Source organism: Colletes latitarsis, chromosome 9 (assembly GCF_051014445.1).
Source record: "Colletes latitarsis isolate SP2378_abdomen chromosome 9, iyColLati1, whole genome shotgun sequence".
NCBI lineage: Eukaryota > Metazoa > Arthropoda > Insecta > Hymenoptera > Colletidae > Colletes > Colletes latitarsis.
The window spans coordinates 27,447,600-28,344,110 of NC_135142.1; the positions used below are offsets into that span (position 1 = coordinate 27,447,600).

General features: G+C 44.1%; 43 protein-coding genes, 4 long non-coding RNA genes and 2 other non-coding genes across 99 annotated transcripts; 24 read left to right on the top strand and 25 right to left on the bottom strand.

Moving 5' to 3' along the window:
* The first annotated feature begins 22,404 nt into the window (after positions 1–22,404).
* Positions 22,405–56,037, top strand: LOC143345452 (uncharacterized). The gene is made up of 8 exons (XM_076772585.1): positions 22,405–22,981; positions 29,699–30,039; positions 34,109–34,261; positions 36,016–36,132; positions 49,381–51,807; positions 53,422–53,598; positions 54,062–54,127; positions 54,210–56,037. The coding sequence occupies exons 2-8, from the start codon at positions 29,803–29,805 to the stop codon at positions 54,252–54,254; spliced, it is 3,222 nt and encodes a 1,073-aa protein (XP_076628700.1). The 5' UTR covers positions 22,405–22,981; positions 29,699–29,802; the 3' UTR covers positions 54,255–56,037.
* Positions 56,038–56,343: 306 nt separating this feature from the next.
* Positions 56,344–57,835, bottom strand: LOC143345450 (COMM domain-containing protein 8). Of its 2 annotated transcripts, XM_076772582.1 has the most exons (6): positions 57,722–57,835; positions 57,399–57,650; positions 57,121–57,206; positions 56,878–57,039; positions 56,659–56,811; positions 56,344–56,602 (listed from the first exon to the last, which is right to left on the bottom strand). In XM_076772582.1, exons 3-6 carry the CDS (start codon positions 57,184–57,186, stop codon positions 56,441–56,443), a joined length of 543 nt encoding a protein of 180 aa, XP_076628697.1. In that variant the 5' UTR covers positions 57,187–57,206; positions 57,399–57,650; positions 57,722–57,835; the 3' UTR covers positions 56,344–56,440. The 2 variants fall into 2 exon arrangements, with proteins under 2 accessions (XP_076628697.1, XP_076628698.1); XM_076772583.1 differs by lacking the exons at positions 57,399–57,650; positions 57,722–57,835 and having other exon boundaries at positions 57,121–57,392.
* Positions 57,836–62,772: 4,937 nt separating this feature from the next.
* LOC143345446 (oxidative stress-induced growth inhibitor 1) lies at positions 62,773–75,243 on the top strand. 6 transcript variants are annotated; one of them, XM_076772572.1, is made up of 8 exons: positions 62,773–63,172; positions 68,780–69,188; positions 69,265–69,345; positions 69,909–70,378; positions 71,038–71,282; positions 71,894–72,159; positions 72,478–72,894; positions 74,141–75,243. In XM_076772572.1, the coding sequence occupies exons 3-8, from the start codon at positions 69,285–69,287 to the stop codon at positions 74,380–74,382; spliced, it is 1,701 nt and encodes a 566-aa protein (XP_076628687.1). In that variant the 5' UTR covers positions 62,773–63,172; positions 68,780–69,188; positions 69,265–69,284; the 3' UTR covers positions 74,383–75,243. The 6 variants fall into 6 exon arrangements, 5 of the variants coding, with proteins under 5 accessions (XP_076628687.1, XP_076628685.1, XP_076628688.1 ...); XM_076772571.1 differs by lacking the exon at positions 62,773–63,172 and adding an exon at positions 66,675–66,942; XR_013080274.1 differs by lacking the exons at positions 62,773–63,172; positions 68,780–69,188 and adding an exon at positions 66,676–66,942 and having other exon boundaries at positions 74,141–74,497; positions 74,587–75,243.
* Positions 75,242–77,578, bottom strand: Syx16 (syntaxin 16). 2 transcript variants are annotated; one of them, XM_076772579.1, is made up of 5 exons: positions 77,385–77,578; positions 77,070–77,288; positions 76,717–76,924; positions 76,384–76,643; positions 75,242–76,284 (listed from the first exon to the last, which is right to left on the bottom strand). In XM_076772579.1, exons 1-5 carry the CDS (start codon positions 77,463–77,465, stop codon positions 76,075–76,077), a joined length of 978 nt encoding a protein of 325 aa, XP_076628694.1. In that variant the 5' UTR covers positions 77,466–77,578; the 3' UTR covers positions 75,242–76,074. The 2 variants fall into 2 exon arrangements, with proteins under 2 accessions (XP_076628694.1, XP_076628695.1); XM_076772580.1 differs by having other exon boundaries at positions 76,176–76,301.
* A 614-nt stretch (positions 77,579–78,192) lies between these two features.
* On the bottom strand, positions 78,193–79,048 carry Bcn92 (LYR motif-containing protein bcn92). The gene is made up of 2 exons (XM_076773298.1): positions 78,838–79,048; positions 78,193–78,685 (listed from the first exon to the last, which is right to left on the bottom strand). Exons 1-2 carry the CDS (start codon positions 78,918–78,920, stop codon positions 78,490–78,492), a joined length of 279 nt encoding a protein of 92 aa, XP_076629413.1. The 5' UTR covers positions 78,921–79,048; the 3' UTR covers positions 78,193–78,489.
* Phers-m (Phenylalanyl-tRNA synthetase, mitochondrial) lies at positions 78,610–81,129 on the top strand. Of its 2 annotated transcripts, none has more exons than XM_076773288.1 (4): positions 78,610–78,741; positions 79,442–80,160; positions 80,239–80,531; positions 80,813–81,129. In XM_076773288.1, exons 1-4 carry the CDS (start codon positions 78,716–78,718, stop codon positions 81,101–81,103), a joined length of 1,329 nt encoding a protein of 442 aa, XP_076629403.1. In that variant the 5' UTR covers positions 78,610–78,715; the 3' UTR covers positions 81,104–81,129. The 2 variants fall into 2 exon arrangements, with proteins under 2 accessions (XP_076629403.1, XP_076629404.1); XM_076773289.1 differs by lacking the exon at positions 78,610–78,741 and adding an exon at positions 79,156–79,363.
* A 74-nt stretch (positions 81,130–81,203) lies between these two features.
* On the bottom strand, positions 81,204–88,705 carry LOC143345814 (putative phospholipid-transporting ATPase IIB). 2 transcript variants are annotated; one of them, XM_076773286.1, is made up of 13 exons: positions 87,910–88,705; positions 86,491–86,635; positions 86,141–86,413; positions 85,812–86,054; positions 85,545–85,733; positions 84,611–85,197; positions 84,055–84,471; positions 83,813–83,978; positions 83,371–83,749; positions 82,984–83,224; positions 82,743–82,909; positions 82,463–82,666; positions 81,204–82,375 (listed from the first exon to the last, which is right to left on the bottom strand). In XM_076773286.1, exons 1-13 carry the CDS (start codon positions 88,077–88,079, stop codon positions 82,242–82,244), a joined length of 3,315 nt encoding a protein of 1,104 aa, XP_076629401.1. In that variant the 5' UTR covers positions 88,080–88,705; the 3' UTR covers positions 81,204–82,241. The 2 variants fall into 2 exon arrangements, with proteins under 2 accessions (XP_076629401.1, XP_076629402.1); XM_076773287.1 differs by lacking the exon at positions 87,910–88,705 and adding an exon at positions 86,984–87,200.
* Positions 88,706–88,854: 149 nt separating this feature from the next.
* LOC143345820 (dynein axonemal assembly factor 19) lies at positions 88,855–89,774 on the bottom strand. Its single transcript, XM_076773300.1, has 3 exons — positions 89,600–89,774; positions 89,282–89,535; positions 88,855–89,207 (listed from the first exon to the last, which is right to left on the bottom strand). The coding sequence occupies exons 1-3, from the start codon at positions 89,756–89,758 to the stop codon at positions 88,904–88,906; spliced, it is 717 nt and encodes a 238-aa protein (XP_076629415.1). The 5' UTR covers positions 89,759–89,774; the 3' UTR covers positions 88,855–88,903.
* Positions 89,775–90,098: 324 nt separating this feature from the next.
* Nan (transient receptor potential cation channel subfamily V member nanchung) lies at positions 90,099–97,256 on the bottom strand. The gene is made up of 14 exons (XM_076773299.1): positions 97,041–97,256; positions 96,403–96,581; positions 96,247–96,334; positions 95,803–95,979; positions 95,551–95,740; positions 95,200–95,353; positions 94,858–95,112; positions 94,172–94,791; positions 93,897–94,062; positions 93,560–93,821; positions 90,984–91,165; positions 90,496–90,612; positions 90,299–90,424; positions 90,099–90,227 (listed from the first exon to the last, which is right to left on the bottom strand). The coding sequence occupies exons 1-14, from the start codon at positions 97,129–97,131 to the stop codon at positions 90,099–90,101; spliced, it is 2,736 nt and encodes a 911-aa protein (XP_076629414.1). The 5' UTR covers positions 97,132–97,256.
* A 989-nt stretch (positions 97,257–98,245) lies between these two features.
* Trnat-agu (transfer RNA threonine (anticodon AGU)) lies at positions 98,246–98,319 on the bottom strand. The gene has a single exon. It is a non-coding gene; the product is annotated as a tRNA-Thr (tRNA).
* Positions 98,320–98,915: 596 nt separating this feature from the next.
* Trnap-agg (transfer RNA proline (anticodon AGG)) lies at positions 98,916–98,987 on the top strand. Its single transcript has one exon. It is a non-coding gene; the product is annotated as a tRNA-Pro (tRNA).
* A 1,706-nt stretch (positions 98,988–100,693) lies between these two features.
* Positions 100,694–113,559, top strand: LOC143345816 (putative peptidase C1-like protein F26E4.3). Of its 3 annotated transcripts, none has more exons than XM_076773290.1 (8): positions 100,694–101,178; positions 110,521–110,826; positions 110,912–110,975; positions 111,058–111,256; positions 111,336–111,631; positions 111,850–112,049; positions 112,753–112,907; positions 113,086–113,559. In XM_076773290.1, the coding sequence occupies exons 2-8, from the start codon at positions 110,538–110,540 to the stop codon at positions 113,203–113,205; spliced, it is 1,323 nt and encodes a 440-aa protein (XP_076629405.1). In that variant the 5' UTR covers positions 100,694–101,178; positions 110,521–110,537; the 3' UTR covers positions 113,206–113,559. The 3 variants fall into 3 exon arrangements, with proteins under 3 accessions (XP_076629405.1, XP_076629406.1, XP_076629408.1); XM_076773291.1 differs by lacking the exon at positions 100,694–101,178 and adding an exon at positions 109,692–110,299; XM_076773293.1 differs by lacking the exon at positions 100,694–101,178 and having other exon boundaries at positions 110,564–110,852.
* Positions 113,487–115,763, bottom strand: LOC143345817 (uncharacterized). Of its 4 annotated transcripts, none has more exons than XM_076773295.1 (5): positions 115,225–115,763; positions 114,650–114,840; positions 114,210–114,578; positions 113,840–114,080; positions 113,487–113,747 (listed from the first exon to the last, which is right to left on the bottom strand). In XM_076773295.1, exons 1-4 carry the CDS (start codon positions 115,556–115,558, stop codon positions 113,847–113,849), a joined length of 1,128 nt encoding a protein of 375 aa, XP_076629410.1. In that variant the 5' UTR covers positions 115,559–115,763; the 3' UTR covers positions 113,487–113,747; positions 113,840–113,846. The 4 variants fall into 4 exon arrangements, with proteins under 4 accessions (XP_076629410.1, XP_076629412.1, XP_076629411.1 ...); XM_076773297.1 differs by having other exon boundaries at positions 113,487–113,759; XM_076773296.1 differs by having other exon boundaries at positions 113,824–114,080.
* A 491-nt stretch (positions 115,764–116,254) lies between these two features.
* Positions 116,255–118,052, top strand: Rpl15 (ribosomal protein L15). Of its 3 annotated transcripts, none has more exons than XM_076772643.1 (5): positions 116,255–116,376; positions 116,744–116,924; positions 117,173–117,309; positions 117,412–117,522; positions 117,729–118,052. In XM_076772643.1, exons 2-5 carry the CDS (start codon positions 116,753–116,755, stop codon positions 117,921–117,923), a joined length of 615 nt encoding a protein of 204 aa, XP_076628758.1. In that variant the 5' UTR covers positions 116,255–116,376; positions 116,744–116,752; the 3' UTR covers positions 117,924–118,052. The 3 variants fall into 3 exon arrangements, with proteins under 3 accessions (XP_076628758.1, XP_076628756.1, XP_076628755.1); XM_076772641.1 differs by having other exon boundaries at positions 116,357–116,469; XM_076772640.1 differs by having other exon boundaries at positions 116,363–116,478.
* A 34-nt stretch (positions 118,053–118,086) lies between these two features.
* Arpc3a (Actin-related protein 2/3 complex, subunit 3A) lies at positions 118,087–119,235 on the bottom strand. Its single transcript, XM_076772644.1, has 4 exons — positions 119,080–119,235; positions 118,717–118,893; positions 118,462–118,657; positions 118,087–118,405 (listed from the first exon to the last, which is right to left on the bottom strand). Exons 1-4 carry the CDS (start codon positions 119,083–119,085, stop codon positions 118,251–118,253), a joined length of 534 nt encoding a protein of 177 aa, XP_076628759.1. The 5' UTR covers positions 119,086–119,235; the 3' UTR covers positions 118,087–118,250.
* Positions 119,236–119,620: 385 nt separating this feature from the next.
* On the top strand, positions 119,621–130,953 carry LOC143345528 (uncharacterized). Of its 6 annotated transcripts, none has more exons than XM_076772755.1 (15): positions 119,621–119,982; positions 120,309–120,396; positions 120,482–120,627; positions 120,732–120,983; positions 121,496–121,520; positions 122,665–122,818; positions 123,900–123,940; positions 124,057–124,325; positions 124,411–124,573; positions 124,940–125,214; positions 125,288–125,790; positions 125,879–126,052; positions 126,121–126,281; positions 126,657–126,813; positions 126,963–129,563. In XM_076772755.1, exons 1-15 carry the CDS (start codon positions 119,860–119,862, stop codon positions 126,982–126,984), a joined length of 2,553 nt encoding a protein of 850 aa, XP_076628870.1. In that variant the 5' UTR covers positions 119,621–119,859; the 3' UTR covers positions 126,985–129,563. The 6 variants fall into 6 exon arrangements, with proteins under 6 accessions (XP_076628870.1, XP_076628868.1, XP_076628865.1 ...); XM_076772753.1 differs by lacking the exon at positions 126,963–129,563 and adding an exon at positions 129,663–130,953 and having other exon boundaries at positions 119,622–119,982; positions 126,145–126,281; XM_076772750.1 differs by lacking the exon at positions 126,963–129,563 and adding an exon at positions 129,663–130,952 and having other exon boundaries at positions 119,622–119,982.
* Positions 130,954–131,193: 240 nt separating this feature from the next.
* LOC143345532 (proclotting enzyme) lies at positions 131,194–138,257 on the top strand. Of its 4 annotated transcripts, none has more exons than XM_076772765.1 (8): positions 131,194–132,176; positions 134,522–134,593; positions 135,037–135,369; positions 135,453–135,786; positions 135,872–136,110; positions 136,337–136,529; positions 136,792–137,069; positions 137,294–138,257. In XM_076772765.1, exons 1-8 carry the CDS (start codon positions 132,152–132,154, stop codon positions 137,587–137,589), a joined length of 1,770 nt encoding a protein of 589 aa, XP_076628880.1. In that variant the 5' UTR covers positions 131,194–132,151; the 3' UTR covers positions 137,590–138,257. The 4 variants fall into 4 exon arrangements, with proteins under 4 accessions (XP_076628880.1, XP_076628883.1, XP_076628881.1 ...); XM_076772768.1 differs by lacking the exon at positions 131,194–132,176 and adding an exon at positions 133,390–133,521; XM_076772766.1 differs by lacking the exon at positions 131,194–132,176 and adding an exon at positions 133,528–134,352.
* On the bottom strand, positions 132,397–133,406 carry LOC143345537 (uncharacterized). The gene is made up of 2 exons (XR_013080279.1): positions 133,300–133,406; positions 132,397–133,122 (listed from the first exon to the last, which is right to left on the bottom strand). It is a non-coding gene; the product is annotated as an uncharacterized LOC143345537 (long non-coding RNA).
* Positions 138,258–138,767: 510 nt separating the features above from the next.
* On the top strand, positions 138,768–139,960 carry LOC143345698 (uncharacterized). Its single transcript, XM_076773070.1, has 6 exons — positions 138,768–138,795; positions 138,861–138,976; positions 139,054–139,254; positions 139,333–139,472; positions 139,536–139,698; positions 139,763–139,960. Exons 1-6 carry the CDS (start codon positions 138,768–138,770, stop codon positions 139,958–139,960), a joined length of 846 nt encoding a protein of 281 aa, XP_076629185.1.
* A 567-nt stretch (positions 139,961–140,527) lies between these two features.
* On the bottom strand, positions 140,528–142,625 carry LOC143345534 (coiled-coil domain-containing protein 149-like). 2 transcript variants are annotated; one of them, XM_076772776.1, is made up of 9 exons: positions 142,493–142,625; positions 142,246–142,415; positions 141,937–142,177; positions 141,696–141,862; positions 141,549–141,621; positions 141,375–141,459; positions 141,158–141,299; positions 140,991–141,088; positions 140,528–140,928 (listed from the first exon to the last, which is right to left on the bottom strand). In XM_076772776.1, exons 1-9 carry the CDS (start codon positions 142,562–142,564, stop codon positions 140,696–140,698), a joined length of 1,281 nt encoding a protein of 426 aa, XP_076628891.1. In that variant the 5' UTR covers positions 142,565–142,625; the 3' UTR covers positions 140,528–140,695. The 2 variants fall into 2 exon arrangements, with proteins under 2 accessions (XP_076628891.1, XP_076628890.1); XM_076772775.1 differs by having other exon boundaries at positions 141,158–141,302.
* Positions 142,626–143,071: 446 nt separating this feature from the next.
* Positions 143,072–146,122, top strand: Eif2balpha (eukaryotic translation initiation factor 2B subunit alpha). Of its 2 annotated transcripts, none has more exons than XM_076772777.1 (9): positions 143,072–143,213; positions 143,286–143,387; positions 143,463–143,602; positions 143,705–143,821; positions 143,899–144,011; positions 144,187–144,331; positions 144,399–144,524; positions 144,592–144,921; positions 145,653–146,122. In XM_076772777.1, the coding sequence occupies exons 1-8, from the start codon at positions 143,201–143,203 to the stop codon at positions 144,739–144,741; spliced, it is 906 nt and encodes a 301-aa protein (XP_076628892.1). In that variant the 5' UTR covers positions 143,072–143,200; the 3' UTR covers positions 144,742–144,921; positions 145,653–146,122. The 2 variants fall into 2 exon arrangements, with proteins under 2 accessions (XP_076628892.1, XP_076628893.1); XM_076772778.1 differs by having other exon boundaries at positions 143,087–143,213; positions 143,272–143,387.
* Positions 145,384–151,177, bottom strand: Fer (tyrosine-protein kinase Fer). Of its 5 annotated transcripts, XM_076772757.1 has the most exons (16): positions 150,686–151,177; positions 150,395–150,611; positions 150,127–150,300; positions 149,941–150,037; positions 149,666–149,861; positions 149,334–149,471; positions 149,048–149,257; positions 148,772–148,955; positions 148,411–148,581; positions 147,804–148,031; positions 147,548–147,724; positions 147,166–147,379; positions 146,905–147,057; positions 146,612–146,734; positions 146,419–146,541; positions 145,384–146,331 (listed from the first exon to the last, which is right to left on the bottom strand). In XM_076772757.1, the coding sequence occupies exons 2-16, from the start codon at positions 150,605–150,607 to the stop codon at positions 146,189–146,191; spliced, it is 2,544 nt and encodes an 847-aa protein (XP_076628872.1). In that variant the 5' UTR covers positions 150,608–150,611; positions 150,686–151,177; the 3' UTR covers positions 145,384–146,188. The 5 variants fall into 5 exon arrangements, with proteins under 5 accessions (XP_076628872.1, XP_076628871.1, XP_076628873.1 ...); XM_076772756.1 differs by having other exon boundaries at positions 150,395–151,162; XM_076772758.1 differs by lacking the exon at positions 148,411–148,581 and having other exon boundaries at positions 150,395–151,140.
* Positions 151,178–151,585: 408 nt separating this feature from the next.
* Positions 151,586–152,327, top strand: Nd-mlrq (NADH dehydrogenase (ubiquinone) MLRQ subunit). Its single transcript, XM_076772437.1, has 3 exons — positions 151,586–151,775; positions 151,849–151,995; positions 152,113–152,327. Exons 1-3 carry the CDS (start codon positions 151,722–151,724, stop codon positions 152,161–152,163), a joined length of 252 nt encoding a protein of 83 aa, XP_076628552.1. The 5' UTR covers positions 151,586–151,721; the 3' UTR covers positions 152,164–152,327.
* A 175-nt stretch (positions 152,328–152,502) lies between these two features.
* Positions 152,503–154,816, top strand: Ppcs (phosphopantothenoylcysteine synthetase). The gene is made up of 6 exons (XM_076772436.1): positions 152,503–153,322; positions 153,390–153,520; positions 153,593–153,690; positions 154,043–154,257; positions 154,366–154,548; positions 154,631–154,816. The coding sequence occupies exons 1-6, from the start codon at positions 153,188–153,190 to the stop codon at positions 154,814–154,816; spliced, it is 948 nt and encodes a 315-aa protein (XP_076628551.1). The 5' UTR covers positions 152,503–153,187.
* On the bottom strand, positions 154,547–159,030 carry Vps16a (vacuolar protein sorting 16). Its single transcript, XM_076772435.1, has 16 exons — positions 158,823–159,030; positions 158,532–158,718; positions 158,316–158,444; positions 158,092–158,236; positions 157,898–158,025; positions 157,633–157,811; positions 157,201–157,573; positions 156,993–157,120; positions 156,753–156,897; positions 156,537–156,671; positions 156,303–156,464; positions 156,070–156,219; positions 155,703–155,950; positions 155,537–155,633; positions 155,343–155,446; positions 154,547–155,264 (listed from the first exon to the last, which is right to left on the bottom strand). The coding sequence occupies exons 1-16, from the start codon at positions 158,876–158,878 to the stop codon at positions 155,126–155,128; spliced, it is 2,505 nt and encodes an 834-aa protein (XP_076628550.1). The 5' UTR covers positions 158,879–159,030; the 3' UTR covers positions 154,547–155,125.
* Positions 159,031–165,772: 6,742 nt separating this feature from the next.
* Positions 165,773–173,630, top strand: LOC143345548 (uncharacterized). The gene is made up of 7 exons (XM_076772792.1): positions 165,773–166,095; positions 168,058–168,671; positions 168,760–168,933; positions 169,547–169,665; positions 169,848–169,994; positions 170,059–171,263; positions 171,337–173,630. Exons 1-7 carry the CDS (start codon positions 166,085–166,087, stop codon positions 173,213–173,215), a joined length of 4,149 nt encoding a protein of 1,382 aa, XP_076628907.1. The 5' UTR covers positions 165,773–166,084; the 3' UTR covers positions 173,216–173,630.
* Positions 173,631–180,291: 6,661 nt separating this feature from the next.
* On the top strand, positions 180,292–206,936 carry Nvy (CBFA2/RUNX1 partner transcriptional co-repressor nervy). The gene is made up of 8 exons (XM_076772763.1): positions 180,292–180,613; positions 190,562–190,940; positions 196,692–197,143; positions 198,251–198,397; positions 202,278–202,564; positions 204,332–204,981; positions 205,061–205,359; positions 205,433–206,936. Exons 2-8 carry the CDS (start codon positions 190,583–190,585, stop codon positions 205,688–205,690), a joined length of 2,451 nt encoding a protein of 816 aa, XP_076628878.1. The 5' UTR covers positions 180,292–180,613; positions 190,562–190,582; the 3' UTR covers positions 205,691–206,936.
* LOC143345536 (uncharacterized) lies at positions 197,158–202,592 on the bottom strand. Its single transcript, XR_013080278.1, has 4 exons — positions 202,297–202,592; positions 201,276–201,343; positions 198,335–198,433; positions 197,158–197,895 (listed from the first exon to the last, which is right to left on the bottom strand). It is a non-coding gene; the product is annotated as an uncharacterized LOC143345536 (long non-coding RNA).
* Positions 206,937–207,065: 129 nt separating the features above from the next.
* On the bottom strand, positions 207,066–208,975 carry LOC143345531 (nucleolar protein 9). Its single transcript, XM_076772764.1, has one exon. The coding sequence runs from the start codon at positions 208,970–208,972 to the stop codon at positions 207,170–207,172; it is 1,803 nt and encodes a 600-aa protein (XP_076628879.1). The 5' UTR covers positions 208,973–208,975; the 3' UTR covers positions 207,066–207,169.
* Positions 208,976–210,145: 1,170 nt separating this feature from the next.
* On the bottom strand, positions 210,146–224,254 carry LOC143345533 (anaphase-promoting complex subunit 11-like). Of its 5 annotated transcripts, none has more exons than XM_076772772.1 (4): positions 218,069–219,193; positions 217,343–217,513; positions 212,927–213,167; positions 210,146–210,430 (listed from the first exon to the last, which is right to left on the bottom strand). In XM_076772772.1, the coding sequence occupies exons 3-4, from the start codon at positions 213,146–213,148 to the stop codon at positions 210,146–210,148; spliced, it is 507 nt and encodes a 168-aa protein (XP_076628887.1). In that variant the 5' UTR covers positions 213,149–213,167; positions 217,343–217,513; positions 218,069–219,193. The 5 variants fall into 5 exon arrangements, with proteins under 5 accessions (XP_076628887.1, XP_076628886.1, XP_076628885.1 ...); XM_076772773.1 differs by lacking the exons at positions 210,146–210,430; positions 217,343–217,513; positions 218,069–219,193 and adding exons at positions 222,542–222,706; positions 223,676–223,795; positions 223,979–224,254 and having other exon boundaries at positions 213,028–213,167; XM_076772774.1 differs by lacking the exons at positions 210,146–210,430; positions 212,927–213,167; positions 218,069–219,193 and adding exons at positions 222,542–222,706; positions 223,676–223,795; positions 223,979–224,243 and having other exon boundaries at positions 217,349–217,513.
* Positions 224,255–224,688: 434 nt separating this feature from the next.
* On the top strand, positions 224,689–228,570 carry Mnn1 (menin 1). Its single transcript, XM_076772903.1, has 4 exons — positions 224,689–225,539; positions 225,663–225,973; positions 226,054–226,193; positions 226,268–228,570. The coding sequence occupies exons 1-4, from the start codon at positions 224,975–224,977 to the stop codon at positions 227,070–227,072; spliced, it is 1,821 nt and encodes a 606-aa protein (XP_076629018.1). The 5' UTR covers positions 224,689–224,974; the 3' UTR covers positions 227,073–228,570.
* A 59-nt stretch (positions 228,571–228,629) lies between these two features.
* On the top strand, positions 228,630–230,357 carry LOC143345728 (uncharacterized). Its single transcript, XR_013080302.1, has 2 exons — positions 228,630–229,563; positions 229,604–230,357. It is a non-coding gene; the product is annotated as an uncharacterized LOC143345728 (long non-coding RNA).
* Positions 230,358–235,876: 5,519 nt separating this feature from the next.
* Positions 235,877–289,362, bottom strand: LOC143345724 (signal-induced proliferation-associated 1-like protein 2). 2 transcript variants are annotated; one of them, XM_076773099.1, is made up of 15 exons: positions 288,541–289,362; positions 245,923–246,106; positions 245,247–245,720; positions 244,684–244,932; positions 243,911–244,309; positions 243,225–243,436; positions 242,693–242,934; positions 242,452–242,558; positions 242,151–242,385; positions 241,525–241,899; positions 241,028–241,294; positions 239,322–240,773; positions 239,109–239,135; positions 238,133–238,333; positions 235,877–237,644 (listed from the first exon to the last, which is right to left on the bottom strand). In XM_076773099.1, exons 2-15 carry the CDS (start codon positions 246,095–246,097, stop codon positions 237,443–237,445), a joined length of 4,617 nt encoding a protein of 1,538 aa, XP_076629214.1. In that variant the 5' UTR covers positions 246,098–246,106; positions 288,541–289,362; the 3' UTR covers positions 235,877–237,442. The 2 variants fall into 2 exon arrangements, with proteins under 2 accessions (XP_076629214.1, XP_076629215.1); XM_076773100.1 differs by lacking the exons at positions 235,877–237,644; positions 238,133–238,333 and adding an exon at positions 238,994–239,027.
* Positions 289,363–291,420: 2,058 nt separating this feature from the next.
* Positions 291,421–293,771, bottom strand: Dbp21e2 (putative ATP-dependent RNA helicase Dbp21E2). Its single transcript, XM_076773102.1, has 7 exons — positions 293,449–293,771; positions 293,153–293,374; positions 292,771–293,085; positions 292,436–292,693; positions 292,248–292,361; positions 291,782–292,173; positions 291,421–291,698 (listed from the first exon to the last, which is right to left on the bottom strand). Exons 1-7 carry the CDS (start codon positions 293,518–293,520, stop codon positions 291,455–291,457), a joined length of 1,617 nt encoding a protein of 538 aa, XP_076629217.1. The 5' UTR covers positions 293,521–293,771; the 3' UTR covers positions 291,421–291,454.
* A 325-nt stretch (positions 293,772–294,096) lies between these two features.
* LOC143345727 (uncharacterized) lies at positions 294,097–295,113 on the bottom strand. Its single transcript, XM_076773103.1, has 3 exons — positions 294,995–295,113; positions 294,400–294,540; positions 294,097–294,328 (listed from the first exon to the last, which is right to left on the bottom strand). Exons 1-3 carry the CDS (start codon positions 295,067–295,069, stop codon positions 294,197–294,199), a joined length of 348 nt encoding a protein of 115 aa, XP_076629218.1. The 5' UTR covers positions 295,070–295,113; the 3' UTR covers positions 294,097–294,196.
* A 288-nt stretch (positions 295,114–295,401) lies between these two features.
* On the top strand, positions 295,402–305,500 carry LOC143345722 (uncharacterized). Of its 6 annotated transcripts, none has more exons than XR_013080299.1 (5): positions 295,402–295,524; positions 296,709–297,582; positions 298,013–302,483; positions 302,561–303,653; positions 303,757–305,500. XR_013080299.1 is itself a non-coding variant. In XM_076773098.1 (5 exons), the coding sequence occupies exons 3-5, from the start codon at positions 297,401–297,403 to the stop codon at positions 302,570–302,572; spliced, it is 4,665 nt and encodes a 1,554-aa protein (XP_076629213.1). In that variant the 5' UTR covers positions 295,402–295,524; positions 296,709–296,827; positions 297,371–297,400; the 3' UTR covers positions 302,573–305,500. The 6 variants fall into 6 exon arrangements, 3 of the variants coding, with proteins under 3 accessions (XP_076629213.1, XP_076629211.1, XP_076629212.1); XR_013080300.1 differs by having other exon boundaries at positions 302,561–302,650; positions 304,002–305,500; XR_013080301.1 differs by having other exon boundaries at positions 302,561–302,633; positions 304,002–305,500.
* On the bottom strand, positions 305,482–373,111 carry Gaba-b-r3 (gamma-aminobutyric acid type B receptor subunit 3). The gene is made up of 19 exons (XM_076773101.1): positions 372,533–373,111; positions 361,196–362,532; positions 341,246–341,563; positions 338,434–338,538; positions 337,465–337,530; positions 330,390–330,593; positions 327,477–327,701; positions 326,857–326,917; positions 319,951–320,074; positions 318,228–318,344; positions 317,995–318,133; positions 317,596–317,712; positions 317,310–317,471; positions 317,040–317,143; positions 316,321–316,614; positions 313,296–313,540; positions 309,988–310,188; positions 309,458–309,685; positions 305,482–307,494 (listed from the first exon to the last, which is right to left on the bottom strand). The coding sequence occupies exons 2-19, from the start codon at positions 362,474–362,476 to the stop codon at positions 306,896–306,898; spliced, it is 4,590 nt and encodes a 1,529-aa protein (XP_076629216.1). The 5' UTR covers positions 362,477–362,532; positions 372,533–373,111; the 3' UTR covers positions 305,482–306,895.
* Positions 373,112–373,268: 157 nt separating this feature from the next.
* On the top strand, positions 373,269–385,656 carry LOC143345729 (uncharacterized). Its single transcript, XR_013080303.1, has 3 exons — positions 373,269–373,450; positions 374,119–374,189; positions 383,944–385,656. It is a non-coding gene; the product is annotated as an uncharacterized LOC143345729 (long non-coding RNA).
* A 2,986-nt stretch (positions 385,657–388,642) lies between these two features.
* Positions 388,643–410,212, top strand: Eaat2 (Excitatory amino acid transporter 2). Of its 2 annotated transcripts, none has more exons than XM_076772194.1 (11): positions 388,643–389,977; positions 397,703–397,828; positions 397,901–398,108; positions 401,943–401,985; positions 402,061–402,314; positions 403,138–403,371; positions 405,585–405,779; positions 405,866–406,000; positions 406,077–406,185; positions 407,502–407,636; positions 408,375–410,212. In XM_076772194.1, the coding sequence occupies exons 1-10, from the start codon at positions 389,803–389,805 to the stop codon at positions 407,622–407,624; spliced, it is 1,602 nt and encodes a 533-aa protein (XP_076628309.1). In that variant the 5' UTR covers positions 388,643–389,802; the 3' UTR covers positions 407,625–407,636; positions 408,375–410,212. The 2 variants fall into 2 exon arrangements, with proteins under 2 accessions (XP_076628309.1, XP_076628308.1); XM_076772193.1 differs by having other exon boundaries at positions 388,645–389,977; positions 407,502–407,620.
* A 1,491-nt stretch (positions 410,213–411,703) lies between these two features.
* Ds (dachsous cadherin-related 1) lies at positions 411,704–779,203 on the bottom strand. The gene is made up of 17 exons (XM_076773071.1): positions 776,268–779,203; positions 488,863–489,043; positions 482,169–482,645; positions 457,026–457,189; positions 454,291–454,695; positions 449,718–450,126; positions 443,252–443,530; positions 442,636–442,859; positions 441,478–442,144; positions 438,314–438,762; positions 435,567–436,002; positions 434,723–435,209; positions 426,144–427,089; positions 425,197–425,482; positions 420,431–420,727; positions 416,011–416,467; positions 411,704–415,736 (listed from the first exon to the last, which is right to left on the bottom strand). The coding sequence occupies exons 1-17, from the start codon at positions 777,954–777,956 to the stop codon at positions 413,408–413,410; spliced, it is 10,182 nt and encodes a 3,393-aa protein (XP_076629186.1). The 5' UTR covers positions 777,957–779,203; the 3' UTR covers positions 411,704–413,407.
* An 11,984-nt stretch (positions 779,204–791,187) lies between these two features.
* LOC143345434 (uncharacterized) lies at positions 791,188–792,444 on the bottom strand. The gene is made up of 2 exons (XM_076772549.1): positions 792,088–792,444; positions 791,188–792,000 (listed from the first exon to the last, which is right to left on the bottom strand). The coding sequence occupies exons 1-2, from the start codon at positions 792,309–792,311 to the stop codon at positions 791,484–791,486; spliced, it is 741 nt and encodes a 246-aa protein (XP_076628664.1). The 5' UTR covers positions 792,312–792,444; the 3' UTR covers positions 791,188–791,483.
* Positions 792,445–792,573: 129 nt separating this feature from the next.
* Tbc1d15-17 (TBC1 domain family member 15/17) lies at positions 792,574–797,893 on the bottom strand. Its single transcript, XM_076772548.1, has 9 exons — positions 796,089–797,893; positions 795,605–795,697; positions 795,028–795,529; positions 794,776–794,952; positions 794,614–794,708; positions 794,272–794,470; positions 793,978–794,195; positions 793,585–793,899; positions 792,574–793,520 (listed from the first exon to the last, which is right to left on the bottom strand). Exons 1-9 carry the CDS (start codon positions 796,113–796,115, stop codon positions 793,215–793,217), a joined length of 1,932 nt encoding a protein of 643 aa, XP_076628663.1. The 5' UTR covers positions 796,116–797,893; the 3' UTR covers positions 792,574–793,214.
* Positions 797,894–808,517: 10,624 nt separating this feature from the next.
* Positions 808,518–826,844, top strand: Atet (ABC transporter expressed in trachea). Its single transcript, XM_076772997.1, has 12 exons — positions 808,518–809,269; positions 814,734–814,903; positions 818,609–818,832; positions 820,300–820,417; positions 820,498–820,687; positions 820,772–820,979; positions 821,072–821,248; positions 821,668–822,029; positions 822,110–822,278; positions 822,353–822,453; positions 822,649–822,804; positions 822,895–826,844. Exons 1-12 carry the CDS (start codon positions 809,267–809,269, stop codon positions 823,237–823,239), a joined length of 2,223 nt encoding a protein of 740 aa, XP_076629112.1. The 5' UTR covers positions 808,518–809,266; the 3' UTR covers positions 823,240–826,844.
* A 108-nt stretch (positions 826,845–826,952) lies between these two features.
* Positions 826,953–827,971, top strand: LOC143345642 (small ribosomal subunit protein eS28). Its single transcript, XM_076773004.1, has 2 exons — positions 826,953–827,611; positions 827,776–827,971. Exon 1 carries the CDS (start codon positions 827,355–827,357, stop codon positions 827,550–827,552), a length of 198 nt encoding a protein of 65 aa, XP_076629119.1. The 5' UTR covers positions 826,953–827,354; the 3' UTR covers positions 827,553–827,611; positions 827,776–827,971.
* A 7,199-nt stretch (positions 827,972–835,170) lies between these two features.
* LOC143345641 (ATP-binding cassette sub-family G member 4) lies at positions 835,171–866,143 on the top strand. Of its 5 annotated transcripts, XM_076773001.1 has the most exons (14): positions 835,171–835,415; positions 836,339–836,460; positions 846,014–846,144; positions 856,683–856,800; positions 857,539–857,589; positions 859,505–859,694; positions 859,882–860,027; positions 861,457–861,695; positions 862,248–862,544; positions 862,997–863,157; positions 863,240–863,408; positions 863,484–863,584; positions 863,660–864,001; positions 864,229–866,143. In XM_076773001.1, exons 2-14 carry the CDS (start codon positions 836,402–836,404, stop codon positions 864,385–864,387), a joined length of 2,163 nt encoding a protein of 720 aa, XP_076629116.1. In that variant the 5' UTR covers positions 835,171–835,415; positions 836,339–836,401; the 3' UTR covers positions 864,388–866,143. The 5 variants fall into 5 exon arrangements, with proteins under 5 accessions (XP_076629116.1, XP_076629113.1, XP_076629117.1 ...); XM_076772998.1 differs by lacking the exon at positions 835,171–835,415 and having other exon boundaries at positions 845,773–846,144; XM_076772999.1 differs by lacking the exons at positions 835,171–835,415; positions 836,339–836,460 and adding an exon at positions 844,088–844,620 and having other exon boundaries at positions 845,773–846,144.
* Positions 866,144–869,354: 3,211 nt separating this feature from the next.
* On the top strand, positions 869,355–883,668 carry LOC143345257 (ATP-binding cassette sub-family G member 1). Of its 4 annotated transcripts, none has more exons than XM_076772182.1 (12): positions 869,355–869,705; positions 872,943–873,200; positions 877,668–877,785; positions 879,208–879,394; positions 880,424–880,569; positions 880,669–880,907; positions 881,008–881,210; positions 881,488–881,656; positions 882,112–882,212; positions 882,284–882,439; positions 882,641–882,881; positions 883,049–883,668. In XM_076772182.1, exons 2-12 carry the CDS (start codon positions 873,029–873,031, stop codon positions 883,219–883,221), a joined length of 1,905 nt encoding a protein of 634 aa, XP_076628297.1. In that variant the 5' UTR covers positions 869,355–869,705; positions 872,943–873,028; the 3' UTR covers positions 883,222–883,668. The 4 variants fall into 4 exon arrangements, with proteins under 4 accessions (XP_076628297.1, XP_076628298.1, XP_076628299.1 ...); XM_076772183.1 differs by lacking the exon at positions 869,355–869,705 and adding an exon at positions 869,752–869,770; XM_076772184.1 differs by lacking the exon at positions 869,355–869,705 and adding an exon at positions 869,835–869,982.
* Positions 883,669–884,599: 931 nt separating this feature from the next.
* On the top strand, positions 884,600–886,926 carry LOC143345260 (ribonuclease Oy-like). Its single transcript, XM_076772188.1, has 3 exons — positions 884,600–884,848; positions 885,710–886,238; positions 886,316–886,926. Exons 1-3 carry the CDS (start codon positions 884,781–884,783, stop codon positions 886,472–886,474), a joined length of 756 nt encoding a protein of 251 aa, XP_076628303.1. The 5' UTR covers positions 884,600–884,780; the 3' UTR covers positions 886,475–886,926.
* LOC143345258 (UBX domain-containing protein 1) lies at positions 886,653–889,245 on the bottom strand. Of its 3 annotated transcripts, none has more exons than XM_076772185.1 (7): positions 889,071–889,244; positions 888,946–888,999; positions 888,725–888,883; positions 888,027–888,278; positions 887,745–887,961; positions 887,094–887,277; positions 886,653–886,924 (listed from the first exon to the last, which is right to left on the bottom strand). In XM_076772185.1, the coding sequence occupies exons 1-7, from the start codon at positions 889,124–889,126 to the stop codon at positions 886,869–886,871; spliced, it is 978 nt and encodes a 325-aa protein (XP_076628300.1). In that variant the 5' UTR covers positions 889,127–889,244; the 3' UTR covers positions 886,653–886,868. The 3 variants fall into 3 exon arrangements, with proteins under 3 accessions (XP_076628300.1, XP_076628301.1, XP_076628302.1); XM_076772186.1 differs by having other exon boundaries at positions 889,108–889,208; XM_076772187.1 differs by lacking the exon at positions 886,653–886,924 and having other exon boundaries at positions 887,263–887,398; positions 889,071–889,245.
* A 184-nt stretch (positions 889,246–889,429) lies between these two features.
* On the bottom strand, positions 889,430–890,926 carry LOC143345216 (histone H2A). The gene is made up of 3 exons (XM_076772101.1): positions 890,705–890,926; positions 890,419–890,626; positions 889,430–890,030 (listed from the first exon to the last, which is right to left on the bottom strand). The coding sequence occupies exons 1-3, from the start codon at positions 890,724–890,726 to the stop codon at positions 889,853–889,855; spliced, it is 408 nt and encodes a 135-aa protein (XP_076628216.1). The 5' UTR covers positions 890,727–890,926; the 3' UTR covers positions 889,430–889,852.
* Between the last annotated feature and the right edge of the window lie 5,585 nt (positions 890,927–896,511).

Genomic DNA, 896,511 nt, shown 5'->3' on the forward strand with positions numbered 1-896,511 from the left:
GGGTATGTCTATTCACCAAAAATGATTGTAATTGACCCTCGAAACCGAAAATAATTTTTTCAGAATTAATTAAAAACTTTTTTTTCCGTCGAAAAATTTCACACCTTCTCGAATTTTTTTCTAGAAAGTGGGTAGGATTTTGGAGGTATGTCTAATGACCAAAAATGATTGTAATTGACCCCTACAGCTAACAATATTTTTTTCAGAACGATTTGAAATATTTTAATTTCGTCGAAAAATTTCACACCTTCTCGAATTTTTTTCTCGAAAGTGGGTAGGATTTTGGGGGTATGTCTAATGACCAAAAATGATTGTAATTGACCCCTACAGCTAACAATATTTTTTTCAGAACGATTTGAAATATTTTAATTTCGTCGAAAAATTTCACGCCTTCTCGAATTTTTTTCTCGAAAGTGGGTAGGATTTTGGGGGTATGTCTAATGACCAAAAATGACTGTAATTGACCCCTACAGCTAACAATATTTTTTTCAAAACGATTTGAAATTAATTAATTTCGTTGAAAAATTTCACAATTTTTCGAATTTTTTTCTCGAAAGTGGGTAGGATTTCGGGGGTATGTCTATTCACCAAAAATGATTGTAATTGACCCTCGAAACCGAAAATAATTATTTCAGAATTAATTAAAAATTTTTTTTTTCGTCGAAAAATTTCACACCTCGAATTTTTTTCTAGAAAGTGGGTAGGATTGCGAGGGTATGTGTAATGACGAAAAATGATTGTAATTGACCCCTGCAACCGAAAATAATTTTTCCAGGATGATTTGAAATTTTTGAATTTAATTATTAATAACTTTTTAAGGAAGCCTCCATCAACAAATTGATAGTCTTGATTTTCGTCTTATTTTGGCCTCCAGAAACTCCCATTAAAATTTTTCCCAGGGGTGGCCGAACACTTTGTACATACTGATCCCCGTCAATTCTTCGTGGGAAATTACTAGATTACGCGACTATCGGTCAAATTCACGAGGTCGGTAGCTCCGATCGCGACAGAAACCGTCTAGGTACAGTTCATTTTGCAGAACGATGGCGTAAAGTTGTACGTTACAACGGTTGATCGATTACCGTTATTCTTCTCGTTACTTTGCACCGTTCTGTAAGTCGAATTTGCGCGATCGGTCGAACCTTCAGCGTTGGTATTCGGATTCCAAATATCGAACATCGGTCGTCGATGCTTTCCAACGCGCTTAGCTGCACTATTTTAATATTCCACGGCGATCGTGGCGAAATCTCTGGTAACGGGACTTGGAGTAAACCGTAAAAACCTCGTGGAAACGTCACGGCATTGACTTTCTTTGTTCCGCTAGCGTGAACTCCCGTTCCCGGCGTCCCGTGGGCTCCAGCTGACGGCGAGGAGAGACGAACCGAGAGTTCCGGAGCCTCGGTGCACGCGCAATTTGTATCGGACGCTCGGTAAATTTATTCAAAAAGTTCACGCTCGCCGATCGAGCTTCGCAATTAAGAGCCAGATACGTGTAAAACATGGCCCTGAAACGATTCGTTAACGTTCCGAGCGAAACGAGCCGGTAAAGCTTCTTTCATATCGATCGTTGCGATCGTATTATCGATCACGAAACGTAGTTTCGGCCAGTAATTCTCAACCGTCGTTACGCGCGTCGAATAGCGTGTAATTTTTAGCGAGACACGTATGCACGTATCTCCATTCCGAAGGCGTTAACATTTTATCGTATCACGGATTACGCGGTTGCTAAAAACCGAGCGTCGCGAAAAGCTTTACAAATTTACGCGCGAGATGTTTGAATTTCACTGGAAATGGTACGAAAGGCAGCGGTTCTCATAAGCTTCGAGCCGGGCAATTAGATCGAATGGAAAGCGCGATGAAGGGCTATAATGCGTGAGAACCGTCCGTTTAAGGCGCGAAAACTGGTTCTGGTCTGATCGCGGGCATCTTCCCAAGGTTCTCTTCTCGATGTTAAACACGGCAGAGATGTTACGAGGAGCTCCTTGGACTGCCTGAAAATAAACGTCGGGGACAAGGAGCCCCGGGGACCGCCTTTCCACGAGGCTCCTTTCGCCCGTACGAAACGCGTGCTCTTCCTCGTCCGTCTCTAGAAGAACTTGTCCCTCTTCTCCTTTTTCGCCTCTGCCTACCTGGCGGAACGTTACGAAATGTTCCCGATCGTTTTAGACTCGAGCTGGAATTTCATCGACGAACAAAAAAAACATTGCTGTATCCGCCCGATTGCCGGCGTACAGTGAGTCACAGCCAAAATCGTACAACGCGTATGAAAATATGTTTCATTCGAAAAAAGAAGTTTAGCAATGATTCGGGAAATAAATAAGGCAGACATATACAGGGTGTTCGGCCACCCTTGAGAAAAATTTTAATGGGGGATTCTAGAGGCCAAAATAAGACGAAAATCAAGAATACCAATTTGTTAATGAAAGTTTCGTTAAACAGTTATTAACGTTTAAAGTTCTGACCGTACTGAATTTTTTTCTCGATAATGCGCAAGATTTCGGGGGTATGTCTATTCACCAAAAATGATTGTAATTGACCCCCACAGCTAACAACATTTTTTTCATAACGATTTGAAATATTGTAATTTCGTCGAAAAATTTCACACCTTCTCGAATTTTTTTCTAGAAAGTGGGTAGGATTTCGGGGGTGTGTCTGTTGACCAAAAATGATTGTAATTGACACCCACAGCTAACAATATTTTTTTCATAACGATTTGAAATATTTTAATTTCGTCGAAAAATTTCACATATTCTCGAATTTTTTTCTAGAAAGTCGGTAGGATTTCGGGGGTACGCCTATTCACTAAAAATGATTGTAATTGACACCCACAGCTAACAGTATTTTTTTCAGAACGATTTGAAATATTTTAATTTTGTCGAAAAATTTCACACCTTCTCGAATATTTTTCTGGAAAGTGGGAAGGATTTCGGGGGTATGTCTATTCACCAAAAATGATTGTAATTGACCCCCACAGCTAACAATATTTTTTTCAGAACGATTTGAAATATTTTAATTTTGTCGAAAAATTTCACACCTTCTCGAATTTTTTTCTCGAAAGTGGGTAGGATTTCGGGGGTATGTCTATTCACCAAAAATGATTGTAATTGACCCCCTCAGCTAACAATATTTTTTTTATAACGATTGAATATTTTAATTTCGTCGAAAAATTTCACACCTTCTCGAATTTTTTTCTAGAAAGTGGGTAGGATTTCGGGGGTATGTCTGTTGACCAAAAATGATTGTAATTGACCCCCACAGCTAATAGTATTTTTTTCATAACGATTTGAAATATTTTAATTTCGTCGAAAAATTTCACATCTTCTCGAATTTTTTTGTAGAAAGTGGGTAGGATTTCGGGGGTATGTCTATTCACCAAAAATGATTGTAATTGACCCCCACAGCTAACAATATTTTTTTCAGAACGATTTGAAATATTTTAATTTCGTCGAAAAATTTCACACATTCTCGAATTTTTTTGTAGAAAGTGGGTAGGATTTCGGGGGTATGTCTATTCACCAAAAATGATTGTAATTGACCCCCACAGCTAACAATATTTTTTTCAGAACGATTTGAAATATTTTAATTTCGTCGAAAAATTTCACACATTCTCGAATTTTTTTCTAGAAAGTGGGTAAGATTTCGGGTGTACGTCTATTCACCAAAAATGATTGTAATTGACCCCCACAGCTAACAGTATTTTTTTCAGAACGATTAGAAATATTTTAATTTCGTCGAAAAATTTCACACCTTCTCGAATTTTTTTCTAGAAAGTGGGTAGGATTTCGGGGGTATGTCTATTCACCAAAAATGATTGTAATTGACCCCCACAGCTAGCAATATTTTTTTCATAACGTTTTGAAATATTTTAATTTCGTCGAAAAATTTCACACCTTCTCGAATTTTTTTGTAGAAAGTGGGTAGGATTTCGGGGGTATGTCTATTCACCAAAAATGATTGTAATTGACCCCCACAGCTAACAATATTTTTTTCAGAACGATTTGAAATATTTTAATTTCGTCGAAAAATTTCACACCTTCTCGAATTTTTTTCTAGAAAGTGGGTAGGATTTCGGGGGTATGTCTATTCACCAAAAATGATTGTAATTGACCCCCACAGCTAGCAATATTTTTTTCATAACGTTTTGAAATATTTTAATTTCGTCGAAAAATTTCACACCTTCTCGAATTTTTTTGTAGAAAGTGGGTAGGATTTCGGGGGTATGTCTATTCACCAAAAATGATTGTAATTGACCCCCACAGCTAACAATATTTTTTTCAGAACGATTTGAAATATTTTAATTTCGTCGAAAAATTTCACACATTCTCGAATTTTTTTCTAGAAAGTGGGTAAGATTTCGGGTGTACGTCTATTCACCAAAAATGATTGTAATTGACCCCCACAGCTAACAGTATTTTTTTCAGAACGATTAGAAATATTTTAATTTCGTCGAAAAATTTCACACCTTCTCGAATTTTTTTCTAGAAAGTGGGTAGGATTTCGGGGGTATGTCTATTCACCAAAAATGATTGTAATTGACCCCCACAGCTAGCAATATTTTTTTCATAACGTTTTGAAATATTTTAATTTCGTCGAAAAATTTCACACCTTCTCGAATTTTTTTCTAGAAAGTGGGTAGGATTTCGGGGGTATGTCTATTCACCAAAAATGATTGTAATTGACCCCCACAGCTAACAATATTTTTTTCATAACGATTTGTAATATTTTAATTTCGTCGAAAAATTTCACACCTTCTCGAATTTTTTTCTAGAAAGTGGGTAGGATTTCGGGGGTATGTCTGTTGACCAAAAATGATTGTAATTGACCCCCACAGCTAATAGTATTTTTTTTATAACGATTTGAAATATTTTAATTTCGTCGAAAAATTTCACACCTTCTCGAATTTTTTTCTAGAAAGTGGGTAGGATTCCGGGGTATGTCTGTTGACCAAAAATGATTGTAATTGACCCCCACAGCTAACAATATTTTTTTCTAGAAAGTGGGTAAGATTTCGGGGGTATGTCTATTCACCAAAAATGATTGTAATTGACCCCCACAGCTAACAGTATTTTTTTCAGTACGATTTGAAATATTTTAATTTCGTCGAAAAATTTCACATTTTCTCGAATTTTTTTCCATAAAGTGGGTAGGATTTCGAGGGTATGTCTGTTGACCAAAAATGATTGTAATTGACCCCCACAGTTAACAATATTTTTTTCAAAACGATTTGAAATTTTTGAATTTAATTGTTAATAACTTTTCAACGAAGCCTCCATCAACAAATTGGTATTCTTAATTTTCATCTTATTTTGGCCTCTAGAATCCCTCATTAAAATTTTTCCCAGGGGTGGCCGAATGAATATTGCTTAACATAAAAAGAATAAAGTTACTATAACACGGTGCAAACTACGCACGTTGCTTATCCACCAGCGACCGTGTTTTGTTCTTCGAAACAATCGACTGCCGGGATTTCCGACTCTCGGTCGCTTCTGTTTTTTCGTCCTTTTTCTCGTCACGGTCGTTGCTTTTCGGGAATTTTCATACCGGTTGTTTAACGGCCGACATGCAATTGTTCGTCGATTATCGTCCTTGAAACGAGGCGACGCACGCGTTTACGAATTGTTTTTTAATACCACGACGAAAATGCCAGCGCGAAAGACCCCGGGCATCACGTGCACCGGGAGTGATTCTCTTCCATGCCGTGGGCTCCGTTGTCAAGTGGACAATATCTTCTCGTGTTACAGCAATGTTACCGTTGCCGAACAAAACGACGCGCTCCGATGTTTCCTTCTTGCGTGTCTCCATCGTGTTCGCCGACTGACGCCCGTTCTGCCACTCACCGTACACACGTTAAAAAAAATAATTTAATTCAGAGTCAAACGAGCAAACGTATACACGATTTTCACCAAGTTGCAACGGTTCAAAGATTCGTATGCACCGAAATTTCATTTTAGTTAATTTCACTCTGATAGGCAGGAAAGTCGAGATCCGATCTTAGAGTAGACATAGCGGAGACCAGTCTCGAGGAGGATCGCGTTGATTCACTGTTACGGAGACCAGTGTTTCGTCATTTGCGTAACTCGTGCCATAACCGCGTTGCCATTGCCACCCGATATTTCGTTAGGCTCGCGCGCGCTGAGCTACCCGGAAACATTACTCCTTCGTAGATCACCGAGCACGCTAGAAGATACTTTGGTAACGAATTATCGTTGCTTTTACACGTGTTTACTCTCTCTGGGATAGTTCTACACATTAATTTTTAGTTGGTGATAACACCCCCCACACGTGTACTATATTTTCGTCGAGAAGCGTATATATTGTTCTTCCAGCGGAACTGTTTTCCGATAAAAAAAAAGGGGAGGGTGGAAGAAGCTGTTCGTTCCATGCTCGTGGCAAATTTTCTTCTCGGAGGAGAAATATTTAGCGAAAAGGTTTTTGGTTCGATCGGGCTTGTAGATGATCATTGCGGTTATATTTGCACGTGGGTCACGAGCGCACCTTTACTCTTTTAAAGCAGAGAGCCAGGGATAGATGGATGATTGTATACACGAGAGCTTACGTTGGCTATAAGAGCGAGCGAATGAACGAACGAACGAACGAGCACGAGAGGGAATGGGTAAAGGGAGAGTATGGGGGTTATGGGGGCACGTTCACACAAAACGGCCACCGTAGGCACCGCGGCAGCTGTTCACCATCCGTGCCCTACTCTCTACGCTCTTCTCTCCCCCGCATTCTTAGCTCGGCTTAGCCTCGCCCTTCCTCGCCCTTCCTCCCCCTCTGTCCCTCGGTGATGATCGTACAAAAGTTCGAGTAGCTTCTGTGCTTCTCTGGCTCTTTCTCGTTTCTTTCTCTGGCTCTTGGACGCAACGCGGCGATCGCGAAACGAATATTCCAAGCCAGACACTTTCTCCCTTCGAGTAAGGGGTTGATCGTACCCTACCTACGGTCTCTGAAAACATAAATAGCGTATAGAGTTTAAATTGACGCGCGTCGTCCTAGAGTTTCGTGACGAGTTTACCCGCCATCTCCAGTTAAAAAGTCAAGTTTGCTTTACGTCATAGAAATATCGCTTCGCTGGTGTAACAGTGCCGCGTGATACGAGCTTAAAAAAAGAGATGATATTCTATATGCACCCGTGAACGCAACGCATTCAATCGGGGCACAATAGCGGAATAGTAGCGAATAGAATCGGTGGGCAAAGCACAACCGTGTCCCTATCCGAAAGTATTCCTTTCCTCTTGGCTTTCTTTTTCTAGCGAGGTTCACGGTAGAAGCGGGCCAAAGTAGCGCATCGAGTCCCTCTATTCAGCTTCCATTCTAGCTTTGCGAACCGTAATACGCGAAATATTCTGCTGTACGTGAAACGTGCCTTCTTGCGAAAGCAGCGGTGGTGGTCGAGTAATATCGCTGTTTGCTCGAATGTGAGACGAGAGGAGACCCCAGCAGTGGGTGGCGTGCGCGATCGTGTCTGTCCGTGTGTGCGCGACGCTCGAAAAGCCGCCTTGAAGAGTCAACACAGTAGCTACATAATGGATTAAGCCACGTCCTCGTTGACGAGCCACGGCAGGAAAATCCGCGATAACGTGGTTACGAGCTCCTTTTTCCCTTCTCTTACGCGTTTCCTTATCGTTCAAGAAAGCAAAACGCTGCAAGGAGGCGAAAATGTTCGGTATCTCGCGGTCGACGACACTGCTCTCTCGTAGTTTCTTTAGTTTCGAGCAAAGTTCCAAGTAAAATCGTACGTCGCTGCCTTCGAACAGTGTACGAAACGATATCCACGAGTCCGTTAATTCCTGCTCGTTTCTAATTAATTACACTTAATTACGTTAATTGGTCCGTTTAATGCGGTACGACACTACCATTCCTCGCCCCGTGGATTAACTGTACATGTAAAAAATTGACGAGCTTCCGTGAGACTAGCACCGACGGTTCTTTTCGACGATAGTATTCGACCGTGAGCCGATTCACAGCTGTATAAATACGCTTGCGAGTAAATTCGGGAACGTTTGCACTCGACAACACCTGCATCTTACGCCCTGTACAATTTTCCAAGCTGTTCGAGCTCGATCGTTCGCGTTGAATTTGCATCGGATCGTATTGTGCGCATCAATGAATCGTTAATCGTTTCTGAGTCACTTGGACACCCACGTTAATCCAGCGACGCGTTATTTCCGTGCAACCGTGGGACGCATTCACTTTTTTTTTTTTCAATGTTCTTACGAATGGATCAATGCTCGGCTAGTTAAACGCGAGTACAATGCCACGACTGTGGCGAGGTTGCCTTTGTGTCTTTGTGACCGCCTTAACTCGATCGACTTGGCTGGTGAAACGCGTTAAGATTAGATTGTGCAGGCACAGTCGCGTTGCTGCTGCTGTTTCTCTTCCAGGGTAACGCGCCACCCTAAAATAGTTGACGTGTGCATGGAAGATAGGTTCCAGGCGAAGGTTAAACTCCCATTCGTCGCGAGGGGGTGTCACTCTGACAGATTCATGTTTCACTCGGGCGATCGCGTCCGGTTCGAGTCGACTCGGAGGATCAATCTCACGTTCTCTACTCCAAACTCTAAACGATACTAAAAAAATGAGTCAAGCATAAATTCAGTTTTAACTTTTATCGCGAGAGAAACGCGATGAGTTTCGTTTTCTCTTCGCTCCGTTCTGCGTATTCGATGGAAAATAGCGTTCGTGAAGCTCGCAAAAAAGGTTGCTATAAAAATTAGTCGACACTCCCCAGAGGGCAGCGGGCGGATTTCCATTTCACGGCGGCTACGTTCGACTGGTGGCTTCTGAAGCGGGATGTAAGCTAAATGGGACCGAGCTGATATATTCAGGTTCCGGTTTCGCTATGCTCGGTTGACTATGGGGTTCAGGGGAGACACGCCTAATGTGTATCCTCTGTGTCCACGAGTGCATTTTACTCGTTTCCTCTTTTCGATATTCTCGGCGTATTTTGCGCCGTTCCGTTTCGCAAATCGCCCGAAGCCTCGCGACCGCGCAGCCAACGTTCCGACTCGACATTTCGGATAATTATTCGCTTACCCTGGTACATTTGACGTCGAGCCTCTGCCCGGAAACATCGAGCATTATGTTTTTTTCCGGCAGAGAACAATTCCTTCACGGAGATACGGAGCAATGGACTGTTCCTTTGGCCTCCACGACCCTACGTCGTTAAGATAGATTCGCAAAGAAGAAGGGAGAGGCCCCGGAATCCGCGCGTCTCTAGTCTCTGGTCCCACGGAAGATTTCGCTCGCGAAGAAGAAGGAACATCGAGCGTGTCACGCTTGACCATCGTTCACGATGTTTACCAGGGTGACGCGTGTCACGCGATACCGTTACGTAAGATTTGAAAAATCGACGACGAGTGATGACCGCGCGTATACCGTCGCGACATCGGCCGAACCGACTCCATGGTTTTCGAACGGTCGCGAAATGTCACGGATAATGTGTCGAGAATCCGTGTGGAAGGACACGGTAATGCACTGGTGCGGCACAGTAAATGCCACGCATGCAGAACGCGATTCTAGCAGAGACTGTCTGGGGGATCCTAGCAACACACTCTGGAATACGATCATAGAGAAATTATCGTTTCGTTTGATGGAAACGGCTCGTAACGTACGAAACCCTTCCGATCCTACCAGATGGAAGGCACAACTTTTTTCGAACGAAGCCCAGTTCTGGCAACGAGCAAAGAGACCACCTTTTATCGACCAGGATCGTTCGCGTCCCATGTTCTCACAAAGAATCGAACAACTTTCGTTTCGTTGGAGAATCGTTTAAAGTCTAATTTTCTTTGATGAAACGTAACAGAATAAAATTGTTTTGCTAACGGAAAGTCGAAGGAATTATCTCGTTTGTCGGCGACTCTGCACGCGAATTGCGCGCTATTATTCGAGTGAGTCATAGAACGGACAACCGATAATCTTTGTAGCTCTCCCCCGAGCGTAGCGCTCGCGAATAAAAGAGAAAAAGGGCGACGGGAGTCTACTCGATAGAGAGAGAAGAAACACCGTACCGTTTACTATGCGACATGGACAGCCGTCAGAGCGTAGTACGAAGCGAGAGGGAAACTCGAATGAGCAGCGAAGAAGGAGAGACGGGAAAGTCGAGTATAGTAGATCGGTCGGCGAGAAAACGGTAAACTGTTCCATGGGACCCGGTGAACGTTTCTGTGATGCACTTGGAGCCACGATGCGCGTCGGTCTTTCGAGTAGAATGCCAGCCGCCGAGATCCCATCGTTCGCGATTCGAAGATGAACCATCGAACTTGCCACCGAGCAGCAAATCTGATATCTGGTCTCCGGACAATACGGACAGTAGGCACACAGAATCGTGGGAAGAGTCGACGCGATTTAAAAAAGATTTCATCAGATTGGCGTGCAAAAGTTTCCAGACGACTCTTCCCTTTTATTTCGAAAGCAAAGCCTCGAGGAACTTTCATTAATACAAAATAGAGAAATAGAATAGTAGAAATTGAAATTCAATGGCGCGTCTTGTAATTTAGAAAAAGTTTTCGCGTACCTAGACCAGCTGATCTAGTTGATCCGAGGGCACGATACGTTCCGGAACACACGGCCCTGCGATGCTCGAAGAATCGAGAAGGAGATGTGAAAGGACGAACAGAGGTCCTGGTAATTAAGGCGTTTCGACAAACGCACATCGCGGAAACCGGTTATCCCGGTATCGCCGCGTTTCGCTCGCGTATACCTGCTGGAGGTTGCTTGCAAGGTTGCTCGATTCGCTTGCACCGACGGTCCTTTTGCCCAGAAATACGCGTAATTCCGCGCGTATAGGTAGACTCGATCTTTCCTTCGCGTTCGATTCTTCTCTCGAATCGGTTGCTCGCAAAATTGACCGTACATCTGTATTACTAAACAGAACTGCCTGAAAAACACTTGCGTTCGAAACGTACAGAAGGAGCTAGTGTAAAAAATTCTCTCTTTCCCGTCCAGCGAACAGGAAGTATCGAATTAACAAGCCTCGATCTCGTCTCTGGAAAACAGTACGAGCGTGTGGCGGCTTAGCTTCTAAACCAGCGCTTCTTTAAATTGCCCCGACTCCCCGTTGCGTTATAGCAGACCGCTATACACACTTGACGGCTTACGCGATGGAACAAAATCGACCAACAGGTTTATTTCTTACTTATCCTGGGTCAGTATCGTCGATGCATTTAACCGAACCGAGACGAATCGTGTCCGTAATCAAAGTCTCCGTACGAACATAGGACACTTCAAGAAAAATATCGTCGAGTTTAATTGTGAAGTTAAACGCGTGAAATAATAAGGGAACGAGCCCGGTTTGCACGATGGCACGTTGACCACCTTTTCGGTAACGCGATACCGAAGCCAAAGTATAACGGAACAGAGATATCGAGTCGATAGTTCTCTGGTCACAAAGATTTCGCGATCGATCGACTCCACGTTTCCTCCGTGGGATGTTTCAAAGTCGTGTTCTTACTATAATATTTACAAGCGGCTCTCGAAACCATCGAATAACCGAGCGTTAGGGGACTTTGTTTGCTTCGACATTATCATCTTCAAACATACAAACACTCCCGTGCATATTTACATTTTAAGTAGTAGCAGGAAGATGAGTCGGTCGCGTTGCAAAGTCTCACCGTAGAGGGAAGTGTACCTCGAGAAATGCGGATACCATTATGGCGGATTTCGGAGAATTTTGTAACAAGCAGACGTGCCTTTTCTAACGTCGATCGTCGCACGATAAGAGTGCAGCGAGCATGAAAATGAACCTTGCGTGGATTTTTCGTCTCACCCTCGGTCTTTCTTTCTATTATTTCGTGCAGCAAAATGTCTTCTGGTTCCAGCACGATACAGGATTATAAATAACGCCATCGGGGGAAGCGTTTGTCCTTGAATATCATACGAGTATCGTGTACGTATGTACTCGCGCATTCATCTAGAGGAGCGGAGACGAGAGGAGAGGCCCCTCTTACACACAAAGTTGATTGTCCGGCCTTGAATCTGCGGCCAGATGTGCTACGAGTGACGGGGCTCGCGCATACACGCGTGCACGCGTCACCGTGTGTACTTTCTGTCCAGAATAGTTTAAAAAACCTGTTGTGCTGGTAACCAAAAAGCTCGTTCGATTATGACAAACGACACGCCGGGATTCGAAAGAGAAACGCGAAATATCCCCTTTACAGTAACGCGTTAGTTAATTTTTGCGACGAGAATCACGCGAGGGTCGTCCAGACGGTAGTAATACTCGTTTAAGTATGCAAGCCGTATAAAACAATTAAACGCCAGAAGGTTGTTGTTCGACTGATCAGATTGTTTCGCCATAAAGTCGTAGCTCGATGTGTCCTCCGCGTTGCCTGTGCGACATCGCCCCCAACATGGAGACCTACGCTGGGCCGTGTCTCTCCGGTTCTCTGCACAGGAATAAGCTTCGAGGCATGGGGTTGGTCGGTGTCTGTCGGCTTAGAATATTGCGGGGGTGGGCAGCGGTAAAGAGAACCCCATGAATCATCCGACATACAATCAATACGAGAGCACCACCGACCCTCTCGTAGAAGTGCACCGTCGAAGCGGTTGAAAGCGTAGTTCGCCACGAATCTGCCTGCCAGAGAAGGGTGGACGACACGACAACGTCCTCGTGCTGTCGCCCTAGAACGAAGAAGGGGGGAACCAGGGGATGTTTTTACGTCTACGCGGATACGTCGAATTTCGTGGAACAAACCTCCTATTGATATAGTGTCAGTAGGTGCTTAATATTTCCTTACCAATTTTCCTCTTAGACGATCGTTAACGACTAGCAGGGAGTCGGTATTTTTGCGAAATGTTCACTCTATTTGCAAAATGATTTCGATGAAATTGACTCGGAACACACCTTAGTTTTTTTTAGATAAAACGTACAAAAGTCGTATCTTCTCGGTCAATGTACGTTTTCACGAGATATGACCTGGAATTTTGCCGGATACGACCGACAGATTTCGAGGCTCTCATAGATAAACGATTTTGTTTGAACGAGATACCTCTGGGTCTTGCATCGTGGTTGAACGGGACGAAGTAGACCGTCGGTATCCAAATAACTTTTACCCATCGTTGGAAAGTGTTTTTAAAAGAATGCGACGATCAAAGTTTCGCGGATCTGTTTCGTCGATGTTTACAGACCGAATGTTCAGAAGTTCGTTGTTACTGTCTGGGAAAAGTGGTCGCGTACGGGAATGCAGAACGAAGTACAGTACAGAGCTTGCACGGTGGTACTAATTGCCTCGAGAATGGCATATACAATGAATTAAACGGCTTGACAAAACGTACATTCTACGACCATTCAGTCTCACTTACGACCAAGACACAAAGCGTGTCACGTGTTATCCGTTAAACAGCGTGATCGCGAGTGCTTAAGCGCTTCTTCGTTCCTGGCTTTGTCCTCAATAGCAATAACGTTCTCAAGGGTGATCTCCGAGGAACGCCGGATGTTCCAGCGATAGAAGATGTTTCGTGACGTAAAGAAATTCGGAGTAATACTATCGGTGGCATCCCTTATTCAGGCAACACAGGTTCTCAAAGATTTTAGTTAGACGCGTCAACGAACTCGTGACAGATCAAAAGACAGTTTAAAAAAACGCCTGTACATATTTGAGTTGCTTCGCTACTATCATCCAGGGTAGTGATTATACATCGACGAACATCGATAAAGCCCACACGTTTTTCGTGTGCAGTCTTCGTGGTCCTGGCGTGGTTTACATCCTATGAATGAAATCAGCACAAGGACCTTAATTAGAACTTAATTGCTTCGATAACCGATGATTTAGCCTGGTCAGAATAGGCGTATTTTCGGCAATTGCCACGTCGTGTTGTCGATTCGTTGGACGATCTTTAACGGAGGTAAATATTTGTTTGCTTAAACTCGAGTGGGCAAGCCCGGAATCCGGCAAACCAGACGGTCGAAATGTTGTTTTTGCTACTAATCTCGGTTCCGTGGATTTTTGGCTGATCCCGGAGGCAAAAGAAAAGGAGTTTCGGACGTTAATTATGCACGCGTGCATTCCATCGTACGGTCGCGCGTGCCTCGCATCCAACCGGAGGGAGTTCTATCGGGCGCGTAAAGAATTTCCAGAGCATTGCTAGCCCAACGATCACCACCCTTCGTTTTCCTTCGACTGTAAAACTTCCTTACAATAGCGTCTCTGACAACATATAATGTATAAAGGTGATTGGAATCGAATTATCGAAATTAGTCGTCGGCAAATTAGAGTCTTGTGGTCGATACAGTTTTGTACGCGGAGGGAAAGAGATATCGATGCTTGGTTTCGAGGAAGCAAAAGTTTCGCGAGAGCTCACACGTACACGTATTTGTTGGTTGTAGATCGCTCGCCAACGCATTGCAACGTATTTGTGCGGACGAACGCATTCCTCGAGTACGTGCACTGGTTTTTCGTTGAGCTCTACGCGTGCACGCACCACGTCCGTGTGCAAGTGCACGGTCATGAAAATAATTTCGGGCGCCAGTCGTCCAGAGTTCCGACGGATGCGAGGGATTCGTGCGACCGATCAACTTTTATTCGGAAGTGGAGATTTAACCGTATTAAAATGGCAGGTCAGCCCGGTCCCGGGCACTCGGCGCGTATGATTCGTGAGTGCGTGGACCGTGAGCGCGTTTAAGGTCGCCGGAACTGGCGTCGTATAATGTAATATTAGCGGTCGTTGGTGCTTTGAAGTCACGAAGGTCCTCTGCTCAGACTGATCCGTAATTTATGGGCTGATTCGACGGAACGATTCTCCGGGTTGCCGGTGATTGGGATGTGAATAATTATGTCGACGTTGATTTCCTCTTCTGGCCGATTCGGTGCGTCTGGTAACGCGGACAGATGTCTTGCCAGTTGCTCGATGTGTATATTATCCGATCACTTTCTTTTCTACCGGTTTATCCCGTAAATAAATCACAATTCCCGCGAATCAGCACGTTCGACGCGATATCGAGGGGTCGCGATGGACAGGTTCAAGACATCGGATTATGCGCGACAAAGTAACCCAGGTAAATAGCATTACGCCTGGTTTACCGTGACGCGAGTAAATATTTATGCTTCGAATGGCCAATGGAGAGCTTGTATTAAATGCTCGGTGAATTTCTAACGGGCTCGTTAGGCAGTGCATACAGGTACACAGAGGCCAGTGCACACTAATTCGAAAGCTGCGCGTAACGATATTTATCGCATTCCACGGAAACGATCTACCAGACTTTTAGTAGAGATCGATCGGTATCGTTAAAGTTTTCGTCGAAGAAAGGAATGGAAAGGTTTACAAAAATGATTGAGACTAGGACGATTTATCGATAGGATCTCGTAGTGTCTTCGTCAGATTCAAAGCGATCAATATTTCGATAGGTTTATCAAATCATAACTCTCGCCACATTTAGTTTTAATTATCATACACTGTGATACGTACAGGTATTCGACACTCCTGGGAATAATTTTGATGGGAGATTCTAGAGGCCAAAATAAGACGAAAATCAAGAATACCAATTTGTTGATGAAGGCTTTGTTAAACAGTTATTAACGTTTAAATTTTTGACCGTACAGAATTTTTTTCTCGAAAATGCGCAAGATTTCGGGGGTATGTCTATTCACCAAAAATGATTGTAATTGACCCCCACAGCTAACAATATTTTTTTCATAACGATTTGAAATATTTTAATTTCGTCGAAAAATTTCACACCTTCTCGAATTTTTTTCTAGAAAGTGGGTAGGATTTTGGGGGTACGTCTATTCACCAAAAATGATTGTAATTGACCCCCACAGCTAACAATATTTTTTTCAGAACGATTAGAAATATTTTAATTTCGTCGAAAAATTTCACACCTTCTCGAATTTTTTTCTAGAAAGTGGGTAGGATTTCGGGGGTATGTCTATTCACCAAAAATGATTGTAATTGACCCCCACAGCTAACAATATTTTTTTCATAACGATTTGAAATATTTTAATTTCGTCGAAAAATTTCACACCTTCTCGAATTTTTTTCTAGAAAGTGGGTAGGATTTCGGGGGTACGTCTATTCACCAAAAATGATTGTAATTGACCCCTGTAACCGAAAATAATTTTTCCAGAACGATTTGAAATTTTTTAATTTCGTCGAAAAAGTTCACCTATCGCCTGTCGAGTTTTCTTTAAAATTTGTTTGTGATTTTGAATAAACGCAACCATGGGTAATGTAGTAATACAATTTATTAATAAAAAATAAAGTATATAAAATTTCTACGCTGTATTCGGACATTTCGGATAACCGGGTGCCGGATAATCTGAACTCTACTGTAGTTTGATTGTAACCGCGGACAATCGATATTTGATACATACGTCGACGGTGAGAAATCGATGTTCGTCCTCTTTCCGAAAGTCTCGCAAATCGAGAAACGGACTTGTATCTTGGTGTTGGCATCGAATCAGAACCGCGTGGCCTTGCGCTCGATCGCGTTTTCGTCGAATTACGATTCGCGGTATATTCCGTCTGGTCGTTGACCTTGTTGCGCGGCATCGAAATGCGTGGGCGTCCCATTCATCGGCCAGGAAGGGGCCTCTACGTGTCCAAAGTATGTACTTGTACCATTTGGCATCGTGTCATAGATACGCACGCCGTACATCTTCGTTAATTGGCGCCTCGAATAGCACGCGTCTTCGCAACCGACCGACCGTTGCTCGAGATTCACTCGACTCTCGCTGTCGACGCGTTTTAATTGCTCCGTTTCGTGCTTCGTTGCGCCCGCTCGTCGAGAGATCGAACGAATCGAATCCGTTCGTACAATAATTCGGTTTACGATCAAGCTAGATATTTTTAACCTCGGTGAATTCTCGATATTTCCGGTCGCGGTGCTCCATTCTAGCGGTTCGTTGCCATCGCGTATCGCGATTTATAGCTTCTTCCCCCGACAAAGGCGACGATCGAATTTTCAAGTATGCCGGCGCGCGCAACATTCTTAGAGTAACGTTCGCACAAACGTTGTCGTAGTCGACGGCTAAGGTGGAGCTTCCGTTTCCGGCAATGAACGTGCCGTATACGAGAATCGACGCTATTACGCGCTATGTTCGTCCCAGCTATCCGGAGTCGTTCCTTTCCCGTAGACGGTGTATTCCTTCGTTCGTCGATTACGTTCTATCGATCCGGGTCTATCCTCGGAGTATCGAACGGATCCGTCCACTGCTTCCAACGAAATTACAGATACGTTTCTTTTCTTAGTAGCACGCCTTGCTAATTCGGAGTATTACAAAGCGTAACGAGTTACAATGAAAACAAAAGAGAAGAGGAGTAGGTGTAGCGAAACGTACACCGTGAATGTGCTGGTTACGACTCCGGAAGTTACACCTGCGATTCCTGCAAGTAAATTTTGGGACTCGGAATTTATATTTATCTAAAATGATGATGTCCGTAAGAGAAAATAATCGTATTAACTAGTTTCCTGTTTGATTTGTTTTTTTTTACTTTTACAAAGAGAAGGTAAATTAGAATACCGCTATTTGAAATTGCCTGCACCGTAACGATCGTTACGTCGTAAGCATCGCTGCTTTGTGCCATCTTTGAATTAAAGCGAAGGAAAGGAAGCACGATCATCGAATATACGCTTTGAGAGGATTCCTTCTGCTACGGCGAGCAAGCTATGCACGTATTCGTAATTAGTAGTGCGGTAGGTTTGTTTCGGTTGGGTGTTATCGTTGCGTATCGTGGAAATTGGTGCCCCGTTCGCCATATGCTCGTCGGTACCGTTGTCGAGGCTCCTTAGAGAGCCGGTTTTCATTTCCTGTCGCTGCGAAAGAATGGCTAACCTCGCGTCGATAGAGACTCTCCCCTTCCGCCTCTTTTTGCATACTTTCGATGCCCGCGCGCGTTCTTTTCCTCTCCGTCGTGGCTGTTCGCAACCGAACGCGACGACGGTGATCCTCGTGCATCCTTGCGATTAAACGCGTGTCGCGCCGCGCTGTTCGACACGTTTGCGATCGATAGCACGTAGCGCGTATTGCGTTTCTTTCTTCTCGAAAGTTTAAAAGCTGCTGCGTTGACGCGTACCCATCGCATCGCGAACGCGTTAAGGAAAACCGCGCTCGGTCGCGGAGACGATAATCGTTGCTCGTTCTGCTCTACTATACGATCAACGCGAAGCGTTAACGCCGTCCCGGCCGAGTTACGTCCCGCAACATTCAGAGCGGAAACGTCGCGGTGAATAATATCGATTAAAAATGCAGTGAAATGAAAAGGAACAGACGCCAAAGGATTCGTCTGCGTTTATTTAGCACGTTTGCCGCTTCACGGCGACGATCGCGCGCGGAATTTTACCGAGCAAAGAAATCTTGTCGACGCACCAGCGTTCACGGGAATCGTACGTTGATAACGATATCGCTTTGGAAACAGCGGCTCCGTCGTTGCTCCGTTCCTAATTGGGTTAATGCGTTTTGCAGCGAGTGGTCTCTTCTTGGACACGACGTCGAAGGAATGTCGATTATCGTGTCGCGTCGCGACAGCGTCCGTCGTATTCTTTGTTCGTATCGACGCGAACGGGGCACGCAGGAGAAGAAAAGAAGGGAACGTAATTCGCGCGATCGAAGATAATTGACATTAAGTAGAGCAGAGCGCCGCAACGCGACTGTTTTCTTTGACGTTTCTCTCGTACGTGCGATCGAATTTATTATTCGAGGTTGTTGAGCTCTTCCCGGCGATGGTTGCTCGATTAACGAAAAACATATACAACGATCGATAGTGGTAGGTAGGTTTCAATTATTCAGCCGCGAGGTTCGTGCACAGTGGGTTCCGCGTTGTAATAGGAGGCTGCGTATCCGGCGAACCGCTCGCGTCCTCCTAAAATCGATTTCCATTAATTTGGGAAAAGCTATTATATTCGGCGAGTTTGTCGCGCTATTATATCATTCGGCAGCGGTTTCAACGCGAATACCTTTCGCGCGATATTCCGTTGTCCATCGCGCGATCGGAATCGTCTATTAACAGTAACTCGTAGCGGCAGGAACGACGGTTCAAGTTTACTCGCGAGCAATTCCTAGTATTTTATGGCTACGACATTGCAAACGAGTAATTTGAGCACTAGACGGCCCAAGAATTTATACTTATTCCCATTCTCCGTTTCCAAAGTGTTCCCTTCGTTCGTCGATTTTACGATTACGATCGATTCAATTAATTTCGACTTTGACAGCCGTGCGTAGAGGCGTTGATAGAAGGTCGAGGTCGTATTGCCCGGAAACCTTAATAATCGGCTCCTCCTTTGAGAAAAGCCTTTATCCGGGCATTGTTTTCCGCACCTAAAACCGTTCTTGGTACGCAACGAGTCTACTTACGACGGCGATTCTGTACCAAGAAACCGATCTCTGTTCTTCCTCTTCGAATCGTCTGTCGACAACCGATTTCCGGCGCAAGAATTGCGTGTATCGTCATCGATTGTCGGTAATCGAGACTCGAAAGCTTACGCATTCCACGTGGATTACCGTTTCTTCGTTGCGTTAGTGGTTTCAAGTAGCCGCTACGAAACAGAAATCGATAATTTGCAACGGAATATGTATATTTAATGTATTAAATTACGATTGGTCTTTTATGACATTATAGAAAATTTGATACTTTGTAACAATTATACGGGAAAAAGGTTCTCGTACCTGAACCTATACAGGGTGTTCGGGGAAAAATTTTAATGGGGGATTCTAGGGACCAAAATAAAACGAAAATCAAGAATACCAATTTGTTGTTGGAGGCTTCGTTAAAAAGTTATTAACAATTAAATTCAAAAATTTCAAATGGTTCTGGAAAAATTATTTTCGGTTGCAGGGGTCAGTTACAATCATTTTTGGTCATTACACATACCCTCGAAATCCTACTTACTTTCTAGAAAAAAATTCGAGGTGTGAAATTTTTTGACGGAAAAAAGAAATTTCAAATCGTTTTGGAAAAATTATTTTCGGTTGCGGGGGTCAATTACAATCATTTTTGGTCATTACACATACCCTCGAAATCCTATTTATTTTCTAGAAAAAAATTCGAGAAGGTGTGAAATTTTTCGACGGAAAAAAGAAATTTCAAATCGTTTTGGAAAAATTATTTTCGGTTGCAGGGGTCAATTACAATCATTTTTGGTCATAACACATACCCTCGAAATCCTATTTATTTTCTAGAAAAAAATTCGAGAAGGTGTGAAATTTTTCGACGGAAAAAAGAAATTTCAAATCGTTTTGGAAAAATTATTTTCGGTTGCAGGGGTCAATTACAATCATTTTTGATCATTACACATACCCTCGAAATCTTGCGCATTTTCTAGAAAAAAATTCGAGAAGGTGTGAAATTTTTCGACGGAAAAAAGAAATTTCAAATCGTTTTGGAAAAATTATTTTCGGTTGCGGGGGTCAATTACAATCATTTTTTGTCATTAGACATACCCTCGAAATCTTGCGCATTTTTGAGAAAAAAATTCAGTACAAACGGAACTTTAAATGTTAATAACTTTTTAACGAAGCCTCCATCAACAAATTGGTATCCTTGATTTTCGTCTTATTTTGGCCTCTAGAATCCCCCATTAAAATTTTTACCAGTGAATACCCTGTATTTTAACAGTTTCGAAAGCCCTGTCGAAAAATGGAGATTACAATAAAATTGATATTAACGTACGCGAGAATTTAATGGCTGTGGTATGCGCACGGTCGGCGGTGGTGGTAGTTCGGAAATCGATACAACGTATCACCGGACGAGAACGGCAGAATTTTGTTTGCCGTCGTTGTAAAGCAGCGCGATGCATCGAAGTCTCTGGCGAACGATAGTCGGCGAGGGAGAGAGTTGAACGTTTGTTGTCGGTGGTTAGGCCGAAATTCCGAAATTCCAGACGTGCCGAACTGTTATTTAACACGGCGCGTTCCCGTCGCCGGTCCCGAACGTTCTTCAGCGTGCCGGTTTTCGCATTAGTCACCGCCGCGAAAGGCGAAAGGCGAAAGGCGACTCTCGTAGAGCAGAGTCGCAGAGGCAGGCAGCCAGGAATACGCGTATCGCATTTTGTTTCGGTCGAACGACCACCGTCGTAGTTGCCTAAACAACGTACGATTTCCAGGTAGAAGAACGCGCCACGATCGGTTCGAGATTACGCGGACTACGGCAGACATTCTCGTGACTGAATTCGTGGGCAAAATACTCGGTACCGTGGATCACGTTATTGTAAAGAAACAGCCTGACATCCGGCCTGATCTTACCGCGTTTTCGACAAAAAACACCGATACGACTCGACTGAAATAATATAACGCGAACGCGGGCGCGAATCTACGATTCCTGCCCGATTAACTTTCGCGCAATCGATTTCCACCCACTCGTTGAATTCAGTCGAAACGCACGTATTACGGTAGGTCGTTAACCGTGTATGTACCTAGATTTGCCCCTCGAATTTGCCAACGAGCAAACTGACCATTGCGATATACAGGGTGGCATGCGTCTAGTTCTATTTTGTTATCGAGTTGCAATTCAACTATGTATTTAAAACCGAAACTCCAAATTAGACTTTGTATTCTACTTCTATAAATGCTTCTTACAATTAGTATTTCTGGTACGAGTCTAGGTACACAAATATGTAGTAAAATTTGTATTGTCTGCTAGCCGATCGATCAAGATGGATCGAACGTTCCTTTGGACGCGTAAGAAATCGCAGTGTCTTAATTGTAGTTTACGCTGAGCTCGTGAAATCGAGTTTTGTCGATCTTCTCGGGGCAAATAGCCCCACTGTGCGGCGTTGTCCGTGTTCCGAGTCACGGAGTCCGTGTTCGTGACAGGACCCCGCCCTGAAGTCGAAGCCCCCATACTCCGGCGTTCTTGGCGAGCTCGAGTCAGGGCTACCACCATCCGAACGAAATCCCGGGGTGCCGGGCTCGGTCGGTACGTTCCTGTCTGGCTCCCGTCTATCCCGGAGCTCATTCTTTCTCCGGCCGTCGAGTAGTGCAGAACGTCTCGTAGTGGTAAAACGTAAAGCCGCGCTCGGTTGCTCGGTGGAACGCGGACGCACGGATACGTAGAAACGCGAACCCGCGTTTACGCGGAGTAAAGCGTTTTGCGCGAGGATACAGGAGAGAGAGTACGACGTTGTGATCTTGGAACGATATTTTTCTTCGTCAGTTTGTGCGCGCGATACTTGACTTTCTCGGGGCATAGAGGGAGGCGGACACGGACACGGACACGGCCGAAACTCCATAACGGCGGGAACAAAGGAACAGCATCCTCGGGAGTCTTGGAAACGCGAAACGATCGATCGTTTTGCATCAGCGTTGTCCCGGTGTTTGCGATAATCGCATCCCGCGTCTGGAAATTGACCGTCGGCACACGCTTCTCTCGCGAGGGTGAGTTTCACGCGTATCGCGATCGTCCATCGTGGCAACCGGCGATCATTTTCGATCGCGAGCGGAGATGAAACGCGGGTACCTGTTGGTGATTTAGAAGTCGGGAACAGCGTACACGCAGGAGGGTCACGGAGGAAAAATTGAGGGAGGGACAGAGGTAAAGAGCGAGAACCAGGGGCAAACGCAGGGAAAAGGAAAGGACAGAGGGGAGAGAAGAAGAGTGAACGCGCGCGAGTGAGCGTGCGAGCGAGCAATACGTTGGTGACAGAAAGACGGTCGGACGGACAGACGGACGCCGCTTCCCCTCCGCTTCTCTCTCTTCAGTCGGTCGCGCGTTACCGAGCCAAGTGGATGAGTTCGCGATCGTGCTCCCGCTAAAAAACTCTGCCGTCTTGCTCGATATTCGCGTTCGGTGTTTCCTCTTGCTTTTATCGCGGCAAGTAATCCTCGTGTGCCTGCCAGCCGCTTCACCTCTCGTTACTCTCGTCTCTGTCTAGACGCCACGCACCGTGGTACGCGCCCGCCGCTGCCACCGCCGCCGCCGCCACCGCTGCGCCTCCTCCTCTTTCTCTCGGAATAATATTATTCAGTGTGTTTCTTGTGGCGAGTTACGCTCTTCTCTTCGAGGGAAAATTTCTCTCGACACGGGAATCAGGACCCTCTCTACCATCCAGGTGAGTAACAACCACCCCCTTGTGCCGGTCGTTCGCTCTTTTCCGTTTGTTTCGCGCGTGCCCCGCAGGGTGCACACCTTGATGGTCTCCGCGTGGTCTTCGATCCACGACACGCCGCGTTTCGCGTTGCCTTTCGTCATCGTAACACCGGTCATTGTCTCGGTATTTCGAGGACCGATTCGCCGGTGAAAGGTCGCGCGTTTCCGCGTCGTTCTCGGTCGGTTTCTGTCAAGACCACGAGTGACGAACGGTAACGCGTCGAGCGGGATTTCGTGCACGTACCCCCGCGCCATTTTGAAGGTGGGCACCACCGTCGATCGATATAGCAGCCGCCGTGCGAGAGTCGGCTTTCAATTTTATTCGCTCGTTTTCTTGTTTCGCTGGTTCCGTTCGGCGCTCGAGCGATTCGTCCATCGCTGCGTCGTTTCGTTGGCCAACGGTCATGGAAGCCCCCACGGTCCTGATCGAAGGATCGTTGGGAGTTCCAGCCAGTTACGCCATCTTGATTCCTTCTCCCACCAGTTTGTCGATATTAACCCCCGAACGATCGTCCGTACGTGCGATTTCAAGACCCAACCGGTGACCTTTCCCTTCAGTCTCGATTGATCGAAATCTCGCGACCGTGCACGCACGTTATATTCCGTTTATTCTTCGGCTGTTCGATTCGCCAGGGTCGGCGAGGCAAACGTAACCGTAAGAGATGGAATTTTTTCGAAATTGTCCGACAGGACACTGTGAAAATATTGGCAACGAAACTGCTTTGTCCGCTCGCAGATTTAGTGGCGTTCGCTTGTTGCCATGGCGAAAGAGAAGCGAAGAGAGGGATAGAAAGGAGATACGTTCTTACCAACCCGGGTGCCTTAAACAGAGGCGACGTGTCTGCTTGCCTGCTGCTGCCTGCTTGCTTGCTTGTTCGCTTGCTTGCTTGCTTGCCCACAGTTTCTCTTTCTCTCTCTCCTTTGTGCCGATTTTGCATAGCAGGCCTCTACCTGCCGTGCATTTAAAACGCAGTCAAGGCTTCCACGGAAGCGATTGTTGTCGCTCGGGGAATGGCAACCGGTGGAGAAAGGCCGAGAAAATGCTGGCCTGGCTAGCTGGCTAACAGGCAGGCCATTCTCTGTATGCGCCTTGGCTCGATCTCGTTCTCCGCGCTCCAAGTCTCGTCTTACGATTTTCACTAAACTTTTCCTTTTCTGGCTCTCTTGGATCATCTCGATCGCGGAGCAACGAAACTGCAGGGATTTCGTTCCACGTGTCTATTCGAGAATCTCCCGTAGTGTCGTGGTCGTGCATCCTAGATATTATCGATTTATTAGAGTTCGATTGTTGGGCACGTTGGTCGATCGTTCGCTTTATCGTCGTTTCGCGATTTGCCACGCACCGGGCACTGGGCACCGCCGCCTCTACCCTCCCTCGCTCCGCGCCATTGGCTTTTTCCCTCCTTACCGCAATATCGGCAGCAACCAGTTTCAGCAACGGCGAGTCCACGCCATCCACGCGATAACGGGTCGTTAACTTGCCCACATCTGCCTTTCTCTCGTTTACACGAACGAAGAAAAGAGCTGTTGCTCGGGCAGGCGTGTACGCCGGAGTCGCGAGTGCTTTTGAAACGCCTCGCGGTTCGACCGGTTTTTCGCGAGAACGCTTGTGCGTTTCACGACTCCTCGATACCTTTCTTTCTATCGTTCGATCATGTTAGAAAAACACATCGATTCTCGACTCGATCGTTGCTTTTTATTTGGCAAATAATGAAGAAAAGTTCGCTCGCACGTGTCCCCATCCTACCTAGGTCCCTTCGGATGGCATAATACGGTACGAAATGCTAATAGTATCGATCGTACTTCGCTTCGATCAGTTATCTTCTTCTATCGCTCTTTTCCACCACCCATCGCGCGTGTAAGTTTACTCTTGTTATCCAACACCATTCTCGTATACCATACCTTATCTCCGCGTATTTACTCGAGTCTTTAGACTCGGCTTCCAGGGATTGTTCGCTCTTTGTGCGGGCAACTTCCATTCTCGGCTGTGTTTACGCGAACAAGAGTCCACGCGTTCACCGAAAATAGATCGCTCGGTACTTGGGATACGCGTATATTTTTAAGTCCGCGTCCGAGTGGCGGGCCTACCCTATTCCCTGGTGGCGTAGCTCTGCCCGACCTTTACACCCTCTCGCGCGGCCAGGGTGAACTTTCCTATCTGCCCTTGCGACGTCGATGCCTTTCATCGATACGCACACCGCGTGCTGCACACGCACGTGTGCCGACTGGACGTACAGCGGATTCGTTCACGCATGCGGGACACGCGGCTGAATACGGGGTTCGACGATGCGTTTGCCACATTCTCTCCCGGCACGCTCATAATTCTCAATTTCGAGAACAGTGGGCCGAGCAGATGTCCTTTTTCGAGGACGAAACGTTGGCCTAGGTTCTTTCCCTCGCTTCCTCGTTTTGCGCGTGGAATTACGAATACTAGCTGCCTGCGAAAATAATGGCCGATCGATAGGTATACAGGGTGTTCTGCCACCCCTGGGAAAAATTTTAATGGGGGATTCTAGAGGCCAAAATAAAACGAAAATCTAGAATATCAATTTCTTGACTGACGCTTCGTTAAAAAGTTAACAAGTAAATTAAAATTTTCAAATCATTCTGGAAAAATTATTTTTGGTTGCGAGGATCAATTACAATCATTTTTGGTCATTACACATACCTTCGAAATCCTACACACTTTGTAGAAAAAAATTCAAGAAGTTGTGAAATTTTACAATGAAAAAAAAATTTTCAAATCGTTCTGGAAAAATTATTTTTAGTTGTGGGAGTCAATTACAATCATTTTTGGTGAATAGATATACCCCAGAAATCCTACCCGTTTTCTAGAAAAAAATTCGAAAAGGTGTGAAATTTTTCGACGAAATTAAAATATTTCAAATCGTTCTGAAAAAAATATTGTTAGCTGTGGGGGTCAATTACAATCATTTTTGGTGGACAGACATGCCCCCGAAATCTTACCCACTTTCTAGAAAAAAATTCGAGAAGGTGTGAAATTTTTCGACGAAATTCAAATATTTCAAATCGTTCTGAAAAAAATATTGTTAGCTGTGGGGGTCAATTACAATCATTTTTGGTGAATAGACGTACCCCCGAAATCTTACTCACTTTCTAGAAAAAAATTCGAGAAGGTGTGAAATTTTTCGACGAAATTCAAATATTTCAAATCGTTCTGAAAAAAATATTGTTAGCTGTGGGGGTCAATTACAATCATTTTTGGTGAATAGACATACCCCCAAAATCCTACGCATTTTCGAGAAAAAAATTCATTACTGAAAATCTAATTAGGTGCCTAAATTTTTCGATGAAAAAAAAAAAATTTCAAATCGTTCTGGAAAAATTATTTTCGGTTGCGGGGGTCAATTACAATCATTTTTCGTCATTAAACATACTCTCGAAATCCTACCCACTTTCGAGAAAAAAATTCAGAATGGGCGGAACTTTAAACGTTAATAACTTTTTAACGAAGCCTCCATCAACAAATTGATATTCTTGATTTTTGTCTTATTTTGGCCTCTAGAATCCCTCCAGGACACCCTGTATACATGACTGTGCGTAATGGATGACAAACTGTTCTCTGAAAATCGTCACACATTGTTGCAACTAGAAGTCAAATTTTTAACAGATAACGGAGCAATTAGGCGAGCACACGGAGCTCTCTGTTTGGCATAACTCGGTCGGTTGCCCGAGCGTGAACGATTCGTCGACGAAAGGCAAAAGTGATTAACTGGATTTCGAAGAATTTTCTGATTCACTCGTTAAATGGATCGACACTGCGTTCCATCGTTATTGCTTCACGAGAATTCGGTATTTTCACCGATATTCCATAATCTTTTACGTTTACTAACTTTCTTTTAAAATGCACTAGGGATTTGTTGTCGAAAATGGAGTAGTTTCCAAGTTCTGATTATTCTCATAGAAGCGAGAGGCTGTGCGTGGTGCCGAGCGATCTTGGCGTGGCATCGTCGTTAAAGCCTTTAATGTTCTTCGACGCCAATGACCTCTGAATGTGCTTATTAATCTATTGAGCGGATCTGTAGGAAGAAATCTTGTTGCACGTTTCATTTGTACGCTCGTTCGCTCGCAGTGAATAGATAATTAGCTCGGGCATAGTCGCGATCTGCGAAACTGAAATCGTAATTTGTATCTCCCGAGCGTTCGATGCAGTCTTTGCAATTTTTCTCCTTTTTATCGCGAACTACAAGAGCAAACACCAGAGTAAATAGAGTCATAAGCCGATCGGAAGATACGTTCGCGCGGAATTTGATTTCGTAATACGTATCGCGAGTAAATCGTTCAGAAAGTAACCGTCGAAGTCGATTTTACAGTATGCAGTACGCGATAGTTGAGATCTCGAGTTATCGGGTGCCAGATCGCACCGTGACTCAGAGGAATGACACGATTCCGTTCGCTGTTTGCCTTGTTTTCAGAAAATTGTTATGCATGGTGTCGTTGAACCGGTGTCCGGGAGCGTGAATCGGTGAAACAAGTGGTTCGAACGGCGGCCGACTTCCTTTCGTGCTCCTTTATCCTTTCGGTGGCGTTGTGTTTTGCACCAATGGCGCAATGTAACAGAAAGCTAGTTTTTCCCAAGAACATTAGTTTCGAATCGAAGTACCGTGCTTTTTGATTCTGTTCGTTCCCTTTTCCGCGTACCACGTAATATTTATTCAACGGTACTCGGAACGGTTCTTGAATTCGCAAATTTTCTAGCAACTTCTTCTTCAGTGTCTGTCAGAAACACCAACCATACGGGATGTACTTAGTAATTGGGACGGGCTGTAACTCTGTTTCAATACCGTACAATTTGTTTGCATATATATTTACCACTTTTTCTTGATCGTATAATTAAAAAAAAAATCCTGCCAGCCATATATGCATAACATGGCAGTGAAGTGAGTACGCCATCCGTCTTGCATCGTATCTTGTTCGACTTTGCTTCGCCGTGCCAGTTTTTAGCAGTCCTTACTCGAACAACGGAACGTTTCCTCTTTTCCCGTGAAAGAAGCTTCGGACACACGACCTCGAAACCGTTAACCAGAGTCCACAACCTTTTAACGACACGCAGTCCATTTTCTATGGCGATAATTAGAGAGATCGAGCCTATGAAAGGATCCCTTTGTTTCTTGCATTTTTATCTCCTTTGCCTTCAAACGTTGATTTTTCTTCGAACAGCGTGAACCAAAAGTATTGACGACTTCCATTCGTACCTTTCTTTCAGCGAAGAAATTCGGAACAATTAATACAAGTTCTTCTACAACAAGGTTTAATAGTAGTATACAAACTATACAATTGCCTACAAAAAAGTATTAAGGTACTTATACCCTAAACCTAATTGTTGAAGGATTAGAATACTTATAAATTATTTTTAAATTGCCTCTACTCTGATCACACATGTCCTTATGCATATTCAAGAAATATGTATATGCGTGTGACGTGACAATCAGAGTGTTAACATTTTTCTTGATTAAAATGCCATCGTTATAATTGGAAGACTAAAAAAAGCCTGAAACGCAATTTCATCGTTCGTGACTTATGTCATATTTTGGATCGTTGAATCACCTCCTAAAATATCAGTCGTAGATAAACACCTCGTATAAGAATGGTTGGGGACCTGTCCTTTGCGTACATTGATCAGCAAACAGCGATAAGTTTCTCCAGTCGTTCGACGCAATATCGTTAATGTATGTGCTACAAGTTGCACTAAAAATGAAATATCCGCGATCAGATTTTTGGCAAACGGACAGTATAAAAATGGCCTACGTTCATTTACTCGAGGGGAAGGAATTGACAGGATTGTCAATAAAATTCTTTAGTTATATGACAAGATTTTGTGAGATTCTATATTACGTGGTGGCCCATATTATCCTATACAGAGTGTTCGGCCAACCCTGAGGAAAATTTTAATGGGAGATTCTAGAGGTCAAAATAAGTCGAAAATCAAGAATACTAATTTGTTGATGGAGGCTTCGTTAAAAAGTTATTAACATTTAAAGTTCCGTCCGTACTGAATTTTTTTCTAGAAAGTGGGTAGGATTTCGGGGGTAGGTCTATTGACCAAAAATGATTCTAATTAACCCCCGCAGCCGAAAATAATTTTTCCAGAACGATTTGAAACTTTTCATTTTTGCCCAAAAATGTAGGCACCTAGACGAATTTTTTTCTCAAAATTGCGTAGGAATTCGCGGGTATGTCTAATGACCAAAAATGATTGTAATTGACCCCTGTAACTACATATAATTTTTTTAGTATGATTTGAAATTTGTTAACTTCGTCTAAAAATTTCAGTACCCACTTGAATTTTTTTCTCGAAAATGCGTAGGATTTCGGGGGTATGTATAATGACCAAAAATGATTGTAATTGACCCCTGTAACTAAATATAATTTCTTTAGTATGATTTGAAATTTTTTAATTGTTAATAACTTTTTAAAGAAGCCTCCATCAACAAATTGGTATTCTTGATTTTCGTCTTATTTTGGCCTCTACAATCTCCCATTAAAATTTTCCCCAGGGGTGGTCGAACACCCTGTATATTATCCACGGAAAGAGAGAAACCGAAGCCCCATGAAAGAATGTTTCTATTTTCCATTACCTCGATCCGTGCATACCGATTTGAATGATGGAATGCAAGCAAGTAGCTGGTATTTACTCGGTTTCGCTGGTTGATTGCAGGTCAGTGTTTCGTTGGACGCGCAACGCCCGATCTCAGCATCTGGAAAGCGCGAGAACGGGAGGCAGGTGAGTCAGAGGAAGGATAGATAGGTAAACGGAGCAAGATGGGTGCGAAACAAAGTAGAAGATCCGTGGACATAACGACCACTCCTAAGAAGGAGGGGATACCGACCGACGGAGGTGTCGTTCTCGGTGATGCAGCTGCACCTGGCGATGGTAAATTGGAAAGGATCGAGGAGACGGACACGAAGCCCACCACCAACGGCATAGCGCCGCACACGGACACGATCGAGGATAAAGACAAGGACAAAGACGATGCCACGGAAAAGGAAAAGGAAAAGGTAACGCCCTCGATCGAGGGAAATTCGATCTTTTTTCTCCACTTTTCTCCGATACTGAATATTTCCTCGTCTCGATACGTTCAACGACCAGCGAATTTTACATGCTTCTCTAATCATTTTTAAACTATTTAGCTCTAGGGCTTAAGAGTACCTTAATACTTTTTTTTTAGAGAAACTAAAACACTCCATTGAATAGAGTACCATTTAAAAAAAGGAATATAGTTGCAGTTTTGCAATTGTGCTTTTTCTCGCTCGCTGCTTTCTTGCGTAAAAGGAGGAACGATGCCAAAGTACAAGGTTCGACCTTTAAAATTAATCCAGAAAGATCAGTCTAGCGGTGTCAAATTGGTGCACCGATATCTTTACTTTTCACGTATCCGATGCAATATTTTTTAGTCATTTGTAGCAGTACCAAGAGAGGTACGACACCTCTCGAGTGCAAGTTGATGTCGTTCGATGATTTCCAACGAATACCTCGATATTGCCGGTTCTTCGTATCTTAAGTCGCTCTAATAACATCGTAAACGATGATTCACGCATATGCGCGAACGTTTTTCCAACGACTTCCTCAGCACGCTGAAAGTTATCGTTCCGCGAAACACGTCAATGAATCAGCTTTCTCGATCGCGAATGTAGTCACCTTTTTAACGGAATTATTATTATTGCTTGAGACATCGCGTGTACACATGTTAAATTGTACTATTCTGAGATCGACCTAGAAGATATACCAAGTGTTTGACACGCACGAGACGCTTTCGCCGGTAGAAAAATTGAAATAGTTTCGCCGAACAGAACCTCGAAATCAATTGTACCTTTGCAATTAGATTTGAATCGCGTAGAAACTATCCAATTATCGTCTAATTACGGTACGATTACGTGCAATTTTAACGTGGCAAGTGTAATCAGATTATATTTTGGCCAGCCAAAGAATTTAATATCCGCGAATTTTACGCGACGCGAGAACGAAAGCGTTGCTCAGGAGAGATACGCTCGCTTCGAAATGTTTGATATCGCGCGTATCAATTTCTCGATCTCGCTTTCACGCACGAGCTACGAAAACCACGTTACCGTAATCCACATGGGAATGTATCCCGATCGCCAAACGTAATCAACAAACTATTCTTTCTATAAATCTTTCGAATCTTTAACTCTTGTTCGGCAACGTTAGATTTGTCATCAGAATTTAAACGGGGATCATCGAAGTATTCTCTGATTGTCCGTAATTTATAGAGTATACGTATACTTTTAACTTGGTACAGTCTGACGCGCATTCTCGTTTAAACTCGCGGGATTAAACTAATCGTGTTTCGCCGCATAAGCGTTCTTACGCTGACGCATTCCATCCGCTTTTCTAGGCGAATGAACCTTTCGTCTTGTCTTTCGCTGTCGCAAACGGAATTTCCACGATCCAAATATCGCTATTTATTCGGTATAATTCGCAGAAGCGAGCGACATTAGGCGCCAGCGTACCTGCGTCCGCTAGCATCGGTGGTGATCTTGCAAAATCTCAAGGCAGGTGCGCGCGACCACTTTGAGAACCCTTCCTCCCGCTAGCTGTTCGCATCGAACACCTGCCCTTGATACTTCGTCGCGGCGAAGGTTGTCGATCCTTTATTTTTCACGAGCAAGGATCTACGACGCGCCGGCACCGCCAGCCAGCGTTTCACGAATAATTTAAGATATATCTGCAGGTTGGCAGCGCGAGGAAACGAGTCAGGCTAATGGAAAGACCGGACCTTACTTTTGCAACCTTGACCATGTCATTTAACGACGCTAATACACGATACACAACGAGAACGTTCCGTCGTGCCTTGATTAAATCGTAATTTCCAAGTCGTACGTACAATTTCTTTTCGAAGCGTTTTCCTGTTTGCGTTGCCATTGGCGGCTCGTAGCCAAGGGAAACGCGTGTTTCGAATTGGGTCGATTTGTCTCGAAATTCATACATCGATATTTCACCGGTTCTTTTGCGAACGATTGTTCCATAATTCTCACGAGCCTCGCTACAAAACGAGCTCATTTAATGGCGCGTCTTCGAATGGTTCGCCGCGGTTGCACAGAAAACGAACCCTTCGATTTAGTAGGGAGAACAGAATCGATCACGGCAGGCTCGCAATTACCTGCACGAAACTCGGTAAATGTCGAGTGTCCTTGACCGGTGCCCTTCGATCTTTTGTTATTATTATTTACGCCTGAAAATTAACAAGTTTTCCCACGATATTCTTAGTGAAATTTTCTTGCATCTTTGTAGACTTGTTGTACAGGTACCTTTTCTACACGCTTCTCTGTATTTTATATTATTTCCTACGATATCGTGCCATCGTGCACGCTCATGTGTAAACGTTTGCCGTGATTTTGCCGAATGAAATCGATCGTTTTAATAGCCGTGGCGATGGTGATTCAGCTGTCTGGAATTCTTTGCAGAAACTGCACCTGCACCCGCTGGGCTCCCGTCCTTCGACGCAGCCTCGAACCGCGGATTTCTTCGTATTCTGATATTGTTCGATCGACAAACGCAGATTTTTTTATCGTTCGCGCAAGGTTTCTGCACCCGCTTGCATATCAAATTCGGGACAAATCATTGGCAATCCATCGATAGACCTTTGTTCAACTCTTTTATTTATAGCTCGCCGCGCATCAGACGTGCGTTTCCATGAATATTTATGTCGCGCGTGTACTAGAAAAATTAAAGATACCCGAGTCGCGATCGTACGCGCGTCTAATTCGTTCCATCGAAGATAAATATGGTTCGAGTTCGCGTTGTCGTGTTGTATTTTTACCTGTGTACCTTTGGTTAGAAATTCCGAGGTTTATGGCGCTGGAGTATAATGGGATTTTAATTTGGTAAAACGACGAGTTTTAGACCTGTCGTAATCCTCGTCTAACGGTGACTGTGAATCGATTGGAACGATAGGGTAGTTTATGGCGTTGTGTCAAAGTCCAGGGTAGGGAAATTTGAAAATTGAAGTCTGCCTCTCAATCACGCTTTTCACTGACGGCACATAGATCTTAGATAATAAAAGCTGACCGTTGGTTCGATCGGTATCGGAGTATACATAGTCGCGAACGTGCAAACGACGATGAAATGGAATTGTTCCGGAGGATTTGCATCGATAATAAAGCCTGCTGGATGTTTACACGATTCGTGGCGTTAAAGAACGGTCTCGGTCGCGGTCTCGTCGAGCGAGGCAGCAAACAATGCTTGTCGTCGGTTCATCGTATTTCATTAAACGAAGATAATGCGCGTCGAACGTCGGAAATAATGATTCGCGAAGAAGAATAACTCGGTATCGCGTCGACGAGGAGAGAGTAATATCGTATTCTTCGATTGTTTGTTCGCCACGGGACAGTGACGAATGCGCGTAGATCGGCTCCGAGAATCGCTGTCCAATCGAAGAAACGATGCGTATACATGCCAGCCAACCAACCAGCCAACCACACTTTCACTCTTTAAGGCCGTCGCATACTTAGCAACACGACACACGAACGGCATCGGCACGTTCACGTTATCGTATATACTTTAAATATGAATGCGCTCGCTTGTCGACAACACCGCGCCGCGCGCTATCGACGCTCTTCTGCACCGACACAACAGTCGCAGGAATTTTTGCGAGAATATTTTGCCTATCGGTCGATGGTAAACGATTCGTTTTATGTTCTTCTTTCGTTACGATCGTGTACGATTGTTGTAACGGACACACATCCGTGATAAAATCTTTTAAAAGATTTCGTAACACCGATGCACCTTTCCGAACCGCTAATATCAGCCAGGCGGCGCACCTGCTTCGGACGTATTCCCGATATTTGCATCGAAAAGTTCACGTCGATGCGGTTTTCCTTCGTTTCACCTGAGCGTGATTTGGGGTTCGATAATGCATTAATACCGCCGTTGGTAGGACGAATCCAGTTTGACAACAGGTTGGTCGGCGGTGGGATGAATCCAGATCGGCAACAGGTTTTCCTTTACTTTTGATTGTTTCGAAACCGGTTCTTTCGAATTCTCTTGTTTAAGGCGTCTCCTCGTCAACGGAGAAATTTATTTGACCGTATTCATTGCGTTCTGTTTCAGCAGGACGAGGTAAAAGCTGAAGAGACGAAGCAAGAGTCGGCTGGAGAATCCGCCGCGGAAACGGCAGAGGTCACAACACCCACAGAAACGACTCCCACTAGTCCCAATGCCGCCACTTCTCCCGACACCAAGGAAACCAAAAAGAAAGACAAGGTGAAACTATACTATTGAATAATATTAACGATGCACCGAAATTCCACTTTACGAACAGTCCTAATCGACCGTGACACGCTAATTTTTAACACTAAATCTACCACGATCGGTTGAACGATTTATATTTTTTTTTGTAAAAAATCGGACAAAATTTGCTATCAAATTGTAGTTAGCTTCTGATGTAAATAGGTATTACATAGCAAAGATAAAAGGAAATAATCTTCAGGTTCCACTATCTTGGAACAGTCTAACAATGCGTGTTAAAAATACAAAAACTTTACACGCGTGCAGTTTCGAAACTACTTGCATTTTATCCATAATTGAGCCACCGTTAGAAGCGGCAAAGCCTCCCCTTTAAAATGGCTTTTGGTTTATGTCAATCCGACTTTCCGTTCCGGAGATATCATCGTGTAAAGAAAAACATAATTTTTAAAATTCCACTGTCTCGCTCTCCGCCTTACGAAGGCCTATTAACGCGTGTTAAAAATACAAAAACTTTACACGCGTGCAGCTCCGAAACTACTTGCATTTTATCCATAATTGAGCCACCATTGGAAGCGGTAAAGCCTCCCCTTTAAAATGGCTTTTGGTTTATGTCGATCCGACTTTCCGTTCCGGAGATATCATCGTGTAAAGAAAAGCGTAATTTTTAAAATTCCACTATGTCTCGCTCTCCGCCGTACGAAGGCCTATTAACGCGTGTTAAAAATACAAAAACTTTACACGCGTGCAGCTCCGAAACTACTAGTGCTTTATCCATAATTGAGCCATCGTTAGAAGCGGCAAAGCCTCCCCTTCAAAATGGCTTTTGGATTTTGTCGATCCGACTTTCCGTTTCGGAGATATCGTAAGTTATGTAAAGGGTAATTTTTTTAATTCGACTGTCTCTGTCTCCGTCTAATGCATCGGACCTTCTTGTCGCACGTGAGTCGTGACTGTCGTGACCCAGTTCCGTAGTATTTCCAAGAATTTACTACGCACTGTCTACTACTACCACGCGTGGTCATTGATCTCGCGTCAATGAACGTAAACAAACGCTTCGGACCCTTATATTTCCGGAACTAGCCACCGCATCGACTTGAAACTTAAATCGCTATATCTCCGGAACTAATAAAGCTATCGACTCGCACAAACGCTCATTTTAAAGGGCATTTCATCCTCTACCTAATGACTATACCACCTACTATAATTTTTGCTATCTTCTATGTTTATTTTGAAATTTACTTTGACTCTACATACCTAAAAATGTTTTAGCAATTCCTAATGCTGGTATGCGATAAAACTGGATTACAAATTGTTTATTTAAGTAAAAATGAATTTAAATTTGTATACAGGATGTTTGCGTAATTACTAGTCAGGAATTTTTGGTAAATAATTATTTTCTCCTGAATTAACTACGATATCGACTTTGAAACAAGATCATTTGACCGGTCATGGTAGGAATGAGTATATATGAAGTGTCGGTAGGTTTAGTGTTAAACAGCGTATAGACCAAAGACAAGGTAATCCACGTGGTCCAGAAAGCCAAAGAAAACTAGCAAAAATCAGGCAATATATATTATATCAGATATATCGAACAAATGAATTTTGACAGCATTTCCGGCGTTTTTTGGCAATCGAAGAGTACGCGTGGTCGGATCTCGCGTATCGATTGCTTTGCCACTTACGTCTATACGCGGCTTTAGAGAACTAAGACACATCGTTGCGTGTAATGAGTCCTTCGATCGTTATCGATGCCATTTCCTCGTCTATAGATGAAGAAAAAGTGGTCCTTCAGGTCGATCAGCTTCAGCAAGAAGGATAAAAGCAAACCTGCCCGCGATGAAGTACCCAAGAATGGAGACGTCACCAAGGAGGAACCACTCGCGGAGGTGAGTAAAGCATCTTGCCTTATCGAGTCTACGTACTACGTACGAGTCTTGTTGTACCACCTTGATTCAATCAAGATAATGAAAAAGAAAAATAGAATTACGACTACCGATTTTTACGGCTCCATCGAGATCAGGCATACGAAATAAACGGTCGAATCATGCAGACACGAGCGTTATGAATGCTCGGGCGTGATTTCTGCTCTCTTCGATCCTCATACAATCGACCTAGCGGTGTAATCGAGAACGACCATGCGATAACCGTCACGGATCGAAAACTCTGTCGGTGTTTAATTGCCCTCGAGACGTCTAATAAATTTTCCGAGAGATTCACGTTTATCGGAGATTTATTTTACAAAAGAGATATGCGAATACGAAGAACGTTCGATCTGAACAAAGTCAATTATAATATCTAGCCGCGTTTTAATTTTTTCCCATCGTGGATATTTATAGCGTCGTAGCCTTGATCGCATGGCCCACGGATGGTTATCGGTAAAAGCTATTCTATTCCTACGAGGCGCGCCAGTTATTCGTTGGAAAATTTATTAATTCCGACCTATAATTGACGATTTCGATTACTTCTCGCAGTAACACCAACGAAAGTTAGGGATTTTAAAGTTGTCGATGACTCGAATCGACGCTTAATTGGATCGAGGAATGAATCTTTCCGTTAGACGGCCAATAGTGGGAATACGCTTTGCTTGGGAGCAGTTGCTCGCTATAAATCGCGTCGCGAGCGAATGTGTATGTATACATATAATAAGTAGCGAGGTTTGGACGTCTCCTTCTTCTTGTTCTTCCCTCTGGTTGTCAAGCTAGCCGCGTGTAGGCGAACGTAGCCTCGAGATCGTCGGGGCTAATCCTCCGCGTTTCTTTACCACCTTCTTCATCTTCTCTTCTTGTCCGTGTCTCGCGTCGCGGCCTAGCCGCAGACTCCTTCCTTTTACTACAGCTGCACACCACGGCAGAAAGAAGAGAGGAGTGGGACAGACAAACAGGCCGTGACTCATCCTTCTGGTTCGTCGTACCTCGCGAGTTTCGTGATAGGCCGCCATGGAAAACCGGCTTCGAGTCACTGAATTATCCCCCTGTTCTCCGTTGCCGCTTCAGGGCTATTCCGTCTGTACCTAGTGTCTCTTCTCGTTCTGTCTCTGTTCCCCGTCGCGGAACACGTAATCGTCCTCGCCGTCTCTGTCCTCGCGGCCGTGATCGAAGATGAAATAAGTCGTTCGTGACCGTTGACTAGCCATCTTTGTAAAATTGACTCGTCGAGGCTCGTGTGTCGTACGGTCGAACGTCCGCGAGACAGCCGTCTGTGGTTTGAAAATTTTGTACTCGGTCGTCACGACCGCCGGTTTAGAATTAACTGGATCGACGACGATACACGCTCGTCGGATTACATTGTACGTTTCCACCTTACGTATGCCTACGCTGTACTTCACGTACAGCCTATCGCTACCCAATCGCACCGAAAGGTTGCGCTTCTCCACGGCGAAGCGATCGCGCGAACTTTGGGACCACGACTTTCACTCTTCCGAAGGAACAACCGGCATTCCGAGTCATTAAGGAATCATAACTAGTAGTAGTAGTGGTAGTAATAACGACAGTCTGCGTGCTTCGTAACATCAAGATGTCTTTGTACAACGAGTAATACAACACCGACTTGAAGCGTACAGAATTTATTGCTCTTTGCCTTGTTATCCTCTATTTCATGCAGACTACTCCCTGATACTTTCGATTCTTGCCTGTCGCGTATAGTTGGAACAAAAAGCTTTAGAAGCGTCTACCAAGGAATAAAAGGAGACTTACTATCGTCGATATAGTTTAAGGACAAAGGATGGGAACAATTATAATGCGTATTCGTGAACGAGCACGCCTCCCCTCTCCCTCTCGATCGAAAGCGTAAAGCCTCCTACGATGTGGAGCGAACATCGATTTCCTACGGGAAGCGAGGCATATCTGTTATAGAAATCGGTAATGGGGCTGCCCGGAGAGACCGATCGACGATCGACTACGCTTCTATCGCTCATTGTGCTCGCTGGTAACGCGGTTCAATGGCCCAAACTTCCCGGATACGCTTACCTACGCAGCGAGTTATTTTGTCACGAAACAAACTCTTCGGTTCGGCGTACGATGCTCGTTCGCATCGCATGCACCGTGGACTCTACGTTTTCGAACGTCATCGTCGGCCAATCCACTGGCGCACGCACACACCCCCCCGTTAGGCAAGCGCCTGTCCTATCGACGATCAGATTTCCCTCGCCTTATCCCTCTACTCGAGGTTCATTCACCGGTGATCCAAAGTACTCGTCGCCGCGCGATCAAATTAAGTCTCTTTCCGAAGAAACTTGCATCGTACGATCGTAACGTTCCACTTCTGTCGTACGCGTCCACAGAAGACAATAATAATATTCCTGAAAGAAGTTTAATCGCGATTTCAAGTTGTACGAATTCTAGATTAAATCGTAAGATGAAGAAAATCGCCCGTGGAAATCATTTAAAATGGAGTCGGTTATAAATTGATCGTCGATGACGAGCCGCCCTCGCGACGCGGTGCTGAAAAGATCGCATTTTTGTCTCCCTGTGGTACTCTCGGTTTCGCACCTACGCGAATATCGCATTGTTTCCAATCGCTCACCGACGAAAGCTTGCAGATGGGGTGTGGTCGCGCGAGACTCGTTCTTTGTGTCCCCTTTTGCCGAGCTGGTTCGTCCAGCAACGCGTGGGGCGTTTGTATATTTCGTGTCTCTGGATGACTTATTGTAAAGAGTTGTAAAGGAAACGGCGCGAGGGAGTAAGGAGAGTTGCACTTCCGCACGGGCGGAGCGGGTATTAATTAGCGGTATAGGAAAAGTGCGCTGGATGGAGGTCTAACGGAGGATCGAAGGTAAAAGGTTGTCGGGTGTCTCTGTCGTGGCGAAGGTTAGTTTCGCCTCGCGTGACTCAGCCCTCCCGGAAAAAAGAAAACACCTGTACGCGAGGGTTAAGGGCAACGTACCAGAGGTTTTGCGAGCTACGCTCGTGCCAAGGTAAGGGGCGACAGAAGCTTTCGCTAGTTCTTTTGTTCCAACTGTTTCATGGTCACGAACCACGTACACGCGACTTTTCCGCAAATACGTATAATACCGAGCATGCAAGTACTTACGAACACCTTTCAACACCAGACTCTGATTTAGGTGTAAATAAATTTTCATTGTGATTTCTTATATCAGAAAATCCTTTATTGAAGAGTTTCAGATTCTCTTGTACTTACACGAGCGTAGTGCATCGGGATGATCGAAATTTATGTGACATGTGACGAGAGACACGGCAGTCTTGGCGGTCTTAAAATATGTCACAGTTGCAGTTCCAGTTGTACATGCAACGGTACATGCATACACCGCGAAGAATACGTCGCCGCAACAGTGGCAAAAGATCGAGCGGATGGTTAAAAACCGGTTTGATTCGCCACGGATGGCGTCTTGGTAGTCTCTTACTGGCTTCGATTTCGATCCTAATAGCCACGAATGAAATTCATCCGATGACCGTTCGGGGTCCGTTCGAGTTTATCCATTCCGTTGTAAATGCTATAATCTTCGAAAGTTAATATCGTCTTCTAATCGATGCGTTCGATGGTAAAGCGCGCGGAATAAGAACGTCGACGAACGTAAACGAGACGGAACGAGTCGAGGGGTCAGCTTAATTAATTAAAGCTCGACGGGAAAAATTCAACGCCGAACGAACGGTTTCGCGTGAATCGCACGAGCAAGAAGCAACGCACGCGAACGCTTTATAATATCGTGCCGAAGTTAATTGCGCGTATAAAGACGTGTAAAAAGATTCGCAAGAAACTCCGCTCCGGCTGTGGCGTTCCGTTCGATTCCTTCGAGCAGCGAGTGCAACTCCGTCGCGGGGAAGGGAGAAAACAAATTCTCTCGAGCGTTTCGTAAATCCTCGAATCCCTACAGGCGGTCCTAATCGCCAATTAACAGGCTCGTTAATGAGATCGCGATGAATTTACCTGTTAGCGCCAACACCTTTTTAAGAAAGCAGACGCACGTGTTTGGGCTAACGTCTCAAGAATCTTGCATGGCGTGTCATTCGTCGTGGTTCAAGTTGGACAGGTGTGCCACCGCGATTCCAAGTATCGTGGATGTGTGATTTCGGGGTGATGGCCAAAGAGCTCGATGCTTTGTTGCTGACCGCCGAAGGGGAGCGTGTACGGGATCGATGACCGGTCGTCGAATACGATAAAGATTTGAGCCAAAGGATCTGGCCTCGAAGTCACCTTTTGAGAGGTGAGAGGACTGTGACGACCCCTTACTCCAGAACCTTGAGAGAATACAGTCGTTTTTCTAATATATCGGACAAACGAAAACGTGGAAAAGGAGAAAGGGCAGAGTTACGTCCGCGTAGCCGACCTCGCAACTGCGAACGAACGATATTTCCCGTTCCGCCGTGCGTTCCGGTTAACGTGGGAATTCACCGGATCGCTCTAGAGCAGGGCTTGAAAACTGTTATAATATAGGTTTAGGTTTTTGAAACAGTTGCAAACTATTAAGTCGTCTGCGCTTGAGAGCTTTCTCGCCCGTTGCTCCTTTTCCCTCTCGCTTTCTCTTTGTTCGTCTTGTCGAAAATGGTTCGGTTGGTTGTTCGTGGCGACAATGAGAGCGGGTCGACGAGGATGCTCGTCGTTCCTAGTGTCAATCGCATTTTGTCCCGGACCACACCAGACCAGACCGCGTCACGCGTCCGTTCACGGCAGCCCGAGAGCACAATGCGACAGGTGGAACGCGAATAAAAAGCACGAAACTTGCGACAACTCGGGTGGAAGAGGTTGCTGCGCGCGCACTCTGTGTTTCGCGAGGTCTCCTCCGGAGCGAAGGTTCGATGACCGTTGTATAAATACTCGACGCCGTTGGAATCGATACTGCGTCGCGGATTTTTTCATTCCGCGACCGATAGAGGAACGATCGAGAAGATTTTTTTCGTTCATCCCTCTCGTTTCACGTTTATCATTGGCGAGCGCGTGCGAATTTCTAGCGACGTCGAGGGTTCCTCAACGAGTTGTAACAGATGGAAAGTTAACGAGCCAACCGAGCCCTTTAACGATTCCCTTTCCATCCCTACGGACTCATCCGTCGGCGTTGATTTAAAGTCTGTTAGAATTCTTGGCGAGGAGTCGGAAGTCGAGAAGGATAGACAGAGGTAAAAGACGATTTGCTTTCTCGTAATAACGAACAAAAGGAGTCTACGAGCGAGTTGAAAGACCGGTGGTTTTGCTTCATCATCCGGGTACGCTGCTCGGTCACGCGTCGATGAATATTTTCTTGGTCAAATATCGATCTGCGTAGCTACGTCCAGGTAAAAAGAAACGTGAACGTCTTTGTACGTGTCTCTGCAAAGTAGAAAAAGGTGTTTTTTTTTTATCGACGATCGGTTGCATCTAGTTTACCATAATTTTCTTGCGACGACCTAGACCTCAGACTACACGCATACTCTCTAGGATCGAATGATCTACTCGCCTCGTAAATTGAATTTCTGTTTGCTTTCTGTTTTCGCCCGCTTCCTCTGACGTCTTATTTCGCTGCCAGGGAAAATATACACAATTACAAAGTAATCAACCCCCGGTTGATCCGTTGGCCAGCGGCCAGAACTGTTGAACGTTTACCTATGAGGACGTATCTGGAAGCTGTCTGGATTAAACGGATTATCCGAGGAACCTGCTTGCTCTCCGAACGATACCGGTTTCCGTCGGTTTTCGATTTCTCGAAAGAAATCGTGTGTTTGAAATTTGGTTGAATTTGCTGACGCTCAAATATTGATCTATTTTAGACTAACTTGTTTTCCAATAAAACTCGGTTTTAATCTTCGGTTACCCGAGACGTTGCAAAAATAACGCTTTATCGTTCGATTAATCGAAGCGTTAGGAAACATCCCTTGTTACGTAACGTCGGGAAGAACCGATAACGGAAGCAGCTCCGTTTTCTCGAAACGACTTTTCCCCTTTTTGTTATCCCATCGCGAAACGTAGCTCCTTTATTTTTCGGTGGGGGGGGGGGGGGGTGCATAATGCAAAGGAAACGATCGAACGAGCAGATGGAGATGGTTGGAGCAACCAAGCTCCTCTCGTGCTCCGCAGAAAAGGTAATCAAGCACGCTTCTCTTTCTATCTACCCTCCGGCACCGGCGAGTAGGAAAGATATGGGACTAACGGGCATCGTTACCCCGCACAGCCCAGAGAATTCATTTTTAATGAAAGAGGAAAGGTGAGTCCCCTCCCCCTCCGTCCACTTCAATTTACTCTAACGCACCACGAACGTTGCACAGTCGGAAAATTAATTTCACAAATGCACCCGTGGTACATTCGCGAACGGTACGCGTCGCTCGAATTACACCTTGGACCCTTTCAGGCCCCTTTGTCCGTCTCGATAAACCGTTTTCAGAATCCTATCAATTTCGTCGCTTTCGAAGATTCGCCGGCGATTTGGACCCATTGCAACGGTTGAAAGACCTCGTCGCAGATCTGCAACTTTTTGCCATTTGACGTCATCGAGATGCCATTGTATTAAAAATACAAGCGACGAATATACGTTTTGTCGCCGGCACGGCTTCCTTCTTCTTTATTTATAAACGTCGGTATCGGATCCGACACACTTCGAGCGCATTGAAATAACGAATTCGCACGACGATAAAACCGATTCTAAATATACTAGTTGCTAGCACGATTATCGCTGGATTTTTTCGTGCAAGCAAAATCCATTGGCTCTTCTTTGACAATAAACAATGGCGTTTGATAACGTATCTCGCCGTAAAGCGCAATCTTGGCTGTTCGTCGACCGTTTTACGATCTTCGAGAAGGTCCAAAGACTCGTCGATCGATCGTTTGTGAATCGAGATTCGAAACTCGTATCGAATTTTCACGCGTTACTAGTTAGGGAGGGGGGGCTAGTGGCTTTTTTCGTCCCTTTAGATTTGGGCGTCGTCGTCGTCGTCATCGTCGTCGTCTAGTATCGAGCGCCCCGACGCCGGGACGCGCGGAGCTGTTGCCATGCCAACCGACAGGGCTGCCAGGGCAGGGCTTTTCGCATTTACCAGCCGGTCGCGGTCGGTCTGCCACCAGGCGAAAGATTCGTGCCGCTCTCAAGCACGAGCAAAAATCTCTTCTCCACTTCGGGTTATCGCCAGATTATTTAACCCTAGATTTGAAAGCATCGCTAACAAATAATATTTAGGAACTTTGTAACTTCAAACGTGGAATCTGCGACTCGTCGGATCGACGAGTTTCGACCGTCTTAACGAGTTCATGTTTATCTTAATCTGAATTTTATCATACCCTACTTTTGCATTAATCTTAACAGCTCACTTACGATTACTATTATCGTCACTTATTGAAATGTAGACACTGAAACAAGTGGTTTGCATAGATCGAAAAATGGATTTGAAGTTCGCTGAACGGAGGGTTAATAGAATATTGATCGTGGGATTCCCAGAGAATTTCAACGATGTCTCGGCAAAATGAAAGTAGAAGACGCGAAATATGGGCGGACGGCTTTTCGAAAGCTCCCTATAGAAACTTGGCGGGTTAGATTTGAAAACGATAAAAGTAAGCCAGATAAGTGCATCTGTTTTATCGGTGTCAGAGTTTCGGTTTATCCGCAGAAGTTGGGTAAGCGCGGGAACGAGCGAGAAGAGAATAGCTTTACCAACAAGGTACCGAAAGGAGCGTCTGTTTCACTGGGCCAGAGTATTCGAAATAGGATTTTTTAAATTAATCGGGAGCGCGGTGGAGGTCCAAGTCGCGTAAATAATTTACCGTTATTGATCGAGATCGGACGTGCCAAATCGCATCGCGTGATTTCCCAAGTGGAGTTTTCTGTGGTCGTTCGTCGCCGAACTTGGAAACCACAGAACGCGACAGTACGCGTTTCGACGAGAAGACGCTCGATAACGAGTTTTTCCATTCATTATCTTCTCACCCTTTTTATTTCCATCGTGGCTTGTCCTTTTTTCGCTTCCGCCTGTGAATGGACACAGCTTCTGCCATCTTGCACGAATCATTACTCTCCTTCTTTTGGCTGTAAATGTGATGCCCCGCATAAGTCCAGTAGATCTCTTAGATAGTTCAGGCTCGAACATTTCTAGGATAACGCGGAATGCCTAGTCCAAAATTTGTCGTTGAAAACCCTCTCACCGATATGCGAAATATTCTACATGTGTTCGCATTTTGGGACGATAAATGAAAGAGAAGGAAAATAGATCTCTCCAGGAGAAAGCCTATGTTTATGCACACGAGCTTCCCTTAAATATCAATGATTCGAGAACACAAACTTCTAGAAAAACTTGATTTCATTATCGAGCATGTTTGTTTTATTTTATTTATGCTTGTGTTGTTGCGATAATTTAAACAAAATTGAGGGCGCACAGACGTTATTAGATCGATCGATCCCATAGATCTTCAACGGTTAACTTGCCATTCGAAGGGAATTCAATAAAAAAAAAATGATCTTCGAACAGTCCGTCAGTAACAAATATCGTTGACCAACAGGACTGTTCGTTCTGTCTGGCTTTCTCGTGCGGTTGAAATCGCGTGTACGAATGATAAAATCGATACCTACCTCTATCCACGCACACCCTTCTTCTGTTGCGTTTCGCGACCCTCTTGAAAGGGTGAAGAGAGCGGACGAAAGGGTGAATATGCGAGAGTGCCGTGCGTGCTTCTCGGAGCGTGTCGTCGACGGCGTCGATGGCAACTACGACGGCCGCGGCGTGTTTCGTTCTTGTTGCTCGAAACAACGAACTTTCTCTTCAAGTATCACAACAGACCGGTTTAAAAATAATATCGAGCTGGCCAAAAAGTAATCCTGTTTTTATCCAAAAGCTACGACTCGTCGCCAAGTTTGTTTATTTCATTAAATCGCGAGGACAAGTACCGTAACTATTCGTTTCTATTAATTTAGCGTTAAACCGCGGCACGTTCGTTCGTCTAGTAAAAAGCCTGGTTCGTTAGCACGGCGTATCTTTCGCTGTTAACATCAATTAATACGTCGGTCGTAACGAGAGCTCTCTTTCCATCGTTCGCGAAAGAACGTCTCCGTCCGTAAGCCCATTCGCGGTCGATGCATCTCGTCCAGATGTCTCGGTTGGTAACCAACCATCGCTTCCCTTGCCTGGTCCAAGAATAATTTTGAACCGTCGATCGGTCACGGGAACCACCATTGAATTACTTTTACGAGCTGAACGCTTTCCACGGTTCGTCGTCAAAGCCAGAAAGAGCGGAATTTTCCATCTCCCGGCGATTAAGCGTTAAGTTATCGAAATACTTGTTTACAAAAAACGAGTTCGCGACACGTATTGACGATTATACTCGTGCACGGATTAATCACGTTGCAAGGTGTCGCTTATTATGCTAAATCGTACGACTGTCGCAGTTACGTTCGAACCATCGTCATGTACTGTTAGAACTACAATATAAATAATACGATTTTGTAGAATAGACTCGAACGGATCTACACGCTTGCTCAACGTTAATATTTTGTCCAGTTGAAATTACAAAACATCCGGCTTGAAAGACGACAGCGTTCCTTTGTTTGCTTGCTTTATAACGTATAACCTTGAACGGGAATCTCTTACGAGATACTTTATTCATAATAACGTTAAATGTCTTATCGGTCTGTCCAGCGGCGCAGATTGCGTACCGCGTATTCGTAAAAAAAATATTTGCAACGTATTATAGTTGGAGAAGCCCCGCTGCTGCTGCGACAGCTTGGATCTCCAATTGACTCACTCGGTGACTAATGCTGTCTAAAGGTCAAGCCAGTAGCATTTGAAGTTTGGAACGGGCTCAAAAATTTTCTCCGTACCGTGGTCGTTCCCGGCGAATAGTACTCTCGTATTTGCCCGTCGTCGCGGCGCGCTGCGTCGCTGCTCCGCGCCGTTTTGTTAATATGTCTCTCTATCCTTCCCCTTTCCCTTGTTTCGTTTTCGCCCCTCCTGGCTCCTTTCTCTTTCGATCGTTGTCTAAGAATAGCAACGCACGGTGGTTTTGCGGCGTGAATACTTTTTTCATTCGCAAACGCGTGTTGATTTCTCGTTCGACGCCTTACCAGCGCGTGCTCGTCTAAAAAATCTCGATTCTTTCTGGTTACCTCCGACGCGTGTCATCCTCTCGTACGGTTATACGTGATTCTTACTCGAGACAAAGGATCGTCAAGAATAAAAAGCGTAACCATATGTGCTTCCCTGTTCCATGATCCGTTGATTTCGCCCTCTCTGGCCGATTCGCTGGTTCGTTGGGAACTCTGTTTAAATCGGCGATCCGAATACGCAGATGTAAAGAATTATTCGCGATGCGCATCACGCGGGCTGCACTCGTTGGGTCGTTTCTATAGCTCAGCTAGATACGTCCCTCTTCTCTCCGGCGCGTGGCCACGCGTGTATCGGCAACGCTCCTCTCTTCTCTGGCCGATACGTGGGACGATCCTCTCTTGGGTTCTATATAAACCACTGTGAACTCGCGGTCTGGCCCAAGTAGTTCGCCAACGGCGAACAGAGTTCGCGCGGTACATTCTCCTCTCTGTCGTCCTCCGGTTCGCTCGCGCGATATATCGTGTTTGCGCTTCCAAGCGTGCGTGCGTGCGTGTGCGTGCCGAAGGTAGATCCCGAAATTCGATTACGGGAGATCGACGCGGACGACCAACGATCGTGTTCGAATATTTTTCGAATTATTATTGGCGAATATTTCCAACGAAGGCAGTGCGAGTTTTGTAGATAGAGGCGTATCGATACCCCCGAGGAAAAACAGCGAGTTTTTTAAATCGATCGGTTGCTCGAAAGGACCAAGTTATTCCAAGATCATTCGAAACTCGATCGCTCTTTAGTTACGTATAGTGTCCAGATATCAAGTATTCGTGTTTCTTGCGTAGTATCGAATCGCGCGGACGAGTAGGCGCCTCTATTAATAGACAATGGCAAAGTAGCCTGGCTGTGAACGGGCACTTTCCAGTACTTTGTGTATACATGTTGTTCTAAAATAAATGCCGTTGCGCGAACGAAAGCGATACCTTTCTGCGAAATGCACCGAGAACGTAGAACCGACTTTGCTCCAAGGTTTCTGCGCAAAAGAAGAACGTTTACTCTACGTTTTTTTTATTTATTTTCTCGACTTTGTGTCGCACGTTTTAGGACACCCTGTATAGGTCGACAAGCTCGCCGGCTACAGAGTCTAAAATAAGATCCCTTGAAATTCGTACGAGAACGCGGTTCCTTCGTAGCGATCTTTGGTCGTCTGGATTCGATTTCTGATTCGTGTGTATACAGCTGTGGTCCATGCAACTTGCACGCCTCGAATAGCTTCTAACCCGTATGCACGAAAAGCTTTTTATACAGAAGTTCCATCATTAATTTAAGTATAGCGTTCTATTGAAAAAAAAAACACGTTTGACCTTTTTCGTGCATCGAATACTTTTAAAAGTTATTCGGGCCCAGCAAGTTACGTGAACCATCCTGTATATCTACGTAGGTTGATATTTTGATCGAGGAGCGTTTTTTAAACGGCGATCGAGAAATCTCTACGGAGTTATGGAGTCCGTGACGAAGGCAGGGCGAAGCATGAGCAACGGTGTATACCGAGTGGTGGGCGTCTTCGCTCGAGGAGCTCGAAAAGTTCTGTCCTACGTGCCGCTTTTGGGCGTTACTGCGACACCAACAGCCGAAGACTCCAAGTTTCCTTCGGTACGACGCAGTATTATGCTTTTGCGTGCCTCTCTAAACGTAACCCGATGTTTGCTTTTCCCTGCTAACGATCAACTGTGCGCGTGACACGATTACAACGATAAACTTTCGACACTGGGAGGGTTAATTCTATTTTGCGCGTCGAGTTATTATCGGTTTCGAAAGAAATGGTCGTAGGAGTCGGGGGAGGGCTGGTTCCGGCTAACTCGTTTCGTCGGAACAGATTATATTTTATTTACCCTGACGATGGCTCTTCGGTCGACACATTGTTTTCGCGTAATTGTCTATTGTTCGTTGCGTTTAAGCGGTTGCGCTGGAAACAAAGGTAAATCGACACTGGTGCGCGACGCGCAAAAATAGTCGCGCGAGATACGGGTACGGTTTAAACGCGACGACGTTCAAGAAGAACGTTATCTTTGGCAGTAACGAACGAAAATAGGAATCGAGTTCGTTAAAAAACATTTCGTTCGTTCTGCGTGCTTTAACCTACTCGCGGAGAATTGATCGACAACAAACGACGCACATGTGCCGGGGCCACGTGGAGCTCTGGATCGATTTCATCGAAAGAGGAAGCCGAGAATAATCGGAAACGTACTATCGAGATAGTTTTTGTCTGGACAGAGGCTCGAATAATGGAACGATAGCGAAGAACGATCCGATTAACCCTTTCGTTGATTACAGTCAACTTTAAAAATTCAGTAAGGTTAACTTCGATAGGCAGTGTTGGCAAGTCGGAAACGTTTGAGAAAATAAAGTCCGAGTTTTTGAAAGCCCCTTGTATCGCATCGGTACGGGGGCTGTTGTAATTCTTTAAGCGGGTGGCTTCCCCCTTAGGAAAATCCATGGGAGGAACGACACGGAAGGGTTTCGCTTAACCCAGTCGATCGATACGCGAGGTCTGGGAACGATAAACCACGTACCTTATTTTGCACGTCCGGTTTCTATTTCCTTCTTCGGTTTCAACGATCGATCGTGTTTGCGTTACACGAGCTTTCTGTTCCACGTTAAAAATGAAACAGTTAACGGTTAACTGGTGACGTTATCAATCGTGAAATAAAAATCGATTGGATCTTTCGAATAAGGTACTTGTTGCTGACACAGTGACACGATCGGCCACCCCTGAAGGGGTGACGTTGCTAACCCGGCCGGCCGGCACCCTATGGTGTACTTTCTTTGTCTACCCTTCCGCGCTCTCGTATACTCAATGGTGGGGGGATGTATAACCTCCTGCGAACACCTCTTGTCTACGCGTCGCTAGGTTCTTCACCCTCTTTTCTATTCGAATCGCTCGGCGTGAACAGGCAACAACTGTTAAGTTGGTCACCCTTCATGGTGGACAAAAACCATCTAATCTGGCGCTCCGACGAGTCGCGCGTACTCCAATGGCACTGTTCTTGCTTTACTCAAAAAATCGTTAATGAAAATTCTGAATTCTTTCAAAGGTTCACGGTAGAGTGCTAGCACCTTGAGTCGAAAAATCGAGTAGTCGAGGGGGACGGTCTTGATACGCGATATAAAAGAGACGTTACGATGTTTCAGGGTGGAGAGGAAGCCGAGACAGGATCGGCAACGGCAGGTAGCCCAGTCGAGAAATCGGTAGTAAGTAGTCCGTCCGCGGAAAACGAAGCCGTCCCTGTGTCGGCAGAAGCGGCAGCGGCAACGCCAGCATCAACACCAACGCCAACACCAACGCCTACACCTACCACCGAAACGAAGGAAGATGGCCCGACATCGGACGCCACTAGCCCTGCCGATGAAAAGCAAGAGGAACCCACTCCCTCTGCCCCCACTCCCGTCCCTCTCGAGGAAAAGAAAGAGGAGGTTGAAAAAGTCGAGGCCGAGAAAAAAGTAGTCGAGGTCAGTCCAGCCGGTGGTCAGTTCGTACCGGACCCGGTAGAAGGCTCTGTTTTCCAAATCCAGACAGTCGCTACGCCGTCTATCATTGAGAGGAAAACCAGTGAGGATATTCCTTCCTTGCCTCCGTCCAGTCCACCGCCAACACCCATTGATCCGTCGCCGTTGCAGCAGGCTCAGCAGGCTGCGGCGACCGCGACCGCTCTTGCGGAGGCCCTCAAGCTGCCTGCCGAGGCTGCTGCTGCTGACAAGGATTTCGTTGCACACCCGCCACTCGCCGCCGCCTTATCTTACCCTTGCTCAGAGCGTAACGACATACCCTCAACGCCGCCCGCTGAATCTCTTGATGTGTTCCCCCAGAGACCACCCGGTTCTTCCACAGACAAACCCCAAACGGAATCGACTCCTTCCATCCTCCCAAAATTACAGGCTCTGCCGGTGGTAGATAATACAGACACCGCTTGTCCAAATGTCACGGTTAACGCGAATCCGGAGTCGCTCGACGCCACCAAAGACACCGACAAACCGGAACTCGAGAACCTGCCAGTTACGGAGACTGACGCGAACCGTCTCGACTCCCCGTCTAAACAGCTAAATTATTCGCACGATAACGAGGAGGAGCCTCAGACGACGGACACTGTACCGAAAACCGTGGATTTCGAAAAGCCACGCGAAATCGAGGCCGACGAAAATATCAAACCCGTTCCCGAGCCAGTAATCTCGGAGGAGGTGGAAACTGTCCAAGAGGAATCGGTCTGTGTCGCGCCAATGGTCCAAGAACCAACGACGGAGCTCCAAACCGAGGAACCCGCCGAGTGTAAAGACCGCGTCGAGGCGGAGGTCGTTGAACCGGCTCAAGCCGTACAGGAGGAAACGAAACCGGTGGACGAAATCGTTCGCGAACCGTTGGTTTTGGTGTCCGATTCGTTCATAGATTCCGAGGAGGGGCCAGTTCCGCTCTCCGAGGAGGAAATCGTGGTGGAAGCTAAGCCAGCAGTCGTTATTCCGGAAGACGAAGAAATTATCGCGGAGGAAGTAACGGGCGCCGATGCTACTATTCGAAACGTGGAATCGGAATCGGTCGAGGTGATCGAGATTATTCCCATCGCGGAAGACAATTTCGAGACGAAGACGGAATCCGACGATACCGCCACCGTACCTGTAAAAGAGATGATCGTGGTCGACGACCCGGAGGATTCCCCTTCCCCTCCGAGCGTGCCGACGACCGACGATTCCGCTCAGCCAATAAACGTATCTGTCGCCATAATCGAGAATATTACCGAGAAAGTAACGGAAGTAATTGAGATTGCCGAAGACGAAGAATCGGTACCACCTCCCCCGCCTGTATCAGAATCCTGTAGAGCTAATTCTCCGGAAAAATTGGATTCCGAGAACGCGAACGTCGAAAACGATCCGAGCGTTCCCTCCCCCCTCGTCGACGTGGACGACGTACCGGTAAATAGAACGCAAGAACTCGATAGGTCGTCGCAATGCACCGAATGCCTCGTTACGGACGTACCCCCTGTTCCTCCTACAGACACCACATCTTCGCAAATATTGTCGGACGAGGACGAGCGCCTCGCGATTCGATCCGAACCCCAATCTTCGCCGTCCAGGCTCGAATACATTTCCGTTTCGTCGGACGATCTTGTTCCTCCAGCACCTCGACACACCACCCAATACGTAAATTCGCACGAACATCCGTTACCACCGGAAGAGTTTCCCTGCCCGTTAGTCACGAGTAACAACGTACCCGAAACGAACGACTTTCCAGTTCCCGACGAAAACGCACCCAGAACGAGAAACTCGACGGAGGTGCTTCCCACACCGCCCAGAAGTCCCGTTTCCCAGTCCAACGACAGTATCATGTCCAGTCTGACAACATCCACAAAAGACTCCTCGCGAACACAGTTTTTCGACGACCAGAGCAATCGAGACTTCAAGATGGAATCGGTGTCTATAAGCCTCGATTCGTACAATGAGTCCGACATTGAATTAAAGGAGAGGTTAGCAGAGTCTCTGGCGGAGACTGTGCACCAGGAAGAGAGCTCGGTCTCGTGTCAGTTGTCGAACAACACCACGTCGTCAACCACTGTCCAGGAGACCCATCAGGTGACTAACATGTAACACAACCTCCTGGCATGAATTCAGGCAGCCAATAAACTTTTCGTGGCGCCTCGTTCCAAGTATCTCGCCGTACGGTCCGCACAACCCATCTCTGTGATATAGTCTGAATATATCATCGACTTTCCCGTTTCCCCCCTTGTCCCGACACACAGACACGCATACATACTAGCCAGTGGTCCTTATTTCTCGATCATCGAATTTTGTTTGCAACACCTTTCAAAATTATGCCGTTGGACGAGACAAAATAATCTGCAAAATCGGAAATTGATGCAAAGGATATTTCGTCTCGCCTAATGACATCATTCTGGAGGGGGGTATCCCAACAAAAAATGTCGCAAGAAATTTTTACCACTTGTAGCTGAGGTCCTCTGCAATACACACACACACACGTACATACATCTGTCCCAGTGCTCTGTCGTCCGAAATTCTTCCTGCGTTTGGCCTCTTCGCTTCGAAGCCTAGATAGATAATCGTCTTCTATCCGACATCGACAACCTTCGCTTAACGACTTCCTCTCCGACGAAGGATAATCGAATGAGACTGAGACTGACATCGACGTCTGTGCGTATTTTGCACGAATTTCATCTACCGAAAGAAACAAAAAAACAAAACAACTAACAAAGAAAAAAAAGACAGTGTTCTCGGCATTTCCATTCACGATGGACACAAAGAACTATCTCCTCCTCCGCCTCCACCTGTCCTCTCATCATCCCCGTATGGATCCAACGTCGTAAAGGTCTCTCGTCGAATGCATCCTTCGATATGTTGAACGTGATTAACAACGTCTACTCTGTCGCTGATATCTCCCGACACTTCCATCACCGACCACCGCCACTACCAGATACCATCATTACTACCATCACCTGTGTTGTTTGCCTCTTGGTTTTCTTGACAATATTAACACGACTTGTTATTCGAATCGAGGCGCTGAAAAGTAGAGCATATCGTAGCTCGACATATAGAGATAACGGGCGAAACATTGCCTATGCACTAGTCGAAAGATCAGTATCTGCAGAAAATTACTTTTTTCCTCGGAACGCTGTCACTAATATAACTCGATAGCCGCTCGACTTAGACAAATTTCGTAGCGTGAATCTCATTGATAGACGTAAAACACTTTAAATACTAATTCTCGTTACGTATATAAATAGAGCTGAAGTTTAGAACTTATTTTTTTTTTTTTATTAATCTATGGCATATAGAACTTATGTTTAGACATCGATACTATCGAGCTCTTTCCGTAATTGCATCTGTTGTGTCGTAAGCATTTTGTATTGCGCATGCAGAATTTTTTTTATCCGAGGGTTTTTACCAACAGAGGGTGGGTTCTTTGCGCTGTCCGAAGCATGAGGCGGTACGATTCTGTCCGGCCATTCGATGCAATCCCGTTCGATTCCAAACCCCCCCCTCGATAAGCTTGTAACGTACCCGTAACCACATGGCTTAACGTTTGCTTAATTCTTCCTAATCTATGTTTCGAGTGGTTCGACGGAATCGACCTTCACGTCTTTTGTCCTCGTAGCATGCTGGGATTTGGACTTGATGCGGCGGGCGTTTGCTCCCGCGATCGAATTCTCTAACGAACAGTTTGCATTGCAGACCACTCCGGAACCCGAAGCCCCGGTAGAAAATAATCTGGTACACGACAGCACGACAGAAAGTTCAGAGGAGACCACCAAAATTACACCTCCAGCCGTCCTGACCGAGGTCCCCGCCTCTCCGCCAACTGTGCCATCTGCGCCAGCCATCACCGAAGACGTTTCCTCGGTAGCCAAGGTATATCTTGCATTCTATCGATCAATCTACTTTGCACGCGCGTGATCCATTATCGGTAACGCAACAGAAACTGGGCTAATTCTTACGGAATAAACTTGTCGCAAATCCTCTCGTTTTAATTAAAAGATAATAATTATTTCTGTCGCCAATATATCTAGACCGATCGATAATAACAAAAGCAATAATAATCCCAAAGAATTTAAACGTTTAAACAGCAATGAATCTCGGTACGATTAAAAATACATAAATGATGATCGCCAAAAGATTGTTCGTGCTGTTTAGCGCCAGCAATTCTGAGGTCATTAACATAGTTTAATGCCCAACGAAGAATTGAGTGCGAGGGGCCATCTGATTAACATTATCGTTTAATTGATTCCTAGTTTCCGTAAATAGCAAGCAATAATTTGCGTAATAAGTCCGTAATACCGTTATTAACGATGTCATCTAATCGTTTTTGTTAAAGGCTATCGAAGAAATTGACATAAGCGATAAGGCTGTCGCGGCGGCAACCATCGAGTGTAATACAAACGTAAGTGTATTGAAAATGTTTCTTCTTTTCCTCGCTCTCTCTCTTTATTGAATGTAATAATTGATTTACTTTCTCTTTGCAGGCAATCATCGCAGACGCACATTACCAAAACAACATAAACGAATAAACACCACTAACCGAATTGTATTTTGGGAAGAAGAAAGTTCTTTTCTCTCGTTAAAACCAAAAAAGTATATTATATAGATATGTATATTTGGACCATTCCTGCAAACTAAACAGAAAATGACGTTCTTTCGTTACGAGCAACAACAAAAAAAAAATAATAATAAAAAACGTAAAAAAAAAGATAAAGAATGAAAAACAGAAAATAAAGAAGTGGAACGACGACGATGTTACCGCGACATCGCGAGAGCATTATAGACTTTATAGTAGGCCTATTAATAATTATTAGACGGCGTTTGACGGCAGGGCGGACAAGAATGTTCTCGAAAGGCTACGATCTTATTCATCGAAGAGAAAATGGGGTTACGAGGTCAGGCCAAATAAAATGGTTGATTCTGAAAATGTATTGTCTTTCGCAAATAGGGGGATGATGGTACGTTTCGAAACGAGTGGTTTCCACCGATCTTTTTCAACACGAGTATTCATAAACGACAAATTTTCAACGTCGAATCACACCCACTCGTGGGTTTTAAATAACGCTGGTCGACCCTGCTGTACAGAAATTGAAAAACTGTCATTGTTATTAAGTCGAATTACGTAACCATCGAACGACAGACGAACAACAAAGGGCGAATATCTGAATAAAAAAACGATAAAAACGAACATCCTTTGTTGCGTGTTCCAGGGAATATATATGTATATATACATATATATTCGACGAATCGCGCAACCACTCGTAACTACTACAATATTGCTACATCGAAAGAGTGCAAGGGAAAAGAAAAGATCAGAGACTGATAAGGACAAGGTGTGCGTGTGTCGTCGTTCGAATGCATGAGAGAGTGAGAGATAGAAGAGAGGACTGACAGTATGAACACCGAATCGATAAATAGGAAGGTTATGTTCACCGGAGAATGTGAGTATGAACACCGAATCGACAAATAGGGAGGTTATGTTCGCCGGAATATGACACGAAAAAGAGACAAGACGAGAGAAAGATTAGTAGAGGAGGATCCGTCGAAACGCACGAGTAATGAAATACTCGAATCGCGATTTTAAGAACAGTCGATTTAGTTTGCTCGTATTTCTTTCGCGGTCCTTGTTTTTCTTTGTAATTGTACAATCGAGAAGTTTTATGTTGTAACGGGAAACTGCACACACTTCTAGGTGTATGACTTTGGTACGCGCGAGCATACGATACACTAATTACACACAAGTAAAAAGGGGACAATTACACGCAAAAAAAAAATACGTAGAAACGTATAATAATGCAACACACGAAGTAAACAAGGAGAAACAAACATACAGTAAGTCGAGACAACAGTGTAAGTGAGTTATATAATCTAGACATAGAGAAAGCATTTGTGTAAATTCGGCGTTCGTTCGAAATGCTACTTCTCCATACGAGGAAATACTTACGAGGAAGTCTATTCGTAATTTTATAATAATCATTATAAAATATCGCCTAATTACAATTACGAAACATGCACAATTTACCACTCGAAACGGATCGCCAGAAGTAAAATAATTATCTACGAAAGCTTTTTTTATCAAGACCGTAGCGTAGATCGTAAAGTTAAACGAAACGCGCATTATATGTAAATGCTCCAAAATCTCAGAATACCTGTAAGTGTTTGAATGGAGCCGAGCGTTCACTGTGCCCGTGACCGGCATTGATTTTTAAACGATTTATTATTATTAACGAGTAAGGAGAAAGAAGTAAAATTAAAAGTTGTATAGTAAACCTTTCATTAAATATATTATCCGTAATGATCTTTACAACGAAATTCACCGTTTTTTCGAGACAAGTTTTGGCGACGAAAGCGAACTTTTTTTATTTAAAAATCCTTAAACCTGACTGAGATAATATCTGTGCACTCGCAAACTATCGATCGTAAACTCTGAGGCGTCATCGACGTAAGCCTCGTTTACTTATTTTGTCTGCCAGAGAATTGCAAAATCGTAAACGAGATTTTTTAATCGAATACGCCTTAGACGCAGAACAACAGTTTTCGGTGTCTTCGATGAGCAGTTATAATAGTAATTAAACTATTCTACATTTATCTATAACCTATAATAAACTGTGAAACAAGTGTAAAAATCATGTGTCTTTATTTCATTTTTCATCACAATGTACAATAGCGATAACATTGAAATTAATTATCAATTATTTTACTGGTTTCGACGAAATCATTGCATCACGATAGATTCCATGACATTTATGAAAGTTTCTAGTTCATCTTTATTGAGTTCCAAACCCAGAATACGTTTTGTTTCCTTGTTTTCAACCATAAGATCCAGTTGAAGAAGAAATTCTCTTAAAGTAGTCGACGTGCTTGAACCCATTACAAGCTGTTAACATTACATTGATTAGTACTCAAATACCTTTCATGGTTTTAATAATTTACCTTTAATCTCCAGTCAAAGTCTGTTAATGTTTCATACTTCTCTTTGGAGTACTCTTTCAACAAAGCATTTGTTAGTTGTTCTCTTCGCGTTTTCAAACATGTTAGTATATTTTGCTGAATGAGTTCTGGCAGTTCGTGATATTCCTGAGGCATCTATAAAAGCAACATTGGCTTTTTGCATAAAAAGCACTGTGGACTTTAAACAAATAGATGTTATACCTTTTCATCTACTAGATATAAACAAGCAGGATTTCGTAACAGCATTGATATCAATTTGTATGTTTCTTCATACTCTTCTCTGTTCCACTCTACGCTATTTGCAAATTTGTTATAGGATGGGCCTGGTCGACCACATATTTCATCCACACAAGCATGTAATAACTAAATTGTATAAACTTATTCTGTAGCAAAAGAATTAAGAGCATACTGTGGACGATAGAATTATTTTCCGATTACACTTACTTCCTTTAAAGCATGAACTTTATCCTCGCTGAAGAGGTTATGATACAACGATTGAGTAGTTTCCATAATTACTATTTTTTAAAAGCCTTTTTATCATAAACAGTAAAATTAAAGATCAATTTAACCGAGTATAAATAAACAATGTGATATTTTATATACATATAACAGGTTTAATATTCTAAATTCGAAGTGTAGTGTACGAAAGACTAATAAACACTACCTGTGAATGCTGTGCATTATCATGGTTAATATGAGGTATACAACAACACTGCACTTACTTGCAAAATACATCAGGCGCTTTTTTCCTGATTTCTCCGAACTCATTTAAGTTGGAACGATAAATTCCATTATCGATAGACTTTCATGTTTTTTTGGTGCCCTTTCACAGGCAAATTCTTCTGAAATTCCTCTCTTGTCTGTTGGTTTTTCGAACAATCAATCGTTTCTCATAATAGTTCTTTGTAAATGGTGGGTGGTTGGAATTCAGTTAGGGCGAGTCTCCATTCGCAGCAACCTCCACGCAGTGAGACCTGGGTCATTATTATTTAGTATGTAATTAATTGCATTACTCATACTATTAATATAATATTATATTAACTACATAGCAAATAATATGAGCTAATGGCTGCGATCTTCCTCGTTTGGTATAAATATAGGTTCTTCGTTAGATCCAAAACGATCAGTATCTCGATAGGTTAATCACACATTATATTTTCAGTAAAGAATTTTTTTCTCGAAAATGGTTAGGATTTCGGGGGTATGTGTAATGACCAAAAATGATTGTAATTGACCCTTGCAACTGAAAATAATTTTTCCAGGACGATTTGAAACTTTTTAATTTTCTCGAAAAATTTCTCCACCTACTCGAATTTTTTTCTCGAAAATGGTTAGGATTTCGGGGGTATGTGTAATGACTAAAAATGATTGTAATTGACCCTTGCAACTGAAAATAATTTTTCCAGAACGATTTGAAATTTTTTTTTTTCATCGAAAAATTTAGACACCTACTCCCTGTAGATTTTTCTTAAAAATTCGTTTTTGATTTTTAATAAATTTATTTGACGCTCTACGGAAATGTTTAATACTTTCTGCCTGCCCATCAATACTAATTGAGTGAATAGTTTCTCAACTGACCGCCATCCATGAGACCTCTGAATTTTCAGGTCGGTATGGCAAACCTCTAGTTTTTACCAGGTCGGTATTTCAGTTTGTGTGACACCACAGACGAAGTATACGAGCAGACCTTTCACCTAATATATTTTTTCGGCCCATTTTTTCGGGATTTTGAGTCTCAACTGCCCAGGCATTTTTATTTTCCAACCCATGTATACCTATTACACATAAACGAGGTAAAGAATAGACCTATCGTTAGTGAGATGAACGCTATCGCTGTACCACGAGTGTCTTATAACATGAGATACACTCTTCCAAAATGTAACAAAATGTTAAAAAGATCATGCATCAAATTGTAAGGGGATCCTCGTAAGAAGGCTTTAATCTTCGTAATGGTTTTAATGGGTCGATGATCAACAATGACTAGCTTATGGTCACTAGTGGTCAACAGTGAGGTCGACATTAAGGTCAGCGGTCCAGTGAAGATCCAGAAATGGTCAAGAGATAGGACCAATCGAAATAGTATTGTTCTCTAGACCAAGCGGTTCTTGACTCTTCACGTTGACATTGTCTCCCCACTCTTCGACTTCCCCACTCGAAGACTACCGCTGGACAAATTCTTCAGTACCCCTGGAGCATCCAGGGGGAACGGGTCTCGCGGGCCGAAGTTAGGCCATTCGTGGAGCGGTGACCATTGGGGGGACCAGGAGTGACCAGGAGTGACCAGGGCTGACCAGGACTGACCAGAACTGACCACTACTGACCAGTGCTGACCAGTGGAGATCCGACGACTGACCACTACTGACCACTACTGACCAGTGCCGGACCGTGATGACCACTGGTAAGAACTATTTAAAATTGCTCTCCCCACTTCTATTTTGTCGTTTGATACCAATTCAACGTTATGGAACTGTCTAACGCGTTTGCTAAATTACGAATCGTTTCTTATGTTACAGCTGGACCTCTGGTGCTGCTTCCTTGGTAATGGTAACTAATGCTCAACAAGTAGTAAGCTCACTTTACTTGTTTATATTATTATCACAAAATTGACCGGTTTATTTTATTTACTTGGTCATAATTCGGTGTTGTTTTACTATCCGGTTTTATCTGGTTATTATGTTTTCCTCCTCTATTTCTATTTCTGACTTATTTTTTGAATTTACATAATTGTGTTGGATCATGTACTATTTTTGTTTCCATATTATTTTATGTATTTTGTTTGTATTCTTGGGTATTTTCATTCTTTAATTTCATCGTTGGATTTTCAATTCTGCGTTGGATTTTCAATCTTTGTTTCTGTTCGTCTTTGAAGTTTGTATGGTTCTTCGGACAATTTTTGTAATCATTCGCTATTTTACTTCGACTTTATACTCTCGTTACGCAAGTATAGGTAGAATACTTTGTTCGTAACATGTGTAAATTTTGTACATTTCCTTAGGTAGGTCTAGCATCGAGAATCTTATAGATTCTCACTTTTAGGTACATTAGCACGACAAATTATTCCATCGCTTCGTTTAGTTTGCATGGTGGTTATTAAATTTCCTTTCGTATGTCACTAATATGTGTATCAATTTTAGTTTCAGATTATTCGCAGGGACATCGAGGGAGTACGCCACATCCACCGAGGGACATTTAATTCTAAGTCGGTTAGATTTAAGCTTCGTCGCGAATCTTAAAATTAACGTCGAAGATTTCTTTATTCTACATATTTCCGCGTCTTACCAAGCAATTATTGAATAAGTAGCTTCTCTTGACTCGTTCCCTCGTTTCTAGCTTCGATCACCGCTGTTTCATCGATTGAAACATGTGATCGGCCGTGTATCTGGTCCGAAAGATCTAATCGCCTTCCCTTGGTAAGCTTGATTGAGGGAAAACGGCACTTCGCTGGAAGGTGTGGAGTTTCCGTATTCTGCGGAAACGCATACCTTCCAGCGGAAGTCGACTCTGTCTCAGGTACTCTCTCTTTGTCAGACAGCCTAAGTCGGGTCCTTCGGGCTCCCGGCGGGTTGCGTTGGAGAAATGGAGACCTCGATTCGGAGTTGCAGTTCTCTGTTTTCTTGTTGAGATCGAGTTAGCAAGGGCAGTAGGTTCGATCCTCGGATCCGCTGCACGGTTCAGCATCGCGTCGCGTCGCGTCGCGTATCCCACGATTTAGCTTCATCCCTCTTTTTAACCATATAATTGCTTGGTACAACATCCAAGGAACTTTGTTTCCTTCTATCGTCCGAATTTTAGCTTCAAGTTGACTAGACTTGAGCTTCGACGTTAATTTTAAGTCTCTAGTGTATCTGCGTATGCCAAGTAATTATTTAACAAGTAGCTTCTCTCGACTCGTTCTCTCGTTTCTTGCTTCGGTCACCACTGTTTCGTCGAACGGAACATGTGATCGGCCGTCCAGTTTGTCCGAAAGATCTAGTCGCCTGCCAATGATAGATCGATTTCTAGAAATAGAAATCAATCTACCAAGGGTAGTGTCGATTCGATCCGAAGATCTGCTGCACGGTTCAGCATCGCGTCGCGTCGCGTCTCCCACAATTTAGCTTCATCCCTTTTTAAACAAAATAATTACTTGGTATTTAGACTTAAGTCCCTAGTGTAGCCGCGTGTCCTGCCAAGTAATTATGTAACAAGTAGCTTCTCTTTCACTCGTCTCCCGTCCCCTCCGATCACCACTGCTTCCATGTAGCAAGCAAGTGATCGGCCGATTAGCTGGTCCAAAGGGTCAGTTGCCGTCCTCTAGCGAGACGATCCAAGGGAAAGGGTATTTCGGCCGTAGAGGGGATCAGGGACTGTTCCTGTCTACGGTAGCCCCAACTCGGGATCCCTCTCTCTGTCAGACATCCCGAGTTGGGTCCATTTGGCTCCCAACAGGCTGCTTGGGGGAAATGGGGAACCCGTGTCGGGTGCGTCGATTCCCTTTCCCTTCGATCGGACTTGCCAAGAGGCAACGAGCTGGCCCTTTTGACCTCGCTATTCGGTTCGCGTCTCTCGTTCCTTGCACTATTGCATGGTGCATCGCGTCGTATCGCGTCGCGTCGCCCACGATTTAGATTCGTCCCTCTTTTAAACAAAATAATTACTTGGCATGACTAATCTAGTTTTTAAGGATGTGAAAGGGAGATCGATGGAACTTGGATTCCATCTATCTCCCTTCGGGTCTCCACTCGCAGCAACCTCCTCGTGGTGAGACCTGGTAATCGGTGTTACCCACGATAAAAAAGCTTTTCTATCGTGGGTAACACCGAGCTAATGGCTGCGAATTTAGAATTGTTTCTTGATATAATAAACGAATATAGATTTATAGTTGGGCAGGTGTTTGGTTAGCCATTATGTTAGGCAGGTCATTTTTATTTGAAGACAAATTCCTTTGAAAACTCTTTCAACTCACTTCGTTGGTTGTACATCTTTCATTGATTGCACTTTCGTTTGTTTCTTCTTTGACCAACGATCGTTGGTCAAAGAAGATCTTTATTAATGGAGGGTGGTTGGGAATCGGTTAGGGTGGGTCTCCATTCGCAGCAACCTCCTCGTGGTGAGACCTGGGTAATATTATTTTGCGTTTAATTAATAATCGTATCATTCTTAGCTGGGTAATGCAATTATTAATTAAAAACTAAATAATATTAGCAAATTGGCTGCGATCCGCTTTGCATAGGTCATCGTAAATATAGAGCTTCTTCGTTAGATTAGTTTTGATTCTCATTGATTCATCAAAGATTCTAGAGTATTGTCAAAGACGAGGTATACGAGTAGATCTTTCATCCAATGTATTTTTTCGGCTCATTTTTATGGGGTCTCGAAACCCCATTACCATTTTCGTGTCATTCGCAACGTTACCAATAGATTCAGAAATGAATTTTTATCCCTTCCATAGTCAACTCACATGTATTTACGCTGTTTGCCTATCAATACTAATTTAGCGAATAGTTTCTCAACTGACCGCCATCCATGAGATGAGGACGCTAAAATCACCTCCGAATTTTCAGGTCGGTATGGCAGTCAGATTGGGCCACCTCGTCTGTGGTGACACCATTTTCATGAGATGCATAGTCTATGCTATACTTCGTGTGTTGTAAACTATATTTAATCGTTCATTTGATATTTATACATTTCTTTAGCCTATGCCTATCTAGTGATTTCGCGTAAGAAAGTAAGAATTCCTGAAAATATGTATTTATGCAATGTATTTACATAGAATATTCTTTAGTTTAAAATTTTAAGAAATCATTCTGTTTGAAACAAAACCCCACGTCACATACGAAGTATTTGATCCCTTATCTGTGTCGATATGTGAGCTATGGAATTTTTATCAACTGTGACGATTCTGGCATTATTAAAAAGTATCATAAATAACGAAAGGTAATATTTATTGAATCCTATCTGAAGTGTTGAAATGTTTCAATTTCTCGTATGTCCAAAAATTTTTCGTATCAATAACCGACCGTGATTCGTAATCCCTTGATATTGCAGCTGGTCGTGAAGGTGTCGCCACACACATAACAGTATAGCGATAGACTATATACTTTCAACAAAACCTAACCTTGTATAAAACAAAATCAATGCATTGCGAGGTGTGTCGGTAGAGAAAGTCCAAACATCTGATTTTGAGATAAATTTACGACATTTACGTTGTTCGTCGCGATTTGGTTTGCGGAGGAGGTTGATCAACTTAGAAGGAATTTCATAAGTTGGCTGAAAGTGCTAATTAAAGACGAAGAAACAACAACTTTGTGGTGTTAAACCGGTAATGATTTTAAACAGTCGTCTAAATGGAAATAATTCGAAAATGATTCTCGAGAGTGGTAACGATCGACAGAAAATAGCTGATAATCGTGGATGTGTGTTAAACGACGTACAACAAAATTTCTACACAATGCATCGGATATAAGTTTACACGCCAAATTAGATGAGATGCCGTGATCGCATGACGAAAGCTCAGGTAAATGGGTATCTGTATCATTTCAATAACATTTTCCTCTAGCAGAAAGCGTCGATCCAACGATCAATTTTATTTGTTACTGAAATTTTTATTTTCTTTAATAACAGTCGTTTCACGTCTAATTTCATTCAGGTTTACTTCACGTTCTTAATTTTTCTGAGTTTAACTCGTGAAAGAAATGTATATCGCCCCGATTGCTGAGAATAATGATAACTTCGTTTCATCTTGTGTAAATGTGATCTAGTTCGATAAACGCATATATACATATATTACTCGACACACGCGACGTGCGTACACTATTTTTAGCAGATACTATCGTGTTTCCAAAATGACGTTTGACCTGAATTACGTAATACTGATCGAGCCGTCAAAATTTGTCCAGTCATTACAATTTCAGAAACGTCACACATGCCTTGATACGTATCCATGCATATGCATTAAGTTTCCTGCAAAATTTGATTCAAAATCACCTAACGTTTCATGTACAATGATCGGTTGTTTTTTCCTCGTTGTTGTTACATATTTTGAAATTTTCCATAGTATCTTCGTACTTCCGCGTTACGATATCGTTGGATAAACGTGCTTGATAGTAAATGACGATTGTGTAGGGTAAGTGGTTACCGCATACATATGTATTACCGCGATATAGCCATTGTCGCGGTTTCTTTATTTTGTAGCAGATTTCCTTTTCTAACCGTACGAGTATGGGCTCGCGACATCGAATAAAAAATGCTTACAATTTTCTTTAACTTCCAGATACGTGCTTATATGCGATTTATGTATTGTCAGTCGCTCCTTCCGTGCGTGTGTGTACCAAAGCTTGTCCTTTTATCAAGAAGGACCGAGCAACGATCGATCAATGGAAAATTACTGTCTAAAACAGACAGAATGTACATTCATACGCACGCAGTGTGAACGAAAACGAGCAATGTTTATTTATCTCGTTCGAAATTGAGAGAATCTTTTTGTACATTCGGCAAACGATGAATTTTAATCCACACGAGCATTAATATTTTACGTGGACTTACAGTGAGTCATAAAATTATTGACACACGCAGAAAGTAAAAACAGTATGAGAAGTAAAAGAAATAATGAAAGATTCTTTACACTTTTTATTTAAAAAGTATAAAAGTCCATGAATATGTAATGCTATGAAAAAACAAAATATCGTCGCTTATAGGTGTACAAAAATGAAAAGATGAGATTCCATGCATCATTCGAAGTCACAGAATTTATTGGCACACGTTACAAGAATTAATAAAGTTTATGTTAATATTTTGTAGAGTTTGTTTGATCACTTCGTAAAGTCTCTTTGGTATTGATTTTACAAGTTTTAAAAAATAATCTTTTATATTACATCATTTCTCTTCTAATCTACCGTGCAATTTCGCTTTACTAGTTATTGAATATTTTCGTATTTTTTTTTTATCTAATCTGTCGCATACCTTCTCAATGGGATTTAGATCAGATGACAGAGGTCGTGTATTTATAACTTTTATAGTCGCATAGCAGCCATTCTCGAATAATTTACGACTTGTGTTTTTAGATCATTTTTAAACTGTTGGATGTGACAATAACTTCGTGACGTTAATTGATATTTAGAATCGTTTAGTTTAATTTTTTTGTAACTATAAGTGATGATATTGTCTTTTTTCATAGTATTGTACGTTTATGGTCTAAGCATTCTATTTGTTAAAAAATCGATACAAAAATACTATCGCTTCTTGCGTGCACCGATACGTTTATGAGTCACGGTACATATCGATCGAAATTTCGCGAAAATCGTCCATGTTACCGAGTAAAAATTTTCAAAGTATACAGGGTGTTCGGCCACACTTGGGAAAAATTTTAATAGGGGATTCTACAGGCCAAAATATGATGAAAATCAAGAATATCTATTTCTTAACTGACGCTTCATTAAAAAGTTATTAACGTTTAAAGTTCCGCCAGTACTGAATTTTTTTCTCGAAAATGGTTAGAATTTCGGGGGTATGGCTATTCACCAAAAATGATCGTAATTGACCCCCGCAACCGAAAATAATTTTTCCAAAACGATTTAAAATTTTTTTGTTCCGTCGAGAAATTTCACAACTTCTCGAATTTTTTTCTCGAAAGTGGCTAAGATTTCGAGGGTATGTCTAATGACGAAAAATGATTGTAATTGACCCCCGCAACCGAAAATAATTTTTCCAGAACGATTAGAAATCTTTTTTTTTCGTCGAAAAGGCGCCTAATTAGATTTTCGGTAAGGAATTTTTTTCTCGAAAGTGCGTAGGATTTCGAGGGTATCTGTAATGACCAAAAATGATTATAATTGACCCCCGCATCCAAATATAATTTTTCCAAAACGATTTAAAATTTTTTTTTTCCGTCGAGAAATTTCACAACTTCTCGAATTTTTTTCTCGAAAGTGGCTAAGATTTCGAGGGTATGTCTAATGACGAAAAATGATTGTAATTGACTCCCGCACCCGAAAATAATTTTTCCAGAACGATTTGAAATCTTTGAATTTAATTGTTAATAACTTTTTAACGAAGCCTCCATCAACAAATTGGTATTCTTGATTTTCGTCTTATTTTGGCCTCTAGAATCTGCCATTAAAATTTTTCCCAGGGGTGACCGAACACCCTGTATATCTCATGCAAATTTTCCACGAAGCTGAAATTAAAAAGAAATCGATAGAAGTTCCGTTTGCGTTTGTCGAGGGACTGAATGGTGAAAGGTATAACCGGTTTTTTAGCAGATAGGGGATTACATAAAAAGAATAAAAACTGTGATTTGACTCGTGAGTTTCAGCCGGTTTCGTTTCGATTCGGTGACATAAAATTACTCTCATTAATTTTGTACACGCACCGTACGATCGATTATAACCTAAATAGCTATACGAGTAGAAATACGAATACGAGGAATGCACGCGTTCCTATACTAGGTAAATGAAACGGTATTGCACGTGCGATTGCCGTAGGTCATGCACAGCTGTGAAACATTGTTTCTGAAGTTACGATAAGGAACTAGGAAAACGTAAATCATTCCTAATCAAACTTAAATCGTATATCAGTATTTATCACTTCAAACGAAGGCTTTCCTTCTACATTTTTTCTATCGTTAAAAATAAGCGATATGTATCGTCTTTCCACGAGAAGAAGGCACACCGTGTTTACATCCCCACTCTTGCTGCTGTCCAGTGATTGGCTGTCACCGACCTTCGTCACCGTTCTCGACCAATAGTGAGTTAGCGGTCTGCAACAGGAGTGGGGATGTAAACATGACGCTGTGCCTTCTTCTCGTAGAAGAATAGTACGTTCAAGTATTTTCTTCTTCTGCTTTTTGGTAGAAATAGCTCGTAACATTTGGATAAATATAATTGTAAGAACAGAGACCGTTTAATTACGTTGTGCATATTATGTATAATGAAATGAATTATGTTTTTTTTTTACAATCGTGTGCGTCGCAATGTTACCAATAATTCGTATGTAGAGATGGAATATTTGATGGGGATGAATGGGTAAAGAACGGTAGACGAGTTTGTGTGAGTTGTGTGTCGGTGACACGATGTACTGTGACCTTCCGCGATAGGAACGTTCCCGCGGAAAAGGGAAGCACGCGTTCCGCTTGCGCCTCAGTACGGCGCCGACCGTTCGCGTGCGAGTACCTTTTCTTTACGAGCTATTTCGATTCTCGATTCCGTCGGCAATTTTCCTCGATAAGCAGTGAATTGTATCGGATTCGGTGTTTGGGTCTTGGCCATCTGCACGACAGTCTACCACAAGGTAAAAACTTTAAGCACGTTACGAAAAAACGCGAGGAAACGTTTACAAATTTCGCGCACTCGCTCGTACATTTACTTCCTCGTTCTCGTTTCATGACGTAAGCTAGAAAATTCAGAAAATATAAAATTCCCGGTTCACGGTTAGCACGTAGGGCTGGGGGATCATTTAAATAATTTTCTACGCGCTCGAGTACTACGAATAAACATTGAATATGCAACTACAATTCATGCACTATCGCGATGATTAAACGCAAAATCCTCGAAAATGTATTTTAGTTCTTACGAAAATATCGCGAAACAGATCGAGATTCCCATTCTTTGAATATCTCTACGTCGATTTAATAATTTAATCAAATATTTTCTCGAGTTCTACGAATAAACATTGAATATGCAACTACTATTCATGCACTATCGCGATGATTAAACGCAAAATCCTCGAAAATGTATTTTGGTTCTTACGAAAATATCGCGAAACAGATCGAGATTCCCATTCTTTGGATATCTCTACGTCGATTTAATAATTTAGTCAAATATTTTCTCGAGTTCTACGAATAAACATTGAATATGCAACTACTATTCATGCACTATCGCGATGATTAAACGCAAAATCCTCGAAAATGTATTTTAGTTCTTACGAAAATATCGCGAAACAGATCGAGATTCCCATTCTTTGGATATCTCTACGTCGATTTAATAATTTAATCAAATATTTTCTACGCGCTCGAGTACTACGAATAAACATTGAATATTCCAACTATTCATGCACTATCGCGATGATTAAACGCAAAATCCTCGAAAATGTATTTTGGTTCTTACGAAAATATCGCGAAACAGATCGAGATTCCCATTCTTTGGATATCTTTACGTCGATTTACGTTTTAAAAATGAAATCGTATCGAAAGAATCTGAAATATGAAAGCATCGAACATATTTATTTGATCTCATAAAATGGCGTCGAGGGTCAGGCATTTTTTGTCCCTTCCTTTCCACGTCCTTGGTTGTACGTTACAATCTGATCAATTGATAATTCTCAAATGACTGCGCATAAACGACTGAACGAGCGCGGTTCGTCATCTTATCGCAGATAATCGGCTCTTTCATTTCGCGTACGCACGCGACTACACGAGTCGCGCGATGAGTTGTCGATCGACGAGGAAAACACAACTTTTCCACGATAATCTGTATCGAATGACAGCATGTCGGTGCGATTTGTTGCGCAATGGTGGCGGCACCGTGGCGTCTCAACAGAAACCGATTCGTTCCTTACGATAAGGTCACCTTCGCTGCGAGTGCAAAGACTAACAATGACACAGTAAAATGCAATTGTCATTAACGAAGCAATTATCTCTTCAAGCCTGCGTTTAACAAAAGTGAAACATCAAAGAAGAATCGCTGTTGCAGAATCATCGATTTCTGCCCCCCGCGTTATACAATCGTGCCGTGTCGATTATTTACAAAACTTCTTTTCTCTACAGCGAATATCGATCTATGACGAATGATAAAATTTAACTGTCTCAACGATCGTTGTTTCTATAATGCAACAGGAACATTATGTACTACTTACGTAACTGCACCGTGAAACATTTCTTTTATTTCGATTAAAAATACCAAATCCGAATGGTACAGTTTTTAAATTGTTTTACCGCAATAACGCTCCAAAGATAAAATGATGCAATAATTACGAGTAATGCTGGCATTCAGATTACGACACACAAAGATAATGGAACAAAAGATTATTTATTTATGAGATAATCGCTGTCTGCCGATGATTTATACATTGGTACAGTGTATCAGTCAAGTACATCGTGTAATAAGCGTTACTTTTTTTGCTACATTAGGGAATACTGGAATGTTGCCAAACAGCAACATGATGCATTAACCCTTTTCCTACGATGGAATTTCCTGCTGGTAGTCACCAGCAAACGAGATTGCCAGTCATGAGTATACGTTTACCGCAATTATTATGAAGTCACCTCTATAATAAAGTAAAATGAAACAGAAAAGGCAAGTGATATTTTAGCGAAGAAACATGCCCGTATAAATAGTTGGAATCATTGATGTATTTTCAAATTTTCTGACTGGTGTTTTATCGGAAGATACCATTTGAGACGCGATTGAGTCCCAAGATCAAGGGACCAAAAATCAGCAAACAATCCACGGATTTTCCCACGACACTGTCGGTTCTTTGCAAGAACGAATATAAATTAGTTTTTTCCGCCCTTCTTAATCTATCTTTCAATCATCGAGGTATTATTAAGCATTTCTCCCACGAATGAATTGATATGAATTTGGTTAATTGAAAGTTTTTAATCGTTTGTTACAGTCCTTGAAATCGGAGAGACGATGCAAAATTGTTACAACGACGATGGTAACGACGTCGTCTATAAGGATGTGGTCGTTATAGGTATGGTTCGTGTGGCAATATTGGATTAACTATTGTTCACACACTCAGATATTTATTTATTTACAGATTTACACAAACTATACACAGTTACTATTAACAGCTACAGTTTTTTTACAATCTCTTTCACTAACAATCAATTACTCTCTACGGTCGCTCGATTCTCTATAGATCGTTTTAATGAAACTTGCTCGATGATCGATTACAACGCATCGTGGACCAATTACGTTAATTCTCTTATATACGTTAGCCGCGAATTCTTAATAAAATTCTTTATAAAATTGACGTTCAATGGCGTAGAGTCGAAGAAAGAAAGCAAACCAACAAGGAAAGGACCAATATTGTATTTCATCGATCGAGATTATATTCTGCAGACTCGTTCAGGACTTTTATTTATATCTTCGAAAAAAATTTGGTCATGGTGCATTTTACAACTTCCTCGTCATTTTTTAGTGGAACTAGTCTACGAAACTGTTTCTCGATCGGTGAAACGAGGTTCTGATCCTTACGAAACAAAGAGATATACGGGTGGGACTTATTCGAGCTTCATGGTGTGTTTGGTTTAGGAAATGGGCCCAGTGGAATATGCCTTTCTTACATGCTCGCTGGAAATTGGCCGTATTACACCGGCGAGCCGCATCCCAGCGACGAGATGCTCACAGCGAGGTTGCACTTCAGCACAAGATCAGGAAACGAGGAGTGTTGTCACGCGGCCACGGACGAAGAGATGAGAAACGGGACGAGCAACCGATGGCAACAGCAACAGACCAGAACAGAACGATGCGAAACAAAGAGCCAAGGAAGAGGATTGGCGCGCAGCACGCGTTGCAAACTCGAATGCCTCTCTTCCGGGTTGGAGGGCAGAGTCGGCGGTCGACCTTTGGCTCTTCTTATGGATCAGCTTCAACATCCTTGCGTGGACGCCGGCCTCGATGTGCCGTCTCTACTTACATGGAAGTCCCTCGAACAGCATCCCGAGCACAAGGTGATCGATCACGTGGTACTCGGGAAAGGTCAACCTGGCGGTGCCTGGCAGGTAAAGAGAAATCTATCGGATACAGTTAGAGGACAGAAGTAACGCGTAAGAGGAGAATAAGAATGATGCAAATAAATGCAACATCGACACTGTTTGCAAGCACATCGAGTGAAAATGTTTCCAATATACTGTCCAGTGGTGACTTGTTGGCTAGGCACCTGCAAACTAAACGAGGCAAGGGCATGGAGAGAAGGTCTTCACGAAGGTATTCCCACTGGAGAGGCTCGATTCCCACGAGAGATACATTTTTGTCCTATCCTACTTTGTCGCTATACGTTTCGTTCACGTCCTTTGTCACGCGATGGAATTGTAGTTGCGAGCGGCTCAGCCAATAATTACAATGCGTGTGAGAGGCGTCGCTATCACGCTACGGCCAATCAGCGTGCCTAGCCATCAAGTCATCACTGGATAGTACTCGGTAATAGGAATACAGTAATGATTCTTAAAACGAATCCTTTTCATCGGCTGTCAGCAAAAGATAGAGGCGCGTAGAATATCTGCTGGTGTTGAATTTCGTCTTGCCAACCCCGGAGCGATGTCTTCAGAATCAGTACTGTAGAAGTAGTTGAATCTCGATCGAGTGTCCCAGTTGCATGTTCAACCTCTTTACAATTCCAAGCAACTCGTACTTACTAAACGTTCGATTATCACCGACGTAGACCATGGATCCGAACGTGTTGACCATCAGTCTGAATCGGTGGATGTCGCTTCCCGATTTGGAAATACGAGAATGGGAGAAGTTTATAGAATCTGAGCAACATCGGCTAGCGAATTCGACGGAGGATGGACCGTACCAAGAGAAATTGAACGCAAGCAAAACGCCTAGTAGAATTTCCGTCGGTACGGTGGCCGCCTATTACAAAGACTACGTACGAAGAAAAGGATTGGAACAATACTTTCGATGGTTCGTATTACAGTTTGTTGTGTCTGTATCTCATCGCCAACGTCGCGCGATTAAGTGAATATATTGTGCAGATTTGACTTGTTGGCTAGGCATCGATAAACCGGTACAGGGAGCAAGGTGAGTAGTTTGCTCGCTCCGCCTAATTCCCGCAAGAAAATCCCACTTTTCGATTCTTACGAGGGGACAGTACGAAAAATGTTCAATCTAACAAATATCAGGTCGAAAAACAGTTAGGGAACTGTCGAGCGACAGGCTTGGCGTGACACGTGCGGCTACTTAAGTGTTAAAGTATCTGTAAGAAGCATAACAGAGAGTTGTATAATATGTAAACAAATGAGACAACTGCAATGTTTACATCCGAAGTTCGCGTTGGAAAGAAATATACTTGTATTTAATTAGAATTATGTGAACGAACTTGTGTGTCACACTGTATATTTATAAACTATCACGTATCTTTAGAAGTATGCGTTCTATCATCCTGCAAAATATCGTTAAAATCGAAGCGGTACAGTTGAGATCTTTTTCTCGTTAAATCCTTAGTTCCTAGAAGCGTCGACCACTGGCATTACATCAACTACGCTGGTATTTTTAGCTTAAATATAATTTTGCAGTGGGACCACAGTCACCTCGGTAAGGCCAGTTCGTGTTTCGAACGTCGATGAGGTTGACAATCGTTACGGATGGACGGTAGAGGGATTCGAAAACAATACTGAAAAGCTGTTCCGATATCGATGCAAACGAGTCGTTCTTGCTACGGGAACAACCGATTTGTCCAACCGATTGGGAATACCGGGAGAAGATTCACGGCCAGAGTGGGTGACGCACGACCTGAACGACCTGGAATCGAGATTAGATCGTCTGGTCGATCAGCATCACGGTACGCAGACACGTTCCACCCACATTTCCTGCCAGATTTTGTTGTGTCGCAATTGTGGTGACAGTAACGATCCAAGTTGGACGGCATTTCCTTTCCGAATAACAAATACAAGATTCAGATCCATTTGTAAATCAAACTTTTGATCGTGGCTCCGCTTGTCTGCATTGTCGGTTGAAAAAAATCGCCCTCTGTAACTAAAATTATTGTAACTGTTGACTAAAGACTGTAATATATTCAAATTTCATACAAATTCGTAATATTACTCTAAAAAAGTGTTCGATTTGACATAGATTAAAAAATTGATCGGTTTGATTACAGACGAAGAACTCGCGGGACCTGTCGATCCCGTTTTAGTGATTGGTTCTGGGTTAAGTGCAGCAGATGCGATAATAGCAGCGCGTTTTCGAGGCATCATACCCGTGTTGCACGCATTCCGGGACTCGTCGACCGAATGGAGCAAATCGAAGACCGAAAGAATACATAACAAGTACGATAGGTTGCAGGGGCTCCCCAGTTCTATGTATCCCGAATACCACAAGGTTTACGAGATGATGGCCGACGGGGGTACCAATTATCCTCTCTACAAAGCGTTGAAAGGATATACGCTCGTCGGATTCGGCGAGAATAGGAACGATAGTATGGACGTCGATGAGCCCCGCAGGCGAATGGTCACGCTTTTAGCCCCGGATGGACAACTAAAGACGTTTCGCGTCTCTGTCGTGGCTATACTCATAGGTACGTATCGTAGAATATCTAAGATGCCAAACATAATCGTGGGAATAACCACAGTCCCGATTCTCAGAATAAAACTAGGCGAATGCATGACAAGAATCATTGCAAATATTCTATTCAATATCTGTAATCAATACTATACAGGGTGTTCGGCCACCCATGGGAAAAATTTTAATGGGGAATTCTAGAGGCCAAAATAAGACGAAAATCAAGAATACCAATTTGCTGATCGAGGCTTCGTTGAAAAGTTATTAACAATTAAATTCAACTATTTCAAATCGTTCTGGAAAAATTATTTTCGGTTGCGGGGGTCAATTATAATCATTTTTGGTCATTACACGTACCCTCGAAATCCTACCCACTTTCTAGAAAAAAATTCGAAAAGGTGTGAAATTTTTCGACGGAAAAAAAATTTCAAATCGTTTTGGAAAAATTATTGTCGATTGTGGGGGTCAATTACAATCATTTTTGGTGAATAGACATACCCCCGAAATCCTATCCACTTTCTAGAAAAAAATTCGAGAAGGTGTGACACAACACCTCTACATTGCGAATATTTCACATTCCACAGTGGCAGTAACAATAATGATAAATCAAACCATAGACATTTGAATTACTGTAACGATCAAAAGAATGAACAAAATACCGAAATTAATTTTGTTATTTGTTTCATTTTATTTAAATTTAATTTATAAAAGTCTTCAGTTTCGACGAAAATATAAAATGTCATATCTTAAAAAATACCTATTCTTTCGCGAAATCTCTTCGATAAATACGACAGTAGAGTAAATCCATTTGTAGACACCAAAAATACATTTGATCGAATAGTATCTATATTATTTAAACAGCTGATAAATTTACTTATCGGTAACCAGTAAAACCATTCAAGTCAATTGGCGCTTAATAGTATTTTTCAGTGGATTAAAATGCAGAACGAAAGAAAAACAAATCATCCATCATCTTCCACGTTTATTTTAACGTATACTGGCAAGATATTATCTTATCTTGCCAGAGAGGTGCATTACATTAGATGCATGGTTAACCTTTCTAGATTCATTTCCCCCCCCATTCAGTGTGTCTCGAGCCGACGAAATTTAGAATAAAACATAAAAGAACCAACCAAAGGCCACATAATCCGAAGATGTACCAACATAGGAGACATAGAATTCTGTCCGTTAAATCGAGGTTTTACTGTATATACAGTACTTAACCACGGTTCTGACGATTATAAAGAAATATTTATTCGCAGGGTATAAGCCTGACCTGTCCTATCTGGAAGCCGGTGGTATCGGTCTTGGAAAGTTCCCAGACAAACCTATAGGCGGTAAATCGAATCCGATCGAGGTCGATGATTTTACGTACGAGGTGACTAAAGCACCGAGAGCTGGCCTCTACGCCCTGGGTCCTTTGGTCGGTGATAACTTTGTGCGTTACATACTTGGCGGAGCCTTTGGAATCTTAGCCCATATTTTGAACACCTCCACCACTTGAGCCTCACTTTCCGACTGTACGATGTAAATAAGCGTAATTTTTCGGTCACGATTGTTACGCGTTTATAAATTGTCGATGGTGGTAACAACGCCCTAAAACGGATGTGCACTACGAGGTATGTCGTAGTTCAAACGTCAATCGTATACAGCCTTTTTTACATTTTTTTTACATTTACATGAAAATGTCGTTTCTCCATTTACACAGAGATGTTTCGCCATTGCTTTGGGGGAAACGATCGCCCGACATTTCCACGTAACTGTACGATCTTCAGATTTAAGTCGAAACGAAAGGAACAAATTCTAGCATACGCGGGTAGCAATGGTACAATAAAATTAGCATTACGTTGCTAACAGCATTTACTGCATTCCATTTATTAGAATAAACGTTAATTGCAGTAACAAATTACATCGCGAACACGTTAAAATTGTTACCGATTTTTTTACCGGAAGATCTTTTTATCTTTGGATTTTGTCCATCGGTGCTCGATTTGTAACTTGTAGCGTGATAAAATGTGTAGATATATTTGTATATAAATGTGCAAATTGTATATAAATAGATATGTGAAAACAGAAAGATCATCTATACTTCGTGAGGGTAGTATTTTTTTAAATAACGTGTTTGTTAGGCGAATGAGGTTAAATAAATTATGTAGATAATGTAAATATACGTATCGCTCAATCTTAAGATAAAAAGTGAATGTTCAAACGAAATTTATCCCGTATCGTATCATTAAGTATTATGGAAATTACACACTGCTTGAACCAAAATGTTATTAATCTTGCCATTTGTTGGGACACTTGTCAGTCGTTCATCTAAGATATTTACGTTTGTATTAAACGAAATTATAACGTTTATATCGTGCGTTTGCTGAAATATAATTCTTTTTATTAGAGAAAGAATAACATTACATAGAAGTATTAAGCCTGACTACAAATGCTTTCTAAAACAGTGAAATGACTAAATGGTATATAATTTATCCACAGGTATTCTTTGTATTCACTTCATAAATTTGGTTTTACATATGAACACGTTAGATTTCTCTTTCTCTCCCATTCGTTGGAGAATAAGAGCTGATCTATAAGTTATAGTCGCGTAATTAGGTTTCTAGTATAAATATATGTTACAATCAATCTAAACTTAAAAATACAATTAAATACGACGTGTACGATAACGAAACAAACGATACCACGTTCGTCTCATTAACTGGAATGACTTTGATTAACAACAGCAGAACAGTTTCTATTGTCAACTAGATAAAAACGTTTAACGTAATTCTCAAAATCCTGTAGACAGAGATTTCTCACTTTTTTGAAAAATTATACTTTTATGACAAATTCGTTACACTTCTGAGTTATGTCGTTTCAATTGCGTAAAACTGACTCCGTACTTACGTATTACTTTTATAAATAACATTCACTGTTACTAGGTATCACAAAACATTAATGTATGATTAATGTGTTTGAATCCATCATATTGATGAGACAATAACGTTCGTAACGCGTTCGGATTAATGGTGCAGCAACTATTCTCCTGCTTATCTCACTTATTTACGATACTTGTGAATCTCATCGAAAAATACTATTTACCGCGCAGGATGTGTGTTATAAATACGTTTCTTTTCAAGAAACATCGATGGATAACAACTGTTTTTATATTAGGATGTATTTACCCAATTCATATCAATATTGTGTCTTATGTTTTGAATACGATGAAAAGAAAACTAACTAGAATAATAGCTCCAGCGAGAACGACTATACAATATAATTTTTTATTGGCTCTTTGATAAGAGTCCGCCTTTTTCAATTGTTTATAGCCTTCCTGTACTTGTACTTGTGTTTGTTCGACGTTATAATCGATTCTATCCAAGATAGTGCCCTGATCCTGCACCATATTCGCTAAATCCTGTTCAGATAAAGTTTCTTATTTAAAATTTTTTAATACAATCATAAGTAGCAAAATTTCCACTAATATTAATACAATGGTAATGTTTCAGATTCTTACTTTAAATATATACCGAAGATCCGCTATACTTTGAACTATGTTGCCAATTTGTTCTTCTCTTTCCACGGCTAATTTCATTCTATCCTCCGTGTCTTCTAATTGTAAAAGTACAGAGTCTTGTCGTTGCTCGTTGTTGTGCCAACTCTCCGAATTTGTTTCATTAGATTCCATTAACCACGTATCGGTCGTGGCGTTATTTAAAAATATCGATTGATCTTCGGTAAAAAATTGATTGCTCCTCTCTTCCCTCGATTTTATCTCTAAAATCGTAAAAAATTGTTCTAAATATTTGTTCGAAAGGTTTCCAATTCGTAGAAATCGTAGAAATCGTACGTGTTAAGTAGTGATTCTGAGCTGATCTATATCGAAGACCCAGCTCTTGCAAAGCGGTCGAAAGAGCCATTACCGCGCTTGCAGCTAACTGACGTTCTATAGGTTTATTAGTATGCCTTGTTGCAGTTTTGATAGTTTGCACTTGACGGTAACCGCTAGAAAATGCGCGTCCTATTTCTCGCGTCAGTTGTTCCATTTGTCTTTCTTCCTGTAGACATGTTTTTAACTATTTGCTCTCTAATAATTAAGTAATCGAAATAAATCAGAACGATTGTATGAATCTCTGATGTTATCTATACGATGGTTCTTTAACTTTCAAGAGAACTAGTATCGCGTTAAAGTTGTAGACGAACCTTTGATGTATCATCTAACGTCGGTCTAGTTAACTGTTTAGCTTGTAACTCTATTAAGCTGTCTATCTTCACGCGTAATCTACTTAAAATATATTGTGTTTCTTCCAAGGCATCTATCCAAACAGGTGGTGCATTACTCTCCAAATTGATGTTTCTCAATTCTACATTATCAGAACTGCCAGTCTCCGAAGCTACTAACGCCATTCGATCAGACAGATTCTGGAAAAAGTATGTTATACCATGAAAGTTTTAAATCCTCTCGTGTAAGACTGACATCGCATAATTTCCATTAGATAAAGGTTATACTCGTCATACCTGTTCAGCGTATATATGTTTGCTTTGTAATGCATTATTCCGCATTAAAATGAACGGTTCCGTCAAATTTCTCATTGCCATTTTTACTAATATAATTTATTTGTTCAATTCACGATACTATACTACTCATCGTAGTCGTTTCGGAGCACCATCAAGTACATAAACTGTTATCGTAATACGCTCCATCTGTCATCGTGAAAAAATGGAAACAGCTGATCTATCAGTACTACCAAATACACATCTAGAATCATTTTCTTTTATTACTGAAGATATTTTCACTAGAATCATGGTGATTTGTGATTCTTCGTGATCGCTTTTGATTGGTAGGTAGCGTTCTTTCCACTTTTCACGAATTATGTCCTTAAACTGTATATGTATTATAATATAATATGGTTTAAAAGCAATGTTTAGACTGCATTACTATTATACAATTTAAATTTGGCGCATTTGTAATTCTTTTGAACCGCTACTACAACGCCATCTTCCAGATCACGGTCGCGAATGGAGTTTAATCACGAGCGTGATCGTGATTTTGTGATCACTGTAATAAATCACTGTTAGTGATTTTGCACACTATCCCTAATTTTCACTGGCGTGTCTAGTAGGTCTCGATTTTGATTCGCGAAACAGTACAATAGTAAAACGTCACATTTCAGGAAATCACCCGAAGCTTTCAAAAAATTTCTTCCGTTTAGCCGTTTCTTAACTCCCACCATCTTTGGTAAAGTAGTTCAACGATACATGAAAATACTTAAATCACCATTTATTAAATATGTATAATCACACTTCAAAAATGAAGGTCAATAGATATGACAAATATTCCACATACTTTATTTCAGCAACATATACAACATATCGTTATTACATACACTTTTACTTATAAATAATAGTCTAGAAACGTTATACACATTATTTATTACATCTCTTTGTTACAGTAACAAATATTCTGTTTTATTCCGCATTATGAGGAATCTTTAAAATTATTATGGAACTTTGAAGATCTTTAGATCTATCTTAACCTTATACTAACTATAATTTTGTCATATCTTATACGGATTATAGTTCTTTTTACAGACATTCACTAACACTCACACCGTGTGCAATTTTAATTGAAATTCGATCTTTTTTTCATAGTTTCGATAATTAGTGGTTTTGTGGCATAAAGATTGCCAATGGTCACTTGTCTCTTAATAACTTCAAGCACTTCCTGTCCTTTTTTGTACTCCTCGTTAATCCTTTCGCGATCTCGAAGTGCTTTATTCTCTTGAAATTCGTGTCGTATTTTCCGCAAAGCGTACATCCTACAATGAATATAAATGCATACAGATTAAATGCGGTTACAATCGATGCATAGAATGTACGTAGTTTATTTTCAGTTTAATGGACAAAATTCAAGGTCAATAAACAATATCTCAAAGTGTTAATTTTCCATTGTTTAACAGTTTAAACTTACCGATAATTGTAAGAATTCCATTTCTTACTTTCTCGAATAAGACTTCGGTAAAGATTCAATATTACATTGCGACTATCAGCCATCGTTTCGAATACACTAGAAACTAAATGTGAATGCGGATTGTAGATTTTCTACCGCGTGTGTTCGTATTTGACACGGTTACAGAAGACCCCTCATCGAATTTTGATCTCTAAATCTGTACTAATTACATACCTTAATTGTTAATGCTTCGATTCCAAATAATTTACAATTTTACAAAAAGAAAAATTTAAATGGCATCGTCTTGTAAATGTTACCAGCATTGTAAATTCTCCTTAAATCGTTATGCGTTATTTATACTGTGACGACTTCCTGCAATATCTACCTACAAACAAAGTAGTCTTTGTACAGTCTTTATATTTTGATTACAAATTACGAAATATAATATGTCTATGAAATATATTTTAGTCTCCTAATTATATTTGAATATACAGAGCTTGAGATTCCGAGATACGTAAAATTATTGCGTCGCAATGATACTAAGATGGTTAGATTATTTGTTGTGTTGTACTGTAACAGTATAATTAATTGCTTTTACGATGTCATTTAAAACATAATTTTGTAGGTATAACGTGTATAAACTTTTGAAGCATAATAGCGTACGATCACCGCTATGTAAAGCTTTATCGACTGTTTCTGAAGCTAAACCAAGTAACGAAATAACGTTGCTCGGCCATAAGTATCCAACAGACGAATGGACGAACATTAGTACAAATGTTATTTCTAAATTAGGAAGTAACTTGCATGTTACGCCGTTCCATCCTTTGTCCCATGTACGTCAACGTATCGTTAATTATTTTTACATGCAATTTTGTAATCGTATTGGGAATCCAATCTTCAGTGTATTTGACAACATATCCCCTATAGTGACGGTTGCTCAAAATTTTGACTCCCTTCTTGTGCCAAGCAATCATTTAAGTAGGCAGAAAAATGATTGTTATTATATAAATCAAGATACTTTGTTACGTGCACATACAACTGCACATCAGTCGGAACTAATTTCTATGGGATTGAACAATTTCCTTGTAATTGGGGATGTTTATCGCAGAGATGAAATAGACAGCAAGCATTATCCTGTATTTCATCAAGTAGATGGTGTCAGACTATGTACGGTAGAAGAGGTATTTGAAAATACAAGCAATTCTAATGAATTAAAGCTGTTCGAACACAGAGGTGTGGAAAGTAATGAGAAGCAAGCTTGCCACACTTTGGAATCTGTTAAGATAATGGAACATGAATTAAAAAATACTTTGACAGGATTGGCACAGATACTTTTTGGACCAAGTAATTGGATAAAAAAGAAAAATTCTAATAAATAAGTGCAACTTCAATTAAGTACAAAATTATTACTTTTAATTTTAGAGGTCCAAACTAGATGGGTAGGGCAATATTTTCCTTTTACACATCCATCATGGGAATTGGAAGTCTATCATAACAATCAATGGTTAGAAATATTGGGATGTGGTATTATGCATCAAGAAATTTTAACAAATGCAGGTGTAAGAGAACGCATTGGATGGGCATTTGGACTGGGCTTGGAAAGACTAGCTATGTGTTTATATAATATTCCTGATATCAGGTTATTTTGGAGCAAAGATACTGGCTTTTTGAGCCAATTTGAGTTCAATGATCCTAATACAACAATACAGTATAAGGTAATGGAATATATTAAGAATTAATAACAGTGATAAACTGAACAAATATATTCATGTATATTATCTATATGTTTCAACTTTATTATGAAGTCATCATTGGTAAATTCATCTATAAAGAAAGTTACACTAATAATTATAAATAATATACATTAATATGCTTCTTCAAAATATAGTTATTACATGGTTTTACTGTTTCACGAACTTCTTTCTGAATCTCAATTTTAAAAACGTAATTAACATTGTTTGTGAAATAAGTAAATAATTAATTGATTTCTTTACAGCCTGTTAGTGTTTTTCCTCAGTGTAGAAACGATTTAAGCTTTTGGTTACCCGTAGATGGTAGCTACTCAAGGAACGATTTTTGCGATTTAGTACGAAATGTTGGCGGTGACCGGGTAGAACAAATTTTTTTGAAGGATGAATACATTCATCCTGAAACTAAAAGAAAATCGCATTGTTATACTATAGTATATAGAGATATGAACCGAACGTTATCAAAGAGAGAAGTGAACAATGTTCACGATTTAATAAAAAAATATGCTCGTGAAAAATTACGCGTTGAGATTAGATAAATTAGAATAAATAACTTTTATAACAATTTCGGGTTGTATACTATTATTATTTAGATACCAAGCTTTACCTTGAGTAGTTAGAGAAAGAACGGTATAAAGAATTAATCAGACAAATGAATATATTATTTTATTTGCGCATAAATTAATTACAAATATGTCATCGAGTCAAATAATATTTATCTAGAAATAACTATGTCATCTATAGTACAATACATTTCAACATTATAACTAATAACAATTACAACTAGCTCTACATGCTTATAATTTACGCACGAATATAAAAATCAGTTTCCTTTTATTAGTGTTGTGTATTCACAAAAAATAAAACTGCAATGAATAACATCATACTTGAAAATAATTCTTATATTCAAATGTAAAACAAAAATTAAAAACTTTTCATATATTTATTGAATACATGAAAAAAATGTCAAGTGAGGCATTATATATGCTTTTAGTTAGTTAAGCGTCTAAGATTTATAAACTTAATATAAAAAATACTGTAAATGGTACGATTGAATATAAACAGTAAATATTATGCAAAACTGTAATTAAATGCCGTATGTTACGCGAACACATTTCATGGAAGGGAAAATCTCGCTAATTAATTTTATAAATAAACAGTAACGTAATATGATTGAACAGCTAAATTTCAAGAGTCCCTATACAGTCATCGAAATTTTAATACATTTTAACCTAAATTGAATAAATAGAGGATAATTAACTTTTATACGTTATCGATGAACAATTAATTTTACACGTTAATAGATTAATGGAATAATTTATCTTTAGTTAAAAATTCGAAAAAAATAAGCTTGATTTGATTCGTCGGGTTGGTCCAGTTGACATGCTCAGTATAATATCGATAGCACAGGAAATTCGAAAACTTCGTTAACAGTTGCACTTCAATGTTAAAGTTGTAAAGTTTGTATTTATTGATTATTTGCAGTATAGTTAGAAAAATAGTGAGGAGATTTACAAAATGAGCGTTTATCTATTTCATACTGAGCAAAGGACTCGAATCGGGAATCAAAGATAATTACTTTGCAAACACTTTTTCGTACCATTTCGATGCAAAGCAGACCTTTTCAATTCACCGTATGAACTACTTCTGCGAAGTGAAATTATTGTATATCGTAACTTAGGATAATTTGGTGTAACTTGGAGGTGAGAATTTTTTCCGTAGGAATTTCAAGATATATAATGGCATGCAGGAAATTAAAGTTATCAGCAATACTTTCCACAAGAAGTCTGTAGTTTTGATGAACTCGGCATCTGTGTTAGACAAAAAAAAAGAAGATAATCAAATTTTTTTAACCACATCTACATATTAATTTGTTAAAAGATACGAATGAAACATACCAAAGTAGTCTTTAAGAACGACTAGAGATAACAAATAAAGAGCCAAGGAGAAAATCTCTGCAAGTATCATAATATGGTGCCATGTTCTGATCGTTAAAGCTACCATAATTAATTCCGTCAGAACGAGCGCTGTGAAACTAATGGCTACTATGTGAATGAATTCATCTTCAAACATTATAAGCGCGCCGTACATTATAACTCCGCCTAGAAAATACACGACACAGAAAGTTAACATATTCCTGAAACGTATACGGTCAACAAAAATGTCTAATATATTTACCTTGATATATGCTTATTAAAATCCACATGAAAAATGTCTTGTAAGATAACGATCGACCTTTACTAAGTTCTTTATATAGCTCTGGATAAGTGAGCGCAATTTTCCCGGATACATCTTTGTCTAACACCAAAGAAAATACTGGAAACATCGTATATATCGTTCCATATCTGCAAAATAATAATAAATTCTATTTTTACCATGTTCGAGGAACTGGTTCAGGAATATCTAATTTTGTACTTACCCCACCATTAAAAATCCCTGATATAAGGATACTGACGATAAATAAAAGACTGCAGAAAATACAGCTTGCATAGTCGAAATAATTAAACCACGATGAATAACGAATTGACTTAAAGCAGCAGACCGTTTGTAACTCCTTCGTCCGTGAACCAATAAGAGATTAGCCAGATGGCTAAATTGGGAGATGGAAAAATCTGCGGCCAAAGAGGCCTGTCTACCTTCAAGACCTTCAAGACCTATCCCTACAAAACATCAATTGTCAAATGCTACTCTATAAGCCAGTTCGACAAATAAAAAACATTTGATCTAGAGGATATTGCAAAATAATATTCATGATGGACAATTGTGTTACATATTCTAATAGAAACAATATGAGAATAATATTTACCAGCATCCGCTGCCTGTATCATAGATACATCGTTTCCACCGTCTCCGACAGCCGCGGTTTTTTTACCTGTGTGTCTCTGGATAAGACTGACAACTTCGGCTTTTTGCGTAGGAGAACATCGACAACAAACAACGGCGGGCGAACCGCATGCTAGTTCTAAGAATTCTTGTTCGTAGCATTGCAAACACACCTCTAGAGAATCTCCGCTGATAACTAAGGCACAGTCTTGCTTTTTACGAAATGTATTTAATTCCAAATGAGCATCCGTGCGCGTTACGACAGATTTAAAAACGTAAAGACCCTGCGTTCGTGAAACTAATCGCGAAGATTTTGCTATACACGTTGCAGTTTCCAATTTATCCCCGGTCAGCATCCAAATCTGAAGATGATAAGAAAAATTAGACCCGTCGGGAAAAGATGAAATTCCGTGCGATGCGCTTACTTTAATCCCAGCGTTCCTTAGCACTTCCAATGTTGGTCTTACTCTATCCTGTAATCTATCTTCAACGCCGGTTACACACAGTAATTCCATCTCCCTTTCTAAACTTTCGACAACCGCGGCGACTCTTGAAACACGATCACTGACGCTCATTCTCGCTGCATTATATCTGAGAGAAAAATATTTTTCGAGTAAAAAAATTGTTTCCAATCGCTTCATCGCGGGGCATGTCTGCGCGGGCGTACCTTGCTTCAAAATCGAGATACTGTTCTTCCGTCAAATTCTTTTTTGCAACAACCAGCGTTCTTAGACCTTCTCGAGCCATGTTACCGCAGACTTCTTCCAGCCAATCGTTGTACTGTACTATTCCGGACATAACTACATCCGCTCCTTTCAGATAAAATACTATTTCCGAACTAGATTCCTCTTTCACTATTATTCCCATTCTTTTGGTCTCTGATGTGAACGGAAATATTTGTAGAATCGCATAGTTTAAAATTTTGCCACTTGGTGCTTTCAACTGCATAATATTCAGGTCGCGCTTCACTAAAGCTAATCCCATTTCTTCCGTCCATTTAACCAATGCTACCTCGTCTGGGCTAGAAGCTTGATAATTGCGTTTTTGCTCTGGCAAATAATAATGCTGATCCGCTTCCGTTTGACTAAAGGATCGAAAACGTTTTAATGACTCTATCAACAAACACGGATCAAAGTCTATTCATAGATCAATGAACTACGCTTGAAACGACATACTTTTAAAAATAAACTATGTGTCATAATCATTAATTTTGTGAAAATTACCTTTGAATAGAACCAGAATCTTCTGTTTCCCCTGTTTGCACACTAACCGTGTCCAAGTTGGAGGATTTATTTATTTCGTCGTAAACCGGCGTTACATTGTGACACAACGCCAAAGCATGCACGGCATCGTATATTCTAGTACTTTCAGATCTTCTTACTTTTCCACTATGTAAGGATGCCGCTGGTTTCACCGGTGAAGTTTTGGAATTGACAGAGTAACATGTTTTCAGCACGTTCATAACTTCGTCAAATGTTTCTTGACCGTAAGATATCATGCCCAAGTGTAGCTTTTTGAAAACCATTTTGTTCTGAGTTAACGTGCCAGTTTTGTCGCTTAACAAATACGAGATACGGCCAAGTTCTTCCGGAATAGTAGTCGTTCTCACGACTGTTCCAGCAATTTCTTTATCTCTCTGTATGCACCATGCGTAAAATGCTTTTCCCATATCTAAGTTTACTCTTAAGCTGATCGGAATTATATATGAAAATAATAAAACGAAACGGAACATATAACGGTACCACGGTCCATTAAATCCTTTCAAAGACATCATTACCAACGCAAGGCCGATCACAGCACAAAACAAGACCTATAGAGTTAAAATTTAGAATCATTGATAACAAAATAATGAGAGAAATTACAGTCGAAATTACACAGCTTTTGTAATATGTACATCGATGCCTTGGAAATTAGCCGGTTGCTATCCCTGCCAGTTCTTGGAACTGGCTTCCCGCTAGTCTCAACGGACAAGTGTGTTTATGTTTATAAATCTACAGTGAGATATCGATGTGCCGCGTTATACATCTCTATCTTACTCGCGTTCACTGAAAGAAAGAGACACGGAATTTCCTGGAAGGTTTCTCTCCTTCCAACTTCGGCCAGTTTTGATCCCGAACGTCGACCAATGTCCAAGGCACCGTCGTAATTGAATAATACCTTCGTCAACTGATTTATTTCTTGATCTAATAAGCCGACTTTTGATCGTGGAGCAGAATGATTCATGAGAGATCTAGTTTCCTGCCCTGTATATACAACGATACCAAGAGCGGAACCTGATGCTACAGCTGTATTTGCCCATAATGTGTTGTCTACACCTAAGCTTTCCTCGCTGCTGTATCCATCGTACTGTAAGAAATATCGCAAAAAAGTTTATTTCTCATTACAAATAACTTTCGCAGACAAATCAAATATTTGAAGACTCACTCTCGTGAATGTACCAATAAAGCTGTGTATATCTTTCTGTGGTTTCTCAACGTATAAACTTGCTTTTATATCAAACAATTGAGAATTAGATTCCAATTTTTGGGTAGCTGGTACAGCCAGCCGTAACTTCCAATCTGTTTCACCATCCAATTGATCGGTTCTCACAAAACACGCTCCGGATTTTTCCGTTGTACGTAATAAAACCAAATCAGCTGGTACTCTCTGACCCTTTTCTACTATTACCTGAGAATGGGTAAATAAAATATTTTTTTTTTATATTGTATTTAAACGTAAATGGCATTTTTTTATTATTTTATTAAATCACTTACCAGATCACCTACTCGCAACTTTGAGCTTGGTACTAATTCTGGTGTATCAAAACCTTTTACCAGTCTGTAATATTTCTGGGCATTAACTTCTTTGTCTCTTTTATACCGTCTGAAGTCGTCAATGGCTTCTCGGCAAATTGTAACAGTTAACACAAAACATAATGGTCCCCAATATGTGTACAAGTATCCTATTCGTATGTCTGGTATGAACTGAGATATTGCCATAAGTAAAAAATATAAATTCAGGAAAAATTTAAATTGTTGAAAGAGAACCTAAAACACGCAGAAAATAACATTATTTTTCTTCTTTTATGTTACAGTATGTTCCAATGCTTGGCATTAAATCTCACCAAGGGCAGAAAAGTGACAACATTGTACTTTTGATTTCGTATAACATTAGTGGGAAACTTTTCGTGCATCGGTTGACCGATATGAATCACTCTGGCTCTTAATTCGCGTTTTCTGCAACATCTTCTCCACATCCACGTACAACACCTATGAGTCAAAACAAAGAATAAGTAGAAAGCTAAGGTAAGAAGGTAATTAATTACCAACTGATTATATATTATTTTCATTTTAATATGTTAACAACATTATCGTCCAATTAATTACGACGAAAAACGAAAGAAATCGAAAATTCGTAGATAACGATTACAATACGAGACACATACTTATTTAATACGGAGTAGAGCTGGATAAAAATTTCACGATACTTGTTGCAAAACATGGTCAAAATTGAGCTAAATGCCGTAAAAATAGTCGATAATAACTAATTAACGCTTTCAAAAGAACAAGAATTGTACGGAGATCGAAGTTTTCTGGCCACAGCAAAATGTACGTCACCTTGTCCACGAGTTGTCATTACGCGGCCTAGATATTAACGGGATATCTTCTTTCGATAGCCTTATAACATTGCTTTGCGTCTCCATTTAGATATTTCTTCGTTACAAACCATATAAGAGAACAATATTATTTATTCTCTCGTTAAGAAAAATTGTCTCGGAAAAAATTTTCGACGTTTAACACGACTCTGTTGTGACGGTTGTGACATCATATAACATCCACGAAGCACGCGCTTATAAGACGAATTCATCGTCTTGCTACAGTGAATCGAATTATCCACATAGTACACATTTACACCATTTATGGTAAAATATTTTTGCATTTTTATCAAACTTTTTATAAAATATATTCAAGTTCGTAAAGATAAACGTTTATGAACGGTTTTAAAAAGAAGAGTTTTTAAAAATAATAGTTGAAAACAACAATAGTCTTAAGTTCAACGATTCAGTACAAATCAAAATTATTTATTAAGGCGTTTGTACTATATATATATTCTTTACAACAATAACCATAACAATATTATCGAATATAAATGTCGTCGAAATGGAAATATCCTATGTAGTTTATGTTTCAACATTCATCGTGTAAAGTAACGTTATTAATAACTACGTTAAACGCGTGTTACTAAAAATATTGCTAAAACTAATCGTCTAGAAGTTTTGATATATTATTTTTTTAGGATCGAGCATTTTTCATACTGTTAATCATACATAGCGGCAACTTTCAAACAGAAGCACGGCTCTATTTACTTAGAGACTTATTTCTGTGTTTTAGACGTCACACTTTCTGCACTGACTCGATGAGCTTTTATTATTTCTCTTGTTGGTTACAATTGTAATTTAATGGAAATCGTCGATCGAATATTACGCGTACCATTTTTCCCATTTGTTTGTTCGTTGGAAAATCGAACGCAGAGAAAAACTTACCCACAAAGAAAATTCCTAAGAAATATGGAACAATCGTTGATTCGTCGTCTTCTCGATGTCAAAAGTCGTATACTATCTTCGGACGGTTGAAGAAGATAGTCGGTTTCCTCGTCCATTTCAAAATCCCGCTCGTCCGAGCTCAAACGCAATGGCATCTCTTCTAACCGCATATTCTCGATGAGTCACTCGATAAAATTCTGTTTACTTTTTATCACGGATACACAACCGCTGCTTCCGTTTTTACAGGATGTCAAACAATTGTACGACGCGTATGTATATTCCTTGCAACGACAGAACTTGTAATTGCTTTAGATATTTCTAGTTTCGCTCATTACAATATATTATTACGCGTCACGTGATGTCAAACGATACACTAGCTAAACGTACTGTACGCATATAGTTCCAGGCGAACGTTACATGTGTATACCTTATCAGAACGTTTCGAATTAAATAGAATCGCGATATCTGACAGTTGATGTTTCGCATTTATTTTCTAATTTCTTGCCAAACGGTATAGCAAGAAGCACTACTGATTGACATTCTATATCGAACGATTCGACTGTTCTGTTTGTTTACCAAATGCGTGCGAACGTACGGATATATGCACACACGTACAACATCGGGTCATTCCGCGTACGTATGTGTAAGCATCGCGAGATACGTCTCGGGCAACGACAACAAGAAAATTCGGTACTAAGTCCTCGTGTCATTTCGATTAAAGAGAAGAGGAGACTCGGAATTTCGGTTGATCTGCGAACTAAACATTAATCGGCTACAATCACGGTACTTCGAACTGGTGTTACGGTATGCGCGGCCATATTGGGCATTTGACGATCACGTGACTTTCTCGGTGCGGTCGGTAGTGTCGGTAACGCATACTTGTACTCTTTCAAATACTTTTTTTAACCTTTGCAATTCCCTGCCACGAATGTCGAGAATCTCTTCGTTATCGTTTGTTAATAGTTTTTCTAAATCGATCGCGAGAACAATATCGCTATTCGAGTACGATTCCGTAAGTTAATCCCAACGACTTTATTGCGTTCTTGAGACGTTCGTCCCGACATTCTGCTCTGGCAAGCAAATTGTGGAATAGTCGTGTGCTCGTGGCTCTTTCGTTTTCTCCCATAAAACACACTGTCAAGCAAAATCTGTTGCACTGGCTAAAAACAGTTAGAATATCAACGACGGGATCGATGTCGTCCGCAAGCGCAACAGTTCGATCGAGGCATACGTTTATTAGTTCGATAAATAACACCGAAGGAATTTCAGTACGAAAAATTTTCTCCCGTAACATTTCTCTGGAATATTATTTAAGTACATGAATGTTTACATTAAACGATTTTTTTAGCATTAAGATTCGCGTACGTCTTACCTTAAGTCTCTGAGATAATTAAATTTGGCTTCGTATCCGTCGATCGTTTTCCAAACTCGAATAAATTCTTCGTACGTGTTAGGCAATTCGTCACTCGGGACGTTGCTACTTTTGCTCTCGTCGAACCGTTTGTCTTTAAACTCGAGTGTTTTTTTCGTATTCGAGTTATTCTTATTAACGAGAGGATTCCAAAATCCCTTTACTTTGGATCGAACGTCCATACGTTGCAAAGGCTTTAGGTGCGCGGCATTTACCTGGAAGTGATTTTTATTTAGATTAAATCGTTATGCGATAGAGATAAACGCACTGTAACATCACCATTTGTCTAAAGTCTTCGTACGTAGGAACATTCTGCTCCACCGCTCTGATTTTCGCGTCATTTTGCAATCTGTACAACTCGTCAGCTTTAAGAGCCTCTACAAGCTCTAGCTCCAAATTTTTATAATCGATCGGCGATCTTAATTTACTCATTTCCATATCAATTTTCAGGTTATTTCTCGTTCGAAGAAGGTACGACTCGAAGCAACAAAGTTGCAAGCTCACGAGGCATGAGAATCGTTACTAGCTATAGTAAACGGTTGCTATAGTTACTGCAATAGGTATTGTTATTGCGTTATGTCGGTATATGCTATTTTTCATTCGACGATTCGCATTATAACGGAGAACACCCGGATAAAGTAATTTCAGACAAGGATACATTACTTAATTGAGGTTAGGTATAAAAACAGCACTTCAATTGCCCCTCGTTTCTTTTATGCATTTACAGTAACGGTCGTACAGTAAATATCTTCGTATTTTTCGAAATACAGACATTAAATTACAAAATAACATTATCTTCAGACGCGACGACCTTTCCCTTTGCCAGTTTGGCCTGCCTTTTCTTGTACAATTTATCGTGTGTCCTCTTCATTTCCAAAATTTCTTTCATTTCTTCTTTATCCTCTTCCTGAAACGTGCGTATCGTTGAATTGTTTCATGCTCATCCACATTTTAATGCGACGATTAGGTATTGTTTACCGATTGATTTAAACGAAGTACCAATGCTCTGCGACCGTCGGACATCGGCTGCGAGTAATCCATTAGCTTCTTCAGCCTTTCCTTTGGACTTACTCCTCTTTCTACTACTAACACTATGCGTGCCCACTGCAACGCATATCTTAATAAAAATACGATTAGCGATGATAGAGCGCAAGAAAAGAGAAGGAAAAAAGTACTTGTCTCTGCCATTCGTTCCTGGTTTCAGCGATTTTCTGATACGTGTTCCCCATCATAGCGATCAACATGTTTACAAGCAAAATCGCAACGATCGCCATGTACAGAACGAACAGGAACTATAAATAGAATTAGCGTTCGCGTGAATTGTTGCTAGCTGCTAATAGAATGCGATGGTAAGCCTACTAAAATAATAATAATTCACATAAAAATAATAACAATAATAATAATGATGCAAATAATACATATGTATGTAAATATATTACTTCCTGTATGTCTAATATTATTTTTATGTTTTAAAACAATCTTATCAAATTGATAAAGGCAAATTTAACTTATCACTGATATAGCGCGCAATAGCTATCAAAGAAAGTTTGTATAGATATGCGTGTGTGTTTTATTAAAAATGTCATATAATGTAAACACGATAGGATACAACAGAGAAATAACGTGGAATATAAAATTGTTGAAGGGCAAAGTATATCTGTACCTTGCCTTCCATCTCATGTTGTGTTCGTTCGAACGCACCATAGTAATCTCCGAAATTCGTCATGCTCATTAAAAACATTGCCATCACGCTCTCCATCGGCGATGGCATCGGATTGCTTATCGAATCGTCAACTCCTTCCGGTGTATTGGGATTGTCGAAAGATAGAAATATAATGTAATAGGCTGCAAGATGAAGAAATGGGAGGAATATACAGGATGTTCGGCCACCCCTGGGAAAAATTTTAATGGGGGATTCTAGAGGCTAAAATAAGACGAAAATCAAGAATACCAATTTGTTGATGGAAGCTTCGTTAAAAAGATAATAACAATTAAATTCAAAAATTTCAAATCCTTCTGGAAAAATTATTTTTGGGTGAGGGGGTTAATTATAATCATTTTTCGTCATTAGACATACCCCCAAAATCCTACCCATTTTCGAGAAAAAAATTCAAGAAGGTGTGAAATTTTTCGACAGAAAAAAAAATTTCAAATCGTTTTGGAAAAATTATTGTCGGTTGCGGGGGTCAATTACAATTATTTTTCGTCATTAGACATACCCTCGAAATCTTACCCACTTTCAAGAAAAAAATTCGAAAAGGTGTGAAATTTTTCGAAGGAAAAAAAAAATTTCAAATCGTTTTGGAAAAATTATTTTCGGCTGCGGGGGTCAATTACAATCATTTTTGGTGAATAGACATATCCCCAAAATCCTGCGTATTTTCGAGAAAAAAATTCAGTACGGGTGGAACTTTAAACGTTAATAACTTTTTAACGAAGCTTCAATCAACAAATTAGTATTCTTGATGTTCGTCTTATTTTGGCCTCTAGAATCTCCCATTAAAGTTTTTCCCAGGGATGGCCGAACATCCTGTATAGTCGTATAGATCACGGTACAACATATTTATCTTTATAAAATGTGCAAATTAAAACAAGTGTATAAAACTGAACGCCCAACATAGCTTTACTTAACAGGTAACAATGATATATTTTAGCGTGAACGCTTATTTAAGAAAGGAGATACACGTGTCGAGGCCAACGTATTTAGCGACGTAGGCCGTTTCTTGAGAATATTGTACTGCAAGGAGCTGGAACAATAAAGGTGTCATTCAACAATAAATGGCGTACACTGAATACCGCAGTGGTTATGATTTCACGTTGACAGCAAAGGACCCCATGCAAGGTGTCAATGACCTGACTGTCATCGATGCTTCGTGGTATATGATAAATATTTGTACTAAAGGATCTGGTCACAGAGTGGCAAGAGAACACGAATCTTACCCCAGAACTTTTATAGAGTGAACGTTTTCTTGATTTTCATATAACATATATTCAAAAGTTTATTAATCTCGAAACGAATGCCATCAAAATAAGAATTTTAAATACTTCTAACTTCTACGTCGGCAGCGAACGGAAACGCAATTCTTATCAACAAAGAGTTGGTCATTACACAACTGCAATAAAGTTCTTCAAACACCTGCCCAAACACGCGATAATAACTTAATGCAGCATGGTTGGAATGACGTTGATAGAACAATCCGATTGCATAATATTGCAAGGGAGGCAAGTTCCAACAAAGCTTTACCACACAATTGGTTAAAAGTGACGCCAGAATTTCAGTTAAATTACTTCTTCGACTACTGAAGTGTATCGAAGCTAATTAAATTAATTAGTCTAATATCTCATTGCATGTGCTCCACTTAAATTTCGTTGTTTTTATAAATTTATTAACATCGCAATACTGTTTATGTTTTGGATGTTGTTAGGTCGAGCATAAGTAGAGTATGAGACCAACTACGAATTGTTTACTAATTAGTATCGATAATATTGTGCGGCTATCTATAAAAAATATGGTCGTCTAAAACTTTTGCCTGCTACTGTAGATAACTTGGTAAGATGTTGGCGTAGTGCCTCTGTTCGTAGCAGACGAATGTTTCACGTTGGACGAGCTTCCAGTGCAATAATCTGTGTCAATGTCGCATCTGATGCGGCAAAACAGACGATTAGGTCATAACGCGAAGTGGCATCGTCTCCTCGATGTCGTCATAATTTGGCTAATGACTCAAAAAAAAAAAAAAAACAGAAAAAGAAAAAGAAAGAGAAACTGGCGGCTCGAGCCGCTTCGCGAAATATTCGCCGCGCTACCGGCGTCGATCGTGTCGATCGTTCGTTAATCGTTGTTAGCATCGGTGATAATGTGGTCGTTCGATCGACCAACCGGATGGGTGGACTTTACCGAATCGATTTCGGTTCTATTTATATTCGTGATGCGAATAAAATGAGACGCGATGTATCTGCAATCATGTGCCAAAAGTTTCAGGCCAAGGGAGCGAAGCGATCGTAAAAACGGAACGAAATCAGGCGGTAGGAGAAAAATGGAAGGAGAATCCGTTGGAAAGTTGTTTGGACCGTCTTGATTCGTTAAGGCTACGCCGGACTTCCTTTGGTTTGCTCGAGGATTGATCCTTTTACCCAAAAGGCACGAGCACACATCGGATATCTCAATTTTATGACGATGCTTTTCAGAGTCTCTACGAGTTTTCATGCAACGGATAGTCGATAGTACGACAAAGTCCTCACCCTGAGAAAATCCCATCACGAACACCGAATAGATGGAAACGAAACGGATGAGATCCCCCATGATCATTCTGTAGATCATCACGACGAAAGGACCAACCGTCTTGAAACCTCTGCAGAAAAACAGGAAATAGGGCGCAGTGGTTAACATCACGACGACGGCCAACATGTCCTCGACTTCGTCCGCGCAAGACAGTCGCAGGAACGGAAAGGTTAATAATATGCAACAGGAGAAGAGGAACATAACCCGCGACGGGGCGGTCATCTGGAAACAACGTTAGTATCCATATTTTTTTGTTACAGAACGAACATATCGATTCTGCGTTTATTATCGTCCTACCAGATTCTCAATGAACATATTAAGACCCAGAAACCGGGCCTCCCGCAGCGCTGCAATAATGTAGAGCAGAGCCGCGACTTCCATCAGCATTTCTGCCGTTAGGCGAATCTTTCCCGAGAACGTAGCCAGCTGCATCAGTCTGCACTCCTCGGTGAGGTCGCTCCACCTGAGTTCGAACAAACGTCTTCTTCAATCGCTCATAAATACGCGGACGCCAAACAAATTAATCATTTGCGTTATTTCTTCGTACAAAAAGTCGTTACAACGCGACGTACCAGTTATTCTTGTCGTTGTCACCGGGCAACGCGACATCATCGAGCAGTAAGTTCTTCGCGACGAGTAGGCTCTTGTTGATCGTGACTCTAAGATAATCCGTAGTTGTATCGTTTTTACTTGGGTACACGTGTTCGCTCGTACCAGAAGGCATTTCGTAGGAGTTGTTAACAAGTTCGTTCCCGTTCACGTCCGTCGACCAAACGTTCCTCAACGTGGACGTTATATCTGCCAGAATGTCGTGCTTCAGCTTCTCGAAGTAGGTCGGTGTTACGTTTAAGGAGGATTTAAGATTCGCGATCAAGCTGGCGGTAAAGGCCCTCTCGATCAGTTCGGAAAGGTTGGAATTTAGATAATTTTTCGAGATTTCGAAGGTAGAGTTCGAAGGAAGATCTGGACTGGGTGTCGACGACCCGATGGGCACGTCAGTTGTATTCGTAGTCTCGCCGGATGCAATTGGCGAGGGCCCCGGACGAAGGGTGAAACTGATCAACGACAGGACGAAGTAGAAACAGAAAAGGAAGAATTGACGGTAAAATCGAGATTTGACGAAGGTGTTCCATTTTGCGTTCAACAGGTCGATCAGGATGCCGTCCATCAGCTCCAAGTGTTCGTCCTTCTCCTAAACAGGGAGCAAGAATTAGGGTTGGAACTATAGTCGTACGCGAAGCTTTAATTATCGACTTACGCCGAAAACCACCAGGTTCAGAGCTGAATTGTGACTGATGTTTCCCGTGGTGACGTCGATGGTGTCGATTTGCGAGAGGGGGTACGCCGCGCAAGTGATGCTCCCTATCTGCCAGTAAATTTCCCTCTCGATGTTCAGGATGTGGAAGAACATATCGATCCGGGCTAATTTTGCCGATAACGTCAAAGGTGTTAGATGCTGGGCGTTCCTCAGCGACAGCGACGCGCCAACTTCGTACGCCATGTCGAACGAAGCCTTGCGTTGCAAAAGGAACTCGTCATTCGATCGTCAAACTATCCGTTCTTTCCTCTCTGTTAGAGGTCTGGTCTTTTAATTATGTACCATCTTTTCGTAGATCACCAACATGTGCAAAACTGTGTTGCCGTTTGTGTCTTGTTTATCAGGGTCTGCGCCCCTCGCTAGCATCAGTCTGTAACATTCCTCCTGGCCCAAACACGCCGCGAAACTCAAAGGATATTCGCCCCAATAGACGTACCTACTCGAACAAACATCGACGAATCTGGTACTTTTTTCAGAAATTCTTTAACCTTTGCGTCATAACGAAAATGTTAACAGTTGTTCTTTCTAGGTGTTTTGTTTGAGTAAAACAAATACGATGTTTTTAAGAGAGTATTCTAGAGTCCTGTTATCGACGCAAGAGTGAAGTCGTCGGTACAAGCGAAAAAGCGTTACCCATTGTAATTCGTTTCCGGCGCTACGCATACCCATTCGTGATCTACGCTGTCCACCCTCGATGCTTTCTGATCCTCTGGGCACATAAAGTTCCCCACGCATCTCTCGTGAACGTCCGCGCCACTGTCGAGTAAGAACTTTACCAACGATGGATCTTCGTTTACTATCGCGATATGCAATGCATTTTCGCCTGTTGGAGGGCAGAGAAAAGGTTTAGACTGACGAACAAATGAAAGGAAATTGAGTACTCACCATAGTATTCGTCGCTGATGTAGATATCGTTGATGAGCTTCGGATAAAAGCGCAATAAACGTTTTGCCAGGTCGATGTGGATAGCAGTCGCGTGTAACATGCACAAATGTAGAATCGTTTCACCGACCGCGCCTCTTTGACTCAAACTCCAGCAGACTAATCTGTATTTGCTCGTATCTGGCACACAGAACAACCTACACGACTCAGAGTTCTTCTGGGGCGACTGTTACGAGGAAAAAAGCGGGGCGCCATAGATTTTTCAAGGATGGGACACTCGAAATTATTTTTATAATTCGAACCTCTCGAAACTTAAATAAATAGCAATTTTAATTCTGTATGTATAATCGCCTAAAAAAATCTAGGGAACCCCTTTTTTAATTTTTAATTACTCCCCCTTTGGTAAATTTCTGACCGCGCCAGTGACGCTACTATAGTTTTCATTACCTATACTCGTCTCGTCGACTTCCTCGTCGCCCATGTCCTTGTCTATGTCGTAATCGGTTGGATTCTCCATAGCCTTTAACGGCGGTAGCTGAAACGCGATCGTCGAAGGTGTAAAAAGTAACGAACGCTCCAGGATGTCCAATGATACTTTTTTACCATTTTATGTTTCGGTCGATCTTTGTTCCGCAGCAAAACCAGCTTCTCGATTGGAATCCATTTACCTTTTCCTTTGTTGTACAAATACGGTTCTACTTTTGTTCTCAGAGCGTGATCCAGTTCGGCATATTGTTTGGTCTGCGTGGCTCTTTTCATCATGTCTACCAATAGACCACCTCCTGTTCGAGAACCCCCAAACGGTCATCTTCAATATCCACTTTCCGACAAGTTCGATTTACGCTGTCGTCCATAATAGGCCTGATCCCTTTAAAAATGCAATAATTAGAAGTTTCAAAATTCCTTCCCATCAAACGAAACACGCTGCATTCGGATTCAAATACACCCGCTATTGCGATACAGCGTTTACTTGTAATTATTGCATTCTTGAGTGGACTTTTTGTCTTTGGGGAGTGGCCTATCAGTCATCAGACGCTTGTTTACGCTTGGAAAACGATAAGGTAAAATACAAATACAATTCTCTGAAACGATTTTATTGCTTTACTCCGTTATTTATTCAGTTCCACGGATACCTTTTGGTCGAAATAGGTACGCATAGAATAAACTGTATTTTTATGTTGTGCAGTTACTATCCCTCTCTATAAAATTGTTTGTGCCAATAATTCTCTGACTCACTGTACCTTTCAAGTCGATCAATTTATACAGCAAGATAGATCCGGCATCCGTCTGTTTTTTCACTCCGCTCGCTACGTTGCTCTCTGTATTTCCCATGTTTCTACGCAATGACGATACTTTTAAAGTTGAATATTAGATGTGCAGTCCAAGAAGTTCGAAATTTTATCGTTAAACAGGACGTTTGCTCAAACGCTTCGTTACCATAGAGTATCGTTTCCGTATCGATCACGCAAACGTGCTTAATGCGGGTCTTCCTCGGTAAAAATATCTACAGTTTATTCGACATTTTAAGTAAAACAGTCTAGGATGTCAGTAAATACGCGCTTTACCTTAGTATTAATTTGGTCACGTTCAATTACGGACGACCATTTTTGGTTGCGTACTACCAGAGATGAGCAACAGTTTCTTGGAATAATAAATGATGAATAAAATCAACACACAGCGGATTTTATCAACGATGTTTACTCGATTAGCTGCTTAAATGTGTATTTATTCGTCGAGAAATATTTAATTCCGCAATTTAAATATTAATTTTTACGCAACACGCAACACATAAAAAGTCGTTTATCCTTTACGCGTTATTCAACATTTTTATTTACTTGAGAATTTTGCCCATTTCTGCGTAACAAAGCCACAAAAGCGGAACTCCTACGCGATCAGCAATCTATGAGGTAAGCCGATAATTCTTCAGCGGAAGGATTTGGTAATGGCCTTTTAATCGTTCGGCAAAGGATGTCCTGTTTGTAATAGTTACAAATATAGATTTGTAGATTCATACGAAGTACATTTTAGACAAATATGTCTAAAGTGGGAGATTAAAACGACACCGTTTTTCTATATTGTCTGGATTGGAATTAATTTTAATCGTTGTAAAAGAATGTTTTAACAATAGGAAGGACGCATCACAAGATCATATTCTTTCGGATAACAAAACCTTCTGATAATAGAGCATTCGGAATAGTAGAACGTTCAGATAATACAAGTTTACATAGTGGAGACTGTATTTGATTACTTAGTCATTTGACTTTGAGATAGAACGTAATTGCACTTCGCGTGTTATCGTTCGACATGACTGTTCGCAATACTAAAAGAATTTACGGATCTGTATAAATCGTATATATTAACAATATAATTGCACTTAATTCAGTTTTCTTGTAGGTAGTAAGAAACCAATGAAGAAAATTATAAGGCTAAACAAAAAAAATGATATAGGCCCCGGAGGGATTCGAACCCTCGATCTCCTGTTTACTAGACAGGCGCTTTAACCAACTAAGCCACGGCGCCAGGTTGATATTCGTTTCTTACAGAATGCATCTGTGTTGTCTAAACTGTCGATATCGATTGTTAATAAAATTTTATTTCATATAAAATGAGCGCACAATCCACACGAAATGCATCTAAAAGCATCATTTAGTTTTTAACAGTAGAAAATTAAGAAATCTTATTAGAGAATTTCCTTAAAACTGAAATCTTCACGACTATTCGATGGTATACGCACATTTTATTCAGAGTCGAGTAGAATGTAATTTGATTCCATTTGCCACGATACGATTACATGCGATAACATGGTAATTATCGCCCAATTGCTGTGTAATTATAATTGCAAATCATTAAAGCATGTAAAAAACTATCTAATCTAATTATAGTATTCGTGAATATTAATTTGAGCGTGTGTTCTAATCTAGAAAGAAACATTGAATTTTATATCATTCAATGTTAAGAGAGCTAATAGTTATTTTAAATGTATATTATTAGTTAAGGTAATGATTGGCAATATAATGTATTGATATAGTAATATATGTCGTTATAAATTTTAAGAATCAAAATATAGTGTCGAGGTTGAATTTATGTTTCATATTTTGGAAAGTTCTTTCATTGATGGCTCGTTGGTCTAGGGGTATGATTCTCGCTTAGGGTGCGAGAGGTCCCGGGTTCAAATCCCGGACGAGCCCGTCTTTTTTTTTTTATTAATATTATTTTATAATTTGAATAATTATATCTTGGACTGCACATATTATTCACTTATGTCGTATAGAAATGTAAAAAACTGAAATATTAATTTATTGAACATATTCTATGCGTATTAACAATAAATAAAAGTCTCTTCCATTGTAAACGATTTTGCAAACGAAAGAGATTTAATCTACAAATGAGTTTACAAAACATTTGTACGCTGACGTTTCAAGAAAATATACCCTGAGAACAGATTTCTGAATTATGGTATTTGGAGGATTTAGTTTGGATATTCTGAATTATGGTATTTGGATGATCTAGTTTAGATCTATAAAAAGTCGGTGTATGTTTCTCAAAGGTTTTTCCAAGGACGTAAAAATAGATATCCTTCAATCGACTGTGGACATTTAAAATAGCAATTAATTTTCAAGCGAATGATTAGATCGTTGATATTTCTACGCGTTACAAGAGCGTTATCATGAACGTGACACAAATCGCTCGTTAAAGAATCAGGTTAAAAAGATGCGAAATGTAAGAGTTTTTATTGGATTATCTCCAGCATATAATAATACTTATCCATATATAAAAAGCACATCCGAATTACCCAATATAAAAAATGCTCTTAAAATATTCTTTGTTAACATTTCTGTTCATAGTATCGCAAAGGATACAAATTATCAGTCAAAACGTCTAAATTGATTTTATAAATTTGTTTGCACAAGAATCTAGAACGTTTTGTTATTCGACCATGAGATTTATGTCGTATTAAATGTCCACAGTTGTTTAAGAAAGCCAATTTAACGATCACCAAAGACACTCGAGGGATACACCTTGCTTTGTATCGACTTTTTATAGATCCAAACTAGATCATCTAAATACCGTGTCTCGAATATATAATTTATGTGTGTAACACTTACGACCACGTTTCAGAATCCCTAAATCTGTTCTCAGGCTCCGCTGTTTCTTTTAAATCGTCAGCGTGCAGATGTTTCGTAAACTCATCCGACGACTAAATTTCCTTTTATCTATCTCCTTTTCTTCCCCCCATTTTTCTACCGACGCTTCAATGCGATTAGAAATTTTCTTGTTATTTTGTTCAACCCAACAGTTCCAATTTTCTAAAGTAAACAAGTGTGACGAATCGAGTTTTATACCCTGCTAGATCGGCGATTTGAACCACTGTGCGTCGCGTGTAATTTATGATCGTCATGATCGTTGATTCCCATAAGTTCTCTCAGATCTAGGGTTCTCGACGTAACTTTTTATTTCTTCACTAATTTTCATAAATTTTTAGCACTGTCTCCCTTGGACGGATTACCAACAAACTATGTAATGTTTGTTTACATTCTCTGATTTTCTCGAATACTTTTACGAGCCGTTTCTGTTACATATTTACCACAAATGTATCGTATGAATTATTTTCTAATTTCGCTTATGCACTCTTAGGACCTTGTTACATATATCAAATCATGTACATATTTAATTGAATGTTACAGATGGCGGCGGATAGTTCCTAGTACCAATGTACCTGCAAACAAACGATAGTTGGGCTGGCATACTGCATGCATGTGTGCACGAATAAAATTTTGCCCATCGTTGCGTCAAGCTCGACGATGAATCTAATCGGGAGACCTTTGCATATCCGAGGAATGACGAATCTCGTGGAAAGAAGTAGCAAGGAGATCCGGTAAATAGCAGAGAGCAAAGAAACGCGATACTCGATGCGCGATACTTCGAACCGAACAGAACCGAATCGCGATGAACCGCGGGACACGTACGACACTCCCGCGTTTACCTCGCGTTTACTTAGCGTGGTCGCGGACCAGTTAGGCTCGTGCTTCCGAGCCGCCAGCACCGGGCTGATTCCCTTCTTATCTTTGACGATCGCGAAACGACCGTGATTCCGATATTCCAGAATCTCGTGCTCCACGCGTGCCTTGCGTTACATACATTTTTCACTTAAAAAACTTTAGTTTCGTTCTCGTCTCGCAGGCCACCCTCTCGGTTTTACGAAACTCGACCTACCCCGTCGTGTTCGAGCGTAAGAAACGACGCGTGCATCGAAGAATTATCGAAAATTCACCGTCGTGGACGTACGTGGCAGATGGTAACGGATATTCGACGAAGAAATTAGCCTCCCCCCCTCCCCCCATCGAACGAACGCCAGGACACCCCTTTAACAGACCACAAGTAAGTGACAAGCAAGTTTTCAGCACGTGCATCGGACAGGTTACCCGATAATTGATAGAATACGTAGTAGTTCGTTTCACGCGAGAATATGAGTTTAAAACGTAGATAAAATATGTTCGAAGGCGCCTTGGTAGCTCGAGACTGTTTAATTACTCTGAAAATGGAAAGATAAGTCGCAACTGATTAATTGTTAACGTACGAAAACTAAAAATAGGACGTAATTGTTAGTGGACACGCGGTGTTCCCATACCACATTATCTGTTTCTGTTTAGAAGTACTGACCTTCTGTGTATAACATCGAGAAGTAATAAGTATATGTAACGTAAATACCTAGTTTAGAATATGTTTTTAGCAACTAAGACTAACTAGTTTCCTTCCAAAACAACGCCTCGAATTAAAATATTTTATTTCTAGCCCCAAACGCTGGACACCCCTAACTTTTCTAACACAGAAAACTCCAAGCTACTTGAATGCAAAAGTTCGAAGGATTTTAACGAACGAAATGCGTGTTTTTCACGCACATTTGTGCGAACAATGCAAAACGACCGTCAGTTTTTACGGAACACGGTCGCAGAAAAATAATTCGTCGCGCGTAACGTTCGTATTCGACGCTTCGTTTGGCGCCGCTATCTGTTCCAGTTTGAAATTTCATACGACGATTCTGCAGTCCGATTCGAGATAAAGTTAGTTTATTATTCATTTTAAAATATGTATGCGAGGCGTTCTTGATAAATCGAAGGACGGAAGTTTAAATTTCGTAACATCGTGTAAAAAAAAGAAAAACTATAAAGTTGAGAAGAATTATTCGTACCCTTATAGCATGGCGCCCAGAGACAATGCACTCTTTTTGTCCCTGTCTCGAGTGTCCAATCATCGTCTCAAATGTCGCGTTACGAGCAATGTAAATATGAAAATCCCAGCGATCGCTATATTTCTCGCGATTCCGTGTTCCGAAACTAGTGTAACCATAAATAAACAAGTTACAATCATATCCATAACGCGGTAAGAACGTTCGGAATTTGGGGCAACGGGCGCATACGTGTTAATATGACGTTTGCTTTATTTTTAGCGCGAACAATTTGAAAGATCGCGTATAAGCATTGGCGCGCCGTGCGATAAACAGATTAAAAGAAGAGGAAAAACGCGCACGGGAGGACAAGAGAGGGAGGTGGGCGCGTGTTTGCAAGGCGCGAGAACATTAAACGTTACGTTGTTTATTACGAATCTCAAAGAAACGCAGCGATCTGGGATCTCGAACTTTTCACGAGATCGAGATTATTTGTTGTTTCGCGATTCAGAGGGCCCGCGAACGAGACTCAGCCAACGGAGGTCCAATTTCAGCAAATTAAAAGCAGAGTTCGCTCGAAACCTAATGTTCAGTTTCGCGAAACTTCAGCCCGAGACTTTGCGAGGTTTCGAAACTGTAAATCTAAAAATAGGGCTGTTTGAAAAATTCTACTTTATACCCCCAACTGTATCTCTTCCTCAAAGAACGTTTGATCTTCTTCAGAGATGAACCACTCTGGATGGTTTTTTCGATCCACGTTTATTGTGGCTTTTTCCCCTCCATTTCGCGAGTATTATCTGCCCTGAGTTGTTGTTCGACGACGTTTCTTCTTCTTGTTGCGATCGAAATCGCGTTCCCGAATATCGGGGAAACTTGGAACGTTCGATATTCTGTTCAGCATCCGTCCGACTTGCCGCTCGGACTGTAAAAATAAGCGCATTCGGAATATCGAACGGGGTGTCTATCCGAATGCCCATTCGTTTTTACTGTAAACGAAACCCCTCGGCCCTGAAGCATTCAACACCCACTTAAAAATATACGATGCTGGTAACCTCCTTCTCGAAACTCTTTTCGTCGATCGAGTCATTTTTAAAACAGCCACCGATCGCGTACGCATCGCTATAATTATAAGTTATAGGTAGCGATGCTTACGTACACTTGGTATCGACTTTCGATGCCAAATCTGGTGATTATTCAGATTAGGGGAGAATTCCCCGACCGGCCTTGACCTTCCCACACGAAAGTATTCGAACGATGACATACAGCAAGTCACAGAATTATTGGCACAAGTGTATGTGTATTTAAAAAAGAAGTCGATTCGATCCACGTTATGTACAACTCAAATTTGGCACTGTTAGATAACAACTAAAAATGGATCAACTTCGTATCGAACCTTGCGTCGATAAAGCGAATAGAGAAAGGAGACTTAATATCGAAAATTTAATATTTACAGAAAAATATTAGATCCATTGGGGGTGCATGGACCGCTATAAATATTTGGATATTTTAAAATCGAATTTGAGAGACAGTGCCCAGAAATTAGGTCTTTCTGATAGTTACTGGTTACGGCGAGATAACGATTCCCTGAGACTTGTTTAATTAGTGAATGGCTCTTACATAATACACCTCATGTTTCGGAAACTCTTCCGCAATCGCCGTAAATTGAAAATCGTTTGCAAAAATATAAAATTTCAAATGGAAATGCTTCAAAAACTGCCGTAATATCTGAAAATTAAGTTAATCCTCTGTTTCCAGTCCTTTCATAGCCGCCTAGCCTTTCGCGCGTAAAATCATTATTGTTTAAACAGAATTACACTGAATCATTTTATCGATTCGATAGCCTTCTGACACTTCCGTAAATCCTTCCTGATCGAAGATTGTGGTAACGATCGAACGCTACCAGTTCGTTTCTGCGTATTTTCCGATCGATAGTTAATCTATTTGAAAGGGTAATTGGAATTTTAATTATTGCGCGTCGAAAGACGAGCCAGCTGTCGTAGACGTTGACGCAAACTTTGATATCTCTCGCGTTATGTCATTGTGTTTATCGATCTCGCTTGGTAAGCAAGCCTCGTCGTAGCGAAGAATGCCTTATGAACGCGATAGACCCGTTTAGATTAGGCGCGCGCGTGTTTGTCCAGAATTTCGAATCGTCGCAGTTATTTGTAACCCGAAAAGGTACGTTCTTTTCGAAACGGGTCAAATGGAATTCTACTCGTCAGCGGTGGTTGCTTCGGTATCGTAATCGGATGACATCATGCTCGCTACCGTGGCAAGCTACTTATTATGCTCAGTTTTTCCCCGACGGGCCATTTACGTGGAATAAATGAAAAAAAAAACAAACGTCAAGTTTTCCAATTTACGGCCCTCAAAGATAAGAAATACAGTTCTTCGAAGCTTCACGTCGACCATTATATACAGAGTGTTCGGCCATCCCTGGGAAAAATTTTACTGGGGGATTCTAGAGGCCAAAATAAAACGAAAATCAAGAATACCAATTTATTGATGGAGGCTTCGTTAAAAAGTTATTAACAAGTAAATTCAAAAATTTCAAATAGTTCTGGAAAAATTATTTTTGGTTACAGGGGTCGATTACAATCATTTTTGGTCATTACACATACCCCCGAAATCCTACGCATTTTCGAGAAAAAAATTCGAGAAGGTGTGAAATTTTTCGACGGAAAAAAAAAATTTCAAATCGTTCTGGAAAAATTATTTTCGGTTATGGGGGTCAATTACAATTATTTTTGGTGAATAGACCTACCCCCGAAATCCTATCCAGTTTCTAGAAAAAAATTCAGTACGGGCGGAACTTTAAACGTTAATAACTTTTTAACGAAATTTCCATCAAGAAATTGATATTCTTGATTTTCGTCTTATTTTGGCCTCTAGAATCTCCCATTAAAATCTTTTCCAGGGGTGGCCGAACACCCTGTATGTGCAAAGCTAGACGATCATCTGTCGAATGCAGTTTTAAAAAAGCCTCGCGCGTCTGTTCTCAAATTCCATTTTTTTTCATCTTAAAAATAATGGTTCGTATGTTACGAAACGGTCAGTTTCGTATTACTTCTCATTTTTTTCTTTATTTTATACTTGTAGGTCTACGAAATTGGCAATGTCGAGTGTATAATCCTGCTGAAATTAATACCGACGGGTTCTCTAAAACTGTTCCAGATGTATGAGTGACATCATTGGAGCCATTATGGAACCTGCAGATTCGGTTCGTAAAGCTCGTTCAAATAGTGCGTACAACGCGCGAACGATACACGGTAGAGAGGAAAATCGTTACAATGAAAGAGTATTTTGGGAAGATAATAATTTATTTACATATTAACTAATTTATACAATGTTTATGCAGTGTGCAATGTGTCGATTAAGCGTACAGAGAATAAAAAAAGATTCCTGGCTCTTCTGCAGGACACCCGAAGGTGCTGATACGATCAAGTAGCAGAAGATTTGCACGTTTCCTTGTTACGAAAGATGCAAAGTCAGCAACAATATCAGCGAAGAGATTAAGAACTACGTAGGTGTACGTTGCGACGAATGAACAGCGCCAAGAGCTCTTAAAGGAATTAATTTCGAGGCAAATTAAAGCTCGTTTGACTTTTGATGCTTTTAGAGACTCGCTGCGACCCAAAGTCGCATCGCGGTACGATAAAGGTTTGAGAAAAGCGTGTAAAAATTGTTCAAATTTTAAAGAATTTGAGCGGAAACATATGACGTCGCGATCCAATTATAGATTGGAGCGTTAGGTGTGTATCGCATTTTTCCTCGAATTGCCTCGTGGATCGATAATAACGACGTTCAATGAAAAAGATGTTGCAGACGTGTTCGATCAACGACTCATGTAACGAGAATAAAAAAGAAAAAACAAACAGGATGAACAATAAGAGAAGTCAAACTTCGATTATCGAAAATATAGATCGGAAGTGAACGATTGCGAGAAACCATTTCTTTCAATTCATCGCTAACGTTTTCGAGACTGTTCGTCTGCCTCGGTGATATCGATATGGCGTTAGACCCATCGTTAGTTTTTATCGATTCGATCGATTCCCAATGGCTACACAAGGTTATCGAAACGAGCTAGGAGCGATCGAAGTGGCTCGATACCGGTTCTCTGATTCATCGTAGCGAATTGTTCGGCGAAGCGTTCATCTCAATCGGAGTTGTAAAAAGATTGCATAGTTATCCATTGACTGCATTCATTGAGTAATTTCATCCTTGGTGTCATGCGTACGTAGTATCCTAACAAGATTAGCAGGATATACTTATACGTTGTACGAATTCGCGTATAGTCATATGCAAACTTAATATTTCGAAATCGTCTCAAAGCCTAATATAGTTAGAAATTTAGGTTCTTCATAGTAGTCGTTCAGAATAGAAATTCTTTATAATTGTCTCAAGAACCTAAACCTGTATTATAACACTTTTCAAGCCCCGGAGATTCATCAATACCGTTTCGTCACGCGATCAGCACGTCGAATTGATTCAATGGTATTTCCGTGTAAATGAAACAATACGTAGCTTTCTTTACTAAATGAGAGAACCGACCTTGATGTATTACACCCAGGCTCGATTCTTGCTCGAGTAACAGGTGATGTCAAGGAGGTATGTACATTCAGATTATTATCTTTTGCGTGTGTAAGACGTTGCTTGGAATATGCGTCATCCGTTTAACTTCCCCCTGCATTAAAATACTCTTGGAAAGAGTGCAACATAAATTTCTAAAGATATAGCAACACGCAGAGTAGGTCAATGCATGTCTATCCTTGACCATAATTATGAACCACTGCTGAAAATGCTTAATTTAGCGTCGTTGCAAGAACATAGAATCCTGGCACATCTTGCATTCTTTTATTTTAAATTATCTGCTCTTCGTGGCATTGGACCTATATAGATCCGTGGATCTAGGAAGTTTTCATAAATCATTATTAATTATACCATGCTTAAAGGTCTCAGCCTGTTGATATCAATGAATAAATAAACATACTGTTTCCGAGAATAACGCCAGGTAGAGTAGGTCAGTTTGTCTATCCTTGACCATAATTAGGAACCATTACTGAAAACGCTTAATTTAGAATCGTTGCAAAATTGTTGAATTTTGGCAGACTTTATATTTTTACTTCCCGACCTATAAAAGAGGAAAGTATTGCAATCGAGAGAATTTTCAAAAAGATTCCCCAATCTCGTTTTGGCCATTAAAAAAGAAATAATCAATTTAAATAATTTAAGAATATATGTTTCAACGAGATCCATATAGATCTATGACTCTAGAGATCCAATCGACTGAATCATTCTTTCGACTAACACTCGGTCATAATGTTGACTTTTTTTTCTTGCTCACAATCAGTCATATCACTCATAAATCATTTGAATAAAGAGTTACGAAGTAAATGAATCACATTTTGTAAAACACATTGCGTGCATTTATGCGCTGCTATAATTAAATTCAAATGTATAATGTATAAAAATTAATAAATAATAATACAAAAATTAGGAGAATAATGACTGGCGCATTAGTAATTGGCAACACAAGCGTGCCACCGAAATTCTTGTTCAGAGATTCAAGAACACGCACGCTTTGATTTATCGAGGAGCATTAAGTCGGAGTTCTAGTTTGTTGGATGATAAAATGACTCATTTTCAAAGACGTATATTTTGAAAACAAATCATCGTACGAAATACAAACTTGACATCACGATTTGTTAATGCTTAAGCTACAAATATGTAACATCGAAATTTGACAAAACTGAAACGTACTAATTGCAGAGACCGGAAATACCAAAATTATCAAATAAGAATACGAAAATAAGAAATAGGCTGTTTCAAGAAGATACTCGTTAATGGAAAGCCTTTATCTTACGGACCTTGAGATCCAATTAATCGCGTAAACTGTATTCGATTACGCTTCACCGATGAGTGCACACATTTACTAATATCGCCAGTTAAAGTATACCTATAACAGAGTAATAATTCTTCAATTAGTAAATGGCGATTCAATAGCGATACTGCAGTCTACGCTTTAATTATTACGACGTTAGATAATTGCTTGCTACCTCTCAACTTTGTTTGTTATTCCGCACTACATGTAAGGCAATCTGGTTCTTTTTCTCGAGAAGAATACACGATGATGCATTAATTTGTTATGCGTTAGAAGAAATAACAAGCGAATAAAAATGGCTCCGCGTTCGCTGAGGGTTAAATCAACCACTGGCCAACTAGTTTGTTTAGTTTTATGGAAAACACTGAAGCCAGGATGAAATAGACTTCGTAGAGTACGTGTATCGTAGTGTTTGTGATTGAGAGGAGAGTTCTAGATTAGGAGAGACTCGATACTCGAGAAGGGTAGATCGTTCATCCTTTGTAAGACGTTACACTTTTAACTACCGAGACGTGGGCAGATGCGCGCGTAATCGTATCGCGACTGCGACGTCGTTTTATCCCTAATGAAACGAAACGGGTCAAGAACATCGTTTTGTTCGCTGGTTCGTACGTGTATGCTAAGTTATATTGGAGCCGTCTCGATTTGTTACGCGATTCGCGTTAGTTCGTTCAACGAGTAGCAAACGAATCCTCCAACGAGTTGCGGAACACTTTGACGAACGATAGGCATAATGAACGCAAAGAGTTACTCTTCCTTTCGTTCTCAAAGTCTCCACGGAGCCTACTAGGGGTAGATCGAAGCCTAAGTTTCGAGTGTTCTATAGTTGTGCCATTCTGTTACCGCTAGAATTTCTCCGCGGAAAAAAATAATTTCAAATCATTCTGAAAAAATTATTTTTAGTTGCAGGGGTCGATTACAATTATTTTTGGTGAATAGACATACCCTCGAAATCCTAACCATTTTCGAGAAAAAAATTCTGTAAGTGGAGAAAATTTTCGACGAAATTAAAAACTGTCAAATCATTCTGAAAAAATTATTTTTAGTTGCAGGGGTCGATTACAATTATTTTTGGTGAATAGACATACCCCCGATATCCTACGCACTTTTGAGAAAAAAATTCTTTACCGAAAATATAATGTCTGGCCAGAAATATCTCCTTTCATGCGTGTCTTTAAAAGATCATAAGTTCTGGACGAATTGGAGGATTTAAGTGATTCAAAATGCAAAGAACGCGTATTTTGACGAAGAATATAGTATAGAAATTCCAAGAAATTCCGAAAAGTTATTCCTCAACCCCGTAAAGTGAGAAAAACTCCATAAAAATGGTACAATTCCTCATTTTTATCACTTTATATGTATAGTCCAGTTATCCATCATTGCCCCAGTCCCGAGTATTCCGGATAATCGGAATTTTATTGTATTTCTATTTAATATCGTGTAAGCGATTATCGCGTGGTCGGATGTTTGACCGTGCGTGAAAGTGATCGAAACGCGGTAGTTTACGATGGTTGAGTCGAGGTCAAAAAACCGAAGACGTCGATACGTTCCAGTCTGGCACATTCCATTAATATTATAATGTGTTCGATAACGACCTCTCATAGAGTTTCGATCGACGTATCGACTGCAAGGGGCTATGAAGCATACCTCTGAGAGACGTTCACCATTTGAGAGGAATCTGTCTCTTCGTCCATAAATTGTGGTTTTATGGTAGCGACGCTATTAGCGAAACAACCTTTTTTTCTATCAATTTCGATCGTTAAATTTGAAATTCCGTCCATGGACATGCTCTCCAGCTCCTCGATATAAGCGAACTATAAGGGTATTGAGGAGCTGGAGAGAATGCGCGAGGATGGAATTCGAGTTTAGCGATTTTGAGGAGGAACGGATCGACCCTCGACGATCACGTTGCACAAGATGCCGTACCACGGTCAACACGGTCTACTTCCTCCGTCTTGTTACGGGAACCTTGCGGCGAACGACATATTACGCACGTGACATTTAGCGAGAACCAGAGAGAGACACGCTTTGACGCGATTCCAAACGAGACAGGATGACTCTTTGATCGGTCGCGCATTTTGGCACCGTCGTCGACGTACGATGCCAGCTGTTGCCGAATCCCCCGAGTATCGAGCACGCCTGGACGAAGGCTGAATAAAATGTAACGAGAACTCGAAAGAGTTACGCGAGCCCCGACATTGTTTCCAACTACGTATTCGCGACGCGTCCGAATTCCGTACGAGTTTCGATCGCGACCAACGATTCGTTTGCATTTTCGAAAGCGAGATTACGTCGAAAAATGGTGGTACAATAGTTCCGCGAACAGAAAGTGTCGAACGAACCGTATACGCCCCGACGGTTCTTCCGTACTTTGAATATGCATCCCAGGCTTGGAACGCTTTGCAATTGTGTCACACTAAGCTACTCGAGAGTGTCCAACATAAATTCCTAAGGTATGTCTCTCGTAAGATTGATAGACCTATGAATGTTAACGTGTCACAACTATGCCAACACCCTCGACTTCTATGAATTGCAGCCTCCTCGCTGAACGATTCGACGTATAGGACGATAGTAATAGTGATTTTGTTTATTTTGACCACCATCTACGAAAGTTTAAATCTTTTATCTGATCGTTTAGATCGTGTTCGCTAATCGCAAACAAAATCCGTTGCAGAATCAAACTCGTCGAAGATGAGATCGTGCGAGAGTCTAGCAACGATCGTCTTCGTCCTGTTGCTGTCGATCGTGAGAGGCGTGCCAGATCTCACGGGACTTCCGGTTGGACCGTATTGCGCCAGGAAGTATCCACGGGGCGATTGTTGCTCAGGACGCCAGGACGAGTGCAGCGAACCGATCCTCACCACGCTATGCTACTGCGACGAATTCTGCGACCGATACAGAGAGGAAGACTGCTGCCCGGATTACTGGAGCCATTGCAAAGGGATGGAAGTCACGACGTCGCCTCCTCAAGAAATCAGACGTTCGTAGTTGACGAAACTCTGTTCGGTTAGAGTCGACGACTCTGCACGACCGTTCGAAACCGTCTAATCGATTCGACGTTTCAGGATGCTTCTTCCAGGGAAGGTCGTACAACATCGGTCAAACCTTAAAAGACAACTGCAACACATGGTAGATAATTCCCTGTTTCTCCATTGTTCGCGTACCAGCGTTCGAGACAATGTTTTTCACGCTCGTTTTGCTCGATTTTTAGTAAATGTTCCCCGGTGGGCGAACGCGTCGAAGTACTCTGCGAGGAGAATCGATGTCTCCAGGAACGGGATCTGATAGACGAAATCAATATCGGAAGCGAGTCCCTGGGTTGGACGGCCGCGAATTATACGGAATTTTGGGGTAGAACGCTCAAGGAAGGTGTGCAGCTTCGCTTGGGTACTCTGAATCCCTCGCGATCGGTAAGTGTTAGGATAAAACGGTCTAAAAATGTCAACTTTTAAGAGGGGTGGTTCAATTCACCGCAATTTGTCGTCGAAGGTCCATAGGATGAACCCCGTTCGGCGAATTTACGAACCGGATTCGTTGCCGCGGGAATTCGACGCCAACTCCAGGTGGCTCGATCAGATCAACACCGTCGTGGACCAAGGATGGTGCGGAGCGTCCTGGGCGATCTCCACCGTGCAAGTGGCGTCCGACAGATTCTCCATCATGAGCAAAGGCGCCGACAGTGTCGATCTCAGTGCCCAGCACTTGCTCTCGTGCAACAATCGGGGCCAGCAGGGCTGCAACGGTGGCTACTTAGACAGAGCTTGGATGTTCGTGCGAAAGTTCGGGTAATTTGTTGCTAAAATTACCAATGAGTTTCATTAGAATATGGCAAGATGGCCTAATTGGCTTTAACAGAACAGCGACGCCTTTATTAACAAATATATTGTGGACATTCCGGTATATTTTGTACCGTGTCTATTGTTATTGCGAAGAATGACTGCGTCTCGCAACTTGTGATAGGCCTAGTAACTTTAAGAGGCTGTTAATCGCGCGTTATTTCTAGCTTGGTCGACGAATCGTGCTACCCGTGGAGGGGTTCGGCTGACCACTGCAAGCTGCGGAAGAGAACAAACTTGAGGGGCGCAGGATGCCCCGCCGCGACGAATCCTCTTCGAACGGAACTGTACAAAGTCGGGCCAGCCTATCGTTTGAGTAACGAGACGGACATCATGCAAGAGATTCTAACGTCAGGCCCCGTGCAAGGTAACTTTTTCGTGCCGAGCTTATGGGTAGAAACGAGATTAATTTGGATTATTTTTCAAGACCAATGTGCTTGTCAGAAGCGTTCCGAGTCCTCGTCAGGGCAACAAGTTATATTCGAAGCATAAAGTTGACACATGTGGTTGGTAAAAAGAGATTTTTTTTTTAGTATCTTGTGTTATGGTTTCACGTGGCTTCCGGTTTGTCTTGCCCTTCTTACTCCCATAGAATTCCCGCGCCACGTGTTCGACGCAGGCTTGTTTCAATCTGTTATCTCGACAACAACATTGGTTGGATATTACTTGTGCCTGATGATTCACGTTAAGAATTTCTTGGCCATGTATTTCTACGTTGCGTTTAATTAGTTTTGACGAGTCATTTTTAATATTAGCCTTAAGGTTCTTTTGCTCCATTAATAATACGACTGTGATTCTCTCGCTGATTTATTATTAGATAATATGGCATTGTATTTTATAACCTACGATGCTACCAAGAATAACTTTCCTCCTATCGATTAGAACAACTTTATGCTTAAAATATAACTTGATAAGGAACCAAAACCAGGGACAGTTATAAATATTCAATTTTATAATTGAAATTGTTTACTCTGTTTTATTCGTTATTTGAAATTTTCACTCAAATAAGAATCCGTGCGTTGATCTCTCTCGTACTGTAGCTGTACCGGATATATTTACTATGTTCGCAGCCACCATGAGAGTCTATCAAGACTTCTTCTCGTACAAGTCAGGAGTGTACAGACACTCGGCAATTGCGGAACGTTATGACTCTGGATACCATTCGGTGAGGATAATCGGATGGGGAGAAGAATCATCTTACGGAGGCGGATCGGTTAAATTCTGGGTAAGTTTCAACTGTTCTTAACGCTTTGGTACAAAATAAAATTAAAGTAAAGAAGTTCTTAGACTCGAATTCGATTTCTCCGCCATTCTGTAGATCCGAAGTGAGGATCAGTAGTCGTCGATGCGTCAAATCGTTACCTATTTTTACCTTAAATCCCCCATAATATTTTTTGTTCCAGAGGGTCGCGAACTCCTGGGGCGTCGATTGGGGCGAGGACGGTTTCTTTCGAATCCAAAGGGGGACAAACGAGTGCGAGATCGAGTCGTACGTTTTGGCTGTATGGGCGAAAACCGTTTAGAGGACCAAAGTTTCGACGTTCGAGGTTCAATGTTCGCCGTTCACCGGAAGCTTCGCGACAGACAGTGCATTTATCGACTCGTCGTCGTACCGTCGAGACGGTCGTCTCGACGTTATCGTTACGCGAGATCATGTACAAACTAAAATCGATAAACATCCGTGCACGATTAAGAACCGACCGTTCCTCCCGCGATGGGATCGAACAGTCAGTTGTTCTCGCAATAACGTCGATTACCGTCGCTTTGCTCGCGACCGAAAGATGCAGTTGGAATAATTCGTACATTCTAATCGTACGTATGTATTTGCGTGTTTGTACGGAATAAAGTGCCAAAATACACATGTGTTTATAAGTAAATTGATTTACGGACAATTTCATTGGGACGAAAATTACGATTTGGGTGACAGTGATTTCTTTGAAGCTAGATCGTTTTTTTTTTTATCGGTCCGTCGGGAGGCGTGCTCGTTTGTTGTGCGGGTGTCCCATTCGACGATGCTCTCGCACGAGACCTTGAGTCTCAATTGAGAAATGGCTTACTTTTGTTCCTGTAGAATAAACTTTAGAAAAGACAACATCCTGTTGAGGCGCGTCATCGCGCGCTGCGCCTGCATTATTACGTACCGATCGAATTACACACCTATTTTTCAAACTACGACGCTACGTCGGGCGGTCTTGCAATGCGGACTGTACACCTCCAATTTGTCCTTCGGTGTATTCATCGCGGAATAATCGATGGGGAACGGTACGTTATTGCCGCGAAGTATGCAGGAGTCCGTCATGCCGAGGAAATGTTCTCCTGGACCGAAAGGACCTCGACCAAACAGATAGTTGGCGAACACGAGCTGATACTGTGGCCAACCGAGTGGATGACCTCCGTTCTGAAGCGAGAACATAAGTGATCATTTTATTGTTCCTCGTGACTTCGTATTCTTTTTCTCTAACAGTCATTTTACGGTAACCATCCATTATTCTTGTTTGTTTTTAGAATAATAACAACAACGTTTTACCGATGTCATAGAATTGTACGCTATGTCCAAACATTTGGAGATCCTCTCCGAGTCCAGGCCAACGACGGATCCGTAAAACGAAGCTAGCTCCGTCTTCGAAATGATCCCGTTCGCCGAGCTATTGATCGCGAGGAAAAATATCTTCGGCAAAATTTTCAACCAAAACGGAATATCGTTGTAAGAAGCGCCGCCGACAGGCGCAACGATTCGTGCCCACCAACAGAGCCAATCGTCCAATCCGATCTTCTTCCCTTGGTCTCCCTCGTACTTCCTTTCGTCCAGTATCAATTCCGCCAGCCCTTCCTCCGCCTCCATCAAACGCAAATATTCGGGCCCGTTCCACGACCAATCCGCGAACCTTCTGAGTCGCTTTTCAAAAGTGTGAAACATTAGCATCTATGAACGCGATAAAACTTTAGCGTTTCTAAGCTCGTAGATACCTCCGAAAGCATTCGAAAATCTTTCCTGTCGATAAAACCATCTTTGTCGTGGTCCAGCAGATACGTAAAGAAATGCGAGAACTTGTCCCGCTGAATGGCTGCCAAGTCCTTCAGTCTTCCTCTGGTGCCGACTCCGTCTTCTTCAATAGCCTCGAGATTCTCGTCGCTGGGGTATCGACTCACCCAGGTCGCTGTATCGAGGAGAAAAGAAAGCGAGAAAACAAAAGGCCAAAGAAAGGAACGAAAGGTTGAAAGAATAGTTTATTAACCGTGAAATTATGGAAATTGTAGGAGAGACCAGGGACGGTAGCAACTATTTGATTTTAGAATACGATTACACAAAAGCTATTAAAATGTGTATAACGTATGTATCTATGCAGCTGTGATAGACGGGTGTGTTGCTATCTATTATATATTTTATGATATTAACGTGTTACTATCGTCCCAGATCTCCCCTACTGGATAAATGTATTGATGTGAAAACAGAAATATGAGTATAAACAGGGTCTTTAAATTGTTCTCGTCTGATGTTGTGTCTGAGGTTTTCTTTCAAAAGAGGAATTACGTGAGCTTACTCCAGACGTGCACGCTCCAACCAGGATGTTCCAATTGCTTGCTGGGAACCGGAGCGTCGACGATCTCGTCGATGTTGGTCGACATTGTTCGCCATCTCTTCAACAAATCCTTCGTCCTGTCGCGCGTACGATCGCAAGCCTGTCGCCAATTCGTGATAAATTTACGGGGTACTTTTAACGTGCTGTTTTCCTCGAGTACAAGTTCCTGGCTGCCCGCGGAACTTCTGCTTCTGTCGATCGTTTCAGCATCGGTCACGGATACGGATCCCTCCGCGATCTCTTGCATCGAGGGATAATAAATCGGATCCTTTATGCTGTCCGAACGACTCTCCATAGCGGACTACGCCTCCTTGCTGACAACATATTCCGACTACCTCTCGTGAAATAATCAATTGCACGACGAGAGGTCACCGGGTCGCTCGATATTACGTATAGAACCGCGCGAACTGTTCTCGTTTTTTGTGATCGCCTAACGTGGACATCGACGCTTTTCTTCGCCACGCCTCTCCCCCCGACTCATTTGCTTCGCACGAAAAAATTATAAGTATGTCCTATCGGCAAATTTTATTTTAGTTAATTTACATAGAAATATTTTAAAAAGTATTACAAACATAATATTGCAGTGATTTGTTTTTGGTCACCACTATTCAGTCATAATGTGAATACGCTCTGGTGACAATGACCAGGAAAATTGTACGTATATATTGCTATTTCTAATAAAAGTTAAATCTTTCCTTTAACAATTACAAATTACAGAGTTATTACTGCAGATTATAAAATTAGTTTATAATGACTTTTACCTTACATTTACTCTCAAGTAAAATTAAATAATTTACTCACAATACGATTTGATAATCTGTACAAATTTCAAATTCTGTTCATTAAATCACCACGATCGTTTCCAATTCAAATTTGAAATCGATTCGCGCGTCAGCCATGAAATTATACGTATGTAGATGTGGTGTGATACGATGTAACGTTTACTTCTATCGAATTTTTATCTCGAGTTTAACGCGCTTAGTGGCCTACAGGTGTCCTTACAGTCGATATTTACAGATGGCGAGTCCGCCATCTTTAGTACTACCATGCAATGGTTTAATACGTAGACGTGCTTAAGAACGAAGCTCTTTCCTTCTGTTCCAATCGCGAAGGGTGAGTGATACGTGTTGGAAATCGAATTATATCCTGAGCATCCACGTTTATTTCTGGACCGCGTGCAGAGGAGATTCAGTACCAGGCTCGCTCGTACAAAATGTTCTTATGATTTTTCAATATTATTCAATCGGGAATATTCTATTTTACTATTTTGTATAAGTTAACCTCAGTACACACTTTCACATGTTTATACACATTTCGCTTTCGTGATCTTTATACATCGGTGGTGTAAAGCTTCCCATCGATTTTGGTCATAATTCATCGTTATTTCAATCAAGTTTAATTCTGTAACGTTTTTCGCGATTATTTTACATCATGGAATAACGTAGGTATATTTTCAACGATTTGTTTCTTTTTCTTTCAGGGCTACACAATGGGTGCATATAAGTATATGCAAGAGTTGTACCGTAAAAAGCAGAGCGATGTGCTCCGCTTTTTACTTCGCGTCAGATGCTGGCAATATCGTCAGTTGACCAAAATGCATCGTGCCCCCAGGCCTTCCAGACCAGATAAAGCTCGCCGTTTAGGTTACAAAGCTAAACAAGGTACGGGGAATATCTATTCATAATACTACATGTAAACGTACGCGAGTTTATTAATTAGTTTTCGGTTAAGATCACAGTAATATTACAAAATGTGGAAAATTTACATGATGATACGTACATGCACCACTTTGACTTTAACAGGGTTGATATAATATTGTACACGCTGATACCTTTTCTCATTCGATTTAAGCAATTTAAATTTCAATAAATGCAAAAGATAGATCGGAAATTTTCTTTTCAATACGCAGGTTTTATCATATTCAGAATCCGTGTGAGGAGAGGTGGTCGCAAACGTCCTGTCCCCAAAGGTGCAACATATGGAAAACCAAAAAGCCATGGTGTCAATCAACTAAAGCCAACCAGGAAGTTGCAGTCTGTTGCCGAAGTGAGTATGTTATATGTACAAAACATTATCTCATAAAGTGTATAATGGTTTCTTCTTTCTTAAATGGTTAGCTGAAATATTTAACAATTTTTTTATTTCAAGGAACGTGTTGGCCGTCGCTGTGGTGGTCTAAGAGTGCTGAACAGTTACTGGGTAGCTCAGGACTCTACATATATGTATTACGAAGTTATATTGGTTGATCCCGCGCACAAGGTAATTTACATGATTCCCACTAATTTTTATCATATAAATTATTTCCAAGTGTGTGTTTGTACAAAATGATGATACCATTATGTGTAATGTTGAAAACTGATGATATTTTATCTTCCTTGGATGTCTGAATCGCGCGAAGTAGTAAAAGATACGTAGCCCGACTCCGTCGAATACGTCATTGTAGCTCGCGATTACTTGCATTTCAGGAAATTCGTAATGATCCAAAGATTAATTGGGTTTGCAATGCCGTACACAAACACCGTGAACTTCGCGGAAAGACATCGGCCGGCAGGAGCTCACGTGGATTGGGTAAAGGACATCGTTTCTCACAGACTATCGGCGGTTCGCGTCGTGCAGCATGGCTGAGACGAAACTCATTATCGCTTCGCAGAAAGCGATAAGTTATTTGAATGTTTATAATTTAAAGTCACACACGAACAAGATACATCATTCTATTGATATAATATACGAACTTGTTGTATCGATATTATGGTATATCCTGTGCGAAATAAAAATCTTTTCCTTAAGAACCGCTTGTACTGTTGTACATTTTTTAACAAATCAAACAAATGTAAATATAAATGCAATTGCACGATATGTGTAATTACTATTCAAAGTTTAAAATTTTCTAATTATGATTTGTGGGAAGTCAAAACTCATGTATTTTGCATAATTGATTTCTGTAATTACCAACGCATACATTCGAATGTGAAATTAAAAAACGTATTTTATTGTCCAGGACCAGATAAAGAAATATCCATAAACTTCTTTTTCGCGAAACAGAGCCACCATTTACTTGGCTTTCCATCCTCTCCGTATACCTTCTCTACGAGTCTGTTTCCGGTTTCTTGCCTTACTTGTTGTAGATACTGTCTCATAGTATCTGCAAAAACAATCTGTAATAATTTTTCCCATGACTAAGGTGAATATGTAATTTACCAGCTTCTATGGGATTAGATGGTTTGGCATATACAGAATTCAAAGGAAATCCAGGATCGCCGGGTATATCGAACTTCGATTTGGCGAGAGAATACATTTCGTTCGTTGCTTGCGCTTGTGTTGCACACTTTTGTAGTCTTTTTAAACATTCGGTTATATACAATGTAATATAAATTAAAACTCTATCAGCTTCACTCTAGAAAATTATAATACGATAAGTATTTTTTTCAACAATGATATACACATTGAAATTACCTTAATTTCATATGTTCTAAAGAATACATTTGCCTTGAAGAAGTATAACGCTTCGTCAATTATATCTTGGTCTTTGCTACTGAAAGGAGGTGCAGGACCTCTGACATTTGTTCTAATAGGTAGAAGCGCCATATTACCGATGTTTCCATTATTTCCTACAGAACTAGAGTGATATGCCTGCAATAAAATATCAAACAATGCAAAAAGTGCCACGCAAGTAGCATTATCGTACTTAAACACGTTTTACTCAATTTTGTTTGTAATAAATTGGCAAATTTTGACATTTTAACGAGGTTAGGATAACGCCCTAATAGAATAAACCATTTTACTACAAGTTAAATATATACGGAAACTAGTACTTACAGGCATATCGATAAACTAATTTCAAAGAATATTATTAACGACAATAAATTCTTAGGCGTGTCTTGTCAAACAACGTTGTCAATTGAGAGAACACATCAATGCGTCAACATTACCGCCTTCGGTTATAGATAACGAAACTAACGAGGAATGACTCAAAAGCGTAAAAAGCAAAAGAAACTATAAGATCTTGGTACAACGTTAAATATCTATTTGGTTTTTATATGTAAACATTGCTACATAAATTTTATTTGTCGTTGCATTCTTCTTTATCAAAATTGCAACGCAACAGCTTTTACTTAGAAAATAATTATATTATTATATGATGTTATGCTCGATACATCCTGTACTTGAATTTAGAAAAAAAATTTTGTTTTCCTATGTTATTGCTTTATTTTCAATACTTTAAATTTTCTGTAATTTTCAAAATGTTGTCGAATCAAGGATCAATGACTTTAGAACGACGGAAGTTATCCTAGTAATTTTCTAATGTGTCGTATTTTTAATTTTTTAGGTTTGGCGATTCTGTACATTTGGTGTGGGAATTACTTCCGGTCATTTCCGTTGAATGGCGACGGCAATGGATAGTTTGTTTCGAAGTGCGTCGTAGTGTGTTTGCCTTCGTTATTTCGGGAGGTTTTTCAACTTTTCTTTCTCCGTATCGTGATTCTATTATTATATCGAGTATATGCACGAGGATTAATTTCCAATCTCGTGTGTGCGGGAGTGATACAATTTGTAGCATAAGCGTGCCTTGTGTCGGACACTTTTTGCACAAGAATAATGGCCGATGTCGAAGGAAAAAAGCTGACCGAACTTCGAGTTATAGATTTGAAAACAGAACTCGAACGACGCGGACTAGATAAGACTGGCAATAAAGCGGCACTCCTCGAACGTCTCTCCAAAGTAAATTTTCTCACTGTTTCAAGTATTGTTTCGAAAGCTTTCAATAATATGCCGATCGCTGTTTTGTCGCCATTTTAACCCTATTGATTTCGCTGTTAATTTATTACTGGTGTAGTTACCGTGTACAATAGAAATGAATTACTTTTCAACGAGCTTGTACGATATTCATTTTTATCTTGTAACCATTAAATTTTAAGCAACCTTGCCTATTTATTTATATCGGACTGATACAATTATAGTTTATAATTTAATAATTTTATTATTTTATTTAAACGTTCTATTTGTTCACGATTATGGTAATTCAATTTGTATTCTTATATGCAAAGTCTATATCTGACGAAGGGGAAAATCCTGACGAATATCTGATTATACCATGTGGTGGAGTATGCAAAGTTAGTCCAAGAAAGAATAGTGGTAGGTTATTTCAAGTAATGCATTTGTTAAAAGGTATACAATATTTGAGATCATAGAATTCAATTGTGCTTGATTTTAATTTTAGTAACTGGTGTAATAAATCAAGAAGAATCACCTGAAACATTGGAAAGTCTGAAAGAAGAAGTTACAGAGGGTCCAGATGATAATGAAACAAAGCCAAAAATAGAGACAAAGCCTGTAATAGAAAAGGAAATGGCACCTAAAATAGAGGTAGATACAAATAATAAGTTTATATGAATTATAGAAAATATGGTTGGAGCATATCCAGATATATAAATTTTATAAGCATAAACTGAAAGAAGGATTATTTTTAGGAACCTCAAAGTGAAGTTCAAAATAATACTAGCAAAGAAATAGAGTGCAAGCAAGAACCTAAAGTTCACTTGACTAAAATCACAATCGAAAGTACACAGCCAATTGAAAAGAAAGTAGAGCCTGAAGCTGCAATTGTGGCAAATCAAACCTCTACTAGTTCAGCTTCAACAGTTGAAGCTAATGGCATCGATAACGAAGATTCAATTAATCTAACTATTGGGGAAGATGAAGAAAATCTCCTTGCTGAGGAGGTAAGGAAGTTATTTAAATTGTGTCATAAACGTTATAGCAGTGTTTCTCGAACTTCGTCTTCCGCCCTGCGCCCTATGAGAATATATATTTTTCTTTAATGTATCGTATTTAAAAAATCCTTATTACTTGACTTTCAGATAAAACAATTGCATTACAAACAAGAAATCGAATCAAATTTACTAGCTTTTATTAATTTTCACAGAAGTAGAATGAAAAGTGATAAATATAATTAGTAAAAAATACTGTTGATAAAATTATAAAAACAGCTGTTCGAACCTAAATAAAATGGATGATGATGGGTCTCAGAAATTAAGCAAGATGTAGTATTCACATTATGTACGAAATTGTCAGTTTTTTCCCCCACCAACGGAAGTTAAAAAATCAAAAATACTTCATTCCACGATATACTATATTGTTCCTTCCTTCCCCGAGAGCTCGCGGTCCCCAGTTTGAGAAACGCTGACTCGTAGGATGTGGATCTTATTGATGGAATATTTTTATTACATTACAGACAGAGTCTCACGACAGACACAAGGGTAAGTTTTATGACGTATTAAATCGCATATTGTATTTAGATGTAAGATTTCAAGGAATAGACATAGCAGTACTTTTATTTATGGTCACGAGTAAGTTACTTAAATCTACGGCATCAAGACCAAGGGACTCGTTTCTCTGCGTGTGATACACCTCATCTATCCAGAACTACAACCGTGCCGAATCAGCCTACAAAGTTGTACGTCGTGCTTCATCTTACGTCCGTTCTCCGAGCTCTGCATGTCCGAACAAGTACGCATACAGGATGTGATGCAACCGCTTGTCACACGGACATGGCATGCAATGATTTGTCTACAAGCTATCAATGGCACGACGGTCGACGAGGTTTCACCTAGAATGAAACGTAGAGCCGTCGTCGTCCTTGCGCTGTCGTTGTCAACCATGTTCTATCAAAAAAAAAAAGTCTATCCCATAAGCGCTAGTCTATAAGTTAGTTAACGCTAGAGTTTGATATACAGTTACATTAATTCTACCTAACCGCATAGAGCATCGTTGGATCGTACTGCCTCCAAATTATCTGGATACAAGAAGACTCAAGTGTATGTCAAGCCACGAATCTACCCCGTATACAGTTAATGATGCGACGTTGTTCGCTACACCGGAGAAATTGATATCTTCGAACCATGTGAATCCATGGACTTAAAAAACAGCAGCATATATTTTGACAAATTTTTCCCACGCTGGAATTTTGCTATAGCAAAATTCATAATTGTTGACATAATATCGTGTATGTGTCTTCCTTCTCCTACTCTTCATCTTCTCTCGCTACCTCTTCCTCCACTGCACCGCACCACTGTCCAACTGGCAGCTTCGTCCCTCCTTCCACTAGTTTCTTTTGATTCAGGCTTCGATTCAGAATCTGGTGTGCAAAGGTACAAAGGTAACTTTCAGTCATAATAGAGAGAAAAAAAAAAAAATAAAGTAGGGTCGCTATGGAACGTACCATTGAAGAGCGAATTTGTGATATTGCGATCATGCGATCTTCATCATAATTCACTGCACAGTCTGTTAGTGGCTCGGAAAAGTTCCATGCAGGAAATACAGGCCACTAAGCAGGAGTGTTAGGGAGGGAGAAGAAATCTGGCCTCGCAGAAAGTGACTATGCTACCTTGATTGTCTCTGCAGATGGAGGAGAGAAGAAGAAAGTGGAAGAAAACAAGAAGGGAGAGTCTAAAGGGAGCAGTAGAGCAGAAGCCGGTGCCAACAGCAAGGAAGGGACGACGTCAGGTGCAAACGTCGGGACGAAGAACAAGCAGGACGGTGGAGACGGAAGCAAGAGGTTGGTCTCTCATTGCTAAACGGTTCACAGTGGGTACGACAACGAAATGTCACACAGCTCTATGCTAGCGATGCTCTCTTCTGCCGCATACAAATACCATCAGGATAAAAAAAAAATACTGTCGGACGATGGATTACCAAGATGAAATTATTCGTCAAAGTCGCACGCAAGATTACTTTATTCCATTTTTTTCAATCGCATACGAAGTTTCTTTCCGCTCGTACGTGTAGGCTGTAATTCTTAACTCTGGAAAGTATGTTAAGAAATCGAGAAATTGGCTAGCAAACTTAAGTCAAACCGAGTCTTATACCGCTCCTATTCGTAAACGAACATTTTTCAAAGGTGTTACACGTTCTACGATTACCCATGAAACAGTTTCGTGCGCTGCCTTCTCTATCTGACGAAGATATTCGTTTGTAAAACAAACAGCAGTCTCATCGAGCATGATAGCAAGACTATTAGTATCTTGAGGTAAATTATATACTCGGCAGACTGCGTTTAAGCCCTAACGCGACAAGAAGCAATCTTATTGTTCGTCGGAGATACTGCTACTCTATATCTCGCGTATGTGTCGATACTTGTTCCAACTTTACAAGAAGTGCCCTCCCGGAAGAACAGCGAAGAGGTGATGCTCCCTTTCTGGAAAACTTGTGTCGAGGGATACGCAATCCAAACGTTCCCACACGGACATACTTTTTACACACAAGTGATGAAAACTGGATGCAGACCACAGTGAAAACATGCATAATAGTAAATTAAGTAAACTGGTAACACTATTGTGTAACAACGATGTACAAGTGAACGCCAGAATGCAAACGATCGTGTTTATTACTATTATTATTATTACTATTAATTACTACCACTGCTGCTGCTGCTGCTACTGCTGTTACTATTGTTACTGTTAATATTATTATGATTACTGAAAACGAAAAAGTTGCTAGCCAAATTTATATGCTTAACATAGTTACAGAGGTACTTATTAAGCCTCAGAAAGTCATAGTTTTTAAAAGATTACCTTTTGTACATAATAAGAATTTTTGAAACGATTTGTAAATGTAATAAAAACAATAATTATTTTCAGTGTGGAGTCTAGTAACAAAAGTCAAAAAAGAGAAGATAAAGGTAATTACTTGAACTATTCAAACGATTATATGAATCTTTGTTTTCCTTATTACAGTTGCATGTTTAATTGCGTGTACAATACTATTTTCTTCCATACTCCTATTTTGTTACCGCAGACAAAAAGGCTTCACAAGTTAGTCCTGTTAATGCGAGCAGCAGAAATTTATGGGTATCTGGGTTGTCTTCGAGTACTCGTGCGACTGATCTGAAACAAATATTCTCGAAATACGGGAAAGTGATAGGTGCCAAAGTGGTTACGAATGCAAGAACGCCCGGTGCAAGATGCTACGGATACGTTACTATGTCCACAAGCGAGGATGCTGCGAAATGTATACAGCATTTACATAGAACGGAACTTCATGGACGCGTAATATCCGTAGAAAAGGTAGGCATGACAAAAAGGATAACGTTCCCATTATTATGGGCATTCCGTATGCATTCTCTCTCGAGGTGTCCATTCTTGTTTAAAGGCGAAAGGCGACACTCAGCAAAGTCATATGCGTAAACGGGACACTACGAATGGAAAATCCGAGAAGAAGGAGGAGAAAGACAAGATAAAGGATAATCACGATGTAAGCGATCGAAAGGAGAAAGAACCGAAAAAGGAAATCGAAGATAAAGGGTTGGAAACAAGTAAGTTATTATTGTACGAATTTATTTACGCAAGAAACGGTATCGATATATTTTTAAATAAAATTTAATTATTCGACAGGGATGTTCCAAGCACTTCGTTCTTTTCAAAACGTTTCAACAAATTTATTTTTTTAGACTGGATTAGGTTATAACAAATGAAATTAGAACTATACTAATTTCTTCAACTTGTCACCCATGCTTCAACATATTGTTACTCATATTTTAGACTAACTCGTTGTTTCATTGCCGAAGAAGACCAAACAATAAATTGGTTGAATCTTCAAGAAGAAAGAACGAAATCCTTGGAATGACATTTTTGTCGAATAATTATTTTATACCAAACAACTTACATTGTTATTGTAAAAGAACCGTCTAAATGTGCGACAGCGAAAAAATCGGACGAGAAAAGCGAGGGCGCTGAGAACAAGAAAGCAGAGGTGCTGGAGAAGAAAGACGAAGTTTCCAAGGAATCTGATTCCCGATCAACCAAGTCGACCAGCAAAAAGCCAGAGGGCGAGAAAGGAAAGCGCGGCGGCGACGAGAAGAAAATCCGTTCCTGGGATCACCATCGATCTCATACACGATCCCGTAGCCGTGAACGGCGCAGGCGCGACGATGTCCTCACATTCGCTAAGATCAGGGTAAAACTGGACTTTTCCATGATCCATCCGTGAAAAACAAGGAGAACGATTACGAAGTCGGGCATATTTTCAGGAGGAACGGGAGAGGCAAAGATTACGCGAAAGAGAGAGAATACTTCGCGAGGAAGAACGAAGAAGGCGAGAAGATATGGAGCGACAGAGGGAAATAGATCGCAAACAGAGGGAAGAGGCCGCACGTTTGGAAAGGGAACGGGAAAAGTTACGGAGGGAGAGAGAAAGGATCGAACAGGAGAAGGCAGAATTACTTCGTCTCGAACGGGAACGTCAGAAGGTCGAAAGGGAGAAGCTGGAACGAGAAAGGTTGGAACTGAAAAGGCAACAGATGCGGCTCGAGGAGAGTAGGCGGGCTCCGCCGCCACCGTCTATAAAACGATCTTCTAGCGACAGAAGGGATCCGAGAGACTTATACGTGGAACCGGACAGAAAGCGTATGACGACAGAACACAGTCGAAGACACTCTCCGGAGCGAGTAAGTGATCGACGTGGTGAAATATTGGATCGTGTCTCTGATAGACGATTGGATGCATCGCCGCCTGCGCGATACGAGTCTAGTAGGTAAGAATGCCGTCTAGATAGTTTTATTCCGATGTTGGGCATTAATCGTACAAATCCCAGAGGTAATTACACTTTCGATGTGTTACAGATCTGCCCAAGATATCGGACTAAAGAAGGAATTTAAACGCAGCAGTGACTTTACTTCGCGAAGTAGTCGCCCGGAAAGTTTTTCCGAAGTTTCCCGCGGAAGGGAAGTTATAGTACGCCGAGAGACGCTTAGCACGACAGCGTCATCCATCGATCCTCGACAAGTGAAGGAAAGGTAAATTACAAATCAATTAAACGTTAGAAAATTGGCAAACGATTGATTTCATCGAATATGATCAAAAGATCGTCGACGAAATTTTTCAGCAGGTATGAACGACCAAGTACGACCACTTACACTCGCGAGCGCGAAGTTCGACGTTCTGAACCGGAAACGCATAGGAGCTCCAGGGACAGTCATACGCGTTACAGCGAAAGTTTCAAACCTACAGGTTCCAGTACACCACGTAAGTATTTATTACTTACAAATTCACTGCATCGACTATCAAATTTTCTTAGTTAATTCGTTTAATTTTTCTTTTAAATACTCTTACTAATGTACACCCGGGGGAAATAGAAGAGAAGGAGAGGTACACATAAAATTAGTGCTGCCGATTGCTCAGGCAGTTGATGGTATAATAGCTTTATACGCACCTTCTTCGCGCATCACGTAGTTTCGGGAAGGGATGGGTATACTGGTAGGGGTTTCCCTTCGGGTGTACAGTGGAGGAGCGCAGTAGTGTCGTGACGTAGAGGCGTGAAGTGTACTGATTGATTGAACGACTTTTTATCCATTCGTTTTGTTCTGGAGTAACGTGTTCCGTAATCTTCAAAAACTATAGGTGACAGTCGCTACGTGGAGAGCAACAGAACTACTAGTAGCTGGCATTCTGGACCACCGTCTACAAAATCATTTAATTCCGTACCGAGTAGCGGAACTCGAGACCCTCGAAACGAACCATCCAGCTGGAGTTCCAGGTCCTCAGAAAATGTAAACAGGTACGTAAGATACGTCTTTTTTACTTTTCTTCGGCAACCTCTTCTAACGGAAGGCATAAGAAAAACATACCCAAACGAATAAATGAAAACATTACTTACTTCTGCGCTAAATATTTACGATGCTGTTAATTTTCTATATTATCATCTAGACCAGTATTTCTCAAACTATAGTCCGCGAACCCTTGGGGGTCCGCCAACGTGTTGGTGAGCGTCCGCGAGGTCTCAGAAGAAAAAAGGAGCATATTATATAGTGGAATAAAAAAATGCTTCCCATAGTATTTTATTAGTATTAAAAACACCTGATAAAAGGTTTTCTGTTAATAGTAAAAAACAAAAAAAAAAAAGACTGAAAATAAGAAACTAGAATATTTGAAACGGCTGAATTTTTTTTATACTTTTTTCATTATTATTTTGTACTTATAACATATTTGTCAGTTTTCATTTTAGTTTTGTTCAAAGTAATAAAAGATAGAATATTTGATTGGAATTTTCGTTTGAAATGCGATAGTTTTACATGAAAGCCAATTAACAAAGACCACGAACAGTGGGTCGAAAATGTTCAATAACAATAAATGGTTGGTACACGCTTCATTCCAAATAATTTTAATTTTGGCTTTCGTGGAAATCTTTTAGTTTGGTTAAGTGATTACCTTTTCGATAGATTCCAGGTTGCAAGTGTTAAAAATAATTTATTTAAAAAAATTGAAGCAGTATCTGGTGTTCCTCGAGACTCGTATTTAGAGCCATTGCTTTTTTTATAATTTGTATCAATGATCTTATTGATAATCTAGCCAATGTTAAGTACCTACTTCATGCGGATGATCTTAAACTATTTTTTAAAGTTAAACAACATCGAGCAAGTTAATTACTTGAACTGATTTTGATACACTTTCAACATGGTGTGTAAACAATAAACTTGATCTTAATATTACCAAGTGCCATTATTATAATGATGATCACTTGTAACCGACATATTTCTATACAGTGCTGGACGAAAGTATTGGCATACTAAAGTTTCTAGGATATAAATGCTTATAATTACGAAAAGAATTATAGTACAGAGTTTATTTTTCTATAAACGTTTATTTTACATATCCTATTTTATCGTGTAACAAGAATTAATATTATAAATACAATGATATAAAATTAATAATTAAAATACATTTTCTAAGCATTATTTAGATGGACAAAAGCTATGGCACACCCAGCTAGTAATATCTTTACATAATCATGTATGAATTTTTAGTTTTGTCGCTAGTCTTCTTTTGGAAACTTTACTGATTTGTTTTTCCAGTTCGTGTCAAACATAATTTATTGAATTCATGTCCGAGCTTTACAGTGGGACTTCCGAAGTGTGGACAATTAAGAAACAATACATGCCATATAACTATGATCATTATTTTGTTAAGAAAAATCCATTGGAAAGATTAGTTTTTCCTGTCTTTTGAATAATCTTCTTCTGACATATACAAGTATATTTATTTAACAATTATATCGTCGATAAATACGAGTTCTCAGAATCCAGAAGTAGTCATACCATATTACCGCGTCACCTCTGGTGCTATATCATAACTTGTAAGTTACATGCATCCTTTTCAGTATTAAGTTTGCTGCAGATCAGCATTCTACCATGTAATTTATAATATTAAATTTGTGTTCATCAGAAAATAATATCTTTTCTTAAAGTTCAAGATCATTTTCCTTTTAAATTATCTTATTTAAATATGGCTCCCTTTGGTACCATACGAACTGAGTATTCAACATCTAAGAGTATTCTTGGTACAATTTTGAACTAATTTAAATACTCTGTACAGTAAAACAACTTTTCTCCGCTATCTGATTTTACATTTGACTGATTCATTAAGTTTATGTAAGTTTAATATTATCTTTTACCCTCGATCGTTATTTCTTTCATTTCCCGAAAATATTCACGTTTCGTTGATTATTTGAATGATCGAATAACATAAAATACGATTATCAATCTTAATATGATAATTAGACATCTTTCCAATGAAGTATCGATATAATGTACTTTGTGCTGTGTGCCAATACTTTTGTCCGTCTAGAAAGTGCTTAGAAAACATATTTTTGTTATTATTTTTGTACCACTTTATTTATGTTACTGGTCCTTGTATAATAAATTGGGATGTGTACAATAAAGGTTTATGGAAAAACGAACTTTGTAGTTAAATTTTTTTCGTAGTTATAAGCATTTGTATCCTAAAAAGTATGCTGTGCCAATACTTTCGTCTAGCACTGTATACTCGTATACACTCAGTACGCCATTACATTTTATCAATAATATCGGCAATTTAGACGTAACTTACGATTTTGATGAAATTTAGATATATCATAGTCACTGTCATTACTAATATTTAAACGTATATTCAAGAATTTCTAAAAATTTAGAAAGTTATTGATATTGCAACTTTTTTCCAATAAATCGTAACTGTTGCACTAACAAAATTGATCAAAATGAGCTTCGATCAATAGTTTCCGACATTTTACAAAGCAAAGATATAGATATACTGTTTTGTTTTGTTACGTATAAACAAATTTTAATGATTAAAAAATGGATATTTGTGGCAGGAGGTGCAATTACTTCTTTGCACCTCCTTTGGGTGCATCATTGGTTGACAAAATTCAAGTTACCACTGTTTAATGGACACCACAAGGGTCGTGAGTATTTTTCCATCAGAATAGAATGGGATCTGATGGGATTGTCTTAATATCAGATGATCGAAACGTTAATATTGATTAAATAAATTAGTGTTGTATATATTGTTACTTGCGTTATCTTAAATGGATAGCAGAACAAAAAATTATTTAAAAATTGTTATTAATTTCAGATGGAGTAATTCGAGCAGCATGGGAAATACCTTACGTCATCCAGTACCACCGACGTACCAAAGCGGTCCTATTCAGTCTATGGGATTGACAGCACCTGGAACAACGCCATCGTACGATCGCTTCGATCCATACAAATCGTCGATGCCAAGCATGAGAAAATATTGATCTTGTCGCTCCGATACAGATTACTGTGACAAATAACAGCGAATTCAATGATACTACGTTTTAAGGCGTGTGCGTGTGCACAGGCACACACACACGCCGAATTACTACCTACATTCTTGATAAATCAAATTTAAACTATCCACAGCAGTTTATCGTACGCGCAATCTCGGTTGTAACAGTTACACGCGACGTTTGAAAACTTGAATTTACGAGAAGCGAACAGTTTTTTAATCCAGAGATCTTGTGCACATGCGTGCACGTGCTAGAAGTCGTTTTTCGGTCTCCCTATTATTCGTTGCATTTTAAGTTTATACCGAATAGATTTTTAATCGTCGCGCGTATCTCTCGCGTAATCGTAGCGATCGCGAGGGCACACGAAAACGTTGAATTTTCAGGATAAGACAATTCGAACGGATCGAAACGGCATTTCGCCCTCTTGATTTCTTTTTTTACGAGCACAGTTCGACAGTGGTATTAAAGACTTTCGGAAACGTCCACCGTGAGACGCGTTTAAACAGCACGTATTTATTGGTTTTCCATGCGCACCCAACTTGCGAAATACATGCAACGCGTACAACGCACGGTATATGCATTACCGAACTGTAATTGATGTTTGTACAGTTGTTAATAGATACGATCGTGTGGTTAGAGATCCTATAGAGGAACGCTCGACGCGGGAGAACATTTTATTCGTTTCGTTTTACCTGCTCGACGAAACGAATTAGATTTGTACGATGCGTTATATGAATCGTTAACTGCAATTTATTCTGAACGATAATAACGCGCATTCGTTTACATCGATGGACATATTCTTGTAGGACATTAAGGTATCGTATAGAGTCACTCGCAGTTATAACGCGTACCTTTAACCGATTCTTTATAGAAACACGTACATATTCTGCAAGGATATGACTGAATTTGTATATTGAATTCCATAAGAATTGTATATCTAATGACGAGGAAATTTACGTTCATACGTGAAGCACACGTACCACGTTTCAGTGTAGCGACGATTATTACAGCATAAGTAAATTTATGGCATAATAGAACGTTTCGAAATCCTTTACTAAAGACCTGGCCAAACTACGCGAAACAAAAATATATACAGGGTGTTTAGGGTATGCTAAAATTGATGATATAAACTTTGGATACGCAGTACTCGTCAATCTTTGACATGTTTCCTCGTCGAGATTTGCATCTGAATGGAATTAAGAACAAGAAGACAAATGTGTTAAATGTGTCTAAACAGTAGATCAACTATACAGGTTGAGTCAATGAGAATTATTATCTAAAATATCTTGTTATCTATTAGTATTATTAAAAGACTCAAGATCGTCTCAACATCTCATTAAGAGACAGACCATTGATTTTTTCCAATCGGTATTTAATATTGATGCCCCCTATATCTTTGAAAGATAATAATATGAGATTAATACAGTCCAAAATTGTAAAGAGATTCCATGTCTTTATGACGTCGATAGATTTGTCTATTTTATTCACAACCCATTGCAAAGAATTCTTAATGTAATAACTTTTAAATGTAACTGTGATTCCCTGGTTTTAACGGTTGAAGCAAAGAAATTGGCAAATCTGAGACAACAAGCATGCTTGCTCGAATAAATAAACGTCGAACGACAGTGTTTGTATTTAAAAATTGAAACGTTTTGTAAGAGGAGATTCCCAAATCATTGAGAATTTTCCCAAATTTTCTCGCAACTTTTGCACATCCTGTATATACAAATGTAAACTGAACAGCGAGTGAATGAAGCACCGTGTGTGAGTGCGTTGTTGCGCGACAAATGATCGAAAAGTGGAAGAAAAAGAGTGTATCCGATGGTAGGGAACACTTTCCCTTGGTCGAGCATAGTCAGGGATGGCGCCAGTCAGAGGAAGAAAGGTGAGAAGGAAAAGAGAAGCGGAGAGAGTGAGGGAACAAACAAGTCCGTCGAAAGCAAAGTGTGTCGAGGTCTTTTCACGGACAGTCATCGCGCGACCGAGGTTTGCCCTGTGCAACCACTATTGCACGATTCGGACGCTTCCTTTGCTTGAATTTTTTTCATCGGTTCCCTCTCCTGCTTCTGCCCCGCTCCTACACGCCAACCTCACCGCTCGTCCCTCTTTCTCCCTCTATCCGTTTCCCTATCTCTATCTCCCTGTCGAGGCTCAATAGACGATGGACAATTCGTCGGTACTCTCGCGGACGCGACAAGTCTATTGAAATAGTTCGCCGCGTATCTCGTCGCGGGTATCAGGTGTGGTGGCAGCAGAAGCACCTGGAATGTCTGTGCAAAGGAATCGTTGACTTTTTTACTCGGTCAGCAGGATGTCGCCGTCCATTGTTTTTTTCGGTAAGTGATTTGTCACCGATGATTTGAACGAAACCGTACCTAATCTAATTAACGTATCGATCACGTGAAAATGTACGATCCAAGAGCGCTTTCGTTTGACTAAATTCGAATTCAAACAATTGTCTTTGCGCGCGGAAAATTTCAAACGTACTTCTGGCTTCGAACATGCTTCACCGCCAACCTTGACTTTAAGTTGGGACGTTTGAACAAATCGTGCCCATTAATAAAAATATCAATGTATTTATTTCGATGGTCGGTTGTCGCTGACACAAGACTATTACGTTATCAATCCGAACAGAGAGATTGCAAATGACATTGGACCCGCACGATGCGGGCTAAATGACGTTCGCGCGATCACGTGGGCGCTTACCTAAGTCGAAGCGCTAAGATTGAGTATGAAAGTGCGACAAACTATTAAAAAATAAACGTTGAAAAAGTGTCTGACGAGTATATTGGATTCCAAGAATGAGACGAGTTAAATTCATCGAAATCTTCCTAATCCCAGAGCTGTGAGGTTTTTTCCAAGAAGACGATGATCCATCGTTTTCTGGAGAGGCGTATAACGTTCGACGGAGAAATTCATTCTCGCGTGTTTACGATCGAATTCCCCCGTCGAGTGGCATACAATTGCAATTATCTCCCTTGGAATCGGAACGATCCTCTCGTTCCTCGAACGACCGAAAGACAAACAATCTTCAGCTCATTTCTCACCGCGGTACGGTCGAGCAAGTATCGGCGATGAATCAGTGAACGGAAGAAAGGCGCGCTTTCTCGTCGAGCAACTTTCACCGTCGATGAAGTCCGTGTACATTAACTTATTCCGAAAAGGCCTCCTTCAACGGCGGGCCACGTTATTTCGAACCCGACACGTCCCCTCCTTCGTCTCCCTTCCTCCCAATTTGCGTCGCTTTGTTTTCCCCCTAAGGGGCCAGTTTGGTACTTTGAGCTGAAAATTACGATTTCTTTTAATACGTCGTTCACCCGACCAAAACAGTAAAATCTTCGTCGTACTTATTTTTGTTGTCTTTTACTTTTGTTTATTGTCTCATCTCATTGGACAAAGTATATTTAATGTTAATGTTTCGACATAGTGTCTACGTCGAAAGAAAAGAAAAAATCGCACCTATTCCACGTGATGATGATACGTATACATCGCGAGCCAAAAGCAACGAGAGGAAAGTTATTGCGTACGTTGCTTTCGAATAACGATTGTCACGTTTCAACAATCATTGTTGCTCGTAACTCGAAACAATACGATTTCAGACACGTGTTTGCAAACATCCGGATTTACAAGATCGAGATCGTTCCACGCCTACGCATACCGATCGTGTCCAAATATATTAAGGTTAGCCTGTACAGCTTCGGCGTTCGTGGTAGTGTTTTCTTAAGTAGGCGGCGTGATCACTTAGGAAGGGTGCAAACAGTTAATTCGTATATACTTTTTCCAGAAAGCCAAAAATAACGTAGACTACAAAGTACGTCTCCCAAATAGTTCGAGGATATTTGATTCGTAGAAAGATCAACGTGCACGACTCAACATACTCAACATCGGTAGATACGTGAAATGCGAGAAATTTCACTCGCGGCTCCGTTACACTTCCAATTCAATTTCACGAAGAATCGAGCTACCTTCTCGTACGCTTCCAAGACGCTTTTCATATCAATTTTGCTCAGGCTTACGAGTAAAACTCGGGAAATCGTGTTAATAGGTCGGTACAGGAGCAGACTGCCGTGAATCGCGTTCGTAAGGTTGAGTTTGCCAACCACCACGTGGCGATTCGCAAAACTTTCGAGTTTGCGTTCTTCCGAACGACGTCATCGTCGATCGTTTCTCAGAAGATTCGAAAGCTACCTTCTCCACCGTAAACTGTTGGCAATATTGCATAATGATTGCCGTGTATGCTTTAAAAGAGTGTTGGATGCTGTTTGGTAGGAATCATGACGTAGTGCGTCAAACGTTATCGGTAGGTCGTTCCCGCGAATTCTTGCGACATAGCTAGAGGGCGTCTTGACTCGAGGCGCTAATTCATACTAACTCGGTATATTACAAAGTAAGTATGCAAAGAAATTTGTTCAGCTCTTAAACAAATGAATTTATTGTAAATATTAAATCAGTACTACAAAAATTCAGAGAGGATATCATCGATGACAAAATAACAAGCGTGTGGCGTAAGAGGTAACGAGTCGATAGACAATGACTAAAGATGCTGTTGTTTTTAATAACCGATCACGCTGTATGTCTTACTCTGATTTTATACGATACATATTTGATATTTGTCGGGATAATTCTCATTGTTCTCGATATAGATAAAAAATATATTTGATGCACTGTACGAATGTTACAGAACTGTACATGATATGGAGCCTGTTGACGAGTTGCTGGTCTTACACCGACCAAGTTACGCGCTATCGCTACCGTAAGTAAGGGGAATGCGACGATATGTTTCTATAATCGAAAGTAACGCTGGCTTCTAAAAGAACTCGTACATACTGACCCAAATATGTAGACTCTCTTTGACTTCCGATTATTAGATTGTGGTTGGATGCACAAACTAAACGGCAACGAGTCCAGCGTATTTGCGATAGTATCAAGTTGTTTTTACAGTTAGCGTACAGCCGAAGCTATGCAACGATACCGTACGAAAACTACGGCGCGTTGAGAAGAAAAACGGGCATCGATATCTTTCGTTCGTAGTCGTTAACAATAGATCGACTTGTTTTGCCATTTGTTATAATGCTTATGCAACGATTAATTAACGATCCCGAAGGCGTTGGTATATTTGTCCATTTTGAATACATACTTATGTTCGCGTGTATGTAACGATCACGTTACGTATGCGTTCGTGGTGTTGATTTGCAGCAACGAGATATGGAATGACAAGCTCTCCAGGTTTCGTGGCACCGATTCGTGGATGGTCCGAAACGGAAGCGTGGCCCGTGTTTGCTGACGGACCGCGAAGATCAGCCACCGGAATCTTTCGAAGGGACACGCAAATACGACCTTCTTACGTGAAGCTAGCGAAAGTGGAGCAACGAGTCGAACCGGACCCGTTGATCGCGATCAGCGAGACTTTGGGCGCTTTAAACACTGTTGGCAGTTACATCGTCAATATGACCAGGGGCGTGGAGAACTCGAACTACCCTCCGAAAGAATTGCCATCGGCAATATATACAATCTCTAAGAACATTCTAGGTACAACTTGGGTGATGTCTCCTCTACTAGCATCGTCTCTTCTATTTTATTTTTGTACTCATTATGTGTTTTCGTATTTCCAGGACGCAACGTAACCGACAGTATAGCACCGTTGGTACGCGGAGTTACTCTGCCTTTGAGAGCTACACCTAATGCTGCATCCAACCCGGATCGTTCTTCTTTGGCTCCGACTCCGACTCAGTCTACCGCTGAAGTCATCGTCGATCGAGAAAAGGAACCCTCGCCGGTGTCATCCGGCTGTACCACGGCTGATGGTGCTCCTGGGAAGTGTCAAGACCTAAGCAATTGCCCTCAGCTTCTTCTGGATCTGACCAAACTCAGACAATCGTTATGTTTCAAAAGTTTATTCGTACCTGGAGTCTGCTGTCCGTTGACCGACAAACCTGACACCGCGAGGTAACCATTGTCAGGCCCTATTCCAAGGATGAGATTTTTCAATAATCTACTTCTACATGTATCTATTAACACGAACATTTTTCAGCATTGCACCTGGCATAATTCCAGCCACTGGAATCGTGTCTGGAGTACACTCCCCGAGACCACCGATCCGTCCAACAAAGCCGCAGACACCTCGGCCAATTCCACTGTTCCCCGTTGCGTCCACGACGACGATAGGTCCTCCGAGTGTTCCAGTGCCAGATCTGTCGTCCAACGAGTCGAACGGGTTCACCGAGCCAACCATCGGCACCATCGACAATAATTTCATTCAGGACGATGAGGGTAAAAGCAAACTCCGCGTAAATGATAGCAGTAGACGGCGAAATTTTCAGCTGGGATTTTTTAGAGTAACAGTTTAATAATTCAGGCACAAAGATCTTCAATTCTTTAACCAACTATAAAATGTTACTCCAAAAGGTTGCCCGATTTTGCGTGGTATAGCGTGGAATTATCCACCGGGTAATTGTTGGCGAAATTAATGACGCACGACATGTATTACATTCCTCAGAGTGCGGAGTGAGAAACTCGGGTAAGTATCGTGTGGTCGGAGGCGAGGAAGCTCTACCAGGACGTTGGCCTTGGATGGCAGCGATATTTCTCCACGGCTCCAAACGCACGGAGTTCTGGTGCGGCGGTTCCTTGATCGGTCCGCGACACATTCTTACCGCGGCTCACTGCACGCGTGATCAGCGACAACGGCCGTAAGTTGCTCGTTCGTAAGTAAATTTTGGTAAATTATATACCGTGTCGATTTCAACTGCCTTGAACTATAAATTAGTTTGATATCAATAAAAATGTAAAATCTGCATACTCGTTGGCCGTAATGGTCTCCTCCTTCCACTCTTTCGACGTACTTCAAGGTCGTTGAAATCGATGAGGTCGTCGACACGGTACATAATTACCGTAAATTTCTTCCGGCTACCAGCTCGAAAGCAGACAGAGTGGTTTTCAACGTTTGCGCAGATTCGCAGCGAGACAATTCACCGTGAGACTGGGAGACATAGATCTCGAGAGGGACGACGAACCGTCTGCCCCTGAGACCTACACGGTCAAGCAAATTCACGCGCATCCGAAATTCTCGCGGGTTGGATTTTACAATGACATCGCGGTCCTCGAGCTGACCAGGCCAGTCAGGAAATCGCCATACGTGATACCCATTTGCATGCCGCAATCGCGTTACCGAAACGAGAGATTCGCAGGTGCCAGGCCCACCGTAGTTGGATGGGGCACCACTTATTATGGTAAGTGCGCGAGTATTAATTGAAGTTATTTTAAGATCCTATAAGTATTCGTGATGGAACGACACTCTTCATATTTATACACCACAACAAGGCTACGCTAATGGACCAAATTATAAGACACCCTGAGAATTACTTGTATAAAGACTTGATATTGTACTTATTGGTAATTTATTATTGCGACAGAATGTTGTGTATACGCTCAAATAAATCGTATCCTTCGATAGGAGGCAAGGAGAGTACCGTGCAACGACAAGCGGTGCTTCCGGTGTGGAGAAACGAAGATTGCAACGCGGCTTACTTTCAGCCAATAACGAGTAACTTTCTGTGCGCCGGTTACAGTCAAGGCGGTAAAGACGCTTGCCAAGGTGATTCCGGTGGGCCGTTGATGCTCAGGGCCGATAGCCGATGGATTCAGATTGGTATAGTTTCCTTTGGAAATAAGTGCGGAGAGCCAGGATATCCGGGAGTTTATACGCGCGTCACCGAATACACCGATTGGATAAAAAGTAATTTAAAGTGATCGCGAAACGCGTCAGTGGACACCCTACTTTCCAACAGTATCTTACCTTCATATTCTCCTTGATAAAGCAACGATGTCCCACAGATTTTCCAAATAATTTGTTTTAATCGAAGTTAGAGAAAGATGTTACAGGAAAAAGATGAATGATTTCGATGGCGTCACAAGATAGTGTAATGATTTTTTTTTTAAATGAACACGAATTATCTGGTTATTCTCCATAAAAAAAGTATTACAACTATGTCATAAATATGATCGTAGAGACTGTTTTCGCTCTTTTTTCCTGGAAATGTTAACGATAGATACTTTTACCTTATGTCGTTTTCTGTGGTAATTTTATTGTTCGTTTCGTTTATTCTTTTTAACCACCGTCCGACGAATGCAGGGGCATTTTGAACCAGATAAAAACTCTAACTCGAGGGTGTTATTACAGCGTGTTAGACAGCTCGCTTGTTACATTTGTAAATATGTGTGCCAAGGATTGTTATTTATATTTCATATTATATATATTTGTGTACATGCCTACATATTCGGAATTAGCAATAATACGCGTATACACGCATCTGGGTTACAAAAAATTCGAAACATAAATATAATATTACCCTTTCTACGCAAATGAAAATGGCATCATATTTGATATACAATATTAATAAATTAATTTTTGTTACTTACATGCAAGATATGTATATCTACTTATCAGGGTTGGGCAAATTTTATTCACAAATAGCGAATAAGAATTTTAGATTAACTTGTAAACTAATTTTTTTCAACAGTTTCGCTTGCCTGGATGCAGGTTTAAAAAATCCGTTTACAAATGGATTTATATGAATAAAATTTGCTCGACTCTGTTACCTACCTATCTATAATATACATATACATACCAATTATAACGCAAATGCGATCGCAATTAATCGATCTGTACGTCGACTGTTTCGACTCGAATAATCTAGCTATCAGTTCATTCATTCGATTCATTCGTTAATCCATTCGTCTTCTACTTATCAAAATTATGACACCGCGTGTCACAATATGTGACGTTAAATTTTCTTATGCTGAACGTGTAGACAAATTGTCCAGTTTGGTCCTTGGCCAACGAAACGATCGATTCAAAAGGTTTCGATGTTTCGAAGATGAAAACTCAAAGTGTTTCGGTCCAAAATTTAGAAAATGTCGTAAAGCAAATGGTACACGAGGCGCTAGAAGATAACGGTTAGTCTAGCGAATAATGTTATACACTATCGATTTTTAAATTATACGTTCGCATTCGAATGTAGAGCAAGTGATCAAGTTTCATCGAATGATCTACGAGGAATGGTATTTTAAAAAATTGTCCAACTCAAAAGATACGCAGTGCCAGAACGAAATACAACCGCTGGAAAATAACGAACAAGTTCGTTCGTATTGTATTGCTTCTACAATGTAGGAGGGTGCCTTATAAGCCTTGGGATTTTCATCGCTTATTTTCAGAATATATCGGCAACTATTGCACATCGTAGATCGCGACGGTACAAATACAAATATCAAGGAAGTCGATCTTCAACAAATATTGACTCAACGAGAAACAAAATCGAGACAAATAATTCTTTAATAGATAAACAATCTTTGAACATCATCAAGGTTGATTCGATCGACGAAAAAATCGATGTAGTTTCGAACAATTCCGTCGAAGTAAAACATCTCGATTATCTCCATATCGTTCGCGTTAATATTCGCGAAATATACATATAGATCTAGGTATTTTTCCAGCAATTGAATCAAACTGTCGACCATGAAAACGATACAAGAGTTATTGAAATTTGGAATAACTCGTTCAGCCGTCCTAACCAATCAAGAAACAAGACTGACAATGCCTTCAAGGAAACCCGTGTACACTGCCCTGACAACAGGTTGTTGCATCGTTGAAAAATGAACGAGTATTGTATTTACTTGACATGGATCGATTATTTTAGGCCATCGAGGGAGCAACGAATCAAAAAACTAATATCCTTCGAAGCTTGGAAAGAAAAGAAAACCATACAGTATCGACAAACACTTAAAAAGCAACAATACGAAAAGCAACAACAGCTACTTGCAAATCTGGAGAATATGGAACGAAGAAAAATCGCTCTGCAGGTATGCGTTGTAATTAATAAAATTTTCTAGAGATGTGTGGATATTTCACTATCTTCGTATCAAGGAACAAGCGCGTAAAAGGCAGCAACAGAAATATCAGCGAAATCAAAAACTATCAAAGAAATATCTCGATACAATTAAACCAACAAACGTTACTGTCGAACCTATTGAATCTACTGTCAAACCTACCGTCGCCGCGTTAGAAGAACAGAAAGACGCGAAATTGAATAACGATAGAAAAACGACCTTGATAACACGGTAACACATTCTAAATTAATTTCATACGATTTCCTACCGAGATACAAGAAACAAATACATATCGAAAAGAAAAAAGACAAAATCATTTCAAACTTTCCAGAAGATTGAATAATATAATAAATAATCGGAAGAACATGATATCGTCGATGCAATATTTAGAAGGTGTTACGTTTGATTCCTGGTTAAACCAACTGAATTGGGTCCTCCACAAAAAGTATTTACGTGAACGACGGCATCTTGTACGGTCGTTCTATTGCCAACCCGTTTACTATGGAGACACGAGTTTATGCGCGAGATAAGTATTACTTATGGACGCATTTGTTTTGATACTGCCGTTCCTCGATGTTCAAAAACTATTTTTTCTAGACTATTACACTGTAAACGTTACCATGCAGCGTAATAAAATACTTTGTTCGCCGATCGTAATACGATATGTCTTTAAAATGGTCAATATTTGAGAGTTTTTTAACGATTGACGAAACGGCAGCACTTCGACGGAATAAAACGGATTATACTACAAGTCTTACTACAAATCTTTATTTTTACATTATTAATACATAACGTTAACACATTGAGATAATCCTAGTTCAGATGAAAACTACTATTTTAAAAGGGTAGTTTTAAAATCTTAAATTCTAAGGGGAGGGAGGAAAAATCGATTTTGTTTGCCCGAGACATGAGAAAACCGAGTGTGACTAGATAATGTATCGATTTTAAATATTTCTGCATTCGGTTAAATTTAGGTTTTTTCTTTGTCGCTTTCCTTTAAATTGTTTATTGCTTTTTGGACTAAAACTCCCAGATTTTTTGGAAGACTCATTTGTATGGTATGTAATTGTTGCATAACTTGACTTTTCGAAGAGGAAACGTCATCTGTCGTATTGACATCGCACGTTACGACATTACATCCTTCAACGTTGTCTACGCTAGAGCCAGGCGTTTGTACCAACTCGGTACAATCTTTCTCGCCCACTAAAAGTACGATAATAAATGTATTACATGAAAAAGTACAATTACAGGGTGCCTTTACTTACACCTTGCATCGACGTTTGAGCTTGTGTATCCTTCCAATAATTTCATTGTCGGCGATTCTACTGCGCTGTCCAATTCGCATATTCTTAATGCCAATATTCTATAATCAATATACACAATGAAATACATATACGACGTTTAAATACGAAAAAAGTTAAGGTGTACTGACTTGTTTGCTTTCTTTTGATGTACTAAAGCTAATGTTTTATCGTTTAGTGCTTCCAGTAAGGCTATGCACAAACAACGCAAGTCAGACATCGCCGCTGCAGATTTTTGAGGTGGTATATGAGAATCATGATGCAACAACTGTTCTACTAAAGAATAGATAGACACATTTTTGTTTAACAAAGCAATATCACAGGAATATCAGAAATGTACTAACATACCTTGTTTATGGGTCATAATTGTGCCAGCTGCAGTATTTGCACCTAGTTTTATAGACCCTTTCACTCTTTTGCTATCCAGCATACTCTAAAAACATTATTTTTTCTCATCTAGTATAATAATATATTATAATTAACCAATATACCTAGAACATCATATGTATTATGTATTGTTACTTTGTATTTTGAAAGAGATTGCCTTGCTAGCTCCTTTTCCTCCAGTAACTGCTGCAATCTGTCTTGAAGATACCTAATGGGTTACAATACTAATTTTAAATCTATTCTTACACAAGAATATTACCAATAAAGTATCCTGCTCTTTACCTATTCTCATTGATAAGGGAATCTAGATCCACTGGTTTAGATGCATTTAATGCTTTTGATAATTCATGGTTCAAACGATGTGCTTTGCATTTGAAAGCATCTCTTTCCATTTCCAGTTCATGCTTTTCATCTAAAACTGTCTGTAAGTCTGTTTGCAATTGGGTACACTGGGGGCAAAGAATAACTTCATGAAAACTAGTTAAATTATAAAATTTACTGTGCTCAGATTAATCAAAATCACCTTAATGTTCAATTTCTCTAACTGTTCTATCATCTCTTCTCTTTGATGAACAGCAGGAGCACATTGAGCTTGTGATTCTGAACAAATTCGATTGCCATTTGCCCGAAGTGCTTTAACATCCCCTTGAGCATCTCCTAAATTTTGTCTCAGTGTTTCCACTTGTAGCCTGAGACATTTATTTTGTTCCTGTGTCTCTGTTAGTAAATCCAAGGTCTTAAAGTAGTCCTCTAGACTGTAACATCTAGAAATTAAAATTTATAATAGCAAATGTGTCTATGTAATTTGAATGGTAACAGAATAACACCTTACCCTTTTGATTCCTGTATATCATTTATTTGCTTCTTCAACTGTATAAATCTTTCTTGCATTTGCTCTGTCATTAATTTAAACTGATCTCTTTGCAATCTACATTGAACTAATTCTCGATGTAAAGACATAAGTTCTTCGGATTTCATTTGCAATCGCTTCGTCAACGTTTCCTGTAAATTCACTCAATTTCAAATACACAAATACTACAGCCATTTTTTTAAATTTACGAAAATTCCAAATAACCCACTTTTGACGTGAGATTATCTTGATCCTCTGCCATTTTATCGTTTAAAGTTTCTCCGTTCATTTCGTAAGTCATAATTAAATAAAGAAGTATGGATTAAAAGGTGGAACAAATTTATATTGTTCAGTTCTTTTTTCTATTCGGAAGCTCGGAACAGAGACCGAGAGATTAGTAATTCGAGATAAACGTTCACTTGCACTTTATTTACAACACTTCACAATATTTGTGTTGGTTTACAATTATGTTTGGAAACAAACATGATCGCAAAAGAAATTCTTAGTTTATTCCAACAATAATCGCAACATAATCGAACCCCCCATACCTAGTCACTATTTAATAGACTAATGTTGTATTAGTTTTTGGATAGAGCATTTCGAATTTTTATTAATTATGTACATTTTCGTTTCTTTTTTCTTTTGTTTTGTTTTGTCACAGCACCTTCCTTAAGTTTGTAATAAATTACTAAAGGTATTAGTTATTACAGTCTGTTTCGCATTCGCATAAATAATTTTGGAATGTTCATAGCGTGTGGCGTATACACACAGATGAACACTACTTTCTCATACTTACAAACGTGATCGAAGACCATAAAGTTAACCAAAAAGTACTGACTGGCGATACAAATTTATGTTCCTTTAATTTTATATGAATCCCGTTTACGTGAAACTTTATGACTAAATCACACGACACTGTATTTACAATAGTTCAATCATGGAGAAGGAAGGTAATACTTTTGTATTAATTCGCGAAGATGAATTAATAAGTAAACAAATCTGTCACAGTTTTATCATTGCAGAAATCTGTCAGTATTTCAACAACATTATTAAATTTGAAAAGGATATTTCTGCTGGAATGGCTGCTATTCGTACATTACTTAAAGTTTTAGAATATTCAAAATGTAAGCATGTTTTTGGTAAACTTTCAAACAGATGTATATTTGTTCAAAATGTCATAACACTGTATTTAATTGCAGCTGAAACTGTTCAAGAACTTAGATACTGTCTACAAAATGCGATAGATGCAATGAGATCTACAGAAAATCCTGTAACAGCCATTGCATCTGGCAGTGAATTGTTCCTTCGTTTCATAACCTTGGCTACATTAGATACTCCAGTAAGAGCATTTTTACATTGTTTATCAGAAGTAACATTCTATAATTTATCTACTTTAGTAAAGGTCTTATGAAATATATTATTCAATAGTCTGGATTATTAGTCATTTGCAGAATGCAAAAGGATTATGCTTCACAGAGGGAAAATGTTTTATGAAAAATTAGTGGCTGCTAGAGGAAAAGTAGCCAAAGTAGCAGCACATTTTATTACAGATGGCTCGGTAAGTTTCCTTTATTCTGTTAACATTCTTTAGTTTTTTTTTTAACTATCCCCTTGTAATTTCATGGTATATTCTAGAAAATACTTACTCACTCAAAATCTAGAGTTGTACTGCAAGCAATGAAAGAAGCTGCTGAGAGTAATAAAATATTCAAAGTATATGTAACAAATTCTGCACCAAATAATAGCGGGTATGACTTCTTTGTGTGCTCTTAATTTTTAATCTTTTGAGACTGAAATCTCAAATCACTTCAAATATTATTTGATACCAGAAGGTTTTAAAAGTCTTATTGGTCTTTAAACTTTCAATTCAATTCGGTTTTGAGTCCACTATTATTCGTATGTATATTTTTTTTATATGATTAGACAAGAAATGTGTGAGGACCTCACTAAGTTGGGTGTATCATGCACTTTGATATTAGATTGTGCAATGGGATATGTTATGGAACAAGTTGATATGGTCATGGTTGGAGCTGAAGGTGTTGCAGAAAGTGGTGGTGTAATTAATAAGGTATACAATATGTACGCGGTATTTTAAATTGTACATAACATCAATTGTTAATACCTTTTCATCCTAGGTTGGCACATATACAATGGCCATGTGTGCCAAAGAGGTGAAGAAGCCTTTCTATGTTCTAACAGAAAGCTTTAAATTTTCTAGAATATACCCGTTAAATCAAGTTGATTTACCAAATGAATTTAAGGTAAAACTTGTATTTCTTTATACAACTAACGGTTAAACAAAATACGAGCAGAATGTTTTCTTTACAGTATACAGCAAGCACATTAAAAAAAGATTTACAAAAGGAACACCCATTAGTTGATTACACGCCCCCACATTACATCAGTCTATTATTTACTGATTTAGGTATTTTGACTCCATCGGCTGTCAGCGACGAACTTATAAAATTATATTTGTAAAACGTCTGTACACTAATTAAAATTATTACTACTTTTTAAAAAAAAATTGTTTTTGCTATAGTGTAGTGTAATAACAGTATACAGTAGTATACTAACAGTCGGCTGTTAGTGGGACTCTTGTGGCTCGCGGCGGAGAAATTCGTGAGGCCTGTTCTAAACTAAGCCTAGGAAAATTCTGAGGTAATATACTAACAATTTTATTAATTTTTAAAATAATATTGAGTATTTGAAAATGACAGCACACATCATTCTCGCTAAATTTCATTGTTCATTAAACTGTGATTAAAAATAACAAGAAATAAAGCATATAGTCAATTCTATTATACAATATAAGAATTCAATTGTTTCGAATATCATTAAGTTTCTTTCAACTTATCGGAAATCAACTTATACATTTTACTTAGGTGTACATACATACTACACACGTATACATTTCATTTTTACACGTGGTTATATTATGTCGTAAATTTTAAAAGTTAAATATGTTGTATATTGCACAGCAATAATTAACGCAGTAAAATAAGCAGACGATTTTTCATAATCGCAATTCTTGCCAATAAAAATGAAATAAAATATTCTAAAATTTTAAAATGTGTAAGGAAACGATACTCCTTGAAAGTTTTAAACGCTATTACACATATAAACAATCTTTAAAACTTTCGTATTCATTGTCTTTGACTAAAGTTTGATACAGTATAGTAAATCAATTGATATATACTTGTCATTTTTTTTTACATTGCTTTGCACGAACATTGCACGATGATATACAAATTAATAGAATACATATACATATCTTACGGTAATATTAAGATTCGCGTAACAATAATTATATTCATTTACATTTTTACGGTATTTCTGTATCTACGTATCCAAATAAATGAAAGTCCACATTATAATATCTTTAATTTCAGTGGTATATACTACGTTTGCTATATAGCAAGCGAAAATGAATCGTTACATGGACGGATAAATAATTTAAGAAATGTCAATGTAAAATTACTAATAAAAAACAAAAAGGACACGAACAGTAGGGCATGTATGAACATGAAACATAATACGATAATACATTATATATAATGTACATAATATGATATACATGATATATAAATACACTGCAAAAATGAAATACCATTTTGAAAATCTCGTGTCTTCCAACTCTATTCACATTTGAGATTTCATTTCATTTGAATATAATACGTTTTAAAGATTGAAAACAATCGATTTACCCTGGAATGCCAGCATAGGAAAGAATTACATATGCCCAAAAAAAGGAAAAAATAATGGCAAGTTGTAAAGGAATATCATGGTTGCGCGAAGAAAGCCGCGCGATCATCGATCATTTTAAATGCTGCTCTTACAATTTATTTTATTTTAAAAGTTCATTCTAAACTCGAAAAGTATAGTTATTACCTTAATAGGTTGGCATCGCAGGGTTGATGTTAATTCTTTACAAATATGCTTGAGACAGCGTCTCAACGACAGTGTAAATCTGATCGAAATGAGGACGTTTCTCTGGCTCGTACTCCCAGCATCGTAACATTAAACGGTATATTTCGTCAGGCGTGTTTTCTGGAGCCGGCATTCGGTAACCTGGAGAAAACATTGTAATTAAATTATTATTTAAATACAAAATGAAATGATCAAAATGGTATATTATCGTTGCAAAATAAACATCACCTGCGTCTATCTTCTCGCGAGCCTGAGAATTGGACATTCCACTGTAGGGATTTCCGCCCTTAGAAAATATTTCCCACATTAAGACTCCGTAACTCCAAACATCACACAGTGATGTATATTTACCTGCAGTAAGGATCGTGATTATAAATAATATTCCACAAATGTTTATGCTATAAAACATTTTCCGAAATACCAAAATTCAATGCCTCCGGGGCGGTCCATTTAATTGGAATCTGCTTCATGCCGTCCGAAACTATGTATTCTTCTTCTTCTCGCGACATACCGAAGTCTGAAATTTTTACTATGGACTCGTATCCTGAAATTCGACACACTGTTCGCTGCATGTTTGTCTCGCGTTAGGAAATACATATTTCATTTGCCTTAGGAAAACTAGTATATTTCATTCTTTGTCTCCATAAATGAAAATACGCTACTTTTCATAACGCGTATCGATATGTCCCTTATAACAAAGTATAGTTCATTTACCTACGAGACAATTTCGGGCTGCCAAGTCTCTATGGATACAGTATTTAGATTCCAAATAACGCATACCTGCCGCTGCATCTTTGCACATGCGAAGCTGTTCTTGTTGCGTAATGGTACTAGCACTTTTTCTTAAATAAGTTAACAAGGAACCACCTATCGTACGTGTTGATTCCATGTTAATAAACAACAATGTTCCGCGATAAAAAAAAAAGAAAATAAAAAATTATAAATAAATTAATAATATTATTCGTGTTAACATACCAGGCACCAATTCCATAACGATCATAATAGGTTGTTTTTGAACACAAATCCCAATAAGTTTTACTATGTTTGGATGATCGTATTGTTTTAATATTCGTCCTTCTTGTAAGAATTTGCGCTTTTGTTCGTCTGGTAATGTTACTTTGCAGGTTTTTACAGCTACTTCAGTCTTACAAGTTTTAAGTTGTGCTTTATATACATCTCCAAAGTTACCCTAAAAACACGTAATATAACTTAAAGCTTGCGCAGTCATTATCTTTATGTTATGATCCGCGGCTAGTTACGATATATGTAAAATATTAGTGAAATATTCTGTTGACTATCGGGAATATTAATATGCTTAAGAAATTTAAATAATTTTTATCTTTAAAGTTCATTATACCCGTCCTATTTTTTCTAGAAGATTTACATCATCATTATTTAGTTCCCAGCGTTCACGTATAATTGGTGTTTTGAGAATTGCTCCAGATCGACTAGTTACGGGTGTTCCAGATAGCCATTGATGACTGATTAACTCTTGAATTGACGGGAATGTAGGACCTTCGAATCTATAATGTCCCTGGAATTGATACGAAAACACCTGTTATGTGTCATCATCATACATTGTTGCATGATCATTAGCTGGAACACCTGCTTACTTCATTTGTTGTCTGTACAATAAAATGCTTATGTCCATCCCAACAGACGGATAAAACTATTTGGCACTCATCGTTTCTCGTTGTTTCGCGTACTAAAAAATCTCCTTCGTTTACGAGTAATCTTACTACTTCTTCCCTTGGTAGCACACCATGAAACCATTCCTCCTCCATAAGATCGCCATTTCCTTTTTGATTAGTCGTTAAATTCGAAATTCCACGTAACGGTGCCTACAATGATTTTTGTATATTTTGAATGATCAAAACTACAAATAATCATGACTATGAACTAACAAACGAATTTGTCCTTTTATAAATTCGTTCAAGTACTATCACACAGATGTTAGCTTTAAAATATTCAAACTCAATCAATTCGTATAAAACAAACATGCTTAATGTTAAAAGCAACAATCTAATGCTAATAATAATACTAATAATAGTGAGAAGAACGTATGCAAATTACTGCCAGCCTTTTTAAATCTTTTCTGTACATTCTCTTAGAACCCTATGACGTTATATATAGTAAAATAGAAGCAGTATGTTCAAGCTGATATGCAATAGAACATATTTATGTGTACAACAAACGGATAGTATATATGGAAAAACATACAACTGTTAAAGTATTATCTGTTTTTGAAGTAGGACCTTCGCTACTCGATCTAATCGTTCCATCTTTCGTATCGTTTATCATCGGTAAAGATTTGAAGGGAGACCTAAATATTGTCATGAATCGTTGATTTCTTCGTAATGTAAATAGACCGATATCTGCAACTGTACTTTTCTGGAAGGGCAGTGGTACTAACTAATATTAATCCTCCAGATGAGACAAATGTTATAAAATATTGAAAGATTTTACAGTTGAAAAACATTCACAGTATGGGTATGTGAAAATAATATATGTATATATGTATATTATGATATCTACAGTAACATTGAACTTTTTTTTATTTAATCGATAATAGTCTAATTACCTTACTATTAGCTGGCGAATCAGTGAAAGAAGTCTCCATGGAAAGATCGTATCCCAGCGGTAATTCTTCACAGCCCAACTCATTCAAAGCGGCTCTAATAACATCCACTTGTCGTTGAAGCTTTTTTTCCTGACAACGTAAACGTAATTCTTCTCTCTCGCGGGAATAATCCAAAATTGATACCCTAATGCCGTTAAAAAGGTAATCGTATTTAAATACATATAACGGAAAGGTAATATACAGTGAAGATATTTAGTTTTATAGTAATATTCTTACTTAGAATCGCTATTATTTTCAGATGGATACTGAGAATTTTGTCGACTCTGCTGAGTCGTTTTCAAAGAAGTCTCCAGTTCTGTCAATCGATTTCGTAACCAGTCTATTGTCAGATTATCTACCGTCAATTTATTTGGCAACAATTTTCCCGAAGTATCGTCTACAAGGTTCTCGTCGAATGTGAATCTTATCGGCGATGCTGGTTGCGTTCTGCATCGATCGTTACCAAATTTATACTATCATTTCAAGTGATTTACAGCGACAAAAGCAAGTTTTCAACAAGTACCTATGCTTTCCTATAAAGTCTCTATATTCTTCTACAGGTTTCACCAAATCTACAGCCTTCTGCATACGCAGATGTAGCTCTTGAAACTTATCATTTGTAAAACCAGAATACTTCACTATATCTTGAAGTATGGCTTTCCTACCATACAAAAAACAATATTATCAATTTATAATGTAATCATCATTATTACCATAATGACCATCATTGACATTTACCTTGTACGTAACTATGTGCTTGCATAAAGATTTTACACAAATTAGATTAGCGATCTACGATGCAAAAGTACGAAATACATCATAAATTTTTCCAAGCACAAAGACAAATATGCTTACCATGATGTTATAAGGTCTTGATGAATTGCTTGTTGTCGGTGAAGCAGACTTGGCAAGTAGCATGTCCTTAAATCAAGTTCACACTCTGTTACAGCACCCAAAAGTAACACGTACTCGTTGTGTGTAAGATGAAGTTTTCTACAGGCTTTTTGATACTTTTCCCGTACTTCGTCCAATTTTCTGCCGCCTCTGCCAGCTAAAAAATACAGTAAGCACAATAACATAATATAATAAGTTACAACAGGCAGTTACAAATGAATAATTTAAATATTTACATTTAACATAATGTTCCTCAAAGCGGGATCTCATTAACTTATACAGTTCCAAATTCTTCTGATATTCCAATTTTTTTCTGGTAACATCATCTGTTAACTAAAACATACCATAAACATATGACATCTAATAATACAACAGTAATAATATAACAGTTCTGTAGTGTTATTTCATATTATTTCATGTACCTGTTGGAACTGATTATTCAGCCATGTTTGCTCCTCCTGATACAATTTCCTAGCCCTTCTTCTTTCAGAACATAGTGTCATAATATGTTCAACCACTATAGCTTCTATAGAATCTGCTTGTTGCTTGATTAATTTAGCTGTCTGATCGATAGAGTCCATGATATCTCTCCAACTCTAAAACGTGACATTCGTAAACATATGTACTTCAGAGAAATTGTTTTACAATTTTTAAAAGTATCAACATCTATGAAAATTCTGACGAAAATACCTGCGCTATTAGACTGCCAACGAGATCCTCGTTGCGCTCGATTTTTTTCCCCTGCGTCGCTAAGGAAGAAATTGTTGAAGCATATTCGCGATCCGACTTAACTTTAGTCGTTAGGCATCGTTTCATCGTTTCGAGAAGCTTGATTTCAGCATCCTGACGGCCGAGTAACGCCTCATGGGACGTTTGCCCCTGCAAACTTGTAGAAAAGCCCATCCCGCTAATCGTACGAAACCGAATATCACCGTCTTGACGACTTTATCAAACGTGTCACGAACAAAGATTCATTCTTACGTTGAACAAATATAATAACATCAATGGTTAGAGAAACCAATAAATTTAGACGAGCCGCTCATCGAAGTACAGCATTTCAAGTACAAATTTATGTACATATTACTTGACTCGACTCCCGCACATCTTTGCATTCGCTCAGGTGGCTGAGATCAACATTTATATTTATACAGACCTCAAACTGTAAAAATTGACTTTTACTCGCGAAATACCGTCACAGAACAACGATCGAGATAGACGGTCCATTCTACTTCGTCGAAAACGTCGGAAACCTATTGATGCGAGCCTATCTCGACGCATCAAACCCTTTAACCAATCGCTCTTATGGTCTTAAAAGGTTTTCGATGTTCAGCAATTTAATTTGATCGTGATGTGACATTGTCTTAACGGTAATTACTTTTAGTGCTATACAAACTCGAGCAAACTAAAGACTAAAACATTCAACGAACCAGTCTGTTTTTCATATTTCTCATTGAAAAACGATCTTTAAAATCTTAACACTGCCAACCGTATACCTCGTGGACCACAATACCATGCAAACTTAAATTAGTCTTGTTTTAGCAATATTGAGATTAATAACATGACATTTTTAAATAATACTCATCGTACTTTTATGATATTTAAGAATGAAGTTTCTTGGTAATTTTACCAATGTTACCATTTTAGTCTTTCCAGGGTTAAAGCTACTTCTCAAAAAAGACTTTGCAAGTAACATATTGCAAACAATATATTGAAATATTTTTTTAATGTTATTTAATTGAATGAAAAAATTCAATCATGCCAGTATTATAAAAAGCATAATGGAGCGATTTATCGAAGCGACTTATGACTTAAACTATATCGCATTGAGCTACAGAAAGACTGATACATATGTGTGCTAGATATTTTATTTTAAGCTCGCCTTGTAATTGCGTAGTAAGACTTTTACTGTAGGAGTATAAGAGCTGGCCTGCTGGTATTCCGGTAGAATTTTATTATTCAGAAATAGTTATAATTTGATCGTGTGTAGCATCGGTCGATTCAGGTATTTGAATACAAAATGTCGAGAAAAATGCAGGGTTTAACTTGGAGCAGTTTGAAAAAGAACCCGATGGTAAGTAAAACGATGAATCGAAATCGTATATGCACGTACACGGTAATAGTAATATTTTCTTGTTCTTTATTAGCTTCTTCCACTGTATTTCTGCATCGCAGTCGGAGCAACAGGATCGACGTTGTATTTGGTACGTCTTGCTACTCGTAACCCTGACGTTTCGTGGTTTCCCAAGAAAAACCCCGAACCGTGGAACGATTACAAAGACAAACAGTACAAGGTAAGTCGTTCGTGCAGTGTGAACGAAATGAACGGTACGATCAATAGGACAGATAGTATTTAAATCTGATTATCTCTAAGATACTTAAATCATTCAATGTCTTGTTTTTATTTTTAGTTCCGGACGGTTCACTATACTGATGCCAAAAGTCCAGCACCAGAGTACTAAAAAGGTGTTCTTCATACCCTAGTATTAACCATAGTTAAGTTAAAATTATATTATGTTGTAATATAATTTATATTTATACATTGTGATCTGCAAATTGTATGAATGTGGTATTAGTCTGCCATACATGATGTACAGTAAAAATAAGATTTAAATGGTACACAGAAGTTTGAATACTTTTTAAAATTAGTGTTATTTCGATGATACTACAAGAAATAATAAAATGATATATATGATGGCACGACAAAAACTCAATATTTACGTTTTAAAACGTTTCGAAGTAATAAATTCATTTCTTGCTAGTTCAATAAAATTCGGTTTAAGTTTTTTTTTTTTTTCATGAGAACGTAGTAGAACACTTATTTATATGTTGCAAGATTGCGTATATCGATCGCGGTTCGATTCAGTATTTACAAATGAAAGATGAACCGGGCTTTCGTGCATGCGCGATCTGATGACGTCAAAAACAGTGACGTGCATTGTTATGGGGCATCAAAGTACAGCAGGCTTTTACGAGCTGCGTGTAGGTTAAGTGAGGGTGTTGTGTTATCATGTGATCGTAGCTTCTTTAATTCCGTTATTAATTTTCCAGAAACATACAGATAATTTTCTAAAGTAGCCTCATAGAAGACTAAACAGTACCTGTTTTCATTTGATCAGGACATTTTGTCGATGTTAATTTCGACGAGACACGTGTGAAAAAACCGGCCTATCTAGAAACACTGATTTAATCACGCCCATTTTCTCCGATGCCCAAGGATAATGGGCAACATAAGAAACATCTGATACACTCGATACTGTCGATATTTAATGACGATAATTCGAGTTTTGTTATACCTTATTTATTAGATTTTATTTGATAAAAACATTATTGTTTTTAACAATTACTATTGCAATATTAATCCTTTGTTAGACATATATTCGTTAATGTACATGTACATATAAATTACTTTTTAAATTTATAAGAAATATCCGCGATAGGATAGTAAAAAGGTTTTACTGTGATAATATTAAAGTTAAATAATATATGAATATGAATTCAACATGGGAAGATTTTTATGCCAAACATCCACCACCTCAAGACCTTGCTCAGAGTGAAGCATTGCTAAAAGAATTTATAGAGAGGCAATTAGAAAGAAATAATAAAGTTGTACTGGTAACAGTAAGTTGTAATATTGTTAGCCCTAATATGTACAGAAATGATGAATTACTATGTACCAATGTTGCAGAGCGGTGGTACAACAACACCTTTAGAACACAATACTGTAAGATTTGTAGATAATTTTAGCGCAGGAACAAGAGGAGCTGTATCTGCAGAGTATTTTTTAGAAAATGGATATGCTGTAATTTTTATGCACAGGTACTTATTGTACAATTAATGTTCACAAACGATGTTATATTCATTTTACAAGCATTGTTTGTCCATTAACAGAGTGAAATCCCTAGAACCATTTTCAAGACATTTTATAGGATACAAAGTTTTAGACATGTTAGAAATGAAGCAACAAGAAGGAAAATCTGTCATAACAGGTATGTTTCTTATACATTAAAATTATAGAATGTTTTGTAATGTACCGAGGGAGGCATTTAAGATAGGTCACTTGAATAACTTGTGTCTTTTTTGATAGAAGAAAAAGCATTAGACAAACTTGTGTGATTTCAATGGGTGTCTTTTTTCACCTTCTAACAGAACACATTTTATAGAACATTATAAAAAGATGTAAAATGACTTATGATTGAAGGTCATTCAAGGTCAATAACAAATTAGAATATTTTGTAAGCAAGATTGGTTTCATGCATTTTTTCTATGGTAAATGACTTATTTGAGTAGTCTCCTCTGAATACCTCATCCTATAAATCTCCATAATGTGCTTGTTTTCAGTACAATCGCAATATACGGAAAAGTTAGCGTCGATATTACATAAATATAAAGAAGCCTTGAATCAAGACAAATTGCTGCAACTTACTTTCACAACAGTCTCTGAATATCTCTGGCTTCTCAGATCCGCTTGTCAAGCACTAGCCTGCCTTAAAAACAAAGCTATTTTATATCTTGCAGCAGCAGTTTCAGACTTTTACATTCCATCCAATGAATTGGTATTTCTATCTAAAATCTTCTAATAAAAAGACTATGAACGAATTTATATTCCTTCGTAAAAATTTTGTTACAATTTATGTGTATGAGAATGATCTTTAAATTTTTAGTCAGTCCACAAGATCTCTTCCAGCGGACCACCGACAATATCTCTTAAATTAGTACCGAAATTATTAGCACCTTTGGTAAATTTATGGGTTCCACAGGCTTTTGTAGTGTCTTTCAAATTGGAAACAGATGAAAATCTATTAATTTCGAAAGCGAGAAGCGCACTCAATAAATACAAGCATAACGTGAGTAATTTTAATTATTTAACTGACTAGTAAAAATGAAATATTCCAATTCTTGGTATATACTGAAAATATGTTTCCACAGTTAGTCATAGCTAATATGTTACAAACACGAAAGCAGCAAGTAATAATTGTTAATCACGAGAATGATTACGTTATATCTCTTACGGACGAACAATTGAACAAAGGCGAAGAAATCGAAAAATTGATCGTCAATAATCTCATTGACAGACACCAATGTTTCATACGATCTACTGAAAAAGTTAAGTGAGACTAATTTTCGTCACATTTTTTAATTGATATAAAATGCATTTCAATTTAGAAAATATAAAATAAACATGTCTGATAATCGATAATTGGTATTATATTGGTACAGTTCCATATCGACGAATCGAAAAGATCCGTTAAAAACCTGTTCCTGTTATTTTATATATATTAATTATTTACACTGTTGCGTCTTTGTTCAGATTTATGTAGAAAATAATTATTTTCCGTTAAATGTACTTAACGCTATCTTTCATAAACGTATGCAAAGGGATACATATGCTTAACCAAAGATTTCAAAATTAGTTTCAAAGCGTTACTTTTTGAACATCGTTATCAACGTATTAATTTTTTCGATCAGTTGTCTATTCGATGGTTCGCATTGTGCTAACACAAAAGTTAACGCGGAAACATCTTCTTGTTCCGCTGCAGCGTCAACTGCTTCGCTTAACATTCTGCAAGATTGCAACAAAGTAATTGTTGCGTCATAAATATATTCGGAACTACAATAAATAATCTTACCGTGTACTTACTTCAATTTAATCAAATACTTCACTTTTAGTTCCTTCTTTACTTTCGGCAAATATTTCTTTGCTTCTATTTCTTTGTCATACATTAAACACTGGTCTATAAACGGCTGAAATGAACGAAGAGAAAGAAGATATATCTTTACACAAATATTACGTTATTATGAGAAACGATATAAATTTAATATTAGAAAAGATACCTCGTAGCCAATAGGAGATTTCTTACTCTTGGAAAACTTTTCTAATTCCTCCCACATATTCTGTTTCGACAAACACTGTATTCGTAACCACCAATATCTAAGGAGAATGATTTATGGATAATATATGATATAAAAAGAAAACGTTGAAAGAAAACCATTCGCGTACCTTCGATCCGGTATTCGATATTCGGATTTCAGTTTGTCTGCTAATTTTAATTCATTGTGTAATAATAGCATCTTTACAGTATCATGCAACGGTTTACCAACGATCGATTTGTGCAACGTATCTTCCAAAGTCTTTTGGTAACGCAATAATTTTATTTGCTCTTCCGTCAAAGCCGCGTTTGTGTCATTACGAGCGCTCTTAAAATTTTCCTGCGCATACTGTAATAATGCCTCTCTCGACATTGTATTCTAAAACGATATTTCTCGCATGAGACATACGTGTCTGTACGTACAATCGATTAATCGATCACAGTTGACACTTGTCTCGTATTGAAGGGTCAACTGTATACACATTAATTTACACCCACCTTTCGTCGATAGCTCTCAGTAATGAACAATACCGCTTGAGCATGAAAATTATCGTATTGATTATAAATATCTCGAAGAGTTTCCCGATCACGACTCTGACAGTATTTTATATATAACGCCTTTGCTAAAGGACAATGCTTTATGTACAGCTGTGTCGTATTAATAACAAGAATCTTAATTAAATTTGCGTTATTCTTTATCGTTAAAGTCGAATCAGTGATAAATAGTTTACCTGAAAGTCACTGATCGTCATCTTCTGCCTGAGATGAGGTATTACCATATACACTAAATCGGTATTGCCACTTTCAACGGCTTTGCGGAGAGCAGTCTTTTCTTCGCCTAAACTCAATAAAAGTGGCACTTGTTGGTGTGCACGTGGCTCATAGTCTATCAACTGAAAAAAAATGTCACGTTACAAAGTATTTGAGCTAAAGTTTAGCAAAGATGAAAGAAAAAAAAGGTATACTTTAATAGCTAGTTGTTTTCTACCGTAGTCGGCTGCTTTTTTCGCAATTTCATTGTAAGAAACTCCAGGCGCATATCCCAATTTATCGGCTATTTCTTCTGCTAATTGTTCTTTGTCCAATTGCGTTTGTTTTATCTACCACAAAAAAGTTGTTACATACAGATGGTATAATACATATCCTGTATGTACTAAAATCAATTAAAAGTATAGTATTACTTTATAGCAAGCCCAGTGAGCTAATATTCTGCTTTCGCCATCGATTTCGGGTAATTGAAGATATCGTACTATTTGTATAGCTAAGTAGTAGTGTCTTCTCACAACCAATCTGTCCAATAACACTTGATTCGTTAAAACGGTATATCTGAGTGTTTATTAAGTATTTTACAATTATGAAGTATCGACTTAATCGAAGGTTTGAATTGATCAAATCGAATTATGCGTTACATAAAAGGATACTGTGTATATGTTAATGGAATTCCAATTGCAGGATGTCTCACAGCATTGAAGACTCTCAATGTTCGACACATACTGACATAATATTCAGGATCGACCGTCTTGCTGAATCCCTTCCCAAATTTGGCTGCCTAAGATAATCAATGAACGTGTCACTTACTTCTTATATTTTAGATAGAGAAAAAGACAAGATCATCGCGAGAAATCTTACTCTCATTAAAAGCTTTTGCGTCGTAAAATCAAATTCATGAGCAGCTGCATCGATGCAAGCTTTTACCGCTGCGTCTATGTGAGGTTTCACCAAATCTATGTAACTGCCAGCCTTGTGGCTCTTCCTTTCAAACTGTTTAGAAGCTTCCAAAAGATAAGATGCAGGATCTGTCGAATTAATTCGAAATATTTTCTGAACGACGTTTGGTACTTTTTGTATCATTTCGTGAGAAGAACTGGATAACACGCGTACACCATCGATCTCTGTAACAAGATGCACCGGACCGTCGTAAGTGTATACTATTGTTTCGGCTGTTCGTCCGACTACCATGATAGTACTATCCCAGCTGCAAACTACTGCTTCTGTTCCACACCTGGAAATTCCTATGTAAATATTACCAATTGTATTTTACAATGATACAAACATACCAACCATGCTATGTCTGATAACGTTTCTTTGGTGTTTGCATAATATCTACAATATGTCTCCTGGAAATCTATAGAACCTAAGTATAGTTGGCCAGTATCCGCGTAAAGAGCAATGTGACGATTTCCGGAAACGGCCATAGCTATCACGCGGTTTACTTTCTGCTGTTTCGAAAAGATAGTGTCCTAATAGAATACATAGTTTTGTTAAATCTCGAGAACGCGCGTTATATTACACGATAGTTTAATTCGTTAAAGTTTTTATAACATACGAATGGTATACGCGTATGATTCTGATGTGTTTGATGTACTATAAATATTCCATCCCAATTCGATAAAATTACTCGCGTCTCTCTGTTGCTGAATGCTAAACACCAGCAATCTATCGGCCCTCTATATCCTGAAAGGAAGATAATTAAAGCACCTACAATTTGTATTTGCACTAATCACAATTTGATGAACTTACTTGGAACTCCCGGTACTTGCCTAACTTTTGGTTCAACTATATTATTCACTAGAAATATTTGTTGTGTAGACGTTAAAACAGCAATACCTGTTCCACTGTAACTTGTAAAAAACTTTGCTTCTACAACTTTGGTATCCTTTACTTCCTGATAAAAAGAAATTCAAAATACGACTGTAATATTTTTTCAGGGTGTACAATCGTAAAACCATTAAAAAATAACATACATTTCCCATAGTAAATGCGTGTTGGTAGGTTCCAAACATATCATATATATGAACCATGCCATTGTCTTGTACACATAATAGCTCTTCCTGCTGAGACCATCCAATACTCACCAGCTGACCAGCATTCCACTGAACATATATAATAAATAACAGAAAATAATCAAGTTAAAATGTTTTCGATATTTTCACAAATTATTGTAATTTGAGATGCTTTACTTGAAACTTGGCCATTAGATTTCCAGCAGAAGTATACAGGTATATCATAGTTTTATTTGCTCCCGGAACTTTAACAAATTTCTTAGGATTTCTGGTGATTGCAATGGAACCTCCATAAGGAGCTGCTGCTAGTAGATTGTTGTCCGAAACTTCCTCTTGGAACGATAGCGGATACAATTCAAACTTCCTACAAAATAATTATAATTTTTTACTTACACCTTTTGTTCTCTAAAATCGTAGCATAACTTTGTCCGATTGCATCGTTTTATCGTGTAACCTTAATATCATTACCGAAAGTATACGTCTCGGCCCAAAGGAAACCAATCAGCAGTTAACATTGCCAACATTTTGAGAAGATTGTTGTCTGTTCTAACTTATTTAATTATAATCGTAAACGATACTGAACAGTAACAATAAAGAAACGTTTACATTTTCCAGACGGTAATTTCTGTCAACACTCCTTACAGATTTGTATGGACTCGGAGATGGCAGATTGAGCACCGGGTGCACTACTCACACTATGTTAGATCACGCGTACGTGAGCTCGTAGAGTGCGAAGTAGTCGAACCGCCTCGTGGGGGTCGAGAGAGCCGCCCAAGTTTGTGGTGGAATAGTTCATTATTTCAACGCTAGATGGTGCTTATTTCCCGACCTCGAGCCCTCTGGTGCTAAAACGCCCAAGTTTGTCGAGAAATCCATCTAGCGTGGACGATACAAACTATTCCACGACAAACTTGGGCGTTTTAGCACCAGAGGGTTCGAGGTCGGGAAATAAGCGCCATCTAGCGTTGAAGATAACGAACTATTCCACGACAAACTTGGGCGTTTTAGCACCAGAGGGTTCGAGCTCGAGAAATAAGTGCCATCTAGCGTTGAAGATAACGAACTATTCCACGACAAACTTGGGCGTTTTAGCACCAGAGGGTTTGAGGTCGGAAAATAAGCGCCATCTAGCGTTGAAAATAACGAACTATTCCACGCCAAACTTGGGCGGCTCTCTCGGCTCCCACGAGGCGGTTCGAAATTACTTCGAGTAGCTTCGGAGAATCGAGGAAGAGAGCATGTGTCAGCTTGCCTTTGTCGATTTTCTGAAACTCTACGAGCTCACGTACGCATGATCTGGCATAGTGTGAGTAGAGATCCCGGTGCTCAATCTGGCATCTCTGATTTAACCCAGTTACCGTCACACCCGTAACAGACACGGACTCGCCTAACGTTCAATTTGTGCAAGTCCGTGACAGTCACGGACACAGCCGATATGTTCTACGCTTCATAGTTTATTTGCTTTAAGTTAAAGCCTCTAATGATATATTATCCTCTAATGATGTAATTACTTTCCGACCTATGTATGTAGACGCACATAAGCAAAGTACCCATAATGAAAACAAAATTTTGTGACATGTTTTTTACGGAAATTTTTTTTATTAGTCCTATGTATAAGCGTACATATGTATATTATTTCAGATAACACTCCTGATATATCTGGCAACGTATAACCATTACTACAGGATACTGTCAGCCTCTCCTAGTCTCTGCTGACTTCTGCTGGCCTCCGCTGAACTCTGCCAGCATGTGCGAGTTTCTGTCTGCCTCTGCTGGCCTCTGCTGGTCCCTGCTGACCACTGCTGACCACTTCTGATACTTTCAACGACGTACAACGATTACTACTGGCTAATATCAGCTTCTCCTAGCCTATACTGGCATCTGCTGACCACCGCTTATACATCTGACAACGTATAACGATTACTCCTGACGTCTGCTAGCCTCCGCTGGACTCTGCTGACCGCTACTGACCACTCCCGTTACTTCTGACAACGTATAACGATTACGACTGGCTACTGTTAGCCTCTCTCAGCCTCTGCTGGCCTCTGCTGACCACCGCTTATATTTCTGACAACGTATAACGATTACTACTGACTTCTGCTAACCTCTGTTGGTCTTTGCTGATCTCTGTCAGCGTGTGCTTGGCTCTACTGAACTTTCCTGGCCTCTGCCGAACGCTACTGATCACTGCAGGTATTTCTGATAATGTATAACGATTAATACTTACTACTGCATGCCCCTACAAGTCTCTGCTTGCCTTTGCAGGTTTCTGCTTGCCTGTGCATGCCTTTGCTGGCCTCTGCTGAACACTGCTGACCACCCCTGATGCTTCTGACATCGTATAACAATTACTACATGATACTGTTCGCCCCTGCTGATCTTTGCTTGCCACTGCATGCCTCTGCTCGCCTCTGCTGACCGCTGCTGACCACCTCTGATGCTTCTGACAACGTATAACGATTACGACTGGCTACTGTTAGCCTCTCCCAGCCTCTGCTGGCCTCTGCTGACCACCTCTTATATTTCTGACAATGTATAACGATTACTACTGACTTCTGCCTGCCTCCGCTGGACTCTGCTTACCGCTACTGACCACTCCTGATACTTCCGACAACGTATAACGATTACTACTTGTTACTGCTTGCCCCTGCTGAACTCTACTTGCCTCTGCATGCCTCTGCTGGCCTCCGTTGGCCTCTCCCGACCTAAGCTGGCCTCTGCCAACATCTCCCGACGTCAGCTGACCATCGCTGACCACTGCTGACCGTTGCTGACAACTTGTGACGTTATGTAATATAATATAATATGTTTATATGTATTAAAGTTTTGTATAATGTAAATCTATGACAATAAATGATATAATTTCAAAGTATTCAATGTGTTCTCATCATTTTTTACCGTCCTCTTCCTCTCCAAATCATTCTCTTACCTATAAGATGCGTACCACCTTCTTCGCAAGTTCACCAGCATTTTAGAAATGTTCCGGGCGCTTTGAAAATCCGGATGGCCTTGACCCAATTTCGAAAGTGGGTCAAGGCCATTCGAATCTTAGAAAATTTCCGGGCGCTTCGAAAATCCGGATGGCCTTGACCCAATTTCGAAAGTGGGTCAAGGCCATTTGAAATTTCAGAAATCTTCCGGCCGTTTTGAAAATCCGGATGGCCTTGACCCAATTTCGAAAGCGGGTCAAGGCCATTCGAATCTTAGAAAATTTCTGGGCGCTTCGAAAATCCGGATGGCCTTGACCCAATTTCGAAAGTAGGTCAAGGCCATTCGAAATTTCAGAAATCTTCTGGCCGACTTGGAAATCCGGATGGCCTTGACCCAATTTCGAAAGTGGGTCAAGGCCATTCGAAATTTTAAAAATCTTCTGGCCGACTTGGAAATCCGGATGGCCTTGACCCAATTTCGAAAGTAGGTCAAGGCCATCGAATCTTAGAAAAATTCCGGGCGCTTTGGGAATCAGGATTTGGCCTTGACCCAGTTTCGAAAGTGGGTCAAGGTCACCGGCATTTCAGAAAACGCTCCGGGCACTTTGGAATTCCAGTTTTAAGTAGAGAAACGGTTCCTTATAACTAAGGGAATAATGGGGAGAGGAAAAGAAAGGTAAAAGTGATGAGAACACATAGAATTCTTTGAAATTATATCATTTATTGTCATAGATTTACGTTATACAAAGTTTTAATACATGTACATCATGTTAGAAGTTGTTAACAAAGGTCAGCGTGGTCAGCAGGGGCCAGCAGAGGTCAGCAGAGGGATGCAGAGGGATGCAGATGCATGCAGAGACTAGCAGGGGCAAGCAGTAGCAAGTTGTAATCGTTGTACGTTGCCAGAAGCATCAGGGGTGGTCAGCAGAGGTCAGCAGAGGCTGGGAGAGGTTAACAGTAGCCAGTCGTAATCGTTATACGTTGTCAGAAGTAACAGGAGTGGTCAGTAGCGGTCAGCAGAGTCCAGCGGAGGCAGGCAGAAGTCAGTAGTAATCGTTATACGTTGTCAGAAATATAAGCGGTGGTCAGCAGAGTCCAGCAGAGGCTAACAGTAGCTAGTCGTAATCGTTATACGTTGTCAGAAGTAACAGGAGTGGTCAGCAGCGGTCAGCAGAGGCGAGCAGAGGCATGCAGTGGCAAGCAGAGATCAGCAGGGGCGAGCAGTAGCATGTAGTAATTGTTATACGATGTCAGAAGCATCAGGGGTGGTCAGCAGTGTTCAGCAGAGGCCAGCAAAGGCATGCACAGGCAAGCAGAAACCTGCAAAGGCAAGCAGAGACTTGTAGGGGCATGCAGTAGTAAGTATTAATCGTTATACATTATAAGAAATACCTGCAGTGGTCAGTAGCGTTCGGCAGAGGCCAGGAAAGTTCAGCAGAGACAAGCACACGCTGACAGAGATCAGCAAAGACCAACAGAGGTTAGCAGAAGTCAGTAGTAATCGTTATAGGTTGTCAGAAATATAAGCGGTGGTTAGCAGCGGTCAGCAGAGGCTGGGAGAGGCTAACAGTAGACAGTTGTAATCGTTATACGTTGTCAGAAATTCCAGGAGTGGTCAGCAGTGGTCAGCAGTGGCTAGTGGAGACCTGTTGACGGGAGGTCGGATATTAGTTGTTGAAGAGCGAGAAGGGAAGTGTGAGCCTTTCTCTCTCGACTCCCACGAGACGGTCCGAACTTACTTTGGGCAGCTACGGTGAATCGAGAAAGAGGGCATGCGTCAGTTTGCCTTTGTCGACTTTCCGAAACTCCACGAGCTCACGTACGCGTGATCTGACATAGTGTGAGTAGGGCACCGGGTGCTGAATCTGGCATCTCTGGGTTAAATCAATATCTCTTGACAAACTTTACCTTTGATTCTGAAAGAAATCGAGAGAAATTGTATCTGCGAATAGATATTTTTAATAGTACAATTAAATTTTACTAATATTATAAGGATTATTCTTGGAAGAAATATGATCCCAGACATCCAAACATTTCCTTCATTCCCCTGACCTTGTTTGACTTTTCAGATCACTGCATAGCACGTAATAGTAAAAAATGAATCATATTGGATGTAGAAGACCGCCAAACTTTTTTCTCTCAGACCTTACGGAAAGTTTTTCGGGAAAGAACGTTGGCTAATTGACGAAAATATTTAAAAACATGTATTATTTAAACATTTATTGTAGTATTTGAAAAAATGTGATCCTCGAAGAACGAGGTCTGCCTGATTTTACGTACAATTCAGTTCCAAAATCGCTGGACCAAAAATGGACGATTTCAGCGGCCACTCTTTTCGGCGACGAGGTCGTTGATCCACGTTGCGTTTGCCTTTGGTTGCAGAGTTGAATGAAAGTAACACGATATAATAGAAAGTACGCTGGCGACTGTCAATCGCTATCGTAGTAACGATTAAAATAACTAACAGTGTTTATTTCTTTAGCAATGGTTAACGCAAATTGCATGAAAGAATTCTGATGTTGGATTCAGAGAACGAATATATTGAAGTAATGACGCAGGCAACAAATCCGCTGGTATCGAGCACTTCGTATAGACAGTGGCAGTGAAAGGTTGTCAGACAAACGTTTCTACGTTCATCCGTTCCCATCTTGCGCTCCTTTCCCACACTGCGTGTACCAAATAGACACACATGCACGAATCAGAGAAATACGCGCGCGATTAAATGTACAATTTATAACAACAGATATCGAATAAGACCAACAAACAATTTATTTCTTTTCAATAATTGAACCAATTTGTTACTTTAATAGTAGATGGTAATTGAATTTTAATATTCTTACTCAACATCGTATAAAATATTATTTATGTTAAAATTCTATGCGTTCAGTTTTGTTTCTTACTGTATGTTTATACAGGGTGTTCGACCACCCCTGGGAAAAATTTTAATAGGGGATTTTAGAGGCCAAAATAAGACGAAAATCAAGAATACCAATTTGTTGATGGAGGCTTCGTTAAAAAGTTATTAATGTTTAAAGTTCCGCCCGTACTGAATTTTTTTCTCGAAAGTGGGTTGGATTTCGGGGGTATGTGTAATGACCAAAAATGTTTGTAATCGACCCCTACAGCGAGAAATATTTTTTTTAGAATGATTTGAAAAATTTTTTTTTCGTCGAAAAATTTAGGCACCTACCCCTGTCGACTTTTCTTAAAAATTCGTTTTTGATTTTTAGTAATTTCGTTTGACGTCCTACAGAAAAGTTGTCTAATACTTTTTTGTAGGTATCCATGAGCTCTACTTCAGAAAAAAATTTCAATGAGATACGTTCACTATTGTAGGAGTTATGGCCGTTTGAAGATTGGGCCACTTTTAAGGGGTTTTTCGTATTTTACGGGGTGAAAGAACAACTTTTTCATTATTGTTATAATTTTTACATATTCTACACCAAAATACGCGGCGTTTGGCTTTTTAAACATTAAAATCGTCCAATCTATTCAGGAGTTATGACATTTTAAAGATTCGAATGAAATTTCCTGGGTACATTTCTGGCCATACATTATATTTTCGTTTAGGAATTTTTTTCTCGAAAGTGCGTAGGATTTCGATGGTAGGTCTGTTCACCAAAAGTGATTGTAATCGACCCCTGCAACTAAAAATAATTTTTTTAAAACGATTTGAAATTCTTCAATTTCTGCGAAAAAGTCTACCTTCCTGAATTTTTTTTCTGGTAAGTGCGTAGGAATTCGAGGGTATGTCTGTTGACCAAAAATACTTGCAATTGACCCCTGCAACTAAAAATAATTTTTCCAAGACGATTCGAAAGTCTTTTTTTTTCACCCAAAACTTTCAGCACCTAATCGAATTTTTTTCTCGAATGTGAGTAGGATTTCGGAAGTACGTGTATCCACCAAAAATGATTGTAATTGACCCCCGCAATCGAAAATAATTTTTCCAAAACGATTTGAAATTTTTGAATTTAATTGTCAATAACTTTTTAACGAAGCCTCAGTCAAGAAATTGATATTGTTGATTTTCGTCTTATTTTGGCCTCTAGAATGCCTCGTTGAAATTTTTCCCTGGGGTGGCCGAACACCCTGTATAATATTTCATAGTTTTATTCGTTGTGGATCCCCCTGTTTCAATATAGAGAAATTCTTTTCAGTTTACGCGGTTCTATTGAATTGTTTCTGATGCCAATAATTTTGTGACTCACTGTAGGTAAACTCGCGCGAACACCGTTATGTCGGAGTCCGCGGATCCCGTGGAGAAGGGCAACACGGTATACGTTAGTCTCTCCCGAGGTCCCCTTCTTCTTTCTCGTTCATTACGATTTTTCATTGCTACGGTACGGCCGCACGAACTTCTCCGTCAGTTACCGAATGTCGAGGCGTGTTCCATTCGTTTCAGTATCTTCGCGAAACTGAACGCGCGTGGTGGTCTTGCGACGAGTTCTATCCTATATGGATATAAACGGGTAAGATAGCAAACGCCATATTTTAACGATCGAGACGGTGACTCGTTTCGTCGGACGAAACAAGGCAGAACGCGGGTAAATGAGAAACGAAAAAAGGGGGACAAGTGCGTGAGCGCGAACGCGCGCGCTGTTCACCGGGTCGCCATCGAGGAATCGTTTTCTTTTAACTTAAACGGACCTCGGGACGCAGGAAAGGGAACGTGGCGCGATGAAGACAAGTTCTTAGCGGTCCAGTAGCTGGACGTTCGATCGCCGAGGAAAATAATTCAGATGGTGATGCGGACCGGGGCCGAACGATAATAAAACAGTGTCGCGCGGACCAGCGAACATGATAGCAGTGTAAGTCGCCGTGTTATGCAGTGTCTAATATGGGTGTTTGCTCGTTATTATACCGTTCGAGTGTTTAGTTAGCAACGGGCACGCTGGGTCCATCGAGGAAACGCGTAAAACGATACGTCTGGCCGTCGTTGTGCGGTTTCTGCGAAAATATTCCAACGAATTCAAGGCTGATCGTCCAAGTATCGTCCACTTACTTTCTAACTCGGGACGAATCTACGGTTCGAACCGCTCGATAATCGCACGGACGCGGATTGTTAATTACTATGCACAGAACGTTGGCCTGCTGGTTTGCCAAGACGCCGCGCGAGAGACAAGATTAAGATAAACATATTGTTTCTGGAGGAAGCTCGTGGGAACGGTTGCGAGGCGGTAAACCTGGCCGGTCTGCATAATTATCAAAGAATACAATGCATAATTGCAGAGGGGGGAGAGCCTCCAAAGGAGTTAAGGGGTTGTCGAGCTTCATTTTAAATCGTACTAGGGAAAGAGCCATTGTAATCGTTTGAAATTCTAAATTCAACATTTTTTAAATTAAAGGCGCTTTTAAAACGTTTACAATAAACGAACCTTAACGCTTGTACATTTCTGAATAACTTCAAGTAACAAGAACCCCGTTGAACCGTTGAATACTTTTATTTGTTGCGTTATAAATTGAAAAAATATCGAGGATATTTCTAGACTGGGAAAACCGGTGTGGCTGGTCAACGTGTCAATAATTACGGAAGTTACAATTCAATTACGTAAATGCATAGCTTTTTTTTTATGGTGAACATAATTCAGACTGATGGGAAATACGAAGAATAATTTGTTAACAGAATTATAATCCAGAAAGATATATTTCCCGAGCGTTGGAAGCAGAATGTACGGCCATTAACCATTCTGATTTTTCTTAATAAACGAGACTGGTTTTACTTCCTCTGCAACGAAGCACGTATAGAAAACATGATCCAGTGTATAAAACGTGCATTATGGGTTCGTAAAAGTTCCAGAGGAGCACGAAGAAAGGAGAACATAAAATCTACTATCGATATTTAACAATTTTAAAAGTATTCGAAAGATTCGTTTGAACAGAGATAATGGGGCCATTCGAAAGATAACTCGATCGTATTTATTACGAATGATCTATTTTCGTTTTTAGTAAAATCGCAAACTAATGAAACTGATCGGTTCAGGATTAAGTAATGTGTCGAGTGGGAAGCCTGAACAGTTAAAATTCAATTCCAGTCTGCCGTGCAACGGTTTCTTGGTGGATTCGCGTTACGCGCCTCGTTGGTCAAATTCGAGCGTCGAGCGTACTCGAGCTCCGGGCTCGAAGCGAAAATTAACGCGGGAATGCTTCGCTCTGCCGAGAAATCCCGTTCGCTCGGAGAAAAAGAAGGGAACGTGGTCGTTTAGGTATTCGCGACAAACAGGTTTCACTGTGCGTATCTGTACAGCGGACGAAATCACCGTTACACGTAAGGTATCCGCGTTTCAAGACGCGGACGAGTCCGCGGCCGAACACGCCTTTACGCGCCGCGACGCGCACCGCAACGCGGAAGAAAATTGAAAGCGCGTAGCACGTACTTTTCGATGTCGAAAGCGTCTTTAATTAGGATAAGCCAGGGTTTCTCAAACCATGGTCGCCAATGAGGATCGAACGCGACTATTAACACGCGATTACTGCTTCGTCATCTGTACTTAAAGTAGCAGATTCAAATCGTCTGCCTGTATAAATATAAAATGACGTAAAATTACAGGCCAGGGACAACCAGTCACAGATTTAAAAATGACATGACAACGCGTTGAAGAGATGTACCAGAGGAATCAGCGTTTCTGGGCTTGGTTATCGAGAAAGTTGAACTTAAACATCGACCCGGTGTACTCAAATTTCCGCCACCTTGAAATTTTCTTCTCTTTTAAACACACGCAGCGTTCAATAAAGAATTATTGTTTCTATGGTTAACATTGTTTCGTTTCCAGGTGGTGGGTGTCGTTGGTACTTTTGCTGTCGAACGTCCTACCGTCGAAGCAAGCGGAATGGGTGCCCTGCGTCGAGCTGAAGCGGAATCTGCAGGTCCCCTGCAAGTGTTCCGTTTCCGCGGAGTACACAGGTCGCGCGATCGAGATGAATTGCGACAGAGTGGTCTTCACGCGGGACACGATGGAGAGTTTGCGCGGACAACCGATCGTTTCCGTTAGCCAAAGACACAGCGGGTACCAGACTCTGCCAGAGGACCTGCTGGACTCCGGGTTGAGCCTGAGGAAGCTCGATCTGTCGGGCAACTCGATCTACAAGCTGATGAATCGTCTGCTCGAGGCACAGCCCAGATTGGAGGAGCTGAAACTCGCTGACAATCTCCTGGGCGACAGTCTGAACCCGATATTCTCGAGCAACGAGTTTCACGGTATGAGGGAGCTGAAGCTCCTCGATCTGAGCAGAAACGGCCTGAGGAGCATCGAGGAAGGCATCTTCAAGGGTTGCGAGAACCTCGAGCAACTTTACTTGGATGGGAACGATCTAACGGCGGTGCCAACAGCATCGCTGAAAGGTCCCAAGTCCATCAGGGTGCTCTCGCTGTCTGGCAACAATATTGGTGAGTAATGGTCGAGTTACTGATGAATTATACTTTTTATTAAGGTCTTGAGAGTCTTGGAAAACATTCTATTTACCTTTTTCCGCAGTATCGTTGCCGCGAGCTGCCTTTTCGATGGTCGGCGAGTCGTTGCTGCGATTGGATCTCAGCGAGAACGAACTGTCCCACATGGAAGATGGTGCACTTTCTGGGCTCGAGCAGTTGCTGCTGCTGAATCTATCCCGCAACGATCTTGGTCGTTTCAACAGCGATGCTTTCAAAGGTGCAAACGACTGGTGGTCAAAATTATAAAATGCGTTTTTAATCGCTAAATCTGAATTTCATACAGGTGCAATGTCTAAAGCATCTCAGGAACGCGACCTGGATCTCGGTAGTGTTCGCACGTTACCGAGTTCCACTTTCATAGAGACGCGCGTGAAAAGCGAGTCACCCGTTGTCCATTTTCTCAGCAGCCTTACGAGGAACAACGGGCGAGTCGCAATCGTTGTTCTCACGAGTCGGTTAGTTGCGTACGCGGCTCCTACTTTCGCGCAACTATATTCAAAAGTTGCGCTAACTTCTTTTATCGTTACGCTCCATCGCTCACCGCGGCCATTAACTCTTTACGTTGGCATTTAACTAGCGAACGCGTAATCCGCGTACATTCACGTCCATAAGCCACCGGACACTTAACGAACGTGGAATAAAAACGAACTAATACTTATTCGTTATATTAAACAAGTTTCATAATAGTACCAGACGTGCAGGCGACTCGCCTATCAGCTTGGTCATATGTCAAATACTGGTCAAAGCATAATAATGTCTGGGAGATGTTGAGGAAGAGAAAGGTGGAGTCAACCAGTACGCACAACTAACGCTAAATATGTTATTTTCAGGTGCTTACAATTTGCTGCAATTAGATCTGTCGGCAAACTTTCTCCAAGAGTTTCCCAGTGACGCTCTGAGGCTCTTAACGGATTTGAAGTTTCTCAACATTTCCAACAATTTGATTACCGTAAGTAGCAGAATCGGTGTCCATACAGAGCGTTTAACGACCAAAGATAACCAGTGCGTTTTATGAATAAAAATAAGAAGCACATTGTTAACGCAAAGTTGTGGATACTTGGCAGCATAGCAAAGATATATAAAAATATTCCTGCAGTTCGTCACAGTTCCTAGAATCATTATCCTTTCCAGGACATAGACCAGGCGCATCTGTCAGGTTTGAAAGAGCTGCAGGTGCTGGACCTCAGTCGCAACAACATCGGTCGTCTCGGCGTCAACACGTTCTCCAGCCTGTCCGCCCTGACTAGGCTCGATTTGAGTTTGAATGCTCTACGCACGGTACGTGACGACGTCTAAACGCTTAAAAATTGTCGATCCCGTTACAATTATATTGATTTTATAGATCGAGGAATCGTCGTTCGAAGGTTTGACCAAATTAAAGTGGCTCTCCCTGCAAGATAACAACATTCTCCTGGTGCCAGCAACGGCTCTGACCAGACTACCGTCCCTGACCCATCTCCACGTGGAGTTTAACCGTATAGCCGCGCTATCCACCGAACTGATAAAAGCAACAGCCCCGAGGTTGGTCACTCTGGCGCTGACGCGAAATTTGGTGCGAGAGATACCGCCTGGATCGTTCCACGAATTCGAGAATCTGATCAGCATCGAGCTATCGGGCAACATGCTATCGACCATCACCCCGAGCACGTTCGCCGGATTGGAGGACACGCTGGTCAACTTGGACGTCTCCCGCAACAGGCTGACGTCGATCGGCGAGCTTCCTTTGCGCAACCTGGCCTCCCTCGACCTGGCGGGCAACCAGCTGACGCGAGTACCGCCAGAAACCTTCGACCGTCTGCAACGATTGCGATATTTGAATCTGAGCTCGAACCCCTTGTACGGCGGCTTCCCGCCCGTGTTTCCGTCCTCTATCGTCGACCTGGACGTGTCGCGTACCGATCTAAGGATACTGCCGACGATCCTGCTGGCGAACCTCGAGTCCCTCGAGAGGATATCGATCGCTGGGAATAGACTGGAAAGGATCGAAGAAGGGACGTTTCGGGGCCTTCGCAATCTGACCAGCATCGACTTGTCGAAGAATCGGTTGGAGAGCATCGAGAACGGAGCGTTTGCGAGTTTAACGAATCTATACAAGCTGAATCTGCGAGGGAACAAGTTGACTTCGTTCGCCGGGGAGCACTTCGACACGGGCACCGGCTTGGAGGTCCTCGACTTGTCGAGCAACCGCATCGATCGTTTGTCTCCGACCGCTTTCGCGATTCATCCGAGGCTGAGGGAGCTCGATCTCTCCGACAATCGGTTCCTTCACTTCCCCGGCGACTATGCGCGATCCCTGCAGTTCTTGGAACGGTTGGACTTGTCCCGCAACGCGCTGAAACGCGTCGGGGAGTTTGGGTTCTCGCGGATCGCGCGACTCCGCGTCCTGAATCTCGCTGGGAACGAGATCGAATCGGTGGACGAGCTCGCGTTCCACAATTCCACGCAGCTGCAGCTGCTGGATCTGTCCGACAACGACGTCGAGTCGCTGAGCGAAAGGACGATGGAGGGGTTGCTGCGTCTCGAGCATCTCGATCTTCGCGACAACAGGTTTGTTTATTTATCTCGATTAAAAACGATTTTCTGTTGTAATACTTCTTTCACACGATTCGTTTCTCGACAGGTTGACTTCACTGCCGGAAACGATTTTCGACCCGAGCAGAGTCCGCTCGGTGGAGAGCGTGGATCTGTCCGGGAATCGGTTCGACGAGATCCCGATCAGAACCCTGCAGAGACAGTCCGCGTCCCTGTCGCGTTTAAACTTGGCGCGCAATCGGTTGGTCGAAGTTTTCACCCAGGATATCGCCAACAACGTGAAGGATCTGGACCTCTCTGACAATCCTCTGAGCGAGAACGCTATAAAGGGAATACTCGGCGAGGCGAAGATCCTGCGGTCGTTGAACCTCGCCAATACCGGGACGAACGCTCTCACCAGGCTGGAGACACCGTTCCTGAAGCGATTGAATCTCTCTAGAAATAGCATAGTCGACGTAGAACCTAATGCTCTCGAACGTACAACGATGCTGGAGAGCTTGGACGTCTCCAGGAATCGGTTGACCGATCTGACGAGCGTGATCGTAGCGTTGAAGGGTTTGCCAGTCCTTCGTTGGCTGGACGTGTCAGGGAACGATGCCAGTATCATCAACGAGACCACCTTCGAAGGACTGACTGCTCTACGATCCCTGAAGATGTCCGATTTACCGCACTGCGCGCGTATCGAGAGAACAGCCTTCAGACCGTTGGCCAATCTGCGTTCGTTGTCCGCGTACAATTACCCAAAACTGGGCTACTTCGACGTTCAAGGGATCCTCAAAGGGATGAGTCGTTTAGAGTCGTTGGACGTCGAGATCAAGGACTCGTCGGTCAGCAACGAGCAGCTCTCGATACGCGCTCATCCGCGGCTGCGGGAACTGATCCTGCGCGGCGAGAGGCTGAGGAACATTCTGTCCAGCTCGTTGGTCGGCGTTCGTGGTCGCAAATTGATCATCGGACTCAAGAACACGTCCGTGGACGCGATACCGGCCGCCCTCTTCTTCCCGGTTCCCCGATCCACCGAGCTGGAGCTGGACATTTCCGGTAGCAAGTTCGCCACACTGTCCTCTCAGTTTCTCGCCGCGCTCGAGGAACGCGGCGGTACCGTGAAGATCAAGGGCCTCGAGGAGAACCCGATCAACTGCAGTTGCGACGCCAGACCACTGTGGAAGTGGCTGCGAACAACGATGACGATCGGCGGTGGCAACTCGTCGAACCGAGTGTTCTGCGTTGCTCCCCCGCATCTGGCAGGCTCTGTTTTGACCGGTATCGAGGAGGACAAGCTGTCGTGCGAGTTCACAGCCGCCACTCCGGGTTCCAAGCACAGGACTACGATGCTCACCGACACCACCGCCGCCTCGAAGAAGTCGACCGCCGCTGTTTTAGAGCCGGAGATCATCTGGACGGTGGCGCCTGCCGTTCAGAATGATCCGAAACGAAACAAACATTATAACAATAATAATAACCACGAGCACGCGGTGGACACGTCGGTGGGGACTGCCTCGGGCACCGACGACACGTTGATCATCGGTATCGTCGGCGGAGTGGTAGCGCTCACAGCCATAATCGTGATCGTTATTTGCATCTGTAGATTGAGATGGTCCAGTCGAGCGGAGGAAGCGCGAATGGCCGCGGTTGCATCCAGCATCCGCGAGGCCTCGATGATACGGCCAGCGAGCGCCTATTCTGGAAAGATCAATCACGATCTCTACGTGGGGTCTTACAACGGATCGACGCTGGATCGCGGGAACGGCGCGGTTGCACCTTCGATCCCAACCCCGCCAGTTCAGATAATGCCTTTCGTGCAACCGATGCATCTTATGCACACGCTCTTGACCCCCACACCGATGCACCAACCCCAATCGCAGCAGCAATCGCAACTGCAGTCGCAACAGTTTTACGGTTACTGCGATGGCTCGTCGTTACCCGTCTACGTCGCCTGCTCCACGGATACGAAATGCGACAGATAACTGACCCGCGTCCGTCCACGCCGTGTACATACACACACATACCTCATAGTTTATTGTTAACGCGTTCTGTCACCATAGGACAACGTGGTGTACATACGTACTTCATTTAGAAATTTTCTGTCACAGCGAACGCTTTCAAAGCGTCGCGATTTGTTTCTATATCAAAGTGTTCTACAGTTAATCCACTTTCTGTAACTACTGGCACCCAGTAGTAGGCGTTAAGATATCGAAGATAGTGGTAGCCGATTTTGGGGGCAGACGGCTCATCGATTTCGAGATCTGTTTCTACGCTCGAATGGTAAAACATAAGCGACAATGTATTGCTACCCAAAACTTGGTGCTCGATCGCTTAATTATATTATGTTCGTACACTTCTATACGTGCATACATATATGTATACACCTCATACCCTAAGCTATCATCCTGTAAAAATATACATTTTTATGTACCGATCTTTTAATCTTGTTTTTCCTATACCTACCTTTCTTGCTTAATGTACTTCATGGAAATTTATTTATGTAGTAGAGCTATAAATGCCTATGAAAAAGTATTAAACAACATTTTTGTAGAACGTGTTACAAATTTATTGAAAATGGAAGTGGTAAAACTCTCTGTTGCACTTTCGTTTGTTTCTTCTTTGACCAACGATCGTTGGCCACAGAAGATCTTTATTAATGGAGGGTGGTTGAGAATCGGTTTAATTAATAATCGTAATACTCTTAGCCGGGTAATGCAATTATTAATTAAAAACTAAATAATATTAGCAAATTGGCTGCGATCCGCCTTGATTCACTAGATTAGTTTTGATTCTCATTGATTCATCAAAGTTTTTAGAGTATTGTCACAGACGAGGTATACGAGTAGATCTTTCACCCAATGTATTTTTTCGGCTCATTTTTATTCCATTTTCGTGTCATTCACAACGTTACCAACAGATTCAGAAATGAATTTTAATCCCTTCCATAGTCAACTCACATGTATTTACGCAAACACTACAGCTGTTTGCCTATCAATACTAATTCAGTGAATAGTTTTTCAATTGACCGCTATCCATGAGAAGAGGCCGCTAAAATCACCTCCGAATTTTCAGGTCGGTATGGCAGTCAGATTCGGCTGTGAAAGTCCATAAGGTGAAAAGTCTACTCGTATACCTCGTCTGTGCTCCCTCTTCGATATTTCATATTACAATTCCCGCCATTCCATTGCGCTGCAATCTCATTCTTTCCTCTATTGGTAACGTCGCGTGTGATACGAAAATGGTAAGGGGGCTACGTAGCCCCGCCCTCGAAGGTATATTACACGAAAATGTATTAAACGATAGGTTTATAGTGCGTTCAAATTTCGTGTGAATCGATAAGTATTAATCGTGATTTAAATACGCTTCTTTATCGAGTCTAGCATTGAAAATCCCTGAAACTCCATACGAACCACGTGTGTTTACACGGAACTGTTGCAAATGCGACGATATCGCGCACCTGAGGCTCCGTTAGCGAACGGAGGCGACAATTCGTTCGCGTAACATTCTGTTTCTCGGGGAACGACGGTGGAATTAAGCGCAGATATTTCGTCGAAGCGAACACGCGCTTCTAAGTATAGTTTGCCGCGTCTGGAAAAGATTCACGAGGCTTCTTTTCACTCGTAAAGTCACGAGTAGAAGGAATGGCACGAGGGAGGACGAGCACATGCATGGGACACGTGCGCGCGAGGATTCTGGACAGGAAACGACATTTTAGTCGAAAATGCAACGTGAATCTATTTACTAATATAATAAACCATCGATCTTCTAATTTTAATGAAATAGTAGGTTTTATAAATGGCTGTTCCATCGAAGTATATTGGTTAAATTTTGTTCGTGTCTGAAATACTCTATTGTCCAATTATATATTTTTTTGTTTTACTTGTACACGTCGCGTTGGCAGAGTCCGCAAAATTTCTCAGACGTGTTTGTTATTTTCTCCTCTAAAAATGTTTTTTAAGAACCGATTCCGATTTCTGTTTTCTACCATGGATGGTTTGTACTATACACACACGTCAAACGCCGTGCATATACACAGACAGGGTAGTGCCGTGGCGTTCCCCGCGCGGAAGACGCCAGCCGTCGCGATGCCAGAAACCAGCTGCGCCTCAGCTGTTTTCTATCCGTTCCATCCTGTGCTTCCCTTTTCCCGGCGATGCTTCGACGTTTCGAAATAAAATCCCCAATAGACGCGAATCTGTTTTCTCGAACAGAACGGTGTTCTCTTCGAAACACGGAAAACTGTAGAGAATTGTAGAATACGATCTCCTTTTTTAGTCCCTGCATCGTGGTGCAATTCTTGAACTGTTAGGTTTAAAAGCTGCATCGAGGGGTGTAATACAAATTATAGAGTTCCATTTAAGAAAAGATGAATATTCAAAGTCGATTTCCTGGAAAACGAAAGCTCAATCGAGTGGAATTGATTGAGTTTGGACGCTAGTTTCAGCCGTTACCGATTCGACAAGATGGTCGACTCTGTCGAAAAACCGCGCGAGGGGGTTGTAACGCCCGCATAACGGAAGAGGTTCCGCGCGTGTAATAAACCGTTCTCGCGGGGGAAGACCCGCGACGACAGTCAGGAAGAAGAGGCTAAGCTGTCGGGGCCGACAGAACGCGGAAACAGCTGTTTAATCTTATCCGGTTCACCTGTTCTATTCGACAGCCAGACTCGTTCTTTAGCGGCTGCATGCGCAGTCGGGCCGTGAAACGCGAGCCACACAACGCGCGCCTTTTGTCGACACCGAGCACAACGAAACCAGTTTATTACGTGCCGGAAAAATTATTTCTTTCCCTTCCGAGCCGACTGCCTTTTCCCCCGCGACCTTTGTTTCTCCGCGCTGTGCACCGGCGGACGCAGAGTCGCCCCATTGTCGTTCGATCGAGCGCCCTGACTCCCCTGGATCGTCTTCCTCGGGGACATTGACCAGAACTCCCCTGACGGTTAAAGAGAGAGAGAGAGAGAGAGTGAGAGAGACTTATAGAGCGACGATCGGTCGAATCCCGAGCCCTTAGGGGATTGCGGAGCTCCATAAACCGAAATAGGTGGCCAAATGTTTCCGGTGCCTGGCAAACGGATGTCTCGCCGCGCGAACTTTCGCAGATGTCTCGAATTTTGACATTATTTCGCGACACGACGAAGCACCGGAGAAGATAAATAATATTAAAAGTTATTAAGCCTGTTTGCACGTTCAATTACAGAGTCAGTGCGGTGCAGGAATTTCGACACCGAACAATAGTAATCATAACGAAGTCAATCGAGGAGAAGAAGTGGTGAAACGAAGGGTGGATTCCGGAGGGCGCGATACTTTCCGTTTCCCTTGTTAGTCGCGCTCGTTGCGGACTCGTCGTGTCGCGGTGACGCGAGCACAACGGAATCCGGGCCTCTCCGGGCGATGCAAAGTAATACAAAAGCACGCTCGCGGCGTGGCCCGTTAACTCGACGAAGAGTGTCACCGGCAGCGGCTCCGTATCGAACTTTTCCAAGAGCACCGATCCGTCGAAAGAACGCGTCGACGCGCGTTTCGAGTCGCTCGCGAAAGAGAAACGCGCCGCGTTCGCCGCTGAGATCCCGTTCGGGTGCAAAAAACCACCCCTGGGGAACGTGGCGAAAACTTTCGCGATTCTTCTTTCGATTCTCGACTCCCCGCGACAGTTTCGATCGAGAGAAATACGAGTTATGGGCGATAGTTCGCGCACTCGCCGGCAGAAGGCTACGCTCAACCTGTACCTTTCTCGCAAGTACTCGATCGACCACTTATTTCTACATACTCGCTTCTTTCATACAGCAAACCGCCCACAGGTTTAAAAATAGGATGCTGAGATAGCTCTGACCAATTAGTGTCAGTTTAGCAATGTAGCACACACTGAGACGTGGAGAAACTATCGAGATTAAGATCATAGACATAGTTGAATGTTTGAGTACAGGAAACATTGCTCGAATCGAACGAGAATTTTGTCAATATCGCGGCTATGAGAATTGAAGATTCTATCGAGAAACCCTATAATTAAGCAGTTTATCGTCGAAAAAACAGGACTAGGACACAGTACCGATGGTGGACGGGTAAAGTGTTAATGGTGGCTCGATCGAGAAACCGTCGATCGCGGGGGGAGGGGGGTGGGAAGGCTGTTGTGCGCTTTTTCGCGGCGGTAAAATCGGCTGACGCAGTTTCTCCCTCGCGAGAGGAGTGACTTCGTGCTATTGACATCCGCTCCTCGTGGTATCGACATCCCGGTACAAGCCAGCCCACGCCGAGAGCACGATTTTGCGTCACTTCCAGAGAGAGTGGCGGGGGGACGCGGCGGTGCGGGAGAGACAGAAAGGCCAGGGGGTAAACGAGGTGGGAGCGAGAGAGAAAATATCGTTGGACGAGCACACGAGCCACGTCGGTATAATTTTCACAAGCGCGAAAATTACCCCCGAGCATGGGCCGATAAGTCGTAAATTACGAGTGCCCGCCGGAGGTAGTACGTTCCGCTCTATCGCCGTGTAAAACGTGGCTTCGACTCGTCTGCGAGTGACGGCATCACCCGTCGAAACTTACGGCCGCTCGTCGTACAAATTGAACTTTGCGTTCGAACCAGCTTCCAACCCTGGATCGACGTTATTCCGGAGGTTTATCGAGCCGCGAGCTTTGTTCGCGCGCAAATTAAAAGCCGCCCGAGACACGTCCGCGCCAATCGTTCCCCGTTCGACCTTTCGTCTTTTTGCCGCGGTCCTCGTTGCTGCTCCTGCGCCCTTCGAAAACTGGTGCAACTCCGAGGAAACGAAAATAGTCGCGAATACAAAGGCGAACTATCGCGTGGACTGCGGAGGCGTTCGACTAGGGACACTCGTGCTTCGAATTAGCAACGATTTTTGCTGACGATCGAAGGTACACGCCTCTGCTGTACCGCCAAAGTAGAAATATCCCCCCCAAAATGCATAATCCGCCAGGTGCAGGCGGTTGCGTCGATTCCGGTAGCCGAAACTTAGATTACTTGGTCGTCTTAATTCCCGTCACCTGAACGCCGTCGTTAATTCAGACTCGCGGTTCCGCGCGATAAATTGAAATGGCTTCGTTAGCTGCCTAAAATGAGCATACGCGAATCGTCGAGTTTAACGGTCACCTTTCGCGAACGATTCCAGCGATATTTGGCTTCCTGCGTCGTTCTATAGTAATAACTCGCAGGTTGCAACAGATCTGCCCTTGCGAGTTGCAACGCAGTTCGAAGATTTTAGCGACATTTAAGCGTTCTTTGCACGATTTTGAAATCGTTATTGGGGGCCTGGAAGTTGCCGGAAGAAACGCAGGGAATCGCAGGTTGTTCTGGAATTCCGGCGCGCTGACGCGAGCCAGCAGAGGAGTGTGCGTGGCGATGACAGGACCGTGACGGAGTGCTAATAATACGTATAATAGGCCGGTGGGCTGGTTCGCGTGTGTCCGTGTGGTCGTGACTGAATTTGTGCCAATAAACAGGCGGGAGGGACAGAGAGAGAAGCTGGAGAAATTCTCGCGTAGATCGGTAGCTCGAGTTTCCGATGACAGAAGAGGGTCCGCGCCCACGCACACGCTTTGGGATCGGTGCAGTTGGAGACGATCAGGTTGGAGGCTGTGCGAGAACGTGGTAGCAGATGCATCGTGTCCTTCGGAACCCTGATCGATCCGTACCGAACGTCGAACCTGTCGTTTCTCGCGCTTTGATGCCGAATCAACGCTTCCGGAACTGAGTCGTCTTCCCACCTCCCCGTTTCCCTTTCATTATTATGAACGCTTAAGTTATAGTTTTGCTAGAAACTTTCGATGTGCTTTGTATCTCAGAATCGATTTTATTTGAAATAATATGTCGACTTCTGTATACAGAGTATCGATGCCACTATGTAAATAAAAAATTTCATGCCAGAGTAGGGTTACAAACATTAAGAAAAAAACAAGATCGATTTCTTTGAACGAGGTGTACCCATTCAAGGATTTGTGTGGCCGCCATTAAGATTGGTCATCGATAGTCTCGACCTTTGACGTCGCGAGTACAATCGATTCTCGCGATGCGTTCGATTCTCGGGGCGAACGCGGCGGATTCGTGGATCCGAAATCGCTCGAGAGGATGGGAACGCGAACGTATACACCGTCGCAAAGACGAGAGTAAAGGGTGTGGGGGGTGTCGGGTGGGTAGAGGATGGCAAGCTATTTCTCAGCTTCAGCGGCAGAGGCTTTCTTCGCGGGAATATATCGACGCGTCAGGAGCACACTGGCCCGTTTACAATATCCGCGCGGAGCACGACCGTGGGCCGCCTATATTTCGGTCGTGTCTCGCGCCTCATCGACAAGGGGTGACGTCGATCGTCGCGGCCTTGGATCGTTCGTCTACCTCGGAAACTTTCGGAGACAGCTTCCGACGGCTCCGTCGTTTCCTCTTTCGACACGCATCTTGCAGCGAGTCGCGTATCGTGACTTCTTCGCGTATAAAAATATGTTTCGTTCGGTAAAAAAGATTAGAGGGACTTTAAGAGAGATTTACGACAGGATATGGCTAGGAAAATACTATAGGCAAGGTCCGTTGCCATTGTTCAAGACCATCCAGTTTGGTCCAGTGTCTGGCTGTGTAGTTTCATAGTGACGAAAACCAGACCATGCTAACCAGATGCTGACGACCACCCAATGACTAGCCATAAAGACTGTCTTGCACTCTGTGACAATTTCCAAGCTTATTTGCAACATTGGTGACATAACTGTCTCGGTGTAAAACACTATTTCTTTACTATTGTCGTATCTAGGATCGTTTTAGCTAACTTCTTGACAATATTTTGTTTTTTCCTTTTTCGCCTGATTATTGGAACAGTTACCCCAGGCAACCAATCTCCCTTCCAGCTGGCCAGAGGAGTGCAAAGGGTTAAAAATATTTTTTCGAAGGCTCGGAATTTGCAATAAAAGCCACGTACGGTTGGTATGGTTGTTTCGGTGCTGGGGTGGATGAAAGGATTACCGGTGCAGGTCCGTAGCCAGCAGAGGTTGCGTAGTAGAGGTTGCAAACCGCCACCTCCCGTCCTCCACCGGCTGGCATCGTTCTTCCCGTTTTACGAGACGTTCAGTCGGCTGGCGACAGCCGTCCGTGCCTCGCGTTTGTTCGTGTCGCGCGCACCGTGGCCTCCTCGTCACAGTAAAACTCATTCGTTTTTCTATCGTCGATCGACGGAAAACGCAACGATTTTCCCCCGATTTTCGATCGTGGTTCCGAACATTTATCAGAGACGTCGAGTGCAACGCGAACGCGTCATGAAGCGCGTCGTCGACCGTGGATCGCGACAGTTCTGCTAGATCCTTGACGTTTCAATCGAGGGGTGCTCTGGTCCCTTTGGATTTTTTTCGCGCGAAAAACGGACACGGGGAGCAACGCTCAGGCAGGAGGTAGGAACTGCGTCTTTTGCTTTTTTATACTTTCGAGAAATAGAAATAAAATTTTAGAGCTTCTCCGTCTTTCTCAAACTGTGGACTAGCGTTAGAAGGGTGCATATAGTTTTCGATTTCGTATTTACCCTCTCTATTCGAAATTATAGATCGTACGATTACTTTAAAACTATAATTGATACACGCTGTTGATAGGATTAGCTAAGAAACTAAAGAATTTAAAGGATTAAATTTGACAAATGAGTAGTACGATGCATTTTAGAAGATTTCTCTATCTGTTTCGTCGCAAATGTAGTGAAATTGCAAATCACGACTGGTTCGTCTGGAAGAACTCGTGTTATTTAGAAGGACATATGTTTTGAAGGTTCTGGGGTGAATGCCATGCGGTTTCTCATGGTTCTCTTACCAGAAAGCATCTCTACCTTTCTCACTCGATAGCCAGACTCTTTAAGAACAAGACTCCATTCTTCGACAGTACTATGCAGGGTAGCCTGCCATGCTTTCAAACCCTTCAACGTTAAAGTGTCGATTATTTTTTGCTTAGTTGCAGGCCTAACAGAGGCTGGCTAAAACATTCTTGCAAGGCATTTATGGTTCCTCTATCTGCACTCGTAGACCCAACTATTTCATCATCTAAAAATCTACCTACATTTTTATTAAAAACGTCCTGCGTCTTATATTAACTAAAATTATCGTAATTAGACGACGCGCTATTATGCTTTCATTTGCATTTTAAATATCACTGAACATTCAATATCTACGCGACCGAAAGTCGCCAACCACCGTTCTGCGCCCATCCATAAGAATGCATGGCCTGTGTCAAGGGTCCATTCAGCCCTTGACCCAGCCATAAACCTTTACGAAACGAGGTATAGCCTCGGTATATCTGCCTTCAAACCATCCTCGAAATTTTTTTTAACACTAACACAACATTCAGAGTCTCGAGGAACCAGAGTCCATATCTTTTATTCCCCGTTTGAGATTTGAGCCCATATGTGATCTAGCTCGATATTTGGCGATACGTTGGGGGATCGAAGGGATCGAGAAACGATAAACTGTTGCTTTTGGAGTCCCAAAGAAAACGAAGGTTGGTCCTTTCGTCCCCCTTTCGTCGCGAGCTTCTTCGCGCGTAGGAAGTCGCGGCATCTGAAGCGGCGGATCGTTTGCGTTCGCGAACTCCGACCTTTCGACGACGTTGGAAGGTGTCGCTTGGCGCATGGCGCCGAAATGTTGACATATCCCCGCGTCTGAATCGATACGATACGGCATAGACGAAGTATCGCGGTTGACACTTTCGATTGACGGTGAATAGTATTCGTCAGGATGGTCGTATCGCGGCGGGGTTATCCCTGTTGGTCGGAGACGACGCAGTCGACGTCGTACCACGGAGAAGAGGTATCTCGTCGAGATGGATAGGCACGTTTCTGCCCAGGGCGCACGTGTGCCGAACGGAAAGGGATAGAGAACCGCCGACAGGCAACCAAGCAGCTCGAGGAAACTCAAGTTTTCTTCGGAGGAGCAGAGAGATAAGGACCGAAGTACGAAAACCGTCAGGTGCATCCTTTCGCACGATGTTTGCCAATACATACTCCGGGCCAGCAGTTCTGACTGAGCGGCAAAGAAATATATCTGTCTTATCTTCGAGAATATATTCCGTTGCCACTCTTTCGCGTCATCAATCTAACGATACGTATTAAACAAATTTTAACTAGATTAACAGTGGTTAATGGTGAAAATTCGAAGATTTTTTAAATTCCCGCCAAAACTTAATTAGCTGAAATTCTCGCAATACTTTCGATACAGAGGGTTAACAGTTGCTGGGTTCTAGGGTCGATCCGGATTCCGTTCGATCGGGAAACTCAGGTTTCCATACCACGCGAGAAAAATTATGGTAACGCGTACGCGGAAATTGCAGGAACAGGGTTCCCTCGCGGAGGAGAGAAACTGCGATTGGAAGCAATTCCTGTTCTCGAAATAAGTCCGGCGCGAGCGATTCTCGCGTTGGCGATTCGACATTTTCAAAATGGTTGTCGGCTTCGTTTACATCGAACGGCGTACGCAAATATTAGTCCGTCGGCTATTGGCGCAAATATTGGCTCCCGAACGCTCTAAAACCTTCGCGGGTTCACGAAAGTGTGAGAAAACAGCAGGTGGCACCAGACGAGGGTAAAATAATACCTTTCTACGAATTCGCCGTTCTTTGCGCGCGAAAATCGCCGCGGCTCCTAAACAGATCGAAGAACGACGCAGATCCGGAGGATCGCGGATCATCGCTCGCGCGACGCGTGAAACTATTGTTAAACTCTCACAATATTAACCCATGGCATCGTTTATGACTAGGAAAATTATATCTGAGAAAATTGAATTGTAAGAAAATAGAGGAATCAATCATAGACGAACATTCTAAAACAAGATGAAAGGAGGAGTTGCAGTGGCTTTTTTTGTCTAAAAGAATTAGCTTATATTTTACTTTAATCCCTGAACAAGCATTCCTCGGCAAAGTAAACCGGATTAGTTAGTTAAATAGTTCCATCGACAGTCGTTATTGTAAGCTTACTGAGGCAAACAGCCAGTTGGTCTGTATGCAAATTCTAACGCTCAAATGAATATCGTAAGAAGACTAGTTTCCCCAATTGAGAATTCAAGTGAAAACTCGACTACTGTTATGCTAGCATCTGTTTTGCTGAATATTTATTGCAAAGGAAAATAACCTGGTTTAGAACCTATCGGGGAAAACAGGAGAGAAATTCTAACAGAATTCCTACTTTTGGGGGTGGACGAATTTCGTCACACTTTGGTGCATTAAATTGTATACCGTACTCGATAATGGCGGAGGAACTAATATGGAATCGTGTTGCAAGATGGTTCGCGGGGAATCCCGATGATCGTGACCCGGGGGCTGATTCGTGGGTGGCGAAGGTAAAGTAGCCGTTAATGCGTACCAGGTCCTGACCTGGTATGCGAAAACGTGCCCGCGTACAACACGGTAAATCGGTTTCGCGTGTGCGTGCATACGTAGCCGTGCAAGACACGCGCCCACCGTTGGCCCGCTATACCCAAGTATTATATCGATTAACTGTTAGCAACAGAAGAGAGGCAGAGGAAAGCTTGTTGGAGGGTGGCATGGCTTTGGCTTTTCTATATTATTAATCTTTCCCTCTCCCTCTCTCGAACCTAGTCTGAGCGCTGTCTGTTCAACCTGCCATACGTGCGTCCAAAGAGTCAGTCAGGTGTTGCGGGCAGCTTCCGTGCTTCAAAGAGAATCGAGACTCGCGACCGGAGACTCCATCCCCACCTTTGGCTAAACCGTGCTCGTAAAGAAATCGTCGATAGGGTGGAACATTATTCGTACGTTAACCCTTTGAAAAGTACATGCACCAGTCGAGTTTACCCTTTGACGGCCGCTCTCACGTATACGTGACTTTGCCAGCCAGCCGTCGACGGCTGCTGTCACGCGTGCGTGACTTCGTCGTTCCATCTAATTCCTCGTGTGTTCACTGTGGTATTCTGAGATTTATAATTTCTTATAATAATGTTCGCAACGAAAGTTTCTGAGAATGGATGGATACACGAAGATGATGTATCTTATATTTACAACGATATTTGTAGTTTCTACGAGAAATCAAACAACACAGAACTGAAACATACTATTTCCAACTATTAACAATGACCGCTCCGAAGCTCTGATTATTTCTTAATGGCCGTTCCCCCTTTCTTCGTTCCTTTTCCACCTCGCGAACCTACCCTTTGCGATTCCCCTCGATTTGCGCATGACTAATTTGTCTCTGCAATGAAATTGTCTTTGCTAACGCGTGTACACGTTTAGACGTAACTATCAAACTTCGTATTCTTTCCAGTCGTGGTCACTTGAATAATATATTTCCTATATACAGCCATCGAACCGTATAACAACGAGCACGAAGATTATCTTTCGTAGCTTTTATTTTATTTCGATTGAAAGTTCTTATTGGAAAACCCTGTAACACCGGGATAGGTGCGTTTCAAAACTTTTTGTTATAAGCGACGTTCAACTTGGAACAGAGAGCGATGGTGGGGATAACTTTGTGACAACCTAACAGGGAATACTATAGTCGTTTCGTTCAGGCAACGTTGCGTTCGCACAGGTGCCCAGACATTTAACGGCAGTCTGGTCTACCGCGTGTCCGACAGTTTTCGCCGACACTGATGAATCGGATGCACCGTAAGCACACCTGCGTACGCCGTTCGATGTCTCCGGCTAGATTGAGCGTCGATCGATGGTTTCCTATTCCAGCGTGTTGCTGAACAGTCGCTTACGCTCGGAACGCGCCACTCGTTGCTTTATTAATTTTCGCGAAAAACCAGAGGTCGACAAACTATCGTGCTCGAGTTGGAAATAATTTTCAATCGGCGCTTCCAAACTAATACAATTAAAATAGAGACAATTACACCAAGTAACGATCAGTTTCTCTTGGCTCACGGTGCTAAACATATTTTTATTCGTATCGCGGAAGAAGAAAATCGGCGTTCGATGCGAATTTCACGTCCGTCGAGGTCCCAAAACTGAACATGGACGTTCGATGGGTCGCAAACTGTCGACGCGTGCGGGACGACCGTGGCGAAACCGTTGGGAAAACCGCGAAAACGCATTTATGGCGATGCCGCGAGGCGTCAATGACAGCTACGAAACCAAAATTGCCTGGCATTATGTGTGCTTCGACGCGAGCAGAGGGGGCGGAAAATTAAACGCGCGATAATGTACTTGATTATAATCGGTTATGTGAATACGCACGAGGTGTTTCTAAAAGGTCCAATTCTAACAATACAATACCTACGGTACTTGTTTACAAAAATGTATACTTCACCCATATATTGTGCAAGTCTTCATAATCTGTACTTTAAATTGCTGAATTTCTTTCTCGTTGAATGTAACAAACTTTGCAACAGAAACCTCTGACTAAATCGAATGCTTGCAAATAATGTAATAGTACGTTTTCTTTCGTATATCCACCCCCTTCTTACGACTTTAAGACGATCTTCTAGGGGCTCGCGCCTCCCTTTAGAAGACACTGGTGCTCGATAAGCCGCGGACGAGTCGCTCTCGATGACACGTTGGTGAACGTTGCTCGTCATAGAAATTTTTTTCCGCGACGCACCGTAATTTTTCAATTTTTTTTTTCACCGATTACGGCACGCTGTAAAATTCGCTACGCGCGACGAGCAAAATGTCAAATGCCGGTCTGAACATGGTGTGTCTGGTCGTGACATCTTTGTAATGGAACCAGGTTAAATCTTTGTAACAGTCTGCTTTTGTTATCGTTGCCCCTGTAACCGATGGACGTTTTGCACCTCTGACGAGGTCAACCACTTCACTGAACGAATAACAACCGTTAAGCACGAAATTAAGGATGGACCATAAGGATATTCACCGATTAAATAATGAAGATTCAATTGTATCAATAATCTATAATGGAGGTTCTGCTGTACCAAGGACGAAGAGTCGTCCGCAACTGGAGGAACGTGCACCCCTGGCCCAGCCCAAATAGCGTTTGAATCCCGCGATGGGGACGATCGAGCGGTCGCGGTTGAATTTCCTGGCATCGATCTAACCGCGGTGGCGCGAAGGGTTCCTCGAGGTCGCGGTGGATCCTCGATGACGGGACCTGGACCCGTTGTTTGCGGCGATTCTCCGTTACGGTGGACGGCGGAGGCGGGGGCACAGCGCATCATCAAAGGCCAGTGGGAGCAAGAAGACACACGGTGGCTGTGCGTGACATTTTTGTAATGAAAGCAAGCTAAACGTACGTCGTGCTCTCGGTAGTCAGTACGGCAGACATCTGGTCTGGTTGCCCGGTTGGCTTGCCTGGCTGGCTGTCTCTCGCCTGGCCGTTCTAATATTGGAAGTTGCGTCTCCACCCGCGCGACCTCCTCTCCGACGGGCCACCGTACCATGTGCAGGACATATGTATAAACATAAGCTGGAGTCTGCCGCGATGGTGAAGCCGTTTCCTTCAAAACGTGCCCCGCGATCGATCCGTACGTACTCGACGCTTTTTGTCGCCGCGAGCTTCGTTCGTTTTCCTCCCTTTTCGAACGCTCTTTAGACCCTCCGGTGTCTCTGATCACGAGCCCCGAGAAGTACTCGTTAGGCTTCCTCTTCCCGGTTCCTCCGGACCTTCCCTTCTAACGATGCAATTCTGCTCTAGGGTCCACGTCGTACTCGATAAGTGTTCGATAGGCGCGTGAGATTTAATAGACCCGCGACTGAAATACAAGATTTTCCAATAAATACGGCAGAACTTTCAATTGTCATAGTTACCATATTCGTCGACAAGCAGATTCCAACGCGCCAGCGTAGCGTAAGTAGCGAAGTTATTGCTGCTGTAATTCGGGATGTCTTCGATCAACTTTATCTTTCTAGATCGTACTCGTTCGTCGTTTCGGTGGCAAGAACGGGAGGAACTTTACTCAGCCTCCGTGGAACGCGATCCCTCGCGTTCGATCTGAAAAAACCGCGTACGTGAGGTCGCGTTTATATCCGTGCGCGCAACACAGCTGCGCGCAATTACCAGGTCGAAGAGCCGTGGATTTTCAGCCGTGGCACGTATATCGTTTTCCGACAACTCTGCTCTTGTTTGCTTAACTAAGCGTCTTAACGAATTGCCGCAGACGCGCGTCTGCCACCCTCCCCCGGTTGGGGCACGACGCCTCTTCTTCTCGAGGAACTTCGATCGATCGAGTTGTATCGCGATATCGAACGAGCTTTTTCGCGCCTAGAATTCAATTGACAATGAATCGATCGGACTAAAAGAAAATTGTAAGTCCCTACTACTTATTGCATCGAGCAGCTTTGGTTTGTCACGGTGATAATAAAATGACCCACTATAAAATAGTAGACACTCAAACTATAAAAATACCAAAACTAAAGTCAATCTATTCGAATGTTTGTTCCGCCATAACTCGAGAACGACACACCATATTTCGATAAAATTTTGCACGCCAATCGGAAGCCTTCAAACTTAAAAAATAGGCTGCTTTGTATCATGCTTTGTTTCCGATAGAGTATAAAAAAAAAAATATTCGAACGAACCCGTGGGAAAAGCTAGTTTCTACTAAAGCTAAAAAAAATGAATTTTTACCAAATACGAACGTTGTTTTAGTTCTGCACGACGTCGGTTCGGTTATTTATCAAACGTACCGTGTACAACGAGGCACGGCTTGTAACACTTGCGACAAACCGGGTCGCGTAAAATTGCAGACATCTGTAACAACAGAAGGAGATGGGCTGTGACGGCGATTAAAATTATTGTAGCCATCTGTTATAATAAAAGCCGTCAGTCGACCGTTGGACGAATTGTTTTCCGACAGGGTCGCGAGATCAGCCACGGTTTTCGCGTCCCGTGTAAAAGCCCGTGTAAGTGTGACGTTTTTATCGTTCGGCGCGGAGATTGATTGATGGCCGATCGCGGAAGGGCGCCACGATGTGAAATGTCGTTACGCGACCAGAAATTGTTACCGCGTTTCCGTTTTCCGCGCGAACGGAACTGAAAGGGCGATGCTTTTCTAATTGCGATTCGTCGAATGCCACGTAACGATAAAATAAATCCACTAACGTTCCGCGATTTGGGCCGTTTTCGAAATTTAATCATTTTCCTCTGGAGCAACGTTCGAATCCAACTACGAGGTATGAAATCTAATTAATTTTACGCACGAAATTTAATTTTTTTAAATAAATACCAAGTAAGTGCTGAATGCAGCCGATAGGTATCGAAACGGTTCCATACAAAATGGTACTTTATCATCTGGTATCGATAGCATCGATACGATGTTAGTCGAATCGCTACTTGTAACTGTTCCGGACGTGAAACGATACGCGACTCGCAAAGCGAGCCCCCCGGTCGCTCCTCGCTGTTATTTAACGAAAATTAAACCGGATAATTACTTTTCTTCGACGTCTAAAAAGTTGAACGAAACGGACATTAAAACGGAACGGCCGATTGTCGCGTTAATTTAAATGAAATTATGCGCCGTAAATGTTTCGCGCTGGAGGCAATCGGCGTACCTGTTTATTTATTGGTCGTTGGACTCCCGAGGAAATACAGGGTGTCTCCGTATCAAAGTTACAACGGCGGGCAAGGATATGGATTTTATAAAAATTTTAAGCAGCTAATTAAATTGGAAATGGTTCTTGGAGTTTTCATGGTGACAGGATTTCGTGCATTTATCGGGACGTTAAAATACGACGACATTTGGCGATACAATTTTGCTAGTAAAAATTATAGCGAGCCGTTCGTCCAGAGGGCCGTTCCTTGGACAAAACGAAGGGCTCGTTTGCATTTCACGTTAATAACGAGACCATGTGGCACCGAATGCAGTCTGCTGCCAGGGCTGCGCGTCAATAAAATAAAATTCCGCCAGCAGGAGCTGCGCGCCACGTGGATCTTGAAGATTACTTTCCGCTTTCGTTCCATTTAATTCCCTTCCCCGTAATCCCGCTCGTATCGCTTCCTCCTGGGCAATCCTTGTTTTTCGATGTCTTCCCGCGCGATCGAGGAAGAGCAAACGTCTATAGATCTACCGTGCGATCGCTGGAAAACGTTATTACCGATTAGAAATTATCAGGCTAGGCATACCGTTAAATTTATAAAGTATTTCCACTTCGCTGAATACGTAATTCCCGACCCATATTTCGTCGTTGAATAAATACACATAAAACGCATCAAAAATATACCAAACGCGACCAACCACTCAGAGATCATTAATTTTAAGAGCCATAAAAGCAATACTAGATAGAGAAAAATTGCACGCGCGTGGCCATGCACGGGGAGGAAAAAATTCCCGACAAAAAGATCGAGGAGAATATCGAACCGCGTATTTTTTCCCCCATTCGATCCATTAAACGCACCTACTGCCCGCGACGCTTACTTAAACATAGCAGCTTTTTTCTACGCGGTTCTTTATTAAAAAATAAATATTGCGTTTTATGCTCCTAGGGAACTTTCTTCATTAATCTCTTGTCGTAGTTTGACCGATCATAAATTCTTTATCCCCGAGTTGCACAACGACCGATATATAAAATCCGCGCATTTTCACAGTCTAACTTATTCTATAATCTCGTAGTTAAATTAATAATTTGTAAAACGAAAGTTCTTGGGGGGGGGGGGGGGGGTGAAGAAGTTTCGTAGCAGATCTGACGCTGGGAACGATCGCGGAATTCGTTTATTTTCGATTATTTTCAAACGTTTATTCGTAATTCCGACGCACCACCTGTACTTACGCATCGGTTCGCGTGTTCGACGTTCGAACGTTAATCTCGCACATTTGACGTCCGTTAAAGCGTTCGCCGATATTTATTTGTTCCAGACCGACCAGCGATCGGAATCGCTCGAAAACGTCCAGTTATTTGGGTATTCAGAGTGAGTCGTGGATTCGCGATGGATCCTTGTTGGTTTGTAAAACTACCGCTCGGTCGTTCCATTAAAATCAGTCATCGGTATGCACGAAGGGGTGCTCGTCGTCGAGCACGTAGACGAAATATGCGACCGCCCCGGCAATCGCGGAATAGAATCGATCAAATATGAGAATCGTGATCACGCGATGACGTGCATATGCTTTCGACGTTATTAGTCTCCTGGGATTCCGCGGCATTGACGGATTCCCTCCACTATTTCCATCCTTGCGTTTCATTCGCGAATAGAATCCTCCCTCGCCTTGCAAGAAACGCTAGATGGAAACCATTTTTGCTCAAGGTCTTGTGAAACATGAAGACTCGTACAAATGCATCTATTAACATTGCAATATTTGGAATCGTATCACATTTTCTTCGAGGTTTTCTTATCGTACACTGAACAGACTAGAGATATTTGTTATTTTCTGTAACTACAACGGGATTGCAACAATGCAAATAGATGTTAATCTAGCACCAAGCGAGAAAATGGCGAATCTGTATGGATCGAATGTGTTGAACAGGCAAGAAGTCGGTGCACGAGCATGAAAGTGGAGGGTGGAGTGGCGACCACGACGATCCTCCACAAGGTCAAGGTGAAGGAAGAGGCGAAAGAATGCTGCGGTTATCAGCAGTCGTCTGCGTCGACGTCGACGGGAACCGCGACCATCGCAACGGTGACCGCCTCGAGCACGAGTATCGCGACCACCGTCAGCAATAGCAATAGCAACGGCGTGTCGAGCGTGGCCGCCACCCCGTCAACAACCACCGTGCCCAACGCCTCCCCCGCAACCGCCGCTATTGTCTGCCATCCGTCGACGCCAGCCTCTTCCGTCACCGTCACCGTCACCGCCAACGCAGAGCCCTTTCCCGTCGATCTCGACCTCAAGGCCAAGGCCAAGGGTGCGTTACTTTTATCTCTTTCAAACGATTATCTTCCAATTTCACTTAACCGGGTGGCTAACTTGTCGCGAGTTAACTCGTTCATTTTTTAGTCTATATTGCAGTAGTTATTAATAACAAGCTTGGTCCTCTTTATTCAATAATCTATCATCCATCAGCATTGCTATAATTTTTTCAAATTTCATCCCAATACTTGACGCTACTCGAAAATATGAATGTTCCGTGGTTTTCTTCCGAGAATCTGTACCGATATCTCGGAGAACGCTCGTTTCTCGAGATTTTCTCGCCAGAAGGAGGGCGACGCGAAGAAAAGTTCCGTCCAAAAAGGGAAAAGCAACGATTAGTGTGTGTTTCCGTGCGAGAACGTTGGGTTTAGCTGTGGGCACATCGCGCATTAGTTTGGAATATTGCATAGGGGTACCCGTATATCCAGGCCGCGGGCATACTCTCGTCCGAATCGTACATTTAGACCGAACTGGTTATCTAGACGGGCCGGAGCCCGCAGCTACCTTGGAAATGGCTCAGGAAAAAAGCCCGCCTCTCTCGTCAAAGCCCCGTCATCGCGCGTCCGAACGCCGACGCTACCAGTTTCCCGCCTGTGTCACCGATCGATCGGTTTTCGTGAACCGCGACGGCGCTCCACAGGGAACACAATTTTCCAATTTTAGGGGCTGCTAAAATCCTTTCCTGGACTCTCTATAGCCCTGTACTCGATTACAAGAGGTTCTCCGGAAGCCTCCATGACCAGAGTCTCCTCAAACATCGCTATAATTTTCACGAAACAACCGCGAACCGCTTTGCCAATTTTCCTATCGATCTGGTCGCGAGTTTCGGGCTTTCCGGTGAAATTTCGAAGGTGGATCGTAAAAAATTTACTCAGTCGTACGGTTTGGCCCGCGAAACTCCGCCGCGATCCGCGCGGACAGATGTTTAGACCATCACCGACGCGCGCGTTTCTTTGGAAATCCTCCGTTAAGTCCGTCGAGCGCGGCTGCGTCTACGCTTCATCCCCGAATCTACAATAAAAAAAAGAATTTATTTTCGCACGCTTTGAATTCAGAGCGCCGGGAGTGGTCGAAAAACGTAAAACAGTGGTGAAATTTTTACCGATAGCGATAGGTCCTTTCCGTTAATAACGGCGATGGGGGGGAAGTAGAAGGAAGAGATCCAGAAGGGCGGGCGAGGAGGAGCACGTGTGCGGTGTGGCTGTGTGCGCCAGCACGAAATGCGATCGCAGAACAGCTCCATGGGGGATGGCGAAACTCCTGCGAGCAGTCAGTCAAGCTGGTTGGTCGGGGCCCTCGGTGTGTTGGTTAGGTCGGTTCGTGCAGCGGCTGACTGCCTGGACCAGACGCGATAAGGCACGTCCAACACTTCCACCGGGATTCTGCTCGAGGCTGATATCATATCCGGTACACCGTCGGCATCCCCGACGTTGCCGTTCGAGGTATTTTGCGATAGTCGTCCGCGCCCGCCAGCCCAGGCTACCACCTTCTTCTCGGATATGCTTACGACGTAGAACGAAAACGAGTTCCACGGAGCACATCCGTTCTCCTTTCCGAGCGTCTCCAATTTACCCCCGCGGCCGAGTTTTAAACGCCACCGACCCCCAACCCCCTTTTGATAAGATGCCGCACCACCGTGGACTTTATTAGGATTCGCGACTGCAATTCCGAGAAATGGGTCTTACGTTAGACCGGCCGGGATATTAAACTCTCCGCCCAGGCAAATCCGATTGGACGCGCGCACACGCCCCCACGTTGGAAAATACAACCGAGAAAATTTTTATCTCGTGGCATTTTCGCGGTCCTCCGACCGCCGAAACCGAACGCGTTTGTTAGATTTTCAAGACAGAAAACGGGTCGGAGCTGACCCACTTCTTCCACAGAATTTGCAGACCACCTTTCATCCAGAACGTTTCAGATTAATTCTGATTCTCGCAATTTAGCGCAAAACTGACAGTGTATATGTTCGCACCTAATAATAGCTCGAAGCAGAATCGTGTAGAACTAATAAATTGGGAAGTACCATAACTTCGGTAAGAATGTATAGCACGACGAGAGTCGAGGATAAGGATTATGTAGATGCTATTACTATGCTAATACCTTCGCAAACTTTTTACTCGAAAGAAACCCCGATTCTTTTCTATTTAATTTTGTAAACCTGGAGAACCGTACCAAACGTCGACTTAGAAATTAATTACCCGAGCAGGAATACGAACTCGATATCTATTTCGGTGCTTCGAAACAAACCTAAGTCTCACGGGGGAGAAAATCGCGAGGCATTCCGCGTGCCAGATGTCGTCGAACGCGAGAATAGAGGCCGACGAAGGGGAGCCAGGAAGCAGAACCGAGATCGGAAATCGTAAAGAACCGAGGAAAATAAAAAGAGGACCGACGAAGGACGGAAAAAGGAAGAACGAGTCCGCGAAGAAAGAGGAGAAGAGGGAAAATGGACGCGGAGGGCGATCAGGAAATGGACCGAAAGGTATAGAAAAAAATAGAGTGCAACAGAGAGAGAGAGAGATTGGGGAGGAGGAGGAGGTGGTATCGAGGAAGGCGGGGAGAAAGGAAGCGAAGGGAGGAAGAGATGGCTGGGAAGGGATTGCGATCAAAGCCATCTGTTGCATTGTCCCGGCAATTAGGAGGCGACAGCTGAGTCCCAGCGTACTTACTTCCACCCAGGGACTCTCAGCCGAGTGGAGCACGTGCGCTTTATCGATCTCTCTTCGCGTTCGTGAAACGTCGTCTGCGAAGACAACGAGCCGCTTCTATGTTGCTCTCGCGTGTGCTCCAGGTGCGCGTCGAACCAGCCGCGAGCTCCGCGCGATTCACGAGCCGCTGTCGTTCGAAACTAGCCGTGCCCCAGATGGCCATCAGCCACGAATATTAGGTCCACGATAACGTTTTTCAAACATTTCGTACCTAACAGGCTATTTACGTCATCGACGGTCTGTACCATGCATTCTGCGTTTAAAGGAGCACACTTCCGGTTTCATTTTGATATTTCAGTCATAGCTTCCGGAGAGTACAATGATAGATTTGCATTTCTCAAAATAGTCATTGAAACTCTTTTGGCGCCCGAGTATTTAACGAAACCATTATAAATAGGATTTGTTCAGTGGCAAATTTCGGCGAAAACGTTGAACGAGGGTGATTCGCGATCGGTGCTCCCGCGAATATAAGGTGCGTTTAAGGTAATTTAGTTTGCCGTGAGTTCAGGTACAGGTAATTACCTCTTGGCTACCGGCGTCAGGTTGCAGTGACACGGTGGCGCCGTCCTCCCCCTTGTCCCTCCCGCTGCTTACCTACGTTACGAATTTACGCGCACACAACGTTGGAAATTCCCGCCCTTGGACCTGTCGAGAGCTCGACGAATCGATCTGGGGCCTTTTACAGATTCTCGAACGAAAGACGCAATATTTTCAGCCCTCCAAGCGCACTTTCCTTTTACCATCTACAAAGGCAGCCTACCTTCGTCGAAAATATGTCTACGAGCGTGGCGAATGTTATCGAGATGTGTCGTGTCGTTTTCGAGTAACGGAGGAACAGACGGGGAGAAGAACAAAGATTTTTTGACTGTAGTGTCGTTAAACGAAAGAAATTTAGTCGTCGTGGTACTGACTGCGAGAAGTATTCTCGTTACATTTTAACTAGCGCCCGGCTTGATGGATTTTTCCGCGGCCATAACATGAAATGCACGGCTTACCTTTATGGAATACCATTAGCCGGCTGATTACGCGCGATGCACGCCCGCGCGTGCAGGTGCAACGTTCGTAAAACTAGACATTCGCGAACGAGGAAGCAATCGAGCCTGGGCGCTTTAACGACCAACAGGGAGGAAGTCTCTTCCCGCGCGAAGGAAAACAAGACACGATGAAAACGAGAAGAAATCATTTTTTTTTTTTTATCAACAATGGTGTCTTCTGAACAGTTTGGAAGCCATCAGAGGGTGGAATTCGATGCGGAACACTGACAATTTTCACCGTGATAATGGAAATATCGATAGGAACTACTTTCGTGTCAACAGTCCGGGGCAGAAAGTCGGTCTTGAAAGCGGGTGCTACTGAAATCGAACGGGAGCGGTGTCAAAGCGGATCGCAGACGTAGAAATCACGCGTGCAGAGAGATTAAACTGCGAAATGAAAGGAAACGTCACCGAATCGCGGTTGTTTGGAGGGACGAGGCTACGCTAGGCGTCGGGCTCCAACTGTCAGTCGACGCTTCACGACGCGGGGACGGTTCCGCTGTGTGTAACGTTTCGTTATCGGCACATATATATATAATATACGAATATATATATACGTATATATATATATTCTATGACGGCGTTTTGCCACGCATGCCACGGGGCCGGAGGCATTCCGCGAGATAACGCGCGGAACACAGAATGGGAACAAGACAAGGTGGATGACACGGCCCGTAATTGCATGTTATCCGCTGCACCCACGCACAGAGTACACGGTCGACGCGCATCTGTGCCTCGCGCTGGTGTGCGTGGCTATCAGCGTGTTTGTAAACGAGTGGCCGATTCGCCTGCCCGTTTCACGTGCCCCGTGGTTGACGGCTCCCCGGATGTACCGAGCACAAAGGACGTTTGCGGCGACGTTGTCCCTTTATGCTGAACGCTCTTTCGACTCTTGCCGAGATAAATCATGTTTTTTACTCCGATGCCTCTCGCTTCTTCGTCAAATTGCTTCCGGGACGGAGATTTTTTCCCTACCGTAGATCACGGAGAACGCTAGAACGACGGGATAAAGGGCCCGTATACGGAGGACGCGCATTGCACAGTGAACGCTCTTAATCTACACGAGCAGAACGGTTTCGAAATCGTTCTACGACGAGGAATGCACACGATTTCTCCTTTTTCATGGTTCTATTCTATCTTACAAGATAAATAAATATAAAGCACATAAAAATAAAGGAAAACAAATTGTATTGCGGAGATTCGAACTCCGGACCTCGGTGGTCTACAAACTATATATACAGGGTGTTCGGCCACCCCTGGGAAAAATTTTAATGGGAGACTGTACAGGCCAAAATAAGACGAAAATCAAGAATACCAATTTGTTGATTGAGGCTTCGTTAAAAAGTTATTAACAATTAAATTCAAAAATTTCAAATCGTTCTGGAAAAATTATTTTCAGTTGCAGGGGTCGATTACAAACATTTTTGGTGAATAGACATACCCCCGAAATCCTACCCACTTTCGAGAAAAAAATTCCAGTAAGTACTGGAAGTTTTCGGTGAAAAAAAAGACTTTCGAATCGTCTTGGAAAAATTATTTTTAGTTGCAGGGGTCAATTGCAAGCATTTTTGGTCAACAGACATACCCCCGAAATCCTACTCAGTTTCGAGAAAAAAATTCAGTACGGTCGGAACTTTAAACGTTAATAACTATTTAACGAAGCCTTCATCAACAAATTGGTATTCTTGATTTTCGTCTTATTTTGGCCTCTAGAATCCCCCATTAAAACTTTTCCCAGGGGTGGCCGAACACCCTGTATAAGTAACCTTACAAGTAATGAGAAATGGCAAAGAAGCGAACATTTGAACAAAATTGATGGAACCTTAGTCATAATCAATACAATATTTCGTACGCTAATATTAAACAAACTTGCCTTCCATCTTCTCTGATAAAATTTTGTAAACTGTCCAAGTCGCGCCATTCTTGTTAAACTTTTATAGACGCTGATGTTAGACGTTGGTCGCGTGGATTAGGTTGATAAAAGAAAGTGCAATTTGATTGCAGTGGGTTCGGCGACGAGGGAGAAGTCCCCGCGGGAAGAGGTCCAACCGGAGGTGCACTCGCCGTCCTCTCATCATCATCAAAGGATCACCTCTGCTGCGGCAAGCGGTCAACAAAAGCAGAGCAATGGTCCGCGATCGGAGTACAAAGGGACAACCGGTTGCTCGGTGTCCTCCGACAACGACAGTCCCTTGCCCTCGCACTCTCTGAAGCCCGAGTTCGAGGATGGAATTGGCTCTGGCGCTGGCAATGCCGGGGCTCCTGCCAACTGCAGAACGGAAGAGCAGAACGATGTATCCGCGCTGTCGAATGGCACCACCGGCACCAGATGCATCGCTGGTGTTTTCGCCGGTCACGGCATGTTCAAGAGACTGCTCGGTACTCTCGTGCAATTCGCTACGAACATCTCCCTGGACACAGGTGACACCGTGCGAACTCTGGTGCTGACGCTTCTGGTAAATTCCTTCCCTCTTCTCTGGGTCATTCGTTTCGTTTCGCTTTCAAATTTGCCCTCGCTGACCACATTAATACTCCGTCGACACAAGTGGTTGAATAAAAAATATATAATTCCACGGTATCACCGATAATTTCGAAGATATTAGGCTTACCCCGCACGCAACACTTTCCTCTTCGGTCCAAATGATCGTCAACAATTTGTACAAGTTTCAAAGAACACGCACCCGCAAGTCTCCGGTAGCATTATCCCGTAGTGCTTGTAACGGGTATTCTACGATCTCTCGTAGTCGCAAACTCTTCTAGTAATAACAATAAGTAACGTTACGCGTACCAGCTGACGGAGCTGGCTGGGAATAAACTACGCGTACCTTCGTCATACGCAAAGTGCACTTGCGATCTTCGAGACAAGCAGATGCGTGCGTGTATTTTACGACGCGTTTAGACGGATTCTATAGAGGGACTCGTACCTGTTTGGCCTTACAAGGAATCCTATTCGTTAGACCTTCTAACGCCCACGACTAACAAGGAAAGCTTACGATCCAAGGGTTTCTTTTTTAACGGAATACGGTTTGGCAAATTTTCCACATGTTTCATTCCTAAATTAGAATTCATTATTCGTGTATTCGTGATGAAACAAAGCGAAGGAAAACATATATAGAATGACTTACCCCACCGGAGGGCGAAAGCTACGACTCCCCATAGAATCTTCAACAACCCCTACGTTCGACGGGCTTCCAAATGGCCCTCGAGCCTAGGATAGGGGATGGAAAATAGTTGTCAGACTCGTCACGATTCTCCGATGGAAAGAATTCCCGTGGATCGTCCGAACGGTTGGAAATATTCAAATTACGTTGCACAGAACGCATCACGTTACCGCGTGTACCGAGGCTGCACGCGCCCCGGAAACGTGACATCTGGTAGCCGTGCTTAACCGTAAAACGATCGTGGCACGTGACAAACGTGAAATCGCGACCACCGTGCGTCCATTTCTTCGGGGAGGGAAACAAAACCCCCGGGGGACAGAGATTACTTTCCGACCGTTACGGGATGCATGGCGAACGATCGGCGCCGTTAATCGAGCGGAATCCTCTCGGTTGTCGTTGCAGAACGGGAGCAGAACCGCGGAGGAATTCCACTCGGCGTTGCAGGAAGCTACCAACTACCGCCTCAGAGGCTTCGTGTTACCATACCTGAAGCACACCTTGCCTTCTTTGCAGAGGGACTTGAACAATGCCGCCAAAGCGAACAACCAGGTGAGTCCACTTCTTCAGCGTCCTTCCGCAGACTATCTGCAACAGAACAAAGTACTGCATGCGTTAATCGACGAATTTAGAAGAATTAAATTAGATCTGGGAATTCCACCCTTAGAAATTATAATTATTAGGTACTAGAAACAGTTGGGTTGAATTATTTTTTGCCTGTCTGGCAAACTTATAATCTCATGAACGATTAAAAGATCGTTGTACGTGTCGCCAGATAGGAAAGATATGTTTTTTCTCGCGCGGGGAATGAAAGAATCACCGAGAATAACAATGGCTGACCCATAAGGAGCCCGGATGCTTTATTAGAGTCGCTACGGGGACTATAAATCATCGTGCACGGCTGCTACGTGGCGTAGAGCCGCACACCATGAATGAATGAAAACCGTCATCCACCCTGTGTCCACCTAACATGGATTTTTGTTTATAAAAGAAACATCATTAGTCGGAAATTATAACAAGGGTAGAAATCGCTGTAACTTGTGATTTAAATTGATTTCTGTAACGATACTGTAAAAACTCCGGAAATCCTTACTACATTAACGACCTAGTTATCGGAGAAAATGAAACAAAAAGCTGCATAATCGATTCGAAAATAGCGTGTCCAGCTGCCGATTTATTTCCTATAATAACGTCTCTCGAATAATATTATTAAACAGGAGAGCGATACTACGTATTCGGTTTTATTAACTTTTAGCGACATCCCTGCCGAATTTCTCGGTACGGCGTGCATTGCTTTATGCCTTTTGGAAAATGCTGCAATGCGTCGGAGTCTAAACCTGTGCTCGATCTTTTCTCTCTATCGACGCGAGGCAGGTAAATTTTTCGCGATAGACACGCGCCCCTCGCAAACTGCGGATCCCGGAGGCAGAAACTGTTTCTCGCTTTTATAGGGTGATCGATGTCTGGCGAAATTCATGACGACGGAAATTTAGAACGTTCCGGCGAGAAGCGAGCACGGAGATTGGAGCATACACATTTATAGGTCGGGAAGATGGGAACGAAGAGAGACATCGGACACGTGTGACATTTCCAAAGCGCTAGATCGACTTCTGAATAACAAACGATTCTAATCTTACCGCGTTCTCGCTTAGAATTCTCCCGTATTTTCCGCGTGCGCCATCGCCAACCTCTACCATCGCGTAGCAATTTAAAATTCAACTATATAAGTTTCATATAGATTCTATTCCGAAAGGTGTATTTTGACAATTACGATGATATCGCTATTCCCAACTATCGTAAGCGTTCAGCGACGTAAAGAACGCTGGAGAACTAGCGAATTGCGTTACGAAATGTGCTCGTGCACACGGTGGTCAGATGTAGATTAGAGTTCTATTACGCGCACGCTTGTTAAACTTCGTAGAACGAAGACGGAAGAGAGAAAACGCGTCCAGGAGTAGCGGGTAAAATCAACAGAGCCCGGGCTGACCGGCTGCCAGCCTGTTTTAATTTCCCAGGCTACTTCGCGATCGTGGGTGGGAGCACGCCAGCCTGTTTCACGGCGAGATAGATGAACGGAATCGAATGGTAAAGGCGAACTTGAAAACCCATGGCACGGAAACGCTCGTTACCACGGAGACAACTTTCGTTCGTTTATTTCCACGACGGATTTTACGATTCCGCCTCGACCAAGAACCGAACGTTGCGGGTACGCGTACATTGAGCGCACCTGACGCAGCGCAGCGCACCATTTTCCAGACTATAGCAATTAAATTTTCCATTCTCACGATACGCCCTTTCGAGACATCTTTATTACAATTTAGTGATTTATAAATAAAAAGCTCACGTACGTTGTAACGTTGTAAACGGTTGAAAAGTCGGTTTGTCGAGAGGGAAGACGCGAAAAATGGCGGAAAATTCCGAATCTCTGAATGTAATGTACGTAAGACGATTAAAGAAAAGCTCGGGAACGCGTAACCGCCGTTCACATTACGCGATTTTGCTTTTCGAATCAGTCTTCCGTGCGTCGCTGTCTGCTTGTTAAAACCGCCCGAAACGGTGAACATAATCCTGTAAACTGAAACGTTCGCGCAGATACTGGGCTTATTTATTCCCGCATCTTCCTCCGCAACACGGTTCGGTTCATCGTTTTCATCGTCGTGTTTTTACGCACACGCTCGATGGGATCTCGAACCGCAGAAATTCGTTTCAGAATACAGTTATATCCCTTCTCCGTTAAACGTTTCATAAATATTAAAGAGACAGGGGAGGTAGTTTTATATTGTCTCAACCGAATCTGTAATTTTAGCATTTGTTTCTCATATTATGGAACATGGATCGTAAAATCAATTCCTTCGATATAAAAACATGTCTTCCGACCAATTGTAAATCCGTTGAAAAGTATGGTCCAGTCTTTCGACAAAATAAACCGGACTCTTTTGATTTTCCCTTCGAGAACGAAAAAGAATTCGTAATCCTCCTTGAGGAAAGAATAAAGTACGACTCGTGGAATTAATAGAAGTCTTCCGGTTACGCGACTGCTTCCAGCTGTTGCCCGTCTCGAAAGAGAGCGAAAAGAAAAAGTAGACGGAACACAGACGGTGGATGAAGCAGAAGCGGGACGAAGAACACGCGAAGAGCACGATGGAGCGAGTCGCGCGGTAACGAATTGCAAATTAATAGCAACGATTTACATTTCTCGAGGCAGCCGCCGAAGGATCGAAAGACCAGAGGCAACGCCAAATTTCTTCGCACAGGCACACCCTTTCGTCCTCGATCCCTAACTCGGCGAAACTATTCGATCGACGACAATATTCGCACAGATTTTTATTTTTCTCAGATCACAAAGGGATCTGATTTCGAACATCCTTTTGTCCTCGATCTCTGATTAACAATACTATTTAATCGATGATACATAGGATATTCCATTTACCTTAAGCAGAGTAGTATATTTCAATTCATCACGCTTCGATTTTCTCTCGAAGACACGGTCGTTCTAGTCTGAAAACAGAAACAGTTGTTTTAACATTTCTGGTGTGTATAAAAATGGAATGCTTAAAATATATTTGTAATTACAAGGGAACACGAAACGTACGGTATCAGGAGGAGTATTGCGAAACGACAGGCTGCTTTGCAATGCGAAAAGGTTCGCCATTCCTTGGCAGTTCGCGAAGGAACGAAGTCGCGGGGGTGTGCGTCTGTGAGCACGGAACCGCCGATCGATGATCGTTAATTGAGAATTGGGAACGCGAGAACGCGACCAACTGAGGGGCCGAAAGGAGACGGAAAAAGGTTCCAATATTGAATTAGAAGCGATAAATCCCACCCTGGCAGGCAGACTTCGGTACCGAGGGTGCGAGCACGAAAGTTTGGACGAAAGGTGGTGCCGGCCGTAAAGAAGCCGACGGACGAATATTAAAAATCGAAACTGATTGGGAGCAGCCGTGCTGACCGGTCGCCAGGCCGAACTCGACGGATACGTACACGTTTTTACGACGTTCTGGGAAAACGATGCATAAAACGCGACGCGTTTTACGGACGTTCTCGTTCCTCAATGTTCGAAAAGACAGCGCGAATCAAAACTATCTGCAATTTCGTGAACGCATTCCGTCTATTATCCTTATTCGGAAACTTTTCAGCGTTTAGGGATAGGTCTCGGACGTTTATTAACCCCTTACCAATCCAATCACTGGCGGCCATCTTGAATCCAGTAACTACTAGACTCGATTACAATTAAGATAACAAGTAGACGTATTTGAACAACAAAACGCTTATTTACAGCTTGTTTCCAGTTCTGTTATATTGAAATAACATATTTCGGTATTAATTAACAGGACTGGCAAGGGGTTAGTGAAGGCTCGACAGAGAAATTATTTTATTTCGATGGAGTTAACGAGCTGGCAGCCGATAAGATTTGATTTGATTCTGTCGACAGAGTTGCGCGCAATTCTTACGATCGAACGAGGCAGCGGTTCTGGAGGCCGTCGGGTTGCTGGCAGCAGGGGAGCCGGTCGAGATCTTCGGAGAGCAGGCTGGCAACGGGCTGGGAAGTGGAAACGGAATAGGAAACGGCGGCAATCAGTCCTCCGCTCATTACGGCATGCGGTCCAATTCTAATCCCGGTGTCGGTGCTATTCAGCACACGAACAACGCCACGGGCGGTCTGCACCATTATTCCAGCACCGCGCCGCACGCACCGAAACGTCGCGCCTCCGACACTCCGTGAGTGAAACCGTAATGCTGTTACGAAATTTTGCGACACCGCCGCCCGCGTTGGTCAACCGATTTCATCCTCTCCGCGTGTTGACACCGCCCCTGGAAAATAACAATAACTCAATCACTCGGCCATCTTGTAATCGCGATCGGTTTGCACCGGAAAGTACAGCCGCTTTTACCGAGATTTACGAACGGTGTTGCTCCATTTTTTAAGGAAATATTATAATGGACTATTGCCCCGAAATCTTTGACCATCTATAAACGTAATTTATCTACGCGCGAACCATCGCCACGCACCTGCGCGTACACGCGTGCGTAGTATATTTGCCAAGCCGCAACGCGCCGCCGTTTTCGAAAAATTCTTGGCCGCGGGCCTGCACTTCTCACCGGTATTTATCGCGATCGAGCCCCGAAAACGGCGTGAAAACGACGCGGTCACCGGGCCGCGCGACATTTTCCCGCCCAAACACGGAAAATCGTCAAGTTAAATCTCAGTTATCGAAAAAAAAATAGAATATCAACCACGTGTAAATTTTACACGTCGTGTTAATCACAAGTCATAAAGTCCAACGTACTACAGTTCGTTTGAAAAACGACTCGCGATCGAATCGTGGGGTTAAAGAAATCCGGTGCATGGTCTAGCACGAGGCAGTGCAGCGTCGCGAGAAAGAATGGACGTTCCGGGAAGACATATGTATAATGTCTTGGGAACCGACGAGGTGGTTCGTGCACGAGGGTCGGTATTTGCGGTCAGAATATGATATGCGCGTGTACGCGGAAAGGAAAGGGGCGCCGAAGCGAACTCGAAGGCGACAAAACGCGACGCGCGCGCTGGCAATGCCAGGTCTGGCCTCCTCTCGATATGTCTGCCGCTGACGTTTCCATATATCATCGGGGTACCACCTTTCTCGAACACCCCCGACCGTCCTTCTCCCGGGACCCCTCTATTCTCTACCCTTCGACTACCAGCAAACTTGCCTCGAGTGCCTATCGGCATCCCGCTAATACGACCCACGTTCGGCTTACGCTTCGACGCTCCTGGCTGTTTGCGTAGCTGCGCCAGCGAACGCGTGCACGTCCGAACTAAATTACAAAATCTCCCTATCCCCCTCCTTGCCGCGATACTCGACTAATCCGTGCCGGAGGATTAACGCCAACGGAAAACGATTTGACGCGACGCGATCGATCGATTCACTGTTAGCGCTCGCCGATCTACGCCCGGCCATTTTCAACCCCTTTCATTTCGCGCTTACATTAATCCTTCCACTGCTTAACAAAATTATAAGATACAATTTAAAACATTCTGGAAAAATTATTTTTAGTTGCGGGGGCCAATTACAATCATTTTTAGTCGTTTTTAGTCTTTAGTAGGTAAAGAAATTTTTCGACGAAATTAAAAACTTTCAAATCATTCTAAAAAAATTATTTTTAGTTGCGGGGGTCAATTACAATCATTTTTGGTGAATACATATACCCGCTAAATCCTTCTCAGTTTCGAGAAAAAAATTCTTTACCGAAAATGTAATGTGGTAAAGGATTACAGGTTTCTCGCTTCCAGGCACTTTACACGCCACGTTTTACCTTCCATCGATCAAACTTCGGTATATTATAAACGAAGAAGATAATACTATTTAAAAGCTACCATTAAGCGAGTAATCGACACCCCACGTTTGCACAACCCCAAGTGATCGATAGCTCTGGTAACATTAATGGAGCCTATCCACTTGGACATGTCTGGTCGAAGAGTTCACGTACCTCTTGAACATGTCGCAGGTATTATGAGAACGGGGCACTCCTGGACGACGTGCCCGTGTATGGAAAGAGGTCAACGAATCCCTGGAGTCACCACCATCAGCAACAACAGTCTAACGAGAGTTCCTCTTCTTATTGTTGGTATCATCCGCTTCATTCGTCGAGCGGGTCGATGCCGGGTCACGGGCACCGCCACGGTCACGGACCCAGCCCAGTGCCACCTAGTCTCGTGCAAATTAATCAGATAAATGCCTTCTCGGGCACGCACCATCTAACCCAACAGCAACAGCAGCAGCAGCAACAGTTGAGCCACGTTCAAACGCAGAACGGCAGCCTCGACGACGAGTGGAAGAACATCCACGTGATGTTGAACTGTATCCTGGGGATGGTCGAGAAGACTAAAAGGGCGCTGGCCATTCTGCAGACCCGGGGATGCTCCAGTCCAGCGTCGATGCCTCCGTTGGCAGCGTCCACGTCGACCGGGGCCCAGAACGGTAACGGTGGCAACAATACTAGCGTTGCTAGTAACAATCCATCCTCCACGAACGGTTCACAGGTGGAATCCTCTACGGGCGATCGGGAGGGTAACCTGAAACGATTATCCGGTGAGATCGTTGCTCAGACAATCAGGGTCACCGAGGACAAAGTCGCCGAGGTGAAGAGGAAGGCTGGTTAGTCGTCGTTCCATATTTTTAGGTTCTTTCGGGTATTCAGGCTTGAAGTAACATTTTCTAGTCGCGTTCCTCGCAGAAGAAGCAGTGCTGGAGGTGAAGAGGGCTGCTGTAGCAGAGGTTCAGAGGGCAGTGGCGGTCGCAGTGGCCGAATCCAGGGCGAACGAACGTCTCCGAGTTCATCGGCTGCTCGATCTTCCCTTGTCGCAGAGAAATCACGGTGCTCATCGTCAGGGCCCGTTGCTCCGGGTTTATGGGAATCCTGGCGTGGTGGACGCCAACGCGAGAGCCGTCACGACGCCGACCACCACTTCGAATCCGATGCCATCGACCACGGAGGACGAGAAGGACGCGCATTTGCAGACCATCTCGGGATCCGTGAGTGTCCTCTGATTTTTTGCTTAATTCTGCGACATTGTTTCTTTATTTACAACAATATCTGATATTTTAGAGCTGTTGGAATTGCGGTAGACCCGCTCTGGAGACGTGTGGTGGTTGTGGAATCGCGCGATACTGCGGATCCTTTTGCCAGCATCGCGACTGGGAGGCTGGAGGACATCACGCGTCCTGCAACAACCCTCCTCCGCGCGAGTTCAGAAGGTCAGCGTCCCGCAGCCCACCGAGAATCGCTACCGGAAGTCTCTCGACGAACGTGGACGTGGACGTGGCCGCGCCTATATCGGCCAGCACCCCGTCCAAAGGGAAGTGACATCACGACGCGAAGTATAATCACGTTCGTCGATTCGCCAGATCTATCCAATACGATTCGCGTGATCCGCGCTCTCTCGTTTAACGAGTCATACATCTTCTGCGTACCTTCTTCGGGCCTCTATTTCTTCTTTCCGACGAGTTTTCTCGAGATCCCGCGCGCCATCGTGTTTTTCTCTGTAAAATAGGAACCGCCTGACCCTGTCGCAGCGCACGAGATTTTACGCTTCGAGTAGCAGTAATTGTTTTCGCAACACGAAATCGAAATCTTTTCATCGTTGGACGTGACATTTTACGCGAAATTATTGTGGGAATCGTTTTGCTACGAACTTATAGCGACACGGTACGATTACGTACACGTAACAAAATTTCACCCTCTATGATCATTGCATCATCGTTCGTTGGATTTCTTCTTTAGAATAGCGTATGATGTATGTCGTAATGACACTCTTTTTCTCGATGGGAATGAAAACGTAGAGATAAATTACTGATATCGTGTTACGTATATAAATGTGCACTTTTCCAGCTATTCCGGATCGTAGAGGGTTTGAATAAGCAATAACTGTAAGGCTACGAGATACGTACATACAATCAAGTACAAGAATAACCCTGGTTATTGGACTTTTTTTTTCTTTCGCTCGATAATTATATACTTGATTAAACGTACTTGTTGTTACAGAAAAGTACTTAAAAAAAAAAATGTAACTAGTACACGCTATGCTCTCTTTTTCTCTCTGTCTGTCTCTACAAAAAATACCGTATGAAAATATTCTTACATGCTTGTTACACGTTTGAAACGCGAGAACGTTCAAATTTTTCGGAGACAAGAAACGCTACTGTAAAACTCGTAAGAATTGTCCAATTTTCTTATATAATTTCCGGAAAAGTGTACGAGTCATAGTCAGCCGCTTAAAACTTGTTACTCCATTAAAACAACTACCTTAAAGGAATATAATTTATTACCGATGATTCTTACCCGAGGTATCGTTAATGCATTTGAGTTTTTACTTGAGTCGATGTACAACGTAGAAAAACACGGTGTATCGACCTTTTCCTAGTCAATTGATAGATTTAATGATCGCAACGAGTAATGTAACGAATGCTAATACAAATTTTTACTTTGTACGCGTCGAAATGTAACCACCGTATATGTACATTTAAGTCTAGTCATCGTCGGGAGGTAAAACGAATTTATCGATCATACGCATTAGGGAACTTTGCTCAAATCTAGATTACGAATCGTTGTATGTTTTCCTAGCTACATTGTGTTGCAGGGATGTATGATGGATTCTATAAATTGTATTTATGAATTCACAAAATACATAATTATTCTATGTCATAATGCTTAAAGAAAAAGCACGTAAATAGTTTCTTTTCACCTTTACATTTTATTTTACATGTGTGCAGATTGCAGATTTCTAAAATTTATTTAATATAAATACAATAATGTAAAAAAATCAAAAATGATTGCGAGATGTAATCATTTTTTCGGCTCGGTCGAGTCACCTATTATATTTGCAAACAGAGCTCTCGTCTTTTCTTCCTTTCCGAGCGCTTCCGTCCAGTCCTTCTTATTCCTTGCAAATAGAGGAACGTTAAATTTATTATATATAATTAGTCCCGATTTCGTGGAACGCAAAGATTCTCCAACTGCAGCTAATTCTTCCATGATTAAAATTCTTTGATTAATGCGCGCCCACTGCCACATCCTTTCTAAACTTCTGGAACCGTGTGTACTTGTAGCTAATTGTGCCCAGCATCCTTTCATCTTCTTTGCAAGCTTCTCCCTACTTTTCTCACCTATGTACTTACTATCCATAAAAGCATCCGCGATGCGACTACCTTTTGGATCGCCAAACAAACTCAATAGTTCCTCCTTGTCTGTCTCCAACAAGGAATTAACAATCTTTATTGGCTTATTAAACTTGAGAATAGCTTGTACCATTAAGCTTCCATGTAAGTTGACAATGAATTTCGAATTGTCTTGTTTTCTAATATCTTCTAACTGTTCCTGTGTTTTCAAAGTTGCTATGCACATCACGATCAGATGCTGCTTTTCATTTGCTTCGCAATTAAATAATTTCAAAAGTGCACTTACGAATGCACCCTGCTTTATTTGCAGTCTCAAACAAGCGTTTCCCAAGCTAGCCAGAACTCCTGTGTAACCCTTCTCAAGAATGTCGGAAACACTGGTAAGAATTTCTTCAAATATTTTCTCAAAATCTTCTTTTACAGCACAGTGATCTAGCAGCCTCTGCACACTGAAGTTTGTACTTTGTGTCAGGGACAATTCTTTCAAATTACCCAAAAAATATTGTTCGTAAATTTTGTATAGAGATTTAGGTTCTGCTACTGCTAGACAAGCCTCCAACAATCTAATGGAACATTCTGCTTCAAAAATGTTCGACATTTGTTGGTTTTCTCTAGGTTTAAAACATTCGTTGGTAATTTTTTTAACATATGTTTCTGTTGTCTCAGGATGTATATCTTTCAAAGAATACAAAATACTTTGCAACAATCCGGACGTAAGTTCGTCTTGACCGAATTCAAGAAACTGAGGCCATTTGTGAAATCTGTTGCAAATTTGCAATAACAAGTCTTTATATTCTTGTATTACCGGTCGTCTAGCGGCAAATAACGATTTCTTTTTCTCGTTATGATCACGCTTGTCGATCAATCCTCCGAGACATTCGAACACAGTTCTCAAAAGATGATTCGCGTATGTATCGAACACGAATTCTTCTATGTTATTCGTAAAGTATTTACTTAGTCTCAACACAATATCGTTATAAGCCTTTATTTCGGATTCCTTAATCTCTATACTAGCATCCGCATTTTGTTCGGTGGATGGTTTCTCAGATGCATCTCTATTTCCCCTGTCCGCGCAAGTCGTTACGATTGTTTGCAAAACGTGGCTAGCAAATCTATCACTACTGAGTGGTCGAAAAGAGGAGCCAAAAGCGTCGACCAACCTCTGTATCGTTTCCAAATTCGCATATTTTAAAAACGAATCCAATATCCTGGATCCGATTTGATTTTGAGCATACTCGATCTCGTGACCAATAGTTTGCTCGTACACGTTATTTACAAATATTAATTTTTCCTCCGACGTGGGAAAATCGCGTTTCATTAATTCCAAGATACGTACCATGTACTGGTAAGTGTCAGAATCAACATGAGACCCATGGTTCCTTTGCCTTGCGAATTTCTTCGCCATTTGTATTTGAGAACGTTTTTTCTTTCGTTTCTTACCTCTTTCGTCGCCGCCGTTTTCGTTAGCCATTGTTTAAAGTAAACTTCTGATGAATAAACGTACGAACGCCAGAAGTATCGCAACGAACATAACCTTCTTACGCGACACGTGAGGGTTTCAGTATTGCATCGCCATCTGCGTGAAAGAAATGAAACTATTATCGATTATCTCGAACGTTTAAAAATAAATTAATAAACATAATTCGTATCTGTTATTAAAAACATGGATGAAACAACTTGAAAACGAACGAACGCATAAAATGGCATTTACTTTAAAACGAAATAGGAACAGGCATCCTAACGTATGCGTAAAGTAAACGTTACTTTCCATTTTGCGTTTAAATTACATCTCGTTTATTTGTACCTTACGATTCTTTCCTTTATTTTACACACTCGAATTAATCTACATAAATCTTCGTATGTCATACCGTAATTCGTATCAGCACGTTTATTCGTATTTCAACAAGAAAGAAAACTCTGCAATGGACGTAATAATAGTGGAAAAACGTGGAAGAGAGAATGACTTCCGAATTGCAATTCTTTGGAACTCACTAGCCGTTTGTCGCGTCACAGGCTCGGCTCGGATCTTTTGCAACCGTCTTTCAACAAATAATCACGGGAAAGTCTTAATTCGCACAAACGGATATCTACTATAGTTAATTAAAGGCCCCTTCGACTGCTATCACAAATAGAGAAAAGAGCACACGTCGAACTAAAGTAGCTCTCATCGAGGACAATAAATTTCTTCCTTATCTAGTATGAGTTATATATATATATAGAGGATCGTTGTTTCTTTCTGGATTGACATTGACAGTTTCCTGGATCTACGAACAGTAGTAAATCCCTTAAACATCTGGTGTAGCGCTCGTTTCGCGTGAATTCACGCTGAACCACTTGATTGATCATAAAACGCATTCCCAAACAAATAAAATTTGCGATGTCTCTGTGCATTGAAATCCGTTACAGGTACCTTCGAACACCAATAAGTTCTTCACTCGGACTTTTCGATAACGGTGACGTCGACTCGTTCGTTGCCGAATCGTTTACTTCAATTTATACTAATCAAGTTCAATTTTACCTAAATTTTCGTCAACAGTTCGTTCACCTGCTATAATGCGTAAAACTGTACGACGGCGTGGCAAAGTTTTGGAATGCAGACGTTTCAGAATGCGAATATTTTCTTCTTCAACGACACGACGCGACGTCAAACGGCCCCGTACTCCTCGCTGGACGGTGACTCGTCGCTGGGTGGTGGCCGAGGTGGTCTGGGAGGTCTGGGGGGTCTGTGATGATGCACAACAGGAGCTGGCCTCCTCGGAGGCGGCGGAGGATGAGTACCGTAGGAGGTGTCGTCCCCCTCCTCGCTACTAGGTGAAGGTGACGGTGCTCTGTCTTCTTGTTCTTGCAACAGCTGTCGAAACTCTTGAATGGACTCGTTCAGGGACCAAAGTTGGGAGAGCAGTGACAGATCCAGTTGTCGAAGTCCAAACTGCAAAACAATGGTTAAGAAAAATGATCCTCTACGGTACTTGAGCGACTGTATCGATAATTTCCAAACTTTTTGGAAGGTAGGTAGTTTGATTAACTTAGAATCAAATTGTATTTAGATTTTTGGCGAAGAATCATCGGTTGGATTATTATTTGTTGCTCGAACGAGCATCGCACAATGTATGCTCCATCCGACCAGACACGTTCACTTTTACCAAACGGTTGCCAAGGTAAATACTGTTTCGTGATTTACGAACTGAAACGACGTATTTCCAAGCAAGTAGCGACTCACCGGTCGTGGGAATGAAGGAAGAGGGAGTTAGATAGGAGGCGCAAAATGAGAATGGAAATGAGAGGTGTCGGCGTGCTGAGAAGGAAGGTGAAGAAGACGAAGAGGAAAGACCAGGTGGAGGTAGAAGGAACGAAGGTGAAAGAGAGCGGTCACAAAAAGGTGGCGAAGGAGGGGAGTCACGCCTGAGGGAATGCAGCGTGGGAGCGGCTGTGCCAGTTCGCTTCGTGTCTGGATTGACTATTAAACTATTAGCCTAACTTCCAGCCAAACTATATGTTTCTGACGCCGATTAATATTCCACGCATCCCATATCCAATATTCCATTTACGTATGTACATAATTGTTCCTATAAAACGCGTACCAGTGAAAATATGCAAATCCATTGACACTATTTCTACCGCGATTTTATGCATACCTATTTCGACCAAAAGGTGTCTGAGTTTGGATGCAAATAACTGTAGAAATAATAGCTAAAAAATGAAAATAATTTTATAAAATAAAAAAAAAAAAATATTGTTCTCGTTCCTTATTATGTATTAAATTCAAGGACGTTCGTTTCTCGGTTACTTTAAATACTGTAACGCAAAGTTGATTACGATTGAGAATGAATATTCATAATTTCGCAATGCTATGGCAAGAGAATATCGTTACAAGGTTGATAAATGTCATGAGTCAATGTCAGTCATGTTAGTTTACTTTATACAGAGTAATTCGTCTTCCAAGATGATACAAGATACTCCGACAATTTTTAAACACCGAGATTAATGTATTAATAGAAACAGATGTTTAAGTTCTACGCATTCTTCTGCGTGAAAAATGGTCTTTCGCGTCCCACTTGGATTGTAAGGCGCTCCCTGGTTTGGAAAACACTGGTTTAAACTGTATGACATTTTGTTCCCAGCCGTGGAGAAGAAAAGCAAGGATCCGACATAACGGACAAAATGGTACGAGCGTTCATTTTACGGGAGGAGAGTGTCTTCTTTGTCGTTCCTTCCGCGTATTATCCCACGCTACGAATACATATTCATCGTGATCTGCAGTTTACCCACGCACTAACGTGGCCCCAAGGTAACGGATCAGATTGACGGAACTAAAACGAGAAAATTGTGGAGAAGGAAAGATAGAAGACGAAACGACGACATGCATACGAGAAATTTCGATTTTACGAAGAAAGAATCACGACCATGGTTACGGCTATACCTATAAAATTGCATGAATTTAATCTTTAACCCTCGTACAACACTTTGCGACTCTGAGGACATGTATCAATGTATACAAAATCACTTATCAGTGACGATTTCTCACACCAGGAAGGATACGCTTGGAAGACTATTTTTATTAAAAATTACATTTCAATTTGTACCTCGTTATCAATGTTCATCCATGATCTAATATATAATCTTGTCAGAAACGAAAAATAATTTTAATTAAAACGGAGTTAAAACGACTAGATTTCTATTAAGATACGATTACTGATACTCGAATCATCTTGTTCTGCCATTTATAGAAACTCGTAAATCGGTGGAATTTTCCTGTCAGCTGGTAAATACGGTTTACACGATGCGGATGACTAACGGTGTCTACTACAGCCACGACTTCCGCGACGGAATATTTATACCCTATTGGTATTTCAAATTTCGAATTTTATACAAAGTCGTAAATGTTGATCATAGAAGGAACGTCGTCTGCAGCGTTAATATTTAAACTCTAATTTTTAACCATGATTTCTAATTTACATATCGTGGTCACTGATTTATTTACAATCCCCATAAAGTATGCGTTAACCGTGAGTTAATTAAAGCTCTATCCCACACAATTTAAACAGTACAGCGTCTAAGAGATAATGTATAGGCGCAGCATTGCAGAGTTAACACATCACGCGTCGTTCTTCTTATGGCCGACCGACGTTCACGACTTTCAATATCATCAGTGCGGAGGAACAAAAAACCGTTCGTTTTTACAGATTTCAGATTGCATCCGTGGTAGTTTACATTTCTTTTTAGACGTTAGACGCAGCGCCCGGACGATCGAAAGCGTTTTACGTAACATAAAGAGAAAATTGTTGTTTCCACCGCGCGTGATCGTGTCGCAATGCGCTAGCTGCTGGATTCCGAAGAAAATGTAATCGTTTTCTAATATCGACCAAACGATTCAGGATCGGGCAACAACGAAGGGACAGCGAGCTAACAATGTTTCGACAATCACCATTTCTCTCCTGAGTATAGCCAGCTGAGTATCCAGTGTGGTGAGCTGTCTGGCAGGTGGCGATGGCCTGGACGATGATTGGATCGAAGTTTTACCGCCTCTTTGAGTTTTGCTGGAGGATCTAGTGGGCGGTGGCGGTGGCTCGCAACCCTCGCGTCCACCGCTCAAATTGAATCCGCTCAAACTCCTCGGCAACGGTGGCAAACCTTGTAAGGAAGACATCGCGATCCTCTCTTGTAAACTGCAAACAAACGATTTACATTCCAACTACACGATTTGCTGATTCCTTTCTCAATCTTTTCAAAGTCGAGTCACAGACAAATTCTCTGGAATCGTTACTTTATTATTAGATACATAGCTATTAGGGAAACACTGAGGATCCGCATCTGTTCTATTCCACCTTTGGTTATTCGTTTAAAAAAAATACCGTTTTACTCACGGCTCTATTGTTTTTCGTTTTGTCGATTCCCGAGACCTTGGCCTAAGGCCAAGAGTCGAGGAATCGTACGCCGATTTCCCGCTAATAATCCAACAATGGCGTCGATGCTCGGTTAGTTTTCCTCGACGATGCATCTCAGATCCGCGATAAAAGAAGCAAGTCTATAAACCAGCCGACGATTTTTTCGCGTCAAAGGCACTTTTCTCGCACGAACGACAAACGAAGTAGGTTAGGAGGTAAGATAAATTAAAACCGCGACGATACCGATACACAACGCGGCAAAAGAAAATTATTAAACGCATCCGGTATCCCACATTTCTTTTTAGTCTTTCGTGTGTGCTTTGACACGTAATTAAATCGTTACGGCAGAAACGTACGGGCGCGTCGAATGCATCGTGTAACTCGAGAAAGTCGGTACATCGAACCGCCGGATCGTTACATTCAGACATCAATCTCGTAATAGGTTTACAACCAACCGCGAAGTTCGCCACCAGCGGTATCACGGCTCTTTGATAATTAATGCATTAACACCGACGCGTTCTGTTGACCTACGAAACATTATATCGACCATTTAACACCGCCGCGCGACCGTTGCTCGGAGCACACCGCGAATGAAATAGATCCGCCGCGAATCGATGGCACTTTGGTTTCAGAATTTTTTGGAAGGAACATTTAATAAAAAAAAACTCAGAGAAAAAATTGTCTTGACCTGTATGTGGGTCAGCGAAGAGTCAACGTATTGCACAATCGATTACCTGTCAATTGGGAATCATATTTAATCCTACCATTTCTCCGCGTTGTTGTCATGTTTTCTGAAGTTACGGGCATTTATTAAACATTATTGCTTCACGAGGCAACAAAGTTTTGCGTAACAAAGCGTTGCGTTCGAAATTCGTTAGCCTTGTCTTTTTCGCTCTCGATTTTAATTTTCTTGCGATCCCCATTTGGGCGGTGGATAGATCCGACGATAACAAATGCTCACGTTTTATACTGTCTAGCGATACTTACATCTAGATCACTAACGATAACGCGTACAAAGATAAAATGATCGCATCACCTATCAATACTAGAGCAAATAGTGGATATCGACATTATCTAGAACATGTAGAATAACGGAAACGAAACAAGTGTACGCTTTGGAAAACAAACTTGATAAAAGATCGTCAGGCGTAATGTAAAGGGTAATGACGTATTACCTCAGGAAATTAAGATCACCGACTTTCTCGTTTTCGCAGTGATCGAGTCCGTTGACTCGATCGCCGTCGACGGGGTCTCCGTCGTCCCCGGACAACGTGATCTGCGTGGACGAATAGTGAACACCGGCGTCCAACCAGTCTTGCCGATGAATGTTGTCGTTCTCGTTCTCGATCGCGTTCTGGTTGTCCTCGTCGTCGTTCGATGCGGCTTTACGCTCTGGTTCGTCCATAACGACCACCATGGCACGGTCAACGCTCGAAACGAACTTGCCGTTTTCATTCATGCTCGATTCCTCCGCGGTTCTCTTCTCCCGATTTTTCGACAAGCACGATCTCTGAGCGGGCGTCGGTCGACCCTCGATCCTCCTCCCTTTCTCGACACCCTTATCCGTGGAATGCAATCTCGACAGTTTCGAGTCCACGGTTGGCGCCAGGTCGCCGAACGACACGTTCAACCTGGGGTGAACCAAAGGTTTCGCCGTTGACTCGCTCCTCGTCTCCGCGGACGCGTCGTCTTTGCCATTCTCGTCGTTGCACGGCGCGGCGAGAGATCGATGACCCGAATTGACGTTCTGTTCTTTGGATTCCCGAGCGTTTCCTGAAACCTCGAGCTTCCGGGAACCCCCGTCTTCCGCGGGATTCTCGCGACTACGCGTTGTCTGACCGTGGGCCACGCTCTCCTGCGCCGACGACGACGAGGAACATTTCTCGCTCGATTCCGCGGAATTTTCTCGTTGTTCCTGGTCGACGCCGCGTTGGTGCCGCCTTTCCCGCGGATTTCCACGACGATCGTCCTCGTCTTCGTTCCTTTCACTCGCGTTTCGAGCGGCTCTGCGATCCCTGTCGACGACCCGAGCATGCTCGACGGTTTCGTTGCCGGTCTCTTTGCCCGACGACGACTCTTTGATCGACTCGTAGACGACCGTACGACCGCCGGGAACCGGCGGTGGCACCTGTTGCTGATTCGGCGGTTCCTGATCGGACCTCCAAGGTTTGGTGTTGGGCGGCGGTGGAGCCTGCCTAGTCGGACAGGGCGGCCTTGGGGATCTTTTAAGGGCCTCCGCGACCACCTGCCTGCTCGGTCGCGGTGGCACAGGCGGTGGGTGAGGTCTCTGCGTCGCTGCCAACTGCATTTTTATCTCGAGCGACAGTCCTCTCACGCGTACTCGTCCCGCGTTACGGACATGGCTCGTTTTTCTTTTTTTCCTTTATCTAAAACGCGATTCGTATCGGGGTCATACGCGATAAGAGGGATCGATAGTCATCTTTCCGTTCTCGTTCCACCCGCGGCGAACATTTCGCGCCTCTTCTCTGCCCTCGCCGACTACTATTTCAGCGGCGGACGATTCATCGGTTGAGTCAGAGCCTAAAACGAAGCGTTTTTGCGCGCACTTGGTCGACGCTGCTGCAACGCTATCGGCTGTTCCGCGTATCTAGCGTTTATCCGCGTTACGCGATCTGCCAGACCTTTAGTCGGGCTGGAAAAATAAACGCGTAACGAGCGACGATAGGCGTATCCCTCGCGGTATCTTTCAACAACACCGACATGGATTCACAAAAATTACCACTGGTCCGTTTCACGATGGACACTCGGTGAACGGTCGTCGAGGCACGATTTTTTCCAGGTTTTTCGGACGCTCGGCGAACGAGAATAACGCGCACAGAATGTTGTCGCTACGCCAGGCACGTTAGAATCGACGAGGACCTCGTTGAAACTCGTAGCTGCGGTATCCTCGATCCGTTGCCTTCTATCCTCTATCCTCGTTTCCCTTTCCACTTGGCCAGGGTCCCACTGGTCGACCGCGGTAGCGTGTCCTCCTAGTTTCTCTCTCTGTTGCCCGCTGAACGGACCGCCGCGAACTGACTTCGCGATCCCACAAACATCCTTCGCGTTCGAGGGACCACGTGACTGGCTCGAGCTCGAGTTCTCGGGGCATCAGGTAGGCAGCAGACGTGGTAACGTCGAGCCTTTGTGCCTACCTCCGCGACCACTGTACGTGTGCACGATTCCATGCGATTGTGTGAGGGAGCGAGAGGACGGCGAGTAGGTGGGACGGGGACGGACGAGATAGAGTGGTTGGATAGCGGAGAGAGGCCAACCTAACGATCACGAGAGAGACAGAGAGAGAACGAAACGACGAAACGCGCCGCTCGAGCGGAAGAGAGAAAACTAGCGTACACCTATTGCGGAGGGAAGATGATTGTGCGTAGCGAGGCGGGCTGAACGGAGATGGACAAATTTTATCCTCGATAATGAATAATGGATACGCGCCGAGACTTGTTCGACGAATAAACAGTGTTTGGTACATTAACTTATACAATATAGAAAATTCTAAATTTCTTACGACTTAACATTCTTACGTTTTAATATTTTTACAACGTTGAATATATACATATACAAAAGGTACGAATTTGACGGATATTAAAACGAGTGGGTCAGAGACGGACGAGATAGAGTGGTATGGATAACGGGAGAGGCCAACGATACGAGCGAGATAGAGAGTCCGAGTGAACGAACGAGGAAACGCAGGGCGAAGCAGAAAAGAGAAAACTAGCGTACACCTTTCCGGAGGGAAGACGATCGTTGCTAGATCACTGTTCGGACGATAAATATTCGAAGGGTACAAACGATACAAGACATCCCGCGTAAATGTCCCTTTTCAGGCACTTTCTATAAACCGAGGAAAAACGAAAGTTTTCCATCAGCCACGCGCCGCAACGTTCGAAATTTCTAGAAAACAATTTTTCCATCGAGGTCGCATTTTTTTTAAATGGCACTACCTGTTTGTGACCTCGCCATGTAGCTGACGTCAAGACCAGTTAAACGACCTTGAAACGACCTTGAATTTAGAAACGTGGAATCAACGAACGGAGACGTTTCCGTGGAAAATTACTTTGTTTGGATTCAAGCTCCTCCGGGCATGTTTTCCACTACGGATTTCTATTTTCTGACTGAAACAAAAAGGATCAAACAGCAATTAAACTTGAGATCGCAGTAGATTTCTTCGTATCTAATGTAATAGAATAACATACGATTGTTTCAAATTCAATTCGTGTAATGTTACTAGAGTTGGAAAGATTGTTGACAATTTTGTGCCTGGGTTTCCGAAGGTTTAACAGAATTTCTGACACTCGTAGCGAACCGAACCTTTCGTCGCACATCCAATTCGATTCGAACACACCTCGAGCGTATCAAGCCTGTCGCTAATCGCGAGCGAGTAGGGAGACTAATGTGTGTGCACACGCCGTGTGTCAGTGAGTGTATGGGGTAGAAAGAGACACGAGGTAAAAGTGGGGAGAGCAAAGAGTATAAAAAGCAGGACGAGAGTGATCGAAGTGGTGTGCGTACGCGATTACGTGCATGGAGCGAGAGAGACGGAAGACGAGGCGCGTATATAGCGAGTGAATGAGAATAATGATGCAAGCGAGAGAGGATGAGTAAGCTGTAGAGAGTGGAACGGACCGATGGAAATGTTAACTCGACGGAAAGGGGAAAGAAGGACTTACCGTGAATAGCGTGGAGCACTGTATGGTACTTTGGTGCTTATGGTACTTTACGATTCGTGACACTCGCTGGAAAAGGAGTGAAAATACACGGCCCGTTTCTTCGCCGATTGTCAAAGGTCGAAGGAAATTGGCAGGAACAAATCTGTGGATATTGCGAGTATATGGAGAAAAATAAGTCTGGATAGGATAGGGATAAAAAATCTTGACTTACGCGGTTTCCAATGATCTAAAAACAAATTTTCGACCTTGTAGGAGAGATCACAGGTATTGGTCTGGCAGTTGATGCGTTTACAAATACGACGATGTGGCTGATGTCGAAACTTACGAATCTATCATTATCAATGGTGTCACGCTGAAAATATTCGAAGGAGTTGTTACATGAAAACATAGTCTTTTGATACTGGATGAGATACGTACCTAAGAAAATCTACTGCAGCAAATCTTGCAATATAGTGTAATTATATTCACTGCACTTGAGTCAAATATACAGGTTGACATTGTTTTTACCGATTTCAACGAGGCTTTCGTCAAGGTGGACCACTCAATTTTAATTCAAAAGCTTGCCACCATAGGTTGCATTGGGAATATGTTTTGTTGATCAATACAGAGTATTCGAATCCAATGAGTATCTGACGTACAGGAGCATCTCGTTTAAAAGGAGAGATTACAGTTCTAACTCATGATGTGATTGAACTAATGTCTGGGTTTTGTTGATGGTCCCAAATAATCGTACTTTTTCGTGGAGATACCGTATGTGTGCAGTGCTGTATATCGTGGCCGGGATCGTCGTGATATCGCGTGAGAGAGTAACCCATGGAGGGACCAAGACGCGGAAGAAAAAGGAGAAAGAGCTTGTCGGTAGAAACGAGAAGGAGAAAAAGGGAAGGGACCCATTAGGTCTCCTTGCTTCGTTCAGCGCGAACTGCTTCGCGAAGGTCCGTTCTCTGCTCGAACCCGCGCACACCACCTAGAACCCCACTTGACCCGCATTATTTTCTTTAACACACATAATATTTATCAGGAAGGTTCGATTATACAATATCCGTGGATTTTCTGTACGATCATTCCAATCGAAAACAAAAAAAAAACTGGCAACTTTGTTGCAGAACCTCTGCAATATACAGGATGTTCGACCACCCCTGGGAAAAATTTTAATGGAAAATTCTAGAGGCCAAAATAAGACGAAAATCAAGAATATCAATTTCTTAACTGAGGCTTCGTTAAATAGTTATTAACAATTAAATTCAAAAATTTCAAATCGTTCTGGAAAAATTATTTTCGGTTGCGAGGGTTCATTACAATCATTTTTGGTTATTACACATATCCTCGAAATTCTACGCATTTTTGAGAAAAAAATTCGAGAAGGTGTGAAATTTTTCGACGAAATTAAAATATTTCAAATCGTTCTGGAAAAAATATTACTAGCTGTGGGGGTCAATTACAATAATTTTTGGTGAATAGACATACACCCGAAATCCTACCCATTTTCTAGAAAAAAATTCGAGAAGGTGTGAAATTTTTCGACGAAATTAAAATATTTCAAATCGTTCTGAAAAAAATATTATTAGCTGTGGGGGTCAATTACAATAATTTTTGGTGAATAGACATACACCCGAAATCCTACCCATTTTCTAGAAAAAAATTCGAGAAGGTGTGAAATTTTTCGACGAAATTAAAATATTTCAAATCGTTCTGAAAAAAATATTATTAGCTGTGGGGGCCAATTACAATAATTTTTGGTGAATAGACATACACCCGAAATCCTACCCACTTTCTAGAAAAAAATTCGAGAAGGTGTGAAATTTTTCGACGAAATTAAAATATTTCAAATCGTTCTGAAAAAAATATTGTTAGCTGTGGGGGTCAATTACAATCATTTTTGGTGAATAGACATACCCCGAAATCCTGCGCATTTTCGAGAAAAAAATTCAGAACGGGCGGAACTTTAAACGTTAATAACTTTTTAAGGAAGCCTCCATCAACAAATTGATATTCTTGATTTTCGTCTTATTTTGGCCTGTATAGTCTACCATTAAAATTTTTCCAGGGGTGGCCGAACACCCTGTATAAAAGAATTTTTCATCAACACTGTTTGTCTGCTTTTTATTTACCAGCCCCGACCATCTATCTCCTTTTAAATTCTAACATTCTGTACTTTTGATATGTAGTTCCCAAGAATGACAATTATAATTACAGCTTTTCCTTCGCAGGGCTAGTAATTAAGAATTTAATACTAATTTTTCAAATATGCTTGGAATTACTCCAACCTACCCTACCGTAATTGCGTTCATTGTCTACCATAACGTTTCCCTAACTGTGTTCCATGCGATGTGAACGAGTATTCTATGAAAGCTTATAATTACTTATTCTATTTTTTTCTAAATAATAATTTACGTTGTTCTGAAATGTATTTGTAACTTTTCTAAATGAGTATCTAAATCTTCACTAAGGAAACGTTTGGTCCCTCCAGTGTCGAATTATACTGAATCGCGTTGCGTGTATAAATGTTTTCCATACAATTGTTACATCTAACCGTACGAATCACCTTTGCTGCAATTACATATTCTTTTCTCTTTTTTCAGTAAGAGTATACTCGCGGTGCTTAAGCGATATCATAACATGGATACGTATAAATTATCACGGTTCACCGATGGAACACGATTATCCGCGTACATTTAAATTTCGTTCACACTCTATTTCCCGACGTAGACAAGAGCTACTCGTTCTACTTTCACCCTAATTCTTCCGTACGGAGCGCGGATTAACATCTTTGCATTGTGGTATGTCGAGGGGAACGAATTCCTAATTTCCTTGTCGCTAATGTATACGTGTTATGAAAAAAATCTCCTTCCACTTTGATACGAAACGATATTTCGCGTGTACAGTGCGATTCTAGAATATGAATCAAGCTGTAACTTTTACTGAAGAGGAGATGCAATTATTTTTGGAGCACTCTTGCTTCGAATCGATCCTTCTCATCATTCTGAATATAAGCATTAACGTACAACCACTGAAAACATACCATTACACAAAATTAATATATTACAATAAAATAATCAAATACCTACAAATAGAATATTTTTTAAGAACTCAATTTTTACGTTGAAATTGTATTCGTCGTACTAGATCACGTAACACTGGTTATCGTGATGATATTATATGGAGTGTTAGGTAAACAATGCAATCTGTAAACAGATTTCATTCAGTTTATAATAGAATTACATCTGGAGTACTCTCGTTTTCCAGATTTTGCTAATTAACCGTGTTAGATCAAATCGGATTAAAATATATTACAAGTATTACTAATAATGGGAAAGTTGATATGTTCAGTGCAGTAGACATGGGTAGAATACTATAGAGATGTATCGTATATCTTGATCAGGTACAATCATCATTGTTGGGGCTTATTTTAAAGGTAAACTGACTTTTTACCTCTTGTTCATTTCATTGTATTATCAAAACATTCGACAATATTTCTCTGATAGGGACAGTAGTATTTTTATAAAATTTAATTCGCTGTATTTCGTACCGAGATCGTGGCAGACAGACGCTAGGGGAACCGTTCCGTTCTGCTGCGTAGCGGACGGAATTCGATTGCGTTAAATAACATCTTCCACGGTGTAGGAAGTTTATTCGTTGAAAACGCCGGGAAGTGTGAATCGTACGGCGTTGAGGAACGCATTCTCCGACGGGTTTCGTTCACGGTATCGTGCCTCGCGTGATTAGCAAAACTCGTCCGAGGAAAACTGTTACGTAATCGCGCGATGAGAGAATCACGTTGCCGCGTCAAGTCACATCGTTTGCGTTCGCGATCCGCTACAAATTGCCAGCAATCGCACGTCCCGATACAGTTTCGTCGCGCCTTGCAATTTCACCGAGCCGTTCTTCGGTACACTCGCGCGCACCTGTGCATCTGCATAGTGGCCTAGTTGCATGGGATCAGTGCATTTATGGAGATTCAACGAGATTGCTCGACGACTCTAGAAAGCCGATAATTCTATTTTTCGTTCCTCGCACCTATCCTGTACCGCCGCCGGGGTTCTTAGGTCTCTAAAAGTAACATCAAACACATCGTATTGCAAATTAATGTACGACACGCGTGAAGATTGATCGTAAACTTTCGTCTTCTTACCGAGGGAAGATCGACAGCCAGTGTCGTTCGAAACGTGTTTCGTAAACGACACCGAAGTCGTACGACTGATTCAGGGATAACCGGTAAACAGTTGGGAAGAATGGGGTGCGCGCGAGCACACCGATGCATTCGTCCTTTTGTTATTTCTCTGATGGAGTTGGAACAGCTTAACCTACTGAGAATCGAGGGTGCAAAAAAGCGCGTGGACAGAAAGGACGCGACCTTGCGCATCGCCGGTGCAAACAATGAGAGAACCGACCGAAACTCCCACCGAAACGACGAGAGCTACATAGATTCGAACGAATTACAATCGCTGCACGCAGCGTAGAATGCAAGCGTACCTTGATTATTCGTTGCGTGCTGACACCTGCGGGACCATCGAGAAACCAGCTACTCCTTGAACTTCCATTCCTGACGACACATCGGACATTGATGACTGGTTTGTTGGGAGTGCAGCCACTTCATGATGCAGTGTATATGGAAGCAATGCGAACATTGACCCCAAACTGGAACAGCATCGAATCGTGGATTTTACGAGAGAATCGGTTCTGATCGTTTCGGTTAGCCAACGCGCACGCACACCGTGCGATTTGTTTAACGACTGACAACCGGCGTTTGCAAGCGTTTACATTGACACGCGCGAGTACGCGCGCGTGAGAACACGGTTGTGTCGTGTGCGAGGGATCCGTTTCGTTCAGGACACCGATCGATATTTACCCCCGCAACTGCGCAGACTTTACCGCGGCATTTTATGAATAATCCCACTGGTTTTACCGGCACACAGTAGGCCAAACGACCATTAAGTAAATTAGAAAAAAATATAAGTAAAATAGTATAGTTATATAATGTACTAGTTGAATAAGTACATCACAGTCTTTCGTCTTGTTTTAATCGGAATTATGTAACGAATGTGTTAAAAAAATCTGCATGAAAAAGGAATTAAAAATAAAGAAAAGCTTCGCTACTGCATAAATACTGTCTCATGTATATTCAATGCCGTATCACATTACACTACTCCGGATACATGACCACGGTCCTTATCATTATGCCACCGTATATCGAATACTCTGATAAACTGCCAGCAATGCACACGCTAGTTTACTCATTCGTCCATTTTATATGAATAAAATGGCGCACTATAATGAAACTCGTACTTCGAATCGAAAGTACGAAGCATACGTAACTGATACCGACTTTTAACAGAATTTTTGTAGACTGTTGATCTGATTTCTTTCAGATCGTTGTTTTCTTTGTTTAAAGGCAATAAAGAAGAGTTAATAGATGCATGTCAACGTTTGAAACATGCATACATACAATAACCAGACGATCCCGCGATATCGCGGGGTTGGCGGTTAAACGATAGGTTGCAAATTCCACAGTAATACGGGACAGGCGTACAATTTGTTAAGAATCGGATAAAATAATTTAGAAAATATCGATAGAACGAGTAAGATAGGCTTTAAAATGTTACGTACCCAACGGACAATCGTCTCCAGGAATTTTGCAATCCGGACAACTAGCATCAAAAGGCATTCTGCATATACCACAATTGTCATCGTTCGCAATCCAACGCCAGGTAGCGACACCGGTCCAACCTATACAAAATTTTATGTACGTTACTCAACTTATAAATGTAACAAATTCATATTTTAAACGTACGCATTGAAATGTAAAAAACATATAACGTCTAAAACTCTTTTCGTCTTTCAATGCATCGTATAATAAACGTAGACAACGTACGAAGTAACCGAATGTTGCAAATTTGATCTCCTACTAACCTTTTATCGTGACTTTCATTCTGTATTCGTTACAGCGAAGTAGGGTATAACGCACAATGTTGGATATGTTCACGTTTCGAGAGATTTACACTAATTCTTTCGAAATTGTAGAAAAATGAATGTTTTCGAGTTGAAAAAAAAGACAACGCGAGATCGAAACGTCTAACTGACTACGATTCGCAACTGCAATCGTTGCGCCATCTTACAGCCTTAACTTGACCCATGGCCTAGTGACAAAATTTGGGGCGTTTCTAATCGATTCGAATCTATTTCGAAGAAAACCTGGAAAAATACCACACCATGAAAAATTAGAGCTAGATAGACATAATATTTCGGTCATAATATGCTTTCTATTGTCTTTTTCTATACAAATGACTTACTACTAGACACAAGGCATCGAACTGTGATGTGTTGCGATCAAGAAAATGGCGGGAACTGATTTTAGTACTTCTAGTGCGAGAAATACCCTGTACAAAAACGAATAACTGCAATCTTTCAGATTTTCTTGAATACTGTACGTCAAACAGTTAACAACAACAAAAAACTATACACTTATTTTATCTAGAAGAATTCCTGAATTCCTGTATAGGAATAATCAGATCCATGCTTTGCAGAGAAGCTTCTGGAACGTAAAACGCACGTATGGAGAACTGTTGCACCACATTACGTCAGAATTATCGTTCGCAGAGAAACCCACCTTGTCGCTTTGTCGTATAGAACGTACGAACGCAAAACTCAATGGAAACGGTCCTAGTGGCGGCGCGCCGCTGGCTGATACGCGGTTGTGGTGCGTTTTGTGGTGCGGAAATGTGAGAGTTTCGCGTCGAGAACGAGAAAATCGACACCGACTAGCGTGCGTCGTTAGTCAAGGAGGAGGAAACCGAACGGATCGCTCGAATTCGCCAAAGGTTTCTGTCAAGATAAACACGAAATAGGATGACACTCGTGGTTTGAACGAAGATCTCGATCTCGTGCGTGCAGCCTGCCAGTTGCGACATGGCGGGTTTTCGAGACGAGGATAAGGCTCTGTTCCCTATACAGAGCATCTCCTCCATCGTGCAGATTTTCCAGAACCAGCTGGAAAACAGCTCGGAGCCGGATCTGGCTTTGCTCTCGATTCTCGTCGGCGCGGTTGAGAATTCCCTAACCTGCAATCGAACATTTGCGTCGCAGGAAGCCACTGTTTACGACGAGCCGAAATTGCCGGCAGTCGAGTTTCACATCGCGGAGGCACTTTACACCAAGTTCCACGCTGTGATCAAGGGAGCGGTCGATCTCACGGTTTACGACACCAAATACGCGACTAGAGAACTCGTAAAAAAGGTCTCAGACGTGATATGGAATTCTCTCACTAGAAGCTACTATAAAGATCGCGCGCATTTGCAAAGCCTCTATAGCTACCTCACAGCGAATAAACTGGATTGTTTCGGGGTGGCCTTCGCCGTGGTCGCCGGTTGTCAGGTGTTGGGATTTAAAGATGTGCATCTTGCTATGTCTGAGGACCATGCCTGGGTGGTTTATGGAGAGGATGGAACAGAAACAGCAGAGGTTACATGGCATGGTAGGTAATTCCCTTGGTACACAGCAACTAAAACAATAATTCCAGACCAATGTATGGGTAAATGATGTTTTTACTCTTGTAAATTGACGGAACAAATAAGAAAAAGAAATTATGCGTTATTAGGAAAGGGAAACGAAGATAAACGTGGACAACCGGTTGAGCCTGGTGTGGCTTCAAGATCGTGGTTGTACGTGAATGGACAGGCTGTTGTATGCTCCAGGGCTATGGAAGTTGCTACCATAGTATCGGCTATTAATCCTAGTTTAAGCGCTACTGCTGATGCAGCAGAAGTGGCACTGCTTCAGCAGGAACTATTATGGTTGTTATACGATTTGGGTCATCTGGCAAAATATCCTATGGCTCTGGGTAATCTGGGAGATCTCGAGGAGGCTGCGCCTACTCCAGGTAGACCTCCAGCCATAGACCTGTTTCAGGTACGTTTGCAAACACTTAACGTCTAAACGTCGTGCCGTTGCACGTATCGGCATTTTGTTACGCGATTTCATCTTTCCAGGAAGCCATACGAACAGCGAGAAAGTATTACGGGAATGCCCACGTATATCCTTATACCTATCAAGGCGGTTATTTGTACAGACACGGGCTGCACGCCAACGCGTTGTCGTCGTGGGCAGACGCGGCAGACGTTTTAAGAAAGTAAGTAGACCGACGGGAAACGAAACAGCTGTTATCGTAATTCATCTATTTATTCCGATACTAACGCACAACAGGTACGACTATTCGAGGGACGACGGAGAAATATATAAGGAACTGTTGGAAATAGCAAACGAGTTGATACCGCACACAGTGCGAGCGGACGAACGTCTGTTACGACAACCGCGATGTTTCGCGTACCTGTTGAGGTTTTACGATGGAATATGCCAGTGGGAAGAGGGCGCGAATACACCGGTACTGCATATAGGATGGGCTCGACCTTTGGTGAACACCATCTCAAAGTTCGACGCCGGTATTCGCGCTCAGGTCATTATAGAGTGTTACGACGTGGAGGCGAAACAAGAGGAGGAGAGGGCGCAGAAGAGGGAGACCAGCCCGGAAGAGACATTAAACAACAACAACAACAATTATTGTAAGACGAAGGAGAGGGGCAACACGGCACGCGATTTGATCAAAAGCTTAGAGTCGAAAGTACCTTCTAATCCAGCGCCGATGCATCCTAGTATTCAAGCCTTGACCGCGGCGTGCAGCGAGAAAATACTTAACAGAGATTACCTCTTGCAAGGTGGTGGAGAACCGTTCGTCGCTCCGCCGGACGACGCTCTGCCGCCTGCACCTTCCACTTCTCAGGAGAACCTTGATCCCGAGGTAGAGACTGATTCCGAGAACGAGAGGCCAAGGATAACGTTGTACAGTCAGAAGATGAAGGGTCTGAAAGACCTGTTGCTGGCCGAAAAGCTGAACACGCACGCGATCTCGTTGCAGCTAACCGCGCAGAGTCAGGTACAAATCGGTAAGAAGTCGCGCGGCAGCGACGACGTTGGAGTCAGTCAGCGTCCAAAGAGGACGCGTCGGGAATAGTATAAGACCATTGATCGCCGTTTCGGTATCGTGAAGTATTGAAACAGTGCCACTAGATTTATTTCTATCGGTGGCGCGTACGCGAACGTATGGAATGGTTTCCATATATCGTTAGAATCTCAGTCTTCGCTCACGGTTTCTTTCTGTTCGAGTGAATTCCCCGATCCAAGCTTCTACGCGCCAGCGATCGCGGGAAGCTGGGCGATGGTGATGAATTTTGTGCCGTTTCGTTTTGAACCCCCCGTGTCCCGCGCGTGTCGTTCTTCGCGACGATTCGATCGATCGATCGTTACGCGAATCATCGCGAAACACGTTTGCGCGGAACCGCGGGACGCGTCGTCGTTTAGATACAGGAACGGGCAAAATGTATTTAAAACAAAAATATTCGAACGACGAATACCTCGTCCACTTGTATTCTGTTCCGTAGTCAAATGCTTGGAAGTATTCGTGAATTTTATTCGGTAGCCGATGCACGGACTACTTTTATTCGACCTCGTCGTCGAATACAGAATACGCAGGGTATTTTATAACTGCTGAATTTTATATTTAATGGCTGAATCAGGGCAAAAATATTTTATTCGGTTTTAATATCCGGTATATTTTAATCGAGACAAGTACGCAGAGAGGCGTACGACGACGTTTGCTCTTTAAATTTTGTATATATTTACAAATTTAATTTATTTATTTATTCGGACGAAATTTATAAATTTATAAACTCTATCGGTTTTACATTGGTTTATAAATTTACTAATTTCATTTATTTATTTCATTATTAGTTTTTGAAAACGAAAATCATTAACGTAAATCTATTTCTTTAATTATAAGTAGTTCGTAAATATTTATAAAAGATGATGAATTTATCTGAAATTTACAAAATATTGATTAAAAAAAATGCGTACATTTACAAATCGTTCATAAATAATTTAATTTGTAAATATCTTAAAAATTACTAGAGATTATACGTTTCTATATAATTTCTATAGTATCTAAGTTTCTAAAAGAGTATCTAAAAGATGTATTTTATTTTAAATTTATTTATTCGTTTACAAAAAAAACACTCGAGAGCAAACAGTATGCTAATAATATACGGACACTACCTGAAATATCATGTGAATTCCTTACTAATCAGACACCGAATACGTCGAATGGAATTCACACGAGTATTTAATACTCGACAGCAGAAACGAATAGAAAATGCAAACGTTGATGTTTGATCACCACAGAATACAATGCGTCAGGTTGTTCGTCACTCTAAGTACTGGAATGAATACATTCGGTATTTTAGATGTATTTCATTTATAAAATCATTCGAACGTGCCCGTCCCTGTTTAGATATAGGTAAAATAGATACGAACAAGTTTGTAGAAAAGTACAAAAAAGTTTTCTCGGTTTTAAGTTAAACGTCGAAATCGTGAGTGCTTGCGTTTACGTATTTTCACGACGAAGATACATTTGCGTGTAAATGTCTTCTTTCTTCCACAGTGTGTAGAGCTGTGAATTATTGGGATGGGGGGGAGGGGGGTTGGGATGGGTTGGGGGTTAATGAAAGAGAAGAGACGACGATGAATCGAACAATGTACCTAATCTATAATCTTCGCGGGGGAGAGAGAAAGAGAGAGAAAAAAAGAGAGAAAGAGAGAAAGAGAGAGCAGGTTTTTTTCAGCACAGTTATTTATTCTGCGAGTAACGACGATTATCGACGAATCGATCAATATCGATCGCGTCCTTTATCCTATTTCTAATCTCTTGTTGCACTCTTATTTATTGACCCACGTGTTTTTTATTGAGCTGTCGCACTACGAATAATTACGATTGACAATGTTGTCGTTAATGTTTTTTACACGGTAGTTGAACCTTTTTGTTAGAATTACGCTTTTTATGATCTAGTAAGGGGAGACCACACATTCCACTCCGTATGTGGTGCAAACTAATTAAGTTTTTACCTAAGGTATTTTAAGCATAAAATGCTCGCTTATTTTTATAAACTATTTATTTTCAGAGTAATTATAAGTAATCTATTTCTAGGACTCATTCTTTCGCTACTTTATAGATAGATTATCGGAAAACGAACCGTAGGACAGTCCACCAAAATGGTAGTATACCCCCTCCCACGCAGTCTTTGACAAGTTTTTCGTCTATCGTGTGTCACAGTATGGGAACGAGAATGCGTTTAGAGCTGGCTAAAATTCAGTCGCGAGAAATGGAAAATTACAAAGTTGTACCGTTTGCGTACCCAAGTTCCTCGATGTTTTTTGCTGCGCGGGCTTCGTGTAACAAAGTACGTACAAAATAAAATAGTTTCTTCCCTTTTCCGTGTTACGTGTATCGCGGGGTTGCGTTACTCGTTCGAATCCAAGCCAGAGGACTGTCGCTGATCCATTTATATACATATATCCGTTCGCAAAAGCTTCTCGCGCGTTCGTTTGCGACTTGTCTTTTAATCTATTTTTTTTTTTTCTCACCCGGTGACAGTATTTCACGAAATTTGTCGGTACGACGCGAGTTTTAATCGATCGTTCGCCGTGGGTAAGAAAACGGGCTTATTCTAATCGGGCGCTGTACCTTCTTTCGTGCCGTTTTGTTTCTTAAAAAGGGGTCCGCCTGGTTTATATTACTCTTGCGTACTTTCGCGAACAAGATATACCAATCATGTACGTAAATAGCGGCATCCAACGTCGATGCCGTAGAGAAAATTATCCGACAATGTTTAGACGGGTTGTTGTATAGAGTATGTTGTTGACAGGAATGAATATTAAGAAAAAAAAAGAAAAAAAAAATAATGGTCCGAGCTGATCGACGATCACTTGATAATGAAGGGCGCTATCTTACTGTGATGCTGAATATATACTATATATAAATATATATATATAAAATTATATATATATATATAATTATACAATTAATAATCGTAGCGAATAACGACACGGCACGGCGTTGTTTCGCGCCGATGCCCGATTATAATTAATTAAACGACTATAGAAATAAAAGAAAACAACAAAAAAAAAAAAAGATAGGAAGAAACGGGAGAACAATGAGTATGGAAAATCGGAGGAAAAAGGGAAACGTGTGACGAAAAAGAGAACAAGAAAAAAATAATAATGGAAATAGTCCGTCAGCCCGTGGTCGTACGCATATCATGACCGGTATTCTATTCGAGAATTTTTCCGCAGAAAATGTCGCGTCTTTCTTGCTCTGTTGGATGATATGTGGCACGTTACGGAGTCCGCGGTCAATTCGTTCCGCAGATATCGGTCTCGTCGCGTTTAATCGAACGTTAACGACGGGACGGAATCGCGAGAGAGGAGAGAAAAAAAAAGGAAAAAAATGAAAAGGAGGGTAACGTGCACGCGTTACGAGTATACGTAGTCCTCGCACGCTCGTACAGGTACGAGGAGAGCTGACCTTCAACCGTACCCGGAAATATATTTTCCAAACAGGAACGCAATTTCGTGACTTCTTTATCTTTTTCATTTTATTCTCAATTATTGTGAAATGTTTCTGTATCTTTCCTGATGGATGGGAAAAGAACAACAAACGAGGACCTGTTAGGGGTTGAAAATTATATCGTAATCTCCGAGAAGTCTCCAATTAAAAATCGTTTATAAAAAAAAAAAATTGGAAAACTACAGTCACTGTTACCAGTGTCCAACTCTGTCACTTTCAGCCCCGGACTCCTTCACTTTTGTCGTAATTTTTTTTTTTTTTCACACGCCGTATTCAGTATTTTCTTTCATTCTTTCCTTAACAGCTAAAGATAAAGGAGCGTTTTAAAGACTACAGGGATTATTATGCATAATAATAGGAATAGTAGGAAAAGAAATGGTGCAACAGAACAGTATTTTTGTATTAGCTATGGGGCGCAGAGGTGTGTACTCTCCGATATTAATTATTATTCGTAATATTCGAGCGTTTAGGGATCAAAAAATTCGCGATATCCGTTTCGGTGTCACGACTACGATCATCGTGCGTGCTCGAATGCAAAGAAACGAAACGGAAACCAGAATCATCCGCGAAACGTTGGTTTTGTGAACTCTTGGTTGTCCAGACGCGATCCAACGCAATTACGAGAGAATTCGGGAAAGCTGTGCAGAAACGCAGGAATAGAATCGATATTAATTGGGGGAAAATGGTCGAACAAGTGTTCGATGCAGGGATTGGCAAAATCTTGAGAAGCCATTGCAATTGCAGAATACAGTTTCTTTCACTGTGTCACACCATCCAATATGGCCGACTGAATTCCTAAAACATTGATAAATTATAGATATAAAAATCTTTCTGAAAACAGTAACCTTAAAGGTTTTTAAGGTCGTTGATGATCGATAGTACAGTATAACATAGTATTGTTCGATATAATGCGCAGGTATACGGAACGGCCTTCTAAAGGACCCGCCTAACGGTACTTTCGACCAGCTGCCACAGCATCTGTTTCTTTCGATCGCTATTCATTTAATTTCCCCACATTAAAAATTTTACACGCACGTAGGAAGTTTTCGGATTCAGAGAATATTTTAACGAAGTTAAGCACGATACAAATATTGCTTGCCCCCATTTTGGCACGTTACGGTTCAGTCCAGAGCCACACTGACACAGTAAAAGAAATTACTGTACGTTTATTATCGAATACCTTCGCACAGTGCCTCTCAAACCGTGGATTCCCGAGTCCTTTCGGGCACTAAAGTTTGCTGAAATTCCTAGTTCATTGCAAGATCATTCTGCCATCCCTGATCGAAACCTGTGTTCGACGCTGAATGCGTATCAGAATGTTTCCATCGTTTTGTGGTCCTCGTTCGACTTAGTTTTCCGGTAGCGTCGTTCAGTTTCGACTCCCGTTTGGAACAAAATAAAATGGAACCGAAACACTTGTACGCACGTTGCATTAACCTCCGTCTCTGTCCGGTTTTCCACGCGCCTTGAACCTTTTCGCGCCTCCCCAGGAACGAATTCGAACGATATCGTTCCTTTACTTCGTCTTGGTAAAGCGGTTCGATGAACTTCTTCCCTGACTTTCGCTCCACGGACCTCGACACCCTCTCGAAGCCATAAGTTTCTCAGCGGCTCGTCAACGGTGCGCGCTAAGCTCGATAAATAGTTCTGGAGTAGGGCTGGGATCACTTGTCGAATTTTTCTGTATTCGAATATTCGGACGCTTTGCGTGCATTCGAACATTTTCTGCACCGATCGAGCGTCCGAATGTTCGCGGTGTTTGTAGCATGACGTAGACTGTGAATCAAGTTCTTTAGGTATAGCAGAGCCTCCATTGCTCGAACCGATAAACAAGATTGGAAAATTGTGAAATTAATTCGATACAGAGGCTTTTTCTATCATTGGTTGATCGAACAACGAGAGGAATCGAAGGGGATATAATTTGATCAATTGATTTGAAGAGTCTTTCAAAGGGGGATGCTCGAACGTTCTTACAATGGAGGTTTCGCTGTAGATCGTACTTTTTTAAATTTAATTTTCATTGAACCCTCTGTGATCCGAGTTATTGTCAGCGTTTCATTGTAGCTAGTCCGCAAACTTGGGCAGTAATTGATTACTTCGTGATTACTTTTGTAAACGATTAATAAAAGTAATTATGATAGTAATGATCATTGGTCAATTATTCATCCCCCGAGATTAATTGGTAATCGTAAACTACACCCCGTAATCTGCAAGTCATCAATTTGTAACCAATCGATAAAGGATTTCTTTAGCTTTTTTTTAGTTTTTTTTTTTTATACTATTAACTTAACGAGTTCAATTTGTAATCAAGAGTAATCATTCAATGAAAGGTTACTTTAACTTCTCCTAGCTTTTTTTTATTATTAACTTATCAATTTAATCGTAACGAGAGTCGTTCAATGAATGATTACTTTAGCTTTTTTTTTATCATAATCTTATCAATTCAATGATAATCGTAAATGTAATCTATTTGATAATCATGTACGACGATTACATTCGCTTTGATTATTTGTGCTATTTACTAATCACGATGACTGATTACTCGGTAATTATAAGCATCAATTACCGGCTTTATTACAAGGTAATCATAAGCGTTAATTATTAAACAGATTACAGTTAGTTATATTCATCGATATCATCATATAGCTTACCAATGTTTGAATATTTTAGTATGTAACAACGCATTGATAGTAATATATTTACATTCGGAAAAGTATTAATATACAAAAGAATGTTTTATCGTTGTTCATAATTCTTTAAAAAATTATATTTTTCAAAAAACTTTCGAACATTCAGTCCAAGGTTTCTCTCGCATGTACATATAACAGACCTAGGCACTCTTGAAATAATGTCATTTGAAATACTATTTCAAATAGCATGTTATCCTACTTCACAGTTAATTCATTTTCGAACTACAATTACGCAGGGATCGAAAAAATCCAGTAATTTATATTTATTTATTAATTCTGATGGAACTAAACTTTTTCTTTAAAACAAATATCTGTTGTAATTTACATTAAGAATCTCTAAAAATTTTAATAAAAGTTCCATTTCAACGGAGCCTTTCGGTAAAGTTGTATAATTGCTTCGATCCCTGCAATTGCATTACTTTATTTCACAAAATAACCTTGAAAATAATAATTGTATATTTGAAATAATGAAATACTCTTGGAAATAATCGACGTGTTACAAGATCTATCAATAGGTGAAATTTACAAATTTTCATTCGTCGTTATAATGTTAAAATAATGACGATTCGAAGAAAAAATGAAATTAGAATAACAAATATATATATATATATACTTTACCGATGTTTTGTATGTTCATCGCTCGTCATACGTATTTACAACATTAAATACACAATGTGGTAATGATTTATGTAAATCGCAAATAACAGGGTGGCCGACAGGTACACAAACTTTGCTAGCATACTCTGCGACTAAAACTATAACGAAAATGTTATACGCATCGTTAAGAAAAAACTTTCTATTTGCAAACGACGAATAAATCTTTATATAGGCGAATAAATATTTATTCATTATGTAAACGATAACATTGTTATTTCAAAACTTATTTGAAATATCTGTTATTCTAAGTAATGGATCATTATTTGTAATACCTATTATTTCAAATAAATCGATATATCAATTATTTCCAAATAAAATTGCTGGAAATAAAACACAGAAATGTTATTACAAACACTTATTTCTCATTTTCATTTCAAACAAACCCAGGCCTGATATGTAACATGTTTCTTTCTCGTATTTTATTTTAATTATTGGAAGACCGGAAATGGTATTAGAACCACGTTTATACTTATTCGAATATCGAGTTAGTCGAATGGTCCCAGCCATATTCTGTAGGTTCCTCGAGTATAGCTTTTCCGCCAAAATTGCTCTGCATATTAACGAGATGTAATTTCATTATAAGCCTCTATAAAGCGACACCCTCGCTTTCCGTGCCATAATAACGAGGTCATTTTCTTTGCACTTTGCTGCTAATTTTCTCGCAGTACGCGCGTTTCTATTTTTTTCTCGCTTTATTTTTGTATTTCACAGGAGCAGAGTATAATCTGATCAAAGGAATGTCTTCAAAAACTATTCATTTGTCCAAGATCGACAAGCTTTTCAAATTAATCGAGTAAGTGGTTTCTGAGATAAGTTTTCAAATTTTAAATTTTCCTTGTAATTTAGAATCATATGTCTACAGTATAATTTTGTTCTAATAATTATTTTAATGAAATTGATTTAAAATTACTTTATGGAATACATTTTGTATTTTTTTTTTTATAAGAATATTAGCTTGTTCTACATTTAAATTCTCGAAGAACAAGTGGAACAATGTTCTGAAAATTCATGATCCCTTCGATGGGAGGTGTTATCTTCCACAGGGCATACTTCATTCGGTAGCGTACCTGTCTCATGTACTTAAGAAGCGAACGAACCGAATAAATGGTCCCGGTGATACGTTATGGCAAACAATCTATTATAAATGCAAATTTCGAACGAAAGGTGAACCTTTCGTCCGTCATTAGTCGACTAAAAATTAGGATTCAAATTATAGAATGTTTCGCAATGAACGAATAAATAAATAAATTCAATGTTCTATTATTCGAATAAGAGTCTCGTCAGAGATGGGCATGAATTCTTATCTAGATAAAAATTTCAACGTTCATTACGCATTCTTTGTATCTCATTTTAGTACGTATTGCGGAGACCGAGCAAAATATCGTTTTACAACATCAGTTTGTTATTATCGGATTTACATCGAACTTAAGTAAATTTTATTCACGACTCTATATTCCCTCCATTCTTACACGAATAACGAGTACCAATTTTACCTTTTGTCTGAGAGTTAACTTACCGAGAACGATGAGAGTCCCATTTCCAGCGAACCGCTTCTCCCACCATCGGGTTCCGCACTAATCAGCTGTTCAGCGAGCCTACGTCCCAACACTACCGAGTAGGCGTAGTGGGGGGTAGTTCTACGCTTGCGTGGATCAGGAAAGGAGGGGAAGGGGCCACGACTGGATCGAGGGCCGCCAGTTCAACACCCTCGAGGTTTACGTATTGTTACAAGCCTAGTAATCGAATGAAACTTTTATTAAATCGTAACTTGGCGGGATTTCGAAACGATATTTTGCTCGTGCTCGGTTGGTACGACGATAACTGTAACTTCGTGAACGAAACGAAGGATTCGCGGCCACGGAACACCGAGATGCAAGATCAATTGCGATTTGTAATGATCGTTGCACCTGTTCGTGGTGTGTTAGTATTGTGTGAGAGCGGTCCCAGGTTCTTTTCTCCGTTATGACGGGTATTCCGATATACATTACACTTACATACATATTACATATATATTATATAGATAGATATATAAATACAGAATCTGTTACGCGATATTTAAGAAAATTAAAAAACAAAAAAAAAAAAAAAAAAAAATGGCGAATTATCGTAAATGAATTCTCCTGTACAATTACACGGTATATTTACTCATGGGAATACTCTGTATTGCTCACCTCGACGTTCTGACATGATACTCGAACGCGCGTTTCCGTCGGTCTCGAAACAGGAAAGAGGGTGTAATCGCAGCTATTGTTAAAATCGACACACAGAATAGTGAGTCCATCAGGCGTCATGGAAATGTCTTGTTTTTTCTTTCTGTGGATTACAATAAACTATTTTATTCTATCCGTGGTACGTACGATCATTTCAACACCCACCTTTCATCCCGAGCGTCTTCTCGTCACGATTCGCGTCGCCGACGAGAAATGAACGTCTACCCAACTCCCGTGTATGCATTTTTCAGTTCCTTTTATTTCTCAACTTACAGACTTTTCTCGACAAACGTTTTCGTAACTCGTAAAGCTCCGGAACGCTTATTGCGAATAATAAACAGAAGCCTCGTGACGGACGATCGAGGCGTCGAACCGATCTAACAAATGCGGTCTCGTGCGCGGTGGAATGTTCTTTTTTTTTTTCTTTTTTATTATTTTTCCCCATCTTCTTGACGCGTACGAAAATGTTCCCCTTCCGGTTCGACCGACAATACCCTGAACGATTATACAAAACACGTAATAAATTACAGAGATGAGTCGAAATTAATTCTTAGACAACTAGTAATATTTGGTCATATCGAAGTAAGACGTCGTTCGTAATCGCCGTTTTACGCATCGTTAACAAAATAACGATTGCCTTCGAACGGGCAACGGCTGTACGTTCCGTCGAATCTACAGGTATCTCTGGGTCGCTGGAAAATAACGTCTGAACAGAGCACAAAGGTGGTAACCTTACACTGGAACGCTTAACAACTATCGAAGAGTAAAATCTATGGTACAAAATGTCGGCAGAGCATGCCTCACGCCCGACATCGTAAACAGTACGTTGCGTGTACACCTTATTCCGGTTCGAATCGCGCGAATTGCGGAACTAATACTGCTCTCACGAGGCGACCGTGCCGGAACACGATCGAATAAAATACGTCGAACGAAAATGTCAACGATCGTAACCAGGGACGAAACCAAAATAATTATGAAAACAATGCATTCTAAAACTTTTCGTTTAAACACCGTTCACCGAGTCACCAAAAATACTTCTACTGGCTAACAGACATCGTGGTTCGTGACTTTAGTTTATAGCGTATTAGACGTGGAATATATACGAGCTCGATGATTAGAACGCGAAGACTCAAGACTGACCATTTCCAAACAGGTATTTAGTCCCTGTTCGCAACGATCGATACTTACTCCTGCTCGAAACCTAGCAATACCAAATTTTAAAAATATGAAACGTTTCCGAGGCAAATCACACTTTCCATCCTACAACATGTTGATAGTATGAAAAATTAAAGTGCTCGATATTTTCAGGGACACCCTAATACTTTCGAATTAAAATCGCGGAAACGATTGCCACGAAATTAGTATGAAATTACTGATGATCTATCGTTTGAAAGAACCATTCGGTGAAGCGTCGAAGCTGTTGAGCGGCCGCGTGACTTTCGTCTTGCAAGCGTCGATTCTCGTCTCGCAAACGACGCACCTCGTCTTCTAGGGAAAGTCTTCGTCGTGTTTCTCTGGCCACCCTCAGTTCCAAGGAAGACAAGTGCGTCTGCAAATCCGACACGGAATTCCTGAAACACGAAAATCTTTCTTTTAAACGCGTAAATTTTCTGTGAAATTCAAACTAGGCAAATTTGATTTAAGAAGATATTTCTATTTTTCAAAGTAGGCCTTTATAGATGTATACATATAGTCGAGAGCTTGGAAAATTAAAGATGTTGCAAGACTTTCTCAATTACCCAATAAACTTGCGATCAAGAATGGATCGGTTTGGTTTTCTTAAAATTAATGTCAACATATGTGCAGACTTAAGTATACGATACTAAAGTATAGTCACAGTGTAAATAAGGCGATAGACAAAACAATGACGGTACATTTCCTGAATGAAATTATTTAATGGGGATACGAGGTCTCCAGACAATAATCGCAACCTGCCCCGCTTTCAAGACAAATGGCGGTCGCGATTTTGTCGCTCGATAACGAGAAACGCTGCGTTTGAAACAACGTTATTTCAAAATTGCCCAGGCTTGGTTGCAGTTTCACCGATCGACGAACTTACGCGATGGTACTGCACCCGTCGATGAGCCTGTCGTCCGACCACTCCTGAGGATGTTGCTTCGATCTAGCGTCCACGTGATGGTGATGGTTCTGCCAACAGTCTACGTCCGTGTTGTTATGATTTTTCGCGTCTTTGATCGAGGTCAAGTTGCTGGGCGCTTTGGAAATCGAATGCGGAGGTTTGGTGACGCGGGGCGACAATCTAAACACGCGAACGCACACGAAATTACACAAAACGTACTCCACGGAGCTATAAAAAATGCCCCTGAGTGACGTTCACGACGCAACATCCGGTTTTTCGCTCAAAGAACGCGTACTCGCGATTAACAATGCTATTAATTACTCGTTTAATCGAATACCTGTGACCAATAGTGAAATAACCTTTTTCAAAAATTCCGACCATTAAATCTCAATTCCATCCAGGGGCATTCTCCTCGGCTCTCCAGCAGAGCTGGGCAAAATTCTTTTTTTGGGAATAAAATTTTGCCCATCTCTGATTTCCGGTACACAGGATGAACCACCTAACTTGTCCATGTCTATCATTTTCGTTGCCAGTGGACAGATTCTCTGCGTATTTTATTTACAATTCTGCAGATTATTTCTGCCATTTAATAGACGTAGAGCTATTAGATATACAAAAGGAGGGAGGTGTTTTCCAAAAAAACTGTGTTCGATGACCAACTACTGTTACACTTACCTTAATACTATTTTGTGAACTATAAGAGTGTATCATGAAAAAGTCGAAGGTGCTTTTAAAAACTTATGAAAGGAAACAGCACATACCCAAAAGAAAAGTGGAAAAATCCTTCTGGTGCAATAACAAAAAAATAAAAACTTCGTTCCTCGACTAACGATATTCCTCCTTTAGGAAATTTATTCAACTATCAATAACCACGCTAGAAATTAAATATAATAAAAAAGTTGTGTTAAAATCGAGTACACAAAACATACAAGAAACTATTAAACGAGCCACTTACTTGTGGATAAATCCATAAATTGCATATCTACGCAACAAAGACACACGTTATGTTCGATACAAAAAAACATTTTAACTTTTATTATAATACCTCCAAGTTTAAATATATTTTAAACGACTAATTAAAATGGTGTCGATCGGACCAACTAACAACGGAGACAATAAACATTAAACGAGTCAAGCGGTACCAAAGTCTAACAATCTTTTAAATTACCTTTCTTCCTTGGACATCTTGTTTTCGCTTGGAGCCGGACTGGACGCGGTGCTCGCGTTGGAGATCACCGTGGCAGGCCTGGCCATCGTGAGGATCACTTCCGATCCGTTTCCGTTTCCGTTCTCCTGGCCGTTCGCCGACAGAACCGTCAGCGTGCTAGCGCTGCTGCCGCACAAGTTCTCCCTGGACCTGCATCTGTTCTGGATCTCCAACAGATTGTTGTTGATCTTGTTGGAGTTCTGATTGCTGATCAACGCGTTCACGTTAACGTTGTTGTTCGTTATCTGGCCGTCGTCCGCTATGTAATCAGGATTTATCAGCTTCATGAGGTCCTCTTGCAGCGTGCTGGACGTCAAGTTCGCGGAGTTCCTGTGGGAGTTCCGTACGCCTGGCTTCGGCCTGGGGCTCTGGTTCCTCGAGCTGCCGCTGGAAGGAGTGAGATTCCCGCCTCGATGCTTGTTGGCTCTTCTCAGCCTGGGCGACACGCTTCCGGAACCGTTCGACAGCTCGTCCTCGCTGGGCAGAGCGGTGGTTTCCGGGCAGTTCACGTCCGGGATCCGCACTTCCGGCGGCAGACTGGCGGCGAAATCTTTCGTCTGTCTGTACTCGACGTTTATCTTGTGAGGAACAGGCCTCTCCGTCATGGTGGTCTTCAAGCAAGTGACCTTCTCACCGACCTTGAACTCGTGAGGTATTTCGTACCTGATCGACTCGCGATTTTGCTCGCCGTCCGCGTGCTTCCGTTCGCTGTGCTGACACTCCAGCTCGTATTTCGCGATGTCCATGTCGTACTTGCTGTTCCTTCTCTCGTACAGCTCCTCCGTATACTCGTAGCCCATCGTTCTCTTCTCGTGCGCCCGTTCTTGCTCGTACTTGCCCTTCTCCTCCTCGTATTTCGAGCTTCTATCGGGCTTGCCCGCCTCGTACTCGTACTTTGGCTGCTCGTAGTCGTTGTATCTGCCTAGGTTGTTGTTGCTGTTCGATTTCGGAAGACTGTAGGACGCGTTCTGCGCCAACGGAAGCGAATTAGACGCGGTGAGCTTCTGATGGCCGACGTGATGCCCGTCGTTCTTGTGCAGCTCCCTCTGCGACGCGTACAAATTCTCCTGCTTGATCTCGTATTTCTCTTTCTGGAGTTTCACGTAATTGGAGGCGACGTGGTCCTGGGCCCGGTGAGCGTTCTCCAACTGCCTCTGATAATTCTCGTGCCTCGCCGTCTCCTGTATCGTTTTCGACGACACGTAATTGCCGTCCTTCGTATAATGATCGTGACCGTGGTGCTTCGAGTTCTCCGAAAACTGTTTGCTGCTGGCGTAGTGGGACTCTTTCTCCTTTTTCTGGGACGACTTGGGCGTCACTACTTGGTAATTTTGTCTCGCTGGAAGCGGCGGCGGCGGAGTACCGTCGGCGCGATGACCATTGTCTTGGTCCTGCGGTTCCAGAAGCTCGTACCTGCGTCCAAAAAATTCCGCTTCTTATATCTTCACGCGGTATGTATTCGCGGTTTATTTATTCTCTACTCAGGATAGGAAATTTCTCGTTTATTACATCCAAAACCTAGATGGAAGGTGCTATGGCAATTTTTGCACGTTGTTATAAGAGAGTCGAGTGTATTGCCTATTACAAATTGGTTACAAGGGGAGGAGAATTATTTTTTTTATTTAACAGGAGAATTGCGAGAAAAGATGATAAAATTGTTTTCTTACCAGCGATCGTCGGCGCTGCTGTGTCCACTGCTGCTGCTGGTCATCGTTCCTTCCATGGGAAAGCGAGGATCGTTGAACGATCTAGAGCTAGATCCGGTTCCGTAGCCAGAACTGTTGCTCGATCTCGGTGGACTGAAAGATCGCTCGTACCGCCTCTGATGAGACATGGCTGTTTGCTGACTCGGCGTGTTATCAGGACTGGTTACGTTTTCGTAGTCCCCCTCGTAGTTGCTCGACAAATACTGACAGTTTTGCAGCGAGCAACCTCTGTTCAAACAAGAAAAAGAGAACCGGTTAAATTTATCGACAGAAATGTCGATTAAAATAAACTTCTCGAAACGAATTGCAACACATTCGTCAAATTTCTCTCCATTACCTATCTCATTCAAATAAATTATTTTCCATAAATTAATATAATCTTCTAATTTTTTTTTTCAAAACCATTTTTGCACAGACCCGATATTAGCACATTCTACAAAGCGTTTGGGCGAGTTTACCTCCTAGGATTACCGTCGTTGTTCGGTGGTATGACGGTGACCGTGACCTGGGCGCTGGTCTTCAGCAAATCGACCATCTGGTCGTGGCTCAACGTGGATACGGCTACTTTGCAAATTTCGACGAGCCTGGACCCCTGTCTTAATCCCGCCTGCCAGGACAGCCCCATGCTCTCGACCTGCGTCACCACGCCATCCGGCTGAACGTGGAAACCCAACTGACCCAAACTGTTTCTCTTCAGAGACAGTTCCGTAGCCGGTGCTCCTTGAGTCACGGCTCGCAGACGAGCCACGATTTCCATTAATTCGTCCCTTTCTCCGTAATCACCGCGCACGTGGATTGTAATACACTCCCCTTGATGATAGTACAGTCTCAAGCTGCAATTAAACGCATCACTGTTTCCAGAACTACACTCAAACGAATCTTATTAAGGGATCACGGTTAGAAACTACATTAACGAAAGTAGAGAAAGTACTAAAATGTATCTCAAGGGTTACGAGAATAATGTAACCATGGATTAATATTTGTATACCAGTTACGTGTTACAATTTCTCGCATACCACAAATGATTCGAGTACTCGAGGGAGGAAGATCAAAGGGTGCGTCAGCTTTAGACAAAGAATGGTACCTGTTCGTTTGAGCGTGCCAGCCGAGGACGCTCGCGCACGGAGTGACGAAAACAATCTGCCTGGAATGCTCCTCGATGAGAACGACGGTGTCTACGCTTATTCCTAGATAACAATCCGTGTTCTGGTTACTGTCCTCCAGGATCACTTGCCAGCAAATCGCGCCACGCTGCGACGCGTCGCAGGACAATCTCGGTCTCACCGCCGCCTTCTTTTTGCTGCTGAACGACAGCATGGCTGGTTCCAAAAGACAAACACCGGTAAATATCGTTCCCAGGTTCAATGTTTCTTGCGTACACTTACAAAATTTCTGTCCAGTGTCGACCACGGACGTGGAGGAGTAGTTCGTCGCGAGATCCTTCAGATACTCTTGCCTCGTCCTCGTCGCCATCGTGGCGAACTTCTCCGACCTGCGAGGCAACGCTTGCTTTGTGAATTATTAACCACTTCGCCGTAGGTATTTTTAACTCTACTTTTGGGTCACGAACGAGTGAACATCGGAAGAAATAAAGCGTCGAAGTTTACAAGATCAAGATTAATTTACCTATGGGCTGCGTTTTCGGCGTTGATCACTTTCGCCAGGATGAAGTCGGCGAAGCTCTTCCCCTTGGCGAACGTGGCACCGGGGGTAACTGGAGGCCCAAAAATAGGAACTTCTTTGCTCCTGGACACGGCCACGCTGTACTGAGTATTATCCGAGCACGGATTGATGGCTTTGACCACAATGAACACGTGTTGGAACTGCGAGCGTATCCTCCGTGGACTGAACGGTAACGCGCCAGGTTCCTATTTCATAAAACGGAATTACGCTTCTTCCGTTCCATTATTCAGTAAATATTAATATTGTACGTCGATTCTAAATCTTTTGATACATCATAAAAAAGTATTTCCTGGTTCCTGTGATAATTACTAAAATCTAATACAAAAGATAGTCAGTTAACAGTCGAGATTGTCGCGAAATAAAAAAGATACCACTTTGTTTAACGCGGATTTGAAGGTTCTGAACGTGTCGGGTGGTCGGACAGGATGCAATCCCGCTTAATTGCAAATTATCGCCGGAGCTATTGTCTCCTTACCTGGAAAACTATCGTGACTATGTCGTTTCCGATGTGCCTCTTCCTGAGCAGCTGTTGCCTGTTATTCGGCGTAAAGGGTAGCATCGTCGACACGTGAAACGTCACTTCCGCTCCACGGTGCGTAGCGGCGACCGCGTGGGTACCTGTCGAGTCGGTTCTCGTATCCAGGCCAGCCTTGTAACCTTCGAATCCTCGCAGTCTTATTCTTTGGCCTGTCGTGTAACGTAGAATTATCTCGAGTACCGCGGCGAGAAAGAACCGTTCCGCCGCGAGATTCCTCGTTCCGTGGAACTCGAGACTCTTTACTTTCGTTTCGCGAATCGTATTAATCTCCCCTCCCAGCCATTTCGCTAATTACAGTACAATCTAATACATTGCGCCGTTAAATTCTAGCAGACTTCGAAATGCGATTCTATCGTGCAAAGTAATATTAACTGACTCTCGACGCACGCTTTCACGCGATAAAAGAAAATTTCTCCTCTTTCAGGGGAAAATAAATCGCGTTTAATGATTTGTTATCGCGCTTCGGGTGTACTGGTAACAGGGATGGACTCGTTCGAACGATTTTATGATGGATTTCGAATGAATAAATTTAGTGAAATCTTTTCTTCGTTCGGAGGACAGCTACGCGTCTCGGATTCTAGAATCCGAGCAATTCCATGCCTGTGGACGAATTGAATGCTCACCGATAGCGTCGAGGAACTCGAGGAAGGCCGGTCCAGCGTGTTGGTTGTTGTACATCTCCTCCTCGGTCCTCTGTCCGGATCTGCAGTAGAGAACACCGACCTTGTACCTGCTGGAGAGTCCTTGCTCGTCCAATCGAGCGAGAGCCTCCTCGGCGGCGGGAGTGCCGAGCCTCAGACAGCCGAGCTGCACTTCCGGGGCAACCAGTTCCAAAAGTTCTCTGGTGGGCAGTCGATTGCCCTGGGGCCTGATCCCGAGGGCCTCTTCCGGCACCGATCCGCGGAGCGTCAACAGCTCCGAGGTGCGGACGATTATCCTATATTGATTAACGTCTTTTCGAATGCTGATCGCGACTGGACCCAGTTGCTCGTCCATGCCGAACCAGTTTTGGTGCTCTCGACCTGGAAACGTTTAGGCTACCACTAACGGTGCGTCGCGGGCGCAGAAACCTACAGGAATACAGTGATCACCAAAAGTTTCCAGCTATCCAGTTTCCAGTTATCCTCTCGACAGTTTTCAACGAATAGATGGAAACTCTTGGTACACGTCGACGCGGAGGACACTTTGCTGCTTCACGATTTGATTAAAAAACGTTTTTTTTTCTAACAACCACGAGCCATAATTTTTATTTTTAATTTTTCTTTGAATTCTGGAGTTCAAATTCAACTTGACGATTTAAAAGTAGATGATTGAACCTTGAGTTAAGGGTCTGAATACTCGTGAGTATTCAAGTATGAAATATATTTGTATTCGAGGTTTTCGTTCGATGGCTCACCGAGAAAGTATCTCCTGTAATAATGGGCGCCCTCGTCGACGCTCTCGATGGGTAATGGTCGTTTCTGCAGCGGACAACTGTGCTTCCATAATGTTTCGCCGGGCGCCGGCTCCAAAACCGCGATACCGTACGATAATGGCGGTCTGTGAACTCCGTTGCCTTGGGAGCACCGAGTCAGACCCACTTCTCGCTCCCCTTCGCCGCCGATCTCGTTTCGGAAAAATGGGCACGATTCCAACAGGTCGTTACCTACAATCGCGCCAGGGGTCACAGGACTTACTAAAACAGTGCCTTTGCCAAAATTCGACAAAATTTCTATTCATTTCCAGCGAACACAAACTCGACATCCGCTAGATTCACGGATTTCTCGTACTTTTTCAACGTTCAGACATGTTTAGACAATACTCATCTCACTTGTATGCAATTATATCAATGCTAAACCATCAAAGCTAGCAAAATATACATATTCTTTGAGAACTGATTCCTACGTAGCGTCTGTTAATATCGTATTTGATTTCAGGTCGAATTTACAATGAATCGAAGAACGTCTGAAAAAAGGGTACCTTTTCCGTCGCCAGCGTCTTCCTCGGGCGTCTCGTCGGGGGTAGACGCCCTGAAGGAGCTGGCAGCGGAGGCCCCGGTGGCCGTGTTCCTCCTCCTGGCGAGCAGGATCCCCCTAAGTTTGGCCGCGTAACCGAGGTTCGCCGTGAGCGACTGACAGTCGTAGTGCGCGAACGCCCGTCGTCTGTGCCTCTCCTCCACGTCCGCCGAAACCACCGGGCTGCTGCAGCTTTCCTCCATCGCTCGGGGCGGTTTCGCGCCCCACAATCTATTTAATTTCAGTCGCAGCTTGGGACTCGAGCCACCTGTCGGACCGCAGACCTCGTCCGCGTCGACTGTCTGCCCGTCGGAGACGCGCCTCAGATAATCCACGCCGACCGAGTTCCGTTGATCCGACGACGACGGTCGCAGATCCTGAAGCATCGCGAACAAGTTCTCGCCGACGGTCACGGACTGCGCCACTACGTCGATACTCCCTGCGAAACCACCGGAAATCAACCGATAAACTCGCCGGTCGAGTCCAGGGTTCGTCAACGCGAACTAATGTTTTCATCACCCTCGAGTCTCCTTTTAAACTTTAATATAAGGAAGGATGTCTTCTAATCTTATCAAGCATCGAAGGGTCGAGTCCCCCGCAAAATCTACGTTTCTGGAGTTTGTTGGCTCGTTTCGACTCACCGTGAGATCCATACTCCCTTCTGAGGGGAGCTTCTGGCACTCGAGAGGCTGGGTCCGGACTGTGCGGAAGCTCCAAGCTGGAGTTGGACCTGTGAAGGGCCAATCCGCGGCCCACGCGGCTGTTCAGCCCTCCGCTGCCGCCGCCGCCGCTATGTATCGGTAGGCTCGCGATCATCTCTTCATTCTGCGGGCAAAGATCGGCGTTACTTCTCGGAATAGAGAGAAGGAATCCAGCTCGCGTCGCGAGAACTCAACGAGTCCGTGACTCGTGTCTGGGAGGTAAAAATGTTCAGTAACCGCCTCTAACAAAGGTAAACAACTATTTCCTTGCTACTTCTTCGAGAAAAATTAGGAATCTACGGGTCTATTCTGATTTATAGATTGTATCATCGGAACTAGGTCTTCATTGCTTCTCATCGATCACTCTATTTGTCTTACAGTAACTGATAACAGAGTGGATACCATATCATATCGAGGGGATATCAACAATTCACGTCTCTTTATGCGTCACGTTTTGAGAACCGTTCGCAAAGTGTTAATTGACGACGTTCCGTGAAAAACGGCGGTTACGTTCGTCGCCGGAAATTCGGTGGCGCATCCGCGGCATTGCTCCATTTAGAAGTTACTGCCGCAACGGTTGCTCGGTGTCACGGGTTAAGTAGAAATAAACTTAAGTGCCTCTAAACAAGCGCAAAGTAGGACAGCTAATTAGAATCGGTCGGCCCTTCCCAGTTGCTCGTGCACATTCGCGCGAGCACGCACACACCCACGCATCTGGAACGCGTCCCGAGGGTTCCGCAGATGCGTGACGAGTTCATTCAAGTGCCTTTTGCTGTAGCGTATTTCCCAACTTCTACCACCGCAGAATTCCTCCTCTTCTCGATCGGATCCATCGAGTCGCGTTTTTTCCCAACTCGAATTTTCCTTCTTTTTTCCGTGTCAAGATCGCGAGTCGAGAGTCAAAGTTCACCGAAAGGGTGCCCGATATAGTTCAACCCCGCGACCGTAATAGCTCCTTTTAAAAGCCGAGGGAGAGCAAAGGAGGAAGGACGTTAATTAACTCGGTTCGAGATCCAGCTCACGGAGCACGAAGCGTTTATTGTTGCCTGAAACGCGATACGCGTGCAGACGCGCGTGTACTCTCGCCTGTACGAAGAAAACGGGACGCACGCTATGCACCTGCTCGTACGCGATTGACCGTGCGAGATTTAAGCCGTCCTCACACCAGACCATCGTCAAAATCCTCCATCCAGAGGCCCACAAAAGTCCATGGACTCTCTCAGCGCTTCGACGATACTTTTATGGCTGATTTCAGCGGCTGGACGATAAGTAACAGACCACTGGAAACGTAATATTTTACGAGATATTTCATACATGTTGTTCATATTCAATAGCTCGATCTTCGTATTGAAATCGTATCTATCGCACTAGATCGCGTAACACTGACGACCGTGGTTATGGGTGTCGGGTAAATAATGCGATACATAAATATGTACGTTTCGTTCGGTTCGTGTTAGATTCGTAGAATCGTTATAAATAGAATGAAAATTGTACCGTTTCCAAGTATATCTGTTTGGGTCGACCAATAAATAATATTATAATTGTTTCAGAGCCGATCGGATGTCAGTTATTCAAGTTAAAAGTTCTTTATAGCTGTGTTTAACCTCCGGTTCGAAGCCATAAACCAAAAAGCAACACTTTCGTCCTGTTAATTCGAGAAAGCGCGTTGCGTAAGCACGCGTAGAAGCAATGAACCGCGACGGCAAAGCGTGAATCGGCCTTTAATCCTGTACCGTTGCTCGATTCGCCAAATGTGTCCGGTGAATGGGCAATTCCATTGTTAACTCGGAACCGGTATCCGCGCTCTCGTACACGCCGGGCCGATCGAAGCAAACCGGGATTAATTGCCGGCGCGCGTCCACGTCATTCGAACTTGCGTGACGCCGTTCGATCGCAAAAAATCGATTCGTCGATCATAAACTGCGTCGGAAATGCTCTAGCGTAAAAAAACCCCCACGTCAATGCACATTTAACTCTAAAAATCGTCAACTCGCGGCGTAAAATCAAATCGGACGACGTTATTCTTAGTATCGCGTTATCGAGAACAAATAATCTCGAAAATTTTTAAATGCGTCTTCAACGAACGCGTAAAATCAGCAGCCCGATCGTTACATTAACCGTTCCGAATTACCGGGAGTTAATTAACTTCAACGCGTGCTCTTAATCGCCACGTAACATGCTACTATTTCGCGTAGATTCAGAACAAATCTTATCTTCCCGGATCCGATCGCTAGCATACGGTAACGTTGCAAATTTTCCATACTCTATCGACCTCTTTTCAGAATCTGTTCGTTCTTTTAAATGCATCGTTCGGGGGACAATTTTATTGCACCGATTCAACAGATAAATTTCGTTTACTTTTGATACCGTATCTTATTTAATTATTGAATCGGAGCATCGTACACGTATAGAGGGCAACGATGAAATTATATTTGTTTCGATCGAGGAGCAAAATCGGATGTACGCTTATAAATACGTGTAATCTGTGCAAGTAAATAAATAATTGTATTCGATGGTACAAATGGCGTACGGTATCGTCTGCGAATTCGAGGGACGCGAAGACCGACGTGGGTGAACCAACAGGGCGGACGAGACGAAATTTCATGCGTTTCGAGCATTTTCGCCGGTACCGTGCGTGGAATAACGAGGCGCGGCTCGACGACGATGACGACGACGACGACGAACGAGCAGAAGGATTGGGCCTCGATGGTATTTGGCGCGAACGACGACCGTGGTCGAGGAGCCCGTTGCATTCCGCGCGTTCCACGCGTCACTTTGCCGCTCGTGCTCGATGCCCGGTGTGCTCCCGTGGCTTCGTGCAACGTCCTCGAAAAGAGACGGTATGCGATTCGCCGGTACCAGTCACCTGGTGAAACCGTGAATCACAATTTCGTTTCTGGCAGATGTTTCGATCAATGGGGACCTCTGGTCAACAGCCCGACAATGTACAAGCTCGACGCAGCTTGGGAAAATCTCTTTCATCCATCAGAAAACCTCTCGAATTGTTCGTAGAGTCGAACAAATTTTCACTCGAACGATAGATCGCTCGAGAATTATATTTCTTGAATTATATAGTAGAGTACAGAGTTGAAAACCAAGCAGTATTATACGCGATGCCTACGCAGTCTCCCCACCACGCTCAGGCCACGCCCTCCGGGGAAATTGTTTGCCTCGTCGAGCTGTAGATTCTTTTAAAACGACTGCGGTTTCTTCGCTATTTAGTACAATGATGATTGGAAATGAATGCAAATGTTATCGTTTTACGATACGGGACGACCTAGCGTAACGGTTCTCGTTTAGAAAAGAGCGCGAGATTCGAACGTTTAACCTTCGCGGCGGCGAGTCGAGTGGTTGAAAGTTTGAATGCATGCATGGTTTCCTTCCGTCAGAGGCTGGCGCGTCACCGGGCAACTCGTCCTTGGAAAGTAGCAAGCGACGATGAGTCAACGCCAGTTTCGACCGCGGGATTCGCTCTTAAGTTTCTCTGGCTATCGCGCGGCGAGTCTCCTTCTCGCGTTTCAAGCGATCGCGCGCGTTTGTGGTATTTCTTTGTCGCGATCCGCGACGTAACCCCACCGGGGATCCTCGATCCTCGCAAAGAAATCGATTGCGCAATCGATTTCGAGTCGAAACCGCTGGGAATCGAAAATTGTTTGCAAAACTTTGCGTTGAATCTAAATAGACGAAAATCAATTTTACTACTTTTATAATTGCGATTGTCCTGAAATTTCCACGACTTCCGCGTCGACCTTGAATATGTTTTTCCAGTTGCGTTTAGGTATGGCGCGCGCGTACGTTACTCGAGAAGCGTCTTGCTCGCGTTGTGCACCTGAGCAACGCGTACCTGCAGGTTGCACAACGCGAGTAAAATTACGAGAAACCGTAATGCAGGTTACGACTGGCCGGTGTCTGATCCCCCCGGTCTCTGCCTCGACACGCGAATACGAAACGATCGAGCTTCGGTATTCGCTCCGAGGTTCCTTCCGCCGCCATTGTCCACCAGCTGTTCCGTATATTTTTTCCAATAACGGCTCGCGTCCTTGCGCGCGTACAGACGATTTGCGTAACGATTCACGACGGCCACTTACGTGCAGGAAATCCGGGCTAATTAGAGAATTCAATTAAAACGCTTCCTCGATCATCGGGACCCAGTCATACGTCCTTTAAATCGGACGAAATTTTAATAATCGCCCAAACACTCTGCGATGTTACTATCGTGAGTCGATTTAGTATATTTCAGGCAAAGATTATCGTCTGCCTTTCGTTTCTATTAAACTGTTAATCCGAGAGAAAATGATTTAGACGATAGTTACTCCACATTCGCAAGAAAAATGTGAAGATCGCGCAGTATGCAAGGAGAAAGAAGAGAAACGGTTATATATGTGAAATATGCGAAGGAAAGCTGCAATTGGAGAGTGTTTCGAAATATATCAAGACTAGTTTAAAATTGTAAATAATAGAAAAGGAATACTTTTGCACGCCAATTATATTAAATATATTTCCACTTATAATAGTGAAAATCCAATGAAATATAGAAGATTTCTTTAACCGGGAAGAGTTAATAAAGAAATCAACTTTCCACCAGTAAGAATGCATGATATAGTTATAAAAAATTCATGAAAATACCCTCTGTTGACGTCGCTAAGGTGGCATAACCTCCGAAGGCCGAGCTCTACATAGTCCCGCTATAAATTCTGCGAGCGAAGTTTAAAAATAACAGCGCAGTCCATAAATTTAAACGCGCGAAACTGGCAACACGGTCAATGTAAAGTTGTTAACTCGTAGAACGATAGACCGGAGATAAACAATGACCAGTCGCAAACGATTGGTATTTACAAAGCAATAGAGTGGAGCGTCCATGAGAATCGCGTCGCTCTAATAACGTTGTACGAAGCGGAAAACCATGCTCGCAAGATTTATTACTTGACATAGACATTTGAAATATCTAAACCATTTATTTATATCGTATTCCATATGTTCTCACAAAGATACAAAACACTGATTATACGCTACGAAAATGAACTTTTATTTACTAGAAGATCGTAAACATATTACTCCCCTTAAATACACGTAATTTTTATTTTTTATTCCAATCGTACACGCAACGAGTGATGTCATATTAGGGAGGACATATAAAAAATTTATTCGACAGCACTTAAGTTACATTTCGAGCAAAATGTTCGTGTATTTACCATTGCGATAACAGGATCGAGGAAGGTAGGAGAAGAAACGAGTCTGAAATCCGGTCAGCCGCCACCGGAAGTGATGCGTGTCCGAAGAACGAAGTCGATGCTCGAAGCTACCCGTAGTATTCGACGATAACTTATTTTCGTTTGTTTTTTTTCGTAATTTATAAGTTCTGCGCTCGCGATTGATACGCTTGTCGACTTGGAAACGGGTCGGTTTAAAACCTCGCGCGTTCATTCATTTATTCAGTCAAACCGGAATGTCCCGTTTATTACGATAATTATAATATAACAACAGGATGCAATTTGAATGAATGCGAGAAGTAAGATTTTAACACTCGTGCTCGTAACTAGATGATTTGAAAATAACACTTCTGTACCTGAAACACCGAAATAACGAAACACTCGTGGAAACGACCCACTTTATTGATACTTTGCATATTTATCGTCCGTTGTACGTATTTATAGCGCAAATACACGCTGCGGTAATGATTTACGTAGATCATAAATATACGAGGTGTCCGGCAGATTCCCATACAAACTTTACCAGCATACTTTACGACTAAAAATGAAACAAAAACGTGATATGCTTCGTTAAACGCTCATTAACTACTGCAAACCGACGAATACATTTTTAGACAGGGGAGTAAATGCCAATTCATTACATAAATTTCACGATAACACTATTATTTCAAAGCTCGTTTGAAATATATCGACACTCCTAAAATACCATTACTACAAACACGAACGACACTAAGCACACTCAAACGTATGCAAACATAATATCCTCGACTCTACACGCCTCCGGTGTTTTTTATTTTACTTCGGTCTTTTTATCGCCGTTTCGACGAACGCGACAAGAAAGGAACGCAAGAAAGTTGACAAACGGATTATTCTTGTATTAACTGTAAAAGCTATTTTCTCCGAGCGGGAAAGAAATTCCCCCATCCCTGGTTCGCTCGAAGATTCGATCAACGCCGATGGTCTCCGCGTCAAACTAACTCTTCGCGTGTCTACCGCGTACGCTCGATCGAGCAACCGAGTTAAAACGGAGTCAACAACCGACGTTACACGCGTTAGAACCACTTCGTGAAGATAAGGGACCACCCTCGAACTACCAAGAAGCTTTCAGTGTCCCGATAACTGGTTGCCGCCCGTCGTCGCGCGATGGAAGCATCCGCGGCAATAAAGTCGTACAGGGAGTAGCCTTCCAGCGATCGAGACGATCGATCAGGAACCGATCCAGGAAGACCGCGAGGCGTCGTGAAACGCTCCGGGACAAAATTACGAACCTCTCTTATCGCAAGACTTTGCCAACACGACGCAACAGGGTGACGTGATCGATCCAGTATCAATTTCTGCATCTTTATTAGGACAAACCAAGCGGGAACGATCTTCTTCGCGCGGTTCGAACTTGCCTAAACTTGCGTGACGATTTAACCGATCAATGAGGAATGGCGAGAAACGAGCTATGACCGAAGATAGACTGTCGAGGAGGCAACAGTCTAACATTCTTCGGTGTCCAATGTATCCACTATATCTTGCATGACAATTAATCGAACCTTGTATGAATGAACGGTTAGTAAACTGTTATCTTCTTCGTAAGCTACGAGCATCTTCTCGTACAGTGAAGATGTTAAATTTCCGAAGTTTATCGAGCAGAAACGATGTTCTTTATGCCCAAGAGTCGAAGATAAAAGGAGCAACATTGGGGGCAACAGTTTCTGGCGGACATTCCCTATCTTGCATATCAATTAGTAGACCCTTATCTGAACGATTAGTGAACAGTTATCTTCCTCGAAAACTACGGATATCTTGTACATTGAAAATATCAATTTCTCTATCTCTATTAGATATCCGTGGAGCGGAAACGATGTGCATTATGTCCAAGAATCGATGATAAAAGAAGGAACATTGCTGCAAGAAACGAGCTACGAAGATCGTCGAGAGGGCAACAGTCTCTGGCGAACATTCTTCGGTGTCCAGTGTATCGGGTTCTCTCATCCTCGACGATCAGCGAGCGTGTCGTCGCAGAGTCGTGGCTGCGGAGTCCTAGGTACCGAACTCGTACGACGACTTTTCCGTGTGCACGTCTTGTGGGAACGCTCGAGGTGCGTGCAACCGCAGAACCCATCGTTCCCCGCCCCGTATCGACGAATCCATCTTGCAGATGGATTCGAGTACGTGACCGTATGAAAGTGACGCTTGCCCGCTGGAGGCTGAAACACGTCGTCTCGATCACCCGCTGGAACTAATTTACGCCCCGTTTGCCTGACGAGACCTCTTCGGCCTCTTTGGACAAGCGTTTGTCCCACAGCGTGGCTTAGTCACCCATCTGACCGTACCACAGGCGAGGTATAAGAGTAAACCAATACGCGTTGTTTGCATTTTGAAACATAAAAATCCTTCAATCCATTCAGGAGTTACGATGTTTTAAAGATACGCATGAAATTTCAGAGGAATAGTTCATTCATGGTCGGACATTGTATTTTCGGTAAAGAATTTTTTTCTTGAAACTGAGTAGAATATCGGGGGTATGTCTATTCACCAAAAATGATTGTAATGGACCCCTGCAACCGAAAATAATTTTTCCAGAACGATTTGAGAATTTTTAATTTTATCGAAAAATTTCACACCTTCTCGAATTTTTTTCTAGAAAGTGGGTAGGATTTCGGGGGTATGTATAATGACAAAAAATGATTGTAATTGACCCCTGTAACCGAAAATAATTTTTCCAAAACGATTTCAGAATTTTTAATTTTGTCGAAAAATTTCACACCTTCTCGAATTTTTTTCTCGAAACTGAGTAGGATTTCGAGGGTATGTATAATGACCAAAAATGATTGTAATTGACCCATGTAACTAAATATATATTTTTTAGTATGATTTGAAATTTTTTAATTTTGTCGAAAAATTTCACATCTTTTCGAATTTTTTTCTCGAAAGTGGGTAGGATTTCGAAGGTATGTGTAATAACCAAAAATGATTGTAATGGATCCCTGCAACCGAAAATAATTTTTCCAGAACGATTTGAAATTTTTTAATTTTGTCGAAAAATTTGTCCGCCTACTCGAATTTTTTTCTCGAAAGTGCATAGGATTTCGAGGGTATGTGTAATGACCAAAAATGATTGTAATTGACCCCTGTAACCGAAAATAATTTTTCCAAAACGATTTCAGAATTTTTAATTTTGTCGAAAAATTTCACACCTTCTCGAATTTTTTTCTCGAAACTGAGTAGGATTTCGGGGGTATGTATAATGACCAAAAATGATTATAATTGACCCCTGCAATCAAAAATAATTTTTCCAGAACGATTTGAAATTTTTTAATTTTGTCGAAAAATTTGTCCGCCTACTCGAATTTTTTTCTCGAAAGTGCATAGGATTTCGAGGGTATGTGTAATGACCAAAAATGATTGTAATTGACCCCTGTAACCGAAAATAATTTTTCCAAAACGATTTCAGAATTTTTAATTTTGTCGAAAAATTTCACACCTTCTCGAATTTTTTTCTCGAAACTGAGTAGGATTTCGGGGGTATGTATAATGACCAAAAATGATTGTAATTGACCCCTGTAACTAAATATAATTTTTTTAGTATGATTTGAAATTTTTTAATTTTGTCGAAAAATTTCACATCTTTTCGAATTTTTTTCTCGAAAGTGCATAGGATTTCGAAGGTATGTGTAATAACCAAAAATGATTGTAATTGACCCCTGTAACCGAAAATAATTTTTCCAAAACGATTTCAGAATTTTTAATTTTGTCGAAAAATTTCACACCTTCTCGAATTTTTTTCTCGAAACTGAGTAGGATTTCGGGGGTATGTATAATGACCAGAAATGATTATAATTGACCCCTGTAACTAAATATAATTTTTTTAGTATGATTTGAAATTTTTTAATTTTGTCGAAAAATTTCGCATCTTTTCGAATTTTTTTCTCGAAAGTGCATAGGATTTCGTAGGTATGTGTAATAACCAAAAATGATTGTAATGGACCCCTGCAACCGAAAATAATTTTTCCAGAATGATTTGAAATTTTTTAATTTTGTCGAAAAATTTGTCCGCCTACTCGAATTTTTTTCTCGAAAGTGCATAGGATTTCGAAGGTATGTATAATGACCAAAAATGATTATAATTGACCCCTGTAACTAAATATAATTTTTTTAGTATGATTTGAAATTTTTTAATTTTGTCGAAAAATTTCACATCTTTTCGAATTTTTTTCTCGAAAGTGGGTATGATTTCGAAGGTATGTGTAATGACCAAAAATGATTGTAATTGACCCCTCTAACCGAAAATAATTTTTCCAAAACGATTTCAGAATTTTTAATTTTGTCGAAAAATTTCACACCTTCTCGAATTTTTTTCTCGAAACTGAGTAGGATTTCGGGGGTATGTATAATGACCAAAAATAATTGTAATTGACCCCTGTAACTAAATATAATTTTTTTAGTATGATTTGAAATTTTTTAATTTTGTCGAAAAATTTCACACCTTCTCGAATTTTTTTCTCGAAACTGAGTAGGATTTCGGGGGTATGTATAATGACCAGAAATGATTATAATTGACCCCTGTAACTAAATATAATTTTTTTAGTATGATTTGAAATTTTTTAATTTTGTCGAAAAATTTCGCATCTTTTCGAATTTTTTTCTCGAAAGTGCATAGGATTTCGTAGGTATGTGTAATAACCAAAAATGATTGTAATGGACCCCTGCAACCGAAAATAATTTTTCCAGAATGATTTGAAATTTTTTAATTTTGTCGAAAAATTTGTCCGCCTACTCGAATTTTTTTCTCGAAAGTGCATAGGATTTCGAAGGTATGTATAATGACCAAAAATGATTATAATGGACCCCTGTAACTAAATATAATTTTTTTAGTATGATTTGAAATTTTTTAATTTTGTCGAAAAATTTCACACCTTCTCGAATTTTTTTCTCGAAACTGAGTAGGATTTCGGGGGTATGTATAATGACCAAAAATAATTGTAATTGACCCCTGTAACTAAATATAATTTTTTTAGTATGATTTGAAATTTTTTAATTTTGTCGAAAAATTTCACACCTTCTCGAATTTTTTTCTCGAAACTGAGTAGGATTTCGGGGGTATGTATAATGACCAAAAATAATTGTAATTGACCCCTGTAACTAAATATAATTTTTTTAGTATGATTTGAAATTTTTTAATTTTGTCGAAAAATTTCACACCTTCTCGAATTTTTTTCTCGAAACTGAGTAGGATTTCGGGGGTATGTATAATGACCAAAAATGATTATAATTGACCCCTCTAGCTAAAAATAATTTTTTTAGAATGATTTGAAATTTTTTTTTTTAGCCGAAGAATTTACGCGCCTCCCCGTGAGTTTGTGTATTAAAGTTAAAAGGATCGAGGTTGTTAAATAAAATAAAATGCAATAGTTTCATAAAAATTGACGACCGATAATTCTGCAGTGTTCCTTGCTAAATAAATTCAGGCTTTGTGGTGGAGTCATAGTTTCGAAACTTCCGGAACACCCCGTGCAGTGGGCGAACGCTTCACGCGAATGAAATCGCGCAGCATTCGCGTATCCATTGTCGGTCGGATATCTGCTTCGATAAGTTTCACGGATGGCCTGTTCGCGATACACGCGCGTATGCAGGTCGAAGTCGCTGCACGAGTTTCTGCGCATCCTACCCGGTTTCCCACAATTTCTCCTCTTTTTGTTTCTGGATTTTACAGCTACGAAACAAACTGGAAGAAAGATATCCATTTTCTTGGCCTCTGAATCGAACAGAAGCGTTACGAAAACCCAAAATTATCGAGTGGGGTTGAAGAGACAATATTTAAAAATTTGAATATTAAATTTTGTCGATTATAATTTTTATTCCCCCCAGTAACAGTGGCAGTCTCAGATAAATAACACTCCTTATTGCAGAAACGAGGATTCCATGAAGGTCTTCCTCGGGAATTACAATTATTATCCTTTTTCAAAGAAGTTTTCTGACCGATTTGAATGCATGTCCATTATATAGAAGCCAGCAAATATCTTGCAAAAAAGGTTGCAAATTGCTGGCGCGAAGGATGGAGATATAATTCCTTTTCGAGCAATAATTTGCACGAATATCGCTTATACGACTATTCGAATGATTGCAAAGCGTGTGCAGTGTTATTGTAAAACCTGCCGCGCGACGTGGACGTGCTAAATGGGTATGCTGGCACACTACTATCGTTGCAACTCGAAGTATACGACTCATCGTGGGATAAAACGTTATGTCTATGACCCCTAGTAGACGCCAGGCTCGGTTTCTTCTTTCGTACACGATCCACTCGAGAGCCAATGGGACGCGTCTCGAGAGCAAAGTGGCAAACATCGCGAAACCCAATGGGCAAGCGCCACTTCAACCGATTAAACCGTGAAGCACGCAACTTATTGTAAGAAATAAGAAACGCAACACTCGGTGAATACCTTAGCCGGCTATCCGAGCGTGATCATTCCATTTGGAAAGCTAGAAAAACTCAAAAGGCAACAAAAACCGCTTCCGCCGTCGCGCAAAACGCGTGGAAATTGAGTTAATTAAGATATGGAAAAAGCAGAGCTATTTATTCGAGTACCCCGTGGATGCGTTCGCACTATTTTCAAGCCAACTACCGATGGACGCGACGTAAAAAGACTTTTCGAACGATTCGCGTTGAGTGGCGAGATCCACTTAAACTGCGAGTCGAGATACACTTTTTACGTCTGTGAATAGTACCGAGATACAATTTGAAATCTATAAAGTGAAGCCTCCGGGGGGCAAGATCATTGAATAAAATGTCGTATTTTAAATTCGCGCGAAAGATTTGAAACGAACAACCCAATGTTTACGACCATCGATACGTAAATAACACCAAAGGAGTGAGGGTTGATCGATGTAATAGAAAGAAATAGAAAAGGGTATAGAGCGCTGCGTTTTGAAAATGGCGCTCGTTCGATGGATCGACCGGATGGGAATCGATCGAGAGTTCGATCCGCGGCGCGCAACGGTGGGATTCGTCGTCGCGCGGATAGCGATCGCGCGAAGGACGTGGTCGTTTTGCCGCGTATTTGTCTCCATTGCGCGTAGTTATCCCACAATTTCACGAGCATGCACGTAGTTTCTTGTGTACGTACAGCACGGAACGCACGCCGATCATCCGAACTAGTTATGTAAATGCCTTTGCATTCTTGACGCGATCTACGAGCGTATCGCGAAGCCGTTGTGCGCCGCGCGGAGAATGCTCGCGCTCCGCGTCGATTCTTTCCCCGTCCTCTTCTTTATCGCATTCCTAGTCCCGAAGAGACGGTCAGTTATACACACGGCGGGCCTCCAAATAGGATCCATACGCGCCACGATTTTTCCAATCGATCTAAAACAACTCCAAGAAAGGAGAGACGCTAGCAAGAGATCGCGAAAAAATTCCAAGTTTCGAAATATATCTGAACGCGAGATCATCATTCTCTCGACGAAAAATTGTCCAAAAATACCATAGAAATAAATGCATCGCGTGTCTGGATTTTTAATAAAATGGACCTTTCCAAGATCAAAGGCTGATTTCAGTGCATAATGTGCAGCGTTGCAAACTCCGAGTCTGGTGTCTCCGCATTTGGAAACACTTAAAGTTCGACAGGATCTACGCAAGCCGACGGTCACGGCGACCATAAATTAGAAGACCCCGCTAGACCACCCTGACGACACACTGCCAGCCTTTCGTCAGCCATTTTACATCTCTTTTCACAACCTCTTGTGACTTCTAAAGGAAATGATATCGTCGATTGAATAAATCACTTTTGGTGTAAAAAAATGACGACCCAATTTCTAAATAATTACCACAAGAAACGAGTATATGCGTTTCGTCGATTATGGACTTTCGAGGCGCCATTTTTTAGGGGTTCTGTGCGTCTTCTAAAACGCTAATCACGGTCAAGTCGTGAGGAATATTTAATCATGCACCGCGGTAACGTGCTCCGTGGAGTCTCGTCTGGGAACGACGAACAATTCCCTTTTTCCTTCGCGTTCGGTATTAAGCGAGTTTTCCGGCGCGATGTAGAAGGGAGTCACGCATTTTTTTTTCTCTCTGCGGATCCCTCGAGCGTAAAGGCATAGCCATATAAAGCTACGGTAGATAGAATATTATTTCGCCCCTTTCTGGGATCGCAAACGAGGTTGGCACAAGAGATCGTAATAACATCGAGCACCATTACCGTGGTAAAATACTAGTTTTTCCAACGGTTTCCGCCCGTTGATTGCAGCCACGATGCAACCACGCTCTGCCTTGTATACAACGAGTAATTATTTTTTTCTAATTGTGCGAATTCATCGGTTAAAAGAAAGTCACGTGGACTGAGCGAAATGTCCCGTTCGCTGATTTATTTCCCTATCGTTGGACGTGCACGAAAAATGGATCTTTCAAAATTTTTCTTCGAAACAACTGCAAAGTATAAATTAAATTCGTACCGAGCAACGTATGCGTTACTGATTTAAGTACGTTTAGAAATTTTTTTACCAATTTATAGCGATCTACTGTATTCGAAGTCGTGCCATTTTTGAACCAGTCCAAACTAGAAGGAATAAATTTTTGTCGGCGAGCTTCCTCGAGCGTAAACTATTCTACGCGAAGACGTCGGAAGGTGTTCCACCGCCCCTGCCGGGATCCAACGTCGAGATTAGCGTCGAAACGCATGGGAACGAATAGTTGTTGTTAATTGTTTCCTGAAGAACGCGTGGAAATGCCTCGCGGTTTCCTCGCCGCGGTTTACAATCGAGAACGTAAATAAATGCCGCGCAATTATTTACGTGGACAGCCTAGGTCCGCGTTAAATGATCAGTGGGCCTCTTAAGAGGTAGATTTCTCATAAATCAAAGTATTTAAAAAAAAAAATAGATCTAAATTAATAATAGTTTCTTTTCTTTTCTTGCTGTTAGAGGAGAATCGAGAATGAAAAGCGTAGGCGGAACTCGTTCGATTGTTACACATCCTTGAAACGCGACAGATTCGTGTCGTCGTAGATTTCTGTGGCGCAATAGGAGAGCTAGAAAATACGGAGAACGCGAAATCGAGATCTACGAATGCTTGGAAACGCGAAGCATTGAAGAAACTATACAATGGAGGGAGATAATGGGGAGAATTACGATCTACGCGCTCGAACCGAATCGAGCGCGTACCATCTCGCGGGAAACGCGCGTGTTGCGTTTACGAGTTAATTAGATGCGTCTATCGTGCACTGTACAGTCTTCAGAAACCTACGATATACGAGAAATTAACATTCTATTATTCTGTATCAAGGTGCACGAGTCTTTCTTGCGTATGACGACCAAGTTTCAATCAGAGATCCTGTTAGAACCGTAATAAAGAAAAGTTACGATACGCAACAAATTTGGTCTAATAAAATCGGGAATCTATTTCTGCATGGCGTCGAGTCGATTGCGAAAACTGGAGACGTTTTCGCGACATCTAACGACCATAAGAAGAGAGGAAGTTCGTCCCATTGTTAGAGAAAGCATTTGTTCGTTGGTTCCATTAGGATGACGAATTGTCGCCGGGAATGGAATTTCTCCCATGTCCGCGTGTATTCGCATCGAGGGGGGCTGAGGACACGAAACGATTAAAGCGGTGCGAGCGAAGAAAACGGATAACGCGCTACGTGACGAATGCTTTACAAGAAAGCGTTCCTCTATCGACAAAGTGCATTTCAGAGTTGTCTCCTCGCGTTGATAAGTCCGGCTCGTCGAACGTGCAACGCAATTAATCGCGATAGTTTTTGAGAGCTTAATAGCGACGTCGAACAGTGGCGCGCGATCGCGAACCGATCTCCATACTCGTCGCTTTCAAGTGACGTTTCTAGACGGCTTAATAACTCCCTCGAAAACGAAGCTTTTCGTCTAAAATTTCGTACGCCCGCTTTTCGACCCTCAGACCACGGAACGAGGGTTAAAACAACACCCATTATCAAAGTTAAGTGTCACGAAAATGGCAGGAAACAACAGCTGCGCGTAACCGGGAATTCAAATACGACTCCAACTTGGGAACAAATCCAAATAGGGCAATCGTTCCAACGAACTATTATTATCCATTGTTTTTGCGTCTTCGATCTACCGCCGAAGCGGGTCCCACATGCCACAATACACCCTGTACAGTTACGTTGCAGCCCGATTCACTGTTCCTTTTGCCCGGATTCCAGAGAAATCTCACAGTCGATTGGCGGTGGGGATCCGGTAATGGCGTAGGCGTGCGTGAAAATCTCGTTATTAGCGTCCAGCGATGGCGGTCCCGGGCGTTTCGCGAGAACTCCAGGCGCGCGAACCGAGCGTTTTTCCTGTTTCTTTTTTATTTCCCTTTTCTTTTTTACGGTTCAACCGAGACGGAATTCTCGACGGGGGGAGGAGGAGGAGGAGGCCCCTCTGAAAGCGAGAAACGGAAGAAAGGGGAAGGCCCCTTGGCTACCGTACGCATGGCAGCCACATGTTGCTGTAAATTCGCGCGCGGCGGAGGATCGTTAAGTCGAAGGAAATGGCGCGTCTCACGCGGCGCGGGAGCGAAATATTGGCGCCATGGTATTACAAGGTAGTCGCGGGGCGATAAATTCTATCGGCAATATTATTACCGGCGATAAGCGTCGCCTCGGTAGCTTCGCGAGCGGCCAATTTATTACCGAGCCTTGATATCGCGATACTTAACTGGCCCCGCGGTAGCACGCGTCTCTAACTTCGGCCATCTTCTTTGGGGAACAACGTACGCAAATTTGGAGACTCGATCGACGTTAAATACTATAATCGGAAAAACCTTTGATACTTATGAGACAAGTTAATACTTTATTGTTAAATACCTGTGATAGGAAGTTTGCTTGAGGCTAACAGGTTCGTCTATATTCGGTCTCGACTTACCTGAAACGAAAAGAAAACGTCGAGTTAGCGACGGAGTATATCAATTTTTAGCAATTGAATCGAATTAGTCTTGAAATTTCCGAAAGATCGAAAGTATAGTTTGAATTTTGACTGAATGTTCTCAGGATTTTCCTGTTTTCTTGCCTCGGAGGATCGCGATGGATCCGATGGGCTCGAGTTTACAGAAATAATACGACGGAAGGGCGGCCGAAATTCTTCTCGCGTTCCTGGCGGACGCGCGCTGGTAAGCTTTCAGGAATGCATTCTCTCAAATTGGGACAATTGAGGAGGAATGCGGGACCCGGCTGGGCGGGTTAGGCGGAATAAGGCAAGGCGGCCAGGGGCGTTCAGCGTCGCGTCTTTCTTTTCTATCTGTGAGTCATCCCGGTGGCAGCCACCGGCGCATCGTGTCCATCGGTGAGATCGAGCTCCTCGATACGAACTCGCAACGATCGATTCGATGCACGAGATTCCTTCCGTTAGAATCGACCAACGAAAACGTACTTTATTTCAACATCGACCTAGTCTTTGACGTTTTAAATTCACTTCATGTTACGCCATCTTCGATTTTAATTCCGTTGGAATGCGACGCGTTGATAGATCGCGTATTTAAAATATGAATTTTCGTATTTGACGCACATAAATATGTATCTTAGAATTTTTTCGTTTTTCGATGGCGTTTTTTGGTCGGTTTCTAGCTTGATCCCTAATCGCGCGAGGGGCCCCCATGCTCATCCGTTGAACCTCGGCTGGGTTGTCCCCGCAGCCCCGTTGATATTTCTTTTCTTACGTAACGCGTGTCCCGGCGCCCTCGCCATCAAGATCGCATTCCATTCCGCCACCCTCGCGCCGCAGTGCGTTCAACCGGAGTTCATCGACGTTCTACGAAACTCTAACGTCGTGAAAAGGAAACGACGATGCTCGTGGAAGCGTATCGAAAAACAGTGGATCGACTTTTTACTCTACTTTCGCTTCACCTTTGATTCGTACGACACTGCAACGGCGCGGAAGAATGCAGGTGAAACATATTCGAAATACAATGCCATGAAAAGCTTCATTCACATTCAACAAATATTAATGTCTCGTCAATTAAAGGGTGTATTATTGAACCGAGCATTTCAAGTCGCGTTCAAGGTTTCCAGTAATCGTGTTAAACGGTCAAGTTGAATTCCCCGCGCGAATCCGTGAAATAGGAGTCTCTGCTCCGGATCGAACACCCGGTTAATCGAAAGTTTCGATTCGTAGCTCGATTCGAGATCAAGGTCGTCACGATCGGTCGCGCGCGTCGATCGGTATTTTCTATGTTCGATCGACCGAGATATAAAATTCGAATTCTTTGCCCCCCCCCCCCCCGATATACCTGTTGACTCCTGCCGCGACTCGAAGAACGATTCGATACATTCTTAGACCGGTGTTTCCTCGTCGAACGATTTCCCGCGCAGTCTGCCTCGAATTTCGTCGTTTTCCGCGGACCGTCGTTCTTCTTCTTCTTTGGGGACGGCGAGAATCGCGTCAGCAACTCCCGAAAACCACCGACGACCTTAATCGACATCGATACACACCGGATATCACGAATCGCGACCGTTTCTCACGAAGTCTGTCACTCGACTGACCGGCGAACAAGAGAATATCTGCGGTTAACAATAGCAGAATCGCACGAATGGGTTTCGCGGCGTGTACGAACGTGCACGGACACGTTTCGACCAAGGGAACGTGCAGCAGGGATGTAACAGGGGGCCCCCCACCCTTTATTTTCTCTATCGATTCCGATTTGGAACGATCCACGAAGAACGAATCGTCTCGAAGAAAGCGACAACGTTCGCGACAGAAAGACTAATTTTTAACCGACCGGTAGGGGAACGCGACTTTACTCAGTACCAACCTTTGTCTTTTGTATTATTACACGTTTTGAGAAGGCTGATATAATTAATATTTCATGACTATCGTTTCCTTTGTGTCTTTTAACGTTTCAACGGTTCGACTGTCAGCAAATCCAACGAGGCTCCTTAGACATTTTCTCGAGACATTTTTAAATTCAGCATTTTGTTAACCTTTTCAGAACGATCGAACCGAGTAGGTGCGCGTTGTTGCGTGCTCGACGCAGTATGTTTTTGTTTCGCATTCTATTATGCCGATCCTATCGCTTATATTGTACATTTCCAACGATATTTATTTTAGACTGACGCAAGAAGTACGTTGAATGGCTTGCAACACAAAGAAATGCTCTCAAGAAAGAACTATAAAAAGTATAGATTCGTTTTAAAAAATGTGCACGTGATAAAATACTTGTGCAAAATTTAAAACCTCGTTGTTTGGAGATTGCATTGCGCTTAAAATTGATTTGAATTTATTTTCTTCGTACGAACTGTATTGTTTTGAGCAACGGAAAAAATTCTGCGAACCGTTTTGTCTATTTTTCTCCGCAGGGACCGTGTCTGACGTGCATCGACGGGGCTTAAAGTTCCGCCCGAACTACAAATAATGTCCATCGAACGATGGCCGCGGCTTATCGAGCTATTAAATATTTACCAACGGGATGAGAAAGCTTCCCGACTTCGGGCGTGGATTCTCGCTGAATCGTGCGACTGTCTCGATAAAATCGATCGGATCTTCGGTAATACAACGGTGGCATTCACGGTGAAATATAAAACTGAGAAAAAAGGATCGCCGGAGTCGAAGAAACTTCGCAACGAACGTGACTTTTCGTTAGTAAACGTGATTTGCTCTGGGTGGGGAAAAGTTTGAATAAAAATATAAATATCACCTAATTCGCGGGACTCCCGACTAAGCGGATGATTTCTCTTTGACGATGGCCGATGAGAACTGTTAAAATTTCAGTCTAAGCGCAAAGTGCATCGCAGGTAGTCACTCGTTACCGTCGATTATGACAAAACGAGCTTTCCGCGACCGCGTCGATAGCAGCTGGAGGCCACGTTGCGAATCCCATTAACGTTATCGTTCCGTCCTCGTTCCAGCTCGAACCACGTAGGAGGCAAACCTTCGCGGTGGATTAGGATCCAGAACATCTCCCGGGAGTCGAGAAACGAGACCCAAATAAAGAGGCCACGTGCTGCAGCAAGAATATCCAACGCGTGTTCGGCACTATTTTTATTTTCGACCATTTCCACGCGGCGAAAACCAGTTCATCCCTTCGCTCGATACAGCAGTGCTTCAAAAAATTGAAAAACAACGGTGGTTTTCGACCACCCCAATGTAGATCGTCTGTTTAATATCTCAAAAGCTCCAAACAATTAATTTGAATTGTTTATAAACCCAAACGATTCCTCAACCCCGAATCAGACTAATCACAAGGGCGATTAAATTCCGCTGCAATTTCACGCGTTGGTCATTCTAAGTACAGATGCGTTCATAGGCGAACTCCTCGCTGGTTCTCTCTTCGTTTCACCATACGTAGATACGATTAGCTTACGGGTCACGTGTGTAAAGCGTTTGTTACGCAAGACCGACGTATCGGGTCAACGACTTCCTTTTTCTTCGTACACGCGCGAAAGTGGGGATAGGAACGCAGCTGGAGCAATTAATCGACTAAAAATAATTACCGGAGTCAATGTTAAACGCGATACCGGGATTTCTCACGTATAATTAAGGCATACGTTAAATTCCTAGCGTTCCGTCGTCCAGTTGCCGGTTTCTTCGATGCAACCTTTTCGCTGGAAAATCTAGTTACAAAAGCTGCGCAGATTTTCCGCGGACCAGTCGTTTCCAAACGTCGATCGACTCCAAAAGCGGCTTCGCGAGAGCACGCTACTAATTCTAACTTCTCGCGCTTGGTGAAAAGGTTCCATCGCGGTGTTCAAAGATTTTCTTTCGGCGCGATTGTACGCGGATAACAGTGCTTTGTCGGCGACATTTACGAGCCAGAACTGTTACACGGTTATACGTGGCCAAGGGAAGAGAAGAGAAACAAATGGAAGATAACGAATAAAGAACGCCTTGTGCTTCGCGGTCCTATCTTCTCGCGTTTTGAATTCCGCCCGCGGGCTGTTCTCGACCAGCCAAAATATCGAACGAGATAAATCGTCGTGCAAACGTCGACAGGTCTCACGGAAATCCTGGACGACAGATCGGTAGGTTCGGTCTCGATTTCGTTTCGCTGGTATATTTTATTCCGTGTAACTATTTTTTAGAAGAGCACAGAATCGCGTCGAGGGCTGAAGATACGAGAATAAATATTGTTTCCAAGGGGAACAGATGGGTAATGGGCTTGGAAATTCGCGTGGTACTTAATAACAAGTACTTTTAATGCGAGGAAGTTTCCGCGAGGAACAATGTGACTGCCATTGTGAAGAATTCCGTAATCACTGCGTTTTTTCTCATGTTAATCTTGCGGTAGGATTTTTAAAGAAACTGAACATCTTCCTGCTCGCGATTTTTATACGCAAACATTATATTTAATGAATATTTTGTAAGAAAATTATCTCACAACAGAAATGCTCTACTATTCTATGCAAATAGTGCAGTTTAACTTTAACTTTTTACGATCAGACGAATATTGGACCAAAGTGGAGTACAAACATTATATTTAATGAATATTTTGTAAGAAAATTATCTCACAACAGGAATGCTCTACTATTCTATGCAAATAGTGCAGTTTAACTTTAACTTTTCACGATCAGACGAATATTGGACCAAAGTGGAGTAGCGAGTTTAAAGAGCATTACCGAATACGTTGCTTGATTACGAAACGACGCGAGTATATCATCGAACCGGTGTTTGAAAGAGATGCTCGAGAACCACGGTATCTTTTATTTGGATCTCGCTTATCTTCAAGTTAACGCATCGTGTACCAAGGCGAGGGTCCTATAAAACCAAAAAATTTTATTCTACGCGTCTACGCACCTTCAATTTCTCTTCCGATCGAACGATAAGAATCCACCGTTGAAGAATCAAACAAAACAGTGATTTAAATGATTGGCGCTTACACGACTCGATCCTTTCCACTATAAAAACCTGTTAAACGTGAAGTTGGAACACTCTAGACTTTAAGGGGCACATTTTTAAAATCGAAAGATTGTTTAACAGCCCCGTTCGCACGCTCCTACGAATCTTTCTGCTCGCGAATGGCTGGCGTTTCCGATCGTGCTCGTTTCCATTAATTTCCGCCGACAGACGAAGATAGACAGCAGGAAGTTTGCAACAGCCACAGAAACGCGAGGGGGGGGGCGTGTGTCTGAGTTATTAAGGACGGCCATCCTCGACGAAAATTGCTTTAATTGAATCGAGCACCACGCATACGCCTCAGTGAATTAACATATTTATTAATCGACGGTGAAGAACGCGAACATCTGTCGATCCTTGACACGTGTTCCTTCTCTCGGTGGAGAGACCCCAACATATGTCGTGATTCCCTCTGTTCCCGATTTCAATTACGCGCTCTTTTGTTTCCAACGGTGCGTTGGTCTCGTTACCGATTATTTTTCGACGAGGGTTGTTCCATTTGCAACCCCCCCTCTGCAGCCATCCACGTCTCCCCGTTCGTTTAAAACGATTAATTACGCGATATTTCGCTGCCACTTTCGTCGTTCGCGCCTACCCCCGGTTGAATTTACAATTTAATTTCGGGTTTCGCGCGCCCGTTGCGCAATTCACGCGCGACGGAAGCGGATTTTTCAGATAGGACGGCTCCCCGGCCAGCAGCCACGGCGCACCGCGAACCACGACCGTGCACGGAGGGCGTTTATTTCGAGAGAAGATTAAGAGACCGGTCCCGTACTACGGCCCTGTTCGGAACCGACCACCGCCGCGACTCGAATATGCGGTTTTTAACGGTCCAACTATAAATACGCTCGGAGCACGCGGACACCGCCGCTTTCGGGGCTCTTGGTTTCGACGATCCCGAAAAACCCATAAGATTGTCAAATATCTTTCGTACAGAGACATGTAGCAGCGCCTATAGCGCGCAAAACTACGGTCGATAGAAGATTGTTGCCGACGAACCTACAGCAGAACCAAAAGGCGCTACTAGAAGATAGGATATCGTGAAAGAATCTGTTTCAGAAGTACAAGGAGCCACCAGGACGAACGTATAAGACAAGAGTATAGTAGAATGTCAACGACGAGATGTAGAGGAACTAGGAAATGGGATGTCGTTGCAGGAATTTATACGAGAATTACAGGAGCCACCAGGAGGTTGTCGCGGTGGAACCTGTAGTAGAACTGCAGGAAGCCATTAGCATGTTGTCGATGAACGAACCTGCGGGAGAAGTAGAAGGAGCTATCAGGAGATAGGATGTCGCGGAGGAACCTGTTGCAGAATAGCCGTTAGGAGGCTGTCGTGGACGAATCAGAACTACATCGAGCCAGGAGGTAGCGTGTCGTGGACGAACCTAAGCAGAACTACAGCGATCCGGTAGAAGGTTGTTGTAAACGCCCCCCGGAAGCAGGTCTACAAACTCATTCGGAAGATTACGTGTAGTGGACGAAGCGACAACTGAGATCACCTTTCAAGGTTTCGATACCCTAGAAAATGAAGGTTTTTTTTATCAGTTCTACCGATAGTCTTCTGTACTTGCATCAGAGGGCCGAAAGTCCTTCGTAACGACCGTTCAGGCGATAACGAAAGAGAAAGTTGTATGCTAATAATCAGCACGATTAAGATCGTTAGACCCACTGCCGTTAAATCCTCCCGTTACCGATCATTTTCGAGCCAAGGTAGTTAGAGACATTCTGCTCGCGCGCTAATGTTACAACGTTGATCTCGAAACGTGGACTTCGATATTTCAACGAGCACGAATACGCATCGTCGACTCGAGCTCAATGCCGCGTGATTTTCTATACGTTCCGTGTCACTTTGCTCTCTCAAAACTCGTTGTAAGCTCCACACTCTCACGACTCGCTGACCGCCCCTAAGAGCAATCACCCTCCCCCAGCCACTCGTGCATTCCTCGAATTCTTATTTCTAAACAACTCGGTTGCTCTTACCTCCCCTCGTCCTTACATTATATCGGGGAACGGTCCTATCTACGCAATATTCTGTTGGAAACATTCTACCGAGGTCGACGCGTGTTTCACGCGGCACTGAACAATACTGAGAAGGATACCAGAGCACCGGAGAACCCCACCCAATCGTAAACGTCTTAGTTCGTCACGAGGATATTGGCGAACCTTTTGTTCTGGACCAAGCAAAACGAAACGATACTTGAATTAAAAATAATATTAAAGTCGATGTGTGCTTGTAACGTATACAATGAAACTCGAGGAACGAAAAAATATTTCCCCAGCCAGGTCTGAATCGACTTTTAATTGGTCGAGAGTGGCCCGTCGATGCCTTCTGTCGCCTCATCCCGGAATCGGTGGTTTGGAGTTACAAAATAAAGCCGGACAACCGAGTACATTATCGTGCGTGTCGACACCGTGAGACTCGAGGTTTAGTTATGCACCCACGAGCGTCGACGAGCTTCCGATTTTATTCATTTTGTCGACCCTTCCTTGTCTCGAGTCAAACACCCGCTCTCCCACAATTTTTAAGTAGGTACACTATGCAGCTGGAGAGCTTGAATATCAGATTCGGTGGCCAGAGGTTTCGGGAAAGATTGTGTCACTGCTGGGTCACGAATTTCATCTCCATATTTAGAGATTCTTTTAATGTAGGAAATAGTAATATAGTGTACTTGTCCCCAACGATACGAATATTGTTTAAAAGCTAAAGTGATGGATGATTTAACTATTGCCTAAACCTATGGCCCAAGTTGCGTTACTTGATACTGTTCGAAAGAAGACTTCGAAGATACTGGTCAGAAGAAGGCTACGAAGAGTGACGAGAACTAATGTCGAACCGATTCCAGGGAACTGATTTAGCTCGGGTCGAGGGTTCTAAATGCGTAACAGAGGACGCATAGTCCGGAGGAACGGCACGTGGCGTCCGATTTGGGCCGTTTTCGGGGTAAAAGTATTCCATCGTCCAATCTCGACGCACTCTTGCAACGAAATACGATGCGTTCGATCGTTGACCCTTTGGAATCGAGAATCGTGAGGAGAACTTGGCAGCCGTCCACGCAACGAATCCAGCATACGGTGTGTGTTACTCGATTGCGAATACAGGCGGTCGTTACCCTCGTTTCGACGGTACGATCATTTTTTACAATGGGAACTACTCGTCGAAACCGCGCCAGAGAATAGGTTTCGGGTCCGCACCAGAAACCTGGCAATGGACGTTGGATAAACAAACGCGGTGGGTTGAAAAAAAATAAAAATCCATCAGATTTAAATGTGGGAGCCAAGGAGAATAGACGGTACATCCGGCAGGATCTATCCATCCGTTGGAAAATTATTCGTTCGTGTTCTATCTGGCCACTTCGGTTGAAATGGGACGAGCACCGTCATGCATAAATCATGCGCGACGTACAACATCTAATGAAGCTTCTACCGAATACTTCATGCAGTTTGTTACATACAAAATTTGCATAAGATTGACCCGTTAATCTCCCATTAAGAGAAGAAACAAGGACATTGTCTTTGACTAGTTTAGAAGAATCAGAGTATAAAAATGCTGGAACTCGAGAACTTGGTTATTTCACAATTTAACAGCGAAATAATAATTTTTCAGGCATTCTGATCGCCGAATCCGATCTTTGCAGCGGCCTAATGTATACGTGGCAGCGCGTAGACGCGAACACGCAATTAGTGTGTTGCGCGAACCAGTTTTAACGGTGACCAGTGCCCGATAAGATTGCGTACGCGGCGATGAAAGGACGATAGCGCGAATGAATGAACGCCTGGCAACAGAAACCAGCGGAGAACGACAGTATTACGTCTGGTTGTTCGTCCAGAGGCTATCTCGTCGCTGACATTCTTCCAACGCGTGTCCGCGCTAGCGAGAAGCGCCACGACGACAGGAAACGTCGGTCAACGGAAGCGATTAAATCCAGAAGAAAATAAATGAAAATCCGCGTCGATCTCGACCACCTTCCCCGCCCTCCCTCGTCTTCGAATCGCCGAAGATTAACGGACTACGGACTCCTGCTGGAGAAATAAAGCGTCTTCGACGCGATCCAGCCGTTTCCCGTTTGTTTTGACGTTACGAACGCTCGTGAATCAAAATCGGACGGATTTTATTCGCAACGAACGCAAATTTAGATTTGTTTATAAACTAACTTCGACTTATATTGGTCAAAAGTCTGGAGCATTGATCTTTAGTTAAATGTGCCGTCATCTTGTAGGTGGATCTTATTTCAAATTTTAGATTTTCATTTAATTTGGAAAGTATCAAACACCATTTAGGTCTGGGTTTCTACTAAGGGACGAAGTTGGTCGAAAGAAACGTGTGTTTGCCAGGCTACTCGACGCGGAGAAAACGAAATGGTCGAGCGGATATCACGATTCCAAGTCGCGTTTCCCGCTCCACCCTCCCTCTTTCTCGCTGTTGAGACGTTGCAGCGTCGGAGGGACATTTGAATACAATGTTGTGGCGATTACCACTTCTTCCACGATGCCGTGGAGACCGTAGGGAGATAAAGGGGGTTAAGGTTAACGCTGCCCGGAGACTTCAACGAGTGGACGTTAACGCGGGAAGCATGGCCGATCGCGTCTCGCGGGACGTTTCACCGAGAAATTCCCATTTCGCGAGAAAGAAACTCGATTGATTGTTTCCGACGAATCGATTTACTTTTATTCTTCCGATACGACTTACTTCTTGCGCTTGCCTCTGCCGTTCCGCCTGTAAATATCATTTCCACGGCAATAATTCCATGCACCATTTTTGCAATGCATGTAGCACGCTATAAAGTATAAATGAAATATGAAACAAACACCGTTTCCATTGCAAGTTTGAATTATTTTCGTGCGAACGACCGTGAATCAGAATGTTTGTTTCTAGATTATGCTACCTGCTTCTCGTCAGTCGCTGGTTTCTCCATCGTAGCGGGATCGATTAGGTGATAGAATGGCCTAAGCTAGAGCGCGTGTCGCGCGTCCAAAACGAACCTAAGTCGATCGCGGATAATCTGGCGTAAGCCGAGCAGCAATCAAAGGTTGCAACACGGCCGACTCACTTCTTCTACTTTAATGCTCCTCGGCCTCTAATTACGAGTAATGCTACACCGACCGCCAGCACCCAGACGCATTTCTCATTGGGTATAATTTATGACCGTGCCGCTTTATATCTACCAGCTACGTAACGTGCCAGTCGCGCTGAAATGTCTCGCAACGATGGGAAAGCTACGCGACAGAAATTAGCCCGAGTTAAAAAGCATCCGCGCGCTCGTTCGACTCCGCAATTTCCACGGGAACGCTTCGATCGCTGTGCAGTAAATCCTCGAGTTAGACGAATTAGCAGATACGCGGTTCTATCGCCACTTATCTACAGTGTCGTTCAAAACTATAAACCGTCCTCTCTGAAAATTACGCCCTTGCGACAGGGCGTGGCTCGAGATCAAATCTCAATTACTCAAATAAAGTAGGGTCGAGTTTTAATGGAAAGAAGAGAAAAAGAAGCGAGTTCAGCGACCTCGTTTAAATCGTATATCGAAAGCTTCGTTCCGCATTTCCTCGAAAAAAAGCGTCATCTGGCAGAAGGATACTCTTTTCGTCCCGTTCAACGACAGACTCTCGTCACGCGAAGGATGCAGAGGCTCGTTCTTCGAGACGATCGGAGAATCCTTTGTGCTGCCCGGAGAAAGGGAGACGAGAATAAGCGCTGAGGGCGAGCTACGGCCCTGAGCACCGGAAGTCCTCCCCCTCCGGCTCTTCGTGCCTGTCTATCCTACGTAACCCTCGCTTAATCGACAGCGTATCCACTCGATTCGATTTTTCTCTCCGACGAAACTCTTTCTCTTTTCAGAGGACTCAAAAAAATTCTAATTACAATTCGTAGTTGCAGACTCTGTAACATCTTTGCTTAGAAAAGTGGCAGAAGCTGGTCCCAGGGTCTAGAATCGCCCTGTAGACTGTTTTTGCAGTCGCGAGGATTAATGGCCGAGCAACTTTATCGAGATCTTCTTTTCGAGGATTCTAGAAATGGGCAGGAATGTAATTCCCTGGGTGCAATTAGGTTTACAGAGGTTCGCTCGTTCGCATCGTAATGGTTTAAACATATCAACGTCGCATCGAAATTCTGAACGTGGCCGGGAATCGGTGCTCTTCCCACGGGTTGCGGCGGCGTAATCGTTCTGGCGTGTCAAGATTCGAGAGTCCAAGGCTTCGTCCTGCGCTTCCAGGCCTTCCTCTCGCGTTGCAAAAAACCAGAACACAGGAAGAACGGGCCAAGGATCACCGGGATAGCGACGACCATTCGATACGGTCTTCTCGCATATGTTTAAACTGTACACCGCCTCGACAGTTTCTCACGCGACGTACAGTACAAATAATAAGCGATTCCAAGTCTCCGGGTTACTTCTAAGAAGTTAAACGATTAGTTAATGTTCTCTCTTATATTAATTCTCTTTATTTCCAAGAATCGACGTATTTAGAGAGGCTTCCTCTCTAGTCAGCGATCCGGAATTCCGTGGTCCTTCGCGGTTCGCCTCGACACGGAATTCTTTTTATTCGCGTCCATTCTTCTCCGAAACGATCCCCGTCGCGAAACTCGAGTGTGTTTCTCCCGGAATCGGAAATCCTCGGAGGAGAACCGGCGCGAAATATCGCGGAAAAACGGAGATAGACGAGCGGCGGCGTGTCCGAGGATGCGTTACGCAAGGAAAACGACTTCTTCGTAGGCGTTCCGGTGGCGGGCCAGCCGCTTCGTTATCGGCTCGTAGCGATCTTCCTGAGCATCGCTGGAACGACGAAAGGTTCGACGTAACGATTCGTGTCCGGTACCACGATGCAATAAAGATCGCATAACATCGACCGTCTCGTGCAATTTGTATCGTCGGTTCGCTGTTTCGGAATCTCCTCGCTCGACTTCCTGCTGTACTGAATTTCCTCGTTTCTACGCCATCGCCACCCAAATTCATCCCCACCTTTTCCTTCTGCGTTAATAATTCGTTTAAAACTGCTAGCAAAGATGAATAATCCTCGAAGACTCTTAATGTTCTCTTAAGAATCGAAGCACAACTTTGACTATTGCGATCTCTGGTCAAATTTTTCTATTCCTTATTCGTAGCTTTGCACCTGCGTTTCAGGTTTGATCTTTCCAGACAAGGAAGCATCGTGCAAAAAAATGTTATTCCGCTCTATCGCCGGAACACTCCGAATAGAAGAGCCATTATTATTGTAACTGTTATCCTTCTTGTTATTCGAGTAAACTTCTGCCGGCCTCTGGGTTCTATTTCGCCACGGTTCTTCCGCGCTTCCGCGTCGGTTGCGATCTTCGAAAAATTAACGAATCCAACGACCGAAGAGAGAATACGGTAGGCAATCATCGCGCGAACGTTTTGCCAGTCCTTGTCCAGCCAACCAGAAACTCTTTCCTTGTTATCGTTACGGAGAGCCTTATTTTCAATGGAGCGGCAATACGGGCTGCCTTTCATGCGGACTATTCCGGTCGAGATAACGATCGGGAATCGCGAGGCCAAACAAACATCGAGTCACGGTTGCTCCGGTATTAATCGTCGAGATAAGCAACCCTGATAACGGTAGTCCCTTGGAATCGATAGGCGATATCGCGAAAATAATGTTCATTCATGCTTCCCGCAAACGACGGTTTCCACAGAATCGGTGAAAGTGGAAAAGACAATCGCCGGAGTGTGTAATACAACGACAACCACGGAAAGTCGGAGTCATTCGCGTTTCGTCGACTTTCGATTCGACTTTCGAATATTCGATCAACGAATACACAACGTGCATCTTCAAAGCGCACTTTTCCAAAGTATTTATATTCGCGTCGAGAGATCTCAATAAATAGATACTTCTTTCGTTCGATATTAAATTAAATTTCGAATGTATCCATTCAAATACTTGAAATATTTTCAGCTCGTCGGAGTGGAGTTTGCAGAGATAAATTACGGCGAACGAGGCTCGCCATTTTCGCTCGAGGAGTTAATCTGTTGCTCAAACAAACATGGCGGCGGTCTCTAAGTCCCGGGCGCAACGCCGCGTTCTCGAAACGCCTGGGGCGTTGGATTCGTTGTTTTTCGATCCCGTTGAAACGCTTCATTTAGCCTCGTTCGTACGGAGCCCGTAACTTTTCGTCGAGGCGACAGTCGTACGCTTCGATGCAGATGTGCAATTGCATCAGAAACGCGGTCGTCGAGGATTCGTCGTGACTCGAGCGCGTCTGCACCGCTGCCTTCTATCCGTCCACCGACAGTGAAAGCTTCCAATGCAAACTCCGCCGTGTACGTGATTCGCTTAATACCACGAGATTCTCACCCCGAATCTGATTAGGCTTTTTCAAACGGACGAGAGAGTTTCCGCAAACGCGCGGGGCTTGGAGAGAGCCTCCTTTCGTTGCCACACGTCGTTCCATACGCGATTGCAAGGCAAAATTGTAGTTCGTAGATGAGTTTGCAATTAATATTTCTATTCCAAGAAGAAGACCATTTTAAGAATATTGAATAAATAAAATTTGAATCATGAATGATGTTACGTTTCCCGTTAATCTGGTTCTGAACGTTGGTTCTTTGTGTCGCAAAACAATCACACCCTGGCTCTTGTTCCGTGCACACCGTGAAGTTAAATTACAAACATTATCAGTTGTCTTATTTTGATCTCTATTATTGCGGTTTCTGTAGGCGTATAATAAAGCCGTATTATTATTAGTATTACCGAGGCTGACGGATGTAGAGGCCGAGATATCGTGAAAAACGCAGCACAGCCGGGCGCATAATGCGACTCCGTTTCGAAAGGTATACGACCGTGGCAGTCTGGTGCGTGCAGGTGTACCTTCGACTGAAAGGAGTAGCCGAATTGTAACAAAGGAAACGCACGCCTATTCACGGAGTCGATGCGTTCGAACAACGAGAACCAAAGTTTCTCTCTGCTCGAGCATTCCTACAGTCTTACCGTTCCGCAGACTGGAAAAGAAGATTCCAGTTCGAACAATGCTTAATTGAACCGGGCCCTGGAAAAAGGCCCTACGGGGTTACGTTTCGAAACTTTATTTTAGTAATACACGCAATTTTTCTAAACCATTTAATTCCACGCGACTTGAATGATACTTGGAGTATTCTAGCGTGAACAATGATGATTGTCTGGTTTACGTCCACATGAATAAATGAAATATGAACTATCGATCATTGTCACATTATGTGAGACACCGTGGGCGGCGGAGAACGCGAGAATGGTCCTGGCACCAGGGATGGTAACCCTAGTGGGACGATGTTGGGGGAATCGAATCCTGAGACGAGGCTGCACGAGAGGCTCCATCGAATAACGCGCGATATGCGGGCAGAAACGTGCACAAGAGCCCCACCGATACAGACAAATTGAGAAAGAGCATACCGTGGCCCAGAAAACAGAAAATCACAGCCAGCCACGAAGAAACAAATCGATTACTGTCGTTCATACGACTTCCGTCTACCCAGATTTCGACTAGGGGATTGGGATCGGTTCGATGAAACGTTAACACATTTATTTAGATTCCATGGATTCGTTTGGACGAAGCAAGATTGAAATATACTTATTCTACAACCTCATTTTATCGTAATATCCTTTATTTTTCATCCTTTTTGCGGTTCACAAATTTTAATAAAGATTCAGAGACTTTCATCAGCCATCTATTACCCATCTCTGATTGTGACCACAGATTATGGACGCATAACCCGGATAAAGTAAGACCAGTGCTACACGCGCAATTTTCTGAAAGTAGTGAATCTTTCTACGGATCGTTTGCGAATTGCTTTAACCAATAACCCACACATTTGTACGAGAACCCGCGGCTCTTCCGATCCCTCATTAGGACGTTAAATGGTGTACCAAACGTGTCCAACTATCATACATTAACATCAACGACGGATGACTCAATACCGCGTCGAATCGAACATTGTCGTCTGCGATGACGCATAAACGCGCGATCATCGAAAAAAAAACGATTAAGAACCACCTGTGATAGACAATACATGACTAAGGTTTAGTCACCATCCACAGAAGCAATCGTATCAACGAAATTCTGCTAGTTGCAACTTCTTTTCTATCTCCTAATGGTGTTTCGTCGATTCCGTTACGCCATCGAGCCTCTGACGTCACTCGTTCGCGCCGATTACTCATCGTAGATCGTTTGGTCATCGATCGGAAGATAGGGAATTCGTTCCCGCCGTGGATCATCGGAACTGCAGGAATTTAATATCGTGTTCCTCGACCCGAGAGAACTTTCGACCGGAAATCCACAGGAAGTGCGCAAAGGCAGCCACACGAGCGGGGGAATCTTCTGTGGCGAGTACATTGGCTTCAAAAAAGAAAAAAAACTCGTTTATACTACCACGAATGCATAGACACTTGTGGTGGTACGGACAAGTTTTTCGAAACCAGTCTACGTATTCCGCGCGGGTGCGCTCGATCTTAAGGGCTAAGATACAGGGAAACTTGGAGCATCTTCGGAATTCTATCCCAACAGAAACGATCCGAGATATTTAGATATCCGTACACAGAGTGTTTCAGAAATACATGTACCGAGTTCAGTTAATTTCTCATTCGTTGGGTAGTTTCTCAATTCCTGATGCAAAAGAAATGAGCTTTCGTCTAGGAAGAGAGATTGGTTTTAAGAGATTGCGCTCTACGATTCTTCCCCACGCATTAACAGAAAGCACGTGAAATCGTATAAAAGTTTTACAGTTACAGACGAAGTTGCAATCTTATTTGTACAGGATGTCCGAGTAATCGTGGCACAACCGGAAAGTGGGTGATTTGATTCAAGGTTAGGTTAATAACAGCAGATAGCTGTACCTCGCCTTTGTACCCAAATGCTTTATTCGTAATTTCTTCTGTTCTCACGATTCCAATTTCTCAACGTTCCTAACTTTGGTAAAATAACGCGTTGTTATGTTTCTTGTAAGAACAAACTGGAAATACTAGTACAACAGTTTCAAATAAATCTTGAACCCGAACGAACGCAAGAAGGAGACTGTTAACGGTGAAATCACGTATACGTGACAACGGCCGTCAAAGTGTTGCGGACAGTCTGTATATTTAATCATGAATGGAGTCAAACAGTCGCTAGAAACTGCATTTAATAACAATTTCGAAAGAAGATTAGGATTGATCAAAAACCTGTACGATGTGAATAAGGGAATAAAAATGGTCGTCGAAAGGGTAAAGAGTCGGCAGGATCCCGAGTGCATCCGCGGAGCCACGTTCTTATATCGTGCAGCGTTTGCGTGTGTATGTTTGATCTGAGGCGCGCGAGTACCATGGGAATGCATACACAAAAAGAGGAGGAGCACCGCGTCGGTGAAGGTGAACGCTGAGAGTGTCGGAGGCAAAGTCGCGGACCAAGTCGACGACGACGAGCACGGAGAAAGGAGTCCGAGGCAACGTGGAGGAAGAGGAGGGTCAGAGAGATGCCGTTATTCCGGAGAGTCACTCGGGGCAAACCTAACCCAACCGAGAAGAAACGAGGATGACGAGGAAAGAGAGGGCTGGATTCCTCTTATTATTATTCTCCTTTCCATGGAGGGCGAACACCCGAATGCTACTGACCTAATACGGCTCTCCTCTTCTTCGTGACCCGCTCTCGGGGCATTCCGCTCCACGATACGTGACCGGAGATCCGCAAAATTTCAACCGAAGGCCAACCAACGAAACCTCCAACCATTTTTCATTTCATTTCTTATTTACGAATCCACACAGTTTCGTTGTGTTGACAAATTTATTAAAGTTACTCCTATACATCAGGCTCCTATATATACATACGTTCAGCTTCGATATTTATTTTTTGGCCCACCATACACGCCTGGTCCTTTCGTTTAAATGTATGTCATCTACGAAATGCAAGTGCGGAGCAATTAAAAGTCCGCTCGAGTTTGCACAGCGCCAAGAACAAAGTCGAGGCGAGACTTTTCCCGGATGAAACTCGACGGTGGCGATTTAGTTGCAAGAAGAGGGACAGTATTGTGGCTGCTGGGGCCGCAGCAATGGCGGTGCGATTTCGTTCGTCGCGGGGCACCGTAAAAGCGCAAGTCGAGCGCGTTTCTACTGTTACTTTCGTAACGAGATACCGCGCGAGAAATGCAACTGAACCGTCGTTGGAAACGATCGCGAAACGACCGTTTGCGAAAGACGAAGAAAGATTCGCGGCCGAGACGCACGCAAATAACGAACAGATGTCTTGGCGTCTTGACGTCGCGGCGCCCGACCCTTTCTCTTCGCCTGGATACTGGGAAAATTGCCTCCCACTCTTTCATTGAAATTTCTTCTTTAAGAATTAATGAAATGGGAGTTTCGTAGATGGTTGTCTCAACCCCTAAATACAATAATTCGTGTCTTACTCTAAGTATTCTGCAGTCCAGTAATTAACCAAACGATCAATTTGATATTTTGAGAAACATGGAATACTATATGTTTTTCGTAATAAAGAAATTTCTTATATTGTGAGATTTCTGCACGATTTCTGCAAACAATCGCGGACTACTTTCAAAAATAATTAATTACGGTTCGTGTTTAGAACATTAACAAACCGATTGATTTGTTTGAATTCCGATCACGTTTCCCCGATATCTGTCCCACTGTGCAGTGCCGTGACTCGTGTTTCGAGAAACCGGTCAATCGGATTTCGCGCGAGGCTTCCGAATTACACTCAATTCTCTTTTAACGCGATAGCTCCCAAGAATACTCTGTAAAAACTGCTTAGACGCATAACAGAGTAAAGAATTCCTGGTAAAATCTTCCCCGAGACTTTCGACGCGTATATAGATCACTGATCGATCGAAACGCAGTCTTTGGTTACCGATTTCGTCAAAGGTTTGACTAAAAAGGTTCGACGGTATTCATTGGCGCGAATGATGGAAACGGGAATTAATTTTCGAGATCGCGGGGAAGCAAAAAACGAATGCAAGATTATGGAATCGGTTTTCTTTTGGATCGCGTTAAGTCGGAACGACGTAAAAAGAGGATCGTGGCTACGCGTGCACGCGACGCGGATCGTCCCGTGAAATCTTTCACGGTGCAGCAGCATTCGCTGCAAGAGGTCTCACACACGCGGTGTGACGTCGTATTGTGCCTCGCCAATGGGACGTTCGCACCGTTGATAACTTTACTCGCAGTTAAACGTCGAGCATCCGCGGTGGATGTTTTTACAGTTAGCCCACACGCTGTGCAGCGTAACAGTATATTCGCAGATTCTTCCGAACGTTTCGCGTTCGAAGTGGCTAGTAATCCCGTTGTCGCAATGCAACCAGAAAGACATTCTCGTTTAACGCATTCGGTGCTAGCTCGCGATATCTTTTACCACCAAAGAAAACTAAATAATTCATCGAAATATTGGTTCCATAATTTCTTAGTGATGCTTAAACAGGGTTACACGCTTAGATAGTCGAAACGTTGGTTAAACAACAATATTTGTATACTTGTTCGTTTATTATCAAACGATCCAACACGTACTTCGCGTCCTAGCTTGCATACTTATGCGACCAGAGGAACAAAATCTGAATCTTAATGAGAGAGACATTCTCCTATGGCGTACCTAACTGCGCCCAAGGAACGTGTAGGTTTAATTTGAAAATTAAATACTCGAGTGGCCTTGAAATATCCTTCGCCTCTTCACCTAAAAATCATCTCTGATTTATAAATAAAGAGCTAAAATAGGAAAATGCCTGTAACCAGAGAACGAGGATAGACAAATGCTTGTATAAATTTTTTTTATTGTATCGTACACCCTTTATGCATGTTGCGTTTGAAACTGTTCTGAAGTCTCCCGTGGACGGTTTCTCGGTTTGTGAAAAAAAAAGAGTTTCTTTCAATTTCAGGTTACCCCAGCCTCCCCGATCGTGGAATGCCTTTCTCGCGAATGCGAAAGGCGCGTCTCGAAATTCACCCTCGGATTATAATACGCGCCCCACAGCGTTTTCCACCCTACCATCTGCGATACATCGACGCATTCATCGCGGCTCGTCTTCTTCCTAGGTGAGATATACAGGGAACGCGCTCGAATTGCGCGCCCTTTGTGTCTCGGCCATTCACGCATAAACAATGCAACGGTAAAGAGCACAGAACGCGACATGGCACCCACCCGTGGTCCGTCGACGCACAATCCCTCTTCGAAGAAAAGGGATAACTCGTCTATCAAAGGGTCCATTCAAAATCGATCGTCCATCGTCTCCAAACCTGGCCGTGTCGATAACTTTTTCAATTATACAAATTTAAACTTCGAAGTTAAAAACAGAAATTTACCTTCCACGGCAACTCTTTCAAAACCGGGATTATAAAAAATATGGAGGATCGGCGAGGTTCTATTTTAATAATTGTCTATCTAGGTTACACTCGTGTCGTTCGAAACAGGTCAAAACGAGAAGGGTTGCGAAAAAGGAGAAGGCTTATTTATAAACATGCGGTTAACGAGAAAGGCGTGGACTTTATTTTTGCTCCGTAAACAATTATGTCGCGTGGCTCGGTTTTCAGGCCAAACGAGAATTCGTCGATGGCGACAACCTGAGGGAACCTGTGTACGCGTAACGTTCCTAAGTACGAACGAAAGGGCCAAGCCCCCAACGGTCGAACCCTGACGAACTTATCCAGAGGTCAATCAACGCATCCGGCCCTAATTAATTGCCTTTGGTTGCATTTAAAGAACCTGTATCCTGCCGACCCGACGTCCACGGGATGACTCCCGATAATTCGATCGCCGCAGGGAAGGGTTGTCGACGCAGGAAACAGTCTAGTCGATCGGTATTATGCTCACCAGAAACGGGTTAGCGTGGGGAATTCCTATTAATCGCTGTCACCGATACACGTGGCCACGATTACTCACGAACGATGCCCAAGATTGACAAGAAAAATCAATCTTTTCGCCGATAAAACGATATTCACCATAATTGAACGGAGAAATCACGACGTTATATGAAATAAATATCAAGGTCGCGTAGCCAGCGACGAGTTATCACAATTTTTTACGAACAAACGATTATCGTAATCGATGTAGAGATATAACTCGAGATAAAGCCACCGTTTCGACATCGATTCGATGCGTTTCCTTGTTTTCGAAGGCCCAATGTCGTTGGATAATCGGTTGATCAATCGCCTCGCGCAGATAGATAATCGAATAATCTATCGGAAGCGCTGCATTTACGAAGATTCACTTTTAGCGACTCGAAGGCAACGCGTTACGCTGCTCGTGACGACGATGGGTAATTAGAGCGTCGTATAATTGTACCAATAGGGATTCGCACGAGCAAGTTACGCGCAAACAAGTGGACTAGATGTTGAACCCGATCGACGCCGTTGGACAGTCTTAAAACGCGATCGAGAGTATTTCCGTTTCAATAATCCGGTCATCGATCTCTTTGCCTGCTCGGTCGAGAGACTATAATAAGCTGGAATTCGTTTTACAAGCGTTACAAAAGGTTACGAGACTTTTATGGTAAATCATTAGCTATTTTAACGTGTTCAAAAATATCATCTATTCTAGGAGTTGGTAGCTATTGCTGTAATTTATGAATGGAGTTTGAATAAATAAAAGTATGTCCAAATCACGAGGGTTGATGGTACTCTCAAAGTCTGTCCGCGATATTAGTCGCCATTGTTCCCGTCGCCCGCCTTCTTCCGAAATGCTTTTCGAGTAGCGTTCGATGGTTCTCCCTCCCGTTGGATTTTCGACTCGTCTTCCGTTGTTCTCCCGTCGGTGACAAGCTTTTTTAATATGCGTGGCATCGCGTTAAACGGAACTCGCGTCGCGCGGACAAGCACAGAGAAGAAAGAGGGTCGAGAGGGTTCGAGGACGAGAGGACGACCCCAGACAAATTCATCTCGCGACAACGGAGGGGTCTCGGCCGTTCTCCTTTCCTCGAACACGCTTGGGTATGCATCCACGAACCCTCCGCCAGGAAAGAGCGTGGCCTGGTAACGGTGACAGTGTTCAAAGTCGCGAACGTGCATCGATATGGGGTCACACCGTGCCAAATCGGACATTCTTTCGTGTTACATTCCGGATTTCTTAAGATAATAACCCATATACGTAGAATGCATATTTGTAAAGCGAGAATGGTAGTTGGAACCCATCCAAGAAGTCTACTGTGCTACCACAAAGGGTATTTTCTTATTAAAAGAGAATTTGCGTTTGTCGAGGCCTTGTGTCGGAGTCATTAATTACTTATAATAGGAGAAAATCTTTCTCGTCCCTCCTTTTCTAGGAATCTTACTTTGAGGACCATTGATATAAATTGCCTGAAATTGGTCTGCACGAAAGGGTTAACTGGCGGTAACCTCGACGATATCAGGATCGAGGGGGAGGAATCTGTGAACGATCCAGGCTACTGAAAGGTTTCAGGGTTCGAGTTGCCGGGGTCCACTCGACCATATGGTCGATCCCTTTTCTGCCTACAAATTAGGCCGTTCGAACGAGTTTATCGCTCGAACGGGAGGATCAAATATTTTGAAAGCTGCTCGTATTACGCCAACTAATAAACATTAGGCGTTCCGACGTCCTCGAGCGGAGCAATCTTCGTGTTTCAACGCGTTAAAATCGGAGCGCCTCCACGCACACTGGGAGCTATAAAAATCACCCTTGAGCGACGTTTACAATGCGAGAGAAATCTGTTTTCCGCCGGTAAAACGTGTTCTAATACCGATCATTAGTTTAAATTAGTGCTGTCAAACTATACAGGGTGTTTGGCCACCCCTGGGAAAAATTTCACTGGTTATTAACAATTAAATTCAAAAATTTCAAATCGTCCTAGAAAAATTATTTTCGGTTGCGGGGTCAATTGCAATCACTTTTGGTGAATAGACATACCTCCGAAATCCTATCCACTTTCGAGAAAAAAAATCGAGAAAGTACTGAAATTTTTAGACGAAATTAAAAAATTTCAAATCATACTAAAAAAATTATTTTCGGTTGCGGGGGTCAATTGCAATCACTTTTGGTGAATAGACATACCCCCGAAATCCTACGTACTTTCGAGAAAAAAATTCTTTACTGAAAATATGCTGCATAACCGGAACTGTTTCTATAACTTTTTAACGAAGCCTCAATCAACAAATTAGTATCCTTGATTTTCGTCTTAGTTTGGCCTCTAGAATCTCCCATTAAAATTTTTCCCAGGGGTGGCCGAACACCCTGTATATCAAAACACTGCTCACATAAAATAGTCCTAAGTAACGTTTCCAACGTGAGAAAAATTTGTATTTCGTAAATTTGAATCCTGTCGAGGATAAATCTCTCTGGCTCCCCGGTATACCCGGTTGCGTGGTAAAAATTGCCGCGTATTTCTTGCGTGCTGATCGTTAGAATGGTCTGCCGTACTACGGGAGGGGTGGAAACGAAAAGCATTCGCAGAGTGGAACGACGGTCAACAGTTGGTAGCCGGTAAGTCAAATGCGACGAGCAGTAAACTTTTATTTCCAACGTGTTCGTACGAACCGAATGGAGTCGAGGCGAATCCTAGTCGACTTTACGAGCGGTCTTCCATCGACCTGAGGCTGGTCGGGTATCGCTTAGGTATGCGCCTGCAGCTGTTCGAAAATTCCAACCAGGGCTGGCCTTCTTCCACGGTATTTTCGAGTATCGGGTCGCGCCTTTCAAACGATACCGCACAGATTTACCCTCAATAACTTTCCATCCCTCGACGTTCAAACGATCAGATTTGTCTCCGCCTGCTTTACTCTATGCTGCGGATGTTTATGCATTATAATCCTCAAGAAACTACGGAATACTTCAAGTAAGGTACGAATTATTATATTTAGGGGTTCAGACAACCCTCTGCAAAGCTCCCATTTCGTTAATTCTATTAATAAAACTATGAATTTGCTTAAAGATCAGCAGTCGAAAGAATAAAGAACCGCTACCCCCAGACAATTGTGTGCTTTGTTTCTGGTACAACCAGCCGATGACCACGGGTTTGTCCCGTTAGAAAAGCATAGAGGAGACGAGTATGGTCGTTTGCAGCTCGCTTGGCTTCTTATCGGCAGCGGATGGGGCAAAATTCGCGTGAAAAGTCGTACGCGGACCTCGGATATTCGAGCAGCGGCGTTAAAGCTCGGAGCCAGTCCGCGCGACGATCCGACCACCGGAAGTAGGCGTAATAACGAACTCCCATTGCCTATACGTGCCTGGAATACAATAACATTGTACGCCAGGCACAAAGGCTTCTCTCCCTGTAACGGCCACTCTGGGATACACGAATTCCACGTCGCTTCTTTCGAACAGGAGTGGCCCTTTTTTCTGTAAAACTCGCAGGACGTCAGATAGCCACACGATGTTTCGCGCGAGCAGCCAACGTATACCGGGTGAGACGTTCGAAACACTGCATCGAACGATTTGTCTAATATTGCGAGGAAACGCATCGAATCTAGTTTAATAATTCTATTCTGGTACATGGAAACTTTTGTAACTTCGCGTGTGTACATCAATAGAGCGACGTATGAAATTAAATTTAAAAAATACAAGTGGAAGCTCGAGTTGGTGTTTAAAATAGGTCTGAATAATTTGCCTAATTCTAAATGATAGAGAATATTTGTCGTAGTAGTCGTGTGTAGGTGTCAATGAATTATAAATAAAGTCTAAAAAAAGAATTTAGACTACGGTCGTCCTAGAAAATTAAGAACATGGCGAATCCGACCTATAGTAAGATGACTTCTGCATACATTCCAAAAGGAAGATCTATGTCAAGGTTTTCCTAATGAATATGAATCCAAGCACGACCTCATTCGGACTATTTTTAAATATAGGGAAGATCGAGGCTGAAACAGGGGTAAGTTGTACCAATGCAGATATTTAGGCGATCCCGGTTAACTGAGACTAAATGTTAAAGGTTAAAGTACTATTTGTTGCATCGAGTCTCGATATTATTAGACTTTCTTGTTCGATAAAGTATTTTTGATTTAAAAAAACTTATATGGATAAAGGATTTATATTAAGGTATGCATTTTTATATTTATTATTGGCCTCATAAGGAATTTGTGAAAAGACACGTGGCCTTCTAACGTCAAAAGGTTCCCCAACCACTGGATTAAGTAATAGTCCAACCGTGGGCGATTCACAGCCCACGCGCTCTTTCCATTCACGTCAAAAGCACCCTCGATATCGTTTACGATAAACCCTTGCAACATTGGGGTAATATATCTAACCATTCCATTTTTGAGAGCACATGCATTTCAATACCAACTAAATTGACCAGAGATGAACAACATTCTCTTCTAGATAACAAATAAAAGCTAAACTATGAGATAAATTTATTTTTATGCGCAATAAAAACTTGTGCTGTACACCTTATGTGCTATGAAACTCTGATCTGTTGAGAAATTTAAAATCTAAATAATAATTGAGTTTTTTATCGGCAAGGAGTTTAGCTCGCAGACAAAATTCTCACGAAATTATAGTCACCATAGGTCGGGGGCCTTCGACGGTTCGTTAGTTCGAGGATCGCGTGGGAGGCAGGAACGCGCGACCCACGCGACCACTTATCGAAAATTACGTCTGAACGTAATTGCGAATTTCCAGTTATCGTACTTAGAGAAGACCACGGCCACGCACAGTGACAAAAAATCCCCAGAACGTGGACAAAATGCGTGATTGCGAGCTTCGTAAGACGAATCTGATTCTAACTGACGATGGAACTAAATATCGGGGCTATATTAGAACGATTGTATCTTTTTGAATAATTTCGAGGAGCTGGACAGTACTCTGTTATGTTCTTCACGCGATAAAAAATTTCTTAGTTTAAATAAAAATGGTTATAATTGGACACGGTTGCCTGGGGCAATTGCCTCGATAAAAGGAGCCACGTAGATGGCCTGCTGCGAGATGCTGAGACTGGCTAAAGGATGAAAAGGCTCTTCAATCGCAAAAGATACCCGCGAAAAGGTCAGTCGCGAGCTCTACTCGTTCATTCGACGCGAATCGTGAAAAGTACGCGTCTCGGGGACCTTAAGGAAACCTTAAACGAGTCTCGTTTAATCGCAATTTTAAACGGAAAATTAATAAATAAGTTGACTAAATATTTTCAGCAATAACGATCAGTACTTTATAGATCATAGTTAAAGATGGTTAAAACCTGGGATCGAAAGTTTAGCACGAATAAAATTAAACGATGCTCGTATAGCTGATCAAGTTATTTATTAGTTTATTTTATAAAACGAGCATTTATAACGAAGAGTCAACTTCATTCATCCGTTTCGAGAGGAGGATGCAAGGACATCGTGGAGGGGTTTAACGATCATCGACGAGCCGTTTGATAGTCGAAAACTGCCTGGCGAATTTGTAATTTAAATTTTGTAAATACCAGCTCGAGAAAACGAGACACAGAAAAATGATATGGAGTAATCTCAATTTTAATTATGGAATTTTTATAATGAAAATATCATATTTCTTTGTGTACATTATTACATTGAACGATCAGAAACAAAAGTAAAGAATTAAGATTATTTAAAACATTTACGTTTTTTAACTTGTCTTTAATTTTATCTCGTGGACCAGATATGCTTAACAAATTGGCTGAATTGGCCTGAAGACCGGACTTTGTACACCTCTGTTGCTCAATAACCCCACATATATTACAATTATCGTTCAAACAGTCGTGTCAACGGTAATTGTACAAATTAATATACGAAAAATAATTACGACAAATTGGAAGTGTGATATTCCACAATTTAAGTTCGAAAATTAAAAGCAAAGACAATGACATTTGCTATGTAAAATCGTAGCAGCTGTGACTCAAATACCGTTAGAGTTAATCAAGGGGACAAATCGATGCATAGGATATTGCAAGTCGATTACTAGGAAGTCGGTACATCGAGAATGTTGCAACAGTATGAATTACCTACTGTGTTACAGTATTGGCGTTCAGTGGCCACTGGCGACCTTCACCTATCTGTAATCAACAACGTTAAGTCGACTTACGGGATATGAATCAGCTCTCTTACAATACGGGAGAATGTCTTCGACGAGAATTGCTTCCTTCGAAAACAATTTCTTTCGAACGGAAACGAGCAATACTCTTTATCTAGATAAAAATGTCATATATCTCTAGATTAAATATTTCACAATGAACCGATGAAAATTTAACTATTCTATTGGCTATCTATTATTCGAATTAAATTTTGCTCGTCACTGCTTTCGAACGTTTTTATGATCAGTGACAACTTTAACCTCCAGTATTGAATTTCTTTCTAGCGCAAAAAGAGTATTTAAAACAGCTTTATTCGCTGAACTTCGCCATTTTACCTTGCTTTTAACCATATGACAACTGTCTATGTGAGGCACAATGTCTAATATTGCGCAAAATTTCATACGTTTAGGTTATGTTCCGTATTACCAATGACAGAATCTGTCTACATATTTTGGCGGGAATAGCGAACGATTTTCACCGAGACTATAATTCGTTTCGGACGCCAGTGACCCCGGACCGTACCACGGCCACGGAACTCCATCGATTCTATTTCGATCGAGGATAATAAATCTATATAAAAGCTTCGCCGTGCGGCGAACGTAACGTAAACTTACATTTTCTGGCTGCGACGATCGCCTCTGCCGTGGTACACAGAATAGCGGCACGCCGCTTTCTCGCTTCCTCTCCAATATAGCGGCTTCCGGTTCCCTCTACCAGCACAAAATAAACTAAATCGCCCGATAGCACCACTCATCCACACCGTGCACACCGTCGATCCCGGTCTCCGTGGCTTCTTCCTCGTACTATGATTCTTCTTCGCGCGACACCACTGGACTCGCACGCAACGATCGATTAGGCGCGTTGTCCTAACCCCTTGTCCCGATTCACGATTCACCGGACACGCGTGTACCCGTGTACCGTCGTCGTTCGTTGCAACGCGGATTGCGAGCAACTTCATAGAACACGATTATCCGTGCTGGAACCCGAGTCGTTCTCTTGAGCTTCGAAACTCGATTCCCCTAGCTGTCGATCGAACGGTACGTCGCGCGTCTCGTTTCGATTTACGTCGGGATCTCTTCTCTCGATCGATCTCCCGTAGAACTGCTCCCGGCTTGCTTCTTCGCTCGTATATTCACGGTATGACGATTATTCGTGAGAATCGAAGACGTTCGAACGTTTCTACGGCGGGCTGCATTTTTACGGGAACCAAGTGGTCACTTCGAAGGGTTCGTCAACCCGGACCTGTCGTGTCGATCGGTAACCGTGTTTCTGCCGGTAATCTCGAGACACGTTTATCGATTCGTACCGATTCCAGGAACAGGAGAACGCGCCGAGGAATTACCCGCGGCGCAGTTGAATGGAGAAATCGTGCGAAAGAGTCGGAGCGAAACGGACCCGGTACGGAACACAGCAGAAACGACGCTAACAGGTTACGCGCCACGGGACGACTGAGTCCACCTCTAGTAGGCTGCTCACCGAGATCCCCCTCCATCGGGCTTCGACGCGCGTGCCTTCCATACTACGGTCGTAACGCTCGCTCGCCACGAGGATACGTTGCCGGCGGTCGAAAAGAATACGAGAAATTGTTTTGTTTACACTGCATACGTGACTCGAACACGCACGATTATTAGGTTAGCGCGTACGAAATGCCGGTTCTACGCGATTTGTCGATTCTACCATCGAGAATGCGAGTCGAACGATATTCAACCGTCGATTGTTGCACAACGCCGTGTTGAAAAGGAAGCAACTTCGTGCTACACGCGTATGCATTTCGACGCTCGAATAATTTTCCTTCTCGTAACAAGAGAAAGTGCACGGTATCTACCGAGACAATAGTGTTCTTGGTCCACCAACCGCTGTATTTCGTATGCAGACACCGCGATCAAGATCGATGGAGCCTGACGAATTAATTGCGTGGTTACCGCGTAAGTACATTGTTGTTTGTTCCATTCTTTCACGAAACATCACTGTTGGACCACCATCTTTGATGCGCACTGTACGATTACACGTATAGGATTTTGCTAAACCTTTAGCATATAGATGTTCGAAGGTTGTGTCTGCCACTTGTTTGACATATTTTTCGAACAAATTACTATGGGAAGCTTTAAGCGATTGATATTAATAGCTAATCGTATAGTTCGAAGACCCATTGAAACTCAGACTTGACACAATTTAACCCTCTTACGATGCACGTTCTGATCTGATTCCCTCTGACCGTAATTCGATGAATTAATTTCTTTTGATATACAGGTCACGTGCGTCTGATCTTCAACGAGAATTAAGGTCGAATTAGAGTGCTGTGTTTTATTATAAAAGAAACGCTGGTCGAAGGGAAAGTGTATTTAGTCACGTTCTTTTTCGGAGATAATAGAATCAGAGGTATATTTTAAAGGCATCTATCGTTCAACGTCTAAACGAGGGTGCGCGTTCTCGAGAAACTACGCGTGTGGCACGAGCCAGAGTTGGCCCAGATAAGATCTTTGTTCTCCCAAAGCATGGGTTCCCGCATTGCTTGCTTATCTACTTCGAAATGCCCCAGTCGTAGATGTCACGCAACTGCCCACGCTAATTAGTCTATTTTCATTGTCTATGCTTCTGGCTACTCATCGCGTTTCTGTACAATTTTTCATAACGTCTTCCGAAAAAGAATTACATATTACGCAGTACACTTTCTACTACCGATCATATCTTGAAACGCGTCTTTGTAAACTATACGACGGCTTTTGAAGTAGAAGTCGTGGCTCTTACTTTTTAGTGCGGAAAAACGAGGACACCTTAACCAACTGAATTTAGGGAGAATAACGAGCGTTGTTTAACTTTATTTTATATTAATCAAATTAACATTTCCTCGCCACGGTTCGATATAGAAAAGATTTTCCACCTGTACTTCCGTATACACAAGGTATTATCTTCCGGAACATTATAACGACACAATTGTAGACACACCCTTTACAGGGAAACACGAATGTCCGAGCGCGTAATCACATTTAATTTCACTAAAACACAACGCGGCTAATAAACTGGTCTAGACGTACGGTCTGGCTCATAGTAGTTCTATTTGCCATACGTGGGCGGTTAGCGTAGGTGTGCCGCCGAACATCTCAGAACATTAGATTGACGGATGGATGAACACGCACGTGTGGGTCGCGATTTCCTTCCTCCGGTTGTAACAGTTCCGAATTCTAGAATTCAAGCGATAAGTCGACTCGTTCTTTGTGAAATAAAAGGGACCTAGTGTTTAATCGAAATTGCAACACTCGTTTGTCAATTAAATTCATTAATGAAATAGAAAATCTAAACCTTAAGTGAAATCAACTAGACTTAAGGTCAACGACTTCGGTCGATTCTTTGATCCTATCGAGGGTCATCGCTAAGGCTTCATCGGAGATTTTTTTCGTCCGAGTTACTTTGTACGAGTTAAACTGATAAAACGAATAGAAAAGAAACGGATGTAAAGATTACAAAAGCATTAAACTCTCATGGATATTCGAATATTTTTATTTACATTGTGTAACAAAAATTTACGTCTTAATATGGAATATTGTCGACATTTTCTATATCATCTATTATTTGTTCCTTCATAGGTTCATCCTTCTCTTCTATCATGTCATCTTCTTCCATGTTCGGTACTCCATAATTAATCATGGGCAAAGGCTTCATTTTTCTAACCGAATATTCAATTTTTTGAACAAAAGAGATTTCTAACGGTTTGCAGATGAAATTCGTCACTCTGCAGTGACCTATAGTACCTTTTCTAAGGGTTCTACCACATCTGTGTAGAACACATCGAATTTTTAATTTTACGTACAAATTACACGTACAAAATTACACCGCTAATGATTTAAATTCACATACCTGTGAATGTACGAAGCCGTGTCTAATGGAAAGTCATAATTTAACACATGATTGACCATCACTGTATCTAAACCTCTAGAACCCGCATTGGTCGTTGATAATACCATAGCTTTACCGTTTAAAAATTCTCCGTATTTCCCTCGCCGTTCGAATAACGGCATAGTGCCATTCAAATTTGTAGTCTTTATACCACATTCGTTTAAAAACAAATAGAGCCAATAGGAAGTACTATTTGTATTACAAAATACGATTACACGCTGATTATTCGATACTTTGGATTTTATATATTTCAAGAGTTCTTGTGGCTTGTCATCGCTACCCACTCTCACAAATTTCTGCTCGACCATTATTTTATGCAATTTTGCTGTTTTTATATATTTTAGTGAATCTACCTATAAAATAACAGATTTTCATTCCTTTATATTTTTATCTCAGAGAAAATCGTAATTTAAATTATACCACTAACATTCACAATATTGTCTAAAATTTCTTCCACGTGCGAGGGAACCGTAGCCGAAGCTAAAATGAGTTGAGCTGATTTAGGAAATCCATTGTCATCAAATTCTTGATGGTACCCAATCTACATAGATTGAGATTAAGTGTTAAAATATTTTTTGATGAATTAGTACACAACAAAAAGAGACTTTGACTTACAGATAATCTTTTCATAAAAACTTTGAGTTTATCTTTAAATGTATAGTGGAACAAGGCATCTGCTTCATCTAAGACTACATATCTTACAAATGTGAGATTATAAACGCCAACTGTAGTTAATTTACTAATAACTCCAAAACTACCAACAAGAATATCCACATGCTCAACTGGAGGATTCATCATCATTTTCTTTGTTTTCCCCCCAGTGATCAATTTAGTTTGAATATTAAGATGTTTAGATAGTCTAACTAACTCTAACTAAACAAAACAAAATATGTTATTCAAATATTCTTATCATATAAATAAACAAATCAAATTGAATTATTATTACAAACCGCAATTTGTACTGCTAATTCTCTAGTTGGAGTCACAATCAACCCTAATGGACAATTCTGATCTCTTTCTATGATGTATTTCCATTGCAAAATTTTATTAATCATCGGTAAAAGATATGCTAATGTTTTCCCACAACCTGTTTCAGCTGCCAATACCGTATTATATCCTTCAAAAATTGTTGGTATTGCTGACTGCTGAATTTCTAAAGGTTTCTTTATATCTAATTTTTCCAAGTGACTACATAAGGAAGGTTCTAAATTAAAATCAACGAATGTTTCAAAACCGGATTGATCGTTTACTTCTTCCTCATTTTCCTAGAAGAAAAGTTATAATTACGAGGAAAACTCCATAACAATGGATGAGATATAGAATGCAAAATACATTATCAAAAGGATGTATGAAAAAATGATCGCCTCTAGAGTCACGGTGACGCCATCCTTTGCTAGCTAATGTTACTCTCTCATTTTTCGAGTAAACTTGACCCATATAAAAATTGTAGGTTTTTCTTTTACACGTTATTATCGGTATCATTTCTTTCGTACTCGTTGCTTCATCATCATTTATTTCTATTTCTTTACGTTTATTCTTAGCAAAAGCTCTCGCCTAAGTTAAAATTTATATTAGGTTAGTTTACGATATGCCGGAAAGAGTAGAATAAAAGTAGTGAATGTATTTACATAATGTCTTGGAAAGTTTCTAAATGACGAATCAACGGTGTTGTAACATAATCTACAAAATCGGAATAACATTTTGGAAAACTTTCACTGATAGAAATACTTTCTGCTTTGCATGGTACACAATACAAAAATCTTGTCAACACTGCTATTGCAACATTAACAAGTTATATAGTGGAAAATCACCATAGACTTATGATAACACTAGTTAATTCACATTAAAGTCACTAAATATTTCTACGTCCAATTAATAATAACACATACTATGAAAATAACATCATGTCAGTGAACTAAAAAGTTGTTAATAATAACTCACTGTAGGATTGTTCTAAAATTGTTTATATATTTTGGAACACTTCCACACACGTTAACGGTTTATTTTTTTCACGTTGGTAACAACAGACGCGTATGGCGTACGCCAACTTAAGTGAACTTGTTTTTCTATTGATTATGATAAAAGATCAAGACTGTTATATATTGAAATTTAACGTTAATCAAAATCTTTTGAGAAACAATAACCATTAGTAATTTATAGTCTTCTGATTATGATACATAAATAATACATTATTACTTCAAATGCCACTATCAATCAATACAGATAAAAATTTAAGTACATTTACTTCTGAAATAATAGTAAATACAACTTACAAATAGATTTAATAATTTATTTATAAGGATCTTCCTTGCAGTTACAACATATCATATATAAATATTATCCTACATATATCTGTTATAAGAATGTTACATAGATCTATTTTTTTGCACCTTTCGATAAATAATATATATTCATTACAAAGCAAGCTGTAGCTGCTAGAGAAGTTACACCAAACAATATTTTATCCATTTTCCCACCCATGTTATATACAGGTTTTGACAAATCAGCCTGTTAAAAAAATTTTATTACATGATTTTTCTGTATTAATACGCTAATAATAAGTATATAAGTATTTGTACCTGATATTTCTTGTACAGTGCTGCCATTTTTGGAGGTAATGTGGAATAATTCCCTGTGGAATTTGCTACCTTTAACGGTTTAGTTTTAACTGAATCGTAAATCATGACTGGTATTTCTGAGCTTTGCAGTGAGCGAGGTGGCTGCAATACAAATATCAATCTGTTAAAACATCTGTACTGCTAATTAATTATAGATAATCAATTTTATTGTATGAAATGTAATATAAATTTCAATTTAGACAAAAAATTACATATCTGTTGTCACAATTCTCCGATATTAGATATTACATAAGCATGTATAACTTTATTTCTTATAAATTCGTCTACAATTTCTATAGTAGGGCGGAGAATATGGCAAATATAAATACTTGTTTCAAAATGAAATGCTCAATGTTTTACGTTCAGATTTTTCACGAAATATATTAACGAACAAATTACAGTTATTTCACGAAAATAAAATAGCAACGATTACGAAAAGTACAGAAAAATATACTTGACAAAATGTATGTGTATATCAATTTTACTGAAATACTTAGCATGATATATGTTCAGTTCTACAACGGATTTGGCATGATCTTTACTTATATCTACTTACTAGTGGGCTAAGAGACTGAGGCTGCGTGGATTGTTTTAAACGACCAGTGAGTGGATTAAATTCATGAAACGACATCTTTCGTAATTGCGCAACCTACCTTTGCTTACCGTAGTTTCCTTCGTAGCGATTTAATATATACCTTTATATATGAAGTATATAGATAGTTCATGAGCATGCGTATAAACAGTCAAGTTCTAGTTAAATTGATCTGAATACTTTGAGGAGAAAGTCACCAGTCCTAGTTTATCACTACTTTTAGCACTTAGCTATTGTGCGTTCCATAATGCAATCAGCCATAGCCTATTCTAGTAGAGTAGGCCGCGAATCAACGGTTCAATGATTATGTGCATCTATGTCACACAGTCATCAAGTGCTAGGAGAGGTGGTAAATTTGGCGTTAGTGATTTTCTCCTCAAAATGTTTACAAAATGTTCCAATGGTTTTTAACTTGATCGCTAGTGACCATCGAAAAGTTTATTGATATATCTGAGGGTTGATTATTTACAAAGAAGATAGTATACCATCTTGAGGTTCGTAAAATTCACTTTTATTATATTTAAGCAATATAGTAATAGTAATAATTTATGTACCTGCAAATCTATCTTGTTGTTTATTAGACGCATCTAATTTGAAACACATTCTTCGGTTGTAGTTATAATTTAGTCATATTTTATATTATACAAAGTGGCGGGTAAATTTTTTTTTGTACATGCTATACAACCTTTAAAGATATAGCTAGCGCTCTCTATGAAAAATAGACTAGAGGTTAGAAGCAACAAATAGACATTATACTTTAAAAAACATTATAAGTGAAAGATTTTGATGATATACTGAGTTATAATGATATTGTGAATAATCTTAATGCAAGAGTATAGAATGCAATGAATTGCTAGTGATATATAAAAATCCATAAGTACAGAGAACTTTTGTAAGTCTAATGTATATTACTTAAAACAGAATTTAATCTGGTAGACATAGTAATAGTTGGTATTTGATATTAACGATTGAAGGATTTTGTAAAACAGACAATCCTTATTACAAGAAACCATAATTAATTAATATATAGATATATAGGCTACCTTTTTGAGGGAACTTACTGGTTTACAGATTTATTTAATTAGTATTGTATCACTAATGGATTTGTATACTATTTTTAACATTTGATTCACTATTTCAACTACTACAACACTTTAAAGTTTGATTCTTAAGTTTCATGAGTTAACTTGAACAATATCATATTTTGTATAAAATTATATATAATTCTAATCAGATATTAATTCTGTGCTAAAGAGAATAACTAAAACATTAAGGCATATTGCAAGTATAACTGCATTAATATCAGAAAAAAGTCATAATGTACATAGAGAATATAACAAAGTATCTCCCACTTCATTAAAGAAAATGTAATCTGCACAAGATGTATCATTGTACATGTTATTTAATTGAAATTATAAAAGTAATTTAGTAATGTGAAACACAGTTAATATAATCGTGTGTTAGTTATTATTCTAATAATATTTTCAAAATGTAATTACACTTGCAATGTAAATGAGATCTAATTAAAAACTAGGGTACAGTGTCTAATGTGTTGTAAGTTTTGCTCAAAGAAACATTTTAATTGAACATGATAGCATAAAATGTGATCTTGCACGTAAGAAAACAATATTTATTGTTTCATCTAACGAAATTTAATAACTTTTATTTATGTTCACAGGATTCCATATTGAGGAAGGTGTTTGGATGCAGTTCTTCTATCATGTTTTAAGAGAGTACGGTTATACACAACATCAATGAAGATATTGCAATTTTCACCAATGATTGTAGTAACATAAGGTAACAAACATTAATTGATGGCATAGAAAATCATGTTATGTAAATTGTTGCAAAACGTTTAATCCTTTTTGGATACATAATTTTGGATCTCTTAATATTGCTTCAATCATTTGCCGCAACGGCAGCACCGTGTTCTCTGCTTTACCAACAAGGTGCAAACAGCAAAACATATCATGGCTGAATATGGTGGTTTTCTGATTAACAATAATGTCTTGATTTTTATTGATACATTGCGTGATACAAGAAGGATATATAGCAGAAATAATTAATAGTGAGACTTGTTATGATAACCGTGAATAAATCTTGCATAGTGCTATATGATTCCATAGTATTGTACTATATTCATTGTATGTCATGAAAGAGTGTTAAATGCTTATAGAGGACATCTTATTGCTGCATTGTTAGAAGTAATAGTATTTCGCCGTTTTTGAACATACTATTATAAATACTCTTGCAGTAATATAATCACAGTTTATATCAGAAGTGTATTTGTATTTGTGAATTACAAAGTATCGATTCAATGCTCATGGATTGTATCTCTAGGATACTGTGATATGTAATAAATAGAATCTCATGCCAAGACTACGAAAAAATCGGAGAATTGAAACTAGGTGGGGTGTCAAATATTACACAGCACTGAGAAATGCTGTTTTTCTAAAGGCACCGCCATACGTGCCAGAAGAACCACCCCCATCTTTGAAGGAACATGTTACAGAACACGACACATTATACATGTGTACACAGTGCAAAGACTGGTAAGTTTAACAATATATTTATAAGTTATAATATTTGAATCATTACATCTTAACATTTGTTTGTATATTGAATGATATACAGTAGTGCCCACATAAGTGACCGGATTGTTGCCCACATAAGTGGCCGTGGTTATCCCCACCAATTTTTAGATGCCAAGCGGCTTCGAACATCGAGCGTATCGAGCGTAACTTGACGCCGGTCGTTATCGATATATTGTATACATGGTTTCGGGTGTCAGCTATTGTATCTCGCACGCACTTATCCTCTATCCTTATCTCCGTTGAATTCTGAGAAGTACCCATGCCCACATAAATGATCCCGTCCGTCCCAAACTTGGTCACTTATGTGGGCACTACTGTACTTTACACAGTGTGTAAGAACAATTTTCGATTCGAACATACTTAATACAGAAGTCTTTTTCTGTGTTAGCTTTCGATTTCGAAGCAGTTTGGATGAACACCTTGTACGCAAAAGTTGGATATTGGGATATTGGTGTCAGTATTGTTTTATGACCGTTTGTGCGTATAGCACCGTCGAAGGTTCACTATGTTCAGAATGTTCACAATTAGAACGTAGTAAACGTTCGTATTTACGAAGTAGAGGTTTACACAAAAGTCAGAAATTTGGGGCAGTTAGGATATTTTATAATCAGTGCGAATTCTTTGCACATTTGAAAGTTCATTCTGTAACCTACGTGCATATGGGTGATCTAATGTTAATGCCTTTACCAACAAATATGATTTGGAACCCTGATGTTGATGTGACGTGCGAAGCTTTTATGGAGCAAGCATTTATGACAAAGGTTCATATAATGGATTGGTTAAAAGACAGAAACATTGATAGCCATTGGTGGCAATTAACTGCTGATGAAACTAAAGATTGCAGCAATGAAATTATGCACGTTATTAAAGGTTACAAGGGCCGAAATCATTTTAAACTATTAGATATACCAATAGAAGAGCAATTTTCTACTTTGAATTCTTTTGATTCTACATCCGTCAATAACAGTACGCATACCGATATCGAAATCGACTCTTCAGAAATTGACAAGAGAAAAGGTTCACCATCTGTAGATATAGCAACATCTGTTTCCGACGAAAGCATAATTGAAAATGAAGACAATCCTTGTACAGTAAATGACATTGCTTTCGTGGATTGTGGGCCTGCATCAAAGCATTTTGAACCCGAGATATCAGTAAATAATAGTGTAAAAAAACATACAACAGTTTTTGTAAGATCGGCTCAAGATTCTTCTTCTGCTCTTAAGTCTGCTAATCTAGCGAGTAATAAGTCTAAACAAATTAGCGCATTACGTATAAATTCCATTACATCCGATGTAATTATGTCATACGGTAATACCATGATCACGCCAAAAGTTGATACAAACGATTCTATCCAGAGTGAAACCGATAAACAATTATGGGGAGCTACAGTGCATAGATCTAATAAGGCTGCAACACCACCAATTAAGGTAGTTACTGAAAGCAATATTGTAAAGATAGATAAGGAAGCTAGCAAAACAGTTTCGAAAAATTTATTACACGTAAATACATTGTCTAAGATGGAATGTGGTACTTCTTCCTTTGTGAAGAAAACGGACACGTGCAAAACTAAGTTAGATAAACTAAAACAAAATGTACATACATTAACTGTAAATTCCGGTCAAAAGATCGTTACGTTTCAAAGCTCGAAACACATTGATATTAATACGATTATTAATCAGTTGCCACCTCACATCCTGAACAGTAAGAAGATTGTTTTTATAGGACAAGATTCAAATACTATCACTGTTCATAGCAAGCAAGAATTATCATCTAAAAAGGTAGTTCAATTAGTACCTGATGCAAGTCTTGAAAACGGTATGAAAACCTTGCAAACTAAAGATTCGGACAAGGATATTTTGAAAAATCAAATTACGCAGTCTAAAACGAAATTACCGCTTTTATCGAATAAAGTCATATACCAGAATGGGCGAAAGTATATTATTAAACCATCAAATCCAACTCAAAATTCGAAGGCAGCGCCTAATGTAAAAGTGTCTACGAAAGAGGTGCAAGGATCCGTTCAATCAAAATCGACGAACAGTATTCCGCCGTTGATACCTTTAAATTCCACCGAATTAGAAAATATACCAACACCAGAAAGGGTGAACTTGCTGCACAGCGACGTTACTCCTTTGACACCTTCGCCATCACCATCGGAATTATCGAGCAGTTCCAGTTGCGACATTCAATCGAAACAGTCTTCGTCAACAGCGAAGGGTACGCGGAAGATCGACGCTTCCTATTCGAACGCAAAGTCCACTGACCTTAAAGGTAACGCAAACAACAGCAACGACACGTTCGAAAGTTTATCGTTCCGCAAAGGGGAAGACGAGAACTTGTATCTGGATATAAAGTTTCACAATCAGAAGCCGATTTACACTATCGTCGACACGTCGACGATGATCACGAAATGTAAACAGGAGATGCTAAACGAATTCTTTCATCTAACATATTCGGAACTGAAGAAACGATTCGAGCATTTGCAGCAAATCAACGACGAGATATTGAGCGTAATGGATTTCGTAGGCGACAACGTGATCAAAGAAAATTTGAACGCCGTCAACATCTTGCGGCACGTGTTGAAACATTGCATCGACAAATGCAACAACACGGTCGACGACGAGAGCTGCAACAACGATCCGCTGTTAAACGAATGGGAATCCGAATTGGCTGTCACCGACGAGAAATCTATCTGCAAATCTTGTAACAGACAGACGAAGCCCAAGTCTTACGTTCCAGGTTTTTCGAAGCACCTGACGAACGATATTTATTGCTCTTGCTACAGACACGTTTGTCAGAAGTGTAACAGCTATCAGGGCAACTCGACGCGGTTCGTAGCTCATCAGACGTTCCACGACAAAGAGAAACCGTACCTGTGCCCCGACTGTTATCGTAGATTCACCGCGTTCAAAGCGTTGGAGATCCACACGTGGACCAGTTGCTTCCACACGTTGAAGAAGCGTATCCTCGGTTGCAAGATTTGCGAGATAAACGGTTTCCAGGACATGGAGTCCATCGCCAGGCATTTCGCGATCATGCACAGCCACAATAGGATAGCGTGCGACAAATGTTACATCGTTTTACCGTCGTACACCGAGTACAAGAAACACCATGACAAGAAACACCCGAACGCGACCGACGAGCTCCCGATAAGGCTCGTGTTGTGCAAACTTGGTCGTTGTGTGGTCCGTTGCGAGGAGTACATGTTGCACATGGAGAAGCACATGGTCGTCCAACGACTTATATGGTTCAAATGCCCGTTCTGCATGTTCGTAAACGTGGAAGCGAAACGGATCATGTCCCACTTGCAGGTCGAGCATCTGTCGCGACTGAAAGAGATCATAAGCGCCGACGTGCTGTGGGGCGTTTTGCCAACAGAGATGGCGACGAACACTCGAAACAGTGGTAAGGATTGGAACAAGTTCATAAACGTGCACGAGCTACCCATCGACGACGGAACGGTTATGCCTAAAATAATAAACACCAGAACCATCACGTCCGAGGTGTTCGAGCGCGGCACTCAAGACGCTGACGATTATTTAACGTTGCCTAAGATACTGGAGGTCAGGTCGATCGCGGATCCGCCGTCGTTCGACTTGAAGGGCGGCAATGGGGTCGTGAAAAAGTACGCGAAGAGGACTGAAAGCAAAGGGGCGAAAGGAAAGAAGAAACTGTCAGCGAACGCGACCGCGACGAAGATGAAAGACGCGGAGGACCCTAGTAGCGAATCGAGCATCGACACGATCAAGGTGGACATGGACAAACTGAGCGTCGATCCGCTGTTTTCCAAGGATGATGAGGATGAAGAATCTCAAGCGCAGAAACAGGCGAGCCCTCAGCACGCGGTGACGTCGAAGCCTCCGCCGTTGGCCAGAATTCCCCAGCACATCATCGAGTCGAATCGGATCGCGAAAAGCGGCCCGGCGTCGAAGAGCGGGCGGATCACGACGACGACGTCGCGTAGCCAAAGACTGAGTCGCCAGTTCCCTCAGCGGCTGGCTCTGAACGGTCCAAACAACTCGAAGGAGACGGTCCTTGATTTTTCCTGTCATTTATGCGGCGAGTTGATAAACACGTCCTGGACCGTGCTGAGCGATCATTTCCAGAAGAGGCATTCGCACGAGTGCAAGCTGACGATCGTCACGTCGAGGCTGCTTCGAATGTCGCCGGAGTTCATAAACGGCGGCTACAAGGATTTGCTGGGCAACAGGAAACGCAAGTCGGACAACGGGTCGTCGAACTCGAAGAGGAGGAGACGATGGACACCCAAGAAGTACAACGAAGGGAAGAATGGTAATTTCGCTGGCCTTGGACTCTGCGTGAAGCAAGAGACGGCCGAGGACAGCGAGGGCAAGTTCAGATGCAAGAAGTGCGACCGACGGTGCTCGGACATGGCCGACCTGAGGGAGCACATCGCCACGGACCATCGGATCAGGGGCCGTTACCTGATCTGCCTGGAGTGCGGTGACAACTTCGTGGTCGCTCCTAGCCTACAGATGCACCTGAAAGCATTCCACGGGATAGAGGATCCCATCACTTACATGTCCAGAAACACGTCCTACGCCCCGGAGAGCATCGACGACTTCGAGATCGGCGGCAAGGCTATCGAGGCGAACCAGTGCCACGTGTGCATGGCCGTCTTCGAGGACAAGGCCGCGGTGGACAAGCACCTCAGAGTCCACGGGATGGCGTTCCTCAATCGGAAGAGGATAGAAGCGCGAAACGCTTTGAAGAGCCCCGAGAAGAAAAGCGAGATCGACGAGGAGAAGCAACCTTCGCCGGTTAAATCGAGTTCGAACGAACCCGTTCCGGTTCGAAAGGACAAGCCCGCTGAAACCATATTGGAGAAAATTACCGTAAGTCTCGGTTGTCACGCGCGTAATAGTTAGGTATTTCTTTTGTCGAAATGCTCATCGATTGTCTATCGTTGCAGGCGACCATATAGCTAATGGAGGCGGCACGACTGTCGGAGGAGGCAGAGACGACCGGGAAATAGTGCATACTTAGTAAAATCTATGATCCTGTACGCGTATTAGATCTTCCGATGGCCGTGTGAATCTTTACACGGATGGCCACGTGGGGCGAACCGTTTTCAGATGGTTTTCGAGGATTTGATGATACGCAATGGGCTTTATGGTTGTGTAATTCATCAAATGGACGTATTTTGTTATTTCATTGACGATTTATGCGTTTCCGTTTTGTTTTTCACTTGACAGTTTTTGTAGAATATATTTAATTTTTAATTGTTGCATAAATGTAGGAATGCCTATGATTTATGGGACGATTCGTATTTCTTTTAATATTGTTCGTAATTGCGCTGCAATTATATGTTTTACTACCCGGATGATCCGATTTGGTTTCGAAAATCAGATCCCAGTACTCGAGTATCCGGGTCAGGGTCTACTTTCCCTTTTATTAACTGAAGTATAAAGCTCCCCTGACCTGAATATCCAAATATCTAAACATATATTTACTGACTTATAGGTGTGTACACACCTAGGAGAATACAAAACCAGGCCAATGTTTGTAATTTTTTTTCTAATAAACAGTTAAATTTATACAATTTTGGTCAATTACAAATACATCTTCTAAGAGTAATTTCATGTCTCGTTCATTAAAGAAATTTTTCAATATTCAAAAGTAACGCATTAAAGCATAAGAGTAACTCTAGTCTTTCTCATACCTAGTTGATCGTGACAAAATTGATTTTTGATGAAATAGCCATCTGAAGTTAACATCGCGATTTTTCGATTACAAAGGAAGACTGCGTTACACAGTGACAAAGAAATTAGTACAAGTTTTGAAGACACGCCTTTTGAGAGAAACGCCACCCTTTGAATATACAAAAAATTTAATTTTCACCATTCAAAAATAAATTACTATGGTACTAAAAACATCGGGAATCGGGTATCATAAGTTTGGGCATAAACATAACCTCGAAAACCTCTTGTGGTGCTTGCAGTTTGCCTCACATGGCCATTACAGTGTTAAAGTACACGTGTGGCGTGCAGTTGCGAAAATCAGAGGTGGGCAAAACACTTACCTGGTATAAAAATTTCGAATAACGAAGGAAAGATAAACAACTTATCGTCCATTAATTGTGCAATACAAATTATGATGGAATTATAGTTCACGGGAAAGGAAGGAAGTATATCTGAATAGCTGTTTAATCGAAACTTTTTGAGTAAATCTCCATTCGGTGTTTTTACTCTACATGTACATATTATTCGAGAAAACCATTGCCCATTTCTGGTAGAAATTATCGCAACGAACGCGGGTAGACGATGGTACGGTACTGCCTCGTTTCTTGCATCAATCTGCGTTAGGGATACTTGCAATAGAAATTACCTTTATCACTGTTTATGTTTCTCTAGTGACCGTCGATTCGTGTGGCCAGAAGATGTGGACTTAAAAACCCAATTGAACGGCCCATTTGGGTTTCACCAGTTCCGAGAAGTCTCGACGGTTTCGATTTAATTGCAAGAAAAGAAGCAATACTATATTTGTTTCATGCAACACGGACGGAGGGGGCGGTACTACCTCTTATTTCACGAGTATTTAATACAAGTCCTCGACTCACGTGATTAATTGGCTCTGGAGCTTTCAATGTAAGTCAAATTGCATACATCAGTGATTTCCAAAATAGGAGGCGTTTAATAATTCACAGGAAACAGGAAAGGAAATGTTTAATCCAGAAAAATGTAAATAACTTAAACATTTCTTTCTATGAATAGAATTCGTCCATCTCTCTTAACGAGTGCCTCCATTTTCAAATTTTAGTCGAAAAAAATTGTGCAAATACGTAATTTACTAGTGTCAAAATTTTTCAAACACGTGATACTTCCTAATTTTTCATATAGAACGAGTACAATTGAAATGTGTTGGAGGGGGCATGTTCCTAAGGGTTATATTAAAAATGATCGTTGCTCTCTCTCTTAGTTTCCAAAATAGAATTATTAGAACAGAATAATTCTTATTAAATAGTTCACAAGAACACGTATTAAGAGTCGTTTGGTATTACTCTTGGTGAATAAAATATATTCGTAATATATTGTTTCGTCCAAAATTGAAATTTATTGGGGCGATAGTAAAATACTATTTTAATTTACCCCAATGTTTCGATGGATTAAATACACGTGAAATGGAAACCAATACTGTCTCACCGTGCATCCGTATCACGTGAAACAAGGAGCAGTAGTTAAAACGCGTGTGTATTCGTGTACGTATCACGTGAGATAGCATAACGCGATGAAATCGTGCAATTTTAATTTCACGCGTGCACGTGAAATAGTGGGCTTTATTATGTATAGCGATTTCTAGTTTTAAATACAGCCGCAAATCTGTGATTTTAAAGATTTATTTCTGTCTTTTATAGCGGAAACTAGCAAGAAATCGTAAGTCGTTTCGTATTAGTGAATTAGGGGGGATAGAATTAATCATTTGTATCGGAAATCAAATCGAACTTTCATCGACACCCGGTTTAACGAATATATTAATTTCTTGCACTCAACATATGAAACGTAAACGCCTCTTGTACATACGTTTTAATAATGTTAAGCAAATGTATAGTTCATTTCGTTAACGTATATTCCAAATACCCGAGTTACTTTACAATACAGGTGATTAAATTAATGGTTATTGATTTTGTTACGAAGTGTGCAGCCTAGAAACGTTTTTAAATACTTCGTAGTGGCTCGGTCATAGCGACTCCGTATTTACTGTGTCCATCATATCCACGAAGTCCTGCCGTCACGATCGCAGGATCATGTAAATAGTTATTCCGTTTTAAAACTGTTTAAACTTTTTGTACTCTACCGATACGTATGCATCGTTGTACCTAAAGATAGGAAAAAAATAAAATATTCTGATTTACTTTCACGTGCAATTTACGTACTTACCCTCGCGTATCGAGCAGGTGCCAACCGAATAGGAGCGAATTATCGTTTATCACAAACACGTAGAATATATATTTATCTTTATTACACCATCTTTAATTGCACCGACAAACATTATTGCTTAGTAATTAGCGGTTCAATGATTGACACATCGAGAGATATTCGAGGTACGAAACGAGGGAACATTTGCGCGTTTATTTCGCACTTGTCTACATATTCTGTGTACGTAATATGCAATTTTACGCGCGTCGCCATCCAAAATATCGGTACATCTCGACACATTCCCCGACATTCATAATTACCGTTACTCTTTGTTTTCCATGGTTCTGTGTTACGAAGAAATATTTTTTTTTTTTTTCTTTTTTTTGTAATTACACCGAGTGCAGGTACTGAAGGAAGGGTTTAGGGCACTGAACACTTTGACGTTTGGACCTGTAAGAGTACTCCCAGCTCGCATTCCACGATTTCGCGCCACTTCGAAATTGTTACGTTCCGAGAAAAATAGAACGAAAGTACCGACGCTTCCCGACAGATGGCGTCAGCGTGTCGGTTGTTTTTTTTTCTTCCGGGAACCGCGCTATGCGATCGCACGAAACGACGCAGCGTACGATAAACGTGCAGTTGGAACGACTACGCTCGCCGGTTAAACGATGCCTCCATTAACATTTACGGGCTCCCGTCGTCGATTAAAAATAAATTTCGGGTCAACGAAAAGAACTTGGTGTACTTTGGTCCCTCCATAATCCATAAAGTCGATCAGCTGTATACCGTTACGGGTCCTGGATTCTTGTCTTTGGCACAATTACTAAGGAACACACACGATTGGATTTAAAACAACGATTATGTTCATTGAACTCGCGCCGAAGCATCGCGCGGACGAATTTGAGCTTGATCCTGCACCACGTGGACACGATTTACGGAAGATTGTCGCGTGAACGGAGGACTGCACGATCCTTTCCCACGAGAAGAGACGTAAAGATTATACATTCGGATGTCGCGTTCTTTGGAAATTTGCCTGCACCCTCTTTTATGCCATTCATCTCAGAGATTACGCGTCGGAAGTAGCGATAGGAGAAAGAGAGATATAGTCGAGATCGACCGTTATGATGATTTTAGAATTACAAGATTCGAAGCATAATAATCCCAATTTTCATTTGGGCAAACCGAACGATGTAGAATGCGTTTCCTTGGAAGCTATTCATCGTATAAAATTCTTTAAATCACAATCGAGAGATCTGGGAGGGCTATTAATAGGAAGATAACGGAGTTACTGGTTTCTGTACATCGTAATTCTAAAATGGTCGCGCGATCGATTTCGACTGCTGATCGCCGTATTCCAGAGGCGTCTCCCCGCGATAATTCGTAGTTCCACTTTACACGTTCGCACGATCCTCCGTCTCACCCTCAACCTTTACTTCCGGATTCGTCGACGGATCCTCCGGTTCCTGAACGAAATTTGTACTTGTGTCCGATCGCGGGATCCCGGTCGACGATTCGGAGGACGAAAGGTCGTTCGTGCCGGCGAATGTCCTGGCGTTGGTCGACGAGGACGACGAGGAGGACGTCGATCGCGCGGTTTTCAGCTCGGATTCCGCCGGACTGAGGGTTCCCTGGGCCTCGTTCTCCGCGGAGCTTTTCCTCGAGCGGTCGTGAGGGGTGTCCGACTCGATCGTGGCTGGCAAAGCCAACGATTCCGGCGGCTTCTTGGCCCCGGTACCGTTACCCAGTTCGCTCAACGGGATTCCAACCTCGCGGGAGGCCCACACGTCGCAGCTGGGGCTGCACGACGAGCCCCGAGCCAGTTGAGCCACCTTCGTCTTTCTCGCGTCCTCCATCGAGTGCCATCGATGGGACTGCGAGATCGAGGACCCCGGCGCGATGGCGTTCAAACTGTTCGCCGGAACTATACGATGGGGGAATCGCGGCGACCCACGAATTTTCTCCCGCGAGGAAGTTTGGCTGGTGCTCGCCTCTGCAACAGAACCGTTTCCGGTGAACGTTTCGGGAGATTCGTACACCTACGAGGCGTGTAAATTAAGTAATGAGACTGGCAACGGAGTGTTCGATCAGGAACATTTGGAGGGACAGATACAAGTTTGTACTCGAGTCATTTTGTTGTCCGTAGCAACTGTTTTCGTAAAACAGTTCTTTCTAGTGCGTTCTAAAAATGAGTCAAAAGTCCTGCTGATTTGCTTCTTCGATAGCCAAGGAATTGTCCACAGTTTGTGTCTCAAGACCAAACGGTCAATCGACACTTTTACCGAGAGGTTCTAGAGAAACTTTGAAAAAGGGTCATGTGTGTGAGGCCAAACATCAAGAACAACTGGGCCTTGTCACACGGCAATTTCAATGAATGAGCTTTATTCGCCTGACTTGAGTCCTTGTGATCTTTTCCACTTCCCGAGATTGAAAAATCGCCTCAAGGGACGCCATTTTGGGACACTCGAAAACATTGAAGTAACCGACCAGCTGAAGGCTATACCAGTGTTCGAGTTCCAGCACTGCTATGAGGATTGGAAGAATCATCTCCAGCGCTGTGTGGCTTCCCAAGGAAGTTATTTTGAGAGAGACAATATTGAATTGTAATTCTACTTGAATAAAAAAATTTTTAAAATCAGTCTCATTACTTAAGTTACACACCTCGTAGTTTTGTTGGACATTCTGTTATTCCTGAATCGCTACAGGCAGAGTTGTCCATTTTTCAGATAGTTATTTTAACGATTAGTGTCATTGAAGTAGAATTTAATCGAGTTACAATTGTTTGGATTTTATTTATGCGTTATATGGTGTATTTTAATATTTGTAATATGACGACTTTGTTACCAAGTCTTCAATTCTTTTTGATACGGTGCAAAAGTCGCGAGAGCTTTATTATTTTTCTTGTGATATTGATATACCCGTGGCGTTGTATGTGTATTTTATTATTATTTTATTGTAATTTAACTAGGTCGCGTGGAAAATGTCTTACGGCGACCGAGAGAGGCGAAATTACGATGCGTAAAGATGGCTGACAAGAGTATCCACTTCGGTGCGGATAATATTACAGAATCGTGTTGCGTATAATTGCATCGGGAATCAAGACCTTGTGGTAAGAGTACAAATGAAACATGAATTTTTTAATTTACCGAACCGAAACGCGTAAAAGTTGCAGAAATATTTGTTGTTTGAAAGGCTGTTTTGTGAAACAAATTAGAAATTAATGAAAGTTGCATTGCAATAACGTTCTATTAGAAAGTATAATACTTTCATCAAAATCTAGATTCTTGGTTGCTACGTTTATGAAGATTTGCAACCGTAGACGAGATATCAACATTGGATAAATAGTTTCGAATTTATTTGTTTGAAATTAGAAAATATTTTCTGGACGTCTCAATTTTTCTAATCTTAAATCTAGCGTTCGAACATGCCAATGATGTGGGTATTGGGCGTAAAGCAAGTATCCTTGAATGGTTTCGGTAAAATCATGTTACAGTAATGGATTGGGCGGTGTGTTCGCCCGATCTCAACCCCATCGAGGACCTTTGGGGAATCATGGTCCGCCAGGTTTACCGTAATAATCGGTATTCGATCATGATCGAAAACAAAACTGCTACTTCGATTGCACAAGCAATTTAGAGATTCCTAATAATCCAATAAACAGTATAACAAATAGAGCAATGTTTTTAATCGTACTAGAAGTTATTGCAACCAAGGTTTCGTTCATTTCTGAACAAATATGAAACGGTGTACGTGTCTACTATATCGAACAATTACTACTGGTTATAATATACAGGTGACTCACAAATATGAACTGCACCGATTGGGTTAGAATCGCGAATAAAATAAGTGAGAGTAATTTAAATAATTATGCTCTGAAATAAGGGATGTAGGTATCGAATAAAACGTAGGGAAAATGAAAGAAAAGTGACTAGAAAGCGATCAGACGGAGTACTCACTGGGCGGTAGGCTGAAATTGACTCTGGGCTCGCTGCTCTCTTTACGTCGCAGCCCCAGGCTTAATCTGCGATCTTCTTCGCTAGTAATACTAATTATTGGTCCGGAACCACACCGGGGATGAGGCGGTCGAGTGCCTTGAGCGTTAACCTGACAGGTAGACGCTGCTTTCGTGCCTGGCACCAGACCAGCGATGTAGCCCATGTGAACCCGCAGTGCCGATGCTACTCCTGCGGGATTACGATGAAACTCGCTCTTAAGTCGTACATTGTACAGGGTGGCTCGTCAGAAACCGATCACCTCGATAGCCTCGTTGCTCTAATTTTAATTCACCTCCCACTCGTCTACGTATAAACGAAACACAACGAGCAGAAACCCTCGATTCTCTTTGAAAACCGTACGATCTTTGACGAGACCAAAACATTGATTTTAGTACTTATCTTCGTAAAAGTTCCCTCGTATATGGATTGTTGTTTAAATTCGACACAAATAGTAAATGGGGTTTGAAAGAAACAGTCCCTGGAGGGCTTACCCGAGAACGAGGCTGTCGACGTTTTCCTGCTGGCAGGACGACTGCCAAAGAGGCCGAAAAGTCTCTGAAAAACGCCCAAACGGTTCGATCCTTCCGTTTCCCGTCGTTGATGGAGCTTGTAAATGTCCGCCAGACTCCTCCTGGGTCCGTTTGGCTCCAGGTCCGGTTGGCTGCTAAACGCTACTGTACCTCGACGCATCCCTAATGTGAACAAGTTCGGTCGCGTTACGGTTTTTCCAAAGCGTTGCTCCCGCGATCGGCGGGTAACAATTTACTGACATTCGCGCTGATACACGGCGAATCGAAGCGCAACGCAGAAGCGAAAGCAGGCGCTACGTCAATCGCGGAAGAGGAAGGAGGGAGCATTGCGCATCTCTCACGTGGGAGCGTAACTTTCACGTGTATTTCTAAACGGGAACCATCGTACTCTGCGTGGACGATCGAGAACTCCAGTGGCAGTGTTTTAGAGGAAAGGGTTCAGGACTCTCGAGGGCAGCTAGCACTCGCCAAACGGGGGTTGAAAAATTTGTATCGATTCAAATATTCTTGATCTCTTATTCCAGAATCTCTTAAAAGTTTGGTGACACGCTTCTTACAAGATTTTTCAAGTTGTACGGATTCAGGGATTTTTGAAACAGTGGTTTCTCGGGACTTTAGGAATGCTGTCTGCCCTGCGAGCTTGAATTCTTTTTCTAACACCCTCTATAGACGGGAGATTGAAAGATCAGTCCTGTAGGGAATTTCCAAGTACAATAAGTCCTGCTAGGTCAGACATATTAGTCGACCCTCGCGAGGCTCTCGAGGGTGGCCAGAGTCGGGCAAAGCGTAATCTGATTATTCAATAACCTTGAATCGTGAATTCAGAAACGTTCGGAAAATAAGAATTTCTGTCGGATGCAAGTTCTGACAATGCCCAAATTCGATCGAAGAAATAATTCGTGAACATCGCGACCGATCTATGAATCTTTTGCTGTGACAGGCGCATCCTCGATCGCCAGTGACCGGTCGAGCTTGTCCATTGATTCCATTTATGGCTGTCGTCGTAGCATTCCGAAGCGCCGGGGCGAAACGTGCAATTTGTCGTGCAAAAGTCGAGTGTGTGCGTGCACACACCCCTGTCGGGGACTTGTCCAAAGTTATCAAGGGGCTAGGAACTGGTGGCTCGGGGGAATACGTGTGCAGCCCAGTGTCTCGAATGGCAATTAATATGTCAGGAATGCACGAACTGTGTTCGCAAGCTCTTGCAGGCTGGTAATACGGTCCGACGTCACGGTGACAATTAGAGCGATTCGCGTCAACTGTTTCATCTGCGATCTCAAGTAGCAGCCGATAAATTTTCCACGCGTCGGGGCTATTTGTCGTACCGCCGATAAAGCTTTACAAATGGAACCAGTTCGCGAACTTCGATTACTACGATTACCAATGACAGACTACTCTGGATCAGGGGTCGGCAAACTTTATTAGCTAATTAATAAAAAAATTTTACGTCTGCGTGGATCGACTGGCAGTATCGACGGAATCGTCCACGTAATTGTATGGAAAGGGTCATACGGTGAATAGATACGAATCGTATTCACGTTTGATATATTCGATGGAACATGGACCATCCGAGGGGCCATATTTGATGTCATTTATGAATCGATATAACACGTAACGTGTATAGTACCCAGGAGTTTTTACATTTTTACACAGTTTGCTGACTCTTGGTCTCGAAACTACAGAAATAAGCATTGGCACGGTGCAATTTTGTCAATGAAATTACTTACAAACCTTACAAACTTCTTATCTCGTATTCGAGATAAGTAGGAGAAAATAAAGTTATACCTGTTCGATAACAAATATCGCTCCGTGCGAATGCTTACGTTTGACACCGTGTATACGCGCGTGATGCAAAAGCTTGGCTTGAAGCTCGATTTCCATGCACCGTCTAAAAACAATGCGCGCCCCTTAAGCAGAAAAATCACCAAGGAAAGATTCGAGTTGTCATAAAACGATTTCAAAAACTCTCACGAAAAACGTTCGGTCTCGTCCTACTCTAATATCCTCTATTATTTGAACAGTCTCTTTAAATACGGAGACAAGCGTGTAAACATCAGAATTTTTCAAGCCATTGTACGTGCAATAAACGGAATTCTGTCACCTTTCTCGAATACCTGAACAACCGAGGGATGACGAAGCGAGAAGAACATTTAATTATGTATCGTTCCATCTTTCTCTCCTTGGCAGAAAAGGTTCATTCATCGTGCAAATTTACGCTATACCCGTCGCCGTACTTTTCGAAATTAACAAAACACAGACAATTTCGGGGGGGGGGGCATAATTTCTGCGGCGACATAACAATTTTTATGATTAAATAATTCCACGATCCTATTTCCTTCTGTAGAATATTTTTAGAGGCAATATAAGACTATGTTTTTCTACAAAAGAAAAGTACAGATTCTACACGGTTTTTCTTGCAAGTTAGATTTTTTAGAATCACGACCGTGCAAGTCGCGATATTTTCTCGCCATTCTGCGCAAAAAGAAGAGTTTCTTCTTTCGAATTTGCAAACGAAACGTTTCGTTACAACGGTTCCGCGAGCGTTCCTCTACCGTTTCCCCTCCGCGAAACCATTCTTTCTTTGTGCTCGATCCAGTTCTTTGCGACAAACATCTCGTTTACGTTCCGTCGTTTCATCCGACGTCGAGGCGTGCATACGTCGCCCGTAAACGACCTATTTCTTCTTTATCGGTTTTAAAGTGGAATATCGTCGAACCGGGTGTAGAATTCGCGAAAACGCGTTGCGTAGATTTATTTGCACAACGAATCTCCAACTATCATCGGGAAAAAGAAAGACCAGAAAGGAATCGTCAGCCATGTTGGATTCGTTCTAAATTCTATTCATATATGGTTGATGTGTCGATCTCTTAGATATTAAATAGCTCAGAAGGAATCCTGTAAAAGTAGGTTAAAATTGTCTTTTCGTGCGACCAGCGAACCATACTTTGGGAAATTCTGCTCTAATGGACCCAGCATCGAGTGTAAGGGTTCTTTCACACGAACGGGGATCGACCCTACGAGTGACAAAGTGACTTCTAGCATGAAGGTTCTTTGGCTCTTGTCCTCGACACCGATCCTCGAGAGCACGATTCCCCGATCCTTTGTTCCAACATTTAGTCATTTGTTTATTTTCGTTTCGCTGAGAACCAGCTCTCTCTTTTCGCTGGTCGAAACAATTCTTTTTACTTCCCGACGTCGTTCGCGGTTCCTTCGCCATTCTGGTCTCTCTTGCTCCCGTGGAACGCGTGACGAAGAATGTCACTACTCACCGGATGGGTCCGCGGATGGCCAACTAGCCCTGGGGATGACCGGCGGAAGTACACTGAGCAATAACAAAGGCAGACCGCCCCCGATGCTAGGATTGCGTTGCGGAATCGATGCGCTCGACGAAGCGTGCGATGGTTCGACGGGCTCCTGTGCCAATTGTTTCTCCAATCTGGCCAATTCCAGCTCCAGCTGCGCCATTTCACGACGGTACACGCGATTCTGCACTTCCACGCGGTACTGAAGCTCGCTGTCCAGGCGTGAAATTTCGTTTATTTCAGTTTTACTCGACGAGCCCCTCCGCCATTACGAGACAGAACAGAGATAGAAATTTATGCAAGGGGGCATTGACAACGCGAGCCCACCAAATGCTGTTTACTAGTTTCTTCCCCCAAACGACCATCAACCGGTGGAGACAATATTCTTTTATCCGCGCCAGGGGACGAAGGGGACTCGGAAGTGTTCACCGTCGGTGCTTTTATTTAAATTAATGCGTCTCGATACGACGATAGCGCGTTTCAATGAGTTTCGAACTGTCGCGGAACGAGTCGACGCTACGACGGAGCGATAAGAAAAATGGGATCAGAGGAAAAGTTACGGCGCTCAAAGAGTTATACAACTTGGCCGTCAACAGGTTGCCATCAATTGTGTCAAAGGCTTTTGCGAAGTTTAGCGAAGTAATGCATGCGACACGGCGAAAGTATCGCGAATAATAATTCCGATTTTGGCGTGTAGAAAAATTAAATAGGTAATCGTGGGATTTTTCAAGCATATTTCATGCGAAAAGAATTACTTTCACGCCAGGGAGTCGTGATTAAGCACGTCGTGTCGCGCCCTTCGCATCTTAACGAAGGATCAGTATCGGAAATGTGCAATAACACTGTAGCAGAACTGTAACCACTACGAAAACCAGATTGGGAAACTGACGCAACATCGGTGGAACTAACAAAGCTTCATAGTAGCAAGGTTTAGAGCTTCCCAGAACTTCGGGGACGAAAGGAGTCTCGGGAGATAAGACGAAGGAGTCTCCCGGTGTTTTAGGGCCAGGATGTACTGTAGAATGTTTTCAAGCTGCGAAGAAAATACCGGATTAAACAGAGAAGTTAAAGATAAGGAGAGTCGAGTACAGATAACGAGGAGAACAGAATGGGATTACGTCTCGGATTCAAAGCTAACATTGGAACAACGTGGTGCTACGAAAATTGTAAAAAGAACAATCGTTGAGAATATTGAAGATAAAGAAACAACATTATGGAACCGTAAGATTAAAAGTATATTTGGAAGGTTTCCAAGAGAAAACGGTTCAAAAGTAGCAGAGGGAGGATTAGCGGAGGGTGCAGAAGTTTACGTATCGATGAGCTGGGAAGGAGCAGTGGGTGAGAGGGGATCAATATTCATTAATAGCAGAAGGATTAGAAAATAGTGCTTAATTATCATCGAATATAATACCAGTTTTTACAAGTTTACCAGAGAAGCGCTAAGGAAATTAAATCCGGACAAATTGGAAATCAATGGTAGAGCAATAAATAGATTCCCTCGATCTATAAGTGAATTTACATGCAAAATCGCTAATATTATTAGCCTGTAGAATATCGCGCAGAAGTCCCCAGGTATGCTTTCGAAGCGAAACAATGTGTATCAGAGGTGTACCAGAACAAGCGTGAAAGAACAGTGTGTGGTTAATAATTTCCTAGGAGCTATTATTTCGATTATCATGTTGCAACAGTGTTTTAGAAGATGGGACACAGCTCGTTGCGTGATAAAGTCGCGGAAGTGGTTCGAGTGTTCTTTGAACGTTAGTGAGAACCGAGTTTTACGCGGCTCGTTGCCACTGTCTTCGACGGGGAAATTAATTCTTGGCTGGCTTTCGCCAGAAACCTGGAACGACGTTCGTAATACGATCTCGTTCCTGAACTTTACGTCGAACAAAGCTTCGGCGGCAAATTAAATAAACTTTTCCGCAGTGGCCCGGGGATTTTATAGGAAATTCAGCTAAAGTCGAAGGCGAGTGGAATAAAATATGATAAACGATATCTGGTAACCCGGTTTATAAACGAATCGATTCCCCGTTACAGCGGAGGTAAACCTGAAGGGCTCGGAAAACGGAATCCGATGGAGTATATAGTCGCGAAAGTATTCGAACGATCGCGGTTCAAACTGTTAACGGATGAAATACGCGACCGTCGTAAGCCAAAATTACGTATCTCGCTTTTTTATCGAGTCTCGTGTTCCCAGTGGCGGTCATTCTCTCGCGTACCAATTATATTTTAATTTCTAAACTGCACGTCTAAAAATTACGTATTTAAAAGAACTTAATTTCAAGCCCTGGCATACCATGGGAATTATTTTGATTACGTTTTGTCCCAGTGCGACACAATTCGTATTTCACCCGCGATTAAAATTTGCTTTATAAGCAAAACCTCGAACAAACCGAAAATTAGCATAGAAATTCGAAAATTTAAAGTGGCTCGTTAATCGTTACATAAACTAAAGATTCGCTGGGTCGTCGTGTGTTAGTTGCTCGATCAGCGTAGATGTTAGAAGAAATTCTTGAATCTCGCCCAATCTGCATATTTTAATCTAACTCCGCGTTTCGTTCTACCAAACTTTACATTTAGAAAGAAAATCCGATTTGAAACGTAAAATGTCGCGTTTTAGTGCGATCAGTTTTTCCACCTGAATAAATCCTTTGCATTTGGAAGCAAGTAACCGTGGACGTAATCGTTGCTTCCGATATGACTCGGAGGAAATAGTTGCAAGCTAAAATTTTGAAAGGCGTCCCTTGACAAAATCGACATTGTTCGTCGGAAACGTAGCGTAAATTCGGCACTAAACTCCGAGATTCGAGATTTCGCGATTCTTACGATCCCATTGTACCGGTATCCGTCTGGAGGTCGATCCAGCGATTAACTGTGTGGACGAAAGACCTTTATCGTCGTCGCGACGCCATTGTTACCCCCTTGTTCCGTTTGCTTTCTATCCCGTATCGCTTATCGGGGGAACTGCGATAGTAACGGGGCGTTTACTTACGTTCTATCGTCCGTCACAAATCTCCTTGTGTTGCACTCGATCTTCAAACCGAGGCTTTGCACGACAGGATCAGCCCTCTCCCCGGCCAGGATGTTCGCCAGTTGGGGGAGGAACAGCAACGCCAGCGTCGCGGTAGTCGAAGCCAAGATCAGGGCGGTTATCGTGACGAAGGCCAGGGTCGCGCGATCCGACATCAAATTAGCCAACACCACCACGATCCCCGAAGTGATCACCACGAAATAGACGCTCATACCGATGTACTGCGAATCGTTCAACGCCGGTATTTTTACGTGCCTGGAATTATACGTGCACATACTTAAAACTCTTAGTAATTGGCGATAGTAGATGAGGATTCTTAGTCTCAGTCTGTTCGATATTTCTATAAAAGAGTATTACTCGATAGTTCGAGAATTAATCACCGAAACTGGGTCCCCTTTTAAGTATATTTAAAATTGTTATTTGCCCGTAGAATAATCATAGTATTTTATAGAAGCGTTCTCTTATTTTTTTAAAATTTCTGTCGATACGTATCGCGATCGATATATCAACAGTTCTTGGATAAAAAATGAGGAAACACCTTCTGCTAATGAACGCCCTAATGGCATCCCTCATTAAACTCCGACCCGTTTCGACTCCGCCTTTCCAATTGAAATGTTCCGGCGTTGTAACGAATTTTAGGAGCCCGGTTCGTTAAAAAGCAATCGTCCAAGTATTTTTACCTCGTTTCCCACGCCATGTAGACGCCGACGATCAGTAGCAAACCTTTGTACACGTAAAGGGCGCCCAGCCAACTGTTCGTGTGCTGAGAACGACACACCTCCACCTGCGCGGATAATCAAAGGCATACATTAATTGGTTTCTTATTAAACGTTTACAACTCCAGCCTACTCTAATGTCCCATATGATGGATCTTCATGGGGTGAAACTACACCTTTTTAAGAGGCAAAAATTAGTATCGAGAGAAACAAACGTTTCTTGTCGTCGAGTACCTGAGTTTGATAGACGACACCCCTGTCCTGCGGGCTAATCTCCAGGGTTAAGTTCCGCAGGTGACGCTGCATGGGGTCGAACGTCACCCACAGGGTCACCACGAGACCGTCTATCAGTAGAAGAGCGCAAATTAAGCTTATCAGTTGAGTATCCTGAAGCAGCTGTAAGAAACGGAATGGAATCGTGAAGTTAATTCAAAGGTCGCTTAGAATATTGTTCGAGCAATAAAGAAGGATATAAAAAACAATTTTCTATCGATAACCTTCGCCAGATGGTATTGTGTACCTTATTCTTGACCACGCCGCTTCTGCTTCTGGTGAAAATCCGATGCACGCGATAGGTCTTGGTGAACATCGAGCCGAAAGCCAAAGAAAAGCCAGCCGATAACAGATACACTCTCGCCTGAAACGACACAGCGAATAGTTCGAAGCGAAGCAATATCGTTTTGATCAAACAACGATATACGAAGAGAAATGAAAATATTAACCAACGCTATTCCTACCAAAGTCGGACACCGAAAATTAGAACGTGAAATTATTTTCAAAGATTGCTCGACAACTAAACAACTCCACCGAGACAGCGCCCTGTCGTATTATTATTAAATTATTCGAACAATCTCAGCCCCAATGTCAGTCAGAGCGATCTTGTCGCGGGGGTCAGCGCGAGTGGAAAATTAATGCTCACCGTGCACACTGCAGGATAATAATCGTCGCTGTCAGGAAGGGTGGCGTGATCCAGACCCAGAAGGATGACAGCACCATAGACGAGACCACAGCCAACAGCGGCCATATTATTCAGCCTGGGGCTCGAAAGTTTTATGCTCCTGTCGCGCGCGTGAAACGAGACAATTCTGTACGATTCGTCCACGCGTTGCAACATAGTTTTTCTCCCGGGGAGTAACGATTACTGGGACTTACTTGTGTCTGCGAAAGTGCAAATTGAACGCCAAGAACGCGAGCGCCAGGGTGACGCCGACGCTGGCGAGGCAAGTAACAGCCAGGAAGGCCGCAGGTGCTACAGTCACAACTCTTAACCTGTGCACAAGAAGAACGATCCTTTTAGTACGCCCCCGATGACCCCGAACGGCAGTAAACGCGTAATGGCGGCTGTAACAAACGCTTCGAGGGATTATGGCCGCGGGATAAATCGAAAATATACGCCACTCCACAAGTTCGGGTCGAATTTTTTAGTGGGAATTCTGAAACAATATTTTAAACGTATTGCGGAATTTTACGAAAAATTTTAATCCTGTTCTCGTTCGACAGCTTCCTTTATTTCGACGCCGGCATTATACCGTCACCGTAGAACTTTGATTTTCCATTAAAATTTTATTCGATACTGTTTTTTCGAATTTGTTACTGGAAAAGTGTCAATTTTTCTAATTGGTCGAGAGTTTCATAGTAGTTTCAATTCAAAATATATAAATTTTACGAGGAAACCTGTCTCGTGATACAGTCCAATAATGTTTTTACCAAAGATCGTCGTTGCTAAATACCATGGGAATTTACAAATTCAATCTTCATCGAGATACACGCGAGGGAACACTGATACAGCTATCAAAGCATGCAACGAAACATAAATATGTAATAAAAGCTCGCGAGAGCCCTGGCAAACGTAGCTCTTTGGCCATCTGCATTTCCTCGGAAAATTTGCTCGTCAAAGGGTCGATTTATGCGTATGGATTTAAGCACGAGAACGAACGACGAAATTTTCCGGGTGAAGCCAGTCAGCTCCGTGAGTAGGAATATACTTTTTTATCGTACGGTATCGGTTCGCGCACGCCGTTCACCGTATCGTAAAGACGCCATTTAATAAAGGGTACCTTTACAACCGTTTTCCTTGAATTACCAAGGCGATCAAATTTAACGCGATCGTGCGAAATCGCTGTTAACGCCGTCGAATAGTTGCTGGTTTCGACGTTCCACGGAACACGTCGTCCCGCCATTTACCACGCGAATAATACGTTTATTACCGTGGACGGCCGATCGCGGCGGTCATAAATGATTACGTGGTTTCCAGCGACGAGCCCGCGTTTGCACGAATCCTTTGTTTGTTATTAATCGTTTCATCAAATTCGTAAGGCGCGATTATCGATCCTCGGGACGCGCGACTGTATGATTTCGGATTAAGGCCGAGCGCAGAATGATGCAACCGCGATCCTTACGCAGCGCAAAACCAGCGCGTTTTCAATTTCCGCGTCGTTCGTCCATTCGTGCAATTTTTATCGTCGGTTTCAGCGATGGTCCCTCCAATTATTGTTACGCAACGATGAAAAGATGGAGTCTCCGGCGATTATTCAAGCGTGGTATAATAGCTTTTAGATGTTTGGGTACGCGAAGTAACGCGAGCGTACGATCGAATCGAATTCGGCGCGTCTGATCGATACTCGACATTTCTACTTGTCCTAAAAAGTTTCCCTCATTTCAATCGTAAGAATTTACTATTTGAGAACCAAATATGCTGGATTGTCCAAAAATGTGACGGACAATTCTATTAATCGCGTTTCGTGTAAACACGGTTGGAATTCGCGATTGGTCGAGGACTAGGATAAAAATCGATATAATTAGCCCGCGCGACCGCGATAATGGTGTTTGAAGGGATCGATTGGACGACAGGGGATAGATTCGTTGTAATACGTACCGAACAACCCTTTGTGCCGCGGGGGGATGTCCGTCGGGCCATCTGGTCGGCGCGCATTTTGGACAATTCATTATCAGATTTCCATCTTCCGGGCTGAAAATCGCTATCCTGCTGGCGACGTGGCCTGTAATTGGAAAACTTTAAGACCTTTCTCGCCTGAGCGCGAACGAGCCGCTACTTGATAACTTAAATAATCGGTTAAGGGCCGAGCCGTTCCGTCTAGATTGCGCCTTTCATCGCGATGGTTACGCCCGCTGTATCTCGGCCCGGAAGAGATTTTAATCCTTTCCTCGCGTACATTGTTCCCGCGGAAACAAATTCCGCCATTTAGGATCTTAATCGCGGGAAAAACGACGCAATCAAAAGCGTACTTATTACGATCCCGTCCCTTTACTTGGCTCGTGTCGCGGATTCGACGGAAATGAATCCACGGCAATAATAAGTTCTCGTCCCGTACGAAGAGCCCCCGATGAAAGGACTGATCAGGCCGAGGCTTTAATTCCTATCCACGATTCCTCTTGCATCCTCTGGAAATCCGTTCTCCTATAAAATACGGGTTTTTTCCCCCGTTCTGTGCCTCACCCATTTGCTCGACGTCGCCGATAAAGTCGAATATACACGGGTCTCGTAAAGAGGGAACGAATCGAGGCCATAGAATTCCCGTTCGCGTCTCTGCGAGAGCGCATTTAAGGGGGTAGTCTGGTAATTCCGCGTCAGAAAATCGATCTCTATTTCTTTTTTTAATTTTCTCCGAGCAGAAATTTGTCCGACTCGGCGTTCTTCGAGTCTGGGCCCCCCCCGGAACCCCCGCACGCGCACCATCTTCAATCTCTTCGTTTTAAAAACGTCTCCTCGACGGTATAGATATTTTATCGAAACGTTGCAATTTCAAATTTAGACGATCATTCGAATAACTATTCTGTAATGTTTTTAAAGAACCTTAAAACGCGTGTAAAAAATGTTTTGGACGGTGAAGCGAAGTTTGGAGAGCGCGGAGCCAAAAGGCGCGTCGCTGCTCGGTTTCAGGAAGTTCCATTACGGTCGTCTTCCGCGATTCACGGGACGAGACGTTATCGGGATTTTTTCTCATCAACGTAATGACGACGGACAGATGATAATAATACATATTCATTTCGTTCTATCTTCGGTCGTCGAATAGCGACGCGAGGCTATTTCCGTGCGCTAAAAGCAAGAATGAAGGTCGACCGATCGTTTTTCAAAGTTTGCATTCGCGAAAAACGCCGATATAACTCCGTTCCTTGTGAATCTTTAAACGAGCCCCTGTTCCCGTTTCCAGCTTGACGGATAGTGCTAGCGACGCAGATATAATTTACTTCGACAGAACCACTTTCGCGAATCGGATTATTTTCGTCCGGAATCGAGCGCTCCGAGCGCGGCTCTTTAAAGCGACGCTTCGCGAACGGGTCTCAGAAAGTAAAACTCCCAGCGAAATCTTCGATGCTTTCGTTAATCTATCGTATCGAGTTCTTTGTGACCTTTTCGAACGATCCTCGCGGGAGAGTTTCGTCCTTTTGTCGCGTATCCGGACGAAGAGGCAACTTCTCTGAAACGCGATCGATCGGGGAAAATTGCTCTTTGCACTGGACTCGTCGCGCGCGGAAAGAAATGATCAACGGGAAGCCGCGCTTTTCCGTTCTTTTCCCCCGTCGCCGAGATTATGCTCGAATGTTAAATCCGAGACCCGCGCCGATGTGACTGTTATCCGCTGCAGGATTTGATGGATTACAGCCGTAGGACCTCCACTGTCGACCGGTTAGATGGATGAAAGAACGCCCCGGTGGTGGTAAACTGGAATAAATAAAAAAGAAAGAAAAGAGGACAAAAAGGTGGCGGAACGAAACAGAGAACAGAGGTAACGGAAACCGGAGGTAAAGGAGCAAGCAGTTGATGGTATCCAATTTGTCCGTACCGTCGAGGGTTCTTTGTGAACGGTGTTACCTATCGCTGGCGGAAATTCGTGCCAGTTCGTTGACTTTATCTGAAATCGATGCACGAAACGCGAGCCAGAAAAAGGAGCTGCTTCTTCGAGGTTCGTGCAAGGTTAACGAGCCGAACGACGAGCTGTTACGCCCGCGAACGGTCGTCTGGCCATCAAAATTACGTGAAAATCCCAAGAGTCCCTGGAGGCTGCGCCCTAACAGGAGGGTACACTCGCTAATTTTCCAATCTCATGAAAATATCTCGCGTTAAGACAGAAATCTCGCGCCCCCCTTTCAGCCACTCGACTCCCTCTCTCTAAACAATCTCAATTTATTCGCACACGTTACTCCCGAAGCTGTAATACAAGCTGTAATTTTCGAAATACAGAAGTGGCTGTGACTTTAATTTTTACCTTGCATCAAATTCAGTTTCTCGAAAATTTTAACCGCCCGGTATCGAAACGATCGAACACGTTGCCGCGATAATTCAAGAAAGGACTAACAAGGTAACAGGGACATCCTTTCCGGGGACCGCGGGAAACCAAGAGAAACCTGCGTGAAAAGAAGAGCAAAAAGTCGGACGTAAGACCTAGAGTGAAAAGTGATGTACAAGAAAAGAGGATCTTTAACGGATTAGTACTCTCCTGCGTATACCGAGCAAACTCCTAGAATCGTCCGACCGAGTATATTTCCGAGCAAAACGTAATTTTGTAGAAGTAGAGACGATCCTTAGCGGATTAGCCACGGCTATCGCCGAAATCCTTATAACAATTTTTCTAGGAGGAACCGTTTCCTTTCGTTTACCTTGTTTTCGAACTCTATGGAAAGAGAATCGCGTTCCTCGGCACGAGGCTCTTCGTTTTACCAATTTTCTTTTGATTCCTTTCGAGGGAACTCGCCGCGAATTCGGCTAGGAAACTTCTTTTCTCATCGAACTTGCTTAAAGTGGAAAGGGTTTGCATGCTTTGTTGCAACGTTGTGGCTCGATTCAACAACTTGTATTACTAAACATTCGCCAACGGGGCCAAAGTTTGCCATTGTTTTCCGGTTCCCACCAAAATCGAATATTCCGATCAATCTTGACCCGACAAATCGGAAATATTATATTCGAGAAGAAACGATTCGATATTTTCTCGGTCAGAGGTTTAACCTACCGCGATAGACTTAAAATTTAAAACGAGTAAAAAGTTCTCTGGAACCTCATTTTTCCCAGGAAACTGTGCAGAAAAATTCTGCACAGTTTCGAACATAAAGCGGAAAAACTGAAAAAACCGAACCGTTTTAGCTTGTGTTTTCACATTCCCCTCTGAATTCCGCACAATAAAATGCATAAAATTCCCGAGCAGGTCCATTAATACGACGAAACGTTTGCTTCTAGTAACTGCGTTTTCGAGTCGATTTTTAGGCGCTCTCGTCCACTTAACGTTTCAAGCACCGGTGTAATCAGAGACCAAAGAACACGGAAACGTTTTCTATCGACGCCAGAGATCCGAACAATCTTCTACGTCGGTAGAACTCTTTCCAACAGTGTCCGTGGAAAGAAAAGTGGGAAAAAAGGAGCATCGATCGCGAGAATGAGTAGAGTGGCGGAACGGGACGAGGAACGGGGGAGGAGTAATGAGTCTCGGTCTCAATTTCACGGCACGGATCGCGAAAGCGCGGCCACTTTCCGGCAGATTGATTTTCGATCATAGTGAAACGACAATGACCCGTGAACGTGAATGCGATCGTCGCGAGCGTACCCGGATAACGGACGATCAGGATATCGTCCGTCCCATTGCGCGCGAATTAAAAGTATTCAAACCGGTGAAGAGACGGAATAATTTCTGGACGAAACACCGGCCGGGTGTCGTTGACATCGATGCATCGAGGTCACGCGGCTGAAAAGAAGCTTGATTTCACAAAGAACCGTACACGTTCGTTCTCGGAGTCGGTGTTTCGAGGCCGCGCAAATTATGCGCTGGCGTCGTTAGCCGGAGGACTTCCGGCTTCTGGACGCTCGACACGCGCCATGATGGACTCTCGAGGAGTCGCGCGAAAAGAAAAGAAATATTGGCAGAATTTATCACGATACGCGGGATACACTCTTGATTGCATTCTGATTAAAAATCAAATGGCGGATAATCGACAAGAATTTCAGAGACCCGTATCAGTCAGCCCCAAATCTCTCTCGTCAACATTCATCGAGTCTTCTACTCCGTGTAGCACGATACTTATTCGCTGGAATAACGATTAATACGGTCTGGGGCGTAATAAGTTCCAGGCTCCCCTGTTCTCCATCTTCGGTTTTTCTCCCTTTCGCCGTCGATTCCTCAGGGTCCCCTTTCATTAATTATTCATCGACTTCTTAGCAACATCCGGGCGGGTAGAATGGCAAACACCTTCGGTCGTGTTCGCACGAAGCTCGCGCCGATCTCGTTCCGTTCTCACCGCGGCAGTCACACAGAAAGCCACATATTCGAGCGTCATCGAGAGTCCTTGTGGCTCTTTCGAGTCTAGTTCCCACGTTAGTACCTTCCAAGTTCGCGAGAAACCTTCGAGGTTGATACGGAATCACGGCCGGGTAATTAATTTATCGTTAAACTTGCTTAACGCTCTATAACTCCGCGCGACTTTGAGGTCGCGTAACCACGCATCTGCGTTCGCCGTTTTTAACGTCCTCGACGCAATTGTTATTAAATATTCCGTTTATAACAGCTCTTGGCTGGTAATCAGTTCCGTCAGGATGCGTTGGAAACTTTTAAACTTCGGCCATCGACGTTGCAATGCCACGAAAATGGTTTTTTATGATTCTATTTTCCTCGAGATTAGTTTGATAGAATATTAAATTACACGCGAAACTATGTTGTTCATTGACAGTAACATTGTTCCAGAACGAGGCTTAACTTTTCCCGCGTCGATCGATGGGACACATCTGTCCGAGCGTATCAATATTTTCTTTTCGCGATGGAAATTAATTGTAACGACAGGGATGGGGGATGTTTGCGGACGGTCACGTTCCGTCTCGTCATAACTCGTTTCGCGCGATATTGTTCGACGACTGTCCCCGTGCTCTATTTCTTGTTACAGCGTTAATTACACTCGCCCTCCATCGTAAACACAATACCGAATTCATGGCGGGTTAAGTGCGGGGCTGGTGTAATTGTCTCATGTTTGGACAATCTCGGGACAACGCATTGTGTATGGTAGAACCATGCTGAGTCAGGTTGAATTTCTAACCGCGAATGTCACGTTGCTATAATACTCGTCGACGTTTCATTGGAAATTAGAATAAAGAGAATCGAAGTGCAAGACACGCTTGGAACCATTATTGAAAACAGGGAATGCAATGAATACTGTTTCAACTATTCAGAGACCACGCACAGATTTTCGTTATTATTTCGAAACCATTAATATAACGTTTTAATAAATTCCAGTTTCGTGAATCTGTACATGAAAGTCCTTTGGAAAGTACCATCTTTAAATTTGCAGTTTATCTTCTACTTTTGGATGCTCGTAGAGTTTTTTATACGAATTGTTTATGAAGTAAAATTGCTTTCTGAATTTTATCTCAGTCGCTCTTCTTCCTCATAGATAAATCATAATAAACAGCCGATTTTGTAATGAAGTCGAGGCAAATGTCATGATTTATGATCTGGGTTTAAATACATGCTTCATACAGTCTTCTACTTCGTTAGTAGGAAGTTGATCGTGATAAAGTACTTCTTCGCTGGATACATTTTTCTTTTAGATTATTTATTTCACGTAGTCCATTATGGAGCTTCTCTTGAACAGGTTTGTTTAAATATTTTAAACCACCCCCCCACCCGTCGCATTTCATATTCAGCTCACGGAACGGAATGTCATCCAGACTGTACATGTACTACTCTATACATGTTTTATCTTTTTGGTCACAAAGTCATTTATTTATACTCGGTTCAACGCTAAGGGTGCACTTCCACCATGATTCTAAAGAATTCATATTTAGGGACAAAGTTAATGCAAGCAGAAGATGTCTCTAAAATTTGAAACGCAAATTTTCAAAATCTGTACTTAGATTGAAAAGAAACCATCTTTGAAAGATCGTCCAAACGAGGAAATATCCACGTAATTTCACTGAAGAAGTTGCTCGATCGCTTTCGTCATTTTTCCGGTCGCGTGTCGCTTTTCTCCGACTTTTCTTCCCCGTTCCAGTTATGAAAAAAACACTAAACTGGGGCGTCGAAGCAAAGCTACGAGTGGCGTGCTCAATGGGCACTCGGACTGTTTGCGCGGCACTTTATGCCACGTCGTGCCATTTCGTTTGAAATTTGTTCCGTGGCTCGCGGAGGATGTATCCTCGCCAGAAAAAAGATACGGTCGCGCGATACGCTTTTAAATTAACTTTACGACCCTTTCTCGCCCTCCGGACAACGACGAGGAATTAGAGTGCCGCGTTCGAGGGTTAACGACGCGTGAATTTCGCCGATCGACGCGGCAACGCCATTCTTTTCGCGGAGAATCAGATACGCCATCTTGATTAAGCGCTCTCGATGGAAAAATGTTGTCAAGTTTACAGCGACTTTACATTACGGACGAAATAACGACGGCGTCCATCGGCTAAATATATACAATAAAATTGTACGTATTGTATTGCTCGAGTTATTTCGTCGATTAAATGTTTATGCTCGATATTATTACAAAAATCGAGGGGCAGCCAGCGAGCGTGAGGTAATTCTTTTTTATTCGGAGGCTTCCATTGCGAGAAACGTTATCGTGGCGGCGTGAAATCATATCGTTGGCCTGGTATTCGACAATGGGAATCCGGTAAATGGGCTCATCCACTCGTTTACACGTGTCAGTTAGCTGGGGATACAAGTGCACACGGTGTGCTGCATCGTTAGAGGCGCGCAATTGTCAGCGCTTTGCAGTCGACGATTTGCCCTTTCATGCGTGGCTTCTTACGCGTTTCCCATTGGTTCTCTCGCGAATTAGAACGTTTACTCACCGTGCATCTGGTAGAACGCCGTGATTCCCACTCGATCGGCGCCATCGAACGATACTGGCCCCTGAAACGAACCAATTAGTAACGCTATAAAGGGTATTCTTTTTCGTTGCAAGTCTTGAAAAAAAGAACGAACTACGTGAACGGATGGAAATTATTTTCCGAATCGATCGTGGAACTTTCGAGAAGCGAAACCTTTCCGCGAGCACACCTAAAACTGTTGTTCCGCGGATAATGAATTTCGTGCTCGTGAACTACGTAGTTTTCGACGTTGGCGTACATTTTCCTGCACGCAGAGTTTAGAAAGTACAAGACCAACCATTATTGCTTTCGTAAATGATTGATGAGGGTTGCTGGATGCGGGAGGAGAGAGACCGTTCACGGATTTTACTGTCTTTGTTTCATCCGTGTACGTGTATTATTTGCAAGTTGCCAGGAAGTTCCATAGCCGTGTAAGGATTTAATGGACGAGCAACCTTTTGCACTTTCGTGCAGAATTACTTTCCCTTGCGTTTCTTTCCCATTAGCGATTCGACCCACGTTTTAACTCTGCCCTTGTCTTATCATGTTTTCGTTCGCGAATAAAATTTCCTTAAATCCAGGCTATTTTTTGCCCCACTCACCGAGACTCCGACGAAACGCAAAAGCTTCAGCTGTTCCAATAATTCCGTCGCGATGTCCTTCCTCGCGTGCGTGTACTCCGCCATGCTCGTATTCTCTTCGTTTAGAATGATTTCGGCTCTTTCGAGGGCCAGAGCCATGGCCCACACAGCGTCGTAGGTTTGTGCGGCGAATTTCGAATGCGTCACACCCCTCTTGGCCAATTCCGTTTTGAATTTGCTACTCGTCTACGCAGAAGATACGTTATTAAAAAATCAGATGAATCTGATTTCTCTTACGGGGCTAACAAACGTCAGAATTGCTTACGAAAGGATTTCCCGTCTCTAAATAAATAAAACGAAACGAAGTGTAATGCTTGATCCTTCATATTTGTCGGAATAACTCGAGCACGCTTTGATGGCGCAAGCTTCATCCCAGCGAAAAATACGTTTTATTGTGTTCGAGCTGGCAACAGTATGTCTTTGACGGAACCAGTAGTTATTAACAAATTAAACGGTTCAGATCGACGCAACGAAGAGCACGGGATCCGTGTTTGTTCGACGAATTTAAACCTATGCGCGTGTGTCTGTGTATCACGCTTTCAATAGAACATCGCGAACGAACTGCGGATGCGATATTGTGCGTTAAACGCAGGCGAAAGTTCGTTTGGCATTATACAAGCGACGCGCAGCGGATCGATGATTTCGCTGGAAATTCCGCTTTGCAGATTTATCGTGTTTCCGGTTAAAGAGTTATGCCACCTTTGTGTCGATGAGAAATTGATATTATTTGTTTTTTCATAAAACGATAACCGATTTGTACAAACGCTTCTGAATGAAAGGTACATTACTAATCGATTGAAGAATGTCTGCATTTTGTTTAAGAATCTCCAAGAACTTTTTATTATTAATTTTGTCAAGATTAACTACGTAATTTAAAAGGAGAAAATAGTGTCGATGTCGATTGGTTTCCGAGAAAATGGCTTGTAACGCTTTATTTGGTCCATGTGGTACATAATACGGATATCGAAGCTCGGTAAGAAGCGAAAACGATCGCTTAATCGCTTCGAAATAAAAAGTCGTTGGAACCGTGGGCGTATCCACGAGGAAACTGGGGATTAATTCGGTGTAATCATCGATTCCAGCGCGTGGTGGTGGAATATCGGATTTAGCAAGGGTTTTCGGTGCTTCTGACAATTATGCAAAATGGGGAACGCGTGAAGGGAATACGAAATTTCTTGAAAGCAAAGTTAGCGGTCTCGACACGAAGCTCGCAGTCGCGTTAACAAACTGCGAGTCAAATCTTAAACTCAAACACGCTTGTGTCCGATAAGCAAAAAAAAAAAAAAATGCACGTAAAAAGGAACGAGAGAGTCCGTCGCTAAGAGTAATGGATGTTCTGGGCTTTACTCGTTGCACCTGAAAGTCGACGGCCAAAGAACAACACTGCGCTTGGATTACGTCTGCGTAAGCTCTAAAGTCTACAGAGACGGCTGTGATTGTCAAAAGACAAATAGAATTATTTAAAAACGATGACTCAACGTCTGATGGGGAATCGTATTTGGAAAAGGAAACTAAGAAATTTCGGAGTCGAAGCGAAAAGCTTCGAATTTATTCTTCCGCGAACGGTTTTGCTATTTTTATACTCGTAATTATTGAAATCTAAATTGGGAACATAGGTATGACTAAATTTATTTTCCGAAACGTTTCAACTCGCGAGGAATATTTAAAAAAGTTCCAAGCTGCGATGTGTTTACTGTTCAAGGGTGGTCTCGCTGTCTCGATTTCGCTGGAAAAGCGAAACGAAATGTCACGCTCTCCGAGTCGAAATTTCACGACATGGCGTCGGGGAGATTATCTTCCGAGCAACAGAAAATTCAAGCCGGTCTACGCGGAAAATATCATCGTTTCGCGGAATATGCAAACAGGGCGACCGACATACATCGACACGCGTCCCTTTCTCTTCGGTTCAGGCACCGCGAAAGCTCGCGAGGCCGCGAATTCTATTTTTCCACGTACTCGCGTAAATATTCAGCATATTCGAACGAGTCTAGAATTATTCATGATGTTGCTTAAAAGGGCCGAAAATGTAAAAAAGATCTCGCGACGTGTACAGAGACCGGATCCATGAAAGGCGAAAACGGTGACTCCTTTTCACTAAGAATTATAAAATCCCTAAATTATTATAGATTGTATACAATTTTCTTTCTCCACTCGATGTCTACGTAAAGTAAAATTTGAGGCGTAGAGGTCTCGGAAAATGTAACCAATATCGAGGGAGGTTCAGCTCGAATTTCATCGAGACGCGGGGTTCTTCTGGCGAAACGTAATTAGCGACACGTGAGTTCGTCATTAGCTCGATTGCTCGAGCATGGTAACGTTCGATACGGGGAAGCTCGTACCTATTATCACGCTTTCGTTCTACCGTGCCGTTTCCTTGGCGCCTTTAATGGACACGACAAAAGGTTCGCGCGTCCGTCCACGGCGTTGTTAACGAATACGCGACGCACGCGTTGGAGAAGAAATGAAAAAAACCAGGCCACCATCCAAAGACAAAGCCCCGACACCGGTTTATATACTCTCCAACTAATTGAATTTTTACGTATTTACTCGTTAGGCCCGAGGGGAAGCTCTGAATGTTCTTCGGGCGAAATAAAATAATATATTTCTATTTACATTTAATTTACAGTAATTTTAATTTCTCCAAAACGGTTAAGTCGAGACCATGAATGCATCACACGTGATAAATATAATAGCATCACGTGTACCGTGCGTAACGTGAAATTCATGTGCACACGTGACGGATTAGGTTTCAAAACTTATACAGTGAATCTCTCACCCTTTCGCCCGGTTTCGTACGCTTACCTCCGCATAAATTTGAAAAATTACATTGAAACAAATTTCTACGGAATAATCGAGGATTGGAAAGACGCTTACCAGGCCCGACGAGCTAATCTCGTTTCCCAAGGCGGATCCGTAGCTCTGGACGATGATCAAGCCATCCAAAGTTTGCGACAGCTGCGACCGTGTGCATTCCTCGGGTTCCGAGTGCCACCAATTGCCCGTCATTCCCGACAGGTCGATCATGTCGCCTGGCAAGATCCACGCATAATCGCCCCCGTGCATGCCCAGCTTCCACGCCTAATTGCGGACAGAAAGCATACGGAATCGTTAAAAGTCACCGATTAAACGCGAGATCCAAGATGGCGGGCGAACCTCGGGGGAAAAACAGATAAGGCGAGCTTTAGAATTGGCTTTCGCCGGATGCTTCGCTGCTTATACGTTCCCTCGAATATATGGGTTAGTCGGATAAGTCTTTTATCTCTTCAAGAGAGTGGGCGAGTTCATTACGGAACCCTCTATTTTTGTATTTCTATAAAACGTCTCTCCGTCTCGTATACGCTGGGGGAAATTAACGCCGCGTCGTTCACATTCCCGACGCGTCGCGATACGCGCGATCGATCGTCAAGTGCATTTGCCAACGAAGAAAGTTAATGGGGTCGCGTTTGTCCTCCCGACGCTACTGTGGAAAAGATCTACGGAATGGAACGCCCCGGGTCCAGAAGATCGAACGCGTTGTCATACCGGAGATATTTACGACGATCTTCCTTCGAACGACGAATGCTCGCCATAATGAGAAATAACGACGAGTCTCTCACGGACCCTTCGCGATGTCTTTCTAAAATATGTAAGCCAGTCGAGGACGCGTGGGTGGCGAGTGAAATCGATCTACATCCGATCGAGAATCTACCCTGAAATTTACGAAATTTCCTCTTGCACCATCTGTTCGTTTGTTTAAAATTCCTGTCTGGGTTTCTGATTTTTTAACTACTTAAATGTTGAGCGGAATCGAACACTCCGAATTGCATTTTAACTTCCGGGGAAAGCGATAGAGCACGATTCGATCACACCGTCTGATCATTGCTCGTTATTTCCACTTCGGTTCGTATACATCAGTTATGGAACGGTATTATTTGCTTTAAAATAACAATACGGGTTTACGAAACAGCTCTTAACAAGGTATTAAATATTTCTGAGCGTCAATGTTTGAATTCATTGTACGTTTATATTTGTGATTGTTAATTTCGTCTCTGCGATAACGCATACGAAAATTAATGAAATTGTTCGATGAATATTCTTCTGCGTGTAGTTCTCGATGTAATTTTGTATATTGTTTTTGTCGTAGCATGAATTAATTCCGTCTCCGTAATGCGACGTTTCTAACACGTGTGTACGACCTGCCTAACGCGTCTGGCGATTACTTACCATTTCTACGTCAGCCGAAGTTTACGGTGTTGACGGCGGTATGATAGTAATTATTCTAACTTGGTCTAATTAGTCAGAGAATACGAAGATCGACGGGGACCGGATAGCACCGTGTCTCTGTCGGTGTTCTTAAACGCAAGTAGAAATAGTGAATAATGATCGGACGAGGGGTGCTCGATTTTCTCGAAAACGAAGCTTACTATGAAAGATAGCGTGCTACTACTTATTTAGAAAATTTACTGACACATATTTTAACATATGCTACCTCGGTCAGAGAAACCATAATTATTAAAATACTTCCGAAATCCTATTGACATACGAGAAAAAAATTCGAGTAAGTACTGAAAGTTTTGGGTGAAAAAAAAGACTTTCGAATCGTCTTGGAAAAATTATTTTTAGTTGTAGGGGTCAATTGCAAGCATTTTCGGTCATTAAACATACCCTCGAAATCCTACCCATTTTCTAGAAAAAAATTCGAGAATGTGTGAAATTTTTCGATGAAAAAAAAAAATTTCAAATCGTTCTAAAAAAATTATTTCTAGGTTCTGGGGTTAAATACAACCATTTTTGGTGAATAGACATACCCCCGAAATCCTACTCAGTTTCGAGAAAAAAATTCAGTACTGTCGGAACTTTAAACGTTAATAACTGTTTAACAAGGCCTTCATTAACAAATTGGTATTCTTGATTTTCGTCTTATTTTGGCCTCTAGAATCCCCCATTAAAATTTTTCCCAGGGGTGGCCGAACACCCTGTATATTTTAATATAAAAATAGTATTATTTTCTGTTCCAACGATTACAGTTTCCCTCAACCGAAGGACAATCGAAAACGTTATCTCATTCGCTGAGATTACAACAAAATTTGTTATTCCACTCCATGTCGAATTACTTGAGCATCATCGCGGAATCATTAGTCAGTCAGGATGTCCGACAGCGTTCTTGCGGAGCCACGAATGGCGGACGTTAACTGGTAAAAACTTATAATGCGGGTCTCTGGTAATCAATTTCCTTCGCTTCACGGTCAACGGAAGTCTGTTATCGTGCCATCATGCTATCGAATGTCTCCCGACACTCGAGCAAAAAAAAATCCTCGTACACATCACAGTCGCTGCTTTAATGGCTTACAGTTTTTATCCGTGTTTTCCCGCGAGTGAATTTCATTTTTTCGCGTTTCCCCTTGGAACTTCGTCGGTCTAATTAACTGTAATTAACTGCGTTCATGCTGGAGTTAATTTCCACCGACAGAGCCTCGCGAAATTTATTGCGTTGTCTGTCTGTTCGGCGTCGCCCCTCGAAAGTTTCGAAATTCTTTGGGAAACTGGTTGTCGACCGAGTATCGGGAAATCGCCTCGCACGCGGTTACATCTCATTGTCTTCCGGCGCTTTGCTCGCAAGCGAAGTTAAAAAACTGGGTCGCGCGTTGAATAGCGCCCACGTGTCGCTTCATGGAGACCGAGGCTGTCCATCTCGCGGAACACGAAAATGCAGAACGCAGGAATAAACTTACTATCTTACGGAATTTATCATTTCTTACACCTTTTGGTAATTTTTCCACTGTTATTCTTAGGTAATAATAGACTATTTTCATTTAGTAATATCTGGGAACTTAAATTTGACAATAATTTGAACAGTGCTTCTTTTTGCGATCCAAGACTGATATTCAGAGCAAACGTTGATAGGTGTTTACGAGGTAGGATCATTGCAACATAGCGGAACACGCTTTATCATAGTTATGCGTGTTACTTTGCCATTCCTCATTGCAATCCCAGCATTCGTTTCAATTAACCTTTCATTTTCTCCAGCGATTCCGCTGTCTCTCTTCTCATCTACAGTTTTAATCGATTAAAATTTAAATTTCCGAGATTTATTATTTACAATTTTAATCCAAGAACTCCGAGAACAAAACGATCGACGAAAGTGTCAATGAATAAAGCGTAAACCTCGTCAATTTGAGCGAAGGGAAATCAAAATTGTTATAATTGGAGTTTAATATTCGACCAAAAAATACGAGTCGTTTATTGGATTAATCCTGATTACTGGCCCGTTTACCCAGAGTGTTGCCAGGCTACCAGAAAAATTTGCAATTTTTCTCTTAATAAGGTTCTAACGAAGTAGTTGAGAAGTTTAGAAAGGAAAAGAAATATAAAAAGCGTGCATACGGCGGAAAATTTGCATTTTTACCCCCGTCGCGTTTTTCATGGTTCGACCTGGCGTTTGACCCAACCGGGAAGTTTTCTCGTCAGGATATTACGGGAAAGGCAGTGGATAAATCTCGTTGGAAAATTTTCAGATTTCGGGGGTGGCAATCAGGAAACGAATCGTGATATATGGTGGCGGGATTTAGAGGGCACGGTATCGAGAACGTGTCCGTATTCGTTGCAACCCTGCTGACAAGCAACATTGATAGATTATGTTCTTTGCAGAATTTATTTTCAATGTTCCTTTTAAAATTCTAAATTATACCAATTCTGACAACAAACTCGAAACTAATCGGGACAAAATTTACCGAAGAAAAGAAGAAGATCGTACCATAGTTATCATTTTATACGTATCGTTGAAAAGGAATTTTCCTCGTTTCTTCGTCGAGTGTCTCGCGAACCAATTAATTGTATTCTTTCCACCGGCAATGATTGTGAGGATAATAAGTATTTCACCGTTGATTCTGTACAATTATTCCGGGGTATATTGCGCGAGCTATTGAATTCTGATAATAAGATTACTTGCTTATATATTCGTTTGAATAGCCTGGAACGAGTCTGTGCACCGTGCAAGTAATACAACCGTAAATTAGAGGCGCGATACCTCGGCGCCGATAGGATTTCGAAGAAGCTGTGGGCTTCATGGATTCATCACGCGCCGCAACTGTTCCATTTTGTGGCCAATTTTCGACTGGCCATCGGGCCGCCACTGACATCGAGTAATTTAGTTTCCGGGTGTTCAGCCAACGACGTTGACGGAAGCTTTCCGACGTTAAGTGCATCCACGCTGTTACCAAACGTTTCCCGTGTCACGGCTCATCCAGCTTTCAAAATGCAAACTAAGACACGCGTATAATTCTCTGAACTAATATTATCACCCCATTTTATTATATCTACTTACTACACTATTTTTCTGAGTTCTGCACGTGAAATAACGGGGTCCAAAAATCCGACAGCCTGTACGTAGGGATTTGCTGGGCAGGGGAAACGGAGAAATGGCCATCGAGCGTTAGGACGTGATCGATTTTCGATCGATAAAGAAGCATGCTCCGCTAGACGCGTCCGTCGCAAGACCTTTTCCCTCCGAAAACGGAAAATAATTTCTGCCGTTTTAACGTCGCGGTGCTAACGACAGACGGCGTATTTCTCGAGGAAACGGCGATTTTACGAGCGTCTTTAAAAATTCGTAATTCACCTGTCGTCGGTGCACGGACGGACGCTCGTAAAAGTACAATATACCGGGTGTGGAACGTCGGCTGTTTTATTTTCCTGCAATTTGAAGGGAATTGCTGATGTACTGAACTGCTGGAAAAGGTACACAGAGAGGAGGTAGACCAGAGAAACTCGGGAAACTCTTTGGTACATTTCGGTGACAAAATTCTTTTTCTCTAAATGTTACGGATTACATTTCACACAAAAAAGAATATATCAGTAGTGCACCCAGCAGTGACGTTGATACTAAACAGTTGACGAATGTAGGAATTTAAAAAAATTAAAAAACTTTAAATCATTCTGAAAAAATTATTCTCGGTTGCAGGGGTCAATTACAATTATTTTTGGTCAATAACCATTTTCGAGCGTCGACTATTCTTCGACGCGAACTCTGACCCGGTTTTCAAAATGCAAAATCATATGGTACACTGTTGGGGAACGCCTTTTGGTCCTTTTTGGCAAACATCCATTAAAAGATTAAAGTTTCAAATTGATCCAACGTGAAATTTGCATAAAACGATCACGCATAATGAACGCTCTGAACCTTATCTGCTTACATTCCTGTTTGCACGATGCATTTTAATCGGAATCGATGTTTTCGCGCGTTGCACTTCCGAAAGAAATCTGTCTTTCGTTCGATTAACGAGAGAACACTGACGCGAGATGACAAATAAGACCGAACGTTGGCAATAAATATAAAAGAAATCGATTCGTTATTACATTTTAGAATTGCAAAAATGTGTCTATGAAATTGCAGGAATGCGGTCGGGGAAAATGTGCGATGTGCAATTGTCTAAAAAATGCTGCAATGCGCTGCAATTGTACGTTGCACATTGTCACGCGTCAATGTTAATGATCGTGTTTCCTCGAGATTTTTCATTTTCTCAAAATAAAATAAAATAGAATTTTTAATGGCACACAAATGACGTATTGAAATGAATCTCGCGAACAGAAAGTCTTCTCGTAGGAAAGTTAGGATACGGAGGTAAATTTTTCTTCGTTTTACATCTGGAAACGTTCGAAAGGGAATTCCAAGAATTTATTATTAACTTACAAGCCAAGAGGCTACGTGAATACCTTACACGAAGGCAGAAAAAGCCTTTTGAGTTAAATACTGTTCGTTAAATTAACATCGGAATTGTTACTCCGCGTATCAAGCAGATTGAACCAAAATGGAAAGCTGGTTAGTCGTAAAGGGCAATTCACTGTGTAGAGATTAAATTTATTATACAAGATCTTCTAACGTTTCGGCCATTGGGATTTGGCCCTCTCGGGAAGAAATCCTTCGAGCAGAAAATAAGAGACAGTACTGAATTATAAATGTTAAAAATCGCAAAAGAATATACGACAAACATACACAAAAAAAATATATATTATGGTGAATAAAAAGTATAATAGATATATTATTTTATTTTACTAATACGTATTTTTCTGTGTTTGTCATGTTTATTACAAAGTAGTCGAAATATTAGTGTTATATGTAATTTCATTTATTTGCTGTGCTATATTTCCTTTGTAACTGTTTAAAAATGTTTTATGAGAATTTAGTATATTACAAAGTTTATTTCATCCCCTGTCAGCTGGGTCAATATTCAAATTTGGATCACTTAACGATGTCACTATAGACTTGCCACGCGTATAAGCGTATTAACTAAATGCAGAGGCGTATGTATTAATTTATATGGGCGTGTGTATAATGTACATGGTGTCTCACGATATATGGCTGCTATTGCAGTAAGTATATATCCGTCACCTATTATTAAAATGCATTAATAAAATAATGTTACGATATATCGTGGGCGTGAAAAATGAACTGCAGAGAAATAAGAAAATACGGTGTCGGAAGCAGGAGTTATAGGGTCACATGATACGAAAGATAACGATAGAAGTAAATTTGGGTCATAGCCACCACGCTTCACATAATAAATGAAAAGTACGTAGCGATCGGTGTTGGCGTCCTCTTTCTAAGAAAATTTAAAAGAAGTATTTTTAATTGCAAAGGACGCTTCCCGGAGAAGTCGTTTTGTTGGTGGGGTCGTCAGTAAGGCGGAGCATAATTACAAGAAAGGAAAGGACAATGCAAATGTACGGAATATGTAAATCGTAAAATAAATTTTAATTTCGTTGCCATTTCTCGCCGCTGTTCCGTATTGAATAAAACTAATAAATTTTAAAGTGGGTCTATTTGGACCATGTTCTTAAGATTTTAAATGTCTAATTTCTGACTGGAATAAATCTCTTCGTGATACTTCGACGTGCAATTAAAATATTTGGAAAAACACGATCGCTCGTAATGCAGTCTGCGAGTTCGTGTAACTTAGTTTCGCTGGCTCACCTCGCAGAAAACACGGGACGCCAGCCGCGGTGAGAAACTCCCGATGATGATTCTCGTGTCCAACTCCTGGAACCGAATAAAAAGTGCGCTTCAGCCCCCGCGGCAATCATTCTCTTTCGCGCGCGTCCCAAGCGTCGCGTCTTTCATGCAGGTTTATCATATTAGAGCCGACGTGTAATTAGTTATGAACCGTAATTAAAGACCCACCGAGTACGGGGGCTAATTCAATTCCCTTTGCTCGGCGCGTCCTGATGCGCTCTAATGCACGGCAAGTTCTTTTTCAGCCATCTTCTTCGCGAAACGTTTGCATCGACGTTAGAACGGGGAAATATCGCGTCCACGTTTCAGCTACTCCCCTTTCCCGATTATTTCTCCACCCTCGAATACGCGATTGTTGCGTTCTCGTTGTTCTTTTCGGTTGCTTTTTAAACGAGTTGCGAAGCAATCAAACTTTCGATGCGTTCGCGCGACCGTCGCAAAGAAAACTGTAATTCGCTGACCACGGAGTTCCAAGTTTTAACGAACATTACAAATATTGAACGTAGAAATCACCGCACGGTGGACCAGAATTCGTAGCAATTACGACTACAAATATAGGGCAAATTAAAATTGCAAGCTATACGTACGACTTCTGGATCTTGCGTTTTGGTGGAAGAAGAATCTACGCGTAGATTTCGCAGAAATTAATAAATTATTCCCTGCAACGTTAAAAATTAATTCCTGGTCCACGAGCGCGGCGCGTTTAATCTTTCATGGGCGAAATTCCGTGCGCGGAATTCTTTTTCCGTTCGCGTGCCGTAAAACACGGGGGGGGGGGGGGAGCAGGTGAAACTGGCGTGGCTGGGCAAGTAAAATTCTACGCGGCGAAGAAGAAGAAACCCGCACGCAGCGACGCGCGACGATGGCCGCAAATCTGCTCGCGAAACTTGTTGGAAAAGTCAATGAAGTTTGAGTTTAAGCGCGTCTTACTTTCAAAGTCCGCAGCTGCTCCTTGTAATCGTTCTCCGCGAACGTGATGGTCGCCGTGCACGTGATGTTCGCTTGCTCCAATTCCGTGACCAGATCGTTCACGGCCTGCAACAGAGACACGGACGAGCGACGTCCTCGTGTTAAAGAAAGCACCGGCCATTTCGCGTCGAATCGATCACTTCCGCGCCCCGATGTCCGGCCATTTTGACGTTTCGAACGAATCTATCACTGGGCTAATGAGTCGCGGCTTTTTAGGGAGAAATCGGAGAATATTTTGCAATTATTATTAGAAATGATAATATTAGAAGAACAACTCAACCGAGAAATTTTGCGCGATTTTGTGTTATTCTGCATCGACCGAAATAGATGGAAATCAAACGAGGTTATATCTGGGGGAGCAAAGTGGACGTGGAATAACCTCCGGAGCTCTTGGCGTAGCCATTTTCGTCAGGGAGTGCGATAAATAAGAAACTAGAAAAACGAATGTAAAGTCAACGTTTAATTTTGTCTGGTTGCAACTGTTAATAAAAATAGTACGAACTTTCCGGACAGCCGAATACTTTTTTAAGTTTTCGTTCGTTAGCTTTGAAGGTGACGTGGATTTTAACGAAGATTAAAATAAATAACGTTTATTAACAGTTTCCACGAATTTTTCGAACGCACCACGCACGATACGGCCTATGTGAAATTGGGACATTTTTTGTTACATCCGACTAAGGCCTCTTCCGGTGCAGTCTAGTTGACTCGGAACGCACAGCGGCCTTTGTCGTCACAGTTTTTGATGTCCACCAATTAAAAAAGCTAAATCGAACAGAGACAGGTTGCAGAATAAAAGTATAATATTAAAAAAAAATCTGGGACTCGAAATTGCAATACTTTTATCAAAAGAAAGACAAGATCGAAGTCTTCGTAAATGTTGCTAAACACAGCGAAATATGGGGGCTCGTATTTTTTAAATAATAACGAAACTAAAAAAGCGACGACTTCGATCTTCTTCAATTTATATGGACATCGAGGCCCATAAATGATCGATTTGGCGTATGATGGCTCGTACGCGTCAAATTTAAAAGCTTCCACGTGTGATTCTTCTTAATCAACAAAGAGAAAAAACGCGATTAATTGTAACAATAAATTAAAAGCGGTAAAATACGTAGGGAACGAACTCGGTGAAAGCGAATGGAATCAGATATAGCAGTTACAAAAACACAAAAGGAAGGAAAGAAATAAAACGGATAATTATCTACGTAGGAATCCTCTTTCTATAAAATCGCAAAAGGGAGAAGAAGAATTGAAGCGGATAATTATGTATCTAGAAATACTTTTCCTAGGTAGAATAATTATCCGCTTTAATTCAGTTCTCTCTTTTGTGTTTTCGCAACTGTCACTCTCCGTTTGGTGCCTCTTTCCCTTCGATTCTTTATAATTAATTTTATTTTCCCCCATCGTTAAGCAAAAAGAAACGTTCATTTGATATAAATTTACGTACCGTTGACGCGTCATATTTAAATTTTGAAAGGACTTCTACCTACGAAGGCATCTTCGCTCTTGTCTATATAAAACAAATTTTATTTTAACGCCACTAGACTCGTCCAATCAATGCGTTTTATCATAGTGTTGTTTACATAATGGTTTATTTTCGAGACAATTATTCAGAAAATTCAATTACATTGGCTGTAGTAGCGACAAGCCATTTATTATTCGTAAACGTTTCCGTCCAGTCGAGCGTGGTCACCCTCGAAACAATCAAAATAGGATGATCTTCATTATAGAGAAAATTTTATGCAAATTACAGTTTGCCACACAGGAGCTTACCCGTCATGTTTACAAAATACGATACGTGGGAGGGCGAAGGGTGATAATCTAAACATATACAGCTTTCGCTAATAAGCGTTTCTGCAAAGGCTCTTACGAGGAAAGGGCAAAATCCGCTCCCTGATTTTCATCTGAAATTATAATTACAATATTTCTGGTAAAACGTTCGCGTACGTGCTGATGTATAGACAGGATACAGGAAATTACGGTTGTACAGGACTTACGTCGCGTAAAAAACAAACAATTCGAGCGCTCTTTCGAAAAGCAACTACGACGCTATCGCAAAAGTCACCGCGTAAAAGTGTTTACGCAGCTGAAAATGCTCGTGCATTACTATACTTGTAGCTACTATCATTTTATACGAACCACCACGTTATACGAGGATTGTCGCAATTTCCCCGCCGTGTTATACGAGTTTTTTTTATAATGCCCAAACATACGAGATTCATAAAAACGTTTACTGTTTGAAAGTGTACTCGAAGCACCGGACGTTGCTTTTCCATAACATAAATTTTACGATCATTTAACATTCCGGAATCTTCCATAGACTCTCACGATTTTTTGATTAATTACTGGGGGGAAACGCGCCGTCATCCGAAGAAGTCGAGGATGGGTTAATTGGGTCAGGTGTACTGCGAGGAGATACGAAGAATGTCCCTGAGTGACGTTCACGATGCGAGAGAGATCCGTCTTTTCGCCCATAAATTACGGTACTCGCCTATCTGTCTGCGTGACGTGTAATCTTGACCAATATACAAGACGAGTCACGCAATAATAAAACTGTACGACGGGGGGGAAAATAAAACTGTGTCTTGGAGGAAATTCACCTTAAAATTCAAAAAATTACAAATCACCATAACGTCTCGTGGATGCATAGATTATCTTATTTTAGAGTAAAACTTTCTGATAAGAATTAAGGGTGGATAAGTTATATGGGATCGTCCAATGTTTTATTGTTTACTTTCGGACATAGTGCTTTTCCTAGCGTTCCGTTACTTACCAGAGAGTACATGTCACCGGTCTGCGAGAGAGCAGTGACGGCTTCCCATCCGAAATGCTTAATAAAAGCTATCCTGGCCGAGTTGTGACTGGAATCGGGCGCAACAGTTCGCAGGAACAGTGGAAACTCGGTAGAATCCGAGAGGGCTGGCGCGGTGGACCCGAAGGAAACTTGAATCACGTTCCAGTATGGCACGATTTTGGCCAACGTTTCCGTGACCTCCGAACAGGCGGTGCCCAGCAAGAGGGGTATCAGGTCATCCTTCTTCGCGGAGTAGATAGCGTGGAAGAATCTGTCAACCGCCACGCCTGCGTCGCACTGAAAAGAAACGTCAAAATGATTTAAATCCAACATACGGTACAACGCGTCCTATGCCTCGGCAATTTGCTGCTTTTCATTAAAAATCACTGAGAATCATTTTAGAACGCAAGAAAAATTACTTCTCCTTCTTAGGGAACGTACAAATATTATATTACGCGTGTAACTTAACGAGGAATGGGCTTCGGAATATTCGTGCAATTCTCCATAAATTAACGAGTATACAAGCTCTGTAAACAATGATTCTCTAGCATTAATTGAATTAATATCCCTAAGGATCTACACATTATAATAATCGTATGGAACATTTTCCTAAATGAACGAACAAGCGCGTCAATGACCCGAGCAGGAAAAGTTACAAGTAACCAGAGACAAGAAAGAGGAAAAGGATCCGCTTCTGTCGGATTTCCGGGTGCGTTTGTTATAAGGGTTGGGCAAGACGAACCCGGTGGGTCGTAACGAGCAATTATTCAACGCGAGCGGCGACCAGGGCGTGCTCGAAAGCTCGCGTAAAGCTCAAGGGCTCGTCTTATATCGCGGAATCTGATACGATGTCAAGTCGAGGGAGAAACAAGTCTTCTCTGGCCGACATCGAGCTCGAGTATCCAATCGCCTCCGTGTCTCGAGCCTAGGCTGTCGATCGATTCTCGAGGCGTTTCGATACCACGCCGCGTAACTTTCGACTCAGGGAAAATCGAAACTTCGTTAACGACTTTCGTCGTGGAAAATTGAATCGCTGCCTCTTGCGTTTCTTCCTTTTTTTTTTTCTCTCACCAGGGGAACCGTGAATCTCTGCCCGACATCTTTTTGTTTTTGCCACTCCATGGATCGCGCGTCCGGCTTAATTCCATTCGCGTCTCGTATTTGAATTTCAGATACGCGCCATATTTTTTTTTTTTGTTCGTCGTGGGCGAAAGTGGCCTCGTTAGGAGCGTCGCTCGTCGAATTTTTTCTACTCTCGAATGCTCGGTTAATGCGATTCCAAAATTATTTGAATATTTCGCGCGTTGATTAGCATGCCGGGACCTCTCGTACGAGGGGAGCAATTATACGGGGAGAATCGGGAGCGATTTTCCATGCGATTTTGCACGTTGAATCGGAATCTCGCCTCTGAGTGCACTTACCGCGTCGGGATTCGGGAATAAATGCGGCGGAGCGACCGAAAAATTTACCATGCTGGCCATTTTTATGATATTATTACGAAAGTAGCTGTTGTTGCTGTTTAATACCTGTTTAGAGCGTGGTACGGTGATATTTGTCACCTTTAAAATATTTCTTTCCAAACAGCTCGTTCGTACTTTTCGCAGGAGGTTTAAAACTTACGGAACAAATTTTCTATTTCGCCGTAAGTAATACGTATGTTTTTTGTAACCTATTTGTCGCGTAAAAAGGAAATTGTGGGTATAACGTTTCTATTTTAATAAAAGGAAACTAATGCGTTCGCATTTTTCCAGCCGCGAGTAGCTCCTTTTTGCAGTCACTATATTTCAACTGTAGAAAAGTCTCTCGCAGCGAAGGAATTTGTGGTAGAAAAACTTAGAAAACATTTCCAAGGTAATAATTGTACAGAAGAAATTTTAAAGAAGATACTCCAAAATTATTATTCGAATTCTAAAATATTCGAGATTTATTAGTATCAGAACACCTTCGAAACATTGGAGTATCAAACAATTTGAATAGTGTCAGGGCGTAGCTACGATTGCTCATACAGTGGATTCTATCTGTTATGTTCATCCATAATCTTCGCCGCGATCATGCGTTGACATGAATAAAACGCATCCAGTCGTGTAACCCGATTATATTCGGCGTAACCGCCAGACCAAATTGTATTCCTAGTTCCTCTGCGTGTAACCCTTTCCGTCACTGTTTAGAATTTATGCATAAAATACCACTGGTATCTGTATTTTAACAGTATATATTTAATAATGTAAAATTGTTTCACTAATTCGATGAAAGGGTTAAATGCACGCGTGCTCGTGTTTGCAACTGCATACGTGCTCCGTCGAATTCGCGTACAATCTTTATAAATATCGTCGGTAAGAATGCTTCAAAGGAAGCGGACGGAGATTAAAATTACAGATTCCGCGTTGCCACGATCCGAGGGCCCACTTTCCTCGAGGAATTCACAAAGGAGTTCAAACATCGCGGCACGGATCACAGGGACCGCGTGCTTTTACCACGGTTTAATATATGCTCAAGAATGCAGCGAAAGTTTCCCAATGAGAGGACAACCGACACGAAACGACGCGTTCGATAGGGAACGAATTAACTCTCCGTAACCTTGCCCAACCCCGAGTTCACCTACATTTTTCAGGCCTGATTTAATCCTTCCATCGATATTGCAACCGGTGAGATTCGTATTCTCGAACTATTCTTCGAATCAACGTTTCCCCTCGCAAGCAACTCTACCGCGTACATTACGCTAACAGCACATTGTACTCGAATTTAAATTTGCATAAGAAAATTACATACTCGAGTTTGACTTTAATATGCCATTTTGCATTAAAACGATAGACGAACCGTGGGGCTGCTTTTCAGTCTGTCTCGCGTTTCAAATTTAGATAATGGCGTACGATAAATGCTATCTGCCACAGTACTTTGCCCGAGAGATACTTGACGCGTTTCTCGTGTATCGCTTCAATCCCAAAAGACGTTTTCACGTTTCCTTTCGAATAAAATTTCGTGGCCCCCCCGAATCGCGACAGGCGATTTGTTCCCTTAGAGCGACGCCGCGAATACGAGGATTCTACGACGAAGTTCGTAAGTCGGTCGAATGAAAGCGTAAGCCCGCGGAATCATCTACGACGCAGGGCTTATTTAGAGGATTACAGGAGCACCCGCTATCTATTTCCTCCCGGCGACACGTTGACACAAAATAGATCGCGCCGTCTGCTCCGGGGAGGAAGAATGCCAACAATACCGAAGCATCGAGCGCCGCTAAAGGTGAAACGGCACCGGCGTTTCTCAAATCAACCGAACGTAACCAAGAAATTGACACGTATTCGCGACCGTTGCAAATTTAATAAGCCAATTCGGGCTGCCTTCGACGATCCCGACGGGACTCGACCAGCCAGAGACTTCGTGATCGCTGCTTTCCCTTCTTTCATTATTTCTCGTCCCTCCTATGCAAACCCTCCTCAAGAACAACAGACCGTAGACGTATTTTTTTCAGTTTTAAAAATATAATTACTCCAAGTTTTTATAGGGAATCGACTCGAAGTTCGAGCATATTATAGAAAGGATACCTAAAGTATAAACCACGTTCTTAATCGAAAATTATGAAGCACCGTTCTCAACTTAGTTTCAAGACTAATAAAAAATGTAGTACGTCAAGTCGATTTACGACCCGAACCGCAAGAATTATCGCATATTTAAATACTCGTGAAAGACTGGAGCGACCTAATTGTGGGCCGGCCGTAGTCGTCTAGAATTCGTTTCAAAATGTTTGCTACGTCCTGCGTTTATGGCCGCAGAATGATTCCGCGGAACTTGCGGTAGAACTTCGGAGGAGTCGGACCATAATCGGTCGTAACTACTTACGGGCGAACTCCGCTTCGGCCATAGTTGGCGTTAGAGGACAATCGCGTGTGCCGTAAAGCGTCGCATCGTTAGAAAGTTTCTGAAACACCCGGTGGAATATGCTCTCTATAAACCACCATTATCGCGTTAACGACGAACAGTAGTATGCCGAAACGATGAGAAACGGAGATGGACTCTCGAGTAAGGTCCGGGAACGTAAGAAAAATTACCCAACGTCCGCGTGGACGATTGAAAAATCGGTTTCGTACGCGTTGGACCACCTGATGCGAGCCTCTACCACTTAAATGTATCGTCCTACGTTAGGCTAGCTATTCTTTCTTTTGATAACTTTCTAGAAAAACAGAGCATTTCCCAAACTGATTGCGACTGGGGGTGAAAAACGAGGATTTTGTAAGAATTGTATCAAGAAGTCTTTAAATTATACAGGGTGTTCGGCCATCCCTGGGAAAAATTTTAATGGGGGATTCTAGAGGCCAAAATAAGATGAAAATCAAGAATACCAATTTGTTAATGAAAGCTTTGTTAAATAGTTATTAACGATTAAATTCAAAAATTTCAAATCGTTCTGGAAAAATTATTTTCGGTTGCGGGGGTCAATTACAATCATTTTTGGTTATTACACATACCCTCGAAATCCTACCCACTTTCTAGAAAAAAATTCGAGATGTGAAATTTTTGGATGGAAAAAAAAATTTTCAAATCGTTTTGGAAAAATTATTTTCGGCTGCAGGGGTCAATTACAATCATTTTTGGTGAATAGACATACCCCCGAAATCTTGCGCATTTTCGAGAAAAAAATTCAGAACGGACGGAACTTTAAACGTTAATAACTTTTTAACGAAGCCTCCATCAACAAATTGGTATTCTTGATTTTCGTCTTATTTTGGCTTCTAAAATCATTAAAATTTTTCCCAAGGGTGGCCGAACTCCCTGTACGAAGCTTCACTGATTAAAAATTGCAAGATTTTTATACGGTGCAGGAACAGATTTTTCAAACGCACAACATTTTATTCGTTCTAAATAGAATCGAGTTTTGAATATACGTGGTTTATAGACAAATTGTACGAATACAAAAGGATGTCGAAGCTGCCAATACTTTTTGTCAAGAGCGTGGTTTTTCGCGATTTTTGGCGAACGCCTCTGCGGGGAATTTTCCGGAATTTTGTCTCACGGCGATACAGATTTACGACACTGTATGTGTACGTCGTCCAAGTTTTGACAGCGTAATCTTGAATGGCCGTAGTTCGTGCCTAGGTTAACGTTTCCGCGCTATAGGTTGCAAAACTTTGCTTCGTTGCCGGATTATACCACTGAACTACGCAACTTCGTGTGCGCCAACGCGATGGTTGCTCTTAGTTCTGATGCCACGGTGCACCGTAGTTTTTAGCGCTCCTCTACCTTGCCGCCGTTTAAAATCCCATAGAATATATTAGCCATTTACCTGCGATATCTGAAACAGGAATTTTAGTCGCGTTTCTGTGAAATGTCGAAACTCGGTATTTCAACGCGAGCGGAGAATCATTGACATTTAGATACTCGTCGGATTGTGTCTCTCGTTTTAAAGGTACGCCAGAGACCTGTTCCGAGAAACTCCGACTTAATATCGTTACTGTTTAGATTCCATTCCTCAACAAAAATAATAAAGCTTCTCATTATCAGTACCTTTACTCTGAACCCCCTCAAAAACAAGCTCCCAACCGACTCAGGTTCTTCACAAAGAACGTAACGCGCTCTCGTAAGTTAGTACAGGGTAAAAATTGGTATCAAAGCGAGTCTCATTAAATCTTAGCTCGCGTGGACGGGCGCCAAGATTTCCCGGAACACTTTGAAACGAGAAACGTTCGTTTTTCATTTTCCAAAGGATTACCATAACGCCGCATTTCATCCCGCGGAGGTTACCTTTTTACCGCGGGAAACTCCGTATTTCTTCCGCTCTATTTTTTTCCCCCTCCCACCCATCGATTTCGAAATCAATTTCAGATGACTTTTGCGCGGCGTGTCGCTAGCACATTTTTCCGTATTTCCTGGCGCGATGCGATCCACTGCGCTATTTCCCAACGGGGACCTATCCTTTCAATTTATTTCGTGACGTTACAGAAGCTTGGTTCGTTTGGTAGCGCGGCTCGTCAGACGCGTTTGTCGTTTAAAAATTGCCACCTACGCGTATTATCCGGATCGGAATCGAACGGGGAGATTACTGATTGCGTCTGCGAAATTTTTATCGATACCGGGCCGCGTGACGCGCTTCAGACCCGACGGTTAACTAACCGTGACAAGCCAATTACCATGCACGTGGTTAATCATCGGGTATTCACGTAATTACCGGATCGTTCTCGCTCGTTGTGCTCCATTATTCCCTTCCGAAAAATTTAACGACGAATCGATTACGAATATTTGTCCGACGCCTCGATATTATCTGGAAATCCTTACTGGAATACTCGATTTTCTGCTCGTGCAATGTACGTGCGTGAACGGAGCACATGTTAAGCGATCAATTTTTAATCCGCAATTAGAGTGTTTCTTTTTAATGGATACGTACACGCGCGCATCATAAATAAACGACCGAAGGGTATCTATTTAATTTGCCCTCTGAAAATATAATCAGCGATTTCGCTTGCGCGAGTCGGTGTACAGCGCATTGAATATGCAAAGCACCGGCGTGAGATATTTAATCTATCCGAGGACTGAAGTATTTAATTTCAATTAATTCAAGATAATTCGGAAACACGTCGTCGCAGGATTACATAAAATGGCTAACATTAATTCAATTAAGCCAATGAGTTATTAATGAAACGATGCGGCTGGGGGGCCTTAATGGATCCAGCGCGGCCGTACAGTGGTCAATATATCGCTGGAAAGCTATTTTTCTGCTGTTTCCATTTATGTTTGGGTTCACACGCTATGCAACACGGAGCGCGGCGCGAAGTTTAAACTGGTCCGAATATATCCTAGAAAATGAGCTTTCAACGCCATAATTTTCACGTTCGCGACCTGCGTTTGCAGTTGCTTCTTTATTATTACTGCATTCGCGAAGAAAAACTTTTTATTTCCCGCTGACAAACTCTAAAATCGCTTCCACGAAACGACACTCGAAGACGTATAGACGTAGCTTGGAACGCCTCGCGATATTCATAATAAATTCAATAAAAAGGAGGATCTAAGAAGGATGACGAAACGCCGGAACGACGGATACATATGACCAACGAATTTCTCGCATGCTGACCCGCAACATGATGCATAGTCGTTGATCCCTATTTCCGTGGTTGTTCTTCGTCTAGTAGGAACGATGATAACGCGTAATGTCGCGATCGTTCGTCAGTTGTCGTTCGAGAAATCTTTTCCCTTGTTCGTTCTCGCGAAAGACTTGGAGAGTTATGGTAATACAGACGGAAGAAAGGCTTTTGCAACGTGGAATCTCTTTATGGACGTTTCCCGATCGAACGATGAAAAAGTTTCTTGGATATAATTGAGAAACGAAGGACGCCACGTCGACGAGTGCCGCGCTGCTAATTCAATCTCTCCTGTTTCCGCCCTGCTTCAGCCGCCATTGATGATTGACGTCGAGAGAGACAAAGTTGAGGAGACATAAAACGACGCCACAAATTGCTCTATCGAACAGATGTTCCTTTTTTTTTTTTTTATTCCTTCTCTTCTTTTTTTTTTTTGTTCCCTGTCCTCTCGTTCCCAGTAACCGTGCCCCAGATACCATTTTCGCATAAAACTTTTTTTCAACGTGCCTTTTCTCCGACGCTTTCCCCGAACTGGCGTCTCCGGGGACTGTCAGATTGAGATATTTATTCAGGGGATAAATTCTTTTTTTAAATCCTTTGGCATCGACTGCGTGCCGAAGATGAGCAAATTTGTATCCAGAGAAGAACCCCGTGTAACGAATAAAAGATAAACGACTCTTCATCCGTTACTCGGTAAGTGGAAATTGGAACTTGAATTATAGAATGAAATATTTCAGGAGGAACGAATCAAAATTTCAACGTTTAATTAAGCGACCGTCGCGAATAAATTCCCGTGCGTTTGCGTTAGTTCATTATCTGCTTGGTCATTAATTATTAATTATATCGTTGTTATACTTTTTTATTACGCGACGCTGTATATAGGAGTTAGCCTTTTCCGAGCACTTAACGCAAGATTAAATCTAATTAGATGCAAAAGACTTCTGCGTTGATCGCAATCTTCAACGCAGCTGTTTCTCGCCTCTATTTAGATTTAATCTTTTTAATTGCTCGAACTCCTGCACCAGGAGTTACAAAATAAAGTAAAACCTTCGTCTGTACAACAATACTTAACATAATTTTATCAGCCATTCCTATCGAAAATAACATTTATATTTTGATAACTTTGAAAATTACTAAAATATATATTTGATATTTGGAGAGGTAATATATTCGCACAGACAGTGTAGTTAGCGTTCGAATGTGTCGACTTTGGTTTCAAAAATTTCGGTCGAGACGACGGGAGCCAGGATTGTAGGCGCCCGAAGGCAATAAATGACGATGATTTGCAGGTGGAAATTGCTACTATACGTCGTATCTCTACTAGAGAGCCGGCAATTAAGTTTAATGTGTCAGAAACATGTATTATTGATCGCTCCATCGACTTCGTATAGTTGCAAAACTGGATGTCTGGGTTTGGCACTCACTGACAATGAGTGACAGAAATAAATTGCATCCGTATCAAAATATGTTTCGTTGAAAAATCGGGGGAAAATTCGCAGTATTAAAAAAAAGAAAAAAATCGACTGTCACGGAAAGTTGGTGCTTTCGATTATGATACTCGAAAAATGGTTTTAAATGACCAAAAGGCGAAAGAATAAATCGAGGTGAAACGTAAAGTCGTGAAAGGTTCGACTACCCTTAGATTGAAAGCAGGAGGGCCTCGTTTACGATGACCCATTCGTCCCCTACGCGAAATACAATTACGGAATAGTTCGGTTCGAGTAGACCGGCGGATCGATGTTTACGACTCGACAAGCGTGATCACAGAAAGAAGCAATAAACGAACGACGAGTCGAGAAAGTAGGGAAAAAGATTCGGGGGATCATGGCGGCGGTGCTCGATTTATTATTTGACGAGTGCCTGTCAGCCACTTCAGTTTTCTCTCCTTCGTGTAACAAGGCTCCTCAAAGTCACCCCGAAGGCTTTCCACGGCAGCTGCCTTCGTCGTTTCGAGTTATCTAGGATCTCTCGATCGAACCAGCTTCCCACTCTGTACATCCTGACTCGTGTCCTTTTGAACACCAGGGACGAAACAAGCGACGCGTGAAACGAAAATACGAATTCTCGCGCCACCCTTTGCGCCCACGAGAAAGGAACATAATCAGTCCAGAAGGCAGCACGAGCCTTTCAGGGATGGTTTATCGACGAAAGCCCTCCAAAAATATCTCGCTCGTTTAGGGAAATTTTCAGATCTCCTCCCACCGTCTTCGTTTTTCGATTAGCTTGCAAATTAATGGCGAGATTAAGTCGAAAGTTCTTCGACTGCGAGCGATGGGAATTCGAACGATGAGGGGTGGAAAAGGGAATTGCTCGATAGATGAGAGGGGTTGATAACGCGTTCGATAGGACACCGTGGTTTTTCATCGAATCGAATCGTCGAAAAGAAATATGTAATTGCATTTTCATCTTATTGAACCGTATCAAATTTTTTTAGACTGTCCGATGGAAGACGGAAGGGTGGTCTTACTTGGAAAGGGGTTGTCGACGCGTAATTCTATACTGAATCCGTGAAGCCGTGAAAAACACTTTTAAGCGAAACGAACTCGACAATTTATGGCCCTCCATTCATCAGTGGTGGTCGTGAATCTCCGCAGATGAGACTTCGAAGACCCTCCCTCGACTCTAACGATTCTTTCATTGTCTCGAAAATGTTGTTGCTCGTGACAGTCGGGGCTCTAGGAAAGCTTAAATGGAGGGGTAACAAAAGATCGTGGAAAAATTCGACCCTTATTTTATCACTGTACGACGAAGATGAACTCCAGCGGCGAGGAGGGTCAAAATTAATTCGATAGGCGACGCTTACAAAATTTAAAAAGATTGAATTTGAGATAGAAGGTTACAGAGAGCGATTTCACGCGTATAACGAATACAATTTTATCTTCGAGTCTTCGTTCACGAGATAATTGAATTTGCGAAACTGTCGCGTCTGACCATTACTCTGTTTTTCTACTTGCGCCGCGGTTCGAGCCTCTTTTTTCCACTCATTAATCGTTTTGGATTGTCGAAATTACCTCTACGATATGGAAACGGCTTTCTACTGGTGACTATTTCGACTGCTATTCGAATAATTGATTTCCATCGGTTCTTGTAATAGACTGGGGGTCGCGTGAATCGATAATTCGATCGTGGTTTTGCAACGGAAATGCGTTTGAGATCGATGTGATTCTCTTGAATTGAATACTAATTTAAATTATTCGTACAATAGACACTGCTCATATTGTACATCAATAGTAAAATAACAGAGCCTCGATATACGTATCGTTTAAATAATAATATTTCGATCAAACGTTTAGATCTCAGTACGAATCTTCACCGATATAAATCGAGAACAGATATTTGTGTAATGTTTAGATTGATCTAAGTTAGTGTTGGTATTGTCTTCGTCAGTCAGTGTTAGTAATATTTCTGTTCATATTAATTATAAATAAACAAATCTCTGTAATTATTACGTAGTTAGTTATTAATAGGAGCGTCGTATAATCATTAATATTACTACGGAGATTATCCGTTGCCATTAAAATTATGCTTGCATCATTCCATTGTCATATCCCTACATTTGTACACGATTACACGCATGTCGCGATTTTATACGACGCTAGTATCATAGACAATGTGCTATTAGCCAAAGTAATGGCTCGTAAAGATTATAGGGAGCAAAATTGTGAAAGTTATACTGAGTGCTACGTATATGCATATCTCGCAAAAACGGGCTAAGGACTGAAAGTTTGATTGTCTCTTAAATTTGTCGTTTTATACCCTCTGCGATTAGTGATTCCAGCCTCGAGGACTCTCGAGATATTTTATGTTTCCATTCTCGTTTCTCCGAGATTACGATTCTCAAACATTCCAAGTTCTTCTGATTCACCAAGAATTTTACACCTCGAGAAAATTAGAAAATATTACATTTGGTGGTGTGGAAGTAAAGAAATTATTGTCCAAGTATAGTAATAGAAACGAAGACTTTGGAAATCCTCGACTTTCGAACGTAACAAGTTGAACTTTCGGAACTCTGGAAAGGGAGGTCCAAGGATTTTGGAGTCTCGAGAATCAAAAAATTGCAAGGAAAACTATCGCCGCGAACTTTCCACGAAAGTTAAAAGATACTTTAAGGGCTCCTCGTGACAAGGGTTTCGTCACGATTTCGCTGACGAAGAGCTGTACTACGTAGCAATTAATCAAAGTTCCTCGTTTCCTCTGCGAAATGGTACGTCAAACGTACCCTTTCATCTAAGCCTTCGGCACGCGACCGGAATAATGATTGCGAAAAGCCTCAATTTTCTTCGCCGTATCCACCAGCTTGCGCGTTTTAATTCCTCTTAAAGCGCGCCAACAACTGCATTTGTCTTTATTTTGAGTACATTAACCCTTTCTCTGCTAAACTATTATTTTTAAATCGCGCTGGAAAGTTAGTGGACAATAAGGACTATTTTTTAAATACATGCTTGGTGTGGTATATTACATTTTTTAAAAAGGAAAATAACATCCAAAGATATTCCCCATTATGGGACTCGCCGTCTCCATTCTCGTTCTTTCGAGTTCGGGAAAATCGTGCTTCGATAAGGTACAAAATTTTCTTGCTAAAATGGCGTTCAAATTTGTGTAGCCAATCTGTGTCCTTTGGAGATACGCCGGACACGTAAACGTGCTCGTAGCGTTGGCGGTGGCCAATTTCGAGACTCTGTACACGGTCCGATAGCGCTTCAGTGTGCCAAATACTGGTTCTGCGTACGTGTCCGTAGCACCGAAAGGGTTAAGGACGAAAATTAGCGAACAAAGCGGGGAACGTGTGCACGATCGGTTCGCGACTCACGTTTGAACGACACCGTGCGAAAAACAAACGAGATAACCGCGCGAAGGCGTGTTCCACCGAGGCTGTCTTATCTTCCAGGATGCGCGGAACAAGCGACTGCGAACAGTTTTTATCCGCGCTCGATTCCGTCGGATGTGTCTATTTTCAAGCCAGCGTGAAAAACGCGATAGACGGGAGAAATGAAAAAAAAAAAAAAGAAAATAAAAGGCGCGAGATCGTAAGAGCTTTTGACGGACGAGGATTACTCTCGATTCGAGAAAGAGACCACTGGATTTTCAATCCTTCCCCCTCCCACAACTTCTATGTTTTTCCACGGTTCTCCTTGCATCCGCGACTTAATTCGATATCGCTGATAACGGGTTAACCCACTTCTCGAAATAAGGTCCCACTTTAATCTCCGCGCCCGCGGGACCTGCTTTTTGTTTCTCCTTTTGCGACCAGGCGTTTCGTCGAGCGGAGGAAAAATATATTTCAGGATACCACGGAGGGTCCGCGTATAATAGAATCGCGGATTCCGTTTTCTTATTACGATAGGTCGTAGGATCCGTTGCGTGCTTCTCGGAACACATCTTGCGTGGTTCTTTGAGAAGCTGCCCCGGATAAAATGTTTTGTTCAGCGACAACGCGTTGCCTCGGAATACCTTTTGATAGAACTTTCCTTGGACGTTATTTGGAAATAAGTATATCCGTTATTTTAAAAAAATATTTAATATTATACGGGCCACGCAATTATTTACTGACCGAAGAACGAAATAATTAAACTCTGCGGATAATTCAAAACGCGCCAGTCGAAACGTAGCTGACAAAAGCTTGTTAAATAACATTATCTGGCGTTCCAATTAATTATTTAACGAGAACACTACATTTTCGAATAAATTCTATGTACCGTAATATTCGACGATAGAGACGCGTACTTTTAACAAATGGCGTTATTCTGTTTTGCGTTTGGTATAAAGGGTGTCCCGTGAATGGGAGGTACAAGGTACAATATCGACGATATCGACAGTATCACGGCGTATCTGTCCATTATAAAATAATTTATGCTGATCTTCGTGCAATCCTTCTGTTCCTGAAATATGTCCTGATCCTTCTGTAATTAATGACTATTCTATCGATTCTCCCCTCCTCACCCACGTACCGTTGTACCTTCCCAGCTTGTAAACATCCATATCTCTGCAGCTTTCGTTAATCTTCTGTTATCTTTACTTTTCAACTATTTTCTCTTGGAAACTTTCTCGCAACCTTTAAAAATAACAAACTCGCTTCCTGTTATCGTCAATATTTTTCTGGTCGTACACTGTTTTCCTTTCAGCCTCGACTCGCTTCTTTAACTCCACCGTTTCATTTTGTATTTTTTGCAAAATACTGTTTACTCCAATCTCTGTTTTATTCTCTCCCTCCTAACAAATCACGAAACAAAAGTATAGTCACGATTAATTCAAAATAAACTTCGAGATAAAATTCACGATTACCAATTAAGTCGAAATATTATACAATTATGCTGTTCCCCTCTAGTCGCGCAGATTTTGCACGAATATCTAGCCGACAATGTTCCTGATTAATTACCAGGAAATCCGAAATGAGCCCGGGGCGTACCCTTCTCTGTAAATTATTAAGGTCAGACGGTGCTGCGGATAAGATACTATTTCTAATTGCTCTATTTGTTCCGGTGTTTTAAAATTACTCTACCCAAAGTACACGCAAAACAAAGTAGTTTGAAACTGACACAAAGTAAACTATAAACATAAATAACGAGTACGATAACGCAGAAATTCAGATTCGCGTCGAAACGGGGCTAACCGATGTAAGCTGAGTGTCTATTAATTTTTCGTATTATTCTCCCCGCGAGGAGGAACGGGGGATGGAATTTCCAAGATTACCCCGGCGTCAGACCGGAAGCGCGAATAAAATCTCGCGACCCATTCTACAAGGAAAGCATTTTAACCAGAGACAACAGCCTTCCATCCCGTTCGTCAGGGAAGCTGCTTAACGTTCGCGACAGAGGATTTGGGGGCGTGAAAAAATCGAGAACACCCCGTTATCGCGTTACGGGGCATGCAAATTTTGCGTGGAAGGCAAACACGTTAAGGGCGATTATTCGTAGATCAACGGGTAGATAGCGTTTGGTCGAGAGGCAGCCGTTCTGCGGGGAAATTCCTATTTTTCGAACTTCTCGTGGAAGGAGAACACCTTTCCGAGAACTTTGTCGGCGTGGGATTGGTTAAATTGCAAATGGCCTACGGCCGTTCCTCGTTCTGAATCCCATTTTCAGCCAGCTACGGATATTCATACGCCGTGCACACGCCCACACACGTACGCTTGGAGAATCGAGGGGACGTAGAACCGCCATCACGCACTCTGTTGAATTCAACAAAGACACATAAAAGCCACGTGACGCTCCGGGCCCGTATTTAATGAGACTCCGTCAGAGGGAACAGGAACGACCACGAACTTCAAAACCGTGGAAAGCAATCGGTGCCCCGTCCTTCGCGCGTGGACGAAAGGATCTCCCAGTAAAGCGTAAAATTTCCGTTGACCCAGATAGATGCAATTTTTCGCCATTTTCTCCAACACTAACCCAATCGCGACCGGTCCAATGACCATTTTTTAAATTTCTACCCTTATTGTTTGTTTTCTGAGAAATATATGTAGTTTGTCTTGCCTACTACGACTGGTTGAACTATTTATATTTTAATCTTCAGCGTCCACAGCCTTGGAACAATCTAACAACGCGTATTAAAAATACGAAAACTTTAGACGCGTGCAGTTTCGAAACTACTAGAGTTTTATTAATAATTGAACCACCGTTAGAAGCGGCAAGGCCTCCCCTTTAAAATGGCTTTTGGTTTTTGACGATCGGACTTTCCGTTTTCGAGATATCGTAATTTATGTGAAGAGGTAATTTTTAAAATACCGCTCGCCGTCTTACGCAGGCCTATTAACGCGTGTTAAAAATACTATAACTTTAGACGCGTGCTGTTCCGAAACTACTAGTGTTTTATTAATTATCAAGCCATCGTTGGGAGCGGCAAGGCCTCCCCTTTAAAATGGCTTTTGGTTTTTGACCATCGGACTTTCCGTTTTCGAGATATCGTAATTTATGTGAAGAGGTAATTTTTAAAATACCGCTCGCCGTCTTACGCAGGCCTATTAACGCGTGTTAAAAATACTAAAACTTTAGACGCGTGCTGTTCCGAAACTACTAGTGTTTTCTCCATTATTGAGCCATTGTTAGCGGCGGCAAAGCTTCCCCTTTAAAATGGTTTTTTGTTTTTGACGATCCGACTTTCCGTTTTCGAGATATCGTAATTTATGTGAAGAGGTAATTTTTTAATTTCCACTATCTCTGTCTCCGTCTGACGCGTCGCGTTGGACCTCCTTGTCGCGCGTGAGTCGAGACAGTCGCGTGACGCGGAAGTCGTAGTATTTCCAAGAATTTACTACGCACTGTTTACTATCTACGCGCGCGGGGGATGAATGAACTCGCGCGAGCGCAACGAAAACGTAAACAAACTTCGGACCCTTATATCTCCGTAACTAGCCACCGCATCGACTTGAAACTAAAATCCTCATATCTCCGGAACTAATAGAGCTATCTGCTCTCACAAACGCTCATTTTAAAGGGCTTTTCATCCTCTACACGATGACACTATCACCTATTATTATTAATGCCATCTTCTATGTTTATTTTGTCATTTACTTTGACTCTATATACCTAAAGAAGTTTCAGTAATTATTTAGTAGAATTTAATATCGGAAATTTAATATGGTCGGCTATAACTGGGTTAAAACGGGGGTATTTTTCGAGAAGTAGCGATTAATTGTCCTTATCTTCCGGAGTTGCTTCTCACAGATGCCAGGGGTAATTTCTCTACTTGTTGAACTAACTCTGCCTCCCACGCGTTCACCGCCATCCCAAGATTGTGCTCGGATGGGGACGTGACAATAATTAATTCCCCGATGGAAATTGCGCGGTCTTCTTACCTTAACGAACCGGAGATCAGCTATTATCAAAGATCGCGTTACATCGTTCGTCTTTTCTCCTCGTTCTTCCTCTCACGGTGGACATTCATTTCGTGTTACGTTGTACGAGTTCAAAAGACATTTATGCCATTTACAGAGAACGTTTTCGAGAACTAAATGTTGATGTAAATTGTCAAGTCGAGGGAGTTTTAGAAATTTTTTCCCGTCAAATTCTATGGTATGTTTGAAGTATTGCTACAAGTTTAGTGTAAAATTCGGCACGAAGTTACGAGATACCTAATAGAACGAGTGGAAAAGTTCGAGGGTGAAAACTGATCTGTATTCGATTCGCATTTGTCGGTGACCGCGGGCGCACCACGAACTATTCCGGAGGAGTAATTCGCTCGAATTAAAGGGTTACCACCCCCAACTTGTTGAATTAATACTTTCCCCATTTTTTTGGCCACTCGTCCGCAAAAGAACCCCTTGTAGAACACGTATATCGAGATACAGATTATTAATACTACAATTCTTTTCCATTTAAATATTCGGGAAGCCTATTCAAATATATTTGTGTTTATTATTATGTTATTTTCCCGTATTTTATATCACTTTGCATTAAATTGTTTTGACTTTTAAAAAAATACTGAAACGTATCGGAACAGCACGTATTTGGTATTAATTTCCGACACCGATACATTCACAACGAATAAAATCGATGACAACAATATAGCACACGCGATATTTTCAAATGAAATTTATTTTTAACTGGATTTACTCAATTTATACAAGCCTAGGTAATATTTTACAAAACATAAAAGCTTTTACTGGGGGAAAATAAAAATTTATATTAATAACAATATTGAGAATCTGAAAATTATGCTTGTCAAAACGATGGCACGTATTTTGAAAAATTTTCCTTTGTTATGCGAATATAGAGTATTGTTCTTCATTTAATACTTTATAGTTCGTTGTATCGGAAGACATTTATTAAAATTCTTGACAATTTATTATTTAGCAAAAATAAATAAATCCTACACGCGTTATTGTTTTGTCGAATTGATTTTCTGTGTTATTTATGTTGCGAAAAATAATGTATTTATAATAATATCGATATTTACTCGGTGTCTTATGGTATTGATATCGATCGGTATTAATTTCAGAAGCCTCGGTCTCGAAACTTGATATCAAATACTCGAAATTTCGAGACCTTTCCAGCAGATTGATATCAAATTCCTTGAATATCATCGATACATATTGCACCGGATCTTTTGCTAAGAATTATTATACGTAAAACTTATTTGTACTGGAAGCAATATTCAATTTTTGTGAAAAATTCAACGTTTCAAATTTCTGAACAGTTCTATAACTCAAAGTTTTATTAATCTCCCTCTGAAAATTCTCGATAACTCAAAAAAATAAACGGAAATTTACTCGACGTTGCATAGTAGAGCCACTTGGCCTTTACAACTCGAAGTTGAATAAATTGACCTCTGTAACTCGATTAACTTCGAAATTTCCCCTTTCAAACACCAAATGGCTGCCATTAAGGTCTTTCTCGTTGCTCAGTTTGACGTAGAGACCTTCCCTATAGACGAATATTTAGAACGAACATTAAAATTTAGAGCAGGTTCGAGACGAGACGCCTATCGTCAAAGAAGCAGATAGAAAAGTGGGATTTTTTAAAGCTTTCCTTAAACCAAACGATCCTTTCGTATGAATTTAACGAACTTCTCCTTAACTTTAGACTTTGCATACCACAATGGCTGCTAACAATATCTTCCTCGCTACTGAGTTCAATTTACATACGCCTGGGGCCTAAATCTGCTAAGCTATTTTGCTATTAATGAGCCCTATTAGCAGATCCAGGTCGAAACGCTCTAATTGCACGTTCTGACTACCAAGAAAGCCACACACGCTACGTTAAATCTGAAACAAACGATAATAGACGATCAACCCGCGAGCATTTATTAACAAAATTCATTTATATTTTGGTATCGTTGGTAGGCGATAGTGTTTCCGTATTTTTTTCGACGCAAAGACTAAAACGGGCCTGCATGACAAGCAAAACTCGAGCTCGCGTTGTTCCGATCAAACGACGCCGCGCGATTTAATTGCGCTCGACGGACTCCTATGTTTTCGAGGGGAAAACCAACGAGTCTCGTTACACAGTTATTGACAACGCGTTGATGCTGGGGACGAGGAGTGGCGGTTGACGTAAACTAGACGCGAAAGTTCCACCGCACGAAAAACAATTTGACGCTGGTTGTTCGTGGCGCGGCCGAGACAAACGCAACAAAAGCCACGAGGCGCGAGATCGCGGTCCACGGTTCCGTAATAATGTATTTTAACCTAAATTTAATATTTATTTACGTTACGCGGCGGTAACAAACTGAAAACGAAATCGTAAACAAACGCAACGCGTGCATTTCACGTTCCAAGTTAATTTCGAAAGAGACTCAACCCTTACACGCCACCGATCGTACGAATCGTCATCCATAGGCTCGAATCGAGCGGTACCACCCTGTATGTGATCTCAAGTTTCATGCAGAATGTCTGGACAAAGTTATTTTGACCTTATAATTATTCACACCAGTGTATCATCGTTCCTCCGTATCTCAGAGTGGTTAACTATGGAGCAGCCGCTGGATAATTTACCTTTGTTGTCTAACTTACAAAGTATTATCTTCCGGTATGACTTCGTACCTCTATGAACCCGCACACCGAAACTCCCAGATGCACTATGAGCGCTCGACAAAGCTTGCTTCCAACCTATCCCTCCCTTTATCAAAATTTCTTGCTTCTCTTATTCGATCGCGTACTACTTGTTGCTCGCAGATGTTAGAAACGCGTGTATACACCTTAAAATTAACAACTATATTTCCTCTTCCTTTCGTTGATTTTCTCGTTTTTTATCCGTAACAGCTAGACGGTAAATTTGGCTCTTCCATTGCGCGGCGGGAGCAAAGAAACGCAAAGACTTTTCTCGACTTTGTGACTTTGAAGTTCGTAACGTGTTGGAGTTTTTAACCATTAGAAAAATTCGAAGCGATTGGAGTATTTTCGTGAAGTATGGGGTTTCCAGACAAGACGAAATTGGACAGTTACGGTTGCAAACAACGCGAACGTTACGACGAGTTATTTCATCTTGTCGTCTCTCGGTCGGTTTTGTATTCTAATTCTGTCGCCTTTTCGAAACGGACAGGGCCTGTCGACGCGCACCGCAGTTAGTTGAGCTGTCGGAAGATACGTGGAAGCTGTTTCGCGGTAATGTATTTCGCAGTAGTTCGTGGTTACCGTGGAAAGTCTGATCGCGCGACAGGACGTATGCATCTCGCTGAAAATCGAGGAGTTGCATCTAAACATCCTCGCCGGTGAAACTCTCGTTCGAATAAATTTCTAACGTGTTCCCTGCTTTCGAAACTGGCGAGAGGCGGTCGCCAAAACCGTTCGTTTTTAGTCCAGTCGTTTCGGAATAATAATTGCTTGTCAAATGGTACCTAATTGCGACCTTAATCAACTGGTCGATCGTAATCTTTTGGTAGATATTTCATTTTTTCATATTTTACTGTTCATTTTTATTTAAGTTTTGCCTCTATTATAATTTTTCCAAATGTTTCTACTTCTGCTTGATGATATAAAGGAAATGTATGGGAAGGTTTGCAATCCTTTTCGAGACATTTTCCCGGTCAGGGCTATCGAGAGATAAATCCAGTATACCTCTGTTGTTGGCCTCTCGACTCTTTATCCTGTGTTTTTTCAGTGGTCACTCCACCCCTTGTTTGTTTTAAAGAGAGAAAGCACAAGCCAACAGCACATTGTCCCTACATACCAGACGATCGACCTCTCAAAGAAACAAAAAAGCAGACAGATTCCATCAGCGGCGAATAAACCCACAGGAATCGAACTGTGTCTACAGTAATCTTATCATTTAGTCCTTTAATTTTAATTAAGTTTTCCATTCCACCACTTTGTTTTCTCTTTAAGTTTACCTGACCCTTACTCTAACTGCAATTCTCTGTTCCAAATCGTTCAACTCCACAAATAGATAAATAACCTGTGAATACCCTGAGACAGGAACTTCCTTACCTTGGTGTCGTTGTGAATGAGACGCAGCCTGAACTTGGACAGGACGTTCATCTCGTTGACCCTCTCGACAGCCAATCTGGCAGCTTGCAGCTCACTGGGGCCTTCCGGTCTAGGCTCCGCGCCCCTCGTCATCTCGAACAACCCCAAGATGGTCACGTTCACCTTGTCCGTCGATTTTGCGTTCGACTCCGTGACACCGTCCTCCTCCTCCTCCTCCTCCTCCACGCGCGATTCGTTCTCCAAATCCTTCTCACCGACGGTGGACGTCAACGTCGGATAAGACGTCGACGAGGACGCAGGAGCTCGTTTCTCCTCCGACGGGGATTTCCCGCTGACTATGCTCGAGGACCGTCTGCCGGAAGACGCGCCGGGCAACCAGAAATCGTCGGTGTCGTTGACGGCCTCGTTGGCGTCGATCGTTTCCTGGCGTCCCTCCTCGTCGGCGTCGTCGACCTTCCGATGTCGATGGAGAACGTCTCTGCCCGGGCTCTTGGGCAGATCCGGCGATATCGTGGTCGAGTACGACGACGCGGTGGTTTCCGGGACGTCCATTTTCGGCGGGCCAAAGTGCCTTCTGTCGAACTTCTCCACTTGAGGGGCCACGGGCGGCTTGTACGTCACTTTTATGGGGAACTTCTGGGAGCCTTCGAAGCCCGTGAAAGGCTCCTCCTCGTTGCTCGCGTTCGAGGCCTGCGAGCCGCCATTCACTTCCGGCGGATCGACCGGGCTCTCCGTCCCATTGTTGTCTTTCTCTCCTGGATTACCCGCGACTCTGTCGGACCTGTTCCTCCGGAGGGACCTCGAGTTCAAGCGGAGCTGGCATTCTTCGCAATCGAAGACCGATCCTGGCCCAGAGGAGCTCGGGGAGGCCTTTCTGTCCAATTTGTGGACAGTTTTCTTCTTCCTCTTCGCCTCGATCTCGATCTTCGCGTCCTTCTCGCGACGGAATTTGCGCTTCTCGTGGCGTCTGCGGACCTCGTAGTAATTGCTCGCGATCTCGGCCTCCGCCAGGGGAAATCGTAGATCGTTGCTCGATCGGGAACGTTTCAGCGGGCTCGTTTGCATCCACTGTTGGGTATCCACGAGTTCCTCGGGGGAATGGTTTGTTTCGGCGTCGGGTTCGCGACTCTGGGGCTTCTTTTCGCTGCAGGAGAGCGCGCCGTTTACGAGGAGGAGACCGATGATGAGGAGGAGCGGGCTGAGGGGAAGATGGAAGGTCTCGGAGGATGAGAATGGCAGGAGGTGACGAGAGAGATCGCGGCGCGGGCGGACGCGCGTCATAATCAGTCGCCGTCGCTGCTTCGACGACTCAAGGCGTCCTCCCGGCTGCTCCTCATCTGAAAACGAACACCCTGTATATTAATTACAGAATAAAATTGCGACAAACAGGATCGTAGGGCTACGGGAAGATCTAGTACTCGTTTAGAAAATAAATTGGTTGAAACGTCGTTTCAAATTTATTGTTTATCGTCATCGTTTCGTTTATAAAGTATCGTTTGATTCGAAATAAAATGTCTGAAAACCCGTGCCCCAATACTTTTATCCTAGCACTCTGCGTAATGGTAATCCGTTCGAGTTAGGAAACAAAGCGTTCGAGAGTTATGCGATAGAGTAAATATTGAATGAAATACAGCGCCGAGAGCGAAGATACAAACGTCGACGAGCTTCACGCGAAAACAAACCGAATAAACGGCGGACGGGCCGTGCTCGTTGCGCGCCATTAAACTGTTTTTGGAACTGCATTAACAATTTATGGCTGACCGGGGGTTCTTTTTTTTTTGCATAAATATTACTTAGCGGAAGTGCTGCTTAATTCGACTAATGAGCAATTAACGTCGCGGGGACCATAACGCTCTCCCTGGCTATCCTGTCTTTTTAAGGGTTGCTTCGTCGTGTTAAAAAATAATCCAACGTTCGGAAATTTTTCTTTTCGTTTACCTAAATTTTTATTTTGGCTGATCTATGTTCCTCCACCCGAACTCGTGTTATTTAATTTAGGAAATGAATTTCTTTCGAAGTTGGACGAAGGCCTGTAGCTAGCAATGGGACGTTTTGCTTATGTTTTGAGTACGGAGAATGCTTGCTCGATCCCATCGCTGGCGAAACTGGTAGCATCTGTCAGCTGGAACGGGAAGGAAACAAATACGCTTTTAGCGAGGCGTATCACGCCTGGATGTCTCTGTTCCCGTGGATAGAAAATCCGAGCGCGCAATCTGCTTAATGTAACGTCGTAGAAACGGGAGCACGTGGCAAGAATCGTACACAGGGCATGTTAATGAGCTTCGGTGCCCTCTTATTGCGGCGTCGGGAAAACCTCTGACCTTGCTCGAACGAGCTCGTAAACGGCGATGGTGATTAAACAACGAGATTTAGTTTGTTCGCGTTCCGCGCTGTTACGCAACGCTGACAATGACAATACCCCTTCACGTTTTAACGTAATTGACGTCCTAACGCTGGCATGTCAAACTCATTTCGACCGTTGGGCCAATTTGCATCTTTCCTATCGCGTGCCAGTAGATAGAATCAACGTTATTTTACAACGGTCAAACCTGTTTTTCAGTCGTATCGAGAATCTGTCCGATCCTAACTCGCGACACGTTAATATCGAGACCGTGTTCAAATGTCAGTGAAATCTGTAAATTTCATATTATTAAATCGGAAATAATTGCAAATGTAAATTGTGTCGTTTATAATATCGAAGAAGACTAATTAAAAGTTCTGGTTTTTGAAAGAATAGATAGACAGAATTAAGAGAAGTTACTAAACCGTAGAATTATCCAAGAAATTATTAGACCGCCATATTACGAGCGAACGTGTTAAGAATTGAAAAGGAAACGACGATATCTATTATTTGGTTCCCCTACTTAGTCTAAGTACGAAATGCTGGAGAGATTCCAACATAAATTTCTACGATTTTCTCGTCGTATAAAATAAGTAATAGCATGTCCTACTTAGGCCACTGTACTTCAGTATTAAATATGCTTAACGCGTCAACAATGGCGAGACCGTAGAATAGTAATAGATTTAATCTTTCTTTTTAAGGCCATAAACGGACAGATGGTATCTTCGTCCGTATTAAGCCTCGTTAATTTTCACGTGACATTTAAATACTTTAAGAGTAATCCAATTTCTCGTCGCATAACTTTTGGGGATTACCTCGTGATCCAATTAAATGAATCGTTCCTTCTATTAATTATGCTTTAATAGTTTTAATGTTATTAAATTCGGAATCGTAACCCGATTAAAAACTGAAAATTTTTGATCTACGGTGGTTCACTGTTCCAAATAAATGTTCCTTTTTTAATGCATGCAAATTTCATGTTGATCGAGAAAGTAACTTTTAAGATGTCATGCACGCCGTGCCGAAAACTGTTTCGAGAAAAACTGTTTTGAAATTTTGAGGGACAGCGTTAGAGCACTGTTATACACAGTGCATATAGAGTAGGTGGGTGAAACTCGTTTTTGCTGGAGGGCCAATTTGCACTTTGTTACCATGTCACGGGTCGCAGTTGTATAATTATTTTACCGCGGTCAAAAATATTTCAAAGGCTATATTTCAACTCTACGAATACCTGTTATACATCGCTGAATCCCGTGCAATCGCGTAAACGAAATAAGCAAAAAATAGGTTCGTTAAACCTTTTTATAATGCTTTATAATATTGCCAACTTTTCGAAGGCTGTCGCAATTTTTTCTCAGTTCTCTCGATCGGAAATTAACAAATTGTTCCCTTAATTTACGCAACCGTGATAATTGCATAATGGTCAAAGTTTCCACCTGCCCGAAAAACGAACTAACTCCGTTCACAATTGAAATTTCGCCGCGTCATCCGCAACTTTGCGAACCTGTGCCCGCACACGTACAGTAAAACGAGATTACATGGTATTCCATCTGAAAGCTACGCCGCGAATTATCTTAGACAAATAGGTGGAGAATTGATATAGCAACCGCTTAGTTTCCAGCCAAAGGCTCCGATTATCGTCTTCGTTTGCAGTAAGAAAATTCTCACATCATATTCAAGAGTACCGTAATTAGTGAAAATTAAAAAAGGAAAATATTTTTGAATAGGAGGAGCGTTCGGGGGACACCCATTATTATGGTTCTGAAATTGACGTGCCCGTCAGTCGACCCGAAAGATCGAATAAGCGAAAAAATATCGCGAATAATCTGGCTTCACGGGGGGTGGCGTTTAAGCAGGAAATTGGATATTCCGTGACACCTTGCTTCCTCCGCGTCTTTCGCAATATAACGTCGGACGGGTAGACACAACTTAGCCCTTCGTCGATATCCGTAAATCACATTTCTGGATATCGACGGTTTCATTCAGCCGCCAGTCGATCCATTCTGCAGCTCGGTGTCGTCTGATCCCGCCCACCATTTTATTTCGGGCTCCTCGAATAGCGGGAGGGTGGTTCCGAACACAGCGCGTGACACTTCCGATAGGCACTCGGTTGACAGAGGAGTGGAAGCATCGCAGACTCGTGTAAGGGTCGACACCCTGACCTACCGCCGTAAATTCTGCTTCCGTATGCAACGTGTACAGCATGAAAGGGCCACAGGAGCCTAATCGCAACAGGGCTCTGTCGCGTTTGGATAGCTCGCCTAAGCCCCCAGTTTAAACTCAACTCGCTGATTGCGTTTCTTCAGAGGTAGTCAATTTTTCAAATACATTTGTCTCCGATATTCCAATCCGCGACAAAAGAGCAATAAACACTCGTGACCGCAAAGTGTGTTCGATTAAACGAGAATATGGATCCATCCAGTCGGTAGAATTGGGCAGTCCAGTAATTTTTGCTTAGTCACAGACCATGCGAGGCTTGACAAACTGTCTGACCCAATACGAGCTGCAATTCGTTCCAGGACTGGTCATTCTCCCTACAGACGCTACGATACATCGCTGCAAGTAGAAATTGTAGGTATTGGTCAGACGGGTCGGGCAAGTAGTACTGTATTACACGCGGCCCCCGAGAGTTTTCAAACTCGATTTTCTCGAAAACGTCGTCCCCTATGAAAAAATTACTCCTGCCTCGACTTATTTTCGTGCCATTGACGTCTCGTGTTTTTATTCACGCCGTGAAAAATGGTTTCCGACAGAGTGTTCTTTACGCGAGAGCTCTAGTTTCTTCTGGATTGTTTTGTTCCCGACTTCACCGTCGACGGTGGACGATATTCTATGGTGTGGAATTTCTATTTGTCAGAATCTCGACGACTAAATCCGCAGCACGGTTCCGACAAACATAACGTGTCATTCAGCTTGTTCGCCCGCGCGAATTCTAAAGGGCCCACTTCCAGAATTAACAGTTAAATTCCGTGGTATCGATTGCTCATTCACTTAGCCTAATTTCACCGTAGCTAATTTCGAAAATCGATAGAGTTCGATGGGAACAACATTTCAAAAATAATTAATCTACAAGTTCTCTCCCCCCGGATATTATATTTTTCCTCGTTCTATCGTTCCCGGCTGCAATATACGCAAACATTTTTTAATTATTCATCGAGCGTCTTCGTTGCACACGAACAGAGGCGGGCCATAACTAAATTCCGTTCTAAATCTAATATCAAGTTGCGCACCTAAATTCGCCACGAAATGGCTGTTATTAACGCAGTTAGCTCGCTGTTAAAAGTTTGACAAAAGAGCTCCAAAGCCAGTCAGAATTTTAAAGTCGGTCAAAAACTAGCCACCGTTCTAAGCCAAACGCAAATGTTTATTTTTCCAACTTTTTGTTCGAGGTCCACCGGGGGAAAAACACGAAACTAATAAATTGATGTATCGAAATGTAATTGAAATTTCTGACCAGAGTTTCGTAGTCGTTTTTGCGCCCAGAATATAAATTCTTCCATCGTTAGTTTGTTACTCTTATTAGAAGCTATCTGTAAACTATAGTTTGCTGGAAGAACCAGTTCCTGAAGGATCGTAGGGCGAATTGCTCCATGAATGGATCCAGCGATCGCGAAAGCTGTTATTCTTTGCGTTTCGGGGGGATTCTCGATGCATAGATCCGAAAAAAGAGACGTTTAAAGGTATCGACCATTTACAGTGCGCTTCTTCCTCCGGATTTACACACGAAATAAGTTTCTGGAGGAAACCCGGTCCGCTGATGGATCGTACGGGACGCACGATTGCTTTCCCGCATCTGGAAACAGAATTTTCCGTTTCCCTGGAGTATCGGAACAGGGATTACTACTTTCAGATTCATGCGCTTGGTGTATGTGTATCCGATATACGTTTAGGACGCTTCGAGGGTCTAAATTTGCGTTTCCTGAAGGAAATTACCGTGGGTCCGACGTGTAGCGTTGCTTTTTGTGCATCGAACGAGCAAAATCGATTTCTGTTAGGTTCCCCAAACTTTAGAGTCTTGGCTATGCTTTTAAATAGCGAATAAAGACTCGTAGAATCGAAGATGCTTCGATAGGAATGGAAAATTAAACGGACTTGAAATTTTCGTTACGTTTAAAGTACTCTCTTTTTCTGTATTAGGGTGTAGAGCTTTTCTTTAAACGGAGTGTCGAGTATTTTATAGCTTAATATAATATTTCCCAGCGCGATATAACCTCGATTGGCCCTAAATAATCTTGAATCATGGATCGTTGAACCCTTTCTCCTTCGTACAGAAAGTTTCTCGAGATTTACGTCTTTTGCAACAGCGTTAAGATAGCCCGGCTACTACGTCTTAACACTCGAGACGATAAAACGTACCTAACTGTTCAAGTATTACAATTCCAATATCTTGATAGCCGAATATGTCGGGAGTTACGGCTTTTATGATAAATGTACCTTAATATTGTTCTTGGGATTTTATTTAAAGAAACGAAAACGTGAATAACAGAATGAAATCACGCGCCTGGGACCATTATTTTCGTCTTGGAAAATAATCCAGCCTGTTTGTCGCGAAAATTGACGACCAAAGCGCGCCTGCATTTCGTTCGAATTAAGTAAAGATCCCACGAGTTCTTCTTTTCGAGTCTCCCAACAGTTTCCCTGGAAGTTCATTAAGCACGCGCGATTTTTGCCAAAGTTCCCGGTTTCCGGCTGATTGCGTTTCTTTCCGCCGAAGCCGTAAACGGAATTGCGTTTCGCTGTGTTTCTACCTACTGAACGTACCAAAAGTTTCGTCTTCGCGAACGCTGCGCAATTACGCGTGAATTATTGCCACAGGCTGGCCCTTCGACATTCCTCATTTTCTGCACTATTAGATCAGTTGGAAAGAAGTTAAAACTACCCACAAAATTTTTGGTGAACATTGAAAATTGCTCGAAATCGGAAAATCGTGGATTAAATTCGCGGAATTAATATGTTGCAACGATCGTTTTGCGTGCTAGAAAGAGGATTGTTGTACATAGTGGGAGCATTGCGATTCGCGGGTCGCGTCCAACTTCATCGATTGCGTTTATTAGAATTAATGGGGGACACGAAGGGTCGCCGCAGCCTTAAAAGCTTCGTTCGAGCTCGCTGCTTGGACCGTTTATTTTGTTTCCCGCTCTTTCGCGTACGGTTTCGTAATCACTTTATCGTTATTAGATCGCGGTTAAAACAGGAACGGAATCGAGGACGCTTTGTTAAAAGTCCTCCTTTTTTCCAGCAGCAATTTCTAAGCCGGAACCTTCGGGGAAATTAAAATCGAAAGCTTCGCGCCGCTTCGGAATATCCTTCGGCGTCAAGAGAAACTACTAGCGTACGCGTGTTATCATAATCTTTCATTAATGCACGAACAATCGTCTAATTGTAACATAGCGATATTGGTAATATTACCAGAATTTCAAATCGTTTTGGAAAAATTATTTTCGGTTACGAGGGTTAATTACAATCATTTTTGGTGAATACACATATCCCCGAAATTCTACCCAGTTTCGAGAAAAAAATTCGAGTAGGTGTGAAATTTTTCGACGGAAAAAAAAAATTTCAAATCGTTCTAAAAAAATTATTTTTAGTTACGAGGGTCCATTACAATTATTTTTGGTGAATAGACATACCCCTGAAATCCTACCCAGTTTCGAAAAAAAAATTCGAGAAGGTGTGAAATTTTTCGACAAAATTAAAAAATTTCAAATCGTTCTAAAAAAATTATTTTTAGTTACGAGGGTCAATTACAATCATTTTTGGTGAATAGACATACCCCCGAAATCCTAGCCAGTTTCGAGAAAAAAATTCGAGTAGGTGTGAAATTTTTCGACAAAATTAAAAAATTTCAAATCGTTCTAAAAAAATTATTTTTAGTTACGAGGGTCAATTACAATCATTTTTGGTGAATAGACATACCCCCGAAATCCTACCCAGTTTCGAGAAAAAAATTCCAGTAGGAGTGAAATTTTTCGACAAAATTAAAAAATTTCAAATCGTTCTAAAAAAATTATTTTTAGTTACGAGGGTCCATTACAATCATTTTTGGTGAATAGACATACCCCCGAAATCCTACCCAGTTTCGAGAAAAAAATTCGAGTAGGTGTGAAATTTTTCGACAAAATTAAAAAATTTCAAATCGTTCTAAAAAAATTATTTTTAGTTACGAGGGTCCATTACAATCATTTTTGGTGAATAGACATATCCCCAAAATCCTACCCAGTTTCGAGAAAAAAATTCGAGTAGGTGTGAAATTTTTCGACAAAATTAAAAAATTTCAAATCGTTCTAAAAAAATTATTTTTAGTTACGAGGGTCAATTACAATCATTTTTGGTGAATACACATATCCCCGAAATCCTACCCATTTTCTAGAAAAAAATTTGATAAGGTGTGAAATTTTTCGACGGAAAAAAAAAATTTCAAATCGTTCTAAAAAAATTATTTTTAGTTACGAGGGTCCATTACAATCATTTTTGGTGAATAGACATACCCCCGAAATCCTACCCAGTTTCGAGAAAAAAATTCCAGTAGGTGTGAAATTTTTCGACAAAATTAAAAAATTTCAAATCGTTCTAAAAAAATTATTTTTAGTTACGAGGGTCCATTACAATCATTTTTAGTGAATAGATATACCCCCGAAATCCTACCCAGTTTCGAGAAAAAAATTCGAGTAGGTGTGAAATTTTTCGACAAAATTAAAACATTTCAAATCGTTCTAAAAAAATTATTTTTAGTTACGAGGGTCCATTACAATCATTTTTGGTGAATAGATATACCCCCGAAATCCTACCCAGTTTCGAGAAAAAAATTCGAGTAGGTGTGAAATTTTTCGACAAAATTAAAAAAATTCAAATCGTTCTAAAAAAATTATTTTTAGTTACGAGGGTCCATTACAATCATTTTTAGTGAATAGACATACCCCCGAAATCCTACCCAGTTTCGAGAAAAAAATTCGAGTAGGCGTGAAATTTTTCGACAAAATTAAAAAATTTCAAATCGTTCTAAAAAAATTATTTTTAGTTACGAGAGTCCATTACAATCATTTTTGGTGAATAGACATATCCCCGAAATCCTACCCAGTTTCGAGAAAAAAATTCCAGTAGGTGTGAAATTTTTCGACAAAATTAAAAAATTTCAAATCGTTCTAAAAAAATTATTTTTAGTTGCGGGGGTCCATTACAATCATTTTTTGTGAATAGACATACCCCCGTAATCCTGCGCATTTTCGAGTAAAAAAATCCCATCAACAAATTGGTATTCTTGATTTTCGTCTTATTTTGGCCTCTAGAATCCCCCATTAAAATTTTTCCCAGGGGTGGCAGAACACCCTGTATAATACAATTTTCTACATAAACTTTCAACTATCGAACGAAAGCGTACCTCTGAATTATATAGAGTTTTTTAAAAATAATTTTTGGGCCATACGTCTCGGAACTGACCTAGCAACAAAGATTGCGGAGTGGTCCTTGAAATCTGTGCGCGGTTTTCGAAGTTTCGTGACCTTTATAAACACTCCTTTGTAAAAGTTACATGGCGAGGGGACGCGATCCAGAGGTATTTTCTGAAAATGATAAACGGGACAATGCGTACTTTAAATGGACGAACTTTTGTCGTAGATTCTGAGAACGGTCCCGGTATTTTTCGAAGCTGATATCTTACGGCGATGTTTGTTCCATTATGCGAGACCGTCGTTTTAATTTCTTGTTTAAGAATAATTTACGGCGAGCTTCTGCCCCGTTGAGTAATAAAATTCGATTTTACATACTTTGTACAGTTTTTTAAAGTTCCGGGTATGAGGAATGCGTTGGTAAAGTTTTAAATTAAAAATCGAGAAATCGAGACCTCGCGTAGCCATTCCAAGAGATTCGTTTTACATATTGGGTACCCTAACTTGAAACTTTCAAGCTGTTTTCTTTTTTTTTAAACAGAATTGTTCGTTAAAAACATGCATATTAAAGTTACAGTGTTTTGTTTAGATTAGTTTCATAACAGATGTACTGTATTACTGCCCACTGCCTTCGTATATACAAAGTATTAACTATAGTACCAACGTAAATCGTAAAACAGATATAAATACAACAGAATGACTCTAGACTGTCTGGATCAACCTGCTTATATAATTTATGCTCAAACCTGGACCGTAAAAATGTCGTGTTTTAATCTTTAGATATCACGAACACCGAAATAAAGCAGATATTACGTGAAAATAAATTTAATATCGTTAATAATTAATATCCGAGGTATACTTTATCCTGGTAAATTATTAAAAGGCAAACTTATTTTACAAGATTATAGCGAATAACTCCCCGGAACAATCGTGTTTTCCTACGGAACTAACTATACGAAGAGAGTATGCTACATGTACGTGCAACTATGAAAGGCCAAAGGCAATACCTATGAATATTTACGCATGCATGGAAATATATACGCCAAGATTTATCCTTTTCTTATTCAGATGTTAACAATTGCCTGTCTGGTATAGATTTTTATACGTGTAAACATTCAAATATCCTGTTTTTCAGCTTCCATACTTGTGTATACACGAAATAACGATAGTTATGTACGAAAGCATGTTTGTTCCGGGATTTCTCCGCTCAAATCTTTTAGGATAAATTTGCTTTCGATAATATAATATGTGGAAATGCCTCTCAGGCATTCCATCTAGTATGAATCTCGAGTTTCCCAATAATTCTAGATCCCAAAAGCACCACAAAGGTTATTCGTGCCAATAAACAAAGATATTGCCGAATAAAAGGATCGTTACTCTCCTTAAATACGTTTCGATCACTCCGACAATAGACTCCATATACGTCGGCGGATTTTCATTTCGCGTATTACTATTTCTCTCGACAAAGTTAATATCGCAGATCGCCGGAGCTTATGCCGTAATCGCGGCGTTAACTATCGAGCTTCCGATAATCGTAAAAACGAACCGCGGAAAGCTCGGTAATATTTTCCACCGGCGGATATAGGGGAATATAAAGAACCACGAAATTACCTTAAAATTGCGTAATTTAGCCTGGCTAGTCGCATCTTTCTCGCGCTTCAAACGAAATCGAACGGATCGTCTTCACCGTGACTTTCTTCCCTTCGTTAAAACCTCGTCACTTTTTAATCGCTGGGTACCAGTTGGGACGTCTGCCCTTTCCATCAACTCTCCTCCTCGATTCGCGATCCTGCCATCGATCCCTCCGTCAACATTTCCTCGATTTCCTCCGCGTCTCTAGAAAAATGTCTCTTTCTCTCGAAACATCGAACCGACATCCATCTTACGAGTATCTGAGATACGTTTTGGGTGGTTGTAAACCCGCCACGATCCGTTTCACTATCGTTAGCCGACGATCATTTATTACAGATCCATTAGCTCCACTATCGCTGCCAGCGGTCAAATTTTTTCTTATCGCGGTCGTAAACGCGAGTTAGGGTCGCGGTACTTCGAGATTGACGAGTCTTCTTGAGAAATGTAGGCTGTCGAGGTTTGTTCTTTTTAAATTTTTTGATTTTTAATGTTCGTGGCGATCGACGTGGGAGGCGTCGTATCGCGTCGCGTGGGCGTCGGAGTAACCGCGTCGCGTGCTGGCGGTCCGCGCACTGTTCGCTCTCGGCCCCCGTCTTCTAGAGGAGAGTTCTCGCGATAAGCAGTTCGCGTTAACGCGCAGACGCGACCCAAACCTCGCCGTTTTCTCCCGATCGGTTACACTTCATAAGCTGTTCGACCGGGGCACAGAGATCGTTCGACGGTTTCCGTTCCGTGGGATTCGAAATCGGTTTCGCGTTGGAAGACTGTTTTCGCGAACGGAGAACGCAACTCGTATCGGATGGAGGATCGTGCAAATTCCGAAATAAGGTGAGACAAGAAAGCAGATATTATTGCAACGAGTGTGACGTGAAGTGTTTTGAAAGTGAAAATTGCCAGGTAAGTGTAATATGTGGGGAAGAAAATCTAAGAGTAAGGAAGTCTCAGTGTATCTATGAAATTAAAATTCTATTATCCACATTAGTTATGGGTTTTAACGAGTACGGTTTGGCTGTGTTTGTTAAAATTTGTATTTATTGTTCCATTATCAATGTTTATCAATGAAACTAGCGTATAATTTGTATTAGAAACTAAATATAATTTGGGTTTTAGAGAACCATAGTTCCATTTGTTTATCTGGTAAATGTATTGCCCGAGTTTACTCGGTCGCGGCAGTTAGGAAGTTAATTCTGCTCGATCGTCGATAAGCGAAAATACACTACTGGTAACAGTTGCAGGATCGCCTCAATTGAAAGTTTTCGACAATTACGAGTTTAGTATTAATATCGACGACTGGTTGAATTTTGGCAGTGTCCACTATTTTTCTGATAAAATTATGAGCATAATCTAGGCGTTAGACAATTCTTGGATAAGTACGTGAAACCTCTTATGAACTATTTACATCGTATTCTTTGGAAAATATTGTATAATGCATATGTTTCATTTCGGTTCGTTTCAATTTGAAGCAAAGTAGAATTAAAGGAAAACAGATTGTCCGTGATTACCGTGCTCGAAGAAGAGATGTTTGTAGGATTTGTTATTAAGGAGCATGATGTGCTTTGTTCCAGGGATCGCTATGCCACACGATGCTACAGAGAGCTTAGTCGCCCGGAACGTCCGATACGAAGAAATAAACACGGTAAGACACTGACCTCAACGAAATCCAACGAGCACATCGAATTACAAATAAATGTTAGACGTAGTTTCCGTACAAAATAGCTGAATCCTCATTTTTGTTATACGAGTACAGATTTTACTCCTCGAAGGTGCTTTTAGATACTTGTAATCCTAAAAGAATTTCCAAGAAAATTCCACCGAATAAGAGAAACGTGACGGTAGAAGGTCTTTTAAAATAACCCCAGAAAAATGATTGAACTTACAACGATTCATAGATTAACGTCTCGATCAAGTGTCCGCGAATTAACGAGCGTATCTGCAAGTCTATTTAAAAAATGATTGAAAGGTCAATTTTCTAGAAAATGTCCAGAGAATTATCTCTTCTGCGGGCTTAGGTCTTGAGAGTCCCTGGTATAGAGCACTCGAAAGGAAAGCTTCGATTGGCGCAGTCACCTTGAAAGCTTCTTCTCGTAATCTTATAACGGAAAAGCTCGCTCCGGGTCGCTGAATGAAAACTGACCTGCGAATAACTTTCTTGCGCTTTTGGTTTCGGACTTGGCTAATAAATCGTGTAGCAGTCGATCGCTTCGGAGACACCCTTTCAACGGGGTTCCTAGAGTTCTCCTTTATTCGTGGCGCGAAAAGGTTCCTCTTTTCAGTAGCCACTGGCTGTTAGATTCGCCTAACGCGAACAAAGAGCTTTCGGAATATAGGGACGATAGAGTTTTTATGGTTCGTCGATGCGTGTTTACCATATATGCAAACGAACGAGCGTGGGCGGATCGATGAAAGTAGCTCGAATGAATTACGTTATACAGCGTTGCAAACACAATTTTCGCGTGTCTTGCTGGCAGTATTGTCGGCCTACTAGACGTACGCTTTAATACTCGTTAATAACATTACGAATTTCCATCGGGAGGACCTCTCGTTTCGCGGCGCTCGAATTCTAATTTGCAATTGCAATTTCACCCGGGGACCGCCACTTTCGAAATCATTTCCCGTCACCCTTTTTCTACCCGACGTCCGTATATAATATTTTTAATTTATTTATTAATTAATCTCTGCCACCCGGCCGTGAAATGGACTTTGTTTTCGTTAACGATTTTATGCGCTTTCGCCTTTTTCGCGATGCGAAACGGGAGTTCCCTGGAACGTATCATATTTTACAGTCCGATTGTTAGTTGAATATTAAATAACGTGATTTCGTACATTTTTTATGGAGTTAATAATTAAAGCAGATCTTTTTTTCTCCTTTGAAACATTCGCTAATGTGTTTCACCGACGAGGTATAATTCCCAAATGGTAGTTTTCGGACGGTCGGCATAAAATATCGAAAAATTGCCCGGAGCACGGCGAACAAATGGGTCCGTTTCATATCTGATAAACGCGATGGAAAACGGCGGTACAGAGCGGCGCGTAAATTTTCGCTCGCACTTTAATTATCGAAGACACCTGCTCTGCCCGGTAGGAGTGCCGTTTCACCTACTATTCTATAAATCCAAGGTTTATCCTGTCTCCCGTTTGACGATAGAATTGTATTTCGCAAGATAGGCGCTCTAATCTCTAAGCTCTAATACTCTACGGACTAATCCGCGCGTTCTTGTCGCATCCATTAACGCTCGATAAACTCGTTCTTCGATCCGGCTGAACTTTTTACGAACCCAATCCTCTTTCTAACCACTCGTTCGAACGATTAAATCGAGTATGCGCGAAATATATTATAGAAAGAACTAACGAGCGACCACGATCGCCTAAACGATTCCAAATAAAAACGAATGCATCGAGTGTAAGCGCATTTCGCCCGTAAAATGTTGGAGTTTCAACCTGTGGCATCGAACATCGTAAATTCTTTTCGTTAACGATCCAGCAGCCACGCGTAAAACAAATAAAAGAATCGGGTACGATGCACCCTACGTTCAAACATTTTCACGATAAATCTCTTCCGTGACAGTTTCTTTCTTGGAGCGTTTGGATCTTTCGCGGCGTTATTTTTTACTGTCGCTGGCAGTCGATTCAGCGAACGTTACCATTTCGCTACCGTCGACAATGCGTGGCGATTGCTTTGAATTCCCCGGTGGACACCGTGGAATACAAGGCAGGGTCGCCCCGAGGATGGCCTTTGTACTCGGTGGCCGCCACGAACTTGCAGTAGTTCCAATTTGCTTTGCCGGTTTGTACACGTCACCTATCCACGAGAGAGACGTCCAATCCACCCCCCGTTATTAGATTACGAAGACATTACCAGCGAGAACGATACGCTCTGAACGACGCCTCCTGAATTTAGATGCGTCCACGAGTTTACGAGACTGAAGAAACCGCGTCGTTGCGACCAAAGCGATCGGGGATGTTGGTCAAATCGAAATACGACGCTGTTCGAGCACATTCACTGCCAGAGATTCGAGTCATCAGCTTGCTAGAGTCGAATGTCTTAAACACGTCGAATATTATCGTAGGAGAAAGTATAATATTTCGTTCCATTTTGCGTTTGAAGTTTCGACTGATAAAAACTCTACGAAGATCCGTCATTGAGACCTCGCTTTATTAAGCTCGAGTCCATTCAAACGCAAAACGGGAACGCAGGCGACGCTTTCCGCGGATATCAATTCGTACGTTCAGTTCCAGCGAATTTCTTACCAGCAAGACTAACATCCGTGTCTACGCGAAACGTTTCGCGCTAATTGCTGCTCCCGGTGACACTATTTTCAACGCCCCCCTCGCGAAAGAAACGAGAGAATGGCGATGAAAGCGTCGAGCGTCCGTAAATGGAACGCTAACCAGCAAACGTCGCTGAGAACCTTTCGACTAATATTACTCCTAATATTTTTCACTTTCCATCGGAGGATCTGTCCTCCCGGCGCGGCGATCAGAAAGCGTTCCAGACGCGTTAGCCAGGAGCCAAGAATCCTGGTAATTCTCTTAACGAGTCGGGGTCGCGAAATTAAATACCGTTTCTGCCTAATGCGAAAAATAAATCTCGGCGGGGCGGAACGTTGTTACGAAGAGGGACCGGTCCGCGCTCGATAGAGTCCCCTTTCCAGCGTAAATCTCGTTTGCTCGTCGAGATGCAATTCCCATCGGACTCATTTGCGAAGATCGCGTCGAAGCAACATTCCAAAAAGGGAGTCTCCGCGATCCAGAAACCGACGGCCAAGACGGGAGCTCGGATATCACGGATATTCGAGCTCCCTGCCGAGTCTTTGATCCACCTATCCATAAAAGATACGGGCGAGATCGTGGACACGCGAGACCCCGCGGCGATCTCGGGATCTCTGCATTCTCCGATCGAGTGTCGATCGTCGTTGGACCCTTTATTCCGCCCACTCAAACGTTACAATTTCGACGATACTGTCCGGGAAAAGGCGCTTAAACTACTTATTCTTGCATTTTTATTTACAAACGTTACCAAACTCGTGCTTTCTCATGCTAAACAAACAATATTCACCGCACGGAGAATTTTCGTTGAATTATTTTGCAACAGAGAGTCAGTTTCGTCGGGAAGGATCCGTTTCCTCGACGATTCATAGAATTCTGCCGGCCACGGCGAACCGATACGAGCCTTGACGTCGAATTCTTTCAGGACAGCAGATCAAAGCCGATCCGATTTTCCAATTTCCCGTGTTACGCGTCCCGTGTGTGCTCTCGCGGAATCGAATGAAAAAGATCGAGCACGGAAACCTTAGTTGTGAACTCGATCACGCGATTACATATTGATCAAGGGAACGTAGACGTGCAATATCAAGAAAAAGACACATTCGCAGCGAATAGTTTGTCGTTCCAAAGAAATCTACGGAGGCTTTTGTGACGCCGCCATTCGAGGAACGATTTCCACGGCTGATTGAAATTTCTTGCATCCAAACGTCAATGTTGACGCTGCAAACACGGAACCTAAACGTTCGAGACTCGAAACCGCAGCGTGTTGTGTCGCTGGACCGATTCGACGGTGTGTTGCAATTACTATTTGTAAATTATCTTGGCCGTCGACTCTGGAGGACTTGGAGGTTCAGGAAGAGATAGAACGGATGACTAAGGAACTGACTGACGCGATAATTCGCTTGATCGTTCCGCTCGCTATGCAAACATGGCGGTTTCGCACCGGACCGCCGTTTCCCTCTCGTTCCAAGTTCCTTCGGTCGACGGTGTGTATCTACCAAACAAAGTCCACACCACTTCCGTGTGGAAGCAACCTGGCGCAATAGAATCACCCTCGATTATACCGTGCTCTCTCCTTTCCCTTGGCGAAAGAAATAAATTCGCGAACGTCGAGGGGAAAATATTCTACAATTGAGCGAGCAAATTTCCTTTTTGGCTGATATCTTTTTAGATTTTAGTGTCAAGTGGACACGGCTCAACGCGTTCTATTAATCGCTAATTTTGTAATTTTATCGCGTCGAGGGTAACGATTGCAAGACAAGAGGCACTTTAGTTCCCCGTGTCAGTTTATTAATTGTTAAGAACTTTTGGAACGACTGACGTATGTAGTTATGGTTCGGTCGGGAATCGGTAATTCCCAGCGCGCGGAACTCGAAATTGCGCCATGTATTCCGGACGAAAACATCTTTCTCGTAATCTCGTCGGGCCAACCGAACTGTATCGAAAAAATCGCCTCGATCGGTGCCCGAAAGCGAAACTGGCAAACGTATAGCAAAGGGCACAATAGAGGGAGGGGGAAAGAAAAATGAAAAGAGAATTCGAAACGTTTCGATCGACTTATAAGAAGTTTTTCTTGGATATTTTGACCAGAAAGTACCCTTAAGAGCAATTGCTCGTGCGATTGTGCATTCCCTTATTGATGGGCCGAGTTCTTTGTTACGAATTTCATTGGAAAACGATGGTGATTTATTGCTTATCAAGCGCGGCGTGAATTAGAGCATGTTGAATGCAGATAGCAGCTGACGACGGTGCATGCGTTCCATGCACCTAATAGTGGAACGGTATTGTAACGATAACAATACCGTTCTCTCGGCGCAACATAAGGATACCTGATAGCGAAGACCACCCGCGGAAAATGCATTTATTCACGACTGCTGGCAGATAAGTCCTTGTTGCACGACCGGTCTCGCTGAAGATTCTACGAAACGCTGGACCTTTCGTGCCTTCGTTCGTCCTTCGCGATTTCGGAGTTACAGAAACAAGTTTCGTTTACCTGTACGCGTGAATCTCTGAGCTTTACAATGAAAACGTTTACTATGCTGATAAAATAATTTATCTGAACAGTAAGATTCCTTTTAAAACATCACTTATATTCAAGGTGTTTCATTAATTATATCGCGTACAATTATCTACAGTCATACTGCAATTTCTTATCAAACAGCATAAAGATATTTGTTGGTTTCTTATTGGAATTATTTGGATATTGGCGAAACATACGAGGATACAGCTTACCATTAATAGAATAAAGACTAACATCAATAGATCTTAAATAAATTTAAATTCACAGCCATTAGCTCGGTGTCACCCACGAAGAATAACTTTTCTATCGTGAGTGACACCGATTACCAGGTCTCACCACGAGGAGGTTGCTGCGAGTGGAGACCCGAAGGGAAATAGATGGAATCCAAGTTCCATCGATCTCCCTTTTACATCCTTAGAAACTAGATTAGTCATGCCAAGTAATTATTTTGTTTAAAAAGGGATGAAGCTAAATTGTGGGAGACGCGACGCGACGCGATGCTGAACCGTGCAGCAGATCTTCGGATCGAATCGACACTACCCTTGGTAGATTGATTTCTATTTCTAGAAATCGATCTATCATTGGCAGGCGACTAGATCTTTCGGACAAACTGGACGGCCGATCACATGTTCCGTTCGACGAAACAGTGGTGACCGAAGCAAGAAACGAGAGAACGAGTCGAGAGAAGCTACTTGTTAAATAATTACTTGGCATACGCAGATACACTAGAGACTTAAAATTAACGTCGAAGCTCAAGTCCAGTTAAGTTGAAGCTAAAATTCGGACGATAGAAGGAAACAAAGTTCCTTGGATGTTCTACCAAGCAATTATATGGTTAAAAAGAGGGTTGAAGCTAAATCGTGGGATACGCGACACGACGCGACGCGATGCTGAACCGTGCAGCGGATCCGAGGATCGAACCTACTGCCCTTGCTAACTCGATCTCAACAAGAAAACAGAGAACTGCAACTCCGAATCGAGGTCTCCATTTCTCCAACGCAACCCGCCGGGAGCCCGAAGGACCCGACTTAGGCTGTCTGACAAAGAGAGAGTACCTGAGACAGAGTCGACTTCCGCTGGAAGGTATGCGTTTCCGCAGAATACGGAAACTCCACACCTTCCAGCGAAGTGCCGTTTTCCCTCAATCAAGCTTACCAAGGGAAGGCGATTAGATCTTTCGGACCAGATACACGGCCGATCACATGTTTCAATCGATGAAACAGCGGTGACCGAAGCTAGGAACGAGGGAACGAGAAAACGAGAAGCTAGTTATTGAATAATTGCTTGGTAGAACGCAGAAATATGTAGAATAAAGAAATCTTCGACGTTAATTTTAAGATTCGCGACGAAGCTTAAATCTAACCGACTTAGAATTAAATGTCCCTCGGCGGATGTGGCGTACTCCCTCGATGTCCCTGCGAATAATCTGAAACTAAAATTGATACACATATTAGTGACATACGAAAGGAAATTTAATAATCACCATGCAAACTAGACGAAGCGATGGAATAATTTGTCGTGCTGATGTACCTAAAAGTGAGAATCTATAAGATTCTCGATGCTAGACCTACCTAAGGAAATGTACAAAATTTACACATGTTACGAACAAAGTATTCTACCTATACTTGCGTAACGAGAGTAGAAAGTCGAAGTAAAATAGCGAATGATTACGAAAATTGTCCGAAGAATCATACAAACTTCAAAGACGAACAGAAACAAAGATTGAAAATCCAACGCAGAATTGAAAATCCAACGATGAAATTAAAGAATGAAAATACTCAAGAATCAAACAAAATATCTTAGCGAAATAGAATAGGAATAAAAATCTTATTCTAATTAGTGACATCGAAATCCATGAAATAATATACAAACAAAATACATAAAATAATGGTACATGATCCAACGCAATTATGTCAATTCAAAAAATAAGTCAGAAGTAGAAATAGAGGAAGTAAACATAATAACCAGATAAAACCGGGCAGTAAAACAACACCGAATTATGACCAAACAAATAAAATAAACCGGTCAATTTTGTGATAATAATATCAACAAGTAAAGTGAACTTACTACTTGTTGAGCATTAGTTACCATTACCAAGGAAGCAGCACCAGAGGTCCAGCTGTAACATAAGAAACGATTCGTAATTTAGCAAAAGCGTTAGACAGTTCCATAACGTTGAATTGGTATCAAACGACAAAATAGAAGTGGGGAGAGCAATTTTAAATAGTTCTTACCAGTGGTCATCACGGTCCGGCACTGGTCAGTAGTGGTCAGTAGTGGTCAGTAGTCGGATCTGCACTGGTCAGTAGTGGTCAGTTCTGGTCACTCCTGGTCACTCCTGGTCACTCCTGGTCACTCCTGGTCACTCCTGGTCCCCAGTGGTCCCCAGTGGTCACCGCTCCACGAATGGCCTGGCGTAGGCCCGCGAGACCCGTTCCCCCTGGATGCTCCAGGGGTACTGAAGATTTCGTCAACAATAGTCTTCCTATATGCGTATGATAGATAGTCGAAGAGTGGGGGAACGGTTAACTTCACAATGCTGTTTCCATTTATCCTCTTTCCTGGCCATTCCTGAACCTTCACTGGATTTCTGACACCTTCGTATCAACCTCCTTGTTGACCATCGATGACCATAAGGTGACCACTGACCATGGAATGACCAGTGATCAATTAAAACCAACACGAACTCGAAGGCTAGACATTTATTTCCTAGTTTCGATTAAAGTACACACATGTGTCACCTGCCAAATTGATTACATTTATAATATTTCTCTCGTTATTCTTTTGCATTTTGCATTTTTATGTAACTTTTCTGCCTCTGATTAGGAAACAGAGAGCCGAATCATCAGTGGACATAACATTTTGGTCTTGAAAGGTGTCGTGGCACTCTGCCATCAGTCGTATTCGCCTGATTTGGGTTTCCCCAGACTATTTTTCTCTTTCATAAATTCCAAGGGAAGCTGCCTGACGCGAAATCGTCTGTTTTTTTTCTCGACTATCCTCCCCTACGTAAATTCGGTCACTCTGAACTCCTCTGTTCGAGCTTTCCGGCTAGCTGAGTATGCGACAGAGATGGATTCCTCGTCTCTGATGCCTTATTGACAATATCCTTCTCTTGAAAGCACCCATTTGTCTGTTCAATTTTCTACGTTTACAAAATTACTAAATCCTAAGTTTCCTCGACTCGTACATTATCCATTATCGTAGCTTTCGGAATTTAAACGTTCCGAGGAAGGTGTACATTCTTTTTTCATTTCCAACAAATTTAAGTAAAGCAGAAAATAGAAATCCAAAGACTTCGATTGGCGTTCTATAAAGATAGTTCTAAAACTCTAAATGAGACTTTTCTTGAATAATTCGCGATAAAATGTACAAACTCCGTACGAAAGGTTATGAAATCTTCTCTATCGAGCCGGGTATATTTATCGGAAATGAAATTGCAGCCGGTAGCGAAGCTTGAACAGATCAAAGGAAAATAAGCGTTGGTCGGGCATATCGTTCGAAACGAGAAAAGAATCGGCAGCGCGAATAAAATAATTGGATAATGCTTTTTAAGGGATTAATTCGGGTCAGCGACCGTTGTTATCGCGATCGTTATTATCTATTCATCGACGCGATCGGGGGCTACGTGACTTTTCGCAACCTCGTTTCCAAATTAGACGAACGCGAGGTCTCAAGCTACGGTTCCGACGTTCACGCGAACGGAGCTTGAAACTTTTCAACAGGCTCGATCGATCCCCGATGTCCGCGTTCCGCTGGCAAGGAACTTGGACGAATTAGCGAAAAGAAAGTGCAACGAAATGAGAGAGACCCTCGAATTGGGAAACAAACGAGCAAAAAGCGTCCTCGACGCGTTTAATTACAGATTGGCTCGCAAAAAAGGCGTATGGCGAGCCAGAATTCCGATCGCGGGGAAAAACAAATTTTCGCCCAAACTATTTTAAGGAGACGATTAATTGCTGGAAGACGAGCCACACTCGGGGCGTCTGTTCCTCGAAAATAATAAAGTAAACTCATTTTGAACTGTAAGCAAAATTCATGACTGGCCAATCGAGATGTCCATAAACAATACCGAAATCGGATTTTTATTCGTTAAAAAAATGTCATCCATAGTTCAGTGGGCTGTAGTATTATCTAACAAAAGTTCTGTCAGGGCTCGCGAGCAGGAAAGGTGAATGTTTGTTGGATGACCACGTCCGGGTTGCTTCCGTAATCCACCGACAGATAAAGGATGTCGGATGGGAAGTTTTAGCACCTCCTCCCCATAGACCCTCTTTCCTTGCGACTACTACCTGCTTTTATCTATGACAAACTTTCCAGGGAATAAAAATTTCAAAAACGGTGAGGTCGAAACGGTGACTCGTGTCGCGTATGTTGTAAAAAGCAATTTTCAATGGTCCCAACCGAGACTTGGTAACATAGAGACTTCCTCGACACTCTGGTCCTGGATTATCCTCAATGTTCGTTCTTTTTAAGCTGTGCAACTCGATATGAGCAGTTCGAAACAAAAATAAAATGAAGAGCATACTCTCCATATAATAAATGTGCTACGTTATTTAGACGTCGATACATTTACAATACTTTTGAAAAATTGTTCTGTTCGCAGGGAAAATTCCACGTGGCTCGAACAGGAAGCAATCGGTTTCCGGTCTCCCATCGCAAGTTCCTCCGGTTCTTCCGAGTTGTTAAGACAGAGGAGGAAAAAAAGGAAAAGTAGGTGAAGAACGGGGGGGGGGGGAAGTGTGAGACTGACGGTACTACTGGTGGCGCGACATCATAAGGGAAGGAGAAAGAGAAGGGAAGCCAGCTGGGGGATGCAAGAAAGAACGGACGGGACCCTCGAGCTTTGGCTGACGTCGCTTTACGTGCTGGCATAATGGCCCTTGTCTCCTCCGCAGGTCCGAGTTCTATTCAAGCCTGAGGCGACTCCGCAACCACTGTGCAACAGTGACGTGATTCTTAAATCTACTTAGGCAAGCCCAGTTTCTTTTCCATCGTTCCTGTTCTGTTTCACGCCGCCCATTGTATGCCAGTTTTCCAATTCTCCCTCTGACGTCGTCGCGTACGAACGCAACACGCCGTTTCCTAAGTTTCCCCTGACACCGTTTAATCGAATTTCCCGCCGCACCTACACGCAGGATAAACGCGAAGGAAGATTAATGGCCGAGAACAGGCGGTTGTTCGATCATTCGCAACCCGGATCGCCTTTTGTTCCCTCTAACTGCACCGTTTGTGCTCGTTAAAATGATTCTCTGCTTCTCAAATAATAGCCGAATAAAATGGAGTCGCGTTATCGTTACGGTACAAATCCAAAACTACGATCACAGACGAGATATACCAGTAGACCTTACATCTTATGGACTTTCGTGGCCCAATCTAATTGCCTGAAAGTCCGGTGGTGACTTAATCGACAGGGTGCCTAAATTTTTCGGCGAAAAAATTATTTATGGTTGCAGGGATTAATTGCAATCATTTTTGGTGAATAGATATACCCCCGAAATCCTACGCACTTTCGAGAAAAAAATTCTTTACCGAAAATATTATGTGTAATCAGAAATGTTTCCCCAAATTTTCCACAACTCCTACAATGGTAAGTATCCTTGATATCAACCTCATTGTTAGCCACCTATGACCATAATCCATCCATTATTCGAATGACTCATTAAACTGCGTTTGTTAGAGAATTAAACTGTTTCTATACCTCGTATCTCCTAATTCTCAAGTTAAAAAGGAATCGTAACCCCCTAGCAAATAATAGAAACCTGTCGTATGGATTCCTTTTTTTGTAATTTCCAATTTACAACGCGAAGTATATTTCTGTTCGCGTAAAAGTGTTCTGTTCTCGGTTGCTTTTCGTTTCAGGGGTTCGTTAAGAAGCTCTCGCGATCCGTTTACACACACGCACAAGCAGTCGTAAATACGCGCCGGCAATCCGATCGGAAGAATTCACCCGTTTTGTTCCTCTTTTTCCGCCCGCGAGCCTTTCTTCGTTCCATCCCCTATCTGCTCGCGTCGCGAAATCGAATCTGTTCCACGTTCGTTCTCTATTCCCGGCGTAATGAGATCCTCGGATTGCCAGCGGATCGTAAAGCCCCCGGTTCGTCGCGGAGGAGTGCTGTAAACGACGCTTCCACCATCGTGTTTCGTGAAAAATTCAACCGCGAAAAGAAACACGGGGCTCTGGAATCGAGGAATCGCGAAGCTCTCGATTATTTACAAATTAAAAACTCATTGGAACGAAAAATCCAAATGCAAATCGTTTTTCTTTGTAATATATACAATTTGACTTGCGTAAGAAGCTCGAAAACAACCGCATAAATCGCTGATTCAATGTACTGTTTCCCTTCTTCCGGACAGCGAACCCTTAACGATATATTCAGGGTAACCCTGTCCCAAACATTCATAGCGTTTTGCTTTCCATGGCTTTGCATTTCCAATGCATATGTAACCGCTTTCGGGAGTCGGAAGTTATGTTTGTCCATTTAGTTTTATGTCTGCTCTTATTGGAACCCGACGCCCACATTACGCCAGAGTCGCCTTTTATTATTCGGTCCCTTCGCGGTAAAAGGAGTTCGTCGACGATGGGTCGGCCGATTCACGCATTCCGAAGGACATTCGTCAACCGTCTACGACGACAAAATGGATATCCGAGGGCTCTTCGCGCGGGGATAAGAACCGATCGTTTTTCAGGATCACCTTCGTCCGTGGCGTTATGGGGAATCATTGATATCGACGCTTCGTATACGCGTGGATCCGGACAAAGGGGCGAAGAGATCGAAAGATCGTTGTTCGGGCATCGCTGGCGCGAATAACTTGGCGCAAATAGAAGTTTCGGGACACGTTTTCCTTTATCTTCTGAGAATTGTCGACCCCGCGAAAGTAAAAGCTGTTCCGTGTCGTCGCGATTAGCGACGGGATCAAGCATTATTAGGGCGTCGCAGAAAATATTGTCCACTTTAGTCGCTGCTTGCCTCCCGGAAACGTCGGTTTAGAAACTTGTCTCAGGATCAAAACGGAATTAAACGTATATTCTTCGCTAAAGTTAACCTTATGTAATTTTTCAAGAATCGTTTAAAGTACCTAAAATGCAGTGAAATTGAATCGTATACAAAAATTGTTGGTTTGATATTTTCGAGCGAAAGCATTACGCTATCCTTTCGATGAAATAAATCGCTATATGAACGCTTCTTACACCCACTGTAAGTATTTCGGGAGACAATAGTAGCGCTTTCAAGGAAACTCAAACCTGGATGGCATAGATTGAAACCGTCTATAAGTGCTTCAGGAAACAAAGGGCAGTACTTTCGAGTGGAATCGAGCCCTGATCGACCAGGTTGAGAAACTTTTTACAAGTATCTCCCTAAAAATTTTACGTTCCTTCGTATCCTTTTCGTTTTTCCTACCTTCAAAGTCGACGATGGAAAACTGAAAATGGTTAAAAAAGAAAGAATACAAATTAAACACGATATCTGTTCTTAACTCTGCATCTTCAACCAGTGTAAACAGTATAAAATAGAATGAAAGTTCCCAGGGGTCTGATCCATATTTCTGGCAATTACGAAGGGGGGTTTTTTTTAACGCGGAGTTAGTAATTAAGGATTTAATTTCAATTCTTTTAAAGTGGTCCGAATTGTCCCAACCGTCCTTATTCTTTTAATATTTCAAACGCAAGAATAAGAAAGTTCTTAGTAGCGCGAAGTTATCCGAGTTTCTTCTGCGTTTTAAACGTCCAGCTGACCTTATTATTAACGAAAGTACAAATTTAATTTCGAAGCTGGCTTTAATATAATCACACCGGATCTCGGACCTTTAAACTTTTGTAATGGGGCTTTATTAGAATTGAAGTAATGGCTGGTAGCTCCCACAACAAAACAGAATATGAAACAAAGGATCTAGAATACTTACGGTTCGCTGAAAAGAACAAGTGTTTCAATTATTGTTTCATTATCCTTTCAATTGTATTTATCCTCGAACGATTTAAATAAATATTTAGTTAGTCTAGTTATTAGCTTTGTAACAGTTTTACTTGTCGAAAATACTGGCACGGTTTGATTGAAAAATTCCAGAATGCCTTGCGCATATATCGTTATTTAACATTTGTTTCTTGAACCTCCATCAAAGTCTAAAATTCCTACGCGTTATCGGTGAAAATGCAAAATTAATTTCGAAGTTGGCTTCAATCTAGGGCGCACGATATGTCAATTATTAATTAATATTTATTAAAAACAGGCTTTGAACCAGCACTGATCCACGGGCTTCATATATTCTTTTATATCGCACGTGTATTCGTTAAAATTACAAAACGTATCTGTTTATAAGAAAGATCGATGGCTTGTTTTTTGTTAAATTTATGTTTTTATTTGCTACAAATAATTTAGCTGTTCCCTTATACTGTACAAATATCGCATTGCATATATTTGCTGCAAACGTAGGTACGTCGATGTCAAGGGACATGCAATATTCATGTAGAAAAATTCCCATTGGATTTAGTATGTCCGTGTATTATTTCTGTACTATGTTTTTTCGTTCTTGGGAAATATTAAGCTGGTGTACTTGGATATTTTCAATTTCCCAGCAATCTCAAAAATTTGATAAGCCTTTGTATTGCGATCCCTTTTGCTAGTAAGGAAGTTCTCATTCTTCTAATCATATTTTTGGGTAATTTGATAAAAAATCAATGACAAAAGGCGTTGTTTTGTTTGAGATAAAACAGTTTATTTCAAACAAGAACGTTTGCAATTACATTTACAGTGAAAATATAGAGTTGTACGAACGTTGGTTTCGAAAGAAATCGAATCGAAGAATGGTATCGATAGCGTGGCTCGAATCGATTGGCATTCGAGGTCCGCCATATTTAAATGCCTGCGATACATAGACTGGTGGTTCCATCTCTGGTTGCCCCTAGCAACCAGCAACTGCGTTCCCAGTAGCGGAGGCCAATATGGTCAGACACTAGTAGATGCGTCGCGGACCCGGTCGGACAGTTATCCAAAACATTCTGGATTCGCAATCCAGCAACGCGTCATCAGAATTGGATCAAAGCGCCCGAGAAATCGGGATCCCCCAGTTTAGGGAACGTTCTCGATAAACGTGATCGCGTTCGTTTGTTTCCATCCAGGCGGTCCGTCGCGTACCCAAGGGCTCTCGTCGAGCGTCGCGAAACCACCCCGAGGCTCGTTATTACATAATTAAGGGCAGCCGTGAAATCCGGGTCATTCGAACGGAAAGATTCGAAGCGCAACAACTCGCGGAGGTCGGTCGTTCCGTTTCTTTCGGCTAATGCGTTTTCATCAGCCGATAGAGCCCCCGTCGAGAAGCGTCGCGTATCTCGCTCCCCTTTCTCGCATCAAAGGATCTGCCTTTATTTCAACCCCTTTGTGTGTTCCTTTCTCCCCCTCGTCCCTTTCCCTCTCTGTTCGGCCGTGGCGTCGTTCGCGATGCACAATCGAGCGGCAATATTATCGGCGTCCGTGCACAATCCTCGTTTCTGGCGACCGACTTAGCCGCCGGAGTTCGCGCAGGCGTCCTCCAGGCGTCGGCTCGATGACGTGTCTGTAGGCAGAGCAAGGGGCAAGGGGGTCTCCCAGCAAATCAATACGTATATGTCCGCCAGTAACCGGCCAGTAGGGGCTCATCCTTCGCGTGAAACGTATCGGGAACGTTCGCCGAGCCGACGAGAATTCGAGAGACCGAGCGAGTATCGCCATCGACCGAGCCGCAGCCGTCGTCGTGGTCGTTCCCGTCGCCCGGGTGACACGCCGCTCCCTGTTCGAGAGAAAGGAAGAGGACGAGCGGACCGCTGGGGCCACGGTGGTTTCCCGTGCACGCGAACCCCGGAGGATATCGGCCCAAGGCGCAGCGAGAGAGGTAACTGACCCTGTGCAACAGCGCGAACGTTCGGCGCTGGATCAACCGACCGCTTCGGGAGACCGGTGACCTCGCCAACCGAAGATCGATCCGCGGGCAGCAGCAGCTTCTCTCCTACGTGAGATCCACCCATCCGCCTTGTCCCGTCGATGTCACCACGGCGATCCCTGGAAGAGGCCTGAAACGAACCGAACCGCGACCGACCGCGAAGTGGACCGCGAGACGATCCGGAGACCTAGCGAGATATTTCGTTCGTCCCACTGGCGAGGGATCGCCCGGTCTTTGTACGAAACGCTCGACAGGAGCTGAGTAGCGTCCCGGTACCACGATCGTGTTACCAGGCTCGCGTAAGGCCGTCCGGCTATTGGGACGTCTGGTGGGAGCGCGTGATTGCTCGTTCCTCACGGATTTCCCGAAACACCCCCAAAACGGCAACCCGTCGTCGTCGTGGTGCTGCCGGGGCCCCGCCGTTAGCCGCGAGAGATCGCGAGAAGGGAGCTTGGCAGAGTCGGACGGGCGATCGGCCAGAGGATCGGCCTCCTCGTGCGCGACCGGCTCCACCGCCGCCACCTACGCCGCTTACTGGCGGCCCAGTGAAATGGAGGAGAAGTCCTCGGCTCGGTTCTCCGAGTACCTGTTCGCCAAGATGGACGGGCAGGACGTCTCGGCCTCTCAGGGTCCCCGTAAGGTGACCGCCGACACCAGGAAATTCATGCGGGAGAACCTCCTGCTCGTCGTCACCCTCTCCGGCGTTCTATTTGGCGTGATACTCGGTGAGCATTATACCTGGCCCAACAGAGGTCACTCCCCGGTTGACCGACATTTTAATACACCAACGCGAAACTATACGAAAGTGTACGTCTTCGTCCACGAAACGGTATTAACCCTTTGCACTCGGCTGCCCCCTCTGAAGGGACAAACAATTTCAATGTACCCTCTAAGGGCACGTTCGTTTGGAGTATTTACTAGCGTGCTTGAGGTAGTAGTACGTGATCGGAGAAAAGTTTCCGAGTGCAAAGGGGTAAACTATCCGTGCAAAGTAGCTCGATATTGCGGATCGATGCTATCAGCACACGTGGTATTTCTGTTTACGAAACGGTAGAAAAGATTAACATTCGATTAAACAGTCTTAGGTGTCTTGCACTGATTGCTGCGATCCCGAGCAGAGGTCGCCAAATGTCGAGATACCTACTTACGTTGTTTCATTTATCGTCGTACTTGCCAACACGATGATTAGATCGCGGATCTTTATGAAGTGCTTTGTCTTTACAACCCTCTGGTTGTCTCAACCCCTGTAATAATTCGTACCTTACGTATTCCTAAAATTTTTGCATCCATTCTGTGGTGTTTTGAGATACAAAATTTCCCATAAACGCATAAACATCCGCAATCTAACGCAACATATAAGATCGTTGTATTTATCTTATCATTTTGTATCCGCAGGAGCAACTTTATCAATTAATATTGAATTTTTAACACTTTCGAATCTATTTTTCTATCTTAGTCATCGCTATAACAGGTCGTTGAATCGAGAATATTCCTTGGTCTCGTTTTATGCCAAAATTATCCCAGTTAAGAGGCGAGCATTGCATGAAATTATTAAAGGTCTTTTCTTCTTCAGCTCCACGCCACTTGCATCAGCTCTAAAAACAGTATTACAGGAAGTAGGGAGGATCGGCTCTAGCACATTTTATCGATTCCATACCACCATGTTTACGTTGTCGTTGAGGAGTTACAGTAATAAATAGTCGATAGAGAAATCTTCCTAAATGAGTATTTGTTGCGAACGTGTCTCATTAACAGGTGGGTTCTGCGTTAAACTATTCATTTCCTGTTCGTCTTAACTTGCGTCAGCTTGTCGGACAGTATTGCGTGGATCGATCCAGGAATTATTGGATTTTAGTATTCAACAATTCCACAATTATCGAACATAGGATATTTAGAAATTTCCTGAATAAGCTGTCCCGGTCTATTATTATTCCAAATGCAATTATCCATTCTCTTTCGACCGCGACTGTTATATAAATTAATTTGCAGCTTCTCGAGTTATTCAATCATGGTATGTAACCGAAAATCACGTGCAATTGGGATTAGGATCGAGCCAGACGTGTCCTGTATGAAATTATTAAAAGTGTTTTCTTCTTCAGCTTGACGCCGCTCGCATCAGGCTGTCGAACAGTATTATAGGGAGAAGGGTAGATCAGTCGCAGGATAAGGGGAATGTGGTATTACGAGCATAATCGTTTTATCGACTCCATACATCAAAGTCGTACGAATGTTATTGCCTAGGCATCACTGCAGGAAACCATTCGGTATGAAATTTTCATAAAGGAGCGTAACCATCCTAATTAAAAGCCGGATCCCTCGTGAAATTATTAACATTTTAAACGCAAAGTCGATCCCTGGAGACCGACGCTAATCTCATCTTTCGAGCGTCGTTCCTTTGAAACGGACACTATTAAATTTAGAAAATAATCCACACGATATTAAAAGATACGTTTTTGAAACGTTTTAAAAATGAAATTTTCCTTTATATATATTACGAAACTTACGATTTTCATAATACAATTTTACTTTGAGCTTCTCTTAAATGCATCGTATATGGAATAATAAAATAAAATTAACTTTGCATAGCGCAACTAGCATCAACGCGTCGAACAGTGTTATAGGGAATAGGGAAGATCGTTTCCGCGATATGGGGAACGTGGTACCACCAGTACAATCATTTTATCGACTCCATCCATCAAGGTAATGTGTACATTGTTGCCAGGACATCGTTGCAATAAATCATTGTACGACAAATGTTCATAATGGGCTTTATTCGTTGGAAAACTTTTCGATTAAGAGGCGTCTCCTCCTTCTAATCCCGTTTGCACCAGCACGAATAGTATTTCAATGGAAAAAGAAAGATCAGACGCGTGTTAAGGGGAACATGATGCTTGAAGGACGATCATTTTATCGACCCCATACCTCCAACTCGTATCTATTATTCCCTTGTACCTCCACGCTGTCGTAACCTGTCACCTTCCCCTTCTGTTAAAATAAACAATAACCTTCCAGCTCAAACATCTTTGAGAATGCTTTTAAATTTTTATATCTAATATATATAGGGTGTTCGGCCACCCCTGGGAAAAATCTTAATGGGAGATTCTAGAGGCCAAAATAAGACGAAAATTAAATGTATCAATTTGTTGATGGAGGCTTCGTTAAAAAGTTATTTACAATTAAATTCGAAAATTTCAAATCATTTTAAAAAAATTATTTTTAGCTAGAGGGGTCAATTACAATCATTTTTGGTGAATACACATACCCCCGAAATCCTACCCAGTTTCGAGAAAAAAATTCGAGTAGGTGTGAAATTTTTCGACAAAATTAAAAAATTTCAAATCATTCTAAAAAAATTATTTTTAGTTACGGGGGTCCATTACAATCGTTTTTGGTGAATACACATACCCCCGAAATCCTACCCAGTCTCGAGAAAAAAATTCGAGTAGGTGTGAAATTTTTCGACAAAATTAAAAAATTTCAAATCGTTCTAAAAAAATTATTTTTAGTTACGGGGGCCCATTACAATCATTTTTGGTGAATACACATACCCCCGAAATCCTACCCAGTTTCGAGAAAAAAATTCGAGTAGGTGTGAAATTTTTCGACAAAATTAAAAAATTTCAAATCGTTCTAAAAAAATTATTTTTAGTTACGGGTGTCCATTACAATCATTTTTGGTGAATACACATACCCTCGAAATCCTACCCAGTTTCGAGAAAAAAATTCGAGAAGGTGTGAAATTTTTCGACGGAAAAAAAAGATTTCAAATCGTTTTAGAAAAATTATTTTCGGTTGCGGGAGTCAATTGCAATCATTTCTGGTGAATACACATACCCTCGAAATCCTACCCAGTTTCGAGAAAAAAATTCGAGAAGGTGTGAAATTTTTCGACGGAAAAAAAAGATTTCAAATCGTTTTAGAAAAATTATTTTCGGTTGCGGGAGTCAATTGCAATCATTTTTGGTCAATAGACCTACCCCCGAAATCCTATCCACTTTCTAGAAAAAAATTCGAGAAGGTGTGAAATTTTTCGACGGAAAAAAAAGATTTCAAATCGTTTTAAAAAAATTATTTTCGGTTGCGGGGGTCCATTACAATAATTTTTGGTGAATAGACCTACCCCCGAAATCCTATTCACTTTCGAGAAAAAAATTCAGTACAGGCGGAACTTTAAATGTTAATAACTTTTTAACGAAGCCTCCATCAACAAATTGGTATTCTTGATTTTCTTCTTATTTTGGCATCTAGAATCTCCCATTAAAATTTTTTCCAAGGGTGGCCGAACGCCCTGTATAATGTACAGTTTCGTAAGAACCATTTAATTTCACTTAACACTCAAACGTTTCGTCGTGCAATTTTTAGCATTCCTTTTTTAGAATCTTTCTGTACGACGGCCTCGTTCTCTTACCCTAAATTGTATATTTTCAAGGTTGTATGGTTATAGGACCATTGTACCGAGGAGGGCTCGGAAAAGAGGTCAAAACTTTAGCGTTTAATACACGTTACAAACTATGCTTGCCAGGCTGCAAATTCGTCTTTAATATTACGCTCGAACCGCGAATATCGCGACATCAATTCTTTCTGCACACAAACCGAATCTCTTCGTTTCTATCTTTCTCTCCGTCGAATTCCCTCGTCGCCATCGCAGCGATTAATCGCTGGGCGACAAATCTTCATAGCTGGGTTTAATCCGTTGTAAACATATTTCATTAAGAGCTTTCCTCCCTCGGCTTAATGTCGCTTGTATCAGCTTATCGGACAATATTACAGAAAGAGGGAAGATCTCAAGTTGAGACTACCATTCGCTTCTGTCTAAAAAGAAATATTTTACGTCTGTAATTAGTATAAAATATGGACAGTGTCTGGTAGGTTTTGTTTCACTGAAACATTTGATCCAGTTTCCAAAACGAAATAAACTTTCTCTTAGAGTATTAAAAAATTCGCGTACGATGCGTGATAATGGCAATCTTTTACGAGGTCGTTTCACTAAAACTCGGTGGCACGGGTCAATTACACTTCGTAATAAAGTCGTATCTGGTAATGTGGGGCAAACAGAATCTTGACCTTTTCAATTGCACTTCATAAATTTCAAAAGAAACAACGAACGTGGAGTCGCAAAGCAGACCTAACCATGACGATCGCTTTTTATTAGGCTTTTACAGACTGACAGCGCTTGAAATGCTCGAGTTATCGATGCATGGTTTTATGGCTTGGCGGTTAATAGTTTAGCAGTTATTTAACGTTTAAGTTTTATGGGGCACTGTGACTACCATTACCAGAGTCAACGAGACAGTATAAACGCGTGTATGATAAATCCTCTTGTCGCGAATTTTATTTTTATTACGTCTATTATATGTTAGTTATAATTTATATGGGATTCTAAATGAAAAGCACAGGAATTTAACGTAGTACTTCATAGTTATAACCCATATTTACTAAGAAATACAGCCAATTAGTTAAACGTTCACACTTGTGAATATAACTCGGGTTCTATCGATTAAATGGAGTTCGTACTTTAAAAGAATTCATTGTGTACGATTTGAATGCAAATTGTAAGATATATGAGCCTTTCATTATGAAAGTGGTGTAAGTCCAATTATCCTTGCATCAGGGTACAAAAGGTTTTGCATTTCAATCGACTGAACGATGTCGATAAACGCTAATTGGCACGTTGTGTGCTCTTCGTGGTCGACGATAAGTAAATTCATCTGGAGTTCGAATAATACGATCCCGTTTCCCGAAGAAAAATCGCGAATTTGCGCCGCTTTTGCACCCAAGTCTTTAAAGCCACGAAATTTTTTACAAGCGTCTTTGGTCGCCGCCATCTTCGAAACACAGAATTTCTAAAGATTTCCAAGTTTCGTCGAACGAGTTTCAAGTATGGGTGGAAATGTTCGCGAAACGACGAGTACATTTTAACGAAACGAAACTGGGAGAGTAAAATGAAAAATCTTTCGTTGGACAATGCGTGGAAAACCGTGTCGGGTGCATGACTGCGCAGAATCGCAGCTTGGAGAGAACATTGACTTGCTCCATATTTTTTTTCTGGATTTGAGTTTACGCACGAAAACAAGTCGATACAATATTCAACAACGTTTGAACGCTCGAGCGATTCTTTTCTAGATTATTTCGTTGCCTGGCTCTCGAATAAAATTAGTTTCGCGACCGAGTTTTTGCGAGTTAAACGCGCTTTAATACAATTTTTAATTTTCGCTGCAGCTTGCATCCCTTTCTCGATAAAAGCTTTCCTCGTTCCGCTTAGCAACTGAATTTAAACCAACATGTTTTTTTACGTTCAACAACTCTCGGGGATTCGAATACAAGGGTTTGGCAAGCAACCTGCGTAGTACGAATAACGATTATACGTTGGTTCGCAATTTTTATTAGAACAATGGCGGACATTGGTGCTCCCCCCAAAGTGTCAACATTGTTTGATCGGTCGAAACGCAGCGACGAGGTGCCACGTCCCCATTGGGTAAACAGATCACCGATATGCCAAGTAAATGTCAATCATACGCGCACGGAGGGTGGAACGAGGGGGAGTGTCATTGTCTTGGGACGTCGACACAGTTCAGGGGCTCTTTCGATCTTTATCCCCGGGATCCCCTCTAAATAGGACGAAAAGATCGCGCGTTACGTGCTCCAGGTAATGGCCGAATACTGCCAAAAGCACGCTACGCCTTCATCCATTATCGGGGGAAGCGTGCCAAGGTCGAGTTCATCCGACACGAAACCGATTTTACTTCCACCCGGCCATGGTAACGGCCCCGAATCGATGGTCTATAGACCAGGCCTGTCCGACGCAAATGCCCTAAACGGGCCAATGTCTATGACAAAAAAACTTACGAGCCACGCAAACCGAACAAAAACCGGGGGATTAATGGCTGCGGGGGCATTTCTATCGGGAACGACCGCTACGCCTCCCAGAAACTCGCGCCAAGAATTCTGGGCCACAGCCTACGACACGTTCGATTAATTCGCTGGTTCGTTAATAAAATTGCTCCCAACCAACAGTAATAAATTCTGCGACGCTTTGTCAATGTTAAACACTGAAAACTGGAAAGGGTGGTTTTACTCCTCCTCGAGAGAAATAGAATCAGGGTTAATTGGGTAGCCAAACAATACTGTAATTCTGCTGTAAGTCGAGAGAAAAACTGGAAATGAGTACTCGAGAGCAATTTTATGATTGCTAGTGCAGGTCGGAATTGAATTTATATTACAGTGTTTCGATTCTGGAAAATTGATAGCTGTTCATTTGTCATTTAAAATTTTTTAAAAATCTCAACGTCCTTTCGCACGAAATTGTTAAAGCTTCGGTTACAATTGCGTTTTCGGTCGTCACCGTTGCATCACGCGCGCAAACGTAACGCGAGTTAATAACGACTGGTTATGCACGATACTTAAAGCCCGGGGCTTCGTAATCGTTGGATCCATACGTCGTTTCCTTTCTTCGGGCGATTAATTTCGTAAGAAACGGACTCGTGACTCGCGGGCACCGATTTACAGACGGAAGGAACGCGTACCGCGTACCGTTTGCACCGGTTACATAAAACGTTATACCCTCGTTATCCCGTTAAAAGGTGCCAATCATCGTCGAGAGGTTTCCTTCGAAACTTTCATTTAATTAACCGGCACCCCCGCGGAGTCGAAAGGCCAACCTTGGGACGTTCCGTTCGCGCGACCTTCGCTTTTCCCGGAGATGCGTCGACGCGCTTTCTGCGCCTCGAATCGACGAAACGACGTCTCCGACGACGACCGGGTACCGTCGCGGCTGAATTATGCACGAGTTTCGATGGAAAAGCTCTCATCCACTTTGCACGCGTGCATCGATCAAGCGATTCCTTCCGCGACGCCTCTATGGACAAAAGAGGGCTATTTATTGCTTGGATATCCATCGGAGGGCACGGTTTTATCCGTTAGATTATAAGTGATGCTTTCAGAATTTACGAGCCATCCGAGTACCCGGACGTACACGTCCACCAAATTGTTACTTCGTCCTCGAAGGCATTCATTTTTTATGATAAATTTGAAAGCTTCGAATTAAAGGCACATTTCAAAGAAAATCGTGCCTGCGTTTGACTTTCCATTCGTCCAAGATTACTCCAGAAAATACTATAGCTCGTTCAAAAGCAATATCAAAGCTTGATAACTCGGATTCCATTTGATTTTCATTTGTAACCCGAGTGTCCAAATTGGAAATTGCTCCAGGGCGCCGATAGCTTTAACGTCGGCCCTGATTGTGGGACACGTTACGTAGGCCGTACTAAAAGATCGTTAGTTTCACGTCGAAAGGAACATTGGCGTACATTCGAGGGGGCGTCAGACTAAAAAGTGTTCTCCCTACTCGCAACAACGTATCGTTCGATATTAATAAATTTTCCACCTTGGAGCGTTAAAAAAAAAAATAACAGAGGAAAGGAGCTCCGTGGTAACCTCGTTATTTGTTTCAGGGTTCGGTCTGCGACCCTTGGGCCTCGGCGATGACGCAGTTATGTTAATCAGTTACCCTGGAGAGCTCTTCATGAGGCTGTTGAAGTTAATGATCTTGCCGCTGGTGATCGCCAGCCTGATATCCGGTAAAATATGCCCGAACCAGCGTACGAGGAGACTCGTGACCGCCGAACAATAATAATTAGACAATTTTCCAGGCTCAGCGAGCCTAAACGCAAGGATGAACGGGATGATCGCTGTCCGTACGTTGGTCTACTTCATACTCACGTCATTGCTGAACGCGGTCCTCGGCGTAATACTGGTTCTTCTGATCCATCCTGGTAATCCTGGAATTAGAAAATCGATGACCACCTCGCACAACGGACGCGCCGTCAACATTCTGGACAGTCTTCTGGATTTGGGAAGGTAACTTGTCTATTTACGAGGTCCGTCAGGCGTTAGATATCGATTAGAATCTGTTATTTTCGCTCTTTTGCGTCGTCACTCATGGCAACAGCCTTCCGGAATTTTCCCGGGATAAAAGTGGCGTCTCGTACCGCGTTGTCGGAGCAACGGTTGACTCGTTCTACCGAACTGCCGCTCCGAAGGTATATCGTGAGTTCGCGGTAGCCTTGCGATCGGTCATCTTGTCTGAACAGAACGGTGAAGCAAATCACGACCGGATAAAGAACGATCACGGAGCTATCCAGTCGAAAATTAAGGGCCTCTGCTCGCCTATATTGATCTAGAATTATTTTTGGATGAACAACCTTTCGAAGCATTCGCGAAATGCAGAGAAGCTTGGGAAAGAATATATTAAATTTTTGGGTCGATTAACCGAAATGTTGGACTTTGAATTATTCTTGCAAGTACTTGTGGCCGAGAAGTCAGTTTTCTCCGAGCCCTGGGAGGATATGGAGCCATAAGTTGTCACGTTGAAGACTAGGGGAAGCTTCTCGAGCCGGCCTATGTTGATCTATAATTATCTTTGTAAAATAGTCTGTCAAAACAAGCGTGTCACGATCGATATCAGCAGAGAAATAATATCAGCAAAAGAGAAAATGTTATCCACGGTAAATTACGCTTAATAAATCGTTTGAATTTTCTATAGATCATCGATTATCCGAAATATTGATCTTAGGAGCTCGTGGTTCCAAATGTTTAAGCTCGAGGAAAAATTTGTATTCTATGGAAAAGCTATTTTTAAAGGGATATTAAATTTATTTCGTCTCTAGCTTCAGTGGTTGGCTCTAGATGGTTCTACATCCCTGCTATTATTAATTTTTACGTATATTGCCAATTTTATGTCGAATTGTGGCGATCAGAATTAGATTCAACCTTCGTGGACAAATGTTTTACTAAGAGGATATACTGCAAGGACGTACTATATTGGAATGTTTAAGTAGAAGAATGTTCCAACCATATTAGTATAATAAAGGCTCAGATAAAGAAGAGCCCATTTTGTTCAGAAGATATATTCCTGTGCATCTTTCTGGCTAATCTTAAAAATGTTTAAATCTGAGAAAAAACCTGTTCTCTCTAAAAAGTGGCTCCAACCATAACCCAGACCTAAGATCGACTTTGAAAATGTTTAAATTTGAGAAGAAACCAGTTTTTTCGAGCTCACCTACGCTATTCGTATTTATCATTGAAAATAACCTTCTAAAATGAGTACAAAAATAAAAATAATACAAACACCTTGAACGCTTTCTTTAAGATTTAAGATCTTACTTTTTCAATGATTTAACACCGATTACACTGGTTTAAATACATTACTTGGATTAGCAAAGAATTTGATAAATATCTGACCATATTGGAACACGATATACGAAATTATAAGCGTTAGCTTTAATCTAATCGAACCTTGACATATTCGATGATACGCGTTTATCGCATATTTCTTCACTATGAGAATGCTTTTTGCATACGTGCTATTTGCAGTTGGCATAGAACTGCTTCGCGTTCGATAAACCACATTTTACTCTTTCATGCGACCCTTTTGCCACACGCTTCTACCTAATCTATCATTATGTTTCTTTTCAGCTTCTCATATATTTTATACAATATTTATAACACGACTTTATAATTCGGTCAAGTTCAAGCTTCTGTCATCGATTTAACTTTATAATTAATTCATTGGTTAACTCCTTTAAAACGGTCTACCGCCTCCTCGTACTTTAAAAGCATTTCAATCTCGATAAGCTGTTATAAATAAAGTATATACATTTACAGCAGATAATGTGTCGTATGAAATATCGACTGGAGGTAGTCACTTCCATTTTCTCTTGTTAGCCGATCTTAATAAATCTTAACGCAGGCACGATAAAAATTTAAACGATCGAACCATAGCCGCGACGAGGAAGCAGAGTATATTTGCAACTTTTTCGGTGACCTACATTACGATTCTTTGGAACAGTAGCCGTGATAAAGAAAAACGAAGAAGAATTGCAAATGAAACGTCAGAACTCGTGTATGCAAAAACAGAAGAAAAATAGAGACTGTGAATATTCTTTTCTATCACATTCTCTACAGAAAAAAGTATTTAGTCTCTGTGCCTGTTCTATTCTTACGTAAAAATCATAATATTTCAGCTGCAATTTTTTTCTCGTTACCATAACTAGTATACTAACCACGCGAGAATCTAAACCACCACAAAAATATATTCTTCATCGCTTTCGAATAAATGTTCAACTCATCAAGCTCCTCGATATAAAATACCTAGAAAACAACTCCCCAATGTACTGTTCGAAGAATATACAGGTTGTTCGGCCACACCTGGGAAAAATTTTAATGCGAGATTCTTCAGGCCAAAATAAGACGAAAATCAAGAATACCAATTTGTTGTTGAACGCTTCGTTGAAAAGTTATTAACGTTTGAAGTTCCGCCTGTACTGAATTTTTTTCTCGAAAGTGGATAGGATTTCGAAGGTATGTCTATTTATTAAAAATGATTGTAATTGACCCCCGCAACCGAAAATAATTTTTTTAGAACGATTTGAAATTTTTTTTTCTCGTCGAAAAGTTAGGCCCCTGTCGATTTTTCTTACAAATTCGTTTTTGATTTTTAATAATTTTGTTTGACGCTCTACAGAAAAATTGCCTAATACTTTTTTGTAGATACCTATAAGCTCTACTTCAGAAAAAAGTTTCATTGAAATATATTCACAATTGTAGGAGTTATGGCGGTTAGAAAATTGGACCATTTTTATGGGGTTTTTCTCATTTTGCGGGGTGAAGGACCAACTTTTCGAATATTTTTACAATTTGTACATATTCTACACTAAAATGCGCGTAGTTTGCTTTTTTAAACATTAAAATCGTCCCATCCGTTCAGAAGTTATGACGTTTTAAAGATTCGCACGAAATTTCGGGGTAACATTTCTGGCGAGAAATGATATTTTTGGTAAGGAATTTTTTTCTCGAAAGTGATTAAGATTTCGAGGGTATGTCTATTGACCAAAAACGATTGTAATTGACCCCAGAACCTAGAAATAATTTTTTTAGAACGATTTGAAATTTTTTAATTTCGTCGAAAAATTTCACACCTACTCGAATTTTTTTCTCGAAAGTACGTAGGATTTCGGGGGTATGTGTAATGACCAAAAATGATTGTAATTGACCCCCGCAACCGAAAATAATTTTTCCAGAACGATTTGAAATTTTTTAATTTAATTGTAAATAACTTTTTAACAAAGCCTCAGTTAAGAAATTGATATTCTTGATTTTCGTCTTATTTTGGCCTCTAGAATCCCCCATTAAAATTTTTCCCACCCTGTACAATTTGCTTCGCCGTTCCAAGCGTTATCAGAGACGTTAGAAAGCGAGAGTCGCGTGCAGGAAGTCGTCTTCATCCCTGGACGGGAAGACGGTTCGTCGATGGCTCGTTTCGCGAGCAAGTGCAACCCTTTCTCGTTGCCGCGGTCGCTCGAAACGATTTATCGATGGGAACGCCGTCTCGATAAGGATTAAGGTCGCCCCGTTGCTCGACGATCGGTGAACTTTTCTAAAGCCGTCGCAATAAAGGATAATACCTATCGCGATGAAAATAGAAGTATGCGCACGGATATATCGATCCGTGCGTGGTTTATTCGTGCAACCTGAGGAGTTCCGTTTAAAACGTACGCTTCTGGTGCATACCGGCGACTAACACAATTACACGTTGTATCGGGAATTAACCGCGAAAGCCGATAAAGGCTATCGATCAAGCACACGTAAAAAAAGAAAACGCATCTGACACGAACGTTTCTCGACACGTTGCAGGAACATGTTCCCGGACAATATTTTCCAGGCAGCGTTCCAGCAGGTAAATAAATTCATTCTCTCGATCGTATTGCGCTCGAAGAACGTTCCCTGTTGTTCACGAGGCTCTTCTCCGTAGGCACACACGGTCTACGTGCCGAAAACCCAGCCCTTCCGGAACCTCAGCGACTCGGTGTCCTCGGAGGTCCTCGGGGAAGAGGAACTCATGCGAGTCACCCAGTACAGGAGCGGAACGAACACGCTGGGCATTGTTTTCTTCTGTCTGGTCTTTGGAACGTTCTTAGGTACCCTCGGGGAAAAGGGACAGATCGTCATCGACTTCTTCAAGGCTGTCTTCGAGGTCATCATGCGTATGGTGTCGACCGTCATGTGGTACGTTCGAATTTTACAACGGAAAATGCAACTCGTAATAAAAATATTAGGAGATAAGTGTAAATATTGTAGAAGTTAAGGGAGATTATTTTGCAAAGCATCCGTGATTTTTTGCGTTCCGATGGACAGCATAGACTACTCAATTTGCTCGCGAGAATTTCTTTGGAAGGAACCGGTTTCCCGTCGCGGTCGGCTCTATGCTTAGCCCGTTAAAGAAACCAAAATAATATTAGAGCCTCTATTAATCAGAGGGGACAGCGAGGATAGATTTCGAAAGACGATAGAATTCTCATTCGGAATTTCTATAAATAAACATGATCTTATCATAGCATAATATTCCTCGACTCCTCCACGGAAAGATACTCAAACTTCTGAATAAATAATAGAGAGCAAGGATACGTTCGTGGAAGATTCTGCTGTCCGTTCGCCGAGATATGGAAATAATTCGGTTCGAGAAAGCAGAACTAATCCAAATGGAAATGAATAATTCGCTTCTCTTTCGGACGCGTCCTCGTCCGGGGGTCATTACTTATTCAGAAATTTGCAAAACCAGTTTCTTGGAAGTTAAAAAAGTTGACGTAGACAGCGTCTGACAAGGAACTTCTGTAAAAGGTCTAAAAAATAACCGGTACTTTTCTTCGACCTTTGTTCCATCAAGTTTTTAGTCCTTAATGCGGATGTTTATGCATTTTAATTCTCAAAAGAACTACAGAATACTTTAAGTAAGATACGAGTTATTATACTTAGGGGTTGAAATATGAATTTTATAGATGTTCTGGCAGGGTGGACGGGTAGTAAAGTATCGTTTGGTGTATTTTGGCAGGATGACACCGGTGGGGATCACGTCGGTGATAGCTGGGAAAATACTAGGCGTGACCGATCTGGCGCTGGTGATGTCGCAGCTCGCCTGGTTCATCGTCACGATCGTGATCGGTGTCTTTTTCTATCAGCTGGTGATCATGCAGCTGATCTACCTGGCCTTCGTGAGAAAGAACCCTTTTAAATTCTACGCCGGCCTCGCCCAGGGTACCCTCACCGCTTTCGCCATGGCATCAACGTGAGTCGTCGATCTTCGAACTCAGCCCGACCTTCAGAGTACCCACATTATCGCCTGCCTCACATGACCTCGGTCGTCATCGTCATCTAGCTTCTAACCCACCCCATACGATCCCATTCGACCCTATCACGTCCTCCTAGTCTTTCTCTGTCAATTGTCTCCCGTCGTGTCCGCTTCGTTTCCTCCTTATCCCCCTAAAAAAAAAAAATAAATAAATAATACGTTCCGAGAACGCGTTCAAGACACGAAAGAGCCAGGTCGGGGGCGTACGATTATCGAATCGATTGACAAAGAGACAAAATATGTTTCAGCCAGCCGAGAGGAGGCTTTGCGAGGCCGTGGTCCCGTTACTCCGTTCCGAAACTGCTATCGATTTCAGCCAGCGTTTCACAACGTCGGGACCTTTATCCTCGATGACGTTGTCGAACGCTGACGATAATCGTCCCTACTTCCCGTCCACAGATTCGATCCCCGTTCGGGCCCATTACGTTTCTTTAATGTTCTCCCGTTTCTCATGGGGAGATCAATCGTCATGATCAATGAGAAAGAGAGAGAGGTATGCAGTACCGGGTGGCACTTAGGATGCGGATACTCCCGGTTGTCGGTTACTGTCCACGAACTTTCGGTAAACACGTATTCAATCGTTCGTATACTCGTCTAACGTCAGAACCGAAATTTCGAGGCGTGTGTTATGGAGCTACGGTCCGGGACAAAATTACAGAACCAAGAAAATAAGGAGCTGAAACACTAGATTCTCGAGATTAGATCTGAATAGGAGTTTGGTAAATGCAGAATCTGAAGAAATCGGTATTTTAAATGTGTGTTCTGTGAGTTTGTCCCGGGCAGTGGCGACGTGAAAGAAAGAGGAGAATGTAAACGAAAGAGGAGAAGGACACGTAAAGAGTACAAAAGTGCACGGAAACGGGCGTCTTTGTCCGTGTCTGTTGAGCCGGAAATCAGCTGACTCCGTGTCACCTGGACTGATTCTCGGGGCGGAGGCCTTCGAGGGCTTCCTTTATCCGAATCTTCCGCCTTCTCGTCGCGAGGGACGAGGCGGAGGAAGAAGATACCGGCCGAAGGAGGCTTCCGCGCCAACCATGTTATTACATAAGCATTTTTCCGAGAGGAATCAAAGGGAAACTGAAAAAAATATTGGTTGCTCGCGTCGAGCCCGCTCTTCCAGGTTTGACGGCGACGTCCATCACTGCTGCTAGTCCAGAACTGCTGAACTACGATACGCTTTCTTTTACTATGATTACTCGTTTGCCCGCGGATCACGCGAAGCAACGATCATTTTTTCAGTTTATCCGTCGAAAGTTTTTAAAAAGAACCATCCACCGTTCCCTCTTCCCGGTTTCCCTTTCGTCTCTCGTCATCATATCCTCGTTCCTTACGATGCATCGTGGGACAGAGAAGCATTCGTGTCACGAGTAACGCTTGCGATGATTCACAACGTGTTCACGCATCGAACCCTTTTCCGTCCCATCGTCGCGGTGCTCGAGACCGTTAAAAAAACACGTCCCAGCCAACGGCAATTGTTTCTAATTCAACTTGTTTTCTATGTGGATTAACTTTTTCCAGAAAAGAGCGTACACAACTATGCGTATACTGTGACTGAGAGAACAAGTGCTCTCAGTATATCATGAACAGAGACTGTATGAATATCAATGATGATGTATTAGAGCACGCGCTGCACGCGGCCTTTTGCAGGTGGTTCAGTGAGGTCGAGAGTGGCCTTGGTAAGTAATCGATGGCCGCGACATGAAGGTACAATACGATTGTCTGTTCCAGAGTTAGGTGGACCGTAGGACGAACGACGTACGATCGCCGATATGCCTGTCGTCTGTTCGATTAACCCCTGATTAATTTTCAGCTCGTCTATGCGGTCATTCTGGTCAATTAGCTTATCGAAAACAAATACCTTTACCGTCGATACGACTTCTATCGGTGACAAAACACGCCCTTATCGATCGACCTTACCGCGTTCTACGATATATATATATATATGAAATATATACTATCATTTGATTCGTGCTCATAAAAAGATCCTTGCACCGTATCATTCAGTGAATCAGATTCATTATGTTAGACGATCGTTCCGCCAGAATGACCCCTGGTCCCTGGACAACGGGCGATGCTGCACGCGGCATATGACCTTTCTATCGATATAGAAACGCGGTATGCCAGATTTTTCCTAACGCAGCTTTGTACAGGGCTGCCGCGCTCCCGGTCACGTTCCGCCTGATGACGGACAAGCTCAGGGTCGATCCTCGAGTTACCAGATTCGTTCTGCCGATCGGTTGCAACATTAACATGGACGGCACGGCACTGTTTGTCGCCGTCGCCAGTATATTCATCGCGCAGATGCACGGCATCGCTTTGGGCTTCGGCGAGATTATAACCGTTATGTAAGCAGCTTTACCTTAACGGGCTATCATCACGGCTGGTTCGAGTCAGTTATTTATCATTAACCAACGGACAATTTTGTTTAAAGCTTAACGTCAACCGCTGCGTCTGTGTCATCGGCTTCAGTTCCGAGCGCTGCTCTCGTGCTCCTCCTCGTCGTGTTAAGCGCCATCGACGCCCCCGTTTACAACGTCTCCCTGTTATTTACCATCGATTGGTTCGTGTAAGTATCGAGATTCCATAAGAAATTCGCCGACGATCCAACGTTGGAACGTTTCCTATTTTCTATTTGAATTCAGGGACCGCATACGGACCACCAACAACATGTTGGGCGATTGCTATGCCGCCGCAGTGGTCGAACAGCTGTCCAAGAAGGAACTGATGGCCCTCGACGCGGCAGCCTATCAGGTAAAATCAAAATTATAAATAGTAATTTAAGGAGTTTTTTTTGTGATTTTTTTTTTAATGATAGGCTGTTTTGTACTGAGACTTTGTAGATATATTTGTTCATCTTATAAGCATGTGCAATATTTTTTTCGTGGAAAAATATTAAAAATCGTGGGAATTATAACTTCTTATTTAATGGCTCTTTGGAAAAGGTGCTCCAATGGCTTCCAGGATTCCAGATAATTTGAAACAGAGGGGGTTAAAGTATCTTAACTAGGGAGAAGTCAAAGTCCTGATAAATAAAGAAATGGCGACGCTTCAAGTTTCGAATTTCTATTTGTTAATCGTTCTTTTGTCTTTAGCGTATCAAAAAAAAATAGTAAAACTCAATATTTTTTTAAATCTCTAGTTCCAGCTATAAAGGCGCGTCTGCTGAATATTCTCTCCAAATTTGAAGTAAATCGGTTTGCTAGATCTTGAAATATCATATAAGCCAGTTTGAATGCGTTTTTTTAAACAAGAAGCTATAACTCTCGCAATTTTTAATATTTTTTGATGAAAAAAATACTATACATACCTATAAGGCGAATAAATATATCTGCAAAATGTCACTGCAAAACAACCTACCTGTCGTTAAAAAAAAAAATCACAAAAAAAGGCCTTAAATCAATTCTTCAAAATAAGCGCAAACTTTCGATATTTTATGGAGTCCATCCGGATAATACCGTGCAAACATAGTTCTTCATAGCAGATCACCAGTATTCGTTCAATCGGGAAAGCTCAGTTCATCCCTTGCATCGCGCATGCTCTCGGTTTTCCGATGGACAAATATAATCATGTGATCCGATTTCACAACGGTGTAGCATGTATAATGCATGCACTCGACACAGCAAGATACTCTTTGGCATACTTTTTGTCTAAAATGTCGCACGTCATCGCACCGGTGCTCAGATTTGCTCGATCGATTTCACTTTTACCGTACGACGTAACGTCCTGCTCTTTCATTACGCGTGTAAATTTGAATTATTGGTTTTGCAAACAATCCGCCATGCAGTTACAAAGTCTCCGTTGAAACATCAAGCTGAACTATTCCACGAGTCGATTTCATTTTTTATTGTGTTACGTTCTACTAATGGAAATTTATGAATAATTATCGAAGAAGAACCAGAAGAATGAATACAGTTAAAATATATTTTTATTCGATGGATACAACGTTGATAAAAGAATTTTATCCTCGCTCGACTCGGTTCGAAGGGAACACGACACGCATTACTCATTTCGCTAATGAAGTGTCAGCGATCAGCGCATTGATCATTCCCGTTGGTATCTTTTTCCAGTCGGAGACCGTTCTGCCGACGACGATCGCGAATGGATGCATTTCCGCCAACAGAGTACCTGATCCTGACACCATCGTAGTCGAGATGCAGGACGATACGAGGATAGCCGGCATCGCCAAGTAAACAAGCTTGTTGGTAGGGCTAGGCTATCACTTTGTACGATCACGAACGATCGCGTGCATTCATCCTGGTTTTTTCGCCGCCCGTCTATTTATTCCGCTTCGCTGGCTGGTCGGCGGGGCTGATTAACTTGCATATTGCAAACGGCTCGTTCGATTTCGATGACATTTATAAACGATTCATGGCCAGGCCACTGTCGTCGCACGTAAGCTTCTCATTTCCTCGCTGTCGCGCGTCATTCGTTTTTATTTTTTTTCTTTTCTCCCCCGAGAGATATCGATGGATACCCCAGCGTCCTTTTTGTAACTGATAATTATCGAGCATGCCCCTCGCGATAGCCGACCCAGCAGCCGGTAGATCTCCGTACCGCCTAAATATAATGATCAATCTATCGCAAGCGCCGCCATTATGGTACACGCGAACGATCGAGCGTGTTTAACGCTCGTCCAGCGAGTCGAGGCTCTGCGTCAGCCGAGGGCAGATCACGTTCTCTCCACGACGAAACATAGACTTCTTAGCCGTTGTAACGACGCCACGCATTCGAGAGGTTTGGTGAAGTTTTTCTCGCGTTCCACTACTTTTCTTTTTTTTTTTCAAGTACACACGTACACGTTGCAAAGATTGCGAACCGTTGCACGTGAGCGCTGCGACGCATCATCATCATCGAGAATCCCATCCGCTTGTTAAAGTGCCGCTTCGAAGCAACGTCGACGTCCAGAGGCGTCCCCCTCAACCATCTTGTTTCGTTTTCAGCATCAGCGTGTTGCAGATGCCCAGGAGCGTGACGGAAGAGACAGTCTGACCAGTGGTTCACCCTGTGTTTAGCTCTAGATACCGTCGACCGAATTGTTAACGAACTTCGCATCGAAAGATGCGTTTCAACCGTGGATCAAAATACTAAAAGGGGTACACAATAACGTTTTCTACTGTCGGCGAAACCTTTTCCATTGTAACGCTTTCGCGACGGAAACGTCTCGAGAGGAAGAAAAGAAACACGACCACGAGAATCCAAATATCAAACACGAAGTCAATAATCGCGATTCGCGTCTAAGACACAGCAATAACGAGACCGTATTTACGAAGCTAACGACGCAAAGCAGCTTCCTCGATTGTCGAGAGAACGACCGGTTCAGATTGCACTCCCGAATTACTATAAACGATCGTTTCCCGCGATCGATCGCGCAAACAGCGTCGAGTGTGGTGCCTTATTTTAACCACGGCACTTTAAACGGCCGCTGCGAACGTAGAAAAGAGAAAAAAAAAAAAATAAAGAAAATTTCTGTTCATTAACCAAAACCCGAATAAAGCGAATAGGCGTTAGCTAATTGGCCGGGTACCGGAATCAGCGTAGCTTTTGGCGATCGATCGTCCTACTGCCACAACAGTTTTCCACCGACACATAAACAATTTCGACTGTCAGCCACCGTTCGCGAAACGATCGGACAACGAGCGAACGCGTTTGCTATCGTTCGATCGATCCACCGAGGAGCAACACGTTCAGGAACGTTTGGCAAAAAGAATTGTTCGATAATTACGTAGGGACGCGTAGATGTAGGAATGCCGTGATACGAAATCGATCGACGCGAGCACAGCGTCACGACGCTAGTCGCGAGACATATAGTCGGGTTAGCGTTCGACGCGTGCAACGGCGTTGATTATTACCAGATCGTAGACGAAACCGTTTGGAAACGAACCGTAGGGGTTTCCTTTAGCTCTTAACTGTCATATTGAAAACTATAACTGTCGGACCATTGACGAACATGGATCGGTGCACAGACATCTCGGGCGGCTCGACCCTTCGGGGCGACCCGCGTTCACGATTCTGCCACTGTGCACTTTTGCGATTAACGTTCCCTCCCTTTAGCGTAATTTAAGTCCCGAGGCGAGTCGTTCTCGGTTCCATAGCGTAGATCCACCCCGCTCCACAACAATAAGATAATAAAAAAAAAAAACTAAAAACAAATATAAAAGGAAACAAAAAAAAAAAAGTGAACGAAACAAAAAAAAAAAAACGAAAGAGAAGATCATCTAGCGCTCTTTGACGGGCAGCCTCAAGACTGGACATGCCATTTGAATATGTCGTTTATAATAAATACTACGTATAACGTTATAGGAAAATTACGTGAGGAATTCACTGATTCTAGGCACTAGGTACGTAGGTCGATACGTGTTCTATCGTAGAGACTGTTTAAATGTACAAATTAACTGGGTAACTACTAGTGCTTCGTAGTGCGTTGTTTCACCCGAAAACGAACCCGTTTAAATGATTTTTCGATAATAACCGAGCGTCGTTTCCGTTGGACGATATTCCTGCCTCGCTATTTTCGTTCTTCGTAATCGTTGCGTTTTGCGGACCGTTCACGTTGGAAGTTTTTTGCCGTGCTACACACACACACACCTTTTGCCCGCGCGCGATACCGACTTTACGTTACCTTTGAACAGTGAATGCGGTGAGTGCTTTGTTTATAGCCTAGCGGAGAGCAGGGGGTGAATAGAGAAAGAATTTATCGAAATACTTCAAAAAGACTATGTGTGAATATACTTATAAGGCTCAACGTGTTGTATAACAAGATGCAAGGTTTATACGAGAACGTGCGTTTTTTCTTACCTTCGATCGTCCCTTGTCCATGCTCGACAAATTCGTGGTTTGATAAATTATTATTTTATTTCTGTTCTATTAGATTTCAATGGGTTTAGAATTCAAGGGCTTGGCTACTCCTGGGAAACATTTTAATGGGAGATTCTAGAGGCCAAAATAAGACGAAAATTAAGAACACTAATTTGTTGTTGGAGGCTTCGTTAAAAAGTTATCAACGTTTGAAGTTCCGCCTGTACTGAATTTTTTTCTCGAAAGTGGGTAGGATTTCGAGGGTATGTCTAATGACCAAAAATTATTGTAATTGACCCCAGCAACCGAAAATAATTTTTCCAGAACGATTTGAAATTTTTTAATTTTGTCGAAAAATTTCACACCTTTTCGAATTTTTTTCTCGAAAGTGGGTAAGATTTCAGGGGTATGTCTAATGACCAAAAATGATTGTAATTGACCCCAGCAACCGAAAATAATTTTTCCAGAACGATTTGAAATTTTTTAATTTTATTTTTTAATACCTTTTTAATGAAGAAGTATCTTCCATTAAAATTTTTCCCAGGGGTGGCCCAACACCCTGTATGTAAGTTGCCACAAACCAAAAAAGCGATTAAATTGTCTAGATTTTGAAGATTGATGTTGCCATATAAGTGTTTCGTTTCATCCTCGAGGAAGCTAACAAAGAATAGGGATTTAAATTCGAATAATAGATTTTTTTTATCAATGGAGGGGAAGGGCTCAATCCCCTATAGCCATAGAGACCAAAGGGGTTTATGTCCCCCCTTTTGTACCCTCCAATGATGCCAGCTGTCCTAGGGTACACGAGTACGAAACTCGATACAAAAGAAAAGTACGCCTGTTCGATTTAGGCTGTCAGGACAGCTCTATTCTAATACGATGATGAAAAAAAATTGTGCAGGAGAATTTTGTACGGTCCAGTGACCTCTATTATCCTGCGGTGCTTCCTTCCCAAGCGCAGCTGTATATTTGTACTACTTTTCATGAAATTAATTAAAGTGTTTTATGATTTCGGCGAAACATTTCTATTCACACATTATATTTTTGGTAAAGAATTTTTTTCTCTAAAGTGAGCAGGATTTCGGGGGTATGTGTGTTCACCAAAAATGATTGTAATTGACCCCTGCAACCGACAATAATTTTTGAAGAACGATTTAAAAAAATTTTTGAAATTTCAGGGAAACATATCAACGTATGGTCAGACATTAGATTTTCGGTAAGGAATTTTTTTCTCGAAAGTGCGTAGGATTTCGAGGGTAAGCCTGTTCACCAAAAATGATTGTAATGGACCCCCGCAACCAAAAATAATTTTTCCAGAACGATTTGAATATTTTCAATTTCGTCGAAAAATTTGTGAACCTACCCCGTTCGAGTTTTCTTAAAAATACACATTACAGACAACCACTCGGGGTAAAATAAATTCGAAATAGCTGTTCTAAAGATGCGAATGATTGACAACAACGGATTCCTAAAAAATTCATTTATTTAAAATCCACCGTCACGTGGATCCTTGGCTCACGGGAGAGTCTTTGTACAAAGAGTTTGTTTTTTTTTTATACAAAATGTGACATATCTATTCTCTAGCATTTATGTATATGTACTTGGCTGACGTTCCGTCTTCCGTTACATCGTGATTTCGTTCAGCTGGCGAACGCAACGTAAAAAAATTAGATGAGAAATAAAGAGATAGAGGGGGTGAGGGATTAAATGGCGCGTCCGAATCTGCCCAGTCGCGAATTCTAGAATGATCAGTTCGCTCGCGACGACGCATTTTCGACGCGGTGACGTCGCGCCATGCTCGGGGAAACATTCGAGACCTGTTTGTCTCGGTCTCGAACAAAAAAAGAAATAAAAAAAAATAATAAAAAAAACTATAAAACGTTTGGGTCACTGTACAATCCGCGGCGTTTCGACGAGCATGGCGTGTACGTCGAATTCGTTCGCGTAACGGCAGTCTATCTTTTTGATTATACGGCGAAATAATATCGTCACTTCTCCTTTGTCCGTTCGTTAGAGTCTTATTTACACCGATTGCTTAGCGGTTACACGCCCCCACGTTGGCGTCTCGTATTTACATTCGAGTATTCTTTCATCTATCGATCGGCCGACGATCGAAACGGCAAGTAACAGTCGTATCGTACACCCGATATATAATATCATCGCAGAGGAGAGATCGCGTAATCGCCTCCTTTTCGCCGTGTTGGCGCGTTTTCAAGCACGCGCTACGAAGTGCCCGCGCGTACGCGAGATTATCTACAAACAATTATCAAGCGCGAAAACGAGGCGCTCGCCTATGTATACATATATATCACGAGGGGGGGAGGGAATGAAAAAAAAAATTTGCACCTTGGCGCCTCCGACGGTCCCGTCGAAGGTCAGTCAACTTAAGAGTTTCTATTTTATACACGCGCTGCACACTGGAATCACACGATCGGCTCGAGTCTATGCTACACTCCGCGACAGAGTCTCAAAATTAGGTTTCTACTAAAGTGTCTCTCGCGTTTCTCTTCGATCGTCGATTACATATTCACTAACGACTTCGCGCGTCCAGGGATGGGCACGATCGAAACGATTTCCTAATCGATACGCCTCTAAAATACTGAACAGGCCCGCTCGGAACGAATGACGAACAATCCGATTTGTATTCCGTAGCGATTTACGTATCGACGTTCGCGCGTTCGCATTCGATTTTGCCGTCAAATATTAAATCGTAATTTATATTCGGGGCCCCATTCATGATCGACGAAGAATACTTGTCCGGTTCTACGCGCCGTTTGCTCTAGACGATTTTGTACAAATTATTTAAAAACGATTTGGAACGATTTGTAAAATTTTGCTCGATCTTTGCGACTTCTCATAAATATGGGAATTAATTTACTTATTATGAATTAAAGAGCAAACGCCACGGTGACCATACGTAATCGAAGTATTCTCTACTCGGTCAGGTATTAAACGTAAAACGCTGATATATTCAGCACACAAGGCAACGACAACTTTCGATACAGCTACCGAAACAACGCGCGAACACTTTTGAGCATTTGGCTACGTATCAGAATACAAATTCTCGATGCATTATTCATCGTTCCGATACTTTTCGAAACACGGTTATGCCCATCTCAAGCCGCGGCGAATAGTAACGTTCGCCCAGTGACCCCTGGGAGTCGGTCTCGAGGCATCCTCAGATCCTGAGTTCCGCGTCGGTGACCGGGATCCCCCTGTTGGCGGTCTGACTGGACCTCTGGGTGGCTGGGGGCACCAGCGGACTGATACTGGGACTTCTGGTGGCCAGCGGTGAGAGGGAGGGGGAAAAGCTGGGACTGAGAGCGGCGGAGGGGAAGGTGGAGGCGTCGTGACTGATGGGGGACCTGGGGAGGATGCCTCTGGCGAGCGCGGGGGCCGCCAGCGATCTGGGGGCGACGGAAGTCAACAACGGCGGGGGTGGAGCTTTATGTACAGACTTGGTCTTGCCGCTGCTGCCCGAGTTTCCGCTCTGGACACTGGCGGCGTCGTCCTTCAACCTGGCGATCTCGCTGAACACGTGCGCCAGGGGTTGATAGTGGGGACCCCAGTCCAGGAGGTAGTCCCAGTTGTACGAACCTGTGAGCTCCTCTTCGCTGTGCACGATGGAGCTCAAGGATCCGTTCATGGACGGACCACCAGGCACCTCTAATCCCGACATCGGTCTTCCAGGCTCGCCGATCTTCCCGTAGATCAGAGTGGCGATGTCTGCCTCGGTGGCGGTCTCGTCCTCGAACAGGTGCAGGCTGTCGAGAGGCAGGGCTTCCGGCGGCCTGCGCGGCGTGCCGGCCGGAGGATCGACGATCCCCAGCCTGGCCAAGTATTCCTGAGTGTTGTGCACCGACAGATCGCTGGCAGAGTCTCCTGTCTGCTGGCCCTCGTTGATCATTCGAATCTCCTCGTCCTCCCCGTCGTCCTCCGCCGAGCCTCTGCCCGAAGATCCGGACTGATCGCTGCCGGACAGCTCGGAGGTGGCCTGTTGCTGACCCGACTGGCCAGAAGTTCCGTAGGGTGGTATCTCGTCGTACTTGGGCGGCGCGAACTGACACGAGGCGCCGCCGTTCCCGCCATTGCCGTTCCCGGAACCCACGTTACCCGCTGTGCCCACGCCACCCACGCTTCTGATGGGGATCGTGTCAAAGGCGCTGGGGTCCACGTAACTGTTGGAAGCCGTGGCGTTGCTCTCGCCGTTCAGACCAGGCTTCGTTCCCGGTTTCTTGTGTCTGCGATTACGAAGATGGAGGTACAGGAATATGGCCCCGAAGGCAACCACCAGAAGCAGAAGAGCGATCAGCAGACCCAGCGCCCAGTCTGCCAGGCCCCCGTTCGCCGCGACGGCCATGTTGGTACCAACGTCCGTTGGAGTGGCCAGCGCTGTCGCGCCTCTAGCTTCGTTCACGTCGTTGTCGTCCGTCAGAGTGATCTCCACGACGGTCATGTTCGACAAGGAACCCTGTCTGCCGGAGCTGGCGCTCACCACTAGCCTCGAGGACTCCTCCACGTCCATGTCGATGTGCATCAGCTTCTGCTTGACGATCAGCGCCCCAGTGGTGCGGTTCAGCTTGAAGTACGGATGCTGGGAGGTCAGCTGGTACACCACCCGTCCATCAGGACCCTTGTCGCGGTCCGTCGCCGTCACGTGGCCGATCACCGTCCCCGGGAGCACCTGGGTCCCGCTTCTGATCCCGAATCTGTACATCCTCTCGGTGAACTGGGGGTAAAACTCGTCCCTGGACTCGATCTCCACCCTGACCCTCACCGCGGCGGTTCGTCCCCCAGTGTCTGTAGCCCTCAGCGTGAACGCGTACCGGTTCCTCAGCTCGTAGTCGAAGACGGCGCGCGTCGTCACTGTGCCGGACTTGGCGTCCACGGCGAACAGCTTCCAGCTGTCGTCGATGTCCGAGAAGCCGGTCGCCGCCGCGGAGACGATGGAGTAGTTCAGGGAACCGAATATACCGCGATCCAGGTCCGATGCGCGAGCGGAGAAGACCGTCGTCCTGATGGGCTCGTTCTCGCCCACGAATTCCAGATACTCAGAGACCGGGAACTTGGGCGAGTTGTCGTTCACGTCCTCCAAACGGATTCGAAGCCTCGCCAGGGCGCACAACGGCGAAGTTGGGTCGCTGTCGCAGGCCATCACCACCAGATTGTAGATCTCGGGCTCCAGGTCGCAGTCCAGGGTCGCGTTCACCAGCACGGCGCCCGTAGTTTTCTCCACCCGGAAGAGGCCACCGTCGTTTCCAGACGTAATCTCGTACACGAGGCTCGCGGCGGCGCTTCCGGCCAGGTCGTCGTCCTTGGCGCGCAGCGTCGCCACGATGGTCCCGCGAGCCGCGTTCTCCTTGATCGACACTTGGTGGAGCTCCTCGAGAAACCGCGGGTAATTATCGTTCACGTCCTCCACGGTGACGATCACGGTTACGGGTTCGTCCCCTACCAGGGAACCGGTCGTCATGTTCTCGTTCTTCGAGCCTAGGCGCAGAACGTACCTGCAAACGAGAGTCGTCGTTAGCATGGAGATAACATTGGTTATTGTTGGGCATCTTTGGCAAGGTGGTGAAACACACCATTTAATCTTAATCAAATAAAATGAATCTAGATATGGCTCTTGAATTTTAACTTGTATTTTATAAATTCTATAACAAATTCTGGGTATGTTAGTTTCCAGTTGTCCAAAAACAAGATTTTAAGAAACTCTTTTAGGAGCGTAGACTCTTGCTAACAGATTAAACTTGCATATAAGCTTGTGGAACTAGTTCTTACCTGTCTTTTGTTTCTCTGTCTAGGGCTTTGGAGAGGATCAGTTTGCCCCTGGACACTTCGAACGTTCCGCTCTCGTCGCCAGCAACGATGCTACCGTCCAACAGGTCCACGTCGGACAGCCTCATCAACGTGGTGCCCCTCAAAGAGTTCTCCTTAGCCGTGATCTTGTACTCCTTGCCAGGCAGCGAGCTCTTCAGACTGCTCAGCCTGACCACTACGGAACTCACGGACGAAGCGGGTGGTTTGCCATAATCTTCAGCCACCACGGCCAGCTCCACCTCTTTGGGCAGAGGCCTGGGTATCGCGGTACGATTAACAGTCAGGACCCCGGTCACAGGATGCACCGAGAAGCCCTTGGTAGCTTTCAGCAGATAATATCGTACGCGGCTGTTGTCCTCCGTGAGGTCGTCGTCGGTCGCGTTCACCGTCAGGATCTCCTGGAGGTCTCCGCGTCCCTCTAAACAGGAAAAAAGAAACAGAGTTAGAACGACGATCGTATGGTTAAATTCTAAATTGGATCGTTGATCGAGAATAGAGTTCTATCGACATCGCCAAAGTGATTCTATTGGATAAATTTACAAAATAGAGGTCTGTAACGTTAGTATAGAAATGCTTCGACGGTGGCTCGTCGAAAAACTGGTCGTCAGGCCCCGAGGTATCGATTTTGAATTCCAGAGTCCGGCGCGGTTCTTTTGCCTCGATTTTTGCATTACAAGCGGTTTGAGGCATGACGTATGCGACTGTCGTATCGATACGTATCAATTATAGCTCAGCAAGATAAATAAGGCCCATTGATTCGGTTGTACGGTCGGTTCTTATCGTCCTCTCGTAATCTCCGTTCTTTCGAACAGTATCAGATGACACTTGTTTGCTAGGTAATGGGCCTAAGCGATAGACCAATCGCTCGGTTTCATCCCTGTCACTCCGTTCTCCGCGCTCCAGCCTCTACCCCCGGGGTTCTTGCACGCGCCGAGTTGTACATCTTGTTTGATACGTGTTTACAATTCCCCTCAGAAATAAAACGAACGACGATGTTGCGGCTGACGCGGGTAATTAAGATTGCTGTCCCTGTCGTCCCTTCGGCTGTCTCATTTGCCAAGTAATAGTTCTGGGGAAACTTTTACTTGCGAAACGAGCACTAAGAACAGTGATTATCGATATTTAAGAGGAATTATTTGAATAAGAGGTCTCCAATGATGTTTGAATCGAGATAACTTCTCTAGATTCTTTTATCGTCGCATTAGTTAGGCTACATGTGTGGAGGATAGTTTAATCGCCTGGTCCCTCATCTCTGTCGCTCACTATTCCACTCTCCAGCCATTACCTCGGGGCTCTTATTAAACTCGTTGGACTGTACATCTTATTAGTTTTACTACTTCGTTCGTTAGGTAGATTAACGATATTTTAACAGATGAGAATTGAATAAACGAAAGTCTTCCTGTGGGTGGGAGGAAAATGGGACTCGAGAAGGGTGGGATCGATTTTGTAAGGTGGTCGAGGAGGGCCCGGAACAAAGATCGGGGTATCACGGGCGCGAGGTCAAGTACCCTCCGCCTCTTTTTGTCGGTGGTACGTCCTCGAGGAGCACCACCGGCGCGCCACCACCTCCGAGTTCTTTCTTTTCTCGGTAAAGGAGGAGGATAAGCCGTCCTGACATCGGGCTGAACGGAAGTATGAAATAATAACCAGTTGTATAAATCGCTCGGCCGGCCGAGCCGTGGGGCCCCGGCTCCGCTGCAGCGTACAAAAATCATTTCGATGCGTTTCAAATCGTCGGATAACTCGGCATTAATGTGCCAAGCTCCGGACCCAAAGCGTGCGAGGGAGACAAAGAGACCAGACGACGACCAGGTTAGACGGAGACAACGTGAGACGGGGAAAGGGCGGAGAGGCCGAAATAAAACTTCACGGACCGCGCAGCCCTTTGGGGATGTCCGTGGTGAAGCGGTAGGGACGACCTCGTAGGAGGAGGTGAGGTGGGGATCTTAACCGAGAAGTGACAGGTACTCTATAATTATTGCGAGGTGCGTATGACCGTGGACGTATGCGTGTTCGCGTCACGACGCCTTACTGGGACCAATTCTTATTACCGGTTGTGGGAGGACTCTCTTTCTCCCTTCATTAATCCCTTCTAGAATATACCCTGCCCCCCTTGGACACCTCAATACGTCGGTGAAATTCATCCCTCGCGGAACAGGGTGAACGAAGCTACTTCGAAATAACTAGGAAATAACTCTGCTCGCTACCCCTTAATTTTTCTGCACACTCGTACTCGTAGACTCGAGCGTTTCTCTTTCTCATTCGCGGTCTCAGCGTCGTTATCGATCAGCTTCCCGGCGAAGCAAGATATTTTCAGGCCCCTTCCATTGTCCCCTCCGTCGTTCTCTGGCCGTTTTCGCGGTTCCAGCGAGGGGCCTCGTGCAAGACGAAGAGAGAAGGAGATGCAAATTCGCGAGGCCATCACCGTGGGAGCTCCCCCTCCCCCCTTGGTTCTCCATTTCGACTCTTTCCACATCCACCTCCTGCCAATCCAGCCCTCCCTCGTGGTCCCTCAGTCCCCCCCCCCCCCTCGCCGAAATGCACCATTAGGCGCGGGCCTATGTATTTTTAATAAGTTTCGAGAGTCCTCGAAGCGGGCGATCTCGGCCGGCGGTTGCAGCGAAGGCGGCTTTTCGGCTGCCTGGCAAACGGTGTCCTCGCGTTTATTTATGTGCAAGGCGTTCGCAATACTCCCCGTCCGTCCCTGCAGCGTCTCCCTCTAACCCATACACCCGTCCGCGTCACGTTCCCTTTTTCTTTTCATCCGTCTCCGTTTCTCCTTCCGTTCCCTTCGCTGCTCCCTTCGCCGTTCGGGCAGCTAGCTTTTCATCGGTCCCCTCTCTCCCCCACCACTCCTCTCCCGACTTTCTTTTTCATCGTTTTCACCCTGCTGCTCTCTCTCGCGCGCCTCCTCCGTTCGTTGGTCGCGTCTCTTTCGCGTGCTTTATCTTGGCGCGGTGTCAATTCGAGTTTGGAACACGGGCAACAGGACAACGCGTGTCTACTAAAAACCAGTTTTTAAACTCGCGTTTATTTCGCGCCGAGGGGCTTGCCCCGGGGCCCGTCCCCCTCCTACGTCCCCCCACTCCCTCTCAGCGGGCCCTCGTTCCCCGTTCGGCGCGATTTCTTCGACGGAATGTCGATCGAATAGACGACCCTTTAACGATCGTCGTTGGGCCAACAGTCAGCTGGCCGCTCAAGGCCGTCGAGCTCCTCCCCTCGTCGACCCAAAGACTAAGACTATCAAAATAAAGGACCAAACTTTCTAATAAATGGTGTCAGTGATGGCTGCGCGTTTAATATTCTTACGAAAAAAGAAACAGCGAGCAAGTATTTCTAATTTTATTATCGCGAGGGTCTTATGAACGGAAGGGATGAAATATCGAATTGTTTATTCTGGACGCGTGGCCTTCGATGGCACCAATTGCTCATTTTTCCGTCTCCCCGGCGGACGCGGTTGTCAGGACTCGATAACCTGGCATTTTATTACCGCGTAATTAAACAGACGAGAGGCTCGAAGGGCCCCACCGATATCCACCTTTATTACCTTCGAACGAGTGACGCTAAATTTGAATAGCGCGCCGAGTAATATGGGATACCGTGAAACCCTATGCTTCAAAGTCATTATATTCCGTGTCAAGAATTATATTTATCGTCTGATAATCGTACGAGTGTACAGTGGAAGTACAACGAGCCCCCGAGTCGAGGTAGCTGTGGTCCAATTTATATTCGTATTCATATTTTGTGTGGTACGCGCCTATTAAGCGAGGTTGTTTTTCCTTTTTACGATAAAGAAACACGGCAAAAACCATCGGTTGTGGAGGCCTTTCTGGGCCTTTTTACTTTGTTTCTCATTGGGTCGCCATATTAAATCGCTGGTCTAAGCAGTAACTTCTTTATGCGATTAAAATACAAAAATTAATTGTTTCCATGAGACTAAACGTTGATTCGAAAGTTGATGCGTTGAAAGAACGAAAATTGCAGTAGTTCTAATAACGAATACTCGAGGCCTTTCGAAATTTTATCGAAAGCTCTTCTCACCAACGAGAACTTGACGTATAATGAAGGAGTTATTGACCCCATTGAAAATGCCTGTTTCGTCAATTGGAAAATGTATTTTTAACGCGCTTGACTAATAATTCGACCACCCACTGTACGGGAGAATTAACAAGCGTCGGATAACATCGGATAAATTCCTGCGATCCCGATGCTGCCAAGAGAGGATCGATTAAAAACTGAAATTCCCCGGGTTCCTCGTGGGATTCAGCGATTAAAAGCATCAAAATAGCTGTACCGTCTTGCCTAACAGATTTGTCGCGCGTCCGAGCGTCGCGATAACGATCCACGGAGATTCCAAGAGATTTCTGTCGGTGTTACTCACCTGGCAGGGTGGCTAAGTACGCCGACTGCTGGAACCTCGGCGCGTTGTCGTTCAGGTCGGTGACGCGAACTATCAGGTCCGTGGTAGCTTCGTGGATCCCGTCGCTGGCGATCACCTGGAGGCTGTACTCCGATCGCGTCTCCGCGTCCAGGCGTCGCCGTAGAACGACCTTACCTCCGTAACGATCGATGCTGAACGGTCCTGGGTTCGTCACGTTCCCGAAACGATAGATCAGAGCAGGCGAACTGTCCACGTCGTTCGCCGTGATGGTCGTCAACACCGTACCCACCGTTGTACCTGCGTTAAAAAAATTTCACACGTTAATATCCAAATGATACTCTAAAAATACGATCTCCAAATCCTTGGTTTACGATTTGGGTACAAAAATTGTTTACATCCTTGAGGATGTTGCATGTGCACTTAAGGGTGTCGATGATGAAGAATTTAGTCTGCGTACTTGTCACGCGACATCTGAGACTGCCAATTAATGCTGGGTGCGTATTTTTAGAGTATTCATGTTATGAATCGCGAAGTCTAAATTGCCAGTGTCCAGGATTTGAAATTGCGAGGAACGAGTGTTTTGGAAAAATATGAAATAAGCACAGGGTCGCTGTTGACGAACCGTTTAACCGCGACATGGAACCGGCGGTCGTTTTATCGTCGCACAATGCCAGACACCGTTGTTACTGATGAATGGCGTCGTTACGGGGCCCCTGGTCCTTCCTCGTCTTTTTCTACCCGGGGCAGAGAAGCCACTTTGTCACCGGCGTACGATCATTCGCGATACGTATGTATATAGAGCGGCGTTGGGGCTCCGGGGACCGGGCGCGCTTCCGCGAACTTAAAGACACTCGCAGGGAGTCGCGTTTAAAATGCATTGAATCCGTACTATCGGCTCGTTTTATCTCGCTCGTGCTAAGAAGGCCGAGCGAATCCCTCGAAAGATTCGTACGCGCATCGTAGGCGATAATCTCGAGCGTGCTGCGGGCAAATTACGAAAGGGCTGGGCGCACGGTAGTCGACAGGATATCGAAAACAAGATTCCTCGACTATAATCTGCTGAAAATTACATTTTTCTTTCTGAGAAAACTTTTCATTTAAATGGTAAACTTCGTTGTCCCCGTGGTCCCTAAAAAAAATTCGAAATCTGTTAATTTGACCCTCCGCTAATTTTACGCGGTCGACAGAACGTTCGCGAGAAGATCGTTATTAGCGAAAAGCTCGCAAACGTCTCGAGCGCAATTTTGCGAGGCGGGTCGTTTGATACGCGGCGAACGGAGCCAACACCTGCGCCAATAAAAGAATTATTTCGCGGAGCGGTGTGCCTGGTTGGCTCCGGAGGACTAGCACGCGGCCACGTCCGCTCGTAAATTTCACGGCCGATCGTTAAAGTCGTGTAAATCGGTTTCGAGAGCGGCCGTGTCCCTCCGACGACCACGTGGCCAGCCCACTCTGTACTCCTCGAGTTCCGGTAGTGTTCGTCGGTTCGGAAGTGGAGGTACGATCTCTCTATTAGGCCAGGGACGCGCCAACCCCTTTGCACGACAGTTTCCGGAAGGGACGGGCTATAGAAAATTGATGGTCGACGCTTTTCACGTATCGTCCGGTCGAGGACGGTCGACGAGTCACACTACTATAAACTAACGTTATTTACCGCGTCCATTAAATTGTTTAGTCGAATCGAACACCGTTTACGACGCCTGGGCGCTCGAGTGCCCGGATTTACTGTTTTGTCGAGTCGATTGATAGGCGAGTGTGCCGTGGTTCCGGGGCCCACGCATTTTACGACATCGTCTCAACTCTTTGGTCGAGTAGGAATTCCTGTCTCTTATGAAAACGCCTCTGTCACATCATCTGAGCTGTTCGAACAAGGATGGACTCGTCACTCTCACCAAATCGATTAAACTGTTCATTCGAACAAGTGCAAACGCTTTCGTAGCAGCTTGCAAGTTTTACCATATCGACTAAAGTGTTCTCAGGGATCTACGGTCGAGTGTAGGAACTTGCGTCGGAAAATCGGTAGTTTGCGGTATGGTAAACGCGTGTAATCGCGTGGAATGCCGCGGAAGCGCACGAAGAACGCATCGTCGTCGAGTTCCGCTCGAAATAATAAATTCTCTAAGTCGAGCACTCGATCTTCGTAAGTTATATCGAGTTAATTCTGATTACCGGAGGTCCTGGGCGTTCGCGGATCGGCGGCGAGCGTGCACGCGAATACGATACGTCGTCGGTGTGCTCCTTGTACGGAAAATCCGCTCGACGGTGGTCTACCATTGTTTCGATTTCTCGTGTCAGTGCCACTTTCGGAACCGATTCGATCGATGCTGTCGATTAAATCCTCCTTCGGCTTGGTCGCGGTCGCGCGCGGGCATGCGTACTCCCGGCGAACGTACGCGGCCGAGGCCCCTTCAGGAACAAAGGCGTGGGGGCTATCAAACATCGGCAAAACCGCACCTCTCGTTTTAGGCCCAACGATAATTACATACGCCGCGTCCACCGGGATAATTAAAAACAATTACTGTGCGCTTCGTTGAAATACGACCGGTCGCGAGCTCGGGATCGTTTCTCATTCGCGCGAGGTACTCGCAAACGCTCCAAAACCGCCTCAAAACCACTCCAAATTCCGACATATTTAGTTTCGAATAATTTGTCAAACTTGCTTAATTTTGTTTAAGTTTCTTCGTACAAGAAATGGCCACGAAAAAGAATTCATTTCAAGTTTCAGTTTTTCTTTATTTGGGTGCGTGGGTGCTCTGTATTTCCCATTTCTTACATTGATCACACAGTCTCCTTTACATTGTAGATTCCTCCTTTTCTGTTTCCGTAAGATGACGAATGAGTAACCTCGTGGTTGTGAAACTTGACATCAAGAACTTTGTACGACAAGGGGTTAATGTTCGTGTTTCCCTCCCGACTTTGTACCCCCGAAAGTGTCGCGGATAATTATGGACAAGAATCGCATTGAATTTTGACAAGTTAACGGGAAAGAAATCGAGATCTGTTTAGCGGATAGCTCGGCGGGCAAATTCGTTGGAAGGTCCGCCCACGCGAGCGCGGAAAGAGACGTTCTGCGTGGCGAAGTGAAGCGCGGATGATCCGTTAGGCTCGAGTCGCGAAACGGTCCAAGAAAGAGACGGCCGCGAGACGAAAAGGTCGAAAGGGGACCGCGAAACGGAGAGGGAAGGAAGAACAGGACGAAGGGCGCGCGGAACGAGGACGGAGAAGCGTCAGCCGTGGTAGGAGTGCATACTACTCTCGAAGTATAAAGTTAAGTGGCAAAGGATTTATGCCGGCATTAAAGTCCAACTGTTGCGGAACAATCTGCATAACTTAGGCGAGGCTGTGAATGCTCGTTCGGGTAGCTCGTGCTCTTTCCTTCGGCCGTCGTTTGCCGGCTTTTTCGGCCCCTCTTCGTTTCTCATAGTGTTCCCCATTGACAGATACGATTCAATGGAACGGCACCCGGCGGAGGTGGGCCCCGAGTTTGACGCGCAAGCGCCAGCCTCGAGCATGCTACCGTCATCTGCCCCACTGTATTTAATATTTTCTCTCCACATTTAAAGGAGCATTTTTATTCATTCACAATCTTAGAAAAATGAATGTTGTCAATTTCTTAATCGTTGCCACCCTCGTGTCGAAGTTTCGCCGGGGCCATTTTCAGTTCTCGTAGCTCGGTGAATATTTCGGATTTCGTCAGGATATCGAGCACTCGTGTTCCAGACGCTATATACTCGCAAACAAAAAAAACAACAGATTTTTTAACGCTGGGGGAAAAAGGAGTAACCCGGCTACGGACGATAGAGACGTCGCGCGATGGGAAATAAGAGGAACGCGGTAAATAATGAACGCGATTCGGACGTAATTGGCCAAAGTTTCGCTCGGTACGGTGCTCTGACTTCTCCCGGACGACAGAGGCTCGCCTTTTTGTTCTTGTTTCGAGCCGTCATCGGTACCAGCGAGAATCGAGCGAGTCTTCGGTTTAATTTACATCGCGAAACTTCGTCGCGATGCCCCTTCTCTCATCTTCGCCGCGATTCCTTTACTTCCCCCCCTACTTCTGGTTCTCGTTGCTCTTTTTCTTCACTTCCTCCCTCTCCGTGGTCCCGCTCGTCCTTTTTCCCCGCTTCCCTGCCTCCTTCTTGTTCGTCTCGCGGCGTCGGCGATTCTCTTTCAGCTCTTGTTGCGAACTTCTACGAACGTTCGACACGAAAGGCCGCGTACTCGCGCGCCAACGGGGCAACGCGAAGATCGCTATCTAATTTGTATCACCATAAAACTTCACTCCGGCGCAAACGAGACTGCTACCACTTCTATTCCGCCGATACGCCGTTCGATAGAATATATTTAATACCGTGAGTATACCAAAGTGCGCGCCAATTTCTCCTCGACTCATAGTTTTGACAATTTTATCATTACTCGACGAGTCCTAGATCACCCAGAAACGACAACGTCCCAAAATAACGATTTGTCGCGGAAAAATTTCTGTCTACATAGGTCTCGAATCCTAGAAAGAACTTGCAATCGGGGCAATTAGATCGCCAGCGCGTTGCAAAAGGTCTAATTGGAAATGACACGCAGACAGATCGAGTACAGGGAGGCGTATACGCAATCGAGAATAGTGTCAGCTGATAATCGCTGGTTAACCTTCGTTTTCGCCGTACCGTAACGAGAACAAACGCCATAATTGGAGTACGCGACCAACGCAATTATCGCGTGCATTTAATTTCTAAGATGCTGGCGTTTGCTTTAATATCACAGGGACTCACCTTCGGATACAGAGATGATGCTATGCTCTGGAAACGTTGGCTGATTGTCGTTGATGTCGATCACTCTGACGCTGAGAGCAGCCGTGCCGGTCAGCTGGGGATTCCCTTGGTCCGTCGCGATGATCGTCAGTCTGTACTTCTCGCGGATCTCGCGATCTAGAACGATGTTGGTGCGAACTACCCCACTGTACGGCGGACTTATAGTGAATGCGTTGTCCGGGTTCCCGTCGACGATGTGGTACAGGATCCTGCTGTTCATTCCTTGGTCAGCATCGCTGGCCGACAGCTGCGTAAACGAAAATCGCAAATTAACCATTTACACTCGGCTGTCCCCTCTGAAGGGACAAAGAATTTGGATATCATTGTTCTAAAGTGATTATATAGGACAAAATACATAAGAAAAGAATGTAAAAAATATGTTTGCTTGAAATCCATTATAGGAGTTCAGGACGTTTGAAAATTAGACCACTTTTATGGGGGTTTTTCTCACTTTACGGGGTTAGGGAACAACTTTTCGGACTGTCTTAGAATTTATATCTATTCTTCGTCAAAATACGCGTTGTTTGCCTTTCGAAACATTGAAATCGTCCAATCCGTTCAGGAGTTATGATTTTTTAAAGATACGCATGAAATTTCAGGGAAACATATCAATGTATGGTCAGACATTTTCGGTAAGGAATTTTTTTCTCGAAAATGCGTAGGATTTCGGGAGTATGTATATTCACCAAAAATGATTCTAATTGACCCTTGCAAATAAAAATAATTTTTCTAGGATGATTTGAAATTTTCTAAAAATCTTAGCAGATTTTTCAAAGAATTCCTTATTAAAAACACCTCTGTATTTGTTTCGTCTCGTACCACAGAGGGTTCTCAGATCGACGTTTCACCCCTATCAGACAAAGATTTTTTATTTGGGATTAAGCTTCTTCGTCTCAAAGAATAAATACCTTGACAACAAAGTCCCCCTTGACGTTGCCTTCCAGCACAGTCGCCGAGTACTGCGTCTGCGTGAACACGGGTGGATTGTCGTTCACGTCGGACACCCTGACAACCACTTTGACGTAAGCTTCCAAAGGATCGGTTCCAGTGGTCCTGGCCACCACAGTGAGCACGTGCTTGGAGCTTTCCCTGGGCTCCTCCTTGGACTGCTGGCCCTCCAAGGACCGTCCCCAGGTGTTCGCGTGCCCGTCTCCCGCGTGCTCCTCCACAGGCTTCACCCTCAGATCGGTCCAGAGTTCGGCGTCTAGCCTCGCCGGGTCGTTGACCCGCAGGAGACCAGTGTCTTCGTCGATGGTGAACGTGCCAAAGTCGTTTCCCGAGCCGAGGGAATAGGAAACGTGTTGTCGTCTGCCGTCCGATCGTACGGCCGTGACCTGGACCACCTCGGTGCCCGCCGCCGAGTTCTCCTGGATGACCACCTCGTAGGTTTCGTTCTGAAACTTGAGCACGGGCACTAGGTCGGCCAGGTCCCCCACCTGCAGCTCGATCAGTCCTCGAGCGCTCTTGGGTGGATTTCCCTTGTCCCTGGCCAGCACCTCCAAGTGATAGGTCTTCCCGTTGTCCTGAGACAGGGACAACGCGGCGGTGACGGCGCCTGTGCTGGGATGGATCCTGAACTTTGGCTTCTCCTGCTCGTGAAGGAACGAGTAGACGATCTCCCCGCTTGGACCCTCGTCCGCGTCCGTCGCCACCACCCGGAGAATGTTCTTCTCCGGTTGCGTGCCTATCGACACCCTCGCCCGGAAAGGGTACTCCGCGAAAACTGGGGCGTTGTCGTTCACGTCGTTGACACGGATCTCGACGGGTATCGACGTGGTCCTCGCGTCGTACTTCCCGCTGTCCGTCGCCACCACCACGAAGCTGTAGATACTCTGGCGCTCTCGATCCAACGGGCTGCAACCATCGTCGACGGAAATTATATAACTTATTCGTATCTATAGAAAGTACAGTTTTAGAATTTGGTTACACGATACTTCGATTTATCGAGACGGAAAAAATATATTTGTAATGGAGAAGTACGGGTAAATGAATGATAGAAATCTCAGACGGATCGATTGTGTCGATCGCTCGGAATAAATTCCACAAGGGCTTTTCTTTCGAACGATGGAAGCGTTCCCATGGATGATGCTGCCTCAATAATTCCACGTTTTAGAGTGTCGATACTCCCCATCGAGGGGTGGAAAGAGGGGGATCTACGTAGTTTAGCCGCGCGACAGCGGTGTGTCATTTCACCGGGACACCATGTGGCATTTGAATGCATTATTTGAGAGGGAAGGAAGCTCGATATGCAAAACCAGATCCCGGTCGGTCGGGGACCGCTCTTTCTCGATCTCTGTCCCTGTCTCTTTCTCCGTCCCTTTCTCCCACCGCGGTCGCCTTCCCCCGAACTTTCTCACACTGTCTCCATCTTCCTCCCCGCGTCCCGTGGGGCATCCTGGCCCCCCCGAGATCGGTAGCCGTCGCCGCCGCGTACGCCCGTGTCGCGTTGTTGCTGTTATTGTTGCTATTGCTGTTAGCCGCGCGGGTCTCGCGCGTTCGCCGGCTCCGACGCGGTTAGGTGTGTATCAATGTTCTCCCCTTGTTCGTTCCCATGGACCACCCGGAAGATATACCCCGATCCTTAGCCCACGAGCGAGACCAGATCTCACGAGATCGTGTCGATAACGCGCTACGACGCCGGCGACGATTCGGCACCGATAGCCTAGGCGCTCTCCACCACGCACCACCAACTTTGTAAACGATGTAAAACAATTGGACGATGCACATTGTCGACCGTGACTTATGACACTCGAGACTAGGCACAGTTATCTGCATTCGATTCCCTTCGAAGATCATTATTTGATTGCACAATTGTTTCCGTACTATGTGGTAGGAGAAATTTTTAATTGAATTTTCATTTTAGAATAGAAGAAACAGCTGTGAGAGGATAGTTCCTGTATTTGTTTTTAGAGGGCCACGCTCTCGTCTCTCTCACAAGCGCTCGTTTCTATATACAGGGTGTTCGGCTACCACTGGGAAAAATTTTAATAGGGGATTCTAGAGGTCAAAATAAGACGAAAATCAATTTTGTTTGACGCCCTACAGAAAAGTTGTCTAATACTTTTTTGTAGGTACCCATGAGCTCTACTTCGGAAAAAAGTTTCATTGAAATATATTCACTATTATAGGAAGCATGGCTGTTTGAAAATTGGACTATTTTTATGGGGTTTTTCTCATTTTGCGGGGTCAAGGACCAACTTTTCGAATATTTTTGCGACTTGTACATATTCTCCATCAAAATACGCGTAGTTTGCTTTTTTAAACATTAAAATCGTCCAATCCGTTCAGAAGTTATGACGTTTTAAAGATTCATATGAAAATTCGGGCAGACATTTCTGACCAGAAATTATATTTTAGGTCAGGAATTTTTTTCTCGAAAATGGTTAGGATTTCGGAGGTATGTCTATCCACCAAAAATGATTGTAATTGACCCCCGCAACCGAAAATAATTTTTTCAGAATTAATTAAAAATTTTTTTTTTCGTCGAAAAATTTAGACACCTCCCTGTCGATCTTTCATAAAAATTCGTTTTTCATTTTTAATAAATTTGGTTGGCGCTATACAGAAAAATTGTTTAATACTTTTTTGTATGTATCCATGAACTCTACTTCCCCTCAAAATGTCAATGAAATATATTCACTATTGTAGGAGTTATGGCTGTTTGAAAATTGGACCATTATTATGGGGGTTTTCCCATTTTGCGGGGTCAAGGAACAGCTTTTCGAATATTTTTATAATTGCTACATATTCTACACTAAAATACGCGGCGTTCGGCTTTTTGAACATTAAAATCGTCCAATCCGTTCAGAAGTTATGACGATTTAAAGATATGCATGAAATTTCAAGGAAGCATTTCTGGCCTCACATTAGATATTCGTTAAACAATTTTTTTTGCGAAAATGCGTAGGATTTCGGGTGTATGTATAATGACCAAAAATGATTGTATTCGACCCCTGTAACTAAATATAATTTTTTTAATATGATTTGAAATTTTTTAATTTTGTCGAAAAATTTTACACCTTCTCGAATTTTTTTCTCGAATGTGGGTAGGATTTCGGGGGTATATCTATTCACCAAAAATGATTGTAATTGACCCCGGTAACTAAATATAATTTTTTTAATATGATTTGAAATTTTTTAATTTCGTCTAAAAATTTCACACCTTCTCGAATTTTTTTCTCGAATGTGGGTAGGATTTCAAGTATATGTGTATTGACCAAAAATGATAGTATTTTCCCCCTGTAACTAAATATAATTTTTTTAATATGATTTGAAATTTTTTAATTTCGTCTAAAAATTTCAGTACCTACTCGAATTTTTTTCTCGAAAGTAAGTAGGATTTCAAGGGTATATGTATTGACCAAAAATGATTGTACTTGCCCCCTGTAACTAAATATAATTTTTTTAATATGATTTGAAATTTTTTAATTTCGTCTAAAAATTTCAGTACCTACTCGAATTTTTTTCTCGAAAGTAAGTAGGATTTCAAGTGTATGTCTATTGACCAAAAATGATAGTATTTGCCCCCTGTAACTAAATATAATTTTTTTAATATGATTTGAAATTTTTTAATTTCGTCTAAAAATTTCAGTACCTACTCGAATTTTTTTCTCGAAAGTAAGTAGGATTTCAAGGGTATATGTATTGACCAAAAATGATTGTACTTGCCCCCTGTAACTAAATATAATTTTTTTAATATGATTTGAAATTTTTTAATTTCGTCTAAAAATTTTAGTACCTACTCGAATTTTTTTCTCGAAAGAGGGTAGGATTTCAGGGGTATAAGTATTCACCAAAAATGATCGTAATTCAGGCCCTTAACCAAAAATAATTTTTCCAGAATAATTTGAAATCTTCAATTTAATTTTCTAATAACTTTTTAACAAAGCCTCCATCAACAAATTAGTATTCCTGATTTTCGTCTTATTTTCGAGAATCTCCCATTAAAATTTTTCCCAGGGTTGGTCGAACACCCTGTATACACTCCTCGACTGATCGTCGAGCAAGCTGGCGTCTGGGATCTGTTAGGGGTTGCCTCTACCGACTGTTATCAACGTCGATGTTTCAGTATGTGTAATGAATAATGGAACGTAATAATAAGTTGCTGGCCTGAATAGGTCCCCGATGCGTGGACCCCGGCTCGAAATTCCAAGTGGAATTGTTCTCGAAGTCCCCCGCGTTACATTCGCCGTGGCTATCCTCGGCGACATAATCCGTGCCGGAGAAACAATGATTCCCGAACGAAGCGGAGGCGAGTGCGGCGGGGTTCGATGAATATTATATCTGGCATCTCTGGGCAAAGGCAATTCGTGCCGGCGTAAATGAAAAAGGTCGGGCAGAGCTCGTTTAATCGCACGACAGCGTGCGGGGCGAGCCGACTCGGTTAAATCGTAAATAACTGCGTCGATCTTGCGCGCTACCGGCGCTCGATTATTATTCCACGCTCGTTAAAGGTTATTACGTGCACGTACGTACGTACGTGCCGTACGCGCGAAACCCATTATCGGGGGGCCCCGGCGGTGCTTATCGGCGGCCCCGCGAATTCGCACGGGGCTCGCGTGACTCCTCGGAGCCGCTAATAAAGACAAAGTTTGCCGATTCGATAAATTACACCCGCCCCCTCTGGGCTCTTATCGTCCCCCGGTATCTGACGGCGGAATGGGTGGAAAAAAACGCCCGGGCAATTGAATGTTACCGGTTAAACGGCCGCCCCGCGTTTCAATGGGAACAAATTAATGCATTCAAAGCCAGCGCGAGCATGGGCGAAAAATTTGCCGCGATAGCATAATTAGATTAGAATTAGCGCGGCCCGATAAAGACGTTTGCGTGGCGCGAGCGAGCGGGTTCACCGAACGCCAATGGAAACGGGAAAGTCTCGGCGCTCGTTGTAAATAACCGATCGAGAAACTGGACGCTAAATGGGTTAAGAGATCGGAACAATTCGCGGCTGCGCCTAACAGGTACACGGAGAAAAAAGAAACTGGACGAGAAAGAGACACTGCGTCGAAGGTGTGCACCGTGACAGGATCCGGTAAATCATAGCTGAAAGGAACTAGTTCCTTCTACTAGAAAACGCATGATGTTTGGGATTTGAAAAGTAAATTGCTATGTACTTGGATTTCGAGAGTTTGGAGCATCATATAGCGAGATAGTAAGTTTCTATAGATATCGAGTGGTGAAACAAGATGGTTGACATAATCGGACGCGTATGAGGTACGGTCAGGAGCGCGGAAAGAAAGGTTTGACTCAGTTTAAATGTGTCTATTTATCATGGTGGTTGGGATATATGAAATGGATGTTTTCCCCTAAGAGGTAGGCGTTTAGGGGAGGGGGACAGCCGGTGCGCTAAGTCGATACAGCGATTTCTCGAGGCGTATAGCTCACGGCGACGGGGACGCTAAATTCGCTCGGTGGTAACGGCGAAAAAGCAGCCAACCTCCCCCGGCTTTCGTGCGATTTAAGGCACGAAACGGCGGCCGGTGAGCCGCCAACGTTGGATCCGCAGAGTTATGGTAATGGCGGACGTGGATTACACAAGATCGCCGTGCACGATTAAGGCTTCCGTCACACAAACAAGCTACCCGCCGCCACTTTCCGCTTAAATCCGGCCCGTTCTCCGGATTCGAACAATCGTCTATTGACCGATAAATCGGAATTAAAGATGCAACCGATCCGCTGCTGCAACCAGCTACCGACCGAGGGTAATTTTTGCGCGTCCCTAGTGTTCCACGGGCTCGAGACCGTTCCAGAGAAAAATTGGTTCTTTCGAGTGGCCGTTCTGGATGAGAGATACTAAGTTGGGCTGTAAATTTGAACGTGGAAGGGGAAATATCACGGAAACTCTTAGAGATCGTCCAGCAATAAATTGAGCAATCGTAACGGTCTAACCAACCGAGTGTTTTGCAACGATTTTTGGTAAATTTATTACCCGATGGTTGCGCGTCTATAAGAAGCAATGTCGCGAAACCTAATGATCACCGCCACTTTAATTCGATGGGACCGCAGAGTACGAACCTTGTTGCAAGAAACCAGACATGCAACATTCAGGGAATACCTTCGCCATATAAGAACGACCGTTCTATCTGGAAAGTTACAAGGTAATTCAAAGTGGCACAGTAAACGCTTCCGCCGTTGCACAAAGACTTGGAGGATTCGAAGAACACGCGAAACAAGAAATCTGCTTAACAATGGACGTACGCTAAACATTGACTTTTGCGTGTCTTTACAAACGCAAGGTTGCAAAACTCAATCAACGAACGCTGAACCGATGAAATCGCAGAGTCGTTGCAAGAAACCAGAATTCCTACGTTCGACGGATACTTCAGCCATGTAAGGAGGAATGTTCGATCGGGAAAGCCATAAGGAAATTCAAAGGACCACGCTAAATACTTCCGCCGTTACGTAACGTCCCCAGCGATGGATTTAGAATTTTAATTTCGACCAGCCTTTCGCGGCACGCGTTTTAAATACAAACCGAATACAGAAATAAACGGATTTTAGGTTTTGCTTGGCAAATTGGTATATGAGTAACGACGAGGTACGCGGAGATTATGCGATTATATCCGTGACAGAAGAGATTGGACGTCTATGTGGCAGATACGGAACAAGATTAGAAAATCACCCTAACGACCTAGCCGAGAAGTTATATGCAGCAAATTCACCTAGGAGACCGCGCAGAAAACATCTAACGATCTTCTTCCCTAACAACTACCGTACGTATGGTTACTAACGAGGAAGCATCTACGTGATATAATAACACAATGCTGCTGATTCCAGGGGCCCCAACTGTTGCGAGTTAAGAGTCGAAATTAAGAAAACAGGAACAACCCGTACGATAAAAATTATTCTCTCGTAATATTTCCACTAGAATTAATCATCGATACTGGTTACGTGGGATCATTAACAATAATAATCGTTGATAACGATTACCGTGTAACGATCGATCGTTACGAAGCAGATTGATAATTGCACGCTCGCGACTCGTATCGAGAATAATGGGCTCGACGATCGTCCGTGCGAGGGGTCAAAGTTCGTGGGACCCGGTGGCGAAATTGTCTATTAATTAGCCGGAGTTCGACCTTGACGGGACGGAAGCCACGGAAAGAGTACCACTTTAACGACGTCCCGCGATACGAGTTTATTGCGCGTGTAATCGCGAGGGACGCGCCGCAAGAGGATGAACGAAGACAGCCGAAGGAAGAGCATGTTCCTCCATCCCGACGAGATTATGCATATAGAATCGACTAATCGAGCGCGGTGCATCGTTTGTGAGCCGCATCGAGTGACTTTATAATTTTACGACGTTCCTAGACCACACCGCCGCCATCCACATCCGCCACCACCTCGTCCAAAAGACTTTTCCCTTTTCCATGGGCCCAGTCCGCTCCTCCCGTGCGATCCTCGCTTTATGACTACGGGTTGCCGGCGTAATATCCCACAGGCGATCCTAATCGGACGCGTAATAAAGGTCGTGCGGTAATTAACGCGGGGAATGAAATTAGTTTACCGGCGTGGCTCTCGCGAAAGAAACTGTGGGAGAAGGTATCCAGAAGGGAACGGGCCCAGGCCAGATAAGCCCAGTGAGAAAATCCCGGGGACCGCCGTCGCGGAATAAAATTCCAAAGACCAAACCCGAAGAATTCATTCCCAAGCGTTTATTAAACTTAAACCGCTGTTCTGTTGGAATTATTGCGCAGAATGGTCGACAGTTTATGCCCGGGTTCGTTTGTGGGAATACGAAATAGACAGCCATCGCTGTCGCGCGTGTCTGACGTCGGCTGTCACGATAATCGACGAGTCGTAAACGCGCGGCGCGTGGTAGCGTGTTTAAACGTTTCGCGTGTACGTACGAGTCTTCCTCGGTACGATTAGCCTGTCTATTTGACGGGTTTCATGTTCTATGAAAGATAACAAAGTTATGAACATTTTGAATTTGATCCACGTTCACTCGACGCGTATTTGCTGTTAGGAAAATTTCGCGCGACTTTAACTTCGACAATTACGGCTAATTACCAATCGTTCGACATTTTTACGGAAGTACCGACCCACGCGTCATTTATTCTCTAAGAATAATTTTATAGTTCTTATACCTTGTTTATTTTTAGGTTCAATGGAAAACTTGTATCGCGTGGGTATAAATCATACTAATGAGGATCTAAACGTCCCGGGTCGTAACGTTTATGTTTCATAAACGAAACCAGTGTTTCTCAAAGTGCATAGAAATCGTCGATTATACGGGCCCCCTTCGATCCAAATAAATGTATTTAATATTCAGTCGCTCTAACCTCGTATCTTATAATATCGATTTATATCGACGGAACTGTCGCGTGTTTTCAGGATCGAGACTCATGAATAACGAATAAAATTCTTTCGTGCTCTCGCGTTTAGGAATGCAACGAGCCGCGGTCGTAAACGCGGCGGATTTTATTGGCGTATTTTAATTGCAGAAATAGATCTCGCGTAAAAAGGGAGGAAGTCGGGTACTCACCCGGCCGTCGTAATGACACCTGTCAGGTTGTCAACCCTGAACAGCCAGCTCGTTTCCTCTGCGATGGCGTACGTGATCTTCCCGTTCACTCCCTGATCGGGATCCGTCGCTCTCACGGACATCACGCTGGAATCCGACGCCACGTCCTCGGATATCGTCGCCGCGTACTTGCTGGGATGATAATTCGTCGGGTAATTCGACGACGCGTACGAGAACCCGTTGGACAGACCGAAACCGGAGTATTCGCCGCCCTGGACCGGGCCACGTGGTCGCGACTCGGTGTACTGATTCTGAACGAAAGTGGGGGCGTTGTCGTTCACGTCCAACACGATCACGGTTAGGTTGCAGCGAGCCTCCAAGCTGGGACGACCCTTGTCCTTCGCCGAGATCGTCAACACGTACTTGGACACCACCTCTCGGTCCAGGTTCGACATCGACAGCATCCCGGTTATCGGCTCCAGGATGAACTTTGCACCGATATTCCCGCCTGCGATCACCAGGTGCGATATTCAGATATTTAATAGCGGAATATTTGCTTATTTATTTACGTGATTAAATACCGATTGACGAAGGAAGAGATAAGAATGTTATGAAGTATGAAATTGACTGTGAATAATTACAAGGAGATGGTTAGAATCATTCGTGTGAATGAACAGACGATTATAGGGGTTATAAAAATAATTCAGAACGTTTCAGCACGTTTCTGGTGAAGCTCCATTTATGACGCAAATATAAAAAGATATTCACATCGAGTCTCGTGTAATGCAGTATGAAATTACACTTCTCAATATACATATATCGTAATTTAGCAATTTTTCAGCGAATGCCAACGTATTGTACGTACCCACGATACTGTAATAGATCTCCCCATTCCTGCCTTCGTCGAGGTCCGCCGCCGCGATGGTGTGGATGACGGAAGTGGCCTGATTCTCTGGGACCGCCAAAGTGTAGCAGGAGCCGGGCCTGAACTCGGGGCTGTTGTCGTTCTCGTCCATGACTAGAACCTCGAGCGTGCTGATGTCCAGCAGCTTGCTGGACCTCGCGAAGATCGGCACAGAGTAACGAGAAGTCTCCTCGCGGTTCAAGGGTCGGCGAAGGGTCACCAGACCGCTCGACGAGACGGTGAACTTGTCCGAGGCCACGTTCCCCGGGATGCTAAAGCTGATGTTGCCTGCGCAATCGCATAACACTGCCGTCAAAGCTTCAGACTCCGTTTCGCAAATATTTATGGAACCTTTGAGACTTTGGGACAATCGAGTATCGTTAAAAATTGGATAGCTCTATTTTTAAAGGTGGTAAACAACGACTTTCGGTACCTCCAATTGAAATTTACATAACTTGGTCAATTTTCCACGCATTTACACTGTCAAGGAATACTCCGTGGGGCTCCAAAAAGATGTGGAAAGCAACCCCCCCACAACGCGTTCGATTTCGAAATTCCAGGGTCGGTGGTGGAATATTTTTCGAAGGGCTCCGAACAAAGCTTCCTCCTCGTCCCTGTTGCAGTGTCCGTTGGTGCGTTGCACGGTCGTAGACGAGGCCCAGAAGAACGGTGGTTGTCGGTACACGCACACGGCGTTGGCTCGCGTATAACGCGCGCTGTAGGGGTGTCGGTGTTGGTTGGAACCGGTGATTTGCCTATGCGTACCGCGGCAGGCTGGCGGCACGATGATATACGCGGCCATTGTTTCGCCTCTCTCGTCCACTCTCTTCTTCTCCCCTTTTCACGTGGCTGGTTCGCGGTTCCGGAGCCCCTAGCAGGACGAGAGTCGTCCTTCGGGGTATTCCGTAGGGACCGCGGGTCCCTTTGCCGCACGGTTCCGCGGGGCGCGCTAATGCGCTCGTCTGATACACGGGCGCCGGTCTAGATAAGCGCAAAACGAGCGATATACCGTGTTGTCGGCCGTACAGAACGCTTTGCTACGAGACCGAGAACACCGGACTTTCCGCGCGCGCTTTTAGTAATCATCCTGTTCGTCGCTCGTGTTCCCTATGCTTTACGACCACCGACCCGAGAATTGGACTCTCCACGTTCCGGTTCGGCCATTTTTCGACGACGAAATACGCGTCGCCAACTTAATACGCCGACCCTCGATACACTCGCGATCGAGTAACTCCCACACTTCGGAGGTCTGGGGCCATTTCTATCATTTGGGAGATTTCTTATCATTTCGTTGGCTACTATTTATCTGTATAGTTTTATTATTGACATTCACGCAACTGGTTGGATTGTGGTCTTTGAACTTTGATAATTCCTACGAAAGGACTCATCCATTTTAGTTGAATGTTCTTTCCTGTTAATAAGGTGTGTATTCCAGTTGATAGTTAATCGTTAAATTAGTTAAAAATTTCGAACATGAGGCAAAGATACGTCCTCGAAGCTAAGGAGGTTGTTAGAGCACTTTTCCTCGACGATTGGTTTTCCAATTTCGAAGGCTTCAATCGTAAGTTAGCCAGGACTAAACGCGCTGTTAAGGTTTTCTTAACAGTATCGAGAGATCGGGACGCGAATTCCCCCCTTCGGGGGCGATAAATTCCCGAAAACGGGCGTTATTTCAGACCGTACGGATCGTAAAACCGCTTTAACGACGAACGGGCGACGACGTTTGGGGAAATAAAGGATCCGTGGACGGAGAAGCGGAACGGATAACTCCGGAGCGCCGGGCGATTATCGTTATCGCGCGCTGAAAGTAGAGCCCGATTATCCGTGCAGCCATGCGGCGACGGACGCATTCGCGATGGAATTTTCTCGTCCGCGGAATCCCCTTGGGCTTTTAGAGAGGGCGACGAGGAACAGCGTTCGCCAGGGGAGGGCGGGGAGGGACAGCGTCCTCAGCAGGGTATTCCGCGAACGTTACACGCGGATGGAACGCGCTCTCGACCCCGAGGGAGTCGGGGCCCGCGAGTCATTTCGTTGAATTTACTATAATGCCCCCGCACCGGCCGGGGGATTCAAGGCAATTATTCGAGGTATTTTCATAGCAGGGCTTTCCTATTAGCCAGGCCGGCTCCGACGCCGATTATATTCCGTTCTCGCGAGCGTAGGTGGCTGGTGTCCGCGCGGAGTGCCGTGGCGCGACGCAGGCGACGTCGAAAATCGGTCGGGGAAGGGGGGTTGAATGGCGATGAAAAAAGAGGAGGGAACGGCACGTAGCAAGATAGGAGAGTGTAATTTCAGTTTCTCGTCCGGTAGAGCGCTAAATTGACAGCCCCTCCTGTTCCATGGCACTTTATGCACCGTCGCAACCACCGAAACAATAACGACGCGAGAGCGTAGCACCTAAAAGGGTAGCCGCTCGGTAGCCCCATTTTTGGTCCTCTCCTACGTCCTTGTCGTCCTTCGCCGGTGTAAGCTCGCCTGTACGTGCGCCGCGAGAGAGAGGGGGGGGGGGAGATCGATAAGTTCCCCGGAGTCGAGAGCTCGAGTTCGAGCTCGAGTTCGGCTTTGTCCCCTTTAGCAAGCGTTAACCGAATATACGCGGCTCTCTATCTGATCATCTCCCCGGCGAGCAGTGATATACGAGCATCGGCGGATATTTATCAATAAACTGACCGGTTGTAAATCCAACGGTTTTATCTCGCGTATTTAACGGGGGATAAAACGGAATCGGGAATCGGGGATCTTGACGATCCGCGGTCCGGGTCAGCGATAACCCTTTGCCGTGGATCGCTCGAAAGGAAATGCTTACCCTGATCGGCGATGATAGGACCGGCGACGTTTAGAACCGGTGCGCCAACCTGCAGGTCCTCTGAAATCCTAGCTACCGGGTTGGCCAGCAACAGCCGCGGAGGTCCGTTTGTCTGTCCAGAAGCCAACGTCAGAGTGAGCCTCAGAGTGGACTTTCTCGGTGGGGAACCGTGATCGTTCGCCGTAATCTCCAGTTCCGTGGACCTGACCATCGGCCTCTCCAGGCTCACTATGCCAGACTCGTAACCCACCGAGAATCTCGCCTCCTCGTTCGCCGATGTAATCACGTACGATACACGGCCATTGTCACCTGCGTCTTTATCCACCGCGACCACTCTCACGAGCGTCGCTCCTGCAACGATGCCAATTTACGATACGACTTTATAATTGAATTGCCCGTCCTCGCTTAATAAATTTATCGACTATTTACCGCGGACTGCCGTATCGTTAAAATTCTATGAAATTCCCACCTCCCCCTCCCCCCGTTCCTTTTGTCTCTTGCGCTATGCGACGACGTTCGCGCGAGCCACGTTACGCCATTACGCGATCGCGCGCGTAAAAATTCACCGATAAATCGCCCCTCGATTACGGCTATTTATTATAGGTATATAATCTGGTATTTTCCTTCTGGTATGCAATTAACCAATAATATACTGTACGTCCCCTTGCCCGCTCGAGCTTCGAATCTTAATACTTGACTGATATTTATATCCTCCATTGTACGTTACTGCGTAGAATTTAAATTTAAATAATAATTTCACGATGTTTCTAGCTGGTTGCAATCGTCCTCTCGATCAAGATATTTAGAAAACGTATCCAACTTTATTCACACGTATTACTCAGAGTACATAGGATAAAAAAAATTCATTTCGATCCTTATTGGATAATATTTACATCCTCCATTGCAGTCTATAGAATTTAAATTTTAAAAATAATAGTTTCATGATGTTTCTAGCCAGTTACAATCGTCCTCTCGATCAAGATATTTAAAAAACGTATTGCTCAGGGTATACAGGATAAAAAAAATTAATTTTGACCCTTGTTGGATAATATTCACATTCTCCATTGCAGTGTATAGAATTTAAATTTAAAAAATAATAGTTTCACGATGTTTCTAGCTGGTTGCAATCGTCCTCTCGATCAAGATATTTAGAAAACGTATCCAACTTTATTCACACGTATTACTCACAGTACATAGGATAAAAAAAATTCATTTCGATCCTTATTGGATAATATTTACATCCTCCATTGTAGTGTATAGCATTTAAATTTAAAGAATAATAGTTTCATGATGTTTCTAGCCAGTTGCAATCGTTCTCTCGATCAAGATATTTAAAAAACGTATTGCTCAGAGTACACAGGATAAAAAAAAGTAGTTTTGACCCTTGTTGGATAATATTTACATCCTCCATTGCAGTGTATAGAATTTAAATTAAAAAAATAATAGTTTCATGATGTTTCTAGCCAGTTGCAATCGTCCTCTCGATCAAGATATTTAGAAAACGTATCCAACTTTATTCACACGTATTACTCAGGGTATACAGGATAAACAAAAATCATTTCGATCCTTATTAGATAATATTTACATCCTCCATTGTAGTGTATAGAATTTAAATTTAAAAAATAATAGTTTCATGATGTTTCTAGCCAGTTGCAATCGTTCTCTCGATCAAAATATTTAAAAAACGTATTGCTCAGGGTATACAGGATAAAAAAAATTAATTTTGACCCTTGTTTGATAATATTCACATTCTCCATTGCAGTGTATAGAATTTAAATTTAAAAAATAATAGTTTCACGATGTTTCTAGCTGGTTGCAATCGTCCTCTCGATCAAGATATTTAGAAAACGTATCCAACTTTATTCACACGTATTACTCAGAGTACATAGGATAAAAAAAATTCATTTCGATCCTTATTGGATAATATTTACATCCTCCATTGTAGTGTATAGAATTTAAATTTTAAAAATAATAGTTTCACGATGTTTCTAGCTGGTTGCAATCATTCTTTCGATCAAAATATTTAAAAAACGTATTGCTCAGGGTATACAGGATAAAAAAAATTAATTTTGACCCTTGTTGGATACTATTTACATCCTCCATTGCAGTGTATAGAATTTAAATTTAAAAAATAATAGTTTCATGATGTTCCTAGCCAGTTACAATCATCCTCTCGATCAAGATATTTAGAAAACGTATCCAACTTTATTCACACGTATTACTCAGAGTACATAGGATAAAAAAAATTCATTTCGATCCTTGTTGGATAATATCTACATCCTCCATTGCAGTGTATAGAATTTAAATTTAAAAAATAATAGTTTCATGATGTTTCTAGCCAGTTACAATCGTCCTCTCGATCAAGATATTTAAAAAACGTATTGCTCAGAATATACAGGATAAAAAAAATTAGTTTTGACCCTTGTTGGATAATATTTACATCCTCCACTGCAGTGTAAAAGAATTTAAATTTAAAGAATAATAGTTTCATGATGTTCCTAGCCAGTTACAATCGTCCTCTCGATCAAGATATTTAAAAAACGTATTGCTCAAAGTATACAGAATAAAAAAAATTCATTTCGATCCTTGTTGAATAATATTTACATCCTCCATTGCAGTCTATAGAATTTAAATTTAAAAAATAATAGTTTCATGATGTTTCTAGCCAGGTACAATCGTCCTCTCGATCAAGATATTTAGAAAACGTATTGCTCAGAGTATACAGGATAAAAAAAATTCATTTCGGCCCTTGTTGGATAATATTTACATCCTCCATTGTAGTGTATAGAATTTAAATTTAAAAAATAATAGTTTCATGATGTTTCTAGCCAGTTACAATCGTCCTCTCGATCAAGATATTTAAAAAACGTATTGCTCAGAGTATCCAGGATAAAAAAAATTAGTTGGATAATATTAATATCCTCCATTGTACGCCAACAGAATTGAAATTTAAACCATAATAATTTCACCGTGTTTCTAGCCACTTGCGATCGCGGAATAAAAAGAATAAATTTCGATCCAAGTTCTCCATATTTGCAGGAATATAGGAATCGTGTAAGTACTCACCAGGTAGGAGATCGGGGGTGACAGCTACCCTGGTGGATTCTGGGGCGACGAAGACGGGGTCGTTGTCGTTCTGATCGAGAACGATGATCCTCGCGGTGACGGTGGAGGCCAATTGCTCGCCAGGAGGGGCTCGATCGGAGGCTTTCAGGATCAAGGTGTACTCTGCCCTGTCCTCCCTGTCGAGGGGCCTGGCCAACGTGAGGGCCCCTGTGAGGGAGTCGACGGCGAAGCTGCCCCTGGACGGGAACTCGGCCACTAAACCGTATCGAAGGTCGCCGTTCGGCCCGCTGTCCAAATCGCTGGCCGTCAGATTGAAGATGGTGGAGCCTATCACCGCCCTCTCGGACACGCGGACCGTTATCGGGTCCTGGGGCCAACGCGGAGGGTTGTCGTTGGCGTCCTCGATGACGATCTTCACCGAGACCGCGATGCTTTGAGGATTGCCGATCGACGTGGTGTCCAGCGCGCGGATCTCCAGGTGGTACTCGCTGACGTTCTCGCGATCGAGGGAATGGGCGACCACCAGCTGGCCCGAGCTACGATCCACGTCGAACGCTGGAAACTCGCTGATGGGCGTCAGGGAGTCCAGGGTGAAGGCCACGCGACCCGCGGGACCAGCCCCCGACACCGAGCCCACCGCCTGACCGATGCTCGCGTCCTCGCGCACCTGAACCGTTCATTTCTCTCTTAGCGGAATCATAAAAGTCGCGTTTCGATTGTAAAACACTTAAAAATAGGGATGGTTCGCTAGTTGACACCCTCGAAAGAAGAGGATGGGAACCAGTGACCCCTATGGCGGAAGTTTTTTATCGTGGTAGAAGAATTTCATTCATTTTTTGAACATGGGGTGGCTAAGTTTTATTTAACATACATGGATCACGGAGCTTTTCTAGAGACTGTCTTGTTAGAGGCTAACAGTTTTATATCAATTATTCCTCATAGTCGAAAGGTACAGAATCTTTAGTTCGATCGTAATAAATAAATTTTCTATTCAAGGGTAAGGAACCTCCAAGAATTTGCAAGATCCTGAAGTCCACGTATGATTCCATTGAGAAGTGATTTCTCTGCAGAGGGGATCGAGATGTGTCTCTGGTGTAAGTTTGATTTTTCAGAGATGGTCTTCGACCGTTTTCATAACGAAGGACTCATGGTACTCACGTTAAAGGTAAGACTGCTGCTGGTGAAGGTCGGCCGGTTGTCCGCAAGCGCTAAAACCTCGACTCTTAGCGCACGCACGCTGTGTCGGGGTGGTCGTCCAGCGTCGGTGGCTTTTACGGACACCCGGTATACGTTTCGTTCCTCGTGATCGAGAACTGCTTTCGTTCTGATCATGCCGGTGATCGGGTCGATCGTGAAAACGTTGTAACCGTCCGAGTCTCGGTCTGAGGATCAAGGTTGCTCGTGAACAGCACGAAACGATCGAGCAGGAAATAAAAATTTCAAAAGAAATCGAGAACGTGCAACGTTCGCCCTTTCGTATTCGACGTTCGATAAAATATTACGGGTGCCTGAGCCTTCGTATCGGTTCTTGTTAATTTTCGGTGTTAAAAACGAGAAAAAAAGAAAAATCGAGGTGAAAGGAAATGGCAATATTACGGCTACTCAGCGTCATTAAGCATGTATCCGATCGACGCGGGGCTCCATAAAATTCGACAAAGCTCCGCTCGGTTTTTAAGACCGTGCATAATTGTTTCGGCGATTGGCTAATTAATTTCACGAAGCGTCGCGTTTCTTTTGCGAATTCTCGCGGATTTAGTTCGAGCCGTAGAATTACCTTTCAAGATGGTGTAGGTTACAGAGGCGTTCTCGCCAAGGTCGGTGTCCAAGGCTCTGACCCTGGCCACTTCCGTTCCAGGTGGCTGTTCCTCCCTGACGCTGACCACGTCGTCCTGGGGGTCCACGATTTCGGGAGAATTGTCGTTCACGTCCAGCACCGTCACCTTCAGGGGCACCCTGGCCGCCCTGGCCGGCGTTCCTTGATCACGAGCCTCCAGCACCAGCTCGTGCACGTTCTTCGTCTCGCGATCGAGGGGCTCTTTCGTGGTGATCTCGCCTGCAGAGCCACGAATCACAGAACATTAACCGATTCCTGACGCAAAAAGATCGTAAATTTCCTTTCCCTTGCGCACATCGATTCCTCGTACGCTTCTCAGCACGCAACGACAAAAGGAATGGGACGAATTACAAACGCGATATTCGGAAACACGATACCGACATGGTAGGAAGAATAGGTAACGTTAGAACGTGACGCATCGTAAGTAATAACGTGAAATATCTCCTCGAGTATTGAGTTTTCGATTGCCTTGTTTGTACCTTTCGCGCCCTGAATGGCCCCGATAAATCGATTCGAACGGAAATATCTTATCTGAAAGCTTCATTATTTATTGTTTCGCGTTGACTAAATCACAGCGTGTCTTCTTTTGCTATTTTCTTTTTTTTTTGCAAAAGCGGCGAACGTGTAATTATTTTGTCCGGGAGCGTACTTGAAATCGATATGGCGGGGCTGTGAAAAGTGATCCGAATTATCGTAAATTTCCTCGCATAAAACGACGTACACGCCCCGGCCGACAAACGTGCATCGACTAGACCGACCTTATCAATTTCCCTGGACGGGAACGGTTAATTGGATAATCGTCGTTCGTGAGCTCTAAGAAACGCCGTTCGAACGCTCGAATTCCTCGGTCGCGCCTCGGACACCGACTATCGTATTTCGTCTCTGTCCTCTTCTCGCGTATTATAATCGTAGCACGAGCGTACGCGTGTGCGTGTAGAGGCCCACGTACGCCAGCCGCGTAATTACACGTCTCGAAAAGTAAATGCTACAGTCGCGGGAACATTGCGAGGGTCGCCGAAGAAAAAGACCGACTCCCCCCCCGTCATGGATACAGGTTAACATTTTTAACAATAATTTCTTCAATGGGTAAAAGTGGAAAATTTCTTCGGGATAAAATTACGCGTCTTTGAACCGCGACGCAAGTGCAATCTAGAGAATTTAAAAATACTATAAAATATTTCTTATTTCTGTCTTTATTTTGCTTTGGTATTCCTTAGGTTATTGCACTATTTGGTACACGACTTCTTATTTTTCTATATTCTTACTCCACTCACCTATTCTTCTATTTTATCTGCTATTTAGAGGTATTTAGACGTATGATTGATTAAAATAATTACTGGTAGAATTATTAATGCTTTTTATTTAATACACTAAGGTATATGGACCGTTTATTTTGAAAGTGGTGTAAGTCCTTTTTTTAAAAAAAATGAGATATGATGTGATTTATGCTTAATTTAGTGTAAACTTTTTGTTTATAACTAGTTAGTATTTAATATCTTAAAAAATGCTAATGCTTTGTTCAATTTAAAATTTGCCAGTAAAAGAAATTACGTAACCATTGATTATGAAAGTGGTGTAAGTCCAATTTCCATACTTATGTTATTGCATATAGTGATACGTGTACTGGGCAAAATTGAAATTTACAAATGGCGTTGATGTGGTTGAGGGTTGTCCAGTCTTTGGAAAATAACATTGAGGTAATTGATCATCAATTTTTACTCTCCGGACATTCGTATCTTCCAAACGATGCAGATTTTGGTATCATAGAAATGGCATTACGAAAAAAGAATTTCCTGGACACACCACAGGATTATTATGATGTTATAAACCAATGTAGGCGACATAATAAATTTATTTTACACGAAATGAAACGAGAGAATTTCGTTTCAACAAAAAATCTACAAAACGCAATTAAAAAACAGATAAGAAGAAACACTAATGGAGGAAAAGTAAATTGGTTGCAAATATGTTGGATGAGATTCTGCAAAACTGCACCGTATACTATTTCATATAAAACATCAATGGAGGACACAGAATTGAAGACTCTAAATTTATCACCTACATGTCGGGGAAGACCGCTAAAATTTGAAAAAATCGCCCTGGCGCTTTTGTATCACGATACCAAGCCTATTACATACGAAAAATATAAGGATATGCAGCAGCTATTACCTCATATACCTCCTGTGCATCATGAATATTTCAAAACACTGCCACATGAAGAGCATAAATAATTAATAATACCAATATCTTGTGTTAAGTTTAACAATATATAAATATAATTAACGTTCAAAATAAAAAATGCTAATCCTACTTTATTTCTTGTTATTATTTATAAACAAAATTGGATTAATATGAGATATATTTTAAGTGATATTTGTTATTTCAAAATTGAAATTAAATGATATTTACAATTGACTAATTATGAAAGTGGTGTAAGTCCATTTGCAGCCTGGAAATTGTACATTATTTTAGTTAAATTCGCCTAAAAGAAATTTATATAATTAAATTACATATTGATAAATTAGTACAAACATTCCCAGACTTCACATAATTAACCTATATTTTTTAATTGTCAGATCTGCTAACATTCCATTTTCTCGAAACAAAAGTAAATGGACTTGAACCACTTTCAAAATAAACGGTCCATATCTCACAGTTCCGTACCGTTCTCTAAGAGATCTCTTACCTTCGTACAATAAACACCATGAGTTCGTAGAACCCATGGCCAAAACCAAAGGAAACTCCAGACATATACAATCGTCGCTGGAGATGATTTTTGTAACATAGTAAGACTATATTCTTACTCCACTCACCTATTCTTCTATTTTATCTGCTATTTAGAGGTATTTAGACGTATGATTGATTAAAATAATTACTGGTAGAATTATTACAGCTTTTTATTTAATACACTAAGGTATATCTCAGAGTTCCGTACCGTTCTCTAAGAGATCTCTTACCTTCGTACAATAAACACCATGAGTTCGTAGAACCCATGGCCAAAACCAAAGGAAACTCCAGACATATACAATCGTCGCTGGAGATGATTTTTGTAACATAGTAAGACGGTTAGGAAATCCAACATAGACAATCACGATTGCTCGTTCGTTTACCTATTCCTGTTACATTGCTTAGAAGAATAGAGGTTGTTCAGAAGTAAGAGGGAGGAAGAGTGTACGAACAGGGGGATAAAAGTAAGCAGAAGGTGGGGGAGAGGGGGCTGGTGGACCGGTCGGCGCATTAATGGGTAATTAAGCAAGGAGGCTAGCTCGGCTAGCAGAACTATTCCGAGACGTGGAAAAGGATCGGGATAATAATTCGTACGGCAGGTTGGTGGAGCGGCGGTGGTTGTTGGTCGGGGCACCCGCGTGCCTCCACGAATTCTCGACGTAGCTAGTCCAGGCCGACGTGTCCAGCGCCGGCGAAGGGAACCGCGTCGACGCGACCGTGCTCGTCGTCGCGAAGACAAACGATCGACGAGGGACATGCAAACGCGCCGGCATCGAGGGATACCATCGCGGAACAATAAGAAGTATATCGTAGGACGCGTGCTAATGCGTTTCTCGTGTTAACCGTGGGACCGTGCGACCGCGGGCTCCTCTGTCCCCTTGCTCGACGCGGCTCCTCTTTCCGTTACCGCGTGTCTCCACCAATATTTGGAAATCCATGCTCCACGTCCACGTTCGGGAAACCCGTTTCGCGGTCGCCACGATCGATAGAACGCTCCTTGAAAACGAACGACAGGGTTGGGCCACCGGCCAACGCAGCTTTCGCAAGGGTGTGGCCCCGATGGATTGCTCCGACCAGCCGCCACTTCCTGAAATCCTATTCTTTCCGCGATTTTTCACAACCTCGATCGTTACCAATCCTTATACGCCTCTGCCCACCGATGCCAGAACCAGGTGAAACTAATTTCCGCGGTTTCTCGTCTCTGGGGCGTCATTCAAATTCGTTAGTTACGCTGACCATCCCTGTTTTTCAATTTTCTTTCCTTGGTTCTTGGTAGGTTTCTTCATAGATGAATTGTAACTTCATAATTCCATTCGAGGTCAGTATCAGCGCGAAATCAAGACCAGTCTTTCCGATCGTTATTTAAAGAACGTGTCGACGTCAACGGGAGAAAATGCCGAGGTATCGAATGAATAGTCGTTGATAGTGGGGTTCTCACGGATATAATTTAATCCATTACGTTTCGAGAAGGAGCGATTATACGCGTATCGTGCGTTACCAACGAGATATTTCGCTTGATCGGCGCGTATAAAGGACCATTCCGCCGAATTTCCACGTCGTCGAGCGAACAATGTGGAATCTTCGCGGAAAGATTAATATAGAAGTACTCGTTCGACGGGACAGCTGATACTTCCGGCAGCGAGGATCCCCCCCTGTCCGCCTCCCTCCTCCTCCCGGAGTGGCCTCCTGATTCGGATTTTTTTCTTTTTCCGTCTCTGGCAAAGCTTCGCGCCGGGATGACTGGAGGAGTTCCACCTCTCTGCAAACAGGCAGCCCCGAGCCGGAGACTTCACGGCGGATACGAGAGGAAGACCGGCCTGGTCTTCGAACCAACATGTACACAAATACTCTCGTGTCGCATGCCAATCAAACCACGTATGCGTCCGGCGTACGAGAGCCGGACGAGGAGAGCGAAAAAGAGAGACGACGGTCTGCGTGCTGGTTTCGCGGTGCGCGCTGAACCCAGGGCCCTTTCTGGTGATTCGTTACACGCCGGCCCAAGGTGAAAGCACCACTCTTACGGGATTACACTTTGATATCCACGAAGCAGGGGAGATGTTACAAAAACGAAATAATCGCGCCGCGCCGTCCCGTATCTCCGATATTGCGTTGTACGGTCCTCCAATTAAAGGCATTCGTATCAAAAATAAATTTACGCTCGTTCCTCCTCTTCTTTTCTTTCCTCGCGTTTCTCTCTCTCGCTCTTTTTCTTTTTTTTTTTTTTTTCTTCTTCTCCTCGTTCCTTTCCGCCGTCCACGGCCGCCATAAATCTTGAACGCGCCTCCGACGCGGAGACGAGGGAGAACGATAGACCGTCGTCGCCGGATACTCCGTTTCATTAGGCGTTTTTCGACGACTTACGAAACCCGCGAGATCTATCGAGCCTCCGAACGCTTCTTTTCCCGCCCGGTTGCGCCACGCGAACGACGCGCAACAATGGCGGCACCGGTGGTCGCTTTGACGCAACAGCAACGCGTAAATTAACAGCGTCGACGGCCGTGGGGGCCATTTAGAGAATTAATCGCCTCTTTCTCGCCTAGCCGCGGCGGTCCAATTCAACAGAGATCGTTCCCTTTCCACGGGGATTACACACGTGTAGACCTAAACATTATGCTTTTTATGGGTTCTTATATCAAAGCGTGTTTTTCTTCAATTATATTTATATTTTACGCAGTTGGGTTTTAGAAGGATGGCTGTAAATGTTCAGTAGGCGAGGCAGATTCACTTCCAACGCAACGAGGAGCGATCTACTCCTCCGCATCGAACGCGTTGAGCATGATTTATAATACTGATTTATTAAAAACCTTGCATCAAGCATTGCATGCTTCCACCTAGTTTCTAATTTCGTTTCTCCGTTAATTGCACTGTCAATTTAAGGCTCTTTGCGCTCCAAGAATTCATCTCAATAGAAGCAACTGGCTACTCGAACACAATTTTGTAACGCCATTTTCAAGAAATATCGCAATTGTCCTTTTTCCCTCAGAGGAATTTACGAATGTTAATAATTCACAATTTCTTCGTTTGTGTTGTTAATTTGTGTTGAAAACTTTCTCTTTTAGAAGAGAAAAACCGTTTTCTTTATGTGACAAAAACCATCGATGCACGTGTCTCGAAATACAAGTCAAGAGGGTGCAACTGTGTCCCTAGCTTGGCTCGTTTAGCCAAAGTATAGGACCTATTCATTCTGTATGTTCCTTTCCAATAATAGCTTAGTTAAAAGTTATTCCTTTTATAATTGTTCTTTCGTTCCACCACCTATTTCCAATAATTTATATCAATATACGTAAACCTTAAATCGAGGAGTGCAAAGAGTCAAAAGCTATCATCGAGATTAACAACAGTTCTGTCTAGAAAATTTTAGCCAACGTCGTGAATGCTCCTAGGACGTTTCCCAGCGAGTAAATTATCCACGTCGTCGTCGAATGGCTCGTAGTGCGTTAATTTCGGTGGAGGAGCGAGCGTCGAAGTGGGTTCGCCAATATTTTTCTCGCCGACTGGAATCGCGCGTGGGATCGTCCGCTCGGGGGCACCTCGAGAGCATCGGACAGCTTTCGTAAACACTCCAGGAGCGTCGTTTCGAGCGCGTACGACGCCGGATATGGCAAACAGAAAAAGACAGCGCGACCAACAGAGGAGAGAGAAAAGAAGAAAAAAAAACGAAATAAGGAAGACTTCTTACCTGTATCGGGATCCACGGCGAAGCTGCTGTTGGCCTGGACCACCGCGTACCTGAGGAGAGCGTTCTTCCCGAGATCGGGATCGGAGGCGCTCACGGATCCGATCAGCGTGCCCGAGGGCAGGTTCTCCAGCAACTCGAACCCGTAGAAGTCCTTCTCGAACCGCGGGTCGTTGTCGTTGTCGTCCAGCACCGTCACCAGGACCGAGGCGCTCGCCGTGGCGGCCGGCGAGCCGTTGTCGGTCGCGAGAACCGTCAGGGCGTGACGATCGAGGGTCTCGCGATCGAGAATCTGCGCCAGATAGATCCAACCCGTGTTCGGGCTGATCCGGAATGCGGAGGATCCTTGAAGACGGTAACTCAACCTCGCGTTATTACCCGTATCAAGGTCCACCGCGGTCACTTGAAGGATCTGCCCGACAGAAACAAGCTGTTTTACGAGCGTGTTTTTCGGCCCGACGACTCGCCGGAAAAACGAGTACGACAATTACACGGATACTTTCGACGGGGACCGCGGCCGGGGGCGGAGGGGAAATCTGAATTTCAGCGACGTATACGTTTCTCGCGAGGACCGAAAACGACGAAAAAATAAAATAAATAACCTGGATAGGGAGATCGATGAAAAAGACGCCGGCGGATCGAGGGAGACCGAAACAGCCGGCGAGACCAGTCGATCCAGTCGTTCCGTATTAATTAAACGTACATAAAGACAGCGAATCCTAAATGCGCTCCAACGAGCCTCCGGGGGTGCAAACTACCCTTCAACTTGTGGATCCATTTACAATAATTCTTAGCTACGATCTTCGGGAAAGGGGACAGTCCAAGAATTTTTATTCTGCTGGTTAAGATAGACACGATATTTACATCTTGCAAACTTGAAGCTATACAGGGTGTCCGGCCAACCCTGGGCATTATTTTAATGTGAGATTGTGGAGGCCAAAATAAGACGAAAATCAAGAATATCAATTTCTTGACTGAGGCTTCGTTAGTAAGTTAGTAAGTTATTGAAAAATTAAATTCAAAAATTTCAAATCGTTATGGAAAAATTATTTTCGGCTGCAGGCGTCAATTACAATCATTTTTGGTGGTTAGACATATCCCCGAAATCCTACCCACTTTTGAGAAAAAAATTCAGGTAGATGATGAAATATTTTGGTGAAAAAAAATTTTTCAAATCATTCTAAAAAAATTATTTTCGGTTGCAGGAGCTGATTACAATCATTTTTGGTCATTACACATACCCTCGAATTCCTGCACACTTTCGAGAAAAAAATTCGAGTAGATACTGAAGTTTTTAGACGAAATTAAAAAATTTCAAATCATACTAAAAAAATTATATTTAGTTACAGGGGTCAATTATAATCATTTTTGATCATTACACATACCCTCAAATTCCTACGCACTTTCGAGAAAAAAATTCGAGTAGATACTGAAGTTTTTAGACGAAATTAAAAAATTCCAAATCATACTAAAAAAATTATATTTAGTTACAGGGGTCAATTACAATCATTTTTGATCATTACACATACCCTCGAATTCCTGCGCACTTTCGAGAAAAAAATTCGAGTAGATACTGAAATTTTTAGACGAAATTAAAAAATTTCAAATCATACTAAAAAAATTATATTTAGTTACAGGGGTCAATTACAATCATTTTTTATCATTACACATACCCTCAAATTCCTGCGCAATTTCGAGAAAAAAATTCGAGTAAATACTGAAATTTTTAGACGAAATTAAAAAATTTCAAATCATACAAAAAAAATTATATTTAGTTACAGAGGTCAATTTCAAGCATTTTTGGTGAACAGACATACCCTGAAATCCTACCCAGTTTCTATAAAAAAATTCAGTACTGTCGGAACTTTAAACGTTAATAACTTTTTAACGAAGCCTCCACCAACAAATTAGTATTCTTGATTTTCGTCTTACTTGGGCCTCTAGAATCCCCCATTAAAATTTTTCCCAGGGGTGGTCTAACACCCTGTATACCGATGACTGGAAAGATGTGCTCTTCCATAAACATCAGCAGTCTCTCCAGCTCCACAAGACTCATTACCGCAGTAACAGTAGCTTGAAAGGAGTAGTTGCATTGAAAAGTTCCTAACAAACGGCGCCAGTTGTTACATTTCGGATAAGGTTTACTCGAAAGAAAGAATCGTCGGGTAAAATAAAGCAAATAGCCCTGGATAGGAAGATCGATGAAAAAGAGGGCGTCGGACGTAGAGAGAGAGAGAGTATCGGAGGGGACAAGACCAGTCGATCCGGTCGTTCCGTATTAATTAAACGCACCCAAAGACCCGCGAACCCTAAACGCATTCGAACCGGTCGATGTTTTCCAGCGCGGGAGGACCGTGAATTACGGAGGTCGAAGAAGAAGAAGAAGGAGCAGCGTAGGATCGAGGGTATATAACTTCGTATCTCGTGCACGAAGCTGGCGCGCGGGCAATGATGGATGGCGAACCGAGGGAGAGAAAGCGATCGTCGTACGAGTAGCCAAGGGTGGAACGAGGACGGCAGACGATCGGTGGTCGTCAGTCTGGAGGAAGGAGGACGACGAAAAAGGTGGGGGTAAGATCGGTGCACCATTAGAAGGAGAACCTGACGTGGGAGCAGGCTGTAATGTGTCTAACCGTACGTTATTAGTTCGCGGCGGGTGAAGGGTTACGCTCACTGTAGCCAGGTTACTCTTGCTAGCTGCTACTTCCACTCCCCTCTCGGATCTCGGGAGATTCTTTCTCTCCTTGTCCCTCTGCCACCGCCGCTGCTAAGATATTGTCCGGATACCACCGACAGCTCGCAGATCTGTTTCGCCGATAGATACCACCGATATATACGTGTATACCGGGGAGAAAGATGGAACGAAAGATCGAGTGGCGAAGGAAGAAAGAAAGAGGCATCGTGGAACGTGCGGTTCTCGTCGTCGTCCGGCTCTATCGTACCCTCGTGTATCCGTTGTATTAAAAATGTGACGTCATTTAACGGGCCTATCTCGCTGCAACGATCTCGCGGCCATTCGTCATCGGTATCCTCCGTATTCGGGATTACGTCCACCGGTGGCTACCACCGCGAGGAATCGTTGTTCGTTGCTCGTTCCACGGCTAGATAGCGGCCCCGTCCGGATGACGAACGTGTTCTCGGACGCGTCGCGGCTAATGACTCTCTCCCGACCCCTTTCAATTTCCTACGTCGGTGTTTGGCAAGATCCAATTAGATTAACCGTCGACGATCCCGAATTTTCGGACGCAAAAAATCCTATTTCAGTTACGAACTACTGACCCAATGGACTAACAGATTATTCAAATTCGCTTACGAAATATAAATTAAGGAGTTAAAGTAATAATTATTTTTTCAGTTAACTACAATGAACCGTCGAGCTGATCGATCAATCGGTCAATCCCTGTATTTCGAGCGACGTGGCGAGATCGTATCTCCGATCTATCGAATAATTAGACACCGTCCCGTCGATTGGAAACGTACGCCAGGTCATTGACGTGACATATGAAGTCAGCGAAACAACGATGTTGTCGGTTCGAAAATTTTCGTATTCGATATTTGAAAAATTTTGAACAGCTCCACCGCCGTTGTGGATGCTATTAGATACGAAGCACGTAGTTGGAACAATTCTATTTTTCGTGTTTAAAATCGAAGTCTTGTACATGGAAGAAGCGATCGATTAGACGTACAGTGACCCGTGGAGGGATCCGCTTAGCTGATTGTTCGATGGCGTAACAGGCAGGCAGGAGATTTCGCGATGCCGCGTAAAGCCTTCTTCGTTCCGCGTCTCGGGCGTAATTGTGTTTAGCCACGATAAATAACCTCTCGAACGGACTAACCAGCGAAGCCTCCTCATAAAACGAGCAGCTGCGCGCCGCGCTTTCTGTTGAGCCTATCAACGATTACCTATCAATCCCGCGTGTATCCCGTCTACGTACCGGCTCTCCGATACGCGTATACATGTATATCGCGTTACAACACACCGCGTTCCTATATCAAACTATCAGTTATACTCTATCAATCCTTCCACCGAACTGGTCTGTCTGGTAACCACGCAATCCGCATCGACTAATCTCTCGCGCGCTCCTCCGCCGTACCGGCTAATTCGTTTCTGTTCTCCGCTGACAAGGTGAACTCGATGAGTCAACGTCTTCTTCTACCTCCGCGCGGCACCGGCGCGTCTAATCGAACCTGAACGAAAAAGGGTGCTACGAGGGGGCAGGGAATGGTAGCGTTCGATACGAGAGGGAGCAAAGGTTCATCGTGGATAGTCTTCCTGGTTGTCCGGCCGGATGAAATTACGCATTGCGAAGACGACTTTGAGGAACAAAAAGGATCGAAACACGCGGCCAGAGAAAGGCAGGAACACCGTAGGAAGGTTGTTAACTCTCCTCCCTGTCCACCTCCCTGTCCTCGTCTCGATCCAGAATTTCGCTAGCCCCGTCCTTGTCTCGACCGGGCGTTTGCACGCTCACGCACACCCCCGCCACGCCGCGTTCCGCGAAAGGGAATCCTACCGCCACGTCTCCTCGGCAAACAAATGCCCGCGTGACGGGCGTGTAATGAAGATTTTTCTCACTTGGGAATCGAGCTTGGCGCCTTCGGGAACCTCCACGTGATACTCGTTCCTCTCGAACACTGGGGGGTTGTCATTCACGTCCTGCACCTCGACGCTCAGGCTCAGGTTCGCGGATAGCCCGGCACCGTCCAGCGCCCTTATCAGGAGCCCGTGCCTCTGCTGGGTCTCGTAATCCAATCTTCTCGCTAAATAGAGCTCGCCCGACCTGGCGTCTATACCGAACAGGTCGTTGCTGTTTTGACCAAGGACGTACCGTATCGGCAACGACGGGGTCACGTCCGGATCCGTTGCATGCGCCACGTACAACGCCGTGTGAAGGGGATGCGACTCCGGCACGGATATCCGGACGCTCGTCGTCGGGAACGTCGGCGCGTTGTCGTTCACGTCCTCCACGTTCAACTCCACCTACGAAGAAAATTGTTATTTAACGCTAAACCTACCGACACTTCAAGCATAACCATTCCTACCACGACCAGTTAAATTACCAATCTTTATCTCTTTCACGGGGCAACGTACTGCATTTTAAATATCTGTACAAAAATATCCAATACTTTTACTCTAGAAGTGCATCGTGAGTTAGTTCCGAAGAAAATGATTATATATTATCCTCTATACAAAATTAAATTCATTCTCAATTAAATAAACAATTTATGATCCAGTTTTATCGCACACCAGTCGTATAATCAATAAGAAGTGCTGAAACTTTTTTAGGTATGTAATGTCAAAGTAAATCTCAAAATAAACATAGAAGACAAAATAAATTATACAAGCAGTTACGTTCATTGGATAGAGGATGAAATGCCCTTTAAAATGAGCGCTCGTGAGAGTCGATAGCTCAATTAGTTCCGGAGATATAGCGATTTTAATTTCAAGTCGATGCGGTGGCTAGTTACGGAGATACGAGGGTCCGAAGTTTGTTTACGTTTTTGTTGCGCCCGCGCGAGTTCATTCATCCCCCCGCGCGCGTAGATAGTAGCGCGTAGTAAATTCTTGGAAATACTACGCCGGAACTAGGTCACGAGAGTCACGTACGCGGGCTAGGTTAGCACTACGCACGTGCGACAAGGAGGTCCGACTCCGCTAGACGAGGACAGAGATAGTCGAATTAGAAAAATTACCTTTTACATAAATTACGATATCTCCGGAACGGGAAGTCGGATCGACAAAAACAAAAAGCCATTTTAAAGGGGAAGCTTTGCCGCCGCTAACAGTGGTTTAATAATGGAGAAAACACTAGTAGTTTCGGAACTGCAAGTAATTAAAGTTTTAGTAATTTCAATACGCGTTGGTAGTCCGTTTTAGCACGGGAAGCGCCATAAGAGAATTTTTAAAAAATTACCGCTTCATTAAAATTGCGATATCTCCGGAACGGGAAGTCGGATCGACAAAAACAAAAAGCCATTTTAAAGGGGAAGCTTTGCCGCCGCTAACAGTGGTTTAATAATGGAGAAAACACTAGTAGTTTCGGAACTGCAAGTAATTAAAGTTTTAGTAATTTCAATGCGCGTTGGTAGTCCGTTTTAGCACGGGAAGCGCCATAAGAGAATTTTTTAAAAATTACCGCTTCATTAAAATTGCGATATCTTCGGAACGGGAAGTCGGATCGACAAAAACAAAAAGCCATTTTAAAGGGGAAGCTTTGCCGCCGCTAACAGTGGTTTAATAATGGAGAAAACACTAGTAGTTTCGGAACTGCAAGTAATTAAAGTTTTAGTAATTTCAATGCGCGTTGGTAGTCCGTTTTAGCACGGGAAGCGCCATAAGAGAATTTTTTAAAAATTACCGCTTCATTAAAATTGCGATATCTTCGGAACGGGAAGTCGGATCGACAAAAACAAAAAGCCATTTTAAAGGGGAAGCTTTGCCGCCGCTAACAGTGGTTTAATAATGGAGAAAACACTAGTAGTTTCGGAACTGCAAGTAATTAAAGTTTTAGTAATTTCAATGCGCGTTGGTAGTCCGTTTTAGCACGGGAAGCGCCATAAGAGAATTTTTTAAAAATTACCGCTTCATTAAAATTGCGATATCTTCGGAACGGGAAGTCGGATCGACAAAAACAAAAAGCCATTTTAAAGGGGAGGCCTTGCCGCTTCCAACGGTGGATGAATTATAGATAAAGCACTAATAGTTTCGGAACTGCACGCGTCTAAAGTTTAACTATTTTTAATACGCGTTTCTGAGACACTGGACACTGAAGATTCTCTTCTTTCAACTTTGCTATACATATATTTCCTATTTACTAAAGAACATAAATCGTTAACTAGTCTGATGACGGGTCGTGGTAGGTTTAGTGTTAAATACTCCTCAGCTTTTAGACCTGGACTAAATCAGTTTGTGCTATTTATTATTGCGTTTCTAGAGTAATAAATTGAACGCTTTTTCGTACTAGTTCGATGAAATTAAAAAATATCAACGCAAGTATCTCGAGTCCCGGATGACAGATTATTAATATCGTTAAACTAGAGTAACTTTGTTCGAAGGAGATGCTTTTCGTGCAATCATTAACAACGGAGAGATCTTCGAGTGTACCCATTTAAACGCCCCGCCCTATAATTAGCATCGGTCCCATCAGAACTTCAAACGCATCGTAGGATCATGACACGCCATCATTTGCGCAACAATTTTGTTACAAAATCAAGAAGTCCGCGCGCGTATTAAACGGTTGATTACGAACTACTTAACGGAGAAACAACAGGTACGGGTCGACGTCGGAGTTTTTGGGCGTTGATGTTTACCTGACAGTAGCCCACAGATACTCCGTTGCGCGCCAGGACGCTGAGAATGTACTTGTCTCGGGTCTCGCGGTCCAACGGAAGGCGGATTCGAAGCATTCCCGTGTTGGAATCCATCGTTAGATCCGGTTCTTCCTTCGCCAAATAAAACCTCGTTGGCAGTTCACCTGCGAACACAGTTATTATGGTTATTAAACGGCTACAAAGTGGCTTTTTCTCCTGCCTTTCTTTTAAATATCGTTTCACGAACGACCGTCGGAAGCTCGAATCTTTGATGAGAGAAGATAGGGGCCCCGCGATGGGCGCTGCCCGAAGCCTCGTATTAATTTTTTTCCTCGACCTTACCGAACGAAGAGTTCATTCGTTCCTTAAACGGAACGTGCGCGAAACGAACGAATAAGAGGGGTAAAAGAAAAAAATTACGAACGAAAACGAGGCAGACGGGGAGGGGGAAGACCGAATGCGCAAAAATGACGAAAAAACGCGCGGTACACTATGCATAAGCAGGCTGCTCGTTAATTACAACCTCGGGTTGTTCTCACGTGTGCATTTTGCTTCTTTAAATTCTTTCATCCCCGCCGGTGTAAATTGCACGAAAATTTTCGTAATCACCCTACTCCGGGAAGCGCGATCCGCTGCCTCGGGACGCGTGATCGATTGATTGAATCGAATGCGCGCGCGATCTCGCTAAGCACCGTCCCGTGAAACGCATCGCACGCATACGGCGAGCGCATCATCCTTCAACGATCCTACCAATTACCGAGTACCCGGCGCGCACCGTCGAGAATTCGAAACGAGCGACCACTTTTGACTAATTTCCGCCAGAGTGACGGCAGACAGATAGACGTAGGCAATGACGGATGACCGATGGGGAACGCTTAAACGAAAACGAACGCTCCTCGACACTGACCTCGGTCAACTTCTTCGAAGCCAGGCTCCCCAGCCGGGTCTAATGTTCGAAATCGATTAATAGGGAAATCTTTCCGGTCGTTACGTACGTCATCCTTTATTATTATTTAACGATATCCACGCGTTCACGTCCTCCATGCTTGGGGCATCTTGTCCCTCGTATGTTGGTTTTATGTATTTACAAGAACTTACGGTGGACCTTGCTACAACGATGTTGAAGATGTGTTTTATACTCGAATACATCATTTTCGATCCGATAACAAGTAGTTCCGAAGTGGGTTAAAGTTGAATTATGAATATCTACCCGGTTAAGAGTTATTGCCCACCCGTTGCGCTTGGGTGTGCGGCACCTGATGCAATTATGTGTCGCCAATTACAAAACTGTCCTCTGTCTGCCACCCAGCTTGCGGCCTTACAGTCGCGACACTTTGAAGCCGTTTGGTCGTGATTTAATGCCGTGAAATCGCTCGTGAAAGCCAGTCATTTGCAAGAATAAATGTACTAAGGGTACAACGCGTAATTACGGAGAGAATACAAATTTTACACTATAAAAACGAAGTGGAAACACATTGTCATAGCCGAAAATTTTGATGGAATTAAAAAGATTGATCGTGTTTCTTTATACAGGGTGTTCGGCCACCTCTGGGAAAAATTTTAATGGGGGATTCTAGAGGCCAAGATAAGACGAAAATTAAGAATATCAATTTGTTGATGGAGGCTTCGTTAAAAAGTTATTAACAATTAAATTCAAAAATTTCAAATCGTTCTGGAAAAATTATTTTTGGTTGCGGGGGTCAATTACAATCATTTTTGGTGAATACACATATCCCCGAAATCCTACCCTCCTTCGAGAAAAAAATTCGGATAGGTACTGAAATTTTTAGACGAAATTAAAAATTTTTCAAATCGTTCTAAAAAAATTATTTTCGATTGCAAGGGTCGATTATAATCATTTTTGATGAATAGATATACCCCCAAAATCCTACCCAGTTTCGAGAAAAAAATTCGAGAAGGTGTGAAATTTTTCGACAAAATTCAAAATTTTCAAATCATTATAAAAAAATTATTGTTAGTTGCAGGGGTCAATTGTAAGCATTTTTGGTCAATAGACATACCCCCGAAATCCTAACCACTTTCGAGAAAAAAATTCCTTACCGAAAATATCATTCCAGGCCAGAAATGGTTCCCGTAAAATTTCATGCGAATCTTTAAAATGTCATAACTTCTGAACGGATTGGACGATTTTAATGTTTAAAAAAGCAAACTACGCGTATTTTGATGGAGAATATGTACAAATCGCAAAAATATTCGAAAAGTTGGTCTTTGTCCCCGCAAAATGAGAAAAGCCTCATAAAAATGGTCCAATTTTCAAATAGCCATAACTCCTATAATAGTGAATATGTCTCAATGAAACTTTTTTCTGAAGTAGAGTTCATGGGTGCCTACAAAAAAGTATTAGAAAACTTTCTCTGTAGGACGTCAAACGAAATTACTAAAAATCAAAAACGAATTTTTAAGAAAAATTGACAGGGGGTAAGGTGCCTTAATTTTTCGACAAAATTAAAAAATTTCAAATCGTTCTAAAAAAATTATTTCTAGATTCTAGGGTCAATTATAATCATTTTTGGTCAATAGACATACCCCCGAAATCCTACTCAGTTTCGAGAAAAAAATTCAGTACGGTCGGAACTTTAAACGTCAATAACTTCTTAACGAAGCCACCATGAACAAATTAGTATTCTTGATTTTCTTATTATTTTGGGCTTTAGAATCTCCTATTAAAATGTTTCCCAGAGGTGGCTGAACACATATTGGAAACATATTGGAAACGGATAGAATTGGGAAGGTTTTCCAGCAGGAAGGACGACGGGACCGAAATAAAAACGATCCAAAGTGCAATCGCATGACGGACGACGACTCGTAGCGTGTTCCATGCATAACGAGTGCCGTTCCCCGGTCCGCCCACGAGCGACACACCAAGAACCGTAGGGATGTTCCAACGGCGGCCGCGAAACCACGCGGAATCCCACGTGGTATTGTTCTTGCGTCAGACTTCTAGATCGTCTCCGGCTCTTGCACGCGCTATTCAACGCTGCGGAGAACCGTTACCGCTTTGTCTTGGCCGTTACCCCGCGAATATCTCCGTGACATTTACTCGAGAGCCCGATTGATCGATCCTTTGTTGCGTGGCGATCGTTAAGAGCCCGATTTTTCCTCGCCTCTATTCTCCGGCGACACCGTCCAACGTCAGGTAATGAGCACGAGATCGTCAAATAACCCGCCATATTTTACTCAATGGGCCGTCGTGGCATTTTATATTACGGTTCGAATCGTCGAGGAATCGTAAAGGATCTTTTTTATGCGTAATGGATATTACTGTCCCATGCCAATAAATATCTATCCATCCCATTGAAGGGTTCGGTCAGAAAAAGCCACGGCCGTTTCTTGGGTTCGTTCCGTCTGGTACGTACACGCGTTTCATGCGGTACGTCTTTCCGCGGGAAGTCGGTCGATAATTGCTCCCCTCGATCGATCGCACTCTCGATCCAAAACGGGAGATAGCGCGTGTACCGTGGACTGCTGGTACATCGTCCGTGGATGCGTTTCGACAAACGCCTCGCGATCTACCGCGTCGCGATCGTCTCTCCCATGGAACCGATCGAGTTTTTCCGCGCAAGCGGTAGGAAAAACCTGATAGACGCGGAGCAGGCACCGCCTCCGTGGGTTTACGTGGAAGGCAGGAGCTGCCATTTCCACGGTACCCGGTGACGTCGTCCACGTCGAAGCCTTCGGGTTCCTCGCTGACATCGAACGACACCGGTCGTACCGACTGCGCCTTAAAGATGGTACATACTCGCGAGGGAACGTGAACGGCATAATTTATGGGTCGCTATTTATACCCACTCCACTTTATCTCCCCCTCGTTACACCCCTCTACAAGAGGAATTCCCATTAGGAACGGTAAAACAATCTATTTCCCCCCCCCCCCCGTTGGGTTTTCTCAAAGTATGAATATTCTTTTGATGGATCGTGCTCGATATTTACGACTAACAATCGGGTCTACAGCTCGTAATAAACGTTTCTTTAAAAGCTGGGTGATAATAATACAGCTTGCCAATCTGGAATTCACGATCGCTCGTAAATATTAAGAGCAGAACCTTCTACCGAAAGTATATTCGCTATTTTTCTTTTATTTTAAATAGCACGCAGTGAGCCAAATCGCGTCAATTTAACCCCTTGACGTACGATTTACTTCCAAATAATTTTTCGAACGTATATTTAACTTTAAATTCTACAATACCTTTTAAATGAAAAATATGGCGATTTTAATATATAAGACTTGATCGCGAGTGAGTAGACTCATGATTGTGAAACTTGAGAAGAATTTGTACAGCAAGTGGTTCATTTCTGATAGTACTCGTCAATTTTCTAATGGCGTACACACGATTATCGAAGTCTGTCTCGTTTTAAAACTCGTGGGCCTCTAGCGATTTATAAACCGCAGTTTGAGAATTAGATTACCTCGTGTTGCGGAGGACGGAGCGCGAGCTGGAGAATCGCGTGTACCGTTTGGAGCCCTAATAAGCATATTTAAAGGGCCCGGCTCCGGGACAGATGAAATTAATACGAGACTCGTAGTCGGTACTGCGCTCGAGTATGTAACGTTTCCTCTGTACGCGGGTTTAAACGACGCACGCACGCGTTACGCTTGTAAGCGCGCGAGTATTCGCCTTCTGTGCTACCACGGGCCCGACGCCGATCCTGCGAACGCGTACGTGCAGAACGCACACGATCGAGCCACAGTCCGAGCCCTGAAACTTATGCTTGCCAGTGCTCGATAGCCGTGTTATTAAAATTGTTGCAATCTCGTACGCGCGCTGGTAAACGTAGCGTACGTGCACGTCGGTTTCGAGGAACACCGCAAAGCAAATGCGAGAGGACTCGTATCGAACCATCGAAGAGACCTTCCAAACCATATTTTTTTAAAAAGTGAACTTTACGCGCCACGGAACTTTCCATCGTATCCGTCGTACGTTTTCGTTTGCAATTCGACAAGCATTTCATTGCATAAGATTTTAATGGCGTCATTAACACGTTAATTGACAGTCTAAAACCGTAAAATTATTTATGAGACTGAAACTTTGATTTTGGACAATTGTAAACTACGTAACTTAAAACTTGTTGTAGTATTTACTTTCGTGACTTCACTAAAATTTATGAAGCCTGTTCAAATCTATTTTCTTTAATATTTCAATTTGGGAATTAATTATTTTAGTTCCACTGTTAAAAGTTCTGTCACCTATACAGGGTGTTCGGCCATACCTGGGGAAAATTTTAATGGGGGATTCTAGAGGCCAAAATAAGACGAAAATCAAGAATACCAATTTGTTGATGGAGGCTTCGTTGAAAAGTTATTAACGTTTAAAGTTCCGCCAGTACTGAATTTTTTTCTAGAAAGTGGGTAGGATTTCGGGGGTATGTCTATCCACCGAAAATTATTGTAATTGACCCCCGCAACTGAAAATAATTTTTTTAGAACGATTTGAAAAATTTTTCTTTCGTCGAAAAATTTAGGCACCTATCCCCTGTCGATTTTTCTTAAAAATTCGTTTTTGATTTTTAGTAATTTCATTTGACGTCCTACAGAAAAGTTGTCTAATGCTCTACTTCAGAAGAAAGTTTCATTGAAATATATTCACTATTATAGGAGTTATGGCTATTTGAAAAGTGGACCATTTTTATTGGGTTTTTCTCATTTTGCGGGGTCAAGGAACAACTTTTCGAATATTTTTATAATTGCTACATATTCTACACTAAAATACGCGGCGTTTGGCTTTTTGAACATTAAAATCGTCCAATCCGTTCAGAAGTTATGACGTTTTAAAGATTCGCATGAAAATTCAGGCAGACATTTCTGGCCAGAAATTATATTTTCGGTAAGGAATTTTTTTCTCGAAAATGGTTGGGATTTCGAGGGTATGTCTATCCACCGAAAATGATTGTAAATGACCCCCGCAACTGAAAATAATTTTTTTAGAACGATTTGAAAAATTTTTCTTTCGTCGAAAAATTTAGGCACCTACCCCCTGTCGATTTTTCTTAAAAATTCGTTTTTGATTTTTAGTAATTTCATTTGACGTCCTACAGAAAAGTTGTCTAATGCTCTACTTCAGAAATAAGTTTCATTGAAATATATTCACTATTATAGGAGTTATGGCTATTTGAAAAATGGACCATTTTTATTGGGTTTTTCTCATTTTGCATAGTCAAGGAACAACTTTTCGAATATTTTTATAATTGCTACATATTCTACACTAAAATACGCGGCGTTTGGCTTTTTGAACATTAAAATCGTCCAATCCGTTCAGAAGTTATGACGTTTTAAAGATTCGCATGAAAATTCAGGCAGACATTTCTGGCCAGAAATTATATTTTCGGTAAGTAATTTTTTTCTCAAAAATGGTTAGGATTTCGAGGGTATGTCTATTGACCAAAAATGATTGTAATTGACCCCCGCATCTGAAAATAATTTTTTTAGAACGATTTGAAAAATTTTTCTTTCGTCGAAAAATTTAGGCACCTATCCCCTGTCGATTTTTCTTAAAAATTCGTTTTTGATTTTTAGTAATTTCATTTGACGTCCTACAGAAAAGTTGTCTAATGCTCTACTTCAGAAAAAAGTTTCATTGAAATATATTCACTATTATAGGAGTTATGGCTATTTGAAAAGTGGACCATTTTTATTGGGTTTTTCTCATTTTGCGGGGTCAAGGAACAACTTTTCGAATATTTTTATAATTGCTACATATTCTACACTAAAATACGCGGCGTTTGGCTTTTTGAACATTAAAATCGTCCAATCCGTTCAGAAGTTATGACATTTTAAAGATTCGCATGAAATTTTACCATTTTTGGCCTGGAATGATATTTTCGGTAAGGAATTTTTTTCTCAAAAATGGTTAAGATTTCGAGGGTATGTCTATTGACCAAAAATGATTATAATTGGTCCCTGCAATCAAAAATAATTTTTTTATAACGATTTGAAAATTTTGAATTTTGTCGAAAAATTTCACACCTTCTCGAATTTTTTTCTCGAAACTGGGTAGAATTTCGGGGGTATATCTATTCATCAAAAATGATTATAATCGACCCTTGCAATCGAAAATAATTTTTTTGGAACGATTTGAAAAATTTTTAATTTCGTCTAAAAATTTTTTTTTTTACATTGCTCCATATTTTGAAAATATTTATATTAAGTTATTACTAGAAAATGTAAGTTTTATCGGCTCTATGTTTGAAGAGGATCGTCGGAACGCTTGAAAATTAATTTAAAGAAAATTCAGAGAAAAAGGAAGCTTTCGGGTGTTGGATTTCGCGGGGCCCAACAAGATGTCCGCCTTCTGGGACTAATCGTAAAGCGTAATTGGCAAGCAGCGCCACGGAAGGGGCAGCGGATCGCGTTGGAAACACGCATCGCGTGGGTAGTAGTGTTGGTTCGAAAGGGGGATAGAGCGAGACGGAGGAACACGCACATCGACACGCTGTACCTACACCCATCGGCATTCGGTACCCGTGTTATTAAACGTCCGCGTTATCTTTTTCCATCGACTCTCGCCGCGAGAGGAGGGTCCACCCGATCCTGTACTACTCTCCGTATATAATTACGATTTACTTCGCATCCCAATACGGCAAAATCGTCCGCGTGTCCGTGGCGATTCCCGGCCTCGTACGCAGTTCTCGGACTGGAAACGAGATTGCACCGGCCAGCGCGGATAATCGTCGCGGCGTTTTAAACGGCAATATAAACAAACGCGATCGCTCCCTTCGCGCCCATCTATTTATCGATAATCGTTAAATTATAATCGGCCGTTGGGACCGTGCGCAAGCGTTTCGTCGAACCCTTCTGGGGACACGAGACTCTGCAAATAAGCCGAGAAATTTTATCGCGACTTTACGCGGTTTCCTGAAGCCACCACTCGCTAATCCGGACACGGACGTCCAATAATTCGATGCAGCTCGTATCTCTCGAGACGCCACCGATCTCGCCCCTCCGATTTCGAATAAAGTAAAACTTCCTTGCGTCGCGTGCCGAAATTTAACGTTCAAGTCAAAATTGAAGTTGTCCGCCCCCCCCCCCGTCCGTTCATCGAGGGAATAAATTACGATCCGCGGCGCAGTCGGTGAACGGGTTTTTCACCCGCGGTGCCGACTCGAGAGGGCTTCGTCACCCCGGTTACACAGGCGTCCCTCCGGGGTGCCTACGTGGGTGTAACGAAGACAAATCGCTCGCGTATTTGATTAATTCGCGGAGATCGCCGGTCCAGTCCGGTCCCTCGAAGCCCTCGTGGCCCACGTCTGGCCACCCCCCCTCCCCCCGTTTTCCTTGCCTCCGCCTTTCCGTTCGCCAGCCCGTCCCCGCGAGTCCGTGGATCGAATCCAGAGCGAGTTTTTACTAGCTGGGAGCCCGCAATCCGCGCATCATCGATTCCCAGCCCTCTCGAGCCATCCACGATGACAGGCTCGAGACACGGGAAACTCATCCCCTCGTGAAAATATCAGGGCTTGGTGGATAACTTCCGGTTGCTGTTTGGCGGAGCCAGAGATCTAATAAATATAAATTTTTTAACGATGCCCAACAGTCGATCGATCCAAGCATTTCCTGACGTATCGAGTTCCCAATGTCATTAACTGGTGCCTTTCGCGCGGGGAATGGCCCCGGGGAGCCCGAGTGGCTAAGCACTCGGAGAAACATCGTACCATAAAATAATAATTAGAAACGAGATAGAATTATACAGGTAATCTCCTGTCCAGTTAACAAAATATGTTGTTGCTCCGCGGGAGGAACTGCCTTCCGCGAACAGTTATAATTTCATTCCAGCGATCATAACCACCGGCCGTAACAAGATAATAATGATCATTAAACGATATAAAAGTTCGCCCGACGATTTCATTCGATCTTCGCCTACAGCAAAATTACAGCCCCAGTTGTTAGAATCACTCTCTAAACGTCGTTTATAATCAGAAGGGTTAATAGAAAGCTCCGGGAGTCGTATTTCGTGCCCGATCGCGTTGCGCCCGTTCCGGCGAATGGGACTTCGGGGGACCCCGCGGTATCGTATTAAAGATGCGTATCTGATCAGTCCTCGTAATTTTTAATCGCCCCGGACACAGATACGCGGCATTAGATTGCTTCTAATCTCTCAATCTGCAGGGTCATAAAGTTCCATTAGCATTGCAAATCCAATCGTCGCCCGAATCTCGACGGCCGAACGACCAATTCAATCTGGCTACGCGGGATACTACACGTTCGTTCGATCCACTTTCCCAACGCTGTGCCCTCCTTAACCGTGGCAATCCCTTCGACCTGGTAACGTTTACTCGATTTTCGTTTGTTCCGGATAATGGCAGAAACGATTCTGTGCACATTAATTCATCTTTCCATAAATACCCTCCCCTATCAGAGAAGGGTTTGAGGAAGACGGCAGGCCAGAAAAGCGCGTCAGTGGCCACGCGTATAAGGATAAGAATTTTGCCCATCTCTGGTTCCGCCAGTGAATGGTTCGCCGATGTACTCTGGCGCCATAGTGTGGGTTCGCGTACGCGTGCGTACACGTGCTCAGGATATATCCTCGTAACACCTCGTATCCGTGCAACACCTCGTACCACAACGTGGCCTCTAGCCGTGCACCGACAATGCGAGTCGGTAGAGAAACTCGTCGAGAGCTCACCGATTCAGAATAATCCCGCGGTCCCCACCCTTATTTACAATCTATCCGCGTCTCGTTCTTTGCCGCGAGTTCTGTTTATCCGCTGTCCTTCCTATTCGCCTCTCTCTCCGTTCGTTGCACGGGGTCCCATGGTATACGGTCGCGTCTCACCATCGAGGTCTACCACGAGGCAATGGTAACCCTCCCGACGCCGTGTTTCCTCGCGAGCGACGTCGTGCCAGCCCTTTTTATCCTCTCCTCTCCTCTCTCTCTCTGTCCCCCTTTGAGCCTCTCCCCGTCCCGTTCGGCCGTTCCCTTGCTCGTTCCCTCTCAATCGCACAAATGGAATTCATTTCTAGTTCCTTGACTCCCGTTCCCGTGCTCCTTTTCTTGTCTCCCGCGCTCTCTGTTCGCCGTTCGCGCGCGACGACGCCTCGTCCTGCTTCCGCTCGGCTCGTTCTCACGTGCAGGACGCGGCCCGGTCTCCTCTCTAAGCTCTGCCTCCGCGGGGACGAGCACTTTCTGTCATCGCGACCGTTTATTTTGCATCGATAGCTTACCCGATGCTCGATCGTCGCCACCCTCGTATAAACGAGCCGACTATTGCACCCGTGGATCGCGACCAGGGACGGATCTATCGCCAACCTTCGATCCCTCAGTACTCTATATTTTTATTTATAGCAACGATACTCTTGGTATCACACGGATAGTGCAATCAAAAGGGGATGAATCTACGTAAAAAGATGTTGAAACCTTCAGCTTCGAGTCCCTCGGTACTAGACCCTAAATACTCGACATTTTCATCGTCCATGTTACCATTAAGTGTCATTCTAATGCACAGAGTGGTATCTGATAGTGCAAGTCAAAAGGGGATGAATCTACGTAAAAAGATATTGGAATCTTCAGCTTCGAGTCCCTCGGTACTAGACATCGCTAAGTACTCGATATTTTTGCAAGTCAAAAGGGGAGGAATCTACGTAAAAAGATATTGGAACCTTCAGCTTCTAGTCCCCTGGTACTAGACCCTAAATACTCGACATTTTCATCGTCCATGTTACCATTAAGTGTCATTCTAATGCACAGAGTGGTATCTGATAGTGCAAGTCAAAAGGGGATGAATCTACGTAAAAAGATATTGGAATCTTCAGCTTCGAGTCCCTCGGTACTAGACATCGCTAAGTACTCGATATTTTTGCAAGTCAAAAGGGGAGGAATCTACGTAAAAAGATATTGGAACCTTCAGCTTCTAGTCCCCTGGTACTAGACCCTAAAAACTCGATATTTTCATCGTCCATGTTACCATTAAGTGTCATTCTAATGCACAGAGTGGTATCTGATAGTGCAAGTCAAAAGGGGATGAATCTACGTAAAAAGATATTGGAATCTTCAGCTTCGAGTCCCTCGGTACTAGACATCGCTAAGTACTCGATATTTTTGCAAGTCAAAAGGGGAGGAATCTACGTAAAAAGATATTGGAACCTTCAGCTTCTAGTCCCCTGGTACTAGACCCTAAAAACTCGATATTTTCATCGTCCATGTTACCATTAAGTATCATTCTAATGCACAGAGTGGTATCTGATAGTGCAAGACAAAAGGGGATGAATCTATATAAAAAGATATGGGAATCTTCAGCTTCGAGTCCCTCAGTACTAGACATCCCTAGAGTACTCGATATTTTTGCAAGTCAAAAGGGGATGAATTTACGTAAAAAGATGTTGGAGTCTTCAGCTTCGAGTCCCTCGGTACTAGACCCTAAATACTCGACATTTTCATCGTCCATGTTACCATTAAGTGTCATTCTAATACACAGAGTGGTATCTGATAGTGCAAATCGAAAGGAGAAGTTAGAAATCTACTGTGATCGATGTGAAAGATTCATAGATAACTATATCATAGACAGTACCAATGCTTGTCTAATTATTCATTCTGTCTGTTCATTTGACTACATGCTTTACTATATATACTGTAAAATATTCATTATTTTTATATCCCAGAAAAATACTGTATCTATACTTTGCTCAGAATAACTTTGGTCGTACCAAAGGGTTAATATTTGCAATTACGTAGCTCGTTCTATGGAATACGTAGAAAATGCAAATTCAAACGACGTTTGCTGCTGGCTAGGAAAAGCTTTCTATCCAATAACAAGCGAGATCGTATTATATAACAATTTTATAGCCAGAGAACATTGCTGTTAAACTAATTGACAGTTTATGGGGCTATAAAAATAGATTCGCGCGCAGGAAGTGTGCTAGAGCTTAAAATAAATTGTAAATTAGCGTAAAACGAGCTGAAATAAAGACAACGTAAGCTTAACCATGCCCCGTAACCTGTAATCGCGTGTTCGCAACTAAGTACGGTAAAAGCATTACGTATATTTATGAAGTGCGATACTGCAATTTGGATCGAAAATTATGACGCAAAGATGCGGGCAAATATTAACGAGAATCGCGAGCTGTGGCCGTCTGGGAAACGAACGATTCAAAAGCCTCGTCGGATTTCGTTTCTGACAATCGGTTCGTCCGGAATTAAAACATATGAAAGGCTGTCACGCGTCCAAAAGGATCTCGTCCATGGGAGAGTCCAGCAAATAATAGACTCTATTCAAGAGAAAACGTCCTTACAATCGAATATATTTGGGTCAAGAAGAGTCCTTGAGTACCAGTTCCTCTGCGACTCGAGAATGATGTCTAATAAGCTGGGATATCGTGTCACCAGGGGGTGGAAACAATGTTCGCGATCCTGGGTGCGGGAGATTATAGGCTCCCAAGCCTCAGGAACTCAACGTCAGGCGTCAGAAAGGGTCCCTGGAGGAGTCCAGCAAATAATAGACTATTCAAAAGGAGAGACGTCTTTACGATCAAACATATTCTGGCCAAGAAGACGAAGAATACTTTCGTATGGTACCGTGAGAGAAAATATATTTCTAAACAATTTAAAATTCGTCTCGATTGACTCGTTCGTAGCTGGTAATAAAACACGATCCCATCCTACTGTGCGAACGATAATGAAATTCAAGCGACGAAGCTCATAATAGAGGAATGTCCAGCGCGGAAGAACCTGCATGAGGAAGACAATCCGGCAACTATCTTGAAATATCTGGTACAACGACTCCCGGGTGTCGTATTCGTAGATCGTTTAGCCGGAGAACGATTCGAGCGGTCGGTAGTAACGAAACGGTTAATAAACGGCAACGCTACGCCATTCGGTCGAGACATCCGTTGGCTCGTTCGATCATCGCGTGCAGAATAGTCGTTGGGCTATGTTAAAGAAGAGCCTGGAACTGGTAGCAGTTTTTGCATGGCTTCTATTCCTCCTCGCGGACTAATTTTCTCTGCCACGTATAGGCGTGGCACGATACGCCGGGGCGAAGACATTTCCAGAAACAATCTCATCGAGCTGAAATTAATAATCGCTTCCTTCTGGAGAACATATTCTTCGCCATGCTCGTTAGACTTTCGTGATCGATCGAGCGGGAGTAATCCCAGCGGCGGGACAGAGAATGGCGTACGATATTAGTCTCTAAACATCGCGTTTTAATTGCTCTGTTCGTTCCGAGCGGACAAGAAGGAAACGAAGAAACGAAGCGGTAGCGAACGTGGGGGGGGGGGGGGAGAAAAAAACCGGTGCACCGAGTTTCACAAGGAGAAACATTCCGGGTTAAGAAAACTCGCGATAAATTACAGACTGACGATTCGATCACGCCGTATAAGGACGCGGTAGAGTTCCCTTGCCTACGCTGCTGCAGCTACGACACGCTTGTATACCTCACAGAGAGTTTCTCTTATTTTGCTAATTAGCTCGTAACGGGCCATCCCACTCGAGGTCGTACGGTGGCTGGGCCCCGTAGGCCGTCCTCAGGGGCGGCACCGTGGCCGTCGATCGCCCCGACCACGTAAAACGCGCGTTTACGACCGCGGAGGAAAGCTCGTAATCGCCTTCGGTGAATACTTTGTCACCTCGCTCGGTCCTTTTTCGCGGACACCGAAACGGCCCGCCGACCGGGACATTCACGACCGAATTACGAGCCGTTTCGCTCTAAATAGGAGGTTCGTTCCTTCGGGGACGCCCGTCACCCCGCGCGTCCCGCGCCGGCGGACCGTGGGCCCGAAAGGATCGGGCATCCTCGTTTCACGGTCGCGATTTCCGACGCGGCGTCCCGCGCGATCGATTTCGGAATGTCCCGGGGCCCCCGGCTCTCGGCGGCCAATAAAAGCCCGACCGTTTGCATAAATTCGTGGATTTTTAATTGGACCGGGTAGCCAGCCTCCGCCGGTTATAGCGATCGATCGAGATAACGCCGATCGGGACTTGACGCCGAGCGAAACGGAATCGAATCCGCCCGCCGTTCGTTAATTAGGGAACGGCGCGCGATGAAATTTTCGAAAATACAGTTCGCCCCGTTGATTCACTGGACCCGCGGAGGCGTGCTTTTTCCATTAACAAGACATTATCGCGCAACGTAATCGTTATTTTCCATTTTTCTCGCGCGAGTGTAGAAGCTGCAACGCTCGTAACGATGAAATAAGACGGAATGAAGTTGTTAACCCCTCGGGATCGAGTTCGCGGTGGATCCGAACGATCGGTTGCCCGCAGGACTGTAACACTCGTCGACACGTCGTACCGTCATCGGTCTTTAAGGACGATTCCAAGCCGGAGGGTCGTAAAACCTCGCGGAAACCGAGTCCACGGATACGTGTCTCGAATTCCGCGCGCTCGAAGGACGACCCCCGAGTGCCAGATTTACGAAAATCGTCGAACGGAACGACGCCTGACGACGATAGGGACGTGCCTCCGCGAACCGGCGACACTATTCTTCCGCGCCACGAAAAACGATCTCGTAATTAAATAATGATGATTAGCCGTGGGTCGTGGTAGCGTCCAGCGACGCGACGAATGCGATGAAGAAGCGATACCGTGGCGAAGGTATGCTGTCGTTGACGGGGGTCTCGCTCGTCCCCCTTTTCCTCGCGATCGTTCGTTTCGTCTCCCTTTGCCCCGAGCACGCCTTCTCCGGTTCTCTTTAGCGCATCAACGCCGTCCGTCCGGCGTTTACCGTCCACCTTACGGCTATATCGACGTGCCCTGGCACGTACACGCCGCCGCGTACGCTACGCGACGGAATATTTATTTCCGGATTATGCAGAGGGGCGGAACGATTCGCCTGGTATCGGTCGAACGCGCGGCCACCGCGGATCGGTTGGAAATACGAACGTACAAATTGCAACGGGCGAGCTGGTGGTTCTCACAACCGGGAGACCCGCGGAGGATTTCTCTCCGACGCGGGTAACAGCGGAACGAACGTGTAGCCGGCGCACAATAGCGCAAGAAATGCAAGCATCGAGACCGGTAAACAAACGAATAGAGCCACGTACATGCGTAAAACGTCCCCGGTGCACGGGACGCGGCTAAATGGTCTGGCATGGCGGACGGTTCTACAGAAAGGGGCGCGCACCGGGGATAAGAAGAAGAAGAGGGCTCGGAGGGCGGCAAGAACGACAAGACAATGGACGGCGACAATAAGGTTGCGCGCAGCTTGCAACCGAGCGAAAATAAAATGATGCTCGACATTAGCTACCGTTGTCTAGCGCCCGCGCCACTCTCGCCGCTCCTATCTCCAACTACGTCTACGCGCAACAGAGGGATCGTTAAGGGAACGCTCTGAAACACGTCTTTTATTCGTTCTTAATATTTCCACGACGAAGGTTTCGACGATGCATGTTCGAGGCGCTCCGGGGCAGGAGAAGTGCCGACCATATGGCTGGAACACGAGCCCCGAGTTAATCGTCCTTTCTGCGAATCCTAATATTCAGCCGGGCCGCGGTGCAGAAAGGAACTGCAAGAATTTCGTATTTAGACGCTGCATGATTGAACGGGAGTGTAGAGTTTCGCCACACATCGCGTCGTTTCTCACCTACGTTGGCCATCCTTCCCGCCCCCCCTACCGCCGCCTTCAACAATCTCATCTAGGATTACCCCGCAGTAATTCTCCTTCCTCGAAATTCCAAGGGCGGCGAGAGCGGGGCAGAAACGGGAAAGGGGATCGAATCGCCGAAGGATCGGAGGAAGAGCGAGAAAAAGATATATGGAGGAGCGCGTGCATGCACGGAGAGCGCACAGAGGACCCTCCGCTCTCTAGACCGTGAGATGGTAAACGGCGATAACGAGGCGCGAGATAAGAGTCGAGGAAGGCGCATCATAGGGCCCTAGCGCGCGGAGAAACGGGGCCCCGACTCGCTCTCATCGCGCCTCGTAGCGCTGCCCTATCTAAGCATCTATATGTTCGCACGCACACTCCCCGACCCCGAGAGAGCACCCATGGACCTTTGAACGCCTTGCTCGCAGCTTTTCGAGACGCCATAGACTCTCCAGAATCCATCCACACCACCAGATTCCTTTCAAATCAGGATCTAGAATTAAATAACTCGTAAAAGTTTACTGGAACAATGTATTCTTCTGGGGCTATTTACGAGATTAAGGAATAACATTTCGAATATTCTTAGAATTTCTCTATATTCTTCACTAAAATACGCGTTGTTTGCCTTTCGATTCATTAAAATCCTCCAATCCGTTCAGGAGTTATGATGTTTCAAATTTCGGAGAAATTTCTTGCTCATTGTATTTTCGGTAAAGAATTTTTTTCTCGAAACTGAGCAGGATTTCAAGGGTATGTGTGTTCACCAAAAATGATTATAATCCACCCCAGCAGCCAAAAATAATTTTTCTAGAATAATTTGAAATTTTCTTTTTCGCCGAAAATTTCAAGGGAGTGTGCATTCTTGATCAGACATGGTATTTTCGCTAAGGAATTTTTTTCCAGAAACTGAGCAGGATTTCAAAGGTATGTGTGTTCACCAAAAATGATTATAATCCACTCCCGTAGCCAAAAATAATTTTTCTAGAATAATTTGAAATTTTCTTTTTCGCCGAAAATTTCAGGGGAGTGTGCATTCTTGCTCATTGTATTTTCGTTAAGGAATTTTTTTCTCGAAACCGAGCAGGATTTCAAAGGTATGTGTGTTCACCAAAAATGATTATAATCCACCCCCGCAGCCAAAAATAATTTTTCTAGAATAATTTGAAATTTTCTTTTTCGCCGAAAATTTCAGGGAAGTGTGCATTCTTGCTCATTGTATTTTCGCTAAGGAATTTTTTTCTCGAAACCGAGCAGGATTTCAAAGGTATGTGTGTTCACCAAAAATGATTATAATCCACCCCAGCAGCCAAAAATAATTTTTCTAGAATAATTTGAAATTTTCTTTTTCGCCAAAAATTTCAGGGAAGTGTGCATTCTTGCTCATTGTATTTTCGTTAAGGAATTTTTTTCTCGAAACCGAGCAGGATGTCAAGGGTATTTGTGTTCACCAAAAATGATTATAATCCACCCCCGTAACCAAAAATAATTTTTCTAGAATAATTTGAAATTTTCTTTTTCGCCAAAAATTTCAGGGAAGTGTGCATTCTTGCTCATTGTATTTTCGTTAAGGAATTTTTTTCTCGAAACCGAGCAGGATGTCAAGGGTATTTGTGTTCACCAAAAATGATTATAATCCACCCCCGTAACCAAAAATAATTTTTCTAGAATAATTTGAAATTTTCTTTTTCGCCAAAAATTTCAGGGAAGTGTGCATTCTTGCTCATTGTATTTTCGTTAAGGAATTTTTTTCTCGAAACCGAGCAGGATTTCAAAGGTATGTGTGTTCACCAAAAATGATTATAATCCACCCCCGCAGCCAAAAATAATTTTTCTAGAATAATTTGAAATTTTCTTTTTCGCCGAAAATTTCAGGGGAGTGTGCATTCTTGCTCATTGTATTTTCGTTAAGGAATTTTTTTCTCGAAACCGAGCAGGATTTCAAAGGTATTTGTGTTCACCAAAAATGATTATAATCCACCCCCGCAGCCAAAAATAATTTTTCTGGAATAATTTGAAATTTTCTTTTTCGCCGAAAATTTCAGGGAAGTGTGCATTCTTGCTCATTGTATTTTCGCTAAGGAATTTTTTTCTCGAAACCGAGCAGGATTTCGGGGGTATGTGTATTCACCAAAAATGATCGTATTCGACCCCTGTAACTGAAAATAATTTTTAAGATAAAGTTCACCTACCCCCTGTCGATTTTTCAATCCCTCCCACAGTCAACTCGCATATATTTACGCGCAGTGAATATTTTCTCAACTGACCGGCGTATGGTGGTCCGTAAGGTGTGAGATCTACCCGTATACCACGTATACAAGACTCTTGAAACGTTCGTAGACGTGTTTTTTCTAGTCATTGTATTCGAACGATTAATATCGTTCGAGAACGGAGAAAACGCGGAGCGTGGAAACGGGTCGGCCACATCGACGCCGCTGTGCAGAAATTTGTTTCGATCTGCGGCCCAGGGGGCAGGGGGCTCGTTACTAAAGCGAATTGAAATTGCAACGTTGAAAAAGTCACGAGTCTTTCGATGCCCGATGGAGTAAAAAACGCAACGTTTTACGAGCGCCGACTTCGTGTTTACCGGGAGGCGGAGGCTGTCGGGCCTTAAACGGCGATGAACAATGAGCTCGCCACACCTGTGAGTTATTAAACCGTCTTCGCGTACCTGCTTTACGAACTGTGAAAATTTCTATGCCGGCCCCGAGAGTCAAGTGGTTGCAATATTTCACGCGCGGACGGACCCGGCTGAACTTTCTCATGATTCCTCGTAACGAATCAACGGGTTGGGGAGACCCGACGATTAGGCCACGTCTGTTTCGAACGTTGGCGCGAGGTCCTCGTTCGAGGATTAATAATCGTAATAAATTGCCGCGGTGCTCGCTGGGTCCGATAGTTTGCTAATCACTCTAGATATTACGAGACGGTACACTTCGAGGGTCTGCAGAATATATTTCCCTATTTGAACTGAATTTCATTTAAAGTTTAGCTCGTCCCTGGTTCCTCTGTGGTCAAATCTTGTCGATAGGGCACCGTCTCTGTTATCTATTCTCTCGGAATAAGAGAGCAGGGGGCTTGGTAGCACGGGACACGAAATTCCAGGAACGGAATTACGCAAATCAGACTGCGGGCATTCGTCCTGCCGTGGCAGAGAGACTCCTCTCGCTATCTTTCCCCGCGGATCTCGCAGCTCGGTTTAGGTTGGGCTGGCTCGTTCTCGGGATGCAAAGGCAGCAGCCACGGACCCCGAAGAGGCTGGTGAAATTTGCAAGTCCGGCGAAAGCACGATGCGCGCACGGGTCCGCACGATCGGAGGAAGGGAAGATCCGAGGATCGGAGTGGAAAAGGAACAGAAGGACCGAACGAACCCCGGCGAATCGACCGCGTCACGACGCCGGAATACTTCATCTTCGAGTAGGAAAGAACTCCTGCTTTTTGCGTCATCCCTGTTCCGACCGACGAGAATTCCGACCCCGCTTTATCCCCGACGTTGTCGCGTTTTATATCGCACTCCTGGCCCACAAATTTTCTGCTCTCCCGGGGACGTGTCACGGCCACTCGGCCACGAGATTCTTTACACTAATGACATTTTATGTGTTTCCCACGTCGTTTCTTTCGACGGAATATCCGAACAATGCTCTGGAACTGGTCTCGTTCCCGTTCGAGCACGAGAAAGTTAAGGAACGTTTCGTATCGAGATTTTGTCTCTAGCAAAATGTGACAAATAATTGCATTAGGTTTTCCAGTATCGGTAAATATAAATTTCTTTTTTTTTCAATTCACCGATCGAAGGAGGAACCTCCAACGAGGGGGGGATTTAGGCGAATTTTATCCGTGGTCGTAACATACGGATCGTTCCTCGAATTATATCTCCGTCTATCTTTATAGACACCGTCGAACGACGCCACTGCTCGTTGATCTTTATATGGCATCGTCGTTAAATTCGTTAAAGACTAACGATGTGTCGGCGGGATAAGATTAGCCCCGTCCGCTTAGGTCGTTTTCAAAAACTCGAAATCGTTCGCCCGAGATCGAGAGTGTCGCGCGATAACGCCGCTCGGGCTCTCGTTTTTATTCGATCTACAAATTATTCCGAAACGGGCGTTAATACCGGACGACGTTCGATCAAACCCCGGGGCACTCGATAGAAATCGTTGTTCCACGGGACCAATTAGAAAAGTTACGAGGGATTGATGGAACGGCGGATCGTTATCGACATAATAACTTTGTTAACTCGTTCGTTTACCATGATTGCACACGCGCGGTAGCGATTATTTCCTAGTTTATGCCCGTGCAAATAAATAGAGCCCCGATTGGAATATTCCGGTCTCTCAGGCGCTCCGACATCAACGTCCCGGGTATAATATACTCACAAATCGTTTGTACTCGATAGTTTGCTTTTGTTAGATAGTCAGACGTCTGTTTTATCGGATCAGACGTGCACATTCTACTTAATAGTAGAAACAACTTCCTTGGTGACAGGATTTACCACTAAGGGAACTAGAAAACTTACTTCTCAAGTTGAGAGTCCTCGAGAGAAATAAATTTCAGATTACGCAGTCTTGCAGAATATTTTTGATCTGGCAGTGAACGTGTCAAATAACACTCACATTTGTGATTTAATTAAAATTTAAATCTTGCAGCATAAAAAGGGGGTTTTAGAAACTTCCAAGGGGGTGGAGATTTCGTTCGAGGGTTGTCGATTAGCGCGACAGCTCGAGACTAGGCTCGGAGTCGACGTGGCCGCGGCGATGGCGGAAAGTGGACGGTTCTGAGCGGCACAAAGGGAGCAGAAACCGAGAGAAGAGTTTGGTTTCGGCTTCCCTTGGACGTCGACCGTCTGCTCCGCCCCAGCGTTCGGCCGGTACCAACGTAAAGGAGCGCATAAGAGGGAAAGACGTGGTGCTGGGAGCCCTCAAAGCCAACGGAGCGGTGATATTTAAAGCGTATGCAAAGAGTGCAGCTCCGCGGCAGCAGCACTCGCCGTGGAGAGAGCGAGAGAGGGAGGGGCAAAAAGTCCTGGACAATGGCGGCTTGCGTTCGGCTGCCCGGAATCCGACTCGCGACGATTTATGCGACCTCGACGACGACGACGACGGCCCACCTCCTCCTCCTCCTTTCTTCCTCCGTCTTTTTCTCGCTCTGCTCTCTTGTCTCGCGGGGTCCAACCCTCTCTCGTCGTCTCTTCCGTCGACCGCCACTCGAGGCGCATTCCCCCGGACAAGAATCCCAGGGCACGAAAACCACCAAACACTCCATCGACTAGTATCGTTCGTTGGGAATCCAGAGAGTAATTCGATCTCGTTACCAACCCTTTCGATCCACGGATTAAATTAGCGTTCACCAGAGGGGAGATAGATTATCTTATCGCCTTTGGGATTACGTAAGTGTGTAAGAGGAATTCCGGGTTCTCGAGGATCAAAGGATTACGCCTACGAATCGCTAGGTCCAGAGCCCATCTCTTCTGGACCAGTTTGGAATCCGGTAACCCAGGAAATGGGGTTACGGTGATAGAATCCAGTACTAATGAAATCGTTGGAGTATTACGTAATGTTATATAATGTTTTGTCCAGATGGTATGGAAGTGGATTACTCTTCAATGAATAGAGATGGTTTCTCTGAATTTACCTAAACACAGGACTTTTGAGATTCATGGTACATTTGGTGGAACAAATATAGTAACTCTCGTAAACACAGCAGGGAGTCGAGATGATATAGTCATAAATTATCGTTCGAGGACCGCGCCTAAAAAACCTTTTCACACCTGTGAGAATTTTACATAGGCTTCGATAAGACGGATACGCTCTACGGTATTCTCTGGAATCTCGATTAACTTTCTAAGGAAACAATTTTGCTTAAAACTCACATATTCATAGTTATTTCAGGGGTGGCGAATGACATTATTTTACAGCAAGAAGTTATTCCGTTCATTCTCACCACGACGATATGGTTGCATATATAAAATTATTGAATAGAATATTTCTATCGCTTCAAATGTACAATCAGTTGTTTAGATCGATCCGTGTTACGTTATTAAATTAATCTTATTACGTTTGCACTGAAAGTAACGCGGAAACGTTCGTACGCGTTTGCAAGACATTAAACACGCAGATATATATTTTTCCCCGGGATACTTCGATAATTTAGTTTTAATAAGTTTTAATTAACAGGTGTGAAAAGGTTTTCTAGGCGCGGTTCCGAAACGATAATTTATGGCTGTATCGCCTTGGCGCCCCACTGCTTTTACGAGAGTCACTACATTTATTCCACCAAGTATACCATGAATCTTCAGAGATCGAAATTAAATTAAAAAAAAAAGACTCGATGAAGTATCGAAAGAGAGATTTACGGAAATCAATGTAAATAGCATCGACCTGCGATGTATCTTAATGTGAATCTCTTTCACGTTTCTTCTAATATCGTTAAAATATTAAAATTGCACTCCAGTTACTCTTACAGAAAATTCCTAAAGACGCTATCGGGAACACTCGTGGCTTCTAAAACCCGATAATCTCTCGACGACGCAAACAAATATTTCTCCCGGCGATTTTGAAATAATCTCTGAACGAAAGGGTAAAGAATTACGCTCGAATTCCAGGGACGGCCGTTTGGAAACGTCGCGCTGGCCCAGGATCGCAGGACACCTTCGCGATCGAAAGCTCGGGATCGAGAAAACTTGGGAGCGGCCGGTCGTTTCGCGGATAAGATAAAACTGGTCGTCTCTAGTCGTCGCGATGATCCCCTGTCCCCCTTCTGGGCCCCCCGTCCGTCAGGTACCATAAACTCGGCCGTAAAATGAAGCGCGTTCCTCACTTTGTCGCCAGGTTTTATGGAAGGATCGTGCGGTCGTCCGTCCGTGCGCGATCTCCGAGGCCTGGCCGCCCAATAAGGCGTTCGTCTACGTTGCTTTTTAACTGGCCCTCGGTTTTTCGACGATTCGCGCGCCCCGCGTAACGACCCGGCGCTGTTTTTCGTTATTTCCAGAGGAGAGCGTTCCTGTCAGCTTTATCGAAACAGGTGCTCGTAAAGCTGGCGGTAACGTCTTCCGGCGCTGGTTTTTCGGTACGGCGATCTGATAACGCCCCGACTCGATGTTCCGCGATAAATACGAAATTAATGAATTCGGAGTTAACGCCGCGACGCGAACCATCGCCGGGGCAATAATTATGCAAATGCGCCCCCGTAGCCGCGGCGAAAATTTCGATGGGGACCGGGGTAGGGGAAGAGCGTTACACGCCGCGCGTCCCGTGCGCGGAACGAATCGGGCGTCGTTCGAGACGCGTCATACCGTATCGAAACAGGTGTCGCGGGACGCTCTCTCTCGCAAAACGAATCGCACCTGTGCCGACGATCCGGGCCCCGAGAGCCGCTCGTCCGACTTTAATCTGATAATCTGATTGGCTGCCGTGTGTCAAATATTGTGGGCCCGAGTGCCAGCCAGTGCCCGATCTTCCGCGCGAACAGGTTCCCCGCGCGGACGCGTGGCCGATTCACCGTGCCCCGATCCGAAATCGCCCGATCGATCCGATCTCTACGGGAACGACGACTTTCGCCGCGAAACCCGACACCCTTTCGAGCATGCGTTACCGCCGTTAAGTCCCCATCAACGTCCGCTCACGTTCGAAATCGAGTCGTGACAAACCACTGCCAATCCCTTTTGACTACTAAAAGCTCGGTCGATCTATTTATTATTGGCCAGTGCTCGCTGAGGATCGGGGTCAGGGTACTTTTTAACCTCGGAGATATCGCGTTGGCCTCTCCTCCGTTGGCGATCGCGTGCGAAGGAACGCGGCGAAGAAAGAGAGACGAACGGAACGCAGGGCGATCGAGCGCCTCGCGAAAGAAGAGATCCGTCCGTCCCGGAGCGACCAACGGAGAAAAAATGGGAGCGAAAGAGAGAGAGAGAGAGAGGGTCGGGCACACTCGAGGTTCGCGCATTGATATGCAACAGGCTGCATATGCGGGCCATGGCGGGCGAACAATACGACCACCGGTAAGGCACCACCGTGTAAACTATCCACCATTCTCGAGCCTATAACGTAGCGAACCGTGCCGGTCGATACGCCACGAGACACTTTACACGGTGCATCGGGTATATGGCGCGGCGAGCGCAGGTCGTGACGCGCCGTATCTTGCATCGGATGTACCACCAGTGTGGAAACACGGATACGTACCTCTCCCGCCTTCGCCGATCCCCTCTTAGGCTCACCCAACCCCCCTTGGATCCGCGACCTTACCCTCCTTCGCGTCCTCTCCGCGTCCAGGACCTTACGTTTCCTCCACCCGCGCGTGGCCCACCTGTTTCGCCCCGACGATATATTTTCTGACCTCCCCGCTTCATCCCCCTCCGTCGACAGTCCCCGAGGACCTGGGGCAAGCCAGCGGGATAGGGGAGTACGTCGATAGCGCCACCTATCGCTCCCACTCTCGTCGTTTCGAGCGCATTCCTTTCACTTGCCAACTTCTCACCGACGCACAGTACAGTGATCGGAGGAAAACGAGAGTCTGGAACCTGGGTTGTTGCAGGATAATCTTTGCATATCTCAAAATAGAAACTTAGTCTGTAACAGGATAGCTGGAAAGATGGTCGGCCGAATCCAATCAGTTTCTTCTAGAAACGACACGGTGAACCTTCGAACTTCCTTCCCGCGCGACACGCGAGTCACTAAAGAAGCAAATTCACGTCGTGGCCTAAACATTCTTGGTAGCATGACCGTTCTCTCCGTGGGAGTTGCAAAGCGACTACATCAATTCGAGTTCCGTTGCAGCTGAAACAGGTAGACGTACAAAGAGGCCTGCAACCAGCGCGAATACATATGGGCTTGCAACTCGGTATCGTGGCGGCAATCCAAAACCAAGTCTGTGGGTGTACCACCTTGAGCTTATCCTAATCTTTCGTCCGGGATGCTTGATTTCAAAGCCTCGCGTCACGAACTCCCTACCGTATGCATTTTATTCTACTCTTCGAGAAATTATTCTCCGTACATTCGTCTAAATCTAGAAATCTCGTTTACTCGAGAACCTTTAGCGGATTCCTAATTACATAATATGTAACTTAATCTTTGGTGGATTCCGCCAACGAAATCCACGTTGGAGAGTTTGTCGAAACCCGAGGGGCTAGCGTCCCGTCGAAACGGATACCGCGTTCCTCGCAGCCATTGCGCGCACAATAGACTCCCTCGTATGATTTACATGCCGTCGGTTCCCCCGTCGACAGAAGAAAGAGGGATACAGGATACCCGGGCTCTGTCTCCACGTATACGATCGCGCGGGCCCTGGGCCCTCGACGTAGTTGCACGTACACAAACACGTGGGCGTTCGCTACGTCGCCGCCAGTTTTCTCGTGACGCGACTATGCTAACGCGGTAACGCCGCGCGTGGAATACGTTTCCGATGCATTCGCCGGCCACCGTCCGACAATCGTACTTTTCGAGGCCCCGATCGGACGCGACGGACCACTGAAAATCCTCCAAACGACACGATCTTTTCGCCATTACGATAAGGATTCATTTTTTTATAATTTCGCAATGGAAGGTCGAGTAAACGAGTCCCCATTCTTCCACAGAGTGATTTCGAGCTTCCATCTTCATTTATCAACGTGTCGAGACTTACCTGACGACGAAGACGCACCAGCGTCCTTCACACCTCCTACGATGCTGTTCTGCGGCACGGTTTCCTTAACCGTGACGGTGTAGCGTGGCTTCTCGCAGCTGGCGATCCTGTGTCCAGGGGAGGACGTGGTGATTCGCACTTCTGCGTCCATGATGCTCTTCAGGCCAGCAGCATCCGTTGCAGTGACGTTCAGCTGGTGTAGGTGCGATCGAGACAACAAGCTCGGCCTGGCCACTTGCAGCTCGCCGGTGTTGCGATCTATGTGAAACACCCCCGCCTCGTTGCCGTTTGTGATTCTGTAGGCGACTTGCCCGAACAGCCCAGCGTCCAGATCCGTGGCAACGAGCCTCAAGATCGGCCCCTGTATCGGGCTGTCGCTCTTCAGGGTGACGTTGTACTTGCGCGGCTCGAACACCGGACGGTTGTCGTTGACGTCCGTCACTTGGACCCTCACGATGGCCACGGTGCTCAGGCCACCTGCAACAGGATTAGATTTCTCGATAAATAATAATATCTTCTTATGCAAAATTTATTATTTGAATTTCATCCAGTCATCAGGGATTTTTCGAGCAAGATTAGGGGCTCAACGCGTGACAGGGGAGAAGTTGGGAAGCCCTGTATGTAGAACTGGACGCGCGTCTCGGGGGCCAGAAGTGCGACCCCTAGCGATTATGTTTATTTCATTCTCGCGCGAAATCCTCTTATCGAGCCAAATAATGTCGGGGTATTAGCCGACGTAGAGAACGAATCTACGGTGACTCTCGGAGCCGGTCGACATAAATCACCACCGCCCCGTGCCGTTGCCTTTTTTCGGAGCCAATCAGACTCCGTACCACCTTTTCGCCTCTCTCTCTTTCTCTGTTCCCCGCGCGGCGAACTTCATTCCTTCCGTTTTTTCTCTTCCACTTTCTGCTTTCACCGTCCCCTTCTCCCCCCTCTGCCCGTTATTTCGACGAGTTTATGGTGTTTCTCTCTTTTTGCGCGCCCGCGCCTCTGTGTCGACGCGGAGAGTTCTTACACCCCCGGTGCAGGGTAATGCGCTCGGGGTAATATTTCAAGCGAGAGGAATCTCTCCGAAGCGAGACTTGGCTCAACGCTCTTCTTTCCTGCCCGCCACGGTTTTCGACCGCAATTTCACGCACGGATCGATCGATCAATACGCGCGTTCCGACCAGAGAAAATAAAGATCCCGTCGTTGCGACGTTACAATCAACGGGAGAATATTAATCGACGCTGTCCACGCTCTATTTCACCTCTCAATTTTGGAGGTGGACAGTTTGTTAAAATAGCGGACACTTGATACGAAGTATAGCAATCTTTATCGTTACGCTAAACGTACAACGGTGTGGTCTCGTGCCTACTGGAGCGTCTGACTCAAGTGGGATTAACCTACTTACGCGCCACGATAACGATTCCTTAACCAGTTAACTGTGTTTGACGAGTATACTCGTTATAGAGAAATGCCAGGATTTTTTGTCATGGTGAGTTGTATAAAATAAACCTATCTTTTTGATGCGATATTTAACAGCGACACTTACTCTGTGCTTGACGACTATACTCGCCATTGATCGATTTCCGTGACACACAGAATACACAGTAAACTGGTTAATTGCTCTGCGATGTTTAAAGTTTAATACAGATTATTGTCATTATCATTATCCTTCTTGATATAGAAACCACTATAAAATTACACGTTAACTCGATCGTAAAACCATCATGGAGCAGTGTGTGAAGCTCGCGAGGTAAAAGAATTGCAAGAGTCCGGTCTGGTTTCTCATGCTACCAGGCCCCCCTTAACCCCAGGACCGATGTTTCTTCCTGGCCAGCAAGGCCGGCTGGCGAACCGCGGGCACACTTTGTTGTTCGGTCGAGGAGGATCGAAAAGAATGGGAGAAAGTCGTCTGATAATTTCGTTCGCGCGTTAAAGTATCGCCCCGATCCGTGGACGAGTGATATACGGTCCGACGAGGGAAGTAATAACGCTCCCCCCCGATCGGTATCCGTAAATCACGTTATTCGTCGGGGCCTAATCGCGCTTGCACAGCGATTCCTCTTCCTTTCGTCGAACCCGGACGGTGGCCAGGGATTAATTAATCGACGCTGACGCGGCCGCGAGGCGAGGAGGGCGCGAGAACGCGATAACGCGAGGCTCCTGGTTGCCCGAGCTGATTTAGGCGAATCCCGACGCAAGTGTTAATATTAAAGACAGTATGTAAAACGGGTAATCCGATGTTTAAACGGTTTACACCCGTAACTCATAGTAATATATGGACTCGGCCGGCGCGGAGCTCGGAGCGCGACGAGATTTATAGGCACGAGTGTCATTGGAGTCATGCGTCAAGGGCCCACAGGGCCCCACCTTCCCCCACGGTTCCCCGCTTCTTCCCCCCTCGCGCTTCTCCGTTCGCCTCCTCCCTTCTCCCTGTCCCTTCGGCCGGAGGACCGAAAAGAACGACGAACCCTTCGGCCGTCTCTCCTCGTCGTGGCATCTTCCGTACGACTTCGAGGTATCGAAATGCCGATCTTCTGGGGCCCCTGCGATACTCGGCCACGCGAATTCCCTTCGAAGAAATGCACCCCTAATTTCTCTATCGAGCCGCTCCACTCCGTCGTCAGACGTCCCCCCTCCCTTCGTTCCCGCTCTCCTCTACACGACCGAAACGATCCACCGACATTCCACGCGCATCCGGCCCTCGGAGATCGATCAAATTAACGATCGAATAAAACCGAGCATCCGAGACGCGGATATCGCCGTGTCGCCGAAGGATGCCGCGCTTCCTGGGACGCGCCCCGAGGGTCAACGACACCGCGGCGCGTATCCCGATAGCACCGCAAGTCTTAGGCCCACCGACCCCTTTTAATTTCACGCGGCCGATCGTCCCCGGGACAAGTCCTTTTCGACGTTCAAGCGGCAGAGGATACGGTGCCCCCGCAAGATTTATGCGGGCCCAGTCCCTCCCAGCGGTGCTCAACCGCCTCACACACGGTCACCTTAACTCCTCGGCAATTTAAAAAATTTGTAATTCAACCCGTGAGTGGATCATTGGGGCCGCTGCGCCAGTTTAAACTAAAGTCGATTTCCTCGGTCGAGATTGAGATCGAGACATCGAGCACTTGCGAGAAAGACAAGAGCGTAGCCCTCTGGTGGCTAACAGGACTCTCTGCCGAGCAATTCCAAAGTCGAGACGTTGAGGAAACGAATTTCGACGAGGTAATAAAAATCTCGAGACTCGAATATTTCTATTCCAAGCGGGGAAGCGAATCTACTTGGCATTATTGTTGCAACGGGAGTGAAACTGGCTGGGCAGGGCCCTGATAGCGGTCGTGTTATCCGACGGGCGATCCGGCCGCGATAAGGCCCCCATCGAGTTTTTAAAACCGCCGCGCTGACAAGCCCTCGGAACGAAACTGAAACGCGGAAAAATGCGCGCGGACAATGATCGTCGGTGGGAGTTAAGTCCGAAAGATTTATGACGACGGTGTCAATAAAGTCACCGCCAGTGTCGTCCCGTGGCTTTCAGGAAGTTGCCGCAACTCCGGGCCGCGCCTTTCTTTGTATTTCTGCACGTTGATCGTAGGACGTGCATCAAGATGCGCGAACCGTTTCGCATGTACGCCACGTAATGCGCAATTTCCAGAAAGAAGATAACATCGAGCCTTGGTCCCTGTTTCGTCAACATCACAGGCGACACCCGGAACCGAAATCTCCAGACGTTTGTTCGTTTCCTCGTCCCAGGCTCCTCCGGAGTAAACGCGTTTAGGGTGACGAAATCCTTGCCAAGATTTAACGCTATTGCTTGTACGTATAATAAAATTAACGGGTGATCTTGGAACTCTTGTGGTTGGAGGAAAGTTCGTTAATAGTTTGATGGTAGCTTCGTGGGTTCGTTGACCCGTTTCTTTTCTTTCGCCAGTGTGTTACGCATAAAACAACTGTTTTAGGATTCTACTAGTTTTGTTTTGTCACTCGTTCGAACATAGATGCCTCGTAAAAGCGGTGCTGCGGACGTGTGCGTTTCTAAAGTTATTAAACGCGGAGTATAAAGAAAAAGATTTTATTGCCCGGTCACGGAAACTTGACGAAAGAAATTTATATGTTTCCGTGGAACGGTAGAAGCAATTTTAACTTTCAGAGCACCAGGAGATTTCCTCGAAGTTGTGAAAAAGATACTCAGATCGATACTGGAAAAAGACGTTTATTCCGAGGTATCGCGAGGATGAAATTCGACGCGCGTTTTTCGGATTCCGCATCGCGCCAGCGATCGTTCGAAATTTATTATTCGCAGCGTTGGCCAGCGAATACCCCCGGGGTCGGCGTCCAGTGTCTAGCAACAGCTCATCCGGTCGCTTCTACGTTCGAACAAAGTGACTCTAAAGAAAGTCTATCCGCGTATCGTTCAGCCATTCGCGGATCTCTGGCTCGATTCAAAGCGGGGCCACTAGCAGGCAATAATTATCAGCCTGGCTCTGCCGTTATCCGACACCATTAGCGTGATAGAATAGCACGTTTAGACTATCCGTTGCACTCTCTGTTCCCTATCGACTGAAAGTTACTATCTTCAAATTTTTGGTTATTTCTTTACGAAACTTCTACTCTCCGTAAGATCTGATCAACCACGAAACGAGCTTGAATCATGTGACATCGACAAAAAAACACGTTAGTGTTGTTTCATAGACGAGAAGGCTTATGTCATCGACTGGTGCGATGTTTCAGCCCCGAGCATCAGTCGCTCGACTGGTCCCAGGATGTACGGTACGCAGAAAATTTCCTGATAAACGTCGATAGAGATTTTCGTCGGGGCATAGCAATCGCGAGGCTCCGTGGATGTCGATTTCGTGGCTAGTAATCTTATACTCGAGTACCTGGGGAGCCGTGGGGTGTTCGAGTTAGCTCGGTCGACGTCCCGAGTCGTCAGCAGGTGGTATAAATCACGCTGGCTCGCGTGGTACGCTGCTCTCCCGTCATATCCGAGCGGTACTATTGTGCCGATGGTGTCGGTGAGCCTGGTAGCACACCGAACAATCGTATCGATAACGAGCGACAATTATGGACCGGAGTTCTGCTGTTTGCAAAACGGCGTGCGTCCCAACAATAGACCTTCCCCTGCCCTTTACTCCTCTGCTTTCGGTTCACGGTCCTCTCCCTGTTCCCACCACTTCCGTTCCGGGCTCTAATTACCCTATTAACCCTTTCACTACGCTCGATTTTGACGCGAGCATAAGTTGCATACTCATAGGCGCTTTTAGTAGTCAAGGGAGTTGATACCGCCATCCTTCTTTTCCTGGTCTACCAATTTTTCACTGTGTTCAAGTCTTCAAATCTTCTGAATTTTTCCAGGCCATTCAGGAAGACACCTTTCCCGTGATTTTCGAGGGCCTCTCGATGGGGGATGATAATGGCTACCTGACGTAAGGGGTGAACGACGACCTTCCAGCGGATCAATGGACTTCAGTCATTGTCCTTAGGTTGGTAAGGGCAGCCTGGAGACTGTTGAAAATGGGCACACACCGCGTACAGCGGCGACATAAATCATACACCCCATTATAGGGCTACTAGATCCTGGCACGGCGATAGCTAGTCTCTTCCCCCGTTCCACCGACGCCGGCTCCCGCGGTCGTTTCTTTTTCTTCCCGTTGCCACGTTTCCACCGTGTGTGTCGCGCCACGCCGTGGTTTCTTCTTCGTTCTCGTTTCTGCGTCTCTCACCTCGCCGCCGCGAGAGAGATAAGACCGAGGAAAAGCATTGTTCGCGCGGTCGCTTCTTTACGGGCTCCTATTTTGGTCACGGAAGATTCGTTACGGGTACGCCAACGCTAATCGATCGACGTATCGGGCGAAAGTTACGAGATACCTCCGGGAGTTCAACGGTCCCGATACTACGACACTTTTCCCCCAACGGCCCTGAAATAATTGTATTATTACCGAGGGGGGGGCAGTCATACTTTTCGAGATCGCGCCACCTCCTTTTTACGATTTCCGAACAACTTTTTAACGCACCTTGTCGAAGGCAATTGCATTCTTTCGATCCCGAAGAACAAGCATCATCGAAACATCCGAAGGTTACGTGACTTAGAAACCTAATCCAGGGTAAATTCCCCGAAGGTCGGGCTATCCGCCCCGGAGACATTCTTAAAACGCGTTGACGCTGGCCACGTGAAATAATTGCGCGAGACAATTTGCTTCGAATCTTGTCGGGGTTCGAGCGATTAATTCGCCCTCCGCGGATCGAAGTGAATCGTCCGGCGAACGGGAATTTAAAAGGTCCCGAGGATTCTTGGAAATTCACGCGCTAAAATACCTGTTCCACGGTAAGAAACTGTCGCGACGGGGATTAACGCGAAGAAAAACGGTGGAATTCGTTGGGGGGTATTACGACTTATGGTCGACGCAGAAGAGGGAAAGGGGGGCGGTAATCGGAACGGATGAATAGAACCGATTACTTCATCCTATCCAACTGTGGAAGATACTCACATCGAAAGACACGGGCTACCCTCCAATTTTACGAAACGAAATTTAACGCTTTGCACTCAGAATTTGGGTGTACCCTCTAAGGGAATACCACGATATTATTTTAAAGCGAGACTGTAAAAATTTCAGCACCCCCTGTCGATTTTTCTTAAAAATTCGTTTTTGATTTTTACTCGTTTATTTAGTTATATTTAAACTTTCTGGGATATAATTCGAAGACGCTTACCTCTGTCGGTGGCGATGACGGGTATCTCCAAGTATGGGGCCGTTTCCCTGTCCAAGGGGGTTCTGACGCAAATGTCACCTGTGTCGCTGCGCACCATCAGCTGTTCCGTCTCCACCCTGCCCGCGGCGAGCGTGTAATTCACCATGGCGTTGACGCCGCAATCGGGGTCCGTCGCCTGCACCTGAAACGGTCGACATTTCCAAATTAATCGTCGCGTCGTTAAGTAATTGCCGGGTGTCGACGCGGGTTGAATAAACAGGGGACGGCCGCAGACTCGAGGGTATCGATTAACGAGCCCCCGAAAACCGTCCGCGCCCTTCTATGGGGTCCTCGCGGTCCTTCAAGCGATTTGTTTAATTTCGTTCGACGTTCCTGAAACGGGATACCCGCGGATCGTCAGGGAAGAGTGGTCCTGCTCGTAAATGGCGGACAGGGTGACTAATTCAGGAGTGGCCCACCTCCCCCGGAGAGGATCCGGGGACGTTATAACGACGGACGCGGGGGCGGTGATGGACGCCTTCGTGCTCCCAGCACTTGTTATTTACGCGACGACGAATCGCCACCTCTCATCCTCGATGGATGATCCCTTCGGTTCACTGTTTTATTATTCCCTAATTTTTTCCACTGAAAATAACGAAAACAAACGTCTGAAGATCCTTAGACGTCGCGTGCATTAGCTGGCACGAAATGGAAATTGGAATATTTTGTGGACCATTAAAGAATCGAGTTTGAAGGAAGCGCGGAGGCGCGATCGGTGATCGATGGCGCGGATTCGGTGGCTACCGGTCAGAAATTCTGAAAGACGGCGACGGGGAGCGCGATTAAGCGTTGAAAGTTACGAGAATCGCGATGTAACTTATTCATGGGTTTTCCTCGGCGAACAAGCGCTCGAACATACCATCCGCGGTCCGAGAGAGAAGCCCGATCGAGAAAGGCGAAGAAAGACAAAAAGGAGGCAACGGAGGCTGCGCCCGAACGGGAGAGAGACAGCAGATAATAAAGCAGGAGTCCGCGAAGAATGATTTACTGGCAGCCGGTCGAATAACTTTCCCGCCAACACTGTTGCCACCTTGAAGAGGCATTGCGTGGTATCTGCGGCTCGCTGGGGCCCCTAGTCTCCCGGACGAGCAGCCCAGGCCACGAGAAAAAGGTTAAAGACTCTAAAGAAGAAGAGGAAAGAAGGGGGAAAAAAGAAAAAAGGAACGCGTCGACCGCGGACGGAAAGAAATTTGTTGATCCCTCCTCGAACCGGCCGTGGAATTCGCTATTCCTTTCCGTGGAGTAATTTGAAAAATTCAAAAGGAACGATAGAAAAAGCAGGGCCGTCTGGTTTCGCTCTTGTTCGGGCGATCCGGGCGCTAATGAACGATCGTCGAACGGTAATACCCCTTTCGATAGTCTTCGATCCCTTTTGCCTGTCGTCGACGCGTCTTCGTTAATCATTCGCGTTAGCCACCGTTTAATCTCGCGTTCGCGTCGCCTATTACGCGGACAACCAGTTTATGATTCGAGAAACGATGCCACGGGACTTCGCTGTTCGCTGAATTATTAAGCCCGACGCGCGATACGGTTCACCGTGGGCACCGGGTATCCTGTTACGAACACGCTGTTCACAATTTTCCCAGCTAATCCAATAACTCATGATCGAGCGCGACGATAGTTTCACTTTCTATCGACAGATTAATTCTCATTCGTTACAATACACGTTGCGGTTTCGCGTGCTACGAATCTGCATAATTTTCCAATTTAGATTTGCATTCCTAAATTGCATTCTCGCGCGCACCTATCTCCGCACAGTTATCAGATAATCCCCCCCTCTTGAGTCATCGCGAATTGCTCCTTTGTTGGAGCCACCGTTTTCGTCACGTTCAGTTTCTTCGTACATGCTCGTGGTTGCAAAGACGTCAATTTCGGGGTAACGCAAATTGAAATTCAATTGTACTCGATTTATAATTCACGGACGACAGGAAATGTTAACGCGAAATGGAGAAAGCAGTTTCTTAAAGAATGCTTCTAATTCAATTTCTGCAACTTATCTCGTTTCCAGACAGACAACCTATAACGATTACAACTGACTGCTACCAGCTTCTGCTGGACTCTACATGCCTCCACTGGCCCCTGTTGACTGCTGCTGACCACTCCTGATACTTTTGACAACGTATAACGATACGACTGGCTACTGTTAGCCTCTCCCAGCCTCTGCTGGCCTCTGCTGACCACCTTTTATATTTCTGACAACGTATAACGATTACTACTGACTTCTGCCTGCTTCTGCTGGACTCTGCTGACCGCTACTGACCACTCCTGATACTTCTGACAACGTATAACGATTACAACTTGCTACTGCCTGCCTCTGCTCGACTCTGCTTGCTACTGCTAGCCTCTGCTGACCATAACTGACCACAACTGACCACCCCTGATGCTTCCGACAACGTATAACGATTACTACTTGTTGCTGCTTGCCCCTGCTGGACTCTGCTTGCTACTGCTAGCCTCTGCTGACCATAACTGACCACAACTGACCACCCCTGATGTTTCCGACAACGTATAACGATTACTACTTGTTACTGCTTGCCCCTGCTGGACTCTACTTGCCTCTGCATGCCTCTGCTGGCCTTCGTTGGCCTCTGCTGACCGCTGCTGACCACTGCTGACCACTGCTGACCACCCCTAATGCTTCCGACAACGTACAACGATTACTACTGGCTACTGTCAGCCTCTGCTGACCTCTACCAGCATCTCCCGACCTAACCTGGCCTCTACCAACATCTCCCGACGTCAGCTGACCATCGCTGACCACTGCTGACCATTGCTGACCGTTGCTGACAATTTGTGACGTGATGTAATATAATATAATATGTTTATATGTATTAAAGTCTGGTATAATGTAAATCTATGACAATAAATGATATAATTTCAAAGAATTCTATGTATTCTCATCATTTTTTACCCCTCTTTCCCTCTCCAAATTTCGAATTTCCGGAAATGACGTCATTTCTAAAAATTCTTGAAAATTCTCGGATCCCTGGAACTTACCGGCGTCCCTGAAACTTCTCGGAATCCCTGAAATTTCCAAGAAGTTTCAGGCAGTGGCAAAAATTCCGGCCTGAATTTTTCGGCAAAAATTTAAAAAGCTGTTACGTAATATTACGTAATATTACGTAACATTACGTAATAGCTCTTGAAAATTTCTCGCGGCCGGAATTTTTCGGCAAAAATTACGTAATATTACGTAACATTATGTAATATTACGTAACATTACGTAATAGTTCTTGAAAATTTCTCGCGGCCGGAATTTTTCGGCAAAAATTACGTAATGTTACGTAACATTATGTAATATTACGTAATATTACGTAACAGCTCTTTAAAATTTCTCGCGGCCGGAATTTTTCGGCAAAAATTACGTAATGTTACGTAATATTACGTAATGACGTCATTTCCAGGAATTGGCAAAAATTCCTGGCGGCGGGAAATTTGAAATCTTTCCGGGGAACTTTAATTTTAAAAGATTCGAAGTGTCTTATAACTAAGGGAATGATTTCGATAGGAAAAGAAGGGTAAAAATGATGAGAACACATCGAATTCGTTGAAATTATATCATTTATTGCCATAGATTTACATTATACAACAGTTTAATACATATAAACATATTGGCGATGGTCAGCGTTGGTCAGCGTTGGTCAGCGTTGGTCAGCGTTGGTCAGCGTTGGTCAGCGATGGTCAGCAGCGGTCAGCAGTGGTCAGCAGCGGTCAGCAGAGGCCAGCTTAGGCCAAGGGACGCTGGCAGAGGTTAACAGAGGGAGGCAGGGGTCGTAGTAATCGTTGTACGTTGCCAGAAATATAAGCGGTGGTCAGCAGAGGCCAGCAGTGGCAAGCAGAGATCACCAGGGGCGAATAGTAGCAAGTAGTAAGCGTTATACGTTGTCAGAAGTAACAGGAGTGGTCAGTAGCGGTCAGCAGAGACGAGCAGAGGCATGCAGTGGCAAGCAGAGATCAGCAGGGGCGAACAGTAGCATGTAGTAATTGTTATACGATGTCAGAAGCATCAGGGGTGGTCAGCAGTGTTCAGCAGAGGCCAGCAAAGGCATGCACAGGCAAGCAGAAACCTGCAAAGGCGAGCAGAGACTTGTAGGGGCATGCAGTAGTAAGTATTAATCGTTATACATTATCAGAAATACCTGCAGTGGTCAGTAGCGTTCGGCAGAGGCCAGGAAAGTTTAGCAGAGACAAGCACACGCTGACAGAGATCGGCAAAGACCGACAGAGGTTATCAGAAGTCAGTAGTAATCGTTATAGGTTGTCGGAAATATAAGCGATGGTCAGCAGAGTCCAGCAGAGGCAAGCAGTAGTCAGGAGCAGTCAGTAACAGTCGCTGTATGGTGTCAAAAGTTGTCGGGAGTTCTGTACTTTTGTCAGCACTGGTCATCGGAGGTCATCAGAGGCAACTAGAAACCAGGAGTAATTTGCAGAGTCGAGTAACGAACTCTAGGAAAGGCAAGTAAAAATACCTGGGCAGTCGAGAAGGCAAATGTGAGCCTGCCACTCTCAACTCCCATGAGACGTGTCCACGGTGCACTCGGCGCTTCATCTGGCATCTCTGGTTTATACCAGAGATGACAGATCACGCGTACGTACGTGAGCTTGTAGTGTTTCGGGAAGTCGACAAAGGTAAACTGACTGCTCTCCTTCAAGTGTCTCGGAGACTACAAATCGTATGCCGTAGACGGGAGGTCGGATTTCAGTCGTTCAAGATCGAGAAGGCAAATGTGAGCTTTCCTCTTTCCACTCCCGAAATTACGAAGAATCGAAAAATAGGGCATGCGTCAGTTTGCCTTCATCGACTCCCAGAAACTCTACGAGCTCACGTACGCGTGATCCGGCGTAGTGTGAGAAAGTGGAATGAGGTGTCCCCGGTGCACCCGGGGCTCCGTCTGGCATCTCTGGTTTTACCTGTTATTCCGCTGCCCCGGCGAATGTATACCACGCGATGCATTGTTCCGCTGGTTTTGTTGCGCGCCGACCTTGCGGGGAATATCGATTTCAATCGGGGTGTATACGGAATACAATCCGCCGTGGGTCTCCTTCGAAAAGGCCGTGCAGCGTGCACACGGGTCTCTCTTGAATACCGGCAAGCACGAACGAAATACCTTGCTCCCATTGCGAGAGAATCGAGGCTCTCGTGTTTTCAAAAAAACCCCTCCGTACACAAAGGCCCTCGATAAACGTGGAAGGGATTCTATCGAATTTCCAATGAGTTTCCCCTTTCCGGATTTGCGCGCAGAAAAGTCCCCTCCGCCCCCTCCTCTTCCCGCTCCTGCTTTCAATACGATTCGCGCAAAGGCTAATTCTTTTCTCGCCTTTTGTTCTCCTTTCCCCGCGCTCTAGCCCCTCGACTCCTTCGTGAATTATTAAATAATCAACGACCGCAAATTGATATTATACACCATCGAATTGTGTAACATTTCTATTTTACACTGTAATTTAGATAAATCTCGATGATATATTTAAACGCATCGAACTAACAGTGGACGTGCTAATTATTAGGAAAAAATGTCACTATGCGTGGATGTGGTTTTTCACGTAGACTCTCGTTGTTTTTCCATCGCGGCTGATTTCGCGCCGCTCGACAGCGGGACGCGATCGAAGCTGGAAAGGCCCCAGCCCGCCCGTTACAGGTACAAATTGTCCAGCTACTAAAGTTATCGTCGTAAATCGCGGATGACTCGGCGAACAGCATCTGGTATGTCGTGTTTTATGTGCCTCGCTGGCGATGACGATACACCTCGACGCCGGCCGTCGCTGCGATAGATGGCCCCGCGATTGACCATTCTTTCCGATGGGTCGCGCTCGAACGCGTGGCTGTAATTGCGCGATCCTCGCGTATTCCCGCGAACGAGTCGATGGAACGGACGTAGGAAGACAACGGAGACCATAAAGTCATCTTTTTGGACGATATACCTTGCTATAATTCGAACTGACCCTTAACCCTCTGTGGGCCGAATTTTTTTCTTGAATATAAACTTACGAACCACTTTGATATTTGATGCTGCCAACCGTCATCAATATTGTTATTAGTAGACTGCGGATCTTTATGTAAATTCGTATTTTTATTAATAGAATTAATGAAATGGGAACTTTATAGAGGGTTGTCTCAACCCCTAAATATAATAATTCGTATCTTACTTGAAACATTTCTTATATTTTTTGAAAATTTAAATTTCCCATAAATGCATAAATATCCGCAGTCTAGTTATGAGTTATCTCAGAAACATTAAATAATTAATACGTACACGTCATCTTGTGAGAAAACTAAAATTATTTTGTAAACTGTCGATGTATTAACATGTGACCTGAAAGTTACACGGGCCCATAGAGGGTTAATAATCTTAATAATCTTACGAATTCTGACGAAGAGAACGAGGTATGATAAAGATTCTGGTTTCTGATAGAGACGACCAGAAGTACATTTTGAGTAATATTAGAATCGAAAGGGGTCTGAGATCGACGCGGAACCGAGGATCGCGACGAGCTCGTCTTGATTAATGCGAGCGATTCGACGAGTTAATAGCCCCGCCTTTCAGTATTCCCTTCATAAGGGAAAAATATTCGTTAATATTGTATGAAATTCCCGCGCGTTAAGCTCACCGAAAGGCCTCGCATTCCCTGGGGTCAACGGTGCCGCGCACCAGGCATCCGCCGTGTGTACGCACCGCGGCCGCGATACAACGATATTTCATACGATTATCCTTCACATCGTTGGGTTACTAAATCATCCCCAAAGGCAGTAGTATCTTCCTTTGAGCGGTCGTATAATCCTCCGTGGCGATCCATAAAACCGAAACGAACTGGAGCGCCGATCGTCCCTAAGTACGCGCTTTGCGTCGCTCCGAAATATTCCGGCGTCCCCCGCGGCGCGGGATTTATGTATTTCGTTTCCGGCGCGGACGTCTCATTAACGCGGCCACAATATTATTATCATTTACTTTTTATTCCTTTTTATTCCACTATGTAAAGAGTCCAGGTTCGGGTAAAGTCTCTTGCAAACCGAAACTCATTAGTATCGTCATTATTCGCCGTGAATCCAGGAACAGGGTATATAATAATCTTCATAGCAGCGTGAAAGTATTTCAACCTCGTTTGAATCGTGTAAATAATAATACATTAACGATATTAATAAACATATCAAAATTGTAGGAGCTTTCATTGCAATTATTGCGTGCCCGTTCGGTAACGGAAACACGGAGAATTAATATCAAGACAGAGAGTGAGGAAATGGAGTAATCCTGATTAATTAACACTGGTCTTACCCACCGCGCTGCCTCGATCGTCTATTCACTGCTCGTTATTAGCCACGTGTTTGTGAAATTCCAGCCTCGCGTTCCGATGCAAATCTCTATTCTCCGGAGTCGCGATCTATCTCGATAACGGGAAGGATCGCGATTTACCCGCATTCAATGGGACCTATCGCGGCTAACGATCGAGGTATACTTGACGGGACAAATATAGCGATTTCGTAAAAATCGCCGGCACGGTAGCGCCCTTGATCCCAGGGTGTCAACGATTTAAATCGAAATCCCTGGACTCGATTCGACTTCCACACTCTTTTTAACAAGAAACAAATGTTGCTAGCTAGGCTATAGGCTTCTAATCATCCTCTACTCGATGACTGTCGTCGTTCGACACTAATCGTCGTCCAGAGGTTGCGTAGCGCTGCTCTTCCTCGTCCTTGCTCTCTGCCAGCACCCTCCTGGACACGGGTGAGCGGTATCCGAGGGTTTTTCTCGGTCGGTCGGGTCCTAACCCCCCGTCGTCCCGATGCTTTCCGTTGGTCGTGCGTGCGACCACGCGGGCCGCCGGTTTTTGTCAGCTCGAGCTCGACAGATAGAGCTGTTCGTCGAGTAAGCCGGGAAGCCATCCTCGGTATTCCCGGCTCGCCGGCTCTCTGATGGACTGACAGTCCTCCACCGATGCCACGAGCATTCGCCCGCGATCCTTTCGCTCTTCCTACCTATCCGTGCGTTCTTCTCGGTCTCGAGCATAGAAGCCTTCCGCGAACTCCTCCAGCGCGAGCATCGACTTGCACTAGCGCCGAATAGCAAAAGAAACCCTTTGGAACACGCTGGGAAATCGATACCGGGACTGGACACACTTCGACCAGAGAGTTTTCACTCAAAGCAAACGAGGACCACCCTAGTTTCGAGGAATTTTATACAGGGTGTTCGGCCACCTCTGGGAAACATTTTAATGGGGGATTCTAGAGGCCAAAATAAGACGAAAATCAAGAATACCAATTTGTTGATGGAGACTTCGTTAAAGAGTTATTAACGCTTAAAGTTCCGTACGTTCCGAATTTTTTTCTCGGAAGTCCGTAGGATTTCGGGAGTATGTGTAATGACCAAAAATGATTGTAATTGACCCCTGCAACCGAAAATAATTTTTCTGAACGATTTGAAATTTTTTTTTTTGTCGAAAAATTTAGGCACCCTGTCGATTTTTCTTAAAAATCCCTTTTTCATTTTTAGTAAATTTGTTTGGCGCCCTACAGAAAAGTTGTCTAATACTTTTTTGTAGGTACCCATGAATTCTACTTCTCCTCAAAATTTCAATGAAATATATTCACTATTGTAGGAGTTATGGCTGTTTGAAAATTGGACCATTTTTATAGGGTTTTTCTCATTTTGCGGGGACAAGGACCAACTTTTCGAATATTTTTGCAATTTGTTCATATTCTCCATCAAAATACGCGTAGTTTGCTTTTTTAAACGTTAAAATCGTCCAATTCGTTCAGAAGTTATGACGTTTTAAAGATCCGCATGAAAATTCGGACAGACATTTCTGGCCAGAAATTAGATTTTCGGTAAGGAATTTTTTTCTCGAAACTGAGTAGGATTTCAGGGGTATGTCTGTTGACCAAAAATGATTATAATTGACCCTAGAACCTAGATATAATTGTTTTAGAACGATTTGAAATTTTTTAATTTTGTCGAAAAATTTAGGCACTTTTACCCTTGTCGATTTTTCTTAAAAATCCCTTTTTCATTTTTAGTAAATTTGCTTGGCGCCCTACAGAAAAGTTGTTTAATACTTTTTTGTAGGTACCCATGAACTCTACTTCTCCTCAAAATTTCAATGAAATATATTCACTATTGTAGGAGTTATGGCTGTTTGAAAATTGGACCATTTTTATGAGGTTTTTCTCATTTTGTTGGGTCAAGGAACAACTTTTCGAATATTTTTATAATTGCTACATATTCTACATTAAAATACGCGGCGTTTGGCTTTTTGAACATTAAAATCGTCCAATCCGTTCAGAAGTTATGACGTTTTAAAGATTCGCATGAAAATTCAGGCAGACATTTTTGGCCAGAAATTATATTTTAGGTAAGGAATTTTTTTCTCGAAAATGGTTAGGATTTCGAGGGTATGCCTGTTGATCAAAAATGCTTACAATTGACCCCTGCAACTAACAATAATTTTTTTATAACGATTTGAAATTTTTTAATTATGCCGAAAAATTTCACGCTTTCTCGAATTTTTTTCTCGAAACTGGGTAGGATTTCGAGGGTATATCTATTCATCAAAAATGATTGTAATTGACCCCCGCAACCGAAAATAATTTTTCCAGAACGATTTGAAATTTTTTAATTTTGTCGAAAAATTTCACACTTTCTCGAATTTTTTTCTCGAAACTGGATAGGATTTCGAGGGTATATCTATTCATAAAAAATGATTGTAATTGACCCCCGTAACCGAAAATAATTTTTCCAGAACGATTTGAAATTTTTGAATTTAATCGTTAATAACTTTTTAACGAAGCGTCCATCAACAAATTGGTATTCTTGATTTTCGTCTTATTTTGGCCCCTAGAATCTCCCATTAAAATTTTTCCCAGGTGTGACCGAACACCCTGTATACATACAATACCCACAGCGATAAAATGTCTTTACAAGAATTTACGTTCACGAGGTTCATTATATCGAGGGTTAATCTTTACGTGCATCGTGTTGCCTTTTGGGCAACATTTTAACATTCCCTAATGTAGCAGAAAAGCAACATTTACGTGTGTACGGATGCGTTTACGCTATCAATGTTACGAAGCAACGGCGTAAATCAGCCGTGCCTCGTTTTCGCCCGGGGGCCAACATGCAATTTTCAACCATGTTGCCTGGGCCGCGGATGTATAATTATTTTGCAGCCGTCAAATATATTTTAAACGCCGTTATATCGCGAGAGAGGATGCGTGGCCATTTAAAACCAGTCGCTAAACATCGATGTTATCCCGTTTAAAAAAATCGAATATCAAATAGAAATTGGACCGTAGCCTTTTCGTCCTGGGTTAGCGACTCCGCGCGCTCGTATCGAGCAGTGGATTTCTCGCGGGGAGTGCATCGCGACGATTCCAGGAAACACTCGTTCGCTCGTTACGGTACGGAGTTTTTATCGGTTGTAGTCGCGTTTAAAATTCCTGTCGTTTGCACGTAAGAGCGCCTAATTGCGCGACCACGCGATGCCAGTGTCCCGCGCGCACGCGAGCCTCGGCTATCTACGAGGGACAGAGAGAAAGAGCGAGAGGGGTGGCGGTTCGGAGGACGAACCGGAAGTTTCGTGGGTGGACGCCGGCCGGCTACGCGCCACGACCCTTTGTCACGCGAATTGACATGCAGGAACGACGCCCGGGTAGCCGTCACGTGAGTCACCGCGGGTGTGCGACCGCACAATTAGCTGGATGCGTATTCCGTTTGCATAAATAAATATGCGCGTGTTTGCCGCCTCCCTCCCTCCGCCGCTCGTCGGTTCCAGCGCTGCTCGACCTCCTCGCTCGGGCCCCTCGTCGTCTTTCTCTCGTTTCACCGACGCCCGGCGTCCTTCTTCCACCGCGGGGCGCGCTTCCCTCTCCGTTCCTCCGGTTCCCGCGGTGTGCGTGCGCGCACGTAGGACGCAAATAGACGGTGAAAAATCGCGCCGGGGCGAAAGTAAGAAGGAAACGACCCTCGAGGAGGGAAAACGAGAACCACGAGGACGGAGAAGAAGAATAAACGGAGCGGTAAACTTCGTTCTGTATCTCCAAATAGAGATTCGTGCTCGGCAGACTAATTGAAATACGGATTTTTATCCGACCGCGGGTGCACAATAACCATTCCGCGCGAGTGTTGCGTGTCTGGCCACGGGAATCCGCGGTTTTATGCGTTCGACGCTCCGGTTTACTCCGACCGCGGCTCCCCCCCCCCCCCCCCGATAGTAGAACGTTTAAAATCACGCGGTAATTGCACTCGCGGAACCTGGGAACCTCGTTGCGAAAGAAATTAAATGGTAATCGAACGGGGATGACGGGAAGTCGTAGAAAACCTTCGAAGCGCGATCGATGACCACGAACGTAGCCATTTGGATCGTTCGTGACGGTGCTTTTATGGTTTTCGGGAGTTTATTTTTTGAAGAATTGACAAACGTTGGGGAAGTCTTAACGAGGGACGAGGCGCTAGTTTTTCGAACTAATTACCGAACGTGTGGCAAGTGGAGCTCCGGGGGCCACGGGATCGGTTATAAAACGTCGACGACAAGAAGATAATCGAGCCCGGTGTCCGAGGGTACCCGGTGCTCGTCTCACGGGCGCAGTTACAGCCGGTATACACGACGTACGGTACTAAATGTCGTGAGCGGTACCGAGGTCGGTACGACGCTTTACATACGAGCTCGCAACAGCACGCCGCGGCAAAAGTGACCGCGAAGGGAAGCAGGAGGAGAGAGGAAGTCCGCACAATGCTACCAACCCGACGAACTCTATAGAGCTGTCACTCACTGTTGCCTGGAGAGTCGGTTGCGAGAGCCAACTCGTCCGTCTCTCTCTTGCTCGCGCTTACTTGGCGTTTTCCGTCTCCTCCTCGTCCTTCGTTCACCGGTCCTCCGGATCTTGGCTTTCCTCCTCCCTACCGTCGCGTCTTCCTGGATTCTGCCACGCGAAGACCCACAACGGGTTCATCGACGTTGATTTTCTATGGAGTTGGATAAGGAATATCGGAACGTCACGGATATCACGCGGCTTGTACGGCCTGTCGATGATCGCGCCACCAGCTTGCGTTTCCGATACGAATCGAGGAGAGTCGTGGTTTCGCCCGAAAGTATTCCAACTTCTCTTCCACGAAAGGTACTGAAGTTCTTGAAAGAGATGGGTCTGATTCGAGGAACACAAATGGCGTTTGGAAACACCTGGGGAATCTCTTTGCGTCTCGAAAAGGCTAGACTATTCTATTTATTCAGATTACGAGCTCCACAGCTCCACATCTAGTTTAGTTTTTTATTTGTCGAGCTACGAGAAATTGTTTCAAAATAGAATTTTGCTAAATCCGCCATAGAGTATCTGTAACAAACTCCGGCCGAGAGATTCGCGTCGAAAAGTCGATAGTTCCCAGCGAAAGGAGATTGTGCCCCGCGATCGAACGACTCGGCGACGTGTCCTCTGGCCCCTGTTCCCCGCATGAAAGAAGAAGCCGTATGGGACCTCCTCTTAACCTTTGCTCTCGGGGTGCGTGTTTTTGCCGCGGAGCAGCAAGCCGAGAGGCAAGTGGAACCGGGGCCCCCGGCGGGTCGGTGGCCGGTAATTGCGATGAGATATGGCGGCCACTTCTCATTAAAATAGTTTAATATGTATTTGTCAAGCTATCACCGCGACGTATGTCCGGCCATTCGTTACTCCGGCCCTCCTGCCCCCTCGAAGCTCACCCGGCCGCGCGGGGATGGTCGCCGCGGGATCGGGGTTTATTTTTCGCAAATTCGGCATTCGGCTAATAGCGGCAGTTTGTCTCGTTGTCACCGGGGCCCGGGATCGTTCACAGAAATTCAACGCTACGTACACGATGCGACCCGCCGCGAGGAACTACCGCGCCCTCGTCGGCGATTTATCGTTTCCCTTTATTTTTGGTCAACCATTGCTTATCATAAATCCGGTCGTTTGGATGCACACAGACTCGTACGCTTAATTTTCCCGAATTGTTATCGTTATTTTTATTTTAAATAGGCTATCAAAATTATAGCGATTCAGCCAGGTTCTAATTTCTTCTTCTAGCGGATTCGCATGTCCATCCAATCTGGCGAAATGCTCTGTTTCTTTCATTGATAACGATTCATTCCGAAACGTCGAAACGCTCGATCCAGAGAAGCATCCGGCGATAAAACGATTTTAAACGTCGACGTCGGTTCGCGTTTGCAAGGTTTCTATCGTGTTCCGAGCCGGTGCTCGTTACGATTTCCCTTTCGATCGGCAAACGAAGGGGCCCCCATTACGTTTTCGCGTCGTCGCTGCATTACTGCGCGTGGCACTTCCCTGCTACTCACGGATACCTCTTGTTTCTCCCTTTATCGCTCCTACCTGCTCTCATAACCATGCGCGAAGGATACTAGGGTGCAGAAGAACTCGTTAGTAATCTGCTTTTACAATCGGTCGGTATATACGAGCCGTGGGCGGATGTCGACAGTTAAATCTGCAGTTTAAACGCGCGGCTCGTTGCACGACGGCGCGCGTACGTGTGCGCGCACGTAGGACGTTTTTATGCGCATTAACCGAGTCAAATCTGGCGTACGGGGCCCCGGTAATTGGAGTTCTCCGCGTTACGGGATTGCAACGCGACCTTGGCCAAGGCGCGAAACGCTTATTCTCGCCACGGCTAGCCGGTCGCAAACTATCTCGTTTCGAGTAAAACTACCAGTAGCCGACCGGTGCACCGTCAGTTAACGCTTCGAGAAAAAGAAACGGGGAAAATAGAAACCCCCACTGACCATATTCGTAATATAAAAGTGTCGGAAAAAGGGACCGATAAGAGTCGTTACGATCGACTATACTCAGAGCCAGGAATCATCGAGCAATCTTCCGTAGGATAGAAAACTATTCGCGATCAGATGCTAGATAATAGTGTTTTAAAAGACCGCAGCTGCCCCTTTTTTTCGAAACCTGGGCGTCGTGTGACGTTTCAATTCCGAGGGAGGGCCGCAAAGTGGACGTCTGCCCGATAAAACCGTGCCGGGTCGCGCGAACTTATCGACGAAAGGCCCCGTGAGTAACTCAGACTTTTACGAGAGTCTTGAAACGCGCCACATCTCGAGCGCAGGGCAGAAAAAAAGACTCGGGGAATATAAATACTCGGAGACAAAGAAGAGCGAGAGGAGCTCGCGGCTCGAAAGACCAGTTTATTATTATTCGGCAACCGCCCACGCGTACCCGTTCCCCCCTCTCGACCGGTTGCCCCGTTGCCCGATTCCCGTCCTCGGATTCCGCGTTCCTCCGTTCTGTCTCTTGTTTCTTCCTCCTCCGGCCGGTTCGCTTGTTCTCCCTTCGCGACGTGCCTTCCTTCGAGGGAAGCGACTCGTGGAAAAGCAACTGTCGGCCGAGCGTGCCGCGCAACCATCGACGGGTTAAGAGAAAGGTCGTCGATTAAGATAGCTGTCCGGTGTTCGTGGCGTGCCTCCTATAGTCCTTCTCTCGCTAGGCCTTCCTCTTACTTCCTCCCGTCCTTCTTTCCGATCGGCCGTCGTCGCTTCGCGTGGTTTGTCTCAATAGAATACGATCTACGAACCGGTCCACCGACACCCGCTACTCCTGCCACCCTCTACTCCCCTTTCGACTTCCATTCTACTCTCGATCGCCCACGATAACGATACCCCGCGAGTTTTCCAATGCCGTTTCCACCTATCCGCACCTCACCGTTACGAGGAATATGATAATTTCAGAGACGAGCTATGTTTCGTTCAAACTCCTCCGTTGGGGAAGTCCAGAGTTTGTGAAATTGATGAAAAGTGAAATTTTGCTCATTTCTGGAATTCGAGATGCAGATCTCTCTGCAGGACAGTGTATCCAAGTTTGAGGAACGAGAGTACCTAAATAGATGGCAAATTGAACGAGTACAAGAAATTAAGAGCCATTAAGAAGCAATCTTGAGCTCGTAAGAGGTAACGCGCAGAAGGCTCGAAGGGATTACGCGATTCCTTGTTCCCTGCTCCGCGGGTCTTTTGCTCTCCCGTTTCGGAGGGCATTACTATACAATGTATTAATTCTCCCCGATACCGGGTGGATTCTTCCAAGTGTTTAGCCGCAAAAGGAACGAGAGGAGGTTCCGAATGATCGATGCCCGGTTGGATTTCCGAGGGGTCCCGGAGTAATTGCGCGGCGACCGTCCCGGGCAATCCGCGATCGTGGAAGGCCGTGGGGCGATCGGCTGGCGCAGCGGCCGTGGCAAAAGAACAGCCGGATAAACGAGATCGTAATAATCGATACACCTATCCTCGCATTAAAGGATCCCCTTGCGCCTTGTACGTCCGTCCGCGATATTATTGATCCTGCGCACGCAATCGGCCGTATCCCATTGCGATTTAATCGATCGTACCGATTAATAATCGCGTCTCTGAATAACCCGGCCTTTTCTCTCTTTCCTCCGCGCCTCTCGCCCTCTGATCCCTTCCCCGTCCAGTGAAAAATCTACCCGCGAGCCGCCGCCGGTTTCCCTCCGCTTCTCGACCACTTGGCACCCAATATAGCGGGACGAATTTATTACGGTCGGCCTAAGCGCACTGGCGCTATATGTCTCGAGAATCGTACCACCTAGTTCTGATTATTCGTTTTGCGAAAAACACGAACGCTGGTAAAGCACTCACGAACTCGAACTCGCTCCTACACCGTTTACAAGTCGACGTGGGGTTTGTGTTGTCTTTAGGTACAAGTGAACACGATTCAAACCATTCGTTCGCTGTAGAATGCATCCTGACAACTTCATTTTCAATATCAGAAGCCTGGTATGTTTCGTGCGTTAACGTAAGAGTGCACGCGATACATTGCGGGCGTTGAAATCACCGAACTACGCACCGCTCGCCCGGGCATCGAAGTCTCCGCGGATATACTATTGTTAGCGACTGCATTCGCAATTTCTTATCTCTGTCTAGATTGCTAGCGGTATAGAATTATAAGATTAACTAATTAGAGTACTAGAACAATGACACAGACATCTGCAGTCATTACAGATGTAAAAATACGTAGAAATACGTCAATAATAACGTTTGTACGCTTGCAAACATGCAAGACAGTTATTTCCTGGGATGTTTCGTGCATCAGCGTGAGAGTGCACGCGATACATTGCGGGCGTTGAAATCACCGAACTACGCACCGCTCGCCCGGGCATCGAAGTCTCCGCGGATATACTATTGTTAGCGACTGTATTCGCAGTTTCTTATCTTTGTCTAGATTGCTAGCGATATAGAATTATAAGATTAACTAATTAGAGTACTAGAACAATGACACAGGACATCTGCAGTCATTACAGATGTAAAAATACATAAAAATACGTCAATAATAACGTTTGTACGCTTGCAAACATGCAAGACAGTTATTTCCTGGGATGTTTCGTGCATCAGCGTGAGAGTGCACGCGATACATTGCGGGCGTTGAAATCACCGAACTACGCACCGCTCGTCCGGGCATCGAAGTCTCCGCGGATATACTATTGTTAGTGACTGCATTCGCAGTTTCTTATCTCTGTCTAGATTGCTAGCGGTACAGAATTATAAGATTAACTAATTAGAGTACTAGAACAATGACACAGGCATCTGCAGTCATTACAGATGTAAAAATACGTCAATAATAACGTTTGTACGCTTGCAAACATACAAGACAGTTATTTTCTGGTATGTTTCGTGCATCAGCGTAAGAGTGCACACGATACATTGCGGGCGTTGAAATCACCGAACTACGCACCGCTCGCCCAGGCATCGAAGTCTCCGCGGATATGCTATTGTTAGCGACTGTATTCGCAGTTTCTTATCTCTGTCTAGATTTCTAGCGGTATAGAATTATAAGATTAACTAATTAGAGTATTAGAACAATGATACAGGCATCTGCAGTCATTACAGATGTAAAAATACGTAGAAATACGTCAATAATAACGTTTGTATGCTTGTAAACATATAAAACTCAGTTATTTCACACCGAAAATCTTTGTGCTACGCAACAGAATGTTTGAACAGGATATTATTGTAATGTATGGCTCGAAGGATGTTATGATTTCCAGAAGAATATCGATAGGTGTCCCCGAAATTGATTCGGCATAATAGGTACGTGTTCGTAATCGATATTTCGCATTAGCTGGAACGGGAACCGGACGCGGACGGAATTTCAGTCGCGAACGAAGGAAAATCGACGACGAGACGAGCGATTTCGCGACTTCGCACGCTTCGTCTTCGTGGAATTGCGAGAATTCGAAGATTAATGGGACCACGGGGAATCCGGCTCGCGTTTTTGCCGGCCGGACTCGATCGGTCCTGGCCCCTGACAGGACTCCGCCGCGCCGCGAATCACGTTTTACTCGTACGATCGGTTGCATTATAATAAACCAAAAACCACCTTTGTTCACCTGTCGGGATCGCTGGAACTTTTGACGTGGCGCTTGCGACGCCACCCGACTCCCGCGTCTCGACGTCGCGCCGCTGATCCGCGAATTGGGGGGAAAAAACTCGACGAATGAGACTTTTATTACGTTCCGTTTAACAGCGGTGCATAATCGACGATCTTGCGACTCTGCCGTTCAAAAACTTGCGTAAACTTTATTTCTTATTTCCGAATTACCGTAGCCTGTAAGGTTGGATCACTAGATTCGAAAGATGTTAAATAGAATTACAAATTTCAATCTAGTCGTATACTGTTAACTTTTTAACCCGAGACTAAGGAGTAATTTTTTCGACGAAATGTTCGCACGAGCAGAATACCAGGCGATCTCGTGCGATAGTGCGTGGCACGGTGGATGGCTCGCGCACATAGACGACAGGGTATTTCTAAGATTAATGGGGGCGCGGGAAACCTGATTCGCATTTTTGTTGCCTCGTCGGTCGACCCGAGGCGAGTCCCTTTCCGCGAGTGCCGTTCTTTCCTTGTCTTTATCCTTGGCTTTAACCGTAATAAACCGAGAAACGCGTTCGCAGAACTTCTTTCGACGCGAGAAAAATCGGTAACGATCGATCCGCCGGTGCCCGTTAAATTTATTCCAAGGCAGCCCTATTTTTTCCGTCTGCGAGAAACAGGTCCTGGCGATCGTCGTTAAAGCACGCGGACGCGCGTCGATACGGAATTCTTTATTGTTACGGGAGACGAATTAATGGAAGGTGTCTCGGCTTGTCTCTGTAATTAATTGATCTCGCGCATGATCGAGCGAGCGTACCTCGCTGGCTGGTCAATCTCGCGCTCGCAAACGGCCCCGTTTTAAGTACGTTCCACTGTGGTAACCAGTCGGCAAATGGATCGACCGTCCCGTCCCGAGAAAATTAAGCTCGCGTTTCATCGGCGCGCAATCTAAATGATCGGTCCATCGCGGCGCTGAGTACGGGGAACGATGGAAGGTTAAACTACCTGGATAAATATCCACCCACGCACTTGCTTGCGTAAGACCGTTCCGAACAATCGTTTCTGCTATATCGGGATTGCAATTTTTCCCCTTTAATTGATCGATCGTTCGAGGTCAATCGGAGTTAAACGGCGACGCCTAAGTAGCCGAGTATCTTGGAAACTATTAATTTCAGAATAGACACACTTTCACACGTTTATTATCGGAAGAACGAGGCTTCGAATCCTTCACTCGACCACCCACGGAGAACCTGTTGCAACCACATTATTCCCTACCTCTACGCAACTTTTGTTAGCAACACTTTTTACTATTATTCGAAGTCCCGAAGACACCGAGGTGTCCTGTTTCTAGCGGACCACCCTGTATACCGCGTCTACCTGGAAACATTTCTCAATCTTCTCGTATACATCCTCTCTCAGCATGGAACATTACACTATTCCATCTTACGTGCATATTTATATTATTTGTCGCGCGGAACGATCATTCATCGAACTCTATATTGAAATGTCCAAGTTTTCTAATTGCTGAAACGCATTCGAAAAATCCGAGCCCCGTCGAATCCTCGAACATTTATCTATGTCTCGGTTTACATTACAAACTAGTTTATCTATCTATACTCTAGAGTGACCATCTGATGGACACTTTAGCCGTGGAAAAAATTCATAATATATGAATCAAAATAAAAGGGGAGAAACGCTGCTCGTGGAACTGGAGCTTCCTGCTCGACGAGGTTCGATCCTCGAACAACGACCGAGCATAGTTCATCGTACGAACGTGTCAAAAGATCGTAAACGTAATGGAGTGTCGAGAAACAATGTAAGTTACGAGCGATGAAACGGTCGGTTTCATGCGCGCCGGAAACCGCTGTCGAGGAAGATCGGTGATTCACGAAGATTAGAGAGCGCACGCGCTGAAGGGGACAAGCAGGAGGAAGAGAGACGCGCAAGCAGGAGGATGTAAAGCAACGGCTTATCTTAATAGATTACCACGCCATTCGGCGTAATTTGCCGACTCCTATTACCGGCGTTGACCGTCGCGATAATATTCTCTTAATTCGGCCCCATGGGCGTTAATGGCGTTAATCTTGTCGTGCGGCGAAGCGTTGATTAACGCCCGTTGCACGGCGAGATTCGAGATTTCGTTTCGCGCTGGTACCCGATATCGTCGCCGGTTTTTCCAGCTTCGACGACTGTTCTCGCGGGCACAACAAATGCCTTAACGAGCACTCCCTTTGGACGTTCACGCCTTTTCCTCGGACCGACCGGTCCCGCGCGTCACGGTGAATCAACGTTCGCCATTCGCGAGGGGCCGTGGAGGCAGCCGCGAATGAATATCCACGCGCGCGATAGCGGCACGTTGCAAAACCTGAACGCCTCTCGACGGCTATCGATGTCGACGGTTTAAAATTCTGAGCCCCGGCGTCCACGGACATCGACGAAGTTAATATTTCAAAGACGTTCCGATAACCTAATTGGCACATTACGCGCGAGCACGTCGATACCGGTGACGCACGAGCCCTCGCCGAGACCCCGTCAGCCATTTATGGGATAGCAGTTTTTTTTTCCCCAAGGGATGACGTCTTGACGGTTTCAAAAATCGAATTCATATCTTTTTTAATTTAAAGCGTATAGAATATTGTGGCAACGCGGCGCATTGAAACTCGAAAAACCTGACGAGGATGCAGCGACGGGTCGAGAGGCTTCGCTGCATCGAGCGGTGCTTGTAAAATACTGTGATTTTATTCGAATTTTTCACGAGCGCGTAAACGAAAATTCCAGAGGAATATAAGCCTAAGTCGATAAACGGCGCGCAGGTTCCCCGGCGTAGAGTCGTATAAAAGATAAATCTAAAATAGAGGTTTACTTGTTAAGAGCGTACGCAAGTAAATAGCCATAAACGAATCTAAGTGTTCTCGAAATATACGTTTCGAGATGAAAAGTGTTTCGTGACTTAAGTAGAAAACGCTGCTTATTGATATGCACGCGTATCGAAACCGATCCGTTATTACAGAACCGCCAATTTCCGAGATTTCAGCGCAATACTCTCGGGGAACATGTTCTCAAGAATTCGTAAGGTGGAATGGAGTCGCAAGTAATAATTTCCAGTCTGCGATACGATTTTCTAAGAACCGTTTACGGGAATAAGAAAAATTGTATAGTCCCCAAGCTGACGTATTTACATAACTGCTGTAATCACTTAAAAATGACAAAGCAATAGAGGTTTCCAACCGTTGAAAAAATATGAAAAAATGATTTTTCGATAATTGCAAAAGGCGAGAAGGTCCTTAAAGGTTAATTTTCTATCGCGCCTATCGACATGGCTGTTTTTCGAGGCGACTCTAAGCCGATGTACGCGCAGTCCCTGCCATCCTATAGTGTACGTACGAATGACCGCCTCTTTGGATGCATTACGATGTATGTATTAGCATAATTATTGGTTGTTCGCTATCAGTGCCGGCGGGCTGGCGTTCACCAATTTATGATTTCATCGCCGGCCATGCCGTGCCGTGTGCCACGGCACCGTTAAACCAGTGCATCGAGAGTGCAGAGACCAAGTTCGAGCACGAGCCGCGCGGATCTCGCCCATTGTTGCTCCTTTTTCTCGCCCGTCGAGGAGGAAGAAGGCGAGTACGTAGGTTGTTTACGACCAGTTGGACTTTTTCCACCCGGGATCGATCGACATTTTCATCGTACGGAAACGAAAAGGACGGTCGCTAGACGGGTCGCCGTATTTTACACGCGTCAAATATTCGCGTATAACCTACGCTCGATAGAGACCGCAAGATCGTTCGATCCTTAAGGACATCTTCGGGGCTCCCAAGCCCCCCCGTCTCTCTTTCTCTTTCTCTTTCTCGTTCTTCTATCGTGCCAGCTTTCAGTCTACTCTCTCATTCCCGCGGAGCAATCCGGTCCTTAAGTGGCAGGTGCTTAAGATTCTCTGCGATCGCGCGAGGTAGAACCAGTCGTGCTGCATTTGGATCGCATTCGGACCTCTCCCTCTGGCCCCATCTCGCTCTCCCTTTCCGTCTCTATCGGCTCGAGCCAGCGCCGTATGCTAAAACGTTTTCGATCTTTTCGTCCCGGCGCGTTAGCGGCGAATATTTCAGCGAATCGGCTCCGAGCTTTTCGCACGTTCGCGAGACAACGATCTCGAAGAAAATTCAGGACCAATTGCACATTGAACGATTTCAGACTTTCTTCGTTGAAAAATAATTCGAACCAAAGTATCTTCTTTCGTGGAACTCTACATGGTTACTAAAATTTCCCAGGCAACTTAGTCGCGTTTACGATGTGCATTTGTAGGATCTCCGGGGCCTGGCGTACTCGGTGACCATCGAAACCCTCGGACAGAGGGCACACGGTGGACGTAAAAACAATTTGTCACTCGGCGGTGGCCCGCGGGGGGTGCCTTGCTCTTTCGTTCAGCGGCCCGTGTCCAGGTACATAACACCGTCCACGCGCGTGTCGAAATTTCGTGGACCACGGGATCTTTGTTCGCGACATCGGACCCGTTCCTTCCGACCGGGCGACAAACGCTCCTCGTTACGCAACTCGTCCCCCGCGCACGGTAGTCAAGACACTGTAAATAGCGATAAATCCATCTTTTTTTGAAAATTTCTATACGATTCGGGTAGCTTTATAAATGTTGGAGAAAGGTTGATACGGAAAGCGCCGCGGTTTTAGGTGAATGGAAAGTCATTGACGCCATCGCGAAACGTTCGGAGCGGACCGCACGCGTACAGGTGCCGAGGCTCTGGGTTACGTAAGTGCAGGGGGAAATAGGTGGCAAAAGAAAAGGGGCGTGATAAAAGGAGCGAGACGGCCGAGGTACAGAGAAACAAGGCGGTATACGCGTCGTTTTGTCTCTCTCCGGCTAGTTTCTTCCCGCTCTAACCCTTTCCCTGTTCGCCCCCCTTCTTTCTCCCCGGCCGTGCGGATGTGTGTGAAATATAGGTTGATATCGCGATAAATAATGAGGTGCCCTTCGTGGTGATGCCCCGGGCTGCCGCTACTGTACTTCCACGACGCGATCCCTCCTACCTACCGAGCGAAACGTGTACTTGGGGGCTGAATGTAGTCGGGTTACACGCCAGCCCACGTAGAATCCGCTTGCGCCTACGTAAGATATCGCTAGGACGAGGAGGCGATTTAATCTCGCGAACCGATTGGCACCGTGCCCGATCTACGTTTACAACGCGTCCCCCAGCGCGATCTTCTCCGTTTTTAACGCCAATATCCGTCCGCGAGTAAAAAATTTATCGAAAACGCAGTCCCCGGTCCCCCCAAAATCATTTCGCGAGGAGGATGTTCGAATTATAATCCGCCCCGTGTATTACCCTTTCCCCCACGCTGCACCTAAAGATCAAAGTGAAGTAAATCACTACCTCCGTGAAATTTGCATCCGAGAAAAGGTGAAATTTCGCTCACAGGCACGGGCAGGGTACCATCGAACTCGACATGTTCATTTCGAGAATCGTACGAACGTTAGAAACGATAGCAATGGGACTCGACGTTGCACTGTTGCTTCCTTCGAAATTTCCCAAAGCTCTTGGAATAGTTGAAATCGGTTCCAGGTGTCCGCAATAAAATATCAGATCGGAATCTCCCGGCATTCATTATGCATACGGGATCTTTTATTTATCTTGATTCGCGCGCGCACTGTTCGCCCTGGTGATTTTCAGCGATCGAGCAATTTCGATAAAAAACTATATGCCGTGTCTTATTTATACCGGGCGAACAGTATGGTTAAGTCAATTTGGTCTTCCGGTTCCCTCCCGTTCCTCGTCGCCCGCAGACAACCTCGCGTGTAGCTCTTCGCGCCGGTGCCACCAATATTCCCCGCTGGCCCCCTCGCCCGACCGTGCCTCGATCCATTTCGCCCGGGGGATCGAATCCTCGACGCCGATACGCGAACCGGTGCTCTTTCCGCGGCGCACGCACGCCCGATCGACGAACACATCAACGATTCGCGGACAGCTTTCACGCGTACCGTCCGCTCGTCGCTCGACACCTGGCCTAAGTGCTCGCGTTCGCGTTCACGATGGACCAAAAACGAAACTACCACTCGGCCCTGCCAAAAACGATCAACACGCGTACCTGGAATCGCGAATACCGATCAAACGTCCCGATAGATCACGAAAATTGCAACGTCTACTGCTGAAGAGTAACCGCCTAGTCGGTAAAACTGTAACTCTGTTACAGTTGCCTCTAGGTTGCATGGTGTTTCTTCTTACAAATGAAACTTGTTTTTTTATTGTTTAACACGCTCTGTTTAAGTCTAATATAAAACCCCCTAAAACCTTTTAACATCTACTTAGGTATTACTGGAAGTACTCTATAAAAATTTGACGTATCGAATAAATTGCAACGAGTTCATTTTACTGATCGTTTGCGTAACCTTTGCCCTCCCGGAGTGGACAGTGTGTAATAGCCACGGGGAACGTGGAATTTCCGAACGCGCACGATCAGCAGATAGGATAACGCTGACGTATCCGCGGTCGCCATTAATCGCGTCATTCGGCGGTGTATTTGCGAAGGAACACGAGCCCGCCTCGCAGTTCGCGGATACCATTCTGCTCGATGAATAGAAAATCGTCCCCCTGCCCCTTGCAGCGGGCATCAGCGGTTAACGATCGCCAGCGTAATCTTAATAGCGTTTAATTATACGTCCGCGTTAAATGATAGAAGCACTCGAAGCGTGGCGAACCACGCGAAACGCTATACCAGATCGGATGATCCATCCGGCCGACGATGAATATCGCGCAGCGTAAAACTGAAACACCATTCGATCTTAATGACGTGGTTACAAATGGAGAAAAAATTAGGGGCCGAGAGAGAGAGAGGGGAATAGAAACTGGATAGAGCCCCAGAGGGCTAAGGGACGGAGACGAACGAAGGGATCCTTGCCAAGCGCGATGGGCAAGGATCATCATCGACGTTTTGTTCCTCTGTTTGTGCTTTCCCCCGTCCCCTCCCCGCCAACCCCTCGCCACGGGCCCGAGGATGAGTGTCGGAAATTGAATTTAATCCTTCCGAGTGGCCGGAGCTGCGCCGGGCGATTCGTTTCGCGCGGCGGGTCACGATCCTCTGACGCTCGCGCATACGTCTCGCCCGATAAATAAATGGACCGAATGTTTGTTACCTGTGGCGACCAGCTTCGCGGAGTTTAGAATAACCACCGGGGCCGCTAACGATCGAGATCGGTTGTTGTTTCACGTAAGCTGCCGATCAACGGTGCAGCGGAATTAAAATGCGGGTAATTACGGAGCCCGTGCTTATAATTAACCCTCGGAACGGTTCTCGGCCGTCGTTGTTCGTTACAAAATTATTAAAAAAAACTTCTTAATAACGGGCTTAACGTTGCATCGATGGCCGGGTTATTAACGACGACGTACACGAATTGCTCTATTTGCCGCGCCATCTTGGTTTCCATAATGTACACCTTGTTCGGCTCGGTGTTATCTCCGATCGTGGGTCCAATTTTTTACTCGACGCGATAAACGTGACGCTTGTTATTAACTTTCCCGTATCGTTGCTATTCTCGCGAGATCATTGGAATTGGGACGCGTTTACACTTGCGAACGGTCACGAGTCTGATAGCATTGCTCGAATAAAGCTTCGCGAGATCTGTTCGAGACGATTCACGGAGAGCTAGCTGGCCCAGCCACGGTGTCGAGCGGGGTCGGAGTCGTGAGTTACACCGTTGAATCGCGCGTACGGGCCAAGCTCACGCAGACCGTACCTAATTATCGGCGGGAGGTCGGGTGTAGGGCTGCGCCGCACACGGTGCACCGTAATGGACCGGGACGATCTATTTGTCGGAGAGGGCACCGTGTCGAGAGATCGTGATCTATGTCCAGTCTTCGGGATACCTGCGCACCGAATATTCGTCGCCCGTTGTTCGAACAAAAAGTAAACTCGTGGATCTTGCCGCCTGGTCACGGCCATTAGACGCTTGTATCTCATTTCGTATCCTCCTCGACACTCTTGAGAATTCTTTAAACGCTTATACACGTGATCCTCAATTTTGATACCAAAATATCTGCTAACAGCTAATTTAATAATCGAGCATTTCATCTCTATCATAGCTCGTCTATTGCACTTAGAAGGAAAGACAGTTCTGGGTTAACCCCTCAACGTTTATGCCCGATTCTGACTGCTTTGAAAAACGATATTTGTTTAATCTAATGGTTCAAGGGATGATAATATTTGTTCCCTTTCAAATTATACGTTGGATGCATTTTTAGAAACAAAACCAATAAAGAAAACTGATCATTCCTGGTTAACCCGGAAAAAACGTGGACGACGTCGAGTAATTTTCCCAGTACGGCGGGAGAGTCTGTTTTCACCGCGGAGCAGCGACGATGGCTTTCCAAAAAATGTAAAGACCGACGGAATCGCTCGAGAAACGCCGAATCGTTAACGGGGGCGGTCGTTCAAACGAATTTCACGCGCTTTTGCGGCTAATGGAGCGCGACTATCTTGCCCGTCCGGGTCGCGAGCAACGGGAACTCGATTTTCTCGCTCCCATCGACGAACCGGGCGCGGAACGCTCGTTTCGATTTATGTTCGATCGACGCGTGGTGCACCGGGCGCCTATCTCGAAAATGACGCGTTCAATTTATTCGATCAGATAAGATTCATCGATTCCGAGCAGGCGAAAAGTGTACGCGGAACGGTGTCCGATCTGTCGACCAGCGAATCTAGTAATTTATTTACAATTTCACGCGGTTACCCGCGCGTTCCGTGTCGGCCGCGATTACCGGAGCGAAACGATCTATTGTCGGGCACACGAGCCGCATCACGTACACGTGTACCTCCGCGATTGTCCCTTGTCGGGCAGAATTTAACTCGATCGACTGTCCTCCGTCTAATCCGAACAGCACCCGAAGGAACGAGGATAATTTTCGGTTTCCTGGGCTCGCGGTTTGCCAAGATGGCCGGTGGCCGGGACTGTTGCAACCCACGGGAGGAGAAGCAGTCAATTATCTCGGGCGGGCACGGATCTTGGCCCACCGGCGCGGTAAACAGAACGAATCGAGCGAATCGGGCACGGGAACCGGTCGTTTCTTTCCCCGGAACGTTTCTCCGCCGACGTCGTCGTCGAACACCCGTTCGATTTGCCAACGCGTCCGGGCAAAGTGATTAACGGACTGGACCTAGTTAACCGAGCTCCGCTCGTTGCACGCAGTGGCTAGGCCCGTTTTTTTGCACGCGGCGTCGCGAGTGATTAAATCTGCAGCGTGGTTCGGGCGCTGGAAGACAGGTGAAAACGGCGTTTCTGTTCGCGTAGCCGGTAACGTATGCCCGGGATTTATAGTTTCCGGAGCGCGAGCGGCGCGGTACAAGCGTAATTACGTCGAAACCGCGTAACAGAAACCGCGGGCTGCGGCGTCGTGGTCTACGCGAACTCACCGCGCGATACGCCGGTGCAAACGGAATCCCGTTCCGCGTAATCTCCGATATAAATCTTCAACCGTAAGGGAGCGATATAAGACGCGGGAATATTCGATTTTCTTCGGGGCGCGTAATAGTGGCTGGCGATCGCGATAATGGTCCCATCGGACGTCCACCTGATCGGGTTTGGCTAATACCTTTTCGTTCGAGCGGTGATGTTACCTCGGTCGCGTTCGATTCCAGGAATTTATCGCAAACGTTCGGGGCAGCAATTATCGACGTTTCAAGAGGGCCCCGACTCGGCGTACGGGGCCCGTACAAGCGGCGGCGCGGACTTCTTCCACGCTAACGTTGAATTCCAGGCCGTTGCGCGGCCGTCGCGGTCACGCTAATGCATCCGATCGGAATTTATAGTTTCGCTCGGGACGTCCTATCTGCTCGTTTTCCCCCTCCCTCCCCCCGTCGCCAACCGGCCGATTAGATTCATGCGTTTCGCGCGTTTCCAATTAACACGTCCACCCGGCTGCCAAACGCGCTCGCGATACGTACCCTCGGCTTTTTTCCATTCTCGCCGGTTTCGTTATAACCACTCTACGTGCTCCCGTACACGGGCGAAGTTTCACTCGAAAACCGACGCGGGGCATAAATTTTATTCATGGCTGACGAATGCAAATTTTTCAATCGTTAACCGGCTTTCGGACTCCGACGTCGGCTTAAGAGACTCGTTAATAGATTCTAATGAAGCGCGAACGGAAGTTACGAATCCGAGATTTGCATATGTCGGTCGTGAATAAAATTTTCGCGATCCTAGGCGCCGCGTTACGAGGGTGCCAATGGTACTTAAAATCAAAATATCGAATTAATCGCTTCGAGCACGAGTTTATTTACTTTAGTTCCTCGCGTTAGGAGGTTTCGAAATAGATATTAACTTCAAACACGGGTATGCTTTTAACCAGAATTTCTAATGCGATGTGCTCTTATACAGGGTGTTCGGCCATTCCTGGGAAAAATTTTAATAGAGGATTCTAGAGGCCAAAATAAGACGAAAATCAAGAATACAAAGTTGTTGATGGAGGCTTCGTTAAAAAGTTATTAAACAATTAAATTAATAAATTCCCATCTTTCACGGAAAAATTATTTTCGGTTGTGGGAATCAATCACAATCATTTTTGGTGAATAGACATACCCTCGAAATCCTAACCACTTTTGAGAAAAAAATTCTAGTAGGTGTAAAATAATTCCAAAAATTAAAAAATTTCAAATCGTTTTAAAAAAATTATTTTTAGTTGCAGGGGTCAATTGCAATCATTTTTGGTCATTACACATACCCCCGAAATCCTACCCACTTTCGAGAAAAAAATTCGAGTATGTGTTGAAAGTTTTGGGTGAAAAAAAAGACTTTCGAATCGTCTTGGAAAAATTATTTTTAGTTGCAGGGGTCAATTGCAATCATTTTTGGTCATTACACATACCCCCGAAATCCTACCCACTTTCGAGAAAAAAATTCGAGTATGTGTTGAAAGTTTTGGGTGAAAAAAACGACTTTCGAATCGTCTTGGAAAAATTATTTTTAGTTGCAGGGGCCAATTGCAAGCATTTTTGGTCAACAGACATACCCCCGAAATCCTACCCACTTTCGAGAAAAAAATTCGAGTATGTGTTGAAAGTTTTGGGTGAAAAAAAAGACTTTCGAATCGTCTTGGAAAAATTATTTTTAGTTGCAGGGGTCAATTGCAAGCATTTTTGGTCATTACACATACCCCCGAAATCCTACCCACTTTCGAGAAAAAAATTCGAGTATGTGTTGAAAGTTTTGGGTGAAAAAAAAGACTTTCGAATCGTCTTGGAAAAATTATTTTTAGTTACAGGGGTCAATTCCAAGCATTTTTGGTCATTACACATACCCCCGAAATCCTACTCAGTTTCGAGAAAAAAATTCCTTACCGAAAATCTAATTTCTGGCCAGAAATGTCTGTCCGAATTTTCATGCGGATCTTTAAAACGCCATAACTTCTGAACGGATTGGACGATTTTAACGTTTAAAAAAGCAAACTACGCGTATTTTGATGGAGAATATGTAGAAATCGCAATAATATTCAAAAAGTTGATCCTTGACCCCGTAAACTGAGAAAAACTACACAAAAAGGGTCCAATTTTCAAACAGCCATAACTCCTACAATAGTGAATATATTTCATTGAAATTTTGAGGGGAAGTAGAGTTCATGGGTACCTACAAAAAAGTATTAGACAACTTTTGTATAGGGTGTTAAACAAAATTACTAAAAATGAAAATCGAATTTTTAAGAAAAATCAACTTGGGGGTAGGTGCTTCACGGCGAAAAAAAAAAATTTCAAATCGTTCTAAAAAAATTATTTCTATGTTCTGGGGTCAATTATAATCATTTTTGGTCAATAGACATACCCCCGAAATCCGCCGCATTTTCGAGAAAAAAAATTCAGTACGGTCGGAACTTTAGACGTTAATAACTGTTTAACGAAGCCTTCATCGACAAATTGGTATTCTTGATTTTCGTCTTATTTTGGCCTCTAGAATCCCCCATTAAAAGTTTACCCAGGTGTGGCCGAACACCCTGTATAATGATTGTTTTCGGTAGACTGTGTTAAGTTTTGGGCAAAAAACTAACTGTACACGAAGTGAACGGCCTCGGGAGGAATTCGTGACGTGACATGCGGCGTTTCCCCACCCTCGGTCACGAACCGTTTCAGCGAAAAGGGCTTTATAATTGAGGTGTAAAAGTGCACTCAAGGTTCGAAATTCCCCGATAGGAGGGGCGAGGTGGGACGCAGAAGCTGGGAGTTTCGGATAATTAAATGCGAAATGAACGGGACCGAATCGGTGATTGGTTGTAATGACTGCTCTCCGGGAGGAGACCTCGTAATCTCCTTCCGCGGATACGCGCGCGTACGTGTGTGCCCACCGTTAATTTGATTGCGATTTATGAGTAATTGATCCGCGATCGGTCGGTCCGTTATATTATCGTTTGATCCTCCTCGTCGTTTCTGTCTCTCCCCTGTACGAATTTCATTCCCTTCCACGGAAGCCACGATTTCGTCATCGTGCAAAAATTCTTATCACCTCGTGCCCCACGAGACCAGTCGAAAGTTTCGTACGTTCCGGATAGTCGATCGATCCAATTCGGTACGTCCACGTGCCGCGTTGCCCGAGAGCCATTCGTTTCGGTTACACCTCTCGACACCGTCTTTATCCGCCCGTGGAGCAGATAGGGCGGTCAGGTCTCCGGTCGCGGTGATTTATGCGCGATTAGAACGGAACGGAGGAAGAAACGACGGACACCGAAATTCCTTCGATGCTCGTTTAATCGACGCGCGCGCCACGACCCCGCCGAGACCAGGAAGAGGACCAGGAGATCGGAGCACCGACCTAGCAAGAACGCAGAACAGGCGGAATATGGAATCTTAATCTTAATCTCGCGCGTTATCCGAGTCCTTCTAAACGCTAAAACGCTTCCAACGAACCGAGAGCAGCGTCGATAGTCCCCGGCGGATGGCGTTGACCGGTTCATTTCGTCTCTCCTTTCGTCTCGCGTCTCCGCAGTGGTGGTTATTCCCGACGAATCAGCCGCTATCTCGGTCGCTTCTTGTTCGTTACCGATGCCACCATTTGTGTATCGCGAGAGGCCCGAGTGAAATGACTAATGTCGCTATTAGCATCGGCCGAAAAACTTTATGTCTCAATACACGTATCTCGGGGCCCTCGTTACGCCCCCTCCGCCCATTCGAACACCCTCGACACGAACATGAACGGTCTTTGTTCGGCCAGGAATGCACACAGGCGCAACGAACTCGAAGTGTCGGTTTAATCTGTCGAGGATGCCTTTCCTTCTGTCGCCGGGCGAATTAAGATACCAAGGACGCGTACGTCTCGTCTCGGAAATTAGTTTATTACCAACGACGTCGTAAACCGACGTATTTCGACTCCCATCCCAGCGTTTCTCAACACTACAGCGAGTTAAATCAAAATTACGTTTACGGAATTACTCTACGGTTGCTCGCGGAGGAGCTGGTCTTTTTAAGTTTTCGGGCGGCAGGAGGCCCAAGCATATATCATTGCGAGGAAGTTTTCTGTTAGGTCGTTCTTTCTGAGTAGAGTCCATTATTTTTTAGCTCCCCCCGAGACGGGACTCTTAATCGTGTAGAGACTGTCGAAACGGATCCACCACGGTGGGTCTCGTTTTGATCGTCCATCGTTCATCTTAATTTTTCACCGTTCACGTGCGCCCTCCGACGCGGCGCGTGGCTAATGTCTCGTGACGTTGATCTAACGCGGCCCCCCTCCGATGGATCGCGGTATCTAGGCCGATGATGTATCATTAGGAGACCGGGGAACTAACAAGGGGACCACACGAAGTGCTACGAGACCAATTTTATTTAAACTTTCTAGCCAGAGGAACCGTACATATTTGTCACTTCTTAGGATTAGTATTGAACAATGACGATCATAATTCGATACTGGTCCATTAAATGTTTCTAGTATCATCGTTTTTTCTAGAATTTTTCTAGACGTATGTAATGGCGTATTGCACAGATCTTGAAGAGAAAAGAGACGTCGAAGAAGTCGATTGTAATTGTGTTTTCGGAGACGCTGGCGACGAGTATGATTGAGAAATTCATTCAGCGAGGGCAACGAGATATTGGGACACCTCTCCCGGGAGTGCTTCAAGGCGAACTAAAGCAGAAATCTCCTTTGAAACGAAAATATCAACGAGGCGGATGCTGGTCCGAGATCTGATGATAGAACGATAAAATAACGATGTAACAATTGTCATAAATTTGTACATTCGGTGCTCGTTATTCCTAGCCGCGAAGATCGTGTCAGGGCAGAAGGACGCGCTCTGAAAGGAAATCATTGTACGTGTCGTAACATCAATTATAGAATACTTGACTCGGTTACGGTTGTATCGCGTTCGTATACGATTTTCGTCTATGTGTTCGCATTTAGGAAATAACATTTCAAATATATGAATATAGCATCAATTTTCGATCGTGATAGGTCCCGGCCATTTACATGTATTATTCATAGTAGCTGCTAAATTGGTCATTTGAAATCTGCATGGTATCTATTTTATACGTATTTCTGTATCCGCCATTTTCCTTGGAGTTTATCGCGCCTGTTACGCCTTTTCTCATCGCTGTAATCGAAGGTTAAGCAAGCTATTGGCGACTTTAAGCGAATACTCGAGCATCTCCAATGAGTTCTAGAAATATTTCGAATCTAAAAGGTCCCCCAAGGATGTTGGGCCCACGAAATAATATTCCAATCCATTTGCAATGGATCGATGGTTGGATGGGAGTAATCGGGGCCAGGTTCGAGGAAACTTCGAAGTTCCTATTGGTGGCTTTAAGCGAATACTCGAGCATCTCCAATGAGTTCTAGAAATATTTCGAATCTAAAAGGTCCTCCAAGGATGTTGGACCCACGAAATAATATTCCAATCCATTTGCAATGGATCGATGGTTTCTCGAGGATGTTATTTTCCGAATTTTGGGTCCGTTTCGGGGGGACCTTGTCCCTGGGTTGGATGGGAGTAATCGGGGCCAGGTTCGAGGAAACTTCGAAGCTCCTATTGGTAACTTTAAGCGAATACTCGAGCATCTTCAATGAGTTCTAGAAATATTTCGAATCTAAAAGGTCCCCCAAGGATGTTGGGCCCACGAAATAATATTCCAATTCATTTGCGTTGGATCGATGGTTGGATGGGAGTAATCGGGGCCAGGTTCGAGGAAACTTCGAAGCTCCAATGAGTTCTAGAAATATTTCGAATCTAAAAGGTCCCCCAAGGATGTTGGACCCACGAAATAATATTCCAATCCATTTGCAATGGATCGATGGTTTCTCGAGGATGTTATTTTCCGAATTTTGGGTCCGTTTCGAGGGGACCTTGTCCCTGGGTTGGATGGGAGTAATCGGGGCCAGGTTTGAGGAAACTTCTCATCTCCAATGAGTTCTAGAAATATTTCGAATCTAAAAGGTTCTCCAAGGATTTTGGACTCACGAAATAATATTCTAATTCATTTGCAATGGATCGATGGTTTCTCGAGGATGTTATTTTCCGAATTTTGGGTCTGTTTCGGGGGGACCTTGTCCCTGGGTTGGATGGGAGTAATCGGGGCCCGGTTCGAGGAAACTTCGAAGCTCCTATTGATAACTTTAAGCGAATACTCGAGCATCTCCAATGAGTTCTAGAAATATTTCGAATCTAAAATGTCCCCCAAGGATGTTGGACCCACGAAATAATATCCCAATCCATTTGTAATGGATCGATGCTTTCTCGAGGATGTTGTTTTCCGAATTTTGGGTCCGTTTCGGGGGGACCTTGTCCCTGGGTTGGATGGGAGTAATCGAGGCCACGTTCGAGGAAACTTCGAAGTTCCTATTGGTGACTTTAAGCGAATAGTCGAGCATCTCCAATGAGTTCTAGAAATATTTCGAATCTAAAAGGTCCCCCAAGGATGTCGGACCCACGAAATAATATTCTAATTCATTTGCAATGGATCGATGGGTTTTTCGAGGATGTTATTTTCCGAATTTTGGAGGGACCTTGTCCCAGGGTTGGATGGGAGTAATCAGGGCCACGTTCGAGGAAACTTCGAAGCTCCTATTGGTGGCTTTAAGCGAATACTCGAGCATCTCCAATGAGTTTTAGAAATATTTCGAATCTAAAAGGTCCCCCAAGGATGTTGGACCCACGAAATAATATCCCAATCCATTTGTAATGGATCGATGGTTTCTCGAGGATGTTATTTTTCAAATTTTGGGTCCGTTTCGGGGGGACCTTGTCCCTGGGTTGGATGGGAGTAATCGGGGCCAGGTTCGAGGAAACATCGAAGCTCCTATTGGTAACTTTAAGCGAATACTCGAGCATCTCCAATGAGTTCTAGAAATATTTCGAATCTAAAAGGTTCCCCAAGGATGTTGGACCCACGAAATAATATCCCAATCCATTTGCAATGGATCGATGGTTTCTCGAGGATGTTATTTTCCGAATTTTGGGTCCGTTTCGGGGGGACCTTGTCCCTGGGTTGGATGGGAGTAATCGGGGCCAGGTTCGAGGAAACTTCGAAGCTCGGTCGTGCTCGCGCGATCGTGCCGCGCGCGTTCCTCGAGAGCCGAACGGAATTCAGATGTCTATCGAGAACGCGGCCTCCCGGAGGCATTAGCATTCACGAGCATTTCATTACGCTAAAACGACCGACGCGGAACATCGCCGGGTTTCGGCTCGACGCAATATTACGATAAATTCGGCCGAATTAATTACCGGCCGTGCGTTTAACTAAATTCAGGGACGTATTTCGCTGGTCCAGCGTCGGCCTCGGGACCCGTGTAGAAAAAGAAGTCCCAACCCGTGGATATGGGGGCCCCGGGGATGGCGGCCGGACCTCCGTATCGAAAGTCATAGGGACGCGCGGGGGCATAAAGGGAGCAGGACAGAGAGAGGATGGGTTCGAAAAAGTGAATGAAGGAGAGGAACGGAGAGCGAGGAAGAAAGATATTGCCAGGAGTTACGAACGCATTACCGCGAGGCGGCGAGGTGTCGAGCATGTTTATGCCCTGGTTCACCGGACTCCCGATAGTCCCTAATGGGCCACGACCACGCTGCCTTCGACTCCGTTCCTCCCCTCTGTCCTCCCCTGACGCCCCGGCACGGAAAAGTCCTCGTCAACGCTGCCCTTTGTCGTCCCTTTCTTCCTCGTCGCTTCTATCTACGTGCATATTTCGTTCCCTCGCGGCCGGGATCGTAACCTTAATTGGAAATGGCATCGGGCTTGCGTTCTCCGGGAGGCCGAAACCTTAATTAGGGATTATATAAGACTAAGACCGCGCCGAATAGACGCGATTACAGGGGGACGAGTGTCGCTTAATCGCGACGCTCCGGGGATAAAATTAAATTAACCCGCGGAACATAATGTCACTGTCGGCGGAATATTATCGCGGCAACGATTGCTTCATCCGACCGCGTTGAAGGGTACGGTACTCATTCTTCCATTTTATTATTCAGATATTTTCTCACGATTCAGTGAGAACAGTGAGGACCCATTTCGCTGAAAACGTACAGTTCCAAAAATTGCGTTAGAGCGGCCAGAGTTAGGTGTACAGAGAGCGTAGGAGGCAGCGTGGCGAGTCGATCGAATTTGGTCGGGGGCCGAAGCACCGTAAGGAACGAGACCTGCCGAGGATCCACTATAAAAGTCCAGCTGTAAGAGTTAACGGAGTGCAGGGTACGAGGGAATCGCAGTTTCTCTGAAACGGACAGGGTAGAAGGAGGGGGGGAGGAGAGAGAAACGGCGAATGGGACAGAAAGGGAGAAAAAGAGAGAACGGTTATCGGCGGGTAAGTGCCCTCCCGTGTCGAGATAACGCCGACACCAGGGGCGACAACATCATCCGCGCCGGCGAATCGTACAAACGTAATCCTCGGCGCGTCACTAGGTAACAACCGGTAGGTAGGTAGGTAGGTTGGTAGGTAGATCCTTCTTTCTTTCTCCGTCGCGACCGTGCGTACACGTACCGCGTCGAAGACGCCGCTCGAGGATGCGGACTCGCTGAAAGCGAACGAGAGGGAAAGGCGAACCGGACGGAAGAGGGATGGAGAACGAATTGACACGTCATTCCTCTTGGGTAGCGAGCACCTGATCGCCGACCAAAGGGAATAAGACCGGACCCGATCCGCCGCGGCGACACGCGCTCACGACCTCTGCGAACCAAAAAGAACACGCCAGCCCGCGAACAAGGTCGACCTATCCGTCTTCGAGGAGCCCCCCAGCTTCCAGGACGCAAACCACGGGATTGTCGAAACTACCGCTAACTATATGCAGGTTTACTCTATCGCTGGCAATCATGTTGTATTTGACATTATAAGCTTTGCAAAGAAATAGAACAGTTGAGGGGGGCCTCGATCCTTCGAGCTTCCAGACAATGGACCCCAACGTGTACACGTAGATTCTCGAAACTAGAATTTTTTGCAGGCTAGTGTATACGATTACGATCGCGCTGAGTAGCCATATTGTGGCAGTAAACACCGTAAGGTTTGCAGAGAGAAAGAACGGTTGATCCGTGGGGCCCAAAGCGTTCCGCCGCGGGTGACAAGAAAGTATCGACGTTTCGAATGCGCGACTCCGTGTTCCTTCCGCTGAACGGATTGCTCGCGTCGCCGTGCTCCGGGGCCCGAAGATCGATCGACCCCCCGAGATCGTTCGATAAGTAACTATGTATTAATTCGCTCGCGAGTTAGACCTCCTCGCGTACACCTGCGCCGACGAGCGTCGAAACGGACACGGGAGATTCCGATACGGATACGACGCCCTGTTCCGTACGCAAAAGGGAGGAAATCGATACCCCGGGGGACGGGGGCCGGCGCTTATCCGCGTCTCTAGCGTCGTCGTTTGGGAGCGTCGCGACGTAAACATTTTCGGGGATAGACGTTGCACGGACGAGCGCGCGGAGAGGACCCTGGGCCCCGCTTCCTCCACGGGCTCCTATCGAACGGACCCATCGCTTTCTGTTCGCGCCGGGCCTTGTCCCGTGTCGGTCATTATCGGCCCTCATTATATTGGAACCGATCAATCACCGAGCGTCCGAACCTCCGTCGACAACCTCGCGGAATCGTCTGGCCCAGGACCCACGTGAACGGCCTCGGACACGCCCGTACCGTTCCACGGAGATACGCATTCGAAAAACCGTCCAAACAGTCCCGGTTAATTGAAGAAACTTACCTCCAAACTGCCTTTACTCCCGAACACCGCGTTTTGGTTCGTCTTATTTGTGTCTTCCTACCGTTTACTGTCGCTATTTCACCTTCGAAATATTCCAAAATGACGCGTGGATTACCTTTGAAATTGCTATTTCCAAATCTAGAATTATTTGCAGCAAGTGGGTCCCGTGGATAGGGAACGTGCTCGAGGGATGAAACAAGAATGGTTGCTTTTGATTTAGATTCGTCGAATGTCGATCGGAGCGCGAGTTACGTAAACGGAGTAGCGATCGTGGTCGTCCATTGTTGCGGAGGCGGTTAAAAAAATTCCCGCGCATTCTCGTCGGAGGCGAAACTGTCGTCTCCGATCCCTTCGCGTTCCCTTCGCAGGAGACACGTAACCGACCGATGACGGAATACCGTGCACCCGGTGGTTCTCGGATTCAGCGTGACTGCACGTCACTTTATGTTAATGGGTGAAACAGCGAGGAAACGTCGTGCCGCCTGCACACGCGAAAATTTATGGCTGACATTTCAGCCGCGCCGGGTGGACGGGGGTGAAGAGATCGTCGGGAGGCCCTCTGTTAATATCCCGATACCATCGATCTCGAGATTCCGCGAGAGATCGAAAAAGAACGCCCGAAAAGCCAACGGGAGGGCAGAGGCACCCTTGTTACTTCCTCCAAGAACATTTGCAACCGAAAATAATTTTTTTAGAACGATTCGAAATTTTTTTTTTATCGCCGAAAAATTTGTTTTTGACTCTTGCTAAATTTCAATTAAAATACATTCACTATTGTGGGGGACGCTAAAATCACCTCGGAATTTTCAGGTTTCTATGGCTGTCAGATTGGTCCACGGGAGTCCATAAGTACTTGTACACCTCGTTTGTAGTAACAGCACCGATGGCTTTTAAAAAGACCAAGCGGAATGAACACGGAATTAAATCAAATAAAGATTGATGAATCGATAAATTTTAATGGACCGCGTCTAGATTAAACTGTGCAAACGTAGGATGTAATAGACGAATAAAACTGCGGATGTGCAGGGAAAGGGGGGCAGAGAGAAAGGGATACGTTGGGGTCCGTAGAGCAGGGGCGTACACGGATGCCTGGAAGAACGGAGTGGAGCATCGGGGAAGCACGGGGCGCCGATGTATAACGAGTCGGGGCCTGCCCCCGATGGCCGAGCGGTTGATTAGCAATTTTAAAAGCAATAAAAACGATTCATAATTCGTCGGGAGAAAAAGCGGCCGCGCTAATGAGAAACTGCCGCACTCGTTTATAGTATATATGTATACGCGCGTGTATGTGAGCGCCAACACGGACGGGGGGACGGCTACCTGCGCGTTATGGGATATCCACCATCGTGATCGCCGATCCCCGTTACAACGATCCAACTAAAAATGCTCGATAATACGTGGGGGAGGCGGGCAGTGCAGTAAATCCAAAGTTTGCAACAAAATTTTATTTTCGATCGCTTCGTGCCCGAGAATATTAAGTTCAAGAATTTTTAGAACACGCGTGTGGTTGGAGAGAAGGAAGCAAATTGGTCCCCGATAAAATTTACGGTCTGCAATTAATTATTCCTTAACAGTCCCGTGCGTAGTTGTAATTTAGTTGACGCAAGAATAACACTAGGGCGCAATTTAAATATATTTACAGCTTGGTCTTTATTGGTATATGTAAGGTTAACAATAATCCAAATTACATTGCACATTTCATCGAAATATTACGGTAGTAAGGCTACTGAATGCAATTTGAAGAACGCGTCCGACTATGTTTCTTGATTTCTACTTGTTTTGATGTTCGCATTGACAGCGATACGTCTGACCAATTTTATTTATTTCTACTTGCATTCCTGTTCGCAACTATTGATGGTATCGTATATATTCCGACGATACTCTGTCTTCTAATTAATACAATTCTGTCGATGCTTTCAGACACCAACGTAAGTAGAAATACCAAGCAATGAACAGACGCGATAGTCACGTATTGTAAACTTTAAATAATCGTCGACAGTACAATACTTTCGATGCTTTATTAAAATTAAAATACACGAATAAACTCTAATAACACGGTTCATTAATTGTTAAAAGCAAAGGGATTGCACTGCCAATAAATTGTGCTTCATTTAGTGCGTTAAAAAACTGAAGTATCGACGGAGTGTTTCCTAAACGCGAGTTGCTAAAGGCAAACGCAAATCGCGATCAGCGTTTAATGGGAGTAGAGTACCGATTCGCCTAAGAGCTTCTCCGTCCCTATAAATAACCCCGATGTTTTTCATCGACAAAACGCTCGGAGCTTTCGATATCGGTAACGGTTAAGTTTCAGGTTCGTGGCGACGGGCGTTAAAGCACACGCAACGAGGACGAGGAGGAGGAGGGGCACGGTCGCGGAAGGTCCAAAGAGGGATATCGAAAAGGGACGAAAAAATCTGAAAGAGGTAGGCGAGAGGAGTGTGCGACCGGGGGCCCCGTATCTGGATGCCCACCCCCCTTTTCTGCGCTCCGGCGTTATCTGCATAATTAGTTACTTCAAGTATATATACGCAGCGAACAGAAGCGACTCAATTCATACCGGTCTGTCCTTGTTTCTCCCTCTGTCCGCGTCCGTTGCTTTCCGCGTCGGTGCTCGGGGCCCGTCCTACCCGAGAGCCACGGAACTTACTCGAAAGACGTAAAGTGGCAAAAAGAAGAGGGCCCCGGGGGCCAAGGAACTGCCGCGTCATCTCTCTAAACGTGCTCAGATATTGGACCGCGCGAGGGCAATATTTTTATCCGCCGAATACCGAGAATCGCGCGAAAAGGACCACGCTGACGTCTCTCGCGTTATCCGGAGTCTCGATTCGGAGAAACGGGGCCCCCCCTGTGTCACCGATCCGACGCGTTACGTTTCCGTCATTGTTTCGCCCGGAAAATGGCGTGCACTCTCGACGAGCGAACCGGTTAATAAATGATTACGGCGAGAAGGATCGCTCCCGATGTCCTTCGTTCTCTCGAAGAATTAACTGCTTCCTTGACCTTGATTCGTCCCGGCCGTAATTGCGTCGTGAAACTAGACGCTAAATAGCGTTACGAATTTCGACGGGGGGATCGGTCGTAATTCCGCGTCGAGGTATGCCGATATGGTTTCGCAAGAGATAATCGCCGAGGGAAAATGGGATGGGATACGCGGCGGAGGGGGGTTCGGTTTGATGAACTTTGGGCGGAGGGGCGACGGAATAAAGTGGGAATGAAGAGAGGTCGCAGGAATCGAAACGCGGGATGGCGAACGCTCGCCTTGGGCAACCACAGCCGCTGCCCCGGAGATTGACCAATTCCACTCGACTTGTATCTAGCATCTACTAATATCGCGTATATGGCAACGGATACCCGGCTAACAAATCTGCCAAGAGCTCCGTCGGGTGTGCAACATAAATAAGGGGAATCGAACACGCCGTTGAAATGTTAAACGGTCCTAAACGTGTGTGAATATGTACACGTACACCGTAAATGTCAGCCCCGCTGGCCGAACCTTTCGCGGAGAGATCTTTTACGCAGCGTTACCCGCAGCCGAGAGGAATACAAATTTGCGACGAACAAGTGTACCCCCGGGTTTCGTTCGTGCGGCTGTCGATCGACTCTCTATCGGGAACCTGGAATCGCCGGTGCCGATATTAACGAGTGTCTGCCGGTTAAACAATCTAACGGAATGCCGGCGTCGAGGGATACGCTCCTGGCCGCGATAAATCTCACGCTCTACGGGGCCCGCGACAGCGAAACTCCCGCGTTCCACGATGGAATTAATTAAAACGAGACTTTCTAGCGGGTGCACCGCCGGGAAGTAATCGTACGCCAAGCTCTCCTCACGATCGCGAATCTGGTAGACTCTTAAGGATTCTTTAGGAACCTTCACATCGCGGGGTTTATGATACGGACGAGACTTCTCCGCTATTTTTTAGGATTTTTACTTGATAAATTACGTTACGGTCATTAAGGAAACTCATTTCAAAAATTCATTTCCAAAGTCTGGAATATAAGAGTCCTGTGGCGTCGCCTCCCATGCTCGCCACCAGAGGGGTCGCGCTCTCGCAAGCGCTCGACCGACCCCTCAGTTCCTATATACAGGGTGTTCGGCCACACCTGGGAAAAATTTTAATGGGGGATTCTAGAGGCCAAAATAAGACAAAAATCAAGAATATCAATTTCTTGATGAAGGCCTCGTTAAAAAGTTATTAACGTTTAAAGTTTCGCCCGTATTAAATTTTTTTCTCGAAAATGCGCAAGATTTCGGGGGTATGTCTGTTCACCAAAAATGTTTGTAATTGACCCTTGCAAACGAAAATAATTTTTTCAGAACGATTTGAAATTTTTTTTTTTTCGCCGAAAAATTTAGGCACCCCCTGTCGATTTTCTTAAAAATTGGTTTTTCATTTTTAGTAATTTTGTTTGACGCCCTACAGAAAAGTTATCTAATACTTTTTTGTAGGTATCCATGAGCTCTACTTCAGAAAAAAGTTTCATTGAAATATATTTACTATGGTAGGAGTTATGGCTATTTGAAAATTGGACCATTTTTGGGGGGTTTTTCTCATTTTGCGGGGTTAAGGAACAACTTTTCGAATATTTTTAGAATTTCTACATATTCTACACTAAAATACGCGTAGTTCGCTTTTTTAAACATTAAAATTGTCCAATCCGTTCAGAAGATATGACGTTTTAAAGATTCGCATGAAAATTCGGGCAGACATTTCTGGTCAGAAATTATATTTTCGGTAGGGAATTTTTTTCTCGAAACTGAATAGGATTTCGGGGGTAAGTCTGTTGATCAATAATGCTTGCAATTGACCCCTGCAACTAAAAATAATTTTTCCAAGACGATTCGAAAGTCTTTTTTTTCACCCAAAACTTTCAGCATTTACTCGAATTTTTTTCTCGAAAGTGAGTAAGATTTCGGAAGTATGTGTATTCACCAAAAATGATTGTAATTGACCCCCACAATCGAAAATAATTTTTTCAGAACGATTTGAAATTTTTGAATTTAATTGTTAATAACTTTTTAACGAAGCCTCCATCAACAAATTGGTATTCTTGATTTTCGTCTTATTTTGGCCTCTAGAATCCCTCATTAAAATTTTTCCCAGGGGTGACCGAACACCCTGTATACACTCCTCGAACGACTTCCCAATATCCATTTACGAAAGAATAATATTAACGCAGCTAACCAGTCACCTTCACACTCACAGTACCCTGATACAAGAGCAATTTGGCTTCCGAGCAAACCACTCCACCATCCATCAAGCGCTCCGACTCCAAGAGGACATCGCCTTCGAAGTCAACAAGAATAGATCGGTGGTACTAGTACTCCTAGACCTCCAGAAAGCTTTTGACTCCGTATGGCACAATGGCCTCCTCCTGAAACTCCACAAATGCAACATACCCCCACACACCATCAAAATAATTCAAAGCTTCCTCTCAGACAGAAGTTTCACAGTCTCCCTAAATGGATCCCAATCCTTGCAAAAACCGATTCACACAGGGGTCCCCCAAGGCTCGGTCCTAGGCCCAGTATTATTCAATATCTTCATCAATGACATCCCCAAAAATCCTAACACCAAAATTGCCCTCTATGCAGACGACACAGCCATATACGCTTCATCATGGGTACCAAACCAGGCAGTCAAATACATTCAAACACATCTGGACCAAATTTCTCAGTTTATCAACGCTTGGAAACTATCCCTTAATCCTACAAAAACCGAGGCCATTCTATTTTCAAGGAAAAAATCCCCCTCCGCAACAAACATTCAGGTCGACAACCACCTCATACAATGGTCCACTAAAGTTAAATACCTTGGCATTTGGTTTGACAAGAGTCTCAACTGGCTACCCAACGTACAAGATAGAGCCTGCAAAGGCTTAGGCATTCAGAAGGCCAAAAACAGCCCACTCTCACAAGCCACTAAAATCCGACTGTACAAATCCTGCATCAGGTCCATAATCACATACGGTGCACAAGTCTGGTGCACTACACCCAAATCCTATCTCCACAAAATTCAGGTTATACAGAACAAATACCTCCGTATTATTCTCAACAGACCCAGGCACCACCCCACAGTCTCTCTTCACATCGAAGCCAATATCGAACATATTTCAGATTATATAAACAGGTTAACCTCCAAAACTCTCAAAGCCAACCGTTACCATCCAAACTCCCTAGTAGCCTCACTGGGCAACTATAAACCGGAAGACATCCCTTTCACTATCCGAATAAAGACCCCGACACTAACCATTCCGAACTAATCCCTACTCTAACACACTCATCATATAGATGCAAGCAATAGAGGTTTTTGAAAGTTTTCCCTCTAAACCCATTCATGAAATCTAACAAGATAAATCCACACACAACACAAATTCTTCGCAAGAACTAACTAAACAAACTAATTGCAGGTTGTAGGGGAAAAATCCCCAAGGTACTGCGAGCACTCAGTGGGAAACCAAAAAAAAAAAAAAACTTCCCAATATCCCGTCGTCTAAGGCAGGGCCTGCTAGAAAGCCTTACTGATGAGTCCACTAGCAGGCCCGGACGAAACGCGCCCCCTCCTTTCCTTTTCCGTCCTTCCCACAATTGAAGCGTCGGTCCTAAAGAATACATTCGTGCAGCCCCCCCCCGTCGCACTGAAGCAGCGCCACAGTCCGGACCAGTTTTTAATTTGCCAAAGAAAACGCGCGTGATATTTAGGTTAGGCGAAAGAAGGGGTTTGGATTCCAGGGAGGCGGTCGGTGGAACGCGAGAGTTCGGGCGGGAACGGAAGCGACGAGGCTTCGATCGGCATTACGGCGTGTTTTCAACGCGTCCGGTGTTCATCTGTTAGCGAGCGCGGCCAAAGTGGCCGTTCCATCGTTCGATGCAATACGTACCCGCGCGATAACGGCGACAACGTGCATACATATTCGACTCCTCGAGGAGGGTACAAGTCTCGCGGCGGAATAAAAATAAATCAAACCTCCAGCGAGCATAATTCATCATCGGACGATATTAATGCGACTGCGGGGCCCCGCGTTCGTCGGGACCGTGGTCCTTGGTCTCTCTGCGCGTGGTGATCGCAACGCCGGGACCCACGTTCGACGAGAGGCCGTAGGAGAAGGACGACGAGAACCGGGCGTATCCGCTCCGAAGGCAGAGAGAAAGAGGAGAGGAGAGACCGAGCCTCGAGGATGTTTTCGCAGATGAGACGCGATACCGCGAAAGCCCTACCTGCGCGGAACTTTATTGATGACGAAATACGCAATCGGCGCGATCTACCACCGCGCTACGTACCTTCAATTATATATAAATAATTAACTTTCCGCGCGGACAGGCCCAATTAAATCTACCGCGATCCGAATCGCCGCGCGGGACGATCGATCCAACCGCCCTATCGATCGGTTTTCCACGAAAACTACCACGACGCAATTTTCTAAAATGGTGTCAGTTTCTTTAACAGAACAATCGCGGTCAGAAATCCTGTCCGAAACCTGGAGAACCTAGTTAGGGAATGAACGCGATCGCGAATCGCGCTGTAGCATCGATCTTCGTCGTTGGCTCGGTCCGCGTTATCGGTCGTCGGGGTCCGCCGACAGATTCGTTCTTAATTAAGTCGTCCGTTCGTTGTAGCGGGAATACCGTGGCACGGTTCCTTCTCACGGGCACCCTCGTTCGCCGTCGACAAACGAAAGTGGAATCGAACCTACGTAGACGGCGTCGGAACAGGAAAAAACGATGAACGAGGCCGTACCCGGGTACGAAGTTGAGTCGAAAGAGAAGCAGCGAAGAAGGAGGGAAGGAAACGAAGGTGGCTGCTCGGTCCGAAGGGCCACGGAGAGGACCTAATCAGCACGCTAATGCACCGATCCGTCATGTCGCGAAGCGGCCGCACGAGATAAAGCTCCGTCAGCCCGCTTCCACACGCCTCGCTTCCAGGATCCGACGAGGAGCGGATCGTCTCCGAGAGGCGAGACCGGTGCATTCGAGGCGGCCTATTCCTTTGGCGACAGGTGCTCGACGGGAGTGCCTGGTCCTCGCCGCCTCGCGCATTCCGACCACCAGAGATCGACAAAATTCGATTCCAATAACAGATAACCGCTAACACCAACCTACAGCCGTTTCGCGTTTTTAATTTCGAACGGTCGGGCAAACTTCGTGCCACTAACTCATCTATCGGGGAGCAACGAATTAAATTGCGCGGGTACAGCCCTTCGAGTCGTTACGAGACGCGTCTTAAGTTGTTAAAAAGATCGAGGAAAGATCGTGGCGTGCGAGCAGGGAATTTTAAAGCGGCCCGTTTCTGTTTCAGGTCCTTCTGGCGACAACAGGTGTTGGACGGCAGAGTTTGTTTCGCACGATCCCTCTCTCTCTCTCTCTCTCTCTCTCTCTGTTACTCTGTAACTCTTTCGAGGAAGCGTGCATTCCTGTGGGACGCGCGAAGATCGAGCGCGCAGCTCCATAAATACAGTCAGCGCCAGGCATCCGTTAAATTTTAATTAAGTTCGCGAACCCGACGACTCGTTCTACCGTTAAGCTTGCGTTTCCTCGAACGGTCCGAGAAATTTTGATGGATGGGAAAGTAATCGACCGAGTCGACGTCCCATTCGAGACGCCAGTTGCTCGACAACGGGGCCCCCGATCGAGACGTTCGAACTCGATCGGCCTTGCGTCGCGAGAAACCTCGCGCGGCGTTATCGGGCCCCGTAAATTCGACGACGATTTTAATAACGTTCTATCGGGACGGGTTCCCGCGGGTTCGGGGGCCGGGGATGCCCGAAATCGGCGCAACCGGTTTTCCACGGGGACCGATAACGCCGCGGGTCGAACAGATGTTTCTCGAGAGACACGGGAGTTCAGCTAAAAATATTAAATAGAAACGATCCGCCAATCTTTTTATCGTAAATTCGTATTTAGGGCCTAACGAGTTACGTTTCGATGGCGTCCACGCTCCCTAATGAGGCAGATTGGGGATTCGGAGCCCACGAGGCCCGAAAACATCTTTTTCAGAATGGATCCGTACACCTCGAGCAGGCTGATTGTAATTGAGGGCCTAAAAAATCCCTCAAAGGGCCCGTCGTACACTGTCAAGCGTATATCTGAATTCTATCTAGAGTCGCGCGAAGTTGTCGCCATTAACGAACCCAAACGAGTCGCGCGAAGCATCGGGCGTAAATATATATTAAAAAACATTTAGTTATAAACCAGGGGACCGCGGGTAATTAACAAGCAATAAATCGTATCGGCGAAAGCGATCGCCTATTTGGATTCACAGCCCCGATAGATTTGTCTCGGGGATCGCGATGATCCTCCCCGATACGCAACTCGATTTTGTCCTTTGCAACTTCACGACTTTATCGCACGCGGCGATCGTTTGAACCTGTCTTCGCCGCATTTTAAGGAGAACCTTTTCTTCCCCCCTCTGGTTCGACTGCCAATTATTCGACTCGGCGAGTTTCGGACGCATCGGTTTTCGGGTACGCGCTCGAAACGATTTCGAAGCGCGGATCGATATTGCCGGCCGCAAGAAACGATCCTCGATGGAAGGGTAAGAATGAATTACTCGCGCGCACTATTATCCGTGAAATTACATTCTATCCGCTTCTTCTTTCGTTTACACCTAGTTTCCTACGTTCCCGTTTCTTGCCTACCGTTTCAATTATTAGGGAATCCCGATCCCGTGAATCCCTCCCTCATTCCACGACGTTGTTTCGGTATAAATTGTCCGGGTTCTTGGTCGTCGACGAGCAGCCTTTCTTCGTTTCGGAAATACCCCGGAGTCGATCGATTCGCGTTGCATTCTCGGACAGAAATGGAAAAGGAGGAAAGACGAGACCGAGACGAGAGGGGGTAGGAGGTAGGAAACGAAGCAGTAAAGACGCTGCGCCGATGAAAAACTGGGGCTGACATGTTAACGGGCAACAAGAAGCCGACTTTATTGGCCGTAAACGCGGCAATCTCTAAGCCGGTCTTATCCTAGTCTGGTCTGATGCACTCCGCTACCGACGGCGAAATCTTTTTCTGCTCCTCCTCTCTTCCCGTTCATATTTTTTTCTTCTCTCGCCGTCGAAACCGTACGCGTCTCTCCTTTCTTGCAATTTCGCGTTAAACATCGCCGGTTGCATAATTGCCTCGACTCCCCAATCAGCGACGCGTCGAAATTTCTGAACGCTCAACAGAGGGGTTGGGGGACCGGATAATTATCGCGGGATCACCGGCAGCGTTGCGACAGATGCTGTTACCGGGCGAGAATATTGCCAGCGATCGCCGACATTGTAATTATTCTTGCAACAACGCGAGCCCCCGGGCGTGGTGGGGGGGCCAAAGGTTTTCAATCAATTTTAAGAATCGCGGATTCTCGTTCGGCGCTAGCAGCGATCGGTACGTCGAGACACGCCCACCGGGGACTCTTTCTAATTCGTCAGGCTATACAAATCCGGACGAGTTCGTTACACGTCCGCGAAGTATTATATCTTCCAGGTGACGCGAACATATTTACGCTCATATTTTCGCCCCGGACGTTTCACGGTTCTCCCTGAGCGCTCGGTGTCGTTTAAATATCGCCCGTCCGGCAGATAATGCAGCGATTTACGCGGCAATTGATCAGGGGACCCCCGTTCGAGTTTATCGGTCGCCACGGTTCGCATGATTTTTCACCGAAACATCGAACACTCGACGTAACGCGGCGCGCGCGGCCTCTGGTCGCGATCGTGTGCTTCCGTGTACGTGAGCGATCCCGTACGTGGGTGGGCGTGCAGTGTGTGACCGGTGTGCGTTTTGACGTTTCGAGACTTTACGATCCGGCACGGCCACGACAACCTGCGGAATTAAGGATGTAGATTGCTATCGTCGGCGAGCCGAACGAGCGAGCACGTACGCGTCCACTCCTCGTGAATCCTCCGCCCGGAGACGTATCCCGAATCCCGTATTCGCGAATTCCCTCACGAAATTACGGGGATCGGTACTCGCGATCGGCATCGAATTTGAAAGTTAATCCCTACGCCGATGATTTATCGCGTCGCGCCCCCTGAAATATTACACCCGACCCGTTTCGTGCATTATACCTACAATGTTGGCGAAAAAATTATGAGCACGCGGTTGCCTGTGTATAAATTTCGCCGCGTTCGGCTCCCGCTGAAACCCGATTATCGATCATACTCCGCGCGAGACGCATCCCGATACCACCGTATGACCAAGTGTTTCTCGACAAAGGAACCGAAATCATCACTTGAGGAAATAGCAATCTTCGGCGAGGAAACAGCGACCAGATCGCCGCTTCGGGGGCCACCACGTAATAATAAGTTAGACTCGAAAATTGAACAGTAGGGAATATCGATAGACCAAGCCCCAGTTTCTAATTCGAGTGGAAACGTAAAAGGAAAGCACGACAAAATGTCTCGACCCGGGGCGTATTAAATCTTTGGGAACGGAGTAGCAAAAGTACCGAGAGAGCCAACAGCTTTGACAGGCCCCTGCCTGGGGCCCGATTCCAGCGAGGTAGGCCAAGGTGGATGGTTTTCGAGGCGCGTTCCCATGAGCGTTCCCATCGGCGAGGAGACCGTCGGGGGCAATCTGGAAATTGCGATTCCACGGGGTCACCGGCACTCGGAGCCGCCATCGCCATCGCCGCCGCCGCGACTTACGATCACTAAATTCCAATTAGCCGTACCGGCTTGTGGCGTAACCGCCATTCGATTCTAACTCATCTTAGACGAGGCCGCCTCGTCGTAACCGCACGCTTCCTTCTCGCGTTTAATCATGCTCCTCTGCTTCTTGTACCACTTGCATCACGCAACGACCGATCGGGGGAGGAGTCGGAGGGCGGAGGAGGACAGAGACAGAGACGGATAACCGCTCTTCATATAGGCCAACTTCTTTCGCGGATATTAATACTCCGATCCCGGACGGAACGCGCCCTCGTCTACCATCATTCAGCACAGTCTTGCCAAATTAGGCTCTAGGGTTGCAGCTACGGATAACCTGAACTCTAGAACCTCCACTCTACCCTCGGAATATCAATCTATTTTTAAAACGGAGTCGCTGTAAATGATCCGTGTTTTCTAGACTTACGGATGGAATTTTCACGGACCTAAACCGCTTGGACGGGGCTTCGTAAGCGGAGTCTTTGTTCGCTCGTTTGCTCTAATGCGTTCTAGATGCTGGACGCGCGAGCCACCCGGCGACTCGGTAATTCCAAATGAATAATCGTATTCCCTTTAGCCGCGAATCGCTTCTAAATACGGCGCGGTCGCCGGTATTCCGTTCCAGCCAAATCGGTCGGCGAACTATAACTCCCCCGGTTCGGTGAACAGGCGTAGGTGGATTACGCAATGTTCAGTTAGAGCACGGATAAAAGTGCGGGGCTTTAATTAACGGTCGTTACGGCGTACTACAGGTAAATGCAATTCCAGCAAGAATTTACAGCGCGTCCGTGGAATATCCGACGTTGTTTCTTGCCTCGCGCGGGAGGAAAGAGAGAGAGAGAGAGAGTGAGACGAGGAGAGGTACGGTCTACGTGGCTTTAGAGCTCTATCGGGGCCGGCTACGCACGAGGCGGGTCCCATCAGAGCGGCTTAGGTTAGTTTCGAAGTCTCATCTTACTCTCACGTGGGGTAGCGTAATGAAGCAACATGACTTGCGGTTTACGGTGCCGTGTTCTTGCCTTATTGAAAGCAGTGTCGCTCATCCGCCCACTTTGGAATGTGTCTAGCGATCGTTTCGTCGCGACTCTCAGCGAGGTCTACGCGATACACCCCCGTTTTCAAGAATGTTAATCCATCGGGACAAGCAACGGGGTATGTCTGCTATGTCTCGTTCCGACGGAGCTACATCCACTCGGTTGGTACTTTTAAAAAGTCACCTGGTCCGGATCGAGTTGCTCTCTGACGATTACAGTTAACTGTCGATGCAGATCAACGAGAGAGTTCAAGCTACATGGAATAAAATGAAAAATAACGTTGGTTTCGTTACTTGACGTTTCGACTGCCTCCTAACCTTCGATGTGCAGCGAGTACGGATGGTCTTGGTGCTCGACCTTGCACTCTTATCGCGGCGTTACGCGTACCCGCGTTCCAGGGACAACGGGCAAAGCAGCTGAGAACTTTCTCCGTTGGTCCCGACGCCTTCTGCGAACTGGTCCCCTGGTCGGTGGACGCGGAGTCGCGGACCGAATGGATGGGGTCGGCACCCAGGGCGCCATGAATTATGCAGCGGTGCCCGACATACCGGTAAATTTCGCCGTAAATCGCTTTGGAAAGTTTCTTTCGCGCCACGTGAGCGGACAAGTTATTAGATCTGTATTTGCGGAGACTATATTTTTCGAAGGGCCCGGAGTCCCTCGGTGCCCTTTTTTTTACCGAAGGTAATGCGAGAATCCCCGGATTCGCGACGTATTTATCGCGCACGGCAGTTCGCGCCAAAGGAATATATTGTACCAAGAACGCGCCTCGTATTTCTTCGCCACCGACCAGTCGTCTTTCCGTCATAATCACTATTTTTCTAATATATCGCGACTCGCTTAATTCCTTGCATCGCGACGTGCTCCGAAAATACCATTTCCTCATTTTGAATCTCTCCAAAATCACTCGTCGCTCGTGATATTCACGTTTGGGCCAAAATGGCGCGAAAGGATTTTCACCGACGTGGAATCGAGCGGTTCGGGACGAGTCAGAGGCGGGAAAAGTCGGGGCTTGCGTAACGATTTAAACGATCGCCACGCGGCGCGTACGTCCGCGTGCTTTTTGCCGCGTAATCGTTTTACAGTTTTCTCCACGGCGGCGGGCGAAAAAGTCCCGCGACAAGCGAGAACGCGATCGAGCGCGCGCGGAACCACGGGTTCTGGATTCCAGGGTGTCGAGTGTCCTTGAGATTGTACGCGGAGGAACGCCGTCGGACAAGAACCTTCGATTCCACTGGTCGATCATGACTCCGAGTCGTTCCGGATTATGTCTTGCTTCCCTCCGCCGTGTACTTATTCGCGTACATATTTTTTCCACGTCGCCCGCCCCGACCCCTCCTCCCGGAACGAGCTTAAAAACGCCCATACTAATTACACCGAGCCCTAATCATTTTTCAGCTAATCCGTTCTGGAACGTTGTTGAACGCCGAAGGGATTGGCGGGGCCGAAAGCTTTCAAAGAAGAACGATATTCCCTAATTATTTTTTGGGTAATCCGTCGTGCAACGTTATTAAATACTTTGGGCGAGGAAGGATACTCGAGAAAAGTTACGGATGTTATTAATAATTTACGTGGAGGAAGAACGTTGTTCCAGGTCGGATGAACGACTATTTAGTACGATCGTTTCAATAGATTTTTACGTTGGATGAGCATCAGTGTTAAAGTTATTAATGATTAATATTTAAGTACCAAGTATTTGTACAGGAGAAGTAATGTACTTGGTTGGGAGAGCAATAGTATCGAGGCGTTTAGTCCTCGATTCGCTACTCTTCAATGAGGTTAATTTAGCAGATCCTGCCTTTGATGTGCCTACCAATTGAAAGCCATCTCGCATATGTGGAGTCTTTAGATGAAACACAGCAGGAAGAAAAACCTTGATAACAGCCATTTAGTAGCTGAAGCGCGGCTAAACAACTGGTAGGCGAGGCTAAGCCAGGATCCGCTAGAATAGCCTCACCGATGAGTTCTGGGATCCAGGTCGAAATGTCACAATACTGTTACTTTACCACTCAAGAATATTACTTCTTTTGCACAGGATGGACCGAGAGGAGATTTTATTATTCTACGGATACGAACAAAAAATGTGGGATAATATTACTCGTATAAACGTTTCGACGTGATTTACATTCCCCGAACGACATGGATTTTCAGAATAATAAAGAACAAAGGAACGTAGCGAACATTAATAAACAAAAAATTCATATTGTAAGTGTCGTCGTGTATTTATTCGCGTAAATATCGTTTTTCTCCTCTCGTGTTTCTTCCCGACCTTCTTTCCCGAATGCGCTTAAAAACGCCCATACTAATTACGTCGAGCCCTAATCATTTTTCAGCTAATCCCTTTTTACGAGCGGCCGCGTCGTATTTTTTTTCAACGTTCCGTGCGTCGGCAGGGAAAGACGCGAGAGGCGAAAAGCGGTTCGCGAACGGAGTCCAGAGAGAGAAGGTAAAAAAGAGTATCGTTTCCTCCGCCAATAATTATGTAAATAATTTGAACTCCGTGATTTACTTCCATGTAATCGCTCAAGAGTGCACTACACGAGATATTCCGTATCGATATTAAATTTACTTCCTTATACGGAGTCCAGAGAAACGAGAAAATTTCTTTTCGTATCGATTCATCGTGCCAGTACGAATCGAAAAGTCCATTTCCATTTTCCAATCCGTTGTTTCGTTGCCGAGATATAATCAGTTAAAGTTTCAACACATTTTCTCGTGCGTGCGCAGCCGCACGGTCAGCTGACTGGGACCAAGATGGCGCTTGTCGGGGTTCCCCGCATCGCTAAACTTTGATCGTTTATATCTAAGTAACCAATTGTTATATCACAAAATGGTAAAGGGCTTTTCGATTTCTTTTCGCGCGAGGAACCGATCCGGAAGAAGCTCCACTCAATATCATAAATTATGAAATCGAGCGATTCCTTTTAAGGTGGGTGCTCGTCGTATTGTTTTAAGCGTTCCGCGCGTCAGAAGGCAACGACGAAAGGGGCAAAAAGCGGATCACGAACGGGGTCGACGAGAGGCAAAGTAAAAGGGAGGTCTTAATCTCGGTCCGTCGATATTGCCGGCAGATCGGTTCGGAGATGCACCCACGCTTCGCTCGGGTAGACGGCGATGGTACAGGTGCAAGGGCCGATTCGACTCGCTCGTCGCCGGTACCGATGACTACTACGGCCATTAAGAGCCAAATTTGAATCGGAAAGGCATTAAAGATATTTTATGGTCTCCCGTGGCGCAAGGCACCACCGGACTCACGCATACGTGCACGAGTTCGTCCGCTGCATCGCCCATGGCTGCACTTAATTATCGTTATAAATAATATTAACGCCCTTTTCGTCGATTTGCCCAACGCGAGTGCGCACCGCGCTCTGGGACAGTCCGAAAGGACTCGCGGCGCGCCTTTCAAGTTCGACTCTCTGCCCGAATTACGGAAGGATACCCAGACAGACGTTTTCGCGTTTAACTTTCAGAATCAGTTAGCTCTCACCCCGGATACCCCGAAGTGGACTGCATCGAATGGGTCGTCCTTTACCTGGAAAACAGAAAAACACCTTGTTAGTTGAATGCACACGAATCAACACGAAGCATAGGACTCTAACCGAGATGGATGTAGATTATGACAACTAGAGAGACAACACCAGACCACGAGAGTTCCTACGAACGCGCTTGGACATTTTCCTGCGATAGCCTCCGTGGTATCGGACCCTGGAGCGCGAACGAACTTAATTTCGCGGTCTTTCGACGACGTCGACGAGAATAGAGAACGGAGGACTGTATCTTGTCCACTTCGTCCCCTCGTCTTTTTTCCTCGTCGCCGTTTCTATTAGTGCGAGCCGCTCGAAGGAGCCTGTATAAATTAATTAGTAGATACGTCCCGATACGTGGCCTCCCACCGTACGACGTGCCGCTATCTCGTTCTCTATCGAACGTCGACCGCCGTGGGTAACGCATTACGATCTCGACCGTGTTGCGTGTGTTATCCCTTTCACTCTTTCTCCCGCTGTCTGGTTCTCCTCTCCCTCGGGCCCCGCTCTGTCCATTCGCGCATGTACACCGGCATGTTGACCGCGTGTGTAGAGCCGTGTATATCGGCCGCGTACACGGAGGTGTCGGTAGAACGGAGACCCCTGGCAAGGGCCACCGAAGAATACTAACGGTCCGGTGGCTGACACGCCGAGGGACTACACTGACAATGAGAGCAAGGGTGTAATTGGTTCCGGGGTAATAAAACACGCTGCTGGGACGATAACCTCCGGTTGTACGCGTCTATGATGTTCTTTCGGCGACGAGGCGGTGCCAACGAGAATGGGAGCAATGAGAATTTTAATCTCGACGTCGGTACTAGGTGCTCTGTATCGAGCTGCAAAGCCTAGTCTCTCGTAATCTACGTTCGTTTCTGCCAAATACCGAGCCCCGAAAGTCCACTCTTGCAATTGCCCCAGAAGCACGGATCGTTAATAAAAATGTGGTATTTTTCTCCCGGGGATCAGATTCCTCGTTCCAAAACGAATTGAAAAGTCCTTTTCCGTTTTTCGATCCGAAGCTTCGTTGCCAAGATACAAGCAGTTGAAGCAGTTTTCGTTCTGCGCAGGCGCTGAGGACTGAAATCAAGATGGCGCCGTCCGGGTGTCAGACCTGCACTTCTAAACTTTAATTGCTTGTATCTCGGTAACGAGGCTTCGAATTGAAAAACGATAAAGGACATTTCGATTTCGTTTCGCACGAAGAATTCATACAGAAAAAATCAAATTATTTTGTTAACATTTTTACAAAATGGCGCTTCTACCGATCTACACGGCCTGGATATAATTCATTTTAGAAAGAAGCCAAGCTACAAAGGCGGCTATCGAAGAATAATTTTTACGATCGCGTGGGAGAGGAGCCGGGCTGGCGCGAGATACGATCGACGGAGGCTGCCGATCCTCGACGCTGATGGACGTTAATCATCGACCGATAAGGGGATCGTGAATCTCTCGGTTTGGCAAGTCGACGAACGTGGCTCGCGTTACGCCGCGGCGCGACGCGTGAGGTCCGGCCGTGCGCTCGTAAAACGCGAGACGAGGCCACGGCGCCGACGGTTCCGCGAACCAGCGCGGATTTCCCGCGATTCGACGCGCCCGCGAGAATCGATTCTCCTCGATCGTTCTCGTTTCGTGGCTCGAAACGCTTCGACGACGCATCCGGCGCGAACTGTCGGTTCACGGACGCGGTAGACCGGAGGAAGAAAGCAAACTCGTACAAAGGGAAAAACGGTGGAAGAAGAAGAGAGACCGAGAGCAGTCGGTGGAAGAAGAAGGGTGGTCCAGGGCGGTCGAAACATTCCCGGCTCAGGGCGTGCATTAAATATGATATATGCTTATTGAATTTGTAAGTAAAACGGCCGGTGGTAGAACTGCAGCACCTCGCGGTAGAACGAGACGCGCTGCTCGAACGGACGGAGAAGCTCGAACGAGACGAGGAATACCGATGGAAGGGAGCATCGTGGTTTCTTCCTTGCATCCTTGCTCCCCGTCTTCTTCCCTCTCCTCCATTCCCGTCTCCTTTCCAAGGGATCACCTTCGTTTCGCGAGTCCCTTCTCCTCTCTCTCGCTCGCGCGCTTGTTCCTCAGCCTGGTAGCCATGGTGGTAAAGCGTGCATAATTAGGTGGAATTCAACGGGGATTACCCTCGTACGGATCCCATCCAGTCATCCTGCTGCTGCCCTTCTTTGTCGAGCAACTAATTTATTTAATCATTCCAGCGTCGTCCACGAGGCGGCGCCTTTGCCCGCCCGCGGTCCCTAAGTTGTTTAATCGCCCAAAGAGGCTGTTTCTCTACTCCCCGAGCCTCGTCCCAGCCTCCGCCGCTCGCCGCCGCTGCTCTTCATCGCGAATCTCTGCTCGTCGTTCGCGTCCACAGTGTCGTTGTTTAAATTTTCGGGGACCCCGGAGTGGCCCAACGTCCACTCGCCTCGCAGAGACGTTCCACGCTTCGGCAACGAGGGATCCGCCGCGAGCGAACGCAAAACGGACAAAACAAAGTTGCATTCGCGGGCCCCGACCGTCGTTGGTAACGTTTCGATTGTCTTTAGCTGCTGCAATTTCAGGAGGATTTGTGGATCTCAATTCCACCTTCCTTGTTTGTATTGCTAGCAGTTTTGTAGCGTGAGATACAATGGCGACTTCAGAACGTTGAATCGTTAGATTTATTCTAGTTTGATGAATATGAATTGCAAGCTATTGGAGCGACTGTAAGAAAACGCTTCGACCAATGCAAACCAGTTTAATTGCCCCAAATTTGCACGTCCCGTTTTACCCCCAAGTTGTTCTTCAAAAGCGATCGAAGAGCGATTCGTAAGGGGGTCGGGGGCTGCTCTGGGAAGAAGGAAGAGGACGGTAGCGTCGATGTAGGAAAAAAGGGGAAGAAGAGGGGAAAGAGAGAAATGGAAAGAGGGGCTGCAAGAGTTGGGCTCGATAATCGGGCGAGCGTGCCGAGGCGGGTGCCCGGCCGGCTGTGTTTTGCCCCGTCGCGCGGACATCGAAACGGAATCCGGTTCGTGGAACAAAACCGCGTATCCTCGTTGACAAATTGAGTCCAGAGGAGAGGAGTTCGCGTTCGCGCGTACGCACGTCACCCGGTCGTCCGCCTCCCCCGTTGCTCGAACACGTGACCGTCGAGCGAAAAATCCCCAAGACGAAGTTTTCGATCTTCGAACGGCGCACCGCGATCGGGATTCGACGGTCGCGTCCCCGCGGCATCGATGGCCGGCGAGCGAGCGAGAAGTTGCCAGGCGATGGTGGTTCGACGCATGATCGATAGACCCGAAACGCCGACCAGTTGTGAAAAAGAACGACGCGCGCGGAGAAGACAACCGCAGTAACCTTTTTTTTCGCCGCGTGTACGTCCCGCGCCTCCCAGTCGGTCGGTCCCGGTGGAAATTAATCAAAATGCACGGCCACGGGTAACGTAGAATCCGTCAGTGGGCACGAGAGTCATTGATCCAAACGGCGGACGACACCTTCCCCGAGGGACGGGGAAATAAAAAGAGAAAACGACCGCGCCGGGAAAGAGAAACAGAAGTAGCGGAGGCAGAGGATCGAAAAAAAGACGAGTCAGAAAAGAAGAAGGAGGGGACACTAGCCGGAATAAGAAGAAGAGGAATAGAGGGAGCCGTGCTCGAATCGAACGAGTATAATTTTAAGCGGAGTTCTTTCAGCTCGAAAGTTAACCGGTCTGGTATTCTCCTGCCTGAATTATCGTTGACCTCCAACACGGTCTTACAAGGCACTCTCCTCGAATACAGGGTTTCTCCGTGCGGACCATACCCCCCCTGCCCCCCGGCACCGGGACACCAGGGCCAAGCAAGCGCGTTCCGGCAATGTTGCACCGCATAAATTGATACCCGGGTCCGGGAGTTCCTGTGTTACCGGCGAGCATCGACATGCACATGCACCGGTGCCGATCCGAGCCGTGCCGCGCTCGCTCGAACCAGCGTTACCGACCGGACACTGGATACCCATCCTCTGTCACCCGAAAACTAAGACCCGGGGCACCGTAAACGCCGCGGCGATAAACACTCCGGTCCACTTTCACGTTCGCTTTATCTTACGCGGCTGATCTGTACTCGAAACCGCAAGGTGAAACGTATTAATTGCCCCTTTCCCGAATAACTCGTCCCCTGTGGTCCCCGTATATCACGCGACCGTCCTCCGCGACCCCCGAAATATAAACTAGCCGGAGGAATGCCGTGATCCACGGTCTTAGAAACCTACAATTTAGATCTCTCGCCTAGGGTATTCGTTAACACCGCGATAACGCGTCCTCTTGGAACGTCCCCAATTATTCGAGTAGCTTTAATTTTCGTCTCGAGCAACCAGCGATCTCTCTCTCTCTCTCTCGAGGAAGAGATAAACGGAATCGATAAGGGGAATCGGGTTGACCGGGAGGAGAGCATCGAGGGTGTAACGGAGGCAAGCAGGTAGCCGTGGTTTCCGCGACGTCGGTCGATTTGCATAAGCGCATCGGTAAACGGCGATAGGGTTGCTGTGTCCCACGTAACGGTGGGTACACGGCCCGCCGGAGAGTGTGTGCCCGTGTACCTGGCGAATCGGTGCGAGGGGTCCAGTAGAAGAGCAGCCCGCGGCGAGCGGACCGCGGCGGTACTCGTCGTGTCCCATGCCACTAATCGATTTTACCGGGCGAAAGCGTGCCTCCGCGCTACGTCTAATTGGTAATTAAGCTTAGGTTTACGGCTCTCGAAAGCCAGGCTACCGTCGCCGGTCGGCCACGGGAGGAACGGAGCGAGCCACGCTCGGGAAAAAGCGAGACGAAAAGGTGGAAGAAGAGGGCGGACGGGGCAAAGAAACGGGCAAACGGCGAGAGAATGAAAGAAGGAGAGAGATTCCACCGGCGCGCTGGATTCGGTCGGCGTGGGCAAAAAAGAGGTGTCTCCTACGACGTCCGAGTTAACTGGCGGATAATACGGGGCCGTTTAATTACGTCATGCCGAGTCACTGGCCGCGAAAATTTCGTGATCGACGCCACCAACGCGAAAAATATTCTAAACAACACCGTAAGACTCAAAATTGTTATTCCTCCGTTCGCTGGACAACGAACAGCGATGGAATTATTAACCCTTAACACTGGTGTCGAGTACCCAAGTTCGTAAAATGGAGCGTTTGTAAAAATATGTTGCATTGAATAAGTTTTGTTGCGTCCGAAGAACGCGATCGGCGGAACGAGGACGGCGTTCGAGCGACGAGGATGTTCGAATCGTACGCCCGCGGCAGCCTAATCCCCGGTAGACAAGCTCTCGTAATCGGATTGGCTCATCTCGTTTTCAGCCGATTTATCCCATCAAAACAGACCTGACTCCCTGACACGACCCACCTCGCGATACGGAGGCGGAAGTCTCTCTTCGATGGTCTCGTTCGCCTTTAATCCCCCGTCGTCGCTGACAGCTGACGAAAGGGGGGGGGCATCGATGGGCCCTAATCGTTCCCTTTCCATCTAGCCGCCTAATAACTGGCAACGAAATGCCCACGGAAACCTAGCCTCGATCGTTGTTCGCCGGAACTCCAAAGGGAAGAGGCGACGGTAAAGGCTTGGAGTCGACGCGAGTCATCTCGATTACGCCGAACCCGTCTCCCCCCTGTTCCCCTCTGCCTTCTCTCCGGTGTCCGTCTCCAAGATGGAAGGAAAAAGGGCACCGTGGTCCCGGTATCGCTAGGACGATCGCCCGAAGAATTCCCCGAAATAATGCGAAAATCTCCGCGGCGAGGGCCCTTTCTCCGTTTTCGGCGGTGATCCCGAGCGGCAAATCTACCCGGAGCGCGTCTTTATCTGGCGTACGTTCGCCTGGTACGTACGTACGGATGTATACGACACCGTAGGTACGTGTCTCCTCGTGGCCGAGCCGCAAGACTCAACGACGGAGTCGCCTCCTCTTCCTGGCCTTCTCCTTCTTGCCTGCCGGCGCGGGCTGATATATAGCGCGCATAAGAGATGTAGTCAGATCACGGTCTCCTTCATGACGCTGCTTCTACACCGGCGAACACGTTCTTTCCTACGATAAATCCTCGCGGAATGTAAAACCTCCGGGGTCCGCGCGCACACCGGGCCCCGAAGAGAGCAGTCAGCGGAGGCGGGGACCCCTCCTGTCCTTCTCCGTTTCATCCCGCCTATTCTCAGAGCCCCCTGTTCCCCCCCGTCTCGCTAGATTCCAGGCTTACTCCGCTCGCGACCTCGTGAGAAATCGGCTATTCCGCCTCTGTCGTCTGCGTTTCGCCACGCCGACTCCCCCGATACCCGCCGCAGAAATACCGTTTCACCTTCGAGCCCTTTGAGAAAAGAATCCGCTCTCGAACCCATTTTGACTTCAAACGATTCGTGGAAAGCCAGATCCTCGTAGCTCGATCGGAGATTTAGACGAATCAAAATTTATGGTAAGAAGCTTAAAAAAAAGTTGAATTTGACCCTTAAAAAACAGGGAACTGATAATAAAGTCCCGATAATCCACTTAAGAGTTAACATAGGTGTAAGTAATCGACTTTCGAGTTGCGTCGTAAGAAAGAAATTTATCGTGCACTTTCAGCTCTTTTTTTTTTAACTTTTGCCACGGTCCGCGAAGCGGCGCAACGTCGAACGAAATGTCGACATGTGTTTCGCTCCTCGCCAGTCAACAGGATGTGAATTTTTTTGCAACGTTTCGGAACGTGCGATGAAAAATTAAAATTTCGCGATAACGTTATTCGAAAATGACAATGGAGTACAACAGCGAGGACATCTGAACCAGCCGCGATAAACGTTTTGCATTCCAAAAGAATAATGATGTATGTCTTGATGGGACACGCGGGGAATAATTCATTACGAGCTCCTTCGGCCCAGCCAAACTGTCCATTCTTACGTTTCCTATCGGTTATTAAATCGATTACACCAGCAGCTTGGAATGTACTCTACTCGAGAGGTTTCGAACATATTCCTACGAGATCGATACGGTAATCGTCGACATTTCGTGGGATCGATGCACGAATTCGACGAATCGGGATGCACTCGCTTTCTCCTCTTTTCCCTGGAGCCAGAGACGAACGATGGAAATCGCACCTTTCTCCGCCGTATGCAAATCCCGTCTGGTGATATTTCACAGATCGTGCATCTCGTGAATCTTGCACAACCTCGAATTTGAACCTCGAGATTAAAACAACCAGTAAATATCGAGAATGTCGGGTGGAAAACAAACTCCATCGTTACAGGTTTATCTGCACGCACAGTTTCCTTATTTCAATTCCTGTATTCTCTTTTCTATTTACTCGTATCTACACGCGTATTTTAAAAGGGTTTTGTTCTAGAGTAGGTATCGTACTTCTATCGTGGGAATGCTTTGTTCCGTTTAAACGCGCGAAAACCAGCGCGGAGCGTAACCCGCGCGATTTAAATCCGCTCGGGTCAATTAAATGCACGGATCCTCTAATCACGAAATTGCGGGCCGAACTCGAAAGAAATCCGGCTCCGTAATTAATTTATGCGGCTAGCGTCTCACGATGGTCAGCCGCGGAGATCCGGCGCAACGATACACCGTACCACGAAATAATTCCACGGGACTTCTTCCTCAAACGGAGTCTCTCCCCTTTTTCCGCCCCCCGAACGAATCACGAGCCCGCCGAATTAACGGAACACACGTTCGCGTTAATTACGAGCGAAAGTCGCGACACGCCGCGACGAATTCGCCCAAAGCTCTCCTCTTGTACTCGTTTCACCACCAACGACTGATCCTGTTTAATTACTACGGTAAATCAAAAATCGAGAACAACGAGATTTTATATCAGCCTCTTTTAAAATACTGCAACCAAGGCAACGAAGAAATCTACGAACGAAAATGTATTTAAAAATGGAAAAATCATCGATGAGGCCAGTTTGAAGATTGGAAAATATTCCCCGATTATATGTGGAACGTTAAAAATTTGCTGATGGGGCATTCGAATTCTGGCGAGGTCCGCGATTAATCGAGAGTGCGGAGAACAATGGCGGCGAGGGTCTAACAAGGGCGAGGCGTTCGTCCGCGCGACGACTATAGATTTTATGATTGACAGACGACAAGTGAGCGGTCATTCGTACGGGGTCGATTGACAGTCAACGAAGAGGCAATGGCGAGAACCGCGACTGCATGACGAGGCGCGTCGATACCTTTCATCGTCGTCGGGGTACACGCGTTGAATGGCGATTAACGGACGGACGGAGCACAAAGCCGGTGAAACTGCGTCATTGCTCGAACATGATGATACGAGCCTAATGAATCCGAACGATTGAGTCCTTTTCTCGGAGCTGGATCGAGCCAAAGCACGCGCGGAATAGCGCGACGGTATGCGATACGCGACCGATCGTTTATACGCGATGCACCGTTTTAATTAGCCTTAAGGCGGCTTTTTTGTCCTGCTGGGTCGATGGAATGTTTTTTAACCACTTTATGAAGATTCTAAATAATAAAATATTAACTTCCTACTTGGAACGCGTAGTCGATAACGAAGATACAGATATCTAAATCAAGTTTTATACGTTTCTATTAATCGGTGCTCGCCTGACATTTTTACACGATTTTCTTTTACAACGTACGCTTTCACCGTGTAAAAGGAGGGTCAGGTGTACTTAGAAATGTAGACTAATTAACGCTAATTTGGTTAGCTCTAATTAATTCTAATTTAGCTAGTTCTAATTAGCTCTAATTAACTCTAATTTGGCCAGCTCTAAAGCGCATATTACGAAAATTCTTGTATGCTTCGAAATTGACCATTCCGTTGCCAGTTTTAAAATCAGAAAAAATTATAAATACTGTAGGCCTACCCCCACTCGTTTCGGCCATTAGAATGACGGCTCGTGGCTCTGTCTTTGTAGGGTTAACGAATACGAGAGATTGAGTTCTTTTCTCGGAGATGCATCGAGGAAAAGCACGCGCCATCGCGCGTTTATACGCGAGGCGGCTGTTTAATCGCGACGTAACGCGGGACCAGTTTCCAGCCGATGTCGATCCGCACGGAAAAATCAGCGACCGTGTCGATTATTTAAAAGGATCCCGTGCAAAGCGGACAAACAACCGCGACCCTCTTTTGCCACACATGGCGTCGGTGAATGGCGCTTCGAACGGCTGCGAGTTTCCCCGCGGATCGTGCGAATCCGTTAATCGCGAATTAAATCTCGGACCTGAAAATCAACTTGTTCCACGTACGCGACCGGGTCTATTTTTGTACGCCATTGCAATCCATCGCTCGAGAATCGAACGCCCAATGGCGCAAGCCCCCTTCGAATTTCGCGAGGTCCTTAATCCAATGCGATGTTGCGCTGATAGCCAAATCGATTTTCCTCGAAATAACTAAACGAGTCTCGTTCTGACGCGATTCCATTTCTGGCTCCCTTCTTTCCAGATACTTTCAACGGTTATTTCGTATTTATCAGCGGCTTCTTGGGTCCCGGAGAAAATTACAAACATATCTCCAACGCGTATTTAAAATGCAACAGTCGTTTTCTGAGCGCGTTTCCTATTCCCGGGGAGACCCGAAACCGCGCGATGGAGTCGAAGAAGGATCGTCGTGTTTCGTGCGAAGGTCAGAGCCGGGCAGCAAATTTATTTCACCGGAAACGTCTTCCTACTTCTCCCCGCTAACGACCGAACCGACGAAACGGACTCCAGCGAATTCGCCCCCCGAACGTTTCACGATCGAAACACGCAACGCGGAGAAAGGAACGGAGGAACACGCGGCGGAGTCGATCGAGAGAACTCGATCTCCGGACGTTTCAGCGGTATCGTTCCATAATCCGGCACCGTAGGCGGTACACGTACACGTACGATCCGGGAGCGTAAGATCCACCGAATCGCGGAACGACGAGGTGCAACGCACCTGTTCGCGCATGCGATCGATTCGCCCCCGTGGCTCTCGATCTTGCACCTGAACAACTCGCATTCGTCTTTCTCTATCGCCGTCTCCTTCCACCGACCGCGCCTTAATTAATTCGTAAACGATCGACGATTTTAGAACGCTCGTTAACCGTCGGCCAAATCGTTCCTCCATCGCTCCCCCCCTCGTCCATCGACGCCGTTCGCCAACCCGCAAGATTCGAAACAACAAGAAATTTTTTAATTGGAATCCCGATAGTAATCGTTCGGAAGAGCATCAAGGAACACCTTACAGTCTCATTATTACATTTCGATGTCATAAATTATATATTTCTACGTGGCAACTGGTATGTTGGCAGTGTAAAAATTATTCTGTACGATGAAAACTAGATTTCTTCGTAACGAAGTGTTCTGATATTCAATCGAGTTTGTAAGTAGAAACAGCGAGCAATGATCAGATGCGTCGAATTGATCAATTTTAATTTTTCATCGGTGTAAAAATAATTCCGTACGATGAAAACTAGATTTCTTCGTAACGAAGTGTTTTGATATTAGAGGGGAGCGATTCCGAATGAAAATTTGTCGTACGAAGCTTAAAAAAAATCGAGTTTGTAAGTAGAGATAGCGAGCAATGACCAGACGCGTCGAATTGATCAATTTTAATGTTTCATCGGTGTAAAAATAATTCCGTACGATGAAAACTAGATTTCTTCGTAACGAAGTGTTTTGATATTCAATCGAGTTTGTAAGTAGAAACAGCGAGCAATGACCAGATGCGTCGAATTGATCAATTTTAATGTTTCATCGGTGTAAAAATAATTCCGTACGATGAAAACTAGATTTCTTCGTAACGAAGTGTTTTGATATTAGAGGGGAGCGATTCCGAATGAAAATTTGTCGTACGAAGTTTAAAAAAAATCGAGTTTGTAAGTAGAAATAGCGAGCAATGACCAGACGAGTTGAATTGATCAATTTTAATGTTTCGTCGGTGTGAAAATAATTCCGTACGATGAAAACTAGATTTCTTCGTAACCAAGTGTTTTGATATTAGAGGGGAGCGATTCTGAATGAAAATTTGTCGTACGAAGCTTAAAAAAAATCAAGTTTGTAAGTAGAAATAGCGAGCAATGACTAGATGCGTCGAATTGATCAATTTTAATGTTTCATCGGTGTGAAAATAATTCCGTACGATGAAAACTAGATTTCTTCGTAACGAAGTGTTTTGATATTAGAGGGGAGTGATTCTGAAGGAAAATTTGTCGTACGAAGCTTAAAAAAAATCGAGTTTGTAAGTAGAAATAGCGAGCAATGACCAGACGCATCGAATTGATCAATTTTAATGTTTCATCGGTGTAAAAATAATTCCGTACGATGAAAATTAGATTTCTTCGTAACGAAGTGTTTTGATATTCAATCAGAGGGGAGCGATTCCGAATGAAAATTTGTCGTACGAAGCTTAAAAAAAATCGAATTTATAAGTAGAAATAGCGAGCAATGACCAGACGCGTCGAATTGATCAATTTTAATGTTTCATCGGTGTGAAAATAATTCCGTACGATGAAAACTAGATTTCTTCGTAACGAAGTGTTTTGATATTAGAGGGGAGCGATTCCGAACGAAAATTTGTCGTACGAAGCTTAAAAAAAATCGAGTTTGTAAGTAGAAATAGCGAGCAATGACCAGACGAGTTGAATTGATCAATTTTAATGTTTCGTCGGTGTGAAAGTAATTCCGTACGATGAAAACGTTTAATAACAGTAATGATACGGCGTGCAATGGATTCGTAAAGTCATTGAATCGTCGAAGATGGCGGATTCCCGGAGCAGAAGTCTCGCTAGTTCGAGCGTACGCGCTCCATCGGCGGCGTTCCAAGGATCAGCATTATTTATTGCGTCGCAATGCCACCGTCGGGTTAAGATATCGCTCTGAAATTGGACGGTGTATACCGAGCGGCGATACGGCGCGGAATTTTTCATCGGGGCCCGCGGTCGCGTTGGCGCGGCCCTTTTTCTTCGCTGCCGCGGCGTAACAGAGATCGAGAAAAGGGGCCAGGAGAGGCGAAGCCGAGATTAATTGCCTATCGGCCGTTTGTCTCGAAAGTCCACCGCGCGAGGCCCAGTTTCTACGAGGCCAGTTTGTTCCTGGCTGACAGGAATATCGTGACCGCGGATCGCCGCTCCCTCGAAAGACCTACGCCTAATTATTGCGACCGAGTCGGAATGGAAGAGGAGACGAGGGACAGCGATAAAGAAGCCACTCCTGGGCCTTCGCACTCGACGCAACCTGCGTATCTACGACTGTGTTAGGACTCCATTTTGTGCCAGAAATACCCACTGGTCTCGGAAAAGTATCCCTAAGGCTTCGATTCGCGTCTCGCGATCCAAACTATTGCGTTCCCGAGCGTTTTCTGTTTGTATAAACGAGGTACGAGCCCAAATCGTACTATGTTTCCGGGAAAGACTCATCCTTCGTCCGAACTCCGTGCGTGCCCGCGGCAATTAGAATTAGGAACTCGCGTAATTCGAGTCGGAAACGCAGTGGCGTCGAGAGCCCGCAATGATCTCGATCATGCTATAAAAAGAGGGCCCGCGGCGTGGAGCGTTGCTCGGGCGTCGAGGCAAATTGCATCGATTCCAGGACCTCGTCTCCCCAGGAGAGGAACGAAAGGGGATACCGGCGGGTCGATAAGACGCGATCAAAGCGCTCCTGGACGCGTCCAAAACAATCGGCCAGATCGTAAAACAATTTCCTGCGCTCGCGGAGGGACGCACGCATACGCGGCATCATTTGCGAACGGGCTAATTGATTCACTCGGAATTACAGACCGCTTTTGCCGCGCATTCAGCGCCGACGCGTTAACAGTTTCCGCCCGAGTGTTCCGATAATTTCACCGCCGCGCGCCCAAGTACCCCAAATTGCTGTTTGTTTAATGGACGGCCGCCATTATTCGGGGATCCGAGACTAACGAGGGACGACCTCGTGAGATTTCCTCCTCGATGGTGCTCCCCGTGATTCGAAACGCGCCATCGACCCCAGAAACGAACGAAAATTGCTTCGAGGGCACATTTAGATTAATTGACCCTTTGCACTCGGTGCTGAAATTTTTCGACGGAAAAAAAAATTTCAAATCGTTCTGGAAAAATTATTTTCCATTGCAGGGGTCAATTACAATCATTTTTGGTGAATAGACATATCCCCGAAATCCTATCCACTTTCGAGAAAAAAATTCGAAAAGGTGTGAAATTTTTCGACGGAAAAAAAAAATTTCAAATCGTTTTGGAAAAATTATTTTCTATTACAAGGGTCGATTACAATCATTTTTGGTCATTATACATACCCCCGAAATCCTACCTACTTCCGAGAAAAAAATTCGAAAAGGTGTGAAATTTTTCGATGGAAAAAAAAATTTCAAATCGTTCTGGAAAAATTATTTTCCATTGCAGGGGCCAATTACAATCATTTTTGGTCATTAAACATATCCCCGAAATCCTACCTACTTTCGAGAAAAAAATTCGAAAAGGTGTGAAATTTTTCGACGGAAAAAAAGAATTTCAAATCGTTCTGGAAAAATTATTTTCCATTGCAGGGGTCAATTACAATCATTTTTGGTCATTATACATATCCCCGAAATCCTATCCACATTCGAGAAAAAAATTTGAATAGGTGTGAAATTTTGCGACGCAAAAAACAAATTTCAAATCGTTCTGGAAAAATTATTTTCCATTGCTGGGGTCAATTACAATCATTTTTGGTCATTATATATACCCTCGAAATCCTACCTACTTCCGAGAAAAAAATTCGAAAAGGTGTGAAATTTTTCGATGAAAAAAAAAAATTTCAAATCGTTCTGGAAAAATTATTTTCTGTTGCAGGGGTCAATTACAATCATTTTTGGTCATTATACATACCCCCGAAATCCTATCCACTTTCGAGAAAAAAATTCGAAAAGGTGTGAAATTTTTCGATGGAAAAAAAAATTTCAAATCGTTCTGGAAAAATTATTTTCCATTGCAGGGGTCAATTACAATCATTTTTGGTGAATATGCATACCCCCGAAATCCTGCGCACTTTCGAGAAAAAAATTCGAAATGGTGTGAAATTTTTCGACGGAAAAAAAAAATTTCAAATCGTTTTGGAAAAATTATTCTCGGTTGCGGGGGCCAATTACAATCATTTTTGGTCATTATACATACCCCCGAAATCCTATCCACTTTCGAGAAAAAAATTCGAAAAGGTGTGAAATTTTTCGACGCAAAAAAAATATTTCAAATCGTTCTGGAAAAATTATTTTCCATTGCAGGGGTCAATTACAATCATTTTTGGTGAATAGACATACCCCCGAAATCCTACGCACTTTCGAGAAAAAAATTCTTTACCGAATATACGATGTCTGACCATGAAATTCCAATTCTCCTGAAATTTCGGCGAAAAAAAAGGTTTTAAATCATTCTGAAAAAATTATTTTTAGTTGCAGGGGTCAATTACAATCATTTTCGGTGAATAGACATACCCTCGAAATCCTACGCAGTTTTGAGAAAAAAATTCTAAACGTAACTGTGCAAAGTTGTCGATCATTTTGACCAGGTCCTAGCAGCGTTGATTCGAGTAATAGGAACCAGGAGACTGTGGTTGAAGGACAGTATGAAAATTGGCGTTGTTCTTTCGAAGCGTGACCCCAGTGACGCGATGTTAACGCAATCCTCAACAATGATCGCAGATGGAGGAGAGGATCGAGGTACCGTTCGCGCGAACGGCGAAGCAACAAAAGTGACCAGCTACCGGTCTCGACGGAGGGAGCGATCGTGTCGGGTGTGCACGACCTCGAGGAACGAGCGAGCATCCCGTTCAAAGGCGCGAGCGAGCGAGCAGCAACGTTCTCGAATTCCTCGCGGCGGAGATTAAGATCGACCGCTCGAGAAAAGCCGAGCGCGACGACGTATGCGTGCTGTGACGAACAGTCGGACAGGAACTACGAGGGGGAGGCTCGAGAGAGAAATGGGCGTCGGGCTTCGAATCGAATCGTGGCGGACATGAAATTTCAGCGCTACCGTTACTTTCTTTTCAATCGATTCGACGGTAGCTCTTTCTCGATCGAAGAATAAAGGTGAAGAAATAATAGTAATTCCAGAACGATTAGCAGAAGGCAGAGTGCCATGGGGGACGAGTAAACGAGCCCCGATACTTGGAGACTTCTGGATAAAAATAAGGCCGCTGATGAAATATTAAATTCAAAGAAACGTTGATAACCCAGAACGCGTGATAAATTCACTGAACGTGGATTACGGAAGAAAAATTGATCCTACGCCGTATTGCGTCCGGTAATAACGATAAAAACGCGTTAAAATTCTCGAGGATGACCAATCATCATCCCCTGGAATGTAATCGCGCGGGCGACGCGGCAGCCACCCGCAGGGGTCTCATCGACAATGGCCGATTCCCGGGCGACAAAGCAGAGGCTACGAGGCTCGTACGAAGAACTTACCGTGTTCAGAGACAATTACCATCAAGGCCAGAGCCGGGGTCTATTAAAGTTAGATCAGCGGAATACTTGTCTCTAGCCTGGCCGCGCGTGCGCGCTCCGTAGCCCGGTTTCGTAATTTGTTTTCCGTTTTACGGACGCGACCGCGACCGTGGCGCGTAACGCCGTGAAAATCGCCGTCGCGAGGGGAGCCACGGGGGCAGAGACACTCTCGGTCACGCAAAACGATCCTGGTCCGGAAGAAACGTGCGGAGGGGGGCCGCAGAAACCGTGCAAAGGCTCCCGAGAGGAGTCTTTTCTCCTCGCAGATCGCGACGGCCGACAGACCGCGTACACACGAAGGCCGTGAGTAATAGTAATAGCTTTTAAATTGTCCCTCGCTTTAATGGCAAATAATATCCGCGCTGTTTCGCCGTCCCTTTTTTTCACCGTTGGCATCTCTCTTCGCCGCGTCCCTTCTCCTCTCGCGGCTGCCAGCGACGAACGGGGTTCAGGGACGTCCTCGTATCCTCGTCCTCGCGTGTCTCCGGAACGTCCAAAGGGCCGCGACACGCGCGGATCCGTCGCCCATCGTCCGCGTTGCCATAAACGCGAGGTCGTTCGCGGCGGTTTTTGCGAATTTCGCGACTCCCCGGCAAGAATCAACGCGACTTTTATCTGGCTCGGGCCGACCGCGACGCAAAAAACCCCTAACGCACCGGGTCATTCGGCGCTCTTTGCGCGTTATAAATAACAGACGCCGGCTAAGAACCAACCACCCGATCACGCTTCGAACGATTCGCCACGTCGCGGGACTTTTCGCGGACCACGCGAACGTCGATGCACCGGCCGCCTCGTAGGGTGAATCCGGTATACTCGAAGGAACCTTGCCGCAAGTCGGGATTCACACGCTCACGACTCGAATCCCAATCTATTTCTGCAACGACGATACGCGAATGACCGTACAATGACTACTCAGAGGTTTTTACCGCGGCAACAAAACGATAGGGACGAAGAAAGATGAAAAGGGAAGACTCGAGTAACAACCTTGAGACCTATCGCCAAAGGTGTTTGAAAGTTGGAAGAATTTCAAGTTGTTTGACACAGAATATGATGCGAGAACATGGTGGTAGCGTCATGGAATACTCTTCCTAGCATTCTAACTAGTAGGAACAATACCGTGCCAACGCAATCACGATTACAAGTAGAAAGAACGAATAATAGACGGACACGTTAGACGAGTCATACTCGATAACGCGCGTACCCAATGAATCTTCAACGTCTGTTACGAAGATTCGCCCGAAGAAACTCTATTCCATATTCTCGACTCATTTTGTCACCTAGAACGATCGCGTTACTCTCGCTTTTTCGTCCCCTTCGACTCGAAAACGCATCTCACTGGGCAAGATGGCGGTTTTTCACGCGTAGAGAGTATCGTTCCCGATAGATACTCGCGGTATCGAGCGATGACCGAGACGAAGAGCCCCGAGGCGAGCGGAGATACAGATTTCCATACGCCCCCTTAATTCTTTCTGGGACGAGCCCGACCGACCGGCCGGAATTGCTGAATATTTATATCGCGGTATTTGAGGTTAGACAATGAACTGCCCACGCGAGGCTATCGTCGAGGAACTCGCGAGAGCTCCGCGCTGATAAAGCAAAAGCGAACACCGAGAGCAGGGCTGAACGATTCTTTTATCTCGACCGTCGATTCGACTCGCGGGATTTTCTGACTAATGGGGCAATCTGTAAAGTCGCGTGAAACGCGGCTGAGACTTTCCGCATCGACGGGAACAGCCGCGCCGTGATGCGCGCAAGAAACATTTGCGCGCGGCCGCGGGCCGACCGCTCCAGCAAGAACCAACCAGCTCGCGAACGTCCTCCTCGAACACGGTGCTTAATGCTCGCCTCGCATGAGGCACACGGTAAGAGTTACGAACACGGACAATATCGTTGTTTCCCATTTACGCGAGAAGAAACTGATATTTATCAATCTTTTCTACCCCCGTCGCGAATCGCGCCTTTTTCTAGGACGTGGACCGGCAATTAAGCACCGCAAACGAATTACACGGTTCTTCGATTCTCGCCAAACGTGGAGAATTTCACGAATTATGTAATTAGAAAACAGCTATGTCAAGTTGATAATTTTAAAGATTACAACGCTCGTGTCTCCGCATGAAGGAGAAATTTTAATAGGAGATTCTGGAGTCCAAAATGAGACAAAACTCAAGAATACCGATTTGTCGATCGAGGCTTCGTTGAAAAGTTATTAACGTTTAAATCTACGAACACGCAGTACGAGCTGCGCGCACGCAGTTGTCGTTCTACAAGCGGAACTTTAAACGTTAATAACTTTTCAACGAAGCCTCGATGGACAAATTGGTATTCTAGATTTTCGTCTTGTTTTGGGCTCCAGAATCTCCCATTAAAGTTTCCCCCTGCACGTATATCGAATAGGTTTCGCAAAAGTGAGTGGGAGGTTTGAATAGAAGGCAGAACAGGTGCGTAAAGCGGGTCCGCGCGCGGTAGCGTCGTAAAAGGGTCGGTAACGACCGAGGAAGGACAGCGGCGGGGGCGGCGGAAGAGAGCAGGAAGCCTTTGGCGAGCGAGAAAGCGGAGGGAATACGCGGGGACTCCCGCGGCGAACGATGCTAAAAAATGACCGAGGCTCGGGTGAAGCTCGTCCGCGGTCCGACTGAATGGCCGCGCCGCGCCGAAAAGTTAAGCCGCGAGCCACGAGCTCGGGCGGTTACACGCAGGCGCGTGCGTGCCTGGGCGCGTAGCGTTTGCGCCTGCGCCCAGTGTGCGTGCATACGACGATACGCACAAAAGGGGTACGCTGCCAGCGACCGGTTCGCGGCCCCTTAATGACTCGTAATCACGGAACGCTGATGTCCCTGAGTTATGACGCGCCTTCCACCGCCAGCAACGGTGTCCGACGGAGGCGAAACTCCTCGTCGGACGAGGAAGAACGCTCCGGATCCCCTCTTACGTAACACCTACGGGGTTACCAAGGCACACCCTCCTCGGACTCGCTCCCGTTCGAGACACGAGTTACGAGCCTCTTCGAAATCCAGATTCCACCCGGGACGGTCGTTAAACTCTATCTGCGCCGTATAACGCGTTATGAAAGTTATGAAACATGCTCGACCCTAGCTCTGAACGCTGCCATTCGCGACCACCGATTTCTATAAAAGAAGCCTTTGAGTTTTGAGGAACGGCAGGTAAAATGGGACGGCCCCGCGAAGAATGAAAGGTGGTTATTTTTCATGATAAACGGCGCTCCCTTTGTCTACGAGATTAATAGAATCGACGGTGTCTTTCTCCGTGGTAGCGTCTCGAAGGCGTCAGATGCGCGTGGCGTTCCCTTTTCTCCGGCTGGTGCATCGCGTTTCTTCTTTTATCGTCGACTTACCTCCGGCAACCACCGATTACCACCCTACCCACGCGTGCCTCAAAGAGAAGCCACTAATGACTTCACCGTTTATGAATACGGATTATTCGAGTGAGGTCGGGAGAACGATAAAGGATTATCGCGAGGAGGCACCCTTTTGTCCGCTGGAAGGCGAGCGTTGCCGAGGAACGGTACAAAAACAGCCCTGTCAGGGCCGCCTTCCACCTCCGCCGCTCACGGGAACCTCGCCCTTCCGCCTCGTCTCTCGCGTTCCTCTCCTCGACCTTTCTTCTTCTATTATTCTCTAGCGCCTTCCATCGTGCTCTCCTTCTGGGACGAGCAACGCCTGGTTCGACGACCCCGACATCTTTTCGACGGAATTCTTCTTTCGCCGTTCGGCAGGGCAATTAACTCTTTGCGACGCCGGCACTGACCACCTAGAAAATCTTCCTGCAGCGGTGGTTTCCAAGGATAACCAGAAAAAAATTCGATACTCTCAAAATAAAATTCTGGGGCTTCACTGTGCTTTTAGGAACATTCTTTTTTCTCGTTAAACAGAAGTTTTGAAAAGCATTTCCCACTTAGAGCCTCGAGGAAAGTCGAAGAACTAAGAGATACGAACTTTTATCGACAGACATATGACCGTAGAAACTAGACACCTGAGAGTTTCTACCTTAAAAGTGGACTATTTGTACATAGTTCCTTTTCCTACGTAATTTTAAGGGTATCAAATATTACAAACGTTCCTTTCCACGATGGTCCATTAATCTAGAGGTTCCCAAAATTTTCAAAGAAAACGTCCATGAGCAACACATACACGAAACATTTAATAAAGAGATGAAGGTTATTTTTGATCGAAAACTATTTCCTTGGTCTGAATTCTTTACTAAAGGAAACTTATCGATCCAAGGGCGTTGTGAGAATATTTTATTCCGTAAGATAAGAGTAAATCGTTGGGATCGTACGAACGAGGTCGGGTCAGTGGAGGAACGGTCGCGCCTGTTCCCGTTTTTGCGGTCGAAAACGAGTACGCGCGGCCGGGGCAAGAAAATACGTCAAGGCCGCCGCCTTTAACGTCAAACTTCCTCGGCGAATCGCCGTCCGTTTCGCCGTGGTCCTCCAGAACGCGAATGGATGCTTACAGACGCAAAAGAAAAGAAGAAAAAAGAAAGACGAGCGAACAGAGTTTTTTCCGTACGAGCTTAACCCCTTGAGGCACTGGGATAATGTATTAACCCATTAAGGTTTTGCTAATGCATTTCAAATTTGCGCTATTTTATCATAAAAATGTTGCTAAATTACTCCGCGAAGGTATACTTTTCGATGTGCCCGTCTCTCGCGCGTTAAAAAATTTCACTCCCCTTTCCGAGAAAATTATATTAAACGTTATAATTTCTACGGAGTAAAGTCCAGGTCTTGCGGGGTTGATCGAAATCATTGAAATTAAAATTACATTACATTTTCATAAATTGAAAACCTGCACCGCCCGAATTCAATTCAAAATTCTACAATTAATCACTCGACGTGCGATTTAATTTCAAATTTGTCGAACCTGCGCTGTTTAATTTCGTTTAAATTTGTTCGTGCAATGAGTGGCCACGAAAAAGAATAGACGAGTGGGTATGAGGACAGGGGGTTAATTACGTAATTGGACGAGAGCTGTTGATGGGACGCGAGAGAAAAATGTTTCTTTGTTTACATCGAAACCGAGGCAGATCCTTCGATAGGGAATGCATCGTTTCGCGTGGTTTTCAGGGACGGCGATGCCGCAAGGCGACCCCGGAAACCGCGTCGAATATGAATTTCAAATGGACGACCTATTATCAGGGACGAGGGACGCGATTCCTCGGAGCCGCGTCCTCCGGCGTCTTGTCCTAGAACGCTCGGGGCGGAAGTCGCGGTCGATAGTAACGTCTTCGATGTCGACACTCTCGAACGAATCGGCCGGTTCATCGACTTTCATGAGTCCACGGTACCGTGACTTTCGAGTACCGGATACTTTCCACCCGCGGAATGCGTCTGCGGCCAAAGATCGTTCGAAGGACTCGTCGCAAGAAAGATCCTTCGGTTTTTCTCGCCTCCACGTCGACCGAATCGAAACCTGTTTCGGCGACGTCTGGTTGTTAATTATTCGTCTATGACGAATTCGCGGGAACCGATCGGGCCAGCGCCGGATAAAACGTTTCAGCAAGGACATAAATAAATATAAGCCGCACGACGCAAACGGGCCACCGATTCCACGGTAAAAGTCTCCTTTAAAAACGTTCCCCGCGTTTTTTCCGAGATAATTAAGTCGTATATCGTAAATAAAGCTTGACTAATTTGGGCGTTCGAGCTACGAATAAAACTGAATTTATTACTCGCGTACGTTTCGATATCTAAATATCAGTGTCGATGGAGAGTTTAGACCACTTTTCATTGGCTTTGGTATTGCAGTGAAAATGTAAAATGAGGAATATCGAGCCTTGAAATTCGGGTTACCTATTAATAGATATCCATATGCTGATGGCTGACTGTAAATCCACTGGACGGTCTTGTTGATTAATTGTACAGGCCGATCGACCGGCGATCCACTAAGGTATCGGCTAGACATACGTGCGAACGAAAGGGGAGAGGGCCGAGCGCAGCCCGTTTGATGGAAAACCTGTTTCCTCGTCGCCGCGACACGATCGGGTGTCTCCTTATGGTCGACTCGCCGGTGTTCGTGATCCGCTCCGAACAGGAGCGAGTAATATTATCAACAAACGAGGCTAACTGCGTCCGGACGGTCGCGGATTCAGGCAGCTGGCTCGTCTTTCCTTTCGTACTCGACGTTAATTGGAAGCGGACTGTCCGTTTCGGTGAACGAATAATTAAAAAAAAAAAAAATGAAAAAATAAGAAAAAACACGACACGTCGCGATATCGTGAAATAAGCGAATTGCTTCTCGGTCGATAAGCGTTGTGTCGCGATCTCGGGGCCCCGGGTGAGAACTCATTTATTTCCATTCGAGACAAATATTCTCGGAGCAGTTAACGTCAGACGATTTAACGGTTAGGGCCACACCGATCATAAATTAGGGGCCCACGACTCGAAAACGTTTCCTGATTTTCTAGATCTCCCACGCGTATTTTGATGCAAAGATAGAGAGATAAGCCGGCGAGCGTGGGTCAGAAACGACCCAGCTCCTCGATCCGCCGTCCGAGCGTCGATCGGCGATATGTTTTATCACGCCAGCGCCGTGGACGTCGAAGAGGAACGAAGACGAACGGTAGTTCCGTCTCCGTGGCGGCGTGTTTCGTAAATCCCAGTCGCGAGGCGCGAGGATATTATTTTCCACGGTGCGAGGCGACGCGACCACGCACGCCGGCTGATTTTACGTGAATGGTATCCGAGACGGGGCTCGAACACCGCTGTCAGAAGGACGATATTCAATCGACACGCTTGAGACGGAAGAGGAAGAGAAGGAGGAAGGGTGAGAAGATGGGCGCAGCCTCCTCCACGGTGGCTATCCGGACTCCCTCTTCTCGGGCAGGTTTACGACGAGCCAACGCAAACACGACACTTGGCCGCTAACTGGCCACCTAGCTACCGGTGACTAGCCTTTTCCTGCTCCTATCCTGGCCCCCTCGGGTTCTAACCGCATTCACCCAGCCGCTTAAACCCACACTGCCTATATGACGCTGTCGCGCGAAAAGTCACTGCAAAAATCCACAGTTTCGAGCGACAACAAATTTCGACGTACCATTTACGAAAGCTCGTGAGCAGATTATTTCGAAAACGGACCATTTGTGGGAAGAAGGATGCTGAAAGAACAAAGCTGCTGTATTGTGTCCTCATTACAGTGAATTGAAGTGTGCTATTCCAGGAATTGCTACCTTGGATCGACTAGATCGCATCGCAGGTGAAAGTGAGGAACACTGAGAGTGAAAATGGCTCAGAATAATACGAGGGACCACTGTATTCGTCTCAATAGCGACGTTACGTTTGCAGTTATCTTTGCTCGAAGGAATTCGTGTTTCAGCAGGGTTGAAAGAAACGTTCGACGAGAGCCGAGGGGTTAAAATCGGCGGGACGGTGTACTTTTGACGAGCGCGCGCCGCTCCGTTGACCGGCGGAAAAATTAAAGATGCAGCCTCTAGATTATGTCGCGGTCGTCTCTAAATAATATCCGCGACAGGTACCATATTTATCGAAATACCAGGCTCGCCATCCGGCGCAGCCCCGTACAATAGCGGAGTAAAGAGTAAATGATGTATTCTCCGCGAGGAACCGTAGTCGACCAGTACGTTGCGCGGGTCAGTGTCCGATATCTCATTCTCCCGGCTACGTTGCACGTATACGTTCTGGGTACATGCGGTTTTACCTCTTTCCTCGCCCCCCTCCTCGCCGTCCCGTGAACCCCCCCCCGATGCCTCTCGTTTCCTCCCGCTGTCTCTGTAGATCGCGAACGGCCACGTCCACCGAAGAGAGAAAGGAGAAGATTTGCAGATGGTATCGATCGTATTGCTACGAAGACAGAAGTGGCTCTGTACTCCGCGGCCCCGATATTGTTTAGCGATCGTCGAACGGAAAATCATCGACCGGCGACTCGGACGCGGTCGCGTTGCCCGGGTCAGGGTTCCCGGGGCCCGATGGTATCGCTTACACCGGACAGCGCAATTAAATCGACCCGTAGGGAAACAAGACGAACGCGTGGCTCCTCCGTCCCGGCGGTAATTAGACGATCGGTACCGTAACGAGCATTAGAACATTTTGCAAATCATCGTTTAGACGAGAGATTCCCTTTACGCTCGTGGGACTCTGGAATTTTGAGTGAAATACCTTGCACACCGATTTTTGAAAATTACGAGGCGTCGAAGGGAAAATGCGAAACACGACGGATAATTAGAAGATCGACCGTAATAAGCAGTAGACGTTCACCGATGTTGCAAATCATCCGGTCGACGATCGCGCGAGATTTTCTATGGCCGGTCGCGGCTTGTCGGCCGACTTAATGCGGAGAATGCGACTGGCCAATTTCGTCGTGAGACAGAGCTAGAAATACGACGAGTTTAACTGGCGGTACATTACGCTTCGTGAATTACGGAAGATGCTCGGGACGCCTCGGGGAGTCAGGAAATCGATTACCGCGAAACGACGAATCCCGGGAGATATATATCCTCGGATGAAATACGACGGCACAGAAATCGTTAAGGGTCTCGAAAACAAGCATATCGAAGAACAAGGAAGACCCGGAGATTAAGAGAGCTCCGCTCGTCCCTTGAACGAACGCGGCCGCCATTGAACCTCGTTACTTCCGTAACATGTAATCCAGTGACGCGAATCAATTAATACTTGCCACTTCGAGCAATTCACCCCGTCCTTTTAATTCCACACTATCATTACGGGCTTCTAAAATGTTTTAAATTTACCGAAATCCCGTTTTGTCTTCTGACAAAATGATGGGATAATTGGTAAACTCGAGTGACACCTGGGCCCAAGGAATCGTAAAAATCAAATGAAATTAATATTGCAATTATAATCGAAGGAAAGTCGATCGTCTATTATTCTTCGTACGAGATTTCTTACTGAAGTTTCGATGGACCAAACTCTGTTTAGAAAACTCGGTCAAGCGTCCCCCACCCGTCTGATTTCTCGAATCCTTCTTTGTCCTGGAATGACGGCGCGCGAGGACTCGCGTTTCGTGTCGCGGCGAGCGTCGTTCGTCTTACCTGAAACAGAAAGAAAAACGCTGGTTAGATCGGGTATCGCGTGGCCGCACGAACGTTTCAATTACGCCGCGCGATAAATATCGCACGAAACGAGGCACGCCTCGCCTGGACTCCCTTGGGAAACGCGTAAATCCGAGGGAAATGTCGCCGTGCCTCGTGGCTCGCGTTGCACGCTCAGGCTTTCCGAGCGTGAAAAATCCATGGACCCTCCCGCTGTTCGCTCGACCGTGTCCGGTGCCACGCCGTCGAGAAACAGGGATGGAGGACATTTTATTCGAACAACGCCTAACAAGTTAAATTAAATGTACGGCGATTTATTTCCAATACCGATTGAATAATCACTCGGAGAAGTCTTCCTTTAATACGCCATGCGATATCGTCCTATAATTCAACTCCACATTTCTATTCGAATAAAATTCTGCTCGTCCTCTATTTAGTATTTTAAATTTTTCTCTGGACAAACATTTTACTTAGAAGAAGACACACTGAGGAGAGGGTACTCTCAAGTTGTGTTAATTTAGATAATTTATATGTACCAATTTCTCACTATTTAGACACGAATTATTCGACGATAATTTAGAAAAATTGCAAGGGAGTGGAACTTTTTATTTCTACCGATTGAATAATCACTCGAAGTCTTCCTTTAATACGCCATGCGATATCGTCCTATAATTCAACTCCACATTTCTATTCGAATAAAATTCTGCTCGTCCTCTATTTAGTATTTTAAATTTTTCTCTGGACAAACATTTTACTTAGGAGAGAAAACACACTGAGGAGAGGGTACTCTCAAGTTGTGTTAATTTAGATAATTTATACGTACCAATTTCTCATTATTTAGACACGAATTATTCGACGATAATTTAGAAAAATTGCAAGGGAGTGGAACTTTTTATTTCTACCGATTGAATAATCACTCGAAGTCTTCCTTTAATACGCCATGCGATATCGTCCTATAATTCAACTCCACATTTCTATTCGAATAAAATTCTGCTCGTCCTCTATTTAGTATTTTAAATTTTTCTCTGGACAAACATTTTACTTAGGAGAAGACACACTGAGGAGAGGGTACTCTCAAGTTGTGTTAATTTAGATAATTTATATGTACCAATTTCTCACTATTTAGACACGAATTATTCGACGATAATTTAGAAAAATTGCAAGGGAGTGGAACTTTTTATTTCTACCGATTGAATAATCACTCGAAGTCTTCTTTTAATACGCCATGCCATATCGTCCTATAATTCAACTCCACATTTCTATTCGAATAAAATTCTGCTCGTCCTCTATTTAGTATTTTAAATTTTCTCTGGACAAACATTTTACTTAGGAGAGAAGACACACTGAGGAGAGGGTACTCTCAAGTTGTGTTAATTTAGATAATTTATACGTACCAATTTCTCATTATTTAGACACGAATTATTCGACGATAATTTAGAAAAATTGCAAGGGAGTGGAACTTTTTATTTCTACCGATTGAATAATCACTCGAAGTCTTCCTTTAATACGCCATGCGATATCGTCCTATAATTCAACTCCACATTTCTATTCGAATAAAATTCTGCTCGTCCTCTATTTAGTATTTTAAATTTTTCTCTGGACAAACATTTTACTTAGGAGAGAAAACACACTGAGGAGAGGGTACTCTCAAGTTGTGTTAATTTAGATAATTTATATGTACCTATTTCTCATTATTTAGACACGAATTATTCGACGATAATTTAGAAAAATTGCAAGGCAGTGGAACTTTTTATTTCTACCGATTGAATAATCACTCGAAGTCTTCCTTTAATACGCCATGCGATATCGTCCTATAATTCAACTCCTCATTTCTATTCGAATAAAATTCTGCTCGTCCTCTATTTAGTATTTTAAATTTTCTCTGGACAAACATTTTACTTAGGAGAAGACACACTGAGGAGAGGGCACTCTCAAGTTGTGTTAATTTAGATAATTTATACGTACCAATTTCTCATTATTTAGACACGAATTATTCGACGATAATTTAGAAAAATTGCAAGGGAGTGGAACTTTTTATTTCTACCGATTGAATAATCACTCGAAGTCTTCCTTTAATACGCCATGCGATATCGTCCTATAATTCAACTCCACATTTCTATTCGAATAAAATTCTGCTCGTCCTCTATTTAGTATTTTAAATTTTTCTCTGGACAAACATTTTACTTAGGAGAGAAGACACACTGAGGAGAGGGTACTCTCGAGTTGTGTTAATTTAGATAATTTATACGTACCAATTTCTCACTATTTAGACACGAATTATTCGACGATAATTTAGAAAAATTGCAAGGGAGTGGAACTTTTTATTTCTACCGATTGTATACCGAAATTGAAGCTTAGAAAAACCGTGAATTTCGACTGTCGATGTGAGCTACCGTTTCAATGTCGACGTGAAGTAAATGATAAAGAGGTGGACGATGATCCGCCTATCGGCGGAAGCTAGTTGGTTTACGTCGAACGAAAAGTACACGGCGGTGCTTCCCGCCAGATCGTAATTGCCGATAATAACAGTACCAGTCTTCCTTTTTTTTTTTTGTTTTTAAATTAATATCGATCCCGCGTGCACCGGAGATAGCGTGCGCGCCGGTATTCGTAACGCGGCGATAATCGATCGCGGTAGATCAACGGCGGCAATAATTAATTATCGCCGCGTCATAATTATTGCTTTCGCGGGTGATGTTTCTTTTTCGTCGTCGTAAACGTTACCCTCGCCGCGCGATACATATTTCATCGTTATTAATAGGCCAGAGACACACCGAAAGAACGCGTTGCCCCCGCGCCGATATGCAGATCGAATTGATAAGAACCGACTTCCGTACCCTTTCTCGCTTATCGGAATCGAGCATATTCGTTTCTTACGAGTCTCAAGTTTATTTGGAAATATGCAAAGTGTTGAACTAATTGGAGCTTTGTAATTAATAATTACTTTACACTTTACCTCACGCTCTCTTGTACGATACAGTATTTACAGTTTTTCGATCGTATTTATCGAAAGTTCAGAAAGGAATTTTTCCACCCTGCTTGATATAATTGTTTTATTTAAGTTTGAAGCGTATAAGGATTGAATTGCACGAGTAGTACGTTGGTGATTTATTGTTCGAAGGAAATGTAGTCGTGGTTTGGTGTTCTATCATTCTGTCGCGAAGTGTATCGAGGTGGCTGGTATCGGGCCTCGATAAGCCGTCTAAACGATTCGCGAGTTAGCGTCTCGTTGGAGCGTAACAGAGATAGCAGGGCTCTCCACGTGTGGTCCAAACCCTGGTGAACGCCGGCCGAGAGGAGGAATAAGACGCTGACGGAGGAATACGACTCGGCGAGGAAAGAAGAGGGAAGAGGAAGAGGGACACGAGGACACTGCTATCTGAACCGACGCAAGGGCTGCGGGGGAGAAGGGAGCCTCGACCCTGCTGCCCCCCGTTGAGCATTATTACACATTTAACTAATTTCCTTGTCTCGTAAAGTATGGGAAGACACCGTGGCGCCCGCCTGGTTCTCGCTAAGCGCGGGACGCTGTTATGGCACCTACGTATGCAGCCTGATTCGCAAACTCCTCCAGAAGATTCTTGAATTTTGGTACCACGATCGATCTTAGGTTATACGGACTTTAAAAATGATAGAGAACGGTGGAGAATTATTTTACTGATCGTTTCTTGGCTACTGTTATTTATAGAAGGGAAATTCTACTCTTGAAATATCTCTGAGACGTGTTTTCTGTAACAGGCGGTGGTTGTTCGAAGGAACGCACTGTATGTCATCGGCCACTCCTGGGAAAAATTTTAATGGAAGATTCTGGAGACGAAAATAATACGAAAATCAAGAATATCAATTTCTTGACTGAGGCTTCGTTAGTAAGTTATTAAAAAATTTCAAATCATTCTGAAAAAATTATTTTCGGTTATGGGGGTCAATTACAATCATTTTCGGTGAATAGACATACCCCCGATATCCTACCCACTTTCGAGAAAAAAAATCGGAGTGCTGAAATTTCTCGGCGAAAAAAAAATTTTTCAAATCGTTCTAAAAAAATTATTGTCGGTTGCAAGAGTCGATTACAATAATTTTTGGTCATTACACATACCCCCGAAATCCTACGAATTTTCAAGAAAAAAATTCAAGAAGGTGCCCAAACTTTTCGGCGAAATTGAAAAGTTTCAAATCGTTTTGGAAAAATTATGTTCGGTTGCAGGGGTCAATTACAATCATTTTTGGTGAATAGACATACCCCCAAAATCCTGCGCATTTTTTAGAAAAAAATTCAGTACGGATTAAAGCCTCCATCGACAAATTAGTATTCTTGATTTTCGTCCTATTTTGACCTCTAGAATCTCCCATTCATATTTTTCCCAGGGGTGGCCGAATATACTGTATATTTCAATTATCAAACACGAGGGAATTTTTGGATTTATCCGGCAGCGTCGATTCATCGACGAGTACTATCATCCGGTCGTAGACCTTTCGCGCGCCACGCTCGTTAATTGTATCCGAAACGTAGTTAGCACCTCGGGTGCGTATGTTAATGCTTCATAAAGCACGGTTCGCCACATTTGCAATTCAATCGGGCAGCCGGTGAATCCGCCGCGGGTTTCGAAAAAAATTCAATCTTCCGGCGCGCGTTTGTAATTTGCGATCGTAATGCGGAGCGTTCTTCAAAACGCCGGACCGGTACGTACATACGTGAATTTTCAGTCGTTCTCCCCGATAGCGTGCTTGCAAATTCACCTAAACGTACCTGCATCCACCACAAGTTCGTACTTCCGGCTGTGCAAGGTAACAAACGTTTTATAGAAATTACTTTTCACGTTGTCCTTTTGTACAGCCAAATTTAATATTAATTTTGTTTCAAATGTATGACGTTATTAACACTATCAAAATTCACGTTCACAGCATTTGTTTTGGATTTCTAGCCTCGTTAATCGTGAATTTGGATCAAGGATAGACGTATAAAATATTTTCTAACAATTAAACATGATACCTGGTGATAATTCATACAATGTTTACCCTTGAAAATAATGTGATATCGGAAATACAGTGACGAACGAAATTAGGTGGTTCAAGATTATTTCGCGGAGTCTTTACAATTAAAATGATTTACAAATGTTCTTCTCTCTTAATTAACTTACACTCGGGGGGTTGTGCAACGAATCTCGTCAGAATATGGTCGATACTTTCTAAGGGCGAATTTTCGGGTGGACGGGAACGTGGCGTGCAAGAGGAGGAATTCGAGGAACACGAGGACGACCCTGAAAGAAACGACGGGATTAACCGTGACGGAGGAACGTATGTATCAGTCGGGGCTATCTCGCGATAATCTCATTGTCGTCTTCGACCGCTACAACGTCATTAAGGATAGTGGTGGAAAGCAAATATGAGACCGCGTCTCACGTTTCACGCTGCCTTGCTCGACGACAGTGTTCTTTTTCGCGCGTCGTCTCTCTTCCCTCCTTCACGGCCATTCAACACCGCCATTTCTCTTCCAAATTTCGCGATTCCTCGGTTATAGGGGCTCGATCGACCCACGAGGCACGGTGCTCGAGATCGTCGGTTCGTCGATCTATGGAGAACAGTAGAGGAAACGCGAAACGGGAGTTTCGACCGGTACGATGCTCGATCTTTATTATACTCGGCGAGACAATCCTTCTGAAACTCGACTCCCTTCGGGCTCGCGGGACGCTTAATTAAAAGTTTTACGATACTCGCGGTGGACTTCCAGCCGCATTATTTTTCTCCTTTCGACGTGTTCCAGGATGCATCGAAGTCATAAGAACGGAACGCAGAAATAAACCCGTTCGCAGCTCGTAAAAAGTAAGCGAAACCAGAAAACGGGTTTGCATACGCCGGGCCGAGTAAGCGCGTTCGCCGGGTGTCGGTGCGCTCGCGAAAGGACAATATTCGAAAATGGCCATTTTCGGTACACGCCCGGAAACGAGACGTTCCCGTGTGCCCCAAATCGCGTTAATATCCCGACAGCACCGTGCCCCGTAATTGTAATTCGCGTCACTTTCTTATTTTTGCAACAGCGAGATTGCAATGTTAATTCTTGTTGTTCTCCATCATCTCTGCTTTGGCCATTCTACGAACTCATGGTGTTTATTACACAAAGACAAGAGAGACTAATTCTCAGGATGAAATGTTGAAGTTGAAATTTGAATAGGATTCATGAATTTTAGCGAGGTTACGAAAATAAATGTTGAGACAAATTTTAAGTTATGTAGTTTGCAATTGTCTAAAATCAAAGTTTAGGTCCCGTAAAAAATTGTATAGTTTTGGTCTGACAGTCAATGCGTTAATAAAGGTGAAATTCTACCATTAAGTATTATTGTTTAATTTAAATCACACGTTCCGTAACCCTACAATTCCAATACTTGTCTTAGTTTAAAATATAATTTCTCGCTATTTTGAGACGCTGCGAGCGTCGATAAATCGAGGGATCGGATGGTCTCGAAAACGGAGGACCGTTGGTTTCCGCGAGCTGGCCTCGACGATTTCAGGAATTTCAGGAAAAATGTAAAAAGCTGGCGAGCAACGAGCCGCCGCGGACGCTTCGATTCGAGATTCAAGATCGCCACGGCCGCGATCCGTTGCCTCCCCGACCCTCACGATCCTCTTTGGCAATTCACGCCGTTCGTATAACGATCGCCGCCAGGAACAATGGCCGTTTACGGCCGGCTCCGGGGAACGCGAGACCGTCGTGCCGAACCGCGATTACGGAAACGCTTCGTATTTTATACCTTTGCATCGGAACGCGCTTAGGAATCCAGGAATCGCGTTCTAGAGAACCAATTACTCGTAACGGTTCGCGAAACCGGCGGATTTTCTGTTCTTCCTCCTCGAATCTCGCCAGCCACCGCTCCGACCGTAAAGGTAAACAATATAAGCGATCGATCCCGTTTAAAAAAAAAAAAAAAGAATCGAACAACCATCGAGGAAATAATATTTCGCGGTTTATTCCGCTGTAAAATCGAAGATTACGCGGTAATTAATCGTCGAAAAAATTTCCCGCGATACGACCGCGTGCTCTAAGAGTAGAGATAGTAAAAAAAACTGTTATTTATTCTGAAATTCTTAAAGTTCTCGGATTGATTTTATTTCGGAAATTTAGTAAATTAGGATTTGGAATTTACGGCTGACGCGGCGGTCTCGGTTTAACGGCCAATCATTGCAGCGTTTATCTCCATTCTTTATCTTTTCGGCAGGTCGTCGTTTCCGCGTGCGTCTGACCCCTTCCGTGGGCCCGACGATACGAACGTTTAATGATGATTGCTTCGAAGAAATATTGTTTTCGCGGCAACACGCACAAACCCGCCGGACCGACGATAAAAAAACCCCGGTTGTCCCTGTGTGCGCGCGAACAAAGAAACGGATCGCGGCGTCGCTCGAAATCATAATTTTTAACGATTCCGACGCTCCCACAGTACCTAGTTTACGCGCGATCGACCAAAATTACGGGGTTCCGGTGCTCGCGAGAAAGTCATTCCTCGACCGGTACCCCGAAAACCGACCGGGTGAAACGAGGCTGCTCGAAAAAATCACCGAAATAATCGACCCGCCGATCGCTGGGTTAAACAAAAGAAACTGTTACTTCCACTGCGTTTTTACAGAGAACTCGAAATATTCTGCGAGCGCAAAAATTTATTTATTTGTTTGTTTAACGGGCAAACACCCTGAGAAAAAAGAGGAGCATCTACCTAAATACGCAAAGGAGACCACGAAGTTACAATAGTGCTCATAACTAAATATTCGAAAACAAAAATTAACAAAATTTATGTCTGCAAGTGAGTTGGCTAAATTACAAATTCTGCTAAACGGATCAGTAAAATCGAAATTAGAAGTGTAATAACATATTCTAAACGAGGTAAAATCAGTGCACGAAGTCTTCTCTACGAAAATAGTGTGTTTAATTCAGTTATAAACAAAATATTCCAAGATAATGCAACTCTAACAGAAGCGTAAACAGTACCAGAGGGTTCAATGGACGGGAAACAAAGAGTAATGGGGGGTTCTAATATAAATCCTGCGACGAAGGGGTCAAGTTCTACTGGCCCACGGGCGTTTTCACATCGACGCGATAACGAACGTACAGACTGACAGTATTATATTTCATTTACACGGATTCGACAATCGCGCGGCATTTTATTTCGCCGCTGGGCGATCGCCGGCCTTTTTATTCGACGACTGTTGCGGCATTATAAGTTTTCCGCGGCGCAACGCGGCCCCGGCAATTTGAGAGGAATAATTGCGGGGCGCAAAAAAATATGGCCGTTCGTCGAAAGAAACAGAGGAAGAGACGTGCTCGAGAGAAGGAAAGGGAGGAAGGTAACTGGTAAGGTTACGTACGGATGCCGGAGTTTGCCAGCATGTCATTGTTGGTCGCCCCGGGGCGAGGACGGGAATCCAGCCAGAACCTCTGCCCCAACTCTTCCTCCTCCATTGCTCGCTCACGATGGCCCGCAGTACGGCCAATTTTATTCGCGAATCGCATAGAAAATTCCCTCAAATATTATCTCAACCTCAACCCCTTGACGTACGATTTAATTCCACACGATTATTCAAACTTACTCTATTTAATTTTGTTCGAATTTTCTTTCACAAAAGTACTTGTGGCGTATCAAAAACTTAAACGATTTCTTCCAAACTTCCAAACTTTTACATTCCTCGGGAAAATAGTTAAACTCGAAATTTATGCAAGCCTCGAAGGATTGAATTATCGATCGATGGATTCCAATTAACGAGCGAAACGCACCGGCGCAACGAATTCGAAAGTATAATTCGCGATTTCTGGCGGTGTTCGCCGACGGTTGCTCGTTCGATCGGAACAATCTGACGTCGTAATTGCGCGGCATTTCCCAGGGAAAAGAGTGGCGAACGAAGTCGGTGAAAACCGCGGTAGCCAGACAGAGGCTATCCGTTTCAATGAAATACGGTCCGCGCGTCAAACGACGGAGGAAATAATATCGTTTGCGCGGCAAGAAAGTTGCGCCGCGCGACGACAGCTCCTCGATCATCGCTGAACGCGAGCAGGTTCTCTGCATACGCTTGTCGGGATTCCTATAGATATTTATCGGCTTTAATGTGGACAAGGGACCTTTCGCTGTGCTGTCGGTTTCGCCAGGTCCCGGCTAAAGGACGAACACGAGCGCTTCCTCTGTTCCTCGAGGTGCCACCGGTTGAGCGGCGAGATATCGCCGAGGAACGCTTGGGAATCGGGTCACCGGTGGCCACTTTCCCCCGGATCGATGGTCGATCCGTGCAAAAGCTGGCAAAACGTTGTTAGATAAATTGCAGAGCACCGGTCAAACCACCGACGTTCGATTCGAGGTGATAATAGACCGCGTTGCCCAGAGAAACGCAAAATTTATTTCCGTTGCTTCGATAGTCGGTTGTAGATCTCGATTAGCGGCCGCGTTTAACGAAGTAGTTTATTTGGTTTACGCCACGTTGATTTAAACACTGACAATTAAACCTTACGCTACTACGGGCGACTCGATCCGATACCGATCATTCCGCTCGAGCAATAAGTACGCGTTTGTCGATTTATCAGTGTTTTCACGGTGTATCATTTCTTCATCGCGTCTTCCTTTTACGATGGGAAACTGGAGATTATCTCATCCAGAATCGATTCAGGGTATCTTCTATCTTTCCATACTGTTTCTATGGAATTTGCGTTCGAACCCTTTTTCCTTTTGAAATTACAACGAATGATTTGCAAATATCTGCTGTTTACCAGATCCTCTCGAGGAAGGGTTGCATGAAACAGACCTTATCGCGAGTGCGAACTGTTAGACAGATTGCACGTAACTATTTCTTTCTCTATCCAGCGCGCTCTCGCTCGGGGCGAACGATCGAGACGAATGGACGAATAATGGTAATCGATCGCTGCGAGCAACGACGTCAGCGTATTAATGGCCGCCGCAAATTAAGCGCGAAGAAGCAGCCTGCGTTACGCGACACCACGACCACGTCCAGCATTCCTCGTATTTTTAACAATTTCAATTCCTTGAATTTAATTATCGCATTCGAGACTTTGATGAATTCGATTTCAGCGAGGAACGTGTGGTTGTTCTCCGGGCGCGTAGCGAGGGGGTAAAAATTCCGCGGTAAGTAGATCGCGAGAAGAAAAGTGTTTCGTGGGGTCACGAGCTCGCGAGGATGATCCAGACTGATACGTGCGGACGCGTACGGAGCGTATCCGGTTCGCCTTTGGCTCCCCGGATAGGAGGAGGGGTTCGAGTTTCGGGCCGAGGGGTGAAACGCAGAGACGCCGTGGAAGCCGCCGGCTGGCCGCGAAATGCAACTTTAAAAGGACGGTAGACAAATGAGCCAAGCGTTCTACATAGATCCCTTCGAGAAGATTGGATCGAGTTTCTCGCGTCGTGAGAGAAAAGAGTAGCGGAGTAAGGCGCGCTTCTCGCCACCCTTGCTCGCTCGCTCGCTCTCGAACCACGCTGAAACCGAACCGAACCAGACGAGAAGGAACAAGGGAGGTAAAAGAAAAGGACGGATCTTTCTTCTCGCGTGAGCTCCGGAATATCCGCGCGGCCCTATTATGCGAGAGTGATAAATCGACGGGCAAGGCCGTCGGGAATCTCGATAAGGCTGCTCCATCCCCCCTCGTTCGCCCGCGCAATCGGCGCCCTTCGTCTTCCTCAAACTCATCCCGAAGCCCGAGGTCGTTTAAACTATCGACCATCGTCGTCCATCTTTGGATTTCTTACTCCCAACGTACTTAAAATTATCTTTCCATTCAGGATGTCCCGTAGCACGTGGGAATCATTTCAAGATTAGATTCTACACACGAAAACACTAAAAAAAAATTCACATAAATATACATACGTCCCATTCGAGTTTGTTTTCGAGTTATGGCGAGTTTCTTCTTTAACACACCTTCGCAACAAATGTTCGAAATACTTGCATCTGAACACAGGCCTGGAAACGTTTTATCATCGACTGTTTTACTCTTTCTATTCGTCCAGGAGTTGTTCGAATGATATGGAAGCCTCTAGAACGTTATTTTTCAGCTAGTTAAATTAAATACAACGTCCAATATCATTGAAATATTGTAGATTTATAAATATTGTCAGTTCTTAGCGCACAATGTTGGAGTAAGTAGATTGCGCCACGCGATTTTTGGTCAGACACAGGCTTCGAACGTCCGACCCAATACTGATCGTAATTCCTTGCAGTATTAATTTTTCCAAGATGATATTAATGAGAAGAAACTCTATAATTACCTTTTTCTTATCGATACACCATTCGTTTCGTTTCTTAATGGATCTGGGTAAACCTAATCACTCTCAAATTACTTATTACTCGTTCCTAAGCTAGTTATTACCACGTGGAAACGGTAGGGCGTGTTTCGACATCTTCGACGAGCAAAAACCCACCGGAATGAATCTTCTAACCGCTGGAAATGCTCTTTCTCTCTAATTACGAGAGGAACCGTCGCGTGAAAAACGAGTGCTGCCAAGATCCTACGTAACAAACTCATGCAATATATCATAATCCTAAAATGCAGGAAATCAATATTTCCCGGGACAAATCTTCCAGAAGAAATTGATCGAGTGATCCTGAGGGCTCTCAATTCGTACGAACGAAGCTATCGATGAAAAGGTAAACAAATCAGCAGAGGGTCAGAAGAAAATGGTAAAATCGTGGAAAATTGATAGGAAACGACTACAGTCGTGGCCCCGTTGGTATCAGCGATTCGCGAGAGGACTTTTTGCGAGGGAATCGAGGAAAGAACCAGTCGGTCATCCGCGACTCGGATGACTCGCGGACGATAGAGGCTCGTTCGGATCTCCACGACTGCGAGGTATCGCGGTGATCTCGAGTAGGAGTCGCGAGGACGGCGGACAGAAGCGGATGAACGATCGTCATAACGGGAGGGAAGCCACGGAAACGGGAAAGGTGGCGAGATAAGGAGCTGACGCGAATGGTCCCGGAATCTCCGCGCACGTCTTGGGTCACGGTGCGCGCAACTTTACTCGTGTAACTCGAAACGACGAACCCGGAGCTGCCCGTTACTACGAGACCTCTGTTTGCTCTCTCCGAGCTTTCCTACGTGCTTCTTTTTCCCGTCTCCGTTTCCTCCTCGCCACTAAATGTGCCGTTACGTCGTGCGCGGAAGGGCAACGCAACCCAAGTACCCAACAGAGCGCACTTTTATTCGGACGACGGACGACCAAACGAAACCCAAACTCTCCAGCCACGTCTGTTTCACGCAGTAACACTAGTCTACTGATTATTTTTCTTATTTCTAAATATATTCTGGGAAATTGAAATAAAAAATTCGTCGATCTAGAAACGATTTTTATAGGAGTGGAAGTTTGCAATAATGCAGTATACAGGTTCGGTCACAAATCGTTTTGAAAAAATTATTTTCTGTTGAGGGGGTTAATTACAATCATTTTTTGTCATTACACATACCCCCGAAATCCTACTCACTTTCGAAAAAAAAATTCATTACTGAATATATAATGTCTGACCATAACTGTCTGGTTATCCTGAATAAATAAGAATTTCGAATCTGTGTGGAAAAATTATTTTCGGTTGAGGGGGTCAATTACAATCACTTTTGGTGAACAGACACACCCCCGAAATTCTACTCACTTTCAAGAAAAAAATTCATTACTGAATATATAATGTCTGACCATAACAATCTGGTTATCCTGAATAAATAAAAATTTCGAATCTGTGTGGAAAAATTATTTTCGGTTGAGGGGGTCAATTACAATCATTTTTGGTGAACAGACACACCCCCGAAATCCTGCTCACTTTCAAGAAAAAAATTCAGGAAGGTGGACAAATTTTGTTTAGACAAGAATACAAATTGGTATTCTTCATTTTTGTTTTATTTTGACCTCCAGAAGCTCCCATTACAATTTTTCCCAGGGGTGGTCGAACACCCTGTATAGTAGGAGCTGATTTGGCCCTTGATGTAATTTTGTTTGGAAGTTTGAGTATCCATAGGGGTGTTTTGACATTGCAAATGATATGAAATATATTTTAGGAAGGGAGAACCGATCCGCCAAGCACTTATGGAGAACGTATCGCGGGGCTGGGTCGATTACTTAGGATTACCTCGCGCCTACGCGACGAGGGATACCTTTCCTCTCCTTCCGTTTCCCCTGGGGATCGCGGAGGGGAGGCGAAAACTAGAGAAGCCGCGGCGGAAGGTTACGATAGAATGAAAACGAATGGAATGAGGAAGGAGAAACGAGAGCCTCGTCGTATCGCGGAATAAAAGAGAGTTCGTGCGGGAGAGAAAGACGGGGCCCGGACAGGACAGGAGACAAAGAGAGAAAAGCGACGGGCTTACAAACAAATACACGAGGAGATACACGAGAGCAAGAGATCTCCCTCCTTTCTAGTATCCCCGGCGCAACCTTTGCGGCGCTCGAGTTCCCCGGGTGAATGCAAATGAGACAACCGGGGGTACCGGTTAACCACCGCTGCCACCGGAGAAGACCTTCATGTCCATCCTTCGTACGCTGGGGGGACCGTCGATGACGTCTCGAGGGAAGAAACGAACCCTCCTCTCAAAATCAAACCCCTCACGACACCCTCAAACGGCTGAGGAAGACTCTAACATAAAATCAATATCAATGTCAATGTAATGTCACTGTGCACTTTGAGAATATTTTCAATTTTAATTGAAAATCTTATTAAGATTAACCCCCTGACGTATGATTTAATGTAATTCTTTGAATGGATACTACTCAATTTTGTTTACACTTGTCCGTACAAGGAATGGCCACGAAAAAGAATAGATTTGTTTTACGAATACCTCGTGAATGTAAAAATGTGTTTTGATATACAGGGTGTTCGGCTACCTTCGAGTAAGTGCTGAAAGTTTTGGGTGGAAAAAAAGACTTTCGAATCGTCTTGGAAAAATTATTTTTAGTTGCAGGGGTCAATTGCAAGCATTTTTGGTGAATAGACATACCCCCGAAATCCTACCCGCTTTCTAGAAAAAAATTCGAGAAGGTGTGAAATTTTTCGACGAAATTAAAATATTTCAAATCGTTCCGAAAAAAATATTGTTAGCTGTGGGGGTCAATTACAATCATTTTTGGTGAACAGTCATATCCCCGAAATCTTACATATTTCCTGGAAAAAAATTCGAGAAGGTGTAAAATTTTTCGACGAAATTAAAATATTTCAAATCGTTCCGAAAAAAATATTGTTAGCTGTGGGGGTCAATTACAATCATTTTTGGTCAATAGACATACCCCCGAAATCTTACATATTTCCTGGAAAAAAATTCGAGAAGGTGTGAAATTTTTCGACGAAATTAAAATATTTCAAATCGTTCCGAAAAAAATATTGTTGATTGTGGGGGTCAATTACAATCATTTTTGGTGAACAGTCATATCCCCGAAATTTTACATATTTCCTGGAAAAAAATTCGAGAAGGTGTGAAATTTTTCGACGAAATTAAAATATTTCAAATCGTTCCGAAAAAAATATTGTTACCTGTGGGGGTCAATTACAATCATTTTTGGTGAACAGTCATATCCTCGAAATCCTACCCGCTTTCTAGAAAAAAATTCGAGAAGGTGTGAAATTTTTCGACGAAATTAAAATATTTCAAATCGTTCCGAAAAAAATATTGTTAGCTGTGGGGGTCAATTACAATCATTTTTGGTGAATAGACATACCCCCGAAATCTTACATATTTCCTGGAAAAAAATTCGAGAAGGTGTGAAATTTTTCGACGAAATTAAAATATTTCAAATCGTTCCGAAAAAAATATTGTTAGCTATGGGGGTCAATTACAATCATTTTTGGTGAACAGTCATATCCCCGAAATCTTACATATTTCCTGGAAAAAAATTCGAGAAGGTGTGAAATTTTTCGACGAAATTAAAATATTTCAAATCGTTCCGAAAAAAATATTGTTAGCTGTGGGGGTCAATTACAATCATTTTTGGTGAATAGACATACCCCCGAAATCCTGCCCATTATCGAGAAAAAAATTCAGTTCGAGCGGAAATTTAAACGTTAGTAACTTTTTAACGAAGCCTCCATCAAGAAATTGGTATTCTTGATTTTCGTCTTATTTTGGCCTCTAGAATCCCCCATTAAAATTTTTCCCAGGAATGGCCGAGTGACGAGTCGGGGTCACGGTATAATTTATTAGATTTAACGCGAATCCCAGTGACCCTGAGGTGTTCCAAGATGGCTGGCGCAAAATTTCCCCGGCGGGATCGTGGGAACCTCCAGATTTTACGAAGCATCGCGAAACGGTACAATGGAACAAACGGTCGCGGATAGAATTCGCGGCGGTCAAGACCGTGGAAGCATCCGAGCGGCTAGCTAGCGATGTCCCGAGCGGAAAGCTCCCGGTTGCGCCGGCAACCAACCACCGTCCCCCAGGAACTTTATGGCTCATGAATGAAACATCGGCTTAACCGTATATTCGCGGGGCTACGTGTTGCAACGGTGGCTTAATGTATGCCGCGATCGCGAAAAATGGCGAACCGATAAATGGAATTAAGGCGGGGACCCTGTTGGTCTTTGCGGGCTGCTCGATATCGCGAACACGACGGCCGCGGTGCACCAACGAGGCACCAGATTTCGCGATCGCGACGGAGAAACGCGTCCCGAGCGAAATCGGGTGAAAGGTACCCGAGACGAATCACGACAATGGACGTACAACGAGAAACGGTGCATTTGCACGGTTACGTTTCCGGATACCGACGAGAGATTCGCCTCGAATTCTCCCGCGAAAAGACCGCCGCGAATCCATTAACTCCTACAGCAGCCTCGAGTGCTCTTTCTGCAGGATCGATGCATGCACAAATCATTTACGTTCGAAAGGTTCCGTGGAAATGGACTGTTGTTAACACGTTCGATGGCGAGAGGTTAAGGAAGATTCATAATTTTTTTTATGACAGAAAACTTTGATGCAACTTTTCACTACTTTCCACGCATATTCTTTAACATTTCAAGACTTTTGTCGATAGCATTTCTTTCCTTCGATCTAGAATACAGAATCGAAGGATACTTTCGTTCGACGGAGTCGTATGAACCAAAATCCTCCTTAAAAAGTGCAAAATTATCTCTGAATAGAAAAGAATGATTCTCGCAGGGGAAAGTTGCTTGAATCGTGGTCCTTTAAATATTTTATTCCGTCACGACGACTGGAAAGGCTGTTAGGCGCGTCGATTTTGTAATTGAGACGATGGTGAAGGGTAGCCGGACGTAAAGTTTGATCGGACTACTAAAAATACAGAAGGAATCAGGTATAAGGTTAAATAGGAGGCGCACGGTCGACCTCTGATCCACGTCGGAAGCGAGTGTCCTCGAGCGTCGTAAAGAGCACGGCCAGGAACCCTCACGCCTCGGCCCATTTAACCGCTTAATGGCGGGTCAAGCGGCAATAACGCCGCCGAATAATCATAAAAATGAGGTTGGTAGCTGCACGGAACCCCCCGTTGCGTTCGTAGCGCCGCGTTAACGTCCTCCACGGCGACGACGTATCTTATGCCGTGCCTTCGCGGAGGCCCTGCAACCATACTACTCCTCGAACACAGATTCCGTTTAACACACCGACTGTCACCCCACACACGCAAGTCGCAGGACTTTTCACCGCGGAAAGAGACTCCAGGTGAGACGTCAAGGCAAAGAATTTCGACGGTATCCATGAACTTTAAACGTCTGTAATTATCGCATTTTTTAAGTTTCCGTGGAGGACTGGGCTCGTGCCTTTTGTCTTTACCGCCAACGAAGACGAAGCAGACGAAGGACAAGCTCAGGAGAAATTCTGCTCGAGGTTGCGGCACGCGGTGGGCCAGGAAAATCACGCTCGACCCTCGACCCTGACCTGTGGACCTTGCAGTAGCGGGGTCACCAAAGACGAGATCATCTCTACCTAGTCCTAGGTGCTGTCGTTTAAAAATTGTAACAATATGGGCCTCAAATATTCTCAAACTTTGAATAAAATAATTTTGGATATTATTCCAGGAACCCTCCTTCTTTACACTCCGAAAATCTTTATTAAGTACTGAAAATATCGATACAATTTTATGGTGTAACTTCTGAAAATAATATTCTTCCTCCCATAAAAATTCATGAGTGCCTATAATTTAAATTTCACTCCTCTATTTTGTCGTAGCCAATATAGTGCAAAGGGTTAATATACCAGTAATTGAATGTAAATTCCAGAGAAGTTCCAATTAGTATAGAATGTCTCTGTGTAAAGTTTGAGCATCCGTGCCTGAAGGGGGGAATGCACCGGTGTTTATACGCAAGCGTCAACATGTTTTTAGAGGAGTGTATTGAAAAAGACGGCTACCCGAGGGCTCTACCTCTGCGCAGTGCGCTCCCGATGATTGGCTCGATTTAATAAGCATATCACGAAACTCTATGATTACGAAAGATCGCGAAAGCGTCGGGCGCCGAGCACGGGTGATCTTTATTTCCAATTGGATCCACGCCGGATCGGGAGGGCCTCTCTTAATTGACGGAATGCCGAAGGGGGAAGAGATGGGTGGGTGGGATCGAGGAGGGACTGGGCTGCATGGGAATTATTTTTAATAAGGATCCTCGTACTCTGCCCCCTCCCCCTCCTTTGTCTCGACCTGTGCTTTATCTTTTGCGCTGACGAAAACCAAAACGATCTCGGTTATTTTCGAAAACCACCATCGACAACTTTCGTGGACACGTTGCAATATCAAAAATACGGATACATTAAAAATCTAAAACGAAATAATTCTTTCCAAAACCTCGAATGGAGGAATATATTTAATAAAAAAGCAAAGAGAAATTCCTTTGGTAGTTGGTATTATCCAGGCCTTGTGCAATCTTTAAGTAACGTGTTAAATCCGAGAAACTGAAGAATCGGGAATCTCCAACCCTGGAGCATCTACGCGTCCGGTTGTTCGCCCGTCGCAGGACAGAAGGCAACGGTCGTCGAAGGGGTAGCTCTATAATCATAATTTAGCCATAATTACATTTATGACCCACTTTACCCTCGTAAATTGTCCACGAAGATCGGGGGCCCATGGTCGTCGTTATTACGCGCCTCGGATACCACGGTCGATCCTCCCGAATCACTTTTTTCTTCGTCCAGGGTTCTCTCACTCTCCCGGCCTCGTCCAGGTTTCTCTCTTGATTCGTCCGCGTGCACGGCGTCGTCGTCGTCGACAGCGGCGTCTCCGTCCTCTTTTCGACCGTCCGAGGTTATTAAGATCGTGATTGGAAGAGGCGAATGGCTCGATTCGTCGGGCGATGCGAGTTCAGCCACCCCGAGTAATCGAGCACGGTGATAATCCGAGCGCGAGGGGAAACGATAAATTCCAAGTATCGATCTCTTTCCGTGGAACGACGATATTCCGGCCGAAAATTAGCGCTCACGGAGCTTGTTTACGGAGGCTCGCGGACACCAGAGCCGCAAAACGTTTCGGTTAATCGACGCCCCTTCCGTTTCTCGCACCGTGACGCCATTACGACCGCTGTGTACGATCCCTGTCGCAAGAACGTACCGTAGATAACTTCTGAGAAATGGCCACCGAGACAATGGCAATCGTTGCCGGAGCCACGCCGTGCAATTTTTCAATCCAGTCCACGAAACGACGGACTAGCTAGATCTCGATGGCCATCTCCACCTTCTGAATTCTGTATGTCAATTACTTTGAACAGAGTGTTCTGTGAAAGACAGGATCCGCAAAGTAGCGAGCAATGGAACGTCCAACGCTGTTTCGAGTTGTAATATTCAAAAACGAAAATGACCACAGTCTCCCCCGTGTCTCAGTTCCGACGCAAAAAGAATTATTTCCAGGAAAGCAGATTCCAGTTAACTTTGGTATCACGAATCCAGTGTAATAAAGCGAGAACCGAAGCGAAACAGTGCTTCCGCGAGTGATATTCGGCGAAACGAAGCGGTGGACCGACATCCGGTGGATCGAGGGAACGGAAATCGGCTGGCTGGCCGTCGCCGTCGATCCCGAGAGGTCAAAACACTCCTCGGAGCGGTGGAGGGACGCCCCGGGTGGCGGGACGAGGCGGTTTTCGGGGATCGATCTCTCGGTACACGAAGAAGAGGGAATTCGTCGATCTTGCCGGAAACGGTGGGGGCTCGTTTTCGTGGAGAGCAAAAGCGGAGGTAGGAGTGGACGCATTCCTGCCGCGATGAGACGCGGTGCCATTGGCTCCTGGGACGCGGAGCGTCACACCGGTTGGCCGCCTTAATAATATGGTACGGCAGCCCAGCCAGCGCCGACGACTACCACTGCCTGCCTACCTACCTCCTGCGTTTCTCGACTTACCTACAGGAGGTTGTTGCCGCATGGTTGTTGTACTCGTACCTATCGGCTACCCGCTCGTTACCTTGCCCCCACGACGTCGCGATCCATCGACAGCAGCGGTTCACCTCCGCCGAAAACGCCCCGCGTAATTTCATCCTTCGTAAACGATTCCTCCTTCCCCTCCCGCGGACGACATCCCTCGACGCGACTCTGGCCTCGAGATACGTCGTGTTTCCTCAATTTTCGTCTTTCCACGTAGACGTTGCATCCGCCCAAAACCGAGTAATTCCAACCTTCGTTCACGCGAACACCGTATATTATAATCTCGATAGATACCGTGAGATCGTACGTCGCGTTACGGCTTGTATTATCTATCGGAGTTTAATTGAAACATCTGAGAGAGTATGTGGAAAATTATATCTTATTTTTTAAGGATTAACTCACTCGACAATTCTTGATGTCAAGTTTCACAATCATGAGTTTCGCGATCATTCCTTGTAGGAACAAATTTAGACAAGATTAAATAGTATACGATTGAAAAATTACATAAATCGTACCGTCAAAGGGTTAAATATGTGTCCAAATTGGGACCAAAATGGCGCCAGGAATTTTAGACTTAGCGACGGTCGATTTCTCCCCGAGATCGAATTTCCTGAATTTTCATCCCCGTTAGAGGCTGGCAGCGGTCGGAGAGGAATGAAAGGGGACGAGGGTGATCGCTTCCTGATCGTAGCCCGATGGAACGTGACTCGTTTGCAAAGGTCCGCGGCGTCGGAAAAAAGCGAGAGGAAGACATTAGGCATTTCTCGCCTCTCGAATCTCGAGCGGCCACGGACGAATTCGCTCAAATTTTATAGTCCGACTTATGATTAGTCCGAGACGCAGCCTATCATTACGCGCATTACCATCTCTCGCGCGTTTCGTCCGAAGGGGCTCCCGATGCTCCGTGCACGAAACGAGCCAGCATACATTGCCCGGGCGTACCGATTCGGCTGGACCGAGGGCATAGATAATACGGGAGCCGTCAGGATAATTTTACAGTACGAAACTTTTCATGCAACGATTACAAAACCTGTGCGATCCGTGCGTCTCGCAGCCCACCGACGGCCATTACGGCACCGACGATCCCTCTTTGCTCGTTAACGGCCACGAAATCCGAACGCGGACAATGGAAAAATCTTGAAAGAAACCGTCGAACATACTCGAATCGAGCAACACCGAGAACACGCGTCTCGTTACGATCCCCCGGCGAGAGAATTCTCGTTGCGCTCGGACAAAGATTCGTCGTTTCTTTTCGGCCGCAACTCCAATTCTGCCCGGAGATCGAGAAAGAGGAAAAAAACGCGGGATCATCGGTTCGTAATTTCTTTATTCGTACCTCGCGCCGCTGATCGTTCGAAAGAAAATGTTCGAGCGACCGCAAGCTGCCCGGCTCGCGCTTGTTGCGGCTCGTTTCGTCGACCAGCGATGCATGATGCATTGTAATACGGATTATTATTTCGCGGATCGTAGCGGGAAAAATATTGCTCGTACGTCGCTTTTCGGCGACTGGAGAACCGTAAAGCGATATCCACAATTTTTGGATGCAAGAAATATGTGGTATTTAGATATTGGCTGCGCTTTGCTTTGCGAAATAAAGTCGTTTTATATGTTTTAGGAGTCGAGAAAGCCACTCTGTCAAATGTTTGTATCGTTAGGTGTCCAGAGTCATTGAATCTGACCACACGCCTGTAACCATTCCTGACCAATGGTAACGATTGAAAAGTTTGAGATTTTCTTGGATAATTTTACGGGTAGGTAACGAAGGGGTTAACAAACGTCTGGCGAAGAGTGGATCTCGGTATCTCTGGTGGCAGAAACTCGCCAACAAATCGTCCGTCGCCGCGGCGTGTAACCTGCCTGGCATTGTAACAGTCGTACTGTTAAGCGGTAATGGTGGACAGGTTATCAGCAGCTGTTACAACAACTCGGACCTTTACGTAACGACCGGTGTCAGTTGCCGCGAGTTCGCTTCGCAGGGGTCTGCCAATGCTGCGCCGGGGCCAGCTCGTAACCACGGGGCCCGATATTATCGCGGCGCGCTCACCACCGGAACCTCCGGGACATACCTGTGACAAGGACGATCGCGAGCCTGCGTTCCAATACCAATGCCATTATTATCGCGATGCACCTTATGGCCCCCTTTCCCTCATGGCGATTCGACGAACGCGCTCCCTCGATCCTCACCGACTCAGGATTAAACAACGCGTAATCCCCAACAAACCTGCGAATCTTTTCGCTTAAAAAATAACCACGAACGCGTGTGAACGCCTAGAATTAAATTTTAAGTTACTTTGAATCAATAACAACTTTTACTCCTCGTCAACAACGATCATCTTTAACCAGTCAGCTGTGTTTGACGACTACGCATACAATTTGCTATTTAAATTGTAATTAAAACTAAAATATGAAAGAAATGAAGGAAACAAGTACTCTGGAAAGAGGTTGCCGCAGCTGACTGGTTAATTGATAAATAAAATTTGAGTTTTACAACGGAGGAATCGCAGCAGTGGCAGCGGAACGTTCGAGACGGACCACCTCGAGAGGAATTGTACCGAAAGTGTCGATGAAACGCAAGCGCCTCGAAATCAATCCTTGATAGTCGCAATCGACGGGAGAACCGGCTCCCGATTATACCGTCGAGTCTCGTTTGAAAGAAACACGGGTACCGTCATTACCATGCGGCATTGGCGCGGAATCGATCGCGGACTTTCCAATTAAATCGACGTGGTACCGGAACTACCATCATCATCGTCGTTGTCGAGAGTGAAAAAGGTACAAGTCGAGGGGATCGGTGGAACCGTAGTGACACGGAACCGCGTCTGTGTGCGTTACCTATTATTAACACGAAGCGTACGGGGCAGATTCAGTTTTACGAGCGGAGAGGTATCATCCGGGGCATCATCAACGGGCTCGTGCGCCACGGTACGCTACTAGAGAGGGCCCGCGGGACCGAATTTTGCGTGGGCAACGTCCGTTCCAATGAAATTCGAACGCCAGACAATTTTCGATTACGCGTGATCTCATTAAATTGCCCCGTAGACGGCCTCTTCCACTTCCTACGGTTCCCCCACCTCTATTTGCTGTTTCTTTTTCGTTCGACCGCGCCCCCACGGATTTCAGCTCCGTTGGCCCATCGCGGTCATTACTTTAAATTCAACCAAAATTTTGACGCAAAAATTTCTTGGGTCCACTGCTGACGACTAAAATGGTATCACACTTCACTGATAAAGTGTCTTGAAGTGTTCTGAATATATGACGTTTGACTCCTCGCGTACTGGAAGTGTTCTTTATTAAATATCGAGTATCTAACCCTATAATGGTATATATTTGTAAATGGAGTAACGAGATCTATCAGTGGTCAAAGTCTCAATGAGAGGACTATAGTATATAAATACCTGGAATGTCTCTGGAAGTCGACTCACCTGAAACAGAGAAGACAAACTCGGTTAGTAACAAATAATTTTCGATTGCATATGGATAATTGTGGTTCCAAGGTATGCCTAGCACCGTTGGATCGTTCGAGCGTCTATCAAACCGCAATGAACTCCCATGAGGAATATTCTATGAACCGCGTCGAACATCTGTCGAACATCCCCTCTTTTCCCACCGGTAAAGACGAAAGGGGGGGTATATAACCCGGCATAGTTCCTCCGGCAAATGGTCGGAGACGCGTCCACGCGCGAAACGGCGGCACCACCCTCCGAGGAGAGGCGCGGGGATACCCCAGGTCGTCTTGGACGAGTAATTTTCGAGGACGGGAGAGCAGGGGGGAGAAGGCGAGGCAGGAAGAAGGGAGAGAGCAACAAAAGGTGGGCAAGGCATGCGTACGCGAGCGTTACGCGAGTAAAATGGCGGTACGCGAGGAATCGCGGCTGCAGCGAGCCAGATGCATCCTCGATCGGTCAGGGATGCGGTGGGTGGGGGGAAGAAGGGGATCGGAGGATGGAGGAGGGAAGCGGCGGTGGCAACGAGTCCTGCCAGAAGCGGGAGGTGGCTTAAAAATGAAGTAATATGGTAAAAATATGGCGGGCAATTTTCAAGAGAGACGGAGCTAAGCCTGTTACACGGCGAGACGGTGACGTAGCTGGCGCAACGGCCGGTCTACGGGGAGGGTTGAGCGCGTTTGTGTGCGGGCACGTAATGTCGGTAGGCCAGGAACTCGCGGTGGATACGCCTCGACTCGATCCGGCAGCGTAAAGATGGTCGTCCGAGATAGCGCAAAGTTAATAACGAACGGCTGGATAGACGCGGTCGCGGCACCACGAGGAGAAAGGGGGGAGGAGGGAGGCTCCCTTCGCGGCAGGGACGATCAAAACCGCGGACGTTTTTTGCTTTTACGTTCCGTCAGAGCCGACCGCGTAAATATGAAATCCTGCGAGCGTGTAAAATCACGATCCGCCGGCGGATACCGCCGCGCGACGTGTACGAGGCCCCGACGACGACGCGATGGCGTCCCGATACTCGCCAACCCTAATATTAAGCCATCTGTATCTCGCGTTTTATAGATTTTTATCCGTGGATCGTCCAACGTTTTAAATTATCACCGGATTGGAGTACGAACTCTTCTCCCTGGGAAAGGTTAATAGGCTCGAGAGGGTTCAATCACCCCTTTGTTAGTAAATAACACTTTACTTTATGAGAAGTATATATTAGCGTGTATGTCTTAACCGTCGATGATGGAAGTGCGTATCGTAGAATATAGGCACGTACCATATCGTTGATACTAACACCCTCGATACTTGTTTTCTACTTGTTCGCGTGCACCGAGGTACGATGGAAAAACGCAACGAGAGGTTCGGCATGAGCGCGTCGCCTTTCACGACCGTATGTAAAAAGTCCACGGTGGGATCCGCGTTAAACGCGTTCCTCGCTAATCTAATACGCGTCGAGAGAAAGGACGTGGAATTTGCACGCGATCTTCTTAATAAAGAAATAATTAATGACCGCGGACCCGGTTGGAACGGATAAAATAGCATAATCTACGGTGGCTGGCACGCTTTAACCCGGTCCCACGGGATAGTCGGTGAAAATTTTTATCCCCTCGACGTTCCTCGCTCCCTTAATTATTCTCCGGGCATTTCTCACCGATCGGAAGGCATAAATCGCGCGCGGCGTCGGCACGCACGCGATTACCAACCATCTGGAACAGCGTTTCTCAAACGAGCGATCCCGGCCAGCCACCGATCCGGCCGATACGCGAGTTACTTTCGTCTCCAATTTGTCTTTTCCACCCGAGGGACGCTCGCTGCCAATAGCTATCCGTGTCGATGCATCCGTCACGATCGCGGGTAGGCGCGTGGACGCTCGAAACACGTTCCGCACCCCCGTCGAGAGGATTCCTCGCCGAATCGTTCCTGCCATGCGACCGCTGCACGCGTCCACTCTCCTCCGCGCCATTACGGCCATTCGAATAGAACGCGTATCTACTTAACGTCCACGATGTACGCGCGATTGCTCGTTGCTCGGGCTTAAACGCGGCGCCCAGCCACCCGTCGTGGATGGCTAACGAGGTACCGGTACATCGTGTACGCATTGTACTTGTCTACCGAGCGGAACGAATGATAGAACCGTACGTCGATTCCAGCTTCGAGCGGCGAACAATCGATCCGAACCACCCCAACCACTCTGCTCCGAGACAAATCGAAACCGCCGCGACTTCTTCTACGAAGCCAATTTTCAACCGGAAACAGATTATTCTTAAGCGTACGCACTTTGTCGCGACGAAGTCGTAGGAACGAAACGAAATGTTCAATAGTTAATCCACATTCTACTCAGGTTTATTTTGAAATCGCAGATAAGCGTAGAATTTTTCATGAAACATTAATGCAATTATCGAAACGGATTTTGGTAAATCGCGCTCAGGTTCCACGGCAGATAGATTCGCCTTGGTTCGTAGACATTCCATTATGCACGGTTGAATTGAAACACCTAGTTGGAGGTGGTGGTCGACAGAACCGACGCGACAGAGCTACGTCGAGCATTCGCGGAGCCACCCCGACAACCGGTGTCGTAGATCGCGAACGAGCCTGTGTGGATCGCACACCGATGCAGCCATTGTGGCCGCGTCGTCAGGTGCCCGTGGCGATGACTGCGCGCATAGTTCCGTGCACACGTGCACTTACATCATCGCGCGTTCCCGTCACCGTGAACTTCCTTCGGCGCGACGCTGGCGTCGTGTGTGACACACGTGCCACGCGTGCCTTCTAGACGTTCCTCTTTACGCTTTATCGTCCCACGTACCGCGTTCCCCCAACAATGGCCGGCATTCATCGATCCGCTCCGATCGATCTCGCCCGCTTAAACTCCATTCGACGAGAAAGATTCCGTTCTCGATGGAATACCGGATTATGCCCGCGACGCGTTACGAATCATCGTCGACGCGTCCAATCGTTCCCTTAACGCTAAACCTACCGGCACTTCGTGTACACCCATTCCTACCATGACCGGTCAAACGACCAGTCTTTCTTTTCCTCTTTTACGAGGCAACTTCTAAATTTTTCATTATATGTATAGAAAGTTGTCCTTCATTAGTAAATTAGTAATTTTCATGGAATAGAAGATGAAACGCTCTTGAAAGCAAATTTTCTTTCAAGTCGATACCGTAGTTAATTCCAGAGAAAACAATTATTCACGAAAAAATGGCAAACACCCTGTATACAAATTTAAATTAATTTACAATTAAATAAACAATTTATGATCCAATTTTATCGCACACCAGTCGTATAATCAATAGGAAGTGCTGAAACTATTTTAGGTATGTAACGTCAAAGTAAATCTCGAAATGAATATAGAAGACAAAATAAATTATAAAAGCAGTTACGTTCATTGGATAGAGGATGAAATGCCCTTTAAAATGAGCGTTTGTGAGAGTCGATAGCTTTATTAGTTCCGGAGATATAGCGATTTTAGTTTCAAGTCGATGCGGTGGCTAGTTACGGAAATACGAGGTTGTTTACGTTTTCGTTGCGCGCGCGCGAGTTCATTGATAGCTAGTAAACAGCGCGTAGTAAATTCGTGGAAGTACTACGCCCGAAACTAGGTCACTCGGCCACGACTCACGTGCGACAAGGAAGTCCGGCGCGACGCGTCAGACGAGGACAGCGATAGTCGAATTGAGAAAAATAACCATTTACATAAATTGCGATATCTCGAAAACGGAAAGTCGGATCGACAAAAACCAAAAGCCATCTTAAAGAGGAAGGTTCACCGTCCCTAACAATGGCTTAATAATGCAAAAAACACTAATTGTTTCGGAACTGCACGCGTCTGAACTTTTACTACGTTTAATACGCGTGAATAGGCTATTATACGCGAGCCGGACAGTGAGACAGTCGAATTAAAAAAAATTATCTTTCACATAAATTGCGATATCTCGAAAACGGAAAGTCGGATCGACAAAAACCAAAAGCCATCTTAAAGAGGAAGGTTCACCGTCCCTAACAATAGCTTAATAATGGAAAAAACACTAATTGTTTCGGAACTGCACGCGTCTGAACTTTTACTACGTTTAATACGCGTGAATAGGCTATTATACGCGAGCCGGACAGTGAGACAGTCGAATTAAAAAAAATTATCTTTCACATAAATTGCGATATCTCGAAAACGGAAAGTCGGATCGACAAAAACCAAAAGCCATCTTAAAGAGGAAGGTTCACCGCTCCTAACGATGGATTAATAATGCATAAAACACTAATAGTTTCGGAACTGCACGCGTCTAAAGTTTTACTATTTTTAATACGCGTTGTTCGACTGTTTTAAGATTTCTTTGCCAGAGCTACTTGAGATACTTGTGAACAGAAAGTCGTGAGTTAGATCTTCCCCTGAAATGGTAATTGAATTACAATATCTGGCATATAGAAAGCTATGCCATGGCCTCTTCAACGGATGCAACATTGCAATGCAACGGTCATCAAAAATTAATGGAACCCGTACAAAGAGAATCGCGAGTCCGTCACCTATAATTTCGCTCAATCCTCGACGCGATATTGAATTTCAACGTTTATCTTTATTTGGAAAGATTGCCCCTTACGTTCTTTCATTTCGACAGCGCATTAGTAAACTTTGTTGCAACAATCGTTGAAATAACCGAACTCAGGCGGATCGGGAACCTGTAATTCCGATCTGTACGCGTTCGTTCGTTTCGTTTTGACACGTAGGATCGTTTAAAAGATCGCCCGGCCATCGTTTCGTTTATGGCGTCGGTAGAATTCGTCGATCTAGACCCAGCCCTTTCAATGTCCCGACAGGTGCAAACGCGGGTCCAACATTGTGTTGCAACAGTCGTTTGGAATTAACGAAACCCGTAAAGACAGAATCGCGGGTACGGAACGTGTAATTTCGATCCATATCAACGGCGATGCTCGCTTTTCGACCGTGGCGTCGAGAAACCGTGCATTATCGAGATCACACGGCATCCGTAACGCGTGGCGAATTACCCAGTAGGGAGGGGGGGGATTAATAAAGCTAACCGCGAGAAAACGAAAGCGCCGAGAACGTTTCTATTTTATGTAATACTCGACCAGATCGATCAACGACGCCTAAGATTGATCGCGGAACGGTCGCGCGCAGGTGTTAAGACACACGCTCGCTGGACGCGTGAAAGGATTGGTCTACATTCCTGCACGACGATTGTGTACCACGCGACGATCGTAACAGCGGGAGCGCTTGTCCGCCGCGATTCTACGGGGATCGGTTCGAATAGACGGAATGCGTGTCAGGGAGCGCGAACACGAACACGGTTTTTACCAGCGGACGGACAATTCGCAATTATCCTAGTTACAAATAGGCCCCGATTGCTCGCCCTGGACCGTCCACCGTCGCCAGCAAACCTCACGTTCTGGAAATAATTTTTTTTTATAATAATTATCGAGGGTATATAAATGTGCTGTGGGTTCAGGCTTTTAACGAGAGTAACGCTTCGTGCGTTCCTCTATATACCATGGGTTTGTTCTATGCTATGCTCTTGATTGACAGCTTGAAGATTTAGATTTTCTAATCTGTTCACGTAGTTCGTACTAAGTCTCATAATTTCTTCTTTCACAGTTTGTATTCTAAGATCTCGTGTCTCTCAGTGGTTTGGACCGAGATCTTTGGAGCATCTCTATGTTTGAATTACTGGCGGACCCCCATAGCTGTATAGGAAATAACAGACGTCTTCGTTGAGAATTTCGAGTCGTGTGAAAAGTGAAAAATGGCGGGGTCAAGCGTCCGTAGAACAAATGACCGCGTCGTGTAATTTACGACGCCGCGATGATCGCGAACGGAACGTCTCGTCTCGAAGGGGGCAGTCCGCAACGGAAGGTAATTAATTGATTTAGCCTCCGCTCGCGGACGTCCGTGGGTTCGATCGAGCGGAGAATAAATGAACGGAACCGTTCGCCTTTTCGAAAGACATCTCCCTCTCTTCGTAACAAACGATCTCTATTGTCGTTGCTCGTTCGCTGGGAACGAAAGCTCCCGGACGATCGCGCGGCTCCGTTCCGTTTTCGCTGCGTTCGAGCTTGCGTAACGTTATTATCTACGATCGGTGGAATATTTTTGCAATGCAGGAACCGGACGATTACCGGTTCCCACCGGCCACTACGAAACAATGGCTCGCCGGTCGATAACGGTCGTACGTCCTTGGACATTTTCAGCGACCGGAATGTCTAGCCATAAACGTCCGCATCTACTTTGCGTCTGGCGTTCGTTCGGCCCTGCTTCGACATTCCGGGCGACTTCTTGCCCCCCCCCCCCCATCTTTTTACGCTACCAACGCGACCTGGAATTCAAATTAAACTATTCGTCGCGACGAGATTTCCTTCGTCTCCAACCTTTATGATCGAACTGTAGAAACTGTTCAACATTTAGCGTCTTTTCTTACAGTTTCGTTCTTCACACACTACACCATAGATCCTCGGGGGAATCTCAAACAGATGCTCGTAAATTTTGGCAAATTCCTTTGTTTCGGTGGATCGAGGGTCGAAACACGAGGGACGTCAACGTAGACGCAATAAGAGAGTTTAAGAGCGGCGTCGTCGACACGAAAATGATCCCCGGGAGAGAAGGTCTCTCGGTGTTATGTCTGATTACCGCTTTACAACCGCAGAGGCTGGTCCCCGGTGCCTCTCGATCGTTCTCCTTTCCGTTCGTCCGTTGAATTTCGTGTGGACTCGGGGCCAATCCCGTACGTGGAAAAATGCAGAAACGGACCGGGGTCCCGGGCCCCGAGCGAGAAAACAAAATCACGTTGCGGCGTTCCGAGGTCAGAGTAGGGAATCATCGTTGACTGCAGAATAAACCGACCGCTGGAAGGAAGAAGGAGGCCCGGTACGCGCACTGAGATTCAATTACGATCGATCGAGCCTCGACCGGCCGGCTTCACTCTGGACAAATACCGTCCGCGCGAGATAAGGCGGCTCGTTTCGCTCGCTTCCTGGAGCTGAAGGCTATTAGCCTCGGATACGTTTGATTCATTGAACCGCTTTGTCACGGGACAACGCGGACACGAGGGCTCGCAGAAGGGACGCGCCAAATAAAATTTTCCAATCCCGCGATAAACGGCGCACTTAAGAAACTGGACACGAGCCACGACTGAAAAATCGATCAGACAAATACCTTGTGAAACTATTGGAATTCTAGGGCTACGCACACATCGAATCAAACTTCAATATTTAACTGTGCGAATATTTGATCTTTATTCCAAACGCGAGGATATACAGGGTGTTCGACCAACCCTGGGAAAAATTTTAATGGGAGATTCTACAGGCCAAAATAAGACGAAAATCAAGAATATCAATTTCTTGACTGAGGCTTCGTTAAAAAGTTATTAATCATTAAATTCAAAAATTTCAAATCGTTCTGGAAAAATTATTTCTCGTTGCAGGGGTCAATTATAAGTATTTTTGGTGATTAGAAATATCCCTGAAATCCTACCCACTTTCGAGAAAAAAAATCGGGTGTTGAAATTTTTTGGCAGAAAAAAAAATTTTTCAAATCGTTTTAGAAAAATTATTTTCGATTGCAAGAGTCGATTGCAATCATTTTTGGTCATTACGTATAACCCCGAAATCCTACGCATTTTCGAGAAAAAAATTCTTTACCGAAAATCTAATGTGAGGCCAGAAATGCTTCCCTGCATATCTTTAAAACGTCATAACTTCTGAACGGATTGGACGATTTTAATGTTTAAAAAAGCAAACTACGCGTATTTTAGTGTAGAATATGTAGAAATTGTAAAAATATTCGAAAAGTTGGTCCTTGACCCCGCAAAATGAGAAAAACCCCATAAAAATGGTCAAACAGCCATAACTCCTACAATAGTGAATATATTTCAATGAAACTTTTTTCTGAAATAGAGCTCAAGGGTACCTTCAAAAAAGTATTAGACAACTTTTCTGTAGGGCGTCAAATAAAATGACAAAATGAAAAACGAATTTTTAAGAAAACTCGACAGGGGGTAGGTGCCTAAATTTTTCGACGAAAAAAAAAATTTTCAAATCGTTCTAAAAAAAATATTTTTGGCTCCTGGGGTCAATTACAATCGTTTTTGGTGAAGAGTCATATCGCCGAAATCCTATTCATTTCGTAGAAAAAAATTCGAGGTGTGAAATTTTTCGACAAAATTAAAAAATTTCAAATCGTTCTGAAAAAATTATTTTCGGTTGCGGGGGTCAATTACAATAATTTTTTATGAATAGACCTACCCCCAAAATCCTACCCACTTTCTAGAAAAAAATTCAGTACGGGCGGGTCTTAACTTTTTAACGAAATCTCCATCAACAAATTAGTATTCTTGATTTTCATTTTATTTTGGCCTCTAGAATCTGTATATTAGAGATTCTGTATAAGATTGGTGTCTAAACTGTACGATTCGTCCATCGAATAAAGGCGAGAATGAAGAGCAACGAACTCTTGTCTTTGATGATGATTTTTGTACCATCACGTATTAACAATATTTCCATATGTTCGATCTTACGCAAGGAAACAACTTCAAATAATGCACTAAAATGCAAGTGTTTGAACATAATATCAAATATATACAAAGGTTTGAGTAAGATGAAATTCTAATTAAATTGACAGACCTATATTCAATCACGATGTCTAACAATTAATTACTAACAAACTTCTATCCAAAGAACAGCTCTACAACCTGGCCCAGTTTCTAGAACCATATGCCCCCCGTAAGAAAAGGCCTCTTGGTCGTAAAATAGTAAAAAGAGAAGGTTCGTTGAACGCAGTTGAACCTGTTTCCTCGTTTCCCATCGTAACCGTTACGTATCGGCGGCAATTTCGCGTCATTTTCGAGGCTCGTCGTTTTGCCCGTTCGCGACGAGGAAAGTTGCGCAGGTATTTTGTTCTCTTTTGGTCCCGCGATCACGATAGCGTTTAATCTGCGCGGGCCCCGAAACGGAGGGATTCTTTGGTCGGTGGGTAGACGCGCGACGCGTGAGGCCCCTGCAAGGTGCAAATCCCGTGCACCGGGTGATCGTTACACCGTGAATCAGCGATTGCTTTTACGTCGCCGGGATATTGAAATGGGGGCTGGAAGAGGGACGTCGAAAACTCGATTTACGAAGATGAGGCGCGCTCTCGGCTTAACTCGCGTTCCCCGCCTCTGTCGGTGACGACCTCCGGGGCCCGTTACAGCGTGCACGTCGATCATTATCGAGATGAAACGTACCTTTTCGGGGCCCCTACGTTAATAACGCTCGTCGTTGCAACGACGTTGTACCGCGAGAAAAAAAGTTAATTTCTTTGGCTTCGAATCTATCCTAGGCCTAGCCACCGTGCAGGAACTCCGAGAAATAAGTTGTTTGCAGGTCTGAGAAACTGACCCCTCCCGAAACGTCCAAGCAATGGCGAACGTTTTCATCGTAGGGAGACGTAATTCCTCGGCGTTGGCGCGATCCTGGTCTTTTCGACCGTTCGTCGCGCCGTGGAACACCGGAACGAGGGACAAGGTAATAAATTATTATCGCGTCGATAAGGAATGTTGATGGGGCCCGACGATAGGGGCTGTGTCTCGGGGAACGCGGCCTCGGTGGTTATCGACCGCCTAATAGACTCGTTTCTGGGTGTCATTCCCGATATCGATGTAGATGATTGATCCCCGACCGATCGTGATTTCGGCGCCCGACGAGCCTCGTCCGCCTCCAGACCGTGCTCGACGCTTTTCCCATTCGTTATTCCCCCGCACGATGTTATCAAACCTCTTTATTGAATCTATTCAGGGACCGTTAATAGGCTCTGACGGGCCCAATCTACTAAACTCCACCACGATCATATTTTCGTGTCGCGGTGAATGTATATCGCAATTTATTTTCCTCTCGTGAATTAATTTACGTTATTTGGCAAAATAGAAACAGAAGGGTTGTCGAATCACGCTGTAAACATCGATGAAAAGCTCGTCTGAGCAGCCTAGGAGTGCCGAATCACGCTAGAGACTCGCGCGAAATTGCTCTATCGGCGTAAACGACGTAATTCGCGTTCTGGTCTGTTTGGAAGCGCGTTGTACGATCGATAGGCGAACAAACGTTTGCGAACGAGACGCGCTTCTGCCGCGTTCTTTTTCATCCTTCTCTCTCCCGTCCTTTGCCCGTTCTTGCGCGTCCTTCTTGCCTCGGTACTTTAGTCCCCATTCGTTCGCGTACAAAAACTTTAATCGCATGCTCGGACCGTAAAGGCGCCCCCTTCGCGTCCGTCCTTGTCTCGACGCCTCCTCGAGCGCATCGTCGCGTCGTCGCCGTTCCCCGGGAACCGAGTAAGTGGGCCCTGGCCAAAAAATCCCAGCCTGATTGTTTTATGTCCGACCGCAGCGCACGAACGCGCTTCCAGCGAGCGATCAACGTCGCGCGATCGAGGTTCAAGGTTTCGAGGGAACGTCCACTACGTCGCGTTCGTTTCCCGTTCCCCGTACTTCTTCCCTGGCAAAGTTCATCCGAGGTTCGCTGGATTTCACCGGCCAACGATACAAAAACACTCGACGGCATAAACGTGCCAAAGCTAACGCAAAGAAAGGAAGATTGACAAATTGTATAATCGACGTTAACCCTTAAGTGGCCCCTCAACCTCGACTCGATTTTTACCAAATTGGTAAATGGAAATAATCAACTAATGGAGGTTTACATTAATTTCAAGGGTTAATAATCTAGCTATTAATGCGACGTGAAACACAGGTTGTTCTAACCCAGACCTAAACGTGCCAAAGCTAACGCAAAGAAAGGAAGATTGACAAATTGTATAATCGACGTTAACCCTTAAGTGGCCCCTCAACCTCGACTCGATTTTTACCAAATTGGTAAATGGAAATAATCAACTAATGGAGGTTTACATTAATTTCAAGGGTTAATAATCTAGCTATTGAAGCGACGTGAAACACAGGGTGTTCTAGATGATTCCACGAGAAAAACTAATATCCAATAAAATTTTTTCTGTTGCTGGCTCAGTAAGCGTGGTCAATGAAATGTTTAAATTTGTTCCCACCACCTCGATTGCAACCAGCATACGTGAGTCAAGAGGAGTCCTTGAGCGTCCGATCCTCTGCGATTCGAGAAAGATGAGAAGGCTGTTGCGAGTCTAATAACCCCCCGGAGGTGGTGTCGCCAGGGGGTAAAAACAATGTTCGTGGTGTTAGGATCGGGAGGTTATAGGCATCCAGCCACGGAACAGCGAGGCTCGCCACGCAAAACTACAATCAATGTCTTTCTCGTCGAAAAAGATTAACGAGGCGGACCGCCGATAATCCTCCGCGTGTACGCGTCGGTTCTCGTTTCTCCGCGGCCGAAGTGAGTCTTCGCGATCCGCTATAATTGTAGTAAGTTAATTGCGTGATTGCTACGTACTGGACCACGCGGCGCGATGTCCTTCGGGCGTTATTTTATCGTAGACCCTTGGTAACACACCAGTTTCCAAGCTATGGAGATCGTTGAATTTCCTAACCGCCTCTTTAAAGCTTCTTCCCCGTTTTGGTTCATTAAACAAAGATGAGAGTTCGCCAGGTGAACCGTACACAGTTTAGAAACCGATATCTAAATATTCATGCAATTCCTACAATTCCAATAGAGATATATTACGTGTTTGTTCCGTAGATACGCCCGATGTTTGGAGAATTTCTTCTCGTCGGAGCGTTTCTTCCATTATTGGCCGATATAGGTCGTTTAACGGCGAATCGGTCGATCGGAAGCTGGTAAACGCGGCTCGAGTCGATTACGGAGGAACGTCCAAGGTATCCACGGTCGGAAAGAAGCCGAGGATTCCTAGTATCGCGAGTTTCGCGCAAAGACTTCAAGGCCGAGCAAGCAATTTCCATCTTCTTGCGGCCGGCGAGGCGAGCGTAAACGGCACGGAAGATAGGAGAGTTTCTTTCTTCTCCCGGTCTCGTCTTCGCGTCGTCGTTTAGCCGACCGCAAAATTAGCTGCGAGCTGTTCGAAGGGTCCTTGAGTGAGATAAAATAGCATCCTTTTTTGATGCTACGCGCAGAGACAAGAAAGGTTTAGAGTGCCCCTCGCGGCTGAATGCTATTTGCGCGGGGACGCAGAGGCGATTACTCCGCTCGCTCGACGTTCAACGAACCGAGGGAATCCACTCGTTGGCGGTTTCGCTTCCTCCTCGTATTCGACGTTTCCCAGATCCCCCGGAACATTCTCGTTCCCGATCGCGTCCACGCGGTCCCGACCAGCCTCCTCGAACCCTCGAATCCTCCCCTCCGTTCGAGCTCGTTACGCTCCGCGGTCACCAAGCAACCGTGCAGAGACCGAAATTGCTACGTTGTTCCGCGAGATCTAGCGACGTTCGGGGCTATTTTTAGTTTCAAACTTGTTAAACGAATCTGAATGTACCCTCTAAGAGAACGCAACGATATATCTGTGAGTAGTAGCTGGTCACAGAGAAGTCTTCGACTGCAAAGGGTTAAAATAACGATCGCAGAGAAAGCGACTGATCCGAGTGCTCGATTGCTCCACGATTATTGGGACACCCAGTACGAGGCGCAATGGCAAACCTGTTATCGAGACTAGTTCGCGGCGCGGTTCTCCGTAGAAACGTGGACCCGGCGCCAAGGTGGTTAGAAATTTAAGCAGCACTTGGACGGATTCGTCCAAGGCCGATCTCACGCGGATTCTTCCCAAGCGACGACCCCTTGTACGGCGATTCGCGAACGCCCGGTTGAAACTCGGCCTTTTTTCCACGGTTGCTTCCTCCTCGGGAATTAATTAAACCTTTTTTTCCAGCGTACGATCGCCTCCCCGGTATTCGTGGTTGTACCAAATCAAGCGGCATAGTTCCCCAGCGAGCGACTCTAGGTCCGCGCGAGGTCCCCGGGCAAAAACAAGATATACCGTGGCTGGCACGAATGTGTAGACACCGACCGGCGGACCAAGGAGCGCGAGACGAAGGTGCTCGTGGTTGTTCCGTCGAGGTCGTGTACCAGCGATCTCCCGAACCGTCCTCGAGGCGCTAACGAAGCTGCACCCCTTTGCACCCCCGGTCGACCCGCAACCGCGAGGGAAAAAGACCAGAAGGAGGTGTTCGTGTTGTTCGTTCGAGGGGAAGGGGGACTCCGGTAAATGTAAATTGATCGAAGCAACGTTCATTAATTAGTCGCCGAGCGGTGTGTCCCTGCCGTGTCCCCGCCGACACCGCGGTCACTCGCTTCTCTTTCGTTGTTCTGCCGCTTTATTCTCCGTCTGATGCGTCTACCACTGCCAACCCCTCGCTGCTCCACCACCCTACAACGTCATCTCGTTCTTTCCATCGCCACGTTGCTTACCGTGGACGCTAGAAACGAGAAGGGTGCACGTTTCGTCCCAGGGGAGCCTTCATATTGCAAAATCTTCGAGTCAAACTCCTTGACGCACGATTTAATGTAATTTTTTTAACGTACTGTAATCTTAATGTAATCCGTTAGTTTATTTTTTAAATGCTTCGAATGCCCATTTACCAGCTTGGTAAAGTTCAATATTAACACTAGGTTTACGGACACTCGTTGCACATACTTTACGATGACAGTTTTTTCTTTTAATTAGAGTGTACAATGTTCAATTCAACATAAATTGCTAACAAATAATATTTACGAGTCCTATAACGTTAAGTTTGGAATCTGAATGCGTTAAATTGACGCGTACCGTAAACCTAGTGTTAAGTAAAATGATTCAGCTTGAGCTCTGATTATTTTTCTTTTTCAACGTTTGATTCGAGCGTTGATCCTGGAGGGAAGAGGTTTGTCGCGTGGACGGCGCACGATGTGCGACGAACCGAAGAGTGATTTGTTTCGAAAAGGTTAAACGGCTATTCACCCTATCGAGGAGTCGTCGCAAAAGCGTCCGCCGCGGATGACAAACGGCTGAGAACCAGCCGCGTCTGAAAAAGCGAAACGAAGGAGGCGGAAGCTCGGGTACGAAGGGCGCGAAGCAAATTGCGACGTCGTCATGGTCGGCCGTATGTGCGCGGCGTATTCGCCACATGCCCGAAGGTAAATTAAATAAGCGGAAGAAACGCGACACTCTCGTAAAGCTCGTCGCGTCTCGTCGTCCGGCACGGTTGCTTCTCTAAATAGTTGGCGACAGCGAGCTAACCGTTTCCTGGACGTTTCTTCCCTCGTAATTTCTACGGACGCGACCGTTTCTCGTGTATTTACCGTCCCTCCAGCCATTACTGTGCCCCCCTCGCGAATGAATCGACAAGAATCGGTTCATTATCGACGATGACCTCGAAAGAAAAGTCCACGACGTCCCCCGTTCTCCTTCCATCTTTCGGCACAAAAAGTCGACTCGTCGAATTTGAAACAAAATTCCACGAGTCGATGGTATTCGTTTACCGTATCTTTGGTGGAAATAATTATGCAAGGTGCTCGACCACCCCCTGGGAGAAACTTTACAATTTTAATGGGAGATTCTAGAGGGCAAAATAAGACGAAAATCAAGAATATTTGTTGATTTCCTTGTCGAATTAAAACAAAAATTTTAGTGCGCCTGGAATTATTTGACTGGTCGAAAAATACAAATGAAGATCGATGAGTAATTAGAAAAGGAACGAAACTAATATAATGAGACGAACCACCATTCATCGAAATCTAGAATTTCGCGATTGTCAAAAGAGGGTAAGGATTGGGATTGAAGAAGTTCAGCGGAATATTACGATTCGATTCAGCATTTATCACTGGTAGCCCCCGTGAACCCCGACGAGGGGGGATACGGTATTAAAAGCAATTATTCATCGGCGCAAAGCACGAATTCGTAGCGGTCCGGACGGCCGGTGCGTGTCCATCGTGTAGGGAATAATCGTTCGAACAAAAATACCCCGCAACACGCGGCACGCACGGGATTATATCCGTTTTGTGCGCCCCTTTTTTCGCCGCTCGTAATCGAGTTCTCCCCTTTAACAGGGACTCACCTAATTAAGTCACCCGCGGGGTACCTTGATTTATTCGATCGTGTAACGAGCAAACGCGAGACGGCGCCGAGAAATCGCCGGGCCGATTTCTGGTCCCGATAGTCGGCCGTTCCGGGGTACGCGATGTAAACTTTTTGGCGGTGATCCAACGAAAAGCCGGGGCCCGATACCTCGCGCTTTGGGGGCCTTGGGTCCCGCGCGTCGCGGGCCCGAATGCGCGTTTGCGCCGCCAGGCGCCATGTATCTCTCGCGCGGAACGTAATGCATGTATCGTTCTGTGCGGTGCCCTCGATAATGCTCGATCGTGCATCGACCCGCGCGTGTGGGATCCCAGACGATCCCAAATTCACGCGGGGATGATTCCTCTCCCTTCGTGCACGAACCCCATTTTACGCGAAATTGCGCCAACGGTCTCGAAAAACGTATTTTTTATCATCGACCCTTTGTAGGAGATTTTTATTGAATATTTGTGCCACGCTGTAGTTTTGTTGAATGTTAATTTATGTTCCAAAGGGTTGAAAGTGTTTTGTTGAAAAAGGAGTGATTGTGGAAGACAGACGTGATTATAATTTGTGCTGTCAATTAATGTATTTCAAATTCGTTTATTATAATTATGTGATTTGTACGTTTGTTCCTCAAATAAATTCTCTTCGTGAAATTCTGCACTTTTGTCAAACAATGGCTGACTCGTGACGAGTCCTACGATCATAAGTCTTATGTAAAAGAAATTTATTCTCATTCGTGGTCATTCCTTGTACGAATAAAATTAAATAGTATACGGTTGAGAAATTACGTTAAGTCGTACGTCGAGGAGTTAATTAACTATGTCTTTAAAACCATGAAGTGACTGTACGTATCATATCAAGCTGTGCAGTCTTTTTGGAGTCCACGTAACATCCAGAAGCGACCGTTCGCGACGTATCAATAGTATAAATACCAGCCACGAGGGGTCTTGTCAAATCAGCCCGTCCAATGATCGATCGATCGTTCCCCTGTCGCTGTCACGCTCCACCACCGAATGTCCAAACACGATCTTGGTAACAAATGTAACTAATCAAACCGTTCGAGCGACATTCCGTTTGCCAACAAAGTATTCGTTCCATAATGACTTAAATTCATGCTCGTCGGAGCAGAACGTACAGAAACCATTGTGACATTTCGCACATATTTTCGATCTCGTGCTACTGGTTTTCCGAAAACAAAAATATGCATGATAGATAGTTATCGATGAATCGATGAATTTACCGCCATAGAAACTTGCGGGATCGTCTAATGCTTCGACCTTTCCCTTCCCTTGGGGCCCACGTCCCCGTTCTCCGTTACAGAATCGTATTCGTATCGTAACGCGCGCGATCACGTACGACGCCCCCACGATCGCTCGCGTTTCGGGCCCCGCGAGACAGAGAAAGAAAGTGGCGGAGAGACTAGAGAGAGAGCAAGAGCTCTCGTGGAATGCTGGCGCGGTGCGTCGGCGCGCGATGAAAAATGCCCGAGGCCCGAAGGCGGTACGTGCCTCGGAGAGGGGCCCGCTGCGAAAGGGCCCCGGATATCGATTCAATAAATGCCTCGATACCGGTATACGAATATACGAATGCCGATCTCGACGCCGCGGCAACCTCTGCGCGCTCTTGACGTCCGGACGAAAGAAAGAATAATAGGTTCGTACCGCGGAAGAGATTCCCTGGGAACGCGCCCGGTATTAATTGACAAACTAAATACGGTAATCGAGCAATTGACGGGGGAAAATGTCGGCTTCTGGATTAATGTGACCTGCCACGCGGATGCACTGACCGCCTTCGACTCTTTTTTCTCGCGCAAACTTCCTCGCTTCTACACGAAAATTAGAGTGTATAGTCACAGACGAGGTATAGGAGTAGACCTTCTTCGTAGATCTACTGCACCACTAAATTTCAATTAATTTCATTGACTATTGTGGGAGTTGTGGCCGTTTGAAAATTGTGCCACTTTTATGGGGGTTTTCTAACTTTACGGGTGTTAAGGAATAACTTTTCCAATGTTCTTAGAATTTCTACATATTCTTGATTAAAATACGCGTTGTTTGCCTTTGGAAACATTGAAATCGTCCAATCCGTTCGGGAGTTATGATTTTTTAAACTTACGCGTGACATTTAAGGGGATTAGGCATGAAATTTCATTTATGATCAGACGTTGTATTTACGGTAAAGAATTTTTTTCTCGAAAGTGCGTAGGATTTCGGGGGTATGTCTATTGACCAAAAATGATTGTATTTGACCCCCGGAGCCAAAAATAATTTTTCCAGAATGATTTGAAAATTTTCGATTTCGTCAAAAAATTCCTACTCTTTCAGAATTTTTTCTCCAAACTGGTTAGGATTTCGCGGGTATGTGTATTGACCAAAACTGATTATAATTGTCCCCCGGAGCCAAAAATAATTTTTCTAAATCGATTTGAAAGTTTTCAATTTTGTCAAAATATTTCTGCATCCCCTGTCGATTTTTCTTAAAAATTTGTTTTCGATTTTGCATAAATTTGTTTGACGCCCTATGGAAATGTTGTTTAATACTCTTCTGCAGGTATTCATGAGCTCTGTTTCATAAATAAATTAAACAGCATACGTTTACGTAATAGTATACGTTTCGCTTCATAGATTCGAAGAGTTTCAAGAATATGATTAAATATTTACAAGTCATGCTCCCCCAATATTTCTATTGTATTTCCACCGAGTCTGAGTAGAAGTTCGTCGCGTGTTTCGTAATTTTGGAGGCCGTTCGCGAAGGGAAACTCCAAGGAAAGGGGCGTCCACGCGAAACGCTTAAATTACATCCATCGGCAAGATGAATCGCCTAACAAACGCTCTACGGTCGTCCGTCTCCCTAACGTCGTGAACATAAATTAAGCGACCTGGACGCGTACGCGCGCACGAGCGCCGTGAAACGTTCCTCTTCCTTGCACCTCACGATTAGCCACGGCGAGTCCACCTCCGAGGCAGTGTAGGTGGATCGGTGAGCCATCCGAGGGATTTGGAAATCGGGAAGTTATTGCACCATCTGGACTCGCCCTTCCTAGGCATTTTCGATTCGACACCGTGAAAACGTAGGTTCGACCTGGCCCCTCAAAAGGATTCACTGCGTCCACGATAACGGTCTAATCGGTTGATTTAACGCGGGAACCTTCGCGTAAATAAGGATTGCCGGAAAATATACCGGGACGCGGCAATTTACTCCTCGTTCTAGATGCCAGCCGAATACCTTCGAGAATCATCCCACGATAATCCAAACATTCCTCCTGGGATTGGACGTTCCGAACGAAATCTCCCCGGAGACGAAGACTATGGTCATTTCTACAAAGAACATCGTTTTTGGAACAATTGGAAACTCTTTTTCAGAATTGGAGAAACTGTCGTGGTTACTTGCGACTCGAGATGAAATGAAAAATGATTGCTTCGTTATTGAACCTGGAATCTGTTCGGTGAAAAGATCCCGAGACGCACGATATTGTATACTAATATGATACATAAAATTTGTGAAACTCGTATTGTTGAGAGACGTGTAAAAGTACGGTTCGAATCCGGTCGTAATTTCGCAACGAGTACTTTCTACGGTCGAGGCTACGGATCTCGTGCACGCACGAAATTTCCGCCGAAGGGCAGCGTGCGATGACCGAGCTCCGGGTAATTAACTCCCGAACGATCGCGTTAAGGCGTGAAAATATAAAAGTCTCTTCCCTTTCGGAGCAAATCCGGCCCCGTAACCTCGAAACGAACGACTTTTTTCCTCCTTTGTCTTCCTCTATTTCGGCAGAGATAACGAGCGTGATTCAATCTCGGTTGTCTTTCGACGTTCACGAGCACTTCGCATTAACGGGGGGCTACTTGAAAGTTAGCTCCGGGGCTCCGAACGATACCTCTTAAAACGTTGCTGCTCCAACGCCAAACGGAAGTTCTCCAATATCGAAGACCTCCAAACACGAAATTGAATTTTACTTTTTCCATCGATGCAGTCAACTTCACGGGGGAATTGCTTTTTCCAGCGTCGAATTGGATCGAATTTCTTGGTTTCAACACGTACGCGTGAACACGTCCTTCGAAATCTCGAGTTGGAGGCGGAATAGGAAAGATCGTGGCATCGACACGCCCTCGCGAGCGAATAAGTTAGACGTACGAGCTTAAAAGCGCATCGCAAGATGAAAACCCTAGCGAATCGTAATGAAAGGTCTGGTGTCCCGAGGCTGCTGCACAAGTGTTGCATTTCGATCCGCAGCCAGTTACCCAACCGCTGCTCCCACGTGTAAATCGCGTAGACCGTTGTCTGAATTAAATTTCGAAAGATCAACCCTTTAACGGTGGACTATTTCGTGACTCTTCTACTTAAACGCTCGAATCTTATTTTCTATTTAAAATTAACTAGTAAAAATTGCTAGATAGTTGTACCGTTACTCCCACGTATAAATTAGGTATGTATTTGTCTGAATTAAATTTCGAAAGATCAACCCTTTAGCGGTGGACTATTTCGTGACTCTTCTATTTAAACGCTCGAATCTTATTTTCTATTTAAAATTAACTAGTAAAAATTGCTAGATAGTTGTACCGTTACTCCCACGTGTAAATTGGGTGTGTATTTGTCTGAATTAAATTTCGGAAGATCAACCCTTTAACGGTGGATTATTTTTTGGTTCTTCTACTTAAATGCTCGAATCTTATTTTCTATTTAAAATTAACTAGTAAAAATTGCTAGATAGTTGTATCGCTGTTCTCACGTGTAAATTGGGTGCATAGTTGTCTGAATTAAATTTCGAAAGATCAACCCTTTAACGGTGGACTATTTCGTGACTCTTCTACTTAAACGCTCGAATCTTATTTTCTGTTTAAAATTAACTAGTAAAAATTGCTAGATAGTTGTACCGTTACTCCCACGTATAAATTAGGTGTGTATTTGTCTGAATTAAATTTCGAAAGATCAACCCTTTAGCGGTGGACTATTTCGTGACTCTTCTATTTAAACGCTCGAATCTTATTTTCTGTTTAAAATTAACTAGTAAAAATTGCTACATAGTTGTATCGCTGCTCCCACGTGTAAATTGGGTGCGTGGTTGTCTGAATTAAATTTCGAAAGATCAACCCTTTAACGGTGGACTATTTTTTGGTTCTTCTATTTAAACGCTCGAATCTTATTTTATATTTAAAATTAACTAGTAAAAATTGCTAGATAGTTGTACCGTTACTCCCACGTATAAATTGGGTGTGTATTTGTCTGAATTAAATTTCGAAAGATCAACCCTTTAGCGGTGGACTATTTCGTAACTCTTCTATTTAAACGCTCGAATCTTATTTTATATTTAAAATTAACTAGTAAAAATTGCTACATAATTGTATCACTGCTCCCACGTGTAAATTGGGTGCGTGGTTGTCTGAATTAAATTTCGAAAGATCAACCCTTTAACGGTGGACTATTTTTTGGTTCTTCTATTTAAACGCTCGAATCTTATTTTCTATTTAAAATTAACTAGTAAAAATTGCTAGATAGTTGTACCGTTACTCCCACGTATAAATTGGGTGTGTATTTGTCTGAATTAAATTTCGAAAGATCAACCCTTTAGCGGTGGACTATTTCGTGACTCTTCTATTTAAACGCTCGAATCTTATTTTCTGTTTAAAATTAACTAGTAAAAATTGCTAGATAGTAGTATCGCTGCTCCCACGTGTAAATTGGGTGCATAGTTGTCTGAATTAAATTTCGAAAGATCAACCCTTTAACGATGGACTATTTTTTGGTTCTTCTACTTAAACGCTCGAATCTTACTTTCTATTTAAAATTAACTAGTAAAAATTGCTACATAGTTGTACCGTTACTCCCACGTATAAATTGGGTGTGTATTTGTCTGAATTAAATTTCGAAAGATCAACCCTTTAACGATGGACTATTTTTTGGTTCTTCTACTTAAACGCTCGAATCTTATTTTATATTTAAAATTAACTAGTAAAAATTGCTAGATAGTTGTATCGTTACTCCCACGTGTAAATTGGGTGTGTATTTGTCTGAATTAAATTTCGAAAGATCAACCCTTCAACGGTGGACTATTTTGTGACTCTTCTACTTAAACGCTCTTATTTCCTATTTAGCTAGTAAAAATTGCTATGTATATTAATATTAATTATCTATTATAAAATTCTGCCCAGCTCTGGACGAACCTCTATATAATCCTACGGACAAAGCTGATTTGTCGTTCGCCATTCCACAGCTACGATCGCGTGACGCGCCGCTCGGAACGCAAATCGTTTTGCTCTCCGTTTACAATGCGTTATTCTCTCCGGTACGGCAGACACTCGTAATCTTCGTGGGAAATCGTTACGTACGATACTTCGATTTTCACGCAACGTTCAATTCCGATTGCTCCTTTCTACCGGTCTTCGTACGCGAGCAAAAAAATGAATCAATTTATCCGTAGCCTCCTTTGTCGAGAAAATTCTTACCTGTCTGTCCATTTCTCGTTATTTCATCAATGTTCTTAACGCTTTGATAATCGTCTGGTTCTGGATTAGCGACATTTTTCTTGAAAATCTTCAGTTTCTGATGATTGTTCTTTCGTCTCAACTCTTTGTCATACAATGTCTGACTCGTTAGAAGTTCTTGATGACACGTTTCACACTCATGAATCTACTCACTCGTCATCGAGTCTATTAAACTCAATATATTTTATAGTCACGTATTCGTAGAACAAATTCTTTCTCGTGACCACATCTTGTATGAGCAAATTTAAACAATTAAATAGCACGCGTTTGAAAAATTATTTGAGATTAAATCGTACATCGAGGGCTTAAATATCGTAATGTTGATAAGAACACGACTCGACGCTTAGAGGCCTCGGAGAATACTGTCGACAAATGCGTCCTCTGAGCCGTGTTTGTTCCGTTACCTCTCGAACGTAAACACAAGGCGCGTCTAGTAAGCAGCGAGCGCTTGTGCAAACACGCATTCTGCCAAATATGTTTCCAATTAACTCCCAGGCTCGAAGTAGAAATAACGAACAATGGACTTAGCAATTAACTTCCCTCCTGGCGCAATTTTTCTAGGAATCGCATCCATCGCGAGGAGGGCAAGAGTGGTCGAGAACCTCGCAGGAATGGCTGCGTTGAAATCTGGTTTCGAATTTACAGGTCTCTCGCGCGTACCGTCCGCGATAATAATATAACTGTAATAAAAAGGCAAGCAGAGTCTCGGGACCAGGTCGGATTCTCACGTAAGCGGCTCGGGACCTCGCGTCCCTATGAACTTTGTTACCGAACGTCCTTTGTATTCCCATACACGCGGAGCACTCGAGGATCGTCGACTGTATCGATAAGCGGAGGGCCCCGGACACCGATCGGGCCGCCGTCCGATTTAACGATACAGCGCCCGAGGAAATCGTTTCGCGACGTTTTCATCGTCGCGGCTCCTAAATCCGTTCGCGTGAATTTTTCCCGTCGCCGCGCCGTTTCGCTTTTCAGGCCGTTCCGGCTCGCCGGGCGGTTAAAGGTCCTATAAAACGCAGGATCGAAGGGTCACCGAAGGCGAAACAGATGATCCCGGAGGGCTGGAGGGAAGGAAACGGAGAAAAGGGTCGTGCATGTACATGCAGGAGGATGTAGGAGAAATATCCGGCCTGGGTACCAGGGGCGAGGAGAGAGCAAAGGGAAGGAGTCCTCTCCTCGGAGGGTTTATGGTGGAGGTGAACAAAGCGGGTGGCGGTAACACGGCCCGTACGCAGAAGTTCTCGTGTTTATGTGTCTACGGCCGGCCGCGAGTGACACTAATTAATGAAATAATGGCACCGGGACCGACGCACTCGCGAACGAAGGTGTCGAACGTCTCGCGGCGGGGCGTAGGCGGTTATTTACGCTCATTTGCTTTGCACGCTTTTGTCCCCTTTTGTCGCGCTGCCTACCTCTCACCACGCACTCACGCTTCGTTCTACGCCGTAACCCGCGCGACCTCGGTACCACCTCCTCCCGTGCCTGATAATTGAGTCTAAAGTTCCCCCCCACGATCGACGGCACCCTGGAAATAACGACTCCCCTCCGCGACGTCTTATTAACCCTCTACTAGTAGTCTTCTTGCATCTTAAAAATCGGTCAGTCTGCCAGTCTGAAACCGTAACATTCTTTACGAGACCGAAACTTTCATTTCAGACAATTGTAAACCACGTAACTTAGAAGTTGTAGTAGTTAGTCGTTAAAATTTATTTTCTTTAACATGGAAATTCTAGTTCCTCTGTTAAAAATTCTGTCAAAGTGATAAAACAATATTATAGAGATACTACTACGCAAGATACTCGAGTATCAGAAACTGTGGAATTTTAACAGTTAAAGTCAGTGTATTTTATGAGAAAACAATATCTGGTGCGTTGATCTTACATAACAAGATAGTCCACTCTATCTATTAATTATTTGAGAATTCTCAGACAGAAGGAACGTAAATGCTTGCGAATTACAAATAGAAAGTTTCTCACCCCTGTAAATCGCACAAACCTATACCTATGATGGCAAATGCTTAATAAAAAGAAATTGTCGAAGCGTCTTCCGTACGAAAGTGGCGATGTTGGTTTGGTTATCGCGCGAGAAATCGGTTTTCACCCCTGGCCTTGGTCCCGTCGGGCCGGTCACGGGGACACGGAACTCTTAATCAAGAAATTTGATAGTCTCCGATTTCACCGGTTTTCCCGAGGCGACAGGGTGGCTGAGATTCGATATCGCTGTAGAGGCGCGCGGCGACGCTCTTTTCGAGGGGAGAGGACGCTCCGAGGAGTTCGTAAATCGGCGCGACGCGGGACTGTCCAAAATACAACGGACCGACGAATTTATCCAATTCCAGCCCGGGCCCCGGCGAACGTTTAATATGCCTGGGACGCGTCTACTTCTCCGTCCTCCCCGTTTCCCGGCGATGTAGCCCAGGTAACCGGATACTTTGTGTCGCGCGGCACCCAAGCCGATCCCGATAATTAATTGCGCGGAATCCACGTCCTGCCTTCGCGAATCCTTTCGATTTCTTTCACGCCGAGCGCCGACCTCGAAGCTCGCTCGGGGACCTCTCCTCGAATTTTTCTGCGTTCGAAGGGTCCGCGCCCTCTTCGACGATTAATAAACGTACGAAAACACGCTTCTGATCCACACTCGAGCAACAAAAATTGCTAAAAATTTGTTTCCTCGCGTCCAGTGGCTACGAGGCGATAAAATATTAAATTGTGCGAAGAGAGTCGGCCGTGGATGTCGCGGTGCCGATGATTCACCGTCGATACGCGTCGGATAAAACCGCTCCGACTTCGCGCGCGATAAGCATCGAAGCGAGGATCTCGCCGGAGAAACCGTTCTCGACAACGCTCGATTTTTCGAGGAATATAGAGATTTCGATGGCCGGTCGACGGCGTACACCGGTTACGTTATCGGGCCCTGAAATCGAGCACGTTAATCGGCTTCGATCAAGCTCGCTTCACCGTACGAGGCGTAAATCACGCCCCGGTAATTCCATCGCGGCGTTACGCCTAAACGTGGCCCTGAAATGGAATTGTCCCGACGACGCGATTACTGAAATGGCTAATGGCTAATTTATATCTCCAGTGTCCCTCTGTCTTTCGTCACTGTAATTGTATCGATTGGCTTCCAACACCGAGAAAAGCGAAATGAAATTTCGTTAATTCGCATTGGGAGTCTGCGTGAAAATTCTTGAGCTAGCGTTACCACCTCAGAAATTCTGTTTAAATTTTGAACGAAGACCACCGTACGCCACGTTGGACGTGGATTAATTTCACGCAGCTCGTTCGCGTCTGTCCCAGTTCGCGGTGATCGATCAGCCTAAATGCCAAATCGAAGAGTTTCCTGCGGCCTCGCTTCTACATCGAGCACGGGCGATAATCACATAGGAAGTCGAGCCGATAATATTGAGACATCCTTCGATCGCCGGACTTCGCGAGTTACTTTACACGAGAGTTCGACTCTTCCTGGTACACGACGGTTCTAATGGGCCGCGATTATTAAGAGTAGCTTGATGGTGGAACGATAAACAGGTTATTCCACCGGGTGCACGGTAGAAAACTCGCGGGGTAACGGTCGCGTCGTGAATTTTTCCCCGACAATTAATCCATCCGATCGATAAACGATCGTCGTACGAGCGCGAGGGAATCTTTTTCTCGTCGGGTAGGAAACAAATGCTCCAACCAGATTAGCGATTATTCGTGGGTGGCGAATCCCTCCTCGAAATCTGCTCGATCCGCCACATTGTTATTATTAGCATCGTGTTATACTATTATCGCTTCTATCTCTTCTATGCGCTATGTAGAATGAAAAATATCAAATCGTGTACGTCATCCTTGAGAATCGTCCTTTAGGGGTGGTCGGTCCAAATTTCGTTTCGTTCGTTAGTATTCGAATGACAAAACAAGTGCATCAGATTACGACGCGTCTATCCATTACTGGCAGTTTCTACTTCTGCTGACGCTCAAATCGAACTCTACCACACAATTTCTCATAATCTTGTATCTTTTAACCCTTAAATGGGCATTTGAAACATTTTACACAACTCGGGAGTTCACATTGAGGCATTTGACGTCTTCTTGAATCTGTTGTGAGTTGTTCATGACTGTCCAGTTCCGAGCCTCCAGCCTCGGAAAGGTCCACATTATTTAGAAGCACGTACCAGCAATAAACTCGTAGGTCAGTCGATGTCGCAGCAGCCCCCTTTTCTTAAAGAATTATTTTTGAAGGTTACAGAAACTTTCGCCTTTACGTTCTTACGGTTTTGCAAGCATGATTTACAAATCTAGCGAACCTACGACTTTATTGCGTACGTCTCCACCGGTGGTCACCACCTGGGTTCGACCGTTATTTCCGACCGTACCGAGGCCAGCCCAGGGTCAAACCTTGGCAATTAAAAACTCGGGGAAAAAAAATATATATATATATATACCATACAAGCACGGAGGCGGATCTTCCGTTAGAAGACACCCCCAAAATTTTGACTCCCCTTCCAACCGGAATCTCAGTTTATATACCACGGACAGACTCCGCACTTTGACTTCTCTCAAAAACCACGAATAGTGTATAACGTCTCAAATTCAGTACATGTTATTAATTATTGTTACTTGTTGTATTTATTAAATAAAATTAGTTTGTGTTCGATAAGGTCTCTCACAAGCCTTCCGTCACTATTTAGTCGTCGCGGAATTCGCGGAAGTGACCTTACAATTCACTTTAATAAAAAATTGCGATTGGTAAGACGGTTCAATGACCAACCTTATTTTATTCTTTACCCTTCCCTTCATATTTCGTTTGAACGGACCAAGTTGAAACTTTCATTAGGAGCTAAAGGCAGTGTTTCATTTTTGAGGCACTATGCATTTAAGGGTTAACCTCTTAGGCACGGCTGAATTTTGCGTATGGCTGTTTCTTTATACGGCAGAGTGATTTGGTATCTCGAGGATACCAAACGCTCGTCAGAGACCGTAGGGATGAGCGTGACATCAGCGAGCTGGCGTTCGCATGAAACTGGAGGGGAGTTAATATTGCTCGTTCGGATGAAGTCCTATCCCTTTCAATAGGGACGGTGGCCGGCGAACGCGACCGAAGAAAACCTAAAGACGCGATGCAGATAGTCGGTTAGAGACAGGTCGTGGCCGCGGCAGAGGCAAGCGGAGGAGGAGGGAGGAAAAGGAAGAGGACACGGCTAGCGGCACGTTTGAGTATTCAAGTCGTACCGTATCATAAACTGTCCGCCCGCGGTCCCCTCCTCCCCCTCGTCCTCCGCGGTCCTATATCTCTTTCTATACCTATGTTACCGCGTATGTAGCTACGTATGTCCGTCCGTCGGTTTGTCCCGCAGGTACATAGTCGTCCGGTACCGGCAACGCTTTCTCCGCTCCCCCGGTAGCCCCGCTTGAAAAGTCATCGTACCCGGGTGCCTGCCTCCGCGAAGGACGCTCCTGGTTTTCTGCAAGCGTTCCGCGAGCTCTACGTGTTGCGTATCCTGGCAGAGAGGTACGACCAGAGGGGACGCCGGAGGCGGAGGTAGCCAGAGATACGGACCGTTTCGTGCCGCCGTCCGCGGGTCACCCGGGAAACGTACGCGACGAACGCTTACCCGATGATGTATACGGGGATAATGGAATTCGCGGAAGCGGCCGACGCCTGGGTAAAGCGGGACGCGGGAATTCATGGCCGGGGACGCCGTTCCGGGACGATTCGTTATTCCGCGTAACTCGTTACATGCCTCATTATACGTGTCCCGGGCGCAAGAAATCGCGCCAAAGCCTGCCAACGCTCGCGGGAACCGTAATCGTGCGAGACGCTAGCGACGCATTCGGAGTTCGGCGATGCTTTGACCTCTTCCGTCCAAGTCCTGGTCGCTCCAGAAATCGAGACGAGGTACCGAGCCTCTACCTGCAACGTTGTGGCGATCGTATACGATGAAAAACATTTGTCCGCGAATACTTTGTCGCCAAGTTGCAGCCTTTCGTTGCATCTCATTAGAGGATACGTTCGAATGGAATGTTAACCGTTTGCGTTGGCATTTAACTGCCCGACCGTGCAAGACATCCATTTCCATTTAAATTAGCTCTCATTAGCGGGGATTCATTCGCCGTCAAATTTCCTTTTTTTTTTTTCTGCGTAGACTCATCGAGCGGCGAAGTACGCGAAATTTCGTAGGATTAATCGCCTTTGGATCGACGCGTTCTAAATATGTATATCGTTTTCACCGTTCGACTGCTTCGGTACCGCACCCACACGTGTCACGCGCCGTCTTAAGAAGGTTAAACAGTAAGAGCAATACGTTTAAGCTAGATTTATAATCGACAGGGCACGCGTATCGACTGACTGTACTACCTAATCAAAACAGACCGGCCACGAGCGGCAGACGTGCCTGACATCTTTCGCTCGCGAAAAGTATGCCTGGGAGACGTGATTCTAATGCAACGGCTTAGCACGCGTCAATATGATTCCGATCGGGCACGAACGCCGTGGCACTACGTAAATATCAGCGTAGGCAGACGCCCCAAGGTTAGGTTAATAATACCACGCCGATCGCCTTTGTTCCTAACGTATACTTAATTTTATAAATATACGTTACCATGTTTTCTCAGTTTCTTGCACAAATATTTATCGGATATTTCATCGTCGTTTCAGTCGTGCAAGACCTTCCAGAAACGCCATATGTATGGCGAGATTCGCGAGAAAAAAGTCCTGGAAGAAACGCGAGACGGAATGCTAGCGCCATCTTCATGACACCTGCGGTTAAGCGAATCCTGGGAAAAAACGTCGCTTATTGATGGGTTCGCCATCTTGTCTCACCACTTGCTCGTCCTTAACGCACGGACGCCATTGCAGCGAACCTAAACCCTTTGTGGCACCCCGCATGTTTTTTCTCCCTTCCCCCCCACCCCTAGGAACATAATAATACCGCTTCTCTCGGTAACATTTTTCCGAGTCCTCGCATCAAAGAACGCGATTCCATGCAGCTGGTGCGAAATATTTGTCAAGATCAAGATTCCTACAATTAACCGACAACCGTCCACTGTCTCTCACTTTTTGCGCGTGTCACTCGTAACGTCCATTTTATGTCCGTTTAACACCAGCCCGAGAGTTGTTTGCGTTAGCCTCCGACGATTCCAGTTCTTGCAGTACCGTTCTCGACGCTCGCGGCCAATAAACATCGAGAAAACGACATTTTTCCCGGCGTATTTATAAACTTTGAAGCGGGAAACGGGAATTAAACGCGAATTCGCGTCTAAAATAATCCACACGGTGGCTTTTCATCGAGACTTTTTCCACGGCCGTGCAGTTTCGATTTTAGCTCCCCCTAAATTGGCAACCGCCAACGTCGCGGCGATTTAATTAACCCAGTTTCTCGCCGATTCGCGTAAAAGTCTCCCGCTACGGAGTCCATCGATATAGAAAGAAAAAAACGTTATCGTTTTTTCCTCCACCGTGGAAACATTGCACGCGTAATAAAAAGCCACTGCCCGCGTTCGAGTTTCATTCATCGTAAATGGCGACACCGACGCAGCACCAGTTTAATTAACCTCGTTTCTCGCCGACGCGCGCAAAGGTCTCCCACTTCGGAGGCCATAAACACAAAATGGGAAACGTTCGCGGGCATCATCGACGGAACGATCCTTTCTTTCGCGATGTCGTCGGCGGATTTGACAAAAAGCCGCCGCTCGGATTCTCGTTTATTCGGTTTAGAAACGCTCGAGCCCAGGCGAACTCCGTTTTCTCGAACGTCGGCTGGTATCGGTGGATAATTAAGCGACGCGATCCGCGGGATGACATTCCTCGAGCCGCGCTCGCTCTAAACAGCTATCGTTAACATTCCCCCGTCGTTTCTTGCACTTCCGCCGTACGCAAGAACGATAGTTGTACGGGGCTTTTTTGCGAATCGCGTGAAAATCGTCGCGTGGCGCGATCGTGACTACCTGCTCGTGGCCCTAACGGGTTGGCTCCTTCATAAATCGCGGATCCTCCCGGTCGAGAGTAATCTCTCTAGCCGGGGATTAACCTTACCCGTGGAAACTGGACGCGGGAGGAACGGAGAGAGAGAGAGAAATGGCCGACATCTCATTAAGATGCTCTACCACAGGAATTACGGTACTTATCGATACTCGAAACGAAACCCGATCGTCCGTGGCAGACAATGCGACCAGGGAGAGTTCCATGCTAGGAACTCCTCGATTGATCTCTCGGCGTGTTTTCCCTCTCCGTTCCCCCCGGTTCTCCTTTTCCTCCCTCCGGGCGTATTCGTCCTTGTTCCGGAGCCCGTTGGACGATTCTCCTCCTCTTCGTCGAGTTCTCGTTATTCTTACCGTCCCCTCCGCCCCCCTAGCGTCCCCGAGGCCGCTGCACGAGGGCTCTAATTAACGTTGACAGTAATTAACATAAATACCAGCGCTTCCTTGCTAGGAGCTGCTCGCAGTTCCGCGCTCCAACGACCATCGTTCGCCAGCGATCCCGCCTTATCTCGCGATTCCGTGCTAATCGTTCCGGGGCCCGTTCCTTCGATTTACCCTGGCCCGTGTTTCGAGCTTTCGAGGCCCCCGTATCGACGTTCTGACGTGGAAACTCACCTGGAATGAGAAAAAAAAGAACATCGAGTTAGCGATAAGGACTGGAAAAGTCCGCGAGCGATGATACCGAGGCTCGTTGCAGTCGTTCAACCGAACGAGTTTTAGAAGTGACTCAAACGGGACAGGGTAATTAGATTATCGTCTGGGCCTATAATTTAGCCTGTGATGTTCAATCGAATCTAAGCAATCTTATTTAATTTGTAATTCATAAATAAACGGATCTACCCACGATAGAACTGTATTGGCTACTTTGTTTTTGCGTGTAGTGTCTTCTAAATTTAGAATCGTAATAATATACAGGGTGTTCGGCCATCTCTGGGAAAATTTTAACAGGAGATTCTGAAGGCCAAAATAAGAAGAAAATCAAGAATACCAATTTGATGATGGTGGCTTCGTTAAGAAGTTATTAACGTTTAAAGTTCCGCTCGTACTGAATTTTTTTCTCGAAAGTGGGTAAGATTTCGAGGGTATGTATAATTATCAAAAATGATTATAATTGACCCCCGGAACCGAAAATAATTTTTTTAGAATTAATTAAACATTTTTGTTTTCGTCGAAAAATTTAAGCACCCTGTCGATTTTTCTTAAAAATTCGTTTTTCATTTTTAATGAATTTGACGTCCTACAGAAAAGTTGTTTAATACTTTTTTTTAGGTACTCATGAGCTCTACTTCAGAAAAAAGTTTCATTGAAATATATTCACAATTGTAGGAGTTATGGCTGTTTGAAAATTGGACCATTTTTATGGAGTTTTTCTCATTTTGCGGGGTCAAGGACCAACTTTTCGAATATTTTTCCAATTTGTACATATTCTCTGTCAAAATACGCGTAGTTTGCTTTTTTAAACATTAAAATCGTTCAATCCGTTCAGAAGTTATGACATTTTAAAGATTCGCATGAAAATTCGGGCAGACATTTCTGGTCAGAAATTATATTTTTGGTGAGGAATTTTTTTCTCGAAAGTGGGTATGATTTCGAGGGTATGTATAATGACCAAAAATGATTATAATTGACCCCCGGAATCGAAAATAATTTTTTTAGAATTAATTAAAAATTTTTTTTTTCGTCGAAAAATTTAAGCACCTACCCCCTGTCGATTTTTCTTAAAAATTCGTTTTTCATTTTTAATGAATTTGACGTCCTACAGAAAAGTTGTTTAATACTTTTTTTAGGCACCCATGAGCTCTACTTCAGAAAAAAGTTTCATTGAAATATATTCACAATTGTAGGAGTTATGGCTGTTTGAAAATTGGACCATTTTTATGGAGTTTTTCTCATTTTGCGGGGTCAAGGACCAACTTTTCGAATATTTTTCCAATTTGTACATATTCTCTGTCAAAATACGCGTAGTTTGCTTTTTTAAACATTAAAATCGTTCAATCCGTTCAGAAGTTATGACATTTTAAAGATTCGCATGAAAATTCGGGCAGACATTTCTAGTCAGAAATTATATTTTTGGTGAGGAATTTTTTTCTCGAAAGTGGGTAAGAATTCGAGGGTATGTATAATGACCAAAAATGATTATAATTGACCCCCGGAACCGAAAATAATTTTTTTAGAATTAATTAAACATTTTTGTTTTCGTCGAAAAATTTAAGCACCTACCCCCTGGCGATTTTTCTTAAAAATTCGTTTTTCATTTTTAATGAATTTGACGTCCTACAGAAAAGTTGTTTAATACTTTTTTTTAGGTACTCATGAGCTCTACTTCAGAAAAAAGTTTCATTGAATATATTCACAATTGTAGGAGTTATGGCTGTTTGAAAATTGGACCATTTTTATGGGGTTTTTCTCATTTTGCGGGGTCAAGGACCAACTTTTCGAATATTTTTCCAATTTGTACATATTCTCTGTCAAAATACGCGTAGTTTGCTTTTTTAAACATTAAAATCGTTCAATCCGTTCAACAGTTACGACATTTTAAAGATTCGCATGAAAATTCGGGCAGACATTTCTGGTCAGAAATTATATTTTTGGTGAGGAATTTTTTTCTCGAAAGTGGGTAAGATTTCGAGGGTATGCATAATGACCAAAAATGATTATAATTAACCCCCGGAACCGAAAATAATTTTTTTAGAATTAATTATAAAATTTCCTTTTTCGTCGAAAAATTTAAGCATCTACCCCCTGTCGATTTTTCTTAAAAATACGTTTTTCATTTTTAATGAATTTGACGTCCTACAGAAAAGTTGTTTAATACTTTTTTTTAGGTACCCATGAGCTCTACTTCAGAAAAAAGTTTCATTGAATATATTCACAATTGTAGGAGTTATGGCTGTTTGAAAATTGGACCCTTTTTGTGTAGTTTTTCTCAGTTTACGGGGTCAAGGATCAACTTTTTGAATATTTTTGCGATTTATACATATTCTCTATCAAAATACGCGTAGTTTGCTTTTTTAAATATTAAAATCGTTCAATCCGTTCAGAAGTTATGACGTTTTAAAGATTCGCATGAAAATTCGGGCAGACATTTCAGGCCTCAGACTATATTTTCGGTAAGGAAATTTTTTCTCAAAAATGGTTAGGATTTCGAGGGTATGTCTATTGACCAAAACTTATTATAATTGACCCTCGCAACCGAAAATAATTTTTCCAGAACGATTTGAAATGTTTTTTTTCAGGGTAACCAGACAGTCATGGTCAGACATTACATTTTCAGTAATGAATTTTTTTCTCGAAAGTGAGTAACATTTCGGGGGTATGTCTAATGATCAAAAGCGATCGTAATTGACCCCCGCAACTGGAAATAATTTTTCCAGAACGTTTTGAAATATTTCAATTTAATTGTAATAACTTTTTAACGAAGCCTCCATCAACAAATTGGTATTCTTGATTTTCGTCTTATTCTGGCCTCTAGAATCCCCCATTAAAATTTTTCCCAGGGATGACCGAACACCCTGTATTTGCACTTAACGACCCTATCATGAGGCTAGCAAAATACTTAGAATAATTAAATCTCTTGCCACATGGGAGTAACGACCGAAAAGATCCGCTTGTTACAAAACACGTATGTATTGTTATCGCAGAGAATGACTTAATTTCCCTTAAATTCGACGGTTAAGAGACTCGAACAATCCCGAATGATAATTCAGGAGTGAAAAGTACCGTTCAGTCAGGGATCGGGCTCCATCGATGGAGCCAGTTAATGAAGACGGTTCATATCTGTACGGCGAGGAACGTTTCCGTCGATGCATCGCGCGTTCCTGGCAGTCGATACCGTGGTTTCCCGTAGCTATCGCGATCACGGCGCACGATACAACGTCGTTATGCGAGGCATGCGTACGCGGTGAGAAACGATCGTAACGAGAAAATAAGAGACGCCTGGGCTGCGCACCGGTGCAGTAGGTTTACCTTGCAGGTAATAAATACGACCCAATACGCTGCCTGTTACGCGTCTTAACGCGGCCGTTAACCGGCTGCCCGGTTCCATGACTCTATGCAATAATCGATATACGTGTAAACATATTCCACGGTATCTAGATACGCACGGAAACACAATTCGCGTTCGAGACGGGGATTTATCGCGTTACAGACGCCTTGGCGACAAATCGACGGCGCTATCGGGGCCCCCGGGGCCCCCCGACTAATTTCGCCATCGCGGACCCAGTCGCGTGTTTCGCCTCGAGACCTAATCTCCGCGATTGTCCCCCCTCGTGCCTCTCTCGATCGAGTATTAATATCTGTCCAGCGTTGACGTCTCTCTCTGCGACGCGTGAGACACTGGCCCCCTATTCCGACGCTGATTTTTCCCCTATTTACTCTTATATTATTCATTTTGACAGACGAAGAGAAAAATCTGACAAGCTACGTGAGCATGGTGTAGGATATTATTACGTAGTATCTTTGGTGAGTCGACCAGGTTTAGTCAAGGCCAGCACGGGCAAAGTGTCATAAACTTGCGAGTCGTTTCAGAGAGTTTCGAAACGTATCCTACGATAGTTTAACTATTTGGTTCCCAGGTTTGGACCAAGTCCGCGAATTCTTTCCGAAGATAAAGATAAAATATGCCGGATCGCTGTCCCGTCTGATTATTTATTAGGAAGGATCCGAGTACCGTGTCCCGCTTCTTGCATCAATCCGCGTTAAGGACACTTGCGTCCGCATTCGCCCCCACCGCGATTTATATTTCTTCGGCTGGGCTCGAGTGGCTGGCAGCTGTATAATTAAAAACTCATTTAAGACCTGTTCCGAGAACAAAGTCTCGCCCAAACCTCCCACACGCGAGTGCCCCGTGACTTTTTGCCGCGGAGCCGGGGCAATTAATTTTCAAGGCTAGATGTTGACAACAATCGGTCCGAATAGGATTCATGAATATCGACGAGGCGAAAAACGCGCATACGACGGACCTTCGTGAAAAAATTCCAGCGTTTAATATTTGAAATTCCCTTGTAACGTGAATTCCGTGCAAGATCCGCGGGAGCGGTACGGATCGAGATCTGGCCGATGGAAACGCGCTATCTCGATCGGAAAAATTCCGCTTCTAGTCGTGGTACACGGAGCTGGAAGAGATTACTAGGTTGCACTCGCAACTCAATAAGGTAACGCCGGCATTAGAGGCGATTACGACCGACCGTCGCGCATCCCCGACCGATAACCAGTTTTTAGCACGCACTCGCGAGATTCGCGTTAACTGAAACACACGGCCGGATATCGATTCCTCCGTTCGACGTACCCGGCCCCGATACTCGTCCAATTTCCTCGTTCATTACTGTAATCTGCCAGCAGGGAAACGAGCTGGGCTGGATACACGTCGATATTTACGATTCGCGAACGCTGACAAGACTTGGACCCGACCTGGCCCCCGACTTCAACACGCGGATAATAGAGCACGTATTCCCGTCGCTATATTTAAAACACAAGCTCGATAACTTCGAAAATATACCGATACGTTCCCCTGCAATTGTTACGGATTCAAATTTTACCGTGAAGACTACTTACATTTATTTAGTAACCTCCCCTTAACACTAGGTTTACGATACGCGTCAATTTGCGCATTCAGATTCTAAACTTAACGTTATAGGACTTATAAATATTATTTGTTAGCAATTTATGTTGAATTGAATTGACATAACGATATGGATGTATACTCTAATTAAAAGAGAAAACGAATTATAATAAAAATATGCGCAACGAGTGTCCGTGAACCTAGCGTTAAAGAAGTTGGGGTTCTCGATGGGAGGCGATGGGGGAAATTTTTTCGCCGCAATTGCAAACGTAACCCATCGAAGAAAATTGGGAAAGTCGTTAAAGCGTAGGATCACGCAAGGTTTCCCGCGTTAGCGAAGATGGATGGAGCGAGGATCTGCAAAGGCAGGAAAAGAGACGACCTGGGTATCCGGCGAGGAGGACGAAGGGGGGTACGGGAAGCGGGCAACGAAGTCAGAGCGGTGGAAGGCAGCATTCGAGGCCGTCCACGTAGTGGCTCTAACACGGCTCATTAGCCTACAGCGTCGCTAATGAAAGCTCGTTACCCGGGTGCATGCATGCCGAGGACGAAAAAGAAGAGTACCAGGCGGACGCAAAGGAGGCGAGAGGGACGAAGAACACGAAGTAGCGCCGGGTGGGGAATCCCTCCGGTGTATTTTGCGCCCGGTGACTTAGTATTCGCGGGCCGCCCCCGCGAGTGTCGTCGACGAAGCTTGCTGCTTTAAGCGGGACGCTGACGGCGTGTGTATATACGTACGCCGGCGGTCCGCTCGGTCTCCGCGACGATCGAGGGAGAGGAGAGCCTTATCTGGAACCGCGGATCTAAGTTGATTGGGTGTGAGGTACAAGGCACTCTCTCGCGCCCTACGTCGAAGAACCGAACAAGGCCGAGGACGCGGTAACCTTCGACCAGCTACGCTCCTGCCTCTCCTCTTCTATCCCAAACGACCTCCTTACCCCTCGCCTCTCGCCTCCACTACTCGATAAACTCCCTTCGAAATTTATTATTTAACGCTCACACCGGACGATCTCCCGTTCGACCATCAGACACCCAGACAAAGAGGGATAAATATTCTCAGGTCCAAATGATCAAACATTAATTCGATAAATTCCTAATTTGCGTCTCCTCGAACAAAGTTCGAATTCCGCTTCATCCGGAAGAAACAAGAGAATATTCCTTTTAGTATACGGTTATCGCGTATCAGTAGAAACATTCGTGCGTCCAAGTTATCACATTGCATTATTCCTCGAAGCCGCGTACGCGATAAATGGGAAATATGTCGCTCGTTAAAATAAAGTTATCAGCAGGAATACCGAGGCGAAGCGTTCTGTGACAACGATTCCTACCAGCCTCCGCTCTAATAGCGTTAACGGTCCTAATGAGTCTCGGTATTCAAGCAGGTCCGCGACGCCAATTTCTCTCGTTGCCCGGATGATTTTCGCCTCGCGTGCAAAACGTGCGCTAGGAAGCCCATAAGCGTATCTCGAATAATTACGAGCGCGTTGCACAATCCGTGCACGCGAGAAAGTTCAAATTTCCAATCGCTTTCGGGAAATTATTAGCCTCCCTTTACTTTAACTTTGGATCATCTCAAAAAGGACAGAGCCTCGGTTATCTGGCGTCGCCGTGACGCAAAGCGGTTTCTCAGCGATCTTCTCGTGAATCTCGCGTAGTTCCCAGGCGTGCACGGAACGCTCGGTTCGAAAATGGATATTTCGGAGGCACAGAGGCGCGTCGTCGCCGGTGGTAGAAGGGCGGGGCAGCCCGTAGAAGCTTCGTTACCCCTAATGTCGATCCCCTCGGGATGAAAGGAGCCGACGCCGCGATGGAGAGGGTGGCCGCGGATGGCACTTTGCACCTCCGCCGCTTTATGACCGCTAAGTGTACCCAAATCCCATTCCGCGCCATAAAATCCTTACAAGCTGCGTCGTTCGCGCGGCAGGAGGCAGTACGTCCAAGGACCGCTCGCATCCTGGCCTCTCCACCGTTTATACGTCCTCCTTATGGCACTCGTCCCCTATCATCGCGCCAATCCGCGGGAATTGATCGGCCACGAGGAGCCTAGGTCGAATTTCATCGCCGGAGTAATCGATTCTTCCGTGGATCGACGTCGAAAACGATGGTAATTTCTGTATTTTTTAATCGAAACGAACTTTGCTCGTCCGCGTTATATAGTTTACAAAGTTCTCGCGTTTTGAACACACCTTTACACTCGAGTATATCTTATACAGCACAGGTGACCACCCAGAAAATGTATATTCAAGCACAGTGGGTAGCATCGATGGCCACTTGCTTCAACAATTTACTCCACACGTTTGCATCACCTTACAAGCGTATTACATATTCATGACGGCTATCCATGCGAAACGTCGGTCCTTTTTTAAAATTCCACGAATGTAAACACCCGAAAAATGTATTTTCGGACCGGTACAAGTGCCCTTTGTAGTTGAAAATATAAATAAATCGCTGCGTTTATTTTCCCTTCGACCTTCTCTACACCGAGACAGGTTAGGTTTAATAGCACCACTGTGTCGAGGATCTTTTACACCGTTCGGTACACGTATTTTATTTTCCCCCGGCGTAATAAAGACATTATTATTGTTACGCGCGCCCTTTTCGGATCGCGAGAACATCTTTATTGCCCGACCCATCGAGAACCATGGAAAAGAAGCATCTACTTATTTAACAGAATATTTTCAATGGCAACCACCGTCGCGTCGAGCAGTCGTTTGAAAATCGAGCGCGATCAACGCCTCGTTAACCCGCTTTTTGCGAGCGTTTCCTATGGCCAATTTTTTGCCAGTCGGAGTGGAAAGACACGGACCCTCTCCGCTCGGGAAATACGAGAAAAAGGAGCAGGATCGCGGTACCGAAACAGGGACAAAGGATAAAGGACGAAACCACGGTAGAAAACGACGTTGGAAAAGACGTTGGACGCCGGGGCTATGGCGGGCATCCGACATTATTAGCCAGGCGAATCGCGCGCGGCTTCTACGCCATATCCCCGGGGCTCCCACCATATTATTACGCGCAAAATGGCTCATTATTATCATTATTATTTCATATTTCCTGCGCTTCACCGAGGCCCCGAAACCACCGAAAAGCAAAAAGCCCGCGAAATTAATATAAATAAAAGCTTTGAACGGCAGGACAGGGCTCTTGATACGGCGAAGGACCCAGAGGATGCCCAAACGCGAACCGGAGAACAAGGGAGAGGCCGAGAAGAATGAGGATACCGTGGGGGCCCCGGTGTACGCTGTAAAAAGAGAGGGAAAATATATAGACGCGGCGCACACGCGTAACCGTGCCTCGTACGTGCACGTACGCCGTGGAAGGAGGTGGGAATCCAAAGACGCCGGGCGTATCGTCGACCAAAGACGCCTAACCGCGGAGAAAGGGAGAGACCGAGACGGTGGCAGGCAACGGGGGAAGGGCAAGGGACGACCGGTATTAACAATAATTATTGGTTCGAGCCTCTCTCCGTCCGCGATCTTTCGAATCTCAAGATCACAAGTGAGATCAATTATGTCCGTCTGATTAGCCCTGGCCTCCGATCGGTATATAGACGCGCGTATAATACGAAACGGGCCCTCTTCTCCGCGCGATCCGATATCAAATCTTTCTCCTTCTATCCGTCCCTGGCAAACTCATTTCCTCTCGTTCCCTCTCCCTCCTTCGACAGTGATAGGCTACGACCGTGGGTAAATTCTTTATTGGAAGTACGATCGCTCCACGGACTGTCCCCGAAATTGAGATTGAAAGACTCCGTTAAAAAGCCTTTTACGTGACGAATAAAGTTTGGAAAACAGTCCTCGGAAAATCGAGAGGAGAAAAGGAGGATGTACCACCGAAACCACAGAGTTCCCCTCGCGGTTCAATGTAAAGAGACGCGTAATAGGCAACGTTAAAGCATGACGACTTGATTACACCCGGACGCGGAGACTGACGCGGAACGAGTTTAAGAAATTATCCGCCGCGAGAGGCTGTATCTTTCCTGGACAGTCCGGGCCCCGGGTTCGGGCAATAATTTCCTCGTGGCGTGCAAAAATTAATACGCTCGCGAAAAAAGACGTCGCGTACCCTTAAAATGGCGTCGCGGCCGAGGAGACGAAGGAACGAAACGACGAGGCATTAAGGTATCGAACGCTCCGCGGGATACCCGATACCGACACCGTTCGTTCAATGCCTCGAGAACGTGGAAGCCGCGAAATAACGTCGGGAGGCGAATCGGGGAGGTCGGTGCACTCCCTTTCTCTCGCGCTGGTAAACAAGAATCGCGGCGTCTAGCGAGGACGATAACCCTGGACCGGAGCCGCACGCACGATAGTCGTAGGTGCGTATCGTAGACGAGGCCGGTAGGAAGGTAGTTTGCAAAGTAAAAGGTATCCACCTTACCCCCATAAATTTCGTTCGGCGATAGTTTACGAGACGGCACCGCCCCGTGTCATTATCGCGGGAACCACGGGCAGCTAGTCCGTCTCTTCTCCTTCGACAGTCGCTGTAGGGTGGTCTTCGATATACTCTCACAATCCTTACGATTCCCAAGACAGTTATCTATGCAAAATGCTTCAAACGGCATACCAAATTTCTCCTCTTTGGGAACTATCCACCATCCACCTACTCTTCTATCGGTTCCTCGGCTAGATTCGTGCTAACAAACGGCCTTCAGCCTATCGATAAGGGGACTTTGACCGCCAATTAACGTGCCGTGGCTCGTCGGGCCGCGCGATACGCGCTGATGATGCGGTTAGTTTATGAAGTAATATCTGGAGAAGAAGCCGGGACCCGCGTAATCGAGAAGGATATGCCTGCAATTTGCGGCCCACTAGCGCGTTTATGCGAGGGTACTCGAATAAGCAGGAACACACTTACGACTTTTCCAGCATAAACGATACGCTCGCCGCCGTAACGGAAAACGAAAAATTATCCTGCCCCTTTGCCGCGCTGTGCCGCCCACGTTCGCCCGCAGCTACCATCGCCATTCGATTTCCGTGCGTAGAACTCGACGACACGATCATCCATGCGACGCTGGCACGAACTTGTCTACCAAATGTTAACGACTTCGCGTTTGCGGAGCCCATTCATCCCCTAGGTCCTCGTGTTGTACATCCATCGTTAGCCGCCCCGTGGGATCTACCAAACGGCAGGCACCAAGGGGGACGTTATCTGGTGGACGAGAGTCTCGCACCGACGCGACGATCCCCGGCGGTATCGCGTCGTTTCATTCACGGACACGTTGCCCGGCTGGCCGACGGTATTTTTACGAGCAACTTGTCACCAAGTCGAGTTGTCCCGCGCCCGTGGAACGACAGCGAGAAGGCTGGGACGAGACCCGCAGTCGCGGGGAGAATCCCAGGCACGGTCTAGAGGCTACGGAACAAGTGACTCTATCTGCTCGCTAGTAGGACATATCGGATTACGTGTTTTGCATCGGTCGAGAACTCCGGGGCAGGCTTGGTCCCTGGGCCAGGGAGGGAGCGAGAACCCGAGGGATCCGGCGATCGAGCGCGAACGAGAGAGCGGATCTCGCGATCGGGGAGAACGAACGAAGACGGAATAATTATAGACTGGCGAGGCCGTGGCGGCGAGATATCGAATTTCTGCGGGGTTCCTCTGCGACGATATTTTTTCCCCCGATTGAACCTTTCTTTCGCTGTCCCCTCGCGGGACAGGGCGAAACAACGGAGGGGAAGGGGGAAAACTCGAAGGCGTCGGCCCTGGGACGGAGGGAATCCCGGCGAAACGCATCTCTTCCCGAGGTGAGAACGATTACGCCTCTACTCCCTTTTCTTTCCTTTCTTCCCTCCTCCCCTCCCCCCTCCCTCCCTCTCGTGTTCCTATCCTTCCGTTTTGTTCTTTTGCCAAGCGAGGTTATCCGAAGAACCTCGCGAGGTTATCCTTTACACGAGTTCCTTCTCGACTCGCCGGAGATCGAGGTTCCATCCCCGGGTCGCTCTGACATATTTATCTGGTTCCTCGTTCCCGCCTCTATGAGAATTTCCATCCTCCTTTTCTTCTTCTTCTCGTCGTGCCTGGGCATCGTGGATCAGCCACGGTATCACCGCGCGTCCGTATAATGCTCCGTGTGCGCGCGTTACCATACACACACCGTGCAACCAGCCCCGTGTACGACAGAACCGTGCAACCTATCTCTTTTCCGCCTTGTACCACCGGTGAACCGGTGCCTTGCGTATATAACGTAATAGCAATTTAATCAATAAAATAAGAGGATCGCTTTGGTCCGAGCGCGGCCCTCCGAGACTCTGCAATAATTACAACAGAGAATTATGAGCGGCCATACTTGATTGGATCTATACGCGCTTCTCCTCTTTCCCTCCTTTTCTCCGGCGTCCTCTTCTAGCCCTCTACCCTGCCCCACGACCAGATATCTCTACTTCTTTGTTCCGTCTGCTCGCGGTAAAGGGAACAACAAGAAGAAGATTCCACCGCGATATCATTCTCCTCGGGTTCGATTCTACGGAGAACGCGGCAAGCGATTCCTCCTCGACCAACTTTCTGCCCCCACCGAATTGCCCAACGGGGGCCACGGACGCGACGATTTATCGTACGATGAGTCCTGCACTTCGACAAGTTAAACAAGACCCCTGAAGTCTAATTGCCTAAACTGCATCTAGCCCCAACGAGATCGATAAGTGCTCCAGATTTAAATAAAAAATATGGCACTAACGTGCACAGAACGAAGGAGTAAAAGTTTCGTGCCGGGACCTATTATACGAAATAATTGACTGACTCCTCGCAGATCGTAACCCGGATGAGACCTCGCTAATGCCACCTAGGAAGGAGTTTCCTAATTATACAAGAATCGTAATCTATCTAATAGTGGCACTTAACCACTTTGATGCTTCCGCTGTAAAATTACCTCTACAACAGTATCAAGCGTAGTTACACAGATTACCTACAAGATAGGTCGTTAGTCCGAGTACTCTAGACTTCTGTCAAAGATGTTGCCGGAACAGGCGAGATTGTGCAAAGAACGCAACGGGTTCGCTCGACCCTGGACGGTAGTCGGGAATAAGGAAAATGCATGCGCGACGGTGACGCCTTCTGCAAGTTAATGAATCCACCCAACGAGGAACGAGGAAGAGGCTTCGCGACTATGAGGATCTCCCCGTGCAGACACTCCTCCGCGCGTACACGGGCTTTAATCAATATTCAAGTCGCGATTTTGATTATAATTAAACAATAATGACGGAATTATGATTTATTACGAATAATTACTAGTTGCAAGTTAGATCGGTACCCCCTTATTCCAGCTGTAACCCAGTCGAACGTCTCTCTGTTTCTCTCCCTTACATTCTGTTCCGTTCTTATCCTATCCATTCGCCTCTTCGAACGCTGACGCTGGCCACTCACGGCTCGATCGCGGCACAAGAGAGGAAACGAGGTTTACGACCTTGGCGAGGTCAATTGTAAATTCCTCGATCCGAGACGAAAGGGACAAAAGACCGGCGCGTGTCTCTTCCTTCCGGGAGTCGGTGAAAGTTCTGACGATACCTCAATAAAAGGACGATAAATCAATTTCTGCCACGAAAAGAAATCGAAAAGTCCTTTGCCATTTTTCAATCTGATGCTCCGTTGCCTAGATACGAGTATTTAAAGTTCACTGGTGCGACAGGAGTCTGGAGACGGGCGCCATTTAAATCCCAGAAGACCCAGCACTTAGCGCATGCGCACCGATGCGCGAGAACACGTGCCAGTGCATTCACACGCGTCGAAAAATGTATTCGACTGGCGTGTCGGTCCATTACTCTCTGTTTCTACTTCTGTCCAAGTGGAATTCTATCCTTGTGAGATAAAAAAACTCGTCGATGCATATTCTTGCGATGATTCTAAAGGATCGAGAAAACGAAGTCGCGAAACTAAGAGGCGTAACTTGCGATATTCTGTTCGTTAGTTACGATAGCTATTCTCGTGCCAAGGACGTCGGAATCATAAATCGTGCTATATGTTTTTTAGAGGGCAACGCGCGTTAATTACACCTATCGTGTTGCAGGTTATCAAGGCCGCGCGTCTGGATCGCACGCAGGACCAGCTGCAACTATGTGGGGCGATCCCGCGCGATAATCCCATGGAATCGAATGCAAAACCACGAGGATCGCCAGGGGCGAAGCAACCTGGCCGGCATGGAAACGCCATTGTTCTGAAATATTCGAATCGGAATATTTAAACAATCCCGTGGCATGACGACCGGGCGCGTTAGATCGCATTAATCTACATATCCGAGGGAGGATGACTTTTATTTTATCCTTAATTGCACGTGCTCCGGCTGGCACGGTACTTAGCGAAGAATATATAGGCATTATACGTCAAGAAACGAGTCATAACTGGTACTTATGCTAACCACCGAGCTAGGCTAGCGCGCGTACAAATACGCTTGTATATCAGACCGCGACGAAGCAGAAGATAGGAAAACGACCTAGTCCAGACACGAGACTAACTTATATTCCCTTTCTTCCCATGATTCCGTTCGGCTTAACTCCGGCCATGCATTATTAATTATTATATCGCCGGTTAATTAACGAACCGACTCCAAGGATCTGCTTTTTGCGATACGTTCGAGCACGAGGACGAGAAAAAAGGAAACTGCGGAAGGATAACTCGCAGGATGATGACGACTGTACTGAATCGGTTTATCTTATACCAATTAATGAAATAAGACCAATTTAACGAGCATAATTAAATAACTAGTAAGCGAACGGATGCCCAAGTTTGCTCGATTACGAGCGATCTTCTTGGCTACGATGGCGATACCGAAGCAAGGAATTTGCTTCGTTATATCGCGAGCAAGCTGCGGAAATTTAAAAAGAAAACGATTGCTATGGAAACGACCGTGGACGCGCGAAACAAAATTCTACTTCGCTTTATTTTTTAAAGATACGGATTCGAAGGAATAATTTCACGTGTACGAGGTTTCAGAAGGCACCGACTGCTTAGTTAGCGGACCCAATGTCGACGACGACGAGGCTGCCGACAGCAATATCGTAAAGATAAGTACAAGATGCATTCGTTAATCGAAGGGAACCGTTACCGTGGCAACTTTCGACCATAGAGGGAGAAAGAAAACGGTTGGACGCACTAAAACGCGACCGCAAAACCGCTGGCAATCGACGCGGCGTGCTCGATGGCGTCGCGACAACGACACGGCTGGTACCATGACCGAGTAAACGGATGGAGTCGTTTGTCGTCTCGTCGGGAATCCCATCTCGCCGCGGGAACGCACCGTTTCGCCTTTAGCAGAAACGAGTCGCGCTTATTAAAACGTTTTCTTCTTTCCGAAAACGGCGCTCGAAGCGGTCGCGTCCTTAAATCGAGGGATCGCGCTACGGCCGCGCCAATTTAGAGCAGGCTTTCGAGACCCGAGCGAATTACGCGCGGCATAACTCTTAATTACCGCGCCTCTAACTCTGCGTACCTGTTGGCAAAAATACCGAATCGTGCAGCGTACCGGGGACAACGCGACCGGCAAAACAGCGTAAGGTTAATTAGCGAGTAACGATAAAAGCAGTCAACGACGCTGCTAGCCTTGACTATTACTTCTAGACGCAACCTATCCTTTACGGTACAGCTAATTGACTTGTGGTGCACCGCCACGAGTTATGTCACTATTTATGCCAGGGCTCCGATCGGACAAGTGTACACGCATCGGATCAGAAGGGGGGGGGAGGGAGGGCGTGTTGCGATAATAAACGTGCAGCGTTTCATTAGCGTCCGCTAATATCGTACACGCTAGGTTCACCATAGCGTAACTATCACCGGTTGTAATACACAGGGCCGCTGATAGCGCCACGGAGCAACCGACCATTAAGAATGCTCACGAGAATAGCCAACGTTCGTTAGGTTACCGAGCAACGCGATCGACGCCACGCTTACGCTAGCCTGCATCACACTTTACAGTTGCATCCGCGATGCACGCCGCTCCTGGCTATCTCGAACGCCGGACGAATCTCAAACACGAACGCTACACGGACGAATCTACTGAAAACGCGATCGCGACCGAGGGCTGCCTTCGACCTAGCGTCTTCCGCGTCTCAATACTACGTTAAAAAGCGTCCTTAAATGTTAGGCTTAGTTCTACCCTCTTGGTGTACTGATTGTCAGGGGGTAAATCAGGGGGATGATTCATATCGAGCAAATGGAAGAGTCTTTGCATCCAAAGTTGACTCAAAAGACTGAGAACCTAATTGGGACCGTTCTGTAGAGGTGGTTGAGCAACTTCTGTTGGCTCCAGCAAGAAATCGGAAATCGTAGGCGGCACTGAACCGAACGGTCGAAAGTCTGGTCGGGGGCAGCCATTTCAGCGAAATTTTGGCACCAGAAAAGATCGAGGGCCTGATCGGGTCTAGAGCACCATCCTGTGTGTGTGCTCCTAGCGCACGTGTTGTTCTCATTGGTCGAAGAGCGTGACGAATGGAGAAAATAAGAAGCATCGAGATCGAGTGAGTCGTCAAGAATCTAAAGATGGCGGCCACGGAAGGGTCACGGATGGACTTAGGCGGAGCGAATGGGGTACCCTTCTTGCCTCTGCGACAATCCTGCAACTTTTTAACTCTGATCGGTAGTCGACTGCTGAACAGTGCTTTTTATCGTCCCGTGCGATCGTGTGCACTATCGACTCGAGTCTCTATTTTCGCGGATTTTCCGGATCGAAAGGGGAATTTCGACGGGGCGGTGCACGACCGGGGAAAGATCGGTCGGCCGCGAACGTTTTATTAACCGCCAACGAGTTTATACCCGGCCATTATCCATATTATGCAGCCACGGTCTCTAGGACAGCGTTAAGTTCGCCGTCGAACCGGCGAGCATAAATCCACGGCGCAACGGATCGTGACTCGTAACCGATGCGCCTCCCATCCTAACGTCCGGGACGGCACCGCGGAGCTAATTGACTCGTGCTACGTTGCCCGGGAGTTATGTCACTATTCGCACCGTGCCGTACCCTCGAGGATCCTGCTTCCTTCCACGTCTTCCTTCGAGCCCCGCAGGCCGAGGAACGCGGAATGGAGCACCGTTTTCCGAACCTTTTTTGCCAGGGAACAATTTCCTCTCGCACTGTGTTCACGGAACACGCTAACATCCTCTCGCAGTTGCCTGGATTCTCGAATAAAAGGCGTGCTTCTTCGTCTTCGATCGTCCATTATCTTTCTGACTGCAAAACTACAAAGCGCGATTTTTCTCGGCGCCTTCGGGCAGTTCCAAGTTTGAGAACGAAGCGACCGGAAGAAAACGAGCTCGAATATGATGTTACCGAAGATTGCACGAGGTGAGGTAAACAGGACGCGGGCGAGAGATAAGCGCAGGGCGGCGGTAGGAGGAAATGCGTGAGATTAGAGGTGGAGGACGCCGAGCACGAAGGAGGAAGAGGACTCGAGAAAGGGACGGAGGGCGAGAAGGGATCAAAATTACCCGACGCGAAATTCCTCGCTACCAATCAGCGCCGAGATAATTAAACGAGGGGAGGGTACACGCGGCGGTCGGGGGAGTAAGAGGGGAAGAGGAAGAGGGGGGGGGCAGGAGGAAGATAGGATCGAGGGAGGGGCAGGCGTGGCCCTTCTCGGGAATGATGGAAGCACCGGTAACCGGCAGAGAACGACGATGAGCCTGTATAAAATGTGGAGGAAGAACGCGGCCGCGCGGGGCGAAAGGGGCGGAAAAGAAGGGACGGGGAAGAAAAGGAGGACGACGAGGATAATGTATATAATAACACGCAACGCCGCGACGGGGCGGGCAGACGTTGCTCTCTTTACAGGGCAGGGATAAGGAGCGGGCAACGTGGAAGTTGCGTAAGAAGCGCACGACGACGACGTCTCCACCAGTCTTCGGGGTCGCGGCGTTCGCGATCGAACCTGTTCCGTTTGTCTCGGAGCGCTCGATTTATTCCTAGCCGGGGCATGTTCGCGATACGTGCTCGTTTAGAGGCCTCTATCTCGTTCCGCGATGCTTCCCGGCCCGCCACCGCCGCCGACGATGTCCTCGCGCTCTTACACGCGATCAAAATAACAAAACGCGACCGCCCGGGAAAACTCCGCGCAACGAAAATGATGCCAGATACCGAGGAAGGGGGGCGAGAATTAATTGAACGAGGCGTGCTGTCTCTCTTATCGGCGCGGCCATTTGTCTGGAAATTAATTAATAAGCCTCGTCCCGTTTCGCCGCTAATTAGCCCCTCCGGTGCACTAGATCAGGGATGGTGAACCTTTCGGCATCGGGTAGCCGACCGGCGCTTCGAACCTGCACGCCACGTGCACGTCGATTAACGCTTTTTACATTGACGACGGAGAACACGGCTTTGGCGTGATCTCGCATTCGAGCTATTTATATCATATGTTTCCTCCTACTGTGCTTATATGGTCGATCGGATAATTATTGTTTCAATGTTCCGGTCGATTAACATTGAAGTTTGCGTATACGCACGGTTGGAACGATGATGAATAAATGAAATGCATATTTTCGCCACGGAACGAAGAATCTCCGGGCACGAGAGGGCAGCGGAAACAGGAGACGAGGAGCGGAGTCGCGCGGCCGGGCACAAACGGGTCACGCAAATGGGATACGGTCGGCCAGAATCGTTTCATGTTTCCGTCTCGGGGGTCTCACGATCGCCGACATCGCGGCAGTCGGCCTCTGTCTTTTCTCTCCAAACACGCCTAAAAGCCCAAATATTTGAGGCTATTCCCGCCGGACCGTTGTAAACACCGAGCGCGCCGACTGCGTTTCCACGGATCCCCCCACCAGGTTTCGCGGGGGCCCGCTCGGGCCCTCCCGAGTCCCCCGTTCCACGATCTGGCGACACGCTCGCAAACGCTCGCGAACGTGACCCGTGGATCCGCGGTTCGTTGACACGCGCGGAACGAACGTCTTGATAAACAGCCGCCTCTCTCTCGGGCCCCGCTGTGGATTTAGGCGAACGATGGTCTCGATTCCGTACCCGTCTTGGGTTTGCCCCGTTCGCGATCACGGATTCGAAATATTTACTCGACGACCAGCCACTCTCGTCGTCGACGTTTGGTTCGCGCCGGGGACGGCTTTGCATACCGCCTTGGGACGACACGACGCAAACGTTTGCGCCCGCTCGCAGAAAAGCTGAGAAATTACAATTTGGAGGCGGAACAGGACTCCAACATGTCGCTAAGGAAACTTGAAATTCATTTTCTTCTCGTCATATTGTTTCTACCACTAATTTCGACGATCGAAAGATGGATGCAATTGCTTTCTGGTAAACACAGTCGAGGTATACGAGCGGACCATTTTTCAACAACTCTTCGAATATTTGTAGAATATTCTTCACTAAAATACGCGTCGTTTGCCTTTCGAAACATTGAAATCGTCCGATTCGTTCAGAAATTATGAGGTTTTAAAGATACGCATGCAACTCAAGGAGATTAGGTACGAAACTTCATTTATGATCAGATATTCTATTTTCGGTAAGGAATTTTTTTCTCCAAACTGCGTACGATTTCGTGGGTATGTGTAATAACCAAAAATGATTGTATTTGATCCTTGCAACCAAAGATAATTTTTCTAGAATGATTTGAAATTTTTTAATTTCGTCCAAATATTTCTGCATCCCCATTTCTTTTCAAAATTTGTTTTCCATTTTAGGTAAATGCTGTTTAATACTTTTTTAGAGGTATCCATGAGCTCTACTTCATAAATAAATCTCGATGAAATACTTTGAGTATTGTAGGAGGCCATTAGACTTACAAGAAAGTTTATTGTGTTAGCCGTACACCCAAATTAGTGCTACGGTAGGCTCGAGGAGGTAGAAGGCGGAAAGATAGGACCGTGGTCCCGCTGGAGACGACTCTCTTACGGTGAAACGTGGAATTCCTGAGATAAGGGAGCACACCGAAGTGCCGAGATATTTCAATTCGGTGCCGTTTATCTCGCGGCCGTTGACTTCCTCGGGTAAAAAGCGTTAAAAAGGCTTTATAACGTAATTACCGACAAATTCGTGGCGGCGCGATGGACGAGTACCTGGCAGGCGTCAAGAGATTACTCCAAGTGGCGAGCGTGTGAAGCAATAGGACAAGTCGCGCGCGCTGTCGTAAGCCCCGTCGGCGTATCGACTCGCATAAATCACCCAACCGGTGAATGCTTTCGCCAGAAACAACGCCTTTCCTTCTTTTAACCCCCCTTCGGTGTCAGGATGACATCCTTCACCGATTATTCGCTTCTGAAAATTTCCTGGGAAAAGAATCAGCAAGAAGAGCTTGCAAGTAAATTTCCTTAAAGTCATTGTACATCAGTGTCGAGTAGATCTTCCAAAACATATTTCCTTTTTACTAAGATAATAATAACCCTTTGATAACCACGAGGATGAACTAGACTCAAGGTTTTCCAACTTGACAGTACAGTAAAAGTGGCACTTGTCCGCCGAAGGAATCGTTGATGCTTCTCGACTCGAATAAACAGTTTAATTTAGGATCATACTGTCGACTACTCGTTGCATGACAGTTTGATAGAGACAAGAGGCATGTGCCCATTAAATGGGAGTACGTATACATGATTGAACGCTCCTGGATTACATGCCTGTGTCCTTTACCAACCTGGTGTACGACGGAAAATCGATAGTATGCTTCTGCGGTGAAGGACACGAAGTTCATAAACGCTAGTCAAAGCGGCACTTGGCTGCTGAGAAATGGCGAACCGACTCCATTAAGCCGCTCTTCGATCGTTCGCCATTTTCATCGAATCCCGACGGTGCAGGGAGACGCGGTACGAATCGATTTCGACCGATTTAGGCGCAACGCGTCTATTCCCTCGCTCGATGACCGGTTAAACGGTTCCGTCTACGAGGCGAAACTCACGAGAAACCACGTAGCGGCACTCGCGTCTGAACGGAACGACCCACACTCGTGGAACGTTTCATACGCGACGAGCATTTTCCCGTCAAGCCGAGGCGATAGCGGGACGCCGAGGAAATTACCGCGCGCCTCGGAGCCACTCTTATCGCGGCGGATATTTTAGTAGGCGCATAACCGACGCACTCTGAAATCTTTTTATTCCCCCGGCTGCCAGGAGGAATCCTTCTACGTCGAACCGGTGACCGCCGCATTCCGTCTCCTCCCCGGCTTTATGGCGGGCCGATGTAAACGTAAATTAAAGAAACACGCGGGCCCGGAGAGCTCCGGAGGCAAAGGCGTGTAGGCGCTCGGGATGAGAAGGTGAAAACAGTCGAGGCAGTTAGCGACGAGGTGTTACTTCAACCTTGCCGCGGACTTGCCGCCGCCTAGCGTTCCACCGATGCGCAACCCCCGAAATTTACACGCTAAACGCACTAAAAAAACGCGCTAAAAATCCGGTAGCGCTAAAAGCCACGCGCTCGATCGCGCCGTGGGGCCCTCTCCTCCTCTGTTCTACGGGCCCCTTAATCCCCCGACCGTTCCTTTGTTTACGCGGACCGTGGAGCGTGGGACGCGCCGGGCGGACCGCTCGTAAACGCGAGAGTGCCCGGGACATCAAAAAATCACGCGGGGATGCGTCGTACGACCGCGCCGCGGCCGGAAAGCATTAAGATTTAGCCGAAGATTAGCGACTATGGTGCACGCCTCGCCGACCAGCGATCATCGCCGAACATGCTCGGAGTTGTAATAACCTGTAACCGACCCCGTAGCGTTCAGTATTCGGGGATAACGAACCCTCGTCCTGCCACTCAGGATGGCGGCGCGCCATTTTGGTACCGCACTCTATTCCTTCGCTATTTTTAACATTTTTCTGTTTTTAATTCACGCTTTACGACGCATCAACTGGGTTCTCCTCTTCCGATGTGGTTATATTTTATGACAAATGTTTTCTTTTAGATATTTCAGGGTATTCTCTATACAGGGTGTTCCGCCAGCCCTGGGAAAAATTTTAATAGAGGATTCTAAGAGGCCAAAATAAGACGAAAGTCAAGAATACCAATTTGTTGATGGAGGCTACGTTAAAAAGTTAACAATTAAATTCAAAAATTTCAAATCGTTCTGGAAAAATTATTTTCGGTTGCAGGTGTCAATTACAAGCATTTTTGGTGAATAGACATACCCCCGAAATCCTACCCACATTCAAGAAAAAAATTCGGGTAGGTGGTGAAATTTTTGGGTGAAGAAAAAGATTTTCGAATCGTCTTGGAAAAATTATTTTTAGTTGCAGGGGTCAATTACAAGCATTTTTGGTGAATAGACATACCCCCGAAATCCTACGCAGTTTCGAGAAAAAAATTCAGTACTGTCGGAACTTTAAACGTTAATAACTGTTTAACGAAGCCTTCATCAACAAATTGGTATTCTTAATTTTCGTCTTATCTTAGCCTCTAGAATCCTCCATTAAAATTTTTTGTGACATGATAGCCTTGTCATGATTATTCGGTCTTCCCTCTTCACATTCTCGTTTTGTCGCGTGATTTATTGCAACAACAAGATCTTCATATGGGATGTGTCTTCTTTGACAGCAATATCAGCTTCCTCGTTGCCTTCGTTTCCCTGATGGAATATTTTTAACATTCTCAGGTGGAATAATCTCAAATCTTCTTCGTCGACAACGCCATTTTTATCCCAGGGACTGAAACTATAACGTTGTCAACCTTCAAAGCAACACAGCACCACCCCTCGACCAGGCGACAATGCTTATTATCACCTCTAGCAAACTGTCGTGCGATGGAGGTCGATAATACACGGTAGAACCTCAATTATTCTAACCTCTATCATTAGACGAGAGCCTCGTTCATCGCACGATGTGGACAAGTGGAAGGGATGATCGTTAGGCAACAAGATTGAAGACGCTGCACGCGGTGGGGCTACTTTACGATGCTTACTCCGATAATTGTCTCGTATTCCCCGCAATAATCGAGGTTCTAGCGTATCTGTATTACCTTTCCTCTCGATCCTTTGCAGCGACCGTTTAGTCGAACGCTTAATGCACGGCGTTTCGTCTAGATTCGAGAGGTGGCTCGAAACGGAGGGAAACGACTTTGACGTCCGGGGACGGTTGATTTTAATCGGCAGTGCCGGTGCTTGCACAGGTGCACGGTGGCGTCATCGATGCCGCGACCAACGCAAAGAGAGAACATCGACGAAAACCCACCCAGAACTGCCGTCGTTCGATCTATCCTGCCTGTCGACATTCTCAGTCGTTGACATTATCGTCGCGGTGGAAATCTCGGCGTGCCGCGCGTGCCCGCGCCACCTTCGCGCGTCCCTTCATAAACGTGTCCGCGACGCGACCACGGGACCGTAGAAAGAAAAAGAACACACGCCCACTCCATGGAAAATCGTTGGAAAAGTAGTTACAAGTTCCAACGAAGAACTACCATCGATCTTTTCGGCAGATGGCCCCTAAGAGCGAGTTTATTTCCGCGACTAGCGGTCATTACGATAATCCCGCCCCGAGTTATGCCCTGCTCCGTTATTACGAGCCCAAATAACGCAATGAAACTGCCGGCGCAGGGGTGTGGGATCCGCAAGTCCCGAAATGGAAGGTCGATAAAATGTAACTATTTCGTCTGGTCGTAACCGGCGGCCATTAAAGCTCGTATCTCGCGGCTCTTTACAGGGCAGTTCGACGGAGAGGGATATTCGGGTCCCGGCGCAGGACATTCCTCTCGTTCTGCCCGGGACCTCGTCCGGGGAACGTGTCAGCGAGATCTGAAAGGAGCCGTAAAAACTCGCGTAAAGATTCGTCGGGTATAATGCGTGTCGCCGTACGCTCCATAACCCTCTGTCGTAACAACCCCCTTAATCGGTACGCGGTTCACGCCAACGTTTAAATTCTCGATGTCGCGTTACCCCGCGGTTCAACGTGCGATAGATATGGATTCTTCGTCCCTCGAGTTTTCACAATGGCGATTGTGAAATCTCTAATTGCTAATTCTATTCATACGTTCGAATAAGTTTGAATTTTTGGCGAAGCTTGTTGATAACTAAAAGGATCCTCCAAGGAGGGGTGGTCTCTATGGAAAGCAGAGGAAAATCCCGTGTGACGAACGACGCGAAAAATTCTGTCGCCGGATGTTGGAACGCGATTCGATATGGGGAACCGGGCAACAAAACTTTGGGAAAAAAGTATCGATCGCGTGCGAGCGGGAGCTTCTTAAAAATGACTTTGTTTAATAAGGAACAGCCCCCCGAATCGTTTGTAACGAGCTTCAAAACCCCGTCGCGATACGTTTCGTTGGCACGCAAGCGGCGGTAAATCATCAATAAAATGTTACGGAGCATCGCCGGCGAGTAACCGTCTGCGGACCGGCGATAATAATTACTCGGGTTGCCGTGAGTTATTGCCGCGCGTTATTCCGATTACGCGGACGGAATTACCGGAGAGCGGTTGATGTTCGTGCGGGAACATTGTATTTGCTTCGACGCGACGGTTAACCGCGAATCAAAGCGGCCGGATCGAGGCATTATTTATGCGTGACACGTTGCGAGATTGAATTGACGCACGGCTGCGTTAGCACCGAGACCCTTCCCTTTTCTCTTTCGCTTTGTTACCCACCCCCGCTCTCTTCGCCATCGACTCTTCGCTTGTTAGAAAAGACGAGAAATAACGAAAGCAATCGATGTAAAAACTATGGAGGGTATTGATTTTTTCAGTACGAAATTTATTGTTTACCCTATCTCGCGAGACGCCATTTGTGCGAGGCTTCTTCACGAGGCCACTTAAGGGTTAATGGTGTCTTATCTGCGCGTTCATTCGCACGTTGCGGCCCGATGGTGCCTCGCGCCGACGACCAACAATGGCCGAATAACGTTTCGTCGCCCGTAAATGGCAAATTTATTGCACCGATCGAATTGAGATTCCTGGTAATGCTAATCCCGCGGCAAACCCTCGCCTTTTCCTGCTGCCGGTTCCGCATCCGAGCCAACGGTTCTCCCGACGATTCTCCACGCGGAATTAGAATATTCAAACTGGGAAAATAATTGCAATATATCGATATTTAACCCTCAAGTGACTCTCGATCTCGACTGAATTATTTTACTTAATGTTACATAAATTTTCAAATAATTACATCGACATATATTAAATAATTGTTAGGTTACACTTGCAAAGGATTACGAGAAATTGCGCGGTAGAGTTCAACTGACGCGCCGTTCATAATTCGAACTGAATTTACTCGTTCTTTTTTCTTCGAACCATCCCCCTGCGTACAACGGGTGCTTTAATTCTAAGAACGTGTGCAAATTTGTACAAAAAAAGGAACCATTTAATGATAAATTTGTTCTACACAGACCACGCGTGGCTCGACTAGTACTACGAGAAGAAATGTTTTCCATTGCCGCGATTAACGTTCGAACGGGTACCAATATGGCCGACGGAGGGGTTCGCGGTGGTCGAAAGAAGAAGGAGCGTGGAAAAAATGCGAGGATCTCGCGAGAAGGAGAAGAAAGGCCGCGTCGGAGGGATGGTTCGTGGGATCTCTCGAGCAGCATTATGCGTACGAATGCAAATTCCCGTTCGGTCGCGAGCGAGCGAGCGAGCGTTTATTTGTCACGCACTCGCGGACGTACACGGCGCTGGATAGCCACGGACAGTATGGGACGCGCGCGTACCTACACACGCAGCCCGCGTTTCAAGTCTTCCAATTCCTTCCACCGTATCCTTCCTCCGCCTCCGCCTCCAGGCCGACCGTTTCACTCCGTCGACCGTGTCCCCGTGGCTTCCCCTCTCGCTCGAATTTCCAGTCGACCTAGGCGACCGTGTACCCTGCCACGATTATCTGCCACCGTCATCTCTCAGACCCGCGTACTTTTGTCCGCGTATCGCCGCGGCCAGTCCGCGCGCCGGCACATGCTGCTGTCGCTTGTACTTTTCTATTAATTATACAACTGTACTCGACGTTCTTTAACGACCTGACAGCGCGCCCGGTACCCGCGGGGGGAATCCACGGGGCCCGCACTATCGTCGGCCGGATTTTATGAAAATGCTAATTCCTAGACGATTTACGGTTGGGGGAAATCCCGTCGCGGGTACCGGAATTTACGCGCGGCTCGATTCAACGCGATCGGGATCAGAATTCCAACGGGGAGAGATCGCGGACGGTCTGAATCCCCGCGTCAAAGGTACGCCGTGTATCCCAAGGATTTATGACACGACCGCGACGCGTTAATATTTTAATCCCCGGACGATTCACTCTAGAATACGGTACTGCACCACAGTCTAACCTTATTCCCGACACTCGGAACGGGGAACGCGATTAAATTGCGAGATTATCGCTCTAAAACACGCTTAGTGGGTTCGCGGAACAGACTGGGCTCCATAGTTTTGCATACGGGGGCTTCCAAGTACGTGTAAACTCGAAAAGGTGTGGATGGAACTGCAACTTGAGAGCGAAGTGATTCCTTGATCTTCAACTTTATGTGCAATATTTTCCAAGTAAACGTGATGAGATGGCGGACACTAAGGTGTTCCAACTTCGTGGGTACTTTTCTAAAGCATCCGGTTGTACCCGTTCGGAGGAGCAAATAAACGAGACGTTCGATTAAGAAATATCGAAGTTCGCTTAGAATCTCTGAGGATCCCGTATCGATTTTACACCGATTATAATTGCTCCGGATCGCGGACGAGAAAGCGGACGGGCGGGTTCTGGCCACGCTAAAGGTCGGTTTAACGAAGCCACCGCGGTGCCAGGTAATAACGAGCGGCGTGTCGATGATTTTTCCGCGAAGACCGATCGCGTGTCTCGTCGCCGGGCGCAGCGACAAAGTGGCGCTACGAAGTTCGCGCATCGAAGCCGGTTATGCCGATAAATCGACCGATTACCCGCGATATCGGAATTAATACAGGCGAGTGAATTACGCCTCGCGTTATTACACCGAGACTCGGTCGTTTTATTAATCGCGACTAAGCCGCGATCGCGTTAGACGAACGCTCCTCCGGGGGGAGGGGAATATTCGTTGGTGAAATGCGCCCCGGTTCCGCTCGTCACGGTCGCATTACTCTTACGCACGCACCGCGGCGATTGCGAGTCGCGCCTCGTCGGTTATTCGGCGCCTCACTGTATTTTGCATAATTCGTTCAGCGAAACGAGACAGTGCATTACAGTGTTTCACAATCGACGATGCATCGTCGCGCGACACGCGAGAGAACAGGGAAAGGGACGCGTATGTTAACGTTTGGCGTCTCGATTCGGCGCTATAAATTTCCCGATTATGGGAGACGAACCGCCGTAATGGGAATGGCTCGAGAGCAGGGCAGGCGCGAACCCTCCAAGCGTACTAATTTCGATAATCGCGATTGGTACGACTCGATGCTCGCGATTAATTCGAACGATATTCCGTACTCCAAGGATTAACGCTGTGGGTTTGCTGGGCCCGTCATCCGTTACATCCGGCTCCCAGATTTGAGAGAAGACACGCGAGAAAGGAGAACGGAATCTTCTTCCTGATTCCGCGGTCGCGATACTCTGCCAGATAATCCGTTCGAACACGGAAGCTGCCACTTATTCTATATACGCCGCGCGCCAGTTAGGCGTGTCAATAAGTTCCTCCTTTTTGCATAGATGGGATGGTAGATTCGATGGCCACGATAAACCCGTTTTACAAATCGCCTAAGCCCGAATGAAAGACTAGGGAATCGTTATTATCGCGTATTCCTTGTTTGAGCTTCGCGTCTGTAATCCGAGGATTCGTTCCTTCGTTCCGTCCGCTTTCGACGAACCACGGCCGCCGCAGGATGGGAATTAGGGTTAAGTAAGTAGCTACCTAGACAGGATGCGTCCCTATGGAGCGGGAGCATGCAATTCATGAACGCCGTTGGACGACGAGGAAGCCGCGACGACGGGGAGGAGGGCGAAGAGGAACGAGCGGGAGCCGCGAACGCAAGGCCCCCCCGGGCCTGATGCGAGATTAGGAGGTCCTCTCGCCGACGTATCGCAAGATGCGTCCCCCCGATGGAGCCGCGTGTTACACGTGACAGTAATGGCATGTAATCCAGGAACAATATTCCCCCTAAGTTCGGCTTTAAACGGGAAACCTTCCTGCCGCGTGTCGGTTATCGCGCCTCGCATCGATCGGCCAACCTGTTGCCTCCTAACCCTTAAACCTCCGACCAAAAGGTGCTCGATTGTCGCCTAAACGACGATGGATACCACCCCTTAACGCAATTTCGATCATTTCTTATTTTATCATTTGTGAAAACTGTATTTTCCTACTGGTGTTAGAGAAAATTGTAATAAAATTCCACGCCTCGATGTGACCGGTTCGTCACATTATGGCAGACACGGCCTGGTTAAAAGTTGAATTTTTTACCGGAGGCGGTTCTCGACAGCTAAAATTGGTCACATCTCGTGGGCAATGAATCACCCAATAAACTGATGTATCGGGGAACGCCAACACACACCGATGAAACTAAAAAACTAAAATATTTCACGAGTGCGACGCCGTTTAAGGTCTTCCAACCGCGATTAGACGATTCCTCGACCGAATTCCTGTCGTTTGGGGTGGAGTGGCGCCAGCGAAGCGTGAAATCATGGACGTACGAGTACTTGGACCGCCGATTCCGGGGCCTTAGCGGGGACGTAAAGGGACGAGGGGGCGAGCGTACGAGGCGGGCTGGAGAAAGGGAGCGAGAGCGGAAGCCGCGCGCCCCCGGCCGACAAAATGATCAAAAGGCAAATTTCATACATTATTTTCACTTTAATGCTACCGTATCGCAATTTATGGGAGGGCCGGGATTTATGCGGGCGCGTATACGCACCACAGGGCCTAATCTGAGAGGGCCCACCGGACAGAAACGTTCAAGGGCCTGTACGGGACGAGCAGTCGCGTCCGCGGGAGCACGCGCGCGCCTGGACCGATCGTAAAGAACTTTGTATTAAAACGTTGTACGTCCCGGACCGTTTATGTCAACAACCTTTGAGTTGTGTGTGGAACGCCTCACGCTGCGATGTTAGGGTCTACGCTCGGTGCAACGCTCGTTCTGGCCCCCGGGGCACACTCGACGGGGAGGGTGCTGCAGCATCCTTTTCCTTTACGCCCAGACCGTATCGGGGCCTCGCGATCCCAGCCGTCCATCGATCGTGATTCCTAGTCCCGATCGGTAGCCAGACGATCTACGGCCGCTGCTCGAATAGGATCGATTCAGAACCCGTTACCGGCACCGATCTCCTTACCCCTTCTCCCCGCTAGCCTTTTCTCTTTTCGTCTACTCTTTCATCAACGACCATCCCGAACCATCTCGCTCCGGTGACCGCCTATACACGTCCACTTCTCCTGCGTTGCTGGTTCCGTACTCTGATCGTTAAACGTCGCGGTGTCAACTCGAAGATTTTCAAAATTCGAAAGTAAAAAGTGAACGTTATTGTAAAAAACAACAAATTCATGCATCAAAATATCACGTAACGAAAGGAAGAATGTATCTTTGCAAAGAAATCGTTGTTTACACATTTGATTTCTTTCGAGTCCTCTCACAGTATTAATCCCTTGAACCAAATTTGGGCTACAAGGGGCTGAAACGTATCTAAGGATTCATGCTTGAATTACGAAATATATCGAGAAACGTTTCGAGTGAAAGTTGCAGCTCGTGAATAAGTATCGCAAGGAAAAGCTTCTTGTACGAAACATTTTTCAATATTACGGTCTGGGTGGAGATTTAATTTCCTGCGTGTTCGCAGTAAAAACAAACCAGCGTCGATGCTGCGAGCTCCTCGAAACCCCTGATCGATCTATTGATCAACTGCTACATCGCAATAAGAGTGATCGAACTTCCAGGCATTTCGCAGGGGAGATCGATTATGTCCTGTCGCTTCGGCGCGGAAACTCACCTGGAAAGAAAAGAAAATCGATGTAACGAAACAGGACGAGGCGCTCGAATGTGTAATTTAATCTATAATCGACTTTGCGGTATTCGATAACCCAAACAATCGTCCGAATGAAATTGTTTAACGATGTAACATTATTATCGCCGCGACGGAGATCTAGTAGGGAGGCGAATAGGTCGCGTTCGCCCCCGTTCTTAATTACGCCGGCTGGGTAAATTAATTATGAGCTTGCATATTATTCGGACGATCCGTGGTCGATGTTACATTCGACTGGTCGGTTCTCCGTTCCCTCCTGTTCCACAAGTTCGATCGTCTGGTTGCGCGGATGCCGCGGTCACCATTAATTATCGGTCGATGTAACGATCCTGGCGACCGAACCCACGAACCTTCGTCACGGCGACTCGATTCGTTGCCCTCCGAGTCGCGCGTGAAAGAGAGAGAGGTGTTTCCGTTTAACGATCGAACCCGTACTTTAGGGAGCTGACTGCGAAACCCGTGCTCGATAATTTCGTCGGACGTATCGACCGTTCCTGGGAATAAGTACACGTTATAGGATGTAATTTGTTAGGCCTAAACATTTCGTTCGGCGTAAAATCGTCCCGGGAATCGAAAAGTTGACGGTCGTTCTCGGAAACGTGCCCGGGGAATTCTCGCGGAGGACGGAAGTCAATTTGGGTGGGGTTCTCGGTTTACGCGAGAAATTCGTTTCGCGAGATTGGAGCTCCCGAGCTGGCCGGGGAGGAACGTTAATGCGCCTTCGACGGAGGTCCTTCTTCGTTTACTTCGCGAAACGCTCACCCCCTATTTCACTCCTCCACGGTAGCGACAATTACAGTCCGCCTTACGTCAGCGAGACTTTGTATCCGCTGATGGGAACCCCGCGGATCGTGCTGTTACAAAAATTACAAAACGTTTCCCAGAGTCTTCTCGCTCGAAGGGAATCCCTACATTCCATTCGGTAATACAATGTCGCGTCACCTGTCATCCTTTCACGCTCAGCCACAAAGGCTCGAACCTTTTTGTGACACACTCGTAGAATTAATCGTACGAACAATGAACCCTACTCGAACCAGGACTCGCGTCGAGGACCAGTTGGAAAGATTCGATGATATCGGACGCTGACGCGATCGACCGAAGTCGGATTCGGAATTCGTCGATTCGGGATCGAAACACCGTGGAAAGGGGATGTTCCAGGTTGGAAATTAACCGAGGATCCCCTTTGATCGTCGAGTAACGAGGCAGGCGTGCGAGAACCGCGAGAAAATGGAGTCGATGAAAAGTTAAAAACCGACGACGGGGCCCCGGGACTCTCCAGTCCTCGCCGTTATATTGGCAATCGATGAAGACTGACGGACAGGTATCGGGAGCCTTCCCCGCTGCGCGCTCCCGTCTTTCTTTTTTTTTTTCTTTTTATTCTCTCTCTCTTTCTGCTCCCCGGCCGCAGATGACGTGGAAGAAGCTGAAGAAGATGAAGAAGCAGAAGAAGAAGAAGAAGACGAGAGGTAGAAGCGGTCGGGAAGAGAGTTTTAACCGCGCTCCGTCGGAATATGGTCGCAATTACCGCGAGAGATTAATGAGCCGATGCTCGCGCGATGCGAGAGACTGCTCTACGAACGGTCCCCTCCGCGCCCACCCCCTCAACCCCTCACTCCCCCTCCGCCCCGTCGACCATCCTCCTCCGCCAACTTCTCATCGTCCCTGTCGAGAAAACGACTAATTCATTCTGCGAGAAGACAGGTCACGTATCTATTCTTCTTGTTCGCGTGCAAGCGAGAAAGCCTATAATTAAACCGAGAGATTTAGTATCGAACGCTTTTAATGTCGTCGCGAATTCTTTTCCCCTCTCGTGCGGCCGTTTTATGTCCCGGCGCAATGATTCAAACCAGCCGATGAACGCTGCCGGACGCCACGGTTAACCGGATTACACCAGACGACGACAGTTTCGGTGATTTCGATGCCGCCTCCCGCTTCTCCAGCGAAAGGATCGCGATCGAGAGACCACTCTATACGGAACCTCCGCTTGCCAACAATGTTTATTTAGATCGAACGGAACGCTTTTGTTTCGATATTTCAACCAGTTTCGAACTTGACCAGTTTGTCTTTCCGCTGGGACTGGATGACAGTGACCAACGGCGATTAACGAGGGGTACGCTGGCATGTTTTCCCCGTACGAATCCTTCTTCTTAAGAAGGTCCCCTTTCCTTTGACCCCTCTAATTAGCCGTCACGCAACGGGCCAATATCGCATACGGAGTTAATATCGTGCTAGGTGCGCGATCGAGATCGTCCAACAATATTAATAATCAGTCGTTAGTCACTCCCTTTCATTAGCAAACGCACCGGACGAAGCCCGTTTTGGAAGCCAGTCTGCCAACCCGTCTAATTACCACCACTATACGCGCCACCTCGTCGACCCTCGCTCGGGACTAGCATCGACCGTGACAAACGCGCCGAGAAATCGTTTCTCCGTTAGAACCTTGTCTCCCGCGAAAGTTCAACGTCGACATCGACGGCTACCACGGCGGTAAATCGCGCAGAAAAGTCTGTCGCTCGTGGATTGCGGCGGAATCGAAGATTGAATCGCAAAATTGATTCCGTCGAGCACCGTTATTCCCACTTAATCGAACGAGAATGGCCCTCGTTATTTACGCGTCCCATACGTTTGACGCGACAGTTGCGATATAAGGACACTCGTATATAATGGGACAGATTACTTTGAACAAATGGCGACTATCGAATCGATGGTACCGACATTCTCCGCGCTCCTAAATCGCCAAAGACAGAGAGATGGACGAATCGCGAACAATGCACGTTCAGCGGCGCATAATCTGCGGGTACAGTTAAACGCTACTTCCCTTCGCTGTTGCAGAAACAAATAAATAAGTGATCTCGAGCGGAGCTTCGAGGAGCAAACGTTTGCTGCGTGGTCGTCCCGAGGTTCGCGATCTACCGAGTCACGCGGCACGTAACCGGCCGTGCAAGACGCATGGCATCTCGAGTGAACTTAAAAGAGAGCTAATCCTAACCTCGAGGCGCGGCTCGGCTCGCGTGCACGCGTGTATTAAAGGCTACACCTACGGTAGTGGTTCTTAACCTTCTTTTTCTCGAGTCCCTTGGCACTCGTTGGACACCTTCTACGCAGCAACGTTTCTAAATAGTACCTGTAATCGAGATTTTTCAAACCAGCTGGATTTACTACAGTCCAACAGCCATCGTCGATACGCGCAACCGAAATAAATATGCAATTTCTAGATTTCTGGACGCGTGGAAATTTATTTACGGGGCTCCTCGGGGCGAAGAACCACTGATCTATGGCGTACGCCCGAGCGTGCACGCACCTACGCCCGAACGTTGTTATCGGCAAAGGACAAACGCTCGAGAGCTCAAAGTCTCTGGATCACGCTCGACAGGACGAACGGCACCAGGAAAAGGACCTAATCGACCATTACCATATGTTAAACAGATCCTGGTTCCTTTGGAACAACGGGCAACGTCAGTCGTCCCGAAGAAAGACGATAATTATTCCTCCGCGAAGTTTATATCTTCGTGTCGTGTATGGTAAAACCTGATATTACTATACGAAGCCTTTGTGTCCAGTTATGTCTATACGGTACACGTTTCTTGTACACTCAATGTTTTCTGTTCCAGGTATGTTTAGATGTCTCTTACTACCGGAAGCTGCGCGTTAAATCTGTGCCACGAAATTATTAAAAACATAACGCTTGCACCTCCGTATGGAATCGAAGCTGTAATTAATTAAACTAACACGGCGACTCCGGAGTTGCTCGCCGTGTGTGCACTAGAAGCTGAACTAATTGAAAACAAGATTGGACTATATGAAGAATCGTGCGAGAGTTAATGAGCGCTGCCCCTGTTGTCTGGACTCGCCTTTCTAAAACTCTCGGTTCTAAATTAACCCAGACTGTAGCACACTATGCTGAGACCAAGAAGCTCTGTAACCACCGCACCATAGATCCTGACGATAATGAAAACTATCCGGGACTTTCTGTGGCTACAACTTTTACTTTCCTCGAAAAACTACTGATAAATATCTATCGGAGACTTGGAAGAACGTAAAAACAAATTCATGTATCACCCTTAGTTACGTCCATAAAGGGAGTTGGCGATCGATCTTTGTACAATAAACACCGTTGTTTATACATTCGATTTCCACGTTTCTTTCGACTCCTCTGACAGTAGAAGCTAAATTTAACCACGAAGTTTCACGTTGGTCGAAAGGTGGCTAAAAAATAAGGTTCCTCGATCGTCCGCGCGAAACCGTTTCTGCAGCGTCTCGACAGAGGGTTTGGCAACCAGTCGCGGTCCCTCGTTCCCTCCATTTTTCTCCCTTCGTCTCTCCCGTTGAAACCTCGGTCCAAAAAAAGCTATTAACCGATATCCATCTGAGGTCATTCCTTCGTTCCACGCGCGTTCGAGTTTGCGTCCTCCAGCGAGCCGTTTTGGACGCTATCGCGCTTAGCGGAATGGGTAATGCATCCTGCCAAAGCCCGGGGGCGCCAAATGAATTACAATATTTCATTCTCACGCCCGTATATACCCTGTCGACGGCCCTTACCGATGGCCGCGGAAGCTAATTGCATTTAACTCATTATTGGTTCATTCGCGAAACGGTCACGATCGTACGACACACACGACGTCCGCAACTTCTTCTCCGCGTACCCTTTCGACGGATCCAGACGTCCTCCGAGCTGTCGAGATTATTACCACCGCCTTTTTTTTATGTCTTTTCTCGCCGTTAATGCAACGATCGACCATTCCCTCGATGGAATTCGCGAGTGCACGCACGTCGTATCGCCAACGAAACGAATCCTCCCCGATAACCGATCCGGCCTGGGAACCAGCGCGAAACTTCGACTCTGGAGAAACTCGTAGATCGCTTTCCCGTTGCTTGGATCTTATTTTATCTTACAGAGAAATTATTTCTTGGTCCCACCGTCGTATTTAACCCCTTAACCAAGAATGACCACTTTTCTTTATTGGATTTATTTCTAAAAATGCGGCTTTTATCAATTACAATGTTATATCTAACGTATAATTTGAAGGAGAACAAATATCGTTTTTCAAAGCAGTTAAACTCGGCCATGAACGTTGAAGGGTTAAGATTAGCAAACTTGCTTGAAAATTCTTTCGAGTCCTCGAGATCTCCAGTTAATTATCGTTATTATATATCAAGCATAAAAAATTGAACTTCTTAAGGAATATAAGTCTCTACAAATAAAGAAAAGGCGGAGGTAAAGAGTGACGCGCGATTAGTGGAAGCTGGATCGCCCAAGGAGCCGTGTCACGGACAAATTTGCTGTCAAAACGATACGATTTCGAGGATCCAGAGAGAATGATCTCTCTCATCCGGCGTTGAAGAAGCGCAGCCCGTGGATTTTGTCCCGACCGCAAAGCGCCGTCATTCATCGAACCCCGTAGCCCCCGACGGATTATTATAATTAGCTTGCTGTCGTGTATCCTTCCTCATTCACAGTTCCCTCGTCCTTTTAGCACCGGTAACACTTAACACTCGTTACGACCAGGTGTACAAGCGCCGGGCATTGCAGCCTTCGAGCATCGTCAGTCCCCCTCCCTCCCGCGTCCCGCGCGTCTTCCCGTCTTTTCTCCGGCTCATTTCTCTCCTATTCCCGTACCCCCCCTTTCCCGTACAACCATTCTCCCCGCAGCATACAGCACTCTCTAATTGATATAATCCACCGCGGTCGGGGCTTTGTTACGCGGAATCCACGGATTACACGGCTTCGCGCAATTAGTCGTACCGCTCCGCAAGGGATGTTAATACACCGGCTGGTGTACATTAAAGCTTTTCCCGGTTTTCTTTTTCCCCCACAGGGATCCCATTCCCGTTTATTCGCCGCCTAGTTCGCCTACCCCCCTCAGCCCTTCCACCGTTCGCACGAACGCCGCGAGTAATCCTCGCGATATCTTAATCCAACGCGCAAACGTTTACTTTTAACTCGCTGAGACCGGCTCGTTAGCCGGCTCGCGTACACGCGGCTCGTGCTGCGAACATCCGCGAGCAACGAAATTAATTTCCCGCTTTTTCTCCGGTGTCCGGCTCGTTACTGAAACGACTCGGCCGTGCCCAGACCACCGTCAGGCTCGATTAACCGCCGGATGATTTAAAACGAGCAGTCGCTCCGGATTGTCCCTTGGAACTCTTACTTTTCGCTGAACGCGATTTCGCTATTCGTCGTTAGTCTTCCTCGCTGATAGGGGCAGTTCTTTAATATCATTGCACTTTTGAGCGTGCAAGCGAAAATATATCACATTATGAAACAAGTAAAAACAAACTCGTATATCGACCTTATCCGTAACGAAAGAGTCATCGATCTTTGTAAAAGAAACACTGTTCAAAGAGTTGTTTAAATTTTATACATGTGATATTACTCGATCGAGAAAAGTCGATTTCTCTCGATGGGACGGCCGTAAAGCTGTCGACTGAGTAGAAAAGAGAAAATACGCGACGCGTTATTCGATCCTCTCTCGATCTCTTCCTCAACCTCGAATCCTGTCCCGCGATCGACACACTGACGTCCTTCTGCCACGCGTGATTCTCGTTCCCCCCCTTGGTGTCCCGTTAGCCGACGTTCACGCGAATCCACGTTGCCGTACGACGATGTAGCTACTACCGATCGGAGATACCGATCGGATGGCGCGCTCTGGTCCCACCGTGCTTGAGAACTCCGTCGAGCGGAATCGTGGAATGCACGGGGCCCCGGACGAACGAATGGAAAGTAAAGGTACAAGCGCGTTAATAACAGGCCGAAGGTATCCGCGGTATCCGCTCGAGTTTCGGATCGAATACGAATTTTCAAATGGTTCTCGCCGCTGTTGAACTTCTCTTGATATCGTGGCTAGAGACGCGAGATTACTCTCTCGGTATCTGATGTAATATAACGTGATAGGGACAGGATTGGGTCGACGAAGGGGAGGCATCTGATCGGGCAACAACGTTTAGATGGAAGATTGAATATAATTATTCCACATTCGTAAGAGAAACGCCAAGTGTGCTGGTAAGATACGGGGGAAAGGAGAGAATCGTTTTGTAAAGACCGAGCTGCACGAGTGAGAATACATTCCGCTTGTGTTTTATACGTTTCTGTAAACTGGGTTCTCGTTATTACGATGACAGATGCATGGATCGAAAAGGGGCGTGTACGGCTTATTTACCATACTTAGAGTCTTACGGTTTACAGACTCGCTATTACAGAAGGCCGTCGCGTAGACGCATTACTCCGAGACATAGTTCGTTTTACTTGTTGCAATAATAGTTTGCAGACTGCGAGGAGCAGCTTAGTCGATAAAAAGGGGAAGAAAAAGAAAATATACGTAAACACCGGTCTCCCGGTCCGCAACAACGACTGGGTCGTTAAAGGATTGCCCGAAGGTAATCGGTCCTCGCCGGAAGGACAATAAGATTCGACGTACCACGGATCTCGCTGTCCCTCTCTAAGTCCTGATGCACGAAATTACACCGAAATCTTGCCGAGATGAGCTTTTTTCGGTCGCGTTTAACGACGCGGCCTGCACGATTATTGCGTGGCGCCGCGCGTACAACCATTTCCCAGAAACCATCCCCCTCCGGTGCCCCATAGAATTCTTACGTCTACATCCATTAAACGAATCGAGAAAAAATATTTACTTGAAATCTTTCGACTTTGTCGAAACCAATATTTTCTGTATTCGATTTTAGAACGACCACCTTCGAGGAGAAATGGCTACAGCGGGGGGCAAGGAACACGAGACTTGTACGCTCGACGAGAATCGATAGGCGAGCGCACATTCGTTTTCCGGTTTACAATAATTATAGCGCCGCTGGTCGCGATAGCGTGCGTCCCGCGTTTTATTGCCGCCACGGTCGACTCTATCGGTCCGATTTTTCCGGTCCCAGCTTTCCGTATCCAGCTCGTTTCCTCTCCCCGCGGTAATTATCTCCTCCGTTTCTTTCCCTGCCCCTCGGGGCCAGCATCGCGCTTACCGATCGAGACCCGGTACCGTTAGCTCCGCGGCGTTGGAGAACGTCTGGCACGAATACTCACGTGCGTGCGCCATTGCGATCTCGCGCGACAATCGATTCCGGGCTTATTTTAGGTTGCCCCGAGATGCACTCGCCGACGCGGGCAAAATCATACCCCGATAATGGATAACGGTGTAAAATAACTCTGCGATTTATTCGCGACGATCGCTCTGTAGATTGGTAACAGTTGTTTAGCTTTCATTTCTCTCTTACGAGGAGGAAGTTTCTTTGGTCTTTGCTATTTCTACAGTTTTCAACGCCTGATCCTGGACCAATATTTAAATAAAAATTAAATTACTCATCGCAAAAAAGATATTTGATGTCCCATTCAGCGAGAAAGTGAAACCTGCCAAAAAAAGAATAGTAGAAAAGTCAATGGGCGTTCGAAGAAAGGTTCGAAGCTCGAGTGCCCTGCCGCGGGGAGGGTAAATCGCGGAGCAACGAGCATACGGAAGTCGAGATATTTCTCGCTAATTTTAAACCGATAAAGAAATACGGCCGTCGAGCGGACAGAGCGAGAAGAGCGACTCCGAAAAAGCGTCCCTTTGTCGGTGTTGTCCTTTAAATCCGTTTAAAGGGACCACCGACGGGCTGGGCTGATTAATAGTCCTCTCCCGGCCGGTAGGGCCGGTCTCGATGACGAATCGAGAATGGTACCGGGGACAGCGGGCAAAAATGCCGGGTTCACACTTGGCGGCAACCTTCCGGATTATGATCGTCGTCCAGCGCATTCTTCGTCTAGTTCGCGACTCTTAAACCCGTTCCCCGTGCGCGGGCCATTTTTCGTACGCTTCGAGGAACAATTTCAACGCGGCACCCGAAGAAAGATCGAACTTACTGGTAACACGAATAATAGAAACCATATTTTTGGAGCCAGAAACATATAAATTTCGTTGCATTCGAACGAAATTATGCCTATCCCTGCCCGTTTTGCAACTCGAACGGGGTTACTCGGCGCCGAGCGCGGAGAGGTTAATGGCGCGGCAATAATGGGCCCTGAATGTCACTGTTGCAAGCAGAGAAGGTAGCACACGGATCGAATCGCGATGTTTACCGAGCGTTGGTCGTTCGAAGGGAGCCCTCGCGAGATCCACGGGAAATTGAACAGCTTTTTCGCGACCTTGGAGGCTGTTACGCCAGAGATGCCAGATTCAGCACCCGGTGCCCTACTCACACGTACCAGATCACGCGTACGTGAGCTCCGTAGAGTTTCGGAAAATCGACAAAGGCAAACTGACACATGACCTCTTTCTCGATTATTCTGAAGCTGTCCGTAATTTCTTCACGTCAATGGCACACGATTCGGAATCTCGACTGCCCAGGTATTTTTACTTGCCTTTCCTAGAGTTCATTACTGAACTCTGCAAATTACTCCTGGTTTCTAGTTGCCTCTGATGACCTCCGATGACCAGTGCTAACAAAAGTACAGAACTCCCGACAACTTTTGACACCATACAGCGACTGTTACTGACTGCTCCTGATTACTGCTTGCCTCTGCTGGACTCTGCTGACCACCGCTTATATTTCTGACAACCTATAACGATTACTACTGACTTCTGCTAACCTCTGTTGGTCTTTGCCGATCTCTGTCAGCGTGTGCTTGTCTCTGCTGAACTTTCCTGGCCTCTGCCGAACGCTACTGACCACTGCAGGTATTTCTGATAATGTATAACGATTAATACTTACTACTGCATGCCCCTACAAGTCTCTGCTCGCCTTTGCAGGTTTCTGCTTGCATGTGCATGCCTTTGCTGGCCTCTGCTGAACACTGCTGACCACCTCTGATGCTTCTGACATCGTATAACAATTACTACATGCTACTGTTCGCCCCTGGTGATCTCTGCTTGCCACTGCTGGCCTCTGCTGACCACCGCTTATATTTCTGGCAACGTACAACGTCAGCTGACCATCGCTGACCACTGCTGACCGTTGCTGACAAATTGTGATACGATGTAATACAATATAATATGTTTATATGTATTAAAGTGTTGTATAATGTAAATCTATGGCAATAAATGATATAATTTTAAAGAATTCTACGTGTTCTCATCATTTTTACCCTTATTTTCCTATTGAAATCATTCCCTTAGTTATAAGACACTCCGAATCTTTTAAAATTAAAGTTCCCCGGAAAGATTTCAAATTTCCCGCCGCCAGGAATTTTTGCCAATTCCTGGAAATGACGTCATTACGTAATATTACGTAATATTACGTAACATTACGTAATTTTTGCCGAAAAATTCCGGCCGCGAGAAATTTTAAAGAGCTATTACGTAATATTACGTCATATTACATAATGTTACGTAATATTACGTAATTTTTGCCGAAAAATTCCGGCCACGAAAAATTTTGAAGAGTTATTACGTAACAGCTCTTTAAATTTTTGCCGAAAAATTCAGGCCGGAATTTTTGCCGCTGCCTGAAACTTCTTGGAAATTTCAGGGATTCCGAGAAGTTTCAGGGACGCCGGTAAGTTTCAGGGACGCCGGTAAGTTTCAGGGACGCCGGTAAGTTTCAGGGATCCGAGAATTTTCAGGAATTCTCAGAAATGACGTCATTTCCAGGAATTCGCAAAAATTTCTGGCGGCGAGAAATTTGAAATCTTTCCGGGGAACTTTAATTTTAAATGATTCGGAATATCTTATAACTAAGGGAATGATCTCGATAGGAAAAGAAGGGTAAAAATGATGAGAACACATAGAATTCTTTGAAATTATATCATTTATTGCCATAGATTTACATTATACAAAACTTTAATACATATAAACATATTACATTATATTACATCGTGTCACAATTTGTCAGCAACGGTCAGCAGTGGTCAGCGATGGTCAGCTGACGTCGGGAGATGCTGGCAGTGGTCAGCAGCGGTCAGCAGAGGCCACCAGAGGCATGCAGTGGCAAGCAGAGTCCAGCAGGGGCAAGCAGTAACAAGTAGTAATCGTTATACGTTGTCAGAAGTATCAGGGGTGGTCAGCTGTGGTCAGCAGAGGCTAGCAGTGGCAAGTTGTAATCGTTATACGTTGTCAGAAGTATCAGGAGTGGTCAGTAGTGGTCAGCAGAGGCCAGTGGAGACCTGTTGACGGGAGGTCGGATATTAGTTGTTCAAGAGCGAGAAGGGAAGTGTGAGCCTTTCTCTCTCGACTCTCACGAGGCGGTCCGAAATTACTTCGGGCAACTTCGGAGATTAGAGAAAGAGGGCATGCGTCATTTTGCCTTTGTCGAGTTTCCGAAACTCCACGAGCTCACGTACGCGTGATCTGACATAGTGTGAGAGAGCACCTTCGATGCCTTTCTGGCATCTCTGTGCTACGCGACGGAGGCGATGGGAAACGCGGAGCCGTCGGGTTAGGTCGCCTCGAAAACGGCAGCGTTCGCGGTTGTACACGCGAGCGAGCACGAGATTAGCTCGAGGCGTGGTAGCGAGAGATGCCACCACAGAGTAATTTTACAGCAAATAGGTTTACACAGCGCTAGGCAGACGAAGAGAGCCACGAGGATACAGCTGTGGCCCGCCGCGGGGTGAATGCACCGAGCCACGTACACGCGCGAGCAACCGTTGCCGCGGCTATTATTCTCAATTACCATCGCCTATCAGCCACGTCGTACATTTTCATGAAAATCTCGACGACCCTTTTTGCCTTGATCGCCGATTCCACGACCATTCGACTTGCTTTTCGTTCCGTTCCCAGCGACAACACTCCATAGTTTCTCAACGACACCGTGTCGTAGGAATTCTGCGTCCTCCACACTTGCAAACATCGAGTTAGACATTGGGGATTTTTCATCGAGTACTTATGAAATTTGTCCTACCTTCTCGGATTCTGAGCAAAAATTTGTACAGAATTATAACTCATAGAGTGTTCTTTGTATTTGCAATACTTTAAAGGGATGTAACTTTAAAGTTACGATCTATCGATGCGTTGCTAGCCGAGTTCTCGAGTTTGATAAACCTTGTTACCGAACCGTTGGTTTATTTTCTTCTGGCCATTACATCGGGATGGAAGGAGAATAAAAAGGAAATAATCGAACCGCGACGGAGGCTCGGGACGGTCATTGTACAAATGACAAGATACTAATATCATGGCGGGTCTATAATAACCCGCACTATTCTCGGAATGCGTCCAGCTACCCGAAAAGAGGACTAAGCAGACCGTGGACTGCTCTACGGAACGGGAGATCGGGGGACCAGGCCCTGTAATTTCAGACCCGTAATGGGCCTCGGTCTCACAATTAGACCTTCCTGAGTCCTCCGCGTCTTTCTCTCTTTCCACGATGGTCCCCTTGTCTCTCGCAGAAGGCATTTTTCTTCCATGTCCCGGAGATTCCGTCGATCTCGAGGCCCCGATCGACGAGAGCCACCCTTATCTAGGCGATAAGTTCGAAAAACGAATCGAAAACCAAAAAACATTCTTTTCGTTACGCGTTACCGAAAACTACAAAATTGTTCTTAACAGGTACTCAAAGTTCACTATCTACTCTGGGCAAACATTTTTATTCTATACTTAAATGATTCTGCACGATTCTGACACAAACTAAAGACAAAATTTAAGAACTATTTTATAAAGCGACCAGGCTCACGACATCAACGATTCATTTTTAATCTCCGCGAGGACAAAGTCTGACGTCCAACGATTCTTACTATGTATGCTTACTTACTGAGGGCCTAATGGGGGATTCTAGAGGCCAAAATAAGATGAAAATCAAGAATACTAATTTCTCGATGGAGATTTCGTTATAAAGTTATTAACGTTTAAAGTTCCGCCATTACTGAATTTTTTTCTCGAAAATGCGCAAGATTTCGGGGGTATGTCTATTCACCAAAAATGATTGTAACTGACCCCCACAGCTAACAACATTTTTTTCAGAATGATTTGAAATTTTTTAATTTCGTCGAAAAATTTCACACCTCCTCGAATTTTTTTCTAGGAAATGAGTAGGATTTCGGCGATATGACTCTTCACCAAAAATGATTGTAATTGACCCATGCAGCCAAAAATATTTTTTTTAGAACGATTTGAAATTTTTGTTTTTCGTCGAAAAATATAGGCACCTACCCCCTGTCGATTTTTCTTGAAAATTCGTTTTTGATTTTTAATAATTTAAATTTAAATTTAATACAGAAAAGTTGTCTAATACTTTTTTGTAGGTACCCACGAGCTCTACTTCAGAAAAAAGTTTCATTGAAATATATTCACAATTGTAGGAGTTATGGCTGTTTGAAATTTGGACCATTTTTATGGGGTTTTTCTCATTTTGCGGGGACAAGGACCAACTTTTCGAATATTTTTGCTATTTGTACATATTCTCCATCAAAATACGCGTAGTTTGCTTTTTTAAACATTAAAATCGTCCAATCCGTTCAGCAGTTATGACATTTTAAAGATTCTCATGAAATTTCAGAGAAGCATTTCTGGCCTCACATTAGATTTTCGGTAAAGAATTTTTTTCTCGATAAAGCGTAGGATTTTGGGGATATGTGTAATTACCAAAAATGATTGCAATCGACTCTTGCAACCGAAAATAATTTTTCTAAAACGATTTGAAAAATTTTTTTTTTCTGCCAAAAAATTTCAACACCCGATTTTTTTTCTCGAAAGTGGGTAGGATTTCAGGGATATGCCTATTCACCAAAAATGCTTATAATTGACCCCTGCAACGAGAAATAATTTTTCCAGAACGATTTGAAATTTCTGAATTTAATTATTAATAACTTTTTCAACAAATTGGTATTCTTGATTCTCGTCTTATTTTGGCCTCTAGAATCCCCCATTGAAATTTTTCCCAGAGGTGGTCGAACACCCTGTATACACCTAACTTCTAAAAATAACCGAATCGTCGAAGAAAACGTGTTCTGAAAGTTCATATTCTGGACATTGGTTTCTTTCGATGGACCTTCTTACCGATCTCGTGGTTAATTTATTTTCTTGCGTCCCATCTAAAAGCAATAAAATACACGGCAAGTACGGAAGGAAGAGATTCCCATATGCAATACCGAGAAATACTATGCGACCACGTATTCAGGAGCCCGTCCTTGTCCCGTGCAGACGTCGTCCTAGAAAACGATGACGCTGCATGACTCTCAGGTTCGGTCCTCATCCTCGAGCCTTCCCCTTTTCCCTGAAGGGCCCTTGGAGCATAATTACATAGTGGTTTAGCCGTGCCGCGGCAAAGAAGGGACCGCTTTCGTCGAGCAACGTAATGACTAATCGCGCAGCGGTAACGTCACGACACAGATCCCTCGATGCCATTAGGCTGGATTAGAAACCCACTTACGCCTCTGCAACGCAACATTAATTGTGTGCAATGACGCGCGTACACTCCCTGACACTTGATTACTCTCGACTCGCAGAAACGCGATATCTCATTTAAAGCGGAATGCAACTTTCGCGATAAAGTGCCTGCGGTCTCGAAATTTTGATCCATTTTTTTCTAAACCGGTTCGACGCACGTTTCGAAAAGTTCACGTTCCAAAAAATGTCAAAATCAAACTGTTTCAGAGGCAAGGTGAGCATTCTCCACGCGTTTCTCTCAATGTTCCCTTCGAATGGCCGCCGTTTTGCAACATCACAGTACTTAAGTGTACCAAATCCGTAAGTGTAACCGAAGCTACGTACGCTTTGCCAGAACGCTTCCACTTCTTGTTTCAAACTAACCCATGCGGAGAAAACCATGGAGAAATCGCAACAGTCTACCGGGGAACACTATACTCTCGTTTCTAATAGAAGATTCTCTTTTAAATACACGCTTTTTGTTTTAACATTTTGAAAAAAAACCTGGACTTTTCCTTCGCGAGTACCGTGAATCTCGTTCGACGATAGATACTGCGGAGAGGACCTCGTTTCCATCAACGGGAGGCCAGGTACTGATATTCGAGTCTGCCCTGCCTCCGCCTTCGTAAGAGCATCCCGTGTTATTAGAGTCGCAATCATAGAAATTATTACCGTCCCTCCGTCGACCTTTCTAGGTCTTCCTTTCGCTGTCGCGGCGTGACGTAAGAGAGTACCTTCCCCGAAGAATATTACCGCTAATTCGAGCTTGTAACCCTTGTTAACGACGGCCCCGCCAAGATGGAGGACACTGGGATTATCGCGTAGCACAGATATCCTCGCTCCGATGCGTTCGAGCGTCGTAAAACGTCGAGATTCCATCGATACTGGTCGAGGCGCATCGTCTCGATTACCGAGATTCACGATACACTTTTTACTACCGAATGAAGACTTGTACCCAGTACAGGAACAAGGAGGATCTACAACCTGGACGAGCCGGCTTTCGAGTAAGCCTCGATCTCAAATTGCGTGGAACGCGTACGTACGTACGCGCGCAACAAATCACACAGAGCATCGAGTTTCTGGCTGGGAACTTTCGTTAAAAAGTTCTCCGCTAAATGGGTAATCGAAGGACCATAATTCGAGTCCTATACTATTTTAGATTTTGAACAGGACATCCTATTAAGAATATTTAGTACACTACTTTGATATCGAATAAATCCTAAATTTCTCAATTACACTATGCGTCAAGTTAGTATTAGATTAGATTAGAATTCGATATTATTCTAGATTTTGAACAGGACATCCTATTAATAATATTTAGTCGACTACTTTTATATCGAATAAATCCCAAATTTCTCAATTACAGTATGCGTTAAGTTAGTATTAGATTAGATTAGAATTCGAGTCCCTTATTATTCTAGATTTTGAACAGGACATCCTATTAAGAATATTTAGTCGACTACTTTGATATCGAATAAATCATAAATTTCTCAATTACACTATGCGTCAAGTTAGTATTAGATTAGATTAGAATTCGATATTAGTCTAGATTTTGAACAGGACATTCTATTAATAATATTTAGTCGACTACTTTGATATCGAATAAATCCTAAATTTTTCAATTACACTATGTGCCAACGTTTGTATTAGATTAGACTAGAATTCGAGTCCCTTATTATTCTAGATTTTGAACAGGACATCCTATTAATAATATTTAGTACACTACTTTGATATCGAATAAATCCTAAATTTCTCAATTACACTATACGTTAACGTTAGTATTGGATTAGAATTCGTGACCCATATTATTCTAGATTTCGAACAGGACATCCTATTAATAATATTTAGTCGACTACTTTGATATCGAATAAATCCTAAATTTCTCAGTTACACTATGCGTCAAGTTAGTATTAGATTAGATTAGAATTCGATATTATTCTAGATTTTGAACAGGACATCCTATTAATAATATTTAATCAATTACTTTGATATTGAATAAATCCTAAATTTCTCAATTACACTATACGTCAACGTTAGTATTAGATTAGATTAGAATTCGATATTATTCTAGATTTTGAACAGAACATCCTATTAATAATATTTAATCAACTACTTTGATATTGAATAAATCCTAAATTTCTTAATTACACTATGCGTCAACGTTAATATTAGATTAGAATTCGATATTGTTGTAGATTTTGAACAGGACATCCTATTAATAATATTTAGTTGACTACTTTGATATCAAATAAATCCTAAATTTCTCAGTTACACTATACGTCAACGTTTGTATTAGATTAGATATGAATTCGAGTCCCATATTATTCTAGATTTTGAACAGAACATCCTATTACTAATATTTAGTCAACTACTTTGATATCGAACAAATCTTAAATTTCTCAATTACACTATGTGTCAACGTTAATATTAGATTAAACTAGTATTCGAGTCCCATATTATTCTAGATTTTGAACAGGACATCCTATTAATAATATTTAGTCGACTACTTTTATATCGAATAAATCCTAAATTTCTCAGTTACACTATACGTCAACGTTTGTATTAGATTAGATTAGAATTCGAGTCCCATATTATTCTAGATTTTGAACAGGACATTCTATTAAGAATATTTAGTCGACTACTTTGATATCGAATAAATCCTAAATTTCTCAATTACACTATGTGTCAAGTTAGTATTAGATTAGATTAGAATTCGATATTATTCTAGATTTTAAACAGGACATCCTATTAATAATATTTAGTCGACTACTTTGGTATCGAGTAAATCCTAAATTTCTCAATTACACTATACGTCAACGTTAATATTAGATTAGAATTCGATATTATTCTAGATTTTGAACAGGACATCCTATTAATAATATTTAGTCGACTACTTTTATATCGAATAAATCCCAAATTTCTCAATGACACTATGTGTCAACGTTAATATTAGATTAGATTAGAATTCGAGTCCCTTATTATTCTAGATTTTGAACAGGACATCCTATTAATAATATTTAGTTGGCTACTTTGATATCGAATAAATCTTAAATTTCTCAATTACACTATGCGTCAAGTTAGTATTAGATTAGATTAGAATTCGATATTATTCTAGATTTTGAACAGGACATCCTATTAATAATATTTAATCAATTACTTTGATATTGAATAAATCCTAAATTTCTCAATTACACTATACGTCAACGTTAGTATTAGATTAGATTAGAATTCGATATTATTCTAGATTTTGAACAGAACATCCTATTAATAATATTTAATCAACTACTTTGATATTGAATAAATCCTAAATTTCTTAATTACACTATGCGTCAACGTTAATATTAGATTAGAATTCGATATTGTTGTAGATTTTGAACAGGACATCCTATTAATAATATTTAGTTGACTACTTTGATATCAAATAAATCCTAAATTTCTCAGTTACACTATACGTCAACGTTTGTATTAGATTAGATATGAATTCGAGTCCCATATTATTCTAGACTTTGAACAGAACATCCTATTACTAATATTTAGTCAACTACTTTGATATCGAACAAATCTTAAATTTCTCAATTACACTATGTGTCAACGTTAATATTAGATTAAACTAGTATTCGAGTCCCATATTATTCTAGATTTTGAACAGGACATCCTATTAATAATATTTAATCAACTACTTTGATATTGAATAAATCTTAAATTTCTTAATTACACTATGCATCAACGTTAGTATTAGATTAGAATTCGAGTCCCATATTATTCTAGATTTTGAACAGGACATCCTATTACTAATATTTAGTCTACTACTTTGATATTGAATAAATCCTAAATTTCTCAATTACACTATGCGTCAACGTTAGTATTAGATTAGAATTCGAGTCCCATATTATTCTAGACATCCTATTAATAATATTTAGTCGACTACTTTGATATCGAATAAATCTTAAATTTCTCAATTACACTATACGTCAACGTTAGTATTAGAATTGCAACTTACTTAGTGCAAAGAGGTTAGTCCTTGAGGAGGTTGAGTTTGGAGCTTTTGTAGATGTCTGTCGGCAGTGGGGGTGGGATTGTTGCTGGTCTAGCGGCTCGCAGAGTTCGAGGTTCGCGAGATAGTCGAGGGAAGAAGGAGAAACGGGGCGAAAGAGGTCTCGAGGTCGTTTCTGGGCGTGGTGGCATCCACTTTTACATCTCCCGGTGTACGTATAGCTCTCGGTTCGAGTCTGGTCTCTCTCTATAACCGTCGTTCCCTTGGTATCCTGGCCGTCCCGAGCCGACAGCGCGATGTGTGCGCGCGCGGCCGCGGACTTCGTAGAGGGTTTCGGTTCTTCGGGCCATTTATTTTTTCCGACCCAGCCTCCAGGGCTGTCCAAACGACGGCCTGACGGCCGTGGAAGGAAGAGGCCTGGCCTATTGTTTTAGCCGGGTACGCTTAAATTGAAGCCCCGAGCGATCCGCGGTCCCCGCCGCGAAGAAAAAACCGACGTGTCCACGTGCTTTAACTTGTAGGCGGTTGTTACGTGCCGTCTTCGTGGCTGAACTTTTTACGAGAAACAAGCCTTACGAGGATGCCTCGCGCGAGATACGAGTCCAGTCCTTACCACGACGACGACTCTCGTCCCGAGTAAACCGTTTTCCATGTTTCACCGGCTCTTCGACCCCTCAAAACGCGCGACGCGAATAAAAGACAAGTTTCAAGGTAATAAGCAACGGGGCAAACCTTCATCGCTGTATTTATATCGTGATTTCATTACGCTCTCATTATTTGGAGTTTGTCTACCGGTCATTAAAATTAAAATTAAAACGAACGATATTACGTTCCCGTGGCCGGAAGCCCAGGCCATACCGCGGTAATGGAATCGACTTCTCCCTTTTCGAGGAAAATTGAATTAATATAAATTTCGAAGTACCTCGTATAATTTTTCGTTTCTCTGATATTTAATTACCGCCGGGACAGTAAATACAATTAGCCGGTTAGAGTCCCGTGCAAATAAAGAGGGACGACGGAGGATAATTGGCCGGTTGTCGTTCTCGAAAATTAGCAAAATCGCTGGAGATGGTACGGATCGGGGTTACGAGATGCAAAGCGTCTCCTCTCTGCCGTTTTCGATTCTCGCGTCCGCCACGGAGCCGTTCCCTTTGCCTCCGCGGCGTTCCGAAGTATCGTGCGGCGCAGGGATCGAAGAATGGGCCGGGCAAAAAATTGCGAGTACCATCGGCCCATCTTGGCCTCTCTCCGTTCGCGTCGTGGAAGGTTGAAACGAGAGAACACGCACCTGGACGAACCATCGGCGCGTTCGTGGCGAACCCCGGAGGAGGAAGGGAAGTGTAACGACGAGGACGGGCCGGGGCCGACGGGCTAAGGACGAACGGGAGAAACGGAGAACGAGACGCAGGAACGACAAGGTGGAACGGAGAACGAGCTGCCTCTGAGCAGCAAACAAAAACTCTAATCGAACTTTCCGAAGCACTCCGGCGCTCTCGTTGCTCCTTTTATCGCTCCGACTTCAGGGTACCGTCCGGGGAACACTTATTTATACATACACGTAGCGCGGGCCAGTGTGCGTACCGGCCTCTCGGTTATTAAAGAATGGGCGTCCCCGGTAACAATATTTATTTATTATTTTCCGCGACCCCTCCGCCCATAAGGGATCGCCCTCTGTCTTCTGCGCGGAAGAAGAAATCATCCTCGGGGCGAGCCATTCGCGCGGCCTGCTAGCCAAAGCCCCACGACGCCCAATTCCGTTTCCGTTTCCGTCGATTTTAACGCAAGCACCAGTCAACCGATCGAGTACCAAAGGGTTAACAAACCGATCCCCGTCGCGGTTTATTTTCCCCTGCTCCCATCGCCCCGTTTACCGCGCAATTAAAAACCCATTTAAGAGATCTGTCTCGGTTCGATCAGCCCCAAAGATACGTCCGCGAGATATTTAGTACAGGTATTGTTCGAGTTTCTCGCGCGTCGAAAGGACACCGGATAGTTGATTATTTCTAAGTCACGCACCTGTTCGCGAGAAAACTTCGCTCGATAGAAGCGACAGGCGTAATGCTGGATCGCGTTGCCGCGCCGATTGCCTTTAAATGCTCGGAGAACCGCCTTGGCGATAAGTGGCAACGATTTAACGAGTCTCGCCGGTCATTCGCCTCCGCAATACCCGATCATTTCACTCGGGGCCTTATTAGTTGATAATGACGCGTGCATTTGCACCCCGAAGTGGGCAGGTGTTCTCGTTAAACGTTTCGTACGAACGCCGGCGCGGCCGTTAGGCCTTTTCGGTCGCGACACGCTTTACGAAACGTCCAAGACATCGTTCGATCCGCGGATAGACAGCCTGGGAACAATCGTCGCGGAAATCTACCTTGTACCATATATTTAAACGTCGCTACGTAGTTTCAAAATGTAAAATTTACATGGTAATTCGAGTCTCGGGGGGGGGGGGGCTAAATAATAGAAATAAGGCCACTCCCACCGGGGACGTTCTCCGACCGTTCGGAGTATAGAGGCGTAAATCGAGCAAAGAGCGTTTAACGTTAGAGTACGCGGGAAGATATGTAAATGGGTAACGCAATTTGTCGTCGGTGGGCACAGTTAGTCGTTGGCCAGGCGTGTTTCCGCTTAGGTATTTAGTGCTTATACTCGCCGGGTTCCCGGCAGCGTCCGCAATGACAGAAATTGTATGCTAATTAGGGGTAAGAGTGGCATGCTGAGTCAAAGTGGCCGGGGCTACGGTGCCCTTAGACCGCTCTCGTGCTCCTCGTCCTCCTCTTCTTCATCCTAGCCGGCGTCGTCGTCGTCTTTGGCGTCGACTTTCCTTACACGAACGCGCATTATATTTATCGTCCTGAACGGGACGCGGCCGCATTCGTACTCGCCTCGCTCTACCTACCTCGACGATATCTCTCTGCTCGTCCTCTCTCGCCGAGAGGTCTATTCGCAAGAACTGGTACCGCGAGCCGCGCGGGAAAAACGCGGAACCGTTTAACGTATAAATTGCCTCCTGCCGCGGCTGCGGAGCCCAACGATCGAAATCCGTTCGATCGAAAATGGAATCCGCTGGACGACGATCGATCCACGGCGTACGCGCGGGAACCCACGATCGTCGTTCGAGAAAAACTTCGACACCACGATGTTATATTTCCATCGTTCGATTACCACTGGTCTGGTACCAGATATTTCGGTGATTTATCAACCCTCTGAAAGTATCCTTAACCCAAGGTTCCAGCGATCGCTATCGAGAATCAGGAAGTTTACAGACCACGGCGCGTAAATAATCGTTAATACCAAAAACAGCGAAGCAGTCACGCGCCATGAAGTCGTCCCAGCAATCCTGGAAACGTAGAAAATTGCTGCGCGCGAGTCATGGACGCAACACCCGCGGAATATCCGAGAGCTGACTTCGCGGTATTCGCGTAATGACTCGTCGAAGCTCGTGCCTCGTTCCTGAACGAGAGGAGAAACTTCGGACGGGTCGAGTGGCGGATGATGAACGACGAGACCGAGAAGGAAAACGGCGTCGAAGAGAGACCGACCACGTTGATTGGTTACAAGCAGAGGCTCTCACCAACAGCTGCCACCTAGACTAATATCGCCCGCTAACTGCAAGGTGTACCGCGAGAGGCGGTTTAGAGGCTCTATCTGGTCGTGCATCGGGTATCCTCGATGCCCGCAACTCCACTGGCGGTCCGTTGGAATTACGATATTGGATGGACGTTCCTGGAGCGGGGCCCCGACTTAAAATTCAGTTCGTTACGTTCGCAGGAGTCTGACGAGGGGCGTTCTTCGTGGACCGAAAAAATACTGCACGGTCGTTTCTCCCAAATCCGTTTATTCCGAGTTCAATGATACCTCGATAGCGACGTTCTACTGCGAAACGAGCAGGTTGCGGTACTTATCGTGAAAAAGGAGTCTGTAACGAGATGACTCAGGTAGGCCTAGTGGTCCATCTTTTTTTCTCAATTACCGCAACAGCTAGAAGGTGAACAGACAGTTCTTCCATCAGGGTGGCTCGTGATCCTCGAACGAAAGACTAGGGAGGGTTGGGTGGCTGGTCGTTACGCCTTTCGTCGGTCGGAGCGTTTCTTTCGCGGATAAAATCTGTCGGCGCAACAAATGCCGGGTCTGGGGCGCGCTAATCGGCAACATTCGACCCGTGCATTTCTCGAGGTCGAGTTCCGGCCAACGGAAAGCGATCGTTATGCCCGGTCGGGGTTCTCCGGCGTCGAATAAATTAGCATGACTAGCTAGGACGGAAGGTAATCTACGACACGAGGGGCGCTAGTCTCGTCACGAAAAGAGGAGCACCGGGACGACGGTGATGAAGCAGAAGACGAGGAGGGAGGAGAAGATGGACCGCCAGCGTGCTGACCTTCTGCTTGACCCGAGACGCCTCCGCAACGACGACCCTAACCATCGTCGTGGCGGTTACGGCCGCGATCGCAGCCCGAGGAGCCGCTCCCGGATTTATTTAATTAGTCCTCGAGGTACTACCGTGCCTCGTCAACGTGTCCGTCCAACTGTGATTCTCCTTCTCCTCCCAATCTCCTTTTCTTCTCTTCTTCGTTCCTGTCCTCTCGCCGTTTCCCCTTCCGTTCGCTCTCCTACAACATCCGACCGTCCCTACGTCCGCGACTCGACTCCAGTCCTTCCCCCTACTCCCACCCACCCACTCGTGAACCAACACGCTCGTTCACCCTCTCGCGGTCCCTACGTGGTGTACCAACCGTCGCCCGGTTGCGCCGCGTACACGTATTCGGACGCGACCGCGAGCGTACTGGTATACCGATGCTAATTAAACGAAACACAGACCCTAGATATTTATCCCACGCTTGGCGACTCCAATGCTGCCCTCCGTGGGCTACGGCGATAATCCTTCCTCCGACTCCCAGTCACGAGGCAGATGAATACGTCTATAAATGGTGACCCAGTGAGTCGCGGCAAACACAACCCTCCGGGATTCCTTTCCCTTCCTCCTTTTCTTCCTCTAGACTTGCGGTATTCCGACGCCTCCGTTGCTCCTCGAAATTATCACAGTTGGTTCACTTTTACGTATAATTGCCTCGACCGTCACAGTACGACTGAGGACTTTACAGAGTCCTACCGACACACTCGCTCCCTTTAACTTCCGTCGTCCTTGTCCTCTTACAGTCTAGCGTATTTTGATTCGATGGTTCGACGAAGTTTGTGTTATTCGACAAACTGTGTGTCTCTGTTATGCACTAGATGTGTCTCTTTTAACGCTTCGACTGCCACGTCACCACATTTGCCACTGTGGAACTAGAAAAATTGATTCTCAAGTTGAGATGTCGAGGGAAATAAACGCGAATAGGATTTCGAAGTTTCAGTAAACTTCCCGTTTACCAATTTAAAATTAAGGCAGATCTGTTTACGTGCGACTTTTTAGTAGAATAATAGAGGCTGTAGGGTGGTTGAGAACGACGTGACAGGGGGTGGCAGGGGTCAGTACGGTTCGCATTGGCTAAATGTTCGTAACTCTATTGTACCGCGGTGGCTGGAATACATTTGCCCGCCGCGTAGCGTCTCCTCTTCCCTTTTCTCTCTTTGCGCGGCCGAGTACGACTAATGCTAACTATGTTAAGGGCCGGACGAGAATGTTCCTCGTTACCTGGTCGCCCCTCCCCTTAGCCGTAATCGGGATATAAATCTCGATTACCAGTAGCGCCGGACCGCTCTGGCTCCCTCGCTCCGCATATTTCGGCCGGGAACAAAGTTTTCTCCCGCATAATGCCGCGAAACAGGAACGTTTATTTACCGCGTCGCTCGACTTTCGACGCTAATATCCCACGGTGTTGGCGGTAACCGCGCCTACGTCGATATAATAATGCTGCCCCAAGGCCCCGACTGACCCGGCTACAAGTGTTTTCGCGCGTCCACGAAAGTCCCTCGTTTTAACCAAAACACCGCCGCCGCGAATTCCGATCATCTTAACCCTTCAGTGTTATTCGCTAAATTATCTTACTTGATGTCGATTTTTACCAATTTGGTAAACGTAAATCAACTCTAAAGCATCTAAAAGATAGCTTAAACTTGCAGCAATAATCCACTCGCGGGTTAACGAGCGAAACTTCATCGAGAAAACTGTTCTCTTCGAAGTCTTCGAGCTCTCGAATATTTAGGAATGTTCGTCGTAAAGAGTCTTTAAATGTAAAAAAAATCGTACTGTATGCTAGCAGAGTGATATTAGAGATCCCCGTGTGAGTATTATGTTATTTAACTTATTCGCGAGCGACGTGGCCAGATATATACGCCAATGCAAATTCCTTCCCCATGCGAATGGCCTGAAACTTTTTCGAGTCCTCCTCTCGGTATAAGGCCATTAAAATGCAATTAGATCTTGATAACTTGGTAGAATGGTGTAGCACGAATAAAATGAAATTAAATATTACTAAATGCCACGTTATGAGATACTACCGTATAAGAAACCCGATAATTTCCGCGCGCAAGATCGATAGTTTCGCATTAACGCTGAATATTATTTCGCGGTTGGGACGAGTGGCTTACGCTCGAAAGGATTTAGACGCGATCCACGGGGGAATTAAAAATAGTAATTGTTTCGATCACCGTACGAAAGAATCTAATCCTCTTCGGATTTCTCGATGCACCTATGCGGGAGTTAATCGAGAGCTTAACAGTAATTGAACGTACTGTATCGTAACTATTAATTGCTCCGCTGGAACTCGATCCTCGAGTTGCTCGGGAGTAATGGCGTTCCTTTTTTTATAAATAAGTAGCAAATTTACCGTCGAAGGCCTCGGCAGACTTTGAACCTTCCACGGACAATACTGCAGTACAAAAAAAAAAAGGTGCAATTCGAATTCTTTCGTTACGCGAACAATCGAAAATAATGATAGAACGCTATTCATAGCGTTTTGAATATGGCTGGAGGATCGTACGTGGCTCCGTCGATAGTATAAATGGGGCTTAGGGTAAAAATGTTGGGCACCGTCTGGGTCCAACGTGTCTCATTACTCAGAAAACTACCCCGCGCAACCGTCGGATAAAGAAACGAGTCTTCCTCGCCCTTAGCCTTGATCTCCCCCGATCGACGCCGTCCGTGGGTTTCACAAACGAAACGGTCTCGAGAACGTCGTGGTAATGACCCGCTCCTTAATCAGTTAAACGCTCCTTAATCGGCTCGAAGCGCGTCGGTATGTTTAGCGCGGGCTGCATTCGAGTTTAACGCCTCCCGTGGCTGTAAACGATTCCACGCCGCTCAATCGATGTATTGTATTACCATTACCATTTTAACTCATGCTAATGGCGACGCGTTGGTAGCCGATGTTAATGTTTTCTGGTGCGCATCCGTTCACCGAGGCAGCCACGAGTTCGTGGCCCAAGGAACGATGTTGCATTCATCAAGCCGGATGATTTGAAAAATCTCAAGGACCCTCCTTTCTTTGGGTCTTTAGCACTGTGACGTCCGTGATTTATTGAGTAATATTCAGCGGCGTATTGGCCGGCGAAAAAAGGCGCGTAACGTTAATCTGAATAATGAGCCTCCGGCATCAAGCGCCGACCGCCACCTTTTCATTGCTATCGATAAATAATGTCCAAACCCCCTCCTTTCCTCCCCGACTCCCCCCATCCCCTCTCTCTTGCCCTTTCTACACCCCCTCCGCCTTCGAGCCAATTTTTTCCACGCTATTTATACCGATTCGCTCGAGACGCGACGCGCGCCGTACGTTTATTCCCGAAATAATAAGTAGTCCTCCGTTGGACGTTTCTCTCTATCGACGGTACCTGATTTCGGGGATAAACTGTCCAAGTTTCAACGAAAACGAACAACGCGTTCGAGAGTTATCTAGACTTTTGCATATTAAATTCTGTTTTGGAGCCTCGTTCGGAGGAAATCCATATTTTTATACGTTCAAGCGTTAAAAAGGTAATTCCTGCTCGTAAATTTTGAAATTCGAGCCGCCCGTCGGGGTTACAACCAATTTAATATGTCGATGCGCGGATAAGACGCGGCAATCTTTAAATTTTGAATACGATTTTCTCGAAATAACCGTGATCCTCGACGGTACCATAATCTCCCTCCCTTCGGGGACTGACGTTCCTCTCTCCGTGCAACGTTTCCGCGAGGCATCGAGTGGCGTTTTATTTACGGTTCTGGTTTCTTTCCCCGATGAAATTTGTCGAAAGCATTAGCCTTTCGAAACAAGGATTCCGTAGATCGTATCGGTCCGAGTTTCCTGCCTTTACGACCCGAACGACGCAGAAATCCAATTTAAACTATACGACAATCCATTCGTGCTTGCTTGTCATTAGCATAATATATCCCGCGCCGATCGGGATCGAAATAACAATCGAAACTGTCGATGACAACTAGTCGGGTAGTTCGACTTTCCGAGGATGTCGTTTTTTTTGCGCCCGCCGGTATCTGCTGCGATCTGGCTAATAGGTACAAGCGTTCCCCGAAAGAACGAAGGCCATTCTTTAATAAATGGAAATTCCGTGCGATTCCGGTAGCCAGGCCAGTCGAAAATAGGCGTGACTCCTCGCGATCCACGATTCTTCGCGTTAATTATCGCGTGGTTGAGCCTCTTTTCTCTTTTAAATTATACAAACTTTAAAACTACAAAATATGTTATCGTACGTCGACGAATATTCATTTAATTTTTTTCAAAGAATAGCCAGAGTTTGGTCATTGTTACGTAATCGTATGAAATTTAAAAAATGTTGATATCCCCACCTGATCTTGTTCCTTTTTCCCTGTTAACAACTAATAGGAATTCTTCGAAAGAATGTTCGGCCACAGAGGTGCAGAAAAGTTTCAAATCGTTCTGGAAAAATTATTTTCGGTCGCGTGGGTCCATTAAAATCATTTTTGATTAATACACCTACCCCCGAAATCCTGCGCAGTTTCGAGAAAAAAATTCCTCAACGAAACTACAATGTCTGATCATAAATGAAATTTCATGCCTAATCCCCTTAAATTAGATACGTATGTTTAAGAAGTCATAACTTCCGAACGGATTGGACGATTTCAATGTTCCCAAAGGCAAACAACGCGTATTTTAGTGAAGAATACGTAGAAATTCTAAGAATTTTCGAAAAATTGTTCCTTAACCCCGTAAAGAGCCCCAGGAAAGTGATCTACTCGTATACCTCGACTGTGTTTACCAGAAAGGGTTAAAGCCGATTTTAGGCTTCACTCTTTGGATAAATGAATCGAACGGTGTAAAAAGCAGCGGTCTAAAGTTCAGATACTTGAATGAAATTCTATTTGGATGGAAACGTAACGGGCCCCTTGGGTGAGTTGATATCTCGATCGATAAGGGGTTGAATTTCGAGCGGTCACGAAAATCGATTGTAGGAGTGGGATCCGCTAATAAATGGAAATTCGACGCAGACCGGACGATAGAGCGATAAAGCAGGCCCGGGACGGACGTGGGTCCGTCGAATGGAGTTATACCGTGCGATTTCACCCTCGATGGAAGTCAGGGGGAGGCAAGGCGGGAGTGATATCTACTTTCTCGGTAAAGTCTACGACGGGGAAAAGAGATCGTGGACGAGGAGAGGTTTGTCGAACGGCTAAGGAAAGGGCAAGGATGGTTGGCCGTGCGGATTGTGCTCCTGATGCCGCCACCTTCTCCTTCTCTCCTCTCTGTTGGTCGACGGGGGCAGCAGCCAGAGGCAGAGCAGCAGCAGCATCAGGAGGAAGGAGGGGCGCATTGTGTGTTTCCGAGAACGGTGCGCTTATCGGTGGATCTGTCGCGGTAATGAGGTATCAGCCACCAGCAAATAAACGAATAAACGTAAAGAGGATGAGGTGGCGGCTGCGGCTGCGGCGGGCAGCGCTGGCGGAGGCGAAGGTGGCAGTTGAAGCGGTGGCGGTGGCAAGAAAGACAGGGAGAAACCGGGGGAGGCGGCGGAGGGAGGGTGGAGGAGGCGGAGAGTGTCTCTTTGGCTAAACACAACGAGAGAGGAGAGCCCCGGCCAGGCAACCGAGGAGCCACAGGCAGCTCTGGGGTCCTGCCGATACAATGCTTCGATTAAACATTCGCTGCCTAAATAATCAGGCGCGCTTCGACCCGGTGAAAGAAAAAGAAACAAGGACAAAAGAAGACGAACCTTCTCTCCTCCGAGGTTCTCTCCGCGGCTGGGACCCAAGGAGAAAGGGTAGGCGATTCCGGTTCCGACCGAGTGGGAATGGAACACGTTCCTCGCCGTTCCTCGTTTTCGATCTGCGCCAGATCCTCCCCCTCCCGCCTGCTCCTCCCTACGGAACCGTTCCTCTTCGTCTTCGCCTTACACTTCGCCGGCCATCCCCTTCCCCTACTGTTCCCTCGGACTGTACCTTCTTTCGCGTCCTCCCTCGCCACCCTTACCGTAAGTGTATATACGTATTATGCAAAGCGGGTAACCGTAGGTGGCCTAGGGAGCCGGACGCGCGCCGTGTAATTAATACCGATGCTCTCGTTCCCTCTCCCTCGCACTCCTCACCCGAACCGTATCTTCCTCCTCGTCCAAAGCCATCCTACCGTTCCGCTTCCCTTCTTGTTTCTCTTGCCTCTCTCTACCGGTCCGTCGCTTTATTGTTCGCCCGTTCGGAGGCCTCCGCCTCGGACTCTGTCGTTCCAGATCGATCGCGAGAGCGGAACGCGCGGGTCAACACGCCGAATGTCGGATCAACGCCTCGAACGTGTCCTCGTCTAGCCACTTATCCGACCCCCCATCTACTCCAGACACCGATCGCCAACTTTCAAACATCCAAATCAACATTCTACGCAACCCAACGCTACTATTCCAGCCCTTTGTCAAATAATTATGGAATAAAGAGGTTTTTCAACCCCCACAGGTCTTTGATATCTTTGAATACCCCCTGGATCGTCGACCATCATCGCTAATTCTTATCGTGAGTAGATACATAACTGAAGTTTATTAAAAGTTCGTTTCACTGTCGAAGATAGTCACTTCATCGATAAATATAAAAAAACTGAGTAATATAAATAATTCGAAACTCGAAGCAAAATAATGAACCCGTTCCTACCAGATCACGTAGATACGAGCGTGCCAGAAACGTCTCAGATTTTCTTGGAAAAGATACAACGCGACATCGAGGTTTCGGAATCGGCTGGACACGAGGGTCCCCGAGAATTGAGTTATCTGCAGGTGAAAATCAAGCGGCAGCGCGTGCCTCCACTAAATAATCCGTTGCTGGAGTCGACGGTAGCCCTCCTGGCGTGGTTCTAACGGGACCCCGGGGACACTCAGGAATTTTCAATGAACTGCGACCGTCGACACCCACGCCACGGTGTTTCCTGCTCCGGACATCGACATTAGCGACATACGCGTTCGCAGCCAATCGATACTTCCAAACCGAACCCCACCCTTACTAACTTTTCGGTTGTAAAATTCTGTAAAAAATAACCTCGAAGCACAGAATATACAAACCTACTTATACAAGCCAGAGCCCTTTGAATTTTGATTTACGAAAGCTCGTAATTTTCCAAAAAGTTCAGAAGGGGCCAGATTTTACGACGTCGCTTATCCTCGGGTACCATCAGCCCTGAATCGCCCTGGCGTGGCCAGGCGTCGCGTTTGAATTCCTGTAACGGTCGAGCGGGATATCTAGCAAACGAGAAACGCGAAGAACGGAAAGGGGGGAGTCGAGTAGGGGAACTATTCGAGCAGAACTTCGCGGCGATTCTTCGTTCGAGGCGCGTGCACTCGTGCAAAGAGCGAACGATGTCGGATCCGCGAAGGCACTAATCTCGTATTAGACGTCGTAAAAGGTAATCGTTTCTTTGATTAACGCGATCGCGGTTCTATCGGCCGGCCCGTTGTTCTTTGGCGAGCGCGTTTACTGCCCGCCGCTCTGCTTCATTAATTAACGCAATTTGTCCTGCTCCGGCGAACCGAGCCGCGGCTGACCGCGAAACGAAACAAGACCAGCCGGATTATCTACGCTTAAACCCCGTCATTTTCCAAACCCCGTCATTTTCCAAACCGCTGGAAAACTATTTCGACAAAATAAATTAATTCTGCCCATTTCTGGCACGCCTCGCTTTCCACGTCGCTTTTAATTACGTGAAACTCAACGTTCGATCGACGCGTCGAGTTTGAGAAACGTGTTCGATCTTGCGTAATAAAGCTATAAACAAAATAGCTGCGTCAACCCTTTATTTTCGAAGGGGGCTCTCTGTCACGGCCGAACGAATGTTATTACGAGACGTACGTACACACACGGTGGTCGTTACAGAGTAACCGATACGTACCCCAACGTAGTCGAGTTTATCGAGCAATAGTATCGCCTAGGTAGTAATATTACCGCTCGGGAGACTACCATACTTTCCCATTTAATCAGATTCACGCAACTGGTCGATCCTGCTTTTCTTAAGAGTTTAGACGAGTTTCCCTTATCGACGAATCTTAATGCGCCCTTCGAACGATGCTACAGTTCTTCTAATAGCAGAGAAGCCTCTATTAATCGCTTAGGGGGTCAATCGTCCTGTAACTGCTAGCCGAGACCTTCCGACAAAGATGCGCGAAATTTTATTCGATCCAACAAATTATTAGCTGTTCGTTTGGTAATAGTCTGCGATCGAAATTGCAAAACCTGTTCGTCGTTACTAGGGTCTCGTGTAGCTAAAATTAGCTGAAGCAGTGGAAGCTGATATACGTCGCAGTGCAAATGATTTCAGTCAGGATATAAGAATATTTCTGTATTAATTGCAAGCTGGGACACTCGATTGGGCTCGATTAATTCTCATTCCACTTAGAAAGTCACTCGAATGCTCCAGTTTCTTGAATTGTCAGAAAGTCGTTTGGTTCTGGGAGAAGAATCGAAGCCTCCCTTTCCGGGGAGCAGCTCGGTTGCCGAAACTCACGAAGTCGGTCCACCGAAATACAGAGATATTCCAGGGGTTCTACCTGCAATGGACAAGAGAATCCGACCGAGACCGGCATTAGAATGCGCGGGCGTCCACGTATCCCGTTTCAAGATGGAGATAGCCGCGAGCAGGCTCTCATCCCGTGGCATCGCTCCGAGGAGAAGGCTAGAAACCTTCCTCGGGGCTCCGTGGAAGAAGGAGCCCTTGACGTGCACATTTATCACCCTCTATTGTTGCACGGCCAAACATCCGGCCTCGCGGGCCACGTACCCGACCAGACTCCACTCTCACCCCCGTCCTCCGTAGAATTGAGATTCGCGGGAGCAAACCATAAGTTCCGTCCACCTAGGAGACGGACACCCGGTCAAAGGGGGTTAGAAAATACCGAAAACACTACCTTCGATCGTTCGCCAAAGCAAGAATTGTGAAAACACCGCTATAAGTGTTTGGCATGAAATGCTGTGGGTGATGCAATCTAGCTTCAGATACGATCTAACGTGAGAACTTTCACTATTTTCATTTTATTCGTGCGCGTGTAACTTTAAATAGACACTGAATAATAGAGAATTAACTGGATACCGTCGCGAAGATTTTTCGAGTCCCGTGAAATTCGAATAAAAATTGAGCAAGCGATTTAAAATGGTCGCGAACCACGCTAATGTCCCTGGACAATGTGTCACCGTGGGCAGGGAGCTTTTATCGCGACGATTACCGGTGCAACGGCTCTCCGTGGCTCGGTGTAATCAGGAAAATTGATTTCCTGTAGCCCCGGCTATCCGACCGGGCGGAGGAGTAAAGTCAGCTTTTAATAGTAATACCCGTGTTCACGTGAGTATAATGTATTCGTCGAATACTATTCGCAGAGAGTTATTGCGGGCTCGATGGACTCTCTGGTACGTTCGGTGGATCGCGATATCATTAAATCGAAAGATTCCGTGCCATCCTGTCCCGCGGTCCGCGCTTATCTTCTTTCTCTTATCTTCGACGCAGCGTCTTGTTTGCACATTGTTTTTCCCATTAACCTAGTCATTACGCGTCGGTGCATTGTCTCCGGTACCCTGTACTTTGCACGTACTCTATGATCGAAACTTTCTACGTAGGAACGGGCCAGGCCCTGGCCGCATCTAATTTTCCATTATGCTCCTTATCGGACCCGAGTAACGTTCTTCGTTTCCACGAGCAACGTCAGAATCCGGGCCCCGAAAGAACGTGTAAGAAGATGCAATCCAACCAACGATAATCGCCGCCCACTCCCTCCCCGCGGACGCCAACTTTCCTCGCGTTACACCTTTCCGTTCCATTACCTAGGGTACCACGAGTCCATCGACCTCTGCGCCTCTCAAAATATTTTCTTTCTAAATAAAACGCGGAGAAACACAGTGAAACTGTAATCCTTGATTCGCGGAGCATTTTAACTGGGAGCTTGGTCTGCCAGTCAACGTGTTAGAGAAATGTTAGAAGATCGAAAAATGTATGAACTGAAGGATACAAGTAAGAATTAAAAGTGAGTCACAATTCATAGAGTGAATTGTAAAAGAAATATACTTAGAAGAAGAATAAAGAGCGGCGAGGTCCTATGAGAATAGAGAACATCGACGGTCCCACCTATTCTGAGAATCACCAGGTGTTTTGGACGAGCCGTAAAACACCGAAGAAGATGATGAAGTTAGGATGCAAATAAGGGAGAAGGGAGTATCCCTGTGGATTATGGGAAGGGTCGTTGGAGGAAGTCACCTCGGTTGACCCTTTGGGCGAAAGAAACTGACGAGAACCGTCAGGCGGACGAGCGTTATTCCAGTTCCACGCGAAGATGGCCGGGGATGTTAACGCGCGGGAGCGCGGAACTCGGGATTTTTTTCGGGTGGAACGCGAAGAATCGCCTTATAAGTCCTCGCGGAGCCACGGCGAGTAAAAAAAAGTAGGAGGAAAAAGACGAACGAAGGAAAGAACGACGAACGAAGACAGCGAGCAACAGAAGCTGCAGCGACGGCGGCGGCGGCGGCGGCGGCGGCGGCTGCAGCGGCGGCGGCGGCGGTAGCAGAAGTTGCAGCAGCGGCAGAAGAAGAAGAGGAAGAAAAAAAGGCGCGCGACAGTCGGCGCGTCCGGCTGGCTCTCCGCACGACTCGTTCTCTCCGCGGTTCCCTCCGGGTTGTCCTTGTTGCGCCCGGGGTCCTGATCGGCTGGTCCCCGAAACGGACGAATAAAACGGAGGGTAGGGTTCTCGGTTCTCGCTCGAGCGCGGTGGTCGAAGAAGGAACGAGCCGGAAGACGAAGAAAAAGGGAGAAACGGAGAAAAAGAGTGAAAGGAGGAAGGCGGACGGAAAAAGGGAACGACAGGAAGAAACGAGACAGTTCGTGAATCCGAGGGAATAGGGGAAGAGGCGTACCAGAGGAGAGTCCTCCGGTTCGACGGCGCGTTTTCATCGGTTGCGTCCGCGGGTCCTGGCCACCAAAACTGTCCGAAGATCCGAGATATCAGTTATCAATTAACGAAGAGGCACGCACGGAAGGCCGAAACGCATTGGTCTTCGTCCCTCGGTGGCCGTCGCTGGCAGCCGATAGACACCGCCGTGGGCCCGACTCACGAGGCCCAGGGTAATTTAGAGACTGACGTGGCTGTCCGGCCGCGCGGAGGGAACGAGGAACGCGAAGATAGAGGGAAGAAGAATGAGGGAGGAGGAACAGTAAGCGGCGGAGGAAAAAGGGGAGCACAACGAGGAATGGCGAGGACCTACGGTGGAAGACAGCTGAAAGGGGAAACGGGCCCCGGCAGCCGGCCCGATCGCCGAAACAAATGCAAAGCGGGGACCAGGGGGCCCGACGATCCGCGATCGAGGACCCTCTTTCTCGCTGTTCGCGGCACCGCCTTAAAGTATCTACTCCGACGATGGAGGGGGTTGGAGACGAAGGCTTTTGCGAAGCCAAACGAACCAACTCCCCCGGTCCCCGGTGCTTCTGCGCCCGGGCTCTTGTCCCCCGATCTCACGGGGTGAGACAAAGATTGCTCGCAGGACCCCGCGGTACCCATAATTCTTTCAAAAGACCCAGCTACGCGGCTCCCAGGACCGATCATTGCGTTTCTTGTAAAGTGTCATCGAGAGCACGGCTTCTTAACGGATAAAGGAGCCGCGTCGGGACTCGCTCCGCTTCAAACTAATCCATCCCGCCACTTTGCATCCTCTATTTCGAATTAGAATATACCAGAGGTCTATCCCAGACCTGGAACTTTCCCTATCGAGTGAAAATCAAACTTCGAAACTAATTTGATTATGCTTCAATCGAATAAAATAATTTACGAAGGTAGTTCGACGAAATCGATTTCGTGAACGACGATATCAGCTATTTCCACGGACCACGCTTCTGATAAATAGCGTGATTCTATCATTCCTACGCATTCTAACCTGTCGTTCATCAAACTTGCAGTATATTAGATCTCACGATCCCGGGTTGTACGAGTCATCGCATGATTAAGGTTGTCGAGGCCCCAGGCTGAGGTACGGCCGGAAACTCTCCCCGTGAGAAAAATGGAGGATTTAAAAAGGAAAAGCCTCTCCCTTGATCAAAGTCTGTTGCAAATCGTGCAAAGTGCACAATAAGCCCACGCGTTTTACGATTATGATTCGCAACAGCGATACAGGCAACGATCGCGTAAATCGTGGTACGAAAAATCATTACTTGCGTAGCTTCCAGGAGAGATCGGCCGATGTACTCGAGTCTGGATCGTCGATCGTAGGCACGGTCGGTCGCCGTGAGCGGCGAAACGTAATCACTTACCTGAAAGCAAATGGAAAACGATATTAGTAATTGCGACGAGCTCTCTCGATGTCGTGTCCGCGAACGAACGATTGGAGTACTTTTTACGGTTATGACTGGTAATAGAAAAATGCGATTTATAGGTGTAATACGGGTCAGGGGGACTTCGCACGAGGATACCGGTTTCATAGTTAATCGCATAAATTACAATTATTACGGTCATCGTTCTCAGGATGATATCCCGACCGTGAACGCGTTATGTAAATCGCGCGATATTTGATCGTAATAAAAAGGTGTCTACCGACGAATAAAACTTGGGGGATCGCTGAATAGATGAAACGCGTTAACATGGAACTCCAAATGAATCGAATCGATGCAAGGGAGGCTCAGCGGGAGCGGTGTTTCGATTGTGTTTATTTAATTATTACTGACACGAGAACCCTGTCGCGCTTTAATGAATAATATAATATATAAACATGAATGCAACAAGATGCTGTAGGATACAGGTATAGAAACAACAATCTCTTTCATGTCTCTGAAGCCTGTAATTTCTGTCCGACTCCACACTCGAGTTATTAATAAAGATTCCATCATAATTGCATTCTTGACCTTTTTCTGAGCGGCCCGAATCATTAATCAAATACAACGGAAAAAGTAGCCACGTGTTTTCCGCGAAATCGTTGATACGCGGTACATAATAAATTAATAATTTGTCTTCCATTAACTTCCCGTATAAATATATATGAAACCTCTCTGCGTTCAGCGCAACCTTCGCTGCTACATTGATCGTTAAACCCAAAAGAAACTTGAGAAGAAAGACGCACGTTAATGTACCGAGGTTGCAAAACCAACAATTTAATGCTTCTTATCCATAGGCAAACGGTGCCCAACGTCCGCCATCATTAAACTCTAATGAATTTATTAAAAACGCTCGGCGAAAATTCGAGCCACGATAAATTCGGGGGCTCTCGTCGAAAGATTTAAATTATCTTCGGGGTCCCCGCGTACCGGGCCCAACGAGGCACCGACTACAAACGAGGCCCGGAGGATTATCGAGGATCTTGTCGATTCTCACGGGCGCAGGCGAAAAATACATGCACTCGGAGCGCAACGAGTCGACGCGACGAATTCCGCGTATTTCTTCGGCAAACTACGGAAGAGGGCGGCGAATCTGATCGAAGCCGCCGATTTCGGGGCCAGTCCCTCCTGGCACCGGTCCTTCCCTATATTCTTTGAATGTCAAACGGAGACACGCACACAGACGCGGCACCCCCCGATTCCTGCCAAAGTACTCGAGCCGTGGAACAAAACGACCAAAACGTGAAGGGGGCGACAGGGGGAGGGGGGAGTGGACAGAAGAAAAGGATTTTTTCGTTTGGTCGTTTCTAGTACTCTTCTTCGCGACGATGCTCTCGTATATTCGCGTGCACGGAAGACCCGCGAGCCGATGCGTCCGCGTGTGTGTGAGTGCACGCGCACGCGCGCGCGCGCGCGGAAGGTTGGGCCCGTTAGCTGCCTCTGTGATGGTGATATTTACGGTCCGATAGAATCAGCCCCCGTACGACGTAGACGAGAGAACGAGAAGAAGAGGCCTGAGCGAAGGAAGAAGAGTGGTTCCTTTCCTCCTGTATCGAACCAACGAACGGGGGACCGGCTTTCGCGTTCGGTGCCCGAACCGTGTGTGTGCTCTGCGCTTTTTTTGCGGCTTCAATTTGAATTGAAAAAGGCTGTGGACACGAGGACAATAGGTTGCGCCGTCGCCGCCGCCGCCGGATCGTCTCAGTTACTCTTCTCCCCCCACCCCACCCCCGTGGCTTCTTTCAGGCCCACCTCCCACTACCGCTCCTCCCGTGGACTCTTTTTTTACCACTGTTGTGCCCGGACGACGACGACGCCGACGTCGGCGACGACAGTGGCAACAACGACGACAACGACCCCGATGACGACGATGACGATAGGGATGCTGCGGGGGCCCGATCGCGTCGTCCCCACCGCCATCCTTTCACCGGGGGTAACGGGCGCGGCGACTCCTCGCGAGCCTCCTTAAATACGCTTAAACTAAGTATTATCATGTCACCGGTAAAACAATCACCCTCCCTTGCGTTCGTACTTCTTCCTCGCGGTCCCCTCGCTTTCTCTCGCTCGCTCGCTGCCTCCCGACGGTCCACCATCTTTTTCTGCTCGTTCTTCTCTCCACGGTTCGGTTCGTTCTATGTCTTTTTCTTAGCCTCTCTCTATCTGGGGTCCTTTATCCGTGGCCGCTGGCCCCCACCTCCCCCGTCCGTGGTCGTTCTTTCGTCCTCGTCTCAATCGCGTCCACCCGGTGCTTCCCGTCTTGCTTCCCGGCAACGCGCACGACGACCGGGACAATCGCGCCGGGCCCTGCTCCCTCGGACGTAGAATCAGATATTACGTATGCACGGCTTAAACCGCAGAAAGCAACCTCACCCGGGGCCCCCGTCTCTTTTTCTCCTCGAGTTTCTTTCTCGTTTCTCCTCCGTTCGTTTCGTCTCCGCGCCTCCCGTGATCCTCCACCCTCCCCCTCCCCTCGTACCGCCTGACCGCCGTGCCGCCCCCACCTCCTCCCCGGGGCCCGTTCGCTGTCCCACTCCCATCCCTCTTAACCTCTGCATTCGAAGAGAACGACCCGGCTTCTGAATACCATCGAGATGGTTCCCCGTAGCCGACCGAGACCAGGCTCGCCGTCGGTCTTTTCAATCTCGCCGCGCGCCGGTTCCGTTCCTCTTTCCGACTTCCTCGAGAGCCAACGCTATTAGCCTCGAAATTGCCGCCAGGGCGATCTTAATCGCGCCGGCCGCCGACCACGATAAAATCGAGCACCGTTCGCGTGCCGTGGACTCGCCTAGTTCCAACCGTTTTCGAACCGATGCCACCTTCCGCTGGCAGCGCCCATTCGGGGTCCTTCGGGACCCATTTCTTAAGTGTCTTATCTGGAAACCGGGGGGAGATTACAGTTCGAGCCTCCGAGTCGAGAGCAAATTTGCAATGGTAGTTGAGATCAAGGTGAAATTTAATTCTTGAGAGGCCTAGTCTTGGTCTCAACCCTTGGATAGTGAAGTGTTCGGGGGGTAATATGTAATCTCTTGGAGCCACCAAATCAAGGGGAAGCTTGCAAATAAGAAATTTAATAAGTGTCGAGGGGCCTAGTCTCTGCCTCAACCTTTAGATGAGTGAGAGCAAATTTGCAATGGTAGTTGAGATCAAGGTGAAATTTAATTCTTGAGAGGCCTAGTCTTGGTCTCAACCCTTGGATAGTGAAGTGTTCAGGGGGTAATACGTAATCTCTTGGAGCCACCAAATCAAGGGGAAGCTTGCAAATAAGAAATTTAATAAGTGTCGAGGGGCCTAGTCTCTGCCTCAACCTTTAGATGAGTGAGAGCAAATTTGCAATGGTAGTTGAGATCAAGGTGAAATTTAATTCTTGAGAGGCCTAGTGTTGGTCTCAACCCTTGGATAGTGAAGTGTTCAGGGGGTAATACGTAATCTCTTGGAGCCACCAAATCAAGAGGAAGCTTGCAAATAAGAAATTTAATAAGTGTCGAGGGGCCTAGTCTCTGCCTCAACCTTTAGATGAGTGAGAGCAAATTTGCAATGGTAGTTGAGATCAAGGTGAAATTTAATTCTTGAGAGGCCTAGTCTTGGTCTCAACCCTTGGATAGTGAAGTGTTCAGGGAGTAATATGTAATCTCTTGGAGCCACCAAATCAAGGGGAAGCTTGCAAATAAGAAATTTAATAAGTGTCGAGGGGCCTAGTCTCTGCCTCAACCTTTAGATGAGTGAGAGCAAATTTGCAATGGTAGTTGAGATCAAGGTGAAATTTAATTCTTGAGAGGCCTAGTCTTGGTCTCAACCCTTGGGTAGTGAAGTGTTCAGGGAGTAATATGTAATCTCTTGGAGCCACCAAATCAAGGGGAAGCTTGCAAATAAGAAATTTAGTAAGTGTCGAGGGGCCTAGTCTCTGCCTCAACCTTTAGATGAGTGAGAGCAAATTTGCAATGGTAGTTGAGATCAAGGTGAAATTTAATTCTTGAGAGGCCTAGTCTTGGTCTCAACCCTTGGATAGTGAAGTGTTCATGGGGTAATACGTAATCTCTTGGAGCCACCAAATCAAGGGGAAGCTTGCAAATAAGAAATTTAATAAGTGTCGAGGGGCCTAGTCTCTGCCTCAACCTTTAGATGAGTGAGAGCAAATTAGCAATGGTAGTTGAGATCAAGGTGAAATTTAATTCTTGAGAGGCCTAGTCTTGGTCTCAACCCTTGGATAGTGAAGTGTTCAGAGGGTAATATGTAATCTTTTGGAGCCACCAAATCAAGGGGAAGCTTGCAAATAAGAAATTTAATAAGTGTCGAGGGGCCTAGTCTCTGCCTCAACCTTTAGATGAGTGAGAGCAAATTTGCAATGGTAGTTGAGATCAAGGTGAAATTTAATTCTTGAGAGGCCTAGTCTTGATCTCAACCCTTGGATAGTGAAGTGTTCAGGGGGTAATACGTAATCTCTTGGAGCCACCAAATCAAGGGGAAGCTTGCAAATAAGAAATTTAATAAGTGTCGAGGGGCCTAGTCTCTGCCTCAACCTTTAGATGAGTGAGAGCAAATTTGCAATGGTAGTTGAGATCAAGGTGAAATTTAATTCTTGAGAGGCCTAGTCTTGGTCTCAACCCTTGGATAGTGAAGTGTTCGGGGGGTAATACGTAATCTCTTGAAGCCACCAAATCAAGGGGAAGCTTGCAAATAAGAAATTTAATAAGTGTCGAGGGGCCTAGTCTCTGCCTCAACCTTTAGATGAGTGAGAGCAAATTTGCAATGGTAGTTGAGATCAAGGTGAAATTTAATTCTTGAGAGGCCTAGTCTTGGTCTCAACCCTTGGATAGTGAAGTGTTCAGGGAGTAATATGTAATCTCTTGGAGCCACCAAATCAAGGGGAAGCTTGCAAATAAGAAATTTAGTAAGTGTCGAGGGGCCTAGTCTCTGCCTCAACCTTTAGATGAGTGAGAGCAAATTTGCAATGGTAGTTGAGATCAAGGTGAAATTTAATTCTTGAGAGGCCTAGTCTTGGTCTCAACCCTTGGATAGTGAAGTGTTCAGGGAGTAATATGTAATCTCTTGGAGCCACCAAATCAAGGGGAAGCTTGCAAATAAGAAATTTAATAAGTGTCGAGGGGCCTAGTCTCTGCCTCAACCTTTAGATGAGTGAGAGCAAATTTGCAATGGTAGTTGAGATCAAGGTGAAATTTAATTCTTGAGAGGCCTAGTCTTGGTCTCAACCCTTGGATAGTGAAGTGTTCAGGGAGTAATATGTAATCTCTTGGAGCCACCAAATCAAGGGGAAGCTTGCAAATAAGAAATTTAGTAAGTGTCGAGGGGCCTAGTCTCTGCCTCAACCTTTAGATGAGTGAGAGCAAATTTGCAATGGTAGTTGAGATCAAGGTGAAATTTAATTCTTGAGAGGCCTAGTCTTGGTCTCAACCCTTGGATAGTGAAGTGTTCAGGGAGTAATATGTAATCTCTTGGAGCCACCAAATCAAGGGGAAGCTTGCAAATAAGAAATTTAATAAGTGTCGAGGGGCCTAGTCTCTGCCTCAACCTTTAGATGAGTGAGAGCAAATTTGCAATGGTAGTTGAGATCAAGGTGAAATTTAATTCTTGAGAGGCCTAGTCTTGGTCTCAACCCTTGGGTAGTGAAGTGTTCAGGGAGTAATATGTAATCTCTTGGAGCCACCAAATCAAGGGGAAGCTTGCAAATAAGAAATTTAGTAAGTGTCGAGGGGCCTAGTCTCTGCCTCAACCTTTAGATGAGTGAGAGCAAATTTGCAATGGTAGTTGAGATCAAGGTGAAATTTAATTCTTGAGAGGCCTAGTCTTGGTCTCAACCCTTGGATAGTGAAGTGTTCATGGGGTAATACGTAATCTCTTGGAGCCACCAAATCAAGGGGAAGCTTGCAAATAAGAAATGTAATAATTGTCGAGGGGCCTAGTCTCTGCCTCAACCTTTAGATGAGTGAGAGCAAATTTGCAATGGTAGTTGAGATCAAGGTGAAATTTAATTCTTGAGAGGCCTAGTGTTGGTCTCAACCCTTGGATAGTGAAGTGTTCAGGGGGTAATACGTAATCTCTTGGAGCCACCAAATCAAGGGGAAGCTTGCAAATAAGAAATTTAATAAGTGTCGAGGGGCCTAGTCTCTGCCTCAACCTTTAGATGAGTGAGAGCAAATTTGCAATGGTAGTTGAGATCAAGGTGAAATTTAATTCTTGAGAGGCCTAGTCTTGGTCTCAACCCTTGGATAGTGAAGTGTTCAGGGGTAATATGTAATCTCTTGGAGCCACCAAATCAAGGGGAAGCTTGCAAATAAGAAATTTAATAAGTGTCGAGGGGCCTAGTCTCTGCCTCAACCTTTAGATGAGTGAGAGCAAATTTGCAATGGTAGTTGAGATCAAGGTGAAATTTAATTCTTGAGAGGCCTAGTCTTGGTCTCAACCCTTGGCTAGTGAAGTGTTCAGGGGGTAATATGTAATCTCTTGGAGCCACCAAATCAAGGGGAAGCTTGCAAATAAGAAATGTAATAATTGTCGAGGGGCCTAGTCTCTGCCTCAACCTTTAGATGAGTGAGAGCAAATTTGCAATGGTAGTTGAGATCAAGGTGAAATTTAATTCTTGAGAGGCCTAGTCTTGGTCTCAACCCTTGGCTAGTGAAGTGTTCAGGGGGTAATACGTAATCTCTTGGAGCCACCAAATCAAGGGGAAGCTTGCAAATAAGAAATTTAATAAGTGTCGAGGGGCCTAGTCTCTGTCTCAACCCTTAGATGAGTGCTCAAGGGGTAACGTGCTTGTAATATCTGAATACCAGGAGCGAAAGAAAGTTCGGAATTTGAAAAGGGTTCGAGGCACGACGCGCCAAGAAAATGGTACGAAGTGCAACGAATTACGACATACTCGTGTTACGATCGAGGCCCTCGCGTTTCGAAACGGTGAAATCGAACATCCTGTGAATCGCGACGAGTCTCTGGTGCATTCGTTGCACTCCGTTCGATCCTAATCCGATCTCACGAGCGACCAGTTGAAAAGAAGGACGACATTTAACGGAGGAACGGAGGCAGTCGGTTACCAGCCCTGCCGGCCGCCGTTAGAAACCGTTCGGCCACGGTGCTGGTCGATTTTATTGCTAATAGGAATCCAATGGACTCCTCTGGCACATCGATGTAATTTCCTTCCCTTAATGATCTTCGTTCGTCCTGCTTTATCTCGCGCGCGCCGGATCCTGGTCGTCGTCTCCGATTCTCATCCTGTTCCCTCCGCCCTAATCTATACGCGCCCTTCCCTCGGAACGAAAATGGCTATAACTCGGAAACTAGTTAAATAGGTTTATATGAGCTTTTTCCATTACTTTTATATCCACGAAGCAGACACCGCCGTGCTGTAAAACTCTCAACTGACTGTATAGAGTATACGTATTGCACAATTTTTCATTTCGAAGATTTAATATTGACTTCCACCCCCTGTGAAACGTGAGATGGCGAAGTTTCGTGTCACTCCCTGCCAGGTTGCAGTAGGCTGAGCCCCGCGGCAGCCTGCAAGGGAGGGAAACGAAAGTTATTGCACCGATCGTCGGGGTACGCGGCTCCCGTTTGCATCGCGGACGACAACGAGAGCAAATGAGAGAAGTTGCAATATTTTTTCTGTTCGAACCCGCGTCTCTCGTCTTTCTCGGCTTCGTCTCTTTCTCTCTTCCCTTCCGCAAAGTCGGTTCGCGTGCAAAGTCGATGTACGTTTAAGCGTAGCACGAGAAGGAGGGGTGAGCGGAGGGGAGGAAAAGGGGGCAGAGAGCGAATTACCGATCGCGCCGCGGCGCGAAAGGAAGAAATCAGGAGGGGGAGACGAGCAAAAACGAATTTACGACTATCCGGTCGTTTTATCGACGCGCGGGGCCTTCCGCTGCTGGCCGACTGGCTGCCCGAGACTCGCCTCTGCTCGCCAACTGGTGTTCACCGTGTTCGTGTTCGTGTACGTGTGTTCACGTGCTCAGAAAATCGCGACCGCGGAAACGACTGCTTCTCGATCAAAATGGAATCCCGTGTAAATAGAATCCGACGCGTACGCGACGTCTTCATTTCCTCCTCGTTTCCGTACTGAAAAATCCGCTCGATGCACCGATTTCCGATCGCTCGTCGATGTCTGGTCAATATTAACAGTCTGTTGTTCCCAAATTTGGTACACGACACAAGGTCACGCAAGAGTTAAGGGCTCAAGAATTTAAATAAATTCTATCTTTCTACGCGATAATACCCAGAATTTCTTACAGCGATTTTGAGAGGTTCTCCAAAGTTTCGAGGCAACGATGAGCTGGAAGGACCAAGGCGGAGATAGAGCGGATACGGGGAAGAAACGGGCCACGTCTCGTAATAACGACCGGGCTAGGAACTTCCGGCCGCGCGACTCCGAAAGAGGAGGATCGGGGGAGGTCCTCGTTTCGTGTTCACAAGCTCGTTCGCGATGCCAGTCGTAAAAAGGGTACCGCGCGGGCCTGTACGTTGTCATGCGTACGGTATCTCGACGAGTCGCATACGAATCGCTTCATTTCGCTCTTCACCGCGAAGGCCGACTGCATTTCTAATTCCGGGTTCGGCGGCGATCTCGTTGTAAAACCGAATTACCAAACCTCGTGCAACGCTACCCCGATTACCGCGCGGGAGTCTCGATCGTTGCACAGCCTGGCGGGGATATTCCTGGGGCGAGCTACTTCTTATTGGGCCCTACTTGTCACACACACTGGGCCGCACGAAATATCGAATATCTTCTGGTGCCTACGGTATCGTTCGCCGGAGACGCAGCGCTGTCAAATTAAGACGTGCCCCGTAATATGTAAATCGTCACGGTGACTATAAGCAACGCGCGCCGCGATCGTTAATCACGGTCCAGACTCTACGGGTTCCTATTAACGTCTGGAGCAACGAAGGACTCGATCGGTCCTAGGGACCGCGTAATTTATAGTTTCGCCCGAATTGCTCGACGCGTTACAGAAACGGGTCGACAAGATTAAACATTTCAACGCTGAATTTTAGAATTCCGAGCCTGCAAGCAGCAAGTGCCACGGGGATCAAGTACTCGCGACTGGGGTACCCTGAGCATTGCTTTTTTAAAAATTGTTTTATTTTAAACCCGTAAAAGACACGGACTAGCAGTCAAGGAATAATCCTATGGTACCGACTGGACAAAATTGTTTGAGACTCGATAGATTTGGTAGGAGGGTTCGGGAAAGCTTGCAAGAGATATTTGCGTTTGGAATGCAGTGGTCGAGAGAGAGAGAGAGAGTAGCAATTATCGGAGGAGAAACGCGACATCGCGGACATCAATATTCCGTTGGACGAAACGGAGGAGGCTGGATGTGGAGGAATGGCGCAGCTGGATCGTCGAGTTTCCCAGTTTCGGCGAAACGCAACTCGAGAATTAAACGGGTGGAACCAGGGTCCCGGTGAATACACAGCGGTGGAAATAATTTCGGCGGCGAAGCGAGCCGACGAAATTGGGCCCCGGGAGTGGCGGTGGTGCCGGTTCGAGCAAAGAGGATTGGTGGTCGTGAGGTTGGAGAACGGTATTGGTGGCGGTACGATGCGTACAACAGCCTAATGGTTGTGTGCCCCGGACGAACACGCTTTTGTCGTGGAAGCTGAACGACCACGACGACGCAACGTGAACGAAGACGGTGGTCGTGCCGGTTACACATGCGAACGAGGATCGCGTGCTTCGAGTCTGAAAACAGAAGCGACTCGCCGAGACTGACGGCGAGCCAGGGTAAAAGAGCTCCGGCCGGAGAGGGAATACAGGCTAGGGGAAGAGGGAACACGGGGCGAGGGGGAATCCAGTCCAGCTGGTAGGAGAGCTCAGAGAGACCAGACCAACCGAACGAAAGAAAGGATGCCTTCGAGCTCCACCTAATCAACGTCTAGTCCCTCGACCTTCTCCTCGATCTACTCAACCCCTTGTAACTCGAACGCGAGTTACGGTTCATGCGAGTCGATTGTCCAGCGATCTAGCTGCACTTTTCCAGATACCATTCTTCTCCGCTCCAGACGTCCCTGGTCGACCGAAACCACGCACTTTTCGCCAACCAGCAACGTCGCTCTATCGATACTTTCATAATTTCTAAGATAACAGAATTGGAAAATAAAATAGACCCCTTTAGACCGGTAGTTTTTTACATTTTTAACCCAGAAATGCATTATTGGGGCCGCAGCGTAATGAAAATGTAATGAAAATGTCGATCGATTACGATTCCACTGTCTGGTCACACCTACGCCTATGTTAACCCATAAGTGTATTATTGGGACCGCTGCGGCCCTCTGCAAGTTTGAAATAATTGTTTAATATCAATATAATTATTAGAATTAAAGGAAAGTTGATTTCCATTTACCAATTTGATAAGAATTAAGCAGAATAATTTAATCGAGATCGAGAGTCCACTTAAATTCGCAACAGATCTCGATTCGAGTTGCCATTATGGCCCAAAGATTCCCAAAATCCGCCAATTGCACTGTAATTATTGTTTCAATTTCGAAATGAAATTTGTCCAACTCGTTCCATAGTACGGAATCCTTCTTCGAACGCTTTCCTGACGGACGTCGGACGAAATCGAAATTCCCGGCGCGGTACAGGTCGCTCGGAGCGTAGCAAATCGGATGGAAGTTTCGGCGATCCTGCGGGCGCGTTGGCGCGGCAAAACGGCGCGGATGCGTGCTTAAGGACAGAGCATGAACGGTTGCAACCCGACACCTGATAAATTCGATATCAACGGCCCGCCCGCGCCTGGGCCCGCATTTAGGTCGGGCCCCCCTCCGCCTCCCGTCCGTCCCTTTCCGTTTCGCCTCCGCGATCGTCGCCTCTTTGTCCTCCGCTCGTTCCTCTCTAGCTCGTTCCTGGGCCTGGTTCTCCCTCTCCCTCGGCCCCGAAAGAGGAGAAGAGCGGATCGATCGTGAGGAAAGGTACGGCGCGGTGGACGATCGCTCTTGCCGTCTTTATCCGACGTCGCGAGGGCCGGGGTACGGCGAGGGGGGTTCCCTTTTTTACAGCCGAGTCGGTCGCGAGCAGTGCGTTTGGCTGAAATTTCACCGCTCCTCGGAGCTACGGGACCCCGTAGGAAAACGAACAGATCGACGCGACAATAACGACGGAAGTGCCGCGACTACGCGCGGAAGCGAGACCAGACGAGGAAGAACAGAGAAGATTCTGTCGCGATGTTTAACCCCTTGACGTACGAGTTAATTGCAAATCATTTCTCGAACTTTGTTTAGATTTATTCGTACGAGGAATGCCTATAGAGAAACTTAACGTCAAGAAGTTGTGACTCGTCAGACTCGTCGAGGGGTTAATTCGCGACGTTCGGTCGAGCATCAAGATGGTGCGTCCTGGTGAATAATCAGATACCCGAACCGGCAGAAAAACCGTCGAACGCGAGTACACGCACGAAACTGCGGACGACTTCGAGCCCCGGGGTACGTCGAATTCCGTGAAATGGTCGGTGAAACGCGAGCCCCGCGAGCCGTGGTCGTCCACGGGAAATAAACGCGCGCGGAATGCAATCCGCTTTACGTACGCGCGATTGATCGCGCAATCGTTCGTTCCGGCGGTCGTGAATATCGGGTGGAAGAGAAAGACGAGGGGAACGAACGGACAAGGGAATCGAATACCTCGAATTCGCGTTAATTTACTTTCGCCAATTGGAAGGGGGCAAGGGCTGGCCGGAGGGAGGAGGCGAAGGGGGAGGGACGGGCGAAGGAAGAAGGAAGGCATCCTTTCGGAGTCGCGGGCATGCTTTATCGAGTCTATACGATCTCCGCGGGCCGGTAAAGTAAATAAGAGGGCTCGCGTCCCTCACGAACTTAACCTAAACCGCTAACCCCGCGACCAAACAGAGACAGAAGAGGGGGACAACTCGTAGGAGGCGAGAGAACCGCCGGGGAAAAAAGGTGGGGGGGCTCTCGACGGTAATAAACGCGCGTGGGCGAGGATCGACGAATTTTACAGTAATTCCCGACTCTTTATCCGGCAGATACCAATTTAAATTCTTTTAAGGTACTGCTCGTACCTTTTCCTTCTCGACCGACGGACGACGGGGAACCGATACTCTGCCAGAACCAACGAGACTGCTTCCTCGCTCGATCCGCTCCGCCATATTGCCGAAATCCTCCTACCTCCGGGTCTAAATGTATTTGTATTTGTAATACTCCACTTGGTCCTAGTTAACCCTTAAGTCGACTCTCAGTCCAACGAATTAATGTTAATTTTTATAAAACAGATCTATTCTTTCTCGTGACCATTCCTTGTACGAACAAATGTAAACAAAATTAAATAGTATAGGTTCGACGAATTATTCGAAATTAAATCGTACGTCAAATTCAGTCTCAATGGACACATCTATGCGAATAGTCCCTATTTTCTAGAGAGGGATGAAGAAAGAAAGCCTAGGCCGTCCGTTGGCCTTGGGGGGGCGGTAGATTTCGGGTGGACCGTGGTCTTCCGTCTCGTCGGCGAGTAGGTGCGCGTCATCGATCTCTCGCGGAGAGATCCTCCGGGCTGTCGGAGAATCCTCGGGACGCCCGGTCCGTTGTGACTCGTGACAATATTAAATAAATAGCCTGACGGCTCGAGACACGGCAGGCCTCACGGCGGCAGACTTATACGCGGCGGCGGCGCACGGTTAAAGACCGAGAGGAGGAAGAGAAGGAAGCTGAAACGAGGGGATGAGAGGACGAGGAGTATGGCCTCATCCATGGAACGCGGCGGTAAGACCAGTTGAGAAATGACAACACGATCGCCGACACCTCCCCTGCATCTCGCCGCCTCTCGGCTCCGTCCCTCTCGCTGCCTCCCCTATCCGGTCCCACCGACCGTTTCGCCATCCGCCACCTCCGCCTACCATCGTCTCGCATCCTCCAGCGTACGTGGCGTTACCTGCACGAGCCTCGTACGGCTTATTACGAGCTATAGGAGAGGTGTTCTCGCGGCGCGCCACGCCACTTACCGGGATTGTTTAGCGGCGTTTACGCGTCGATTGCTGACAGGGGGGTCGTTCTCCGGGTACCGTATTATGCATTCGTACGCCAACGGACTCTCTAGCATTCTACCATTCCAGGATCTCTCTAGCCTTACACCTTCCTCCCGTCGCAAACCGGTCCGGCACATTTGGCAACGCAATTATAAGGCCACGTTTCGTTCAGGATTTTCGTCTCGATAGCGTCCCTTTCTTACTATATTGGGAATCTACGCCAAAGCTTCTTTCGAGCACAGTTACAGAGTCTACGAATCGCCATCAAGGAGACTGGGTTACTAACGGATCATCGAATAACTGTGCCTCGCTATCGTACCCAACGTAAACGGCAGCTAATCGGAATAATTGAAGCAACGAGTTTCGTCTCGGTACACGGAGGCCACTGTCCTCCATCGAAGACTAAATAACGTTTAACCCCTTGCACTCCTACGTCGAGTGTCGACATTTCAAAGAGATACACACTTAAAAATTACAAAATACAACAGTAGTGTAAACACTTAAAAACGTTGGCTGGTAACAAAATTGAAATATAATTCGTAGTGCAAAGGGTTAAGTATCCCTTGGTCTATTATTGAAATAAATCAATCGAACGCGATCCCCCGCTTCCCAGAGGATCAAGCTGAAAATCGACGCGTGTCGAGGATTAAATTTTGAGGGAAACACCGTCGTCTCCATCGATCCGCGAGCTGCACGGCGCGTTCGAAGCAGAAAACTGAGCGTGCGCGAGCGGACTGGTCTTCTCTCTATCCCAAGCCGGTATATGGACGGTACATTCGTTCGTAGGTTCGTTCTATGGGAACACGGAACGCGAGATAGCTGCTATTCCGCGACACCCGGATGCGGACAGCCGCACGAGTTGCTGCTCGCCTCGCGATCTCTCTTCCGATAGAGATCTTCGATACTGGCCGGCCGTTTACATCAGGACGCGATACGGCGCGCCTTAAACGGCCAGTTCGCGCCGCGATACTTCTTCTTTGCACCGAAATGTTCGCCGACCGCCTCCATACCCGGGGAACAACGTCTGCTCGAGTCGCGTTACAGGAGCGAGATGCTCCAGTCGTCGCCGATTAGCAATCAACCGTCGCTACGAGGCTTGGATTGGCGAATTGGGATAGAATAGTGCAAAGTGCAGTGAATTTTAAGGTGTAGGTACCGTATAGAGATCGTAAGTTGCCTACGAATTAAATTAGACGGTGTCATTGGCTAGGAAAATCTGAAGATTTGTACTCGACAACTTACAGATCGCCCATAAAAGTAGAGGATCTAGCCAGAATTGCCTAAATAACGAGTTCTAAATAATATTAATATCGCAGAAAATATCCCCTGCTTCTGGTGTTTAATACGAATCCCAGTGTCACGAATTTTTTTGAAAGTTCTGGATCAGGCTACCCCCCCTGAATAAAGTGATTTCGTTGACGTTGAAGGCCAGGTTGAGAGCCCCTGTCGCTTCGAGGAGGGTATCCGCAGAGACTTACGAAGAACGAGAGAGAAGTAGGGAAAGACCGAAGAAAAGAGGATTGGATGAAGAAGAGGTGGGCCTACGCAGCCTCCTGCGAAGTAATATGCTCTCGCCGCATGAGGTCCTCCCTCCCTCCTGGGTTCGCTCACCCCCCAGGCCCCACGGAGAACCCTTTTCAGAGCCTGGCCAGCGCGTCCCTCCTATACGCCAGCCTCGACTCTACAGTTGATCAATGTTTTAATTGCCGTTAATGATTCGGAGATATCTCTCACGCGTCTAAAAGCGAAGAAAGACCGTACCCGAGGATGGCAACACCGAACGGGATAGACGGAGAGGGCCAGAGAAGGAGAGAATCCCTTTACTGTCCACAAACGCACCTTCGGGGAACGCTTCTTTCGGGGGTCTTTGACTCTTTTCGTGTTCGCGGCTCCATTGTACCATACTTTTCTAAGAGTCGCTTCCCATTCGTTGCCCCGGGTGCATCTCCATCCTGTGCAGCAAGTTCCTTGAATTTCGTACCCGAACTTCGCTTTCCACGGTCGATATCGATTAAATTTCTTCGCTGGTTTGCTACTTCTCGGATAAATACATCCCCCGTTGATGATATCCGATCGGATGAAAGCCCAATTGAGAAATGTCTTTTTAAACTGTTCGATGCAGCGACTCAAAGGGAAGCTTAGGCTGTCTTGCTTATAACTTAGTATACCGCTTCCCATAAAAGCTTTCCCTCCGCCTGACAGGCAACGAAAGACAGATAGAGGACTGGTGAGAACTTTGGCATTTGGCAACTCAACTCTGACGATCCCAGTCGTCGGGTTCTATTAAACGAGTAAGATTGTAAGGAGGACGCGTTTGATATTCCACGCACGAAAGGCTAAATTGCATAAACTTGCGGCGGGACGATCTTTTGCATGCGCGTAATTTCATCCCCCGGAGACACGCGTCGCCACAATTCATGCTGTGGATCGGTTGTAGTCGTTTCCGCGAATCCGTGCGGTTTCTCTGAATTTTCGCGTCCACGAGGCACGATTCGATCGCGTTCGTCGGCGATCGCTCGCAGCGATCTCGGTTACCATCCCGTTCCGTGCGAAAAGGGACGAAAAAGAAGCTATGTCGAATCGAGTACCTGCTCCTCTCGATTTACCGGGACCCTGGGCGCACGTGGTTCGGAGCAGAAGGACGCGGCGGGTGGCTGGCCGAAAGAGAGGAAGAAGGGCGACGCGGGCCGAGGGACAGGCAGAACGAGAAGGTTGTATGAAATAGTAACTGTCAGCGTGTAGGCCAAAGTTGATGGCACATTGTCGTATTAAGCCGGGGGTAATTTGTCTGGCCTTCTTTCAACCACCCACACCCGGCAACGAGAGGCGGCCGTTCGACGACCTCTGCTGGCCTTCGATTCGACAACGTCGCGGCGCGCCGCGCCTTCGACCACGCGGCCGACCATCCGTCCAACGGGGAAAATAAAAAATACAAAAAAAAAAAGAAAAAACAAAGAGGATTTCGTATCCCAACCTCGACGATAATCCAACCGTCGCGTTCCTATCTTCCCTGGGGGAAGTTTCTCGTAAAAATTAAGTTTCTAAACGTCGGAAATTGGCCTGGGTTGTTACATTTTTTTAAGAACGGGAATTCAAGTTTCCAGCCAGGAAGGGACATTTTTAATTTCGAAGCAACTGTTCGAGTTGCGCACCCCTGAACTAGATCATCCGGAGATATAATTCCTCCGCGACCATCAACGGGACCAACCACGATCCCCGACATGCCCTAAAACACGCTCGGCCGCATTTCGTTCCGTGAGAAGACGAAGGTAATTTTTATCCTTCGCAACCTCTTACCCCGGGCTTTGTTCCGCCAGCTTTCCCTATTAATTAACTCCGCGCGTTTTTCCTCGAATCCCGTAAACGGGGAACAGTGTCGAGAACACGGTAAGTTTCATTCGCTAGCGTTTCTTTGTACACCGTGGATATATAATTGCATAAAATATAGGGTTACCCAAATTGAGCGTCAATCTTGGATTGATTCAATTTTCTATTGTACTATTACATAATTGGAGTTCTACTTTATTTACTTTACGTGACGTCTATAACAATTTTGAGCAGTAGGCCTAATCTCTGTTTAATGGCATTCCGGCCAAAAATGTAAATAACGAACGCGCGGAACGGTTTTTCGTGGCCGGTGGACGTCGAATGGCCGCTGACGAGCCTTCGTCGAAAGGAGCGTGCAGGGGTAGTAATTCGTGAATAAAATTCGTCCAACTCCCCGGCAGAAGAAACGGAATGCGTGAGCGCACAGGATGGGGAACGGAGGCGAAACGCACACGGTTACACCTGCGCGACGTCGTTCCCGCGCAGCAGAACGGTAATAATAATTTGGAGGAGCTGCGGAGCGGCCGCATTTGATGTCGAGGGGCTCGCCCGCTGGGTGAATCGCGCGACAATGTCGTCCCCGCGGGACCTCCTAGCACGCAACCCGGCCTAATCGATCATTACTCCCAGGGGCTATTAAAAAACGGCCGTGTCTTCGCCGGGCGAATGCTCGATCCCCGATTTCGCCGCGACCGTCGTTAATTAATTCGCCCGAGAGCCGGTCACATGGACACGACGCGCGGCTTTTGCGATCTTTTTGCCCGTCTATCCGCGCTACCGATGCTCCTCGAGACAATTCTCCCGTGTTTAGCGTGGTTATATGGATAACTTGTTTAGATCGCGTAACTCAAATTACTCGTCGAGTGGGTTTCTTTCGGGATAAAAATATACTGTCTCTATTATACCTATCCATCGGTTTTGTAATCGGATATTATTTGCCCAATGTTATACAAAATAAAAACACAAGAAAACTTCATAAGTAGAAGTGTAACCAGAAAACATAAACAAGGGTTTCTTTTCATTTATAACGAATCGACTGTAACAAGCTGATGGAGGAAGAGATGGGCGACATTTTCGGAGCCGCCCCCAAGATAAAAGACGGTTAGTTGTAGGGGTGGTCGCGGACGATTCAGCGTCACGTTCCCCTGGTGGAGCATCATCCTGGTTCACCCCGTAACCGTATCGTATCGAGCGGTCGGCCCATTACCGTGGTACGTGGTCTATAAGCAACAGGGGAGCGGAGTTACGGCGCGCGGCGTCGCGGCAAGGAAACCCCCGTGGACCCTGGCTGGATCAGCCGATTGTCCGCTCGTAACTCGAGGTAATTAGAATCAGAAGTACCTACACCCTTGTTCCTCCGCTTCGGCTTCTTCCACCTTCTGCCGTGGCTCGTTCGTCCTTTGGCTCTTTTCTCTCTCCGGCTCTCGTTGCCCCCTCGAGGTTTCTTTTTCCTCTTCGTGGCCGTGTACTCTGTCGGCCGTCTCGTCGCCCCATGTGGCGCGTTTGCATATACACGCGCGTGCGTAAGCGATGCGCGACTCGGCTTACCCCGCGTCCTCTACCGATCGTATTTTGCTCCGTTCCTCTTCTGCCTTCTCCCGTCCCCTCCGCGCAGGGATATCCTCTCGTCGAGATCCTCGTCGCTCTTTACCGACGAGCCTTGCACGCGATCGCGTTTATTACCGATCTCTCGCGCGACGTCCGACGAATCCGTGGCTAATCCAACCAACGGAGGGGCTAGCTTCTCCCGCAGCGACGTGTCTAGGTGGTCCAAACACCGATTCTTTCGCTTTCCAGCGGGCTTAACGAGACGCCGTTTCCCGTGGAATTTCATATTCTTGGAAACTCGGAGCTTACGTCCGTACCATGTTCCCTAGCAGCTCGTTACAATTATTTACTTGCAACAGTAGAGCTCGCAAACTGGAATATCCACTCTAGGTAATAACGTAAACAATAACGATTACGCGAGTTCGTCGAACTCGATCCTCCCTGCAATCTCGAATAATTGTCTTTATTAATCTATTTTCCCGTAATGCATACAATTTTCATTAGTTTCGTTCCTGATGTCGCGACGCGCAACTGCCATAAATCTAAATCTCGTAAACTAATGAGTAATATCCACCATTCTAGTAACATTAATGATAGTAATCATCTCTTGGGAAGGGGGAAGCGGCGTCGTACGTTTCGAATCAATGCAGGAATTAAGTGTTCAAAAGGGAACGATGAAAAATCGGAGATACCAGCCAGAGACGTAGCGTATTCTCGCGATAGAGTCGGTATCCATACATCAATCCTGAACAACTTAATAGCAAATCAGGAAGTCGTACGACGGACCCTTGAGCGTTAAACTTTATTATCTCGAGGATAGCAGGACAATTTATTCGACCATTAAGATTTTTGAAAAGGAAGAGCGTCGGTCAGAGCTTCCTACGTGCGTCCAATGTTTGCATATCGAGTCGATTAAGGATATGATCATAATTATGCTCTGTCACGCGCGTGACGCAACTTAATTTGTAGGTGACTGGACTCGGATATTTACGTCAAACGGACTCTAATAAGACCCGATATTTGACCAAACGCTAATTGAGAATGCACGAGAGCATAAAACAGGGTAATTAGACGGTTCGGTTTCACTTATAAGCGTGATTACGTCCGCCGCTCAGCCAGCCCGATACGATAACGAAACGCAACAGCGTGACGAAAAAGAACACAAGATATCGTCCACTTAGGATTTAGTCGATTCATTAATAATGTTTCTCATCGTCCCTTTTTGCCTCTTACGAACACTTAGTTCGCCGTTTTAAAACGTACGTTTCTTTTATTTCCGAGATACCAACCTGTTATTATTGCTATCGTTATCGTTATTATTATTACGAACGGGATATTACCCATTACTTCTCGATATTTATGTTTCGACGTCGGAAACAAAATTAACAAAAGCCAGCGAAAACCGTCGGAGTCGAAAGAGATTCGTTCCCATTTTCTATGATCGTTCCCTTCCACGGGATCTCTAATCACGAACCGTGACTTTACATTTCGGTGTTTCGATAATGAAAAGGCGTGGAGCTGGGTGGTTGAATCAACATCGCGCGTTCCAAGAGAGCGGGAAATGGCTCACCAAACGAGATATCGTAATCGCCAGCAGGATAATCGCCGGTCGGCCGTTCGGTTTCGAGCGCGCCTATCGTTTCCGATTGTCGTTTCGATAAATCGCGACCGTTTCTGTTTTCTATCCGATCGGGGCCCGCGGAAGACCGCTCGTTTCGATCGTTCGAATCATCGTCGATTATGCGTCCCGAGCGATACGGACAACCGCTCGGGACGCAACGCGCGACTCGAGGAAGATGGCAAATTACTTGACCGCGAGCGCTCGAGGTGACTCGAAGGAATTTCAAGCCCGCAACGGTGGATAGGTCGCTGGACGAGGAACGTCCTTGAAACGATCCGCAGATTATTCTCGGCGTCTTCGCGGAGCGGACGTTGCACCGTCTTAAAGTTACGCGAGCGTCCTCGACGCCCCGCAACCCTCCCAAACTGTCGCATCGATCATCGTCCGTGTATTGCACGGAGAGAGAAAGATTAGACCCGAGCCAAGATGGCGTATCATTTGCCCCAAGTCCCGTCTTTCTTCCTTTTTTTTACCAAGGAATCGAGCCCTGGGTTGAAGAAAATGTGCACTGTAAGTAGAACGTGAATAGCGATCGATCGACAGGCTTTTTAGGGAGACTGACCAAAATGTCTAATCTTTCCCTCTTCGTGCTATACATGGTAATAATAAATTGTACATTCAATAGAGTACGACTCGTACTCCGACGTAAGTAACGAGAATTTTTAAATTTAATTATCTCAAGAACTTTTCGTTTCTACGGAGAGATTGTGGGTGGAATGAGAGATTAGGCTCAGGTTAAGGGGGCCGTTGTACTATGAGTAGAATGTAAGGATCGACGAGTCATGTTTGCTCGGTCGGAAGCCTCACAAAGGCCGACTAATGCGTGTGAGTGGTAGTAAGTCTGAGTTAGATCGCCTGGCTCTGGTCGGATCAGATCGACCAAAGTGTTGTCCGATAGAAACTCGATAATACTCGCGTGGTCTAACCTTTATTCAATTTTTATGGCGTTTCTAAACATCCAAGGTACACACGTATACCTTCGTCCCGCGACAACTACCGTTACGATGCCGTTTAACGCGTTACTTAACGCACAATGAGGCAGTTACGCGGCAAACGCGCATCACCGTTACCGAGGTTCGACTAATATCGACGCAATCGATGCGGCAATAAAGCCAATACGACGCGACAGCGATACCGGTCGAGTCTCGGACGTGCACCTTTGGACCTCCGGCTCGACCGACGTAATTTGTCCAACGGAACTCTAATTGACAGTCGTTTCGGTACTCCAATTTATTTGTATCGATCGTCGATCTCTTGATGTCTATTTGAAAGTTTCTATTCGGGGGCAAAGAGAAATTTCGCGTCTCTGTTCCAGAAATTTACACAGGAACGTTCGAATGCTTTTCTGAAATCGTTAAAAAACTAAGCCCCTCTAAAGTACGCTCTAAAGAGGAAGAGATAAAGTTACAAAAAACCGCTAGATTAGAAACTGTACGACTAATTTCAATCGCGACTCGTTTGCCTCTCTCTCTGTCGAGATACCTTCGTGGCTACGCTTCCTCCGAGAGCAATAAAAAGAAGAAAGGAGACACGGAAACGGGGAATGCGAGACCTCAAAGGGGTCACGAATCTATTATCGGGGCCCGAACTAGCGACGGGGAAGCGGTGAAACGAGCGTGGAAGGAAACGAGGCGAAAGACGACAATGACGGGGCGATCCGGTGGACACGGGAGAGGCGTTTCGTTTCCACCGGGGGGTAAAACGCGTTATAACGCGATTATGGGACAATATTGGTCCATTACGCCATAGGCCAATCGCCTGGGTCGTTCGTTTCGAGATTAGGCGCGAGTGGCCTGTACGTAGGACTCAAAAGGGAGGCAGAATCTGTACTTATTTATAGGTCAAGATTGACAGTAATTGGAGGAGTGAAATTTATAGCAATTCGAGAGGTATAGTTTCTGACGTGGTTCAGGGATGAGATGACTAGCATCTTGGCAAAGTTCGTAGCTGAGAGAACAATATTCGTGCAGAGAACTTGTATCTATTTATAGAACATGATGGGTAGCGTTTCGAGAAGTGAGATTTGTAGCAATTCGAGAAGCACGGTTTCCATGGTGCACGGAGACGAGACAACTGGCAACTTGACAGACGGAATTTGTAACTAGGGGTATTTGCAACAAGTTACGGGACATTAGCGGATAATGGCCGTGACATTAGGCACGGAATTACGCGCGTCGAAAAGTAGACTGGTTTCAATGCCAGGGCATCGTCACTCGACTGATACGCGCGTACGAGTTCCTTCGTCCCGACGCTGGTCGGCGCGTTCCCCTCCCGCGTCGCGTCGCTGGCGCTGGCGCGGACAAAAGTTTGCCCGGCTCTGGGCCCAGCCAGCGACTCCGGCGATCCGGCCCCGGACCCGTTACCACTGCGAAACTATTGGCTATCTCTTGTTGTGTATCTGGCATATTGTTAAGTTAATTGAAAGGGGTGATAAAATCGCAATGTTTTTGACATTAAGTGAGCTGCGAGTCTTTAGGCGGTAGACAGAAGGAGACGGGACGAGATAGGAGGAGGGAAGCGTGTCCCGTCTACGGTGGGACGAGGAGGGACGATCGAGCCGGAGGGGAATGAAAAGAGCGCGGATCGAGAGAGCGAGATACGCTCAGCGCGTGTATATAGAACCGCGTACAGGTAGATAGAGAATGGCATCGGGGGCAGCGCGTATTTGTGCCGCTGTCGGTGAAGAGCCCCGAGGACCGGCACGGGACCACCCGAACGGTCAGTATCCTCGCCGATCCTTGACCAACGCGAGCACCCATTAGGTCATCCCGCGAGGCTTTCCCGACCACTACGCAACCAACCCGCAAAACTCTCGTATTAGTCCATTTGGTGCGCTAGTGATATATGGATGGCTCGACAATGATATCATAATACACGTAATTACGCGTAAATTCCTTTCGAAGCTGAGAAGAATGGGAAATAAATCAAGTCCTGACGTGTACCCTGTATGTGAACCCTATTCCTCGATTAAACAAAATCTCTACAGTTTAGAATGGTGTTCCCGCGGTACCAGAACGCTGTCTGGAATAGATTTGGAACGAGCAAGCGTGACGCGGCGCATTCTTGCAACGCCCGGAGCAAGGTTCTCAGCGGCGCGTCAATTTTTCTGAAGTCTTTCGAAATCCCGGGGCGTCGACGTGCTCGAAAACCATCTCGAATCGACCGGGAAGTTCCTACGATCCGACAGGTTAAAACATCATCCTCGATGGTACGAATCATCGAAGTAAAAATTGTGAATTTTCCCTTGGACGGAACGGCTGGAGCATGGGTATTCCAGATTCTTTGGCTCGGCCAGACCTCGGAGAGTCGCACGCTCGATTCAGGGAGGAGATTTCAGGCGAACACGTCGCGGCGCGATCGCGTCAGCCTCGTCACCCTGACTCTGCCCGACGGTCCGCGAACAGTCGGCGACCCGGGTTACGGCGATACCAACGCGCCTCGAACTGCGACAGACACCAGGAGACGCGAATATGCCTAAAGAGGAACGAACGACCGTAACGAGACGCTTCGCGAGCCAGCCAGAGACGCTAGAGATACCGCTACGCTTCCTTTCTTCCACTCCGACAAAACAGGCCTCGTTACAGACCGAATTCGAAGACCACAATTCTTTCAAATAGTCAATTTTCTGTATCGCAACGTCCAATAAGCAACGAAGCATTTATTTTTATTGGTACCACCAGTTACCAATTAAACATCTTTTTTCACAGTCAAAGGGTTAGTCTGTTGAACCCGTTAACGATACAGAAATTGTTCAAATGCAGAGCAAACTATCCGACTAATTGAATATCCACCCCAACATACACCCCAGTAGGTTGGAGTTCTCGAAATCCACGAGGATGGAGCGTCGAACAAACTCGAGTACAGGGTGGCCGTGAAATATGGAAGCGAATTAATATGAGCGCCGTCCTTAAGATGAATTACAATCGGCCGTGGAGCGCGTGCTCCCGGGGCCCGACGAAACCCTCCCCCGGAGGAACGCGGAATGATAAAATTGGCCGGCGTAGGCAGGGCGCCGATGTAACCGACGTATCCTGAAAAGGTTCGCCCTGTCGCGATTGCATATGAAAGCCGCGAACCTTATTCAGAGATCCTCGGGAAGGTTTCGTCGCTCAGCAGGCCGCCGGCGCTGGGTCCCGGGCGCACGGTTCTCGCGGAGAAAAGAATCGAAGGACGATTAACTGGCTACGAAGGTGGACGAGGATCGCGAAGACAGATCAACCGGTGTCACGCGCTCGGCCCGGGCTTATTTATGCATTTACGAGATCCAGGATTCAGCGGCGTTCCGCGTGGCACGAGTTCCGGGGGAGTCCCGGTGTACCGGTCCCCGTATCCCCTCTCTCTCTCTCCTACACAGATAATTATCTGCCAGGGACCTATAGCGTGCTTTATGCTGGAATGCGTTTCTTGTACGGCCCCGACACAACTGATGCTCGCACGAGCCCCTTTCTGCTACCATCTACGCTGACGCTATTATTTCCCTGCCGCGCTGTTTGCACGACTATTTACTGCGTTTGCATGTGAATGCCGCGCGAGCTGCCTCGCGGCCGAGGTTATGCGCCAACCACCGCGGCTATGTATATCTAACAGAGTCGCCCGTATGCCCCACCGGGCGCCCCGAGACACCAGGAATATCTAAATGCGCTACGCTCGCGTAATAACGCAAAGTCCCACGGTTCACGTGCCCCCTACTCCCGCAGCGGACCATGCAAATTCGTACGCGACCGATATTTCGCGCCCACATTCCGCCCCCACCCAACGTATCCCTTCCCAGTACGAACAATCAAAGACCAACGAGCCTACTGTCCGTTGTTTCGGTCGATTTGAATTAACATAAGAGTCCCCGGGCCTTTCATCCCTCGTAGGAATAGAATAATCTACCGAAGCATAACAGTTGCACCTTCCAGTCCGCCCATACGCGCGGAGGATTATCGCAGGTTAACTGCTCCTTTTCACGATCGCAGCTTCTGTAAACCTAGACCCTGCGTGGGAGGCTCGAAACGACCTATGCAAGGTCGGGGAAATACTATGGCAGCGTTAATAAATTTGGGAGGAGATCTCTCAGTCCCATCGTGAGGAACATTTTCAATCTTGTTCGTGCACGTTCCACGAAAGATCGCCAAAGTCGATGGTTAATCGGCGGTGTCATCCCCTCGCGACTAACCCCTGATTCTTCCGTCGAAGAGTCTCGAACGGTCCCGAGGCGGCCATGTTCCGCGATCCCGTGGCAGATTCTTGAGTTATTGCGCACCGACTTAGGTAGAATATCTCCTCCATCATCCCTCGCGAGGAACTTTAGGAGGGACGAACTTGAACACGGAGGCGCTCTGACGGACGGACGCAGTTAATAATTCGTCCCGGGCTCGTGTAACCGACTGCTGCTTCGTGCCCGGAAATCCAAGAAGCGAACGTTGCAAAGGTGAAAAGAAAGAAGGGGCACCGATCCTATCTCGCCGACGAGCTCTAACGGGATCTCCGAAGCTCCTCCCCACCCTACGCTTCGACGAACTTTGAAAAAACGAAAGCTCCCTAAATTTAGAGAAACGAACCCTCTAAGTGTGAATCTTGGAACGATCAAAAGCGTAATATAGCCCCGAGGATCCTACAGACTAATCATCTCTTCTTACGCATCCAAGCCTAATTTGCGATCCGTTAGCAAAATAATCTGGCAGAGAATGGGAATAATAATAGTAAAAATGTGAAAGAAAAGCCCAAGTTTTTCACCGAAGAAACGATCCAACGGAGAATTCAGATCTTGCTTCGTCGAGATCGAGAATCGCCGGCGCAGACAATGCTTTCGAGCCAATTTTGTAAACGAAGTTTTTTACATTTCTTGCGGGTGAAACGAAAGTGTCGTGCGATGGAAAGTGCACGGCACGTACGAGGTTTCATTCGTTGGCGGAGCGTTCGTCGCAATAGAGTGCCGGTGGAGAAAAAGCGTCTCGATTTACGAGCAATTTCGCGCACTTGCCGGGCCAGCGTGTAACGTTACCCGGAGTTAATAAAGTCCGCAGCTCTCGGGGCCCCGGTCTTCGTTCGTCCTCCCCATTTTCTTCTTTCTCCCCGGCCGTCTCCCCCTGCCACCCTGTTTTCTCATCTACGGCCACCGACCACAACATCCTCTCGTCCTTCCCGTTTCTACCTTCGCTATCCTCTTCATCGGCCGTACGAAGACCGCAGACACCGGCTCGGTCGGACACCCGCAAATTATTTTCTCCCGGGAGAACTCATCCAGAAGAACCTCCCTCGTGCCTCCTCGCGATCCTTCTTCGTCCATCCTCGGTTTAACGCGCGCCTCTAATCCCTCCGCGTAACGAAACCAAGTCGCCGACCGTACAGTCATCTTGTCGTCGCAGGCATTTCTATGGTTCTCCGAAAGATGCCACGGGGAGGAAAGGGTTGCGCAGCGTCGTCGCGAAGTGAGCAATTCCCCAGCGAGGAACGAAGACGGAAAGGAGACGGAGAACGCGTGAAAGAGACAATTTGTCGGGACGCGGGCCTATTTGCTCGGACGCAGGTGGCTCGCGATCGCTTCAAAGTCGACGATCCTCGGTTGGTTCGGTCGTTTCTTCGGGCAACAAGATCGCACGAAAGATGAATGGCGTTCGGAATCCGTCATACCGAAATGGCCCGGGGCGTTAGCCAGACGCCCGTTGCACGCAGACGCCGAGCGTGTACGCGTGTTCACGGCCCACCCCGACGCGCGAACCGTTAAGACCGAGCAAATACGGCATCGAGCGCCGGCGATTGAAAATTTGAATAATTCCCGCGGACGATCGTACCGGGGGCCCGGTCGCAAATATTCTAAATACGCGATCGCTTTGATAATTTCCACTCATAACCGGGGCCCCGTGGACGGATCATGCTCGACCGTCGATCCAGTCCGGCGACCCTCGTCAATCAACGTTAAATCGCCGATTCCCCGAGCTTTCTACCGTCACGAGCCGATCCGCAATTTGCTACAAAGTAACGAAAAGATTGTCGTTCGAGTTGCCAAAAAATCGGACGCGAGAAACAGGATTGAGTCGCGATATTTGTTTTTATTTCTCGAGGATTATATCGGGACGAAATTTTTAGAGTTCGACGAAGTTCAACGCGATGACTTCTGTGCATGACCCACGCTCGCTATTACCACGTCCCTCTTCAAGTTAATACGTTGTTAAGCGATCATCGCTTCCATTTGTCAATTCATTGTAACGAACGAGGCTCGCCTGCAATAATCGATGCTGCAATAACCGAGGTTCTACCGCATATCGCTATAATGTAATTATTATTCATAGAAAATTCTTGCAATCGCTCATTTTTACCGTTAGGGAATAAGTACTTTATTCGGATAATAGGATCGATTAAGCATTCGAATAGCGTCCTTTCTTTTCCCCTGACTGATAATTTGACGAGGATTCAAGCACAGTTCAATTCTGTTAATGTTAAACAGACTTCGGTAACAGTGATTAATCGTGGAATAAGTAAAAATAAATTAGTTATTAAACGGAGTCCTTGCCTCGTCGTCGTTACTTTAATATCAATTGCAAACTACCGACACGTTTCCCTTTCCCAAGGTAATCGACAATGCGTCGTGGTACGCGTGATTACGAGAGAATCTGAATATCTCCGGCATTGGCAGTTGGCGCCTTCGGTAGTCGGATCGTGCAATTATCGCGTTACACTTTCGTCGCGCGAGTCGATTTATTCCGGGGCGAAGTTACCCATGTATGACGGACAATGACGAGAATCTGGAATCTTCGGGTAGCCGGAGGCGATTTAAACCAGCTCTCGGCGCTGGTACACGGTAGGAGGTTTTTACCGTCTCATATAAACGGGCTGTCTGGCTGAATAGTCGAGGCCCATTGGCGTCGCGCGATGAAAAATGCAGTTTATTAGTTCGCGCGCGGAAACGATCGCGCGGTCCCGACGCGTCGCGCCGCTGGCTCGATTAATCGCTTCGTCCTTATTTTATCTCCGCCATTGCGGCGCGACACACGCCTCAGAATGTCCGTGGGTCCCGCGGTCATTAGTATCGATACATCCTCGCGTTGCCCTCCTATACGAAAAATATTTAAATCCTGTCGGGTGGAATGCAGGCTCGAAATATCCGATCGGTGGAAAACAATTTTTTAATCCCTCCGTTCTTTTCCCCCCCACCCTCCCTCTCCGTGGTATGCAAGGTCGAACACGACGCGTCGATCAATCGTCCCCGGGAGGAATCGAACGATCGGCTCGACGCGTTTCGTCCTCATTAAAATCATCTCCTCGTTAAAAATTAAATAGCGAGGAGCCCGGGTGGAAGCGAAAACGAAAAGTGGGGGGGAAAGGAACGGGATCGAAATGAAATAAAAATGATACGAGAGAGAAGAGGAACGCGCGGGACAGGCGATGGCCGAAAAGGCGTCGCTCCGAGTGGATACCGGTAGCTAAATGCGAAAAGATTATTAATAACTTGATCGTCGATCGACCGTACGCGCATAAAACGCTGTCGATATATTTCATGCGTTTTTATCGGTGCCTCTCATCTGCTCCACTGGTAGAAAGTTGCATGGAAGATAAGTGGTGTCGAGAATCTGGAATCTCCGCATGGCCTCGGGCCGCGAAACACTTTGCACGCGTGCAGCGAACGGTTTTTGCCGAGCATCCTACTTTGCGTGCATGCATGACGTGACTGCTTTCTACCGTCCAATCGGTAGCGCCTAATGAAGGATTCGACTCGCATCGCGGAAACGCGCGGCTTTTGGGCCGGCTCAGGCCCCTCCGACACCACTTCGAGAGACGCGTTACAAAAATCTTTGCCGATCTCGCTTCAAACGAATTAATCGGCACGCGAGAATTCCTATTAGAAATATCGTACTCCTTTCGCGGATATCCTTTAACGTTATCGCGCCCAAAGATGGCCACCGATAGCATTAACGAAAGAGTATAGCTCGCAAGACCGATAATTTGATTTTATTTCAAGCAAGACTGGCATTAGCGAGCAAAACACATTGCTAATTTATTATATAGGGCAATTTACGTTGCGAGTTCTTGCAATGAAAACTTCTCCCGCCTTGGGGCGCGTAAGTGCATTTGAAACATCTCAGTGCGACGGTTCTGCCCACTTTTATTGCGTTTACGGTAATCTCTTATTGCCTAACGGTACCGAAGTCTAAATGACCGATAGCGATGAATTCTATTTACTTTTTAAATACGCGCGGAACTGTACGCTGTGCAAAATGAAACAGACGGACATAAATATAGAGTCCATTAGAGAAAAACCGCGACACGCCTTGATGCTTTGAAACATAAAATAATCAGAAGTGATATGAATAATTACGTTGAATGTTCCCGTATTGCTCGGATAAAATTTGCATAATTCAGGAGAGATCCGAGGTTCCTCCCAGTTGCTGAAATCGTCTTTATCGCGGAATGGAATCGGGTGGAAAGTAAGGCGGTTACCAGTTTGCTTAGCGCGGGTAATTACCGAGATAGAATTACCGGTTATCAGGGACGGTGGTAAATACGCTGGCAAATGCCGTGGACAAGCGGCTGAACATAATGCACGCCGTGTGCATGGCTACCGGCGCGAAACAAACGCGGCGGCTCGCGTTTACGCAAGGTTTTTCCTCTAATCGGTAGAATCGGATCGCTAAGCAGCCGCTAAACGCCCGGTTACACGGTACGGTGCAACCGAATGCATCGCCGCGGTTCCCGTGCTGCTTTACGAGCGAACCAGAGTGCAACAGTGTGTGCAGCTGCACCGCGAGCCGGGCGGTTTCGCGCAATTACGAAAGTAACTCGCGACGATGATGAATTCGCGATCGTTAACCATTCTGTCGTCCGAAATTGGGCACAATTTTCACCGAGTAAGGAATCGAGCAAACTCCAACCAACCTTTCTGTGTCGCAGGTATGGCTGGGTGGAGGGGTTCGAACCTCGTCCAACTTTGAATATTTCACGAAAGAAATTTGTTCGAGGCCAACTTGGAGACTGTTGGACTTTAGATTGAGAGATGTTGCACTATACCTTGTGAAAGTTTGACTTCTCGTATCTGAAGCTTAATTCGTGATGGAGTACGTGTGAAGATATTCGTCTACGTACCTGTAAAAATAAAGAAAACAAATATTAGTACATGCTCGATCGTACGAACGCGTTTGGCTCAGTTTGAGTCAGTCTTGGTTATAGTATTGGAAAGCGAAAATTGCATGAAAGGGCTCGTACGAAAAAGTGACGTACTATAGTTTCGACTTACTTTTTGATGGGAAATGGTTTGGGAACCGCCTGTACAGTGGATCGTAATACAATTCATGGTATGCGATCGGTGGTGTAAAGGCAACGTTATCGTAGAATCGGATGCGCTCGCGGTGACCAGGAGCAGTCGCGTTAACAGCCGATCGCGGGCACCGATAATAACAATAGTCATGAGTTACGGTATGAGCGGAACCGCATACTTAATGCGGCTACATTGAATCCGCGCGTTCGACTCGCGGAAAATTTACTGCCACGACGGGACGAGGTACGCTCACGAAATTTATAATCGGCTGCGCGCGCCGCGTCGAGCGTACATTTCACGACTAGACGGTTCCATAAAACCGGCGTTCGGGAAAAATCGTAGCGTTTACGGTCAATTTGGTCGGCCAAAGACCGTTCAACGATCCCCTATCGGATATTTATGAAAAACTGAGCGGGATCGTTTTATGCGCCGTAAATAACCGATCGCGACGAACGAACGTTACGAGCCATCCTCGAATAACCGTCCGACGGAATATTCGATAGGAGACGGTTAAACGGCTACGTTGTTGCCGACACGAGTGTTAATTATCCGCGTTTGAATTTCCCGCCTCGAACGTTTATACAATGTCTCGTGGCGATTAGAATCTACGTGATGGACCTTTTCGAGGAAACTAACGAGCGATCCTATAATATACGACGCGTAAATAATATCGTGTCTATCGTTCCTTAATCGTATAATGGTGATTTTTGTAAATAAAAAGTTGCAAGCTTGCTTTCGATCGAAAATTATTATTCCGCCGTCGCGAATAATTTTATTTAATTTCCCGAGTCTTTGCGAGCCGAACCGGAAATATTCGAAGACTGGTTCGGTGTTTCTTTACGGCGTCACGGTGGATGGAAACCGTGAATCGTCGTAAAAGCAACGATAGAATAATTATCGACACTGACGCGTTTCTGAAGAGATAACAATTACGGCGGAAAATCTGCATGACTACTTTTCACTTGGCGTTAAGCACTCGAAGATTACAGTACGCCGGGTTTTAATGGTCCACGAGCATTAGCGAAGACCACTTATCTGCCCATAAAGACACTGGACATTGGCGTCCCACGAGACAATTTTATTGTTTCCACGAAACGACGAACCCGACGTCCGGTGTTCGCTAGAATATTTCGCGAATCTTCGAAAGATCAGGGATCAAAGTTAATTATCATCGAGCACGCATTAACCGTTGTGCTTGTCGTTATGCTTTCCACCAACGATATCTGTCGCATCTGTTCTTCGAACGAGGGTATTTGTTTATTCTGGTTATATAATAATTATTTTATTAACGGGGTCAAGACCCCTCGATGTAAAGGTAGAAGAAAAAGTACGCGAAATGAACTTGCGTAAACGAAACGTACATTGATGCGCGGGCAAATTAACGAGACGAAACAATATCCATGCGAGGTATTAATTAAATTGCGCGTTCCTGACTAGCATTTTATTAGTGTACCTTCGCGTTGGAAGTCATGGAATTTTTCCAGTTCACGAATAAATTACAAATTCTTACACGTTATTCGCGTATGAAATTATCCCAACTTAAATATCTATCTGGTGTACATAATGCACTGAACTTTGAAGAATGAAAAGCAACTCGATCGAGGCCGTAACCATGGCCCCGCCGATGTCTTCGAACTCTGTGGGATAAAGTTAATTATCATCGATCATCGATTCGCCGATCTTTCGCGGAAAAGGAGGAATAACACCGGCGGGACGAGAAACGTTGCGCGAACAAGTCCGTCCTTCCGAGAAAAAGCAACGCGGAGAGGCTGTTTACAGGCAAAATCGTGCGTCGAGCAATCGATCAATCGATTCTCTAGGCGTTGCGGGTTATTACGTGAAAAATTCTTGTACCTTCGATAGGTTCTCGCCGCGGGAGGGTCCGGACCCCCAGCGTACTCCTCCCTCGCGGCCCTCATCCCACAAGTCTTTCCTCTTTCTTTCGTCTTTCTGCCATCAGCAATCCTCATCTATCTCTTCCCTCCTCGTTTGTCGGCCATCATCCTAGCTCCGAGTCCTTCCACCCGGGATCCCTTCGCTCTGTCTCTACCCCACCCCTCTCTCTTCGACTTCCTTGACCTCCTCCAAGATATCGCGATGTTGCATCCACTCTATCTTTCATTTCCTCCTATCGCCTTTATCGTTTAGTGCCACTCGCCTCGCGTTTCGCTTTCGAGATACTATTTCGCGCTCCTCCACCCCCGCCGGTCCGCTCGATCCTTCACCCCTGTTCCGAATCAACACCCACGACCCTCGAATTCCCCTTCACACTCTAGTCACGAAAGAAATACTGCGAGTGACTGGTAGTTTTGCAGATTAGATCATATTCTTAGTAAGTGTAAGGGTTGTTGATAGACTGTGTCAGTAAGAACCCCATGGAACCGTTCTAACCATGATCAGTCAAATTATCAGTCCTTCCTTTTCAATTAAATAAACAAATTATAATCGAGTTTCACCGCACACGAGTCGTATAATTAATAGGAATTGTTAAAACTACTTTGGGTATGCAGTGTCAAAGTAAATCTCAAAATAAACATAGAAAACAAAATAAATTATACAAGCAGTTACGTTCGTTGGATAGAGGGTGAAATGCCCTTTAAAATGAGCGTTCGTGAGGGTAGATAGCTCAATTAGGTCCAGAGATATGAGGATTTTAATTTCAAGTCGATGCGGTGGCTAGTTACGGAGATACGAGGGTCCGAAGTTTGTTTACGTTTTTGTTGCGCTCGCGCGAGTTCATTCATCCCCCGCGCGCGTAGATAGTAGCGCGTAGTAAATTCTTGGAAATACTACGCCGGAACTAGGTCACGAGAGTCACGTACGCGAGATAGGTCAGCACTACGCACGTGCGACAAGGAGGTCCGACTCCGCTAGACAAGGACAGACATAGTCGAATTAAAAAAATTACCTTTTACATAACTTACGATATCTCCGAAACGGAAAGTCGGATCGACAAAAACCAAAAGCCATTTTAAAGAGGAAGGTTCACCGCCCCTAACGATGGTTTAATAATGCATAAAACACTAATAGTTTCGGAAGTGCAAGTAATTAAAGTTTTAGTAATTTAAATGCGCGTTGGTAGCCTGCTTTAACACGGGAAGCGCCATAAGAGAATTTTTTAAAAATTACCGCTTCATTAAAATTGCGATATCTCCGGAACGGAAAGTCGGATCGACAAAAACAAAAAGCCATTTTAAAGGGGAGGCCTTACCGCTTCCAACAGTGGCTGAATTATGGATAAAGTATTAGTAGTTTAGGAACTGCAAGTAATTAAAGTTTTAGTAATTTCAATGCGCGTTGGTAGCCTGCTTTAACACGGGAAGCGCCATAAGAGAATTTTAGAAAAATTACCGCTTCATTAAAATTGCGATATCTCCGGAACGGGAAGTCGGATCGACAAAAACAAAAAGCCATTTTAAAGGGGAGGCCTTGCCGCTTCCAACGGTGGCTGAATTATAGACAAAGCACTAGTAGTTTTTGGACTGCACGTGTCTAAAGTTTTACTATTTTTAATACGCGTTGTTCGACTGTTCTAAGACACTGAAAACAAGATTCTCTTCTTTCATCTTTGCTATATACATCCTATTTACATCAGAAGCTAACTAGAATAAGTTTAGTTTTAAAAGCATGCATTAACACTCAATGCATCAAAGAGTACGTCTCGCTGAATAAATAATAATAACGAAGTTTACAGGAAGCTTTCGATAAAAGCTAAAATGGCTCGTAAACGAGTGTTTACTGGTATGGGTGTCGCAAATTACAAGACGACACGAGTGTTTGCGGCCGAGGAGAGAGTCGGTGGATGCAAAAAGTACGTACAAACTGGTCGTAGATTAGAGTAGGCATATTACACTGTGGGTAGAATCGTTCAAACCGAATGTACGCATCAAACATTAAAGTCTCTCGTTTCAGACTCGTAAGTCCCTCCACGGAGGATCCAAAGGCACAGGAGAATAAACCAACGGTCAAGGTAACCGCACGGGAAAGCCGATGTAGCATGATTTATCCGTCGGTCGCGATTTTTATCGTCCCTTAAAGGTTGCTGTTAAGACACGCTCGCGGTTCCTTCGCGGCGCGCGATTCCGACGATGTTTACGCGCGTCCGGCGCGAAGCGGCTCGAATTGATTGTAAATTTCCGCGCGCGACAGTAGGTGCCGCGGCTTTAGGTCACTTTTGCCCGGATTCCAGTACTCCGCGGGTTTTGTAAGCGTGTCGAACGAGCTACGGGCTCGCGAGATCCTCCAAACCAGTTCGCGGCGATGTTTCTGCCGCGGTACACCTTGTTACCCCTCCCGTACTCCCTCGTTTCTCCCGTACGCTCGAAAAATCGCGTTAAAGCGGGCAAATTTGATTAAAAAATTCGTTTGAATCGCGATTAGTTTTATTCCACAGCGTATCGGGAAAAAGTGCAACGTCAAACCGCGTGAAAAGTTGCTTCGTCGTAACGAACCTTGTACGATCCCAGCGACCACGTGCAGCGTTGGAGACTGCTTTGTCCTCGCCAGCGATTGATGTATCATAAACTCGATATGAAATGCACTCGGTGGCCTTGTCAGATAGATTACGAATCCTCCAGGTCTAATTTTCCTACGCCCACTGCGCCGTGGTCTATGGCACCCTCGAAGGTGGGCGGCCAGTTGGCGCGTTTAGAAAGACCGATCGTAAACACTTGACAACTGATTCGTTACCTAATCCATTGCGCGTTTGATGTGAATTAATATCAAAAGATCTCGATAAACACTCTCGAGGGAATAAAGCTTCGAATAGTCTGCGTCATAAACTCGATACGACTAGCATCTCGTGCACCGTGCAACGGAGAACCTTAAAATAATGAATCTAGGGATTGAAACATGTCTTAGTTACCTGATTAGTCGTCGAACAGTGTTACTAAATAAATTCGTATACTGAGATTTCTCGACGAAATTTATCGAGACGAAGAAGGTTTAAATATTAACGATCGCGAAATCGCGTTTCCTTGGACGGCCTGTCGGGCGATAAAAATACCCTAACGGTCCCGTAGGCTCGTTTCGAATGCATCCACGGGGTTCATCGAGCGGAGCACGCGATGCGACGCGACACAGGAGCCCGCGCGGGTGAATCGAATTTCGCCAGTCACCCGGCGATCTCGTTGACGAATCGTTGTTGTCGGCACACCGTTAACCGATCGTTCGTTCATTGTGCCCGGGTCGGGCCGTCCCGTGGGCGAAGTTAATCTGCGGAACCAAACGCGGCCACCGTCGAGAACCCCTCCCTCTCTCCCCTGAATACGCGACTCGACCAATTAGTCATCGAGCGTACAGTCGATTGCACCGTGTCCCGTTAATCGATCGATTATCCTCGTCAACGTTTCGAGACACTCGAGGCCAGTGCGCTGTTCGATTAATAGGGATCGCCTAGTTTCCAAAATCACTGTTGAAACACAGACTAGGGTGACTATTGCTTAGGGGTGGTAGATGGTGAACCCACCTCTTTGATAATTTCTAGAAATCGAAACTTTTATTTTCCGTCCTGTCACGGTATCACTAAAGGTGGATTAAGGACGAGACCCAGCCTAAACCAGTCTAGCAAACGCTGGCGCTATTTAGATCAAGCAGGAGCTCAAGAATGACAAGAATGGACGCGTTGGCCGAGAGCAGGGATCTTATTTAGCCGTTCGTGGTACGCGTAGTCGAGTTTCTGAAATAATTAGGCGCGCGGAGAGTCCGGCGTTCGATCGACCGAGCCTTGAATAAAGCGTACGGCGTGGCAGATTCAATGCGGTCGCGCCTATGGATTTTTCCCGACTGGCAGCGGTGTACCTTTGTGTAAACACGAACTTGCTCTAATTAAAGCGAATCGAAGCGAAGGCACGCACACAGAGTCGCGGCCGTAGCCCCTCGTCGACCGGAGGAACGGCAGCAATCGCGCCGACAGCAACAACAGCGCCAGGAGCGGCTGGGGCTCCTTCGATCGGCATCGTTGCTCTCACCTACCAACCTACCAACCAACCTACATGACAGACACGCTTCGTTGGCACACATTAATAAACAGCGCAATTCGCTCCACCTCGTTCTCTCTTCCCATTCTTTCACCCCTCCCTCTCTCAAGACCGTTTTGCCCTCCTTATCGTACTCTCTATCTGCTTCTGCACGGTCGCTTTACTTTATCGTTACACGCGTCGTGCCACTCTCGTGGGTTTCGCCTATACAGATAGGCCTAGAGACAGAATAGATGTAAGTTCTGCTAATTGCATCAGCATACCAGTTTACCGTGTCAAGCTGCACCTGCGTCTATTACGTCGCGTAACAGAGACCAGGCCTCGTCCGACTTTCAGCCTGGATTCTATTCTCTTTTTCCCGGACTACTTCCACGGTCTTTCACCCCTCTGTTTTCACGCTGGACGCTACGGAAACCACTCGAGTCGAAAGGAACGCGATGCAAGTATCCCTAACGCGACACGATGCACGAAGCGAGCCACTAGTGGATAGAATAGAAGATTCTAGAGGTCAAAATAAGACAAATGAAGAAAATTTGTTGATTAAAGCTTCGTTAAAAATCAGCGAAAAAAGAAATTTCAAATCGTTCTGAAAAAAATATTTTTAGCTACGGGGGTTAATTACAATCATTTTTGGTGAATAGACATACCCTCGAAATCCTAACCGTTTTCGAGAAAAAAATTCCTTATCGAAAATACAATTTCAGGCCAGAAATGTCTCTGCGAAACACGCGTGTCTTTAAAACGTCATAACTCCTGAACGGATTGGATGATTTTCTAAGATTATTGGAAAAGTTGTTCCTTAACCTCCATATTACTATTAAATGGGAGTGATTTCGTGGCAAGTATCCCAAGCAAAAAGGGAGACAGTCCTATGCGTGAATGTTACTTTGATTTTACGTCGACTTCCGTTGGTTCGAGTTGAATGGAACGGAAGTTCCAGTGGCAAGTATCCCTAACGCGGAGGCAAGAAGCGAGGGAACGTATAATCGAATTCTGGCCACTGCGTTTCTCCGTTTCAGTCCCTGTGCCCTCTCGCTCTTGTACTCCCCCCTGGTACAGCCGGTTGCAATTACCGATAGGATCGCGTCGCGCTGTGCGGTGCACGTTCGTCCCGTCCGCGACGACAAGCAGTCGAGTGTATCGTCCCAGAAATCACGGCAAAAGAGAGGTCCGCAACCTTCCCCTTTCCCGGGGACCAACAGAATTCCTCTCTGCAGCCGTCGCGCCGGAGAAAGCCGGCTGGAATCGGAGAGAACGTACGCGAGGGAAACGCTGATATTTTTTTTTTTCCAATCTCTTCCCACTCGCGACGAGAAGAGCGACGATAACCAGCGTCGTGCTACTCCTGGGAAGCACTGGGTTGGTCCGCGATCGAAATTTCATTCGGAAAGTAGCCTCTCAACCTCTACGAATTCCTAAATAATATTTTAAGATGCTCGAGTAGGCACGGGAGATACCGTATATAATTTCAGTTGGTTCGAGATGGCTCGAAACCACGTAACCACGAAGAGATCGAGCCGGAGGATTACCTAAAACGGCGGAGCAACGATTCAACGAAGTCAATGAATTATTGACCGAATAACGAGTCCCAGGGTTCCCGATAGACCCGAAACGATAGTCGATGATTCCTACGCCGTTCCTGGCGCGCAATCGTATTCCCCCGGGGCCTCCCCCCGATACACATACCCCGTCCGGGAGCGTGCAAAGAAAGAAATCACGGACGAGAATAGAAATCGCAAGATATCGCGTTATGAGTGAGTCACGAGAATTGCTTAAGCTTTCGAGATAGGGAACCGCAATTAGCGATACGATCGCATCGTAGCCTCTCAGCGCGATGCACGCTCGTTCGTCCATGGTGAAGAGGAGCCCAGCCGTGTATCGGGCGAGGAATCGCGACTTGCAAAGGATACACAAAACCGTCCAACCGTTTCACGGACGGGAAGGGAAAAGAAACGAGGTGGTTCCGTTGCTCTGGAATTCGACCAGAGCCAGAAACGAACGTTCGCGTTGCTCCTAGGAAATGATTTGCGCTAACCGGCAGCCCCGAAAATCGGTACTGCAATTTTCTCGTTCGCTCGAACGGCGAACGAGGCCAATCCGAGACACGGAGATCGGAGGAATGCGACTAAGAATGCGCGTCTCTCGCGTCTAAGAATGCGGAGCAGGTCCATGATTTAACGCCAGTGATTTTTCTGACGCGCCGACGACAATAAATACACGATCGAGAGGCGATTGTGGTCCGCGAAGAATTATTTTGCGCAACCCTCGGCCTGTAAACGCTCCTTAATATACATCGTAGAAATGGTCAGTTCCCTTTCTGTCCCCCTCCTCCTCCCTCTCACCTCTCCATGGCGTGCATTTCTCTTGCCCCCTCCGCGCGCCACGCACGCGGGCAGAGTTATGCATCTCAGGTGCATAGGTTCTCGGTAAACCGGAATGCAGATAACTACAGACTACGTATCTGAAAAATTACGGAGATATTCTCTTAGCGTGTAAAGATGATTCAATAAAGTGTGACACGCACGGAACGATCCGCCGTACGCAGCGTTCGTCAACGTTAAAATTAAAAAAGCGACGCTGAAATGCATTGGATTTATTTTGATCCGGTGGCGTATGTAAAAGTGATTCGAAGCGTTAAAGGAAAGGTATTGACGATGTTGTAACGCGTAATAGACTTGCTACTATTTAACGTAAAAGGTTCGAGGAAAGAGGGGTCAGAGGGAGGTGGAGGCAGAAGGGAAGCTGTTAACGGGTGAACAATGAATGAGAACATGGGACTCGAGCAGCGGGTACTCGTGCTCTCGTTTATGGCCGGGGTTGTAGGATTAGCAACGCGGACAGGTGCTCGATCGACAGGGGTTTCGAGGTAAGCAACCATCCTTACGGGTGAAGGCGATAGATAGCTGCCTACGCCGTTTCGCACCATACATCACTCGATCGCGTAATGGACGCCGGAGCAACTCGCCGCGCGAGGTCTCCCCGTTTCTTTTTCTCTCGTTGTTGTTTTTAGCATTTCTGCTCGCCATCGGTGCCGCGGCAAGAAGAATTTATCCCGAGCGTAATTAAAACCGTACAAACGAGCCACGCGGTGCCGAAGCGTTCCGCGAACGAGAGGAGAACGGTTTTAAACGACCGTTCGAAGGGAATTATAATAGACCAGCAAAATTTTAATCCTCTTCTCATGGAGGAAGATATAAATTACCTGTTGCGCGCATTAAAAGTAAGCCCCGTAGAATTAATTACCGGCGTCTGTATCTTACTCTTGACCGTATTAAAAGTCCGTGGAAATTAGTGGGATCGTTTAAAATCTTTATGGGAATGTATTCAAGGTATAATCGTATCTGGTCGGTAATCCTGTAACGCGCGTTATTGGCTTCACCGTGGGCTTCACGTGTATATGGGCCACTCGGTGCTAGCCAGCGATACCCCAAGGACTCTTAATTATTCATGCAACGTACCAGCGAATATCCCACAGCTCGAAAGACAGGACACCGGAGCCTCTGTACCATTCTCTCTTTCCGTCTCTTTCGCTCCCCTTTCATCCGTTTCGCTTCGAACACGCTGCTCGATCTCCTTTTTCATTTCGATTCGCCCTTGTATCTGTCCGTGGCGTTTCTGCCCGCGTCGTTTCATTTTCTGTCTCGGCGGCGAGGGCGGAACGACCGACAGGGAAAACGGGCTTCCTTTATTTGCACGAGCAAACGGACGTGCCGCGTTCGAGAGGACGCGAACGGACCTTTGTCAGGGGCCTGCAACGCCTGCGAAACGCGCGCCGTCCGTGCATGCGTGCATAGACGAGTGCATAGGTAAACGAGAACCGGCCACTTCTGTTGCTGACATTGAGCAAATTTATGTCCGCGAACAACGAGTACAAATTTTCAATTCTTTCTCGAACCCACGTACCCGAGGCCCTCGAATACTCTCTTGCCTGGTCGCTCGTAGAATCACAATTAATCAATGTTTTGAACGCTGTAGGATACACGAACGACCTCGTACGCGTACCAGGCAATTTACATTGTCAGATTCTTTCGAAGGAGCGACAAAAGAAAGTACAAAAATTGACATTTAAACGGATATGGTCGTTTTCGCATGAAGTTGTTACGTAAACCGCGCGACAAGGGACGCGCAATTTCCAGCTATGGCGAATGGTAAACGAACGTGTTTATGCTACAAAGTAACGTGGTATGCGAGACCTCCGATAGAAAATTGCAAACGTGATTGCAATAATACCGAAAGATATTCGCCTCGGGGCCTTTGGAGGCTACCTGAAGAAGATTCCAAGAATGCGTCGACGCAAATGGTGAACGAGTGGATGCTCTTTAAAGACCGGCGGTACGCGTTGCTTTAAACAGTTAAATATGACGCGAGGGGAATCAACAGAGTCTGATTTCTGTGTACGTCTGTGCAGAAAAATCGCAAAAGAGGAGATTCATCTCGCGTGGCAGGAAGTGTTGGCGAATGGCGGGGGTGGAACGGAGGATGGTAGCCGGCGAAGGGAACGGAGCAGAAGCCGCGTAGACGGAAGAGACGCCGAAGAGGAGAAAAGGAATTAGAGGAAGGAGGAGGAGGAGGATGAAACAGAGGCGAGGGATCGCGATCGCAGGGTATCGAGGGCTGTGCATATGTGCGTGCGTGCGTGAAACGGCTGCAACGGAGCCGCACGCTCGGGTATAACGCAGCGTGATTTATATTCGCGCCTCAGTTCGCTCTGTGAGGGCCGCATACGTTCGGATACGTCACTGGCGTACACGGGTTCGACTGTGTTGCCAGAAGTCCCAGGCGTTCTCTCCTCGGGTCGTCCTTTCGCCCGGTGGTTGCACCGTGACGGCTTGCACCCGGCCTTATCGCCACTTCCGTCATCCCCGCGCCTCCACGAGCCTCCAATTAGACGGCTCTAATTGGACGGCGAACGGCCGCGTCGTAATAAGAACTCGCCATCTCTCAGCTACCCCCTCGCCCCGCTCCCTTCGCCCCCTCCTCCCCTCTTCTTATGGCAGTCGAGCCTACTCCCGAATCTTATGCCGGATACCAGCGTGTCGCGTGACACATCTCTGCGCGTGCATTCGATCACCGTGCACTCCAGTTTTGTATTTTCAATTCGTTCCACCGATTCATCCGCCGCCCGATCGCGCCTCGACGATCCTTTATTTTCGTTATTGTACGGTGATCGAGATTTTTGCGCCAACTCTCTGGGAGGGTACCGCCGCACAGACTACGCCATTTTGGTCCCGGCCACTGTTTTCCATAGTTTGAATGGGAAAATTGCGAGTGACTCCCATAACATTTTGAAAACGCCTCGTATAATTATACAACGTCCGCCATCGAGAGTGGAGACCGAGAAGTTACCCAACCAAAGACACGACTTTTAATATATAAGATTTTTAGGGAGATTTCCATTCCCCGACAAGAGTTTGCGCCACAATTTATCAGGTAAATCTCGCCGCGTGGCGCAACAGGCGACAAACGTCCATTAAGGGTTAAATATATAGGCATTATTATCTAAAGAGTTCCTTCTACAGCTGGACCTGGCATCTGCCTAATATCCCCGCGACATTATACGCTTCTCTGGCGTGAACCTCTCTCCCCCCGGGGACGGCGGGCGCCCATCGAAGGAAGAATACGCGTCCAGGTTCGTTACCGTGGCACGGACGGGTGGCATACGCGTTTTCGGCAACGGGTCTGACAAGAACGTTGCTTTGGGCGGAGTTTGAAAGTATTACGCTACTACGTCGACCGCTCGAGTCCCCGCCTCCTCGTCGAGGAAATCAAAAACAGCTTGACACGTTCGTCATAGAAGGGGCCCCGGAGTTGTCCTCTCGAGGAGACGCTAACGACCCAGAGACAAGGACGGAGATGGCCGAATACTTGTCTAGATCAAGATTCCGAATGATGAATTAAAGATACAAACTTTATGCCTAAGAGGTAATATTTTCTTAGATAGCAACGGCGGAATTATGGCCATCCGTCTCGGATCTGCTAATGGACTGTTCCAGCGGACGCTGTCTTAGACTACTATTCGAAAACAGCCTTAGAAAGTAAATCAAAATAAGCACGCATTAATTCATCGTGAAAATTTATTAACGAGGAACGTGGTTCTTGCACCTATCAGCGTCGAGGCCGAAGGTCTCGTGGCGCCACGAATAGAGTTCAAAATAACCCCCCCTTGGAGGTTCTGTGGCACCCTTATTTGTTCATCGGTGTTGTATCGAAACACCCTGTATATCGGGACCGCCTGTTACGCGCACGCGTGCGTGCAGACGATTTTCGGAGGAGTTTACGACGTTTCTGCCCCAGCCGGTCAGTTGTTTCTCTTCCTCTCGCTGGCAGCTCATTTCACCGATCTGGCAGGGAGAAGCCAAGCAGCTCGGAGACGGATCGCGTGTTCGAGAATGTCGTTGCATGTTTAGCGACTCGTCCGCAATTACCGAACGGCAAGAGAAACGCCAGAGACGGCGGCAGCGGTAACGACGGTACCGGTCGTCCCTCCGCCAGTAGCGAACGCCTACGTCGCTAGGCACTCTCGGGTTAGCGCGGACACCATCGCGGGAACGAGCCGAAGGTTCCAGTAGTTGACCATCTATCCCAACGCTCGACACTTACAAACAGAAGCGCACGCTCGATTTAATCGTTGGAATTGCCATTTCATCTCCATACTTTCAACCCTCCGGGCATCGATCGACAAAAACATAAATAAAGGCGCTTCCGGTTGATACAACCTGTTCGAATGCAATTGGATGGATCCCTACGTGTTCCTAAAACTGTGAAAAGTGTCTAAATCTATATCAAGCTTAAACCTATTTGGTCTGTTAGGCGTCTGATAGGGTACCAAACACCTAGGTATAATCTTAACGAAATTATCCACGATTGCAATATTGCAGAGTAAAGAAACTGACGATCCCAGAATAGAGTTTCTTGACCAGATCGATACGGGACCTATAGACGTATCCATTTTTTGGGTGGATTGCTCGAAACCTAATTCGTTGTGGAATAAAATGGGTTCTAGTCCCTAGTCGGGCTAGGAATTCTCGCGCAACAAAGCAGAGCCTGACCCGTCGTCGGTGAGTAGCAATTCCAATTTTCTACGAGAGGCCCCGAGGCAGCGGGCGATTGTACGTTTCGAAACGCTAGGTAACGCAATGCTCCGAATATTTGGCAAATGACCAGTTGCTTCTCGAGGGAGAGCAAAAGACACGCGCGATCGGATGGCTGGACTATAATGAGCTACGGGGGAAGAGGGACGCGGTGAACGAAGATCGAAATGCGAGAGGTTTCAGGTAGAGGAGGAACGGGCGCGACTCTGCCCTCGAAAAGTGGGAGTTTGGCGTCGCGGTGAGGCTGGAAATGACACGACCCGGGCAAATTATACCGTCTGTTCTACCTAGACGAATGGTATACCTCGGATAGGAATTGGGCGAGCCGATGCTCCCGAGACAAAGAAGATATCCGGACGGTGATCGTTTCGTGGATCGCGATTGGCGTCCGGGGATCGTGACGAATGCTCGTTTCGGAGCGAAACCGTTCGCGACGAATTCGTCGTTGGTGGATGATTCGCGGATCGTGATCGATAGCCCCGGGGGTGACGGCAGAAAAGGGCCCCGGAGGATTTCGAGAAGTTTCACCGGTAGAAAAGAGGGCGATCCCCCGCCGTTTCGGTGGCACGAATTCTTTCGATAGCCGCGCGATTCTGCTTCCGAACGAGTCATGCTGCCGGTGATTTGAAGAACAGGCCCGAGAGACTCCGCGAGAGATCGAAATATTCATCCCCGCGGTAGAAACGGTTGGCGTACGCAATTACCGGGTTCCTTTCTTACCGGTGGCCCATGCGGTAGCCCATCCTTATTTCTCTCTCGCGCACACAGCCGCGTACGCATCCACACACGCATCCCGTCTCTCTCGCTCCGGGTTTCGTCCGGTCTCTTTTATCTCATTGGCGCAGCCGCGATATACGCCGCGGTGTACACCGGTGCCGAGGCCCTCTTCTCCTTTGCCACCTTCGCCCTCTTTCTCCTCCTGTCTCTTCCTCTTCCCTCGCATCTGCGGGCAATTCGGAGCGATGAAGCCCCAGACGAATCGCGAGAGAACACGGCATACCGCTCCTACAGTGCCCAGTCATTTTGAAAAATACCCCGGCAAAATGATTCGGCCGCTATTACGATGGCGCGGCCTCTACTTCTCCCTTACCCTCCTCCTCCTCCCCTCGCTCGCCCCCTCCCTCTCGCATTACCCTCCCCCTTTCCTCCCGCCATTTTTCTTATTTTCCATCTCCCTCGGCCCGGGAGCCGCGATCGCGTCCTCCTGCTCTATCCCTCGTCCTCTCCCTGCCTCGTCGTTACGCCTTGCCACTTTCTTCCACGTTGGCGCTCCCACCTCGCCCTCCCCCGACCCCGGTAGACTTCGAAAATGTGCAGTTTTTAATCCGACACGCGTGCACGGCCGCATCGCCGTGGACTTTGAGCGAACGACGCCGCAAAACCGCCACCGAACGACGACGCATCTCGCTCGAAAACTCGGGGGGTACGGGATCCCGGACCCCCGGAAGAACACGGACGGCATAAATCAACCGGTGGAACTTTTTAACCCCCCGTAACCCAAATTATATTTTACCTCTCGAGGTATTCGCATTATACGAACGCTGACGTTCCAATGGAAATTGAAAGGTACGCCTCGATACGTACGAAATTCGTAAGAGGCTCTTCCACAGAACTAGAGAGCTATCTAATATTTAAAAACTACCTTCGTAACGTATTGAACAATAGCTTCTAGACTGTTCCGTTAAATGTATACACTCCGAGGACCAGTAAAAAGCATCCCTTTCGATCGACGCGAGAGAAGCGTTCGCGATAGCATTGCTCCTAGGCTAGTTGCAACGTGGTAGGAACGCGAACAATGGAAGGTGGTTTTGTCTCTGGAGGAGATTGAATAAGGAAAACCTTGAAACAACGATGGTTCCGAGCTGCCTAGCGCGAGGAACGTTCGGTGAAGGATCGGCCCGAGGCTCGTCATTAGTCCGCGCGATCTGGCGTATCGCCGAGCCAGAAGTAAGAAGACGCGCGAGGCGAGGGGAGCGGAAGATGATGATGAAAATGTGGCAGAAAATGACGAGCAAAAGGGAACGGGGGAACGCGAAGCAGAGGAGGGAGAAAGACGGGTCTTCGAAGGCGGTCGATATCGTTCGAAGACGCGTAAAGCTGTTTTGCACCGAACGAAACAAAAGGCACGGATATCATTGCGCTGATTCGCCCGGCCGTAATACGAGGGCTGCTAGCCGCGGACTCATCTCGCCTCTTCTCCCCCTTCCTTGGCCCCCCTTCTTCCGTTCGCGGCCGCCAAACCGTCTTCTCTGGTCTTCTTTTCCATCCTTCTACCATCGTTCACTTTTTCTTCTTCTCGGAAGCGAAGCCGCGGCGGTAAGGTAATTGTAATGATTATACCGTCTTCTCTCTCCGACTGTCTATCCGCCTACCAGCAACCCTCTCTGTCTCTTACCCTCGCTCCGAAAGCCATCGACGTTCTTGCGCCGTGGCGTGTCTCTCCGTCGAATCCTCGAAAAAATCGCTCTAGCGGCTTGTAAACTCTCTTCTTCGTTCCGTCCGCGGCTCCGACGTTCCTCTTTTTGCGCGACGACCGATGCCCCCTTCCTCGGTTACTGGCCCTTCCGCTCCTCCCGATCGAACTCTCGCCCGTATTTCAACCCCCAAAATTATTCTACGGTCCCCCAATATAAGAAGTGCTTTATAAATTATCAAAATAGCGGTGCAAGAAAAGAATGACTGCAAAGGAGGTGTTGCTGAGAATTCAAAATGATTTACGACTAGGACAACAAAACCTCGCTTATTCCATATTAAAAACTCCTTGTAACGGTGTACCAGGGTTGAGAGGAGGTTATAGGCTCGGTGGTACTCGTCGAGGAACAGACAGAGGAATGTCACATGGGAGGACGTGTTTGGACTAATAGGAGTGTCATCTAAACCTTTGTCGGCCTTCTCCCTGCCAATGGAATCTAAGGGTCACGTACTGTCCGTCCGCGAGAAGAAGGCTAACGAGTGTTCCTATCTCCACTCTACTTCGCAGTCTACTGGTCTCCCCCATTATCGGACACATTATCGCTATTGTATTTAAAACTACAGAGATTGACTCGTACACTCCCCACTTTTAGTTTTTTAGCGATCACGATACATAGGGGTAAGATTTCTAAACTTAGCCAACGAGTGTAGCAGGGTCTCGCGAACCGGCCGAAAGACGGATTCAATTACAGGACTAGGCGGATCGTTTAATTCGAGAGTCGGCGGGGACCTGGGTCGGAGGCGCGGGGCCATCGTTCGAAGGGCCCCGGTTCCGATTCTAATTATTTCTCGTAACGCAAGAGCGATCAGAGGGACGGAGAGAGGTCCTCACACCCGGGACAGGGAGTCGGGCTACCGCTGGGATTTCAGCGGGGTGCTGGTGCACGAGCGAGACCGAAGAGTTTTATCGAACGGAGGTAGTGGAGAGCGGCTGGTCCGCGGCGGGGCGGAGGAAGCGGTCTCCGGCGAAGGCGTTCGAGATGCCCGCGAAAGAGACGGCGGCCAGCCCCTTGCGGTGTGTCCGTCAGCCCGGCTATATATCACGTGTAAACGACTCGGGTATTAGCATATCTGTATCTGTCCGGTGGTTGTCCCTGCCAACTCTACCGGGGTGAACGTCTCCTCTGCCCGCCTCCACCTCCGGGACCCACCAGGCCCCCTACCCGGAATCCGACGATGCCCCCGTCTCTGTGCGCTTCAGATGGACCAAGCAGATTCTGGGGACCAACGAACAGTCGACTCGAGGAGAGGAGACGCGATGACGAGGACACGCGAAAACGCACCGCCTCGGATGCACGGACGGGAAGACCGAGCAGGAGGTCCGACACCGGACCGGGGACGAGGAGGGAAAGACAGATAGCAGCCAGAGGATAGGTATCAGCCTGTTCTTTTCGAAACTTTAATTGGGAGCTTACACGACGCGCGGTACGTATTTACGCGAAGAAAGCCACCACCCCTCCTCTTACGACGTCCACCCAGACGGCCACGACGCTCCCTCGTTACCGATCCACCTCCCCACGACCACCAAATTTCCCTCTTTTCTACTCCAACTCCTCCTCTATGCGTCGTTTCTCCTTTTCTTAGCTAGACTATCCACAGACTATCCCCTTTCGTTCGTACTGTGCATGAGCATAGACACTTTGTTGACGCTATGAGAAAGTAGAATGGGAATTCTAGATGATTCGACACGGACGATGTTGACACTAGCTTACAATTTCATTAGTTTGCACGCGCGTGAAACGCTAAACTATCTCTGTCGCGCGTATGCTATCCTGGCCCCTCGCGACGATCCCCGCGTCCTATAGTCTGCGTTCTCACGCTGTAATTACGCCGAAGATATGAAATCGATGTCATAACCACTGACATTAGACCCCGCAGAACGCGTAAACGCTGTTTTACACCGGAGTTATCGCCGACGTTGTAACTCGAATCGTTTGACGAAGTAGCTTCAAATTAGTACATCGACGGACGCTAAGAGACTTGTAATCGGACCCGAGCGTAACGGCGTCGATAATTCCGCAAAACGTTTAATATCATAGCTGCGAAGTTCGAGCCAATAAGCGTTGGAAATAACCTCTAGAAACTATCGAAATTTCCGCAATAAAGTGCTGAAATTATTTTTATTCTCTCGATGAAACCTATCCCCGGAAACACCCAGTACATCCATGCAAGCTATCACTTCGTTTACTTATTCAGACATACGCGGTCTGCCTTCTCTCTTTTCGCCATTCTTGCCTCTTCCTTTTTTTCCTCCGTTCTTATCCTGTACGAGAGTTTTTTCCCCCCGTTAGACTAATATGTAAATAAATAAAAAGGAAGCGAGGGAAGCTTGGCAGCTTGGTTCGCGATAGACATTCCGCAAGGAACGTCCGAGGGTATCGCGTGCAGCAAACGCACCGATTTCTTCTGGAAACGTATCCCAGGAAGAAAAGGAATCCCGGCGCGGCTCGTGCAAACACTCGGCCGCTGTTCGCGTGTGCATCGACGATTCGTAAGCGAGGCGGGTCTCGCGATGATCTCGAGACTCCGTCGGTCGTGTAAATTCGTGCGTTCCTTCCAGCTTGCAGCCAGAGACCCGCTTGGACGACGTCGATCGTTGCAAACTCTCGAAACACGGTCCCCGCTAATTTTCCAGAAATCTAAATGCAACTGGGACCCGTTGGAGGGCCAGAGATCTTTTTATCGGGGAGAAATGGTACGGCGTTGCGTTCGTGGAAAGGTCACGCTCGAAGGAAGGAAGGCATTCCGCGGCTGCTCCAAGGATTCGCGCTCCTTCGTCCAGAGAGAACGACCCCGACTAGGAAGAGAAACGGGAACGGCATAGGGAGGGGAAAGAAGCGAGAGACGCCCGGGCGAACAGAACAAACTCGTAAAGCCGCTTAACGATCCATAATTTTACAACGTTCTGTAATAACCGGTGCCTCTACTCTGCTCCTCGAACTCCTCCCAGACCCTTGTCCCACCTTTCCAATTCTCTACGTACGCCCTCTCGCAGCCGGGTCTAGGCTCCGCCGGGCCCTAACTCGGATTCTAGAACGGTGGGTGTATTTATCTTCGTCCGTAGCTCCCAAGGCCGCGACTAGTCCGATCCACCGCGCCTCGAACCTTGGGAATCCTCTCGGAGAGGCCGCGAACGCTAGATAGCAAATCGTTTCCGATGCTATCGAGACAGTTTTCGTATAATACCCAATATCAATTAATTTTCCATTGCGCGGCAATGTGCCGATTCATAGCGTCCGCAAGAGGAACAAGAAGATGGACGGACGCGCGCGCACGGAGGAACGTCGTCCCGCGGAACGCTGGGAAAAGAGTGGACACCGAAAAAGGACTACAATGACTTACGTCAAGTCGAGGGAACGAAACTGATAGGAGGCGCGACGTCGAATCCGCGCGGTAAAAGAAGATACGGCATCCAAGTAGAAAGAACATCGTCATCGTTCGCGTCCGTGGAGCCACGGCTACGTATGGTTCCCGGTTCCTCGTCGCGTCACGGTGCACGAAAAAAAAAACCAAAACCGATGCAAAAGGAACAGGTGAACATGCGTCGCCCAACAATGGCGGAAAATTCGATGGTCGATCTACGATTAACTTTGCAGAGACGCGACTTTGGATAGTTTTTAGAGGAATTGATAAACTTCCCGAGGGGTTAAGCGTTGCCACGCGTTGGCGTACTCGGTACAACCAGCGCAGAGCAGTTCCCTCTGTATTACAACTTGTTACATACTTCAAGGTCGAGAATGAGCACGCCAGAGGAGAGGGAAGACGGAGATCCGATAGCGCCGTTGATTTTTAAGGGAGAGCTGGTCACGCGTGTACCGACGTCATGCGTGTCATGCGTGTCTGCGCGAGCGCTGCGCTCCAAGGTATTAGTACGCGGTTACAGGGACGTTAGATGTACCCGCGAGATACTCGTATACCTGCTAGCGTGACAGGCTTCTTCTTCGCGTATTTCCTCCCCCTCTTCTTCCCGTCGCGGTCAGCCGCTGCTTTCCTTTCGATTTCCCAACGATTTTCGATCCTTATCGCGGGAACGTCCTTGCGAAACCGACGACAAAAATCGCCCGATCGAGGATACCCTCTTTTTATCTCTGCCGCGGAGCCGTTCCCCGGGCTGCTTTAAAAACGCCTCACGCATCTGCCAGTTTTTGCCCCCGGACCTTGGCCCCCCTCGCGTCCTTTTCGAGACGGTGTACCCGCTTTCTCGCGCGTCCCACGAATTACGCCGCGCAGCCTCAAACTGCGACTCCTTTCCTATTTTCCTAGTCGCTTACAAGAATACGCAACGACCCATTTAAATTCCGGTGCTTTCCGCTATTTCGATCCCTGAAATGCGCCTATCGTTCGATTTCGCTATGATTATGCAAATTTCGACGCGACAGGATCGCGACAAGAACAGGAACGAACGCTCCGATCGGAATGGGCGTTCGATTCTAGGATAAAAGTCCTTCGACAACGACGGTAATGACGACGATAAGGGGCTGTCGTCTAGCCTAACCCATCCCTCGTTCCCTGGACGTTCGCCGTGCCGCCCAACCGTGGTTATTGATTTATCCTCCGCGGCCTACCAACAAATAATCTCTTGTAGCAATAATTGCTGACAATATATAGCGTCGATAGCGGCCTCTCTGGCCACGGGAACGTGTGCATGGCGATATTTACAGTCTGCTGGTCGCCGTCGTCGAGAGCCGTGCTGCGCGATGCGGTGTCAGGGTGCACCTACGTACCAGCCTGGCCACGTAGTCGAGCATACGTACGGATACGTGCGTGTAACCGGATAATATGTTCCGCGAACGTGTCCGTCGCCGGTACACGTTACGTCTGTGAGCACCGAGCATGCACGAGCGCGCCAATTCTTTCGAGAGATCGCCACGATCGTACGCACCTCGTTCGATACCCCACCGACAAACGGAATCGACTCTATTTAAGCGACAACCGACCCGGTGTCGTGTCTCTTCTCTTTCGCGGTTTCTTTTCAAATAACTCCGTAGAATCGATGTCCCCCCGGTACATTTCGTTCCTTACAACCGACGATTTCTAATTGCAAAATGGTACGAGAAGGATTCTGTCGTCGCGACTGTAAAGAAAGTCGTTTCGATTAAAAACAACCTTACAATGTGTCTGTGTACCCCAACTCTGATGCTTCCACGGTGTTCCGCGAAAGTATTAAGCCACAGGTGACGCATAGCTTACTTGTACAGTCTCTCTGCAATACGAAATATAATCTATCCTGCCTTCGAAGCCACCCTGAGATTAGCGGATACGTATGCTAGGAGCGTCGCGGTCTTTTGAAATCGACTAGAGGCCTCGCGAGAACGGTTGTTCTGGTCACGAACCACGCAGCTTTAGACGTTTCCAGCGTTTCGACTAAAATCTGCATGCGAGCTCCAAGATGGATAACGCACGAGTCGCGTCGTAGTACGTGACCAGAGTTGAAGCATCTCCGGTTCGAGCCGTGAATCGAGAGAGGCGAGGCTGTATACCTAGGCCGACCCTAATCGACGTCCGGTCCAGCGGCGTTTAGCGGTTAACGATTCACCGATTTTTCATCGGGCCGCGAGAATCGAGCGAGCAGCTCGGTTATCCGCGCCGTTTAGCCTTTATAGGGTCGCTCCATTTGCCAGTGGTGCTTCGCGAACGGGTTTCGAGGTCCGTACTTCCTCGTCTAGCTTCCCTTTATGCGTCTCGCGGTGCTTTCGCGAGGTGCTTCGAACCTCTGCAGGGTCGTAGCGCTCGCTGAACCGAACGAAAACCGCTCGTCGTAGGCGTCACGGTTTATCCTTTCGGAGCGAACGGAGATTTTCCGTCGACGCGAAAAAAGGCGATCGCGATAATAATACGCGTTCCATTCACTACTTGTTATTCATGAATCATTCCTACGAGACTGCACAATATTAATCTTTACTCAATTAGTCAGCAGAGAATGTATTTACCGGGTAATTGTTAATGCAAAGAGGTGGATGGTTGTCGTCGAACGACCAGGCAAACATCGAACGGAAGAGTCGCCCTCGCGACAGGTTTATAATAAATTAGTAATTTCGTTAGAATCGATTTAGAGGCGACGCAGAATTTACAATGCAAATAATTCCGGGGGAACGCGAGCGAAAATATCGCGGGGGGATAGATCTGCGTTGCTCGCGTCGACGAAACATGTTTTATTCAGTTTATTGCGTACTACGGGTTCCGCCAAGTTTCGAACCACTTTTCAAGAACACCCTCTCCGCGTCGCTCGAACATTCGACGCCGATGTAACGTTGTTTCCCTCCGGAGGACGTCCGTAAATTCCGCGATTTACGAGTTTTCGAAACTTATCGCGAGCTACCATCGCGTATATCGTCAGCCAAACGGTGTCTAACATTTGAAGAACTGTTCCAGGAACAAACCGTACAAACGCGATTACTATCGCCGCGGTCCCAGGGTACGCGCGACGAGGGAAAGTGCAAGTGCAACTCGCCCGGACGAAAGCTGGAGAATGTCATACACGCGAGCAATCGCGAAAGAACCTCCGGTGTTCCACGGGCTCTCAATCTCTTTCGTTCGTTCCACCTTGCCGCGATAATCCCACCATCCTCCAACGATCGTTTCGAAGTTTAAACCCGAGAACTCCTTCATGGCGATAAATACTTTACTATCTTGTCCAAGCAATGGCACTGGATTATTTGGTGCATTACGTTTGTTTTGTTTTGATAGATGAATAGAATATGAGTACTTGTCCAGGTTAAGAGGACTCGCGAGTCGAACCAGCGTCGGGGTCAACGCGTAAATTATTCTAAACTCGCCACACCTGCGTCCCAGTGTCCACTGTTTACCCGGTATAACGCGAATTAGTCTCCACGCCATATACGGAAAGTTACGGAAATTATTAAAGGGCCGAGAATGGCGCAGCGAATGGATAGCGTCGAGTAGGATCGAGAAGTAGCGATGGGACCGAGACTCTCGATGCTCTCGATACAGAATGTTCCGTTATTCGTGGTACAAGGAGCAATTCCCTATAGTAAAATGATCCAGAATATTTCGAATAAAATTTTTACGATGCTTCGATTACGATCCAACTGACTACTTGCATCGACGCTCAACTCGAACACGCTCTGTAGATGCGACGTTTCGTGACTTCGCGAAAAATAGCGATCGGGGGTGGACGCCTCGACGATGCGAGTGACGACTTATTTCGATATCCGTTTGGGATCTCGACGTTCCTTTTTCGACTATGGTATTGGATTGATCCCATCGCTATCGAGAAGCAATCGTGGGCGTGTGGCTGCAGAGCGTCAGGCCTCGGGTAACGCACGTCCTCGACGCTTTCCGGGTAATATCGAGAGCCAGTTGATTGCGAACCATAACAGTACCAGGGCGGTTGGCTTAGAAAATAGCGGATCGCCCCGGTTAATGCGAAGATACGGCCGGTTCCGACGAGAAATTTCATTTACCGGGACAGCCCTATTAGTTCCTCGCCGACGTTTCCAACAACCCCCCCATTAATATCGCGGAATGCATTTTCGATAAAACACCGGGCGAGTTTCGTTGGCTACGATCCGGCGAGGAAACGGCGCCCAGTGAATCAACTTCACAGGTAGCCAGGCTGTCGTCAATTAGGATCGCGCGTTCCGCCGCGAATATTCTTCGGGCTTTGTTAATTTTACGAGCGGAATCCAGCCCGTAAAATACAGCCGCGGCGGAGGCTCTACGAGCGGAGGAAAAAAGGTGACCAGGTTTGCGCGAACCACCGATATAATTTCGGGGACTCTAGGTCAGTGGTTCTTCGCCCGCGGGTCCACGAACTCGATATTAAACGTTTCTTATTAAAAACACGGTAAACTCAAATCGTTTGACGATAGCTTTAAAAGGGTGTGGATGGAAAGTAAGATTATTCCAGTCTCGTTTGAAGAATATTTCGCTAATATTTGCAAATTTTATTCCGAAGAAGCCGGTCGATGAGCTCCACTGGGTCCTTTCGAGCCGATGTTGCATTATTAGCGCGAAACTTTCTCCTCCGTTATGACCAAAACACCGGAGTGGCTGAGGTCGCGTAGGACCTTCGAGTCTCTAATACATACGTGGCTAAACAAATTTAATAAGAGCCCCGAGGTAATGGTTTGAGCGTGAATAAGCGAGAGGCAGGGATGAGAGCGATTAGGCTACCGCCTAGAGCCGTAGCCACCTAATAAAACATTGAGACCGACCCTTTTCTACTACTCGCTCGGCTAGAAAGAGATTACTTTCGAACAAAGTTGAATTATTTACGCCGAGAGACTCGATTCTAGCGGCCTAGCGACATTCTTCGAGAGTCCAGCCGCGTTTCTCGGTTCGTCGGGTATTCCGCCGAATAATCGCCTTCCTCGGAATCGGATCCAGAATTCTCGAAGGGTGAAAACGGCCTCTCCGGCCGCGTCGAAACGCACCGGTGTAACGAGGAGGCCGAGGGTCCATGGCGGAGGCAGAACCTCGGTGACAGAAGAGAGAGGAGGGACAGGAAGAATTTTAAGTTGGAAACCTTGTCGCGCGTTCCTTTACCTCGGAATCACGAATACCGCTGGCGCGGGGATCCCGTGCCCCGTGCCAGAGAACCACCTTTGACTCTCGTGGGTCGTGGCTGGAAAAAACGACCAGCGGACGAGGGACTTCCAAGAGAAGGAAGGGGAGAGGACAGGGAACGTCGCTTCGACGTTTCTCCCGACCCTATTTTCGAAAACGCCGTTGGGACCCGTTCGCCTAATGGGGCGCCTTGTAACGCAAAAACGGGGACCGATCCTACGCCCTCCCCCTCCCTTCGACTACGATGGTCACCGGTGAACGCCATTGTTTATAAAGTTTTAATTCGAAATTACCGTAGGCTCGACGAGTCGAAACATTCTCTAACGATCACTGAGTCTCGCACGATCTCGTACAACGCGAGATTTCCTACGCTGCTAACTACCGTGTTATACGAGCGTCGGCCGCGAAGGTCTCGGTTCTATTCTAGAACGATTCTCGGAGAGGCTCGTAACGTACCGTGGGTTCCGAATAATTTCGGATTATGGCTCTTAATATCCCCATCAATTTCAAATTATAATGAGAACGATATATTTCGGCATTAATAAACGACACGGCGAGGAAGGCGTATTATACCGGTTCCATTAGCACCAAAATATCTCCGCGGCCGTTTATCGAGGACTTTTCCCGGGTGTCCGTTCGCCGAAGAACATTATCCGATCGACGTACAACTCGTAATTATAAAAACTGTATTATCCTCGACGCCGTGGTATTTCAGAGGCTAATGATTTCAATTTAAAGCCGTGGAACGGGTCTTTTCGCCGTGTAACGGCCGATTCCTCGAAAGAGATCGCGCGCGGCGAGCGCGAAATAACGAAATGATTCTCGCAGCGAGAGATCGACGATTACGTTTCCGTCCTCTTTCCGTCTCGCCCACTCCTTTCGCGGTTTCTTTTCTCTCTCCTCTCGCCTCGGTGCAACGACGAGTCTGTTTTTCTCCGACTCCTACTCGTTCGTCCCCTATAATTCCTCCGCGCTCTCTCTCTCTCCCTCTCTCTCCGTCTATCTCGGTACGTGCACAAGTACGTCGTTAGTGCGATCCGCTAAGGGGCTGGTCCATAAATTTGCGATTCGCGAAAATATCTCGGCAGACGGGCAATTAAGATATCGAGAGCGAGAGAGAGGGTGGGAGCGAGCAACCGTGGAGGGGGAAAGAGTATCAGAGGGAAGCTAGAGGACGAGAGGGCGTCGGCCCTGAACGCCGCTCGGGCACCGGCCACGGGAACGCGCCATCCTCGCCTAGCTTTAATTACGACGCCGTGGCTCCGCCGTCAGCTGGAAAAAAGGATCCCTCCTCCCTCTCGCGTAAAAGTAATTTCACCAAACTCCCCCCTCTTGGCCGTTCTAATTAAATTTTCGCGCAAACCAAAAAAAAACCACCGCCAAGGACTTCTTCACCGGCGGTGCTCCTCTCGGCCAAAGACCAACATTCGCTCGTAAAATACGCTTCTTTCTCTCTCGGTTCGCGTTTCGTTGCGTGTTCGCCGTTCGCCTTCCACTTTGCATTTCTTTCTCCGTCCCTCTCGCGTTGTCGTTCGCGTTCGCGCTCGCGTGCACTGTCACCCACTGACCCGCTGTCTCTTTCCCTCCCAGTCTCTGCATCGCGGCTCTTCCCTCTCGGACACGGCCAATCTCCACCTTCCTTTCTCTCCTCCCTTATCGTGTCTCTTGTTTTGCAACGCGCGAAACAAATCACTGTCGCGCAGCCGGGAATTCGCGACCTGCGGCAAGCTGCCGGGAAAGTGGGACGGCCGGGTGCCCCGTACGCAGCGCCTTGATAATCTCGCCTAAGTGTACCGGTAGCTGGAACCATTTCGCAGAACATTGCCGCGAAAACTACAGTCCGGCGCAAAAACACTCCCGGGAACTTTTTATTTCAACGACTGGTGCATGTTTGCAAATAGATAATGTCGCTTCGAGGATCCTCCGCGTATTAATTACCGATGCACGATCGACTGCTCCACTTTTAAATACTCCCGCAACGACCCACGCCTCGATCGACTTCGTTCGCGGCCCATTAGCTAGATCATCGATAATTAAACAGCGTGGGCAGCGACTTGCAACTTGGACTTTTTATTTCGCGAACGCCGTGCCCCTTCTATCCTTTTATTTATTTTACTTACGTGGCAACAACGATTGAGCGACACTTCCCAAGGTGTATCTAGATGCTAGAATAATAATAACGATTAAACGAATCGAGAAAGAGAGTGGACGTTAACGTTCGATACGGGGAATCTTCCCGGGCGACGGAGGATCCATCGATCGGCGTGGATCGAGATACCCCGCGAGTGGTCGATCGAAAAGTTGGACGGGCAATCTAGCGCGATAATATCCAGATAAACCGACACACCTGGTCCCTTGTTCCGCGATCTCGCCGCGACAAAGACGCTCGAAGTAAGTCACGTAGGTGCGAACCGTAGACGAGAAAGGCTATCGGGCTGTAACGACGCGATTAAGGCGACTTCGAACCGTCAACGGGGAAAGGTGGAAAAATACGATAGCAAAGAGTCACGTACGGATCCGCCGTGGTCTCTATCCTGTAATTAACCGCCAACGCGTGTTCCCGAGCGACGAGGTGACATCGCGCGCCATTAAGAATCGGGAAATTGAATGCGTGGAGGGAAGGCGGCACCGGTCACCGCGGGTCATCCTCGACGAACCGAGGAATCTCTCGCCTCATATGCCGTTGCAAAAGCACATTCCCCATAAAATGATCACGTACACGCGTGCCTTACCAATAATTAAGAAACAAAGTCCTTTTTCTCGAAGTTGAGCTACCATAGGACTCGAACAATTTATACAAAATTCCACTTGACTTCCGAACGATTTTAGAACCTATGTGTTTCCTCGCTATTTCGTTAAAATTAATTGTTATACGTGAAAGATGCGTGTCCGAGGAACGTTGCTGACGGATCGCGAAGGGGTTGAGCGCGCGAATCGCAGAAACGAACTTTATTTTCTCATGACGGTGCCGGTGGGTCCAGCCGGTTCGCGTCGGTGACAGACGTTAAAGTATTAGCCGATTGCGCGTATCCGATGTCCCTTCGAACGAAGCCGGAGGAGGTGAGCGTGGAACGAACGAACGGGGTAGGAGGAAGGGCTGGTGGGGGCGGGGGAATCGAGGAAGAACGTTCCTCGAGCCACCCACCAAAAATAAAATCCTCTTTCCCATCCGTACTTTTTCTGCCTCTATCTCTCCCGTGTCCCCTCCGGCAACAAGACCCTCTTCCTCGATATCCACCCACAAAAATGCAACGACCGTCACTCCTCGGCCGCGTACCCGTCACCCATGGGCCCTGGATCCTCTCCGAAACCAACCGTCCTAAGAACCGAAGCGAAGAAACCCACTACATCGACGTACGCGAAGAAAATCAAACTGATTTGATCTCTTCTACAAAGTTGGATGCATCCTCTACTTTAGAACATTGATTAATGGAGGAAATTGGGTTCGAAAATTCCTGGAACGATCAAGGAAATCTAAGCACAGGAAAAATGGCGTGTTGCCGGGAGTAGCGTGCCAGAAATGAAGAAAATTTAGATCGCCCAATTTTCTGCGATCCTCGAATCGTGAACGGCCACAGTATTCCGTCCGGTTTCCGTCAGAAAATGCCACCACGCGGGCTGGAGGAAAGCGTCGAACGTAGCGTGAACCTGTCCACGGTTATAAATAAGGCCCAGGGGTCAGGGTGAGGGCCAGGTTTACGAAATAAATACCGTAAGTTATGCCTGGCCGCGAAGAACGAAACGTGGAACGAACAGAGGGGCTAATTCTACGATTTAACGTGATCTGCTAAGGTGTCTCCTAACGTCGTCGCACCCGCGCACCTCCGAGCCTTCGGAAATCCTCCGAAACGCCTCGTAAGTCCTCGCGGACACCGCTACGAAACGCACGGCCCTCGAATTCTCCGAGCGATCGGGCTCTCTTCGTTTGGACGGGCATTCCTGACCCCCGGGGTCAACTCGTCTTCTGCTCTTCCTCGTCCGAATCGCTTGGAAGTTCGGGAATCTGATTCGATGCACAGGAACGAGAGATCACTCTCTGGGACGTCCAGCCAAAAACGGGACCATTTAATCCAGCTGACAGCGTCGATCACCGAATTTAATGAAACTTCGCACGAACGCACCGGTAACTAAGGATATTCCATGTTGGAGAAATGGCAAATTTAGTTTTAATTTCCCAGGGGTAAGAATAATCTATTTTCTCGAAGGATTTTTAGTATAACCGGAGGATCATAGACGAAAGGACAACGCGGATCCCAGCGTCGGCTGGCAGGATATTCGGAGGCGTAGACGATTTTTTGTGCTAGTCTGCTGGCTCTCTTCCTCCGCCCCGTTTCTTTTTTCTCTCTCCCCCCGTTATACCTGGCAAAGCCTCCAGGCAGCCGACTATTGTGCGCAACAAAGCTACACTTTTCTACCCGATCCCCGGCCTAATGGATAATTAATTTTTGATAAATCGTCCGTTCGTGACTAGCGTCGACGCGCGGTCTAATTTGTTTTTCGATTTTTCACAAAAGCACACACAACCTTTGCACGCCGCGTTCCCGTTCCACTTTGGGCGACAACCCCGAGACACCGAGAGGCCCATTTCGTGCCAACGCGTCGGGATACCATTAGGACGACGAACGACTGCTGTAAACCCGGCGACTCCGGGGGCAGCGAACGGTAACTATTGTAAGTCGTGATTTACACCGACTCTGCTCTCCTTTCTCCTGCCTTCGACGCTATTAAACGGTGATGGGAACTGATACGATTAGGGATCGACGCCGAAGATCGCGAGAAACTATTCTGCACTGAAAATCTACGATCCCTAACCTTTGCATTCTCCAAATTGATACGTTCGGAATGACTAATTACCTGTGACGAGGTTTCTTTGGGAATTGGCTGCACTCTTACCTGAAACAAAAAGAAACATCGCGTTAGAGCTAGAGAAAGTGCAATCTTTGCGATATCAAATCACAGAAGGTCAACGTAGCGACCTCGCGTGAATTCGTAGCGGTTAATACTGAAATTGTCGAAGTCGAGGAATCCAGGGTGCATGTGTCGAAACAAATTTCAGATGGCGAGAGGGGGATTAGCGATGCAAGGAGTCGCGTGCTGAGCGGTTCTCCGTGGAGGCGAGGCACGAGTCGAAAAATCGGTCGGAGCCCGAGAGATGCACGTACGAAGAAACGGACCCCAAGGTCGTCGGATGCGAGGGAGGAACGTGTGTATCGGCGGTTGTAAGGACACATAGGTAAAAGAGACGAGAGTCGGAGAGGATTCGCACGAAGGGCTCGCGTGGCTACCGTTCCTCTGGGTCCGTGGTGGGTTAACACGCAACGCTGCCGCACGCGGGAACCCGCTCGCGGAATCAACACCGTCCGATGATTGCCCGTGCAAACGAGATGCAACCGATCGTCCCGGGGTTCCTCGAACGCGACAGTTTCTCTTACGTATGCAATTATTCGTGTTTACCAGCCCGATACTTTCCTCGCCCGGATACTTTCACCTTCGGGTACCACGAAGGCCAGACGTATTAATCGCTTTCGAGCATGCGAGTTGCGTAACGCGGAATCGAGGGCGCGATAAGAAGGCAGAACGGAACGCGGTTCCTTCGAGCCCGCTCGACAGCGGTCTAGGCCCGCAGCCCCGGTTGCTTTACGACGCTGAGGTCGTCGTACGATCCCCTAAAGCGGAGGTAGGTCGACATTGTCGGATAAATCATCGCGACACTCCACGGAAACGCTGTACGCAATGGACGCCGGAGAATTAATGAACTACCAGCTCGGTAACAAAGTTTATTTCAGCTCTGTCTCGTTCCTCGACCCTTGAATGCATCGTGTCCGTTGGGCAACTCCTGATCTAGCAGATAGTTGGATAGAAAGACAACGAAGAAAATTAGCATCAGCATCTGTTTAGAAAAATCGCTCATTAACTCGTGCAAAAAGTGAGAAAGTACTTGGAGCACGTTAATATCTTTAAGTAAAACGTTGTAGTCACTGTAACACAGACACGGCTCGTAGCTATCGAATCAAGACCCCTTGCAGAGATTTTTCTAAATGCGACGCCGTACAGTAAATAACAAATCGTCCACAGGTGCCCAAATCATTATTAACTACGCACGCGATGATGTGTGCGTGAGGATTAATTTATTACCACTGTGGGAGTGATAGAATTCGCATGAACGACGAACGATTAGGGGCAGAGAGAACATTTGTGCACGAATATCGGTAGCGAGTGATTTAGAGAGCGCACGTGAAGATTTGGCATGCTTGACTGCACCTGACAACACTGTGTATCGCGAGTGCGAGACCACGAAGAGTGTGATTTGATTGAGATACGAGAGAGTCGCGTGTAAATCGTTGATAGAGAGTCGATCAACGTCAAGGGGTAAAGGAGCAATCAAAAATTAATAAGTGGGAAACATCGAACGGTGTATATAAATGAATTGTTACCGAGAGAAAAATGTTGACAGTTTCGAGTGGTCCTAACTCGACGACTGTTGTAGGAAAGTCGAAAGGAGCAACGTGGAATACCGGTGGCGAGTGGCGTGAGGCAGGAAATTTGACGGCGACGGTAACGGAAAGGAAAAGGAATGTTTTAAACGCCCCTACCGCGAGGAAGGGAAAGGTCCCAAGATTGAAGTTTCAGAGGTGCAATTTCACTAGCCTACTGTCGGTCAGCAGTGTTCGGTTTAGCTCCATCCTCTTCGTTTCTTCCCTTTTCTCGAATCCTCTCAGCGCCGCAGTCTCGTGCCATCTCATCCTCTGACTTTACCCTCTCGTCCCCGACCAGTATACCTTCTCCTAGAGGTAATTTACTTTCCATCCTCCTTCGTTTGCCACGAGTCCCAGGTACGTTCCTTTTCCCCCTCCTGCCCTTCCCTCGCCTCGACGTCTTTCCCTCCGATGCGCTCGCTACACACGATACGCGTTAACCAGGGGACTCTAGTCGTAGGAGCAATCGAATTTCAGCTCCTCCAAGTGTCGCTGACTCTACCTACACGACACTTACAGGCGACTCATTACGTGAATTAAAGATTCATTTTTCTAACTCTGTAATTCCGCCCAATTCTTGCACGGTACACAACGTAAAATGTTAAGTGGACTTCGAGGGGCTCCTTTTCGAAAATTCAATGTTTCAACGGAGTAAAACTGCGTCGAATCTGGGGCCAGCGATTTCGAAAAGGCCTGGCGCGCGCATCGCCGCCACAAAGTCGCTTCGCAGCACCTACTAGGTGCATCCCCCTCGAGTTTATTCCTCCAAGCGTTCCGGCTTATTGTTAGAGAGGCAGTAGATCCGCATTAGCGTACTCCTACCGCAGTCGAGAGGTCTGCCTCCCCGGGTCCCTGGCCCCTCTCCGTCCCTCGTCCTGGTGCTCTGTTCCTTTTCTATCCGCGCGGTCCGGCCGGGCCCCGTCCTCCTCGCTCGAACGCCGAGCGCGAGAAAAGGACGACAAAGACGGAGGAACCTTTTAAGAGGGACGGAGAGGAAGGACGCCGTGGGTCTCGCTCTGGCTCGCGTAGCATCACCGAGGCCTGGTATAATTAATACGGGCCCCGTGGAATGCCGGTCGCCTCACTCTCTTGGGCCCTTATCCCCTCTCCCCGCTCGCGCCTCGTCCTCCACGCTCATTCCGCCTTCTCCTCTTACTCACCCTCCTCTCCGCTCCCCGCCCTCCCCCTGTCGGGTTCCACCGCGTCCCGCGCACATCCGACCAGTTTCCATGCTCTCGCCTAGGCCCTAGCCGGGGCCCGACGCGCAACCCCTTGCCCGGCCAGGCCCTCGAAAACCCTCCGTGGACGTCTTGTGTTCTTCCACCAGACCCCCGTCGAAATGCTTAAAAAGTGGAGCACGCGTGGACCAGGACCGCGACGACCACGACAATAACGGAAAGGGCCTCTCTTTTGACAGCCGGACTCAAAATATTGGGCCCCCATTATCCGCGGACCTCACAGAAACCGTAAACGCCGCCTCGACCCGGACGAGGCACGAGTTCGTTTCAGATCCCGCCGTACCCAACGACGTTCCTCCGGATCTTCCGTTTCGTTGCTCGCAAATGAGACAATTTGTCCCAAAAATCAACGATTTTTTGTCGCTAGACAGCCATTTTGGAGGAATTATATGGTTTACTATGACCGTAGAACTAAATTAAATACGTCAAGTATTCCCTGTTCCCATATTTAGAGGCGAGGATGCAGGTCGCGAAAAAATAGCAATTTTAATCTGGGCCTTTAGAGTAATTTATCTGGCTATTGAAGAGCCAACTGAAGAGATTCTAACTAGAAGCATTCACCCATCCGCCTTTGCAAGCACAACTTGCAACTTTCAAAAACAATCAACCGGTCATGAATCACTCGTCGTATTATAAGTTTAGGCAAGTCGATTACTCAACTATTCCTAGTCGATCCCGGCAGTATATATTCCTCAAGATTCGCAACTAGGCGTGCTATTCTTCATTCTATTTGTAAATGATACTTCCACCTTGCGTCTAGACGGCAAAGTGCTACTCGCGAATGATCTGAAACTTCTCAGCGATAAATGGAAGCCCGTTGCAAAACGATCTCGGCTGCTATCAGTTCTCGCCGCGGAGAAACGCAACTTTCATACAGCATAGACAAATGTAACGTAATGAGGTCCGGGGGAAAAGGACTACCACATTTACGTTTCCCTATAGAATTAACGGCACAATATTATCCGCCGTAAGCTCAATGGCGAGATCTTAGAGTTATTTACGACTCCACGCTCGGCCTCAAAGAGCACCGTAGCCACAGTGTGCAAAGGACTCGTAAAATGCAAGTTTCATTCAAGGAGAAGAATCGTCGAGAAAAATCCACGAGTCTTCGGTGCTCCCTGCGTCCCGTTAGTCCTTAGCCCACTTAGAATACGCGTCCAACAGTCTGAACATTCTAATTCGCTGGAAAGAGTACCGACCGTAGGCTCTTGCGTACGGTGTTTACTGAATTTCGCTATCGAAAAGCAAGACTCTCTAATAGACATCGAGAGCAAGGTTCTTTGACACGGGACACGTGGGAGCCGATCTTACGAGTGACGAGGCAACTTCTAACCCGAAGGCCCTTCAGCCTCTTTGTGTGAAAGAATTCTTATTCTCGATACCGACTTTCGAGAGTAAAAATTCTCGAGTGGACGCCTGACTACGACTCAAAATTGGACAATTACGAAAATTGAAGGCACGCAAGATCAACAGGCTCGAGCATCCTGGAAAAATGTCGTGGGCCTTATCTGCTTGTTTAAATTAGTGAACATCAAGATCTTCCGTCGGTTCGTGAACCGACCTAGATCAGTGACATCCGCCCTTCTCCGTGGACTGAATATTTACGAGGTTCCTATCGACGGAATCTACAACTTCGCTAACAATCTTGATCGGGAGGACCTTTCACTGTTTGGTTAAATTTAGAAAATATGCTAGTGTCGATCGCTTCATTCACGTTTGTTGGGGATTAGGGCTCGTTGTATCGTCGCGAAATTTCGACGAAAATCGAACAGAGGGGGGAGGGGGAAGTCCGGGGACTGGACCAGGCGGTTCTCCTTAAAAGGTGTAGCTCCTTCTCTCGTCTCTTGACTTTGTCGTTTCGTAATCGAGCGGCGAGCGCACTTTGCGGGGTACTATGTCCTGCACGAAAGTCGCTCACGCTCCAACGATTTCTCGGGAAAAGCGTTATTTATTTAGTTATTAGTCGTAACGTGGGAACAAACCTTTTTGGGCCAACGTGAGAGTAAAGAAAAAATATGTACAGGTCTTATTGAATTAAAATTTGTCAGACATTTTGGGAGATCCTAGATTAATTTGTGTTTAGATTGTAAGTGGTAAGAGGTTGTAGGCAGGTTTAAATGGAAGATGTTTAAGTTTGAGCGTTTGGTCGTGGCGTTCCTGGTGGTTGGACTCCCACAGCGGAAAACTAATCTTGGGAGGATCGTAGAATTTGCGACGATCGCGACGAGGCGCGACAGTGGGAATTATCTCGGTTCGCAGAAGAGGCAAACTAATTTATCGCCAGATTTATTCCGTCGTATATTTCGAGCGCGGCGAGATTAATGTTATCTGGTCCGCGCATCGATGACGGACGCGCAAACAAGACGGTCGTTAATTAAAATGTATTAGACCGGGGGACCGGGAGACACAAGGAAGAACGCGACTTCCTTTCACTCTCGGGAATTTCTTTCAAGCCGAGAGAGGCTAATAAAACCGGTGTGTTCCTTTAAAGGAGGCAAAAATCGAGAAACGCTAGTCTCTTTTTCACGTTCGAGCCGCGGCGTGTACCGGGGGCCTCGGTCTCTTATACGCCATCTCGTTTCGTCCCGTTCCTTCGATCGGTTGCACGCGCTCTCCTTCGACTCCGGGATAAACTAGCCTCTCATTCGGCGTCCCGGTTTCTGTTCTCGATGTTTGCTCGTGCCTTGTTCACGGATCGGTCGCGCCTACCTTTCGTCTCGGTGCCGCGTCTTGGAACGGAATTCAACTTATCGCAGGTCAGTTTGGGTAAGAAAGGGGCACAGGGAGGAAAAAAGAAGCCCGACGACAGAGAAAAACGAAGGGACCAGCGAACCAAAGGACAAGGACGACCAAAGAAACTCCGAGATCGAGTTTTCACCGTCAAGATGGACGTCGCCCCCCCCCCCCCTGGACGGTCGTCGAACAGCAAACAAATTATATCAGAATCGTTCCTCGATGCGAATTTATATTTTCCTGAACGCCTCCGAGCTCCCAGGACGCGGAGGATCGAACGAAAGGAGCCAATTATCTTAATTCCTACGGCTCGCCTGTTCGTTCTGTCGTTTGGGCCGTGGAACACGGCAAACAACGAGGACCAGATTAGACCGGGCTTCCGACGGGAATAATAGAGTTCGAAGCTACTCTACCACGCGTCTTTCGAATTTCTCATGACTCACTATGTCGGGGGACTCGTTATTGCTCGTCGAGCGGATCGAAGGGCGTGCGTGGGAGCAAAAAGTCATCGAGGTCGCGGCGCAGTCCGTGAAATTAAGTTAATTTCCGCCGATGACACGTCGAGGGCCCCATACGATTCCGTTTCGTTCGTTCTTTTTCTCGACGGTATATTCCAGTTTTCGCGTGGTTCTCCTTGGAGGGCGTTACGCGAACAAGGATGTCTCTCGCGGTGCGCGCCTTTCCAGTTTTAATTACTTTAATCTCAGCAGCGACGACGACCACATGGCGCTTCGACCGTTCCTTAAACTCCACTTAAGCGGATTTCGATGACCTTAAATAACTGGGATTCCTCGACACCTTCGTTCCACCGTCTGATCCGTAGAAATACAGAACGGGGATCGTAAAATTCCGAGATAATTTCAACGGGTCTCCGTGGCTTTTTCCAGCGGGACAAAAATCTCGGGGACCCGGAGCCAACGTAAAAGGACCCAACGTCTCGGAGAGCGTACAGAGAGAGGATCGTCTCGTAAACCTAAGCCAACCTACGGAGATCTGGTCAGCGGATCAGGGCGCGAGGAAGCATAAAATCCGTGCTCGCCGAAGAATTCGGGGCCCCCTCGATTCTGATTCGACGCCGCGATGGGGCCCCTGACGAGGAAATACGCCGTCGCTGACAAATGAGTTCGGACAAGTGCCAGTGAAACGTAGCTGCAAAAAACTGAAACTCGGCTCCCCAATCGTTGGAACGGAATATTGTTGAGACTTTTCGCCACACACCAGATGGCTCTAATGTGCTCATTGACTGCGAAAACGATTTGCCGAGCTACGAACACACATTGCCACCCTTCCCTTTTCTTTTCTCTTTACCCTCCACTCGTAACCACGTGGCTATAATAAATCTGTTTTACAAACTAAAAAACTCCATGTTATTTTCTACGGTCAAATTGGTACACGAGATATTGCGTGAGGTTCCTTTGGTTACAAAGACCATCGATGATACGTGTGGTAGTTTAGCCTACAATATGTTTCGATCGAGGATGTGTGACCCACTTCGGGAACAATAACGAGACTATACAATTTGGAACAACATTGTGGAGCCTTGTGGTAAATTGCGAGGTCAACTAAACAGGTTCTTTGAAGGTAAACTGTACTTTGATGGTGCTGGACTTTAACATGACAAAGTATTATATATTATTTAATCTCTCGAAGTTTGTGTTATTCGAACAGTCATCGAAGAAAGTCTACCACTGTAATAAAGCATCGAGTGTTACGTTTAAGTATCAGTTACGAGAAAACAGCTCGAGAGAACGAGTTAGTCTTCCAACAAGAGTCTTTCAGAGAGAGTCATAGAGCGAGAACCGCCCGGAGAGTTAATCACGGTTGCAGAGTATAGAATTAGTGTCTAAGTTTAGCGTAATTACAGTCTACTTTGTTAAAATATAGGTACAGAGAATGTTATTTAAAGAGTTCTGGTTTTGTTGGATGGCTAACTCTGATTCCTCGATCTGGGATAGCTGCTCCCTAGAGTCTGTCGCCTTCTCGGTTGCTGCCAACTTGCGCAAAACGAGAAAAACTTGGAAAGCTCACGGAATTCCCTCGTACACTATCTTCCCCGGGGCATTCTGGTCCCACGAAGATCGTAACATCGACTCTAAAACGTCCGAACTACGAGTCATCGCGCTAAAAACTGAAGGGGGCCTCCTACAGCCCACCTACGTTATCCATAATTATCTTCAGAAAATTAACCTTTTCGAAAACAGGTTCTGGTTAATGTAAATTTTATTTGACGTAACGTTTATGCAAAGTCTAAGTTCCGAAATATATTTAGTTTCTAATAAAATTCAAAGTTCGCTTAACTTGATAATTAAAATGGGTAAAAAAGGAGAAAAGCTTCGGTGGATGTAGCGACGAGAGTTTGGGAAGCACTGTTTTCGCCTGCGCCAATGGCCGAGACGCGACAGCGTGGAACTCGTGGCGCGGAAAGATCGAAGGATCGACCGGTTCGATCGGGGCGGAGAGAGGAGGAACGAAAATCGGCCGTGGCCGACGATCGGGAAATAAAACGATCCTCGAATAGGTCGGGCTCTCGCGATTTAATTTATGTCGTCGTGGTAAAATTAACATGATTAGGCTGCGTGGTAAGCGGAGGGCCTGTTGAATGCAGCGTACATCCCATTCGCGATCGGCGGCTAAGGCTGTATGATAAATAACGCGGGGCCCATACGTTACATGCCGTGTACAAACGAAACACATGTGCGGATCGTAAAGGAGAAGAGTCCGATGTCGGACGGGATAGAGCGAGAGAGGGGCACGGGAGGGTGATAGGGGGCCCGATGTGAGTAACGAATATCTGATAGCGAATCCTCGGCATTTCCAACGTATTCCTCGGCTCCGGAGAACGAATGCGGGCCCCTCTCGACATCGCGGGGCCCCCCGCGCGCTCGCGAACCGATGCCACGGTACTTTTACCCACGCACTCGTCTGCGATCACCGAGTGATGGCCTCAACACGCTTCGAATCATCTCGATCCCAACGAAATTTCCAAACCCAACTACCGACCCTACGACAAAGCCATCGAATCTACAACTGCCTGGCCCCAGAAATCGACGACTTATCTAGAAATTCCCAATTGCAAATACAAGATTTTTTTATAGGAAATTAGATCGATGAAATGTTCCCCGGTTTCTCTGCAAAGTATTTTACAGGAAGGTTGGTCAAAGTATAAATCCTTTCGGAGTAAACATCGATTGTCTATTCCGACGTCGTGAGTTATTCGTACGATTGTATGTATTCAGAACAAATTTTTTTTCTATATTCGATTCCGTGGACCGATGTGACTGGAAAACAACACGCTCCACGGTGCTCTGAAAACAATTGAACCGCAGACCTATGTCTAGCATGGCATTCTTTATTCACTTTCGCGGATACTACGGACCTGCGAAGGTTTAAATCACCGTTCAAGAACCCCGTGCATAGATTTATCGTGGCGCCGTTCCAAGTTTTCAAGATTCCGCGAACGTACAACGGAAACCACCGAGCGCCCATCGCTAGCGATCATTGCCGTACACACAGAAACGAGAGGCGGGGAGATACAGGAAAGACGAGCGTTCACTTTCGCTCGCGATACGACTGCTGTACGTGCGAAACTTTGTCGAATTAATTTGGGCTTAAAAATAAACGAGCGTCGAAAGAGAAATCGGCGGGTCTCGAGTATTCGTTTTCTTGTAAATCGATTCTGTCCTGCGACCGTGTATCTGGACCGCGAGGAATCAAATTTCGCAATCGATTAATTTTATTATTTATTAGTTTTATATTATACGGTACCCAAGAGAGAAAGTACAATATTAACAAACGATAAAAAAGAGAAAAAGTTTCATACCTTCCGAAAGAAACAAAACCACTTAAAGATCCGTACAAGAATAAAAGATCGAAAATGACCGCTAATCGCGCAATGCAAGTTGCTGGTCTTATCTCAGTGCCGCGTGGGAAGTGAAGGAAAAGAGACGAGAAGATCGAAGACAGCCGCTAACTTAGCCGGTCGAGCCACCGCTGAGTATTAATAATTCATACTTCAATGTCAGCACCGTTTTTAATTCCCGTATCTCCCCCCATAATTTCGGGCTAACGTTTCACTTTTATCGAGCAGCTTTTTTACGTAGCGCGGTTTTTTCGTCCGCGACGTATCATAACGTCAAAACCATGTAATTAAACTTTTATGTCAAGCGACGTAGAAAAATGTACCCGCTTTTTCGTCCATCCTCGTGGTAACCAACAACAAACTTAGCATCGATCACGACCAGGCTCGAATCTCGTTTCTCTCGCGTGGGATCAGACTCCGGAGTTACGATCCGATACAATGTACGCACAGTGAAAGTATCTACGAAAGATGTCGACAAAAAATGATTCGTCACGCGACGAGAAATCGATAAGTTCTTTACCGTTTTGCGATACGATGCTTCCTTGACGAGATATAAGCGATTGGAGTTCCCTAATGCGATTCCTGGCGCACGCCATTTGTATTCCAGTCAGCTGATCGCGCGGTTACGCATGCGCGTACCCACACACGGGAAACACGTGTCCATGATGTTCACACGCCCGAAAACTTCGATCGCGTGTATCTCGATAACCAGACCTCGGATCGCAAAATGGAAAAGGACTTTTCGATTTATATCGACGCAAGGAACCCGTCCTGAAACCAAGTTCCTCTTTCCAACGCGAAGTTAACGTTTCTCGGGGTGTCAGGAAATAATTTCCAACCGGAGAACCGCTAATTCTTCCAAGCACGTGCCAACGAGGCGCATTCCCTTCGACAGCCCTTGGTTACAGATGGCGAGCGTCGGCGTCGCTGGTTCGCGCTGCAGACGCACGATGTAACGCGAGAGAGAAAGGTGGACAGGCCGAGTAACTTTCAGTTCGGGTTACACGAGCTGGAAACGGCGCGCGCGTAGCTGCTTCATTCACGCGGCGTGCACTCTCGCTTCTCACATCGAACACCGATGCCAAACGTTCGATCGGCGCATACGAAGTGTCCTTTTTTTTCTACACTTTAAATTTTCCAACGCGACACGCATCCAATGAAATTTCACGCCCGGAATGCCGATCGCGTTCGACCGTCGCATTCTACGAACCGTTGCGTTTTATCAAGCAGCTGTTCGAACTTTGGACTTTCGTTTCCGACGAGGTTGTTTACCTATTGTCTTTTCGATGTCTTTCGATGATTGCACTACCAGTTCTACATTTTACCTAACTTTCCATACTCGATTTACTTCCTTACGACGTCTTGCTTGACTCGTTCGAACGAAAGCTCGAATTTTTCGAATGGTTGTAATGTCTCGAGTGTGCTCGATCAAAGATCCCGACCCTAATTCGAGCGACCGCCTCGACCAGAATCGTGTTACGCCTAGCGACGCAACGCGCCTGCTACCAGCAATTATTGTCTCCTGGGACCGTGGCCGACTACGAACAGGACGGATCCACTGCGTGAAACGTAGATCCGCCCCGACACCTTGACGATTTCGAATCAGGTCCCGTGGACCGAGAAATTTCGAGTTTTTCGAAGAATTTTCAGCGGCGCGCGGCAATCTGCTTCTGACGACTCGTTTCAGAAGACCATTCGAGTAACGAGGGTCAAGTTACACCCTGACCACACGCTGTATACCCGCGTTCCCCTGCGACAAGGAGCGTGTGACATAAGATCGTCGATCTGGCTCAGATATAATCGCGACGGAACAACGATTACACAAAGGGAGTTCAGCGTACGGGTTACGTGGAAGAAAATATTTTAACAACGGAAAGAGCTCGTTCCAAGAGTTTCTAGTTCCTCCCGGTAACGTTTCCTTCTTCTTTTCTCGTTTCAACGGCGCGCATTCCGGGAATACCCGATCGCGTGCCCGTTACGCGCGAGACACTATTCAACGGGGCGTATTATTGAAAACTATTTAAATAAAAATACCGCCTCGAATGGGGCACCGGTCTCCTTACCCGTCTTACCGGTTTACAAATACTGACGCGCGTCAAGTTTGATCGAACCGCGAATATTATGCGTGACGTATATGGTGTTCGAGATATACACACACGGGTACAAGCTGGAACGAGGTGACGTACGCGCGCGGACGTCGTGAACGGAGTCCGCTACGAAGTGTACATCGAGCGACAGGTGGTCCCTCGGTCCCTTCTACTCCAAAGATTTTGCGCAGCCACTACCATCCTGGAATTCCTACCGACGAACAAAGAAAGGACGCTCCAAGAAATTGGGTAATCAATTTCCTCCGTGCTCTTCCCAACTAGATAAAATGAAAGGGTGGAACACGCCACGAAGCGCCATTTCGGGGTCTTCGTAGTTTGGGACCAACATGGACACCGAGGAAACAGAATACATACGTCTCTATTTTCACAATCATCGATTCATTCATTTTTGTTGCTTACTTTGTGCGCTGATCTTCATTCATTTTTGCTCCTCTACATTGTGATTTATCTAATAGTATAAGGTAACGTCCCCCCGGGGGACGCTCGGAATAACTACAATAACTGACCTATCTAGATGGATATCTAGCATCGGAGAAGCCACGGGAAGAGGACATCCTGCCAAGATCGGAAATTGCATTCCAAACCACTCGCGGGATGTAACAAAACTCGTTTATTGCACCTCGGTAATGAACAAAGGAAGGTGTAAGGATACAGCGACTTTTAGTTCTGTAAAACAGTTCGCGATATTACGTACTCGCATCATCCTAGGCTTCTATGTCCTCCACGGAACTTTCTAAATTTTATCCTGTCAAAATTCGTAAAATATGCTTTCAATCTAAATGATCCACGCTGACGTGCCGTTACTAGAATCTATTGGACTAGGAATAACTAGTAAGCGTTGCTTCGCGTGTCGACGCATTGGCATACCTCGGCTCTTTTGACCTATACCACCGCGATCCGGAGATCAGAAGCATTTAATCTACCCCCCGGCTGCTCCAGAATTACCAGTCTCAACAATCCTGACTCCAAGTACCATCGCATGTGAGAACGTTTTCTATTTGGTTCGAGCCTGTAATATTCCAGCAACTCGACCAGAGACCATACCCGAAACTCGAGACAACTAATAATCTTCGCGTCGTTATCGGAATCAGAAATAAACGGATACGGGAGACCCCTTCGGACTCTAATTAACGCAAGGAACGTTTTTTTCCACCGGCATTCTTGCCTCTCCGAGCGTAAGAACCCAAAGACCTTGTGTCCATTACGGTAACTGGAAAATAGCGAAGAATAGAAGCTAGATACTGCACGCCTAGCATCGAAGAAGAGAGGATCCCGCCAAGATCGGCAATTGCATTCCGAGCCGTTGCAGGAACAGTGTTCACGTGACCGATATTACGGTCGGCGCATCCAGCGCGGGATCGGTTCGAAAGCTTCCTGGTTCGAGGTGTTCGTTCCAGGCGTTGAATAATATTTTCATTCGCGATCTCGGAGTGGCCCTCTTCGACCGTATCGGCGCGATCGTGCGGTGCTCGGAGAATGAGTCGATCCGATCGGCGCAGTCTGGTGAAAGTGCGCGAGAAAAATCGCGCCTCGGCGCGTCGTGCAACGATACCAATCGCCGACACTACCATAAACGCGCGTCGAACGCGTTTCCATCCCGAGGCGGGAGAACACCGATGTCGCGTTTAAATGGTAAACGCACGTACGTATAGCTCGTACGAGTTTAATAAGATCCTCGAGGCAGCGCCGTACCGTCTCGCTTATTGCATCAATCTGCGTTAGGGATACTTGGAACGAAATTACCCCTACCACGATCTTTTCGCGGTCGATTCGAGCGATCGGCAGCTGGTCAATTGAAAACCCATTTGAACTTCGGTCCTGCCGGTTCCCAGAAAATCTGCAGCATCCGACAAATGCTCGTTCGTACTAAGAAAAGACACAGACGCGAGGAGTGTTTATTACCACGAAAGTCTCGAATCTCGATGATTACAGGTACCGGTCAGTCGACGCGTTAACAATAAACTCTGACCCCGAACACGCACGCGATAACTGTTATTTTGTTCCGGAGAGCGTGGCTATCGAGGATGGCTAGGGCTCGTCGAATAAAAGGAAATTCTCTTGTATCCTGTGGCACAATGTTGTGGGAATACGGTTGAATATCGGCCGGGTCTCAGCGGGTAAAACGAGCCTCCGTAGCCCGGCAAAAGTAAGCCAATGGGTTAAGACTATGGAAGAATAGCGTGGACGGAGGTCGAAACGAGTCCAGGGATCCTTATTTAACTCGTCGAGCTATACAATACGATCGTTAACCCGCACGCGTGCCACGCATACGTTATTAATCATGCGGATATCGTGTTAAGCATTACGCGGTTTCGAGTTACGTTCCTTCAATTGCGATAGAGACCGGTCGAGAGGCCTATATGCCGTATGCTCGGCTCGCAACTATCGCAATTCGCCTATGAGAGGCGAAGCAGAACGCGGCAGGTAGAGGTCCGTGAGCGTGTGTACATTAAACCGATTCCCGGGAAGGCATATAACCTAACCAACCACCTGCTGTTACTCTGATGCCCGCCACGAGGTATCTTTCTCTCCCTCCCGCCTTCTTTTATTCTCGTTTCTACGCCGCCTTCCCTTTACCCCCTCGGACCGCCACTTCGATCCCCGAGACTTTTGCCTCTATTCAAACGTATTACGGCATCGCTCGGTTTCTCGGTCCGGCGAATGAACCAGGCCCAGTTACGCAACCCCGAAAACTCTCACAGGGTCGCCGGGAGGTCGTCGAAACGACCAGGACGACGACAATGCCCCGACCAACTCCAAAAACCACCGGCGATTCGTGTCACGAGTCACGTTGGGAGTCAAAATATTGACGTGTCTAATTCACGAGCCCATAATTGCAGCCCTGAAGCGTGTAATTGCGGATTAGTAGTCTCGCACTATCCGTGACTGAAAAGTGCAACCGAGAAAGATTCGCCCCTATTGAATTCAATCGGCCTATTCAGTGTCCTTTGCTTTTCTCGACTCCTCGCATTGAGAATAAATTTGTTCAGTTCCTCGGTGAAGAGTCCCAGTCACCCATACACGAGTGACGACGAACGTGTTAATTACGCTGCAGCCGACTAGCCGAACTAAAGAAACATAAACAGCGTCTAAAAACGCAGATGGATGCAAGAAGCAAGGTTACCGTATCCACGCGCGGCATTCGAGGAACAAAGAGCACGTACCGTGGGTCCGGTGTTCGTGAAATCGAGACTTTCAGGACTCGGTTCGAGAGACGGGTTCGTAGTTCTCCTATCCTCGGTGGCGAGAAGAATCGATTCGCAACGGTTTAAGCGATAAGCCGTCGATCCGTAGCCCCGAAGGATGACAGAGTGAAAAAGACACGAACGAGGCCACACCCTGACGATAATGATAACACGCGCGTTAGCCGCGGCGCGATAAACACCGCGTTCCAGCGTTTCCATGCGGCGGTCGCGTGGAACGCGACCAAGGAAGACCGATGAACGAAAGCAAATGATCCAGAGGGGACGGGAAAGCGTTAAATTAGCTACCGTCGGGTCTGCAATTTTTACCGTTCGATCGCCGACAGATCCCCGGGGACGATGCCGCCGTAATAACGTCGGTCGAATTAATTAGAAGCAGGTGGCTAATCGCTCGTTACGATCCGCCGGGAGTTTTCCAGGTTTCGTGGCAGATCGACGATAAGAAGAGAAAGGAAAACCGAGCAAATGGAACACGCGATAGTCGGCGAAGACGGACAGGAAGAACTCGTTCGATCGAGTGCACGTACGGACGGACGAGTGGATTGACCTCGAGGATAAGTTTCCGACGATATCTCTCTTTCTCCGGAGCTGAGGAGCTCTCCCGATGAACGCGACGTGCCCGGGGAACGCGGAAACGCGCCGATCCGCTCCGCGAGTGAGCGATCAACGGTATATAGGCGTCCGTTGATTGAACGTCGGCTTAATTAAAAGTCGACCTCGCCCCTGGCACTCGTTTCGTTGCCGATTATTCCGCCGACAACGGCCCGCGTTTACCCGCTAGTACGCGATTACGCGTTTTATGGCCCAAACGACGCCAACCACGCTCCATTACAGACGAATTTTCGTCTAGTTTCCGTCGTTATTATTACGTTTTGTGTAGAGGAATTGGGTATTTTTTTATCGCACCAATCGATGGTCCGTGATATTCCCTACAAGAAAGTATTCGTCTATTTGTGCCCAAAAATTATTATTTTGGGAGATATTTTTATTTTATTCTTGCTACGATATCGTCGAGTCTCTTGGTAATATGGAGAGTTCAATGCGCGCAATGACGCAAGTTCGTATAACGAACTATGGAGGATTCTAATTAAAAGTCGACCGACGACGATTACTTAGCTCCATCTTTCGCGACTTTCACCGTCGGAAATTCGACGGTTTCTTTCGCGGCGTGAGTTTCCTCGGCGATCCCATTAGCCCGGCAGTCGAACGCTAGAATATCGCGACGAAGATATAGACGCGCGTCCCGGTGATTGATTCGCGAGCGACAGAGACGCGTCTACTAGCCTCCGATAGCATTAAGCATAGTCGTATCGCTCTGTTGGAAATTTATCTGACGGCGATATTTATTGCCGCGGACCAATTACAATGTATACACACCGGGAGCGCGTTACGTGATCGATACCTCGTTGCAACGGTCGCTATCGGTCGAATAAATTTACTAGGAAACGAAACAACCGGCCCCCGATGTTTCTGGTTAACCGATGCAAGACGATCCGTGTGTATCGTTGCTCTCGAAACGAGGCTGCGAGAGCGCGATATCTCGTTGATTGGTGGCCGGTCTAATTAAAACTGTACCTGGGATTCGTCCGGTTCATCGACGTTCTCGTTCTGCTGCACGTCGCGATTTGAACCGTTCAAAATGGTCGCCTCTACTACCATATCTAGCCGCTAATGACATAATTAGAACGCCTCGAACGCCTATAAATTTGGCGCGTCAAGTTCGCGGATTGCTTATTTCCACTTAGCTGCTGAGTCCCGACCGTTAAGCAACGAGCAACTTGGAAAAAGCACACCGACGATAAGTATATTAATCGCGTATATATTCACTTTAGACTTTGCTATTAAGTACAGCGCGAACTCCAACCGCTTTTATAACACAAAAAAGCAAATGGGAAACAGCGAGAATGGGTGAGAAATGAAATCGACAGTTTTTCAAGAACGCTTATAGACGATTCACTGCGCCTGGTGCTTACGCAATACCGTTTTAGACTCGCTTTAAAGCACAAAACTCGTTCTATCGTAGATTACGTATTATCAAGATGTTGCCGTGCACTTTCTTCAGGAATAAATTGAGTAAAATCTCTCTAAGCGATACACTTGGTCTGGAACGAGTCTATACTCGATGGGCTGGCTAGAGAAAATTATTTGAATCGTGTGTAACCCCCTAGAGGCATTCTTCTTGGCCGTCAATGATACTTTGCGCCATCCACGGTGCCGTAAAGTCGTACTATGAAAATCCGCGGCGGTTCGAGATTTCTATGCTAAAGAGGGACTCGGAGGACTCGCGGACGAAACGGAGTGGATCTCATCGCGGCGGATAGTTATCGGAGGTGCTATCGGGAAAGCTTAGGCGGCGCGTTAGTGTAATATCGAGGAAGACTCGATCGACCGCGGGCTCTAGCGCGTCGTAAACGCCAGGCCAGAAGATATTCCGATGCCGGGGTGGGAAGAGTTCGCGAATCGATCGTATATCAAAAGTAATGGAGAATCCGGGGTCCCCGACGATAGCCGAACGATTCCAGGAAATTTCTAGCCGAACCGTTACGCTATAATTGCCGGGCACGAAAGTAAATTCGTAGCCCCGGATCGGCGGCGTTGCAACGCGAAGAATTCGCCGAGCGGCGAGCTCTTTGGAAATAAAAATTTTATGTGTATTCAAGCCGGTAGCCGGCGGACCGATACGGACCAGTTCCCCGCATAACCGTCGGCGCAATCGCGCCGGACGCGAATGTGAATTAATAAACAATTAAGTTGTCAGCCGCTCCTCTAACGTAAGAGCTAATAAAATAAACCGCCCGTTTCAACCATTCCCCCGCGCGAGAACTCCGGAGACTCGTTCTTTCGGTTTCCGTGGCTCCGGCGGTGCTCGATCGATCGATGGAAATTAAGTTTTACGATTTTTTACTGGCTCGGTAATGCGTTGGAAAATTCTCCGCGAACTAATAAAAATAGAAACCGTAATAGAAATTTCTATACGTACGTAATTCGTTACAATCGACGATTTACTGAGCAACGATCGTGCACCAAAATGGCCGACCTCGAGGAGTTGAGGTTGGATAACGATTTCACAATTTTTCCAAAAATTTTCAAAATAACCTTACAATTAATTGGTTCAAATTGCGAATACAGAGCGTGAGTAGTATCGTTAGAAGAGCAAGATGGTGTCGATTTTCAGACAGGAGAAGGAGAGTCGGGTGTGGAACGGAATCGGTAGGATAATTGTGTGATAACGGGAAATAAGATCGCCATGGTACCATCGTTATTTCCCTTTAGCCGCGAAAGGAGCGTCGGTTATCAAGTTTCTCGTGTGTCCGTGGATTATTCAACGTCCTCTCGCTCTGTCAGTGGGTGGTGAGGTACGAGACGATCGGTCTGCCGGTCGTCGTCGCGTTTCCGTCAAGCCGGAGATCCTTGCAGGGACTACCTTGCGGTGTTTTGTAGCTTAACAAGAACGTTGTTCGAGGAGGAGGTCGCATACCAATGGATACGATGACTGACCCGCATCGCGAGTATGCGTGCGCCTGCACATGCACGTTGCACATTCTCCTTCGTTTATCGATATGCACGCGTTGCTTCGCGAGCGGTGTCACTCAGAACACGCGACCACCGATTGCGTAACCGTAGGAAACAAAGACCTCCGGTTGCGGGACGCTTACCCACATCGCGGAGCAGGATTGCCGTCTCGTTTCACCCGTTTCTTACGAATGTGGCGCGACTCCGGTCTTACAAACAAGACGGGACTTCCGCGACATTTCATAAACATGACTTCTTCTACGATCAAGTTTCAGGAAATAATTTTTAAATATAAATCCTACTCGGTACACTTCGTCACTTTCATTTTTCTGCGACTCTTTACGGAATTAGGGAACAACTTTTCCAACATTCTCAGAATTTCTAATTATTCTCCATCAAAATACGCGTAGTTTGCTTTTTTAAACATTAAAATCGTCCAATCCGTTCAGAAGTTATGACGTGTTAAAGATACACACGAAATTTTGGAGTTACATTTCTGGCCTGAAATTATATTTTCGGTAAGGAATTTTTTTCTCGAAAACGGTTAGGAATTCGAGGGTATGTCTATTGACCAAAAATGATTGTATTCGACCCCTGCAACTGAAAATAATTTTTCTAGAACGATTTGAAATTTCTTTTTTCGTCGAAAAATTTCTACACCTTCGGAATTTTTTTCTCGAAAATGCGTAGGATTTCGGGGGTATGTGTATTCACCAAAAATGATCGTATTCGACCCCCGCAGTCAAAAATAATTTTTCCAGAATGATTTGAATGTTTTCAATTTTGTCGAAAAATTTCTGCACCTACTCCCTGTCTATTTTTCTTTAGAATTTGTTTATCATTTTTCAACGATTTGTTTGACCTCCGAATAGAATCACCTCCGAATTGTCAGGCAGTCAGATTTGGCCACGAAAGTCCATAAGGTCTACTCGTATACCTCGTCTGTGTTATAATGTCGTAAAAAACATCGACGCGCGACAATTATGAGGCACGAATATCGCGTCGGTATTAACGCTCGGATGGCACGCAATCACGGTAGCCGTTGCGAAAGCGCGCGGATGAACGATAGTCGGCGGACAGGAGTGGTAACCCAACGTAGGGGGACCAATGCGCGCGTGTGTTCAACCGGCGCAAGAAGTAGGTGATTGTTCGAAAACTCCTACGAGAGAGGCTTGAAACGGAGATGCGGTCCCGGCTTCACGGTGCATAACGCCGTTAAGAAGAACGGCTCGTAAAATCGTGGCATCCGTGCGAGCCAACAGGCTGGTACGCGGTAGGAAAAATCCAAGCCGTACGTGATTGCCGGACGCGGCCACCTTTCTCACCGTCCCCACGCCGCAATTATCGCGAGTCCCAGCCGTTCGTGAATTACGATGCCGATTAAGTGTCTCGCCGTTGACTTTCCACCGGCTCGACAATTTTCGCCAATCGAGCCTGCCATTAACGTTTCCTCCGCGAATCCTCGCGCGAAACGACGCGATCGTCTCGCACGATACGCGACGAACCGTTTAATCGGGAGAAGCGTCGATAGCACGACGACGCCTTCCCCAACACGCTCCTCCGCAACTAGCCTCCGCCGTCTGGCTAATAAAAATTATCACGATTTTTATGTTCCTACGGTCAGGCACAAAACTGGACAGACGATGAAGTTTAGGTAAGTAAGATTTATCGATCTCTATACAAAGAATACATACACGAGTACTCTGAGGCTAATATACACATTACGATTCTCCGTACGAAAAATAGTTGGAAAAATCTATGCTCGTTGTAATTTTCATTCGGACAACGGTATCGGGGAAATCGTAATGGCGCCTACAACTGCTAGCGCGACCACGTGCCAAGTACGGAAGTGACCGCGTAAGTGGGAGTCGAAGGCAAAAGGTAGCTGGTGAATGAATCGGAAATTTCTGTCGGTAGATCGAAACGAAAATGTGCCCAACCGCGGTCGAATATTCGTTTGAGAGACACTGGGTCCGGGGATTCGCGAGAAATTTTGCTTTCACCGGCGGTGCGTCTGGGCTTTTCCCTCGGAAGTCTAACGCGCCCTCGGGGCGGGAGGTTCGTCGCCTCGCCGGGACGGTTCGCATAACTGCACACGCAGCTTTTGATTGTCGATTCAGAGGAGCGATATCGGCGACGATTCCGTACCTCGGTTTTCGTGCTGCATGCCAAAGCGGTCGGGGTACTCTCGCCGTACGAGGAACGGCCGATTGAATTTTACTCGAGGATCGGTTATCGAAATTCTTCGTTGCTCGTCTTAAAACTCCTCCCAACGCGCGGACGTATCGGAATTTTTCCTCCACGTTGGCGGCAAGAAAAAACCCAAACATTTCTCTTTTTGCAATTCACCGTCGTTTACCGTCCCTGTGCACAATATTACGTATAGCAAATGGACGATCGGTGTACTGTTATTCATTTCTCGTACCCTCGACGGGACTCCGAGTCCGTGCGAAGCGAAATTTTAATTCTTAATAAACAATGATATTTAACGCTGAGGATTAGACGTCGTAGATGGATGCCGCAATATATATATTTAGTAACGAAAATGTGGAGAAAGTGAAGGACGATCCGAAGAAATTCTATTCGGTGGCTTCGAGTATCGAATCAACGTTTCGACCACGTACGGTCGATACTGTTTCTCCATGGTTTGCTGGTCAGCCACGGTGTTCCCGTGGACGGAAACATGCATTTTCCTCCTCGTGTCTGCGTGTACACCATTACCCGCACGAGCGCCTACAGAAAAGGCCTTCGCACACAACCGCTCATCATCTTGGAGCCAGTTCCTGGCGATAGCAACAAAAGTCTCTTTTGTTTAGCTTCGACGACGATGGATTGCGACACTGAAAGCAGGGAACTCGCGTATCCAGTTGTATAGTCGATATAACTAACTCTGACTCTGTTCGGAAATCAACACGCTAAAAGAAACTATCGCGAAGGTCCACAAATTTTCTTTGTAGAAGGAAATCTTCCTGCTCGCGGATTTGTTTGAACTTTCGCGTCTCCGAAGGACACTGGTTTGTATCCAGAAGGAAACCGAATAATTGCATCTACGTGTCGTTAAAATAGTTTTAGAAACTGCAATTAGTATTGCGATTAAATACGACGAGCTGGAAAACTCTCGTGCACGGTAGCCATTCGGCAATAATTACCTAACTTTCTTTATTTTTTTGCGGAATGATGTAGCACAGCGTTTCTCGGTGAGCAATATTCCGTGAAATATCGTAATTCATAATTAAAAAGATATTATGAACTTTCTCGTGTACATTATACGCCTTGTTTCCGGTCACTGATACACCGGCGTGAATCGACGATCAAAAGCGACTTGTTGGTGGCATCTACGAAGAATGAACGATCCGATAAATCCTATAGTCACAAAACATTCGCTCGAAATCCCAAGTAGGCAAGAACGCGAGTGTTTAGTTTAACAAATTCGATTTGCTGATCCAGGATCGCGACGAGCCGAGGATGGCGGAAGAAAAGGCTCCGGGAACGGTCAGAATTAAGATCTCGCGACGACGGAAAAGCGAAAGACAGGTGTGCCAATTTGTCGGTCGCTCGAGACGCGAGACGGCCCGATTTTCAAGATTCCGCGTCCGTTCGAACGAGAAATCCGATCGATTGATCGCCCCCGATCGGAAAGCCCCGAGGCTGTCGGCCACGTTTCTTCCACGTTTAACGAAACGATCGGGACGAAAGAGAAGCCGATCGTAAGTGCGTACAGGTACGAATGCGTGTGCGTGTACGTCTGTGTGTGTGTGTGTGTGTATCGAGGCGTCGGGAGAGAAAGCGAGCGCTCGGTAGGCAGATCGGTGCCAGCTATAAGGCAGGTAACCAATCGCGATAAGGGGAGGCAGGGTGGCGAGGGAGGAGGAACTGCGTGCGAGTTGCACTTTCCAATGCACTTGGTGCGAACGTTGCACCGGGAAAGTGCATACGACGGACAGAACGTGCGACGGAGACCCGGTTCGCACGTGCTGCGCGCTGTGTGTACGCTCGCCGAAGACGATTTCCACCGGCATGGAAATTGCCCGACCCACAAAGGTAGTAAATTATGCACGGAATGCACGTCCCTGGGGAAAACGATGGCTAAAAGGATCCTTGTTTCCGCATTTTACACCTGTCACGCGGTGTCCCTATCTCAATTTCACACGTAATTTCATTAAGAAAGAACCGCCAGTGCTGGGCATACATGCGCGTAAGCATCGTATGGGGGTTGAATTCTTTAAACCCATACTATGCAATTTTTCCACAATTTATCCGAGGGTATTTTGGAAGCAGAATTGTCACCATTTTTCTAAAGTTAAATAACGAATATAAGGAACACTGCCAATACATTATACCGCAAGCATACGTATTAAGCAAAATTTATTCGAGGAGAAATCCCTCAGCGTGAATCGCATACTCCGAATGCATTCCTTAAATCTCAATTATTGCTTCGACAAGATTCGTTTATACGTTGCGATTTAGTGGCTCCCAGGCATTCGAGTCTCCTTAGCGGAGAGGACTTAATACATCGCCTCGACAAGATAATTTGAACCCCCCGTCGGGAACGTCTGTTTTAGCTATTTTCAAACGAACTCGTAACGCGTGTAACTAATAACACAGCCACTCATTGAGGACAAGAACTTTTCACAATCGTCGGCGCCGGTTGCGCCATCGAAACTCGCGAAAGTTTCGCGCTATGGGGAAGCGGAGAGTCGTCGATCGTGGGCCCGTCCGGAGGCTGGGACCGCGGAATATTAGCGTTAGCGAGCCAACGGGTAAGACATCTGGTCGCGTTGCGGCTCTTCCGCGTTTGGAAAGGCTTGAGAAAATCTGCTGGATGGCTCGAGTGTCGATTGGCCGCGCGGGAGGGAGCCTCGGAGACGGGCCGAGTGACGACCTCGATTGACCCGTCGATCCGTCACGGCTCTCCTGCTGAACGGGAGAGTAGGCTCGCACAATTAGCCGGGTAAGGTGCAAGATCGAAGGATCGTGCGTCACGTGGAAGCTAATGTCGGGCTAATGCGGCGGCGGCTACGCGCCGGATAGGTCGCCAGGCTTGGTTCCTCCGACGGTTTAGCTCCGAGGGCGCGTAGCGCGAAATAATACCCGCGAGACCGCGCGTGTTTCGCTAATGGATTCTCCTGGCCGCGGGCCGATTCGTTTTCGTCGCGTCATCCCTACGCGGAATTTGATTAATTACGACCGCACCACCGGGCCCCCGGTAATTACTTTCCGATAGCATCCAACCGCGTCCCTCCGACCCTCCTCGTTCACCGACTTTCTTAATAATCTTCTCCTCTCTTCCACGGAAATTCATCCGTGCGCGCCAACTACGATCGACGCTGTCGATAACTCGCGCTGTCCACTCTCGAACACGCTCGCGTTTGGGGCATGTGCGGGAAACGAGCAAAATTTTCGCCTAAATATAAGACAATTCCTAAGAAACTTTACTCGAGTAGCTGGTAGGTGATCGTAGAAAAATCTTCGAACTACAAGGGGTTAATAAATTATTTTCTGGGACCGTGTAACAACACAGCGTGGGGGTACAAGGAGCATGTTTCAGCGAGAAAGAGAAGATCGTTTAGGGGCGAGCGTGGACCGAGACGCGTAGCCAGCGGTGTCTGGGCCCCGAGGAGAGATTCGGTAATTGGGGTCGGATTCTGGGACTCGACGCACAGTGACGACTTTCTAATGTCGGTAATTGCGCCAGGATACGCAGAGCCCCATGACGCTGGGTTTCCCATTCGGTGAGAGGTTGAACCATTTTCTCGTCGGCACCGGTCTCTATTATTCCAGAAAGGGAGATAAAGAACGGCCCGTCGAGCTCGCGGCATCCAACGCACACACGCCGCGTTGCACAATTTTGCGGGACTTCGAGAATTCACGCGGTGTTTTTCTACACCGTGGAAAATCGAACGCGACGGGAGGGGGCCCGGCGATCGCGGAAAATCAACTGGAAGGAACGCCGTTTACCGAACTTGTCTCCGGGGCCCCAACTCGATACCAGATTTGCATTCCTCGGGAAAAATCCTTCTGCAACGGGCTTGCGAGATTGGATAGGCGAGTGGGAATTTATTTAACAATTAACCTAATCGTTCTGGCTACTTACTCTTACCTATTAGCGAATAGTTAAGTATAAATTGAATATTTCCGTGAAAACATTCCTTGTAATAAAGAATATGGCGGCGAGCTGTATGGAGGGAGTAGTGTTCGAGGTAGCAAGAGGTAACAGGCCTTGGTCAGTCGAGTACTTGCGAGAGAGGTGCAGATTGAGCGTAGCCCTCTGCTGACGACTGCGGGAAGTGTCGTCAAAAGAACATGCAATATTCTCTGAGGTTGAGGTTGAAATAAAAATGCCTAACAGAGAAAAATGTCGTGCAAGATATGCTAGATTCGCGATCGAATGCCGGAAAGCGAGCATTGCAGGGACTGTTTTGTCGAGGAGGCTATCTATTAACCGCGGCGCGAAGTCGTGGGCGGCGCCGACCAGAGCCGTGTTCAGGTTTCCGGTATGCGAGCGGCCTAAAACTGCAATTAAAAGGAGATTGTAGACGAGTCGAGGGGGTAGGGGTACGCTTATGACTCGGTGGATTCGTGTAGCGAGAGAAGAGGCGAGATACGAGCCGGTCGGTGTTTATAGGTTGGATGCGCGCAGGAGGCTCTATAGGAACGTAGCGCGAGTGCAGCCGCGCGGTGGCTGCAGCCGACCGGTGCACGCGAATGCATATACATATATCTCTGCCTCGTCGTTGCACTCGGGAATGCGGTCTATAGCGCGTAGGATCGAGAGCGGACGAGCGACGAGGAGAAGCGGAGAAACGAGAAGAGAGACGGGAGCGAACGCGGAGCGGGAAGAGTCGGAGGGACAGCGCGGACAAGCGGTGCGAGCGAGCGAGCGACGAGGAAAGCGTACGAAGAGGAGAGAAGAAACCCGTGGACGACGAGACGGAGCAACAGGGAAAGAAGGAGAGCGTGCACGGCAGTCGTAAACGGCAACAATTGCTGCGGGCGTTGCCACTCGAAAGCTCGAGTGCCTAATGCCAGATGTCAGACGGTGGTTAGAGTCATTACGGTCATCACTTTGTACCGCGATACACGATGTGTACCCCGGTCGACTGATGCACCGCCGCATCTTCCACGTCTACGGACGCGACCCGCTCGATCCAACCTCGCGATCCGTCCGACCGGTATAATCGATCCTTTCCAGACGAACCAACGACCGATCGACAGCGTTCCGCGCGATGTTCGACGCGAAACACCCGACAACTTCCAAGAACCCTTACGAGTCTGTCCCAATCCGATGTGCACTCGATGTCCCCTGAAGCCTCGACGAGCTTCGAAGCTTGGAACCTCCGATGCGCCAAGAGGTTTCAAGCTGGGGATAATCATGCAGGAACCAGAGACCGTCAAACTCGTGAACTTTGGAATATAAGATCCATCTTTCATCCAAAGGCCTTTGTAGGAGCGAGCCTAATCGACTCTGGAACTTTTTACCACCTTCGGTGAACCTCTGCTATCTCTACAGCGAGCGAACTCTAAGCAGTTTAGCCGGGCAGAAATCGATCATGCTGCACGTACCAGCGACTGACAGTCGATCGACCTTACGCCGCATAGAGATTTTAAACAGGAGGCTCCCAGAAGTGCACCGAGGCTAGACACGTACCATCGACTCACTGTTGCACGACAGTTTAATCGATGCGGCGAAGGGCAAAGGTTGGGTCTGGCAACGCGCGTACTTGTCGTTTGCTCCTCGACTACAGGAAATCCTTTTACCACTTCTACCTGGTCGCCTATGACGGAAGTCTATAATCTGAGAGTGCGTGTTTTCTTACCGATACGCTCGTATCTCCGACATTCTTGTAGAATGGTGGTCGTTAAAACTTGTCCCGAAGACTTTTGTACTGGACGGAATTGTAAATCGTCGGTGCCACTCTACCGATCGGAAACTATTCGCACCTGTAATATTGGGACAACTTGCACGCAGGTAGATAATGAAACGTCCAGATACGCTCATTATCCACGGTAATAAACAGTTAAATAGTTCGAGTTTCCTACCGGGATGCTACTTTGTATTTTTATATTATTTATTTATTAAATATTACAAGTACCACAGACAATATCAGACGCAAGCATACGAAGTTTCTACCCAAGGCTTCAGAGTTATTAACTACAATCGATTTAATACGCGACCCAAAGTAGCGACCCCGGTGGAATTAGGATTAGAAGACTTATAAAGTACCATAGATAATATCAGAGCGTATGAAGTTTCCACACTTAATTTAATACGATCCAAAATCGCGTGAAAGAGGGATTAAGCTGTGGACGAAGATGAGGCATACGCGAACAATATGGCGGTCCAGATATAGTCCGAGGATCTTAAAGGCCACTAGTCGAGGGAACGGTGAACGGCAGGAATTTGAAAATCAATTTGGCTGGTCGAACGATGGGAAGCACGGAAAGGAATTCGAGGAAGCGGCGTAGCTTGTAGAAGAAGAGGAACGTTCCTGAAAGCCGAAGTCGAGCAACGTCACGAGTCCTCATCTTTCCGCGCTCTCGCGTATATTCCCTCTTCGTCAGTCGTTACGGGACGGACGCGCACAGTCGGACAAAAGGCTCCGTGGCTTAATGATCCTCGGTTGCCAGTTAGGACGGATAATGGAAGGCTTGCGCGAGGATGAATTGGAACCCGTGTCCTGCCACATAGAATAGAGAGACGGATACTCGCCTGATGGATACGAATAGTTTCACGCGTGAACGCACGCATACTCGCGCGAGGCTCCTATTCAGATGCTGACGAACGCGAACGTGGATGGTATCGACCTCGTGGACTCTGATAGAGAAGAATAGCCTGGAGGAGCTGCGGTGCTCAACAATTTCGAAAAGATCCGACGCGGGAGTGATCTCGAACTCGATGGGGATAAGAAGTACAGTCACGATACTGTTTCAGAGATACCGTAAAACGGTGATTAGTTGAGTTATCGCGGCCTTCGATCCGGCAGACGAGTCAAATATTTTGGACAACAAAGACATGCACCTTTGCTTTTCGGTTTTGTGGGTTTAACTTTCCTAATTAGCACCTTCCAGTCTCGTTTAATCGCGGCAGGTGTTCGAACAGTCTTTCACGCGATAGTTTTCGAGCTACGAGGCAATTATCTCGAGTGTCCAATCGGTAATGATCGCTATGTCAGTGTCTCCTGTTGTGAAACGAGAAATCTATGACGAAACGAAATTTGTCTTTATGATTTGGAAGCTGTTGACTTCTAGACCCCGCGTTTACCAACACTTTCACGACGAGGTACCCAGAGTTTGGACCGTACGTGAAAAGGCAGAGATGTTTTCTAGATGGTCGCGGAAAAGCGAGTCGTTCGACGTGGAGGAAATCTCGACAGCATCGCGAGGAGGATTCGGGGCGTCACGAGACTTTCGAAACCCGTTTTCAAGGTATATCCAGAGAGAGAGTCTCTTCTCGCGAGTCGAAGAGAGGAAGGAACGAAGAGGCGCGAGAAAGGGAAAGAAGGAGAAAAGAAGACGAGGACTCCAAGGGGTGGAGCCGGTACAAAGGGGGATGGAGCGAGAAGACGCGGCCGGTTCGGGCCCGGGAGACGTCTGGAAGACCCCGCAGACGAAAAATCTGTAATTATAATAATTACAGACGAGCGGGCAACAATTATAAATCATCATTGAACTAGGCAACGAAACGGCAATAAAATATACAAGGGTGTAGCCTGACATGTGAGATCCACTTCGGTGATGGATCTCAGAACCGGTGGAAATAGTTCCTACGAACCTTTGGCTCTTTTCGAACGCATCCCCAAACTATACCAGTTATTTCTCATCGCAAATGTAATTGATTAAACCGTGTGTTCGACTCTGGTAAAACCGCTTGAAATTTTTGTGTCGCTGGGAAGATTCCAAATTCCAATTAGAACGAAGAAACCTCGGAGTTCCCGACTTTCAATAGCGATTGACGTATCGTAAACCCATAACGGTTCGGCCAGGTTAAATTATAGGGACGGTACACCGCTCCCTGATCCTTCTGCCCGAATGTTTCACGCTGGTCTAAGGAACTCTATTAGTTTCATTGGCTGATAAATATTCTCACTTTCCCTGCGCGACAGGGACCATCGAGATTACGTTGTTAAAAATATCTAGTCGAATGGAGAAGATAAGACAGAGTAGTGAAACGTCTTCTGTTCTATTGTTCGTATGTGCAGAATCCATTACCGAGATAGTACGCTGCCTCCCTTCTTGCATCAATCTGCGTTAGGGATACTTGCGACGGAATTACCCCCAGCACTGATTGCGTTTCTACAGCTCCAGTGGCCGGAAGCTGTGCAATTAAAAACCCATCGAGTTCGACCTCCGTGAACAAGGTCTCGCCCACAGCCTAACCGCCACGAATTCTGGCGGTCCCGATATATACATCAAATTCGTGCACTCGTCTCTTAATCTCCTATTACGAACAACGAGAAGGTATCGAAAAGCGTAAAATTCATCTAGATAAAAGGTTTGAATAACAGAGTTTCACAATGAATAAATACAAATACAGCGGTTGAATCGACCGAACGTCACGAATGAATCACTGTATGATAATTTCAGTCGTCGTCTGTTATCCGAACAAAATTCCAGCCATCTCCGCCGTGCGATAGTATAAGCGGGATTATTTAAATCCGAGTGTACGTTCGGAGATATTCTCCCGAGCTGTCAATGATGAAAACAGCTTAACGGAATCGGTTATGCGAGACTCTGGTGCGCAACGAAGAACCGCGAGGGTGCAAAAATGGCCGCGTACTCGCATCGTCGAACATTTTCGAAGGAAATACCAGGACACGCGTCCCTGGATGAGTTTTGGTCGTCGATTAAGAGCGGATCGCCTGCCGGATGCGTCCTTGCGCGAGCCAATTGAAAAATGCACTCGTTTATTCCTCCGCAATTTCCATCGGCATTCGGTATTCGGCGTGCACCGGCGCGAGCATTCACCGCTTCTCCCTTGAATGCGGATGACAATCCAACGGGAGAAAAAAGGAGGCACGCGTTTCGCCCGGCCAGATGGACGGACGTGGGAGGGAGAGGGTGCTGGACCAGGGAGGATTTTTCTCCTCTTTTTCTACCGTCTCGTTCCTTCTCTCCGCCTCCTTCTCTGTTCCGTGCCTCACGAATCCACGGTCCACGGATCACGGACGTTATGAATGACAGACGCTTCGTCACAGCGGCAACGCGCGGTCTCCGTTTCATCTTCTGACTTTTTTACTCTCTCGCCTTCCGCGCTTCCGTACCCTTTCACCTTGCCCGCGATCCCGGACCGTGGTCGTCGAAACTTCACCAAGGTCGCTCGCGAAAAAATTCATTTTCGATGCGTCTCGAAACCACCGAATTCGAGGAAATACGAGTGATTGAGAAACTCCGCGACACGACATCTGCTTTCTATTTAAAACAAAGGTGGCTCGAAACGCTTCCTGTTAGGTTGAGCAACAGCAGGTTACCGAAGTAGACAAAAACTGGCTAGAACGTCGGGAACAAGACCGCGCGGGGCACCTGTTTGTACGAACTCTTTCGTTATTTCTGGTGTCCTCGATCCCCGGTGAACTGGAACGCGTTAGAATATGGTCCTGTACGGAGTGGCGAATGGGTTAAACCGGGCAACTGGATCGGACGGAGACGATCACGGACGCGGAACGATTTCAGGGAATCGTTTGTTGTATCGGCAGCGTTGCGTCAGAACGTTTCGCTTTCGCGTCGATCGGCGAGAAATTTAGCCGGCGAAGAAGTGGGTTACCCCGCTCGTTTTCTTCGACAGCCCACGGAGAACCTGTAACGACTTCGTTATCGTACGCAAACGAGCGCGTAAGTATAGTATTACTTTCGACGATTATGCCGCGCGAGAGACGATCGCCCGTAAATGGCCACGGCGGGTAACGCCCGCGTAATCCCGCTCGCGGATCGCTTTGACGTCTCGAATTTCAGAAACGAGAACGCCCATTTTGCGCGACTAGTCCGTTCGGTGATAGAGGCTTCTTCGTCTTGATATGCAAAATTGCAGTCGACGCGATAAATGTTGGATGACACTCTTTGTTTGGTACTTCACTGGCATTTTACCAAGTTAATTTTACTTGTATATACTGAAAAGTAGACGTTTAGAGTACCCGAGGTTGAAGAACACTTTTCCACCCCTAACTCCCTTCCCATCTTTTTCAAATTATAGTAGATCAGAGACTCGAGGACTCTCCTTGATTCCAAGTGTATTCGATTGTAAAGACGTTCTCTCTTGTACCTTTCTTGAATGGAGTCTATATTATTTGCACAACTCTCCCGGGGACGAGGCTCGGAATGAGAAATCTACAGACCTATTTGCTCAGTGCCATCAGAAATGAAAATACAGCACGGGGAATGGCTGAATGGCTATTCTACGGGACTCGTTTGCTCCTCGTATCGCCATCTATAAATGCCCAGTTAGGGGCGTGTTTGTCTAGAATCGCCAAATATTAAAATCCATTGCAGTGGAACGTGCAAGGATTAATTTACGAGTGAAATTCAAAATTTGTATGTAACTAGTAAGGAATAAACAGTCGTTGGTCAGGGATAAACAAGATTGGAACGTATGGGCGCAGTCGATTTTTCGTTTTGACCGAGTTATGCTTATTTTAAGTTAACACGCGAAATCAGCCATTTATTTCTGAACCGCCTAATAATACCGATCACGAGGCTCGTAAAGAAGCGTCGGTGTCGAGAGCAACTTGTTCTCGCTGAAACAGCGCTTCGGGGAAGAGCGTCTCGCCGTAGCTACAAAGAAAACGTGGCCAACAGGTTTCCCCGCGCTTCGACCAGCCACGTGTTCGAGCGTACCGCATCCCAGAGACGACGAAGACGGGAGCATCCCCGGCTTTTTAATTCGCGAAACACGAGACAATACCAACAAAAATACTGCAAATACTATGGATAAGTTATTCGATGTTTGATGTTAATATCGCTGTCAACGAGGAACGCAAATTGTGCTTCCGACGTTTTATACTCTTTCGTAACGCGTGCAAAAGAACATTGAGTTTTATTAATAACCACTAGTTATTATCGATGGGATCTTAATTGAAGCAGAGTGTAACATTGCTGCTTGAATTTGCAAGAAAACATGTTAACGTAAATTGAACTCAACTTTATCGACAGCCTGGCAATATTATCGATTATGTTTCGATATTTATCAATAGCAACGCCTCCGTGGGAATGCGAGTCGCGTCGTCACTCGGTATTCTTACGATGCTTTTCCCATTCAGGTTCCTACGCTGCGCCTCGTATTCCCTCGATCGAGGCGGTGCACCGAGCACCGCGACGCATGCAAATTAACTACTTTCGCCGCTCAACTCTTCACGGTCGATAATTATTTCAACATTTCTTCCCGTCGATTCGACAATTAGAAACGAAATTTTTCTGATTTTACCGCGAACGCGTCTTTGTATTTGTCGGATTACAATTACAAAAATTCCTGAATCTACTCCGATTCTTTCTGACACTTACTACTAGTTGAAAACCACGTAGTTTTATGAAATTCTTTAGCATTATAAATTTGAAGAACTGAACATTCGAGATCTAGGATACCTGGATAACAAATGTATCTCATAACTCAATAATACCTCAAATCCAAAGCCATTAGCACTCACAGACCCTATAAGTTACTCAAACTTGATCTAAAGTCACACCTAGGGTTAAACGTTTCAAACAAACCGATACATCAATTTTCCTTCCTCGCGATCCTTTTTTACAAACATTCATTCGAAAAGAAAACCATATTCTATCCTTTTACGAGAATTCTTAGCCTCGAGGCCGATTATCTCGAAAACACATCGATCTTCGAGCGACATAGTATATACAGCGAGCATTTAATATTTTTAAATGCAACATTGGCGGCGCCGATAATTAAACCACGAAGTTGTAGGCGTTTGCTCCGGCTTGAATATGACAAATTGACTACACGGTTCAGTTCTCGAACGCTTTGAGATATGAATGTTATTTAATACACTTAAATGCTCGCGTATATTAAAATCTCGTACGTTCGACTTTCCATAGAAAATTTTCTAGCACGATATATCGAAACCTTTCTCATTACAAATAGATCGTTCATACTTTTTACCAGAGTTCTGGAAGCTGTGGAACGCAAATACCGTGTAAGAAGAGTTTAATTCGTCGTCTAGCGCGGGATAAACTGTACAATTATATATTCGTTCACGGTGCTAACCAGCATACATTTGGTCTTTCCAGGCACGAACCGAAACGGCGAAAGGATTGTTTCACCTTCGGGCGTCGAGCGACTCAAACTCTCGGTTTTCGCGGTAGAATAAACGTCGATCGAATATTCGCGATACACGCTAATTGCAACACGACGTAGAAAACCTTTCGATCTTCGGTACCAATTACGAGTTTCCCAGCGTAACGCAGACGCTTCGCCCGCGGCGCGAGTGGTCGCCATCCGCGATGCCCTTTCGGCCGACTGCGTTCGTAGAACCTTTGACACGACGCCGGCATCCACGCGAAACGACTTTACGCAAAACGTTCCGCCGGCTTATGCAAGGGTTAAACGCGGATCTACAGCCGAGCGCTGTCACTTTCGCGCCGACGCTTCACTCGCGCTATTAATTCGCGACGTATCTCTCGCGAGCATGTCGGCAATCGGTCTCGATGACAGATCAATTAGCAGATCTGTCGAAGCCCGACGAACGTCGATCTTGAAAACCGTTCACGGGGACTTTTAACGTCGTCGAGTTACCGATAATATTTCTTTGGGGGTAAAAGAAACTTGCATGGAATTGCTTGAACCGCTAGGTAAATATCCCGAACAAATTTCAAACGATAATATGTTTTTTAATCGAGGAGAACGATCGTGGAATAATCGTAGATCAAGCACGGTTTTCAATGCCTGCTTGCTAGATAAGTTACAATAGAAATCGAGTTAGCCTCTTCCAACAAAAATAGATACGTACACCTAGTCATCTAGTTCGCTGCTTCAGAGACAATATCCTGAGGGAAATAACTTAGTGACCACTTTTCAAACGTCAGCGTTTACTAATTCGCTGAAGGGCATAATAAACCTTTGCCTGCGTATCGTACGTTCCCGCAAGTATCCGCGAACGAAGGATTGAGCCCGTCTTCGATTTTAAATGTGCAGATCGTAGATCCTCGATTACTTTACGGATATAATTAGTTAGAGATTATATGCTTTGGGTTATTCGTATCGCAGAAAATATCAAGCATTTTAAATCTGCACTTTGCATAGATTTCTTAATAAAAAATCGTCCATTAAACGAAGAAATTGCTTTCCTAGATAACGTTCGTTTTCTCGAAGATGTTTGACATTGCTTCACAGATACGGAGGCATCGAAATTAGCTATAAAATCTTGAACCTATGTCACTTTTAACATTGATGAAAGGCACAATGATGATTAGGTTAATTAATGTCTTGGTATACGGTGATATTTCTTCATTAGAAACGTTTATTACGATGTGACGTTTGGACCATCGCTTGTGGTCCTCTTCAGACACAATGTTACGTCACTCTAATCCGCTGGAACTATTAAGCAAATATTCTTTCCCCCGTACGCCTATTCTATCGGTAATTTCTTCACATATAATATTTCAAACTGTACATTAATAGAATGCCGTGTCTGACAAAGGGCCACGAGAAATGGTCGAAATGTCACGAAGAAATAATATAATAAAATGATCTAACAAGTGTCCAGCCTATCGAAATAAAGTATACGTATTAACGTATAGTTAGAAAGCTCCTTTCGCGCTGATTTATCTCTTCGTCTATTATTTAATGCAAACAATATTGTATTTAGGAATGCAATGGCTCTCGGAACAACGTCAAGTGCCCGAAATTGCATTTTACCGTAGTTATCGCATAATACATTAAGGTTTCAAAATGCTCGATACTTTCTGCGACGCTCTAATATATTAATCTCTATCACCGAGGTTGCCGTATCGCGAATGTAAAACCTCATAATTATTCAATGAACTGTATCATATCGGGCACAGCCAGAGGCATTCCACCGGTTGCACGAGAGAAACTGGTACATTTGCGAACGAAAGAGAAAAATTACACAACCCGCGAACTTGTACCATTTGCGCCACGGCGACTTTGATGAAACAGCCAGATATTCACAGTATATAGCGTAAGTTACATCGTACTGTAATTATTTATATCTCTACAATTATCAAGTGTCTACACCTAATGTTTTACACATTGCGACCGGGGACCTGTCTTTTACAATCCTCTCGAAGCTCGTTAAAATGGTAGATTGACATGTTTGTTCCTTCCCTCGTCAGTCGCAAAACTTTCGCAACGTTCGCTCGTAAAACGAATATCGAAGTAGTTAGCGTCGTTCGGATATTACCGTACCTTCGAGCACAATGTTACGGTTAGAAGACAGCGTTTCGACCGATTTATCGCGTGCAAACAAGACCCGCGAACCGTACGTTTGTTTCATCGATTCTACACGATAATTTACTAGACGCTTAGTCTATCATTACAAATTTAATTTTCTCTTTCGTTGCTCTCGTCTTATGTCTCATAAAAGGACTTTGCCCGTTAAATGAAGAAACATTAAAACATGTAAGAGGATCGTTTAACGCGTCCACTGCCACATCAAACCTCTCAAATTATCGTGGAAAAGTTTCCGACTTTTTTATAATGTACTGTAGATTTATATTCATTGTGCAACTGCAATATGAATTCGCGTTCACGTTTACTGGTTTCTGACTTTTTCGTGTTCGTGATTAGAATAATTATAAAAGACTAAAGCGTAATGTTTACATCTCAGTAATTAGAAATACGTTTCTTGCCTAAGCGTTCGAATACTTTAGCGAGCTACTGTATGTTTAGATGTAATTTCTTTAACGTCTAACGTTGAAAATTGATTTTTTTCGGGTGTTTAGCAACGTCACCCAGGGGGTGAGGCGACAGTGGACGCGTTGAACTGGTTAAGGCTAAATGAAGTCGATTGGTTCCTACCTTGATAAAGCAGCGTCCAACGGGCATGTCCTCCGGCACGGTGGCGTTGTAGAGCGGCTTCTCGAAGATGGGCTCGTTGTCGTTGAGATCGTGAACTGTGACACGCACTATCGCACTGCTGCTCAGGGGCGGACGACCGCGGTCGGTCGCGATCACCACTAGAATCGGCGCGGGGTCGGCCTCGCAGTCCACGTGGGTCATGGTGGTTATCAGGCCGGACGCCTCGTCGATCGTGAACCACGTGGAGTTGAGCAAGGAGTACTTGATGGCCGAGTTGGCGCCTTCGTCGAGGTCCACGGCCGTCACCTTCAATACCGGGGTCCCTGGCTCGGAGGCCTCGAGCAGGTGCGCCTCGTACCTCTCGTGAGCGAACTTTGGCGCGTTGTCGTTGACGTCGGTGACGATGAGTCGAAATGTTCGAACGGCCCTCAACGGAGGCGTGCCTGCGTCGGTGGCCTCGACCGATAGATCGTAGACGGGCTTCTCCTCGCGGTCCAGGGGCCTCTCGACCACGACCAGGTAAATGATGTTGTCTCTGGTGGCGAGGCCGAAGTGGCCCTCGCCGCCGGTCAGCGTGACCGTCGCGTTCGAGTACTCGGTCCTGGAGTCCGGATCGCTGACCGATATCCTGGCGACGAACTCGCCGGGCTGGGCGCTCTCGCTGATCTTGGGCGTCGCGTCGTCCGAGAGGAAGATGACGGTGATCGCGGGCTGATTGTCGTTGACGTCGGTGACGCGTACGGAGAGGAACGCGCTGGCCTCGAGCGGCTGGGCGCCGCAGTCCCTCGCGACGATCACCAGCTCGTGGCGTTCCTTCGATTCAAAGTCCAGCGCCTTGTTCACGTACACCATACCCGTCTCGGGATCGATGCGAAACATCTCCTCGCGGTCGGATTGCCGTCGATTGATGGAATACTCTATGCGACCGTTGTCGCCCGCGTCACTGTCCGTCGCGTTCACCGCGAGCACCGGCGTGCCGACGGTCGCGTTCTCCGGTATGCTGGCGACGTACCTCGTCTGGTTGAAGATCGGCGGATTGTCGTTGACATCCTGCACCGTCACGTTCACGCGTAACCGCGATCGAAGGGGCGGCGCGCCTCCGTCGAGCGCCTCGATCACCAAATGGTACTGGGACCGCGCTTCTCTGTCCAGGGAGCCGGAGTTCTGCAGATCCAAGTAGAGGACGCCGTCGCGACCGCGGTGCTGCGACAGCCTGAACGCGTCCCCGTGGTTACCCGACACGATCTCGTACCTCTGGGTGGAGTACTGGCCGAGATCGGGATCCTTGGCGGGCGGCAAGGCGCGTTTCGCGTCGCGCGGCGAGTTCTCCGGGAACTCGACGTCCACGTGGTCGACGGGGAACGTCGGCGCGTTGTCGTTCTCGTCCAGCACCTTCACGACCACTTGAATGTTCTGCGGCAGCGCGACCAGACTGTACGACGGCCTGGTCTCGCGGTCCAACGCCACCTTGGTCCTGATCTCTCCCGTCGCATGGTCCACGTTCAAGTCCGAGTCCACCGCGGACCCGGACACCGACACGATCAAATAGGGCGGGCTGTCGGCGTCGATAAAGCCTACCCGGGTGCCGGGCCTCGCGTTCTCCGAGACCTCCAAGTATCTGACGAGCTCGGACCACGTGCCCGGGGCGAGGGTCGCTCCCAGGACGAGGAACAGTAGCAGGTGCCGCATCCTGGGGCCTCCACCACCGCCGCCGCCTCCACCACCTCCTCCGTCTCGCGCTATTATCTCGATCTTTCCATCCCCGAACGATCGATCTGGGGAGTACGCGAGCACCGTCGATGCTTACGATTCGTCGCGCGCGCGCGCGTTTACCTCCGACGTGAAAAAAACGATTCAATTGCGATCCACCAGCACACTGATCACCCACCAGCAGCACCACCACCAATCACAATCACCTTTTATCCTGGTTTTTCCTCCCGTGGGCACACTGAACCGCCGATCGTCTCCTGGTTTTCGGTTTTCCCAGCTCGCGGTGCGCTCTCGGCCACTCTAGGCTCTCCCGAGATGCGTCGCGGAAATTCCTTCGGTGGACGCGAGAGCCTAACTCGACACCGTTCCGCGTCGTTCTCTCCGTCTTCCTCCCTCCTGACGATACCACGCTCTTCGCTCTTCCTCCCCTCGTTTTCTCCGGTTCTTCCTCCTTTCGTTCTACCGACGCGTACGTGCCCGGCTATATCTCTCTTTCCCTCTCCGCCTTCTGGCACGCCGCGCTCTTGTCCGCTGTCCTAGCTCTCGCTAGAGAATATCCACGGCCGCGAGATATCTCGTGCATTCCTCGCGTTAGATCCACGGGCCCGATAAACGGACGATCGGCACGACGATCGTTGCCGAACCCGGCGCGGTCTTCATCCTCGCGGTCATCGTTCTTCTCCCGTCGGTCTGCCTCCGAAAATCCACCCTTCGAACTTTACGGCGTCCGGTTCGCGGCGCCTCTCATCGCGACCAGCTCCCCGTCTTCCGGATCGTCGATCGACCAGGCAACAGGACCAGTCGAACCAGCGGAGCGAGCGCGCGAGACGAGTCTACCTCGAAAACAGCACCGTCCCTGCGGCACGCTCGCCTTCCGCTACCAACTGTCCAACGCGCACGACACTGATATATCACCTTTGGCGTTACGCGGCGCGATCCTAAACAAAATCCACTATCGCGAGCAACGCGCTTGCCCGACCTCTACGATGCGCGTGACCTTCGTCGCGTATCGCGGTTTCTGCTCGAGCGACACCCTCCTCGCGTGATTTTCGCTCTCGCGGACGTTTTCCGATCTGGCCTCCCGTTTCCCTACGATCGATCTCGAACGCACGGACTCGCGACGACGAACACGGCAGTCCGCGGTCCGCTCCTGGCCCGGAGGAGCAATATGGCAAGAAGCAAGAGCAGCACGAGGTGTCGCGTTCTTGGGCCCAGCGTCCGTTCCGCGCGGCTTCGAGGTTAGGCATGCACTGACATGGCGGCACCTGCAAGGCCTACCCTTCCCCTAACTCGGTGGACTCGGCTGGCTCGGTCAGGGGAACCCGGCTGGACCCGAGCTGGCGGCCATCTTGGAGAGGGGAGCGGTAGTACAGGGCCTCGGCATTCAGCGCGCTTCGCGGCACCGAGCAGCTAGACTATACCAAACTCTCTGCTCGACTCGCTCGAGCTGCCTGCTACTCTCCGTCTCTCTTCCTCTCCTCTTCTTCGTTCGGCTTTCTACCTCTCTAACTGTCTCTCTCGCGGTTCGTTTCTCATTTCTTTCCTTCTTCAGCCCGTTCGCCGCCTTCCTACCTACCTGAGCGCCCGGTATGCGAGGAACTGACTTACCGTCGGCGCTCATTCCGCGCTCGGCCCTACGAGCCTCGTCTACGCCCGTGCCAAAGGTCCTGGAATTTCGTGACGTGACGAGAAAAAGATTCCGGACAGTTTGCGCGACGCGTACCGAATTTTCGCGTTCCCAAATCCTTGCATACGAGCATATCGAGCTTACGAAGGTTGCAAATCCCCGAATTTTTTATGTTAACAGTGTCCAGGTCCTTGAAATCCTCGTAAATTGTCGGGTAGTCGATAACAAGTTGGTCTTCTTTACTCCTATTCGCCTTTTGAGTCGTATCGTGCAGGACTTTTAGAGCCCAACGGTCCCTGGCATCGCCTCGTTGGTAAACAAATCGTGGATGACGAAATTGGCGAAGAGGTGGTTGTAAAGAGTCCGCTGGCATTCTGTGCAATTAATTCGATAAGACGTGAACTCCAGCTGGAGCGTGTCGCAAGCGTAAAAAGCGCTCCGAACCATGACTGCCACCACCGACATTTTACTTTGAGAAATTCCTCGGTGCCTTCTTTAAGTCACGCCAATGCTCGTCATATCCATCAAGGCCGTCCGGGTGAAACTTTTTCTCGTCGTAACGATCGACGAGAACGAGAATAAACGAAGCAGGAATCGAAAAAGTTCTAGCTTAGCTATCGAGATTCCGTGCGTGATTCATATTTTCCCTCGAGTCGTTCAATCTTCTTGTTATCAGCAAAATTGTCAAAATTAACGATAACGATCTTCAAACTTCATAGTCTTCGCAATACACGCCTTTAGAAGTACAACGATCTAATTAGTCGTTGAAGATGCAATTCTCGGAGGAAAACATTGTTATTTTTAATAAAACGAGTGACTTATTTCCAAAGCAATTTAAACGAGTTTTACTTTTCTTCGATCGCGGGTAAATTATAAACCGAGTAAACGATATCATTTAGAAGCGACTACCGAACGAGTAATTGACACCCCTGTCATTCACAAGCATGCATTTAGGTTCGCGCGACCCGGCAATAATCGACACCCCTAATAACATCCTTCCAGAAAACTTTGAATTGAATTTTTTTGCGCTCGATCGTTGCTAACAAAGACAAACAAAAAGAAAAGTAACTTAATACGCTACTTACCTCGTTTTCTCGGTAGAATCTAACAAGGCCACGCGAACTTTTCTCAGCGCCCGGTGGGACCAACATGGCTGCCAGACTTCCTCTCAGATTTCCTCGACGCAACGAAGCTTAAGTGGACTTCTGGTGATTGTTTCGTAACCAGACCTAGACACGTTTGAAACGACACGTTATTTTGTTTTTAAAAGTTGTCAGAGAAAAGTTCTGTTTAGTAGATCTTTCGCAATGGAGGACGCGAACAGAAAACCGTGGTTCGGGGATGCTGGTGGTAGCGAGACGCGCGAAGGGTCGCGAAATTTGCATGTTAACGGGAAGCGGGGCATTAATTTTGACGATCTGTTAACGCGTGGACCGGGAGGGCACGAGACCGATGTTGGGTCACATGATGCATGAGACGCCGCCGCGACGACACGGCCGGCATCGAACTCGACTTTCCGGAATAATCGCGTGCTTCGGTAATATATTTTGCAACGGCTCGCGCATAGATCACCGGTGATTTACTCGCCGGCGCGCAGGTAGACCGTAAGTGATAAATTCTCGCGTTAATAATTCCGTGCATCAGCGCGTGACTCATGACGCGGCGGGCGCGACCGAGAATCTAACAGCGCCGGCATGGAAAAAACAAATTAACGAATTCCTCCCCGGCGGCACGCGCTGGAATTTCATATACGCCGGGAATTCAGATTAGTACGCGGGTTGTACTTTCACCCTCGATATCTTGCGCGTCGCAATTTACTCCGCCATGATAGACCGCGCTAATTGCCACGCGGAGGAGGATCGTTTCGCGCTAGATCAATCTCTTTTTGCGCTGGATATCAGCGGTTACGTTGAAATTGAAATACGGACGGGGTCAGCGCGAGATTAGCCGCGCTACGAGTCGCCATTTTTCCGATTTTCGACTTGCGAAACTGGGAAAACGAGATATTTCATCGTCGCCTATCGAACCGTTGAAAGAGGGTAGTTTTCAGGGTATAGGAAATAAATGTCCCTACTTTCGAGGGGTTAAGTCTGAGAGCGGCAAGACTATTGTAAAGTATTCGTGGTTTAACGTGTTCCAAGGACATAAAATTCTCGTTCATAATCCCCCCCATACTGCCATCAACGATTTTGTTGATCGGGCAGTTATCTGAAGAATGCCTCGAACGTACATGGCAATAAAAAGGTACCGTAAGAAGAAACTGCAAGATGCGCTTAACAGACTTCTATTATCTTCCGCTCCACACATTACCGGGCTGAGAAAAGTGCTAAAACGAAGTTCAAAATCGTTTACTACGGAAGTTCTTAATGCATTATTACCCTCAGTTTCAGATAAGACCGACTCCGGATGGCTCTTAAAACAACTGCAGTAGTCTCGAGGAAGAATGCAACTTTAAAGAGGACTCCAATTAAAACCACGGACAATTATCAATATTATTTCTTTATGTTTCAACATCAATCCGGAAGAATATCCAAAGATATCATTAGTCGTGTGCTATGCGTTTGCTCGAGGATTTAATTTATAGAACCATAAACTTGCAACGGGAGACCGGGGTCGAATTTGATTTCGAAGTAGCCGTTACGGTTATACTCCAAGCTGATATACTTCTCGAATTGTCTCGACTATAAAAATAGAAACATACAACTTTGACATTAACCCTTAAGAAGATCAGCAAGTTTAAACTAATTATTATTCAATCTAATCTTCTATTAATTCATTACTTTTTAAATGCTTTAAAATTGGGGAACGAAATTCTATTTCACGGCGTGGCCGTTCGATCGAATTAACGTCGAGATCTATTATTCGAATGGGACGTATGGATCATGTGGAAAACATGGGCCCACGGATTGGGAACCCCTGACCCGATCTAACGGTTCGAAGTCGACGACGCGTCGGCCGTGGAGATTTATCGATCGAAGATAAAACCGTCGACGACCCGAAACGGATCAACGGAGGTGTCAGCGTGGCCGCGCGAAATCGAGCCAGAACGAAAGGAAGATCCATCTGGTTCCGTCGGATCGCGCGACGCTCCTCGAGGGTCGAGGACCCTCGTACTCCTCTACCTGACTCTACGAGTAGGCAGATAAATCCGCCGCCTACTACTACTCGCTACGGACAATGCGCCCGAGACGGTGCATCATCGTCTGTATTGTTTGCTCAGGCATCGGCCACACGGCCAGATCTTTTGCAGGTGCTGGAAGCAGGAAAGCAGCTCGACCTCGGGCGCGTAACACGCGCGCAACCGCGACCAACGACGTCGCACACTCCCATAAAACGCGCCTACAACGCGACAAAAACCACCGCTCGACGCCACCCAACGTTCTGCGTAATATTTAATAACCAATTCGTTCGAAATTAAATCATCAAAGTAACCCACTCATAGTCGATTACCACCTAATGTGTAAACACGAGTTGGAACCTCAAAGAGAACCTCACCGACGAAAAGCTATGCAACTGAGATTAACCCCTTGCTGTACAATGACGAGTCTGACTCGTTACAAGTTCTTGATGACAAGTTTCACAATCTGGAGGCTACTGGTCATCGAGTCTTATATATTAAACAAAATTTAATAGTATCTGTGCACGTAAGATACAATTTTATTGGACATGTTGACCAATAACTTTGAAACCACCCTAAAATCCTCCTGGACCAACAGTTCGTGATGTTTGCGATGCTGGCGGAGTGATTATTTTCTTGAAAAGAAAGGGAGAGAAATATCGTTGGTGGGTGAAGATGGCGGACGCGGAGGACCGGATGATAGGGCACGCCGGAAGCCGCCGGTGATCGAAAGCCTCCCCTCCCGGCGGGTTCTTTCAGAAAAGTTGTCGGTCTTTCATCTTGGAGGGAACGACTCGTCCTTGGCAGGGAGCACGGGTGTAGGTGGCCCTCGCGACCGGCAATCATTTCGCTTAATGACGAGAGCCTTGTCGGTCCTCGTCTCTCCTCTTCGGGGTCGGTTTATCGCGGCTTGTCCTTTCCCCGTATCCACGGGGACCACTTTGCCTCTTTCCGTTTCTTCCCTGTCTCTCCTCTTCGTTCGCCCTTTATTTCCGAACTCTGTAATTTTCCCCTAGCGACCGTGCCACCACGTCGCGCCGAAATTGGCGTACAGCGGGAAAGATTTCGTAGAAAGGCCCCTGACGTTCTTTAATGGGCTGGCCCCGTCTCGAACGGTGACAATGGCATTTCTGTTGCGCCGCGTCTCTTTCGGTGAACGAAGAAAAAGGGGCATCGATGCAACGAGCCCACGGAGTCCCGAGGAGGCGGACGAAGAAAGAAGGGAAGGAATCGCGAGAGTCGAGGAGAATTAGGAGGAGGACAATAATGGGGAGAATAAGAAGATCGAGAGGAAACGTTGACTATAAAGAAGAGGAAGGAGTCCTCCCGTCGATATCTTGCTTTCGGGGGCCAGCTCCCGATCGACATCACGCATGTACCCGCAAGACGCAAAGTTAAGGCGGACTCCGGACAACGTATGCGCTCCGCGGAACAAAAGCCGAACAATTGGGCGCGCGCTGGATCGAGCGACGCAAATTTATTCCGCTCTAATGTCCCGTACACGAATTCCGATTTCCAACCCGGGACGGCTGACCGCCGCGACGTCCTCCCTACCCCGGTACAAACCTCCACTTCGCAGTTCCGATCTTCACAACAACCCCCAACAACAGGGAACCTCTTTAAAAAAATATACACAACGAGAATATCTATACAGAGTGTTCGGCCACACCTGGGAAAAATTTTAATGGGAGATTCTAGAGGCCAAAATAAGACGAAAATGAAGAATACCAATTTGTTGATGGAGGCTCCGGTAAAAAGTTATTAACAATTAAATTCAAAAATTTCAAATCGTTCTGGAAAAATTATTTTCGGTTATGGGGGTCAATTATAAGCATTTTTGGTGAATACACATATCCCCGAAATCCTACCCAGTTTCGAGAAAAAAATTCGAGTAGGTGTGAAATTTTTCGACAAAATTAAAAAATTTCAAATCGTTCTAAAAAAATTATTTTTAGTTACAGGGGTCCATTACAATCGTATTTGGTCAATAGACATACCCTCGAAATCCTAACCACTTTCGAGAAAAAAATTCCTTACCAAAAATATTATTTCTCGCCAGAAATGTTACCCCGAAATTTCGTGCGAATCTTTAAAACATCATAACTTCTGAACGGATTGGACGATTTTAATGTTTAAAAAAGCAAACGTCGCGTATTTTGATGGAGAATATGTACAAATTGCAAAAATATTCAAAAAGTTAACCCATACAAATGGTCCAATTTTCAAACAGCCATAACTCCTACAATTGTCAATATATTTCAATGAAACTTTTTTCTGAAGTAGAGCTCATGGGTACCTACAAAGAGTATTACACCACTTTTCTGTAGGGCGTCAAATAAAATCGTCAAAAATGAAAAACGAATTTTTAAGAAAAATCGACAGGGGGTTGGTGCTTAAATTTTTCGACGAAAAAAAAAAATTTCAAATCGTTCTAAAAAAATTATTTTCGGTTGCAGGTGTCAATTACAATAATTTTCGGTGAATAGACATACCCCCGAAATCCTACCCATTTTCTAGAAAAAAATTCAGTACGGACGGAACTTTAAACGTTAATAACTTTTTAACGAAGCCTCCATCAACAAATTGGTATTCTTCATTTTCGTCTTATTTTGGCTTCTAGAATCCCTTATTATACTTTTTCCCAGGGATGACCGAACACCTGTATATGTTGGAATTTATGTCTGTTAACACGATTACGTTTAACACGATTACATTTTCGTTTTATTGTGGCCTCTATAATCCCCCATTAATATTTTTCCCAAATGTGGCCGAACACCCTGTATATAAATCTATGTACTCTAAAAAATATATATCTTTGGACCACTCGTGTTGTTTTCAACCTGTTCCAAGATGGCTACCTATACCCAAACGTAATGGTCTCGATCTTCTGTCGTATACTACAAGATTGTTATTAACCCCTTTCGTCAACCTTATACTATTTAATCTTCTTCAAATTTGTTTGTACAAGGAATGGCCACGAAAAAGAATAGATTTGTTTTACATTCACGATTGTGAAACGTGGGGTGTAGCTTCATGATTGTGAAACTTGACATCAAGAACTAGTGACTAGACAGACTCGTAATTGCACAGGAAAGGGTTAAGCAATGGTTAATTGTGAATAGCGAAATAGCAGTTATTTAAATTCGCGATAGTTTGGGAAGAGGGGTTGAGTCTAGATTGTAGGAGAGTCGGTGACGTCGGGGGAGGGTCGATTCCGTGGAGGCCGTGGTTCGAGCAGCAGCGACACAATGGGAACCGTCGACTGGATAAAAATTCCACCCGCGAGAAGAAAAATAAGGAGCAGAAGACGAAGAGGAGCCAAGTAGACAAAGAAGAAGTAACTACATTTCTTGCGAGCGGAGGCGCAACGATGGTGCCAGCCGGACCGAGCGCGATCGAGTTACGAGTTTCGAATGTCCGCAGTAGTCGTGAGCGGCTCTAGAGTTTCGCGCTCGAATTTCGTAAAAAACGTGATTTCGAGACGCGGAATCGAGAACTCGATAGATAATTTCGTTCGCCGCGACCGTCGTCGACTTCCCACCCTCTTTCGGACGACCTTTCGACGTTTGCCCGTTGCTCCGTGAGACGCGCGAAATCCGATAGATCGCATACGCCCACCCCTCTTTTCTCTCCTAATTCCGCCGTTGAAAACAACGCAATATCGAATTTTATTAATTTTATTTCCCGAGGCCACTATATTCTGTGAAGATTCCCTTGGGGATCTATGGTGTACGATCAGAGGACAAGCGACCATTTTGTAAGTGACTAAATTTTAGACATATTGAGACGAATCGAAAAGCTACAGTATAGATAGCGAAACGCAACGAAAAGCGTACCGTTGTGTGCGCTAATCTGAATCGTCTACGAAGGGCGGCGTTTGCAGTGGCGAGATCGTGCAACTAGTTCGCGTAAAAAAGCGTCGGGGTGAGGCTGGTGGAGCGGGGAGTTTCTTGTTCCCCGCAAACTGTAGCGAACCGTGCTAATGTAGAATAATAGAGTGAAGAAAAAAAGGGATGACTGAAAAGGCGAGGCAAAGCGAAGAAACCGAGGTAAGAGATTTCGTCGGGGCGTAGTAGAGGGGCACTGAAAATTGAGAACTGGTGGGGGTGATGGAGACCAGCCGCATAATGACAGGGTGCCTCGCGCCAAGGCCCCGCTAACGAACCGGGCCCACGGGACCAAAAGGGTCCGGGCTAGGAGACGACACTGTATTATTTTACCATTTCGGGGGGTCGGGGGCATCATCAGAAATCATCGCCGAATCCATATAATCAGTAGACGGTTACGTGCGGCCATGATTTTAAGAGCAGAAGAACGGGGACCAAGAGGGGTGGAAAGGAGGGAGAGAGGACGGGGCCTAATAAGGCGAACGGTGGTAGGTACTTCGGTATCCTCGTCCTCGTCCGCGTCCTCTTCATCGTCGTCGTCCGTCCCGAAGATCGTCGTGGACTTCTGAGTCCTTGATACCAACTTATAGTACTCGTTGCGGCCACTAATGACACGGACCCGATAAAAAGTAAACTCCTTCTACCTTCCCGTTTCTCATCCTCCTACCCCCCTGCCACCGCTATCTTGACGCGTTGCACGAAAGGTAGGTTTTAAAACGTTCCAACGAGGTCGCAAATGCTCCAGAGAACGACTCCCGAGCACGATCAGAGACCCGACGACTCGAAATTGCGCCTGGAAAAAAATGTACGCGCCTGCACTTAGCCCTGGATCTTCGGCAAAGGGCGCACGAAACCCAGGAATTCGATGGAAACTCCAATCCCCCCCTCTTTCGCTCGTTTCGACGTCGAGCTTTATGTTCGAGGTTGAGAAACTCTGCTCCAAACGATAAAAATGTCGTTGGTGGGTGGACGACATCCCAGTACAGTTAAAAAGATTTCCAGTTTGATTATTAACCCCTCGACGTACGATTTCATGTAATCGTTCAAACGTATACCGTTTAATTTTGTTTGTTCGTGCAAGGAATGGCCGCGAAAAAGAATTTTACTCGTCAACGTAAAAACTTGAAGATGCAAGACTCGTCGTTGTACGGCGAGGGGTTAATATTTAAGTTCATCCAGAGAAAGGCAAGGGAGAGATTAAGTGCCAGGTGGCGTAACGCTAATTTAAGATGGACGTCGTTCAGCCACCGACGAGTTTCGTGGAATACAAGACGCTGCGACTCGTTAGTTTCAATTCGCGCCGAGGATACGCGGAAACGTGGCCGGTCGAATTTATCGCGAGACAGCTAAAACGATTATTCTAGTCGCGGCCGGGGTGGAAAAATCGAAAATTTAATGCCTGAAATCTCGAATGGTGAGCTCGCGGGAAAGCGCCGAGAACGTCAGTACCGTGGCAATAAAGAGCAATATGCGAGTATACTGTGAAAGTTGATCGATAAAGATCTAAATGAAAGTTGTTGGTGGATATAAAACGCCTCTCGTACGTACTGAGCCCACTTTGCGTAGGTACGACCGGTTTGTTGCAAATCGTAAAAAAAGGACCGCGTGTCGATCGATAACTCGAATATCTTCGCGAAACCGTCGATCGCGAGAAAAATTTGACGCGCACGAGACCATCGGCGTGTGTAACCCGTTTCCTTGACCCCTTTCGCGAACCGGAGGATCGATAATTCGATCGAGGGGCGAGCCACGAAGCAACCCGTGGTGCTCGAAAATGCCAACAAATCATCCGAAAATCCCGTGGGAGTAGGTAAAGGTGGAGATCCGATACGTAACCAGTATCGACACCGCGACACGCGTTATCTCGATAATTAGGGGCTTTCTCTGGACCGAAGTATCGATGTTGGAGCCTCTCGAACTGGTTCCAGAATTCCATAGACCGTGTCAGCGGATCGACCGCGAGATAACGTATTGACAGACTGACCGAGGAACTCTCTCGTCTGTCCTTTTCTAATCTATCTTCGATACACACCGGGAATATTTATTTCCTCGTGATCCACGATCAGCCTCGCAATACGTTTCCCCGAAATAACTTTGGGAATGATGCTCCTTATCGAAACAGATCCCCGACGCCTGTACGACCTGTCCGTCGCGAACCAATAAAATTCGACCTTAACTATCCAGAAACGGAGACATTCCCCTCCCGTTATGCCACGATCTATTTACGATGTTTCGATCGCCTTTACAAAATTGTTCGCCAAGGCGCCTCGATTCTTGCGCAAAAATGTTTATAATCGCGTCGAGAATCGGGGAAGTAACGTTCCTGTTACTCGATTTCTTACCGTGCATTTACGAGCGTAATTATTAGAAAATAATTATATTAATCGAGCAAGGAGTAAATCTTTTTCCTCCTTCGCGGAACTATCGAGCGATAATGTAGGATCCGTATGTTTATTGGACATAAAAGCCCACATTAAACTGTCGTTAACGCTTCGACCGCTAATTGTGTGGTCCTCTTCGGAACAATATAAAACGCATTAACCTTAATCCTACCGGGATGTGACTATGGGACACGTACCGAGTTCGTGGCGGGATCTTTAAGTTTAAGACAGTTTGGTTTCGAATCTCCGATCGTCTTCGATTTGTTAATTATAAAGAACATTGGTCTCTAACGTTGCATTATTACCGAGTATCGTCGCATTGGCCTAGTTGTTGGTTACGAAAAAGAAAAGAAGATACTCTACGAAATGAATTCAGCAGTAAAAAGGCTAACGAACCCGATTGATTTCCAGAGTTCCAGAATGTTGGGTAGACCGCCTACGGTTAGCCTCCTGATCCCCTTTCTACCCAGGTACACAGAGAGGTTCTTGTACGGATAACACTTTAGCACAAACACGTTCGCACTGTATACAGATATAGAATTTCACAGTGCTCGGGAACCGTGAGTTCATAGTCTCTGGAGCATCTATCTTGGATCTGTACACGATCTTTTCTCCTCTTCGGCTTTCGTCACGTATAGATGCACACGGACACAGTAACGTACTTCCGTATGTACTAATAAGTGCATCTACATGCATTGCAATGGAGTATCGGTAGGTTGGATTACCATTCGAATTGCACCATCGCCGATCGATTATTTCTGATCCTGGTAATAATATAATAATTATTATAATAAGAATAATAATAGCAATATGCGGACATAATTGCTCCGTCGTTTAGATTACCTATTAATTGCTTCCTCCCGTATATTTCATGGTCGAGGTGTCATTTATGGCTACCTCGCTGGTACCGCGACTCGATGCTTGAGAACAACTTGATATTGCCCCTGGCACGATCGGTCGAGACTTCAATCTCGACCCTTTTAAATTCTACGTGCGTACGTACAATACATATACCGCTTCGTCGATGCTTCATAAATTACGAGTCAATTTGATTTCATAGATGGGAGATAATTCGTATATTTTATGAGAACGACTCGTAACTGTCGCCACATTTCAACTTTCTTCGGCCAACTTAAGTTATCCGATTTTATTGCGTTCGTAAATACTAAAGATTAAAGAAACGATAGATCTTCGGGTTTGTGTCGCATTCAATTTTTCCGCCGTTCTATAAATATTGCTACTGAAAACTCTTGGTTTTCTGTCGAGAACGACGTCGGATTTCGAATACTGATACAGACAGGGCCGTTTCTGGCCGGGGTGCAAAAGGTGCCCCCGTAAATCGTTTATTTTATGCAAATCTTTTACCAACGAGAACAAGAATCGAAACCCTTCTTGTGCTCTTTGCGACACTACTCGTGTGTAACAATAAACGATCTTTACATACAGTTTAAAATATCACGTAATCGATGCTTTTCTGCAATGTAAGGCGCAGAAAAACATTTAACCGAAGTTTGAAATACTCTTTAAAAAGACTTAACTTGTTATTAAATTACAATGCATTATTCATCATGGCTCTTGTGATCCATTTAATCGCGTTATTGTATCTGCAAACTCCTACGATAATTTTGCAGATTTTTGTCTGGATCATTATCGTCATTCGTATCTAATTTACATAGGGCGATAAGCTCCCATGTATATAATTAACTTAATAAGTTCAACTACCGCGGTAAGCACTCCACGAACATGTCTAAAGTTTTCGACTACCTCTTTATTTTATTTTATACTATTTTTATATACGAAGGATCATATCCTGTTGATGTTAATAGTAATAGTAGTAATTCCGCTACTGCTACTACTAATAATAATAATATAGAGTATTTCATAAACGACGACGGTATTCGCGTTCGATCATTATTTACATATTGACTCGCTAAAGAATTTTCAGTTGCCATAGCGCTGTAGTCTAACATTAAAATTTAATGCGCGGTTTTATTCGTACGCGTAAAAGCTAAAACTCGTTTTCGTCGATGACCTAGCAATCGTCCGCTGTTGCCAGCACATACACAACTGCGCGTATGCAGATGCACATCGGGAAAGAAAGGGGTACGTAGCGTCATCTTTCGTCAGTCGCGGGGACAACAGAAACTGCACCGATTGGATAAATGACGTATCGTCGAACATATGCAAAAAGGATCTGTTTATATTTTCCCACGAAATACATATTTATTTATATATTCATTTCAGCCGATACGAAAAACATTTATGTGACACCATTTTGAACATTTATTGTAAAATTAATAAATTTATTATCTATGAAAAATCTTCAATTGCTTTTAAACTAGCGAGATTTTTAATTCAAGGTTGAGTGAAGGTGATCGAGAAAAAATAATATACAACATAGTATTTTTAGACCTAACACATTTTTTTCATATCAGCAAAAATAATAGATTCGGGTATGCAAAATAAAAGAAATACCATGTACAAACGTAGAGCTTATGATTTTAGAGGAATAACAGGCCAATACTGAGGTTTTGCTTTATCTTTGTGTCTGTCAATGGTAGTTTGAAGGGCAGTTTCCATTGCTAATATAGTTGAGCTTGCATCGCCGTACAATAACTTTGCACTTTTATTTCTTGCATGTACCCATGCGACTCCACCTTGAATACAAGTATCTTTGTTTTTCTCCTCCTCTTCTTTGACAGACTCTTCAGCTTCGCGTTTCTTCTTCAATTCAATTTTATGCCTTATGCTTTGTTCTAAAAAGTTCATCATATCTTCGTTTACTTGGAATTCCAAGGTTTCGTTCTCTACTGTAGTTTCTGTCCTATCTTCTTCTTCCTCTTCTTCATCTTCTTCTCTTGCATCTTGATTCTTGTAACCTTGACTCCTCCACGAGTACGAAGAGCATTGCTGTGCATTCTGATGAGCCAATGATCTCAATTTATCTCTTAACACCTGATTCTCGTATTCTAGTGCAAAACAACGAGTTCTCCACCACGTTACGCTGTGTCTGTAACATTTAAGTTACTTTTGTGACGATCCTAAAAACCGCCGGATGGTATGCTGTAATTTTCTTCAACAAAGATATATGTTTTACCTTTTTTGCCATTCTTGGGCTGCTGTGTAATTTTCCCAGAATGAATTGGCTTGCTTCGTATTCGAAGTCAATTTCTCTTTAGTTGTGAACATATCGGTACATTCCGAAAGAAATCTCTGATGTTTCATGGACTTAACCTCAAATTTGATATGCTCGCAACGTCGTTTCTTCAAGTGCCGCTTCTTTTTCCGTCCTCTATTACGTTTCAGAGCGACAAATTCCATACCTCACGGTTATTGTTGACAAATTTACGTTTGTACAAAAACCATCGTTTATATTTTCACGCGTCCTCGCAAGAACGACTGTCGCGACATCGACCCTAACATCGTACGAATATGAATTTGACTAGTAACGGAAACACGCATTCCCGATTCAAATATTAACAAATTAATAACGCAAATTTTTAACTTTTCGACGTGTTCGAAACACTAGTTTATTTTAAGGGACAGCGCCTATGAAGAAAGTGCACGTACATATATATCAGAGATTAAACGGGTGATTTTTATTAGAAATATACAGTACTGTCGTGAGGCTTTGTACAAATCTGGAAAAGACCATTGAACTTAAGTGAAAATGACACGAACACATAACATCGGTTAAAGTACAGTGTGAATCGTTTTAACATAACGTTCCAAATTCACAATGCATCGAAAATATGATTACGATAAAGAATATACGTTTGTATGAAACTACTTCTTATTTGCTAAATATGTGCGATCTATAATCTCTTCGTAATTACAGTGAATTTCATAAATACCTCAAAATTCAACGTTACTAACAACAGTTCACGGTGTAACTTCGTAAATTCGAGGTAATATTTGACATTTATACAGCAAAATTTCAAATTCAACGATTGAAACGTATCAGTTGGACATCGATACTTCCGTCAGAACGATTCGTTGGATATAAAGATACATTTGTAAAATTTCGCATTCGAGATATCGATTATGCGCGATAAAGTTCGTTGAGTGCCAAAAAAGGCATCGTTGCATTGTTCCACTAAACAACACACAAGTTCTCTTCGCAAAACCGACAGTAAACGTTTTTCTTTAAAAGTGTGAGTCTTGCAAAATCAATGGCGGTGCACCGCACGTTTCCGAAATTACGATAAACGATCCATCCTGATCTCACATATGTGATAAATTTAATCCACGTTCGAACGACACTTCGTCATCCCCAAACTTAACGTTACCACTTTCTGCACTATTTCGTCGCGAATTACTATTATTTCTATTAGCTTCGACATTGTGGCCAGAAGCTTCGCCGTTTGTTGCGATACTAGTCGAAGATGGTTTATTCAAAGGTTCAAGCCCAATTGTTGTGCGAACATTATCAGGTAACTGATCCGCTACCGACATTAATTGATAGTAAATACCCTCTGCTTTAGATAGCATCCCAGATAGATCGATATTAAGCGAAAGATCGTTTATATGCTGCAAAACACATCTTCCCTTAATTAACAAACAATTGCTCGAGCATATCATTTAATAGACTTACCTTTAATATCTCTGTGAATCCATAACGGTTTTCCATAAACGTATTTCTTTCCGTGTCTAAAATAGCTATACATAAAAGTAGATGAAAATTTTTGCACGGTAACTCAGTCCATAATATTTCCCACAATTTCATTATACCGAGCGCGTTGAATTCCCTTTTAAACAGTACCAAAAGCCATCGGAAACAAAAAAACATATTCCCCGAATCCTGCATATTTAAGTAGTGTGCTAATTGCGGATCTATAGTACTCAAAAGAGTATACAATTGGCACAATTGATGTTTAATTCCAGCTTGGTCGATATCGAAGTTGGTACTCTGGTTAGTGGATAACGATTTCGTTTTATAAGTATTTCACAGACGATTATGTTACGAAATATGTAATATAGAACCTACCACTTTATCCATAAACCCAACAAAACTCCAAAACGCATCTACCTCGCTTTTCATTAAACATAAAATAGGACTAAGAAGGTCGCTCATACCTTGGACGTATCCCAAATCAAAATTGTACATTACATACGTCATGAGAATATCGTACAATTCTACTAAGTGTGGGTTATTATCACCCAGATAATAGGGAAGCATTCTATCCGTCCTATTAACGTCCTTTTCTAAAATTTGTAGTCTACATTGAAATTATCATCCTGACAAATAAATTTATTTAATCATTTCGCGTTCGTGAATTACCTATCACACTTTTTCGATTTCGATAATCAGCGAAATTATTTTCTTGTACGGGAGTCATAGACCTCCATTGCAATTTCATTTTGAAATATTCGTCGGTCTTTTTCTTTTTTAAGTTTAATCTTTCAGTGCGCGTAGAGTTCCATGGGTAGTAATTTAATAAAAACTTCCATACTTTAAATCGCAAAGACGGGACAACACCCTGAAAAATTTTACTTTTTCCATAGTTTGTTTGTTATATTTGTAATTTTTTCATGATAACTCGTATGAAATTTTATATTAGTTTCTATGCAAAATATCCGTGTATGTACAAAAAAATGTCGAATTCAAATCATGTGTACAAACCCCATGAAAAATAATTTCTTTTACTGCTTGAGGATTTATAATTCTCCCCTCTGGGTCCTTATATCTTTTCCACTGTTCTAGCGACAGTGGTAAACCTATCATAATCACGTATATTTATATACTTTACATAAAATCACTTAGCGAAAAACTATTCTACTATACCTCTTGGACATGGTGGTCGCGGCGGTAATGTCAAACTCAATTCATGCACCCCGATTACTTCGTACTCCTCCCCAGAACTTATCGTTACCGGCGGATGAGGAACATCGATCGAAAGCGAATTATTTAGTATATCCGCGACTGCTTCCTCGACTGGACGTTTAGCTGGTTCTTTATACACTATAAGTTAACGTTTTACATATCAGTTCTTAAAATATTTAAAAATCTGTACAGGACATACTCTCGTAAACTTACACCAAATATCTGCCAGTTTACTAAAGGCTTCCAATGTTGTTTCATATGGACGGTTTTGTAAATTCTTCACAAATTTCCAAACGTAATCTGACGTATTTTCCGGAAATAAGTCTAACTCGGCAAATGATTTAGTTGATACAGACGGCACTTCGTCTACTATGATGTACAAATTTCTATTTGTACGAGACTTTACAAATCTAAGGAAACCTCTTAAAGAATTTATAAAACTTTCAGCATTAGACAACTGAAAGAAAGCAACATGGATGGTACCATCCTTTTGTATGAATATTAGTTGTTGTCCTTTATGATTTATACGAAAGGAGTGTAACTCTGTGAATAAAATTCTGACAGTTCTTGTACGTCCAAGAGAGTCTGTTCCTTCTGGGGAGGTAGGAGTACGCCTGGTATGAGTGTCTACTAAAGACCATTCTGGATCCTGAGCTTGGTTCTCCGATACCACAGAATCCTCAATGGGTTTCCATTCTATACATTTCCCAAAAGACTACAATTTTGAAATATGGCATTTACCATAAACTGTTTATCGAAAGAAATACTATTAGACACGAAGTCTACTTACATATTCTACAATGTTTAATGTTCCTAGACTATGGACCTCGTCTTCCTTAATACTTCCACCTCTGAATTCAACTCCTGTTTGAATCCACAATTCCTAATCAAAATTGATAAGAGGAAAAATGGAATAACAATTAATAATAAAAAATTTAGTTTCACATTTTTTAAGATGACACCAAAATGAATAAAACAGCAGGTACCGCCTAACCTAACAATGTCATTAAACGAATGGAGCAAAATCAGTTTATCCAAATGTCTAACAACAACGACGTATAATTAACATAAAGACTGAATTGAATGACAGTTTGATTCGCATGTTTACATATAACTTGTCAGGGGTCGTGTTAACATACAAGTACTGCATGTGAGTAGATGTTTAAGAGTACGTAAATATTAAAACTGTGACACGACTTCGAACCAGACGATATTATATGAAAATACTTAAATCGTGTTTGCACAATTGCGGATCGCTTACAAATGGTTCTCACCTTTCTCTGTTCCGTGGGCTCAAACATTTCGAAAGTATTTCTGCGTAAATTAGCAGGCTGATCGAGTTACGGCCAATTTCGACGCACCCCTTCTACTATCTCACAAGTTTACCTTCTTATTCTCTTCCTTTATTCTATTGTCTCGGCTCACTCGTGCAATCATGCAATGCGTGATGCCGCTTATGAGTATATCTGCCTAGTATCGTGTTGATCGCGCCAAAAGGAAAGAAATAATTTTCTGCCGTTTTTTGTATATTTTCGATATTTGATAATCATAAAGCATTTCGCAATACTTTTCGATAATCTGTTAGAAACTGTTGATACTCGGTAAACGTCAACTCCCTGCAATCAAGCTACCAACTCGTACATCTACTGTGTGCATACGTATGAGTAAGCGTTTAATCGCGACCTCTGTACGAAACTTTACTCTTTCTAACTAACGTTCGCTCATTTATTTTACCACCGTGTTCCGTGTGAGTAATACGAAGTCTACGGCAACCTAAATACGTGCATATGTATAATGATCGTGATAACGAAACACGTTTTCAAATTATATGCTATTTCAGCCTGTTTTACGAGATGTTAAGTTCTGTTTCGTCGCTAAACGAATGTGGACATCGTAGAATGTAAAAGTATTGGACGATTGTTTTGATGGAAGAATTTCATGTCTGATAATAACTCTAGATTACCTTGAAAACACCTGTAAAATCGGTATCTTTAATGTATGTTTGTGTAGTTTATTCGCATGAATCGTTCCGTCCGAAGGCAAATGCCATTAAAAGTAAGAGCATATCTATTCGGTCGTTTCTTGATTAAGGCGCTAAGTAACATTACTCATTCATTATCTCAAATTTGAACTAAACACTTAATCACAATAGCACCTTCGCAGAGGGAGAAGTTTTCTCCCACAAATGGACTGGATTCATTAAAGTAAACTATGTATGCCAGTGTTTCTCAAACTTCATCTACCCGTGGATCTTCAGAGTAGAATTAAATTATTAATTAAAAAATATACATAGGGTAAAGGATCTAATCACTGTCATCCCTAAAATACGTTTGACCGAATTACTGATCATCTAATTACTATCAGGCTGGAAGACCCAATTTCTTATTTTACTTTAAATAAACAGTTGAATTGCATCTTGGCGATGTATTTATGGAAACTTTTCCCTAAGCAATTGTGCTTTTTTCCTTCTGAGAATTCGTGGACCATCATCGTGTTTGTGGGTCACAGTTGAGAAACACTGACGTATGCAATTGTGCACAGACAGTTAGATGCTGCCATCTTCTGTCTAAAATCGTAAGCTACTTTAACCGCTCTTAGGGTTATAAAACTTGCATTTTCCAACTTAACCTATGTGTTGCAGTTTTCAAATTGTGCATCACGATTTATTGATGTTTAAATAGTAAGTAGCCTTCAAAGGAAAGATAAGTGGCTATCGTGGATCAAAATGACCCATAGATCCTAGATCATCCGCAACAAAAGGTAAAGGTAAACATTTTTAATCTGAATATGCGATAGCACATTTTTACAATCGATTTTCGAATAAACAAAAATCGATACCTTTGCCAAAGGAGAAATCATTTCCTATTGGGCTATATCAGGGTATTTCTGATGCAATTGTATTAATAATAAAATATGTAGGTCGAAGAGAAATAGCAATCGTTCATTGAAAGCTCCTAATCATCGAGGTTGAAATCTTATTGCTATGTATATCGATCTTGTACTACGTTTGAGAATATTATTGTTGCACATTGCGAAAACATATGTAAATCCCGCCAAGTTAGTGCACTTGCACGTAGATGTTTCTTTTTGGAATATCATAACACGTGCAGTACCTCGACACAAACAAACGGTAAAAAATTAATAGCAAAATATACCGCGAAAACGCAATGTAAACCGACTACCGTTAATCGTTGTTTCAACTTATTATGCGTCAATGCAATTACATAGTTGCACCATAGACAAGGTATACGAGTAGAACTTTCACCTAATGTATTGTTTCAACCCGTTTCTCTGGGGCTCTAGAACCCCATTACCATTTCCGTGCCACTCGCAACGTTACCAACAGATTTAGAAATGAACACAAGAGGAAGTGAGACAGAAAATTAAATTACAGAAATTTTATTATTTTTTAACGGAATGAAAGCTTCATTGGAGTAATCAATCGATTAAAATTACTTAAAAATTTCAAGATTATTAAAATAGCTAAGGATGTATCTCAATGATACGTATACCGCAACTCACATGTATTTACGTATGGACAGCTTCGAGAATTCAAGAAAGAAGGCGAATGGGAGTCTTTCTTTCTTGCTTTCGAAACAGCTGAAATCCGAGGTAAAGAATAGACCTATCGTTAGTGGGATGAACGCTATCGCTGTACCACGAGTGTCTTATAACATAAGATACTCTCCTCCAAAGAGGAACAAAATGTTAAAAAGACCATGCATCAAATTGTAAGGGGATCCTTGTAAGAAGGCTTTAATCTTCGTAATAGTTTTAATGGGTCGATGATCAACAATGACTAATTTATGGTCACTGGTGGTCAACAGTGAGGTGGACATCAAGGTCAGCGGTCCAGTGAAGATCCAGAAATGGTCAAGAGGTGGGACCAATTGAAATAGTATTGTTCTCTAGACCAAGCGGTTCTTAACTCTTCACGTTGACATTGTCTCCCCACTCTTCGACTTCCCCACTCGAAGACTACCGCTGGACAAATTCTTCAGTACCCCTGGAGCATCCAGGGGGAACGGGTCTCGCGGGCCAAAGTCAGGCCATTCGTGGAGCGGTGACCACTGGGGGGACCAGGAGTGACCAGGACTGACCAGGGCTGACCAGGACTGACCAGAACTGACCACTACTGACCAGTGGAGATCCGACGACTGACCACTACTGACCACTATTGACCAGTGCCGGACCGTGATGACCACTGGTAAGAACTATTTAAAATTGCTCTCCCCACTTCTATTTCGTCGTTTGATACCAATTCAACGTCATGGAACTGTCTAACGCTTTTGCTAAATTACGAATCGTTTCTTATGTTACAGCTGGACCTCTGCTGCTGCTTCCTTGGTAATGGTAATTAATGCTCAACAAGTAGTAAGCCCACTTTACTTATTTATATTATTATCACAAAACTGACCAGTTTATTTTATTTGTTTGGTCATAATTCAATGTTCTTTGATTGTCCGGTTTTATCTAATTATTATGTTTTCCTCCTCTATTTCTACTACTGCCTTATTTATTGAATTGACATAATTGTGTTGGATCATGTACCATTTTTGTTTCCATATTATTTTATGTATTTTGTTTATATATTATTTCATGAATTTCGATGTCACTAATTAGAATAAGATTTTTATTCTTATTCTATTTCGCTAAGATATTTTGTTTGATTCTTGGGTATTTTCATTCTTTGATTTCATCGTTGGATTTTCAATTCTGCGTTGGATTTTCAATCTTTGTTTCTGTTCATCTGTGAAGTTTGTATGGTTCTTCGGACAATTTTTGTAATCATTCGCTATTTTACTTCGACTTTATACTCTCGTTACGCAAGTATAGGTAGAATACTTTGTTCGTAACATGTGTAAATTTTGTACATTTCCTTAGGTAGGTCTAGCATCGAGAATCTTATAGATTCTCACTTTTAGGTACATCAGCACGACAAATTATTCCATCGCTTCGTCTAGTTTGCATGGTGGTTATTAAATTTCCTTTCGTATGTCACTAATATGTGTATCAATTTTAGTTTCAGATTATTCGCAGGGACATCGAGGGAGTACGCCACATCCGCCGAGGGACATTTAATTCTAAGTCGGTTAGATTTAAGCTTTGTCGCGAATCTTAAAATTAACGTCGAAGATTTCTTTATTCTACATATTTCTGCGTTCTACCAAGCAATTATTCAATAAGTAGCTTCTCGTTTTCTCGTTCCCTCGTTCGTAGCTTCGGTCACCGCTGTTTCATCGATTGAAACATGTGATCGGCCGTGTATCTGGTCCGAAAGATCTAATCGCCTTCCCTTGGTAAGCTTGATTGAGGGAAAACGGCACTTCGCTGGAAGGTGTGGAGTTTCCGTATTCTGCGGAAACGCATACCTTCCAGCGGAAGTCGACTCTGTCTCAGGTACTCTCTCTTTGTCAGACAGCCTAAGTCGGGTCCTTCGGGCTCCCGGCGGGTTGCGTTGGAGAAATGGAGACCTCGATTCGGAGTTGCAGTTCTCTGTTTTCTTGTTGAGATCGAGTTAGCAAGGGCAGTAGGTTCGATCCTCGGATCCGCTGCACGGTTCAGCATCGCGTCGCGTCGCGTCGCGTATCCCACGATTTAGCTTCATCCCTCTTTTTAACCATATAATTGCTTGGTAGAACATCCAAGGAACTTTGTTTCCTTCTATCGTCCGAATTTTAGCTTCAACTTGACTAGACTTGAGCTTCGACGTTAATTTTAAGTCTCCAGTGTACCTGCGTATGCCAAGTAATTATTTAACAAGTAGCTTCTCTCGACTCGTTCTCTCGTTTCTTGCTTCCGTCCAGTTTGTCCGAAAGATCTAGTCGCCTGCCAATGATAGATCGATTTCTAGAAATAGAAATCAATCTACCAAGGGTAGTGTTGATTCGATCCGAAGATCTGCTGCACGGTTCAGCATCGCGTCGTGTCGCGTCTCCAACAATTTAGCTTCATCCCTTTTTAAACAAAATAATTACTTGGCATGACTAATCTAGTTTCTAAGGATGTAAAAGGGAGATCGATGGAACTTGGATTCCATCTATCTCCCTTCGGGTCTCCATTCGCAGCAACCTCCTCGTGGTGAGACCTGGGTAATATTATTTACGTTTAATTAATAATCGTATCACTCTTAGCTGGGTAATGCAATTATTAATTAAAAACTAAATAATATTAGCAAATTGGCTGCGATCCGCCTTGCATAGGTCATCGTGAATATAGAACTTCTTCGTTATGTTAGTTTTGATTCTCATTGATTCATGAAAGATTCTAGAGCATTGTCAGACGAGGTATACGAGTGGATCTTTTACCCAATGTATTTTTTCGACTCATTTTTATGGGGTCTCGAACCCCCATTATCATTTTCGTGCTATTTGTAATATTACCAACAGATTTAAAAATGAATTTCAATCCCATCAATACTAATTCAGTGAATAGTTTGTCAACTGACCACCATCCATGAGAAGAGGGCGCTAAAATCACCCCTGAATTATCAGGTCGGTATGGCAGTCAGATTGGACCACGAAAGTCCATAAGGTGTAAGGTCTATTCGTATACATCGTCTGTGGTTGCACATTAAAAAGTCGACAAAGGCAAACTGATACATGCCCTCTTTCTCGATTCTCCGAAGTTGCCCGAAGTAATTTCGTACCATCTCGCGGGAATCGAAAGAGAAAGACTCACAGTTGCCTTTTCGCTCTTGAACAACTGAAATCCGACTTCATGTCACAGCATTCGAATCTCTCGACTCGAAAGAAAACAGAAACAATGTAGTGTTCAATAAGAAAAATAATAGAATTATTTTTTGCACCGTACGTACAATTTATAATTAAAACAAAATACAGTATAGTGATAATGTTCTAATTTTTGTTGTTTGTTTTAAGGATCAACAAAGAGTCGAGTTTAAACGACGTCACTTTCGAGTGAGATCGGATGCACGATCCTTTGTTCGAATGCATCCGATTGCGTATACGCCTTTCGCGATGCAGACATTAATCGGGTGCAGTTGCACCGAGCATCGCGGCGAGTGCATCGCGCCGAGTAATCAGAGCGACACGATAGTCTCTGAATCAACGATACACTATCGAGTGGGAATTAAAATCGAACACTATTAAAATGCAAAGTCATTTCTAATGAGAAACAGCGACGGATATTAATTTGTTGTCATGCAACCGAATGCGTATCTCGATCGAGACCTGGTCAGAGATGAACAAATTGCATGACGCGAAATACTGAGAAAAGGAGGAAAAAGCGTGTAAACCGCGGTTGCAACGAGATAGCAACTATGCAATTATACAGCCGCAGTCGAAGACACGGAATGCGAGGTCTTGGAGGCCTTTCTTCCATAGGCGTTCATAAATTTTGCCTTCTGAGAATAGAAGATGGGCTCGCGAACACAGATGTGCGCTAAGAGCGAACGATGGGAGGAGAAAAACCTTTTACGGGTACGGATAACGTTGTTCAGAGGTATACGACTGTACGCTATATTTAATGCTGAATGTAGACTAAAGAATCCTACTCTTGACATCAGCTCTAAGGAGCAAAACCTATCCCATAGACAACAGGCTTTAGGTCTATTTTAGCCCTACCTAGGCTGTTAGGTGGCCTCGTATCTATCCTCCCAGCTTGAAGATCCCTAATGCTGGATGTAGACTAGAGAATCTTACTCTTGATATCAGCTCTAAGGAGCAAAACTCTCCAGTAGACAACAAGTTTTAGGTCTGCTTTAGCGGTACCTAGGCTGTTAGGTAGCCTCGTATCTATCCACTTAGTTCTACAGTAAAACTAGATTTCTGAAATAGAGAGGAAGTAGATAACAATTACGAAGGCTAATATTCCACCGTGTACGCGATTTTATACGAAACACAGGATGCGCACGCGAACAGATACCAGGGACACGTGCATCTGACTCAGAGGAAGATGGAACAAGTTCTTTGAAAATTACTGTGAAGATTACAGTACGCGCGCGTACCGTCGATTTCTCGATCTTTGTGTTTTAGTTAATTGACTGGTAAAACGCAAAGCATAGAACCAGAACCAGTCGCGTGTAAGTAATGAAAATTATGTGAATAATCGAACAACCCAGGCTTTCTCTAAATTCTTCCTTGACCTCCTACAATGCATCTCGATCGGTTGATTAGGTTTCGAAACGTGTTTGGTCGGTTCAGAAATGCGATTATTGCCAGCAAAATGAGGCTGAAACTTCCTGCGGCGATCGGGGTTCATGAAATGAGAAGGAGTCCTCACTTACTACTACCAGTCACTTCCTCCTTCAAATTTACTCGTTGATGAATGACCACCCGCTTCACTTGTCAACCCAATGCAACGAAGTTCTCGTACGATAATCGAGATTGCAATAATCAGAGTTCTGCCACAGTTTTACTTATAGTCCCTTAAATGTTTACTTAGCATTTTGAACCTGTTATAGTATTAATTATTTTAGAAACAACGATCAAACTTGCCAGTTTACCCTATCTGCTCTAAAGCCGTAACAATCTTGCCTCGCGTGTCGATTTTCCTTTGAAATCGGTTGTAACGATACGCTTAATTTTAATATTCATTTCTCGTATAATAAGTAGCCCCATCGTTAAATATTTAAATAGTAAGATAAGTGAAAATTTGTTACAATGAAAGCTCAGTTTTCCTTGTTTTCCAAGAAACCGAGTACGAAAGTTTTCTTTTAGCTCGGCTCGGGGAGCGCGTTGTGCTCTATTTTTACCTTGATTTGATGCACGCGTGTACGGTATTTCAACGACAATTTCGAGCAGACTCTTCCCTAAAAATAGATTACCGGAGTAGACATGTCGATTACGCAAAAATTGGCTTGCAAGAGTGTAAAGATTCTACCCAGACGTTTCCGTACACAAGCGTGGTGCGCGTAAAACGCATCGATGAAACACGTCTCGTCACGTGCACGTTCCGCGAGCAAACCAGAACATTTAGTAATTCAATTTGCCACATATTTATCGGATCAACATAGATAAATATGACGTTTGATGCGCCTGCACTGCGTGCAACGGCACCGTTTTTCATACGGTGGGAGTCAACAAAGAAAACGTGACTGGATGACGCGGAAAAAGGATGCTGTGAACGCGAACTTCGACCGTGTCCGTTACAGATGATAAGAATAACAATAACAAGACGACGAATCAGAAATATAATCGAATCTCGCATACGTTTCTCGCGAAAACTGGATGAAATACTATTTCGAAAACTATACAGTGCAATAGCTTGTTTTACTCTAGAACGATGGTAACAAAAATCGCGTGCACCTAATTTCGATCGAAATTTAAATGGCTTCGCGAATAATCCTGTTACACTTAAATACTATAATTCACACTCAAAGTCATCCACAACCTTTACCTTCCTAATATTGCCCGTAAAATCCAATATACAGAGTTTAATGCTAATGTAATAGAAGCAGAAAGAAAAGTAACGAGTGCTATAAACGCAGAATGTTGCCCATGAAACTATAAAAACGATTTTATAGACCTAAATTTAACGAGATGGTCGGCGTTAATTTTCACCAATTATGCAAGGAGCAGTACTCGTATTAAACACGAAACTATGTCAGTTTTTTTTTCGCGTCGACAGCACTCGAAAAATCAAGGACACTAGAAACGCGAGTTTTTTCCCCACCGCCCTTTCGTTAGCATATTTCTTTAGGAAATAATGTGATCCCGATGTTTATGCAAAAATAAGTATGCAAATTTTCGAGGAAGCTGTAATCACGAATGAATTGCTATATTCTGGTGATAATTATCTATCGTTAGAACGAAATTTTGCACGCCTCTAGAATCGTCGCAAGCAAAGCGTAAAATCGACGCGAAACTCTATGCGTTCCCCACAGAAAGTAGCTAATAGGCAAAAACAGTGCAGCGCGCAATAAAATTCTGTTCGAAACGATTTCAGCGTTTTATAGCGGGCGAAATATGTGGTTTCTTTCAACATAACTTCTGTTCGCTTCTCGGAAAAACTGTGTCATGCTTTCTTCGCGAAGGCATTGAGAAACACCTGGCACACTAGTTTTGTTTACTAGAATTTATAAATTTCTATACATTGTCCCCGCTATGTCTGTATAATCACTTTTAAACAATACTTAAAAGCAAGTACAAAAAAATTAGGCTTAGAGAATAGCTTCGTATTTCAATGATACGAAACAATCTGCTAAAAAGACCAGAGAATGATTACTATACGATGTACAAAAACATTTGAAAATATCTTTATAGTCACTGTATTTTAATCCAATAAAACAGGGGTCAGCAACCTGCTGCGCACGAGTTGCATACGACTCTCTTTAGTTAAATTATTGCGGCCTTAATGCGAGTCAAATTATTCAAACCACATTTCCATTAAATCTTTCACGCTCCGGAAAAATTATTTTCGGTTGTGGGGGTCAATTACAATCATTTTTGGTCATTACACATACCCTCGAAATCCTACCCACTTTCTAGAAAAAAATTCAAGAAGTTGTGATATTTTTCGACGGAAAAAAAAAATTTCAAATCGTTTTGGAAAAATTATTTTCGGTTGTGGGGGTCAATTACAATCATTTTTGGTCATTACACATACCCTCGAAATCCTACCCACTTTCTAGAAAAAAATTCGAGAAGTTGTGATATTTTTCGACGGAAAAAAAAATTTCAAATCGTTTTGGAAAAATTATTTTCGGTTGCAGGGGTCAATTGTAATCATTTTTGGTCATTACACATACCCTCGAAATCCTACCCACTTTCTAGAAAAAAATTCGAGAAGTTGTGATATTTTTCGACGGAAAAAAAAAATTTCAAATCGTTTTGGAAAAATTATTTTCGGTTGTGGGGGTCAATTACAATCATTTTTGGTCATTACACATACCCTCGAAATCCTACCCACTTTCTAGAAAAAAATTCGAGAAGTTGTGATATTTTTCGACGGAAAAAAAAATTTCAAATCGTTTTGGAAAAATTATTTTCGGTTGCAGGGGTCAATTGTAATCATTTTTGGTCATTACACATACCCTCGAAATCCTACCCACTTTCTAGAAAAAAATTCGAGAAGTTGTGATATTTTTCGACGGAAAAAAAAAATTTCAAATCGTTTTGGAAAAATTATTTTCGGATGCGGGGGTCAATTACAATCATTTTTGGTGAATAGACATACCCTCGAAATCTTGCGCATTTTCGAGAAAAAAATTCAATACGGGCGGAACTTTAAACGTTAATAACTTTTTAACGAAACCTCCATCAACAAATTGGTATTCTTTATTTTTCCCATTAAAATTTTTCCCAGGGGTGGCCGAACCCCCCTGTATAGTAACAATATAATCAAACTTACCAATCCAATGAGAAGTGACTTCATACGACGTATCCCTACTATTTATGGCTCATGCGTAGCGTCTTCAAACTTAGTTGTTACGTAGCAACCATCCCTTCCACTTGTTGACACCATTCAGTTACCGAGGTTGCAATAATCGAGGTCTACACATAACAAATTCTTACGTGAAAAATGTCTGGGTTAATTCTACTTGGTTTGCATTCTATATTATTAAAAGATTCATGAAAGCAGTACATATTTCTCGGATCGCGTCTTTGAGATATGTTTTTATAATGTAGATTTTAATATCTACCGATAATATTGCATTATCTGGTCGTGAATCTTTGCAACTTTGCAATGTTATTCGTTAGATGTCTCGTACGATTATATTATCGCGGATTAACTTCGATATAATTATAACTTTCTGTGTTCAATCTTATATCTGATAAATTTCAACAATTTAAAGAACTACATTTCTTACCATTTCATTACGGTTTCTTGTACTATAGACAGCTTGTGAATTAATGGTCTGTGTTACTGTTATAAGTAAATTACATTCGCCACAACTTGAATTTTTAAGTAAACTCTACTCAGTCTCAGGTTAGGTTAGGATCAACATATGACTAACACCGTTCCTTTGTTCCTCATTTTCAATTCAATGCGTTCGTTTTCATTCCTTCTTCTCGCTCAGTTCTGAATTTCTTAGTGCATACGAGTTTGGTACAATAAATTCCTTCTGACAACGGTCATCGATACAAAGTAGACGTCTAAATTCTATTCGTGTACGAGTAGGAGAAAATGTGAGGAACAAGTTTCAGTGGCGAGTCACCATACACCTGGAAACTCAGAGAGACAGGCATTTGCGTCAGAACCGAAGCTAAACTTCGATCTTCATTCACAAGTGCAATAGCCCTCGTTCACGATCGTCTGGTACATCTATCCGTCTCTCTCTTTGCACTCGTGGCAAGTCGAACAACGTATCGTCGGTGCTAGCGAACTCGATCAGTACACTTGCACCGAGCGTCGAGTTTCGTGCTAGAGTATCGACCCGCAGCATGTGGTAACTCATTCTCCTTTCTCCTTTGCTATTTCCCCTCCATTTTCCTTCTACCACTCCGTTTCACGCTCCGCCATTCCTTGTCTCGATCTTTCCAACACGTTTGGTTCGTTTCTCCTTTCCGTCATTTACCCCTTCTACGTCTCGCGACCCGCGGAACAACGACGCCACCGCGGTCGAAATTCACGTGGACGGTCGCGGGAATCTCGACCCTACGACGACCGAGTACAATATCGTACATGCGCGAGAAAACGCAGGAACGAGCTGCGGCGTCCCGACGCCCCCAACACGACGCCGAAACTCGCGAAATTCGAACGGAATTTTTCGCCACGGCAACGTCGAGCCTCTGATTGCGTCGATAGTAATCGATGGCGGAAACAGGCAAAAATTCTCGTCCAAATGAAAGTAAAACGATGCTCTTTCCCGTTACTCGTTGAATACAAATTAGAATCCTGAAGGCACGTGTGTCTACGTGTATCTAACGAATATTTTTATAATTAGACACCTGTGCATTGATACATTTTGTATAAATTGGAACAAAGGTCGAAGATCAAGAACTGGAAACGTTCGACTAATTACAATGTTTACTATACTTACATTTCTAAAGGTCGATTATTTAATTAATTCTAATCTACTATTTCGATAAAACTCTGTTCATCTATGATCTTTGGCCTTCGAATCTCGTCTCGCGTCGTGCACGCAAATTACAAAGAAACGATCCATACTTGATCTGTGGTATCATTATACAGAATCGCTTCAACGGGGTGTAATATTCCGAAAACTTCATAGTCATCGGTTCTTCCTTTCTTGGGAACCTCGGCAGCTTTTTACGTAAGATAGTATAGTTGCCATCTAAGAAAAACGAATCTAATTAACGGTTTCACGTGTACTATTCTCAACAAGAGCGTCACTTCCGGCGACATAACAACGCAACAATCTTGAATAAATTTTTAATCTTACAAAATAAAAAATGAACAACTGTTTATTCGTTACTCGTTGGAATACAAACCAGAGATCGGCTTACAAAATGAATTTCTTCTCTGATTAATCATCGCAATCTTCGAAATTAGATCATACACACATTATTTTATAATGCAATTCTTTTGTGATAATGTCTATATCGTTTAAGTTAAAAATGTTCTGAAATATTTACTATTAAATTAAAAAAAATGAAATGGTTACGGATAGTTCGATAGATCAACACCAGGGACCGCGGTTGTATGGTACTTTTATTTGTCGTTCGAATACCATTTGGTCCGTTTCCGTTTCGTGGTGAGTTTTCAAACGAACCGCTGCGAAACTGTAGCGCAGGCGTTGCTCGGTTCAAAGTATTAGGGGAACGAATTTAACAGATTTCATTGCGGTCAGTTGTCAGAACAGTTCTCGGGATCAGTTGATGCTGAAAAGAAACGGTCTGAGTCATACGTAATGAAAGGGTAGCAGCTCCTCCCCGGCGGCGCGTAGTCAAGAAGCCGCGGGGGACGGTAGGAGAGCGCGCGAGAAGTAGAGGGCCCTGATTATCGTAGTCGTCCCTGGCTTTCGACACGAACAGCTCAGTTCATTTCGTTGGTGGAGGCGAACGGTGGTGCACAGCGCGACAGCTGATTCCAGTACGGTGTGTTGCGTCGGCTGATCGTTTCTCTCGAGCTGTCAGTCGCAGTTCGCAGCGCGGATCGGTTGGCCGCGTTCGCGGTTTCGTCTCTGTCGCGTGTGCGTGCGTGTACGCGGGGTCCGAGGAACCCACGGAAAACTGAGAACAATCGCGGACGACATCCCTCGGGGACGAATGCAGCTTCGCGATTCGGAAAACACCTCATCGATCGTCGGGAAAACGAAGGCGAGGATTAAAAGCACATCGTAACGATATATGCGTTTGTATGTATATATAGACGTGCATATATGTGTGTATATATACATACATCGGGGTCTATCGAACTTCTACTTTAGTACTGTGATTACCGTGTGATCACGATTCTCTTGGAAACGGGGAGTGCAGTGCATGGTGGAGCGACCGAACAAGGGGCGGAGAAACAGAGGATGCACAGCGTCATCGTTAGGGCATGAGTTCGGACGTCGCTAGAATATCGAATCCACGTTCGACGGATGGTGAGTTGATCCCCTTTCCCTGCACGCGTTATTTTCCTACGTTGCTTCCGCCAGATTTCCAACTGACAACTTATCCTTCGCTCCTGCTCTGATAGAGGGGTTAAACGCCTTTCTTTGTCCGCCGGGGGACTAGGACTTGTCCCCCGCTTTCCGTTGTTCGCTCGTCTAACCTTGTATCGGAACGCAGAGTGGTCGCAAAGAGTCGCGGACGTACGATTGACAGGCACCTTCGTTCGAACGATTTCTAACTTCATGGCACTTAACTACATGTGTCGCGTTGGATCGTTTTGTTTGCATATTACAGGATGACCCACTTATTTTTCACGGTCCTTCTCAATGTTTCTTCCACTCCCGTCTCTATAATTGAAATACACGCTCGACGAAGCACACCACTACCGTAATTTTATTTACGATGACTCGAAGGAAAAGCACATCAATTTAGTGCATATATCGCGTGAATCATTGATTGCATTGTGCACCGTGCCGTTGTCGCGAATTTTCCAAAGTTACGGAAGAAAAATAATAGTTCCCGGGGTTCGATTCTTGGCACGACACTCGATGCTTCCAATGCAAAAAGTTATGTCCAACGTGACTCGTCGCAAGCTTTGCTATATTTTAAAGGCGGGTATATCCTCGGTGCACGTGGACGGAAAATTATTCGGGAATTATGGCGAAATAAAGATTTGATGATACCACGGAATAAGACAGACTAGAGCTGGATCGATGCCCTAAAGAGCACGCTTTATTGTCGCGATTCTGCACGCTACACGTGCTCCTTAACCTCTTAGAGACTAAATTTTTTTTCTTTGTACTTTACGTGAGAAAAGCAGAAAGAATAAATGAGTTCGTTTCAGAATTGAATTTTATGTAATGTATCGTAGGTATACGGCATTCGTTACTTCAATTAAAATTAATTATTTTGTTTTGAAAAATGATCTATCGGTCTACGTAAAGTACAGTGTACAAAAGGCATGAGGAGGTTAAGAAATACAGTCGAGTCCAACTAATATAAACCGTAATTCCGTGTCGACTACAATCAGAGTTTATTTCGAAGAGATTATAGCAGTGTTTTCCATAGGGAACACGACCTCTATAGAGGGCAACTTACGATCCAAGGGGGTACGAAAAGAATATTTTCGTGTAGAGAAATGTGCATAATGTGCCATTTTAAAATGAGAAATAATATCTGTTTCGTGTCTTAAAAAATTGCTCGATCATGATAGAAAAAGATATCAATTTTGTTGCTCTTGGTAGAGATTGGTATGTAGATTATCTGGTCTTATCGGGCATAGTGATCATGAAAATAATTTGGCATTCTGTCCAGGTATTCCTGGTGGACTCGTCAGTAGGGCTGACCCAGTAAACCTTGCCTTAGAAGCGAGTAATCGCTTCAGCAGTCTCCTATTTCAGAGATTTCAGAACAGACTATCGTCGTAATCGCTATGCTCGATAAGACCAAATAATGCACGTACAAATCTTGCACATTTGGTAATTCTCGATCGCCATAAATTTTCTACGTTTCAAGAAGTTAACAACCGTAGAAGTGTACTTTTCTTACGCCATTTTAAACTCCTCAGGAACGATATGCTTCGTACAAAGAAAATGAAAGTTCTAGCTGATACCGATCCATGACACCTATCACTGGGAAATTTAATCATAATCATTATATGGTAAATATCATTTATTTGTCAATGACAGCGTTCTACAAACAGTTTTTTGCTTAAAAGCTTCCTTTTGTTAGTCTTTTAGATTCGACGAACAAATAACTGATTTTAAATTAAATAATTGTTCTTATTTTTAGAGTGGCTTTGAAACAGTTTGGAAACAGTCGCGATACAGAAACCGTGGATTCTAAAGATGATCGTGGCCATTGAACCTTTGCGATCCAGACCGATTTAGGCGTGAGAGAATATCGTACCATAATGCGTCTACGAGTTTGTTGGCCGAGCGACAAAAATATCGTACGCGATCCTTGACCGTCCGTACGAGTGTTTGTGGCAATCGCGGACCGTTCGATCGTTACCGACGATAATAGCACGAAACTCATTACAGACGAACGAGATCGTTAAACACATTCGTTCGCTGGTGGGTACATGTTTCGATAAAAACGATCGAAATCGGCGCAGATATCAAATATTCATCGATTCGTAACAATCGTCTCGCCACGTGAAAGCTCGAAAACGCGCAGGTATCTGTTCCGCGAAAACGTGCTATGAACGTGTTCGCATTTAGCCATTTCATTTCCAGGTTACGACGAAGACGGAAGAAAAAAATATATTTGTATACCGTTGCAGTTTAGATAAAATATAAATACTGAAAATTGTTCCTCTTGCTTTTCATCGGTTGGTTATATTGTATTTATAATAATACTTATCACAATACTATAAACGATTGATATGGTAAAACATTTAACTTTATCGTGAAGCCTTTAGATACATGTCAGAATATATTGTGTATTCATAGATTTAAAAGTCTGACCCCCGTCCACGTTGGCTCTCTTCTGAATATCAATTAATACTGTATTAAACAAATATTAACGTTAACCAAGATCGATTGCATATTTTTAATTATATAAGTAGGAAAACCATCTTGTTGTTGAGCTTACTTGCATTTCCTGTTTCTTGTACAGTTTATTATTTGAACCTGTTCTGAAAAACTATTATCTTATTATTATAATGAATTATAGACATCATGCATAATGACTTGCGATTTCAAATAATGTATCTGTTTTCGTGACTCTTCCAACGCTCGTGTTTTGTATATATTTAGAATTAAAAAATGTATGGACATTGTCATTATTGTGCCGTGCATATCCTAAGTAATAATCATGTTTATATTTCGCGGCGCAGGGTCAACGCTAGTTCTGTTGTCGTCTCAATTCACGTATTGCAATCAGCTTCACAATCCACGCTACTATAACACATGCCACGTGCTTGTTTAATCCCCACCATGGTTGCCTCCAACGTGCTTTGCATATTTCTTCGAAACATTACGACTGTTGATCATCACGCGATTGAACAAACAATGCTGTCCCAGTTGAGGAAATTTTATGATACGAATAATGAATAAAAATTTTAGATACGTATATCAATACACAACACATGTTTAAATAATAAACCAACGTCTTATCAGGTATTATACAGTGATTGATATTGTTTAAATAAATATTTTCCAATCTTACTCGCAAATGTAACATTGTAGAATGATGTTTGGTACTTAACATCACTGTGATTCGCAGAAGATCGCGGAGAGAGAACAAAGTTCGCCTGATCGATCGAACGAAATTATCATTGATCCCTGAATGATTGTTCATTAATATCTTAAAAGAATTGTAACATCCATGCAACAATGTTCCTTATCATATCTTTCTATACTTTGTACTCGTAATCGAGTGGCAACGATAGCACTTGTGATTGAAATGTTCAACAGCGCACGAGTTATATTAATTCCTATTTTATTATCTGTCATTAAGAAAAAATAAAGTCTAGAAAACAGACAATTACAAGTGGAACGAACTTCGATGGCCGCTTCCGTACGATCACTTAAGAATACTTTCCGGTCAAGTGAATAAAAAAACACGGAATTTTTATGAATTTTTTGACTAAAGAAAAGCCTTTTTGAGCTTTATTCAACCACGAATGGAAAATACAAATAAATTTCGTAAAAATGAATCGTTTCGATTTTCAGACAGTTTAGTGTCAGAAAATTGAATGATAATGCTCTTGAATGACTTTATAAAAATTGTTTAAAAATAATAAAGACATGACAGCTTTATCATGCAGGTGTTGATTACAGTACGTATATCGGAAGTGATCGTTGGAAAAATGTCTGGTAAAGGCAGGTGTTAAAGCAATAACAGAAGTGTATTGGCTATTATGTATCATTGTATGAAAAAATTTATTTAAGTTAATAAGACACGTGTCAATTACGGTGCAAAGTTTCGACCCAATATCATAGAATAGTTTTCGATTTGAAAACTTTCAAAGACGTCTCCTTCTTTCGTAGACTAGAATACCCCTTTAACACAGAAGGTGTTCTTTCCTGGCGTTATGCCAATTTCCACTGTTACTGTTTTCGTTATCTTCAAAAGAGGATTAAAAGCCTTTAGACGGAAAATCTATGTAGACTTTGCATAATAGATCACACGAAAGGTCTAACGTTCCTTCGAGATCCGAATATTTTACAGCACCAATACAATCGTTAAATTGTAATTCAACTTATACAAGATCGATCAAGCGGTCCATCACGTTTATTGGCAAGCTTTTCATTTTCGTGTCAATTTCATATCTCGAGTGCCATTTCGTATACATCGTTTCTCGTAGGCCATCGACAAGATAATTGTTATTTACTTGCCAGACCTAAACGATCGGACGATAAACGCTTAATATCGCTACTAGTTTTATCCTACCGTTCTATTACGATCGTGTCGAAATTTCATTACCGATTTACATTCCTCTGATTATCCCATAATCCCATTTATCTTAAATAATCGTCAACTAATATCTGTCCCAGAAATTTCGAGAACTTTTTCTACGATAATTACTCAAGGTATATCGCACCTAGTACAGAACTTTGTTCAACGACTTGACCGTGGATTTATTCACCTCTCGGCAACGTGACAGATAATGTTAGGACTTATCCTCCCGTTAATGCGCGGCAATAAAACCTAAAAGGATAGAAAACGCAGCTCCGGGGGCAAAAAGGAGAAAGCTCTTTGTCCGCGAGCTCGTTTTGACAGTTCCAAAGAACTTGCTTTAAATGCGCATGATTCATCGATGCTATCCTCAGGAGGACTCTTTCAGAGCGTCGGCGATGAAATTCCTGTCGTGCTTTGCCGCGCTCGCCTGACAAAATGTTTGACGCTTCATTCGTTTGTTTACAAGCATCGGGATTCAGGGACTGTTCGAAATTCGCGTCTCGCGCGATGAAAATACCTTATCGATATCGACGAGAACGAGAGTCCTTCCTCGTGAAACGTGACGCGTCGGAATGCACCGTTGGCTTGGTAGTTTTCGGATGTACGCAAAGTAGATGCGTGCCAATACGGTACATCGGCCAATAGTCGATGTCATTTAGTACGGTCGTGTCAAACCCACTTTGGCCAATTTGTACCTGGCTGCCATGTCGCGACAAATACGAAAATCACCAATTTGTATTTCCAGTTCGTCCGACCGCGATATATTAATAACGACTTTACGTGATATTTTTATTAGTGATTAATAACGACATAAGAGACCTGTGTTAGGGACAAATAAAAATGGGTTGGACGTTGAATCGGTATAATAAAGTTTCGTCTATCCGAGGAAGGCCTTTCGTTCTTTGTACATACGTTACCTGACGCACGTTCTCGCGTGACGCCTCGATTAACTTCTCGGTGACTGGTCGACGCGCAACAACATTTCTCTTTGTTTCGCGACAAAGAATGATCGAACGCGGGGACGTTCAATGGGGCTTGTTGTTTCAGCATCAGCAGATGATGGCGGATCTGAAGAATCTCACTCTGAGCGGCGGAGGAGGATCCAGGTACAGCGGCGATGAGCAAGTTCAGTTCATACCAGGCGGAAGTCACCAGGTGACGATCAAGTCTCCTCCACCCACGCTACATTTGGAAAACCTCAACAATGCAGTATTCAGGTAAATTACTTAAGAACAAAGTTTTGTCTACGTTAGAAAAAAATAGTTTTGCTATGAAGAAATCTGATAGCGTGGGTAAAACGTTTCAAGAAACTGCCTTTGTCAGAGTTCAAGCCGACGAAGAATCGCAAAGGTTCGTTGCCGCGATACGTATTTACATAGCGAGTCGAGTCTCCAAAGAATACTACGAATTACAAGTTGCATAGATATTTGAATTTCGAGCGACTTGGATTTGCATACGGGGCCGGGTATAAAGTTTACAAAAGAGGATAAGCCTGGACTACGGTTTATCTTCATCGATCGTTTCTTACGGAATTTCTCCTGTAGATTTAAACGAAGCATATGCACATGCCTCTTAAGCGATTGCATCTTTCTCTGACCCTGAAACATCGTCTAAATCGAGACAGTATTTTTTTTTTTTTAAGGTTCCATCGTGAATAAGGCAAGACACGAATAGTAGTCCCGTACGTTCGTACAATGATGCAGAACAGTATACAAAGCATTGTACAAGACGGACTGAATACGGCGATCTGGAAGTTTGCTTTTTCATTAGTTTGCTTCAATTCGGAGTTTCAATGATATCTTTTCGAGCAGTTTGTAATAATAACTGCCCAGCCTGTTCCTCGCTAAATTGTTCGTTCGCTAATAGATTTCGTATCAACGAAATTGCATCGCAAGCGACGAGCGGTGACAAAAGCAGCGATGAAAGAGACTCGTACCCTTAAAAGTAAACAAAGATTGAGTCAATTACTTAATTGCTTTACTTAGTATTTCGATGGCTCGTGGCACGCATATTGTATGTCCACTTTCTTGCTACAAGAAAGTCTGTTTTCTTATGCTGTTCAGACACACGTGTACTATACAGGGTGTTCAGCCACCTCTGGGAAAAATTTTAATAGGCGATTCTAGAGATCAAAATAAATCTCAATTTCTCGATCGAGGTTTCATTAAACAGTTATGAAAAAAATTTCAAATCATTCTGGAAAAATTATTTTTAGCAAGGGAGTCAAATACAATCATTTTTGGTGAATAGACATACCCTCGAAATCCTATGTACTTTCGAGAAAAAAATTCGAGTAGGTGGACGAATTTTTCGACAAAATTAAAAAAGTTCTGATCGTATAAATGTTATATGTTCATCTTTGTAGTACGTCTATACTATGGCATAAAGAATATTGTAAAAGACTCTATGGCGAAGAACAGCGACCTTTTATATCTTTTAAATAATTACTATAGTATATCGAAAGGAGGTTTGCCAAGTCGATTGTTTGAACTTTGATCTACGATTACGATGCTCTGTGATTAACGTCGAGCACGTTTAACGGGACGGTCACAAATAAATAATGATATTCAGAATGAAATCATCGAATTCCAAGCAACTGTTCTGCATCCGTGACCTTTGCTTTCACGCCCTGAACTAAACTACTATTCTATTCTATCGGATGTTTCATGGTGCAAACAATGAATGAGATAGAGCGCGGTCATCGAGTCGACATCGAACACGCGAAGTGGCTACGTATGTACATCCCAAATATGTCTAAAACGGAACTCAAGGTTCTCCCATTGATCGCGGTAAAACTTAGGCTCTGTCGAAGAGCACTTTTCCTCGTTTCTTTCGTCGTGCACCGCTCGCTGTCCATAGATACGAAATCGTTGAAAACTTATAAAGGAACTTCTGCAATTTGCCATTTAATTCGTATCGCGTGGAATAAAATAGCATTCGTGTAGTGTTTACATGAGTGTATACTGGGGACCCTCATCTCGTGGAAGAAATTATGTTATAAATTGTTTGATATAATATTTGATTTCGGAAAAGAAAAATACGTTTGTAGTAGGAATTGATAAACGAACTTTTTAAATCATTTCCATGTAGAAATAAGGAGGAAGAAGTGCGTTTCGTCTGGGCCTGCTAGTGGGACTCATCATTAAGGCTTTCTAGCAGGCCCTGCCTTAGATAACTGGAATATTAGGAAGTTGGTCGAGCAACCGAGGGGTCGATCGAGCGCTTGTGAGAACGCGACCCCTCTGGTGGCGAACATGAGAGGCGACGCCACACTAGTCCTCCTTGAATTGCTTCATGCATCAAAGAATACGAATTTAAATTTGTTATTTCTTGTTAAATCTATAAAATGCGTTAATTAATTCTGCTTAGAAAACATTGACGTCAAAGTCAGCTGTTATGTTAACTGATGAGTCACCATAGCGCAAAACAATCGCGATTTAATTATCTGATAGGACATTCCGAGATAGTTAATTTGACGAAATTTGAAGGCTGATAAAAATGTATTTGATCGTTGTGGCGACGATTATAGTCGCGACTCTGCTATCGATTATTTCTCAATTTTACCGAAACCTTAAAACTAGGATTAAATGGGAGATTAAATTACACATGACAAACCGCAATGTGCTCGTCTAGTATGGCTTCTATAACTCATTTTAAACCGATAGGAGACACGTGTGGCGAAAAATGGACCATGATCGAACCCTCATTATATTCCCCGCTCGAATTGGACGAATATTATTTCTGATTTTTCGTCAGCTTCATTGCAAAGAATATATTTTATTAATGTTGCTCGTTCTATGAATATTTGACACGGGAATAAAGTTTACTAATTTCCAGATCGGAATTCGTTATACCGTGGCTCGCACCAACTTTTTATTGTTCCAACTCTGACTCAACCTTTCGTTTCGATTACACACAACATATCCGTCTATAAATAATTCGCGTACGTTGTGACGTAGAACATCTTTTCGCGATACATTTACGCGCGATGAGAGATCTTTAGGTCTTTCCTTATCGAGAAAAGAGACCGTGAAACGTACGTGGCGATTGGGTATTTAGAATTTCGCGCGAGGAAAAGAAAGCAAAAGCCTGAAACTCGTTAAAGAGGCGTTGGGCGAACCGTTCTTTATTAGTTTCACTTAAACGCAGGCTTCGCGGAAACGTGAGCCAACAATTATTTAACTGCACGAGTCGCATTGCTCTGTAATAATTTCCAAGCATGAAAACTGACTCACAATTTCTCGAAATGTACGAGAAATTCTTTGTTAAAGACTAGGGAAAGAAACAGTTTTACTTTCGATAACATATTTTTTAATAAAAAGCAAAAAAGACCAAAAAACGTTAATATATATTAAATAACATATTTACGATCGTTTTATGTCACAGTCGGGATAACGGATTGTATGTTTTCTTTTTCAGTTCCTTCAGTGCATTTTTTTGTTTCTACATTTACATTCCATTTATATTCTGATACTTGTTAATTACAGTGCAATAAAAACCAGTCTTTTTTAATGCGACAAACGTAAGAAAGAAATGTTAAAAAATAATACAAATCACGGCTGTTACGCGTTTACGACGAGAATTAAAATGTTACATAAATTACATGATAAACAAGACGCGTGTCACACAACTTACGTGATAAGTTAAATGCTTGGTAACGAATGTGTTAATAAATTTCAAATGATGAATGACGAATAAAAACATAGCGCGATGGTTCTAAAAAACTTACACCGGGTCGCAGAGCTTACTAATCTAAATGTAATTGTTGTAGATGATATTTTATGCAAAGAAACTTTCGTTTCGTGGTAGTCGTTTGCACGGATACGTTAATTCGAGTTTAGCGTTGTAGAAAAGTTTGGACACCGCTACCGTGGAATAAGATTCTTATCGCGTGTCGTAAAACGTTCTGTCTTCTGTTACAGTGACTCGCAAAACAATCTCCCCTGCAATTGCAACGGCAGCGCGACGAATGGCGCCGCGGTTGCAATGTGTAGCAGCAGCATGTTCGCGAGGAAGGTACCGAACCATAGTCCTGGCCAGGATGGTAAGAGGCCGGCAGTAACACTGACGCACCTTCCGAAGAGGCCACCGGTTGACATTGAGTTCAAGAACCTGGCATACAGCGTATCCGAAGGAAGAAAGAGAGGTTGGTGTCTATCCGATACCTACAAGCCTTCCACATTCCAACAGAATCCCCCAAAACTCGTCAAACGATTTCCTCCAAGTGTCAAAATCCGATGTTAAAAATTTGTAGGAAGATTCGTGAAAATTCAATTCAATTGTTCGGTATTTAATATTATTGTTTGAGTAAATGGACCAAGTTACTATTATCGCTTAGCACCACTGCGATTTTGGTCTCGATTTAAAACTTGAGCAATACGGAATTGGAACAAAGAAAAATTGGCTGGGAATCTTTACGAACCGAAGTGTCTCAGCGAGTTTAATAGGTGCTATGCGTCACGTTTGCACAGAATGCATCAATCGTGACTGCGTCGCTTCGGAGAAAAACTGGACACAAATTAAGTCTTCTCGGATTATTAAAATATAGGGAAAATTCTGTAATCTTAATCGTTCGGGTCTCTTTATTCTTCATAGTCGAGGAAAGCTTTAGTTATTGAGGAAGTATAAATAAAAACAAATAATAATAGAAGGGTCAAGCGGACCGTGAAATGGGTCGCGCGTTTGATATACCTGTTTTTAACCCTTTGTCTTGTGATATCGAGTTAGACACGCGATCCATACTCGTATTAAAAACTAATTAAAAATAAAATTGTGTCTCCAATCATAGTTCTATTTTAACATGTCAAAGTTAGCCTTCGATTGTCATAGCCGCCATATTTCTTACTCGTTCAAGTCCATGTATCGTTTGTATTCAGTATCGCTTTGCTAGTCATCGTCACAGTTGCTCGACGCGTTGAAATTATTAAAATTTATTATAAAAATTCTCGTTCTATTTATTAGTGGAAAAATTCATAGTCACTGTTGCTCCACCAAACACAATCGTGTATAATGTCGTCGAATGTGGAATTGAACCATTGATGATATCGTACTATGATCCGAAGACGCATTCGGTAGGCATTTCGTTCAACAACGCGTGCGAACGACCTAGCTAAAAAGAATCAATAGGGACGCCCGTACAGGCCGATTCCTGTTGCGGTCTAGATGCACCTCAGAGGTGCAGCTGCACCCGGTGCAGAACACTAGCAACCGGAGGATCCAGCTGCCCGTGAAACCGGCGATTTAACGAAATTTCTATGCCTTATCCGCGAGAACGCGGTGAACTTGCCAAGAACCGCGGGTTCTATTTTGGCAATGCGAAACGTTACGTAAATCGTGAAACTATAGATCGATAGAGAGCTAACGGAATCGAAGGAAAAAAGTGGGCGACCTTAACCCTACAACCTGCGATTATTTATAACCGCTAACTGGTACACCCAGGAGAAATGATTTCTCCCTGTCGCAGAGAAAATTACCTGTCCCTAATAAGTGTCCCCCTAACTCTCACGATTTGGTTCGAACATCTTATTCGATTTACCTCTTATAAAAAATTATAATTATAATATGAGAACTGTTCGGTGTATCGACAATTTGTTCAAGTAATTTTACGTTGCAGGTTACAAGACGATATTAAAATGCGTGAACGGGAAATTCCGATCGGGAGAGCTGACTGCCATCATGGGTCCTTCCGGCGCCGGGAAGAGTACACTCATGAACGTTCTGGCAGGTTACAAGCAAGTATCGTCCTCGACTATTCGCACGATCTACCGAATCAGAAACGTATTACGTGTAACGTCGCTCTCCTCGTTTCCAGAACGTCTCACCTGAGCGGTTCCGTGCTGATAAACGGAAAGGACAGGAACCTAAGAAGATTTCGGAAGATGTCCTGTTACATAATGCAGGACGATCGTCTGCTGCCACATTTAACGGTGTACGAGGCGATGACGGTTTCGGCGAATTTGAAGCTTGGGAAGGACATCAGCGCGAGGGAGAAGAAAGTAGTGGTGCGTTGGTGAAATTCGATTTCATCCTCCTAGAATATTTCTGAAAGTCGACGCTTTCTAACGTAAATCCGTGTCCGCGCGCAGATCGAAGAAATCATCGAAACACTTGGCCTAAGCGACGCGAGCAACACGCAAACTCATTGTCTCAGCGGGGGCCAAAGGAAGAGGCTATCAATCGCGTTGGAGCTCGTGAACAATCCCCCGGTGATGTTTTTCGACGAACCGACCTCCGGTTTGGACAGTTCGACCTGTTATCAATGCTTAAGTTTGCTCAAATCGTTAAGCAGAGGAGGTAACTGTAACAGAGAATCGTTTACGTAATAATCGTCTGTCAACAATGCTGCTGGGTAGTTCGTAAACGCTTGTACCCTTGATTTATTTCAGGAAGAACGATCATATGTACGATACATCAACCGAGCGCTCGGTTGTTCGAGATGTTCGACCACCTGTACCTTCTGGCCGAAGGGCAGTGTATGTACGAAGGGAACGTTGGAGGTCTGGTTCCCTTCTTGTCATCGATGGGTTTGGAGTGTCCTAGCTATCACAATCCAGCGGATTATGGTACGTAGAGATTGCAACTAGAATTTCAATGATACCCAAAGGCCTCCATCGCGTACAATTTATCTATGCTAATGACACTCGATTGGTTCGTTTATGTTTCCGTTAATACAATTTACGCGATTTGCAATTACACATTTAGCATCTATCTTAAATCGGTTCTTACAATGTAGCCTTGCTTCAAGAAATTAATATAACGTTCGATCCATTTCACAAGGAGACTTCCCCAATGGGTGTGTCGATATTTAAATGAGCTCTTGCAAGCTGTTGTATACATTGAGAAATACTGTAGAGATAAAGAGGAAGTCACTGTGGCGAACCACTTAGTTTATAGCACTTTTTGGGAAGAGAAGGCTCGAGGATGTCCACTACCGATGCTTCTACCTTGAATAAAAAATAAGATAGCGAACATTTTTGCGCAGTGATGGAGGTGGCGTGCGGCGAACATGGCGAGTGTGTGCATAAATTGGTAATGGCCGTGAACAACGGGAAATGCGCCAATTATCAGCTCAATCAGGCTACGATTAACGCGGTGCAAACTGTATCGAACGACATAGCAAAGGAATCGCCGCAGCAGGAGACGAAATCCGAAACTGCCTTGATACCAAACGGCGTGGTGAAGCAACCAAACGGCGGTACGGTGATCAACATGCCGATTTCTTGCACGACTTCTTTGCTCGACAGCGCGGAGAGCATAGAGATGAAAGTCGGCTTTCCAACGAATAGTTGTACCCAATTTTGGATCCTCCTTAAGAGAATTTTCTTATCGCAAATAAGAGACATGGTTCGTGCATTTACAATTACGAGAACGAGCCCCTGTTGACGGCAACCTTTCACCTAATCGAGCATTTTTCGCTGTCGCAGACATTAACGAGAGTAAGGCTGATTTCGCACATAATCGTTGGGTTTCTCATTGGTGCGATTTATTACGACATCGGCAACGAGGCCTCGCAAGTAATGAGTAACGCCGGTTGCGTCTTCTTTACGGTGATGTTTCTCATGTTCACCGCTATGATGCCTACCATTCTCACGTGTAAGTAACGCCCGACGATCATCGTGTTTGCGTCTCTGTTATCATGTTTGTAAATGATGTTTCCCGATATGTAGTTCCAATGGAAATGGCCGTATTCGTGAGAGAACATTTAAATTATTGGTATTCCGTAAAAGCTTACTATCTTGCGAGAACCCTGGCTGATCTGCCCTTTCAAGTAAATATAACGTTTATAATACCCGGTGGTTTTCAAAATAGGAGGCACGATTCCCAGTTGCACCTTGCAACACCAGAAAAAGAAGTGGATAACTTGAATATTTGTTTATTAGAGTGATTAAAGAAAGTTTGAGAACCACTGGCATACACTTTAAACGTACGCTGATCATAATCTATTAATCCTTTTTTTTTGCAGATAGTGTATTCTATAGCATACGTTGTCATAGTGTATTTCATGACGTCGCAACCATTGGAAACGAATAGGTTCATAATGTATTTAACTATATGTATATTGACAGCATTAGTTTCTCAATCCATCGGTTTAGTGATAGGTGCAGCGTTAAGTGTGGAGGTAATATTACGTTCACGTACGATTTACACATTTGATATTTCTCATCGTTGTTCCCTCGATCAGAAAATTAACGTATCTTCCTCCTTTCAGAACGGAGTGTTCATTGGGCCAGTTTCGTCGGTGCCCATCGTTCTGTTCTCCGGTTTCTTCGTCAATTTCGATGCCATTCCAAAGTATCTGAAGTTTCTTTCGTACGTGAGTTACGTCAGGTACAGTTTTGAGGGCACCATGGTCTCTGTGTATGGTTATAATCGTGCTAAGCTCAAGTGTTCCGACGCCTACTGCCACTTCAAGAGCCCGACGAAGTTCCTCGAAGAGATGTCGATGCAAGACGGCGTCTTCTGGATGGACGCCGTCGCGCTTGCAGGTTTTCTGCTTATCTTGAGAGTGATCGCCTACTTTGTACTGAGACTCAAGTTACGATCTCTTCGTTAAAACGTGCAGTGACCGAAGGTAATCAGTAATTGACACGTAACGATGTCACGGGTGTCCGACGCACCTCGATCTCGTCGAAGATCACGCGATCGAAACGCGAACTGATGTACATACCGTGTTCCGCCGAAAAATGGTCTTCGCAAAACTCACAATTACGATTCTCAGTTTCTTTCCTCGTCGAAAATAGACCACGTACGCGCGAAAGTAGTGCGACGCAACGCGCGCTGAGCGTTCACGAATACCGACGAAATCGGAAGACCGCGTTCAGAACGTTTCATCAAAGATGCAAATGCTTCGTAGCGTTAAAACGAGGCCCACATTCCCGATAATGCGTTCTGAGCGCGAAACTAGGAACGAAGTGTGTCATGGCCGTTACATCGCATGGCAAGTATGTCGGGAAGGCTGATTAGAAAACAGAATCGTACGCATAGAAACATTTAGGCATTTCTAATGAACTAGACTACGCAGAAGTTAGAGACAAGTTGTACATCATCGATAATAGATCGAGACGAGACCACCGTTGATAATACGCATCGAATCGATACGCAAACATTTATAGCCAATTACTACAAACTCGCCAGGAGCCTTAGGCCCATTCAAGACTCATGGTCCCTCCAACGAGCGCGTGTGCATCACGCGAACAAGATAGACTTTTTCAATAGATAAGCAATAGAATTTACGGATCGATGGTTAGAACGGATTCTTTATTGTTCTCGTGTTTACATCGATCGCCACATTCACTTAGGCTATGGAAGATGGTGCCTCGTAGATATGCCAACGAATAGACATAACGACGAATAATCGTTTATCTCGTCGAGCGTAAGAAGTTTCAACCGAATCGTCGGGGTACCAAAAAATTAATTTCTGCGCCCGATACTTTTCTATATATCGACGAGGCACTATATGTATAGTGTATTTGTACTTCGAAATGATTTCTTACGTGATCGCGATCAATCCTTACCCATATCGTCATTCCATTAATAATTATAATTCGGTAACTATAACGTTTAAGCGGCAAAAAAAAGGAAATGGTAAGCATGTATTGTAAAAAGCTCACACCTGACCAATCACTAGCTGCCTGTGCGTTTGCTTTTAAGTGAGAGTGCTGAACATTGTTACATTTATTACGATATAGTCGATTAATTACAGTGGGGAGCGGAGGAGAAGGCAAGGTGAAGGGAGCATACATATTACAAAAAAAAAAGACAAAAAATAGGCGAATTTAATAAGATTATTCTGGTTTTGGAAACTTATACAGGAATTATTTTCACGGCCTATGCACTGCTTGTATCGCGTCGGGTTAATTTATTCAACGACTGATAAGACGAAAATCAATTATAATTCCACAGATTCGTTTTCTTCGCATTGGATCTCATATCGCTGTATAGCAATTTATCAAAGTCGCAACACGGCCAAGTACAGAATAATCTTAACGTTATAGTCGATGAATATTGTTATCCTTGGTTTAACTTTCTAAACTAAAGTTCTCCACGGACAGAAATGATATTTGTTAAATAATAGTCATATAAATATTTTTATATTCCAAATATTACATAGAAATTCTACGTATAATTTTGTCGTCTAGGGTAAACGATCTTCGTCGATACGATCGTCTTCTTCGAAGTTTAAGTTATACTTAATTTATCTTACCGATAGGGGTGGGTTGAAACCGTATTAAAATTAAATTTCGATACGCGCTTGTTATATTCGAGGCGATAGCTACGTAAAGCAGCGACAGTACTTATCGCATACGTACTATTAAATAACGTAGTAATTCTCAACGCGAAACCTTCAGAATCGTACTCCTTTACTCGATCGAGTCGTTCTCAATTTTGTCAGAACTTTAGTCCGCTTTTAATTTCCACCTTCGAGTCTAAAAATCGATCGAACACAGATGGCTAGGGACTGTAGAAATTTTTACGACTATTACGCAAAGTAGAACGATTTTCGAAGCGTCGAACGACGTACGCCGACGTAGCGTTTCTGTAATAAAAAGTTTGTACCCAGTGAACAATTCACGCTTCGCGTGCAAATGGTAAATTAAGCTGTAAAAACGTAATTGAAGAAATTATATCTTACGAATCGTAGGAAGCGGGATGAAAAAGAAGTTTCCATATTTTTAGACTCGCTATATATATACATATATATATGTATTATTATTATCGTTTGTACTTTTACTTAATATTCTTAACGTAAGTGAGCAGATTGACAAAATATCTAGGCAGGAAACAACGAGACACTGCATTATACGTGCGAATATTTCGTTTCTTTTTCTATCCTTTTTGTTATTATCATTTTAATTGTTGTTGAACAACTAGTAGTAAACATCGTATCATGATCAAGTCATCACTATTGAAACTTAACCATGAATCGTCTGATTTATTTTCATTTTGTTACAAATGCGTTTCAATGATGGTAACTTGGAATGTCTGTGATTTAGTATCAGCAAACAATCGTTTGGCGTACATGCAAAATGAATTCTGTAAAATGTACATAGAGAGGTGTAAGTATAGGGATCTATGAAAGCGGGATATAGAGACGGCGCGGTAAAATCGTTTAGGTACGACGAAAGTGTAACAGTTGTGCTTTTTTGTACCGAAAAGAAAAGAAAAAAAAAAAAAGAACAAAAAAAAAACGAGAAAGTGTTCGTTGTTACGTTGAAACGTATAGACATGTATATACCTGCTTAGATTTCGGCCCGCGTCTAGCACGTACCGAAAGTGAGATTTACAATATACGGAATCGAATTAACAATTTACTTCTACTGTAACATAGCTGCTATACTAACCTTTAACAATTGCGGATGCAAATCACAATACCGAGACACAACGTGCACAGAGAGCCGAGATCTAAACGCGCGTTACGGTCGTTTACAACTAGATCACAGTTATCATTCGTTCCGAGTTAGAGTCAGCTAATTGTTCCTTAGTTTTGCGCGAGTTCTCGGTTTGTCTTTGTAATGCCGCGCTATCGTGATCGTAGCCAGGAATTATCCGACAGACGGAAAACCAGTAACGGGTGTCAGGTTCGATCGACACACGTATCCGCGCGCATTGTGTTCAAAGCTCGTCGGAGCTGAGACTGTACTAACGAACAAGCAAACTTTTAATTACACGCAACTATCTTTGCGAGCAGTACCTTCGAACTGCTGCCGAAATATTCAAATAATGTCACACCACGTATGCATATAGATGCGCAGCATAGGAGAATTGATTCATAAAATTTTCGCTTTTAGAATACATACACGTACACACATTATACATAAATACATACACAGAATCGTACCACATACACGTCGATGTACAATGCATATTATCCGACCATGCATCGCGTACAGTACACGACACTTTTTTCAAGTATTGTAATTTTATATGAACAAACGAGTATACGTGTGCGAGGCTGTGCGCATGTGTGTACGAACATCGGAGAGTGTATAAGAGAAAAGTGCATGGGAAAGGGAATAAAACAATTACACACGCATGACGGGGAGTACTGCAGATCCTTGCGAGACAAATTTTCAAGTACATAATGTTCCGTGTTCTAAGCAAGGAATGTCACGTTTATACTAAAGCACAAATGAATAAACATCTGTATAATGCGTACGACGATCGCGTCATTCAATTAGCAATACATTCACCTTTAATAAAACACGATCGATGTTCCAGGCTCGCGCGATTTAATGGCTACCGTTTTCCGTTTGCGACGAACGATTTAAATTTACAGCCAAAGAATTCGTCATACACACGTGGGATTTCAACGGCCAATCTAACGCCGGAGCATCTATTTTAAGCTCGCTTTTGCCAATGCTGCCAAAGCAAAAGCTTCGTCAGCTTTTTAATTTCTTTCGTTCGGGGATTAGAATTTCACGAAGTACGTTTACCCGTCGCGACACGCCGTGAAAACGTTTATCACGTTGAATTCATTTACAAGATTCTTCCCTAACGCTCGAACCTGTGTGTGACTTTCGGCGTTCTTTAAAACGTGATTCCGAATCCTATTTGAAATAACGCAGGCAAGTTGGCAAGAATTCTAGTGCAGTCTATCGAATCTGTTAAAAGCACAATCAGTTGGGTAATCGTGCAACGGGAATCGAGAAATCGAGGATATCGTGAGAAATGGAAAAACCCATAGTACGCGCAAGGGTGGTAAAGGTTCTCGGTAGGACTGGTTCTCAGGGACAATGTACGCAGGTCAAAGTGGAGTTTTTGAACGAACAAAACAGGCAGCTGATTCGAAACGTGAAGGGTCCTGTGCGAGAAGGAGACATTCTGACCCTGTTAGAGTCGGAAAGAGAAGCAAGGCGACTACGTTAACTTGAACGAGAAACGACCGTTCCCCCTAAACGAACAAAAGACACTCGAACCTTTTCCAGGTACACACGACCGTCATACAGATATTGGAAGCATTTCATAAAGGCGCGGAGCGAGCGTTGTTCCTGGAACTATATTTATAGCCGCATGTTCGGTTAAAAATATATTGCGTTCGACGATGGGAATGCAAAAAAAATTTATTGACGATTAAATATTCATTTCCCAGGTCCTACGAGCAAAAATGACGATCCTTACCCTGAAATTGAAAGCAGCATTTGTTTTTTATATACACGTGTTTTTTAACGAAACATAAACTCATATATATATATATGTCAATGACGCCAACAGTTACGATAGCATGTCTGGTCGCTACCATAAATGTAATTAAAAACTATTTTCAAATAAAACTTAGTGCCTAAAAATTTGTGGTATGGTTCGTGTAATTTTTTCGTTATTTACCTAAGAACATTTTATACAGTTGACTTTGTTTGTAAGGTATACGTACCAATAACTGGCTAGCTTAGGCCTGAGTCAAACGAGCGTCTAAACGACTGATGTTCCCATATCTTTATCTTTGTTTTCCATACGAGAAGGAAAAGAGACGTACGAATATCCGTCCTTTCGAAGCTCGTTTGATTCAATATTATGCATGAAATTTATATTATTTCAAGATGTTTGCATATAACGAGTAGATTGTATTGTTCTTCATCAAATAAATTGTTTGTATTTCTTAGTGTATTATTTTAGCATTTAATACCATATAACAAACGAGCAAACATTTCTAGCAATAATCAAAATTTCAATGACCAATACATAGTAATAACTTTTGATGAAATAGAAATTATTGATAAAAGGAACATCAGAGATTTTGGAAATATAATATTGTCTAAAAGAACTGACAAAGAGAAGATTCTAAGAAGTTTCTGGAAACAAAGAAATACGTTACGAAAAACGAATCCTTGTTTTTCTGCCTAGGTACGTCCCTACCAACGGTTGTCGCCTTTGTCGATGTACGACCAATCAGCAGACGTAATTTTGATTGAACGAGAAGCAAACAGTTTTTTATGTACTCTGATTTAACAAAATAAGTAAACGATTTTATGCAATCAGTAGTAAGAGGATAAATTACAAAAATTAATACGCATAATTTTAATACTGTTTCATACGAATTAATAGTATAAAACGACAAAATGCAAAATACGTGACGAAAATGCTGACTAATGGTGGCAGCACTTTCGCTAAACGACAGCGGATCGTTGCTCGAGCGTCGCCCGGATTTCAGTCGAGCTTGGTCGTCCCTAGGGTTCGGGTGGTGTTAGCTTTTGCTCTTCGAATTTCATAAGGGGAATCAAGAATGCTTTTCTTAATTGCAATAGTTATTTCGACCTAGCTGACTCCCAGTATACGTTTCGTACTAAATGGTGTATTTAATTTTCGCGTCGCGAGTGCATTTGGTTCATCGTACATTCTGGAAGACCGTCGTCCCCTTTTCCAGCTTTTCTTCCCCTCTGTCTGCAATTGGGTAAGGTGAAAATTGTTAATTCGTAGCCGTAACGTTGAACGAAAATGGCCGCCATCTTCTGCGTTTCGGGGCGATGCCTCGAAACGTGACGACTGGCGTCCATTTTCCAGACGATACGTAGCCAAGAAGTATACGATTTCCGTGCCGCGTCTACAAATAATCGTTCTTCAAGATATTTTCGTGACGTGCACCGCCATTACTCGAACCGATTTACGCGACGATTAGACAGATTTCATTCTGCGTTTCCTTCACGGCCAATGTCGTAATACGATCGGCGGGGATCGTACGCGTAATATCGGTAACCTATTAAGGATCTCCGCGATTGCCGTTGGAACAGAAGCAATATCGATATTTTGTCTTCGCAGGGGCGATTGTACATATATTTTTTGCTTCTTCTTCATAGGCAATATTCGCAATGTAAATTGGATAAATATAGACGTATGTATTTATACTATTTACAGTTCCACCTTTTCCTCGATCCTCGTGACGACGTGTCGGACATTATGTTAAATGTGACCGAATAGCACAAACTCCATACATGGATGATCTATCCATCGTTGTAGTTTCGCATCGATTCCGTTCTCGTTAGCTTTCTTGAAATTTTGAGACTGCTATTGTGCATCATGGCGGCGAAACGTGTACTAAATATTTTCCTGCCTCGCCTCGACCTACAGAGGAACAACCAATGGTGTTAGGGTTTTCAGAAGAATTGCCTGATGAATTTCGTTGTTAGGGCTGTCGTTGTAGGGATGATCCACCACATGAAAGTCGATCCAATATGGAAATAAACGTACGCTCGTGTTTCGGTAGTATACTTAATAGAACGCCGCAATACGCTTATTTATCAGTTAGGATGTATAGATTAAGATTTTAGCTAGGTTGGTTTAGATTTAAGATTTTTAGAATAAGATGTTTAGATTAAGATGTTTAGAAATGAGAAAAGAGTTTAGAGGGATGGTTAGCACCTCTACCTCTTTGTCGGGTAGGTACGATAATGAATCGTTTATTCCGGTTGGAATAAAGGATTCGAAAGCCACGATGATACATACCGTGGCATTTTGTAAAGGAAGGGTGGATGGGACACGTTGTTTTTGGAGCTAGGGCGAGTCACTGTTTGCAGCAACCTCCTCGTGGTGTGACTTGGGAAATTCGTATTACTCTCGTAATACAAATTTGCTAATGGCTGCAAAAAACTTATTCGTATATTTCATTTTACGAAATTACTAGAGTCATCGTATTTAACTTAATAAATTTATATTTTGACGAAAAAAAATCTTGCTAATGAATATATAATTATATTTGAACACTAATTTTAAATTCTGCTGTGTTTATTAAGCAGAACACTGGTCATTATAACAAATGTGTTTGTTATAGTCTATTTTACTTGCTTTCCAGATTTATTCAAAATAAAAGACGTTCTTTACCCATTTTCTGGTGTCCATTCTGTAACACCCATACCAAACATTATCCTAAAAACTAATAAAGAAACATTCATAATTTCTGATTGTTCAAACTACGTAGAAACTCCTTCGATCCTTTCCACAGTGTATATGTTTTCTAGAATAACGTTAGAATTCTATTTAAGAAAATTAAAAAGCTTTAACATTTAAATACTTGGGGAAATAGGAATTAGAAATCATTAACACGTTGGTTAGCTGTTTTCGTGCATAGAAATGGTTTCAATTTTTGCTGAAATTGTATTAAGAGTAATAGAAATATTTCATATTTGATAAAACTCCCAATGTTAATAACGGTTTTCAGAATTTTATATTCGATAGGATTTATTTGTTGTAAGCATTTTAGAAAAACATTTGTAGATTCGAAGTGCCAGTCGCCAGGGATTTCAAATATTTCTATTCGTTTTAGATTAGTTTATAAATTTTCATACACATTTATTGTCGTTCAGGGTTTCAGAGCAGTGTACAGAATTTAGTATTTTATTATAATTTGTTCTGTAAGATGCTTGGTCTTCCATTATTAAGTAAAAGGTGTGTCACTGTAATGTGTATTGTATCTATAATTTATTTCCTAAATAATATGATCTTATTAGGTTATTTGGTACTACATTTTCTCTCTGACCATAATGAAACTTATATTTAATATATCTTTAGAGGCTATACTTATTTGAGTATGATAAAGACGTAGATGACATGATAAACTTTAAAAACTGTATTTAGTGTATCGGTTTTTTATCAATACAAATGTAAAATGTTTGTCTTTCTGTCTTCTACTCCTAGTAAATTAATTACAGCTTTGTTTCGAAGATTTGTATGAGGAAAGGTACTTCTCTATTTTGCCTTAACGTTACATGAAGCATTTACATTCTTACGTTTCTTCTAACCTATATTTTAATAAAATTAAATGTTCATTCGATGCATAAGTTTGTATTTAACGATCTTTTTTACGATAACGATACTTCCGACCTTACAAATTAAGTCAGACGTTAAACAAATGTGAAATTATGAAACTTAACCTAAAAAATTGTGCAATAATTGAACGAGTAATTAGTTATTAAAGAAATAAGAGTATCTGTGTATCGATACGTATATTATACATAGTTGCATATATTTTTAAATGAAAAGCAATTTCATTAATAAAATGTATTTCCAGAGTTTGTAAATTATGATTAAGATTTTATAATTATCTTCTTAACACATTAATTGCTATTCTGGTCACTGATGGTGCTTCAGACCTACAATATATTGCAAAATTGTTTACAATGAAAGAACCCTAATACTTGCAAAATTATATACAATGCTACTGATACTAGAAATGCTATAAAACAACAGGTTCATTGTCGAATTATTGAATATTTCTTGAACAAATGTAAACATTTTTAACACAGTCAATTGTCGTGGCAGACAACGTATTAACAAATTAATGACTCCTTATCTCAATCATAAGAAATCAATAGAAACTCGCTGTACACATATGTACATATATACCTAATTGGAATAATGCAAACATTTCAAATGTCTTAAAGAAAGTATTCATCGATATAATGTTCGATGCGTAAAGCTGTACGATTAAATAATATAAATTTGCCAAAATATTCTTCCTACATTACACACATGTTTAATAATAATCAATATTTGCATCAAGGCCTAGGTATTAGGACATTATTTCTTTCGGTTAGTGACTGATACATTTATTTTCATCGTCAATGTCTTTACATTTTTTGTTGCTATTACGCCTTGGTACAAGCGAAATTTGATCCTACTGAGAAATTTCTGGAAACAAAGGAATATTTCCCTCCTTCCGAAAAACCGACTCCTCGCTTTCCTGCCTGCACGAGTTTCTACCGAGAGATGTCGCCTTTGTCGATGTACGACCAATCAGCAGACGTAATTTTGATTGAACGAGAAACCAACACTTTTCTATGTACTCTGATTGAACAAAATAAGTAAATGATTTTATGCAATCAGTAGTAAGAGAATAAATTACAAAATTTAATATGCATAATTTTAATACTGCTTCATACGATATGATAGTATGAAACGACAAAATGCGGAATACGTGATGAAAATGCTGACTAATGGTGGCAGCACATTCGCTAAACGACAGCGAATCGGTGCTCGAGCGTTGCCCAGATTTCAGTCGAGCTTGGTCGTCCCTAGGGTTCGGGTGGTGTTAGCTTTACTCTTCGAATTTTATAAGGGAAATCAAGATTGTTTTTTCTTAACTACAATAGTTATTTCGACCAAGCTGACTCCCAGTATACGTTTCGTACTAAATGGTGTATTTAATTTTCGCGTCGCGAGTGCATTTGGTTCATCGTACATTCTGGAAGACCGTCGTCCCCTTTTCCAGCTTTTCTTCCCCCCTGTCTGCAATTTGGGTAAGGTGAAAATTGTAAATTTGTAGCCGTAACGTCGAACGAAAACGGCCGCCATCTTCTACGTTTCAGAGCGTTGTTTTGAAACGTGACCATTGGCATCCATTTTCTAGACGATACGTAGCTAAAAATTACACGATTTCCGTGCCGCGTCTACAAATAATCGTTCTTCAAGATATTTTCGTGACGTGCACCGCCTTTACTCGAACCGATTTACGCGACGATTAGACAGATTTCGTTCTGCGTTTCCTTCACGGCCCGTGTCGTAATACGATTGGGCAGGGATCGTACGCGTAATATCGGTAACCTATTAAGGATCTCCGCGATTGCCGTTGGAACGGAAGCAATATCGATATTTTGTCTTCGCAGGTGCGATTGTACATATATTTTTTGCTTCTTCTTCATGGGCAAAATTCGCAATGTAAATTGGATAAATATAGACGTATGTATTTATACTATTTACAGTTCCACCTTTTCCTCGATCCTCGTGACGACGTGTCGGACATTATGGAAAATGTAACTGAATAGCACAACTTCGTACATGGATGATCTATCCATCATTGTAGTTTCGTATCGATTCTGTTCTCGTTAGCTTTCTTGAAATTTTGAGACTGCTATTCTGCATCATGGCGGCGAAACGTGTACTAAATCTTCCCCTTCCTCGCAACCAACGAAGGAGCAACCAATGGTGTTAGGGTTTTCAGAAGAATTGCCTGATGAATTTCGTTGTTAGGGCTGTTGTTGTAGAGATGATCCACCACATGAAAGTCGATCGAATATGAAATTAAATGGATGCTTGTATTTTGATAGGATGTCTAGATTAAGATGTTTAGATTAAAAAGAGTTTAGAGGGATGGTTAGCACCTCTACCTCTTTTTCGGGTAGGTACAGTAGTATTGAGTCGTTTATTTCGGTCGGAATAAAGGATTCGAAAGCCACGATGGTACATACCGTGGCATTTGTTTTGCAAAGGAGGGGTGGATGGGACACGTTTGGAGATAGGGTGAGTCACCACTTGCAGCAACCTCCTCGTGGTGTGACTTGGGAAATTCGTATTACTCTTGTAATTACTTTTGTAATACAAATTTGCTAATGGCTGCAAAAACTTCGTATATTTCATTTTACAAAATTACTAGAGTCATCGTATTTAATTCAATAAATTTATATTTTGACGAAAAAAAGAATCTATTGCTAATGAATATGCAATTATATTTGAACACTAATTTTAAATTCTGCTGTGTTTATTACGCAGAACACTGGTCATTATAACAAATGTGTTTGTTATAATCTACTTTACTTGCTTTCCAGATTTATTCAAAATAAAAGACGTTCTTTACCCATTTTCTCGTGTCCATTCTATAACATACCATACCAAACATGTTTATCCTAAAAATTAATAAAGAAACATTCATAATTTCTGATCGTTCAAACTATGTATAATCTTTGATCCTCGCCATAATGTGTATGTTTCCTAGACTAACGTTAGAATGCTGTATATGAAAGTAATTAAATAACCTTAACATTTAAGTATTATTTTTTGGGAAAATAGGAATTAAAAAATCATTGATACAGTTTTCGTGTATAGAAATGTCTTCAACTTTTGCTGATATTATATCGTGAATAATAGAAGTATTTATGAGTTCAATAACTTATTTTATGACATTCCCAATAACAGTAACAATGTTCAGAATTTTATACAAAAACAGAGTTCATTTGGTGCAAGCATTTTAGAGAAACATTTGTAGTGTAGTTGTAAAGTCTCGGTAAAGTACTTAATCTTTAGTTATTTAATGAAGATAGAGTCAATGTAGTGTTTGCTGTATCCATATTTCTCGAGCCAGATTAATTTGTTAGGTTCGAAACTATATTTCTTCTTTGATCATAATGAAACTTATATTTAGCATATGTTTAGAGGTTAGACTTATTAGACTATGGTACAGGTGTAGTAATAAATGCATATCTTAATAGAGTTGGGTATTCAGTGGACCCGTATCGTTGTAGGGAATGATATTGTTGATGATAACGATACGTCCGACCTTATCGATTAAGTCGAGCATTAAGTAAATGTGAGCTGCCGCGAAGGTGGCCATTTTCTTCGCCGATGCGAAGAATGCATGCATCAGGGTCGACCGAAGAATACGACGAGCAAAACATGGAAATAGGATTGAAAATGTCAGTAGCGGACATTGTTGGTGGGGGATTTGGAAAGACTAAGGAAGGGTTACCCAAGTTTCCAATTCTCCGACGTTTATCGGCAACCAATCGGTCGATCAGTACTAAAGGATGGGGGGCATGCGTTGAATGATCGTCGATCAGACTGCGATTCAGATTAAAAACGTGTAACAGTGTCGACCATCGAGCGACGCGTTTAGTGAAACGTCGTGTCGCGCGTTGGTAGAGGTGGTATGCCGAGTTTTTCTATTCCGTGAATCCAAGTTCGTGTGAAACTGCCACCTTTGAGTGTTCAATCCGCATCTGGGAAACTGATCGTTTGCTTATAGAATAAACCGTACGTATAGAAACTTATTTGAACGAATTACATATATATGTATCATAACCTCGAGTTTTTGCGGTTGGTTAGTAATACGATGCGTGTCAGTTTTTACGATTGGGATGACGCTTGAATTTTTACTCGCTACCTTCGTGCTCTGAATCGATGGAACATCGTGCATTTCTATGCGACCGGTAATTAGCATGTTATCGAGCATTGTTCTATTCAATTCGACGGAACAATCGAATGGAGTCGGTGGAAAACGCTCCTCCGATAAGAATAGAACGAACTTATTGATTGTGGGTTTCCCGCCACAATTCAAGTTTTCCTTACGAGTCGTTTGCATAAAAATTCGTAATGATACACGAGTCTCATTTTCAATTTCATTCCGATACGTGTCCAGTTTGTTCGAAAGCTTAGTTTTGCAAGGATTGAATTTTAAATCCGGTTTAAAAATGTTATTGTTAAAGGTTGCCAAGCGAGAGAAAAAACACTTGAAGATAAAGTTCAAGTATTTTTTGTGTGATTGTGTAAATATCATGGAGCAAGCCTTGCCTTGTGGTCTCGTCAAGGTCAGCAAGTTGGTGATATAATTACTCGAGGAAGAGAATTATGTTTTTAACGTATTAAGACAAACGTAGAGATGTTTCCACGCGCTAGAGTATTTTCAAACGATTATTATTTAGTAATGTATAATCTTTAAGGTGTCAGGGTAGGGCTTGGTTTATGAGAAATTGGGGAACACTGATCTAAATAGTTCAAGCGTATTTTGTTGACTGCTTTGCACGCGTGAGAACGTGGTTTAACATCATTTGTTTTTTTACGAGATTGCAAGCGACGTTTCATACACCAATCGATAGCAAGTCATTATCTTACATCATAATTTCGTACAGTAATTAATAATCCGCCTATACGTACGTAATTTGTTTATGTACTTTCAGAAGATTGAATCGTTACGTAGATAACGAGATAAATCCGTCCGCAGGAGCGAAACAAATTAAAAAATGGTGGAACATGGAAGGCAGAACCGGCAAGAAGCTTTGATCAATAATGGAATCGAACGGTGAGCAAAATCGTTTCTAAAGAAAACTAATACGACCGATTTCTATTTACTTGTTTCATTTCACGTCTTTATTGCACAGATATCTAAAGATGTACGTATAAGCAGGGCCGTAACAAGGCATTGGCGGGAAAGGCTCGTGTCTCGGGACGTCATATGTTATGAAGATTTTATTATTCTCAATTTTCATCTAATTTTCGTCTGTACAATCATTTCCCACAGGGATTAGTAGTCATTTTGCATACAAAATGATCAAACCGAGACGCCATGTCATATATTGCTCGGTCTCCCTTGGGAAAAATTTTAATGAGGGATTCTAGAGGTCAAAATAAGACGAAAATCAAGAATACCAACTTGTTGATGGAGGCTTCGTTAAAAAGTTATTAACAATTAAATTTAAAAATTTCAAATCGTTCTGGAAAAATTATTTTCGGTTGCAGGGGTCAATTACAATCATTTTTGGTCATTAGACATACCCTCGAAATCCTACCTATTTTGTAGAAAAAAATTCGAAAAGTGAAATTTTTCGACGGAAAAAAAAAATTTCAAATCGTTCTGGAAAAATTATTTTCGGTTGCAGGGGTCAATTACAATCATTTTTGGTCATTAGACATACCCTCGAAATCCTCCCCATTTTATAGAAAAAAATTCGAAAAGTGAAATTTTTCGACGGAAAAAAAAATTTCAAATCGTTCTGGAAAAATTATTTTCGGTTGCAGGGGTCAATTACAATCATTTTTGGTCATTAGACATACCCTCGAAATCCTACCCATTTTGTAGAAAAAAATTCGAAAAGTGAAATTTTTCGACGGAAAAAAAAAATTTCAAATCGTTCTGGAAAAATTATTTTCGGTTGCAGGGGTCAATTGCAATCATTTTTGGTGAATAGACATACCCCCAAAATCCTGCCCATTTTCGAGAAAAAAATTCAAATAGATGGACAAATTGTCGTTCTACAGCCGCAACTTTAAACGTTAATAACTTTTTAACGAGGCCTCCATCAACAAATTGGTATTCTTGATTTTCGTCTTATTTTGGCCTCTAGAATCCCCCGTTAAAATTTTTCCCAGGGATAGCCGAACATGCTGTATTATTGCCTCAAACGATAAAATGCCTAGATGTGGCCCTGCTTGTAAAATAAACGTGTAAAATGGAAATTGTGCAAAAGAGACGGATTTCAGATGAAATACTTTAATGCAAATGATTTCCAAGGAATTATCCCTCAAGCTTTGCGAATACGTTCCTCTTGTAGGATTCTATATATGGTACTATAAAAGAACAACGTTATCGTGATTACGTACAATATGAACTTGCTTTTTCTCGACTTTAAAATATCGATGGATGTTTGAGTGGACGAAGGGCATGCGATGCAGTTGATATATGGATTGCAATGGCCTCGTGGCAACGTCGTGTCGGTGCATCGCGAAGCATACGCGTGATGGAACTTTTAAGAAGTCTCGTTGGTTTCCTTTCAGTTCCTCGAGGTCTCGAAATCTTTGCGTAGATTCGTCTCTTACATAGAAATAATGTTTTAAAATACACTTTCTATTTATCTGAGTAGTAGATTACTCTTAATATGGTCGTTTGTTTTGTGTATGTACAAGGTGTGCCCATCGCTAAACATACGCCAACGTTTCCATGCCTTCGGTTTCCTTATTTGGATCATGCTCGTTATTCTGCACATGCGATCAGCTCAGTCAGATGATTTTGAATGAACCAGCTGACCCAGCCAGCTGTTTCAAATTTTAAACGTGGTGGTCATCCCGGCATTTGAAACTTGAAACGCGTTTCAAATGCGTTCGCGACGAAGGAAATAATTTTTGTAAAATATTAACGCCACAAGATAGGATCTATAATTTTATTTTAAGATATCTCTAGACACGGGAAACTCGCGTGACAGTCAATGTGTCAATCGATGCTCTCCGTTGACTGTTTGTTGTTTAAAAAGGTTATTAAAAGAAGTTGTATTTTTCTTCGAACGCGCGAAACTTATCGGGACCTTGACCAAAGTATTTAAAACAAATTGACCGATAAGAACACGGAGCGCATCTTGAAACTATTAAGATGTTTCGTTGGACTTTGAGCCTCGTCGGCAGAAAATTACTCACGCCTATTAAATATCGTTTCTCTAACAGCAACTGGTTTGCATTTAGCGACACGACGTTCGTTTCGCGTCTCATCTGGATTAATCGACGGATCGCGACCGCGAACAATGTTTCTTCGCGTGTACTGTTTGCTAATCTTGAAAAACGATCGAGGGATAAAATATTTATTCATTTACGAGAGGACTCTTTAGCACGTGTAGTTGATAGCGGTAGTTAATAATGCTTGAATAATAGTGATTCTGTCTTACGATAAAGTTACAGATAATGTACGCTTTAGTGTCGTTAATGATTCAAAATATAGGTCGATTTTATCGCGATATTAGCCTTGTTACAGATACGATTGATACAACTAAAATTACGATTAACGTTCAAGTTTTGTGTAACAGAGAAATAACACATGATTTTTCAAATTAATTCTCGTGTATCAGTGACTTTTCGATTTATCGAAATTGTTCTTCTAAAATCGACGCGATAAATTTATTGTTTTGTTTAAAATTTGGAAATTAGTTTCAGGAATTTAAAGGCCGATCGAAAGTACATATGTCCCAGCTTCGTAAATTTCGTAATGGATGCAGTGAGAGTAGAGGTCGATGTTAAATCCTCAGAGATATAAAAGCTAAAACACAGTAATTACGGTCTTATCGTAATCGCTAAACGACAACTGCCCAGACGGACTTTGCGCTCACGATTGTGTAAGCAACCTTTATTCATCAACATCTCACGATGCAAGCATTAGCAAAATAGCTCACACGACGAAAACGTGTTGCACTCGTTTTGGCAATGACGACAGGTTCTCCATGGAAATATGATTTATAAACCACGTCCACGCGTTTTTCGTACAGCCTTTTGAATTTGCACCATTGTGTTTCGACGCGTTTCGACGAGCGGGAACACGTGTCGACGCGCACGTGCCAAACTAGTTCCGCTGCATACGAAAGCGAAGATGTCCTTCTAAATACTTGCATCTGCATGCGTACAATGACATTCTGAATTTATACGATGATCTACGTGACTTTAAGCATGCAGACCGTTCGAGGAAAATGTAACAATCGAATTCCTCGTTTCGTCGCAAGAACAAGATAAACAAGCATCGTTATAGACTTAGAAAAACAATCCTTTGCAAACGATTATATTTACATTCGAGCTAAAATTATACACTTTTACTTTTACACTGATGGAGCAACTGGATACGAACATTCGTCTATTTTACAAAACGCTATTCGATGAGAACACTTCATTGTACGCGTCGATCGTAATAGCCCGATTTACATAAACGATGCAGTCATTGCTAGGAGCTGTCTATTCATTGTACCGGGAAAACCGGTTCACGTTCGCAGACTCCTCGCGAGTTTGGTTCAGGAAATACTAATAGCCCTAATCGATCGTGCCAGTTTCGTTTAAAATGCACCGACGAATGCAATTCATGGAATTGAACGCATCGTGCGTCATTGGTAATTTTCTGATCGACGAGGTATCCGCGGATGATTTGTCTCCGACGACGATCTCCAAGAATTGCTCTGTTCAGTCTAATCGACACCCAGCGGACCTCATTTCTCGTCATTAAGCGAGGGACTACTGCATACGAATGTGCCGTGACGTGAAATAAACACAGAGAGTAGAAAATATGTTTTTGTTTGTGGTTTGTTCTTGTCTGTCGGTATATAGAAAAATTGTAAGGGTTCTACAAATGGGTATTTGCATCATGGAGGGTGCAATTGCTCTCTTGCACCTCTCTGATTGCGCCAGTCTAATTGACAGCCAGCGAACCTCATTTCTCGTCATTAAGCGAGGGACTACTGCATACGAATGTGCCGTGACGTGAAATAAACACAGAGAGTAGAAGATATGTTTTTGTTTGTGGTTTGTTCTTGTCTGTCGATATATAGAAAAATTGTAAGGGTTCTACAAATAGGTATTTGCATCATGGAGGGTGCAATTGCTCTCTTGCACCTCTCTGATTGCGTCACAGTCCACGAGTAATGGGTGCTCGTTTTCTGCGTTGTCGACAGAAGTGTATGGCTAATGAATAGACAGTATTGCTTTTATACGGTCCCTTAACGAACCACTTCACTCGTTCTTAAGTCCAACGCGTGCGATATGACGCTGATGAAACGTGACGCGACGAACCTCGGACGTCAAAGCAGCGCGTTTTCGACGACATATCGTAACGACCCATTGTTTCACGAAATCGCGGGAGAAATGCAAATGGTAGTTTAATACGTTGAGCAAATAACGGATGATTTGCAACTCGTCGTAACGACGTTCATCGATGATTTAGAATCGATTCTTATCGTCGTTCTTTATCAGAATGACTTTTGTAGCCTGGGACAAGCTGTAGCACTTTTCAAAGCGAAGATACTAGAAATTAATACATAAATAAGCAGAGTTCCGCGATAGAAACTATCTTTCGGTGATGTAATATTTTATTTAGCGCTATGCGGCAAGTGCAAGACGCTTGCACATGTTTCTTAAGTGGGATTATGCAAATTTGTTTACATACATTGATTTTTCTTATTGTCACGATCCGAACTTTCTGTCATCCAGAGTGGTTAAAAGTTTATTTTTTATCCAGATAAGAATTTTGCACATCCCCGACACCAGCCAAGTACACATAAATATTCGATACCTGTTTTCGTACGTGTCGTACTTACCTGCTCGAAGTTAATTACGAAAATATCAGCGTGATATTTCCTGCAATTAGTTTCTTTGCGGTTACGTTGAATCTCTAAACATCATAGTGACGTTGCTGTTTTTTCTGCGCTGGTCAGATATGTCGTATCTGACACACGTGCGTGCACACGCATACTTGAACGTGACCTTCGTTTCACGACTATAGTGTGAGCTAGAATCTCATGGTAAAAAAACCGCGAAGGTTCTTGAGGTCTGCAATTTTTCTGTCCATTCAATACATTGAAACTAAAACCGAAGCGAGATGTCGAGACATATTCGATTCCTTCCTGGAACAGACTTCTTTGATACGTTTCCTCGCGCTCATGAATTGCTGATCGCGAATTTGGAATAGCGAAGAGGCAAACGGCCCACGGAAATTTGGTAGAAACGAGTTTTTATCGCGACAGGTTTTTAACGCGCGATTCTTGCGACGATTACGAGGCGATTTCTCGAGGCACAAATCAAAATGGAATTTGTTAAGCTGTCGACGTCACTGCAGAATTTTGTAATCATTTTTTTTTTTGTATTTTTGGACTCAGGCCAAATTAAAACCAGGGAGGGAGAGTTCAAATTTTAATCGATAACAATACTTCCCCTCTCTCACGTTCAATTAGCAGTAATTCAAAAGCGGATTAACATGTTTTGGCAAAATTTTGTACACGCGTAGACGTATTGTCAACGTAGAGAATAGGCTACTGTTTTGAGCGATTTATTTGTTTGTGCTCCCGACGAAAGAATACATAATGTCTACCAGGAAGTATTCCGACAAACTTAAGAATAAAAATAAAAATAAACAGCTTTTTATAACGTAGAGCAAAAGAATAGTATTTGTAATATTCCTTTGATTACGGGGTTTCCAAAAGCTCGTAAAACGAATGCAAATACGTATAACACAAGTTCGGTCGAGGTCATACTAGAGAGATTATGCAGAATAAACTAACTTCTTGCAGATTATGTCTACTATCGCACGATAAACGGAAAAACATGGACTGTCATTTAAAAACAAACAGAAATGACCTTCGTATCTCTTAAGCGACTCCACTTATTAAAAAATCGATACGGTCACAACATTTCGTATGAAAAATTTTTCTATCACTCTTATACAGGGTGTTCGGCCACCCCTGGGAAAAATTTTAATGGGAGATTCTAGAGGCCAAAATAAGACGAAAATCAAGAATACCAATTTGTTGATGGAGGCTTCGTTAAAAAGTTATTAACAATTAAATTCAAAAATTTCAAATCGTTTTGGAAAAATTATTTTCGGTTACGGGGGTTAATTATAATAATTTTTGGTCATTAGACATACCCTCGAAATCCTACTCACTTTCTAGAAAAAAATTCGAGAAGGTGTGAAATTATTCGACGGAAAAAAAAAATTTCAAATCGTTTTGGAAAAATTATTTTCGGTTGCAGGGGTCGAATACAATAATTTTTGGTCAATAGACATACCCTCGAATTCCTAACCGTTTTCGAGAAAAAAATTCCTTACCGAAAACATAATTTCTGGCCAGAAATGTTTGTTCGAATTTTCATACGAATTTTTAAAACGTCATAATTTCTGAACGGATTGGACGATTTTAATGTTTAAAAACCAAACTACGCGTATTTTGATGGAGAATATGTACAAATTGCAAAAATATTCGAAAAGTTGGTTCTTGTGCCCGCAAAATAAGAAAAACCCCATACAAATGGTCCAATTTTCAAACAGCCATAACTCCTACAATTGTGAATATATTTCAATGATACTTTTTTCTGAAGTAGAGCCCATAGGTACCTACAAAAAAGTATTAGACAAATTTTCTGTAGGGCGTCAAACAAAATTACTAAAAATGAAAAAGTAATTTTTAAGAAAAATTGACAGGGGGGGTAGGTGCCTAAATTTTTCGACGAAAAAAAAAATTTTTAACTAATTCTGAAAAAATTATTTTCAGTTGCGGGGGTCAATTACAATCATTTTTGGTGAATAGACATACCCTCGAAATCCTATCCATTTTCGAGAAAAAAAATCGGGTAGGTGGTGAAATTTTTCCGGGAAAAAAAAATTTTTCAAATCGTTTTGGAAAAATTATTTTCGGTTGCAGGGGTCACTTACAAGCATTTTTGGTGAATAGACATACCCCCAAAATCCTACCCACTTTCTAGAAAAAAATTCGAGGAGGTGTGAAATTTTTCAACGGAAAAAAAAAATTTGAAATCGTTTTGGAAAAATTATTTTCGGTTGCGGGGGTCAATTACAGTAATTTTTGGTGAATAGACATACACCCGAAATCTTGCGCATTTTCAAGAAAAAAATTCAAATAGATGGACAAATTGTCGTTCTACAGCCGCAACTTTAAACGTTAATAACTTTTTAACGAAGCCACCATCAACAAATTGGTATTCTTGATTTTCGTCTTATTTTGGCCTCTAGAATCCCCTATTAAAATTTTTCCCAGGGGTGGCCGAACACCCTGTAGATTGAAAGACAGGGCAACCTGTACATTCGAAATTTGCTCGCAGCATTGAAGTATTAGATTATATCGTACAAATATTAAATAATCGGCATAGTTGCGGTCCTAATCCCTAAACGATCGACGAGAAAGACACCACGTGGTCGAGAAATTGCTCACTTAGCGAACCTTTAATGATCATTGGTTTAACAGCGGCGGCCAGCAACGACCGTCCTCGTTGAAAGATATTAGACCGACCGATACGTATGTGTCCACATAGAGGAAGAAACTCGAACGTCGTGTAGGGGGTAAATCGTGCCAGGCAGAAATAATCGCGGCCGAACGGGTCAGCCGAATCGCTATAAAAAGGACAATTGTCACAGGCTGCAACCAAACCAGCTCGGCGTAGACTTTAGTCTGGGTTAACGACGCGACGTACAGCCGTAATTTTCATAACGTTCATTCCGCCGCTCGTGTTTGTCACGTCGTTGAAAAGAACGGAAGAGGGAGAGAGGGAAGGAAAGGGAAGCAGAGGGAGAAAGAGCACTCTGGAAAGCAACGACGGTCAATGGTGATGGCCGCGGTGCAGCTAAATGATAGTCAGTCAGTCAGTCTCGAGACACGGAGGTTCGAGCGTCGTGTCCGGAGGTCGACGAGCCAATCGTGTGCCTCGTTGAATCTCGTATGCTCTCGTTATCGTCGCGATCGCGCCTAACCTCACCCTAGACGCTTCAGTCCGTCGTACGCGCGATCGCGCGAACATCGCGAGTGTTGTGTGCCTTTTGTTCGTCGTACGGAATCGCCTAGCGTGCGTTTGATAACGCGGAATTCGAAAAACGAGATGACCCCTCGTTCCTGCTGACTCGAGAACGGGAGTACGTGGTCTGCACAGTTGTTACTTGGGAGTCACGATCGCATATTTTCATCTGCCTTCCCACGCGTTGCTACTCTCGAACAATGTAAGAATGCGCCTTAACACGTTGTCTGCCGTAAGGTTTTCGTACGACACGATTCTCGACGCAGTCCTTCGTCAGAGATGGGCACGACTTAATTCGATTAACGGATGACTAACGAAAGCAACGCGTAGCAATTTATTCGTGACGTGTCCATTCCGTAGTCTCGTTCAACGAGTATCAAATAGTCATTAGTCTGTCGAATGAAATTCTGTCCAATTCTGGCGCCAATCACGGGATAATAGTGGCTTGATGCGTTCTGAATTTTCTTTTCATTTCAAACGTCCATTTCCATTATTTGCTCGTACGTGGCGTCTGACGACGAGTTACCACGTTTTCTATGCTTATGTACTCGTACGAAATTGTTATCTAGATAAAAGTTTTGCTCGTCTCTGGCGCCGCGGGTAGGAGTCACCGTTACGCGTTGTTAGGTTTAGGGTTGAGTTAGACGAGCGCTTCTCAGGCTCCTGAACATTGGTTAAACGCTGTATGCACATTTAGCATGAGAACCATAGGAGCGTGATCGTGCTCCTTGGCACTGAAGCGATTAATTCGATCTCTTCAAGGACGCAACGAAAGTTTGCCGTTGCTGTATCCGTCGTTCGAAATCTGTTCGCCTTATCGATGGTAATTCGATTCGACACTGCTTGTAATCTGCCTGTACGGACGATCGATCGTGACATTCGTGGAATCGTTTTCGTCATACTAAATCGGCATAAATAACGCCGGTATTCTGCCTGCATCGTTCCAGTAACTGGAATTGTTAACCGCTAAATGTTCTGACTCGAGTATACTCGGTTACATACAAATCAATTTGTCATATTGTTTTAGACGGAAATTTTTAATATCGAATAAATCAGAGGTACAAATTATTTATTTTCGGTAACTTGTAGTAATTTATCACTTTGTTTGGGTACACACAAATCAGTTTTCATGCATTGTTTTGTATGCAAATTTTTTACATTAATTATTCTTTCTTAATAATTTGTCAATAAAGATTAAAAACGGTGTATTCGATAAGGTATATCTGGTTCACTTAATTTCGAAGGCGAACATCTGTGGCTTCGATTTGAATTCGATTTTAAAACTCGATAGGACTTTACGAGTAACAGCTCGATAGACGATCGATTCCGATTTCGAACCGAATCATTTTTTCAGGCGATGAGAGAATTTGCACGTGTCCCTGCAAGCAAGTACGCAGCCCTGCGAAAAAGTCGGACCGTTTGAACGAAAATCAACTGTGAAAAGTTTTAAAAAAGTATAACGCGAGGATCAAGCTCCGCACGAGTCGGGATCAAGCAAGTTCGCGCGAAACTGTGAATAAATCACGATAAAAGATGAAGCTTGAGGGAGGTAGTTCTCAAGAAGATCACACCAATGAAATTTTATTGCAACCCAGGAAGGGGTCGGGGACCCGGTTGCAAATCGTTCCCGCGCAGCCAAAAACCATCACTCATCTTCCAAAAAGGCCGCCGGTCGATTTGGCATTCACCGACCTGACGTACAAGGTGCGAGAAGGACGCAAAAACAGTGAGTACCTAAATTAGCGTAATTAACACGTAGTGTTCACGAGAGACTTTTTCTCTCAAGAGTTAGACCCTCCAGCGGCCACATTGTTTAGAATAATTGTTCTTAACCTTTTTAAGCTTACCGCCAGTTTGAAAGAAAACTTTAATCGTTTCGGGATTACGATTTTGTTATAAATAACGGATACATATCGGAGCAATTGCAAAGTACAAGAGGTAAGCAGCATTATCCATGGATCAGTCTTGTTCAAAGTCTAATCAGATCTTGAGATAAGAATATAGAGGGTAAATGTATGGTTTCATTGAAGTCCATTTAGCCGGTTAAACGTAATCGTGTTAACAGACATAAATTCCAGCATATACAGGCTGTTCGGTCATCCCTGGGAAAAAGTATAATGAGGGATTCTAGAAGCCAAAATAAGACGAAAATGAAGAATACCAATTTGTTGATGGAGGCTTCGTTAAAAAGTTATTAATGTTTAAAGTTCCGTCCGTATTGAATTTTTTTCTCGAAAATGGGCAGGATTTTGGGGGTATGTCTATTCACCAAAAATGCTTGTAATTGACCCTTGCAATCGAAAATAATTTTTTTAAAACGATTTCAAATTTTTTTTTTCGTTGAAAAATTTCACACCTTCCCGAATTTTTTTCTGGAAAGTGGGTAGGATTTCGGGGGTATGTCTATTCACCAAAAATGCTTGTAATTGACCCCCGCAACCGAAAATAATTTTTCCAGAACAATTTGAAATTTTTTTTTTTCGTCCAAAGGCACCTAATTAGATTTTCGGTAAGGAATTTTTTTCTCGAAACTGCGTAGGATTTCGGGTGTATGTGTAATGACCAAAAATGATTGTAATTGACCCCCACAACCGAAAATAATTTTTCCAGAAAGATTTGAAAAATTTTTTTTCGCCGAAAAATTTCACCACCTAACCGATTTTTTTTCTCGAAACTGGGTAGGATTTCGAAGGTATGTGTATTCATCAAAAATGATTGTAATTGACCCCCGCAACCGAAAATAATTTTTCCAGAACGATTTGAATCTTTTGAATTTAATTGTTAATAACTTTTTAACGAAGCCTCCATCAACAAGTTGGTATTCTTGATTTTCGTCTTATTTTGACCTCTAGAATCCACCATTAAAATTTTTCCCAGGAATGTCCGAACACCCTGTATAGTACTTGATACGTACGTTAAAAAAAATATTTCTTTTAATCCTCTTCGAGGGTTTTAAATCGTGTTTTAAGTATACCCGATGTTATTTACTTAACAAAACCGAATTATATTTTGCGAAAATGCGATAAAAATCCATTCTTGAGTACACTAGCGATTACAAGCACCAGCATACAATAATGTGATAAGATAGACGTGGTTTATTTAGAAGTTGAGCACACATAGAGATAGTTTACATAACGTTAATGACATTAACTTTCTCGTAGATATACATAACTGTATGTGTGAATGTAGAAAACCATCTTTCCCTGCAGTGAAAATGTGTTCCATGACTTTGCGTATGGCTTTCCCCCAATCATATACAAATTTCTAGTGCACAGTCGTATTACTTGCAGTTAAAGACATGTTTTCACATGTATTAACAGCTGTGTTTTCAGTAAAAATAAAATACTAAAGGAAGCAGTTGCTTATTTCAGTAAATAATGTATTTCGTGTTTTCTTCTTTTTCCAAAGACTTTGCTGACCACAGTTTGAGAAACACTGAGCATGCAGCCTACGCTGTCATTCCGTCATGGTTGCTTTTGTTGACATGGTACTGTTGCTATAATAACGCATCCCGAATAAATGAAATTTCCCAAATTCTTACCTCCCTTTTCTCATAAGTTTCTAAACACGTTCAATTAATATTAGACCTACAATTTCCACGTGTAACGTTGTCTTTTTAAAAATGAAGGTACAGGTATTTCCGTAATTAAATATTTTACGCTCTTTTGCATTTGTGGTTTTGCTATATTTACACTCGTTGTAACATATTTACACTCTAGTTTACGAGGCCGTGTCGGTAGTTATTAGTGACCGTATATTAGTTTCTAACAATAGCATGTAGGACACCAAGTATCGATAACACGATTATCGAGAGGAGTAATAAAATTCAACTTTCGGTGTCAACTGTGACTGCTCGCGCTGTTAGGTCGATTCGTTGCAAGAAATTTACTTCGAACGTCTGAAAACTTCCAAGTCACGTAGTTTACTCGAACGACCATACTTGAACCTAATCGATAAATCGATACGGATTTATAGAAGGAAAAGGTCGTGGGATCACGATTACACTCGTGTTCTGCTGGTAGGAGATGGGGAATCGATAGCTTTGTTGCATTCCTTGCACAGGAAATACCAAATACCAACACTCCACGGCTATGAAAGAAATAGTTCGTATTAAAACTAATTGACTTTGAGCATTCGGATACCGTATCTTTGCACAACGGGCGAGTCGAAACTGTTGGAACTGGTTTTCGATGACATTGACCACAAAAGTGAAAGTAAACGGTGTCTCTGCGTGAAAGAAGGATCTATCTCGAGTAATGTGAACCGCGTACTGTGGCAGTTGCACATCTGCTTGCGATTATTCTTATCGAACGACAATAGAACCGAGCGAGATAACGCTCACGGAACAAAAAGCAGACCGATTCGATCTCTCGGGGACACTATTAGTCACTTTTTTAATATTTTACCGTTTCTTCCTTCACACCGTAGCGAGGGATCTATACAAACTTAAGCACTCGCGTTACATAATTCCATACGAGATCGATAGGTTAGATCGAGATTTGAAAACAATAATTTTCAAGTTTCCTGCCTAGACTAATGACTGAACATATAGGATGTGCTATTTTTTATACGAATTGTTAAAGTGTCGATCGTAAAAAGATAATAGCTGCATGAAATGCAATATTTCTAACCTTTATTCTATCAAGTATCGTACTAAAACACCAGCCTTCAAAAGTGACTTCACGATATCTTGGGATATTGTAGTACTTTATCCATCGTTTAGCTTTATCTGTGACTTATTTGCAATTCTCATAAAGCGTGTTTGTTCTCTAATTGTTGATACACTGTAAAGTAGTAAACTGTTTCTATTATGCAGATCTTATCGCGTACATTTTTACAACCGAGGAATTTTGTTGCTCCAGAATTGGGTGAAATGCAATCTGCATTTTCGTTCATATTTCCTATGAAAGAATAACTTTCTACGCGGTTTCTAGAGCGCAGTTGTCGAGTCGCTAAAGCGAATGGAATTAGTGACCGAGATTTTGTAAGAAGACCGGTTGCGGCATAAGACTTCCAGACACGATTTCCAAAGTCCATACACTTGGCACAAGAAATACTTGTTTACGACGTTCCCGAGACGAACAAAATTTTATTGTTAATACTTCTTTAATTCAGTCATGAAGACAAGTTTTTATACAGGGTGTTCGGCCACCCTTGGGAAAAAATTTAATGGGGGATTCTAGAGGCCAAAATAAGACGAAAATCAAGAATACCAATTTGTTGATGGAGGCTTCGTTAAAAAGTTATTAACGTTTAAAGTTGCGGCTGTAGAACGACAATTTGTCCATCTATTTGAATTTTTTTCTAGAAAGTGGGTAGGATTTTGGGGGTATGTCTATTCACCAAAAATGCTTGTAAGTGACTCCTGCAACCGAAAATAATTTTTCCAAAACGATTTGAAAAATTTTTTTTTCCCGGAAAAATTTCACCACCTACCCGATTTTTTTTCTCGAAAATGGATAGGATTTCGAGGGTATGTCTATTCACCAAAAATGATTGCAATTGACCCCCGCAATCAAAAATAATTTTTCCAGAATGATTTGAAATTTTTTAATAACTGTTTAATGAAGCCTCGATCGAGAAATTGATATTCTTGATTTTCGTCTTATTTTGGCCTCTAGAATCTCCCATTAAAATTTTTCCCACGTGTGGCTGAACACCCTGTATAACTACTAGTATAACATGCATTGTTAAAAATTTAAAGATGGATCACAGAAGGGCTCTTTTACTAGTTATTCGAAAATATTTATTTAGATGAGAATTTCAAGTTCTACTTTTGCAACGCGTGTTTGTTTATAGAGGATGTGTTTGTAGTGGTTCAAAGAAGCAGCGTAATAATAGCGGCAACTGTGACAATAAGGGGAACAATTTGAAAAGACCAGTCTTTGTTCCCACTTATCGTTAATTTATACTCGGAACAGCTTGCTGTGTTCCAGTTGCAGCAGCTGCGCGATAAAGCTTCGTTTCAACGATATCGAATTGTCATTTCTATTTCGTTTCTAGCAGCATTTCGCGGATTTACCTTTTCGATCGAACGAATAACGCGCGTTCGAAGAATCTGGCGAGGTTATGTAACAGAATTTACAATTCCATATCAAGAGAGTATCCTCATTGTTTAAGCGGAAAAAGGCGGTGCTCTTTGTAGAATTCTTTGAATTAAATTTGCGAGATGGAACAATCGAAAATTTTAATACAAGATAGCGGGGTACACTTCTCGTGCTTCGTTAATTTTTAACGTTCACCAAACCCCTTTTCCAAATCACTTTTATGTGGTCAAGAAATTAGCACGTTTTTCTTGATAAAAAAAATATTACATATTTGCAGTTGGTTCGAGTACCAGTCATGAATTAACACGTGTTGCATAAGCCGTTAAAATTTCAAGGTTGTATCTCGGTTACTTTCAGTGACATCTGTCTTCTCGGCCCGACAGAACCTGTTTCGAGGAAAACCGCGTTTAAAGTTTCAAGTATATTTCTTTCGTATCTCGAGAAGAACCTCGGATTTTACGGCCAATTAGAGATTCTGGTAGTCGTATTACAAACCGTCCGTTTCTTCTTAGAATTTTAATATCTTTAGTGTGCCGTTCTTTATACATTATTTATTGTCTTAGTATTTATTTGCATCGCTAAATTAATTGTTGCTAGCTACTTGCTTCGTTAAATAGAACTTTAAGGAAGTTTAGTGCATCGTTAAAATGGCGATACGTATAGAACCGAGGGATACGCCCTGGGTCTTTGGCCTGCACTCGTAGGGCGTCACCGATAATTTATGCCAGCTCAAATCCTCCCACGTACCGTGTGCTCAAATTACGTAGCCATTTTTAAAGGAAAACCTCACAGATTACATTTGCATCCAAAACTAATATAATTACACTTATTCTGCAAGTATTCTTTTGTCACGCGTGTAAAGCAATTCAAAGAATTTTTCACGAATTTGTACGCAGTTTTCCGTGGTTTCACGTATAGTAAGCATTCGTGCGTACACACGCGAGCAAGTAAAGCGATCAGAGCAATACAACCGAGTATAGAAAGTGAACGTGTGCCTTCTGGCAACATTTTTGCAATCCACACTTTGCGCAACCATAACCTCTTCGACGCACACTTTCCACGAATGTCGGCGAGATTCTCCTTACACGTCGCTGTGTTCGATAACCAACTCGTTGGGAACAGTCGATTTTTCTCAGCATTTATCATTGGAGGCGGAAACAATAAAACTTGTCAAGCTTTGTTGGAAATAAAATCATACGACGAAGACATATTAATGGCGCGGAAGAATAATGCGAATTGTAGGTTAGACAAAAATTGATGAATCAACGTTCCAAAGTCCAGAGAAACTGTATAAAATCAATGGAATGATGCGTTTATAATGATCTCTGAATGATTCGCCGGACAGATGTCTTCATATACATACATGACGTAACGATTTCACAAAGGATTTAACATGATTTTGTACATCTCCGGCAGCGATGGGAGTGAAAATCGGGCTGCAATCGAACAATTTTGATTGAAACATTTGATGATTGATCGTTCATGTAACATAACGTTTAAATTAATTATTTATACGTGTAAAAATTCAAATCCACGTGGAAGATGAACTTGATCTATTTCCCGCTTCAAACTCATCGTGCCATAATGTTCGAGATAGACAATTATCACCATACACGTTTTGCGTCAATTAATGCGTATCAGTCAAGGTTTATCAAGCTCGAAGCAGAACATAGTATTGATTTTTTCTACGAAGCTCTTTTTTCAACTCGTAATTATGAAATACTCGATGCTGTAATTTAATTTCTAGGGAATCCAGTTGTCTAGGGAATATAGGGAATTGAGAAATCGTTCTTAGGAAGTTCCGTTATTTTTACGAACTTTAATGGAACCTTTTCTGAGCGTATTTTTAAAAACCCAAGCAGAAACCGTAACAATGGAACTCGATTAAAAAAAAATAGACTAGAATATCCCCTTAAATGGTACAGGCGGCTCGCGTATGTCCTTCATGCTATGTGATTTACACGCAATCCTTGTCTGGTTTCTCTCCATTTATGTTTACACGCGAATGAAAACCACTTCGTGTTCTCGAACGCTGCGCAATATCAGAGGCTAAATTTTATTCGAATAACAGGTGACCAACATATACTTCGTGCCAGAAATAGGCAACACTTTTATCTCTATATTTTAGTAGTGATTTTCACGAAACCACCATTATTCTGTTCCATATATATAGACTATTCGTTTTACATCTCAAATCAAAAAACAGAAGATTGAAAAATAAATATTTCGTTCATGACTGGTTGAAACTGTTACATGTTAGCTTTATTTATCATCGAATATTCGAATAAAAATTTATCCCACTCTGAAGTAGGAAACTCGTGGGTTAGAGTACGTTCAGCAGAAATAATGCCATTTTTGAGATCGTCGCGAGCAGGTTTCCTGTATGTTATGTTTCTTAAGGACTTGGCTACAACTTTCTCTGGTCAAATAGTCTCATAACAGTCTCAATGGCAGTCGAAGACCATACACAGAAAAGTTTTTGTAATTTTTTAAACTAGAAACTGTACTGTAATAGAACGTAATACATTTCTTTTGTTCGGTGTACATTTATTTCACCTACGGAGTATAATTAGTAATACTATACTGGTGTTCGAATACTTTTTTGATCGACTGTAGGTTTTTCTTGATTCTTGTCGAGAATTTTAGAAGGAAAGTCCGACCTCCGTTTAAAGATAAAATCTTTCCAAACATAACTTGGAAACGAGACACGTTAGAACTCAACTACCTGTTGAACAAGTATTTTTTAATCGCCCTAACCGTAGAAACGAGTTATGCTACGTGGTTATATCTGGTTCTAAGCGGTAACGACTATATTAGTACACTGTTAAATAAATTTTTCCTAATGGGGAAAGTAGTATTTAATTTATTACGTTATCGTAAATGGGTTTTACATTATGGGGCTTACACTTTTTTTTATTTATATTTGTTGGTTCCGTGATTGTACAATATACATGTGTCTATAATTAAAAGAATGTTTGATAATTCATTTTCGTTTTAAATTACCACGCGAAGAGAGCATTACTCGACACCATTTTATTAAGATTATTTCGTCGTAAATGCTTCTATTTCCACGTGTTTGTCACGTGATGACCAGCCACACTTCCGATCATGGCGTTACCGGTTTCCGTCGACCCAGATGACTTACCTCATCCATAATTATCGATAATTTTACACCTTGAATCGTAGAGGTTATTTATTAGTTTTTTAAATAATTTATTCGACTTACATGTAATACAGGTAATACAAAATTGTCTTGTAAGAATTAAAAGTAGACTTTTCATTTTCTTCTATATCCTTAGTGGTTTAGATATTTAAAAAATCGTTGCTGCTTACCATTCATGAGAATAAAAATAATGTTAACTATTTAGAGCAGATATTTTGTTGCGTATATTCTCGAGAACGCGCTATTAAGTGAAATTAAATGTATTTTGAGCGATTACTCGGCCGGAAACATCGTCGACTTATTTCGTGTCCCAGTTAATTGAGAGTTCACGCACTCTATTTCCATTCGCATACGTCGATACGTTCAATTGTAAACAGCATTGTCGAAAACTGAATTTTTAAGCATCGATGTATTTTTTGTTATTCGATGATTTTAATTATCAAATAAAAAATCCTACTGTAATAGCAAAAATAAAAAATAGTGGACCGCCTTATCCATCGGTGCTGTAAATTTTATCGAAGTTTAATAAAAATGAAATATTTGGACAGTACTTGGCGATTGGGGAATTGTCGATATCCGATGAGACAGATAAATCGGTGATTTTGAGGGAAAGATCTCGAAAACAAGGTAGCAAGAAGAGTCCATCGATCGTTATCCAAAATAATTTTCCACGTGTAAACATCAAACGTATCGTTCGTTCGATAATCAATCGTTTCACGATACTGCGTATCGCGTCGATGAATATTAGTCGGATCGATACGCGTGTTGACCTATTCCAACGATAATCTAACGGCCAGCATTGTATAAACGCGATTTGTTTTTTTTTTAATTCTCGCTGATCGAGTTCCGGTTTTTCCGCGATCGATCGAGCGTGCGTGTTACATTTGCAAAGGGAGGAAAAAAAAAAAAGTACAATCAAGAGTCACGCAATCCGCGACACGTACACGTAGAATCGTGTGATGCAATAGTAGAAATATCATATCGTACTTATCAATTACATTACACGGCACGCAACACGTAAAAGAACGCATTGAAAAACAATATGGTAATCGAATAAACGTCATATGTTGCTTCGGTTTCGAAGCACGACTATTCTAACAAATAGTCGTTAACTTTAATTAAAGCAAAACATTAACTAGGCGAACGTTTGAGACCTATTAACTGTTAGCAATATAATTTTACGTTCGATATATGCAGCACGTGCAATTCTCTGTTGCATGTTTTCAACTCTGAACAGATAAGACGAGCCTCATTATTTCGCGATATCCACGCTCGGGGCAAAGTATGATTGACAATGTGGAAAATGATGTCTCTGCATGCATGGTTGCCGATTCCTCGACGCGATTTTCTTTGTTTCCCATCTGATCTCACGGTCGTTGACGTTTCGAAAGATTAATTGCAGTTTGCAACCGAGGACGCGAATCGACAAAAAAAAAAACTAAAAAGGTTTGTCCCAATTTTTTTCTACGATACGATATCTCGGTTACCGATCTCTCGGTTACCGATCCACTTTTCAGAAGCGTCTATGTTTCTTTTACGGTCGAAGGGATCGATTTTTTAAATACTTTCTATAAACACGAGGAAAAATCTTGCTACTCTTTCAAACGGCAAAAGTTTTCGATAAATCGAGCTTATTTCTGTTCAGACGATAGAGGGGAATTTATTTTGTACATATATGTGTCAAATGTCAAGTCAATCGGTCGGTCTACTGGTTCCCGAGATATCACACAAACCGGCTTAATAAATGTTATTTATTTTTACTCGACAAGCGATTCTCAGTCGAATACCTAATTTAATGTAATTTCCCTAAACCGGGAAAACGAGCTGATTCAAGCATTGCTTCATGGTGAACTGTAAAAGTAAACATTTCCATGTGTCGATTTCATGCTCGAATCTCAAGTTCATTGTTCTGGATTAGATTTAGATTAAATTTGGTAGCGATTGAGAATCGCTTCTAGAGTTCAAAGGGTTAATGTTTAGCGTACAATGTGAGTGTGTGGCGCAGATTTCGGTTCAAAGTCCTATAACGTTGACAATTTCTTGAATTTTTCCATAATTCTTCGAGCATTATGCGTTTAAGACTCGAAACTTTACAGAATGTGAAAAGATATACAGGGTGTTATTAGATATAAGACGAAAATAAAGAATATCAATTTCTTGACTGAGGCTTCGTTAAAAAGTTATTAACAATTAAATTAAAAATTTTCAAATCATTCTAAAAAAATTATGTTTAATTACAGGGGTCAATTACAAACATTTTTGGTCATTACACATATCCCCGAAATCCTACCCACTTTCTAGAAAAAAATTCCAGAAGATGTGGAATTTTTCGACGGAAAAAAAAATTTTCAAATCATTCTAAAAAAATTATATTTAATTACAGGGGTCAATTACAAACATTTTTGGTCATTACACATATCCCCGAAATCCTACCCACTTTCTGGAAAAAAATTCCAGAAGGTGTGAAATTTTTCGACGGAAAAATAAATTTTCAAATCATTCTAAAAAAATTATGTTTAATTACAGGGGTCAATTACAAACATTTTTGGTCATTACACATACCCCCGAAATCCTACCCACTTTCTGGAAAAAAATTCCAGAAGGTGTGAAATTTTTCGACGGAAAAAAAAATTTTCAAATCATTCTAAAAAAATTATATTTAATTACAGGGGTCAATTACAAACATTTTTGGTCATTACACATACCCCCGAAATCCTACCCACTTTCTAGAAAAAAATTCCAGAAGATGTGGAATTTTTCGACGGAAAAATAAATTTTCCAATCATTCTAAAAAAATTATATTTAATTATAAGGGTCAATTACAAACATTTTTGGTCATTACACATACCCCCGAAATCCTACCCACTTTCTGGAAAAAAATTCCAGAATATGTGAAATATCAACAAATTGGTATTCTTGATTTTCGTCATATTTTGGCCTCTAGAATCCCCCATTAAAATTTTTCTCAGGGGTGGTCGAACACCCTGTATAATAGATTTTTGTTCTCCAAATCAGGCAGACTCATTGATGAGAAACAATGCGATCGTTTTACAGATGTGAAGACAATTCTGAAATCCGTCAGCGGAAGGCTGCGATCCGGAGAGCTGACGGCCATTATGGGACCTTCCGGTGCTGGAAAGTCGACTCTTTTAAACATCCTGACCGGATACAAGTGAGTCATTATGTTTATGCAAGTTTTGTAACGCAATCATTATTCATCGATAAAATTATCGTTCGACTTCATAAGTTCTATTCCGTCAGTTTAGTCGCGTTGCACCGTGATTCTAAATTACTGCCTCGGAATTGCAAGCTCCGTACGTGGCTGCGAGATGAGCGAGAAATGCTTTCGATGTTTCTCAAAACACCTGTCTTTCACTTTCTTTCGCCCGGTTACGTATAAATTTTTGCGATTTCACTCGCTTTCTGGGATACGATTTCGCTTTCTTCGTGAATTGGCCGTTGCGCAATTCTTTCACGAGAACTTTTCGACTGTCCGTGTACTTTCTAAACGACAGTAAATTCGTTAGCGTAAACAGTAGTAGAAACAATAGAAAATGTGATTAAGGAGAGGAAAGTAATTCCACTTCTTAACTATATATTTTTGTTTTTTTTTTTATAAATTCGCTAATTTTCAAGAAGGTACGATTTAGAAAATCGATCGTTCAACTCTTAAGCATAGGCACGCTCATATTTTTAACATACTCAGGCGTGTGGCAGTGTTCCTAATCTTTTTGTTGGCAATAGTGTTTCTATAACGATCAGCCATCAGACAGAAGAGCATATTCTATTCCGGTATGGCGACCTACCACTGTTAAATCGTATCTTTTATACTATGTTATAAAAAGGCTTGTAAACGAATTAATTTGTTTTGTTGTAAGTGGTTTAATACAGTGTTTTCCAAACTTTTTAGGAGGTGCACCCTAAAAAAAATAAACGAAAATTTCTACGCCCAAGATACGTGGTAGGTTTAACCCTCCGACACTACATCTATAATCTTGCTAACACTATACTAGTGAAATCACACCCATGGCAATAAACAAAAGTAGTGTTTGAATGGTTGAAGAAAATTATCTCATTAACATGAAATTATTATCAACCATGCCCTGACTAACAGTTTTCTTCTTTGCATTCTATCGACAATCGGGGAATCGGTGATCAAAATTTGCAGGCAATGCCACGCTATAGTATTCTAAGCTTAAAATAATACTACACTTGTTAAGCTTCGACGATTAATGTTTTAATAGAAAAAATAAATCTTTGTTTACGCCCTCCCCCTCCCTCCGCCTTTGTAGTCGCACCTCATATTTTGGGAAATACTGATTTAACATGTTTTAAATGATGTCTCGAAGAAGTACTAAGTAATAAACATAAGATAAAATGTCTCGAGCGACAGAAGTTTGCCAATTCTTGAAACTGGTTTCTTTCGAGGCAGAATCAAAGGTATAATTTGTGCCTCGAGTGACATTTATTCCGTTGCTCGGTTTTCTGACGTCATAACGATGCCAATTATACGCACGAAAAACGAATATGTAAATTTGTTTAAATGTTCAAAGACATTGCCTTGATTGTTAATGCATGCCTGTAGTATTTTTCTGAAGCCACTGTACACAGCATCTAACAAATCTTTGGCCTAAAAAACGCTCTTTCTCGTCGACTACTGTCGTTGGTTTATGGGTACAAACATTTTCTTCTACGTAACTCCATAAAAAAGATCCATTGGCGTTAGATCAGAATATCTATGGAATCTCGTTATATTGGTTCCAGTGTTTGCAAAGTTCAATTGATCAGTTGTTTCACTATACCAGCCCAAAAACATTCACTGGCCAGCAAGGTTGGTGGATTGGTCTATGCCAATGAGGATTTTCTTTGGACCAGTAGTGGTAATTGTGTCTATTTGATTGTAGCCTCCTTGACTAAAACGTAATGGAAAAGAATGGATCACGTAATATTTTTCTCTCTGCACACCTACGGAAACCAACTGTGCGATTGTAATCATTGTCTTCTAACTGTAGCGTTAGACACACGCGATACGGATGGTACCGTTGTTTCTTTAGTATGTAAGATACAGTTGATCGCGGAATATTATGTTCTCGACTAATTTTACAGCAACAAGTAGATTTGATGTCACGTGCTTCAAAACGTCTAAGATTGACGACTATTCCAAACCGGAAACTCTTCTCTCTTGCGTCATACTTCCTTGCTCGGCTCTAGCAACTAAGGACTTAACTGTTGTGCAACTACGCAATTTGGATATCTTCTATTAAAGATACACTTATTATTATTACTACATTTCACTGGATTATCAACAATAACTAAATTTACAGTCCATTCAACTTTCATACGAACGATAAAGGCAGTGAAACGGTTCTGTTTGATTACATCGTCGAATACAAATCATCTTGCGCCGTCTCAGAGTATCAGCTATCTGCCTTACTAATATTTTTCAATACATAGATATCTCTTAAACTAATAATTTCTCGACATAAATAGCTTATTACGCTTTGTTAGAAATAACGAACCGAATAGATTAGTGGACTAATAAATACATGTCCTCCACACGTCCATCCACAATTCAATTTCCATTTCATATAGCGAGTAATTTACTATTTGCATTTATAACTTAAAATTTATCAATCTGTACATAGAGTGTGACACGTAACGCCATGATGTATCGTCTTAGAAATTTTTTATATCATAATTTACAGTCGACCAAAAATTTGGGAAATCATGGTGGCAATACACTCTGTGTAGATTCGAAATTAATCTTCTACGTTTTCAAATAGACCCACACAGGGGTCGGAACGTTGATTAAAAAGGAATGTTTTAATCGCTCGTGTCGACTGTTTATTCACGGCTTATTGCAAACGTATGTTTAGGTCGATGGGCGTGGAAGGAAGTATCACGATGAACGGGCACGAGAGGAACCTTAGTGCCTTCAGAAAGCTCTCTTGCTACATCATGCAAGACAATCAACTTCACGCGAATTTAACCGTGGCCGAAGCAATGAAAGTCGCTTCGAACCTTAAACTCGGTTCTCACTCCAGTAAGGCGGAAAAGGAGGAAGTGGTAGGTGGTCATGTTAAATTTTTCTCGCCATTCGTAAGCACCTCGAGGGTCATGGCTGTCCTTCAACTCCAAAGAACTCTACCGAGCAGTCCGTCTAGTCTCTTCAGTTTGCAAACACTCGAATCGAGTGCCAACGGAGGGAAAGGAACTGCGTTTTGCTAACCGAACGTTTCTTTTTATTTTTCAGATCCAGGAAATCCTTGAAACGCTCGGCCTGAACGAGCACATTCGAACCATGACCTCGAACTTGAGCGGTGGTCAGAAAAAGAGGCTTTCCATTGCCCTCGAGTTAGTCAATAACCCTCCAATAATGTTCTTCGACGAACCTACCAGGTATAGTAAAAACGTTCTCAGTAAATAATCACTTTTCTTTTGTTAAGGAGGGCTAGTTAGTCATTCTCATGAACGTGTGCCTCTAAAAATGGATGGCTGATAAAAATGTCATCAACAGCTAAATCCCTAGTTTAAATGTTAAATAGTTAAATTAATTAAGTTTACAAGTGGCGTCTGTACGTTTAGTGCAGCGCACCTGAAGGATACACGGTGACCCAACAAGTGGTGCCGTTAGTTTTACGACTGACAATACACTTACACGGTTGGGAAAAGAGAACAGGTTTGAGATTTAGAAATGTCAATCCATGTCGAAGATTCTGTTCCTGAAATTAATCGACAATAGATGCAAAGTCAATAGGAGATTTTTATTACGAGTACTTTCACTTTCACCGCTATATTAGTGCCAGAGAAACCTGTCTGGTTTTTATATAAACGTCTTAACGAAGACATGGTCAGTGTCATTGAACGATCATCGGAGTTCAATTTCTTCCGACAAGGAAACCACGCTGAAATTCATTAAATCTTGCGGTCTCGGACGACGAATTTACTTTCAATTATGTTGCAAATTTATGTACTGATTTCTACGACGATCTTGGCAATTTCTTATTTTAATTATACGAAATACACAAGCAAGAATGGAAGGACATCAGCGAACAAGGCTGGATTTACAATATAATACAAATTCTTGTACAGCTCGATTAGCTTTTACTCGATTCGTGTACGTACTAGCGTGATGCTTAGACACGCTAACGGTACCATTTTTCATTATGCATTAATTACACACATAGAGAATCATAGGATTGTGCACGTGTTTCCTTGGATGGTGAAACGAAAGGATGCTCATAATAACTGACGGGAGAAAGTACGCGACCAACTCTAAGTTTTGTAAAGCTCCTTTGTTCCTCGGCTTTCACTATAATTTAGCGCAGCATTTTTGTAACATCTGCAAGATAAGATGATCTCCATTGACATCCGTCTTACAGTCAATTTAAACAAAAAACAACACAGTCGTTATGTTTGTTCCTTGAATTTTAGAAAACACAAATGGTGATGTGAGTTTTAGTTATTGACTTTTAAAATATTATATGATTTGAAAAAGAATACTCTTCCAAGTCAATTTGCTTTGTCGTTATGTATTTCCCATTTGCAAATTAATACTGGCGAGTCTCTGCATGAGTGGTCAGCCGAAACTTTTTGAAAACGTTCGTTCAACCGGTTCTCGAAGGCCCTGGAAGCGTCTGTTTTTGTGATAAGGCAATAAAAAACAGCCACGATCAATGACCAGTTGGCTCAAGGCCTGCGTCTGTGTGTTGAAAGGCATGTGAAAGAATGTTTTAGAATTCTCTAATATCTTTTCTTATTTAAAAAAAATTAAAATTACATTTCCTGCAGTGCAATGAAATTAAAAATTTTCTCGTTTTGGTTGCAGTGGTCTGGACTCGTCGTCTTGCTTTCAATGTATCTCGCTACTAAAGACTTTGGCTCGAGGAGGGAGGACAATAATTTGCACCATTCACCAACCCAGCGCCAGGCTCTTTGAAATGTTCGACACTTTGTACACGTTGGCCGAGGGACAATGCGTTTATCAGGGATCTACGTCGCAATTGGTACCTTTCCTTAGAAACATTGGACTTAATTGCCCGAGTTACCACAATCCGGCCTCGTTCAGTGAGTTTCGTGCATTTGACTTGTTTCATCTTCTATAGAAGAAGATAGATCTTTAACGTGTGACATTGTATGTATTTATGGACTTTTCCTACTCTATAGAAGCATTCTATAGTTGCATACCAAATATATAAGTCATAAGTTCTACAAGTCACGCGATTCAATTTCTCTGCAGACTGTGTATTCCCGTTTGAGTTTCAACTGAACTCTTTGTCTTAGCCTTACAAGCGTTTAATACTTGAAACACATAGTCTGGAGAGAAACTATGCAGTTCAACTTAGGTGAAGGACACAATTCCCCCCTTTCGAGCAGAATATCTTGGAGTTACTTCGACCTTGTACAATAATTATTCAGATCATTGTGTTTTCGTTCTTTCATTTTTCAATCTTGTTAACCATGAAGCAATACTGGATAATTTACCTTTGTTATTTGACCTAGAAAGCATTATCTTCCGGTAGACCTTCGTATCTCCATGAACTTATGCTATCTTTAAATATGATGCATATGATCTACGTTGTTATATTCCATCTCAAATTATCATAACTCTGTTCACAGTCATCGAAGTGTCCTGTGGGGAGTACGGAGACAATATTAGGAGTCTGGTAGCCGCTATACAGAATGGAAAGTATGATATACGGGAAGGACACCCATTCCCTGAAAACAAATCGGAGGGGCTCAACAACGCGCTCAGCGAATCGCTTCAAAAAGGCACCGACAGCGGGGAAAACGCCGAGACAAAAGACAAAAATGACGTGAAGAATTTGGAGGACAAGTTTCAGGATTATAAACAGGAAGAGTCGAGCAACAAAACAGTTATTCCATCCTTCGCAACCAACGATATTGCAAAACAAGGTACGCCTAGAAAGCAAATAAATCATCGAACGAAATTTGTGAAAGTTTCGTTGGATGTATAAGACATGACCTATTTAACTCAAACACTTTAGACAACTCACTTGTTTTTAACGCTAGGAAAGAGTGTATGAATATTTTTTTAAATCGGGTCTACATATTTTTACTTCATTATTTACAAAATATCTTCTCATATATTTCTGGATTTATTCTATTCAAGGTCGCATAAAGATCACGCTAGATTACTCTTGACCCCAACTATAGCGAACCCTCGATTATTCTTAATAGGAATGGGGGGTTGGTCGGATAATCGGGGGGATCGATAAATTCAAGAATTTTTTCATTTAATGCAACTGACAGTTTATAAATACATCGTAATACCAAACATAATGCATATAGTACACAATGTATTGAATTTTTAATATCGTTTGCATCGTTTGTTCGACTTCACATAGCGGACGTAGTAATATCAATGGACCCGGATAAAAAGGACAACGCCGACGTAGCCTTGCTCGATGAAACGATCATTGTCACTCCTGACAGATATCCTACGTCAGAGTGTCAACAGTTCTGGATCATTCTGAAAAGGACCTTGCTCTTCAGCCGCAGAGATTGGGTGAGTAGTATGATTCCTTCGTTCAACTTCTATCGACTTCCAATTTATCTGGCCAGGGAATTCACGTTGTTTTATTTTCCAGACGCTTATGTATCTTCGATTGTTCGCTCATATCCTGGTGGGGTTATTGATCGGCGCGCTTTACTACGACATTGGAAACGATGGCGCTAAAGTACTTAGCAACCTTGGGTTCCTCTTCTTTAATATGCTGTTTCTCATGTATACGTCTATGACTATCACGATTCTGTCTTGTACGTTATGTCCCACGTAATCTCCTCTTTCCATACAGTGTAATTACGGGTAGTTTAATATTCTTTTCTTTGCAGTTCCGTTGGAGCTACCGGTGCTTCTAAAAGAAAACTTTAACAGATGGTATTCCCTCAAGGCCTACTATCTAGCGATCACCGTGTCCGACATACCGTTTCAGGTAAAGGTTCAACAGAAAGAACTTGTATATATTTCCGTACTCGAATGCTCACACGTCGCGATCTTTCCTCCACAGGCAATATTTTGCGTGATGTACGTCGTGATCGTCTATTTCTTGACGAGTCAACCGTCGGACACCATGCGGTTTAGCATGTTTCTAGGAACGTGTTTGTTGATTTCTTTCGTCGCGCAATCGGTTGGACTCGTCGTCGGAGCAGCTATGAACGTGCAGAACGGTGTGTTCCTGGCGCCGGTGATGTCCGTGCCGTTCCTCTTGTTCTCAGGCTTCTTCGTCAGCTTCGATGCGATTCCCGTGTACCTCAGATGGATCACTTATCTGAGCTACATCAGATACGGATTCGAGGGAACTGCGTTGGCCACTTACTCTTTCGGTCGAGAAAAACTCAAGTGTTTCCAGGTATGGTATTCGTCCTACATGATTTCTCGTTATTTATCAGGCAAGTTTAACCGCTTAATAACCTAAACTACGTGTAGTCGGCTACGTGCACGTTGCATTTTTCTCAAGTTTAATTTAATATGTAGAACCACTTGATTTTCATGTATCTCTGATCAATCTTAAAGAAGAGCGAGCATTAAGCGGTTGATCGAATTTTATAATGTTGCACGATCGTTGTTAATTTACAGGTCTACTGCCACTTCAAAAATCCGGAAACGACTTTGGAGGAGCTGGATATGCTCGATGCCGATTTTACTCTCGATATTCTTGCCTTGCTTTTGATATTCGTTGTTCTTCGTATCGCTGCTTATCTGTTCCTCCGTTGGAAACTTAAGACCGCGCGATAGAACGTCGTGCGCGATATTTGGAAATTAAACAATGTTCAAACGTACAATTCGTAACGAATGCTGCGTCAACGTGTTCGTTTTACCGTCGCGATACAACGGAGACTCGCGATCGACGATACGGTGTGTCTTCGACGCGTCGAGACAATCATTTTCTTTAGAATCACCGATTGTCGATGAAATTGCATACCCCGTACTTGCAATTGTTGCACGTTGAATCCGTAAGGTCTAAACTAACGTAATTTATTCGTTTTTATTAGTTTTACGTCAGAACGACTACTCTGTAGCAACTAACGCGACATACTTGTTCAGGGTACATTTTCGTCTTTTTTTTTTTTTTCGTTTTACTACACGGTAGCACAACTTTCTAGTATGCACGTAAGTACGCACGTTTATCTCGAATCGACTGCAGGAACGAGAATGTTTATATGTGTGTGCGTGTGTGTATTCGATGCATATAGCAGTGCCCTTCGTCGGGATTAGCAAGGAAAGAAAGGGATTCGAGCGATTCCGAGCCAATGGAGTAGCTTGTCGAACAATATTAAAACTCTGAAACTTTATTCTTTGAAAGGAATAAGAGGCCTTAATTGACAACGTTTTGCGAGTGTTCACATTTTGTATCCACCTATGGCTGTGAGTTTGACGATGCAGGAGAGTTACGAATGATAAATGCTACGACGTGTGTTTAGAATTTCAGCACGATCTTGCCAGGTTTACCGTGTCTGTACAGAGTTGTAAAATTTTCTTAACGCGTCGCGGACCAGACTTCGCCCGTACTTCGTTGTTCCGCGCACCGCGAGGACTTGCGATTCGCAGCAAGTCCATCGAAACCTTTATGTTCGTCGTAACTCTTCCAATTAACGTGTCTCTTATACGTAGAGTGTATATTATATTAATCAATTTGTATTTTGTAAGGGAGCCTACATTTGTAAAAGAAATGTAAGTAGCATGAGTGAAGGTACTCTGAAAGCTTTAAAGAAAGAAATTTTTATCGTCGGTATTCACTCTCAGTCGCATTCAGGAACTGGAGTGTGTTTTCTATAATTCTTGATAAATGTTTGTTGTTGAACACGAGGTTAGTTTGTCTATGATCGTTTTGTAAATGTTTTGAAATCGCTGAATCGACCTATATTTGGTATTCTCTGTCTATACCGATTGTTACTGATCTAGGATCCATGGGTAATGTCTTATTACCTATTGTTGGAGTGTAAATAATGTCTTTCTTCGCAGTTACTTCATCCTTGGAAGATAGTATGTCTGTTTTCTTTTTCTGGGTCTCATTATCGTGGGAAACGAACTTATTAACGCAATTTCCCAGTATCGTTATTGTTTTTTATATAATGTAGTATGCTTGAACAAACGTATGTGAAAGTTTACACGAAGCGCAATAAAATTTTTTAATGCCCCGCGTTCCACGACGCCGAACTGAACGATTTGCCCATGAAAATTAAGTTTATTGTTGAAACATGTGGAACAAAAGTAAAGTTCAATCGCTTTGATCTTCGTTTTATATAATACCGACTTGACAGATGTACTTTAACGAGAAATATGTTTGTATCTATTTACACAGGATAAATTGTACATGTTTATATGTAAAAAAAAAAAAAAAAAATTACCGCGATCGATTCCGATCAGTATGCATATATACTTTTGTAAAGCATCGTGCATGCAAATTGTACGTGTCTATATTGGATTGGCATAATCTTCGTTGTATTTTATAGTATATGTTTCTTACGAATAAAAGTATGCCTTTCATAAACTTGCTTGTTTGATTTTATGTAACTACCGCGTGCCACAACGTTCGCGTTTCACGCCAGTAATTAGGTAACTGGGATAGAAAAAAGTACCGAGGACCGTTTTTGTAATAAAAACGAAAATTGTGGTCGCGTGTAGCTACATAAACAAGCTGAATTTTCTATTCGCCGATGCAAGGTATCTTCGTAATCGTCCGACCGTAGTGAAGTACAGTCGAAGTGAAAGTTTTTGTTTATCGCAATTTACCTGAAAAAATTTGTTAGAATGTTGCATTATTACAGTGTGCAAAACCAAAGTGTCCACAATACGATTACTTCCTTATGCAAACACGAAGTAAATTATGCATGCACGCGAGTATTCGAATAATTATAGATGCGAAGGATTTTCTAAGGTAACGGGAACATTCTTTTTTTTTTCCTACGTTTTATATGCGCATGATAATAACTAGTGTTTCTTCCACGCAGAACTGAACTATTTAAGTCCACAGACCGATCAGATGTACCCCAGATCAGCACTTGTTAGACTGCATTACTCATTTTAATACGTAGTAATGGCATTGCGTGTCATGCGACGAAAAATCGTAATTTAACGAAATTCAGAGTGTTTTTCTTTTCCCATTACAATTTTTGTACACGTAACAAGACAAGAACACTTTCTCCACCGGGTTTGACAGCAGATTTTCCCGTTCGTTCAAAGGAAAGATGTCAAATGTATATTTGTCTGCAAAAATTACATCTTTTGGTCACTTTTGTTTCTTTGGAAATAAAATTTCGTACAAAGTTTGGGTCTGTACATAGAGCATTGGTTCTAGAAAATTTTTATTTGTAGTATTGCGGATGAGAAGAAATATTTAATAAATATTGATTTTTGACAAAATGGGGGGCAAATCTGATTTTCGAGTAACGAATAAGAATTGCGGGAAAAGGAATTTTAATTTAGGAGCGAATCTAAAATGTTAGTTCGTTGTTCGAAAATAAAATTTTCCCAACTTCGACGGAAACGCGAAACGCAACTTGTCTACACGGTTTTTCATCATCTACCAAGAAAGTTCAACGTACTCGTATTCTCGTAAGTCGACAGTGACGTCCGTGTAATTTCTGTTGGTCTATTTTCCTCTCTTCCTAGTTAAACAAACGGGAAAGCATAATGTTGACTGGGTTATTACAAGGGAAAGGTGTACGATGCTCGTTAAAGCTCTATACTTCACGGCGGGCTCGAGTTATTTGTATATTCGTTTTTGTCACTGAATTTTTGTGCAACCCACCGAACGACTTGATTTTTAGTTTCAAACACGAATGCATTATATAATTACATATCTAGTATATCGAACAAACGTAACCGGAAGAATAATTTTTGTACTTCTGTTTACACCAGTGGTACCCAACTTCTTGCTGGACCAAATACAATATTTTCTGTACATAAATAATTTTTCGTTATAGAATCTGATGATTGTAAATCAAGATTAATATTCCCTGATTCTCGTTAAATTGCTACAGCAGGACCAACGAAGAATTTAATTTTTACTATCAAGGCTCTTAGTTTTAGTTTTTATATTAGGTTACGTCATAGGCCTCGACGCTTTTATGTGAATTGTAAATTAGTATATTCGTTACTTTTATGTCCTTTTTTTTACATTGTATTTTAATTCCCGTCTATAATTCCATATTGATTTCTAAAGGTCACTACTATACATAGTTTGGTACTCGTAATTTCCGAAAATAGTATACTGGTTTTTCAAAATATTATATTCAAAGTTTTACAAGCTGCTTAACATTTAGTTTCAATAAGACAGTAAGAATTTGTATGGTAATATTCAGATTTTTATCTTTCAATTGATTCCTAGTTTCATCATTATTCACATCCGTGATTCAAATTTATGTTGCGTGTTAGTTATAAATTTCTTCGCTTTAATCGTTAATTATTTTGTCAAAATTATTTCTGTAATTAGAAATCTTTGCGAATCTGGGTATGCTTATGTTTAGAGCCGGACTTTATGCATCACTGGTTCCTTCTGGCTTCCAGTTTCTTTTATTATTAGAAAATCTATACTTTTCTTAAAACTGATTAAATCTACCGCGACAATTCACTTATCATTTCCTACTTCTCGCGTCGTTTTGTTAATTTAGCGACAATCGAATACGAAATATCAGAACACGAGAACTGGTGCTGTGTAATACTGCACCAAAACATAGTGTATCAATATTCAGTTCCGTAGACGCTCGTACTGGAAAGTTAGTGGAAAGTAAAGCTAGAAGATTATGAATGGAAATTAAATAAAAGACATTCGCACGCGGCGCTAATAACGGGTTCGTGAGAATCCAGTGTTCAAAGTAGAACTCTAACTCCACGAACAATTTGATATTCCGACGATTGTTGCTAAATAATTTATACAAAAGTCATATTTGGTCGTAAATATTGATTATTTATTCTGCTTGTATATGGATACGGACGAAGGAAAATTGAAAGAAACAAAATGGAGAAGGTTTAAGAAACTTAGGAAGAAATTATCTAAATTGAATTGTGGTTAACTGAACAAAGTATAATTGCATCTTATCGACTATATTGTTTTCTGTTCGATATTCCACAGTCATAGTTCGTAGTAGATAACCTTTATACCCACACACAAATGTAACGTGACAAGAAAGAATCGGAAGACTAAACAATCTAATAGAATCCGACATACTGCTTTGTGTTGTTCGAAATTCATTTGCAACTACGTAAACATCTATAAATAAAAAATGAAAGAAAAAAAATCTAAGGAAACAACAAGTTCCTAGTATTACGTCCTACAATTTTAAAATCATCGCGTATAAATCAAGCAACATTTTCAGCATTTCTTGTTCAGGTTCGTTCGTTTCAATTTTATATTTACAATTCTAAAATAATGCCAGTAAAGATAGAGGTTGACGTTAGAGTATAATTAATGATCCAAGGCTGTCGAGTTGTTTACAAATTCAACTTATACTTATTCGAGCCTGGCTAGTATCTTGGCTGTGGCAATTTACTATTTTTTTTGAAAGGGTGGGGGACCTTAGAAGAAATTTTTGAAACCACCGGTCCATAATACTTAATTCGCCAACTAAAGAAATCGACGAAGAAAACCATCCCCCCGCGCGATTAGGGGGATCCGAGTATGCGTGCAGATTTAACGAGAAACGGTGCACCATGCACAGACGTATAGTTGGCACGTTAGGGCAGTGTAAAATCGGACTCGTCAGTCCGCTTCTGTTGCTCGTCGAGCGCGAGTCTAGGTCGAGTCGACGTTTTCACGCCTCGCCATTTTCCGAATTTAATGACAGATCATCGCGTGGCATGGTATTTTCGATAACTGTCATTATCGACGTTCGTGCACAGGAAACTACCGATGACGCGTGTGCTCGATGTGTGTGCGTGGATTTTCCGGTAAATGGTACAGCACGTGCGTGATTTAAAAATAGAAAGAATTCTTACGACTGCACGAGTTTCTGCGAGCAGAAACGTAAACACCAAGTGCGACGATGCATCCGTTCGATCGATGATTCCCGTCGTAATGTGCGTTGGATAAGGACGATTAAAAACTTTTGATGGTACGGATCGATCAGTAACTTCATCGTAGTAACGATAATAACTGCGCCGGAGGCGAACGTGCACGGTGGAATATAGGTTATCGCGATATTTTGTCGTTGTCGTTTTGAACGGAAGTCGAAGCAACGCGACCAATCGATTAAACTGTCTCGATTGCTGCGCCCGTTTATCCCGAATCGATTTCAGTGATGCGTAATCCTGTAACGGATCAAATTACGCGGGAAAATGCATTCCAGAGATGGATGACAGTTTTATCTGGAGGGAAATAATTAAACTGCGGTATTTAGTTCTGATGCATTGTACAGTTTTATTTGTTTGCGTTTGGTCCGTATTAATTATATTTTTAAGTGCTCTAACCTAGAATGCTGTGTTGGGGTTAAGCGATGTCGGTAGAAATTGACAAAATTCTTTTAGAAAACAACTTTGAATCGAAATAATCGCTGTCGCTGGAAATAGTATCGTTTTTTATGTTGTGTAATAAGTTGAACGACTTTATGACTACACGATTTTGCATTGCGTCGAGTGATCGGAGGACACTGATCGTCTTAAGTATCTTTTCACCCATTTTTACTCTTTCTCTCAACTTCCAATTTCCTTATACAGGAAACCCTGGGAAAAATTTTAATAGGGGATTCTAGAGGCCAAAATAAGACGAAAATCAAGAATACCAATTTATCGATGGAGGCTTTGTTAAAAAGTTATTAACGTTTAAAGTTGCGGCTGTAGAACGACAATTTGTCCATCTATTTGAATTTTTTTCTCGAAAATGCGCAAGATTTCGGGTGTATGTCTATTCACCAAAAATGATTGCAATTGACCTCCAAAGCTAACAATATTTTTTTCGTAACGATTTGAAATATTTTAATTTCGTCGAAAAATTTCACACCTTCTCGAATTTTTTTCTAGAAAGTGGGTAGGATTTCAAGGGTATGTCTATTCACCAAAAATGATTGCAATTGACCCCCAAAGCTAACAATATTTTTTTCATAACGATTTGAAATATTTTAATTTCGTCGAAAAATTTCACACCTTCTCGAATTTTTTTCTAGAAAATGCGTAGGATTTCAAGGGTATGTCTAATCACCAAAAATGATTGTAATTAACCCCCGCAACTGAAAATATTTTTTCCAAAACGATTTGAAATTTTTTAATTTCACCGAAAAATTTCATCACCTACTCGAATTTTTTTCTCGAAACTGAGTAGGATTTCGAATATATGTCTATTCACTAAAAATGCTTGTAATTGACTTCTGCAACCGAAAATATTTTTTCCAGAACGATTTGAAATTTTTTAATTTCACCGAAAAATTTCATCACCTACTCGAATTTTTTTCTCGAAACTGAGTAGGATTTCGAATATATGTCTATTCACTAAAAATGCTTGTAATTGACCTCTGCAACTGAAAATAATTTTTCCAGAAGCCTCTATCAAGAAATTGGTATTCTTGATTTTCGTCTTATTTTGGCCTCTAGAATCCCCCATTAAAATTTTTCCCAGGGGTGGCCGAACACCCTGAATGTTGACAAATGCAGGCTAACCAGCTGTTGGACATACGATAGCCGCCGGTTTTTCTCGCAGTATGTTTTGTATCATTGTCCAGAAAATAATACGAACCCATCCTCGGTTTAACTGCACTTTCTAACAAATTACTCTGCAACTCATTGTCTCTTCGACAAAAGCTGTATTCCCACACTATGGCGTTCCCATCAGCGTCTTTCACCGTCTGTTAAAGATTCTTCGAACTCGGTGTTGGGTCTTTCCTTCCATACAAATTTCTTTCTATCCGATTAAAACATACTACATTTGCTATCATCTGATTTTTTTTAGTACCTTTTCCGATTACTTTTCGCGATCTATCGTGCAGCTTCGTGATCCTTTCTTCAGAGAACCTTCCACGTTCCACGTTAAATTTAATTTTCTTCCATTAACTGAATTTGAAAACGACACCCTTCCTATGCAATTGGAAAGTTCGTGCACGTTACAGTTTTTCTTTGCAATTTCAGACAACAATATCGCGTCGACGTCGTACAGGAAAGCACGTAGCTTGATACGATGACTAGCGATGACTGTTGTGCCGCTAGCTATCATCGTGTGTATCATGTGTATCGCGTTGCTGGCGTAAAACACTCGTAAACGGCCAACGCAATTGTGCGCGCGTCAGTGTACAAAGTCGTTGAGAATAGGGAGCTCGACAAAGTTACTTCAACCTCAGTCTTCCACGGCGATCTGTCGTGCGCTGAGCTTTTCGATCGCTCCTATGATTCGCGTATCGTCGGTCGCTAACAATCAAAGATAAGAAACATTTCATACGATAAATAACGAATTAAAGCAACGTACATCGATTTATTCGCGACTTCCGTTCGGTCGAACGGTTCAATTTTCATTTTTCCCGATAAAAAGATCCGTTAAAATTGAGTGCACACCGCATATTAAAGCGTAGTAAGTAAATTTTTATACACTGTGGCTGACACTCAAACTTGTCCACCATCCTTGTGTTGTTAATAAACTATGTCGGTAGGAGCTGAGCGGTGTGATCAACGTATATGTACACATGGTTGCAAACAATAGGGGTGATCAGTTTTACTTGAAATTGTGGAGCAATGAAAATGATGGTTATATTTCTTAAATATTTGTAGACTTTTTATTGAAAGAGATCATCCCCATAGTAAACACTGGGGTAGTATATCGGCAGGATATTTCAGAATAAACTTAACCGGACAGTACAGAAAATAAATTCTATAGGATTTCAATAATTTCCCCAATTATTCGTTAAAAATTCTCTAGGTCAGATTACTCATTTGCAATATCGCATGCAACGCCTAGTGGAACTTTTTCTTGCAACTCACGCGATTGCTTGCTCAAGACATTGACACAAGATTGACCTGTTAATCTTTCATTAGCAAAGTGAAGCGTTATCGAACATTGTATACAAAAATTTTAGTAAAATCAACAATCCTAGCTTAGTGATTATTATTTTTCATACTACAAATATGGCTGCGACTGGGGATGAACGTGGAATAGAACACATTCTTGTACGAATCTTTTTCGTTGCTTTTCTTTCCACTGTTCGCCAGTTGAGTTGGTAGCACGTATTATGAAATATCCTGTATACTAAATCCTCCCAAATTTTATTTTCTCTCGTGAATGTTTATACCTGTTCGATTGGTCGTCGAAGTAATTTGCCGGTTTTAGAAAATTGCCCGTAATATCCGTTGGTAATTTTCTTGGGGGTTTTCAGTGCGGTAGACTGGTCGAAAGAAATCATCTCTGGTAATGGGTCCAGCGAGACGGTCGTAAATAAATTCTTGGAAGCAGAGATCAGCCATGCCGTTGAAATCGGAGTTCAACGCGGAAGAGGGCGACGATGGAGTCCACGATTGTTCAAAAATCACGCCCACGCACTACACGACGTTGTCGATGTCCCATCTAAAAAGAATGGCGCCGATCGACATCGAATTCAGCGACCTGACGTACACGATACCTTACGGCAGAAAAGGTACATTAACCAAATAAGTACATTAATAATAAAATGTGAATTATATTTCGATCAACTACCATTTTGCTTTTGCTATAACGAACGATCGATCTGTTTTCGAATAGTGGGAATACATCTTTTATATAAGAAATAATTTTATGCAAAATTGCATAACGAAACGATCATAATACTTTGTTATCTAAAAGTCTACCTTGATTCGATTTCAGCGTGTGATTTATGATTTACTAATTGACGAAGATCGCAAGATAAAATCAAAGATCTGATTTTTTATCGAATAACGTACATTCCCCGCAGCAACGACGATTTAAGTTTTGCTGCAAATTATTGTACGTTGAAGTTAATTGATTGATACTACCTTGTAGATCTTTATTATCATTTTATGTCGCCTATCATATCTCGTCTATGTAAATAACACAATAATTTGCAAACTGGATGAAATAAAAAATGTGGACGCTCGTGGGTAGCTTAATTGCGTATTACGATGCAGTGGAAAATATGTTGCCTTTATTTTCTAAATTTCAATATTTAAATTTTCAAACGTTTCATCGGTCCTGAGAGTCTCATGAAAAATTACTGTTATATGTATAAAAACCAATTAAAAAGTTTCAGTTTCATTGAACATTTTCAATAATATTGTGGAATAAAATTTGTACTAGAAATCTTGTCTAATTTTCGAGTATTTTTGTGTTTAATTCGAGTGATCTATTCGTTCGGAATGTCCGGGCCCAGTTTGGAATTTTCATTTTGCGTCGTCGAGTCACGGAGATTTATGGCGGACGGTTTGACGAAAAACCACGAAAACAATTGTTTCTGCTTTCGATTCAGCTCCTGGCCCGTTGCTCAACCGGAGAACGTATTCGGATACGCTTCAGAAGAGAGTCGTGTCGGCGCATTGTAAATTAAGACAAAACCACCCGTAATCCGTCGAGCCAAACGCGCTCGTTATCGTTCGAATATAAAACAGCTGTATCTCGGGAAGAAATTAGAGGTTAAAAGGGAAAGTTTTAACCACGAAAACGCGAACCACTTCCACGGGATCGTGGGTAACTGTTTCCTAGACCGCGAGGCGTTTCGTTCGCCATCTTCCCAGGAAACAATTACGGGTGGCAACGATTCGTGGGAGGCTTCTGCGAAATCTCGTAAAAGTCTAGTTCCAGCTATACTGTAAACCAGTAATAAAACAAGAAGGATGGGAATTTTACATTATACTCGACCTCAAGGGAAGTTTCCACTTCGATGCCGTGCAAAATAGTTTTTACAAAATTTTCGAATCAATATTTTATCGATGGTATACTTTTCTATCTTAGATTTAGGTTCTCCTCCATCTTCGTAGCTCCATTCTTACGAAGTTTTTAATGGAATTTAATTTATACATTCTTAAATGTGCGTATTTCGAGATAAAAAAAATAGAAGAAAAATTCGATTGTTGTGACCTGACAAAGTAGAAACTCCTTAATCATTTCGAGACGCATTACAATTTCTTGGCGTTTTGCTTTCTATGCTTTTGCAGTTCCTTCAACCTTTCTCCTCGCGGATAACTAGAAGACATTCAAGCGAATGTTTCAGACTCGTACCGCTCATCATAGTGGCAATTAAAGTGACAAGCCAGTGGCGCGTTATGGCTTTATGGGGCCCAAGACAAAACGGAATTCCAAGCCACCATCTTAGGGAAAAACTAACAACGAATGTTCTTAAATTCTATCTCTGATCGAAACAACGAAACGAAGAAGTTACACGATGTATTTCAAAAAAGGGTAGTTTGTAATATAATATCTTCAATGAAACTTCCTGGTTGTGTGTTCTTGAAACGCCAGATTGGAATTTGAAAAATTGACAAAGCAATGGAGATTGGAAAGCAAGGTACCTCCTTGAAAGCTTTTAAACACTAAGGTGATTCAGTTTATTTGTCTGTACCCTTATTTGCATTTAACGAAGGACATTATGTAATGAAACTAATCACGGAATTCCAATAGCGGACTCGATTACAAGATGCATGACTGCACACGCGAATGGAATTGTGTCGCAGTGTTCTACTTTACTAAACGTAATATACAGGGTGTTCGGCCACCCCTGGGAAAAATTTTAATGGGGGATTCTAGAGGCCAAAATAAGACGAAAATCAAAAATACCAATTTGTTGATGGAGACAAAAAGTTATTAACGTTTAGAGTTCAGCCAGTACTGAATTTTTTTCTCAAAAACGGTTAGAAATTCGAGGGTATGTCTATTGACCAAAAATGATTGTATTCGACCCCTGCAACCGAAAATAATTTTTCTAGGACGATTTGAAATTTTTTTTTTCCGTCGAATAATTTCACACCTTCTAGAATTTTTTTCTAAAAAGTGGATAGGATTTCGAGGGTATGTGTAATGACCAAAAATGATTGTATTCGACCCCTGCAACCGAAAATAATTTTTCCAATACGATTTGAAATTTTTGAATTTAAATTGATATTCTTGATTTTCGTCTTATTTTGGCCTCTAGAATCCCCCATTAAAATTTTTCCCAGGGGTGGCCGAACACCCTGTATTATAAAAAGGATTACAGTACACTAAATATAGTATCCGAACAAATTCGAAAAGAACATGTTTCCCAATATTCTATAAATTAAACACTGGTCGTAATATGAACTGTTATTTATGGAAATTCTATATATTTTTTCATAATTGAAACGATACCGGTTGCATAAATTGCACAGATTATTGCGATTTACATTTCACGCTTTTTATGAATCGTAATTAACGATACGCATTGCAGATCGATTCTACTTTCATTCTTCCGACCCTAACGAATGCTGTTTCCGATCGTTTCTGTAAGAAACACGTTTCGTTTGCTCTACAAAACACTTACTACAATTTGTTCTAAAATAGAATACTACTACACATACTTATCGTAGTAAATATTATTAATTCACTCGAGTCTGAGAATTTCATCAGTGATGAGAAATTTAAATGTCGATGATAACAAGATTTACAAATTTAAATTTATGCGAGATATTATCGCCTAAGGGATATGACAATCGTATTGTATAATTAATACTTGCTCGTAAAGCATCGACGCTAATTTTTTTTTTTCGGGAAACATTAATATACGAAGCGACTCAAGGACTGGTCTCAACCTTTTCTTATGTGAAAACAATTAAAAGATATTTGTTGTTCCCACGTGCTTAATTAAAATCCAGAAGGATTCTAAGCCACTGTCATACAAAATGACAGGCAGATACGAGCAATGATGTACAGTTAAAATTATAATATCCGTTCGTATGAAAGAATGCATAAATACGAGAATAATGAAAGTGACAAAAAGCTTGTGACATAACGCGTCTAATTACAACTTTTAACGCGTTGATGGCTATGTCACCCGTGTATGAAAAATAAATTTCCAAGTTGAGATGTCGAGGAACATAAATCCATTACTTATAAATAATACTTATGAATTTTCCATGGATAATTCACTGTTGGATTAAGTAGTTTCGAATGATTTAAAAACAACGTGTTAAAAAATTTCACGGATTTGGTCTGGGTTAGCGATTTGTCAAGCGTTTCATAAAATTGATTTGACACGAAGAAAACTTAAATTCATCCTGGTAAATTACTCTATGCCCGCGGTTTATTTTTCCCTTTTATTTATTCGCTGCCCGCGCGTGTTCGACGATGAATCAACAGGTTGATGGCGTTAAAAATGTCATCGATTACTCACGAACCTCGAGATTGTCGAGAAAAGGATCCTTCGATCCGATGTACACGCTATACTAGAGTTGCTATAAAACCGGCGTAATTTATAACACAATAATAAATTTTCTTTCCCATTACATATCAGAAATATTAACAATTCGTTCGGGTCATTCTGTTTTGTCACTAGTCATTACTCCTACGCAAAAAAAGGCTTTAGCATTTAATAACTCCTTTTAATATTTTCTGGTAAATTAATACGTCAACATGATTGAAAGATTTCAAGATGGGTTTATTAATCATCGTATAGGATTTAACATTGACTATAGCTTCCTAAAAGCTATTATAGTAAATACTTTAAACTTCTGTAATACATGATTATTGTAGCTATTTTTACTGGTTCCAGGATTATTGGAAGCCATGAACCGTTTAAAATTATTAAGTCCAATAATGTCATCAAATTGTTTATTAATTAAATAAAATTTCCGCGGACTGTTTGAGTCTAACACACGAAAGAAAGGTAATAAATATTTAGCTATGTAAACGATACGATTACCATGTAAAAGAGGCGGGAAAATTATTCGATAGCCCGTATAATATTTGCATATTATATACACGTGATGAAACGAGTGCGTCGTACTTCCTTTGGAATCTTTTAAGTTCACGGTGCACGGATTTCCCTTTGAAAATACTAATGGGATCTAAAGAATCTTCCAAAATGTTGCGATGCTTTTAGTTGATATTAAGAAACCGGGGTGGAATTTGGCAATATTTGTGGGACGATCTCGTGTTGCAGGTTCGAAGGTAATTTTAAGCGGGGTCTCCGGCCAATTCAAAGCTGGAGAACTGACCGCTATTTTGGGCCCGTCCGGTGCTGGAAAATCCACCTTGTTGAACATCCTCGCAGGATACAGGTAAAATACGCGATAAAACAAAACGACATGGAAAATTACGAAAAACAAATTTCTATCTCGATCTGTAATAATATGTGTAGGAATGAACATCAACACTCTACAGTCTGCGATAAATAAACTTTTTTAATTATGTTACTTTTATCGTAGTTGTCAACATTTTGTTGCTTAGAGTTCATCTAGGTTGTTGTTTCCAATGGTTTACTGTACGATTTGTACATCGTTATCTTTTGGCTTTTGCACTTCTCTTAATCTTTGCTTGCACACCAAAACGTGCGAAGATTCAGTGCATTTTTCTATGGAGTTTGCGTTAGATAGTCGAGTCAAAGAGGAAAATAATTGTAATGAAATAATCAGTTTTTCTTTGCCCCTGTCATCAAAGAATTAATTATTATTGAACTTTCCAGAGCATTAAAAAAACATTGTAAATCGAAACAGGTAATATACTTTGTTGCTTTAGAAATTTTTATCGCGTTAAAATAATTTTTCCTCGGCTTTTTGAATTATTGTTTATTGATTCATGGCTGCCATGGCTGTGCTGAAGGCGAGTAAACAGTCGCATCACTTTTTCCCCTAAAGCACGAGTGAATAGAGTCAAAGATCACTGACCTCGCGACCCAACGCAAGCAAACAGAAACTACACCTAAGCCGGAGTTAACTCGAATCCAGACATCGAGACGATCGATAGACTTACATAGTCGGTTCTCCAGTTATGCGATTAAAAGTTTTCGACGCGAGACGAATTACGTCAAGAAGAAAGTACCGCGAGTAAAGGAAACGTGGACTGAGTCGGATAATTTACTGCTCTCGATCAGTTACTCAAGCTTAATTCGAAAATATGTGCACTATTTTATGCAGGGAAGACTTGAAACGAAATGGACTGAAATGTTAAATATGTAACACAAAGAAACTTTAACAGTTACTTCAAAATTTCACGCGTTTAAAAATTTACAAGAATTTCCGTTAAATTTCTCTTTCGCTGCTTTGTAAGATAAAAAATGGTTAAACGAACGACTCCGCTTTTGTTAAAAACAGTCCAGAGAAACATGTTTCCTATTTACTTTTTCCCCACCCAGTTGTTTTTGTGTAATTATTAATAAGTGCTTCTCGCACGATAGATTCTATAGCACGGAATGGCTCAGCCTGTCATTACACTCTTGGCAATAGTACGCTGCGTCTTTTTTTATTCTTTTTCCATCAACACATCAAGATAGACAAACAACACACCCTAACTTTGGATTTCGTTCGTCTCTATCAATTGTACAAGGCTTACAAAAATGTCTCTTCGTATATTTATAAGTTGAACCCAAAATTTTAATATTTTTCACATAGAACAAATAGCATTTGTACATCCACCATTGTTGCAACCTAGCACCCACAAATCGAGTCACCTACCATTCGAAACTCAATGCAGGCGTTTTCCAGATCGACGGGCGTCTCCGGACACGTGACCGTCAATGGACAGGCACGAGAGGCGAAACTTTTGAAGAAATTGTCGTGCTACATCATGCAAGAAGACCTTCTTCAGCCGAGGCTCACGGTGTTCGAGGCGTTGCAGTTCGCCGCGGACCTAAAACTCGGCAACGTTTCGAAGGAAACGAAAATCGCTGCTGTTAGCACATATTTATTTTCCCCATTGTTATCGAGTGCTATGAAATTTCCAATAAGAGCGACAGAACTTTCAATACTCATAGCCGCCATATTTGTTATTCGCTTGTTCGAGTTCTGTGATTTCAATTCAAAGTTCCGTCGCTCTAAGATCGTCCCAAAATCATTTCCACAGCCCTCCAATATAATCTTCTTAATGATCTTTGACTGCTTGTCAGCGTTTGAGGAGCTCTTGAATAATATTGATTGTTATTCTACGTAACGACGCTGAGAGTGTCTAAACGCGCGAGCTGTAACTTCCTGATCCGTAGATCTCGAATGTTTATCTACCTCCATCGATCGTTGATGAATGATGTCTAATGATGTCCTCGATTTTAATATATAAAATGAATAGACACGGTGTATACGGGATATCGATACCGTTTAAAGTTTCGCGAGACGTAGAAGTTCCAAATTTTAATATGTTCGTTTGTTTCAGAAAAAATTTGAAAGTTTTCGTGTACGTTGCGCAGCGCGTTTGAAAAACGTCCGAACGAAATCGCTCGATTAGAAACGTGGTTGCGATGCGCATCGCTGAAGCATGTTCTCGGAAGGACATGAATACTCAAATTGCATCGCGTGCCTTTATTTGTATTCCCGAAGCGCGCCTTGGGACGCTGGCGATCGTAAAGGGAGGGAAACGTGTTTCGGCATATTCCATCGACCATCCAAGAGTCCCTTTTGTACGTTTCGTACACAGACCGTCGCCCCCTGTAATAATGAAAAAAAAAGAAAATGTCTGCGATCGAACGGAGCACCGAGTTTATATAGAAATTTCGTTTCGACGAGATAGTGTACGACCTCGATGGAACCTCGTAACGCGTCGAGATTGTCTTCTAATTATGGAAAACAGCGTCGTTGGATACAATCAATTATATAATATCTCCGTAACGCTTCGTAATAGCAATACTTGAAACGCTGGAGAGAAAAAAAAGAGACGGAACTTGTCTCGATCGGTGTTTCGATCTCGTGCTAGTTGCGATCTACGTTTCAGATAGAAGAAGTCCTCGAAATCTTGCGACTGAAACGGGCAAAGGACACGGTCACCGAACGCCTGTCGGGTGGCGAGAAGAAGAGGCTGTCGATCGCTCTGGAACTAGTGAACAATCCTGCTGTGATATTTCTGGACGAACCGACCACGTGAGTATCTTAATCGACAGTGAAAACTCGATTAAATATCTGAAATCTCGTTCAATAGACCTAAAAGGCGGCATCTTGGCATTTTGTAAATAATTGTAGAGGACTGGACGAAATATCGGCGGCCCAGTGCATCGACCTCCTGAAAAGTTTGACGCAGTTGGGGAGGACCGTGATCTGCTCCCTTCACACACCCAGCGCGAGCATTTTCGCCAAATTCGATCACACGTACGTGGTAGCCGGTGGACAATGCGTTTACAGAGGCACTGTGAACAATCTGGTACCTTTTCTTCGGCAAGTTGGCATCGAGTGCCCGAAACATTACAATCCCGCTGATTTCGGTGAGTGAAATCACCGATTCAACTCCTTGATCATTAAAGATAAAGTTATTTTTTCAATGTCTTTTTTCGCCTGGTTATAGAATTATTTTTTTAATTTCAGTGATCGAAGTGTCAGCGGGCGAATACGGTTCCGAATGGACCAATCGAATGATAAACACGGTGAACACCGAATTGCCGATCGTTCCTATTTGTCGATCGAAGAAACACGAGTTTCAGTTGGCGAAAGAGATGCCTAAAATCTCCTGGACCGATCAATTTCTCATTTTATCGAGAAGGATGATGTTGCAGCTGTACAGAAACAAGGTACGAAGAATAGGTTTGAGAGATCAGTGGTGGATTAAACAACAGAGACAAGGTAGACGAATTACCACTAATTATTTCAAAGATGAACACAGTTTTTATAAAACATTCAACAATTCTATACTTTGTAAATTATGAATTACTTGTGTCTCGAGGACGAAACAAAACTTTTTCTCTAAGCGTATAAGACAGTACAGAGTTTTTAATCCGCTACTGCGCGAAATATTAAAACGAGCAATCGTCCCGCGAGATGACTTAACGAATACTTGTTGTTTCACAGAATTATATGTATCTGAAAATAGGTCTACACGTGTTCCTCGGCTTCATCATTGGCGGTTTGTTCTTGAACGTCGGCAACGACGGATCGAAGACCCTGTTCAATTTTGGCTTTTGCTTCGCCTGTTTGATACTTTTCCTCTACGTGCCTATGCTTCCAGTATTATTACAGTGTGAGAAACCAATAATTACGCGAGAAAACCCGTGGAACCCTCGGGCTTAAAATTGCGTATAAATTACATTAATGAATCGATAAACATTCGACAGATTACGAGGCGTCTTAACTTCCGTCAAAGTTACGTAATGTTGGACGAATCTTTGTTTCTTCCCTGTCGAACAGAGTAGAATCATGCTCGCGAGTATTGTTTACAGTCACAGTGGGTGGTCAAATTAAATCAAGAGAAATTGTTCCTCTCGATACCTACGTATACTATTTTAAATAATAAGAACTCTATTGTAATTACGTGTAAATACATTTCGATAGAGAACGTCGTGTAAATGCTAATAAAATTAAATCGAACACTTTTGTGGACCGCCGTATTCGTTTTCTGGATGTCCGGTTCGCCTGTTATTATTCCCCCGACGCGGTCGAATATAATTTTCTGCTCAACTAATCATGAAATTACAGTTCCCTCGGAAGTGCAACTGGTTAAACGAGAATATTTCAACATGTGGTACAACTTGAGTCCCTACTATTGTGCTTTCACCTTAATCAACATACCCGCACAGGTCGGGCGACAGCTATTTTCTTTTCAAATTTATGTCGCTAGCCCCTTCATTAACGTTTGTCTAATTCGTAGGTGTTAGTGTCGTCGATCTACCTGTCGATGGTGTATGTAATCACGGGACAGCCTATGGAACTCTTTAGATGTACAATGTTCTTTAGTGTTTGTTTTATGTGCATGTTTATTGCGGAAAGTATGGCACTGGCTATAGCCAGCACCTTGAACATCGTGGTACGTTTTCTTTGTTCGTTGAAAATTGACAAAAGAAGTGTAATACAAAATATAGTACGCAATCTGTTGAAAGAAACAATTGATAGTGACTTGGCTGGTTCGATTAGAGACGATTGAATTAAAGAAACTTGCTTTACTTATACATAATACATGCTCCTTTTTAAAGTCAATAAAATTATAGAGATTGAATTGATTTTTCAGAACGGCACGTTTGTGGGGCCTGCAATCAGTGTTCCATTGATGTTGTTAGCGGTACAAGGTTTGGGTGAAACGCAAACTTTGCCCATTTATCGTAAACTGATAATGTATTTGAGCTACATTCGATACGGTTTGGAAGGCCTCATAACTGCCTTATATGGTTTCAACAGAGAGAACTTATACTGTCCGCCATCGGAAATATTTTGCGAGTTTAGGGCTCCCCGGCAAATTTTGCTAACAATGCGTAAGGCTTTTCAAAAAAATAATTTATCATTTCTGAACGAAGATTAGACAGATATAAAGTTTACCAATCTAAGCATTAGAAATTCCCATCTCTAGTTCACGCAACGCATAAATATTTATTCGAATAAGTTCTTTTTTGGACCTAGGTCTAACAACTTTTAATTTCAGAAATGGAACACGTGGTCTTCTGGGTGAATTTCGTCGCCTTGATAATTATTCTTATTCTACTGAAGATTCTTACTTATTATTTATTGCGACAAAGGCTTAAACCGAACAGAACGTTCCAGGCGCTTCACTTGATCGGTAGATTAATAAAGAGTCACCTTAATATTAATACATAAAACCTATTTTTGTTATTTCTACTTATCTTTTATACTTCCCGAATGTGATAAAAAGAACCAAATAATTAAATGGAAATAAAAAGGTTTGAAGGTAACGTAAAGAAGTTACGTTTCAGCTGTGTTATATACAGGTCATTTCACCTTGATTGATTATGTCTGTGGTCGGATGGCAGAATTTGAGAATTTGTTCGCTTGAATACTATCAGTAAAAAATATTTTGCGCGGTGTTTTCGAGGTTTGAATGTTCAAGATGGCAATTTGAATTGTTTGAACGGCATTCGTGGCGACGCTTAGCGTCTAAAAATGAAATTGCATGTTGAATAACAGGTAGATGTAGCTGATAATAACAAGTGGTATGATGTAATCGTTCTCGAAACGTATGCACCTCTTTTTCCAATTGTCATTATCGAAGCGTGAAGTGTAATAAATGTAATCTAAGAAAGTGAATATGTTTGTTGATAAAACATCTGTTCAAGTTACAATTAACGTGAAAAGAAAATAAACATAAATTAGTAGCATTGTGTTTGGTAAATAAGAGCACAGGCAAGGTATACGATACCTTTCACCTTACACCTAACACCTTATGGACTTTCAATGGCGGTCAGTTGAGAAACCATTTTTTTTCTACGAACTTTTTCGGCGAAAAAAAAGAATTTCAAATCGTATTGAAAAAATTATTTTCGATTGCAGGGATCAATTACAATCATTTTTGGTGAATAGACATACCCCCGATATCCTACTCAGTTTCGAGAAAAAAATTCAGGAAGATGGACAAATTTTTCGACGAAAAAAAAAATTTCAAATCGTATTGAAAAAATTATTTTCGATTGCAGGGATCAATTACAATCATTTTTGGTGAATAGACATACCCCCGAAATCCTACTCAGTTTCGAGAAAAAAATTCAGGAAGATGGACAAATTTTTCGACGAAAAAAAAAACTTCAAATCGTATTGGAAAAATTATTCTCGGTTGCAGGGGTCAATTACAATCATTTTTGGTGAATAGACATACCCCCAAAATCCTACGCACTTTCGAGAAAAAAATTCTTTACCAAAAAATATAATATGTGGCTAGAAATATTCCCCACAAGTTTCAAGACTATTCGATAAATTGTTCCTTAATTCCGTATTTAAGGTTTACTCGTATACCTCGTCTGTGATAAGAGATAGCATTAACTGATAATCGTTATCTACTTTCGCCTTGCTTCGAACAATGTTACATGTCGAGAAAATCAATAAAATAAACGATATTTTCATTTCGAGTTGCAAATTTGTCTAGATAGGTACATGGATGATAATTTTTAATATCGACGACGATAAAATGATCCCCCTATTCATAACACTCTTTAAAGGTACAAGGGTCCAGATAAAAGACGCTGACCATCTGCTAGCAACCACAAAGAATATAGCGGTGGGAAGAATAGTGGGGAGATAAGTATAAAATGCGGTGAGCTCATAGAACTCTGCTAACTGAACAGTTTGTGAACGTGTACCACTTTGGATTCCCTGTGTGTACGACTGGTTGGACAGCAAAATACGTCGCGAGCGCGAATAAAATAATGTACAAGACGTGGTTTGTTAGTAGCACGGTAGTTTTTTTTATTCTTCTCATCATTGTTTTAATTAGGTAAATGAAGAATTTGTTATCTTTGAAACGTACACATACATATGCAGAGTGTTTCCTATGTGCGAACTGCATCAGCAAGTAATGCTGCGGAAAGCGTTGAAAAATGATTATATAAACATATGTCCTATTCGAATAATTTTTTCGACAGACGAAAGTAATCGAACCAATTTCACCTGACTATTTAAAAACAGAACTGAACATCCACTATGCGTTTCTAGTAGAATTCCCCTATCCAAACACCAATCCGGAATCAGAATTACACTGTCGCTCTTGTTTTTCAAGAAACACGAATTTTTGTAAGCATGATTTTTTTTTTTAAATGAGGTATTTTGCATTTCTAGAGAAATCATGCAACGAAAATATTGAAGCGGTTTTCAATTCGGACAGTTCGAAAATATATACATGGATAACGTGTGCACGGAATTTTGCCGCCATGCACCTGCATCTATTTTTTAAAAAAAATTTCATTATTTTAATTGTACTATTCGATGCAGTTTCTTAATCTCTACAAAAACGCACGAAGGCACCTATGCCTTAAACCTAATAGTTCAAGAGTTACATATACCACTTTAAAGTTTACTAAACTATTTTGGCGTTGAGAAGAATTTCGTAATAATTTTACACAATTTTTATAGCACGTTTTTAAAATAAAATCTGTTGTAAAATTGGAATGTTTCGACTTACCTGGTGTTATAGCGTTGAACCAAGGACGGTCAATGGTAAAACGTTCGCGGGCTTGTGTTCTGTCGCAAGGTCATTTTTGTTTTCATAACGTATAATCATGGAACAGTTCCCACATGCTACGGGAGACTCTGCATATTTATAATTTTTCCTTGCTTTCTTGACCGAATAAAATATCAGTTATCGTAGGCCTGCGCCAGCTGAGTCGGACAATTTCGATGTTTTAATCTTTACTCAACATTGGCCACAAACTGTTTGCTTTGCGTGGAAAGAAAATTTGGCGTCTCATACTTGTTCGTTACCAACCCATAAAAACGAGTGGACGATTCATGGCGTGTGGCCTTCCCAATACCATAAATTAGGTCCACAGTTCTGTGACGATTCTGCCAAGTTTAATCCAGCTGAGTTAAAACCAATTGAAGGTAAACTACAAGAGAAATGGATAGACATACAATATGGAAAGGAATCTTATTCTCTTTGGCAACACGAGTGGAATAAACATGGCACTTGCGCGGCAAAATTGGAAAAAGTGAATACCGAGTTGAAATATTTCACAGAAGGTCTTACTTTGCTATCAAAGTACGATATGAAAAATGTGTTGGCAAAATCGAACATTTTGCCTGGAAAGCCATACGCAACAGATGAATTTTTGAATGCCATTCAAAAAACATTAGGCAAACGAGGTTCAGTGATGTGCATAAATGACAAGGTAAAAATTTGTGATAATGAAAACTAATACTAATTTATAACCGATATTTATGTAGCTAATATCAACATTCATTTCAGAAAACGGGAAAATTGTATATATTTGAAATACGAATCTGTTTTAATAAACAATTCGAATTAATTGATTGTGATGGTACTTATGGATACCCCACGAACTGTAACAAGTCTAATAACGTGATATACCCGGGTGAAGTACCGGAGAATTATAAGATAGTATAACTATAATTGGAATTATATTGTAAATTAAAATTTTGTACATTTCAAGATACGATCGATGTTATTTAATGATACTGTCGCGATTAAAGAAGAATAAAGACTCTGATAGAAATTATAAGGTAACATATACTTCTTATCTTTAAAGATTAAACAGGTAAAAAGACTTGGAGAAAATTCCTCATTATTTTCAAATGTATATTTTTATTTTTCCGATCATTTTTATAAATTATATCATTCTTGAATAACAACTGTCACAGAAACTTCTTATAAATTATGAATTGAGAATGTTTGGAATTAAAAATGCTGCCTCCTTAATAAACAATTTGTAGGACATTGTACACTGATATATTAGCTTACAACTTATATTACCGATTGCATGGCAAGTAATAATTGATGTTTATGTGTATTGCTGTACTTTCTTCTTAATAATTATAACCGAGGATGGTACTAGGCCTGGAAAATAAGCGATCAGTTTGTTCAGACGAGTGGACTTTGTTCCTTGGAATATATGATTAGTAGAGAAGATGATGTAAGTACTATACACATATTGCTCCAGATTATAATAGCTGGACTCAGATCATTCAAATGAAATGTATACCAATCGATATAATCTATACCATACCTAAAACATCTAATGGTGTGTCATAATCATCTTCTGTAAAAATTTTTTTTGGAAAGTTTGTCATTAAACAGAATGGACCCGAATCATCGTCTGTCCTATTCATTTCAACAAACAATCTCACGGCAGATAATTGTTCTTTACTTCCGAAACTTTGTGTTAACGTTTGTCCATTAGTAAGTCTAATCTAAAATGTTGAATATTGCTGTTTCATACGCATGCCAATAATAAAAACATGTGCTGGGACCAGTGACGGATCTAGACTTTTCGGACTTGAAGCTAATTACTTTGAGGGGCCTTTTCCTTTTCTGAAATATTTTATAAAAGGCAAATGTTATTAATATACAAACATATTTATACTTCTGTTAGTTCTCTTCTGGATGTATTATCGTCGCTACAGATTCGCGACGACAATCACGCGACTATCTATAGGCATTCTACCCCCAGAATCGTGGAATAAATGAAATGTTCAAACATCTAAACATTAAACCTCAATTGGAAATTAGAACGGGAAAATATATTAAAAATATTGAAAAACGCGAACGCCATCTTGCAGCCATCAATTTTGCAAGCTATAAAAATAGTATTAGTAGTTATGCATCAGTGTCATTACTGAGTAGATCCGCCCCTGGCTGAAACAAATGAACTTATTACTTGTAGCTTCGTTTCACTGTAGTCTTTCCTATGGTGCGTCGTAGACGATGAAGGCACAGGAGGAATTTCCTTAGGTGCCTCTTGGTTATTAGCTTTTGCACGTCTCGCGGCTTTATCGGCTTCGATTTGTGCTTTTACCCTTTGTCGCGCTAGTTTCTCGTCTTCTTTCTCTTGCCTTCTTTGTTCCATTACCTTTCTTGTTTCTAATTCTTCCCATCTGCATTTAAAATGCAGAAGTAAATATGTTCAATGCACATTTTTTATAAGAAACAGATAACTCACTTTCTTTTAGCTTGAGCCATTTCTTTTCCTACCCTTATCCTATCCCTTTCCCTTGCAAATGTATCTATTTTTTCTTGTTCTTCCCGTTCTTTATTTTTCTGTTTTAACTTCTCTGTTAATGTTCGTAATTGTTCTATCTTCTCCTCTTTTGAAAGTGGTTTTTTTTCCTCTGTACTCTCTGAGAATCTATCGTGTCCAGACTTTGTTGCATGGAATTCAACTTCCAAGTTAGTTTTAAACAGCTTTCCACATCTAAATGGGACAATAATAATAACTGATGTGATTATACCAGAATTAATCGTAGAAAGACCGAGCTACAAGCTGTTATCTTGAAGGAGGGCTTGTTGTGCCCACACATGATTTTCGTATTTTTTATTGTAAAATGATTTTTTAAAAGTACAATATAAAATTGTTGTCATCAATTGAATGGCAGAGATTCATCTGATAAAGGATCAGCTAATAAGAACTGTGTACATAACCATTCTGTTGCATCTTCTCTTCTTTAATAACATTCTAATTAAATAAAAATCGATTTATAAACATCGATCGTAGATACGCAAACGACAATAAATGATTTTTTGGAAATGCTTTGCGCGAGATAAATAGAATATTTTTAAGATTTTCTGACTGGTGGGCTCAACAATCTTCCCCCTCCTAGTCTTTCTAGGATTACTCAAAAACAAACGTAATATACTTACACGTCGCATTTCATAGACTTGGCAATTTCGGTAGTCGATACTTGACCGCTGGCACTAGCACTACTATCCTCGGCTGGTGTTTGAGCAATTAACGTTGCTGCACTTTCGGCAGTAGGTTGTTTAGACGATGGTTCTGCTTCATCCGAATGAGCCAAGAGCCTGAAATAAAAATTAAGATTGTCACCGGACAATGAAAAACGAAGCCACGGTTTTTCACGTACCATTCCATTGCCGGAATAACACCATTGTTTCCAGTGACCTCTAAGGCTTTTTCTCTAAAACAAAATACACGATAAAATATTAAAGGTTAGACATGTTGGTCAACGAATGATTTAAGGCCCCTTACGCTTTAGGCAAGCTAAAACCCATATCGACAAGCATACTTATATCGCTCGACGACATTTTATGCAGTTTTGTTTTTTAAAATTAACGAATGTTTTTCACGAAAAAAAAAAATACTATTCGGCATCAAGCGATCAAAAATTAAACGTCACGTTGAACCGTCGCGCTACCTACATCAATTTATGTGTTACAAAACTCCACCGGTGGACATGCTGTCATACCGGAAGTTGTTTACGTTCTACATTTTGAAAGTATAATTGCTCGAGATTAGTTACAAATACAATCATAAACGTTGAATTAAAAAAAAATCCAGGGAACGCACGCGTACAGGAAAGGTCATAATTTTCGAAAGACAATGTAAAGTGAAGATTTAATCATCCTTTATTTTCACTCTAAATATCGTTTACAGTCAACAAAAACATTTAACCTGCTGTAATTACCATTCGTTCTTACAATTCATAGAATATCATCGAGAATTTAATAAAGAATTAGTCGAAGAAAAAAAAACAAAATGGATACATTAATGAATATTGACTTAAATAATAGAACTTAATCATACATACGCAAGATATTAGTCTAAAGCAATAATGCATTGTGTTACTACATTACTGAAAAGAAAAATTTAGTAATGAACCAATAAATTGTATCGTGAATTCAGATAATTCTACAATGTATGTGGTTGGAATAATGATTGTAATCTCATACATTCTAGATATTATTTTGTTTCTTTATGATCGAAGAAATAAGGATATAGTCCTAAAGTACTGTTAAGTTAGAAAGGTTGTTCTAATATTCTTGGGACGCTTTATCGCCTTTTCCAGACCCACCGGTACCAGTCTTCTTCGGCAACAGAACTGCTTGGATGTTAGGGAGGACACCACCTTGGGCGATAGTTACACCAGAGAGCAATTTGTTTAATTCTTCGTCGTTGCGGATAGCTAGCTGCAAGTGACGCGGAATTATCCTGAAACAGAAAAGAAAGGTACGTTTAACTAATATATTTGTAGATCCATGTTGAGATTGAAGGTCATCGTTTAACCCCAAATGTATACGCGTACATTTAACTGCCAGGACGAACGTTTTTCGTATTAGGGATGGCAAACAAGGCGAATACACGCAAATGTTAATACGGTTAATATAAAAATAGAAATCAGAAAGCCTTTCTCGCTAAATGCAATAATTTGATACGTTCAAGTACACGGGGAATTTTCGGCGAAGTAAAATATTTTCCGAGATACGTATTTATGGAAATATATTTATTTAAATGCGGAGGAAATTAAATATATACGCAATGGCAGAAAGAGAAAGAATAAGGAAGAGGGGGGTAGAAGGGAAAGGCTTGCTCGACCAACCTCGTCTTCTTGTTGTCTCTCGCGGCGTTCCCGGCTAACTCGAGTACTTCAGCCGCCAAATATTCCATTACGGCGGCTAAATAGACCGGTGCACCAGCTCCAACTCGTTCCGCATAATTTCCCTTCCTCAGAAGACGATGAATTCTTCCCACAGGGAACTGGAGCCCTGCCCTACTACTGCGGGTCTTCGCCTTTCCCTTGGTCTTTCCTGGAAGAACATAAATGATTTTCGCGTTTTCCAGCAGCTCGTAGCGCTACATTGTCGCCAACGAAACGCTATACTTACCACCTTTACCACGTCCTGACATCCTTTATGGTATTCTCTTGAAACTTTTCTCGAACAAGAACAACGGAAGAACTTTCTCCTCGGAATATCAAACAGCGAATGAACCTCTTCTACCCTCTGCCCCGAACGACGACGGTTATGCGTATGAACGACAGATATTTTGGCGGCGACAGTTAGGTCGGCGCTGGTTTGCGCGGGAACGCTGTCTCAGCTTTGGCGGTACTAGTAGCGCCGTAATTATAAGATTAAAGTCCCTAGATAAAGCCATAGAATTACTAACGGAAAAATCATTTCCTTTAATTTTTATAACACGGAACAACATTTATAACCTATTCGTACAATCGAAATATCGCGAATCTTATAATACACCTACCAATCGTGCTTTGATCACTGTTCGACGAACTAACGAAAAAGTTTGCAGAAGAATCATACTGGTAAAAATTGACCAGTACGTACGTTAATTCAATACGAATTACCATATTTCGTTAGAATGAAATAGTACATGTACAATTACAGATACGAATCCTACTTAAACAATATACTAATTATTCCTATATATCTGAGCATTCGTACTTAGATATTTATAAATAGCCTTCCTACATAATAACTATTGTATATTAATTATTGCTTTCTGTTTGATTAAAAAAATTATTGGTGGTACGCGTGAGTCACGAACAGAAAGAAATTTATTCTTTAATTTCATACTTTAACTGTTGTATCGTTTTATAAAATTATGTGAAAGCATCATCGTTATAATATGCAAGATAACAGATGCAAGCGTAAGATATCGATGACTAACAGAGATGCCAGAAAGGCACCGAAGGTTTCGGAAACCCGACAAAGGCAAAATGACGCATGTTCTCTTTCTCGATTCTCCGAAGTTGCCCAAAGTAAGTACGGACCGTTTCGTGGGAGTCGAGAGAGAAAGGCTCACATTTGCCTTCTCGCTCTTAACAACTGAAATCCGACCTCCCGTCAATGGCATACGATTTGGAATCTCGAGTCGAGATTCTCGACTGTCCAGGCATTTTTTACTTTCCGACCTATGCAGGCGCACAGTGTCTAAAGCTTATTAATATTATAATAACTATGTAATTCACTGTATATCTATATATATCAAGACGACATCTACGATAAAACGCCCAAGTTTGTCGAGAAATAATTCACCTTGTTGCACACTAGATGGCGTTCCAGTTAGTTACGATCGAAATCTAACTTTAATTTATTTATTAATACAACAATAGAGTACTCAATAATTTAGATCACTTATAAATGCTTCACTATTAACGCCAAAGGCCCAAACTTGTCTAGAAACAGTCCTATTCCTGTCAGAAGACATCGCTAACCTAAGACACAGGTTAACGGTGTCTTCTGATAAAAATATTGTCCAAAGCTTATTATTATTACAATAACAAAGTAATGCTCTGTATATATCTGATATATATCCTCCCCAGAACTAAAATAAATTTATACGATTGGAATTTATATACACAAAATGTTTGTTATCCCTATTTTAATAACTTGTTGCTAGAAAGAGTCATTAGATCCCTTAGGATACAAAGTAATCGCGATACAATCATACGTGAGCTAGTCCCTTTGGGATTATGAGAATTGAACAGGACTTCAACACGTTGCATGAGGAATCCATATGCTGTTTTGTTGGTTCAAATAATTAGATATCGAGGCAATATATTGCATTGTATTTATTAAACGAATAGAGATCTTAGGCTTACAAAGAAAGATATATTCGTAGTTTGCACGTTTCTTTCGACAAGTACATGGTTCTACATCGCGTCAAGCATAATACACATTAACTTGAGACTATATGTACTTCAGTCTAATTAATAAACAGTGTTTAAAGCTTATTATTATTATAATAACTACAGTAATGTCTACGTAAGTGACTGCATTCTTATCCACTTAAATGTCCATTTAATTTGTCCGTGATGCTCCCTGTCTATAAGTTAAAGAAAGTGTGACCCATCGGTGGTACATGATTTGCACAGCCATCTACGGCAAAACGCCCAAGTTTGTCGTGGAATTGTTCGTCTCGTCCACGCTAGATGGATTTCTCGACAAACTTGGGCTTTTTAGCACCAGAGGACCTGAGGTCGATAAAAACCACCATCTATCGAGATTCGAGAATGAGAGCATGTGTCAGTTTGCCTTTATCACTTTCTGAAACTCTACGAGCTCACGTCGCGTGATTTGGCATAGTGTGCGTAGTGCACCCGGTGCTCAATCTAGCATTTCTGGCAAAGATGCCCGACAAAGGCAAAATGCATGCCCTTTTTCTCGATTCTCCGAAGTTGCCCAAAGTAAGTTCGGACCGTCTAGTGGGAGTCGAGAGAGAAAGGCTCACACTTCCCTTCTCGCTCTTCAACAACTAATATCCGACCTCCCGTCAACAGGTCTCCACTGGCCTCTGCTGACCGCTGCTGACCACTCCTGGAATTTCTGACAACGTATAACGATTACGACTGGCTACTGTTAGTCTCTCCCAGCCTCTGCTGACCGCTGTTGACCACTCCCGGAATTTCTGACAACGTATAACGATTACTACTGACTTCTGCCTGCCTTCGCTGGACTCTGCTGACCGCTACTGACCACCCCTGATGCTTCTGACATCGTATAACAATTACTACATGCTACTGTTCGCCCCTGCTGATCTCTGCTGGCTTCTGCTGACCACCCCTGATGCTTCTGGCAACGTACAACGATTACAACTTGCTACTGTCAGCCTCTCCCAGCCTCTGCTGACCTCTGCTGACCACCCCTGATGCTTCTGGCAATGTACAACGATTACAACTTGTTACTGCTTGCCCCTGCTAGTCTCTGCATGCCTCTGCATCCCTCTGCTGACCTCTGCTGGCCCCTGCTGACCACGCTGACCTTTGTTAACAACTTCTAACATGATGTACATGTATTAAAACTTTGTATAATGTAAATCTATGACAATAAATGATATAATTTCAAAGAATTCTATGTGTTCTCATCACTTTTACCTTTCTTTTCCTCTCCCCATTATTCCCTTAGTTATAAGGAACCGTTTCTCTACTTAAAACTGGAATTCCAAAGTGCCCGGAGCGTTTTCTGAAATGCCGGTGACCTTGACCCACTTTCGAAACTGGGTCAAGGCCATCCGGATTTCCAAGTTGGCCCGAAGATTTCTGAAATTTCGAATGGCCTTGACCCACTTTCGAAATTGGGTCAAGGCCATCCGGATTTCCAAGTCGGCCGAAAGATTTCTAAAATTTCGAATGGCCTTGACCCACTTTCGAAATTGGGTCAAGGCCATCCGGATTTCCAAGTCGGCCGAAAGATTTCTGAAATTTCGAATGGCCTTGACCTACTTTCGAAATTGGGTCAAGGCCATCCGGATTTTCGAAGCGCCCGGAATTTTTCTAAGATTCGAATGGCCTTGACCCACTTTCGAAATTGGGTCAAGGCCATCCGGATTTCCAAGTCGGCCGGAAGATTTCTGAAATTTCGAATGGCCTTGACCCACTTTCGAAACTGGGCCAAGGTCAAGGTCAAATTCGGATTTCCAAAGTTCCCGGAACATTTCTAAAATGCTGGTGAACTTGCGAAGAAGGTGGTACGCATCTTATAAGTAAGAGAATGATTTGGAGAGGAAAAGGACGGTAAAAAATGATGAGAACACATTGATTACTTTGAAATTATATCATTTATTGCCATAGATTTACATTATACAAAACTTTAATACATAAAAACATATTATATTATATTACATCATGTGACAAGTTGTCAGCAACGGTCAGCAGTGGTCAGCGATGGTCAGCTGACGTCGGGAGATGTTGGCAGAGGCCAGCTTAGGTCGGGAGATGCTGGCTGAGGTCAGCAGAGGGTGGCAGTAGCCAGTAGTAATCGTTATACGTTGTCAGAAATATAAGCGGTGGTCAGCAGTGGTCAGCAGCGGTCAGCAGAGGCCAACGGAGGCCAGCAGAGGCATGCAGAGGCAAGTAGAGTCCAGCAGGGGCAAGCAGTAACAAGTAGTAATCGTTATACGTTGTCGGAAGCATCAGGGGTGGTCAGCTGTGGTCAGCAGAGGCTAGCAGCGGCAAGTTGTAATCGTTATACGTTGTCAGAAGTATCAGGAGTGGTCAGTAGCGGTCAGCAGAGTCCAGCGGAGGCAGGCAGAAGTCAGTAGTAATCGTTATACGTTGTCAGAAATATAAACGGTGGTCAGCAGGGGCCTGCAGAGGCTGGGAGAGGCTAACAGTAGCCAGTCGTAATCGTTATACGTTGTCAGAAGTAACAGGAGTGGTCAGTAGCGGTCAGCAGAGACGAGCAGAGGCATGCAGTGGCAAGCAGAGATCAGCAGGGGCGAACAGTAGCATGTAGTAATTGTTATACGATGTCAGAAGCATCAGGGGTGGTCAGCAGTGTTTAGCAGAGGCCAGCAAAGGCATGCACAGGCAAGCAGAAACCTGCAAAGGCGAGCAGAGACTTGTAGGGGCATGCAGTGGTAAGTATTAATCGTTATACATTATCAGAAATACCTGCAGTGGTCAGTAGCGTTCGGCAGAGGCCAGGAAAGTTCAGCAGAGACAAGCACACGCTGACAGAGATCAGCAAAGACCAGCAGAGGTTAGCAGAAGTCAGTAGTAATCGTTATAGGTTGTCGGAAATATAAGCAATGGTCAGCAGAGTCCAGCAGAGGCAAGCAGTAATCAGGAGCAGTCAGTAATGGTCGCTGTATGGTGTCAAAAGTTGTCGAGAGTTCTGTAATTTTGTTAGCACTGGTCATCAGAGGTCATCAGAGGCATATAGAAACCAGGAGTAATTTGCAGAGTTCAGTAATGAACTCTAGGAAAGGCAAGTAAAAATACCTGGGCAGTCGAGAAGGCAAATGTGAGCCTGCCTCTCTTAACTCCCATGAGACGTGTCCACGGTGCACTCGGTGCTTCGTTTGGCATCTCTGGTTTATACCGGAAATGACAGATCACGCGTATATCGTGAGCTTGTAGTGTTTCGGAAAGTCGACAAAGGTAAACTGACTGCTCTCCTTCAAGAATATCAGACTTACGCGCGCTAATAACAATTTGTACGCGACTCTTAAGTTCGGACAGCTTCGGGAATTCGAGAAAGAAGGTGAATATGAGCCTTCAAACGTCCAAGTTTGTCGTGAAATAGTTCGTTATCTCCGACGCTAGATGGCGCCTATTTTTCTACCTCGAACCCTCTGGTGGAAAAACGTCCAAGTTTGTCGTGAAATAGTACGTTTTCTCCAACGCGAGATGGCACCAAAACTATTTCCCGAGATAAAGAAATAGGCGCCATCTAGTGTCGAAGAAGACGCACTATTTCACGACAAACTTGGACGATTTCCCACCAGAGGGTTCGAGGTAGAAAAATAGGCGCCATCTAGCGTCGAAGATAACGAACTATTTCACGACAAACTTGGACGTTTTCCCACCAGGTTTTTTTACATCGTAGTTTTGGAAAAAGAATTTTTTTCTCGAAAATGCGTAAGATTTCAGGGTATGTTTATTCACAAAAAATGATTGTAATCGATCCCCGCAACTAACAATAATTTTTTTAGAATGATTTGAAATGTTTTAATTTCGTCGGTAAAGTCCACCGCAAGGATGCGGGGATGGGGTCATCAGCCTGAGAAGGCTGAAGTAAGAAGAAGTAATAATCGATATACGTTGCCAGATATATCAGAAGTGGTCAGCTGTGGTCAACAGAGGCCTGTAGAAAAATTCAAAAGTACATGCTACCACAGACAAGGTATACGAGCAGACCTTTCATCTGATGTATTTTTTCGGCCCGTTTCTCTG

What these genes read in the sequence shown, in the direction of transcription:
- Arpc3a (XM_076772644.1), bottom strand. An exon ending in TTAGAACATATGAAATTAAG is followed by an intron (nt 118,658 to 118,716) that starts GTAATTTCAATG and finishes ATAATTTTCTAG; the next exon opens with AGTGAAGCTGATAGAGTTTT. An exon ending in ATCTAATCCCATAGAAGCTG is followed by an intron (nt 118,406 to 118,461) that starts GTAAATTACATA and finishes TTGTTTTTGCAG; the next exon opens with ATACTATGAGACAGTATCTA.
- Gaba-b-r3 (XM_076773101.1), bottom strand. Translation starts at nt 362,476, where the DNA reads ATGACGCGCGTCCGCCCGCGCCGCGATCTCTCTCGTCACCTCCTGCCA. An exon ending in CCGGTGACATGTACTCTCTG is followed by an intron (nt 338,539 to 341,245) that starts GTAAGTAACGGA and finishes TCTCTGTTGCAG; the next exon opens with GCCGTGAACGATCTGGTCAC. An exon ending in GTCGACAGCCTCGTTCTCGG is followed by an intron (nt 309,686 to 309,987) that starts GTAAGCCCTCCA and finishes GTAATCCCGCAG; the next exon opens with GAGTAGCATCGGCACTGCGG.
- LOC143345528 (XM_076772750.1), top strand. Translation starts at nt 119,860, where the DNA reads ATGGCCGATGTCGAAGGAAAAAAGCTGACCGAACTTCGAGTTATAGAT. An exon ending in AAATGGCACCTAAAATAGAG is followed by an intron (nt 120,628 to 120,731) that starts GTAGATACAAAT and finishes GATTATTTTTAG; the next exon opens with GAACCTCAAAGTGAAGTTCA. An exon ending in TCACATTCGCTAAGATCAGG is followed by an intron (nt 125,215 to 125,287) that starts GTAAAACTGGAC and finishes GCATATTTTCAG; the next exon opens with GAGGAACGGGAGAGGCAAAG.
- Nvy (XM_076772763.1), top strand. Translation starts at nt 190,583, where the DNA reads ATGAAAGTGGAGGGTGGAGTGGCGACCACGACGATCCTCCACAAGGTC. An exon ending in CTCTGGTGCTGACGCTTCTG is followed by an intron (nt 197,144 to 198,250) that starts GTAAATTCCTTC and finishes TTGTCGTTGCAG; the next exon opens with AACGGGAGCAGAACCGCGGA. An exon ending in CGTCGCGCCTCCGACACTCC is followed by an intron (nt 202,565 to 204,331) that starts GTGAGTGAAACC and finishes AACATGTCGCAG; the next exon opens with GTATTATGAGAACGGGGCAC.
- LOC143345534 (XM_076772775.1), bottom strand. Translation starts at nt 142,564, where the DNA reads ATGACTTACGAAATGAACGGAGAAACTTTAAACGATAAAATGGCAGAG. An exon ending in CATCAAAAGAAAGCAAACAA is followed by an intron (nt 141,089 to 141,157) that starts GTCAGTACACCT and finishes TATTGATTATAG; the next exon opens with AATATTGGCATTAAGAATAT. An exon ending in CTCAAACGTCGATGCAAGGT is followed by an intron (nt 140,929 to 140,990) that starts GTAAGTAAAGGC and finishes TCGTACTTTTAG; the next exon opens with TGGGCGAGAAAGATTGTACC.
- LOC143345260 (XM_076772188.1), top strand. Translation starts at nt 884,781, where the DNA reads ATGTACAAGACGTGGTTTGTTAGTAGCACGGTAGTTTTTTTTATTCTT. An exon ending in CTCATCATTGTTTTAATTAG is followed by an intron (nt 884,849 to 885,709) that starts GTAAATGAAGAA and finishes ATAAAATATCAG; the next exon opens with TTATCGTAGGCCTGCGCCAG. An exon ending in TGATGTGCATAAATGACAAG is followed by an intron (nt 886,239 to 886,315) that starts GTAAAAATTTGT and finishes CATTCATTTCAG; the next exon opens with AAAACGGGAAAATTGTATAT.
- Eaat2 (XM_076772193.1), top strand. Translation starts at nt 389,803, where the DNA reads ATGGAGGAGAAGTCCTCGGCTCGGTTCTCCGAGTACCTGTTCGCCAAG. An exon ending in TCGACGCGGCAGCCTATCAG is followed by an intron (nt 406,186 to 407,501) that starts GTAAAATCAAAA and finishes ATCTTTTTCCAG; the next exon opens with TCGGAGACCGTTCTGCCGAC. An exon ending in AGGATAGCCGGCATCGCCAA is followed by an intron (nt 407,621 to 408,374) that starts GTAAACAAGCTT and finishes TTTCGTTTTCAG; the next exon opens with CATCAGCGTGTTGCAGATGC.
- Bcn92 (XM_076773298.1), bottom strand. Translation starts at nt 78,920, where the DNA reads ATGGCTGATAGTCGCAATGTAATATTGAATCTTTACCGAAGTCTTATT. An exon ending in TGGAATTCTTACAATTATCG is followed by an intron (nt 78,686 to 78,837) that starts GTAAGTTTAAAC and finishes TATTCATTGTAG; the next exon opens with GATGTACGCTTTGCGGAAAA.
- Syx16 (XM_076772579.1), bottom strand. Translation starts at nt 77,465, where the DNA reads ATGGCAATGAGAAATTTGACGGAACCGTTCATTTTAATGCGGAATAAT. An exon ending in TCAGAATCACTACTTAACAC is followed by an intron (nt 76,644 to 76,716) that starts GTACGATTTCTA and finishes TTACGATTTTAG; the next exon opens with AGATAAAATCGAGGGAAGAG. An exon ending in ATCTTCGGTATATATTTAAA is followed by an intron (nt 76,285 to 76,383) that starts GTAAGAATCTGA and finishes TTATCTGAACAG; the next exon opens with GATTTAGCGAATATGGTGCA.
- Atet (XM_076772997.1), top strand. An exon ending in TCACAATCCAGCGGATTATG is followed by an intron (nt 821,249 to 821,667) that starts GTACGTAGAGAT and finishes ATTTTTGCGCAG; the next exon opens with TGATGGAGGTGGCGTGCGGC. An exon ending in TATCGCAAATAAGAGACATG is followed by an intron (nt 822,030 to 822,109) that starts GTTCGTGCATTT and finishes TCGCTGTCGCAG; the next exon opens with ACATTAACGAGAGTAAGGCT.
- LOC143345533 (XM_076772770.1), bottom strand. Translation starts at nt 215,694, where the DNA reads ATGCAGTTGGCAGCGACGCAGAGACCTCACCCACCGCCTGTGCCACCG. An exon ending in GGTGATCTTAATTTCCTGAG is followed by an intron (nt 213,168 to 214,561) that starts GTAATACGTCAT and finishes GTTTGTTTGCAG; the next exon opens with TTTACAAGAGAGGATCGCGA. An exon ending in CTATACTCAGGAGAGAAATG is followed by an intron (nt 210,431 to 212,926) that starts GTGATTGTCGAA and finishes ATTGTTTTGCAG; the next exon opens with TTTGGACTTCGACAACTGGA.
- LOC143345724 (XM_076773099.1), bottom strand. Translation starts at nt 246,097, where the DNA reads ATGATCGCGAGCCTACCGATACATAGCGGCGGCGGCGGCAGCGGAGGG. An exon ending in TTACAGGAGATACTTTCTCG is followed by an intron (nt 244,310 to 244,683) that starts GTGAGCCATCGA and finishes AAACGTTTCCAG; the next exon opens with GTCGAGAGCACCAAAACTGG. An exon ending in TGGCACGCTCAAACGAACAG is followed by an intron (nt 241,900 to 242,150) that starts GTACCATTCTTT and finishes GTTTAATTGCAG; the next exon opens with CTTGAGACTGTACTATCATC.
- LOC143345698 (XM_076773070.1), top strand. Translation starts at nt 138,768, where the DNA reads ATGGTACACGAGGCGCTAGAAGATAACG. An exon ending in CGCTGGAAAATAACGAACAA is followed by an intron (nt 138,977 to 139,053) that starts GTTCGTTCGTAT and finishes GCTTATTTTCAG; the next exon opens with AATATATCGGCAACTATTGC. An exon ending in GTACACTGCCCTGACAACAG is followed by an intron (nt 139,473 to 139,535) that starts GTTGTTGCATCG and finishes CGATTATTTTAG; the next exon opens with GCCATCGAGGGAGCAACGAA.
- LOC143345820 (XM_076773300.1), bottom strand. Translation starts at nt 89,758, where the DNA reads ATGGAAATGAGTAAATTAAGATCGCCGATCGATTATAAAAATTTGGAG. An exon ending in ACGAAGACTTTAGACAAATG is followed by an intron (nt 89,536 to 89,599) that starts GTGATGTTACAG and finishes AATCACTTCCAG; the next exon opens with GTAAATGCCGCGCACCTAAA. An exon ending in AATTATCTCAGAGACTTAAG is followed by an intron (nt 89,208 to 89,281) that starts GTAAGACGTACG and finishes ATAATATTCCAG; the next exon opens with AGAAATGTTACGGGAGAAAA.
- LOC143345548 (XM_076772792.1), top strand. An exon ending in CAACAGCGATGCTTTCAAAG is followed by an intron (nt 168,934 to 169,546) that starts GTGCAAACGACT and finishes TGTTATTTTCAG; the next exon opens with GTGCTTACAATTTGCTGCAA. An exon ending in TTTCCAACAATTTGATTACC is followed by an intron (nt 169,666 to 169,847) that starts GTAAGTAGCAGA and finishes TATCCTTTCCAG; the next exon opens with GACATAGACCAGGCGCATCT.
- Dbp21e2 (XM_076773102.1), bottom strand. Translation starts at nt 293,520, where the DNA reads ATGTTATTCCGATTTTGTAGATTATGTTACAACACCGTTGATTCGTCA. An exon ending in GAAACTTTCCAAGACATTAT is followed by an intron (nt 293,375 to 293,448) that starts GTAAATACATTC and finishes ATTTTAACTTAG; the next exon opens with GCGAGAGCTTTTGCTAAGAA. An exon ending in ACGGCTTCGTACATTCACAG is followed by an intron (nt 291,699 to 291,781) that starts GTATGTGAATTT and finishes TGTTCTACACAG; the next exon opens with ATGTGGTAGAACCCTTAGAA.
- LOC143345450 (XM_076772582.1), bottom strand. Translation starts at nt 57,186, where the DNA reads ATGGAAACTACTCAATCGTTGTATCATAACCTCTTCAGCGAGGATAAA. An exon ending in AAGTTCATGCTTTAAAGGAA is followed by an intron (nt 57,040 to 57,120) that starts GTAAGTGTAATC and finishes TATACAATTTAG; the next exon opens with TTATTACATGCTTGTGTGGA. An exon ending in TATATCTAGTAGATGAAAAG is followed by an intron (nt 56,812 to 56,877) that starts GTATAACATCTA and finishes TTGCTTTTATAG; the next exon opens with ATGCCTCAGGAATATCACGA.
- Phers-m (XM_076773288.1), top strand. Translation starts at nt 78,716, where the DNA reads ATGCGGTTACAATCGATGCATAGAAT. An exon ending in TTACAATCGATGCATAGAAT is followed by an intron (nt 78,742 to 79,441) that starts GTACGTAGTTTA and finishes ATAATTTTGTAG; the next exon opens with GTATAACGTGTATAAACTTT. An exon ending in ACAGATACTTTTTGGACCAA is followed by an intron (nt 80,161 to 80,238) that starts GTAATTGGATAA and finishes TTTTAATTTTAG; the next exon opens with AGGTCCAAACTAGATGGGTA.
- Nd-mlrq (XM_076772437.1), top strand. Translation starts at nt 151,722, where the DNA reads ATGTCGAGAAAAATGCAGGGTTTAACTTGGAGCAGTTTGAAAAAGAAC. An exon ending in GTTTGAAAAAGAACCCGATG is followed by an intron (nt 151,776 to 151,848) that starts GTAAGTAAAACG and finishes GTTCTTTATTAG; the next exon opens with CTTCTTCCACTGTATTTCTG. An exon ending in ACAAAGACAAACAGTACAAG is followed by an intron (nt 151,996 to 152,112) that starts GTAAGTCGTTCG and finishes TTTTATTTTTAG; the next exon opens with TTCCGGACGGTTCACTATAC.
- LOC143345816 (XM_076773290.1), top strand. Translation starts at nt 110,538, where the DNA reads ATGAGATCGTGCGAGAGTCTAGCAACGATCGTCTTCGTCCTGTTGCTG. An exon ending in GCCTCCTCAAGAAATCAGAC is followed by an intron (nt 110,827 to 110,911) that starts GTTCGTAGTTGA and finishes TCGACGTTTCAG; the next exon opens with GATGCTTCTTCCAGGGAAGG. An exon ending in AACGTCAGGCCCCGTGCAAG is followed by an intron (nt 112,050 to 112,752) that starts GTAACTTTTTCG and finishes CTATGTTCGCAG; the next exon opens with CCACCATGAGAGTCTATCAA.
- LOC143345817 (XM_076773295.1), bottom strand. Translation starts at nt 115,558, where the DNA reads ATGGAGAGTCGTTCGGACAGCATAAAGGATCCGATTTATTATCCCTCG. An exon ending in TTGGAGCGTGCACGTCTGGA is followed by an intron (nt 114,841 to 115,224) that starts GTAAGCTCACGT and finishes TCCTCGATACAG; the next exon opens with CGACCTGGGTGAGTCGATAC. An exon ending in ATTTTCGAATGCTTTCGGAG is followed by an intron (nt 114,579 to 114,649) that starts GTATCTACGAGC and finishes ACTTTTGAAAAG; the next exon opens with CGACTCAGAAGGTTCGCGGA.
- LOC143345641 (XM_076772998.1), top strand. Translation starts at nt 845,952, where the DNA reads ATGAAGCTTGAGGGAGGTAGTTCTCAAGAAGATCACACCAATGAAATT. An exon ending in AACATCCTGACCGGATACAA is followed by an intron (nt 856,801 to 857,538) that starts GTGAGTCATTAT and finishes CAAACTTTTTAG; the next exon opens with GAGGTGCACCCTAAAAAAAA. An exon ending in TCTTCAGCCGCAGAGATTGG is followed by an intron (nt 863,158 to 863,239) that starts GTGAGTAGTATG and finishes TTTATTTTCCAG; the next exon opens with ACGCTTATGTATCTTCGATT.
- LOC143345532 (XM_076772765.1), top strand. Translation starts at nt 132,152, where the DNA reads ATGTCGCCGTCCATTGTTTTTTTCG. An exon ending in AGTTACGCGCTATCGCTACC is followed by an intron (nt 134,594 to 135,036) that starts GTAAGTAAGGGG and finishes GTTGATTTGCAG; the next exon opens with CAACGAGATATGGAATGACA. An exon ending in ATGGGGCACCACTTATTATG is followed by an intron (nt 137,070 to 137,293) that starts GTAAGTGCGCGA and finishes ATCCTTCGATAG; the next exon opens with GAGGCAAGGAGAGTACCGTG.
- LOC143345257 (XM_076772182.1), top strand. Translation starts at nt 873,029, where the DNA reads ATGCCGTTGAAATCGGAGTTCAACGCGGAAGAGGGCGACGATGGAGTC. An exon ending in AGGAAACGAAAATCGCTGCT is followed by an intron (nt 879,395 to 880,423) that starts GTTAGCACATAT and finishes TCTACGTTTCAG; the next exon opens with ATAGAAGAAGTCCTCGAAAT. An exon ending in TAATCAACATACCCGCACAG is followed by an intron (nt 882,213 to 882,283) that starts GTCGGGCGACAG and finishes TCTAATTCGTAG; the next exon opens with GTGTTAGTGTCGTCGATCTA.
- LOC143345452 (XM_076772585.1), top strand. Translation starts at nt 29,803, where the DNA reads ATGGGTGCGAAACAAAGTAGAAGATCCGTGGACATAACGACCACTCCT. An exon ending in AGGAGGAACCACTCGCGGAG is followed by an intron (nt 36,133 to 49,380) that starts GTGAGTAAAGCA and finishes ACGATGTTTCAG; the next exon opens with GGTGGAGAGGAAGCCGAGAC. An exon ending in ACGTTTCCTCGGTAGCCAAG is followed by an intron (nt 53,599 to 54,061) that starts GTATATCTTGCA and finishes TTTTTGTTAAAG; the next exon opens with GCTATCGAAGAAATTGACAT.
- LOC143345642 (XM_076773004.1), top strand. Translation starts at nt 827,355, where the DNA reads ATGGAAAAACCCATAGTACGCGCAAGGGTGGTAAAGGTTCTCGGTAGG.
- Ppcs (XM_076772436.1), top strand. Translation starts at nt 153,188, where the DNA reads ATGAATATGAATTCAACATGGGAAGATTTTTATGCCAAACATCCACCA. An exon ending in GCTGTAATTTTTATGCACAG is followed by an intron (nt 153,521 to 153,592) that starts GTACTTATTGTA and finishes GTCCATTAACAG; the next exon opens with AGTGAAATCCCTAGAACCAT. An exon ending in TCAATAAATACAAGCATAAC is followed by an intron (nt 154,549 to 154,630) that starts GTGAGTAATTTT and finishes ATGTTTCCACAG; the next exon opens with TTAGTCATAGCTAATATGTT.
- LOC143345722 (XM_076773096.1), top strand. Translation starts at nt 297,401, where the DNA reads ATGCCAAGACTACGAAAAAATCGGAGAATTGAAACTAGGTGGGGTGTC. An exon ending in TGTACACAGTGCAAAGACTG is followed by an intron (nt 297,583 to 298,012) that starts GTAAGTTTAACA and finishes TTTCTGTGTTAG; the next exon opens with CTTTCGATTTCGAAGCAGTT.
- LOC143345531 (XM_076772764.1), bottom strand. Translation starts at nt 208,972, where the DNA reads ATGGCTAACGAAAACGGCGGCGACGAAAGAGGTAAGAAACGAAAGAAA.
- LOC143345216 (XM_076772101.1), bottom strand. Translation starts at nt 890,726, where the DNA reads ATGTCAGGACGTGGTAAAGGTG. An exon ending in GTCAGGACGTGGTAAAGGTG is followed by an intron (nt 890,627 to 890,704) that starts GTAAGTATAGCG and finishes ATGTTCTTCCAG; the next exon opens with GAAAGACCAAGGGAAAGGCG. An exon ending in AGAGACAACAAGAAGACGAG is followed by an intron (nt 890,031 to 890,418) that starts GTTGGTCGAGCA and finishes TTTCTGTTTCAG; the next exon opens with GATAATTCCGCGTCACTTGC.
- Tbc1d15-17 (XM_076772548.1), bottom strand. Translation starts at nt 796,115, where the DNA reads ATGTTTGAGCCCACGGAACAGAGAAAG. An exon ending in AAGAAATTATTTTTCATGGG is followed by an intron (nt 794,471 to 794,613) that starts GTTTGTACACAT and finishes AAAATTTTTCAG; the next exon opens with GGTGTTGTCCCGTCTTTGCG. An exon ending in TTGGGTTTATGGATAAAGTG is followed by an intron (nt 793,900 to 793,977) that starts GTAGGTTCTATA and finishes TCCACTAACCAG; the next exon opens with AGTACCAACTTCGATATCGA.
- LOC143345258 (XM_076772185.1), bottom strand. Translation starts at nt 889,126, where the DNA reads ATGTCGTCGAGCGATATAAGTATGCTTGTCGATATGGGTTTTAGCTTG. An exon ending in ATGGCTCAAGCTAAAAGAAA is followed by an intron (nt 887,962 to 888,026) that starts GTGAGTTATCTG and finishes TTTTAAATGCAG; the next exon opens with ATGGGAAGAATTAGAAACAA. An exon ending in CACACCATTAGATGTTTTAG is followed by an intron (nt 886,925 to 887,093) that starts GTATGGTATAGA and finishes CTTATTTTCCAG; the next exon opens with GCCTAGTACCATCCTCGGTT.
- Mnn1 (XM_076772903.1), top strand. Translation starts at nt 224,975, where the DNA reads ATGGCGGGTTTTCGAGACGAGGATAAGGCTCTGTTCCCTATACAGAGC. An exon ending in AGCAGAGGTTACATGGCATG is followed by an intron (nt 225,540 to 225,662) that starts GTAGGTAATTCC and finishes ATGCGTTATTAG; the next exon opens with GAAAGGGAAACGAAGATAAA. An exon ending in CAGCCATAGACCTGTTTCAG is followed by an intron (nt 225,974 to 226,053) that starts GTACGTTTGCAA and finishes TCATCTTTCCAG; the next exon opens with GAAGCCATACGAACAGCGAG.
- LOC143345727 (XM_076773103.1), bottom strand. Translation starts at nt 295,069, where the DNA reads ATGTCGTTTCATGAATTTAATCCACTCACTGGTCGTTTAAAACAATCC. An exon ending in CTCAGTCTCTTAGCCCACTA is followed by an intron (nt 294,541 to 294,994) that starts GTAAGTAGATAT and finishes TTTGTATTGCAG; the next exon opens with CCACCTCGCTCACTGCAAAG. An exon ending in CACTGTACAAGAAATATCAG is followed by an intron (nt 294,329 to 294,399) that starts GTACAAATACTT and finishes TTTTTTTAACAG; the next exon opens with GCTGATTTGTCAAAACCTGT.
- Ds (XM_076773071.1), bottom strand. Translation starts at nt 777,956, where the DNA reads ATGCGGCACCTGCTACTGTTCCTCGTCCTGGGAGCGACCCTCGCCCCG. An exon ending in GCGCCAAGCTCGATTCCCAA is followed by an intron (nt 450,127 to 454,290) that starts GTGAGAAAAATC and finishes TCTGTCGGGCAG; the next exon opens with ATCCTTCAAGTGACCGCGGT. An exon ending in CACCCCCGATCTCCTACCTG is followed by an intron (nt 438,763 to 441,477) that starts GTGAGTACTTAC and finishes GCATCGTTGCAG; the next exon opens with GAGCGACGCTCGTGAGAGTG.
- Rpl15 (XM_076772643.1), top strand. Translation starts at nt 116,753, where the DNA reads ATGGGTGCATATAAGTATATGCAAGAGTTGTACCGTAAAAAGCAGAGC. An exon ending in AGGTTACAAAGCTAAACAAG is followed by an intron (nt 116,925 to 117,172) that starts GTACGGGGAATA and finishes TTCAATACGCAG; the next exon opens with GTTTTATCATATTCAGAATC. An exon ending in AGTTGCAGTCTGTTGCCGAA is followed by an intron (nt 117,310 to 117,411) that starts GTGAGTATGTTA and finishes TTTTATTTCAAG; the next exon opens with GAACGTGTTGGCCGTCGCTG.
- LOC143345446 (XM_076772572.1), top strand. Translation starts at nt 69,285, where the DNA reads ATGCAAAATTGTTACAACGACGATGGTAACGACGTCGTCTATAAGGAT. An exon ending in AACCTGGCGGTGCCTGGCAG is followed by an intron (nt 70,379 to 71,037) that starts GTAAAGAGAAAT and finishes TCACCGACGTAG; the next exon opens with ACCATGGATCCGAACGTGTT. An exon ending in TGTCGTGGCTATACTCATAG is followed by an intron (nt 72,895 to 74,140) that starts GTACGTATCGTA and finishes ATTTATTCGCAG; the next exon opens with GGTATAAGCCTGACCTGTCC.
- Eif2balpha (XM_076772777.1), top strand. An exon ending in TGGCTACATTAGATACTCCA is followed by an intron (nt 143,603 to 143,704) that starts GTAAGAGCATTT and finishes CTGGATTATTAG; the next exon opens with TCATTTGCAGAATGCAAAAG. An exon ending in GTGGTGGTGTAATTAATAAG is followed by an intron (nt 144,332 to 144,398) that starts GTATACAATATG and finishes TTTTCATCCTAG; the next exon opens with GTTGGCACATATACAATGGC.
- Vps16a (XM_076772435.1), bottom strand. Translation starts at nt 158,878, where the DNA reads ATGTTGGCAATGTTAACTGCTGATTGGTTTCCTTTGGGCCGAGACGTA. An exon ending in ATTCCATTAACATATACACA is followed by an intron (nt 156,898 to 156,992) that starts GTATCCTTTTAT and finishes ATAAACACTCAG; the next exon opens with ATATACCGTTTTAACGAATC. An exon ending in AATCTCCTATTGGCTACGAG is followed by an intron (nt 155,447 to 155,536) that starts GTATCTTTTCTA and finishes CGTTCATTTCAG; the next exon opens with CCGTTTATAGACCAGTGTTT.
- LOC143345434 (XM_076772549.1), bottom strand. Translation starts at nt 792,311, where the DNA reads ATGGAATTTGTCGCTCTGAAACGTAATAGAGGACGGAAAAAGAAGCGG. An exon ending in GCCCAAGAATGGCAAAAAAG is followed by an intron (nt 792,001 to 792,087) that starts GTAAAACATATA and finishes TAAATGTTACAG; the next exon opens with ACACAGCGTAACGTGGTGGA.
- LOC143345814 (XM_076773286.1), bottom strand. Translation starts at nt 88,079, where the DNA reads ATGCGGTTAGAAGAGATGCCATTGCGTTTGAGCTCGGACGAGCGGGAT. An exon ending in TTGTCACTTTTCTGCCCTTG is followed by an intron (nt 86,414 to 86,490) that starts GTGAGATTTAAT and finishes TGCGTGTTTTAG; the next exon opens with GTTCTCTTTCAACAATTTAA. An exon ending in TATCTCGATTTTGAAGCAAG is followed by an intron (nt 83,979 to 84,054) that starts GTACGCCCGCGC and finishes TTTTTCTCTCAG; the next exon opens with ATATAATGCAGCGAGAATGA.
- Nan (XM_076773299.1), bottom strand. Translation starts at nt 97,131, where the DNA reads ATGGGAAATACAGAGAGCAACGTAGCGAGCGGAGTGAAAAAACAGACG. An exon ending in GACAACGACAAGAATAACTG is followed by an intron (nt 94,063 to 94,171) that starts GTACGTCGCGTT and finishes GTTCGAACTCAG; the next exon opens with GTGGAGCGACCTCACCGAGG. An exon ending in AACATGAGATGGAAGGCAAG is followed by an intron (nt 90,613 to 90,983) that starts GTACAGATATAC and finishes TTCTATTTATAG; the next exon opens with TTCCTGTTCGTTCTGTACAT.
- Fer (XM_076772757.1), bottom strand. Translation starts at nt 150,607, where the DNA reads ATGGGCTTTTCTACAAGTTTGCAGGGGCAAACGTCCCATGAGGCGTTA. An exon ending in AGCCCGAAATTGTCTCGTAG is followed by an intron (nt 146,735 to 146,904) that starts GTAAATGAACTA and finishes GTCGAATTTCAG; the next exon opens with GATACGAGTCCATAGTAAAA. An exon ending in TCGCGAGAAGATAGACGCAG is followed by an intron (nt 146,332 to 146,418) that starts GTGATGTTTATT and finishes TGTTTTCTCCAG; the next exon opens with GTTACCGAATGCCGGCTCCA.